The sequence below is a fragment of the Stegostoma tigrinum genome, chromosome 8, assembly GCF_030684315.1.
Source record: "Stegostoma tigrinum isolate sSteTig4 chromosome 8, sSteTig4.hap1, whole genome shotgun sequence".
Lineage (NCBI taxonomy): Eukaryota > Metazoa > Chordata > Chondrichthyes > Orectolobiformes > Stegostomatidae > Stegostoma > Stegostoma tigrinum.
This window is the reverse complement of record NC_081361.1, coordinates 60,945,050-62,098,482: the sequence shown is the minus strand read 5'-3', so window position 1 is coordinate 62,098,482 and position 1,153,433 is coordinate 60,945,050. Positions and strand designations below refer to the sequence as shown.

The 1,153,433-nt window shown below is 41.6% G+C and overlaps 3 protein-coding genes across 15 annotated transcripts; 2 read left to right on the top strand and 1 right to left on the bottom strand.

Annotated features, from left to right (window-relative positions):
- Nucleotides 1-107,922: 107,922 nt before the first annotated feature.
- Nucleotides 107,923-230,648, bottom strand: elavl4 (ELAV like neuron-specific RNA binding protein 4). 7 transcript variants are annotated; one of them, XM_048539615.1, is made up of 8 exons: nt 230,356-230,648; nt 216,920-217,160; nt 176,361-176,378; nt 169,176-169,279; nt 167,445-167,598; nt 142,493-142,718; nt 111,477-111,515; nt 107,923-110,412 (listed from the first exon to the last, which is right to left on the bottom strand). In XM_048539615.1, the coding sequence occupies exons 1-8, from the start codon at nt 230,401-230,403 to the stop codon at nt 110,085-110,087; spliced, it is 1,158 nt and encodes a 385-aa protein (XP_048395572.1). In that variant the 5' UTR covers nt 230,404-230,648; the 3' UTR covers nt 107,923-110,084. The 7 variants fall into 7 exon arrangements, with proteins under 7 accessions (XP_048395572.1, XP_048395575.1, XP_048395574.1 ...); XM_048539618.2 differs by lacking the exon at nt 230,356-230,648 and adding an exon at nt 228,534-228,698; XM_048539617.2 differs by lacking the exon at nt 230,356-230,648 and adding an exon at nt 228,101-228,251.
- A 33,540-nt stretch (nt 230,649-264,188) lies between these two features.
- agbl4 (AGBL carboxypeptidase 4) lies at nt 264,189-1,000,416 on the top strand. 4 transcript variants are annotated; one of them, XM_048538939.2, is made up of 13 exons: nt 264,520-264,607; nt 280,405-280,527; nt 322,291-322,415; nt 454,019-454,113; nt 521,828-522,044; nt 644,374-644,413; nt 821,633-821,722; nt 849,548-849,662; nt 871,105-871,216; nt 889,914-890,066; nt 916,334-916,496; nt 982,724-982,823; nt 996,574-1,000,416. In XM_048538939.2, the coding sequence occupies exons 1-13, from the start codon at nt 264,583-264,585 to the stop codon at nt 996,707-996,709; spliced, it is 1,494 nt and encodes a 497-aa protein (XP_048394896.1). In that variant the 5' UTR covers nt 264,520-264,582; the 3' UTR covers nt 996,710-1,000,416. The 4 variants fall into 4 exon arrangements, with proteins under 4 accessions (XP_048394899.1, XP_048394896.1, XP_048394897.1 ...); XM_048538942.2 differs by lacking the exons at nt 264,520-264,607; nt 322,291-322,415 and adding an exon at nt 264,189-264,437; XM_048538940.2 differs by lacking the exon at nt 821,633-821,722.
- Nucleotides 1,000,417-1,004,615: 4,199 nt separating this feature from the next.
- On the top strand, nt 1,004,616-1,119,893 carry spata6 (spermatogenesis associated 6). Of its 4 annotated transcripts, XM_059647925.1 has the most exons (13): nt 1,004,619-1,004,977; nt 1,008,455-1,008,592; nt 1,014,670-1,014,718; nt 1,014,832-1,014,873; nt 1,028,114-1,028,238; nt 1,051,665-1,051,745; nt 1,064,878-1,065,156; nt 1,069,475-1,069,583; nt 1,071,220-1,071,266; nt 1,079,947-1,080,128; nt 1,101,440-1,101,539; nt 1,110,238-1,110,323; nt 1,117,248-1,119,893. In XM_059647925.1, the coding sequence occupies exons 1-13, from the start codon at nt 1,004,930-1,004,932 to the stop codon at nt 1,117,405-1,117,407; spliced, it is 1,446 nt and encodes a 481-aa protein (XP_059503908.1). In that variant the 5' UTR covers nt 1,004,619-1,004,929; the 3' UTR covers nt 1,117,408-1,119,893. The 4 variants fall into 4 exon arrangements, with proteins under 4 accessions (XP_059503910.1, XP_059503909.1, XP_059503911.1 ...); XM_059647927.1 differs by lacking the exon at nt 1,008,455-1,008,592 and having other exon boundaries at nt 1,004,616-1,004,977; XM_059647926.1 differs by lacking the exon at nt 1,051,665-1,051,745 and having other exon boundaries at nt 1,004,617-1,004,977.
- Nucleotides 1,119,894-1,153,433: the final 33,540 nt, after the last annotated feature.

Genomic DNA, 1,153,433 nt, shown 5'->3' with positions numbered 1-1,153,433 from the left:
CCCACCATGCTCTCAGGCAGCACATCCCATGTTTCTACCACCTTCTGGGTGGAGTGCTTTGAAAAATGTAATGTATGCTACGAATAAAGGGAATCCCGAGATGTATTGTACTTAGACTTACAAAAGGCATTTTATAAGGTTTCATATCAATGTTCATTGCAGAAAATAACACCTCATGTTATAGAATGCAGAATATTAGCACGAATAGAAGATTAGCTGGCTAACAGGATGCACAGAGTAGGCATTAATGTTGTAGGTGGGAATTATCTTTGTGTTTTTGGAATTCATGTTTTCAGGTGATTCCCTGGCAACAACTGAATAGTTAAGAATGCAACCGGGCAAATAGAGTTCTACCCAGCTGCGTCAGTGGAGGAACATTTGACGAGCTTGGGATGGTGAGTGTGACAAAAGCAGTAGTCGGCTCAGTAAGATGAGGAGGAAAGGATTTTTCTTTTGACCTTGATGACAGCTACTGTGAAATGGTGGAAGCCTGTCTGGAGGGATTCAAACATGGAATTTGAACAAAGACAAGCCTTGATTTGTGATGCAATAACATATTCGAGGACTTTGGAGAGGTAAGGAAGGTTTGTGATGGATAGTATTTTCTAATGATTGAAAGACCGAGGGTTGAAGAACTACGAAGTTGTAAACTATCAGTTCTTCATTAAGGTCTCATAATACAATTCACTATGTTGAATATTCAGTTTTAAAAAATTCACGTTGCCTGTCAAGATGGAAGTGTGAGGATATGCAAGGGGAGATTTAAAAGGAGTGCTGTGCAGGTGAATGCTGCAAAAATGAATGTATAGTATTTGTACCAAAAAGACCTTATGCCATTCGCCGTTCCTAACTTCAAGCATCACTAGTTTTTGCGTAGCACCGACTGCAGGTTGAAAGGATCATACTTTTGCAGTTAGCTTCTTCACCCCTTCCATGGATGCCTGCTTGGTCTGAGAATCAAAACTTTCCCTCCTCTCTTTGGCAAACATCATGGGCTGAGATTATGTTTGGTGGATAAATACAAGTTGAGTTGAATTTTTCAGAGAACTTTTGCCTCGAGAGTTCTGTTGTATTTCACCAAACTCACCTCTTTATCTTCCTCACGCCAATGGCATCCCCCACTTCTAATTCTAGCTCCATTCTTCCACACACTATTCTCCATACAACTTGCCACTTAATGGATATCCTGGAACTCACCAGTATCATGTCTGTGTTATCATTAAAAAATTATTGTGCAAACACTGTCAGCTCTTGATATTTTCTCCAGATAGTGCAGACAGGGTGAAATCATTATCCTGCCATGATCCTTGCTGATCTTACTGGACAGCTTGTTGTAGAGGTAGGACTGTGTTCTCCTCTAGGATCAGCAATGAAGCCATGGCAGCCTGGTCCCTAGGTTGCCACAAGGATCAAAGCAGCCACGAGTACCTTGAGAAATGCCCAGTACTGTGGGAAGAGAAAAAAAAATCAATGTCCTTTTTCACACTGCTAGCATAAGTGCCACCATCTTGTCTCTGAACCCTTACACTTACTCTATATCTGCATTGCACTCACCTCTCAGCAAGGCTCACGCTGTTTTTACCACTCTCACTAGTACCTGCATTGTCTTCCCTCACTTACTGTCATGCCCCCCAGTCGCCAACACTACTCACCCTGGATGCCTTCTACATTGCCTGTTCACTCAACCAGGTACCTCCCAACCTGCATGCAAATTAACAACTGTGTTACTCATAATACTCATAATCCTCGCTCTCATCTCAGGATGACAACAGTCCCCTTTGGGGAAGAAAATTCAAGATCGGGGTGGGTGGATTGACATTTATTTCCTTAGCTCTATTGTCTGACTGCCCTGAGGAGGCTGTGGACTGGTATCAGGGGCTGCCCTTAAATGGCTGTGCTGTGGCCTTCTGAGCAAAGCATTAACCTTTACTGATGATTGTTGACAACCATGACAAGCTTCCTGGTTTTATGAGTGCTCTAGATGGCAAGGCAAGATAGAATTAATATAAGCCTGATATCTCAAGTGATTGAGCCATAGTGTGAAAAGGCCATACAAGGACAATCATGTGAGCATTCTGGACAGGTGAAAGTAAGTGAGCACTATGACATTGGGCATGTCTCTGAATTGATGGCAGTTGACAATGATAGTTGCTTGTGCAGCATTACACAGTGAAGCGCAGAAGCTCTCTGTAAGTGGGTTAGAGATGTGCCATGAGGTTGTTAGAGTCTGGTACATATTGGATGCCAACATCCATGAATGTGGGATGTGTATGGCCATGCCCTGAAGATGTCTGAGATATTATTTTCTAGTTTTTAACATAGACATTGTTTGGAGCAAGCAGTGAGCTGAATTTTCTAGGAACACACTTTAATTTCTATGCCTGGTTCAGTTGACATCTAATTTGCTTTATGAGTTTGAGATAGAAAGCTGATTATTAATAAGGTGAGTTGGGCTGTGAACAAGACCTTCAACAAGCAATCTCCCCCCTAAATGGTAACTTGCTGCTTGTGGAAAGCCTAAAATATTGCTTGAGTTTCTCCACAACAGCAAGACTGACCTCATTGGAGTACCTATTTTTCTGCCAGACATCTCACTATTGTCCATGTCATTTGGACTCCTATAAGATTTGCCCCACTTTGTTGCAGGATTTTAGGTAAGAATGAGAGATCCAGAGAAGGGGTTGTCTTCTCAGATCTCTCTTAGATTTTTATGATTGCTGGAATCCTTGTGCTATTCAGCTGCCTAAGCCTGTCCAAGGTCTCTTCAATTAGAAATCCCTCCTTTGACAGGCTCGGCATATTGTTCCTCTTGTCCTTTCTTGTTAAGAAGCCTGGAAGTGGGCTAATATTGTGGCTCAGCTAAAGCACCGCCAACTTTTTTGACATCTGGTTTCTTTGCCCCACTTAAAGCCTCCCAACTGAGTTTACTTTGAAACTCTGCCCATTCTCTCTTCTCTCTCTACTCTATTAACATGTTTCATAACTTTAATGACATCCATTAGGTCGCCAGGAAAATAGAAGAGACCCAGCCCATTTGTTGTCTCTCGATAGGATTATTCCTGCATCCCTGATATTATCCTCAGAAATCTCTGTAGTACTCTCACCAGTACTTCCATATCTTCTTTGTCACATAGAGACCAGATTGTATCCAGTACTCCCAGTGGGATCGAACCAAAGCTCAATGCAAGTTTAGCAAACGACTTTTTTTTCAATTCCATCCCTACAAAAATTAGTGTTCGTTTGATTTTTTAGAAGACCTGTAAACCTATTTCACCACTTTCTGTGTAGTTGTACTCCCAGATTCCTTTCCCCCTCTATGCCATTTAGATTCTTAATATATAAGGAATGTGTAACTTTTTTACATTGCTCCTCAAAAGGGACTACCCACGTTCATCTATGTGAAATTCATTTGCTAATTATATACCCATTCTGTATGTTGATTAATATCCTGTAATTTGTTACAGTGCTCATCAGTGTTGCCTGCTCTCTCCCAATTTGACATCATCTCAGTTAGAAATTGATTCCAAAGTCTCAATCATTATTATAAACTGTGAATAGCAGTGGCCGAGCACTGATCCTTGTGCAACACCACTTCTCACCATCTATTCCTAATAAGTTCTCTTTCCCCCAATCCTATTTTCAATACTTGGTGCTTGTGCCTGACGACATTCTCTGAATGCATTCACTAGTTTAATATGTGGTACCTTACTAATGGCTTTTGAATATTTAGGTGAATTACACCAATAACACCACTTGTCTACTATCTCTGTCACGTCTTCAAAGAAATCACTGAATTTGCTCAAGGAGGAATGTCGCTTTTGAAATCCATGTTGACTATTCATTATTATGTTTTTTGGTTTTTAGATGCTTTTCTATGGCCCTGTATTGGAGATTTCATCATTTATCTTGCTACTAATGTGGAGGTGACAGCTTTATATTTCCCTAGACATGTTCTATCTCTCTTTTTATACATAGGTACAATGTTAACTATTTACCAATCTTCTGATGTTGCACCTTTCTCTAAAGAATTGTTGAGTATGTGCAGTAATACCTCTATTATCTCTTCCACAGTTTCTACTGTGTGAATGTATTCTGTGCAGACCAGTGTTTTTATTCACTATGAGTTTATTGGTTTATTTAACGGTAGATCGCTTTTTGTTTTAAATGCAGTTACTTCTTAATCACGTCATCCGATGTCATGAAAGTAAAACCAAAGAACTGCGGATACTGGAAGTTTGAAGCACAAACAGAAAGTGGTGGATAAACTCCATAAATTTGGTGGCATCTGTGGTCATAGAAGCAGATTTAACATTTTGAATCCAGTAACCCTTCATCAGCTGGTAAGGCATCGTACACACTTTAATCAGGTCTGTTGATGATAAATCAGAGGGATCAAGCCAAGGTAAGTTTGGCTCTTTTCTCAGCATAGTTGAAGCAGGAAAATGCTTGTACAGGAGCAAAAAATAATCTGGGCCTCCGTTCCTGTGGAACCCATGCTGCACTTGCCTCCTTACTAGCTGTGGGTGGGAGATCTGACATTAGCCAGTATCAATTAACAAATGATATCAGGACTTGTATTTGAAACCCTATATTTCATCAGCCTGATATTAATGAGGCTTAAAATTATTACCATTTCCAAGCTTTGAGTGCAGGCAAGTTGTTAGCAACTAACAGGCATCACTTTGTGACATTAGGCTACTAATTCCAAATCACTGAAAAAAAAACATATTTTTTTGGCTTGAATTAGTTGAAACAGAGACTTAAGTGGGAATCCATTGGTACTTATGCTACTGGAGAAGAAAACAAATACTATTTTTGCCAAGATAAATTGAGTTGAATCACATGTATTGAACCTTACTATTATTTATTGCACAGATCTGTTCTGCATTTGTGATTCAGTCTTAAGACTTAACAAATACTTGCTTTTAATAACTGACTAATTGATACATTGTCTATATTATGTTACAAATATAAGGTTTGTTAGACTGTTATGATCTCTTTAATTTAAGGTAAAATGAAGAATTGTTTTGAAGTTTGTTTGAAAACAAATTGAGGTAGGGTTTTTATGTTACAGGTTATAAAGGCCTTGAAGAATAAGACTTAAAAACTTAAGTGTCTCCTTTTGTACACACACTAGCACTAGCTCATCTTTGGTCCTTGCCCCATTGTTTGAACAAGCAGTTGTATAAACAGCATTTACAACGAGCATCAAGTAATTTCCATTTAAAATGTACAGCAATACCTTTGCAGACTTTGGTTTATAAATGACCCTCTTCTCATTTCTGTCTGCAATCCAATTTTAGAAAAATTAGAAAATAAAGTATTTACAATTTCCACATGAAATAAATTTGACATCTTCATCTTATAACTCATATCTAAAGCAACAGTGGATTTCTGACCATGTACAACTTTAAGCAGAATAAGCAAGGAGAAGATTGGAAGAGATGTGAGAAAAAGCTGGAAGGAGAAAAGAGTGCAACCAAATACATGCTGGGCTGAATCTGAAAATATGTTGCCTAAGTGTGAGTTGTGTTGAGTTTTTTGGAAGAATCCTTATTTCTTTCCATATATTACCAATCTAGGCTTATTAACTATTTACCATGCTCCTATGTGGATTACCTGGGTGACATATCTGTCCTGGGACTCCTCCAGTGTCACAATGACGCCACCTGCAAACTGGAGGAGCAGCATCCATATTCTGCCGACAGCCTAATGGCCTAACCATGGATTTTATCAGTTTCAAAATCTCCCCACTCCCAGCCTCATCCCATGACCAACCCTTCCTCTCATCCCCTCCTCAGGTTGACCCGACACAACCTGTCCATCTTCTCTCCCACCTATCTGCCCCTTCTACCTCACTGAACAATCTTCATCATTCCTTACCTGCACTCACCTATCACCATCCCACCTATCTTCCCCAGGCCCACCCCTCCTCTCTCTATTTATTCCTGAGCTCCCTTCCCCCTCCCCATTTCTGAAGAAGGGTCCTGACCCAAAACATCAACTTCTCTATTCCTGTGATGCTGCCAGAACATTATCTGTATCTCTGGATTAACAATTCAACGATAAAACCACTAGGCTTTGATGAGACAATATTTTCTTTTTGTAAGCAAGTTGTACTTGGACATAATGAAAGCATTCCTTATTGAACTTCTAAACAGAACTAAAAAAAACCCCATGCCACGGTTATGTCACTGCCGGTGTTTCACAGAGTTGCAGTTTTCACAGGAACCAGTCCAATATCACTTTCATTTTCTATCTGCCCTTTCACATTCTGCCTGGCGTCCCAGTGAAAAGATATGTTTCTGTCTGCTGTCTATGTACCAACGTTTAGTCATGGTCATTGATTTGTAGGAAAACCTATAACCTAACCTCAAAAACACTTCGTCTCTCTTCATTCTCATGGCATAAGCAAAACACTTTAGCTTTGCATCTGGATCGAATGTTGATTTGCTATTTTTCATCTCAATTCTCTTCCATTTTAGAAGTAAATGCACAGTTTCAGCACAACAGTTTACAACCTGATACTTGCAGAATTTTTACAAGACTCTAGAAGACTCAGTGTGTACCAATTGTAGACTTCGAGACTGCTGCCATTGTCTTGAGCCATAATGACATACGCTATCACCCACTTTGGCAGAATCTGGGACTCCCTTAGATTTTTAACTGCTACAAGATTGTTGCCTGCCTCCATCCATGTGTCTTTTAACTTAAATTGATGGCACAGTCCCACAAAATAACAAAGCTTATAAACCTTGGCAACTGTAACACAGCCAAAGAAGTCAGATGTTAAAAAAAACTGACAACCTCAATAGCCTGGATAAAGTAAAGGACAAGTAGTCTGCTGCAGTTGTGTGGGGTCTAGCTTTCTAATCACAGCCTCTTCATTTTCCCTGATCCAGTAAAGCTGTTGAGGGCTGACCAACTTTATAGAAAAAAGAAGTTTCCATCTCTGTTCTGCATTTCATTGCCTCATCCCAAATTTGATTGCAGGCTACTATATTTCTAACATTATGAAATGTCAGTTTCTTCAGATTCATATTTTTAAAAAAGTACATCAATCCAGTAGGACTCAATTGGACAAACTAATCATCACTAACTATGCTGATCAATTGAGATTTACAGAGTCTTAACCTTTAAATAATCTCAATAAACTCATGTTAGAATAATTATCAATGGATAAACCATGGACATGATACTTATCATCACTTCCCAAAAATGGTTTTTTGGACTAAATTGTAAATTCTGCTTTATGTGTGGGGCCTAACAAAATATAGGAGGATGTTCAAATGGATCGGTCTTTGGTTGTTATTGTGGAACATTTACTGCTGTCTCCCAATTCACAGACCCTAACAATGAAGTGCAATAATTGGTTTGAAGGCCTACTTTATAGATTAAATTAATTCAGTTGAACATCCTCTACAGATTTTATTATATTGCATATTGAATACTAAATAAAATTGTTTTTTTGGAGAATGGATGTTGAAGTTGTGAGGTAGAAGATGATGATGCTCATGAGGACTTGAATGCATGATCTAGATTAATACTGTCACAATAATAATCCGCCAAAATTTACATAATTAGAAGGGCTATCCTTTGAATGTGCCCTGGTGAAGCAAGAGTACTTGTTCTGGTAAATGTAAAAAAAAACCCATAGCATTTCCTGTTCTTTTACCCCAGGACAACCAACATCCAAAAACAGGCTAACTCTTCATTCCTTTTAATGCTATTTGCGAGACCATGGTGTTGTGAATTGGCTGTGGTATTTACCCTCAAAAAAGTGGTTATATTTCAAAAAGTAATGAATTGATTTTGAAGCACCTTGGAACATAAAAGCATGACATTCAAGTAAGACTTATCTGCCCTTTTAATTGAAGCGTTTGGGTTCAAGCCAAACATGTTCTTTCAGAATTTCACTTTGTTTATTACAATCTATTCATAGTTTAGAATAATACTTCAAGAAAATTCCTCAGGTGCTGTTTCATTCAAAGTTCTTGATTTAAATCATTGGATAATTCACTATTCTCTAGCAGTTGAAGTTTGAATTAGCCAATTTAAAACTTGTGCAATTCCCTTCCTTGTAGGTTTTGATTTTGGTTTCTGGATAAAATTCAGAGAGACTCAAAAATGTTAGAAATGGCCTTTCACTAACATACTAAAATGCAAAAACCAGTAGGGGGCGTCTTCAATTACACACTTTTTATTTTATGTGCTCTCTGACAGTCAATTTGCTTTCATTCCGTCCTGGAATATTACTGCTCAACAGTCTTTAATTAAATGAGTTTCTGCCCATAAAATAGCAACCATATTAGTGACAAGCTAGCCTTAACTGGCGATCATATACAAGTCTAAGTTTGCAGAAGAGATATGGTATCTGGGACTTTAAATCTATGAAATTTGTTCTAGCATTTCTGTTGAATGTCCTTCCAAGATGCTAGTTGATCATTGTGCACAGTATGTGGAGCACATATTCATTTGATGGTCAAGCAGATTTGTTTGCCTTCACAATCTATAATAAGATGGACTTAGAACTACTATAAAGGTAGAATTTTTATCTTTGTTAACAAGCACCAATGAATATATCGAAGAACTTAACATTCTGATACATCTGATTAAAACTTTAAAAAATATTGTCTTATCCTGGGCATGATCACTTTATAAAAATTTTACTGTGCGTCAATCCAAGTCTAGTGACTTAAACTCATGCATGTCCCTTAACACTTTTTCAATTTCACTGCCTCTACAGGATTCTTGAGTTGACAGGAAAAAGGAATTGTCTAACTTTGGAATTATATGATCTGTAAAAGGAAATTTTTATCTGAGATTCTTACTCGTGCAGGAGCTTGTAAAATGAATAACATTTCAGTTAATTTTAATGGGATCTCTTTGCAGCTCCCCTGACCTATTGAGTTGGCATTGTCCCAGCATATTCTGATAACTTTAACTTATCAGTCAGTGCTTTCTCCATGTTATCTCCCTGTTTACTTGGATGCAAATGGAATGAATTTTACTGCTTCTGTTATATAATACAGTTAAGATTCCATTTAGTTGATAAGGTACTGCACATTTGATTTGACTAAGGTCAGAACCTTTGGAGTTACGGGACAAGTAAAAGAATGGATAGAAAGCTAGTCACAGAAATGCAAACGGGGTAGATATGATGTTTCATAATGATCAATGTTGGAACCACTATTACATAAACAACTTAGAGTTTAGAATTGAAGACTGTGACCAAGTATTAGAAGGTATTAATAAACCTGGAAAATTGTTCTGTAATTGACAAATAAATTCCAATAGATACATATGTGAGATTTTACATTTTGGCAGAAAATTAAGTTCTGAATGAATGGGATAGAAGAGCAGAAGGATACAGAAATGGTGGGAAGTTACAGGTTTTATAGGAATCATAGATAGTAATATATGCTTTGAATTCTGGGGCTACAGATAACGATTGGAGAGACTTCCAACTTTCATTCCATTGCATCACATGCACCGTCCAGGAACCTTGCACAGTCTGGCCATCTGTCATTGGCATGTGTTAGAAGGATTTCAATGTTGACAATCTACCTGTTTGACTATGTTATGAATGCATCTTCCTTGGCCATCAAATCCTGGGGTGGGACTTAAACCTGGAAGTTTTAGGTTGGAGACACTAGCCAATGTATCACAAGACTTCCCCACATACAAAAATCACTAAAACTAGTGAAACAGATTAGTAAGGTATTATTAACAGATTAATGTCAAGTTTTGGACTTCTCAGAGAGGGTATGTCAAAGTTATAAAGAATGGCGGAATGGGTGGTCAAATGGCAGCTTAAATTCAATGTAAAACAGCATGAAATGATTTATTTTGGTAGGAAGTAACAGAAATACAATATAAAACAAAGGATACAATTAAAAAATAAATGGAAGAGCATAGGATCTGGGAGTCAGTGCACATTAATCACTGAAGGGGACGGGATAGTTTGAGAATGTGGTTAATAAAGCATATATAGTACCTCAGGCTTTATTAACAAGGGCTTAGAGGATAAAGGGAAGTAAGTTATGTTAAATGTATAGAACACAGGTTCAGCTTCAACTGGAGTATTGCATCTAGTTCAGGGTACTTCAGAAAAGTTGTGAAGGCATCAGAGAGACGGCAGAAATGGTTCATTAGAATGATTCCAGAGGTGAGGAACTTGAGTCATGTAAATAGATTGAAAAAGGTGGTACTGTTATTGGAGAATAGCAGGTTGAAAGGAGATTTCATAGAGGCATTCAGAAATATATGTTAATCAAATTCCAGTTGGTGAGGTATGGCTCTGGAGACAACTCGACCACATTTATTGAGAAATTTTACATCCTGATCAGCCTGTGCATTTGTGATGTGTTCAGACTGTCTTGCTCCTATATTTTCATGAACGATTGTAAGTCTACTAACAAACCTAATTTTAGTTCTATTAACATTGATTAAATAATTTAAAACAACTAGGCTGCTCCATCCAGTAAATTCTTTAAATGGAAGCAGCTTTCTTAATTAAAAAAATTAAAATCCAGTCTTTAGTTCCTCCAACAAATAATGAATCCCATTTGCATCAATTTATTAAAGAGAGCTCAAAGTGATCATCTCTGTATATTTTCAGCTAGAGGCATCTGAATGAAATGACTGTACTTTTCCTTTAAAGTGCTCTGTTGGTCAGAGAAATCTCTGAAGTGAACACACAGTGTAACAGGGTTGGCATGGTGGCTCAGTGGTCGGTATTGCTGCCTCACAGTACCAGGGATCCAAGTTCAATACCAGCCTTGGGCAACTGTCTGCACATTCTCCCCATGTCTGTGTGGGTTTTCTCCAGCTGCTCTAGTTTCCTCCTACAGTCCAAAGATGTGCAGGTTAGGCTGTGTTATAATTATCCATAGTGTCCATGAATATGAAGATTAGGTGGATTATCCATGGGATAAGCTAGGGGAATGGGTCTGGATGTGATGCTTTTCAGAGAGTTGGTGTGGTCTCTTTGGGCTGAATGGCCTGTTTCTACACTGTAGGGAGTCTAAATAAATGAATATGAAGAATTTAGATAGGGAAAATCTGTTCCCATGGATGCAATGATCAAGAATGAAAAGGCATACATTTAAAGTAAGTTGCTCTGGAAACATAAGGAGAAATGTTTTTATGCAGCGAGTCATTAGGATCAGAAATGCACTGCCTATTAGTGTATCAAAGGGAAACCCATTCAAGGCAGTCAGGAGGGAACAAGATTCTTATCATGAAAAGAAAGAGTATGTGAGTTTATGGAGAGAAGATGCAGGAATGGCTTGGTGATTTCTCATATAGAGGACTGACATAGACATGATGAGCCAAATGGCCCCCTCCTGTTGTGTAACAGTTCTGTGATTCTATGCACATTGGTTAGTCTACATAGAGTACTGTAATTGGTCACTACTGAATCCAGAATTCAGAAATACGTAGAATGTGAAACTGCGTACCACAAGCAGTATTTGAGACAAATAACGGATGCATTTAAGAAAGGAGAATGTGTGGATAAGGTTAGAACAGAGGTATGAGAGGAGATCTGTATTGAACATAAATATTGGCTTAGACCAGTTGGGCTGAATGGTTTGGTTCTTTGCTGTGAATTTTATGTAGTCTTTAACAGCTTTGAGTGTTTCCAATAAATGGGAGCATTTACGCTGCATCTGTTTTCTCTTTTTGTTTGGCTCAGATGCAGCTTATATTAAGCTCTTCCAGTCATACCTCACAAGTTCCCCAAAGGATAGCTATCTGAAACCACAAAACCTGTATTTTTATGCAGGTACTTTGCAATTTACTGTCTCCACTTTTTTTATGAAGATGGAGTTAAATGGTCAATTACTTTCCATTTTTCAATTCACCACCATGTAGGCTTATCTGCTTTCATAAAAAGGAGCAAATATGTGTGATTGCAGTATAATCCATTTATCAATAATCATACCACTGACAATCTTGACTGTGAGTTCATGGAAATGAATAGATTAAATTTTCCATTGCTAGGGTGGTCTAGTTTGCACATATCTATTAGATTTGTTATGCAGCCAAACACTGAAGAATCACACCTACATTTAAAATGTGTTTAGATTTCCTATGAGAATGGTCCAACTTTGACCTAGTACAAGATTAAAATCTTCACCTAAACAAATGGAAGTTTTGGTAACTTTTTACTTGAAGGAGGACTACCTGCAAATGTTGTAGCTGATGAGTACTATGAAACTTACATTAACCATTACTCAATGTTAGAATTATGCATGTTGTGGGGTAACATACATATTCTGATTCTAAAGTATTCCACTGTGAATAGAATAAATTTATGAACTAATATTGCCATCCCATGTTTCATTAAATTAGAGTAGATTCTCTACAGCGTGGAAACAGGCCCCTTCGTGCAAAAAATCCACACCGCCCCTTGAAGCATCCCACCCAGACCCATCACCCTCACACACCCCTGAACACTACAGGCAATTTAACATGGCCAATCTGCCAAGCCTGCACATCTTTGGACTGTGGGAAGAAACTGGAGTACTAGAAGGAATCCCACACAGACACAGGGAGAATGTGCAAACTCCACACAGACAGTTACCTGAGGCTGGAATTGACCCCAGGTCCCTGGTGCTGTGAGGCTGCAGTGCTAACCACTGAGCCACCGTGCCGCCCAAATAGGAATCTCGTCTGGCTTAACTATCATCATGATATGTTGTCAACAAAAAGCAGGACAAATCCACATGGCTAATTATTATCCCATCAATCTACTTTCATCCATCAACAAAATGCCATTAACATTGACATAACGTGCATTTAGACGACACTGACCTGATCATTGATGCTCAATTAGGGTCAATTGGTCTTGATTGCTTTACAAACTTGATCTAAACAGGTAAAAGAATTGCGTGTAAGGTAAAGCATTTGGTTTGAATGTGGCATCAAGGGAGCCCTCACAAAATTGAAGTCAGTGGGAATCACAGGAGACTCATCAATGGTTTGTACTTGCGAGTGAAAGCAAAATACTTGTGGGTATTGTGGGAAATCTGAACACATTGTAAATGTTGGTGTGATTCTTCAATGTTTGGTTGTGTAACAAATTTAGGGGTACGTGCAAATTAGACGACTCTAGCAATGCAAATTTTAATCTATTCATCTTGAAGAACTCTCAATCAAGATTGTCAGTGGTATGACTTTAATCTCAGCTCCAGGACATCTTTGCAGGAGTTCCTCAGGGTTGCATGCTATCCAATCACCTTCAGCCAGTTCAGCAATGATCTTTGCTAAGATTGCACAATGTTCTGTACTATCTACAGCTTTTCAGATACTAAACCAGTCTGTGTCCATATGCAGTAAGATGTGGACAACATTAAGAATTAGGCTGATATATGGCAAGTGACATATACACCCAAATGGTAATGACCATTTCCAATAAGAGAGAATCTAACCATCGCCTCTGACAATCAATGGCATTACCATCAGTGAAACCCCACTATCAATTATTGACCAAAAACTGAATTCACCCAGTTATATGAATATTGACTTCAACACAAGCCAGAGACTGTGAATTTTATGGCGAGCAACTCGCCCCCTGCTTCCCAAAACCTGTTCATCATGTACAAGTTAGCAATATAACAGGATCTGAACAAAATCATGTAAGACAAGCAGTCTGCTTGATCAACACCCCATCCAACACCTTAATCATTCACCCCTTCCATCACTAGTGCTTTGCAGCAGCAGTATGCAGCACTTACAAGGTCCACTTCAGGTACATACCAAACCTCCTCTGATTTTGGCCTCTAAACCTGTGGCCATTACCATCTAGAAAGATAAGGGAACAGATGTATGGGAACATTCCCATCTATAGGGAGCTCTTTATACCACACACCAGATTTGAAACTATATTGAAATTCCTTTTCTGTTGCTGGACCAAAATCTTGAAATTCCTTTCCTAAGAGAACTGTGAATATACCTGCACCAAAATGGACTGCAGTGATCGAAGACTGTGGTTTACCAATCTACCTTCTCAAGGCCAATTAGGAATGTAGAACAAATGTTGGCCTTGCCATTACACCCACATGCTCTGAAAGTATTTCAAAAATTGCAAAATAAATATAATTAAAAGCTCTGAGGCGAATACTTTAAAAGCATCATGTTCCGCCAGAAATATGAGAACATCAGGCTTAAAGGTCATATTAATGTGGCCCACTGTTAGCACTATTTATATCTATCATTTAACTCAATATGGTACTTTCCCTCTTCATATTTTTAACTTCCGGTACTCAGCACCTGGATGTGGGCATCACTATTAAAGCCAGCAATTATTGCCCATCCCTAATTGTATTTGAGAAGCTGGTGATGAGCTGCCCTGTTGAGTCATTGCAATCCAGGTGGCGAAAGTATTCCTACAGTGCTTTGGATCAAAGTTTCCTGATATTTGTATACTTAATACCTATATGTAGTTCCAACTTTCCAAAGATATTGCACCAGGAGGTAGGGCTGTGAGATGCCTCAAAAATCCTCTCACTTATTTTCTCCTTCTTTACCTCCAAATTATTTTAAAATCCTCTTTGCCTCTCATTTTTCCCACCTCTGTCTTTGTCACCACCTGTACTGGGAAACAGAACTTACAAGCAGGAAGAATTCATTTAGCCCCCTTCAATCCTGTTCCAATATTCAGTACAATCATCGATGATCTGTTTGAGGTTTTGGTTGCACTTTCATGTCTACAATGAATTACCCCAACTCCCTTGTCTAGCAAAGATCCAACTCAGGGCTGAATAAATTTAAAGATCCAGCCTTCATTACCTCCCTGCCTCCTCAGGGAGAAACTTCCACACTTTAATGTCCCTTTCAGAGAAATGATTTCTCCTCATCTGTTTTAAAAGGAAGATCTCTTTTTGGTAAACTGTTGTAGTTTTAATTTCCCCACATGAGGAAATGTCTTCCAGGTATCCACCTTATCTAGTATTCTCGCGACCTTATATGTTTCAATAAGATGACTTCCAATGGGTATAAACCTAACCTGTTCAATCTTTCCTCTTAAGGTAATCCCATAATCCCAGAAATGATTGTAATGCACCTTCTCTGAACAACTTCCAATGCAATTGTGCATTTAATGTATGTTAATTTTAAAACAAATATAGTTTTTTTTGTTAAAGAAAGACATTAAAGGACAGGGGCCAAAGACAAGTATGCGGAGTTAGGCCACTGATCAACTATGATCTCATTGAATGGTAACACAGGCTTGAGGGGCTGAATGGTCTACTTCTGTTCCTATGTTTCTACGTATTCTTTCAAAAGAGAAAACCAAAACTGTACACAGTGCTCGGTACTTTCTTTCTCCCGTGTTCTTTCTCTCTCCTACTGTCTCCTCCGTATCTTTCTTCCCATTCCTTTTTGTCTTTCCATATCTATTTCCTGCCACTTCAATTATGTCTTTCTATTTCTCCTCCATGCCTTACCACTCTCTTTCTCTCTCCCTCTGCTTTGTTATTTCTTATTTCACCCCATCCGTTTCTTTTCCTTGATACTAAGCTGGATACCAAAACAAGAAATAATAGTAAGTAGCTCACTTAGAACTAGTGAAACTTAGAATTGAGCTGATTGTCTGCGTTGCCCTGGCTGTGTTTCATTCCCTCATCTCCTTTGTAATAATTTTGAAGGATGGATGAAAATAAACAGACACACTTAGCTGATACAAATGGCTTGAGACAGCTCCAGAATGCAAACTATGCATAGTTTTGTACAAATCTCAATTAATTTAGCTGCAAAAGGAAATCTACCACATGTGTGTCATCAGTTGCTAAAATTGGTTTTGTTTGGTGCAGTTACAGTCAGCCTTGCAGTTAGCTACCCACATTAAGGATAAATAATTTCTTTTGATTTGTAGGAAACAATAAGTCCACTGTATGAAAATTGTAGTCGTCTGCTTAATGCATATTGCAAGAAATTGTTATAAATTCATCTCATAGAATTTTCTCTTTAGCATAAGGTATCGATGGTAAGATGAATATTCATGTGCCTCTTCCAACCCCAAGGGATTGTCTTTTTATAATAAAACATATTAGACAGCTCTGTTTTCGAGAATGTAGAAAAAGAAATCTGCAGCCTATGAAAATGCTGATGGGCTGTTAGATATTGTCTAGTGATTATCTTATTTTGAAATTATATTCATTTTCCTAACATTTTCCAATTGTGTCTATTTGTATTTTAAATTGTTTACTTATGGTCTTATTTTTGAAGTGTTACTGCAGTGCACTTGCTTATTATCAAGGTTACGCTTGGATGCACTGCATATTTCTGGAACTTTCCAAAAATATTGCACTGCAGTCATTTTCCTTGCTTTTATGCTAATGGAATCAGGAAAATCAATTGTCCTTAAGGAACTGAGGAATGAGATGTGCTGTAAATGCCATGGTATGAGTGATTGGTTGATTGCTGCATGGCAGTTCAAACGAGCTTCATCTTGACATTATCCTGATGAATTTTTATGGATCTGCCTTTCTAATAAAACAGTGGAGCAAGTTTATGGCTTGCGCCTTCTGGGTGATTCAATGTATTGGTTTTGTTGCTCTCTATAGCACAAATAGAGTTTTCTGCAGTTTTTAAATATAGGTTTGCATTGTAGCCTACCTCACTTTGAATTTGTTGAAATAGAAAAGAAAATATAATTATGTATAGAAGTAGCAGATTAGATTTTACAAATTTATAGTTTGTTCCTTTGTTGTTTTGAAGTAACTTAAGAGTTTTATCTGATGACATTTAATTTTAGTCCTAATGAAATTGAACAATGATGCATTGTATGCATGTTTTACCATTGTTTTCTATGCAACCTGAACTAAAAATGTCTAAGGAGCACGAACACAATAACATTTAAAGTGGTTTAAAGGAAGGATTGATATCCTGAGACATACATTCTTTTATGACCCACTGGGTAACACATCGTAAATCGAGCCTGCTATTCCCAGAGTTGTACGGAATGTTAAAGCTTTTTTACGGTATGCGGTGTCCCAATTTGCTTGACTTTCAGGCTGTGGTTGAAAGAAAATGCAGACGAGTTTTCTGTACTAAACGAGAATAATGATTTGTTATAAGTGATCAAAATATAGCTATAATGAAACAGGTATAAACCATTGGCAATGTTTATACCTACAAATTAAAGCTCTAATCCTCCTACACGCATACAGTCAAACTAATATGGAAAATAGATTATTGGCTGAGGCAGAAAAAGCTCAAAGTCAGTTCCGTGAACTTGGCTCCCTGATTCTGATGTTGAGATGATCTGTTTTCAGTTATCCTGGCTCTTTGTGTTCAGTTGTCTTTCTCTGGGAGCTTCTGTGATTATGAAAGAAGTATGAAGCAACTAACTCACTTGGAAAATATCTTTGATTTGTCAATTCAAAAATCATAGCTTACAGCAACTTCTGCCGGAAAGGTATCTAGTTTTCTGTGTTTAAACTGAGTTTTTTTAAACTGAATAGAACAGGCAGCTTCTGCTGGGGAGAACAACAGCATGCCCTTCTGTATTTTTCTCTCTCTCTGTGCCTGTAACTTTGTAACTATTTCCAGTTCCAAACAGCTCAGTTATCTGAGAACCAGTCAGCTTCACTTGTAAACAATACCTTGGCCCCAGATTGTTTGCACATTGCAGGAAGCCATAGTCACAAAACAAAATTCACAGTAGCTATTGTGAAACTATGCAGCCATCCTAGTAAATTTCTGTTTTTAAAAGCAGTTCTTTCGCCTTGCAACCACAGCTTTACTTACATAGATCTTACAATACTGAATATGGTAATTGAAACTTCATGACAATACCACATATTGATACATCAGACAGAGGACATTCTATCACTTCACTGGATTAAAGGTCTATAATGTAAAGAATGGAATGTTTAAATCATGATAGAAGTCACTCTGATCACTATTGCTGTAAAACTAAAGGATTTGCCTTCAGCTATCCAGGGCCTAAGCTCCAGAATTCCCTCATTAAATCTGTTTTCCTTTAGAAAACAGCTGAAAACTGAACTCCACGGGCAAAATCTCATGAGGATCTAAAAGAAGTGGACTATGGCATGAAATTTGGAAGAGTTACATGAAAAGTTCAACTAGCCCATTCAATGTCAGTAACAACTGGCTGCATTTTCTTAAATAAATTCCAAACGTTGAAATTAGATTCTCCTTAAGCTGAGATGAGATGCCTATTAATGAGGATGACCGCTTGTTAACAGCTTCATTAACACCAAATTTCACGACTGTAATAAACAGCTTCCTCAACCCGCCATGAAGAAACTAGATGTTGATAATTACCAACATGCAAGTCAGCGCAGGAACGAGGTGACTCCAGCTCTCCACTTCACGCACCAGTACCTATGGTCTGCCACCTTGGGCACCCAGCAATAATATTTCAGGATACGTTCCAGGACACTAGCTTTGCACACGTTTCATCCATCGACACTGGTATCCAGCACCTGGCACCCTGTCAGAAATTTCATGGCGCCTCTCCAATCTACTTGCAGGATATTTCTGCACTTTAATGCTGCACCTTGGGCCACACTGGCAATTAGCATTGTAACGTTGCTGCAAGCACACCTTGTGTGCAGGAACAGGAAATCAGCTCAGGCATTGGACCAGGCTGCATCTCAGGGCTGTTCAATCACTCTCTTGATGCACACTACCTGAATGCTTGCAGCATTCTGCCTTCTTTGTCTTGGCTTTTTGAGCTGTGCCCCCTTAGTCATGGTGGCACAGTGGTTAGTACTGCTGTCTCACAGTGCCAGGAAACTGGGTTCGATTTAGGCTTTATGTGACTGTCGGCAGTTCGTACATTCTCCCCATGTCTGTATGGGCTTCCACTGGGTGCTCCGCTTTCCTCCCATGGTCCAAAGATGTGCGGTTGGGTGGATTGGCTATGCTACATTGCCCATAGTGCCCAGGGAGGTGCAAACTCAGTGAGTTAGCCATGGTAAATGCAGGGCTATGGGCATACAGTGGGAGGCTGGATGTGGGTAGGATGCTTTGGAGAGTCAATGCATGCTCATTGGGATGAAAGGCATTTTCTGCACAACAGTGATTCTACGATTCATGATACTCCTGTCTTGTTTTGTCATTTAGTCGTTGTTAGTTGTCCTCAGTCATGTCAAAGGACCATCATTATGTCAGAGAGTCCTGACACAGTAAGCCAAGACCCAGGCTCCAATACCAATCCAGTGATTTAGACATAGAGACATTTAGACATTTATTCAGCTACTTGGGTGAGAGTAAGTATCTTCCTTTTGTAGGGGGTGATGAGCCGAATGTCAAGTCATCTCACTGAACCTCACAGAGTGAAATCTCCCCTGTAACCAGATGAAACTGACACCAAAAAATATGACGAGACTCAACTGTGTGACTAAGCTTGTAATCATCTGTACTAAAATTTCCTCGAGGCTTGATATCAAATTTTGTTTCATAATGCAGCTGAGAATTGTCTGGGGAAGTTTTGCCATTTAAAGGCACTATATCAATTATTGTTGTTAAGGTTAAAAACATCTAATTAGCAGTGTTTGATACAGAATTTTTATTTTTTTAATTAGTCACATATAAATTTACCACTCATATATTTGGACCTTCAACGTGTGAGACTGCCTTCCATTCCATTTTGTGGAGATTTTGTTAGCTCTTGACTAAGCTGTGGGGTAAGGAACATGCAATAGCATGAGGTTGCTTCTCAGTGATAGTGAATGTTCCTTCGCTTTTTTCCTGTTTCTCTATCACAGCTGCTAACTTAGCATAGAACATTGCTCCATTAATGGTTCTGCAAGTCTATGCAGTAAATAAGTGATTCATACAAACTATATGCCACATGATATCAAGGGATTGTAGATGTAGAAACACAAAATTGGGATTTAGATTTGTTTACGTGTGATGTACAATTTACCTCTTGTATCATTCTGTAGAAGCTGGCTAACTGCAAGAACCGATCTCATTTTTGTATAATCAAAAAATACCAAGAACTAAATAGAAGGCAATTTGAAGTACAATTAATATTTTTATTGCACTATTGCATTGGCAAAGGCAAATCACAATTTGATAATCCTAAGCAAAACAACTACTTGGATTTATGAATTATACTAACCTTAAACATGATCTATTTTGTATGCCAGTACTTAATTGCAAACTAGACTATCACAATCTTACCAATGATCAACTTAACATATCAAAACAGTAATTAGCTCTGAGGAAAATGGTACATATTTTTCAGAATTACCCTTTCATAGTTTGGGTAACAGACAATCATCTTTTTCCTGGTGATGTCTGTCTCTTGGGCAACATGAATTTAAAGTCACACGTCCCCTTTGATTTAGTAGCAATCTAACTGCAATGTGGAAATATTGACCTGGATTTTAGGATTGTAATGATGATCAAAATGTCAGAGAGCTTCTGTATCTGGTTGACTGTGCCCTAATTGCCCACATGAAAAAAAGACATCCAGTCTATAGTAAATTCTCAAGGGCTGACAAATTCTTTGGTCTTAAAATTAGTGCCTCTAAGACTGAGGTGATGTTTCAACCAGCACTCAGCATACACTATGAAGGACGAGAAGTAATCATTGACACCAACCTCAAGGCTGTAGAATAATTCTCATCCCCTCACAGCGTGTGCTCAAAGATGCCAACAGTGAGGAAGATTTTGGCACTATAGCCAGAAAGCAGGTTCTGCCTCAGGCTGATTTGAGTATGGCACCTGGAAGTAACATGGCATTAAGTTAAAAATTAAAATCAAATATACAAAAAAAAACAGAAAGAACTGCAGATTCTGTAAATCAAGGCTCTGAGGAAGGGTCGCTGGACCGGAAACCTTAACTCTGTTTTTTCCTTCACAGATGCTGCCAGATCTACTGAGCTTTCCTAGCAACTTTGTTTTTGTTTCAAACTCTACAAAGCCATTATCCTTGCAGCCCTGTAATATGGCACAAGATCTTCGATTTGCTAGTCTCACATCAAAGTTCTGAAATAGTGCCACAAAATATATTTGACATCTATCATAAGTACTTAATACAGAACAAAATCACAACTGGCCTTTCATTACCTTTCAAAAGTATGAACAATATGCTCGAGAAAATGCAATTTAAGTTGGTAATCCATTGTCTCCCATATGGGTCACTATAGAATTTAAAGGAGATCTTCTGTGGAACTTTCCAGCAAAAGACTTCAAGGAGGCCAGTAAACCAAACAAGGCAAAAAAAAAGAGATGCTGCTTGGCCTGCTGTGTTCATCCAGCTCCACACTTTGTTATCTTGGATTCTCCAGCATCTGCAGTTCCCACTATCGCCAAAAAAAAGCCTTATACATGTTTGTATTGCGGACCATCTCTCTTGGGAAAAGAGTATATTTGGCCCAAGAGGAGGCAAGCACTGAAATTTGATTTGAAGACCATTTATGACAAGGTTACAATATTTGCCATGCCCAGAGGAGACACGACCATGTCTGAGCTGTGAATGTTTCTACAAGTACAAAGAACAATAAACTGCTAGTTCTGTGGATGTCCATGCTGATCTTGCTTTGAACCCCGACAGTCGTGAGAGGTTTCACAGCTTGGTCATATTTGAATAACGAGGAGAATAACACCAGACTGTCAGTATTTACCATTAGTTATATGTATGAAACTGTAATCATTTTCTGTCATCTGCAATTGTGTAGTTAAAAGTGGAAAATTACTGTCTACCTCACAAGCTACTAGGTATGGGATAGAACAAAGGAAAGAAAATAAGTAAATGATCGAAAATGGGCATAACTTGAATTAGGAGTATGCTAAGGCCATTCCACCCGTCTTACGTGCTCTGCCATTTAATAAAACAATAGCTGATCTGATTGTGGCCTCAACTCCACAATCCAATCTAGCCTTGGTAATCATTGACTTTTGTGTTAGCCGATTATCTATCCTTCTCTGATTTTACAGTGCTCAATTACCCCACTTTCCAGAGAAAAGTGTTCCAAAAACTCAGGAATCTATGAGAGAAATAATTCCTCCACCTCTCTGTTATAAATGAAAAGGGGTTTGTTGGCTAGGGATGCATTATTTTTGCTGATGATGCTGAGATCATTTTGAATGTTGTGCTGTGGAGAGTTCAACAATGTCTAGCCAAGGGACAAAGCATGCACTAAGGCTTTTGAATGTTGCGTCAAAGTCTTGATGAAAGAGAGGGAAAGAAAGGCAGATGCCCCATATTCTCAGGAGGTGAGAGACCCTCCAGACACTTGCAGAGAGGGTAGTAGTAAGAGATGGCAACCAGGTCAGTTTTTAGGAATGTATCTTCAAATGTCATACCACATCAATTGTACTGCTAGCCCCATCCATTGCTCAATTCATTGAATGGCCATCACACAACTACACACAAATTCTATTGATCAGAACCCAAAGCCAGCATTCATAATTTTTACCTCAAGCACTAGGCGCTGCTACAAGCCTAGAAAGCAAGACTCAATGATTGCTCACATTGATCATTCTTCAACTATGACAGCTATATCACTGAAAATATATGACATTTACTCACTTAAAAAATTGAAATCCCAGAAATTCAACAACTTCAGAGCATGATCTCTGCCTTCCATTTTGATTAGCCCCACCCTCCCAGCAATATCTTGTTTGTGCCTTGTTGACTTTGCATTCTGCAGAGATGATCCAAATTCATCCTATCATTTATAACTATTATATCTCTCTATTTCTATATTACTGATGTTAACACTCCCTTTGCCTTTTGATCTGGGCACCTCAACCATCTGTTCCATTAGCTCCTCCTCTGCCACTATTCTACATCATCTCAGATCACAGTGTTCCAGTCCCTTCCAATTCAGAAGAAGTCATGCTGAACTCAAAACATTAACTCTGTTTCTCCACAAATGCTGCCAGATCTGCTGAGTTTCTCCAGCATTTTCTGTTTTTATCCCCCTTATTCCTCAATCTGTTCTAATTTATAAATTGCAAAGGCAGTAATCATATACTTGTTATTTTCTCCCTCCCCTCTTCATAACCCAACCTTTGTCCCTTTTAATTTCAATATTCAGGGCCTTGAATCTACCCTGGAGGTGACAGAGGAACACAAAAGTGAAGGTAAAGATTCACCATCACGTGCCTTCACACTATAGCCACTATGGTTACATTGGAAATGGAAGTGATTTAGCTAATCATATCCATGCTAGTTATCTGCAAAGGTTATACAACTAGTGCCACATTCCTGCATTCTCCCTTTTTAGAAAATGATCCAATACCCTTTTGAAAGACACTATTGAGCTTTCCTTCACTTCACTCTCAGGCAATGTATTCCAGATGATAACCAATTGCCGTGTAACAAAGATTTTCCTCATGTCATCAACTTGGATGCATACACCGTCATGAGGGTGATAGCAAGTAATCCAGAGACTCATGTGATGTTCCAGAGATCTGGTTTGGAATCCCATGTAGTGAAATTTGAATTCAGTAAAAATCTTGAATTAAAAGTCTAATCACGACCATTGTCGATTGCCAGGAAAGAAAAAATCTAGTTCACTAATGTTCTTTAGGGATACAGCCTTGGCAAAGTCAATGGGAATCAGGGGAAATCTCACTGCCGGCTGGAGTAAAAGCTGGCGCAAAGAAAAGATTGACATTTCGGGTTGGGACCATTCTTCAGCACATCTCTGCAGGGTTTCCTCATGATGAAGTCCTTGAAACAGCTATGTTCAGCTGTTTTATTAATGACCTTCCCTCCATCATAAGGTCAAAAATGGGGATGCTTACTAATTATTACATTATATTCAGCACAATTTGCAACTCTTTAGACACTAAAACTGTTCACGTCCAATTGTAGCAAACCTTGGAAACTATCCAAGTATGGGATGACAAGTAAAATTCATGCCACATAAATTACAGGAAATGACCATTTCCAACAAGAGAGAATCACATCCTCATCCCTTGACACCCAATGGCTTTGCCATCACTGAAATTCTATTATCAACTTGTGTGGGTTGCCATTCACCAGAAATTGAATTTGTGGACTGGTCAAGCCATCCATGGTCTTATTGACTGGCACAGCAGGCTCAAGAAGTTGAATGGCATACGCTTGATCCATTGTTTCTGTTGTTACATTAAAAAAGTGTAATGGTCTGCAGTAGAATAGCAATGGTCCTATGCATTGATAAAACAAAAATACATAATAATACAAAATGAGTACTTAATATAAAATAGTAAGAGCAGAAACTAGACCAGCAACACCAGTAATGTGGCAGTGAGTCATCAGCGACAGCACATCAGCAATAACAGAGCCAGGGAAATAACAGTGAACCAATTTCAGGGCTGAGCTAACAGCTAAGCCAGGAGAGCAGCAGGAACAGCCCCAGCTGCAGCAGTGAGACAGCTATAACACTGTCAGGAAAGCTGAAGTGGGCAGCAGTTTCAAAGACCAGTTCAGAGGCTAAAAATTGTGCGGTGACTAACTCAGATTCTGACTCTCCAAAGCCTGTCCATCATCTACAAGACACAATTCAGGACTGTGATAGAATACATCCCACAAACCTGGATGAGTGTAGCTCCAACATCAGTCAAGAAGCTTGACACCATCTAGGACAAAGCAAACCGCTTCATTGGCACCCCATTCACAAACATTCATTTTGTCCGCCACTGGTACTCAGTAGTAGCTGTGTGTACCACTAAGGCTAGAAAAACTCAACCTGTTTTCTCTGGAGCAGAAGAGGCTGACAGGAGACTTGATGGAAGTCTATAAAATTATGAGATGTATAGATAGGATTGAAGGTCAGAATCTTTTTCCCAGAGCTAAAATGTCTAAAACTAAGAGGCATGCTTTTAAGTTGGGGGGAGAAAAGTTCAAAGGAGATGTGAGTGGCAAGTTTTTTACGCAGAGAGTGGCACGCGCCTGGAGCATGCTGCTAGGGGCGGTGGTGGAGGCAGATACGATAGAGGCGTTGAAGAAACTTTTAGGTAAGTACATGAATATGCAAGGAATGGAGGGATATGAACAAACAGAAAATTAGTTTAATTCAGTGTCATGTTTGGCACAACATTGTGGGCCGAAGAGCCCGTTCTTGTGCTGTACAGTTCTACGCTCTATGTTTTTCACTTGTTCACTTCTGTTTTCCAGGCACTCTTGAAACTGTGGTGCACTGCTGGCTTCTTGTCATTGCTGTTATCCTGATACTGCTGTTGCTGATTACCTGCTGCCCACTTCTGCTTTCCTGACAGTGTTATAGCTGTCTCACTGCTGCAGCTGGTGCTGTTCCTGCTGCTCTCCTGGCTTAGCTGTTAGCTCAGCCCTGAAATTGGCTCACTGTTATTTCCCTGGCTCTGTTATTGCTGATGTGCTATCGCTGATGACTCACTGCCACATTACTGGTGTTGCTGGTCTAGTTTCTGCTCTTACTATTTTATATTAAGTACTCTTTATGTATTACTATGTATTTTTGTTTTATCAATGCATAGGACCATTAATATTCTACTGCAGAACATTACACTTTTTTAATGTAACAACAGAAACAATGGATCAAGCGTATGCATTCAACTTCTTGAGCCTGCTATGCCAGTCAATAAGACCATAGATGGCTTGACTCGTCCACAAATTTAACTCTGAACCCTATCTCATTGCATTGGGTCAAATGCAGGTAATGAAATCTCCTGCTGATTAACATCTACCCACTCTTCTCCCAGTTGATAAGCCTGCATTCCTCTATGTTGAACACCAATTAGAAGAACTGAGAGTGGCAAGGACATTGTATGTACTCTGGGTGGAGGATTTCAATATTCATTAACAAGAGTGGCTTGATATCATTCCTACTAAATAATCTGCCTGAGTGCTAAAGAACACAGCTGCTAGACTGGGTATGCGTCAGGTTGTGTTTGAACTATTAAGTGGGAAAAATTACTTGACCTTGTCCTCACCAATCTACCAGTTGCAGAGTTGAGGATGCCATCTATCATGTTGAGTGGCAATAACAGTGTGTTAAATGGAATAGATTTCAAACAGCTCTATTGTTAACAACTAGGGATCCATGAGGCACTGTAAGCAGTAGATTTGTATCAGCCACCGTTGGCAATCTCATGGATCAACATATCTACTACTCTATCATTACATCAAAACTAAAGCAATAATACTGGGTCAATGAAGTCTGCAGGCAAGCATGCAAGGAGCCTAAATCAAGGTGCCAGTCAATTCGTCAATCAGCATAAGCAACAAGTAATTGACAGGGTTAAGAAATTCCACAATCTTCCTATCAGATTCAAATTTTGTAGTCCTTCCACAACCAGTTGTGAGTGGTGATGAATATTTAAACAATTCATTGGAGGAGGAGGGCTCACAAAATTATCCTATCTTCAATAATAGGTAAACCCAGAAGATCAGTGCAACAGATAAGGCTGAAGCACTTGCAACAATCTTTAGGCAGAAGTGACAAATAGGTGATCTATCTCACCGTCCTCCAGTAGGCCCCAGCATCATAAATGCCAGTCTTCAGCCAGTTTAATTCACTTCATCTGTTATAAAGAAATGGCTGGAAGTACTGGATAGCATAAAATTTATGGGACCTGACCATATTCTGGCAATAGCACTGAAGATGTGTCCTTCAGAACTAATAGAATCCCTACTCAAGCTGTTCCAGTGCAGCTACAAGACTGGCACTTACCCAACAATGTGTAAGGTTGCCCATGTACGTCATTTTCCTCATTCATTTATACAATGTGGGCATCACTAGTTGAGAACATCTATTTGTACATCCCTGTTTGCTCTTCCAAAGGTAGTGGTGAGCCATGATTTAACACAACCAAATGGCTTACTAGGCCAGTTCAGAAGGAAGTTAAGAAAACATCACATTGCAGTGGGTCTAGAATGTAGGATAGCAGATTTCCTTCCCTCAGGAATATTTACTTCCCTAAAGGACAAACTAGGAGTGGTGTTAAAATGGCTTTAATGTCACCCTTGGACAAGCTGCTCGTTTAAAATTTAATTATTTAAATTCAAATTCCACAGTTTGCAATGGTGAGATTTGAATCCAAGAGCTCAAAGCACCACACTGACCTCAGAACTACTAGTCCAGTGACTTTGGCACTATGCTACTGTCCCCTTTAACATCTTGGAGTTATTGATAATAGATTTCTTGAGCTGTTGCTAGTGGAGAATAGAGACCAGCTAATGATAAAAACAGAAATTCAGTTCCTTCACTCCTTCAATTCTCCCATATGGATCTAAGGTGATCTTTGTGAGAAATTGTGGAAAATACAGAATGTGACGGAATGGCTTTGGACCAGATAACAATTGGTTTCAATGTTCCTAGGTAAACATTTGGGGATAACTCAACTTGATTCCTACTCCTGATTACTGTTACCGTAGAAATCTTAAAATATGAAATCTCATCTTTTGGTTAATTTGATTGGTCACTGGGAAATTAATCTCTTTTTAAAAGTTACTGGTCTCCATGGCATTAGAACATAGAACATAGAACATTACAGCACAGTACAGGCCCTTCGGCCCTCGATGTTGTGCCGACCTGTCATACCGATCTCAAGTCCATCTAACCTACACTATTCCATGTACGTCCATATGCTTGTCCAATGATGACTTAAATGTACCTAAAGTTGGCGAATCTACTACCGTTGCAGGCAAAACGTTCCATTCCCTTACTACTCTCTGAGTAAAGAAACTACCTCTGACATCTGTCCTATATCTTTCACCCCTCAATTTAAAGCTATGCCCCCTCGTGCTCGCTGTCACCATCCTAGGAAAAAGGCTCTCCCTATCCACCCTATCTAACCCTCTGATTATTTTATATGTTTCAATTAAGTCACCTCTCAACCTTCTCTCTAATGAAAACAGCCTCAAGTCCCTCAGCCTTTCCTCGTAAGACCTTCCCTCTATACCAGGCAATATCCTAGTAAATCTCCTCTGCACCCTTTCCAAAGCTTCCACATCCTTCTTATAATGCGGTGACCAGAACTGTACACAATACTCCAAGTGCGGCCGCACCAGAGTTTTGTACAGCTTCACCATAACCTCTTGGTTCCAGAACTCGATCCCTCTATTAATAAAAGCTAAAACACTGTATGCCTTCTTAACAGCCCTGTCAACCTGGGTGGCAACTTTCAAGGATCTGTGTACATGGACACCAAGATCTCTCTGCTCATCTACACTACTAAGAATCTTACCATTAGCCCAGTAATTTGCCTTCCGGTTACTCCTACCCAAGTGCATCACCTCACACTTGTCTGCATTAAACTCCATTTGCCACCTCTCAGCCCAGCTCTGCAACTTATCTATGTCTCTCTGCAACCTACAGCATCCTTCGTCACTATCCATAACTCCACCAACCTTAGTGTCGTCTGCAAATTTACTAACCCATCCTTCTACACCCTCATCCAGGTCATTTATAAAAATGACAAACAGCAGTGGACTCAACACCAACCCTTGCGGTACTCTTAAAAGTTGCTACTTTTTCAAACTTACTTTAATTACCCAAGACCTAACATCATTTCATTTGCATATGCTTTTGCAAATGATTATTCTGCAATTTCAAATTCTCACCTGTTGATCCATTGAACCTTTATTTGCCATGGTGATCCGATTTGTTTTCTCAGCCATATGCTCATATTCATCTTTGCTGTCCTTAATCCCAGCAGAATGTCCACCTAGTTGTTTTCCCTTACATATCTACCAATATCAACTCCCTGGAGTGCGGGTTTGCACATATGAAACACATAGCTGGTTTAAGTCTAGCTAGACTACAACCAACTTTGAGATAACAAGGTGTAGAGCTGGATGAGCACAGCAGGCCAAGCAGCATCAGAGGAGCAGGAAAGCTGACGTTTCGGGCCTAGACACTTCTTCAGAAATGGCTCCAATTCTGAAGAAGGGTCTAGGCCCAAAACGTCAGCTTTCCTGCTCCTCCGATGCTGCTTGGCCTGCTGTGTTTATCCAGCTCTTCACCTTGTTATCTCAGATTCTCCAGCATCCACAGTTCCTACTATCTCTCTACAACCAACTTTGCTGTGCTCCCCTTTTCTCTGCCTTTCCTCTGCCAAAGTGGCTCACTTCACCAGAATCGTCTTGGATCACAAAGATAACCTTTCAGTTCTTTTCATCACTACCAACTAAGGTAGTGTGCTTTTTTACATGTTTTCCCACATAACTTATACTACAGACAGTGGAGTTCTTAATGAGACATGGTGAAAGATGTGTAACTTCTATATATTGAAATAATCTTTTTAGAGTTTGACTTTTAAACTAGTGGCATATGTTTGCTGTTCTGTTGTGTAAGAGATTAAAACTGAACTAGGTAAATTTTTCTAGAACTTTGTAATTTTAAAGCAGTATGTGCCTCTGAGATTGTTAATGAAGTTTGTTTATACTGTGGGAGTTTGTAACAAGAGTGAGATATCATTAGCTTAGCAGACTTTAGGATGAATATCATTTTGAAAAATGCTGCTCAAAGGATTGCTGATTAGGGTCACAAACAAAACTAGTTTCTCCTAGAAAAAGTAGATTGTTTAGAGCAGTTAAGTAAAATTTTACTTCAGTTAAAGAGAATAGTTTGTGAAACTTCCAAACCAGGAGTGTTTGGTTAGAACTCTGCAGATCGTTAAAGGACTGAGAAAATCTAAGCTCTCAGTTGTGTGCATGATCAAGGGAAAAGGTCTCACTGCTTGCAGGACCAGAACTGAGCAAAAGCAGTTAAGTCAAACTCCAAATTTGATATGGAAATAATTTTTTCTTAATTTCTGAGTATCCATAATATAATGGTGCTAGAAATGGATGGGATTTGGTTTTGTCATGTGTTTTGACACATTATATTCTGTGCATTATTGAGATATCTTGGCTTGTATTTAATCTTATTTTGATTTATTTTGTGCAATAAACTTCTTTTTTCTTTTTGAAACAATATCAGCAGCCTTGAGTGCTTATGTGTCAATGAAAGGTTGCCATGTTAAAGTAGAATAAAAAAGACTATGATCTATTAGGCCGGGTTTTATTCTGGGTTCTCATTTATCCAGTGGTAATATCAGATGGGACCATAACATATATTGGAAGTTTATTAACAACTAACTATATATACATATACATGACATCTCAGATTTATATATACGGTCTCAGACGTTACACTTGCTTAGATTACAATTATATTATAGACATGGTTGACTAGTTGTGGAATAGACTATGATCCAACAGCTTACTTATTGACTGGCTGTTTGCTAACTGCGCAGAGTATGATGGAGACCCCCCCGAGACCAGAGTGTCATGTTTTGTTGATGTTCTCTAGCTGTATTAAAGGTATAGAGCCTTTCTGAGACTTTTACAATAATACAAACCAACCACCTTCTTAAACCTGCTTGAGTTTGCGCATTTACCTTCACCTCTAGTTCTAATAACAGGACTATTGCCCCCATTTCTAGATAGTAAGTGCAGACTCAGCAATGATAAATGGCAGTACTTTAGTCTGCATTGATTCACGAGATTTTAGAGAACAGATAAAACTGTCACCAAAACCTATGCTTTTGTACATTGACAAAATAACAAAGTAGCCAAATTTGGATTTTTTCAAATTTTCCAGCGTTCAATCAACTCACGCTTCAGGTAGTTTTGCTGTTTGTTCCAGGTGAGTGTCGTATGCAGAATTCAGTACGTGATACTGTCTGAACCTGCTCAGCTTTCTAATGGAAGTGTTTTGATTTCATTTTCAGACAATGGCCTTTACTCAATTCTGTAATGTATTCATTACTACATTTCTAATGCAGCTTGTTAAACCAAGTGCGAAATGATGCGAAAGTAATTCAAGTTTCATTAAACAGCTGTTACTAAAACCTATACTTACTTGATAAGGTTGAATGATAATTCATAACAGTGCAAAAATAAAAACATACATGCAATTTGTCACTCGACAGTTGGCTTGGTATTAGAGAATTATGCCTTTGTAATATTTCAATGGCCATTCTTACAGAATAGACAGAAGCACCTCACTGGTAACAGCTTCCTTTAGGAATTTGTATGCATCACAAAAAATTTGTAGTTGACTCAAACTTGGAGCATCAAAAAAATTACATTAATTTGACAGTTAAGGAAAGCAATTCACTTTCAACAGATCAAATCTACTTACATCAAATTGTTAGAAAGGCCCAACTCCACTGGTTCACATTCAGTTTCTATTTTTATTTTATAAAATGGAATTATTGGTGTTTTGGAGTTTGCAATCCAAGCTTTACTGGCATTTTAAAGTGAATTATCTGTGGTTGGCCAGTTTAGCACTGCATAGCTTTAAACAGACTTTGTCCCTTGCAGGGTTGTTTTGGCAGAGTAACATTTCTGAAATACTGCCACTGAAAGATCATAAATGCCAGGGGCTAAAATAGATTTAAAAAGATGAACAGCACCAACTAAATACTGCAAGGGCTACAGTCACCAAGAACAGGTGAAACAGAAATCACCATTGCTAAACAAACAGCACCTGGATCTTTGTGCCATTTTTAGTTACTGGAGCCCTCCCTGGTCGTGTCGATTTGGAATTAATTAATGTCAGGATGATGCGAGGTTACGGCTTAAAGGATTATATGATTAAAAATGATACTGCTCTCTTCTGAGGAATACATGAACAGTTTGGAGCTATACTTAAGGAATTTGGCATAATGAAAACTGATCTCATTTAAACATACATGATTCTGAGGGGATTTGACAGGATAGTTGCTGAGATGATGGAGTGCATTTTCTGTGCCTGTGCAAAGGTTATTTTCAGCAGGGACGGCATGCACTGTGTATTCCCACCTCACCATTTTTCTCATCCAACACTACCCCTTGGTCCTACCCATCACCAAAAATAAGTTAGGTATCTAGGATAATTAGGGATGAGCAGTAAATGCTTGCCCAGGTAGGGATACCCACGTCTCATGAGTAAATAAAAGAACAAAACGGGGTGGAGGATTGGCATGGATAGCTCCAATAAATAAAGGTCTTAAAGGCCAAATGGAAGGTTGGTTTGATTTTTATGGGTCTTCTTGTGAATTGGGGGCACCCCACATTGAAGACAGTACCACTCCTTCCTCTCAACTGCCTACTCTCCCACAATATCCCCACCACAAAACCACTTGTCCTATTTCAGTTTCAACCTTAGTTAGCTCAGTATTTGTGAAGGTCAGCTTCCTTTTATAATTTCTCTTTTCAGTCAGTCTTCAATTCTATCCCAAAACGTATAAGATTCAGTCACAATGCGTTGAATTCTGCATCGAGAACCAGATTGTATGCCACCATGGAACCAGGGCAGCAGCATTTGTTTACTCCAGCAAGGTGTTGGTTAGTGTGACCGAATGATTGTACAGTTTGCCTGCTGATCTTATTCATAAGTAATCTCCTTCCACATCTGCAGTACAGCAAAGACTAAGAACATGGAGAAAATAGTACGAGGCAAAGCGGCAGTAATGACACGATCCTGTTTCACTCTATTCCTCATGTTTAGACCGTTGGAAGTGGTGCTGCCACATTTTAAAGGAGCTTTGATGAATAATCAATTTTCTCCAAAATCATGCACAGTCTTGCCTTGCTGACCATATTGAATGCTTTCGTGAGATCCAGGGTTATTTGTTTATTTTCATCAGGGAGCAGTTCTGCATCTTACAGTTTCAGGGCAGCAACCTGGATAATGATTGGACCAAATGTTCTCTTGATCCCTTTGTACAGAATATGTAGATTTCCATTGTCATAAGCAATGGGGATTTCTTGACAATGGTTAATCCAGCATTTCTCTACACATGGGCATCATCATCCTCTTCAGGGTGGGGCAAAGGTAGTGGGAAGAGAAAATAATCAAATGGTTGACATCAAGGTGAACTCTGCTGTCTTCCAGGCCTTTCCTTAATTAAGTCCTGGGCAGGAAGGTCCAAATTCAACCTTCATGCCCTGCTGTCAATTGAAGCCCTGAAGTGTGCAATTAATAACAACAAAGCCCTCATTCTGCCTGGGTTGCTATTACCCTGGATGTAGTTGTTGGTAGTTGCGGAGCGATCTTTAATCTGTGCTAATTTGTGTAAGGTTTGGGGGACTGGACCTAAAGGTTGGGGGTGGGAGAGGTGGCTGTCGACAGCCTCACTTCAGATCCCCTGATCCCTGTTCCCCATGGCTCCCAATTCCTAAACCAGCTCCTTACAAACAACATAAGAAAGTGTGAAGCTGGATGATCACAGCAGGCCAAGCAGCATCTTAGGAGCACAAAAGCTAATGTTTCAGCCCTAGACCCTTCATCAGAGAGCTTTTGTTCTCCTAAGATGCTGCTTGGCCTGCTGTGTTCATCCAGCTTCACACTTTGTTATCTTGGATTCTCCAGCATCTGCAGTTCCCATCATCTCCTTACAAACAACATCTTTCTTTCCCAGCGGTGATTCTCTATCTGGGAGTTTGAGGATATCGGGCAATGTCCTTGCAGCAGCATTGGCATCTGTAGTGGCACAGCTGGCCTTGAATATTTGCCAGCCTGGGCTAATATGACTTCCTGCTGCAGTGCCCCAGTTCCAGCAGGAAGTCCACTGACAGATCTGTCTGGCTTTCTTATCACAGTAGGCCATGAATTTCCCATCTGGAAGTTTTCTCACTTTTGGCCTTAGGAAAATTCTGCCCCCTCTGTTTTGCAAGACTGCCTTGGCTAATTTCAAGTCACCTAATGTGCTTGCCGCAAAGTTTATGCCACGCATGGGAAAGCCTTGCTTTTTGCTTTAATGAGAGATGAGCACTCATAGCTCTGCTGATTATATCTCAAAATCAAAGGCAATGTGCAATGATTGTCTTTGCTGCTGCAAATTATTGAAATGAAGTTCAGGAAATCGTTTCACAGTTGTGCACAGCCTATTTACTGATCAACAGAAATTAAACCTACATCAGGTTTTTTGGAAGCAAAAACAAAGCAGTTGTTGGAATGGTTGAATTCTGTTGGCCTTTGCCTTGTAAATAAAGCTATTATGCCTGTTATTACCAATATGAAAAGAAGCATGGAGCAGTGGCAGGAAAGAAATTTGCTGTCCAAGGTTTTGAAACGTTATGCCCAGTCAGTGAAACTTGTGGCCTCAGACCTGAGAGTTGTTCATCTTATAAATGTGAAGTCCTCATCCCTAGCATAGCGATAAACCCACATTTCACTGCCCACAACCACCTACTGATTAGTATTTTTCTTTGAACTGATACATTCTCTTAATTATGATGATTAATGAAACCTCTCAAAACCTCCAAGCTAGGCACATTTCATGAAATGTCACTTTATATTTGAATGCATTGCACTTAAAATAGCTCTTGCAAAATTCAATTTATGGATACATGTTCTACTAATGTAAATAAGCATTCCATTTGTAAGATTTTAATCCCACTTTCCCTGGTCTGACGGGTTTACTCTGGATATCAAGGCAGTTCTAACAGCAGAATGTACCCAATATTCTTTATTAAAGTAAAAATGCGACAAAAAGTACCCCAAAAATCTTACCCATACAATGCTTACTATCAGAAGTGAGCCCTCTAACTTGGACTTGACCGAGGGTCAGACCAGAACAGGTGATCAATCTGCTCCATCTCAACTTCTTGTTGTGAATCAGTCACCGTCCTGAGCTCGCTAAATTTCACTCCTGAGGCAAGCTATTTTATACATTTTCCATACAAATGTGCTATGCATTTTAACTTTTGACACTACCTAGTGGCTAGAATATGATCAGTCTGACCATTGGCAAACATCACTAATGTGTTATTTTTTCATGTGGTTTGATCAATTAATTGTCTCTTGTGTCTCTTTCGAATGATACTTACCTCCTGCCCATAATGAACTTTGAAAAAACTTTAGCTTACGCTTGCTGTTATTATATGTAACACTGCACAATTCCATGACAATCACAAATTAAACTGATAACTAGTTTTTATTGTCACATCTGCTTTGCTGTGTCTGTTTTAAACAAAGCATCAGCTTTTCCAGAACTACGTGACAGTTCAGCCAATTACAATTTGAGGTCCAAGATTTGAGGTTGACAAACATACATTCTTTCAGCCTTACACAAACAATTTAAAAACTAGTGGCTTCTGCCAAATTGTTAGGCTATCACCATGGTTCTTATGTCTTATCTTTACATCTTGTTCTAATTGAATTTCATGTAACTTCATTTTAGCTAATCCAGTAAATTTTAATTAATATCTGTGATGTGTAGGAGTTAGTCAATGAGAAATATACTTTGCTGCGATCAGGATGTCCATAACTTCAGAAATTCTAACTTCCTTCCCTAAAATGCTTTATCTTGGAAAACTGGGTTGCATACCCATAGATAACACAATGTGGAACTGGAGGAGTACAGCAGGTCAGGCAGCATCAGAACAGGAATGTTGATGTTTTGGGTCACGAGCCTTCTTCAGAAGATAGGCCTTCATTTTCTGAAGAAGGGTCCTGACCCAAAATGTCAGCTTTCCTGCTCCTCTGATGCTGCTTGGCCTGTTGTGTTCCTTCAGTTCCACACTGTGTTATCTGTGACTCCATTATTTGAATTTGTTGCTCTCTCTGTAGATTCATAGTTGCTTCAGGACACCAGCCAATGTGCTAATTTATTATTAACAGCAATTACAAGCAGGCTATTCAACCACTAAAGGGTATCACAACTAAGTGCGGACCTGTCACTACTTCTTCTCTGTGTTTTATCTCATCAGAAAACTTTGAAATGCTGACCCTTCCATCCAAAGCCAGGATGGGACAGAATAAATAAGATGACCCCAACTTTCTGATGAGTTGAATTCCCTATTTCTAAGATCAGACAAGAAGTTGCCCAACTATATTTGGAGGAATTTTCTGGGCTAAAATCTGAACTAGGAGCCTTCTCAGCTGCGACAATCCAGGGATTTATGCAGACAGTGGCAGACAGGATAAGCGCTGATACTATGCTCCTCATTTCCAGCAGTGACTGCTGACTCGAGGGGCGAGTTGTGAGAGTGGGATGGGATGGGTCCATGGCGGAGAATGAGAGGTGTCAGCTGGGTTATAGACCCATGGGGGTTCAGGTGCCTGCTGTCAGGTTGGGAAGGCTGTCATGTCTGGGGGCTCAATAGAAAGTCAGGTATCAGTTCATGGGCTGTGACAAGAATCCGTGATGGTGGTATTAGGGGGTCAGATCATTTGTGTAATGTTGGTCTCTTTAGTAAGCGAAAGATGTAAATGCATTTAAGAGATGGTTTATTAGACTAATATCTGGAGTGGCAGTTTGCCTTATGAGGAAAGGTCAGACAGTATAGGCTTGTGTCTATTGGAACTTAGAAAAGTAAAAAGTAATTAGATTTAAACATGTGAAATCCTGAGTGGTGTTGACTGGGTGGATGAGGAAAGGATGTTTCCTGTTATGGGAAAATTTATAATTAGAGGTCACTGATTCAAATTGCATTTAAGGCAGAGATAAGGAAAAGCCTTTTTTGTAGAGACAATGTTGAGCCTATGGACCTCTCTTCCATAGGGGTTGGAGGAGGCAGAGTCTTTGAATATTTTTAAGACAGAAGCAATTAGTGTCTTGATAAACAAGAGGAAATAAGTAAGAGGTTGGCAGGAATGTGGATCAATCAAATCAATGACAATGTTATGGGGTAGCAGAACAGGTTCAATGGGCTGGGAGACAGTAAGGGCTGCCAGTGCTGGAAACCAGAGACAACAGCTTTGGAGCTGGAAAAGCACAGCTGGTCGCAGCATCCAAGGAGCAGGAAAGTCAACGTTTTGTGCCGAAACCCTTTGTCAGGACTGGGGAGGGGGAGTGGAGCCTGGAAATAAATGGCAGCGGGGGGGAAGAGGGTGGGGCTGGGGTGAGAGTAGGTGGATGGTGATAGCTGGATGCAGGTAGTGGGTTAGTGCGATTGATCGGTGGAGAAGGGTGAAGCAGATAGGTGGGTATGAAGATGGACAGGTTAGGTCAGGTCAGGGTGGCGAGGAGGAGGGGATGGTCTGGACTAGGGATAATGCTAGGGGTGGAGGGATTTTGAAACTGGCGAAGTCAATATTGAGGCCATTGGGCTGTAAGCTCCCGAGGCAAAATATCAGGTGTTGCTCGTCCAGTTTATATTTGGCCTCACTCTGATAGTGAACGAGGCCAAGGATAGACATGTCACCGGGGGAGTGGGAGGGGAAATTAAAATGGATGGCAATCGGAAGGCTGGGTTGGCTTGTGAGTGCAGGGAATAGATGGTGTGGGAGATGATGGCCGGGGGATCAAAGGTGTGGTTATGATTGAGGGAATGGAGGGAGGAGGTGTCAGAGAGTTGGAGTCTGGCCTCAGCGATGTCGAGATCAGTTGCCATAATACCACTGTGCCTCCCACATTGGCAGGTTTACTAGGTGAGGTTAGGGTTGGAGCGAGCGAAGGGAGTGGACGGCTGCACATTCCAACGGAGAGAGGTTGGAGTAAGTGAGGGGGGGTGGTGGAGAGATTCAGGCAATATATATTTATAAAATGGAATAAATATGAGTTTCACAATAAAACATAACTGCTCAGATTTTTGGTAGATAACTATAATGGGATTACTAGCTTTCGCTGTGTCCATGGAGTAAATTGGACATCAGCATCTGTTGTCCACAAAAGTAAAGATTTACATTTACTACCAATTATAATCACCAGATGTGTCAAATGCTTTACAGCCAGCAGTTATTTTGAAGTGTAGTGTCATGGACAAGAGGAAGGGGTGAACTGAAGCTTTTTCCCAGAGTGGGGAACTCAATTACTTGGGGTCATGAGTTCAAAGTGAGAGGAGGAAAGTTTAAAGGAGATATGCGTGGAAAGTTCTTTACACAGAGGGTGGTGGGTGCCTGGAACGCGTTGCCAGCGGAGGTGGTAGACGCAGACACGTTAGCGTCTTTTAAGATCTATTTGGACAGGTACATGGATGGGCAGGGAGCCAATGGACACAGACCGTTAGAAAATAGACGACAGTTTAGACAGAGGATCTTGATCGGCACAGGCTTGGAGGGCCGAAGGGCCTGTTCCTGTGCTGTAGGTTTCTTTGTTCTTCTTTGTTCTTTGAATATTTTTTTAACTGTTTTTCTCTTCTGCTATAAGTGAGATCGTTTGTAATGTATTCTTTTTTCTTTCCCTTTAAAAGCAGGCAGAGCTATGTTTCCCAAATCTTCCTTGTGAATTTCAATTTAAAATAACCCACAGCAAATTATTTATTGTTAAAACAATGCAAGATATATTACATCATTCAAAACCATTGGGAATGGTTTCCAAAACAGGTTCACAAAAACATGCATGAAAGAAGGCTAAGGAGAGAATTCAGGAAAGGTTTAGCAATAAAATGGCACTTTAACAATACATCATTCACTCTGACTATGTCTACCTAGATGTTTTATTCAAGTCCCAGGAGGAAACATGAGCCCACACCTTCTGATTTTGAGGCAAGAGTGTGATGAACTGAGCCTTAGCTGATATTCCATTGACTGACATAGAAAGTGTAAAAGGTATAAAATTAGAAGTTGCTGTCAGAGATGTCAGTGGTTACATTATAACAGTTCTTGCTTTGGCTCTAAATTCAAAACAAGAACATAAAGTTAATTAATGACTAGTTTTCTTTAAAGACACCAGAAATCATTAGAGGGGCAGCATGGTGGCTCAGTGGTTAGCACTGCTGGCCATTAAGGGGAGGCAGTGACCTAGTGGTATTATCCAGCTATTAATACCTGGACTATTAATCCAGAGACCCAGATAATATTCTGAGGACCCGGGTTCGAATCCTTCCATGGCAGATGGTGGATTTGAATTCAATAAAATGTCTGGAATTTAGAGTCTAATGATGACCATGAATCTATTGTTGATTGTCGGGAAAAACCCATCTGGTTCACTAATGCCCTTTAGGGAAGGAAACTGCCATCCTTACCTTGTCTGACCTACACATGACTCCAGGCCCATAGCAATGTGGTTGACTCTTAACTGCCCTCTGGGCAATTAAGGATGGGCAATAAATGCTGCCTAGTCAGCAATGCCCTCATCCCATGACTGAATAAAGGGGAATAAAAAGCACCAGGGACCTGGGTTCAATTCCAGCCTTGGGCGGTTGTCTGTGTCGAGTTTGCACATTTTTCCTACGTCTGTGTGGGTTGACTTTGGGCGCTCCACTTTCCTCCCACAGTCCAAATAGGTGCTGGTCAGGTGGATTGGCCATGCTACTTTGCCCATAGTGCCCAGGCATGTGTAGGTTAGGTAGATTAGCTATGGGAAATGCAGGGTTACAGGGTTAGTGTGGAGGGAGGGTGAATCTGAGTGATATAGTCTTCAGATATGGGTGTGGGCTTGGGCTGAATGGCCTGTGCCCACACTGTAGGGATTCAAGATTTGTGCTGGTGCATTCAGGAGTGAGTGAGCTTTTAATGGCCGAACAATCTTTCTGACCTAGAATATTTGATATTACAAACGTAGCTTCATTTCTCCAGGAGTTAATTTCTTTTGCAAATTTAAAATTAAAAGTTTGATTTTTTTGCCTGTTTCCTTTAATCACTTTCTCATCTGCCTTCTCATTCTTTATGTTGCTCTCTGAATATGATTCGGATTCATATATTTTGTTCTTTATATTTTCTCATTTAGATTACAAATTTTGGCCAATTAAAATAATCTGGTGGCTGGATGCAGCATCTGGTATTGGTTGGGAGGTGGTCTTCAAGCTCAGTCGAAAGTGTCAAGACTATCTGTCTTTACACTGACTTAAACAAAGTCTTTGTTTCCTTTTTTCTCCCAAATTCCCTTGGCACATGTCAGAACAATGAATGTTAAATTAGCTATAGTAAATTGTTTTTGTGTGCTGCTTACTTGTTTGATTTTCCACTGTCTGGCATCTTCAAAATATATTGACTTACTACATTTAGACTGTCAATTGGGTATGATTCGTCTTTATTATACAGTTGAAAATACTGAAAAAACTCGGTAAAATAGTCAGTAGTTGCCGCATTGATGGGAAATTATATTTAAACATATTTAAAATAAGAACTGTAGTTTTGAAAAAAAAGTTGTGAAAGGAATTTATTTGCTTGAAACATGATGATTAGATTCGTATTAATAATAAATAGTCATTATCCTTTAGTGTTAGGTTTAATTGCAATACTGATGGATATGTTTTAAGTCCAGTGCTAATAATATGCTTAGATAAGTGTATTTCATTTTTTGAAGCCTTTTTAATGAGTGGTTTAAATATATTTATAACAACTGCTGGTTAAGCATTGATCAGATGATCTTGAGTCAGCAAAATAGTAAATGTGTTTGCATTTAAATTGCCAACGGGAAGCTAAGAGATTTTCCATTGTAGCGCAGAGGGTTTAGTTTTAAGTTTATATTTTATATCATGTTTCCATAAAGCTCAGTTTACTAATAAAATAATGTCAATAATAAACACTTGCAAATTGCACAAAGTAATTCTCATTGTAGAGTAAACAAATTGTAAGAATGGTTGTTCTTGCATAATTAATCGTTTCTCAAATTTAGCTCATATTCAACAAACTTCAGTGAGCTCTTGGACATAGTTTTAGTTTTTGACTGCTTGGTCAGCTTCCAGAAGTTCCTTTGCTCCTCCACCCGTTTGGTTGGGAGAAAATCTCATCCTTCACTTTGTGTTGCATTATACACACAACAGGTGGAGTTTTCCCAGGCCCTGAATGACGTGGACAATAGTGAGTCAGCTGAGAAAATATGATGAGAACAGAAATAATGAGATTCTTGATGTCAAGAAGAAGAATTCTGATTTTGCACAATAGATTTTAACAGCTAGCTGAGTGTCTTGCTAGGGAAGGGTGTGTTTGCATGTATTAACATCTCATTACTATCAATCTCATTTTATTTCTATGCAGTTTGTTGTTTTCCCAGACAGTGGAGAGAAACTAAACAGTGCCAATTTTTGACGTCAAAGCCTGATCCAGAACACAGCAGTTGCACCTTACTGGTGTTTTTTTCTGAGCCTCCACCTTGGCCAACTCTTTAACTCTAGTTTTTTTCTGTATAGACTAAGGGCAGTAGGGATGTTAGTTAGGGCAGTGACATGCTCCTCTTGCAGGATGTGGGAGATCAGGGAGAATCCCAGCATCTATGGTGGCTATACCTTTGAGAAATGCACCCGGAACAACTCCCGATAATTTGCATTAGGGAGGTGGAGCTGGATGCACTCAGGCTTATCCAGGGTGCAGAGATCATCATTGAAAAGAACTGTAGTGAAGTGGTCACTCCAAAGATGCAGGCTGCAAGTAGCTGGGTGACCACCAGAAGAGGTAAAGAAGGGGGTGGATAGGACAAAGGTGCAGGGTTTCCCTGTGGCCATTCCCCTCAGTAAAAGGTATAGCAGTTTGGATACTGTTGGGGGAGATGACCGTTCAGGGGCTAGCAGCAGCAAGCAGACAAGTGACGTGGTGACTGGTTCTGAGGCTCAGAGGGAGAGGGTGCAGTCAGGCAGAGCCATGCTGATAGGAGACTGACAGGGGGCAGACAGGAGATGCTGATGCTGCAGAAGTGACACCAGGATGGTGTGTTGCCTCCTGGGTGCCAGGGTCAAGGATGTCTCTGAGCGATTGCAGAGCATTCTGAAGGAGGAGGGTAAACAGCCAGAGGTCATTGATACAAATGACGCAGGTTGACAAAGGGATGGGGCCTGCGAATTGAGTACAGGGAATTGGGTAGAAATTTAACAGGAGGACTTCAAGGGTAGTGATCTCTGGGTTACTCGCAATGCCATGCACCAGTGAGGGTAGAAATAGAAAGATAGGCCAAATGAATGTGTTGCTGATGAACTGGTGCAAGGGGCAGGATTTTTCTGTTCTTAGATCATTGGGATCTCTTCTGGGTTAGAGGTGATCTGTGCAAGAGGGATGGGTACAATTGAACCGGAGGGTGTCCAATATCCTCGTGGGGAAATTTGTGAGTGTTGCCTGGAAGTGTTTAAACTAGTTTTGCGGGGGGTGGGGACGGCACAGAGGGTGGGGGAGGAGGTTGGGATTCTGAACAAGAGCGGTTCCATTGAGAAGTCAGGGGAAAATACATTAACCATCGAAAGAAAGTTTACTATTCAGGATAATCAGGGGCACAGTGAAGGGAGGGAAAAGACTTCTGGTTTAAAGTGCATTTATTTGAATGCACTAGACCTGACTGGTAAGGCAGATGATCTCAGAGAGTGCATTGGCTCTGGGGAGTGGGATATTATAGCCATAACAGAAACATGGCTGAGAGAAGGGCAGGACTGGCAGCTCAATGTTCCAGAGCACAGAAGCTACAAGAGTGATGGAAGTACAAGTCAGCAAGGAGGGGGAGTTGGCCTTTTGATAAGGGAGGACAGAGGAACATTGCTTATAGAGGATATTCTTAAGGGGTCATCAAATGAGGCCATATGGTTAGAACTTAGAAACAAGGAGGTGACGGTCAATCTGTTGGTACAGAATTATAGGCCCCCATAAGGCCAGCGGGTACTAGAGGAGCAGATGTGTTGAGAGATTGAAGATACCTGTAGGAATAATAGAGTAGTATTGGTCAGAGATTTTAATTTCCCCGTATTGACAGGGCCACGCAGAGTGTGAAAGGCCCAGATGAGGTGAAATTTGTCAAACGTGTCCAAGAAAGTTTCCTAAATCAATTTGCAGAAGGTGAGGGTGCAATACTGGACCTCTTCTTAGGAAATGAGGTCAGGTAAATGACTGAAGTGTTAATCAGAGAGAACTTTGGGCCCAGTGATCAGAACTCTCTTAGTTTTAATATTGTTATGGTAAAAGACAGGACAGGTCCACAGGTTAAGATGCAAAACTGAAGCAAGGCCAATTTTGGGGCCATTAGGCAGGATCTAGCAGCAGTCGATTGGGTGAGCGTGTTTGAAGGAAAAGGAATGACTGGCAAATGGGAAGCTTTTAAAAGTGTGATATCAAGAGTCCTGAGATAGTATGTCCCTGTTTGGTTGAAGGGAAAAGATGGTAGGTTTAGGGATTCCAGACTGGTGAGGGATATTGAGGCTCTGGTCAGGGAAAAAAAGGAAGGCATAAATTGAGTTTAAGCTATTGGGCTCAAGTGAATCCCTGGACAAGTATAAAAAGTGTAGGAGCACACTTAAGAGGGAAAGCAAAAGAGCAAAAAGAGGGTATGAGATGGATCTGGCAGGTAAGGTTAAAGATAATCCCAAGAGGTTCTATAGCTTTATTAAGAGTAAGAGGCTGGCTAGGGAGTGAAAAGGTCCTCTTAAAGATCAACATGACTGTCTCTGTGTGGAGCTACAGGAGATGGGTGCTAAGGAAACAAGGGAAATATGTGGGGATGTTTTAGACCACATTCACATTACCAGAGAGGTGTTTGCAGCCTTAACGTGCATTCAGTTGGATAAATCCCCTGGGCTTGATCAAATCCATCCCCTGAGCTAGGGAAAAAATTACAGAGGCCCTCACTGAGATTTTTGCTTCATCTTCAGCCACTGGAGAAATTCTAGAAGTCTGGAAGGGTGGCTAATGTTGTTCCATTGTTGAAGAAAGGTAGCAAAGACAAGCCAGAGAACCGCAGGCCAGTGAACCTGACATCAGTGGTAGGCAAGTTATTGGAGAGAATACTTAGGGACAGGATCAACCAATACTTGGATAGTCAAGGTCTGATTAGGGATAGTCAGTGTGGATTTGTGTGAGGAAAGCCTTGTCTGACAAATCTTTTAGAGTTTTTCAAAAAGGTAATCAAGGGAATAGATGAGGGTAGGGGCAATGGATGTTTTCTACATGGACTTTAGTAAGGCCTTTGACAAGGTCCTGCACAGCAGGCTAGTCATGAAAGTTAGGTCACATGGGACCCAGGGAAACTATCTTAATTGGATTCAAAATTGGCTCAAAGGTAGGAAGCAGAGGGTCATGGTTGAAGGTTGTTTCTTGGGTTGGACACCTGTGCTGACTGATGTACCATAGGGGTTGGTGCTGGGACCTTTGTTATTTACATAAATGACCTGAGTGTGAATGCACAAGGCACAATATGTAAGTCTGTGGGTGATACAAAATTAGGAGGCAGTGTTGATAGAGAAGGTTATCAAAAATTACAGACGAATATCAATCAGATGGGGGAGTGGGCTGAGGATTGGCAAATGCAATTCTTTAAAAATAAGTGTGAGGTGTTGCATTTGGAAAGTCAAACTAAGGTAGGACTTATACAGTAAATGGTAAGGTCCTGAGGAGTGTTGAGGAACAGAGGGACCTAGGAGCACAAGTATATGGTTCATTGAAAGCAGTGTCACAGGTGGACAGGGTGGTGAAGAAGGTATTTAGCACACTGGCCTTCATCAGTGTTGAGAATAGGAGTTGAGGTGTTATGTTAAAGGTGTATAAGTTATTGGTGAGGTCGTATTTTCAGTATTGTGTACAGTTTGAGCCACCCTGTTATAGGAAAGACATAGTTGAACTGGAAAGTGTGCAAAGAAGATTTATGAACATATTACCAGCACTAGTAGCCTGAGTTTTAGGGGGAGTTTGGTCAAGATGGGCCTTTATTCCTTGGAACGAAGGAGAATGAGGGGTAACCTTATTGAGATATGTAAAATCATGAGCGGCATAGATAGGATGAATGCATATAGTCTTTTTCGTAGGGATGGGGAATTGAAAACTAGAGGGCATAGGTTTAAGATGAGAGGAGATAGATTTAAGAAGGGCCCAAGGGACAATTTCTTCATTCAGAGAGTGGTGCGTATATGGAATGGGCTGCCGGAGAAAGTGGTTGAGACAGACACAATAGCAACATTTCAAAAACATTTGGATAGGCATATGGATGAGAGGGATTTAGAGGGAAATGGACCAACCAGTTAGAACTAGCTGAGTAAGCACCATGGTCAGCACGGGCCGGTTTGGGCTGAAGACCCAATTTTCCTGGGTGTATCTGATAAACCTCCCTGCTGCTCCAATGTCAGTTGTATATTTTAATGAAGACATTAATGGCCAGCATCACCCGATTCATATCCAATCTTTGGCTGAGCAGGAGGCCGATCTCCAACAGTTCTCAAGAAGTGCCAACAACCTGGGGCATTTCTTCTTCAGCCTGACCGTGCTCGCAAGTCTGAATTATCCACTGACGTGTCAAACCCAATGGAATCAGTTGCTGGTGCTTCCTCTGACAGATCTGTGGCTTCATCCTTAGAGGTGGAGAAGCAAATGTTGGATGTAGGCGCTGCTGTTCTTGAGGCAGAGACTATGCAGATGCCTGCAGAAGACAAGATAGGGAATAAGGCAGTGATTTAGGGATAGTAGTTTGATTATGTTAAAAATATATTCATAGTTATGGTAACAGGAAAGCAGCAAAGAACTTGTCAATGAATCTTTCTTCAAGTTGGAGGTATCTCATTCCCACTTTCATCCCCTCATGAGCAGTTTCTATCCTCTTCTGAGAGTTTAATATTTCTCTTCTCATATGGAGTAAGGAGGCGAATATTGGGCATCCCATCATCTGTCTTGGCCCTCTGTGCACTATTGTGAGTGCAAGATAGTGCTAGAGTGGTGTAATGAAGGTATAGTCCATAGGCAAGGATGTGTGCATATAAAATTGCGTCTGAAAACTCACTGAAACCTATGAAGAGGAATGCTGAATGACCCTTCCCAAATTTGGGGAAAATTTGGTTCTATGTTACAATGCATCTAAATGATGCCTGATTTATTAGCTGGTTACAGAGTTATGCATTTTAATCTTATGAGCTTGAGATAATTTGTCTAAGATCATGCAGAATGTACTGCAGAACAACTCACTTTAAGAGACTGCGTCATTGTGCTACACACACTTCTGCTATTTCCTGTACTGCAACATCCCTCCTGGAGTTTGTGGGTTTAGATTGACAAAGAATTAATTAGATCATTGATCCTAGTGCAGTATTTGCTTTGTCAGTTTGCTTTTGGCTAAAACAACTATGCTGATTTGCTTTACCTTGTCAATTGGGATTTTTCAGAAGTAATTTTCTACTTTGTATGATGGTCCGTTGAATCAAAACTGTTACAAATTTAGTGTTCAAAAACAAAATAACAGCAAAAACATAACATTTCAATTGTGTAGCTGTAAAAGTTTATACAGGGCTCTACATTTAATATAACACACACAAAAATATTTTATTTTTAATTTAAAGGCTTCCAATTTTAAGAAATAAAAAAATTGATGATTTTCAATATATAATTTATAATGGCCCATAAATTAAAACCAAAATTAAAAGCATCATCATGAGCTTCTGCGAAATGTGGTGACAGGAGAACATTTCAAAATGAATTTCAAGATAAGATACAACAATATTGAGGGGACATGTAACCTCCAAGTGTGAATTCCAAAGAAAAGTCATATCGGACCCGAAAAGTGGATGGCACAATGCCTCAGTGGTTAGTACTGTTGCCTCAGTGCCAGTGACAGTGTTTGATTAAAGCCTTGGGTTACTGTCTGTATGGAGTCTGCACATTCTCCTGGTGTCTGCATGGGTTTTGTGCGGATTCTCCAGTTTCCTCCAACAGTCCAAAGATGCGCAGGATTAGATGGTTTGGCCATGCTAAATTTCCCATAGTGTCCAGGTACATGCTGGTTAGGAGGACAAGCCATGCAAAATGCAGGGTCACAGGGATAGGAAAGGGGGTGGGATGTCCTTCAAAGGGTGGATGGGACTTGATGGGCTTTGGATGCCAAGCCTTCTCCTAGATATAATGGGAGGAATTGGACAAAATGCCTTCTAAGCACAGATGAGTGGCACAGATATTCATTTATTCGACATGGAACATAGAACATAGAACAGTACAGCATAGTACAGGCCCTTCGGCCCACACTGTTGTGCTGAAGAAACTGGAGCATCTGGACAAAACCCATGCAGAAACCGGGAGAATGTGCAAACTCCATACAGACATCTTTAGCATTTTTGTAAGTATGTATTTATTTGCACTGTTTGTGTTGTAGTCTTATTGTACCACTAGGAGCTGAGAAAATTCTTGGGAATGAAAGTGAAAGCATTCTTGAGGAAAGTGGAATACGGCCAACAGAAGGCTGACACAAAAACTGCAAATGTAGAGACATTTTGTTTCATAACTCAGTCACCCTGAAAATAGATGGCTTTAGGTTGTCTATGGCCTCCCTGGTTCAGTGGAACATTTTACTGCCTTTGTGTCTCACATTTATCCTGGTGCATTTCAGTATTCTCTGTGCTAAAGTTGCCACTGTGACAAAAGGTACCCCTGTAAAGCAGAAGCCGCTGTGTTGATTTTTCCAGCAGGATGCTGTGATGCACCAGGGACAAATCATGCTTTAGTTAATTTTGATGAGCCTAGGGGAACTGCATAGCTTACTGCAAACATGAAGATAAAAAATATTTTGCTAGAGACAACCAAATCTATATACTCACTTGAACATGGAATCTGGTGATCAATTAACATATGTATTCTTGCTATGTGTGGTCAAGTTTTTGAAGCATTATCCCGATAGTGCAAAGGTTGAATGAGAAGGCAAATTTAATTCCAGTGAGTGCTGCATTAGTGCAGTACAATTACATGTAACTAGCCTTTTAACCAGCTGATGGTGAGAAAGGCATCTTGCCATCTGAGGAGGAGGCTTAATTGCTAAAGTTTATTTTGATGGTGAGAATGTGATTTTTGGATTCTCGCCTGATTAAATCATCATTACCACCATTATTGTCACCACCTTTGAGACCATAAAATTATGCACTCATGGTTTTAAATTTTAAAAATTGTCTGAATCTTGTTTTTTATTTTATCAACACAAAAGCAGAAATTGATGGAAAAGCTCAGTAGGTCAGGCAGTAACTATGGACAGAAAGCAGAGTTCAGTTCCAAAGAAGGGTCTCTGGACCTGAAACATTAACTCTGCTTTCTCTCCACAGATGCTGCCAGACCCGCTGAGTGTCTGTAGTAATTACTGTTTTTCTTTCTGATTTCCAGCTCTACAGTTCTTTGGAGTTTTTGTTTCATTTTAAAACATTGCTGAACTGAGACAAATGCTACTGGAATTCTTCATTTTGCATTTCTCAGGGAAATTCACAAGAAAAATTTAATGTAAAGGCAAAAAACATTTATATTGTATGAAAAGGGAGTGCTGATTGGTTGGCAGGTAGGTGCTGAATGGTCAAGGAGTTGCCATGGAGAGTGAACCCTTGCATTCTGGTGTTGATTGTTCATTAACTACTAAACTTCATTTTTGCATTTTTAAACCAGGCTGCTTGTGTCCAATTAATAAAGGCATTGCCCTAAAAAATCTGACCAATGAATAACTGTTCCCTATTTTGTTGTGTTGAAAGTAGTGCAGTGTGTGCCCATGATCTTCCTGCCTGTAATGAATAGGGTCATGTATTAATATATGCAGCTTCTATTACAGGCAGTCATGCCATATTACACATAACCACCTGTCCTAAATTGGTTGTCAACGTTATTCTGCATACGTATCTGATTATTTAGCAAATTATTGTCCAATGATAAAATCATTTCTACTGTCACGAGCTTTGTGAGCATGGGCTGGCTGAATATAGTCAGTATTTTACTTACTGTGAGCAACTGAAGGAACAAGCTGTTTGATACAATCCACCATTCCTGAAGCAAATGGCTCAAAGACCTATTGTCATACCATTAATAAAATTCATGAACCATTTGAAATTAGTAATATGGTACATAAACATTGTATTATATGTTTGCATCAAGGATTCTAAGGAATTCTAAACTGCATAATTTTTATTCACCCTGTCTCTGGCAGCCACTCTCACTTCTAAACATATTACTTTTGTACTTTTATGGAACCACTGTCCAAGTGGATGGGAGATGTGCCTTGAGGATTTTTAGAGGCTGGCACATTTCAGATGCCAATATTCATTGATATGGAGTGTATGTGGCCAGCACCCTTGAAGCACATTCTTCGACATCAGTTCCCACTTTCTAACCTGGATGTCGTTCAGAGCAAGTGCGAGCTGAATCCATCAGCTACTTGCTCTGGTTTGCCTTGTTGGGCTTTCCTTACATTGAGCTTATCTGAGAGTTAGGTAAAATAGGAGGCTGACTATTAACGAAATGAACTGCCTGTTAACAAGGTGTTTAACAATGACTAATGACTATCAATTGGCAACTCGCCACTTTCTACTGAATATTTGACCAAATCACTTCTGAAAAGCATAAAACATGGCATAAGTTTCTCTTGATATCAAGGTGGGCTTCACTGCTCTTGTCATGTATTCTGCCACATATTTTCACAGAGCCCATGTCTCTCAAACCCCTGTAAGTATTTTATACTTTCCTCCTAATATTTTCCAATCCTTTGTTTTGAAATAAATTAAGTACACTTACATTCTCAACTATTCTTATCATTGTATGTTTGCAAATTCTGTGGTCAATGAAAAATTGTAAGAATATATTTTTCACTCTCTCTTTGTACTGTAGAAGTGGGAACTAGTCAAGAAAAATGTCATTTTGGTAGATTGTTTCCTAGCCAACTGAAATCCCAGCCTAGACTGTGTAAATTCATCTTCACTTGCCACTTTAAGATTAAAGATAGAAAGAGATATACTAACCTTTAAATATATTGATATTCATAACATATTTTGTATTTTGTTGGCTTTGTATACACTCCTGAAAATGGAAATAAGTTCTGATCCTTCTATATACCAAAGTTCATCTAACCCACTTCAAGTTTTGCTGTTTGATAACACACATCAGTCAGTTTGCTCATAACAGAATCAGACAAATGTAATTTATCACCAACATTTAAAGGCTTTACATGAAATTAAAATTTGCTGATAATACAAACAAGTAATACAAACTCAAATGTAAGAACAAACTTGCTTGAAGTTGCTATGTCTTAGACTTAGATTAATACATAATTAGGGCATATTTAAAGAGGATTTTGGAGTTCACTGTAATGAACACAATTTGTAGTGGAACAGATGGCTGGCTTACATTTGCCTGTTGATAAGTAGTGCGTTGTCAGCAGTTTAGTTGTCATCAGAGGAAGAACAGCAGTGCTGAGTTTTAATTGGTACCCAGAAGGATTTACCTTGGCGTAACAGGAGAAATCAAATATGAAGGCCTATAGAAATAGTTGATTGGTTAAATGGAATATATCTTGTGGCGGGGGGGGGTAGGCGCAGACGGAAATTTTAGAGTCTGAGTGGGAAATGTCTATACATTTAAAAACATTAAACTGCAAACAATATAATTTCACTTAAAATCACTTTAAACACTGTTATTTTACTTTTTGAGATAACTCAATATAATTTCCATCTATCTACCGTAATAGTAAATATAAATTAGTCAAAGTCCACAAAGGACCACAGATAGTTCACTCTATGATAGGGGGAGTATTTTAATTTGATATATACCTTGCGGGGAGCCCATTCATAATCATGGGGGAAGGCAAGGAGGCAGGCTTCTGTGAACTAACAAGCCTTAGTAAGGGGCATGAATCCATGCACGTGGCATCATTCTGAATCAGACTACAGAAACATGGTATGGTAAACGGTTAGAAAGATTTAATTAAAAAGTACTCAACTAGTCATTTGGTAGCACTGAACTTGAGTATTGCTAAAAATGGACACACTTTGTCAAAACTTTTAATCTTGTACTCATCGGGACATATTTAATTTAAGAAAAAAACCAACATTTATGCTGCATGAGATGGCAGTACTGATCAGCTGACAAGCAGACACTGGCAGAGGTGTTGCCATGGATATTTAATCAATTAGTGTCAATTGGCAATTAACCATTAAGTTTTGTTCAAATTTTAAATGAAGTAGAATAACACTGGTCATGGCTTTGTCTTGAGAAATGAACCAGCAAATGGTTTTCATTTATTTTGATTGAGTTGAAACAAACACAGTATATGTACACGTTCTTTGAAAACAGAACAAGATCTTATGTATTTATAGTTTCCCATACATACAAGTGCATCCCACTGCGAGCTCAACTGACAATCCTACATTGATTGTCAATGTAATTCTTCACACACTCAGGATTATCCAACAAATGACGTCCAATTGCAGAGTCACATCTAATGTTGAACACTGTGCTGTGAGTTTTGCAAGTGTGAACAAGTTAAGTGTGGTCACTATCTTACTAGTTTCAAACAGATGCTCAAAATGTCCACTTGCTAAAAAGCAATGCTCTCTTCTCATGCAATGTAAAATTTATATTTCCTCTTGAATTAGTATTCTGGTGAATTGTCCTGATGTGTGTAAGATGAAAAGTTAAAAAAAAATGTGATTTTTTTTTTCAGAAAATGTCTCAATACAATGTTTTATCTTTATTTCAACTGGGGTTGCTTAATTTTTTTTCTCTGTGAACAAAGATTAAATGGCTGAAGTTATATTGAAAATTGTTTTGTGGACTATTCCATGAGCTTAGTCTATAGTAGCGTAGCAGATAAAATTGTACATCCTATTACGGCCAGTAGGTTTAACTTTCAGATTTTGTTTACATACCAATTACATTTTGCATCAACTGGGATGTCATAATCATACTGAATTTCAACAAATTCATACATTACAAAAAGGCCCTCTGGCCCATCAAATCTGCACCAACATAACTACAACAATAGTTGTGTTAATTCCAATTTCTTTCATTCGTCCTTAACATTACCCTTGAACATTGTGATATTTGAAGAATTCATTCAAATTTTTTTGAAAGTTGTAAGGCCTCCATTGTCCACTACCTTCACAGGCAGTACATTCCAAATTCCCACTACAGGCTGAGTTAAAAAAAATCCCCAAATCTCCTCTGAATCTCCTAACCCTTCCCCTAAAACTATATTGTCTTGTGATTGAGCCCTCAACCAAGGGGAACGGTTGCTCTCTATTTACCCTAGTCATACCACTCTTAAATTTATACACCTCAATCATGTCCCCCCCTCAGTCTTCTTTGCTCTAAAGAAAACAATCCAAGCTTATCTAGTCTCTCCTTTTAGCTCAATTTCTCCATCGCAGGCAACATCCTGGTGAACTTCCTCTGTACTCCCTGTAGCATCTTCCCTGTAGCGAGGTGACCACAACTGCACACAGCACTCCAGTGATCAACACACTATACAAATCCAACATTACCTCCTTGCTTTTATCCTCTGTGCCACGACCAATGACAGCAAGTGTCTCATATGCCTCCTTAACTACCCTATTCGCATGGTCTGCCAACTTCATGAGCCTGTGAATAATAACCCCAAGGTCCCCCTGTTCTTCTAAGCTACTCAGTATCCTGCCAGTCATTAAATACTCCATCATCATATTTCTTCTTCCAAAGAGCATCACCTCACACTTATCAGGGTTAAATACCATCTGCCACTGGTTTGCCCATCTGACCAATCCATCTATGTCTTCCTGTAACCTATAACCATTTTCTTCACCACTAACAACTACTAACTTTAGGTGACATGGTGGCTCAGTGGTTAGCACTACAACCTCACAGTGCCAGGGACCTGGGTTCGATTCCAGCCTTGGGCGACTGTCTGCGTGGAGTTTGCACGTTTTCCCTGTGTCTGCGTGAGGTTCCCCTGGGTGCTCTGGTTTCCTCCCACAGTCCAAAAGTGTGCAGGTAGGTGGATTGGCCATGCTAAATTGCCCATAGTGCCCAGGGATGTTTAGGTTAGGTGGGTTAGACATGGGAAATTAGGGGAATGGGTCTGGATATGATGCTGTTTGAAGGGACAGTGTGGATTTGTCAGGCCGAATGGCCTGTTTCCACACCGTTGGGATTCTATGATCTAACCATTCTACCAATCTTGGTGTCATGTGCAAATTTGTTTAACACTCCCCCACATTTTCATCTACACCATTTATGTATATAACAAACAATAATAGTCCGAGTATTGATCCTTGGATCAGTACGCTGCTGGTCATCAGCCTCCAGTCACTCACACAGTCTTCTACAACTATCCTTTGTATCCAGTTACTAAGCCAGTTTCTGATCCATTTCATCAAGTACCCCTCAATTCCATGTGCTTTAACCTTCTCAATCGTGCCCCATGTGAGACCTTGACAAAAACTTCGCTAAAATCCATATAAACTACATCGACAAACTTGATCACATTTTCAAAAAAATCTAACAAATTTGTTAGGCATGACCTCCCTCTGACAAAGTCATGCTGATGATCCTTAATGAACCCATGCCTTTTCAAGTGGGTATTAATTTACTCCTTCAGAATTTTCTCCAACAGTTTCCCGATCACTGATGTGAGACTCACCGGTCTGTAATTTTCTGGTTCATCTCTATTACTCTTTTTAAAAAGTGGAATGACATGAACATCCTCCAGTCCTCTGGCACCTCCCCCTTGGTGGGAGAGGAATGAAAAATTTACGTCAGAGCCCCTGCAATTTCCTGCTTCACCTCCCACAACAGCCTGGGAGGCAATTCATTTGGGCCAGGAAATTTGTCTGTTTTAAGCCTGACAGAGCCTCGAATTCTTCCCATTTCCTATGTCAAACTGTGCAAGTTCATTACAGTCCCTTTTTCCTGAATTTCCAACCCACGTTGTCCTTTTCCAGATTGAAGACCAAAGAGAAGTATTCATTCAACATCCTTACAATATATTGCAGCTTCACACAAGGGTGTCATAATGGGCTGTACCCTTTCCCTGGTTATCCTCTTCCCTTTAATGTATTTATAAATTATCTTAGGATTCTTCCTAATCCTGTTCACCAGTCCTTTCTGATGGCTCCTTTTTGCTTTTACAGTCATAGAGTCATAGAGATGTACAGTACAGATTCAGTCCAACTCGTCCATGCTGACCAGATTTCCTCAATAAATCTAGCCTCATTTGCCAGCATTTGGCCCATAGCTCTCTAAACCCTTCCTATTCATATACCCATTCATATATTCTTTTAAGCAGGGATTCTAATTGTGCCAGCCCCATCACCTCCTCTGGCAGCTCATTCCGTACATGCACCATCCTCTGCATGATAAAATTGCCCCCAAGTCCCTTGAAAGTCTTTTCCCTCTCACTTTAACCGACGTCCTCTAGTTTTGGACTCCCCAATCCTGGGGAGAAAGACTTTGTCTATTTATCCTATCCCATGCCCCTCATGACTCTATAAACCTCTATAAAGTCACCACACAGCCTCCGATGCTCCAGGGAAGATAGCCCCAACCTATTCAGCCTCTCTCCAAAGCTCAAACCCTCCAACCTGGTTTTTAGAATTTAGAATTTAGAATTTAGAACAGTACAGCACAGTACAGGCCCTTCAGCCTACAATGTTGTGCCGACATACCCTACATTTTACTATCCTCCATGTGCCTATCCAAGAGTCGTTTAAAAGTCTCTAATGTATCTGACTCCACTACCACTGCCGGCAGCACAATCCATGCACCCATCACACTCTGTGTAAGGAACCTACCTCTGACATTTCCCCTGTACTTTCCTCCAATCACCTTAAAAATGCCCCCTTGTAATAGTCATTTCTGCCAGACCAGGTAACAATGGCAGATTTTCTTTTCTAAAGGACATTAGTAAACCACATGGGTTTTTAGAACAACCAATGATAGTATTATGTTGACCATCTTGACTTGCCAGATTTTATTACACGGATTTAAATTCAATCAGCTGTCATGGTGGGATTTGCACCCTGAGCACTGGCCTCGGCTTCTGGATTACTTATCCAATGTCATTGTCAACGTGCCATCATCTTCCCCAAGCTTTGTACACAGTGTTGCTTCATACAGACAACAAAAGCTCAGTTCCCTCCCACACTTCCCATATTCCTCTACAGCCACACCTGAATTGCTTCCATTGGAATTGCTAAAAGCCCCGTTCCTTTTCCTAATCCAGCCCTGATGAGTCCCGGACATCCAGGGTTCTCTGAACTTATTGTGCCTACATTTCCTCTAAAGGGCATATGTTGGATCTGTATTTTCACCAGCTACTTTTGAATACCCCCATGGCTCTGCCGTAGACTTACCCACATGGAGTAGTTCCCAGTCTACCGTGGCCAGATCCTGCTTTATTTTAATAAAATTTGCCTTTCCCTAATCCAAAACTGTCTTTTGAAGGCCATATCTTTCCTTGTCCAGAACAAATTTGAACCATACCATGTTGTGGTCCCTATCGCTAAAACGTTCCCCACTACCACATCAAGCACTTGTCCAGCTTCTTACCCCAGAATCAGATCCAACAATGTGCTTCCCCTTATTGGGCCTCATAAACATGTATACAAAAAACGCCCTGGATACATTTCAAGAAATCCGTCCCCTCTAAACCCTTAATACTATGACTATCCCAATTTATGTTGGGAAAGTTGAAATCCCCTAATATAATTACCCAGTTATTACTCCTACACACTTCTGTGAATGGTCTACATATTTGCTCCTCTATTTCCCACTGATTCTTCAGTGCCTATAATATATTCCTAGTGAAGTGCCTGTCCCCTTAACATTCCTGAGTTCTACTCACAAAGTCTCATTTGAGGATTCTTCCAAGAGATCATCTCTCCTTTTTGCAGCAAGAGGCTCCTTAATTAATAGTGTTATACCACCACCCTTTTAACACCTTCCTCCGTCTTTCCTAAAGATGCTACACCTTGGAATGTTGAGTTGCCAGTCCGGCCCTTCCTACAATGATTTTTCTGTGATGGCAACAATATCATACTTCTATATGTCAATCCACGCCATTAACTCATCAGTCTTACATATAGCACTCCTAGCATTACAGACCATCCAGCCAGCCTTGCTTTACTCTCTTGACATTCAATTTGGCTGAACTCACTGTGACTTGTTTGCTGTAGCAAGATGTGCCTCAGTTTGATTGATAATCTGTGCCACCCCCCACCAGACTAGTTTAAACTCCTCCCAACAGCAGATTCGATGTGTTAAAACCTGGTGATGTGAATTACAAATGTCTGTGATGATTGGCAATTCCAAAATAAAATGGTTTCTTGTTGCCTCATTCAGCAATATTGCTAACTTTACTGAAATTCTGCATCAGAATAATAGAACATATAAAAGGTAGATTCTTTTTGTTTTTTCTAACTACTACTGTATTTTTGAGTGCAGTTTAGATTAAAGATGATGAGTTTTATATGTTGCAAACTAACCACAGGAGGTTAGTAGTTCGGATAAAGTACTCCACCAAATTTTCTTTCTGTGATGAGTATTAGAGCCCGTTTCAGAAGGCAAAAACACTACTGAATCTTAATAACAAGAGGAACTTGTTTTCCATGGCAAGGTGCAGAGTATTGCTTTACAGCAATAGGTACAAGTTACATTGACTAGTTAAGCATAATTGCAAAGACCATTGGGATCTTTTGATCAACACTCTTCTCTGCACAAACACTCATCAGATTGCTTGGAGAATAATGCATCTTCTGTATTATTTCTTCCAGAATAATCACCTTTTACAACAACGAGCATTCGGTTTCACTTGAAACTACACATCTAAATGTCAATCAGTTAGTCTACAGCATGAAAGAAACCTGAAGCAAAGCAAAAATTAAAATTTTCTGTGATATATATCAAAATATAATTTCTATGCCCTGCTCAGCTTGTGTCTAATATCAAATTATGCATAAGAAAATTGCATTAGTTATTTCTAGTTTAACATTCATCATCGAGCACACTGAGTCCAATAAAGAGCTCATTTTTAACTCCCACTCAAATGTTGATGGATAAGAAACAGTGAGTTAGAAATTCAGGTGCTGCTGCAGGTATGAAGTCAGAGCTATATTAACTTAAAATTTGATTTGAATCCTGCTCACTGGCATATTACTCATCTGACTAAGAAGTTAGAACAAATTGTGAGGTCTGTACGGCGCCTCTGAGACTAGTTAGGTTGCCGAATTGGCTGCCACACTGTTGTGGAATTGGGAATGGGAGCATGTCCCTGGTGAGGATACCCTAGGCTTTTCTTGTGGGACAGTTCTGCTCCTTATGGTCTAAGAATGAAAGTGAACAAAGTTGTAAAAGCTTTGCTTGCCTGTGGCTCTGATTCTTTTCCCAGAATCCACATTTTTTCATTCAGGATGGCTTATTACCACCTTTTGAAGGGTACTGATACACTGTGGGAGCAGCATGTATCACCTACAAGAAGCACTTCAGTAACATATTTAGACCCTTCTGACAGACCCTTCCAAATCCATGACATCCACCATCTAGAAGAACAAGGGCAGCAGATTGATGAGAACACCATCACCTGCAAGTTCATTCCAAGCCATATACCATTCTGACTTGGAGGTATTCCTCTGTTCTTTCAAGAGAATTGAAACTAAATATTGGAACTTTGTCCCTAATGGTATCGTGGGTGTTCTTACATTGAAGGACTACAACAATTCCAGTAGGCAGCACATCACAATTTCTCTAGGGTAAATCAGGATGGGCAGTAAATACTGGCTCAACCCAGTGATGTTCACATTCTATGAATGAATTTAAAAATAGGGATGTGCAACAGATACCGGCTTTGGCAGCAATGTTCACTTTCCATGAAAGAATTAATAATAGGTTTACAGTAATGTTCTCAGAACATTACACTAACATGTGGGTGCTGAGCATCTCCAGATTTGGGTGGATGTCTTTCCTGCCTGATTAATGGAGCATCTTAAAATGAGGGATCACAAACTTCTCATTTTTCCAGGGGCATAAATGTCTAGGCCAGTTTCTGCCAGACAGGTTGAAATAAGATTCATGAATAACTGCACATTTTTCACATTTGGGATGAATATTTAAATGTGGACTTTGTTGTCTTGCTGAAAGGCAGAAAGTGAAAGCAACAGCTTTGAAATTATAAGGGACACGCCAGAGAAATTATTAAACAAAGAAACTGTGTTTTACAAGTGTAATGATGTTTCAACATTGGCATTGATCTTAATAACTGAATTGAGTAATTTCAATGTATCACAATTGTATGGAATATGCATATTACCATTTTCTTTTGCTGATGTAAATATGTTCACATTTATTGTAAAAAGGAATGTTTCAGTTGTTCAACGTTCTATCTGTAGACAGTCTTCTCTAGTCCAGAAAGCATTATGAAACATATTTTACAAGGCTAACAATTTGCAATCAGTCAGAGAAACAATGAAAATAAATGCCAACACTAATGTATTCACTCTCCATTTCTTACTGCTGTCAAGTTAGAACCTATGCTGAGAGCAATGCATGCAAGATGTATCTTATACATTTCATCATATTGTGCGCAGCATGGTGGCTCAATGGTTAGCACGGCTGCCTCACAGTGCTAGAGACCTGGGTTCAATTCCACCCTCAATGACTGCCTGTGTGGAGTTTGCACATTCTCCCCATGTCTGTGCAGGTTTCCTCTGGATGCTCCAGTTTCCTCCCACAGTCCAAAGATGTGCAGTCTTGGTGGATTGGCCATGCAATATTGCCCATGGTGTTCAGGGATGTGTAGATCAGGTGGGTTATATAGGGATGGGCCTGGGTGGGATGCTCTGAGGGTCAGTGTGGACTTTTGAGCCAAAGGGCCTGTTTCCACACTGTAGGATTTCTATGATCTATATTGAACCTCTTGTGTCTTTTTATTTCAATTACCAGCACACATAATAAATGCAAGAACTAAAATATAAATCTGCCTAAATCTAACCTGTTTCACATTCTGACAATATATAGGTCAGGACAAATTTTAAGATTGCTCTTTGTAAATTGTAGCACCTGTTGTGTTAAATACAACAAGGATTAAAATATGCATCATTACACTTTCATTAACTTATTAAAATGAGCTTGTTGCTGCATCTTACAATGGCAAGATATTTGCATTACTTTTAAGTATTTACACAATAATAGAGCATTTTCTCACCATTCATTTGTTAAACATCCTTGGTTTCTCTTGTGCTTTCAACATTTTTTGTCAAGTGTTAACTTATTAGTTTACAGAAATTATTGATTTAAGTGTTGAGAGTTCACTTTGTTTCCAAGATTGTTATTGCAACCCTTTCGCATCATTTGAACCCAATATGACATGCAAATGTGGTTTATTTGATATTTCGTTTATCAAAGTGAAACAATTATAGCATTTAAAAAGAGGAAAAATCACATCAATGAAATGCTTATAAGATGGCACTTGTTTTGAGGTTTGTAATGTCACTAAACACCAGGACTAATCTGTGAGCATTACTGCTGAACCAGATTTGGTGGGCATGGTCTGTTTTCCAATTATTAATGTCATTGTTATTTCAGCATTTTCACGGAACAGCTTTTCTCTGAATCTGGGGAAATTGTAAATTTGCATTTATGTTTGGTAAATGCTGTGTTATAACAAATGAATAAGATTTTTTTCCTTCTTTTCAGTTTATAAATGAGTGATGTTTTGCCATTTTTCTATATTGTGGCTTATAACTGTGAACTGTGGAAACTCCAAAAGCAACTATTCAGATCATATTTTGAAGAGATATTCTTGATTAGTATTGCTCTCTGAGAAACTCAGAGCAGGAATTGTATTTGTGCTAGGATGGTCCTTCTGTGGTCAATTTACTTCTACTAAAGTCAGGACCCTATGGTGTGGGATCATTTATTGCTAAGCAACAAGTTATGCATGTACAGGTGGTCATGCATAAGAAATTACCCTTGGCAGGAGGTTACTAGTGTGGATGTTTTAAAATGAAACACAATCACTGAATTCATATGTAATGAGATTTTAACTAAAATAATTGCAGAACATGTATTTTAGTATTGTTCGGAGGCTGTTAAAATAGAAAAGTCAATCCTTTCAACTCAATGACAGTGAATGTATGCATTGCATCATTGGGATGAAAATCTTTTAAAGGTTGCACTGCCAGACTTTAAAGAATGAATGTTCTACATTCTCCACTCATACATGCCAACTGTCAACATTTGCTATCCTAAATCAGTGTACGTAGACTCTGTTGTTTTTTGCTCCATTGTCTCACTTGTGCTAAGTTTTGTGACAGTTAAGTTTTAAAGGCCTTTAACTCCTTCTGAAACTTTCCCAGTGTATGCAATATTTGTACTCAGTTGCAGAAAGTAGCATTGAATGGAGACAAAGCCCAATTCCAGTGCATTGACCAAAGATTCCATTGAGTTCAGAGTTGGGGTTGTGGCTTGATGGCATCAAATTCAAAGGGAAGATAATTGATGTGAGGTGAAAGTAGATTGGGAATGCTAACAAGAGAGGCGGGAGTGGATAACACTGAAAAGGAAAATAGCCAATCGCAATAATAGGATGAAAATACTGCTTCATAATAAAATAAATTAATGGCAATGAATGGCTGTGAAAGGAGATGGAAATGGAAATAGAAAGTATTGGAGGGAGAGGATGAGACAGCAGTTAATAAGGGTGCTTTAGAGGGAAAGAGAGGAGAAATTGGAAGGGGTGCTTTTGCATGTGGAAGAAGTATGCCAACCGGAACTGTGAAGAGGGGAAAACAATTCTCAATGAGGAACGGAAGAAGGCTACTAGCTCAATACAGTTTGAGAATAATGCAAGGTTAATGAAAGTGGATGAAGTGTGCTAGTGTGAACTGAGCGAAGTGGAAGATGTGATAATTAGATGAGGTAAAAGATTTCTGTGAACTGGGCCTGCACAAGATGGAAAGACTTTGAGAATAGCCTTATGTTCTGGTATTCTGAAGAACCTATTTTTATATGAACAAGGTTTGTACAGCATTAGTTTCATCATTCTGAGATCGGCAAATTAAGCATTCCTAGATTTTAATCCTTAATAAAAACTGTTACTTTGTACAGCTTACAACTCCTAATTTGAAGTTGTTTAATGAAAAGTATTAGTGTCAGCTCCAAATTCTCAAATTTAAGATATCATTAAGAAATCTGAGATATTGGACCTTAAGGAAGGTGCACAGTAATTGCATAAAGAGTTAAACAGAAAATGTGAAAGTATTGAGCAATAGCAGATGAAGTTTGCCACAGACATTGTCCTGGATGGTGTTAAGCTTCTTCGGTGTTGTTGGTGCCTGGACGAGTGTAGCCCCAATAACAGGCAAAAGCCTCGACAGCATTAAGAGCAAAGCGGTCACTTAACTGGACTCCTTCCACCACCATTGCACAGTAGCAGGGCTGTGGTTGTAGCTACCCAGATATATTACAGCAGCTCAAGAAGGCAGTCCACCATTTCATTCTTAAGGTTCACTAGGATGGGGAACAAAGCCGGCCTGAGCAGGGACACCCACATTCCATGAAGGAATTAATTTAGTGAGAGAGGAAGATGGGTGAAACACACACTCCAATTATGGTTTTTATTTGATTTGATTTTTTTGTTGTTGGTGTATTTTGTTTCAAAATACAATTAAAGGTGTTGTATAGTGGTGCCATTTTAAAACAAAGTGAAATAAACCAAAACGTAGAATGTAAAAGCAGATCCTGTAGTTAAAGAAATAAAGAAAGAGTGTTCAACTTTACAGTCCTTCTTGTTAACTGCTCCAACATGGGCCATGGGCCTGGTGGCTGGGTGTGAGTTCCCTTCACCATGCCATTGCCAAGGTATATAAATAGTTAAGGAAATAGAAATGACATATGAAGTGGACTATTTCATTTTAAATCATGGGACTAATATGGTCAGAATTGCAAACTCATAAAAGGAAAGTATAAATCTGATGTATAATTTCCTTGCATTAAGGATAATCAATGTTTACAATGAACACGCAGGTATGGTTTTGGAGATGTAAAGTTTCAAACAATTTGAGGAAATAGTAACAGCACGTATAAGGAGAGTACGTGGCCAATAAAATCATAACAATAGTGCAGGTGGAGACTGTATGTGGAGCCATGGAGGTCCTAAGTGGTAAAGGCTATTGTGAGAAACGTGGCAGCATCATGCAAGTCATACAAGTCCAGTGAGACCAACCTGATGTTGGGAACAACTGTCTACCTTTTTAACAGTGTTCTGGACGTTAATGCAAAATTCTCACAAGGCTGCAGTGAGTTGTCTGTTAAGCAGGTTGTGGCTTGTTAATGACCTTATTAACTGCACATCTGACCCAATTAATGAGCAGCTTATCTTATCACCCACTACGAGCAAACCAGATACTGAGAATTCTCAACATGGAAGTCAAAGCAGGAATGTATTGAATTTAGTTTGCCACTTATTCCAAAGGGCCTCCATGTTGGACATGAGGTACCAAAATCTCAGGAGATACAGGCAGCATCTGCATGAACCCCATGTCCGTGGACATTGGCATCTGACATTTGCTCGCCGCTAAGAAACCTCAGGCCACTTCTTTGATCTACTTAGAGGACACTTCCGCACTTCAATGCTGCAACTTGGAGCACAGCAGCCTTTTATGGTAGTAATGCTGCAACAAGTACTCTATGGGGCTCTAGAACATACACCCAACTCAGGGACTGGATCAGGCTGTTATCTCTAGACTGTTCACTTGCTCACTTTGTGCTCACTCACTTTGAGTCCACGTGGATATTCAAAAGATTTCTGTATTGCATTGTTCTGCTTTTTTGAGTTTACCTTTACCCAGGCTCACAATTCTGCCGTATTATCATGCTGTTTAGTGGAGACACAAAGCCAGGATGCTTGATACCAGCCTTAGACATAGTAAAGGAGACAGCCTTCAGTTAGGGTTTGCAGTACAGCAAGACAAGGGCAGCCTCCAATACAAGTCCAGGACAAGTGGTGTTCCACAAGGGTCAGTGCTGGGATGACAACTTTTCACTTTGCACGTTAATGATCTAGATGAAGGAACTGTGGGCATTCTGGCTAAATTTGCAGACGATACAAAGACAGGTGGAGGGACAGGTAGTATTGAGGAGGTGGGGAGGCTGCAGAAGGATTTGGACAGGTTAGGAGAGTGGACAAAGAAGTGGAAGGTGGAGCACAACATGGCAAAGTGTGAGGTCATGTACCTTGTAAGAAGAATAAAAGCATGGACTATTTTCTAAATGGGGAAAAAATTCAGAAGTCTGAAGTGCAAAGAGACTTGGGAGTTCTAGTCCTGGATTCTCCCAAGGTAAACTTGCAGGTTGAGTCAGTAGGAAGGCAAATGCAATGTTGGCATTTATTTTGAGAGGACTTGAATAAAAAAGCAGAGATAAAAGTACTACTGAGGCTTTATAAGGGTCTAGCCAGGCCACATTTGGAGTATTGTTTGCAGTTTTTGGCCCTATATCTCAGGAAGGATGTACTGGCCCTGGAGTGGGTTGGAGTTTAGAAGGATGAGGGAGGATCTAATTGAAACTTTCAGAATACTGAATGGCCTGGACAAGGTAGAAGTTGGGAAGATGCTTCCATAGGAAGGAGAGTCCAGGACCCAAGGACACAACCTTAGAGTAAAGGGAAGACCTTTTAGAATGGAGATAAGGAGAAATTTCTACATCAGACTGTGATGAATCTATGGAATTCACTGCCACAGAAGGCTGTGGAGGCCAGGTCATTGAGTACATTTAAGACTGAGATGGATAGGTTCTTCATTATCAAGGGAATCAAGCAGGAGAATGCAGTTGAGGAAATTATCAGCCATGATCGAATGGCAGATCAGACTCAATGGGCCGAACGGCCTAATTTCTGCTCCTATGTCTTATGGTCTTATGGGCTTGGCGAGACAGGATCCTTTACTTATGTAATGGAGAAAGAGCCAAATGTTGAACAGCACCATGCCAGTCATGAGTCCTTCTGTGCTGCTGTGGGCTGCTTACCTCCTGGAGTGAGAGACAAAAATAGATACTACAGGAGGTGAAAGTGAATGACACAGCTATTAGTTTTAGTGAGGGTGGGGAGGTCGCCCGAGTGGGTGAGTAGGTAGCACTGAGGACATTCAGAGTTAGTGGTGTCAAGATTGGGTGGGTAGCAGTGAGTGAGGGTAGATTTTGGAGGCAATAATAAAAGTGGTAGACCATGAGCCTTGGTGGGAGGTGGGTACAGTAGCAGAGTCTGTGAGGTTCTGAGAGATGATGTGGCACATACACCTGTGGACTGGCAAAGGTCATTAACCTTCTTTTGACGTTGCTGTGCATTCCTCCACACGACTGAGAGTACACTGACCTGGGAGACAACCTCGGACAGCCTGGCAGAGTCTGATGTTCTGGCTACAATCTTCTCATTAGGAATGAGGATATCTCACCTTTATACTACCCTGGTCAAAAGACACTGTCTGCAAAGCGTGGCCCTAACTTACCCTTTCACTGCCATGTCCACAGCAACTGCCAGGGACTGTGTAGGGCAGCTCCAGATTGTGCACCCAGGCAAACACTGTCAATGTCCTTTTAAATGTAGAGCTATCACTGGGGATGCTGATCTATATCCTGGCAATGGCAATTTGTTCTGCGTACAGTGAGTGGTAGAATGGAATAGAATTGGACAAAAGGGTTGCCACAGAGGCAGGGTCAGTTATTAAAGAAGCAAAGATTAGATTTGGTTAGATTAGATTAGATTCCCTACAGTGTGGAAACAGACCTTTTGGCCCAACAAGTCTACACTGTTCCTTGAAGTATCTCACCCAGACCCATCCCCCTATAACCCACGCACCCCTGAACACTATGGGCAGTTTATCATGGCCAGTTCACCTAGCCTGCACATCTTTGGACTGTGGGCGGAAACTGGAACACCCGGAGGAAACCCACGCAGACACAGGGAGAATGTGCAAACTCCACACAGGCAGTTGCCTGAGGCTTGAATCGAACCCGGGTCCCTGGCGCTGACAGGCTGCAGTGCTAACCACTGAGCCACCGTGCCACCCCATTGTTAATGCATCTGGTTAAGATGCATTGTGTAAATTTGCCTGATCTCATGGAGAGAAATCCCCCATGAAACATAACAAAACTGACAGCCAAAAAGCTATGATACAGCCCTGGTGATGCCAGTTGGCCTCTTGGATTGTGCACTGTGCTGCTGACGACTTCTGGTGCTCTTCTGGTGAAGCAAGCGAAGGTGACTGAGATGTTTGACCTCTGACAACGATAACTATCATCCATTGTGTTGGGTATGACGTCAACTAGTGGAGAACTTTCCTCCTGAATCCAATTAACTAATTTTGCCTTGGTCCCTTAATGCCATACTTGGACATATGCTGCCTTGATGTCAAAGGCAGTCACTTCCATGCAAGTGTCACTGGACCCGAAACGTTTACTCTATTTTCTCCTTCGCAGATGCTGCCAGACCTGCTGAGCTTTTCCAGCAACTTTGTTTTTACTCCCATCCACTTCTTGAATTCAGTTCTCTCGATGACATTTTTATCAAGGCAATAATGAGGTCAAGAGCCAAGTGGCCCTGGTAGGACCCCAAAAGAGACTGTCAATTCCACAGTAAAAACCTGTTGACCAATCAGTCAAGGTTGGAGTGATGGTGTTGCAATAGTTTGTTTTAGATTTGTCCTGCATTTTGTAGGCAGAGCATACCTGGCCAGTATGCGTATTGTTGGGCAGGTGCAGTCTTGCAGCTACTATTGTAAAAGGGTGGCTCGGGTTGCCACAACTTCTGGAGCACAAGTCTTCAGTAAGTTAAGCGGTTGTTGCAGGGCCATAGTTTTTACAATATCTGATGCTTTCATCTCGTAATTGGTGTGACATGGAATGAGTTGAGATATTAGGAGGAAGATGAGGTGGATCATCCACTTGGTACTTCTCGCTGAAGATGACTGAAAATGTGGCAACCTTACCTGTTCCCTGATGTGTACGACAACCCAGCATTGCAACCGGAGAGAGATAATGGGAACTGCAGATGCTGGAGAATCCAAGATAATAAAATGTGAGGCTGGATGAACACAGCAGGCCAAGCAGCATCTCAGGAGCACAAAAGCTGCTGTTTCGGGCCTAGACTCTTCATCAGAGAGGGGGATGGGGTGAGGGTTCTGGAATAAATAGGGGGAGTGGGGGAGGCAGACCAAAGATGGAGAGAAAAGAAGGTAGGTGGAGAGGAGAGTATAGGTGGGGAGGTAGGGAGGGGATAGGTCAGTCCAGGGAAGACGGACAGGTCAAGGAGGTGGGATGAGGTTAGTGGGTAGGAAATGAAGGTGTGGCTTGAGGTGGGAGGAAGGGATGGGTGAGAGGAAGAACAGGTTAGGGAAGCGGAGACAGGTTGGGCTGGTTTTGGGATGCAGTGGGGGGAGGGGATGAGCTGGGCTGGCTGTGTGATGCAGTGGGGGGAGAGGACAAAGTGGGCTGGTTTTGGAATGCGGTGGGGGAAGGGGAGATTTTGAAGCTTGTGAAGTCCACATTTATACCATTGGGCTGCAGGGGAATATGAGTTGCTGTTCCTGCAACCTTCGGGTGGCATCATTGTGGCACTGAAGGAGGCCCATGATGGACATGTCATCTAAAGAATGGGAGGGGGAGTTAAAATGGTTCGCGACTGGGAGGTGCAGTTGTTTATTGCGAGCCGAGCGGCAGTGTTCTGCAAAGCGGTCCCCAAGCCTCCGCTTGGTTTCCCCAATGTAGAGGAAGCCACACCGGGTACAATAGATACACTATACCACATTGGCAGATGTGCAGGTGAACATCTGCTTAATATGGAAAGTCATCTTCGGGTCTGGGATGGGGTGAGGGAGGAGGTGTGGGGGCAAGTGTAGCATTTCCTGCAGTTTCAGCGGAAGGTGCTGGGTGTGGTGGGGTTGGAAGGCAGTGTGGACGAACAAGGTAGTCACGGAGAGAGTGGTCTCTCCAGAAAGCAAACAAGGGTGGGGATGGAAAAATGTCTTGGGTGGTGGGGTCGGATTGTGGATGGCGGAAGTGTCGGAGGATGATGCGTTGTATCCGGAGGTTGGTGGGGTGGTGTGTGAGAACGAGGGGGATCCTCTTGGGGCGGTTGTGGCGGGGGCGGGGTGTGAGAGTTGTGTTGCGGGAAATCTCCCCTTCCCCACCACATCCCAAAACCAGCCCAGTTCGTCCTCTCCCCCCACTGCGTCACGTAACCAGCCCATCTCGTCCCCTCCCCCCACTGCATCCCAAAACCAGTCCAGCCTGTCTCCGCCTTCCTAACCTGTTCTTCCTCTCACCCATCCCTTCCTCCCACCTCAAGCCGCACCTCCATCTTCTACCTACTAACCTCATCCCACCTCCTTGACCTGTCCATCTTCCCTGGACTGACCTATCCCCTCCCTACCTCCCCACCTATACTCTCTCCACCTATCTTCTTTTCTCTCCATCTTCGGTCCGCCTCCCCCTCTCTCCCTATTTATTCCAGAACCCTCTCCCCATCCCCCTCTCTGATGAAGGGTCTAGGCCCGACACGTCAGCTTTGGTGCTCCTGAGATGCTCATTGAAACAGGAGATGTCTGTGGAGTTCCTCTTTCTTCAGTAAGTTGTTTACTACCATTCAAACTGAACAGGACCAGAACTCTGATCTGTTATGCCAACTGTAGCTCTGTCTATCACACGTCACTTTCATTGCTTAGTATGCAGGTAGTAACATTTTGTCGCTTAACTGGGTTGACATCTTACTTTTAGGTACACCTGGCGCTGCTTCTTGCGTGTTTCATTGCATTCCTTACTGATCCCCTGGTTCAAAGTTAGAGTAAATGATTTAGGTTAAGAGTTTCAGATTGCAAAGATTTGTGAGGAATGAAAAAGAGCAAAGACAAAAGAGTGCCAGAGAGGGCAAAACTTCATTTCATGATTGTCAAGAGGAGGAGACAGCAGAGAAGGCAATAAGGAGTGCTCGCTCTACTGGGTATATCAAATGCAGAACAACGCATAAGGAGAGTCAGAAAGCACAGCAAGATGTGAGAACCGAGGAGAGTGCAGAGAGTGAGAGCCGAAGAGGGTGTAGAGCGCGAGAGCGTAGGTAGCCTTTAGGTTGAAAGCCTGCCCTGTTAATTTAAAAAAAACTGAGGTGTAACATCACAGGGAAACCAGTTAGTGATTTACTGCTGAGTACTTTGTGTTTTTCTCTTATCTAAATTAATAGAATTTAAATTTGTGTGTGTGAAACATTAATTAAAATTACAAAGACGTAAGACTAGATGCACTGATTAAAACTGAAGTAATTAATTAATAAAACATAATGAGGATGGTAGTGCAGTTGAAGCAGCTGTAATATGTGGGAACTGGTGGATGCTATGGTGATCCATGGCAACCAGACCTGCTTTGAATCAAACATTCCTAGAAGCATATGTTTCTGCATCTCCTGGGTCTTCTCTCTGAATTAATGAGTTTTGGACACTGTGATGCTTCAGGGAAGTGGAACACTACTTGGACATTTGTTACAGAAGACTGATACCACGTATGGAGGTTTTGTCTTGTGAGGAGAGGTTGCCACAGCCTTATGTCAGGGCCTTTTCATTTAGTGCAGGATCAGAGACAATGGGGTGTAACTGTGAATGAGGCAGGTACTAGGATCAGGACAGTAGAAATGGAAAAGCCTCAGCATTTGCAGTTGCGCAACAGGGTTTGCGATTCTTGCAATTTATGAAGACAAAATGGATGAGTAAACTGATCATGATCCACAGGGCAGGGAGCCATTCAAGTTGGAGGGTAAACAGGAATATAATGACAACTGAGGTCCATTTAATTCAGTGGATAGACACAATTCTCTGCAATTGAGAGTAAGAGTTCTGACTGCTGGGTAGCCTGTTGATTTATAGGGTCGGTAAGATCTCTCAGGGCTGGAGAGGAAATTGCGGGGGGGGGGGATGATCTCATTCTTGTGGTTCACATGGCTACAAAGGCAGAACTAGAATAAAGGAGTATTGGGAGTATTAACAGCTAGGGGCTAAACAAAATAAAAACAGAACAACAAAGGCTGGATTACTACCTAAGTGAATGAGCAGGGTAAATAAGATCAGAGCTGAATAAATGATCAAACAGCATAGGGCCAAAAGGTTTTGATTCATGGTATATTGGCACCAGTACAAGGGAAAGAGGGAGCTGTATCATCTTCACCTGAACTATATTCCAACCAGTGTTCTGGTGAGTCATATAACAAGGGAAATAGAACGGGCTTTAAACGAAACATTTGGGGAAAGGGAGATATCATCTAAGGGGAGATGTGCTGAGGTAGAACATAGAACATAGAACAATACAACGCAGAACAGGCCCTTCGGCCCTCGATGTTGTGCCGACACGTAAGGAGAAAGACAAAAGAATAGCAGGGGCAGTGATATGGCTAATGATAAATTTCATGATAGATGACAAAAAAAACTTCAAGGATAGCTCTTAAGCTGTTGTCAAGCACTACCACCTGAACAGAATCAAATATAAAACCTTGAATATACATAATGATGCAGTCTCAACAGCCCTCTGCAATAAATAATTCCCACTACCCTCTCAGAGGACAAGCTCCTCCTCATTTCCTGTCTTAAATGTGCAATCGCTCATTCTGAGATTATGTCCTAGACTCTTCTACAAGTTGAAATATCATTTCCACATCTATTCTGTCAAATCCCCTGAAAATTTTATATATTTCAATGAGGTCGTCGCTCGTTATTCTATATTGCAACAGTTGCAGGCCCAACTTCTCAACTTCTCCTCACTAGACAGTCCCTCCACAAGTGGCATCAGTCTAATGAATCTCCTCTGGACTGCTACTAATGCCACCATATCTTTTCTTAGGAAAGGCGCCCCAAACTGTACAGTACATTCTAGCTGAGGTCTAACTAATGTCTAGTATAGTTTTAGCAAGACTTCTGTATTTTTTGACTTCATTCCCTGTGACAGAAGGCCAACGCTTCATTTGTCTTCCCTAATATCCAAAATCTTCCCATAGTCCAAAGATGTGCAGGTTAGGTGGGTTGACCATGGTACATTTGCCTGTACTGTGTAGGGGTATGCAGGCAAGGTGGGTTAGCAAGATAAATGTGGGGTTTTGGGGATAGGGTATGGACAGAGCTGTGTCTCGTTGGGATGCTCTTCAGAGGGTTGATGCAGACTTGATGAATTGAATTCGAACTCAAGGGTTTCTATGATTCTATGATTATCTGCTGAACTTGGATGCAAGCTTTTTGAGACTTATGCGTGAGGACTCCTAAAGCTCTCTCTGTTGTAGTTTTCTAAATAATATTCAACTCCTCTATTCATTGTGTCAATGTGCATAATAGCACATTTTCCCACATTACATTCAATTTACCAAGTCTTACCCAATTGCTTAACCTGTCCATATACCTGTGTGGGCTCTTTTTGTCATCCTCAACCATTGTCTATTCACCGATTTTTGTGTTATCCACAAACTTGGCTACAATACATTCACCACCCACATCCAAGTCATTCATACACATTGTACATAGTTGTGAGCCTTGTGGAACTTCACAAGTTACAGGTTGCCATCTTGAAAATGCACCCCTTATCCCAACTCTCCATCCTCTATTAGTCAGCCAATTCTCTATCCATATTAATGGTATCAATGTGGACTTCACAAGCTTCAAAATCTCCCCCTCCCCCACTGCATCACAAAACCAGCCCAGCTCATCCCCGCCTCCCTAACCTGTTCTTTCTCTCACCTATCCCCTCCTCCCACTTCAAGCCGCACTTCCATTTCCCACCTACCAACCTCATCCCACCTCCCTGACCTGTCCATCCTCCCCTGACTGACCTATCACCTCCCATCTCCCCACCTATACTCCCCTCTCCACCTATCTTCCCCTCTCTCCCTATTTATTCCAGAACCCTCTCCCCATCCCCCTTTTCTGATGAAGGGTCTAGGCCCGAAGCGTCAGCTTTTGTGCTCCTGAGATGCTGCTTGGCCTGCTGTGTTCATCCAGCTCCACACTTTGTTATCTTACTTCCAACCCCATGGGTTCTTATCTTATTAAGTCACGTAATGTTTGCTACCTTATCAAACACCTTCTGAAAATCCAAATATGTTACATCTATTGCTTCCATTTTATTCATCCTGCTTGTTACTTCCTCAAAGAATCCTCGTAAATTTCTTAGGCATGATATCCCTTCATGAAAATATGCTGACTTGATCATATTACATATTTCTAAATGCTCTGCTATCACATCCTTTACAAGACTCTAATAGTTCCCCATCAACAGATGTTAAGCTTACTGGTCTTTAGTTACATATTTTCTGTGTCTTTTTGTTTTTAAATAGAGTTGTTACAATTGGGAGGTTTTCAATTCTTTGGGACTTTTCCAGATCTAAGTACTCTTGGAAGTTTACTACCAGCCCACCCACTATCTCTGTGGCTATTTCTTTGAATATTCTATCTTTTTAAAATCCTAGGACGCATTATGCATTCCAATAGTTTACCTAGCATTTTTGCTGTAGTGATGATTATTGTGTTTACTTTCATCCTCCCTTTACCTCTTGAATATTTAGGAATTCAGGAATATTATTAGTGCCTTCCACTGTGAAGATTAATGCAGAATATGTTTTCAGCTCCTCTGCCATTTCTCAGCCTTATTCTCCAAGGGGCCAATGTGACCTTTGCCTTCATTCTTCCTTGTCGAATGTTTAAGGAAGCTTTTGTTGTCCATCCTGATACTACTTGCAAATTTACCCTTAAAATTTATCTTTTCCCCCTATTATTTTATTAGTTATCTTTTGTTGCATTTAAAATTTTCCAAATCGTCTGGCTTACCATTGATCCTTACCACATTGTATATTTTTCTTTTCATTTTATGCAAGCCTTAATTTCCCTGGTTAACCATGGTTGGCTTATTCCCTTCATAGAACCCTTCTTTCTCACTGGGATGTATCATTGCTGCAAACCATTAACTATTTTATTAAATATTTGCCATGTCTTCTGACAGAAGATCACCTAATCCTACAATCCAAATGATCAACTAGCAGGCTGAATTGCACAATTTGAACCAAATTTTCTAAGGTACATATCCATTCTAAACATACATACCATACCCGTGTGAAACAACAACTAAATTCCGTTTGTGAGACAAGTGCAGACAAACTTCCCCAATCATTGCTAATTGATACTGCCAGAAGTACATGCTGTCTTGGTTGAAAAGCAGGGCAAGATGAAAGACACCAAGAGATGAAAGCTGGAGCACAGCAGAAGTTATTAGTTTATTCTATTAAGTAAGGTCATTCTAAGTCTGAACAATAACAGCCACAGCAGAGGGATATAACTGGCAACAAATCAGAACAGTATCAAAACTACAAACATTGAGAAAACCTTTTACGCAAAGAGCATTATCGAAGACTCAACACAAAAACAGAGGCATTATATAACTGTGTAGCAGTCTCCAGAAAATGTCACCAATTCTAGGCAAATAAGCAAACATTTCAGAGACTTGCAACTTTTTTTGCATTTGTACAATGGGGTTTATTCAATCAGTGTTACTTCATTTTGTTGCCATGTAAATAGTTTGACTTTATAAGATACATGATTATTAATGGAGCATGCCTAAACTCCTATCAATCACTGCCAATGCCACACAATGTGATGTATTAATTCCAGACTTCTAAAATTTATACATGGGATTTGGACATTACTGCTGGACCAGCATTTATTGCCTATCCCTAGTTGCCCTTGAGAAAGTGCTATAATAGACAATAGACAATAGGTGCTGGAGTAGGCCATTCAGCCCTTCAAGCCAGCGCCACCATTCATTATGATCATGGCTGATCATCCACAATCAGTATCCTGTTCCTGCCTTATCCCCATAACCCTTGATTCCACTGTCTGTAAGAGCTCTATCCATCTCTTTCTTGAAAGTATCCAGAGACTTGGCCTCCACTGCCTTCTGGGGCTGAGCATTCCATATATCCACCACTCTCTGGGTGAAGTTAGTGGTGAATTGTCTTCTTGAATTGGTGCAGGTGCACAATGATATTAGGGAAGGTGTTCCAGGATTTTGTCCCAGTGACAATGAAGGAACGCTGACAAAGTTCTAAGTCAGGAGAGTGAGTGACTTAGAGAAGAAATTGCAGGGGGTGGCATTCCAATGTACCTGATGACTAGTCCTTCTAGATGGTAGCAGTTGTGTGTTTGGAAGGTGCGGTCTAAGGAGACTTGGTGAATTTCTGCAATGCTTGAAGATAGAACACACTGCTGCTACTGTGGAGTGACTGAGTGAGTGACTATGGTGCCTATCAAGCAGACTGTTTTGTCCTAATTGATTTAACCTTGAACGTGAGACCTGCACTCAACTAGGCAAGTGGGAAGTATCACATCACACTTCTGACTGGTGCCTTGTAGATTGTGAACAGATTTTGGAAGTTGGGAGATGAGTTCTCGTTGCAAGATTCTTGGCCTAATCTCTACATATCCATCCCCCATCTGAATCATCTGAGGGCTGTCTACTTCTTTCTGAAGAAAAATCCTGCCCAGTCTCTACCCATCACCACTCTCCTGCGCCTGACCGAGCTTGTGCTCAGTTTGAACAACTCCTTTAACTCAAGATAACAAAATGTGGAGCTGGATGAACACAACAGGCCAAGCAGCATCTCAGGAGCACAAAAGCGGACGTTTCGGGCCTAGACCCTTCATCAGAGGGCATCAGAGTGCTCCTGAGATGCTGCTTGGCCTGTTGTGTTCATCTAGCTCCACACTTTGTTATCTTGGATTCTCCAGCATCTGCAGTTCCCATTATCACTTCTCCTTTAACTCATCTCATTTTCTGCAGTCAAAGGCTATGGGTGCCCACATGGTACCAGTTATGCCTGTCTCTTTGTAAGTCATGTGGAACTTTCCTTGTTCCAATCCTACTCGAGCGCCCACTCACAACCCTTTCTCTGATACGGTGATGATGTCATTGGTGCTGTTCCTGCTCTTGTCCCAAATCAGAAAAATTAATTAATTCTGGTGTCAGTTTTCATCCTTCTCTCCCCTTCCTTGATATCTCTGTTTGTAATTCTGGGATACACTATGCACCAATATACACTGCAAGCCCACCAAATCCCACAGTTAGGCAAGTACACCTCCTCAAACCATACTTCCTGCAAAGATTCAGTTCTGTTCTCCCAATTTCTCCATCTCTGTCACATCTGTACTGATGATGTCACCTCCCACTGGGCTGTCTCCAACATGACCTTTTTCCTCAACTGAGGATTCTCCCTCCTTGTGGTTGGCAGGACATTTAGCCATGTCAGACCCATTTCCTGCACTTATGCCTCATCACTTCCCCTCCTTCCTGTTTGGGTTTACTTTGTTCTCACTTTCCATCCCGCTAGTTTCTACATTCAAAACATCATCTTCTGCCATTTCTACCAATTCCAGCAGGATGCCACCACCGAACACATCTTTCTGTTCCCTCCACTGCCAGAATTCCATGGGGACCACTTCATCCATGGCACCCCTGTCCACTCCTCCATCATTCCTAACTCGTCCTCATGACCCAGTGTTGGCTTCCAATGCAACTACAGCAGATATAACGCTTACCCATTCACCTCCTGCAACCTCACCATCCAAGACATCAAACTCACCTTCTCGATGAAACAAAGTTTTCCTTGTACTTCTTTCAATCTAGTTACTGAATTTGGTGATCACAAAGTGGTCTCGTCTTTACTGTTGAGACCAAAGGCAGACTGGGTTACTGCTTTGTGGAATACCTTCTCACTGTCCATAGGAATGATCCTAACCTCCCAGTTGCTTACTATTTCAATAACCACCTTGCTCTCATTCTGACATTTCTGTCCTGGGCCTGGACAATGCCAAAAAGGCACTACACAAGCTCAAGGAACAACATCTCATTTTCTGCTTAGATATTTGACAACTGCTATGGCTTGATATTGAATTCCACAACTTCAGAGCCTGACCTCATAATGTCATGCATTTTTATTACATTCTTACCCCTCTCCTGCCATCAGAAATTTCTTGTTTGTGTCTTGTTTACTTTGCTCTCAGCCAACAGGACCCATTTCACCCTTCTGCACTTTACTTTACACCTATTTTACATCTTTATTTCTTTTTATAAAAAAAACAGAATAAAGAGCAGTTCTGAGGATAGGTCATATTGGGACTTGAAACATTAAATCCATTTCTCTCTTCATAGATGCTGCCAGACCTGCAGAGGTTCTCCAGTATTTTCCACATTTGTTGCAGAATTCCTAGCCTCTGACATGCTGTTGTAGCCATTCTGTTTATTTGTCTAGCCCAGTTCAGTTTCTGGTCAGTGTGATCCCCAGGATATTGATCGTAGGGATTCAGTGATTGATGCCATTGAATTACAAAGATAATGGCTAGATTCTCTCTTGTTACTGATGATCATTTCCTGGCAGCTGTGTGCTGCAAACATTACTTGCCATTTTTCAGCTTAAACTTGGGTATTCATCCAGACATGGCCTGCTTCAACATTACACAAACAGAAGCCAACTCTGGGAACAAAACTCCAGACATACACAAAACTACATTTGGATAATGAGGGTGTGGAAGACCAATCAATGTGAAAGAATCGAATACACCACTAGCGAGAGTTGCAAAGGTTGCTGAGTATTGAGCAACAATCAGCCTTCATCCCTGCGTTTGACTTTATAATGGGAGAACGTGAGAAGTCATGGTATGGGGTAGTATTTTAGTACTGACCGAGAATTGGTTAGCTATCATGAAGCAGAGAGTTGGAATAAATGGGTCATTTTTGGATAAGCAAGCTGTAAATTGTGAAGTGCTGCAGGGATCAGTGCTGGTGTCTCAACCTTTTACAATCTATATCAATGACTTGGATGAAAGTTCTTAATGCTTAGTAGCTAAATTTACTGATGGCACAAAGATAGTTAGGAAAGTTAGTTGTCAAGAGGACATAAAGTGTCTGTAGGAAATTTAGTTGTCAAGAGGACATGAAGTGTCTGTAAAAGAATTTAAGTTAGGTGAGGCAGCAAAGATTTGACAGATGGAGTATAATGTGAGGAAATTGTGACCTTGTCCATTTTGGCAGGAAGAATAGAAAAGCAGTTCATTATTTAAATGGAGAGAAACTGCAGAACTCTTTGGTACAGGGTTTTCTGGGCATCCTAGTAGATACATCATAAAAAGTTAGTCTGCAGATTCAGGAAGTAATTAAGAAAGCAAATGGAACCCTGCAAGCAGAGTTAAGTATAAAAATACAAGTATTGCAACAGCGATGCTGCATCTGGATTACTGTGCATAGTTTTGGCCTCTTAAGAAGAGATGCAATTGCAGGAGAAGCAGTGCAGAAAATGTTCGCTCAACTCAACTGATTCCTGGGATGAAGGGGTTAGCTTATGATGAAGGATTGAACACATGGGATCTATACCCACTGGAAGTGGGTAAAAGAATGAAAGGCAACCTTATGAAGCAAATTAATTCCTAAGAGTATGCAATGTTTTCCATGTGTATGGGAGTTCAGAACCAGAGAGTATGATTATAAAAACAGTTGTATCAGAGGTAATGGGAACTGCAGATGCTGGAGAATTCCAAGATAATAAAATGTGAGGCTGGATCAGAGATGAAGGGTCTAGGCCCGAAACGTCAGCTTTTGTGCTCCTGAGATGCTGCTTGGCCTGCTGTGTTCATCCAGCCTCACATTTTATTATCTTATAAAAACAGTTGCCCATTTAAGACTGAAATGAGAATATTTTTTCCTCTGAGAGTTTTAAATTGTAGTCATTAAACTACAGAAAAATTGAATATATGAATATCAACTTTATCGCAGCAAATTTCCAAAAAACAGATAACAATCTGTTTCAGTGTTGTTGCTTGAGAGAATGTATTGGTCAGGACATAGAAGGAAATTCCCCTGCTCTTCTACAAGACTGTACAATGGGATTTGTAAGATTCACCAAAATGCACCTAAAGAGACTCAATTTCTCTTTTTGAGGAAAGGGCACACCCCTGACAGTGTAGCACATCCTCAATACTATACCGGGGAGTTGACCTCTATGGAATGTGACCTCAGTGTGACTTGACAACCTTTTGTGTCAGAAGGTTACCACTAAACCAAGACTGACTCAATTAATTTAATGTAATTCTTAGAATCTCACGCTGCAGAGGGCAACCATTCTGCCCATCAGGACTGTGCTGATTAATGAATTAATTGAATATACTAATGTTTATGTAAAACTTTAAGTCAGAACATACATTGATAGAGTTTGTGGAATGTTTGGTCTTTATATTTTGGGATGTATGTTTAGCTAACAGCTTAGGAAATAATCTTCAGTACTTTTCATGTATATTAGTATGGTTGTCAGCAAAAGATAGGCGATAGCAGTTTCAGTATCAGTTCACTTGAGTTCTGAGGAAGGGTCACTGGACCTGAAATGTTAACTTAGAGTTCTCTCCACAGATGCTGCTAGACCCACAGAGCTTTTCTATCAATTTCTGTCTCTTTTTAGTTCACTCGAGTTGTCTGTTTGAGGTTGTGATAAGTGATGTTGAATAGAGCAATGTCTACCCTGGGTTCATATTTTGTTTTTATTGTCTCAGCTGCAAAAATATTTCATCATTTAGGTTAAAAAAGAGGTAAAATTACAAGAAAAAGTGCTGCGGGTCACGTGGAGTGAGTGATAATTGTGGTGTTCTCCTATATTTATCGTAAGTGAAATAAATTAAGTAGCATGGATTCAGTTCACTTGAAAACCTGAAACTATCCCTTACCTTTACAGATGCCTTCGTGTGAAACCTCAACTCCAGCTTGCATGCTTCTGCCAGACTTCAATGGCAATTGGTCATGTGGGTTCATCCTGACCCTTGGCTCCTAACTAGATCCAGCTCTGAAAGTGATGATATCCTTTTGAATTCCTAGATAATATTACATACAGCAATAGTGAAAATACCTACATATTAGCACAGAAACAATGATTGAAAGATTTAGAAGTTTAAGAGACTAAGGTCTATATAGTGTGTAGGTGGTGCAACAATCCTTTTGAATCTTGTGGTGATGTAGCCTTCTGGAGATTTAGACTTCACACTAGGGTGCTCTTGACCTGTGTATTCAAATGCACACTAGTGGTGTATTTGATTCTTTCACGTTGATTGTTGTCCAATGGTCTTCCACACCCCCATTATCCAAATGTAGTTTTGTGAATGTTTTGTGTATGTCTGAAGTTTTGTTCCCAGAGTTGGCTTCTGTTTTTTGTCAATGTTATGCATTCAGTGTCGTGATTTCATAGGATTTAAATTGACTTCACACTTTGGATACCTCTGCAAATACCCAGGTTCTGCGCAGCCTGTATGACTTGGACATTCTGTCCTATGTGCAGATTAGGCAGTTCCACACCTGAGTGTCAGTCGTGTACCATCATGATTTCCCCTTTTCTTTTGTTTGCACTGTGTTTTGGAAAATTCTGATGGCTTGGCAGGATTGCCTTAACTTACCTTCCAAGCCTGGTCCCCACAGGAGATGATAAGCTATTTTGGTACTATGGTAACAGCAGACATCAAGTTTCATCCCTGTACTTTGACTAAAAGTTCTGGTAGATTTGGTTAACTAATTTCCAGCGTTATGATAAATTTCCACAGTGAACTGGTCATCAATCAGATATAGATGGAAGCTTGTTGTAACAAGTAGTAGAACCTGTTATAATACATGCTTTACATTGAAATAGTTGGATTGTACTTGCAAAAGACTTTGGATCTAAATGCAAATGGTTTGCTTTATATGATGCATTATATAGGCTCTTACTCCTTTCTAAGATGCATTAATTTCTAAGATTGTCTTCTTTCTTGGATTGGAATACTGCAGAATTCAAGTTTTAGACAACGATGCTTGTTTGAATGATTTGAACATGTATTGATGAACTTCTTGCCATTATTATCAAATTCTTAAGGAAAGAGGTACTGTAAAGGCAATGCTTTGTTGGAAAGGTTTGGTACGTAGGTCCAAGGAAGTTGAAGAATCCCAGACAACAATGCAGTTCTTCTTTATCTTGGGGAGCAGCCATTTGTTTTATATCTTATATTTTGTCAGCTTTGGATGAATCTCACAATCTGAATAAATAGAATCAAAGACTTGATATGATTTACATTCACCTGGTACTTCTTGCTGTTGAAGACAAATCTTTCATAATGAGCTGCCACCATTACTGAGTTCAACTTTTGTTTCTGGTTTGCTTTGATTTACTTCATCAATGCAATATCATTGGCAATACATGCACATCCTAGAACAGTTACTACAATCCTTGCACTGCTAGTACAGATCTTGACTGACAGATGGACCAAAAGATAGTCTCTGGAAACAATAGCTTTCAAATATGTTCTGAAACTAGTAATTTCTTGATATTCATTTGCCAAGAGAACTGACAAATATTCAAGTTTGGCAACCAGCTTGGAGAAGAATTTAGTTCCTGTGAACTGAGGATTCAATTCCTCTAATGTTAAATTTTATGTGAACAACTTATTAAAGGTTTAGACATCTTAGATGCAAATCTTTCCTGACTGTGCCATCTCTGTTCAACATTCATATAATCAAAGTGCACCAGTCTGTGTGCTGGTCTACACAATGGATAATGCTTAAACAGTGAGCTGTGTGACATGAAATGTAAAACTCCTCTTGTATATCGAAGAGGATTGCTTGATATAATTGCATCTTCTCTGAGGTGTAATTCAACGTCATCTTTGAAGTTTCATATAGCTTTGAATTTGTCTTGCTATATTTGTTCTAAGTTTTAGACTAATTCAATGCAAATATTCCTGGTTTCTTCTGCTCTAATTAGTATCTTAGTGTTCTAATGAATGGTTACAATATTGATATCTGTGCACCTCAGTAATTCTGATATTTTTGGTCCACCTGTGTCCACTGGGTAAAATACTTATAGTTTCCATTCAGAACTGCCATAGCTCAATTTCATCATCAATGTTCTAAATGCACAGGACCAATTTCCCATTGTATACAATTAATTTTTCTGATTTACATTGTATCATCAATTTCCAATGATCCAGGTATATATAATACAGAATTCTAACTGGTAGGATGTTTCCACCAGCTCCAGTGAAGCTTTGGTCATGTGTGTGTTTGCTTATTTTCTTTGGACATATGACGTTTGTGGTGGCAAAATCGTGTAACAGTTCGATTGCCTCTATACAGTAGGCCTTTAACAGTGTGGCACGCCTGTTTGTCTTCTAGCTGAAGGTTTTTCTGCTCTGAATCTTCATCCTGATCAGTATGCCTGCTAATCTTACATAACTGCTTGCCCTTTGCAGGTCTCTGGTGTTCTCTGTTGTTGCTGCCAGTGTGCTGCAGATACTTTTAGTTTGATTGCATCCTAAAGTGGTTCCTGGTTGCACGTTTGGAATCAGCTTTCTTGAATAGGCGAGCCCAGCATCCTTTTATATTTCATGATTTGAAAAAATCATGCAATGCAGGACACTTTCACTGTGGGCACAATAGGCCAAACCTCTCACATAACTCGCTTGCTTTCTGCAACCTGGCTATTATGTCAATACAGGTAATTGCACCTGATACTCACAGATGTTGATGTTGGCTGCAATGCCTTCATATTTTCTGCAGCTTTACACTGTGTGTCAATGCTGTGACATTTATTTGTTTTCAAGATGCCATATTTGACTTAGTTCCTTTATCACTCGGATAATTCAGCCTTTGAAAAGGCAAAGCCTTCACCCCTATCACATCACCTACTAACAGATTGACCCCTTCATTCTTACAGCTATTGCCTGTCATATAGCAATTCTAGACAGTGAATATTACAGTTTATTTTATGAATAGCTGATCTTCTAAAATTTACAATACCTTAGCAAGATATCTCTGGTCCTCTTGCAACAAGTGTGAAATTTTAACTCTATACAACCACTCATTTCCAATGGTGATCTTTATCTTCATTTCTTGCTTATCTGGTTCCACAACAGTTAAATCTAAAATGAATGGTGCCCTCCTTTGTTTAAAGAGCATAAAGTAGGACTTCTGAAACTTTCCCATTCTTGCTAGTCATCCTTGATATTCCTTGTCTTTGCTTTCTATACTTCTCCCCTGCATCATTTTCAGCAGGATCACAAATCAAGTACTCACTGTTTCTGAAATAGTAGGAACTGCCGATAATGGAGAATCTGAGATAGCACGGGGTAGAACTGGATGAACACAGCAGGCCACGCAGCATCAGAGGATGCTCGTCTGGTGCTGCTTGGCCTTCTGTGGCCATCCAGCTCTATACCATGTTATCTCACTGTTTCTGAAGTGACTTATTTTTGGATGTCCCAGTGTAAATGTGACTTACGCAAAGCTTTGTTTCTGTCTGAGGCCTTTACCTGTGGCTTTCAAGATTGAATCATTGATTGTTTTTAAGGAAAAATCACCACTGGTTATTTTCTTATCTTATTGTTAAGTGGAAGACGTTAAGTAGTATGGATTCAGTTTACTTGAAAATCTTATAAAGGTTTATTTACAACTGGGACTACAACCTTTACTTACAGATAACTATGTATATAACCTTCTGCTAGCATACTTCAGCGGGACTACACATGCCAGGAGGTCACATGGTTTCATCCTGGGCCTTGGTTCATTAGCATTTCAGTTCTTAAAGCAAAGTGGTTCTTCGTGTAATAATGTGACAGTGGTAATTGATTCAAATGCTACGTAAGTTTAGTTTATGTAGAACTCCTAAAAGAAAAAATATATTTGTGTCAGTCTAGCTCTGGGATAGTCTATGTAGTACAAGTGCTATTCTTCCTAATTTTGGAATTAATGCCTTTTTAAAAAAAAATTATGCTTTGAGCAGAGCATTTCAATATTTTAAAGGACAAATCCACCTAACTCGCAGATGTGGTATGTTCTGGTATTTAAATGTTCTGTACAATGTTTTGAACAAGGTAAATTTTAGGTCATCTATATTTTTGAAGATGCATTTCTTTGTTTTTCTCCACTGACCCTAAAAAGTAATCCACAATATCCTCATAAGACCTTTGGAATTACCCCAAAAGCTTAAAGTACACTAGAAAAATTTTGTGGGTTTGAGCAAGCATGCAGTCATTATTACTGGCTTTTTAAAAACGAAATTCTGTTGAAAATGGTTTAATTTTGGATTTAAATTTAAATCCACAAGCCTAAAACTTATTTGTGCTTATTGCATTTTCTGATTTGACTGACCGCCCTCCATTCAAATATAGCATCGTATTGTTTTAACATACTCACTTATTTGGTAGCTGTAGGTTTGCCTGAGACAGTATTACATACCAGATTTTCTAAACCTTAGCTCACTTTTGACTTGTAATGTCACACCACTTGTGTCCCATAAATATGAGTTATCATAATTTGACTGAAAGAATTATCAGTGACAAGAGAAAAAAGGCTGCTTTTTGAGAAAATAACAAGTCAATGCAATAAGTTACTTTATCTGCACGTCATCTTGTGGCAGGTCAAATCCTTTACATACAATGAAATAATCTTTTGAGACAGAGCATTGAAGTACAATTAAAGTCCTTATAGAAAGAATATACTAACTTCAAGCTTCTATTTTTAATAACTAACTTCAACCCAATTGTTGTCATTCAATTCATCGTGAGAATCCCCACAAAAATTAATCCTCTGTCAATGTTCACCTTCAAGCATTTGGAATAATATTCTTTGGATTATTTTGAAATTCAATACGTGAGAACTTCAATCTATGGTTGCTTCTGTGCATAAATACAACTTACGGTGCATGTACTTTTGTGTTTAGAATAATATTGATTACAATAATGGTGACTTTAGTATTTTGAACTATTCTAATGTCTTGTTCTTTTTGAATTAATAAGAATGTTTCCTACCTTGACTCAATCAAGATAAAACAAGAAATAGATATAAATATTTGAAGTGTGTGCTTATGTTTATGCATATCTTCCTCAAGACCTTGATCTCTTTGAAGAGCAAACAATATATTGTTGTTAAACAAACGTGAAATCCAATTTCTGATTAAATTAACTTTGAGGTTTCATGATTAACAACTTATCAGGAAGGTCTTTAACTTCTGGATGGGAACATATGCTGTTAAGTAGCAGGCCCATCTAGAAGCAATAGCAGGAAGTCCAACTAGATTTCCTGGTCAAGCTCCAATAATTTTCTTTAGGTTGGACTCGCACATGAACCTGTGTAAATGATGAGGTGCTTCCTCTGAGTTTTCAATGTAATGATCACAGTTGGAGGCCCAAAGGGAACTGTGGTTGGAGCAGGGTAAGGAAGCCTAGGAAAAGGACAGATTCCTTTTGACTTTCAGATATGGCCACTAGTTTGAAGCAGTACGTTTACTGTGTGAACTGTTGGCATATAGTGTAGGTATGACAATGACATAGCGTGGTACATGTGACATGTCCATCCCCTTGAATTCAGCTTTCTGACAACCTGCCTACCTCTCCCTCTGGAATAAAAAAATGCAAACCACAGAGAATGGCACTCTCAAGAAAGCTAAGAAATGAATGATGTTTGGATGTATGAGATGTGAGATGTCTACGTGTCTTCCATACAAAGCGGTCTGGCAGAAGAAGGTTTCTCAATCATGTCATTCCATCTATCCTTTCCAATTGATGAGGAATTATGGAGGTGAAATGATCACTAGGTTTAATTCATAATAGATGCAGGAAACGGCTATTTCGTCCATCATGGATGATCAGGTTGTGATCTTAAGTCCACTTTCCTGCCTGCCCCCATAACTCTTGACCCCTTGTAGAAACAAAAACATCTCTAACTCAGAGATAATAGGAATTGCAGATGCTGGTGAATCCAAGATAACAAGGTGTAGAGCTGGATGAACACAGCAGGCCAAGCAGCATCAGAGGAGCAGGAAAGCTGATGTTTCGGGCCTAGACCCTGCTGAAATGTTTAGCTTTCCTGCTCCTAAGATGCTGCTTGGCCTGCTGTGTACCCCCAGCTTTACACCTTGTCATCGCTAACTCAGCCTTGAATACAGGTTAGCACTGCAGTCTCACAGCACTAGGGACCCAGGTTCAATTCCAGCCTTGGGCAACTGTCTGTGTGGAGTTTGCACATTCTGCCCATGTCTGTGTGGGTTTCCTTCGGGTGCTCCGGTTTCCACCCACAGTATAAAGATGTGCAGGCTAAGTGGTTTGGCCATGTTAAATTGCCCGTAGTGTTCAGGAGTGTGTGGGCCAGAGGGGGATGGGTCTGGGACTGGGTGGGATGTTTCAAGGGGCAGTGTGGACTTGTTGGGCCAAAGGGCCTGTTTCCACACTGTAGGGAATCTAATCTAATAATCCAGCCCCCATTACTGAAGAGAATTCCAAATTCCTCTCAGCACTGGTAAGTCCTCTCAGAAACTCATGATTGCCAACCCAAACACATCAGATCTTTCCTTGTAAGATCCTTATTCCAGGAATCAGCCTCATGAACCTTCTTTGTGCTGCTTCCAATACAAGTTCATTCCTCCCTAGGTGCCATAATCCTTATTTAAAGCTGTTGTTGTATTTCTGAATAGTGAAGTGTCTTTAAGCAAAATTCATGCTCATTTTCATGCCAAAGTTAAGGACGTAGTTGGGACCTGTATAATCATCCCCAACAGAGAAAAAAAATTACACACCTTATTGAAATACTTAACATTGCTAAATTCCTATATTGGTAACTGAGATAATCTTTGCATTAAAATATGTCTAATGTATACTATACTGCTCTGAAGTAGTTAGATTTTGCTGAACTGAAATGATCTACTAATTCTAAACCTTTGTTTCCTGCTTTTTAGCTCATCATCATAAACTCTAACATTCCACTTGCCTTAATTCCTATTGTCTCATTATTCTTGCATTATAATATTTTGTGATTCATATCCCAGACTACCCAGATTCCTCTATACTATCAAGCTTTACAATCTCTCAACTTAGATAGTACACTGTTAACCCAATTCCTGCACAGGTCAGAGGCACAATATATATTGTGATTTTATGAAAAATGGCCAGCCAAAATTGCTAACTTGTAACAAAGTGTGGAGCTGGATGAATACAGCAGGCCAAGCAGCATCTCAGGAGCACAAAAGCTGACGTTCCGGGCCTAGGGTCTAGGCCCAAAATGTCAGCTTTTGTGCTCCTGATATTTTGCTTGGCCTGCTGTGTTCATCCAGCTCCACACTTTGTTATCTTGGATTCTCCAGCATCTGCAGTTCCCATTATCATTGCCACCTTTGTGCTTGCTATTCACTTAAGGCCTTTAGAGTGAGGCATGGACTCAGAAGGTCTAATGGGAGGATCTGCAGAACAGTTTAGCCTGTCCACTGTAGAGGTAGACACTTTTGATGCAGACAGATAGTATGAGGTCACCTCAAAATAGAGGCACTATTAAAAGTTTTCTTTTATCAAAAATTGCACTCCAGGCCCTTCATAAGTGTCCACATGGAGGTGGAATCATTATTATGGCATGATCAACTGTCTCTAAAAACGTTCTGACCTCAAGCGGAATATGAGCGGCTGTTCCTGCAACCTATGGGTGGCATCATAATGGCACTGCAGGAGGCCCAAGATGGACATGTCGTCTAAGGAATTGGAGGGGGAGAACAGCAACTCATTTTCAGCTTGGGAAATCTGCAGCCCAATGGTATCAATGTGGATTTCACCAGCTTCAAAATCTCCCCTCCCCCACTGCGTCACAAAACCAGCCCAGCTCATCCCCGCCTGCCTAACTAGTTCTTCATCTCACCTATCGCCTCCTCCCACCTCAAGCCACACCTCCATTTCCTACCTACTAACCTCATCCCGCCCCCTTGACCTGTCCGTCCTCCCCAGACTGTCCTATCCCCTCCCTACCTCCCCACCCATACTCTCCTCTCCACCTATCTTCTCCTCTATCCATCCTCAGTCCGCCTCCTCCTCTCTCCCTATTTATTTCAGAATCTTCTCCCCATTCCCCTTTTCTGATGAAGGATCTAGGCCTGAAGCGTCAGCTTTTGTGTTCCTAAGATGCTGCTTGGCCTGCTGTGTTCATCCAGCTCCACGTTTTGTTATCTCTACTCAAAAGTGCAAGTGGTTTTCTATATTCAGTGGATGTTAATGTCACATCAAAGAAAAAGTTCCAAAATGCTGCAGCTTCAATAACTAAAAAGGAACTAAAATTTAGAATGTGACTTTTGACACATGTTCAAACGGAGTTTGCAGATGCTTTATGTGATGTCTGTGATTGTGTCTGGGTGAAATGTTGCCATCTACAGACCATCTTTTTGGGTCTCTTACCTTCCAAGAGACAGCACCTTGTTACAGAAGCAGAAAAGTAGCTTTTCCAATGAAAGATACATACTTCTTCTGAAGCAGGATAAATAATTCAGGCCCAAAGGGAAAATACTAAACCCTGTAACCAAGACGACACACAGATAATATGAATTTATCTGAACATGACTTTTAGAGGTTCCACATCCATAGATCCCATAAGGTTGCTACCCAATTTGGTAGGATTGTCAGGAAGGTGTACGGTGTGTTGGCTTTCATTGTCAGGGGAATTGAGTTTAAGAGATGCAAGGTTATGCTGCAGGTCTATAAAACCCTGGTTAGGCCACATATGGAATATTGTGTTCCGTTCTCGTCACCTCAATTATAGAAGGATGTGGAAGCTGTAAAGAGGGTGCAGAGGAGATTTACCAGGATGCTGCCTGGACTGGAGGGGAGGTCTTATGAGGAAAGGTTGAGGGAGCTAGGGCTTTTCTTATTGGAGTGAAGAAGGATGAGACGTGACTTGATAGAGGTTTACAAGATGACCAGAGGCATAGATAGAGTGGACAGCCAGAGACTTGTTCCCAGGGTGGAAATGACTATTACGAAGGGGTATAATTTTAAGTTGATTGTAGGAAGGTATAGGGGAGATGTCAGAGGTAGGTTCTTTACACTGATAGTGGTGGGTGTGTGGAATGCCCTGCCAGCGGTGGTAGTGGAGTCAGATACATTAGGGACATTTAAGCAACTCTTGGAGAGGCACGTGGATTATAGTAAAACGTAAGGCATGCAAGTAAATAAACAGCAACTCATATTCCGCTTGGGAACCCTGCAGCCCAATGGTATCAATGTGGACTTCACCAGCTTCAAAATCTCCCCTTCCCCAATCGCATCCCTAAACCAGCCCAGTTCGTCCCCTCCCCCCACTGCACCACACAACCAGCCCAGCTCTTCCCCTCCACCCACTGCATCCCAAAACCAGTCCAACCTGTCTCTGCCTCCCTAACCTGTTCTTCCTCTCAGCCATCCGTTCCTCCCACCCCAAGCCGCACCCCCATCTACCTACTAACCTCATCCCACCTCCTTGACCTGTCCGTCTTCCCTGGACTGACCTATCCCCTCCCTACCTCCCCACCTATACTCTCTCCACCTATCTTCTTTACTCTCCATCTTCGGTCCGCCTCCCCCTCTCTCCCTATTTATTCCAGAACCCTCACCCCATCCCCCTCTCTGATGAAGGGTCTAGGCCTGAAACGTCAGCTTTTGTGCTCCTGAGATGCTGCTGGGCCTGCTGTGTTCATCCAGCTTCACATTTTATTATCTTGGATTCTCCAGCATCTGCAGTTACCATTATCTCTGAGGCATGCAAGTAATTTGATCTTAGAGTAGCACAATAGGTTGGCACAACATTATGGATGAAGGGCCTGTACTGTGCTGTATTGGACAATGCTCTATGTTCTATGTCTTTAGAATCATTATTGTCTGGCGTCGTCCCAATTGACGGAATTGTCAAATCTTGTCGGTAAAACAGTCTTGTGGAAAACAAACTATAGTAACCTGTCACATACCAAAGCAGAATTGAATTTTTGTTGGAGATGCAGACACCAGGTGAATGCAAATAGCCCTAAGAACTGATCATGCAGAATGATGGACTATTGAAGGTTTGTTAATTTTTTTAGAACGACAATATTGACACAAAAGATAATATGCTTCATCAGGTATTGTATATTTACTAGTATTAAATTTTACAGACCATAATCCTGTATTCCCAGTATTTCAAGAGGAAAAACAAGCAAGCTTTGTGAAAAAAAAGTGCTGAAAATTTTGCAAATCTGACAAAAGTATCAAATACAAGGATGGCAGCAGTCCTGGAGCAACAAGCTCCAATGACCATTAATTTCACCTAATCATTTTTAAAAAAATAATTTGACACTTTCCTAGCCACCCCTTTTAAAAATTTACTTGGTTTCAATCATAGAGGGCTGAATTTTAATGTGTAGGAATTCTGTGGTTTGGGAGAAGTAAAACTGGGAAATTGACAGCACAGCAGAAAGCTGACTCCAATGTGCTGACTGCAGTATTTAACTGCAGCGCTTCAGGCTGCATGAAAGCAAGCCCTTTGGGACTACCAGAGTTGTCAATTTCAACATGATAATGGATAAATTACGGAGATATTAACATGGCTGTTACAATTTAAATGTGGGCCACGTATTTCCTGGACTCCCTGAAACCCGTCAGTGAAAGCAAGGCAAGAACACAATGGTAGTTTTGGAGGAATGATGATCTGACAGGTGAAAATACTAATAAATACCTAACTGTTGCTTTCTTGCCAGTTTATTCGAAGAGTTTTGTCAAGAGGGCACTTTGACAACTTTGGAGATCAGCATTGACTTGCTTATATTTTTATAACTCTGCTGGAGCCGGGTAATTAGCAGAAATGCACAACTTGTAGGATACAATTCCTCCCATACAGATTTTACAGCAGCCTTTTTTGTAGGGTCTATAGAAATTGGCACTGGGAGGTGCTATGTAACCATTGGATTTTTGCAGGCACATTCTCAGTGTATTTGCAGCTCTGGCTTGGAAATTGATGCTGAAGTGTCTAGATAAAAGGCACCTTCAACAGGTTCAGGAGATATTAGTGGACAGGACAGCTATCTTCTTCAAATAATCATCCAATCAGTGTTTTCTCTTCAAAAGCAATGCGGGGACGATGAATTAAGGTGCCATGGCGACAGCACTGAGAATAGCATTGATGTGAACAGTGGTTTTTCTGATGCTAGTTATCACTTGAGAATGAATTGAGTATATTATGCAACATTGGCCAAATGAGCAAAATGAAATGCAAGCAAAGCAACAACGTTTTTGTAAAGTGCATCAAATGGCATCTCTGACAGGGTGTGTAAGTTTTGATTCACTCATTACAGCACAGAGGGAGTTCACCCTGTGCTCTGCAGAGCAAAGCAGTCAATCCCAATTTCCCAGTGCATTCCAATATTGTTGCATGTTTATTTCCTTAAGTACCCATTGAATTTCCTGTGTGGATGAGACTGGGGGCTGTGGGGAGGATGAGCAAACTTACCATAGCTTGGTGGTACAGGCAACCATTCAAGAGGGAGAGAACTGTAGCTGTGATCGGGGCTAGTATAGTCAAATGTACAGACACTGTTCTCTGTGGCCGGAATTGAGAGTCCTGAAGTCTGTGTTGGCTGCCTGGTGCATGGGTTCAGGATATCTCAGAACTGAGGAAGGATTACACAACCCGAAATGTTAACTCTGATTCCTCTCCACAGATGATGCCAGACCAACTGAGCTTTTCCAGCAGTTTCTGTTTCTGTTCATGGCTCAGGTGGAGCCCATCCCATCAGAGAGGCTCTTCCTTTCCCAGTACTGGTGCCAATGTCCCATGAATTCAAACCCATTTTTCTCACATCTTCCTCTGCGCTGAGGAAGGGTCACTTGACCCGAAATATCAACTCTGATTTCTCACCACAGGTCCTGCCAAACCTGCTGAGATTTTCCAGAAATTTCTGTTTTTGTTTCTGATTTGCAGCATCCACAGTTCTTTAGGTTTCCACCTGAATCATGCTGAGTCTTGGTGAATTGCATAACCAGGCTGTGGATAGGGCTTTAAACTAAATAGTGGGGAGAATGATTTCACATACATGTTAAGTTAAAGGGGCGAAGGGCTCAGTGGGACTGTGGGTGTTGTACTTAAATATGCGCACTATGTAAAACAAGGTAAATGGGCATGTCATGCAGGTTAAAATTGGCAGGTTCGATGTTGTGGGTATCACTGTGATGTGGCTGCATGGGGATCAGGGCTGGGAATTAAATATCCAAGGAAAAACATCCTATCAAAAGGACGGGCAGGTGGGCAGAGGGGGAAGCATTGCCTTGTTAGTAAGAAAGCAAATTAAATCGATAGCAAGAAGTGACATAGAATTGGAAGGCATAGAATCTGTGTGGATTGAATTGAGGAACTGCAAAGGAAATTATACCTTGATGGAAGTTGTTTATAGGCCATCAAGCAGTAATCAGGATGTGATAGAAGAGGCACGTAAGAAAGGCACCGTTACAATAATCATGGGGAACTTCAATATCAGGTGAATTGGGAAAATCGGATAAGTAACAGATCTCAAGAAAAATAATTCTTGGAATGTCTATGAGATGGTTTGTTTGGAGGCACTTGTGGTAGAGCCCACTAGGAAAGAGCCAATTCTGGATTTCATGGTGTGTAATGAGGCAGACTTGATTATGGAGTTTAGGGTGAAGGAAACCCTAGGGTAGGTAATCATAATATGATAGAATTTACCTTACAATTTGAGAGGGAGCAGCTTAAATCAGATTAAAGCCACGAAGACATAAGGGAAGAGCTGGCCAGAATTGATTGGAAGGAGAGCCTAGCAGGGAAGACAGTGGTGGAGCAGCAATGGCAGGAGTTTCTGGGGGTAATTCGGGAGGCACAGCAGAAATTCACCCTAAGGAAGAAGAAACATACTCTCGGCAGCTAAGGCTGACAAGGGAAGTCAGGGACAGCATAAAGGCAAAAGAAGAAGCTTACAATATAGTGAAGCTTAATGGGAAGCCAGAGGATTGGGAAGCTTCTAAAAACCAACAGAAGAAAACTTAACAAAGAAATAGGGGGAAGAAAATGGAATATGAGAGTAAGTTAGCTTGTAAGATAAAAGAAGATTGCAAGACTGTTTTTAGATATCAAAATGGTAAGAGAGAGGCAAACGTGAATGTTGTACCACTGGAAAATGAAGCTGCAGAAGTAGCCCTGGGGAACAAAGAAATACCAGAATAGACACTTTGTATCAGTGTTAGAAAAGAATATCAATAGAGAAGGAAGTTGAGGCATGGGGGAGATATTTCAGGAATCACTGGAGATAGAGAGGGTCCCAGAGGACTGGAAAATGTAGTACCACTCTTTAAGAAGGGTAAGTGGCAGGATACAGGAACTTATAGGCCAGATGCCTGACCTGGCTGATTGGTAATATTTTAAGAGCCCATTGTTCAGAACGAGATTGCAGAGAACTTGGAATCCTTAGTGAAATAGAGCTGGGTCAGATGGCTTTGACAAGGGTAGGTCGTGCCTGACAAATGTGTTAAAATTCCTTGAAGAGGTAAAGGAGAGGCAGTGGACGTGATCTTTTTGGATTTCCAGAAGACCTTTGACAAGGTGTCACACAGGTGGCAGCTAAATAAGACAAGAGCCCATGATGTTAGGGACAAGGTACTGGCATGGGTAGAGGATTGGCTGATTGGGAAAGGCAGACAGTAGGGTTAAAGGAGTCTTTGTCAGGATGGCTGGCAGTGTCCACTGGGGTTCCACAGGGACCAGTGTTGGGAACACAACTATTCATGTTAATAAAATGTGAGGCTGGATGAACACAGCAGGCCAAGCAGCATCTCAGGAGCACAAAAGCTGACTTTTCGGGCCTAGACCCTTCATCAGAGAGGGGGATGGGGTGAGGGTTCTGGAATAAATAGGGAGAGAGGGGGAGGCGGACCGAAGATGGAGAGAAAAGAAGATAGGTGGAGAGAGTATAGGTGGGGAGGTAGGGAGGGGATAGGTCAGTCCAGGGAAGACGGACAGGTCAAGGAGGTGGGATGAGGTTAGTAGGTAGATGGGGGTGCGGCTTGGGGTGGGAGGAAGGGGTGGGTGAGAGGAAGAACAGGTTAGGGAGGCAGAGACAGGTTGGACTGGTTTTGGGATGCAGTGGGTGGAGGGGAAGAGCTGGGCTGGTTGTGTGGTGCAGTGGGGGGGAGGGGACGAACTGGGCCGGTTTAGGGATGCAGTTGGGGAAGGGGAGATTTTGAAACTGGTGAAGTCCACATTGATACCATTAGGCTGCAGGGTTCCCAGGCGGAATATGAGTTGCTGTTCCTGCAACCTTCGGGTGGCATCATTGTGGCATTGCAGGAGGCCCATGATGGACATGTCATCTAAAGAATGGGAGGGGGAGTGGAAATGGTTTGCGACTGGGAGGTGCAGTTGTCTGTTGCGAACTGAGCGGAGGTGTTCTGCAAAGCGGTCTCCAAGCCTCCGCTTGGTTTCCCCAATGTAGAGGAAGCCACACCGGGTACAGTGGATGCAGTATACCACATTGGCAGATGTGCAGGTCAACCTCTGCTTAATATGGAATGTCATCTTGGGGCCTGGGATAGGGGTGAGGGAGGAGGTGTGGGGGCAAGTGTAGCATTTCCTGTGGTTGCAGGGGAAGGTGCCGGGTGTGGTGGGGTTGGAGGGCAGTGTGGAGCGAACAAGGGAGTCACGGAGAGAGTGGTCTCTCCGGAAAGCAGACAAGGGTGGGGATGGAAAAATGTCTTGGGTAGTGGGGTCAGATTGTAGATGGCGGAAGTGTCGGAGGATGACGGACTAGACGAACTATTCATGTTATATATTTACAATCTGGACGATGGAACTGAGGGCATTGTTGATAAGTTTGCAGATGACACAAAGGTAGATGGGTTTACAGATAATGTTGAGGGAGCAGGGAGGCTGCAGAAGGACTTGAACAGGCTAAGAGAGGGGCCACTGAATTGGCAGATGGAAGACAATGTGGAAAAGTGTGAGGTTATGCACCTTGGTAGGAAGAATAGAATCGTAGACTATTTTCTAAATGGCTAAAGGCTTTGGAGATGTGAAACACAAAGGGACTTGGGAGTCCTAGTTTCGGATTCTCTTCAGGTTCAGTTGGCAATTAGAAGGAAAATGCAATGCTTGCATTCATTTCAAAAGAGCTAGAATACAAGAACCACTGCAGTTCATTAATACATTGAAAAACATGAGGTAATGCTCTTTAGCAGAAAGGATTGAAGAGGCACAGTTATAAAGACAAAGAGAAATGAAGACAGTCCATGTGAAAAGATTGTTGAAGGTGGCAGAATATATTGAGAAAGTAGTTACCAAAGTATATGGTTTATGGTTTTCATTGGCTTCTTAAATAAAAATATTGATTTCAAAAGCTATCACTGAAAACAAAATGTGAACCTTCAATTTTGGTCAATAGTTTGCTATGTGTCAAAAAAGACAGGCAATGCAAATTTATTGAAGTGACATGTTTTGTTGAATTAATTAATTCTATAAAGATACCTTTAACTATAATCAAAATATTTGAATAGCTAATGCAAAGAGATCATTGACTTTATTTTGAGTTACTTTGGCTATAGCATCATCATAAGGATCAGAGTCTAATGATAAAGTGCAGCACTGTTATTTGATGAGTCAATAAATGTTTTGACTTATAGTTTGAAATCAGCTTCATAATTCCTTGGTTTTGCCAGAGGACCGGTTTCTGTTTGTTGTTCACCATGTACAGTATGGTCTGTGCAGGCAAGTCTTAACGTCCTGCAAATTTTCTTGGCAACAGGGCCTGTATTCCCTGCTGAGGAGAAAAGGGTGAGTAAAACATGCATTCCTGAGGTGAAAATTGAAGTCAAATGATTCCTAATGTCAGTTTAGTAATTCTTAGGAGAAATCCTAACTCTTTAACTCGTCATTGTCTACAGGAATAGTGCCAGATGACTGGAGAATAGCAAATGTGGTTCCCCTGTTCAAGAAGGGGAGTAGAGACAACCCTGGTAATTATAGACCAGTGAGCCTTACCTCGGTTGTTGGTAAAGTGTTGGAAAAGGTTATAAGGGATAGGATTTATAATCATCTAGAAAAGAATAAACTGATTAGGGATAGTCAGCACGGTTTTGCGAAGTGTAGGTCGTGCCTCACAAACCTTATTGAGTTCTTTGAGAAGGTGACCAAACAGGTAGATGAGAGTAAACCGGTTGATGTGGTGTATATGGATTTCAGCAAGGCATTCGATATGGTTCCCCACAGTAGGCTATTGTACAAAATGCAGAGGAATGGAATTGTGGGAGATATAGCAGTTTGGGTCAGAAATTGGCTTGCTGAAAGAAGACAGAAGGTGGTAGTTGATGGGAAATGTTCATCCTGGAGACCAGTTACTAGTGGTGTACCGCAAGGGTCAGTGTTGGGTCCACTGCTGTTTGTCATTTTTATAAATGACCTGGATGAGGGCGTAGAAGGATGGGTTAGTAAATTTGCAGACGACACTAAGGTCGGTGGAGTTGTGGATAGTGACGAAGGATGCTTTAGGTTGCAGAGAGACATAGATAAGCTGCAGAGCTGGGCTGAGAGGTGGCAAATGGAGTTTAATGCAGACAAGTGTGAGGTGATGCACTTTGGTAAGAGTAACCGGAAGGCAAAGTACAGGGCTCATGGTAAGATTCTTAGCAGTGTAGATGAGCAGAGAGATCTCGGTGTCCATGTACACAGATCCTTGAAAGTTGCCACCCAGGTTGACAGGGCTGTTAAGAAGGCATACAGTGTTTTAGCTTTTATTAATAGAGGGATCGAGTTCCGGAACCAAGAGGTTATGGTGAAGCTGTACAAAACTCTGGTGCGGCCGCACTTGGAGTATTGCGTACAGTTCTGGTCACCGCATTATAAGAAGGATGTGGAAGCTTTGGAAAGGGTGCAGAGGAGATTTACTAGGATGTTGCCTGGTATGGAGGGAAGGTCTTACGAGGAAAGGCTGAGGGACTTGAGGCTGTTTTCATTAGAGAGAAGAAGGTTGAGAGGTGACTTAATTGAAACATATAAAATAATCAGAGGGTTAGATAGGGTGGATAGGGAGAGCCTTTCTCCTAGGATGGTGACGGTGAGCACAAGGGGGCATAGCTTTAAATTGAGGGGTGAAAGATATAGGACAGATGTCAGAGGTAGTTTCTTAACTCAGAGAGTAGTGAGGGAATTGAATGCTTTGCCTGCAACGGTAGTAGATTCGCCAACTTTAGGTACATTTAAGTCATCATTGGACAAGCATATGGACGTACATGGAATAGTGTAGGTTAGATGGGCTTCAGATCAATATGACAGGTCGGCACAACATCGAGGGCCAAAGGGCCTGTACTGTGCTGTAATGTTCTATGTTCTATAAAAGGAGAGAAGGACTGGGATCTTTCTCCATTTTGGGTCAACTTACATGCCATGGCCTGTGGTTAATGCTGTAGTCTAGTAACCTCATAACCACTTAGTTCTGCTTAATATTTTTTCTTCAGCTGTGTTGAAGTAAAAATAATCATCTGATAGTTCAGAACTTGAGTATTGCTGAAAAGTACATTTTGCCAAAGTTTTAATTTTGCACTCACTAGGGCATTTGTAAGGATAGTGATGAAGAAAGGGGACAAACATTTAGTCTAGTACAAAATTTATTTGCATACAGTATGCTAACATGATTCGGTACCATGTGTTGGTTTGAGAATGTCATTTTGAAAAACTTTCTTTGCTGTGTCGCCTCCCAGATGGCAGTCCTTTTGAGACAATGAGTATTTTTGTTGGCCTGGTCTTTGGCAGAGCTGCTCTGTGGCTAGCCATTGGAAATACTTTGGAAAATGTTCCAAACTGAAAGCTCTGCCATTTAATTTTTTTTTTGGATTGGTACAACCCTTTGCAAAGTCCTATCTCCCAACAACCTAAATTAAACCAACAATTTGACATTTAGGAGAGGCATGAGTGCAAATAACAGCTGCAACTGAGTTGCTCCATTTATGGAGTAGTGCTATATCACATTATACCATCAGGCTATCGCCTGTTGACATATTTTAAAGCTTTAAGCTGAATAGTCACTTTTAGTAACATTATTTGATGCTGAGAAACTCAAACTGTTTTGAATTTAAGCATAAGGATGATTGTTAATAAAATGTTTAGCAATATTAACACTATAATATGTTTGCTCAGCTCTGAGGATGGCTCACCGGACCTGAAAAATTAACTCTGAGTTTCTTTTCACAGACGCTGCCAGACCTGCTGAGCTTTTCCAGCAACTTCTGTTTCTGACCCTGACTTACAGCATCCACAATTCTTTTGGTTTTCATAATATGTTTGCTTGCAGGTTTGTTCTATCCCTCAACACTTATTAAAGTGTCATATTTGGGTATTTTGTACATTAGCGCCACTCACTGTGGAAAATTAAGGGAACAAAATCCATGCAAAAATAATGTAATTCTTTTGTTTTTGCAACATTGAAATTCATTATTGCTGAAAAACAGACACATTTATTGAAGCTTTTTGTCTTGCACTCACCAGGACAATTTATAAGAAGTATCAATATATGTGGAAAACAACAATGGCAAGTGGATTCAGGTAGGTAAGAAGCATTATCATGAAGAATACATTGGTTGATGATGACTGACAGTTAACCACCAAGCATTGTTTAAATTTTAAGTCAGGCAGTTTGACTCTGGTTCAGAAATTGCCCTGAGAAATGAACTGTAAATGGCTGTCACCAATTTTGCTGAGCTGAAACATACACTTTGTGTGAGTATTTTCTTACCATCTGCAAAGAACAAAGCCCAGTCTATTAATATATGTAACTTCTACTACTCATAAGTGCACTGCAATGCTAGACCATCTAACTACCTGAATTGACTATCAGCACAATTCTCTATATGTTCAAGCTCATTTAGCAAATGTCATCTAGTCATAGAATCATAAAGATGAATCTTGTGTTATGAATTTTCCAAGCTTGGACTGGCCACAAAGAAAGGTGGTTGTGATTGTAGGAAGTCAGTCATCTCAGTTCCAGTACATTGCTGTAGGAGTTCCTCAGGTTCGTGCCCCATGCCCAAACAGCTGCTTTCTCAGCTATTTCATCAATGGCCTTTCTTCTATCACAAGGTCAGAAGTGGGGATGTTTGCTGATGACTGTACAATGTTCAGCACTATTCGCAACTCCTCAGACATTGAAGCAGTCGATGTACAAATGCAACAAGACCTGGACGCTATCCAATTTTGAGCAAACAAGTGGCAAACGCCATTTGTACCACACAAATTGCCATTAATGATCATCTGCACCAACAGAGAATCCAACCATTGCCCCCTGACAGTAAATAGCATTTCCATACAAGCACAAGAGCAGCAGATACATGGGGACACCACCACATGCAAGTTCTCCTCCAAGGCACTCACCATCCACCTGCTGTTCTTTCGGTGCAACTGGATGAAAATCCTGGATTTCCCTTCTTAGCAGCATTGTCGGTCTACCTATACCAAATGGACTACGTATTTCAAGAAGGCAGCTCACCACCACCTTCTCAAGGGCAACTAAGAATGGGCAAAAAATGCTGGTCCAACCAATGATATCTACATCCCATGAATTAATTTTTAAAAAAGGGCCCAAATCATTGGTTGACAGTACAAGCTTGATGCTGAAATAAGGTGCAGCAAAGCCTTCCTATATTGACACTGATCAGATGATTTCTCATCGCATATCATACAGTGACAGACTGTCATTTTTGGCAATGAAAAGTGCCCAGTGCACTTCCTTGGAGGGTAGGGTATCTCAAAGTTTTGCACAGAGGTGAAGCTAACTGTTTCATACTGTTACTATTCAGTAGCAACATGGATAGTATTCAACACTAATAGGATGCTGCTGTTAAACTAAAATAAAACTTGCCTATCACACAAAGAAGTAACATGGTGTATGAATTTTATTATTATGTGATACTAGGTAATTGGGCTGTATTTCCTACAGATTGGCAGATCTTATCAAGCAGCATGGGCTGCATCTTATTATATTTTGGCAAAAGATCATTTTCAAGTTTCATGAAGGGTTTCTTCTTGCTAGCATTAGAGAGGTTTCTCATGCAATCATCCCAAATTTACCTCATTAGCTACCTACTGCACCCCTCTCACCCAATGTAAACCCATTTCTCTCATTCATCACCAGCAATGTAGTGCCACAGCAGCTGCAAACCAAGAGATAACAAGGTGTAGAGCTGGATAAACACAGCAGGCCATGCAGCATTGGAGGAGCAGGAAAGCTGATGCTTCAGGCCTAGACCCCAGCTCTACACCTTGTTATCTCAGATTCTCCAACATCTGCAGTTCCTACTATCAGCTGCAAACCAATGTTGCTTTTGAGGCAGACACTTCCTTGCACATACAACTGCACATTCCCACACCTATGGCTGTTTAAGTAACAGGCCACACAACTTACTCATCCTTGGCCACTTCCTATATTGCAGGCCTCTCTAAGTCATTGCTATGCTTTTCTGAACAGCTGAGTATCTCATCAGAGATGAATGTGGGACCATCGTGTGTAGGAAAGCTTTCAAATGCTTCAAAAGATTAACTTTTATTTATAAATGGCAAAAGTGAACAGGAATCAAACAAAGCTACTTTTGCATCTTGGAACACAAATGCATTGTATTGAGTGTTGAGTGCCAACACTTTCATTGTCAATAATTGATCACTGCTGTCAGCTTTCATCTACTAGAACATGGTATCAATGCTATCAGAGATAATGGGAACTGCAGATGCTGGAGAATTCCAAGATAATAAAATGTGAGGCTGGATGAACACAGCAGGCCAAGCAGCATCTCAGGAGCACAAAAGCTGACGTTTCGGGTCTAGACCCTTCATCAGAGAGGGGGATGGGGAGAGGGAACTGGAATAAATAGGGAGAGAGGGGGAGGCGGACCGAAGATGGAGAGTAAAGAAGATAGGTGGAGAGAGTGTAGGTGGGGAGGTAGGGAGGGGATAGGTCAGTCCAGGGAAGACGGACAGGTCAAGGAGGTGGGATGAGGTTAGTAGGTAGCTGGGGGTGCGGCTTGGGGTGGGAGGAAGGGATGGGTGAGAGGAAGAACCGGTTAGGGAGGCAGAGACAGGTTGGACTGGTTTTGGGATGCAGTGGGTGGAGGGGAAGAGCTGGGCTGGTTGTGTGGTGCAGTGGGGGGAGGGGACGAACTGGGCTGGTTTAGGGATGCAGTAGGAGAAGGGGAGATTTTGAAACTGGTGAAGTCCACATTGATACCATATGGCTGCAGGGTTCCCAGGCGGAATATGAGTTGCTGTTCCTGCAACCTTCGGGTGACATCATTGTGGCACTGCAGGAGGCCCATGATGGACATGTCCATCATGGGCCTCCTGCAGTGCCACAATGATGCCACCCGAAGGTTGCAGGAACAGCAACTCATATTCCGCCTGGGAACCCTGCAGCCATATGGTATCAATGTGGACTTCACCAGTTTCAAAATCTCCCCTTCTCCTACTGCATCCCTAAACCAGCCCAGTTCGTCCCCTCCCCCCACTGCACCACACAACCAGCCCAGCTCTTCCCCTCCACCCACTGCATCCCAAAACCAGTCCAACCTGTCTCTGCCTCCCTAACCGGTTCTTCCTCTCACCCATCCCTTCCTCCCACCCCAAGCCGCACCCCCAGCTACCTACTAACCTCATCCCACCTCCTTGACCTGTCCGTCTTCCCTGGACTGACCTATCCCCTCCCTACCTCCCCACCTACACTCTCTCCACCTATCTTCTTTACTCTCCATCTTCGGTCCGCCTCCCCCTCTCTCCCTATTTATTCCAGTTCCCTCTCCCCATCCCCCTCTCTGATGAAGGGTCTAGGCCCGAAACTTCAGCTTTTGTGCTCCTGAGATGCTGCTTGGCCTGCTGTGTTCATCCAGCCTCACATTTTATTATCATGTTATCAATGCTGTTCTGTCTGGTTTTGCATCAGCCAATGTACTGGGCTGTATCATGCCGAAATTGATGTTCCTTGTGCTCAACGTCCTAATCTTCCTCTGAAGACTGATCTTACTGTCCCATTTCCTCAACAGCCATCACATCACCACTTTGCCTGCTTCAATTATGCAGAATACAGCATGCTAGGAATATGCGGCAACCCTGTCAAGGGTATATTGTAAGGCCCTCTAACCAATCAAAGCATTTGAAACTCATCTTCAGCAGGCTTATTGTCTACATCACCATGGTCCAGGGTTAAGAATGGGCTGCTTTATATCTATGCTCCACCTTAGTTGGGGGTTATGTAATGGAGACATCAGCCATGGTTGCAGAAGTTAGCTCTTGTCCTCCTGTAGCCATCTTTGTAAGGTATCTGGATCCTCAAACAAAGCACAAACATAAAAGTTCTCAACGTGCAATGCAAGCAGTTCATTTGTGTTCCAAGAGTAGCTTCTGTCTGATTCCTGTTCACTTTTGCCACTTGTAGATGGCAGGTCCCAAGATACTGTGTGTTCACCTCTGAGAACTGGAACTAGTGATCACAGATAACTTGCAGATTGATGGAATGGAATCCTTTTTGATGATGAACTCAGCTGCACTATGATATGGCCCCCTTAGTGAGACTTGGGTGCAATTGGTTGCATTCCAACAAGGAGGCACATTCATTGACTCATCTTGCTACTTTGACTTTAGACCTTGTTCTGATTAATCCATCATCAGTCATGCACCAAATAGATAGTACCAGTGTTTAAATTCTGCGTGAACACCGATACCCTCTCCACCCAGCTCCACATCACCCAGGACACTTTTTGAAGAAAAGCAGTAATGTTTCTCTGTTATCTTCTTCTTAGCCAATACCACCAAAACAACCATTGCTGTTCTGTGACCTTGCCATGTTCAAATGGGCAGACTCGCCTCAATGCATTCCAACAGTCATCAATTACTTATTTTCAGAAGGTACTTAATTGGGTTTTTTGAACATCCCAACAGGCAAAAAAAAAATGATTAATGCACTTTTAGTTAAAAGCATTTAAAACTTACAGTTCTGCATCTATCAAATTAGCTTCTTTGAGAACTTCAGTGTGTTGAAACATCAACATTAGCTATAAATAAGTCAAGTTAATGATTTGCAATGCTATGACATCAAAAAATCTTGTGGTTGTTGTAATCTACTGTGACCAGAGTCATTTTGTCACCTGCATTGTGAATTTTAAAAAGAGTGTTTTTCAGAATTTAAAATGAAAGCTACCACAGTTAATAAATTTGATCTGTGAACTGTTTCCTTTAAGACACTAGAGACACATAACTGATATCAGCTGGAGTGCTATATTTTATTATAAGCTGCGGGTTATATTACATGTTATACAATCAACTAATACAATTCTATTCAGTTAGTGGACTGCAGTTAATATTTAGCCAATTCATGCACTCCATGTTAATTGTTTGCTGTATTGAAACTGTGATAGATGTTGACAAGCTGCGCAGCTATATATAAAACCTCTTGGTCATATGAGTACGTAAGAGATTTTAAGACTAGATTCTCGGACTGAAAGTTCTCACAGAGAGGGACCATAAACTATGGCCTCTTTGTTCAATGATAAAGATCTGGCAAGGATGACTCCATGAATATAAAGGGTTGATCCCCAACTTATGAGGTTTGCCCACAAGAATAAAAATATCCAAGGGAAGCTAAAAATGACAGCAGATGCCCTCTCCAAAAAACAACTGTGGACTGCCTCACAACATTTTAGAAGATATTCATTGGGGAACTTGAATTGAATACTCAGTGCACAAGGATACAGTGGCCAGTAACCCAAAGCAGACTATTAAATTCAACGGGAACAAAATAAAGGACACAGCATGTGTTGCCATTCATTGATATTGTGTTGGATGTTGGTCAGACCAAAAGTCCACTGATTGGCTATGAAGACTTATTTTGAGCATTAACATATTTTACCATTACTGGTGGACTTTTTAGTGTTTGGTGATGAAACGGTCATTCCAACTCCCTCAGAGATCATGTCCTTGATTAATTACACCGGGACACTTAGGCATTATCAAGCACAGAGTCAGGGTTCAGGCATAAGTTTAGACCAGGGATCTCAAAAGAAAGTGAACACGGATAGCTGACTGTGCAGCTTGTGCTATTCACAGGCTTGAAAACTGAGACATTGATCCCCACAATTTTCCCTATCAGGTCATGGAAACAAGTAGGAACCAATATACTAATGTTAGATAGATGATCTTACTTGATTGTTGATGATGTTTTCATGGTTGATTGAAGTTAAAAGAGTTATATGCCATCACCACAGATGCAGTTGTCAGGGTTTTACATGAAATGTTTACTACATATGGGATCCCTGATGTCGCTGTATCTGATAATTGTCCACATTTGTAAATGTGAGGTTTTGCACTTTGGAAACAAGAATACAGGCATGGACTATTTTCTATATGGTGAGAAAATTCGCAAAGCAGAAGTACAAAGGGATCTGGGAGTGTTGGTCCAGCATTCTCTAAAGGTTAATTTGCAGGTAGAGTCCGTGATTAAGAAAGCGAATGTAATGTTGTCATTTATCTCAAGAGGGTTGGAATATAAAAGCAGCGATGTGCTTCTGAAGCTTTATAAAGCTCGAGTTAGGCCCCATTTAGAATACTGTGTCCAATTTTGGGCCCCACACCTCAGGAAGGACATACTAGCCCTGGAGCGTGTCCAGCGGAGATTCACACGGATGATCCCTGGAATGGTAGGTTTAACATATGATGAACGGCTAAGGATCCTGGGATTGTAATCATTAGAGTTTAGAAGGATGAGGGGAGATCTAATCGAAACTTACAAGATAATGTCTGGTTTAGAAGGGGTGGATGCTAGGAAGTTGTTTCCGTTAGGTGGGGAGACTAGGACCCATGGGCACAGCCTTAAAATTAGAGGGGGTAAATTTAAAACTGAAATGAGATGACATTTCTTCAGCCAGAGAGTGGTGGGCTGTTGGAATTCATTGCCGCAGAATGCAGTGGAGGCCAGGACGTTGGATGCCTTCAAGGCAGAGATCGACAAATTCTTGATCTCAGAAGGAATCAAGGGCTACGGGGAGAGCGCAGGGAAGTGGAGTTGAAATGCCCATCAGCCATGATTTAATTGGCGGAGTGGACTTGATGGGCCGAATGGCCTTACTTCCACTCCAATGTCTTATGGTCTTATGGTTTTCATAGAGTTAGAATCATACAGCATGGAATCTGATCCTTGGGCCAAACTTGTCCATGCCAACCAGGTTTCCTAAACTGAACTAGTCCCATTTGCCTGTGTTTGGCCTATATCTCTCTAAATCCTTCCTATCCATGTACCTGTTCATATGTCTTTTCAATGCTGTAACGATACTTGCATCTACTACTTCCTGTGGCAGCTTGTTCGATATATGCACCACTCTCTGTGTGAAAAAGTTGCCTCTCAGGTTCCTTTTAAATCTTTTCCCTCTCACCTTAAACCTATGCCCTCTGGTCTTGGGCTTCCCTATCCTGGGGAAAAGATCTTGGCTATCCATCTTATCCATGCCCCTCATGATTTAATATAAATCAATATAAGGTCATCCTTCATCTTCCTACACTCCAGGCAAAAAAGTCCCAGCCTACTAAGTCTCTTATAACCCCAACCCTCCAGTCTCGGTAACATTTTTGTAAATCTTTTTTGCACCCTTTCCAGTTTAATAACATGCTTCCTACAGCAGGGCAACCAGAATTTCACACAGTACTCTAAATGTGGCCAAGTCTTTCAGCCAGTTTACAGTCACTTCTGATTTCAATGTGTAACCAGCTCACCAAGATATCCACAGTCAAACAGCCAGGCTGTGCATGGGGTACAGATAGTCAACTGCCTTTCGAAAATTAAATGACATTTATATAGCTCTGTTAAATCTGTGGCCTATCTCACTCTTATGTGGTTTATCGTCATTAGAACTACTGATGGGGAGAAAACTGAAGATTTAACGTCAGTTCCTTCCAAAGAGGCTGATTCCACACTTGAGTCCAAAGGACTTTAAAATTGCTTCTAACAGGGAGAAGATTTATCAATAGCTGCAGGCTACTCACTATGATAGGTGTTACTATACCTGTTTCAACACCTGGATTCAAGAGCAATGGATGTGCATAAGGGACCTTGACAGAAATGGTATCATTGTCCAAGGATTGTCAGGCCAGCAACAATCACACGTTGCTCATATTCTGAAGGAACCACAGGAAATTTGACTCTCCGCACAATCATCTTCCATTAATGTTTGACTGGGACAACTCAATGAGAAACATCGTAACAGTAATTGTTCAGAAATCACTCCAGCTGCAGATCACCATCAAATGCAACCATCTTCAAGCCAATGATATGTAGATCTTTCAAGTATAAAACAAATGGATTCTAGAAGAAATGTCAAATCACCAGTTTGCTTAAACTTCTGAAGCTAGAGACTTGAGGGAGAACAGATATTTGTAATTGTAATATTGTTATTCATACCATTGTATAATGGGTTAACTAAGGGGCAGAAGTTTGGGAGGGTTTACATAAGTTTACGGATATGGAACAGTTAATCTCTTAAACTCTGCCCACTCTACACAACATAAGCACCAAGTGGAGCATCAGGCAGTAACAGCTGGGCACAGTCCCCATATGAATGTACATGTGTCAACAACTGCTTGTTTGTTATATTTAATATGCCAAAGTGGTAATGTAACCTGAACATAGTTACTGAGATTAATAAACTACATCCTGTTATCTTTAAAAAAAGCCTTCTCTGCTGTGACTTATTTATGGCTCATCTTCCCACCACAGAACAGCCATTTAGATTAGCATTGGATGGAAGATTGGTGGCAGCAATCTGCACAATCACTAGTGACTGGTACACAGGCATTAACATCATATTATAACATGGAAACAATGCTGGCCTTCACATTAGTGTTACAACAGGATTCCAACTTGATGTCAATCTCCGACTTAACTCCTTCTTTGCATGCAAACCTATCTCGCCTTCTCTGTAAAAATTCCCCCTCTGGTATTTGTGTCATACCAAACATCTGTTTCCATTGATGCTTCCAAACTAGTAATTTAATGTCAACTCTGCAATGTTTGAAGATGTAAACAATGTTTCTGAAGAAAATTCAATCACCATAGACAGATTTGCTTGGATAATTAGGATAAAATACTTTAATTGTTGCTATGGCCTAATATTAACTGAAACCTGAACAATTTCTCTTTTAACTCCTCTCGTTTGCTTCAGGTCAGATAGGTAGACATGGCTACAGGCATTGGCCTGAGCTATGCCTGTCTCTTTGCGGAGGAGGTGGAACATTCCTTGTTCCGTCCTATTCTGGCCCCCACTCACAACTCTTTCTCCAATATATCGATGATATCATTGCTGCTGCTTCCCTGTCTCATCTGGAATTGGAAAAGTTTATCGATTTTGCTTCCAGTTTCCACCCTGCCCTCACTTTCACCCGGTCCATCTCTGACTCTTCCCTATCCTTCCTTGACATCTCTGTTTCCATTTCTGTGGGTAGGTTGGCCACGAGTATCCCTACAAACCCACCAACTCCCACAGTTACCTTGACTATACATCCTCACACTCTGCTTCCTGTAAAGACTCTCTTCCATTCTCCCAGTTCCTCTGTCTCCATTGCATCTTTTCTGTTGATGCCAATTTTGACAAAAGAGCCTCTGAAATGTCAACCTTCTTCCTCAGCCAAGGAGTCCCCAGCATCGTTGTTGACACGGCTCTCAGCCGGATCCGACCGATCGCCTGCAATTTGGCCACTATCTTCCGTTCAGCAGTCGGAGCAGCCTTCTCCTTACCTACCATTTTACTAGTATCCACATTCAGAGGATCATTAGCCACCATTTCTGCCACCTCCAGTGAGATGCCACCACCAGACACTCTCCCCTCCCTTGTCAGCCTTACATTGGGATCGTCCCTCTGTGACACTCTGGTCTACTCTTCCTCCCTCCCAACATCACCTTCAATAGCCCCTTCCCCTGCAATTGCAGATGGTGTAACACCTGTCCATTTACTTCCTCCCTCCTCAGTATCCAAGGGCACAAGCACACCTTCCAGGTGAAGCAGTGCTTCATACAATCTAGTCAACTGCATTCACTGCTAACAATGTGGTCTCCACTACATTGAGGAAACAAAGCATAAACTGGGTGACTGCTTCGTAGAACACCCACATTCTGTTGGTAAAAATAGACCCTGAGCTTCCAGTTGCCTGCCACTTCAACATACCATCCTATTCCCTGGTCAACATCTCTGCCTCAGGCTTGCTGCAGTGCTCCAGTGAGGCTCAGCACAAGCTGGAAGAACAGCACCTCATTTTCCACTTGGGGACCCTGCAGTCTTCTGGATTAAATATCATGTTCAACAACTTTTGGGCTTGAGCTCGCCCATGTCCTTACTCCAACCCCCACATGCCAGGCTTTGTTATCTCATAGTCTGCTATTATACACAACCCATTGTTAGCTACTAACAGTCCCCACTTATGGCTATACACCCTCCTTGCCAGATCGTTATCCACTCCTTCGTCTGTCCAATTGCTCTTCTCTTTCTTTGGGCTCTATCCCGGCCTGTTTTTTACTCCCAAAGCCCTCGCTCCATTCTATTTTCTGCATATAAATCGACATTTGCCTAGCTACCATTAGTTCTGAGAAAGGGTCACTTCACCCGAAATGTTAACTCTGAGCTCTCTTCACAGATGCTGCCAGACCTGCTGAGTTTTACCAGCAATTTCTGTTTTCATTTGTTATTAACTGAAGCAAAGACTTCGACTATATTTCAGAAAGGTTATTGATCCTAACCTTGGTCAGATGCTCTAAAAGTTGTCATCATTTACATTTCTATTTCAGTTTTATACACTCTGGTATAAACCACCTGGCACTATGAGTTCAACATCAACCAGGTAGATCTCAAAAGATCTATTGTCTAAATGACATCAGATTTAATACATCCTTCCTTGCTGAGATTTGGACCATGTTCACTGCTCATCCTACCTTCCTATGCTGACTAAAAGTATTCTCACTGTCCTAACCTGTAATTAACAATTAATTTGCATTAAAAGGCCTGTTTGAATGCATTTTAGTTTGACCTGGAGGGACAAACTTAATTTAAAAGTCCCATTTACTTCTGCTGGGAAGATTTCTTCATTATAGCATTTCTACTGTAAACTACAATTGATGCTGTGTTTACTGACTGTTGAAGGAATGTATAGATTTGTTAGCAGAAATCAAGTCCATGGGCTGTAAGGGAGAAAATGCAGCTGGAATATTGCATTCAATTCTAGGCATGACACGACAGAAAAGAACTTGGATCGGATGTAGAGGATATTTATCAGGAGGCCAGTGATAAGAATTTCAGTTATGCTGAGACTGGAGCAAGGAGATCTTTCCAGGGAGATGACCTTGAGGCAGTTATATTGATCATCCTCCAAAAGAATGAAAATAAATGATGTCCGGACCAGTTCATTCATCTTGGAAGCAGATTTCAATTAGGTTGTCTCTGGTTTTACAAGCTCAACGATGCTCTGTAATGCTCCCTTGGACCATCTTCCTCTTGACCCTCAGTTTCTTCATTCTTAGGAGATTATTGTCATTCCATATTTTGTCTGGATCCAGGGTATCCCATTGTCAGCATACTGCAATGATGCAGGACACACTTTCTGGGCTACACTACAAGGTTCCACCAGAATGGCCCTGACATGAAAACCTCATCTTAAGGAAGCTATGGTGTAATATGGGCCTGGTTGAAGCTTGAGCAGTGTCGTCCCTTTGACCTGCATAATACCAACTGTTTGGTAAAAGTGCCATAAGACAAGTTTGGAGAAGTTACCTCTTGTCTGCCAACAGCCATCCCTATAAGGCCTGAGGACCTCGATCACAGCAGCAAAGGTGCTGTACTTCAATGTGAACAACAATGAGGCTAGACACAATGTACAGGAAATGTGTACATTGGCTTGCTGATTCTCTAGTATGTAAGAGTCACATATAATTTGAACATTGTTGGAGTGGAGGCTTTACCTATTGATGAACAATGCAGATTGCTGATATGACTTTCCAAGCAGCGTGTGTGCGGTTCACAGTGTTGTGCATTTGGTAGAAGTTTGAAATGATGAGGAATCCCATTGTTGACTTGCTTGACTCTCACAGTCAAGGATGAAGGATATGAAAAGCTGTGCCCTGGAGATGGGATTTAGAGAGTCAATGCACAGCAGACTCACAGGGAAATTCCACGTCTAAGAGAGAGCCGGCTATATACGCTGAGGGAAATGGAGATAGTGCTGTAGTGAAACTAATGCAGTTTGGATCCTTACTGTAATTTTAAATACATCCTAATGTTCCAATCAGAAAACCGTCAGAAATGAGACCCCAAAAACACAGCAATCTCTTTACTGCTTTAAACACCAGCAATCATGCCAATATCCTTGTAATACAGAAGGGAGAGGAATAAGGAAAAATAGTAATTAGCTTTACATTGTATGCTAAAATCTTCTTAGAAAAGAATTTACAAAACTCCATTAAACTACCAGTAGTCTGTCAATAAGGTTCAGTTAAGGCATCATTATCCACAAATCTGGCGCTGAAGCAATGTGAGAACGCAAAAAAAGTGGCAAGTAGATGATAAGGTTCTGCCCACTCCAGTTTATTTTTCGACATTAAAATTACAAATAATTCAACACAACAGTTTTATGAAAAAACATTTACAGCTGCTTTCAGAAATAATCTAAATTAGCTATGCTAACATTAAGTCATTCATAATTATTGAAGTGTATATTTTACTGTCTGGTCCTAGAAATATCCCAATGAAACAAACACATTGTAGAGAAAATTTTACATGCCTTCCCCACTAATGCTCAGTAAATGCAGCAAACTCTCCCAACAATTCAGCTCATTCACAGCAGATGGTAATATAGTATAATCCCTGAACATTGCATGAGGGTTCTAGTCTAGCATTTTTAGTGAAAAGTTATATGATGCATTCTTACATACTTGCTCACTATAAGTCCACCTTTAATGTAAAATTATTCCTTTACATGCAGTTAGTGGGTTTAGCATGAAAAATGCACAAAATAAGCACATTAACCATAACAACAATACCATTGAGACAACGTTATTGAAAAGGTTAACAAGACAAAAGCAATAGCAAATTTAACTATCAACTATATTATGCATAGCGAGTAACTTTTCTAGTACCCAAGGAAGAGCATGACCTTTTTACTCTTACAAAGCACAACATACTAAAGTTATCAGTGCACTTGGACTAAGGAGAGCCCTCCCTCAGCCATTTTGTTCCCGTAACTCAATTTTCCTCTCTGCATAATGGAAAATAAAAGCAACCTGCCCATCCCTAATATGAAGAAAAAATATTCACAACCAACATGACAATATATTAAACAATATTTTGTTATTTCTGCACAAGTAAATACTTAGATACTTAAGTCTCACTTAGTATCGCCTGGAACCATTTTGCCATATTAACAAAACAACCAAGTTCGTACAATTTATAAATAAAAACAAATCAATCTTTATATACATGACACAAACTTAAGAAACATTTTTCAATAGATAAAATAAACAAATAACTAACTAGCTAAATTTAATTTGGCAAATGCATCAGATCGGCAATAAAATAAATAAATGATTGAATGAAACAATACCAATAGTGTCCCGTCTGTCAAAATGGAATTATCAAGGACTACAATGGAATCAAAGTTGTCAACAAATCCAACACAAACAAGTAACAACAGTTCAGATAAACAAGTAATGTGTATGTTCATACCTAGAGTTTAAAGATATGCAATTTCATTAGCACCTACCTACTGCTTCGACAAAGGAAGTTTTTATATTTATTTTACGTGAAAACTTCAATTTTAATGATATTGCCCGGCTGTTACTGATGACTTTAAAAAAACTTTCTAGCAACTAATCTCCTTGCTTTTGGGTTTTGACTGTGGGGAACTGTGTGCCTGGGGAGATCGCTCCCAATTATTACTTTACGAAAGATATGATCATCTGTTTTTTCCCATCGTTCAAAAAAACAACCTACATCCCAATTTAAAACATACACCTTGATCCTAAAAAGTACCAGTACAGTATGAACGTGACAAAGTTGTCCTTTATCCCCCATATTTGCCAGTCAAAATATTCTTTTTCAAATCCAGATCCTGTAAAAATTCTCCTTTTTTATTATAAAAATAGATCTTTTGAAACCCATTTTCAGCAAAGAGACCATCTCTTTGGCAACATTGTTTAAGTTAAGTCATGTCATCAGGTCCCCCTATTCCCCTTCCCAACCAGGAAATACTTCATGTTTACATGATTCCAAGGAAAGGGAATAACTAAAACATTTGCAGAAGTGCTTCAGCAGATCTGTTTCTCGAATAGGATTGGTGGGAGTTGGGTGGGGGGAGTTGGGGTGGGGATGGTGGCTGTTTTAACAAATCAATTCAAATGTAATCTTTTTGAGAAGTTTTTCTTCAAAACTGTCAAATGTATTTCCACCTTTTAAATGTGAATGGGTGACTTAAAAAGGTCCACCTTCAAAGAAGGTAGAAAAAGTAGCAGGTTGGGTAAAAATTCCTGCACATTTTATCTATGAATATTTTGAACAACAACAGCTATGAAAGAACATTCAATGCATCAAAGTTTTCTAGCATTATAAAATCATTTCCTGCTTGATTGCAGGATATCCTATGTTAATACTTAGGCAACACTGGCTTATGAAGTCCATTTTTAGTATAAGCCTTTTAAGTTCCATTTGTTCATGAATGTAACACTACATCTGCACTTCAAGACTTGTGGGTTTTGTTGGTTTTGAATGATACTTGCAGAACTCTATCACCCAAGCGGTATCCATTTAGGCTTGCAATTGCCATGGCGGCTTCATCATAGTTTGTCATAGTGACAAACCCAAATCCCTTGCATTTGTTTGTGCTAAAATCACGAATGACCTTGACATTGTTTACTGCTCCAAATGGTCCAAACAGCTGCCAGAGAACACTTTCATCTGAGTCAGGTGAAAGGTTGTAGACGAAGATACACCAGCCTGTCCCAGTGTGTCCAGGAATATTCATTCCAACAAGGCTGGTCATGCCATCAATTGTAATTGGGGAGAATCTGTTAAACAAAGAAAGCTGACACTTTGGATATTTGTGAGATTAGATCAACCTATAGTTGAAGAAGATGACATTTTGGATATACTTCTAATATGAAATTAGATTAGTCTTCAACATATTACAGTGAACATTTAACATAATTATTCTAATACTTATTTTTATTGTATATTAAGCTGTTCATTACAGTTTATGTGTGTATTTTCCTTATTGATCAGAACAGTTCATAATTTCATTTTCGTATTTTTCAATTTGTTATGTTTTCAAGACAGCTTTTGAAAAGCAGCAGTCATTCTAAGAAATTTGTTGAAGCTTCAAATTTCAGCTTTTCCACACACACATATTTAACCTTGAGTTTCCCGTGTGATTTATATATATTGCAGAATTATTGCGAATGAGACAAAATCAGTTTAAACTGAATTTCAAATAAACAAAGGCTGGTTATATCTGTTCTAATACCCTTTCCAGTAATATATAATTCTTTTTAAAAATACGTCTTTAAAAAGAAAATCAAGCTGCATTTGAAGTCCTAATAATTTACAATGTAACCTGACCTTAATAATAAAGCAGGCAACACTGGGAAAGGAACAGAACTGCACAAATTCCCAACATTATGATAAAGGTGCACACAGTTTCTTTATACAGCTGAAAAGCTTATGAAATGATTTCTAACATTTCCAATAAAGGAATGCATAAGTGATGTATTCAGGGCATCTATTTGGTAGTTTGCTGCATATTTGCTTCTCATTGATTATGATACAAGGAAATTATTGCCGTCATCTTATTCTTTAAACTCAATCAGTACCAGTAGCCAATGTGCTTGCTCGCCAGCATTTTTGAACCACATCATTTGCAGCTGTTGCACCTGAATCAAGTGAATAGAACAACCTGCAAATTAAAGAAGTGTGTAAACAAAAGAGATATGGGTTTTTTTTACAGAACGGAAAGAACTAAAGTCTGAAAAAAAAATGTCTGACATGCTGGTGAAAGAAATGAAAGAAGTTAGTCAAAACAAATTAATAATCTGTGCCAACATGGACATCTGGCAGTCTATGGAGTTTTAATTACCTCTTTACGCCATAGGCCATATTAAGCAAATTGTCCAGCCTGAAAAGAGAAGGAGGTCCTTGGGTTAATGTTTCACAGATGGCAACTCATTCAATGGAACTCCTGCTAAATGGTCCATTTTGAGCAAGAGAGTTAGAACTTCCAAAGGATATAATCCAGTAACTAACATTCCCCAATAAAGATTTTCATCTTGATATGGCATCTTTACCTTTACAGAGGGCAAAAATGCCCTGATTATTAAATACATTTGTTCTATAAAGAATAAAGTACCTTTATTCTATTGAATGTAGATCCGGTATTTAATTGAAACATAGCTAGCATAAAAAAGCCCGTAAAAAAGAAGTGATTTAATTCTGCCTGTGAGGTGAAACCATTAGGTGGACAATTCAATTGTGGCAATGGGATTACCATTCCATTTGTTTCAGCTGCCATTTTAAAGGCATAGCTGGTGGCAGAGGTGCTTGCCAGATGCAGGCGGCCTTTTTATGAATAAATGTAAATACCTTGAGATCTTGTTTTGAAATTCGTGCCCCAAAGCTTTTTAAATGTTAATTGTTAGAAGTTTCATCAAAATTGCTGCTAAAACCTTAGGTATTGATATGTAAGAGTAATAAAGCAGAATTTGAAGGAGCTCCAGCTAACTGAATCAGGTATCTGTGTGCCATTGCACTGTTTCCAGCTTACAATTGCATCTTTACAACTTTCACTTTGCTTTATTTACCTCAGGACTTCTAGCCCCTTCTCATTAATAGAACATAGAACATAGAACATAGAACAGTACAGCACAGAACAGGCCCTTCAGCCCACAATGTTGTGCCGACCATTGATCCTCATGTATGCACCCTCAAATTTCTGTGACCATATACATGTCCAGCAGTCTCTTAAATGACCCCAATGACCTTGCTTCCACAACTGCTGCTGGCAACGCATTCCATGCTCTCACAACTCTCTGTGTACAGAACCTGCCTCTGACATCCCCTCTATACTTTCCACCAACCAGCTTAAAACTATGACCCCTCGTGCTAGCCATTTCTGCCCTGGGAAATAGTCTCTGGCTATCAACTCTATCTATGCCTCTCATTATCTTGTATACCTCAATTAGGTCCCCTCTCCTCCTCCTTTTCTCCAATGAAAAGCGACCGAGCTCAGTCAACCTCTCTTCATAAGATAAGCCCTCCAGTCCAGGCAGCATCCTGGTAAACCTCCTCTGAACCCTCTCCAAAGCATCCACATCTTTCCTATAATAGGGCGCCCAGAACTGGACGCAGTATTCCAAGTGCGGTCTAACCAAAGTTTTATAGAGCTGCAACAAGATCTCACGACTCTTAAACTCAATCCCCCTGTTAATGAAAGCCAAAACACCATATGCTTTCTTAACAACCCTGTCCACTTGGGTGGCCATTTTAAGGGATCTATGTATCTGCACACCAAGATCCCTCTGTTCCTCCACGCTGCCAAGAATCCTATCCTTAATCCTGTACCCAGCTTTCAAATTCGACCTTCCAAAATGCAACACCTCGCATTTATCCAAGTTGTACTCCATCTGCCACCTCTCAGCCCATCTCTGCATCCTGTCAATGTCCCGCTGCAGCCTACAACAGCCCTCTACACTGTCAACGACACCTCCGACCTTTGTGTCGTCTGCAAACTTGCTGACCCATCCTTCAATCCCCTCATCCAAGTCATTAATAAAAATTACAAACAGTAGAGGCCCAAGGACAGAGCCCTGTGGAACTCCACTCACCACTGACTTCCAGGCAGAATATTTTCCTTCTACTACCACTCGCTGTCTTCTGTTGGCCAGCCAATTCTGTATCTTTGGATTGTGGGAGGACACCGGAGCATCCAGAGGAAACCCACGCAGACAGGGGGAAAACGCGCAAACCCCGCACAGACAGCCGCCCAAGGCCGGAACCGAACCCAGGCTCCCGGCGCTATGAGGCCGCAGCGCCAACCACCGAGCCACCGTGTCGCCCCGTTTGGGTAGGTGAGGCGACCCTTACTAAGCACATGGACCACATGAAAGCTGCAAACGCACAAATGAGACGGGAGCAAAACATACCCAGCCCCTCAGAACTGAAATGACTGTAGGAACCCAAAGGTTCTCCCACACCATCTAGCATCAAAGAAACTTTGGAGTCTGAGATGGACACAGCTTCAACGGCTTGACCACCTAAAGAGGAGGATGAATTTCTTCCGAGGCCCTTCAAGCGCAAGAAGCAGGCTAGAGTCCAGTACGCATCGCCCATATCCGAGGCTGAGTTGGAGGAACTGGATCTGTTGCGAAAATGCCCTTGGATAGGCTAAAAAAAAGAAAAGAACAAGCCTATCTCCCCAGACGTAGAGGGGGAGAAATGTACCAATTGTAACAAGATTAGCAAGGTGAACCCAATAGAATATGTGTTCCCTTATTGGAGCTGTTAACCTGGTCCACTCTGGGAGCCCTAGCTGACAGATATAAACAGGAGTGTCAGGGCTTCTGTTCATTCTGATAGCTGGCTCCAAGGAAGGCGGATCAGTGTCAAATACTATACTGGCCTCTGTGGAGTTATCTCACCTGCCAGTTCATCTGTCTATCTAAATGCTTCTTAAAATGTTGCTTCAACCAGATCTCCCTGCAGCACATTCCAGGTACCTATCACCCTCTGTGTAAAAACATACCTCATACATTTCCTTTAAACTTTCCCCATCTGACCTGAAACTTACGTTTCCATTTGGTTGCCCCTCAGCCTCCAGTGCTGTGGCAAAAACAATCCAAGATTGTCCAACCTCTCCTCTTAGCTAATAAAATTCAATCCAGGTAACATCCTGGTAAACTTCTTTTGCATCGTCTGCAAAGCCTCCATGGTCTTCCTTTAGTGTGGTGACCAGAACTGTGCACACAACTCCAAATGCAGTCTAAATAAAGTTTTATACTGGTGCATCATGACTTGCCAATAATTATTCTCAGTGCCCTGACCAATGAAATCAAGCATGCAGCATGCCTTCTTTACCATCTTATTCACTTGTGTTCCCACTTTCAGTGAGCAATGAACTTGTACCCCAAGATCCATCTGAATATCAAAGCTCCTCAGGATGCTGCCATTTACAGTATACTTTCCTTCTGCATTTGACTTCCCAAAATGCATCAACTCATACTTATCTGGATTGAACTCCATTCGCCAATTCTCCCCACAACTTTTTAACGGATCTTTATCATCCTGTATCCCTTGATACATTCCTCACTTTCCACAACTCCTCCAATTTTCATGTCATCTGTAATTTCATGTCATTCGAATCAATTAACAGAGGTCCTAGCATTGATCCTTGAAGAACATTACTGGTCACAGACCTCCAGTCAGTAAACACTCCTCCACAAGTACTCTCTGTATTCTAAGACCAATTCAATTTTGTAATCAACTAATCAACTCACCATGGATCCATTGGAACTTAATTTTCTGGACCAACCTACCATTTGGCAAAGTCCAGGTCGACAAAATCCACTGCCAAACCCTCAATCGCCTTTGAGAGAGTAAGAACTGTCAATCCTGGAGTCAGAGATGACACAATGTGGAGCTGGAGGAACACAGCAGGCCAGGCAACGCCAGAGGAGCAGGACTCCGACACGAAACATCAACTTGCCTGCCCCTCTGATGCTACCCGGCCCGCTGTGCTCCTCCAGCTCCACACCGTGATACCTCAAAGTTCTTTGTCACTTCCTCAAAAATCTCAATCAATTTTGTAACATAAGACCTCTCCCACCATGCTGACTCCCCCTAATGAATCCATTATTTTTCAAATCTCCCTAGAATCTCCAATAATTTCCCGACCACTAATGTAAGGCTCACTGGCGTGTAATTTCCTGGAATATCCCTTTTGCCCTTCTTAAACAAAGGAACAATATTGGCTACTATTCAGTCTCTGGGACCTCATTTGTGGCTAAAGAAAATACAATCTTGAATACAAATTCAATCTTGTATTGAGAATGCAAAATCTCTGTCAAGGTCTCAGAAATCTCCTCCCTTGCCTCCCTCAGGACTCTGGAATATATCCAAGTTATTTTTAATTACTCATGCTGCTAGCTCTCTTCAGCGAATGAGACAAGTTATGCCAGGCTACCACTGGGGAAACCAAGCGGAGGCTTGGGGACCGCTTTGCAAAACACCTCCGCTCGGTTCGCAATAAACAACTGCACCTCCCAGTCGCGAACCATTTTAACTCCCCCTCCCTTTCCTCAGATGACCTGTCCACCCTGAGCCTCCTGCAGTGCTACAATGATGCCACCCGAAGGTTGCATGAACAGCAACTCATATTCCACTTCGGAACCCTGCAGCCCAATGGTATCAACGTGGACTTCACAAGCTTCAAAATCCCCCCCTCCCCCACTGCATCACAAAACCAGCCCAGCTCATCCCCGCCTCCCTAACCTGTTCTTCCTCTCACCTATCTCCTCCTTCCACCTCAAGCCGCACCTCCATTTCCCACCTACCAACCTCATTCCGCCTCCTTGACCTGTCCGTCCTCCCCGGACTGACCTATCCCCTCCCCACCTCCACTCTCCTCTCCACCTATCTTCTCCTCTATCCATCTTCAGTCCGCCTCCCCCTCTCTCCCTATTTATTCCAGAACCCTCTCCCCATTCCCCTCTCTGATGAAGGGTCTAGGCCTGAAATGTCAGCTTTTTTGCTCCTGAGATGCTGCTTAGCCTGCTGTGTTCATCCAGCTTCACACTTTGTTACCACTTCACCTTCCTTTCTACAATATCATCTGCTACTAATGCTGCTGTCTTTAATCCATTCTGCCTTTTTTCCTCTGAGCTAACAGCTGCTTGCAAACTTAAAATGTTCCATCTTTGGCTTCTTGTTCTCTCAAACTGCTATCATTATCACGTCCTCTTCCAACATTGCTTTTGCTGCACTATCTACATAGTCGTTCACTCTCCGCTCTGATGTCTGAATCTTTGTGTGCTTTAATTTTAAATACCGCTGCTTCTTTTGGCTTAAGTGCAAGGGCCACTAGGTCCTTAACTAGGGTCTCTTACTGAATTAGACTTTCATTAGAGGTAAGATAACCTTGTCTTGCACATGCCATCATGTAGTCGTGGACTACACCAAAAGCATATCTACTGTCTGTATAGATGTTAACCCTTTGTCTTGCACCCAACTGCAGGGCAGCAGTAAGCGCTTTTAGTTTGGCTACCTGGGCGGCGTGACATCCTCTTATACCCTTTCCTGCCAAAATTTCCCCTTTTAAATGAACCAGGTCCCTCTTGTCCAAGCCTCACCATCATAATATTTTCATGCCCCATCTACAAATATGCATTTCATTTCATAGAATCCCTACAGTGTGGAAGCAGGCCCTTTGGCCCACTGAGTCCACATCAAACCTCAGAGCATCCCACCCAGAAGCATCCTCCTGTAATTCATCAAATCTACACATCCCTGAACACCACGGGCAATCTAGCATAGCCATTCCACCCAGCCCGCAGATCCCTGGACCGTGGAAGGAAACCGGAGCAACCAAAGGAAACCCGCGCAGACACAGGAAGAATGTGCAAACTCCGCACAGGCAGTCACCCGAAGGTGGAATTGAACCCGGGTCACTGGTGCTGTGAAGCAGCGGTGCTAACCACTGAACCACTGTGCTGCCCTGAGCCACCGTTCACATCTGGACTCTCTAACAGCTCTTCTTTAATGCAACCCTGTTGCTCTTCTTCCTGTTCCATGCAGGGCATACAAGTATGTGTTTCTCCTTCCTGATTCGCATAGTTTGCTAGGTTTTCTCTACTGTTCTTAACATTTCACATGCTTGTTTCCTGGCAAAAGTGCAGCTTTCCATTTGGCTCGCTGACTATCCACAACACCCCCCAGTCCGCCAGCCTCCAGCAGCCGGACTACACTATGCGGGGAGTGCAACACCACCCTCCCCAGCTGTGCCAAGAGGGACCACGCCGCCAGCGCCCAGGCAGCACACACCGGACGGCTCGAACACGAGTGCTGTCCCAACATGACTGGATCCATTTTAACTGAGTAGTATCCAGAGATTGTCTTTGTGTCTCTGTAATACTACTGCAGATTGATTGCCATTACTTTCACTGCAAAAGAGATTAAAGAGCTTTTTCAGGTCAGGGAGTTCCAGTGCTGGTGGGAAGGCCAGTGCCTGTTTGATCTTGACAAAGGCCATCTCCTGCTCAGGTCCCCTCAATCTTCTTTAAGCGAGCCCTGCTCCCCTTTGGTAAGGTTTTGTAAGGGCCTGGTTAGTGCGCTGTAATTTTCAACAAAGTTCCTGCAGTAAATAGTCCTCAGACTTCTCTTACCCCTTTACTAACAACTGTTTAATTTTCATTTCCGATACTGCAGTTTTTCATTCTAGTGGAATGCTGTGGCTGCCTTGTATTACTATCTGTTGCCATCGGCAACCAGTCATGATGGGAAAACACTCGTGTGTTCGAGCCATCCAATGCACCACCCGGGCACCAACGGTGCTTATTAACAGTTTCATGTAAATAAACAGTTGGAGAAGGAGCACAGCAGACCCCATCTCTGTAGTTACTGTACTACTGCTTGCAGGAGGCCATATTCAGGGCAAACGATACAGCCAGTCAGTTTAATGCCTTTATCTAGAGCAGCGTATCACTGTGGCTCAGTGGTTAGCACTACTGCCTCTCAGCACCAGGGACCAGGGATCGATTCCAGGCTTGGGCGACTGTCTGTGTGGAGTTAGCATGCTCCCTGTGTCTGCATGGGGCTGCTCCGGTTTCCTCCAACAAAGATGTGCAGAGTAGGTGGATTGGCTATACTACATTGCCCGTAATGCTCACGGATGTTTAGGTTAGGTGGGTCAGTCATGGGAAATACAGGGGTAGGGAAATGGGTCTGGGTGGGATGCTCTCCAGAGGGGTGGTGTGTACTTGTTGGGCTGAATGGACTGTTTCCACACTGTAGGGATTCTATGTTTCAAACTTTACATGCAAAATGTTTAGTGGAACTGGATGGTGTCTTGCTGACAGTAACTGTGGCCATTAACTTTGTCATTGGTTCTTTCAATTGTGAAGGGGATACCTAACAAGCTCATTAAGAAAGTCACCAATGCATCAGTAGATAACACAAGTCACCTCAGAGGTTTTTAGCAGTTTCTTTTGTCTTTTTTCCCAGTGCACTATTGACCACAAACAGTTTTAACCATTGCACCAGCCAGCACCATAATTTGTATTCTTCAAATAAGAACCAGCTGGTACAACATTTTTATCTTTTGATACTTAACTGTCTTAATATTTAATCCTTCTACCAAGGTAACATCTAGTTGCTGAGGGAAATGGAACACATACTACAAATGTAGCTCACGAGAACCATCTGTTACCTTATCAAGACTGAGCAACAAGCATTTCAAAGTTGATAGAGACGGGAGGAGGGGGCTGTGTGAACCAGAATGATTGCTGAGCACACCACAAGGCTACTGAAACACAGATTTAGGGGTCTAAGCAGGTCTGGGTTCACCAATACATCACACAAGAAATTCCCATCACAGTGGTATACTGTATCCTTTTTGACTGAGCAATTGCATTTGGAGAATGGAAAGCAACAGCAGCATTCATCTTTGGATGGAGGATTAGGGTGAAAGCAATGACTCTTTAGAAGAAGAAAGTAAAAGGAAACACCCTGGGGCAAGAGACTTGAAGGATAAATGTTTGGGCCATTACCTTGATAAAATTCTCAATGGATCAATTATTTTTAACTGACTTTTTGCACTGTAAATAGAATAAATAAGAAACATGAACTGTATTTCATGAGGCACTCAGCAGAGCTCACTCCTGAATTTGTTTCTTTTGGGGGGTGTCAGATCAATCACTGTATGCATAAAATATGAGTTCAGACCTTCAGCAACAACAACTGCATGCATGTATGCATTCCCTTTAATATAGTTAAATGATTGAGGTGCTCCATGGAGTGATAAAATACGACAAAATCAATGCTAAGTCACAGAAAAGAATACTAGGAGGGGTGCCAAAACTTGGGCCAAAGGGATGAATTGAATGAAAGGTGTTTTATTTAAGTAGGAGAGGGATTGTTCTGAAGGAATTCGAGACTGTGGGCCTAAGAGGCTAATAGCATAAATCCAATTGGAAATTCCTGAGAATTACGAGGGTTTTGTATCCAAAGGGAGGCACTGTTCCCCGAGGTGACACAAGTAAGCCTGTATTGTTACTGAGAGATACTGGAGTCAGTCAAACTCCATCTGAGATAGAAATGCCCCACCAGCAAGTGTCAAGATGCTGGTAAAAGGGTTTGAAGGAGGATATCTACTCATCTTCCTTTACTAGGTGCATGTGGAGAATGTTCTTGTGTCAGGACTAGTAATTACAGGAGTTGTACCTAGTTTGCACAGGATTGAGCCGCTCATCAGCAATGACCTGCGGGATACAAGGTAATAGAAAGTGTCTGAGAATGCCATTGAGATCAGGGAGATTAAAACAGCTACAGGAGAATACGCCAGGTATTGGTATGAGAGATAATGGGAACTACAGATGCTGGAGAATCCAAGATAACAAAGGTGTGAAGCTGGATGAACACAGCAGGCCAAGCAGCATCTCAGGAGCACAAAAGCTGACGTTTCAGGCCTAGACTCTTCATCAGAGAGTGGGATGGGGAGAGGGTTCTGAAATAAATAGGGAGAGAGGGGGAGGCGGACCGAAGATGGACAGAGAAGAATATAGGTGGAGAGGAGAGTATAGATGAGGAGGTGGGGGGGGGGATAGGACAATCCGGGGAGGACAGACAAGTCAAGGAGGCGGGATGACGTTAGTAGGTGGGAAATGGAGGTGCAGCTTGAGGTGGGAGGTGGGGATAGGTGAGAGGAGGAACAGGTTAGGGAGGTGGGGGCAAGCTGGTCTGGTTTAGGGATGCCGTGGGGGAGGGGGAGATTTTGAAGCTTGTGAAGTCCACATTGATACCATTGGGCTGCAGGGTTCCCAAGCGGAATATGAGTTGCTGTTCCTGCAACCTTCGGGTGGCATCATTGTGGCACTGCAGGAGGCCATGTCATCTAAGGAATGGGAGGGGGAGTTAAAATGGTTCGCGATTGGGAGGTGCAGTTGTTTATTGTGAACCGAATGGAGGTGTTCTGCAAAGCGGTCCCCAAACCTCCGCTTGGTTTCCCCAATGTAGAGGGAGCCACACCGGGTACAGTGGATACAGTATACTACATTGGCAGATGTGCAGGTGAACATCTGCTTAATATGGAAAGTCATCTTGGGGCCTGGGATGGGGGTGAGGGAGGAGATGTGGGGCAAGTGGAGCACTTTCTGCGGTTTCAGGGGAAGGTGCCAGGTGTAGTGGGGTTGGAGGGCAGTGTGGAGCGGACAAGGGAGTCACGGAGAGAGTGGTCTCTGCGGAAGGCAGACAAGGGTGGAGATGGAAAAATGTCTTGGGTGGTGGGGTCGGATTGAAGATGGTGGAAGTGTCGGAGGATGATGCGTTGTATCCAGAGGTTGGTGGGGTGGTATGTGAGGACGAGGGGGATTCTCTTAGGGCAGTTATTGCGGGGGCGGGGTGTGAAGGATGTGTTGCGGGAAATGTGGGAGACACGGTCAAAGGCGATCTCGACCACTGCGGGGGGAATGTTGCGGTCTTTGAAGAACGCGGCCATCTGGGATGTGCGGGAGTGGCATGTGTCATCCTGGGAGCAGATGCGGCGGAGGCGAAGGAATTGGGAATAGGGGATGGAACTTTTGCAGGAGGGTGGGTGGGAGGAGGTGTATTCTAGGTAGCTGTGGGAGTCGGTGGGCTTGAAGTGGACATTCGTTTCTAGCTGGTTGCCTGAGATGGAGACAGAGAGGTCCAGGAAGGTGAGGGATATGTTGGAGATGGCCCAGGTGAACTTGAGGTTGGGGTGGCAGGTGTTGGTGAAGTGGATGAACTGTTCGAGCTCCTCTTGGGAGCAAGAGGCGGTGCCGATACAGTCACGAACCATTTTAACTCCCCCTCCCATTCCTTAGACGACATGTCCATCATGGGCCTCCTGCAGTGCCACAATGATGCCACCCTAAGGTTGCAGGAACAGCAACTCATATTCCGCTTGGGAACCCTGCAGCTCAATGGTATCAATGTGGACTTCACAAGCTTCAAAATCTCCCCCTCCTCCACTGCATCCCAAAACCAGCCCAGCTCGTCCCCTCCCCCCAATGCATCACAAAACCAGCCCAGCTCGTCTCTGCATCCCTAACCTGTTCTTCCTCTCACCTATCCCCTCCTCCTACCTCAAGCCGCACCTCCATTTCCCATCTACTAACCTCATCCTGCATCCTTGACCTGTCTGTCCTCCCCGGACTGACCTATCTTCTCCTCTATCCACCCCAGGTATTGGTAAGGTCACGTGGGACAAAATCCTATGGGTCATAACAAGGTGGGCTACAGCAAGACTTGTAGTAAAATCAAGGAATCTGGTGAGGTCCACCTCCACACTGTGAATATCTTGCTCCTTCTTTATGCTTTTGACAAGAAGTGTGGCCATTTTCTTGCTAGACAATGGTAAGTTGCCAATCACAGGGGATTATTGTTTGTTAAACACCTCATAAATATTCACCTTTCTATCTCACCAAACATGCCAAACAAACTAGATGTTGAGAAAACTTGATATGGAAACTAGAGAGGGTACCTGACAGATTCAGCATGACAGATTCGGAGGATCTCCCTGCTGCGAATAACTAAAATACAACACAGGGCACAATCCACGGGTACAAGCCAGAGGCACCCCTTGTCTATGGACGTGGGCATCCTGCATTCACCAAATCCTCACAATCATCATTGCACCTCTCCAATACTCTGGCAGGTACTCTAGAAGCACAGATGTGCATTAGGAGGTTGCTACTAGGACACTTTGCACAGATATGCATTTACGGGAAGGATTGGTGCAGATTGCATGTCATGGTTGCTTACTGCCTACCTGCACGATCACATCATCCATGCCTTGCCTTGCCACACCAGTCACACAATCAGGCAGCTTGTCTTGCTGGTCAGCAGTTCTCAGTCAAAGATGGAAATATCCAGTACGTTAGTACGCTACGTCAATCTCATATCTGCACCGTGTACCAGCAGCTTTAGTGGTAAATACACTGCATCTGCAGCAAGCAAGCAGTCATGACTCGAAAGTCCATAGAACAGAATTCCTACAATGTAGAAACAAGCATTCAGCCCAACAAGTCTACACTGACCCTATGAAGAGCATCTCACCCAGAACCATCCTCTTAACTTATCCCCAAAGCCTTGCATTTCTCAGGGCTAATACACCTAATCTCCGCGTATCCCTGAATACTATGGATACGTTAACATGGCCAACCCACCTTGCCTGCACTTCTTTGGGCTGTGGGAGGAAACTGGAGAAACTGCAGAAACCCACACAGACACAGGGAGAATGTGCAAACTCCACATAGATAGTTGCCCGAGGGTGGAATCAAACTCAAGTTCCTGGTGCTATGAGGCAGCAGTGCCAACCACTGAGCCACTGTGCCGTCTTGAATTGTAGGCAGTAGTCCTCACTGAAGCTCATTAAGGCACTTGTCAGTCAGAAGGTCCTGACACAGTAAGTCAAAGGCAACTTTCTATAACAGTCCAGGGAATAGCCACATTCTGCTTGGTGTGATTTTGGTCAGGGATCTGTGCCTCTGTGGTCTGGGGAGTAGATAACAGACAGTCCAAAAATGATGGATGGGGGTTGGTGTCAAGGCTGTCCAAGCTCTGCAAGTTATTTCACGACTGAGGGTTGTGGGCTGGGAGGAACGAGGTTGACAACTGTGAAAGGAGGCAACAGAATCTGCCGAAGGAGATATGTGGAGAAACATGGATGGCAAGGGGTGGGTTAATACAGAAGCAAATTGAGCCTGCTTGCTTCAGCTTCGAAGGATCACACATGGAGTTTTCTCAGTGGGGATTTCTGAGGGAGCCGTGAGGTTCCTCCTTCGATGAGTGTCTCATAGCATCAAGCTGTCTCTTTGGGAGGATGGGCACATGGTATGAACTGGTTCTCCATGGCAACCACCAATTTGTCCATGGAGGCAGCCAGACAGTCACATGGTTTGCTGCGGTGCTGCAAATTGTGGCCAATGAGGACCACTGCATTCCACGTATCCATCTGCTACTTCTGCTCCTCCATGAGGTGGACCAAATCCTTGATTGCCGACATTATTGGGTCCTCCCCTGCCTAGAAATCATCTGACTGCCTGTGGCCTGGGTCAGTAGCCAGTTGTAGAACTGTTAAACTGAGGTGTTCACCAAACTGTGCTTCCACACGTGCTAAGCCCTCACCTTCCCACTGAGATATCAGTATCTGGCAGGCTGGAGGGTGTGGGGAAGAGTGTTGGAGGGGTGAGCTTTACTGATGCTTCCTCTGAGGCCTTGGTACTCCTGTCCTTAGAGGTTAAAGAGGTGGCATCTTCAGGAATTTCACTGTGCAAGTGGTGGAAATGCTGGCGGAACCCGTAAGATACAACAGAAAGAAGGCATCACAGCCAATGTTTGGAAATAGTGAGCAATGGATGACACTGAAACAGGGTAATTGTGGCAGCTGCAGTGGAATGATGAGTGGTACTTACTCATCTGACTGAACATGGATGTCTTGGCATCACTACAGAAGCAATCCCAGCTTTCGCCAGTACCAGTTGGATTCTATCTTCATAGGGGCTGAGGAACTTAATTCCATGCACTCCTTCACCTGTATGGATTCTTCCTACCAAGTTTGTGCTATCTTCTACTGTATGAGAGAAACTGAAGTACTGAGTGAGATGAATGTGGGCCACATGGTCATTAGTGCTGATGCAGATCGGCAAACGGCATCCAGGTGTTCCAAGGTTGTGAGAAGGCAGCACAAAGTCCATGCAGATTTAGTGGTGTGGTAGATTTTGAGGGGTGAGGGCAAATGAGAGAAGATGCTGCAATTAATAATAAGAGTATCAAAACATGATCCTTGTGGGAGGTGGGTGCAACGACAGAGAAACAGTGAGTGTGAGGTGGCAGAGAGAAGAGTTTGGGACTTACACTGACACAGCAGAGATGATTATTGATCTTCTCATGATCTGCAGGCCGTACCTCCAGACCATGGATATAGCATTGACTGGGTAGCGATCTCAGATAAGGCTGCCAGGGTCTTGTGGTGTAGTCTCCTCTATTGGTCATCCATAAAGATAACGGCCCTCCTTTGCATCAAGCCCTGTTGGAGAATCACACAGCCATCTTCCCTTTTTCAGCCAAGTTTAGAATCTGTCTGCAACTGAGCAAGGCAGTTTTGAAGTGTTAGTGCTATAGCAGATATCCACTGTGTGGCATATGGTTCTGGGAATGGTGCATGATGTAAGATGGGTCCATAATCAGAAGTGACAGATGCCACAGGGGTGGTGTAGATGGTTAATGAGCTTCTTATAATACTGGATGAAATATTGCAAGGCCTCACAAGAGGAAGGCCTCCAAAAGCTCAACGGAACTCAGACTTTGCCAAAAGAAACCTAAGATTCTGCCCTAGTCTATAGCTCAGCCAGCAAAGGTTGACATGAGCACTGCAAGGTAATAAACAGAACCTCTTAGGTAGCAGCCCCACAAGCTGACCAACTATTAAAAATACGAGTTCAGACTGCTCACATTGAAATTCAGGCAGAAACAGTCTTTGAATGCTACCAAATTAAAAATGAAGTGCTGATGAGGAACTGGAGACCCCTCAAGGGTATGCAAACAAGGAGTGGGTAGTGATCCCCTAATTTATGATGCTGCTGGGGAACCATGAGAAAATATTAGCTAGTAGAAGAAATGCAATGGCTAAATCTGGATCAGTTTTCATGCTCACATAGCTGGCCTGAATAGGTGCTAATTCTAGTCTTGGTCCCAGTTTTCACTCTTTTGAACTGATTGTAAAATTTAATTATATTGTACCTGTTGCTTCCAAGGGTTGCCTTTACTCTGAGGTCATTAATTAATCCTGTCATATTCCACATTACCAAATCTAATCTAACCTGCTTTCTGGTCGATTACGAATGTGCTGCTCACTGAAACAATCTTGAAAACATTCTATAAACTCCTGATCCAGATTACTACTGCCAATCCTATTTTCCATTTTATACGTATATTGAAGTCACCTATGATTATTTATGTCCCTCTATCACGAGCAGCAAATATTTCTTCTTGTATTTGTCCCACAATATTGTAACTATTAAGGGCCAGTAGACAACTTCCACTAGTGACTTATTTTCTTACTATGTGATTTTCACTCAAATCTATTCCACATTCTGTTTTCTTGAACCAAGGTCATCCCTAACTGTTCCACAAATACCGTCCATGACTGACAGTGCTACTCCTCCACATTTCCCATGTTATTATTCTACCTAAATGTCATATCCCCCTCAATATGCATGACTAAATTCTCATCATTCTAGAGTCAGGTCTCCATAATGGTGATCAGATCACACTTGTTTACATCAATGGCTGCTATCAACTTGTTTACTTCATTATGAAATGCTTAGTTAATTTAGATACATAGCCTTTAGTTTTGTCTTTTTGTTATCATTGTAACATCTAGTCTTGATTGCTGGTATATTTGTAAGTTCCTTTTTCTCGATGTGCCTTCCTCTGACCCTCATCTCCTATATTACTATTTTCTTCCTTCACTTTATCTCTACCCTTTGATAAACCACATATTTCCACTTGTGATTCCTTGCCACCAACTATTTGGTTTAAAGAGATAGTCGGAACTGCAGATGCTGCAGAATCTGAGATAACAAGGTGTTGAGCTGGATGAACACAGCAGGCCAAGCAGTGTCAGAGGAGCAGGATTTTCTGAAGAAAGGTCTAGGCCCGAAACATCAGCTTTCCTGCTCCTCTGATGCTGCTTGGCCTGCTGTGTTCATCCAGCTCCACACCTTGTTATCTCTTATTTGGTTTAAAACTCTCTTTACTTACCTAGTTATGCAATTCACCAAAACACTGGTCCCAGCACTGTTCAGGTGTAGGCAGCCCTCAGTATTGGTGTCAGGGGCCCTTGAATCAGAACCTACTTCTCGTACAATATTCATTCAGCCACATATTTTTCTCTTTAATTTTATGTTTCCTAAGCCAATTTACACATGGCTCAGATAGTAATACAGATATTGTAACCTTTGAGGCTCTGCTTTTTAAATTGGTGCTTTGCACAACCACTTTCCTAGTTCTACTAATGTCATTGGTACCTACATGGACCATGACCACTGGATCCTGTTTCTTACCCTACAAATTCCTTTCTAGCTCTAAGCAGATATCACAAATCCGAACACCAGGTAGGTAACACAGCTGTCTGGATTAATGCTCTTTACTGTAGGGAATCATCATAATTCCCCTCACTGTATTGTTCTCTACCAGTACATTCCCTCTACTTAGATAACTTCCTGCACGACAATGCTGTGATCAGTATGGTTATTCACCCCGGAGCACTTGCTGTCATTCAAACAAGCTGGGAGAACCTCAAGACTATTGGCCAACAACAGATGCCGACACACCTACATTGTGAGTTCTCTTATCTGCCTGACTCGTAGTCAGACTTTCCTGTCCTTGACGAGTGACCATATCACAAGTTCCTATCCTAAACGATGTGTCAGCATTCTGATTTAAGGAAGCCAGGTATCTTTCCTTCCTTCTGAAGCATCAATGGCTGTCCTTCAGCATCCAGCTTGCAAACTCTAGAGGTGAAGCAACTTAAACTGCAAAACACTTACAGCAGATGTGTGTGCTCTGGATTACAATGATATCTAGGAGCTCCTGTACGCTTAGCCTTGAAACATTACCTATTGTGCCATCATTATGTAGTAGAATTCATTACTCCTTTACTCATATTACTCATTTATTTATGCTGCTTTATACACATTTATTAACTTTACCAATTTATATACCATGTTAAACCTTAAGATTAGATAAGAACTTAACAATCTACCAGAGACTCACCAAAGGATGTAGAACAAAAACCAATTCCAGTCAGCTCCAGTGAATCCAAATTTGTACCTTGTAAGTAGTGGACAGGCTTTGAGGAAATGGTAGATGTGTTAATCACCACAAAATTCCCAGCTTCTGACCTCCTCTTGTCACTACAGTATTTATATGGATAGCCCAGTTCAGTTTCTGGTCAATGGCAACCTCCAGGATGTTGATGGTGGGGGAGTTTTAAAAAAAAAATAGAAAATAGGTGCAACAGTACGCCCTAAACACCTGCACCACCATTCAATATGATCATGGCTGATCATGCAATTTCAGTATCCCAATCCCTCTTCCTCTCCATAACCCTTGATTCCTTAGCCACACGGGCCATGTCCAGCTCCCTCCTGAATACATCTAATGAAGTGGCTCCAACAGACCTCAGTGGTGCAGTATTCCACAAGTTTACAACTCCCTGAGTGAAGAGATCTTCCTCATTTCATTCCTGAATGGTTTACTCCTTATTCTTAGACTGAGGAGCCTAGTTCTGGACTTCTCCAGCATCAGGAATGTTCTTCCTGCATCTAGCCTGTCCAATCTCATCAGTATTTTATATGTTTCTGTGAAATACCCACTCATTCTTCAAACTTCCAGTGAGTACAAGCCCAGTCAATTCAGTCTTCCTTTGTATGTCAATCCTGCCATCCCGGGAATCAGTCCGGTGAAACTTTGCTGGACTCCCTCCATAGCAAGAATGTCCTTCCTCAGACTAAGAAACCAAAACTGCACACAATGCCCACGGTGTGGTCTCGCCATGACCCTGTATAACTGCAACAAGACATCCCCACTCCTATACTTAAATCGTCTCACTATGAAGGCCAGCATGCCATTAGCTTTCCTTACTGCCTTTTGCACCTGTATGCCAACCTTCAGTGACTGTTCCACAATGACATCCACGTCGCGTTGCACCTCATCCTTTCCTAAAACGCCACCAATCAAATAATAATCTGCCTTCCTGTTTTTGTCACCAAAATGGATAACCTCACGTTATCCACGTTATATTGTATTTGCCAAGTATTTGCCCATTCAGCCAGCCTGTCCCTGTCACCCTGGAGCCTCTCAACATCCTCCTCACAGTACACACTGTCATCCAACTTTGTGACATCTGTACATTTGGAGATATTGCGTTCAATTCCTTCGTCCAAATCATTAATGATTTTTGTGAACAGCTGGGGTCCCAGCACTGAAGCCTGTGGTACCCCACTCGTCACTGCCTGCCACTCTGAAAAGAACCTGTTTATTCGAACTCTTTGCTTCCCGTGTGCCAACCAGTTCTCTATTAAGCAATGGTAATCCCACTGGATACCAAGGGGAGTTGGTTATGGACAAATTTGGACTTTGCCCAGGTTTGATGGCATATGGGCAGGGACTGCTTCAGTATCAGGACAGTTTAAAATGTTGCTGAAGACTGTGCAATCATCAGTGAACAATTCCACTTGTGACCTTATGATGGAAGTGAAGTCATTGATGAGGCAAGTAAAATGTTTGGGCCTGGGATACCACCATGAGGTACTCCTGCAGTGATGTCCTGGATCTGAGTTGAATGACCTCAAACAGTGCAGCCACCTTTCTTTGTGCTAGCCATGATTCCAACCATTAGACTGCTTCTTCCCCCATTTCTTTTGACTCCAGTTTTGCTAGGTCTCCTTGGCGCCACATTAGGTGAAATGCAGCCTTGATGTCAAGAGCATTCACTTTCAGTTCACTTTTTGAGTTCAGCTCTTTTGGACCAAAGCTGTATTGAGGTGAGGAGCTGAGTGGCCCTGGCAAAATCCAAACTCAGCATCAGTGAACAAGTGCCACTTGACAGCACAATGATGGCTCCTTCCATCATTTTAATAATAACCGAGTAATCTGATGCAGTGGTATTTGGCAAGGTTTGATGCCAGTATTGCAGTGTACTAGAACAGCTTGGTTAGGCCTGCAGATAATTCTGAAGCTTCACAAGTCTTCAGCGCTATTGCCAGAATCTTGTCAGTACCCATTACCTTTGCAGTATATGATGGCATTCGCTGTTTCTTCATATCATGTGGAGTGAATTGAAGTGTCTAAACATGGCATCTGTGATGCTGGGGACCTAATTCATCCAACTGATTGCTAATTTTATTTTGAGTTACTGATTCTAAAACATATCCCAGCACACAGATTAAACTAACTTGCCAGCAGGCACAGTGCTGATCTTGCTTTCTTGTTCACAAAATGGTGTAAAATCCATAATTTTCGTGACCTTTAACAGTACCCTTGTCTTGGGGAGATTCAAAGATTATAGCCCGTATCTCCACAATTTCTACCCCTTGATCCTAATTCTTGTACATATTGGTCTGATCCCACTATTTTTAAGTGGAGCCAACCTACCAGTACACTTTTATTATCAAGTTTTAGCCCATCCAATGTCTCAACTACCTCCTCTTCCATTACATTTTGGAAACAATCTTCCTCTTTGGTAAAAAACTGATGCAAAGTATTTAATTATTACTTCTGCCTCTGTCTCCATGTCTAAATCCCTTTTCTGATCCCAATTCAGCACAGTTCTCATTTTACTTTGGGATTTCCTTTTTATGGTAACTCTTAGGCTTCTCCTGTTATATCTTCACTTCTCATGTTTTTTTTTGCAGTTCCCCTCTAAGGTACCATATTCAGCATAGTTCTCAGTTTTATTATCTATTTTCTAACTACAATATGTATACTTTCTTGTGACATGTTACTTTGTTTCTTCTGCTGTCCAGGGAACTCTAATTCAGTTCTACAGTTCACCCGTTTAGGAACGTACCTCAACCATGCCCTAATCCTTTAGAGTCTAAGCTTTATGCTAGGTTGTCTTCCAAACATCCTCAATAAAGTAATAGTCAATGACTCAAAATTTTTGGAGTTCTGGTTGCGTGAGCCTTTAATGTTATGTGGTCCAAGTTCATGTGCAATTCATGAACATCAGTACTGATTGAGATGTTAAAATATGTGTTCCATGTAACCTACAAGGAGGCAGGCATAGCTTGGGCCCATGCGGGTACCCATGGCCACCCCCTTTGTCTGTAGGAAGTGGGAGGAATCGAAAGAGAAGTTGTTGAGGGTGAGGACGAGTTCGGCTAGGTGGATGAGGGTGTCGGTGGAGGGGGATTGGTCGGGCCTGCGGGGCAGGAAGAAGCGGAGGGCCTTGAGGCCATCTGCATTAGGAATACAGGTGTATAGGGACTGGGCGTCCATGGTGAAAATGAGGTGTTGGGGGCCAGGGAATTGGAAGTTCTGGAGGAGGTGGAGGGCGTGGGTGGTGTCACGGATGTAGGTAGGGAGTTCCTGGCCCAAAGGGGAGAAAATGGAATCCAGATAGGTGGAGATGAGTACGGTGTGGCAGGAACAGGCTGAGACAATGGGTCGACCAGGGCAGGCAGGTTTGTGGATTTTGGGAAGGAGAGAGAAACGGGTTGTGCGCGGTTAGGGAACAATGAGGTTGGAGGCTGTGGGTGGGAGGTCCCCTGAGGTGATGAGATCATTCCCTGACCTTTACTATGGTCATGGAGAGGGATAGGAGCAGATGGTATGAGCACGTATTTAATTGGGGGAAGGGGAATTACAATGCTCTTTGGCAGGAACTGTGGAGCATACATTGGGAACAGATGTTCTCAGGGAAATGCACGGCATGAAACGTGGAGGGTGTTTAGGGGGCATTTGCTGTGAGTGTTGGATAGGTTTGTCCCACTGAGGCAAGGAAGGGATGGTAAGGTGAAGGGACCTTGGATGACAACACATGTGGAACATCTAGTCAAGAGGAAGGAGGAAGCAAGGATTGGATAGGGCTCTAGAGGGTTATAAGGTAGCCAGGAAGAAACTGAAGAATGGACTTATGAGAGCAAGAAAGGGGAATGAAAAAGCCTTGGTGAATAGGATTAAGGAAAACCCCAAGGCATTTTATTATTATGTGAGGAACAAAAGGATGGTCAGAGTGTGGGTAGGGCCAGTCAGGGATCGTGCAGGGATAGTGCATGGAGTCAGAGGAGGTAGGGAAGGTCCTTAATGAATACTTTGCTACAGTATTCACCTGTGAGAGGGACCTTATTGTTTGTGAGGACAGCCTGAAACAGACTGATATGCTTGAACAGGTTGATGTTGGGAAGGAAGATGTGCTAGAAATTTTGAAAAACATGAGGATAGATAAGCTCCCTGGGCCAGGCAGGATGTACCCAAGGTTATTACAGGTCAGTATGGTCTTGTTGGGCCGAAGGGCCTGTTTCCACACTGTAGGGATGCTATTAGAAAATATGTGAGGGAAAAGATTGTTGTGCCTTTGGTGATGGTCTTTGTGTCCTCACTTTCCACTGGAGTAGTACCAAATGACTGGAGGGTGGCAAATGTTATTCCCTTGTTCAAGAAGGGGAATATGGATAATCCTGGGAATTACAGACCAGTCGGTTTTACTTCTGTGGTGGGCAAATTATTGGAGAGGATTCTGGGAGATAGTATTTATGATTTTTTTGGAAAAGCACAGTTTGATTAGAAATAGTCAGCATGGCTTTGTCATGCCTCACAAGCCTTACTGAATGCTTTGAGGATGTGACAAAACACACCGGTGAAGGTACAGCAGTGGCCATGGTGTAAATAGATTTTAGCAAGGTATTTGATAAGATTCCCCACAGTAGGCTCATTCAGAAAGTAAGGGAGCATGCGATCCAGGGAAATTTGGCTGTCTGGATACAGAACTGGCTGCCCAATAGAAGACAGAGGGTGGTAGTGGATGGAAAGTATTCAGCCTAGGGCTCGGTGATCAGTGGTGTTCCGCAGGGATCTGTTCTGGGAGCTCCGCTCTTCGTGATCTTTATAAATGACTTGGATGAGGAAGTGGAAGGGTGGCCTAGTAGGTTTGCCAATGACACAAAGGCTGGTGGAGTTGTGGATAACACAGAGGGCTGCTGTAGGATGCAAGGAGATATTGACAAGATGCAGAGCTGGGCAAAGAAGTGGCAGATGGAACTCAACCTGGAAAAGTGTGAAGTGATTCATTTTGGAAGGTCGAATTTGAATGCAGAATACAGGGTCAATGGCAGGATTCTTGGCAGTATGGAGAAACAGAGGGATCTTGGGGTCCACGTCCATAGATCCCTCAAAGTTGCTCCCTAAGTTGATAGGGTTGTTAAGAAGGTGCATGGTGTTTGGCTTTCATTGGCAGGGGAATTGAGTTTAAGAGCCGTGAGGTTATACTGCAGCTCTGTAAAACTCTGGTTAGACCACACTTGGAATATTGTGTTCAGTTCTGGTCACCTCATTAAAGAAGGATATGGGAACTTTAGAGAGGGTGCAGAGGAGATTTACCAGGATGCTGCCTGAACTGTAGGGCAGGTCTTATGAGGAAAGGTTGAGAGAGCTAGGGCTTTCCTCACTGGAATGAAGAAGGATAAGAGGTGACTTGATAGAGGTGTACTAGACGGTGAGAGGCATTGATAGAGCAAATAGCCAGAGACTTTTTCCTAGGGCGATGGGGCATAATTTTAAGGTGATTGGAGGAAGGTATAAGGGAGATGTCAGAGATGGGTTTTTTACACATTGAGTGGTGGATGCGTGGAATGCCCTGCCAGTGGTGGTAGTGGAGTCAGATACATTAGGGACATTTAAGCAACTCTTGGATGGGCATGCAGATGACAGTAAAATGTAGAGTATGCAGGGTAGTTTGACCTTAGAGTAGGACAATAGGTCAGCACAAATTCATGGGCTGAAGGGCCTGTACTGTTCTATCTTCTATGTTATCAAACTATATGGACTGGTGCCTTTGAGCTTTGTTTCCCCATTACTTATCTCCTTTTACCCAATATGCCTTTTTTGTTTTACTATGTCTGTATTTGTGGGTAGAGTTAAGAAAGGAATTAGAGTTTCAAATAGGAAAATTTTATGTCAATATTTCATACTTTTGTTGACTTCTGGCTAGAACATTTTTACTTGCAATGAACTAAATTTTTTGTTATGTATGAGAATCTAGTCAGTGTCTTCTGTTAACCTGATTCCATCAGTCAGGTAAATTGGGGGCTTTGTGCACTTTGATTAAATCAGTAAGTATTGTGCAACCCCAGGAGAAGTGGTACTCAAGAATCAATGATGTTTGCAAGTGGCTCATAACAACATACATCGTGAATCTAATTTAGACCTTATTACATTTCCCTCTCACTTTGACCCTGCTCAATTATTTAGTTTTGTTATCCTTGTACAATTTATCTCGCTCAAATCTTTGTGCACTTTGTTTTTCCTCTCTAATATTACATTTTGGTTCCCATGTCCCTAAGAAGAGATATACTTTCCATAGATGGAGTTCAGTGAAGAATCACCAGACTTAATCTTGGGGTGGCAGGTTAGGAAGAATTGGGTCAACTGGGACTGTATTCACTGGAGTTTGGAAGAATGAGAGGGGATCTCATTGAAACATATAAACATCTGACAGGATGGACAGTCACAATGCAGGGCTGATTTTTTTCTTGAGTTGCAGGTCCAGAGAAAGGGTCATGGTCTCAGGACATGTGGTAGGCTATTTTGGACTGATTAGATTAGATTACCTACAGTGTGGATACAGGCCCTTTGGCCCAGCAAGGCCACACTGCCCCTTGAAGCATCCCACCCAGACCCATCCCCCTATAACCCACACACCCCTGAACACTACGGGCAATTTAGCATGGCCGATCCACCTAACCTGCACATATTTGGACTGTGGGAGGAAACTGGAGCACCCAGAGGATATCCACGCAGACACAGGGAGAACGTGCAAACTCCACACTGACAGTCACCTGAGGCTGGAATTGGACCCGGGTCCCTGGAGCTGTGAGGCTGCAGTGTTAACCAATGAGCCACCGTGCTGCCCCGACTGAGGAGAAATTTCTTCACTCAGAAGTTGGAGAATCTGTGGAATCTCTACCACTGAAGGCTGTGGAGGCAAAGTCACTTTCATATATTTATGAAAGAAATAAATAGATTTCTAGAAACTAAAGGTGTTAAGGGGTATGAGAACAGGGTGGAAGGATAGCAATGAGATAAGGGATTGGCCGTGACCATGTTGAATGTCTGCCTGGGGATGATAGGCTCCTACTCCTATTTTCTATGTTCTTTTTTCTGTTTCCCTGCCAAGTTAGTTTAAACTCTCTCCACAGCACTAGCAAATTATCCTGGGAGGATGTTGGTCCCAGTTCTGTCCAGGTGCGATAACAGATAAGGATTTCAGTGGTAGATTGGCTGTGACAAAGGTTGAGGACAATGAGGAGGGAAGGCTTCAGATTTTTGGATTATCGAGGTAGTCTCTGGGATAGGTGGGACCGGTACATATTGGACAAGTTGTGCCTGAATTGGAATGGATCTAATTTCATTGCTGGGAGGTTTGCTTGTGCTGTTGGGGAAGTTATAAACTGATTTGGCATGGCAAGTTTTGGGGGGGGGAGCACAGAGTAGATGTAAAGTCGTGAGCAAGATTTAATCAGATGCAAAAGGAATTACAGAATACTCCAGTAGGTGGAGAACTCAGGGGCAGGATAAAGCAGATGGGAGGTCTTGGAAGCTCAACTGTGTCTATTTTAATGCAAGGAGCTTGACTGATAAAGCGAATGAACTTAAGAAATTCAGTAGGTGGAAATATGATTTTGTTGCATTTGCTGAGGCATGGTTGAAGGAAGGATAGAACTAGCAGCTGAACATTCCAGGATATAAAAGTTTCATGCAGGATGGGAGGGGGTGCAGAGTAAGAGAGGTGGGGGCATTACCTTATGTTAAAGAAAACCATCACTGCAGCAGAGGTAGGACATTTTAGAAGGGTCTTCAAATGAGACCAAATAGGTGCAGCTTAGAAAAAAAGGGGTGATTACCTTGCTGGGATTATACTACAGGCTTCCCAACAGTCAGAGGGAGATAGAGGAGCAGATAAGTAAGCAACAGACAGAAAGGTACGAGACTAACAGAGTTATAAAGTAGGTGACTTCAACTTTCAACATTAACTGGGATCGCCTTAGTGTGGAAAAATGACAGGGTAGAATTTTAAAGTGCATCTAGCAGAGACTTTTTGTGTTAGTATGTGGATAAACAGGGAATCCCGGGGAATGAGGCCAGTAAAAGTGGTTGAAGTTTCAGTGGGCAAGCATTTTGGGAATAGTGACCATAGCTCTCAGTTTCAAAGTCATTATGAAAAGGGAAAAAGATTGTGAAGAAATTGAATGTTTAAATTGGGAAGGCTGATTTCAATGAAATTAGACAAGTTCTGGCAAACAGAATGGGAGCTGCTATTTGTAGCTAAGTCTACATTTGGAAGGTGGGAGTCCTTTCAAAGTAGTAGAGCGAGAATTGACGGCTATTGTGTTCCTTTAAGAGTGAAGGGCAAATCAGCAGGTCCAAGAAAGCCTCGAATTCAAGGGATAGGGAGTTTTGGAAGAAAAAGAACGAAGCATACGTCGGGTACAGTGCTTTAAAAACAGAGGAAGCCCTTCAAAAGTACAGATGGGGTAGGAGGTTGCTTAAGGAAATTAGGAAGGCAAAGAGGGACCACAAAATATACTTGGCAGATGGGATACAGAAACGTCTCAAGGCTTTTTATAAGTATATTAAGAGTAGGAGGATCACAAAGGAAAAAGGGGGGCGTATTCGAGACCAGAGGTCAATCTATGCAGGGATCCAGCAGACATGGATGAGGTCTTAAAGGAATACTTCTCATCTGTATTCACAGACGAGAAAGACATTGTAGGTGGGGATTTTAGTATGGATGGTGAATTAGGATTAATGAGGAGGAGGCATTAGCTGTTTTAACAGGCACACAGGTGCACAAATGCCGGGGCATGATGAGACCTATCCCATGCTGGTTTCGGGTATAAGGGGGGAAATTGCTAGGGCCTTGACAAAGATATTTAAAACCTCACTGGCCACAGGTGAAATGCCAGTTGATTGGAGGATAGCGAACACAGTTTCTTTGTTCAAGAAGGGCAGCAGGGATACGCCAGGTAATTACAGACCAGTTAGTTTGACGTCAGTCATAGGGAAATGATTGGAAAAAACTCTGAATGCCAGGCTTAATCAATACTTACAATGCCAGAGATTGATCAGGGATAGAGTGTACAGATTTGTTAGAAGAAGATCCTGTCTAATTTGAGTGTTTTGAAAAGGTGACTAAATATATTAATGAGGGTACTGCAGTTTGATGTGGTTTACATGGACTTCGTTAAGGCCATTGACAAGGTCCAACATGGAGGTAGAATTTCACAGGATCTAAGGCAAGTTGGAAAGCAGATCCAAAACTGGCTCACACACCGAAAATGGTAGTGAAGGGTTGTTTTTGTAATTGGAAGCTGTGACCATCAGTGTGACATAGGGTTTGGTGCTGGGGCCCTTGCTGTTTGTTATTTATATTAACGGCTTGGATGTGAATGTTTAATTAGAAGATTTAATTAATAAGTTTCCAGATAACACAAAAATTGGTGGTATTGTTGACATTGAGGAGGATGGCCTCAGGCTATTGTCTGATACTGATCAGTTGGTAGATTGCACAGAACAATGGCAGATGGAATTTAATCCCATTAGTGCAAGGTAATGCATTTTTGGGAGGTCCAATAAGAGAAAGACATGCAAGGTGAATGGTTGGTCCGTAGGGAGTACCGAGGAACTTTGGGACATTGGTGCTCAATTCCAGATCCCTGGAGGTGTCAGCACAGGTGGACATAGTGGTGAAGAAGGCATATAGGATGCTTACCCTTCATTAGCGGGACCGCAGAATACAGGAGCAAGGAAATCTTATTACAACTTTATAAAACATTGACTGGGCCATAAATGGAATACTGTGTGCAGTTCTGGTTGCCACACTGTTGGAAGGATGTGATCATACTGGAAAGGGTGCAGGGAAGATTCACCAGGATTTTGCCTGGGATGAAAAGTCTCTCTTTTGAGGACAGACTGGGTAGGCAGGCTTTGTTTTCCTTGGAGCAGAGGAGGCTGAAGGAAGTTCTGATTGAAGTATATAAAAATTATGAGTGATACAGACAAACTGGATTGTGAGAATCTCTTCACCATGGCAAATGTATCTAAGACCTGAAGGCATAAGTTTAAGGTGAGGAGCACATGGTTTAGAGGTGATATGAGTGAATCTTTTTCACCCAGAGGGTGGCTGATATATAGAACATATTGCCTGAGAGGGTGGTGGAAGCAGATATTCCCGCAACATTTAAAAAGCATCTGGTTGAGCACCTAAAATGCCAGGTGTTGGTAGCTATGGACTAAGTATACATAAATGGGATTTGTGTAATTTGATGTTTGCTAGTTGGCAGAGACATGATGGTCCAAATGCCTGTTTCTAATGTATATGACTCCAGGATTTTATAGATAGATGATAGGGCAATTGATTTTGTAGTAGGTTGAAAAACAATGGCTTCAATTTTCCCACTAATTGGGAGAAATTATATCCAGGACTGGAAATCAAGTAAATGGCTTGAAAACCCAGGGGCAGTGGAGCTGTACAGAGAACTAGTGTCAGGATATATGTTGAACTTGACCCTACGCCTACATATGACAAATAGAATCTTCCCAGATCTGCCAGGATGGTTTGAAAGGTCACACTGGGAGGAAATTCTGTCAAGTATGCATTGGGGCTTAATAGTCAGTCACGTTTCCACATCTTGTTACTTTTCCCAGAGCCAGTCAGCATCAGCAGATGCTGGCTCACCATCCAGAGCTAGCAGTGATGGGTAGACAATTTGATAATTGAATGTATATTTGTGGATGGCTTGGGCACCCTGCTGGGAACTCTGAAGTAGCAAATGGGCCCTCTCACAAAGGAACAAGCCCAGCAAGTGCCCAGGCATAGCTTGTTTGCAACCGACATAGGAGACACAGGTAGCTTTCTATTTTAATCCCACTGAAGCTGCAGTCTTCAGTAGGCATTATCTGTAGCCATTAGTTACGTGTGGCAGGGTTTCCTGCATTGATATGAGCTTCGAACTGTAATTACAATTTATTGAAATGAAATGCAAGTTATTTAGAGGGTGCTTCAAAATGGAGTTGCCCTAGTGTACTTCCTCTGAAAGTGGCAACCCACACCTCTGGCAATGGGCCCCAGTCCCCACCTGCTTACTCTCAGTGAAGATTCAGCCCAGTGACATCACAGAAGTGGCCAGATCCTTGTAGGATTTCATAGGAGGAGAAGCCATTGTTGAAGGTTATCTGGTTGTATCCAGATAACTATGAGCGGAAACAAAAAAAAAGCAATACCACAGTTTTGAACAAAAAGAAACAAGGCATTGGAGGTTGTACCAAAGGTTATAAAAAGCTTGAGGGTGACAAGGAGGGTCATTGTTATAGGTGATACCATTTGTAAATTGAGTTGGAGCTGTGTTAGTGCTCTGCCAGGTGTGTAAACCTGATTAGTCAGCTTTGAATTGGAGTTGCAGGAAAAATGTGCACACATTTAGGAGGTGATAAGAACTCTGCAGTAAAGACAGATGAACTGATAAATTAGAAAGATAGTAGGTTTCTATTCTTTTTTGAGCAAGGGTGATAATCCATATTTTGGAAGGATGGGGCTCATTAACTGAGAAGAAACCATTCATAATGCCTGTTAGTATGAGGGTTGAAAAGAGATGTTGGATATTCAACAGGTTTGTACGAAAATGGTCTTGGAAAATAGTAGGAGAGTCCAACAGATAAACTCAGGGATGGCAAGAAGGGCTCAGGAGAGATACTGGAGAGAAGCTGAGTTGAGGGTATAGGCATAGGAATCAGCTTAATACAAATTCAAAGCGGTCCAAAGGTCCTAGAGGTGAGTGTGGGAGGGGAAGGGAGAGAGATTAAAGATGACTAGTAGTGCAGCAAAGTAGCCAGGACCTATTTTCACCTTCCAGGAATGTGTTAGATCAGTGTTTGGTTTTGGTAGTGTATATGAGGATAGAGGCAGTTTAGCAGATAGGTGATGGACAGGCAACCTAGTTGTTTCCATCTTCACCCACTGGTCTTGAGGGATCAACGATGGGATCGTTACTGAGGCATGGGCAAGGATGGAAGCAAGTACAAATTTTGCACTGAATGTGGAAATGAAGGTTAAAAAAAAAAAATCGACGAGCAGATTGATGGCTAAAATGAATTTCTGGGGCAATGGAAGTCCAAAGACTGGGCAGCTGAGATGTTTGATTTGATTAATTATTATCAGATGCATCAAGGTGAAGTGAAAAGTTTTCTTTTACATGCAGTACAGGAAGATCATACCACACAAAAAACATGGGTCATGGAACAGAGTGAGGAATGCAAAGTTACAGCTGCAAAGATCAATATTAAATTTGAAACTTGAGAGGTCCATTCAGAAGTCTAATAACAGTGGGGAAGAAGCTGTTCTTGAACCTGTCGGTACGTGTGTTCAAGCTTTTGTATCTTCTGCCTTATGGAAAAAGTTGGAAGAGATTATAACTGGGGTGGGAGAGGTCTTTGATGATGTTGGCTGCCTTTCTGAGGCAGCGAGAAGTGAAGATGGAGTTAATGGATGGAAGGTTGGCTTGCATGATGAACTAGGCTGTGTTCACAGTTCTGTAGCTTCTCATGCTCCTGGGCAAAGCAGTTGCTGTACCAGATGGTGATGCATCCAGATAGAATGCTTTCAAAAGTGCATCTGTAAAAGTTGGTGAGAGTCCTTTAAATTTGGGTTGGATGGAGATAAGGTGATATGGGCGAAGAAAATACAGGAAACTGTTGCAATTCGCTTTTTCTGTATTTCAGCTCAGTATTTACTGTGAGAAAGACATGGAAGCTAGCAAACTCAGGGAAATAAATATTAATGTCTTGAAATCAGTCCACACTACAGATGATAAGATGCTGGAGGTCTTAGAAAACATCAAGGTAGATAAATCTCCTAGACCTGAAGAAGTGTATGGGTGAGGTGCCTGAAGACTGGAAGATGATGAATCCTGTGCCTTTATTTAAGAAAGGCTGCAAGGTAAAGCCAGGGAACTATAGGCGAGTCTGACATTAGCAGTAGGTAAGTTGTTGGAGGTGATTCTGAGAAACAGGTTTTATATGCCCTTGGAGAGGCATGGACTGATTAGGGATAGTCAGCATGGCTTTGTGCATGGGGAATCATGTTTCACAAACTTGACTAAATTTTTTGAGTACGTGACCAAGAAGATGGCTGAAGGCAGAGTGGTAGATGTGGACTTTAATAATAAGTACCTGAGAATACAGGTACAAACCTTTGGGAAGGTTTTGTATGGTAGACTGGTCAGTAACATTAGATCACATGGGATTCAGGGCAAACTTGCCAATTGGATACAAAACTGTCTTGATGGCAAGACACAGAGAGTGTTGGTGTACGGTTAATTTTCGACTGGAGGTCTGTGACTAGCGGTGTTCCACAGAGATCAGTGCTGTGTTCATTGTTGTTTGTCATGTATATAAATGATTTGGATGAGAATACAGGAAGCATGGTTAGAAAGTTTGTAGATGACACTAAAATTGGTGATATAGTTGACAATGAGGAAAGCTATCTTAGATTACGAACAGAGCGTGGTCAATATGCTAATGGGCTGAGGTGTGGCAGATGGAGTTTAATTTAGATAAATATGAGGTGTTGCATTTTGGTAAGACAAACAAGGACAGAACCTATAGAGTTAATGGTAGAGCCCTGGGGAGTGCTATAGAACAAAGAGACCTAGGGGGTCAGGTACTTAACGCACAGGAAGTTGCATCACAGTAAACAGGAGGGTAAAGAAAGCGTTTGACGTGCTTGCTTTCATTGCTCAGGCCATTAATTATAGGAGGTGGGACATCATGTTGCAGTTGTACAGGACATTGATAAGGTCACTTTTTGAGTACTGCATACAGTTCTGGTTGTCCTGCTATAAGAAGAATATTATTAAATTGGAGAGGATGAAGAAACGATTTAAAAGGATGTTGCCAGGACTGAATGGTTTGAGTTATAACAAGAGGGTGGATAGGCTGGGATTTCTTTTCCCTGGAGCATGGGAGTTTAAGGGGTAACCTTACAGACTAGAGGGCATAATTTTAAGGTGAGAGGAGAAAGATTTAAAAGAGACTTGAGGGCAACCTTTTCTACACAGAGGGTAGTTCGTATGTGGAATGAACTGCCAGGGAATGTGGTAGATGCAGGTACAGTTACAACAATTAAACGACAGGTACATGGATAAGAAAGTTATGGAAGGAAATGGGCCAAATGCAGGCAAATGGGACTAGTTTAGTTTCGGAAACTTGGTCGGCATGATGAGTTGGACTGAAAGGCCTGTTTTCGTTCTGCATGATTCTATGGCTCTATTTAGTATAATCTTTGGGGATCCAGGCCACACTCCTTGGTTTGAATCACCATGGCTTTTGCAGTTGGAATCAAATGAAGTAATGAGTCCCTGTCAGACTTAGGACAGAGGAACATCCAATGCACTGTATTGGGCTGTTGGGCCCATGAGCAAGCACTACTATAACTGAAGTGTTGGAACTTGGTCAATGGAAGCTTGAAGTCTGTGTTTATAACTTTAGGAATGAAGCTTGGTTCCAAGAAAATTATCACATTTACTTCACCAAAAAAGTGTATAACGGACGACTGATCATGGTTTCATTATAATCCTGAATCCTTGCCTTGAAATAACAAGACAGTGAGCCTAAACAGTGAGTTACATCTCCAAATTTGGTGAGTTGGGTTGTGAACATGGCCTGTTTTATATCCTTAGAACAGGTATGTCTCAGAGGACTTCCTGTTGGGAATCAAAAACAGAAGCATAGCTGTCTGAAAAATCTGAAAGCTTCACACTGGCCTTCCAGCCTTCTGGCTGCTGTTACAGCAAAGCATGCAAAACAATGGTAAAAATACGTATCTTAATTAAACCTTTATGAGAATTATGAAACAGCAATCAATTGTAAAACCTTACTTAAAATGGATGCTATATTGCTGGTGGGCAGTTAAGATTTAAATCATAAACATTTCAGCTTTTTATTTTACACAAGATCAATTTTATTTGGAAGTGATGACCAAATTAATATAAATATCATTAACATAATTAAGTCAGTTCAAGATGTTAGTTTTATTTTAAAATCTACATGAAAAAGAAGTCAACTAAAATGTATGTTTGTTATTACCTGAATCTCTGAGCCTGATGATGCAGTGGCCCAGGATAACGTCTGCTGGGTGACTGATACAGCTGTGAGAGTAGTGCTTGGTTTGTTTTCTGGCTGGGATTATTGGCAAATTTCACAGTTATTGGTTCTGTAGCACTGGAAGGTTTCTGCCCATTAAGTCCCTTGATTGCTTCCTCTGCTTCTATTCGTTTATCAAAACGAATGAATCCAACTCCTCTAGAAACACCTGAAAGACATTTTAGATGAATAGTTTTTTTGTGCATATTGATCATACTGCAGATGTTAAAAAAAGAAAAAGAACCATTTTGTTTTGGGTTCTTCAGATCAAAAATCATAAACTAACAGCAACAATTGTTCTCTAAATCATCATTGGAGCTCAGGAGATGCTGCATTTGCCTCTAAGTGCCCATTTGCCTGAGTGGTAACATTAAAGGGGGCAAAATAAGTAAAATACAGTCTCATTGTTAAAATACATACTGTGAAAGTCAGTTGGACTCTGCCCTGATATGAGATCTGCAGACATTAAATGGGAAAACAAAAACAAAATATTGTAGGGATACTGGAGATTTGAAATGAAAACAGAATTTATTGGAGAAACTCAGCAGGTCTGGTAGCATCCGTGGAGAGAGAATCAGAGTTAACGTTTTGAGTCCAATATGGTTTTTCTTTTGGATTCACAACGTTAAGTGGGACTGTGATGGGATAAAGTGAGTAAGTCTGTGTTAAGGGGAGGTGATGGTCTACTAGTATTATCGCTTCACTATTAATCCACATATCCAGGTAATATTCTGCAAGCCTGGGTTTGAATCCTGTCACGGTGGAATTTGAATTCGATAAAAGTGTACTGATTGCCATGAAACAACTGTCAGGGGAAAAAACCCCAACTAGATCACTACTATCTACCAGCCTTACCTGGTCTGGCCTACATGTCACTCCAGACCCACAGCAATGTGGTTGACTCTCAACTGCCATCTGGGCTATTAGGGATGAGCAATGAATGAGTGATGCCCTCATCCTGTGAATGAGTTTAAAAAGAACACTTGAACTGGCGCTGGTGAATGAATGGTAAATTCTTGCCAAGATATATGTCACACCTCTTCATCACTCTGAGTTTATGTCTTGTTTATTAGCTCAATATTCAAAAGACTCACTTATCTCAAAGGGCCATGGGTGAAAAATTCCATAGTACAAGCTCAGGGAGTGACATAAGCTGTATTACCAACTTTGATCTAGGTAAAATAAACATAAAAGTTGAATTTTTGCATCCTAGTGGTGGTAGATTTGGAGGCAGGCAACCAATAAGGGGGGATTATGTGACCCAACTGGCATTTTTCCTACTGTGTGTGGAGGCCACCAACTCAGAGCTGCAAGTTCCATGCACCAATGCCAGGGCTAAATTGCCTGTTGTGTTTAGGGATGTGTAGATTAGATGGGTTACAGGTAAAAGATAGGAGTTGGGTGTGGATGGGATGCTCTGAGGACCACTGGGCTGAAGGGCCTGTATCCATACTGTAGGGGTTCAATGATTAAGCAGGTAATCTGGTTTACATAGAACATAGAACATAACAGCACAGTACAGGCCCTTCGGCCCTCGATATTGTGCCGACCTGTCATACCGATCTGAAGCCCATCTCACCTACACTATTCCATGTACGTCCATATGCTTGTCCAATGATGACTTAAATGTACTTAAAATTGCCGAATCTACTACCATTGCAGGCAAAGCATTCCATTCCCTTACTATTGGCTAGCACGAGGGGTCATAGTTTTAAGCTGGTTGGTGGAAAGTATAGAGGGGATGTCAGAGGCAGGTTCTTTACGCAGAGAGTTGTGAGAGCATGGAATGCGTTGCCAGCAGCAGTTGTGGAAGCAAGGTCATTGGGGTCATTTAAGAGACTGCTGGACATGTATATGGTCACAGAAATTTGAGGGTGCATACATGAGGATCAATGGTCGGCACAACATTGTGGGCTGAAGGTGCCTGTTCTGTGCTGTACTGTTCTATGTTCTATGTTCTATTCTCTGAGTAAAGAAACTGTCCGATATCTTTCACCCCTCTATTTAAAGCTATGCCCCCTCGTGCTCGCCGTCACCATCCTAGGAAAAAGGCGCTCCCTATCCACCCTATCTAACCCTCTGATGATCTTACATGTCTCAATTAAGTCACTTCTCAACCTTCTTCTCTCTAACGAAAACAGCCTCAAGTCCCTCAGCCTTTCCTCATAAGACCTTCCCTCCTTACCAGGCAACATCCTAGTAAATCTCCTCTGCACCCTTTCCAAAGCTTCCACATCCTTCTTATAATGCAGTGACCAGAACTGTACGCAATACTCCAAGTGCGGCTGCACCAGAGCTTTGTACAGCTGCAGCATAACCTCATGGTTCCGGAACTTGATCCCTCTATTAATAAAAGCTAAAACACTACATACCTTCTTAACAGCCCTGTCAACCTGGGTGGCAACTTTCAAGGATCTGTGTACATGGACACCGAGATTTCTCTGTTCATCTACACTACCAAGAATCTTACCATTAGCCCAGTACTTTGCATTCCGGTTACTCCTACCAAAGTGCATCACCTCACACTTGTCCGCAATAAACTCCATTTGCTACCTCTCAGCCCAGCTCTGCAGCTTATCTATGTCTCTCTGTAACCTACAGCATCCTTTGTCACTATCCACAACTCCACCGACCTTAGTGTTGTCTGCAAATTTACTAACACATCCTTCTACGCCCTCATCCAGGTCATTTATAAAAATGACAAACAGCAGTGGACCCAACACCGACCCTTGCGGTACACCACTAGTAACTGGTCTCCAGGATGAACATTTCGCATCAACTACCACCCTCTGTCTTCTTTCAGCAAGCCAATTTCTGATCAAAACTGCTATATCTCCCACAATCCCATTCCTCCGCATTTTGTACGATAGCCTACTGTGGGGAACCTTATTGAACGCCTTGTTGAAATTCATATACACCACATCAACTGGTTTACTCTCATCTACCTGTTTGCTCACCTTCTCAAAGAACTCAATAACGTTCGTGAGGCATGACCTACCCTTCACAAAACTATGCTGACTATCCCTAATCAAATTATTCTTTTCTAGATGATTATAATTCCTATTTCTTATAACCTTTTCCAACACTTTACCAACAACTGAAGTAAGGCTCACTGGTCTATAATTACCAGGGTTGGCTCTACTCCCCTTATTGAACAGGGGAAACACATTTGCTATCCCCCAGTCTTCTGGCACTATTCCTGTAGACAATGACGAGTTAAAGATCAATGCCAAAGGCTCGGAAATTTCCTCCCTGGCTTCCCAGACGATCCTAGGATAAATCCCATCCAGCCCAGGGGACCTATCTGTTTTCACACTCTGTAGGATTTCTAACACCTCTTCCTTGTGTTTCTGAAGACATGATTCAGGGATCTGATTAGGTGGATGGAACAGTACAATACACACCTGCAAGGGTCTCCTTCATTGTGGTGGTCTGCTGTGTATTCTACAATGTGGCCCTCCAGACAGGTCTGGTCATTGATGAGGGCGCGGCCTTGAAGGATACAGCTCATCAATGGAATTAGAGCAGTACATAATGGAAGTAAAGAAAGAAGAGGAGGAAAGGATGCAGAACATCAAAGCTGCTCTAACTATGCAAGGAGGTGGCCAGGTTCGGTGCAGGGTTCGAGGATTTCATCAAGTTTTAGTTGAACTTTTCTACCCCAACATGAATGGGATTGTAGGAAATTCAGTTTGAACTTACAGTGCTAAAGCATCCACTGACAGTACAGCTTGGAAAATGCTTAAAAAAAAACTTACTGCCACATGGAGCATCTCTGGTCACAAGTTTTACTGTCACATGGATGAATAGTTGATTTCTTTCACCATTTTATACCTCTTTGCTTGTCTTGTCATTTAGATAAGGAGGCTCACATATCTGGCTTATGGTGCTTAAAGGAAAACAGTACACAGTTACAGGAAGAAGACATATGAGTATTACCTCAGTGCTCTTTGTGATTTAGTGCCTCCATGCTCAGCCACTTCTCCATAATGATCCCCCTGTGACCTCAGATGACTTGGAGAAAACTTGGTCATGGCTGACCTACCTGCAGCTGAGGTTGTTTAATGGTTGTCTACGTTGTGAAGATGCCATTCGGGGCATCTCCTGAGGCTGTTACATCTGAATCATTGTAGGAACAGGCTCTGTCATCAGTTTCTGCTTCAAATAGGCTCCCTCTATTAGTGAGGCCAAGGAGGCTAAAGATAACAATGAGAGGAGGCTTCCTCATTCTTTTCTGTGACATCCTCAGGTCTTGACTGGGAATTTGGGTAGCTGAGCAGAACACCAGCTGGGATGAAAAAATAGCAAGTGCTGGAGAAACTCGGCAGGTCTGGCAGCATCTGTTAGCCAGAAACAGAATTAATGTTTTAAGTCCACTTGAGCCACTGGTTGAGTCACATTAGCTCTGTTTCTCTCTTCACAGATGCTGCCAGGTTTGCTGAGTTTCTCAAGCACTTTCTGCTTTTGTTTCAGATTTTCAGCATCTGTTTGTGCCAGATATAATACAACTGAAATTCCCTTCAGACATCCCCAAGCCACCAACAACACTGACTGGTCCAGCTACAAAGTTTGGCATGCATCCTTTGCACATCATTGCACGTTGGAAAGGTGTTGGTCTAGTGGCATTATCACTTGACGATCAATCCAGATACTCAGCCAATGTCCCAGGGAACTAGGTTTGAATCCCCCCAAGGCAGATGGTGGAATCTGAATTAAATAAAAAGAATCAGGAATTAAGAATCTACTGCTGATCACAAAATCATTGTCAATTGTCGGAAAAATCCATCTCATTCTCTAAAATCCTTCAGGGAAGGAAATCTGCCATCCTCATTTGATCTGGCCTAGATGTGACTCCAGATCCACAGCAATGTGGTTGGCTCTGAATTGGCCGAGCAAGCCACACAGTTGTACTAATCGCTACAAAGTTTCAAAAGAAATGAAACCGGATAGAACACCTGGCACCGACCTAGGCACCGGATAAAACAACAGCAGAAATAGCTCTGTCAACCTTGCAAAGTCGTTCTCATTAACTTCTGGGCGCTAGTGTCAAAACTGGGGGAGCAGTCTCACAGATTAGACAAGCAACAGCCTGACATAGTCACACTCATGGAATCATTTCTTATAATGTCCCAGACATCATCATCACTATCTCTGGATATGTCCTGTGCGGACCTCAGACTACATGAAGTCTTGTTGCTTCAGGTTAAACATTGGCAAGGAAACCTCCTGCTGACTATCACATACTATCCTCCCTCAGCTAATAAATCAGCACTCCTCCATCTTGAACAATACTGAGGATGGCAAGGGCCCAAATTGAGCTCTGGGCGGGGGATTTCAATGTCCACCACCGAAAGTGGTTTGGTGGCAGTACTCTTTATCGAGCTGGTCAGGTCCTAAAGCACACAGCTGCTAGGCTGGATCTGCAGCAGGTGGTGAGGCAACATCAAGTGGGAAAAACATACTTGACCTTATCCTTACCAATCTGCCAGCTGCAGATGCATCTGTCCATAACAATATGGGTAAGAGCAATCACTGTACAATCCTTGTGGAGATGAAGTCCCACCTTCATATTGAGAATGACCTCCATCGTGTTGTGTAGCACTATCACCATGCTAAATAGGACAGACTTCAAACAGACCTAGCAAGGCAAGACTGGGCATACATAACGCGCTGTGGGCCATCATCAGCAGCAGAATTGTACTCCAGAACAATCTGTATCCTCATGGACTGATATATTCCCCACTCAACCATTACCAGCAAGCCAGGGATCAACCTTGGTTTAATAGATTGTCCAGGAGGGTATGTCAGGGGCAGTACCAGGCATTTCTGAAGATGAAGTGTCAACCTGGTAAAGCTACCAAACAGGACTACTTTTTGCACCAAACAGCATAAGCAGCAAGTGACAGACAGAGCTAAGTGATTCCACGGCCAACGGATCAGATCTAAGCTCTGCAGTCCTGCCACATCTAGTTGTGAATGGTGGTGGACAATTAAACAACTCTCTGGAGGAGAAAACTCCACAAATATCCCTATCCTCAATAAAAACCGAAGGAACCGCGGATGCTATAAATCAGGAACAAAGGCTTAACAGATCTAGCAGCATCTGTGAAGAAAAAATCAGAGTTAACATTTCAGGTCAGTTCTGAGGAAGGGTCACCGGACCCGAAACGTTAACTCTGATTTTTTCTTTATAGATGCTGCCAGACCTGCTAAGTTTTTCCAACAACTTCTGCTTTTGTCCCCTTAGGAAGATGGTTGTGGTTGTTGGAGATCAGTTATCTCATGTCCAGGACATCTCTGCAGGAGTTCCTCAGGGTCATGTTCTAGTCCAAACCATCTTCAGCTGCTTCATCAATGATCTTCCCTCCATCATAATGTCAGAAGGGAGGATGTTCACCATTGATTGCACAGTGTTCAGCACCATTTGGCTCCTCAGATACTGAAGCAGTCCATGTTCAAATGCTACAAGATCTGGACAATATCCAGGCTTGGGCTGACAAGTGTTAGACCAGAGGCACCACGCAAATGCCAGGCTACAACCATCACTAATAACAGACAATCTAACCCTTGACATTCAATAGTCTTACTATCACTGAATCCTCTACTATTAACATCTCAGGGGTTATCATTGACCAGGAACTCAATTGGATTCACCACGCAGTTGCTGCAAGAGCAGGTCAGAGGCTAGGAATACTGCAGCAAGTAACACAGCTCCTGACTTCCCAAAGCCTACCCATTATCTACAAAGCACAAATAAGAACTGTGATGGAATATTCAACACTTGCCTAGATGAGTGCAGCCCCAATAAAACTCAAGAAGTTTGACATCATCCAGGACAAAGCATCCTGCTTGATTAGTACAACATCCGTAGGTATCCACTCCCTCCTCCACTGATGCTATGTAGCAGCAAGTGTATACTATTTACAAGCTGCACTGCAGAAATTCACCTAAGATCCTCAAACACCACCTTCCAAACTCACAAACACTTCTATCTAGAAAGACAAGGGCATCAGACATATGGGAACACCATCACCTTCAAGTTCCCCTCCAAGCCACTCACCATCTTGACTTGTAAACATATCAGTGTTCCTTCACTGTCCCTGGCTCAGAATCCCAGAATTCCCTCCTTGATGGTATTATGGGTTAATCCACAGCAGGTGACCCAAGTGGTTCAAGAAGGAAGCTCACTACCAGCTTCTCAAGGGCAACTAAGGATCGGCAATGCATGGTGGTCAGCTAGCAACGCCCACATCCCATAAATGAATAAAGAAAATTCCTGCATGAATTCCAAGAACTGCCTCATGGCCCTCCATGATTTTAGACACTCTCTCACTGGAAGGGCTCATGTGCTCAAAACCTGAACCATGGTGGCACTAATTGCATGATCAGACTCCTTAATTTAAAGGAATTCTGACACATGACAGCACATCTGCTGCTGCTGTTGGTCTAGGTACAGCCTTCTTTCTAATGACTGCTGAGACCCTGCACTGGTGTCCAATTTGATCAAGGATGTGACTGTCCTCCATCATCCATGGGTCCCTCCCATAACTGCAATTGCTGTGGCACGTCCTCTTGTGATCAGCATCATGATCTTTAGCAATGCCACCCTACCTGCACATAAAGACTAAAAAGGGGATTGTATCCGCACTGAAGGATCATGTGATTATAAAGGTATGACAGTGCTTCTTTGGTGCTTCACTGCTGTGGCTCTTAACCTAGTGATGGTTAGGGCAATATTTACCAGGATGTTGACAGATTTGAAAGGTTTATGTTAGAAAGAAAGGCTGGATAGGCTGGGACTTTTATTACTGCAGTGTAGGAGGTAGAGAGGTCGCCTGTTAGAAGTTTATGAAATAATGAAAAGTATAGGTGGGGTTAATAATAGTTGTCTTCTCTCATGAGGGGCGATTTCAAGACTAGGGGCCACATTTTTAAGATGACAGGAGAAAGATTTAAAAAAGACAGGAGAAAATTTTTTTTACACAACAGTGGCTCACATGTGGAATGAACTTCCTGAGGAAGTGGTGGATGTGGGCACAATTACAACGTTTAAAAGACATTTGGATAGATACATGAATAGGAAAGGTTTGGAGGGATATGGGCCACGAGCAGTGGGACTAGTTTAGTTTGCGATGATGTTCAGCATGCACTGGAGAGACCGAAGGGTCTGTTTCATAGTGCTCTATGACTACCAAAAAGCAATACATCACATTTATCCCAATTCAACTCCATCTGCCAATTTTCAGTCCATTGACCCATTTGATCAAGATCCCTTTGTAATCTTAGATAACCTTTTTCACTGTCTACAATGCTACCAATTTGCGTCATCTGCAAATTTACTAACCATGTCTTCTATACTCTGATCCAAATCATTTATATACATGACAAACAAAAGAGGACCCAGAACTGATCCCTGTAGGACACCGCTCGTGACAGGCCTTCAGTCCAAAAAAAACCCTCCATCATCACTCTCCATCTCCTGTCATCAAGCCAATTATGTATCAAATTGGCAAGTTCACACTGATCCCATGTGGCCGAACTTTATTAATTGGTTTACCATGTAGAACCTTGTCGAAGGCTTTACTAAAGTCCAAGCGAACAATGTCTACTGTTCTGCCCCCATAATTTTTTTGGTAACTTAATCTTAATGTACTTGTAGAATCTCTTTGGATCATTCTCAACCTTATCTGCCACTGCTTTCTTTGATTTCCTGATTTCTTCCTTATTATTGATGCCGATTAAGAGATTCTTTATATTGATTAAGAGATTCAACTGAACCAAGTTGTCGATATCTAAAATACAATTTTCTTTTATTCTTGACTAGAACCTCAATATCTTTATTCATGCATTCTTTCTTAATTTTAATCAGCCTTACCTTTCTATCTAACAGGAACATAATGCCTCTGAACTCTTACCGTCACACTCTTGAAACCCTTCTACTTGTCAGACATCCTTTTAGCTGCAAACAGTCTACTCGATCAACTATTGAAAGTTATTGTCTCAAAGCAGTAAAATTTGCCTTACTCCAATTAAAAAAATAAACTTTTATGGAAAGCTTATCTCTTTCCATAATCATTCTGAAACTAATAGAATTATGTTTGCTAGACCAAAAGTGTTCCCCTACTTTTACTTCAGTCACTTGACCTGCCTTATTGCCCGAAAGTTCAAGTTTTGCTCCTTCTCTAGTAGAAGCATCCATGTACCGATAAAGAAAACTTTCTTGAATATATTTGACCCTTGACTGTTGGGGGATTTACAGTACAATCTCTTTCCTTTCTAATTTCTATTTTCTACCCATATATTTTCACCGAATGATTTTTCAGAAATGTCTTCTCTAGTTGCAGCAATGGTGTATTCTTTAATCAAAAATGCAGGGTGATACAGTGGCACAAGGTTTAGAACTGCTGCCTCACAGCACCAGGGACCTAGGTTCGATTTCAGCCTCTGTGCAGGCTTCCAGTGTCTATGCAGGCTTCCACCAGTTCTGGTTTCATCCCACTGTCCAAAGATGTGCAGGTTAGGTGGATTGGCCATCCTAAGTTGCCCATTAGTGTTCAGGGATGTGTTGGTTAGGTGCGTTAGCCATGAAAGATGTGGAGTTACAGGGAAAGGGTAGGGGGATGAAGCTTCATGGGCTGTTTTTTGGAGAATTGGTGTGGACTTGTTGGGTCGAATGGTCTGTTTCTACACTGTAGGGGTTCTATGATCTTATGCCACTCCCCTTCCTTGTCATCCCTGTGCTTGACGCATGAACTGTATGTATGCCCAACCACTTTGAATAGGCATTAAGCACATGAAAGGACTGGCACAATTGATGTGTAATTGAGTCCAGAGTTTGCCCAGCAATTCCTATGGATGTGGAGGAGCTGCTGGCAGTAATTTTTCCCTTTGGAGCAAGCCCAGGCTGCCAGTAAAGTGGCTACGTTTTCGTCCAATCCTGGTCACCAGACATAACGTCTTGCTAACATCTTCAATTTGGAAACCCCTGGATGACTCTGGTGGGGTTCAGCCAGTATCTGGCGGTGACCTTAGCTCCGTACAATCACTCTTGCTCCCCATAATAATATGTCTCAATGGTGATCTGGTCTCACTTGGTCCAGACAGGTTTCAATTCTGGCTGTAATGGCCCTTTTGCTTCCCCCATCACCACTAGCTGTTTCAGTTCTGCCTGGACAGAATCTTTTTGTGTCCATAGTCTGACATCGTCAGAGGTGACCAGAAGGGCATCCAGAAAATTTACAACCAGAACGGCCCCGTCCAGTGGCAACACCACTGGTGGTGTATTCACCAGGGGGTGGTGGGACAAGGCAACTGTGTTTGCCACTTGGCCTCCTGGATGGTGTTCCAACTTGTAATTGTATGTACTCAGAATATGAGCCCACCACTGAATTCAACCTGAAGCTTTGGGCAGCTCAACTCTGTCTTCTTTAAGCAGCCCTAAGAGGTTGATTGCGGTCTGAAAATATTACAAATTTACATCTGTAAAGGTATTGGTGGGACTTTCTCACATAAAAGTTGACTGCCAAACCTTCCTTATCTATTGGAAATCTCTGTTCACCACCAGCCAAAATCCGGGAAGCACATATGATTGGGCATTCCTCTTCATTGGGCCACCTGTGAAGCAACAGTACCCCAAGAAAGTACGGGAAGCTATCAGCGATCAGCACCAAATCTCACTTGGGATTATAGTGTGCCGACACCTTAGACAGTGATGGCTACTTCTTCACTTCCCTTAAGGTTACATCTCGGTTAGATATCACTTTCAGGGCTGACCCTTTTTCAAAAGCAAGTATAAGAGTGCTGGGCTGGATGCCAGGTTATGTACGAATTTTCCATAATAGTTCACCAATCCAAAGAAAGACCTAAGCTCTGGTACAGGTGTGGGAGCCAAGGCACCTTTGATTGCCCTCAAGTCATCTTCCAAAGGGTGTAAGCCGGTCCTTTTGACTGTAGCTCAAGTAGATTATTTAGGGCTCCTGGAACACACACTTTTCCCTCCTAAGGTGACTCTTGCCTTGCAGGCACATTTAAGCACTGTGTCCAAGTTCTCCAAAAGCTCTTTATTGGTCTTCCTAGTTATTAGCATGTCATCCAGATAAATGCTGATCTGGGGTAGGCCTTGTAAAACATTCTCCATTGTCGGCTGGAAAATGGCACAGGCTGATGATACTCCAAAAGACAGGCAGGCATATTGGCATAAACCCTGTTGGGTGTTAATTGTAGCATATCTCTGGGAATCCTCATCTAACCACAGTTGCAGGTATTCATGGCTCATGTCCAGCTTCGTGAAGGACAGACAGCCACGCTCCCACCGCCAATTTTGCGTATATATCCTCAATACAAGGGATTGGGCATTTATACAGCCGCGAGAAGTGGTTTACGATTTGTTTGAAATGCCTTTAAAGATGAACTGATCCATCGGGCTTCACAATCAGTATGACCGACGCTGCTCATTCTGCAAACTCTACCGGTTTTATGATCCATTCGTTTTCCTGCCTCGTGATTTTTGTCTTTTCTTTTGCGGGTAAAGCAAATGGCAGTAGATGGAATTGTTTCTCAACATGTATGGTGGCCTTAGCCCCTTTGATAGTCCCTAAACCTCCCTGAAAAACTTCTGGGTATTTAATTAGAACTCCACTCAGGCAGCCATTTTCTAATCAAAAAAATGTTCAGTCAATCAAGTTGAATTTTTCTCAGCTAATTTCACCCCAACAAGCTTGGGCCTGAGCTTTTTACTAAAATCAGTGGTAACTGAACGAGCTGCTTCTCATAAGAGACCAGACTCAAAGTTGTACCCTTAAGCTGTAGGGGTTTCCTGGTATAGGTTCCCAGCCTGGCTGAGGTCTTACGTAAACTTAAGGGACGGAGTCCAGACAGAATTTTGGTAAAGACTAGTTCTGTAAACACTGATACAGCCACTTTAGTATCGACATTATATTAGGGTTGCATGACCATTTAACTGGACATTTATTTTGATTGGTTCTGATTTGCATGTTGCAAAGCAACTCAACTGTTCCAAACCAGTTGTAGGTGGATTATCCAGGGTGTGCGCTCTCCTCGAAAAACTGTCTATGAGCACTCTTACTCAATTCAGGCATAGTAGGGCTCTTTTGCTGTCTCAAGTCTGCACATTGGACATTGGCAAGAACTACAATGGCCTGCTGCCTAGATATTTGAGACAATCTTAACAGTTTGGCCGAGGCTTGGTTTTGCTTTGGACTTTTGCTGTGGGCTGACTTAGGGTCCCGCTGTTCAGAAAATGCCCTAAGTGAGGCAAGTATTCCCCATGCACAGTTGGCCTGATAGGTATGTCCACGTCCATCAGCATACCCTGTAACTCAAACTCCACTTGCCACATTTTCTAACAACAAAGTCAGTTGTAGTGCCTGTTTGAAATCCAGTTGGACTTCAAATAGTAGGTGCTTTTGCATGGTCACATCATTAGTCCCATGTACCAGGCGGTCTCTCAGCATCTCACTTAGGCTCAACCAAAATCACACGCCCCTGCCAATGGTTCAAATCTTGTCAAAAATCTCAATATGGATTCCTTTGGTTCTCAAACTGTCAAGTAAAACCAAAAGTGTCTCAGAATTACAGGAGGCTTGGGGTTACAATGTTCCTTAGCTAAATGTGTCAACTCTTGTTAAGTTTTAGCATCTGGTGCCTCCAGGAAAGTTAGGCTCCTTATATCTGAAAAACTTGCGGGTCCGCACACTGTCTGGAGAATCACTCGTTGCTATTCAACTGCCCCAATGTCATTTGCTGTAAAAAGATGCATTCCTTCCACATACTGGGCCCTAGTCTTCAACAGCAGGATTGAATGAGTCAAGCTTTCCAAACAGCAGCATACTGCCAGAAATGCTGACCCCAATAAAAAGACAACTGTTGCAAGCGCATCTCTAAAGGAATGCATTTTCCTGTCGCCATTGAAATAACTCCACAAAGGCAGATATCCCGTCACCAAGTCACCTTGTATTTATACACACATAGTACATGACACTGACCTAGCTATCACAGAGCCAGCTCCTGGAGTGAGCAGAACCCCTAACACTTCAATTTATATCTGTCAACCAGGGTTCCCTGATCGAAGCTATTGATGGTTCAATCAGGAAACTCATATTCAATGAGATCCATCTGGTTGACACCATTCCAATCACGACAGTTGCTCCAAAAATAGATCATCAAAATTCCCCACACTGTATTTTATCTGCGATCTATCTGCCCACTCCATCAACCTTTGGGCTTCTACACTGTCCTCCTCACAGGTTATAATGCTGTCAAGTTTCATGTCATCCTCAAACTTTAAAATTGTCCCAATTTACCAAGATCAAGATCATTGATGTGCATTGGGAAAAGCAAGTGACCCAATACAACCTCTGGGGAAGTCGAATTAAGACACTACTCCAGTCTAAAAGATATTGATTGACTATTAGCCTCTTGTTTCCATTGGAACATAAGAACTAGAAGCAGGGGTAGGCCATCTGGTCCCCTGAGCCTGCCCCACCATTTAATAAGATCATGGCTGATCTTTGACACTCAGCTCCACTTAACCACCCACTCACCAAAACCCTTAATTCCTTTACTGTTCAAAAATGTATCCAGCCTTGCCTTAAAAACATTCAGTGAGGTAGCTTCAACCGCTTCACTGGGCAGGGAATTCCACAGATTCACAACCCTTTGGGTGAAGAAGTTCCTCCTACCTTAGTCCTACATCTGCTTCCCTTTATTTTGGGGCGATGCCCTCTAGTCCTAATTTCACCTGCTAGCAGAAACAACCGCCCTGCCTCCACTTTATCTATTCCCTTCATAATCTTATATGTTTCTATAAGATCTCCCCTCATTCTTCTGAATTTCGATGAGTGCCAGCCCAGTGTACTCACTGTCTCCTCATAATTCAACCCTCTCAACTCTGGAATCAACCGAGTGAATCTCCCCTGCCCCTGCCCCCCCCCCCCCCCCCAGTGCTAGCATATCCCTTCTCAAGTAAGGAGACCAAAACTGCACACAGTACTCCAGGTGTGGCCTCACCAGGACCAGATACAGCTGCAGCGTAGACTCCCTGTTTTTAAACTCCATTCCTCTAGCAATGACAAACAAAATTCCATTTGCCTTTTTAATCACTTGCTGCACCGGCAATCCCATCTTCAGCGATTCATGCATAGGACACCCAAGTACCTTTGCACAGCAGCGTGCTGTAATTTTTTAACCATTTAAAACATAGTCCATTTTGCTGTAATTCCTACCAAAAGAATGACCTCACAGTTATCAACATTGTACTCCATCTGCCAGACCTTTGCCCACTCACTTAGACTATCAAAATCCCTCTGCAGACTTTCAGAGTCTTCTGCACGCGTTGGTCTACCACTCACCTTACTGTCATCTGCAAATTTTGACACACCACGCTTAGTCCCCAACTCCACATCATCTACGTAAATTGTAAACAACTGAGGTCCCAACACTGATCCCTGAGGCGCACCACTAGCCACTGACCACCAACCAGAAAAACACCCATTTACCCCTACTCTTTGCTTTCTACTGGTCAACCAATCCTCTATCCATGCCAATACATTACCTGTAATACCATGCAACTTTATCTTATTTAGTAGCATTTGGTGTGGCACCTTGTCAAATGCCTTCTGGAAATCCAGATACACAATATCCACAGGTTCCCCATTTTCCACCATGCAAGTAATGTCCTCAAGGAATTTCACCAAATTAGTTAAACATGATCTACCCTTCATGAACCCATGCTGCGTGTTCCTAATGGGCCAATTTATATTTTGATGTCTTGCTATTTCTTCCTTAACGATAGAGTCAAGCATTTTCTCCAATACCGAAGTTAAGCTAACTCGCCGAAAGTTACCTACTTTTTGTCTACTTCCTTTTTCAAACAGTGGTGTCACATTGGCTGTTTTCCAATCTGTGGGAACCACCCCAGAATCCAGTGAATTTTGGTACATAATTACTAGTGCATTTGCTATTTCCCCTATCACCCCTTTTAGTACCCAGGGATGCATTTCATCAGGGCCAAGAGACTTGTGTATCTTTAGCCCCATTAGCTTGCACAGCACTGCCTCCTTAGTGATAATCGTTTCTAGGTCCTCATCTGCTATAACCTTCTTGCTATTGGTTTTCGGCATGTTATTTGTGTCTTCCCCCGTGAAGACCGACATGAAATAACTGTTTAATGTCTCGGCTATTTCCTCATTCCCAGTTATTAAATTGGCCTTCTCATCCTCGAAAGGACCAATGTTTACCTTCATCACTCTTTTACGATTTACATATTTATTGAAACTTTTGCTGCCTGTTTTTATATTCTGAGCTAGTTTACTCTCATAATCTACTTACCTTTCTTCATAACTTTTTTTGTGGCTTTCTGCTAGCCTTTAAAGATTTCCCAGTCTACTAGTTTCCACTACTCTTTGCTTTATCGTATGTTTTTTTTTCAATCTGATACTTTCCTTCATTTCCTTAGACATCCATGGCTGGCTCTCTCTTTTCCCATAGTTCTTCCTTATCACTGGAATATACTTCTGCTGAGCACTGTGAAAAATCATTTTGGAAGTCCTCCACTGTTCCTCAATTGACCCACCATAAGGTTTTTGGTCCCATTCTATGTTAGCTAACTCCTTCTTCATTCCTTCATAGTCTCCTTTGTTTAAGCACAGTGTGATTGCTCCTTCCAAGTGGATCCCTAACTGTGAGATAATTAATTACACACGACTAGATCTAGGACAGCTTGCTCCCTTGTAGGTTCCATTACATATTGTTCAGGGAAACGATCGCGGATGCATTTTATGAACGCCTCCTCAAGGCTACCATGACTGACCTGGTTTGACCAATCGATATGCAGATTAAAATCCCCCATGATAATTGCTGTACCATTTTTACATGCATTAGCTATTTCTATATTTATTGCCCACCCACCACGATGTTGTTATTTGGTGGCCTATAGACCACACCTATCAGTGATTTCTTCTCCTTGCTATTCCTAATTTCCACCCAAAGATTCAATTTTGTTCAGTAGAACCTATATCATCTCTCACTACTGCCCTGATATCATCCTTAAAAATCAGAGCAACACCACCTCCCTTACCTTCCTGTCTGTCCTTCTGAAAAGTTTGATGCCCCTGGATATTTAACTCCCAGTCATGACCACCCTTCAATGATGTCTCTGTTACGGCCACTAAATCATACCCATTTGCCATGATTTGCACCATCAACTCATCCATCTTGTTTCAAATGCTCCGAGCATTCAGATAAAGTGCCCTTATGCAAGTTTTTGCACCTTGTTTTTGGGTCCTATCACCTCCATTACAAACAACAGTTGAGTTCTCCTTTCCTTTAACTTTTTTCCGAATTTTCAAAGGAGTTGAAGCTTTCTCGTTACCTTCTAACCTGCAGCTTTGCCTTACATTAATTGTTATTCTCCCTCTGCGCACACTTCTCCCTTACCCCTGTTTACTAGTTTAAAATCCAATTGACCACACTATTTACCCTTTTCTCCAGAACACTGGGCCCGGCCCAGTTCAGGTGGAGTCCATTCCAGCGGTATAGATCTCTCCTGTTCCAGAACTGTTGCCAGTGCCCCATGGAAAGGAGACTATCTTTCCCACACCACTCTTTTAGCTACATGTTTACTTCCCTGATCATCGCCACCCCCCACCACCCCATGCCAATTTGCACGTGGCTTGGGCAGCAATCCAGAAATTATGACCCTTGAAGACTTGCTTTATAATTTTGTTCCTAGCTTTTCATAATCCCAAAACAGGTCTTTTTTCCTAGTCCCGCCTATGTTGTTCGTACCTACGTGGACCACAATAACTGGATCCTCCCCTTCCCTCTCTAGTCTCCTCTCAAGCCAGTCAGAGATGTCTCGCACCCTGGCACCAGGCAGACAACACACCATGTGGGATTCTCTATCCTGCTTGCAAAGGATACTGTCTATCCCCCTGATGATGGAATCCCCTAGAATTACAATCTGTGTTTTAGCTTCCCCTCTCTTGAATGGCCTCCTGGGTCATGGTGCCATGGTCAGTTGACCCATCAGCAGCCCTGTTCCTCATCCACACAGGGAGCAAGTGCCTCAGACCTGTGGGACAATATCAAGGGCTGCAGCTCCTGTGTTCCTGTCTGCAGGGTCCCTCTACCTGCCTTCCTCGCAGTCACACACTGTTGTCCCTGCCCCCCAAATGAATTAACATTAGTTAATCTACCAGGTGTGACTGCCTCCAGGAACACAGTATCCAGGTACTTCTCCCCCTCCCGGATGTGCCGCAGTGTTTGGAGTTAGGATTCCAGCTCATCAATTTTGAGCTGGAGCTCCTCAAGCAACCAACACTTGTTGCAACACTTACTCAACTAATTTTGTATTCAAATTGCTACCAGCCCTTTTACTCCATGAGCTATAACCTTGCTCACAAGTCTGTGCTGTGACACTGTCCTGACTGTCTTTTCAAAGTCCACGCGCACCACATCAACACATTACTTTCATCAATCCTTTCTGTTATCTTTTCTGAAAACTTCAGCAAGTTAGTTAAACATAATTTCTGTTTAGAAATCTGTGTTGGCTCAACATAACAAAACCACCTATTTCCCTGTGATTATTATTTCTGTCACAAATAATTGTTTCCAGACACCTCCCCACTACTGAAGTTAAATTGATTGATCTATAATTGTTGGGCTTGTCCTCGAAAACTTTTGTGAACAAGTGTGTATTCTCCAAAATTCACCAGTCCTTTGGTGTCTCCTCTGAGTCTAGGGAAGACTGGAAGGTTTTGGTTAGTGACTCTGCACTTTCCATTCTCATTTTTTTTCAACATCTTTGGATGCATCTCATCTCGTCCTGATGTCTTGTCAACGTTAAGTATTGACAATCCATCCAACATTTCCTCCCTATCTGAAAGCATGGCCTTGGTAGATTGACTTCTTTGGTAAAATCTGATGCAAAGTATTCACTTAATACCTTAGCCATGCCCTATGACTGCGTGTATAAATTCATTAATCGGTCCCTAATTAGTCCAAACCTCCTTTCACCAACCTTGGCCGCCTGTCTTTTTTCATAGACCCTCTTCACTTCTCTCATATATTTTTGTAATATACTATCAATCTCAATCATGTCTTCTACCTGTCGTAAGCACAATTCTTCCTCTCTGTCTTGATTTCTATTTATATTTCATCTGGGGAATGCTTAATTTGTTTGCCCAACCATTCCATTTCGAGGAAATATACCTTGACTGTTTCCAAGCCATTTCCTTTTAAATCTTGAGTAATCATTAATTTAGATAGGCTGCTAATGATTCTATCTGCTTTTGTAGTTTCAATATCCTTGATAGGTTTGTCTTTACTACAGTTTTAAAGCCAACAAATGGTTTGCTAAGCTTAACACCATGAAACATGCTACCACCTTACAGTTATTCACATTAAACCTCATCATTGTCAAATTTTGGCTTATTGACCTAAACTAATCATGTCCTTTTTAAGTTTCTTATATTTTCATTGCAATTACTTTGCCACCAATTTTAGCATCAGCTGCAAATTTGGCAATAGTATTTTCTATCCCTACATCCAAATTACTAATATGGATTTAAATTGTTGGGGCCCAAGGACCGAAATCCACTACTGGAATCTTGCCAACCAGAAAATGAACCATTTAGCCCGACTATCTGCTTTCTGTTGTTTTGCCAATCTTCTATCCAAGCTAATAAGTTATCCCAACCCCATGTGATCTTACTTAGTGTATTCACCTGTTCTGTGGCATCTCATCAAATGCGTTCTGCTAGTCCAGATCTAGTACATCTAAAGGATCCCCATTATCCAAAATTCAACATTCTATTTTACTAAATGCGAATAAATAAGAAAATATCAGTGATGTGCAAATGATATGGACTAGAAATTTCTTACACTTCATTCTTAAGTGGGTCTAATTTGTCCTCAACTGATGATCCATAAACTAGAGCCAGAGAATGTGTATATTGCAGACACGGGCAAGTGCTAATTTACCTTCTTTCTTTTTGCACAGTGTGTGGTTGTTTAAAATTCTGTATACTGACCAAGCATTGTAAGTTAAAGAGTCAAAATTTGCACAGTATTTGTGGGAAGTTTTGAATTGCTGCACAGATTACAGGCCACCACTGGCTAATGCTACTTACAGTCTCTCAATGCATCTCTCTCAAATCAGATGAGTCAGGTTGTGGATTTTATTGTAATGTCTTGATGCAGTGTAATCTCATCTTCAGGTCCTGTCCAAAAAATATTTTTTTAAAAGAGTCCATTGGCTAATTTTCCTAAAGGAATTGATTGCAATTGCTTTTGGTAAACTACTTCAGGATTTTGAGCCCCATCAAGAACAGGCGAAAATTTAAAATAGCCACACTGGCCATCTCAGAAGGAGAGACTGGTGAAACTTTCTAACCAGTCGCTAACTGGTCAAAGACAAGGTGGAGCCATTTTTAAAGTATGTAATAGTGGCCTTCCAGGTGGAATCAACATCATCAGTGAGATAAGGAAGCTGTTCTTGACTTTCCGAGTGCTGGAGCACTGACAGACTGCCTTGTAGTGGGATTTCCCAGACCTGCCTCTATGTAGTGGAGTGCAGTGTCATTTCTTAAAATTTGATTGAAAATGTTGAATACTGAGCTTTTCATTTCAAAGTACCAATTCCCTTTCTCACTCTCGAGCAAGCCTGAATGGCCCTTCAGCTTCAAAGATTAATCCATCCTCATTACTTAGACAAGTCAGGTAGGGGAGGACTCACAATGAGTCACCATTTTCCCACAGGGCAAATTTAGGAACACTGACCTTTTCCCCTTGACCCTAATCTTGTCCATTGCTAGGTAAAATGAGCCTAACATTGTTGGCAAGTAAGTGATAGGCTACATGCCTAATAGTGAATTTTCCTCATTTGCATTTTGACACAGCATGCCTTTCTGTGTGTATATATAATGTGACTAGTTTAACCCTCTGCAAATTTTCTTTTTGTGGATGGCAAAGGGGAAGGGATCTGTACATCTAAGTCTTATGTCGAACTCACCCCCTGTCCTTTCTGGTGATGTTTATGTCATGAATAGTAGTACATGAATCTTTGAGAAATAATATTCAGCCACATTCAACTTCTACCTGTGACAACAACTTATATTTATATTGTGCTATAGAAATAGTAAAATGTTTCAAGGTGCTTCACAGGAGCATTATAAATCGAGGTGTGCTATTGAATGATCTAAGGAAGTATTATGTTTGATAAGCAAAAGCTTGGTCAAAGAGGTAGGTTTTAAGATGTTCCAAAGGACATAAGAGAGGTGGAAAGGCAGAAAGGTGTGGGGATGGGGGAGGGGGGGGGGGATGGGGGCGGGGGTGGGGGCGGGTATACCAAAGCTTCAGATTTAGGCAACTGAAAGGGTTGCCGAGGGAAAGTGATTAAAGTTCTACAGTGGTTCCTAAAATCAGGGATGCACAAAAGACCATAATTTGAACAGCATATAGACCATCAGAGGGTTGCAGGGCCATAAGAAAAGACAAAGATAGGGAGGGGAAGGCCACTTTGGGATTTGAACGCAAAAATGAAAATTTTAAAATCAAGGTGTTGTTGATTGAAAGGCAATTCAAATCTGTGAACGAAGTGGTGCTAGAGGCACCAAAGATGTTGTGAGCTAAGGCACAGGCATCAAACTTTGTATGACCTTCAGCTTACAGAGCAGAGGATGTTGGAGACAGGGAACATCGGAACAAGAGTAGATCAAACAGCCTATTGAGCATTCAATGAGATCATAATTGATCTGTGGCTTAATTCCATGAACCTGCCTTTGGCCCATAAACCTTAATAACTTTGCTTAACAAAAAAAATCTCTCTGATTTAAAATTAACAACAAATCTAGCATCCACTGCTATTTGTGGAAGGGAGCTTCAAACATCTACCACGCTCTGCATGTAAAAATGCATCTCTCCTGAATGGTCTGGTCCTAAATTCCCAGGCTACCCTCCCAGTTGTATAATTCCCAACCAGTAGAAATAATTTATTTTTATCTACCCTGTCTTTTCCTGTTAATTTCTTGAAGACTTTTAATGAGATCATCGTTTAATCTTCCAAATTCCTGAGAAAACAGGTCCAATCAATTCATGATAACAAAGTGCGAAGCTGGATGAACACAGCAGGCCAAGCAGCATCAGAGGAGCGCATAAGCTGACGTTTCGGGCCTAGACCCTTCATCTGATGTGCTCCTAAGATGCTGCTTGGCCTGCTGTGTTCATCCAGCTTCACAGTTTGTTATCTTGGATTCTCCAGCATCTGCAGTTTCCATTATCTCTGATCCAATCAATTCGTACAAGCTCTCTTCATGACTTAACCCCTGAAGACCAGGTCTAATAGAATATCCATCATAGGAACAAGCCCTTCAGCCCACCATGTCTGTGCTGACAATGGTTGGACAAGATATGTTAACTAGTTGTAAATAAGAGAAACAGTTGCTCCGGTGTTTCCCACTTATTGAATGCTGAATACAGGCATCTCGTGGTCAGTTGCAGGTGTGTCAGAAAATGAGAATGCAAACTGTGCACAGAATCTGGGTTAAGGTGTAAAAACGTATCGATGTAAACATGCAGTTTGTATTCAGCCCTTGACAATATTGTGCATACATATCAGTCACCTTATGGTGCTCTGAAAAAATGTAGCTCAGTGCAAAATGAATCCAAAAATACCTGTAAAACTTAATGCGTGAAAATTCATGAGTTAAGTTGCCATTTACAAAAGAAAGCTCAATAAAAATCAAAGATTTCTATTCAAGACATTTTTTTGAGATAATTCTGTTCCTTGAAAGAATTAATATCGTCATAACATTTTAAATGGTCATCTGGAATAGTGGATCCAAATGCATGAAAAATCATGGAAAATGTTAAAGGAGGGGAGAGCAAAGGTTATTAACTTTCCAGAGCAAATAATAGGACAGAAAGTATGGAAATGGTCAGGAATCTAACTTCAGGCACAACAGATACGGGGGCAATTATGAGAAGGAGGCAGTCAATGCAGGACTGAAGGTGTTGTACTTAAAAGCACGCAGTACATGAAACAGGGTAAATGAGCTTGTAGCGCAAATTTAAATTGGTGAGTATGATGTTGTGGGTATCATATGATGTGGCTGCAAGGGAATCAGGGCTGAGCATTAAATATCCAAGGCCACACATCCTATCAAAAGGGCAGGCAGATGTGCAGAGTGGGCAGGGACACTTTGTTAGTAGGAAATGAAATTAAATCGATATAGAGTTAGAAGGCGTGGATTTTATGTGGACAAAGTTGAAGAACCGCAAATGAGAAGGCTCTAATGGGTGGTTTCAATGACGTCCTTACATTAGTCAGGATGTGGGGAAGAAAATAAAAAAGGAAATAGAAGAGACATGTAAGAAAGGCACTATTATAATAATCATGTGGTGCTTCAATATGGAGGTGGACTGGAAAAATCAGGTTGGTAACAGATGTCAAGAAGAGGAATTTGTGGAATCTCTAAGAGATGGTTTATTGGAGCAACTTGTGGTCTGGCCCAGCAGGGAACAGGCAACAATGGATTTGGTAATGTGTAATGAGGCAGACTTGATTAGGGACCTTCAGGTGAAGGAATCCAAGGGGCAATGACCATAATATGATTGAACTCACTCTACTGTTTGAGAAGAAGAAGCTGGAACCAGATGTAACAGTATTACAATCGGGTAAAGACAACTACAAAGACATGAGGAAGGAGCTGGCCAGAGTTGATTGGAAGGCAGCCTAGCAGTGAAGTTGGTGAGGCAGTGTTGGCAAGAGTTTCTGGAGGTAATTCTAGAGACAAAGCAGAAATCCTAAGGAAGAAAAAAAATTAAGTGTAGCATGGCTGACAAAGGAAGTCAGAGACAGCATAAAAGCAAAAGGAAAAGCATACAATGTGGTGACGATTATTGGGAAGTCAGAGGGTTGGGAAGCCTTTAAAAACCAGTTGAGGATAAATACTTAAGCAAATGGGGGGAGTAAATAAAATACGAGAATAAGCTAGAGAGTGATATGAAAGAAGATTGCAAGACTGCTTTTAGATATCTAAACGGTAAGACAGAAGCAAGAGTAGGTCTTGGACCACTAGCAAATAAGGCTGGAGATGTTGTAATGGGAACAAAGATATGGTGGAGGAGCCGAGTAGGTATTTTGCATAAATTTTCACAGTGGAAGACATCAGCAACATAGCAGAATTATGAGACAGTCATGGGGTTGAAGTGATTATAGTGGCCATCGTTAAGGACAACATCCCAGAGTTCTGAAGAAGATGGATGAGGAGAATGTAGAGGCATTGGTGCTGATCTTTCAGGAATCACTGGATTTAGGGAGGATCCAACAGGACTTGAAAATGGCTAATGTAATAGCCCCTGTTTAAGAAAGGGAGGCAGAAGACAGGAAACAATAGGCCTGACTTTGGTTGTTGGTAATACTTTAACAACCTATTATTAAGGATAAGATTGTGTGCACTTGGAAGTGCATGGTACAATAGGGCTGAGTCTGCATAACTCTATCAAGAGGAGGTCATGTCTGACAAATTTGTTAGAATTCTTTGAGGAAGGAACAAGCAAGTTAGAAAAAAGACAGCTAGTGGTCATGATCCATTTGGATTTTCAATAGGAAATAAAATAAGAATGTGTTAGGGGTAACGTACTGACATGGATAGAGGGTTGGCTAACTGGCAGACGGCAGAATGTAGGGTTAAAGGGGTCTTTGTCAGGATGGCAGCTGATGATTAGTAGAGTTCCACAGGGACCACAATTATTCATGTTACATATTAACAATCTGTACGAAAGAACTGACGGCATTGTTGATAAGTTTTCAGGTGATACAAAGATTGATGGAAGGACAGGTAGTTTTGAGGAAGTGGGGAGACTGCAGAAGGACTTGGATAGGCAAGGAGAACAGGCAAAGAAGTGGTGGATGGATTACAATTTCAGAACTTGTTATACACTTTGGTGGGAAGAACAGAAGTGTAGACTATTTTCTAAGTGGGGAAAGGCTTCAGGAATCTGAAGCACAAAGGGACTTGGGAGTCCTAGTTCAGGATTCTCTCCAGGTTAACATGCAGATTCATTTGGCATTTAGGAAGAGAAATGCAATGTCAGCATTCATTTCAAGAGGACTAGAAAACTACAGCAGAAATGCTCTGCTGAAACCATGTAGTAGTCTGGTCAGACCAATTTGAATATTGTGTTTTGGGCCTCAGCACAGATGAGTCAGACCAATGAGTCTGTTTCTGTGCTGCATGAATCTATGACTCTTTGGCATATGCGCTAGTGTTGGATGAGTCCAAAGGAGGTTTACAAGAAGTAGCAATTTTCACAGTGGAAGACATCAGCAACATAGCAGAATTATGAGACAGTCATGGGGTTGAAGTGATTATAGTGGCCATCGTTAAGGAAGTAGGGCTTGTCATATGAGGAGCAGTTGAGGACTCTAGCTCCAAAACCGATGGAGTTTAGATGGATGAGAGGGCTCATTGAAACTTACAAAATACTGACAGGCCTGAATAGAGTGGACACGGAGAAACTGTTTCCAAAAGTACGGGTGACTAGGACTCAAGGGAACAGGCTCAGAGTGAAGGGACAGCCCTTCAGAACTGTGATAAGGAGGAATTTCTTCAGCCAGAAAGTGGTGAGTGTATGGAACTCATGGCTGCAGAAGGCTGTAGAGGTTAAGTCTTTGAGTATATTTAAGACAGAGCTAGATAGGTTTTTGACAGGTAAGCAAATCAAGGGTTATGAGGTGAAAGTGAGAGAATGGGGTTGTGAAACATGTCAGCCATGATCAAATGGCAGAGCAGACTCAATGGGCCGAATCGCCTAATTCTGCTCCTGTAACTTATGGTCTTATGGAAAAAATAGCAGCATTAATGACACCTACCAGTGACTTGGTCAACTAAAATTCTGGAAGTGATGATTCGGCCATATTGTGAAAACATCTGCTCCAATTCTTTCTGAGTCATAGATTTAGGAAGGCCACTAACATACAAATTAGCATCACGAATTGATGCAGAACTTGGACGAGCATAAGAAACCTAGAGAAATGATAAAAGCAAGAAATTCTGCTAAATAAGCTATTATAAAAATAGAAAATATTGAATAGTAGTTTTGGAATAATTTGTACAATTCTCGGCTTGCTAAAATATCTTCTGCCTATCCATTTATGTTGAAAAATGGTAAATTTATACTGTTAAGATATTTCATCCTCAATCCACTTACTTGCCTTGTGTAACTGTACAGACAAGAAAAGAACACAGAACCTAACTTTTGCAGTGTGAAACATAATCAACTTTTAAACCTTATTGAGGTTATTGCGTTAAACTTTTCTATATGATATAAATTATGATGAAGCTAATAAATTGAGAATATATGCAATTAACATTCACAGTTTCTGGTAAATAAGAACCATTGAGAAAAACAAAAGCTTTGATTTTAACTGGGAAAGAGAATGGGAAGATGGCAAATGCAGCAGCCCTCAGGTGTGCTGCAGAGGCAACAATAGCAAATGCACTCATTCTTCTACATGTAGGTAAGTGATAAAACAAACCAAAAGACTTTTTTGGTGGCTTTGTTAGGCTGTAGCAAGCCCATGAAAACCTTTAGTGATAATGGACTCAACAAATTCTACTCAGCAGCAAAGTACTTGTAGGGGTCCTTAAACAGGAGTAAAGCTCTTTACTTACACAGGAAAGATTACCATAGTCTCAGAGGATCATAAGGCCACGGTCTCAATACAGAGAGACGACTGGAAGTAAGTTTAACCTGAAGGTCACTCCGCCTCATGAGAGGGGTGAGGTTGAGAAGGCAGGGCTTCATGTTAACCTCAGCTGATGAAATTGACCTGTACTGTTAGCATCACTCTGCATCAACAAACGAGACGTCCAGCCAACAGAGCTAACTACCCACTGGCCTGCCTTATTTACATATGCCTATTTTGTATAAAATAGCATGAGCATCCGATACAAAATCAGGTTTGGTTTAACGTGTCCCAAAATTGCACATTTATGCCTGTTGTATGGACACAATAAGGACTCATTTCTAACCTTATCATAGCTTTAACTGGCTGTACTATACAGAAATTCAAAACATAAAACTCAACCTTCTGGCATGAACTTAACAAGTAAAAGCGCAGAGGAAGATTATTTTAAAGAAAACCAACAATTGTGTCACCTCAAGCTTTAATACAAAGGGCAAAACAGGATGAAAAAGGAAACAAAAACTTCAATTTCCGACTATATCAATTTCAAAAGATTTTATATTTTTCTGTTTTCCCTCTGGAGGTTGGGCATCTCAAACTTGTTGATGGATGTATCAGAAATTTTATTTTGAGGTGAAAGGCTGTAGTCAAGAGTTGTGTGTGTGAACTGTCTGTATGAAGATAAAAATAACTGGTAAAATTGATTCAGTTGCTTATTTTACAGTATTCCCAACTTTCATTCACGCCAGAATTGTAATAGGCAGATCAATTGATATTAGCCACCTTGTGCAATAACTCAAGTCAAAACTATCCTGTGTGATTTAACAATTACACAAGGCATATTTCTATTTTAAGAAAACAATTTAACGTATATGTTAAAAATCAATGCTCAGAAATAAATACTATGTCACTTACCTTTATGGTCTTGGTCTGAAGTCTAAGCCCATTTAAAGTATTAATTGCTTTCTCCGCATCCTTTGGATCTACATAGTTCACAAAACCGTATCCCAAACTTTGCCCTGTTGAAGAGGAATTACAGATGGCCAAATATTAGTTTCTGAAAAGTAGTCACACTACAATGCAACTCACAAGGAACAACTGATGGTCCCTGAAAAGAGTGATGTAATCATCAGGTTGTTTTCAAAGAAAACAAAGCACTTCCTCCTCCCAACCTTCATTCCACTTTCTCTCAATTCGTGCAATCAAATCATGTCTAACCATATAATGTAGGATAACATTAATATAGAATGCAAATGTCTAAGCTTTGCTTAGTAACCGAATATTTCATGAAATCAAAGGAAACTGAATGTAATTTCCTGAAATCTTTCAGTGTAACACATCAAAATTAATTAATACTAAAATTAAAATATTAATAATATTTTTACATTTCAAAACATAAAGAATAGCTAAGTTTAGATATTACATTTATTTATTTCTGTACAATTTGAGAAAAACAAGAAAAACCGAAAGAACTGTGGATCAAAAACAGAAGTTGCTGAAAAAGCTCAGCTGGTCTGGCGGAATCTGCGAAGAAAAACTGAGTTAACGTATTGAGTCAGGTGACCCTTCTTCAGAACTGATGGTAGCTGGGAAAACATTGGATTATATGCAGAAAAAAGGGAGGTTGATGGGGTAGTGAATAAATGACAGGATAAAGCATAGAGCCCAAAGAAAGAGAAGAGCGGTTGGATAAACACAGGAGTTGATAATGATCTGACTGGGAGGATGAATAGCTGTTCATGGGGATTGTTAGTGACTAACAGTAGGTGGTGTATAATGGCAGGCAATGTGATAACAAGGCCTGGTGTGTCAGGTAGTGGGCTGGGATATGAGAGAATTTAGGTCCTAAAATTATTGAACTAGATATTGAGTTGGTAGGGTTGGAGGGTGCTCAAGTGGAAAATGAGGTTTTGTCCTTCCAGCTTGTGCTGAGCTTCGCTGGAACACTGCATCAAGCAGCGATGTTGGCCAGGGAACAAGGTGGTGTGTTGAAGTGGCTGGCAACTGGAAACTCAAGGTCTTTTTTGTGAACAAAATGTAGGTGTTCTATGAAGTGGTCACCGTGTCTACGCTTTTTTCCCCAGTGTAGAGGAGATCACACTGTGAGCTGCGAATGCAGTAAACTAGATGCTGGGAAGTGCAGGTTAAGTGTTGCTTCATCTGGAAGTTATGTCTGGGCCCTTGGGTACTGGGCAGGGAGGAAGTGGGCAGGTGTTGTACCTTCGCTGGTTGCAGGGGAAGGTGCCTTGTAGCAGTTTGGGGTGTTGGCGGTGAAGCAAGAGTGGACCAGGGTGTCCCAAAGGGAACGGTCCCTGCAGAGGGCAGGCAAGGCAGGGGAGGGGAATATGTGTCCGGTGGTGGCATCTCGCTGCAGGTGGCAGAAATGGCATCTGATGATCGTTTGGATGTGGATGCTGGCAGGTTGGTAGGTAAGGACAAAGGGAACACTATCGCAGTTGCAGGAGGGAAGAGAAGGGGTGAGGGCAGAAGTGTGGGAGATGGGTTAGACCTGGTTGAGGGCTCTGTTGACAATGGTGCGGGGGAATCCTTGGTTGAGGAAGCAGATGGATATTTCGGAGGCTCCCTTGCCGAAGTTGACCTCATCTAAATATATGCAACGGAGTTGGAGGAACTGAGAGAATGGAGTTTTTACATGAAGCAGGATGTGAAAATGTAGAGTCCAGGTAGCTGTGAGCGTCAGCAGGTTTACAGTGGATATTAATGGCCAGTCTATCCCCAGAAATAGAAACAGAGTTGTTGAGGAAGGGAAGGAATGAGTCAGAGATAGAACAGGTGAAAGTGAGGGCAGGATGGTAACTGGATGCGAAATCAATGAACTTCTCCAATTCCAGATGAGCGAGGGAAGCAGTACAAATGTTATCATCGATATATTGGAGAAAGAGTTGAGGGAGAGGGTCGGAATAGGACTGGAAAAAGGAATAAAACAAAGTTGCTGGAGAAGCTCTGCAGGTCTGACAGCATCTGTTTCAGGTCTGGTAACTCTTCTTCAGAACTGAGGAAAAAGGAGTGTTCTATGTAACCTACAAAGAAACAGGCATAACTGGGGCCCATGCGGATACCCATGGCCACCCCTCTGACTTGATGAAAATGAGAGGAGTTAAAAGAGGAATTGTTCAGGGTGAGGACGATCTCAGCCATGTGGAGGAAGGTGGTGGTGGGTGGGGACGGTTCAGGTTTTTGCTCGAGGATGAAGCGGAGGGCCCTAAGGTCCTCCTGGTGTGGAATGGACGTGTAAAGTGATTGCACATCCATGGTAAAGGGGAGGTGCTGGAGCATGCAAACTGGTAATTTTGAAACCGGCGTAAAGAGTCAGAGGATTCATGAATGTATGTGGGCAGCGATTGGACTGGGGAGAGAAGACTGAGTTAAGGTAGGAAGAGAAGAGTTCTGTGGGGCAGGAGCAGGCTGAAACAATGGGTCTGCCTGGACAGTCCTTTCTGGGGATTTTTGGAAGGAGGTAGAAGTGAGCTGTGTGGGGCTGGGGGACTTTCAGCTCAGAGGGTGGGACGAGGGTCCTAGTCAGATGAAACAAGATCAGTTACCGTATTTGATACAATGGCCTGATGTGTCATGGTCCGGGGAAGATAGGAGGAGGTGTCCAAGGGCTTGTGTTGAGCCTCTGCAATATAGAGGTCTGTATGCCAGACTACAACAGCACCACTCTTATTGGCAGGCTTATTAACAAAGTCAGAGTTAGATCTGAGTGCATTGAATGCAGTCAGTTTGGAGCGAGATAGGTTGGATTTGGTGAGAGGGGCAAAGAAATTGAGGCAATTAATATCACTTCGACAGTTCTCAATGAACAGATCGAGTGCAGATAAAAGGCCGGAGGGATGGATTAAGGTGCAGGGACAGTGTTGGAACTGGATGGAGGGATCTGTGGGATGGAAGAGAGCTCTTGTCCAAAGAAATGGGTGAAGATGGCGAAAGAACAGTGCAATGTCATATCTTGACTGTAGTTTGTTAAGGTGGGGACACAGAGGAATAAAGCTGAGGCCTTTGCTGAGTACAGAACATTCAGCATCAGACCGCAGAAGGTTAGAAGGGATGGTGAATACCCGACAGGAGGTGGGTTGGGGGAGGGGATGGAGTCTGAGGTGAGGGGAGGAGAGAAAGGCTCAAGGGGGCTATGGGTATCTCTGAGCTGTTGCATCTTATAGGCCTTGACTCCTGACAGGAAAAGGACAAGTTTCTTGTTAGTACGACAACTGAGCCAGAGGATGAAGTGGGACTGCGGAGTGGTGCAGCCCTGAGCCAATGCGTTGCAATGGTGTTGGAGAGAAAGGTCGAGAGTGTGCATGTGATATTGTTGTCGACAGGACTCCAACCAGGTCCAACCCATCTCCTGCACTTCCACCCTCACCCACTCTCTTCCTTCCCACAACAGCGATAAGGTTCCCCATTTCCTTATTTACCATCCCACCAGCATCCACATCCAGAAGATCATCTGATGCCATTTCCACTACCTCCAGCAAATTGCCAACACCACCCCCCCACAGCCCCATGGCACCTTGCCCTATAAGCGGCGAAGGTGCAACACCTGCCCATTTATCCCCTCCCTCCCCAGTATACAAGGGCCCAAACACACCTTCCAGATGAAGCAACACTTCACCTGTACTTCCCAGAATCTAGTCTACTGCATTCGCTGCTCACATTGTGGTCGACTCTATATTGGGGAAACGAAACGAAGGCTGGGTGACTGCTTCACAGAACATCTACGTCCTGCTCGCAAAAAAGACCCTGAGCTTCCAGTTGCATGCCACTTCAACACACCACCCTGTTTCCCCGGCCAGCATCTCTGCCTCTGGCTTGCTGCAATGTTCTAGCAAAGTTCAATGCAAGCTGGAACAATAATCCATCTTTGGTCCGCTTCCCCCTCTCTCCCTATTTGTTCCAGTTCTCTCCCCATCCCCCTTTACTGATGAAGGGTCTAGGCCTGAAACGTCAGCTTTTGTGCCCCTAAGATGTTGCTTGGCCTGCTGTGTTCATCCAGCTCCACACTTTGTTATCTCAGTTTCTCCAGCATCTGCAGTTCCCATTATCTCCTTTCCAAGAACAACACTCACTTCACTTTCTCACCATATTCCTGTATGCTTTCATGATCAAACATTTATTATTCTCAGTCTCGAAACACTTACCAAACACTTACCTGCAGCCCTCTGAACTCGACATCGAGTTCAATCATTTTAGGGCGTAAACTCACCCCTGTCCTAGTCCCCTACCCCACATACCAGGCCTTGTTATCACGTAGCCTGCTGTTACATACAAGCTATGGTTAGTCACTAACATTCCCCTTTAACAGCTCTTCACTCTCCTAGCCAGATTGTTATCAACTCCTTTGACTATCGAGTTGTTCTTCTCTCTCTTTGGGCTCTATCCTTTATCTTATCGTTTACTCCCTACCCCATCTCCCTCCCTATTTTCTGCACATAAACCAGTGCTTTCCCATCTACCATCAATTCTGAGGAAGGATTACAGGGCACAAAATGTTAACTCTGATTTTTTTTCTTCACAGATGCTGCCAGACCTGCTCAGCTTGAAAAAAAGAAGTGTTTGCATAAATGACATCAGTAAAGTGAAATAGAACAGATCCAAATCTTTACACCCCAGTAGAAATGGAATGATACAAAATTAAAATTGTTGTGTTGCACTATTTGTTCTGCTCCAACTCAGATCTTGATCACCACATTTCCTAAGGCTTTCTGCTAGCTGTTTAATTACTACATGCAAATGAGGTTCCTTTGATGTACGTAGGACAACTGATTGTGCATGTGTATTCCCCAATTATACCAGACGGCGAAGCATAAAAGGCTAGAAGATAATTAAGTACAGAAGCACTTTTAGGAACACTGAAATAAGAGTGGGCTATACAGTCCCTGAGCTTGCTCAGTTTCTCACTAAGATTGAGTTCTACATCACTATACTTTCTTACCATATTTCTGTATGCTTTCATGATCAAACATTTATTATTCTCAGTCTCGAAACACTTACCAAATAAGCATCCACATCCCTCCGGGGCAGAAAATTAATGACACTCTGGGTAAAGAAATTTCTCATCTCAATCCTAAATGTCTGACATGAAACTAAATCTTGACATTAATATCTGTAGTCTAAACTCCCTAGGCCAAAAGAAGCTCACTGGTAACTTGGTAATATATAAAATTAAATAACTCTATCAAATCTGATGGTATGTCTCATATCAGACTAATTCATGAAATCTAACTGATATCTGTGAAGATTGCAAGTTAGATCTCATCTCAAATACTGTGAACAGTTTTGGTTTCCTTGTCTAAGGAAAGATATATCACAATTGGATGTAGTCCGATAAAGGTTCACTGAGTTGATCCTGGGCATTGAGGGATTTTCTTATGAGAAGAGGTTGAGTAGATTAGGCTCTTACCCTTTGTAGTTCAGAAGAACGAAAGGAGACTTTATTGAAACAAATAAGATTTTAAGAAAGATTGACAGGGTACATGCTAAGAGATTGTTTCCACCTGTTAGAGAGTCATGGACCAAACAGTATTATACCAGAGTAAGGGTCACTCATTTAAGGCAGAGATGAAGATGAATTTCTTCCTTCAGAAGACAGTGAATCTGTACAATTCTTTAACGCAGTGGGGGCTGGAAGCTGAGTCGTTAAAGTATGTTCAACACTGGGATAGGCAGATTTTAAAACAGTAAGGGAATCAAGGATTATGGGCAAAGGCAGGAAAGTGGAGTTGCGGATTATCAGATCAACTTTGATCTCATGTTTGAGCAGACTCGATGAGCCAATGGCCTACTTCTGTTTCTATGTCTTATGGTCTCATAACAGGATATTAACTCACTCTAACTTATGGTTTTAATAGGATTACATGCTGTAAAATCCTTGTTTGTATTTATTGACAGAAATTGCCGTTTTTAGTTGAAATATTTTGTCTATGTCATATTATAACCTTTTTGCAAATCTTTTCCAAGCAACCCTGTGCTGAACTGCAATACCTTTGTGTTCAATGTAAACAAAATGATAGAATGTTCAAGCTCAAAAGGAGGCCCTTGGGCCCAATGTGCTTGTGCAGCCTAGTTCTTTTTAACAGCTCCTCACGTAGCTCCTTTCTCCTGCCATTTCCTCAGATCCCTGCTAATTATTCCTGTTCAGCAATGTATACAGTTCCCGTGTGAGAATTTTGATTTTGTCTGTGTCCAATGCCTTTTGAGAAAGTGTATTAAGTCTAGCCAAATCTCTATTATCTCCCTACACACTCCTTCTCCGCTCAAAGGGGAAAAAAAATTAAAAGTGTAAAAATCATACGAGTGAACGCATTGATTGTCACATCAAACTCATGCGGTATAAAAGTCTTGTTTTACAATGCTATGTGTACTTGCTATTCACATCATGGTTCTGATTGTGTGAAACAATCTGTGACAGTTTTTCATAGCTCAATGGTTTCAAAGAGCAAAACATTAACACAATCGCACGAATTAACAATACATTTCATATTACATGAATCAGTTCGTAGATCATGTCACTTAAAAATATCACACCATCTACTTAAAAAGTGTTTTAGATATCTGTAAATTAGAAGGCAGAATTGAGGGGAATTTTGAAAATTCAATAGTTTTCTTTTAAGTCATTGCCTTTCATCTAATAATGTTAAGGTCTACGTTTATGTGACTTGAAAGTAAATCTGATATAAAGTACAACAGGAATAGCATACACATAAACATTAATTATGCTTGGTCAAATATATTTTAAACTAGTGCTTTATCTATATTATGCTTTTTACTGTTTAACAGCAGGTTGATGAGTCATGGTTTAAGTGCTTTAAAGGAACTATGAGAAAAAATAGCAAGGGTTGCCACCCACTGCTGTGCTATTGCGTTTATTAATGGAATGCTGATTATTGAAAGTAGTTGTACGGATTTTTAACAAAACATTTTAGTTATTTATATATAATAGATTATGTTACAAACACAGAGCTGGTTGTTATACACACATAATCAATATGCGGAAACTCATTTTGAAAACTCGAAAGCAATCACTGTTAATCTCAGATTGTAAATAGTTTTGATCTTTACAACACATTTTTCCATACCTACCAGTATTTTTTATATCAGCTGTAGTCAGTACCATTGAAATGCATGGAGACAGGAAACAGGAAGTAAAACAGGGCACATTTACTAGTTCTTATATAAACTATCTCTAAACTTAAAAAAAATCAAGTGTCATTTTATGTTGACCTTTTAGACAGAAATTGAGTGTGTTCAGTTACTATTCCATATTTTTAAAGAAATATATTAACCTTTAAATAGTACCACCCAAAAAATTACAAATACAAAAGATTCATTTTATTTTTTCAAATCAAAGAACTTCAACTCAATGATACATGTTAAGCATCATTTATTCAGAAGCCAAATTATATAGTGTGCCAAGGGTACAGAACCCCATACCTAAGGAACTTGTACAACTGTCAAAATGAAAATGTCAATATTTTGATGTGTGGATATTTGTAAATAAGGATATGCAGTTGAATATTCAATATTAAGATTACTTCATATTAAGATTCATTATTCTGTGGTGGAATTTTGCTTTACAATGATTTCAAGAATAATTTTCAAAAAATATTTCAATATAAGCACACATATCTGGATTTCACAAAACCATTTCAAAATTGCTTTCAAAGCTGCAATCAACCTGATAATCAGAAATAATTTGAGACTGAGACGCCTGATGCACATTCACTTTCTGATTTGTATTCAGTGATCACGTAGGATCCAAGATGCAGTTTGGGAACTCAATAGGGAATTTAACAAAAACAATTCTTGTAACATGCTGATGCTAGCAAGGCTTCTTTAATTGCCCTTAGAGTTGTTTTGCTACAATCTAGTTATTTTCACAATCATTTTAACCTGATCGTAACCAATAAATTAACAGATTTATTAAGTTCAAGTTTAAAATTTGCTGTTGCTGGATTCAGGATTTTGGATCTGCACCATAAGGTATGACCAGTCATAGTAGAAGATAACATATTGCTCTACTATTTCTAAATAGCTTTTTTAACCTTACAGATCATAATTAAATGTAGCATTCCTTTCTAAGAATGATATTAATTCATGTTAAACCCTAACAGAAACTCTATTAACTTTGATTACCGTGAGAATTTCCTATAGGAATATTCCTTACATTAAGCGATTACAACTAATATTAGGATTGAGAATTTCATTGCCAACGAAAATGCACAAAAATAGTCCACATTTGGAAAAGAGCTGTTTCCTTAATTCGAACGAATACAGTGCAGTTCTTCAGTACTCAGACATTCTGATGATTTTACCTACTGCATATACTTGTATATGAAATTAGAATTTTACATTCATGTTGAATTAGTTAAAAATGTGTATGTGGCAGGATTTGTTTCAGATTTCAGATGTTTCCTCTTACAATTAGCTATTTTCTTCAGAAAACAGTCAGGATTTTCCTAAGGGTTTTAGGTTGGGATTAGTTGTAGGTCCAAGGACTGTACTTTGCTGGAAGCAAGGTCAGTGGATCTAATTTCCTGGAGGTGGACTAATTAGCTGCCTCCAGGATGGCTGATCTGTTAAGGAAAATGGGCTGCCAGTCTAAATAAAGGGCTGGTAGGTTTAGAGCCAATGGCACATTGAAGAATGTGAAGGCATGTCAACATCAAGGCGGATAAAAATAATTATTTTGGAGGGTAGGTGGATCAGAGGGAAAACTAGGGAATGTGGTGTTTGAGTGGCAATGTCACTAGCCTAGTAATCCAGAACTCCAGGCAAATATTCTGGGGACATAATTTAAAATTGAACCATGGCAGATGGTGAAATCTGAATTCAATACAAAAAAATACTGGAATGGTAAGGTAGCGTAATGGTGACCGTATAACCACTATCGATTGCTGTATAAAGCTCATTTGGTTCACCAATATCCTTGAGGGAAAGAAATCCTCTATCCCTTACCTGGTCTGGCCTAAATATGACCCTATACACATCAATGTGGGTGACTCTTAACTGATCTCTGGATAAACAGGGATAGACAATAAATGCTGGCCTTGCCAGTGATGCCCACATCCATTAAACAATTAAAAAGAAATTAAAACCTCTTCTGCGTGAATCATTAGCCTTTGACACTTGTATCACCCTCTTTGGGGAAAGACTCAACTATTATGGACCCTGCAAAATGCCAGTGTGACTGGAAAATTGTCCGAATTGGGGCCTATGTTATGGAAAATGGTTGACTTCCTCCATGGTGCAGGTTGCCGATCCACATTCCTGCCTTTCCTGGGAAATGTGCCTGGCAATACGGTGCCATGATGATAACACAGTATGGAGCTGGAGGAATACAGCAGGCCAGGCAGCACCAGAGGAGCAGACAAGCCGACGTCTTGGGTCTGGACCCCTCTTCAGAAAAAGACACAACATGGGTTACTGAAGTTTCTAGTAACAAGGTACAATTCAGTACAATAAAATAGTTCCAGAGGCTCAACATCACTAAAAATTTTCTGAAGAGAGGTCCCAACCCGAAGTTTCGGTTTTCCAGCATCGGCAGTTCTTACTATCTCTGGGTGTCATCATGATGACGATTTTTCCCTTAGTTCATTGGTCTCTTTGCCCTGCCTCCAAAGGTTTGGCAATATTGCACACAGTGAAGTAGTTCACATGCAGTTGCATTAAAACCTGACTGGAAAAATGGCGAGTGACATTTATACCACACTAGTACTAAACAAGGACAATCACTAAGTTCCAAATCAACTACATCTGGGTATGTCCAGAATCTCAAAAGCAACGGACATGTTATTACTTGGCAACAGCAGCAGACCAGAATCAGGCAACCTGCAGTGAATAATCCAGCATGGGTTACTAAAGCTTCTAGTGACAAGGTACAAGTCAGTATGATAAAATAGTTCCAGCTCAACATCACCAAAAACATAAAAGTCTTCTTGATTTTACTTTTATCTATGACTGTAAACATCAAATCTCTACACCAAGGAACTAAAGATGAGAATTTTATTTTACACAACGAGTTCTTGTGATTGTCTAAAAGGGAGATGGAAGCAGATTCAACAAAAATTTGCAACAGGAACTTGAAAAGTGAAAATTGCAGGGCTATAGAGAGATATAGGAACAGAACAAATTGTTTTGCTCTTACGAAGTCTCAGTACTAGCATGATGGGCTCACTAACATACCATGACTGCAGTGTTTACTAGCTGCAAAATTTATTGCAACAACGAAAAGCGTCTTTGGCAATCCCCCCACCACCGCCCCCACGCCACACCCTTTACCTTCATTATCTGGGTGAATTAGAGAAGTAAGAATTTGTTACATATAAGCAGTGTCTTACATGCAGGTTCATGCAGTATTTCAGGATAATAAATGTACACAATAAAAGAAATACTTAACTGAATCATATAATTCTATACAATTAAGTACTCAGTCCAATAAAACAGAAAAGCTATATCACTTGATAACACATGGCCTATGATTTCAAATACATTATCAGATTAAATTTTATACCTGAGTAGGATGCAAAATCTATATGCCATTACATGCTACAAATCATTGTTAAGGTTTGGAAAGCTATTAAGTATCGTATATAAACTGTTCAGATGTAATGAACTAGAGATTCTCTACATTTATTCTTGTTGCGTGCAACTAATGATTAATGATAGTAAATCTTAATGGTCTGGAAATTCTGAGGATGGCAATCACAACTGGATTGCTAATTCACTTCTGCATTTTTATATAGCTACCAAGCTCCATATTTCCAGCTGGAACTTCCAATCTGGCTTATATTGGTGATGATTATTACAGGGCATGTGTGAGACATGAATGTTACTGGCCACTTATCAACACAATCCTGGGTGTTGTCTAAGCCTTTATATATGTGGGCATGAAGTGCTTCTGTAGCTGTCAAGAAGATAACGGAAGTGAACATTGCCAATTCAGCTAATATTTAGGCACTGGACGCTACCTGTCTAAAGAATTCATGCAATGGTGTCCTTTAATTGAAGTAAACAATCTCCAACAATCACGACTATCTTTCTTTGTGCCAGGGCTAGGGCTCTAATCAGTGCAGCATCTTGGCAAGACTCCGTAATGCCACATAGTTGAATACTATTTGACATCAAGGCCGGTTACTCTCTGGAATTCAGCAATTTTGTTCATATTTGGGCCAAGGCTGCGATGAGGTTCAGAGCTGAGTGATTATGGAAGAATTCAAGACCATAAGATGTAGGAGCAGAAATATGCCATCAGGCCATTCAGTCTGCTCCAACATTCAATGAGATTATAGCTGATCTGATAATCCTCAACTCCACTTTCTTACCTTTGTCCATTACCCTTGATTCCCTTCTTGATTAAAAATCTAACTGATCTCAGCTTTGAATATACTTAATAACCGAGATTCTAGAGATCTTTGTATCAAAAAATTCCACAGAGTCACTACCCTCTGAGAAAGGAAATTCCTCCTCATCTGTCTTAAATCCCTACTTGCTTGGATGAGTGCAGCTCCAACAACACTCAAGAAAAGTCTGATACCATCCAGGATAAAGCAGGCACCACATCCACAAACATTCAGTCATTCCACCACTGACACTCAGAGCAGTGTGTACTGTCTACAAGATGCAATCTCGTAATTCACCAAACATCCTTAGCCAGCACCTTCTAAATCCATGATCATTTCCATCTAGAAGGACAAGGGCAATAAGTACATGAGAACACCACCATATGCAAGTTCCCCTCTTAGCCACTCACCGTTCCGACTTAGAAATACACTGCTGTCCCCCTACATTGTCGCTCAGTCAAAATCCTGGAATTCCCTCCTTAACGATATTGTGAGTCTACCTATAGCACGTGGACTGCAACGGTTCAAAGCAGCAGCTCACCACCACCTTATCAAAGGCAACTAGGGATGGGCAATAAATGCTGGCCAGCAAGAAATGCTCACAGCCCACAAATGATAAAGCAAAACAGTCAGCCCCTTATTAGAACATAGAACATAGAACAGTACAACACAGAACAGGCCCTTCAGCCCACAATGTTGTGCCGACCATTGATCCTCATGTATGCACCCTCAAATTTCTGTGACCATATACATGTCCAGCAGTCTCTTAAATGACCCCAATGACCTTGCTTCCACAACTGCTGCTGGCAGTGATTATGCCTGCTGGTCCTAGATTCTCCTACAAGGGGAATTGTTTCTACCTGTATCTACCTTGTCAAGTCCTCCAAGAATCTTTTTTTTTCCAATAGGTCAGCTCTTAATCTCCTAAACTCCAACGAACACAGGCCCAACCCACTTAAACTTTCTTCATAAGACATCCTTCCAGACCTGGGATCAACCTAGTAAACCTTCATAGGACTGCCTGTAATGCCAGAGTATCTTTCCTTGGAAAAGGGGCTTGAAACTATTCACAGTATTCCAGGTTCAGCCTAACTCATACCTGGCTTTCCTATTGTTATACTGTTCTGGATCAGACCAAACCCCCTGAAAATATATTAAGAAGATAACCTCGACCCTGACTAAGGTAAGTGCCAAGTGTTGCAATCTGGTTACAATTCTATTGGTCAAACGACTAGATTCGAAGCAAAACGCACTTTTTCATACACTATCCTTGAAATACAACAAAAGAAGAAAGAAATTGGGATAACAACTCTATTGAAAAATTTAACAGATAAATAGATTATTTTATTACTAAACAGTAACTATTCCAATATTATGACATCCCACAGCTTTGGCAAAAGACAAGTTCAGAAAAATGGATTGTCTCATAGGCACTTCTCCAGTCCAGACGGATAAACAGCAAGAGAAATCTCTGAGAAAGGGAGTAGCAGGGAGAGGTGCACTCCAATCTTCCACCTAGCTTCAATACCCATTAACTGTCATATTGAAAACCTAAAACTAAAACTCCTGGTTCTGTGGAAGCTCACCCCACACATTCAGGCTGCTTCTATTGTTTCAATTTTTAAAAAATTCCAAGGCCACATAAGCTGTTTATGGGCTTTCAACAGACAGCTCTGTACCGCTGTATTAAAACCATTCTTCATAAAAAACAGGACAAAGTACACCTCTTAAAGTCATGGCATCGTCACACACTTCATTTCAAATAAAGGCCAACATTCCATTTGCTTTCCCTATGACCTGCTGAAGTTGCACTGCTACCTTTTGGTGATTTACGCAGGAACATCCAAATTGTAGTTTTCTGCAGTCTTTCTCCATTTAAATAATATTCAGTTTTTCTATTCTTTCTGCCAAAGTACATAATCTTACATTTTCCACATCATATTCCAGATGTTAAATCTTTGCCTACTCTCGTAACCTGTCTATATTTCTCTTTGCCACCCTCACTATATGCTTTCCACCTATTTTTGTGCCATCCTCAAACTTGGCTATATCTACTATCTTTGTAACTACTTTCTTTTAACATTCACAATGCATCCCATCAGGTGCAGGAGTATTGTCAGTCTTTAGTTCCATTAGTTTCCCAAGTACATTTATTGAACATTGGTGAGCATGCCATTGTTGAGCAAGATAGCACTGTCAATGACTGCGACTGGGAGGGTCCGCTCGGTTCGCAATAAACAACTGCACCTCCCAGTCGCAAACCATTTCCACTCCCCCTCCCATTCTTTAGATGACATGTCCATCATGGGCCTCCTGCAGTGCCACAATGATGCCACCCGAAGGTTGCTGGAACAGCAACTCATATTCCGCTTGGGAACCCTGCAGCCCAATGGTATCAATGTGGACTTCACCAGCTTCAAAATCTCCCCTTCCCCCACTGCATCCCTAAACCAGCCCAGTTCGTCCCCTCCACCCACTGCACCACACAACCAGCCCAGCTCTTCCCCTCCACCCACTGCATCCCAAAACCAGTCCAACCTGTCTCTGCCTCCCTAACCTGTTCTTCCTCTCACACATCCCTTCCTCCCACCCCAAGCCGCACCTCCATCTCCTACCTACTAACCTCATCCCACCTCCTTGACCTGTCCGTCTTCCCTGGACTGACCTATCCCCTCCCTACCTCCCCACCTATACTCTCCTCTCCACCTATCTTCTTTTCTCTCCATCTTCGGTCTGCCTCCCCCTCTCTCCCTATTTATTCCAGAACCCTCACCCCATCCCCCTCTCTGATGAAGGGTCTAGGCCCGAAAAGTCAGCTTTTGTGCTCCTGAGATGCTGCTGGGCCTGCTGTGTTCATCCAGCCTCACGTTTCATTATCTTGGATTCTCCAGCATCTGCAGTTCCCATTATCATAGAAAGGGATGTTGTTAGTTCTGGAACACAATCTTCAAATACAACCGCTGGATTAACGTCAGGACCCTTCATTTTTAATGTATTCAGTGCCTTCAATTATTCCTTGCTATCACATGGACAGAAGTGAACTGACAGAAGACTGCAATCTAGGAGGAGGACTTCAGGGGGAGAGCTAGATGATCTCTCATTCCGCAGTTCTGGCTGAAGACAGTGCAAGCAATTTTAGTCTTGATTTTTAGTATTGATTCCTGAGCTGAGGGAAGCCAGGAGCTGGCAAAATTTACACACATTTGATAGAGATAAAATTCTAAGTGTGCAAAACCCCAATATGACACAAAGGATTAGCTTTCAATATATGGAGCATATGAGCCAGGAACAAGAGTAGGCCCTTCAAGCCTGCTCCACCATTCAATAAGATCATGGCTGATCTGATTTTAATCTCAACTCTACATTCCTGCATACTTTTAATAATCTTTCAATCCCTTGGTAATCAAAAATCTATCTACTTCTGCTTAAAAATATTAGAGGATTCTGCGTCCACTGACTTTTGAGGCAGGGAATTCCTAAGATTCACAACCCTCTGTGAGAAAAGTATTTTCTTCTGCCTCAAACAGACAACCCTTTATTTTTAAACTATAAACTCTAGTTCTAGATTCTCCTAGGAGAGGGAACATCTTTTCCATAACCGACTTATCAACGTCCCTCGGGATCTTATACGTTTTAGCTGTCACCTGTGACACATTTAAAATCCAGAGGAGATGTCCTCACATACCACCCCACCAACCTCCGGGTACAACGCATCATTCTCCGACACTTCTGCCATCTACAATCCGACCCCACCACCAAAGACATTTTTCCCACCCCACCCTTGTCTGCCTTCCGGAGACACCACTCTCTCCGCGACTCCCTTATCCGCTCCACACTCCCCTCCAACCCCACCACACCCAGCACTTTTCCCTGCAACCGCAGGAAGTGCTACACCTGCCCCCACACCACCTCCCTCACCCCCATCCCAGGCCCCAAGATGACATTCCACATTGAGCAGATGTTCACCTGCACATCCGCCAATGTGGTATACTGCATCTGCTGTACACGGTGTGGCTTCCTCTACATTGGGGAAACCAAGTGGAGGCTTGGGGACCGCTTTGCAGAACACTTACGCTCGGTTCGCAGTAAACAATTGCACCTCCCAGTTGCGAACCATTTCAACTCCCCCTCCCATTCCTTAGACAACATGTCCATCCTGGGCCTTCTGCAGTGCCATAATGATGCCACCCGTAGGTTGCAGGAACAGCAACTCATATTCCGCTTGGGAACCCTGCAACCCAATGGTATCAATGTGGATTTCACCAGCTTCAAAATTTTCCCTCTCCCACTGCATCACAAAACCAGCCCAGCTCGTCCCCGCCTGCCTAACCTGTTCTTCCTCTCACCTATCCCCTCCTCCCACCTCAAGCCGCACCTTCCTTTCCTACCTCCTAACCTCATCCCACCCCTTGACCTGTCCGTCCTCCCTGGACTGACCTATCCCCTCCCTACCTCCCCACCCATACTCTCCTCTGCACCTATCTTCTCCTCTATCTATCTTCAGTCCGCCTCCCCCTCTTTTCCCTATTTATTTCAGAATCCTCTCCCCATCCCCTTTTTCTGATGAAGGGTCCAGGCCCGAAACATCAGCTTTTATGCTCCTATGTTGCTGCTTGGCCTGCTATGTTCATCCAGCCCCACACTTTGTAATCTAAAATCCAGAGGAGACAGGTTTAGCTTCTCTAGCCTTTCCTCATAAGACCATTTGCTTATTCTAGGTATTAGTCAAATAAAGAGATAGCAAGAACTGCAAATGCTGGAATCAGTATTGAGCTGGATGAACACTGTAGGTCAGGCAGCATCAGAGGAGCAGGTAAGTCGATGCTTCAGGTCAGGACCCTGCTGAAAAAGGGTCTCAACCCGTAATGTTGACTTTCCTACATCTCTGATGCTGCCTGACCTGCTGTGCTCCTCCAGCTCCATACTGTAATGAATTAGTCAAATAAACCTTTGCAGATGTGCTTCCAGCACATTAACAGACTTCCGTAAGCATGCTGATTAGTACCATGCACAGTATTCCAAACGTATTCTCACTAGTGCCCTATATAATGGAGGCATAACCTCCATCCTCTTGCACTCAATTATTCTCACAATAAAACACAACACTCTGTTAGCTTTCCTGATTATTTGCAGTACCTGCATATTAACCATCTGCTAGTCTCACTCCAGTACACCCGAATCTTTCTGCACTTCAGAGCTCTCTAGCCTCTTGCTATTTAGATAATAAGTTTATTTTTTATTCTTTCTCTCAAAATAGACAATGTCACATATTCCCACATCATATTCCTCTTGCCAGATCTTCATCCACTCACTTAGTCTATATCCCTTCGTAGGTTTCTATGTCCTCTTCAAGGCCCACATTTCTACCTGTCTTTGTGCTATCAGCAAATTTAGCATCCATCCATCCATTTGGTGCCTTCATCCAAGACCTTTGTTTAAATTTTGGAAGAGACGAGCTCCCAGAACCATAGCAGGGTACAGGGTTATTAGGCAAGACAAAAGAGGGTGTAGAAAGGGTATTGGAGTAGCACTATTAAGGAGTCAATTACTGCAATATGGAGAGGTGATATCTTGGAAGGGTCCTCAAATTGCGGGTAGGATTTCACATTGTTAAGGAGAAACTTTACTGGGAGTGTATTATATGCCCTGAAAGGGTCAGCAGGAACTAAAGGCGCATATATGTAGTCACTTCATAAAGGCGTGCAAGAGAAATAATTGGGCAATTATATTAGGGGATTTCAACTTTCAAACATATATTGGCATTATCATAGTGTTATGAGTTTCAAGAGGGTGGATTTGTAGAATTGTATCCAGGGAGATTTTGCATCAAGTGTAGAAGACCCAACAAAGGACGGTACAGTGCTGGATCTAGTTCTGGGGAAAGAAGTTGGACAAATGTTCCACGTGGCAGTGGAGGGGCATTTAGGTGATAGCGACCACAACACAGTATGGTTCAAGATTGACTGATTGACCTCTACCTTGCAGAGGCTGAGCGCCAACTCTCAGATACTGCCTCCTACCTTCCCCTGGACCATGACCCCACCCTGGCATATCAGGCCATTGTATCCACTATGGTAACTGATATATTATCTGGTGATTTCCCCCTCTCCGCTTCCACGCTAATAGTCCCCCAACCCTGCACAGCTCGTTTCTACCTCTTGCCAAAAATCCACAAACTGAACTGTCGGGCAGACCCATTATTTCAGCCTGCTCGTGCCCCACAGAACTCATCTCTTCCTACCTTGACTCATTCTTCTCCCTCCTGATTCAATCCCTACCCACATAGATCAATGATTCCTCCGATGCCTTGCACCAGGTTCAAAACTTCCAGTTTGCTGGTTCCAGCTACCTCCTCTTTACCATGGGCGTGCAATCCCTTTACACGTCCATTGCCAACGAGGAGGGTCTTAGGGCTCTCCGCTTCTTCCTGCAGCGAAGACCTGAACTATCCCCACCTACCATCACCCTCCTCCACTTGCTAGGCTTGTCCTCACCATCAACAACTTCTCTTTCAACTCCTCTCATTTTCATTAGGTGCGAGGGGTTGCCATGGGTACCCACATGGGCCCTAGTTATGCCTGTCTCTTTATGGGGTACATGAAACATTCCTTGTTCCAGTCCTATTCCGACCCCCACCAACAACTCATTCTCCGATACATCGATGATATAATTGGTGCTGTTTCCCTCTCCTGTCTGGAATTGGGAAACTTAATCAATTTCACCTCCAATTTCCACCCTGTCCTCACTTTCACCAGGTCTGTCATGACTCCTCCCTTCCTTTCCTCAACATTTCTGTTTCCACTTCTGCGGATAGACTGGCCACTAATATCCACTGACTCCCACAGCTATCTGGACTATACATCCTCACAAAGTGTGGAGCTGGATGAACACAGCAGGCCAAGCAGCATCTTAGGAAAACAAAAGCTGACGTTTCTGGCCTAGACCCTTCACCGGAACATCAGCTGTTGTGCCCCTAAGATGCTGCTTGGTCTGCTGTGTTCATCTCAGATTCTCCAGCATGTGCAGTTCCTATTATCTCTATATATCCTCACACCCCACTTCCTGTAAAGACTTTATCCTATTCTCTCAATTCCTCCATTTCTGGCGCATATGTTCAGATCAGACCAACTTTGACAAAGGAGCCTCCGAAATGTCCACGTTCTTCCTCAACCGAGGATTCCCTACCTCTGTTGTCGACAGGGCCATCAACCAGGTCCAACCCATCTTCTGCACTACCCCCTCACCCCCTCTCTTGTCTCCTGCAACAGCAATAAGGTTCCCCTTATCCTCACCTACCATTTCACCCGTATCCACATCCAGAAGATTATCAAACGCCATTTCTGCCACCTCCAGCAAGATGCCACCACCAGACACACATTCTCCTCCTCTCCCTTGTCCACCTTCTGCAGGGAGCATTCCCTCCAGGACACCCTGGTTCATTCTTCCTTCACCCCAATACTTTCCCACAGCGCTACGGCAGTTTCCCCTGTAACCGGCAAAGGTGCAACACCTGCCCAGTTACCTCCTCTCTCCCCAGTATCTAAGAACCCAAACATACCTTCCAGGTGAAGCAACACTTCACCTGTACTTCCCAGAATCTAGTCTACTGCATTCGCTGCTCACAATGTGGTCTCCTCTACACTGGGGAAACAAAATGTAGACTTGGCAACCGCTTCGCAGAACATCTACGTTCTGCTCACAAAAGTGACCCTGAACTACTAGGTGCCTGCCATTTTAAAACACTACCCTGGTCCCTGGCCAAAATCTCTGTCTCTCACTTACTGCAGTGTTCCAGTGAAGCCCAATGCAAATTGGAGGAACAACACCTCATTTTCCACTTAGAGATTCTACAGCACTCTGGACTCAATATTGAGCTCAATAATTTTAGGGCCTGAAATCGTCCATGTCCCAGTCCCCTACCTCACACACCAGGCCTCGTTACCACATAGCCTGCCATTACACACCCCCTGTTGTTCGTCACCAACAGTCCCCATTAAAAACTATTCACCCTCCCGACCTGATTGTTAGCAACTTCTTTGTCTGTCCATCTGTCTCTCTCTTTGGGCTCTATCCTACTGTTTACTTCCTACCCCACCCACCTCCCTTATTTTCTGCATATAAAATGACATTTTCCCAGTCACTGCCAGTTCTGAGGAAAGGTCTCCGGAGCTGAAACGTTAACTCTGTTTTTTTTTCTTCACAGATGCTGCTAGACCTGCTGAGCCTTTTCAGAAACTTTGTTTTGGCTCCTGATTTACAACATCTGAAGTTCTTTCGGATTTTCAGGTTGAAGATTGTACTGGATATGGGAAAAGACAGTCGGCAAATGACAGCTTTGGATTGGTGGAAGGCAGATTTTATTGAAATAAAGAAGGATCTGGCCACAGTAGACTAGGAATAATTCTTTGTGTTTAGTTGACAGTGAGACAATAGGGGTCATTCAAAAAGGAGCTAGGAAGAGTGCAGGTCCAACATGTACCCTTTAGATGAAATGTAGGAGCAAAAAATTCATAGAGCCTTGAATGTCTAGGGCAACTCAGGACTGGGTAAAGAAGAAGAGTAGTGCTTTTAGCAAGACCAAAGGGAGCAATTCAGCTGCGGCCTGAGAGAAAAACAGGAAGTGCAGGAGGGAATTAAAGAAAGCAATTAGAAGAGCAAAAAGGGGCATGAAAAAAGGCTTGGAAACAGGATTAGGGAGAATCATAAGGTACTTTGTAAATACATTAAAGGGAAGATGTTAACTAGCGAAAGAGTGGGGCCCATGTAGGACAAAAGGGGAGCCTGTGTCTGAAGCTGCAAGACATTGGAAAGGTGTTGAATGAATACTTTTCTTTGATCTTCACTCTAAAAGAGAAACATGTAGGTACAAGATTCAAGAAAATGGATTGTGAGGAACTTGGGCAGTCTGACATAGGAAATGAGGAGGTATTAGAGACTCTGTCAGGCTTAAAAGCAGACAAATCCTCTGGCCAGGATGAATTGCATCCCAGGCTGCTGTGGGAGGTGAGGCAAGAAATTGCAGGGGCTCTGACACAAATTTTTAATTCTTCTCTGTTCATGGGGCAAGTACTAGAGGTTCGGAGGACAGAAAATGTGGTTCCACTTCTTAAGAAGGGTGGCAGAGATGAACCAAGAAATTACAGGCCAGCGAGTCTCACATCTGTGGTAGGGAAACTATTAGAGAAAATTCTGAAGAAGCAAATTAATAGCCACTTGGAAAGGCAGGCATTAATTAGAGATAGTCAGCGTGACTTTGTCAGAGGGAGGTCATGCCTGACAAATGTTAAAATTTTTTGAAAATGAGATCACATGTGTTGATATGGGAAGTTCGGTTGACATAGTTTATATGGAGAGAGAGAGATAATAGGAACTGCAGATGCTGGAGAATCCGAGATAGCAAGGTGTAGAGCTGGATGAACACAGCAGGCCAAGCAGCATCTTAGGAGCAGGAAAGCTGACGTTTCGGGCCTAGACCCTTCATAGAAAATGATTTCATCAGAATCAGATTTTCCGATGAAGGGTCTAGGCCCGAAACGTCAGCTTTCCTGCTCCTAAGATGCTGCTGGGCCTGCTGTGTTCATCCAGCTCTACACCATGTTATCTCTATAGTTTATATGGATTTAGCGAAACTTTTAGCAAGGTCCCACATGGGAGACTGATTGAGGTTGAAACACATTGAGGGAAACTAGCTGAGATGGATCAGAAACTAGCTTGGTAATAGGACACAAAGGGTAGTGATAGAAAGCTGCTCGAGTGAGTGGAGGCCGGGGTCCAGCGGTGTACCACAAGGGTCAGTACTGGGACCCTTATTGTTTGTTATACACATAAATGATATAGATGAAAATGTGTGAGGAAATGTTAAGCAAATTTGCAGATGACAACAAGATTGATAGAGTTGTTAACAGTGAAGAAGATGGTTGTAGGTTACAGGAAGATACAGATGGGTTGGTCACTTTGGCAGACCAGTGGCAAATGGTATTTAACTCTGATCAGTGCGAGGTGATATACTTTGGACCAAACAACAAGATGACAGAATATTTAATGAATGGCAGGACACTGGATGGCTAAGATGAACAGAGGGATCTTGGGGTAATTATTCACAGATCCCTGAAGTCAGCGGAGCACGTGAATAGAATAATTGAGAAGGCATATGTGACACTTGGTTTCATCAGTCGTGGCACAGAGCACAAGAGTAAGGAAGTAATGTTTGAGCTGTTCAGGGCATTGGTCAGGTCACACCTGGAGTACTGTGTACAATTCTTGTCACCTCACTGCAGGAAGGATGTTATAGCACTACAGGAGATACAGAGGAGGTTCACCAGAATGTTCCCTGGGACAGAGAAATTGAGCTATAAAGACAGACTAGATAGACTTGATTGTTTTTAAAGCAGAGAAGACTGAGGGGGGTCATGACTGAGGTGTATAAGATCATGAGGGGTATGAATAGGGTGAATAGAGATCAACCGTTCCCCTTGGTTGAGGGGGTCAATCATGAGAGGGCACAGTTTTAGGGTAAGAGTCAGGAGATGCAGAGGGGATTTGGGAAAAAAAAACTTTATCACTCAGCAGGTGATGGGAACCTGGAATGCACTGCCTAGGAAGGTAGCAGAGGCTGGAAACCCTACAACCTTTAAAACATTTTTGGACAAGTGCTTCAAATATCATAACATTCAAGGATATGGGCCAAGTGCAGAAATTGGACTCCTAACCTGTTACAGGTCTCACTATTTTACCAGTTACAAAGACCGTGAATTTGCACTTTGAAGTTAAAGTATGATGTCTAGTGAATTAAAGGTTGTCATTATCACCATGGCCTATTGCAGAATATCATGCAATTACGTGTTTCACACCTCATCCTCTATGTACTGAATTGTCGTGCAAGAAACTCAGTGAGTCATATGGGGCAAACAAGCTGGAAGCTCTTTCTGCTGGCAGACCTTATAGGATCATAGGCTGACCTCATACTTATAAGGTCAGCAGGACACCATTTCACTCGCTGCAAGTTAGGAGCTTCCACTCAGCTTGTGCCGGTTGAGCACAAGCTCACTCTGCACTTTAGTGATGCCCATCTTACAGAGTGGAGTAAGGGAGGAAGGGGAAGTCTTCTTCCCTGAACATGGTATCAGCAGGCTCAATCAAAAAGCTTATCCAACCTAAAATGAGGTACTTATGAAGGTCAGTGCCAATGACCCTCACCAATGTAATGGGGTTGGTTGCAGTGCTGCAAGGAAAGAGACAATATACTGTGGTCTGCCAGGGTAAGTGGCACCATCTTCTCTCATCGAGCTCACATTCATGGGGCATCATTCTGTACAATGTTTCCTCTGCAATGGCATCTCACAAAAGGTCATAGCCTACAAACTTCAGGTTCATATGCCTGGCATGTACTGAAGGCTTTACATCCATCTGATGCTCCCAAGCAACTAAGTCTTCCTAGGCACTGTGCTTCCTTCTGGAGATGGCTCACCACCTGGTTATGCATGCTCATAAAGTGCTCCTGCAATATTGTCACAACACTGAATCCATTTCCTCCTCTCACTGCTGGACAAGCCATTCCACGATTGTGTGAATAGGGTTAAGACAGGTGGAGAGGTGCTGGATTTAAGATTTTCACTCTTATGAAGAGTGGACAATAATGCTGTAAGGGAAGATTGGGAGCATTCCTGTGGGGAGAGTGAGGCATGAATGGCCCAGGAATCCAGTAAACAATGGTGGGCTCTGCACTTTTGGCATGTACACTAAGGCAAGTACAACGGTCTGTATAAGCTCCGGTGCATCTTCAATTAATGCTCTCTCTTCTGCTGGAATTAGTGGCACTCAACACAAGGCACAGTATAAAACATTGCAGCCTAAATCTATCAACACCACCTCAGATGATAAAATCAGTGAATCCTCAGACAATGTTACAGCCAAGCATTCACTTGCATCCTCCAACAGTGTAGAAGATGATTGATGAGATTTAGGGGTACAATCAGGTGACAGAGGTGCTCAGCCAGTGAAGAAAAGCCTGAGGCCCCAGACACTCAGAATCCAGGCATTTTCTGAGCCTCATTGTAAAAAAATGTGCCTCCATATTCAGCCATAGCTGACTATTCAATCTGCAAAGAGAGGCAGGGAAACATCAGGCAGGGATATTATAAGCCGTCAGTAGGCTAAACCCAAAGATGCAGGAGTCCGTCAATGTTCTCACTAATGTAATGGCACCGAAACACAAGAAATTGACTGCCTCCTTGGAAATAATGATGGCCACCTTGAAACCCAGATCCAGAAGAATCCTCCATTCTGTTCAGTATGTGCTTGAACCTGCTCTCCATCACTCTGGCCATGAGTATGCAGCATCAATGTGAAGCTGAAATGGTTGAGGTACCTCAACCTCACCCTAGGTGCCCCTTCTTCTGAAGGAGTCAGCAGGCATCTACATGGGTGAGCACCACTAGACACCCTATGAGCATCTTTTCTGCACACTTCAGAGGTACCTTGTCCCTCCAATTCCCTTCTGTCAGTGAGCCCATTGCATCCAGTAGTTCAAGTAGTTCTAGATGGCACCTGTGCAGGACACTGTCAGCAGGCCAGAGCTCTCTATATCTAGATTTGCTAAATCCTTTAGAGCCACACCAGCGTATCAGCCAGCAGGCTCCTTCGATCCCAGAAGCAGATCTCAGACCTGCACATAGATTTAGTGGGAGACAGGAAAGGTCATATCAGTTGTACAGATGGTAAATCAAGTATATGTAACACACTCTTGAAAGTATATATTCACTGCCCATGCACTGTTGTGGTCTGATCATACTAATATGAACTGAGAAAGTTATTGTAAGTTAAAAATGTGGAACTTTTTCCAAGATCTAAAGATTGTGCTGTTTTCATTGACACATCTTAGTACCTCTCTCATAATTAGCAAGGTGGGTGACTACAGATTGCCTCATCCATTAGGGAATCTCAAACTGGTGATGCCAGTCCTGGTGCTTCCAATTACTTTCAGGGACTCTGACATTGTTGATAAATTTTAAGGTAGGAAACAAGACCTGGGATGTCCACTGGCTGCACCTGGCACATGATCCTTACAGAAGTGATGGTGGAATCTGTCATGCATTACAGGCCCCAGTAGAGTAAGGTCACATATTTGTGGCTTTCAAAGTCATACCAGGAAGTTTAACATGTAAAGGATTACAATGGTCACATACAGCTCAAAACTTCAGTGACTCATGGTATCTGAAGCATTGTCAGTGAGGATGCTCAGGGTTCAGTGAAGGACCATTGTAATTGCAGCATTACAGGAATGGTGAGAATGTAAGGCACATAAGTCTCAAGATGTGGGACAACTTGGCAGCAATCACCAGGCAGTGGACTGTGTAACATGACTCATAAATCTTTGACACATACATTATTTTAGTACAATCATCCAGGTGTTCAATGTATCATGGCTGCCTCAGTGCTAACTTTGATCCAGGGCAAAGTTTGTACATGCACTCTAGCCTTTCCAAGCAGTTGGGCTCCAAATCAGGGTTAAAAATCAAACGCTCCCTATTTTATTTCATTTATAAAGAAAATGAAAATACATATCAGTCAATGAGGAATGTTGAATACAGCAAGCACAAAGCTCTCAGAAAACATCCCACTTGGCAGATAAACGTAAAGACTCTATCTTTTTTATTTTACCTTATTTTTATTGTGGACTCAGTAATCTTAAAATCAAAGAATGCTGAAGGATTACTTAAGTTTTTAAAAACAACTAGCCTGACTCCCATTGAAAGCACTGTTTTTAGCAGCTGCTATTCTTGAAGTAGTTTTTGTTTTACAGATGTGCTAGAACAGAGGTGTGCACACAAATGGGAATTCTGTTATTTAAAAAAAATGTTTGTGATGACTCTAAATATCGATTTATAACATACTACCCCAGTGAGGTGTTTAACACATTAGGGTGAATCACTGACCCCAGAGCTGTTCTGAACTCGTTGGTAAAGAATTTGGTCGTCCTTATTTAGTAGTGAGATTGGTTACCAATTTGCAAATTCATCCCTCCCTACCTTCTGCTCATAGATTGGGGCAATGATGCCCTTCCTCATGAGTTTGTACATGCTCCTGGCCAGAAGCATATATTCTTACACCTCCAACAGCCTCTTACCCATCAAGTCCCATAGGATCGAACACAACTTGCCCAGTAAGCTATCACTTCCAGGAGTTTTATTATTCTTCAAGAATTCGATCGTCTTAGTCAGCTTGTCCAGAGATGGTGGCTTGTCTACATTCTCCCATGTACTGTTGGTTAAGACCATTGTGATAGACGACAGAAACAACTGGGAGGATGTGCTGTTTGTCGGCTTCATGTCAGGCTGAAGTCCAAGTGGCCAGGTACACATTTGCTATATGCGATCAAATACCTGAAGCAGATAATGTTGACTGAGCAGACAGTGATTGGGAAGGTGAAGTTAATTCCAGCATGTTGTGCAAATAAACAAATGCAAACCCATGCACATATGATATGAGACGGCTGATTCCCCTTTTGGAGGAGGGAGGGCATAATTGCTAAAGTTTACCTTGATGGCCCAAATCTGCTTATTGAACATTCATCTGATTAAATCACAGCATTTGCTGTTATTCCTGTCTATTATGGGAGCAGAAAATTGAGTCCTAAGACTTAAAATTCCACTCAGAATCCTCAGTACTTGTTGGCAAGAGATTGTACAGAAATCAAGGCAGGATTTCAGCTTGTACAATAGAAGTATCATTTGAACAATTAAATGTATTATACAGGTTATTTCTTTATTTCATTATGAAACCTTCAACACAGCTGAACTAACTTATTAGGGTGGGCTGGGGTGGATATGTGAACAACGAATACCATGGATGCAAAATGTCAGAACAACTCATTGTAATTGAGCACAAAATCACATTCAACCAGTAACCCTTCGCTTGCTGAGCTACACTGGTTCCACTTGCAATCCTCATTATTTCTTCCAAATGGCATTAACATGCAGGAAAACTGATACAAGTTGAATGGTGCCAGTGCTTCACAGGATCTGCAGTCAATGCGGAGATCTGTGAGGTCCATTCCATCCTGATTTAAGTTACAGCCAGCTCTGGTGGGTCTATCCTGCTGGGTGAAGAGGATGTAACAAGAGATGGTGATGGAGGAGTCTGGAATATTGCTTGACAGGTATAATTCTGTTGGTATGACTAAACAGGTTGTTGGCTTACTAATCTAAGGGACTACTTTCCCAATTTTGGCATTGCCTCAAAATATGCATTTGAAAAATTTTGCTGGGAGAACTGGGCTAGATCAGCCTTTGTTACCTATGTACTAATCGGTTTCAAAACTTCCAGTTTACTGGCTCCAACCACCTCCCCATACCACGGATGTGCAATCCCCTTACAGGTCATTGTCCACCAGGAGAGTCTTCGGGCTCTCCGTTTCTTCCTGGAGTAAAGACCTGAACCATCCCCATCCACCACGACCCTCCTCCGCTTGGCTGAATTTGTTGTCACCCTCAACAACTTCTCTTTCAACTCCTCTCATTTTTTTCAGGTAAAAGGGGTTGCCATGTGCCCACATGGGCCCTAGTTATGACTGTCTCCTCATGGGGTACACGGAACATTCCTTGTTCCTGCCCTAATCTGGCCCCCATCCATAACTCATTCTCCAATACATTGATGATATCATAGGTGCTACTTCCCTCTTTCGTCTGGATTTGGAAAACTTCAATCAGTTTCACCTCCAATTTCCACCCTGCACTCACTTTTAACTGGTCTATCGCTGATACCTCCCTTCCCTTCCTCAACATTTCTGTTTCCATTTCTGGGGATAGACTGGCCACTGATATCCATTACAAACCCACTGAGTCCCACAGCTACCTGGACTATACATCCTCACACCCCACTTCCTGTAAGACTCCATCCCATTCTCTCAGATCCTCCATCTCCATTGCATATGTTCAGAAGAGGCCAACGTCGACAAGGGAGTCTCCAAAATGTCCACATTCTTCCTCAACTGAGGATTCCCCAGCTCCATTGTCAACAGGGCCCTCAACCAGATCCGACACATCTCCTGCACTTCTGCCCTAACCCCTTCTCTTCCCTCCCACAACAGCGATAGGGCTCCCCTTATTCTCACCTACCATCCCACCAGCATCCATATTATCAGATGTTATTTCCGCTACCTAGGTGAGATGCCACCACCAGACACATATTCCCCTCCTCTCCCTTGTCCTTCTGCAGGGATCATTCCCTCCAGGACATCCTGGTCACACTTTCTATACCCCCAATACCTCCCCATAGTCCTACAACACCTTCCCCTGTAACCGGCAAAGGTGCAACACCTGCCTATTTACCTCCACCCTCCCCAGTATCCAAGCATCCAAACAAACCTTCCAGGTGAAGCAACACTTCACCTGCACTTCCCAGAATCTGGGATTCACTGCATTTGCTGCTCATAATATGGTCTCCTCTACACTGGAGAAACAAAGTGTAGATTTGGCAAGTGCTTTGCAGACCATCTACATGTTGCTCGCAAAAATGGCCTTGAACTACCTGCCACTTCAACGCACCACCCTGCTCCCTGGCCAACATCTTTATCTCTGGTTTGCTGCAATGTTCCAGTGAAGCTCAACGCAAGCTGGAGGAACAACACCTCTTTTTCTGCTAGGGGATCCTACAGTCCTCTGGATTCAATATTGAGTTCAACAGTTTTAGGGCCTAAACTCTCCCATGTCCCAGCTCCCTACACCGCACACCAGACCTTGTTACCACATAGCCAGCCATTACACACTCCCTGTTGTTAGTCACTAATAGTCCCCATTAACAACTATTCACCTTCCCAGTGATAATGGGAACTGCAGATGCTGGAGAATCCAAGATAATGAAATGTGAGGCTGGATGAACACAGCAGGCCCAGCAGCATCTCAGGAGCACAAAAGCTGACGTTTCGGGCCTAGACCTTTCATCAGGGAGGGTCTAGGCCCGAAACGTCAGCTTTTGTGCTCCTGAGATGCTGCTGGGCCTGCTGTGTTCATCCAGCCTCACATTTCATTATCTTGTATTCACCCTCCCAGCCTGATTGTCAGCAACTCCTTTGTCTGTCCAACTATCTGTCTCTCTCTTTGGGCTCTATTCTATCATTCACCCCCTACCCCACCCACCTCCCTATTTTCTGCATATTAATTGACATTGTCCCAGCCACCATCAGTTCTGAGGAAGTGTCACTGGATCCGAAACGTTAACTCTGTTTTCTCCTTCACAGGTGCTGCCAGACTTGCTGAGCTTTTCCAGCAACTTTGTTTTTGCTCCTAACAGTTGAAGTAATTTTGTTTTTACATAAAGATGGATGGTGGGTCGGAAGTTTGGGTAGAATGTTAAAAATGTAAAGGGTGACAAAAATATTTGGAGTATGAGAAAAGCTGTCTAGAAATATCAAAACAGATTCAAAAGTTTCAAAATCTACATTAAAAAGAAGTGTTGGCAAAGTGAGCATTGATATCATAGAAAATGAGCTTGGTGATTAAACAATGGAAAACCAGGAGATGGCAGATGAACTGAACAGATATTCTGCATTGCTCTTCACTATGGAGGGTAAAGGTAACGTCCGACAAATAACTGTAAATTACGAAATGGAAGGCAGGGAGGAACTCAAGAAAATTAAATCGTCAGGAAACTGGTTGTGCAAATTGATGGAGATCGAAGCTGACAAGTACCTGAATCCCAATGGACTTCAGGCAATGGTACTCAAGCAAATGACCAGTGAGATAGTTGATGCAATAGTTTTAATTTTCTAAGACTCCCTAAGCAGAATCAACATGTTTTTGAAAACGGAAATTATGTTCAACCAATTTATTGGAGTTCTTTGATAAAATAACATGCTGTGGAATAAACGAAACCAGTGGATGTATTGTACTTAGATTTCCTGAAGGCCATATGATAAGGTGGCTGTGGAAAATAAAAGTTCATGGTATAGTGGGTGGCATCTTGGCATTAAGAGAAAATAGGCTAGATAACATGAGGCAGAAAGTAAGCATAAATGGGTTGTTTGCTGGTCGGCAGGATATTCCAACAGGTGTGCTGTATGGATTTTACAATGTACATAAATGACTTGGAAGGGAGACTGAAGATATAATTACTAAGTTTGCTGATGTCAACAAGATAGGTAGGAAACTAAGTTAACATGGTGTGAAGTTGGATGAACACAGCAGGCCAAGCAGCATTAGAGGAGCAGGAAAGCTTGATGTTTCAGGTCGGGACCGTTTTTCTGAAGAAGGGTCCTGACCTGAAACGTCAAGCTTTCCTGCTCCTCTGATGCTGCTTGGCCTGCTGTGTTCATCCTGCTTCACACTGTGTTATCTCAGATTCTCCAGCATCTGCAGTTCCTACCTTCTAGGTAGGAAAGTAAGTTGTAAGAGAGCATAAGGAGTCTACAAAAGGATATAGATAAATCAAGTGAGTCAGAGGTCTACAGCACAGAAAACGGCCCTTCAGCCGATCGAGTTTGCGAAAGTCAAAAACAATCATCTAATTATTCTAATCCCATAACTTTGCTCGCTTTGGTATCACAAACACATTGCGTACATATAAGGATTTCAATGTTATGAGAGCTTCTGCCTTATAGGCAGTGAGTTCCAGATCCCACCACCCTCTGGGGGAAAAAGATATTTCCTCAAATCCTCCTCAAATTACCTTAAATCTATGCTCTTTGATAACTGATCCCTCCAAAGGGAAAGGTTTCTTCTGGTCTATCTTGTCTCTCCCTCTCACAATTTCATACATTTCAATCACCTTCATTCTCTTGTGCTCCAAAGTAAACAACCCACTCTATCCAATCTCCCTTCATAACTAAAACTTTCCGACCTAGTCAACAACCCAATAAATCTCCACTGCAGCCTCTCAAGTGCAAAAATGTCAATCTTTTATACAGTTCCAGTGTAACCTTCCTGATCTTAAACTTGATGTCTTGGTTAATAAAACTGAGTATGCCATATGGCTTCTAATGAGTGGGCAAAAATCTGGCAAAACAGCCAAACGTGCAAGATGTGACATCACCCAAATGAGCGAGAGGAATAAACCAGAAGCACATTATCTAAATGATCAGAGATTGGGGAGTTCTGAGATGCAGTGGGATCTGGGTGTCCTCGTGCAATTGCAAACAAGCACATCAGAGGGCAGCTCAGGGTCATCACAGCTGAATTCTGGGAGACATCGCCACTGTCATCATGACTGTACAGCAGGTCAGAAAGGCTCCTTGGTGTCAAGGAGTCAGGATAATCTGGGATGCAGAGAATATAAATCGAGAAGAACTATAGTGAAGTGGTCTTTCCTGAGGTGCAGGCAGCTGGATGACCACCAGAAAGGTAAGGCTGAAAGGCAGATTTTGAGGGGAATGGCCTACAGGGGAACCTGCACAAACAGATATACCGCGCTGAATACTATTTGGGGGCGGGGGAGGAATGGCCTTTCAGGGCTAGCAGCAGCTGTCAGGTCAGTGACACTGAGTGCCACACAGAGGGAAAAGGTGCAGCCACGTTAGAGCGATAATGATAGGAGATGCAATTGTGAGGGGGACTGGCAGGAGGTTCTGTGGCCGCAGAACAGACACCAGGATGGTGTGTTGCCTCCCGGGTGCCAGTGTCAAGGATGTCACCAAGCAGTTGCAGAACATTCTGAAGGGGGAGGGTAAACAGCCAGAGATCATTGTCTACTTATGCCATTTGTACCGATGTGCACAAAGGGATGGTGTCCTGCAAAATGAGAATAGGGAGTTAGGTAATAAATTAAAAAGCAGGGCCTCAAAGGTAGTAATCTCCAGATTACTCCAGTGAAAATAGAAATAGAAAGATAGGCCAGATAAATGAGTGGCTGAAGAGCTGGCGTAAGGGGCAGGGTTTTCAGTTCTTGGATCATTGGCATCTCTTCTGGGGTACAGGAGATCTGCACAAGAGGGATGGATTGCACTTGCACTGGAGGATGTTCCATATCCTCGTGGGGAGATTTGCTAATGTTATTCATAAGGCTTTAAATTAGTTTGGCGGTGGGTGGGACTCTGAATATGAGAGAGACCATTGAGAAGTCAGGGGAAAATACATTAGCCATTGACAGGAAGTTTACTATTCAGGATAGCTAGGGCACAGTAAAGGGACAGAAAAGACTTCTGGTTTAAAGTGCATTTATTTCAACGCTCTAGTCCTGACTGGCAAGGGAGATGACCTCAGAGCATGCTTTGGCTTTTGGGAGTGGGATATTATAGCCATAACAGAAACATGGCTAAGAGAAGGACGGGACTGGCAGCTCAATGTTCCAGGGTACAGGCGTGTCAGAATTACAAGTAAGCGAGGAGGGGGGAGTTGCCTTTTTGATAAGGTAGGACATAAAAACAGTTTAAAATTTTAGCAAAGATTTGTTGCACACAACAGTGCTTAGAGAGGATATTTTTAAGGGATCATCAAATAAGACCATATGGTTAGAATTTAGAAACAAAAAGGGCATGGTCACTCTGTTGGATTATAGACACCCAAACAGCCAGTGGGTACTAGAGGAGCAGATGTGTAGAGAGATTGTAGATACCGGTAGGAAAAACAGAACAGTATTGGTTGGAGATTTTAATTTCCCCTGTATTGACTGGGCCATCCGCAGTGTAAAAGGCCCAGATGACGTGGAATTTGTCAAATGTGTCCAGGAAAGTTTCCACATCAATATGTAGAGTGCCCTACTCAGGGAAGATGTGATACTGGACCTCTTCTTAGGAAATGGGGTCAGGCAAGTGACTGAAGTGTCAGTCGGAGAGCACTTTGGGTCCAGTGACATAGTTTTGGAAAATGATAAGTCAGGTCCACAGATTAAGGTGCTAAACTGGAGCCATTTGGCAGGATCTAGCAGCAATCAATTGGCTGAGTCTGTTTAAAGGAAAAGGGGAACTGCTGCCAAATGGGAGGCTTTTAAAATTGTGATACCAGGAGTCCCAGGATAGTATGTCCCTGTTAAGTTTAAGGGAAGAGATGGCAGGTTTAGGGATCTCTGGCTGACTAGGGATATTGAAGCTCTGGTCACAAGAAAGAAGGAGGCATGCATTGGGTTTAAGCTATTGGGCTCAAGTGAATCCCTACATGATTATAAAAAGTGTAAGAGCACACTCAAGAGGGAAATGAGAAGAGAAAAAAAGAGGGTATGAGATGGATATGGCAGATAAAGGTTAAAGATAATCCCAAGAGGTTCTATAGCTGTATTAAGAGTAAAAGGGTGGCTAGGGAGAGAATAGGTCCGATTGAAGATCAGCATAGCCATGTATGTGTGGAGCCACAGGAAATGGGGAGATTTTTAATGAATATTTCTCCTTCATGTTTACTAAGGAGAACATCACAGATGGTAAGGAAATAAGGGAAACAAATGGGGATGTTTTTGATTGCGTACACATTACCAGAGAGGAGGTGTTTGCAGCCTTAAAGCACATTAAGGTGGGTAAATCTTCTGGGCTTGATCAAGTTCATCCTCAGATGTTATGGGAGGCTAGGGAAGAAATTGCAGAGGCCTTCTGCAATTATTAGGGTGGCGAATGTTGCTCCGTTGTTTAAGAAAGGTAGTAAAGACAAGCCAGGGAATCACAGGCCAGTAGGTCTGATATCAGGAGGCAAGTTATTGGAGAGGATATTGAGGGACAGGATCAACCAACATTTGGATAGTCAAGGTCTGATCAGGGATAGTTAGTGAGGATTTCTGCTCGGGAAGTCATATTTGAGAAATCTTTTAAAGTTTTTTGCAACAATAACCAACAGGATAGATGAAGGTAGGGCAGTGGGTGTTGGCTATATGGACTTTAGTAAGACCTTTGACCTAAGTTCCCTTCATGATAAATGAAAACATCCTAATAGGTTTTCTAATCACTTGCTGTACCTACATGTCAATGAGGGTCATGGGGTAATACAGCACGGAAACAGGCCCTTTAAGCCCAAACTAGGCCGTGCTGCCCACTCAGCTAGTTCCAATTGCCCGCATTTGGTCCATATCCCTCTAAACCCTTCTTATTCATGTACCTATCCAAATGTTTTTAAAATGGTGATATTGTACCTGCCTCAAGGTCCTTCACAGCAGGCTAGTCATGAAAATTAGGTCACATGGATCCAGAGAGAGCTAGCTCATTGGATTGAAAATTGGCTTGATGGCAGGAAGCAGAAGGTAATGGTTGAAGTTTGTTTTGCGGTCTGCAGACCTATGAGTAGTGGTGTGCCACATGGGTCGGTACTGGGACCTTTGTTATTTGTTATTTACATAAATGATTTGGATGTGCATGTACAAGGCATGATTAGTAAGTTTGTAGATGATACAAAATTAGGAGGTATCATTGATAGTGAACAAGGTTATCAAAAATTACAGAGGGATCTTGATCAGATGGGGAAAATGGGCTGAGGACTGGCAAATGCAATTCAACACAGACTAGTGTGAAGTGTTGCATTTAGCAAAATCAAACCAAGGTAGGACTCATATAGTAAATGGTAAGGTCCTGAGGAGTGTTGTGAAACAGGGACCTATGAATACAAGTACATAATTTGTTGAAAACGGCATCAAAAGGTGGACATGCTGGCGAAGAAGACATTTAGCATGCTGGCAGTCATCGGTGGCATTGAGTATAGGAGTTGGGATGTCATGTTACAGTTGTATAAGTCGTTGGTGAGGCCACACTGGGAGTATTATGTGCAATTTTGGTCATCCTGTTACAGGAGAAACATAGTTAAACTGGAAAGTGTGCAAAGAAGATTCATAAATTGCCAGGTCTAGTAGGCCTGAGGTTTAGATTAGATTACATTTGATTCCCTACAGTGTGAAAACAGGCCCTTCGGCCCAGCAAGTCTGCACCGCCCCTTGAAGCATCCCACCCAGACCCATCCCCCTATAACACACACACCCCTGAACACTACGGGCAATTTAGCATGGCCGATCCACGTAGCCTGCATACCTTTGGACCGTGGGAGGAAACCGGATCACCCGGAGGAAACCCACGCAGACACGGGGAGAATGTGCAAACTCCACACAGACAGTCGCCAGAGGCTGGAATCAAACCTGGGTCCCTGGCGCTGTGAGGCTGCAGTGCTAACTACTGAGCTACCGTGCCACCCGACCTGTTTAGGAACAGGTTGGTCAGGATAGGGCTTTATTCCTTGGAACATCGGAGAATGAGTGGTGACTTTATTGAGGTATATAAAATCATGAGGGCAGATAGGTTGAATGCATCTCAGTCTTCTTCACAGGGATGGTGAATTGCAAACTAGAGGGCATGGGTTTAAGGTGAGAGTGGAAAGATTTGAGAAAGACCTGAGGAGCAACTTCTTCATGGAGACAGTGTATGGAATGGGCTGCTGGAGAAAGTGTTTGAGGCAGGTACAATAGCAACATTTTAAAAACATTTGGATAGGTACATGAATAGGAAGAATTGAGGGGGATATGGGCCAAATGGAGGCAATCGGAACTAGCTGAGCGGGCACCATGGTCAGCATGGGCCTGTTATCATGCTGTATTACCCAATGACCCTAATTAATATGTAGGTACAGCAAGTAATTAGAAAACCTATTAGGATGTTTTCATTTATCATGAGGGGAACTGAATTAAAAAAGTAGCAAGGGTTATGCTTCAGTTATACTGAGCATTGGTAAGACTACATCTGGAATACCATGTACAGTATTGGTCTCTTATTTAAGGAAGGATGTAAATGCTCTGAAAAAGTTCAGAGAAGGTTTACTTGACTAACAACTGCATTCGGCTTATGAATAAAATTTGGACAGGCTAGGCTCGTGTCTATAGGAGTGAAAAGCAGGAAACCAGTAAGAGGTAACATTATTGAAACAAAAGATCCAGATGGTGTTCGCAATGTGCACGTGGAAAGAATATTTGCTCTTGTGAGAGAACCTAGAACTAGGGACCACTGTTCCTCGACAAGGGATTGCCTATTAAGACAAAGAAGAGAATTTTTTTTTCCTGTGACATACGAGACTTTGGAACTCTCTTCCACAAAAGGCAGACTCCTTGAATATTTTTAAGGCAGAGGTAGATGGAATCTTGATCAAAGCAGTGAAAGTTTATTCAAGGAAGGCAGGAATTGGAGTCCTCAGATCAGCCAAGATGGAATGGCAAATCAGGTTCAGGGGTCTGAATGGCTTACTCGTGCTCCTAATTTGTATGCAGATGACATAACGGTAGTTTACTGGTCATCGCTGCTGAAGCCATAAGACATAGGAACAGAATTAGACCATTTGGCCCATCATTTGATCAAGGCTGATACGTTTCTCAACCTCATTCTCCTGCCTTCTCCGCATAACCCTGATTCCTTTAACAATAAAGAACCATTTATCACTGTCTTAAATATACTCAATTACATGGCCTCCACAACCCTGTGACAATGCATTCCACAGATTAGCCAGGATGAAGAAATTCCTCCTCATTTTGGTTCTAAAGGGTCATCCCTTCACTGAGGATGAGTTCTTGGGTCTTAGTCTCTCCTACTCGTGAAAGCACTTTCTCCACATTCACTGTGCCCAAGCCATTCAATATTCTGCAAGTTTCAATCAGACCCCTCAACCTTCCAAACTCGATTCTGTACAAAGGCAGTCCTTAACCACTCCTCAAATTACAGGCCTTTCATGCCTGGGATCATTCTTGTAAACCTCTTCTGGACCCTCTTCAACACAAACAAACAATTCAGCTAAAATTAGCTATTTATTCCAGATATATCAATCTAATTGCATCAGTCTTTATGGTGGAAGATACTTCTAACATCCCATTGATACTAAAGAATACAGGGAAAGAATTAAGTACCATCACCATCACTAAAGAAATAACGTTAGACAAACTAATGGGGCTAAAGGCAGATCAATCCTCAGGCCCTGATGGCTTGTATCTTGGGATCTCAAAAGAGGTAGCTATAGAGATATTGGATGCATTGATTATTATTTACAGAAAATGGTTTGATTCTGGACAAGTGCCAGAGGATTGGAATAAAAATCAAAAGAACTGCAGATGCTGTAAATCAGGAACAAAAACAAAGTTGCTGGAAAAGCTCAGAACTGAGGAAGGGTCACCAGACCCGAAGCGTTAACTCTGTTTTCTCCTTCACGGATGCTGCCAGACCTGCTGAGCTTTTCCAGCAGCTTTTTGTTCCAGAGGATTGGAAACCTGCTAATGTGACACCACTACTCAAAAAGGATGTAAGGCAAAAAGATAGGTAACTATAGGCTGAATAGCCTAATATCTATGTACTGATTCTAATGAGGTCAGCCAGGTGGACCTCACAGAATATGAGTTCCCTGATTGGGGCTGTTAATGTGGTCCAATCAGGGAGTCCTGGTTGACAGATATAAACAGAAGTGTCAGATATCCTGTTCACTTTGAGAGCTGGCTCTGAGGAGATGAATTAGTGTCAAAAATCCACTAAATGTAAATAAAGGGTGATCTGATGAAAGGATGCTGGCCTTTGTGAAGCTATTTTGGTGGTGAGACAGCAAAGTATGCTCCTAAAGAAATTCACTTGCATCTGTCATCTGAGTTGAGGTAAGTATTCCTGTTGTCATGCTGTTATTTGGGAAGCTTGATTCATTCGATCCTGTCATCAAATACTGGGCCCAGAATGCAGAAAAAAAATGTTCTTTTTTTCCCCCGACAAATGACATTGGGGCAGATGAAAAGCAACAAATAGTTCTCTTGACAGCTGTGGACCTGCAGCTTTTTTGGTTATTTGGAGTCTAACTTTCCCTGAGGTACCAGATACAAAAACCTTTCAAGAGTTTACAGATTTAGTTAAGGAATATTATAACTTCGAGCCTTCTCTAATGCTGAGACGCTATGTTTTGCTTGGCAGTTTGAGAATCAGGGGAATCCTTGTCAGGATTTTTGACCATGTTAAGATGATTGGCAAAGGCATGTGAATTTGGTTTAACCTTTCATGAGATGCTGAAATGCTGTTTGATATGTGGCACTAATGATGTAACCATGCAAAACTGTCTACTAGCTGAAGCCTAGCTGAACTTCAATCAAGCACAACAACTGCCTTAATCATTGGAAAATGTGGTAAGTGGAGAATATGAGTTGCAGAGTACACCAATTAAAGTGCACACCCTCACCAGTCCGAATGAGCTTGGGGAACACCACCCACGTGCAGGCAAATGCATTGCCTTACTCAGGACATATCCTGAACAGAGGGACTCTAGGTCAGCCCACTGCAAAATCCCAAAACAAAGACAGGCCTCATCGCAGCAGTTAAAATTTTCATCAGGATCCAGGCCAGCAAGCCATTGTAGTTGCTGCTGGTATGCGGACTTGAGACAGCAAAGGAGTACTACTGGACCTAAATTGTGTAATAGAACTTACATGCCGGTATCCAGAAGAGTGCACTTACATGTGGTTTGGAACAGCTAAATTGCTTAGCTGCATCCATTGCTGTGTAGCCAAGCCACAGCCTTTTAGAAGTGAAGAAGCAGGGATCATCTCTAAGGTGTTGGCACGCTATGATCCCAAGCGAGATCTGGTATTGACATGTGATGCCTCCCCATTTGGCATCAGGATATTATTAGCTCACAGGTGGTCCAGTGGAGACGAACGGCCAAGAGTGTATGCATCCAGGACTTCAGCTAATACAGAGCTGAGATGGAGAAGGAAGGTTTGGCGCTCAGGTTTGGAGTCAGGATGTTCCACCAGTACAGTTACAGATGCAAATTTCTTGTTCAAAAAGATACCTGCTCAGTCTATTTAAAGAGGACAAGGCAGTGCCATCCACAGCCTCAGGCCAAATTCAGCACTGGGTTCTAATACTAAATGTGTATAATTACAAGTTGGAACACAATCTGGGGAATCGAATACCAAGTGCGAATGTGTTGAGCTGTTGCCTGCTGGCAGATACACCATCAATGATACTACCCACTGGAGCAGTCAGTAACAGTTTTAAATTTTCTGGCCACACTTGCAGTCAAAGCTGACAAGATCAAACTTTGGATGTGGAAAGAACTGGTCCTGGCAAAACTCTAGTAGTCATGGGGGCAAATCAAAGGGCTGACACAACTGGAACTAAAACTTTTTCAGACCCAGAGAGACTCAACAACAGTTGAGGATGGCATATTAAGGGGAGCAAGAGTCATTGTCTCAAGTAAAGGCTGCCACCACGTACTGGCTGAACTCCACCAAGATCATTCAGGGTTTCCAAAATGAAGATATTGGTGAGAAGTTACACCTGTGGCCAGCATTACTTGCAGACATAACTGCGTTGGTAGGACAGTGTCCAGAGTGATAACAAGGACAAAAATTACTGCCAGCAGCTCCCCCACATTCTTGGGAATAAACCCTGGACTCAGTTACACATCAACTATCCAGGCCCTCTCGTGGGCTCAATGCTCTTAGCCATTGTGGATGCCCATTCAAAGTGGCTGGATGTACATACAGTTTATTCACCAAACGTGGGAACGACAATAGAAAAACTGCATGCATCTTTTACAATATACAGACTCCTGGAAATGTTGGTCACAGGTTATGGGCCATTGTTTACCACCAAGGAATTTGAGTAATTCAGAAAGTTGAATGGCATTCAACACATGCAGCTGTCCTTGTACCATCCATCATCCAATGTTCTGTCAGAAAGGGAGTCCAAACTTTGAAGGCACGTTTAAAGGAACAGCCTACAGCTTCACTAGATACAAAACTGTCCCAACTCCCGTTTGATTACACAGAGATAGTTTCAGTAGAGCTGCTAATGTGGAGAAGACTCTGCACCAGGTTAAATCTGATGTTCTTGGACCTGAGGGGAGGAGTGAAACAGCATCAGGAATGCCGGTGCTGGTCACAAAACTCTACTAAGGGAGAATGACAGTTTACTTCAGGGTACAAAGTTTGGTTTAGGAATCACAGGAATGGCCTTGCATGGATAAGAGGTCACACAAGGTCAGGTTGGTGACATATTAACTTTGGGTCAGTGCAATGGTCCTGAACAAGCATGTGGACCATATGAAGGCTATAAACTTGCAAATGGTGTTGGAGCAAAATGTGCCTGTCTCCTTGGAAGACTTTCCAACTGTCCCAGCACCTGTGTGTTCTCCCTCTCTGTCAAGTGTTCAGGAAGCACTGGAATCTGGAAATGGACACAGCAGATGTTGCCACTTTGACGTCTTTGCCACCTGAAGAAGGGAATAAATTTCTTCTGAGAAGCTCTGGGTGCAAGAAGCAAGCTACCATGTGTTGCACACTGCCCAAATCATAGGTAAGCTAAAACTCCTGCTCCAAAAAAAAGCACCCTATATCCTTTGACTCAGAAAGGTAGGAATGTAAAGATTGTAATGAGGTCAGCCAGGTGGACCAGGTAGAATGAGTTCCCTGATTGGACCAGATTAACAACCCCATTCATGGAGCCCTGGCTGACAGGTAAGAAAACAAGTGTTAGACATCCTGTTCAGTCAGAGCTGGTTTTGTGGGAGGACGCTCTACGTGTAAATAAATGGTGACTTGGTGATGAGTTACTGGCTTCTATGGAATTATTTCAATCTATTCCTGAAAAAAGAAACTGGAAATCAATTAAGAAAGTAATAGTAGTATATTTGAAAAATGACAATCTAATCGAGCAAAGTCAACATGGGACCATGAAAGGGAAATCATGTCTAATTTATTACAGATTTTGGAAGAGGTTTCAGCCAGAGTGGATAGAGGGGAACCAGTAGATATGTTGTGTTTGGACTACCAGAAGGTGTTTGGCAAGATACTTCACAAAAGGTTAAGTCATAATACAAACAGCCACTGTGTTGAAGGTAGTCTACTGGCAAGGATAGAGAATTAGATAAATAGGTGAGTGGGGATAAGGTGTTCTTTTTCAGGTTGGTGACCTTTGATCAAGGGAGTGCCACAGGAATTGTGCTGGGACCATAATGGTTTACATTAATGACTTGGAAGAAGGAAGTGAATGTACTGTAGCCAAATTTGTCAACAACACAAAAATATGTGGAAAGGGATAAAACAGTTTATACGGAGATATTGTTGCCACAGCAGTGGAGCTGGAGAAACACAGCAGGTCAGGCAGCATCAGAGGAGTAGGAGAGTCGATGTTTTGGGCCTAGACCCTTCATTGGAACTCAACTTTATTTTCCAGGTTATGGATGGTCCAAGATACAATAGTCTGGTGATCAGGGGTGGAGCTGTAATCGAGGGGGCAGTAGGAGGAGGTGTCAGAGGGTTGGCACTTTGCCTCTATAATGTAGACGTCAGTGAGCATTACTACCACTGCACCCCCCTCCTTTATTTGTGGGATTGATGGTGAGGTTGGGGTTGGCGTGGAGAAAGCAGAGGGCTGCATGTTCAGTTGGGGAGAGGTTGGAGTGAGTGAGAGGGATGGAGAGATTAAGGCAATCAATGTCGTGATAGTTGGAGATGAAGAGATCGAAAGAGGGTAGGAGGCTGTGGGGTGCTGTCCAGCAGGATGAGGTTTGTTGGAGGTGGGAGAAAGAGTCACCAGAGGATGGGTTAGACTCCCTGTCAAAGAAATAGGCATGGAGGCAGAGGCAGCAGAAAAAGAGTTCAACATCCACTGATGTGTGGGCACAGGGGAATGAAGGTGAGTCCTTTGCTGAGGACTGACCATTCGTCCTCAGTAAGGGGGAGGGGGTGGGGTATGGCGAATACCCGGTAGGGCTTGGGGTCAGGGCTAGGTGTAGAGCTGAAGCTGCAAGTGGGAATGGAGACGGTCTTGGGAATGGTTGTGTGTATGGGGATGGTCACGCAGGTGGAAGCAAAAGTAATGGCGGGGAAAGTGATGAAGGGTCTAGGCCCGAAATGTTGATTCTCCTACTCCTCTGATGCAGCCTGACCTGCAGTATTCCTCCAGCTCCACACTGTATTGACTCTGACTCCTTCATCTGCAATTCTTGCTATCTCTATATGGAGACAATGATAGGTTCAGTAAGTGGGCAAAACATCAGTAAATGGCACACAATATAGGAAAATGTGAAATTGTTTATTTTGGGAGGGAGAACCAAAGAATAAAGTGTTACTTAAAAGCAGAAAAACTGCAGACAGTTGCAACACATAGAAGTAACCCCCAGTCCCCATGTGAAACATAGAAAGCTTGCACACAATTGCAGTAGATTATGCAGGAAGGCTAAACGGAATTTTCACCCTTACTTCAAGAGGGTTGGAGTTTAGAGTAGAGAAGTCTTAAAGCAACTGTACATGGTGCTGAGCATACCACATCTGGAGTACCGTGAGCAGTTTTGGTTCCCTTATTTAGGGAAAGCTATCATTTCACTGGAAGCAGTTCAGAGAATATTCAGTAGGATGATCCAGGTATGGAGGGATTGTCTTACTCACTGGTGTTTAGAAGAATGAGAAGTGATCGCTTTGAAACATACAGGATTCTCAAAAAGGCTTGACAGGGTATCTGAGAGGACGTTTCCCCTAATGGGAGAATCTAGGACCAGAGGGCATAGTCTCAGAATAAAGGGATGCCAATTTAAGACAGATTGAGGGGTTGAGAGTCCTTGCCACAGAGAGCTGCGGGGGCAAAGTTCTTGCATACATTTAAGGCTGAGATAGATTCTTGAACAGTAGGGGAAATCAAAGGTCATGAGGAAAATGCAGGTAAGTGGATGTGAGGAATATCTGATCAGCTATGATCCTATTGAATGGTGGAGCAGGCTCGAAGAGCCTTATTAGCTAATTTCGTATGGGCCAACTGAATTTAAATTTCACAAATGCTCTAAAGTGGGATGTAAATCAAGCATCAAATCCAGATGTTTGGAATTACTAGCCCTATAACATATCCTGCAACATAACCACTGTCATGAGTGGGCAATTATATAAGAAAACCTGTAAAGAAAGCTAATTGGACTTTAAAATGGACATAACGCTTCTCACACAACAGCTTCTAGAGATCATATGTCTTCCCTTGTGAATTTAGCTGGTGTTGGAACCAGACTGCGGTTGTCTGAAGAAGAACCATGACCGACTTTTTGAAACTTAATGCATGATTTTAAAAGTAAACAGAAAATCGTTGACAATGGTTTCCCTGCAGATGTGAACAGCTCTTTATATCTCACCGAAAGCTGACAGAAAGAAAGCCATTCAACGAATAGCTGAGACAGTTAAAAAGTTAATTGCCTCAATTAAAGGAAAATGGATGGGTCTGTGCTCCAGACCTGGCTAACCTAATAATTAACATGGAAAAATGATTCAACAGTTTGGGACAGCTGCCATTTTGCAGTTTTTTAAAAAAAAAGTCATAGTTGCATAAACGTCTGGCTGTAAGGAACATTTTGTGCAGAGATCTCAGGAGAATCAGCTAAATGCCAATAGGGAGACAGAGGGAGGTATTCAGGGCTGCTCTACCAAACCAGGCGACCCAGAGTTAGGACCTGCAGTATTGTAAATGTAAAGCAAAGAGCAATCACTCATTCCTAGGACCTGTTCTGTTCAGTCCACTAATGGGAACAACATCCAAATTCTCATCGAGTGATGCCATTGCAGCTGCTTAATCTGACTTCAAGGTTTTACCACTTTATTTCAGAAAGAGAATTTTGAAGCATGACTGATCTGCAACAATATCAGTGACTGATCTCATTTTTATCTTCATATGCCCTTATTTACCTTAAATGTTTGTACATTTTCTATATTTGTGTTTTAGCTATTTTTTAAAAATGAAATAGTTAATGTAATGAACTGACCATTTATCATGTTTGAAGCATTAGCGTGTGCAGCTGGTTCTTTTAAAATTGAAAGACTTGCAAACTAAAAGGGGACTATACACAAGCTTATACAAATTCTCAGATCATGAACCACTGCAAGGACATGCCTGATCATACCTTTGTTTATTTATACAGAAACACTCACCCTTATCTTATGTGGCATGATGATCAGGTTGCAGGTGTCAGTATGGGTTTCTTGACTTTCAACCCATTAAGCTCTTCCTTCACTGCAAACTCCCACTTTATAATTGTATCAGTGATAATGAGAACTGCAGATGCTGGAGAATCCAAGATAACAAAGTGTGAAGCTGGATGAACACAGCAGGCCAAGCAGCGTCTCAGGAGCACAAAAGCTGACGTTTCGGGCCTGGACCCTTCATCAGAGAGGGGGATGGGGAGAGGGAACTGCAATAAATAGGGAGAGAGGGGGAGGCGGACCGAAGATGGAGAGAAAACAAGATAGGTAGAGAGGAGAGTATAGGTGAGGAGGTAGGGAGGGGATAGGTCAGTCCAGGGAAGATCTTTTTTGCCATAAGGCCAAGAGAGTTTTTCCACCTCCTCTTATCAAACTCGCTTCATTAAAACACTTAGCCCATCCCCATGGCATCTCTCAAGTCTGGTTGACACCCAAACTTATCATCCACTATACTTGTAACACTTCGCCACTCTGTAGATACTTGCCCAAAGACCAGCATTGCTTGCAGCCACAATATCTTTAAAATGGCACACAGCACCTGGAAAAGCACTATCATTCCAAACACAAAAAAAAGATATTGCTTGGAAAAAGACAGCAGGTCTGGCAACATCTGCAGGGAGAAAGAGTTAATGTTTCAGGTCCAGTGACTCTTCTTCAGAACAGAAAGTCAATGGATCCAGAACATGGTCTAATTTCTCTCCACAGATGCTGCTGGACCTTCTGAGATTTTCCAGCATTTTAAGTTTGTGCTTTTGTTTCTGACTTCCAAAATCTGCAGTTGTTTCGGTTTTTGACTAGAATTCCAAAGCTGCCTTGCTCTTTAAATCAGAATGCAGCAGAGTAAGAGAAGGCAGCACTGCATTTCTGTTAGAGATCTGCAGGTCCTAGAAGATGACAAATTGTGCAAAGGAAAACAAACAGTCTTCTTCCCAGAGGACTGATAGAAGTGGTTATGTCACTAGACCCTGCCAGCCTGGTCTGAGGTTACCACCAAGTACAGTGCCTTCTTCAGGGTGAGTGGCATATTTTTCTCTGCCGCCTCAGACTCTGTCTCTGCTACTGCACCCATCTCCCACAATGGCTCATGTCCCACCACACTCACATTCCCTCAGTTGCTTTCTCCCTAAGTCTCCCACAACACTAGCCCAGCATGCCCTCCGCACCACCTCCACAGGGTCCTTCAGAGCACCTCACCACCCATCCCCAACAGGCATCAGGACAAACAGCTGTGCCAACAACTCATCTCACTCTTTATCCTGCTACTTCCTTATTAGAGGGGAAGACAGCCCATAACAGCATTAAGAGAGCCTGCATGAGTTTTTATTCCGGGTAGGTGGTGGCAGTGGTTGCCTGGCATCTCTGTCCTGAAGTGAGGACAGAATCATGGTCCTCACAGGAGATGCAGTAGGAACTGTATGCATAGAAAGTTTAGGCTCACAATCTGGTGTTCACCTTGCCACGACAGCTCTGCAGCTGGCTAAGGAAGAAAAGGCCTACACAGCTGCCACTCAGGACTGCAAGGACTATCACCTGCTCAGCCCCAGGCAGGAGGTGACCTTCTGGATATGGCAATTAAGGATTTCACCCAAATACACAAGGAGGAGCAGCAGTGACAAACAGACATATGGGATGCAATGGTCCTCATTGCTCAGAAAATACAGCACTGCAGGAAGTCATGCTACCAGCTGGTTGCCTCACCGGACAAGTTGGTGGCTGCCACGGAGATTCATACCCAGCCCCCTCAAGAGCACACACCTGCACTCTAATTGCCCCAGCCAATGGTCCCCAGGACTGAAAACATGGTGACAGTGGGACAGAAAACCTTGAACCTAGGTAATGTGTCCTCAACAAGTACCTGCCCCTGTGCATAAAATGTTCCTGCAGCAGCCTCTCAAAGTAAGTCTGTGCTTCCACAGCACACAGTCAGCAAACAGAAAGAGTGCAAAATAGTTGTGATAGGTCAGCAGATGACAGATGCATGGACAGATTTGTGGAGATGGAATATGTTCAGCTGGTCTCCAAGGATCCAACAGAAGTAATCTGACGAGGTCATTTGACAAGTTTGGTAAAATGGAAGTGTGAATATTAAATAAGGGGAGTTGTGACATCAACAAGGCACTTAATCATTGACACTTGATTAACATCTTGGTGTTACTTAATGAGAATGTTGCCACATTGCTTTTGTGAAATGCAAAGAAGCTAGGACAGGGTGAATTTGATGTGATATTTTTCACCTGATTTTGCCAGACATTTTGCTATCAGTCATGTGGTGCTGGGAAAATCCAGGAACATATCACAAAACCCCCAAAAAGGTATCTTAGTACTTCCAAATACTGTAGCAGAGGTTATTCCACCTTTTCTTACTAACATGCATCAAGCCCTTTAAGTGACACTAGTGATGGGCCCCTCTCCCAGTTGAACGCATTTTTTGAGTGTAACAAGCGAATACATTAAATGGGCCTGTATGGTCCAAGCTGGTAAACATAGTGGCAGAGTGATTATAGCTGATGTCATGACAGTACCAGTGAGTGGTTTCTGGCACATTAAAAGGTGAATTCATATTCATACTTGAATGTCCTTTCTAGTGTGGGACATCATACAGGTCAAGGCAGAAGGAAAGTGACGCTGTATGTCCTACTTCTATAGTGCCACCTCTAGCTGTGCTTTTGATCCAAATTTGTCTGTAGAAAGTTCTAAAATATTGGGGAAAAAATACGACAGCTTGTGCCTCAAAAGGGAAGTAAATGAGTACAGAATCATAATAATGTGCACAGAATAATGAAAAGCTCCTGAAAAGTCTAATGTTTTCTGGTTATCCTTCTGCCAGATCGAGTGACAAAATAATGGATGATTGGCCAAAGGACTATACATGAAAGGGTGATATTCTGTGATCTTACTTTATTTCGTATGGAGATCAAGAATATTTACACAATGATTATTCAGTAGAGTAAATGCATGAAGAAGAATATACATGATTTATGGCTTGATGGAGCAATTATTGTATTCCTTGTTGGATGGTAATATCTCATGTTGTATTAGCACCTTGTTGCCCAAAGGAATAAGAAGAGTTTTCTAAATTTCCACCAGGGATTTACAAGAACATTCCTTGTGCAAGCAGATGGGAATGGAGATTGAAGCACATGGATGATAATTTACAGAGCAAAATTTTCTACACTACTCAATGGGAGATGGAAGTGGAGATGGGGCAAACCAGGTAATGAGGCAGCGGGATGCTGGGTAGGGCCCATCAATCTTCCTCTCTGCACCCTGATTGTCTTCCTTGCTACAGAGTCAATGGACAACTTTCCCGTACCACATCCAGGTAAAGCTCTTAAGTTCTAATGCCCGTTAATGGACCTCAACCCACTGTCACTGGAAATAAGTCAAGGCATGCGGGTGAGTTTGCTTTGCAGATGGCACAACAAGCAAATCAATGCATATTGCTTGCAGTTTTGTGGGGTTGGAGGATGGGTGTGCTCCTTGTTCAAAGGCACCCTGTACCTGATAGAAGGATCTGGCATTGGGAAGTGGGCAGCTGCCGACAGCCAACTCCCTACACTCCTCTCCCAATATAACCCTCACCCAAAATCTCTACAGTCATCTTGTTTCTCTGCCTTGGGACAGTGCAAAAGAGCTGCTAAACTCTGATCTTCCGGTTGCCATTGGAGGGTAAGGCTTATGCTCAGTAGATCCTGATTCTATGGAAGACTTGCCAGTAGCATATTAATTGCTTGACTGGTGAAGATCCACCAAGATGTGAGCGAAAGGGGACAATTTCGGTCTCTTTCCAGCTGTCTAGCCATTGGCTGCATTGCATCTCGATCGCACCAAAAATACACCCCAAAAATGTGCAAAGTTATAAAAATCCAATTCCAGAACTAACTGGGGCAAGCTCTACTTTTCATGGAGCCTGAATGTTAGCAGCAGTGAATCAGTCATCTGGGTTTTTTTTTGGGATGTTTTTCCTTTTCAGTGACTTTGGGGAAAGGAAGATTAGAAAAGTATATAGTGGGCAATTGATCCATATTGCTGCTTCTCTGCTGCCATTGAGAATGAAATTGATATTATAATATTTGAAGTTTCATCACTGCAGCAGTAACATTATATTGACAGATTATAGTACCTAACATTTGTGCCTGTTATTTTGACATGGGTTTTCTTGTGGGAAACAAATGGTATCTTCAGTCATGTTATGTAAAAATAGGTGAAAATGGTTAGTAATACCATTAATTTAACTTCTATCATACACAGCCGGAGACTGGGAGACCCTGAGAAAATACAAGGCATTTTGATTTACATGTTAAGACACATAATATTAAAGCTACATAATCCCATCGTACAGAATTTTAAAGCTTAAATTAAAAATTTTGCTTGGATCTGCCTGAACAGAATAGCTAAATTACAGTTTATTTCCTATTTCAGGCCCAAACTAACCTGTAATTTTATCTCGAACAAGTTTGCATGATTCTATTTCACCGATGCTCCCAAACAAACTCCTGAATTCTTCTTGTGTCATGTTTTGGGGAAGATAGTTGACTATGAGGTTGGTTTTACTGTCATCTGTAGGAGCACCTGTCTGCATAGGTGATGGACAGTTTCTATTGTTGCTTGATGGGCCATTCGGAGTGTTTGATGAAGGGCCATTTGACATCTGAGGTTCCATGGTGCTGATTATCTAAGAAAATACAAAGTCAGCATTAGAACTTCACGCATGGTTACAAGACAATAAACAGATTTCCAAAGTCAGACATGCCTGTCAGCACAGAAAATCCAACTTTAATTCAATTCATGCCCTTTAAAAATCAAAAATACTTCAACAAAAACAGAAATTGATGCACGTGTGGGGAGAAATCAGAATTAATGTTTTGGGTCCAGTGACCATTCTTTGGAACTTATGGTAGCTTGGAAAAGGATGGTTTTTATACAGAAGACGGGTGTGAGGAGAAAAGAGTAAATGAAAGGTGGAGACAGACCTCAGAGAGAGAAACACAGTTGGATAGCCAAAGGACTGGTTAAAGGTCACTCTGGGGGAATAAATAGCTGCTAACAGTAGCTGACAATGCATAGTGTGTGGTAGCAGCCGATGTGATGACAAGGCCTACTGTGGAGGGGGGGGGGGGGGGGGGGTGGGGGAAAGCATGGAGAAAGGTCCTCAAGCCCTAAAATCGTTGAACTCAATATTATGTCCCGAAGGCTGCAGGGTTCACAAGTGGAAAATGAGGTGCTGTTTTCCAGCTTGCACTGAGCTTTCCTGGAACATTGCAGTAAGACTGAGATAGATGTTGGCCAGAGAACACGGTGGTGTATTGAAGTGGCAAGCAATTGGAAGTTCAAGGTCTTGGTTTGTGGACAGAAAATGCGTCTTCTGCAAAGTGGTCTTCCAGTCTGCACTTTGCTTCCCCAATTTAGAGAAGAAGACTACACCATGAGCAGCCAGTAGAGTAGACTAGATTGACTGAAGTGCAGGTACAGTGCTGCTTTATCAACACATCATCCTCCGACACTTCCGCCATCTACAATCCGACGCCACCACCCAAGACATTTTTCCATCCTCACCCCTGTCTGCTTTCTGGAGAGACCACTCTCTCTGTGACTCCCTTGTTTGCTCCACACTGCCCTCAACCCCACCACACCTGGCACCTTCCCCTGCAACCGCAGGAAATGCTACACTTGCCCCCACACCTCCTCCCTCACTCCTATCCCAGGCCCCAAGATCACTTTCCATATTAAGCAGAGGTTCACCTGCACATCTGCCAATGTGGTATACTGCATCCATTGTACCCAGTGTGGCTTCCTCTACATTGGGGAAACCAAGCGGAGGCTTGGGGTCCACTTTGCAGATCACCTCCGCTTGGTTCGCAATAAACAACTGCACCTCCTAGTCGCAAACCATTTCCACTCCCCCTCCCATTCTTTAGATGACATGGCCATCATGGGCCTCCTGCAGTGCCACAATGATGCCACCTGAAGGTTGCAGGAACAGCAACTCATATTCCGTTTGGAAACCCTGCAGCCCAATGGTATCAATGTGGACTTCACCAGCTTCAAAATCTCCCCTTCCCCCACCGCATCCCAAAACCAGCCCAGTTGATCCCCTCCCCCCACTGCACCACACAACCAGCCCAGCTCTTCCCCTCCACCCACTGCATCCCAAAACCAGTCCAACCTGTCTCCGCTTCCCTAACCTGTTCTTCCTCTCACCCCAAGCCGCACCTCCATTTCCTACCTACTAACCTCATTCCACCTCCTTGACCTGTCTGTCTTCCCTGGACTGACCTATCCCCTCCCTACCTCCCCACCTATACTCTCCTCTCCACCTTTGGTCCACCTCCCTATTTATTCCAGAACCCTCAACCCATCCCCCTCTATGATGAAGGGTCTAGGCCCGAAACATCAGCTTTTGTGCTCCTGAGATGCTGCTGGGCCTGCTGTGTTCATCCAGCCTCACATTTTATTATCTTGCTTTATCTGTAAGGTGTGTTTGGGGCCTTGGATAGTGAGGAGGGAGGGAGTAAATGGGCAGATGTTACACTTTCTGCAATTGCAGAGGGAAGTGCCATTTGGTTGGCGGGGGATGCATTCCTGTGTGTGTGTGTGTGTGTGTGTGTCTACTTTTGGAGCAAGGGAAAACCATGGTATCCTGGAGGGAATGATCCTTGCTGAAAGCTGACAAAGAAGGGGAAAGGAATATGTATCTGTGGTGGCAACCTGATGGAAGTGGCAGGTAATGATCTTCTGGATGTGGACGCTAGTGCGCTGTTAGGCAAGGACAAGGAGTCCTATTGCTGTTGTAGTAAGGAAGAGATGGGGTGAGGGCCAACGTGCAGGAGATGAGCTAGACCTGGCTGATGGCCTTGTAAACTATGTTGCTGGGGCATCCTTTGTCGAGGAAGAAGGTGGGCATTTCGGAAGTCCCTTGATGAAGTTGGCATCATCAGATCAGATGTGATGGAGATGCAGGAACTGGGAGAATGGAGTAGTTTTTACAAGAAGCAGGGAGTGAGGATGTGTGATCAAGGTAACTTTGGGAGTTAGTGTTTTGTAGTGGATGCTGATGGCCAGCCTATCACTAGAAATGGAGGTCGAGGAAGGGAAGGGAGGAACCAGAGGTGGACTAGTGAAGTAGAAAGGGGGGTGGAAATTGAAAGCAAAAATAAATAACTAAACAAAGAAACTTTTCCAATTCCAGATGGGAGAGTGGGAAACGGGACCACTGATATCACTTGATACACAAGAGGAAGAGGTGTAGGTGGGGTTGGGGTAGGACTGAAACAAGAAATATACCCCACAATGAAACATGCATAACTGAGGCCAATGTGGGTACCCATGGCCGCCCCTTTACCTGAAGAAAGAGAGAGTAATTAAAAGAAAAGTTGTTCAGGGTGAGAATGAGCTCGACCAAGAGGAGAAGAGTAGTAGTTGATGGGTTGATGACAAAAGATACTAACTTGAGTAATACATCTGAGAACATTACATACAGAAATTAAATGTGATACACACCACTTGAAATCAGTCAATTATACATTATTAGGATCCAAAATTGAAGATAAACATGGTGTGCCTATGAAGTGCATTGATAAATCAAAGACATCCAGCAAGTTATGTTGGGCACATTTAAAAATTTCTTTGAGAAAGGGAATAAGCAGTTAAAATAGATGTGTTCCATACAGACGCTGATGTTCAACAGACTTCCTTACTAAAACAATCTTTTCTGCTGCAACACAGAAAGAAAGTTAGTTAATGGACAAGTATCAAAGGGTTACAGTAAATGGGTATTACTCAGATCAGAGATGGATCATCAAAACTTCAGCTGTTTACTCTTAGTATTTATTTACTGTGTAAATTTTGGCATAAAGAGCAGAATTTTTAAATTTGTTACTGGCACAAAAGTGATTACACATACAGTGAAGAGGATTGTAAAAGGCTTGAGGAAGGCATAAGTTAATCAAATGGATGGGTGGAAGGGCAATTTAACATGGATAAGTGATGGTCACACATTTTGTGGAAAAAAAGTAGTAAATCCTTCAAGACACTGAAAATGAACAGTGAAGGATTTATATACATTATATATTTATGTAGGAAATGTTCTTGTTGTTTTTCTTACTGACCACAATAACTTCAGTAGAAATTCTAGATACATGCAAAAAGGAGATTTCTGTTTCAGAGATAGTAGGAACTGCAGAAACTGGAAAATCTGGGATAACAAGGCGTTGAGCTGGATGAACACAGCAGGCCAAGTAGCTTCAGAGGAGCAAGAACACTGACGTTTCAAGGGTCTAAGCCCGAAAAGTCAGCTTTTCTGCTCCACTGATGCTGCTTGGCCTGCTGTGTTCATCCAGCTCCACACCTTGTTATCTTATTATTGGGGATTTCCATTGATCATGTGCTGAAATTCTGCTAAATGTTTTAGAACTTGCGAAGTAATTTGCAGTAAAAATTCCTAGCAAGAGTGAGAATACAGGAAGATGAAGTATTAAAAAGACAACAGCATTCTTAGTTTCACAAATAAAGATAAAATTTCTGAGCTAAAAATTGTGACTTTGCAAAAAACATTGTTAAGTCAAAGTTCAGGTACTGTATGCGGTTTTTAAATGTCCCCTTATAAAAATAAATCAGGAGACTAGAAAGACTATAGCTGAATCTCATTATTTTTGCCTAAATGCAAGTTGTGTTGGATTTTTGGAGGATTTGTCATATAGCCTAGCAAGTTTTCTCACTGTATCTTACTGACTTGCCTCACTACCTACCCTGCTCCACAGGATCCATCTCATTCAATTCTCATCCCACCCTACCACGTGCCATTTCTAGAACAACTTTGCACTGCCAAACAATCCTTGAACTGTTGGCACAATTTTTAAAAGCTGTGTGCTTCCAGAAAAGCTCTGTCAGTATTAATATGTACCGTACAGTTCCTGACATTTGTCCCAAAAATACTGGATAAAGTAAATTTGGTGCCTCCTTCTGTGGGCAGGGACTGGATGAGATTGCATTCAAGCAAGGTGTCCACCAGGATCAGCAGAAGAGGCACTACACCAGATTAGGTCCTAGGCTGCCAGCTAGGTCAGTGCAGTTTTGGCCTTCTGGAGAAATGCACAGCAACGTGTGAAGACTGAGTAAAAGCAAAATACTAAGTATGCTGGAAATCTGAAGCACAGAATGATGGAGAAACTCAGCAGGTCTGAAAGTATCTGTAGAGTAAGAAACAGTTATTATTTTGAGTCTGTTATGATTCTTGAATTCTGCACTCTGCCAGCATAAATACCACCATTTTCTCACCTTTTACCTCATGACCATCCTTTATCTGCTACTGTACCAACCTCCCACTAAGACTCATTTTCTACCACTCTGACTACTGCCCGAAACATCTTCCTTCACTTGCTGTCACCAATCCTTGACTCCACGAACCTTGCATGCCCTCTGTGCCGCCTATTCATTTGCCTGGGACACCATCACCTGCACCAAAAGTAACAGCTGTGCCAGCCACGTTCAGCGCTCTCAATATTTGTCTCTCTCTCTTTCATTCAGGTGAAAACAGCCCACAATAGGGCAGAAAGTGTCAAGGTGGGTAGTGAGCAACCTGACATATGACTCTTCATCATTTATTTGGACAGCATTCTGTCTTTAACTGTGCAAAGCTGCTGAATGACTGTCCATTACCTTAAACTGATAATGGAGGCTGCCCTTGATTTATTGTGCTGGGAACCCCTAACTGAAGATCATTTTCTCCTTTGATTTGACTGAGGACATGGCAAACTTCCTGGTTTTTATGTCTGTGTTAAATGGCATGGCAATATTGCAGAACTGTGAGCTTGGTATCTCTGTCTAAGAGGAAAAAATGGCACAATGGCAAGGCGATGGTAGGCTTCAAGTGACTGAGTACTATGATAACAAGCAAAGAGGCAGGAGATTCAGCCTGGTCCACTCTAAGTTGGGCGCATTTCCCTGAGTACAAAGTGTCCTTGCTGCAGCAATATAATGCTAGTTATTGATGCAGCCCAAGGCGTGGTATTGAAATATATATGTCAGGAGCCAATGTCTGTAGGCATGGGTGCATGTGAATGGTTCCCATATACTATGTCTGTGATATTAGTGCTTGATGTCCAACACAGGCCCTGAGCAAGTAATGAGATGAAATTGCTAGTTACCAGCTTTGACTTTCATGTCAAGAATTTTCAAATTTGAGCTTGTTCAACATATTTGGCAAAATAGGAAACTGAATATTCATGAGGTGAGCTGCAAGATTAATAAGATGTTCCACAAGCTATAGTTCCACTTAATTGGCAACTTGTCATCACTTGTGTGAGAAACTCACTGCCACCTAGCAAACACAAAAAGGACGCAGCGAGTTGCTCCCACACAATTCTGTCATGAATTTTGCCATAACTCATTGGTCAGGTCCGCATAAGATTCCATCCTAGAGTCACTTAGATAAACTTAAGATTCACCAGACAAATGTATCAATGGGAAACTACAGCTATGAGAAGAGATTTGAGGAATATGCTGAAGATAAAGTCAATAGTTTAAAAGCAAATTACATTAAGGTCTTGATTAGTTGGTTAACGATAGAATATTTCCTCGAGTTGGGAAGCTACTGACTAATGACTTTCAGGAAATGAGCCCTCCTAGTCTCATTACCTGGCCACATGTGTATCCAGTTCCAGAACAGTGGTTGAATCTAAGTGTCTTAAGAATTAAACTAGAGGGCACAGGTTTAAGATAAGAGGGGAAAACATTAAAACGGAAGGGAGGGCAATTTTTTCAAGTGGACGGTGGTGTGTATATGGAACAAGTTGCCAGAAGTAGTCGCGGAAGTGGGTATAATTGCAATATTTAAAATATGGGTACATGAATAGCAGGAGTTTACAGGGATTTGGGGCAAATGATGGCAAATGGGGCAAGATGTGTTCAGGATATCTGGTTAGTGTAGACGAGTTGGACTAGAGAGTCTGTTCCGTGCTATATAACTCTACAGAGTTGAGAATTAAATACTCACAAGTGAGCAACACTGGAAAGGCAAAAAGTATACACATATTGATCCTAGGCCATGAATTATGAAAAACTGTACCTTAGAAAGTTAGAGAGTCAGGACAAATTTCATCACTCAGGATTGTAGGAACAACAACTGTTCTGCCACAGAGTGTGGTTAAGGTTTGGCAGCATTGTATCTTTATTTCAAAAGTAAGCAATAAGATTATGGAAAGAAGATAAATCGGTCAAGATCTAAATTGTTCTAGCAAGGAGCAAACGTGAACATAGTAAACGAAATGTGCCTTATTGAGCTGTAGACCTTCACATTTCCATACAAGATGGTCATATTTTCTGACAGATCACGGGAATAACTGTAATGCGAGGAGATGGTGTAAAACAGATGACTTCAGATCGAGTCATACTGCACAGAAACAGACCCTTCAGTCCAACTGTTTTGTGTTGACTTGATCTCCCAATCTGATCTTGTCCCATATCCCTCTCAACCCTTCCTATTCATATACCTATCCAGATGCCTTTTTAAATATTGTAATTGTACCCACCTCCACCATTTATGCCAACCATTGTGCAAAACAAGAGCTATGGGCTTTACTATGGGTAGATAATCTAGAATTCCTATGAATATTTCTCTCTGAACTTTTTTTAAAGTATTACCATCTTGTAAACTTTTAGGAATGCAAAACTCATTGCAGTATTGGCTAAAATCACACCTCTGCTCTTTATTAGAGATTAGAGTTTAAGCTTATTACACGGTGGTACGTGAATGTAATAATAATATAACAAATGACATATTATCAAAGATCACGAAAATGAACAAGTCAAAATAAAAAGTTTCTTTGAACCTCAGTGATCATAATCAATCTCAACTCGTGAAATATTTTCATTAGTTTTCTTCATGTAATTTTGCTTGTTTTTTTCTTTACCTACATGCAATAAATGAAATTTTGCAGCATGTGTGTATGTTGATTGTCATGGGCAAATCATTTAAGTTCAGTACAATCTTCCATTTAGTTCAGAACTAATATTTTACATTTGGATAAACAGACTACAAATGTCAATTAAATTCTTTATATATCAGCAAATGAACTGGACTACCACAGACATGCTAAGTAATTTTGTCATACACATTATAACAGTAATTCAAACGTGTTGAATTTACAAAAACAACCCGCAGTTTCCTTTTTAGCCTACATATGAAAATCTCATCCAAAAATCACAACTGTCATTTAGACTCACTTAAATACCAGCTCTCTCATAAATCACAAATTAACTCAACATTTTGCACTATGAAACTCAGACCCAGATGCAATTAACATTATGCAGCTGTGGACTGCCATCAGAAGCACATACTGCAAAACTATCACAATTTAGTTGATCACAAGCACAATAATACTTTTAAATCTGATTATTGATGAAGTAGGTATGGTTCACTGAACTGCCAAAGTCTACGGCTTTCTCCTCAAATCTAAAATCATTTTAAATTATCAAATAAGATGTATACTTTGAAAACTACAATTGAAAATAAAATTTTCCTGAGAGTTCCATACACTCTATGCTTTCTACCCATTTTATGTAAAAGATAATATTCCAAAGTATCACAATAATGAACAAGCAAGGTAATACTGTTTTATGCAATCTGCTCTTATCTCCCGTTTTCAAGTGGTTCATCTGTTCACATAACGTACACTACTGTTCACAGCATTCACAACAAGGGTTTCTTGAAAACAAAGATTCTCAACTATAGAACTATGCTAAATCTTTGATAGCTTTAATTATCATTTGCTGTCTATCACATTTTGAGTTACTGAAAAGTTGTTTAAACTTAAATACTCAAATTAGCTTAATTAGGAACTGTTAATGTATGATGAAACAGCAATCTTTCTTTTTAAAAACAATGACAAGAAAGCATAATGACATTATGTTGCACAGAAAATGAGAGTTCTGCAGTGGATAAAAGGTGGGGGGGGGGGGGAAGATAAGAGAAGTTGCTATGGGTGATTCGGATAAAAATTCGTAGTTAAAATTGCTTCTTTTCTTCGAGGGGTACAGGAAATTAGATGAGAAAGAAATGTCATTGTATGTATTTAATGAAAAATATCTCAGATTTGGTGAAACTATAAATATAAATAAAAACAACTTGGGTAACAATTTATAGAATAGTGTGTCATTTCAATATGTTTGTGCAGAACTTTGACAAACATACTTTCTACCGCATCAGTTATCTCAAAAAGGCATGTTAATTGGTGCACAAAATCATGTTTAGTCAAAAAAAGTTAAATATTTAAAGTAGTCAGAAACCTTGTTTATAGAGGTCAGAAATACATCAAATCTGTATTTCTAATTTAATCTTTTTTTCTAGAGTTACAATACAGCCAAAATTAAATTCAGCATGGTGTGATTTATCACAGTAACAGTCACAGTGAAATTTGCATCAAGTTGGTACAAGTTCCATTAGAGGAAACAAATTAAATGCATAAAGCCAAACATCATTGGATTATGCACAGGTATTGTAAAAGAAAATTCAAAAGTGATTACAATTTGTTGTTTAACACTGAAACAAAAAAATCCGAATTCACAACAGTATTGTAACACAATAACTAATCCCCACTGTGTGTTCCAAAATTATCACAATTTGCAAAATACTTCTTTCCATTACTGCAACTGTTTTAAAAAAGAGCAGTAATATAGCTCCACAATCTAACTGAATTTAATCTATTTGGAAATAAAATAAAGTTCAACAAAACCTAGAAATGTAAGAAAAAGGCTGGTCTGTGTTTATAAGAAAGGAGCTGTAATTGTTTAATTTGCTTTTGAATGTCTTGCAGATTTCACCACATACATTATAAAATGATTATTAGATTACTTACTTTCTTACAAGTGACAACAAACAAGTTCATTGGAAATACATTATACATTTTTATAGTATTTTAACATTAACCACCAGTTTCTTGCAGCAACAAGATCTATTTCCTCCAGTTTCCTTTCACAACTGTATTAATACTGTCATACGATTGCAAATATCCCAGTTATATTTTTACAATCACATTAAATTTGCCAACAAACCTATAAATCTGGCAAAATTTCCTTACCTACTGCAGATTAATTTTAAATTGTCAATGTAATAAGTTAATTAATGGTAAAACATTAAACTAAAAGTTAATTTGCTTTGAATAATATCTTTAAAAGATCACAATTAAATTTTTATGAATACTAAAGTCAGCAATTTTTAAAAATAATGTTAATACCAATTCCAAGTGTTTTTAAAATTACTTTAAAACATATTTCACCTGATTTAAAGGATTTAATTGTTTATTTAGCATGATTTCATCAGAAATGAATTAGCCTTAAATCATTTTTAAATCTAAAGTTGCCTTCACTATGAAATGAACAGCGTTCAGAGTTAAGGGCATTTTATACAAATAAATATTTATTATTTTATTGCACAGGCATATAGCTAATCTTGCCATATGTGTCAAAGCAGGAACAAAGAAATAAAAAAATGTATTTGTCTACTTTGGGGTGGTGTCCTGCACAGATAGAAACCATGTTAAACAACAGATTTTAATCTTTAGGCCTTATGAAATTCAGAGACTGGTATAACCCTATAATGCACAGCCCATCTTCCTTTAGCATATGAAATCGTTTTTTATACTATATTTATACACACACACATGCACACACGCACACACACACACACTAATTGAACTAATAAGAGCAACTCATTTGACAAACAATATTCTATAAACAGTTAGTACCCTCATCCTGCTTTAGTTGTAGTTAGATATCTTTGCTTTCTCCAGTTCCTCACATCAAACGCATCACAGTTTTAACTTTAATTGAACAATTAATGTGTTCCTCTTTGCTAAAGTATTATAACGTTAAAAAAAATTGGCTCAGCAATAATAATTCAAATGAACAGGGTAGCCTAGTGAAAAATTTTAGTCATATCTGTAACAACCACTGGCAATGTAGTACTCACAATTTAGTCTTATGGGTTTTATTTGACCAGTTTTCTTTTTACTTATTGACTCTCACAATATCGTCCCCTTTGACAAGTTCAGCAACACAGAAAGAAAATCCAATGAAATGCCATTCACATTTCAGGCACAGATGTCTAATAATAGCTTCAAATGAGCTAGCCTCCAGTCTGGAATATAATTAACACCTTTTGAAACAATTAAAGTTGTGACTCTCACAGAATGGAAGAGACAATCACAGTGCCTGTTCTACCGTTTGCTTCATGGTATTCCCATATGACTGCCACCTGCTCTCTGTTCAGCTTCCTTTAGCTTGTTTCCCTGGCAACCTTTCACAGGCTTTTCTTTCTAGCTATCACTTTCATTTCAGCTGTTCAGTCTAATCTTATTTATATTGCACCCATCAAAACAAGTAGCTGATGATAAAGCCCACAGATTGCGTTGAATGGAGAAAAAAATAACTCTTTTCTACTCAACTCCCATAAATGCTTATGAACACTACAGCCTTGGTGCTCATGTATCTCAAATAAAATATGCATAAAAACCAAAAGGCATTCCTTTACTCAAAGAACAAATGTTTTCAAATACTGTATTAAAACCAAAAGAACATGTTACTGATGCTGAGGAAATAGCATATCTTTTAATCACCTACCAGTTTTAAACCACCCCATTCCATTTTTGATTAGCAAGAAATTTGTAGTCTTCAGTGAATCAAAACTGAAAGGACGTTATGTAAAAAGCAGACATGCCTCCTCTACAACACTGATTTTTCGAGTTACAAGAAATCAACATTTACCACATACTACAGCATACAAGCCTCCTCCTCTCTGATGAGGTCACAACTGCAAACTCTTTGAAATACAATATGTGTTTGTACGGGTGCTTACATAAATCACATCCTTTAAGTCATTGTAAATGCTGAATACTATTTTTGGACCCTTCACTGAAGCCTGGGTATAGGATTTAATTTCATTTGTTTCTTCACAGATAGACTTTCGTCATTATACTAATAAAAGCTACATTAAAATGAACCATTTTGGTACGTTTCCTAAGTAGATTAAAATATACCAAGTCCTAGTACATACCATAACCATTCTTATTGCACAGGATTAGATCTTATCGTACTTGAAATCTCCAGGAGAAGACCTACAATATTTCAATTCCTCTGTTAAAGATCCAAAAGCACAGTGCAAGTGTTTGTGCAAAACAAAAGAAAGCTGTACGGAATCTATGCTACAGGAAGCAACAAATCAGCTCACAGAATTGGCTGGCTTCTTCACCCTTTTACTCCCATTTATGGGACCATCTGTCACTACTGCTTGTGTCTGATTGGCTAGAAAAATAAAAGGCTGTCATGACATCAACTGCTATTGAAATTAGCTTTTACCAGATTGACGATGTTAATGATGCAGTGACCTCTATGCACAACATAGAAGAGCTTTTGAACTGCACAATGTCTCTGGTAATTAGGTCGAAATTAAGAAACCAACACACACACACAAATTTTCCCTTAATATTGTGTACTCTGGATTTGCAATCTTCAACATGAAATGTAGAGAAGACAAGATGTCATATCTCAGTCATGCTTCAATGCTTGCATCACATAACCATTGTGAAGCAAACTGGGCTTTAAAATTTATGTGTTTCAACTACCTTATCTATTCTGACAGTTGCTTTCTCAAAACGTGCATAATTAATACAAAGCCTTGGGGCTCACAGTCTACTTTGTGCATGAAGAGAATTATATAAAGAAAGTGAATTTATTTCAGAGTTCAACTTCAAGGTTTTCTCCCTTAAACTACTCTCGTGAATTCTTTATTCTACTAAACTGAAAAATATTTATGTGATTCAAAACTGTCCCATCAATGATGTACGGGCTTCAATCTGACTTGAAACAAATTTCTATACTGTAATATCAAAATTTATTTTGTCAGCTTATGTTGTCTCTTTACCACACATGCAAACCGGCATGTTAAACTGAAGAGTTAACAAATCTCAGCAAAAGCCTACAAAAATGATGGAGTTAATATAAATAAGTACAGCCATTGCTTATAAGAAAACAAATACATTTAACAGTCATGTTGCACCAAAAAATTCACAACTCTTAATTGTTGAACTGCAGCCACTGAAAGGTACAGTGAAAAAATTTCTGGGTAGAAGTCAATATTTGGCATATTTTTGTGACAGCAAAATTATATATTTTCAACCTATTAAATTAAGGAATAGAACCGGTAACAAATTTGTAATATTGAGAGAAATTGGCTCAACAAACAATACCAGCATGCCATAATTCAAGAAATCAACAGTTCCAGGATTACAAGCCAAATGTTTTTCAACTATACTGAGAAGCAAAGAACAATTTTAGTTTGTGTTGAGCACATTTCTGTCAGTATTCTCTTAGTAATTTACAACAGTTAATGGAACATAGATTTTCCATTATAAGCTTTTCTCTAGCTTCATGAGCAATCACTTACATGATCAGTCAGATTACAACTCCACATATAAAGTTGCCCATTTTCTAAAAAATGTGATTAGTTATTCATAAACTATACACAGAAACCCCTCACTTCAGTTATATGTTGTCAATGTTATCTCTTAGCAGTTCTCCCAACATGAAATTTGTCCTAACATTAGCATCAGTTGTCATTGAGCTCACACAAACCACACCAGCTAATTCAGCATTAATAATCACCTATTCTGTAGTATTTTGAAGCTTTAAATATAATCTTCAGGCCATAGCCCACAAAATATGACAAACATTCTGAATCTATTGAACAAAAAATGTAACATAATAATTAAGTACCACATCATCAGCAGAAATCTTAAATATATTATCTGAACACTATAACAGTTTAATTGGAAGGAATAATATGCAATATTGTTTGCCAGTAAAATAAAACACCTTACCTCATTATGCAATAAAGCAGCATTTAGTGTTCTGCCAATTTCAAACATTATACTGACAGTTCAGATTTACACAATCAAAAGACTTCTTTTGATAAACATTTGGCCAAATGCATTAGCATAGGGGCCTGTTTTCCGCAGATTCGACCAGGCGACAAGATTGGTCAATTTTTCCTTGTCTTAGCCAGTACTAGCCCAACAAACAGCAATGCAAATTTTCCTTTATCAAGTTCACATTAAGACTGTGTTAGACGAATTGCTGAGGCAGATTATATTACTCCAACATGGCTGTTGAGCAAATGTTCCTCTCCACTTACAGTTCCCTGCATTACCACAAGGTGAGCAGTGTGCCCAAACTTAAGTTTGTTTCTATCCTCTAAATTTTCTAACTAAACTCTTTCCAAATATATAAACCTTGACTCACATGACAGAAAAAAAAGCATATTTGCACCTACATTAATCAAGATTTTGTAAATTTTTATAGTCATTGGTATACCTTAAACTAATCTCAGAAACTTGAGCAATAAAGGTATAAGGAATGCCGATACTGATTGAAAGCTCTATGATAATTCCATGCAAATCTTACGACCAATATCATCATAACAATTAACAATAAAACAAAAAGCTTGCAATTTTAGTTCAAAAATATTTTGTTCATGATGAGGAAATAATGTCTACTAAAATAGGCCTGAAAAGACATCACCGTTGGTTATTTTCGTACTATTTGCACGGTCAATAGGAATTCCAAATAAACTCAGTACTGCTTAGTACATACTCCCCCTCTATATGAATCAAAACAATGTACAAGGTGTAGTCGTGGAAGAAAAACACCATTGAACTGGAATCTGCCTGACTTGAGATCAAAATATCAAATATTTGTTCTGGCTCTATTACAGAGGATAGAATTCATAGTGACTGGAAACAACTAAAATACCTTTTCAAAAGAATTAATCCAAAGTAAGGTTAAAACAAAAGGCTGTTATCAAGAGCACAGACATTTGAGACTCACAAATTCATTCTGTAACAGTTTCATGTTTTTGCTAAATTAATAGAATAAATTGATTATTTTATAGCATAAACTCTAATTTTGCTTGCACTCCAAATTGCCTTACAGAATTTATGTTCTATCTGTCCTACAGAGACTGAGCATCTGAGGGTAATAAATCTTCTGAATAGGGCCTTAATTTGAAGCTACAGCCCACATAACGATTTCAACATTTCTGCCCGAGAAATGTACAATGCTAAACAATTCAAGCTTTAATTAAAGAATATCTAATAGACAAGACAATTCTTTAATTTGTACACTATTTTCCACTGCACTAGGAAAGTAAAAGTACAGTATGATGGAATTAATTCTGAGAATAGATAATGATTGTGAGAGTAAAAAGAAAATCTATTTTTTTGAATAAATACATGTTAGAATTCAGACCTTTTACTTTTTAAATAAGGTATTTTGTTTTTGAGGAAATTGTAATCAAAAATAAAATCTAGTTATAAGCACTTACCTAATATGGTGCTGCCCCAAGGCACATTTATTAAATCAATACTGACCTATTGATGCACCACCATCTGCTGTACCACTGAACAGTGCTTAGCACAGTATAGTAAACAGCATGGTAGTGTCACTTTCAGTCTATTAGAGAACCAACAGAGCCTTCAACTGATGGAGTGTGTTATGAGATCCTTCTAAAATGGTCTTCATACTAGTTTCTAGCAAGTGTGTGCAATTCCTATTTCATGCTCAGCAAAGCAAAGATTCTATAATAAGTGTTTTTTTTTGTTTTTTAACCATAACCTGCAATTTATGCAACCCCGTTCCTGACAAGTCTCTTTATGCAATTAGTACAGTACTATAGCCCTGAAGTTCTGATCTAATGGCATTTAGGGGGTGAAAAAGACGATCCTAAGCTTTTATGTCTAATTGAAATTCTACTGCAACTTACAGCAGAAGTCAAACAGGATGTAGATGCACCCGCACTAGCAAGCATGCAGCTATCCACATGATAGGTTTAAAACAAGCTGCCTTCATCAGTCCTAATTTCGTCATTTCCATCCTAGGATTTGTTAATTTAATTTATGCCTCTACAAACTGGTGAAACTTGGCGCAGCAACCGAGCAATGATAATGCTGAAACTTAAAGGGAAAGCGCTTGCTTCACTGTGCAGGTACAAAGAATATCATTATTTTGCTATGAAGATTTCCTTTTGAAAAATTGATTGCAGTTCACTTTTAAGATGCTAGCCTCATTAATGGATTCTCCCTTGAGACTATTTCCTGCTTGCATACAATATGGAGAAAACTGAACAATGGTTTTACGTTGGACATTCTACTTGTGTTTTATCGGTAAAGTAACTGTAGTCAATAGTGAAATCAGAATCACAAGGCACGATCAGTGATCATTATTCTTTGACAAAATAGCAAGTCACCTGAGCTTACAGCCCCAAAATATCATTCTTCATGCAGTAAAGTGGTAGGTGTCCAATATTCCATGGGGAAAATTTTTAAAAGTAATCTCAGAGAGGTTGAGAAGGTCAGTACTTACTGGACATCTTTCATTCCCATTGTGAGTTGGCGATGGGCCTTCTTATTAAATTGCTGCAGCTGAAATGATGAACATGGCCTAAACAATATGTTCAGTATTAAGTTCGAGGATTTTGACCTAGCTACAATGAAGGAATGGTGAAATATGTCTGAGTCATGTGGCGTGTAACTTAGAAGTGTCGATGTCCTATGCATTTGCTGTCCTCGTTCTTCAAAAGTGGTGGATGTTGCAGAATTGGAAAGAATTACTCAAGAACCCTACGTAAAGTATACACTACAAAGCCAATATGCCCATGATATATATTTCATTTGAATGATGTGGTGCCAAACCAGGCAGATAGCTTAGTACTATTTGAGACAAAACAGAGTGTTGTGAGAACTGCATCCAACCAGACAAGTAGTGAGTATTCTCACATTTTCCTGACTTCTCTCTCTTGCAGGTGACAGCAAAGCTTTGGAGTGCCAGGAAGTGAGTGACTCACCATAGAGGCCTGAAGATTCTAGGAATCACAGCTAGTTGCAATAATCTCAGCATCGATCTCGCTGGGCTAATTCAGCTCCTAATTAATGTTGATGCTGAGGCGAAGCTATTGAACATTAAGGGTAATGGCTATCTTCTCTCATATTCAAGCAAAATACTGCAGCTTCTGGGAATTTGAGTAAGAACTGGAAGCACGCAAGAAAAAGCTTCAGAGGGCCTGGCAGCAGTTGTGGAGGAAAAATTTTTTTTGCCAAATGACCCTTCTTTGCAAGTGAAGGGAGTAGAAAGGCTGAGTTTGCTGACATCAAGGAGCATAAGAAATGCGCTGTAAAGAAATGCTTACTTCTACATTCTACGCATGTGCAGTTTCACTGCAGATCAGGACTCAGTGGAAGGGTTGGCATCACGACCCAGGAGATAAACTGAGAAGGGGGCAATAGAACAAAAAGGAAGGTTTCGGATAGAGTAGTGGGTGGCGGAGATTAAATGACAAAATGTGTCATGGAACGAAAGGCAAAGTAAGTGGTTATAGTAAAGAAACAAAGCTTTGGGCTAGAATAGGTCTTAATGGCAAAAATATATAATAGATTAATTTGGAAGCTAAAACATGATAATGACACAGAAGGCTGCAAAGTGCACAACTGAAAGGTGATGTACTGTTCCTCAAGTTTGTGCTGAGCTTCTCTGGAACTGTTAAGCAGGCTAAGGACAAAGATGTAAGCATGAGAGCAAAGTGGCGAATTAAAATGGCAATCAACCTGAAAAACAGGTTATGATGGTGGACTGAGCAGGTGTGTTTAGCAAAATGGTTGTCCATTCTGTGTTTGGTTTCTCCAATAAAGAGGTTATGTAAAATCCAAACTGATGTATCTTTTAAAAAATACATTGCTGCTGAAGAAGAAACACTTAGAACAAAGAATGCTCACCCCAATACAAGAAGATGCAAGTAAGTCTGTTTATTGACTTGGCATAGCAGAGATATGCAGTATGGGAACATCAAGATAAAACTGATTGCAGAATACAGAAAGCAGGAACAGGACTAGATGTAACAATCCGTTATTGACCACCATATGAATTGTACTTAGAACAATAATAAAAGAAACATAATTAAATCAATAAAACACAGTAGGCTGCATTTTACCAAAAATCAGTTAAGAGTCAATTTTAAGAGGTTTCATAGAGGGTTTCCTTTTGAACTCTATCAGGTTTTCTCATGCAATTCTCTGTGGCTCATCTTACTAAGTATGGACAACATCCCCATTCCACCTTCTCATGCTTTCTTGCACTAACGAGCAATAAACTGCCCACTGGTGCTGGAACCTTCCAGCTTTTGCATCACAGGTGCCACTTTTAAACCCAGCTATGTACTATATGAAACACTGTCAACCTGGTCTGAAATAGGCACCCAGGTTAGCATAACATCCGTGGTCTAGAGGAATGCAGAGCAATGATCAATGACCTTTGGCAAGGGCCAATTCCACTAACTTCCTTCCCTCCGCTAGCTTGCACTCAACCTAAGTTTGCCACTGCACCCACCTCTCACGGCTCATGGAGTGTCACTCTCAATATTGCATGTAACATCTTCACTAAATGACTTTCACTCACTTCATTCAACCTAACTACTAACTCTCCTGGCATCTGCAGTTTCTACTCATTAATTTAGGACAGCTCACCGCTTTTCTTGATTGGCAAAAAACTAGCCCCCCCCGACTGACCACTGTCCCCCTTTATCGTTCATTGTTGCAAAACATGACAAGCTGCCTGATTATCTGTCTGCACTAACAGGAAAGTCAAAGCAAGACAGTCAGCATCCAAGCACGTGCAAATTGTGTTAGTGCTAAGAAATTAAGTCAATGGCCTGAGGTGCACCAGTTCCGACCCATGAGATAGGTGTCTGTGCATCCACATAAAGCTGCGTTTAATCTAAGAGGTGTTGGTGAGTTCTGAAGTTCAATATTGAAGTGCTGAACTGTATCAAAATTGGGTCCCAAATATGTCTTGATGTGCCTCTGGCAGGGCTGGCGCTTTGCAGATGCCAGTGTGCAGTCAGTGCTGGTGATGGAGTGTACCCCCAGGTGCTGGGGAATGCTGGAAAAGATAAATATATCAAGAAAATGACAGCAAGTTGCAATTGCCAGCTACCTGCTCAGGCTTTCGTGTCAGTCATTGTTGCCATCTAATTTCTCTTTTCCCTTGGGAAAATAGCAAACTGCATATAAATGAGGTAAGATTAGATAATAATGAGATGTTAATGCAAGCAAGATTCTCATGTTGCAGTTTAAATCTTGTGTAGCAAAGGGTACTTTTATTTTTTCAATGTTGAGAATCTCATTGTTTTCCTAGTGACCACATTTTACCACTGTTTTGCCATTGCCCACATTGTTAAGGGGCTGGGAAGACGCCACAAAGCATCACTGTACGGATAAAATGTGAACTATCAATTTTTAATTTTCATAATTTGAATTTAATACATGTGACTTTCATGGACTAAGTTACTTCCAAAAAAGCTGACCTTGCAGGTTTGATGCAAGTTTCAAATGTGGAATAAACAAAATTGTCTGAATTGAAATTAACATATTTATCAAAGGACACTGAACCGATGTAGTCATGAAGAAATCATCATCTTCTATTCTGATTTATACCTGCAAGATAAGTTTCAGATATGAAAGACATGTCCCACATTTTATAAAACATGGAAACAAGAAACTCTGAAATTGGAATACACAATCCAACTGCATTTCAGGAAACTACTGTTAACGGAGTAGAAAAGATTACTTCGTTAATGGAACCAACTGGAAAAAGTGCTGTCTCAACCTCTCATGAAAGAAACTGCTCAGCGACAGCTTTGGTTAAAACAAAACATCAGGATACTTAAAAGGCCAAATTGAAAATTTGCTACTGCTAAGGATACAAGACATCAGATTAACAACGATGGTCCCTGGACAAACAATATTAATCTCAGACATCTGAAGTTTACTGCATATTCCTTTGTTTCCCTTTGGTACCAAACATAATCTCTTTTCAAATTTGTATCTGTGCACATGTATATTCGACACTGTAGCTTCATTATTTTTCTCAGGGTTAGCAGATAATAAAATTGCTCTTTCTTTCATTAAAGAAAACCTCATTATTGGTTTCTTCCAGTGAACTGGTTAACTACATTTTAACTGTAGATAAATAAAGCTTTGTGCAAGCAAGATCACAAATCTTTATAGTGGTCAATCATGGAAGTTGAAAAGAGGGCAGGCAATTTATCAGTAATCACCTGGTTGCTTTGAAATGTATGTCAAAGCATGACCTATATGGATTGAATAGAAGAGGTAAACTCAGCCTGGGTAGTCAAAGACAGGGCTCTTGCTCTTCATGGTCTCACAGTAAAACTAGTTACGCGAAATCACTTAAGTCAGTACGATTGACAATTACAAACTGTTTAAAGAAAGGTAGCAATCCTTTCTCAGCTGAATTCAGTGCAAGGAATAACCTTGTTATCTTCCCAGTCCCTGATGAATCCCTGGTAATAGCTGTATAAATGTGGACCTTGTTTATATTAATGAGTTGCACTATGTAATAAAATCACTATTAGGTTGCTTTGACTTCCAAATCTCAGGCTGTTATTCATGGAGTATGAACCACTCTGCTAACGTAAATTTGGAAAAGAAATGCAATGACTTTTCTGCTGTCCTTTTTTCTTAAATTACTGAGCAAACACCAGGCTATGAGCTTAAAAAAATCTGACCTTTGACCATTAGAATTTATTAAGTTCAAACTATTTATAAGCGCAGGCCCTCCCACATCTTCATTCCCTACAGTATTAGCTGTATTACTTCTTGAGTGCTTTGATTCCTGACAGCTCAAAATTAGCTACCACAAATGCTCAAACAAGTGATTTTCTTTTGCTTTGGATATCAGATATTATTAGCTGTCAAGTAAAATGGGATAAATATAAGAAATGTGTGAGAAGTTATTTTTGTTAATAGGCACGTTAGAGGGCTAAAACCTTCGTAGTCCTAGAATATGGGTACAAGGATCATGATACACAATAAACCTGCATACCATTCAAAGTAACAGAGATAATGGGGGGAACTACAGGCGCTGGAGAATCCGAGATAACAAAGTATGGAGCTGGATGAACACAGCAGGCCAAGCAGCATCTTAGGAGCAGAAAAGCTGATGTTTCCGGCCTAGACCCTTCATCAGAAAAGGGTGGGGTGGGGAGAGGGTTCAGAAATAAATAGGGAGAGAGGGGGAGACGGATCGAAGATGGATAGAGGAGAAGATAGGTGGAGAGGAGAGTTTGGGTGGGGAGGTAAGGAGGGGATAGGTCAGTCTGGGAAGGACGGACAGGTCAAGGGGGCGGGATGAGGTTAGTAGGTAGGAAATGGAGGTGCCGCTTGAGGTGGGAGGAGGGGATAGGTGAGAAGAAGAACAGGTTAGGGTGTCAGGGACGAGCTGGGCTGGTTTTGGGATGCAGTGGGGGGAGGAGAGATTTTGAAGCTTGTGAAATCTACATTGATACCATTGGGCTGCAGGGTTCCCAAGCAGAATATGAGTTGCTGTTCCTGCAACCTTTGGGTGGCATCATTGTGGCACTGTAAGAGGCCCAGGATGGACATATCATCCAAGGAATGGGAGGGGGAGTTGAAATGGTTCGCGACTGGGAGTTGCAGTTGTTTATTGTGAACCGAGCGTAGGAGTTCTGCAAAGCGGTCCCCAAGCCTCTGTTTGGTTTCCCCGATGTAGAGGAGCCACAACGGGTACACCGGGTGTAATATACCACATTGGCAGATGTGCAGGTGAACATCTGCTTGATGTGGAAAGTCATCTTGGGGCCTGGGATGTGGGTGAGGGAGGAGGTGTGGGGGCAAGTGTCACGACTGGGAGGTGCAGTTGTTTATTGCGAACTGAGTCCCTCCAATCCCACTACACCCGGCACTTTCCCCTGCAACTGCAGGAAGTGCTACATTTGCCCCCACACCTCCTCCCTCACCCACATCCCAGGCCTCAAGATAACTTTCCACATCAAGCACATGTTTACCTGCACATCTGCCAATGTGTTATACTGCATCCACTGTAACCGTTGTGGCCTCCTCTACATTGGGGGAACCAAGTGGAGGCTTGGGGACTGCTTTGCAGAACACCTACGCTCGGTTCGCAATAAACAACTGCACCTCCCAGTCGTGAACCATTTCAACTCCCCCTCCCATTCCTTATACGACATGTCCAGCCTGGGCCTCCTGCAGTGTCACAATGATGCCACCCAAAGGTTGCAGGAACAGCAACTCATATTCTGCTTGGGAACCCTGCAGCCCAATGGTATCAATGTGGATTTCACAGGCTTCAAAAGCTCTCCCCCCTCCACTGTATCCCAAAACTAGCCCAACTCGTCCCCGCCTGCCTAACCTGTTCTTCCTCTCACCTATTCCGTCCTCCCACATCAAGCCGCACCTCCATTTCCTACCTACTAACCTCATCCCACCCCCTTGACCTGTCCGTCCTCCCCGGGCTAACCTATCCCCTCCCTACCTCCCCACATATACTCTCCTCTCCACCTATTCTCTCCTCCATCCATCTTCGATCCGCCTCCCCCCCTCCCTATTTATTTCAGAACCCTGTCCCCATCCTGCCCTTTTCTGATGAAAGGTCTAGGCCCGAAAGGTCAGCTTTTGTGCTCCTAAGATGCTGCTTGGTCTGCTGTGTTCATCCAGCTTTGTTACCATTCAAAGTAATGTAGGTGCCTCACCCCCAGGGGAGGCCGTGGGTGTAGACCTTAAAGCTTGCCTACAACTCTTATGTGCATTCTAGTGGGACCAGGCTCCACAAGCTGATTAAATGTCTGATCCACAGGAAAAGAGAATTAGCATGATATTGCAGAGAACAGGCTGTCAGATTTTCTGATGCAATCCTGGTGGAGTAGGTGGGCAATTGGAGATACATTCTGGCTCCAAAGGGTGCCAGATTTTTTTCCACACAAGTGGGTAGGGAATACGTCCTGTTGGACATTGAAGTAAATGTAATCAGTGTCATCCCAAGAACCCAGATGTAGTAGTTAAAGAAGTTTACGACCTCATGAGTGGTCAGGATCAGCAAATTCATCTTCAAATGCCATATCTTTCAACTGGGCTGTTAGCTTGATGCACTGTTCAATTCACCTCATCTTTCTCATTCACTTAACAGCAAGTTCCATCAAGCACCACAAATTCATAACTTCCTCGCAGCACTTTGCACTATGGCACTTACACCTACATTTTAGACCTTCCTCATACTACTCAATCGTAATCAGAAAACCACCCAAATAAATTCCAGATAATTCACTGTCACAGAATAAAGTAGTAAAAAATTGCAGAGAAAAAACACCAAATCATTAGGGTAGATACCCTATTCCCATGAAGATGGTGGTCACCATAACTTGTGTTGGTGTCACTGAGATAATTGAAGATTATGAATGTTCCTGTATGATCCATCTTCATTACTGGCAAATATTGTTCTGTCAAAATGGCCAAGTTCTGGATAATACAGTAGATCACCAAGAATCAGAAAACCTGCTCCTGAGTACGATGAGTTTCTCCAAAGCAATCAGTGCAAATGTTCTCCTTAAACGCCTGGTGTCACTTCGTAGGGAAAGAATAGGCTGTGCACAGATATGCTTCCCCATAAGATATGCACATGCATGACAATTTTAAAGGAACCAGCGAACGCTAAAAGCAAATTTCATACAGACAAATAATAAAGGACCATTGGTTCAGACAGCCTATTGGTTGCTTAAGCATTTCAATGATGTGCTGTAATGATCTTTTTCATGGACACGCGACTTCATTACACACATTCTTGTTTTGTGTGGATAGGTTGCAGAGTTGAGTTAAAAATCTACAGTAAAGTGGTTTGTTCTTGTGACATAGTTGACATTCACCAGCTTGTTGACATTCTCCAGCAATGATGGGCCAAGTATGATTGCATATCGACTGCACATTTAGTGAGAGTAACCAGTGTGATCGTACATTAACATTGAGATTTCTGCATGGTAGGGTTTCAATAATTGTACTGGCACATAATATGTAATAAAAATTGCATTGTGCATTTTGCCCACCATACACACATGTACCAGCAGAGAGAGGATCCTAAGAAGAGAAAATAAAGGATCCATGTTTAATAACTTGTCAGTTCTAATGACAAATGTTTTGGATGAATATACAAATGTTTCTGCTCTAAGAGTCTGACTGTGTGGACTATACATGCAGTTATGGTAGCCTGCAAAAGTAGTGAATCCCGCTATCTAGAAGAACCATATTCCTTCTGCTGAATTCTTTCTGACTAGACAGTACAATTAAGTCCCCTCCCCTCGCATAAACAATGTTTATCACTTAATGGTGAACTAGAAGATGTTGGATATGTGATCTGTGCCAGCTTTGAGGGGAAGAAATTCAGGACCCCCGTCACTCTCAAGATGATTGACAATGCTGTTCTGGCTCTGTTCAGAGGCTACAGGTTTGAATGTAATAAGTGGTAAGAGTTCTCTGAGCATCTCTTTAGTGGAGTGCAGACAATACAAAAGACCAATAGGCCATAGGTGCTTAAGGCCTTCTGGTGGCAGCCCATCTGTCACTCTTCCCTTGCTCTTCGTTAGCTGACCTGCCCCATCTCCATCTCATGTTGCAGCCCAAAGGTAACTGCAGCTGTAGCAGTGTATCAAGTGGTGCTCAAATTCTTGCAATTGCAACAATTTTTCTTCTCTGTAAACAACAATGTTAACCAGTTCCTCAAAATACTTCCATTAATTCAAACACAGCCAGTAGAAACTAATTAGCAACTAACCTGCATACTGTCGATGTTTCATTTAAAAATTTTTGGTTTCTCGTACTTTCCATTTTGCAGAACACGTACAGGCAGTTAATACGTTTATGAGCCTATTTGCAAGTCGATTTGGAACACAATACAGGACAATACAGAAGTAGACATTCTTAAGTACAGGAAACGTTTATTTGTCGCATCTCTAAAAGTACACCGTATCTGGAATCACATTTGTAAATATGAACATTCATAACTCGGATGTTTGTAAATTGGGGACTCCTCATATTCAGCCCTGTGAAGTTAAAAAAGGTTAGTTAGAAAGGGCAAAAATGGAATCAGATTAACATACTGACTGGTGTTTAGGTCTGCCTGCTCTGCATACTTCCAGTGCATACACTTAAACCTGCACCACACCCTCACCAAGATTTCATTAGGCACCTGACATTTGTCCATGTGGTGCAGACATTCTTGATACTAAAGCAGCACCTGCAACACCAAAATTAAAGAAATTAGGATACCTAATTCTGCAACCTAAGTAAGGTTTGGACGATGCCTAATTTTTATATTTTTATTCATTGCTTTTGTAGCTTTAATTAGAAACCAGATTCACACAAAACCAAGGCTCTGATTTTTGTCACTGGGTCAGATGTGCAGAATCAGAAGAAATCCCACCTGGCACAAATCCTACCTTTAAACATGACCCATTATATTAAGGAATTTTTGTCCAGGTAGTAGGGTAGATTGACGCTTGGGCTGGGAAACCCTACAACCTAAGCCTAAGAGGCATCCTGATCCCTTTGGTAAGTCGGGTAGTTGGAGCTGTCCATTAATAGACAAATCATTTTGAAAATTATAATTTGGGAAATCAGCCAAGCAATATAAAGTCAATAATGATTTTATGCGAACAGGTATTCTGAAATAGCCAGCAGTTATTTTGTTAACTCCATATATTTTTGGGCAATTTTTTGACAACTTTATCAATCCAAATGAATTTATGGACTGTTTACATATGTGTGCCTTTTTACAATCCTAAAAAGGTGCCTTACCTCCACAAAATAGGTCTTCCCTCTACCAAAAGGTGACTTTCCACAAAGGTGAGTGGGACCAGATTCAATGATCCTAAATCTCTAAAAAGGATGGAGGGTTGGAGATACGAAATATTCTTTAAGTCCTCATCCTTCTCAACTCCCTCACCCCTCACAATTCCCATACCTACAAAGGCCAATCAATGCCTCAGAGACTTAATGCTCTCTTTGCTCCCCTGTGATCACTCATTCCTTCATCGCAACTTAACGCCTACTCCTATCCACCCACTGTTTCTCCTTCACCAACTCTGCAAATTCATTGAATATCCAATATACCCAAAACCTGGGTAATATTCAGGTTTGGGCTGACAAGAGGCAACACACAATGTCAAAGAATTACTATCTACAACAAGAGAGAATCTAACCATAGCTCCTTGACACTCAATGGCCTTATCATCACAGAATTGCCCACTATCAACCACACTGGGAATGACCTTTGACCAGAAAAAAACTGGACTAGACATGTAAATAGTGTGGCTACACCAGTAGGTCAAAGCCTAGGAATCCTGCACCAAGTAAACTCACCACCTATCTCCTCAAAGCCTGCCTACTTTCTATGAGGCTCAAGTCAATAATGTGATGAAATATTCTCCACCGGCTTGGATGAGTACAGTTCCAACAATATTCAAGAAGCGTGACACCATCCAGAACAAAGCAGCCTGCTTGAATGGCATCACATACACAAACAGTCACATCACATACACTGACATGGCAGAAGCAGTATGTATCGTCTGCAAGATGCACTGCAGAAATTGACTGAGTCTCCTTCGACAATACCTTTGAAATCACGATCACTATGAGCAAGAAAAAGGGCAGCAATTATGTGGGAATACCATCACCTGCAAATTCCACTTTAAACCCCTCATCACTTATTTGAAAATATATCTGCATTCCTTCAGTGTCACTGGATCAAAATCCTGCAGCACCCTCCCCACACCAAAAGAATTGCATCAGTTCAGGAGGGCAACTCAACATCACCTTCTCAAGCGCAATTAGGGATTGGCAATAAATGCTAGCCCAGCCAATGTTCACATTCTATGAGTGAATAAAAAATTACATTGTGCAATGCATGCAGAGTGAACGTGCTTAAGTCTTAGGTACAAGGAGCAGCATTACAAAATTTGCATTTACCAACAAACTCCAGTAATCTACTATGTATTTTGGGTAGGTTCAGTGTTTTTGTACAATTTAACTAGCTGATAAGCTGGAAGGAAGTTAAATTATAATTAGAAGAGATGCAACTGGTCAAATGTTGATCAAAGGCAGATTGCACCACGACATTGGTACTAGTCAAACTAAGATCAGCATGTCAGTGATGCATAAGTTAGTGGTAGCAACTTAAAAGGAGAAGAATGGTGAGGAAAAGTGCCCCATCATTTGTGGAACTTCCAAAAGGGCTGTGAGATGTGCAAAATATTGTGCAGCAAGGTCATATAAGTATGACAAAGGTCTCTAATGAATGCAATGGATCATGGAATGATTGAAGTGGGCCTGGGGTGGGAAGACAGACACAACAAAGCTGGCACTTACTTTTGGATATATCATAGAACATACAGAACATAGAACAATACAGCGCAAAACAGGCCCTTCGGCCCTTGATGTTGTGCCAACCTGGGAACTAATCTAAACCCATCCCTCTGCACTATCCCATCATCATCCATATGCTTAACCAAGGGCTGTTTAAATCCCCCAATGTGGCTGAGTTAACTACATTAGCAGGCAGGGCGTTCCAGTTGGTCAGTCTGCTGTGTGGCACTTTCAAATTGGTGTACACTGCTGCATCCAGGCCATGATCAAACAGATTATATTAGATTAGATTCCCTACAGTGTGGAAACAGGCCCTTCGGCCCAACAGGTTTACACCGCCCCTTGCAGCATCCCACCCAGAAACATCCCCCTGTAATGCACACACCCCTGTGAACACTACTGGCAATTTAGCATGGCCGATCCACCTAGCCTGCACATCTTTGGACTGTGGGAGGAGACCGGGACACCCGGAGGAAACCACTTTTGAGACTCCGACTACACAGACTGGAGCATTGACGAGGTGAAGAACATCCAGTATAGCCTTCGACACACCTCTCCACCACATTAAGATGCTGATCCACTGAGGCGATACAGATTGGAATCTGTTAATTGTGTGTTAATTGCATGCATCTGTGGATCAGCATCTTGATGTGGTGGAGAGATTTGTGTCCCTCAAACTTTGTCCCTCACATACTTAGGCTTTCTATTGTGGCAATTGGGACCCCAGACATTTAAGTTGCTTAGGAACAACAATTATAGTATGTCAATTTATCCTAAGTTGGGGCTGAATGGATCCAAATGAATCTGAATTTTGTAGCCCATGGTAATGGAAGCATAGTCAGTAAGAATATTCAGGCGTTGCAAGGGTACAATGAAGACTCACTTCACTCTGCATCCCTGCAGCAATAGTGAGAGTGGAACATCCTTTAAACTAATTTTAATGTATGCAAGATGATTTAGTAGTATTCTTAGAGAGTAAATTTGTGAATTTAACTCTCATATTTTTGATGTATGACCACTTTAGCACAAACACCAAAGAGTGTGAGGATAGATGTGGAAATGGAAGTGCTCAATGATTCACAACTTCTCTAGAACTAATTTTGGTCCACGGCAAGATAAAGTGCATGCTCAAACCTTTCACAGAAATAGGGTGATCAAGACCACAGTTGAAATCAAATGAAAAAATCAAGTCAATCCTGTGGAATGTGATATGTAGCAAACAGAGGGCTCACAGCCACTGTACAAATGGAAAACAAAATATGAATGTGCACCACACCCATCTCTGAGGTGTATGGTCAAGTGGCTAAACACACATACTGGGAACTTTGGTAGTTTTATAGTGATTGTAACGAGGTCAGCCAGGTGGCCCTCATAGAATGTATTCCCTGATTGGACTAGGTTGACAACCGGAATTGGAGAGCTGTGGCTGGGAGCGTTAGAGGTTTTCCTTGCTCTGGGAGCTGGCCTAGTGTGACGTGCTGTGTCTGTGCATGTGTGTGTGTGTGTTTGTCTGTATCTATGTAGAAGTTGACAGGCAGATGGGGTAGTGGCCTTTGTGGAGTTATTTCAGTGATGATGAGAGGAGGAGAAAAAAAACACATGACTGAAGAAATTAGCTTGCAAGAGTTGTCTTTGAGTTGGGGCAAATGTTTCTGGCATCATGCTGTTATTTGGGAAGCTTAACTTGTTTGATCCTGCTGTTGAAGACGAGGCCCAGAATTGAAAAGAATACAGTGTTTTTTTTCCTGGAAAAATGACAATGGGGCTGATAAAAAGCAATGACTAATTTTTCAGAAAGTTTGTGGACCCCCCACTCATGTTATTATGAGTGGAAATGTTTCCTGAGTCACCAGAATCTAAAGACTTGATTGATTTAGTTAAGAAATATTACAACCCCAAGCATCCTCTAATTCTGAGAAAGTATTGGTTTTACTCAACAATTTGAGAACCAGAGGAGTCTGTCAGGGTTTTTGACAAGGTTAAGGTGACTGGAAGAGGTTTGGTTTAACCTTAATGAGATGCTGAGAAACTGTTTGGTATGTGGGATTAATGATGTAACTCATCAAGTGACTTACTAGCTAAAACCCGACTGGACTTTCAAACAGTCATACAACAGGCTTTGTCATGTGAAAATGCAAATGGAGTATGAGTTACAGGGTATACTGATGGAAGTGGACACTCTTGCCAGGCTGACTGAGCTCAGGGGATACCATTTATGTGAAGGCAATTGCATTATCTCAATTATCTCATACATGACATATCTTGAACAGAGGGACTTTAGGTCAGCCTACAGCAAAACTCCAAATCAAAGTTAAGCCTTGGCCAAACACTTAACATTTTCTTGAGGATCTGGGCCAGTAAGCCATTGTAATTGGTGCTGGTATGCAGACCCAAGAGGGCAAAAGAATCTCATTAGACTGAATTGAGTAAGAGAACTCTTAGGCTGATATCCAGGGAAGTACAAACCCTGGAAAGCCCACCTACATCTGTTTTGTAACCGTCAAATTGCTTAGCAACATCCAAATCTGAACCAAACAAAATAAAAGTCTGGTTAAATGGTCACACGGTTCTAAAGGACTATGATACAACTGTGCCATTCAGTAATTACAGAGCCAGTCTTTAACAAATTCACTGCACATTCCAAGCCTTGGGTTTGTGTAAGGCCTCGGCTAGACTGAGAACCTGTACAGGATATCTTTGCAGATAAGGGTACAACTTTGGTTCCAATCTCTCATGAGATGCAGCTGATTCAGTTCCACAGATTGTAGTAAAAGGTTCAGGGACCCATGCTGGTTGGGGTGAAATTGGTTGAAAGATTCTCCATAATTAGCTCAACATTTTTCAATTAGAAATTGGCTGCTTGAATGAAGTCCCAGCTAAATACCTGGGTGTTTCCTCAAGAGGGTCTAGGGACTGTCAAAAGGTGCCAAGGCCACCCTGCATGTGGATCATGGAGAAATTCCAAGATCTTGCAAGGCCTGCCCAGTGCTGTTTGTCTTGTGGGCAAAAGTAGAGACAGAAATTAGGAGGCTAGAAAGTGAAGGAATCATCAAACCAGTACAGTTTGTGGAATGGACAGCACTGGTCTTACTGACCAAGAAGTCCAACGGGTCAATTCGCCTATGGGGATTTCAAACATACAACAAACTGCTTCTCACAGATGGATACATATCCAGTCCCATGCATAAAGGATTTGTATGCAAAGCTGGCAGGGGTCTGTCCTTCGCAAAGCTGGACATGAGCCATGCATACCTGCAACTGCAGTTAGATAAGCATTCCCAGAAGTATCCTACAATTAATACCCATAAAAGGTTTGTACTGATATACAAGACTGCTGTTTGGGGTAGCGTCAGCCTGCGATATTTTTCTGCAGATGATACAGAACATTTTACAAGGACTACTCTGGGTTGCCATTGAATTGGATGTCAAGCTAATAATAGGAAAGACCAATAAAGAGCACTTAGAGAACTCAGACATAGTTCTTAGCCATTTCTCCTGGGCAGGTTTATACCTTTCAAGGGGAAATGCATGTTCCAGGCAGCCCAAATAACCTACCTGGGCTACGGAATCAACAAGACTGGGTTATACCCATTGGAAGATAGTGAAGATGATTAAAGGTTCCCTGACTACCATGTCGGTATAGGAGGTTAGATCTTTCTTTGGAATGGTGAATTATTACAGAAATATCATATGCAATCTGGCCTCCAATCCAGGAACCCTTACATCTGCTATTGAAAATGGGTTAGCCTTGGAAATGGTCTCATAGCCAAGACACAGCCTTTAGGTAAGAGAAGAAGCTGCTGTCATTGTCTAAGGTGTTGGCAGATTATGAACTCAAGTGAGATTTGGTACTGACATGTGATAAATTCTCTGTATGGTATCGGAGTAGTGTTGGCTTACAGATGGCCTAAATGAGAGGAATGCCCAATAGTTCAGGACTTCCAGGACTTACAATGCAGATATGCCCAGATAGAGAAGGAAGGTCTGACAGCATTGTTTGGTGTGAGAAAGTTCCAACAATACCATTATGGATGTAAATTTATAATAGTAACAGGCCACAAACCCCTGCTAGGGCTACTGTGAGGACAGGCTTGTGCTGCCCTCAGCTTCAGGTCGAATTGAGCAATGGGCTCTCATTCTAAGTGCATACACAATTAAAAGTTGGAACGCCGTTCAGGAGGCCAAACAGCATATGTAGATGCCTTGAGCTACCTCCGGCTGGCAGATATACCACTGGTGGTGCTGCCACCGGAAGATTCCATTCTGGTTTTAACCTTTCTGGACACACTTCCAGTCACTGCTGACAATATTAGACTTTTTGGACACCAAACTAAAGCAGCTAGTGGTGACAAGGGAAACAAAAGGGTCATCACAACCTGAATGGAAACCTTTCCGGATCCAGAGAGATCAGATCATTGTAGAGGATGGCATATTACAATAGGGAGCAAGAGGAATTGTCTCGATCAAAGGCTGCCTCCACATGTTGGCCAAACTCCATCAGGGTCATCCAATGATGTCCAAAATGACGAAATTAGGCTTGGTGGCCAGGATTGGATACAGGCATAGCTGTATTTGTGAGGGAGTGCCCGGACTGCTAATAAGGACAAAAGTTACCGTCAGCAGTTCCCCCACATTCATGGGAATGCCAGGTAAACTCTGGACTTGGTTACACATCGATTTTATACCAGCCCTTTTCAGGGGCTCAACGTTCATAGTCATCGTGGACGTCCAATCAGTGGTTGGATACACAGAGTCTGATTGTCAAACATGGGGATGACTACAGAAAAGCTACAAGCATCTTTTGCAACAGATGGGCTCCCAGAAGAGTTCTCCAGACTTTGGGCAATCATTTACAGCAGGGAATTCGAGTATTTTCTAATGTCAGATGACGTTCAATGTATAAGGGCAGCCCCAATACCATCCATCATCCAATCTTTTAGCAGAAAGAGCAGTCCAAATTTTGAAGGCAGGCTTAAAGAAACAGCCTACAGCTTCACTAGATGCTAAACTCCCAGAACGTAGTTGATTGTTAAAACACTGCTCACATATAGAGGATAGCTCAGGTAGAGTTGTGTGGAGAAGACTCCACGCAGTTTAGTTAAATCTGATCTTCCTGGCCCTGACAGCAGGGAGAACAGGTAAAATGGCATTAGGAATGCCAATGCCAGCAAAATGATTCCTCCTGAAGTAAACTGTCTCTCGAGGAATGGCCCTGCATGGTTAACAGACAAAGTTGGCTTGAGATCAGGTCCCATGACCTACAAAGTTTGGGTAGGTGAGGCAGTCCTGAACAAGTACATGGCCCACATGAAAACTGCAAACTCCCAAACGGGGCAGGAGCAAGGCATTCCTGGCCCCTCAGAATAGCAGGAAAGGCTGTTGGAACCCTTGAGTTCTCTTCCCCACCCATCCTCCCTCCGTCTGCCAAAGGGACCTTGGAGTCTCAGATAGACATGGCCGATGTCTCTGCCTTGATGCTTTTGTTACACACTGCCTGTATCAGGCAAAGTCGGAGGAAACTGAGCCGGTGCTAAAATGGTCCAGGCGGAACAAAAATAAAACAGCCACCCTACGCTCTCTGGCTCGGATGGAGGAGAAGATATAGTGTGAAGCTGGATGAACACAGCAGGCCAAGCAGCATCTCAGGAGCACAAAAGCTGATGTTTCGGGCCTAGAACCTTCATCATCTGATGAAGGGTCTAGGCCCGAAACGTCAGCTTTTGTGCTCCTGAGATGCTGCTTGGCCTGCTGTGTTCATCTAGCTTCACACTTTATTATCTTGGATTCTCCAGCATCTGCAGTTCCCATTATCTCTGAGAAGATAGAGCGATTGTAGTAAGGTCAGTCCAGTAGACCCCTCAGAACATGAGTTCCTTGATTGAACCAGATTAATGGCCCTAATCAGGGAGCTGTGGCTGATAGATATACATAGTAGTGTCAGAGGCTCTGCTCATTTTGATAGCTGACTCTGAGGAAATCAGACCAGTGTCAAGTACTATGCATGTGAAAATAAACAGTGACTTTGTAATGGGATGGTGGCTTCCATGGAGTTATTTTGGTTTAAGTCTGACCTTGGTTAAAACTATGGCCAGGACATGTTACCTGTCCTATAAGCTGTGACCCCCAGTTTCCTGTGCTGAACAAATATAGGACATTACATGGTGGTCTGCTCAACACACTGGCACCATTTAACCTTATATGGAGCACAGAATGAGGCTGTTTATGGCTTAGGAGAAATATTTGGGACAGGTTTACCATTGAACTCCATCGGCTGGGAATCAAACATTGAGCTCAGATTTAGTCAATTCACTGGCTGAGTGCCAGACCTCTCCAGAAGGCTGAGCACATTTTGACAGAAAAGTTAGCAGAAAAGATTTTGTAAGAGTGAGCTCTTGACATCCAACATTTTTGAGGAGTACGTATCATGAAGTCATCTTCAGAGAAGACAAAAGAACCGTGAGGCAATATCAGCATCGAGTAAAATTGACCACTCTCCTCAAATCAAAGTAACATTTGATTCAAATCAAACTTAGAGTTAAATGTGAATTAAGTTTAAGAAAGATAAAGTTAAATGAAGTGAGTTAAGTTAGATGAAGTGAGAATTAAATGTTATGACAAATGTATTTTTTATATTGAGTGTTGGTGCTTAGACGAGTTAAAATAAAAATTCTGAGGAAGGATCACTGGACCTGAAATGTTACCTCTGGTCTCTTTTCGCAGATGTTGCCAGACCTTGCTGAGCTTTTACAGCTACTTGTGTTTATTTTGTTAAAGGAAAAGTACTTGGGTAAAAGGTTTGAGTACTCTTTTCGGGCAACAGGTCTATCTCCAGATCCTTACCCTCCTATCCTCCATTAAAGATTTCCTCTCGTTGCTGCATCTCCTTCTCTGATAACACATCCTCACTTTGGTGGCTGCAATTGTGGAGGGTACAGAACACCATGCTGATGCACAATACTCTGGAGGTATAGTGTCTGGCACTGGAGGCATGATAACATTTTCAGGAGCCTGTCTCACAATGGTTCTGGCCAAAGCATGGGCAGTATCTTATCACTCCCTCGTGGCATTCTGAGGATTTCTTAGATATGGTAGGTGTAACCCTTGTTGGCCAGGAACTATTTTCATATGCCCCAAAGGTCTTGGAAAGAAAGAGGCTGGCAACCACAATGTCAGATTTGATATCCCCAGATATTGAGTACAGACCTACAATTTTTGGCTGTTGAGATTATTATGTGAATATTGAAAGAGCGGATTTTTTTTCTTTTGAAAAAGATTGCTAGTTCATAAGGAATTCTGATTGCAAAGAAGGGTCACTGAGATTTGAAGCATTAACTGTTTTCTCTCCATAGATGATGCTGAGTTTCTCCCACAAATTTTTTTTTGTTTTTTGCTCTGTTGCTTTGCGAGTAATTTGATTGTACCCTGAACCTGCAGGAAACTAGAGAAGGAGCAAAATTCTAGTGTCCTAGTTTTCCTGATGTTCTGCATCAAGGAGAAAAAAAAGTAAATGAACTGGTGCCCCCTTGTGATGCCCATCTCAGATGCCCTTCTGAGTTGATGCCTCTGAACAGCTACGGGAGGCCCCCAGCATCTCTCTGAAACAATTTGGTGACGAAAGAAGTTAAGGATAGGTGTCACTTAGAGTTACTAAGAAGAAACTGTCAGCCAGTCTGGACAGTCACACGTTCTCATCCAGCACCTGTTGTACTTGGGGTGGGACATCCTGAATTGTTGTTGACACAAACTGTCATTTATTTGCAGATAGCTGCAACTAAGCCCGTGGGCCTTGTTTCAACTTACAGCTTTCCTCCTTATCCTGGTGCATTTCCCTCTGCAGGTATGTGGTAGCCAGTGGTACCTGTTACGTCTTCAGCAGCTCTTCCTTTGCACTAATTGCTGCATGAGAAGAGCTGCATGATTAACCTATGCCATGGTCCTTTTCACTTTCAGATACATAAGAACAGTAAGTGAAAACACAATCTTAGTAAAGGGATCTTTTACCTCTGATAGTCCTCCTTATGCTGATCCAAGTTATACTATTAGATAAAAACTGAAATAGCTACTGAAACTAGGCAAGTCTGGCAGCATCTGAAAGGACTCCATTCTATTCTCCGTGTTTCTCCATCTCCACAATACCTGTCCTGATGTTCCCACCTTCCACTGGGTGCTTCTTCCATATCTTTCTTTCTCTTCAAATGAGAATTTCCCCACTGTGGATGGCAGGGTCATCAACCACACCTGACCCATTTCCCATACATCTGCCTTCACCCTTTCCTACCAGTCAAGAACAATGACAGGGTTCGCCTTGTCCTCAATCTCTTCCCCACTACACTCAAAGGATTATCCTCTGCCATTTCCTACACCTCCAGCAGGTCACCATCGCCAAACATTTCTTCCCTCCTATGCTGGCATTCCACAGGGTCTGTTACCTCTGACACTCTTGTCCATTCCTCTATCAGGCCAAACATCTCTTCAACTCTCCATGAAACATTCCCATGTACCTATTTCATGCCTGCATTGCATATTTTTCAGAGGCTTGTAATTTATGTTTTCCCCTATATAAGTCCTGTGAATAGTATGTGCCGCGTTACCCTCCCTCACCAGGTCTAATCACTTACTCCTCCCACTCCAACCAAGTATGGGTCGTAGCCATTTTCTTCCTGTTGTGCATTTCAAATTTCAGCAGTTGGACAGCAACAGTGAACACTCCTCTTCCAATGACTTCCAGCCTGAGCTTTGACCATCTTGGTGAATTCTTAAATATCCACATCCCTTCCTATGAAACAATTTCTGCAAGATGGCAGCAGAGTAGGATGCTCCAGTCGGAGCTCCTTTTGCTCACCAGTCCCTTTCCCCTTTTGTTGGTCTCCATTTTATAGCTTTGCCTGTCTCCAACCGCACCCCCCCACCTCCCACCTTACTCCAAACGCTACCAGCAGACTGCAGTTGAGCAGCAGAGTGAGCACAGGCCGAGGCCCATGGTGGCAGTGGACTGAGCACAGGTCGAGACCTGTGGCAGAAAGACCAGGCAGAGTCCCACAGTGGAGTGAACGGGCTAATTCCCAGAGTGGCAGTGCAGTGAGTCCTGGATGGAGGCTGGCATGTGGAGGCTACGTGATCTCATGCTCTGTGCTCGGTGGGCATGGAATGGAACTTCAGTATTCATCATCATTCTGTTCCCATGCTAGTCTTTTTTTTTAAAAACTCTATCTACACTTAAAAGTATCTGTATCTAGGTCCTCTGTATCTAAGTTGGTGTCAAAAGGCGCCATTACAAACTTTTCACTGCACTCATCTGAGTGCTTGTGATGAAGGCTATTCTAATTCCAAATCTATTTGCCTGTACTTTCCTACTTTTCCCACACAGACCATGGCAAAAGAGATGAGCATGCCTGGTGTGGTCATTCTCTGCATACCCCTTTAAAACTATGATTGTAATAACCATGGATGAGCCACTCCCTTATTATACCCTTCCCAGGCACTCTTTACAGTACTGTCCCCTTTGAAATCGTGCTGCCCTTTTCACAATTGCACTGTGCCCTTGTGCGGAGACCGCAGCCACCAGTCCGGAAGACAAAACAACTAAGCATAGCATCATGGCTGTGGCCACACCTGCATCCGACACCCCCAGTCCCCTTCCCACTTAGTTTCTATGTACAGACCCGGCTGAAGTGATCGTGTCCCACCCCTCGACTGACACGATCAGACAGTGCCAGGCAGGATGCGTCAAGCCCCAGACTGATGCACATATATCTCTCAAACTGCATTAGCCTACCCTCTGGATTTGCCATAATGGAGCTAATGGACTGATCGTGCAGAGGCACACACTCTCTGACTAGACGCCTAACAATGGCCAAAGCCCTTTACTAGGATGGGAGACTGCCTTGACTTAATTCACCGGAACTGTGCTATTTAGCATGGCAAGGAAAAGCGGAAACAAGTGAGCATGCAGGCAGGCTGTAAGTGTACAAGTGCTAAATACATGAACATTACAGACATGCAGCCTTGTCCAGTCTGCGAGCTGAGTACCTGTCCCTGTGTGCAAAGTATCCCTGTTGCAGCCTTTTGATCCAAGTTTCTGGTATGTCCAGAACACAAGTCTGTGTTTTCGGAGTGCATTGCCGGAGCACAGTTGACCTGTTAGTTGTAATGGGGTGGAGATTTAGATGCAGGCAACACGTAAGTTGTTTGGATAAAGCAACAAATGAATCCACCAAGTACATATGCTGGTTTCCCTCTTGCGTTTTCCCAATGTTCGGCTTGTAGGGTAAAATTTGGCATGAATATTAGGCTCTCAACAAGCTTTCAACAATCAATAACCATCAACTGACGTCTCACCACCACCTAACAAGATTCTTGTCACGTTGTATGGCCAATTCTGTCACATATCTTGCCAACTTCACATTACTTTGACCCCTATACACTCTGGAGGAAGAAGGTCAGCATCTCTGTTGCCAAGTGGAATTGACAATTTCACTGCTCTCACTCACTTTCTCCATTAGAGAAGGAAGGAACTCAAAGGATAAAGGGTGATATTGTTGAAATGACCCAGAAAGAATTTCTCCTTCTCCTCTGAGAGGCAATTGATAAAAGAACCAAAACCACTTTAAAAAAAAATTAATCAAACTTCACTCATGATATAGGCATCACTGGCCATCATTGCTCTTCCTAGTTACCCTTGACAAGGTGGTGGTAAGCTGCCTTCTTCAATTGTTGCAGTCTATTTGCTATAGGTACACTCATAATGAAACAGTGAGAGTTCCAGGATTTGGACCCAACAACAGTGAAGGATCGATGACATAATTCCAAGTCTCGACATTGAGTGGCTTGGAGAGGGTTTTTCAGGTAATGGTGTTCCCTTGTACCTACTGCTCTTGACCTTCTAGATGGTGATGGTCAGGAATTTGGAAGATATTGTCTAAGAAGTCCTGGTGAATTTCTGCAGTGCTGCTACCGAGGTGTTTGACAGACTGGAACCACATTCACAGAAATTCAATCAAGTGGGTTATTTTGTCCTGGATGGTGTCAAGCTTCTTGAGTATTGTCCAGGTTAGTGACATTACTCCATCATACTCCTGATTGTCCCTTGTAGATGGCTGACAGGCTCTGGGGAGTCAGGTGGTGAGTTAATTGGTGCAAAATTCCTTGCCCATGATGTTATCATGCAAGTGTTGTGACACAAGATGATTCCAGCTCTGTTCAATGGTAACACCCAGGATGTTGATAGTGCAGATTTCAGTGATGGTGATACTATTGAATATCAAGGGATGTTGGTTAGATTCTCTCTTGCAGGAGATGGTCATTGCCTGGCACTTGTGTAGCGCAAACGTTAGTTGCCACTCGTCAATCCAAGCCTGAATATTGCCCACCTGGTTGGGTAAATGGCAGTGTTGTTGCTGTTGTGGAATAGTGTGGTTTGGGGAGTGGTAAGGTCTGAAGCACAAATATGATTATAACTAGTTGGTCTATTTTAATGTTGTTGGCTACTGTTATACTTCTCTTCCAGGTGCTGAAAATGTGGACACTCAACAATCACTTAAGGGGTAAATGGCCAGCCTTCCTGAAGATGCAATTTCAGGTAATTTAAGCCTCGCACCCACAAATTTGCATACTGCCACAATGGGCTTATTTGAGAATAGGCCAAAGGGTGGATCATTGCCTGAGCATAATTGTACTCATTTAGAGGATAAGTGTCTGTGCCTTCCAGATTTCAAACTACCCCTGAAAAATGTGCACGTGCCAGAGAATGAGAGATGCACCAAGTCACTAAATGAATATTTTTCAACAGTATTCAGTCTAGAAAACGACAATGTTGTCGAGGAGAATACTGAGATACAGGCTACTAGACTAGGTGGGATTGAGATTCACAAGGAAGAGGTATTAGAAATCCTACAGAGGGTGGAGATAGACAAATCCCTGGGCCAGATGGGATTTATCCTCGGATCCTCTGGGAAGCCAGGGAGGAGATTGCCGAGCCTTTGGCATTGACCTTTAACTCGTCATTGTCTACAGAAATAGTGCCAGACGACCGGAGGATAGCAAATATGGTTCCCCTGTTCAAGAAGGGGAGTAGAGACAACCCTGGTAATTATAGACCAGTGAGCCTTACCTCAGTTGTTGGTGAAGTGTTGGAAAAGGTTATAAGGGATAGGATTTATAATCATCTAGAAAAGAATAAATTGATTAGGGATAGTTAGCATGGTTTTGTGAAGGGAAGGTCGTGCCTCACAAACCGTATTGAGTTCTTTCAGAAGGTGACCAAACAGGTAGATGAGAGTAAACCGGTTGATGTGGTGTATATGGATTTCAGCAAGGCGTTCGATAAGGTTCCCCACAGTAGGCTATTGTACAAAATGCAGAGGAATGGAATTGTGGGAGATATAGCAGTTTGGGTCAGAAATTGGCTTGCTGAAAGAAGACAGAAGGTGGTAGTTGATGGGAAATGTTCATCCTGGAGACCAGTTACTAGTGGTGTACCGCAAGGGTCGTTGTTGGGTCCACTGCTGTTTGTCATTTTTATAAATGACCTGGATGAGGGCATAGAAGGATGGGTTCATAAATTTGCAGACAACACTAAGGTCGGTGGAGTTGTGGATAGTGACGAAGGATGCTGTAGGTTGCAGAGAGACATAGAAAAGCTGCAGAGCTGGGCTGAGAGCTGGCAAATGGAGTTTAATGCAGACAAGTGTGAGGTGATGCACTTTGGTAAGAGTAACCGGAAGGCAAAGTACAGGGCTAATGGTAAGATTCTTAGCAGTGTAGATGAGCAGAGAGATCTTGGTGTCCATGTACACAGATCCTTGAAAGTTGCCACCAGGTTGACAAGGCTGTTAAGAAGGCATACAGTGTTTTAGCTTTTATTAATAGAGGGATCGAGTTCCGGAACCAAGAAGTTATGGTGAAGCTGTACGAAACTCTGGTGCGGCCGCACTTGGAGTATTGCATACAGTTCTGGTCACCGCATTATAAGAAGGATGTGGAAGCTTTGGAAAGGGTGCAGAGGAGATTTACTACGATGTTGCCTGGTATGGAGGGAAGGTCTTATGAGGAAAGGCTGAGGGGCTTGAGGCTGTTTTCATTAGAGAGAAGAAGGTTGAGAGGTGACTTAATTGAAACATATAAAATAATCAGAGGGTTAGATAGGGTGGATAGGGAGAGCCTTTTTCCTAGGATGGTGATGGCAGCACGAGGGGGCATAGCTTTAAATTGAGGGGTGAAAGATATAGGACAGATGTCAAAGGTAGTTTCTTTACTCAGAGAATAGTAAGGGAATGGAACGCTTTGCCTGCAACGGTAGTACATTCGCCAACTGTAGGTACATTTAAGTCGTCATTGGATAAGCATATGGACGTACATGGAATAGTGTAGGTCAGATGGGCTTGAGATCGGTATGACGGGTCGGCACAACATCGAGGGCCAAAGGGCCTGTACTGTGCTGTAATGTTCTATGTTCTAAGTCCCAGACATCTTGCGCACATAATGGCACAATCACGTAATAGTCAGAAGATAGCGAATGAAAGGCCAACAAGTATTGGGTTTAAAGTTTTAGCAAAGATTTGTAGCTCAGGTTGTGGGTGAGGTGTAGACTTGCTCACCGAGCTGGCTTGTGTTCGTTCAGACATTTCGTCACCATGCTAGGTAACATTATCAGTGTGGCCTCCGATTGAAGCAATGTTGTTCTACTCCGCTTGGAATTTATACTGTCCGGTCCCTTTATAGTGAGTAGTGTCATTTCCCATTTTGTTCTGTGTGGGTTTGTAATGGGGGTCGAATTCTGTGTGCTACCATGATTCCTAGTGGGTCCTAGGTGTCTCATTGTCGGTTCTGATATGTTCTTTACATAGGGCAGTGTGGCTGGTGTGTTCGGGCATACTGTGTGTTATTGTTGTTGTTGTTATTGTCATCTATTTCGTAGGCACCTGTGGATAAAGTTGTGGGGATATCCACTCATAGCAAAGATTCCTGTGAAGGAAAGAGGAAGAGCACCTATGTGGAACCTTTGCTATGAATGGATACCCCCACATTTCTATCCACAGGTGGCTACTAAATCGACTTCGACATCAACAACGACACTGACTGACCAACCAAAACAACACACAGTATGCTCTAACACATTGGCCACACTACCCTATGTAATGCGTTAGGGCATACTGTGTTGTTGTTTTGGTAGATCACTCAGTTGGTGTCATTGTCGATTTAATATCATTAAATGATCAACATAACTGTGATTGAGTAGACAGGAATTGAAACAACTCAGGTAGTCACACTGAGCTATACAATAAACGAAAAACACAGGAGCAGGAGGAGACCATTTGGCCCTTCAAGCCTGCTACAGCAATCATGATCACGATTGATCGTCCAACTCAAAAGCCTAATCCTACTTTCTCTCCATAACCTTTGTTTCCATTCATCCCAAGTGCTATAAATGTCAGCTTATTCCCATCCTGAATGGTCCATCCTAAATCCTCGGACTGTGACCTCTGGTCTGTACACATCTACCATTGGAAACATCCTCCTTGCATCTATCCTGTTTAGTCCTACTGGAATTTTGAGTCACTACAAGATCCCCATGCACCCCCCCGCCAACTCATTTGTCTCAACTCCAGCAAAAACTATCTTAACCTAGTCAATTTCATCTGGTGCGTCAGTCCTGCCATCCCTAGAATCAGCCTGGTAAACCTTCTCCCTCGACATCAAGAACATCCTCCCTCAGAAAAGGAGACCGAACCTACATACAATATTCTAGGGGCAGCCTCACAAAGACCCTGTATAACTGCAACAACACTTCCCTGCTTCTGTACTCAACCTCTCGCAATGAAGGCCTGCAGCACCTGCATGTTTACCTTCAGCAAGGAGAGCACAAGGACACCCAGATCCCGCTGCACACTCCCCTCTCCTAATTTACACCCATTAAGGTAGTAATCCGCCTTATTTTTGCTTTTGAAGTGAATAACCTCACACTTATCCAAATTATACTTCATCAGCCATTGATTTGCCCACTCATCCAACATGTCGATCATGCCAAAGGATTTCTACATCCTTGTCACATTTTACTCTCCCACCCAACTTGATATCATTTGCAAACTTTGAGATGTTACATTTTGTTCCCTCATCCAAATCATATATTGTGAATAGCAGGAGTCCAAGTACTGATCCGTGTGGCACCCTACTAGTTTTTTCCTGCCAATTTGAAAAGGACGCATTAATACCTACTCTTTGGTCCTCTGCCAACCAGTTTTCAATCAATTTCAATACACCTTCCCCAATCCCGTGTGCTTTAATCTTGCATAATAATGTCTAATGCAGGACTTTGGACTTTCAGAAAGTGTTTGAAAAATATACCAGCATCTGGGTCTCCCTTGTCAAAGTTACTCGTTACATCTCCATAGAATTTCAACAGATTTGTCAGCAATGACTTTGCCTTCATAAATCCATGCTGACTCAGTATGATCCTGCCACTGCTTTCTAAATGCTCTGCTGCAAAGTCTTGATAAAGCATTTCAGAATTCTCTCCACTGCCTATGTTAGGAAGATGTCATGACTTAACTATTGGAGACAAAGATTATCATTTATAAACTTAGTCAGACACTTTTCAGTGCTAATGCAGGGACTGCAATTTGATTTAAGGGATTCAAACAGTAAATATTAGGAGAGATTGGTAGTGCTCACAAAAAATATCAAGGCATTTTGCTCGGACATGGGTGATAGTTACAATGGAGTGGGTCCTGAGTGTGTTTTACACTTTCATGCTAGTGAATGAAGAAGACTTCTGTGCCTGCTGTCACTTCTGGCAAAAATTTTCATGCTGCAACAAACTGACAATCAGAATTCACTGAGTTGTCACCTTATTTATGTACAAGTGAGCAGGTACATTTTCAAAAGATTTAGCATTATAGTGCAAAAGGAACATACTTGTACCAAGATTCACAGTGAACAATTACTTACAATTTTAATTTCTTGAGAATGTTCTGCCCCAAATCCTTTAAAAGGCAAATGATAATTAGGTTTTGGTGGTTTATTTATTTAGGATAAGATCAAGTAACTGAAATGTGTAAGACAGGAATAGGTTCGTGGCCCACAGAACCTGCTCTGTCACTCAAGATAATCATAGCTGATCCTCTATTTAATGCTGCACTCCCACTCTCTCCCATACTACTTGATGCCTTTTGTATCTTGAAATCTGTTTCTTTCTTAAAGGTGTGCATTGACTTGGCCTCCACAGCCTTCTGTAGTAAAGATTTCCACAGGTTCACTGCAATCATAAGAAATTTCTCCCTATCTTGGCGTGATGTGGCCCACCAAGTATCTGGAGAATGTGATCCCTTGGTACTACTCATCTCCGGAAAAACATCAGAACTATCCAAACATTCTGTACACTTCAATCAAATCCCCTCTGATTCTTCAGAATTCCAGTGAATACAGGGCTAGTTGACTCAATCTCTCCTCATATGACAAAACTAGTTTGCACTCACTCTGTGGCAAGTATATTTTTTTCCAAGGTAAATACAGTAATGCCCTGTACAGCTGCATAGAGACATCTATGTTCCTGTACTCAAATCTTCTCTTGTAACAAAGGTCCATGTACCATTTACCTTCCTAGCTGCTTGCTTCACTTGCAAATTTGCTTTTAATTACTGGTGTACAAGGTCACCTAGGTTCCTCTGTATGTCAAAGTCTCCCAATCAACCATTTTAAATAATAGTCCACCATTCTTGTTTTCCTAACAAACTGGGTAACTTGATGCGTTATACTGCATCTGCCACTTACTCACTGAAACTATCTTTCCCACTTAGAATTACATTGTAAGAAAACTTATCAATATTATATTTAATTCCCACATGCAAATTGATAGATATGTTTGTGACATTATATAAAAAAATTGTGAACAACTGGGGCCCAAGCACTAATTTCTTTAGTTCCCCCATTTGTCATCATCTTCATTTCAAAAAACTCATTTATTCCTGTTTTCCTACCTGCTACCTTATTCTTAATTAATGCTGATATTTTACCCCTATTTCCATGTGCATTGATTGCCCACAATAACCTCTTGAGGGACTTTATCAAATGCTTTCTGAAAATCCAAATACATTACATCCACTGGTTCTCCCTATCTATTCTTTTACATCCTGAAGAACTCTTGCAGGTTTGTCAACTGTCATTTCTCTTTTATGAATTCATGTTGATTTTGCTTGTCATCACATCCTTTATCAGGATATCCAGTATTTTCCCAGTTATCGACAATAAGATTAACTGGTCTGTAATTCAGTTTTCTCCCTTCTACTTTTTAAAAAATGTTGGGTTACATTTGTTATTCGAATCAGTTGGGGCCTTTCCAGAATTTTAGAAGATGATAACCCATGCATTCATTGCCTTTATGGTCACCTCCTTGAGCACCCTGTGATGTAAACTGTCAGGCTCTAAGGATCAGCTTTCAGTCTCACAGATTTAAAAAAAATATCATCCAGAGCCTGAATGGCTCGGCCAGGAATGAGGACGGGCAACCTTTTGAGCAGCCAGGCCCAATGGGACTTTCAGGACAGGTCAAGCACAAAGCACATGCACAAGATAAAGATGGACTTGCCCTGAAAAATGAAGATGCCTTGTGTTTTGGAGTGTGGACACAGATTCACTGGTGTCCTAGGTTCCTGTCATTACCATGTAATGAGAGGAGTTTTGCCCTTGAAACATCAGAGGATGGATGTCAAGGGTAACCCTAGCGTCTCTGGTGCATGACACCAGGGATTCCATTGGCCGTGACTTTGCCCTAGAAGATCAATCGGCTGAGGGGCTCCAAAATCATACTGTACAGAGTTGGCCCTTTAGTTCATCAAATCTGTACTGCCAAAGCTACACTAAATCTACACTAGTCCCATTTTCCATCACTAGGCACATAGTTGAATATTGTGACATTTCAATTGCTCGTTCAAGTACTTTCCAGATTCTGGTGCATTCCAGATACCCAGCACCCTCTAGGTGAAAAAAGTTCTCAAAATTTCCCCTAAACGTTTCTGCATTTCACATTAAAGTGATGTCCCCATTGTTATTGATCCTTTGACTCTGCTGTAGTTGCAGTGGTGAACATTTTGCAGGCATGGATTTTGTCTACTGTAATTCCTCGTGAAGTTCTTTGTCTCAAACCACAAACAAGGTATCATACAGAAGCTAGGTCCTTTACAGTGTGAACTAGTAACAGGAAGAAATATGAGGGAAGTTCAAAATTAGAAAGGATTTGTGTTCCTGGGAGATGATTTTACTTGTAACTGTCACTGTTGATAGGCTAATTAATTCCAACCTGTGAGTTAGGACCAGAGTTTCAAGCGTTTTTGGTTAAATGGATCGGTATCATGAACCCCAGTCTAAAGCCTAGGTGATTGGAGGATAAAATAGCAAGGACCACCAGAAAAAATTCTGGAAGAATGCAGCATGGCAGGATAGGAGGAGACCTCTGGCAGCCATTTCCTCAGTGAAGACTTCACCTGGCCCAGCAGCAAACATCAGATCATCTGGAGAGACAGAGAAGATGACCACGTGAGACTAATCTTCGCTAAGTTCATCAGAGCTGACTGCACAGCTGCTTGGTCAAGTTTAACTGCACAAGTCGTATCCGGTCCTCATCTGGTAGCCAGTTTAAAAATTTAGAACAAAGACTTAATGCCATGATTGATGCAAGAATTAGATGCTTTAATTGCAAGAACAGGGTGCTTTATGAAGCCATATAACCTCTTTTGTGTCTTTAGTGCATTTTGTGAATAAAACTGTGCTGAATTGCAAGCCAAGTCTGATCCTTTAGTTAGTCTCACAGGTATAGCATCAATTTACATAGAAACTGGTTGAAGTGTCCATAACAGGAGCAATACTAATCTCCTTCAATTCCTCCTTCACAGAAGACCCCATGCTTCCTGCACATTTCAGTGAAGTATTTATGTCTTCTGCTGGAAAGACTTCACTAAAAGTATGTTTAATTGCTCTGCCATTTCCTTGTTCTCAGTCATCTACTCTTCCTTTTCAGTCTTAAGGGGCCTCCATTTGTCTTCACTGATCTTTTTCTTATTACACACACACACACAGAAGCTCCATTTTTATACTTCTTGCAAGTTTACTCTCATACTATATTTTCTCCTCAATTTAAATTTTCAGGCCTTGTTAAGCAAAACCTAAATTGCTCTTGAATTGACAGGTTTGTTACTTCCACTCTAGAAGCTGCACTATATGACTCCTCTTTAGTTCTAAACACAATCCTTAATTTCTTACATGAAATTTGGCTGAGCCACTTTCCCAGTCATATTCTTTGGGGAATGGAATAAATGAATTCCAGCAATGCATGCATTCATTTCTTAAATATTTGCCTTTGTCTGTTCACTGTTAGACCTTTCAATGAACATGCTAATCTATTGCAACCAGCTCACCCATTGTACCTCTTTAGTTTCCTCTGTTCAGATTTAGGACTCTACTTTCGGATTGGACTACTTCACTTTCAACCCCAATATAAGGTTGCTATCAGGTTGTGGCCACTGTTTCCAAAAAGATCTGCACGAGTCTATTAATTAACTTCTTCATATTGCACAATATCAAGAACAGATGACTTGCTCAGTAGATTGGTCTAAAAAAAATCTTGGACATACTCTGGGAATATCTGTACTTTCATGTTAACATGTGGAAACTTTTTTCAAAAGAAATATTCATTATGTAAAAACAAATTCTACAATAGCCTAGTGCAAATGTGTTTTTAAAAAATCATACATGAAGTTGTGTGGTGAAAGGAACTGGCAGAATTCAGTATAACATTCCTTCAGAAAAGTATTTATTTTCCAAATTCTTCTGTTCATTTGAATACACAAAATATTTAATACAATATAAAATTAAGGCCTTCATGCCATCTCAAAACCAGTAGATTTGACTTGAAAATGATTTCAGATTGTAATCTATTAAACATTGAAACTAGTTACTATAAACGATTTGTTTACAGGCGCTCTCTAATGAGTACTTGAGTTAAAGAGATCAAAAAGTCAATCTCACCGTGCTTGCTTTCAAAGCGTCAAAACATCGTTTTTCGAACTGTTTGCAAATATGCTAATTATTCAGCCCCTCAACCCCATCGCTTTAAATAACGTATTTGCCCTGCGATTTTGGACCATTGAGGCTAAGCAACTAGCTTCAAACTTCGTCTAGGCACAAAGGATCTCACAAGCTACATCTATCTTGTTTTAACGTAAAATCTGAAATTACATCTAAAGATTTGTAGCTGCAATATACCTGAGTTTTTAAACGCATCCTCCCCCCTATCTTCGCGTACATGCATGCGAAGCTGCTCGGGCATCGCCGAATGTAACAAAAGCCGCCACGAGCCGCTACATCAGCCGTCAATCACTCAAACTGCAATGCTTTTTGCAACAGTGTCGCAGTACGAAATGCATATTAAAATCCCCCAGGGCCACTTCGTTTTTGTTTCTGCTTTATGATCATTACATACAGCTGCGCCCAAAAAAATTATTAACAAATTGAAAAATGCCTTTTTTTCACTTCAGTGTACTGATCCCCAACAACCAGTGTACGAAGTGTCAGGAACCACTGCCTACTTGAACAAGAATGGAAGCCAGCTCGCACCTGAACACGTCGCCGAGACCGGATTAACGTAATCGGGGAACAGGCACGCGATCGAGTCGCGGGTATTTTTATTTAACGGCCACCTGTTCTACACGCTCTGACGCGCGCGGCCACCTATTCATACCCTCCCCTGACTCTCACTGTCAGTCACCACGGTAACCAACTCAGCGTTGGGGGCTGAATAAATCTAGGAATTCTGGGATTAAAATGGCGGACAAGAGAAATGATTCTGGTGTGTAATGTTGCTTGTTTCGATTTGCTAATTTTGGTTGCTGTAATATTTTTGCATGGGTGACGTGATCCGTAATAGCTTTTCGCAGTCTTTTTGGAAAAGAGTTTGGATATCTGACCATTGTCAAAAAGTTTAACACAGTGTGCGATGGGTACTCTGCGGCTGTGCTGTAATGTAATGTTTAAATTCTTGCTCTATAGCCTAGCCTCAGTATATAAATTGGCTTAATTTATGATGAATGAAAAATCTGAATATCTTCCAACGTCACGCCAGAATATTAGTATTGTTTAATAAAATGAATAACACTAAACGTAGATAAATTATATACTTTAAAAAGTGTGCTTTGTTCTGACGTTGAAAGATGCACGTTTCTATTCACAATTTAACTCCTTCACCAACATTTCTATAAAACATACACACACATCCTTGATTAATTTCCTCTATTGTATTATAACAATGATGAACCTCAGTCTGGAACTAAGTTTGGTGTCCGAACCTATTATTATAACAGATTAAAAAATTTCAAATACCAAGGTAAACACATCTGTAAACATGTTTGGGTAGCATTGTGTGCTTTACGTTTTTTTTTTAAAAACGCTTCAGCTAGAGAATGTACTTTTGAACAGACATGCCTCAAGCATACTGCAGTAGATCGTTTGTTCCATTTTGCATGCATAAGAATGCTTGTATAAAGAACGTTTGGGATTTCCCAGTTTTGTTCTACTTCGATTTTATTGTGGAGTACAATACTTTGATTAACAAATTGAACTGAATAACGTACAAATAACTAAGTAATTTGGCAATATTCTTTTAAGTTTGAAGTTTCTTAATGAAAGAGCTAGGCTCTGAGTGTGTATCTGGATCCTTATTTTATAATAGAATTTTGATACCATTTCATTTACCATTCTCGTTGGATCCTCTGCTTAGCTTAGGGTCAACTTACTGGAAAAGTCAAAGCAGTTAATATGCAAACTGTCCTGAAATAGTAATGAAGCACAAGTATCTGAAGAATTTTAGCTGCCCTACCAGCTTGAATGTGATGTCTGTGCATGCAACACAAAGCTAAGTGCTATTTAGCACTCTCATGTGGAAAGACCTGGGATGACTTGTGTGGGAAATGGAAAGGAGTACTTGTTCAGTCAAATGCATGCTTCTGAAGCTGCAGCAGAGTAGAAGAAGCTCTACTTGATGTGGATGTTTGATATTGAAGAAAAAATGGTGTTCACCAGAACCAACATCATCTGATCAACGTAACATTTTACTAAACATTGCAATTAAAAATAAACACTGCTTTATAAATCCTTGGCTAAGCAGCTAGCACAGGTAAGGAAAATGAATATTAATAGATTGAGATTTTAAAAGTCAGCATTGAATATAATTATACTGGTCTAAAAAGTTGCTTGTTCCCTGCTGTGGCTTGTACCTCATTCTGCAAGGAGATTTGCTGTTATGATATGCCACGGTCTCTTGTGCCATTCCTGCATATCTGTTGTAGATTGCATGCACGCGAGCACATTGTGATATCTGTATCCTATTACGTATAGGTTAAACCCCTTTTTCCACTGCTGTTCAATTTGATCTGTAGAGAAGAGCTTTGTGGCCTTGTGATCAAATGTTGGAAATACTGATATCTATTTATTTGAATGTAATTTTTCATGATTTTTTCTTGGCTTTGTAATCTTAAGTACTTCTTTATCTCATGATGGAATTTTTATGATACATCACATTTCTAATTTCTTTCACTGGTCTTTACTTATGGTCAACATTTCTGAAGCATAATGGAAAGTAGAAAGTTGAGTTTTTACCTTGTTACAATCTTGATTTTTCTGGTTAACGCATCTTTCATTTTCACAAGATTACTTCAGGCTATCTTTATTCTCTTCCCAAATTTGGTACTACTTTTGCCATTCTCTGTTGTTATTTATTCTAATCAGACAATTATTTTGAAAACATGAACTTATTAGTGATAGGCAGCATGATTTTGTGCGGGGGTGTGCTGTCTCACAGACTTATTCAGTTTTTGAAGAAGTGACAAAGATGATTGAGGGCAGGGTGGTAGATGTTGTCTCATAGATTTTAACATGGTCTCGCATCAGTTTGGTAGCGAAGGTAGAGTCACTTGGCATCCACCAGTGAGCTGGTAAGATGGATACAGAACTGGCTTGATCATAGAAGACAGAGAATAGTAGTGGAATAATTTTTTTTCTCTAACTGCAAATCTGTGATCAGTAGTGTTCCGCAAGGATCAGTGCTGGGACCCTTGTTGTTTGTAATTTAAATTAGTTGAAAGAGTACATAAGTAGTCTGATTGGTAAGTTTACGGACAAAACTAAGATCGATGGAGCTGCAGATAATGAGGATAGTTGCCACATGATACAAACAGGATATAGATAGCCCAGAGACTTGGGTGGAGAAATGTCAGACAGAATTAATTCTGGACAAATGTGAGGTGATGCATTTTAGAAGGTCTAATGCAAGAGGGAATTAAGTAGTAGAACACTTTGAAGCATTAACACACAAAGAGATCTAGATGTACAGGTCTACATTTCCCTGAAAATGATGACACAAGTGAATAAGATGGTCAAGAAGGCTTATGACATGCTTGCCTTCATCAGTCAGGGCATAAAATAAAACTTGGCAAGTCAAGTTTTACCTGTGTACAACTTTCCATAGATCACCTCTGAAACATTGCATCTGGTTCTGGTTGCCACATGACCAGAAGGATGTGGAGGCTTTGAAGAGAATACAGAAAAGGCTTGCTAGGATATTGGACAAATTTGGTTTGTTTTAATTCGAGCATTGGAGGCTGAGGTGCGACCCAATAAAAGTTTATAAAATTGGGAAGCATGGATAACATAGGCAGTTGAAATCATTTTCTTTTCCAGGGTAGAAATTTCAAATACTGGTAGATGTAGGTTTAAGGTAAAAAGGGGAAAGTTTAAAGGAGATATGAGAGGCAATTTTTTTACACAGTGGGTGGTACTGCATGGAATGTGCTGACAGGGCATACAATAGCAATGTTTAGGCGATACCTTGACAAATAAATTAGTAAGCGGGGAATAGTGGCATACAGACTGTGTAGAGGCCAAAAGAATTTAGTTTAGAAAGGCATCATGTGTCATCACAGGCCTGTCCTGTGCTATACTATTCCTTGTTCTTTGTATCTTTGTATCTGTTTGTTCCAGTATAAATCGCCCACGTCAATCTTCATGCTAGTTTCCTCTCATTGCTTGTATCATTGTGTTAATCTTTTTACTGTTCATATTCTAATCTTCTAGCCCTCGATTGCCAAAGGGCCACGTCTGATTCTGCAAGTAGAAGTGTATCCTCAGCATATTGGAAATTTCATGTTCTTGCCTCCAATTTTTGTCCCTGGAAATGTGTTCAATTTTCTGAATATTTGTTGTGTACAGATTGTATACTGTCACCCAAAGTATTCAGCCTGGCCTTAGAGCCGTGGAGGCCTACAGTATGGTTAAAAAAAGGCACTTTGGCTCACTGAGTCTTCACTGGTCAAAAATAACCTAATTATTCTCATCCCATTTCCCAGCATTTAATTCAAAACCTTGCATACCTTGGCATCACAAGTTGCACACCTCAATACCACTTCAACATTATGAGAGTTTCTGACTCCACCATCCTTGCAGGCAGTGAATTCTGGATTCCTACCACCCTCTGAATGAAAGAAAATTCCACACATCCCCTCTTAACTACCTGTCCTTAACTTGAATTTGTGCCTGTTGCCACTAAAAATGTATTCTGACATACCCTGTTTACGCCCCTCATTTTACACATCTCAATCATGTTCCCCTTCAGTCTCCAGTGCACCAAGGAAAGCAATCTCTGACAGTCTAATCTCCTTAAATGAAACTGTGCAGCCTAGGCATCATCCTGGTAAATCTCCTCTGTACCATCTCCACAACATTACATCCCCTCCTATTGATTACAGTTCTGGAATTCAAATAATACTCTGGCTGTGACCTAGCCAACATTTTATTTTTTTATCGTTTCAACAATACCTCCTTATTATAGCCTCAACAAATCTCATCATAATTACTTTATCTACCTGCCCCAATATCTTTAAAAGACTGTTGGACATGAACGCCAAGGTCCGTGTAAGCCTCAGTGCTTCCCAGGGTCCTACCATTCACCATGTATTACCTTGTTCTAATCCACTTTACATTTGAAACATATCTTCTGTTTTGATATTCACTAATTGGTCACAGTATAAGTTTGGGATAAATCTCATATTTACTATTAATGTCACATTCCGGCTCCACGTTTATTATTTTCTGGCAATAAACATGATCAAAAACTTTTAAATAGTTTGTGAAGGAGACATCAAAGTTGTTTTCATCTCTCGTATTAATTGAAGACTATTCTTGTGTTAAATGTTGCCTGATTTGTTTCTGCTCCAAGTATAAACCATATTACATGTCACCAAGCTCTGCTTCATATGTGTTGTTAGTATTTTCTGTTATGATATGATTTTGGTTCCTTCAAAGGTTCAAGTTAACCTGAAACCTGTATTTGGTGATTATAATGGTATTGTTTGAATGGAATTTGGAGTGCATGAACCCAGAAAGACAAAATATCTCATTTATAGTTTTGCCAGAACCTGTTTGTATGTTGGTAGGGCAGATAGACATGGCATTGGCTAGCAACAATTGATGGGCCACTAATAGTTGATGGAAGTTAAACAGGTGATACCATCATTTCATAGTCTTTTCTTAACTGTGTTAGCAGGTTAAAATTAATTCCATACACTATAACCTTTGCAGTCTAGAATACTCAGGACCAGGTCCTTTCTGGAATGTCAAACCAGAAGTGTGCAAAGCAGAAAACATGGTAGGTATAAGTATATACCTGAAACACACAACCGTGAAATGCACCAAGAGTTGAAACTGGGGAACTTGGAAAAAGTGAATAGTGATGTCTTGAAAAGAGTTCATATTACAGAAGATGACATAAAGGTGGTCTTAAAACACACAAAGGTTGATTAAATTCCCAGGACCTGAAGTGGTTTTTCCAGAAATTTGTGGGAAGCTAGGAATTAGATTTCTGGGAACCTTGCTGAGATATTTGCACCATTGATAGCCACAGGTGAGGTGCTGGAAGACTGGTGGTTGTCTAATGTAGTGCCATTATTTGAGAACGGCTGTAAGGAAAAGCCAGGGAACTATAGACCAGTGAGACTTATGCCAGTGGTGGGTAAGTTGTTGGAGGGGATTCTGAGGGACAGGATTTACAAGCATTTGGAAATGCAAGGAATGGTTAGGAATAGTCAAAATGGCTTTGTGTGTGGGAAGTCATGTCTCGCAAACTTGATTGAGTTCTTTTGAAGACGTGACAAAGAAAGTTATTGTAGGCGGAGCGGAGACATTGTCTATGTGGGCTTCAGCAAAGCGTTCGACAAGGTACCGCATGGTAGACTAGTTAGTAAGTTTAGATCACATGGGACCCAGGAGAGCTAGCCAATTGGATACAGAATTGGCAAGAAGGTAGGAAACATAGGTTGGTGGTGGAGATTGTTTTTGACTGGTGGCCTGTAACCAGTGGTGTGCCACAAGGATCAGTGCTGGTTCACTGCTTTTCACCATTTTATGTAAATAATTTGGATGTGAATATAGGAGGTATGGTTAGTAAGTTTGCATATGACACCAAAGTAGGTGGTGTAGTAGACAATGAACAAGATTGTCTCAGAGAACATATGGGCCAATAGGTTGAGAAGAGGCAGATAGAGTTTAATTTGGATAAATATGAAGTGTTGCATTTTGACAATGCAAGTTAGGGGCTTGGGGAGTGTTACCGAATAAAGAGACCCATGGGTGCAAGTGCGTAATTTGGTGAAAGTGGAGTTAAAGGTAAGCAGGGTGGTGAAGAAGACATTTGGCATATTTGCCTTTATTGGCTTTAACCTCCTAACTCCAATGTTCAATATTATGTTGTAGCTTTGAAAGACATTGGTGAGGCCATTTTTCGAATACTACATACATTTCTGATTGTTTTCAGGGTGGCACCATGGCTCAGTGGTTAGCACTGCTGCCTCACAGCACCAGGGACCTGGGTTCAATTCCACCCTGTGGTGACTGTCTGTTCTGGAGTTTGTACATTCTCCCTGTGTCTGCGTGGGTTCCTCTGGGTGCTCCGGTTTCCTCCCACAGTGCAAAGATGTGCAAGCTAGGTGGATTGGCCATGCTAAATTGCCCGTAATGTTCAGGAATGTGTAGATTAGGTGGGTTATAGGGGAATGGGTCTGAGTGGGATACTGTGAGGGTCAGTGAAAAACTTGTTGGGCTGAAGGGCCTGTTTCAACATTGTAGGGATTCTGTGATCTATTATTCTTCTATAGAATGATGTTTAAACTTGAGAGGATGCAGGAAAGATATACAAGAATATTGCTGGGTATGGAGGGTTTGAGCTATAGGGAGAGGCTGAAAAGACTGGTGCTTTTTTCCCTCGATCATTGGAAACTGAGAGGTGACCTTCTAGAAGTGTAGTATCATGAAAGGCATGGGTAGAGTGAATAGCCAAGATCTTTTTTGGAGGGTTAAAGTGTCCAAAAGTAGAGGATGTAGAGTTTAAGGTAAGAGGGAAAAGATTTGAAAAGGGCCTGAGGGGTCTCATTTACATGGAGAGGTTTGTACATAAGTAGAACAAGCTGCTTGGGGAGATGGTGGAGACAGATATAGTTACAATATTTAAAAAGCATCTAGATGGGTATATGAATAGCATGGGTTTAGATGGATATGGGTCAAATGCTGACAAATGTGATTAGTCAGAATGGGATCTAGAGTTGATCTGGACGGATTGGACTAAAGGCCCCATTTCCATACTATGTGGCTCTGACTATAATTCTTTTACTTCTCCAAGTATTGTGTCTTATGTGTTTCCACTCCTTAAAAATACTATAATAAAATAATACTGATGACAACAGAGAAGTTGATCATTCAAGTTGGGAAAGGCTTAAATTACTGGCAATGCTAATCAGAATAATGGATAATTCGGATGATAGCAGTTTCATCAGAGTTACTTAGAGGCAGTGATGTCACAATCAGTTACTCCGCTTTCTGGAGTTGTACATTTGAAAGATTTTGGATACCCTGAGTCTGTATTATTTTGCAGCCTAACTGCCCAGATGTTACTTGGCTTGGTGCCCTGATGATCACCTCAGTTAGTTTTTGCAGTGTTGGTAAGTGAACATTTTGCAATGCCTATTGCGAAACAGTTTGTGCATTTTGATCAGTATGGAATTGTCTGAATGATTAATTGACGAAATGGGAATGGCAGCTGTTGTCCTCCAAGAGATGGAAGTGCCTGCTGTTGAGAGTTTTGCAAGCCATTGTTCTGAGTGTATTTGTCCTTCTTACTTCAGAGACAAGCACAGCATAGGTCTAATCCTACTTAGTATTTTCTGAGCTGAATGTTTTAGTGAAGATAGCTGCTGAGAAGGTGATGTGTTGCAACTGGATTTGAAAACATTAGCACAAGGAGGGCGTGGAGGTTGGTGTGCTTTGTTCAAGGGGATGCTCGATACAGCTGGCCAAGTGACCTGACTCCTGTTTGACACTCAAATATATGCAGGCTGGAAAATTGAATGGATCCTTCTCTGCTGCTGACCACCTTGCTGGTTATGTGAATGGCTGAAGTGATGTCTCAACATCTATTGATAAGCAAGGTGGCAACCATCTGAGCCTGAGTGCTAAAAGTGTTAACTTATTGTAGCTGTGACAGGTTGGAAAGGTTAGATCTGATCTGAATTGGGAGGTAGCAAGTCTTATTTGCTCTGGTCTACTCAACACATTTCTGACCAGTTGATGTTTCTGAATAGTAGATTTCAGGACTGGAGGATTTGGAGTGGAGAATGAAGGACAGAACTTTAAACAGTACACTATATGTGCTCTGAGGGTCCTAACAGGACACATAACGTGTGTGTTAGGATGTCATAGAATTTGTCGGTTTTACATCTCTAAATGTATCTGAAAAATTGAAACAAAGAAAGCAGGTACAGAAATAGGGCAAAAAAATGCATTTGGAGAACATTTTGTTTATTAGTAATTAACATTGCGATATGATATTGCCAGTCTTGTTATTCAGAGTTCAAAGTGAGAGGGGGAAAGTTTTTAAGGGAGATATGTGTGGAAAGTTCTTTATGCAGAGGGTGATGGGTGCCTGGAAGGCGTTGCCAGTGGAGGTGGTAGACACAGACACATTAGCATCTTTTAAGATATTTCTGGTCAGGTACATGGATGGGCGGGGAGCAAATGGACACAGATCCTTAGAAAATAGATGACAGGTTAGACAGAGGATCTCGATTGGCACAGGCTTGGAGGGCCGAAGGGCCTGTTCCTGTGCTGTAATTTTCTTTGTTCTCTGTTACAAGAGAGGATTTATAATCATCTAGCAAGCAACAATTTGATTGGAGATAGTCAGCATGGATTCGTCGGGGGCAGGTCGTGTATCACAAAACTCATTGGGTTTTTAGAGAATGTGACCAAACATGTGAATGAGGGAGGGGCAGTTGATGTGGTGTGCATGGACTTCAGTAGGGCCTTTGATGGGGTTCCACATGGTAGGCTATTGGAGAAAACATTGAGACATGGGATTGAGGGAGATTTAGCAGTTTGGATTAGAAATTGGCTTTCTGTAAGAAGGCAGCGAGTGGTGGTTGATGGAAAGTGTTCAGCCTGGAGTCTGGTTACTAGTGGTGTGCCTCAAGGATCTGTTTTGGGACCACTGCTGTTTGTTGTTTTTATAAATGACATGGACACAGGCATAGGTGGATGGGTTGGTCTGTTTGCGGATGGCGCTGGGGTTGGTGGAGTGGTGGACGGTGTGGAGGGATGTTGCGGGTTGCGGGGAGGCTTGGATAGACTGCAGAGTTGGGCCGGGGGCTGGCAAATGGAGTTCAATGCAGACAAATGTGAGCTCATTTACTTTGGGAAGAATAATGGGAAGGCAGAATACTGGATCAATGGAAAGATTCTTGGCAGTGTGGATGTGCAGAGGGATCTTGGTGTCCATGTACATAGATCTGTGAAAGTTGCCACCCAGGTTGATAGTGCTGTTAAGAAGGCATACGGTATTCTTCTGGAGCTGTGATGTCATGCTGCAACTGTACAAAACGCTAGTGCAGCCTCATTTGGAATATTGTGTGCAGTTGTGGTTGCCCCATTACAGGAAGGATGTGGAAGCATTGGAAAAGGTGCAGAGGAGATTTACCAGGATGTTGCCTGCTCTGGAGCGAAGGCCTTATGAAGAAAGGCTGAGGGACTTGGGTCTGTTCTCATTGGAGAGAAGAAGGTTAAGAGGGGATTTAATAGAGACATACAAGATGATCAGAGGATTAGATAGGCTGGACAGTGAGAGTCTTTACTCAGAGTAGTAAGGGAATGGAACGCTTTGCCTGCAACAGTAGTAGATTCGCCAACTTTAGGTACATTTAAGTCATCATTGGATAAGCATATGAACGTACATGGAATAGTGTAGGTTAGATGGGCTTGAGATCGGTATGACAGGTCGGCACAACATGGAGGGCCTGTACTGTGCTGTTATGTTCTATGTTCTTTTTCCTAGGATGATGACATTGTAGCTAAGCCCCCTTGCACAAGCCAAAGTGAGGGGTGATAGATTTAAGACAGATGTCAGAGGCAGGTTCTTTACCCAGAGAGTGGTAAGGGTGTGGAATGCCCTGTCTGCCAGTGTAGTTAACTCAGCCACATTAGGGGCATTTAAACAATCCTTGGCTAAGCATATGGATAATGATGGGATAGTGTAGGGGGATGGACTTAGATTAGTTCACAGGTCGGCGCAACTTCGAGGGCGGAAGGGCCTGCTCTGCGCTGTATTGTTCTATGTTCTATTACTATGGCATGCATTTATATAATATGGTAGCTATTGTTCCCGGAAACCAAAAGCTGAGAATTATGGGTATAATCCTATAGGGGTCAGAGTGAGGTGGGGCATCGCAATATGTGGCATGATTGAGCTCCAAGTGGGACAAGGCCCATCTTGGTGTTGTGTGCAACTCCATTGAATCCCTGCAGTGTGGAAACAGGCCATACAGCCCAACAAGTCCACACTGACCTTCGGAAGAACATCCTGCTCAGACTCATCCCCCTACCCTTGCCCTGTAACCCCATTGCTAATACACTTAACCTATATCTCCCTGAACACTGTGAGCAATCTAGCATGGCCAGTCCACCTAACTTGCATATCTTTGGACTGTGGGAGGAAACAAGAGCAAATTGCGGAAACCCATGCAGACACGGGAAGATTGTGGAAACTCCTCACAGACCGTTGCCAAAGGGTGGATTTGAAACTGGGTCCCTGGCAGTGTGTGGCAGCAGTGCTAACCACTTTGCTTCTCCTAGGTGCCCATAGCTAATGGCATCTCATGTGCACCAGCCTTTAAGAACTGTTATGGTGCATCTTCAGTCTATTTACAGAAGTCTTCTGCACCTCATTACTCAGCCAGTGCACATCAAAATGAGCAATGCTGCTGCAAGGACTCAGGGGAATATGTACCCAGCTTGTGGACTGTAGCAGGCTGTGTCTCTGGACGACTCTTCTTTTGCTTCTTGGTGTTCACTCACTTTGACCCTTGCCTTTGCACTGTGTTCAGTGGGAACTCCAGGAATCCAGAAGGAAAGTAGAGTGCTCGTCTCCCTCATCTGCTGTGCCTGGGGCAAATTTTAACAACCGTGCAGGGCAGCTTCGGACCCACAATGCTTGTACTGGTGTATAAATGGGCTTTCAGTGATGGCACAGGCACAAGAATGCTGGCGAGTTCTGGTATATCTGCTAAGTCGTGATTTGATCTGGACAGGATGAAGTGGACGTAAGACTTGACAGAAACCATGAGGACAGGTAGACAGTTAATGAGGAGAGTTTGGTAAAATATGTTGATGTGTCGCTATGCCTTGTGGTGAAAAATCGTCCAAAAAATTTAACACAAATTGGATTTAGCTGTAGGTTTCCCGTGGATTTGGCTTATAATTCTTTCACGATTATTCTCTCAAATATTTTCATTTATTACTGTCTATGTCTAATTTGCTTGCAAAAAGAAAGGAATGAAAATTAAATGTTGACTTGACAGTCCAGCCACTAATTTGTGGAGTAGCATAACCCAAGGTGTGAGTCAACATATAATGCATATTTTAGTTTGTGTTTTTGATAAACTCTTTATGCCTTATTTATTAGTGTCCTATGAAATCAGTTGACATAGATGCACTATGTACAAAACCTCTGCTTAAAGGGACATGCTGTAATGTGTAATTTTTTCAGATATTGCTTTGGAAAATTTAAAATGTTTGGGCATCTGTCATGACCAACATTCCTACTCTAAGAGTCTGTGTATTTTTGGTCTGCTAATGCTATTTACAGCATTGACATGCAGCCCCAGTAGCCAATGCCTGCCCATGGATCTTTGAGGTCTGTGCAGAAGAAAAGAAAATTAGTGGGAATGCCGGTCACGATCCACTAGGAAAATACACTGATGCTTGAGTTTCACCAATTCCCCAAATTGTAACAATGCTAAAGATATAAGTTAATTACTGAAAGCTCCCAGTTTTCCTAACTGATGAACTTGGTTTAACAGAAAACATTGACCAGGTTTCTGTATGTAAAGATTATTTATTATAAATCAGTTCTAACCACAGGCAAGCCAATATCAATTAACTTTACTCATGTAAACACCAACTCTGCTTAAATCCCTACACACAAATGCAGGCAGTCACAGATAAACAAACACAGATGTTATGGGTGGAGAAATAAACATTAGTGGAACACATTTAATATCAACAGTCCACAGAATTTGTTGATATGGTTCTTTTTGTCCTTCCAAATCTTTTTAATCTTCGGTCATCTTATTTCCAAGTCCTTTCAGTTATTTACTGAAGATGCAGTTCTGTTGACACTCCAATTGTTCAGTCTGTCAGTCATTGGTTAGAGGTCACAATTTACAGCAAATGGTAGGACAGAATAGCTAGCAACTTTGAGTTCTTTTACTTTTCTATAAGGAAGGAGAGATGCTGTCTTTCTGTAGTGTGTTGGCCTTTTGCCTCTATATTGGTCATGAACAAGATGCCCACCTGAACACATGCCTATGGTGTTGCTGCATCTCAAACAACTTTTTTCCACTGCTTAAACAAAACACAGCGTAAATACAACTTGCAACGAGTTTCAGTAGCTAAATTGTATTTAAAAGTTCAACATGTACTTTCACATTTCCTTAGGTTAAAAACAGTCCTTTTCCCATTTTTGTCCACAATTCAAAATAAACTAAAATAGTGTGGTCTTTACAGGATGTTCCTGGTTTCACCCTGCTAAACTGGTATTGCTAATATAATTTGTATATCTTTAGTGGGGAGCAGAGCCCATGTTCAAATCTTTTGAATGAAGATCATTGACCATGCTTGGAATTCAAGTGCCTGGTAGCATGTGATGATATTACCTCCCTTTGATGTTCAAGGGGCTAAATAGCCTACTCCTGTTCCCAAATCCTGAAGTCTCAGCCTTCATTTACAGGGTAAGGTTTATAAATTGTCTGAATGGCTCCGGTACTTACGCAATTTAAAGTGGTGCTTAGTTACTCAAGAGTATTAAACTAAGATTATCATATGTAAGTTAGGATTGATTGGAATTACAATATTAATAACAACGATCTGACAACTTCCAATGGATTTTTCATGGGAAAAAAATTATTGTAAACTTTAAAATGGAATCAACAGCAGAAAATCTCAGCACATCTTTAAAACTTGAGAGAACAACTCTTGTGCTTCCATGCTATTTACTTTCATCTGTTTTCTATGGCTTATCTGAACTACTTTGCCAATGTGTTTCAAAATTAAGGGGTGGTGTTCTCAGCAATTGAGCATGGTTTGTGTGATACTTTGAGTGACAAGAAAGGATGGCTTCTACTGAAACAGTCTTGTTGGATCTGAGGCTTAAATATCATGGTGACAGGAAAGTGTATGATGTGAAACATTTTATAATTTTGCAATGGTAGCAAGTACCAGGTCATAACCTAGTGTAACCAAAGAAGAGGGAAAATCTTTAATTGTTCCATCTCTTGCATTAATAGTGTGAAACAACAAATTTCATCTGCAAGTTTGAAATGTATAAACTTGCTGTGTATTTAATGTCCAATGTTTTTCAAAAAAAAAGTCTAGTTGTGGATAGTAGGAACAAAATTGCACCATTGCATTCCTAATATCCGTTTCACCGTTCTATTAGATCATGGTTGATCTAATTTTCATTTACTTGTCTTTGATCTACATATCTCTGCCATGGTTTAAACAAAATTCTGCTAATTTCCTTTGATCCATTATCCGTAACTTTTTTGGTGGAAATATTCCAGATATCCTTTCTGTGGAAAGTGCAATTTGATTTTGCTCCTAGATGCCTCTTTTTGTTAAGGTTGTGCCCTCTGAGCTAGATTTAAAGGGCACCTGAGAAAATAACCAAATAACTGCAGTTACTATTTAAAATTGTTTTAAACCATTAATCAAGAAATATGCTCTCAACTTTCTAAACTCAGAATACAAGCTCTGTTTATGGAACAACGTCAAAAGTTTAACATTATGATGAATTGGTACTGAACGTTTTCCAAGGCTATTTTAGCTTTCCTGAGCTGCAGTGTGTTAACACTAAGTATTTCTGAAGAGGCTGATCTAACCCTATACAATTAGGATTCGACTGTCTCCCAATTTAAATTACAGCTGTCATAAGGTAATGATCAGTATTCATCAGTCATTTCAACTACTTTTTTTAACAAGAGGATTAGTTTTTAAGCATATGTAAATATTTGCATTAGAATTAATTTGTTCTTGCAATGCTGCAGATAAGGAACATTAAAAGAAACTTTCTTTTGGACCCTCTGATGGATATTCTGGGTCCATTTCTCTTGCAAGGATCAAAGAAAACATGGTATGGGGATTTAGTCTTCTATGGCCATTGGCAGCAACTCCAATTCATTAAAGCATACATGTTTCAGTAATGACAAGTCCGTAGCAGTACTATTGCCCCTTAACTATTCTGATTTGTCAGTGAGTGGCTTGGCACACATCCTTCCCATGTTCATGAGCGAAATGTGCTTTGAATTTTCTTAGTTGGTGTGTTTTTTTTTCAGAGGGTAAATACTCAGATGCCCACCCTGATGTTTGGGAGTAACACACTATTCGTTAGAACTTATGAGGTCATTGATCTTTTCTATAGATTCAGTGTTTTCTCCTGATTCCTCTTCCACTCGCAATAGCAATGATTTCTGTCCAGATCTCTGTTGTGGAACTCCTTACATACTCCCAGAAGTAAAGTCTGCCTTCCTTCCTTTTCCTTACTACTCCCAGTTCGATGTACAAAAGAGGAGCTATTGAGACCCGATTTGCAGTTCTTCACCTATCCTGAAATGGAAAATGCATTTCAGAGTTTGCTGCGTCTTCAATAGCCAATTTCAGTTCAGGCAACCACTAGCTCCTTTAGCTGCTGATTGGCTGCCAAACCCATTTCCACCACAATAAAGAGTGGCCCCTAATGTTTCATTAGCCACGTGGATGTTTTCCTGGTGGTGAAAAATATAGAATAAAGTTGCGCACAATGATGTCTTTTTAATGTGTCACTTTACATACACACAGCCCCAGGTAATTTGGGGAAAATATAAGCACAACTGCTGAGCCCCCTTTTGGGTAAAAGGCAAAAAGAGAGTTGTTCCTGTGGAATTCGAGATTTATTTCTGTTTTCCCAGCGAGTTCAAGACCCATAAGCTGTCCCAATTTGTGTTTCTGGCCCCCACTGTGAGAATCCAGAGCCCTGCCTTTGAAAGATTTTCAAAGTTTTTGCAAAATTAGTGTTGAACTCTTTTCACCCTCCTTTCCCTTCTTAAATAACTAAGTTAGGTTGACAATATTCCATTCCAAAACTGGAAATTTCTGGTTTTGGAATGGAATATTGTCAACCTAACTTAATTATTTAAGAAGAGAAAGGAGGGTGAAAGAGTTCAACACTAATTTTGCAAGGAATTTTATATAATTCCTGACTCTGGAAATTTCCAGAGTCAGGAATTATATAAAATTGCTTGCAAAGTTCAGAATGTAGTGTTTAGCATTAGCTGTGATTGGACATTACTTGCTAAACATCCCAGTTGTGCTAAGCATAATACGAGAGAGCAATTGAAGATGATCAGACAGGCTCATTTATGTGTGCTAGAGCCACATAGAGTCATACATCATGGAAGCAGACCCTTCAGTCCAACCAGTCCATGCCAAACATAATCCTGAACTAAACTAGTCCCACCTGCCTGCTCCTGGCCCACATCCCTCCAAACCTTTGCTCTTGATGTACTTCCCAAAGTATCTTTTAAATATTACTATGCCCACATCCACCACTCTTGAGGAGGCTCACCGTATCTTCATGTGCTGGGTCTTGCCTCTTGCAAATGGAAAGAACATATGGATATGTTTTCCCCCGAATCAACAGCACAAAGACTTGGTGAGACACAGTCATTCTCAGGTATGTTCCCCATGCCAGTACTATGAACAGTCAGAGTTGACTTTGTTAGTTTGAATTTAAACAAAAGCTTGATATCAGCTGTTCCCTGGTGCGTTCTTTAATGCTTCTACCAATCAGAATCCATTCATAAACCAGTGAGCACCCTCCTACCTTTTGAGATTTTGTATTCTTGTTTCTGCCCTAATGAGTGGAAGCTGAGAGTTTTAACAGCATGCTAATTTTTTTTTCAGCACCAGAACAGAATTAAATAGATATTTTGAAGTTTAACTGAATTAATTTGTCCTCTGCAGGTAGTGAAAATGGGGGTGAAGATACGGTAGTTGGGAATGTCAATAAGTTTCTCGTCATTCCCACTGGTTACACTGGACATCCTAAGAAGGGACATTTAATATTTGATGCCTGCTTTGAAAGCGGTAAGTCCAAAATTCTGAGAAATAATTCTTGCAAAACAAGAACGTGATTGTATCATTTTTATATTCAGCTTTTGGGTCAGGCAATGTGTTTAATAGGTTTCCCTGTTGGAATGGAAAATTAACCAAGTCTCATGTTAGACCAATTGAAAGACATTAATTTAAATCAAGGGATGTTTTTTAAAAATATCCTGCTTTAAACAAAGCCTGAAGCTAGCTCTCGTGTTAATGTTCACAATAAAATATCAGTTTTGGTAGTAATGTGTGAACCTGAGCCGATCTAGTTGACTAATAGAAAAAAAAATAACAATAGACTTGTCACTCAGTTTGGCCCAGTTGCCCCCATATGATCCACCAGGTAAGTGCCCTGAAAGAAAGGTTGTACTAGCTAAAGGCGGTAGTGGAAACTATCTGCACTTCAGTTTTGGTAGCTTGGTAAATTCCAAAAGTACCATTTTGCAACTGAGTACTGAGTTTTTATTTTTGCCAACTTGTGACAATGTGTTTAACCAATTACATGCATGCCCCAAGAATTCCTTATTAATTTAATGGTGATTACTGAATCAAAGAGATACTTCAGCAAAGCTGAGGTCATATTTATGTGATGTATATTGGTTTCCTGGGCTTCTTGGAAATAAAGCAAAGATGCAACTAATTGAGAGGGCAGTTTAGAAATGCAAATACTGTGTATTTGCAGTATAAATACTCATTATACACAGCTGCTTTCTTACTTAATTGTCATAAAAGTTTGTAGTACTTTGGCTTGGAGCTCACTATCTATATTCTGAAAGTTTTCTGAATCGCATCAGGATGTCTGACAAATGATTTGCCTAGGATTTGACCTTGGCTGAGGTGCAGAATGAACAGCAATAGGAGCAGAGATAACAAAGTGTGGAGCTGGATGAACACAGCAGGCCAAGCAGCACCTTAGGAGCACAAAAGCTGACGTTTCGGGCCTAGACCCTTCCTTAGAAAGGGGGGAATGGGGACAGGGTTCTGAAATGAATAGGGAGAGAGAGGGAAGCGGATTGAAGATGGATAGAGGAGAAGGTGGGTGGAGAGGAGACAGACATGTTAAAGGGGCGGGGATGGAGCCTGTAGAGGTGAGTGTAGGTGGGGAGGTAGGGAGGGGGTAGGTCAGTCGGGGGAGGACAGACAGGTCAAGGGGGCGGGAGGAGGTTAGTAGGTAGGAAATGGAGGTGTGGCTTGAGGTGGGAGGAGGGGTTGGGTGAGGGGAAGAACAGGCTAGGGAGGTGGGGACGAGCTGGGCTGGTTTTGGGATGCAGTGGGGGGAAGGGGAGATTTTGAAGCTTGTGCAACCCACATTGGTACCATTGGGCTGCAGGGTTCCCAAGTGGAATATGAGTTGCTGTTCCTGCAACTTTTGGTTGGCATCGTTGTGGCACTGCAGGAGGCCCAGGATAGAGAGGTTGAGGCGATTGATGTCTTGATGGCAGTTGGAGATGAAGAGGTCGAGGGAGGGTAGGAGGCCTGAGGGTGGTGTCCAGGAGGAGGACCTGTGTTGGAGGTGGGTGAAGAGGTCAGTGGAGGGAGGGTTAGGCCCACAGTTAGAGAAGTAAGCGTGAAGGCGAAGGTGGCCGAAAAACTGCTCGATGTCTAAACGTGACTGGTATTTGTTAATATGTGGGTGGAGGGGGACAAAGATGAGCCCCTTACTGAGGACTGACCATTTGTCCTCATTCAGGGGGAGGTCTGGGGGGGAATGGTGAAAGTCTGTCCTCCCTGGACTGACCTATCCCCTCCCTACCTCCCCACCTACACTCACCTCCACACGCTCCATCCCCGCCCCTTTAACTTGTTTGTCTCCTCTCCACCAACCTTCTCCTCTATCCATCTTCGATCCGCCTCCCCCTCTCTCCCTATTTATTTCAGAATTCCCCCCCCCCCCCCGTTTTTCTGATGAAGGGTCTAGGCCCGAAACATCGGCTTTTGTGCTTCTAAGATGCTGCTCGGCCTGCTGTGTTCATCCAGCTCCACACTTTGTTATCTCAGATTCTGCAGCATCTGCAGTTCTCATTATCTCTGATACAGCAATTTTAGCAGTCTCTTTTTCAAAAAAATACTGCAATTTGTCAGCAGAGAGTGGACTAGCAGTAGCCTACTGTTGAGAAACCTGTAGTTGAATAGTAGGGATGAGAGAACAGCAAAGGGGCACAGCTTGCAGCAGGCATTACCTATGCATATAGCAGAGGTCAAAATATTTTTTTCCGAGCACTCTCTGTGATTTCATCGAAGTCTACTTGATTTTTGGAGGTTACTGCTTGATATTTAGAGGCTCCTTTTTATTTTCACTGAATTTTTTGTTAGATGGTCCAGCCATGTCTTGACCTTTTTCTAATTGTGTTTAATCTTTGAAGTGTTTTCATCTTTAGATAGATGATAAAATTATCAAAAGTTGTATGTATTTTTTAAACTTGCAATTTTTCAACAAGATGTTTTTGCTTGCGTGTTATAAATAAAACTGCATACCCTGTTTCCATTCTGAAAATTCTAACTACTTGCTACAAAACATTTTATTGTTTGAGATTAAGGTCATCCTACTTTAAGTTGCAGCCCAAGAGAACATGGGAGGATGAAATTTGTTGTTGACATAAAATAGACTGAAAGAAAGCTGTATGCGGTAGTGTATAACCAGGTTCTGCATGTTAAATACATAGTCCTCAAGCTTGCACATGCTTATGTACCAAAAGTAGGAAATGTGCTAATTGGCACATGCTTGGAAAGCAGTGTAAGCGTCAGTGCTGCAAAGATCATGCTCATGGCAGCATCTGGGAAAGGAAAAAAACAGTCATGAAGGAATATTCCTCACCATGCGTAGGTGGCAGTAGGTAAGACTATCACCTAGATATGAGCACTTTGGTAAGGCTCCAAAGGGTGGAGTGACAGTATGAAGATCTTAAATAGAAAAAGCTATATCTCATGCTTTATATTTCTACAGAGATCATTGCCTCCTGCAGGATGTTTGGCCAGCAGCAGTATTATCTTATTTAAGATTAAGAAGATGGAGAATGAGAAAAAGGGAGAATAATGTCAACAGGACCTGAGGTACAAGACCTAATGAATGCACCCATAGATTGATTAACAATACTTGAAGAGGAGAAGGAGATCTTCAGCATAGTTGAAGAGTCTGCTGAGAGAGGGTGTACCAAAAGACTTGCAATTCCCTGCAGGTCAGTGTAAAGCAGTGGCAGAGGCATCTTAGGATGGCTAGGGAAGCTGTGACCTACATCTGCCACCTCCTCAGGCAAATCTCCATAATTGGGAAAGAGTGCTGCACTGAAGTGCCACTATGTTCTTCAGGGAAGCTGATGTCCTCATGGTATTATCACTGAGGAAAGGTCACTGGACCCCAAACATTAACTCTGTTTTCTCCTTCACAGATACTGACAGACCTGCTGAGCTTTTCCAGCAACTTTGCTTTTGTTTCTGCTATTATCACTGGACTGTTAACCCAGAGATCCAAATAATGTTCTGGGGAACCCAGTCTCAAATACCTCCATGGCAGATGGTGGAGTGTGAATTCAATAAAAATCTGGTATTAAGAGTGTCCTGATGACTATATCAGTTGTTGGAAAAACCCATCTGGCTCACTAATGTCCGTGAGAAAAGGACCTCGGTGGGATGCTCTGATCGACGGTGTGGACTTGTTGGGTGGAAGGGCCTGTTTCCACGCTGTAGGATTCTATGATTCTATGATATGAAACTGCCATTATTACCTGTTTTTAATGTGGGCAACGACATTTAAAACCACATGTAGACCAGAGGGTAATCATGGCAGTTTCCTTCTGTAAAGGACATTAGTGAACCAGATGGGTTTTTCCAATATTTGATATGGTCATCAGGAGATGCTTAATACCAGATTTTTATTGAATTCACATTCTGTGGTATTCAAAACTGGGTCCCCCAAACATTACATGGGTCTCTGGGCTAACAGTCCAGTGATGATACCACTAGGCCATCACCTTCCCTGAAGAACATATTGGTATTTAGGTATTTCCCGATCATGTAGATTTGCCTGAGTAGATGGCAGATATAGGTTCTCCAGGCATCCTAAGATGCTTCTGACACTGCTTTACACTGACCTGCAGGGAACTGCAAGTCTTTTGGTACACCCTCTCTCTTCAACTATGCTGAGGACCTCCTTCTCCTCTTCAAGTACTGTTTATCAATCTTTGGGTGCATCCATTGGCTCTTGTACCTCAGGTCCTGTTGACATTATTCTCCTTTTTTCTCATTCTCCATCTTCTTAATCTTAAATAAGGTAATACTGCTGCTGGCCAAACATCCTGCAAGAGGCAATGATCTCTGTAGAAATATAAAGCATGAGATGTAGCTTTTTCCATTTAAGATCTTCACACTCATACTATTGTCTGTGTACCGGTTGTATTTAGTAATGACAGACGTGTCGTCTACGTACCGGTTGTAATTATTAATCGCAACAAATTAGAAGAGACACACCACCTCATCAACAGCATATTTGAAGGGACTAAATTCACAAGGGAAGAAGAAAACAACAATCAGCTACTGTTTCTGGATGTTAAAGTGGAGCATGTGATCAACGGGGAGTTCAAAAACTTAGAATACAGAAAAGCAACCCACACTGATCAAATCCTCTACTTCCTTCCCAATGTCCACAAACAAAGTTGTATCAGGACACTATTTAAATGGACCAGGACACACCACAACAGTCCAGAACTACGCAGGAAAGCGGAAGAGCACCTATACAAAATCCTTGCTATAAACTGATAGCCCTGCAACTTTATCTGCAGATGCCTACTAAACAGACAACAGCAGGAGGTTACAATACACCCCAACACTTTGGCCACATTGTTTTACATCAAGAACATATCAGAACTGACAACAAGACTCCTAGGACTACTAGGAAGCATTATAGCCCACAAGCCCACAGCCACTCTACGACAAACACTCACAAGGATTAAAGACCCCATTCTCACAATATGCAGAACTAATATGGTTTACAAAATACCATGCAACGACTGCCACAAACATTACTTCGGACAGAGAGGAAGGAAACTAGCCATCAGAATACACTAACATCCACTAGCAGCAAAATGGCACGACAAACTCTCTTTAATATTGGTGCACTCAGACAATGAAGGCCATCAGTTTAACTGGGACAAGGTAACCATAGTAACCCAAGCCAAACATAGACATGCATGGGAATTCCCAGAGTCATGGTTCCCCACCCATAATACAATCAACAAACATATATAGAATTAGATCCCATATACAAAACTATACAGAACAAAACCAGAAATAACTACTCCATAACGGACCAGACAGTATAAATTCCAAGTGGAGTAGGATAACATCACTTCATTAGCGGCTCCACTGATTATGTCACCTAGCATGGTGACAAACAAGAACAAGACAGCTCGGTGAGCAAATCAACAAATTCATCCACAACCCTAACCGCCATTTTCTGTCCAAAGCCTTTAAAACATGTTATCATCTCTCAAATCACATCAGTCTTTCCTAGAACTCCATATTTGAATCACTCCAATGAGGCTTTTGCTTACAATATCAAGACATCCTATCAAAATCAGAAATGAAACATACATACCTCTGTAACTGTTACAAAAGTAAGCTTTCTTGACCAGCCTTCAGCCATAGACACTGTTGGTGTTGGATGGATTTCACTCGTCTGGTTCTGTCTTATCTATCCACTTAGAGCCAGAGTATCATCACAGAGAATTGGGTGGAATCTTAACATGCTCTGAATGAGGGCTCTGGCAAAATAAGTTTGGTGAGATACATTTTGATGTCAATATTGTCTCATCACATCTTGTTTGCTTTTCTTGAGAAATGTGGTGAGATTCCCAGTTGATGATCATTGCTTGTTAAACACGTTATTAATTGTCAAATTGGTTATTTAATCTAGCCACCAAGAAACTTGACGTGGAAGCCCGCTGCTTCCTTCATAAGATCTGCATATTGGACACTGAGCATCAACATCTGAATAGAATAGAATAGTCTTTATTGTCATGTGCACTCAAATGAGTGCAGTGACAATTTTGTAGTGTCATCTTTCGGCACCATCTTAGGTACAGAGGACCTAGGTACAAATACTCCTAAGTGTAGTTACAGAGTTTAAAAAAAACGATTCACATGGGAACAGTTGAAAAAGCCCAGAATGATTAAATTCCAGTATGTGCTCGCTAGCCAGAGCATGAGGCCATGCTGCCTCCATGTGCTAACCTCCATTCCAGGACTTGCTCCACCACCGTTCTGGGAATCGGCCCGTTCGCTGCGCCATTGGACTTGGCTCGCTCGCTCCATTGCTTCCGCAGGCCTCGGCCTATTTGCTCTGCTCCATCGCAGGACTTGGCCACACTTGTTCTGATGTGAGATTCAGCCCATTTGCTTCTTGAATCCAGTCTCCATGTAGGGAAGAGGATTTGGTGAGGTGTCGAGGTAGGAGAAAAGAAACGCTACGTAGTGGAGATAAACAAGAAGAAAAAGGAAAGGGACTCATTTTTGGAATGTTCCATGGGTACTGGTCACACTCATCTCACGTTCACAAACGTTGATATCCCACATGTGTAAGCCTGTATGAGCCTTCAAGGTATATGTCCAATTGATTTACAGGATGCTTCTGGACTTCAATGATGGATCTCAGTGGAGGACTTTCAAAGCAATTTTTCAAAGTGCTCAGCAAAAGCATATACCAGTGAAAAGGAAAGATTGTAGGAAAATGGGTAATCAGCCCTGGATCTCTACGGAAATAAGGGAGGCTATCAGATTGAAAGGTAAGGCATACAAAGTGGCAAAGACTAGTGGGGCAACTAGAAGAGAATGGGAAAACTTCATGGGTCAACAGAAAGCCACAATAAAGGCTATAAAGAAAAGAAGGATAGATTGAGACTAAATTAGCTCAGAATACAAAGACATATCGCAAATGTTTCTATGAATGTATAAAATGAAAAAGAGTGGCTAAGATAAACAGTGGTCTTTTAAAGGGTGAGAAGGTGGATTTAATAACAGGAAATGAGGACATTGAACAGGTATTTTGTATTGGTCTTCACAGTGGAGAATGCAAATAACTTGCCAGTAATTGATGATGAAGAGACTAAGGTAGGAAGATAGGACTAAGGTAGTGTTGAGGAAGCTAATAGAGCTAAAGATAGACAAGTGTCCTGGCCCTGATGGAATGTATCCCAAGGTACTAAATGAGATAGCGGGAGTAATAGCAAATACGTTCATGGTATTTTGCTAAAATTCACTGGACTGTGGGGTAGTTCCAGCAGATTGGAAAACAGCCAATATGACACCTCTGTTCAAAAAAGAAGGTGGACAAAAGAAGGGGAATTGTAGATAAAAACCAAAAGAACTGCAGATGCAAAAGAACTTGAGGTTCTGAGGAAGGGTCACTGGACCTGAAACATTAACTCTGTTTTCTCCTCCACAGATGCTGCCAGACCTGCTGAGCTTTTCCAGCATTTTTTTTTGTTGTTGATGGAGAACTGTAGGCTGGTTAGTTTAACTTGTGTAGCAGGGAAAAGTGCTTGAATCTATCATGAAGGAAAAAGCAGTAAGACACAGCGCTCCATTGGGCAGACGCAGCATGGATTCATGAAACGCAAGTCATGCTTGGCTAATTGCTGGAGTCCTTTGAAGGCGTTCTGAGTGCAGTGGACAGTGGGTCCCAGTAGATGTTGTGTGTCTGGATTTCCAAAAGGCATTTGACAAGGTACCGCACAAAAGCCTGCTGCATAAGATAAAGGTGCATACGTTACAGGCAACGTATTGGCATGGATCAAGGATTGGTTAACTAACAGGAAGCAAAGAGTGTGGATAAATGAGTATTTTTCTGGTTGGTGAGCAGTGACTAGTTGTGTGCCTCAGGCATTGGTGCCAGGATTGTAGTTGTTTATAATTTACATAGTCGATTTGCTGTGTAGTGTGTCAAAGTTTGTGGATGACACTAAGATGAATGATAGAGCAAAGTGTGAAGAGGAAACTCTGAAAGTTTGCAGAGGGATATAGATAGTTTGTGAGTGGATGAAGGTCTGGCAGATGAAATTTAATGTTGATAAACGTGATATCATTCATTTTGGTAGGAATAGCAGTAAAAGGGACTATTACTTGAATGGTTAAAAAATTGCAGCATGCTGCTGTGCACAGGGCCCTCGGTTTCCTTGTGCATAAATCGCAGAAGGTTGGTTTGCAGGTACAACAGATAACTAAGAGGGCAAATGGAATTTTGTCCTTTATTGCTCGAGGGATTGAGTTTAAAAGCAGGGAGGTTATGATACAGCTGTATAGGGTGCTGGTGAGTCCACATGTACAGCATGCAGGATTGGCCTTATTGCTTGAGAAAAGATGTACTGGCACTGGAGGGGGTGCAGCAGAGATTCACTTTGTTGATTCCAGACTTGAGGGTTGGTTTATGAGGAGAGGCTAAATAGACTGGGATTATATTAACTGGAATTTAGAAGAATGGTGGGGGTAGGATTCTTAAAGACGCATATAAAATTATGAAGGGAATAGGTAAGATACAAGCAGGGAGGTTGTTTCTATTGTCGGGTGAAACTAGAACAAGAGGGCATAGCCTCAAAATTAGGAGGACCATATTCAGGGCTGAATTGAGGAGAAACGTCTTCACCCAAAGTGTTGTGAAGCTGTGGAATTCCTTGCCCAATGAAGTAGCTGAAGCTTCATCATTGAATGTTTTTAAAGCAAAGATAGATAATTTTTTGAATAGAAAAGGAATTAAGGGTTTTGGTGAGAGGTTGGGTAAGTGGAATTGAGGTCATGAAAAGATCGGCCATGATCTTATTGAATGGCTCGAAGTGCCAGATGGCCTACTCCTGCCCCTGGGTCTTATGTTCTCATCTCGGGCTGCACTAGCAACTATCGTTGTAATGCTGCAGCAAGGACATGTGAGGCTTTGGGATCCATACACAGCTCATGGCCTGGATGAGGCCACATTTCCAGGCTGTTTGCTTGCTGTCTTAGGGCTTACTTACTCTGAGCTACCTGGATGCTGAGATACTAGGCTTGTACTACTACTACTGTCTTGTTGTGCCATTTAGTGCAGACATAAAGCCAGGAACCATGCTGTAGTTGGCAGCAGGCCTCCTTACAGTCAAGAGGGGTAGCTTTTGCTCAGGGGTTCCTGGCACAGCAAGTAAAGAGAAGCCTTTGGTACTAGTCCAGGCTGTGCATCTGGTGGTCGGAGTTAAGATCCTCCAAAAATAGAGGTGAGGAGCTGAAATGACTGGCATCACACTACCTGTCCTGACTCTTTCTGCCTAATGGTGGGCTGATTAGCTCCTGAAATGAAAGAGAGAGAGACTGATGAGAGTGGGTACCACATTTATTACTATTGGTATGGCTGGAGAGGTTTCCCAAGTGAGTGAGTAGGCCATGCAGAGGGTGTGCAGTGTGTGTAGTGTCACAGGTTGGGTGGGTGAAGGTGAAGGGATAGGAAGACGTTGTAGGTATAGGCTAGAGTAGTAGAACATGAGCCTTGGCAGGAGGTTGGTACAATAGCAGAGATAGAGTGGGTAGGAGATATCACAGACAAGTTTGTGGCTCTGACATTGGCAGAGTGGAGGAGGACATTCTTCCAGGTGGCTGTTTCATCCTGGTTGGCAACCTTGGAGCATTCAGGCATGGTCTGGTGTTGTGGCCTCTACTGTTCATCCTTTGAGAAGAGCAAGTTACTGCACTGAATCACCCCATTTGTAGGAGCTCCAGAACCATGCCTGCAGAGTGGGACACTGATTTTGCCTGACTGCCATGTTCTAGACCAATGTCTGGAACTGTGCAGGACATCTTTGGCATGATAGTGCTTGCCTGGGTGCATGACAGTCTTTTAAATATGGTGCCAGAGTTAGGAATGTTAAATTCTGGTGAATCGCAGCAGGACCAGTGCTGAAAAGACAGAGCAAAAATTATTCTCGTCTCAAGAGCTCAAATGCTAATTAATATGGAAGTTTGGTAAACTATGATAAGACACTTGGAAAGTGGGAGTCTTTTGAAAGGAGTGGAGTGAGAATTTAGAGTCAGCGTGTTCCTCTAAGAGTGAAGGGCAAGGGTGCAAGTCCAGGAACTCTGAATGTCAAAGGATATTGAGAGTTGAATAACGAAAAAGACAGAAGCCTATGTCAGGTACAACATATTAAAAATGGAAGGCTTTTCAAAAATATAGAGAGTGGAGGAGGTTGCTTGAAAAGAAATTAAGAGAAAAAGGAGGGGCCCTGAAATATTTCCAGCAGATGAGATCAAGGAAACCTTCAAGGTTTTATAAGGATTTTAAAAATAAGAGAAATACCAGGGAAAGAGAGCAATTTATTGGAGACCAAAGAGGCGATCTGTGCATTGAGCCACAGAGGAGAAAGACATTGTAGCTGGGAATATTATTTGTGATGGTGAGATCCGAGAACACGTTAAGAATAATAGGATGGATGTGTTAGATGTTTTAGTGGGCATACAGGTGCATAAGTCCCCAAGGCCTGTTGAGATGTATCCTAGGCTGCTATGGGAGGCAAAGGAAAAGATTTCTGGGGCCTTCGTGGACGTATGTAATACTAGTCGGCTACAGGTAAATTGCCAGGAGACTAGAAGAGAGCTTTTGTGGTTCCTTTGGGTCTAGTTATTATGGACTGGATAGTGTAACGTCAGGGTTAGGGAAATTACTGGAACAAATTTTGAAGTACAGGATTAGTCAATACTTTAAAAGTCAGGAATTGAACAGTGATAGTCAGCGCAGATTTGTTCAAGGAAGGTCTTATCTGACTAATTTAATTGTGTTTTCCTCAAAGTTGTTTATACTGAGGAAAGTAGTGCAGCAGATGTGGTTTACGCAGAATAAAAACCAAAAGAACTATGGATGATGTAAATCAGGAACAAATGCTCCTGAGATGCTGCTTGGCCTGCTGTATTCATCCAGCTTCGCACTTTGTTATGCTGGAAAAGTTCAGCAAGCCTGGCAGCATCTGTGCAGGCAAAACATCGAATTAGCTATTTGGGTCCGGTGACCCTTCCTCAGAACTGAAGGTGGCTGGGAAAATGTCATCTTACATGCAGAAAGCATGGAGGTGGGTGGAATAGAGGGTAAACAATAGAATAGAGCCCAAAGAGAGAGAGAGAGAGAGAGAGAGAGAGAGAGAGAGAGAGAGAGAGACAGTTGGACAGACAAAGGAGTTGCTAACCATTAGGCTGGGAGGGTGAATAGTTGTTAATGGGGACTGTTGGTGACTAGCAACAGGGGTTGTGTGGGGTAGGGGGCTGGGACATTGGAGAATTTAGGGCTTAAAATTATTGAACCCAGTATTGAGTCTGTAGGGTCCCCAAGTGGAAAATGAGGTGTTGTTCCTTCGGCTTGCATTGGGTTTTGCTGGGACACTGCAGCAAAGAGACGGAGATGTCAGCCAGAGAGCAGGGTGGTCTGCTAAAGTGGCAGGCAACAGGTAGTTCAGGGTCTTTTTTTCGAGCAGATTGTAGAGGCTCTGTGAAGTGGTAGCCAGGTCTATGCTTCATTTCCCCAGTGTCGAGGAGACCACATTGTGAGCAGTGAATGCAGTACCTTGGATCCTGGGAAGCACAGGTGAAGTGTTGCTTCACCTGGAAGGTATGTTTGGGTTCTTGGATACTGGGGAGGGAAGAGGTAAATGGGCAGGTGTTGCACCTTTGCCAGTTACAGGGGAAGCTGCCATAGGGCTGTGGGGAGGTATTGGGGGTGAACGTAGAGTGGACCAGAGTGTCCGGGATGGAATGGTCGCTGCGGTAGGAGGACAAAGGAGGGGAGGAGGAACAATGTGTCAGGTGGTGGCATCTTGCTGGAGGTGGCGGAAATGGTGTCTGATGATCTTCTGTATGTGGATGTTGATGGAATGGTAGGTGAGGATAAGGGGTTGCGGGATGGCAGAGAAGGGGTGAGGGCAGAAGTGCGGGAGATGGGTCAGACCTGGTTGAGGGCCCTGTTGACGACAGAGCTGGGGAATCCTTGGTTGAGGAAGAACGTGGACAATTCGGAGGTTCCATTGTTGAAGTTGGCCTCCTCTGAACATATGCGACAGAGACAGAGGAACTGACAGAATGGGATGGAGTCTTTGCAGGAAGTGGGGTGTGAGGATGTCTTGTCCAGGTAGCCGTGGGAGTCAGTGGGTTTGTAGTGGATGTTAGTGGCCAGTCAATCCCCAGAAATAGAAACAGAAATGTCGAGGGAGGCAAGGACGAGTCCGAGATAGTCCAGGTGAAAGTGAGTGCACTGTTGGAAGTTGGAGGCGAAATTGATGAAGTTTTCCAATTCCAGATGGCAGAGGGAAACAGCACCGATGATATCGTTGATGTATCGGAGAAAGAGTTATGGGTGGGAGCCGGAATAGGAGTGGAACGAAGAATGTTTCTTCATGGGGTACATGGAACAGTGTTCCAGTGAAGCCCAACACCTCATTTTCCATTTGGGGACCCTACAACCCTCCAGACTGTATATTGAGTTCAATAATTTTAGGGCCTAACCTTTCCCATGTCCCGTCGCCCTACCCCACACACCACACCTTGTTACCACACAGCCTGCCATTACACACCTCCTGTTGTTAGTCACCAACTGTCCCCAGTAACAACTACTCACCCTCCTAGCCTGATCATTAGCAACTTCTTTGTCAGTCCAACTGTCTTTCTCTCTCATTGAGCTCTATCCTATCATTTACTCCCTATCCCAACCACCTCCTTATTTCCTGCTTAGAAACTGACGTTTTCCCAGCCACCATCATTTCTGAGGAAGGGTCACCAAACATGAAATCTTATCTCTGTTTGTTGCCTTCACAGATGCTGCCGGACCTGGCTTTTGTGGACTTAAGTAAGACCTCTGACTGGTAGGCTGGTGAAAAAGTTAAGTGCTCATAGCATCCAAAACTGGTTTACAAATAGGAGGGAAAGGGTGATGGTGGAGGATTGATTTGTAATTGGAAGTCTGTGACTATGGTGTATCATAGGGTTTGGAGCTGGCACCCTAGCTGTTTGTTATTTGCATTGACAATATGAATGGATATGAATGCAGATAGAATAATTAATAAGTTTGCTGATGTCACAAAAATTGATGTTGGTAGCAAGGAGGATGGTCTCAAGATACAGCACGATATTGATAAACTTGCAGATTTGTAAGAGCAATGTCAGATGGACTTTAATCCCGATAAGTGCAAGCTGATGCAATATACTCAATAAATAGTAGGTCCCTAGTGAATACTAAGGAACAAGGAGACTTTAAAGTATGGGTCCATAGATCCCTGAAGCTGTCAGCATGTATGGATCAAGCTGCCTGACAGGGTGATGAAGACAAGCACTTTCACAACATGTAAGAAGCATCTGGATGGGTACTTAAAATGCCAGGGATAGTAGGCTATGGACCAATTGCAGGTAAATAGGATTAGTGTAGTTTGATGTTTGTTGGTTGGCATAAACATGGTGGACTGAATTGTCTGTTTCTGAGCTGTATGAATCTATAAAGATTTACTTGGCCTCAGTGCAAATCATTCTCTCAAACCTCAACACAATTTGCACTTTGATATAGCAAGAACTGCTGATGCAGGAGTCAAAGTCAATACAGTTTGGAGCTGGAAAAACACAGCAGGTCAGGCAGCATCAGAGGAGCAGGAGAATTGACATTTTGGGTTGGGACCCTTCATTAGGACCCCCATCCGAAACGTCAACTTTCCTGGTCCTCTGATGCTGCCAGACCTGCTGTGTTCCTCCAGCTCCATGCAATTTACACTTTGCCAGCAAACTGTAAGATTCATCTCTTTATCTCTACTGTGTAGTTTGTAATTCTTTTAACCCTTCTGTATCTGCCCAAATACTATTCATTTGTGACTTGTGTATTTTGGAGCCTTGAAAACCCAATGAAGACTGCTGCACCTATACTTGTGCAGGAACAGGCTGAACTGTTAGGTATCATTTTGGATACTGCCTAGAAAGGTTACAGCAGAAACAGGCAAGAATTGCGGTCACTGTTGGTCCAAATGCTCTCAAAGCTGATCCTCTGGAGACCTAGCCAATTCCATATGTATTGCCTCCTGCTTCCTTCCCCTAGGTGAGTACCTCTACACCCCTCTGCTCCAAAGTGCCATCTACAATCCTATACAGCTGATTCTTTCCACTGCTGAGTTAAGTTGAAAGCTTACATCTTCTAATACAGCCACAATCAAAGCCTCCTTAGATGCAGAAATAACCTGAAATGCTGCAATGCTCAAGATTAGCAAAAGTAAGTTTCTTTTCCTTTCCCTTCTTCATTGCTTGCATAATGTTCATAATATAAGGAATCTGACTTGTTCACTGGTAAGTCTGTAAGCTCTACTTCATATATTTCTCTTTTAATAAAAATATTTAGTTCCCGTCACTTGACTGTCACTGGCATCCAGCTGTCTCATCAGCTTGGTCGAGGTTCTAACACAGCGTGGAGCCTTTATCTGTTTGGAAAAATTGCATGAGATCAAATAGACTACTTAATTGGGTCAATAATGGGCTAGCTTAATGTTCCACTTCTTTCCTATGAGCAGGTTTCTCACTGAGAGGGTGGTCAAGAAAAATCATACAGAGGCAATAAGCACACCACTAGTCATGCATATTTTCCAGTTTAACAGCCTCTGCCTCCGTGGAAAAATCTAGCCTACACTTTCAGCCAAAGCTCAGGACATTAACTCTTACAATGCACAATTTCTCTAAGTACCTCCAGAAATAATGCCCATATTCTTAAAAAGTCTCTGGTGCCATGGAGATTATATGGATTATAGTCTTCATTCTGTCAGTAGCAATAAACTAAGACACTTCATTTAAAAAAAAGTCACCAAAGTAGGTTGAAGTGTGTGCCAATCTCAAAATGAAACATTTTTGAGGCATTTTTGTATTTTTTATGACATAGAGCTGCAAGCCTGTGTTGAACATTGAAATTGTCAACTGCATTTCAAGATCTGGATCATTTATATTAACAAGGAAAAGGAAGGATCCCAACACCAACTCTGGGGAAGTGCGGTACACACCTTGCTCCAGCCTATCATATATCTGTTAGCAAATGCTGTGTTTTCTGTTACTCAGCCAATTTTGTATTCACATTGCCACTGCCTTTTTTATTCCATGGGCTATAACTTTTGAACAAATGAAAAAGTATAGCACAGGAACAGGCCCTTTGGCCCTCCAAGCCTGTACCGACCATCATGCCCTAATTAATCTAAAAACAAACCTGCCATTTTTCGATCCGTATCCCTCTATTCCATGCCTATGAATATACCCATTTAGGTATCTTTTAAATGTCTTCAATGTGCCTGCTTCCACCATCTCTTCTGGTGGTGCATTCCAGGCTACTACCACTCTGCATGAAAAACATCCCTTGCATATCTCCTCTAAACTTACCCCTCTGACGTTGAACCTGTCCCCCTTTGTAATTGAAACTTCAAGCCTGGGAAAGAGCCGCTGACACTTCACACTATGCCTCTCATAATTTTGTAGACCCCTTTCAGGTCTCTTGGCCACCGTTGATCCAGTGAAAACAATCCTTGTCTGTTTAACCTTTTCCCATAGTCAGTGCCCTGGAGACCAGGCAACATCTTGGTGAACCTTCTCTGTACTCTTTCCAAAGCTTCCACATCCTTCTGTTAGTGTGATGACCAAAACTGCACGCAGTACTCCAAATGTGGCCGAACAAGGGTTTTATATAGCTGCAACATGTTTTGCCAACTCTTGTACTCCACGCCCTGGGCGATAAAGGCAGGCATGCCAGGTACCTTGGCTACCTTTGTGGCCACTTTCAGGGAAAATAATATATCTGATGGCACTTGTGTCGCTGTATTGATTGCCTTTTGTAAGTCATATTACATCAGCAATATTGCTCTCATCCACTCTGTTTTCTCTTTAAATAACTCCACAAAATACTTGTCTTCCCCTCTTTAAATAGCAAAACGAGTTAAACAAGTTACAATGTAGAATTTCACCAGACTCTGAATGACATGGACTGTGGCAAGATGAGTGGTAGAATCAGGAGAGTTAGTCATCTTGCTGCAGACAACATCTCACTGCAAATTCCCTGCTTTACCCAACGGTAATGAGATTCTTGACAGGGAGCAGTCAGTTTCCAATTGACATTCTTCATTATTTGTTAAATGACTTGTTAACAATCCAGCTTGACATGGGTTGCAATCTTACCAAAACCTGCCTGCCCTGGCCGACCCATTGTCGCAGTCTGTTCCTGCCCCACTAAACTCATCTCCACCTATCTGGACTCCATTTTCTCCCCTTTGGTCCAGGAACTCCCTACCTATGTCCGTGACACCACCCACGCCCTCCACCTCCTCCAGAACTTCCAATTCCCTGGCCCCCAACACCTCTTTCACCATGGACGTCCAGTCCCGATACACCTGTATTCGTCATGCTGATGGCCTCAAGGCCCTCCGCTTCTTCCTGTCCTGTAGGCCCGACCAATCCCCCTCTACCGACACCCTCATCCGCCTAGCTGAACCCGTCCTCACCCTCAACAACTTCTCTTTCGATTCCTCCCACTTCCTACAGACAAAGGGGGTGGCCATGGGTACCCGCATGGGCCCAAGCTATGCCTGCCTCTGTAGGTTACGTGGAACAGTCCCTCTTCCACACCTACACAGGCCCCAAACCCCACCTCTTCCTCCTTTACATTGATGACTGTATCGGCACCGCCTGTTGCTCCCCAGAGGAGCTTGAACAGTTCATCCACTTCACCAACACCTTCCACCCCAACCTCAAGTTCACCTGGGCCATCTCCAACACATCCCTCACCTTCCTGGACCTCTTGGTCTCCATCTCAAGTAACCAGCTAGAAACTGATGTCCATTTCAAGCCCACTCCTCCCACACACCCACCTGCAAAAATTCCATCCCCTATTCCCAATTCATCTGCCTCCGCTGCATCTGCTCCGAGGATGAGGCATTCCACTCCCGCACACCCCAGATGTCCAAGTTCTTCAAGGAACGCAACTTTAGCCTCGCAGTGGTCAAGAACGCCCTTGACCGCGTCTCCTGCATTTCCCATGACACATCCCTTACACCCTGCCCCCGCAATGACTGCCCTAAGAGAATCCCCCTCGTCCTCGCATACCACCCCACCAACCTCCGGATACAACGCAACATCCTCCGACACCTCCGCCATCTACAATCCGACCCCACCACCCAAGACATTTTTCCATCCCCACCCATTGCTGCCTTCCAGAGAGACCACTCTCTCCGTGACTCCCTTGTTCGCTCCACACTGCCCTCCAACCCCACCACACCTGGCACCTTCCCCTGCAACCGCAGGAAGTGCTACACTTGCCTCCACATCACCTCCCTCACCCCCATCCCAGGCCCCAAGATGACTTTCCACATTAAGCAGAGGTTCACCTGCACATCTGCCAATGTGGTATACTGTATCCATTGTACCCGGTGTGGCTTCCTCTACATTGGGGAAACCAAGCGGAGGCTTGGGGACCGCATTGCAGAACACCTCCGTTCGGTTCGCAAAAGACAACTGCACCTCCCAGTCGCGAACCATTTTAACTCCCCCTCTCATTCTTTAGACGACATGTCCATCCTGGGCCTCCTGCAGTTCCACAAGGATGCCACCCGAAGGTTGCAGGAACAGCAACTCATATTCCGCTTGTGAACCCTACAGCCCAATGGTATCAATGTGGACTTCACCAGCTTCAAAATCTCCCCTTACCCCACCGTATCCCAAAACCAGCCCAGTTCGTCCCCTCCCCCCACTGCATCACACAACCAGCCCAGCTCATCCCCTCCCCCGACTGATCCCAAAACCAGCCCAGCCTGTCTCCGCCTCCCGAATCTGTTTCTCCTCTTACCTATTCCTTCCTCCCACCTCAAGCCGCACCTCCGTTTCCTACCTACTAACCTCATCCCACCTCCTTGACCTGCCCGTCTTCCCTGGACTGACTTATCCCCTCCCTACCTCCTCACCTATACTCTCCTCTCTACCTATCTTCTTTTCTCTCCATCTTCGGTCTGCCTCCCCCTCACTATTTATTCCAGAACCCTCTCCCCATCCCCCTCTCTGATGAAGGGTCTAGGCCCGAAATGTCAGCTTTTGTGCTCCTGAGATGCTGCTTGGCCTGCTGTGTTCATCCAGCTTCACACTTTATTATCACCATTCAAACTAGCCATTGGGAAAACTCAACGTGGAAAGCAGAGTGGATTTTTGGTGAAACAAGTTGCAGAGCTGGATGAGCATAGCAGGCCAAGCGGCATCAGAAGAGCAGGAAGGCTGACGTTTCGGGTCTAGACCATTCTTCAGAAATGATTTCTGAAGAAGGGTCTAGGCCGGAAACATCAACCTTCCTGCTCCTCTGATGCTGCTTGGCTTGCTGTGTTCGTCCAGCTCCATACCTTGTTATCTCATATTCTCTGGCATCTGCAGTTCCTTCTTTCTTTGGATTTTCGGTGAATTCAACTTGCTGCTTCCTCAAAGATCTCTATATCGGACAGAGGGCACCAGCATCTCAGGCATGCTCCATGAATATCTGTATATGCATCCCATATTCATGGAAACTGGGATCCAACATGTGCCAGCGTCTAAGAGCCCTCATAGCCTGCATCTCCGATCCATTTAGAGGACACCGTTACACTTCAACGCTGCACCCCAGGCTGCAGCAGCAACTGCAATTGCAGTGCTGAAGCATGAACACTACATCCGATTCAAGGACTGGACCAGGCTACATCTCTGAGCTGTTTGCTCACTGTCCTAGTGCTCACTGTCTCTGAGCCTAGCTAGATAATCATGGCATTCCAACCTTCCTTTTTTTGTAATTCTTGGGAAGATTCATTTGACAGCATTTGCCAAACCTGTGACCTCTATTACCTAGAACAACAAATATAGCAGATGTAAATTGCTGTTTCATCACTTTTACTGTCAACATCCTGGAGCTTTTTACCTAATAGCAGTTCCCAACACTCCAAGGACTCCCGCAGTTCAAGAAAGCAGCTCAGCAGCACCACCATCTTCCCAAGGGCAGTTAGGGATGGGCAATAAATGCTGGTCTAGCCAGCTATGCCCAAATCCCATGAATGATTTCAAACAAAAACTGCACTTATCAAAGATAGCAGGAACTGCAGATGCTGGAGCACCTCCCAGTCGCGAACCATTTCAACTCCTCCCACCTATTCCTCGGACGACATGTCCATCCTGGGCCTCCTGCAGTGCCACAATGATGCCACCCGAAGGTTGTCGGAATAGCACTTCATATTTGGCTTGGGAACCCTGCAGCCCAATGGTATTAATGTGGACTTCACAAGCTTCAAAATCCTACCCCAACCCAAAACCTGCCCAGCTTGCCCCCGCCTCCTTAAACTGTCCTTTCTCCCACCTATTCCCCTCCTCCCACCTCAAGCCCCATCCCCATCTCTTACCTGTCAACCTCATCCTGTCCCCTTGACCTGTCTATCCTCCCTGGACTGACCTATCGCCTCCCTAACTCCCCACCTACACTCACCTTTATTGGCTCCATCCCTGCCTCTTTGACTTGTCTGTCTCCTCTCCACCGATCTTCTCCTTTATCCATCTTCTGTCCGCCTCCCCCTCTCTCCCTATTTATTTCAGAACGCCCTTACCCCACCTCCCCCCCCCCCAATTTCTGAAGAAGGATCTAGGGGTCAGCTTTCCTTCACCTCTGATGCTGCTTGGCCTGCTGTGTTCATCCACCTCTACATCATGTACTTATCAAAGATCTTATCAGGGTTTGTCCTGCATGATTGATATGAGATCGGAATGAATTTATCAGACTGAGTTGTCCTTGCTGCTGAGTTATTATTCTAACTATAAGCTTTTTTGCTAGGGACCAAAATATATGAATATGAATCTTGCTTGTCAAGTAAGTCAGATTGTTTCTTTACAATTTTCAGGGAATGTTGTGACTTCTGCATTACAATTATTTGTTATGGTTTCTGGCCATATGGTAAATGGAATTTGATTTATGGTTTTGATGCTTTAGGTGTTAATCGGTTTTTGCTCTTCTAGGGTAAGAGAGAGTCTAATTACATAAGTGTCACTGTGAGTTGTAGCCTTTCATATTATAAGTTTGTTGAGTGACAAAAAAAGTACCTTAACTGAAAATGACATAAACAATGTTTATGCATGCATGTGATATATTTACACCACCATTGATAGATCTTGCTGAAAATAAACTCTTTTGATCTTCTAAACACATTTCTTGATAAGATCTGCAATGATTCTTTTGTTACAGTGAGTCAAATATGTCATGAACTGTTGAAAATGATGACCTTTTCTATCTCTAGCTGTCTAATTTTGAAGGTTATCCATCTTCTATCTTCTGAGGAAAGGGATGGGTTGTTTTGCTATTTCTTGCAATGCCGAATCATTTACAAATATGCCACTACTTTTTATATACTCTGTACATCTTGTCCAAGACCAATTTCGCAGAACTGGACCAGAAAAATATTAGAATATTCTTGTCACACCAGGGTAACCACTGTATGATATGTGATTCTGTGTTCATTTGCATATATATTGACATTATAGCAAATCTATTTTTATAATGTACGAATGTAAAATATCTCAAATGCTGAAAATCTGAAATAAAAACTGGAATAGTCCAGTCATTCCAGTCAATGATTTATACCCCTGATCAGGATTAATACGTATCCACTTATCTTTAGATGTCTTCTGTGCTGGAGATTCCTCAACAAGGGCATCTAGTTACACATCAGTCCAGGAATCTACCAATCCAACAGTGAGGAGAATCGGCATTGGAACCTACGCCTGGGACTTTTGCCGTATTGTGCTATGTTCTCTGATTGACTTATTTGTCCAGCTGTATAGTCAGACAGCTTGACAGCTGCTACAAAAGTGTAATTTTCATGTGGGGTTAGAGTGACAGTTGGTTATGTGGATAGGGTGCCAGATCGGTAGGGTGTCAGGCCACCTGATAGTGTATGTTTGGTCTGAAGTTGGTTGTCTGGTCAGAGGAGTGCTTGTTAGGCTGGTGGCAGAAGCTGTTTGATCCACAGGGTCAGGCTTGTGAAAGTATGTTGGATCCAGAGGTTCACCATTAAGTGGAGAGCAGTGACAGATCCTAGAGTGGTCATGCTCGAGGCTGGAGTATCAGATCTGAGTTTGGTCAGTGCTGTTGGATCTGGTGTAAGTCCATTGGAGGAGAAGTCTTGGGATCCAGGGAGAATCAGGGGAGGCTGGCACTGTTGGGACCAGGACTGTCTGCTCCGGCAGAGTCAGTGTGGAGTGTGGTCTCGTCAGGGTGTCATTGTCACGAGTTTGGGGATGTGGAGCTTGGGGCTTTGGTGGTGACGTTTGGGTTATTTTAATAATTACCCAGGAATTGGAGTCGCTTTTTAATCTTTAAATATTTCTTTGATAACTGTTAAACATAAATGAGTTGGAAGCCTTTGAATAGTTTAACTTCAATGGATTCTTTTGGTGGATTTCAGATGTAGGGGAATTCTGATGAAAAATTCAGTTACCTAGAGAATTCCAACAGCATGAACTACATCTGTAATTCTGGCTGGTTTTGATGTGCAAACTCTTGCCTCTGCTGCTCTAACGACTGTCTGCCCGTTGGTATATCTGTGTTGCTTATCACAGAGGCTGCCTGACTTTTTGAGAATTTCCAACATTTTCTGTGTTTATAATAATATAATCTTGCTAAAAAGTAAGACACGATCTTATGAAAAATGTTTCATGGGAAAGTGAATTTGTAAAATAATGGGATTGTATGCAGTTTTTATTGAAATGTCTTTTCTTACTGGTTCAGATTACTTTCTCTAAATGATGTTAATTAATCTGTCAGCTAATTTTTAAAATCTAGGACCTCTGTAGTCACTATAAGGTTAGCTATTTGCCACTAGTGAACAAACCAGCTGAATAACCATGGATATTTCGGTAAATTTATGTTTTCGTTTTGCATAATTTACCTTCCCTTTATGGATAAACAAATGAATTCTGAAAGCCTACGTGCAAAGAGCAGTACATTGTGAAAAATAGCTGCTTCTTCCATTTTCTCACAAAATAGTGCTGACACTGATTATTTAATAGTGTTCTTTCTCTGTGGCCAGTAAGAGTAAATAAGCATGTCCGCGGGCGTAAGATGGATTTCTGATAAAGGTTTTTTAAGAGGAGTTCTACCTTTTTTATTTTGCTTTAAATTTTCCAGTAACTCTAGAAATATTTATTTTATTGTTGAAAATATTTTCAAATAAATCCTTACTTAGAGGCATTTTAAATATTTTCGATTAAAATTTACAGTTGTCCTGAAATGCCTTCAAGTAAAATTAGCACCTCGGTAATGACAACTTATCTCTTTTTTTACTAAGAACATTATCACATATATTTATTGATGAAAAACAATGATACTGTACAGCCTTCGCAAGATCATGACAAATAATTTTACCTCTGTAAAATCCGTATGGAATTGGGATCAGGAGTGAGTGGAAAGGGTGGCTGGACTCTCATACAGCTGTGGGCAACAGGAAACGAGGTAAGCAAGTACATATTGTTGTACGGGAGGCAAAATATCAACTTTCCAATGGCATGATGGTAGTACAGAAGTAATGTTTGGTGGGTTGAAGGCAAATGGAGCTACTCAATGGGAGAGTAATAAGAACCTAATTTTAATGTATTAGTAAGTCGTACACATTCGTTAAAACACCATTTTTGCTAAATGAAGTGTCACCTTTGCAGTGATGGAGAAAATGACAAATACATCCCTTCAGATTCAGCATTGGTTAGGCATGCAGCTGAAATAGTCTTCCTGGTTGATTTGGACTAAATAAGATCTACTCCTGTTTTTTTGGGAACCTTGTAGAAACGCAGGAGAGTAGGTGCTGATACATTGGGATTTGGTGGTGAGCAAGGGTAACACAATGAACGTTGAGGCTATTGACATATTGGAGGATGCATGGTGATGGTTTAAAGTTTCAGGGTCTATGTGGGATTGTGTAAGGACATAACTGCATACAAAGAGATCTCTGGATGACTGGTCAAGGCTGGAGATGGCCATTGTGAGGTGGGTGGAGACCTGTGTGTAGCTGATGCAAAGTACAGGGTTTCTCCACTGGCTAGAAGTTCTCACGTCACAGAAAAATATTTCCTCCTTCCATTTCTGGCCTTTGCCTGAATTACTGGACGAGAACCTGCATGGAGATATAGCTGAGTCATTGAGTCATATGTCATCTGCTGTGAGACAACATTGAATAGCACATGATAACAGCTGTTATCAGGGGAGGGTTGAGTAGTTGGTGATGTCTTTTTGTTGGCAGTTGGATATGAGTGGTGTTCAGAAGCTCCGTCGGAAAATGAGGTCTCTTTGCACACTAATGCTGATGCTGTTAGATTGCAAGAAATGAAATGGACCTGGGCCTTCAATCCTTTGTGTTTTATGGTGGGTTTATCAGCTTCCCATCTGGCCCTGCCATATTATTAGCTGGGCACTACTTCCATGAATATCGAATTGACAGGTCAGCAGACAAATTATGTAGTCTGCTATCCTGTCTATGAATGGAGGTCAGTGTTTCTTTCATTCCATTCCCTTAATATCAGGACAATATTCAGGCCAGAATGTGTCCTGTGGCTCTAGTCATGAAGCGTCAGAGGATGCACCATATTATGGCAGTCAGTTTGGTGAAGCACTGAAAACAAAAAATGCTAGAGATCACAGTGGGTCAGGCAGCATCCACGGAGAGACAGCAAGCTAATGTTTTGAGTCTAGATGACTCCTCATCAGAGCTGATGTGAAGTGGAGGGGGCAGCGTTTATGCCCATCCCATGGAACTGACTGTTCTTTCAAGTCTGGTAGTTTCCCACACCATTGTTCTATTCTCTCATTCTGATCACTTAATCTGAATTATGAATATGCTTTCTCCCCCAGTGCTCCAACATACTCCTCCAGCAATTGCATAAATGCTGCCCCTCCACACTTAACATCAGCTCTGATGCAGAGTTATCTAGACTCAAAATACTATCTTGTCTCTCCATGGATCTGTGATCTCCAGCATTTTTTGTTTTCAGTCCAGGTTCCAGCATCTGCAGTAATTTGCTTCAACAGTTGTCTATGCATATCGGGGAAGTCTGGGGCAATTGAACTTATCAGGTCTGAAAATGTCAAATTTTGACCATTTTAACGTTTTGGAGATTGGATTTAAACAATTCAATTAATGAGATAGGCTGCAAAGTGGAATTGAGGTAGAGATGGCATCAGCCATAATTGTATTAAATGGCCGAATGTGCTGCAGGGGCTGGACTGCCTCCTCTTGCTCCTAGGTTTTATGTTTTCAATCCTTTTTCAGAGAATATCCATCCAAGTGATATGTGTGCCATATCAGTTGATGTTACATATCTAGTGCAATATTTAGCTGTTCCTCAGTCCTGGGAATTTCTAATAATGTATGGATATAAACCCAGAAATTTTACAATTTTGAGAGTTCACTTCAGGGGTATGTCCAGTGTGGAATGCTGCTATTTAGGGAAAAATATGCACTTGTCATTCCATTTCATTGATAAATTTGCAGCAAGGTGAACTTACTTTGCTTTTTTTACTTACAAGGTACTTAATTAAGCAACTTTGGGAGTTGGCCTGTAGTGCTCATTTGTAGTGATTATTATTCTATCATAAGTGACCTTTTTATGGGTTCACTGCACAAGTAAATTTTCATTCCAGAGTTATTTAAGGCCTCAGTTCTAAGTGGTCCAATGGAATGGCCTTCTGCAGAGCAATTACAAAATTTCTGCTTTTCTTATCGTCTTTGACCTGATTTAGTTTCCTCTTTCAGAGATTTTATACTGTTTTAAGCTTTGCTACCTCCATACTTGGGTGCCACTTCCTGCAGTTCGAAATGATAGATGCCATTGACAGCACCAGAAACTGATGTCTGTTTTGGTAAATTGCTTTTAGCTCGTTAGCCTCCAATATTTCTGCACTAAAAGACTTATTTACCTACTTCTAAACTTTCTGGGCTTAAGTACATGGAGTATATCCCTATGGGGAGAGAGTACACATTACATACTTGATTCAAAGTTTCTTCATGATGATAGATTCTTTTTATGGCTGACAGTTGGCAGATCAAATAAACTCCCTGGTAGGATCAGTTTTGTTTTCTAAGATGCCTTTGGGTGTTTGTTCTTATTTGTTCATTGGTTGCAAATGTTACTGATTAGGCCAGCATTCATTACCGGCAATTATTTGTCCTTGAGAAGATGGTGGTAAGGAACTTTCTTGAGCCATTGAAGTCCATGTGATACAGATACATGCACGTAAGGATGTTCCACTTTTGACTTAACTACAGCGAAGCGGCTGGAATAGTTCCAGCTCAGGTTGGTGCATGGCTTTGAGGGGAACTCGAAAGTGGTCTTTCTCCCATGCCTTTTTTTGCTGTTGTTCTTCTGGATAGTGGAGGTTGCTGGTTTGGAAGATTCTGTCAAAGAAGGCTTTGCAAGTTGCTTTACTGGTTCTCTCAGATGGTATATTCCACTGCTGCTGAGTGCCTGTGGTAGAAGGATTGAAATTTTGCTTGGGGGTATTGAAGCCTGATTTGACATCTAAGAGCCTAGGCTAACTTAATTGAACTGTTAGAACTATCATTAATTATTTATTATCTATTTTTAAACAGTTTTGAATTATGAGCTGGAAATGAATGGAAAATAACAGGTTGAACAGTGAGGCCTGGCCTGGAGACTAGTTGCAGGATAAATTTTAATTAGAAAGGTTCTAACAGACACAGTGAACCCTGGGAAGAGCACTATGTTTAAACAGGTTGTGGAAGTTGGCTATTAACAAGATGAGTACTTGTGATTTGACCTTGTAAGTCTAGGAAGATCCTATGTACAAGCAGATTGCAGTTGTTGAATAGTAGCTGAGGCATCAGAGGAGCTCATCAGTCTTTCAGGATGGAACCAGAGTTAAAGTTTTATTTTGAACTATGTTCTCTGAGAAATGGTTCTGGGATGCTGCTAAGGCAGCATAAAGATTTGAAAGCTCTCTTCCCCTAATCTGACAAACAGCTTGCAGAAGCCAAAAAGAATAAAATGCTGAATTAAGAATATTGCTGCCTTGTCTGGGTGAACCATGCCTGTACCATGCCTGTGATGCATTGCAAGATGACGGACATTTAATTAATCTAGCCAGTTTTTTTTTTATTTATCCCTTAACCGTGTTTGTCTTTTGTATGATGAGGGGCTGAGAACAATTGTGTCAGGTTCAAAGCATCATTTTGTTTAATTTCCTCTATGCTAGGTTATCTAATTAATAAATTAAGTCTTTTGTTTAAGATAAAAACCCATATATGTAAATTAATTATTCACAAAGTCTGAGATTGATTATTTGAACGTCTCAGAACCATGGGAGTGACTACTTAAGGGGCTGCAGTTTCATTTTGCTGTGTTGCAAACACAGAGGTAGAAAGGCTGATTTGATTTGGCTGTCTATGTGTTGTAATAGAGCCCATAGCCAGAATTCATCTTGAAGGCAGCAAACTTTGCAGAACTACAAAAAATTGGCAAAGTGAAACAATTAAATACAAACTGGATTCTACTTCCTAATTGTGCATTAATGCACTGGCTCATTCGCCAGCACTTTACAACACAGAGCTGCAAGCCTATTGCAAAGTCCATTTGGCTTTTTCTACTAGTAAGCCAGCATCAGAATTGCAGCCTGTAGGTAAAAATTACCATCAGTTGTTCTATAATCACAATTTTCCTTTGATTAAGGATTAGTTTTAAGGCAGCTTGTTAGATTTATTGACTAGGCTAGTGGGGCGTAATTTTGAATCCTGTACCACCACGAATCACAATCAAATTAGTGAGAAACATATATTTTTGCAAACAAGTATGTGAATAAACAGAAACTTTAAAATTGCATTTGCATTAGACACAAAGGTTAAATATTCTTTTGGGAAATATCTGCTTTGTCTATACACTCAAACCAAGTCAAATCAATAGGGGCTTTCATGGCAGACATTTTGTTTCAAAGCAGTTCTACTTCTCTGACACCGTTCACTCCTTTCACTCGCGTTTCACCCCATTCTGAGAGAAAGTTACTTCCCATGAATACTGTATGGAAATGGTCAACTGGGCTGAGCTTTTATTATTGTCATTTGGATACTTAAGTAGGATCACAGCATTCACCAGCCTGTTAGGAGGACCATTGCATAGGGCAAGGCTTAGACTAGGAGTTACCCAACTCCATCTCTGAAAGGAATGCAATATAACCCAGTGTAGAAGGATTTCCACATGATGCTTTCAATTTTCACCTGACAACCTATGCCTTGATCTATTAAAGGAAAAGCTATTTTAGTTACTTTTTATTTCTTGAACTCTCCGAATATAATTAATTTAAGGGCTGGAATTTAATTTTCAATGCAATAAGAACAGGGGTCATGGGATAAAGCCATGAAGGGAGTGATCCGGAATACAAAGACTAAATATCCATTCCAGAGTTCTGGAAGTGAGTGAAGCGCCTCGATCAGTGGCCTTTTTCTTTTGTCGCTCATGTTATGTAGGTGTTGCTGGCTTTACCCGAATTTACTGCCAATCTGTGATTGCCTTTGCGGAAGTGGTGCGGACCACCTTACTGAAAGTGTTGGGAATCTGTAGAATTCTGTAAAATCCATGGAAGTAGATGCAGACCCAGTGCCATTAGGGAAGGAAGGAAAACTTTTTGTCTTAACCACAGTATTAGTATATTATTTCTGTAATTCTTGACTAATTAGGATAATTGAGGTGATGATGATTTGCACGATGCAATTTCAATTACAGTATTTAAAAGTACACCATAAATACGCAAGCCAAAGCAATTGTAGCATAAGCTCATAAGAAATAGGATCAAGAGCAGACTTCATAACCTGTTGAGCTTCTCTTTACCACAATCATGGCTGATCATCAGCCTTAATTTTACTTCTCCATCCACTCCCCATAACTCTTAATCCTTGATAGGCCAAATATCTGTCTATCTAAGTCTAAATACATTCAATAATGGCATGCTGTCAACTTCTTTGGGTGGAGAATTCCAAAGATGCACAATCCTTTTTGAGTAAAGAAATTTCTCCTCGTCAATTTTCTAAATGATCACCCTCTTATGAGACCATGCTCCTTTCCTGTCAATTTCCTATGCAAGATAAAGTACCTCTCTGTGTTTATCCTATCAAGTCACTTCAGAACCTTGTATCTTCTAATCAGATCTGCACTCATTCTTTTAAATTCTAGACAGTGTAGGCCCAACCTATTCAGGCTATCATTTTGGAGAACCTTCTCATCCAGGAATCTATCTGGTGGACAATTCACTGCATTGTTTCCAAGGCAAGTATATCCTTTGTTAAGTAATGGAGTATTGCTTGCTGGAAATCAGAAACAAAATATAAACTCAGCAGATCTGGCAGCGTCTGTGGAGAGAGAAATGGAGTTAATGTTTTGAGCCCTGCATGACTCTTCAGAATTTTTCTAGAAGTCCATGTATTTGCGTGCTAAGTTTTTTTGCTTCCATTTACCATCAATATTACTGTATTACTATGAGAAGGGATTAAATCAGAAACACCAGAAGTAAGTGGAAAAGTGTGAAAGTAATATAAGCCAAAGTAGGTTAAGGGAATAAAAGTGACTTAACATAAGGGATGCAAATTTAAGATTGATTAGGCGTGGCACTGGAGTTCAATCCCATGTTTTGCATGGCCTACATGTGTGAAATCTTAGATGTCCCTGGCAGTTTGAATGACTGCAGAAAATGTAACCAGTTTGATTAGCTTGAGTGTTGGCTTTTGGAGCTTGAGCATTGGCTGGCTGCACTGGATGTGTTCATGAGGGTGATAGTTACGTTTTTCGGCATGGCCCCCCTGCGGCTTCAGGAAGAGCGTCAGAGAGAGAATGTGTGACTACCAATCATAAGACTGGAGGTAAGCGATTAGTCAGAATATCCTAATGTGCTTCTGACTCAAACAGATTTTCTATGTTGGTAAATGATGAAAGTCATTGTTCCTCTGGGGAGTGCAGCCAAAGCTCAGCTGCGCAGGCAAGGAACAAAAAGAAAGGGAGAATGATACTGATAGGAGACTCAAAAATGAGAGGTACAGACAGGCGTTTGTATGACCACAGGCATAACTGCAGGATGGTATGTTGCCTCCCCAGGTCTAAGCTCAAGGATGTCACTGGCTGCAGCACATTCTAAAGAGGCCAACAGAGATTGCGGTTCTCATTGGTTCTGGTGACATATATAGAAAGTGGGATGAGGTTCCTTTCACAAGACGTTTGAGAGCTGAGTAGCAGCTTAAAGAAGCAGGACCTCAAAGGTTGTAATCTCTGGTTTACTCTTATTGTCACTTGCTAATGGATTCAGGTGAAGGTGAAGGTGGATGGAACAGCTGAATGCATGGCTGGAGAATTGGAGCAGGAGATTGAGTTTAGATTCCTGGATTACCAGGCCTATTTCTGGCAAAAGTGAGACCTGTACATTTCTGAAGGGTTGTAGTTGATCTGGGAAAAGACCAACAACCTATGGGGAGTGTGGGGGGGTGCGGTTTTGGTAGTGTAGTTGGTGGGGAATGTAAACAATTTAGTTTGGGATATTGAGTGCAGACAGTTATAGAAGAGGAACCAAGGCAATTAAGAAGTCAGTGAGAATATAGTGAAGTTAAGGTATAAGGAAGCATGGAGAAGCTAAATGGCATTTATGTTATTGCGAAGAATTTTGTGAACAAAGCAGATGAGTTGAGAACATGGGAATACGACTCATTAGTTTTGCCTCTAAAAGAAGAGGGGATGTCACAATATTGATGGAGGGAATTGCTGCTGTAACAAGGGTTTGATACCTTAGGTTCTTCAAATTAGGCCAGAAGAATGATAATAATGAAAGCAGAAAGTGCGTAATCAGTTTGTGGTTGTATTATAGACTACTAAATAGTCAGGAAGAGGTAAAAACACAGATGTGTGGCAAATCTCATAGGTATAAAAATAATATGATGTTGGGGTATTTCACTACTTCCGTATTAATTGCGATAGATGAAGCGTAAAAAGGCTCGGAAGGAGACAAATTCTTAAAATGCGTCTGAGATAACTTTTTAGCCAGTATGTAGAAAGTCCAACATGAGGTAGGGGTGGAATTGGTTTTAATTTTAGGGACTGAAACTGGGAAAATGGTAGATGTCAGGGTTGGGGGCGTTAGCATTTTGCTGATAGTGATCATAATCCAATAAGATTTATGATAATCCTGGATAAGGGCAAGAAAAGTGACTAAGGGACATGAGAAACACTGGAGTATAGCATTAAAGAAAATCCAAAGAGATCGTATAAGTATATTTAAGGGCAAGAGAATAACTACAAAAAGAGTATAGCCCATTAGGGACCAAAGGGACAATCTCTGCGTGAAATTGGAATATGTATTGAATGCCACTTCTCATCTAAGCTCAATTTAGGGAGGGATGATGTAGATGTAGAAATCCACAAGATGCACCACAAAAATTCTACCAAGACCCTTGGACAGCACCTTGCAAACCTGCACCCACTCCCATGTAGAAGAGCAAGGGCAGAAAATGCATGGAATACCACCCTCTGCAAGTTCCCTCCAAACCATTTACCTTCCTGACTTGGAAATACATCATTGTTCCTTCATGGTCACTGGGTCAAAATCTTGGAATTCTCTCCCTGTTGGCATTGTGGATCTGCCTACTGCATGTGGGCTGCGACGGCTCAAGAAGACAGCTCACCATCACCTTCTCAAGGGCAACGAACGATAATGTCTGTCATTCAGCAATACCATGTCCCATGAGACAATTTAAAAATGTATCAGGGATATACTTGAACAAATTAGCAATGAGAGGGAGGAAATAGTACTAGTTTTTGTAGGCTTGGAAGGGAATAAATGCCCAGGCCATGATGAGATATATCCCAGGCTGCTGTCGCAGACAAGGGTGGAGATTGCAGGAATCTGACATTCATTTTGAAATCCTCTGGCTATGTGAGAGGACTGGGACACCGCTAATGTGGTACAATTATTCAAGGAGGATGGGAGGGATAAACCAGCATTTTACAGATCAGTGTTTCTTACATCCACGGAGGGCAACGATTGGAAGGAATTCTGAGGGACAGAATCAATCTCCACTTGGACAGGGATGGATTAATCCAGGACAGAAGCAGGTTTTGTCAGGGGCAAGTCATGCCTAACAAATTTGACTGAATTTTGGGGAGATGATAGATGAGGGTACTGCAGTTCACGTAGTCTTCATGGACTTCATTAAGGTTTTTGACATGGTTTTGCATGGCTGAGTGGTTAAAAGTTTAAGTATCTATAGTCGATACAGTGTGGAGCTGGAGGAACAGAGCAGGTCTGGCTGTGTCAGAGGAGCAGGAGAGTTGATGTTTCGGACTTGATGAAGGGTCTAGGCCCAAAACGTCTGCTGCTCCTCTGATGCTGCCTGACTTGCTGTGTTCCTCCAGCTCCACACTGTATCGATTCTGACTCCGGCATCTGCAGTTCTTGCTATCTCTATGAGCCCATAATATCCAGGGCAATTTGGGAAATTGGATTCAAAATTGGTTTTGTGGTCGGAAGCAGAATGGGACGTTTGAAGGGTGTTCTTGTGACCAAAAGCCTATGTCCGGTGCATGCCACAAGGTTCAATATTAGGCCCTTTGCTGTTTGTAGCATATGTTAATCACCTAAACATGAATGTAGTAGGCATGGTTAGGAAGTTCGCAGATGATATGAAGACTGGTGGTGTGGTAAATAATGAGGAAGTCTTTAGACTACAGATGAGCTGAATTGTGACAAATGGAATTTATTCTAGGAAGTGCAGAGGACGAGAGGGACCTTGCAATAAATAGTCATTTTTAAGTGCAGTCACCTGGTCCGTACTTTCTGTTAACTCGAATGTGATTGTTAGGCAAATTGGGGAATTTAAAAAAAAATTTAAAAAATCTTTAACTTCTGTGACAACTTCAAGAATAGTAGAAGTTCTTGATTCCTAGCACACTACCCCAGTGAGGAATGACCATATTCTCCTCACAACATCTGTGTATTCTCCTCACAGCTTACATTTCTAGTAAACTTCATATCATCAGCGAACTTGGACAAAGACACTGAGTAATGTACCTAAGTCGCTTACACAGATTTGTAAATGTGCCTGACACCAGCATATATTTGTTCAGAAATCAATCAATTACAGTCTGCCAGCTTGAAAATGCCCCATTTAATCCCCATGTTTTGTTTGCTGTCCATTAACTAATCTTCTGTTTCTGATACCATGTACATTTGTTTTATGTATTAACCTTTTGTGTAGAACTTTATCAAATACCTTTTTGAAGTCAAGTATAATGTGTCTACTGTTTCTCCTACATCTACTTTGCTGGTTCCATCCCAAAAAAATGATAAATGCCATGCTGGGCCAATATTAGTACCCAGTGCAGGCCTTGAACCCATGACCCTTTGATGACAAGTCTTGTGCTCTTCAGACCGTATAAGCCAGGAAGGCCAAGGTTGCGGATGACACAGAAATAGGTGGTAAGACCAGCGGTGAAATAGCCTGAAGGGTTTGTTTAGGGAAATAGAAAGGTTAAGTGAATGGGTAAAAACTTGGGAGTTGGAATATAATGTGCTAACGCGTGAGGTTATGCACTTTGTCAGGAAGAATAGAGAAGCTGAAAGTTATTGAATTTGAGAAAGTTCCAGAACAGAAGATTTGGGGGTCCTCATCCATGAATGACAAAGTTAGCATCTAAGCTCAGTGGCTAATAGGGAAGGTGAGTAGAATTTTGAGAGACAGTAGGAACTGCAGATGCTGAAGAATCAGAGATAACAAGATAGAGCTGGATGAACACAGCAGGCCAAGCAGCATCGGAGGAGCAGGAACGCTGACGTTTTGGGCCTAGACCCTTCTTCAGGTCGAGGGAGGGTAGGAGGCCTTGGGTTGGTGCCCAGGAGGAGGGAGTGTGTTGGAGGTGGGAGAAGGGAGCAGTAGAGGAACGGTTGGGCTCACGTTTGAAGAAGTAATCATGGAGGTGGAGGCGATGGCAGTACTGCTGTATGTCAAAATGTGACCGGTATTCGTTGATGTGTGGGTGGAGGGGGACAAAGGTGAGCTCTTTACTGAGGACTGACCATTCGTCCTCAGTAAGGGGGAGGTCTGGGAGGATGGTGACGACTCGGCAAGGCTGGGTGCTGCTGTCTCCTCTGGAGCTGCTGGCTGTGGAGGTTGTGGGCAGAGTTGCATTGGTGGCGGTGGGTGGGATTGCATCAGCGGTGGATGGGGTTGTGTTGACGTCAGTAGTGGGCGGGGTAGGAGGCGCCAGCGGTGGTGACGATAGGTGCCTCCTCAGTGACTACGGTGTTGGCCTTGGAAATGGAGGCGGTGGCATCAGCAATGGTGTCGATGGCTTTCGCTGTCCCGGCAGTGGTGTACCCGGCGGCAGAGGATGTGATGTCATCTGGGGGTGGCCAAAGCTCTGACAGTGGTCACAAGGTCAGTGGTGGTGGGCACATTGTGGGTAAGGTCCTCGGTAGGGTTGGGGTTTTGGGAGGTGGAGGAAGCCCATTTTGGGTGGTAGACACCAGTAAGTTTACCATACTTACGGTTTTTTTGTGTCCAATAAAGCCGAGTAGAATTGTGAATTCAGGGTGTGGACCCTGAATGAGTACGTCGCGACTGTGACAGTCTTCATCAGTAAGTGTTTGGACGATTGCGTGCCAAAGAACCCACTCCAAGTGTTTGCCAACCAGAAAGCATGGATGAACCTGAAGATCCACTTCCTACTGAAGTCCAGGCCTGATGCGTTCAAGCTGGCTGACTGTGACCTTTACAGGAAGTCTGGGTACAATCTTCGTAAAGCCATCAGGGACACCAAGAGACAATACTGTATTAAACTAGAGTCCCATTCTAACTACACCAACACATGTCAACTGTGGTAAGGCTTACACGATATAACAGGCTACAAAGTGACGTTGAGTAAAATCGTTGATAAACAATACATCACTCCTGATGAGCTCAATGTATTCTATGCTCATTTTAAACAGCAAGTCAGTGAAATGACATCACCTGCCCCAATAGCCTCCAGGTTCATTCACAGATGTCACTGCCACAGACTTCAGATCGATCTCCTTGAAAGTAAACCCATGGAAGGCGACTGGCCTGGATGGAGTCCTTGGCTGTGCACTCAGATCCTGTGTGGATCAGCTGGTGTGAGTATTTAATGTGAGTTTCACACCTGCTTCAAGAAGATCACAATCATCCCGGTTCCAAAGTAAAGTCAGGCAACGTGCCTTAATGAATATTGCCTGGTGGCTCTGAAATCGACCATTATGAAGCGTTTTAAGAGGTTAGTAATGGTGCACATCAACTCTAGCCTCTCTGATTTCCTTGATCCTTTACAATTCTCCTACCATTACAATATTTCCACAGCAGATGCTATTTCCCTGGCCTACACTCATCCCTGGAACATCTGGATAATAAGGATGCCTACATCAGACTCCTACTCTTTGATTTTTAGCTCCACCTTCAACACCATAATTCCAACCAAACTCGTCTCCAAATTCTGACACCCTGCTCCCCCATGCAATTGGATCCTTGACTTCCTGACCCACAAACTGCAATCAGTAAGGACAGACATTAACACCTCCTCCACGATAATCCTCAATACCTGTGCTCTGCAAGGCTGCGTACTCAGCCCCTTTCTGCCCTTCTTATGCACTCTCAGCCAAATTCAGCTCCAACCCCATTTACAAATTTACTATTGACACCACCATAGCAGGTCAGATCTCAAGCAACAACAAGACAGGGTACAGGAAATAGATAGTGAGTTTAATGTCATAGTGAAAAGACAACAATCTCTCCCTCAAAGTGAGCAAAATGAAGGAGCTGGTCATCGACTTCCAGAATTGGAGTGGAGGACAAGCTCTGTCTGTATCAGTGGTGCTGAGCTGGAGATGGCTGAGACCATCAAGTTCTTAGAAGTAAATATTACTAACAATCTGTCCTGGTCCATCCACGTCATGCGACAGTTATGAATGAGAGCACACCATCGCCTCTACTTCCTCCAGAAGGAAATTTGGCATGCCCACAATGACACTGAACAATTTTTCCAGATGCACCATAAAAAGTATCCTATATGAATGAAGCACAGCTCAGTATGGCAACTGCTGTGCCCAAGACTGCAAGAAATTAGAGAGTTGTGAACGTAGCCCAGCCAATCACGCAAATCAGTGTTCCTTCCATTAACTCCATCAATACTTCCTGCTGTCTCGCGAAAGCAGCCAACATAATCGAAGACTCCTCCCACCATTTTGCTGTCTTCCACTCTCTTCCGTTGGGCAGTAGATACACACATATCAACAGATTCAAGAGCAACTTCTACCCTGCTGTTATCAGAATTATGAATGAATCTCTGTTATTTCGAGTTGATCTTACTCTGCACCTGGAAAAACTATATTCTATATTCTCCATTCTGCTCTATTATCCTGATGTACTTATGTAAGATCTGATTTCTCTAGCTAGCAGACAAAACGGTACTGTGTCTCTGTACATGTCACAACATTGTCACACATCAATTTCATTCTATAAAAGTGGTCACCTTGGTCAAGAAGATAAATGTTGTGAAACGAGAATGAGCACGCTTGAAATTGATGCAGCAAAGTGTGGAATCGACGAACTTAAGCAAAATAGAAGTCAATAGAAACTGGGGGAAAATGCTGCACTGGCTGGAATACCACAAGCAAAGAAAGGTGGTATGCATCTTTGCAGGAGGTCTTCAGGATAATGCCCTCGGCCCAACCATGTTTAGTGGCTACATCAAAAACGTTCTCTCCACAAGGTCAACATTAGGAATGACCTCTAATGATTGAATAGTGCTACAGCCAAGGTTGGCTGCTTGAGGATCTCTAGATCAAAATTGATGAGTTGGAATCTGAACTCCAAACGCTGCGGCACATCCAGGAGGGGGAGAGATACATGGATGCTGTGATCTAGGAGGCATGCACACCTAGTATTAACAAATGTTAATTCGATCAGTGGCCAGGGACAGCAGTGTGTGACTGTGAGTAAGGCAGGTAGAGGGATCCTGCCGACAGGACCACAAGCGCTGTCGCCCTTGTCCCACAGGTATGAGGCACATGCTCCCAGCATGGATAAGGAACAGGGCTGCAGAAAGGATGGGTCAACTGACCATGGCGCCTTGGTCCAGGAGGCCATTCAATAGAGGGGTGCTAAAAGACAGATTGTAGTTGTACGGTGATTCCAACATCAGAGGGATAGACAGTATCCTTTGCAAGTCAGATAGAGAATCCCGCATGGTTTGTTGCATGCCCGGTGCCAGGGTGCTAGACATCTCTGACCGGCTTGAGAGGAGACTAGAGAGGGAGGGGGAGGATCCAGTGGTTGTGGTCCACGTAGGTAACAACAACCTAGACAGGACGAGGAAAAAAGACCTGTTTTGGGATTATGAAAAGCTAGGAACAAAATTTAAAAAAACAGGTCTTCAAGGATCATAATCTCTGGATTGCTGCCCAAGCCATGTGCAAATTGGCATAGGGAGGCGAAGATCAGTGAAATAAACACGTGGCTCAAAGGGTGGTGTGGGAAAGACTGTTCCCTTTTCATCGGGCACTGGCATCAGTTCTGAGACAGGAGGGATCTATACCGCTGGGATGGACTCCACATGAACAGGGCCGGGACCAGTGTTCTGGTGAAAAGGGTAAATAGGGTGGTCAATAGGACTTCAAACTAGTAAGTAAGGGGGAAGGGAGAAGTGAACGTAGAGGGAGAATAACAATTAATGTAAGGCAAAGCTGCAGGTTAGCAGGTGACGAGGAAGCTTCAACTCCATTGAAAATTTGGAAAAAAGTTAAAGGGAAGGAGAACTCAAGAGTTGTTAGTAATGGAGGTGATAGGACCCAAAAAGAAGGTGCAAAAACTAGCTTAAGGACACTTTATCTAAATGCTTGGAGCATTTGAAATAAAGTGGATGAGTTGACGGTTCATATCATGGCAAATGGGTATGATTTAGTGGCCGTAACAGAGACATGGTTGAAGGATGGCCATGACTAGGAGTTAAATATCCAGGGTGTCAAACTGTTCGGAAGGACAGACAGGAAGGTAAGGGATGTGGTGTCACTCTGATTTTTAAGGATGATATCAGGATGGTAGTGAGAGATGATATGGGTTCTACTGAACAAAAGGTTGAATCTATTTGGGTAGAAATTAGGAATAGCAAGGAGAAGAAGTCCCTGATAGGTGTGGTCTATAGGCCACCAAATAGTGACATCATGGTTGGGCAGGCAATAAACAGAGAAATAGTTAATCCACGTAGAAATGGTACAGCAATTATTGTGGGGGATTTTAATCTACATATCGATTGATCAAACTAGGTCGGTCGTGGCAGCCTTGAGGAGGGGTTCAAAGAATGCATCTGTGCTAATTTACTTGAACAATATGTAATGGAACCTATGATGGAGCAAGCTATCCCAGATCTAGTCCTGTGCAATGAGACAGGAATAATTAATGATCTCACAGTTAGGGATCCTCGCGGGAAGAACGATCACAGTATGGTTGAATTTAAAATGTACATGGGGCGTGAGAAGTTTAAATCCAGTACCAATGTCCTGTGCTTAAACAAAGGAGACTATGATGGGATGAGGGAGGAGTTAGCCAAGGTAAAATGGCAGAAAAAACTTTATGGTGGGTCAATTAGTATAAGGTAGGGGTGGGGGTTAGATAGACCTTTGGCTTAGGGTAAAAGTTCGGCACAACGTTGTGAATCGAAGGGCCTGTACTGTCCTATATTCTAAGGCAGGTGCAACAGCAACATTTAGAAAAAAACATTTGGATAGATACATGGATAAGAAGGGCTCAGGGGGATACGGACCAAAGGCAAACAATTGGAACTAGCTCAGTGAGCACCATGGGCAGCATGGACCAGTTTGGGCTGAAAGGCCTGTTTCGAAGCTGTAGTATTCTTATGAATCTAGTCTATGAATTGAAGAACAGTGGAGGACTTTCGAAGTGATTTTTCACTGTGCTCAGCAGAAGTATATTCCAGTGGTAAAGAAGAGCTGTAGGAAAAGAAATATTCAGCCATGGATATCTAAGGAAATAAAGGAAGCATCAGATTAAAACAAAAATACACACACAAAGGCAAAGATTAGAGGGAAACTGGTAGACTGGGAAATCTTTAAAGGCCGACAGAAATCTACAAAAATAGTTATAAAGAAAAGTTAAATAGAGTATGAGAGTAAACTAGCTCAGAATATAACAGCAGGCAGCAAAAGTTTGTAAAAATATGTAAATCGTAAAAGAGTGGTAAAGATAAACATTGGCCCTTGAGAGCATGAGAAGGCCAATTTAATAACTAGGAATGAGGAAATAGTGGAAACATTAAACAGTTGTTTGAGTCGGTCTTCACAGTGGAAGACATGCATAACATGCCGAAAACTAATGGCAAGAAGGTTATAGCAGGTGAGGACCTAGAAACTTTCATTACCACTAATGAGGCAGTGCTGGGCAAGTTAATGGGGCTAAAGGTAGACACGTCTCCTGACCATGATGAAATGCATCCCAGAATATTAAAAGAGGTGACGGGGGAAATAGCAAATGCACTAATAATTATTTGCAAAATTCAGTGGACTCTGGGGTGGTTCCTACAGATTGGAAAACAGCCAATGTGACACCACTGTTTAAAAAAGGAAGTAGACAAAAAGCAGGTAACTATAGGCCAGTTAGCTTAAGTTCGCTAGTGGGGACAATGTTTGAATCTATCATTAAGGAAGAAATAGCAAGACATCTGGATATAAATTGTCCTATTGGGAACATGCAGCATGGGTTCATGAAGGATAGGTCATGTTTAACTAATTTGATGAAATTCTTTGAGGACATTACTTTCATGGCAGACACTGGGGAACCTGTGGATGTTGTGTATCTGGATTTCCAGAAGGCATTTGACAAGGTGCCACACCAAATGCATGCTACATAAGATAAAGACGCATGGTATTACAGGTAATCTATTGGAATGGATAGAGGATTGGTTGACTAATCGTAAGCAAAGCATAGGGGTAAATGGGTGTTTTACTGGTTGGTGGTCAGTGGTTAGTGGTGTGCCTCTGGGATTAGTGTTGGGACTGCAATTGTTTATAATTTACATTGATGATTTGGAGTTGGAGACTAAGTGTGGTGTGTCAAAATTTGTGGATGACACGAAGGTGAGTGGTAGAGCAAAGTGTGCAGAAGACACTGAAAGCCTGCAGAGGAATCTCAATAGTCTAAGTGAGTGGGCAAAGGTCTGGCAGATGGAGTACAATGTTAAGTGTGAGGTCATCCATTTTGGTAGAAATAACAGCAAAATGGGCTATGTTTTAAATGGTAAAAAATTGCATCTTGCTGCTGTGCAGAGAGACTTGGGTGTCCTTGTGCATGAATCACTGAAGGTGGGATTGCAGGTGCAGCAGATAATTAAAAAGCCAAATGGAATTTTGTTTGTCATTGCTAGAGGGATGGAGTTTAAAAGCAGGGAGGCTATGCTGCAGCTGTATCTGGTCTTGGTGAGGCCACACCTGGAGTACTGTGTGCAGTTTTTGTCTCCTTACTTGAGAAGGGATATGCTAGCACTGGAGGGGGTGCAGAGGAGATTCACTTGGTTGATTCCAGAATTGAGAGGATTGGATTATGAGGACTGACTGAGTAGACTAGGATTATATTAATTGGAATTCAGAAGAATGAGGGGAGATCTTATAGAAACATATAAGATTATGAAGGGAGTAGATAAGGTGGAGGCAGGGAGGTTGTTTCCACTAGCAGGTGAAACTAGGACTAGGGGGCATAGCCTCAAAATAAAGGGAAGCAGACGTAGGACTGAGGTCAGGAGCAACTTCTTCACCCAAAGGGTTGTGAATCTGTGGAATTCCTTGCCCACTGAAGCGGTTGAAGCAGCCTCGCTGAATATGTTTAAGGCAAGGCAGGATAAATTTTTGAACAGTAAAGGAATTAAGGGATATGATGTATGGCTGGATAGGTGGAGCTGAGTCTCAAAGAGATCAGCCATGATTTTATTAAATGGCTGGGCAGGCTTGAGGGACCAGATGGCCTACACCTGCTCCTAGTTCTTATGTTCTTATGTTGCCAATCATCTAGATAGGCCTGAAACCTCCAGAAGTTGAATCTTCTGAACACTGCAGTGTGCGTTTCTTGAGAAAAGCCATAGGGACCTTTTAAAAAGGTTGTGCACTTTTTTTTGTCATTTTCTTTGGATCTTCCTTTATACTAGCTATTAAAATGTTGGAAAATGAACAAAACAGGCAGTTTGGCTGACGATTAAGCTACATCCAGTTGGATAATGTGCCCTTTAGAAAGGTGGCATGTGACAAGGATCTGTCAGCTGGCTGTTTGCTGGAGCCCAGGGCAATTAATATGATGAAACCTTCAGGAATACGTTTAAATTGGCAACCCTTGTTAGAACTCATATACTGCAGCTGTCTGTGCCTGCATGCAACATAATCTGGATAGCGTTTAGGCTTGGACTAATAAGTGGCAAATGATACTCGTGCTACGCAAGTACTAGGTAATGATGATCTCCAGTGGGAAGGAATCTGAGCTTCTCCCCTTGATATTCGCCAGCATTCCATATCTAAGTTCTCCATCATCAACATGTGAGAAGTTACTATCGACCAGAAACTTAACTGGACAAGCTGTATTAATATGGTGGTTACTACAGCAGATCAGATTCTACATTGAGAATTCCATCTGACTTCTCAAAGCCTGTCCACTTGTCTACAAATTGTCAATTTAGTAGTACAGACTTGGGTTTTGCTGCAAAAAAATAATGTTGAAACTTTTCATCTTGTATTTATTAGGACAGTTTCCACAAAATATAAATGTAAACAGCAAAGCAGCATTTATGCTGCATGAAAAGAGTGCTGATTGGCAAGTGGACTCTGGACTCTGGTAGAGGTGTGCCTTGGAGAATGCACCAGTTAGATGATGACTGATAGTTAACTGCCTAGCCCTGTTTTTTTACTTTACATTGGTATTTCTTGAGAATTGGTTAGATGAGTGTAACAAGAAATACTTTGACAAATTATGTCTTTTATCAGCATTACTTAAGTAATCTGCAAAGTGACACTCAGCAGTCTGAGCCACTTGCTGGAATTAATGCAGATCCATGGTAACTCATGTGCTTTGGCATAATCCAGAACAAATGAATTCACTTGATCAGTACTCCATTCACCATTTTAAACATTCATTCTCTGTACCACTGACACACTATGGTAGCATTATGTACAATCTACAAGATACATAACATTAACTCATCAATGCTCATTTGTCAGGACCAAACAAATTCATGACCTCCACCACCTAGAAGAACTGGGTTGCAGGCACACTCGGGAACACCATCAACCTGTTTGTTACCCTTCCACATCACATGCTGTCCTGACTTGTAACTATATTGCTGCTGTTACAATTAGAGCTCAACGAAATTCAGGAACTCCTTTTTAACAGCATTGTTAGCACACCTACACTAAGAGGACTTTAGAAAGGTGACTCAAACCACCTTCTCAAGTGCAAGAAAAACTGATCTATTCAGCTATCCCACACTCATGAATGAATTGAAGGAAAATATTTAGGCAATTGACCTAATATTTCAATTTCGTGGCTTAATGTCAGACTTGTGTAGTGCCTATTTGATGTGCTTGAGGATGCATTGCAACGTTAAATGTGTTATAAACAAATTATTATTGTATTGACAGAAAGTCAGAACAATAAGAGTATGGTTTTTTTTTAACAGGAAATCTAGGTCGTGTTGACTACATCTCAGAATTTGAATACGATTTGTTTATCAGGCCAGATACATGCAATCCTCGTTTTAGAGTCTGGTTTGACTTTACTGTGGAAAATATGAAGGAATATCAGGTAAGTACTTAATTGTTAAATCCTCAAAATCGGCATCATTGTCCTGTGCTTGGTTCAACACACTCAATCAAAGCTAAAATATGCCTGTTTTAAAATATAAGCAACAATTGAAACTTTTAAAATTTCCAGAATGTTTTTCTTGAGCTTTTGGGAGGTCAACAATCTGTACAGTTGATTTCAGTTTTAGGATAATGTTATGTTGCTCACTATTATTGAACATTGACAGATCTGATCTGTCTTATAGTTAGCAGAAGTTCAAAATAATTTTGCTTTTGGACACAAACTGGTTCTGATAAATTTCACAGATCAGATCATGTGGTCTAATATATTGCTGCATGATGCCTGACTGATGCATTACTGAATGATGTGGCATTCTAGATCTGCATGATGGTAGAAACGTATTTCATAACTTCCGTTGGATTGTTATAAAGTTTTGTGTGAGGGTAATGTCCATTTATTCTAATTTTTTTTGTGGTTGATTAAGTTCACACTGTGGCATTGAAACAGTGTTAGTAATGAAAGTTAATAGACATTGCTTATGACATGGTAGAGGACTTTTTACATAGCGTTTTTTTTATTTTGTGCTCTGATCAAAACAGGATGAGCCAAACCATGAAAGACATGTACGAGGTGCCACAGCTACAGCTACAACAGTCTCTCCCTTGGGGCTTTAGTGAACGTTTCAGGAGCTGTTTGAGGATTTGTCAGTAGATGGACAATGTGTTGGGGATGTGAAATTAAAAGGTCACATATCTTGAGCTGTGTGCTACAAAACTACCCTAGGTGCCCTTACTCCATGTAAAAAAGTTGGGGGGGGTGGTGGCGGTGCAGTGGCAGTCACACAAACAGGTAGTTGTTTCAAAGTGTTGCAAATGATTATTGCATTATGCTGAAATTTTTTATTGTTATATAACTTGTTTCTCTAATCACACTGTTCAGGGATGGTATTACACACCTCTGGAACAGGTGAGACTTGAACCTGGACCTTTCAGCCCAAGGATAGGTACATTACCACTGCACCACAGGAGGACCCATTAAGCATGGATAAGTACATGTTCTACGATTATGAACAGGTGGTCACAATTGGAATGTGCCCTTAAGTTTACTATTTGTACACAAAAAGAAGCTTCACATTTGGTGGTGAATTTATATAAGTAAGTTTTTCTTCCACTTCGAGGGGTTATCACCCTCGCTTATTTTGAGTTAGCTTTCTCACTTATTATCCCTGCCTTTTTCATTTTTGTTTTTGTTGTTGTGCTCTGGTGTTCACTACTTGTAATTTTTATTTGTTAAGTAGTTAATTGGGTAATTTGATCGTGGGAAGTTCTAAGTGGCAGGTCGGGAAACAAGTTTCTCAATGACACAGCTGGCATGGACATGTCATAATTCTTTTTTTCTTCTATTCATTTCGTGGGATGTGCATGTTGCAGGCTGTCCAGCATTTCATGTCCATGCCCATCCCTAGTTGCCTTGAGAAAGTGGTGGTGAGCTCCTTCTTGAACCTCTGCAATCGTCCTGCAGTGGGTTGACCCACAATGCTATTAGGGAGGGAAATCCAAGATTTTGACCCAGCGACAGTGAAGGAATGGTGATATATTTCCAAGTCAGGATGGTGTCTGACTTGGAAAGGAACTTGGAGGTGGTGGAGTTCCCGTATATCTGCTGTGCCCTTGTCCTTCTAGATGAAAGTAGTTGTAGGTTTGGAAGATGCTGTCTGAGGATTTTTGGTGAATTTCTGCAGTGCATCTTGCAGATAGTACACACTGCTGCTACTGAGCATTAGTGGTGGAGGGAGTGAATGTTTGTGGGTGTAGTTTCAATCAAGCGGGCTGCTTTGTCCTGGATGGTGTCAAGCTTCTTGAGTGTTGCTGGGGCTGCACTCATCCAGGCAAGTGGGGACTATTCCATCACACTCCTGACTTGTGCCTTGTAGATGGTGCACGGGCTTTCAGCAGTCAGGAGATGAGTTACTCACTGCAGTATTCCCAACTTCTGGCCTGCTCTTGTAGCCACCCTCTGTTAATGTGGCGACTCCAGTTGAGTTTCTAATCAATGGTAACCCCCAGCATGTTTATAGTGGGCATTCAATGATGGTAACACCATTGAATGGGAGGGGGAGGTGGTTAGAGTGTTTGTTTCTTTATTGGTGATGGTCGTAGCCTGGCATTGTGGGAATGTCACTTACCACTTGTCAGCCCAAGCCTGGATATTGTCCAGATTTTGTTGCATGTGAACGTGGACTGCTTTAGAAGGAGTGCTGAACATTGTGCAATCATCGGCAAACATCCCCACCTTTGACCTTTATGATGGAGGGAAGGTCATTGATGAAGCAGCTGAAGATGGTTGGGCCGAGGACACTAACCTGAGGGACTCCTGTAGAGATGACCTGGAGCTGAGATGATTAACCTCGCACAACCACGGCCATCGTCCAATGTGTCAGCTATGACGCCAACCACGAGAGCATTTTCCCCCGATACCCATTGATTCCACTTTTGCTAGGGCTCCTTGATGCCACACTCGGTTGAATGCAGCCTTGATATAAAGGGCTGTCACTCTCACCTCACCTCTGGAATTTAGCTCTTTTGTCCATGTTTGAAACAAGGCTGTAATGAGGTCAGGAGCTGAGTGGCCCTGACGCACTCCAAACCGGGCGTCACTGAGCAGGTTATTTCTGGGCAGCTGCTGCTTGATAGCACTGTTGATGACACCTTCCATCACTTTACTGATGATCAAGAGGAGACTGATGGGATGGTAATTGTCTGGGTTGTAGATTTGTCCTGCTTTTTTATGTACAGGACATACTTGGGCAACTTTCTGCATTGTCAGGTAGATACCAGTGTTGTAACTGTACTGGAACAGCTTGGCTAAGGGAGTGGCAAGTTCTGGAGCACAACTCTTCATAACTATAGCTGGAATGTTGTCAGGGCTGGTAGCCTTTGCAGTATCCAGTCTCCAGCTGTTTCTTGCTATCACGTGGAGTGAATCGATTTGGCTGAAGACTGGTATCTGTAATGCCGGGGACCACTGGAGGAGGTAGAAATGTATCGTCCACTTGGCACTTCTGGCTGAAGATAGCCGCAAATGCTTCAGCCTTACTGTTTGCACAGATGTACTGGGCCCTTCCATCATTGAGGATGGGGATATTTGTGGAGCCTCCTCCGCCAGTGAGTTGTTTAATTGTGCACCACCATTCATAAGTGGATATGGCAGGGCTGCAGAGCTTAGATCTGATCTGTTGGTTGTGGGATCGCTTAGCTCTGTCTATCACTTGCTGCTTTTGCTGTTTGTTGTGCAAGTAGTCCTGTTTGGTGGCTTCACCAGGTTGATACCTCAACTTCAGGTATGCCTGCTGCTGCTCCTGGCATGCCCTCCTGCACTCTTCTTTGAACCAGGGTTGATCCCCTTGCTTAATGGTAATGATTGGGTGGGGGATATGCCGGGCCATGAGGTTACAGATTGTGTTGGAGTACAATTCTGCTGCTGCGAATGGTCCACAGTGCCTCATAGATGCCTAGTTTCGAGTTGCGAGATCTGTGCAAAGTCTGTCCCATTTAGCACGGTGATAGTGCCACACAACATGATGGAGGTTGTTTTCAATGTGAAGGTGGGAACTTTGTCTCACCAAGGACTGTGTGATGGTCACCCTTAACGATACTGTCATGGACAGATGCAACTGCAGCAGACAGATTGGTAAAGATAAGGCCAAGTATGTTTTTCCCTCTTGGTTACCTCACCACCTGCTGCAGACCCAGTCTAACAGCAATGTCCATTAGGACCTGACCAGCTCAATCAGTAGTACTGCTGCTGAGCCACTTTTGCCGGTTGTCATTTGAAATCCCCCACCTAGAGTACATTTTGTGCCCTTGCCATCCTTAGTGCTTCCTCCAAATGTTGCTTAACATTGAGGAATAGTGATTCATCAGCTGAGGTAGGACAGTATGCGGTAATCAGCAGGAGGTTTCCTTGCCCATTTTTAACTTGAAGCCATGAGACTTCATGGGATCCGGAGTCAATTTTGAGGACTCCGAGAGCAACGCCCTCCCGACTGCATACTATAGTGTCGCCCCCTCTGCTGGGTCTGTCCTTCTGGTGAATCATATCCAGGGATGGTGATGGTGGTGTCTGGGACATTGTTTGTAAAGTATGATTCCATGAGTATGACTATGTCAGGCTGTTGCTTGACTAGTCTGTGAGACAGCTCTCCCAATTTTGGCACTAAACCCCAGATGTTTGTGAGGAGAACTTTGCATGTCAACAGGGCTGTTTCTGCTGTTGTTTTTTCCAGTGCCAGGGTCGATGTTGGGTGATCTGTCCAGTTTCATTTCTTTGAGTCTTTGTAGTGATTGGTATAACTGAGTGGCTTGCTAGGCCATTTCAGAGGGCAGTTGAGAGTCAACCACGTTGCTATGGGTCTGGAGTCACATGTAAGCGAGACCATGTGAGAGTGACAGATTTCCTCCCCAGCAGGACATTAGTGAACCAGATGAGGTTTTCCAATAATTGGCAATGATTTCATGGTGATCAGTAGATTCTTACTCCAGACTTTTAAAAAAAATTCCAATTTCATCATCCGCTGTGGTTGAACCATCAACTGGGTTTCTTGATTAATAGTTTAGCGATTATACCACTAGGTCTTCACCTGCCCTTTGCTTGCCTGTCTTCCACAGTTATGTTCATACCCAGGTGTCCTTGGTGATGTGCAAGCGTTGTCCACCAGCACCCTTGAAGCACTGAGAGGTGAATACTTTGAGAGCTGGAGTGCATTGTCTGCCTCTAATACCGTCTTGATTTATTTGCCTCACCTGTTTACCCCACCATTTTTGTTTCATACTTTTGTAATTTGCTCTTTGTTTAATTGGTAGAGTAAGTGATTTGGTAGTAGTCTTTCAAAAAAAACAGTTGGTTTCCCAGTAGTTTTGTAACCTAGTGTTGTGCCCCTATCTCTGGGCCAGAAGGCATGGATTCGAGACTCATTCCAACTGGTTCCGACCTGTGATTTCAAAAAAATTCCCAGGAGTGAAGGAGTGATCCGTCGAAGAATAGAGTATTGACATTTTTTTGCTAGGTTGTAGAATATGAATAAAGAATTGTGGCAGACAGACTGGCTCCTGCTTCCTACTTTACAGGATGGATATTTACTAGTTTAACAGAGTGGCAGAGGTCTGTTCAGGTTTGAAGCTACACAAGGAATTTTCTTTCTGAGAAAAGATTACTCTTGGAGGCCCTTCGGAAGAAAAGACTGAATCATATTGCAAATTCTCAAAGTATGATTATTCACTATTTTTATTTGAAGCATATGGACAGTGGAAGAAATTAGGTTGAAATGTTGTCCTGGTTTACTTCGTTACCCTAGAGGGGCTTTCTACGATTTCGTGACTTCCAGGAAGATTGAAAGTACTGTATTTTCAGAGCTAGATGTAAAGTACTCGGATACAGAACAGAGTCTGGCTCTTCCGTTTCAATTTATGATAAGATTTACAGGGAAGATGGCCTACTGGAAACCTATGAAGCATGATCAACTTGTCAGAACTTTAAGTAATGGGCAGTCAGCCCATGGAAAGGTGTATTATGAACTTTTATAGGTGTATAAGGGATTTATGAAAGATTTATAAGAGTTGTATTATGGCATAGATGCCACAGGCACTGTACCTTTTAAGGCAGTTACGTGTGCAAGTCTGTGATATTTTAGCTAAGCAAATAGAGCTATAAATTAACCTCAAGACATCCGTCTCACCAAGAATTCCCCATGTTACATGTCATCCGGACTAATGTAGAAGACTGCAAAACACGATATGATGGTAGTTTTGGGAACCAAAAGCTATTTGTGACATCTAGATAGTAGCAGTAAGTGGATGCTAAAGGCTGAAAATCTGTCAGCAGCATGAGCATTCTGGAAAGTCTTTTTGGAACATTTCATCCATCAATGTGGTGACATGTTCAAGCTATGATCTTAGGCTAAGAAGAAGTCCAATCATTCAGAGAAATCGCAAGTTCAATATAAGATTCCATAGAAACCTGTGAAGAAGAGCTAACCAAGGAGCAATATCCAAAAAACTTCCAAAGTTCTGTACATGGCATGCAGACATGTCAAAAAAATTCACGATGTAATCACAGCTCACAGACCCCAATCGGACAGTGCATGCGACAAGCATCGCACACCACATGGACGCCGTCAGAAATCTGAAGCCTAACCACCATTCAAGTGATATACCACAAAAAGAATGGAGATCGTCTACTATATCAACATTATTGCTATATCCACACTAGTGCTAATGCAGCTATCACCCGTTTATGTATTTTGTATGGGACATACTCTAGAAAGTGGTACAATTTGGTGTAGTCCACATATTTCATGTGTTGATATCATCTATCTTAAATGCCATTTAAGATTCCTTGAAATGGTCACTTGAAATTTTCAACATTGTTGATGGACCTTCTGTTCTTGGTCTTCGGGTATGCAAAAAAACACATTATTACAATACACAGGTAACAGATCCATTGGTTGTAGCATCAAGGATTCCAGGCCACAGCATCAATCTCATACATCTTTGTCACAGCAGAGAAGAGCAGATTCAGCAAACTAGGTCAGATGATGAGCAGCTCAACTGCTCAAGAAGATCATTAACAAGTGGCTTGAATGTATCAAACAAATCCTTGAGTTAGCTTGTTCATTCAGAAATGGACCAGATTCCTCTGAGAATGTAATCATCTGAAGCAGACAAGTCATAATTCTGCAAGGTCTACATTAATACATGTTAGACTATGTAACTGGCCACAGAGAAAACCACAGAATTAGAGTGTGAAATTCATATATTGGTTGGGCATTAATGAGGATGTCGATCAATGAATCCAGTTCTGTCACACATACTAATTTAATCAACCTCAAAAACTGAGGGATTCAGTCTTTCTTCTGACATTCCTTGTGAATTTTGGAACAAGATTGTGACTGACACTTTCCATGTTCAAGGACACCAGTTTGTTAGATTAATTCCAAAGGTGAAATGTTTGTCATATGAGGAGATATTGAGCAGTTTCGGCTTATACTTGCTAGATTGTAGAAGGACGAGAGAAGACGCAATTTCGGGCAATAAGATGCTAAAGGGGATTGACAAAGTAGACATAGAATGGATGTTTCCCTTTCTGGGACCATCCAAAATAAGATGTCATAATTTTAGCATAAAAAGTGACAGGTTGTAACCAAATTGTTTCTCTCAAAGGATCTTGAATCTGTAGAATTCACTACCCCATAGTCTGGTGGCTGCTTGGGCAGTGAATAAATTTTAGGACCATCTAGGCACGTTTTTTATTTGCAGTGGGTTAAGGGGTTATGGGCAAGAAAATGGAATTGGATCGAGATGAAATGCCAGTGCAGACTCTCATTGATGATTTGCCTCCGACTAAGTCATGATAACTATGTAAAAGACTAAATCTGTCATATGGTGTATCTGCCAAAGGGTCATCTGAATGAATAGAGTCAAAATATCTGTATGTATCTGAGTTATAACTCTGATTTCTCTCCACAGATGCTGCCAGACCTGCTGAGCTTTTCCAGCCGTTTCTGTTTTTGTTTCTTACTTTAGAGCATTTGCTGTTCTTTTGGTTTTTATCTCTGTGTATACCGTGCAAGTTACTGGAAAAAGTTTCCCATTCTTTAAGTGGGAAAGGGAGATGCGTTACGGCATAGATTCCAGACCATTCAGACATTTTATCATTTCAGGTGGTTGCATGACATGTGATGATCTGGCATAAAGATATGTGTTTTGCCTTTAATTATTCTGTCTATGTAATGGAGTCAGTGTAATGTCTTCAGTCAGCTATGACTCTACAATGTACAGTAACATCATGCAGCACAGAATCTATACTGTGTGTGTAAATCTCTGAGAATATTGCTATTTAACTTGTTAGTATTGCAAATAAACTTCAAGGCTTGTCTTGACAAGAACCTGAGTCTCTCTGTGGTTTATGTTCTGCGGACTAATGTAGAAGGCTACAAAGTGTGTCAGAGATTCCCGTGTCTGTGCTTGTGTCAAGTTAGTTGGTTGTGCAGAGACCTCACAGACACAGACTTCAGGTACCAATGGGAATATATTCTCTTTTAACTGCTGCCCTGTTGTCTTTTAGCAACATAATCATTTCCAGCTATCATCATGATATGAAGGAAACCCTGCAGTAATGCAAAAAGTGGAGGTTTAATAAAGCAAAGATTTTACCAAAAGTGGAAAATAGCAAAAAAAGACTTGTACATGTGAAAGCTGTGGATTTACATTTCACTGATTCATTTCACTATTTCACACCACTGAGGAAAACAAGTGTTTCCTTTTTAAGTTCGAGATGTGGCACAATGGCTCAGTGGTTAGCATGCTGTTTCACAGTGCCAGAGACTTGAGTTTGATTCCAAAATCAGTTGACTGTGTGGGATTTGCTCTGAGTGCTCCGGTTTCCTTCCACAGTTCAAAGATGTGCAAATTAGGTGGATTAGCCATGGGACATGCAGGGTTTTAGGGCAGTGGGTCTGCATGGGAAGATTGATGTGGACTCAATGGACTGATTGGCCTGCTTCCACATTGTAGGATTTCTATGATTTCTAAGGATTAGTGTTTTAAGTTGTTTGGAAGTTACGTAGACAATTTGTGCACATTTTGCCACAAATATTGGATTTTGCTGAATGATGCTGGAGGAGTCAATAAGGGATATGAAACTCTTTTCATGTCTGTTCTGTTACTATGGTTTTAAGAGCTGTATTTTGTCCTTTTTTTAAAATTAAGAATGGTTGAGAGAGAAGTGATAAGCAGTCTATTTAAAACTTTTAGAGTAAACAGTTTGTGAGTCCTTGGATTTTATCTTAAGTAAGAACAATAGAAGCAGTCTGAATGGGTGGGGTAAGCTCCCACAGACCCGGGACTTCTGGTTTTGGTTTTAGTTTACAGTAGCAGTTGTTGCTCCTTCTGCTATTCTCTCTGAGTTTTCTCTTGATGTTTTCCTCCTGAACTGGAGAATTGCCTATGAGATAATCTATTTTTTTGAATTTACATTTTGCCAAGGGTGTATTTATAGGATGTTACTATATTGGAATAGTTACTGTTTGGTAGTGAAATAATTTACTATTCTGTTAAGTTTTCCAATAGAGCTAAGTTATTCCAGTCTGTTCTTTCTTTTGTTGTATTTTAACTATATTGTATGAATAAAAAGTGCCATGCTTCAAGGCTGGTAGTTTGACCAATCGAATTGCATCTGAAAAGCAACACCTAGCACTTGCCTTTAAAATAAGAAAAAGTTAGGGTCTAGACGATCTTCTGAATAGTTTTAGTGGGTTTGGTCTGGTCCATAGCATGTCTCTGTGACATCTGTATCAAATAATAGAAAATATCAGCATGTATGGTTGTAAATGTTCCACTGGCTGGAATTTTTAGTGTCGCTGGACCTAAACGTATTGGATGAAATTAGAGGTATTTTTCTATGACATGTTATAGATATGGCAATGAGACACCATTTTACCTTGTTTTTACCATGAAAAATATCACGGATAGATGGAGCATGGCAGACAAGGTCATCAAAAAAATGGATAGATATGAGACTTGGAATTCCAACAAATTTCTAATGAATAAAAGAAGAGAATTTCAAATGATGAATTTTGAAATATGTCAAAATTTAAGTATTATAGTCTAGAAAACTGCTGCAGAAATGCCCCTTCAGCAATGGTGTATACGAGAGGAACCAGGCAATATTTGATGAGATATTGACTGATCAATCAAACTGCAAACTGTTAAAAAGCTCTGAGGTGTATAGTGCATGTTAAACATTATTTGCAAATGTTTGGACGAATAGTCTGTACCAATTGATACATGGGGGGCAAAAAAATCCAAAATTGTCTTCTGTGCTTTGTGATGATCCCAGAAAGAACTACTATTTGTTCAATTTTTTTGCCCACTTTAATGTATTACATACAAGTAGCAAAGGTTTTATCAAGATTGAAGCTTTGGCAAGAATTTGAAACCTGTCATGAAAGAGTTAGTTACTCCTTTGGCAGTCTGGTTGATTACATTGCGAAGGGGCATAGGAAGTAGAAAAGCTCAGGGGAAGTGATAGGAAATTTGTGAAAACAGGGGTCATTCAACATAGGAATCAAACCATCAAAGCTCATGGATGAATTACAATTGCAGTGAAAATGCAGTACAAAATAATGAACAAAAACAGAAATCGCTGGACAAACTCAGCAGGTCTGGCAGCATCTGTCAAGAGAATGAGGCATAAAGAGCATTGCATACCCATAATGCCAGTAGGTATACTGATGAACAAGATAAAGCAATCTTTACCTAAAGGTAAGCAACGCAATGTCACTTCTCAGGTGGTGCATGCGCAGAATGATTAGACAATTAAAAGAAGGCTACAACGGTGAAACAAACAGGAATTCTGGCAACATAATACAAAAATTGGTTGAATGTTCATGAATATGGACAAGTGGAAAGGGCCATGGCCTGCAGAATGGAGTACGAAAATGCAAATAAGAAAGCTCACATTCCAGAAAGGACTCTGCATTTTGATCCCCAGCTGAGGAAAAAGGTCTATGTAATGTGAAAATGACCTCTGACTGGTTGGACAGAGAATCTAACAATGGTAATCCAGAAAACCTTCAATGGGTGAGTGGAGTTCATATGCAATACAATGGGATGGAGAGCACAGAACTTTCTTGACACGACAATAAAAACAGATATCTCCACAACCAATAGTTTTTGTGGCCGTCAACAGATTAGGAAATTAAATTTATATGGTAAAACAAACAGAAATAATTAAAATGTTGCAGAGACTTTGGGGTATGTTCAGAGGTTCTGGATAGGAGTAACTTAACATTAGCACATGATGGGTCAGAAAAGGTCCAACTAGATAATAGTTGTACGGCCAAAGCTCAGTAATGGCCACGAGCTTTGAGATGAGCTTAATGGGTCAAGATCAGGGTAGAACACCCCCCACCCTCCCAGTCACTATAGCAGAAGTAGTTTGCAGTTATTTCTGTTTTGAAGATTTTAGTCACCTTTTTATGGAAGTGTAATTCAATAGATATAAATACAGACTTTCAGCAGGGTGATCAGTTTCAGAAGGAAATGTTTATTCAACTTCCAATGAAAGCATCAGACAAAAGGGGAACACTTTGGAAATTGAATGTGTGCTGATAGTTTGAATAATTCTTCCAGGATTTGGTATTTCTCAATGAGGGCATTTTGTTAAACTTTAATCTGTGTCCAACCGGAAGCAGACCTCACCATTTTTTATTGGTAGCATGTTGGAAAATATTTGAGCATTGTTATGATGCATGTGGGTGATTTTTATGGGGTGGCACTTAGGAGTTGGGGACAAATTTTGTTGATAGGATTGGAGCAGTATTTAAGATCGGGAGCCATGATTATGGACCTTTATAAGTATGATGGAATGGAGGTAAAGCAATCTGTCACTGAAGAAGGAACTCAGGAGGGTGAAAAGGCTCATGAGAGAGCTTTGGCTGAGAAGATTAGGGTGAATCCAAAGAGGTTCTTTAAGTATATTAAAGGAAAAGGAATAACTAGAGAGAATGGGACCCCTCAAGAGCCAAAGTGGACATGTATGTGTGGAACCATGGGACTAAGGTGAAGTTCTCAATGAATATTTCTCTTCTGTGTTTACCATGGAGAAAGACATGAAGATTTAGGAAGTGGGGAAGTTATTGGCGATATCTTGGGTTCACTACACATCACAGCAGAGGTCGTGTTGGAAGTATTAGAAGTATGAAGGTGGATAAATCTCCTGATCCTGACCAGATATATCCAAGAATCCTGCAAGAGGCCAGAGAAGAAATTATGGGTGCCCTGGCTGATATACTTGCATCATGGTTAGCCGTGGGTGAAGTCCTGGAAGAATGGAGGGTAGCGAATATTGTGTCGTTATTCAAGAATGGCTGAAAAGAAAAACCTGGGAATTATAGTCCAGTAAGCATGATGTCTGTGGTAGGTAAGTTATTTGAGAAGACTCCGAGGGATAAGATACACATACGCATACATGCAGAAAAACAGGGTTTGAGTTAGGAATAGTCATGATGGCTTTGTGCATGGGAGATCATGCCTCACAAATTTATTAGAATTCTTTTGAAGATTGATGAGGACAGGGTGGTAGACCTGGTCTGTATGATTCAGTAAGGCCTTTGGTAAGGTTCCACATGGTAGGCTGCTACGGAAGATTAGATCGCATGGAATCCAGGGAAAGGTGGCAAATTGGATACACAATTGGCTTGATGGTAGGAAGCAGAGAGTAATAGTGGAAGGATGCTTGTTGGACTGGAACCTTGTGCCTCAGGGGTTGGTGTTGGGCCCATGGTTGTTTGTTATCTGTATCGAAGATTAGTAAATTTGCTGATGACACTAAAATAGGTAGTATCATAAACAGTAAGGAAAGTTAGCAGATGTTGATCAGCTGGGGAAGGGGGCCGAGAAATGGCAAATGGAGTTTAATATAAGTGTGATTTGTTGCATTTTGGAAAGTCAAATCAAGGTAGGAGTTTCATGGTAAATGGTAGGCGTGTAGTGGACTGAGAGAGCCTTCGCAGTTCAGGTGCACGGTTCTCTGAAAGTGGCATCATAGGTGAACAGGGCAGTGAAGAAGGCTTTTGACACACTGGCCTTCATTAGTCAAGGCACTGAATATAGAAATTGGGAAGCTTTGGTGCAGTTGTACAGGACATTGGTGTATTATGTTCAGTTTTGGTCACCTTGCTATGGGAAGGATATTACTAAACTAGACAGAGCTGAAGAAATTTACATGGATGTTCCCAAGACTCAAGGGACTGAGTTATAGGGAGAAATTGGGCAAGTTGGGACACTTTTCCTTCAGAGCGTAGGAGACTGAGGGGGAATCTTAGGAGTGCATGAGATCATAAGAGGCATGGATAGGGTGAATGCACTCAGTCTTTTTCCTACGGTTAGGGAATCAAGGATTAGAGGACATCAGTTTAAGGTAAGAGGGGAAAGAATACATAGGAACCTGAGGGACAACTGTTTTTTAAACAGAGGCTAGTAAGCTTATGGAATGAGCTGCCAGTGGAAATGGTGGAGGCGAGTACATTAACAACATTTAAAAGGCATTTGGATGAATACATGAATAGGAAAGGTTTGAAAGGATATGTGCCAAGTGCAGGGAAATGGGGTTAGTATTTATGGACATTTTGGTTGGCATGGACCGTTTTGGCTATAGTACTTTAGAAGTTAAATGTTAGTTAACATCAACAATCCTGTTTGGGAAAATATTAAACCCATCGCAATTATTTGTGCTATGTCCACACCAAAAAGGTGCAACTACCTCAAAAGATGAAATGGAATAGCTATGGACTCTCACTGGACAGTTGAATTGGCTGAACGCACAAACAACACCAAATGCAAGTCTTTATAGGTTAGAAATTAACCTTTTCAGTGTTTCATTGAGGGTGATCAAAATATTAGAAATAATTAAAGATTAAAATTTAAAATTGTGCTGAAGCGTCTGTTTCTGTGCTGTATGACTCTATACATGTGCATTGACGTTTCTTTCTCTTTATCCCCCATCTCCAGTTGCCCTTGGATACGCCTGAGCTTGCTAGGCAATTTTTGAGGGTAGTTGAGTCCGACTCATTTTTGTGGATCTGAAGTCATATTTAGGTCAGACCTTGGTCGACCAAACATTACCTGGCCTCTGGATTACCAATATTCACTATATTTTTATGTAGTCCCTCTCTTGGCTTCCACCTTGTTTTTGTTTTTGTTACGCTGCCCCAGGTGATGGGTTTATCTAAAAGAAAGTTTCCCTAGGAGTGGAGGAGCTCATCTATAGAAGATTAGAGGGGGATACATTTTGCATTTGGCTGTTTTCTGTGAATAGAGAGATATGGCAAACAGGCATTCCCATTTTACTTGGTGAATATTCACCAGATTAACACATGAAAGATGGAACTTTGTATGCCTCTTATGATCTCATACACTCCCTTGTATGACTCAATAACTCTATAACCAAGAATGGAGTAAGGAAAAATAAGGTTGCCACTGTTTCAATTATGTTAAAGGACCTCATTTACCAGCACCATCCACGGGTAGTATTGAGGGTTTCAAATAAACATGATGGATTCACACCATTAAGACTACCAAAGCAGAGTTGAGGAGGCTCTGCATTCGTGTGCCCCTTTGGTGAAGACCATGCTCGTGGAACTTGGGTTGAAGAGAATGGCTGTCAGATGAGAATTAATGGCTAAATACTTGAAGAAAACAGGCCTAAATTCTTCTGAAGGAAGAGCTATCTGAGAAAGTGTTTGGAAGGACTTTGTGGCTAATATCAGTGCCATATTTGTTGGGTGGACTGTTAAGTACATCTGTAAGATCGGTCTTTTTTTAACCTGCTTTTTCATCTGTGACTTAAATTTATATTACTGCAGTTTGTCCATTCTGGTTTAATTTGCGTTGAGTTTGAATAGCTTGTTGAAATAAAAATTATAAAATTAAATTTTATCCATTGTTTTTCTCAGAAGATCATGCAATAAATTAAGTTCTTTTAGTTAATAAAATGTGAGGCTGGATGAACACAGCAGGCCAAGCAGCATCTCAGGAGCACAAAAGCTGATGTTTCGGGCCTAGACCCTTCATCAGAGAGGGGGATGGGGAGAGGGAACTGGAATAAATAGGGAGAGAGGGGGAGGCGGACCGAAGATGGAGAGTAAAGAAGATAGGTGGAGAGAGTATAGGTGGGGAGGTAGGGAGGGGATAGGTCAGTCCAGGGAAGACGGACAGGTCAAGGAGGTGGGAAGAGGTTAGTAGGTAGACGGGGGTGCGGCTTGGGGTGGGAGGAAGGGATGGGTGAGAGGAAGAACCGGTTAGGGAGGCAGAGACAGGTTGGACTGGTTTTGGGATGCAGTGGGTGGGGGGGAAGAGCTGGGCTGGTTGTGTGGTGCAGTGGGGGGAGGGGACGAACTGGGCTGGTTTAGGGATGCAGTAGGGGAAGGGGAGATTTTGAAACTGGTGAAGTCCACATTGATACCGTATGGCTGCAGGGTTCCCAGGCGGAATATGAGTTGCTGTTCCTGCAACCTTCGGGTGGCATCATTGTGGCAGTGCAGGAGGCCCATGATGGACATGTCATCAAGAGAATGGGAGGGGGAGTGGAAATGGTTTGCGACTGGGAGGTGCAGTTGTTTGTTGCGAACTGAGCGGAGGTGTTCTGCAAAGCGGTCCCCAAGCCTCCGCTTGGGGAAACCTCTAACATCACTGGTATCGGGCTCAGTGGCCTTATTTTTCCTTATTACCTTTCTTAAATAATGGCACCGCAGTAGCCAACTTCCAGTCTTCAGGCACCTCACCTGTGGCTATCGATGATAATTCTGGACATCAAACTTTAAGAAGAATGTGAATACGGTAGAGAGATTGCAAAATGATTTGAGTGAATGATTCCAAGGAAGAGGAGCATCAGTTTCTTGGATGGATTGGAGAAGATTGATGTTCTCACCTTGAGGAATAGATTGAGAAGCAATTGAGGTGTCCAAAATGATGAATAGTCTGGACAGACTAAGTAGAGAGAAACTGTTTTCATTGGTGGAAGTTACCAGAACCAAAAGACACTAATATTAGATGACAGGCAAAAGAATTAATAGTGCTTTCAGGAACACTTTTTTCACATTCTTGTTCCCTGCACAGAATTGCAATAGTTATTCGGACATGTAGCAATGAAGTTCAGACAAAATATTCCAGACATTTTCCAGTAACCTTTATTGGCTATATTGCAGACATAAGCATCAAGTCTAATCTTATTCCAAATCTGTCCCCAGTGGCAAATGCCTGATCTAACTTGCCGAAATGGCTGTCTCTAAGAACAATGTTGGGAAGCTAGCATTGCCACCCAGACCCACAGGCCTTGTTCATTTCACTGGAGCCCAAAACAATCAGCTCAAGCAGTCACATAATTTAGAAAATCCCATTAACACACCCTGAAGCCCAATGGTATCAATGCGGACTCCACGAGCTTCCAAATCTCCCCTCCCCCTACTGCATCCCAAAACCACCCCAGCTCGTTCCCACCTCCTTAACCTGTTCTTCCTCCCACCTTAAGTCCCACCCCCATCTCCTACCTACTAACCTCATTCCCCGTCCCCCGACCTGTCTGTCCTCCCTGCCTCCCCATGTACTGGCTCAATCCCCACCTCTTTGACCTGTCTGTCTCCTCTCCATCTATCTTCTCCTCAATCCATCTTCTATTTCCCTCTCCCAATTTATTTCAGAACCCCTTTGCCCTCCCCCATTTCTGGAGAAGGGTCTAGGCCCAAAACGTCAGCCTTCCTGCTCCTCTGATGCTGCTTGGCCTGCTGTGTTCATCCAGCTCTACACCTTGTTATCTCAGATTCCAGCATCTGCGGTTCCTACTATCTCTCAAACTAATTTAATTCAGCATTTGGCAGTTTAAATATTGTTATTTTTGTGCATCTGTCAGAGTTTCACCAAAACTGTCTAATTCAGTTTCTTTTTCCCAAATCTTCTTTCAAGTTTCACTTTCTTTCCTGGTTTCTATTATTTAAAAGGGTAATTTTATCAGACTTTATCCCTGACAATTCTCTTTTGAAAGCCTGTTTCGCACAGGATCATATTCAGTCTTTTTTTAAAACAAATTTCTATGTTGCTTTTAGTCTTTTAAAATAAAAATCAAATCTCTTTGTTTCAAGTTATCAAGCCAAATTCCTGTTATCCAGCCTGTGTGCTCAATTTTTCCTCAATTCTGTTAAATATGAATCACCTCATTATTTCCTTGACACTGAATATGAACAGTACCATTTACTTCCCTTTCTGTATTTCATTTTAAGTATCATCTAAGACCATATGATCCATGGCCTAAGACTTTGGAGCAGAATTAGGCCATTCGGTGCACTGAGTCTACTTCATTCATTCATTGCTGACTTGTTTCTCAACCCCATTCTCCCACAACCCTTGATCCTGGTACTAATCAAGAACTTATCTATGTCCTTACTAATCAAGAATCTATCTATTTCTGCCTTAAATGCGCTCAATGACTTTGGTCTCCACTTCCTTCTGCGCTAATGAGGTTCCACAGATTCACCTCCCTCTCGTTGAAAAAAATGCTTCTCATATCTATTACAAAGGGTCATTCCGAGTCTGTGCCCTTGGGTCCTAGTCTCTCCTACTAGTGGAAACATCTTCTCCACGTCCTTTTAATCCAGGCCTCTCATTATTCTGTAAGTTTCAAAGCGATTCCCCTTCATCCTTCTAAATTCCAACTACGAAGTCCTCAACTGCTTCTCATATGACAAGCTTTTCAACCCTGGAACCATTCTCGTAAACCTCCTATGGACTTCCTCTAAAGCCAGCACAATCTTCTTTAGCTATGGGGCCTGAAACTGCTTGCAATATTCCAAATGTGGTTTGACCAGAGCCTTATACAGCCTCACCAGTATGTCTCTGCCTTGTTGCATTCTAGCCCTATTGAAATTAATGCTAACATTGCATTTTTCTTAACTGCCACCTGAAGCTGTATGTCAACCTTAAGAGAATCTTGAACTAATACTCCTAAGTCCCTTTTGCTCTTCAGATCTCCAAAAATGTTCTCCATTTAGAAAATAGTCTCTGCCTCAATTCTTCCTATGAAAGTGCATAACCTCACACTTTCCCACATTGTATTCCACTTGCAAATTCTTTTCCCACTGCCCTAGCCTGTCTAAGTCCTTCTGTAGCTGCCCTACTTCACAACACTAACTGCCTTTCTGCCTGTCTTTGTCTCATCTGCAAACCCAGCAATAATACCCTAAGTTCCTTTGTCTAGACCATTAATGTATGATAGTCCACTTGTCACTGGCAGTCATCTTGAAAAAGATCCCTTTATCCCAACTCCCTGCTTTCTGCCATTCAGATAATTCCCGATCCATGCCAGTATCTTGCCCCTGACACACTGAATTCTTATTTGATTTTGCAGTGTCCTGTGCATCATGTAGCCAGCGGGTCCTTTTTGCAGCGGAGTGCTATTTAAGTAGGTGTGTTCTCAGCCCCAGTTCCTACACGGTAGGGCCTCCCTCCCACCCTCCTCCTCTAACCTAATTAAGAGTCCACAGACTCACAGCAAACACACAAGGGCTGAGGGAAGTGCCTGGTGAGTAAAGTGCGAGTTTTCAGTGAAGAGGCTCAGTGAGGTGATTACGCCACTGTTGAAGAGGGTGAAGACATGACTGCCAAGCTGATTCAGTGTGCTGCATGCATGATGTGGGAGGTCAGGGACGCTGACGATGTTTCTGGCTCCTATAGCTGTGGTAAGTGTGTACACATTCAGCTTCTGAAGGAGGTTGTTGCAGCACTGAAGAAAGAACTAGAAGACCTCAGGTTTATCCGAGAGAATGAGAATTTTCTGGACAGGACCTTCAGCAAGGTCACTACACCGAGGATACCTGAAGAGATAAGGGGGATGTCGATGACAAAGGAAGACATGAATGAAGTACAAGAGACCCCAGGGGAAGCACCTATTGTAAACAGGCTGACTGTCTTGGAAACTGCCGAGACAGACGACACTGCCAGTCCGAGAGGTGGACAGGTCTGCAAGTCAAAAATTGCTGTAGAGGCAGAGCCGAGAAGTCAGACACCACAGAGAGCTGTGGTAATAGGGGACTCCATTGTGAGAGGGACTGACAGGGGTTTCTGCGGCAACAGGCGAGATTTGAGGATGGTGTGTTGCCTTCCTGGTGCCAGGATCCAGGATGTTACTGATAGAGTGCAGAGAATCCTCGAGGGTGAAGGTGAAGACCCAGAGGTGCTGGTGCATGTCGGCACTAATGACGTCGGGAAGAAAAGGAGGAGCATTCTATAGCGGGCCTTCAGAGAACTCGGAAGAAGGCTGAAAAGCAGGACTTCCAGGGTGGTTATCTCTGATTTGCTTCCAGTTCCTCGGGCTGGAGAGGGCAGGAACAGAGAGATAACGGACCTGAACGTGTGGCTGAGGGACTGGTGTCGGAAGCAAGGATTTAAATTCTTGGATCACTGGGCTATGTTTTGGGGTAAGAATAAGTTGTACAGGAGGGACGGTTTGCATCTTAATAATCAGGGAACCAGCTTTCTGGCAGGCAGGTTTGCCACTGGGTGAGGGGAGAAACAAATTAAAAATATTATATATGAATGCATGAAGCATAAGAAATAAGGTGGATGAGCTTGAGGCTCAGTTGGAAGTTGGCAAGTATGATGTTGTGGGGATAACTGAAACATGGCTTCAAGTGGACAGGGCCTGGGAAATGAATATTCAAGGCTAGATGTGCTATTGAAAGGACAGACTGATGGGCAGAGGGGGTGGGGGAGCCCTGTTGGTGAGGAATGATATTCGGTCCCTTGCGAGGGGGGCATAGAGCCAGGAGATGTAGAGTCAGTATGGATAGAGCTGAGAAATTCTAACGGTAGAAGGACCCTAATGGGAGTTATCTACAGGCTCCCAAACAGTAGTCAGGAGGTAGGGTGCAGGTTGAATCAAGAGTTGAAATTGGCCTGTCACAAAGGTATCACTACAGTTGTTATGGGGGATTTCAACATGCGGGTAGACTGGGAGAATCAGGATGGTACTGGACCCCAAGAAAGGGAGTTTGTAGAGTCCCTCTGAGATAGATTCTTAGAACAGCTTGTACTGGAGCCTACCAGGGAGGAGGCAATTCTGGATCTGGTGTTGTGCAATGAACTGGATTTGATCAGGGACCTCAAAGTAAAGGAACCATTAGGAGGTAGTGACCATAATATGATAAGTTTTAATCTGCAGTTTGAGAGGGAGAAGGGAGAATCGGAAGTGTCAGTATTGCAGTTGAATAAAGGGAACTATGGAGCTATGAGGGAGGAGCTGGTCAAAGTTCAATGGTACAAGACCCTCACAGGGATGGCAGTGGAACAACAATGGCAGGTATTTCTGGATATAATGCAGAAGGTTCAGGATCAGTTCATTCCAAAGAGGAAGAAAGATCCTAAGGGGAGGCGGGGGCAGCCATGGCTGATGAGGGAAGTTAAGGACTGTATAAAGATAAAAGAGAAGAAGTATAACATAGCAAAGATGAGTGGGAAGCCGGAGGACTGGGAAGCTTTTAAAGAGCAACAGCGGATAACTAAAAAGGCAATACACAGAGAAAAAATGAGCTATGAAGGAAAACGGCCCAAAAATATAAATGAGGATAGTAAAAGCTTTTTTAGGTATGTGAAAAGCAAAAAAAATGGTTAAGACTAAAATTGGGCCCTTGAAGTCAGAAACGGGTGAATTTATTATGGGGAACACGGAAATGGCAGATGAGTTGAATAGGTACTTTGGATCTGTCTTCACTAGGGAAGACACAAGCAATCTCCCAGATGCAGTAGTGGCTGAAGGACCGAGGGTAATGGATGAAATGAAGGATATTTATATTAGGCAGGAAATGGTGTTGGATAGACTGTTAGGTCTGAAGGCTGATAAGTCCCTGGGACCCGATGGTCTGCATCCCAGGGTACTTAAGGAGATGGCTCTAGAAATTGTGGACGCATTGGTAATTATTTTCCAATGTTCTAAAGATTCAGGATCAGTTCCTGCGGATTGGGGGGTGGCAAATGTTGTCCCACTTTTCAAGAAAGGAGGGAGAGAGAAAACAGGAAATTACAGACCGGTTAGCCTGATGTCAGTGGTGGGAAAGATGCTGGAGTCAATTATAAAAGATGAAATTACGACTCATTTGGATAGCAGTAACAGAATAGGTCAGTGTCAGCATGGATTTACGAAGATGAAATCGTGCTTGACTAATCTTCTGGAATTTTTTGTGGATGTATCTATGAAGGTGGATAAGGAAGAGCCAGTGGATGTAGTGTACCTGGACTTTTAGGAAGCCTTTGATAAAGTCCTGCATAGGAGATTGGTGAACAAAATTAGGGCACATGGTATTGGAGGCAAAACACTGAGTTGGATTGAAAATTGGCTGGCTGACAGGAAGCAAAGAGTAGTGATAAATGGGTCCCTTTAGGAATGGCAGGCAGTGACCAGTGGGGTACCACAAGGTTCAGTGCTGGGACCGCAGCTGTTTACGATATATATTAATGATATAGACGATGGCATTAGAAGTAATATTAGCAAATTTGCTGATGACGCAAAGTTGGGTGGCAGTGTGAAATGTGAGGAGGATGTTATTAGAATACAGGGTGACTTGGACAGGCTAGGTGAGTGGACGGATGCATGGCAGATGTAGTTTAATGTGGATAAATGTGTGGTTATACACTTTGGTGGCAAGAACAAGAAGGCAGATTACTATCTCAATGGAGTCAAGTTAGGTAAAGGGGAAGCACAACGAGATCTAGGTGTTCTTGTACATCAGTCAATGAAAGCAAGCATGCAGGTACAGCAGGCAGTGAAGAAAGCTAATGGCATGCTGGCCTTCATCACAAGAGGAATTGAGTATAGGAGCAAAGAGGTCCTTCTGCAGCTGTACAGGGCCCTGGTGAGACCGCACCTGGAGTATTGTGTGCAGTTTTGGTCTCCCAATTTGAGGAAGGACATTCTTGCTATTGAGGGAGTGCAGCGTAGGTTCACAAGGTCAATTCCCGGAATGGTGGGACTATCATATGTTGAAAGATTGGAGCGACTGGGCTTGTATACTCTTGAGTTTAGAAGGATGAGAGGGGATCTGATTGTGATGTATAAGATTATTAAGGGATTGGACACTGTGGAGGCAGGAAGCATGTTTCCGCTGATGGGTGAGTCCAGGACCAAAGGACACAGTTTAAAAATAAGGGGTAGGCCATTTAGAACAGAGTTGAGGAAAGACTTCTTCACCCAGAGAGTGGTGGATATATGGAATGCTCTGCCCCAGAAGGCAGTGGAGGCCAAGTCTCTGGATTCTTTCAAGAAAGAGATAGACAGAGCTCTTAAAGATAGTGGAATCAAGGGTTATGGGGATTAGGCAGGAACAGGATACTGATTATGGATGATCAGCCATGATCATAATGAATGGTGGTGCTGGCTCGAAGGGCTGAATGGCTACTCCAGCACCTATTGTCTATTGTCAAAGGCAGAGTTTGGTGGAGTGGACTGGGAAAGGAGTTTAGCAGCAAATATGGTTGAGAAACAGTAGCAGACATTTTAAAAAAATAGCCTATGACTTTTATAGCAAAGATATATTCTAGTGAGAAAGAAGGATTCTGGGAAGGGGATAAGCCAACCATGGTTAATCAGGGGTGTTAAGCATTACATTAAAATAAAAATGATACAATGTGGCAAAGACCAGAGGTAATCCAGAGGATTGGGAATGTTTTTAAAAACCAGCAAAAGATGACCCAAAAAAGGAAAAAACAAACCTTAAGGGTAAATTTGAAAGACAGATGACATGAGCTTCTTCAGATATATTAAAAGGAGCAGAGAGGCTGACATGAACGTAGAATCCTTAGAGAATGAAGCTGGGGAAATAATGACAAATCAGGAAAAGGCAGTGGAGTTTAATAAATACGGTGCATCATTTTTCACAGTAGATAACACTAATGTCTAGACCCTAACTTTTTCTTACTTTAAAGACAAGTGAATACATTGTGTTCTAGATGCAATTTGATTAGTCAGACTACCAGGCTTGAACCAAAACACACTTCATTCACGCACTATAATTAAAATACAGGCAAGATAAAAGAAAAGAATTAACTTGATTATAACTCTATCGAATGCTTAATGACATAATACATATTAACTATCACTAATTAACTATTCTACTGTAGTAACATCCCAATAACACACCCTTGGCAAAGGCAAATTTAGTAAAGTACATTATACTGCATGCAATTCTAGCAGCAGGAAGAGAACCGCAGTGTTGATCTGTAATAGAGAGTGGAAAAAGCTTCCACATCAGCTTCAGGATTCCAGCAACTGCTTCTGAAGGCTAAAACTATAACAAAATCAGGTTCTCTGGGAGCTTGATCCCACCCATTCAGGCTGCTTCTATTGTTATAACTTTAAAAGAAAATCCAGGGCCTTACAAGCTGTTTACTTTATTACCTTTGTAGCAGACTGCTCAGAATCTCTGTCTCAACCTTTATTCATTGAAAAAAGGACAAAATATACCTCTTCGAGCCACAATATTGTCACAGACGACATCTAGAACATTGTGAACAGTTTTGGTCCCTTTATCTGAAGAAAGATGCACTAGCATTGGACACAGTCTTGAGGAAATTCACTGGGTTAACCTAAGGTATGGAGGGAGTGTCTTACGTGGAGAGGTTGAGTAAATTGGGCTTGTAGTATTTGGAGTTTAGAAGAGTGAGAGGTAACCTTATTGAATCATGTAAGATTCTTCAGAGGTGGAAGCAGAGATGTTGTTTCTCCTTGTGGGAGAGATTAGTACGAGAGGGCTTAATTTCAGGGTAAGGAGTCACCCAGTTATGAGTTAAGGCAGATTTCCTTTGCTGAGGGTTAAAATCAGTGGAATTATTTGTCGCAGAGAGCAATAGAGGTTATATCGTTAACTCTATTCAAGCTGAGATAGACAGAAGTAAAAGAAGGATATGAAGAAAAGCAGCAGTGTGGAGTTGAAGATTATTGGTTAGCCATGATCTCATTGAATGGCAGAGCAGTTTCAATGGTAGCATGGCCTACTTCTGTTCCTATGACTCACAGTTTCCAGCAGTACAATGGTGTGAGATGGTCTTTGTTTAAAAAAAAATCAAGATTTAGAATCGTTATGGATGGAGATAAGAAACAACAATGTGAAGAAATCAATGGTAGGAGTATTCTGGATACGATTTTCTCCTCCACAGTCAGACTGAATCTACAACAAAAAAAATGAGGGCTTGCCAGAAGTACTTTGCAATAATCCTGTGTAACTTCAATCTTCACATTGATTGGACAAATTAAATTGGTGGCAGTAGCCTGGAGGATGAATGAATAAGTGCGTGTTTAGGATAGTTTTTCAGCGTAATGTGTTGTGGAATCTATCAGGGAATCGGTTCTTTTAGACCTGGCGTTGTGTAATATGACAGGATTAATTAAAGACTTTCTAGTCAAGACCATCTCTAGGCAACATGCTCATAGCATGAGACTATTTGACAATCAATTTGAAAGCAAGAAATATGAATTCATAACCAAATGACCTAAATGAATACAATTAAAAGGGTGTGAAGATAGAGCTCACTAAAATGGACTTAGTAAACAGTTTAAAGTGGAAGTTGGTGGAGAAGCAGTGGTAAGCACCTAAAAGAAAATTAAAACCATCACTATGTCTGAAGAAAAGTAACAACAAAATGAATGAAAAGCCCCATAGACTTGATGGCCCACATCCTTAGAGAGGTAGCTGTGATGATAGTTGATGTAAACTTCACAAGTTCCCTAGATTTTGGAAAGTCTCAGCAGATTGGGAAATGGCAAATATAACATCTCTGTTCTAAAAAGGAAGGAGACAGAAAGTTGAAAGTTGTTTGCCAGTTAGCCTAAAATTTGTCATTAAGCGCTGAATGGATGATACTTCATTGTAACTCGAATGTCAGATGTTGAAACATGTTAGCACTTTAAATCGTTACATATCTGATTGACTGTCATGGCAGTTCGAGCTACAAAAATGAAGCTACAGAAACTACTGTCCTTGGTGTTACTCCCCATTCTCTGATGCCATCATAGCGTAACATCTTGTCATGTTAAATGCGGGAGCAGCTTAAGTTGTAAAACCCTTAAGTAGTTGCTAAAGTTAAAGTTTAATGTTAACAACATCAAAAGCATAGAAAGTACGAACGAAAAGAACTGCATTTGGCTCTAAGTAGGGACACATTGTCTTTTGAGCAATGACAAATTTAAAGATAACGATTGATGACTTTGCCCCACTCAGTCCTATTTGAAGCAGGTATCAGTTAAATCCTCTGTGGTTCATTGCGCTTGACACTGCTTTGCTATATCATGGTGAATGTCTTCCTGTAGAACAGAAAATGCTGGAGCAACTTACAAAGGCAAGGCAAAGATGCTGTGAGTACTCAGGTAGACTCCGAGTAAGTGTACACTATAACAGTGAGAAAAAAAGCCTGGAGACAACAACCTCATCCAATGCATGAGCAGGGTATATGCCCTTGACTGTACAATGTCCTTGCAGCAACATTAGAATGGCAGTTGGCGGTGTAACCCGAGGTACAGAATTGAAGTACAGAAGTAGATTTATCATGAGGGTTCTTAGAGGCTGACATATAGCAAATGCCAGTGTCCATGGGTGTCAGAGATAATGGGAACTGCAGATGCTGGAGATTCCAAGATAATAAAATGTGAGGCTGGATGAACACAGCAGGCCAAGCAGCATCTCAGGAGCACAAAAGCTGACGTTTCGGGCCTAGACCCTTCATCAGAAGGGTCTAGGCCCGAAACGTCAGCTTTTGTGCTCCTGAGATGCTGCTTGGCCTGCTGTGTTCATCCAGCCTCACATTTTATTATCCAGTGTCCATGGGTGTGGGTTGCAAATGGCCAGTGCTCATGGGACATGTTGTGAGATATTGCTGTCCTGTATCCAACGTGGAGGCCATTTGGTGATCTGAAATTTGACAGGTATTTGCTTTATTTCCATGTCAGGTTTTTCTAGACTTTTGGCTTGTTTGGTGTATTTCGTAAGATGGTAGCCTGAATTTTAATGACATGAGTTGGACTGTCAACAAGGTGTTTAAAAAGCAAGAGTCCACCTTAATTATCAGCTTGCCACACTCTCATGCGAAACTTATCAGGTTGCTTGTTAAAAGAAAAATAGATGGAGGGAGTTGCTTCAACTATCTCGATTGACCTCTGTGGGCTTCTTGCCCACTTCTGCCATAATCCATACCACTCCGAGCCCTATTAAATTCCACTCAATGTTTTGAATCTGGCATGACACCTCTTCAGATGATTCGGCCACTTTTGTAAAGCACCCAGACCTTGAAATGAAGCAGAAACCTAAGATTTCTAAGATTATAGGTGTTTTTGCAGTTTCCGTGTTATTTGGCACAGACCTTTAAGACTGACGATCAGACGAAGAACAGTTATATTAGACTTGAAATATTAATTCTGTTTCTTTCTCTGCTGCCAGCTCTGCAGAGTTTCTTCAGCATTTTCTGTTATTTAAGATTTCCAGTATCTGCGGCATTTTATTTGAGTGTTCTTCCTCCTGTTCAGTATTCTCATTATCTTAGTTGAAAGACTGCTGCTGCTCTCCCAGCTTGTCAACATCCATTACATCTCTCTTTGCCATCTGCAGTTGTACAGTGCACAGCGTGCAAGGATTTTCAACATACTCTGTCTGGACTGTATTGCCTGGAAATCCCAGACCAATCAAAACAATAGAACCTCATTTTTTTTTGCAAGCCGGTTGTTTGCTCTATGATAACCTGGGTGGAAAAATGGGCTGCTTTAAGTTTTTATCAGCCATGGAGCAGAAGGTAGTCCCTGTTTCCTAGCAGCCATCTTTGTAAGGCATCCAGCCCTTGAGATGAAGCAGGAATGTGATGTGCGTGCAGTCTATGGTGGCCTGCATCTGGGGAAAGGCAGCTTTATTATTGAAGCCTACTGTCTGAGTTGCACTGCTTATCCTGGGGAAATAAGATGAGCAGGGTGATCTTGCACAAATTTAATTGGTAATGGCCTTGAAACATTTGTGGGTTGAAGATTGAAAGATTACAAGCAAATCACCAGTGGATCCTTCAAAGCAGCCAGTCGCATAAGAATTTGGCACTGCTGACACCTTGATAACCACCAGAAAAGAATGGCTGCTTATTCCTTCAGTTCACAAGCTCTGGTCCAGCAGATGACACAGTTCTGTGACAAGTCTAGTATATCTTTCCATCATGGACATGCCCCTGTTCACCTGGGGTATTACATCAATAATAATAGATTCTGAGCCTCCTGCACTTCCTCCATGACTTGAGGAGACCTTCTATTGTGATTTACTCATGGAAGCAGCCCTTGGAGGTTGCTGCTTGTCCTGGGCATGGTGACTGCCATTTTAATTTCCATTACGCGTTTGTGATTTGTGTAGGATGTATTACAGCAGAAATGGCACTTCACAGAATGAGTTGCAGATTTGGCCTGTCAATCTAAGTGAGACCCCCTTCCCCTGCAAACTGTAATTCTCCTTTCTTCCTTGATGTTCCTGTCAATCCCAACAGGCTTGAGCTTCTAATCATTCACACCATTGCCATTCATTTAAGGGGTTTGACGAGATAGATGTTGGTAAGATATTATTCTTTTGGGAAATTTAGAATTGGAAATATATTTTCCAAATTAGGTGCCCACAGAGATAAGGACCAATTTTTTTCAAAAGAAAATCATTTATATTTGAAATAATCTTTTCCAGCAAAAAATGGAGGCGGTATCATCGAATATATTCAAGGCTGAGTTAGGTAGATTTTTGACAGTCAGGCAAGAAAGTGGATTTAAGACCACAATCAGATCAGCAAGCTGGAGAGGCTGAATGACTACTCCTCCTATTCTTTATGTTCTTATGTTTATGGAAGTCCCACCCAACCAGATTTGTTAGGTGTGCACTGATATATCATATTTACAAACCCTTCTGTGCATTTTGCACTACCAAAGATGGTATAACTAAGCTGAGCATTCATTCAAAGGACTCACTGATTTTTAGAGTAACTGCATTTTATGCAGGTGATGGTGCCTTAAAATCACTGAATTATGGCAATACTAGATGCAATACATAAATATTTCATTTGGATATTTTATTTCTGTGTGTCATTAAAATATCATTTGTATTTAATTGGTTTGTTTTCTTGTCATTTGACTTTAATATAAAACGATCTACGACAAAGAAGCAAGCAGTCAAGTGCCCCCAAGTAAATATACACTGTAAATATACTGTTTAATTAATAATTTAGAAAGTTGTGTGACAGTATTTTCCAAATAATGATATATTACGTATTGGATGTCAAAATTTGAAGAGCCTCTAGCTGCACATGATTAATAGAACAAAAAATATTTCCATACCCATAAAGGTTTTAAGAAATTATGTGGGCTTATTCCCACTGCATGCCACACAGATGGGATGATTGTCCAGGGATTGTATTGTGGGGGAATGATTGCCTCGTATTTACAATGTTTTTGGCTTCCATTTCTTTCCCAGGTGGACTGTCTTTAAGGTACATCCAAATCAGTGGAAGCCTGCTTATTTTCGTTTTCCATCGTTAGATAGAGTAACAACACATCTGTTTAAAGCAGTTATGATTTTTTTCTTGTCTTGTAAAATTGTTTTGGCTTTGTACCCTGTGTGTTTTACATAAAGGCATTAACTCTCAGATAAACACACTTTAGCTATAGATTCTAAAATGGTTCACTGTGTGAAGATACAAATTGTTCATTTGATTGGTTACTTCCAGCATTGAAAGTATGGTTTACAGAATTTTGAAGGTGTTTGATACAATACAGTAAATATGTTCTGTCTGCAAAATCAATATTTCCCTTCCTTTAGTGATTGGTAATAAACTCCTTATGGAAAGCATAATTTGTTGGAAGTAAAATACATATTTGAGCTAATATTTTTAGCTCTGAAGAAAATCTATTTTATATTACATAATTTGTAATTCATTAAAATAGGATTTTAATTTTTAATTGCATTTAATTTAATATTTGTTTCTATATGATAAGTGTTATATTAGGGAATGTCTCAGTTTATTTCCAAGAATAGGACTTGCTTCTTTAAGCTTTTGTAATCTATAATGTCGATTTTAGAGAGTTCGTGATTACACTTACTTATTATAGGCAGTCAATGTTTTATTGTAATTTTCTGACAGTTTATTGAGAAACAGCAGTTTAGATGTGGTCTATTAGTTAATTAGACAAGGAAGGAAGTAAATGACTTGTGACAGAACAGAATACATCACCACACCCAGAGCTATTCTGTAGAATGGAGGAGTAGAGGTAGTACAGTACCATATCCCAGTTGTCTTTTGTGGAGGTCTCTGGTAGTCATTGGTGGTTTCTGGCAGTCTTTAATGTCTTCTGGTAGCCTTGATGCCAGCAATCTTTCTTCATTCCTTGGGCTGATGTGGGAGTGATTACCTGGTCTTCCTCTGGGAGGTACTTTGGTTTGTCTCCCTGGTTCTTCTTGCCCCTCACCCCTCTCCTGCCCTTATTAAAAAAAAGAACGTTAATTTGGGAGCTATAAATGCGTACTCATTAGATCACCACTGTCCCCTTGCCCACATCTTTCTGAAGATTAGTTTTTCATTCCTTCTAGGACCAAAAGCCGCCTTATTTTTGATGTACAGCATTGATAATGGAGTAGAATAAACCTTTGACGTAAGTTAAAACATTGAATAATTCTTATGAGCTCTGTTTTCATGTGGAGATTTGTTTACATTTACAGGCTAGTTTCTAATGTGAAACAATTAGATGATATCTCGTGCTACACAGAAAATACCAAATATGGGAATAGAGAATTAATACAGGTTTGGCAGGGTGGGAGATAGGGGGAGATCACTGGATGAAATGAGATTAGTTACTGTAGTGGATACAGTGAGCTGATGTGCCATGGTGATGTCATGGTCCACGGGAAGGTAGAAGGAGGTATCTGAGAGTTGGTGGTCATCCTCTGCAAGATTGAGGTCAGTACGCCAGACGACAACAGCACCACCCTTATTGGCAGGCTTAATGACAAAGTCAGGGTTAGATCTGAGTGCACGGAGTGCAGTCAGTTCGGAGGGAGATAGGTTGGACTTTTGTGAGAGGTGCAGAGAAATTGCGGTAACTAATGTCATGTCGACAGTTCTCAATGAAAAGATCGAGTGCCAGTAAAAGGCCGGAGGGAGGCATCCAGGTGGAGGGAGAGCGTTGGAGTTGGGCAAAGGACCATGACCCCACCATGGCACATCAGGCCACTGTATCCACTATGGTTACTGATCTCATTTCATCCGGTGATCCCCCCCCACCCCGTCTCTGCTTCCATGCTAATAGTCCTCCAACCCCGCACAGCTCGTTTCTACCTCCTGCCAAAAATCTACATACAGGACTGTCCGGGCAGACCCATTGTTTCAGCCTGCATCTGCCCCACAGAACTCATCTCTTCTTACCTTGACTCAGTCTTCTTTCCCCTGATCTGATCCCTACCCACATACATCCATGATTCATCTGATGCCTTACGCCGGTTTCAAAACTTTTAAATTTACCGGCTCCAGTCACGTCCTCTTTACCATGCATGTGCAATCCCTTTACACATCTGTTCCCCACCAGGAGGGTCTTAGGGCTCTCCGCTTCTTCAAGGAGCAAAGACCTGAACCATCCCCTCCCACCACCACCCTCCTCTGCGTGGCCGAGCTCCTCCTCATCCTGAACAACTTCTCTTTCAACTGCTCTCATTTTCTTCAGGTAAGGGGGGTTGCCACGTGAACCCGCATGGGCCCCAGTTATGCCTGTCTCTTTGTGGGGTACGTGGAACATTCCTTGTTCCAGTCCTATTCTGGTCCCTATCCACAGCACTTTTTTTCAATACATCGATGATATCATTGGTGCTGCTCCCCTCGCTCGTCTGGAATTGGAAATCTTCATCAGTTTAGCCTCCAATTTCCACCTTGCCCTTACTTTCACCTGGTCTGTCTCTGTCTCCTCCCTTCTCTTCCTCAACATTTCTGTTTCCATTTCTGGGGATAGACTGGCCACTGATATCCATTACAAACCCACTGAGTCCCACAGCTACCTGGACTATACATCCTCACTCCCCACTTCCTGTAAAGACTCCATCCCACTCTCTTAGTTCCTCCATATCTCTCTCTCTCTCTGATATGTTCAGATGAGGCCATCTTCGACAAGGGAGCCTCTGAAATGCTCACCTTCTTCCTCAACCAAGGATTCCCCAGCTCCATTGTCGATAGGGCCCTCAACCAGGTCCGACCCATCTCCCGCTCTTCTGCCCTCACCCCTTTTCTTCCCTCCCACAACAGCGATAGGGTTCCCCTTATCCTCACCTACCCTCCAACCAGCATCCACATCCAGAAGATCATCAGACGCCATTTCTGCCACCTCCAGCGAGATGCCACCACCAGTCACACATTCCCCTCCCCACTCTTGTCTGCCTTCTGCAAGAACCGTTCCCTCTGGGACACCCTGGTCCACACTTCCTTCACCCCCACCATCTCCCCACAGCCCTAGGGGACCTTACCTTATAACGGGTGAAGTGCAACACCTGCCCATTTATCTGCTCCCTCTCCAGTATCCAAGAACCCAAACATAACTTCCAGGTGAAGCAACACTTCACCTGCACTTCCCAGAATCTAGTCTACTGCATTCACTGCTCACAATGTGGTTTCCTCTACTTGGGGAAACAAAACCTCGATTTGGCAACTGCTTTGCTGAACATCTATATTCTGCTCGCAAGAAATGACCCTGAACTACCTGTTGCCTGCCCCTTCAATGCACCACACTGCTCCCTGGCCAACATCTCTGTCTCTGGCTTGCTGCAGTGTTCCAGTGAAGCCCAATGCAAGCTGGAGGAACAACACCTCATTTTCCGCTTGGGGACCCTACAGCCCTCCAGGCTCAATATTGAGTTCAATAATTTTAGGGCCTAAACACTCCCATGTCCCAGCCCCTCCACCCCACACACTAGGCCTTGTTATCATATAGCTTGCCATTACTTACCCCATGTTATTAGTCACTAACAATCCCCATTAACAACTATTCACCTTCCCAGCCTGATTGTTAGCAACTCCTTTGTCTGTCCAACTGTCTTTCCCTCTCTTTGGGCTCTATCCTTTTGTTTACTCCCTACCCCACCCACCTCCCTATTTTCTGCATATAAACTGACATTTTCCAGGCCACTATTAGTTCTGAGGAAGGGTCAGTGGACCCAAAACATTAACTCTGCTTTTTTCTTTCACAGATGCTGCCAGACCTGCTGAGCTATTCCAGCAACTTTTTTTTTGCCCAAGAATTGCCAGCCAATCAAAGACCAGCATCACCAGAGGGGCATTGCTGAAGATGGTTATACACTCACTTGAGGCCCAGGATTGTTACTGAACCTAGGCAAGAGGTGACTGATGGCAGAAGTAGGATTGTGCAGCAGGGGCAAAGAATGGGTGTCATGAACTCCTCCTTGGTCTTCCCTCCCTCTTTTGTAATACTGCGTCACTTAATCAAGCACCAAATGCCATTGAATGAGGGCTGTCTCCTTCCAGAGCTTGTAATCATCCCTATAAGGATGCCCTTCAGGTTCTTTGTTGGTGAGTGCCCTGTCCATTTCGGTTGAATACCAGCATTGGCATACTTGACATCTTTAAGGAGGCAATAATTGACCCACTTAAAGGCCTCAATTAATGGTGAGTTTGGAAGGCCTTCCAGAGCTTTTCCACTGTGACTTACTCAGGACAGAAAAGTCACAGGACCCTTACCCATTAGAACCCCAACCAATGAAATACCCTTCTGTCACCAGACTTGCCAGAAGGAGGGCATTAAATTCAACCCCAAATTATGATGATATAACAAAGACCACTGCAGCAGTATGACAGTCTGATTAAACTTCAAGTTTTAAAAATTTATGCAACTGTTCTGAATTTTTTGATGCAGTTTTACTTAGTTGCACTTCAGATCATTTTATTGAATTAATACCTAAACAATAGAAAAGATGCAGTCTATGTGCAGAAAATACGAATTAGAATAATAAAAGAGGTTCTAGTACTAGGGCAGATGAATCAGCATCTGAATTGCGAAAAGAATGGTTGTGGTTCCTTCAGCAGAAGCTCTGAGAAAAGCTGCATATTTAACATTTTATATGACATGTCCTTTCTTTTACAGGTGATGATTGAATCTAGGGATGTTTCCAGCAATTTTTGCTATTTTTTTGTAATTAGTGTGTCTTATATAAGTTTATCCATCTTAGGTCTACATCCTTGACCTCTTTTCTGAATATGGAAGGGATTTAGTGCTGAAGTACACTCACACAATCTGTATTCACAATATGATCGTACAACCATAGAATATAGGAACAGAATTAGGCCATTTGGCCTGTCGGGTTGGCTCTACCATTGATTCTCGGCTGATGTATTTCACAATCCCATTTCCCTGCCTCTATCTGTAACCTTTGATCCCCTCAATAATCAAGAACCTATCTATTTCTGTCTTGAATACGCTCAATGACTTGGTCTCCACAGCCCTCTTGTGAGTTCCACAAATTAACCACACTCTGAGTGAAGAAATTCCTCCACATCTCAGTTCTAAAGAGTCGGCCCTTCACTCTTGGCCCTTGGGTCCTAGTCTCTCCTTCTGATGGAAGCATCTTCTCTACCCAGGCCCCTCAGTATTCTGTAAGTTTCAAACAGATTCTCCTCATCCTTTAAACTCCATTGAGTACAGACTCAGAGTCCTCAATCCCTCCTCATATGACAAGTCCTTCACCTCAGGATTATTCTTGTAAACTTCATCTGCACCCCCTCCTATGCCAGCACATCCTTCCTTCGATATAGGGTCCAAAACTGCTCACGACATTCCAAATGCCGTCTGACCAGTACCTCATAAAACCACAGAAGTATATTTCTGCTGTTGTATTCTAGCCCTCTTGAAATGAATGCTAACGCTGCATTTGCCTTCCTAACTGCCAACTGGACGTGCATGGTAACCTGTAGGGAATCCTGAACTAGGACTCCCAAGCCCATTGTGATTTGGATTTCAGAAAACCTTCTCCATTTAGAAAATAGACTACGTTTCTATTCTTCCAACCAAAGTGCATAACATCATTTTCCATCTGCTACTTCTTTGCCTTTCTCCTATCCTGTCCAAGTTCTTCTGAATCCCTGCTTCTTCAACACTACCTGTGCCTCTACCTATCTTTGTGTCATTTGCAAGCTTAGCAACAATGCCTTCAGTTCCTTTGCCCAGATTGTTAACATGTAATGTGAATAGCCTTCTCCCCATTTATTGCTTTCTTAGTTATCATCTGTTGGCTTTTAAAGGCTTCCCAAACCTCTGGCTTCCTATTAATCTTCACTACATTTTACATATTTGCTTTTATGCTGTCCCCGACTTCCATTATCATCCATGGTTGCTTCATCTTTCCCTTAGTATGTTACTTCTTTCTTAGGATTTCTACTTTGCCTCCTGAAATACCCCAGAAACTCCTGCCATTGCTTCTCCACTGTCTTCCCTGGTGGGCTGTCCTTCCAGTTAACCCTGCCAGCTCCTCCCTCACGTCTTTGTAGTTATCATTACTCAATTGTAATACCATTACATCTGATTCTAGCTTCTACCTCGTAAACTGCCAGGAGATTTGCTAACAGTTCCTTCACCTTAAGCTCCCTAATCAAGTCTACCTCATTACATTAATTCCCTGGCCCCAAACACCTCATTTTCACCATGGACGTCCAGTCCCTATACACCTGTATTCCGCATGCAGATGGCCTCAAGGCCCTCCGCTTCTTCCTGTCCCGCAGGCCTGACCATTCCCCCTCCACCGACACCCTCATCAGCCCAGCCAAACTCATCCTCACCCTCAACAACTTCTCTTTCGATTCCACCCACTTCCTACAGACAAAGGGGGTGGCCATGGGCACCCGCATGGGCCCCAGCTATGCCTGCCTCTTTGTAGGTTACGTGGAACAGTCCCTCTTCCGTACCTACACAGGCCCCAAACCCCACCTCTTCCTCCGGTACATTGATGACTGTATCGGCGCCGCCTCCTGCTCCCCAGAGGAGCTCGAACAGTTCATCCACTTCACCAATACCTTCCACCCCAACCTTCAGTTCACCTGGGCCATCTCCAGCACATCCCTCACCTTCCTGGACCTCTCAGTTTCCATCTCAGGCAACCAGCTTGTAACTGATGTCCATTTCAAGCCCACCGACTCCCACAGCTACCTAGAATACACCTCCTCCCACCCACCTTCCTGCAAAAATTCCATCCCCTATTCCCAATTCCTCCGCCTCCGCCGCATCTGCTCCCACGATGAGGCATTCCACTCCCGCACATCCCAGATGTCCAAGTTCTTCAAGGACCGCAACTTTACCCCCACAGTGGTCGAGAACGCCCTTGACCGCGTCTCCCGCATTTCCCGCAACACATCCCTCACACCCTGCCCCCGCCACACTGCCCAAAGAGGATCCCCCTTGTTCTCACACACCACCCCACCAACCTCCGGATACAACGCATCATCGTCCGACACTTCCACCATCTACAATCCGACCCCACCACCCAAGACATTTTTCCATCCCCACCCCTGTCTGCTTTCCGGAGAGACCACTCTCTCCGTGACTCCCTTGTTCGCTCCACACTGCCCTCCAACCCCACCACACCCGGCACCTTCCCCTGCAACCGCAGGAAATGCTACACTTGGCCCCACACCTCCTCCCTCACCTCTATCCCAGGCCCCAAGATGACTTTCCATATTAAGCAGAGGTTCACCTGCACATCTGCCAATGTGGTCTACTGCATCCGCTGTACCCGGTGTGGCTTCCTCTACATTGGGGAAACCAAGTGGAGGCTTGGGGACTGCTTTGCAGAACACCTCCGCTTGGTTCGCAATAAGCAACTGCACCTCCCAGTCGCAAACCATTTCCACTCCCCCTCCCATTCTTTAGATGACGTGTCCTTTATGGGCCTCCTGCAGTGCCACAATGATGCCACCCGAAGGTTGCAGGAACAGCAACTCATATTCCGCTTGGGAACCCTGCAGCCCAATGGTATCAATGTGGACTTCATCAGCTTCAAAATCTCCCCTTCCTCCACCGCATCCCTAAACCAGCCCAGTTGATCCCCTCCCCCCACTGCACTGCACAACCAGCCCAGCTCTTCCCCTCCACCCACTGCATCCCAAAACCAGTCCAACCTGTCTCTGCCTCCCTAACCTGTTCTTCCTCTCACCCATCCCTTCCTCCCACCCCAAGCCGCACCTCCATCTCCTACCTACTAACCTCATCCCACCTCCTTGACCTGTCCGTCCTCCCTGGACTGACCTATACCCTCCCTACCTCCCCACCTATACTCTCCTCTCCACCTATCTTCTTTTCTCTCCATCTTCGGTCCGCCTCCCCCTCTCTCCCTATTCATTCCAGAACCCTCACCCCATCCCCCTCTCTGATGAAGGGTCTAGGCTCGAAACGTCAGCTTTTGTGCTCCTGAGATGCTGCTGGGCCTGCTGTGTTCATCCAGCCTCACATTTTATTATCTACCTCATTACACTCTCAGAATCGAGAATTGCTGGTTCCCTAATGGGTTCTCACACAAGGCACTCCAAGAAACCATCTCATAGACATCCCATGAATTCCTTTTCTTGGGATCTGCTAGCAATCTGATTTTCCCAGTCCACCCACATAAAGTACCTCATGATTATTGCAATAGTACCTTTTTTGATAACAAAGTGTGAAGCTGGATGAACACAGCAGGCCAAGCAGCATATCAGGAGCACAAAAGCTGACGTTTCAGACCTGGACCCTTCATCGGAGAGGGGAATGGGGAGAGGGTTCTGATATAAATAGGGAGAGAGGGGGAGGCGGACTGAAGATGGAGAGAAAAGAAGATAGGTGGGGAGGTAGAGAGGGGATAGGTCAGTCCAGGGAGGGCGGACAAGTCAAGGAGGCGGGATGTAGCTAGTAGGTAGGGACTGGAGGTGCGGCTTGAGGTGGGAGCTTGGGAACCCTGCAGTCCATGGTATCAATGTGGACTTCACAAGCTTCAAAATCTCCCCTCCCCCCACTGCATCCCAAAACCTCCCAGCTCGTCCGCTTCCCCACTGCATCCCAAAACCAGCCCAGCTTGTCCCCGCCTCCCTAACCTGTTCTTCCTCTCACCTGTCCCCTCCTCCCACCACAAGCCACACCTCCATTCCCTACCTACTAACCTCATCCCGCCTGCTTGACATTCCACCCTCCCTGGACTGACCTATCCCCTCCCTACCTCCCCACCTATACTCCCCTCTCCATCTATCTTCTTTTCTCTCCATCTTCAGTCCACCTCCCCCTCTCTCCCTTTTTATTTCAGAACCCCCTTCTCATCCCCCTCTCTGATGAAGGGTCTAGGCCCGAAACGTCAGCTTTTGTGTTCCTGAGATGCTGCTTGGCCTGCTGTGTTCATCCAGCTTCACACTTTGTTATCTTGGATTCTCCAGCATCTGCAGCCCCCATTATCTCTGAGTACCTTTCTTGCATGTATTTTTAATTTTCTGAGTTATTTTCTTCCCACATCCTGACTACTGCTGGGACGCCTGTACACAACTTCCATCAGGGTCTTTTTCTCTCTGCAGCTCCTCGATTCTACCCACACAGATTCCTTGCCTTCCAATTCAATATCAATTTTTGCTATTAATTCCATTTCTGTCTAACAAAGTTACCCAGCCCCTCTGCCCAACTGCCTGTTCTTTCAATAGAATGCGTATCCTTGGATATTTAGTTCCCAGCCCCTGATCCCTTTGCAGCCACATGTCTTGATAGCCCCAACATAGTACCTGCTAATTTTGCTCTCACTACCAGATCATTTATCTGGTTTCATATGTTGCGTATATTTAAATACAACAACCTTAGTTCTGCATTGAGATGCAGATTAAGGAGCGTTTGAAATTCAGGATTTTATCATTATTTATTTAGAACTTGGAATAGTCTGGATACAGACTTATTCCAGGTTCTAAATAAATATCGATAATAACACAAAAGTTTGGAAAAAACCTCTGGTCTGACATCAAGAATGAAGAGAGAAAGAGAGTTATAGGTCATTGCCCTTTCAGTGGAACTGCCAATCAAGTGAAGGTCTCTACCAAAGTCCTGGCTTTCTTGAAATTAAAAACATGATAGCCCAATTCCTAATCACCTCTTAAGGGAGGGACTTTATCTCAGTGATGGTAATGCCACTGAATATGAAAGGGTGATGGTTAGATTCTCTCGTTTTGAGGATAGTCATTGCTTAACACTTTTGTGGTGCAAACGTTACTGGCCATTTATCAGTACAAAGTGGATGTCATTCAGATCTTGTTGCAGTTGGACATTGACTGCTTCATTTATGAGGAGTCGTGAATGGTGCTGAACATTGTGTAATCATCAACAAAAATCCCCACTTCTGGCCTTATTATGGAGGGCTGGTCGTTGACGAAGGAGCTGAATGTTGTTGTCCTAAGATCCTACACTGAAGAACTTCTGCAGAGATGTTTTAGAGCTGAGATGATTGGCCTTCAAGAACCTCAATCATCTTCCTTTGTTTTAGTTGTGACTGTTCGTAATTGGGCATTTCCTTGAGGTTCCATTGACTCAGCCACAGTCAGTAAATTGCGGCATTCATATCAAGAACAGTCAGTCTCACTTGCCCTCTGGAGATCAGCTTTTTGTCCATGTTTGAACCAAGTCTGTGATGAGGTCAGGGATTGACTAGCCATGGTGAACCCCAAACATGTGCAATTTTTTGCTAAGCAAGTGCTGACCATTCCCTTCATCAATTTACCGAGGATGGTGAGTAGACAGGTGGGGCAGTAATTCGCCAAGTTTGATTTTACCTGCTTTTTATGCACTCAATATACCTGAGCAGTTTTCCATGTTATTGGATAAATGCCAGTGTTATAGCTATACTGGAAGTTTCAGATGCAGGAGACGTTATGAGCAAAAGAATTCAATTTCCAGCGAATTCTCAGAGACAGTTTTTTAGGGTTACTGCCTAGTCTTCATGCATAACTTCAGTCTGTGTTGATCAAATAACCATCTGAATGTTAGAATATATGGACCAGTATTTTTAAATTTGAAGATTATGTCATATTGAGAAGGATTGTCAATATCACAAAGGATGATAAAAAGATTACTGGAGGACATTAAGAAATTTAGAAAATAGGCAAATTGGCAAATTAAAGTCAACACAGATAAAGTAAGGCAGTGTAGTACTGGAAAGGTAGGGAAGTCATTTATTACTTGAAGGGTGCAAGTCGAGGCTTGGTTAGGCAGAGGAACAAAGGGATGTCAGAGTACAAATGCACCAATTACTACAAGTTGCACTATAAGTTAGCAAGACCGTAAAGAAAATAAACCATCCAGCAGACCTTATTGCTAAACAGACAGAATATCTTCAGAATTACAAAACAATACCCACAGCATGGGCACACTAATGACATGAACCACGCTGGACCTTATGTAGTGTCCACAGGAGAAGCACGTAGATAAGGCAATTTTGATGTCAGTTGTTGTGGACATACCTGACAGCATTGCTATTTTGCAGCTCAATATTCCAACCAATGCCAGCTCTTAAACTCAAACTGCTAAATTGTGTTAAGGAGCAAGAACAGTGCTACTTTAAAGGCACCATAAATTACTTAACAAAACAAAACTTGCTGGAAAAAACTCATTAGTGGAGACAAAGCAGAGTTGAAGTATTGGGTCCAGTACAAAAAAACGGAACAAACCCAACCTGATCAATTACTGGACCATCAATTTACCTCAATCATTAGCAAAACGATGGAAGATGTCGATCGTGTTGTCAAGTCACACTCACTCAACAATAACCTGATGGTCAGTTTGGGCACTGCAACAACCGACTCAGTTGTTTTCTTATAGCCGACAAATGAGTTGAACTTGTGGTGAGATGAGAATGTTTTGCCTTGACAGTGAGAAAACATTTCACTGAGTACTGCAACAAGAGCATCAATAAAACTGAGCCAATGGTAAACAAGGAGAAATCTTTCCACTTTTGGAGAGTAGTCAGTCATCTCTGACTCTGAGTTCTTCATGTTGATGTTTTAGGCCCAGTTATCTTCAGTTGCTTCATCAATGCCCTTTGCTCCATTACACCGTCAAAATGCTAATGATTGCACAGTATCCAGACCCATTTGACATTCAGCAGGTGCTGGCAGTCTGTATCCTTATGCAGCAAGACCTGGACAACATTCACAAACAACACAGTGTGGAGCTGGAGGAAGACAGAAGGCCAAGCAGCGTCAGAGGACTTCGCAGTGGAGTTATAAATCACTCAGAGATAGCAAGAATTGTAGAGGCTTAGGAGTGGGATTATAAATTTCTGAAGAAGGATCCCCATCCGAAACATCAACTTTCCTGCTCCTCTGATGCTACCTGGCCTGTTGTGTTCCTCGAGCTCCACACTGTGTTGTCTCTGACTCCAGTATCTGCAGTTCTTGCTATCTCCTGGACAACGTTCAGCTTTGGGTGATAAATGGCAAATAACATTCATGCACACAAGTGCAAGACAATGGCCATCTCTAATATGAGGGAATCTGACCACATACCCTTGACATTAATTAACTTTACCATCACTGAATTCCCCATCCTGGGTTTTACCATTAGCCAAAAACAGCCATATAAATATACTGTGACGACAAGAGTGGGTCACAATCTGGAAATTCTACAACGAGCAACTCATCTCCAGACTCTCTTAAGTTTGTCAGCCATCTATAAGGCAGACATTATGAATGTGACAGAATGTTCAGCACTGATCGTTCCAACTGCAAGATGTACTGTAGCAACTTGCCTAGGCTGCTTTGACAACGCCTTCCAAACACACATCCACTGCACCTGAAAGGCCAGCAAATGGATGGAAACACCACTAGCTGTAAGATTCTCTTAAAGCCACACACCACCCTGATTTGGAGATATATTGCCGCCCCTTCATTGTTGCTGAGTCTAAGGTCTGGGACTCCCCTTCTAACAAGACCGTGGGTTTACCTCAACACATGAACAGCAGTGGCGCATCACCACATTCTTAAGGACAGTTGGGAATAGGAAATAAATACTTACCCACCCAATGCCACCCACATATGGTGAAATAATAATGAAAAAATTATTACAATAACAGATGATCAGATTTCTCTTGAGGCATTTAGCAGTTGACTTGCATCTGGAATTGTATCTTTTGTTGGTGAATATGTTAAATTGCCCTATTTACTTGGACTGATCTTTAAAATCCTTGTTTTGTGTGATCTTTGTATGTATGCTTGTTTATGTACAGTATATGATTTAGTTCTAGCAATTCTGAACAACATAGAATTTGCGATTGTAAGTTATGTGCTTTTTAAAGTGGAGATTAATCCTAGCATTTTTCATTTTCATTGCCTTTCTTCTGATGAAAGCTTAAAATTATGAAAACAACCAGTTAGGAGAACCTCAGTTCATGCAGCTCATTTGCTCCAGTGCAGATGGCTATCTGCCGCTATAAGTGGATTTAATGATAGCTAGATGTATACAAATCTCTGACACCCATGATCTGACCTTTATGTGCAAGTTGTAGATTTTAGTGTGATGCCAGTCTTAAAAATAAAATTGTTTAGGTGGTAAGGGCATTACCGGATAAGGAACACTTATTGCCTAACCCTAATTGCCCACGAGAAGTTGAACTGCTGTAGCCTGTGCAGAGTATGTACACCCAGTGTGCATTTAGAAAGGGAATTCCAGGATGTTGACCTATGGCTGTGATGAAATGGCAATACAGTTCCAAGTTAGAATGATGTGTAACTTGGAGGAGAACGTTTGCAGGCTTAAGGTGCTGTCAAAGGAGATATGATGAGGTTTTGTGGTGCATCTTTTAAATGATTGTTTGCTAAATGTTGACTTTAAAACATTTTGCTGTTTAGTCAAAACAAAATAATAGTAAGCTTTTCAATTTTGGAAGCATTATGAACTGCAAGTATAGTGAAGGACTCGAGGACACAGACAGCCTGGTGGAGTGGCAGACTTGTAACAAGAAATTTGAGAGTTGTTTGAAGTGATGATTTTGACAGGAAGAAAGAGGAACAATAATATAAAATAAGAGATTTGATTCTAAAGAGAGCACAGAAGCAATGGAACCCTTTGGATATATATATGCATAAATAATTATATGCATTTATTATAAGCATATAAATAACATATGCATAATAATGGCAAGGTAGATTAATTTGGTATAGGGGAGTCTGGGCATTATAAACTAGAAACATTAAAGCGGATTTTTCTTTCCTAACGTGTCCCCAAACTGAACCTGCGAGTGGTGGTTGAGACCCAATTCTAGAATTCCCGTCCCTGTTCTTGTTGCCCGCAATCTGCAGCAGAATTGGATAAGGGTGTATGTCACGAGACTACATAAAGCAGCCTTGGCATCGACTGCTGTATTGTGGCAGTAGTCATTTCAAGTGCAGGGCCATTTTGATGAAGTTGGGTCGCTTTCTGAGTGTGGATGTGGTCCGACTAGATCAGAGGAGTTTTGAACCATTGGGTAATCCTATGCTGGAGTAAGAAATCTTTTGACATGTTAGTTAGAAAAGGTGAATGTGATTAGTGAGTTACAAGCGAAGATGTCGTTTGGAAATGTGATGTTGGGGCTATATCAGGGACCTGGTACAAAGAAGGGCAGTACTGATTATTAAACTTTTTTGGTTACATGGTGTTCAGGAAAGATAAGAAAGGAAGAAAAGAGGAATCAAAAGTAGTGTTAATTAAGGAGTACGTTGCACTGATTGAGAAGGAAGGTGTCTCACAAAGGTTGTGGACAGAGTCTTTTGGCTAGAGTTAAGGAATAAAAGCAATATAAATAAATTGCTCATTGTTGTCGTCAGACCAGGAGCTATTAGAAAGGATGTAGAGACAAGGATGTAAGTCTTTTTGCTGTTTTTGCCTGCCTTCCACTTTTTCCAACAGCAAGCTTTAAGGTGCTTGAAGCTTTCTTGTATGCTCTTCCTCCACGGCCTTGGGCCAGTGATTCCCAGGTGTCTGTGGGAATGCCTTGAGGGTATCCCTAAAACACTCCAACTGCCCACCTGGGGCTCGCCTGCCATTTCGAACCAAGGACGACATGCCCAGCTCAACGCAGCTGATCAAGGATGGTCAGTGCCTCAATGCCAGGAATGTTGGCCTGGTCAAGGACGCTGGTGTTGGTGCATATTTTTTCCTAGCGGATTCACAGGATCTGGCGCAGGCATTGTGAGGTATTTGTGAGAGACAATCCTCATCTCAGAACTGTACTAAAGGGCAGAAATCACCACAGTTCTGTAAACTACGATCTTGGTGTTAGATCTGATGTTGTTCTCAACACCCTTTTCCTCAGGTGGCTAAAGGCTGCAAGTTACAATTTGCCCAACAGGAGTACATAGTCTGCATTGTAGCACGCATAAGGGTTTTGTGTACCCCATGAGGACTTTGTTCAAACTGTCATTGCTGGATTTTCCAAGGAGCTGTTGCTTCAGTCAAAGGCTGCTTCTTTCTTGTGATCAGGAATGGAGCAATCTTTGACTGGAAGAATAGGGAGCAGGGCAATGTGATTGTTTTACCTCAGCTGAAGGCTTGGATTCACAGCAGTGAACAGTGAAATACAGATTGAGAGGGTTTCAGAAAGACGTTGGCTTACGAGGACAGAAATATGAGTTGGCCGTCGAAGGAGTGAAGTGAGATCTGGGCCATTAGTAGTAATAGGGAGGGGTGAGTGTTGGGTTTTCAGCAATCGATGGTTTGAGAGCGAAACAGTGGGTGGAGTTTGTGGTGCAGGAGTTAGTGTGCAGAGGGGTAAATGGAGTGGGAATTGGGTGTCAGATGTGGCTGGGTGAGAATCAAGCTGTGGGTGATTGTGGAGTGAATTTCAAGCTATTGTGTCGGGCAGAGAGGCAACCAGGGCTGTGGGAAGTGAGGCGAGAAGAGGACTACTAGGGTGGACAAGAGTTGCTGAGACAGTGCGGTATTGCAAGATGAGAATCAGGCTGTAATGTGTCGAGGAAAGTTGAGCCGTTGGTGAATTTTTTTTTATCCCCAAAAACCTGTTCTCTTCCTACCTTTAGCAACATTCAGACTTTTCCTATGCTAGTTGTTCTACTTTGGAGCACAAATCGGTAAACATGCTACAATTTGGCTAAATGGGGATTCTAAACCGGTATCACCAGTCCTGAAGAAGGGTAATAGCTGTAACATTGACTGCTCCATTCCTCCAGATGCTGCTTGGCCTGCTGTGTTCTTCCAGCCTTGTCTAAGGTTTGTCTACCTTATTCCAACATCTGCAGTTTTCTTGTCTCACCTTCAAAACCACAGGTATCACTCCTTGGCAAACTTTCCAGACCACTGGGTCAGGTGAGTGCCTGACTGACTAGAAGGATTGTTGGTTTGGTGAGTGAGTGAGAGAGTGAATGGATGGATGGGTAAGTAAGCAAGTAAGTGACTGAGTAGTATGGAGCAATGAGTGAGAGAATAGAGTGCATGGATGAGTAAGTGAGTGAGTGGAGTGACTGGGTGAATGACTAATTGAGAGGTGGGCGAATGACTGTGGAGGTGGTTAAGTGAGTGGGTGTAGAGTGGTGTGTGAGTGCATGATTGGAACAGTGTGTGGATGGAGACTCAGTTAGAAACTGGAGCTGTGAGTGAGTAGATGAGTGCATAAGTCACTGGAGTTGTAAGTAGGTGGCTAAGTGAGTAAATTACTTAGATGTGGGTGACTGGATGTGTAATTGATTGTAGTGGTAAGAAATGGGGTCTATGAGTCTGTGGCTGGATTGAGCAAATGGGTGGATGCGTGGGTGAGTGACTGACTGAAAAGATGAGTGGGTTAAATGCTTCCCAATTGACAGCATCAAAGGCTTTTGTAAGGTCAACGAAGGCCATTTGCAGGGGTAGGCATTTTTCTTTGCATTTCTCCTGCAGCTGACATGTGGTGATAATCTTATCCATTGTGCCCCTCCATGGCCGAAAGTCACTCTGAGATTCTGGGAGGTGTTCCTTAACCGCAGGGAGGAGACAATCAAGGACAATCTTGGTGATGACTTTTCCAACGGTTGGCAAGGAGGAAGATTTCCTTATAGTTACCATAGTCGTCCATCTCTGCTTTGGTTGCACCATGAACTTAACACCATTCTTCACCAGCTCCACAGCAACATGGAGGTCTTGGTAATGACAAATGGCTCCACTACTGACTCATTCCATGTTTGGTCTGGTGTCATGCAGGGCTGCGTGATCACCCCAGCACTGTTTTCGATGTACCTTGCTGCAGTGCTCCACCTCAGTGGAGTGGAGCTCTGGGTAATTATTCAACTTCTACTGCCTTTAAGCCAAAGTTAAAGTCACTCCGACCAATGTCATTGACCTGCAGTATGCAGGTGACACTTGCGTATCTGCAGTCTGAGAATGTACTCCAGATTGTCGCCAGCACCTTTATGGAGGCATATGAGAGCATGGATCTCACCCTGAATATCTGCAAGACGTAAGTCATCTACCATCAGACCTGGCATTGTGGAGCAAACCCCCCGATTATCAACGTCCACAGGGAGGCCTTCAAGACCGTTGACCAGTTCCAATACCTCAGGATTGTCCTGTTGGCCAGAGTAGCTGTTGACTAAGAGATCTAACACTGCCTCCAGTGTGCTAATGCAGCCTTTAGCCACCTGAGGAAAAGGGTGTTTGAGAACAACAACATCAGATCTGACACCAAGATCGTAGTTTACAGAACTGTGGTGATTTCTGCCCTCCAGTACAGTTCTGAGCTGTGGATTGTCTCCCACAGATACCTCACGATGCCTGCGCCAGATCCTGCGAATCCGCTGGGAAAAAATATGCACCAACACTAGCGTTCTCAACCAGGCCAACATGTCCAGCATTGAGGCAATGACCATCCTTGATCAGCTACGATGAGCTGGGCATGTCGCCCTTGGTTTGAAATGGCAGGCGAGCCCCAGGTGGACAGATGGAGTGCTTTAGTGATACCATCAAGGCATTCCCACAGACACCTGGGAATCACTGGCCCAAGACCATGGAGGAAGAGCATCCAAGAAAGCTTTGAGCACCTCAAGGCTTGCTGTTGGCAAAAGTGGAAGGCAGCAAAAAGAGCTCACTGCCACACCAATGCCCCACCCACCCCTTCAATGACCACCTTCTGTCCCAAGTGTAACAGAGCCTGTGGAAGCCGCATTGATTTGTACAACCACTTACAGACTCACCCTGAGAGTAGAAGAGAGTCATCCTTGTTTGCGAGGGACCGCCAATGAGAATGATGATGGGTGGATTAGTAAATGAATGAGTGACTGGTTGGATGAGTAAGTGCATAACGATACCTGAGTTGGTTAGTTGGTGAGCGAGTGACTAGAAATATGGGAGGATGGTTGAGTGAATGACTATTAAGGAACTGGGAGGGGAGGGTGGGTTGGCAAGTGAGTGAATTTGGGAGCAGAGTTAGTTGGTGTGTCGGTGTGGGGGAATATGCTACACGTTTCCAAACTACACCTCCCCCATCTGCAACTCACTTGGAATATTTCACCAGAGGCAAATGGTCAGTGTTAGTTAAACTCAACTCCTATCCTTGGTGCGCTTCATCTCCAACCTCTTCATCTCCAACTGCCGTCGAGACATTAACCGCCTCAACCTCTCCACCCCTCTCACCCACTCCAACCTCTCCCCCGCAGAACGGGCAGCCCTCCGCTCCAACCCCAACCTCACCATCAAACCCGCAGACAAGGGTGGCGCAGTGGTAGTATGGCGCACTGACCTCTACATCGCCGAGGCCAGACGCCAACTCTCCGACACCACCTCCTACCGCCCCCTCGATCATGACCCCACACCCGAGCACCAAACCATCATCTCCTACACCATTCATGACCTCATCACCTCAGGGGACCTCCCACCCACAGCCTCCAACCTCATTGTTCCCCAACCCCGCACGGCCCGTTTCTATCTCCTTCCCAAAATCCACAAACCTCCCTGCCCTGGTCGACCAATCGTCTCAGCCTGCTCCTGCCCCACCGAACTCATCTCCACCTATCTGGACTCCATCTTCTCCCCTTTGGTCCAGGAACTCCCTACCTACGTCCGTGACACCACCCACGCCCTCCACCTCCTCCAGGACTTCCAATTCCGTGGCCCCCAACACCTCATCTTCACCATGGATGTCCAGTCCCTATACACCTGCATTCCGCATGCAGATGGCCTCAAGGCCCTCCGCTTCTTCCTGTCCCGCAGGCCCGACCAGTCCCCCTCCACCGACACCCTCATCTGCCTAGCCGAACTCGTCCTCACCCTCAACAACTTCTCTTTTGACTCCTCCCACTTACTACAGACTAAGGAGGTGGCCATGGGCACCCGCATGGGCCCCAGCTATGCCTGCCTCTTTGTAGGTTACGTGGAACAGTCCCTCTTCCGTACCTACACAGGCCCCAAACCCCACCTCTTCCTCCGGTACATTGATGACTGTATCGGCGCCGCCTCTTGCTCCCCAGAGGAGCTCGAACAGTTCATCCACTTCACCAACACCTTCCACCCCAACCTTCAGTTCACCTGGGCCATCTCCAGCACATCCCTCACCTTCCTGGACCTCTCAGTCTCCATCTCAGGCAACCAGCTTGTAACTGATGTCCATTTCAAGCCCACCGACTCCCACAGCTACCTAGAGTACACCTCCTCCCACCCACCCTCCTGCAGAAATTCCATCCCCTATTCCCAATTCCTCCGTCTCCGCCGCATCTGCTCCCACGATGAGGCATTCCACTCCCGCACATCCCAGATGTCCAAGTTCTTCCAGGACTGCAACTTTCCCCCCACAGTGATCGAGAACGCCCTCGACCGCCTCTCCCGTATTTCCCGCAACATGTCCCTCACACCCCGCCCCCGCCACAACTGCCCAAAGAGGATCCCCCTCGTTCTCACACACCACCCCACCAACCTCCGGATACAACGCATCATCGTCCGACACTTCCACCATCCACAATCCGACCCCACCACCCAAGACATTTTTCCATCCCCACCCCTGTCTGCTTTCTGGAGAGACCACTCTCTCCGTGACTCCCTTGTTCGCTCCACACTGCTCTCCAACCCCACCACACCCGGCACCTTCCCCTGCAACTGCAGGAAATGCTACACTTGCCCCCACACCTCCCCCCTCACCCCCATCCCAGGCCCCAAGATGACATTCCACATTAAGCAGAGGTTCACCTGCACATCTGCCAATGTGGTCTACTGCATCCACTGTACCCGGTGTGGCTTCCTCTACATTGGGGAAACCAAGCGGAGGCTTGGAGACCGCTTTGCAGAACACCTCCACTCAGTTCGCAACAAACTACTGCACCTCCCAGTCGCAAATCATTTCCACTCCCCCTCCCATTCTTTAGATGACATGTCCATCATGGGCCTCCTGCACTGCCACAATGATGCCACTGAAGGTTGCAGGAACAGCAACTCATATTCCGCCTGGGAACTCTGCAGCCTAATGGTATCAATGTGGACTTCACCAGTTTCAAAATCTTCCCTTCCCCAACTGCATCCCTAAACCAGCCCAGTTCGTCCCCTCCACCCACTGCACCACACAACCAGCCCAGCTCTTCCCCTCCACCCACTGCATCCCAAAACCAGTCCAACCTGTCTCTGCCTCCCTAACCTGTTCTTCCTCTCACCCATCCCTTCCTCCCACTCCAAGCCGCACCCCCATCTACCTACTAACCTCATCCCACCTCCTTGACCTGTCCGTCTTCCCTGGACTGACCTATCCCCTCCCTACCTCCCCACCTATACTCTCTCCACCTATCTTCTTTTCTCTCCATCTTCGGTCCGCCTCCCCCTCTCTCCCTATTTATTCCAGAACCCTCACCCCATCCCCCTCTCTGATGAAGGGTCTCGGCCCGAAACGTCAGCTTTTGTGCTCCTGAGATGCTGCTTGGCCTGCTGTGTTCATCCAGCCTCACATTTTGTTGTCTCCTATCCTTGGTACCTGTTGGCGCCTGCTTCCTTGCCCTTGTGTGGTGATTAGAATTGGTCATTTTCTCCCTCTGGCTTTTCTCCACATCTGTACAGTGTTTTCTTAAAAATAATTCAATGATCAAGTGATTTCTTTGTAATTTATTATCCCTGACATAGTGTTATGAAAAACAGCATATTTCTGAAATTTGCTCACCTTGTGCCCCACTCCTACCTCCAAGTGAAAGATAATTTGAAATTTAAACTCAACTATAACTAGCAAGACAGTTTTACTTCAATGGTGGCAGAAAAGAAACTGGGACAAAATTTATAAATTGTTGTTTGGCAGTAAGAGCATTGACCTTTGACATTGGTAAGCCACTTCAGCAATGTACACCAACTTTGTTTTAACTGGCACCTTATCAACCGTCACTCTTGATAGACTAGCCAAAGTTAATTACCTCAAATACCATGATACACTGCAATGTCCAAGTATTTATGCTGTAAATTGGAACACAAAACCTGTCGGAAAAAGCTGAGAAAGCAAGCAAGACCCACACCACTGACACCACTGAGGCAGTGGAGAAGGAAGACTCAACTGAGCAACAGGAGAAGAAAGCTGATGAAACCACAGACCAAGTTGACCAGACAGTGGCCATGTTGGTAGATTTTTTTAGATTGCCCTCCAGACAATGAGGAGGTAAACGACATGGCGGCTTCAACCATACTGAGCCACAATACTGAGGGCATTCTCCTCCGTGGAGGAGAGATGGCTACGCTACTGGGGTGATTAGGGGGTCTAGTCACAATGCAGAGTGCATTGCTTGTGACTTAGTGAGTATGGTATATACAAATTCGTTTTGGTGCAACGTTCAGTGTGCATGTGTCTATGGGATGGTGTATGGAGGGTCTGTCTGTCTGGTTTTATCTGCAACCAGTTTGAGGTTTGCCTGGCTGGGTGCACAAGCTCTGAGTGTGCTCTATCTCCCTGTATTTTCTATGTCTTCATATATATGTGTGTGTATATATTATATAGGCATATGTACTAAAAAAATGTGAATACATCAATCAAGAACCTGAGCAATTAGTAAACAGAATTGACTGTTTGGAGCAGAGATAATGGGAACTGCAGATGCTGGAGAATCCAAGGTAATAAAGTGTGAAGCTGGATGAACACTGCAGGCCAAGCAGCATCTCAGGAGCACAAAAGCTGACGTTTCGGGCCTAGACCCTTCATCAGAGAGGGGGATGGGGTGAGGGTTCTGGAATAAATAGGGAGAGAGGGGGAGGCTGACCGAAGATGGAGAGAAAAGAAGATAGGTAGTGAGGAGGTGGGGAGGGGATAGGACAGTCCAGGGAACACGGACAGGTCAAGGAGGTGGGATGAGGTTAGCAGCTAGGAAATGGAGGTGCGGTTTGGGGTGGGAGGAAGAGATGGGTGAGAGGAAGAACAGGTTAGGGAGGCAGAGACGGGCTGGGCTGGTTTTGGGGTGCAGTCGGGGGGGAGGGGAAGAGCTGGGCTGGTTGTGTGATGCAGTGGGGGGAGGGGACGAACTGGGCTGATTTTGGGATGCGGTGGGGGAAGGGGAGATTTTGAAACTGGTGAAGTCCACATTGATACCATTGGGCTGCAGGGTTCCCAAGCAGAATATGAGTTGGTGTTCCTGCAACCTTCGGGTGGCATCATTGTGGCACTGCAGGAGGCTCATGATGGACATGTCATCTAAAGAATGGGAGGGGGAGTTGAAAAAGTCAGAGTGTTAACATCTCAGAACTGAGGAAGGGTCAGTGGACCCAAAACATTAACTGTGATTAAGGGTTGCTGGAGGCGTAATTTTCTTCAGGGGTGGCATGGACTCGTTGGGCCAAATGGCCTGTTTTCGTTCTGTCAGGATTCCATTATCCTACGACTAGTTCAAAAGCAGTGAAAGTATGATGCAACTTTATGAAATACTTTGAATCAAATTCAAGTATTCAGTCTAATTCTGGGTCACACGCTTTAGGAAGGGTGTGAGAAGATACAGAAAAGTTTATGAGAATAGATCATAACGTGAGTTACTTCAATCGATACAAGATTGGCAAAGCTGGGATTGTTCGTGAAGGTTGAGAAGATATTTATAGAGGTTTTCAAAATACAGGTTTGGACAGAGTAGATGTGGAAATGGACGTTTTGGGAACCAGAGGACATTAAAGTGATTGACAAAAGAACTGAAAACATCATGATGAGCAGTCTTTTTACTCAGTATGTCATTAAAATTTGGAATGAACAGTTTGTGTGTCTCATAGAGTCTTTTATGGTCATTACAGCACAGGAGGTGAATCAGATGTTTAAGCCTTTGCTATCTGAAGAATAATCCAATCACCCTTCTTCGGAAATGCACTTCTTGGTCTAGGCCCGAAACATCAGCCTTCCTGCTTCTCTGATGCTGCTTGGCCTGCTGTGTTCATCCAGCTCTACACCTTGTTATTTTTTTAGATTAGATTCCCTACAGTGTGGAAACAGGCCCTTCGGCTCAACAAGTCCACACCACCCCTTGAAGCATCCCACCCAGACCCATCCCCCTATAACCCACACACCCCCGAACACTACGGGCAATTTAGCATGGCCAATCCATCTAACCTGGACATAGTTGGACTGTGGGAGGAAACCGGAGCACCCGGAGGAAACCCACACAGACACGGGGAGAATGTGCAAACTCCACATAGACGCCTGAGGTGGGAATTGAACCTGGGTCCCTGGCGCTGTGAGGCTGCAGTGCTATCCACTGAGCCACCGTGCCGCCCGTTATCTCAGGTTCTCCAGCATCTGCAGTTCCTACTATCTCTGAAACAGTTTTAACCCCACTACGAAGCCTCTTCTAAGGATGCCTACCTTGAAGAAGTTACCCTCCGGTAAAACTTCAGGGGATCTCTCCCCCACTGCAAATGTCTTGTAATCTCTTTGGCCTTGAAACTGCTTGACCACATCCTGAAGCAAACCAGGTACTATAGCCACATTACCTTTCTTAGTACCTGCCTACGGAACCGAATCATCCCCATTGGACTACAATCCACCTTTAGGCCTCTGCAATTTGGTCCCAACAGTGACAATGTGTATGTTCAGAACGTTGAGACCCTTCAAAAACGTTCCTCCCTGTGACTCCTAAAACACACACTCGTAGCGATGCGCTGGCATCTCCTGGCACTACAATCAAGCCTACCCCAGCTCCCTCTCCCAGACCTGCAAAGGACCTCGCCTGTTTTTTATTCTTTGTAGGATCCACAACCTGAACTCACAATTCTACTCAGCTTTATTGGACACTGAAAACTGTAAGTACAATAAACTTACTGGTGCCTGCCACCAAAATGGGCTTCCTCCATCCCCCCAAATTCCCAACCCTACCCAGGACCTTCCCCATAATGTGCCTGCCGCCATTGTCCATGTGGCCACTTTCGGAGCACCCACAGATGACTTCACATCCGCTGCTGCCAGGTGCACCGCTTCCAGGACAGCAAACGCCATCGACACCACTGCTGATGCCACCGCCTCCATTTCCGAGGCCAACAGCGCAGAAACCAAGGATGCATCTGCCAACATCGGTGCTGTTGCCGCCTACCCTGCTCCGCCGACACTGACATTGCTCCACCCGCCACTGAGCAACCCAGCCCATGCAACTCCGCCCACCACCGAAGCCAATGTCATTCCACCTATCGCCTCCACAGCGAACAGCTCCAGAGGAGACAGTAGCACCTAGCCCTGCCAAGTTTTCACCATCCCCACCACCACCCCCCCCACCCCCCACCCCGACCTCCCCCTTACTGAGGACGAATGGTCAGTCCTCAGTGACGGGCTCACCTTTGTCTCCCTTCACCCACACATCAATGAATACCGCCCATGCTTGGACATTGATCAGTTTTTCCTCTGCCTCTGCCTCCGTGCTTACTTCTTTAACAGTGAGCTTAACCCTCCCTCCACTGACCCCTTCTCCCACCACCAACACACCCCCTCCTCCAACACACTCCCTCCTCCTGGACACCACCCCAAGGCCTCCTACCCCTCCCTCGACCTCTTCGTCTCCAACTGTCATCGTGACATCAATCGCCTCAACCTCTCCACTCCTCTCACCCACTCCAACCTCTTCCCCACAAAATGTGCAGCCCTTCGCTCCCTCCGCTGCAAACCCAACCTCACCATAAGACCCTTGGACAAGGGAGGCGCAGTTGTCGTACGGTGCAGTGATCTCTACATTACCAAGGCCAGGCGCCAACTCTCCAACACCACCTCCTACCGCCCCTTGATCATGACCCCACTCCCGACCACCAAACCATCATCTCCCTAACCATCCATAACCTTATCTCTTCAGGTGACCTCCCACCCACAGCCTCCAAACTCATCGTTCCCCAACCCCGCGCTGCCCGCTTCTATCGCCTTCCCAAAATCCACAAACGTGACTGCCCTGTTTGATCCATTGTCTCCACCTGCTCCTACTCCACCGAACTTACCTCCACCTATCTCGACTCCATTTTTTCCCCATTGGCCCAGGAACTCCCTACCTGCAGCCATGACACCACCCATGCCCTCCACCTCCAAAACTTTCACTTCCCCCGTCCTCAACACCTCATCTTTACAATGGACGTCCAGTCCCTATACACATGCATTCCCCATGCAGATGGCATAAAGGCCCTCCGCTTCTTCCTTGCCCGCGGGTCCGACCGGTCCCCCTCCGCTGACACCTTCATCCACTTAGCTGAACTCGTCCTCACCCTCAACAACTTCCCTTTCAATTTCTCTCACTTCCTACAGACAAAGGCCATGGCCCAAGCTATGCCTGCCTCTTTGTAGGTTACATGGAACAATCCCTCTTCTGTAGCTTTACAGGCCCTAAACCCCACCTCTTCCTCTGTTACAAATAGCATTTCTGAAGAAGGGTCTAGGCCCAAAACGTAGCTATCCTGCTCCTCTGATGTTGCTTGGCCTGCTGTGTTCATCCAGCTCTACACCTTGTCATCTCAGATTCTTTGTAGTTATAGTAGTGTGGGTTACAATCTTTCTTGAATAAAAATGCCATATTTGGCACCGTCCAATCCTTTCCATAATTATCTCAAAACCCCATTAATTGTTTGTTAGTTTGTTCCCCTTAGTATTACTCTGGAAGTTTATCCTGAACTGATATTAAGTTGACCAGCCTATAGTTGTAAGTAATGTCCTTGCAATCTTTCCGGAATAAAAATGGCATATTTGGCATTCTGTAACCCTCTGGTACCTAATGTTGTACCTAGGGAAAATTGGATAATTATTGTTAAGTCCTTCCACTACCTCTAGCCTCAAATTCATTACACAACCTGAGGTGCACACCATCTGAATCAGAAGACCAGTTCTCTATAAAAATAGCCTGCCATTCCAATACGTTCTGCTAAACAATTTTCACCACATCCATTATCACTACCATCTTTGCTTCTGCCATTATGGTCTTGTGGTAAAGACATATTCAATAGTAAACCTTCAGGGGATGAAACAGCTATCCTTTTCTAGTTTGGCCTATATGTAACTACAGACCCACAGCAATGATATTAACTCTTAACTGCATTCTTGACAATTAGGGATAGATAATAAATGTTGGCCAAGCCAGTGACGTCCACATTCCAGGAATGAATGAAAAAAACTTTTTAATAGTATAATGGCTTGTACGGTTTTAGCCTGTGACAAGGACGAGGATTGTTTGGAGACAGGAGAAAATCCATCTAATAGATGAAAATTAAAGTGAAATGTGCACTTATAAGTAAACAGTTTCATGTGGAATACAGATTTTTAACAAGCCTTAATTTTAGATACATACCAGCATGAGAAAATACTGATGTTGATAGGCAGGAAGTTGGAAACAGGGAACAGATTCAGGCACATGTGAAGTGAAAGCAAACACAGTGAGGAAGCACAAAATAGATTCTGTGGGCAAGTGACCAGACAGTATTACATGTCTTAGGGAACGGATATCAAAAGACAACATGCTTCAAGGAATCTGATGAAGAGACGTTATGTAATACTATCCCACAACTTCTGGATGGCCCAAAGATTGTAGGCCAACTTTAGCTCTGCCCACCTATTGGGAATGGTTTAATGGTTGACTAAAGCGCTGAAAAGGGGGGAAGGCCTGAAATATCAGCTTTCCTGCTCCTCTGATGCTGTTTGGCCTGCTGTGTTCATCCAGCTCTACACCCTGTTATCTCTGGAATATAAATCATACTTTGAGAAAACAGGAGCAGGTTCTGTTTTAGCCTAGGCCTAATAGAAGTCAATATCTCAGAGAAATTTATAGTCTGACAACTTTTACTGAAGATCACCAGAATTAGGTGTGGGAGTGATCCTTTGAACCCCTCGAGCCTACTCCACCATTCAACAGGATCATGGCTGATCCGCAATCCCTCATGTCCACTTTCCTGCTCTTTTCCCCATCACCAGCGATTCCCCTACTGATCAAGAATCCATCCATCTTTGCCTTAAGTATGCACAAAAACTCTGCCCCACAGCTCTTTATGGCAAGGAGTTCCAAAGACTCTCAACACTGTGAGAGAAGAAATTCTTGCTCATCTCAGCCTGAAATTATTCTGAAACTATGCTGTCTGGTCCTGGACATCCTCGGTATTTACCTTGTCAAACTCTTTAAGAGCTCCATATGTTTCAATGAGAATGAAGCTGAAAGATTCTGTAAGGCTATTCTTAGTATCTGTTGCAACCAGATAGCATGGCAAAAGTAGAATGAATTGCTAATCATCTTGAGTATTTTCTGTTTTGCTAAATTATTGCTGCTTGATGGATCATTTGATGTTCTCCTATTTATTCTTGCATCAAAAATTGAAGTTATTAGTTCAATGCCAGGAAATATACATCAAAACATTTTGTAATGTGTTAAATGAAAACTGCCTTATAAAATAGGTTTATTGATATAAAGATGTATATTATTTATGAATAGTAATATTAGTTAATTTAACAGGCAGTTGAAAAGAGGAGCAGAAATAACCTGGCATAGATATGATTGATATCGCAAACTATAGTAGATGGTGGTGGAATGCTTTTCAGACCAGAGGCTGTGACCAGTGGTGTGCCACAAGGATGGGTGCTGGATCTACTGCTTTTTGTCATTTATATAAATGATTTGCATGTGAACATAGGAGGTATGGTTAATAAGTTTGCAGATGACACCAAAACTGAAGATTTAGTGGACAGTAAAGAAGGTTGCCTCAGAGTGCTATGGGACCTTGATCAGATGGATCAATAGGCCAAGGGGTGGCAAATGGAGTTTAATTTAGATAAATGTGAAGTGCTACATTTTGCTAAGGCAAATCAGGGCAGGATTATACACTTAATCATAATGTCCTGGGGAGTGTTGCTGAAGAAAGAGACCTTGGAGTGCAGGTTCATAGATCCTTGACATTGGAGTCCTGGTTCCATAGGATAGTGAAGAAGGCATTTGGTACGCTTGCCTTTATTGGTCAGTGCATTGAGTACAGTAGTTTAGAGGTCATGTTGTTGCTGTACAGGACATTGGTTAGGCCACTATTGGAATACTGTGTTCAATTCTAGTCTCCCTGCTATAGGAAGGATGTTGTGAAACTTGAAATAATTCTGAAAAGATTGACAAGGATGTTGTCAGGGTTGGAGGGCTTGAGCTGTAGGGAGAGGCTGAATAGGTTGTGGCTATTCACCCTGGAGCTTCGGGTGGTGAGCAGTGTCCTCATGGAGATTTATAAAATCATGAGGGGCATCGATAGGGTGAGTAGCCACGGTGTTTTCCCTCAGGTGGGGGAATCCAAAACTAGAGGACATAGATTTAAAGTGAGAGAGGAAAGATTTAAAAGGGACCTGAGGGGCAACTCTTCCACGCAGATAGTGGTTCATGTATGGAATGAGCTACCAGAGGAAGTGGAGGCGGCTGGTACAATTACACCATTTAAAAGGCATCTGGATGGGTGTATGAAGAGGAAGGGTTTAGAGGGATATGATCCAAATGCTGGCAAATAGGACTAGATTAATTTAGGATATTTGGTTGGCATGGACGAGTTGGACCAAAGGGTCTGTTTCCATGCTGTACAGCTCTATGACTCTACAACCCTGTAAGCCTTGAATTATGATCATCGTAAAAGGCCATGCTGCTTAAAGATTTATATCAATAATTTTGTGCCAGTTATTTGATACTTTCGGACAATCTGTAATTTGCCCAGCCGTGAATAGAAAACTTGCTGCTCATTCTTAATCAGTTTTCTTCAATTTTGTGTAGTTCTTTATGAAGAGAACAAATTCATTCCTAGCATTTTCATTCAGTAATTGATTAATTGAGAAATATTCTACTTATATAGGTATCTTTTGAAATCCATTTCAGAAAATGTACCTGATTAAGCTTGTGATATGGGAATTAATTGTAGTTTTTGTCAGTATGTGCACTTAAAGAAGTCAAAATAAGGTAAACAATATGATAATAAATACATGTTTTGTCCTAAAAGGTTTAAATTCTCTCTGACATGATTACAGAGTGTTTACATAAGGTAGAATGCTGATGATTACATATAACTCACGCTGCAGGGAGGTCTGCATTTTACATATTCTTCTAAGCATCTTGTTTATCTTCAACAATTAAATTAAATACTGGTCAACTGCTGACTTAATTGGTAACACATAATTGGCTCCTAGATAAGTCTCCTGGTTTTTGACAGAAAGAAGTCTGAACTGTTTGAAACCTTAATTCAGAATTTTTAATGAAGAAAAGCATAAGTTACTGGAAAAGCTGAACAGGTCGACACTATCTGTAAAGAAAAAAAAGCAGAGTTAATGCTGATGGGTCACCGGACCTGAAACTTTAACTCTGACGTTTTCTTCACAGATGCTGCCAGACCTGCTGAGCTTTACCAGCCACTTCTGTTTTTGTTCCTGATTTATTTAGTGAAGTCTGAAAGTCCTGTCATCGACTAAGGAGCCTTATCTTTTAAATTTTAACACTTCGTTTGTTTGATCTGGTGGTGTAACTTTGTGGTCAGATTTGAAGCATCTTGACCTATTTCAATTTTATTGAGTTGGAGTGCAATGTTCTGTGTCCATGGAGTGCAAATTTCTTTCTTGTTTCAATGCATTTATGTCTGATCTTTGATTATATTTATGCTTCAACTGAGACAAAGTTCCTACCTGTTCTCTGATGAGATTCACAAGAAATTATGAAAGTTTCTCCATGTAAGCTGTAATCTTTTGAAGAAAAAGGTATAATGAAAATGCTTCAGAGCTGTCAAAAGATATCAGATCAGATTATTCATATTTAATATAGCGTGTTATATAAGGTAGTAGTTTTTGATCATAATTTAATCAAATAAGCAAAATAAGTCTTGTAATGTTTTAAAGTTAGAACCGTATGAATGAAGAGCAGAAGTAGACCATTCAGCCCCTAAAGCCTGCTCTGCCAATCAATAGATCATGGCTCATCTAATTGTAGCCCCGAGTCTGCATTCCTGTCAACCCTTGCCTAACAAGGGTTTGTCTACCTTTGTCTTAAAAATATTCATGAACTCTGTTTCCACCACCTATTTTGCAAAGTTGCAAAAACTCACAACCTTCTGAGAGAAAATATTTTGTCTCATCTCTTTCTAAGATTGGCAAATGGCATTTATTAAACAGCGACCATTACTTCTTAACAGAGAACATTCTCTGCATATTGGCTCTCAAGATTCCTCTGGATCTTGTGTGTTTCAATCAAGCTGCCTCTTATTCTTTTAAAGTTCAGGGTATTCAAGCCCAGCCTATCCAACCTTCCCTCATAAGACAATTTCAGCTATTGGCCTGGTAATCCTTTTGTGAACTACTTCCAATATGTGTACATCCTTTCTTAAATAAGGTGACCAATTTTGTGTGTAGTACTCCAGGAGTGGTTTCGCCAGTGCCCTCCATAACTGAAACATATTCTTCCTACTTTGTACTTGTTTTCCCATGCAATAAGTGTGAACGTTCTCTTGGCTTACCTAATTACTTGCTGAACCTGCGTACTGACCTGCTAAATTTTTGTGATGCATACACTAGACAGCCAGGCTCCTCCATATCGTCTCATCATTTAGATAATGTCCTTCTTTTCATTTTTCCTGCCAAAGTAGACAATATACAAAAAATACACCCGTAGAACCCTTATGTCCTATAAACGTACTATTTTCCTACTAATCTTTATGCAATCATCAAATTTGGCAGACGTACTTTCCTTATCTTCATCTAGGTATATTTACATAAATTATAAGTAGTCGAGGTCCTACCTCCAATCCCTTTGCACAACTGGTCACATGTTATAAACCTGAAAATGATCCCTGTATGCTTACACGGTGCCTCCTGTTAGTCAGCCAATCTTATATTGTTGCTAATATGCTGCCCTCTCCACCATGAGCTTTTATTTTCTGCAATAACTTTTTACGTGGCACTTTATCAAATATCTTCTGGAAAACTAAGTACATATCCGCTAGTTCGCCTTCATCTACAGCATGCAGATTATGAGTCCCTGGGCACAGTGAACTGCAGACAAACAACACTGTTTATGAGCCATCTCCCTGGAGAACGAGGTTGCAAATAAATACTGCTACAAAATACTCATATGATATCAACTGGGATGCTGACAGGAGAGTACTGATAGACATGCATACCAAAATGCTTAGTTCAATGAAAGGCCTGGCAGTCAACTTCCTTTCACTGTCAAGAAAAATGGAGATGGCCTGGCTGAAAGGTGGCATAAAGCTTCACACACAACTTGCAATTAATCAGGTCTAATGTGGAGGTGGTAGCAAATGTCATGAGAGCTTTTGTTGACCGAATTATGATGTTTTGCCTAATGACTGACATTTCAGCTTCCAGCAACCTAAGAAGAAGCTATTCAATGACCAGTGCTATGTGGGAGCCTCCGACTGAAGTCTGATATTGAAAGTAGATATTTGTAATCAACCTGCTCAGGCATATACCTGGGTCGGATGTGACTTGAACACAGACTTTCTGGCTCAGAGGTCAGGGCACTACCACTGTGGCACAAGAGCCCCTGACATTGTTGGTAACCGTGTATAAATCATTGAAGGTTTTAGGACAGTCCAGCCAGCCCATATGATTGTTTAGGTTTCAGTTGAACCTCCTCCTATCTTTTCTTGTTTAAATCTACCATAGTAACCTCTGTTTCCTTTCCCCTCAAATGCTTGTCTACCATCCTCCTTTATGGGTTTGATGTATTTGTTTCAACAATTCCTTGTGGTAACAAATTGAACATTTGTATAGTACGTTGGTTAAGGACTTTTCTTCTGAAGTGCCTTTTGAATTTCTTTGTGACTATTATGTGCATGGTGAATAGGACCAGCATTGCGACCCTATGCAGTGTTGAATTTCAATCACGGCAGCAGACAGCAATATCTATCCCACTAATTATATTGTCCCCCATTACTACGACATTCCTCTTCACACTTGCCCCTCAAAAAATGGTATAAAAGAATAGTAGCATAAAACTCATTCCTTGAAAACATTCCTGCTTTTTTTTGAAATTTGATTATGTGTAAATATCCATGTATTTATTTGATTTGAATGTTGCTTTTGAATGTGATCAAATGTTGCTTTTTTTAAGCACCAATATAATAGTACTACACCAGTCTGTGTATACATGTACATGAACTGTTTTTATTGTAGTGTGCAGAGATGTTTAGAGACTTGAGTCTTGATTGCTTAAAAAAGTACCTGATGCCACTTTGGTTGACAGAAAAAGTACCATAAATGAATCAATTACAATATCCTTTTGTTGCTCAGCACAAAGGAACAATGATTTAATTGTAACCTTTATACCTCAAATGCATATATTCAAATTCTGACATTGTTTCTTGTGTCATGGAACTATATATCCCATGATTTATGATGCCATAGTTCTACAATTTACCATCTAAATTTAAGTTTGAGGATTGTTCTATTACAGAGTATTGCAAAAGAGTTGCAGTACAGAAACAGATTTAATCCAGTAGGTCCCTGCCAGTGTTCATGATCAATGCAAATTTCCTCACACCCCCTTTTATCCCCCCTAATCCCACTAATATATCCATCAAACCCCATTCTGCTTTATCTGCTTGTTTAGCTTTTCCTTCATTGCTAATGTGCTATTTCAACACCTCCCTGTGGTGATGTGGTCCACATTCAAACCAATCTCTGGATAAAGAAATCACTCCTGAATACCCTGTTGACTTCTGTGGTGGCCCTTTACTCTGTACCCCAATATTGAAGCATGGAGGGAGAAAGGAGGCAAAGAACCAAAGATCAGTTAGCATGATAGAGTACTATTGGAGAAACATATAAATTTATTTTTCCCGACATGATAACAGGGCATATACTAGCAAAATATTTGCTTGCAGATGATACAATCACAACAAGATTAGCATTATAGCCACGCAGTTAATTCTAAATGCTTTCTCTGCAGCTGCAGAACAGACCCACAATTGTGGGTCATGATCAGCTTACAAAAGACAGTATCAGTAACTCAATCTGGTTAGCCCAAAGAAGAACTACGACTAAATATCACAACTGAAAAATGTAGAGAAATTCTGCTATCTGTGTTCACTGGTTTCAAGTGAAATGAACATGGTGAAAAGTTATTAGTAGTGTTCCTTTCGCCAGCAGTGTTGCTGTGGCATTCGGAAAGCTTCAGGTGGGAGCCTGGAAAAATCTTGAACTCACAATTGCCACACTACTACAACTCTATAATGCCTGCAAACTAAGTAGACTGCTGTATGTTGCTGAAACTAGACTTCATGCACAAGAATGAGAGCTGGCTTAATGGAAGCATAACATTTTCAAGGGGCTTGAGAGTGTGGACAATGGGAGAATACTTCCCCTAACTGGGGAATCTAGAACTAAGGGTCACAACAGTAAAATAAAGTATTGACCAGTAAAAACTGGAATGAGAAAAAATCGTTCAAAATACCCAGAAGATCAGTCATCTGAAAGTTGATGTTTCAAACATTACACCAGAAATTTCTCATGCAAGGTAGTTGACTTTAAGCATTGACTCTACCTCTCTCTGCAAATGCTACCTAATTGCTGAATATTTTCAGTATTTTGTGTTTTTGTAGTACAAACAAATGTTCTGAACAGGAACTAGGAGATCCAGGAAGAAAGTTAAAATGTTGTACCTCAAAGGTAGTTATTTCAGGATCACTACCAGTGCCATGAGCTAGTCAGAGTAGAAACAGCAGGATATATAGGATGAACATGTGGCTGAAAAGATGGTGTGAGGGGGAGGGTTTCAGATTCGTGGGGCATTGGAATCGGTTCTGGGGAAGGTGGGACCCATGCAAACAGGACGGGGTACACCTGGGCAGGACTGGTACTGATGTCTTTGGGGGGTTGCTTGTTGAGTGATTGGGGAGGGTTTAAACCAGTGTGGCAGGGTCAGGGAACCAGGGGAGTAGGGCATTAGATGCAGAAATTGAAGGTGAGGTAAAAACCAGGGAAAGCATAACTGAGAATAGGGAGGGAAATGCTGTTGAAAAGAGCAGGAAAGGTGGTCTGAAATGCATGTGTTTCAATGCAAGAAGTATAATTGGCAAGGTAGATGAACTCAGAGAATTTGTTCGTGTTTGAAACTATGACATTATTACAATTACAGAGACTTGACTGAAAGAGTTAGATGGCTGGCAGCTGAATGTCCCAAGATTTTGATGTTTCGGGTATGATAGATAGAGATGTAAAAGAGGTGAGGGAGTTGCATTACTGTTGAAGGAGTATCTTACAGCTATACTGAGGGAAGACACATCAGAGGACTCGTGCAGCAAGACAGTATGGATAGATTGAGGAATATGAAAGGTGAAATAACAATGCTGGGGATATACTACAGGCCTGTGAACAGCCAGTGTGAGATAGAGGTGAGAATATATAGACAGATTTTGGATAGAGCAGAATTTGTAAGGACCATTCAAGAGAATTTCTTGACACGATATGTAATCAGTCCAACCAGAGAAGGGGTTGTACGCGACCTAGTTTTGGGAAATGATCCCAGCTAAGTGAGTGAAGTTTCAGTGGGAGAGCATTTTAGGAGTTGTGACCATACTACTGAGAGTTTTAAGTGACTCATGGATAGAGATAACGGTAGTTCTCGGGTAAAGGTGTTAAATCGGGGGAAGGCAAACTACAACAATATTAGGCAGGAACTGGAAAGTGTTGATTGGAGGTGGCCATTTGAGGGTAAAGCCACATTGGACATGTAAGAGTATTTAAAATCGCAGTTGATAAGAACAAAAACAAAAGTTGCTGGAAAAGCTCAGCAGGTCTGGTAACATCTGCGAAGAAACCATCAGAGTTAATGTTTCAGGTCTGATGACTCTTCCTCAGAACAGATTTCAAATTCACATCATCCGCAGTTCTTTCGGGTTTTATTTAGGCAGTTGATAAAAGTTCAAGAGCAAGAGATTTTAGCAAGAATGAAGGATGGGATGGCAAATTATGTGAACCTTGGATGACCAGTGATGTTATGACCTTGGACAAAAAGGAAAAGGAAGCATGCATAAGGTCCAAGACGAAGGGTACTAACAAAGCCCAAGAAGTATATACGGAAAGAGCTTAAACAAAGAATTAGAAGGCTAAAAGGGGTCATGAAAAGTCATTAGCAAACAATATTAAGGAGAATCCTAAGGCTTTTTATACATATATAAAAAGCAAGAGGCGAGCCAGAGAAAGGATTGACCCACTCATGGACAAAGGAGGGAATCTATGTGAGGAGCCAAAAGAGGTAGGCGAGGTCTTAAACAGATATTTTGCATTGGTATTCACCAAACTGAAGGAAGCAGTGGAGGATAATCTTGGGGAAGGCAACATTGAATTTCTAAGCGAAGTTGCCATTAAAAAGGAAGAGGTGTTGTATGTGTTAAAAAGTATTAAAATAGGTAAGTCCTTGGATCCTGATTCATTCAATTCCAGAATATTATGGGAGACAAGAGAAAAAAACATTGCTGGACCATAGACAGACATCTTTGTATCCTCTTTAGACACAGGTGAGGTTCCAGAGGACTGGAGAATAGCTAATGTTACCCTTTTCAAACAATGGGACAATAGGGATAATCTAAGAAACTACGGGCCTGTGAGCTCCATGTTAGTGGTAGCAAAATTACTGGAAAAGATTCTCAGGGATGAGATCTATCAGCATTTGGAAGCAAATCAGTGATAAATAGCCTGGTTTTGTGCAGGGGAGGTTGTAACTTGATTGAGTTTTTTGAGAAGATGATTGATGTGAGAAAAGCAGTTGATACTGTCTGCAACTTCAATAAAGCCTTTCTCAAGATCCCTCATGGCAGAGTGGTGCAAAAGGTAGAATAACTTGGTATCAGGGGTGAGTTGGCGAGATGGATACAGAACTGGCTTAGTTTTAGATGACAGAGGATAATGGAAGGATGCTTTTTGGAATGGAGGGCTGTGACTAGTGGTGTTCCACAGGATTCAGTGCTAGGGCCTTTGCTGTTCATGATCTACATAAATGATTTGGAGGAAAACGTAGCTGGTCTAATTAGTAAGTTTGCGGATGATACAAAAATTGGTGGAGTTGCGGATAGTAAGTAGGATTGTCAGAGGATACAGCAGGATATAGATCCGTTGGAGGCAGGGGTAGAAAAATGACAGATGGAGTTTAATCTGGACAAATGTGAGGTGATTCATTTTGGAAGGTAAATACAAGTGGAAATTATACAGTGAATAGCAAAACCCTCAGGACTTTTGAGATGTAGAGAGATCTGGGTGTGCAGGTCCACAGATTACTGAAGGTAACAGTGCAGGTAGATGAGGTAGTAAAAATGGCCGAAGGCATGCTTGCCTTCATTAGAAGGGGCATTGAGTATGAGGGTAGACAACCTATGCTGCAGCTTTATAGAACTTTAGTTCGGCCACACTTGGAATATTGCCTACACTCTGGTCACCACACTACCTGAAGGATGTGGATGCTTTGGAGAGGGCACAGAAAAGGTTTACCAGGATGTTACCTGGAATGGGGGATTTTAGCTATGAAGAAAGGTTGGGTGGACTGGGTTGGTTTCCACTGGACGCAGGAGGTTGAGGTGCGACTTATAGAAGATTATAAGATTGTGAATGGCAATGATAGAGTGGAAAGTATGAGGCTCTTTCTCAGGATAGAGGGATCAATTACAAGGGGACACAGGTTCAATGTGCGAGTAGGTACAAAGAAACAAAGAAACCTACAGCACAGGAACGGGCCCTTCAGCCCTCCAAACCTCAAGATCCTCTGTCTAACCTGTCACCTATTTTCTAATGGTCTGTGTCCATTTGCTCCCTGCCCATCCATGTACCTGTCCAAATATATCTTAAAAGACGCTAACGTGTCTGCGTCTACCACCTCCGCTGGCAATGCGTTCCAGGCGCCCACCACCCTCTGTGTAAAGAACTTTCCACACATATCTCCCTTACACTTTCCTCCTCTCACTTTGAACTCATGACCCCTAGTAATTGAGTTCCCCACTCTGGGAAAAAGCTTTTTGCTATCCACCCTATCTATACCCCTCATGATTTTGTAGACCTCAATCAGGTACCCCCTCAATCTCCATCTTTCTAATGAAAATAATCCTAATCTACTCAACCTCTCTTCATAGCTAGCACCCTCCATACCAGGCAACATCCTGGTGAACCTCTGCACCCCCTCCAAAGCATCCACATCATTTTGGTAATGTGGCGACCAGAACTGTACACACTACTTCAAATGTGGCCGAACCAAAGTCCTATACACCTGCAACATGACCTGCCAACTCTTGTACTCAGTACCCTGCCCAATGAAGGAAAGCATGCCATATGCCTTCTTGACCACCCTATTGACCTGTGTTGTCACCTTCAGGGAACAATGGACCTGAACACCCAGATCTCTCTGTTCATCAATTTTCCCTAGGACTTTTCCATTTACTGTATAGTTCACCCTTGAATTTGATCTTCCAAAATGCATCACCTCGCATTGGCCGGGATTGAACTCGCATCTGCCATTTATCTGCCCAACTCTCCAGTCTATCTATATTCTGCTGTAATTTCTGACAGTCCCCTTCACTATCAGCTACACCACCAATCTTAGTGTCATCAGCAAACTTGCTGATCAGACCACCTACATCTTCCTCCAGATCATTTACATATATCACAAACAACAGTGGTCCCAGTACAGATCCCTGTGGAACACCACTGGTCACAGGTCTCCAATTTGAGAAACTCCCTTCTACTACTACCCTCTGTCTCCTGTCACCCAACCAGTTTTTTATCCTTCTAGCTAGCACACCCTGGACCCCATGTGACTTCACTTTCTCCATCAGCCTGCCATGGGGAACCTTATCAAACGCCTTACTGAAGTCCATGTATATGACATCTACAGCCTTTCCCTCATCAATCAACTTTGTCACGTCCTCAAAGAATTCTATTAAGTTGGTAAGACATGATCTTCCCTGTACAAAACCATGTTGCCTATCACTGATAAGCCCATTTTCTTCCAAATGGGAATAGATCCGATCCCTCAGTATCTTCTCCATTAGTCTCCCTACCACTGACGTCAGGCTCACCGGTTGATAATTACCTGGATTATCCTTGCTGCCCTTTTTAAACAAGGGGACAACATTAGCAAGTCTCCAGTCCTCTGGGACCTCATCCATGTCTAAGGACACTGCAAAGATATCTGTTAGGGCCCTGGCTATTTCTCCTCTCGCTTCCCTCAGTAACCTGGGATAGATTCCATCCGGACCTGGAGACTTGTCCACCTTAATGTATTTTAGGATACCTAACACTTCCTCCTTCCTTATGTCAACTTGACCTAGTCTAAGCAAACATCTATCCCTAACCTCAACATCTGTCATGTCCCCTTCCTTGGTGAATACTGATGCAAAGTACTCGTTAAGAATGTCACCCATTTTCTATGACTCAGCGCATAACTTTCCTTCTTTGTCCTTAAGTGGGCCAATCCTTTCTCTATGCATCCTCTTGCTCTTTACATATGAATAAAGGCTTTGGGATTTTCCTTAACCATGTTTGCCAGCAATATCGCATGTCCTGTCTTAGCCCTTTTAATCCCTCGTTTCAGATTCGCTCTACATTCCAGATATTCTTGCAAAGCTTCGTCTGTCTTCAGTCGCTGAGACCTCATGTATGTAGATGTAGGGTAAGTTTAAAAGAGGTTGTGTGAGGCATGCTTTTTGTACAAAGAGTGGTGAGTGCCTGGACTGCACTGCCAGAGGAGGTGTTGGAAGCCGACACAATAACAACATTCAAGAAACACCTGGACAAATACATGAATAGGAAGGGAATAGAGGCAGTAAGTGAAGACATTTTTCATATGGAAGGGTAAAATGTACTGATGCAGGCTTGGAGGGCCTAAGGGCCTTTTCCTGTGCATTGTTATTTGTTCTTAGGTGTAATATAACTTCTCTGCCTTTCAATTCCATTGTCTAGAAATGAAAGCAGTGTTTTTTTTTTGTTTTTATTTGGCCTAATGCTCTGTATTGTCAATTAATTCCGAATGTGGAATCAAATTAACAAACTGAATAAATATTTCTGTTTGAGGCTGAGAAGCCAGCAAATGTGAGTATTTTGTTATGAGTATGCTTATTTGATGTAAATTTAAGAATTATTTTTTATTTATTCAATCATGGGGTGAGGGTATCACTGGCTAGGCAGTATTCGTTGCCCATCCCACATTGCTGTGGGACTGGAATCACATGTGGACCAGACCAGGTCAGGATGGCGGCTTCTTATCTTAAAGGATGGATTGGTTTTTTGACAATCAAGCAATGGATTCATGTGAATTTGTTCATCATTAAACTCTTAATTCCAGATTTTTTTAATTGAATTCAAATTCCACCATCTGCTGTGGTGGTATTCAACCCCATGTGTCCAAAATATTATCTGACTCCCTGGATTAATAGCCCAAGTGATGATATCACTAGGCCATTGCCTCCCCCAGTGTCCAAGGATATTACTGCAATCTTGAGGCGTCTAAACTCTATCTTGAAGAGGTTCACCTCAAAGACCACAAATTGTTAATTTAAGGACGTGCTTGCAGTTTTTCCATGAACACTGACATTTTAAAATTCCTTTCAATACTCCCACATTCATTTATTATTCATATGGATACTAGTATTTTATTCACTGGCTGAACCAGAGTAAGAAGGACAGCATGCTGGTGAATGATTCATTTTAGATGTACAGACTCCCTACGGTGTGGAAACAGGCCATTCAGCCCAACATGTCGGTACCGATTCTCTGAAGAGCATCCCACCCAGATTCATCCCCTACTCTTTCCCTGCAAATCTGCACCTCCATGGATAATCCCTCCAGCCTACATATCCCTGGACATTACGGGCAATTTAGCATTGCCAGTCCACCTGACCTGCACATCTTTGGACTGTCATGGCAGCGAGCATTCTCCCCATTTTGTGCATTGGGCTAGTGGCGTAATGGATAATGCATCCAATTCTGATCAGACGATTGTAGATTCGAATTCTCACAAGGGTGGCATTATCGCTTAGTGGTTAGCACTGTTGCCACACAGCACTAGGGACTCAGGTTCTATTCCACCCTCTGGCGACTATCTGTGTGGAGTTTGCATGTTCTCCACGTGTCCACGTGGGTTTTCTCTGGGTGCTCCAGTCTCCTCCCACATCCAGAGATGTGTAGGGTAGGTGGATTGGCCAGCCTAAATTGCCCGTAGTGTTCAGGGATGTGTAGATTAGATGGGTTATAGGGGGGATAGGCTTGAGTGGGATGCTCTGAGGGTCAGTGTGGACTTGTTGGGCTGAAGGGCCTGCTTCCACACTGTAGAGATTCTATGATGCAACATACAATCATGCACCAATGATTTAAGGCCAGAGTTGGAAAAATGCTAACAAGATAAAATTAAAGGCTCTTTTTCTAACAGCAAGTAACATTTATAATTCATGGAACAAATTGGAAATAAATGGATATGATCATCATATAATTGCAGAAACATGGCTACAAAGTAACTAAGACTAGGAACTGAATATTCAGGGATACTCTTCATTTTGGAAGCCATGACATGGAGATGGTGGCGTTGGACTGGGGTTGACAAAGCTGGAAATCACACAACACCAGGTTATAGTCCAACAGGTTTATTTGAAATCACAACTTTCAAAGCGCTGCTCCTTCATCAGGTGAAGTGGTATCATGTGACTTCTGCCTTCATTTTGGAAGAATAGACAAAAAGGAAAATAAATTGGAGTAGCTGTATTAATTAAAAAATAAGACCTGCAGGATAGTGAAAAATGATCTTAGCTCAGAAGATAAAAGTGTAGCATCGGCTTGGGTGGAGATAAAAGATAGTAATAAGAATCACTGATAGCAGTATCCCATAGGACATATGACAAGATTATATTACAAATAAATAATGGGGCCTGGTAAGAAGGCACTGCAACTCACCCCCACCTTCTTGAGGATAACAAGGGTTGTGGCAGTACCTGCTGACCCAAGCTTTGATGCCCGCAATCTATAAATTAAAATTTGAAAATGTTGGTGGCTTCAGTAACATTTAGATTGATCCAAGACCAAGTCTGAAATAAGCGCACATTTCACTTGCTGTTAGGATACTTGAAGAATTCAGAAAGGTGGTCCTTTCATTCCTCCGTATCCATGAACTCTCAAGTTGTGACTTCGGGTGGTCATGCCAAAAAAAAGAAACCAATATTTCAAAATCCATGGACAAAACTTACCTATCCGTGACCATTTTCACTTATGAGGCCACTTCGCTCTCCAATGTGTTCTGGAACACAGCTCTTACCCTCAATCCTGTATGAGCAAGGGTGTAAGTGCTTGGGAGGATGAAGAGGTTGAGGACGTTTGTCAGATATAGATAGAAGAGAGCAGTGTGACATCAGGGGAGAGGGGCTGGGAGGGAGGCACGCCTGCAACGTCCTCGCCCAGCCGCACTCAGTAACTGCCCATAACCTCCCCTAGCAATGCCTGGCCCAGGAATGCTTTACTGGTAAGTTACGATACACTAGAATTGTTGTTAATATTTTATTCTATTGATATTAACTTTTATTTCAGATGTTTTAATATTCATTATTTTAACCCAAAAAGAATTGCTGAAAAGTCATAAGTTTGGGGTTCATGAACCTAACCCCTCGCGAATTTGTCATTCATGAATGTTTTCAGGAATGGAACTCTTGCAGAAATGCATGTACTCAAAACCCACATTTGAGAGTCCTTTTGGAATTAACACATCTTCCCTTAAATAATATTTGTTGTTAAAACTTGATTTGCTAATAATATGGTAATAGTATTTGACTTGAGTCTTTCTGTGAATACTAGATTTCTCACAGAAACAATGGAATGTCTTGTAATATGTAGCTTATCTTAAAGTGAATAAACTGTTATTCATAAACTTTACTGTCAAGGACAGTGCCATTGACAAGATTCCTGGAAGTGCTTTTCTCAGTTTTTTCCCCCACAGTCTATTCTTACATTACTCTTAAAATATATACAGTTCATAATTTAGACATTAATAAAAAATACAACCTTTATTCACCGCTATTAATTTTTTATTCTTCACATAATATCGTTGAGGTGCTTCTTCTAATTAATGGTTTGTGTGCCTGGCTGCTACTTATAATTTAGTATGTCTGTGTTCTGGGATTGTTAAATGTGGCTGTGTGCCAGCTCAACATGGCTCCTTTAATTTTATTTTTTTAACTATTTTTCAACCTGTCAGAATTGTTATTACGCACTTTTGAGCAGGTGGGACTTCAGCCATAAGATTCCATGTGTAGAATAAACAAAATGTTCTTTACGATATAAAGTTACAACAGTAAAATAAACTATGATGCTGTTCAGAGGGGTGGAGCAGACATGAGTGGCCAAATGGTCTACTTCCACACTAAAGACTTTATGATTCAATGATTCTATATGTATACAATGTTTACTCTGATATTGGAAACTGGTATGAGGTAAAAATTGCTAACAGAAATCTCTGGCCAGATATGCCACACCACAGACTAATCTTAGGCAATGTGGTCCAGATAGATCCCATGGATTTCTCAGCTAACCTCCTGCTGTTACTGACACTATGGATCACTGAATCTCATTAGAAGTTTGAATACTTTACAAGGGATTTCGATTTTTCTCTTTTGAAGATCTAATATTGGAATTCCTTTGGAAGCCTCTCTGACTTGAACAGCTTGTGCCCTGGTAGCTCAATCTCTTCTCCAAAGACTGCACTTGCCAGCATTCTTAAGACTGCTCTCCAGCACTAATTACTATTGCTGTTGCAGCCTTAATGAAACAGCTGTTGCTGTATTTGTCTAATCACCAATATTTTGTAGCTCCATCAAGGTATTATTGTGAGTGGGCTTCCCTTATCTTACTTCTAGCTACACAGAGCTTTCATGACTCGAAGGGCTTATTTTTAGGACCAACCTCTTTTTTATGACACAGAAACCACTGCAAGCTTTTCTTGAGCCTTACCTGCCTGGAGTTTGTTCACTGAAGCACTGGTGCTACTTGAAGCTACTCCTTTCCTTCAGCATTCTCCTATATTCAAACTGCAATGACCTGTCTTAACAAACACACGTTCAGATAAATTGACACCAGGGAATCTTCTTAAGTTCTACCCTTTGCCCTGACAATAATGCCTGCCCTGAGCTATACTGAATCTGACCTGTAGGGTTAAATGAATGCTTTTATGCTACCGTAGCTCTGACTGCCTCTGCTCTGCCCTTTCCTCAAGGTTTACACCACCTCTCCAACTTGCTGTTTTCATAGTGCCATTTTTTTAACTCTGATTCAACAAAATAATTATGCCTAATTTTCTGAGCTGCCATTTGTTTTCACAACCAGGAAATCTCAGCATTTTAATTAATCTTCCTGGCTGTTAGCCTCTTGAGGCAATGTGACCATTACCTTAAAGTGTATGAATTTTAGGGTGCTTCAATTGAGTTTATCACATTTTCTACCATAAACCTTTAATTTCTGAAACATATATGAAAAAAATACTAAAACACATGAACTGTAAACTAAACATTAACAACAGTATAGGCCCAGGGTTCTTCTGATCCAGCATTCACTTTGGAATTGTGCTCTTTATTTTAAAATTGCCCAATATGCCAAGGTCTAGATCATTAACATACAGAGTCATAGAGTTGTATAGCATGGAAATGGACCCTTTGGTCCAACTCGTCCATGCCAACCAGATATCCTAAATTGATCGAATCCCATTTGACAGCATTTGGCCCTATCCCTTTAATCCCATTCTATTCATATACCCATCCAGATGCCTTTTAAATGTTGCAATTGTATCAGCCTCAACTGCTTTCTCTGGTAGCTCTTTCAATACATGCACCATCTTCTGCATGAAAACGTTGCTCCTTAGGCCCTGTTTATACATTTTCCTTCTCATCTTACACCTATCCCCTCAAGTTTTGGATTCCCCTGCTGGTGTGGGAAAAAAAATGACCTTGGCTATTCGCTCTACCCATGCCCCTCATGATTTTATAAACCTTTATAAGGTCATCCCTCGACTTCCCATGTTCCAGGGAAAGTAGTCCTAGCCTATCAACCTCTCCATTTGGCTCAAACCCTCCAATCCTTGCAATATCCTTGTAAATCTTTTCTGAGTCCTTTCAAGCTTCACATCACTCTTTCTATAGCAGGGAGACAAGAATTGAATTTAGTATTCCAAAAGTAACCGAACTAGTATAATGTAAAACTGCAACATGACATCCCAACCCGTATACTCAATGTACTGACCAATAAAGGCAGATGAACGAAATGCCTTCTTCACTACCCCGTCTACTTGTGACTCCATCTTCAAGAAACTGTGAACCTGCTCCCCAAGGCGTCTTTGTTCAGTAACATACTCCAGGACCCTACCATTAAGTGTATTAAGTCCTGTCCTGATCTGCCTTAACAAAATGCAGCATGTCTCATTTATCTAAATTAAACTCCATCTGTCAGTCCTTGGCCCATCTGATCGAGGTCCTATTGTACTCTGAGGTAACCTTCTTCATTGTTCATGACACCACCAATTTTGGTGTAATCTGCAAACTTACTAACCATTCCTCTTATATTCACAATCAAGCCATTCATACAAATGACAAAAATCAGTTGACCCAGCACCGGTCTTTGTGGCACAGCGCTGGTCGCAGGCCTCCAATCTAAAAAACAACCATCTACCCTCTGCCTCCTACCTTTGTGCTAATTTTGTGTCCAAATTGCTCCCATGGGTTCCATGTGATCTAACTTTGTTAACCAGTTTACCATGTCTAAACTTGTCGAACGCCCTGCTGAAGTCCATAAAGACAACAATCACCACTTTGCCTTCATCAGGAAGAGCAAGTTTCCTAAAACTGACTCCTGGAAAATTCCACAGAAACTTTACTCCAGTCAAAAAACATCATAACTGTGATTCTCTGTTTCCTGTCAGTCAGCCAGTTTTATATCCATGTCATTTCTGTCCCTTTTATTTCATGAGTTATAACTTTGCTCACAAGTCTGTTCACTTTTGGGACATCAGTGTACACCACATGTATTACCCTCATCAATCCTCTGTTAGTTTGTCAAACAACTCTGGCAACGTTGTTCAATATAATTTATCCTTAATTTGTTCGTTTATTAACCTGTGTTTTTCCAAATGACTATTAATTTTGTCTTGATATTATCATTTATATAAGCTTCCCCTCCACAATTTACACTGCATGGCCTGCAGTTGCTGAGCTTACCTTTACAGATTTTTGTTGAACAAGGGTGAAAAATTTACAATTCTCAGGTCTTCTGGCACCACCCCTGAGGTTTAGGGAAGGTATTTGCCAGTGCACTGACAATTTCCTTTCACTTTCCTCAGTATTCTTTGAGGCATCTCATTCAGTCCTGTTACATTATCTGTTTTAATTAAAGGCATCCAATCCAATGCATTTTCCTTATTAATTTTAAACCTTTCAAGTGTTTGAATTACTTCCACTTTCACTGAGATCCTCCTGAAGAAAAAGCAAGGCTGGAAAGCTTGTGTTTTCAAATAAAGCTGTTGGACTAGAACATGGTGTTGTGTGATTTCGAACCTTGTCTATCCTAGTCCAACATCAGCACCTCCACATCATGGCCACCGTGATCTATGCAACAACTTCCTTGGTGAGTGCTATGCTTTTATTGTCCGCTTTTTCATTTCTTACCCTCTTCCATTTAGCCTAGTTCTGAATTGTTTTATTCAACTGACATCTATCACAAACACACTTTTTCTTCTTCATCTTAGTCTTATGGTGCAACGATCACTGTCCCTCTAGTGGTATTTAATCAACCTTATTCTCAAGAACCAGGGCTACCAGTGCCTCCTTTTAAGATGGACTGGAAACAAATTGATGTGAACGTTTTTCTGAACACATTTCAGGATCTCCAGCTCTCTTTGCTATTTATCCCACTACTATCTTAGTCTATCTTTGGATAATTAAAGTCCCCTGTCTTAAGTACTGCTTCATTCTTGCACCACTCTGTAATGCTCTTGAAAATTTCTTACTTTTATATCCTTTCTGCTCATTGGAGGCCTGCAGGTGACACCAAGAAATGTAATGGCACCTTTTGTGTTAACGCTAATCAGATAGAATCAATCCCAAATACCTATGGGATATCCTTTCTCTAACACGACAATATTCTCCTTCTTCCATGCTATCAGCCCTACTACACTCTTTCATTCGTATCTTTCCTGAACATCTTTTATCCAGAGTATATGCAGAGTAAACCTACTTTGCAGTTTTTTTTAAACTTCCATCCATACTGTGAACACATTTGATGCCATCTTATTTCCTAGTCTAATGAAATGTGTCTCTCCCAGTGTTCTGTGTGTCTTGGTATTCCTCTCTGATGTAATCTGTTGGTTCCCACTATCCTGCCAAGTTAGTTTAAATCCTGTCACCCTCTAAGTCACCCTGCAAAGAAATCAACTTCAGCTTTGTTAATGTGCGAATTGTCTGACCTATTCAGCCTCCATTTAACCATGCTCATCCCAATTTCTCAGGAATGTAAAGCCTTCCCTCTTGCATCACCTTTTCAGCCGTGTATTTAATTGTTTTATCCTGTTATGTCTATCCCCAGTAGGGAGTAGAATTTGGAGTACATCAGAGTACATCCTCACTTAAAGATGTGGCTTTGTCCCTGAAAATCAAGACTTCCAGTGACATAACTTTAAGTAAAACCTTGGACGGAATTGCACTTATTTTGGCTATTTATCACTTTCATTAAGATTCCTAGAATTTTTCTCCATGAAGCCTATTGAGATCTCTTGGCATAGCTTACCAAGCTTAGCTCATTAATTACCTACTCTGCCCCATTGGCACTCCTCTTGCTTGATTCTAGCCCCGTCTTACCACTTGGAATTCTCAGGTCAATCCATCACTCGGGAGATATCCACCAAAACAAAACAACATCTCTGGTGCCTGCACCACTGTTAAAAGGCTGCTGTACACCCAGACAAACATTGATGATCCAGCGTTACCCTGACTGATAATGTGATGACACAACAGTTACCGATCCATACTACCCAACTGCGCGTGGATTCCTCATACATGCATCTCATTCTCCCAGCATGGATGTAGTTTAAACACCATGTAACTTAGCTTACCTGCCCATGGCTAAATCTCACCTAACTACCCTCTTTAAGTTACCACTATTCTTTCCTGAATGCCTACTGTAGATCAGCATCCTTGTCATCACCCAGTAGGGGAAATCACATTCTGGCAAGCAATCAGACAATTCCAAAGACAAACATTTGTTTACAGCCAGCAAAAGCAAATACAAACAAAACAAAATAAATAAATGCTGCAGCTGGTCCCACTATGCAAATCAAAGGCCGATTGTAGTGACCAATTACTGTTTTAAATTCTATGATTGTCTTTTACACCATGTTCTGATCTATTGAAATTTTGTGTCAATCAGGTGCTGTTTGGCTTATAGCATCCGATGCAGCTAAGCTCTGTCATGGACAAGAACAGCATCCTCTTTCCCAATGCTCTCATCCTCCTCAGGGTCCTGGTCCAGTTCCCCTCAGCACCTAGCCCATCACTTCATTGCCACATTTTGTCCAGTGTAACAGTCACCTTCACAACTTCCCATTAAGGATGAGAGAGAACGGCCTCCCATTACTGAAGCCCTCAGGTTCCACTCTAGCATCTGTCACAGTGATTTACAACATACAGAGCTCGTGTTGATATTGTACCTTGCTCATCCCAAGGAAATGAAGTTGGGGACAACGATCTTTGTTCCACCAGTAGATCCAACACATCTGCAGTTGCACCTCTGCCTGACCTGCATGATCCTCGGCCTCCATAGCCCTTTGTCCTCCTGCATCTGCCTTCCCCTTCTCAGCAAGGCAGTCGGAACAACCCAGCACATAGCTGTTGCTGGAAATGGCCTATGTTGGAAACATAAAGAGCTAAACAAGTTCTTAGCTCTCAGAACTATCAATGGTAGCGTAACTTGCAGATGTGGGCTGCACATACTCCTCTATTCAGTGAGAAATGGTGCACCTCGATGAGAGCTATGTCTCCATCTTCATTCAGCTGCAGTCTCAGCATAAGCACCAACTTGGTGAAGGTGCCAACAACTAAGACCAACATATTTCATGAAAACATTAATGCCTACTGCACTCTGACTCACTTCCTGTTCCCAAACCCACATCAATTATGAAACGTTTCATTGCATTCAGTAGAGTCGATTGTAAAACTTACATGACAGGTGAGCATCCCACAACCGCCTGCACTGTGTTCAATTTGCATGGTCCATGGACCATTGACTTGGTGCAAATCACCTTTGATCATCAGCATTTGAACCCTTTGCATGTTTACTTTGCATGCATTGCAAAGGGATAATGAAATGATTGCAAATTAAATATAGTTGCAGTTTGTTAGTGCATGCTTCATTTATTTGTCAAGCCCCTAGACTGTGTGCTGACTCTGGCCATGACTGATGGTACCAGGATCCCCACCCAACAGCAGTACCACCTTGACTGGACTGAAGACTTGCCCCCACTCACTTCCTGGAATGGCTATTTGGTTGAATAAATGGGCAGTGTGTTTGCCGTGAAGGTATCTGGCTCATGTTGTAAATAAATAAAACAAAGAACTTTAGTTGCTGGAGAAATTAAATTAAGAAAACAGAAACTGCCGAAGAAACACAGCAGATCTGGCACCATCTATGGGGAGAAAACAGACTTAACATTTTGAGTCTAGTGATCCTTCATCATATTGTGGATGTTGAATTGATGTCTTCCTTGTCCACCAGACAGATCCCTACTAGTACAAGCATGACAAGCATCCTGCTCTGTGTCTCTGCAAAAGAGCACGTTAGTAGCCATTAGGTTCTGGCTGAAGAGGCATGTTTGGCTGTGCACAGCAAATCAAGCTGGTTTTGGCATGAATGCTGTGTGCATGCAGGTAGGAGCTAAGTGAATGATCACTAAAAGGGCGAGTGAGTAGGCCTGAATCGCAGTCAGGTTCATTCCATGAATTGTATGCCTGTCTGTCCACAAAATGTCCTTGCTGCAGCCTTTCAATGCTAATTGCTGGTGTGCCATGCGTTGTAGGTCTGTACTTCCTGGGCATTGGGCAAATGGATTGGAAGGGTGCTATGAGGACGCTGAGGAACAAAAAAATATTGGATGTCAATTTCTATAGGAATATTGCTGTAGGTGTGTGTTGCTGGTGCCCATGGGTCGTGCCCTGATGTACTGTTGTGTGGTGAGCAACATGGAGGCTCGTCACAGCAAGCAAGCTGAAGTTGCCAAGCGCTGTTCTGACTTCCACATCAAGAACTTTTGTCATCTGATTTGCTCACAGTGGAGTTTAGGGTAAGATGTTGCATATTATTAAAAGCAGACTGGACAGTTATGTGGTCATTAACAAGAAATACTCTCTCCTTTATTAGACAACTCACTGCAGCTGAGTAAGGATCTCATTTCAAAGTCTGGCAGAACTTATTTAAAAGATGCAGCAAGTTCCTTTTGGTGTCAGATTGACCCTGCTGACTTCTCTCGTGATCTTGCCACATTCAAGCCTGTAAGATTCTGTCCCAGGAAGTAATGTTAAAAATGTAGTTAGGTTCTATAAGACCTTCCTTATAAGCAAAAAGGCCAGTGTTAAAAGATTATCCTTTCTAAGATGAAATGTTTACATTTCTAAATTCCTACATTGATAAAAGTGTGATAATATGGACAAAGAGAATGTTGATTGCCACTGACAATACCTGTTTCACTCTGTTTCCCAAACCTCCTGCTCCCTTTTCCACCTGGTTTGTGCAGAACCTGCCAATCCACTGAAACCGAGAGAACTGCAGTTGCTAGAAATCAGACACACAAACAGAAGTTACTTGAAAAGCTCAACAGATCTGGCAGCATCTGCGGAGAGAGATCAAAGTTAATGTATCAGGTTCAGTGATCCTTAGAACTCTGATTTATCTCTACAAATACTGCTAGACCTGCTGAGCTTGTCCAAAAATTTCTGTTTTTCCCTCTGCAAATTTATTTATCCTTGAGTTGTGGCATCCAGATCCTCTCTGCCTACTTTCTCGCTGCTGCCCTCTCCTGGAATTACCTCCCAATCAAGATTCAGATTCAGTCTGATGCTGGAGCTCTCATTTTGTAGAAGTGCAAATCATGATGGTATAGAAGGGTTTCAAGGCTTTTAGAATGCATTTATTTTTAAAATGCTTTAAGTAGCTGCTTTTCTCTCCTAAATCCATGCTGTGATTGAGGACTTGAAAGATGTGCAGCAAGGCAAGAACATTTTTAAAAGTTAATGAAGAAAAAATATTGTTTTAAACTCTTCTAAACAATTAGAATTCACACCTTCATATGAACATTCAAGTTAGAAACTTGAAGTCGACCATTTACACCCTTGAGCCTGTTCTGCCATTTAAAAAGGTAATTACTGATCTGATTGTAGCCAGAAATCCACATTCCCAATAACATTACACTCGTTGCTTGCCAAGGTGTAAACACCTTTGCCTTAAATGTATTCAAAAACTCTGTTTCCACCCTTTTTGAGGTAGAGTTCTAAAAACATATTTATTGCAATTCCACATTAGCAGGATGCAAACTACAGAAAAGCAGGCCTACGTTGAATGGTTTACAGGCATTACTAATATTAAGTAATCAATTTTATGGTAAGTTTAATGATTTAATTTATTGGTTATGGCAAGAAATCAGCAGATACCCCCGAGACCTGTTGAGGCAGCTATCAACATGATTATGCAAAAGTCAAAAATTGAAGAAATGTAAAATGTCTTTGAGAAATATTTGGTTTCTCTTCAACCTGTTGTAACTCATGAGCTATCTCTCCATGTCTTTAATTTGAATTGTGGAAGTTTGCTTCATGATTTTGCACACCATACGTTTTAATGTAGGACCTGTAGTTCAGAGGCAGACTTGGAGATCTAATCACTATGCTAGACTATGGAAAATTGATTTAACATCATAACATGGGAGCCAGCTCGTAGGCGAGGACTCCTGGAATCTGAACTAAAAGGACAGCTTAGAGGCAACTCAGCATGAGGTTTTCAGGTAGCTGTTCAGCTATGATGCTGATTGTGTTAATAGCTTTTTAAAACTTCAGGCGTTTCATAGACTTTAAGCTTGCATGTCCTGAAGAAGGTTACATTGAATATATTTAACATTATGGTTATGATGCTCCCTACTGTGTTAAGATCATATTTATTGCAATTTAATCAAACTCAAACGTAATACTTTAGTCCATAATGTACATCCAGCTGATGTATTTATTTCCGAGTTGTCAAGATGAAATATTAATGGTGTACTCCTAGCAATTGTGACATTGCCTCTTTGCATCTCCAAGGTCATTTTGCTTAAATCCGAGTCATTTATTTCTTTAGATTTAGTATTTTCGGGGGGTGCATGCGAAGGTCCTGTTGCTTAATTTAAAACACTTTCCAAAGGTAATAAATAAAAGTCTTGGTTTCTAATTACTTGGCCAAATGTGCTCGGAAATTATTGATCGTAAAACATTTTTACTTTGCATATCTTGTATCCAGCCAAGTACTCTAATGCGCAGATGCTGGAAATTCCATTTTCATGGATCAGTTCTCATGCAAATAGTCTAACCTGATGTGAGGGAATTGCAAAAACCAATGTACTTGTTTTTGTCATAATGTTGACCAATTTTTGTTTTCAAATTGTTTAAGCATTAAAAATCCGACATAAAACACAGTGTTGAAAGAGATGATTTAGCACATCTTTTAAACATAAAAATCTAATTTCATCAGATATTACATAAATACGTTGTGAATTAAGATAAGAAAATGGTCAAATAGTTAATGACTAATAATGAATGAATATAGAAAAAAAGCACACACTGATTTTCTATTATGCTAGTATTATTTATTAAAAATATGGCTTCTGCAGGAGATCATACTGACAGCACACAGATATTAATAATGGGTTAATTCATTTCATAATTAGTAAGTATTTTTGTACAGATTGGATTTTTAAATTTTTTGGAGTAGAAGTCATAGCAATGGATCATTTGAAATCTTTGACTAAGGGCAAACTGAGAGACCCAGGAGAGACATTGAAGGTATAAATAAAAGAAAGGATACTTTAAGGTTGAGATACTCAAAGTGATTACCCAACAAATAGAATCAGATGGAGGGAAACCTGAAGTTGAAATAGCATATCTAAAGTTCAGTTATAAATGAAAAGATTTAAATTGGAAGAAAAAAAAGAGGAATGGAAAGGGAAGCAAAAGATAAACAAAGAGCAATGGGAAGGGAAGAGAGCAAGAAGAAAAGAATGATGAAAAGGAACAGAGTTAAAAAGACTTGCAGTGGAAAGAGTGGAGAAAGAAAAGGAAAGGAAAATAGAATTTGAAAGACATAAGCTGTAAAGAGATGAGGGCATCAGACAACAAGACTCAGCCAGAGAAAAAAATTAAAGGAAGAGTATAGTAGCTCAGAGGATGATTCTGATTCTAGTGAGAAGATGGATTTAAATAAAAATCTATGGTTCATGCTTGAATTTACTAAGGATGGAGTGAAAAGGTATTTGAAAAGATGGGTAGGCAGATGAAGTGGCCAAAAGATATTTGGACATTTATGTTACAGAGTGTTTTAACTGGTACAGTTATGAATGTGTGTGGCAGTTTGATTAACAAACTTGAAACTGTTACAAAAAAGTCACTAAATATTTATGAGCTTATCCCTGAACTAATCAATTAAAATTTAGTATTACAAGAAAGGAACCTAATTAGGCAGTTGTAGAATTTGCAAGCAAGAAGGAAATGCTACTTATTCAGTGGTTTCAATCACTGAAGTTAGACAAAAGTTTTGAGAACATGAGCAAAATCTTGATTATGGAAGAATTCCAAAATTCCATCCTTGTGAACCATAAAACTTATCTAGATGAACATCAAGTATTAAAAATGCGAGAAACAGAAGTTCTGGCAGATACCTATGATATCTCAAATGGGTTGTAATAGGTTGGGAGATGACCATATAGGAATGCCAATATACAAGCATATAAAATAGAAGCAGAAGTAGGTGTTTGGTTCCTTGAACCTACATCAACACTCAGTAAGATCATGGCTGATCTGTTGGTCTTGAATTCCACATTCCCACTGGAAGTCCCATTGCACTTCAGATTTCCAACTGTAGTCCTCTGTTTAAGTAATTATTTGCTGTTTCTTTCTTCCTGCAAAGTGAACAACTTCACATTTTCCTACATTAAATGCCATCTGCCAGGATTTTGCCAATTCACTCAACCTAATTATATCCTTGAAAACTCCTTATACCATCTTCACAACATGTTTCCTTACTATCATGGTGTTGTCCAGAAATTTAGCTACCATGCCTTCACTCCCCTCAGCTAAGTCAGTGATGAAAAAGTTGAGGCCCCAGCACAGATCCCTGTAGCATTCCCCTTGTCAATCTTCTATCCATACTACTCTGTTACCTTCTGCATCATGAACTTTTATTTTCCCTAATAACCTTTGATGTGACACCTTCACAAGTGAATTCTGGAAATCAAATTACTGTACGACACTATTGTATTATAGAGGAGAGGCGACAGCCTAGTTGTACTATCGCTGGACTGTTTATCCAGTGACTCAAGTGATTCTGTTCTGGGAACCTGGGTTTGAAATCCACCATGGTAAATGGTGGATTTGAATTCAATAAAAATCTGAAATTAGAAGTCTAAAGATGAACACAGATCTATTGTCCATTGTCAGAAAAACTCATCTGGTTCATTAATGTCCTTTCAAGGAGGAAACTGGCATCCTTACTTGGTTTGGCCTTCTTGTGACTCCAGACCGACAAAAATTGTGGCTGACTCTTAACTATCCTCTAGGTTTTAGGGATAGGCAATAGATGCTGCCCTAGCCAGTGATGCCCTGTTCCCTGGATAAATTAAAAAAGCCCATCACCTCCACTTTATCCACAGCACATGTTACTGCTTCAAAGAAGTCTAATGAACTGATTTAACATGATTTTCCTTAACAAAACCACGCTGACTTTTCCTACTTGAGTCTTTCTAGGCGTGCAGCTGTAATCACTTGAATGAGCAAACCTTCCCTACAACCAACCTAAAACCTTTGTTTCCTATATTCTGCTTCCCTTCCTTCATGAATTGAGGTGTTATGTTTACAACTTACCAGTTTGGTGGAATCTGTCCTGGAGCTGCGTTATTTTGGAAAATTAGCACCAATGATTCTACTACGCCATTAGCCATCTGTATTAAGTTCTTTGGATGAAATACATCTGCACGAGAGAATTGACAGTCTGCAGCTGTTAACTTAGTAATGGTGACCATAATTTTTGTAAGTTTCCAGGTTCCTTGCTCCCTTCCATAGTCTGATTTACAGCAATTACTGTAGGTTTATTTGTCTATTGTAAAGACTGTATCTTTTAGACTTCTATTTATTTGTAATTGTGGAGGAAATGGGAAAATAAATGTTTTAAAACCAAGGATTGGTGTATGTTTATGAAAGCAACTAACCTGACATTCACTGTAAACACTGATTTTTCTCCACAGATACTGCTAAACCTACTGAGCTTTTCCAGCAATTTCTGTTTTTGTTTCTGATTTACAGTATCTGCAGTTCTTTCAGTTTTTACCACATTTACCATGGCTAATCCACCTAGCCTACACATGCCTGAACATTACAGGGACGATTTAGCATAGCCAATCCACCTAACCTTTGAACTGTAGGTGGAATCCATTGCACCCAGTGGAAATCTACTCAGCCATTTGGAGAACATGCAGACTCCACACAGACAGTCACCTAAGGGTGGAATCAAACCAAGTCCCAAATTTTAGTTGCAGAAGAACTTAAATTGAAGGCTTTTATGTAAATGGAGCTTCAGTTGGCAAGAAGTAATTGATTTATTTGTTTCAATACTGATGTTCCAATCCTGATGCCAGCACCCCATGAAAAGGAGCCCCTCTTTTCCACCCCACTCTTTAGGCATGTGTTTACGTCCTTCATTCTTGTGCCCTTATGCCACTTTGCGTGTCGCTTGGGCAGTAATCCTGTGATTATAACCCTTGAGGACCTGCTCTTTCACTTTTTTCCTAGCTCCTGATAATCCCTGGACAGGATTTCCTCTTTCTTAGTCTTGCATATGTTGTTCCGACATGGACCATAACAACTGGCTCCACCTCCTCCCTCTCCAAAATCCTTTCAAGCCATTCAGAGATATCCCTTACTTTGGCACTGGTAGGCAACACGCCATGTGAGATTCTCGATCCTGCTTACAAAGGATAATAATTATTCCCCTGTTTATAGAGTCCCCTACAGCTACCACTTGTCTTTTTGCTCCCCCTTCTTGAATGGCCTTCCATGCCAAGGTGCAGTGATTAGTTGGCTCATCCTCACTGCAGCCCTTTTCCTCATCCATACAGGGAGCAATCAGTTCATATCTGTTGGGTAGGATCAAGAGCTGAGGCTCCTGTGTGTAGGATCCCTCTACCTGTCTCACTTGCAGCCCCCCCCCCCCCCCCCACCCCCCGCTGTCCCTCGCCACGGACCAAATTTGAAGTACTTAATCTACCAGGTGTGTGACTGCCTTCTGAAACACAGTGTCTAGGTACAGCTCCCTGTCCTGGATGTGCCGCAGTGTTTGAAGCTCAAATTCCAGGTCATCAACTCTGAACCAAAGGTCCTTGAGCAACCAACACTTGCTCCAGATGTGGTCCCTGTCATTCACAATGGGAACAGCCAGCTCGCACGTCATACAGCTACAACATATCACTTGTATGACCATTTCTACTTAGTTAATTACTTTATTGAGTTAATTAAATCTGTTGATACTTCTTGGCTGTGTTCTTTTTCAAATTTAATGCAGATTTAATGTTCCTTGATGACACTTCCTACTCAAACCCCTGTTTGGTAGTGGTGACTGCAGCAAAGCAAGTCTTCACCCTAACTGCCAGTCAGCATTGTTGCTGCCTTCTGCTGAACTTCAGGCTATTTTGAGGCCACGCACCCTAGTTCTGTTTCACCTGACAGTAGAAAGAACCTCCCTGATTCTATCTTATCTATTCCTGTCATAATTTTATATGTTTCTATAAGATCACCCCTCATTCTTCTAAATTACAATGTATATAGTCTCAGTCTACTTAATCTCTCCTCATTAGCCAACCCTCTCAACTCCAGAATCAACATAATGAACCTCCCGTGTGCCCCTCCAGTGCCAGTACATCCTTTTTCAGGTAAGGAGATGAGATAATAAGAAAAGTTGCATTCCTGTCTTTGATCCCTTATGTGAGATCATTAAACCCATTGTGACACTGCTGCACGGCCCTTGAATTAATGCAAACTCCTTGCATTAACTTCCAAATCAGCAGCTCATATTCTTTTTGATTCTCATCTTCCACAGAAACCTGAGCTCTTTCCTCTTGCCCACTTCCACTTTGATCTCCAGCATGCAAGGTTAAGAGACTTTTATCCGGTGCTTTATCTTGCAACTCCAACTTGCACCTTCAAACAACTTGTGGCATCTTCCTTCCACTGAGCGCAGCTCCTCTTTAAGAGGGAAAGGCTGCCTTTAAGAGGAGCAGGCTGGCTGTACAATGCTTTCAGCTTAGGCTACTTGACCCTAGCTAAATTTTCACATAACTGGCAGTGAGAGGCCTGATTGGAACACCAGTACAATTGGGTAAATGAGGTAGGACCAAGTTTGCATGCTGCCTGCTTCAGTTGAAGTCAGCACAGCTGGTTAACAGTTGCCACCACGTACCCAAAAAATAGCCAATATTTTGCTCAATGTATAAATCAACCATGACCCACAGTCCCTCACATTGTTATTCAAACAGGGTGGCACCATTTCCTTTCTCCGTACATTTTGCAACACCTTAACAGCCAGCTATAGCTGTCATTTGATGCCCCTTAAAATTTGGAAATAATACCTGTTTAGAGTTATAATGGGTTTGAACTCAGTAAAATGAAGGAGAGGAATAGAGTGTTTTTGTAGTCTAGAAATTTCCTTTTGCTTGCATTTACCTTGCTATAATATTCAAAAACATTTCATTCTTATTGGTATGGGCAAAGTCTCTCCGGTCATTGAAGAAAGCAGTAAGTGGAGTGAAAGAATATAAATTTAACAATCGTCTATGCTGTAGCATACACTCATTCCACTTGTTTAATGTCTGGCGACAATTTAAGTTTGAGCTTGCATTGTGGTTGTTTGTGCATTGTAAACATCTACACAAGTGTTTGATTTTACTACTCCCTTCTCTGTGTATACAATCTACGTTGATTGGTGTAGTAGCATTATCTCCAAACTCATTTATCTCCAGCAGAGCTCCCTGATGGGAATGCAGGGTCTATGCTGTTCTGCAAATACGAATATGCTGAACATTGAGTTAATAATTTTTCCAAGATTTTTAAAATCTCTCTGTTTCGTCCATTGTTTTTAAGTGTGTATTGCTTTGCACTTCAATTTCTTCAGTCAAAATTTGTTTCATATGTTTCATTTATCTCTGCTTCCTTCGCTGTGTCATCGGATTCAACTCTTGAGCAACCTAAATGATCCTTAATACATATTTGTAAGATCATTAAATACAAAGGGTTAGATAAGCTAGATATGGATATGGCATGAAAGCAGATATGTAAACTGTGACAAGATGCCATGGCTTGCAATCTTGTGCTGGCATGACCCTTGTTCTTCATAGATACAAATCATTTGAAAAAAGAAACAAATTTTTTCTGATTTTACCAAAATTCATGGCAAGCTATGAGGAAGAATGCAAAATAACCTCGATAATTTGGGGGACACAATCGAAAAACTAGTTGAGAATAGCAAATGTAACTGGTATATTTTAGGAAATTAAAAATAGAAACATACAGCTAATGTTAAATACTCAATAGAAACAAACAGGCAGAGGCAACTGTGGATGGTGATATATACAAAATTTAGAAACAAAATTGCAGATGGACAAGATCAAAAAAAGAGAAAAGTGATTTAGCATTTTCAGATGAATTGTGGATGTCTTGTCCTGTGCCAGTTACTATCCACCACATATAAAATGTCGATTTTGTAGGCAGGTTTCCGAACAATGTTTTGGCTGGGGAGTGGGAATCATAGCACATTGTAAATCCAGTCTATTATTTTATCTTCTACTTGATTGTTTCAACTTGACCTGATTGTACTCATTTAATCTTACATGAAATCTACGATAAGCTGAAGAATATAGGGAGGATTTTGGCTTTTCAGTATTTTTATTAAATCTAATCTATAGCTTAGAAGCTATGTTTAAGATGTTGATAGCAATGAAATGATAATGAATTATTTGATCTAAAATTAGTCTATTTGCTATTATTTTGCAAGTTGTAAAATTTGTACTTCCAACATCTTAAATCATATAGTTAATCAAATTAATATGTATTTATTGCTCAGTTAGGTATAACTTGGAAGGCAAACATTTCCCAAATAGATTCAACATATTGTACTATCTATTGTCCATATCTTATTTACAGTAACTTACCAAGTAGAAGTACATATTCTGGCAATTGGTGGAACTAATTATTTTCTATCAGTGTTTTTATCACTTTGATTTAAAAGCAATCTTTAAGTTGAAAAGGAAAAGGAAATTACTTGAGATGCCAGGGATAGCATCAAAACTAATACTTATTAGATAGGGCCAGCTTTTCCAGCAACTTTGTTTTTATACTTGTTAGATTTTATTTGCTTTTAGAAATTTTGCCAACTAATTTAGGGAATAAATTTAATCTGTACAAAGCTTGCCAATAATGAGTGACAAGAATTGGCTCTAATTTCACATTTATTAAGTATAAATTTGGTTTTTCTATAATTCAAATAAACAGAAAAATATATTTCCATGTTTTGGATAAGAAACCCTTGATGATATTTGGAGGATTTACAAATGTAAATTAGACTATTTTCACAATAGTGTAACGTCTATAATTTATAAGTTGAATATGCCCATCACAAAAGTCAATACGTGTAGCATTGTTATGTTCATCAAGTTTAATTTTGGTTCTCTCAGGGAAAAAATTTAAAGAAAGCATTGTTTTTTCATTTCTTTTAAGGAATTAAGTTTCTTTTCTACCTCCTGTTGTGTTAGGTGATATTGTGTGGAAGCCCCCTGTAATAAAACACATGGACAGAACCCTGAACTTGTGCTGAGCCTGCAAGGAATAAACAAAATCACTAGTAGACCTGGGAATATTGTTCAGCTGTGGAGCTGGAGGAACAAAGCAGGCCAGGCAGCATCAGAGGAGCATGAAAGCTGACATTTTGGGTGGGGTCCCGACCCAAAACATCAGCTTTCCTGCTCCTCTGATGCTGCCTGGCCAGCTGTGTTCCCCCAGCTCCACACTATATCATCTCTGATTCCAGCAATGACTGTTCTTACTATCTCTAACATTGTTCAGCTGGTATTTTTAATTCACACCTCCTCCCTGAAACGATCAACCTAAAACCAATGGACTCTAGCCCCAAGAAGGCGTTAACACCTGTAACTACAAAGCTCAGACTGTATGGAGTCTGAAAGGTGATGTGAAGGGCTTCACCTTCCAACATCAATTAAAGACCATTTTCACCTTGTTTAACAATCGGAAAGCCAATTATCGTCAAAGCGAACATCGACTGAACAATGAGACAACAGATTTACTGTGGAGAGAACAGGGCCCATAAAATGAACACTGGATAATCTGACAAATGAATTTAAGAGATAATAGGAACTACAGATGCTGGAGAATCTGAGATAACGAGGTGTAGAGCTGGATGAACACAGCAATCCAAGCAGCACCACAGGAGCAGGAAGGCTGACATTTTGGGCCTAGAGGTCTACCTTAAATGAATTTAAAACATCTTTTCCTAATACAGTGCATATATATAATAGCCACAATAATCCATCAGTATCTCACAATCTGACTCAACTGGAGTTTATGGACTCAATAGGAATGCACCTCATTTGTATTAAGTAATAAGGCACAAACTTTCCACTGGAGAGGCAAAGGAGCAGAAGGTTGCTCAGTGCCACCAATGTGGTAGCATCCTTTCAGCAATATTTCCATCTGATATAATTACAAACTGAAATATCACCCAAACTACCAGCTATTTACTTACCTATACTCAGAGCATGGTTGAGGACTTCAAGCTGCACAATCCTTTCACTTTGAGTTGTGTCCACTGATGTGGTTAGGTGCATATTGGATCTACTGGCAAGTACCCGGTTTTCTTTATTTTTTAAAAACCGAAAGTCACTCAACCCGAAACATTAACTTTTATTTCTCTCCACAGATTCTATCGGACCTGCTGAGCTCTTCCAGCTATTTCTTGCGTAGTTGCTTCTTTACTTTTTGCTGTTTAGATGAGCCTGGTTTTCACCTCAGGTTGTGTCTGAGGACTTGTGTTATCAGTTGAGTCGGTTGTTGCTTTGAGTCGTCAGTCTTTGGTTCTGTTGGTCATGGTCGGTTGTTGTCAGTAAAACTGTAAGGTCCAATCTCACCAGGGAGCTTCCGAACCAAGACCCAAGGGAAGCCAGATCGAGACGCTGAACAGGGAAGCTGAACCAAGAACATCATTGGAACAAAGGACACCCTTTGGAAAGGGGGAAACCACCCAAGACATCCACAAGAGAACAGGCTGAACCAACTATTGAACAAAGAGCTCATGAACATGGACTTTTCCAAGCCGAGAACACAGATGGCAAGAACCTCAACGACCGACCTCTAGGCCCAAAATGTCAGCCTTCCTGCTCCTGTGGTGCTGCTTGGATTGCTGTGTTCATCCAGCTCTACACCTCGTTATCTCAGATTCTCCAGCATCTGTAGTTCCTATTATCTCTTAAATTCATTTGTCAGATTATCCTGTGTTCATTTTATAGATAAATGTTTGACGGGAAAACAAGGATATTTTCACTTTAGCTTTAAAACGAGAGGTTAGAGAAATCATATTTTCAAATTGAGAGAGGTGTCAGCAGTAGTTATCAGCATTTCTTTACATCTTCTGAAATCTGTGAGGAAAAATACAGCAGGTAAGCAAAGGCTTGCTGTGAAATGCCACATTGCTCAGTGCACTTTGCTTTTCTGATGAAGTCCCAGCTGCCTTACAATATTGCATAAAATGGAAGAATAAAGTGAACAGAATGCAGAGATCACAGCCCTGTGAATTATAATGATCCTTTCCTCATTGTTTGAAGATAGTTTGAAAGAGTTGATAGCCTATTAATGTAAAATAAGCTGAAGGTGCAATAATGCTTTTATTCAAATGGTTATGCTGTCAGAAGATTTGTGTCAAATGAAAGCTGTAGCAATGGAACACCTTCCCAGTAGCTATGGTAACAAACGTTCAGCTCAACCTCAGGCTCTGCAATGCATTTCTGCTCTTTTTTATTTTGTGACAACGGTTTAATGTTGTTTTCAAATAACATTTTGAAGAAATGGAATTGTTTTGACTCAGAATTTTGGGATAGAGAAAAGGGGCATGGTTGAAAATATCAACACTGTCAGATTAAACAGTTTAATCACTTACAATTACAAAATTTTCCATTGTTGAATTTTTAAGTTATATAAGTCAGTATTCAATAAATTATTTTGCTACATTCCCAAACTGTTATAAGATTATTGGATCTGGTTTCATCTATTGTGTAAGTCAGATCCAAATGTTTAACAACTGGGACCAAGCCCTCCGGAACGTTAAATACAAGTAGTACTCAAATGTCCAAGGTCAGTTTAATTTCTGAAAGGATTTGGAAAGCCTCAAAAGGTATGTAAACCCTGAGCAGGTTTTGTAAAATTTAATGGAGCAAAAGATAAAGAAATGATAGAATGAAAGAAAGAAAACTGGGGATAATTTTTATCTTCATCATGTGAACAGTATTCTGGCAGACTGCATTGTCTACCCCTTATTGAACCTTTTCAGTTTTCATCCAGTTCACTTCATAGGTGCAGCCTCAAGTCTTATAAGCAAAAATTTAAGCAATTGAGCCCTGTTGGATGAGTGCTGGTTGCTGTGATATAATTAAATGCTATTGCATTGCACAAATCTTTGGATGCCCACATTGTACCACACATGGATTTACTCCTACAGCTGATTGGTGCTCTCATTGATTATGATATCCATATAAGATGCTAGGTAATGTGCATAGAGCACGTTTCATTCAGTCTGGCCCAACTGCTATTTGCTTAAATCTGTTTTTCTTCCAAACACCACCAACTGGGTCATACCTACTACCAGTGTCCACCTATCACCACCATTACACTACTCCCTCCCTCCCTCTGTATCTGCAGCTCCCTGTACCCCCACATCCGATCCTGAAAATGCATAAAACCCACAATATTAACCTCCTTTCCTCCAGATACTACCTCGCTTGCTGTGTTCTTCTCCAGCTTCCTGTTTGTCTATCTCACAGAGACCAGTTGCTGCAGAGAAACTTATTGATGCCAGTGATAGTGTTGGGAGGAAAGCTATATGGAAAGGATTGAGATCAAATGCCAAGAACAACATTGTAAAAGTATGAAAAATTTGCTGATGTAGCTTACTGGTCTCTGCAACAAAGTATCAAATGAATCTTCTTATTAGTTTTTGAAACTGCCCATTTATCCAATGATGCACATAGAAATCACAGACATGCATTTGCAGGGGTAATTATTTCATGGATCGTATGGATCTAATGAAATCCTTGAAAATGACTAGAATTCATCATTGCATCTCTGATACGTAAGTTTCATTTAATTTGAAACTTGATGCCTGCTGACCCATTGGAAATGTGTAGAGATGGACATGAACAAATGAATGAACAAATGGAAAAGTATAGCACAGGAACAGGCCCTTCGGCCCTTCAAGCCTGTGCTAACCATCATGCCCTAATTAATCTAAAAACAAACCTGCCTTTTTTGATCCTTATCCCTCTATTCCCTCCATATTCATATACCCATTTAGGTGCCTTTTAAATGTCTTCAATGTGCCCGCTTCCATCACCTCTTCTGGAAGTGCATTCCAGGCTGCTACCACTCATTGCTTGAAAAACTTCCCTTAAACTTTCCCGCTTTGACCTTGAACCTGTGCCCTCTTGTAACTGAAACTCCAATCCTAGGAAAATGCCTCTGACTATCCACCCTATCTATGCGTCTCATAAGTTTGTAGACCTCCTTCAGGTCTCCTGTCAGCTGCTGTCTCTCCAGTGTAAACAATCGTAGTCTTTTTAACCTCTCCTCATAGCCAATGCCCTCAAGACGAGGCAACATCCTTATGAACCTTCTCTGTACTCTCTCCAAATCTTCCACGTCCTTCTGGTAATGTGGCAACCAAAACTGCACACAATACTCCAAATGCGGCCTAACAAAAGTTTTATATAACTGCAACATATTTTGCCAACTCTTGGACTCCACGCTATGGGCGATGAAGGCAATCATGCCATATGCCTTCTTAATCACCATGGCTACCTGTGTCACCGCTTTGGGAGAACTGTGGACCTGCACACCCAAATCCATCTGATTGTTAATGCTTCTAAGGATTCTGCCATTTACAATATAATTTACATCTAAATTTGATTCTCCAAAATGCATCACCTCGCATTTGTTTGGATTAAACTCCATCTGCCATTTCTGTGCACCAATCTATCTATATCACATTGTATTCTTTCACAATTGTTGGCCCTATCAGCAACCTTCCCAATCTTTGTGTTATCAGCACATCTGCTTATCAGACAGCCTACATTTTCCTCCAGATCATTTATTGATACTGCAAACAACAAAGGACTTTAGACTGACCCCTGTTGAACACCGTTAGTTACCATTCTCCATTCTGAAAAACAACCTTCCACCACTATCCTCTGTCTTCTGTGACCAAACCAGTTTCCTATCCATGTAATAAAGTGTGAAGCTGGATGAACACAGCAGGCCAAGCAGCATCTCAGAGCACAAAAGCTGACGTTTCAGGCCTAGACCCTTCATCAGATGAAGGGTCTAGGCCCGAAACACCAACTTTTGTGCTCCTGAGATGCTGCTTGGCCTGCTGTGTTCATCCAGCTTCACACTTTATTATCGTGGATTCTCCAGCATCTGCAGTTCCCATTATCTCCTATCCATGTAGCCAGGCCACCCCGAATCCATTGTGATTTTAGCTTTTGACCCAACCAGTTGTACTTTATGAAATGCACTACTATAGTCATATAAACTACATCCACAGCCCTTCACTCATCAATTGTCCTCGTTAGCTCTTCACAAAATTCAGTCAGGTTGGTGAGACATGACCTTACCCGGACAAAACCATGCTGTCTGTCACTGACTAGTCCATTTTCCTCCAAATGCGCATATATCTTGTTCCTCAGTATCTTCTCCAAGAGCTTCCCTATCACAGATGTCAAGCTCACTGGCCTATAGTTTCCTGAATTATCCCTGCATCCTTTCTTAAACAAGGGAACAATATTTGCTAATCTCCAGTCTTCTGGAACTTCACCTGTAGTCAATGAGGATGTGAAGATACCTGCCAATGCTCCAGCTATTTCCTCCCTTGCCTCTCTGGCTAACTTGGGATAGATCCCATCTGGTCTTGGGGACTTATCTATCTTAATGCAATTTAGGATTCCCAAAACTTCCTCTTTTAATATGTTGACATTCTCTAGAGTATTCATGCACTCATCCCTGACCTCAACATTAGTCATGTCATTCTCCTTGGTGAAAACTGAATTAAAGTACTCATTCAGGATCTCCCCCACTTCCTGTGGGCTCTATGTATAACTTCCGTCTTTTGTCCTTGAGTGGGCCTATTCTTTCCCTTGTTACCCACTTTCTCCTAATATTTGCATAAAAAAGCCTTGGGAATCTCCTTGGCCCTGTTTGCTACAGACAGTTCATGGCCCCTTTTTACCTTCCTAAGTGCAGATTTAAGTTCCTTCCTAATTTCTCTGTACTCCTCCAGGGCTTTGTCAGTTTGTAGCTAACTAGACTTGTTGCATACTTCCCTTTTTTTTGATGTACCTTACTATTCCCCTTGTCATCCATGGTTCCTGAATCCTGCCATTCCTATCTTTTAGTTTTGCAGGGACATGCATGTCCAGTACTTTAATCAACTGGTCTTTAAAAGCATCCCACATGCCAGAGGTAGATTAACCCTCAAATAACTGTTGCCAATCCACATTCTACAGTTCCTGTCTAATTTGGGTGTAATTGGCTGTTGCCCAATTAAGCACCCTCACCCAAGGTCCACTTGTGTCCTTTTTCATGACTGCTCAATCTTATGGAGTTATAGTCACTAAGTCTGAAATGCTTTCCTATTGAAAGATCAATCATAAGTCTCATATGGCCTCCACTCTGGTTGGATTGTCAACATAGTGACTGAAAAGCCCTCCTGAACACAACTAATAAATTGCTCTCCATCCAAGCTCCTAGCTCTAAGGGATTCCCAGTCAATAAGAGGAAAGTTGAAGTCACAACCACAACTACCCTGCCCTTTTCACACATCTCCAGTTTCTGACTACAAATCTATTCCTCTGTCTCCCATGGGCTGTTGGGAGGTCTGCAGAAAACTCCCAACATTGTGATTTCACCCTTCCTATTCCTAAACTCCACCCATAATGCCTCAATGCAGGATACCGCCGATGTGACCTCCCTCAACACAGCTGTGATGTGGTGCCTAATCAGCAGTGAAACATCCCCAACCCTTATGTTTCCCTTCCGTCCCATCTAAAACAGCAATATCCAGGAATGATAAGCTGCCATCCTGTCCGTCCTTTAACCATGTCTCTGTAATGGCAATAACATCATAATTCCATGCAGTAATCCATGCTCTTAGTTCATCTTATTTACCTGCTATACTTCTTGCATTTAAGTAAATGCATTCCAGTCCTCCAGCCCCTCTGAGCCCTGTGACTTCTCTGTGCCTGTTCTTACTCTGTGCTATGCATAGCTCTATCACACTTTTGTCCCCAGTGCCTGAACTTACTGGTTTAGTATTCTGGTTCCTCCACCCCTGCCACACTAGTTTAAAACCTGCCGAAGAGTTCTAGCAAACCTCCCACCCAGGATATTGGTGTCTGTCTAGTTCAGGTGTAATCAGTCCTTCCTGTACAGGTCCCACTTTCCCCAGAAATCATCCCAATGATTCATATATCTAAAGCCCTCCCTGCTACACCAACTCTGTAGCCAAGTGTTCAGCTGCACTGTCTCTCTGTTCCTAGCCTCACTAATCCATGGCATAGTTAGTAATCTGCGATTACTACCGTGGTAGTCTGCCTTTTAACTCCCTATTTGCAATCTTATCGTCTCTTATTGCAAACATGATGTGTGAAATGGACCATCAGCCATATTTCCCATTTCTAATGATGTTTAATGTATAGTGGTCATGAAAGGAGCTATAAAAATCCATGCCTTTCTTTTCATTTCTTGTACATTTTTTTTTAGCCAGTAATCTGTAATTGGTGGATAAGAATCAGGGCTTTTGGAAGGTTCGCATTTATTCAGTCCCTTTAAAAACCTTAGGACACTTCAAAATTTAGTTACTGTTTTAAAGTAAGAAGGCAGCAGCAAAATTATGCATCTCGAGATTTCACAAGCAGCAATGAGATAGTGACCAGAGAATTCACTTCGGTGATTTTACTTGTCGGATAAATATTGTCCAGGACACAGCATTTGGAAAAAAACTTCTCTTCTTCTTCTTTCAATAATGTCATATGATCTTTCACATTCAACTGCAATCTTTTACATCTAACAGCTGGCGTGAGCCTTGTTTAATGGCTTATCCAAAATATGGCACTTCAGACAGTGCAACAATTCCTTAGTATAGTGGTTAAGTGGTAGCCTAAGTTATGTTCTCAATATTCTGGGGTCAAACTTAAATTCCCCTATTTGGAGATGGCAGGGCAGGAAAACTAGAAGTCCACTCTTGATGATGATTGATGAGGCTTAAACTGGTTGCAGTGTTGTGGAGGGCAATAGCTTGGGTGCCCTGTTTTTTGCCGGAGGCATGTAAATTAAGCAGATTGTGTTATCAGTCATCATATAATGTTGATTTGTGATGATTTGTAGGGGACTTCTGCATTGCAGTGGTAGCGTGCTTACCTCTGAGCCAGAAGACCCAGCTTCATGCCCCACTTGCTCCTGAACAGGTTGTTTGAAAATATACATCATACTGATTAGTTCCTAATGCTCCTATTAATGTAATCACTTAAAAATATTGAGTTGAATATACATTTCATTAAGGGTTCCTCATGACCCCACTGGCACTATTTAGAGACATTAGCATTGAATTTGCAGGTGAGATTCTTGACTGGCTACTTGCTTGAGCTGAATTAGTGGAAGTACTGTGTTAATGGAAAAAATTGAAAGAAGTCCTACAAGTCAGAGGAAGTGGTGCAGCATATTTGTAAGGCATTTTGCGTGATGAGTAAACCATTTGAACTCACACAAGGGAGAGGGGGCATTGTTGCAGCCTGCATTGAAATGCAACATCACAGGATCATAGAGAAGAGACAGTACCTTTCTTGCAAGAAGAGGAAAATTCTCAGCAAGAGACGATATCGACCTGAGGACTTCAAAGAACATATCTCCTACCTGTAGAGTAGGCAAGAACGGTAGTTTGATAGCTTGCTCAAGGACATTGGGGACAGATGTAACTGCAGAGGAGACGCAGGCAGTTAATTTAAATGATCTCCTTGACTGTCCACTGTGGAGTACATTAAAACCTTCTTGGTTAGGTTCAGGAGTAACCCAGTGGAGGGACCTCTAACCTGCCTGCCCTGCCCCACATGACTCAGATGTCGAAGATCAGGAGGATGAAGCTGAAGGTGTGCCTGTTCATTCAGGCACAAGTGGTTCCTGTGTTAATGCCTATAATTAAACACATCAATTAACAGACTTCCTGCTTTTTATATGCAAATAAAACTTGAAATAAAATAAATCAAAACTTCCATACTCCGTGCAGTGCATTATGTTGCAATACGTCCTTGCTGGGATCCAAACCCAGCATGCTTCAAATGAAACCTGTCCCAATGAAGAGTTCACTCTTTTCCCGGTACTGGTGCAACTCCTTTCATTATCTTTTAAAAATAATGAAAGAAATAGAGTATTCGAGCACATGAGCAAAAAATATAAAATGGTTTAAAAGCGGCTGTAAGTGCATAGAATGGAAACAAGTAGCTAAAGTGAACTTGGCCCTATAGAATGTGGGGAGTTAACAATAGGAAACAAAGAAATGCCAGTGACTTCGCAATGTATTTTGTACTTGTATTCACAGTGGAAAATACCAAAAAAATCACAAAAACAGCAGAAAATCAAGAGACAAAAGGGAGGGAAGAAATTAAAAGAATCAGTATCACGAGAGAAAAATACTGGGAAAATTAATTGAACTTAAAGTCGGTAAATCCCTGGAACCTAATGTGTGCATCCTACATTCTTAAAATAAGTGGCTGCAAAGGTAGTTGTTACATTGGTTGTAATCTTCCAAACTTCCCCAGACTCTGGAAAAAATCCTGGTAGATTTGAAAACCACAAATTTAGCACCTGTATTTAAGAAAAGAACAGTCAGAAAGTAGGACAATAGGGCATTTAATCTAACACCAGTGATTGTCAAAATTCTAGAATGCGATTTTAAAGAGCTCACAGCTGGACATTTGAAAAATCAAAGTACAGCCAGACAGAACCATAATGCTTCTATAAAACGAAAATGATATTTGACAAATGTTATAGATTTCTTGAGAATGGGATAAGCAGGATGCATAAAGCAGAGCCAGGAGTGTATTTGGATTTCCAAAAGTCATTTGAGTAAGCTCTACATAATTGGTTCCTGGACAAGATGACAGCTACTAGTGTTGGTGGTAACATATTAGCATGGATAGAGGTCTGGCTAAGTAATGAGAAACAAAGAGTTTGAAAAAATAGGTCATTTGCAGGATGGTGACATGTAACTAATGGACTGCCAGTAGCATCATTGTTGGAGATTCAACAATTAACCTTCTAAATTAATGACATGGTTGAAGGGATCAACTATACTGTTGCCGTATCAGCATTACATTTGCTGATGTTTTGAAGATAGACAGGAACAGATGCTGTGAGGATGCCAAGAGCTTGAAACAGGATCGAAATAGGGTCAGTGATTGGATAAAAATGTAATAGATGGAGCATAATATGGGAAAATGTAGTTGTCCAATTTGGCAGGAAAGTGGAATATTATTTCAACGGAAAGAGAGTAAATACTACAGTACAGAATCTAGGTGTCCTTGTAAAAAAGTCAGAATGCAGGTTTGACAAGTAAGTAGGAAGGAGAACAGAATGTTGCCCTTTGTTGCAAGAAGGATGGAATATAAAACTCAGGAAGTCATGCTACAATTGCACAGGGCATTGATAGTATCACATATAGAGTACTGTGTTTTGTTCATGTTATTTATCAAGGGTGTAGTTGTATTGGAATCAGTTCAGAGAGGTTGTACAAGGCTGATTCCTTGAATGAGGAATTCTCTTATGAGGAGCATTTGAAGAGGTTGGGCCTATATCAGTTGGAGCTTAGAAAAAGTGAAGTGACCCTATGAAAGATAAGATTCTGGAGGATTTGGCAGCATAGAAAAAATTTAGAAGTAGGCAACACAGTTCAAAATTAAAGGACCTCTCTCATTAAAAATGGAGACAAGAAAGAATTTCTTCTGTCAGAGGGTTATTGGTGTTTGGAATTTTCTTCTCCAGCAAGCAGTGAAGACTGGATTACTGAATAATTCAAAACTAAGTTGACATATTTTTGATTGACGAGAGAGTTCATACTTATGGCAGGGAGGCCGGAAAGTGAATTAAGGTTGCAGTGGGATTAGCCATAGTTTTATTGAATAGCAGAGCAGGCCAGAGGGGAAAAATGGCTTATTCCTGTTCCTATTTCTTATGTTCATGTTTGTATAGTTTCCCAAGCTTAGGGACATTATTTCCTATTTAAAAACCAGCTACACTAGCATACCTTTCATGAAGATTAATATGTAAAACATCAAACCAAATAATTGTTTGATGACCCTAGATTGATGCTTCTGGGATCATCTAACAATGGGAATCTGTGTATGCATTTCTCCAGATTTATGTCTTGATGTTGTTGATTTTATACTTTTTCATTGTTGCTCTGATAGATCAAAATTAGGATCCGATCTTGTCTGCATTCGATCAATTCAACTGACCAGTGAAGCTTTACAATTGCAGTGTATTCTATAGTTATGACATCATACTTAGTGAAGACCTGGTATAATTTTTCATGACGGCAGTAACTCTATATTGTATTTTTTTAAAGCTATTCCAAACATACTAGGATAAATATGTAATCCAATGAATGGAATGTAAAAATCTTTTAAGTGAATCTTCTAATTATAAGGTTTCTTTCTTTGTGGTTCTTCCAATACCAGTTTGTTTAATTTGACAAGATTATGAGATATTAAGAGGATTACTGCTTTAATCGCTGATACCATTGATTTTTCTGCTTAATTGTTACTTTTATGAGATTGTAACATCGGCAGTTTCTTTTCAAAGAGTGTCTTCAAAGCCTCTTTTCTTACTGTGTCAGAGTCAGGATCATGTCAAAGACTTGTCAGACTTTCCACTAGCTCAACAGGTCTGTACATATGCATGCCGGGTGAATAGATGTGGAGGACTCATGTCGGGTGTGGAGGTATGAAGGTGATAAAATTGGACTTGAAAGAGGCGTAGGTAATATGAATAAACATGGGAGATATAAGAGGGCATGGAAGATATGTGGGGACATGGCATGACAGACATAACAGATTGTTGTCAATAGCTTTATGTTCATTGTCAAAAGATTCCTGGTTCCTAAGCAACTTTCTCCTAAGGCTCAGGAGATGACCTCCCTGGTGGGGTTCCCACAGATTTTCATACCCCTCCTGTTGTGACAAAAAGTTGTCACCTCTCTTGTACTCAAATATTGATATGATAAAGCCTAAAATTTCATGTGCCCACCTAATAGCTTGCTACACCCACATATTAGACATCAGTGGCTTATCGACAAGGACTGCTAAGTGCTTTTCTATATCTTTACTTTTCACCCACTTATCGTTTAAGAAATACTCTGCATATATGTCCCTTCTACTAAAATGGATAACTCTCTCATTTTCCACCTTATATTTTATCTTCCATGTTCATCATTCTCTCCAATCCTGTCCAAATCCTCCTGAAGCCATTTTACATCTTCCTCACAACTCACATTCCTGCATCGCTTTCTATTATTTGCATTCTTGATAATATTAAGTTTGGTCGCCATATCCACATCACTGATAATATATTGTGAACATCTGGGGTCCAAGTACTAATCTTTTTGTTACTTCACCAGACAAAACTTTCCTTTTTCTATACAGTTCATTTGCATGTTTTTGTTTGATTGCATTAATATCCTATTTCCACCTCATACCTTCGTAATGTCCTGAATTCAATTTAAACATCCTTGCTTCAGATTTAACTTCAGATTCATTTTTAAACATTTTGTGAAATGCTATCGTATTATGGTTACTCATCCTAAGGGTCATTTTACAACAAAATTATTAATTAGCTATTCCTTAGTTTCATCCAAACAGATTCTATACATTGTTCTTCTGATTTGAGATCCTCCATGATTAATGTGCTTATCCTATCCTTTTTTTCGGCGTATCTTCAACTCCTTTTCCTTTTTCTTTGTTCTTCCTAGTACTTGCATTGCCTTGAATATTCAGTTTACAATTCCAGTCACCATGTAGCCACGTTTCAGTAATGGCAATTAGATCATAGCTATTTACCTCTATTTTTGAGTTTAGGTAATCTACTTTGTTGTGAATGGTGCATGCATTCAAATAGAGTTTCCTTACCTTTGTCTTTTTGACATCAATCATATTCAAAGCATACTGAATGCCTGGCTTTATTTTTCTTGGCTTCTAGTCTGCCGAGCAGCTTTTGTACTTACTAACTTTATTCGCTTTCAAACTGGGGTACCCCTCAGGTTCTTATCTTCCTGATAAGCTAGCTAAAGCTAGCTTCAAAAGCACGAGCAAATTGCCCTGTCAGAATATCAGTCCCAGTCCTATTAAGGTGTAACCCAACCAGCATGTACTAGTCCCACTTGCCCCACAACCAGCCCCAATGTCTCAGGAATCTGATGCCTCTCTCCCAAATCAGTTCTAAAGCCATGCCAATTAATAAATTCTCCTTGGAAATCATCGAAATCATAGAATCCCTATAGTGTGGAAGCAGGCCATTCAGCAAATTGAGGCCACATCGACCCTCCAAAGATCATCTCACCCAGACCCACCACTGTAGCCCAGCCCTGGAACCCTGTGTTTTGTTCTTATGCTCTTTTGCACTTCATACTGGAATAATCCTGAAATTGCTGTTCTTGCTTTTTAATTTGTTTCCTAACTTCTTGAACCTGCTTCCAGGACCTCATCCCTATTCCATGATTCCCTTGACTCTGGCACTAGAGATATAGTATATCATACAGCAGTCATATTTAAGGCCACAGAAATGCCTTTGGAATCTGACTATGGAATCCCACATCACTATTTCCTTTTCATTCTTGCTTCCCCCTACCATATACATGGTGTCAAGAGCATTGCAATGGCTACACTCCCTCAGGATCTAGCTCCCTCAACAGTTACTAAAATGGAACATCTATTAGCATGCAGGATAGATCAGGGAACTCCTGCCTTACCTACCCCATTGGACTGCCTGGCAGGATCCATTCCCAGTGTGCCTACCCACTTCTAAACTACTATGCGATTACCTCACATTATATGCTATCCATTTTGTCCTTTACCTCGCAGATGCACAACAGAGACTCCAGCTGATGCCCCAGTTCCAAATCCCAGAGATCAAGCCATTGACACTTCCTGCAGATGTGTTTGTCTGGTACACATAGTAGGTCCATGATGTACAGGATCTATATGCCACTTGGCCCAACTGACATGCTATGCTGTAACCATAAAAAAAAACACCTGTTACCCTTAAAATAAGTGCCAACTTACAATAAAAGTTACTAACTTTATTTCACTTACATTAACTTTGTTTTCGTTTGGTTTACTTCAATTATTTTGTTTTTCTTTGACTTGATACTTCCTCTTGGTAGCATTCCTTACTGAAGCCCAAGTAGCTACTTCCACTCAATTAATAGTTTTCTAAGTTTAAGGTATTCAGACTCACTTCCAGACAGCAACTTCAGACCAACAATGGAGTTACACCTTGCCTTGGACCCACGCTTGGATTTCTGACCACACTCAACCCTGCTGCCGAGTTGCTCCATGTAGAGGCATTTCCAGCTGACCCCAGTGCCAGAAGCCAAGTGAAGAAACAAGCGTCGCTGTCTCTTTATCCATTGATTGAGTAGAGGGCTTTCCCACAAACCTGGCCAATCCCACTCTTGGAAGGGTGAAGGCCTCGACCCTAATCCTTTATTTATCCACTACCCAACTAGAGGTGCCTCCTTGAGTGCTGGCTGCCTTTCTTTCTGGGAAGATCCTGATGGCTGGGTCCTCCTCTCTGCCATTCTTTTATCTCCTGTTGTCAGTGACTTCCGTTCTTCTGCACTTTTAGGTGCTAGTGACTGACTGTGGTCTTCCTGTCTCTCATGTATTTCAGTGCTGGGAAGTGTCTTGGTGTTTACTTCTCTCCCATGATTTTGATTTATAATTTTTGATCAGCAAACTGAGCTTAATATTTAATAAAAAGAATAATTGGTTCTACTTGGTGACAGCATACTGCAAAATTAGTTAAAATTTGTCAAACAATTTCTATCAATATTGAATCATATTTTCTGTTTTCATCAGATATCCACTGTGTTATCTAGCTTTCATTCTTACGTATGACAAGTTTAATTAAGACCCGGAAGCTATTAAATACTATCTCATTTCTCACAATTGAGTGCTACAACTGAAAATTGTAGTTTAATTGTATACAGTACCTCTAAGTCATAAATCAGTTGTAGCTTTTATTTATAATTATTTTCAGAATTGTTAGGCTTGAAGCCATATTTCAATACAAGTCATATTTAAAGATAATAAATTAAATAACACTCTTTCTAATAAAGTAATGTTAAAGGAAGCATTTTTATCACTTCAATGCATAATATCAATGCCCAGGGTTTGCTCAGTTTCACAAGTCAACTTTTGATGATTATGAAAGTCAGTTTAGCAGAATTGTAGTGTTAAAAGTCAACAGAGTAACTGAATAAAATTACGCTTTTCCTAACTTTAAGTTAATATGGCTGTCTTATAGTCAAAATCATCAGGATTTAGTACGTTTTCAAATTTTATTCATTATCTCTAGAAATAGTTTCAGAATAATGTTAAATGTTACCTTAAAAATAATTTCTTAATTAAGTAGCAAAGTTAGTGTTGAGAAAATTAAGCAATTTGATTGCAAGTATTGTGAATTGTCTGTGATGTTTGGACTTGATCATCTTCATTTGGCAGACTGGTTTCTCACGGTGGGATGTGGAGCCAAAGTAAGCTATGACTTTAAAAGTACAGTATGATAGAATCACGAATTTTTCTTTGTTTATGAATCCCTAAAATATTAGAATTAAGAGCAGGAGTAGGCAGTTAGCCCCTTGAGCCTGTTCTTCCATTTAATATGATCCAGGCTGATTGCATATCAACCTCAACTCCACTTTTGTGCCCATTCCCCATAACTCTTTAATCTGTTACTAATTGAAAATTTCCTCCTTTTTTTAATGTCCTGGCATCCACTCTGGGGAAATATATACCACACTTTACACTTTTTGAAATAAGTAATTCCTTCTCACCTCTATTTTAAATCTGCCGCCCCAAGCCAAGAATTATGACCTCTCATTCTAGATTGTCCCACAAGTGGAAATATCAGCTATATGTGTGCTTTGTTAATCTTTGGCATCTAAGGGCGGCACGATGGCTCAGTGGTTAGCACTGCTGCCTCACAACACCAGGAACCGGGGTTTGATTCCGCCCTCAGATATCTGCCTGTGTGGAGTTTGCACATTCTCCCTGTGTCTGTGTGGGTTTCCTCAGGGTTCTCTGGTTTCCTCCCACAGTCCAAGATGTGCGGGTTAGGTAGATTGACTATGCAAAATTGCCCATAGTGTCCAGGGATGTGTAGACTAGGTGGTTTGGACCTAGAAAATGTAGGTTTACAGGGATGGGGTGGGCCTGGGTGGGATGCTCTTCGGAAGATTAGTGTGGACTCAATAGGCCGAATGGCCTGCTTCCACAATCTAGGGATTCTATGTTTCAACGATCTTACATTCCTCAATTATTTCTCCCACCATTCTTCTAAACTCCAGCAAAAGTAGGCCTAAACTGCTCAAATTCTGCTCAAAAGGCAAGCCTTGCATCTGTGGAATTAATCTAGTGAGCCTTCTCTGATCTGCTTCCAATGCAATTATGTCCTTTCTCAACTAAGGGAACCAGAACTGCACATAGTACTCTAGATGCAGCTCACCAATGCCTTGGACAGTTGCAACAATACTTTCCTACTTTTCTACTCTATTCCTTTTGCAATAAATGCCAAAATTCTGTTTGCCTTCTAATACGTGCTATATCTGCATACTAGCTTTCTGTAGTTCATGCATGAGAACACCTAGATCTGTCTGCACCGAGATACTTTCCAGTTTTCCTCCATTTAGATAATAAGTTGCCTTTTTACTCTTTCAACTAAAATGGATAACCTCACACTTATCCGTACTGAAATCACCGTCCCTTTATTGAACTTCCAGATCAGTGTCATTTTGAGCAGTAATTATCTCCGTATCAACTCCATTCCTTCATAAATCAAACACCTGATAGATTTTGATAGCCAACCTGCCAATATCTACTTGAAGGAATAGATTGAGACAAACATGATGATTTGTTTCATTATATCTTATTCCTAAAATCTCATTATTAAAATCTCAATTTCACAGAAATGATCCTGATTTCCTCCTTTTTTTGTCAATTACGACCGGCAAGCATTAGCAAATAAGTTGTGGACTGTTGAATTCCTCTCCTAACTGGAACTATTTTTCTTTTGACTTTGATTTTTTTTTCTGATATTTTCTGCAATCATTAGATGTGTTACAGCATTTTAAGTTTTATTTGGGAAGACCACAGATTCAGTTTCAATTTGAATTCATTCAAAGCACTGATCATATGTGCTAACTCTCTGTCCTTTCCCTGCACTTCACAGTTCAACTTCTTCAGTTTTGACATTATGTCTGTACGGAACCTGAAGTCAAGCAAAAACGCATTAACAACTCAGTAGTTGTTTCATCCCTTGATTACAGAAAAGTGATGATGTCAGATATCAGGTCTAAAAATCTTTGCAGGTCCTTGTCTTAAGTTAAACACTACACATCAGCATGGAAAATTAGTTCACTGTAGACAACATCAAGTTCATCGAGTAGGATTTAAACTGAAGCACTCCTGCTGGAATCACATCTATAATGTGAACAACAAATTTTGTAATCTGAGTAAGTGCATAATTTTACTCACTAATGCTTGCTGGTGTATTTTACAGTGGTAATTGATAAAAAGAGGGGAAATCAGGATCATTTCAGCAAAGTGCAGCAAAGCCTACATTTGCAGCAAGCATGACTGGTGCACCGTCAGTTATAATGGAATCTAGCTGTTTGAGTGGAATATTTTCCCAAGCATGTACCTTTTGAATTTTGTTGCAGATGTCCACCCCTTTGTTCTTTCTTTAAGGTGGAAAAGGATGTGAGGGAGGTGAGGAATAGGGAGAGAGAGCAGTTGAGATCATGGCTACAGTGATGGTGCAGGATTCTGATATTTGGATAATTGGGGCTCATTCTGGGGTAGGTGGAACCTCTACAAACAGGATGGTCTACACCTGAACTAGAGGACTACCAATTTCCTCGGGGGGAAATTTGCTAATGCTCTTTGGGAAGGTTTAAACTAATTCAGCAGGGGGATGGGAACTTGAATTGTAGCTCGAGTGTACAGGAGATTGAGAGTAGTGAGGTCATGAATAAGGTTTCAAGGTCGCAGAAGTATACTGGCAGGCAGGAAGGTGGTTTGAAGTGTGTCTACTTCAAGGAGCATCCGGAATAAGGTGGGTGAACTTGCAGCATGTGTTTGCACCTGGGACTTCGATGTTGTGGCCATTTCGGAGACATGGATAGAATAGGGACAAGAATGGTTGTTGGAGATTCCGGTGTTTAGATGTTTCAGTAAGATCAGGGAAGGTGTGGCATTGTTGGTCAAGGACAGTATTACGTTGAAAAGAAAAGAAGTTTGATGAGGACTTGTCTACTGAGGTAGTATGGGCTGAGTTTAGAAACAGGAAAGGAGAGGTCACCCTGTTGGGAGTTTTCTACCAGCCTCCAAAAAGTTCCAGAGATGTAGAGGAAAGGATTGCAAAGATGATTCTGGGTAGCAGTGAAAGTAACAGGGTAGTTGTTATGGGGGCTTTAACTTTCCAAATATTGACTGGAAATGCCACAGTTTGAGTACTTTACATGGGTCAGCTGATGTCCAATGTGTGCAGGAGGGTTTCCTGACACAGTATGTAGATAGGCCAACAAGAGGCTTGGCTACATTGGATTTGGTCCTGGGTAATGAACCAGGCCAGATGTTAGATTTGGAGGTAGGTGAGCACTTTGGTGATAGTGACCACAGTTTGGTTACGTTTACTTTAGTGATGGAAAGGGATAGGTATATACCGCAGGGCAAGAGTTATAGCTGGGGGAAAGGCAATTATGAGGCGATTAGGCAAGATTTAGGATGCATAGGATGGGAAAGAAAACTGCAGGGGCTGGGCACAATTGAAATGTGGAGCTTGTACAAGGAACAGCTGCTGCGGGTCCTTGATAAGTATGTCAGGCAGGGAGGAAGTGGCCGAGCAAGGGAACCGTGGTTTACTAAATAAGTTGAATCTCTTGTCAAGAGGAAGAAGGAGGCTTATGTAAAGATGAGGCGTGAAGGCTCAGTTAGGACACTTGAGAGTTACAAGTTAGCTAGGAAAGACCTAATGAGAGAGCTAAGAAGAGCCAGGAAGGGACATGCAAAGTCTTTGGCAGGTAGGATCAAGGAAAACCCTAAAGCTTTCTATAGGTATATCAGGAATAAACGAATGACTAGACTAAGATTAGGGCCAGTCAAAGACAGTCGTGGGAAGTTGTGCGTGGAGTCTGAAGGGATGGGAGAGATGCTAAATGAATGTTTTTTGTTAGTATTCACACAGGAAAAAGACAATATTGTTGAGGCGAATACTGAGATACAGGCTATTGGACCAGACAGGACTGAGGTTCATAAGGAGGAGGTATTAGCAATTTTGGAAAGTATGAAAATAGATAAGTCCCCTGGGCCAGATGGGATTTAACATAGGATTCTCTGGGAAGCTAGGGAGGAGATTGCAGAGCCTTTGGCTTTGATCTTTATGTTGTCTTTGTCTACACGAATAGTGCCAGAAGACTGGAGGATAGCAAATGTTGTCCCCTTGTTCAAGAAGGGGAGTAGAGACAACCCTGGTAATTATAGACCAGTGAGCCTTACTTTGGTTGTGCGTAAAGTGTTGGAAAGGATTATAAGAGATAGGATTTATAATCATCTAGAAAGGAATAATTTGATGAGGGATAGTCAGCACGGTTTTGTGAAGGGAAGGTCGTGCCTCAGAAACCTTGTTGAGTTCTTTGAGAAGGTGATCAAACAGGTGGATGAAGGTAAAGCGGTTGATGTGCTGTATGTGGATTTTAGTAAAGCGTTTGATAAGGTTCCCTATGGTAGGCTATTGCAGAAAATATGGAGGCATGGGATTGAGGGTGATTTAGCGGTTTGGATCAGAAATTGGCTAGCTGTAAGAAGACAGAGTGTGGTGGTTGATGGGAAATGTTCATCCTGAATTTCAGTTACTAATGGTGTACCACAAGGATCTGTTCTGGGGCCACTGCTGTTTGTCATATTTATAAATGACCTGGATGAGGACATAGAAGGATGGGTTAATACATTTGCAGATGACACTGCAGTCAATGGAGTTGTGGATAGTACAGAAGGATGTTGCAAGTTACAGAGGGACATAGATAAGCTGCAGAGCTGGGCTGAGAGGTGGTAAGTGGAGTTTAATGCCAAAAAAGTGTGAGGTGATTCACTTTGAAAGGAGTAACAGGAATACAGAGCACTCGGCTAATGGTAAGATTCTTGGTAGTGTAGATGAGCAGAGAGATCTCGGTGTCCATGTGCATAGATCCCTGAAAGTTGCCACGCAGGTTGACAGGGCTGTTAAGAAGGCGTACGCTGTATTGGTTTTTATTGGTAGAGGGATTGAGTTTCGGAGCCATAAGGTCATGTGGCAGCTGTACAAAACTCTGATGCGACTGCACTTGGAGTATTGCGTATAGTTCTGGTTGCTGTTTTATAGGAAGGACGTGGAAGCATTGGAAAAGGTGCAGAGGAGATTTACCAGGATGTTGCCTGGTATGGAGGGAAGGCCTTATGAGGAAAGGCTGAGGGACTTGAGGCTGTTTTAATTACAGAGAAAAAGGTTAAGAGGTGACTTAATGGAGACATACAAGATGATCAGAGGATTAGATAGGGTGGACAGTGAGAGCCTTTTTCCTCAGATGGTGATGGCTAGCATGAGGGGACATTGCTTTCAATTGAGGGGTGATAGATATAGGACATAAGTCAGAGGTATGTTCTTTGCTCAGAGGGGATTAAGGGTGTGGAATGTTCTGCCTGCAACAGTAGTGGACTCGTCAACTTTAAGAGCATTTAAATGGTCATTGGATAAACATATGGATGATAATGGAATAGTGTAGGTTAGATGGTCTCCAGATTGGTTTCACCGGTCGGCGCAACATTGAGGGCCAAAGGGCCTGTACTGCGCTGCAATGTTCTGTGCTCTGTGTTCTAGTTCTGACTATATTTTTCATTATTTATTTGCATTGTCATCACAAAACTTACTTTATCCTACAATGATAGTCCATATGAGCCAAACCGAAGCATGATGCAACAAGCTGGCAAAGCCAAATCAAACTAAGCACTTTTCTACATAGCTCCTAGAAGAGCACATTGTGAAGGAATGAGGGTAGGCAATGAGGTCAGCTGTCAGAGTCTTACTTAGCAAGGAACCACAGATAACAAAGTGTAGAGCTGGATGAACACAGCAGGCCAAGCAGCATCTCAGGAGCATAAAAGCTGACGTTTCGGGCCTAGACCCTTCATCAGAGAGGGGGATGGGGAGAGGGTTTTGGAATAAATAGGGAGAGAGGGGGAGGTGGACCGAAGACGGAGAGAAAAGAAGATAGGTGGAGAGGAGAGTATAGGTGGGGAGGTAGGGAGGGGATAGGTCAGTCCAGGGAAGACGGACAGGTCAAGGAGGTGGGATGAGGTTAGTAGGTAGGAAATGGAGGTGCGGCTTGAGGTGGGAGGAAGGTATAGGTTAGGGAAGTGGGGACAGGATGGGCTGGTTTTGGTTTGCAGTCGCACATCCCAGATATCCACATTCTTCAAGGACCGCAACTTTCCCCCCGCAGTGGTCGAGAACACCCTTGACCGTGTCTCCCACATTTCCCGCAACACATCCCTCACACCCTGCCCCAGCCACAACCACCCCAATAGGATCCCCCTAGTTCAAAAAATTCCCCCACTGCATCCCAAAACCAGCCCAGCCAGTCCCCACCTCCCGAACCTGTTCTTCTTCTTGCCTATATCTTCCTCCCACCTCAAGCCGCACCTGCATTTCCTACCTACTAACATCATCCCACCTCCTTGACCTGTCCGTCTTCCCTGGACTGACCTATCCCCTCCCTACCTCCCCACCTATACTCTCATCTCCACCTATCTTCTTTTCTCCATCTTTGGTCCGCCTCCCCCTCTCTCCCTATTTATTCCAGAACCCTCTCCCCATCCCCCTCTCTGATGAAGGGTCTAGGCCCGAAACGTCAGCTTTTGTGCTCCTGAGATGCTGCTTGGCCTGCTGTGTTCATCCAGCTTCACACTTTGTTATCTTGGATTTTCCAGCATCTGCAGTTCCCATTATTTCTGTCAAGGAACCACAGTTGGGCAGTGAGATCTGTTGTCTTAGATGTGCACAGGGAAGAAACAGGCTGGCACTGACATTGACTGTCAGAGACTGTGCTCCCAATCTGTGTTGGAGCCAATGGCTCTATTCCCACTACTTCACAGCTCAGAACATCAAATAAAATTATTTTTGCAGTTACTGAGATGGTCAATTACATACCGTATCGATATAAGATTTTAAATGAAAGATCTATTAACGAGGTCTCATAATCAGCATCAAAACAATGCTCAATGAAAATTCAATAGTTGATTAACATAAAGTTGATAATATAGAAGTATAAATGCTTCTACATCTAAATATTCCCTAAACTCTCTCTCTCTCACAAACACACACACAACCTTTGAGAAAGAAAAGTAAATGGCCAATGGGTTATTCTTGCGAGCAAAACGATAAAGTTTCTGACATCTGCCATTTTGATAACCTGGCATATGTCATCAAATCAGTAATTGACAATGTTGTCCCTGGAATCTTTGTGGACAGGCCTTTACTCAAAAAATACAATATTCCTTCAATCATTATTTCATAAAAACACATAGTTTTCATCCTGAACTCAACCCAAGTGGGTTTATTTTTACACAGAAGTGGGAGAGATTTGCTTGACTGTCCTTCCTCAGAGGTCTCTCAGCCCTCAACTGAAGTCCACAAAAAATATTAAAAAAAGACTCTGCAAGCCAATTACTATTCAAACAGCCGCAGTAAGAGCTATTGCAAAATAAACAGTTATTCTCCGTCATTTGATTTCTAGGGAGCCTTGTTAAAAAGTCCCACAGTCCGTAGTGACATTTTGATAACCTCTTCTAAAGAATGACGGCGCTTCTAATACTTCTAAACTCCACAGAGTTTATACATCTAATTTACCTAGCCTCCCACCACAGAATAACCTTCTCATCCCAGGCATCTTCTAAAGAAATCACTCCAGGTATTTTCACAATATTTGGAATGAATCCATTTTTCCACAAATCTTCGAAACTTACTTCACTCTGGCAATATTAAATATGAAGCATGTCCATAATACCTGCATTTCTTAAAAAATCAAATGTTTGTCAATTCATTTCGTCACAAGATAATGAACAAAGGAAAATATATGAAAGAAATTAAGATACTTTTTCATGTTCATTCTGAGTTGCTGTTTGCATGTAACCTATGTAATTATCTCTAAAATCTTCTTTTTACTCAGATATTTCAAAGTTGCAATCTTGATAAAGCATTGCCAATTACATTATTTTCTGCAATAAGAACAATTTTTAAGATATAAAGCAGTAATAGCAAACTCCATCAAAATGTTGGTTTTTGAATTTTTCCTCAAAGGCTCGGAGGTTATAAAGATTTACCAATATATGTCTACAGGAATTGTAAACTATACTTTAATACTTCAAATTGTGTATGAGCTAATAGCAGGCCCATTCATTTCCTTTTCCCCTGTAGAGTAAGTCTTTTGGTATCAATTTACTTTTTTAGAAAAGTAGTGTACTGGCTCCTCTTTGCTTGGCCCATCTTCTTATGGCAGGAGCGCACACAATCCCAGATCACAAACATAGATTGTTACCTTGAACAACTTTGTGAAATTTGGTGTAGCCAACACTAGTTCAATGATCAAATGTCTTTCAGCTACTCAAAAAATACCTGTCAGTTGCCTGCCCACATTGCCAGAACTTTCTTTCGTGGTAGTGAAATTTGGTTCAGAGTATGATATCTGGGTAAAATATATATAGGCAACGACTTGGTTCGTCAGTATCTGGAAAGTCGGTGGAGCATTTTTAGCTCAATAACCATCACTCAACATTGAAAAAGACCATCAGGTGAGGCAAAGGCTGATATTTTTTTGAGGGATTATGGCTATAAAAGGAGCATGTCAGTACTCCATTCACAAAACTATTCTGGTAAGAAAAAGAAAACTAACACTGCCAACTCTATCAAGACTGTCTTCTACATGAGGAATTAGATAGGAATCTGCCTTCGTTGCTTGAGCTTTCTGCAGTCAATGAAAAATTTGTTTGAGCCATCAGGTGTAGGAACTAACACAATGAGGGAACTCCAGCTGATTTGGCAGTGTTTGATGAGGAGGATTTTCAATTACATTTCTGCTTTTACCTGGGCTGGACCTAAGTGATAAAGATACTGTTTTGTTTCTCACATCATGTGTGCAGAAGGTTTTAAACCCTGGTTTGACCCTGAAGACTCTTGTGAAATTTGGTAAGTAACCTCGTTAGATGTTTCTGTTCTTCTCCCTTTAAATATGAAAGCACAGTGTCACTAACAGTTCATGTGAACTAACTGGATAGTATGTGGTTCAACTTGGAATTGTTTAATTTTCCTTCTGCCCAAGTCCTTACTATCGGTACTTACTTATTCTCCTCCCAGCAGTGATAACTCCTCCAACATAGTTATGGATAGAGCTGATTATTTTTCAGGTGATTTGGGATGTCAGCCAGATAATTTACTTTATAATTTTTCTTGCTACCCTAGATACATCATTAAACTGTGCTTTTAACAGTCACCTTGTAAAAATAATAACATTAACAAATCAACCCCAGGCTTAAATTTTCAAGACTTGACATTCTTGTTGGCACGTTATTTCATAATTGTTTATAATGTTTCAAGATGTTTTTAAACAACTTTAAAAGCACTTAGGAGATGCTACCAGAACATTGATGCATAGTCCATATGGATGACTTGTGCTTCAGTCCTAAAATCTTTTACACAGTTAGATTTAGAGGTTCCCTTGCCTCATGACACTACTCTAATTCACACAGACAAAAGCACTGGATAGATTCATTAGATGGATCCCATTTGGTAAACAAAATAAGTCCCAGTTCTTGGTTCCAGTCATAAGGATATGCATGATAGTATGCTCTGATCATCATCTTAGGAGTTTGACAGTACTTTCCACAGGTCCTGTGTGTGTGGGTGGTGTACTGAAGATTTTAACTGCAAAATCATAAATTCTCGATAAAATTTAGAACTGATATTGGAATCAAAATTTTTTTAAATTTACTTGTGGGATGTGGGCGTCGCTAGCTGGCCAGCATTTATTACCTGTCCCTCGTTGCCCTTGAGAAGGTAGTGGTGAGCTGCCTTCATGAACCGTTGCTGCCCATATGCTGTAGATCGACCCACAATGCCCTTAGGGAAGGGATTGCAGGATTTTTACCCAGCAACAATGAAAGAAAAGTGATATATTTCCGATTTACGATGTTGAGTGGCTTGGCGGAAACTTGAAGGTGGTGGTGTTCCCATCTATGTGTTGCCTTGTCCTTCTGGATGGAAAACGTCACACGTTTGGAAGGTGATGTCTTTGGATCTTTGGTGAATCTGCATCTTGTAGATAGTACGTACTGATGCTACTGAGCATCAGTGGTGGAGTGAGTGGGCGCTTGTTGATGCCAAACGAGTGCATTGCTTTGTCCTGGATGGGGTTGTCAAGTTTCTTGAATGTTGTTGGAGCTGTAAGCATCCAAGCAAGTGAGGTGTATTCCATCACACACCTAACTTGTGCTGTCTAGATGACAGATTTTGGTGAGTCAGGACATGGGTTACTCACCACAGCACTCCCAGTCTCTGACCTGCTCTTGCAGCTACTGTGTTTATGTGGTGAATCCAGTTGAACTTATGGTCAATGGTAACCCCAAAGATTTTGATAGAGGAGGATTCAGCAACAATAACACCATTGAATATCAAGGGGTGGTGGTTAGATTGTCTCTAGTTGAAGATGGCATATGTGTGGCATGAATATTACTTGCTATTTATCAGCTGAAGCCTGAATATTGTCCAGTTGCACTTGAATATGGACTGCTTCAGTGTCTGAGGAGACGCGAATAGTGCTGAATATTGTGCAATCATCGTCAATATCCCCATATCTGGCCTTGTGACGAGTCTGGCAGTTATGTCTCTTAGGCCCTGATCAGCTCGATCGGCAGTACTGCTATTAAGCCACTCTTGGTGAAGGGCATTGAAGTCACCCTCCCAGTCCATTTTGTGCATTTGATACCTCAATGCCTCCTCCAAGTGTTGTTCAACATTGAGGAGGACTGATTCATCAGCTGAGTGAGGACAGTATGTGGTAATCAGCAGGAGGTTTTCTTACCCATGTTTAACCTGAAGCCATGAAACTTCACAAGGTTCACAGTCAATGTTAATAACTTGCATGGCAACTCCTTCCGGACTGTTTAGCACTGTGCCGCTACCTTTACTTGGTCTGTCCTGCAGGTAAGGTAGGACATGTCCAGGGAAGGTGATGGTGGTGTCTGCAACATTGCCTGCAAGGCATGATTCTATGAATATGACAATGTAGGCCAGAGTGGACTGGATCTGTGCCACAACTTGTATGAAATGAAGAAATGGGTTATCCTCTTACTCATTATTGTATTGAATTGATTTGAATTAGCTAATTCAAATGAGTATAGTGAAAGGTTTACAAGCCGCCACTGACAGCACCATCTTAGCAGGTGAAACTAGCTATCTTAGTATGTTACTCAGTGAATACATAAGTATTTCTCTCCGCTAAGGATGCTGCCATCAAACCAAAAAACCATTTTGCCTGAACACTGATGAGTAAAGTTGTTTATGTACTATGTGCCAGTGTGATACCTGGTATGTTAGCCATACATTCCAATGATTGGTGATTTATATCAAGCAAAATTGACCCTTTGATCATCTGCTATGGGTATTTGCATATCATGCTAAACCAACCCATGCTTGCAAACCACAGAACACATGTTCCCAATATTAAATTAATCCTACTATTGTACAGACTTGACTGTATAGTCTTGTGTGTTAAGATTTACAGTGGAAACCAGTTTAAAGTGATCTATTGTGGTTGCAGAATGATGCATTTGTGCATGCTCAATGCACAGTACTCAACGCATGCTGGAAGCTACATTTATTAACAAGCGGAGTTAAGTAGGCAAATGTCAATATAGTGAATCAGGAAATAGAAGACTTTCAGTGATTTATAACAGTTTTATTGTCAAATGATTGCCCTCCCTAATCAGGAGACTTAGAAAGCTGGCAGAGAATTAAAGCATCTCTTTGTCCCAAAGACAACTGTCAGCATTCTCTGTATTCTTGTGACAAAGCAAGGGGTGGTTTCAGAGGAAACCGCTAGTACGACAACATGAAGGCATGCATCTGGTTTATGACCAACCCTTACACCCTGTAGAATGTCAATCGGAGCAGTCTTGTCCAGTGCCCTAGGTGAACAGTAACTCTGGCTTCCAACTTGTGCCAGTTTGTTGGCCAGAATTCCTCGCCTGGGTTATGGTAGATGGCAGATAGATTAGATGGGTGGTGCTTCAGGCAAGCACCTTTAACTGTTCTGGCAGGGAGTCTACCTTCCACTGATTGTCTAAGCGTCCAGAATACCTTGCTCAGTTGATCCTGGCAGAGAACACTTATTGGGACATCCTATACAGGTCAGCCAGTTTGGTGAACATGGGCACATCATTGGCACAAGCTAAAGCAATCATCCTCAAACCCAGCACACAGAGAGCCATTGCCGTCAATCTCCTCTGCAAGAATCACAGGATAGGGCCGATGCAAAAGGAATACAACTAGCCAGACAGGATGCAGCCCAGTCTTGGAGTGAATGGACGCCATCAGGAACCTGTTAATCTTTATTAGACGCTTTGCAGTGGAGTACATAAGTTAGATGTCGGTGACAAACTGCACCTTGAACCTGTGTCCTGAATGCTTGCAGAGTCCCACATAGATGCTCACAATCCACTTTCAGAGAATGCCTCCTCCTGATTGAAATACTAAAAGGTGATTTACAGACTTGTCCACTGGGAAAAATGGATCAGGTCCCAGATCAAACGGATATTGTCATGCAATCCAGAATGAACCACCATGAGGTGAGAGGAACTGAAAACTCAGTTGTTTTTTATACAAAACCAAGTTGACAAGAATAGCAAGAGCCCATTAGGGGCATTGCAACAAGAAGGAAACATCAAAGAACAACTAAGAGATGTAATTCAAAATGGTGTGAGGGCAAGAAATAATACATCTCAGCCTGAAAAGCTTCAGTGGTGCCAGTGAATACTGCTTGTTCTGTCTCTGAGGACACCAGGGCACAGGTGTAGCTGTGGAAGAAAAACATCCAGTTGAGAATTAAGACCCCTCCATGGCATTATGCCTGGGCCTGCTGATGGATACTGCAGCCAAGCCTGGAAGCAGACCAATGAAGAGGTCTTGTGATCTTCCTACTTCCTTCCCTGTTGGGTGGTCAAACATCAGCAGCATGGGCTGATTTTTTTTCCTTCATTCATTCGTGGGATGAGGGTGTTGTTGACCAGGCAGTGTTTATTGACCATCCCTAATTTCTCAGAGAGCAGTTAAAAGTCAACCACATTGCTGTGCATCTGGAGTCACATGTAGGCCAGACCAGGTAAGGATGGCAGTTGCCTTCCCTAAAGGACATTAGTGAACCTGATGATTTTTCCTGACAATCAACAATGGATTCTTAGTCATCATTAGACCTTAATTCCAGGTATTTATTGAATTCCAAACCATCTGCCATGGCAGGATTCAAACCCAGGTCCCCAGAACACAACCTGAGTCTCTGGATTAACAGCCCAAGTGACAATGCCAATAACTCATCACCTCCTCTGCAACAAAAAGAGCCATTCAGTCTTTTAAAAATAATAAAACAGAAGGTGCAATCACGCACAAACTTTGAAAATCTGGTCCACAGATTCCACAGCACTGCAAAAAGATATGGTCAGCATGGCATAAAGTGCAGTTTTTAAAAAAAAATATAGATCCTCCACCAAATGAACCAAAACACCCAACTAAGACGTTGTAAACCCCACCCACCAGGGGAAGTGTAACAATAACAAAACCAAAAGAGTGGGGGCAAACAATGGAGGGGACTCAATGAAAATATGTTCTTGGCAGAAATAATGCACCCAAACCTGTGGTGCCTAATAATGTTGAAAAACTTTGAGGCTTCTATTGGGTCCTGTGATTTCCCTCTCCAAGGATACCTTGGTATAGATACAAAGGTGAGGCAGAAGTTGGAAATGATGACCCCTCCACGGCCCTGATAAAGGACCTTACGGAATGCATCCAACCTGCCTGCACCTGCTCTGTGCAGGGTGCCAGAAGTTCAGAACTATTGGGCTACAGTGCAATCAAAAGAATGATAACAGTTTTTTAAAAAAATAATAAAAGAGGGGTTGCACCACCCCATAAACATGCACAGACATGGCAGCACCACAGAATAAACAGATAGCTTGGGAGAAAACACCGTATTTCTAAAACTAACATAAACCCACCATCAAATTGACAAAAACATCCAATAACAAATTACAAACAATGCTAATTAAAGGTAGTTTAATAACAATGAAGCCAAAAGTGGTGGGAGGTGGGCGGCTTTTGGCAGGTTTGGAAGGGAACACAATGGACTAAGGACACAAATCAATATGGTGTCATTGGCGAAATAATACACTGCAGTCCAATCAGTGCCCACCCATTTCTGAAAACTCCAAGGCTGCTGGTGGACATCATGTGCTTCCTCAAGATACACTCAGGCATTGATGTAGCTGTGGAAGTGAAGAAGGCGTTGCCTGCTGTTGATGGCTGCTTTAGCTACGCCCAGATGCAGACCCACGAGGAAGACCTCTGAGATACCCACCACCCCTCTGCACCAGATGCTCAAAGATCAGGAGTGTGGAGCTGATGTGCAAACAAAAAAAAAAGTTTTTTAAGAAAATGGAACTGGGTGTAACTGCCCACAATCTAGTCAGTGTGCTCCGATGGACACCACAGAATAACCTGTGGCCTGGAAAAAACAACAGCTTTCTTTTTATATTTTCCATTTATCCAATTAACAAATTGCTACAAGTATTGCCCAGCGGGGACAGTATGACAACATCAAACAAAAGATTACAAACAGGGAAGGCAAGGCAGAAGACTAAATCAAAATAGTTTTGGAGAAGTCACATCACTTCAGTCCTAATAATGCTTTAATGCACTGCCCAATTAACAAATTATCCAATCATTAAATTACAGTAAACACTGCTGAGCAGGGCAGGGTAGCAATAATAAAATATAAAAAAAGAGGAAATAAGGGAAGAATTACATGAAAACAGTTTTAAAGGATGAGATAATGTATTCCTGGGGTGCCAAGAAAAAAAAAGTTTTCTTTGCCAACTCACCATAAAATCACCCGAATCCTCCCCCACTTCTTTTTTCCTTAGAGCTGTACAGCACAGAAACAAACCCTTCAGTACAACTTTTCCATGCCAACCAAATATCCTAAATTAATCTAGTCCCATTTGCCAGCATTTGGCAAATTTTGGCAAATCCCTCAAAACCCTTCCTATTCATATGCCGATCCAAATATCTTTTAAATGTTGTAATTGTACCAGCGTCTCCACTATTCCTGTGGCAGTTCATTCCATTCATGCACTCTGCATGTAAATGTTGCCTCTTAGGTCCCTTTTAAATATTTTCCCTCTCACCTTAAGCCTATGCCGTCTAGTTTAGGACTCTCCTACCCTGGGGAAAAGATCTTGACTCTTCACCCTATCTATGTCCCTCCTGATTTCATAAACGTCTATACGGTTACCCCTCAGCCTCTGATGCTCCGGGGAATGTAGCCCCAGCCTATTTGGCTTTTCCATGCAGTTCAAACCCTTCAGCTTGGCAACATCTTTGTAAATCTTTTCTGAATCCTGTCAAGTTTCACAACATCTTTCTTATAGGAGGGAGCCCAAACCAACCACCAAATCACCAATCAGACAAGTATCAGGCACTTCTCTTGTTGGGCTTGTATTCAACCATAATATCAACATCAGGGAATAGCAGAGCAGGGATTAAACCCATGCTGTTCCATCCTTTGAGCTAACTGACTGCTAAGCCCTGGATGTTTGTTTTTATAGTCCACCTGCAAATCACCCAAATAATCAATAAAACAAACAGATTATTGGTACTACAACAGTAACAAAAATAAAGGGACAGACGGGGAGCCCCATATGCTTTTTTGAAGAGTTTAACAATTAACAAGCATGGCAGAACCCCCAGCTGTTGATCTTTCCAATCAGCCTGCTCAGGCATGTGGTAGCACGCTTCTGGAGCAAGTGGAACTTGAATCGGGTCTTCTGGCCAAAGCCCTCAGCTGTTCTTTTCTCTTTTCTCTTTGCTTCCTTTTCTTTACACCCAGAAGCATTATCATGCACAACTAAACAGCTATTTTTCCCACTTCTAAATCATCCATGGTATTTTTCATCTACTAACTACAACCAATAAATCACCCATGTTTAAATTAATTAATTAATGTGCAAAGCCTGTTAAGGACATTGCGATAACCCCAAAAGATGAGAGAGAGAGAAGTAGGGAGAAAGGAAGGGATTCCCCCCAGCCATTCCTATTTTCCCATTTTGATATTCAGAAGTACTTTTACATACAGACATCAACCCTAGCAATTAAGTACAAACTCCGGTGAGCATCCACTGTTGTCACTTAACTCTGAAGCTATCCTGGTTTACCTGCAGTTTAAAAAAACCGCCCAAACAAATAGCTCTTGTGGCACAGTGAAAGTGTCCCTGCTCCCCGGCCAGGATACTTGGGTTCAAATGTCACATGCTGCAGAGATGTACCACAAAATGTCTGAACAAGTTGATTAAAAAAAACTCTTCATTTACCCTTAAAGGGACTTGCATTTCTAAAATTGTCAAACTTGACCCATGCAGTAAGTCATTGGTACGTTGCAGATTTTTCCTGACAAAAATGTCATGGAGAATGCCAAGCACTGCTGCATTTCTCACAGCAACACTCTGAGTCTACCTGTCTGATCCGAGATTCTTCAGCTAGCCCACATTGATAGTTAACTGGCCTTACTGTATATTCTTGTGAGCCATGGTCCAAACAATCAACATTCCCCTCTGTACTATCTGAATTGAGTGCAAAATAAAAAGCTTTAACTTTGTATATCTGTTTAGGAATGTTTAATTTTAGTGTTACCTATAATTGATTACCTTACCTATTTCCTAATAGCTGATAGTGCTGAATTTTTAAGACGTTACATACTATTTTTTCACTGAGAAAGTGCTTTATTTATGATATGCTTTCCCTTGTGACTTTTGTGTTCTTTTTATGTCATTCAATCATTTCTTTCTGCGATCATCAAAGAAACATAAAATAGTAAAGCACAGAAGGAGGCCACCAATGGTGTCCATGCTGGTTCCCTAAAGGAACAATTCAGGCAAAACCTGACATTTATCTTTCTATAATTATTATTTAATTATCCAATTTCATTTCAAAAAACCTTGACTGAATCTGCCTTCATCATTCTTTCAGGAAGTGCATTTTAGATCCTGACTGCACATCGTACAAAAATGTTTCCTTAATATCATCTTTGGTTTTTCTGCAATTCACTTAAATCATTGTGTCTAGTGTTGGACCCTTCTGTCAATGGAAACAGTTTTCACCAGGTACTCTATGGAGAAAGCTCATAATTTTGAACACCTCTTTCAAAACTCCTTCCAACCTTGACATCTTTAAGGAAAATAACCAACATTTGCAGCTTGTCTCTGATCCCTGGAACCAGGCTTGAATATCTTTTCTGTACCCTTGAAAATGCCTTTGTATTATCAATAAAGATGATGTCCAGAGTTGTACAACATAGGCTGAATTTTCAGTGGCTAAGGATTGGGGATAAAGCTTCAATCCAGTTAAAACTGTTCCATGGCAATGTCATGTATTGGTGAAGTTGAGCAGAGCATGGCACTTCTTCCTTCCCAGGGAAGGAAAATACAGCCTTGAGAAATGCTGACCAATTTGGTTAGCTGTCAATTCATGCAATACCAGCGTTGTTATAATTCAGTAGTGGGCACCGCAAGAACTGCCAGCAGTCCCCAGGAAAAAGACAACATGAATCTGGAAAAAATGACCATCAGGGATTATTGAGCGTGGAATTTTGTGGAGAGGGGTGGGCTGGGGCTACCAACATAAATTTTATTTGCATACCTCTTAACCCTCCTCCCCCCACCTACTGAAAGCATGCCCACAGGGGCCCTGTAGATCATAATCCAGTTGCTGGTGAAACAGTGTTATGGAAGTTCACTGTAATCTCCTTGCTTTTGCAATGTAAGCCTCAATTTATAAAGCCTCAGATCCAATATGTCTTATTAATCAGGCTCTGAGCCAGCTCTGCCACATTTAATGATATGTACACATGCACCCCAGGTCATTTTCCTACTGCACCTGTTTAGACTTGCATGTTGTCATTAGCAAGAGGGAGAGGCAAACTGAATTATTTTTACTGTTCTCCCTCCTGTCTATTACATGTCTAATTTTCTTTGGTTATTTTGTTTTGTTTTTTAGAATAGGTGCTGGTGTGTTTTTCCCAATTCCCGTTAATTCTAATTTAAAGTGACCCATAGCAAATTATTCAGGGTCAAAACTAAGTAAGGTTAATCATTGCTTTCAAAACCCAGGAAGTGGTTCATGACAAATGTTCACAGTCACAATTACTTGAAAACAAAGATATAAAATTTAGTTCCTTTGTATTAGAAAATCCACTAAGTCACTGTAAAATTGAGGTTATTTCAGTTGTTTGTGCACAGTCTTTTTTGGAGGAGCACATTCATAATTGAATTACAGATGAAGGTCTGATGTAAGCTGGGAATTAGTTCTTTTTACAGGCTAAAATACAGGCTTCTTTTCAGAAATCAGACCTTTGCAAAATATTAAGATTAGAGGCAGACATTTAGCTAATCCTTGAGTTGCATGTGATGGGTTCTTTCCTGATGATACAGACAATAAAACTGGAAGCTGTTTTTATTTAAAGATGGTTGAAGCAGACCAGTCATTTAAGAATTTGACCAGGCTTCTGGTGGAAAGCTGAGTTCACAAGGTGAATTTATATTCCCTCTTCAGAAACCATCATGTTTTGTCGTAAATAACTGTGAATTCAGTGGTGTTAAGTCAATATATGATGAGTTTCAATTGTCTCCTTTGTTTAGAACTGCCCCAAACAGACATATGATATATTCATCTTTTATGTTTGGCTTGACTAGAACGTAAGAAGTGTCACGTACCAGGAGGTGATGAGTTTGTTTTTGTCTCAGTAATTGCCAGAAATTTCTGGGAAACAGTTCTCTTCCTCATTCTCTTTTCTATAGAAGTAATTTAAAAAAAAGTCAAGAGTCTATTTTAAAAAATATGCAAGATAATGTCATGTTTTAAAAAAACAACTTAGGAGCTCTCGCTTTCTGCCTCTGGGCATAAAACTTCCTAGTCTATAGTGCTTCTCATTGCTCCCACCTACCAAAATACATAATTCCATATTTATCTGTATTAAATTTCATGTGCCATGGGTCTGCTGATACTAGCTTGTTTATCTCTGCTTGATATCTGTTACACTGCTCAGAATCTAATGTATCACTGAGAATATCAATATTTCTCTGATGTTCTTAGGCAAAATGATGGAGAGGTTTTTTTTAATAAGCTGCCTGTTCTACTTTCTGAGGGATAGTTGTGCATTTTATTATTGTAGAGTTCATGAAAACAAATTTGATAATGATGGGAATAAACCGGACAATCACTGCTACAATGTTGTTTTCATTGGTTCTTTGTGATCAAAATTGCCTGTAAGTTAATAAATTGTCTCCAACAATTAATTGAATCAGCTTCCAACATGCTTGGGAAAAAGTAGATCTCAACCATTGTGGTTGGCTCAGAGAGAGCAGGAACTGCCATCTGAAGAAGGGTCCCGACCTGAAATGTCAACTTTCCCTCTTTGATGCTGCCTGGCTTATTATGGTTGGGTGGCAAGATTGGAAACCTACTGGATTGCATTTTAGAAATTCATTTCTGTTTTTGGTGCAGAATTAATGTAACTTGAGTAGCAGAGAGCAAATATTTTGTCCGTCATACCTGGCACCCAATTAAGATGCCACTTTTGCAGGTAGGATTTTTAGGATACCAGAATCTTCTGGACATATCCACCAATTCCACCAAGGGTGCAAGTGCAGCAAGTAATATAAGTGACCTCTCAATGTCATATCTAGGCTTTGTATACTTTGCCATTCCAACCTGCTTCTCTCCCCTTATAGAATGAACTGTTCAACATCTTTTTGATTCTGTAGTTTGAATAAACTCAGATGTGCAATTACTAAATACAAATCAGGATTAGGAATAGGCTATTGAGTCCGTAATTCCTGCTTTATCTGATTGTAACCTCAAATCCACATACTGCCTATCCCTGATAAACTTTAAAACCATCAAGAATCTATCTATTTGTACCCTTAAAATATTCAAAGACACTGCTTTCATTAGCTTTTCAGGAAGAGAGTTATAAAGACTCATGATCCATTTAGAGAAACACATTTCACCTAATCTCTATTTTAAATGGCTGAATCTTGATTTTTAACAGTGAACCTTCATTCTAGATACTTCCTTAAGAAGCAACATCCTGTGCAAAGTATCTTGTCAAGACCCATTAGGATTTTTCACCTCAATCAGGTCACGTCTTACTCTTCTAAACTCCAACAGCATGTCCAGACTTTCCTCATGAAACAACCTACCCATTCCACGTATTAGTCCATTAAAGCTTCTCTGAACTTCCAGTGACACAGTCATATCTTTCCTTAAATAAGGTGATGAAAATGGTGCATAGTGTTCCAGAAGTAGTCTCACCAGTTTTCTGTATAACTGATGCATAACTGCCCTTCTGTTGTATTCAATTCCAATTGCAATAAATTATAAAATACTATTAGCTTTCTTATTTATATCCTGTATCTGCATATTAATCTCTTGCGATTCATACACCACAGTTCCTCTGCACTTCAGAGCTGAATTCAATTCAATTAAATTATATTTATTGTCATGAGCACTCGAATGGTTGCAGTGAAAAGTTTGCAATGTCACTGCTAATGGTGCCATCTCAGGTACAAGATACCTAGGTAGAACATAGAACATAGAAAAGTACAGCACAGTACAGGCCCTTCGGCCCACGATGTTGTGCCATGGAATAATCCTAATCCAAAAATAAAATAAACTAACCTACCTTCCCCCCAATTCACTGCTGTCCATGTGCATGTCCAGCAGCCGCTTAAATGTCACTAATGACTCTACTTCCATGACTTTCACTGGCAAAGTATTCCATGCGCTCACAACTCTCTGGGTGAAGAACCTCCCTCTGACATCTCCTCTATACCTTCCTCCTAATACCTTAAAACTATGACCCCTTGTGGCAGTTAGTCCTGCCCTGGGAAAAAGTCTCTGGCTATCGACCCTATCCATGCCTCTCATTACCTTGTACACCTCGATCAGGTCACCTTTCTTGCTCCTTCTCTTCGGAGAGAAAAGTACGAGCTCAGTCAACCTCTCCTCGTAAGACAAGCCCTCCAGACCAGGCAGCATCCTGGTAAACCTCCTTTGCACCCTCTCCAAAGCCTCCACATCTTTTCTATAATAGGGCGAGCAGAACTGGACACAATATTCCAAGTGTTTTGTAGAGCTGCAGCATAACCTCATGGCTCTTAAACTCGATCCCCTTGTTAATGAAAGCCAAAACACCATATGCTTTCTTAACAACCTTATCCACTTGGGTGGCAATTTTGAGGGAGCTATGCACTTGAACACCAAGATCCCGCTGTTCCTCCACACTGCCGAGAACCCTGCCTTTAATCCTATATTCAGCATTTAAGTTCGACCTTCCAAAATGCATCACTTCGCATTTATCCAGGTTGAACTCCATCTGCCGTTTCTCAACCCAGCTCTGCATACTGTCAAAGTCTTGGTGAAGCCTGCAATAGCCCTCGATACTATCAACGGCACCTTCAACCTTTGTGTCATCAGCAAACATACTAACCCACCGCTCAACCTCTTCATCCAAGTCATTTATAAAAACTACAAAGAGCAGAGGCCCAAGAACAGAGCCCTGCAGGACACCACTCAGCACTGACCTCTAGGCAGAATACTTACCATCTACGACCACTCTTTGCCTCCTGTCAGCCAACCAATTCTTAACTATTTGGTACAAAATTGAAAGAATAATAAATAAAAGTCCAGCAGAAGAATAAAAGGGAAATAAAAAGTACTTAATTACAGTCCTTTCAACCAAATCCGTGCCAACACTGAGCCTCCAGACTGGACCAGGCCAAATCTCCAGTCCACACTGGGCTTCAAATCTCAAGGCGTCACCTGCAGTCCACAAGGGCCTCACCTCCCTGAGACTCTCCAGTCCAGGACTCTCTGCAATCTTTTATAATTTAGATAATGTCCTTTTTTATTCTTCCTGCCAAGATAGGTATTTTTACATTTTTCTACATTATACCCCATTTGTCATTTAAATTCATTACCTTCTAGGTGGTCCAACATCAATTCCTGTGCCATACCTCTTGTCAGCCTAGAATAGATCTATTTACACATGACTTCTGCTTCCTGTTAGCCAGCCAATCCTTAATCCATGCCAAAATTATACCTGCTACAACATGAGCTTTCATTTTCCACTATAACATTTGATGTTGTACCTTACAAAATATCTTATGGAAATCAAAGTACATATATTTTCTGGTTCCAGTCCATCCAGCAAAGCACCTGTGCTCCTGCCATTTGGTTCCCTTGCTTGTCTCACTCTCAGTCACAATCTCTACCCCCAAAGACTGAGCAAATCTGATGACCCAACCCCAAGAGATATGACTGCCTTCTGATACAAAGGTAGTTTTCCCCTTCTCTGATGCATCACCATTCTATAGTTTAGCCTCTGGCCTATAAAATCTTAACCAAATCTGCTCAAACTTCAAAACCTGTGTCGTAAATGTGCTTTTTTTTAAGACCAAGCTGATAGCTTACATGCTGCAACTGTGACACATCACTTTCCTGCAATCCTTGATGTGCTCTAAGAAAGTACTGATTATTGTATTCAACTTTATATTTAGTCATGTTTTTATACATCTTATAACATCAGCTGGTATGCAATTTTAATCTTTAGGAATAGAATAAACTTTATTCATTTACCAAATGCTCACTAGTCCATAGATATGTCAAGAGCAAAAGACTGGTGAAAACAAATGTAGGTCCCTTGCAGTTAGAATCAGATGAAATCATAATGGACAACAAAAGGATGGCAGACCAGTTGAACAAATACTTTGGATCTGTCTTCACTAAAGAGGACAGAAATAATCTTCAGGTAATGCTAGGGGACAGAAGGTCAAGTATGAAGGATGAACTAAAAAGGATCCTTATTAGTCAGGAAAGGGTATCTGGAAAATTGATGGGATTAAAACTTGATATGTGTCCAGGGCCTGATGCTCTTCATCCCAGAATAAGTAAGAATGTGGCCCTAGAAATAATGGATGCATTAGTGACCATTTTCCAGCATTCTGTAGACTCTGGAAGAGTTCTAGTGGACAGGAGGGTAGGTCATGTAACTCAACTCTTTAAAAAAGGACGGAGAGAAAAAATGGAGAAATCATGCTTGTCAGATCTTCTGGAATTTTTTGAGGATGTGACCCGTAGAACAGACAATGGTGAATCAATAGATGTTGTGTATCTGGACTTTCAAAAGGCTTTTGACAATCTTCGACACAAGAGATTAGAAAGGAAAATTAACACTCATGGTATTGGAGATGATGTAATGATGGGGATAGAGAAATGGTTGGCAGACAGGAAGCAGAGAGTTGGAATAAACGGATCCTTTTCAGAATGGCAGGCAGTGGCAAGTGGGGTGCTGCAGGGTTCAGTGCTGAGACCTCAGCTGCTCATAATATACATTAACCATTGGGATAAAGGAATTGAATGCTATATCTCCAAATTTGCAGATGACACTAAGCTGGGTGGCAGTGTGTGCTGTGAAGAGGTTGCAGGACTTGGATAGACTGGCTGAATGGGAAAATACTTGACAAATGAAATATAATGTGGAAAAATATGAGGTTATCTACATTGATCACAAAAACAGGAAGGCAGATTATTATCTGAATGGTGGCAGTTTAGGAGAAGTTGAGGTGCAATGAAACTTGAATGTCATGGTGCAACAGTCACTGAAGTTGGCATGCAGATGCAGCAGGCAGTGAGGAAAGCTATTAGCATTCTCTCCTTCATAGCTAGAGCATTTGAGTATCTGAGTGAGGATGTATTTGCTGCAGTTACACAGAGCCTCGATGAGGCCATACCTTGAGTATTGTGTGTAGTTTTGGTCTCCTAGGACATTCTTGCTATTGAGGGAGTCCAGCAAAAGTTCACCAGACTGTTTCCCAGGATGGCAGGACTGGCATTTGAGGAATGTCTGGATCGACTGGGCTTGTATTCGCTGGAATTTAGAAGAATGAGGGGTTATTTCATAGAAATGTATAAACTCCTGACGGGAATGGACAGGCTAGATGCGGGAAGAATGTTCGCCGTGTTGGGGAGCCCAGAACTAGGGGTCACAGACTATGAATAATGGGTAAGCCATTCAGGACTGAGATGAGGAAGAATTTTTTCACTCAAAGAGTTGTGAACCTGTGGAGTTCTCTCCTACAGGAAGCTATTGGGGCCAGTTCATTAGGTGTTTTAAGAAGGAGCTGGATATGACCCATATGGCTAACGGGATCAAGGGGTATGGGGAGAGGGTGGGAATGGGATACTGGGATTGCGTGATCAGCCATGTTCGTATTGAATGGTGGTGCAGGCTGGAAGGGTCAATTGGCCTTCTCCTGCACCAATTTTCTATGTTACTCAGTAACCTGCTCCTTTTCCTGTAGCAACATAAGTATCAATTCCTGGAGGTTGTGAAAGTTTAGACAAAGACAATGGTGTCAAAATGTCTCTTTCTGTTTCTCCGCTTAATTTCTTGAATCAGTTAATTGTAACAGTCTGATGGATGTTGCATTCAATTGCTGAGTCACACTAAGTTGATTAATTTTATATGCTTCGAACATAAAATATTGATCTGATACAGTTAATTCATGTTTAACTTGATTCTTAATTAAGTTACACTCCTTGAAAGGAAAAAAAACAAAGTTTGGCAACTACATAATTTGAAGGATAGTGTTCAGTTTGTACCATTTGCAAACTAAATTAAATTTATACAGAATAAAAATTTTGACATTCTCACCTAAAACAACAAACACTACTATTATAAATACATACCACGATTATTTACAGCACCATAAGCTTAACATTTGGGTAGAATAATGGCAAATGTAAGTGGATTCTTACTTCCATGCTGCAATCTTTGATGCCTAGTGACAATAAATCATTTGATAGTGGAAAAGTATGCCACTATATAACAGACCTGGAGAATTCCGGATCTTCAGATAGGTAGATTTAAATGAGCAACGCCAAGGATAAGGGAAAGGAAAGGCCAAAATAGTAAAGTACTATAAGTAATCCAAATAAGAATAAAGCTAACGTAAGGGAAGTATAGTTAAGGTGTGACAGTACAGTTCAGTCATGGAACACATGGCCTGTCAAGTGTGGAAATCACGGAGCCTAGTGATGTCATAAACCTTGTGTGCAGGAAGTGCTGCTGATTCAGAAACTCCAAATTTCAGAGCTCAGGCATCAAAAAGAATCATTATCATGCAACCATGAGGTTCAAACTTATGTGCTAACACATTCAGAGCGGTGGTCACACTGCAGCTCACAGTGAGAGGCAGAAAAGGAAAGGAGGAATCACCAGATACTCCAAAAGAACCTGCAAAGTAGTGCAGGAATCTTCTGGGATACCAATCAAAAATCAATTTTCCATTTTGGAAGCTAATGAGGGAACTGATTCCTCAAGAGACTGTAGTCAGAACCACGTTTGTGGCACTATGAACAGGAATGAAAGAAGAAGAAAGGAAGAGCAATCCGGATTGGGAAGTTACTAGTTAGGGGAGCAGATAGGCCTTTCTGTGGCTGTAGATGACCCCCGGATGGCATATTGTCTCACTGGTGTCATGATCAAGGACATTACGGAGCAGCTACAGGACTGTCTTCTGAGGAAGGATGAACAGCTAGAGGGCATGGCCTGTGTTGTAACTGATGACTTAGGCAGAAAGGAAGGTGTCGTCCTGCAATTAGAATTTAGGTAGAAAATTAGCAAGCAGGGTCTCTGGATTACTCCCAATCTCACATGCAAATGAGCCCAGAAACAGAAAGATTAGGCAGATGAATGTGGGGCCCCGAAAGATGGTGCAAACAGAGGTATATAGATTTCTGCGACCCTGGAAATTGGTGTAGGGAAAATGGGACTTACACAAGCCAGATGGATTGCCCCAGAAAAAAACTGGGACTGAACTTCGTATGAGGCATTTTGCTAATGCTATTAGAAGGGCTTTAAGCTACTTAAAGAGATACATAGCACCAGGTAGAGAATTGTAAGTTAAATGGTGGTCAGAGTAATCTAGGAAATAGTGAAATCAGAGTCAGGAGCACAGAATAGAATAAACTATCACTGGAGAGGTACAGGCGCAGGCAACCATGTGGAAAAATGATGTTTTAGTGATAACTGAGACCAGGCTTAATGAAGACAGGATCGAGTGTTAAATATTCCTCGATAAAAGGTGTATCAAAGATGGGAAAGGAAGGAAAGGAGGAGGTGTAGCAGTATTGGGTAAGGACAACATTGCAATGTTGGAGAAAGAGGGCTTTTCAGGGGGCACTCGGATAGAATCAATTTGGTGAGACTGTCTAAGAAAAAGAGCACAATTACACTGCTCACTGTAGCCTGTAGATCACCAACAAGTGGAAAGGATGCACTGGAATATATCTGCAGGAACATTACAGACAGATGGCAACATCACCAGTACTTTAATCACCTAGATATAGATTGTGATGCTGATAGTGTTAGGGGGTGAAAGGCACATATTCCTTGATTATGTTCAGGTGAATTTCCATCTGTAATATGTGTCCAGTTCAACAAGAAAGGATGTACTGTTGGATCTGGTTCTTAGAATTGAGGTGAATAAGTAGCTCAGGTATCAGTGGGGGAATATTGAGGGCATAGTGTTCATTATACAAAAAAGTGTAGGATGGTAGATATAGGAGCAGAATTAGGACATTTGGCTGATCGAGTCTGCTCCACCCTTTGAGCATGACTGATCTGTTTCTCAACCCCATTCTCTTGTTTTCTCCCTGTAACTCTTGATCCCTTATGAATAAAGAACCTGTCTCTCTCTGCCTTAAATATGCTCAATAACTTGGCTGGCACAGCCTGAGGAATTTGCCTACACAGTAAGTCAACGCCAGAATATTGTATGATTTCGAAGAGAAGTTGGATATAGCACTAGGGGCTAAAGGAATCAACAACATGAAGAGAAGGTGGGAACAAGTTCTTGATGATCAGCCATGATCATGATGAATAGTAGAGCAGCCTCGAAGGCTGAATGGCCTACTCCTGCTCTTATTTTCAATGTCTCTGTATTTTAAATACAATTCAAGACCAAGTGTAGAGGTGAGCAGCATGATGGCTCAGTGGTTAGCACTGCAGCCTCTCAGCGCCAGGGACCCGGGTTCGATTCCAGCCTCGGGCGACTGTCTGTGTGGAGTTTGCACATTCTCCCTGTGTCTGAATGGGTTTCCTCTGGGTGCTCCGGATTCCTCCCACAGTCCAAAGATGTGCACGATAGGTGGATTGGCCATGCTAAATTGCCTGTAGTGTTCAGAGGTGTGTGGGATGTTGCAAGGGACAGTGTGGACTTGTTGGGCCGAAGGGCCTGTTTCCATACTGTAGGGAATCTAATCTAATCTTAATCTTAAAACCAATGAGGAATTAGGAGGAAAGACTGCCATCAATATAAAGGTGAATTCCAAAATCTTCTATAGAAATATAAATAGTAAAATAATAGTGAAAAAAAGATTAGGAACCAAAAAGAAGATTAACAAATGAAGCAGTGAGCATGACTGAGGTAGTAAACAAAACTTTTAATCTATCTTCAACAAGGAGGTAGATAACACCTAGGCCATGACTTATGCTGCAGTTGATGCCATGACATCAGCTAATAGACTCTGTTGTAGTCCTGTGTTTGCTGACGCAAATTTGCCAGTTTCATACCAGGCATAGTTAACTGGACACATGTTCTCTTTATTTGAAGAGATGTCACAGAATTGAACAGCAGACAGATTTCTGAGAAATTCAGCATTGTTACAGGGAAAAGAAAAATTACATTTCATCACGTTAGAGATAGTCAGAACTGCAGATGCTAGAGTCAGAGATAACACAGTGTGGAGCTGGAGGAACACAGCAGGCCAGGCAGCATCAGAGGAGCAGGAAAGTTGATATTTTGGGTCAGGACCCTTACAAGCCTCAAACTCAACTGTGCAATGGCTGCTATCATATGGAACAAAACAAAGAGCAGCTTGTAGTCCATATGACCCATTGAGCCAGTTCTGCTATTCAATATGACCACAGCTGATCTTTTATCCCAATGCCATACTGAAATTCTTTCCCCATGTCCTTTTATGCCTCTAGTCTCTAGAAATCTGTTTCTTTCTTAAATACAGTCAGTACCTGGTCCTCTATCACCTTATGTGGTGAAGAATTCCACAGGGTCATCATCCTTTGAGGGAAGAAATTTCTCCTCATCTCAATTCTGAATGGTCTACCCTATATCTTGAGACTGTGACCCTTTGCTCAATACACCCAACCATGGGTAGCATCATTCACGCATCCAGTCTTTCCAGCCCATTTAGACTTTTATAAATTTCAATGAGATTCCTCCCTTATTATTTCTACTCCAGTAAATACAGACCTGGTTGATCCAATCGCTCCTCATGAGACATTTCTGTCATTTCCAGGAATCAGCCTGGTGAAACTTCGCTGAACTCCCTCTGTGACAAGTGTATCTTAGGTAAGGAGACCAAAACTGCACACAATACTCTAGGTGTGGTCTCACCAATGCCCTGCGAAGCTTTGGCAAGTTATTCTTTCTTGTGTACTCAAATCCCCTTCCAATTAAAGTCAACACACCATTTGCTTTCCTAACCATTTGCTTTCTTTCAGTGACTGGTATGCAAGGACATTTTTTATGCCCTTTGTATATCAACATCTCCCCAATCTGTTACTGTTTAAATTGTACGCTATTATTCATACCGAAGTAGGTAACCTCATACTTCTCCACATTATGCTGCATCTGCCATGAATATGCCCATTCACTCAACTTGTCTAAAGCTATTTGAAGCCCATTACTTCCACATCATCACTCACAGCCTCATTTAGTTTTGTGTTGTCAGCAAATTTAGAAATATTACATTTGATTCCCTCATCTTTGATATATGCTGTGAATAACTCGCAGCCAAACACAGCTCCCTGTGGCAGCCTACTAGTCTTTGCCTTCCAGTCTGAAAAACACCCGTTTTTCCCTACTCTGCTTCCTGTCGGCTAACCGATTTTCAATTCATGCCTATAATTATCCCCATCCCATGCACTTTAATCTTGCATACTAATCACTAATGTGGAACACAATCAAATAGTTTTTGAAAATACAAAAAATGCCACATTCAGTGGCTGTCCATTATCCATTTTACTCTTGAGCGTTGCTACTTTTTAAATTTTTGGCTATGAGGCCATACCATTTTAAATAGAAAAGTAATTTCCAGTTGTTTGAACTTGCTATAGATTGCATATTTAAAAAGGAATCTTATTTGATAAAATATGTATTTACATAGACAATAAATGTATTTTAAGGAAATACCTTTAGATTATAAATTTTTGGGTTTTAATCAACTTATTTTTATTTAATTATTTGCAGAGAGTAATTTTTAATATTGTCAACTTCAGCAAAACGAAGAGCCTGTACAGAGATGGAATGACACCAGTTGTGAAATCTACAAGCAGATCAAAATGGTAAAACAACTAATAGCTTATAAATTTTTGTGGAATGGAAAGCTGATTTCCTTTTGTTACGGATCAATTTAAACATGGACCTATAACTGACACAGCAAAAGTATGTTTTAATTAAAATGTCAACAATGTAGAGCTGTGGCATTGCTACTAAAGGATTGGGAGTAGAAACTGGTTTGTGTTGCAGTGTAAAATGAGTACACGCATAAGACCATAAGACATAGGAGTGGAAGTAAGGCCATTCGGCCCATCGAGTCCACTCCGCCATTTAAATCATGGCTGATGAGCATTTCAACTCCACTTCCCTGCACTCTCCCCGTAGCCCTTGATTCCTTGTGAGATCAAGAATTTGTCGATCTCTGCCTTGAAGGTATCTAACATCCCTGCCTCTGCTGCACTCTGTGGCAATGAATTCCACAACAATAAAATGTAGCATTGGGATGCCTGACTCAGAATTTGACTGAGATTGACCAACTGCTGAATTTGTGATAATAAAATGTGAGGCTGGATGAACACAGCAGGCCCAGCAGCATCTCAGGAGCACAAAAGCTGACATTTCGGGCCTAGGCCCTTCATCAGAGAGCCCTGAGATGCTGCTGGGCCTGCTGTGTTCATCCAGCCTCACATTTTATTATCTTGGATTCTCCAGCATCTGCAGTTCCCATTATCACTGCTGAATTTGTAGATGCTTTTAATCTTTTTGGATATATTATGACACACCTCTGGAGACAAGGATGGAACTTGAACGCAGACCTATTAGCCTGGGATGTGAACATTACCACTGTACTACAAGAGGCCTTAGTGGAATGTAACAATGACTTGGATCTATGACTCTGAGATTGCAAATCTCATGCTGTGCTGTCTGAGCTCATACAACATTGAGAACAGGCACTGGGCTTGTTCTATCGAGAATCTTGCCTCTGCAGCAATTATGAAAAGGCAGGCCTTCTCAAATGTTCGCATGGAAGCATGAACAAAAATGTTTCCTTGACCCCAATAACTGTGCTTTGTTGACTCCAATTCTTATGCTTCCCTGACTCCAGTTATTATGCTGAATTTGTGATAATAAAATGTGAGGCTGGATGAACACAGCAGGCCCAGCAGCATCTCAGGAGCACAAAAGCTGACATTTCGGGCCTAGGCCCTTCATCAGAGAGCCCTGAGATGCTGCTGGGCCTGCTGTGTTCATCCAGCCTCACATTTTATTATCTTGGATTCTCCAGCATCTGCAGTTCCCATTATCACTGCTGAATTTGTAGATGCTTTTAATCTTTTTGGATATATTATGACACACCTCTGGAGACAAGGATGGAACTTGAACGCAGACCTATTAGCCTGGGATGTGAACATTACCACTGTACTACAAGAGGCCTTAGTGGAATGTAACAATGACTTGGATCTATGACTCTGAGATTGCAAATCTCATGCTGTGCTGTCTGAGCTCACACAACATTGAGAACAGGCACTGGGCTTGTTCTATCGAGAATCTTGCCTCTGCAGCAATTATGAAAAGGCAGGCCTTCTCAAATGTTCGCATGGAAGCATGAACAAAAATGTTTCCTTGACCCCAATAACTGTGCTTTGTTGACTCCAATTCTTATGCTTCCCTGACTCCAGTTATTATGCATGTGTAACTCCAGTTGGCTGTGACTGTTGTGCAATAGTAGTGTTCCCTAACTCTGAGCCAGGACAACCTGGTTAGAGTCTAACCTGCTCTAGAGGCCTGTAATAACATCTCTGAATAGCTTGATTAGAAAATACCTAAAAGCATATTGCAGATGATGGAAATTTAAATTAAAAAACACAGGAGATTTTATAGAAATAAAGCAGGTCTGGCAGTACCTGTGGATAGAGAAACAGAGCTGTGTCCATTTGGTTGTGGATTTTATGGTGCGGGTGATAGTGTCCCTTCTTTTGAGCCATGAGGCCCTGGCTCAAGTCCCATCTGCTTCAATTGTGTGTAATAATATCTGTAACCAGACAGAAACTAACCACTCCAATTGACTTCCTTGCTCTAACATCATCTCCTGCCTCCCATCACAATGTCCTAGAGTGCCACAGCCAATAAGGCAACTGTTGCTGACTTGGTTTTCTTACCGTACCACCCATCCCAAATTGAGACAGGCGTGAATAGGCACTGAAATTCTGCTTAAATATGTGAATGGGGTCCCAGCCCTCTTTGTTAAGGAATGCATGTGCACCCATGAGGAAAGGGACCAAGATGAAAATCTGCTTCTTGTGTCCATTAAAATTGAGCTCAGTTGAAGCATTTGAAAATAAAAGCTTTATTTCATTAAATATTAGAATAATTTTAATGTAAATTTCAAGTACAATCTAGTTTTAGAAAAACAGTTAAGCATGAAAACTGAAATTAAGCATTGAATTATATATCTTAGCAGTTCTAAAGTCGAGTTCAAATGCAACTTATGTTGCTGATGGAACAAACTGCTTGAAAAATAGCTGATATAAGATATTTGAAGCCATCCCATAAAAATTGCTAAAATCAATTCTTATATTCAAAAGAAATACTAATTCAAAAGTAATTATTATGCAGAACAGTTGAAATGCATGATATTTTATTGCATCAGAAAGTAAGTGGTTATGATTTTGAGCTCCATAATATTTAGGAAGATGCCATGGCAAAGCGAGGCAAAATAGGTATCTTGGTCCCTTGGAATCATTGAATCCTCTACTTTGTGGGAGCAAGCCATTTGGCCCATTGAGTGCATACCAACATTCTGAAGAGCATCCCACCGAGACCCTCCTCCTTACTTTGTATTTCCCATGGCTAATCCACCTAGCCTGCACATCCCTGAACACTATGGACAATTTAGCATAGCTAGTCTACCTAAGCTACACGTCTTTGGATTGTGGGAGGAAACTAGAGCATCTGGAGGACACCCATGCAGCTAAGCGAAGAATGTGCAAACTCCACTCAGACAGTCACCCGAGGGTGGAATCAATCCCAGGCCCTGGCAGTGTGAGGCAGCAGCACTAACCACCCAGCCTACCATACCATCATCATCCGAAACAGCCAACACATACATACACATAACGTCTGCTTTTCATAACTGTTGTTTCCAGGACCAGACACCAGTTTGAAAACTCTTAATTTATATTACTCTGCTGCTGTATTCAACAGTGAGGGGTTATTAATATGCAGCCTGTGGCCCACCCAGATTATTGCCTCCAGGCCCCGAACTGCATCTCACTTTGCCAATGCTGACTTCGATGGACAGAGTGTGAGGGTGGTTGTTGTCCATGGAGCTTGTTCTGAGAAGTTGGGGAATGCACCCAGCGTGGAAGCCCATAGGAGATGCTGATGGTCTGCAGTCACCAGGTAACTGCACATCTAGTTTCTCACCAGTACTGGGAGTAGAGTGATCTACGTGAAAAATGAGGTGAGGTTAAGTAATAATATGTCAGTGCATTCAAGCAGACTGCTCACTGTTCACCAGCAAGTTTAACACCTAGTGGTTGAAACCTTGAAGGGACAAGCAGACTATTTTTTTTTTCGTCCTTGTTAAGAGTCCCATTTTTCGAGTTACGAGTGTACTCTCCCAACTTTGTTGCCATTTCTGACATCATTCAGATGCTGGGAAATTTCTGTCTATAGTTTGTTGTATGTCAGCACCTAGTAACAGGTTACATGGAAATGATATATACTGTTACAGATACATTGAGGCAGACCAAATGTTAGGTCATGCTTCTCAGAAGTCCTAAGCTGTTCTACCCTCAAGTCCAAATGACATCATCATAGCTGATAGTGTTTATGCCACTCCTCAGTTTTAACACTTTCAGACCCGTATTTAAAACTTTCCCTTTGTTTCTTTTTTAGTATTATTAATATTATGCACATATTATTATATTATGTAATTACACCTGCTATTACCCCATATCCCCTGAGTCTATGACTTCAGAAATTCAGGCAGCCTGCATGTTTCACTGTTCTCTCAGAGTGCGTTCTCTTCAGTCTCTGAAGACTTGTAATTTACTGGGTTAAAGATGGTAGACTTTGATTCTGTTCCTGATGTCCAAGCATTACAGGGGTCTTGCATTGTCAAGTCCCTCACTGGATTCGTCTCAGTCAAATAATGGTAGATGGTTAACACTTCGTGGAATAAGGTTTCTACGGTTTCCTTATACGACAATACTTATGATATATGATCTCTGCTGGTCTGTAACTCCTGGATTACTGTACCTTCTTAGTTCAGATCCCTGAATGCCTGTCCTAAATGTGATAACCATCTTGCATGCTCATGCCTATTGTAGTATATGCCTAACAAATTGCAGATGTTATAAGTCTGAAACGAAAATAAAAGTTGCTGGAAAAGCTCAGCAGATCTGGCAGCATCAGTGGAGAGAAATTAGAATTAATGTTTTGAGTTAACTGGTCCTTCCTCAGAACTGAGCAATTTCCATTTTTGTTATAGTAGTATGCCGCCTGTTGAGCATGATGGAAATGCTCCTGATTAAATATTTCTTGATAATTCTGTACAGGTAACTGGGAAGTCAACTTCTTTGGTGGGATTGGGAGCTGAATCTTCACCTTCCTGCCCACCAGCAACTTTGATGGTGTTAGACTACATTACACTGCAGCAATGTATAAAAGTTAATGTACAAATGTTTGTATTCTTCAAAAGCAACTTAACAGCTCTAACCACTATCCTTTGACTTTCCCGTTTAATGGGTTTCTTGGCAAGCTAGTATCATTCAAATCCAGAATTGGCTGCAAATTGGCTGAATCACTCATTAGCAAACTTGACTCATTGTCCAAAAGTGGAAATTGTACATGCTGTGACCATAATATTTCATTCCTCCCTAGCTACAGATGTGATGTGGGAGAATTAGAGGACTGGCTATGTTGTGCCAATGTTTAAAAAGGGAGGAAGGAATAATCCAAGTAACCATATCTGAGTTAGGCAGAACATTGAAGTCGATTTTGGATTTAACTGAAACACTTAGAGAGGGGCAGAATGACTTCCTAACACTAATAGTTATGGGGTTTCAGATGAGATAGAAAGGGGGATTAATAAAACAGTGAAATACCTCCAAGCGGTCAGAGTATCCACGCTGTGTAATCAGAAGTGATTAAGGGGAGGCAATGGCCCAGTGGCATTATTGCTGGGCTGTTAATCTAGAAACCCAGGTAATGTTCTGGGGACACTGGTTCAAATCTCGCCTTGGCAGATGGTGGAATTTGCATTCAATAAAATCTAGAATTAAGAACCTAATGATGACCATGAATCCATTGTCAATTGTTGGAAAAATCAATCTGGTTCACTAATGTGCTTCAGGGAGGCAAACTGCCATCCTTACCAGGTCTGGCCTACATGTGACTCCAGACCTACATTGCTGACTACTCTTAACTGCCCTTTAGGTATTTAGGGATGGGCAATAAATGGTGGCCTAGCCAGCAATGCCCTCATCCCATGAATTAAAAAAATAGAAATAAAAAACGGGTCAGTTTATTTAAGTCATTGACATTGACTCATCTTCAAGTAATTGTTTCCAGTCCACTTTTGCTGAATTGCTTCTCATTCCAAAAAAATTGGCCTTCCCCCAGTGTAGAACATTTACTCATTTTTATCTCTATCCTTTTCTATAACTATGTTAAATCTAATGAATTACTGCCGCAGAAGGGCTTTCCATCCATTTGCCTAGCTTCACCCCCTAAACTCAAATCTGAAACTGCAACCCTTCCACCTCCTGTTTGACATTCATTACCAAAAAAAGTACTTCTGACTATAATTTGGAATTATGTGGCCTCTGTAAATTTTACACTCAGTATGTCTCAGTTGATATTAGGGCAATTGAAATACCTCATGGCTACTGTCTTATTATTTTGTCTGGAATTTGCCTATGTATTTGCTCTTCGAACTTGCTCTGACCACTTGGAGGCATTTCACTGTTTAATTAATCCCCCTTTCTATCTCATCTGAAACCCCACAACTATTAGTGTTAGGAAGTCATTCTGCCCCTCTCTAAGTGCTTCAGTTAAATCCAAAATCGACTTCAATGTTCTGCCTAACAGTCTTGGATTTCTGCATCTTTAATTTATTTTTTGTTTCTCTACCACTTTGGAGAAAAATTAGTGATATTAAATGTTTCCATTTAGGTTATAACCACAAATTTATAAACAATTTAGGGCACAGAAACAAAAAGTTCAGCTCAGTTGGTATATACTGGTATTTGTGCACTATTTGTGCTCTTCAGTGTATCTTTTTATCCCTTATGTACTTTCCCAGCTTCCCCTTAATTATATCTATGCTATTATACATATATAATAACAACTTTCACATGCTAATTGCTGTGCAGCCAAAGATGTTTATTCTGAATTCTCTTCAGATTTACTGGTATATTTATCTACTAGTAATTTTCTTCCCTTTATTTGCTCACAGGATGTGGACAATTCTGGCTGGGCCAGCATTTATTGCCCAGCCTTAACTGTCCTTGAGAATGCAATGGTAAACTGTCTTCTTGAACCACTGCAGTCTATGTAGTGTAAGTACACCCACAGTGCTCTTAGGAAGAGAGTGGGAGGGTTATGGCCTTGCAACAGTGAAGGAATTACAATAAAGTTCATGGTTGGGATGATGTGAACCTTGGAGGGAGCTTGCAGATTCTGATGTTCTCGTGAATTTGCTGATCTTCCTTTTCAAAATGGCAGAGGTTGCATTTTGGAAGGTACTGTCGAAGGAACCATGATAAGTTGCTATGGGGCATCTTACAGCTGGCACACACTGCTGCCATTGTGGGACATTAGTGAAGAAATGAATTTTGAAGAAGATAGTCATTGGCTAAACAAGCAGGCTGCTTTGTCCTGGATGGTATCAAACCTCTGGAGTGTTGTTGGAAATACACTTATCTGTCTGTAATAATGGACAAAGTTGAAACCCTTATAACACATAAGGTGTGCACTTGCAGTGCCAAGCCATACAAGGCAATGGACCAAGTGCTAGAAAATAAGTTTAGAATAGTTATGTGGTTGTTTTTGAAAAGCATGGATGTGATTTGCTGAGAAACCTTTTTTTGTGCTGTAGATCTTTATGACTGTATGACTGAGTAGAAAGTCTTCCACTGCACACTTGATGTATGCCTAATAAATGTTCAATAGGTTTTGGGGAGGTAGGAAGTGAGTTACCCCAGAATTCCTACCCTCTAACTTGTTCTTGCAACCTCATTATTTGTATAGCTGGTACCATTTAGATTCCAGAATGTCAATAGTTCTGGATACAGTGATGTTAATGTATTGAATGTCAAGGTTTACATTCTCTCTTGTTAAAGTTAGTCACAGCTGATGCTTGTGTGGCACAAATGTTACTTGCTACTTACCAGCCTAAGGCTGGATGTTCTCCAGGTGTTGCTGCTTATGAGCACAGACTGTTTCGATATCTATGAATTGGTGAATGGCGCTGAATGTTGTGCAATTCTTCGTGATCTTTCTCACTTCTAATCTTGTGAAGGAAGCAAGGTCATTAATCTAGTAGTTAAAGATATATTGGTTAACACTAGTTTCAGATTTGTTCTTAAGTTGATCTTTTTTATATTTAACATTATCAGACTGCCTTATAATTTTAAGTATTTATATTAAGCCACCCTTTTCGAAAGAGAAGATTCTTAAGTCTATATAGAATCTTTATTCCAATATGATGCTTACAAAAGCTTATCTCCTTTGACTGATTTGTAGTTGCTCCTGAACCACTGATACTTTGTACTTTTGTTGCATAGTGAAATGAATGCAAAATATTCATTAAAGAAATCAGTTATTTCCTTATTATCCATTATATTTAGTTCTGCATTTACTTAAAAGGCATTTTAGCACCTTAGAATTCAAGGGTACAGAACCAGTTCTCACTTACTTCTACTCTCCAGTTCAAAGAAAATCAGCATATAGTTGAAAGGGCAGTGCCAGCATAGTCCAGTACTGATCTGTACAGTATCAGACCTAAACTTCACCTAATTCATTGATGTTTCCATATCTGACAGAGGTGCATGTCAAAACTGTAGTTGCTTTCAGTCACTTAAATGTTCATCCTTGTGTAGAAAATTCACTCTGTGACATTTCGACAAATGTTTTATATTTGGAAGCATCCAGGAATAGACCACTTAACTTGCAATGGCAGTAATTGACTTCTAATTTTCTGCCAGAACAAAATAGAAAATATGTAAGTTTTGAATATAAATGAATTTTCTCCCATGGACAAACACATTTCTGTATTTTTTTCTGTTCCCCCGATCCCTTTAGTTGTCAGCAAACCAAATGGCATATCATTGATTTGACAAATTAGTCTGTATTAGACTCACATGATATATATATGTAGCTCTGGAATATTTTTCTACTGGCCGGGAAATTTTCTGGCTGCGTGACAGAAAGGACCTATTTTTCTTATAATCAGTTCACATTCTGTGCAACAACCCAAAATAGTTTTAAGGAACTGCATCATACAGCAATGCTGTCTTCCATGGTATTAAGATCCTTTAATTTTTAACTTTCTCTCCTTAGGTTTATCTTGTCCACAGAAATCAATTCCCGCTGCCTTAATGCTATAATCATTAAACACCAACCACCAATGCTTTCTTTTTTGTCCCCATGCCAACTGATATGGTAAGTAGGAAGTAGTAGTTACTTTCTTTTAGACCTGCCATTATCATTCCCTCCTGAAGAGACCCAACTTTGGCCACTTCACTGCTGAACACCAAACTTTCTTTGACCCTTCTTTCCTGTCTATGAGTGTCCACAATAATTTTCTAGCAGTTCTATATTTAAACCTGTCAATCAGCTCTCCGCACATGTCATTGTATTAAAGTGCCCCTAATTAAAGTTATAAATTACTGATTGCTGTTACTGTGGTTCAGTTTTCCTCTTTACCCTTGTTGACTCACCTGTAGTCTTTGACAAGACTGACAAGAGTGGCAGTCCCCAGATTCTGTTCACAAGTCAATTTGTACTCCAGTCAGAACACAGTGCAGGACAATATAAAGCTGCCATTCATAAGTACAGGTAATGTTTGTGTGTTGGATGTTTAGAATTACACTCCTGTATGGGATCTCATTGTAATTGCAAGTGTTTGTAAGTCAGCCCTCAGTAAATCTGGGACCCGCTGTACCATATTCCTTCAACCCTTTTTATTAATTGTATATGTGAATGCCATTGCCTTCACCTGGTTCTACTCTTACCTATCTCGTCATAACAAGAAAAAAACTTCTGTAATTGCTTACTTCCCCATTCCTGATCCAAAAATCTAAGCATTATCCCTGTATTATCCCCTCTTTTATCCTTCCCCTCCATTTCGTAATGTTGTGCTGATTGTTGGTAACAACAATAAAAGACAAAGAGCAGATTCCAGATGTACAGAGAGAACTTCTCTCTCAATAAAATCTTACTATAAAACATAGAACATAGAACATTACAGCACAGTACAGGCCTTTTGGCCCTCGATGTTGTGCCGACCTATCATACCGATCTCAAGCCCATCTAACATACACTGTTCCATGTACGTCCATATGCTTATCCAATGACAACTTAAATGTATTTAAAGTTGGCGAATCTACTACGGTTGGAGGCAAAGCATTCCATTTCATTACTACTCTCTGAGTAAAGAAACTACCTCTGACATCTGTCCTATATCTTTCACCCCTCAATTTAAAGCTATGCCCCCTCGTGCATGCCGTCACCATCCCAGGAAAAAGGCTCTCCCTATCCACCCTATCTAACCCTCTGATTATTTTATACGTTTCAATTAAGTCACCTCTCAACCTTCTTCTCTCTAATTAAAACAGCCTCAAGTCCCTCAGCCTTTCCTCGTAAGACCTTCCCTCCATACCAGGCAACATCCTAGTAAATCTCCTCTGCACCCTTTCCAAAGCTTCCACATCCTTCTTATAATGCGGTGACCAGAACTGTACACAATTCTCCAAGTGCGGCCGCACCAGAGTTTTGTACAGCTTCACCATAACCTCTTGGTTCTGGAACTCGATCCCTCTATTAATAAAAGCTAAAACACTGTCTGCCTTCTTAACAGCCCTGTCAACCTGGGTGGCAACTTTCAAAGATCTATGTACATGGACACTGAGATCTGTCTGCTCATCTACACTACTAAGAATCTTACCATTAGCCCAGTACTTTGCCTTCCAGTTACTCCTACCAAAGTACATCACCTCACACTTGTCTGCTTTAAACTCCATTTGCCACCTCTCAGCCCAGCTCTGCAGCTTATCTATGTCTCTCTGCAACCTACAGCATCCTTCGTCACTATCCACAATTCCACCAACCTTAGATGAAGGGTCTAGGCTCGAAACGTCAGCTTTTGTGCTCCTGAGATGCTGCTTGGCCTGCTGTGTTCATCCAGCCTCACATTTTATTATCCACCGACCTTAGTGTTGTCTGCAAATTTACTAACCCATCCTTCTACGCCCCCATCCAGGTCATTTATAAAAATGACAAACAGCAGTGGACCCAACACCAACCCTTGTGGTACACCAATAGTAACTGGTCTCCAGGATGAACATTTCCCATCAACTACCACCCTCTGACTTCTTTCAGCAAGCCAATTTCCGATCCAAACTGCTATATCTCCCACAATTCCATTCCTCCGCATTTTGCACAGTAGCCTACTATGCCAGCACCTCCACTGCCTCTGAATTGTCAGCCTGTTTGCCTGACAGATAGTCATGAATTAGCTGTTATTTCCTTCAGTTAAGTATTGAAAAGACCAAGACCAATGTCATTAGTATCAATACAAGTTCTGTTCGCAGTTCTTCTGTGGCTCAGGCTGAATCAGATAAAGAACTGCATATGCTGTAGATCAGAAACAAAAACAGATACTTTTCTGCTTGCTCCTTCTCCACCCCCAACCCCTGTCATCAGCATGAATACCTAACATCAGTTTCGAAGAGGGGTCGCTAGAATCAAAATGTTAATTTTGTTTCCTCTCCACAGATGCTGTGAGACTTGCTGAATTTCTCCTATTTCAGTTTTAGGTTCAGTTTATTTGCAGCCTCTGTGTGCTATTTGACCCTGGAGTTTATCTGCTACTGAAACTTCATATTGGTCTTCCATCTTCATCTACATTAGCTGACATGCTTCAGCTCTCTGCAGTTCATACCTAACTTACACCAAATTCTACTGACCTTTCAAACATGTACTCACTAACTACATTGGCTTTCAGTCTGCAAACATTTTGATTTTAAAATTTTTTCCAAGTGTTCAAATTATTTGACAGCCTCATGTCTCCTTGACTTTCAACATAGCAAATATTTTGTGCTGGCATAGGCAACCAGGTCTTCAGTCACCTGAAACTGAACCTCTGAAAGCCTTTCCATAACCTACTGCAACCTACAGCATCCTTCGTCACTATCCACAACTCCACTTCTACTTTATAGTATAACATACCCTTTTAATCAAGCTTGTAGTCACATACTGTATCAACTAATCCTTTAGACTGGAGTCAGTATTGTCCATTTATGGTCCTGTGAAATGTCTTATCATATTATGTTATTGTAGTTGGTTCTTTTTTTAAAAAAATCTACACTATTAAGACTTATCAAACAAGTGGGAATCATTTTTCATTGACATATTAACCAAGCATTTCATATGGCTTCACTTTTATTTTAAATGTTGAATTGAAGCCCAGTTTTGTTTGAATTTATGTTGCCACTATTTTGGCCTTTCACAGAAATTTATACTCTAAATTAATTCATCTGTATCAAATTTCCTAAAAGCGATCCAAAAATTAAACCTTGGGTTACAAATTCAGATCTTAAATTTATTTCACAAAATTTACAAATACCCTAACTGAAGTAAGCAGATGATTTTCAATACATATCATGAAAAAAACTGTCTTACTGCCGGATATTAATTAGAACATTCAGAATCAATGAGTCATAGAGTCATACAGCACAGAAACAGACCTTTCGGTCCAATCACTTTATGCTGACAATAATCCCAAATTAAACTAGTTCCATCTGCCTGTATTTGCCTTAAAAGCCTCCAAACATTTCTTATTCATGTACTTATCTAAACGTCTTTTAAACATTGTAACTGTACCTGCATCCACTACTTTCTCTGCAAGTTCTTTCCACACATGAAACATTCCGTTGTAAAAAATTTGACCCTCATGTTGTTTTGAAGTCTTTCTCCTTTCACTTTAAAACCATGCCTCCTCTTGAAATCCCTCACTTGAGGGAAAAAACACTGCTATACTCCTTATCTTTACCCCTCATAATTTTATAAGCCTCTAAAAGTCACCCCTAAACCTCCTATGCTCCAGCCTCTCCTTATATCTCAAACCCTCAGGGAGGTGATGGCCTAGTGGTATTATTGCTGGACTGTTAATCCAGAGACCCACATACCATTCTGGGTACCTAGGTTTGAATCCCACTGTGGCAGATGGTGGAATTTGAGTATCTGGAATTAAGAATTTAAGGATGACCATGAATCCGTTGTCGATTGTTGGAAAAACACATCTGGTTCACTAATGCCCTTTAGTGGAGGAAACTGCCATCCTTATCAGGTCTGGCCTATATGTGACTCCAGAACCGCAGCAATGTGGTTGACTCTCAACTGCCTTCTGGGCAATTAGGGATTGGCAATAAATGCTGCCTAGCCAGTGATGCTCTCATCCCATTAATGAATAATAAAAAACATTCCTAGCAACATCCTGGTAATGCTCCTCTAAACCCTCTTCAGCTGAATAATATCCCTCCTATAACAGGGTGACCAGAACTAGACACAGTACTCCAAAAGAGACCTCACCAGCATCTTGTATAATGTCAAATAATATCCCAACTGCTATACCCAAAGGTCTGAGCAATGTAGGCCAACATGCTAAACTCCTTCTTAATCATTCTATCTATATGTGACACAAACTTCAAAGAATAATGCACCTGAGCGCTAGGGTCTCTCTGTTCTACAGTGCTACACAAGGCTCTATTTTTAATCATACAAGTCCTGTCCTTGTTTGTTTTACCAAAATGCAATACCTTGCATTTATCCAAATTAAACTCTGTCTGCCACTGGTTAGCCCATTGACCCATTTGATCAAGATTTCTTTGTAATCTTAAATAACCTCCTTCACTGTCCACTATACCACCAATTTTGGCCTCATCCACAAACTTACAGTTAGCATTCTGTATTCTCATCTCAATCATTTATATCAATGACAAACAAAAGTGGATCATCACTCTGTGTCTCCTGCCGTTAAACCAATTTTGTATCCAGTTGGCAAGCTCGCCCTGAATCCCACGTGATCTAACTTTACTAATTAGTCTACCAAGTGGCACCTTGTCGTGGGCCATTATTAAGGATTAATTATGTCTGCTCATTCACCTGATCAATGGCTGTTTAAACTCACCAAAATTTCTTTTCAGAAGTAGCCTCTTATTTTATTCAGCTGGGGAGAACATTATAGTTTCATGTTGTCCTCTACTTCACAATTCAAAATGTAACATTTGCTCATTTTTTCTGTTTCCTCAACTATTCCAGTGAGCTGCTGGCTGGTCTCCCACATTCTCCATAAATTTGATTGAGCTCATCAAATCTTTGCTGCTTTAACTTCAAACAAGTTTTATTTCCATATTACCTGTCTGGTCACTGACCTAAATTGGCTCTTGTCTATCATACCTGGATTAGAAAGTTCTCACCCTCGTTTTCAACCCATCCATGGCCTTGCTCCTCCCTACCTCCGTACCCATGTTCAACCCTCTTGGAGACATCTGTATATTTCTATTTCTGGCCTAAGTTGCATTCTCCTTTGTGGCCATGCTTTCAGTTGCATCGATCCCAAACTCAGGAATTCTCTCCTTACAACTTTCCACTTCTCTCCCTCACTTACCTCCTATAAGAGACTTCTTGAAACATATTTCTTTGACTAAGCTTTTGGCCATCTGGCCTTACATCTAACCTATCTCATTTGGTGTGAAATTTTGTTTCTTAATACTCCAGTGAAGAAGCATGGAATAATAATAAGTAGATCAATAAACGAAAAATATATAGCTAACGGTTAAATAGAACATATTCACCACTCTTGCATCCTATGAATTATAGAAAGATATAAACTGGTATCAGGAAAAGGACGCTCAGCCATTTGTGCCTGCACTGTCATTCAGTATGATCATGGCTGATCCTGGATCTCAATGCCATATTTCTGTTTTCTCCTCATGCCCCTTGATTCTTTTAACTCTAAAAGATTATTGGTATCTTCCTTGAATATATGCAGTATTGGTCTCTACAGCTTTCTGTAGTATAGAACGCCACGTGTTACAGCCGTTTCAGTGAAGAAATGTTTCCTCCTCATTTCTAAATGGCCTACCCCATGTACTGAGACTGTGACACCTGGTTTGAGATTCCCCAACCAGGGAAAATATCTCTCTGCATCCAGAAACTCACCAGGTCTGGCAGCATCTTTGGAGAAAGAAACAGAGTTAACGTTTCTGAAGAAGAGTCATACCAGCCTCTCTCCCCAGAGATGTTTCCAGATCTGTTGAGCATCTCCAGTATTCTCTGTTTTTATTTCAGATTTTCAGCATCCAAAGTGTCAAACTTTTACTCCCTGCATTTAGTCTGTCCAGCCCTGTTATAATTTTATACATTTCAACCAAAAACCCTTCCATCCTTCTAAATTCTGGTGAATAGAGGCCCAGTTGAGCCAATTTCTCCTCATAGGATAATCCTGCCATCCCTGGTATTAACTTAGTGAACCTGTGCTGCACTCCTTCTATGGCAAGTATATCCTTTTGTAGGTGAGGGGATAAAACTGCATTCAACACTTCAACTGTGGTCTCACCAAGACCCTGTATAACCTGCAGTAAGGCTGAACTTAGATCTCCTTGCAATGAAGGCCAACACAGCAGTTACCTTCCTAATTGCTTGTTGTATCTGCCTGTCTACCTTCATTGACTGGTGTACACCTACATCTCTTTTTACATTCCTATTTCTCAGCACCTCACCATTTAAATAATACTCTGCCATCCTGTTTTTCACTCTGAAGTGTGTGTCTTATTTCACCACATTGTATTGCATATGCCATATCTTTGCCCACTTAATGTGTCAAAATCACCTTGAAGCATGCTTATGTGCTCCTCATAATTCTTAATTCTGCTCACGTTTTTGTTGTCAGCCAACCTGGAAATGTTGCATTTGGTTTCCTCATCTAAGGCATTCATGTACATGATGAATAACTGGGGCCCAAACACTGATCCTTGAAGTACCTATTAGTCACAGCCTGTCACTTGGAAAAATATCCATTTATTGACACTCTTTGTTTCCTATCTGTCAACAATTTTCAATTCATGTCAATATATTACCCCTGTCCCATGTGCTTTAATTTTGCCCACTGATCTCTTATGTAGGACCTTATCAAATGCCTACTGAAAATCTAAGTATACCAATAAACCCGAAGGAATAACTTCATGCCAACTATTCAGTATCCTTATACCCAGCATCCCTGAAGTGTCTGCCAATATAATTTATTTTGAAGGACCAGATAAGAGAATGTCTTCACATTATGAGACAAAAATCACCGTATTGAGGAGGTTCTGAAAATCCTATGTTCAGCATATCTGTTTTCTTATTTGGTAATGAAACCTTTCTCTTACAGAAGTTTTATTATTTTGACATTAATCTGTTCTTTATGGAGAATGCAGAAAGGAGACAGAAAATATATTACCAATTTGTATAGGACTGTTTTAATTTTTGAGTGATGTGTTGTCCACACAGTTTCATTCCCTACCATGTCCAGACTCTGAAATTATAATTATGATATACAATCAAGCCAATTGTACGGAAAATATTTAGCCTTTTGTAACGTGTCAGTCAATCAATAGGACTAAGGACAAAATCACGTGTTGTGTGGCAAGTACTTTTCTATAAAAAAGAAGACACTGCCAAAGTGGCTGATCCACCTTATAGTATTGTCAGTTTAGGACAAATGGTGAGAGGTTCTTCATTGAGGTCATCAGCTATCAAAACTTTCTGAATCTCTTGAAGAAAGAAACTTATTTTTGTACACTGAGAACTGTATACTGTCAAAGTACCGTTCTTGTAAATGGTCATGTCTAATGATCTGCAAAAGTATTTACAGAGTGGGTAAGCAGTTATGCACTTGATATTTATAATGGCATTTGCTGATTAATTACAAGAAGAGAATTGCTGCATTGTTCATAACCAGTATATAAATGTTATTATAGTTTAGACTTGCAATTGTATAAATTGCCAGCTGAAAGACAACAAATATGTGCTTAGTCAACCACATAGCTATAATGCACAAAGTTTATCATGGATTTTTTTTTAAAGCTCAGCTACTTTTAATGCATTTATAATGAACCATTGTGATACAAAGACCTCAATGGCGATGTCCCTCCACGAAGGCCAAGAGAGGTTCATCCAGGTAAATGATAGTTGAAGAACTAAATAGGGGCCTTGATTTTCATCATGATAGAGAGCATCTCTAACACGGTGAAAATCCTGGAAGACATCGAAGATCACAAATCCTGTTCTGAAATCTGTAATTTCTCATTTTACTGGGGGTGAGGCATAGGCAGTTGTCAGACGTAAATGGCTATTTAAGTAATCAGCGACAACCACTGAAATAAGATTTGGAGTCTCTGGAACCTGGACAGCAGACATTAGCTCAGGTTACAGCAGATCTGATCTCAGTGCATTTCTTTTAACCAGCTAAGTTATTCCTTGGAAGAGCAGAGACACCCTTGCAGAGATAGTCCTAGGATATCTTGGACTTAGGGGTCAAGAGATCCTTAGCGGGGGTGTGGGTGCACTTTTCCCATATCCTTAGGGGATGAGAGTCAGGAATCCTTTGTGGCAGGGTTGGTGTCAAGTGCCATTTGGGATTGTTAACTGGAAATGATTGTGTGTAAATGGTGCATAACCCCTTAGAACAGTTCATTTTGTTAGGAGCCATCAAGACTGTTTGTAAGTGTCAAAATATGTATTGGTGAATGTGGGTGCTCTTCTCAACTGAATGGAATCTACAATGTAAAAATAAGGAATAGAGCTTTAGGTCTGAATCATAACGTTTTTTTGTTGGCCAAGTGCGAGTTGCTTGGTATTTCTGGAGTGATTCTCCCCACGTGGCCCAGTGAGATTTCTCGCCGAATCTTACCAAATGTGACTCGTTAACTCTACTCCACCCTTAATCCCTCAGGTCTAATTCTATCACCATCTTACCATGCATCATTCCCAGAAGGATGCTCCACTCACTGGATATTTGCTGAAAGACCAGGATTTTTGGTGCCTGTGCCATTTTTAAAAGGCCTCTGAGCACTCAGACAAGTACTTGCATTCCAAAGCTACTTTGCTGAATCAAAGGTTGAGTGGAATGTCAGACAAGGAGAAGATGGCACTGTGATTCTCCAATAGGGACCTGGTGGTCGTGTCAAAAGTAATAGATTCATGCAGCATTGAAGCACGCTCTTCAGCCCAACTCATCCATGCCAACCAAACTGAACCAGTCTCATTTGCCTGCATTTGGACCCACATTCCTCGAAACCTTTCCTATCCATGTAGCTGTCCAGATGTCTTTTAAATATTGTAATTGTACCCACCTCTACCATTTCCTCTGGCAGCCCTTCCATTATATGAAGAAAAAGTTGCCCCTCACGAATCTTCTAAATCTTTGCCCTCTCACCTTAGAAATATGACCTCTAGTTTTGGACTCTCCTACCCTAGGGAAAATACCTTGGCAATTCGCCTTATCTGTGTCTGTCATGATTTTATAAATCTCTGTAAGGTCACCCCTCAGCCTTCTATGCCCAGAGTAATGTTTCCCACCCTCTCCTTAGAACTCAAACCTTCCAGTCTCTGTGACATCCTTTTAAATCATTTTTTGCACCCTTTCCAGTTTAGATTGTAGAATCCCTACAGTGGGGGTTCAGGCCAATCAGCCCATCAAGTTCACATCGATCCTCTGAAGAGAATCCCACCCAGACCTAACCTCCTATCCTGTCCCTGGAATCCTGCATTTCCTGTGGCTAATCCACCTAACCTACACATCCCTAGACACTATGGGCAATTTAGCATGGCCAATCCACCTAACCTGCATGTCTTTGGATTGTGGGAGGAACCTGAGTACCCAAGGAAGTCCACGCAGGCATGGGGAGAATGTGCAAACTCCACACAGACCCTCACCTGAGGCTGGAATTGAACCTGGTTTCCTGGCGCTCTGAGGCAGCAGTGCTAACCACCGTGCCACCCCATAACATCCTTCCTAAAACAGGGTGACCAGACTTGCACGCAATACTCCAAATATAGCCTTACCAATGTCTTGTACAGCTGTAACATGACGTACCAACTCCTGTACTCAGTGCTCTGACCAATGAAGGCAAGCGAGCCAAACGCCTTCTTCACCACCTGTCAATCTGTGTCACCATGTTCAAGAACAATGTGCCTGCACCCCTAGACATCTCTGTTCGACAACACTCCCCAAGATCTTACCATTATTTGTGTAAGTCCTATCTTGGTTTGTCTTAGCAAAATGCAACACCTCTTATTTATCTGAATTAAATTCTATCTGCCATTTCCCAGCCCACTTGCTTAGTTGATCAAGGCCCTGTTGTACTCTTAGATAATCTTCTTCACTGTCCATTATACCACTAAGTTTGGTGTCGTCCGCAAATTTACTAACCATGCTTCCTATATTCTAATCCAAATTATTTATATAAATGACGAACACCCAGGGACCATGCACCGATCCTTGCAAAACACTGCTGGTCATAGGCCTCTGGTTCAAGCAACAAATCTTCAAGCAACAAATCTCTACCACCCGCCTCTGATCCAATATTGTATCCAGTTACATAGCTGTCTTTGGATCGCATGTGATCCAACCAGTCTACCATGCAGAGCCTTGTCGTAGGCCTTGCTGGAGTGGCACAGGAGGCCGTGCTGGCAAACGCTGGTAGCCTGGGTCAAGGCCACCACACGGGTCAGTGTCATTTTGATGCTGAGGAAGAACAGCAAATTACGCCACAAGAAGGTCAATGATCTTCTCACGTCCTCCAGGCTAAATATTACCTGATGTATGTTGCTTTTTGCACCCTCTCCCTATGTAAGGCTAGGTTGAAGCTGTACTGACTACATATAGTCAGTATGTGTCAAGTCGATAAGATGTATTCGATTAAGTTTTAATGTAGCGTACAAATTGTTGGTAAAGTTAATAAATATTAAAATTCAACATAGATTAATAATATAATGAAATATTTAACTAAAACTCATTAAGGATGGCATGACAGGTGATGTGTCAAGTCTGCAGCATTAGGGGGATCCTCGATACCATTGTCTTCCAGGTCAAACACATCTCCAGTAAGTGTTTCAAATTTGAGCAGCTTTATCTCTAAGTATATGCACTGTAGCCTGAACTACAGACACTGAAATACATCATGGAGAGGGTTAGGTACCTGAATTCTGTGTATTAGTTACAGCTGTTAGGATAGGGTCTTTTGAGTTGGTCAGAAGTGACGGACTGGATGGTGTAACTGAAGTTGAGGCAGCTAAGTGGACTCAGAGGGCAGGAGTGTAGTAGAGTCAGCCTCTGCAATTGTCCAAATGGTTTGAGGTGCTGTCAGCTTGTTTGGATGAGAGAGCAGGAGAGGTGAATGAACTGGTCATGGTACATGGCCTGGGAAGCAATTCAAGCCCCCCCCCCCATTGACTGGTAGCACCAAAGAATATAATGGTATTAAGAGTTAATGGTAGTGAGCAGGATTAATACAGTCCTGTGCAGCAAAGAGCAAGATTCAAGTGGTTGCGTTTCCTGTCCTGTGCCAGGATTAAGGGCATCTATTCACAGTTGGAAAGGAACTTGCAGCAGAACAGGTCAGATCTAGGAGTCGTGGTCTATGTAGCTAGCAACAACATAGTTAGAACTTGGGAAGAGGTTTTTATGGGGAGTATGAGGAGCTAGGCACTATATTGAAAAACAGAACCTCAAAGGTTATAATCTGTAGATTACTACATGAGCCATGTGCAAAATGGAGTAGAATATATGCAATTAAAGAGATAAATATGTGTCTTAAAGACTGATGTCAGAGAATTGGGTTTTGTTTCTCCACCACTAGCATCAGGCTATAACATTGGGTCAATCTAAACTTGAACTGTGCTGGGACCAGTGTTCTTGTGAACTGCATAATTAGAAAAATAAAGAAAGTTTCTAACTAAATAGTGGGAGCAATAAATCAAATGTGGAAAGACATAGTACATCAGAGTTGAGATAAGAGTGCAAAATAGTAGCATGGGAAATTTAAATCAAAGATCAGCAGAAAGGGACAGCACAAAATAAACTTAGTAATACATTATCAATCAAGACTTGATTTTACAAAGACATGTAAAAGACAAAACTAATGAATCTGAATCTGCGTAGCATTCAGAATAAAGTAAACAAATTAAGAGCACATTTAAGGAAATAAATATGAACTGGTAGCTATGACAGAGGCATATTTGCAGAATGGCAAGAATTGGTGCTGAATATTGAAGGATATCTGACATTCAAGAAAAATAGGAGTCTAGGTAAAGGTGAAGGGATTGCTCTGATAATCAAGGATGTCATTAGTGCCATAGATAATGGGAACTGCAGATGCTGGAGAATTTGAGATAACGAAGTGTGGAGCTGGATGAACACAGCAGGCCAAGCAGCATTTTACGAGCACAAAAGCTGATGTTCTGATGAAGGCTCTAGGCCTGAAACGTCAGCTTTTGTGCTCCTAAGATGCTGCTTGGCCTGCTGTGTTCATCCAGCTCCACACTTTGTTATCTGGCATTGGTGCCATGGTTGAAGATGAACTTAGTTCACTGGTGTCCTTTAGGGAATGTAACTGCCATCTTTACCCGGCCTGGCCTAGATGTGACTCTCAACCCACAGAAATGTGCTTAACTCTTAACTGCCATGTGGACAATTAGAGATGGGCAATAAATACTGCCTGGCCAGTGATGCCGTCATCCTGCGAATGAAAAAAAATATCAGAATGTGGTATCATTTTAGGTGGTGATGAGTAATAATATTGGAAATAAATCACAGGGGAAGTGGTCTGTGGGGCTCCCAACACAACATGGAAAAATAAAGTGTACTTGTGACTTTAGTCTACATATGAATGAGAAAAGCCAGATTTGCAATAGTAGCCTGGATAAGGAATTCATAGAATGCTTTTGAGACAGTTTTTCTTCAAAGCAACCTGTTCTGGGACCAATCAAAGAGCCAATTAGATTAGATTAGACCTGATATTGTCCTATGTGTCAGGTTGAATTAATAGCCTCCGAGTAAAAGCCACCCTAGGCAGAAGAAACTACAGTATAATTTAATTTAATATCAAGCTTGAATAGGGGAGGTTTGGATTTAAACTATTCTTTTCAACTTACAGAAGAGAACCATGTGTGCATGAAACCTGAGCGTGAAGTGAGCTGCCAGGCTACGAATAAATCAATAGAAACACAATGGCAGATATTTAATTTGATATTTAAGTAAGTCAGAATAAATATCTTCCTATTATCAAGAAAAAGAGGATCCACCGTCCATGGTTAATGAAAGAACTTGGGTCAAATGTCAAATTTAAGGAAAAAGCATTTAATTACAAAGGTAAATGGCAAATCAGATGATCATTGTTCAGAATATAAAGAATGACATAGAATGGTTAACAGGCTGGTCATGAAGATGAAATTAAAATATGAGTTAGAAGCTAGCTAGAAATATACAACAGATAGCAAGAGTTTCTGCAGGTACGTAAAAGAAAGGAAAAAGTAAGTAAAGTGAGAGTTGTTCATTTGGATTGAGAATGGAGGGTTAATAGCTTTTGTTTTATTATTAATTCATGGGATGTGGGCATCGTTGGACAACTTGAGACTCAGTATCTCTTTTATGTGGTTAGGTGTTATATTTTGTTTTAAAATGCTGTAGTGGAGTTCCTTGGAACATTTTATTGTGAAGTAGCTGATTTGACTGCCAGTAAGCTGTAACAACTCGCTAAAGTTACTTCATTCAAAAGCATCTTCTAAACTCACAATCTTTACAACCTAGGATAAAAGTAAGAAATGCATCAGAGCACCACCACCTGCAAGAACTCCTCTAAGCCACAATAAGTTTGTTTTGGAACTAAATGGCCACTCTTTCATTGTCTCTTGGCCAGAATCCATGAACAGCCTTACTAACAATACTCACACCAGATAGACTGCAGAGTTTCAAAAAGGCAGCTCAACACCATCATCTCAAGAGCAACCAAGGATGGACAAGCAATGTCCACTTTGCCAGTGATACTCACATCCCATGATGAAAGAAGAAAAACAACTCTATGGGCTCTGACCTTCTTGTTTCTTTGGCAGAGTGTCATTTCATTTGCGGTTTTGTTTACAGGGTTTCTAATCATGAGGCTTAATGAGATGTCTTATTGTATCTTACCAATCTCACCTCATTAACTACCTGCTTTGCCCATATGGTACCTCTCTTACCTAATTCTAGCCCCATCTCATCATTTGCCATTCCCAGAAGAGTTGACACAATGGATATCCAAATAGTCAAGTATCACTATTAGCCATGCCGTACTTAAGAGGATGCTATGCACCCATTTAAACTTTGGTAATCTGATACTGCTCTATACTGGCAATGTAATGGTATAGCAGCCACATAGCCAAACTGTTCATTCAACATTGCCAGCATGGCCAACTGTCCCTCACGGATATAACCTCATACTCTCACAGTAGTCACTTTTCAATCACTAGGCCACACAGTTACTTGTCCTTAACTACATCCTGTCTAAACAGCCTCTGTTGGTCACTGCTATTCTGCTTTCACTGTCCAATGTAGATCTGTATCATGTCATTGTCCAGTAGGGCAATATCACGTGCAGGCAAGCAATCCAAAAATGAGCTTTTGTTTACAGCCACCAAAAGTGAGTACAGATAAAATGAATAGAGCCTGCAGCTCGCCCCCATAATGCAAGCCAAATGTTGACATGATGACCAACAATTATTTTACTTTCCATGATGGTCTTTTGTACCGGGGCCTCATCTGCTGGAACTGGGTGTTAATCAGATCCTGTATGGCTTCTAGCACCTGACACAGCTGAGCTCTGTCATACATAAGGACAGCTTTCTCCTCCCCATGCCCTCATCCTCTTCCTCAGAAGACTGTTACCATTTCTCCAGTTCCTCAATATCTATAACATTACTTTCTCCAATTCTATACAGCACAGCATACTAGGACGATGCTGCACACTCTGTCTATATTAACAGTACCCTAAGACTGGTATAAACAATGGAACTACAACTTCAGCAACCTTATACTCTGCTGCTCCTTGGCCTTGGTCGAAACATGGTCACCATTACATCTGCAGTCCAGATTAATACTGGGGCTGTGCAATAATGTCATGAACCATGTTCGCTGTGGGTGGCCTTGTCCCCCAGTATCCAGCCTTGTATGACACCTGGACCATCAAATACATAAGGTACAAAAGGGTGCTCTCCCATAATGTGGGATTCATGGGCACAAATTCTCAGGTAGTTGAAATGATGATCATAGATCATCTGGGTATTAATCCAATGGAACGTCTTTCTATTGATGAATTCTACAGTCATATGATATGGCCTTCTCTCTGTCATATGTGTACAGTCTATGGCATCCTTTCTTGTGGTGGCTAGCTATGTTTCCAAATTCTCAAGCCCAGATTGCATTGACCTTGCCTTTGGAAAATGAAATGGTACTATTGTTTATGCTGTTCTTGACGGAGAAAATCAGTGGTGAGCTAGCTAATTCTTTTGGATTTCTGTTCTATCCTGAAAAGATTATTAAGGAAATTTATTTCTTATACCTACATCCTTTGAAGTTTAAAATAATGAGATGTGAGCTCATTGAAACATACAAGATTCTAATAGGGCTTGATAGGGTTGATGCTAAGAGATTGTTTCTGTTGATTTGGGAATTCAAAGCACAAGAACACAGTTTCAGCCTGGGGGAGCAGACATTTAGGAGATGAGGTGAAATTCCTTCATTCAAATCTTTGTGAATCTTTGGAATTGCCTGTCTCAGAAGGATATGGATGCTATTTCATTGAATATGTTTAAGGCTGGGTTGAAAGATTTTTGGTCTCTCAGGGAATAAAGGGATCTGAGGAATCGATGGAATGGTGGATTTGAAATCCAGAATCAGACACAATCATATTGAATGGCAGAGCAGGCTCGAAAGGGCAGGCTGCTTCTATTTCTTGTGTTGTTGTAGATTACAGACCTTATTTTCCAGAACTCTTATGTTCATGCAAGCAAAACTTCAGTGCTTCAGTGCTTTTTAGCTTTTTTGTTAACTTTATTAACACTTTCACTTTGTGTATATCCCACTATTAGAATAACATGTAACACTATTGTTAATTTTTTTTTGTGTTTTTGCTGTTATGCCTAAAGAGTTTGCTCCAATTGATATGTGTTTTAAACCTTTGTATCTAGTTTACATTCTCCCCACCCATTCTCTTTATCATACCTGTTAATACCTATTTAGCTGAAATTAAGCCAAATATGGATAAATTCAGCAGTATTTCATCAGTTAAGTGTTTTATGGGAGTCTATCAATTAGCTTCACCATATAGTAGTCAACAATAATGTTGCATTGCTTACAGCTCGTGGTAATAAATTTAAAAATCTGCAAAAAACTATTACATTGCATTCATAAAACATTTTAATATTCCTTTAAAAGTGAAAGAATATATAGCTGTCTAATATGATTATTTATTATTTCACATGCATCGTGTTACTTTATAAACTAAATTCAAGACAGTGGTTAAGCCTGACCAAATGGCCCATCAGCTTTGTAGCTTAATATCAAGTAGGAGAAACTAGTATTATACAGTGCTCTATTATAGTTGAATATAGTACAATGCTATTAGGATACAACATGATCTAGATTTCGATGTATCATACCTCCTTAAATTTTCATGCAGAAGTTCAGATTTCAGTTAAACATGTGCTTGTTTGGGAAGTTGACTTTTGTCAATAACGTGATTAAGGAAGTCTGCAACCAGGCCTAAATCATAACCCAATTTGTTCTATAAATCATTATTTTAAGAAATTACTACTTCGATCTGTTTACCTTAAAACTTTTTTCATTTGCTAAATAATACAATGATCTCTTGACATGGGTAATACAAAAACACTGAAGTTAAATTACATAGTTAGGTTGATATTAAATAAAGACCTTTGACAAACATTTGTATGCCCTTTAATTCCTAAGCAACTTGTTCCTATGAAGGTTTTTACTTTATTAAAGTTACTGGAGCAGAGATGCAAAAAAAAATGATCTTATGCTGTTATTAGCTGAATTGTTTTGACATTTAAAAATGTCAATGTACAGTTAGAAGTGTTATAGCCAACTATTCTAAACTATCAAGCTAACCATATTAGAGTGGAAATAAATAGTAGTGTTTACAGCATTGTGAATGGAAACAATGAAATTTAGGATAGTACTTGGTGCATGGTGTGAATGATGAAGTTCAAGTTCACAGCTGTGCAGCTGAAATATCAGTCCTGTTGTCTCAGCAATGCCTTCTGATACTTTTTTTGAATGGTTGATTTAGAAGACCACTGGACTCTTGGCCACAATTGATTTGGAACCTGTAGAGGTAAGTAGGATAAAATAGGACAACAAATTTACACTGCCACATACAGTCACTGTTTGAAATGCCTTGCCTTTTTGCTTTAAAGCAGAAATTATCCTAATAAAAGAGTATGGAATTCCAGCTGTAAGTTCTAAGACACAATACATTTTGGATTGAATTTTCCATTAGTGTGGCAGTCCTGCTGGCAGATGCTTTCTGGCTGGGAACTGAGAAAATTGACTGGTGAGCCAGCAGCACAATCTTCCAAGAAATGGCCAATTAAGAAACAGCTTGCAGAAATTCAGTCTAATTCAGAAAGAAGGGTGGGGACCAAGCATAAGAAGTCAAATCACAGCAGCAAAAAGGAAATACAACCAACAGCCCTGCAATGAATGACATGTGATGCTATGGTGAATGGAGAAAAGAGGGCATCGCAAGTTGGAGGCATATTACTAATTCTCAAATGGACAGACTAATTGTAATATCCAGGACTATCAGATAGCTACATCAGCAAGCATTCATTTATAAATGGAAAATGTGGTGTACTAGGCAAATTTAACTGAGGATATGTTCAATATCTGAATGATTTGCAGTTTTGTAAGGACTGGGAGAGAAAACAGGAACAGCAGCTTCTGAAATAGCACCGGAGAGAGCCAGGCATCAGTTTCATAAAGAGAAGAAGGGAATTGCATGAGTAGGTCAGCACTAATGGCAGATGCAACCTCTCAAGGCGAAGTGTGACATTGTAGGAAAACAGATAGATGATTGGAGGGTATCACTTCCCTGCCTCCTTTGATAGGCCAAGTGGTTTAAATCAGCATATATTATTGCAGCTGCAGAGTATGTTATGAAAGTTACCTTTAAAATATTTCACAGGCTAAAATATTTGATAAACTAATGGGACTAAATGCAGACAAATTCCAAGAACTTGATGTCTCAGCTTCAAGAGTTTAGGAGGAAGTGGAGTTGTTGCTCAAAATGTTCCTGAACTAACAATTAGAACTGAAAACTGCTGAGATTTTCTGGCATTTGTTTTTGTTTAAGATGTCCATCATCTGCAGTTCTTTGTTTTTTTTTGATGTTCTCTATCTCTGGTCTCCATCTTCACCTATCTTTCCTCTTCACCCATCATCAACTCCATCTTCACCATACATGCCTAGCTACAATCAAATTTGAAGAAAGGTCACTGGAATTTCTCTCCACATATGCTTCCAGACCTCCTGGGACTTTCTGGAAATTTCTGATTTTGTTTGTGAATTATAGACTGGTTAGCCTGACACTGATCGTGTGGAAAATGCTAGAGTTATGAAAGATTTAAGAGTAGACCATTTGTAAATCGTTGACAGGAGCGGACAGTGTAGGCATGGATTTATGAAAAGGAAATCATTCTTGACAAATCTAGTGGAATTATCTGAGAATGTAAGTAAAAGAGTTTGTAACGGGGCACTAGTGGTTGTGATATTAAAATGTGAGGCTGGATGAACACAGCAGGCCCAGCAGCATCTCAGGAGCACAAAAGCTGACGTTTCGGGCCGAGACCCTTCATCAGAGAGGGGGATGGGGTGAGGGAACTGGAATAAATAGGGAGAGAGGGGGAGGCGGACCGAAGATGGAGAGAAAAGAAGATAGGTGGAGAGGAGAGTATAGGTGGGGAGGTAGGGAGGGGATAGGTCAGTCCAGGGAAGACGGACAGGTCAAGGAGGTGGGATGAGGTTAGTAGGTAGGAGATGGAGATGCAGCTTGGGGTGGGAGGAAGGGATGGGTGAGAGGAAGAACAGGTTAGGGAGGCAGAGACAGGTTGGACTGGTTTTGGGATGCAGTGGGTGGAGGGGAAGAGCTGGGCTGGTTGTGTGGTGCAGTGGGGGGAGGGGACAAACTGGGCTGGTTTAGGGATGCGGTGGGGGAAGGGGAGATTTTGAAACTGGTGAAGTCCACATTGAGAGCATTGGGCTGCAGGGTTCCCAAGCGGAATATGAGTTGCTGTTCCTGCAACCTTCGGGTGGCATCATTGTGGCACTGCAGGAGGCCTATGATGGACGTGTCATCTAAAGAATGGGAGGGGGAGTGGAAATGGTTTGCGACTGGGAGGTGCAGTTGTTTATTGCGAACCGAGCGGAGGTGTTCTGCAAAGCAGGCCCCAAGCCTCCGCTTGGTTTCCCCAATGTAAAGGAAGCCACACCGGGTACAGTGGATGCAGTATACCGCATTGGCAGATGTGCAGGTGAACCTCTGCTTAATGTGGAAAGTCATCTTGGGGCCTGGGATAGGGGTGAGGGAGGAGGTGTGGGGGCAAGTGTAGCATTTCCTGCGGTTGCAGGGGAAGGTTCCGGGTGTGGTGGGGTTGGAGGGCAGTGTGGAGCGAACAAGGGAGTCACGGAGAGAGTGGTCTCTCCGGAAAGCAGACAGGGGTGGGGATGGAAAAATATCTTGGGTGGTGGGGTCGGATTGTAGATGGTGGAAGTGTCGGAGGATGATGCGTTGTAGCCGGAGGTTGGTGGGGTGGTGTGTGAGAATGAGGGGGATCCTCTTTGGGCAGTTGTGGCAGGGGCGGGGTGTGAAGGATGTGTTGCGGGAAATACGGGAGACGCGGTCAAGGGCGTTCTCGACCACTGTGGGGGTAAAGTTGCGGTCCTTGAAGAACTTGGACATCTGGGATGTGCGGGAGTGGAATGCTCATCGTGGGAGCAGATGCGGCGGAGGCGGAGGAATTGGGAATAGGGGATGGAATTTTTGCAGGAGGGTGGGTGGGAGGAGGTGTATTCTAGGTAGCTGTGGGAGTCGGTGGACTTGAAATGGACATCAGTTACAAGCTGGTTGCCTGAGATAGAGACTGAGAGGTCCAGGAAGGTGAGGGATGTGCTGGAGATGGCCCAGGTGAACTGAAGGTTGGGGTGGAAGGTGTTGGTGAAGTGGATGAACTGTTCGAGCTCCAGTCATCAATGTAACGGAGGAAGAGGTGGGGTTTGGGGCCTGTGTAGGTGCGGAAGAGGGACTGTTCCACGTAACCTCCAAAGAGGCAGGCATAGCTGGGGCCCATGCGGGTGCCCATGGCCACCCTCTTAGTCTGTAGGAAGTGGGAGGGGGTTACTTGGACTTTAAGAAGGCTTTTGATAAGGTCTACTTGAGAGATAAGCATTTAAAATTAAAAGCCATGATGTGGAGGTGCTGGTGTTGGACTGTGGTGTACAAGATCAGAACTCACATGACACCAAGTTATAATCCAGAAGGCTTATTTGAAATCATAAGCTTTCCCCAAGTATTGCTCCTTTGTCAGATGAAGTCCAAATTCAGCATCCACGGACCAGTCGAAAATTTCACCTGATGAAGGAGCAGCACTCTGAAAATTTGTGATTTTAAAATAAACCTGTTAGACTATAACCTAGTGTTGTGTGACTACTGACCTTGTAAAATTAAAACGTTTGGGATTGGGGGAGTGCACTGACATGGATAGAGAATGAGTTGGCTGACGTGTAACAAAGGGTAGGAAGAACCAGATCTTTTTTCTGAGTCAGGCAGTCACTGAAGAGGTACCAGAGTTTGTTGCTTTGACCGCAGCTATTCACAGTAAGCACATTCGCAATGACAGGAGAGTTGAGAATGTGGGGTCACAGTTTAAGGATTAGAGATAGGCCATTTAGGACTGAGATGAGGAGAAATTTCTTTCCTCAGAAAGTGATCAGCCTGTGGAATTGTCTACCACAATAGGGGTTGAGGCCAATACACTGGCTTTCAAGAATGAGTTAGATATAATGGGGCTAGTGGGATCAAAGGGTAGACAGAGAAAATGGGAACAGTGTACTGAGTTGGATAATCAGTCATGATCAGATTGATTGGTGGAGCAGCCTCAAAGGCTTGAAAGGCCTACTCCTATGTTTCTTTAACACGATGGCGTGGGATCAATATATCGTCCATTCACTCTCTACTCTTAAAATAACAAACTTTACTGGGTTTAACAGACCCCATGTGGGCACTGTAACAGAAGCAACAAATGTTTAAAGGAAATGTATGGAAAAGAAACATATCAAATTGAAAGAACATTGTTTGGTGTGATGATACACCCCAGTCCCTGCTCTGCTCTGCTCTTTGAATTCTAAAGGCCAATTCATTCCCTAAACAATCTGCATTACAATTCAGAGCGTTTGTTGCTGGTACTTTTATAACAAATTCTCGGCCTGCCTGTTTACCAAACATGACTTCCTTTTGCATTGTTTAACAACATTTCTGTTTCAATGTTCTTCATTAAAATTTCATAAGTTATCGTCTAGTATGAAAGTTTCTGCAGAGATTTGCATACTTGCATTGCATTCTCTTCAGTGGCTGTAAGTCAGTTTTTTGAGTCAGATTTTCATACTCAACTCGGTTGGCAGGAGTCAGGAAAGTTCTGGCTTTATCTGCCTGTCTCAGGTAACACTGCATCTGGGGAAATGATCTTCATTACCCGGGGTGAGAACCCAGGTGAAGTTGGGTCAATCCCAGAAAAACTTTGGTCACAACAGGGCTTACTGGCAAGAGAGGCTGTTGTTTAAAAGATCCAAGTCAGAGCAGACTTCATACAAGCTACATAAAAAAACAGACTGGATGTGTGATAGACATGGTCTGCTGCCAAGAGTATAAGATGACAAAACAACAACAGAAGCCAGTTTGTTAAAAGAGAAAGCATTATGCAGCACACAGAGCCGACAAGCAGAGGATGAATTTCCAAGGTGTGGTATCTGCACAATCTCCATCTCCCAGAAAACAATGATGTTCCTGTGTGACCTGCTAGCGAATGATTTTAGTTCTAATTGCATAGACGGGTGCCCAATCTTTCTGGTTCTGAAGGTAATGGTGGCTTAGAATTTTTATACTTCAGGGTCTTTTCAGGCATAAGCCAGAGATCTTTTCAGGATTTCACAAACTTCTGCACACCATTGCATAAAGGTGGTGATGAGTGCAATGTTTAGGCCTGTAATGTAATTGATCATCTTCATCAAGGATGAGGTTGGTCAGGCAGAGAGAGCCAGAGGGAGCATTGCTGGATTGCCAAAAATGTAAGGTGTCATAGGTTGCATGCTTGTTGCTGTTGTGGCTTCAGACAGCCTACACATGACATTTGTAGTTAGAAATGGGTTTCAGTCACTAAACGAGATACAGAAAGGTATTGACAAATTAGACACAAAAAGGGTATTTCCTTATAGGGGGCAATGTAGAATGAGAAGTCTTAGTTCTGGTTTAAGGGGTAGTAGACTTAAAACAGAATTGAGGAGAAATTACCTCTCTTAAAGTTCGTGAATCTGTGGAATTCACCATCCTAGAGTGTGATGGATGCTGAGAAATTGAACAAATTTAAGACTGTAAGACATTAAGACATAGGAGCAGAAATTGGGCCATTCGGCCCATCGAGTCTGCTCCGCCATTCAATCATGGCTGATAAGCTCATCAACCCCATTCTCCTGTTTTCTCCCCATAACCGTGGGCAGCACGGTGGTGTTCAGGGATATGTAGATTAGGGGGGTTATAAGGGAGATGGGTCTGGGTGGGATGCTCTGAGGTTTGGCGCAGACGTGTTAAGCCGAAGGGCCTGTTTCCACATTGTAGGGGTTTTATGAAATCTTCTATGAAACCCTTGATCCCCATGATAATCAAGAACCTATCCATCTCAGTCTTAAAAGTACTCAATGATCTGGCCTCCACATCCTTCTGTGGCAGACAATTCCATAGATTCACCACGCTCTGGCTGAAGAAGTTTCTCCTTTACTCTAAGGCTGTCCCATTGGCATCTTCCCAATGTCCACTTTGTCCAGGCCCTTGAGTATTTTGAAAGTTTCAATTAGATAACCCCTCAGCCTTCTAAACTCCAATGAGTATAGCCCCACAGCCTCAAATGTCCCTTTTGTGTTAAGCTTTCCATTCTTGGGACCATTCTCGTGAACCCACTCCAGGACCAGTACACCCTTCCTGTGAAAAGGGGCCCACATCTGCACACAATACTCCAAATGTGGCCTGATCAGCGCCTTACAAAGCCTCAGTAATACATTTCTGCTTGTATATTCATATCTTCTCAAAATAAATGCCAACATTGCATTCGCCTTCCTGACGACTGACTCAACCTGCAAGTTTACCTTGAGACAATCCTGAACTAGAACTCCCAAGTCTCTTTGCACTTCAGACTTCTGAATTTTCTTCCCATGTAGAAAATAGTCCATGCTTTTATTCTTCTTACCAAAGTGCTTGACCTTACACTTTCCCACGTTGTACTCCATCTGCCACTTCTTTGCCCACCCTCCTAACCTGTCCAAATCCTTTTGCAGCCTCGCCACCTCCTCAATACTACCTGTCCCTCCACCAATCTTTGTATCATCTGCAAACTTATCCAGAATGCCCACAGTTCCTTCATTTGATCATTAATGTACAAAATGAAGAGTTGTGGTCCCAGCACCAACCCTTGCAGGATACTACTCATCACTGGCTGCCATCCCGAGAAAGACCCCTTTGTCCCTACTGTCTGCTTTCTCCCAGGGAGCCAAACTTCTATCCATGCTAGCAGCTTGCCTCTAACACCATGCCCCCTTATCTTACTCAACAGTCGCCTGTGTGGCACCTTATCAAAGGCCTTCTTGAAATCCAGGTAGATAACATCCATTGGCTTTCCTTGGTCTAACCTGCTTGTTACTTCCTCAAAGAATTCTAGCAGATTTGTCAGACATGACCTCCCCTTGACAAAACCATGCTGACTTTGCTCTATTTTACTAGACACTTGCAAATATTCAGAAATTTCATCCTTTACAAAGGACTCCAAAATTTTGCCCACGACCGAAGTTTGGCTCACCTGTAATTTTTCTTTCAGGAAGAGGTAGACAGATATCTTATTAGCAATGGATTGGAGAGTAATGGAAAGTGGGAAGGAAAGTAGAGTTGAGGCTGAGATGAGATCAGCCAGGATTTCATCAAATGGTGGAGCAGGTTTGAGTGACTGAATTACCTATTCATGCTCCATATTCTTATGTCTGAGTTCCTGTTATGGCTATAAAGGCAGGGAGGTTGATTAGCTCAGGTGGCTTGATGGCTGGTTTGCAATGCAGAGTGATGCCAACACTATGAGTTCCATGAAGGATTCTCCTTATCATCCTCTCTCATAACCTGAGGAGTGGTGACCCTCAGGTTAAACCAGCACGAGTTGTCTCTGTCTAATGAGAGAACTGTTGTATGGGCTGGCAAGGCTTTGATGCATTCACTTACTTATAAAAGCATGTGGACCTATAGAGTTGTGTGGTGCCAAGGGTAATAGGATGGATAGTTCACCACAGTCACCAACGATTTCATTCCATTAAGTCAATTTCAGTGCTTTAGAAAGATTCAAATAGGTTTATGGAAACATAGGTTTGGATTTGAGAGGCAACAGGCTTAAAGCAGGAACGTTGGAAATGGAGCACCAACTTGCAAGGACAGAAGGGTTGAGGAGAAGTCACTTCAGTGAAGAGTAATGCAGGTAGTTGCAGTTTTGAAAGGATCGTCAGTCATTTGGAACAAGAGCCAGAAAGAGAAGTCAGACAATCAGCAACTTAATGGGAATAAGGTCAAAAGAAGTGGAGGCACGCCTCTTGTTCAAGATGATCTTTAGAAGGGAATATGGAAAGACAAAAAATGTGGGAAAGATGTGAATTCATTCTTAGGGCTGGATGAACTTTGGAGAAGGTTTAGTTTGGTGCATTGGTAGAAAGTAGATCACAGTGAGAGACAAGCAGCTCAATGGATAATTTCAATCTTAATGAAGAACTACACAAGATAAATAACACAGGCCAGAGCCCAATGAACCTGAGTCCACTTCTCCCATACCAGTCTTTGAGCCTTGGTATTCATCACTCTAATTCATTGTAACTTTGATCCCAGCTTATATTAGTCCAGATATAATATCCTTTGAAGTTCTCCTTTTCAGTTTAGTGTCTTGCTGCTCATAATTTCAACAGAATGTCTTTCCTGGTTCTACCCATGTTGTTGGTACTTGTACCATGATGACATGGTCAGTTTACACATTCACCCTGCAGACCCCTTTCAAATTCAAACAGGCTGATAGAACTTAAACATTTTTAGACAATTGGACAGGTTGGCATCCAGCTGTCTGGGCCACCTTCTTGCCTTCCCACAGATATACCATCCAGTCCTTGACCACTCAAAAAATCGATTTTTCTAGCAGTTTCCATTTTTTTGTTTCAGAACCCATCCTAAACACTGTTACAACTCCTGGTATAAAGATCCAGATCTCTTGCCCCCTCCTTGATGTATCATAGTGCTTCTAGTTCAGTCTGAGGCTCATAAACTCTGAGCTGAGGCTGCTCAAACTTCAAACACATTGTAGGTATGTTTGCCCTGGAACACAGTCACATCCATGAGCTTCCACAGACTTCAGCCCAATACATCACTTATCTTCCCATCATAAATGAGTTTTAATTACTTAGTTACATTATTGACTTATATCTACTGTCTTATATCTTTTATTATCATTAAAAGTTGTATACTATGCCAAAATTTAGGAAAATCCATTTTTGTTGGAGTCTTCCATGTCCTGTTGTTTAGAAGACAATAATAAACTGTCATTTTTGTGTGAAGTAACTGACCACTGCTCACATTACTATGAACCTGATTTCTTTCTGATATTCCTCACATAAGTCCGTTGAATGATTGCCAACGGATCTCACCACAGAGGTGTTTATCATTGCTGTGACTGGTGCAAACAAAAACAGAGAGAAATTGAAAAGGAAGAAATGTATCAGTAAGCCTATGACACAAGGTACCTGCCAGTGCCTGCTGAAAAGCCTCCATAATCTCAGGAGAAGCTTCCCACAGGATATGAAGGGATACAGGAGGCTGAGAGTCTATCATCCTTGGTGCTGATTCCTCCAGATGAACAAGATGCAGTGACACCCTTGAATGAGGATGTTCTAGGAAACCATCACAAAGCTGTGTCTTCTGCTGCAGCAGGACTTGTGATGTGAAGGAGTAGGTGCCCAACCTATTCTGGTGTCCTTCAAGAAAGCTGAAGAACTTAATTTTTGTGTAAATGGCTGCTTCCAAGGATCCACTGGGAAACCTTGTGATATCTCTCAATCCTCAAAACACAAATATATTAAAGCTACTACTAATTTCCTGTGATGAGATCAGTGCTACAGTCCATACAATAGATGTTGCCAATATAGCTGCCTTTCCTAGGTGTAGAGCCCTATAGACCGTACACGTATTGCATTCAAAGTGCCATGTCAGAAAGCATTAGATTTCACCAATGGAAAGATGTTCCATTTATCAAGGTGCAAGTCATCTGTGGTCACCATGATCATAGCTTAGAAATCTGCGCCAGATACCTTGGAAGCTGCCGTTATGCCTATATCCTTTTATAACGCTAAAGCTCCTGCTTCATTTCAAGGGCTGGAAGCTTTACAAGGATGGCTGCTGGCTGACAAGGGATGGTTATTACAACCCCCGAGTGATGCTGAGTGTAGCCCATTTTTTCATCAGGGCTATCAAGGACCAAATTTTTGCCATGTTGAAGGTAAGGTTTAGATGCTTGAATCAGTTGGGGGCTGGTGGCTGACATTGCATTGTAGACAGAGTATGCCACATATTACTTGATGCAGTGCCCTGTACAAGTGTAATGGGCTAAGAGGGCATGTGATGAACAGTGCAGAGCTGGAAAGTGGCACCAGTGTTCTGTGGGGAAAGATATGCACACTGAGGGCACAGAGCACAATCTTCACCATGATAGTGTGGTGCAGCATTGGGTACATCGAGGTAGACCAGACTTAATGGAATCCATTATTAATAAATCTAATTGACTGTAAATATGATATTTGTCAAAAGGCAAGCAATCTCTGTTTAGTCCCAGAAACAAATGCAATTTGTTGTGGCTTTTTAAAAAAATTCCTGTTGTTAGTAAAAGTTGAAGTCAACTAGGGTTTGATGGATTTCCAAACTATGATGCTGCCACATTCAACAATGGCACAATGTTATTCCACAATGGGCTTTAGGAAAAGAGTAGTCTCACATTCAGAGAGTTATACAGCATTGAAACAGACATGTTGGTCCAACTTATCTACACTGACCAGATATCCTAAACTGATCTAGTCCCATTTGCCACCATTTGCCTCATATCTCTGCAAGCCCTTCCTAATTGTGTACCCATCAGGATGCCTTTTAAATGTACTAATTGTCCCCGCCTTCTCTGGCAACTTGTTTCATACACCACCCTTTGCGTGCAAAATTTCCCCCTCAGGTCCCTTTTAAATCTTATCCCTCTCATTTTAAACCTGCCACCTTTCTCACCTTAAACCTATGCCCTGTAGTTTTGGACTCACTTGCCGTGGGATAAAGATCTTGGCTAGCCACCCTATTGATGTCCCTAATGATTTGTAAACCACCACAGATTGGAGAGGAGCCAATGTGACCCCACTATTTATATACCAAAAAGGTAGAGAGAAAATATGCATGTAACAGAGTGAGTGAGTGATGCTATTCTGTAGCTTCATTCCTGTAGCTGTAACTACAATGATAGTCAATCAGGCAGGTGGTGATTTTAAGTGCAGCATAGCTATGAATATGATATTCTCTTTACAATGATATGCTATCATGTGTCTCAAAAGTCATTATTTCTTGATTTCCTCCTCCTACATTTACTGTGAAGACCAATCCTAACTGGCATTGTTTGACCTGGTGCATAGCTTGGCTTTAAATATGACACTGGCAGCAGGAAACCCTAAAAGTTCTAGTACAGTGTATGCCTCTGGTGCTGGGTGCACAAGCTGGCAGAAGAATGAGACAATGGATTCTTGGTGTATACTGAATGAGGTAAACATTGGACAATGCTCCGTGAATCTCCCAAAATTCACACTTTACCTTTAACCCATTTTTGAGAAAATTCAGCACATTTATTGGGATGAATAAATTGAGCAGATATCTACACAAAAACGTACGTCATTGCATATGTGTTTCGGCGATTGGAAATGAAATGTTTCAGAAATGAGGCTTCAATTCATCAAACTTAATGAAGGGAGGCTTGTTGCATTAAGTAATTTATCTGCCAATGCATTGAAATACATTGAAATCGAAAACATTATTTTATCATGTTCAAAATAACAGAAGATATATTAGAATACAAAATGTGCAAAAGATTAATGAGTGTTAAGACCTAAAAGTACTTTAAACTAAAAGTAGGCTAGAAGATAAAATTTGCATCAAATGTGGAAGTCCTATGCAAAACAGAGTATTTTACATGATAATCAATCAAAAGTCTGCAAGTAAACCATGGAAAGCTACTTGTGAAGTCACATTGAGCTAAAAAAATACAGAGAACCATGATACGAATAAAGACCATAAGATGAGAAGATTGGAAAGCTAAAGCCAAATAGAAATCCGGCAATACAGCAGGAATAAAGAAGATGCTGATCTTCTCAAAGTTGGATAAAATGTCATGGACAAGTAATTAGATCCAGGTTATACTGCCGTCTGATTAACAGGACTGTTCCCTGAAAACTGAACATTCCGTATTATTACTTTGATTAACCAAAACTAAATATTGCAGTTAGTTTATTCTTCATGCAATAAATTTGATTTGAAATCCAAGCTGTTTTTCCAGGATTAACCATTGTCACAATACCTGAGATCTGAATATTTCTGTGGATTCATATCTCAACATAAGATATCTATAATGTTCTGTTCCAAAATCCTTTACTTTGATAATAGTTTCCCACCAACAACTAAGGAAGTGCCAATAATTATTATGCTGACGACTTTCCCTGAAAGGCATTTGCTTCAACCAAGGGACAGAGAGTCCATTTCTCAGGTGTCAGGGAGTCTGGGCAGAAGCTAGATTTGTATATGTTTCTGGAGGAAAGAAAAGGCACCATTTGATAAGCTGCTGAGAAGTATAATATGGATTCTAAGACAATGTCTTTTGATAAATTAATTTAGCTTGCTTCAGAAACTTTTTCTCTTATCAAGCTCTTGGCATTACGTCAGTGAATATTGTATTTTGCAGATTTTAAACTGAGTTATCAAAAAAGGTGATAGAAATAATATTATATCAGATTTTACTGCATCATTATCATTACACCAATCTGTGTGAATAGAATTGTAGGACTTATTTTCCTCTGTTTAAATTTGAATACAAAATGATTATCACTGGCTTTTTGGTCCCCCTTAAAATGAAAAATATAATACTCCCACTACATACTATTCACTATTCTCATTATTTTCAGTCTCGACCATTGACTGTCTGGTTTGAATTATTATTTTCACATGTACCAACTAACAGTGAAAAGTAATGTTTTGTGTGTTAACCGGACAAACCACACCTTACATTAATACATCAGGGTAATAGAACATAGAATATGGTGTCACAGCTCCAGAGAAGGTGGGGAGAAAGCTCAACTCCAATGTATGAGAGGCACATTCATAAGTCTGATAACAGCAGGGCAGAAGCTGTTCTTTTCATATATTGTATTTTTATTTTACGTACTGTATTTTCATGCTTGAAATTGCCAATTTGAAAAATATGTACTTTTTAGTAATTATTGCAGGATTCTATGTAACAGAATTGAGACCTTTTTTGATGTTTGTCAGATTGATTGGAACATTTGGATGCTAATGAAAGCAGCTTGCAGATTTATATCTAGTGATGTTCATCGTCTGCGTAATATAGCATAATATAACAAAGGTTTTCTTGGTCTCTGCTTAAAGTCAATTGGCTGCATCTGTTGTTTGAAATGGTGAGGAGTGAGATTCCCTTGGCACCCAAGCTGTTTTTCCAGGATTAACCATTGTCACAATACCTGAGATCTGAATATTTCTGTGGATTCATATCTCAACATAAGATATCTATAATGTTCTGTTCCAAAATCCTTTACTTTGATAATAGTTTCCCACCAACAACTAAGGAAGTGCCAATAATTATTATGCTGACGACTTTCCCTGAAAGGCATTTGCTTCAGCCAAGGGACAGAGAGTCCATTTCTCAGGTGTCAGGGAGTCTGGGCAGAAGCTAGATTTGCATATGTTTCTGGAGGAAAGAAAAGTGATTAATATGTTTTACACTTAGGCTTAATTTCTCTCATAATAGCCCTTCCAGCAACTCTGCTCCCCTGTGGATCCACCTTGATCAGAGATAATGGAAGCAGATTAAAAGTTTGAAGCCTGAAGCTTCTCCTCAGAACTCTCATTACTCATAGACCAAATGAGATGCTGGAAAACTTCCATAAATGTAATGATTGGGATGCATATGAAAAGGGATTACTGTAAACATACAAAAAATAGTGTCATTGGAGAAACCAACACATTTTTAGTGGCTAATTATCACACTGAACTATTGCATGGCTTTTTGTGTACATTTGCCAAACCAATAAAATAAGTAAAAAACAGATGGTGTGAGTTGAAGAGAGAGATAACAAAGTGTGGAGCTGGATGAACACAGCAGGCCATGCAGCATTTTAGGAGCACAAAAGCTGACGTTTCGGGCCTAGACCCTTCATCAGAGTTGAAAGTCATTTTTACAGTCTGCCTCACCTCTTAATGGAAGAACGGCTGTTGCAGTCTGAATTTAAAAGAGAAAAGAAAGACTTGCATTTGTGTTGTGCTTTTTACTATATCCGAAAGTGCTTTATAGTCGATGAACTACTTTTGAAGTACAGTCATTGCTAAAATATCAGAAATTTAGAGATTAGATTGTAAAACATAATAACTAAGTGATGGGTCAATTGTGATGATTCTATGCCTTTAAGAGGTGTATTTTGTCCTTTTTATTATGAAGAAAAGTTGAAACAGAGGTATCGATCAATATACTCAGAGCTAATAAGGTAAGCAGTTTGTGAGGACTTTGGGTTTTTTAATATAAAGTTGGAACAATAGAAGTAGCCTTAATGGGTGGGATCAAGCTCTTACAGAATTGGGATTTTTAGTTTTAGGTTTTGAGTAGCAGTTTTTAAAAGCTGGAATCTTGAAGTTGGGTTTGGAAGCTGCAGTACGTCTCTCTCTGCTATTCTCTCTCTCTCTCAGAATTTTCTCTTGATGTTTTTCCTCATGGACTGGAGAATTGCACATAAAACAATCTCTTTTACTGAATTTGCCTTTGCCAAAGGTGTATTAATGGGATGTTACTGTATTAGAAAAATTACTGTTTAGTAATTCACAGTATCTACTGAATAAGAAAGGTTTGGAAAGATATGGGCTAGGAGGAGCCAGGTAGGGCCAGCTTAGTTTTGGATCATGTTTGGTATGAACTGTTTGGACCGAAGTTTCCATGCTGTGTGACTCTATGTGGCTCATATGCCACATTCATGCCCTCCCCCAACCTGACCTTCATCCCATTTTAGAGGAATTGATTGAGGTATTGGTGAACCATTCACCCTTGTGCTTGCTAAGATCTTATGTGGCCAGTTAATGGCCACAAGTGCTTGATTGCCATCCCCAGTATTTTACCTACGACAGATAAAGGTCTATGACAAAGTGGTCAGTTCAGCAGCTTTTACTGGGTGAACAGGTGTCCCCATTGGAGGCATCCTCCTCTCTTCCCCACAAGGTAATGCCATCCCTTTGACGCTTCCCGTCTGAACTTTCTTACTAGTTCCCGGCCACACACCAGCTGTCCAGAAACTAAGTTTCACTTCTGCTGGGGGTGGTAGTTTTGCCTTGAGCCAATTAACATCCTGCCTAGTGCAAAATGGCTGTGGGACAAACTGATTTCATGAGCAGCAATCTAATGAATCTTTGGGTTGTGAGAACATGCCACCCTCTGTGATCCAACCCAATTTTCTACTGGGTCAGACATGCATGCCTAAGAAATCAGGGGCTGGCATTATTGATGAGGGCCACTTACTTGGCCAAATAAACTATCAGTTGCAATAGTTCCTACTGGGTTTGGTGCTTCTGGGAGCTACCTTCACACAGCTGGAGGCCTCCCCAGCAAAATGCTGGTGGCCCTGGAAAATGTCCCTGAGTTGTGCCATTAATTACTCAAATTGCCCACTCACTTCTGGTCAAGCTGACCCATTCCTGTCAATTGTCAATGCCAATTGATTTTCCAGTTTGTCTATATTTAACTTGGGCATGAACAACATACTTGATTCGAAATAACTGAACCTTATATTAAACAAAATAACATTTTATATTGCTAGTATCATGGTAGAATTATTGCATTGATTTTGAAGAATGAAATGTTGAAACGCTGACTGGATCACAGTAGTTAATGAATAATGATATATTAAACTCAACCATTAAGTGAAAAATTAGCAGATTATTGTTTACAGAAGTAGGAATGGAGTAATTTATCTGATGTTCAGTTGTGCCTAATACGTTGCTTTCTTTCACGGCTGTCAAAATCTTACAAGCCTTGCCTGCGGTTGCTATTTCTCTGGATAGAAGCATATGCCACTCATCATGCTTTCTTTATCAGTGCGCTATTCCATTGGCTGTTGAATATGACACCAGGTTACTTAAGCAAATGTTGCAGAGATATAGTCAACAATGGCTTCTTCCTATAAACTAAGATGTCATGAAAGGAGGACCACCCCTTGACCCTTTCACCACCTCCCATTACATTAGTCTTTGAGCAAAGCAAAGTGCAAAGAAAGGCATATTTGTCATGGTGTGAAGGAATTTTAAATTACATCTTACTTACTTTGGAATTCGTTATTATTTATGAAAATCGTAGTCATCTATGAAAGGGTGTACTTATTTTTGATGACATTTCAATCAGAAAAGTAATAAGCTCTTTGAAGCCATATCACTGTAAAAGGCAAAAACATCCACCCTTGTTCTAGGTTACAGAAACCTTTTTACATGCTAGGCTACATTTCAACTTTTCTCTCACTTGAGTGTTGCAGGTGGCAAGGTGGTAAGCAAATTTATAATAGGATTTATCACAACAATTAGGTGTCAACTTGATGAAGCTGCAATATAGGACCATTGCATGCCAAATAACATAAGCACTATGCGATAGATGTAAAACACTCACAATTAACACATCAGATCTAATTTGTGTCTTTCTGCCACTTTCAGTAATGAATGGTGGTGGACATTAAACAACTAACAGCAAAGGAGGCTCCATCCTCAATGATGGAGGAGCCCAGCACATCAGGGCAAAATATAAGGCTGAAACACTTACAACCATCTTCAGACAGAAGTGCCAAGAATCTTTCTGAGCTTTCCAACATCACATGTTAATATTCGACCAAATCAATTCATTCAACCTGATACCAAGGAATGTCTGACGACAGAATTAGAATTAGTTTTATTGTCACATGTACTCACATGAATACAGTGAAAAGTTTACAAGTTGCCATTTACAGCACCATCTTGGGTATAAAAGGACTCAGGTACACAAATTCGTAAGTACAAATTCTTAGAAAAAAAGTGGAAAAATAAGAAAATATGTTGTCAAACATTACATATCTTCACACCATCTTACGCATAAAAATACAAAATCATAGGAAGAAATTTTAAAAAAACAAATAAGCAATTTGGAATAGCAGTCCTTACAACCCTGTCCCTGCCAGCACATAGCCTACAGACTGTGCCAGGTTTTGCACCTAGTCTATGCTGGCAGTCATCCCCAGCCCGCACCGAACTTCAGCAGAAGCTCTTGAGGATATGAGTGCCAGGAATCCACTGTAGATTTACCTTGAGACCAGGGGTCCGCACTGAGGCCAGGAGTCCCACTAAGTCTTGTAATCCACAATGACTTCACTCGAGAATCAAGGATGGACGTTGAAAAGAAAGAAGGCAAAAAAGGCACAAAAGAAGAGAAAAAGGAAAAGAAATGGATGGAGCAGACAAGCTCTGCTGAGGGGTCCTACTGTATCGCCATCTTGGAAAACAATTATAAATGGAAAGAAGTACTAGAAGTACAAGGACTTTAGCCCTGACAACACACCAGTAATCGTATTGAGATGCTCCAGAACCACCTGCAGCCCTAGCTGAGCAGTTCCAGTACAGCTATGATGACAATATGGAAAATTACTCAGGTATGCCTTTGCACAAAGCATCAGAAAAATCCAACTTGGCTAAATAATGACCATGGGTGTACTCTTGATCATCAAGGTTGCTGATAGTATGATCAAGTGTCACTTTATCAGCATATGGATAATGATGGGATAGTGTAGTGGGAGGGACTTAGATTAGTTCACAGGTCGGCGCAACATTGAGGGCTGGAGGGCCTGTTCTGCGCTGTATTGTTCTATGTTCTATATAATGTGTAACTGATACTCAGCTTGGGATCTGTTCCTGATTTTATTACAACCTTGGTTGCAACATTGATAAAAGAGCTGAACTGAAGAGGTCAGGTGAGAATGACTGCCCTTAACCCCAAAGCAAATTTGAAAAAAATGTGTAATCAAGGAGTTCTATGAAAACTGGAGTCAGTGGGAATTAGGAGAAAATTATCCATACTTTGAGTTAGGCTAACCACAAAGGAATATTGTAGCAGTTATCAGTTCATTCATCTCAATTCTGGGACATCACTGCAGGAGATCCATAGAGTCTGCTGTAGGCCCAACATTTTCTGCTACCTCTCAATGACCTACTTTCTGTTGTTAGGTCAGAAGTGGGGATGTTTGCCAATAATTACATAATTTTTGGTGCCATTCACAACTTCACAGAAGCTGAGGCAGTCCATGTCCATGTGTAGAAAGATCTGGCTTAGCTTGATTAGTGCCAAGTAACTTTGATTATTTGCAATGACCATCTGCGACGAGAGAGAATCTAACCATCTCCCTTCGATATGAAATGGCAATGACTGTCAACATCTTGAAGGGTTACCATCGACAACAAACTGAATGGATCAATCATGTAAATACTATGGCTACAACAGCAAGTACCTGTCAAGTACTTTGCCTTCTATCTGTCTACTGTCTGCCTGCCCGCTACAAGGCACAAGTCAGGAGGGTGAAGAATACATTCTATTTGCCTGATTGGCTGTACCTCTCACATCATTCAAGAACCTTAAGACTAACCAGAACAAAGCAGCCTGCTTGACAGGCTACCTATCCACTATCACCATTCACATTCACTCACTTCAACACAGTGCTCACTATGGCTCCTCTGAAGGCACTATATATATAAAACACTTAAAAGGTCAACAGCAATAGATGCATGGAATCTACAAGTTCTTCTCTAAGCCACACAAACTTATGTGGAGCAGCGTTCCTATACCTTCTCTGTCACTCAGTCAATATTCTAAAATTTGCTCCCTAACAGCACCGTGAATGTACCTGCATTCAAACAACTGTGATGGTCCAAGAGGCAGCTCAACACTATTTTCTCAAGGGATGGGCAATAAATTCTGCCTTAGCTAGCAACATCATAACCCCTGAACAAATGTTTTAAAAATTATAATCAGGTATGACAGGTACTTTTCCACTAATTATTGTCCAGGAATCAGGATTCAATGACCCTTGAAGGGCTTTTGTCATGTGTGGTAGCATCCTATCTCTGGGCCAAAAGGTCTGGGATCAAGTCTGACTTGCGTCAGAAGTATGTTGCAACATGACCAAACAAATTGATTCAAAATACTTATAATAACTGTTGCCTACCTGCATATACCTTCATCATGTAAATTATGCCACAGTGTTATAAGGATGTAAGTGGAACATCCAGCAGTACAATTAGCTGAGCCTTGGTGCCTTTTTGGTGCTTTCAAATCAGCTTTTTTTAGGAGTGGACATTTTGCATATGTAAGTCGTCAGCCACTCTAAGTCTTTTCAATTCTGTCTGCAGTGAGGGTATCAGCTGGTGGAGAAAAGAGCTGGACATCTTTTCATCAGTTTTCCTCTTCTTCCAATTGCTGAGGGAATTGTTTTGAAAACCGGTTGGTGCCAACTATGGAACTGGTTGCAACAAAAGCAAACAAGGACTGATGGCACATAGACATGAGAACCTATGTGCCAACAGAGAAAAATCAGTATAACTGAAATACTGTGGAGCCATCGCTTACCTCTGCCCTGAAAATGAACTGGGGTAAGATGTGGACAAAGATGCTCAGGCCCTAAAATTACAAAAAGAGAAGCATGGTGGCTTTGGGGCACCACAGTGACCCATTGATTAGCAGTGCCAGGGACCTGGGTTCAATCCCAGCCTTGGGCAACTGTCAACGTGGAGTTTGCACGTTCTCCCTGTGTCTGTATGGGCTTCCTCCGGATGCCTCGGTTTTCTCCCAAAGTCCAAAGATAGTAGTTTAGGTGGATTGGTCATGCTAAATTGCACATAGTTTCCAAGGATGGAGAGGTTAGGTGGATTAGCCATGTGAAATGCAGCATTACAAGGATAGGGTAGGGGGGTGAGTCTGGGTGGCTCTTTTGGAGAGTCAGTGTGGACTTGTTGGGCTGAATGGCCTGTTCCCACACTGTTGGAATTCTGTTCTGTTCTTTTCTCACATTTATTAATGTTTTCAAGTTTTTTGGCATTATTACTTTTCAAAATCAAGGAAATATGCTGAATTCCCTTATATTCCTGGATGCTACATTTTTTGTGTCTGCATATTATTGGAAAAAAGGCATACTTAACATTTGCCAGTTCAACTGATATCCTAAAAACTATGCCATTTGTTTCCGGAAATCTATCTGTATATTTTGTTAAAAGTATAACTTCTTTTGTATCAAGCTATGATCGTTTTCATGTTATGGTGCTGTTTTTACTTGGTATCAAAATTCCCTGGTCTAGCGATGAGATTTTTGGTGAGTACCTACAGGGCTGAAACACAAGATAATTCATTTTTATGGACTGTACATTTGTGTGCAGATTTCTTTTATTGTCATGCACCATAGTTCATTAGTATTTTAGTGCAAACTGCCTGTGGGTAGGAATATTGTTTCTGTTCATAACCAGGAGGTATAATCAGCTACATTTCCTTGCTATAAAAGAGATAAAGTAATGAATTGCATTTTAATTTTTGTAATGGTTTTAAGTTAATAGTAGCAGCTAATTCTACAGTTTGTGGGGATGTTTGTCTCCAGAAGGCAGAGAACAAAAAAAAATTGTAAACAATGGAACATCTAGGGTGAAAAGGTTAATTCAGAAATCAAGGGATGTATATTCTTATCAAAGAATCGTTTGGGGATTTCTTGTTCTGTACTTTAACACTTAAAAAGATCCCGATCTCATTATTTATTTGAATGTAGCATTTCCTGTATTTGACAGGCACATAAAGCCAAATAGATTCACAGTGCTATTGCAGACAGGAGAAAATTAGCTGACAAAATGGTACAATTAATACTTTTACATATTGTCTGCACTAGATATATTTTTACAGTAGATTTGTTTGCCAAAGGGGCCAAGCAGATAATGCGATAAGATTTTGATCTCAGGATGCAGATTTGAACAAGAGACCTAGGGATCAATGGAAATTGGTACTCCAACCTTATCAGGATATTCAGTATGAGCTGCCAGTGCTCATCGGCTTATCTTATGCAAATAAAGTTTTCAATTTTGGATCACCTGCCTTGCAGGCAGTGTCTCTCAGATAAACAAATTGGAGATCTATTGGTGGAAAGCATTTTGAAGTAAAAACACAAAGATGCTGGAAACTCGCAGTGAGGTCTGGAAGTACCTGTGGAGAAAACAACAGAGATAATGTTTCAATTAGGTAACTTTGTACCAGATCTTGTGAAGCAAGAAAAATGGAGAAGGTGAGGAAAAGAACAAAGGGTGGATGGGATAAGTTAGAAACCAAGAGAGTATAAGAGGTATCAGAGACAGCGGGTGAGGGTTGTGCAATTGGTTTGTGCATGAATTTTCAATACCTGTTTGCGAAAGCACCAAATGTTAAGCTTAGCAACAAAATTGGAAACAACGTGGAATTTAAATTGGCTAAGGCATAAGTGGACAGGGCGTGGGAAATGAATATTCAAGGCTGTACGTGCTATTGAAAGGACAGACTGACGTGCAGAGGGGATGGGGTGGTCCTGTTGGTGAGGAATGATATTCAGTCCCTTGCGAGGGGGGACATAGAGTCAGGAGATATAGAGTCAGTATGGATAGAGCTGAGAAATTCTAACGGTAGAAAGACCCTACGGAAGTTATCTACAGGCCCCTAAACGGCAGTCTGGATGTAGGGTGCAGGTTGAATCAGGAGTTGAAATTGGCCTGTCGCAGAGGTATTACTACAGTTGTTACGGGAGATTTCAACATGCGGGTAGACTGGGAGAATCAGGATGGTACTGGACCCCAAGAAAGGGAGTTTGTGGAGTTCCTCCGAGATGGATTCTGAGAACAGCTTGTACTGGAGCTTATCAGGGAGGAGGCAATTCTGGATCTGGTGTTGTGCATCGAACTGGATTTGATCAGGGACTTCGAAGTAAAGGAGCCATTAGGAAGTAGTGACCATAATATGATAAGTTTTAATCTGCAATTTGAGAGAGAGAAAGGAGAATCGGAAGTGTCAGTATTGCAGTTGAGCAAAGAGAACTATGGAGCAATAAGGGAGGAGCTGGCCAAAGTTCAATGGTACAAGACCCGACCAGGGATGGCAGTGGAACAACAATGGCAGGTATTTCTGGATATAATGCAGAAGGTGCAGGATCAGTTTGGGCCCTTGAAGTCAGAAACAGTTGAATTTATTATGGGGAACAAGGAAATGGCAGAAGAGTTGAATAGATACTTTGGATCTGTCTTCACTAGGGAAGACACAAGCAATCTCCCAGATGTAACAGTGGCTGAAGGACTTCGGGTAATGGATGAACTGAAGGGAATTTATATTTGGCAGGAAATGGTGTTGGATAGACTGTTAGGTCTGAAGGCTGATAAGTCCCCAGGACCTGATGGTCTGCATCCCAGGGTACTTAAGGAGGTGGCTTTAGAAATCGTGGATGCATTGGTAATCATTTTCCAATGTTCTATAGATTCAGGATCAGTTCCTGCGGATTGGAGGGTGGCTAATGTTGTCTCACGTTTCAAGAAAGCAGGGAGAGAGAAAACAGAGAATTATAGACCGGATAGCCTGACGTCAGTGGTGGGAAAGATGCTGGAGTCAATTATAAAAGATGAAATTATGATACATTTGGATAGTAGTAACAGGATAGGTCAGAGTCAGCATGGATTTACGAAGGGGAAATCATGCTTGACTAATCTTCTGGAATTTTTTGAGGATGTAACCATGAAGATGGACGTGGGAGAGCCAGTGGATGTCATGTACCTGGACTTTCAGAAAGCCTTTGATAAAGTCCCTCATAGGAGATTAGTGAGCAAAATTAGGGCACATGGTATTGGGGGCAAAATACTGACTTGGATTGAAAATTGGCTGGCTGACAGGGTGCAAAGAGTAGTGACAAATGGTCCCTTTTGGAATGGCAGGCGGTGACCAGTGGGGTACCGCAAGGTTCGGTGCTGGGACAACAGCTGTTTACAGTATACATCAATGATATAGATGAAGGCATTAAAAGTAATATTAGCAAATTTGCTGATGACACAAACTGGGTGGCAGTGTGAAATGTGAGGAGGATGTTATGAGAATATAGCGTGACTTGGACAGGCTAGGTGAGTGGATGGATGCATGGCAGATGCAGTTTAATGTCGATAAATGTGAGGTTATCCACTTTGGTGGCAAGAACAGGAAGGCAGATTACTATCTCAATGGAGTCAAGTCAGGTAAAGGAGAAGTACAATGAGATCTAGGTGTTCTTGTACATCAGTCAATGAAAGCAAGCATGCAGGTACAGCAGGTAGTGAAGAAAGCTAATGGCATGCTGGTCTTCATTACAAGAGGAATTGAGTAAAGGAGCAAAGAGGTCCTTCTGCAGCTGTACATGGCCCTGGTGAGACCGCACCTGGAGTATTGTGTGCAGTTTTGGTCTCCATATTAGAGGAAGGACATTGTTGCTATTGAGGGAGTGCAGCGTAGATTCACGAATTCCCGGAATGGCGGGACTACTGTTGAAAGATTGGAGCGACTGGGCTTGTATTCCCTTGAATTTAGAAGGATGAGAGGGGATCCGATTGTGATGTAGAAGATTATTAAGGGATTGGACACTCTGGAGGCAGAAAGCATGTTCCACTGATGGGTGAGTCCAGAACCAGAGGACACAGTTTAAAAATAAGAGGTAGGCCATTTAGAACAGAGTTGAGGAAAAACTTCTTCACCCAGAGAGTGGTGGATATATGGAATGCTCTGCCCAAGAAGGCAGTGGAGGCCAAGTCTCTGGATACTTTCAAGAAAGAGATAGATAGAGCTCTTAAAGATAGTGGAATCAAGGGTTATGGGGATTAGGCAGGAACAGGATACTGATTATGGATGATCAGCAATGATCATAATGAATGGTGGTGCTGGCTTGAAGGGCTGAATGGCCTACTCCAGCACCTATTGTCTATTGTCAATAGATGATAGAGTTTTTGGTGAATGACATTTTATTAACCCCTTTGAAGGAAGTTAAAAACTGGTATTCCTCAGAGTTCAGTACTAAAACCATTACTGCTTTTGACTTTTTGATATTTTAATATTTTCAAGTAACATGAGCATATAAGATGAACAGTGAGGAAGTTATTTGATGGAATTCAAGAGATTGTAAATAGGCTGATGAATTTGGATCGCAAGACAGATAAAATTCAATGCAGGAACAATGAGAAAGGACAATCCATGCCAAACAGTTTAATTTTAAAGAGTCTTTAAAATTTTGGAAGAGCGACGTGAGAATGCTTGTGTACAAATCTTTGATTGTTGCAGGAGAAATTAACAAAGTAATTAATGACACAAATGGGCACTATGCTACATAAATAGGACCATATAGTACAATAGCCAATAATAAGCCAATACTAGCTAGACAGAGAAATGGGGTATTATCAATTTTTGGCCACACTTTAACAAAGATCTGAAGGATACAAACACAAGCAAGCTTATGGGGCAACTGGGGTTCAGCATCTAGAGTGGGAGAGTGGCCCTCAGTATGGCCATCCCTCTCCTGTTACCAAACATCAATCAGGCAATGAATGCATCTGTACAACGCCACCAATGCCATTTCTACTGTGCAAGCCCATATGGCACAGTGTCCAAAATGTACTGTATGATCTGCCTATGATTGGGTTAAAACCAGCAACATCTGTCAATTGTTAAGGAGGGTGCAAGGGGGTCTGTAGGGGCAGCAGAGGAAGATCACTGCCACAAGTGGTGGGGGAGTCAAGATTGGAGGGTAAACAGAGACATTTGTGGAGTTGAAAATAAAGATGGTGATGGGGTGACTTGAGATGTCTGATGAACAGCATCAGAAGGCAAGATTGACACACGGGAGAAGGGGTTATAGACTAGTGACCATTACTGACGTCTCCACAAGGGGAACATAAAGGAACAAAGTGTGTAATATCAGGGATTTGGGGGCAGGGAACGCAGTTGGAGACAAAATCAATGTGATCCCCACATGAGAGAATGGGTTGAAATGGGTTGTTGGGGGTAATGTGAGTGGTAAAGGACATGGACACACTGAGGAAGTATGTGGCAACCACATGGGGCCTGTTGTTGATAGTATCCACTGTAAGTTGCGTTCTCTGCCATCACTTGCTGTTCTCTAGATGCACAATGCAACTAAAGAATGACTGAAAGAACCCTGTGGTGGCATGGTCGCGGTCACTTTAATGGGTGAAAGAACGGAATCAATGTTTGCTGGATGCTAGGACTTTGTAGAGACAAATGTATGAAGCATACATTAGCAAACTCCAGCTACATTTCATTTGTAGATATTTCTCGGCATGTATGCAATACATGGAAAGTGAATACTTTAGCTTTCTAATGTTTGTCAAAGGCAGATTGCACTCTGCCACTGGTACTAGCCAAACCAACATTCTCATCTCAGTAGTGCAGAGTTAGTGGCAGTAACTTAAAAGAAGGCAAGCACCAGGAAAAGGAACCCCACTCTTTGTGGGACTTCCAAGGGTGCTGTGGACCAAGGAGAGCATTGCTGTGTTACAAATCATGTGAGTATGAAGATGGACTCAAATGAATGTAATGAAAATTGAAGTGTTTGAGGGGTGATTCTGAAATGAGAAGGGGGTCAGACCATATCAGGCACTCCCTTTTTGATGTAATGTGTTGGTCACAAATTCAGTGCATATCACAAATTGATGCACATGCTGCAATCAAGGCCGAGATGGAACAGAAATCAAGGCTGCTTAAGATGTGGTTCCACCACTTGGAATGGTCTGGGTTGAGGTCCTCCAGTATAATCTGGCCATGATAGGCTGCACCATCCTGGCATGGTGTACTTTCCACCATTTGAGCTGGCAAAGAAGCAATATGAGAGTTGGTCTAGAACGGAGGGTACAGGAGTAGTCATCTGAAGAGAAGAATGAAGACATTTTGCTGGAGGAAGCTCTCCCTATGGATAACAGAGCACAGCTACATTGCGCGTTACAAACAATCTGATTGGCATCCAGTTACAACACATGATATCACAGAAACGCATCACAGACTGCTGACATCAAGTTGATTCACATTATAGGTTGAGCCGCAGCCTGTTTTGTTCCCTTTTGCTGGTTGTCAATAAAAGCTCATGTTTGGACCTATCCAAATTCTTTCCTGAATGTGATGTTCCCCTACTGGACAATGATATGTTACGAGTGACCCTTGGGTATTGGGGTAAGAGTATCAGAGATTCAGGCTGATATCAGACGAGAGGTATCTAATAACAGGTAACCTATGTGATGTGGTGATTAAATGTGCCTCTCAAACATGCCTGGCACTGGCACTGGCACATGTGATGCCAGGTGGATGTCTGATGAAAGGTGAGTTTTTCTGGGAATGAACATACAGTGAATTGGGGATAAAATTGATGTGAGAGATGCCATTGGTTCAGGGTAGGTAGTTAGTGAGGTTCATTTTGCAAAATATGGCAAGAAATATTGCTAGGCCTCAAGGTAGGATTTTGTGCAAAAAATTCCGTGCAGCTTACATTGAAAAAAGGTGAGATTCAGCCTGATAGCTTGGTATAATGAATTAAGTGTTCGGACTTCTTTGCCCATGAAACTGATTTGTAGTGAATACCATGTTTGCCTGTGTTTGGTCAAAGTGAACAAATCTCAGATACCTCTTCAACACTGTCAGACGATCCTCGGATAATGGAGATAATAGGAACTGCAGATGCTGGTGAATATGAGATAACAAGGTGTGGAGCTGGAAGAACACAGCAGCCAAGCAGCATCTTTGCTGCTAAGATACTGCTTGGCCTGCTGTGTTCATCCAGCTCCACACCTTGTTATCTCGGATCCTTGAATAATGATCTTTTGCAATTCTTGCTCAGCTTTGGCAGTTGCCAGTTGGAACTGTTTACACTGGCTCCAAACAAAATGTAACAGATTGACCCTCAAAATGACTTCAGAGTCATAGTCAAGAGGAATAATGTCTGGATCAAAAGGAATATCTTTGTCTTTGTATGGGTTGGCTAATGTGCATTGCATATCAAACACAATCATCCTTGTACTTGCCTTAAAACTCACTTCAAATTAACATTCTTGGAGATTGTTGATTGACTCAGTTGAGTGATATGTGTTTTTTTCTATCAATGTGGGAGGTTTGAATTTTATGAATTGTGACTAAGCTAGATCTATGAATACTGGTGGTCCTGCCACTGCTGACTTGTTGGTATCTCAAAATTAGAAGATCTTGAGAAGCCAAGATGAACTTGTGTATCCATTCTGCAATGTAATTCTGCTAATATACGGACTTGGTGATCTATTATGCATGGTGAGATGCTGTCTTGAATGTAGTTCATATAGAGCCACTTGTTGACATACATGACTTTTAGGATGTGTGGTGGTAATACATTGGCACTATCTCCCATGTTAATTTTAGCTTATTGTGTATGATATCCTGCCTTCTCAGAAAATAAGAACACATGAATAAGGAGTAAGAGTAGGCCATTCAGCCCATCAAGTCTGCTCCACCATTTAATGATATGGATGATATGATTGTACCTTCAAATTTGTACTCCTGGCTATCCCTAATAACTATTCACCCCCTGCCTAACAAAAATCCATTGACTTCTGCCTTTAAAATATTCAAAGACTCGGTTTCCACAACCTTTTTGGGAAATGAGTTTCAAAGATTTAGCACAAATAACATACAAAATTATTAGTTGTAAAAGTTTTGATTGCATGTAATGTGAGACTGACAAAATAGAAAGCTTGGCCATCTTTTGAAATTTGTCTCCCACTTAGTTGACTCCAAATCTCCTTGATGTTTTTGTATTTGAGTGTCTGCTGGATTCCTTCTTCTTCACTTTCTGACTGGTTACATCAGTAGTGAAATGGATGTAAGTGACATTACATAGAGATGCACTTGTGCACAGCAGATGATGAGGCACTCTAGAGGTCACAAACAGATCTGGAGGTGAAGAAATCCAGGACTGTGATGAATTTGACCGTCACGGGTTATGTATGCCAACCTGGTCCACCTGACTTGAGGTCTTCTTCCAGGAGCTGCAAATTTCAGCAACATGAGTATCCTCCAGAGGGACTGGTGTTCAGTTATTTTCAGAAAACTCCTTGGTAAATTTATAGTCACACTAATGGTCTGAATCCATGTTTAAAGATGTAGTTGCTTTTGTTATATATTTGTAGTAATATAAACTGTTCCATGTGAGTTTCCTGCTCACGACCATTAAATGCAGAAATTAATGTGTTCCTGCTGGATTCTTGATGTGCCAGTACATTTTTGATACTTTAACCTCGCGCAGGCACCAGTATCCAAAACCCCACCTTTTCTGGCTAACTAAACATAGCATTTTCTTCATCTAGCTCATTTTTGAGTTCTATATTTGCTATTGACAAACTATATTATGTCAAAGTCTTATGAAGTGTTCCATTTTAGATGTGAAGTTTAGATGGCAGAGAAAGTGGTGGAGGTGGATACAGTTATGACATTTAAAAGGCATCTGGACGGATACATGAGCAAGATGGGTTTTGAGGGATATGGGCCAAACATTGACAAATGGGACTAAATCAGTTTAGGATATCTGGTTGGCGTGGGTGAATTGGACAGAAGGATCTGGTATCAATGCTATATAACTCTATGACTCTAAGTAAATGTACCAGCAAGCATCTATAGGAATGTTTGTTTAAAGGTATCAAGGTGAAGTTATACCTTTGGAAACCTTTTTGTAACTCAATGAAATAGATTTTACATGTAACAAGCAAGGGTGCTATAGAATGATTTGATAATCTTTGAAGTAGTAGTAGTTAATTTTTGTCCAATGCTTGTAGTTCTTAACAAAATAGCTTGTTGATATTGACTGTGAACAGTGCAAACTCCTGGGAAAGTCAAAACTGATTTTATTAAAGTTTTTTTTTATTACAGTGTTATATTTAGATTGCAAAGGCTCATTTGAGAGTAGTGAAAAGGTTATTTTACCCAAAGGCTTACAGAAATGTTTTCGTTCAAAAAAGGTTACATGGTAATCTACATTTATAATTTAATAAATGATGTTACTGTCTTGCTGAGATAAAGAGAATCTCCAATTCCGAAAACTAAAATAAAAAACAGAAACCACAAAAATACAACAACTAAAACAGTTCTGCCAACGTTTAAAGAACAATAAATGATTGGTGTACTTTTAGGTAAAAATCCTTCCTAAGCCTTTATCGCAAGGAATTGGAAAAGTAAGGAAATCCTGCTGGAATTAAATGCTGCTTTGATAATACCGTACATGGTGCACTGCACGCAACCTTAGACACCCAATTTTCAACAAATGGAGGGTGAGCATTTCTTATGAGAAAAGCTTGACACACTGAGCTTGTATCCAATGAAAGAGGTAACTTGTTTGTAACATATAACATCTTGAGAGGTCTTGACAAGGTTCTTTGATAGAAGAATCTAGAACTAAGAGTCCATCTTTGAAAATCAGAGATGCCCATTTAAAACAGAGATCAGGCAGTTTTTTTTTCTCTGAGTGTCATGACTCTTTGGACCTGACTTCCTCAAAACGTTATGAAAGCTGAGTCCTGGACTACCTTTAAGGCAGAGGTGGATAGATTTTTGTAAAGCAAAAAGATGAAAGGTTATCAGGATCAGAGGGAATGCAGTTTTAATGTTACAATCAGATCCTGTCGAATGGTAGAAAGTGCTGGAGAGCTTGACTGACCTACTCCTGCTCCAAACTCATATATTTGTATGTTAATACATCCAGCAAGAAACTAGACAGTACAAATTCCCACTGTGTAACCAAGTGCTGGTACCTGATGGTTGCAGCTTGCTGAATGCTTCTCCCTGTCATTATGCATCTGTTTCTTATCTGCACGCTGTATGGCCACTAACTCCATGACCTTTTGTCTGTGCAAGTTGGCATTTGAAAACCACCAGCCTTACCAGAGCATTGCACTTTCTCTCAGATCAACTCAGATACCACTTCAACTCTTCAACACACTGCTTTGCAACTTAAGGATACATATGAATTTTATGCTTCTGCCAGGTTGTTTGCATGCAGAGACATATATGCGTCAACACAGAATGATTTTGAGCTCACAAGGAAACATATACCTTATGGATCTTAGTTTTCTTTCTTAATACTCACTCACTTTGCACTTCTAAGGAGGTTGCCAACTTCTGTATACTTCACATTCCTCATTGCCTCACACAGCTATTGACATCAACACTGACTTACGGATTGCCAGGTCACAGTGTGGCTCATATAGCTTGCTTAGCACACAGGGTCTTTAGTGCTGAGCTACAGGCTACCAGTCTCATCGTGGCTTGCATTTCCTTCTGAGAGCAGAAGGAAAGGGAGGCAGCTTGTTATAGTGGGAAGCACTGAACAGTCAAAGGAGAGTACACATCACCATGTGGCACCATGCTAAGTCAATGTTACGCAGCATGTGCTAGCAGTTCAGTCAGCAAGTATACCTCATGTGCTTAAAACAAATGGCCATATGTGAATGTCAAGAGGGAGCAGTCACAGTGGGGTCAAGAGGAAAGATGGCCAGTAGGGGTTACTGCCATTGTCAGTAAGGAGGCTCATCTGATTCTAGTCCAGGACGCTAGCTATAGACAGCCCTTCCAGTGTCTGGGAATCTCTAACTTTGGACTCCAGGTAATTGAGCCATGGTTAATCCAGTGGGTCAAGTGCAAGCAGTTTCATGATGACAGGGATGTCATTCAGACTACTATTAAAACATGAGTTAAGGAGTGAGCCATGATTATCGGGGCTGCCCTACCAAGTCAGTACAGGGTGGGTTGCAGTCACCCGTGGGGATTTGATTGATAATGCATAGCAGTCAAAGCAAGAGGCACTTTAAAGAGCCCTGGGCAAGTGCTACTACAAGTCTGAGAATGTTGTACTGGGTACCTGAGGGAATGGTGAAAGTGATGGGGGGAATTGTAGATGATAAGATGGTTGCTCATAGTGAATGTAAGGGGACTGGGAACTCTGAAAAGGGGAGTTCCAAAAGATCATGATAACTCTGGACTCTCCATAGGAAAGATAAGACCAACAAGAATGTGAGAATTTCCAAAGTCATGGGCTCTAAAGGTAAAATGAACATATGAATAATTATGTAAAGCAGCTAAATGGAAATGGTTGCAGGAGGCTGAAAGGTTATCAGAAATTAGAATATCCTGTATTGTCACATGGTCATAGGTGCAACAGAAGCACTAACATAAAACAAAACATGAAGGTTTGGGGAAAATTTGCATTTCAACCCAGAGACTCGGTGAACAAAAGTTGTTGCCTTGCATCTTGGATCAAAAGTCAATTGCACGTTTAATAGACAAAATGTTTGCTTATGGATGTGGAGTGTACGTAACTTTTTTTTGGGGGGAGTGTGGTGTGGGAGGTTTAAAATTCTTGGAATTGGAGGCCTTGTTGGGGGCAATGTCTACACTGACTCAGGAATGCCACCCTTCTGGCTTCAATTCGAACTTCTCTGGCAGGTCATTCATTACCTTAAGCTATCATGACCATTACGTTGTACCCGCTCATTACCTTCTTCACATGTCAGCTTAACTGTAATAAGAGAACAAAAACAGAAGTTGCTGGAAAAGCTCAGCAGATCTGACAACATCTGTGAAGAAAATTCAGAGTTAACGTTTCAGGCCCGGTGTCCCTTCCTCAGAACTGATGGTCGCGATGAAAATGTCAGTTTATAATAAGAGAAAGCCACTTAATAGCAGTACCTGACTTCTAATTACACAACACATTCCATAACAAATACTGGAGGACAACACTTCATTACTGCCAGATTTTCACACTGAACTGTAAGAATGCAATAACATGGTCTGTGAAATTGAAGAGACTCTATTGGGGGCTGGAGAAAGTTATCATATTGTTTATCAGCATAATTCTTCTCCCAATGGAGTGTAAATCTTTGGTTGTGTAATATGCAATTGGATATGTTGCCGTATGTCAGAGCTCCTCGTAAACATATGACAGTGACCTCCTTAGAAGGCCTCCATGTCACATGGACGGCATAACATGCTGGATGTGAGGGCATAGGAGTTCCTCAATAAAATTGTGACATCTTCCTTACATTCCCCACAGCTTATATACTTGTGAATCTCACAAGAGGATTGGAATGGTCACAGTGATTGTAGCATTAATGCAGCTCTGAAGACAATGTAGAAAGAGGTTTCTACTCCGTGAGCGAGCAAAAACAGGAAACGTCAGTGGCTCCTGTACAGCTTCCAGGTGGAGAAGCAGGAGGTCAAGATTTATAAACGGAAGTGGAGGAATATGTTGAGACCCCACATCAACAGGTCTTGCCACATCAACAGGCCTTGTTGATTTTTTCTTCAACTGTCTGAAGCACTGTGCAGGTGCGATTAAGAAATCCCAGGCTGTCATCACTGATCTGAATTGCTAGAGGAGGACTTGTGCTAAGAAAGAGACAAAAGAAAACTGCAAGTGCTGGAATCCAAGATAGGCAAACAGGAGGCTGGAAGAGCACAGCAAGCCAAGCATCAGCAGGATGAAGGGAGTAGTCAACATTTCAGATATTACCCTTCTTTCTGACTGGATGTGGGGATAGCGGAATGGTGATGGTAGGTGGGTGCTGGTGGTGGGTAAGCTCTAGTTGGTTGGTGGCTGGAAGAGAGGGTCAGAAGGTGGAATGGAAGAGAAGAGGTAGAGCTGGAAAGCAAGCTGGGGGATGGGTGGGAAGGCTATTTGAAATCGGAGAATTCGGTGTTGAGTCCTCTGTGCTGTAGGGTGCCCAGGCAGAAGATAAGGTGTTGTTCTTCAAATTTGCGTTCCAAGTCACTGCAATACTGGAGGAAGCTGAGGACGGACGTATCAGAAGGGGAGTGGGATGGGAAGTTGAAATGGGCAGTGACCAGGAGGTTAGGTTGCCCGTTACAGGCCAGGCAAAGATGCTCAGCAAAACAGTCACCAAGCCTATGTTTGGTCTCACTGAGGTAGAGAAGACCACATCGGGAGTACTGAATGCAGTAGGCTAGGTTGGAAGAGATGCAGGTGAAGCTCTATCTCACTTGGAAAGACTGTTTAGGGCTCAGAATGGAGTTGAAGGAGGTGCTATGTGGGCAGGTTTTGCATCTTTTCCGGTTATGGGGGAAGATACTGGGTGGATTGGAGTGGTTGGTGGGGAATGTGCCACACACTAAGGAGTGGTGAAGGAAATACTCCTTGTGGAAGACAGAGAGGGTTGAGGAGTGCAAGATGTTCTGGGTTGAGGGGTCTGATTGGAGTTGGCAGAAGTGTTTGAGGATGATACATTGGATGCTGATGCTGGTGGAGTGGAAAGTGAGGACAAGGGGGACCCTATTTTGATTATGTTTGGAGGTGGGCGGGGTGTGGTTAAAAGCTGTGGAGAGGGGAACGGAGGCAGCATGGTGTAGGGCTGTCTGGATGACAGGGGGGAAAAGAGCATTGTTTGAAAAAGATCATATCAGCTACCATTTGTCGACCTATCACCACCATTCTGCTACCACCCTTCCCCCCTCTTTATCTGTAGCTCACTCTTCCCCATATCCAGTTCTGAAGAAGGGTAGCACCCAAAACATTAACTGTTCCTTTTGTCCAGATGCTGCCTAGCTTGTTGTGTTGTTCCATCCTCCTTTTGTCTACCTCATGCTTAGAAAGACCAGCTGACATTCTAATCCTGTGAAGGTCACAGCTGGCCTAAAGTTTTATGCCAATTTCTTGTTTCAAGAATGAATTGGGGATCGATGTGGCATTTTTCAATCCTTGACCCATAACTGCATTCAGAATGTAGTGAAAGCCATTTCCTGCAGATCACAGCTGTTCATACATTTTCCTTGCGATAAGAAGAGTCATACAGCTTGGGCAGTGTGATTCTATGTCATTGTTGGCTTACCCCAGGTGCAAGGTACTATTGGCTACACACATGTTGAGAATGCCCTTTCAAAAACTTGCAGAGTTCAACAGAAAACACTTCTGCCACATCAATGTTTATAAATGCCATATTCCGCCTGGGAACCCTGCAGCCATATGGTATCGATGTGGACTTCACCAGTTTCAAAATCTCCCCTTCCCCTACTGCATCCCTAAACCAGCCTAGTTCGTCCCCTCCCCCCACTGCACCACACAACCAGCCCAGCTCTTCTCCCCCACCCACTGTTCCCAAAACCAGTCCAACCTGTCTCTGCCTCCCTAACCGGTTCTTCCTCTCACCCATCCCTTCCTCCCACACCAAGCCGCACCCCCAGCTACCTACTAACCTCATCCCACCTCCTTGACCTGTCCGTCTTCCCTGGACTGACCTATCCCCTCCCTACCTCCCCATCTGTACTCTCTCCACCTATCTTCTTTACTCTCCATCTTCGGTCCGCCTCCCCCTCTCTCCCTATTTATTCCAGCTCCCTCTCCCCATCCCCCTCTCTGATGAAGGGTCTAGGCCCGAAACGTCAGCTTTTGTGGTCCTGAGATGCTGCTTGGCCTGCTGTGTTCATCCAGCCTCACATTTTATTATCTTGGAATTCTCCAGCATCTGCAGTTCCCATTATCTCTTAGAAAAGTTAGGTTCTTTTTTTTGACTAGCGCGGACTCAATTGGCCAAAGGAGTGCTCCAGATCACTACGGCGCTAAGTAAGGGTGGCAGACAAAGAACCTAAAGAGATTAAAAGCCAACAACTTCTAACAGCATGAAGACCTCTGTCCTAGTATTCTAAATGAAACAACAAAAGGGATGGTGAACACAGTGATCATGATTTTCCAACATTCCCTAGGGTCTTGAACAATTTCAAAAGATTGGAAGTCAACAATTATTCTTTATTAATGTAGACTAAGCTAGACCCAGTTGTCAGTATTCTATTACTTCACCTGAATTTCTACTTATTGCCACAGCAATTAATGTGCAAATACCAAAGCAGCCTCAGTTGCAGAAGTTCTGACAGTCATCTGATATTTTAAATTTGAACATGGAAAAAGGAAGATTAAATGTACAGAGAGCAAAACTGTGCTTTAATTGTGTACATAGAACATTACAGCACAGTACAGGCTCTTCGGCCCACGATGTTGTGCCGACCCGTCATACTGATCTCAAGCCCATCTAACCTACACTATTCCATCTACGTCCATACGCTTGTCCATTGACGACTTAAATGTACCTAAAGTTGGCGAATTTACTACCGTTGCAGGCAAAGCATTCCATTCCCTTACTACTCTCTGAGTAAAGAAACTACCTCTCACATCTGTCTTATATCTTTCACCCCTCAGTTTAAAGCTATGCCCCCTCGTGCTCGCCGTCACCATCCCAGGAAAAAGGCTCTCCCTATCCACCCTATCTAACCCTCTGATTATTTTATATGTCTCAATTAAGTCACTTGTCAACCTTCTTCTCTCTAATGAAAACAGCCTCAAGTCCCTCAGGCTTTCCTCGTAAGAACTTCCCTCCATACCAGGCAACATCCTAGTAAATCTCCTCTGCACCCTTTCCAAAGCTTCCACATCCTTCTTATAATGCGGTGACCAAAACTGTACACAATTCTCCAAGTGCAGCCGCACCAGAGTTTTGTACAGCTTCACCGTAACCTTTTGGTTTTGGAACTCGATCCCTCTATTAATAAAAGCTAAAACACTGTATGCCTTCTTAAACAGCCCTGTCAACCTGGGAGGCAACTTTCAAGGATCTGTGTACATGGACACCGAGATCTCTCTGCTCATCTACACTACTAAGAATCTTAACATTGGCCCTGTACTTTGCCTTCCGGTTACTCCTACCAAAGTGCATCACCTCACACTTGTCTGCATTAAACTCCATTTGCCACCACTCAGCCCAGCTCTGCAGCTTATCTATGTCTCTCTGCAACCTACAGCATCCTTCGTCACTATCCACAACTCCACCGACTTTAGTGTCGTCTGCAAATTTACTAACCCATCCTTCTATGCCCTCATCCAGGTCATTTGTAAAAATGACAAACAGCAGTGGACCCAACACCGACCCTTGCAGTACACCACTAGTAACTGGTCTCCAGGATGAACATTTCCCATCAACTACCACCCTCTGTCTTCTTTCTGCAAGCCAATTTCCGATCCAAACTGCTATATCTCCCACAATTCCATTCCTCCGCATTTTGTACAATAGCGTATTGTGGGGAACCTTATCGAACGCCTTGCTGAAATCCATATACACCACATCAACCAGTTTACTCTCATAGTACTGTAACTTTGAAAGTGATCTGAACTGAAAAAGTAATTGGTCAGAAATCTCAAGATATATTTATGAATATAAGTAAAGACACTCATTCCATAGCTGGAAAATATGGTAAGATCAAATATGCATTTATCTGTTAGAGAGTGAGGGAAGCAGTGGCATAGTGATTACATCACTGGTCGAGTAATCCAGAATTCCAGGGTAATATTTTGGGGGCATGAGTTTTAATCACATGGTGAAATTTGAATTCACTTAAAACTCTGGAATGAAGTTCTAGCGTAATGACAACCATATCACCACTGTTGATTGTCAGGACAAAAATATCAAGTCCACCAAAGTCCATTAGGAAAGGAAATCTGCCTCCTTACTCAGTCTGGCCTATATGTGATTCCCGGCACACAGAATTGTGTTTGACTCTTAACTGCCCTCTGGGCAATTGGGGATGAGCAATAAATGCTGGCCTAGCCAGTGGTGTTCATATCCCATGAATGCATTAAAAAAGCAACATTGGATGCACTTGGATTAATTACTGACTGATGCTTCAGATATAAATTTAAGGATATGAATCTACTTGCAGATTGTTACAATTACATAGAATATGCAAATATGTTAACATGTAAGCAATAATAAAATAATTCACTCCAGTTAGTGAAGAAATAAGATGGGCCTAACATAAATACATATATGAAATTAATTATTTTCTATTTCATAGAATGAAAACATGATTGAAATATTACACATTGAAATGAAGACATTTTCTTTTAACTCTTTGCAATATTTGAAGATTGAAGGGGAGCACTTATAATGCTGTGAAGGACTGAAGCATGACAAGAAGCTTTAACTAAACTGCCAATTATATCAGGAAAACATGTCCATTTATTTGACTAGATATGATTAGTCAGTCAACATGAAATTAGAGGAGTAGTGCTCAGTAAAACTTCTGGCTATTTTAGTAAAGGTCATAGTAAGTGAAATGGAAGGGTTTCAGCACACTGGGCAACTTTACAATGATTTCACAAAGCTGAATATCACTAAGAAAAATTAGCACTGGATGGAGTTAGAAACTCTAGAAGAATAAATCACACTTTTTTACCAGACTAGAACTTTTGAGTCTTTCGAGTACATAGATATGGACAAACAAAAAAGATGGATTCATTCTCAAATATTGTAACTGCTACATCTATAAGTACCAAGTAGAACAAAATTTAGTGTTAATTTGTAATAAATAGTGTTTAAAATCAAAGCCTCAGATAGTTCTTGACTTTACCTTCTCTGCTTACCTGGTTGTTGTCTAAAGGTAAAGGTAAAGTTTGGAGAGAGATGACTGGTGGTGATTTTAAATCTGAGGCCCACCATGCATCCAAAAATGGAAGAGATTGAGATGGAGAGATCTGTATGGTAGTCTGAGCTGGTGCTGAAATTGAACCCATACTGGAGGTATTATTCAGCATTGCAAACCACCCATTGGGCCAACTGACCTAACCATTCCCTAAAAAATTAGAAGATGCAACAAGGGATGACTAAAACCTTCATCAAAGAGTTACATTTTAATGAAGTCATAGACCAGCAAAGGTACTTAGAAATGTTGAATAGTTTAGGGAGGAAATAACAGAGCTTAGAGCCTAGACAATTATAGCTGTAGTTGTCAATCATGGGGAGGTCAGAACTGAAGGAAAATAGATATTTTAAGGCTTGTAGGACTCGGGGCACATTAAAAGTTGCCAGTTTATGGTCATGTAGTTTTTTTGTTTTATAGTTGTGTATTCATTTTGCACAGTTTTGTGATGTTTTGTTTCTCAATGTTGCAAAGTTAGGTAGAGTATTTGTGGATTGGAAGGCAATAGATTAGAATTTGGTGTTTGTAAAATGAGAAGGGGGAAGAGTGTGTGGTCCCTTTAAAAGATAATGTGTTTTCTTTAGGATTGGAGGTTTTAAAAATGAGTAGAGACAACATCAGATACACAGAGAATTCTTGAGATTATAACGTTGTCCCAAAAGGCTACACTATTAGCAGGCAAAGCAGCATTTTTACCAATTCAACAGGCTTTTGAATTTAGCCAATTCATTTAAACCTGGTACTAGATATCAAAACCCAATTAAATTTAAATCTAATAGTTTCGAAAACCTAGGACCAATCCTATTATAAGAAATTAATACTTCCATTGGCCTGGATCACATGAAGATGTGGTTGAATCATGTCATACCTGTTACACCTAACAGATGGCAGGAAAGCCAATGACAGTAATAAAACCAGTGCTTTTGATGTCAGTTCCTACATTTGAAGAACCTTTTATGTGGGTTATGATTGATTGTGTAGATTCCCTCCCTAAAACCAAAAGAGGGAAACAGTATTTGCTAACCATAATGAAAGTGTTTACCAGATTTCTGGAGGCAATTCTATTACGGAATGACAAGGCAAAAAGGAGGAGTTGCTTGCATTCTTTACCCATTATGGACTACCCAGGGAGATTCATTCAGACCAAAGGTCTGATTTTACTGCCATATTATTTAAGGAGGTCATGGACAATTTAAACATCCAACTCTTTAACTCAAGTGCATACCATTCTGAATCCCAGGGAGCATTGGAAATGTGGTGTCAGACCCTAAAGACCATGCTGAGGGTTTATTGCCAGGATTACCCAAGTGTTTGGGATAAAGGTATCCCATTTATATTACTTGCTATGAGAGATGCTCCGAATGAATCAACTCAGTTTACTCCATTTGAATTGAAATTTGGACGCACAGTAAGAGTGCCTTTAAAATTAATTAAGGAAAAGTTGATAGGTCCAAATCAGAGATCTCAAAGTTAAATTATGTATCTGACATGAGAGAAATAATAAACAGTCACTGAATTAGCTAGACAACATTTGAAGGTGGCACAGCATCTAATGAAGCAAAACGCCGATAAGAAATCTAAAATTTGTGCATTTTCCTGTCGGGATAAAGAATTGGCGCTGTTACCAATGGTAGGAGATCCTTACAAAGCAAGGTTTAATCATCCCTATCAGATTGAGAAGAAGTTAATTCAGGTAAATTATCTGATAAAGATGCCAGATAAGGAAAAACAAATTATTGGGTATATTGTACGAACATGCTCGAACCTTACTATGACAGGGAAAAGGAACCGGAGAAACTGGTATTAGTTACTGCCACTTCAGAGTGAGGAATCAAATCTAGACGATCTAGATTTATATGTGCCTCAGAATAAATTGAATAATGAGGAAATCCTTAAAGAATAGGATGGGATAGTAAGCTAACTGTCCCAGGAAGAGAGAACTGAATTGGAAGGCTTGTTGCAACACTATGAGAACATATGTAGAAATAGAATGGGTAAGACTAATACTGTAGAACACGAGGTGGATGTAGGGAATGTTGTTCTGATAAAACAACACCTCTACAGGCTTAATCCTCTCAAAGAAGAATAAGTACAGTAGGAAGTGGAAGCAATGCTCCAAGAAGACATTATCAGGCCAAGTCAAAGTGAGTCGAGTTCGGCAGTCATTGTTGGTTCCAAAACCTCATGGTACTCAATGACACTATGTAGATTATCTCAAAGTCAATGCTATGACTAAGTCAGACTCGTACCCAAATCCAAGGCTGGATGACTGTGTGGAAAAAGTTGGACAAGCCACTTACATCCCCAAGTTGGACTTACTTCATAGTTACTGGCAAGCATCTTTGTCACAGAGAGCGAAAGAAGTTTTGGCTTTTCTAACCCCAAATGGGCTGTATCAATTTTTTTTTTAAATGCCGTTTGTAATGAAGAATGCACCAGCTACATTTCAAAGACTTATGAACAGAGTTGTGGCAGGATTGACTAATTGTGTCATCTATATAGATGATTTAGTGATCTTTAGTCATTCATGGACAGATCACATAGTGCATTTGGCGGAGCTGTTTGAGAGACTACGGAAGGCAAAGTTGGTCATAAACTTGGCAAGAACCACAGAATTCGCAAAGGCAGAAGTGATATTCTTAGGACACAACATTGGACACAGGACAGATGACACTGAGAAACGTGAAGACAAAGGCCATCGAGGAATTTCCAAGCCCATCTTCAAAGAAGGAAGTTGACGATTTTTAGGACTGAGCAGATTCTATAGGAAGTTTGTAACAAACTTTAGTAGTGTGGTGGCACCACTGACAGATTGTTAAACAAGGACACAAAATTCTGGTGAACAGACAATGCTAGGAGGCATTTGAGAATTTAAAAGCAGTGTTAACAGTAGTTTTAGCCGCAACAAATGTCTTGAAACCCTTTAAAGTTGCCATTGATACAAGTGGAGTAGGGGTTGGAACTGTGTTATTACAGGAGGATGTTTGCAGAATTGAAGGGCCAGTTGGTTATTTTTCAAAGAAACTCAGAGAAAATATTCAACCGTTGAAAAAGAATTACTGAGTTTGCTACGGCCTTACAACATTTTAATGTTTAGGTTGCAAATAATGTCTCAAAGATTGTTGTGTACACTGATTATAACTCTTTGACATTTTTGGAAAGATTTAAAGATGAGCACCGGACTATTTCGTTGGAGTCTTATGTTACAAGCTTTTAATTTATAGATTGTACATGTTGCGGGTTGTGAAAATATTATTGTGGATGCGTTATCGCAGGATGAAAAGGAAAATGTTTATATAAGATAGAAACGATAGTATTCAATGTTTTATTCAATGTGTGGAATTAGTATGAAATGTGCAACTCTAGATTAATGACATATATCTAGAAATAATGGTGTTAAGATTTAGAGAAACAAATGAAGCAATCTTTTCATAACAATGGGTCATTTGTTCTTGAGGGGGAGATGTTTGCAAAGTTGAGTAGCATATTTGTGAATTGGAAAGCCGGACATTAGAATTTGATGTTTGTAAACTAAAGGGGGGAAGAGTGTGTAGTCCCTTTAAAAGACTTTTTTAGGCTTGGAGATTAAAAAAATGTCTTCAGTCAGCAGCAGATACACAGAGCTCTTAAAATTGAAACATTGTATCAAAAGGCTATACTGTTAGCAGGCAAAGCAACATTTTTACCAAGACAACAGATTTTTAAATTTAGCCAATTGGATTAAACTAGGCACTAGATAGCTAAACCCAGTTAAATTTCAATCTGATAATTTTGACAACCTAGGACCAATCCTGTTGTAAGCAATTAATGGTCGTCAGTGGTAAAAAAGAAGAAAGGCTCACTGGCTCTCTCAGAAATATCTAAGCTCTCAGATTAAGCACCATCTAAATAAAGGTACTATTCCACTTTTAGCTAACATTCCTGACACAAGAATTCAGTGGAGGTAGGTGTTCCTGACTGCAGGACAGTGGAGAAGGCATAGAACATTGTGGAAGCCTTATCTGACTATAATTTCAGGAGCTAGATAAATAGATTATTACTTGTTATTTGCAGAGTGACTGTCAGGAGTTCATTTTATTTCACCTCTCCTTTATAACAGATTAGGAGGTGAGAGGCAGGTTGTACTCTTTTTACATTTCCTGTAACAGATCATGAGGTGAGGTGAGCTTTTCTGAGTGTTTCGGTTTTAATTGTCAGAGAGGATTGGAGCTGCACTTCATAACACCAATCATTACATCTTTTAACCTAGTTAGAAATATTGTAACCTCTGCCACTATTTCTCTCCCCCCCGCTATGAAGGGTTGAACTTTTGATTTGACCTGAACTTGACCTTTATACTTCATATTCTCTTCCTTAAAAAGCTCACCAACTCTAACTGATTTTAACAACATCTACTTCTAACCTGCCTCAGCTAACTGTGATGCTGAAAACTCTCGTCTATTCCTTCCTCGCCTCAGACTCTAGTATTGCAGTGCACCACTGGCAGGTTTTGTATCCTGCATTGTCCGTAAAGCTCAATTAGTTTAAAAACTGCAATTTGATCACTCTTGATTCGTAACTTCTCTCGGCTCTGTTCCTCAATATCTAAAATGTCAAATCCTCATTCTCGTGCTTAAATCATAGTATGTCCTCATCCTTCTTTGTTTCTAATGTCAGAAGTCACATGACACCAGGTTATAGCCCATCAAGTTTATTTGAAATCACAAGCTTTCAGAGCACTGTTCCTTTTCAAGTGAAAGAGAAGTGCCCGGAAAGATTATGATCCCAATAAACCTGTTAGCCTATAACCTGATGTCATGTGGCTTCTGACATTGTTCACCCCACCGGTTCGTCTGTCTGTCCTGCAGTCCCACAACCCCACTGAATTTATTTCTACTATGACTCAGAGGTTTTGTACAACATTTTGCCTTTTCACATCCACTGGCAGGCACCTGTCCCTGATGCTCTCGGATTCTATCCCAAAACCCCTCCACAATTTCATTTTTCTCTAATTGTGTTCCTCCCAAAGTCCACATTTCTAACCAATTGTATGCTTCTGCCTTCTTTGTTTAATGTTCATTTTTCGTCTTCAACTCCTATGTAGTGGCTTTGATGCTTTTTCTACATTAGTATCTGTATAAATAGACAGGCACAAAACAATTGAATCTCCTGTTAAAGCTATCTTGTAGTTTTCTGATCAGTATTAAATAATTTTGAGCGCTCAGTTGTGTGATTTTACTTAATGTATTTGTTTCAATCATTATTATTTGGCAGGCAACGACTTCCTTCAAAAAATGTCTATTACTACCGCTGTCCAGATCATCGGAAAAATTACGTTATGTCATTCGCCTTTTGCTTCGATCGGGATAATGAGGTTTACCAGTTTGCTTACTGTTATCCTTACACCTATACTCGCCTGCAACATTACCTAGATAACCTGGAGAGAAGGAATATGGATTACTTCAAAAGAGATTTGCTTGGTCTAAGTGTGGTAAGCATTTTACAAATGCGCCAATATCAGAATTCAAACAAAGCTTGATGCTCTTTAATGCTTAGCTTTAGCCTTAAGTACTCCTTGTAATATAATTATGCATCTGAAGAAATAGGATAGTTCACATTTTTGATACTTTTTTGTGCTTTAACTTTTGTTTTTAATCCAACATTTGAAATACCCAATTGAAAATATTTATACTCTCTGTATTTTTATACTTTTTTAACTTCCTCACATTACCATGATATTGTTGACGATGGTCAACAGAAATCATTTCCTTAATTGGATACAAACAAATATCTACATATGATGCTGACAATGTTATGTAACAATTCCATGCATATACTTTAATTGAAAACAATCAGAGAGCAAGGAAACCAGTAACATGCACTTCTCTGAATATATGTGCATACCCTTTCCGATACATATGGAAATAAAGTCCAAATATCAGCACTCTTTGCTGTCATTTTGGATTGACAACTGATTATTTATTTATATCTTCATGTGCACATCAGGGTTGATTTTTGTCTAAATTTCTCAGAATGAATGAAGAAATAATGAGTTTGGAAGAAGAAATACAGGGCAGATGGATGTGTGTAAGATAAGTGATGCTGAAAGGAAAGTTTTATGTTGTTTGGAAACTGAGACAAGTTATGGGAGAGATTAAACCTACACGCACTGGAGACATTGCATCCAATATAACCCCCGTCAAATGTCTTTATAGGGTAATTTGCTGGTTCTGTTGGAGAAGATTTAAACTAATTTAGCAGATAATGTTGGTTGGAGTTAAGAAACAATAGATATGCAATTACAACAGTGAATAGATTTGGAGAACCAAATTTGCTAGGGGATTACAGAGCAGTGCAATAACTGTAGAGGAATGACAATAGAGTATTTTAATTCTCCTAATACTACTGTAAAGATTAGAGAAAGAAGAGTTTTTGAAGGATGTTCAGGGAAGGTTTCTGAATCAGGATGTTTCCAGCCCACTGAGCAAAGAGCATTTGCTGGATTTAAATCTGTGGATTGAGGTGGATCAGGTGAATCGAATAAGGTAGGAAAAATTTCAAAAACAGGATTATAGTGTCAGAAGGTTTAAACTGGCTATGAATGGGGTGAGAAAGTGTCTAAAATAACTTAATTAATTGGAGAAGGGTGAATTTTAGTGTGTTGAGACCAAATCTGTCTGGGGTATATTGGAAGTAAAGATCAGTGGACAAAACAGTACTGGACAATGGGCTGCTCATAAAGAGGATAACAAAATGTGAGGCTGGATGAACACAGCAGGCCCAGCAGCATCTCAGGAGCACAAAAGCTGACGTTTCGGGCCTAGACCCTTCATCAGAGAGGGCGATGGGGAGAGGGAACTGGAATAAATAGGGAGAGAGGGGGAGGCGGACCGAAGATGGAGAGTAAAGAAGATAGGTGGAGAGAGTATAGGTGGGGAGGTAGGGAGGGGATAGGTCAGTCCAGGGAAGACAGACAGGTCAAGGAGGTGGGATGAGGTTAGTAGGTAGGAAACGGAGGTGCGGTTTGGGGTGGGAGGAGGGGATGGGTGAGAGGAAGAACAGGTTAGCGAGGCGGGGACAAGCTGGGCTGGTTTTGGGATGCGATGGGGGAAGGGGAGATTTTGAAGCTTGTGAAGTCCACATTGATACCATTGGGCTGCAGGGTTCCCAGGCGGAATATGAGTTGCTGTTCCTGCAACCTTCGGGTGGCATCATTGTGGCACTGCAGGAAGCCCATGATGGACATGTCATCTAAGGAATGGGAAGGGGAGTTAAAATGGTTCGCGACTGGGAGATGCATTTGTTTATTGCGAACCGAGCTGAGGTGTTCTGCAAAGCAGTCCCCAAGCCTCCGCTTGATTTCCCCAATGTAGAGGAAGCCACACCGGGTACAGTGGATACAGTATACCACATTGGCAGAAGTGCAGGTGAACATCTGCTTAATATGGAAAGTCATCTTGGGGCCTGGGATGGGGGGTGAGGGAGGAGGTGTGGGGGCAAGTGTAGAACTTCCTGCGGTTGCAGGGCAAGGTACCGGGTGTGGTGGGCTTGGAGGGGAGTGTGGAGCAGACAAGGGAGTCACGGAGAGAGTGGTCTCTGCTCATAAAGAGGAGCTGGTTTGGGCAGAGTGAGGTACATCTCTAAACAGAAAAGCATTGATCCCTGTGGTATTCAACAAGTAATAGCCTACCAAGCTGAGAATGACCATTTTCTGAACTCTGCTATTAAGTAGCCAGTCATGGCGATGGCCTACTGGTAATATCGCTGGACTATTAATGCAGAAACCCACCTAATGTTCCGGGAATCTGGGTATGAATCCCACCGAAGCAGATGATAGAATTTGAATTCAATAATTTTAAAGAAGTTTGGAATGAAAGATCTACTTAAAACCATGAAATAATTGCTGATTGTCAGAAAAACCCACCTGGTTCTTGAAAACCCTTCAGGGGAGGAAATATGCCACCCTCACCTGATCTGGCCTACATGTGACTCCAGACCCACAGCGACATGGTTGACACTCAATTGCCCTCTGAAATGGCCTAGCAAATCACGCAGTTGTATCAATCGCTACAAGTCTCAAAGAAACGAAACTGGATGGATCACTTGGCATCGACCGAGGCACTGGAAAACAGCACTGTCGACCCTGCAAAGTTTCCCTCACTAACGTTTTGGGGGCTGGTGCCGAAATTGGGAGAGCTGTCTCACAGACTAGTTAAGCATCAACCTGACCAGTCATACTCACAGAATCATACCTGACAGACAATGTCCCAGACACCATCATCACTGTTCCTGGATATTTCCTGCCCCACCGGCAGGACAGATCCAGCAGAGGGGGCGGCACAGTGATATACAGTTGGGAGGGCGATGCTGTAGGAGTCCTCAACATTGTCTCCAGACACCATGAAGTCTCAAGGCTTCAGGTTAAACATGGGCAAGGAAACCTGCTGCTGATTGCCACATACCATCCTCCCTCAGCTAATGAAACAGTACTCCTCCATGTTGAACAACGCTTAGAGGAAGAGCACAAAATGTACTCTGGTTGGGGAATTTCAATGTCCACCACCACGATTGGCTCAGCAGCAATACCAGAGATTGAGCTAGTTGGGTCCTAAAGGACATATCAGTGAGACTAGGTCTGCGCCAGGTGGTGAGGGAACCAACTAGAGGGAAAAACGTACGTCACTTCATCCTAACTAATCTGCCAGCTGTAGTTGCATCTGTCCATGACAGTATCAGTAAGAGTGACCATCGCACAGTCCTTGTAGAGACAAATTCCCACCTTCATATTGAGAATAACTTCCATCATGTTATGTGGCACTATCACTGTGCTAAATGGGACAGACTTCATACAGATCTAGCAACTCAGGACTGGGCATCCATGAGGTGCTGTGGGCTATCAACAGCAGCAGTATTGTACGCCAGCACAATCTGTAACCTCATGGCCTGACACATTTCCCATTCAACCATAACCATCAAGCCAGGTGATCAACCCTGGTTCAATAGAGGGTGCAGGAGGGCATGCCAGGAGCGGCATACCTGAAGATGACATAGCAACCTGATGAAGCCACCAAACAGGACTACTTGCACACCAAACAGCGAGAGCAGCAAGTTATAGACAGAGCTAACTGATTCCACAAGCAATGGACCAGTTCTGAGCTGCGCAGTCCTAGCACATCTAGTTGTGAATGGTGGTGGACAATTAAAAAACTCACTGGATGGGGAGGCTCCACAAATATCCCCATCCTCAATGATGGAAGAGTCCAGTACTTCTGTGCAAAAGCTAAGGCTGAAGCATTTGCAGCTATTTTCATTGTGTGGCACTATCACCAGCATTACAGATACTGTCTTCAGCCAATTCAATTCACTCCACATGACATCAAGAAACAATTGGAGACACTAGATTCTCCAAAGGCTACGGGCCCTGACAACATTCCGGCAATAGTAATGATGACTTGTGCTCCGGAACTTGCCGCTCCCTTATCCAAGCTGTACCAGTACAGTAACAATACTGGTATTTACCTGGCAATGTGGAAAATTGTCCAGTTACATCCTGTACACAGAAAAACAGGATAAATCCAACCCAGCCAATTACTGCCCCATCAATCTACTCTCGATCATCAGTAACGTAATGGAAGGTGTCAACAACAGTGCAATCAAGTAGTATCTGCTCAAAAATAACCTGCTCAGTTTGGGTTCCACCAGGGCCACTCAGCTTCTGACCTCATTGCAGACTTGGCTCAAGCATGGACAAAAGAGCTGAATTCCAGAGGTGAAGTGATGGGATCCCCAGCAAAAGTAGAAACAAGAGGTATCGGGGGTTAACTCTCCAGTGTTTGGAGTCATTCCTGACACATTGGAAGATGGCCATGGTTGTTGGAGGTCAGTCATCTCAGCTCCAGGATATCTGCAGGTGTTCCTGAGGGTAATGTCTGCGGCCCAACTATCTTCAGCTGCTTCATCAATGATTTTCCCTCCATCATAAGGTCAAAGGTGGGGATGTTCGCTGATGATTGTGCAAAGTTCAGCACCATTCGTGACTCCTCAGATACTAAAGCAGCCCATGTTCACATGCAACAAGATCTGGGCAATATCCAGGCTTGGGCTGACAAGTGACATTCGCATCACACAAATGCCAGGCTATGACCACCAAAAATAAGAGTCAATCTGACCACTGCCCCTTGACATTCAATGGTGCTACCATCACTGAATCCCCCACTATCAACATCCTGGGGTTACCTTTGACCAGAAACTCAAGTGGACTCTCCACATAAACACAGTGACTACAAGAACAGGTCAGAAACTAGGAAAACTGCACCGAGTGACCCACCTCCTGACTCCCCAAAGCCTGTCCTCCTTCTACAAGGCACAAGTCAGGAGTGTGCAGCCCCAACAACACTCAAGAAGCTTGACACCAGCCAGGACAAAGCAGCCGCTTGATTAGCACCACATCCATAAGCATTCACTCCCTCCACCACCGTTGCTTATGTGCAACAGTGTGCACTATCTACAAAATGCACTGCAGAAATTCATCAAAGATCCCCAGATAGCATCTTCCAAACCCACAACCATTTCCATCTAGAAGGACAAGGGCAGCAGGCATATGGGAACACCACCACCTCCCAAGTTCCCCTCCAAGCCACTCACCATCCTGACTTGGAAATATATCGCCATTCCTTCATTGTCACTAGGTCAAAATCCTGAAATTCCCTCCCTAATCGTCAACCTACAGCAGGTGGTCTGCAGCAGTTCAAGAAGGCAACTCACCATCACCTACTCAAGGGCAACTAGGGATGGGCAAGGAATGCAGACCAGCCAGTGATGCCCACATCCCATGAGTGGATAGAGACAAAATAATATCTCTGCTAATATGAACCCCAACACCATGGGCTCTGAACAGGTAGTGCTGGAGTAACTCAGTGGGTTTGGTTGACTGTTTGGTGTCAAAACATGAACTCTGTTCACTCCTCACAAGTATTGCTATGGCTGCTAAATTTCTCCAGAATTTTCTGTTTTATTTCAGAATTCCAACTTTTGCAGTATTTTGCTTCTTTGTGTGCTCTTATTATCCACAGTAACCTTTTAGATGACACTGTTTGGAAATTCGATACATGCAGCAATCATACAATATTCCTTTGTTTTAAAACATTTCAATAAAAAGCATATGAGGAAGACAGCGTACATTCGTGGGGTTAAAGATGAAGAAGAGTGGGAGGAAGGATGGCCTGGGGCATGAAGAAAGTATAAGCCAGTTGTGCAGAATGGCTAATCTATGCAGCAAATATCTACCAACTGTGGAACAATCAGATGTTGCAATCAACTAAATTCTGTATCTTCTAATAGTGGAATAATATGTGGTTGGCTAGCTCAGTTATCTGGTTTGTGATGTAGAGTGATGTCAACAACACAGATTCAATTCAGTCACCAGCTTAGGTTACCATAAAGGTCTGGTCTTCTCAATGATATCCTTTGCGTGAAGTGTATTGACCCACAAGGTTACACTACCACCAGCCGTCTCTCTCTAATAAGATAGCAGCCCTATGGTGCTCTGGAACTATAGCAACCTTTCCTTGTTACATAACAAGGTACCAAGATATAAATCAAACATTTCTTCTGCTTTTTAGATTTTTAAAAATCTATTAACAGGATGATGCCATCTCTGGCTAGGTAGCATTTATTGCCCGTCCCTAATTACCCAGAGGGCAGTTCAGCGTCACGCACATTGCTGTTGGTCTAGAGTCACATGTAGGCCAGACCGGGTAAGGATGGCAGTTTCCTTCCCTAAAGGACATTAGTGAACCAGATAGGTTTTTCCGACAATCGACAATGGATTCCTGGTCATTATTAGACTCTTAATTCCAGATATTTATTGAATTCAAATTCTACTATCTGCCATGGTGGGATTCACACCGGGTCCCGAGAATGTTATCCGGGTCCCTGGATTAACAGTCCAACAATAATACAATGTCAGGCTGGAGGAACACAGCAGGTTAGGTGGCATTCAAGGAACAGGAAAGCTGACATTTTGAGTCGCGGCCTTTCTTTGGTCCCGACCCAAAACATCAGCTTTCCTGCTCCTGTGATGCTGCCTGGCCTGCTGTGTTCCTCCAGCTCCACACTGTGTTATCTCAGACCATAGCATTAGCAGTTCTTACGATCTCCAATGTTAATACCACTAGGTCATCGCCTCCCCCTTTAAGTGGTGTTTGAACTGATTGTTAATAGCTTTGTAATGTGTTCGTGCTTAGAATTTTGATTCCAAGATAATTTTACTGATAGCTTGCTTTGGCATTTACTTGGATCTTCAGTCAGGCTTGGCAAGAGGTAGAGTACAGCTCATCTGTTTTTTTTACAATGGCCTGTGATTACAGTTTATATATATGTAGGAAATTGAAGGTGATGAATCCTGCAGTATTCAGTGCTTTTTAAAGTTGGGCATAGCTTACAAGAGCAAGGAGTTTATGTTAAACTTGTATAAAACTCTGATTTGGCCTCAAGTGAAGTATTGCATGCAATTCTGAGCACTAAACTTTGGGACAGATATGAATGCATTGGAGAGCGAGCAGATAAGATTCATAAGGAATTGTTCCGAGGATGAGGAATTTCAGTAATGTAGATCAATCAGAAAAATTGGGGCTATTTTTCTTGGAGAAAAGAATATTGATAGGAAATTTGAATGAAGTATTCAAAATCATGAGGCACCTGGACAGAGTAGTTAGGAAAATAATATGCCCCACTGGTGCAAGACTGAAAAATGAGAGGCATTGATTGGACATAATTAGCAGAAGGGGCAACGGAAACATTAAAGATTTTTCATTCAGGCCTGTGAGGTTCAATTCAGTCATCCAAGAGGGAATTAGATCATCTTCTGAAAACAAAGAGGAGAAGTGGAGAAGGCAACGGAATGGCTGTAGATAAATTGTCATTTTGAATGTTAGTGTAGATATGACAGACCGAATAGCTTCTTTCTGTGCTGTAATAAATCGGCAATTCTGCGATATTTCAAAACGCTCCGCAATGAGTCAATTATTTTAAATTGCATGCAACCTAATTGTCAACTTGTGGATACCAGGAGCAGTTAAACAACAAATATCAATTGAGGAACAAGGATCAGGTATCCTTTTGCATTTCTTCCAGTTGTGATGTGAGGTTTTCATATCCTTATGAAACAGTGGAACAGTCAGTTTTATCATCTGAAAGTCAACGTCTCTAATGATGTAGCACTTTTTTTCTATGCTGTTGTCTTTAATTAAATGCCAAAATGGTGGAATATGTTTTTACTTGTGATGATTTGGAAGGGAATTTTCAGTATTATGGTAGAATAGCGATTTGAGGGAGGGATTTCTGCTTCACTTTTATTTATAACCACAAATTGATAGTGATCCCGACAACAGATCTTCCAAGGAATCATAAATGTTAAACTGAAGAATGTCTCCAGTGGTGACTTCATCAAATTTCTATCATGTCCTCAGGCAGGTTCTCTAGCTTATATCAATCTCAAAGGACATAAGCTCAATATTACAATGAAAATCATGCATTGGTCATAAAACTAATGCAGTCAATGTCTTTAAGGTTTTAATATTTATATCTCAAGCAGGTACATTCAGTGATATAACTATTGTGTTGAGTATAAATGATCAGGTCAGAAGTGCAGTCTTACCTGTGACCACTGTGTTAGCATTATAAGTTTATGACTGGAAAAGTAAACTGTGTCTTTATATAAGTTTTTAACAGCGATTGGACATTTCAAAGTACTTTCCATCCAATGAAATACACTTGAAGTGTAAATGTTGTTGTCATACAGGAAACACAGCAGCCAGTAAATAGTAATGCGTTTTTGTCAAGATATTATATCTTATTTGTGATGTGGAATAAGGAATAATATTAGCAAGTATACTGGGGAAAGCTCCTTCGCTCTTCTTTGAAATAGTTCCATAGGATCATTTACATCCAGTAAGGCTAATTAGGTCTTCGTTTAATATTACATCAAAAAATAGTATCTGTACCAGTGCAGCATGGAAATGTCATCAGTTGTGACTGTGCTCAAACCCTGGTTTGGGATTTGGACTTAAAACTTTATGCTTCTTAGGCAAGTATATTGCTAGCTAAGACAAGGAAGCAATATACTTGCTTTTTCTTTAGGAATAACCTCCAATACTTCATTTGGGTTTACAAAAACTCTTCTACCTCAAACTCACCTTCCTGCACTTGCTCACATCTCTTGATTCTCTTAGCATCCAAAAGTTAAGAAATCTTTTCTTTTACTATTTTCGTTGATGTTAGGTGTGTTGCAATATAAAATTGATTTTACTTTTATTGAAGGAACACGTTTTGGTTGATTTTGTCCACAGTAGCAGTCAGTCAAACAAGAATTGGACTTTTTGGTGGTGTAATTAATCATTCACTCTGAAGATACTCTGGGAGTCGTATGACTCAATATCAGTACTCACCCAAGTGAGCCATGGCAAAATTTGATTTGTACATACTCAACAACTGATATCCTGAGCATTCAGACCCCCTGTGGTAAATGATTATAAAGATTCTATTGTCAATTGCATATTCTCAAACTTTTGGATGAAGAGATTTCTCCATATCTCTGTCCTAAGTGGATAACCCTTTGTTCTCAGACTGTGATCTCTTGTTCTAGACTCCCATCTTCTCAGCATTTACCTCCCTTAAGAAATGCATATATTTCTTTGAAATCATCAGCCATTCATTTAATTATAGGGAATATAGGCCTAGTCTACACATTCTGTGCTCGTTGGACAACTCTTCAACCATAGTTGCACTTCTTCTGAAGCATGCATACATTTCATTAGGTAGACCAGAACTAAACACAGTTGTCTAGAAATGATCTTTTCAAGAGCCTAAACAACTGCAATCACACTTGTTTATTCTAATGCTTCATCTCCCTTTGCAATAAGAAAAAACATAGAATTTACCATCTAAAGTTCTTGCTCTGCTGGTATGTCCACTTCGTTATTCAGCTGATAAAATCATGTTCTCACTCCTACTTCTTTTGTGCAGTAGCTATCAAGGTATGCATTCAATAGCCTAGATTTTCTTTACAGCTAGAAAAAAATTGGAAAATGCCAGCCTACCAAAAGGGGCAATCACTGTTTCCAAGGTCAGCGTAATTAACATACTGTGAACACTGTGGGCAGAAACAAATTTTCATGTATTTGCTTGTCATTAATAACCCAACCTTTCTCACTTCCAAGCAGCTCCAGTTCTCATCTTCCCCAAGAAACTAGATGCCATTAGTTCCTAGCATGAAAGTCAAAATGGATATCTGGTGCTATCTGCATGATATTTGCTCCTCCAGGCGTTCATTCAATTTTGTCTTCACAAAACATCCCGTGATGCTGCTTGACACTGTTCTCCAGACTTTGTGCAAGCAAATCACCACCTTCACCACATCTTCATTCCTTCTTTCAGACAAATTCACACGCCACTTAATTACTTTGGGACTTGGTTGCTCAGGCACACAAATGCATCTCAAGTATCTACACGGGATGCATATTATGGGTCATAGTTTCAGATCTTAGTGCTCGTCCATCTTGTGCTCACCTGGAAATTACCAGCTTCTGTGGCTTGCATTGCTTTTAATTGCACAGGCTGTTCAGTGATAAGTTACAGATTGTCACTGTTTGTGTTTACATTGTGAATTGGTATAGAGGGAAAGGAAGGCAACAGTTCAGAGCACTGAACAGTCAAGGAAGTGAATATGTTGCTGAATGACAGTGCACCCTGTCAGTCTGTCATGAAGGCATGTACTAACAGCTTATGGGCAAACACACTGTACATGTTTCAACCAAATGGCCATGTCAGAAAGATGAAGAACACTTGCGGTCAAGGGAACTAAGGTTAAGATCATAGATCATAGAATTCCTACAGTATGGAAACAGGCCCTTCGGCTCAACAAGTCCATACTGACCCACAGAGCAACCCACCCAGACCTATCCCCCTGGAACCCACCTAACCTACACATCCCTGAACTCTATGGGTAATTTAGCACAATCAATCCACTTATCCTGCACATCTTTGGATTGTGGGAGGAAACCAGAGCACCCGGATGAAACCCATACAGAATCAAACCCAGATCCCTGGTGTTGTGAGGCAGTAGTGCTAACCACTGAGCCACCATGCCACCTCTATTCTGTTCTCAACAGGGAGTGATGCCACCGTCAGCCAAGGGTCTTGCCGAATTCCAGCCCATGGATCTCAGTTAGATTTTTACTCCTACCAGAGTCCAGGAAGCCATGTCCTTGCAGTCTGAGTTTGGGCACGGTTAGTCCTGCAGGTCAAGCCTAACCTGTCCAGGGATTATAGTTAGGTCAGTCGGTGAGCTGCGGAGTTATATTGGCGACATTAATGTTTAAATTAAGAGCTAATCAGAAACAAGTGAAGGCTGAAATGTCAGTGGATTCTCAGAGACGGCAACACAAATGAAAACATAATTGATGCCGGAAGGCTAGTGATGGGAGAAAAGGAAATAGCTGAAGAAGTTAGTAAGTACTTTGTGTCAGTCTTCACAGTGGAAGACATGAGTAGTATGCCAACAATTAGGGAGAGCCAGGGGCAGAGTTGAGTACAGTAGGCATTACAAAAGAGAAAGTGCTAGAAAAGCTAAAGGGTCTAAAAATTGATAAATCTCCGTGCCCTGATGGGCTACATTCTAGAGTTCTTAGGGAGTTGGCTGAGGAAATAGCGGAGGCTTTGGTCGTGATCTTTCAAAAGTCACTGGAGTCAGGGAAAGTCCCAGATGATTGGAAAATTGCTGTTGTAACTTCCTTGTTTAAGAAAGGATCAAGGCAAAAGATGAAAAATTATAGGCCGATTAGCCTAACCTTGGTAGTTGGTAAAATTCTAGAATCCATTGTCAAGGATGAGATTTCTAAATTGTTGGAAGTGCAGGGCCAGATTAGAACAAGTCAGCATGGTTTTAGTAAGGGGAGGTCATGTCTGACAAACCTGTTAGAATTCTTTGAAGAGGTAACAAGTATGTTAGACCAGGGAAACCCAGTAGATGTTATCTACCTTGACTTCCAAAAGGCCTTTGATACAGTGCCTCACGGGAGGCTGCTGAGCAAGGTGAGGGGCTATGGTGTTTGAAGTGAGCTACTGGCTTGGATTGAGGATTGGCTGTCTGACAGAAGGCAGAGAGTTGGGATAAAAGGCTCTTTTTTCGGAATGGCAACCGGTGACAAGTGGTGTCCTGCAGGGTTCAGTGTTAGGGCCACAGCTGTTCACCTTATATATTAATGATCTGGATGAAGGGACCGGGGGCATTCTGGTGAAGTTTGCCGATGATACGAAGTTAGGTGGACAGGCAGGTAGTACTGAGGAGGTGGGGAAGCTGCAGAAGGATTTAGGCAGTTTAGGAGGGTGGTCCAGGAAATGGCTGATGAAATTCAATGTGAGTAAATGTGAGGTTTTGGCACTTTGGAAAAAAGAATACAGGCATGGACTATTTTCTAAACGGTGAGAAAATTCGCAAATCAGAAGTACAAAGGGATCTGGGAGTGTTGGTCCAGGATTCCCTAAAGGTTAACTTGCAGGTAGAGTCTGTAATTAAGAAAGCGAATGTAATGTTGTCATTTATCTCAAGAGGGTTGGAATATAAGAGCAGCAATGTGCTTCTGAGACTTTATAAAGCTCTAGTTAGGCCCCATTTAGAATACTGTGTCCAATGTTGGGCCCCATACCTCAGGAAGGACATACTAGCCCTGGAGCATGTCCAGCGGAGATTCACATGGATGATCCCTGGAATGGTCGGTTTAACGTATGATGAACGGCTAAGGATCCTGGGATTGTACTCATTAGAGTTTAGAAGGCTGGGGGGGGGGCGATCTAATAGAAACTTACAAGATAATGTCTGGTTTAGAAGGGGTGGATGCTAGGAAGTTGTTTCCGTTAGGCGGGGAGACTAGGACCCATGGGCACAGCCTTAAAATTAGAGGGGGTAAATTTAAAACTGAAATGAGACGACATTTCTTCAGCCAGAGAGTGATGGGCTTGTGGAATTCATTGCCGCAAAGTGCAGTGGCGGCCGGGACATTGGATGCCTTCAAGGCAGAGATCGACAAATTCTTGATCTCAGAAGGAATCAAGGGCTATGGGGAGAGTGCAGGGAAGTGGTGTTGAAATACCCATCAGCCATGATTTAAATGGCGGAATGGACTTGCTGGGCTGAATAGCCTTACTTCCACTCCTATGTCTTATGGTCGTATGGTCTTATAAAGGAGGGGGTGATCATGTTTCTTCTCAGGTGGAATCCACAAGTCTGTCACAAGGACACAAAGTTGAAGAAAGCACAATTAATGTTTTGAGTCCAGTGACTCTTCCCAAAGATGCCACCAGATCTGCTAGGATTTCTGTTTTTGCTATCCTCATAATTATATACCCCATTATTAATCAAAAATATATCAATGTCTACTTTAAAGTGAATTATTAAATTACATTCCAAATCCAAGATGATGGCACAGTAGGATTCCTCAGCCAGAATTTGTCTACTCTGTCTGTTTTCTTGTTTTGTGCCTCTTTGTGTTCTTTTTTCCTTCCTTCTTCTTACCTACCTCCCATCCTTGAGCCTTAAGCGATGTCATCACAGACTCCCAACCTCGGCACAGACTCCTGGCCTCAGTGTGGACTCGTGGCCTCGAGAGCCTCAAGGTGAAGTCAGGGTGGACTCCTGGCCTGAACACAAACTTCTGGCGCCATCTGGAGGCGAGGCCCACCATGGCCTGTAGGCAAGGGGTCAGCACAGACTGGATTGGAAGAACAGTTATTCTGAACTTTTAATTTCTTTATTTTTCTAATTTATGCCTTTGATTTTGTACTTTTGCACCTAAAATGGTGCGAAGGTCTGTAATACTGAACCTTTTATTTCTTTATTTATCAATTTTCTTCCTAATAATTTGTATTTAACAATCTATGCCTGAGTACCTTTGAATTTAAGATGGCATCATAAGTGGTGACTGGTAAACCTTTCACTGTACCTGTGTGCGTACATGTGACAATAACGCTAATTCTAATTCTAGTTCAAAATATACTCAAAGACCAAGCTTCCACAGCCCTCCAAGTTAGAGATTTTTAAAGATTAACAACTTTGTAAGTGAAAACATTTTTCTCAAGTCAGTCCCAAACGGCACCGCCCTTATTTTTAAGTTGTGTCTTTTGGTTCTAGACCTAACCACACAAGGGAAACATCTTATCTGAATCTACTCTGCAATAGTTTTAAAGGTTTCAATGAGATCACTTCTCATTCTTAAAAACTCTAGAGAATACAGGCCCAGTTTACCCAATCTGTCATCATAAGACAGTTTTGCCATCTTGTGAACAAATCTGGTGAACCCTTATTGTACTTCCTCTCTGGCAATAAGATCTTTCTTGAGATAAGGAGACTAAAACTGTATACAGTACTCTTGGTGCAATCTAACCAGACTCCTATTCAATTGAAGCAAGACTTTATTACTTCTTTACTCAAATCCACACTCTAATATTTCAACAGCTTTTAAAAAATATTTTGTTGCACCCACATGTTGGCCTTAGTTATTTGTTGACATTGATGCCGAAATCTATTTGCACATCTGCACTTTCCTACCTCTCATATTTAAGAAACACACTGCACACTTGTTCTTCCTAACAAATTGGGTTTTATCACATATTGGGCATTTTCTGTACTCCTGTCAACATGCATTCCTGCTTAGCTTTATATCATCTGCATAATTGGAAATATTACATTTGATTTGCACATCCAAATCAGTGATAAATATTGTGAACAACTTGGGACAAAGTACTTATCTTTATGGTACTTCACTAGCCATAATCTGCCAATGTGAGAATTGACCCATTTATTCCTACTGTCTGTTTTCTCCTTGTTAGCCAATCCTTAATTCATCTAAGCATCATCCCTACCTTGTGATTTAATTTTGCTAACCAACTTCCTACGGGATATGTTATCAAAAGTCTTCTAAAAATCCAAATATACTATGTACGTTGACTTCTCTTTATCAAAACATTTTGTTAATATCTTCTTCAAAAAATCTCCAAAAAGTTTGTCAAACACAATTTTCCATTTGCAAATACATGCTAAAAATGCCCAATCGTATCATTTTTATCCAAGCTATTTATCATGTCCTTTACGATCACTTCCATAATTTTCTCTAACACTGATGTAAGGTTCCCTTGTATTTTTCCTAAAGACTGGAGTCAAAAAGTCATACAGCATGGAAAAAGACCCTTCAGTCCAACTAGTTCATGCCGAACATAATCCCAAAATAAACTAGTCTTACTTGCCTGCTCCAGGCCCATGTCCATCCTAACCTTTCTTATTCATGTATTTATCCAAACATCTTTTAAACATTGTAATTGTGCCCACATCCACCACTTCTTCAGGAGATTAATTTCACCCTCTGTGAGTTTACTCTCTTTAAGTAAAGAATTTGCCCCTCATGTCTTTTTAAAAGCTTTCTCTTCCCACACTAAAAACATGTTCCCTAGTTTTGAAATCCCATATCTGAGGGAAAAGTCAACCACAACCAACTCTATCTGTGCTCCTCATTACTTTATAAACTCCTATAAAGTTGCCTGTCAAACTCAGGGAGATCTCCAAGCTTTGAATCTGCAGGAATCATTCCAAAATCAATGTAATTTTGGAAGAGGATTACCAATACATTGACATTCTCTTTAGCCACTCCTTTAATAGTCAGGAATGTACTTTCAGATTCCAGAGACTTCACAACTTTGAGCTCCATTAATTTCTCCAGTACAACCTTCTTACTAATACTAATTTTCTTCAACTCATTATCCCTAGTCACTTGGATCTCTAAGTTTGTGAGGTTTTTGTTATCAATTCTCAATGAAAACAGATATAAAGTAATCATTTAGTTTCCCTGTTACTTCTCTATTCCTTATAAATTATCCTCACTCTGTATTTCATGGATCCAATATTTATTTTGGCCAAACATTTCCATTTTCTGCTCCTATGGAAGTCCATTTGTATGTTTTTGTTCATTTGCATTTGTATTCTGCTGCATCTTTCCTTATCAGTTTCTTAATCCTCCTTTTGCTATATTCTAAAATATTTCTAATACTCAGATTGATTACTATTTCAGGACATTTTATGAGCATTTTCTTTAAGTTTTATACAATCCTTAACCTTCTTAGTAAACCATGGATACATTTGAGTTTTACAGCTTGTAGGAATGTATAGTTGCATTATACTGTGTAATAAGTCTTTAAAGACTGTTCATTGCCTATGCAAGATCTTTCCTTCTAATGTACCTTCCCAATCCAACTCAGTCAACTTGTACCTCCTGCTTTCATAAATTCCCTTTTTCAAATTTAGCAGTTTTGCTTCTTGGAGTCAGTTTAACTCAGTTGGCTAGATGGCTGGTTTGCAATTCAGTGATGCCACAGCGTGGATTCAATTCCTGCACCAGCTCAGGTTACCATGAAGAATTCACCTCCTGAACCTCATGCATCATCTGACCAAGGTGAAACTGAGATTAAACCACCGCCAGACATTTCTCTGTATTGAGACAGCAACCCTATGGCCACTTTTTCTTTTACATCACTTTCAAACATAATCTGATATTCTATCATGTTGTTGTCATTCACCCCTAAATGTTTTTTTACAATCAGTTTATTAATTTAGTCTTTCATCTCTGCACTATACTGGATCCAAAATACCATGTCATCTAGTTGACTCTTCAACATGCTGCTGTAAAAATCATCTTTCCTTATCAATTTAGGAACACATTCTTCACTTAAAATGGTTTACAAAATATAAATTCCGATTAAAGCCACGTATGATAACTGTGTTGCACATATTGTAAGCTTGTCTCATTTTTCTGATTTATACCATACCTCACACTACCACTACAATTTGGTGGACAATGAATAACTATATATGAATAAAATATGTAAAATGAATATGCTAGCTTTTGCTGTTTCTTCGTTCCACTTAAACAGATTCCACATTGAGTTTACTGATCTGATAACTACTATCATAACTACTTGCCTCTGTTTGTGCCTTTAGATCATATATGTTGTTGCGAATGCTGCGTGCATCAAGTAGAGTACCCTTAATGTTCCATTTTTGATATCATCCTGCATTTAAGGCTCAAAAATGTTTATCTTTGTTTCTCCTTTTGTTTAAAATCTCTGCAGCTATTCCACTTCCTGTCACCCACTTATCAGTCTTCCAATTTGGGTTACACCCTCAGGTTTTAATCATACCCACAAGCTAATTTGAACACGTTAGAGTCAATCCGCCCGTGAGGATATCAGTCCCAATCCTGTTAAACTGTAAGCCATCCATATTGTACAGAACTCCAGAATGTATCCCAATGCCTCAGAAAACTGATGCTGTCCCTTCTCCTCCAGTTCTCCAGCCTTGTGTTTAATCAGATAATCCTTCTCCTTACTACCAGGTGGAAAGCCTTTAGTATCATGAATACTTGTCTCTAGTTGCAGATGCTTGAGGAACCATCACCTTCTCTAGTTTCCAAAATGAAATAGCAATTGCCAAGCATAATAAACTGAGGGGACTGCTGTACTACCTGCTTGTTTTTCATAAACTGCCTTGTAGATAACCCATTCCCTCCTTGCCTGCACATTCCTGATCTGCAGAGTGACCTGCACCCTTTATCTGCTATCCGCACAGTCCTCACCCTCTCAAATGTCTAACAGACGTACCAGCTGCTGCTTAATTCAAAAACCTGGAGCTCAGGGTTGTGTTGACAGTGAAATGACCAGTAGATGTATTTGTCTGGGTCTCATGATATGTTCGTGATTTCACACATACCAAAAAATTTCACTTGTCCCCATTAACTTGTCATCCCGTAATTCTGAAAACTATTTATTACCCTTAGAAAGAAAACAAACCTACTACATAAAAATAATTGTAACTTGGCTTCACTTGCATTAACTTTATTTTCCTTCAGTTTTACTTTATTTTAACTTACTTTCATTTTATTTAATTTTACCTTCTGTTTGTTAGTGTTTGTTCCTGAAATCCAAATGGCTGCCACTTCTTTATAAATGACTTTTTTTTGGTTTTGAGCAACTAGACTCACTATTTAGCTAGACTATTCAGCAACAACATCTCACCAATCAATACACTTACCTATTTCCTGTCAGATTGCTTTGGATTACTACCAGAAATTCACTCCCCAATGGAGCAAGAGCTATTAGGTTTGGAATAAACATCTGGATAAGGTTACATACTTCAGAGTTCTTGTGATTGATGTGAGGTCTCTGGAATACTGTTAATGTCATGGTGAACTCTTATTGACATTTCCAACAGATTATTGGTTCACATATCTGACATGTACATTAGCATGGCTGGAATCCTTATGGTCTTGGTACATATGCATTGACAGCATTGAAGGAGTCAACAATTAAAACTTCACCAGTAAGCTCTTTCAGATAAGCAACTTCCAGAGGCTGCCAGACAATCTCCAAAGGGATTAGCAACATTGAAAGATTCACCTAAGAGACAGAGGAGAGTGAAGATTTCCGGCCTCTACAGGCCCCAGTTCTTAGATTAAGCATGTCCTAGGCCATTGTCACGTAACTGTGTCATCTGCCGGTGCAGAACATGTGCTCAGAAGGACTGGATGACCATCCATCCTGGTGGCAATCTAAGTTGCGACTGTCCTGAAATAACCAAGCGACAAAGAACAACTAGTGACTTGTGCGGCATCTCCCAATTCCTAACCCACAAATGCACCCAGGATGTTACTGATGCCATTTTTTCTAGATTATACCTGTTTGTATCCTGCATGCAATGCCAAGGAGAGTGAAACAGCCTGAGCAGCAGGATTCTTTACCATTCCAGGCTTCCTGCAGGTGCACAATGCTATAGATTGCACCTACATTGCTTTGGGAATGCCCTTTTAAATAACCTGCAGAGTTTGTGGCCGTCATTGCCAGATTTAGCCAGAAACCTTCGGAGCCGCCACGATGAACTGTCAAGGAGTTAAATATAGTTCTCAGGACAGAAGGGATCAAAGGGTATGGGGGAGAAAGCAGGAAACAGGGTAGTGTGTTGGATGATCAGCTATGGTTGTGTTAACTGGTGGAGTGGGCTCCTCAACTCCACTTTCCTGCCTTTTCCCCTTAACTCTTGATTACTGCACTGAATAAAAATTTATTTTGGCCTTGAATCTGCTCAACAGCACAGATTGTCTGACTCTCTGTGGTAAAAAAAAATCCACAAATTCACTACCCACTGAGAGAAAAATTTCCTCTGGTCCCAGACTCTCCCACAAGAGGAAGCAACATTTCCACATCTACCTTGACAAGTCCCCTAAGGGTCTTGCATGTTTCAAAAAGATCATTTTCATTCTTCTAAACTCCGTTGAGTTCAGGTTCAATCTCTCAACTTCTCTTCATAAAATAGTCCCTCCACACCTGAGTGCAAAATGAAAAGCTTCAATAGCATGTCTTTCTTTTGAGCTCAGGTTCTGTTCTAAAAAGTGACTGTTTGCTATATGGTTATTGAATGATAATTTCACAAAGAATAATGTTAGATCTAAAATATATTGTTTCCAAGTTGGCTCTTGAGCAAGCTGATCTAGAACACTACCTGTTACATTTTTCATGATCTCTTGTTTCTGATAATACTGCAGATTTGGTTTTCTCAGTCTATATAAAAATGAAAACCCCAAATTATAACTATCACAGAAATGGTCAGTTTCGATCTTTTGTATTACTGTCCAGAATAAAAGAACCACTTATAATTAACTCAAATTGTTTTTTTTCTGAATAAGGATCTTGACCTGAAACATCAGCCTTCCTGCTCTTCCGATGTTTCTTGGCCTGCTATGTTGATCCAGCTCTACACATTGTTATCTCAAAAATAATTTGTTTTTCAGAAGCAAGCATGATATTAAAGTTAGCAACAAAGCTACTACATGAAAATAAGCTATATCCCCTTAATCCAAATCACGAATTTTCACACTACAGAAAGACAGTACAGTTTTGCAACAATGAAATGGGATTAAGAATAAAATGCAAAGGGTAAATCACCACGGTGGGGGAAGAGACAGAACTCAAAGTATAAAATAAAAAGACAAATCCAGTCAATTACCTGTTGACGAGATGGAAATGCTGACAGCCATGGAATCAATGAGATCTTCAAATCAGATTTGAGTCCAGATGACAGTCAGTTAAAAAGCTTGATATTTGACCTGATCAGGTACCCACAATATCCAAGATGAGAGAGAGTGGGATCCTTGCAACTAATTGTATTCACCTTACTTTTCATGAAGGACATGGTTTGCTTTCTAGTGGGGAAGTTTTGCTTCGGATGACATGTGCACACATTCATCCTACAATTTATCATTCTTAAAAGCCTTGCTTGCCTTTTCTCCAAGTACCGTCTGGTATTTTGTAAGCAATAGATGACAATAACACACTTTAATGTGTTAACTTTTCAGCTGTAAAATGTCACATGGGAAACCATGTCAAACTCACAAATTGCTCACTTCTTCATGCTCCTTAAATAAAATGTGTACTCCCAATGTGCCTCCACCATTGGGAAATGAAATGGCATTTCAGAATGTTAACAGTGGAGGATTCATCAATTGTAATCACATGGAATATCAAAGGGAAATGTTTGGATGCTTGCTTTTTGGAGATGGTCATTTCCTGGAACGTGTGGCATGAATGTTATTTGCACTAATCGGCATAAGTCTGAATGTTTTCCAGGTCATCCTGCATTCCAACATAGACTATTTCAATATCTGAGGAGTTACAAATGGTGCTGAACATTACACAACCATCAGCATACATCTCGATCTCTCCCTTTATGATGGAGGGAACGTCAGCCATGAAACAGATAAAGATGTTTGAACCTGGGACACCAACCTGAGGAACTCCTGCAATGATGTCCTAGAGCTGATATGATGCCCTGGAGCCACAACCATCTTCCATTATGCTAGGTATGACTCCAGACAGTGGAGGATTTTCTCCCTCATTCTCCCCTCATTCCCATTAACTCAATTTTTACTCATGCTCCTTAATGCCACACTCAGACAAAAGCTATCCTTATATAAAGTATAGCTACTCTTATTTAGCCTATTGAGGTCAGCTGTGGTTTAGCAAAAGATTTACCTGTCAACAGATCAGCTCCATTCATGAAACTGGGTCACATTTGAAAGCATTTGATTGCCTTACAATGAGGCCACGTTTCTCAATTCCTTAAGTCCTGGGAGACAGCAAGCGGCTCATATAGGTATCATTGTGAGGCTCCCTGCATAGCAACAGACCACTATACAGCAGAGTTAGTATGGGTGGCAGCAGAAAAAGGCCCTTTTGTGATTACTAATTGGTCACTAAATGCCATCAAATTGGGGCCAAGCAAGAAATCCGACGACATATTTCATTGTTAGGGAGGCAGGAATGCTGTGTTGCACTCACGAGCTACCCACCCACCTGATTAAGTTCTCCTCCTGATTTCAAATCGGATCCAAAAAGGACATAAAATTCCTCCCATGAAGTGGGCTTTTAGTTGCTTTAAAAGTAAAAGGTGAAATTTGTTTCTTTAATTTTAAGCAAACATGTCTATAAAAATAATAACTAGCCAACAGTACTTTTAGTCTTTTGTCACAGTTTCATTTTAAAACATGAAATCTTGTCATGTCATCCTTTCCAATATCAATTAATTTCTTCTTTTAAAGTTATTGGTCTCTGGAGTTCATAATATCAAGCGCTAACATATGTAGATATATTGTGTATTTGTGTAACAAAATCTGCTGCCTTTACAGTTGTTCTTTTTCATACTTCATGTTTCTCAAATACTTTTTGCATCATAGGGAAGGTATTTTTTGAGTAGCAGTTATGATTGATACTTTGACTTCCTTTCTAATTAGTTAAAATGTTGGTACAGATCAGTTGGCTGCAAGGTTGGTTTGTGAGGCTGATGCCTTAAGTTCAATTCCCACACTGGCTGAGGTTACCATGGAGGACTCTTCTTCTCAACTCTGCCTTTGCCAACTGTATAGATGTCTTCAAGGTAAAGTACCACCAGTTGTCTCTCTCAAATGAGAGAGCAGCCCTATGGTCTGGTTAGACCATCCTGACTTGATTTGACTCAAAATGTTGAACTGTGTAATCAGTGATGCTGTTTCCACCTGACCTCTCCCTCAAAAACTTACCTCCAGATGTTTGTTATGAATGCCCAGTTATAGCTGCTCAGTATTTGTCAGACCCACTTACTTTTGCTTGCTTGGAGTGGTGATCTCAGTTAATTCAACTGGCTTTGATTACTGCTTCCCACTTTCTGATGTATCTCTGGTTCTGAAACCTGGTATTTTCACCCATCATACACACTATTTTAGTAATAAACCATACATAACAATCAGTAAATGTTTGCATACTCTGTTTTTCACAATATCATTTTAGAGTACAAAAATTTTCATGTATGCATGCTAGTTGACAGTAATTATTTTAATCAGCTGTTTAGACAGGTTATGACATACCTTTGTACAGGTGGGACTTGAACCTGGATCATAAGATCATAAACATATGATATAGGAACAGAAGTAGGCCCTCAGCCCATCGAGTCTGTTCTGCCATTCAGTGATATTATGGCTGATCTGATCAACCTTAACCTTATTTCCCTGCCTTTCATCCATAATCCTTCATTCACTTTCTGATTAAAAGAAAATCTGTCAGTTTTGTATATGCTTAATAACCCAGTCTCAGTAGCCTTCTGTGATAATAAAGTTTCATAGATTCACCATCCTCTGAGAGAAGAAATGACTCTTCATTTGTGTTTTAAATGTATTATCCTTATTCTGTGATTATGCTTTCTGATCCTAGACTCTTCCACAAGGGGAAACAACCTTTCCACATTTACTCTGTCAAATCATCTAAGAATCTCATATATATCAATAAAGTCACCTCTCATTCTTCTTTATTCCAATGAATACAGGCCAAACTATGCAAACTCCTCAAAAGCCATACATGGTACCAGCCTAGTGAACCTTCTTTGGATTGCCTCCAATGCCAATATATTTTTCCTTAGAAAAGGGGCCCAAAACTGTTCACACTGTTCCAGATGTGGTCTGGCTTCGTGTAGTCTTACTGCCTCGCTTAGAGGTAGGACGCAACTACTACATCATAAGATCCTGAAGAAGAAATTTAATCTATTAAATATCCATTAATTGTTTAATATTAGTAGGTGAGGTCAGAAACATGTCGATATTGTTAATCAACCTGTTCAGGTTTGTTATGACACACCTCTGGAGCATATGGAGCCTGACCTTGGCATGCTGGCTTAGAGATGTGAATAATACCACTGTACAATAAAGACTCAGATTGTTTCTTCTTTGTTAATAAAATGCATACCTATTCTATACCCATTGTTACATGAACCGTCTCATTACAGTGACTCATTATGAGCTTTGAGCTTACATGCTGATCACAGTATCAGTGACTCATTTTGTTTCCAGTAATTGGAAATATGAATAGTCAGATCTGGATTTCTAGTTTGCCATTTTTTCAGATGGCTATTATATTGCAGAACCCTACCCTAGATTGTGCAGTCAAGTGCAGTGGTGTAGCTTCAACTCTTAATATCCTGGGTTGGATTTTATAGACCCCATGTCAAGTGAGTTTTCGATGGGGAATGGGCAAATAAAATATGAGTGTGGCAAGCCCAGCACCATCCCATCCACCCCTGAGCTGGCCCGTATATACGTTAGGCATTCAGGAAATAAAATCAGTTTCTTGCCTGTCATTTTTTAAGGAAGAATTACTAAACAATTGTGCTTGTTAACATGCCAGTTGACCCAAATAATGTAACACGTATGCATTAAAATGATATGGACAAATAAGTACAATTCAGAAAGCTATTTTTAAAATAATATCTTAGAAAAGTTGGGAAAGAAAAAGAGATGCATCTTTTGGGGATATCTTGTGTACCTAGGGGCTGTCATTGCCCAAGATGTTATTTCCCTCACCCACTTTGTTCCTCCTCACATTGGCCATCAGAATTTGCCTCCTCAACTGCTTGCCCATCTTCCTAGCCTCCCTGATCTCTTTCAATACTAACTGGGGTGCAGAAGCTAGGCTAGAGAGTGCAGGAGAGTTGTATGATACTTTCCTTACTTAACCCACCCTAAACAGTTCAACTGTCTGACCAGAAGATACAATGTAAGATATATTGCTTCCCTCTAAAAAAAAGTTGAAGAAATTTGAGAACCAAAACTTCTATTACGGCATTTTAAATATGTCAGTCATTCCTTGTCAGTGTTATGGGATTAAGTAACTCAGTTTTCTGATTGAGTTATTTTATTGTACATTTGAAATCTAAATGAACATTTCTTTCTTGAAAGAGTTTAATTGTTAAAATACTTTTAAGATGAAAGACTTTTAAAAAACACATATTTCATCCATTCCTCGTCATTATGAACCAATCTATCATATCCAGGTCTATATTATAAGAATCAAAACACCTGCTATCAACATGAGAGTAACAAACACATACTCTTCTCAATCACTCATGCTTCCTATTTCCACATTAAAATTGTCGATGCATGTCCTGCGCTTTACTTTTATTTATTAAACCAACAAGTTCAATTCTATACAATGCTACTGAGCTTCACATTATATAATCTGCAGTTTGTACAAAACTATTTAGTTGTCATTCCTAGACAGTAAGAACTGCAGATGCTGGAGTCAGAGTCACGACAGTGTGGAGCTGGAGGAACACAGCAGGTCAGTCAACACCAGAGGAGCAGGAGAGTGGACATTTTGGGCCTAGACCCTTCATCAGGACTCTTGAGTCCATCACACTCCTGACGTGTCACGTGTAGCCTGGACAGGCTTTGAGGAGTCAGGAAGTGAGTTACTCACCTAGCTTTTGACCAGCTCTTGTAGCCTGTATGTTTATGTGGGGAGTCCAGTTGAGTTTCTGGTCAATGATAATCCGCAAGATGTTGATAGTGGGGAATTCAATGATGGTAACATCGTTGAATGCCAAGGGGTAGTGGTTAGATTGTCTCTTATTCACGATGGTCACTGCGCAGCATTCGTTTGGCTTGAATGTCACTTGCCATTTCTCAGCTCAAGCCTGGATATTGTCCAGATCTTGTTGCATTTGAACATGGACAGCTTCAGTATCTGAGAAGTCGTGAATGTTGCTAAGCATTGTGCAATCATCGGCCAACATCCCCACTTCTGACCTTACGATGGAGAGAAGGTCATTGATGAGGCAGCTGAAGATGGTTGGGCCAAGGACATTATCCTGAGGAACTCCCGTAGAGATGTTCTGGAGGTGAGATGATTGACTTCCAACAACCATGACCATCTTCCTATGTGTCAGATATGACGCTCACCACCGGAGAGTTTGCCCCTGATATCCATTGATTCCAGCGTGTAACTACGAATAAATTTATTTAAAAGTGAATGTTCTGAAATGCTTTGATTTAAGAATGTATACAAAAACTAAGTGTCAGTTTTTTGAGGATATTTTTCACAATTGAAAATATGTAAATTTCTTGATCACCAAGAAAATTTACCATGACAGTTAACATTTTACAATTGCTGACAGCAAAAAAAGAATCAAAGTGCCATGAAAATGTCAGTGAACATAATCATCAAAAATAATTATGACTATATTGAAGTTTTCTTCTGTATTCTTTCAAGGAATGTAAATGTTGTTGGTAAGTCCAGTTTTTGCCGTCCAACCTTAATTGTCTTTGAATTGACTGACTTGCTGGCCAATTTCAGAGGGAAATTATGAGTTAACTCTGTTGCTATGGTTTTACAGAAACATTTAGGCCAAAGTGGTTAAGGTCTGCAGATTTCCTTCCCTAAAGATTTGAGTGAACCTGATGGAGTTTTCAACAATTCAAGATAGTTTCAGCTTACCACTACAGCAACAAGTTTCTAATTCCAGGTCTTCGGTGATTATCAGTTCTGTTGTAGCACTTGAACCCACATCCCTAGGCATTAACCTCAGTCTTTGGATCAATGGCCCATTGACATTTATGAATTTAGCATAGGAAGGCACACTTTAAAATAATTATTCAGTTGGTCATAGCGTAGAAAATGTGCTAAGTTTGTTAAAGAAGAAAATTAATCTTAGTCAAAAAATGTATTACGCCTAGAAAAAACAGGAACTTGTTTCTTAGTGTTTATACATGCTTAACCACAAGTTAGAAATAAATGCAGCACATTAGACATGTAGGGAGATCGACATTATTGCACAGAATAATCAGTTTGAGAAAAAAAAGGATAAGCTGGATCTCTTTTTCCCTGGAGCTTAGGAGGCTAGGGGCAACTTTATAGAGGTTTATAAAATGATGAAGGGCATAGATGAGCTGAATAGCCAAAATCTTTTCTCCACGATAGGGGAGTTCAAAACTAGAGGGCATAGGTTTAAGATGTGAGCAGCAAGGTTCAAAAGGGACCTGAGAGGCCACATAAGATTTGCGTATATGGAACAAGCTGCCAAAGGAAGTTGTAGACGTGGATACAATTACAACATTTAAAAGACATTTGTATAGGAACATGGATAGGAAAGGTTTGTTGGGATATGGACCAAACACAGGCCAATGGGAGTAGTTCAATTTTGGAAAGCTGTTTGGCATAGAAGAGTTGAGTCAAAGGGCCTGTTTCCATGCTGTATGACACTATGACTCTATAAGAAAAATAAAATCCAGAATTGATCCCCTTGCAGGCATACTAGAGGTAGGAGTCCTGTCCCAAAAGACAGTGTGCCTGTTAAAAAAAGAGGAACATCAGCCAGTGGGAACTGGCATAGAATCGCATGCTATAAGTCTAGTAGGAGCTAGCACTGATAAGCAGCAGCCTGCAGGTTAATGTTAATACGGAGTAAGGAAGGTCACAGGTATTGCAGTTGTGTGCATGGAATACGGCTTCAGCCATTGCAACTTCAGCAACATAGTCTTTCTCGGCAATGTTAGACTGATAACATTTTCCTAACCAGAACCAATTAATTGGAATGACAGAACACACACATCAATGTTACAAGAAGGAATGGAAGCAAAGAAATAAAATTAAGATGTATAAAATTATGTCTTTTGGGACGTAAGGTTCATTCATTTAACTGCATTCAGTGAACTAAGTGAGTGGCTCAGGGAACCAAATGTGCTTACGATCCTTGCACGCTCATGCACTTCCAAATCAGGCATTCTGTCTTGGCAAGAGATGTTGAATGTTCATCTGGGACAATGAAGGTGAAGCAGCTTTTCTTGGTTTCCATAACTTGTCCCTGTTTTGCTATTGGGTTATGCGCAAAACCTGGTACAAATGAATTTTTATATTTTCGATTATGTTGCTTTCAATGTACATTTGACTTCTCAACTTTAACATGATATCTGCAACATTGGCAGACCTCATATTGATTTCAGTGGGCAATGGGCATATTAGTGAACAATTGTTGATCCAAGATATGTGATCTTGTTCATGACTTTCAGAATAACGTTGTCAACGTTGTTCAAAAGTGGCGTCTCTATGACCTGGGCCACGTCTGTCAGTGAGACCTCAAGTTGACCTGAGTCAATGCATGGGAACAACACAGCAGGTCAGGCAGCATCAGAGGAATAGGAAAGTCAACGTATCGGGTCGGGACCCTTCATCAAAACAGAAAGCTGAAAGTAATTCTTGATGATGAGCAATTTGATGTCCATGGTAAAAAAAAGACAAAAGATAATAGAAAAGAGAGCCCGCAGGTGCCAGCTATTAATCCATGTTTCTTGCCTCAGAGCTGATTCTCTGTGTACACCCTCCTGTCCTATGGAGCAGTACGTGACCAAGGAGAAGGCAACTGGTGTTGCATATGTTCCTGCTGCTGCTGTCATTGTTGTTGTGGTGTTTCTGCTGATTTTACTCTTTGGCAGGTAGAAATTGTATAAGATGCACCTATGCTATGATGAAGGCGAATAGCAAGGAAGTGTAGCGTAATGTTAATGAAGTGCAAGACAGGTGAATGATTTTCAGAGATATTGGCAATCACGTGTCACGTTCTTGAGGAAAGAGTTCACCATTGAGATTCTTATGGCATAGTAATTATGGTCCTGTCTCTGGGTAAGGATGCCTAGGTTCAGGTCTCATCTGCTCTAGAGGTGCATCATCATATCCCTGAATAGGAAGAGTGCTGCAACTCTTTTATTTCATTAGTCAAAGACTCTTCAATGTGCCAGTTTCACTATCAATTTCTTAGTGTGAGCACCGAAATATGAAACATTCAGAAAGGCATCTTTATGAAGCATATTAAAACAAGTGCTAAAATAATTTTTAAAATAAATCTATTCCAACTGTTCAAGCATTGTAACAAACATTGGAAGAATGTTTGGATGGATAACCCTGTCTTTTGAATGCCTGTCATTTTGTAATAAATCTGTTCTTAGCATGTAAGCGTCACTAGTTACTACAACGTTTGTTTATTATCCCTATTTTCTCTTGGGAAGTTATTCTTGTGCCCGGTTTTTTTAATCACAACAATCCATGTGGTATTGGTGCACCCAATGTGCTGCTAAGAAGGGAGATCCAAAATTTTGATCCACCATCAGTGACCAAATAGTCATTAAGTTTTCTTTTATTCTTTTGTGGGATATGCGTGTCACTGCCTGGCCAGCATTTATTGCCTGTCCCTAGTTGCTCTTGAGAAGCTGGTGTTGAGCTGCCTTCTGCAGTTCACCTGGAGTGGGTTGACCCACTGTACCATTAATGGGGGGAATTCCAGGATTTTGATCCAGCGACAGTGAAGATACATGGCTGCTACTGAGTGTCGGTGTGCATGGAGTGGATGCTTGTAGATGTAGTGCTAATCTAGCAGGCTGCTTTGCTCTGGATGGTGTTGTTGGGGCTGCAGTCATCCAGGTAAGTTGGGAGAATTCCATCACACTTCTGACTTGTGCCTTGTAGATGGTGCACAGACTTTGGGGAGTCAGGAGATGAGATACTCACCACAGTATTCCTAACCTCCAACCTGCTGTATAGCCAATATATTTATGTGGTGAGTCCAGTTGAGTTGGTGGCCAAAGATAACCCCCAGGATGTTGAAAGTGGAGCACTCAGTGATGGTAATGCCATTAACACCATTGAATGCTAAGGGGCAATGATTAGATTGTCTCTAATTGGAGACGGTCATAGCCTGACCTTTTTGTGGCATGAATGTTACTTACCACTTGTCAACCTAAGCTGGATATTGAACAAATCTTACTGAATTTGAACATGGACTCCCTCGGAATCTGAGCAACTGCAAATGGTGCTGAACATTGTGCAATCATTGGCAAACATCCCCATTTCTGATCACATTGTGAAGGAAGGTCATTGAAGAAGCAGCTGAAGGTGGTTGAGCTTAGGATACTTCCCTGAGGAACTCCAGTAGAGATGCTCTGGAGCTGTGATGATAAAACCTTGAATAATTATATTGAATCCAGTTTTGCTAGGACTCCTCAGTGCTGCATTTGGTTAAATTTGGCCTTGATGTCAAGGGCTGTCACTTTCGCCTCACGTCTGGAATTCAACTCTTTTGTCCATGTTTGAGCCAAGACTGTAATGACATCAGGAGTTGAGTGGCCCTTGCAGACCCAAACTGGGTGTCAGTGAGCAGGTTGTTGCTCGATAGCGCTGTTGATGATCCCTTCTTACATATTACTTATGATTGAGAGTAGACTGATGGGGTGGCAGTTGGCTGGGTTTGGTTTGTCCTGCTTTTTTGCATCAAGAACATACCTAGGCAATTTTCCACATTATTGGGAAGATGGCAGCGTTCTAGCTACACTGGAATAGCTTGTCTAGGGACTGGCAAATTCTGGAGCAAAATTCGTCAGTACATTACTAGAGCGTTATCAGTGTCCATAGCCTTTTCAGTATCCAGTGCCTCCAATTTCTTGATATCATGTGGTGAGAGTTAAATTGGCTGAAGAGTGGCAATTGTGATGCTGGGGACTACTGGAGGAGGCCGAGATGGATCATCCACTAGGCACTTGCAGCTGAAAATTGTTGCACTGATATGCTGGGTTTTTCCATCATCAGGGATGTGAATAATTGCAGAGCCACCTTCTCTAGTTTAATTGCACACTACCATTCACGACTGGATGTAGTGCGGTTGCAGAATTTAGATCTGACCCATTGTTAGTGGGATTGCTTAGTTCTGTCAATTACGTGCTTATTATGTGGATTAGCATGCAACACTGGATGCTCAGTGTTGAATCGCTAGCTCTGTTTGAAGTCAGTCCCATTTAGCACAGTGATCTCAATGTGGAGGTGGGACTTCGTCTGCACAAGGAATATGGTCACTGTTAGTTATAGTGTCATGGACAAATGCCTTTGCCACTGTCAGATTTGAGAGGATGAAGTTATGAGCCTTTACCCTCACCATCTGCTGCAGTAGTGACTACCAATTGCAAGTGGGGGTGGGGGGGTTACCATTGAATAGAAACTCAATTTTCTCTGCAATTATTCCCATCCCCAATGATGGAAAAGCTCAGCATATCAGTACAACAATTTTTAGCTACAAGTGCCAAGTGGATGATCCATCTCGGTCTCCTCCAGTAGTTCCCAGCATTACAGTTGCTAGTCTTCAGCCAATTCAATTCACACCACATGATAACAAGAAATAGTTGGAGGCACTAGATACTGAAAAAGCTATGCTCACTGATGACACTTTAATAACAGCACTGAACTCTCTTTGTCTCTCTCTCTTCTTTCTCTCTATCTCTCTCTCTCTCTTTTGATGATTTGTCACACTCCCTATCTGCGATGAGGGACAGACTCTGCTCTAGGAGTTTGCTTCAGATGATTTACTGAACAAATTTACTTAACAGACAAACTGAAAAAGTGCAATTTATGTTTCCATATGTAGTCTAGAATTCTGCAGCTTAGATTCTTCACCTGCCCTGTTGTGTGAGAAGTTTATTCTGCAACTTTAAGAACATAAAACAGTGATGGTTTGGCAGGGTTAGCCTAACTTGCTTTCCAAAACAAGATCTCTGCTGGCAATGATAAGCTCATTTCCAGATGTGTAGCTTTAAATGTAGAAAATCAATGCAAAATTCTGTTTTTTTGCCCTGCAGTTTGTGATCAGTGAATTAATGATGTGAACCATCTGCTCTGTAGGATCATTGGTCCTGGGATAATGTGATGAGGCTGTCACATGGTTTATGCCTATTTGCACGTGTCCCTAAAAGGCCTGTTAGTACATTATGGCCCGTGGCAGTTAGGAACTCTTTAGGTATAGAATGTATATCACAGTCGTTGTGTCTGACATAGATGTTGTAACTGTCTGCCAATTTGAAATTTGGAAATGTAGTCATTGACCAGAAGAAAATCCTCACCATGCTTGGTGACTAAATATCTGTTATGATTTTGGACCAAAGGACTTATGGAATCTTAGAAGGATGTCAATGCTGCTTTTGTGGCTGAGGTTGTGATTCCAGCCAGCCTCACATGACATCGCAGTATTTTCACTGTCATTGTTGATCCTTGGTCAAATTCAATAAGCCATGCCAGAAGTTATGTTCATTCAATCCTTGATGTGCTGATAGTGTGTCCTGGTGAGGAGCTTTGGAAGCAGTTATTTCGCTTTAAAAATTACATCTTTTGTGGTGTGTAGACTGTCATTGTTTGGCCAAAAGCATCTGAAAGTGTCTGACACCACTTGTATCATCTGTAAAGGAAAAAAATCAGAGTTAACTTTTTGGATCCAGTGATCCTTCCTCAGAACCGGACCCAAAACGTTAACTCTGATATTTTCTTCACAGATGCTGTCAGGCATGCTGAGATTTTCCAGGAACTTCTGTTTTTGTTTCTGATTTCCAGCAGCTGCAGTTCTTTTGGTTTTTACTACTTGTACCATGGCAGGCCAACTTGTTATGGAAACTTTGCATGGTGCCTGCAGTTGTGGACTATTCACTATTGCTTCCTGAATTTGTTTGCAATTGTGCTGACCAAAATTCACTAAATTAACTCAAGCACATCTTCCACCTCAGTAGCTATACTGTCTACTTGCAAGACAAACAGAATTTTCTGCATTCTAATTCATATTTAGCAATCTGCCTGGTGTGTCCAGGTTATGTCCAACCATTGAAGTATCAAATAGCAGATGTTAAAGTTATCCACCTGTGTTTTTACTAGAGCGTTGTTAGTGTATTTGTCAGTGGTTTGTGCCAAATCATTTCCAATGTTCTTTCACTGGTAACTCTTTAACAACATTGCGTTGACAGTAAAGTTAGCAAGTTAAAAATTTAAGTCATCTTTGCAGGTCTTCTTTATCCTCGGAAGTAGGTATGTGTCTCACATCTTCAACCATACTCAGAATGGATCTCATACAATGAGAAGATAGTGCCAAAAAGTTGATCTGACCCACATTCACCTGGTACTTCCTACTGAAAATGATTTTTTTCACAATAAGCTGCATTCGTTGATTTCATTGGCACTGTCCTTGGATTGAATTCATTACCACAATATCATTAGCATTACTTACTGATCCAGGATAATTTCTGTAATTCTGTCTATATGCTAATGCATTGGATCCTGACTGACAGGTAAACTGAAAGGTAGTCTCTGGAAGCAGTGTGTCCCAAATAGTGTTCTGAAAATGTTATGTTCTTGAGATTCCTTTGCCTAGTAAACTGACTTGGTTAAGAATTTAGCTCCTGAGAATTTGAGATTCAGTTCCTTTAATATTGTGTGAGCATATTTTAAGGGAAAGTGGATCCAAATATATCCTAATTGTGCAATTTTCCTTAATCATGTACATAATTGAGCTGTACCAGCTGTGTTGCTGTATCTGACAGAAAATGCAACTATGTTCCATAGTGCTTTTTTCAAATTCATTCACACAATGTGGGTGTTACTGACTAGACCAGCATTTACTGTCTATTTCTAATTGCCCTGAGGGCAGTTAAGAGTCAAATGCATTGCTATAGTTACATTTGGCCAGACAAAGTAGTGACGGAGATTTCTTTCTTAAAGGACATTAGTGAACCAGATGGATTTTTCTTCGTCCAAGCAACCAACAGTGGTTACATGGGCACTATCAAGTCTGCTCTTTATTCCAGATTTTATTGGATTCAAATTTTGACCATCTTCCTTTGTGGGATTTGAACCAATGTCTCCAGAACATTGGCCAAGGATTCTAGGTTGCTAGTTCAGTGACACCACCACTATATCACCAGATCCCTTTTTGAATGTGCCCTTACATTTCTGTATGTGAAAACAGTGCTTTGTGGGCAGTTAAATTAGCACAAATATATCTTTTCAGAGGTGCAATCCAAATTAATCTTTGAAGTTTATTACAATATCAAATCTGCCTGGGCACATTTGTTTTAAGTCCTGGACTGAATCAATGTGAGCATTTTTTAAAATTTACTTTTGAAAACTGTGGACTGCAAGGAAAAATAACTGTTTTCAAACTTAAGAGATTTACTGTGATGGCTGCATAATTTCACAGCAAGCACTTTAATACCTATTGTGACATCTGGTTTATAGCTTTGGGGTCCTGCAGTGTGTGGACAATCAGAATCTGAGGAGATGTTTACAAGTGAAGCTGATTGATTCTCAGATAAATGAGCAGGTTGGAACTAGAAACCAACGCACAAAGAGGGAAGGACTCAGAAGAGTGTGCTGTTGTTGTTCCTCAGCAGTAGTTGCCTGTTTTCTACAGTAAAAGCAAACATTTCAAACTCGAAGGAAGCCAATTGCCTTTCTTGCAGCAGTTGCTCTGAGCTGTGACTTTTGTACTGATAAATCAGAGACATTTTCTAAATGAATCTGTCATTTCATACTTCTGACAAGCCATTGGATGTGCCCAGAGAACGACAACTGAATACCAAGTAGGATCCAAGTAGGATCATCTCTGCACAAGAATGAGAAAGCAAGGACCATTGAACTGACTTTACAGTTTTTTTCTATCACTACCAGTAATATATCTCCCAAGTTGTGAGTGTGTGTGTAAGAGGGAGTGTTTAAATGGATTGGAGTTTTACTTAGTAGTGTCAAATTCCAATGGTTTATATGTGTTTATGAGTAGTGATAGTCTAATTACTGATAATAAATAATAATTATTGTTTGTTATGGCAAACTGGTCTGTGTTTTCTATCAATCTTGGTCTGAAGTTCATGTAAATTGGAGTACTATGCACTTGTTAAAGCAGTTTAACATTTTTCTGATTCTGTGAACAGTGGAGCTCAATTTGTAGCATACTACCCCAATAGGTCACAGCAATTTGTTCATCTGCAATTGGTGGCTCAGTGATTTTATGAATGGCTGTCATATTGAGTTTCATATACACCGATTGCCCTCCTGTTACCGGTCCATTGTGTCCACCTCTTAGTGTTCTTCTGGTTTGCATCCAAAGTTGCCAAAGCTGCTTGACATTATCAATGTATTAATGCAAGGGACGGTTGATTCATTGAATGCAATCAGTTTTGTCTTGTAGGCTTTATGATTGACTTCCAATGTTCTTGTTGTATATTGTTCAGAGTTCTGGTTGGTAGGATATTTGTACTAGCTTCCACATCAACTTTAGAGTTGAGCTTGTGTTTATCAGTTTTCTTTGAGTATATGATGATAACATTAGCAAAAGCTTCTGTTTAACTGTTCATCCACACTATGTGTTATATTCACAATGTCGATAGTCTTTACCTTCTGTTTGAAGTTACTTCAGTCTGAATCTTCACCCTATTTAGCCTTACTGCAAGCATTTAATATGCATTTGTGCTCATGCAGGCCTCTGGTATTCTCTCTGTTGTTGCTATACGTTACATATGCTTTGTTGTTTGGTCATCTGCTGTCATAGCCTCTGGAATATCTGTTGGGAATGAGATTTTTTGCATAGGTTAGCCCAGTGTCATTTGTACCCAGGACTTGCAGTGATGCTGTACTGTAGGGCAGTTTTGCTGCAACAGAATACCCTTACAACCAATTTTGCTTGCTTTCTGATCACTATGCCAATTCTCATGATTGCACCTATTGTCCAGCTGCAATGGCTTCAAATTTTCTGCTATCGTATAGCAATGTGTCAATGTTGTGACCTCTCTTTCTCTCTAAAATGCTCAATGTACTAACCCACTCCATTCAGTGCTCAAAAAGCCTAACCACTGAGAAATCACAGTCCTTGCCTGGCACAGCTCCTGCTGATGAACTAATGAATTAGCTCCTGTGGCTATTATCTTAAGATAAAAGCTTTCGATGGTAAATTCTAAAGTTTGCTTCAGGCTAATTTTCCAGCATTTCTCACAGCTTTGCACAGTCTCTCTGATCCTCTTCAGAAAGGCCTGACATTTTGACTGCACAACCTCTCATTTCCATTGGTTATCATCACTTTCACTTTTTGCATAACCAGTACAATTATGGCTATTTTTAAAAAAGCATAGCTTCATCCTTTGTTTAAAAAGCCAAACTTCAGATCAGAATCTATGGCTATCCAGTTCAGGTGAGCGAATTTGGTGCCATATTTCTGAGGTTTCTGATTTTTGAAAAGGTTATTATGAGTAGGGATGATGTGTCTAGGATTTATAGTAGTAAGACTATAAGGCTACTTTGCTTGGAGATTCATTGATATACCTGCTTTTCCTTTATGCTTCACTGCACTGTATTGGCTGGAGCTTTAGCTCTTTTGTTGACTGCACATTTTTATTTTTGCATGGAATTGGCACCTAAGGTTGCCTTGATAGCTCTGCAGTTTTCATAGCCCATTTCGGAATCAACATGCCACTTGTACTGATCATTGATCTGGCCAACTCACATAAATGCTCAGAGCTCAACCAGTATTATTTGAATAGAGATTCTTCTTTTCTGTGCTCCCAGTGGAAATATAACTTGAGCACTGCTTTGAAGCTTGTCTGTTGCTTCTTCTGCGGTTTTCAGATTTGCATGACTTTCTTTTCTTTAGGAGCAGTTACCACTGATCACCCTGTTGTGTTCATGCATTGTATGCTTAACATAAAATAACCACTCCCATACTAGATTGTAAGTAAAGTTCAATTATTTTAAAATCTCAAATAGATTTATTTAATAAATAACCAATAACTTCTTGTTACAAAATAACTTATGTACACATCTTCGGTTCAGCATGATTATAACTCCACAGAACCCAGTATCTCATCACCAAGTCACCCACTATTTACACATGGGCAGCCCTTGACTCTGATCCAAATCCCTCAGAGCCAGCTGTCAGAGTGTTAGGATGTCTGACTGTCCTGTTCTTATTAGTCACCCATAGCTCCAGGATTGGACCAGATTAACAGCCCCAGTCAGGAAACACATATTCAGTGGCTGGCCTCATTACAATCACTAAACAGTATGCAGCTGCTTGGACTCTTCATCACTGCTGGTGATGCGGTATCAATCTGCTCCTTGGCTTATGAGAAAATTCACTTTTTTAAGCAGTATTACAATACTGGACTGAGCTTTCTTATCTTTGAGTTTGGGAATGATTTTGAGTGTTCTCCTCCAATTAGTTAGTTAATTGTCTACCATAATTCATGGCTCAGCAATAGGACTGCTTAGTTTCCTTGTGAGACAAAGATGAACAACATTCCTCTTTTTAACGTTTGTGTGAGGTCATTCTGACTATTTCTCAGTATATCAAAATGTACTTTTGTGATGGCATAATTACTTCTTTCTGGTGATGATAAATGTGAGAACATAAGAATAATGCAACAAAAGATCAGTCAAGAAAAATAATGACTATCAAATCAGTGAAACTCAAAATCAGTAGAGCCTGAAATATACTTTCAAAAACTAATTTGAGATAAATAAATGAGAAGTACATTTAGGAATAATAAACTCCTTCACCTTCACTATATATAACCTTGTTGTCTTAGTTTACTGTTTCATTGTGATACTACAAGTACTGTAATTAAAAATGTTGCTTTTTGGTGATGTTTCTTATGTTACATTTTTAAATAAAAGATTACTTTTTAATAATCCAGTGCAAAGATTTTGCTCTGATATTAAAGCAACAGTCTCATGTTTATTGTGAGAAAATAATTGCAGCTGAACACGTTAGTAATGTAACATGGTAAATGGCCATCCTTCAAGTTAAGATTTTCAATGTTCCGTTGGATTTTTCAGGCAATCCTCATTTCTGTAATTCTTAATATCTCTGTTGATGGTATTAAATTATTCCACTATTGCACTAGGATAAAATTATCAATTTACCCAAAGAATCATTATAATTCCATTTTATGCAAATGCAGTTTATGGAAAATGTTCTGCTGTTTCTCCAGAAACGATTTTCTTTTAGTCAATCTGTGTAGATTCTTTTCATTTTACATAAAATGCATGTGCATTTGTGTGTTTGTTTTGAATTAGTTAAAGGGGTAAAAGTTTATAATTTGAGATTACAAATTTTGTGTGAACCAATTTTAAATCTTCATTGAATGTGATTTGTTTCATTATAAATTTACATTTTGTGTTTTTTAAAGAAACCTGAGTAATAGCTCTTTTCAAACTAAATGTAATATAGAGAAAGCAAGCTGTTGCCCATATCTGGATTTGGATAAAATATATTTTATTTTATGTTGCAACTCATGGATTAGCAGGATTACAGCAAGAGTGCACTCCTATTATATCCCTTTTTACATCAAAATAGTTTCAGCAAGACTTGTCCAGAGGTGCAAGATTTATCCCCGGTTGATTTGATAAAAATAACCAAAGTTAGACCAATTGAATTGGTAGAAAAATTGGAGTTACAATTATTGCCAGGGCCTGGACAACAAACATAATTAACGAAATAGCAAAGTGTGTGAAATTGAAGCAACAGCAACTCAAAGCAGATGAGTCATTACGTTAAATAAAATTCAAATGGAGTTAAAGCAGCTTGAAATAGAATAGGAAATAGAAATGAGAAAATTTGACCTTCAGAGAGAGGAGAGAGGCAATCAAAGAAAGAACATTTAAGAAATTGGAAGTAGAATTTCAAGGGGAAAATATGGGCAGAAGAGGGGGAAAAAATCAGAAAATGTTCTTGATGTCAGGAATCTGATATTCTCATTCTCACTGTATTTTGCCATCTTTCTTCATTATTCACACCATACCAGGAAGAGGAAAATTCTACCCACTGCCTTATAGGCACTTAGGTCTTTCAGATTCCAACTTGTTGTGGTAATGGGAATTTCATGTCCATTCTTAATAGTTCATTATGGATTTGGGTCGCACAACCATCTGATGAATCAACTTTTCATCCATTGGTTTGAGTAGCTCTCCTCTTCCTCATCAGAATCTCATGTTTAGTATGAAACCATTCCAGAAATCCGTGAGGTTCAGCTACAGTTTGAGACAATTTGCCTACTTTACTTAACACTGGATTGACTTACTGAGCCTCAACCGGATAAGACTGATTGAACAGTTCCTTTGGATTATCCAAAATCCTGAAATAAAGTTTCAGATAACCAGATCTCTCATAGTGCTAATTTGACCTTGAATGGCTAACTTTGTTTAGCCATTGTTAAGGTCACTGGACATGAAGGAAATATTCGCAGAAGTTTTCGTATAACTTCATTTGGCCTTTCTGTGACTACTGAAGAAAGTTCTATTTTCATTCTACCAAATCCAGTAGCCACCAACTTCACGGCATGATGGATTGGTCCGCTGCACAAGAAGGGAGGAAGAGAAATGGCAGGGCTGCAGTGGTAGGGAATTTAATTGTAAGGGGAATAGATAGGTGTTTCTGTGGTTGAAGAGTCCAGAAAGACATGTTGCCAAGATTTGGAACGTCACTGAACAGCTGCAAGGCAAGCTGAAGTGGAGGGTAAGCAGATGGAGATCATGGTGCATTTTGGTATGAATGACACAGGTAGAAAAAAGAATGAAATCCAGCAAGCAGAACTGAGGGAGCTAGGAAGTAAATTACAAAAAAATAGGATCTAAATGGTAGTAATCTCTGGATTACTTCCAGTGCCATGTGCAAATGAATATAGAAATAAGAGCATAGCCCAAATGAATATGTGGCCGAAGAGATCGTGCTGGAGGGAGGTCTTTACATCTTAGGGACATTTGGACAGCTTTTGGGGATGATAAGACCTGTACAAAGCAGACAGGTGCACCTGAACCACTTTCTTGCAGGGATATTTGCTAGTGCTGTTGGGATGGGTTTAAACTAACCTGGCAGGTTCCTGAGAGAAGACTGAGCAGGAACAGATGAGCACCCAAAATTAGAAAACACGGCAAGGCATAGAAACATAGATAAGGCACAGGGACTTTGGCAATGTTGGATAGTATCTGCTTAATGCAAGACGTCTGATGAATAAGACAAATGAATTAAACACACAAAGTAAAACATGGGGCTATGATGTAATTGCAGTCACTGAGACATAGTTGAGAGTTGGACAGGATTGGCAACTCAACATTCCAGGATATAGCATCTTCCAGTGAGCCAAGGAAGGAGATAAAAGAGGAGGGTTCTTTTTTCAATATTGATCAGAGAATCAATTACAGCAACAAGGAGGGATGACATCTTTGAAGGTTCCTCAAAAGAAGCCATATGCATAGAACAGAAAAACCTAAGAGGAGAAATCACATTGCTGGGAATGTACTATAGACCACCTAACAGTTAGAGAAAAATAGAAGATCAGATGTGCAGCTAAATTTAGAGAAATGTAAAAATAATAAAGTAGTGATAGTGGGGGATTTCAAATTCCTCAATATTAAATGGAGTAGTCACAGTGTGAAAGATTTAGCGGGAACAAGATTTAGAGGGGATCGGATCTTAATTTTAGGTAGTGAAGCTGGGCAAGTGGTTGAAGTATCTGTGGTGGAGCATTTGCAGACAGCAATCACAGCTGTTAGATTCAAGATTTTTATAGAAAAGGACGGGGATGGGTCAAAACCAAAGTTCGAAAGTGGGGAAAGACCAATTTTAATAAGATCAGGTACAATTCGACCAGAATGGTCTGGGAGAAGATGCTTTTAACTATATCTGTGTCAGAGCAGTGGGCTGCATTCAAGAAGGAAATGGGGAGATTCCAATAAAGACAAATGGTGGGACCAACAAATACTGTGAACCCGAGAATATAAGGAATATACAGATGTGGTTAAAGAAAAATGTGAGGCTTATGGCAGATACTAAAGGATCAAAATAGCAGGAGAACTTGAGTACAGAATGTGCAAGAGGAAACTTAAAAAGGAAATTAGGAAAGCAAAATGATGGCATGAAAGAATAATAGCAGGTACATTAAGCATAAGAGGATAACTGGGGAAAGAGTAGGGCCCATTAAGGACTACTACGGTAATTTGCATATGGAGCCAGAGGATATGGGCAGAGTTCTACTTTGTGCTGGTGTTCACTTGTGAGAGGAGTGATGAGGGAATAGATATCACAGATGACTGTGGTATACTTAAAGAAATTAGCATAGTAATCTGACAAGTTTTGAAGTATTTAAATCCTCCAGGGTCAGACGAAATATATCTCAGCATGTTGAGCAGGGCAAGACAAAGAACTAGATGACAATAACTTTCTACTTCTTCTTTGGCCACGGGAGAGGTGACAGAGAAAAAGGTTTCAATTTCTGGAATAGTTTGTAATCATTACCTATTTCCATTTCCTGTCTTACTGTTGTAACCTTTTGTTCAATCTATGTGAATTCTTACGAATGGAGAGAGTGAAATTTTAAATTCCTCCAAGAGAATTACTTTTCCAAGAGTCTCATACACAGTCTCGACCTTTTGTGTCTATGTACAACAATCAAATTTATTCTGTTTTCCCCTGTCAAATTCTATATTTCTACCTAGGCTGCTTCTGTTAATTCTAAGATTTCTGCCTATAAGCCACATGGCCCGACTCACATTAACCCAGAATAGCCTTTTTAGTCACCTCATAATTTACAGTGCTTAGAAAACAAGCTGTAAAGCTCTTGATAATGGGAACTGCAGATGCTGGAGAATCCAAGATAATAAAGTGTGGAGCTGGATGAACACAGCAAGCTAAGCAGCATCTCAGGAGCACAAAAGCTGACGTTTCGGGTCTAGACCCTTCATCAGAGAGGGGGATGGGGAGAGGGAACTGGAATAAATAGGGAGAGAGGGGGAGGGGGACCGAAGATGGAGAGAAAACAAGATAGGTAGAGAGGAGAGTATAGGTGGGGAGGTAGGGAGGGGATAGGTCAGTCCAGGGAAGATGGACAGGTCAAGGAGGTGGGATGAGGTGGTAGGTAGGAAATGGAGGTGTGGCTTGAGGTAGGAGGAAGGGATGGGTGAGAGGAAGAACAGGTTAGGGAAGCAGAGACAGGCTGGGCTGGTTTTGGGATGCAGTGGGGAGAGGGGACGAGCTGGGCTGATTTTGGGATGTAGTGGGGGAAGGAGAGATTTTGAAGCTTGTGAAGTCCACATTGATATGATTGGGCTGCAGGGTTATCAAGCGGAATATGAGTTGCTGTTCCTGCAACCTTCTGGTGGCATCGTTGTGGCACTGCAGGAGGCTCATGATGGACATGTCGTCTGAGGAATGGGAGGGGGAGTTGAAATGGTTCGCAACAAACAACTGCACCTCCCAGTTGCGAACCATTTCCACTCCCCCTCCCATTCCTCAGAAGACATGTCCATCATGGGCCTCCTGCAGTGCCACAACGATGCCACCCGAAGGTTGCAGGAACAGCAACTCATATTCTGCTTGGGAACCCTGGGGCCCAATCGTATCAATGTGGACTTCACAAGCTTCAAAATCTCCCCTCCCCCCACTGCATCACAAAACCAGCCCAGCTCGTCCCTTCCCCCCACTGCATCCCAAAACCAGCCCAGCCTGTCTCTGCTTCCCTAACCTGTTCTTACTCGCACCCATCCCTTCCTCCCACCTCGAGCCGCACCTCCATTTCCTACCTACCACCTCATTCCGCCTCCTTGACCTGTCCATCTTCCCTGGACTGACCTATCCCCTCCCTACCTCCCCACCTATACTCTCCTCTCCACCTATCTTGTTTTCTCTCCATCTTCGGTCCCTTCCCCCTCTCTCCCTATTTATTCCAGTTCCCTCTCCCCATCCCCCTCTCTGATGAAGCGTCCAGGCCTGAAACGTTAGCTTTTGTGCCCCTGAGATGCTGCTTGGCCTGCTGTGTTCATCCAGCTTCACACTTTGTTATCTTGTAAAGCTCTTGAGTCTTGCCTTTCAAGCTGCTTCACATGAGCAGTGACCAGTTATTTTTTGGCTACCTCATCAGTTTAGCTATCTTTTTACATGAAGTGAAAAATGTCTCAGTGTCTATTTTGTCAAATTTTGAGAGGGCTTAAACAAATTTAAACAGCTCTTCACTTAGTTATGTATCAGACTTAGGCCCTTTCTTGTCAGAACGTTCCATGAAGTCAGAATCCTTTATCTTGTAGTTTCAGCCATTTAAGCAGGCAATCACTTTCTCTCTCCTTTTTTTTCGAGAAGAAACGTTTTGAGTTCAGTGAGTCTTCATCAGAACTGTTTCGATGAACAGTCATAGACTTGAAATGTTAACTCTGCTTTCTTCCCATACATGTTGCCAGGCCTGCTGAAATTCTCCATCAATTTCTGTTTTTATGACTGTACTGATGTTTGAGGAGAGGTTGAATTGGTTTGGATTATGTTCAGAGATCAGAAGAATGAGGGTAGATCCCATAGAAAGTCAGCAAAGTTCAGATAAAGGGCTATCGGGAAAGGTATCTGGATATTTGGTTCCCCTTTAGCACATAGAGGAAGAAACTGGAAGCGACTGTCTAAAGTGCGTTTACTGTCACTTTTCCAACATGCTGGAAATTGAAAGTACCCAATATGAAAGTTTATGGCTGTGACCACATTCGGCCTGTGAGGGCAGGGGCTTAAAGCCCCACCAATATGAGGTCCTTTAAAGGTAATCAACATGGAGCACAGACTTGTGGGTGCCTAATTCTTGGTGATCGTAATTCTTTAGCTGTGTGATGTAACTTCTTTGACCTGGATATTGCTGACTATCTTATTCATGCCAATAATTTTGGACATATCATCCAGGAAAAGAATAGGGATGTTTACCAAGTTAGGCTTGTGCAACTGGGAAATGCCCTATCTTTATGTTCCCAAGCTGGGAATGCATATTTGGGCCATGTAAACATTTCAGGTTAATGATAATTTGTTAGAGTTGGAAAATATGAAGATTTTAAGCAAATGCAGATGCAGAGGGAGGATAGAGAAGGGAGGAAAGAAGGAAAGAAAAAGTCTGTAATAAGCTGGAAGTCTGAATTATGGTGCAAGGCAAAGGTAGTAGTAATGAGATAAGTATGGGTCAATGGAATGAAAATGAGAACTGCAAAGCCAAAATAAGGGAACAGTAGGTAGAATCTGAAATATCAATAAGGGCTGCGATGAAAAGATGGTGTTAAATTTCCTGCATCCGCATGGGATTGTGTAACAAATAGGGAAGAATATTGGATGACTAGACCAGAGTGTCACAGATAGAATGGGCCCTACAGAATGCTGAAAACAGCCTGGTGGGGAAGATGCATTTATTGATGACATCAAACTGAAGATGATGAGAGTGGTGAATCCACTTATTGTGGAGACTGGCCAGGTACCCTGGCTGCAAGAGGAGCTCGGAATAGACTGTTCCAGGTAAGTGGGATGTGTTCAAAAATATGATGATGAGAATTCAGAGGCATTGCGCTCCTGTTAGGTTGAAGGGTAAGGCTGGTACAATTAAGGAAGAATGGATGAATAAAGATATTGAGGTTCTGGTCAAGAATAAAAGATAATCTTATTTTAGATATCGACAACTTGGTTCAATTGAATCTCTTAATCAACACAAGAGGGTAGGGACATTTTTAAGAGAAAAACAAGAAAGGCAAAGAGAGGATATGAGATAGCATTGGCAGATAAGTTTAAGGATAATCCATAGAGATTCTACAAATACATTGAGAGCATGAGGATAACTAGGGAGAGAGAGAGTAGGGCCTCTTAAAGACCAAGGAGGTTATATTTGTGTTGAACCCCAGGAGATGAGAGAGATACTAAATGAATGTTTTGTGTCAGTTTTTAACTATTGAAAAAGAAATGAAGTCTGAGAATGCAGAGAAATAAAATTTGATGTTTCATAGACAGTTCACATTACAGAAATAGAAGTTTGGAAGGTCTTAGAGAATATAAAGGTAGGCAAATCTCCAGGACCTGATCTATTGTGTCCTAGAGCATTGTGGGAAGTAAAGGAGGTAATTATGAGACCCTTGTAGAAAAATATTGTGTCATGTATAATTATGGGTGTGTGAGGTGCCTGATGACTGGAGCATGGCTAATGTTGTACCATTGTTTAACAAAGGTTGTAAGGAGCAACCACCCCAAGCCGCACCTCCATCTCCTACCTACTAACCTCATCCCACCTCCTTGACCTGTCCGTCTTCCCTGGACTGACCTATCCCCTCCCTACCTCCCCACCTATACTCTCCTCTCCACCTATCTTCTTTTCTCTCCATCTTCGGTCTGCCTCCCCCTCTCTCCCTATTTATTCCAGAACCCTCACCCCATCCCCCTACCTGATGAAGGGTCTAGGCCTGAAACGTCAGCTTTTGTGCTCCTGAGATGCTGCTGGGCCTGCTGTGTTCATCCAGCCTCACATTTTATTATTGGGGAATTATAAACCTGTGAGTCTTGACTTCCGTTGTGGGTAAATTGTTGGCGGTAATTATAAAAAATAGGATTATGGACATTTAGAAAGATAAAATTTGATCAGGGATAGGCATAGGTTGATGATAGCAGAGCATTAGACGTTGTTTATTTCGATTTTAGTAAAGCCTTTGACAAGGTTCCACATGGTAGACAAATTAATAACATTAGGTCACATGGATTCAGATGAGCTTGCCAACTGGACACATAATTGGCTGTATGACAGGAGACAGAGAGTAATGGTGGAAGGTTGCTTTCGGACTGGAGGCCTGTGACTAGAGGTGTTCCAGAGAGATCAGTACTGGGTATTTGTTTGGATTTGGGTGAGAATATAGTAGGCATGGCTAGTAAGCTTGTGGTCGACTCCAAAATTGGTGGAATAGTAGACAATGAAGAAGGTTTTCTAAGATTACAAAGGGATTTTAAACAAATGTGTCAATGGGCTGGAAAATGGCAGATGGTGTTCAATCTGGATAAATGCAAGGTATTGCATTTTGATACAACAAACAGGGTAGGACTAATACATTTAATGGTATGGCCTTAGGTTGTGTTGTAGAACAAAGTTACCTAAGGGTGCCGGTACATAATTCTTCGAAGTTTGCGTCACGAATAGACAGGATGGTCAATCAGGCATTTGGGGTGCTTGCCTTCATTGCTCAGTCCTTCGAGTATAGGAGTTGGGAAGTCATGTTAAGGTTATACAGCTCTTTGGCGAGGCCTCTTCTGGAGTACACTGTTCAGATCTGGTCACCTAGTTATAGGAAGGCTATTATCAAGCTGGAGAGGGTTCAGAAGAGATTTACCAGCATGTTGCCAAGTATGGAAGGTTTGATTTATAAAGAAAGGCTGGATATGCTTAGACTTTTTTGACTGGAAGTTAGGGTGTAGAGAATCGACCTGATAGAAGATAATAAAATAATGACAGGTGTAAATAGAGTTAATGGCAGTTGTCCCATTCAGCTAGAATGGGGAATTTCAATACTAGGGAATACATTTTTACAATGAGAGGAGAGAGAGATTTTAAAAAAGACACAAAAGACAATTTTTTTATACAGAGGGTGGTTCATGTGTAGAATGAATTTCCTGAGGAAGTGGTGGGTGCAAGTACAACCACAATGTTTAAAAGACATTTGAATAGATACATGAACAGGAGAGGTTTCGAGGGATTTGGGCCAGGAGCAGGCAGGTGGGTATAGCTTAGTTTGGGATAATGGTCAGCATGAACTGGTTGGACTGAAGGATCTGTTTCTATGCTGTGTGACTCTGAAACTTTATGACTCTAGGAAGGCAAAAGGGTGAAGTAGAACTGTGTGTAATCATGTTATTGTTTTATTATTTTCTTGCAATCTCGTTGACCAATAATAAATTCTATGACTGCCACTTGACTACTGTTGATTGGATAACAAATAGACCATAACAAATAGAGACAGGAGTAGGCCATTCAGCCCCTTGAGTCAGTTCTTGATGTTCATTTCTGGGCTTGTTCAATTACATGGCTGAAGACTGAGAGCTTTAAAGTAGTTTAGTTGAAAGTGATTCCAGGATTTTGGTTTATATGACTTCATGTAGGTTCTGAAATCCATAATTCTGGTAACTTATAGATTGCTTGTAAAAGCGACAGCATGAAGGCAACCTTATTAGTTGTGATATAGACATTGAGTGTAGGAGTTGGGAGGTTGTCTTGTGGCTGTACAGGACATTAGCTCAGCCAAAATTGCATGCAATTCTGGTTTGCCTTCCACAGGAAGGATGTTGTAATACTAGAAAGCTTTCAGAAAAGATTGACAAAGTTGTTGCCAGGTTTGAGCTATAGCGAGAGGCTGAATAGACTGGGGCTATTTTCCCTGGAGCGTCGGAGGCTGAGGGTGACGCTATAGACATTTATGAAAACATGATGGGCATGGAGAGGGTAAAGAGACAAGACCTTTTCCCTGAGATGGAGGAGTCAAAACTAGAGGGCATAGATTTAAAGTGAGGGGAAAGATATAAAAGGGACCTAAGGGACAACTTTTTCACAAAGAGGGTGATACGTGTATGGAATGAGCTGCCAGAGGAACTGGTGATGGCTTGTACAAATACTACATTTAAAAGGATGGGTATATGAATAGAAAGGGTTTAGAGGAATATGGGACTAGATTTGTGCAGGATATCTAGTTGACATGGATGAGTTGGACTGAAGGGTCTGTTTCCATGCTGTATTTCTCTTTGACTCCAAGTAGGCAGGATGTAGAGCACAGCACATGGAAATAATTGCTGAGATCCGGATCCAAAAACAACACAGCATGGCATGCATTCATTTATATAATTGTTTTTCTAATGCAATTATTTTCATGATCTAATCCAAAATGAGCATTTTTTAAATTTAGAAGTACCTACTTAGAAGAATATGTGTAATTTTTTATTCCCAATGTCGAAGAGAACAGCAACAGTTTCAGGAAAGCATTACTCCAGGAAACTTGCCATTCACTGACGTTTATATATATATATATTGCTTGTGTACATACAAATAATAACCATGTGAAGATTAAGTGGAAACGCTGAGCACTTTTGTGGTAAATTAATGCAGAACATATGCGTGCCCCTTGGGCACTTACTGACACAAAAGTATAGGTAGTAGTCTCATGTAAAGGAACTAAGTAAAGATGCTTAATGGGATTCTGACACTGAAATGAGTCTTGTGACCAGGAAACCCTCTCCGGATGTTTGGGGATGAGCATGAATTACAGCTCAGCTATGTTACCACCATCCTCCACCATCTCACAGACGAAACTCCTTGTGCCGGATTTAAGATACTTTAATGACAATGCAAGTGAATGGAACATCACCATGAAATCAAATTTATGCATTTAAAATAATGGTATCTGTGTTATCTGTGGTTTATATTCATTGATTAACCTCACTATAATTAACATAGATTTTCATTCATCCATTGACACCTTAATGATATTTTGTATAGAACATGTTCTGGCTGCTTTGAAATTTAACAAAGGCACCATAACTTTTTTTTGTCATTGCATTTCACCCTAAGTCAAAGTTCTGTTTGATGCTTCAAAATTTAAATCTGAATTGGTAGAATTTTGATTAATTTTGCAAGAGTGAGGCTTCTGATGATACTGTACATCACAAACTAGACAATGAGTCATTGAGAGTGGCCAATGACATGGACAACAACTTTCAGCTGAGAGTAAAATGCAGTCGCTTTCTAGTATGATTTGTCTTGGCTATTGTTACTGAGAGCTTTTGTCCCTCAATGTTTCAACTAATGCAATTTGCATCTAGTCAGTAGCATTCAGCATTTCATTTGTTTTAATTAACAAATTCAAGTTGTTCAAACTACTATGAAAACAAATTAAAACATGGAAATGAAAACCCCAAGCCCCAAAATAATGTAAGATGGTTGCTTTTATGACTGCTTGTTTATGCAGTTAAAAACCACTAAAAAATGAACCACTGCTGGCTTAGCTAATCTATATCGTAAATAATCTGTTGAAATATTTGACCTTCTAAGACGCGTTTGTGTTTTAATATCCACATAACATTTCTTCAGCCTGAAAAATCAACTACTCTAATGTTCTTATGCTGAGTATATGTCTGTATAGCATTTATTTATAAAATCAAGGTTATGACAGGTGAGAACTTCAGTTTATAATTCATGATGGTGTTTGGTCATTTTGTGCAGACTTGCTGTTTTGGAAGCAATATCTTTACAACTCAGTTCCAAAAAAAATGCTTTAGGATCAGATTAGCTAATCTCAGTAGGAATTACATTTGTGTTGGGAAAAGGAAAGTTAGTAATGGTACCTATTCCCGATTGTTGAATACTGATATATTTTGCCTATGGATGTTGAGTGAATTTTCTTTTGCGATGAAAGTAGCCAGTTGATATTCAGTATCTTGGTTCACAAGTGGAGAAAGGTCCTGTGGGCAAAGTGCAGGAAGGTTACAGTCACCTGTGGGAGAATATCTAAGTAAGTGACAGCATTTCAGGAGCAAAGAAGCAATTTTAATAAGATAACCAGTCATCTATAAACCACCTCTTAAAGGGAAAGGTGAAAGGAAACAATGATCATCTGGATGTGCAATACTTCCAATTGTATGTTGTAAAATTGCCAGTGTTTATTTGATCTCCTATGTGTCTATCTTTCCAATGAAATGTGCCATTGTAAGACATTAATCAGTATCTCTAGACTTTATCCCATGAAGAAACTAAAAGCCAGTCAAGCACAGAATGGATTTGGTAGCTGCTTACTTGTTATAAGTGCTTTGCTATGTTAAACATCTGTCAAAAGCTATGGTCTAATAATACACTTTTTATCCCAAGTGTAACTATTAGGTAATCTTTATATTTTGGCAACCTTAAAAAGAAAGACAAAACACACTAGATATCTAGCAATTTGTTTATTTGCTTTATCAGAAAACTGAATGCTTCATTCTTTATTCATCAGATGTCATTGTCTTTGATTAAAAACTTGGCTAGACATAAACCCAACATAACAATATCAATGTTTTAAATGTATAACAATTATAATATCATGTTATTTTAAAAATACGTTTTAAAACAATCAACATTTCTATTAATAGAGTTACACAACGATATTATCATTAACAACAACTACAACTTGAATTTATATACTGTCTTGAGTAAATTGGACCAAAGTGTTTTATGGGAGACTTCTTAAACAAAATTTAACACCAAGTCACATAAGTAAATATTTTGATAGATTTATTAAAGGGATACTTTCTAAGGGCCATCTAAAAAAGGGAGGGCGAGAGTGGGATGAATCTCAGAGCGAATGTCCTGGGCTGCCCAAAGAATGGCTGTCAGTGAAGCTGTCCAAATTGGTTATAAGGGTACAGAATGGTTCAGAAATAGGGAGGGGAGAGACCAAGGAGGCACTTCTGGAAAATGTATTCATGGCATGTGGGTGTTGCTTTCTGGGCCAGCCTTTATTGCCCATCCCGAGTTGCCCTCAAGAAGGTGATGCTGAGCTGCTTTCTTGAACTGCTGCATTCTGCATGCTATAAGTTGACCCACAATGCTGTTAGGGAGGGACTTACAGGATTTTGACTCAGCGACACTGAAGAAGCAATGATGTATTTTCTATACAAGATGGTGAGTGGCTTGGAGGGAAATTTGAAGTTAGAATGGTTCCCATGCATCTGTTGGCCCTTGTCCTTCTAAATGGTGGTGAATGTGACCTCGGAGGATGGTGTCTGAGGAGCCTTGTGAATTTCTGCAGTGAATCTTAAAGATGGTACTGAGCATCAGCTGTCAAGGGAAAAGTAACATTCACAATGTTGTTGACTTGCTTGCTGAACTGGCTTGTTTTTATTCAGACATTTTGTCACCACGCTAGGTGACATCATCAGTGGAGCCTTTGTTGAAGTTATTCTACTCTGCTTGGAATTTATACTGTCTGGTCTGTTATGGTGAGTACTATCATTTCTAGTTTTGATCTGTATGGGTTTATATATGGGGTCCAATTCTATATGTTTGTTGATTGAAGAATGGGTGGATAACCATGCCTTTAGGAATTCCCTTGATGTCCCAACTTCCTCGATACCCTCAAGAACATAAAAATCAGCGATGTCAAGATTATGGTGTTCTTTGATGTCACAGCTTTATTCACATCAACTGACATCCCACTAACCACAGAAACAGTGGCCACATTACTAGAAGAAACAGCAATGCAGACCATTAACTCTATCAGCAAGCACAACATACTTAAATTACTAGACTTCTGCCTCACCACACACATCGTCTTTAATGGTTAAATATACAAATAGATCAATGGTACACCAATAAGGTCACCCATCTCAGGACTCATCGCAGATGCAGTCATGCAAAGACTAGAACATTCCACCCTCCCCGACATTCAACCTAAACTGTGGATCCAGTACATAGACGACACATTTGCCATTATTAAACACAACAAATTAGAAGAGACTGACCACCTCATCAACAGCGTATTCCAGGGATTAAGTTCACAAGGGAAGAAGAAACTGAAAATCAACTTCTGTTTCTGGATGTTAAGGTAGAACAACTGACAAATGGGGAGTTCCAAACCTCAGTATACAGAAAAGTAACCCATGAGGATCAAATCCTCAACTTCCACAGCAACCACCCCAACGTCCATAAACAAAACTGCATTAGGTCACTACTTAAATGGGCCAGGACACACTGCAACACTCCAGAATTACACCAGGAAGAACAAGAACACTTATACAAGACCTTCACCTTAAACAGATATCCCCACAACTTCATCCACAGATACCTACAGAACAGACAACAACAGGATGACACAGTACGACCTAACATACTTAACACACTTCCCTACATCAGAAACATTTTGGAACTGGCAACAAGACTCCTAAGACCACTAGGAATCATGGTGGCCCACATGCCCACAGCCACTCTACGATAAACACTTATAAGGATTAAAAACCCCATTCCCACAACATGCAGAACCAGCGTGGTTTACAAAATACCATGCGACGACTGCCACAGACATTACATCGGACAGACAGGAAGGAAACTAGCCATCAGAACACATGAGCATCAGCTAGCAGCAAAACAGCATGATGAACTCTCCTTAATATCTGTACTTTCAGATAGTGAAGGCCACCAATTTAACTGGGACAAGGTAACCATAGTAGCCCAAGCCAAGCATAGATATTCACAGGAATTCCCAGAGGCATTGTTTTCCATCCATACTTCAATCAACAACCATATGAAATTGGACCCATGTATAAACCCATACAGATCAAAACTGGAAATGACAGTACTCACCATAATGGACCGGACAGTATAAATTCCAAGTGGAATAGAATAACTTCGCTTCATCAAAGTCTCCACTGATGATGTCACCTAGCATGGTGATGAAACTTCTGAACAAAAATGAGCCAGCTGGGTGAGCAAATCAACAACCTCATCCACAACACAATCTACATATCTTTGCCAATACTTTAAGTAACATTCATTCCATACAAATGCCAGGCGATGACCATCTCCAACAAGAGGGAATCTAACCATCAACCCTTGACAATCAATGGCATTACCATCATTGAATACCCCACTGTCAATATCTTGGGGCTTACCATTGCCCAGAAACCGAATCCATGGGAGTGAATGTTTATGGATGTGGCAGCAGTCAAGTGGTCTGCTTTGTTCTGATGCCCTCAAGCTTCTTGCATATTGTTGGAGCTGCACCCATCCATGCAATTATGGACAATTTCATCACACTCCTGACCTGTTCCGTATCGATGATGGGCATTCTTTAGGGAAGTAGAAGGTGTGTTCCTCACTGCAGGATTCTTGGACTCTGACCTATGCTTGTAGCAACAGCATTTATGTCACTAGTAAAATTGGTTCTGGTCAATGGTAAACCCCATGATGTTGAAAGTGGAGAATTCAGTGATAATAATACCATTGATTGTCAAGAAACGATGATTATATTCTCTCTTGTTGAAGATGGTCATTGCCTAGCATTTGTATGGCAGTAACGTTATTTCCATGTGACAGCCGAAGCTGGATATTTTCAAGATCTTGCTGCATTTGAACACAAACAGCTTTCAATGAGGAGTCATGAGTAGTGCTAAACAGTGTGCAATCTTTAGCAAAGATCCTCACTCCTGACCTTATGATGAAAGGTAAGTCATTATGAAGCAGCAGAAAATGTTTGGGTCAAGGACAAGACCTGAGAAACTCCTGCAGAGATATCCTAGAGCTGAAATGGCTGACCTCCAGCAAATACTGCCATCTTGTTCAGGTATGAATCCAGCAAGTGGAAAGTTTGGTAGGCAAACAGAAGGATGGAAGAACACAGCAATCCAGGCAGCATCTAGAGGAAAGGAGCAGCCAACGTTTCGGATATTACCCTTCTTCTACCTGAAACATTGACTGCTCTTTTCCTCCAGGTGCTGCCTGGCTTGCTTTGTTCTTCCAGCCTCCTGTTTGTCTACTTTGGATTCCAGCATCTGCAGTTTTTTTTATCTGTAAGTGGAAAGTTTTCCCAGCACCCCGGTTCCCAGTGACTCCAGTTTGGTAGGGCTGCTTGACACCACACTCGAGCAACTGTGGGTTTGATATCAAGAGTAGTCATTCTCCCCTTACGTCTGAAATTCACCTGTTTAGTCCATGTTTGAACCGTGGTTGTAATGAGGTTGGGAACTGAGGGGTCTTGGTGGCACTAAACTGAGTTTCAATCGGCAGGTGATTGCTAAACAGTTGCTACTTGATAGCGTTGACATTTTCCATCTGTGGTAGACAGTTTGGTGAGGATGATGTTGGTATGTTTTCACTCTTGTTGGATTTTGTGGATGTAACTGACTGATTTGTTAGATTATGTCAGAATGCAGCTAATAGTCAACCGCATTGTGCAGGATCTGAAGTCACATGATGGTCTGATAAGATAAATACATTAGTGAAAGGGCATTAGTGAACCAGATGATTTTTTTATGATGATCAATTTGCAGTCATCATTAGACTTTTAATCCGAATAATTTGAATCCTCCCATCTGCTGTGATATGACACGATTCTTTGTCAAAAGAACATTACTTAGGTCTGTGGTTACTGCTCCCACAACAATACGCCAATACGATTCCCTCTCTTTGATACAAAGGTCTCTATTTTAACTTTGAGACTTCCATGACCAGGTACCACCATAGGTTAGTACACAAGGGTAATGGTATATGTTAAGATACGTGCAGCAGCTTGTTGGATAAACTCAAGCAACAATAGAATCGGACAACAAATGCTGGCATTGGCAGTGATAGCCACAGCCCATGAAAGAATAAAGTTAACTCTGTTGGCAGATTTTCTATCTCTCATTCGAAGTGCTATGGCAGGCCAAGAAATTGGGAGGGTCTAGGTGGGTTAACTTGCATGGTTGGTGTTCTTTAAAGCTCAATACTAGTCTTTCTACAGGGAAAAAGAAACAAATTTTACTAGTAGGTGAGTAGAAGGTACCAATGGCTGCAAGAACCTTCTGCACTCTAACTTTCTAGACACTATATTTAAAGGGCATCCAGACATACTTCACTCAGTGACCCCTAGGACCGTTGACGGAGTTTGGCACTAATCCAACTCTGAAGATGGCAGTGAAGTAGTGGAAGACACCCTCAAAATGCAGTGACTGTTCCCTTGAGTTGCTGCTGCAGAGCATGAATGAGAACATGGACAGCATACTCTCCAGAAATGGTAACAAGAGGCCTTCCAGTCTGTGAATGTACCATGTGTGTCAGTGGCTCAGGCACCAGTGTGCAGTCAACTCAGAGGTATGACTGGATGCAGTGCTGCAAGAGGGTCATACAGTGATAGAGTGTTACAGAGCAGAAAGAGATCCTTCAGTCCATCACTTCTATGCCAGTCACCAACAACCTACCCACTCTGATCCAATTTTTCAGCAGTTGGACTGTCACCTTATATGCAATGACATTTCAAGTGTCATCCAAATGCTTCTTAAATGTTGTAATGGTTCCCTCCTCTACCACCCTTTCAGGTATTATAAGATATTGGTTAGGTCACAGATGGAGTACTGTGTCCAGTTCTGGTCATCACACTGTAAGAAAGATATGATTGCATGAGAGAAAGTGCGGTGGATATTCACCTGGATGTTACCCAGGATGTAGCATTTCATCTATGAACAGAGCCTGGATAGACTGGGATTATTTCCCTTGCAGCAGAGAAAGCTGAGGGAGGACCTGACCAACATTTACAGTAATGTGATGAGCATTTGTAGGGTAGATGGAAAGGGACTTCTCTTATTGATGGTGCCAGTAACCAGGGGACATAAATTTAAGTTAAGAAATAGAAGGCTTAGACGGAATTAAAAGAACATTTATTTCCACTCAAAGGGTGATGGGTATCTGGAATTCACCTAAGGTGAATGATCTCTTGTGGTCTGGCAGGATAAGCTCCACTGTCTCTACTTTCATCATGACCTATGATTGTGTCCTTCTGTAGCAAGCTTGGAACTGTAACCTACTTCCTTGGATGATTGGCATCTCCATCATATGCCTCTATGTCTAGTCAGTGTCTCTCAGTTCTTTGCACCTATCCATGTTGGATTGACAGCAACACTGTGATACTGCAACTCACACAGCTGCTGTGGTTCATGCTGCAAAGAGGGATCTGCAGCACTTAGCTGCTTAGACAGTATAAACTCACGTTGCATCACAACTAATTGAGCCTACATGTCACTTAACTTCTCGTCAAAGACTTGAATAGGAGAAGGACACCAATGCAAAATTAATTCCTCAGATGAAAATCGTGTACACATATCGTATGAAGTTTCATTGAAATCCATTGATTCTAGTTCTTTCACCACATGCAGGCATGTTTAATTCAAAACCTGTTCAATCAAACATATCTGAAACTGCTTTCTTCTGTATAGTTGATTGGATAGTTGCAGATCTTCAGATTCACTTCTGTACTTGTACCTTGCAATGTAAGCAAACTGCTCATGTACCAAAGCCAGTGACTCCCAATACCTCTACTGTTCACACGCAGAGGATGGTTCTTAAATGGACTGCCAGAGGAAGTGGTAGATGCAGGTACAGTTACAACATTTAAAAGACATTTGGACAGATACATGAATGGGAAAGGTTTAAAGGGATGTGGGCTAAATGCAGGCAAATAGGACTAGTTTAATTTGGGAAATGTGGTCAGCATGGACGAGTGAGACCAATGGGCCTGTTTCCATGCTGTATGACTTCAAGACTCTATCAATGTTGAGGACAAAAAAGACCCTCATCTGCCAGACCACTCTTTTCCAGTTTTCTGAGGAGGAGCAGCTGGAACCCTCAGAAGAAGCACAATTGAAGCAACCCTCATCACTGCTCACCAGCGTAGAGACTTCAACCTTGGTGGATAATGTATCTAGAGGGGGCTCAATCTGGTGAACATGGCACTGCCATAGGCATACAAGAGGCAATCAACTGGCTTCCTCTAGCTCAGCTGCCGTACCAAGGGCACATCCAGATGTAGTGGTTGGAAGCAAAAGCTAAAAGAATATTGAATATACTTTGGGTACACAGATGTGATCATTTTGAAAAGCATGTAAGTAAATGCACCTGAGGTTGATGAAATCCTCTGCTGTTGTGAAATTTAGATACAACTCTGACAATTTAGCATTTCTTCTAAAATACCCTAAAAGATGATCATTTTCCCCACACCTCCCATCACAATTGAGTTTTAGGCACACATTTATAAAAAGCACTAATCCTGTCATGCACAGCTCTCCACTGGGAGGAACAAACTCTCTGGGAAGCAACAACGTAAGTTGCATGGTCGTGATATATGTGTCACTTGGAATGGTGTTTCCCTCTGCATCTTTCGAATAGAGGAAACAAAGGTTGCAAGGGTGTTACAATGCAAACCCTATGTAAGCCCACAACTCCATGTTAGTACTCCAGCTATCAAACTGAATAAGAGTTTACTGGTGCGAAGTGAACAAAGAAATGCACAACATAATACAACCTGAACAGCATAAAGTTTCACCGGAGTGAGAAAAAATATTTGCATGGTGGCAGTAAGGCTTAGAACATAGAACATAGAACTGTACAGCACAGCACAGGCCCTTGGGCCCACGATGATGTGCCGACCTATTATCCTATTCCAAGATTAAACTACCCGGTATACACCACATTTTACTATCATCCACGTGCCTCTCCAAGAGTTGCTTAAATGTCCGTAATGTATCTGACTCCACTGCCAATGCTGGCAGTGCATTCCACACATCCATCACGCTCTGTGTAAAGAACCTACCTCTGATATCTCCCCATACCTTCCTCCAATCACCTTAAAATTATGTCCCCTCGTAATAATCATTTCCGTCCTGGGAAAATGTCTCTGGCTGTCCTCTCTATCTATGCTTCTCATCATCTTGTACACCTCTATCAAGTCACCTGTCATTCTTCTTCACTCCAATGAGAAAAGCCCTAGCTCCCTCAACCTTTCCTCATTAGACCTGCCCTCCAGTCCCAGCAGCATCCTCTCTAAAGCTTCCACATCCTTCCTATAATGAGGTGACCAGAACTGAACATAATATTCCAACTGTGATCTAACCAGAGTTTTATAGAGCTGCAGCATAATCTCCTGGCTCTTAAACTCAATTCCCCTGCCAAGGAAAGCCAACACACCATATGCCTTCTTAACAGGCCTATCAACTTAAGCATAACATCTAGCTCTTACTTCTGTCTGTCGGCAAATGTTCTTGTTAAGTCACAAGTTATGAAATCTAGCCACTATCAGATTATCTCAAGTCTGTCTTCCTCATCTTCCTACTGCCCTGATCCCTCTGCATCACCATTGTCCAAGTCAGTATTTCCACCAGACTCTCCTTTTTCCTAGTTTGAGGATACTAATGGGGCTCCATTTTCCTGTCCTTAAAGTTTTGACCCTGTTGTTGCCCTAGGTTGTGTAGTGCACAGTAGGCAATCAGCATTCTGAGACCAGATCTAATGAGTATTGGAGCAGTGCTCCTAATGAGGCCAGGTAATGGAAACACATCTTCAGAACACCAATTGTCTGTTCACTGATGGCTGTAGCAGATGCAGCTGCATCCGTCTGAAAGTTTTACAGAACTGTTTGCTGAAGGATTACTGCATATTTTAAAACAAGTAGGCGGACACTCATTGCAAGTACTGTTTAGATAGCTGTTGTTTCAAGCGTAGTCGGAGAACATGCAGAAGAACTGGAAATAAGGGTGTGTACACACAAAGATTCAACTGACAACAGGTAGCTGATTGACCTGTGGTCTAGTGATTAGTTATCGATGAAAAAAGGTATGAGAAGTAACAAAATCAATGAAAGCCCTGGTGACACTTTTCGTGAGCTGTTTCCTTATCCATTGCCTCCTGAGTCTCACATCTTTAATACTACCGTTGTTGCTCTTCTCTACTTTTATCCTTTCCTTCCACTTCACATCTTATTTCTTAAGCTAACAGTGCTCAGGCCTCATTACAGCCTTAGTTCAAACATGGGCAATAGAGCAGAATTCCAGAAGTGAGGTGAGAGTGACTGCCACTGACATCAAGACTGCATTTGACTGACTGTGGCATTAATGAGCTCTAGTAAAATTGGAGTCAATGAAATTTTTTGGAAAATTCTTCACTGGTTAGAGTCATACTAGACACAAAGGAAAATCGTTGTGGTTGTTGTAGGTTGGTCGTCTCCGATCAGGACTAACTCTGCAAAAATGCCTCAAGGTGGTGTTTTAGACCCCATCATTTTCTGATAACAACTGCACTCCTCTGCTCTCCCCCCAGCCTGCAGACTCCTGTTGGATACACATGTAATGCCTCAAGCCTCATAAGTACAGCTTTCCTTCACCTATCATAGCTGACAGACAGACTGAACAGCTTATTTTCACATCTGTTTCAGCCACAAGAGAAGAACCCAGTCAAAACATCACTTTTAAATTCATTTGGGTGCATCTCATCACACTTGTGTCATTTGCACGTACTGCAAGAGAATGAAATGGATAGTATTTGGACCCTTTGTGGGTTAAATGTTGAATGTTGGAAAATAGCAATAGTAGCATGTAGTGCCGTTTGTCGATTACAATTTTGAGTGATTGGGGTCACTGTGTGGCAAGTGGAGATGCACTCCTTGATGACTACCAGGCACCAGGTGTCCTCGAGTCATTGAATTGTTGATCGTGGATGAAAATGCTGACAGAGATGACTCCGTGGGTCAAGCCCACTCCAGGATATACTATTCTCAGTATTATTCTGTCTATGTAAGCCCACATAGCCTTGCAGTACAGCCTGATGACCTCATCATCCTCCTTCTCCAATGAGGTGCAGTACTATTCCACATGGTCACCTCCAGCTCGAGCCTTCTCTGCAGGGACAAGTTATGCAGGTGCACAGGCTCCTGCAATGCATACTACTCTTGTAGCAGTAGCAATGCTGTATCCCTCCTGAACCTCCACTTTGGAATTGTGCACAGGTGTTAGGAACTATTTCTGTAAAGGATTTCTTTTGTCAGCCAGGAAGGAATCCCAGCGTATGCCTGCTGAAACCGTTTGCAGTGTTTGTCCACTAGCTGTACGTTGAAGGAGTGAGATCCCTTCCCTGAAAAACACCAGAGTGTACTACCAGGGCCTTGATTCTGCATGGGTGCAGTCAATCACACTGTGCACTTGAGATCCTGCCACAAGGGCAAACCCTTTACCCTCTGTGTTTGACTGGCTACATCTGCGGTGAATGTGATAGGGCCTCATATAGTTCACATATAGGACCTCTATCACCTGAGAATATCGCCTTGTGATATCTCATGCAGGTTTGCTAACAACTCCAAAAAGGACCTGAGACTAAAAGGTTCAAGGTGAGTGTCACCTTGACAGCTAATGGTACTCCATGTCCTCTTGTTCCTTTTGGAACAGGAATTACTTAAATTACCTTGAATTCTATGTTTTTGGAAATAAGTCCAAATGCTTGTTATAATTTAATGGCTTAGGTTGATGAGAAGTTAATGCAAGGTTAGTAAAGTTAGGTTGCTGAAAGAAATAGTTCAAAATAGAAAACTCTAATAATGAATTGTACTATTAATAAAGCACAGCAAAGTTAAAGGATATAATCAATGTTATTATTAAATTCACAGTAGTATATCTATTTTATAATTTACCATATATATATGTAATAACTATAACATACAGAAATAATAGAAATAACTGTGTCCAATTTTGGGCCCCACACCTCAGGAAGGACATACTGGCGCTGGAGCGTGTCCAGCGGAGATTCACACGGATGATCCCTGGAATGGTAGGTTTAACGTACGATGAACGGCTAAGGATCCTGGGATTGTACTCATTAGAGTTTAGAAGGTTGAGGGGAGATCTAATAGAAACTTACAAGATAATGTATGGCTTTGAAAGGGTGGACGCTGGGAAGTTGTTTCCGTTAGGTGGGGAGACTAAGACCTGTGGGTACAGCCTTAAAATTAGAGGGGGTCAATTTAAAATGGAAATGAGGAAACGTTTCTTCAGCCAGAGAGTGGTGGGCCTGTGGAATTCATTGCCACAGAGTGCAGTGGAGGCCAGGACGTTAAATGCCTTCAAGGCAGAGATCAATAAATTCTTGATCTCACAAGGAATCAAGGGCCTCGGGGAGAGTGCAGCAAAGTGGAGTTGAAATGCCCATCAGCCATGATTTAAATGGCGGAGTGGACTCGATGGGCCAAATGGCCTTACTTCCACTTCTATGCCTTATGGTCTTATAATTAAATCTGTAAAGGAAAATTAATGAGATAAAATATATCTCTTCCAAATCAAACTAAATATATCGCCCCAAACTCAATATAAAATATGGGGTATGTTCATAACACGAATATGTATGTGCATGTGTTTGTGTATGCATTTACTTATTTTGTGGTGCAGTCACTGAAGGGTTTGTCATTTTTAAATTGTAGCATAATTTGTATAAAAGGTATTATAGGCATGTGAATATTGCTAATGTAGTTAATCCTGTTTCCTTGCAAATTATCTACTATATTGGTAAACATGGCACCATCTGGCAGGGCCACTTATTAGACTAGGAACTGGTTGTCTCTTGCACTCTCATTAGTGCTTATTATTTCTTGCCACCCATCTCCTTCCTTTTAGCACTTAACATGAATGATTCTTTCAATCATTTAAGCTAAATTGATTAATATCACCTCAAGATGAAATGCAGCACATAGCTAATATATCAGTTAAATGGAAATAGCGAGGACCACCTGCTCCTTTAGGTGAATAGCAATATGTTAGAAGGAATGTGTAATCAATAGCATTAAAGGTTCAGTGCAGGATTTATTCAGAAAATAAAACAATGCAACAACAGGAATTGTATTTCCTTTCAGCGCAACTAATATTTTATAGATTAACATTTACTTAGGACGGATTATTGTTAAAACAAATAAGGAAAATTTATATAACCAACATTCTGAACATTTTATAGTGGATATCAGCACTTTGTTAGCATTGTTAAAATTGTTTCCTTTTAGGAGGACAAGCTATCCACAATAAGTATTCTTGCAACAAAGAAAGACAAAGATCAGCAGTCATCCGTAGGACAGCTGAATGGGACAATCTGGCAAAGACTTAGGGTGTCCTACTGATATAAACAGGTGGGCAGCAAGAATAATGAGTGAATTGACAGGAAAGGGTAATCAGAAGAAAGAAAATAAGGAGCACAGCCACTGAAAGAGAGAAATGTATTTCCACCTAAAGAAAAGTGGGGATTTTAAAATACAATTAAACTAGTGTAGTTGTCTGACTAGATAAGCATAATTCACTGCGTTCTTTCACATCACTAAGCACAAAGTCAGAATGCATCTGTATAACTACAAGAATGGCATTCAACACGTATCTAAAATGTTGTATTGTTTTACTTGAATATTGCAGTTCTATCATGCTCAAGAATTCTCTTAATGATTTTAATCATTATATGTACCAGCATATACCATTGAAATTCAAAATTCCAATGTTCAGTAAGCATATAGTTCTGTCACATTTTATTTTAGTTGACCATGAAAGTGCCGAATGACAAAGATCAAGTAATAATTAAAGAAAAAAATGCAATGGATACATTGGGATTGCTAAATGATAGGATGTAATTTTGGATGAAATTGTTATCAATGTTATTTATAAGTTCTCCAAAAATTTAAATCATAGTAATGAACCATTGTTTTACGAAAAAATAAAATTTATTGATGAAATAGTATAAAATTATAATTTTAGGAATTAAGTTCAATATTAATAATTTATGATAAATAATATATAAATTGAAATGATATGCAGTAGTTTTCAGTGGGTCAAGTAACAAAATCTGATGGAGTCTGAATTCAAAGCGTTATCACTCTGCCAATGTCACTGCTCATTACTGCAGATTTTCGTTCCATCAATTGATTAAAGGATTTTTTTTTCGTTACACACAGTAAGCATCTTATGCTGAGAATTATTTGATTTTTTTCTGCTTGTCCACAAAATTCATATGCAAGGATGAAGCAGTAATGTTGAAAAAAATCTGTACTGTGATTGAAAGCGGTTACTGAGTAGCTGGTCTTAATGCAAACTGGTATTTCTGATGGACTGTCTTTGACAGAATGATGGAAGGGTGCCCTGTGGCCTACTTAGTTGCCCTTCTAATTGGCCTTTATGAATATTTAATGAAATTGAGATGAAATTCAATCAGAAATTTCAACTGCTGAATCTTTAAAAAAGGAAGGTATTATTAGATTTGCCTGTCTTTATACAATAAAGCAGCAGCAAAAAAATCTGCATTTCAGTCAGGTGTCTAGGTCAGGCTTCCTGTCCATGGATGCAGTTTCCTCCAATGAAATTAACCTTCTTCCAGAAGAGAGCAATGCATTTTCTAGTTACATGCTTGACTGATGTTTTATTAAACGAATAGTATGATTTCTTGCTGACTAACTAGCAAGTTGGAATCTATTTGAAAATAAAAGAGGCCGAAAGCAAATTCACCAAAGATTCTTAGACAGCACCTTTCAAGCCATTGGCCTCTTCCATCTAGAAGGAGAAGAGCAGCTGATACATGGGAACATCACCATTTGCAAGCTCCTCTCCAAACCACTCACTAGCCTGACTTAGAATTGAAATAACTTCACGAAGGCCTGTATTTCATGACCAAGTCAGCCTTTATTTACATGATACTGACCCAGCTAGCTCAGAGCCAGCTCTCAGAATGAGCAGAACCTCTGATACTTCTGTGTACATTTGGAAGTCAGGACTCCCTGACTGAAGGAGGCTGTCTGAAGAGTGATCTAGGTACGAAAAGTCAGCCTTTCTGCTCCTCTGATGCTGCTTGGCCTGCTGTGTTCATCCAGCTCTACACCTTGTTAACTCCCTGATTGGACCCGGTCAATAGCCCGAATCAGGGAACTCACATTCTTTGAGGTCTACCTGGCTGATCTCATTCCAATCACTATAATCCCTCAACCCTCTAATTCCTGGGACATAGGCCCATTCTTTTTCCTGTAGCTTCTCCTGTGGCATTTTTGCACCAGCTCCAGTTCCTGCAATCCTTCCTCAAATACTAGTGGTGTGTACCAGACTGTAGCCCACCTCTTGCACCCGCAGCATATAGGCCAAAACTCATCTTCAGGTGGGAAAGGCTTTGAGGCTGTGACCTGCACCATGTCCATCTCATCCTCAGAGGTTTCTTTGATGCTAGGCTGAGGGAGAGAACGCAGAGATGTTCTGAAGGGCTGGATATGTTTTGCTCCTGCAACGATAGACAACATGGTTTTGTCCCATGTTTTGTCCAACATGGAATATCATGTCTTATCAACTTAATGGAATTCTTTGAGGACATGACAAAGTTGATTGATGAGGGAGAGGCTGTAGACGTCATATATATGGACTTCAGTAAGGCGTTTGATAAGGTTCCCCATGGCAGGCTGATGGAGAAAGTGAAGTCGCATGGGGTCCAGGGTGTGCTAGCTAGATGGATAAAAAACTGGCTGGGCGACAGGAAACAGAGGGTAGTAGTGGAAGGGGGTTTCTCAAATTGGAGACCTGTGACCAGTGGTGTTCCACAGGAATCTGTGCTGGGACCACTGTTGTTTGTGATATACGTAAATGATCTGGAGGAAGGTATAGATGGTCTGATCAGCAAGTTTGCTGATGACACGAAGATTGATGGAGTAGCAGATAGTGAAGGGGACTGTCAGAGATTATAGCGGAATATGGATAGATTGGAGAGTTGGGAAAATAAACTTCAGTTGGAGTTCAATCCAGGCAAATGCGAAGTGATGCTTTTGTGAAGATCTAATTCAAAAGCGAACTATACAGTAAATGGAAAAGTCCTGGGGAAAGTTGATGTACTGAGAGAACTGGGTATTTAGGCCCATTGTTCCCTGAAGGTGGCAACACACGTCAATAGAGTGTTCAAAAAGCATACAGCATGCTTTCCTTCATCGGACGGGGTATTGAGTACAAGAGTTGGCAGGTCATGTTACAGTTGTATAAGACTTTGGTTTGGCCACATTTCGAGTACTGCGTACAGTTCTGGTCACCACATTAGCAAAAGGATGTGGATGGTTTGGAGAGGGTGCAGAGGAGGTTCACCAGGATGTTGCCTGGTAAGGAGGGCGCTAGCTATGAAGAGAGTTTGAGTAGATTAGGATTATTTTCATTAGAAAGACGGAGATTGAGGGAAGACCTGATTGAGGCTTACAAAATCATGAGAGGTATATACAAGGTGGATAGCAAGAAGCTTTTTTCTAGAGTGGGGGACTCAATTACTTGGGGTCATGAGTTCAAGTGAGAGGAGGAAAGTTTATGGGTGATACGCGTGGAAAGTTCTTTACTCAGAGGGTGGTGGGTGCCTGGAACGCGTTGCCAGCGGAGGTGGTAGAGGCAGGCATGATAATGGCTTTTAACATGTATCTGGACAGGTACATAGATGGGCAGGGAGCAAAGGTATACAGATCTGTGGAAAATAGATGACAGGTTAGACAGAGGATCTTGATCGACGCAGGCTTGGAGGGCCGAAGGGCCTGTTCCTGTGCTGTAATTTTCTTTATTCTTTGTTTCTGAGATTGCAGCTTCTTTGTGATCTATATGCTTGTTCAGATCTGCCTGGCTGACTTGAACTTTGTATGTTACGGGGCTTGACCTTGCATCGAATGTGCCTCTTACCCATCCCAGGCCAATTTCATGGTTTTGACACCAAATTTCATCCCTGCAGAAAACTGTCTGTCTCACGTAGAGGTGTCTTATATCCAGTATTGACATTCCTGATGCTGTTTCCCCTCCCCATCTCAGGTCTGAGAAGATCAGGTTGAATTTGTTGCAGTGTCTTCTCCCCATTAGCAACTCTGCTGGAACTGTCCCTGTGCAATAACATGAGGGGTGGTCCAGTAATTAACCAGGAACCAGGACAATTTGGTGATCAAATGAAGCCCTAGGCTGTTTCTTTAAGCCTGCTTTTAAACTTAGGACTGCAGCACTGTACCGTTAGATGATAGGTGGTATGGAGCAGTGCTTACATTCCAATGCTATTCGACTCTAGAAATATTCAATTTCACTACTGGGAATTGATGATCCGTTGCCTGTGACCAACAGCTGCAAAGGTCTGTGTATTGCAAAGGATGCTCACAACTTCAGTTGTCATCCACATGTTTGACAAATGAACTCTATGCTTATCCAACCACTTTGAATAGACATTCACAATGACTAAAAACATACACCCTATGAAATGACCAGCACAGTTGATGTGTAACTGAGTTCTGGGTTTACTTGGCCTTTCCCATGAATCTGGGGGAGCTGCTGGCAGTAGTTTCTGTCCTTGTTGGCACTCTGGGCACTGCCCCACTAACACAGCTATGTGTGCATCCAGTCTTGGCCACCAGACATGAATTCTCACCAACATCTTCGTTTTGGAAACTCCTAGATGAGCCTGCTGGTTTTTAACCAGTACCTGGTGGAGGTTTTTGCTTAGGACAGTCACTGTTGCTCCTCACAATGATGGTGATCTGGTCTCTCGAGATCCAGAAGAGTTTCAATTCCAGTTGTGATGGCCCTTTTATGTTCCCTCATCACCGCCAGAATGAGATCTTTTTGTGTCCGCAATCTGATGTTGTCAGCAGTGATTGATTGATTGATTGATTGATTTTATTGTCACGTGTACCAAAGTACAGGCAGACCACAGCAAGCAAAGGATGCACAGATCAAAAAGACTTAGAGGCACAGTGTCCTGAAAGTTTAAAACAGGAAAGAACTATTCTAGTGGTGGAAGCACCAGTGGTGTATCTACCACTGGGAGGCAACACAAGGCATCATATTTTCCACTTGCTCTACTGGATGGTGATCCAACTTGTAATTGTATGCACTTGGAATAAGAGCCCACTGCTGAATTTAACCCGAAGGTATGGGTGGTGCGACACTGTCCTCTTTTAAGTGGCCCTAGCAGGGATTTGTGGTCCATTACTATTATAAATGTATGTCCATACAGGTATTGGTGGAACTTTCTCACACCAAAGATAACCGCCAAACCTTCTTTCTCCATCTGGGCATATCTTCATTCAGCATCAGCCAAAGTCTGGGAAGTCTATTGTATTGGGAGATCCTCTGGACCACCGATGAGTCAAAACTACCCCAATATCCAACAAGAAGGCATCGCATGTCAGCACTACATCTAGCGTGGGATTGTAGTGTGCCAAGATGTTAGATGACAACAGCTGCTTCTCCACTTCCTTAAAGGCTACATTGTAGCTATGAGACCATTTCTTTGTCAATAGCGTATGTAAGAGTGCCAAAATGGAGACCAGGTTATGTATGAATTATCCATAATAATTCACCAACCCAAGGAAAAACCTTCAGACATGGGAGCAAGGGTACCTTTGATCGCCTCATTTTATCTCCCGCTCTTATCAACTCTGTAGCTGAAGTAGGTCTCTTGGGGTCCCTGATACACACATTTTTCCCATCCGAAGGCATATACCCACCTGGAGAAACATTTAAGCACTATTCCCCAGTTCTGTAAATGCTTTTTATTGGTCTTTTTGATTATTAGCATGTCATCCAGATAAATGGTGACATGGGTAGATCTTGTAAAATGTTTTCCATCATCCATTGGAAAATGGCACAGGCTGATGATACCCCAAAATGCAGTCTTGTATATTGGTACAAACCCTATTGGGTTTTAATTGTGGCATAATTTGGGGAATCCTTACCTAATCACTGTTGCAGTTATGCATGGCTCATGTTCAGCTTTGTGAAGGACAGCACCTCACCACCCGCCAGTTTTGTCTATCAGTCCTTTCTGCGAGGAATTGTGTATCTATCTAGCTGCGAAATCCAGGTTAGTGTTTGTTTGAAATCCCAACAAGGTGAACTGACCCATTGGGCTTCACAATCGGTATGACCGATGCTGCCCATTCCACAAACTGTATTGGTTTGATGATTCCTTCGTTTTCCAGCCTCCTGATTTCTGCCTCTACTTTTACACATAAGGTAAATGGCACTGTGCTGGCCTTGCAGAATCAGGGAATTGCTCCTTGGTCAACATGTAAGAGAGCTTTGGTCCCTTTGATAGGTCCAAGACTTTCCTGTAAATCTCCTAGGTATTTTATTTAGAACTTCGCTCAGGAAGCCATTTTCTAATTGAAAATTATTGAACCAATTTAGGTGAATCTTTCTCAACCAATTTCAGTTCATCAAGCATGGGCCTTAGCCTTTTACTACAATCCGTGGTAACTGAACCAGCTGATCCTCATAAGAGACCAGAACTGGAGTTGTACCCTTAATTGGGGTTTCCTCGGATAAATTTTCAGTCTCGCTGAGCTCTTGTACAAACTTAAGGGTTGGCGCCCAGAATGAATTTTGTTAAAGACTGGTTCTGCAATCACTGATAGCCACGCTGTAGTCAGATGTTTATTTTGATTGGTTCTGATTTGGATGTTTTTAAGCAATTTAACTGTTCAAAACCAGCTTTTGGTGGACCTTTGAGGCTGTGCAGTCTCCTGGATACCGACTTTATGGATTTCCTTACTCAAATCAAACCCCAGTGGGACTCTTTTTCTGTCTCGAATCTGCATACCGGCAGCAACTACATTGGCTTGCAAGTCCGGATCCTGAAGAAGTTTTTAACCGGTTGGCTGAGATTTGGCTTTGATTTGAGGTATTGCTGTGGGCTGAATAAGAATACAGAATACCCTGTAACTCATACACTCCATATGCTGCATTTTCTAATGACAAAGCCAGTTGTGGTGCCTATTTGAAGACAAGTTGGGCTTCAGCTAGTCGGCACTTTTTCTTGCTCACATTATTAATCCCGCCTATCAAATGGTCTCTCAGCATCTCGCTTAGGGTTAAACCAAAATCGCATGCATCTGCCAATCATCTTAGCTTAGTCAAAAATCCTGATAAAGATACACCTGCTTTTTGAGCTGTTGAGTAAAACTGATAGTGTCTCAGAATTAGAGGAGACAACGTGGTCATAATATACCTGAGCTAAATCCAGCAATTCTTGAAAGGTTTTAATATCTGATGCCTCAGGGAATGTTAGGCTTCTAATTACTGAAAAAAGATGCAAGCCCCTGAGCTGTCAGGAGAATTACCTGTTGTTTTTTTGCCTGCCCCAATGTCATTTTCCTGGACAAAATAACACATTCTTTCCACATTCTGGGCCTAGGCTTTGATGCCAGAATTGAGCAAATCAAACTTTCCAAACAATAGCATAATGTCAGAAATACTTACCCCAACTTGAAGATGACTTTCATGAGCCGTTCTCTTCAGGGGTGAGCTTTTCTCTCATTGCCTCTAAAATAAGTTTACAAAGGCCGTTACCCATCATCAAGTCAGCCCTTATTTACTCGTGCATAGTACATGACACTGAACCAGCTAGCTGATGGCCAGCTCCTAGAGTGAACAGAACTCCTAACACTCTTGTTTATATCTGTAATCCATGACTCTCTGAATGGACCAGATTAACAGCTGCAATCAGGGAACTCCTATTCTGTGAGGTCAACCTGGCTGATCTTGTTCCAATCACTGCAGAAATACTTCATTGTTTCTTCGCTGTCACTGGGTCAAAACCCTAGAATTCTCCCCCTAAGGGCATTGTGGGTCAACCTTCAGCACATTGGTCTGTAGCGGTTCAAGAAGGCAGCTCATCACCACCTGGTTCAAGGGCAACTGGGGACGGACAATTAATGCTGACCAGCAAGTGATGTCCATGTCTCACAAATGAATAGGGAAAAAAATGAACTTGATCCATACCAGTATACAAAATGGACTAATGGTGAATAAGCAACCAGTTATTTACCATGGCCAAATTTCCTTTCCATTCATCAGTTGGAACTCCAAAATATTTCACTGAATATATTTTTGATTTGCAATCTTTGTCACTCGATGCTGAAATATATATTTTTAAAAGTATCATCACCATTATGTGGCACGGAGTTTTGTAGAATCAAGTTTAAGTTAATTTGCAAAACTTTTATTAAAACTATGACAGTCACAAAGTTGAAAGGCTATGAGCAAATTAACTTCATGTTTAAGGATCAAACCACTTCATAAACCCATTTTGAGGTATCTATAATCATTCTTACTAAGTATATTGATTCTGAATTGCTTCTATGACAGCATTCTCATGGACTACTTTCCAGGAAATGCCACATCCTCCACACCTAATAAGACTAAGACTAAGATAAATTGCCAATCATTGGCAATGCTAGTTATTTTATCTTGGCAATTGACTACTATTGGATAATTTTTTTTATAGATTATGGTGAATTATTAGATTTGATTTCTGTTCACTCGTTTAAATCACTTCTAAATGGTTGTGAGTTGGTACTAACCTTGTCAGAATTATTCACAATCCAGACCTGGGCAGATGAGCATACAATGGGACTGATTATTTTACTTGTGGCTCACAGTTCAGTAAAAGATTCAAGCCATGTTAAGCTTCTTGTAAAGAACAAATAAAAATTAGTTTCGCTTGGTGATTGACCGATGGCCCTAATATCTTAAGGGGCTGGATCTGTATCCTGCTGTTTCTCTCAAAGATACAGGATAAGCAACTGATCCCTGGCAGACTGTAGCAGAAAGTCAGACACCAGCGATCTTAGAATAGATTAGTTTGAAAGTGAGCCCATACCTAGGGCATCCTCAAGGTTGCATTTTTTTTTAAAATGAAGTATGGAACATAGAAATGTTACTGATATCACTAAGAAAATACCATTTGGTTTATACATTTAATGTAAAATAAGCCAGTCTGTTTTGTTGTGGTTTCAGTAAATTACTGTTATGTCAGGCTTCATAAGCAGAGGAGGACATTCAAAAATCTGATCGCTGCTCTGATATGACTTCTTGATCATGCTATGATTTATTTGTATATTGAACAGTAAAATAACATTGTAGATCATAGGGGATTAAAGAATGTATGTTTATGGAAGGTACTAGAGATGGTGAAACTAATCCTGTACCGAATCCAAAAATGGGGCACAGCCTTTCAAATGTGTTTGTGCCTTCAGACCTGCTATTGTGACATAGCTCATTAATTCTGTATTGTAATTTAGACCTTTTACAGTAGTGTATGGTTGATGATTTTGAATTGCAGCCTGTTTCACATCTGTCTTTCAGTTTTTATTTCTATGATTTGGAGCTTCCAATTTAGATAATTTACTTGCCAAATTTTGTTAACCCTGATCACCGTGAATTGCAGCCAAGGAGAACCATGACCGATGCTGAAATGTGATTAATCAATACGTTTATAAAGGAACAAAATGATTATTTGGTAGATCTACACATTTGTTATTTTCATTTGGACGACATCGCTTCAGGGTATCTGTATCAATACACAGAAGTATGAAACATGTACTGTTGCAATTGAGACTCTCTGTACTTTACAGAATCTTCAACAATGTTTTATATTTTACATCTATTTACAATTTTAGTGAATGTAATTTAAGTATCCCTAGAGAAGAAATGTACCTGAGATAGTGGCACCTCTGCCCATAATTCCACATGCAGGAATGGAAGTTGCAGTGGATGCTGTTCTATGGAAAGTGTCAATAGCTGTCGTATATGTTTAAATGTTAGATCCAGGATTAAAATAGCATTATTCTGGACTGTCTTTCAGATTGACTTGCACATGGAGGCTCATCCCTGGATGTCTGTGACTATGCCAGTAGATAAATTAAGGACCACTGTACTTAAATAAAATCATTCAGTGCTGGTATGCATTTATAACTGCATTTGCATTGCAATTTTGAAAAAAAAATATTTTTGGCAGTTTCAATATTTTGAAGATTAATTTTGCATGTCTGATCTAATTATGTGGATTTAATTTACATGTTGAGCATGCACAGCTAGTTCCCTGCTCCTGTCATCCATGGCTCCATCTGTAGTGTCAGCTACATTGAGACAAATGCATTTTCAAATTCGCAGATAGTTTGTCAGCCTCGACTTCAGTACTGATGAATTTATTGCTTGCATGGAAAGTAGGCTACAAACAGGAGTCTGCTTGAATATGCAAACTGGGGATATAAGTGGGTGGAACAATAAGTGACCTGAACATCAGCCTAGGCCGCTGAAAGATTGCTTACGAAGCTTTTAGATTTGTTTGTTCTCCATTCTCCCTACACTCACCCCAGCATCCGACCACCACTCAGAGTAAATTCTGGTACATTATAATCCATTACAAGCTGCCTCAGCCCTATTTTCCCTAACTCCCACTTTCAAAACTGAAATGCGCTGAAATTGAAAAGCATCAGCCTGATATTGATTAACTGTTTGCAACAGATCTGAAGTATTCTAATGTGGATTTAAAATGGCTGTGGTCACATATGGGCTTTGGCTTCCAACAATATAGTCGCCATAGTCTTATCAGGCTATAGTGCTGCTCTCTTATGAGGTAGAGAAATGATTGGCTGTGGTTTAACTTTTAACCTAACTCATCAAGCAAGGGGAAAGGTTGAGAAGGGGTGTCCTTCATGGTAACCACTGGTGGTGCGCAAATTGAACCCATGTTTGTTGTCTTCATTCCGTACCACACACTATCCATCCAGCCAACTGAGTTAACCAACTACTTACTTTGGATATTATCTGAATTAATTATAAAGACAATGCCAGCAAGGAATATCATAGCTGACATTGAAATGTGATTAATTAATATTGGATGCAGGAAGTTTCACTGACTAAAGTTACCAGATCACCATTTTCATTTTCCTACCATCCTACTTTCACTGAAATTGAAACAGGATAAAAAAAATTGTATTAAAAACAAAGGAATGCTCAAGGCATGCCCAGTGTGAATGATATTTGGCCATCAGTTTAGGTAATCTAACATACATGTGCCCATCTGTTTGAAGGACTGAAATACTATTTTGGTTGCCACCCACATAGGTGTTTTTATACATAGGTGTTTTCTAATATATCAGTGCCATAATGATGCCACCTGAAGGTTGCAGGAACAGCAACTCATATTCCGCTTGGGAACCCTGCACTCCAATGAGATCAATGTGGACTTCACATGCTTCAACATCTCCCCTCCCCCCCACTGCATCCCAAAACCAGCCCAGCTCGTCCCCGCCTCCCTAACCTGCTCTTCCTCTCACCTAACCCTTCCTCCCACCTCAAGCCGCACCTCCATTTCCCACCTACTAACCTCATCCCGCCTCCGTGACCTGTCTGTCCTCCCTGGATTGACCTATCCCCTCCCTACCTCCCCACCTATACTCTCCTCTCCACCTATTTTCTCATCTATCCATCTTTGGTCCGCCTCCCCCTCTCTCCCTATTTATTCCAGAACCCTCTCCCAATCCCCCTCTTTGATGTAGGGTTCAGGCCCGAAACGTCAGCTTTTGTGCTCCTAAGATGCTGCTTGGCCTGCTGTGTTCATCCACCTTCACACTTTGCTATCTCTGATATGCCATGTTAGATGTGTCAAAAGTATGGCAGTGCCGTGAGTGCACATCAAAGAACTGATTTACCGAGCATCTCTGGAACTTGTTCACTGGACAATTGTGTTAATCACTCACATGCATTTCACGAAATGGTGAACACCTCCTCCTCATCTCATACCCATTAGTGATACTAAAAGGATCAACCATCCAACTTGCACTTATTCCTATAATAGCAAAGTTCATTAAAATACCGTGACGTATTTTTGGAGATGTTCCAATGAGTTGCTTGATTATTTCAAAAGATTCTGCATTTTGGAGAAGCTACTTGTCAGTCATCAGTTGAAAGTTGGGCATTGTCCTAGTCTTGATGCATCTAGACAGAGTCTGCATTAGTATCAGAGGAGTTGGAAATGGTGTGTGAAATAACTCCACAGAGGCTGGTGCCCCTTCATCAAGTCACCCTTTATTTACACATGGAAAGCCCTTGACACTGATCCAGCTTCCTCAGAGCCAACTCTCAGAGTGATCAGAACTTTTGATGCTCTTGCTTATATCTGTCAGCCAGGGCTGCCTGATTGGACCAGAAGATAAAGGTCATTTTTTTCATTTTGTAGCTCTTCCTGGCATGTTTTACCACTAGGTTGGATTCCTCCAACTCCGCCTCTGATACAGGCGGCATGTAGTGCACAGTAGCTTGCGTCTTATACCCAGAGCCACTAGGAAATTCATTTTCCTCTTCAGGCAGTAAAGACATCAAGGCAGCGACATCCACTGTGTCCTTCTCAGATTCTGAGAGAATTCAAAGCTTGACAAGGAGGGAGAACTCATGGGTTCTAGGACAGTCAGAAAGGTAGTTGAGGAGCCAGGCACATTTTGCTCCCACACCATTTGCAAGTTTGCAGCTTTCATATGGTCCACATGCTTGTTCAGGCCTGTCACACCTACCCAAGCTTTATACGTCACTGTACCTGACCTCATCTCAACCATGCCTCTCACCTATGCAGGGCTTTCATTTGGTTCCTGCACTAAACTTGGTCCCCTGACGTAAACTGTCTCTCTTGCTTAGTAGGCTCTTGAGTCCAACATTGGCATTCATGATGCCCCTTCACCTTTCCCTGCTTCCTCAGATCCAGGCAGATCAGATTTAACCTGGTGTGGAGTGTTCTCCCCATTAGCAACTATGCTGGAGCTATCTCTGTAGTTGCATGAGGAGTGGTCCTATAATCAAATAGGAACCAGAACAGTTTCATATTTAGTGAAGCTGTAGGCTATTTCTTTAAGCCTGCCTATCAAGGTCTGGGCTACACCTTCTGCTAGACGATTGCATGATGGATGGTATGGAGCTGTCCTTGTATGTCGAATACCATTCAACTTTAGGAAATGCTCAAATTCCCTGCCAATAAATGATGGTCCATTATCTGTGACCAACATTCGGGATGTGCATAGTTTTTCTGTCGTCATCCCCATGTGTGACAAATGAACTATATGCAGGGTCAGACCACACAGTCAGCATCCACAATGAGTAGGAACATTGAGCCCATGAAAAAACCTGCATAGTTAACGTGTAACCAACCCAGAGTGTACCCAGCCATTCTCACGGATGTGGGGGAGCTGTTGGCTGTAATATTTGTCTTTATTGGCACCCTGGACACTGCCCAACCACTGCATCTAACCCTGGCCATGAGACATAACTTCTCACCAACATTTTCACTTTGGCAAGCACTGGGTGGCTGTCGTGAATTTCAGCCAGTACCCAATGGTAAATTTGCTTCGGACAATTAGTCTTGCTCCCCACAATAATAGAACAAAGAACAAAGAAAATTACAGCACAGGAACAGGCCCTTCAGCTCTCCAAGCCTGCACCGATCCAGATCCTCTATCTATACCTGTCACCTATTTTCCAAGATAACAAAGTGTGGAGTTGGATGAACACAGCAGGTCAAGCAGCATCTTAGGAGCACAAAAGCTGACGTTTCGGGCCTTGACCCTTCATCAGAAAAAGATTTTGTGCTCCTAAGATGCTACTTGGCCTGCTGTGTTCATCCAGCCCCACACTTTGTTATCTCGGATTTTCCAGGATCTGCAGTTCTCATTGCCTCTGATCACCTATTTTACAAGGATCTGTATCCCTCTGCTCCCTGTCCATTCATGTATCTGTCTAGATATGTCTTAAATGACGCTATCGGGCCCATCTCTACCACCTCCGCTGGCAACGCATTCCAGGCACCCACCACCCTCTGCGTAAAGAACTTTCCCCGCATATCTCCCTTAAACTTTTCCCATCTCACATTGAAACCGTGAACCCTAGTAATTGAGTCCCCCACTCTGGGGCAAAAGCTACTTGCTATCCACCCTGTCTGTATCTCTCATGATTTTGTAGACCACAATCAGGTCCCCCCTCAACCTCCATCTTTCTAATGTAAGTAATCCTAATCTACTCAAACTCTCTTCATAGCCAGCACCCTCCATACCAGGCAACATCCTGGTGAGCCTCCTCTGCACCCTCTCCAAAGCATTCACATCCTTTGAGTGATGTGACGACCAGAACTGTACACAGCATTCCAAATGTGGTCGAACCAATGTCCTTTACAACTGTAACAAGACCTGCCAACTCTTGTACTCAATACCCCGTACGATGAAGGAAAGCATGCCATATGCCTTCTTGACCACTCTATCGACCTGCATTGCCACCTTCAGGGTACAATGGACCTGAACACGCATATTTCTCCGTGCATCAGTTTTCCCCGGGGCTTTTCCATTTACCATATAGTTGGTTCTTGTATTGGATCTTCCAAAATGCATCACCTTGGATTTGCCTGGATTGAACTCCATCTGCCATTTCTCTGTCCAACTCTTCCATCTATCTATATTCTGCTGCATTCTCAGACAGCCCCCTTCACTATCTGTTACTCCACCAATCTTAGTGTCATCTGGAAACTTCTAATCAGATCATCTATACCTTCCTCCAGATCATTTATGTATATCACAAACAACAGTGGCCGCAGCACGGATCCCTGTGGAACACCACTGGTCACAGTTCTCCATTTTGAGAAACTCCCTTCCACTGCAACTCTCTGTTTCCTGTTGCCCAGCCAGTTCTCTATCCATCTAGCTCGTACACCCAGGACCCCATGCAACTTCACTTTCTCCATCAGCCTACCATGGGGAATGTTATCAAACGCCTTACTGAAGTCCATGTATATGACATGTACAGCCTTTCCCTCATCTATCGACTTTGTCACTTCGTCAAAGAATTCTAACAAGTTGGTAAGACATGACCTTCCCTGCACAAAACCATGCTGCCTATCACTGATAAGCCCATTTTCTTCCAAATGTAAATAGACCCTATCCCTCAGTATCTTCGCTAGAAGCTTCCCCACCATTGACGTCAGGCTCACCTGCCCATAATTACCTGGATTATCCTTGCTACACTTCTTAAACAAGGGGACAACATTAGCAATTCTCCAGTCCTCCGGGACCTCACCTGTGCTCAAGGATGCTGCAAAGATATCTGTTAAAGCCCCAGCTATTTCCTCTCTCGCTTCCCTTAGTAACCTGGGAGAGATCCCATCCAGACGTGGGGACTTGTCCACCCGAATGCCTTTTAGGATACCCAACACTTCAACCCCTCCTCATGCCGACTTGACCTAGAGTAATCAAACATCTATCCCTAACATCAATATCCATCATGTCCCTCTCCTTGGTGAATATCAACGCAAAGTACTCATTAAGAATCTCACTCATTTTCTCTGACTCCTCACATAACATCTCTCCTTTGTCCTTGAGTGGGCCAGCCCTTTCTCTAATTATCCTCTTGCTCCTGTGTACAAATAAAAGGCTTTGGGATTTTCGTTAGCCTTGTTTGCTAAAGATATTTCATGACCACATTATCCCTTTTAATTCCTCATTTAAGATTGGTCCTACTTTCCTGATATTCTTCCAAAGCTTCGTCTGTTTTCAGTCACTTAGACCTTATGTATGCTCCCTTTTTCCTCTTTGCTAGTCTCACAATTTCAACTGTCGTCCATGGTTCCCTAATCTTGCCCTTTCTATCTTTCATTTTCACAGGGACATGCCTGTCCTGCACTCTAATCAACCTCTCTTTAAAAGCTTCCCACATATCAAATGTGGATTTACCCTCAAACAGCTGCTCCCAATCCATATTCCCCAGCTCCTGCTGAATTTTGCCATGGTTGGCCTTTCTCCAATTTAGCACTCTTCCTTTAGGACCACTCTTGTCTTTGTCCATAAGTATTCTAAAAGTTACGGAATTGTGATCACTATTCCCAAAGTAACCCCTTACTGAAACTTCAACCACCTGGACCGACTCATGCCCCAACACCAGGTCCAGTATGGCCCCTTTCTGAGTTGGGCTATTTACATACTGCTCTAGAAGACCCTCCTGGATGCTCCTTACACATTCTGCTCCATCGAAACCCCTAACACTGAGTGAATCCCAGTCAATATTGGGAAAATTAAAGTCTCCTATCACCACCACCCTGTTTCTCCTACATCTTTCCATAATCTGTTTACATATTTGTGACTCTATCTCACGCTCGCTGTTGAGAGGCCTGTAGTACAGCCCCAACATTGTTACCACACCCTTCCAATTTCTGAGTTCTGCCCATATTGCCTCACTGCTCGACTCCTCCATGGTGTCCTCTTTGACCAGTAATGCAACTCCTCCACCCCTTTTACATCCCTGTCTGTCCTGCCTGAAGCATCTATATTTTGGGTTATTTATTTGCTAATCTTGCCCTTCCCTTAAACATGTCTCAGTAATAGCAATAACACCATACTCCCAGGTACTAATCCAAGCCCTAAATTCATCTGCCTTACTTATTACACTTCTCGCATTAAAATAAATGCATCTCAGACCACCTGTCCCTTTGCGTTCATCAACTGGTCTCTGCCTCCTCTTCCCCTTAGTCACACTGACTAATATGCCACCCTATACTGTGATCTGTTCTTTCTGGGTCCAAATGGTTTCAATTCTGGTTGTGACGGCCTTTTAGTTTCCCCCATCACTACCAGCTGTTTCAGTTTTGTCAGGTCTGGATCTTTCTGTGTCTAAAAACTGATATTATGAGCTGTGACTGGAAAATTAAATCCATTACAGAGTCTTCAAGTGGCAGTCTGCCTGCCAGTGGGAGGCTGCTCCCACTGGGGGAGCTAACACTACCCCAAAGCCATACAGGGAAGCATCACATGTCAATGCCAGATCTCGCTTCAGATCATAGTGGATCAACACTTTTGAGGATGATAGCTGTTTTGTCACTTCCCTGAAAGCTATAGCTTGGCTATGTGACCATTTCCAAGGTTTATCCTTTTTTAGGAGTTGATACAAAGGTGCCAGGATGGAGGCCAGGTTATATATTAAGTTCACCAACCCATGGAAAGACCTAAGCTCCGATACAGACAAGGGAGCTAGGGCACCTTTGATCGCCCTTAGGCTTGAACCAGTCTTGTTGACTATGTAGCTGAAGCAGGACACTTGGAGTGCCTGTAACACACATTTTTCCCATCTAAAGCATATGCCCACCTTGTAGAAATGTCTAAGGACCATGTCCAAGTTCTGTTAGTGTACGTTATTGGTCTCCCTGTTATTAATATATCATTTAGATAAGTGGTGTCCTGGAGTAGACCTTGTGAAATGTTCTCCATAGTTCATTGACTGATGATACCTCACATGGCAGTCTTGTATATTGATACAAATCCTTCTGGCTGTTAATTGTAACATATATCTAGGAATCCGCATCTAACCATTATTTCAAGTACGCATTACTCGTGCCCAGCTTCGTGAAGTACAGCTCCCTTGTTAGTTTTGCAAATAATTATGTCCTGAGGGAGGCTACGCAATTGACTTCACTTAAATGTTGTTCCCCAAGCTCAGTCAAACTGGTTAGGGTATCCATTTCATTTGGAATACTCTGCAACTCATTTGTTCCACTTGCCTCATTTTCCACTGATAACCCAGTCATAGTGTACTTTTGAAGTCTAGTTGGCCTTCAGCTAGTAGGCATTTTTGATTATATCAGTAACCCCACTCTCGTCTCCATTGAAATAACTCCATGAGGCTGGTATCCAGTCACCAAGTTACCCTTTATTTACACACATGGAAAGTCCTTGATAATGATCCAGCTTCCTGAAAGCCAGCTGTCAGAGTGAACAGAACCTCTGATATTCCCGTTTGTATTTGTCAGCCAAGACTCCCTGATTGGACCACTCACACTGAGAACATTTTCTGCCTTTTCCCAGTAACACTGCATATTGTTTCTATTTAATCATCTGATGTCCTCTCAAATGTCTGAATTGAAATTTTATCCACCACACTTCCAGACAGTGCATTCCAGTCCCTAGGCTCACACTGAGTGAAAAAGATTTTCTCACCTCACACTTGTTTCTTTTGTACAACTCCTCAAGTCTGGTTCTCACTTCTTTTACAAATGGAAATAATTTTTCCCTATCTACACTTTCCTGTCCCCTCATGATTGTGGAAGATTCTATTAGATCTCCTGTTTCACCTTTTCCTCACCAGGACAAAAAATCCAAACTTCACCACTCTAGCTACTTAACTGAAGTTTCTTGTCTCTGGAGCTATTCTCATGAATCTCTTTTGCACTCTTTCCAATACATTCACTTGCTCTCTAAAACATTACATCCAGAACTATACACAATACTCCAGTTAGTGCCCCATATAAGATTAGCATAACCTCTCTGCTCTTGTACTCTTTGTTCCCTATAAAAAAGCTTACAACAATGTATGCTTTATGACGAGCTGTCAGTACTTGACTTGCCACCTTTAATGACTTATGCACATATACACCTGGGCCTCTGCTGTTGTGCATCCTTCAGAGAAATAACCTCTATTTTATTCTGTCCCTCCATGTTCTTTGTACCAAGATGTATCACTTCACAATTCTCTGTATTCAACTTCATCTGCATCCTATCTGCCAACTCTATCAACTTATCAATTTTTTTTGAAGTATAACAATATCCTCATATTTATAAATCACCAGGTTTTGTATTATGTGCAAAGTTTGATATTGTCTCCTGTACACCAAGATCTACATCATGTATATGTACATGTCAGAGAAAGCAAGGCTTCTCATACATTTCCCCCAGGGAACTCCACAAGAAACCTTCAGTCTGAAAAAAAAATTGTTATTACTCTCTGTTTCATATTCCCCAGCCAGTGTTGTGCCCATATTGCTACTGTGCCCTTTATTTCCATGAGCTATAACTTTTCTCACAAGTTTACTGTGTGGCACTGTATTGAATACCTTTAGGATGCCCATTTTAGCTTCTTTGGAAGATTTCAGGGTTGAGGATGACTTACCTTCCCTCAGGGGAGAGGGTTGAGTCCTATGGTGGCTGAATAGTTCAGTCCTGGAGCCGCAGACTCAACTACAGGTGTGGCTGGTGGCATTTGAGGAGGCGAGTAGGTGGGACACTCTGGATTCAGCAAACCCTTTCTGTTCCTTATGTTTGTCCTCCACCTGCTCCGCTCAGTGACACTCAAAATAATTAACACTTTTGCAGCTCTTCTTTGCCAGTTTGATCGAAGGGAAGCCCATGGGTCGGGGGGATGTCGCATTCATGTAGGGAGGATTTTGGGGTGTCATTGTAATGCTTCTTCTGCCTTCCTAGTGACAACTTACCATTGTGGAGCTCAGAGTAGAACATTTTGTTTAAGGAACTTGTGCCTGACATGGAAACAGTGTGGCCTGGCAATTGCAACAGGCCATCTGTGACCAGAGCCACAATACAGGGGATGTTGGCCCATGAATTTGCAGGATTTGGCAAAGCACCGGGGATAGCTCCCCAGGGATTTGAGGTGCCTGCTGGACATGGTGCATGCTGCTGGTGCATTAAGGAGGGTAGGGGCTGTGATGTAAACCATAATGCTGCTTTGATGCTGGTTTAGAGGGTCTCAGAATTTGAACATTTTGCTCCTCAAGCATCTGAATGCTGCACTTGTCCATTGGAGTTGATGTTAGATTTCATCGTCAATATCTGGTCACATCTTGAGGGTTCTTCCGAGGTATGGGAAATGTTCTGCATTGCCCAGAGGCTCGCTGTGGGTTTTGGTGATTGGGGGGTTAGGTGGATTGGCCGTGCTAAATTGCCTGTAGTGTTCAGGGGTGTGTGGGTTATAGGGGGATTGGTCTGGGTGGGATGCTCCAAAGAGCAGTATGGACTTGTTGGGCCGAAGGGCCTGTTTCCACACTCTAGGGAATCTAATCTAATCTAATCTAATCTATGTGCCCTAAATTATGTGTCAGGAGCAGACTGGTAGAGAGCTTTTTCCAGGTGTTTAGTCTGAGGGCCATTTCTCATATGCCCTGATGAATGTGTTGACAATTATTTGTAGATCACCCAATGAGTATGTGTATACTTGGCATCATCCATGTACTTCAGCTGAGTGATAAAAGTTAGGTTTGTCTCGTTTCTGGCCTGGAGGCAAGTTCCCCCTTGTCCTGTAGGGTAGTTCCACTTTATTGGAGAGCTTCATGGAGATGGGTTGGAATGTTGCAACGAGGAAGATGGAGAAGAATGTTAGTGCTTGACCCTGGTTTGCACATGTACTGGGTCTGTGGTGGATCTGTTGGTGAGGAATACAGTTTGCATGTCTTCGTGAAGCATGTGGAGGTGAATGACTGTGAGCTTCTGTGGTGGTTGACAGAGTTGAAGGTCTGTGCGACATTGAAGGAGGCCAGGCTGTTCCCTGCACTTTTCTTGATTTTGTTGCCCAGTGAAAATCGTGTCCATTGTGCCTAATTGGGTCGAAGTTGCATTGAGACTCAGGAAGGAGCTCTGCAGTCATTAGGAGGAGGTGGTTGAGGAGGATTCTCACAATGACTTTTCCTGTAGAAGACAATAAGGAAATCCCTCTGTAATTTCCACAGTTGGTCTTCTTTCTTGAGGATGGTCACAATTAAATGCCTCTGAGATCTCCCACCAAGCTCTCTTCCTTCCAGAAAAGTGGGGTGGAGTCATGGATTCATGTCAAGGGTGCATGTCCACCATATTTTAATACTTAAGTGGGTACTTTGAACAACGTTAGAGGCCTTGTTATTTTTCAGCTGTTGGATAGCTTTTCCAACCTCATGGCAGGTTGATAATGCACTCAGATGATGACAGGTGGTGTATTGTGATGTGGTGGTGAGAGTACGTGTATCAAAGACTGCATCCTGGTTGAGGATATACTCAAAGTGCTGTCTCCAGCTGAAGTTGACTGCCTCTCAATCTTTGCTGAGCAATGCTCCATTTTTGGTGTTCAGTGGAGTACGTCCCTGGGTACTCAGACCGTAGATGAATTTGAATGTGCTGAAGAAGCTGTGCACATTGTGGTTATCAGTGAACTAGTGAGTCTTCTGAACTCTTTCCACCCACCATCCATTCTTTGGGTCAAGGGTTCTTTGTTTCACCTCAGCCTTCAGTTGCCAGTAGGCTCAAATCTCTCACTTGAGTTTTGGTGGAGCTGCCAGTTCAGGAATACCTTGTGTTTGTGGTCTTGGGGATCCTGGATCTCCCCATCATACTTGTCGAATTAGTCTTGGTGTTTTCTGGTCATGAGGCTGAGCATCTACAGTTGGGTGCTGACTATAGTGGTGGATAACTGTTGTGGGCACTCTGCAGCTCTGGCATTTTGGTTGTCACCAGGTTGACTATGAAGTGATACCTGAGTAGGTCTTTATTCTCAGGGTATTTGAGTCTAGCAATATTGACTCTCCTTTGGCAGAGCTTTACGTGCTTTTACCAGTTTGGGACCAGGTTGATGATGATGGTAGAGCAGATTAGTCAGTAGGAAATCAAGCAGTTATTGGCTGTGGTCATGGCGTGGGTGGTGGAACTCTTTGCCCTTACTTGACAATGATGTAATTGTGTGTGTGTGTGTGTGTGTGTGTGTGTGTGTGTGTGTGTCTGGCAGCAGAATAACGTTATGACTCACAGCAGGGAAAGTTTTGAGATGCTTGGAGACCAGGCTCTGCTGTAAGAGAGGAAGCTTAACCAACATTCACCTTCCACCAATGTCTGCCAATTGCTACAACTGTGGTGTTGGAGGGTAGTGGCAATCAGTGGAGTTTGGGTATCAGAGAAGCATCCAGGCTAAAACATGGGGCCTTGCCCTCGGGCCAGTCTTTAGCTCATGCTCCTGAGGCAGCAGGTCTCAGGTTCAAGTCAAAACGATGCAGAGGTTCAGAGATGTGTTGCTGGACATTTGCCTCAGCCGACCTTGCCCTGTAGTGTCCTGTCAGTGTGATCTAATCCTGCAGAATCTTGCCAATGTAACCTGACCCCGAAGAGACCCGGCAGTCAGTTGAATATTGCGTGAACCTCTAGCAGCAACATTTTAGTCTGATGCAATATATGGCTCATGGGCAGAAAGGCCATGTGCACCACATCAATAGATTTATCCTCATCAACCCTCTCAAAAAATTCAAGCATGTTCATTAGACGCAATTTTCCTGTAACAAATATGTGTTCCAAATCAACCTATGTTTCCACGTAACTGTTAATGCTGTTCCCAATAATTCATAGAATCATAGAATCACCATGGGACAGACAGCGGCTAATTGGCCCCCTGGGTCTGCACCGACCCTCCAAAGAGCATCCCACACTCTCCTCCGCCTCCCTATCTTCTCAACGCTATATCCACCACAGCCAACACACCAAGCCAGCACAGCCCTGGACATGATGGGGCAATTTAGCATGACCAATCCAACTGACCTGCACATCTTTGGAATGATTATTTCTAGAATTCTCCCCACCACAGACAGTAAACTGACTATAATTGAGAAACATATCTTTCAGAATTAAGGGTGTAATGTTGACAATTCTCCATCCTTTGGCACCTGTCCCGAGTTCAGCGAAGATTGAAAGATTGTAGCCAGTACATCTGCAATTTCCACGCTGACCTCCTTTAATCTCTTTTGGAGCATCTTTCCAGTCCTGGTGTTTTATAAATTCCTCCTTTGTAACATTGACCTGGATTGCATTTGCCTCAAAAAGTACTAAATATTCATTTAATACCTCTGGCATGCCTCCTTTGTCAATGTGTAAACCCCTATCTCTGGTCCTAAATCAGCCTTGCCCCTCTACTTTAACCAATCTTTTCCTATTTATGTTCCACTGGAAAACTTTGGGATTTTCCCGTATGTAAGATGCCTATCCTTTCTCATAATCCTGTTCGCTCTTTTGGTTTGCTTTTCACCCGTCCTCTTAACGTTTTGCATTCAGTTGTATTTTCTGTGTGACACCTGTCATGTGCACACTATTTCTTATTTAATTTCCTTTCATTAAATTTTAATCTCGCTCATCAATCAGGGAGCTGTGGATTTATTCACCCTACTTTTCCTTTTCTCCCAAATACTTTAACTGCGCTGGAAGGTAACCAGCTGCCCAGCTACTGTTTTTCGAGCCAACCTTTGGTTGCAGACTATCTGATCCAACTCCTTCTTGCCCCATTGAAGCCCATTCTCTGACAGATTGTTCCTTATCATTTCCTATCCTTGACCTAAATCTTGCGATGATAAGTATATCCTAAATGATCTGCCCATTGATACTTGCTCTACTTGGCCCACCTGATTCCCAATAACCAGGGAATGCTTCCCTTTTTGTTAGCCTGGGCATATACTGTTGTGGGAAGTTCTCCTCAACACAATCTAAGAAATCTTTCCCCTCAGTGCCTTATTCTCTGTGACTATTTGGCAAATTGAAGACCCCCATTATAATTGTTCTGTGATGATTGCGCCTTTCTGTAACTTCCTTGCAGATTTGTTCCTCTGCATACTTTCCATTTCTTGGTGGTCCACAGTTATAGACACCTCACAGTTTTTTTTCCATTCCAAGGATTTTGAATTCACTGGCTGGCCAGCAATTATTGCCTATCCCGGTTGTCCTTGAGAAGGTGCTTATGAGCTGCCTTCTTGAACTGCTGCGGTCCACATGCTGCAGGTTGATCCACAAGCCCTTAGGCAGGGAATTCCAAGATATTGACCCAGCAACGGTGAAAGAATGATAATATATTTCTCAATAAGAATGTTGAATTACTTGGAGGGGAATTTTCAGGTGATGGTGTTCCCATGTAAATGCTCCCCTTGTCCTTCTAGTTGGAAATGGCCATGAGCTTTTGGAAGGTGCTGTCTAAAAGTCTTTCTTTGGTGAATTTCTACAGTGCATCTTGTGAATAGTACACAATGCTGCTACTTGGTATCCATGATGGAGGAAGGGAGTTGGTTTTTTTTGTGGATGTGGCACCAATCATGTGGTCTACTTTGCCCTGGATAGTGCCAAGCTATTTGAGTGTTGTTGAAGCTGCACTCATCCAGGCAAACAGGGGCATTTGTGCCTTGAGAATGATGGACAGGCTTTGGACAGTCAGGAGGTGAATTCGCCAGAGTATTCTTAGCCTCTGACATGTTTTTGCAAGTACAGTGTTTATGTGGCAGTTGAGTTTTCAGTCAATGATAACACCAAGGACGTTGATAGTGGGGGAATTCGGTGATGGTAACACCATTGAATGTCAGGTGTAGTGGTTAGACCATCTGTATTTAGAGATGGCATTTGTGTGGTGCAAATGTTACTTGCTGCATGTCATCTCAAGCTTAGATAGTGTCCAGATCTTGTTGCATTTGAGCATGGACTTTTTCAGTATCTTATCAATGGTGCTGAACATTGTGCAGTCATTAGTAAAATTCCCACTTCTGACCTTTTAATGGAGGAAAGGTCATTGATGAAACAGTTGAAGATTGTGCTAATCTTAGATTGATGTCTGAATTAACCTGCATTTGGAGATGTATGGATTAGTCAAAAACAATCAGCATAGTTTTGTAAAGGGAAGGTCATGTGTGCCCAACGTCATTAAATTTTTCACAGAGGTGGCTGGTTATGTAAATAAGATAATGCATTTGACATATTCTACTTGGACTTCAGCAAGGATTTTGTTAAGCTCCCACATGAGAGACTAATAGGAAAAGGAAGACCCCATGGGATCCCAGGAAATGTGACTAATTGGATCCAGAATTGGCTGTGTGGTAGGAAGCAGAGGATGATGGTTAGGGGTGTTTTCGCCGCTGGTAGCCTGTGTCAGTGAGGTTCTGGATTGTTCAATGTTGGGGTCCTTGTTGTTTGAGGTATATGTAAATGATTTGGAATTGAATGTATGATGGTTGATCAGTAAGTTTGTGGATGACGTGAAACATGGCAGGGTGGCAGAAGATAGCCTTTGGTGGCAGAAGGATGTAGACAGATTCACCAGATGAGCTGATCAATGGCAAATGGAAAGTAAAATTTGATTTGATCAATTTATTGTCACACATACCAACACATGAAACATGTTGTTATGTGTACGGGCAGATTGTACCATACACAGTGCTTCAGGTAGCAGAAGAGAATTTTCCTCCCACAGAGAAGGTGCAGAGGAACAGATCAACATTAACATTTCAGAGGTCCACTCAAAAATCTGATAACAGTAAAAAATCTGATAGCCGCTATTCTTGAAAAAGAGGTGCTGCACATAGGCAGGACAAAAAGGCTAGGAAATCTATGGCCCTGGGAAGGACCGAGGACCTTGATGTGTATGCTCACCGGTCCCTTGAAGTAGCAGGTAATGTAGGTAAATTAGGCAGATCTGGAAGCCACATTATATGAGAGATATGATTGCAGTAGTGATGGTGGAGAAGAGATTCAGCAAGATGTTGTCTAAGCCAGAGAGATTTAGTTATGATTCGTTGTTCCACAGATGTTTCTTTACCCTGCTGGGTAACATCATTGGTGCAGCTTCCGATGAAGCGCTGTTGTGTTTTCCCACCTGATATTTAAGCTCTGGTGTCTGTTGAGCTGGATTACCTCACTTCCAGTTTTCCTTTGCCATGGGGTGTATATGGGATGTAGCTCGATGTGTTTATTGATGGTTTTCTTAGTGGAGAACCAGGCTTCTAGGAATTCCCATGCTTGTCTCTGTTTCACTTGTTCTAGGATCCTGGTGTTGTCCCAATTGAACTGGTGGTTTTCCTTATCCATGTGGATGGAGATAACTGAGTGTTGGTAGTATATTTTTGTCGTCAGTTGATGTTCGTGTATGTTACTCAGTAGGGTAATAAAATGACTGTGGAACAATGAACCAGCTCGGCGAGCAATCCAACCACAACATCCACAACCTGAGCTACAAATATGCTCTAAAACCTAGTGCTTTTTTTTTGGAGTCGTGAAGACTGAGTGGACGTTGTGATTGAGATGTATGAAATCATAAATGGCATAGACAGAGGGAACTTTTCTTCTTCATGGAGGGATCGGTGATCAGGACCATAGATTTAAGGTAAGGGGCACAAGGTTTAGAGAGGATCTGAGGAAAGATGTTTCCATCTATAAGGTGGTGGGGAACGAACTCACTGCCTATAAGGGCGGTAGGAACAGGAAGTCTCATAATGTTTAATTAGTATTTAGAAGTGCATTTGTAATGCCAAAGCATACAAGGCTATGAGCCATGTGCTGAAAAATGGGATTAGAATGATTATGTAAGATAACAAAGTGTGGAGCTGGATGAACACAGCAGGCCAGGCAGCATTTTAGGAGCGCAAAAGGTGATGTTTTGGGCCCAGACCCTTCATCAGAAAAGGGGGATGAGGAGAGGATTCTGAAATAAATAGGGAGAGAGGGGGAGGTGGACTGAAGATGGATAGAGGAGAAGATAGGTGGAGAGGAGAGTATAAGTAGGGAGGTAGGGAGGGGATAAGTCAGTCAGGGGAGGATGGACAGGTCAAGGGGGTGGGATGAGGTTAGTAGGTAGGAAATGGAGGTGCGGCTTGAGGTGGGAGAACAGGATAGGTGAGAGGTAGAACAGGTTAGGGAGGCGGGGACAAACTGGGCTGGTTTTGGGATGCATTCGGGGGAGGGGAGATTTTGAAGCTGGTGAAATCCGCATTGATACCATTGGGCTTCAGTGTTCCCAAGTGGAATATGAGTTGCTGTTCCTTCAACCTACAGTTGGCATCATTGTGGCACTGCAGGAGGCCCAGGATGGACATGTCGTCCAAGGAATGGGAGGGGGAGTTAAAATGGTTCGCGACTGGGAGGTGCAGTTGTTTATTGCGAACCGAGTGTAGGTGTTATGCAGAACAGTCCCCAAGGCTCCGCTTGGTTTCCCCAATGTAGAGGAAGCCACAACGGGTACAGTGGATACAGTATGCCACATTGGCCGATGTGCAGGTGAACATCTGCTTGATATGGAAAGTCATCTTGTGGCCTGCGATTGGGGTGAGGGAGGAGGTGTGGGGGCAAGTGTAGCAGTTCCTGCGGTTGCAGGGGATAGTGCTGGGTGTGGTGGGGTTGGAGGGGAGTGTGGAGTGGACAAGGGAGCCCGGAGAGAGTGGTCTCTCCTGAAGGCAGACAAGGGTGGGGATGGAAAAATGTCTTTAGTCGTGGGGTCGGATTGTAGATGGTGGAAGTGTCGGAGGATGATGCGTTGTATCCGAAGGTTGGTGGGGTGGTATGTGAGAACGAGGGGGATCCTCTTTTGGCGGTTATTGCGGGGGCGGGATGTGAGAGATGTGTTGCGGCAAATGTGGGAGACACGGTCGAGGGTGTTCTTGACCACTGCAGGGGGGAAGTTGCGGTTGTTTTTGATTGACACAGATTCAATATTTTGAAGGGCCTTTTTCTGTGCTGTAGACCTTTCTGGTATGACTGTCATCGTAACAGACTGATTCAAAAGTTCAGAATGTGTGAGTAAAACTCTCCAATTTTCGAAAGTAGTTTCAATCAAATGATGCTGGCCATCAACGGACAATGGCTGGTCATAAATGAACTATTCACCTTGACAAAGGGAGTTTCCATCGTCTGATCAAAATTCTCAGAAGGTGGATAGTTTCATCTTTACACACAATGAGTTCTGAGAAGTTTCTTTTGAAGTGAGTCCGGCAGGAAACCAGGGATCTGAGATCTCATTGTTTCAGTGTTGTGCAGTAAATCCACACAGTAACAGATGAGAAATTCGACAAGTTTGAACTGTCTACCTATATCTCTCTACAATCCAACCTTTGAGGTTTCCAGACTTTTGGTCAACTTGTAAATTATATAATCTGACATTCACTTTAAAATACTGATAAAGCTGTTAAAAAACCAGAAGAAATAGTTTTTAACAAATTGTAATAGTTTTCATGCCCCAAGGACATGACAACCCTTTAAAAGAAAGAATGCTATGAACCACAATTTCTTGATGGTCGTGACTGGTACTCTTCTTTGTAACTGATTAAAGAAGCTCTTTCCATCGTGTACCAGTCACAGTGACACTGGCAAATTGCTGACAGGTCAGGTACTCTGGCTTGGAAATAAGTAAATCAGGGTTAAAATCATTCTCACTTTCCATTTAAATTACCTTAATAACTTAGATGACAGTCCCAAATGTTTAGTTTCCATTTGCTTTCAGTCATACTCCCAGAAACTCTGAAGAGAATGAAATATTAAAAACAAAATATGCCGGAAATCACGGTGGGTCAGGAGCATCCATGGAGAGAAACTGTTGAATCACAACCGAACATCAGTTTTAAGGCAGTTACCTCCCCTCACATGTGCAAAGCTCATCACAGGATCACAGTGCAAAACAATGTGAACAGGATTAGAAGTGTTAAGAAGTTAAGACTCAAGCCTTGTGTTTTGACATGTAGGGCACTCACAACAAGGTGGATGAATTAGTCACCCAAATAGATATAAACAGGTATGATACAGTTGAGATTTCAGAGTCATGGCTACAGGATGACTAGGATTGGCCAACTGAATACCCAGAGGTTATCAGTTTTTAGGAAGGACAAAGAGGAAAACAAGGTTGGGTAGCATTGCTGGCTAAAGAACACAGTAATGGGGAAGGATGCTTGCTGTGGTGAGACGGAATATGTATAGGTAGACCTTTGAAACACTGAGGACAGAAAATGATGTTGGTTTATATTTGGACCTCCAAACTGTGTGATAACAATGGGAAAGGCTCTAAAAAGGAGACTAAATATGCAGGCTAAACGGCAACGGCTGTAATTACAAGAGACTCTAATCAGCATATCGATTGGACAAATCAAATCATTAAGAATGACAGAGAAGAAGAATTATTTGGGTGTGTACGAGACGATTTTCTGGACCTATACATTGAGGAACCAACTAGATAACATGCCATCCTAAAAAGAGTGTTTGCAATTTAGCTGGGTGAAGAGTTACAATAAATATTAAAATTTTGCATTAAGGCAGAGAGTGATGTCGTTGATTTTGGAGCTAGGATCCTGAATCTAAATAAAGGAAATTACAGTGATATGAGGCATAAGCTGGCTGTTATAAGTTGGGGAACATCACATAAAGGAATGATGGTGGATAGGCATTGGCAAAAATTAAAACAGTGCATGGAGGAACTACGAAAATTGTTCATTCCTGTCTGGCATAAAAATAAAACAGGAAATGTGGCCCAGTCGTGGTTGACAAGGGAAGTTAGGAATCATATTAGATTCAAGGAACAGGCATACTAATTGGCCAAAAAGAGCAGCAGATCTATGGACTGGGGGATGTTTAGATTTCAGTAGAAGACAATGATATTGATTAAACTTGCAGGGAAGATACCACCTGATTGTAAAACTCTATAGGTCCAATTACAACATTTAAAAGACATCTCTATAGATCTATGACTAGGAAGGGTTTAAAGGGATATGGGTCAAATGCTATCAAATGGGATTAGATTCATTTAGATATCTTGCTGGCACGAATGAGTTAGACTGATGGGTCTGTTTCTATGCTGTACTGCTCTATGACTGTGTGTGTGAAGAAAAAGCAATCAGTGAATCTAAATGTAGGTCCCTGACAGTCAGAATCAGGGGAAGTTATAATGGGCAACAAAGAGATGGGAGATAAATTACAAAGGTATTTGGTTCTCTATTCACAATGAGGATGCAAATAATGTCCCAAAAATGTTAGGGAGCACAGGGTCTAATGAAAGTGAGGAACTGAAGGAAATCAGTACTGGTAGGAAAATGGTGTTGATAAATCATCAGAGCCCAATAGTCTAGATCCTAAACAACTTTAGGAAATGATCCGAGAAATAGTGGATGCAGTGGCGGTCATCTTTCAAACTTGTATGGACGCTGGAACAGTTCCTATGGATTCAGGCATAAGCAATGTAACCCCACAATTTATAAAAGAAGATGCAGAGAAAGTAGGGAACTTATAGACCTGTTAGGCTGATATCAGTAGTGGAAAACGTGAGAGTCCATTACAAAAGTTAAATAGTAGCACTTGAAAAATAGACACAGAATTGGACAAAGTCAGCATGGATTTATGTAAGGAAAATCATGCTTGACAAACTGACTGGAATTTTTTGAAGAGGTGAACTAGTAGAGTTGATAAGGGAAAGCCTGTGGTTGTAATTTACTTGGACTTTCAGAAGGCTTTTGATAAGGTCCCACATAAAGGATTAGCATGTAAAATGAAAGCACGTAGGATTGAGGATAATTTTTAGACTGTGACACCTGGTTTTGGACTCCCAGGTCATCAGGACTATCCTGCCACAGAAAATGGTTGAGGCCAACACTTTTAATGTTTCTGTATCTTACCTTGCCAGGTAATTCACCCCTGAACTCTGCCTGCAAGGACCACATTTATTGCAAAGTTACAATGATCCAGATAGTTTTTTTTGTCAAAGAAGATATTCACCAAATAAACTAGCATGCAGAAATCCTATTTAAAATAAGAGGTAATTTAAAAGATATTTTCCAAGGAGGAACAAAAAACAAAAGCTGCCAGCTTGTGCACTGCTGATGATGACCTCTACTGTTTGCTCTTGATTTATGCCCTGGCAACGATAAAATAAAAGAATAACTTAGAAATAGTTTTCAGCAGATTTGTTTTTGACTTATTTTCTGTAACTATTTTTAAAAAATGTATTCTTGGGTATGTGGGTGTTGCTGGCTGAACAACCATTTATTTCCCATCCCTAATTGCCTTCAAGAAGGTGATGAAGAACTACTATTTTGAACCACAGCAGTCCATGTAGTGTAGGTTCTTCTGCAGTGCAGTTCAGAGATGTCCAGGAGTTTTGACCTTAAAATTGATGTAGCTCCAAGTCAGGATGATGTGTGGCTTGGAGGGATCTTGCAGGTGGTGGTATACCCTTGCATCTGCTGATCTTGGACTTCATGGTGGTAGAGATCACAGGCTTGGAAAATGCTGTTGGAGCAGTCTTGGTGAGTTGCTGCATATGCATCTTACATGATACATACTGTTGCTATTGGGCATCAGTGTTGGAGCGAGTGCATGCCGTGGAGGTAGATGCGATGCAAATTAAGTGGGTTGCCTTGACACAGGTGGTGTCAAGTTTCTTGAATGTTTTTGGAATTGTATTCATTTTGACAAGTGGAGAGTATTCCATCACATTCCCGTTTGTGCCTGCTGATAAACTGGCTTTGGGGAATTGGGACATTAGTTGCTTGCTGCAGAATTTCCAGTCTCTGACCTACTACAATATTTTTATGGTTGACCAGTTCAGTTTTTTGGTTAATGGTAGCCCCACACCTTAAATTTTGTTAATACAGCATTCAGCAATGGCAGTGCCATTGAATGTCATGGAAAGAAGTTTGATTAACTTGTGTTGAAGTTCATCATAGTGTTGTATTTATATGCTGTGATCTTTAGCAAAAAGTAAAATTATTAAAGAAAATATTGAGCTCTACTGCAGTATATTTGTTTACCATTGCCTTTGCAGTTTATATTAAAAAGCATTACTTCTAACAGGCATTTTTAGAAACAAAAGTCTTAATTGCCTAATTTCTACCTAATGTTGCTGACATCTTCAAAATGGAACTACAAACCAATGTTGCCTCATTGTTTAATTGTAGCAGTGTCACCGTGCATTCATGTATTGTTAATTAAAGAATAATGATAGTGAGCAATGGAACTCACTATTTCAATACAAGTAAGCACTTTGCTGAGAATGTCTGATAAAAAAAAGCCTCAGGCCAGATTTATGGTATTTATCTTTGTCAGGGATACATTTTATCTAATTACTAAGCACTAGACAATATGCAATAATAATCTGCACATAGACTACTACTGAAAATGTTTGTAAAGATTTCATATGTCTAATAATACAACCTATACACGTTCAACGTTTGCAAATATAGTTCAACATATTGTAGTAGATGTTTTGGATGCAAGGTGACAGATGCTGAGGACCAGCAATATATTAACCACACTATAGACGAGGCTACAAATCTTGGCAAGGTAAAACTAACTGTGCATACTAAGGAGGTAAATGAAAGAATTTAAATTGCCTTCCATGGAAAGGAAAACTAAGTCTTGGATAGAAACCATGACGTAAAAAGCCTATTGCTATTTAAGGAAATTGAATTGAGGAACATCAATTTTAACCATTTAAGTTGAATATTTCTTTCATTTGTATGGTTTACCAGTAACTTTGTAGAATTACGGGTCTCTTTTTTAATCCTTGTGTCAACCAATGTCTGTACTGATTACCTGTTAGTTATTTTTACGGTAGTCATACAGTTAATAACTTCTTTGTGATCCATCTAAATTGTACACTTCTATTTATTTTATTTTATTCATTTGTGGTACATGAATATCATTGGCTAGGGTAGTAGTTAATACCCATTCTTATATACACTGGAGCAGGAAGTGGTAAGTTGCCAACTTAAACAGCTTCAGCTCTTCATGTGTAGGGACACCCAAACTGGTGTTAAGAAAGAAGTTCCAGCATTTTGACTCAGCAACAGTGAATGAATGGCAATTTGATTCCAAGTCATGATAATGTGCATCTCAGAGGGGAACTTGGTCCACTTGGAGGCGACACTGTTCCTAAGCATCTGCTGTCCTTAAAGAAATACAGAACGTGCTGGAGAAACTGAGTAAGTCTGGAAGCATTTATAGAAAGAAAACCAGAGTAAACATTTGGAGTCCAATATGACTCCTCTTCTCCAGCATAAACAATTTAGTGATTGTGATAAGGTCAGCCAGGTGGGCCTCATCGAATATGCGTTCCCTTATTGGGGCTGTTTATCTGGTCTGATCAGGGAACCTTGGATGACAGATAATAATAGAAATGTCAGAGGTTCTGTTCAGTCTGAGAGCTGGCTTGGAGGGAGCTGGATCAGTGTCAAGGACTTTCCATGAATATATAAACGGTGCCTTGGTGAGGGGTTACCGGCCTCTATTGAGTTATTTCATTGGCAACAAGGGTAAAGAATGTTCAAGAAGGAATTTGCTCGCATCTGTTGTCTTTGAGTTGGGGTAAGCATTTCTGGCATCATGCCTTTATTTGGAAAGCTTAACTTGTTTGATCCTGTCATCAAAGTCTGGGCCCAGCATATAGAAAGAATGTGTCATTTTTTCTGGGCAAATAACATTGTAAGAAGCAACAAGTCATTCTCCTAACAGCTTGTGGACCTGTAGCTTTTTCATTTATTAGGAGCCCAACTTTCACTGGCACCAGATATCAAAACCTTTCAAGAGTTGATGGATTAATTAAGGAATATTATGTCTCCAAGCCTCCTCTGATTCTGAGATGCTATTGTTTTAACTCGGCAAGGCAAGAATCAGGGGGACCCATATTGGGATTTTTGACTCTATTAAGACAACTCGCAGAGGCATGTGAGTTTGGTTTAACCCTTAATGAGATGTTGAGTGACCGTTTGGCATGAGGGATTAATGATGTAACCATGTAAAACTGCTTACTATCTGAAGTCAAGCTAGACTTGAAGCAGGCACTACAAATGGCCTTATAATTGGGAAATACGGCAAGTGGAGCATATGGGATGTGGGCTTTCCAATGGAATTTGACACCTTCACCGGTGCGACTGAGCCTGGGGAACACCACTTAGAAGAAGCCACTTGCACAGCTTCACTCAGGACATATCTTGAACAGAGGGACTGTAGGTCAGCTCACAGCAAAATCCTAAAATAAAGCCAAGCCTCAGCCAAATATTTAAAGTTTTCTTCAGGATCTGGGCAGAAAGTCTTTGTAGTTGCTGCCCGTATGTGAACTCTAGACAGCAAAAGAGCCCCACTGGAACTAAATTGAGTAAGCAAATTCATGGGCTAGTATCCAGGGGAGTTCACACCATGGAAGGTCCACCTACATCTGGTTTGGAACAGTTAATTTGCTCAGCAACATCCAAATCAGAACCAACCAAAATAAATGTCTGGTTAAGTGGTCACCCAGTTCGAATTGAGGTCAATACTGGTACGGCTATTTCAGTGACCCCAGAACCAGTCTCTTAACACAATTCACTCTGGACTCCCAGCCTTTAGGCTTGTGTAAGATCCCAGCTAGACTGAGAACCTATACCATGGAACCTTTATGGATTAAAGGTGCAACATCGGTTCTGGTCTCCTATGAGAAACAACTGTATCAGTTACCACTGATTATAATTAAAGGCTCAGCCCGAAGCTTGATGGGGTGAAATTGATTGAGAAAGATTTAACTTGATTAGCTCAACATTTTTCAATTAGAAAATGGCTGCCTGAGTGAAATTCTAGCTAAATATTCAAACATTTCTTCAGGAAGGTCTAGGGGCTATCATAGGCTCCAAGGCCACCTTACATGTTGATCCGGAAGCAATTCCACACTTTTGGAAGGCCCACCCGTTACCATTTGCCTTACATAGAGGCCAAAATCAGAAGGCTGGAAAGTGAAGGAATCAACACCCAACCCAATTTGCAGAATGGGCAGCACTGGTTATACTGATCATGCAGCCTAATAGCTCAGTTCATCTTTGTGAGGGTTTTAATCAAATGGTAAACCACATTTCGCAGCTGGGTAAATACCCAGTCCCTTGCATTGAACATTTATCTGCAAAACTGGCAATGTGGGAGAGGCTGTCCTTCATGAAGCTGGACATGAGCCATGCATGCTTGAGATTACAGTTAGATGAGGATTCTGAGAAGTGCACTACAATTGATACCCATAAGTTTGTATCAATGCACAAGGCTGCCATTGAGGGTATTGTCAGCCTATGCAGTTTTCCAATGGACAATGGAGAACATTTTACAAGGTCTACCCCAGGTTGTCATTTATCTAGATGACATGCCAATACCAGGGAATGCCAAGATGGAACGCTGACAGAGATTGGACATGGACATTTCTTTCAGGTCAGTATACTCCTTACAAGGGACAAATGTGTGTTCTGGGCACCCCAGTGACCTACTTGAGCCAGACCAGTTGAAAGATAATGTAAGGGTGATCAAGGATGACCTGGCCCCCAGGTCTGCACTGAAGCTTATGTCTTTCCTTGGATTGGAGAACTATTATGGAAAATTCATGCATAATCTCGCTTAAACCTGGCACTTTTGCATCAGATCTTTAAAAGGCGGCAACCTTGGAAATGGTCATATAGCCAAGCTATAACTTTCAGAGAAGTGAGAAAACAGCTATCATCCTCAAAGGTGTTAACACACTATGATCCTAAGTGAGATCTGGTATTGACATGCGATGCTTCCCTGTATGGCTTTGGGGTAATAGTAGCTCATAGCTGGCCCAATGGAGAAGACCCACTGATAGAATATGCATCCAGGACTTTGACTAATGCAGAGTGTAAATACATCCAAATAAAGGAAGGTTTGGCAGTCTTATTTGAAGTCAGGAAGTTCTACCAATACCTTTGCAGATGTAAATTTGTAATAATAATGAACCACAAACCCCTGCTAGTTATACTTGAAGAGAAAAGGCAGTGCTGCCCAAATCTTCAGGCCAAATTCAGCACTGGGCTCTAATACTAAGTGCATGTATTTACAAGTTGGAACATCATCCAGGAAACCGAGTAGCAAGTGCAAATGTGTTGAGCCATCGCTCACTGGCAGATATAACAGCAGTGGTACCACCACTGGAAGAGTCCGTAATGGTTTCAAATTTTTTGGATACACTTGCAGTCACAGCTGACAGTATTTGATGTAGAAAGATCCGGTCCTAACAAAACTGAAACAGCTGGTGATGACTCAGAAAAGTCGTCACAACTGAACTGAAACCTTTTTCGACCCAGAGGGATCAGATTACAGTACATGAGGGCATATTATTATAGGAAGCAAGAGTGATTGTCCCAAATAAAGGTTGCCACTAGGTACTGGCTGAACTCCACCAGGGTCATTCAGGGCTTTCCAAAATGAAGATGTTTGTGAGAGATTATGTCTGATGGCCAGGATTGGATGCAGATACTGCTGCATTGATGGGGCAGTGAGCAGAGTGCTGACAAGGACATAAATTACCTCCAGCAGCTCCCGTATAGTTGTGGGAATGGCTGGGTAAACCGTGGACTTGGTTACATGTAGATTATGCAGATCCTTTCATAAGTTCATTGTTCTTATTCGTAGTGGACATCCGCTCAAAGTAGCTGGACATGCACAGAGTTCATTCATCAAACGTGGGGACAACGATAGAAACACTGTGCACCTCCTTAACAATACACAGACGCCTAGAAGTGTTGGGCACAGATAATGGCCCATTGTTAACCTGCAGGGAATTTGAGTATTTCCTAAAGTCAAATGGTATTCAACATATAAGGACAGCAACTTTAGTGTCTCCAGCTAATGGTGAGCAAAATCAGCACCTTTTTTTTGGGTCCCTGTGCTCATCAGAAGCATCACTCAAGATCATTGCCCATTGCCCTCTTGCCCCATACACACCCAGTGAGTGAAGGTTTAGTGAGGGATGTCATGCCTTCATGAGGTCGAGGTGATGGCATTGTGGTATCATCATTGAACTAGTAACCCAGAAATCTGGGTAATGCTCATGGGTTTGGATCCCATGACAGGGATGGTGAAATTTCAATTTTAAAAACACATCTGGTGTCCATTAGGACTCCCCTGAAATCTACCATCGTTAATGGGTCAGATTTACATGTGACTCCAAGCATAACAATGTGGTTGACTCTTTATTGCCTTCTGATATAGCCTAGTAAGCCACTCAGTTGTATCAAACTACTAACAAATCCGAGAGAAATTACATCCAACACAGCACCAGGCATTGACCTAAGCACTGAAAAAGATGATAAACACCACCTTGATGATCCTGCAAACTTTCTTTACTAATATCTAAGATTATTGTCAAAAGAGGGAGAGCTATCGGACAGGCTGGTCAAGCAAAAGCCTGACATACTCATACTTACGGACTTGTAAATTACAATGTCCTAGATAACACTGACACCATTCCTGAAAATGTCTTGTCCTCACCAGACCTGGTGGTGGCACGGTGTTATAGAATCAACACACACACACACACACACACACACACACACGCACACTTGAGGTAGCACTGAGCATCACAAAATGTACCATCAGCAACACTGGTACAGACCAAACTATTCAAGTCTTAAAGGACATTGCTCTGCGCTGGATCGATGGCACGGTGTAAGGTAACCAACAAGAAGGAAAAACATATTTGAACTCATCTTCAACGAGAATGCTGCAGATGAATCTGCCCATGACTGTATTGATAGGAAATTTCACCACGCAGCCCTTGTGCAGACAAAATCTTGCTTTTACATTTAGGATACCCTCCATCATGTTTTGTGGCACTGACACCATGCTAAATAGGATAATATTCAACACATCTAGCAACTCAAAACTGGGCTTCTGTGAGGTGCTGTGAGTCATCGGCAACAAGAGAATTGCACTTCAACACATTCTGTTACCTTATGGCACAGCCTATCCCCCACTCTGCCATTACCATCAAGCTGGGGATCAGCTTTGGTTTTATGAAGAGTGAAGAAATAAATGCTAAGAGAAGCACCAGGTATACCTAAAAATGAGGTGTCACCTTGGTGAAACTGCAGTATAGAACTACTTGCATTGCAAACAGTAAGCAACAAGTGATAGGATTAAGTGTTGCCTAACCATCAGATCAGATTTGATCTCTGCTGTCTTACCACATCCAGAATGATAGTGGGCAATTAAACAACTCACTGAAGAAGTGTCTCCACAAATAACCTCACCTTCAATCATGGGGGATTCCAGCACATCAGTGTAAAAGATAAGGCTGAAGTATCTGTAACAATCTTCAGACAGCAAAGAAACAAAATAAAAAAGGTAAAGAACGAATGAATAGAAAAATAAAAGGGAAAACTCCTGTTGTAATTAAAAGCTGAAAAAATGATACTTATTTGTTGAAATGTTAATTTTCAGGCCAATTTGATTGTTTGGCAGTAATCGAAGTTTAGTTTACCATTAAATTACTACTTAGTATCTTCTGTGTCTGCACAGATAGATACTACAGGAATCATTATGAGTTGCTTGGTAACTTGTCCACAGTCTCTGGTCTCGAAAATAGTTGATGTCCTACCCATTTAGCAAGTGTGAAATGAGTGTCAAGATGTTTTGAAAGTCTGTCAGCACCTATATTCATAACGACAGAGAAAGAGGAGTCCTGGTCCTGAAATAGCATTGAGCCCTTTGTGGATGCAAATAATGGATGGATCCTCCACTGCACCCCCCCCCCCCACTCCCGCCCCGTGTAGAACAGGTTGTCCTGAACACAGCTACTGCTTGTTGCCTAGTGCAGATATAGCCCAATGAGCATCCTGTAAAAGCAATCACTGCAGTTATCAATGTTAGACTTGTTAACATACACTTAAAATGAATGTGGGTTCAAGAAGGAACAGGATTAGTCCTCCTGAATTTATTGCAATACCAACAGTTCCCCCACCTCCTGCCTGTTTAACTAAACAGGACAAAAATGTGCATTACTTTTGAGTTGAATGCCAGCAACCAGAATGAGGGAGCTCTGGGATTGCTGCACTGACTGGCTTCACCCATGTTCAAGTCAATACACACCGGTCAAGGCCATCAGAAAATGATCTATCAGCTTTGGTAAACGGTAAGGGCTTCCACTTCATTAATGTTCTGTTGCTGTGGGATGTTCACAGAAAGATAATGAAAGTTTGTCCATGATGTAGATGGCTGAAGAGTTAAAATGCTGTGAGCCTTTCCTCAGGACTCGGCTAAAGCCGTTTCGAACATCATCTTATTACCAACTCACCCACTAAACCTGCTTGGCCATAAAAATGGGGCAATAATGTTACCATTCATCTTGTTAGTAAATTATGGCTCTTTAGAAATCCTTACAATTTGCAAAACTGAGACACAACCTGCACATGAGTATAAATCCTTTTGCCATGTGGACTGAGCAGGAGTCAGGCTGTAGCAAACTCCAAGAGTAGGGCCTGTCCCTTATGGCAGAGCGGGAGTATGCAAAATCACTGAGAGACTAGGAGGCACTGAAATGAGCAAGTGCAGGCTGAGCCCCGGAAGCGAGCCGCAGCCAGAGCAGCAGCAGAGCAAACACAGGCCAAGGTGAGGAAACCAGTCACAGCCAGAGGATGCACAAGCCGAGACCTGGAAGCAAGTTGCAGCCAGAGCCAAGAGCAAGCATAGGCCAAGGCCTGGAAGCAATTCGTGTCAAGAGTGGCAGCAGAGCGAGCGCTGGGTGAGCTCCAGAAGCAATGCGCAGCCAAAACGGAAGCAGGAGTAGGGTGAGTGCAGGCTGAGTCATGGAAGCGAGTAGCAGCCAGAACCCAGAGCAGAAAAGCATGGGTCAAATCCTGGAAGTGAGTCACAGCCAGAGCAGCAGCAGAGAGCATGGGCCAAGTCCTGGAAGCGAGTTGCAGCCACAGCTTGAGCAGGAGCAGAGCGAGCCAAAGCCGGTCAGGTGGACAAGTCGTGGATAAAGGCTGGCACATGGAGGCAGTGTAGTCTTGTGTTCTGAAGCCTGGCGGGAATGGACTCAGTGAAAAAGGACTGTAACTTGAGTACTTTAAAGATACTTTTTATTCAACTTCTGGACTTTTTAAAGTCCATATTCCCATGCTAGTGTTTTTCTACTACTTCAGTCCTGTTACAGCACTTAAAGTGTCTGTATCTAGGTACCCTGTACGTTAGATGGCACCGAGAAGCAATATTATAAATGTCTCACTGCACTCATTTGAGTGCACATGACATTAAAGCCTATTCTATCATAATGATAGACAAATGCAAACTGCATAATATTTTATAACAGTTGACACAGTTGTAAAATTCCACTGTGGTTTGTATTTTTCACGAAATACATTTCCAGAAGAAAATTTGTAAATTATTCCTTACTTTGTTGAAGGTGTTTAAAATGTATTAATAATTGTTTTTGACTAGAATATTTGAAGTTTGTTTAATGTTCTTGTGCATGATTCATCTACAGCTAAACCAGCATCCATTATAGTTTCAAAACAAATCCTTGATATTATTGTGTGTACGATTAATACAATCCTCCCCAGATACTGTTTAGCAGCAATGCTGTAGAAATCAGATGTGTGTTCGGACAACAGCAGCTTCTGTTTCAGAATTGACTTGAAAGACCCCAAGTCATTTGGATGATTGGCTGTGCTCCAGGCAATTAAAGTTAGTGTATCTCTTCTTTTTTAATTTTCAAAGGTTGTAAGAAGAATGTGGTTGTTACTAACAAGAATACAGTAATTTAAATTCTCATTAAAGAATATCCAGCAGAAGGCTTTAGCTGTGCATTGACTGATGCAATATCATTGCTTATTTTGGAGCTGCATTTTAAAGAGATGTTTATGTATTCATTTTTAAGCCAATGGCAAGTTGAATAATAGTTACATTAAATATTTAGAAGGCCACAGCAAGATTTTGTCTTGAAATATTATGTCTATTTTCATCACACAGCTGACACAATTTTTGCAGCATGAACTTGATGGCAGCGATAATTAAGAAAAATCATTCCTGTCCAGTGCTGTTTCTGTGTGTGTCTGAACAAAACCGCAGCCAGAAACTAGCGAAAGACAAAAAAAAAATTTGAGTAGTAGAGCCGTAAAGGTTTACAGCATGGAGGATCCTTTTCGCTAATTTTATATCCTCCCATAATCCTACTACAGTATATAACCCATCATCATCATTTTTATTGAAAATGCCTCTGACTGATTATTTCTTTTTGTGTTCGTTCATGGAATTTGTGCATTACTGGCAAGACCAAAATTATTTCCCATTCACAGTTGCCCTTGAAAAGATAGTGAATTGCCTTTTTGAAACACTGTAGTCCGTGTTTAAACTCAGAAAGAATAGTGGTATGTTTCTAAGTAGGGCTGGTGAGGGAATTGCATCACACCCTTCTGCTTTTGTTCATCAAGGATATAAGATGTTATGGATTTGAAAGGTGGCCTTGTAGAAACGTGTTGACTCATGTTGACTCACTGTGTAAATAGCATACACTGCAACCACAAGTGGTGTAGAGTTTAAAGTCATGATTGGGATGCTAATCAAATGGGCTGCATTGTCCTGAATAGTGTCAGTCTTTTTGAATGTTTATGGATCTACAATCATCTGCACAAATATTTAATCCTGCCCTTAACTTGCACCTTGTAGATGATGAAAAGGCTTCGAGGAGACTAGGGATGTGTTACTTACCATGGATTATCCCATGTACAACAGAATAATCTGATCTGTTCTTGTAGCCATGATGTTTATGTGCAATTAAGTTTCAGCTCAATGGTGACTCCTCTGTTTAGGAAGTTGATGGTGGGGGATTAAGCAATGGTAATACCATTGAATGGTAATGGAGAGGTGGTTACATGCCTTCTTGTTGGAGATGGTCATTATCTAACATTTGTGTAGTGTAAATGTCACTTGCCATTATCTTGCACTTATCAGCTCAAGCCAGAAAGTCGTCTGTATTGGGCATGAAAACATGAAGTGCTTTGGCATCTGAGGATTAGTACTAAGCACTATGGAAATGTCAGCAAACATCCCAGTTCTCACCATATGGTGGAGGATAAATCACAGATGAACCAGCTGAAGATGGACAAGGCTGAGGAACTTTTGCAGCAATACCCTGGAGCTGAAATGAATGATCTCCAACAACCTTTGTTTCATGTATGATTCCAGTATGATTACATTGACTTCAATTTTGCTAGGATTCTTTGGAGTTACATTCAATCAAATGTTGCTTTGACGTCAAGGGCAGTGACTTGCACCCACCTCTGGAATTCAGCTGTTTTGTCCTTTTTTTGAACAAGTCTATAACAAGACCTGGGCAATATTTTACATTGTCAGTTGATGTCTGTATTGTATGCTTGACTAGGGGCTTAGCAAATTCTGGAGCAAAGCCTTCAGTACTACACTAAACGATTATCAGAGACCACAGATTTTGCTCTGTTGAGTGCACTCATTCATTTCTTGACGACAGGTGGAGTGAATTCAATTGAATCTGGGGTAATGAGGACTTCACTAGGACATTGAGATCGATCATCCATCTGGTACTTTTGACTAAAGATGGTTGCACTCTTCAGCCTCATCATTTGCAGTCAAGCCATTAAGGATGTGGAAGTTAATAAGGCCTCCTTCTTACATTAGTTATTTAATTCTCTAACATCATGGGTGAAATATAATTCAGGTTTGGAGGTGCAAGAATAATTAATCAGGCTGGAGACTGTTAGTTCAATACCCTGTTGCCTTTCTGCCAATGCCTAAAGTAAGCCTGTGGTGAGTTTCCCACCTCACCACCAATTAAAGTCCTTAAGTGGGGCAGTTAATGCTTTTGAAGGGAAAGAACTTCCAATAATAGGATCTTTTATCCCAAGGTAGGTCTGCCATCAACTCTTTAAAGACTAACTAACACTAGGCCTTCTCCAAAACAGATTTTTGTGGTACAAGCAAAAGTACGTTAGCCTAAAATCTAATTAGTCATCATTGCAGGATAGAATTTCCATGTTTGAAGCTTCATTCACCAAACTGTCCAAGTTCCTGGGGTGAACTATTATTACTCGTTCCACCTGTTGCACTCATTCAGAAGTTCAGAAGAAGATTAAGATAATTTTTTTGGGTGCAAGGATGCTACTGAAGATGTTTTCAAAGCTTCTCAATTTTGTCAACTAATAGATTACCTGCTGCACTCCAAAATAGCTAGCTAATGGCTCTGTATATTTTTAAATACCATTTTAGTATATTATAATTAGATGGATTGACAGTGATGAGGAGCGGGTAAGATGATGACCCTGTAGTCAGCTCCAATTAGAGGAACAGGTGAGATGAACCTGTGGCAGATAATTCAGCATTACTAGAGGACTGAGCGAATTGAAGACCCCAGGACAGACAATCAGCATTACCTCAAGGAGTGGACATGGTGAGATCCCTGAGACATGCATTCGCATCACCAAGCGAAGCAGATGATGTGAGGACTTTGCCACAAGTACTCAGCATTTACCTAAGAGAGCAGATGAGGTGAGGACCCTGAATCAGTGTCAAAAACATTTTGGTTTTTTGGAACTGATTGGAATTAGTTCTTCCTGTACTCAAGGAAAAGGAGTTAGCTGTATGGAGAATCTCTGGTAGGTAGTTAAGGTATTTTCAAGTTAACAAAGCATATAAAAATCAACATAATTAAGTGGATTTTAAAAAATGATAGCAAGTCACATGGTCATTATTGGCTACAACATGTGGAGGCTGTTGGACACCACAATTAAAGATTGAAATATGCGTGGCTATGTCTCAAAGTTTATATTCTGAGAGCTTAACTACAGGCACTTTGTCACATGCGAGGGGGAAGGTTACCTGTATTCTTTGCACCAGGAGGCAGTCACACCACTTAGGATAGGGTCTTCTGATTTTGCCAGTGGTGAAGGACAGGAATGTATAACTGTGAGTGAGGCAGGTAAGGGAATCCAGAGAGTAGGAATGTCAGCTTCTATATTGTCAATCTGTCTAAGTTTCTTTCAGCCTAGTAGGATGAGAGTAGGGGCTGCAAAGTGGTTGAGCAAATTGTCTATGGCACCATGGTGCAAGAACCCATTGAAGTGGAGGGAGCAATAAGGGATGCGTTATTAGCAGAGGACAGTACAGAAACAGGCAGCAAACAGGAAGAGTCCAGACAGCTGTGTCGTCGACCCAGTGTCAGTCTTTGGGACTTCTGCGCCACATTGGGAAAGAAAGTTGTTGTTGGAGGGGGAGGATCCAGTTGTCAGAGTCGACATAGGCACCAATGATATTGGTAGAACTAGGAAAATATTTCTGCAAAGAGAAGAGCTCGGCACTAAATTAAAAGACAGAATCTCAAACTTTATAATCTTTGAACTTTTCCTTGAGAGACGTGCAAATTGAGATAACGTACTTAAAATTGGAGAGATGACTACTTGATTCAAACTCTGGGGTAGAAAAACTGAGCTCTAGTATAGTGGGCCATTAGCACTGATACTGGGGAAAGTGGGGGCAGTACCATTTGGAAGAATCAAAAGAACTATGCATAATGTAAATCAGGAATAAAAGCAAAGTTGCTAGAAAAGCTCAGCAGATCTGGCAGCATCTGTGAAGAAAAAGAAATCAGAGTTAACGTTTCGGGTTTGGTGACTCTTCGTCAGAACTGTGGACCTGAAATGTTAACTCTGACTTCTTCACAGATGCTGCCAAACCTGCTGAGCTTTTATAGCAGCTATACAATGGGAATGGCCTATTCCTGAATCGTGCTGGCATCAGTGTTCTTGCAAGTTGCACAACTAGGATATGGAAAGATGTGGTTTCTCAAAGAGTGGAGTCAAAGTAAGAAAGGAAAATAATAATATGATGAATGCAAATAGGTTTGCATAAAAAGTCAAGAAAAAAGACCTGCGCAGATGTAGTTTTGGTGGCAAATGTTTTAACAAAGAAATAAGAACTCATTGAGAGAGCAATTGAGCAAATATTACGGGCCGGGGTGGGGGTATGGTAAACAGTGCTAGTATTTTCAAGATAATAAAGTGTGAAGCTGGATGAACACAGCAGGCCAAGCAACATCTCAGGAGCACAAAAGCATCACACAACCAGTCCAGCTCATCCCCTCCCCCCACTGCATCCCAAAACCAGTCCAACCTGTCTCTCCCTTCCTAGCCTGTTCTTCCTCTCACCCATCCCTTCCTCCCACCCCAAGTGGCACCTCCATTTCCTACCTACTAACCTCATCCCACCTCCTTGACCTGTCTGTCTTCCCTGGACTGACCTATCCCCTCCCTACCTCCCCACCTATACTCTCCTCTCCACCTATCTTCTTTTCTCTCCATCTTCGGTCCGCCTCCCCCTCTCTCCCTATTTATTCCAGAACCCTCACCCCATCTCCCTCTCTGATGAAGGGTCTAGGCCCGAAACGTCAGCTTTTGTGCTCCTGAGATGCTGCTGGGCCTGCTGTGTTCATCCAGCCTCACATTTTATTATCTTGGATTCTCCAGCATCTGCAGTTCCCATTATCTCTAGTATTTTCAGTCTTTGATGGCAAGCTGAATGCTGCATCTACCAGAAGGAATTATCATGGGATGGGGTGTAAAATCAGTTTTGTGGCTGGCCTTATTTACATGAAGGATTTTTGCTGTGCTGGTCCTACAGTAAACTGCACCCATGGGTTTTACCTTTTGCATTTTGGGATCACTGTGCACCAAGAACTGTAATAAATAGAATGCACTGAACATGCGACCTGCTTTATAAGAGCGATTTCCAATATGAGACATCTGTCTGGGTGCATTAACATGGGAAACAGGGCATGATATAGTGCATTGGCTTTTGTATTGCTTTATTTCTGTTGAAATTAGCATAAAAGTCAGCCATTTATTTTCTGGAAAGATCTACCTTCAGTGAGCCTCAAAATATACTCATCCAAGCTGGTTTAAACCTGGCTGTATGTAATAAATTTTTGAAATTGTTCTGAAGGTAGTCATTGCAGAAAAGTTTCTGTTCATGAGAAAGTTGTGTTTATTGTGATTATGTATGCACAGGAACACAGTATCTCAGCTAGCTTTATGATAGCCCTGACTGCACATGTACTAGAGGTGATTTTAGTGTTTGGATGAGAAGGTGGATCACTCCTCCTTCAATAGCAGTGGTGAAGGGGAGTTGCACATGGAGAAGGGTTAGGGAGCAGGCCCAGTATCAGCCACAGACCCAGGGCAATGCCTCCCAACTTCAGAAAGGCCCTGCATGGCAAGCTGGAGAGAGCTAAGTAGCAAGATGAGGGAATGATATATCGATGAGCCCGAATGTATAGACAGCTGAGGAGTGGAAGCTTCACTTTTGTCAAGCCCACCATTCGTCTCTGACCTCCCACCTCACCACCAGCCTCCCCAGTATCCACAGCCTGTTTGGTGGCATCAGCGACACATGCGCAAATAAACACATGCTGCTATGGTAACGTCAAAAGTCTACATATGCCTTGGTATCAAATTGACCTTGTAGATAATCATCTCAGTTATGAAAATGTGCTGTCCTGGGACATACATGATTTTTCTATCATCTCAAATCCAATGTGTTCAAACTTTCTTTTGAAATATTACATTTCAACCACTTATGGAACTTCCAGTAAAATAGTGCCTTATCCAGAAACGAGCATTAGCTCAAAGTGCATATGATTTAAAAATATTCTGAAAGGGATAATCTGAGAACAAGGTTCAGAAACTGTTCATATTTCTGAGAAAATGACAAGTAGTCTTTGATTGTATATTCCTTGATAAAGTAATGTCCTGAGCCCACAACTCAAAATTATTTAAAGTTAAACACTATAATCAAAAGTGCAATTCATTTAAAGCTACAGATCAATTTTAAGTAGGTATAAAAGTTTTTCCTACACTTGGACAGGTTTAAAAAAATAGCCAGTAAATGAGTGCGTCTTCTGTGAATGGATAGTCATCGTGTATTAATTTTCACTGAAGTGCGAAAAAGTACATGAGATTTGGATGGTTATCCTGGAGCAAAAGATGTTGAGAGGAGATCTAATAGAGGTGTACAAGATTAAGACAATTTTTGATGAGGTGGATGAAATAAAATTGTTCCTATATGTGCAGGTGCGAAGTCCAGGGGACATAGATTTAAGGAATTGTCAAGTGGTAAGTAGTGAATGTTTTGATAAAAGTTCTGAAGCCGTAAGTCACAATGATCTAGAACTCACTGCCTGCAAGTGTGGTGGAAACAGAGGTGATCAATAATTTCAAAAAGAAATTGGACAGGTTCTTGAGCGACACAAATTTGCAAGGGCTGTGTGGGAATACAGCTGGGAAATGGAACTGATTAGATTTTTATATCAAGGTGACTGGCACAGACTCAATCAGCTGAATATCCTCCTCCTGTGCCATAATAAATTAATGACTTGAAATATTGTCTTGTTTTTTTTAAGTGCCAGGTACTTGAGAGAAGTTTTTTTTACCATATAACATTACCACAAAGAACCTATACCTTATAACTGTTTGAACATTAGTTAGTTGCAAAGTGGTCACGGATTGTGTTACCAGTGGATATTTTGTCCTGTAGGACTCCTACAGAATCAAATTAGATGATATCTAAGAACGCATGGTCCAGATGGAAATGTGCTCCATGTATTATTTTCATTCAAACATTAGATGAGAAATCAAGGAGGTTTACATGGAACAAAGACCATGCTGAATTTCAATTTGTAACAAATACAAATATAGTAATATAATGACAAATGTGAGGCTTCAATTGCAAGAAACTAGTTCCTAACAGTAATGAGAGTTACAGGAAAATCTATTTGGAATTAAGGGTGAGATTCATTAACCCACAAATGGAAAACAGGCTGTAGTAAGCTGTAGGGTTGTGTATGTCTGGAATCAATTGGGTAGATCAAGTTTAGCTTTCATATTGACTCTGGTATTGGTGTCGCTACAGAGACTGATCATTTTTAGTGTTAATAGCTGAGAGAATATGTCAAGATTCCATGTTTTAAGATGTTTAGTTCAAAGTGTATTTTGTCATTTGTTACTGCAAACAATCTCTTCGTTATTTATACTTTTAAAGGATAGAACAGATTACCTCATTTCTTACTTGTTTAATTGACAAAACACATTTCACAGGCATAATTTATGCGATTCTTTATATTGGCATTCAGTTTTCCCAAATCAATTCAAAGTGACATTTTCGCTCAGCATGGCAACTCCTATTCATAGAACTGCTTTTCTCTGGAGACCCTCCTCCTAGTCCAAGCTAGATGACTTCCAATATCACTTTAACACTGCATGACTTTATTGTTTTATTCCTGAGCACAAGCTACTGTTCCGTTCCTGAGTAACAAACATTTCCTTTTCTAGCTGCACCCCTTCTCCCAAATCCAGGCAGGCTGAGAACACTCTCTGTGATCTTCAAACATGGACAAGGAAAACCTATGACCTCTTAACCTCCTGTATCCTTCCCAAACAATGTGAATCACCTGTACTTGTATCCAGGTAGACATGCTATTTAACTATGTTTCTCACTTTAATTGTGTAAATAAAGGGACGTTCAAAGCACAAATGTTTGCAACCTGACATTCTGAACAGTTCTGGGACTTTGGAGACTCACATTCTACCCTGTTAATGCATATGTTGAAGCCATGTTTCCAAGCATAAAAACCTCCCATGTTCTTCCCAGTGAGACAATCCCCCAAGCCTCCCTTTGATCTCTAACAATGCAGCATACTGTCAGGCAGATTTAAGAACAGTTCACATGGCCCCTTTCCTTTTCCCCCGTATTTAAGGACTGTATGCTGATTCTGAGACTGTTTTTGGCTTTGACTTCGTTTGGTGGAGTGATTCTCGCCACGAGGTTGAATACGTTTTCTCGCCGTACTTTTTCAAACTTGCTGCATTATTTGGTGTTTCAGCAACATGGTGAGTACCATAGCTGAAATTCACCCCATTTTACCATGTGCCATTCCCAGAGCAACTTGCCGCACACGAGAGATCCTGGAGTTGGCCAGCATTCCTGGTGCCAGCGCATTTTTAAAAGGCTGTTGTGCATCAGATAAGCACTGTCAGCCTGAAAGTGCTCTGCATAATTCCAAACATTTGTCTGGACATGAGAAATTGGCAACATGCTTTTCAGGCAAGGACTAGGAGCTTCTGCTCACCAAATGGTATACAGGTGGGACTTCCTCTTCCCATATGTCCAGCAGTAAAGTCACCACACCAGACCAGGCAAGTCTGATCTACAGTTGCCGACTGAGTTAAAACACTCTTGTCTGCCTTGAAGAATGCACTGCAAAGTAGGAAGCAGGTCAATGACCTTCTGTACTCTGCTGGCATAAATGCCAACACTTCTCTCCAATAACTCATGTTCACTCTTGCTCTGTTATTGTATCTACTTCCCACCAAGGCTCAGGCTCTACTGCCCTCACTAATGTACAAAGAGCAAAGAAAATTATAGTACATGAACAGGCCCTTTGGCCTGCCAAGCCTACACCGACATGCGGCCCTAAAACGAAAAACACCTACCCTTCTGGGGACCGTGTCCCTTCGTTCCCATACTATTCATATATTTGTCAAGATGCCCTTTAAAAGTTGCTATAGCGTCTGCTTCCTCTGCGTCCCCCAGCAGCGAGTTCCAGGCACCCACCTCTCTCTACGTTGAAGATATGCCTCCTACATTACCCTTCAAACCTTACCCCTCACACCTTAAACCCATGGCCCCTGGTAACTGACTGTTCCAACCTGGGAAAAAGCTTCTGACTATCCAATCTGCCCCTGCCCTTCATAATCTTGCAGACCTCTATCAGGTCCCCCCTCAACCTCCATCGTTCCAGTGAAAACAACCCAAGTTTCTCCAACCTCTCCTCGTAGCTAATGCCCACCATACCAGGCAACATCCTGGTAAAACTTTTCTGCACCCGCTCCAAAGCCACCACATCCTTCTGGTAGTGTGGCAACCAGAATTGAACACAATATTCCAAATGCGGTCTAACTAAGGTTCTATAAAAGCTGCAACATTACCTGCCAATTTTTAAACTCTATGCCCCAGCCGATGAAGGCAAGCATGCCAGATGTCTTGTTGACTATTTTTTCTACCTGCGTTGCCACTTTCAGTGACCTGTGTAACTGTACACCCAGATCCCTTTGCTTATCAGAACTCTTAAGGGTTCTGCTATTTACTGTATATTTTCCATCTAGATTAGACCTTTCAAAATGCATTTTTCTGGATTAAACTCCGTCAGCCATCTCTCTGCCCAAGTCACCAACCGACCTATATCCTGCTGTAACCTTTGATAGCCCTCATGCTATCTGGAATTCCACCAACCTTTGTCATCGGCAAACTTACTGATCAGACCAGTTACATTCTCCTTCAAATCATTTATATATATTACAAAGAGCAAAGGTCCCAACACTGATCCCTGAGGAATGTCACTCGTCACAGCCCTCCATTCATAAATGCACCCTTCCACTGCTACCTTCTGTCTTCTATGACTGAGCCAGCTTTTTATCCGTCTTGTATGCTCACCTCTGACCCCGTGTGACTTTACCATCTGTATCAGCCTGCCAAGAGGGACCTTATCAAAGGCCTTACTGTAGACAACATCCACTGCCGTACCCTCATTGTCATTTCCTCAAAACCTCAACCAAGTGAATGAGACACAACCTCCTCTTCACAAAACGATGTCGCCTCTCGCTAATGTGCCCATTGACCTCCAGTTGCGAGTAAATCCTGTCTCGAAGAATCCTCTCCAATAATTTCCCTAATAACGTAAGGCTCACTGGCCTGTAATTAGCTGGATTATTCTTGCCACCTTTCTTAAACAAAGGAACAACTTTGGCTATTGTCCAATCCTCTGGGATCTATCCTGTAGCCAGTGAGGATACAAAGATTTCCCTCAAGGCCCCAGCAATTTCCTCCCTTGCCTCTCTCAGTATTCTAGGGTAAATCCCATCAGGCTCTGGGGATTTGTATACCTTCATCTTTTTCAAGACCCCCATACCTCCGCCACTTTGATCTCCACATGACCCAAACTATCGACACACCCTTCCCTAGACTCATCATCCACCGAGTCCTTCTCTATGGTGAATACTGACGCATGGTGCTCATTTAATATCTTGCCCATTTTCTCTGGCTCTGCACATAAATTCCCTTCCCTGTCATTGAATTGGCCAACCCTCTGGCTGGCTACGCTCTTACTCTTTACATATGTATAAAAAACTTCGGGACTTTCCTTAATCCTGTTGGCCAATGACTTTTTATGACTCCTTTTAGCCTTCCCGACTGCTTGCTTAAGTTTCTTTTGACTTTCCTTGTATTCCACCCATGCTTCATGTTTCCCAGCCTCCTAGTCTTGATAAATGCTTCCTTGTTCTTTTTGATTAGGCTCATGATGTCTCTCATTATCCAAGGTTCTCTAGACTTGCCATACTTCTCCTTCATCTTTAAAGGAATGTGCCAGTCCTAAGTTCCAAGCAATTTAGACCTGAAAGACTCCTACATACCAGATGTTGATTTGCCCTCAAATATCTGCCTCCAATCTACATTCTTCAGATCCTGCCTAATATTGTTGTAATTAGCCTTCCCCTAGTTTCGAACCTTCACCTGACAACTACACTGATCTTTATCCATCAGTACCTCAAAGTTCACTGAATTGTGATCACTGTTTCTGAGCTACTCCCCTACTGAGATATTGACCACTTGGCCAGGCTCATTCCCCAATACTAGGGCCAGTACAGCCCCTAGTTGGTCTATCTACATAATATTTCAAGAGACCCTCCTGAATGCCCCTTACAAACCTTACCCCATCCAAGTTCCAAGCACTAAGTGAGCCCCAGTCAATATATGGGAAATTAAAATCACCCATGACAACAGCCCAGTTACTTTTACCTCTTGCCAAAATCTGCCTGCATATCTGTTCTTCTATCTTCCGCTGGCTGTTGGGAGGTCTATAGTAAACCCCAAACATTGTGATTGCATCCTTCTTGTTCCTCAGCTGTACCCATATTGCCACGGTGTATGAACCATCCAAGGTGTCCTCCCACAGTACAGCTGTGATATTCTACTCAACAAGTAGTGCAACTCCCCCACGCCTTTTATATCCCCCTCTATCCTGCCTGAGATATCTGTATCTCGGAAGGTAAGCTGCCAATCCTGTCCCTCCCTTAACCAAGTCTCTGTAATTGGAACAGCATCATAGTTCCAAGTACTAGTCCAAGCTCTAAGTTCATCTGCCTTACCTGTTACATTTCTTGCATTGAATGACCTATCCTGTAGCCAGTGAGGATACAAAGATTTCCCTCAAGGTCCCAGCAATTTCCTCCCTTGCCTCTCTCAGATGACTGAGTTACGGGCTACTAGAATTGAAAGGATTAAGGTTAGTAAGGAGGAGGTGTTATCAATTCTAGAAGGTGTGAAGGTAGATAAATCCCCTGGGCCAGATAGGATTTTTCCGAGGATTGTCTGGGAAGCTAGGGAGGAGATGGCGGAGCCTTTGGCCTTGATTTTTGAGTCCTCATTGTCTACAGGTTTAGTACCAGAGGACTGGAGGATTGCAAATGTTGTGCCCTTGTTCAAGGAGGGCAGTAGGGATGACCCAGGTAATTACACACCTGTGAGCCTTACGTCTGTTTAGGAAAAAATTTGGAAAGGATTATAAGAGATAGGATTTATAATAATCTAGCAAGCAACAATTTGATTGGAGATAGTCAGCATGGATTGTTCAAGGGCAGGTCGTGTCTCACAAACCTCATTGAGTTTTTTGAGAAGGTGACCAAGCATGTGGATGAGGGTAGGGCAGTTCATGTGGTGTACATGGACTTCAGTAAAGCCTTTGATAAGGTTCCACATGGTAGGCTATTGGAGAAAATACAGAGGCACGGGATTGAGGGAGATTTAGCAGTTTAGATTAGAAACTAGCTTTCTGTAAGAAGGCAACGAGTGGTGGTTGATGGAAAATATTCAGCCTGGAGCCCGGTTACTAGTGGTGTGCCTCAAGGAACTGTTTTGGGACCACTGCTGTTTGTCATTTTTATAAATGACTTGGACCCAGGCATTGGTGGATGGGTTAGTAAGTTTGTAGATGACACTAAAGTCGGTGGAGTGGTGGACAGTGTGGAAGAATGTTGCAGATTGCAGGGAGACTTGGATAAACTGCAGAATTGGGCCGAAAGGTGTCAAATGGAGTTTAATACGGATATATGTAAGGTGATTCACTTTGGGAGGAATAATAGGAAGGCAAAATACCTGGTCAATGGAAAGATTCTTGGTAGTGTAGATGTGCAGAGGGATCTTGGTGTCCATATACATAGATTCCTGAAAGTTGCCACCCAGGTTCATAGTGCTGTTAAGAAGGCTTTCAGTGTTTTAGGTTTTATTGATAGAGGGATTGAATTCCGGAGCCGTGATGTCATGCTGCAACTGTACAAAACACTAGTGCAGCCTCATTTGGAATATTGCTTGCAGTTCTGGTTGCCCCATTACAGGAAGGATGTGGAAGCATTGGAAAAGGTGCAGAGGAGATTTACCAGGATATTGCCTGGTCTGGAGTGCAGGCCCTATGAAGAAAGGCTGAGGGACTTGGGTCTGTTCTAATTGGAGAGAAGGAGGCTAAGAGGGGATTTAATAGAGACATACAAGATGATCAAAGGATTAGATAGGCTGGACAGTGAGAGTCTTTTTCCAAGGATGATGACTTCAGCTTGTACAAGGGGAAATAGCTACAAATTGAGGGGTGATAGATTTAAGACAGATGTCAGTGGCAGGTTCTTTACTCAGAGAGTGGTAAGGGTGTGGAACGCCCTGCCTGCCAATGTAGTTAACTCAGCTGTATTAGGGGCGTTTGAGCAGTCCTTGGATAAGCATATGGATAATGATGGGATAGGGTGGGGGGAGGGGCTTAGATTAGTTCAAAGGTCGGCGCAACATCAAGGGCTGAAGGGCCTGTTCTGCTCTGTATTGTTCTATGTTCTATGAAACAGATGCACTTCAGTCCAACAGATCTGCTTTGATCAGCGACCACACCCTGCCTGCTCTTCCTCTGAGTCTTACTGGCCCTATTCTCTAGTTCCCTTTCAGCCCATTTGTCTTTGCATTGGTTCCCACCCTCCACCAAGCTAATGTATGCAACACCTTCTCCACTCACCCTGATCCACCTTCACTGCAACACCACTAACCCTGCAGACGCTCTGTATTGCGTACTCACTTGCTTCAACAGTTAGAAACCTCCATATTTGCACCAACAGTAATAGTTGTGCCACCACTTTCATCTCTTGTAAAACTGGCCTCTCATTCCAGGAATAAATCAAATATAATAGTGCCAACAGATGCATAATGGGTGGTGCCTGTTATTCAGCTCCTCAGCGGAGGGGCAGGGCAAGATCAGGGTATTGAGCTTGATGGTCAGCCATGATCATATTGTGTAGCATAGCATGTTGGAGAGGCCAAATGGATTGCTCCTTCTGCTATCATCTATGTTCCTATGTTTTCTATATAGTGAATTTTCTTTCACCAAGACAATGATAAGGATCTAGAATGCATTACGTGAAAGGATGGCAGAGATAGAAACCTGAAGAAGTATTTAGATGTTCACTTGAATTGCCTTAACCTACATGGCTACAGGACATGAAATGAAAAGTAGGATTAAACTTAGTAAATAGTTTTTCTGTGCCATTAATTTCTGTGATTCTATTTAGCATTATCATTCTAACATACAAACTCTTTGTGGTGATCTCTCAGCATTCCATGTTCTAGTGCAGCTTGAAACACATATTGACAGATCTATGTGAGCAGCAAACAAGATGGGTGGAATTTTAAGCCTTCTCCTGTGGCATTTTTGGAGGCAGGGAGGACACTTATTATGGTAAGAATGTGGTGTTTGAGTACCCACCACCTTCTAAGGATGTCTTCCTTATCAAAATTAGGTCTGGGGTAGGAAGACCCGTGGCTAGACATCTCAACTAGCTGCAAATTTGAGGGTTTTGAGTGGCCAATTGATCGCCATTTAAGGTCCTCATCCTGCCACCAGTGGTATCAACTCAGCTGTAGATGGACTTGTTGTTGTGCAGTGTGTACGACAAGCAGTTTACAGAAATTTACTTATGGTTTCCCTGGGATTGGCGCTGTCCTCGTTCAAAGATGCCCAATGCCTGCTTGAGTAACCCGGTACCAGGAATGGAGAGCTCATTGAGTACCACCTCATGTTCTTGCTGGAAACCCTCCTTTGCTACAACCACCAGACTCTACAAAATCCCACCCACAATGATATCTGCTGGTCAGTGAGATATTTGTCTCTAGAGTTCTTGAACCTGGGATGGCCCACCAGTGGCCACTAAAGTGCCCTGGGAGCATATAGTGGGCCTTCGCATTGGAAATAAGAGGAGTCTGTTGCAAGTTGTTGAATGAATGACGATAAATGAATGAAGAACGATATATTGTCACTTGTACACTACAATTAACAACAGAGTAAAATACAGTGAAAAGCTTCAACTGTTGCCACAATTTGGTGCCATTTTGAATATTTTAAGAATAAAAAGATAAAGCTGAAAGAGAGTCTACCTTTGTCCCGCCATCTCTACCATGGGTCCTGAGTCTGAGCCAGATGACCAAAGACACCACCTCTCTGCTGCCTGTGCCGGACCGTCCAACATTGGAGTCACCACTCTTCAAACACCATCTCTTTGTTGCTGGGCCCATATTGGCAACAGGCCACTGATGCAGGACCTACACTTACCCTGCAACCAGGAATCCCTGGCACTGCTGCTGCCACTGCCTTGCAGATAACCAGGAGACCTGGTTCCAGGTCTCGCACAGCCAGAAGCTGCCATTCCCACCATTCCAACAACCAGGAACCCCGCTCTGGGACTACCTCGACCAGGAGTCCTTGCCACCTTAATGATGCCTGTAATCCCCACACTGGGCCTACTACAAATAGGAGTCCTTGGTTCCATTGAAGTCACCACCTTCCTGATACCTGTCTCAGTTTAAAAAATCATCTTGGTTTTCAATCCTTCCTTTGTTCTCGTTGTCTTTGTCATCACCTTTTGCCTTACAATCCTTCTCTAAGTTCCTCCAATTCTGTCTGTTCTTAGCTACCAGTGTTAATTGCTCCATCATTGGTGGTCATGTCTACATCTGTCGTAGTCCTAAGTACTGGAATTCTCTCACTATGTCTTTCCATATCTCTAACTTTCTTTCCTTCTTTAAGACACTCTTTAAAACCTAACTCTTGCACCGAGATGCTGGTTCTTTATCCTAATGGCAGTATATTCCTATCAAGTGCATTTAGATATTTTATTATGTTAAAGATTCTTTAAAAATTCACATTGTTTTTGTCAGAATGCATGTTGGTCTAAGGCAAATCAAAAGGCAAATGTTCAGCACAACTCATTTAAAGTAATACCCCAAGCAGAGGTTAGACTAACCAAAACTTTATTTAAGGATGGAGATGATTACAGCGAGTGATTTAACATGTCTTCGTGAATTGAGGGTAGGAAAACATTTCCAGAGTTAAGTAAGTTAATACAGTAGCTCAAACTGAAGTTAAGGCTGATGGAGTTCTGGATTGTTAAATACAAGGTCTAATAATGAAGACATCCTGGAAGATCTGCAGATGACGGATATACATTTGTTCAACAGATAGTGGTACTCCTCACATATTGTCAAGAGGTATTGGGAGTAGTGCAGAAAGTTACTTTGGCAAGATATGTCAGAATTTGGAAAATTCAAACATCAATAAAAAGACATTCTGCTTGGCCAAGACTTAATAAGGACATGACACAGTTCTGTAAAACATGCCATATAATCATGTGGTTGGAAAAACATCAATATGTAGTCAAACTTACACCTTTAATATCCATAACAGTGTTTGACATGCAATACAGCTAAGTGTTAGTAGATTGTGGAGAAAATGAAGCAGGCCAAAAATATATTGTAATGGACATGACAGCCAGATTTCCAGAAGATATTCCTTTAAACACAATTACAGCTAAGGTAGTGGTGGGAAAATTAACTGAGTTGTTTACACAGCATGGGCTACAAATTGTAACACAATCTGATCAAAGTTCTAACTTTATGTTCAATTTTTTATCAAGACATAAGGTAGCAATTTGGGTATAACACAGTGGCAGTCTATTGCCTATAATCTTCAAACATAAGGAGTTTTTGAGAGTTACCATCAGATTCTCAAAGCAAGGATTAAGGCCCTTTATTCAAGTGACCACAAGATTGGGACAAAGAATAGATTTCATACAATTTGTTACCAGATTTACCCAGATGACTCTAATTATTCTATTGAAATTCATCTATGGTCATGAGATTGAAAGTTTCATCAAAATTGAGGATTTTATGGCAAAAAGATGAACCATCAATGACCATGTTTCTAGACAGACTCACACGAGCCTGCAAAGTAGCCAAAGAGCATTTAAAAGCTTCACAGGCAAAGAAGAAACAATACGCATATACAATAAGACTTTTTTCTGTTTGAAGCCAAGTGTTATTGCCTTTACAAGATGAATCCCTGAAAGTGAAATTCAGTAGTCCATACAAAATAGTAGAAGAGAGTTGGTAAAGTGACATATCTCATAGGTAGGGGATCAGTTAACTCAGGTGGCTGGACGACTGGTTTGACACCAAGTGACGCTGACAACATGGGTTCAATTCTGGCACTGGCTGAGATTACTGACCTTCTCAAACTCTGCCTTCACCTGAGGTGTGGTGACTGTCAGGTTAAACCACCATTAGTTGTCTGCGTGTAATGAGAGAGCAGCCCTATGGTCCTCTAGGACGATGGCAATTTTACTTTATTTTATAGATACTCCTGATTACAGGAAAGAGAATCAGTTATGTCACATGAATGGTGTAACTTCCATGTTGTTGTAGGGAGCAAGATAAGAGAGAGCAAGTATGTTAGGTGGTGAAAGTAATGGAGGATGACAGGTACTGTAAGAATGAAGTAGAAGGAGAAATATGCAGCTTACAAAGATAACGTCCAACCATGTAACTCACCAAAACTGAACACTGGGACAATAGATGGCAAATTTCCGTATTAGAGAGATAATAAAAAGGATCTAACAAAGTTACTTCAGAAATTCAGGAAAATTTGTGGCAAAAGCTTAGAACTACTATGATAGGCAGACACGTTGTGGATTTTGGGGAATCAGTGCCAATGAAATAACATCCTTATCAGTTAAGCCTGAAAAAAACAAGCTTAGGTGCTAATGGAGATGCTTTACATGCTACAAACTCACTTGATTGAATCTTGTCAAAGGAGTTGGAGTTTACAGGTGGTGTTAATTCTCAAACTGGATGTGCCAACTATATTGTGCCCAGATTACAGAAAGTTAAATGGAGTATTGAAAACAGATTGATACCCAATTCCTCAGTTAGAAGATTGTGTTGTTAGGGTTGGCATTCCTTCATTTCTTTCCAAGGTTGATCCACCAAAGGGATACTGTCAAGAACTGTTAACATCAAAAGCTTAGGAGTTATAAACCTGTGTTCAACTAAATGTATTATATTAATAGCAATGAAATGGGCTGCCGGAGAAAGTGGTTAAGGCTGTTATAATTAGCAACGTTTAAAAAAACATTTGGATCGGTATATGGATGAGAAGGGTTTAGAGGGATATGGACCAAATGCAGGCAATTGGAAGTAGCTAAATGGGCACCATGGTCAGCATGGACAGTGTGGGCTGAATGGCCTGCTTCCAAGCTGTATTACTCTATGCCAATGTGTGATAGCTATTTGGGTTGAAAAATGCCCCAGCTGTATTCCAAAGACTTAAAAATCAAGTTACAGCTAAACTGCCAAACTCTGTAATTTATTTAAATGATGTATTATAAAGTAATGTCTGAGTAAAACATGTAAAGTAACTAGAAGATTTGTTGAAGCAACTGCAATTAGTTGGCTTGGTAATATATTTCGCCAAATGAATTTGCAAAAATCTGGGACATATCATAGGGCATGTGTTTGCTAAGAACACTGAAAGTGAAGTTTCTTAGAGAATTCCCTGTTTCTAAGCCTCAGTAGGAAATCAATGCAATTTCTAGGAATGTGTGGATTTTTGTTTTGGAAATTAGTGGTTAATGTCAGCGCAATAGCTATACCTTTTATAGATTTGTTATTGAAGCAGTCAAAGATAGTGTGGTCAGCAGAGTGCCAAGCAGCCTTTAGGATGTTGAAGGTAATCCTAAAAAAAGTGTTGGCCATTCCTGACTTTATAAAACCTTTTAAAATGTCATTTGATGCTAATGATTTGGCGGGAAGTCCAGACTTATTGCAAGATGCTGAATTGGGAATAGAGAATCCAGTGGGATATTTTTCTTAGAAATTCAACCAGTATCAGAAGAAAAACTCTGCATTGGAAAATGACACTTTCAAATTTCATTGGCTCTTCAACATGTTGAAGTCTGTTTGTCTTGGTTGTATTGAAACACCATAACCTGCCAGCTTTATACAGTAATTTTAGAGTCAAAATACAGGATTGTTTCAATGGAGCTTATTGATTCAATCATTCAATGTAAAGAATGTTCATATTGATGGAAAAACTAATGTAAAAGTTGATGCATTATCTAGGGTATGATTGTAAGGAAATAGTTTAAGAATTTGAGAAATAAATAGCAAGAAAATGTTGAAATCTTTTTAACAAATGAATGTGTGAGAATGCAAGTGATTTGTTTTCATGTTATATTGTATGTGTGTAATGTCTTCCAGGTAATATATTGCATTTAAAAACAGCAGTTCATCTTTTTAAGGGCAGAAGAATAAGAGGCCAGAATACCAGGATTTGCAACCTGAAAATTAAGCATTGCCTACTTTCGAACTTGTAAGTTAAGGAAATTTTGCCTCACAACAGCCCCCTGATTGTGTGATCTACAGACTGTTTAAAAAGTGTAAGTGCCAAGAGAAGCAGAGTGAAGAATTCATCCAAAGCTTGCAGACAGAAATATCCATCTCTCCCTTTCTCTCTCCATGTGGGGAAGACACAGAAAAAACAATAAAGCTCACAAGAAGAAAAGATCTAAGTGCACCTGATAAACCATTGAATTTAAGAATGACAGTCACTCCACTGATTATAGTGTGTCATAATTGCGAAACGGAAAAAGTCTGTGAGAAACATAACTTTCCACCTGGTGGTCTGGAGTTTTAACCTCCACAATTTTATTGATTCAGTGTATATTCATTTTTCATCTGTTTAAACCATTTGTCAGTTTTAATCATCATCAAATAAGTGTGCATCTTAAGTTATGTAAGATTATAATTTAGGTTGCATAAATTCAAAATCCTTTCATTTCATTCCAGTTGTTAAAATTAAGTGTGAAAAAATAAAAAGGGGATTTTTGAACCATTACAGAGGAAACCTGGAGTGGATTGCTTTTTGCTCTGATTAGCAGGTAGATAGATAATTTGGTCATTTTAGTAGTCTCATCGGGATTTTGTACATTTATACATTATGTGATGAGCTTGTGGAACAATGAGGCATGATTATTGGGGCACTCTTCCAGTTAAGTCATGACGCTACATAGATCTTGCAATGAGTACAGACACAATACAATCTGTGTATATGGAATAACCAGGATGAATAATTAGTTTGCAGAACTCCAGAAGGCTTTTTGGTTACATGAATGCTTTCACTGTGATCTCCATTTATTTCTTTGAAGCAGTCAGGCAGCCAAAATACTAACAATCTTTTTACCTAGGCAGATAAAAGTTTAATGGTTGGCAGCAATTTTACTTCCTTGTTGTACTTTCAATTCAGCTATTTTCACACATGACCACAGCTGGAAATTACATTTTTGCTTGACAACTGTTGCACTATTAATGTTTTTAATATACAGCCCTGCTATCAAAGTGTAATCTTTGTCTGCTGATTCATGGATAGCAATCTTTTATATTTCAGGCAGGTGAAATATCTTTGCAACATGATGTGCTATGCAAAAAAACTCCTCCATTTTAAAACCCAGGTACCTGAATTGTTGGAAGCTCTGATTTTTTCACAGAATTGTTATGAGAGTTCCATTATGTAGAAACAGCCATAAACAATGACAATAACATTTCCAGCTGTGCTACACTTTAAGCTATTTTTGATCAGCAATCCATAATTGCCTCGAGCAGACATGATGTTTTTGCTGCTGACTTGGCAATGGTCAATATTGAATATGTGTCATGTTTCCTTCCCATTCTTTCAACCTAGCTATCAGAAAAGTGATGTTTAAGTTTATGTTGGAAATCAGATCCTGTTGTCTATAGTAAAAATACTTTTTGATGTAATATTGAATACTTATGAAATAGAGTTGGATGTCTGGATCGATCAAATCATGAAATTTGTACATCCATTGCTAATACAGGCTCATCGTATGATTAGGAGAACAAATATTGGAGTTAGTTATTTTGTTATGTTATTATGTTATGACAGGTGCTAATATTTTTAAGTATCAGAGGCCCAGAGCCATCAGATGTGATGGTGTTTGTGACATGGGGATTATCAAAGAAAGGACAGGATTGCAGCCAAGGATGAAGGGATGTAGTTGGTCACAGAGTCCCCGATAATGAGAGACTCCCACACCACCAATGGAAGCTGGTAAACCAGTAAATCTGGCAGCATTTGCTGAGCAACCCTTTGAGGGCATGGGAAAGCTATGTTACTTCTGTTTCTTCCCATGAACTTCAATAAATTGTAATATACTCAGGCATAATTATCCTCCGTTATGAAGAAGAGACTTTGAATCTGAAATGTTAACTCTGATTTCCCAGCACAGATGCTGCCAGATCTGCTGAGACTTTCCAGCAACTTCTGTTTTTGTTTCAGGGATAATAGGTGTTGGTTGAGCCATGAATAAGACTGATTGACATGCTGCTTCAGGTGGCTGGGAGCACTGCGTCAGCCTGATCTCCCCTTGATTTACTTGAGTATGTATTTTTTTGCTGCCTGGAAACTGATGCTGGGCTTTTCCCTGATTAAGTGAGCCTGTCTGCCATGTTTCCCACCATAGTTGGCTGCATGAAATCTAGCCTGCCATTTTCTTCTCCAGTATGTAAGAGAATTAGTTGGACCTCCTTTTAAACAGGTTGATCTTTGGTTAGACAGCTTTTTCTAAGTGACTTTGAATGCCGCAAATTTGAAGGCAGGAGCAATGATTAGGATGAGAGGCTGCTGGGTGTTGAACTCACTACCTTCCTGTCTCTGCCTTGATTAAGGCCATGATGTGGAGGTGCCATTGCTGGATTGGGGTAGACAAGGTCAGAAACCACAGTCAGTTGGACTGTAACCTGGTGTCGTGTGATTTCTGACAGATTAAGGCCAGGTAGAAGAGTCAGTGATGACCTTTTTGCCACACCACTTACTGAAGCCCTTAGGTGAGCAATTATTGCCTACTTATGAGCCTTATCCCATAGACTGTTATGGCACAGTGACAGTGTCCCTACCTTTGAGCTAAGAGGTCTGTGTTCAAGACCCACTTACTCCAAAGTTGTGTAATAACATCTGTGAACGGGTTGATTAGAAAATACAAAAAGACTAGGCAGTGAACCTCAGTATGGGAACATGGAAACAATCTCTTTTGGATTTGCTTATAGGTTCCCAGGAGGCATCCTACATTCAAAGGCATTCAGTAACTGATCAAGGAATCAGGCATTAGGAAGTGGGGCTTACTGACAGGTAACCACTGTCTTTGCTGTTGATTCCCTCTCTCTTCCTCACACATCCTCCACCTTGTGGCTCCAAGCCAACCCTTACTAACCTGCACCTGTGGCTTGAATCTGTCAACAATCCTATGCCGTTGGATGATTCATTGCAAGCAGCTGCTGCCACTGCTTGCATTGGTGCTACCTGAAGTATAGCACCTGATCTCTCATTGTATAGCATCTCCCTGAAGTGGGATTTCCACCCCCAGGTTCTGGATCCTGAAGAAAATCCTATGTTAGCTATTTAAGTTTTTGAGCTGCACTTAATACTGCTGGACCTTCCACAAAAGCAGTAATGTGGTCTGTCAGCAACTGTCCATCTAACAGGGGAACTTTAAGTACAGTACTTCCTGTCTGTTAGCTAGCCCATATTTTACTTTAAGAAACACTATCCATGTATTGCAATGTAGACAGTGCATTAAAGATTTAACTATCAAGAAAAATACACACTGTCTGGTAAAATTGTGCTAATGAACTGTTTATTTGTCTTTTAGCAACAACGGCGTCTTGACCTCTTGACTATAACAAACCCTGGTGAGTAGAAAAACTGGTTCTTCTGCTTTATACAAATGCTGTCTAAATGTGGGACTTTCCCTGACACTAAGTGAAATAAACTGTTCCCCTGACAAACTTTACATTGCAGCAGGTGACAGTTATATTGTAAGTAACTTAGCAGTTATATGTCTTTGGAGCTGCCCATCTGGACCTTTAGTCCCAGCATTGTTGGGTTGATTTTATTCTGTCTGATGTTATGCCTGGAGGGGAATGAGTTTTTTTCTTTACTTCACACTCTGGACAAACCACAGGCAATTTGTTATAAAACTCCATGTTTTAACACTATGTTTTATTAATATGATAAAAGACATTCCCAGTAATCTGATAAATTTCCATTGAGCAAATATCTAATAAATCATAGTTGCTGGAAAAGCCCAGCAGGTCTGGCAGCATCCGTGAAGGAAAAAACAGAGTTAATGTTTCAGGTCCGGTGACTCTTCCTCAGAATAGATGCTGCCAGACCTGCTGGGGCTTTCTAGCAATTTGTTTTTGTTCCTGATTTACTGCATCCACATTTCTTTCCATTTTTACCTGATAAGTCAATATATTTGCTGAATGTTTTGAAATTTAAACCCTGAAACTATTTTCTCCCAACTTGATATGCTAACTTCTACATTTAAATAATTTTAGCTGTTATTTTCTGTCCAATTAATTGCTTTTGGATTCATTAAATCATAGTTCTTGTTTATAGTACAGATTACATGTCAATATTAGAACTAAAAACAAAATTGAGGTGACATAATTGGCTGAATTTGAGTTATTTTGTAGAATATCTATATTGAATTTTTTGGATTCAGTTTAGGTAGTACTTCTAAAAATTGTACCACTATTAATTTACTAATTTCTCACAACATATTCACAGTCAATTTGCTGGAATTTGTGCAATTTTTCCCTTCTTTTGCTGCCCACGACTTGTCATAAAAAATGTGTATATGTGCAGGTATTAATGGAACTAAGGATACCAGTTAACATCTACAGCAAAGCAGCAAATGTTTTCTTATTTTTCTTTAGCTGACAGTTATTTTTCCTGAAACTTTCAATTGTAAGATATTGCAAGAAATATTACAGATTATGTTTTGTTATGTAAGAAGTTGTTTTGTAGAGTGAGGCTACACAATATTGTGTAAGGTTGAACATCTGTATAATCAGATATCCATGCACCGCAGTTAGGTTGTTGCATCATTGGAAATATGGTGAGGCGGGAGTTCCACCTGCTGTGACATTGAGGTGCAAACTATGGCATAAATCAAGTGGTTAAAGAGGGAAATATTTGGAGCCATGTTGGTGGCATGTTATAGGAACAAGTATTTAATCTGCAGTTGTTTAAAATGGCAGTAGCAACGGTGGAGAAAACAAGTAAACTGGCCATTGGACACCTATTCTAGTAAAAATGTTGAATGAATGTTACATCTGTGTGGAGATACCACAAACCATCTTGGGGGATCTGAGATAGATGGCAGCAACAGATTTCAGTGCACTTCCTGAGAAGGTCTGGGAACCATCAGCAACATCTGTAAATAGCAGCAATATCTGCATTCATCTATTTTGAGTAGGAGGCTTCTGAATGAGTCTGTACGGACAATTTAAATAATTTGGACATTGAATTTTAGAGCTTGGGATTGTTTGAAGAGAACTCTGGTCACAAGACTTCAGTTAACTTTAGGGTAACAATCATTCAGTCTCAAAAGTTTGCTCTGGAGTCTGGTGCACAGAATCTGGAAATGTTGTGACCCTGAAACTCATTCAGGGAAAACTGCCCTAGTCCACATGATTTTGATTTTTAGATAGGGTGGCAGGAAGCAGCAGGGTTTGTGCGCATACTGTAGTTGGGACCACCACCCCTGCAAACACTGCACTTTTAAAGCATGCTGGCCTGAAATGGACTGGCTAGCCACCTTGATGTTCCAGTTAGAACATGGACTTTGAGACCCAAGAACCCTCAACCTTTAAATGCCTCACCCCTCATGCACCATCCACCATGGCCTTTCATACCCTCCTTGCCATTCTATGCCTCGCCACCCACCCTCCTAGCACCCTATAAACTCGATGCCAACTCATGATGCTCCACTTATCCCGAAGGCTTACTTGACTGCTGCTTTTTGGAATCAGAAGCATTCTCTGAGCCACTAGCTCATCTTTATTCTAGGCTTTTAAATGATTAGGTCATGGCTGATCTCTATAATTGGAGTAAAAGCTTTTTAAAAATCCGTTTAGCTTTCATTTTCTTTTTGTTATTTTTCGCTTCAAGCTTTGGAATTACCAGTTCTCTTTCCCTTTCTTTCCCCTTCCTTTTCATTACTCTCTCCATTGTGCTTTCAGTCTGCTTTGATTCCTGTTCACGTTTTCTCTTATGGTCGCCAAAGGACTGTTGGGCTGGGCCAGGAGTCTGCCATGCTGGGCAAAGATACCACCACACCTTGTCAGGAGATAGCCACAGCAGGCTGGCAGACTGCCACACCAGTCTAGGATCTTGTTCAGAAGCAGCAGTTTAGATGTGATACATTGTATCAGAGATAATGGGAACGGCAGATGCTGGAGAATCTGAGATAACAAAGTGTGGAGCTGGATGAACACAGCAGGCCAAGCTCCTAAGATGCTGCTTGGCCTGCTGTGATCATCCAGCTCCATACTTTAATTAGACAAAGGAACATATAAAACAATGACACTTGACGATGGTTGACTAATATCAGAGGATAAACAGTTTGTTAGCATAGTATGTGTTCATCTCATTAAAGTTGTGAAGGCAGCGTCCTTCTCTCTAGCCGAGATGTTATGGAATTCCTCCCTGTGTGTTCCTTATCTTCTGGTCCATCTTCCATCTGGAAAAGACAGGTTTCTGAGGTCTTCCTGATGAGGATTGCCCAATGAGGACCACTACCTACAGGGACTGCTTGATGAAGACTACCCTTTGCTCCTGAGCACTTATTAATACACTCTATTTCTAGAGGCAGTTAACTTACACTGGGCCAATCAATTGTCTGACTCTTTTGGTCATGACCATGGGACAGCTATTCATAACATTGAATGACTGTTGTCCCCTTGGCCACTTCCATTTGAAGGTTAGTTTTCATTCCTTCAAAGAATAAAACCTTATTTTTGAAAACACTGCACATACAAAAAGGTGCCACACTACTTAAGTCCTTTGTCTGTACTTGTGATGGGCTAGTTACAGCTCTAACGCAGTTAAATGAAGTCTCGTGCTGCATAGAAATTATGGAATACGGAATACTAAAATCACACAGTTTTAAAGGGGACTCCAACCGCCCGTGACAGGAGTAACAACTGTGCTCCCCCACCTCCCCATCACCATTAATCTCCTTAAATACTTGCCTTTCTCTCATTCCAGGAAGCAATCAGTCCATGATGGGACTGAAAGATTTATGATGGATGGTGGGTTGTCTTGCATTTAAATCCTCATGGCTTTACAGATGGATCCTGAATGCCTGGCTGATTTTATGCAAGCCCCTGGACTGTTATCAAAGGCTGTCCTTGCTTTATTGTGGTTGGATATCCTGACTGTACGCTGTTTCCCTTGACTTGGGGCTGCTGACAACTTTGGCAAGTTTCCAGGATTCATAACTGCACAAAGTGGCAAAGCTTGACAGAAGTATCATGAGCTTGGTATCACACTCTGAAGGCTGAGTTGCAAAAAGGCAAGGCAATGCAAGACAGGGATAATGTGAGTATGCAGATGGGCTCAAAGTGTGAAGAGAGCAAATTAATCGCCTGGAGATGCAGCTTGGTCCATGTCCATGAGCTGGCTGCGTGTCCCTGAGCACAAATTGTCTGCTCAAACATTACGGTGAAAGTTGCTGGTGCTCCCTGAGGTGCAGCATTGAAGTGCAGAACTACTGTAAATGGATCAGAGATGTATCATGAGTGCTTTTAGAAGTTGGCACATGTTGGGTGGCATTGTTCATGTACATGAGATGTATGTGGTTGGCCCCATCAAGAGTGCCTTGAGATGCTGCTACATGGTGGTAGAAATGGAATCTCTTCACAAACAACAATGAGCTGAAGTGACCAGTTAACTGCTCTAACTTCCATATTGAGAATTCTCGGCATCTAGTTTTCTCCCATCCGGTGGCACTGTGGTGGTACTGAAAGCTGCATTGATGAGCTGAGATCTTCAGTTACTAATGTCGTTAGCCAGCAACAATTACTCTTCATACTCAGCCCAACACTGTCGAGTGAGAATCTCTCAGTGACTCCTCGAAATTAGTTATAAGATTCATTGAGTTGCTCTCAACATCGAAAAAGGCCACGTTTCTTGCCAAAGCCCACATTGTTTAGGTCTGTATAAGTTCCGGCCTTTGTGTTTAATCCCTGCATCCAATCAAGGATACAGATTGTGAATAGCTAAATTCCAAGCAGTGATGTGTCACCCTACTGGTCTCAGCTTGTTAACCCAAAACTGACCTTTACTCTACTCCGCTTTATATCCATTAAATAGTTTTCTTTCCATGTTCACAATAATGAACTAATCTTATTTGCCAAGAACATCCACTGATCTTCCCCTTATCAGTTTGCACAGTTACATCCCAAAAAAAGCTCCCAAAATTCTGTCAATCATAATTTTTCTTCCATGAATTCAAGTTGACCCTGACATTATTTTCTAAGAGTTCTATTATCGCATCCTCAGATTTAAAATCTATCATTTTTCTTATAACTGATGTTAGAGTAAAAGGTCTCTTCTTGTCTGTCTGTCTTCTCTCTCTCTCTCTCCCCCTCTCTCTCTCTCTTACATTCACATTTAAGGTTATACTTACCACCTTCCAATCTTCTGGGACATTCTTGAGTCTTTTGAAAGATAAACACCAAATTATTTACTACCTCTTCAATGATTTGGGCTTAGGCCACCAGGACCAGGGAACTTATCTACTTCAAGTCCCATAAATTTCTCTAATACTTTTTTTAAACTAGTATTGATATGTTTCAGGCCTTCATTTGCACTAATCTCTAGATTCTGTTACTTGTGGTTGGATTTTAACATTTCTTCTGTGAAGACAGACATTGTGTGTCCACTGCCTTACCTCTTTTTAATATAGGTTTCCAGTCCACCATTGCCAACTCGCCATTCAGAGCTTCAGTTTTCTTCATATAGACTTAAGATACTAGTTTTTAACTGAACTACATCACTTTCGACCTAAAGTAAATGCTGTCAATATTGCAGTCACATTTACCTGAATATTTCTTCACATCACAATTATTAATTAGCCCTTTTACATTTCATAACACAGGATCTAAAATAATGCATTGCCTAGTTGGTTCCTCAACATACGTATAGAAAATGACCTTGCAAACATTGCAAGAATCCTCTGCAACATAGGTTAAATAAGTTTACGCAATCTAAATGTATATTGAAGCCATCCCTTCCCCTACCTGCAGACACTGTATTATCCTTGTCCCATGCCCTGTAATTTCCTGAAGTATGCTGCTACTACAACTATGCACCACTGTTAGAGCAGGAAAAATTGTCGTGACTTTAGGAGACCAACAGAAAGAATCTTACTTTATTGTTTAAAAATAGAGCCCCTTTTCATGATACGCATAGGCTAGTCCCAGTCCAGGACAAATGATTTTGTTTTCAATAATCAACATAATCAGTGAAGTTATTACACACCTCTGGAGCAGATGAACCTGAACCCAGGCCTCCTGGCTCATAGGTAGTGCACTACAATTGCACCATGAAAGCCATCCTGGGTCTGCTTCATTTATTTTTTAAATCAGCCTGTTCAGAGATGCATTACACACCTCTGCAGCAGGTGGAACTAGAATACCACTGTGCCATAAGACCCCTACCAAGAAATGGGTAAATATGCATTTAGCACTGACGGTGGAATTCAAACTCATGCATGTGGAACACAATGGATTACCAGTCCATCACCTTAACCTCTCAGCACCCTGGCACACAACTTTGGGTCTGCTGTATGGATATTTTCTAATTAACCTGCTCAGAGATGTTATTATACAACTCTAAAGCAGATGAGACTTAAACCTGAGTCCACATTACTACTGTACTACAAGACCCCTTTCCTGGATCTGTTTTTCCTTTGATATCCAGAAGTGTCATAACACACAAATGAATGACTTTCCCACCTTCAAATCATCGTGATTTTTAAAAACAATTAACCCCCTGGGTCTGCTTTACATTTAGATATTTCCTAACTGAGCCTGTTTTTATTTTGTTTTCTATACCCAGAAGTGCTATCACACACACATTAGCAACTTTCCCACCACCAAAATACTTATTAAGCTCCACAGGAAGATTAATTAGTGATTTCCCCATGGGCCTTGTAGGAATTATTATTGTTTAATATGGTGGTTACCATACAGAGCAACTGAGTTAGTGGCCTGGAGTACTCAAGCTCCTTGAGTATTGTTGGAACTCGTTTAAATCCTCATAAATTTGTTTTCTTCAATGTTTCTCTATCACTCTCAGATACTTCCAGACTGACTTTGAAGCATTGGGATTCAGTGATATCTTAGCAAAACCTTATAAAGCACAAAATATTTCTATTACCTGCTCCTCTCTCAAATTCCATCTCTATGGTAATGTGAATCATATAGGCCTTGTATCTAGATGATAAACCATCTTCTAAACCCCAACTCTTTTCTATATTAGAATTAAAAGGACAGTTTAAAATAACTGTTTTAGAAGTCCAGTTTGCCTCACTTTTCCTGTAGCCTGAAGGCTGAATGTTTATCCAGTGACAACACAGGTCATTGTTTACAGGTGTAAACATCCTGCACCACCTTCTTAAATCAGTTTGTGCCTCATTGTTCCAATTGTAACCAAGCCATCACCAAGGCAGCTCACGTTAACTTCTTCACAACTTCACGTTCCTTTAAGCTGATATGTTCTGAGATCAAAAACTTACACATTTCATATTTGTAACACTTCCCAATGGCATCACTCTAAAAAATCCCACATCTCACCAAATCACCTCTTAAAAATCTGCCATGGTACTTTCAGACTCTGCAATGGCAAAAGTTCTTACATTACTTTACTTGCAAATTGGGTACCAAGCTTTTTACATGAAACATATAAAATGTGTCTTGGTGACACAAATCCCATGTAGCACGTCAGTGCTTGCTTGTTTTAGTGTGGTTTGCATTTTAATTGTAATAACCTTGCATGGTCCAATTAGGGATTTTGGGAGCCGTCGGGATAACCACGCAGCTACATTTCTTAAGAGGGCAAGCTTTATGTGTTGCATTGAAAGCAGCCCGTGCCAAAGTGCACCCCAGTGAAAGGCTGTTAGGATTTTGAACTTCATGATTTGACATATCTATTTCCTACAATCTTACACAATGGAGTCAGCTACTGCTATGTTGATAATTGATTAATAGGTGATAAGGTATTTTAGAATGTTATGCTTCTTTAAAATATGATACTTCATTCCTCAGAGTAATCAGCAAGGAACTGAGAATTGTCAAACTGCCCAGAATGTAATGTTAATACCTGGGCATGTTGATGACTAGCTCTGTTCATAGCAAAGGATTTTTATCCTGCTGCAGGAATCTGATAATTAACTGCTGGAGTTAGAATCAATTGAAAGATTCTCAAAAATACTGAAATTGTTTATAGTAAAATGTCTTGAGATAGTTGCTGTTTAGTTCCATCTTTACTGCTGTATGTATTAGCTCATTTTCTTGTGCCTGCTGATTACAGATGTCCAAACAAAAAGATTTAAACACATGATATTTCATATCAGTGTTTCTCTGGAGACCAAAAGGTGAAGCAAAAACATGAAACAATTTATTCTTAATGTAGTTCTTTTCATATCCTGAATGCTTTATATTCATGAAAATGTGTTTAGCAATATCAAAATAATGAAAATGGAAAAGCTGTTAGCCTCAGAGGAGATTATATATGTACTAATGGGTAGAAACCTGATTTGTAAGTAACAATTTAAATGTGGTGATAGCATTTGTATGATGTACATATAGCAAATTTATGTGAAGGTGCGTGATGCTGTACATTAAGTACCTAAATTTCATGGAAATAACCTACTCAAAATTATGAAGTTCCTTTCTAGGTTTGTTTCTTTGTACTAAATATAACTTTAATCTTAATCATTGCAAGTTGTATTTAATTGGGAACTGTGTATCAGGAACTTCAATAATTATTCCAAGAAGTCCGTGCAGTATTTTTCTTCACATGACTCTTCTCCTGTTTGCTGCTGATCCTTTATATCCGGTAATAGTAATGTTGCTGGAGCATGCATTTTTAAGGGTATGTTAGCCTTTGCTTCAATAACATTTTTGTTTTTTTTCTGACATTTTCTCTTTTGTTCTTTGAGTTATTATTTATGTACCCCCTTATTGATTCAATAATCATTGGAGGGAATGTTTCGATTTACCCCATGTATCCTTCATTATCATCAGAACCATTATCAGGTCATTCTTCAACCTTGGCTGTAATGAAGAAAGCTTTCTGGTGTTAAGTAGCTCAGTTGGCTTAATTACCAGTTTGTGATTCAGACTGAGGTCAGCAATGCAGAGTCAATTCCTGGGCCAGCTGACATCATCATGAAAGTCCTGTCTTCTCAAACACATTCCTTGCTTTAGTTGTTATGAACCTCAGGTTAAACTTGTCACCTCTCTTTAATGTTGGTATACAGTGGTCTGTTGAAATGGCAGGCAACTGGAGGTTCAAGGTCACTTTATTCATAGAACATAGGTGTTCTGCAAAGCATTTGACCATCCTGAACTTTGTTTCCCCAATGTAGCGGTCTCCTACATCTCTGTCCTGGGCTTGCTACAGAGTTCAAACGAAACTCCGCACAAGCTGGAAGAACAGTACCTCATTTTCCACTTGGGAACCGTGCAACCTTTTAAACCCAATATCAAGTTCAACAATTTTGGGGCTTAAGCACCATCTTCCATGTCCTTAACCCAACCCCATGCACTAGGCCTTGTGATCACATGGGCTGCTGCCACAACTATCTCATTATCAGCTCCTAACAGTCCCCATTAGCAGCGATTCATTCTCCCAGGCTGACCTTTAACCATTCCTTTGCCTGCCCGACTATTTTTCTGGATTGGAGATAGTGAAGACTGCAGATGCTGGAAGTTAGAGTCAGTAAATGTGGAGCTGGAAAAGCACAGCAAGTCAGACAACATCCGAGGAGCAGGGAAGTCAATGTTTTGGGCCAAAACCCTTCATCAAGACTGCTGTCTGACTTGCTGTGCTTTTCCAGCTCCACATTTATTGACTCTATTTTTCTCTCTGTCTGGGCTCCATCTCCACCTATGGTCTACTCCTTCCCCCTCCCTGCGCCCTCCTTATCATATGTGCCAACCTCTTCCCAGTTGCAGTCAGTTCTGAAGAAGGGCCACTGACCTGAAATGTTAATTCTGCTTTCTCTCTCAAATGCTGCCAGACCTGCTGAGTTTTTTTCCAGCAATTGCTGTTTCTCTCTCTGATTTCCAGCATCCACAGTTCTTTGTTTTTTTTAAATTACAAGGTGTTGGCTTTAGACTATTCTTACAATTCCCCTCCGAAACACAGTATTTTAACTTTTATGTCTTATTTCCCTTTCTGTTTCCTTACTCTTCTTCTCTTTTTAATTTCTCCCTAATACTAATATAATTTTTCACATCAGAGATAATGGGAACTGCAGATGCTGGAGAATCCAAGATAACAAAATGTGGGGCTGGATGAACACAGCAGGCCAAGCAGCATCTCAGGAGCACAAAAGCTGACGTTCCATCAGAAAAATTTTTCACATTACAATTTGTCTTTCCTTTCTCCTCCTTCTGATTCAACTTTTAAAATTCCTCGTTCTCATTCAAATTCAACTTTCTGTAGTTCTTTCTTTTGGATTCTATTCTATATTTCTTGCTTTAGTGCTTCATGAGCCTGGACAAGCCCTGAATTTGATTATAACACAGTGTGGAGCTGGATGAGCCCAGCAGGCCAGGCAGCATCAGTGGAGCAAGAAAGTTGACGTTTTAGGTCGAGACCCTTCTTCAAAAATGTGTTTTATTTTGAAAAATATCAACATGAAAAATTGAACCATTTTATGTTTCTGCAATCTTTAATTGTACATGTGTTTGTTGTAGTGAATAAAAAGGAACTATATTTGGGATAAGTCAGAGGATCAATAGGCAGAGTGATGAACCTGCATAAACCTGAGTAAGTGCAATATATCCTGACAGAAGTGACACAAGTCAGAATCAGGAATTAACCTAATCTTAATTTCACACTCAAACCTAATCAGGAAACCAACGATTATTTTTATTCAAAAATGTATTCTATCATTTTCCTTTGGGGCGTCTTGGTATTCCTATCTCTCTCTCTCCAGTAGCTGGTCCTACTCACTTTTGATATAGACCTAACCAGGTAACAACCTTGCTTCCATTCTTGGAGTATCCATCAGTATGTGTATGTCTACTCTGGTGAATACTCCATGTGAGTCATGTGATGATGTTCCCTCATGGTGCTGATTCCATTTGAGAACTTCTTTTGCTCCAGCTTGTGTCATGTTTGAAATACTTGTGGGCAATGAAAGGTATGAATTAAAACTAACATAGGAAAACAGTTTAGAGAGTTCATCATTGTGCACATGTTCACATTTTATGTGACGGCAAATCAGGATGAGTGATTGTTATGTAATATGTAGCCGTGTGATTTCTAATTCTGTTGTGAGACATCTAGGAGGCACTCATCTCTCTGCCCCTGATGGTGACGCATACTGCCAATTTCTAAGGCTTTCCCTTGTTGAATCAAGGTTACTATCAAAGAAGGAAGACCATCTATTTTTCTCCCTCACCTTGGAGTTCTCTGTTGTCTTCTGCAGCAGGGAGAGAAAACAGTCATGACTGTGGGCAATGAATTGTGTGGAAAGGGTGAAATGACAACATTTCTGGAGAGTGACTGTGAGTAAAAGGTGTGAGATGGTATTAAGATGAAGGTGAGTGATGTTCAGATGGAATGCTTTGAGATTGAGTAATGACTGGAGGTATGAGTTGTGTAGGCAGAAGACTGTTTTAAGAAGAAAGCTGGGGAAGGCAGTGTTAGGGGTTTTTGGCATCTGAAAATGGGATGCTATCAACCATTCCTGCCCTCACGATATCTCTAAATCTCTTCCTGCATGGAATCCCTGTTTGAGGCACTATACTCCAGTTCCTGAATTTTGTTCACCAATTCAGCCACACCAGCATACTTTAGAAAACTGGTCTGTTCCTCCCGGCCAAAGGAAACAACACATTTCTGTGGCCACTTACACAGCAAGACTTGCAGGGAAGTCAGAGAATTGGGGTGGGGTGTATGCATGGCATTTCATCTTCTCACGACTATTCTTTTGCTTTCTGGAATCTGTGTGGAATGCAGCCAGTCTGTGATCCCCTTAATTAAAATCCTTTCATTAACCTGTTTCTATCATCATTATACTCGCACTGTGTAATTGGCCAAGAAACATTGAGTTGGAGCACTGAAGCTGTGACTGTGTTGATCAACCATGACAAACCTTGCTTCTCTGACAGATATGCTGACAACCTGATATTGTTTTCCACCATCACTTTCCCCCACCTCCTCTACCCCTTATTTGAGCATGTGGGTTTAGTGAAAATTTGGCCATTAGACTAAAGATTAGAGTTTCCTGTGATTTGTCACTCAGTTTCAAAAGGGTTTGGGATGTAGATGATTCAAAGCTCTGCTCTAAAGCCCCAGTCCACTGTTATCCTTGCAAAATATTACCTGTTTCTGTTACTATCAAACTAGGCAAGATGAAAAGAGTACAGGAATATACAAACTGTTGTATCTCAATAACATGCATCATAAAGAAGGATGAATCTTTGAGTATGTTTTGATCCAAGATGCCTATTTATAACTTTGAAATGATGCCCTTACAAAATGCCCATTTTAGAAGAGCTAAATCTGGGATTTCCAAGTGTAAAATTCTTCTTGAAGCTTGATTCCAAGCATTGTTACTGGTCTGGACAAAAATTATGGAGTCCCAAGAATTCATTATATTTCCTCCCCCATTCAGGTGATACATTTAATATCAATAACTCCCCTTTGGCATATTCTTAGCCAGGAATGCTTTCAAACTCACATGGACCACATTACATCCACTGCTGCATGATGCATCTTTACTGCTGATAATAGTGCTGTGATAGAAAAAAACAAAGCAAGAACAAGAACAGCCAAGAGCCTGGCTAGCTGAAGTAGATCACCTTAACATCAGAATTTGGAAACAAAGACCCCTGAATTGACTTTCCAGTTATCTCTGGTTTTTTTTTGTGTGTGTATGTGTCCAAAGGGACAGTTATAAAGGAATTAGAGATAATGGGAACTGCAGATGCTGGAGAATCCAAGATAATAAAATGTGAAGCTGCTTGGCCTGCTGTGTTCATCCAGCCTGACATTTTATTATCTATGTTATAAAGGAATTAGTGTTTTTTATCCTTCCCATCAAGAAAGCATTTTAAAACAGTGGAAAGCTCTCTGCTAGTTGGAATGGTATTGAGCACAAAGAAAATGGTTTGATTATCAAAGCCCAAACATCTCAGCCTGAGGACATTACTTTAGAAATTGCTCAGGGTAATATTTTAGACTCCACTATCTTCAGCTGCTTTAACAATGACTTTCTCTCCATTGTAAGGTCAGAAATGGAAATTTATACAGTGTTGAGTTTACTTTTCCACACCTCTGGTTTGAAGTGGTCCATGTCTGCATTCAGCAAGATTTGAACAGTATTGAATCTTGGGCTGATAAGTGGTAAATAATATACATACCATAGCAGTGTCAGGCAATGACCACCTTCAAGAGACCATTTCCCCTTGATATTCAATGGCAGTACTATTACAATCTCAATTGATGCTGTTATTGAAAAAGTCAGATCCCAGACTGAAATTTTAACTTGATGTTTTTTTAATGGCAGGGTGGTTTTTCACTGAAATACAAGCAAGCAATGCTGCACATTTCTTTTATGTAATAAACTTCTGTTTACTAATAAAACAATGAATATAATAATAGCATATCCAAACTATTTACATATAACACAATTTGAAAGATTTTGAAATATAACACAAGGTAGAACTACAATCTCAACTATCTCACCACCATCACTTTACAATACCCAGACACCTGAGAAATCTCCCTTCTCTATTTTGTGTTTAAGCTTGACTTAACTGTTTCTTTTAATTCCCATTCTTGAGAGTATGATAGCCTCTTCCTTGATTATTCACATAACCATACTTAGATTTTCTCAGCTTCTAACAAATCCTTCTGCGTTCTAAACAAAGGCTTCTGGTTTGGGGTTTCAAAAGAAAATCCTTACACCAAAGCAAAACTAACGTCATCTACAAAATACTTTGCAAGAACTGTGACAAACACTACATTGGACAAACAGACAGAAAGCTAGCCACAAGGATACATGAACATCAACTAGCCACAAAACGACATGACCCACTATCACTTGTATCCTTACATACAGATGAGGAAGGACACCACTTTGTTTGGGACAACACATCCATCCTAGGACAAGCCAAACAGAGACACGCACGAGAATTCCTAGAAGCATGGCATTCCAACCGGAACTCCATCAACAAACACATTGATTTGGAGCCAATCTACCATCCCCTGAGAAAAAGAGCAGGAAATGACATCACCAACCCAAGGAAACCTAACCAGATAAATAGAAAGCGGGACATAACACCAGCGCTTTGTCGGAGGCTCACTGATGATGTTACCTAGAATGGTGATGAAACGTCTGAAAACTAACCTTCCAGCTCAGCGAGCAGTCTCACATCCAGAACCTCAACTGAACTACAAATCTTCTCAAAACTCGCTAGTAACCTATTTCCTAGATATTCTGAACTAACTCTTTTCGCAAGGTAAATCTTAATCTAACTTCAACTAGGACTCTTACAAAATGAAACCAAGACTTTTCTAAGCTATGAGATTGCCCTCTAAGCAAAATAAAAGACACAATTCTTGACTGTTCTGAACTGAAAGCAAGCAAATGCTTTTCAGTGTTTTCTCTGTCTGATTGCACAAGTTTCACATTGCAAAAAAAAAATTCCATTATCGCTCCAGGAACCCTCATGTCTGATACTGGTACAAAGAAAATTGTGGCTCTAAAATACTAACAAGTTAATCATAAAGCTCCTCATGCACATAGACCAAAGACAATGCCATGAGTTCAAACACCAATCTCGAAAATAAATGAAATTAATATACGTTTATATATCTCCACACCATCACCAAATCACCCATCATCAGCATTTTGAAGATTACCATTGACAAGAAATGTAACTGGACAAGCCATAAAAATGATGTGGTTACAAGAGCAGGACAGGCTGGATATTTTGTGCATGTGATTTACTTTCTGACATCTCAACTCCTTTCAGCACACATCAGGCAGGAGTGCAGTATGTTCCATTAGCTTGGATGAGTGCAACCCCAATAATATTCAAGAAGTTGATATGACCAGAATTTTTTAAAAAGTTGATTGTCACTCCATCCACTGGCTGAACTTTCACTTGTTCCACCATTGGTACGCCAAGGTTGCTGTGTACATCATTCACAAAATGCAGCATGGCAACTTACCGGAGCATTTTCAACAGTACTTCCCAAACCAACGACCTCTCCCACCTCGAGAAACATGGATATGTGTGCATGAGAGTTCCACCACCTGCAATTTCCCCTGTAAGTCACATCCTTTCTAACTTGGAAATATTGGCATTCTTTCATTGTTCTTGAGGCAAAATCCTGGAACACAGTTCCTTACAGCACACTTGGAATACTTCAGAAACAGGCAACAATATTTTATGATATCTTCTGAAAGGTAATTGGTGATGGGAAATGAATACTGGCACTACCACCAAAGCCTTCTCACACTACAGAGAGTCACAGAACATGTGAGCGTAGGTGATTGAAAATGTGGCCAACAAGATGGATATCAAAGAGTGTTTTAAACGAGACAGAAGAGATGACAGTGTGAAGCAGTATCAAAAGAAAATTCCAGACCTTAGTGCTAAGGCAGCTGAAGGCATGACTGATGTAATGAAAACTGGGGATGTGTGACTAGCTAGTTTTAGAGTAGTACAGAGATCTCGGAGGGCTATTATGCTGGAAGCGATTTTGGGGACAGGAAGTGATAACGCCGTGGAGGGATGACTTTATCTGAGTTTGGAGGTAGCAACAATATTTTGATTAAGTGATAATTTATGGAGGGAGCACAGTGTGGGGAGGCTATTCATGAGGGCATTGAAATGGTGTATCTAGGGCTAACAATTGCATGGTAACATTTTCAGCAGAATTTGATAAGTAGTCATTGAAAAAGTGATGCTGTGTATGGAGGTGCGCGTGGGCAATCTTAATGCTTTAGTGTTCGAGAGGCATGGGATCAGTGACTCAGGTAAGGGTAAAATGGGATGGTGTATTTGTAAACAGCTTGGTGCAACCTGAGACCAAAGGGAAGAATTAAATTTGTGGGGTCTAAGGACTGGTTTTAGCCTTTGAGGTGTTTATTCTGAGGAATTGGGCGCATAGGTTTTTTGATGTGGCACTGGAGATGAGGGTGCATTCTAAATAAGAGGCCCATCCTGTACTTGAAAGAGTGAAGGATATTACCTTGCCTCTGCATTCACCTATCCCTATCTTTTGCAGGATCTGGTGGTACTCTGTCTGCCCTAGCCTTATGTCCATCTCCCAGTCCTTGTTCATCCTAAAAGATACCCTTGGAAAGACACCTAGGTGTCAGTCAGGCCCTGTCTGCCTTGTAGGGCCCAATGCAGCTGTGCTGTCTCATCCACAAGGAGACCTTCCTCCAAGTCAGTGTCCTCATTCTTCTCCTCAGATAACTGTTCCTGTTCCCCAGTTCCTCAGTATCTACCACATTTCCTCAATGCCTTCTAAAATTGGTCAGAACACAACATACCAGGATGGTAATGACGTATTTACAGTGTTCATAACATTCATAACAAAGTAAATTAATTGATGTTGCACGTTAGAGTAAATCAATTGCTATTATGGAGATGTGGTTTCAGGATGATAAGGAATGGGTCCTCGTTGCATATAGCGGATTGTCACTTTGAGTCTGGTCACTTGTTGTGCAGCGAAGTATACAACAAGAGATACCGGGTGCTTGTGATATAGGGATGGGCATAATCATGGTTGACTTTAATCGAAGTATAAACTGGAAAATTTAGATTGGCAGCATAGCCTAGATGAGTTCATAAAATGCATTTAAGATCGGTACACAGAACAGCATATTTTGCAACCAATCAAGAGACAGGTTATGTTAGATTTTGTTTCGTTAATGTGAAAGGATAATTCATGAAATCAGAGTTAAGGCACCCCCAGGTGTCAGCAGTAGGGGATTGACATCAATTTACAGTAACTTTGATAAAGGAAATGAAGGCATTGTATTTAGATTCACAGATGACACCATGATAGGAAAGTGTATTGTGAAGAAGACATAAAGAAGCTGCATATGGATATAAGCACATTGACTGAGTAGGCAAAAATCCGCAGATACAATATAACATGGGAAAATGTGAAGTTGTTAGCAGAAGAGTAATAAAAGAAAGCAGAACATTACTTAAATGGAGAACAGCTACAAGATTTCAAAGTAAGGAGATAAGTGTTCTTGTCTGACAAAAGTCATGAAACCTAATGGAATTCCATGTTTTATAATGAAAGGAATTGAAAATAAAGATAAAAATGTTATCGTTTAATTCATGAAGTCCAAATCTTGAACACTATTTGCATCTTTATTGTGCATATTTAAAAAAAGAATGTAAATACATTGAAAATGGTCCATAGGAGATTTTCTAGAGTGATACCTCCGATGAGTGGTAATGGGAATTGCAGATGCAGGATAATCCGAGATAACAAAGTGTGGAGCTGGTTGAACACAGTAGGCCAAGCAGCATCTTAGGAGCACAAAAGCTGACGTTTTGGACCTAGAAGATGCTGCTTGACCTGCTGTGTTCATCCAACTCCACACTTTGTTACCTCGATGAGCCTGTTGCTTTATGAGGATAGGTTGGACAAACTGTGTGTTTCCAGTGGAATTTAAAAAGAGTGAAGGGCGACTTGCAAAGTGGGAGCAGGCAGCCCGGGGTGGCAGCAGGAGGCAGAACAAGCTGCAAGGTGGCAAGAGCAGACAGCTGGCAGAGGAGAGATTGAGCCTGGAGGAGGGAAGGTTGAGTCCTTGTGAGAAGTGTGAACCAAGCATGCGTGGTCACTCATGGACTGTGGTATTGAACAGTTAAATAGGTTTCTTTGTTTTTCTGCCTTTTTGGTAAGAGGGACTGTAATGTTTAACCTTTTAAAAAATTGTTTTCTTTATTTTTCTGCTTTGCACCTAAGACGACGCTGTAAGTGGCGACTTGTAAACTTTTCATTGTACTCACACGAGTACAAGACAATGAACCTAATTTAATTCAATTGACCAAAGCGTATAAAATCCTGAATGGTCTCGACAAGATGTGTGGAAAGGATTTCCACAAGGTGCACTGTTATAAAATGGGGGTTGCCTTTCAAGACAGAGATAAGGAGAACATTTCCCTCTCAGAGGATTGTGGAACTTTGTAACTGTCTGCCTCAGAATGCAGTGAAGATGACATCATTGAGTATTTCTTACAACAAAAGTAGACAATTCCTTGTCAGACAAGCAGTAAGGGTTATTGGGGATAGAGAGGAATGTTGAATTTGAAACACAAACAAAGTAGGCTCAAAAACTTAAATGTTCCACTTCTATTTTGCTTGTTCTTATGTTTGTAATGTGAAATCTTATGGCATAGTTCTGTTGGTTAATTGTGTCAAGCTCAAATTGCTTCTTTATTGGCCCCTAACAGAATTGTAACAATAGTAATCAAATAAGAGAATGCAAAAAGTCATTGTGAAGTAAATGATATTTTTTGTTGGTATAGTCATTTATTAACATTGACAGTTTAATGGAATATCAAAAGTATAAAATATACAATTCAGCCCTGACACAATGAAGACACAATTAGTCATTTGTAGTTGATTGATTAAAAAAAGTTCCACACTGCATTAGATCCTTTGTCCTTCAGTAAAATATTGGTGCTCATTTGGGAGTAAGTCAATTTTGCTAATAGGCCATTAGTGTAATCAATACAATTGTATATCGTTTTACTGCTGTTTCATTTGTAAGGATTAAGTACTGAAGCACAAGATGTTACCATCTAAGTTAACAATGATTGCTGGTGTTTGCAAAAGAATATTTGAAAGGCTTTGTTCCAATTTATGACTTCAGTGAAGCTGATCATTTTAACAAAGGAAGAAAAAAATCTACTTGACTGTTTCTGAAAAGTGCATTTAATACAAAACGCTTTTTTTCATTCATGGGATGTGGACATTATAGGCTAGGGCAGCATATGTTATCAATCCCTGATCACCCTTGAGAAAGAGGTGGTGAGCTTCAGTCTTGAAATGCTGAAATGTATCTGGTTAGATACATCCATAAAATTTACAAGGTTTTGACCCAACAAATATTAAGTAACAGTGATATAATTTAAAATCAGAATGTTGCGTACACTTGAAAGGGAACTTGCAGGTAGTATTGATCCCAGGTATCTGCAGTCATTGGCCTTAAAAATGGTATCGGCCACATGCTTAGATGATGCTACATGGTTGGTGATAGAGGGAATAAATGTTGAATATACGAAAAGGGGAGACAATTAAACAGGTTGCTTTATCCTGGATGGTGCTGAGCTTCTTGGTGTTGTTGGAGCTGCGCTCAGGGGCAGATATGGTGTATTCTGTCACACCCTTGATTTATGCCTTGAACATGAAGGATAGGCTTTGCAGAGTCAAGAGATGAGGAACCTTCTTTAGAATCCCCAGCCTGCTTTTGTAGCCATAGAGCTTATATAATTGGTCATGTTCAGCTTCTGGTCAATCATAACCTGCAAGATGTTGATAGTGGGGGAATTCAAACACGTTAATGGTATTGAATTCAAGTGGTGATGATTAGATACTGTCAGTTTTTGGAGATGGTCACTACCCATCACTTATTTGGCAGAATATCAAGTTCAACATTCTCAATTTTTGATCTTACCAACCTTACTCCAGCTGATCTTTGAAGTTTTCTCCATTCCTAAGTTCTCAATTAACCCCTTTACTCTTCTGGTTCTAACCTACTTTGTAACCCATCTCTCTGTTCGATCAGCAATGGCACAATTTTTAATTATTATGTTCCTGTATTGTAGAATTTTCATCCTTAATCACCCTGCTTTGATGCTTCTCATTTCTGCCCCCATTCCTTTCCCACCTTCTGTCACTGCAGTTCTAATTATATTCTGTAACTTTTCACCACCTAATTCTCTATGCCCTCCAATTTCTTGAAACACTTCTTGACCAAGGGTTACAAGGTAGCCAGGAAAGACCTAAAGAGAGCTCAGAAGAGCCAGGAGGAGACATGAGAAGTTGCTGGCGGATAGGATCAGGGTAAACACTAAGGCTTTCTCTAGGTATTTAAGGAATAAAAGAATGACGAGAGTAAGATTAGGGCCAATCAAGGATAGTAGTGGGAAGTTGTGTGTGGAGTCAGAGGAGATAGGGGAAGCACTAAATGAATATTTTTCGACAGTATTCACTCTAGAAAACGACAATGCTGTCGAGGAGAATACTGAGATACAGGCTACTAGACAAGGTGGGATTGAGGTTCACAAGGAAGAGGTATTAGAAATCCTACAGAGGGTGAAGATAGGTAAGTCCCCTGGGCCAGATGGGATTTATCCTGGGATTCTCTGGGAAGCCAGGGAGGAGATTGCCGAGCCTTTGGCATTGATCTTTAACTCGTCATTGTCTACAGGAATAGTGCCAGACGACTGGAGGATAGCAAATGTGGTTCCCCTGTTCAAGAAGGGGAGTAGCGACAACCCTGGTAATTATAGACCAGTGAGCCTTACTTCAGTTATTGGTAAAGTGTTGGAAAAGGTTATAAGAGATGGGATTTATAATCATCAAGAAAAGAATAGTTTGATTAGGGAAGGCAGCACAGTTTTGTGAAGGGTAGGTCATGCCTCACAAACCTTATTGAGTTCTTTGAGAAGGTGACCAAACAGGTAGATGAGAGTAAACCGGTTGATGTGGTGTATATGGATTTCAGCAAGGCGTTCGATAAGGTTCCCCACAGTAGGCTATTGTACAAAATGCGGAGGAATGGGATTGTTGGGAGATATAGCAGTTTGGATCGGAAATTGGCTTCCTGAAAGAAGACAGAGGGTGGTGGTTGATGGGAAATGTTCATCCTGGAGACCTATTACTAGTGGTGTACTGCAAGGGTCAGTGTTGGGTCCTCTGCTGTTTGTCATTTTTATAAATGACCTGGATGAGGGCATAGAAGGAATGTTTAGTAAATTTGCAGATGACTCCAAGGTCGGTGGAGTTGTGGATAGTGAAAAAGGATGTTGTAGGTTACAGAGAGACATAGATAAACTGCAGAGCTGGGCTGAGAGGTGGCAAATGGAGTTTAATGTGGACAAGTGTGAGGTGATGCACTTTGGTAGGAGTAACCAGAATGCAAAGTACTGGGCTAATGGTAAGATTCTTGGTAGTGTAGATGAGCAGAGAGATCTTGGTGTCCATGTACACAGATCCTTGAAAGTTGCAACCAGGTTGACAGGGTTGTTAAGAATGCATACAGTGTTTTAGCTTTTATTAATAGAGGGATCGAGTTCCAGAACCAAGAGGTTATGGGGAAGCTGTATAAAGCTCTGGTGCAGCCGCACTTGGAGTATTGTGTACAGTTCTGGTCACCGCATTATAAGAAGGATGTGGAAGCTTTGGAAAGGGTGCAGAGGAGATTTACTGGGATGTTGTCTGGTATGGAGGGAAGGTCTTACGAGGAAAGGCTGAGGGACTTGAGGCTGTTTTCATTAGAGAGAAGAACGTTGAGAGGTGACTTAATTGAGACACATAAAATAATCAGAGGGTTAGATAGGGTGGATAGGGAGAGCCTTTTTCCTAGGATGGTGACGGTGAGCACGAGGGGGCATAGCTTTAAATTGAGGGGTGAAAGATATAGGACAGATGTCAGAGGTAGTTTCTTTACTTAGAGAGTAATAAGGGAATGGAACGCTTTGCCTGCAACGGTAGTAGATTCACCAACTTTAGGTACATTTTAAGTCATCATTGGATAAGCATATGGACGTACATGGAATAGTGTAGGTTAGATGGGCGTGAGATTGTTATGACAGGTCAGCACAACATCGAGGGCCAAAGGGCCTGTACTGTGCTGTAATGTTCTATGTTCTAATTACAAGTTGTTGTCACTCGAGCTATCATGTATAATAAGTTAAAGTGAATATATATATTATAATTCACCTTCAGTGTCACAAAACAACTTACTTTTTGTCACAGTTGGTTAAGTGATTATCTATACTATAAGTGACAATTTGTCCTGAAGCAAATCTATTCCTCATTTAACAGCTAATACTGAAGTACTTAATGAGACTCATTTGAAATGCCATTGTATTGGACTTAAAAGCAAATGATAATCAGCAGTGGCAATTTGAGCAAAACAAAATCTCTGTATTCTCACTAACAACAAGCAAATTTCAGTAAACTGTAAAGATACACTTAAATGTTTTTTTATGTATTCATTTGATTCAATACTTTAGTAAATTTCATATTTGTAGTTTTGACATGTCGAAAATGGCAAATATCACAAGTGACTGGCTAATGTGCAGCTTTGTGAGCTTAGAGGAAGATTTATCATAATGACACAATGGCCTTGAACAATCAAAGGTCTGGCAATTATATTTGGGAACTTGATTGAAGGTTTGCATCTGATAATGGTCTAACTGATGGGTTGTGCAGCTTTTTGCTCCATTAAGATATCCATATTCTCTATTGTTCCTGGTGGGAATTTGATCTTTAAGTTTGACTGAATTGAGACTGATCCATTAATTAGGTTGTCGCTTCTGTAGCATGATTAACAGTTAGAATCACGCAAGAATCTGTGCTGCAATTTGTTCATTACCCTGGCTAGAACTTGCAAAAAAACAATGTTTTTTTTAATTAGAACTTCAGCATTCATACCATAAATTTGTACAGACAAGATGTGCAGATTAAACAGTTTCTTTTTTACATTAAATACCAGATACAAAGGGGAATGTTAGTCATTTCTGAATTAATTTATGTGCAGAGTACCAAGTTGAGAATTGCAAATATTTTGTGTTTTAATCCATGAAAAAATGATTAAAAAATGAAATCTTATTTGACGTATATACCGATTGATGTTTTTAAGCTTTGATTTTAAGTAAGTAAAAACAAAAGCCAAAAAATAATTTTTTACATGCTTTAGATTGGGAACAAGGATTCTCACTGTAATTTATGTTTGAAAGCAATATTACCTCAAATAATAACACACTAATTGTACACTCAGAACAATCACTATTAATTATTGCTAATTGCTTTTTAAGAGTGATCCTGCCACTAAAAGCATGGTAATATCTATATAACAGGCACATCCAATATTTATAGGCATTTGTAATCAACCTAATCTGCAAATAGAGCTCAGATTTAGTAGTATCTTTTCTGTTCATTTGCTACTCACATTAACACTTCAAGATTTGAAAAGATATGACATGCAATTTTTGAAATATAAAGGAGATTAATACTTGAATTAAGCAAGCTTACATCTTTTAAGAATTTTAAATTAAATAAATATTTGATATTTTCTGACATTAACTGTGCCAAATTTGGTATGTTCAGATTTTAGTGTGCATGCAATTTAAATGGATTCAGTTTTCTATTAACATAGTGCACCAGGGACATGATAAACACTTGCATGCTAATTTCTATAACCAGTTTCTTATGCTAGAAATGTATTCTTTCTGAATTATGGATTACATCTTGGGTTTCAATATGAAGGATAAGCATACTCAAATGAATGACTTCTGGAAGTAGTTTCATTTTTACATTGGTGGTGCCTGGGGTGTGAGATTTCAGTGAAAAAGGATATTTTGTAAGATAGGCAAGAACCTAGGGTGTATTCTCCACCATAGTCACTCCTGATCATCTTGACAGGACCCATTTTCATGAGCTGAATGATTTGCTTCCCAAGTGGAGAGAGGACCAGAATGAATATGCTGCCTCATTCTACTGGCTTTATCGACAGAAAGAGGAAGAATGTCTGTGGTCACTTTGTGAGATATGGTAGTTTGAGTTTGTGCACACCAGTGTCATAGATATAGGGTGAAATCATATCATACAAAGTTAAAAAATTGCAATTAGAAACATTTGAAAGCAGTGCCAGTTATGTCTCAGTGAATGGTGAAAAATGCATGCACGCTAGGGAGGAAAAGGTGGTGATTGCTGAGACTTATAAAGTACTCGGTTTTGCAAAGAAGGATGTAAAAATAAAGTTATCGGTCTTACAATCTCCAGTGCAGTTTCAGAAAAGCAAGCAGTTTTTGAGGCTGATGTTTCCGTTGTCAACTGTAGCAATAATGCTTACAGTCTGCATAGGCAGATTTAGCAACCTTGCCTAGCACATGATTAGGTAGGTATCTTTTAACCCAAAAGAGTCCTATATTGATTTTTAACATTATATTTCAATGATCAAAATTCTCATGTTTTAAATGTATGATACCAATAATGTGTTATTTTCTTGATTCTAATTTTTTGAACATACATTCATATTTATTGATATTATTTATATATTTATTTCATGTTTTTAGACAAATAGAAAGCATGATTGATATGGATTTTTGAAATCATTTACATTTTAAGATTTGCCTGTAATTTTAACTTAACTAGCCATCAGTAGAAAGCAAAATTAGTGGGATGGAAAACAAATGTATCCAGTCCCATTTAATTTCCGATTTATTGGGTTAAGTTTAAACTACTACGCTGTTCTTTACAGTTATACACATACCACTGAATGAGTGAAGGATCTTGTGGTGTTGTGATAATGAACCAGAAAGTTCAGGTTCAAATCCCTCCTGTTTCAGAGTGTGTAATAACATGTTTGAACAGATTGATTAGAAAGTATCTATAACTGTGTAATGGGTATTACAGGATCAAATTTAATGAAATTAACTGTATCTAACTGGTATTGCAGTTATTAGAGTGTTTTTGCATTTATAATAATTACCATTATTGCTGTATTCATAACTGCATTCTCCTATTTGATCATCCATGTGTATCCAAAATTGCTTGCTTATGCAACAAAGTAGAAAATATAACGCTGTGTATTTGATCGACATGTTCTTTTGAAAGTATAACTGGAATAGTTTCAGAGCTGCTATTAATGAAGTGTAGAGATTAAAAATGCAGATTCTGTGAAAATAATATAATTAGAATAATGATGGGAAGGAGTCTTTTAACATCTATTCAGATGCTAATTCTTGGTGGTATTTTATCAATGGTGTTCTAAGAACTCATGGTTCACCTTTGAACCACATTATAACAAACTTTGCATGGCCATTTGTTTAAAATTGTTTACAACCAATTATTTATGACAGGAATATCTACATAGTAGAGACTGACACTATGCATGCTAATATTCAATTTTAGAAGCTTTAAATATTTTTCATGCAAAATAAAACTGTACAGAAGTAAGATATGCAATGGGCCCAGAATTTACCATGGTAATGGTAGTAAAACTGTCAAAGTTCGCCATTATTGCTTCACAGAAAATTACAGCAATGTCTGGAGTCCACATATGTACAGAAAGATGCAATTCAGAAGTTACTATCAGTTACTGTAAACTTTTCCACAAGATGTACAGTTAAGGCCGTATTTTGTAAACTTACCCCTTCTCAATGGAAATGAATTAAACTGACAAGAACTTTTATCCTGTGATGATCTATAGGGCCTTGTACAACTTTGCGTAATGCCATGCTGCTTTTATATTGCATGAATTCATATTACCACTATAATCCTCTGCACAACACATTGAGGATTAGTTATGTGAGAACAAGACTTGATTCCTGCTTACTTAGATAAAATATTAATTACCCAGTCCCAGAAATCAATGTTAATCTCAGTTGCAGAGCTCCATAAAATTAGATCCAAGTGCCATTCGAAGTGTCATTATATAGACTGTTGAAATCCTCATACGTGCCTATCAGGAAAGGTTTAATTTCCTGCAGTACAGTCCAGAATATTCCTTATTATAACAACTTTCTGCATGTTATGGATCTTTACACAGCAATATGGACAACATATTGGAAGTCAGTAAAGGTGAATTTAGATAGGGAGTTGGGATGGGGGTAGATCAGTGGGGAGGGAGGGGCGGGTAGGTGGGAGGGAAGATGGACAGGGCAGGGAGGCGAGACTGGCTTCTATCCACCTTCCATCATTGCCGCCTCCTCTCTCTATTTATTTCAGAGTCCCCTACCCCTCCCCCATTTCTGAAGAAGGGTCCAGGTTAGATGGGCTTCAGATTGGTTTCACAGGTCACTGCAACATCTAGGGCCAAAGGGCCTGTACTGCACTGTTGCGTTCTATGTTCTAGACCCGAACTGTCAGCTTTTCTGCTTCTCTGATACTGCCTGGCCTGCTGTGTTCATCCAGCTCTACACCTTGTTAAAAAGATAAGCTCCCCTTCATCAATGTACCCAACAAGGATCCTAGTCCATACACCCAACATTAACAACACCTGCCAAAATACCAAAATTAATATTCACCTTACCTAACATAACAAGATCATCAGTTATGACGAAACTACTGTGTACAAAGGGTTCAAACAACATTGTGGTTTTATGGATTACAGGAAGTCTTACAAACATTGAAGTTTTTTTAAACACACTGGAATGCTTCACTGAGGTGTTCTTATGGTAGACTGTTATGACTCTTTCAAGTGCTCATAAGATGCTTTTGGTTGTCATATTCTAGGACTTTGGTCATTAAGTGCATCCTGCCACTTGTAGTGTGATAAAGATATCATGACTTTCAGATACATAATTTTCAACAATCTTTAGTTTGAAGCTAATTTCTATCTGAATTTAGCTTGTGTTCAGTCTTGGTTGGAGACTATGGAAAAAAGTGTTAATTCCCATTTCAATGGTTTGCATTTGAACCATGTGGCAGAAAATTAGACGTTGATCTCACATCTATGGAAATATGATGCACCATGAGCCTGGGTCTCCTGACAAACTCTTAATGTTTCATATTGGATATTTGGGATACATTAGTAATGGTTAATTACAGCTAAAGAGTTTTTATTTCTAGTCCCAGATAAACAAAATATTTAACTTGCTCAACTACTGTATCCCTGTAGTAATATTGAAAATGATTATTCATTAAATTCTGTAATGGCTTTGGTTCTGTTTGCATGTAAGTTTTGACACAGTAGGCCCTCCCTCTGTCCCTCCTCCTCTAACCTAATTAAAAGTCCACAGACTCACAGCAGCAAGAGCGCGAGCATCGATCAGAGGCCTACAGGTGGGTGAGTCTCTGCTTTAAAGATTAGCAAATACCTACCTTGACCGGTGGAGCCCTCCATTCATGTTCCAGCAGCAGAAAGAGCGGGAGCTCTGACCGAGAAGGACTCTCGTGTGTTGTTAAGGTAAGGCTTTTCAATTTATATCCTTGTGTTTTGTGTAATTGATTAAAAGTTTAATTGCTTAATTGAAAAAGAGTGTAGCAGAGAAGTACTAGAAATCATTTAATACATAAATTGTAAAAGTTAACTAAATAAGTAGTAATGGCTGGACAGGTGATGGGCTGTAGCTGTATGATGTGGGAGCTGGCTGATCCCATTGGGAACAGTAGCGACTACATCTGCAGCAAGTGTTGGTTGCTGGAAGAACTCCGGATCAGAGTAAATGATCTGGAATCTGAGCTTCAAACTCTGCGGCACATCCGGGAGGGGGAGAGTTACCTGGACACTTTGTTTCAGGAGGCAGTCACACCCGGTAGATTAAATAATTCAAATTCAAAACGTGTTCAGGGACAACAGAGTGTGACTGTAAGTGAGGCCCGCTGACCATGGCACCATGGTGCAGAAGGTCATTCAAGAGGGGGGAGCAAAAAGACAGGTAGTTGTTATAGGAGACTCTATAATTAGAGGGACAGATAGTATCCTATGCAAGCCAGATCGGGAGCCCCGCATGGTGTGTTGCCTGCCTGGTGCCAGGGTGTGGGACATCTCTGACTAGCTTGAAAGGATATTGGAGCGGGAGGGGGAGGATCCAGGTGTTGTGGTCCACGTTGGGACTAACAACATAGGCAAAGCTAGGGTAGAGGACCTGTTCGGGGATTATGAAGCACTAGGAAAGAAATTGAAGTCCAGGTCCTCAAGGGTCATAATCTCCGGATTATTGCCCGAGCCATGTGCCAATTGGCATAGGGAAAAGAAAGTTAGGGAAGTAAATACGTGGCTAAGGGATTGGTGTGGGAAAGAGGGATTCCATTTCATTGGGCATTGGCATCAGTTTTGGAACCGGGGGCATCTGTATCGTTGGGACGGTCTCCACCTGAACCGATCTGGAACCAGTGTTCTAGCGAAAAGGATAAATAGGGTGGTCAGTAGGACTTTAAACTCCTGAGTTGGGGGGGGTAGGGAAAGTGAAAGTGACAGGGAGTATGGAGTTAAGGGGAACGATAAGCAATAGGATAGCATGTGTACAGGTGGGTTTAAGCTCTAGGCAGACTAGGAATACAGCAAAGAGGAACGATAGCTTAAGACATCTTAGGACTTCCAATATCTCTAATAATGGTAAGAAAGTTAGCATTAAGGCACTTTATCTAAATGCTCGTAGTATTCGCAACAAAGTAGATGAATTAACAGCACAAATCCTCTTGAATGATTATGATGTGGTAGGCATCACAGAGACATGGTTGCAGGGAGCTCAGGACTGGCAGTTAAACAGCCAAGGATTCACAACATATCGAAAAGACAGGGAGGTGAGCAGAGGGGGTAGGGTTGCCTTGTTAGTTAAGAATGGAATTAAATCTATGGCACTGAATGACAAAGGGTCAGAGGATGTGGAGTCTGTGTGGGTCGAGTTGAGGAACCACAAAGGCAAAAATACTATAATGGGAGTTATGTACAGACCTCCTAACAGTGATCAGGACCAGGGGCGCAAGATGCACCAAGAAATAGATAGGGCATGTCAGAAGGGCAAGGTCACGGTGATCATGGGGGACTTCAATATGCAAGTGGACTCGGTGAATAATGTTTCTGGTGGATCCAAAGAAAGGGAATTCATGGAATGTTTGCAGGATGGCTTTTTGGAACAGCTTGTGGTGGAGCCCACAAGGGAGCAGGCTATTCTGGACTTAGTGCTATGTAATGAGCCAGACTTTATAAAAGACCTTAAAGTAAGGGAACACTTAGGAGGCAGCGATCGTAATATGGTAGAGTTCAGGTCTGCAATTTGAAAGAGAGAAGGCAAAACCGGATGTAATGGTGTTACAATTAAATAGAGGTAACTACAGGGGCATGAGAGAGGAATTGATGAAAATCAACTGGAAGCAGAGCCTAGCGGGTAAGACAGTAGAGCAACAATGGCAGGAGTTTCTGGGTGTAATTGAGGACACAGTACAGAGGTTCATCCCAAAGAAAAGAAAGATTATCCGGGGTGGGATTAGACAGCCGTGGCTGACAAAGGAAGTCAGGAAATGTATCAAAGAAAAAGAGACAGCCTATAAAATGGCCAAGAGCACTGGGAAATCAGAAGATTGGGAAGGCTACAAAAACAAACAGAGGATAACAAAGAGAGAAATAAGGAAGCAGAGGATCAAATATGAAGGTAGGCTAGCTAGTAATATTAGAAATGATAGTGAAAGCTTCTTTCAATAAATAAGAAACAAACGAGAGGCAAAAGTAGACATTGGGCGGCTCCAAATTGATGCTGGAAGGCTTGTGATGGGAGAAAAGGAAATAGCTGAAGAACTTAAGTATTTTGCGTCAGTTTTCACAGTGGAAGACATGAGCAGTATGCCAACAATTAGGGAGAGTTGGGGGACAGCGTTGAGTATGGTAGGCATTACAAAAGAGAAAGTGCTAGAAAAGCTAAAAGGTCTAAAAATTGATAAATCTCCTGACCCTGATGGGCTACATCCTAGAGTTCTGAGGGAGGTGGCTGAGGAAGTAGCGGAGGCTTTGGTCGTGATCTTTCAAAAGTCACTGGAGTCAGGGAAAGTCTCAGATGATTGGAAAATTGCGGTTGTAACCCCCTTGTTTAAGAAAGGATCAAGGCAAAAGATGGAAAATTATAGGCCGATTAGCCTAACCTCAGTTGTTGATAAAATTCTCGAGTCTATTGTCAAGGATGAGATTTCTAAATTCCTGGAAGTGCATGGTCAGATTAGAACAAGTCAGCATGGATTTAGTAAGGGGAGGTCGTGCCTGACAAACCTGTTAGAATTCTTTGAAGAGGTAACAAGTATGTTAGACCAGGGAAACCCAGTAGAGGTTACCTATCTAGACTTCCAAAAGACCTTTGATACGGTGCCTCACGGGAGGCTGCTGAGCAAGGTGAAGACCCATGGTGTTCGAGCTGAGCTACTGGCTTGGATTGAGGATTGGCTGTTTGACAGAAGGCAGAGAGTAGGGATAAAAGGCTCTTTTTTAGAATGGCAACCGGTGACGAGTGGTGTCCCATAGGGTTCAGTGTTGGCCCCAGCTGTTCACCTTAAATATTAATGATCTGGATGAAGGGACTGGGGGCATTCTGGAAAAGTTTGCCGATGATACGAAGATAGGTGGACAGGCAGGTAGTACTGAGGAGATGGGGAAGCTGCAGAAAGATTTAGACAGTTTAGGAGAGTGGTCCAGGAAATGCGAGGTTTTGCACTTTAGAAAAAAGAATACAGGCATGGACTATTTTCTAAATTGTGAGAAAATTCATAAAGCAGAAGTACAAAGTGATCTGGGAGTGTTGGTCCAGGATTCTGTAAAGGTTAACTTGCAGGTAGAGTCTGTGATTAAGAAAGCGAATGTAATGTTGTCGTTCATCTCAAGAGGGTTGGAATATAAAAGCAGCGATGTGCTTCTGAGACTTTATAAAGCTCTAGTTAGGCTCTATTTAGAATACTGTGTCCAATTTTGGGCCCCACACCTCGGGAAGGACATATTAGCCCTGGAGCATGTCCAGCAGAGATTCACACGGATGATCCCTGGAATGGTAGGTTTAACGTATGATGAACGGCTAAGGATTCTGGGATTGTACTCATTAGAGTTTAGAAGGTTGAGGGGAGATCTAATAGAAACTTACAAGATAATGTGTGGCTTAGAAAAGGTGGACGCTGGGAAGTTGTTTCCGTTAGGCAGAGAGACTAGGACCCGTGGGCATAGCCTTAGAATTAGAGGGGGTAAATTTAAAACAGAAATGAGGAGACATTTCTTCAGCCAGAGCGTGGTTGGCTTGTGGAATTCGTTGCCACGGAGTGCAGTGGAGGCCAGGACGTTAGATGCTTTCAAGGGAGAGATCGGCAAATTCTTGGTCTCACAAGGAATCAAGGACTACGGGGAAGAGCGCAGGGAAATGGAGTTGAAATGCCCATCAGCCATGATTTAAATGGCGGAGTGGACTCGATGGGCTGAATGGCCTTATTTGCACTCCTATGTCTTATGGTCTTATGGTCTTATGGTCTTATGGTCTTAAGTTTTTAAGTTGAAAATTCAACTTGGCTTAAGCTCCACAGTGAACAAGAATCCATAAGATATCCATAATGCAACTTCCACCTGTGAAGTAAGTCTTATATTTTACAGCTACTTCTCACCCTTCTTTTAAAAGTGATCCCCAGTTCTAGATTCTCCACTGAAAGGAAATATCCTCTCCATATTTACCTTGTCAAAACCAATCAGATCTTACGTTTTCCAATCAAGTTATCTCTTAGTCTTCTAAACTCCAACAGATACATGCCTTATCTGTCCATTCTCTCCCAAGAAGACAATACATCCATCCAGGTGTTATTCTGATAAACCTGCTTGCTTCAGATCTATTTATATCTTCTTTAAATAAGGTGACTGATGCTGGACACAGTACTCCAGATATGGTCTCACCTGTATCCTCTCTAGCTGAAGCATAACTTCTCTACTTTGATAGATAGTATGTTGCTTTCCATTCTTCTTGCCAAATTAGAGAGTGGCATGGTGGACCAGTGGCAAGCACTGCTGACTCATAGCCACCAGGGACTGGGGTTTGATTCCACCCATAGGTGATTGTTGTGTGGAGTTTGCACGTTCTCTCTGTGTCTTGGTGAGTTTCCTCTGGGTGGAGCAGTTTCCTTCCACAGTCCAAAGATATGCAGATTAGATGGATTGTCCATGCTAAATTACCCATTGTGTCCGGGGATGAGCAGGCTAGATGGATTAGTCATGGGAAGTGCAGGAATAGGGTATAGGGGTTTGATCTGGGTGGGATGCTGTTCAGAGGGTCATTGTGGAGTTGGTGGGGCAAATGGCCTGTTTCCACACCGTAGGCATTCTACTTTTGGATGTAATTTCCTTTACACTAAACGATAATATCCTAGATAATAAAGTGTGAAGCTGGATGAACACAGCAGGCCAAGCAGCATCTCAGGAGCACAAAAGCTTACGTTTCAGGCCTAGACCCTTCATCAGAGAGGGGGATGGGGTGAGGGTCTGGAATAAATAGGGAGAGAGGGGGAGGCGGACCGAAGATGGAGAGAAAAGAAGATAGGTAGAGAGGAGAGTATAAGTGGGGAGGTGGGGAGTGGATAGGTCAGTCCAGGGAAGACGGACAGGTCAAGGAGGTGGGATGAGGTTAGTAGGTAGGAGATGGAGGTGCCACTTGGGGTGGGAGGAAGGGATGGGTGAGAGGAAGATCAGGTTAGGGAGGCAGAGACAGGCTGGGTTGATTTTGGGATGCAGTGGTGGGAGGGGACGAACTGGGCTGGTTTTGGGATGCGGTGCAGGAAGGGGAGATTTTGAAGCTGGTGAAGTCCACGTTGATACCATTGGGCTGCAGGGTTCCCAAGCGGAATAGGAGTTGCTGTTCCTGCAACCTTCGGGTGGCATCATTGTGGCACTGCAGGAGGCCCATGATGGACATGTCATCTAAAGAATGGGAGAGGGAGTGGAAATGGTTTGCGACTGGAAGGTGCAGTTGTTTATTGCGAACTGAGCGGAGGTGTTCTGCAAAGCGGTCCCAAAGCCTCCGCTTGGTTTCCCCAATGTAGAGGAAGCCACACTGGGTACAGTGGATGCAGTATACCACATTGGCAGATGTGCAGGTGAACCTCTGCTTAATATGTAAAGTCATCTTGGGGCCTGGGATGGGGGTGAGGGAGGATGTGTGGGGGCAAGTGTAGCAGGGGAAGGTGCTGGGTGTGGTGGGGTTGGAGGGCAGTGTGGAGCAAACAAGGGAGTAACGGAGAGAGTGGTCTCTCCGGAAAGCAGACAAGGATGGGGATGGAAAAATATCTTGCGTGGTGGGGTTGGATTGTAGATGGCGGAAGTGTCGGAGGATGATGCGTTGTATCTGGAGGTTGGTGGTGTGGTGTGTGAGAACGAGGGGGATCCTCTTTGGACGGTTGTGGCGGGGGCGGGGTGTGAGGGATGTGTTGCGGGAAATGCGGGAGATGCAGTCAAGGGCGTTCTCGACCACAGTTGGGGGAAAGTTGCGGTCCTTGAAGAACTTGGACATCAGGGATGTGCGGGAGTGGAATGCCTCATCGTGGGAGCAGATGCGGCGGAGGCGGAGGAATTGGGAATAGGGGATGGAATTTTTGCTGGAGGGTGGGTGGGAGGAGGTGTATTCTAGGTAGCTGTGGGAGCCGGTGGGCTTGAAATGGACATCAGTTACAAGCTGGTTGCCTGAGATGGAGACTGAGAGGTCCAGGAAGGTGAGGGATGTGCTGGAGATGGCCCAGGTGAACTGAAGGTTGGGGTGGAAGGTGTTGGTGAAGTGGATGAACTGTGCGAGCTCCTCCGGGGAGCAAGAAGCGGCGCTGATACAGTCATCAATGTAACGGAGGAAGAGGTAGGGTTTGGGGCCTGTGTAGGTGCGGAAGAGGGACTGTTCCACGTAACCTACAAAGAGGCAGGCATAGCTGGGGCCCATGCGGGTGCCCATGGCCACCCCCTTTATCTGTAGGAAGTGGGAAGAATCGAAAGAGAATTGTTGAGGGTGAGGACGAGTTCGGCTAGGCGGATGAGAGTGTCGGTGGAGGGGGACTGGTCGGGCCTGCGGGACAGGAAGAAGCGGAGGGCCTTGAGGCCATCTGCATGCGGAATACAGGTGTACCGTGACTGGACGTCCATGGTGAAAATGAGGTGTTGGGGGCCAGGGAATTGGAAGTCCTGGAGGAGGTGGAGGGCATGGGTGGTGTCACGGACGTAGGTGGGGAGTTCCTGGACCAAAGGGGAGAAAATGGAGTCCAGATAGGTGGAGATGAGTTCGGTGGGGCAGGAACAGGCTGAGACAATGGGTCGACCAGGGCAGGCAGGTTTGTGGATTTGGGGAAGGAGATAGAAACGGGCCGTGTGGGGTTGGGGAACAGTGAGGTTGGAGGCTGTGGGTGGGAGGTCTCCTGAGGTGATGAGGTCATGAATGGTGTTGGAGATGATGGTTTGGTGCTCGGGGGTGGGGTCATGATCGAGGGGGCGGTAGGAGGTGGTGTCGGAGAGTTGGCGTCTGGCCTCGGCGATGTAGAGGTCAGTGCGCCATACTACCACTGCGCCACCCTTGTCTGCGGGTTTGATGGTGAGGTTGGGGTTGGAGCGGAGAGACCGGAGGGCTGCCCGTTCTGCGGGGGAGAGGTTGGAGTGGGTGAAAGGGGTGGAGAGGTTGAGGCAGTTAATGTCTCGACGGCAGTTGGAGATGAAGAGGTCGCGGGAAGGTAGGAGGCCTGGGGGTGGTGTGCAGGAGGAGGACTTGTGTTGGAAGCGGGCGAAGGTGTCAGTGGAGGGAGGGTTAGGTTCCCGGTTGAAGAAGTAAGCGTGGAGGCGAAGGCAGCGGAAAAACTGTTCTATGTCCAACCGTGACTGGTATTCGTTGATGTGTGGTTGTCGGGGGACAAAGGTGAGCCCCTTCTTTAGGACTGACAGTTCGTCCTCAGTCAGTGGGAGGTCTGGGGGGATGGTGAAGATTTGGCAGGGCTCAGTGTGGCTGTCTCCTCTGGAGTTGCTGGCTGTGGAGGTTGTGGGCGGAGCGCTGAGGGTGTCGGCCGAGGGCGGGGTTCCGTCGGCATTGGCCGTGGGCGGGGTTCTGTCAGCGTTGGCCGTGGGCGGGGTTCCGTCGGCATTGGCCGTGGGCGGGGTTCCGTTGGCGTCGGCCATGGGCGGGGTTCCGCCGGTGGTTGGAGGATCGGGGTGGGCAGCAGCAGCTGCAGTGAGGGTGGTGTGTGAGGTGTTGTAACTGGAAGTGGAGGCGGTGACTGCAGCAGCGGTCCCGGAAGTGGTGTGGCCGACGGAGGCGGATGTGGCGTCATCGGTGTGGTCTCCGGCCGTGTCCTCATGGTCAATGGCGGCGGGTGCATGGTGGGGAGGGGCAGGGACAGGCTGGGGACTTGGGAGGCGCAGGAATCCTCTTGTGGGTGGCAGGAGCCAGTGAGTTTGTTGTACTTACCATTTTTGGTGTCCAGTAAAGCTGAGTAGAACTGGGTGTTCAGTCTGTGGATGCTGCGGAGGATAAAAAACAGCAGAGGTCCTTTGCAGGTCTGGGAGAGGGAGGCTCTGAGCTGGGGCAGGCCGGATTGCAGTGCCTGGAGGTGCCGGCGCATGGCCGCGAGTGTCTGTTTCAGGACTCGCAGGGAGAAACGCTTCTGCAGGGTTTGGATATTCTGGGTGTAGAGGTGGTAACGGTTGGGGCCAAATTGGGAAGGCTTGAATGTAGACTGTAGTCCAATGGGGATGGTCCGGTTCCGTAGGCAGGTGCTGAGGAACGTGATGTGGCTGTGGTACCTGGTTTGCTTCAGGACATGGTCGAGCAGTTTCAAGGCTGAAAAGATTACAAGAGAGTTGCAGTGGGAGAGTGATTCCCTGAGGTTGGTCCGGAGGGAGGAGGGTAACTTCTTCAGGTTAGGCATCTCTGGAAGATCCTACTAGTTTTCCTAATTACATGCTATACCTGCATGATAGCCTTTTGCAATTTATTCAATAGCATGGCAGATCCCTCGACACCTTAGATTGCTGCAATCTCTCATCATTTAGATAATGTGCTGTTTTTTATTCTTGCCAAAATAGGCAATCTCACATTATCTCACATTACCATGATTTGGTAAATGGAGCATAATGTCATTGGACTGATAATGCAGATTTCACATTACGTATTAGTTATCAAAAGGTCAAAAATTGTCAGTTTATGAAAGCAAGTAAACATTTCAGAGGCATCTGCTTAACATTGAACTATTCCTGTATCAATAATGGGGCAGTACAGTGGCTGAGTGGTTAGCAATGCTGCCTGACAGCACTAGGAACCCAGGTTCAATTCCACCCTCAAGCAATTGTTTGTGTGTAGGTGACTGTCTGTGTGGAGTTTGTATGTTCTCCCTGTGTCTGTGTGGGTTTTCCCTGGGTGCTCTAGTTTCTTCCTTCAGTCCAAAGATGTGCAGGCTAGGTGGATTGGCCATGCTCCATTAGAGAATTTGGAAACAACATATGCACGTGTTTTCTTGTATTCGAAGTCTAACATATAATTTGATTTTGTCACATTTATCCTGAAATATTTGGAAAGGCAATTTGTATGCAAAATGTGCATTATTGTACATTTGTAACGCTGTCTAGACAATGCTCCAGCATGTGTCATATGTCTTACACATGCCATTGCACTGTTATAATGTCATGTATGCTGTCCCTAATGTGGACTAATCCATATGATAGAGGAGCCAATGCACTCAATATGACTGGAGTTCATTGATGCTTACTTCTTTTATAGATAGTTAAACAGTGAAACATAATGCCCACAACTTATGATATGAATAATCTTGAGGCTATCAGTGCCCATTGTTGTAATGGATGAAATCTAACAATAGTGTTTGAATACACCGGGAAAATGGTGTCTGTAACACCCTGCTCCTCTACAAAGTGCATTGCTGCAGCATTTGATCGTAAACACAGCAATGAAATGTCTGCAAGACATGGACTTGGTGAACATATTCAACAGTTCTGTACTGAAAATAGTTGGAGTTGTTGCATTCAGAATAAATTAGTTTTTACCACCGTAAAAATGACAATTAATTTTGATCAGCAGCTCTTGCCCTGAAGTTTTTATTTTATAAGTGTTGAATTTCATTTTCTCAAATGCGGACATTTATATGGTTTTAATATTATATCCCAAACTTAATTTTGATTTCTGTGCAGAATTGATATCCACTTTATGTTTCATCTTTTTTGATTCTTGGTTTGGACTCAGCAAATCAAATTTACATAATGCAGCAGAACCAGGAACAGAGGCAGCTGCAATTGAGTTTCTTGATACAGTTTTGACATGCTGTGAATTTCAAAAAGAAATTGAGCAGCGGCAAGCAACCAGAAAATGGTTGGTCTCTAAATGAGAATTCAAATAAGCTCATCGTCAGCTTGAGGGTAGTCTGTCAATTTTGAGAGCAGGCATTGCGAACATGCAGAATATAAGCCACCTATGATAAAGAGACAGTATTGCAGCAAGCAGCCGGACATGAATATGGCTGCTACACGGAACACATTATAGAAGGTGGAATTTCACTTTGTGGCTCATTTGGATGACATGTTTTGTATATGTTAAATAACTAGCACTCAGTTCAACAGAAATGAAATTATTTGAACTCAGATTATGTAAGTTTTCAATCTTTGATATCAAAGAAAAAGAAGTTTGATATGGGTGAGTGACACCACGTTATGGACAATGAAGAACTTTGCATCATTCAGTGTGGCAAATAATGGAGGTAGTTTGCTCTGAATTCAATGTAGATGTTGGAACAAATATACATTTATGGAACATGAAACTTTTTAAACATTTCTGGACTGAAGAGGTTTTGTCATGTGATTTATTGGATTCTGTCAGCCCTTTAATGAAATTCTTGCTCATCGGTGGTACTATCATGTGCGCAGTCTGTGCAAAATTGTACATTGGTAACACTGATTGGCCAATGCTCCAGCATGTGCTGTATATCTTGCACATGTCACACTGCACTGTTATGATGCCATGTATGCTGACCATTAGGTTGGCTAATCTCTTGAATAGAGGAGCCAATGCACTCAAAGCTCAGATATAACTTGAAGCATCCCAGATGTTAAGCATGAAGTCACTGTGATTTTATGTGACTATAGGGAGGATGTGCTAGTTTACATAAAGGAGGAATATAAATTAGATTTCAACAAATAACTTCTCTGAGGAATGTGACTCAACACTTAAGTATCATTTATTATGCTCTTAAACCTCACTCACTCTGGAAAGCAATAACCCTAGTTTTTTTCTAGCTCTTTTGAGGGTGGTACAAGCAAGTCCATGCCTCGCAACCATTTTAGGGCTGTATTTATCAGTACTGTAATAGTGCACTCTCTGGAAGACCAGGATATCACTGCCAGCATTTCAAAGGCTTACCGTCAGATTTCGTCTATTAAAAAATTGAATGCTAATAGCCTCATAATTATGCATATAAGATAAACTCCTCCAATCACTATCTTTTACTCATTACCATTTCAGAAATGTTAACGTGCTCACACATTTCAGTTTTGGTGCATGATTATTTTCCATATGTGGCTCCTGAGACTGTGTGCATTTTTACCCATTTTCCATGTCTGGGTCTGTCCTCCATCCTTTGGGGCTGGCCACAGTTTCTCTGCTTTCCTCACCTCCTCCTGACCATGCATAAAGAGATAGTCACCCTGTACTATCCATTCGAAGATTGTGCGAGACCTTGTTCAATAAATGTTAATGCATTGACTGATTTGAAAGTGCGACTAGCTCACATCTTCCTTCTCCTGAGACATTGCCAACAACACCACTGACCTCCAATGGCTTCCAGTTCATTACTAGAACTGCGGGAGGGATAAGAAGATGACATTGCAAAATCATATGTCGACAGCTGCTTCTGCAAAATGAAGCATGTATGCCTTGACTTAGAGGAACTAGGAAGAAGATGCTCCACTCTGTCATGTCAAGATGTGCAGATCATTTCACCCTGTCTTAGATCCCTATCTCACTATTGCCTGAGATACTTCAACTGTTGGCCAAAGGACTATCTTTCATGGCAGTAAAAAAAAAATTACCATTTGGATGCTTCATCACCAGAAAAGCCTCTGGCATTGTGTGCTCTTTTTTCCTGATATGCCAAGAACATGAGATTCTATGGTACTAACACAGGTGATTTTGCATTCTCTTTTGACGTCTCCTCTACATTGTTAATGTTGAGTATTTCGCCTAAAGCTCTGTAATGCTCCTGGGCACAGATTCCTTCATTGCTTAGGAAGACTGTGTTCCCTCAGACTGGTAAACTTATGGACATGCCTGTGTCACAGACATGGGAACCTGAGATCTGGGTGCTGTGTTACATTTACTTTGCAGAATCTTCGAAAATCAGTGAAATGCTTCAGGTACTGTTCCCCATCTTTCCATGGTGTGGCAGCTGCTCACTTTTTCTTTCCACGCTCATGTTTTCTTCCTCTGGTACAGCTTCTCTTGTTTTTCCTTGGCACCAGGACTCCCTACCACAATGCTATCACTCCTGAAAGAATCTCAAGAGTGGGAAATGAATTGTGGGACTGTCCATACATTAGGTGCCTATTCCTGCTTCTATAACAGTGATTTCCTCTTTCTTTATCAGAAATTAAATCAGTAATTCACCAGTTCCTCCTTTAAAATTAGGGCTGCTATATTTGCATCCTTCCTGCTGCCTACCACCACCATCCCAATTGAGTGGTGAACATAACACCTAGCCATTGTTCTTCAGAAATCATGGCATGTGTCACACAGGCATCATGCGGAGGTTTATTCATTCGTGGGATGAGGGTGTCACTGGCTAGGCCAGCATTTATTGCCTATCCCTAATTGCACAGAGGGCACTTAAGAGTCAACCACACTGCTGTGGGTCTGGAGTCACATGTAGGCCAGGGAAGGATGACAGTTTCTTTCCCTAAAGGATATCAAGTAGGTTTTGGAACTAAAAAGAAAATTCAGGTTGTAGAATATTAGAAGTTTACAGCAAAGAAAAAGGCCCTTCAGTCCATGAAGCCTGCACCAGTCAAAAACAACTACCTAACTATTCAAGTCCCATTTTCCAGCACTTGGTTCCTATCTTTCTATACCTTGGCATCTCTAGTTCATATCTAATAATTTCCTAAATATTGAGGTGTTTCTGCCACTATCACCCATACAGTCATTGGTTTTCAGATTCCCACCACTTTCTCAGGATAAAAGAAAACTTTCCCTACCTTCCCTCTAAACCTCCTGCCCTTGTCTTAAATTTATGGCCATTGGACATTGCTCCCTCCACCAAAGGGAAAAGTTCGTTCCTATACCCTGTCCATGCCCCTCATAACTTTATACATCTCAAACAGGCCGCTCTCAGTCGCCTCTGTTCCAAGAAAATTAATAACCCCAGTCTGTCCAACTTCCTTCGAACTTCTCTTCATAACTAATACTCTCCAGCCGGACAACATCCTGATAAATCTCCTCTGCATCCTGTCCAGTACAATCACTTTGTCCTATAGTGTGAATATCCCAACCACGCACAATTCTCTAGCTGTGACATAACTAATATTTTATATGGTTTCAGCAGAAACAGCTCTTAAACTTTATACCTCAGCTAATAAAAGCATGTATGGCTTCTTACCCACTTTATTCACCTGTCCTGCTACCTTAAGTGACATGTGCTCTGAGGTGCGTCTGATTCTCAATACTTCCCAGGGTCTGAGATAATGGGAACTGCAGATGCTGGAGAATTCCAAGATAATAAAATGTGAGACTGGATGAACACAGCAGGCCAAGCAGCATCTCAGGAGCACTTCCCAGGGTCTTACCATTTAACATATATTCAGATCAAACGCATCACCCACACATTTTATCTGGACTGAATTTTATTTCCCACTGATTACCTCATATGACTATATCCTCCTGTAGTCTAAGGCTATCCCACTTACTATTTACCATTCCGCCAATTTTCACATCATCTGTGAACTTATTGATCAACGCTCCTAAATTCAAGTCTAAATTCTGTTTGTGTAAAGCTAAAACAACAAGGGCCCCAACGAGATTCAAGTTTTCAGTCACTGAAGCACCCTCTCATCCATCACCCTCTGCTTCCTGGCACTCAGCTAATTCTGGATCCTATTCCATGGACCCCTTGAATTCTTACCTTCATGATCAGTGTCTCATGCAGGACCTTATCAAAAACCTTGAAGTTCAACTGCCTTCTTTTACGCACCTGGTCACCACTTTGAAAAATCTAATCAAGTTGGTCAGACGTGGCACTCCCCTTAACAAAACAGCTTCGTATATCTCAGTGAGAATTTTTCAGTCTGATTCATTGAAGAGCTTCATTGCTCATCCTATTCACATATTGCCACAGATCACTTGTAAGAGGCCACTCTATATGTTGGATCATCTACTAGGTTAGGGGAAACTGATTCCAAATTCTCTATAAATTGAGTGGCAAAAGTAGTTTCTTCTCTAGTAAAGATAAAGTCCCAAACAATATGAGTGGATATTCAGACTAACTATGCATCATTTTCAAGTGTGAAATTGGTGTAACTGATCATGATTCACTGATTGATACAATACAGAAGGCAGAAATTCAGTACATCATGAATGTGGCTAGTTCTTTTAAAAAGCTGTACAGTTAGTTCCATGCCCAGGTTATTTTTCCATAGTTGTGCATTTCATTCTTTCTAAAGAATTTATCTTTCTGAGCGGCACTCTTTAAGTTTGCTTCCACCACCTTTTCAGTGGGTGGATTTCAAATCATGACCTCCAGTTACTTGATCTTGTGCAACTAGAAATAGTTTGTCCATATTTGCCGCATCAAAACCATTCATGAATTTAAACACTCACCAAATTGCCTCCTTACTTTTTGTGTTAAAAAGGAGGAAAACCCCAGTTTCCATATAATTAAAATCTTTTATCCCTGATGTCATTTTAGTGGTATCCTCTTCACGCTTTTTAAGGCCTTAACATCTGTGGTTCCTGGTTTGACTACAATACTCCGACTGGGGCCAAGCCAGTGTTTTATAAATGTGTTATATAACTTCCTTTTTTTATTGTATACCACTATTTATAAAGCTAAGAACCGATATTCTATTTTCAGTTTCTCAATGTGTCCTAACTAATTCAAAGCCTTGACGATTCACGTTTGTTCCTGTACCACCTTTCAAATTGTGTCATTTAATTTGCATTGCTTTTCATCCTTCTATAACCCAAAAGAATTTCTTTTAAAGTTTTCTGTGTTAAACTTCATCAATCATGTTTGCGCTTTTCTTTCCTGATTTTTTTTTTACTACACTCCTCACTGGTAATTACACTCTTAAACTCTATCATTTGCTGACTTTGAAATAATGTTCACATACCTACATCAAAAAGTTGCTCCAACGACTGCTCCTTGCACTCTTCCCTAAAGGCTGAAAAGCAACCATACTCCTCTACTCTTGCTTTCTATCCCTTAGCCAATTTGTATTCCTGAAATTTTATATTGCCATACATTCCAATTTTTCCTGACAAGTCCAGTATGTAGTAGTCTGCCAACATTACTTAAATTCCATATGGGAGAAACAACATCAACTGCAGTACCCTAATCAACCCTCCATATTACTCGGCATGACACAACCAGCTTAGTCAGACACAATTTTCCCAGAACAAATCCATTTCAGATTTCATTTATTTACCCATGAATTTCATTGTCAATTAATGTTCGGTCCTAATTAATATTTTTAACTGTTTTCTCACTTATTCTGATGTGAGCCTGGTTGACTTATAATTTTTGGCTACCCTTTTACTCTTTCTAAAAACTGATGCATAATTTGCAATCTTCCAATCCTGTACTTAAGGTGATTTAGTAGATAGTGGTTAGGGGCTTCACCATTTGCACCCTTACTCCCCTCTGCAAACTAAAATGCATCATACACTGATGAGGTGCACTCAGCACTTGTCAAGCATCTCATTCTGTATTTTTTTTAAAACTGATCCAAATTCTTCACTTTCTCCATAAATTGGCACCACATTTCGTAATGAAAGATCATCAACCTGAAACTAACTGTCTTTCTTCTCGACAGATGCTGCCTGAATGCATTTCGAGCATTTTCTGTTTTTAGTTTTATTTTGAAAAATATTTTCCTGAAACCTTAACATTTCTGATGAGCCTTTGTGATACCTGATGACCGGATATTCTGCTTTATCTTTGTTTATATTTGTTATGTCTTGTTGAACAGACTAGATGTAGTACTTATGGCCATGACCTGAACAAAATGATAGCGCACTCTGACTTTGACCTCCTTAGCCTCCAGTACTCATTCAATGAATTTCAACATCAAATGTTCAAGAATAGATTTTCATTTTTGTTTAGACAACCAACAGCCTTCCAGGCTCAACACTTTAAGAACATGTCCACTTAAGTGATTTTTTTTTCAGATAGCTTTTCCTAATAATGTTTCTGCTTTTTAAATTTTCAGCTCCCTTAATCTCATCCATTGTTCCTTTTCTTGCCCTGTCATCATTCTTTAGCCTTTCACCATCATACCATTTGTCATTTAACCATTTCTCCCTAGTTTTAGACTGTCTACTTATGCAGCAACAGTTCTACATGAGTTCGGAGTTACTCTTCAGACACTCTTTAGTTACATGACCTTATATAAGGATCTTTTATAATCATGGTATTACCCATTATGCCATGTCCCCCACCAATACCTGCATTCTGTATCCAACACCCACCCCACCACCACTACCTGCCAGTTTCATACATTATAGCGTTAGTCATTTTGGTCAATTGTTAGTCAGTTGTTCATTTGGGAACTGTGGTCCAGTATCAGGTACAACCATGCAGGGAATACTATAATCTGAGGACTATGAAAGCATGGGTCTCAGTCTGGACATCTGCAAGAAAATGTCCCTCCACCAACCAGGCCCGGTATTGTGGAGTGAACCCTTGAACATTAAGGTCCACATCGACCACTTCCAATACTCGGGAGTGTCCTGTTGTCCGAAGCAGCTGTTGATGAAGAGATCCAGCACTGCCTCCAATGAGCTGCCTTCAGCTGCCTGAGGGAAAGGATGTTCGAGAGCAACAATATCAGATCCAACACCAAAGTCATGTTTTACAGAGCTGTGGTGTTTCCTGTTCTATATGACTTTGAGATGTGGACTGTCGACAGCAGGCACCTCAAGACACTGGAGCAGTACCTCCAACACTGCCTATGCAAGATTCTGCAAATCCACTGGGAAGAAAGAAGCACCAACAACCTTGACCAGGCCAATTGCCCCAGCATTGTGACACTTACCAAACTTGATCAGCAACGATGGCTGTGCAAGTCATCTGCACAACTAACATGAGACTCCCCAAGCAAGTGCTGTACTTCCAGATCCAAAAAAGCAGGACAGAGGGAAGCACTTTAGTGATACCCTCAAGGCTTCATTAACAAAGTGCTCCATTTCCACAGACACCTGGGAATCATTGGGCCAAGACTGTCCAAAATGGAGGAGAAGCATCTGGGAAGGTGTAGAGCGCCTCGAGACTTGTCAAGAAAAGAGCAGAAGCCAGCAGAAACAGCGCAAGGAGCATGCTGCCACACCAATACCCCACCCACCCCTTCCCATGATCACCTTCTTCCCCAAGTGTAACAGAGCCTGCAGAAGCCACTTTGCTCTGAACAGCTACCTATTGATACATCCTGAGAGTGGAAGAGAGCCATCCTCATCTGCATGGGACTGCCAGTGTATGACTGTAAACTGAATAGATTTGTTTCAATTTTTCACTCCAACTGCTCTGAAACTGTGTAGATTTATGATGATTTATCTCAGTGCACTTTGAGTAATAGCTGATAATGATCAATATTTTCCTTTTAAACTTGAGGAAGTCCATTCCTAACCTTTCCAAAAGTTCTCGATGAAAATGATGACAATAGTAAAGATTCTTTGTCTTCCTAACTATTGGCAGATTTGACCTTTGCAACCTGACCACCAAACTAACTGACTGTTAAACTCTTTCTCAACATTGATATTCTGACAAGACTTTGATGTAGTTTTATTTAGAGAATATCAATTGAGTGTTTTAAATATTACCAATCTTTTTATTAAAGTCCAAGTTGTCTATAATCATTTGCTCAAAGTAATGTCTTAATATAAAAGCATATGAATTAGGATCAATGTAAGCCACTTGGCCAGTCAATGATATTGTGGCTGATCGATTTTTACTCCATGCTCCTACCTAACCTTGGTAGTGTTTCACCACCTTATTTATGAAGCTTTATCTACCTTTGCCTTCCCAATATTCAAAGACTCTGTTTCCATTGTGTCTTGAGGAAGATATTTCCAAAGACACGCAATTCTTTGAAAAGGTTTTCTCCTCATCTCTGTTTTAAATAGGTTAACCCTTATTTATAAACAATGCTGTGGGCTTGTTGAGGATATATCTGTTATTCAGTCTGGTACTGTCTTCTAGTCATGAGATACAATTCATCCCCATTTTGAACTTTTCTAAGCTCCAATTTTCCTCTGATGCTAGTCAGTATTGTGTCACCAGAAACATGTATGCTTCCACTTCTATTATAAACTCCAATGCGTATTTTTCAACATATTCGAAACTATTTCCCAGGGCAGAAATGGCTAGCACGAGGGGTCATTGTTTTAAGCTGGTTAGAGGAAAGTATAGAGGGGATGTCAGAGGCGGGTTCTTTACACAGAGAGTTGTGAGAGCATGGAATGCGTTGCCAGCAGCAGTTGTGGAAGCAAGGTCATTGGGGTCATTTAAGAGACTGCTGGACATGCATATGGTCACAGAAATTTGAGGGTGCATACATGAGGATCAATGGTCGGCACAACATTGTGGGCTGTAGGGCCTGTTCTGTGCTGTACTGTTCTATGTTCTATGTTCTATTACAAGTATTTTTGATATAGATACCATTGTTGTTTAACTCTCCTCTTATATGTACTCTGTGGTTGAGTTATATCTCATTAAGCACAATCTGAAGCACTGAATGCAAGTTGGCATCCTTGTAATTTTCTATTGAGAAGAGAAAGCAGTGCTCTCTGAATTGTTTTAACCATAAAATATAGTCAGAGAACTTCTGACATGACGTGTTGCTCCCAATGATTCTTTCTTAATTATAGCATATCTTTGGTCTTTTCTGTTAGAGACATTGAAGGATAATATGTTTACCTTCTCCCCTGGACGTGTAGCAACACCACCCAGATCTGTGCATGACTGTTGATAACTTGAAGTTGTAATATGCTACTACTTCAGAACATATTAACAATTTGTTCATCCTTCTAAAAGTATTTACATGATTGATTTACATTTTAGCACCGCTGTTGGCGTCGCCAAACAACTTTCTCAATTAATTAATTGCAGTTACATTAGTATCGAACCATAGAAAACTACAGAAAGAAGCCATTCAGCCAATCATGTCTGCACCAGCTGAGAAATAGAAAAACTGAAACTAGTTATCCATCTTAATCATGCGTTCTAACACTTTCATTGGCCCTGCAGGTTACAGAGTTCCAGGTGCCAAACCAGGTACTTTTTAAAATGAGCTGAGAGTTCCTATATCAACTGTCAAACTGAACACTAAATTTCAGATGCCCTCCAAGCTTTGGGTGAAAATGTTTTTTTTTCATATGTCTGCTAATCCTTCTACCAATCACCTTAGATCTGTGCTGCCTAGCATAGACCTCTTAGCTCGGAGAAACAGGTCTTTTCTGTCTATCCTATTCAAGCCACTCATAATTTTGTACAACACAATTAAGTCAATCCTCAGCCTCCTATGTTCTAAGTAAAACAACACTAACCTAGAAAGACATATGTAGTCAGATTTTAGAAAGGTGTGAAAATAACAAAGTTGTTGCAGTGGGTGATTTGAACTTCCCAAATAGACTGGGACTCCGTTAGTGCCGGGGTTTGGGTGGGGAGTGATTTGTTAGGTGTGTCCAGGAGGGTTTTTTGAAATAGTATTAGATTGTCCAATGAGGGAGAGGGCCATACTAGGCCTGATATTGGGATATGTTCTCAGCCAGGTGAGCAGAGTTTCAGTGGGGGAACATTTTGAGAATTGTGACCATACTTCTGTATGTTTTTGGATACTTAAGGAGAAAAGTGGACCTTGGATGATGATGTTAAATTAGGGGAAGGCTGACCATAACTGAATTAGGCAACAACTGGAGAATGTGGATTGGGAGCAGCTTTTTGAGGTTGAATCCATATCTGACATGTGGATGTCTTTTAAGGACCAGTTGTTTCGAGTGCAGGACGGCTAAGCTTCTGTGAAAATGAAAGATGGGAAAGGCAGGATTCAGGAACCTTGCATGATGGGGGAAAATATCAGCATAGCTGCGAAAAAAAGGAAAGCATATCTCAGGTTAAAGCAACTAAAAATAGACCAAGTCATTGAAGAATACAGAGAAAGTAAGAACGAGCTCAAACAGGGAGTTAAGAGCGCTAAAAATGGCTATGGAGTGACCTTGGACAGCAGGGTTAATGAGAATCCCAAGGCACTTTATACATATATTAAGAGCAAAAGGGTAGCAAGGGAAAGAGTTAGCCCACTCAAGGATAAAAGAGGAAGGTTATGTATGTGCAGCCAGAGGAAATAGGTGAGATCCTTACTGAATACTTTGTATTGGTATTCACTAGAGAGGGACATGAGGGATGTTGAGGTTAGGGAATAGTGTGTGAATACTCTCAGGCAGGTCAATGTAATGAAGGAGGAAGTGTTGGGTGTCTTGAAATACGCTATGGTAGACAAATCCCCAGGAGTAGCGGCTCTATCCCAGGATACTGTGGGAGGCAAGGAGGAAATAACTGGGGCCTTAACAGATATCTTTGTATCCTTTCTGGTCTCAGGTGAAGTTTCAGAGGACTGGAGAATGGCCAATGTTCTTTTTTTGAGAAGGAAAACAGATAATTCAGGTAATTGCAGGCCTGTGATCCTGACATCACTGGGGAAGCTGTTGAAGAAGATACCAAGAGACAGGATGTATTCACATTTGGAAGCAAATAGACTTGTTCATGATAGGCAGCATGGGTTTGTGCAGGGAAAATCATGTCTCACCAACCTGATTTGAGTTTTTTGAATAGGTGACAAAAATTATTGAGAAGAGAAGGACGTCGGATGTTGTCTAAATGGACTGTAGTCCCCTTGTGAGAGATGACTGAATGGACTACCTCTGCTTCTATAGCTTATTGTATCATAGACTTGTAATTGCCATAAAAATCTAATCAACTTTTTTAAGTGAATGTGAGTGTAAATTAAAATCAAAAGAGCGAAATCATAGAACTTTCAAATATAGAAACAAATTGTGCAGTTTGGAGATATTTTTCAAAAGGTTTACTTATGTATGTCTTTTATAGGATGGAGAGAAATAATTCCGAAACAGAGAGAACTGGTATGGCAGCAATATTTATAATCAACCTGTTCAGATTTGTTATGACACACTCTTAACGCAGGTGGGATTTAAACCGAGGCCTTTTGGATTATGAATAGGAACACCATCAATGTGCCACAGGAGTCTTACAAGAATATGGTATATAATTAAGTCAGCTCCACAAAGCAAACTTATAGCCTGCTGTTGCCCTCTGTCAACTATAACTACTATTTTCAGTTTCAGTTTCAGTGTGGTATATGCTCTGTGGCTATTTAAGACTAGAGCTTCAGAAATATTTATTGCGTAACATTTTGATTCCGTTTCAAATCAAATTAGTGCACTTGGTAATTTCAGCCTGAAATCCAAATGGGTGATGGCTGTTACTAGTTTGAATAAATTGATAAGTGAGGTCACACAACCTTGCATGCTTCTTTCTAACTGAATGTTCATAGATTCATACAGTGCAGTAAAGGCCCTCAGGCCCATCTAGTCTCCACCAATATAATTACCGCTAAAAGTGCGCTGATCCCAGTTTCCTGCACTTGTCCCATATCCTCGAGTGTTATGAGATTCAAAGTACTCATCCAAATTTTTTTTAAGGCTGTAAGATTTCCAGCTTCCACTACCTTTCCAGGTAGGGCATTTTAGATTCCCACCACCTGCTGCGTGAAAAAGTCGTCTTCCCAAATTCCCTCTCAATCTCCTAAAACAATGCCTTCTAATGATTCACCTCAACCATATTCTCCCTCAATCTTCTCTGCTCTCGAAAGAAAACAATCCAACCCTTTCCAGTCTCTTCTTATAGCGCAATTTCTCCATCCCAGTCAACATCCTGGTGAACCTCCCCGTACTCTATCTTAGTGCTACCGCATCCTTCCCGTAATAAGGTCACCAGAACTGCACACAGTGCTCCAGTTGTAGCCTCACCAATGCTCTGTATAACTTTAGCATTACCTCCTTGCTCTTGTATTCTATGTCAGAACTTGAATAATTATCCAAAGCTCCCTTTATCCCTCCAAGCTAGCCAATGTCCTACCATTCATTGAATATGCTCTCATCTTGCTTCTTCTTCCAAAGTCCACCACCTCACACTTATCAAGGTTAAATACCAACTACCACTTGTTTGCCCATCCATATCCATGCCTGCATGTGGTCCACATCTCTCTCAACCCTTCCCGTCCACGTACCTATCCAAAAGTGTTTTAAAGGTTATTGTCGTACCTGCCTCAACCACTTTCTCTGGAAGCCCATTCCATATACACACCACTCTTCGCATGAAGAAGATGTCCCTCATGTCCTCCTTAAATCTCTCCCTCTCACCTTGAACCTATGCCCTTTAGATTTCATTTCCCCATCCCTGGCAAAAGGACTATATGCATTCATCCTATCTATGCCCATCATGATTTTATACACTTCAATAAGGCCACCTTTCAATCTCCTATTTTCCAACGATTAAAGTCCTACCCTGGCCACCCTTCCCTACAACTTAGGCCTATTAGTCCTGGCAAATTCCTCATAAATCTTCTTTGCACACTTTTCAGTTTAACTATGTCTTTCCAATAACAGGGTGACCAAAGCTGTACACAATAGTCCAAGTGTGGCCTGCACCTTAGAATACAACTCCTCCCATCCACCTTCCTGCAAACATGCCATCCCTATTCCCAATTCATTCGCCTCTGCCGCATCAGCTCCCAGAATGAGGCATTCCACTCCCGAACATCAGATGTCCTCGTTTTTCAAGGACTGCAATGTTTCCCCCCCATCAATGGTTGAGAACGCCCTCAACCGTGTCTCCCGCATTTCCCACAACTCATCCCTCACACCCCCTCCGCAATAACAAAATAACAACCAAAACAGAATCCTGTTCATCCTCACATACCACCCCACCAACCTCCAATCCAACGCATCATCCTCTGAGACTTCCATCATCTGCAATTTGATCCCACCACCAAAGGCATTTTTCCCTCCCCACCCTTATCTGCTTTCTGGAGAGACCACTGTCTTCCATCACTCCCTTGTCCGCTCCACACTTCCCTCCAGCCCCACCACACCTGGTACATTTCCCTGCTCCGCAGGAAGTGCTACACCTGCCCCTACACGTCCCCTCTCACCCCCATCCCAAGCCCCAAGAAGACCTTCCACATCAAGCAGATGTTCACCTTCACATACTATATCCGCTCTTCCAGATGTGGCCTCCTCTACATCGGGGAAACCAAGCGGAGGCTTGGGGACCATTTTGCAGAATGCCTACGCTTGGTTCACAACAAACAACTGCACCTCCCAGTCACGAACCATTTCAACCCCCCATCCCACTCCTTAGATGACATGACCCTCCTGGGCCTCCTGCAGTGCCACAACGATGCCACCCGAAGGTTGCAGGAACAGCACCTCATATTTCAGTTGGGAGCCCCGCAGCCCAATGGTATCAATGTGGACTCCAAAACCAGACCAGCTTGTCCCCACCTCCCTAACTGTCCATCCTCCCACCTATCCCCTCTTCCCACCTCAAGCCCCACCCCCATCTCCTACCTACCAGCCTCATCCCACCCTGTTGACCTGTCCATCCTCCCTGGACTGACCTATGCCCTCCCTAACTCCCCACCTACACTCACCTTTACTAGCTCCATCCCTGCCTCTTTGACCTGTCTGTCTCCTCTCCACCTATCTTCTCCTTTATCCATCTTCTATCCACCTCCCCCTCTCTCCCTATTTATTTCAGAATACCCTTCCCCTCCCCCATTTCTGAAGAAGGGTCGAGGCCCGAAACATCAGCTTTCCTGCTCCTCTGATGCTGCTTGGCCTGCTATGTTCATCCAGCTCTGCACCTTGTTATCTCACTTTAAACCAGAAGTCTTTTCTCTTCCTTTACTGTGCCCCTGGCTATCCTGAATAGTAAACTTGCTCTCAATGGCTAATATATTTTCCCCTGATTTCTTGATGGCCCCCTCCCTTATTCAAAGTCTTATCCCCCACCCGCTAAACTAGTTTAGAACCTCCTTGGTAACGCCAGCAAATCTCCCTGCAAGTATAGTGACCCCCTCTGGTTCAAGTGCAACACATAGCTCTTGTACAGGCCACCTCTACTGCACAAGAGACCCCAAGGATCCAAGAACTGAAAACCCTGTCCCTACACCAGCTCCTCAACCACATATTTTTCTGTTTCACTCCTCATTGGCTTGTGGCACTGGGAGTAAACCAGAGATCACTATCCTTGAAGTCCTGCTCTTTGACTTATTCTGTTGCTCCCTGTACTCATGGAAGAAAATGTTTACAATTTTTTTTTGCTCTTAGTGGCATTAGTTACAAGAATTGCCCAAAAAAATCAGTAAAATGTTTTACTTTCTTATGATGCACGCTATATGTTGCTATATATGATTTAATGATGTTAACTACAATTTTAACAAGTGTTCAATTACGCAAGTCTAATTGAAAAATACTGTAATTCGATGCCTGCTAAAATTTGGTGCTTTTCCTGTTCATTTTCAACCAGACTCAAATATCTCTGAAGAAGGGTCACTAGACCCAAAGCATTAACTCTGCTTTCCCTCCGCAGGTGCTGTCAGACCTGTTGCGTTTTCGCAGCTATTTCTGTCTTTGCCTCAAATACCTTTTGTAGATTTAACTTTAAAAGTGAAAAAGAGGCAGTTTTATTCACATCTTTTCAAAGATGTTAAAAAAAACTTCTCGTTGTTTAGATGCTGATAAAAATATACTGAATAGTGACTTGCTTTATATCATTTTTTTAAATCCCTGGGCTGTAGATCAGCTTTTGATCTGAGAACTGTTGTCCTTGTTTGCTTCCATAAACTGATTATTGTGGAAATAAACAATCACGAAGAATTATTATTTTACTTATTTTAAAGCTACCCAACCCTGAAAAAGTCAGCAGCTATAAATGTCAGTGTTGAAATGTCTAGTTTACCTGAGCACCTAATTAAATGGGCATAATGAGTTTCGTAGAGTGATTGCTAAATATCTAAGAGAATAAATTACCGTAATATTATAAAGGGTAGTGGTTTTCTCATTGTGCACTTCTGTAAACATTCAATAAATATTAAGTTTTGGTCTTTGCAGTGGTGGATAAGAGCTCTTTTTATATTTTAGTACTTCGATTACGACCATTGGTGTCAACACATTCTTCTTATGCTGAGTAATACCCATTTATCGTACTACTATTTTCCACTTAAAATGATCAAATTCCATATTTTAGCAATGGAATATTCTTTATAGGTTTAATTTATTGCAAATGTGTTTTCCAGTCATTTCAAAGCAATGAAGATGTAGGATTAAAAGAAAGTATTTTTAAACATTGAATTTGTACTGTTGAATATATTGGGACTGTTGTTTTTATTCTGATGTGGGTCCTGAAATGAGGATCTCCATTTTCTTTGTTCTGATACTAGATAGTTAGTAGATCTTTCTCCAGATCTCAGTGTTCTTTTCCTTTTATTCATGATGTGAAGAAATATACTTATTAATGTACAGCTAGGGCAAAAGTGAAAAATGCTTAGTAATTTACAAAGCTACAATAACATGGCCTGAATTTACTTTTTTGTTCAGCAGTAGAAGTTTACGTTGTCATTCACAATCAATACTTGTCGCTAGTGAACATTTATATAGTACTAACAGTAAAATATGGCAAACAATTTATTTTAAACATCCTTGTTTACCCGAATTGTAGTGTATTTTAAATGGTATCTTGTGTGATTCTATGTTTGAAAGTAAAACGTATGGTGTGTTTTAACAAGAATAAAAGAGTTTTTTTGGAGGTCTAAAATTAGCAATTTCTCACACTACTCAAGTCTCCATGCCATGCCTAGCAATAATAGTTAACAATTACTACTTATTTTTCACATTCATGGTTTCGCCTCACCTTCACACACACAGCATTGCTGCGTGTATCACAACCACATCTCACAGCTTACACAGTGGCATTTTCCCAACTATGACAGCAGCATTAATTGCACTGCTCTTCCTGACACATTTCTATGTTTCTTACAGGACAGGATGACATATAACTTTGGACAAAAACACCTAACCACATAAGAAGCATATATTGTAGAGATTCTCACTATCTATCTTTTTTTGGTGGAAATAATAGCTGAATTTTGAACAGCTGTATATTTTAAAATAGAACAAGATACAGATATTTGCTGTTGGTGACTGGCCTAGAAGATTCTGCAACTTAGCCGCTAACATAAGGAATACTGATTATTGTACATAATGTGTTGCCGTGCCAATCTGGCATATGGTTGGATATTGAATTGGTCAATCATGGGAGGACCGATGCTAACCAACCAACCACAGAGTATTGATTAAAAAGAAAAGAGAAATCCTGCTCTGACTGGTTTTTGGCAGGTGTGGAATGATGTTGAAAGCTCCCAGAGAATGGTTGCTATTTTGTTTTTACTTTCTTTGGTCCTCTGGCCAGTTAAATAATTAGTGGATGTTCTGAGAAAAGAATCCCAGAATGTAAGAAATTAATAAATAATTCTGGAAGTCTGTCAGAATTGTTCACATCCCACAGTAATGGATGTGGTAGAGGAGCAGTAGATTATTGGTGAAGAAATACTCTCCCCACACTGGCAGTCACAAGGTCAGATACTGAATACTATGATACTTTAAAGTGAAGCTTAGAAATGGGATCAGCACATGAGTAGCATGTAGTCACATGGGGAAAAGGCACAGAAGGCACCAGCACCACAGCACTGGTGTTTCTCACAGCTTCTGGTGCAGAGGATTTGGGGAAATGTTGATCAGGTTGGCCAAACCAATGTTGGAATGTAGAATAATGCAAGGTGACCACATTGAAATATACAAGATTCTAAAGATACTTGACAGGATAGATAATGAGAGAACATGCCCTTTTGCAGGGAAATCTAGAATAATTAGGTATATTTTCAGAATAGGACAGCATAGAACAGGAAAAGGCCTTTGCCCACCGTGCCTGCTCTGACCACAATGTCATTCTAAACTAATCCCATCTGCCTGCATGTAGTCTGTATCCCTCTATTCCTATTCATGTGTCTGTCAAAATGTCTCTTAATCATTGCTGTCATACCTGCTTCTACCACCTCACTTGGTAGTACGTTCCAGACATCTATCACACTCTGTGTTTAAGTAAAATCTTGTACCAAACACCTCCTTTAAGTTTTCTTCTTCGCATCTGAAACCTATGCCCACACCCCTCTGCCCAGTATGTGATATTTCCACCCTGGGAAAAAGGCTCTGAATATCCATCTTAATCCATGCCCTGCAGACGTTTATACTGACATAACTTCTACAGATGCACAATTGAAAGCATACTGTCCAGGTGCATAACAGCCTGCTATGGCAACTGCTCTGCCCAGGACTATAAGAAACTACAGAAGGTGGTGTGCACAGCCCAGACCTTCAGGGAAGCCAACCTTCTATCCATGGAAAAGAGATAATGGGAACTGCAGATGCTGGAGATTCCAAGATAATAAAATGTGAGGCTGGATGAACACAGCAGGCCAAGCAGCATCTCAGGAGCACAAAAGCTGACGTTTCGGGCCTAGACCCTTCATCAGAGAGGGGGATGGGGGGAGGGAACTGGAATAAATAGGGAGAGAGGGGGAGGCGGACCGAAGATGGAGAGTAAAGAAGATAGGTGGAGAGAGTGTAGGTGGGGAGGTAGGGAGGGGATAGGTCAGTCCAGGGAAGACGGACAGGTCAAGGAGGTGGGATGAGGTTAGTAGGTAGCGGGGGGTGCGGCATGGGGTGGGAGGAAGGGATGGGTGAGAGGAAGAACCGGTTAGGGAGGCAGAGACAGGTTGGACTGGTTTTGGGATGCAGTGGGTGGGGGGGAAGAGCTGGGCTGGTTGTGTGGTGCAGTGGGGGGAGGGGATGAACTGGGCTGGTTTAGGGATGCAGTAGGGGAAGGGGAGATTTTGAAACTGGTGAAGTCCACATTGATACCATATGGCTGCAGGGTTCCCAGGCGGAATATGAGTTGCTGTTCCTGCAACCTTCGGGTGGCATCATTGTGGCAGTGCAGGAGGCCCATGATGGACATGTCATCAAGAGAATGGGAGGGGGAGTGGAAATGGTTAGCGACTGGGAGGTGCAGTTGTTTGTTGCGAACTGAGCGGAGGTGTTCTGCAAAGCGGTCCCCAAGCCTCCGCTTGGTTTCCCCAATGTAGAGGAAGCCGCATCGGGTACAGTGGATGCAGTATACCACATTGGCAGATGTGCAGGTGAACCTCTGCTTGATGTGGAATGTCATCTTGGGGCCTGGGATGGGGGTGAGGGAGGAGGTGTGGGGACAAGTGTAGCATTTCCTGCGGTTGCAGGGGAAGGTGCCGGGTGTGGTGGGGTTGGAGGGCAGTGTGGAGCGAACAAGGGAGTCACGGAGAGAGTGGTCTCTCCGGAAAGCAGACAGGGGAGGGGATGGAAAAATGTCTTGGGTGGTGGGGTCGGATTGTAAATGGCGGAAGTGTCGGAGGATAATGCGTTGTATCCGGAGGTTGGTAGGGTGGTGTGTGAGAACGAGGGGGATCCTCTTGGGGCGGTTGTGGCGGGGGCGGGGTGTGAGGGATGTGTCGCGGGAAATGCGGGAGACGCGGTCAAGGGCGTTCTCGATCACCGTGGGGGGAAAGTTGCGGTCCTTAAAGAACTTGGACATCTGGGATGTGCGGGAGTGGAATGTCTTATCGTGGGAGCAGATGCGGCGGAGGCGGAGGAATTGGGAATAGGGGATGGAATTTTTGCAGGAGGGTGGGTGGGAGGAGGTGTATTCTAGGTAGCTGTGGGAGTCGGTGGGCTTGAAATGGACATCAGTTACAAGCTGGTTGCCTGAGATGGAGACTGAGAGGTCCAGGAAGGTGAGGGATGTGCTGGAGATGGCCCAGGTGAACTGAAGGTTGGGGTGGAAGGTGTTGGTGAAGTGGATGAACTGTTCGAGCTCCTCTGGGGAGCAAGAGGCGGCGCCGATACAGTCATCAATGTCCCGGAGGAAGAGGTGGGGTTTGGGGCCTGTGTAGGTGCGGAAGAGGGACTGTTCCACGTAACCTACAAAGAGGCAGGCATAGCTGGGGCCCATGCGGGTGCCCATGGCCACCCCCTTAGTCTGTAGGAAGTGGGAGGAGTCAAAAGAGAAGTTGTTGAGGGTGAGGACGAGTTCAGCTAGGCGGATGAGAGTGTCGGTGGAGGGGGACTGGTCGGGCCTGCGGGACAGGAAGAAGCGGAGGGCCTTGAGGCCATCTCCATGCGGAATGCAGGTGTACAGGGACTGGACGTCCATGGTGAATATGAGGTGTTGGGGGCCAGGGAATTGGAAGTCCTGGAGGAGGTGGAGGGCGTGGGTGGTGTCACGGACGTGGTGGGGAGTTCCTGGACCAAAGGGGAGAAAATGGAGTCCAGATAGGTGGAGATGAGTTCGGTGGGGCAGGAGCAGGCTGAGACGATGGGTCGACCAGGGCAGGCAGGTTTGTGGATTTTGGGAAGGAGATAGAAACGGGCCGTGCGGGGTTGGGGAACAATGAGGTTGGAGGCTGTGGGTGGGAGGTCCCCTGAGGTGATGAGGTCGTGAATGGTGTTGGAGATGATGGTTTGGTGCTCGGGTGTGGGGTCATGATCGAGGAGGCGGTAGGAGGTGGTGTCGGAGAGTTGGCGTCTGGCCTCGGCGATGTAGAGGTCAGTGCGCCATAGTACCACTGCGCCACCCTTGTCTGCGGGTTGGATGGTGAGGTTGGGGTTGGAGCGGAGGGAGCGGATGGCTGCCCGTTCTGCGGGGGAGAGGTTGGAGTGGGTGAGAGGGGTGGAGAGGTTGAGGCGGTTGATGTCTCGACGGCAGTTGGAGATGAAGAGGTCGAGGGAGGGTAGGAGGCCTGGAGGTGGTGTCCAGGAGGAGGACTTGTGTTGGAAGCGTTCGACGGCAGTTGGAGTTGGGGACATCCCTCACACCCCGCCCCCGCCACAACCGCCCCAAGAGGATCCCCGTCGTTCTCACACACCACCCTACCAACCTCCGGATACAACGCATTATCCTCCGACACTTCCGCCATTTACAATCCGACCCCACCACCCAAGACATTTTTCCATCCCCTCCCCTGTCTGCTTTCCGGAGAGACCACTCTCTCCGTGACTCCCTTGTTCGCTCCACACTGCCCTCCAACCCCACCACACCCGGCACCTTCCCCTGCAACCGCAGGAAATGCTACACTTGTCCCCACACCTCCTCCCTCACCCCTATCCCAGGCCCCAAGATGACATTCCACATCAAGCAGAGGTTCACCTGAACATCTGCCAATGTGGTATACTGCATCCACTGTACCCGGTGCGGCTTCCTCTACATTTGGGAAACCAAGCGGAGGCTTGGGGACCGCTTTGCAGAACACCTCCGCTCAGTTCGCAACAAACAACTGCACCTCCCAGTCGCTAACCATTTCCACTCCCCCTCCCATTCTCTTGATGACATGTCCATCATGGGCCTCCTGCACTGCCACAATGATGCCACCCGAAGGTTGCAGGAACAGCAACTCATATTCCGCCTGGGAACCCTGCAGCCATATGGTATCAATGTGGACTTCACCAGTTTCAAAATCTCCCCTTCCCCCACTGCATCCCTAAACCAGCCCAGTTCATCCCCTCCCCCCACTGCACCACACAACCAGCCCAGCTCTTCCCCCCCACCCACTGCATCCCAAAACCAGTCCAACCTGTCTCTGCCTCCCTAACCTGTTCTTCCTCTCACCCATCCCTTCCTCCCACCCCAAGCCGCACCCCCCGCTACCTACTAACCTCATCCCACCTCCTTGACCTGTCCGTCTTCCCTGGACTGACCTATCCCCTCCCTACCTCCCCACCTACACTCTCTCCACCTATCTTCTTTACTCTCCATCTTCGGTCCGCCTCCCCCTCTCTCCCTATTTATTCCAGTTCCCTCCCCCCATCCCCCTCTCTGATGAAGGGTCTAGGCCCGAAACGTCAGCTTTTGTGCTCCTGAGATGCTGCTTGGCCTGCTGTGTTCATCCAGCCTCACATTTTATTATCTTCTATCCATGGACTCCATTTACACAACTCGCTGCCGCAGAAAAGCTGCCAACATCATCAAAGACCCATTGCACCCAGTAAGGATCTCTTACAACCTCTTCCATCAGGCAGATGATACAGAATCCTGAATACAAGCATGACCAGGTTCAGGAACAGCTTCTGCCCAGCTGTGAGCAGACCGATGAATGGATTCTGCAGCCTCAAATAACACTGATCTTGCTAATGTTGATCTCAGCTAGCACATGCCCTGTGTAATGTAACCTGTATGCCTCTAAGTCTTTTTGATCTGTACATCTTTGGTTACTATGATCTGCCTCTACTGATTTTAAACAAAGCTTTTCACTGCATTTAGTATGCATGACAATAAATAAATCAAAGAATAAATAAATAATAAATCAGTCAATAATTATACTTCCATCAGGTTGCCCGTCAGCACCCGACACTCTCTGAAAACAATCCTAGTTTGCCTGGTCTCTCCTTGTAGCTGATATTTGTCAAACTAAGCAACATCCTGGTAAACCTCCTTTCACCCTCTCAAAATGCACCCTAACTAAAGTTTTATACAGCTGCAACATGATTTGCCAACGCTTTTACTCAGTGTCCAACTGATGAAAGCAAGCATGCCATAATGCCTTCTTTACGACCCTATCAGCTTCTGTTTCCACTTCCAGGGAACTATGAACTTGGACCCCAAGATCTCCCTATATATCAATGCTTCTAAAAGTCCTGCCATTTATAGTATACTTTCATTTATGGTATACTGTCCTCTTGCATTTGACTTCCCAAAATACATTGCCTCATATCGATCTGGATTAAACTCCATCTGCCATTTCTCTGCCGAAATTCCCAGCTGACCTATGTCCTGCTATATTCTTTGACAACCTCTCTCACAATCCACAACTCCTCCAGTTTACGAATCATCTGCAAACTTACTAATCAGCCACCTACATTTTCAACCACAGCATTTATTTTTACTACATATGACAGAGGTCACAGTACTGATCCTTGTGGAACACCACTGGTCACAAACATCCAATCAGAAAAACACCTTTCCACAGCTACCCTCTGTCTTCTATGGCCAATCCAATTTTCTATCTAACTTGTCAACTCACCTTGGATCCCATATGACTTAATCTTCCGGACCAGGCTACCATGAGGAACCTTGTCAAAGGCTTCACTAAATGTTCGTGTGGACAACATCCACTGCCCTACCCTCATCAATCACTTTCATCAATTCCTCAAAAAACTTAATCAGATATATAGAACAAAACCTCTTCTGAGTAAATACTAGTAATTCCTGTTCCTAAGAATCTTCTCTTATAAATTGCCTACCACTAATATAAGGATCAATGGCCCATAATTTTCGAGATAATCCTTGTTAATCTTCTTAAACAAAAGAATAACATTGACCATTCTCCAAGAACATAGAACATAGAACAGTACAGGCCCTTCGGCCCATGATGTTGTGCCAACCTATCATCCTACTCTAAAATCAAACTACCTTGCATACCCTACATTTTATTATCATCCATGTGCCTATCTAAGAGTCACTTAAATTTCTCTAATGTGTCTGACACCACTAACACCGCCGGCAGCACATTCCATGCACCCACCACTCTCAGTGTAAAGAACCTACCTCTGACATCTCCCCTATACCTTCCTCCAATCACCTTAAAATTATGTACCCTCGTAATAGTAATTTCCACCCTGGGAACGAGTGTCTCACTATCCACTCTATCTATGCTCTTATCATCTTGTAAACCTCTGTCAAGTCACCTCTCATCCTTCTTTGGTCCAATGAGAAAAGCCCTAGCTCCCTTAACCTTTCGTTATAAGACCTGTCCTCTAGTCCAGGCAGCATCCCAGTAAATCTCCTCTGCACCTTCTTTAAAACTTCTACATCTTTCCTATAATAAGGTGACCAGAACTGAACACGATATTCCAAGTGTGATCTAACCAGGGTTTTATATAGCTGCAACATAACTTGGCGGCTCTTAAAATCAATTCTCCTGCCGATGAAAGACAGCACACCATACACCTTCTTCGCAACCCTATCAACTTGGGTAGCAGCTTTGAGGGATCTATGGACATTTACCCCCAAGATCTCTCTGTTCCTCCACACACACTGCCAAGAATCCTGCCATTAACCCTGTTTTCTGCATTCTAATTTGACCTTCCAAAATAAATCACTTCACACTTTACTGGGTTAAATTCCATTTGCCGTTTCTTTGCCCAGCTCTGCATCCTGTCAATGTCCTGTTGCAACCTACAGCAGCCCTCCACACCATCCACAACTCCACCATTCTTTGTGTCATCATAAAACTTACTAACCCACCCTTCCACTTCCTCATCCAAGTCGTTTATAAAGATCACAAAGAACAGAGGTCCCAGAACAGATCCCTGCAGAACTCCACTGATCATCAAGCTCCAGGCTGAATATTACCATCCTCTGTCTTCTAATGGACAACCAATTTTGTATCCAGACAGCCAAATTTCTCTGAACCCCATCCCTCCTTACTTTCTGACCAATGTTTTGACCTCACCTATGGCTAAAGAGGGTACAAAGATCTCTGTCAAGGTCCCAACAATCTCCTCCCTTGCCTCCCTCAGTATTCTTGGATAGATCCCAATAAGTCCTGGGAACTTAACTTCCTCAATCTTTTTCAAGATACCCAGCACATCTCCTATTTATATCAACATTCCATAGAATGTCAGTACACCCCTGCCTAATCTTACCATCATCCATGTCTTTCTCCTTGGTGAATACCAATGCAAAGTACTCATTAAGGACCTCACCCACTTCCTCTGGCCAAATTCCTCTCTTTGACCTTGTGTGGACCTATCTTTTCCCTAGTTACCCTCTCACTCCTAATATACATTTAAAATGCCTTGAGATTCTCCTTAATCCTACTTGCCATGAACTTCTCACCCTCCTAATTCTATTTTTAAGTTATTTTCTACTTCCTTTATATGCCTGAAGGATCTTAGGTGATTTCAGTTTCCTAAACTTTGCACATGCTTCCTTTTCCTTTTTGACTAAACTTCCAATACATCTTCTCATCCAGGGTTTCCAATCCTTGCCATTCTTATCTTTCATTCTCACAGGAATGTGCTGGTTCTGAACCCTGAACAACTGGCCTTTAAAATGACTCCCGTATGTCAGATGTGGATGTACCCACAAACAGCCACCCCTAATTTCTCCAGTTCATGCCTAATACTGTTGTAATTTGCATTGCCCTAGTTTAGTACTTTCACCAGAGGACCAGTCTTCTCCTTTTCTATAAATATGTTAAGACTAATAGAATTATGATCATTGTTCCCCCACTGAAACTTCAGTTGCCTGGCTAAAGTTCATTCCCCATACAAGGTCTAGTATGATCACTTCGCTAGTTAGACTGTGTACATATTCTTTTAGGAAGCCCGCCTGGATACATCTAACAAATTCTGTCCATTTGAGCCCTGGTACTCAGAGTCCCAGCAGTGTTGGGAAAGTTAAAATCACATACTACAACACCCTGTTTTCACATCCTTCCAGGATCTACCTACATATCTGCTCCTCTAACATCTGTTGACTATTGAGAAGCCTATAGTTAACCCCATTTTAGTTATTGCATCTTTCTTATTCCTGAGGTCTAGCCATATGAACTTGCTGGATGACCCATCCAAGATGTCCTTTCTTTTTGCACCTGTGACATTATCCTCAACCAGTAAAGCAATTCACCCACTCCTTTCTATCATGCCTGTGAATCTAAACCCTAGAATGATGAATCACATGTCCCTGCAACCATAGGAAGTATTACACCTGCCCCTACACCTCCCCCTCACTTCCATTCAAGGCATAAAACAAACCTTTCACATCAGATGGGGGTTCACCTGCACATCCGTCAACTTAGTCGACTGTATCTGCTGCTCCCAGTGTGGCTTCCTGTACATTGGTGAGACCAAGCGTAGATTCGGAGACTATTTTGTGAGCGTCCGTGATCTCTCTGTGACAAATGACTACACCTTCTGGTCGTGAACCAATTTAACTCCCCCTCCCACTCCCTGGGTGGCATGTCCATCCTGGGACTCCTCCAGTATTATAATGAAGCCACCCACAAACCGGAGGAGCAGCACCTCATATTCCATCTCAGGAGCCTGCAGCCCAATGGCCTAAACTTGGATTTCACAAATTGTAAAATCTCTCCACTCCCGACTTCATCCCATGCCCAACGCTCCCTCTTATCCCTGCCTCCTTGACCTTTCACAAACTGTCCATCCTCTCTCCCACCTATCTGCCCCACCCTTCCCACTGACCAATCCCCACCACTCCCTACCTGCACTTACTTCTCACCATCCCACAGACCTATCCCAGCCACACCCCTCCTCTCTATTTATTTCCCAGCTCCCTTTCCCCTTCCCATACCTGAAAAAGGGTTCCTACCTGAAATATCAACTTTCCTGCTCTTCAGATGCTGCCTGGTCTGCTGTGTCCTTCCACTTCCATACTGTGTTATCCCAGATTTCTGTCAGTGATGTTGCCATTGTTTATTACTCAACCATCAAAACTGATACCAAAGCAAAAATTGTGGATGCTGAGGCAACAATACAATATGCTGCAAACAGCAAGTCTGGCAGCATTTATCGAGGGGAAGAAAAAGTATTCATATATTAGATCAATGTACATTTGTCAAAATTGATTAACCAATTATTTGTCTCATCCATTAATTATGTGACTGCTCAAATGATCTATAATTGGTTGCCTTTGTTTACATGACATTAGAAATAGAATGCATCTGCTGGAAAATTCGATGTTCTAAATATGTGAAAGGTGCAAAATAAACACAGTTTCATTCTTTTACATTGGTGAATATGTGAAATGGTGTCCCATCAATATCAATGGAAGCTCTGCTGTTTAAGAAGCGCTGAATAATTATTTAAAGTGAGAATGAAAGTTATAAGGATAAGGATAGACACATGATCTAAAACTCCACAGAAAATGATTATGCATGTGCTGCTGGAACCATGGAAGAGTTACTTTTAGGAAAGCAACTCCTGACAGTTTTATGTGTGGGTTGTTGTTCAAGACTGATATCCTGGAAATATTGCGTAATTTATTTTTCACCAAGGATGTAATTTCATATGGTTAGACCTACGTGGAAGGTTTATGCATGGTTATTCAATATCCTCAGGAGATTAAATAAATTGAAAAAAAATTCATAGCATTGCAATTGTAGAGAATCTATGAGATTACAAATTATATGTGGTCTGTTAAGAAGAAATTGTAATGGACTAAATCATTTCATGTTTTTCTATACTTCTTACTTTCTTGAAATATCAGCCATAGAAAGCAGCTAACAAGGTTTCAAAAATGTCAATTAAACATTAGATTTAACATCTCAAGATTTTACTTGCTGACCTTCGGAGAGCAGAAAGAAATTTCACGAAGCTTCATCTTTGAGGTTTAACCTGTGTCTTTGCATTTTCTTGCGCCACTGCATAATTTGAAATGAATCCATAACCACAAAAAAATGTGTTATAGTTTCAATGATTCAAATTGATAACTAAATGGTCTTTTGCTCATCTGCAATACTTAAGTTAAGGACATGACATTTAACAAGCAGGAGATCCACAGTCTGGAATTGTTTTTCATGGGGATTATAAAACTTCTTATCATAATTGTTGTGCAAAATTTTGTGGTCTGTATCCATGAATTTGAAGGTGGGAACTGCTGATCAAAATGCAGTGCTTGATCTGCATGCCACCTATCCGCCTGTTACCCAGTTTCCATGGGGTTGAGGGATGTGATTGGTGGGCAGTGGAGGCATCAGGCAGCTAACTCACCCATGAGTCAATTGAGGCTGTTTTGGCCAAGTAATGAACAGCACAGGCTCAGAAAGCTGACAGCTTGTTCTTGATAACAAGTGTGAAGCTGGATGAACACAGCAGGCCAAGCAGCATCTCAGGCACAAAAGCTGATGTTTCGGGCCTAGATCCTTCATCAGAGAGGGGGATGGGGAGAGGATTCTGAAATAAATAGGGAGAGAGGGGGAGGTGGACCGAAGATGGATAGAGGAGAAGATAGGTGGAGAGGAGAGTATAGGTGGGGAGGTGTGGGAGGGGATTGGTCAGTCTGGGGAGGACGGAAAGGTCAAGGAGGCGCTTGCAGAGGAAGGTGCCAGCTGTGGTGGGGTTGGAGGGAAGTGTGGAGCGGACAAGGGAGTCACGGAGAGAGTTGTCCATCTGGAAAGCAGATAAGGGTAGGGAGGGAAAATGTCTTTTCTGTAGATCTGAACAGAAGCCCTATAATGTTTCAGAGATAGCAGGATAACAAGGTGTAGAGCTGGATGAACACAGCAGGCCAAGCAGCATCAGAGGAGCAGGAAGGCTGATGTTTCCGGCCTTGACCCTTCTTCAGAAATAGGGCAGGGGAGGGGTTCTGAAATAAATAGGGAGAGAGGGGGAGGCGGATAGAAGGTGGATGGAGGAGAAGATAGGTGGAGAGGAGACAGATCAGTCATAGAGGATGGGATGGAGCCAGTAAAGGTGAGTGTAGGTGGGGACGTAGGGAGAAGATAGGTCAGTCCAGGGAGGACGGACAGGTCAAGGGGGGCAGGATGAGGTTAGTAGGTAGGAGATGGGGGTGGGGCTTGAGGTGGGGAGAGGGGATAGGTGGGAGGAAGGACAGGTTAGGAAGGCTGGGATGAGCTGGGCTGGTTTTGGGATTTGGTAGGGGGAGGGGAGATTTTGAAGCTTGTGAAGTCCACATTGATACCATTGGGCTGCAGGGTTCCCAAGCGGAATATGAGTTGCTGTTCCTGCAACCTTCGGGTAGCATCATAGTGGCATTGCAGGAGGCCCAGGATGGACATGTCATCTGTGGAATGGGAGAGGGAGTTGAAATGGTTCGTGACTGGGAGGTGCAGTTGTTTATTGCGAACCGAGCATAGGTGTTCTGCAAAGTGGCCCCGAAGCCTCCACTTGGTTTCCCCGATGTAGAGGAGGCCACAATGGGAGCAGCGGATCCAGTATACCACATTAGCAGATGTGCAGGTGAACGTCTGCTTGATGTGGAAAGTCTTCTTGGGGCTTGGGATGGGGGTGAGGGGGGAAGTTTAGGGGCAGGTGTAGCACTTCCTGCGGTTGCAGGGAAAAGTGCCGGGTGAGGTGGGGCTGGAGGGAAGCGTGGAGCAGACAAGGGAGTGATGGAGTGGCCCCTCTGGAAAGCAGTTAAGGAAGGGGAGGGAAACTGTCTTTGGTGGTCGGGTCGGATTGCAGATCGGAAGTGTCGTAGGATAATGCATTGGATACGGATGTGGCCTCCCAGATGTGAGCGCGTGTAATTGTGACAAACAGATTGGAAAAGGAAGATAAAAACCAGAGACTATTGGATAAAATGACATTGGAAAAAGTAGCTTTGTGTTCTTAAAGTTTGTTTTCAGGACCAGGGAGTAGATTGCAGAAAATGGCTTCTGGAATAGTATTGTTCATGCATTCATGGATTGCGGACAGCACCTGATAGGCCAACATTTAATTTCCATCCCAAATTGCCCTTGAGAAGGTGATGCTGAGCTGCTTTCATGAACTGCTATAGCCATAGGGCTCAATACAATGATACTGACGTTAAGGAAGGAGGTCCAGAATTTTGACTCTGTAATAGTGATGTAATGACAATGTGGTTTCAAGGTAGGATACTGTGTGACTTGGAGGGGAATTTTCATGTTGCAGTGTTCCCATATATTGGTTGCCCTTCATCCTCCATGATATAGGAGTTGTAGGTTTGGAAGATGCTGTTGCAGAAACCTGCGTTACTGCACTGCACTGTGTAAATGGTACACACAGCCATCCTGTGTATCAGTGATGAAGAGAATGAATGGTGAAGATGGTGAATGATATGCCATTCAGATATGTTGCTTCCTAAATGATGTCAAAATTCTTGACTGTGAAAAAGAGTCATAGTGGGCTGGAAACATAACTTGTTTCTCTCTCCAGAGATGCTGCTAGACTTGTTGTGGTTCTTCAACATTCTTTGTTTCTGGACAGTTTACCATCACATTCCTGTTTGTAAAATGTTACACTGTCACTGGGGAGAGAAGAGGTGAGTTGCTCACTGCTGAATTCCTAGTCTTTGGCTTGCTGTTGTTAGACTGAGGAGAGTCAGTGGAAGTGACCTATTTGGATTTCCAGAAGGCCATTAACAAGATGCTGCACAGGAGGCTGCAGATCAGATAAACCATGATGTCTGGGCAAGGTACTAGGATAGATAGATGATTGGCGGACTGGCAGAAGGCAAAGAGTGGGGATAAAAATATCTTTTTCAGGATGGCATTTCCATGGAACTAGTGGGAATTCTGCAGGAATCAGTGATGAGACCACAATTACTCACATTATATTGTTAATGATCTAGATGGAGGAATTGAGGGCACTGTTGCTACATTTGCAGATGACACAAGGGTACATGGTCGGTCGGTAGTGTTGATGAAGCTGGAGGCTGCAGAAGCACTTGTGACAACCTATGGGAGTGGGCAAAGAAGTGGCAGATGGAATGCAGTGCAGGAAAGTGTGAAGTTATTTATTTTTGTTGGAAGAATAGAGGCATAAACTATTTTCTAAATAGAGAAAGGCTTCAGAAATCTGTAAGCACGAAGGGATTTGGCAGTCCTACTTCAGGATGCTCTTAGTTTAACATGCAGGTTCAGTTAGGAAGACAGATGCAATATTAGCATTCATTTAATGAGGGTGAGAATATGACAGCAGTGATGTACTGCTAAGGCTGTATAACCCTCTAGTCAGACTGCATTTGGAATATTGTGAGCAGTTTTGAGTCTCATATCTAAGGAAATAAGCCTTGGCGTTTGAGTGTGTCTAGAGGACATTTACAAGAATGATCCCAGGAATGAAGTGTTTGTGAAATGTGGAGTAGTTGCGGACTCTGGGTCTTTACTCAGTGTAGTTTAGGAGGATGAAAAGGGATCTCATTGAAACGTACAGAATACTCAGAGGCCTGGATAGAGTGGATGTGGAAAATACATTTCCACATTCGGAATGTCTAAGACCCAAGGGCACAGCCTCAGTGTGAAGAGACAACACTTTAGAACTGAAATGAAGAGGAATTTCTTCAACCAGAAGATGGTGAGTCTGTGCTGCAGAAGGTTGTGTAGGCCAAGTCATTGAGTGATTTTAAGACAGAGATAGATTCTTGATGAATAAGGAGACCAAGGGTTACAGGGAGATGGCAGAATAGCGTTGAGGAACATATCAGCTGTGATCAAATGATAAGCAGACCTGATGAGCTGAATGGCCTATTTTGCTTGTATATCTTACGATCCTGTCGACATAATATTTATATATGACCAGGTTAGTTTATGGTCAATAATAATTAGGTTGCTGATCATGGAGATTCAGAGATGACAGTGTATTTGAACATCCAGGAGATATAGTTAGATTCCTGAAGAAAAAGACAGAAAACAGAAACAGTTCTGAAAAAGGGTCTCTGGACCTGAAACATTAACTTTGCCTTTTCTCCACAGATGCTGCCAGACCTGCTGAATTTCTCCAGCAATTCCTAGTTTTGTTTCAGCTCTTTCTTTTTCAGTGTCTGTTTTTGTAGCATTGGGAAAGCTGATACAAGGGTAGGTTTTGCTGAGAGATGAATTCCTTACCCTAATTGGGCTGAAAAGTCAGGCATCACCTGACGGCAATCTGCCCCACTGCTTGAATTGATTCAGAATGGGATTTGCTGCCTCCTGGAACAAAGTCCTACTCTGGAGAGTTTCTCGTGATTATGATTGGCTGGTGACACTGTAGTCCCAGCAGAGCTAGAATCACTTATTGGCTACTGCATGGATTCCAGCTAGTTCCCATGGATCCTGGGACGCATAGACAAATCTGGTGTTTTGGATGAGCCTGGCTGGGACACCCCAGTCTTGAGGATGGCGAGGTGTTGGTGAGGAGATTGAGTATAGATTTGAGTTGGGCAAGTTAAGTGTACTAGATAAGGCAAGCAGTTGACCTTAAGGAGCTGGAAACACTGATGGAAACAGGAGCATTTTTTAAAGAAATGTACCCCTCCTGTTTGCCTGGCTGTACAACAGGAATTGAAAGCTGTTGCTCAATCCACCTCACTTTGGCCTTCCCATTTTGCATGTGAAATGGTAGGAGAAGGAGTATGAGACCTTGAAATGGCTATTCATTGACCAATTGTAGGCCCTGTTTGGCCTTTGTTTGTAAATGGGATGTGAGCATCAACGGCTGGGCCAGCATTTATTGCTCAACTGTATTTGCTTGTGAGAATGTGGTCAAATTAGTTAGGTCTTCTTTACCCGTTGTAGTCCATGAAATCTAGGCACTCCTTCTGTCCTGTTAGGAAGGGAGTTCATGGAGTTTGACTCTGGCAGTGAAGGATCTGCAATATAATTCCAAATCAGGACGTTCTGTGACTTTGAGGGGAACTTGTAGGTTGGGTGATATTTCCATGTGTCTGCTGCTTTCATTCTTCTGGTTCCAGAGATGGTGGGTTTGATCAGTTATCGCTGTCCACTTTGGAGCTGGTACACTGCTGACACTATGTGATGGAGGGATTGGGCATGGAAAGTGGTAGACAAGGTGCCAAGTCAAACATGGTTCTTTGTTCTGGATGGTGTTAAGTTTCTTGAGGGTTGCACACATCTAAGCGAGTGGAGTATTCTGACTTGTGCCTTGTAAGATGGCAGACAAACAGTTGTAAAAGAGAACATGAGTTATTCACGATAGCTTCCTCTGTTAACTGTATTTAGATTGCTGGTCCAGTTCAGTTTTTAGTCAATCGTAAAGCCTGGAATGTTGACAGTGGGAGATACAGCAGTGGTAATGCCACTGAAATTCAAAGGGAATTGTTAGATTCTCTGTGGGTGAGCTGGTCATTTTCTGGAAAATGTTTGGTAGAAATGTTACTTGTGACTTATCAGCCCAAATCTGCACCTTGTCTAGACTTTGCTGTATTTGGAAATGGACTGAATCATAACTGAGGAGGTGCAGAAACTGTTGAATGTTGACCAATCATCACCAGATACCCACGTCAGATCTTCTGATGGAAGAAGCATTCATGAAGCAGTTAAAAGATAGTTGGCTGTTGGACAATAACCAAAGGAGTCACTATGGTGATGTCCTTGGATGAGGCAATTAAAAAGCTTAGGAGTGTGCAAGCAGGCTGTTTGATGCCTTCCCTACCCAGCAAAATAATGGCAGGTGCAGGGGCAAATGTAGTTAACCTGTTTTAGTGATGAAGGTAATTTTGATTCCATGTTAGAGGCAGCCTGAAAATGAGTTGCCAAATTCGTAAGATGCAACACAGAACCACAGATATGCTAAACAATAGAAGCAGCACACTAAAATCGAGCTAACAGATCAGATTAAAGCTTTGCAATCCTGCTATTGGAGGAGGAGTTTTGATAAGCATTCCATCTGTCAATGATGACAGAACCAACCATGCCAGTATGAGTTTGCAATAATTTTTAGTGAAAAGTGCCAAGTAAAAATTCAGTCGTACACTCTTTCTGACATTATCAGAATCACTGCCAATCTTCAGCCAGCTCAGTTCCCTCCATGTGATACTAAGAAATGGATGAGTGCACTAAAACAAGTCTATGGATTGCAATAATATCCCAGGTATGGGACTAAAGACTTATGCTTAGGACTAGACGTGCCGCTCGTCAGGCAGTTCTTGCACAATTACAATATACATTACATCTAAGCAACAAAGTGGGAAAAAAGTGCTCAACTATGCCCTGTATGCAAAAACACATAGTACAATTCAAATAATTACTACTACTCTCTCAGATGATAGTAAATCATCAGCAGAATGATTTAAGTTGTTATTGACAATGTTATGAAGTGGCCCTTCCTAATAACCTGCATTCCATTGTTCTATTTGATACTGCTAGGACTACAAGGTTCCTGACATTATTATATACTTGACTCATAAAGGACAAAAAAGCTGAACTCCAGAGCAAAGGTGAGAATGATTGCATTGACATTTGAGCAGATGTCACATAACCAAGCTCTAGTAAAATGCAAGTTAGTGGACATCATGGGAAAACTCTCACTAATTAGAGCCATATGTACCTCAAAAAAGATGGCTGCAGTTATTGCAGGTCAGTTATCTCAACAGCAAGGGTTTCGCAGCTACGTGTCCTAGGCTCAAACATCTTCAGCCACATCATTAATGACCCTCCTTCTGTCACAGGGTCAGAGGTTGGAATGTCAGGGATGCTTGCACGCAAAGTTGAGTTCCTTTCAAATATCAAGATAATGAAACAATTCCCACCTACATCAAATTAGGATAATGTTCAGGCTTGAGCTGGTAAATGACAAATAAATAATAAATTACAATAAATAGCGATCACGGGGGATTTCAATATGCAGGTGGACTGGAAAAATCATGTTGGTAGTGGATTGCAAGAAAAGGAGTTTGTGGAATATCGACGAGATGGCTTTTTGGAGCAGCTCGTGGTGGAGCCCACAAGGGAACAGGCAATACTGGATTTAGTGTTGTGCAATTAGGCAAACTTGATAAGGAAGCTTAAGGTTAAGGAACCCTTAGAAGGCAGTGTGATAGAATTTACTCTGCAATTTGAGAGGGAGAAGATAGAATCAGGGGTAACTGTATTACAGCTGCATAAAGGTGATTGCAGAGATGTTAGTGAGCAGCTGGGCAGAATTGACTGGAAAAGGAGCCTGGCAGGAAAGACAGTAGAACAGCAATGGCAGGTGTTTCTGGGAGTAATTCATGAGACACAGCAAAAATTCATTTTTGGGAAAAAGAAGCATGGTACAGGGAGGATGAGACAACCATGGCTGACAAAGGAAGTCAGGGATAGCATAAAAGCAAAAGAGAAAGCATATAATGAGACGAAGAGCAGTAGGAAACCAGAGGATTGGGAAGCTTACAAAGACCAACAGTAGGCGACAAAAAAAGAAACAAGGAGGGAGAAGATTAAATATGAGGGTAAGCTAGCCAGTAATATAAATGAAGACTGTAAGAGTTTCTTTAGATGTATAAAGGGTAAAAAGAGGCAAAACTGGACATTGGACCACTGGAAGAGATGGAGAGATAGTAGTAGGGAACAAGGAAATGGCTGAGGAACTGAATTACTTCGTGTCAGTCTTCATGGTGGAAGACACGAGTAATATCCCAAATTTCAAGAGAGTCAGGGAGCAGAGCTGAGTATGGTGGCCATCACTAAGAAAAAGGTGCTAGTAAAACTAATTGGCCTGACGGTGGACAAATCACCTGGACCAGATGGACTACACCCCAGAGTTCTGAAGAGATAGCTGGAGAGATAGTCGAAGCGTTAGTGGTGATCTTTCAGGAATCACTGGAGTCAGGGAGGGTCCCAGAGGACTGGAAAATTGCTAATGTGACACCCCTGTTTAAAAATGGAGTAAGGCAAAAGATGGAAAATTACAGGCTGATTAGTCTAACCATGGTCGTGAGTAAGATTTTGAAGTCGATTGTGAAGGATGACATTTCTGAATATTTGGAAGTGTATGGTAAAATAGGGCAAAGTCAGCATGGCTTGATCAAGGGGAGGTTGTGCCTGACAAATCTGCTAGAATTCTTTGAGGAAGTAACAAGCAGGGTAGAGCAAATGGATGTTATCTACCTGGACCTCAAGAAGGCCTTTGACAACGTGCCACACAGGAGGCTGCTGAGTAAGATAAGGGCCCATGGTGTTAGAGGCAAGGTGCTAGCATGGATAGAAGATTGGCTGTCTGGCAGAAAGCAGAGAGTGAGGATAAAAGCATCTTTCTCATGAAGGCAACCAGTGACAAGTGGTGTTCCGCAAGGGTCTGTGTTGGGACCATAACTTTTCACTTTATAATGATCGAGATGAAGGAACTAAGGGCATTCTGGCTAAGTTTGCAAATAGGTAGAGGGACAGGTAGTATTGAGGAGGTGACGAAGCTGCAGAAGGGTCTGGACAGATTAGGAGAGTGGACAAAGAAGTGGCAGATGGAACACAACGCGGGAAAGTGTGAGGTCATGCACTTTGCTAAGAAGAATAAAAGCATAGACTATTTTCTAAATGGAGAGAAAATGCAGAGGCCTGATGCGCAAAGAGACTTGGGAGTTCTAGTCCAAGATTCTGTCAAAGTAATCTTGCAGGTTGAGTCAGTAGTCAGGAAGGCAAATGGAATGTTGGCGTTTATTTTGAGAGGACTTGAATATAAAAGCAGGGATGTATTATTGACGCTTATAAGGCCCTGGTCAGACCATACTTGGAGTATTGTGTGCGGTTTTGGGCCCCATATCTCAGGAAGGATGCACTGGCCCTGGAGCGGGTTCAGAGGAGGTTCACAAGAATAGTCCCAGGAATGAAAAGCTTAACATATGAGGAACGTTTGAGGAATCTAGCATTACACCCATTTGAAGGATGAGGGGGTATCTAATTGAAACTTATAGTGTGCTGAATGGCCTGGACAGAGTGGAGGGAAGATGCTTCCATTGGTAGGAGAGACTTGGACCTGAGGGCACAACCTTAGAGAAAAGGGAAGACCTTTTATAACGGAGAAAAGGAGAAACTTCTTCAGCCAACAAGTGGTGAATCTATGGACTTCACTGCCACAGAAGGCTGTGGAGGCCAGTTCATTGAGCACATTTCAGACTGAGATGGATAGATTCTTGATTATCAAGGGGATCAAGGGTTACGGGGAGAAAGTGGGAGAGTGGGTTTGAAGAACATTTTAGCCATGATTGAATGGCGTAGCAGATTCAATGGGCCAAATGGCCTAATTTCTGCTCCTATGTCTTATGGTCTTATGGTCTAATATTTGTGTCATACAATGTCAAGTGATGACTGTCAACTACAAGAGACAGTTTAACATTTTTAGTTAATTTGACACTCAGTAAACTATGATCAGGAACAGGCAGTTCAGCCCCTGCAGTCTGGTACAGCATTTGTAGAATCATAGAATCCCTACAGTTTGGGAAGCAGGTCTTTCAACCCACTGAGTCCACACGAACTGTCTGAAGAGCATCTCACCCAGACCCAACCCCACCCGATCCCTGTAACCTTGCATTTCTCATGGTTAATCCAGAACCCTGGACCCCATGGGCAACTTAGCATGGCCTATCCTGCACATTTTTGAACTGTGGGAGGTAACCAGAGTGCCTAGAGGAAACCCATACAGAGAATGTGCAAACTCTGTACAGTTGCCAAACCTGGGCCCCTGGCACTCTGAGGCAGTAGTGCTAACCACTGAGTCACAATACCACCCTATTTATGGATCAATTCATTGCAGCCTCAACTCTACTTCCCTGCTTGCTCCCCAGTTGCTAATTTAAAAATCTGTCTGTCCTTAAATTTACTCAATGTCCCTAAATTCACTGCAGTTTGGGGTAGTAAATTCTACAGATTCATGACCATTTGAGAGAAGTTATTTCTCCTCGTCTGTTTTAAATGTATTTCCTCTTATCTTAAAACTATTACCTCTCACCCTGAATTGCCCCACAAAACAAAATATCCCCTCATGTCTACTTTGTCAGCCTGTTTAGACCTCAGTTAGATCTCCTCTCATTCATCTGAACTCTAGAGAGTGCAGGCCTAAACTGCTCAACGTCATTTCAAACTTCTTATCTCTGGAATTAATGGAACAAACCTCCTTTGAATTGCCTCCAACGCAACTACGTCCCTCCTCAAGTAAAGGAAGTAAAACTGTATGCACTACTCTGGATGTAGTCTCACTGTTGCTTTGTATTGTTACAACAACGTTTTCCTGCTTTGTGCTCTATTTCTTCAGTGATGAACACCAAAATTCTACTTGCCTTCCTTATTACTTGCTGTACCTGCATGCTAGATTTCTCCAATTCATGCACTTTGAGACCCAGATCCCTTTGCACCAAAGTACTCTGAAGTTCCTCTTCATTTAAATAGTAAGTAGCCTTTCTATTCTTCTGACCAAAACGGATAACCATATACCAATCCACCTTAAACTCATCTGCCAAATTTTGGCACTAACCTATCCATATCTGTTCGTAAATTTCTTATTTCTTTATTGCAACTTACTTTCCCATCTGCATGTGTCATCTGCAAGCTTGGCTATCGTATCTTCTACCTAAGCATCCAAGTCATTAATATAGATTGTAAATAGTTGAGTCCCCAAGGACCGAATCCTGTGGCACCCCACTGCTTGTATCTTGCAAACCAAAAAAGACCCATTTATCCCAATTCCTTGCTTTCTGTTTGTTCCTCAATCCTCTATCCAAGCTAATAAAATACTTCTAACCCCATGTGATCTTACCTTGTGTGTTAATCTTTTGTGTGGTACCATCTGGAAATGCCTTCTGGAAATCCAGATATACTACATCTAGTGGATCCTTGTTATCCACTTCGCTTGCTTTGTCTTCAAAGAGCTCTATTATTTAGTCAAACATGATTCACCCTTCATAAAACTAAGCTGACTTTGATGGATTATATTTTGACTTTGTAAATGTCCTGTTATTACTTCCTTAATAATGGATTCTAACAAGTTTCCAATGTCAGATGTTAAAGTAACTGGCCACTAACGTCCTACTTTTTGCCTCTATCTCTTTTTGAATAAGGACATTTTATTAGCATGCGCAGGCGTACACTTATTGGCATATATTATAGCATGACAAGAACACATCCTATTAATGAATAAAAACAGAACGTAGCAAAGTGGAATTCTTGACCTCAGGTTCTGGTGCTCCTTGTTACCATGGTTCATTGCAAATGTCTGTTCAAACATGCATTTACAAGAAGTTAACATGAACAAATAGAACCAACCAAGTCCTGCAAATACTTGCCACATACCATAAGTTGTTATGAAGATGTGGTTGTAACATTTACACCTCTTTCATTACTGAGTTTATGCCACAGCAAGCCAAAGTAACCAGCAGTGACATGAAGCATTGAGTATATTGAGTAGGTAAATCTAAGTTGTGGAAGCTAATAGGAGAGGAGGAAGTAGTTAAGAGTCAGCTCACATTACACAGATCTGAATTGGGTCCCAGATTTTCAAAGAAGAATGCTGTCTGAGCATAGAAAGATTGAGAGCTTTATTTGGGAAATGCAGCTTTTCCCGCACAGTGCTGTTTGTATGAGTCCGTAACCTGCATATATGCTAATCTGTTACACAGATAAAACTCCACACACTATCATGGAATGTATGACACCCATTGAATCTTTCATATCTAGTCTTCTTCAGCTTCAAGTATATTGAGCTTGAAGTCTACTAACATCTCTTTCTCAGAAAGGTTTTCTGACCGAATCTGACAACTAGTTTGTGACTTTAACATTGTTATTTGTTACAGTGGGTTATCCAGTAATGTGGAGAAATGATTGGTGCGCAGTACATGATTCTGCTAACCCTGTGGAAGAAAGCCAGGCAAAAATAAATTACTTAGATTGTGTGTGAAGAGATATGTACCTATTTTAATGAGCTCTGATTTGTCTTATTGCTGTAAGAAATTATTATACTAACTGTTCAATGAACTCAACTTATTTTGTAAGAACAATGTGCACGTTTAGGTTTGTCAACAAAAATATTGAGATTCACTTAGTAAAAGATGCCAATGTATAATATTATCTGTGCAAAATTTCAAGGCTAGTGAGTACCATGTCCTGAATTTTAATTGTGTGTATATGTTAGTGGTAGATGCTAAAGTTCTCATGACAGTAATTTCTCAAGGTCACCACAATACCATTGACACTTATCTACTTAGGTCCTAATAAACTACCTACCTTGCACACATGACTAAGTCATAAAAAGTCATGTGCAGGTTGGAATAGACATTAATTCATAAATTCAAGTTTGCAGAGCAATACTGTTCTTCTAGAATGAAATATTAAGGTAAGTACAAAAATAATTTGTCAAATTATGAGATGCAAGAAAATGTCACAGTGAATAGGGAAAAACCACGGACAATAAAAACGAAATATGAAAATAGAGGATGTTGGGATGGAATGGGGAGATGAGCTAGCATGTCCAGCTTCCATCATTTTGAATAAAATCCTCATGCAGTGGAGGAGCAGGTGTTTATTGCCATTTCTAGAGGAAGTAACAGTCAACATACAACAAACAGCAATCTTACAGGACACTCTTTCTTACCAGACTGCATCACAAAGAGGCTTATCGTGATGATGTAATTGCCATTCTAGGACTTAAGTGGTTTGCTTAATTGAAATCTCAAGTTGAGACAAAGTTCTAACTATTGTTCTATTTGGTTGCTGAACCTAGGTTTTTGAAAGAAATCATGAGCCAAATGTGCTGAGAATGCCATTTGTGCTTTGCCAGCTTCTCACTTGCTATGCAGATACAAAAATTAAGGTGATTGAGAACTGCTGCAATATGAAAGAAACATAGCAGCTGTCAAGCACGGACCCACACAATTTTAAATCAACGTTTTCACTAGTTCTCCAAGATAACTGTACAAAATTCCCATCTGAAAACTGAAACGATTGTCATTTTTAGGTTTTATTTTCCCTGTCAATATGCTCAACAACTCAAGACTTATGTTATTGCAGCATTACATTTTCGACAGATTTCATCTTTGGTCAGATTTGGGAAATCTTGCCAAAGTTTCAACTGAGAAGAAACAACATCCTTGAAATTCAATATATTTTGGGCAAGGACACTGGCATTGAATTTAATTGTTTGCTGGTTCACAACGTAAGGGAAGCTTGGCTACACTGACTCATGCGTCTACAAGGAGCTTGAACAGTTCATCGACTTCACTAACACCTTTCACACCAACCTCAAATTTACCTGGACCATCTTCAATATTTCCCTCTCATTCCTGGACTTCACTGCCTCTGTCTGTAGTGACTGCCTCAAAACCAACATCGATTTCAAGCCGGCCGACTCCCACAGGAAGCTGGACGACGCCTGATCTCACCCACCTTCCTGCAGGAATGCAATCTCCTAATCCCAATTCCTCCTCCTTCGCCATGTCTGCTTCCAAGATGGGACATTCCACTCCCGAAAATCCCAGATGTCCTCCTATTTCAAGGAGCGTAACCTCCCCCCCAACCACATCTTGCGTTTGCCACACTTCTGCCCTCACATCCCCTCCCCCCAATAAAAGTGAAGACAAGATTCCCGTTGCCCTCACATATTACGCGACCAACCTCCATATCCAACAAAGAACAAAGAAACCTACAGCACAGGAACAGGCCCTTCGGCCCTCCAAGCCTGCGCCGATCAAGATCCTCTGTCTAACCTGTCATCTATTTTCTAATGGTCTGTGTCCATTTGCTTCCTGCCCATCCATGTACCTGTCCAAATATATCTTAAAAGATGCTAACGAGTCTGCGTCTACCACCTCCGCTGGCAACGCGTTCCAGGCACCCACCACCCTCTGTGTAAAGAGCTTTCCACGCATATCTCCCTTAAACTTGCCTCCTCTCACTTTGAACTCATGACCCCGAGTAATTGAGTCCCCCACTCTGGGAAAAAGCTTTTTGCTATCCACCCCGTCTCTACCCCTCATGATTTTGTAGACCTCAATCATGTTCCCCCCTCAATCTCCGTCTTTCTAATGAAAATAATCCTAATCTACTCAACCTCTCTTCATAGCTAGCACCCTCCATACCAGGCAACATCCTGGTGAACCTATTCTGCACCCTCTCCAAAGCATCCACGTCCTTTTGGTAATGTGGCGACCAGAACTGCGCACAGTACTCCAAATGTGGCCGAACCAAAGTCCTATACAACTGCAAGCATGCCATATGCCTCCTTGACCAGCCTATTGAGCTGCATTGTCACCTTCAGGGAACCATGGACCTGAACACCCAGATCTCTCTGTTCATCAATTTTCCCTAGGACTTTTCCATTTACTGTATAGTTCGCCTTTGAATTTGATCTTGCAAAATGCATCACCTCGCATTTGAACTCCATCTGCCATTTATCTGCCCAACTCTCCAGTCTATCTATATTCTGCTGTAATCTCTGACAGTCCCCTTCACTATCAGCTACTCCACTAATCTTCGTGTCGTCAGCAAACTTGCTGATCAGACCACCTACACCTTCCTCCAGATCATTTATATATATCACAAACAACAGTGGTCCCAGCACAGATCCTTGTGGAACATCACTGGTCACAGGTCTCCAATTTGAGAAACTCCCTTCTGCTACTACCCTCTGTCTCCTGTCGCCCAGCCAGTTTATTATCCATCTAGATAGCACACCCTGGACCCCATGTGACTTCATTTCCTCCATCAGCCTGCCATGGGTAACCTTATCAAACGGCTTATTGAAGTCCATGTATGTGACATCTACAGCCTTTCCCTCATCAATCAACTTTGTCACGTCCTCAAAGAATTCTGTTAAGTTGGTAAGACAGTGCCCTCCCTGCACAAAACCATGTTGCCTATCACTGATAAGCCCATTGTCTTCCAAATGGGAATAGATCCTATCCCTCAGTATCTTCTCCAGTAGCTTCCCTACCACTGACGTCAGGCTCACTGGTCGATAATTACCTGGATTATCTTTGCTGCCCTTCTTAAACAAGGGGACAACATTAGCAAGTCTCCAGTCCTCTGGGACGTCACCCATATTATTCTGTGCCACTTCTGCCACCTATAATCTGAAGATATATTTCCACAACCAAAGACATATTTCCCTCTCCACCTCTATTTGCCTCCCATAAGGACTGCTCTCTCCGTGACTCCCTTGTCTGCTCCACACTCCCCACTAACCCCACCGCACCTAACAGCTTTCTCTGCAACTGCAGGAAGTGCAACACCTGCCCCTACACCTCCCCCCTCACCTTCAGCCAAGGTGCAAAGCAAACTTTTCACATCTGCTAACTTGGTCTACTGTATCTGCTGCTCCCATTGTGACCTCCTCTACATCAGTGAGACCATGCGTAGACTCAGAGACTATTTCATAAAACATCTTCACTGTGTACATGACAAATGACAACACCTTCCAGTTGCCAACGATTTTAACTCTCCCTTCCACTCCCTGCATGGCATGTCCATCCTGGGCCTCCTCAATGTCACAGTGACATCACCCGCAAACTGGAGGAGCAACATCTCATACTCCGCCTTGGGATCCTACAGCCCAATGCCTTAAACATGGAATTCACCAGTTTTAAAATGTTCCCACCTCATTCCATGTCCAACCCTCCCTCACATCCCCGGCTCCTTGACCTGACATAACCTATCCATCATCTCTCCCACCTATCTGTCCGACCCATCCCACTGACCAATCCCCACCACTCGCTACCTGTGTTCACCTATCACCAACTCTACTTTCCCCAGCCCCACCCCTCCTCTCTCTGTTCATTTCCCAGTTTCCTTTCCCCCGCTCCATTTCTGAAGAAGGGTCCTGACCCAAAATGTCAACTTTCTTGCTCCTCTGACGCTAACTGGCCTGCTGCCCTTCTCCAGCTCCACGCTGTGTTGTGTCTGACATCAGCATCTGCAGTTCTTGCTATCTCTGGCTATACTAATTCCTGAGTTTCATTAAAATCCTATTGGCTAACTTTCATCCATTCCGATTGGTTGAGGTGGATATTCTCACAGTCTGGAGATCGCCTGCCTAGAAGTTACAGAGCCAGCTGCCAAGCTATCTTGAAGAAAGTTCTGTAAACAAAGGGAATAGCTCTGCAAGATAGATAGTTTTGAAAATACTTTGGTTTCCTGTAGACCAAAATCCAAATGATTGAATTTACTGGCAAGAAGGTAGAATATTCTTCTCTTTGCATAGGTCGAGAAACTTTCAGAAAGTTGAAACCCTACTGGAGGGTTATTTAGTTGAGCTTGGAATACCAAGAATTCAAACATTAGACTTGGTGGAGTGTTTGTGCAAAGCTAAAACCCATGGGCAGCAGGCTATGGATGAGAAATGTACTTTTTCATTCCTATCTCAATTTCTTTCAATTCACTGTAGTCCTAATGTTCTACATATTTTTGATATTAAGCTGTGTTTTCCTACAGTTAGCTAATTACTGAAGACTGAGGTGTCAAAAGCACCAGGAATTTTAATTTATGGCTGGAGAAGTTTATACAAGTTAAAATTGTAACAGTTGAGCTATTGACTGGCAATATTACTTTGGCTTAATTTGATGCTATATTGATATATTGAAACACACAAAAAAGTAAGAAGAATAAGATGAAAATTTACAAACCCAGAGGTTTCCAATGTGTACTTGTATCATGTAACATTCTTTGCGAAATGTACCTTTTTAACCTATTTGTCTCTAGCCTAGCCACAAAACACACACTTAATTTGGGACATAATGAAGTAATTCCCAAGTTTCATGTTCATAAGGAATTTAACATAAGGAATCAAATCATAAATCGTTTAAAAATGCTATAGAGATACTTTCTTGTTTATCTTAAAATGGACTCTTGCTTGACTAAAATAACTGCTATTAGCTATGAATCTCAGAATTACTTGACCATCTGGAAACGAGATGAAATGGTGTGACCTGACGTAACTTGCATCAGTAACAGCCTTGATACATTTGTGAATTTAAAATTCGGAGATCCCACACAGGATCAAATGGATCCTTAGAAGCATCCAGTTGCAAAAGTTAGTGCAGCTGCCATCTGGGTGGACATGCACCTTTTCAAATTGCTCTTCCCCCTCCAGCATATGATGCAGTTTCATGACTGTGTCCTCAATCTGTAGCAATGCCACATCCTACTCACCTGGAGGAAATTCAATTGAGGTCGATAGACTCTGAGTCTCCTGTACCCCATCCATAACCATATGGGACTTTCAATTGCATCTTCATGTGAAGGCTGTTCAGCAGCTGCTAGAGATTGTTCTGATTCTGCTGATGCATTTACTCCTCCTCGGTTTCTTTGCATCTGTTACAAATGGAAACATTAGCGACTGTACTAATGTCCCTATGAAAGGAATTTCAGAAACAAAATGGGGCCTTAGTAATATGAGTAGTCTTCATTCATAACACAAACAAATGAGCCTACTATGAAGGACTCAGATAAAGAGGCCCTGGGAAAGCCTGTATATAGACCATTGACATAGTAGACCTTAATTCAATGTGTGCAACATAAGCCATGTTGCACAAATATAGCAAAATTAGTCAAACTTCATTAAGAAGTCCTCGCAAAACTGAAAACAGTGGGTATCAGCCGACAGATTCTCCACTGGTTGGAGTCATGCCCGGCTCTTGAAAAGATTGAGGTTGGAAGTCAGTCACCTCAGTTCCAGGACATCTCTACAGGAGTTCTTCAGGGTATTTCTAGGCTGAACCATCTTCAGCTGCTTCATAAATGACCATCCCTCCATCATAAGGTCAGAAGTGGGGATTACTCAGTGTTTAGACAACTTGCAGCTCCTCAGACACTGAAGCAGCCCATGTTCAAATACAACAAGATCTGGACAGTTTCCATGCTTGGGCTGTCAAGTGGCAAGTAATATTCACGCCACTCAAATTCCAGTCAATGGCCATCACCAGTAAGAGACAGTCTAACCACTGCCCTTGACATTCAATTGCGTTGCCATCACTGAATTCTCCACTGTCAACATCCTGGGGTTACCTTTGACCAAAAACTCAACCTGTCTCATCACATAAACACAGTGGCTACAAGGGAAGGTCAGAGGTTAGGAATACTGTAGGAGCTAGGAAAACTGTTGGGGTGGCATGGTGGCTCAGTGGTTAGCACTGCAGCCTCACAGCACCAGGGACCCGGGGTCAATTCCAGCCTCGGCGACTGTCTGTGTGGAGTTTGCACGTTCTCCCTGTGTCTGCGTGGGTTTCCTCCGGGTGCTCCGGTTTCCCCCCACAGTCCAAAGATGTGTAGGCTAGATGAATTGGCCGTGCTAAATTTCCCATAGTGTTCAGGGGTGTGTGAGTTATAGTGGGATGGGTCTGGGTGGGATGCTTCAAGGGGCAGTGTGGACTTGTTGGGCCGAAGGGCCTGTTTCCACGCTGTAGGGAATCTAATCTAACTCACCTTGTGGCTCCTCAAAGTCTGTCCACCATCTATAAGGCACATGTTAGTGATAGAGTACACTCCACTTGCCTGGATGGGGGCAGCTCCAACAATACTCGTGTAACTTGACACCGTCCAGGACAAAGCAGCAGGCTGCTTCCATGAACATTCACTACATCTACCACTGACACTCAGTAGCAGCAATGTGTACTACCCATAAGATCCATTGTAGAAATTCACCATAGATGCTGAGATAACACCTTCCAAATTTATGACCACTGTCATCTAGAGGGGCAGTGGCAGCAGGTACAAGGGAATACCTCGAACTGCAAATTCCCCTCCAGGCTACTTAGCATCCTGACTTGGAGATATATTTTCCTTCCTTCATTGTTGATAGGTCAGAGACCTGAAATTCCCTTTTTAAAGGCATTGTGGATCAGGCTACAGTATGTGGCTTGCCACAGTTCAAGAAGGCAATTCAGCACCACCTACTCAATGACAACTAGGGACGGGCAGTAAATGTTAGCCAAACAGCAACATCCCCATCCCATGAATGCATAATGAACAAACTTTCTCTCCCTTCCACAGCATCCACATGAAAGGCAGCATGATGTCAAATACTTACAGTCCAGGGTAAGAGAAAAGCAGCTGAGCTTGTGCAGCCAGTGAGACCTGGAACTGTCTTTCTGAATTGTGGTGGACAAGTGACTGTTTTAACGTTGACTATGATTACTTCTGCTTCACTAAGGCCCCATTTTGCGATCAATTTGTAATGATCAATGACATGACCGTATTACTTGTGACCCAGATTCGAGTTTGACCTAGTTTGTCACTACGTACAGTTCAGAAACAGATTCTGTGATTACAGATGTCATTAATCTACACTATGTAAATACCCAATTAAATAAATTTCCTTTTGAAGGACCTCACATCACTCACAAGTAGAGCCCAGCTCCTCCGACAGCAAAAAGAATTATTCTGCCCATTCTAGTTGTGCTGGTAAGAGTTTGTGTTGCACATTTGTGATTCGAAGGATGATAGCAAACAACACAAGGAAGCACTTCAGAGTGATTTACAGGCTTAACATGTCAAACCAGGAGATCCCCAAAACCTTCATGTTCCTTTCTTCCTGTCAATCCCATCAAATTTGAGTTTCCACACATGCCCACTGAATTCTTTAATTTAAGTCTTCATCTCTCCACTTTATCCCCTCTGTCGCAGGCTTATAGTTCAGTTATGCCAACTATTACAGTGCTCATTTAAACCAGGGAGGCCTTCAGTGACTGATTTTACACAGTATCCTTTGCCTACCAATTCTGTATTGACTCCCAGCCATATGCACCTCCCTTTGAGATTATTTTCTCCTTTGCGTCCAAGCATTCTGCCTTCAATTCCAATTGACTTCCCAAACTTACTGACCTCAGCAGTAGCTCTTGATAACTCTTCAACTTACTCTGGAATGGCCCCTAGCACTGAATGTTTCCATGCAGACCTCCATCTCTTTCCCTGCTGATTGACTTGGAAGAACAGTTAATGAGTGAGCCTGAGATGCACAATGTTCTGATGCTTGAGCAGAGTGCCTGTCCCTGTGCATGGATCAGCCTGGAGGCAGCCTTGCAATGTAGGATATTACTGATCTCTAACGTGCAGTAATGAAGTGGGTAACTGCAGTATAAGTCAAGATGTGCTACAATGCTAATGTGAAGCTGGTGATTGTCCATTGCCAAGCTCCATGGAAGTTGGGACAGTCAGTTGCTGCCCGTTGAGTGCATACTGAGCTATTGGTGAAAGCTTGTCGACATGGAGCCTCGGAGAAGATGCCAGACATTTGAAACCATCATGAGCCCAGTTGGACTTTCATAACAGGATTGTTGCCATCTCAGTTGACTGGGAAAATAGCAATTTGCATATAAATTAGGTGATATTAAGTCATAGTGAGATATTAATGCATGTAAATAGACCTCTCACTGTTCCCTAGCAAGGTTTTCATCTCACCATTAAAACCATGGGTGGAATATCAGATTTTTTTTACAATATCGATAATTTCATTTTTCTAATCTTGCCCTTTTTTTCAAACTGACTTGCCATAGTCCAGATCATTCAGCTTAGTAAAACCTGCCCCCACAGTCTCCCTGGCTGATCCTGGTTTGCAACAAAAACGTTGAACTGCTTGAAAAGCTGATAATGATTCAATCTCCTAGCTCATACAAGGAACAGTAGTTTGTTCAGCAGCATAGAAATCATCTCATCAGCTAAAAGAATTCAGACACATGACTGAAAGTCTTGGGCTTTTGATAGCAGTTTAATTGTAAGCTATGATCTACCTTCCTTTAATCAGGGAAGAGCTCGTCTCTGTCAAATCACTTGCTGCAAGATTCTCTCAGCAGAAAACCAGATTTCAGTCTCAGCTGGTCTTACCTTTAGCCTCAACTTCTCCAAAACCTGATTTCTGTGAGAAATTCTGTATTTGCATTAAGTATGGACTAACCATACCTCTGTTATCACTATTACAAGAACAGATTCCACAAGATCAGCCTATGGAAAGAACTGGTCACGTAACTTCTGGATTAAGTAAAAAAGGTGAATGAATGTTTATAGGTTTGTGTTTTAAATTCTTCCTCATTGTAACCTCCTAACTGTCATACTTTTCTTATCTTTCTTCCTTTGTTTGTGTACAAAAATGGTCCCCTGGCTTTTAGTATACAAATAAACCATATGTTTAACTCTGAAGAGAGTTTGTTGCAGGTCATTTAACTTCACAGCTTCACAAACAAAAGCGTTTACAGGGGCAGAGTGGGGGACATACCACAGCTTATTTTAACAGGGGAAAGAAATATAAGTAAAACATTGAAAGCATATATGCCTATTGATAGAAGAGGAGCGAAATAAAAATAAATCAATTCACATCTCTTTCTTACGAGGGAGTGAATGTTTGTGAATATGGCTCCAATCAAGTAGGCAGCTTTGTCCTGGAATGCCAAGCTTCTTGAGTGTTGTCAGAGCTATACTTATATAGGCAAATAGAGAAAATTCCATCACACTCCTGATTTGTGCCTTGTAGACTGTGCGCAGGCTTTGGGGAATATGGAGATAAGTCACTCACTGAAGCTTCCTAGCCTCTGGCCTGTCCTTGAAGCTACAGTATTTTAATGGATAATCCAATTCAGATCCTAGTCAATCGTAACTTCCAGAATGTTGATAGTGGGGGATTCAGTAATGGTAACAGGGTGATGATTAGATTCTGTCTTGTTGGACATACTCATTGACTAGCTCTTGTTTGATGTGAATGTTACATGACACTTGTCAGCCTCAGCTTGGATATTGTCTAGATCTTATTGTATTTGGACATGGACTATCAGTTCTGGATATGAGTTTGCTCGCTGAGCTGGAAGGTTAGTTTTCAGACGTTTCATCGCCATTCTAGGTAACATCATCAGTGAGCCTCCGACGAAGCGCTGGTGTTATGTCCCGCTTTCTATTTATCTGGTTAGGTTTCCTTGGGTTGGTGATGCCATTTCCTGTGTTGGTGATGTCATTTCCTGCTCTTCTTCTCAGGGCATGGTAGATTGGCTCCAAATCAATGTGTTTGTTGATGGAGTTCCGGTTGGAATGCCATGCTTCTAGGAATTCTCGTGCGTGTCTCTGTTTGGCTTGTCCTAGGATGGATGTGTTGTCCCAATCAAAGTGGTGTCCTTCCTTATCTGTATGTAAGGATACGAGTGATAGTGGGTCATATAGTTTTGTGGCTAGTTGATGTTCGTGTATCTTGGTGGCAAGCTTTCTGCCTGTTTGTCCAATGTAGTGTTTGTCACAGTTCTTGCAAGGTATTTTGTAGATGACATGTGTTTTGTTTTTTTGTCTGTATTGGGTCTTTTAAGTTCATTAGCTGCTGTTTTAGCTCAGAAACCATAACCACTCTCCCCTACATCAAAGACATTTCCGAAATGACTGCCAGACTACTCAGACCTCTTGGCATCAGGGTAGCCCACAAACCCACCAACACACTAAAACAGCAGCTAATGAACTCCATCAACAAACACATTGATTTGGAGCCAATCTACCATCCCCTGAGAAAAAGAACAGGAAATGACATCACCAACGCAGGAAATGACACCACCAACCCAAGGAAACCTAACCAGATAAATAGAAAGCAGGACATAACACCAGCGCTTCGTCGGAGGCTCACTGATGATGTTACCTAGAATGGTGATGAAACGTCTGGGAACAAACCAGCAAGCTCAGTGAACTAGCTTACATCTCGAACACAATAAAGACCCACTCTCTTGTGGACCGAGAGGACGAGAGTGCTATCTTGGAGGTGAAAGGAGGACGTCGGGTTGGCTGTGCACCCTTGCGACCAGTGGATCTTAATGCTGGCTTCGGCCTAACGCTGGTTCAGGGGAGCAGCCAACCTGCAACGATGGCTGCGGCAAGTGCTCGTGCCCCAGGTCAGGGGGTCCGGAACACCATCCGTGTTTCCGTAAAGAAGGTGGATGAAGTTGCACCTGTGGACCGCACCTTCTTCGTGAAGAGGGTCCTGTTGGACTGTTGTGGGTTCGCTGCCTGCAGGATTTTCCCGGAGGAGGTTTTTACGACGTGACCTTCCGGAGTGCCAAGCTTTGCGAGTGCTTCCTGGAGGTTTTCAAGGAGAAAGGAGGTGAGGGTCCCCTCTCTGTATTGACCGCTGTCCCACTGTTTGTGATGCCAGCACAGAGGAGCCGTATGGTGACTGTACACATGTACAACCTGCATGTGCCAGCAGTTGATGTCCTGACCTTCCTCAGAAGGTATGTGAAGGTGGAAGGGGACCTAACTGACATAGTGGACAGCACGGCCTCCGAGTCGTTCCTGTCGTCTATCACGGAGGTCTTAGACGACGGCACGAGGGAGTGGCTGGACCGGCCGATATCCCTGGACGAGCTGGCCAGAGCCCTCAAGTCCTTGCAGAGGAATAGGACTCCCGGAAGCGACGGCTTACCGGTCGAGCTGTATTCCGCTCTGTGGGGCCTGGTCGGCCAGGACCTGCTGGAGGTGTACGATAGTGCGCTTCGGGCAGGGGAAATGTGCAAGTCCATGAGGAAGGGCATCATCACCCTCATTTACAAGAGCAAGGGGGAGAGGGAAGAAATTAAGAATTGGCGCCCCATTTCACTTTTGAACGTGGACTACAAAATCCTGGCCAAGGTCATTGCCAACCGGGTCAGGTCTGTCCTGGAGTCAGTGATTCACCCTGACCAAACCTGTGCTGTGCCGGGCAGGAAGATCGCTGAGAGCCTCGCGCTCATCAGGGATACGATCGCCTACGTACAGGACAGGCGGGTGGACACCTGCCTCGTCAGCCTGGACCAGGAGAAGGCCTTCGACAGGGTCTGTCATGCTTACATGAGGGACGTCCTCTCCAAATTGGGGTTCGGGGAGGGCATCCGCAATTGGATCCGGCTGCTCTACGCTAACATCGTTAGCGCGGTCTCGATCAACGGGTGGGAATCAGACAGTTTTCCTGTTAGATCTGGAGTCAGGCAGGGCTGCCCGCTCTCTCCTGCCTTGTTCGTGTGCTGTGTGGAGCCCTTCGCCGCCTCCATCAGGAAGGACGTGAGCCTGAAGGGCGTGACTATCCCAGGCAGCGGAGGCCTTCAGGTCAAGACCTCCCTGTACATGGACGATGTCGCCGTCTTCTGCACCGATCGTCGGTCGGTGAGTAGGCTGTTGGACATCTGCGGCCAGTTTGAACTGGCCTCGGGTGCCAAAGTCAATAGGGGTAAGAGCGAGGTTATGTTCTTCGGGAACTGGGACGACCGCTCCTTCATCCCCTTCACCGTCAGGACAGACTATCTGAAGGTGCTGGGTGTTTGGTTCGGTGGAGCTGGGGCATGCACTAAGACTTGGGAGGAGCGTATCGCCAAATTGAAGCAGAAGCTGGGCAGGTGGACGCTCCGGTCCCTCTCCATCGCGGGTAAGAACCTGGTTGTCAGGTGCGAGGGGTTTTCGGTACTGTTGTATGTGGCGCAGGCCTGGCCTATTACCTGGACCTGCGCCGCTGCGGTCACCCGGGCCATCTTCCACTTCATTTGGGGGTCGAGGATGGACCGGGTCCGCAGAGACACCATGTACAAAGACCTGGGAAAGGGCGTACCGAACGCCACCCTCGCCCTGACGGCTACCTTTGTGTGTGGCTGCATCAAGCTGTGCGTAGATCCTCAGTATGCAAACACCAAGTGTCACTACTTACTGAGGTTCTACCTGTCCCCGGTGTTGCGAAGGATGGGCCTGGCCTCGTTGCCGCGGAACGCCCCGAGTAGTTGGACCGTTCCGTACCACCTGTCCTTTGTGTTGAAATTTTTGAAAGGAAACACCTTTGACCACAAGGCCGTCAGGCAGTGGTCAGCACGTAGTATCCTCAGGACCCTTCGGCAAAAGGAGAGGGTGGATCCTGTCGTGTGGTTCCCCACGCAGACTGCCAAAGTCGTTTGGCAGAATGCCTCATCGCCAGAACTTTCAAACAAGCACAAGGACATTGCTTGGCTGGCGGTGAGAGGGGCTCTGCCAGTGAGATCCTTTATGCATGCCCGGAATCTCTGCACCACCGCACGCTGCCCTCGAGGTGGCTGCGGGGGGGACGAGACTGTTGATCACCTCCTTCTGGAGTGTGCCTATGCGCAGAAGGTCTGGAGGGGGATGCAGTGGTATTTGTCGAGGTTCGTCCCGAGCAGCTCCGTGACGCGGGACTCCGTGCTCTACGGGCTGTTTCCGGGGACGCACACCGAGACCAACATCAACTGCGCCTGGAGGACCATCAATGCGGTGAAAGACGCTCTTTGGTCTGCCCGCAACTTGCTGGTCTGCCAGCTGAAAGAACTGACCCCGACCGAGTGTTGCAGAGTGGCGCACTCCAAGGTCCAGGGCTACGTGCTGAGGGACGCGCTAAAGCTTGGGGCAGCCGCCGCCAAGGCGCAGTGGGGAAAGACCACCGTATGAGCCCCCTCGTCCAGAAAAGGGAAAAGAATCCTATCTGGTAACTGGGCCCAGCTGGCGCCTTCCCCAACTGGTCAGGGGGCCAACTGGGACTGTGCGGGGTGACGACTGCCGGGACAGTTTCTTTGCTTTGTCTTTTTTTTTCTCTGTTTTGTTTTTTTTCCTTTAGTTGGTGTACGTACCCCCGGGTAACCCGGAGTGGCTTGCATGACTGGGTAGGTGTATAAATGTTTTATTTTTTGTACATTCTATGAATAAAGTATATTTTTTCAAATAAAAAAAAGGTGACGAAACGTCTGAAAACTAACCTTCTAGCTCAGCGAGCAAACTCACATCCAGAACCTCAACCTGAGCTACAAATCTTCTCAAAACTCGCTATGGACTATCAGTATCTAAGGGATCATAAATGGTGCTGAACACTGTGAAATCATAAGTGAACATTCTTATTTCTGACCTTATGATAGCAGTAGGACATTGATGTAGCAGCTGAAGATAGTTAAGCCTAGGATAGAATACTAGCCTGAGGAACTCCAGCAGAAAAGTCCTGAAACTGAGATAACTGACCACCAATAACCACAACTGTCTTCCTTTGTGCTAGGTATGACATTAAACAGTCAAGAAATTTGCCCTGGAATCGCATTAACTCTAATTTTGCTCAAGTTCCTTATTGCCACAATCAGTCAAATATAACCTTTGATGTCAGAGGCAGTCACTCTTTCATCACCACTGGAATTAAGCTGTTTTGTCCATGTTTAAATCAAGGCTGTAGGGAAGTCAGGAGTTAAAAAGTTCCTGTAGAACCAAAACTGAACATCAGTTTTGAACTTGTGTTATGAGAACAGTAGCATGGGCTGTTGTGTAGCCAAGTAACAGTTCCATTGTACCACCATCTCCCCTATTTCCAATGTAATTCAACATGTAAAGCTATACGATAGGTATTGGAGCAGTAGTAAAACTGGTTATGGTGGAGCTAAGAAAGCCCCAATTCTGTGAACAAAAATATCAAGAGTAGCTTGAAAATAACAGTTGATGAAATTGGTTGCAAAAGATGGGCTGAAAGTCCATTGGCAGCCAGTTTTCGACTGCCTGATTTTCTTTGCTGTCACATTCAATTGGAAAGAATCGCAGGTGTAGTGCAAAATCAGATAGCAATTCATGTGCAACCTAGCTTGCGTCATGTGTTTTGAAGAATTACATACATTTACAAGATACACGATTTAGCAATGTCAAGCTGTCTAAACAATATATTCATTGTTATATTTCTTAAGTTTTGTTTATGGCTGTTTGAAATATCAGCCAGCTCCAGTGAAATTTGACAAGGAATATCAAGTCAAAAGAAACATTTGGAACAGTTTCAGGAAGACACTGATGCAGAAAGTAAATGTATGATATTTGAAAGCAATGCAGAGGTTAGAACAGCCTGTGAAAAGAACAGATGAGATTGAAAAGTGATTGAAATAACCTTCAAAACGGACAAGTAAATCTGAAAAAAATAATTATAGTGAACTTTGAAAGAGACAGATTTTAAAAAATAGAGATAAACATTGACAACGATCTGTGAAAGTGATAGATATAACAGAAAAGACTGGATAGACTGAGATAAACAAAATAGAAAATAAATTACTAGAGAAATATCCCTTCAGATTGGGCACTGCCCAACCATTTTTGAAACAAGAGTGAAGCAGTTTTAGCAGGCTTGAAATGCAGCATAGAACAAATGCAGCAAAGAATTAACTATCAAACACGCACAAAAAGGGAAGTCCAAATGCATCTAAAAATTGCTTCCATTTATGCCAAATTGTGAATAAATATTTGTTTTGGAAGCATTTTCTCAACATTTACTCAGTCAAGCCCCTCAGAGTCCTTTATGTTTCATTAAAATCACCTCTCATTCTTCTAAGCTGTAATGAATAAACGTCTAAACTGTTTAGCTATTCTTGATAAGTCAATCCTTCATTTCAGAAATCATATTTAATCATTTCTGATCTGCCTTCAATGCCAGTATATCCTTTCTTAAATACAGGAATCAAAAGTATACGCAGTACACCAGGAGAGGTCTTACCAAAACCCTGTGCCATTGTAACAAAACTTTCCTATTTTTAAACTCCAACACTCCCACCAGCCCCAACAGAAATAAAGGCCATAGAGAGTTGAAAGAGAGAGACAAGTGAGAGCAATGAAAGAGAGAAACCAGCAAGGAGAGATTGCAACGTGAGACCAATGAGGAAAATGTAAAAAGAGGGACCAGTAAAGACAGCATGAAGTGAAAGACCAACAAAGAGAGTGTGAGAGAGAGAGAGACCAAGAGAGAGAGACCAGTGAGGGGAGTGTAAACAGTGTCAACATTCAGGCGATTGTAAAAGGCAAGATTAGTGAGGAGAGCCGAAAGAGTGAGACCCAGGGAGCAGAGTGTGAAGAGCTGTCAGTTAAACAATCTGTAGGTTCAGATCATTTGATTACGTATGACAAAAATCAAGGTATGACATCACAGGGAAGGAAGTAGAAAATGGGCTCACAAGTATTTTCTATTTATGCTATCTAAGCTAGGGAACTTCAATTGGGGTAAATTGCCAATCAACTGAAAAAAGAAAATCAACACAGGTAGACAGAATTTAAAATTTGATTAGTAATATAATTAACTAATTAATCCAATAAAAAACACATTTAGAGTTAGGTTTTTGCAGTTCAAGGAACTTTGGCTCAGATTTAGTGCACTGGGGGCCATTCTTTAGACCATATGGTGCTTCAGGGAAGTGGGAAGTTACCTGGACTGTTTGTTACAGAAGGTACTCACACTCTTCAAATTTGGTCCATGATCAGGGACAGGTAGGTTTGATTGAGAGTGAGACAAGTAAGAAAAATGAAAAGGTATAAATGGATAAGCCACTGTACTTGCAATTGGCTGATAGGTTCAGGGCTCTTGCATTTTATATGGCAAAAACTGAGACTATAGGGTGGTGAGCGAAGTGATCATGACACATCGTACAGGAAGCCATTCAGGCAGCAGCAGTAAATAGAAATTGTATAGTCAGGGTTTTAGATATAACATTCTAGAGTTGAGAATTAGGGTCCAGCAAGTGAGTTGCCTGCCTCATGTGGCAATGTTCAGAACATTTGCTTTATGCTGAGCAGAAACTTTCGGCGGGAGGGATGTCATAGTTCACATCAGTACCAAGACAAAAGGAGAACAAGGAAGGAGATTTTGCTTAGTGAGAATGAATTGCTGAGGGCTAAACTGAAAATAAAATCTCAAAGATAATTTCCGTAGCAACATGAAATTGGCATAAGGAAAATAAGATTAGGTACTTGAAAGAATGGCTCAAAAATTGTGTGGGAGAAATGGATTTTAATTCACAGGACACTGTCAGTAGAACTGGGTTGGTTGAAATTGTACCATTGAGATGGCCTTCACCTGAACCACACAGGGACCAGTATTCTGGCAAGTCATGTAACTAGGGCAGTAGAGAGGGTTTAAAACTTCCTGGTATGGACAAGGGATTAAATGAAGGAAGATCTGATAAAGGGAACAGACAAGACAAGTAAGCAAGGTAGCCGTAATTGTATTGTTAATCAGAGTGCAGTGAGAAGGGATGTAACAAACATAGGAGCTGGAGTGGATGCTGTGAAGCAGTAAAAAGGTAGAACTAGGGGCTCTGTCTCTGAATATGCACAACATTCATAACATATGAATGAATTCCTGTCTAAAATGAAAACAAGTATGTATGACCTGCTATCTATTATAGAGACATAACTGGGAGGTGACAAAGGCTGGAATGTGAATTCTCAGGGTACACAATATTTCACAAGAAAATGAAGCTGGGAAGAATTGATGGGGTAGCTCTGTTAATTAAGCTTGACATTGGTTAAATTATGAGAAATGATAAAGCTGTAGGATCAGTTTGGTTTGAGGAAACAAACAGAAAAGATAATTAGTCACATGTGGGAGTAGTTTATAGATCTTCTAACAGTAACAATGCCAGATATGAGATTGAAAAATGGAAGCTTGTGAGAAAGATAAAAGAATTCATTACTATCATGAATAATTTTAAACTACTTATAATTGGATAAATCAGATTATCAAAATTAGTCTAGAAGATGAGTTCATGAAGTGTTGCTAGGACAATTTGTTAGAGCTGCATATTTTAGAGAAAAGCAAAGAGCAGGCTGTGCAAAGACAATTTAATGACCACAGAGAAAAGGAGACTCTGAGAAGCTACAACTATACTGCAATTGATTTTGACGTTCAGTTTGTGGGGAAGAAGAGTAAGTTTAAGACTATCTTCTTTTAAACTTCAATGAAAGCAATTAAAGACAACTGGCTAATATGGAGTGCAAGACTAAAGATGTAAATCAATAAAGATGCACATTTAGGGAGATTTTTCATTAATACTGAGCAGAGATTCATTGCAGTGAGAAAACAGATTCCAGAAGGATGCATCATTTATGGCCTGCAGTAGTGACTGGAGCTTGTTGATTATGAGATACTCAATTGGCCCAGGTTAACAATCAGGAAAGCCCTCACTGACAGACATAACTAGGAGATTTAGAATGTCCTCAGTTGGAGGGACTGAAACTGACTCCAAGCTGGCTGGCCATGTTTGACTGTGCACAAGTAAATAATGTGTGACTTGTTCACAGGTAGTTCCTATTTGGATGTCTCAGGAACCAGGTATTACCACGCAGTGTGAAATATAAACCAACTGTCAACAGCCCACAAGCTTGTAAAACAACAGAATATAACAGCTGCGGGATGGCCAAGGTAATGATCAGCGATGCACACAATGTGTGACTTGTTGACAGGATGCTGGCCTTTGTGCAGTTATTTCACTGGCAACAGGAGAAAACAGGATATGTCTGAAGAACATTTGTTTGCAACAGTCATTTTGGAGTTGGGTAAGCATTTCTGGCATCATATCTTTATTTGGGAAGTTTGACTGGTTTGATCCTTTCAATGACACTGGGGCAGATGAAGACCAACAAACAATCCTTCGGACTGCTGGCATACCTGCAGCTTTTTTGGTTACAAGGGGCTTAACTTTCCCAGAGGCACCAGACACTACGACCTTCCAAGCGTTGTCAGAGTTGGTTATGGAATATTACAACCCAAAACCTCTTCTAATTCTGAGATGCTGTCGATTTTATTTGGCAGTAAACATAGAACATAGAACATTACAGCACAGTACAGGCCCTTCGGCCCTCGATGTTGTGCCAACCTGTCATACCGATCTGAAGCCCATCTAACCTACACTATTCCATGTATGTCCAAATGCTTGTCCAAAGAACAATCCATATCTGGATTTTTCATCAGAGGTAATGGGAACTACAGATGCTGGAGAATCCAAGATGACAAAGTGTGAAGCTGGATGAACACAGCAGGCCAAGCAGCATCTTAGGAGCGCAAAAGCTGACGTTTTGGGCCCAGACCCTTCATCAGAGTACTCTCTGATGAGAGATCTGGCAATGAGAGGTTCAGATTTGGTAAAAACCTCTTCCTATTTAATGTCGGTTGAGGGTGCATCAAAGTTGAAATCGTGAGTGAGAGCAAATATCTCATTTTCAGAGAGAATGTGTTCAGAGAAATTATCACATGTTCAGCAGCATTCTTAGTTATGGTACCAAATCACTTCTATTTGAGTAAGTTTATAGTGCGTGTATGTTTTAAGCAAGTATTGTTTCTGGTGCTATTGGCTGCAGAGGCAATTGGGTTAAATCATCTTTAGCGTCTTCGTCAATGACTATCTTTTCATTATAATGTCTGAAATGGGAATGTTTGCTGATGACTGCACTATGTTCAGTACCATCTGCGACTTGTTGCATGATGAATCAGCCCATGTTCATATGCAGCAAGAACTGGACAACATCCAGTCGTAGCTGAAAAGTGGAAAGTAACATTTCTGCCTCATAAATGCCAGGTAATGACCACATCCAAAAGGAGGGAAGCTAACTATGTCCCATTGATGTTCAATGGGATTATTATTTATGATTGTCTCAATATCAACATCCTGTGGGTTACCATTGACCAGAAACTGAACTGGACAAGCTATATAAATACTATGGCTACAAGAGCAGGCCAGAGGCTGGGAATTTTGTAGCGAATTGCTCATCTTCTGTCTATCAATGCCTGTCCACCATCTACAAGGCACAATTCAGGAGTATGATAGAATACTCTCCTCTTGCATCGATGACAGCAGCTCCAGTCACCCTCAAGAAGCTTGACACCAGCTAGGACAAAGTAGCTCAGATGGGTTGCACTTTGTGCACCACCTTCACCATTCACTCACTTCAACAATGACACACAGGATCCTTCGACAGTACCTTTCAAACCCTCGACCTATATTCCTTAGAAGCAGTGAATCCATGGCCATGCTCACCATCTTGACTTGGAAGTTTCTGATTGTGAAACGGGTGATTTATTAATGCCAAACATTAATAAATGCCATCTTTTGGACATTGAGCAGTTTATCCGCCTCCGTCTCCACGCTTATTTCTTTAACCTTGAGCCGAACCCTCCCTCTACTGACCCCTCCTCCTGCCTCCAATGCACCCCCTTCTCCTGGACACCACCCTGAGGCCTCCTACCCTCCTTCAACCTCTTCATCTCTTGATGTCATTGAGACATCGATCGCCTCAACCCCTCTCACCCACTCCAACCTCTCCCCCACAGAACCTGCAGCCCTCCGTTCCCTTTGCTCCAATCCCGACCTCACCATAAAACCCACGGACAAAGAAGGCACAGAAGTAGTATGGCGCACTGACCAGAGGCCAGTTCTCTGACCCCTCCTCGTATCGCCCCCTTGATCATGACCGCATCCCTGAGCACCAAACCATCCACAACCTCATCACCTAAGGTGACCTCCCACCCACAGCCTCTAACCTCATCATTCCCCAACCCTGCACCGCCCGCTTCTACCTCCTTCCCAAAATCCACAAACCTGACTGCCCGGTCGACCCATTGTCTCTGACTGCTCCTGTCCCACCGAATTTATCTCCACGTATCTTGACTCCATTTTCTCACCTTTGATCCAGGAACTCCCTATCTATGTCTGAAACAGCACCCACTGTCCACCTCCTCCAGAACTTCCAATTCCCCAGTTCCCAACACCTCATTTTTACTATGGACGTCCAGTCCCTATACACCTACATTCCCCATGCAGATGGAGTAAAGGCTCTCCGCTTCTTCCTATCCGGCAGGCCCAACCAGTCCCCCTCCACTGACACCCTCATCCGCCTAGCCGAACTCGTCCTCACCCTCAACAACTTCTCCTTTAATTCCTCCCACTTCCTACAGACAAAGGGGGTGGCCATGGGTACCCGCTTGGGCACAAGCTATGCCTGCCTCTTTGTAGGGTATGTGGAACAATCCCTCTTCCAAAGCTACCCTGGCCCTATCCCCCACCTCTTCCTCCGTTACATTGATGACTGTTTCGGCACCGCCTCGTGCTCCCACAAGGATCTCGAACAGTTCATCCACTTCACTAATACCTTCCACCTGTACCTTAAGTTTACCTGGACCATCTCTGACACCGCTGTCTCCATCTCTGGCATCCGGTACCTGGAAATAGATGTCCATTTTAAGCCTACCAACTCCCACAACTACCTAGAATATTCCTTCTCTCACCCACCTGCCTGTAAAAAGGCCATCCCCTATTCCCAATTCCTCGGCCTCCACCGCATCTGCTCCCGAGATGAGGCATTCCACTCCCAAACATCCCAGATGTCCTCTTTTTTTTCCAAGAACCACAACTTCCCCTCCACAGTCATCGAAAATGCCCTCAACCATGTCTCCCGCATTTCCCGCAACTCATCCCTCACACCCGCTATCCACAATATTAACCAAAGCAGAATCCCACTCGTCCTCAAGTACCACCCCACCAACCTCCAAATCCAACGCATCATCCTCCGACATTTCCGCCATCTGCAATCTGACCCCACTACCAAGATATCTTTCCCTCCCACCCTTATGTGCTTTCTGGAGGGACCAGTCTCTCCGTGACTCCATTGTACGCTCCGCACTCCCCTCCAACCCCACCACCGCGGGCACTTTTCCCTGCAACCGAAGCAAGTGCTATACCCGCCCCTATACCCACCCCTATACCTCCCCCCCCAACCCCCATCCCAGGCCCTAAGAAGACTTTCCACATCAGACAGATGCTCACCTGCACATCTGTTAATGAGATATACTGTATCCACTGTTCCTGTTGTGGCCTCCTCGATATCAGGGAAACCAAACAGAGGCTTGGGGACCACCAGAACACCTACACTCGGTTTGCCACAAACAACTACACCTCCCCGTCGTGAACCATTTCAATTCCTCCCCCCCCCCCCACCCCCGACTCCTCGGACAACATGTCCCTCCTGGGCCTCCTGCATTGCCACGATGATGCCACCCGAAAGATGCAGGAACAGCATCTCATATTCCACTTTGATACCCTTGGGCTGCAGGGTTCCCATGTGGACTTCACAAGCTTCAAAATCTCCCCACCCCCCACCACATCCCAAAACCAACCCAGCTAGTCCTGTCCTCCCTAACCATTCCTCCCACCTCAAGCCCCACCCCCAACCCCTACCCACTAACCTCATCCCACCACCCCCCCCCACCCCCCGACCTGTCCACCCTCCCTGGACTGATCTATCCCTTCCCTAACTCCCCACCCACATTCACCTTCACTGACTCTGACCCCGCCTCTTTGACCTGTCTGTCTTCTCTCACCTGTCTTCTCCTTTATCCATCTCCCCCTCTCCTATTTATTTCAGAATCCCTTTCCCCTCCCCCATTTCTGAAGAAGGATCTCGATACAAAACGTCAAACTTTCCTGCTGCTCTGCTGCTTGGCCTGTTATGTTCATTCAGCTTCACACTGTGTTATATCATAAATGCCATCTATTTGTTTCTCTTCCAAAGTGATCAACCTTCTTCAACGATTATTTTAAAATTCTTAATTTTTAGCCATACTTCCCTGTAGACGTCTGCAAAATTGATGGAAGATTGTTGTTGGTCATTTTGGAAATCCTTCAATTAGAGTTCAAACGTTTTGCATCAGGAGTCACTTTCAATTCTTTTCTTAATTAAGGGACCAATGAATAAATTTTGAAAAGATAGGGTTTTATGAACCATAATGATACGTGTGGGGCAGGTTTTTTGCATGGCTATGCGTTGAAAACCTTATACTTGTTCCATTTAACAGAACTGGAAGGAAACTCTCTGGTGAACTGTCATTTGATGACATTGTTTTGCTGCCCAGTGAAGTTGGATACTTCACCATACGGACACCGCTTGGGTTCACAACCATAAGCAGATTGCTACTGGCTGAATGAGTGCCTGGGAAGGACAGTGCACCAGACAGTGCATTCTCATGAGTGTTATTCTCTGCCGAAATATATTTCACAACAGCTGTTGCTGCTGAGAAGTGTGAGAAGATGGACAAGAGTTATGATAGTTGCTAGAATGCTAGACCTGAAAATATAGGTTGAAGTTGTGAATATTGCTGTGTATTTGTTGAGGTGAATTAGTATTTGTAAGCAAAAGTACCATAAAAATTGTTTAAATTGAAAGCTGATAAATTAGATGCTCATAATCTGCGCCTTGAGTACTAAAGGATGTGGCCATGGAGACAGTAAATGCATTGACTGTCAGCTTCCAAACTTATGTCAATTTTGGAACAGTCCAGCAGATTGGAGTGTGGCAAATGTAACCCCACTATTTCAAAAGGAGTGAGGCAGCATGTAGGGAATTACAGACTGTTTAATCTATCAGTGCTCAAGTCTGTAATAAAGGATGCAGTGACAGAATACTTAGAAAATATCAAATGGATTAGAAAAAATGAACATGGATTTATGAAAGTGAAACCTACTGGAGTTTTTTGAGAACAAAGATTACTATGAATGAATAAGGGAGAATGATGTTGTGTATTTGGACTAGCTTGGATCAGAAAGCTTTTGACAAAGTCCCAGGTAAGTGAAATAAGGCAAAATTAGTCTTTTTCAGTGTGGAATTTGGTCTTGAATGGGATTACAGACATAGTGCTTGGGCCCATTTATTCCTATTCTCGACCAATAATTTGGATGAGGGAGTAAACACAATATTTGAGTTCATGCTAAAATGAATTCATGGTCATTTTTGACAGTTAAAATCACAAAAGTTATTCAATTCAGGTATTTTCAAACTATTTTGTCTGGGTACCACCAAAACCTCTCAGCCTTTTATATCCCTTTTAGCTTTGGTTACTGCACCAATATTTTGGTCATTTTTCTAGAAAAATATTCATAAACTGCTTCAGTTTTGTTGAAAATGATTGTCATTTTTATTAGTACAGTATATCTCTTACCTTAGAGCTTTCTTTTAAGTGGCCAGGATAGACCAGTTGAGTTAGGTCAGTGGCATTACTAAAATCTTTTTGGGGACTATTAAAATAGCAATTGAAAATTACATGGGCATTTTTACTTAGACAAGGGAGAATGTGTTATAACAATCTGCACAATGCAGGCTAGCAAGTTATAACCTTGATCAAAGATGTGTTTTGAGTCCTGCAGCCAGCATAGGATACCAATTTTATATATTTGTAAATACGTACATTTCAGTCATCTTTCGAGCACCTGGATGGATAAAAGTCAAGCATGGCGTAGAACATATCTTTGTAAGATTCAAGAATCAATGTGTTTTATATAGGATAAATATCCATTGAATAGCTTATCTTTACTCTGTTCAGTTGTTATTGGTCTTGGATGTTTACCTAAATCTCTCTCCATTTGAAGAGGATTAACTTGAAGTATATCAAAATTACATTAATGTACACCACATTTGGATTTATAATGTTATTTTTTTTCTCCATGCAATAACTACATGCTGAATTATATAAACAAAAAGTGCTTAAAACATTTGCACATTGATTAAGATTTTAACATTTTATATTAACAGCTGAATTAGAATATAATGAATGAAACCTTTGAAACATAACAATCCATTAGAAACACTGTCAATCCTGAAAAAAAATCTGAGTGAGACTGTGTAAAATCATTAATATTTTGCTGGCTGGCAGGCTACACTTGAGCAATTGCATGCTGCAAATTCTATTGGCAACCTGTCATCAAGGGAAGCGAAACTTATCAAGTGCCAGCAGATTGTAATTTTAGAATATTTAATAAGAGTTTTATACACTGAAAAGTTTATTTCACCAAATGCATTTCTGATTTACAAGAAGCGGTGTTGGTGATGCTTATCTCCATTATGCAGCTTGCAACTTCTCTGCTCTAGAGTTGCATGGCAGGGTAACTATTGAAGACACTATCGAGCCCAAGGGAAGTAGACTAATCTGCATTCAGTTAATTTACGACATGGTTCTATATATAACATTTCATTAAATGGAAAAGTTAAAGCTGTATCCCTTTGGGCCAATGACCTTTAGATCTGTAATAATTAAACATGATGGAGAAAAGCTTAAGCCATCCCAAATGATCCTGGGTCACTTTCTTACCAGGTTGCTATTCAGTAAGGATGGAAGTGGACAGTGAAACTCTAGTCTCATTGATACCTGCAAGTGTGTAGCTGGAGCATTTAGGTCACATTGTGCTGTAACCCTCAAATTATGCCAAGAATGCACACAGATGAAGCAATGATTTTAAAGGGTGTGTCAATGTAAATATTCAGTTATATGGTTTATATTGTTATACAGCCTGAAGATTTGTCATTGCACATTATCAAAGGAAGTTTCTCAGCTTAATTGGAAAGAATAAGGTTACAGAAAATTAAACTCACTGGGCTGAAGTAAATCACTTAGTGGATTCTGAGACTTATTTATTACAAATTCTAAGGAAATGTACCATTGTTTTCAATAGGGATCTGGGGTTCTCTGTCAAATTGAAAATCAAGGATGAGAATCAAGCAAGATATTCCCAAAGCTAGACTAGTGCCTTATGCAATCAAACCAAAGATTGAAGCAGAATTACAGAGGTTGGTCAAGGCAGAACTCCTTGACCTTGAAATGTGAGCAATTGAGCCACACCTATCAAACTAGTGCATCAGTGCACATCTGCAAAAAAGATGCATTAGTGCACATCTGCAATGATTTCAACATTACGCTGAACGCTAACCTTTGCCTTTAATAAGTGACCTGTTTGCTGGACTAGCTGGCGGTCAGTTTTTCAGTAAAATTGATATTGGTCAAGACTATCTCCAGATAAATATAAATCCTGAGTTACAGAAATGCTTGATGATTTTTTTCTTTATTCATTCATGGGATGAGGGCGCTGCTGGCCAGGGCAGCATTTATTGCCCATCTCTAATTGCCCAGAGGGCAGTTCAGAGTCAACCACATTGCTGTGGGTCTGGAGTCACATGTAGGCCTTACCAGGTAAAGATAGCAGTTTCCTTCCCTAAAGGACATTAGTGAACCAGATGAGTTTTTCTGACAATCGACAATGGGTTCATGGTCATCATTAGATTCTTCATTGAATTTTTATTTTATTGAAATATTTTATTGAATTAAAATTCCACCATCTGCCATCGCAGGATTCAAACCTACATCCCCAGAATATTATCTGGGTGTCTGGATTAACAATCCAGCAATAATACCACTGTACCATCACCTCCCCTATTTTGTAATAAACTTTATTTTTATAAATTGTAACCATAAACAACCATGACAAAGAAGTAGCAGCACAACGTGTGGGCTCCACAGCCCTGGAGGCTAGAGCTCTGACTGCTTTATTTCTTTTTTCTGTGCTGTTTTCAAAAATGTTCCCATTTATTTTGGTACCTTGACTTTAGCGGAAAGCGTCTTCTCAGCCCAGGTCCAGCGATGAAGTGGCTTCCAGTGGTTGGGTACGGCAACATAGGCCTGGCGAGCAGTTCTTCGGTATGGCAGCCTCCCGATGTTGCAGTCTTATCCAGAAAGGGGAGGCTCCACCTGGTGTGGCAAATTTGACCAAACGTAGAGGTATTCTTAGACAGATGCTGGGTCTTGCAGCAGCCCAGCACGGAAGTCTAGTTCTGGCGTGGAGGTCTTGTCTAGAAGTGGCAGGGCAGTCTCAGCCTGCCCCTACATGGTCGTTTCTGTCCAGTTTTCCAGTGTACCCCAAACAAAACCGCCGTTGATTAAACTGTAATGATCTTTCACATTTTTTCTTCTTAATTATGACTTCTGTCATTAATTTAGATGCCATAGTATGGTGACATATAAAACTTTTCGATTGTATTTTTTTGTGAAAAGACACATGACAACAATTGCTATTCTACTCAATTGTATGACGCTTCCATTTGAGATAACACCTGTGACTGTGATATTCTAACAATGCTTGGATCAGATTTTAAATGCATTGGAAGGAGTCCAGTGTTACCTGGACAATATTTTAGCCATGAGGTGAAAGGGGAAAAAAAGCATAACCATACTTTAGATGCTACGTTTCAGAGATTTAAAGATTAGGGCTTAAAAGTGAGGAAAGACAAATGTGAATTTTTAAAATCTTCCCTAAATAATTAGGCCATGTCATTGAAACTAAGGGACTACCTTCAGAAGTAAAAACCACAACTCAGACACCAGCACCTAAAAGCATAAACTGACTGCAATCAATTTGTGCTCCTGAGATGCTGCTTGGCCTGCTGTGTTCATCCAGCCTCACATTTTATTATCTTGGATTCTCCAGCATCTGCAGTTCCCATTATCTCTGCAATCATTTTGGGTTTACTAAGTTACCTTGGTAGGTTTATTCTAAATTTTACAACCATTCTGAAGCTTTTGCACAATTTATTATGCCAAAACAAAGATTGGAAATGTGAAGATCAATGTGAAAGAGCCTTTTACACAAGCCAAAGAGGCTTTAGTAAATCAGAAGTCTTGACCCATTTTGACCCAAAGTTACCGTTGACCTAGCAAAGGTGAAAAGAAACCAATAGATCTGTATTAAAATTGTTAAACAAAACAAATGGACTGTGCAAAGACAAAGAACGAAGCTCCATGAATCCTTTTTTTTTTGACATTTGATTGTTCCACCAATACCTGTATGGCTAGCAACTTACCCTATTAACAGATCAGCAACCATTGACCACAACACTTGGGCCTCACACAGGGATATATTCTCTAACAGTGAGTCATATGTATCAATGGGAGTTGTTGCTATCAGTTCACACATATAATTAAGTATTGGCAATCCGTTGAAATGCTTTCGAGATTACCTTTGCCAAATGAATTGGCTTCAAAAGTCCTGATGTACATATTTTCTGGTTTGAACCAATAGAAACAAACCAGTAACAGCAGGATGAGTTGAGAAGCACACTAGAAATGACCCACTGCTATCAAACGTGCTGGACATGATACTTTGTGGCAAGGCCATGGGAACGGCCCCAGATTTGAAACAATAGTTCTCATGGAAGCTAGAATTAGCCATAAAAGCAAGATGTCTTCACAGGGAATGAGGGTTATCATCCCACCATGGCAGAGGAAATGTGTGTTAAATCAACTACAGTAGGGCCAATGTGGCATTGTTAGAATGAAGGAGATAGCCAAAAGCTATTTTTGGTGGCCAGGGCGAGACTCTGCAATTGAGGAGAATACATGCACCTTGTACAAGAGTTTGCAGCCTCTATCAGAACCGTTAGCCCCTTGGGACTGGCCACAAAGGCCATGGCAAAGAATCTATATTGACTACCCAGACCTTTTGAAGGGTGATTGTTTTTAATCATGGTTGATGCGTAGAGTTGCCATCATGAAGATGACATTTTAAGAGAAAACCATTTAAGTTTTGGGGGAGGTCTTTTGTGAGGTTTGATTATTGGATCAACTTGTTAGTGATAATGGACCACACTTATTTCACAAGCGTTTACAGATTCTAAAGCAGAATGGAATTCAACACATTCAATCAACTTCTTGTTGCCCAGCTACAAATAGCTTGAAAGAAAGGTTTATTCAGACAATGAAACATTCCTTCAAGGTAACTTGAGTACGAGGATCACTACCAAAAAGACTGAGCCAATTTTTGTTAAAATGCCAGAAGGCAAGCTACTCGACAACTCAAAAGTTCTCCAGCAATGCTCATGGTAAAGCATTAGTTGTGCACAGCATTTGATTTGCTGAAAGTACCAATGACAAAAAGGTGTTGTTGAAAGGAAATAACAGAAGTAGGTTTTCCAATGGGAGAACAAAGCTAAACACTACATTTTTAAAAATGTAAAGTGGTGTTGGCCAGGAATTACACCATTGGCAAGAAGTGGATACCAGCGATCATTGTAGCACAGACTGGACCAGTCTCCAACACTGTACAGACAAGAGATGCTGTAGTATGGAGACAATATGTGGACAAACCCTTGGCATCCAGAATGAATGTGCCAGAGGCAATGTTTAATCAAAGATCCATAAACAACTTTGTTGGTAGAGACCTGGATATAACTCAAGGCAGAACAGTAACTGGAGCATCTAAGGGAGACAGTACCTTAATGGAAAAAAGCCACAGTATTTTGCAAACCTCCAAGCATTCAGTCATCTCAGGAAAAGACAATGATAGATGACGTCCCTCGCATACCAGGACACCAGAGATTAAAACTGACGAGAAAAATAAGCAGACTCCTGAGGTATGCCAACCGCCACACAGGAATTAATATCTTCCAGAATGACTTACCTACTGACTGAAAAATTATGTATGTTTTTATTGCAGGAACCTCGAAAGTAAAGGGACAGGACATTGTGAATTTGATAAATATGACAGACTGTCATTTTAAGAGTCCAATCACATGCAATCACAATGACATCATCAGCCAGTTTGGAGAAACACCTTAGTCTAACCTTACTGCCTGCCTACCCGCTTAATAAAACTCCTATTGTTAAACACTTTAGCCTCCTGGTTTTTCTTGAAACACAACATCCTTCTGATTTTATTTGCATCTGTGACTTTTCCATTACTTTTCAGTATCATTAGAATTCCTTCATACTTCTGGGACCAAATCAAGCTGTGCCACAACTTTCCAAAAATCCGTTTATTTCTCCTCTGTGTTCCTGGTGTTCTCTGAGGCATAGTATTTCTTGAGTTCCTTCCCCTGGCATTCAGCTATGTGACCCGCCAACTCTCAGTTAGCATCTCAAGATTGTGGACAATCCCAGGTCACATGTGGACATTCCCAGCTCAGGCATGGACTTCATGCAATCTTGCTTATTGATTTCAACTCAGAAATATTCCTTTGCTCTAATAGCCCACCTGCTACTGGCCTGCAATCTCTTTTACAATTCCTGACAGATTCTGTCTCTCTCTCTCTCTCTCTCTCTCTCTCTCGCTTTGACTGCCAGTTTTCAAGATGTTCCAGTTCCAGATGTAAACTACATGTTTCAAAACTGCCAAGCTCACTCATTGCTTCTTTGAGGAAACACACAGATAAAACCAAAATATGGGTATTTCCCTGTTTAACATATTCCTGTAGCAATATCTAGGATGTTCTAGATAGCGAATGAATTCAAATCATTTTACCTTCAAAAATAACCCAAAAATGATTTAATGAACACACATGAATAATTTAAGCCCTTTGTGGAGAAAGCTGTAGAAACCTTGCCTTGAAATTTTAAGAGCTGTCAACAGAGTAAGGCCCGGCACCCCTGGAAACAGCATGAAGGTAGCCAAGTATATTGAAAGATTTTGTAAAAGCCTGACCTCAGTGCTCTGGAAGTTGTAAGAAAAGGCTAAAAGAACAGCCCTTTATCTCATACCCCTCACATTCTTCATTTCTTGTACCCTTTTCATACAATCCATGCCACCTCATGCTCCAGATTCATTTCCTGTGGCCCCAGATTACCTCCATGTCAACCTATGCTTCACACCCATCTCGGATAACTCCTCATACATTCCAAGCTAATGCCAGCCCTTAATCTCTGCCCCTCCATGGCCTTTTAAAGCAATTATTTCAACCTAGTGCCAATCCATGCCAACCCTTGTATCAACCCCCATCATTTTTTCCCTCTACACTCTCCATGCCAACTTATCCCTGAATAGTGCTCAGGACCAATATCAGACAAAATAAAACAAGGTTTGAAATGTGTATTAGTGATTTCACTACTTTGAAAAGAAAAAGTACTCTAATTGATAGTACTTTTATATGTTAATCATTTTATTATACATTACATTGTAATTCTTTCAAATTCTTAATCCCTTATTGAATATTGGTATTTATAATATAAAACTACTTGGACTTGTCAATAAAACTCTGAAGTGACAGATACCCCACTGAAATGATGATTTCTTGTGAGATCAGCCATGAGCACAAATTCTGTGACTGCTTTGTTAGAAGCAAAGGCCAAAATATGTAAATACCTTAACAGCTTGATAATTCACTGGTAATGTAAATGTCTTTGCAATTTTACTGTTAGAAGAATTTTATCGAATTTATCATGTCTTTATATCTGTGTTCCAGTTTCCTTCAACAGTTGGAAGGTGTGCAGATTAGGTGGATTGGCCATGCCAGGTTACCCATAGTGTCCAGGGATATGCAGGCTAGATGGATTAGCCAATGGAAGATCAGGGTTAGAGGGACTGGGTGGGATGCTCTTCAGATGATAGGTGGACTTGATGGGTTGAATGTCCTTTGTTCACACTTTAGGGATTCTATGATCATGAAATTAGACATTACTGGACAACAAAGTAGCTTTTATTTATGAAGGATATCCTCCTCTGTGTTATTCTGCTCAAAAACTGCATCATAGCATTGTTGCTACTGAGAAGGCCCAGAAGAGCAAAGGAACAAGATTTAGTGTACAATTAGAGACTAGCCTTTCACATATGAAAGTTCTGCTCATAGTGATTTACATTTTGGAGTTGTTTGATACTGGAATTATTTGTGGCTTTTGGAGGGACACAAGTGATAAACGTGATGCTGTAGCAAGTTGCAAGTTGTTCTACCTCCAGAGCTCCTTGCCTTGGATATCTATTCTGCATACACTCAATGCAGTTCTATAGAAACAAATGCTCTCAATAATACATAGCTACTGGGATGAGATGTTTCATCTCCGTATGTTCAGGGACCATTATGCAGTCCTCCAATAATCCTGAATCCCATCATGGTCTCTGACTGCTGCTAGCACCACTGAAAAGAAATTATCAGAAAAGCTGAGGGAAACTTTTCTGCTTCTTCCCACGTTGTTTACTGGCCAAGACAAAACAGAGCTGAATAGAATAATTCATTTCAGCATATATGAATTCCCCTTAAGAGGTGCATTCTTCAACTAAATACTTAACTCACAAGTAACATACTGTTCAACCAAGCTCTTAGGGTTAAATTACCACTGATGTAATTGATTAGCCAAATCAGCAATCATATTAGAACAAGGCCTGGCAGTATAAATAGCCAGGGACTCCTTGTTATTTTTCTTTTCCAGGTTACCCGGTGTCTAGAACTCTGTCCTCCTCCAACCTGATCTCACTCCACTGTAAAATTGCCGGATATATCAGATTTACAATGTCCTGGCTGCTGAAAGTTATTTTTCAATCAGGTTGCTCTTGTGATGTCACAATCATCAATCTCCTTATGAATGTCAATATGCAACAAGGGCATGGGGAGCAGTGACATCTGCTCAAACAGCTGCTTGCACCAAAAATATTGGCCTGGAAACAAACATAAAACAAAGACAGCAAATTTAATTATAATGGACACTAGAGAATATGCTTACAGCTGTAATCTGTTTTCAGTTCAAATTGGCTAGTATAATTTTGATCATTTTACTTGTGATTTATGGTTTTACTCAAATCTCTTTATATACGTTACTTGTTTCTATCATCAATAAACTAAACTTTTTCTATAGAAAGATCAATAATAACTAAGTACTGGAATTCAGAAGGGAATCCAAGTCTACACTGTTATCATTGTCAAGGATGTTACAGCAAGGTTAGAGGATGTCATGAGGCATGCTTGCTTCCTCAATCTACATAATGAGATCTTACTTAACATAAGCCAGATTTTTGGGTCATTAAAGGCTGACGTCGTCAAGCCCTGAACCTATGAATAAAATACTTTTAATATTAAACTGAATATGCCATTGCATCTCAGGTGGTCATGTTTTGCTTTAGAACTAATTCACATCTCTTTAGATAACACAGTGTGGAACTGGAGGAACACAGCAGACCAGGCAGCGTCAGAGGAGCAGAATGTTGACGTTTTGGGTTGGGACCCTTCTTCTGCAGAAGGGTCCCAACCTGAAACGTCAACTTTCCTGCTCCTCTGATGCTGCTGGTCTGCTGTGTTCCTCCAGCTTCACACTGTGTTATCTCTGAGTCCAGCATTTGCAGTTCTTACTATCTCTTCACATCTCTTTAGTCTGTTGATGCTTTTCTCTGTTCTTGCCTCTGCTGTTATCTATCCAGCTTTTGTATATATTTTGTATGTTTAAAAATATGAATTGAAATTTGGAATGAATGTTTCACATCATAAAGTATGTATTCAAAAGCAAAACACTGCAAATGATGGAAATCTGGTATAAAGACAGAAAACGCAGGAAATAGGTAGAATTCATAACTAAACACATGAATTAACAGTGCAAATGGAAATAAATATGATCTAATAGTTATTACAGAAATACTGTTACAAGATAAAGCAATACAGGGAGGTGATGAACTAGTCACCTGTTGCTAGATTATTAATCCAGAAACTCAGCTAATGTTCTGAAGACCAGGGTTTGAATCACTCCACGACAGATGGTCGAATTTGAATTAAATTAGAAAAATCTGGAATTAAGAATTACTAATAACCATTAATGGAAGCCACTGCCAATTGTCAGAAAAATCCATCTGGTTCACTAATGTCCTTCAGGGAACAAAATGTGCTGTCCCCACCTGGCTTAGCCTGTATGCAACTCTAGACCTACAGCAATGTGGTTAACTCTCAACTGTCCTCTGAAATTTAGTACCAGGCCAGCTAAGGACAGGCAATAAATGCTGGCCAGCCAGGGACACCCACATCCCATGAGTGAATGAAAAGAAAAATTACAAAGACGGGGACCTGAATAGTTGAGACATATGATATTTAGCAAGGATAGATAACTAGGAAAAAGGTGGAGAGGGAGCTCTATCATTTAAAGATGACTGGTATAATAGGGAGAGATTACCTTAATTCCGAGATGAAGATGCAAAATCAATTTGAAAGAGATGAGATATAGTGAAGGAAAGCACTTACTTATGGGTGTGGTATATAGCCCTCCAACAGTATCCTCACTGTAGGATAGTTTATGCAAGAAGAAATAATGTGAGCTAGTGGGAAAAGTAAAGAAGGATAAAATCATCCAAGATGATTTTAAGCTTCATCATAGTTTGGACCAATCAAATTGGCAAAAGTAGCTTGCATGAAGAATTCATGGAGTAGTTTCAAGGACAGTTTCTTGCAGCAGCATGTTTCGGGGGACAATAGAGCAGTCTGTACTAGATCTAATAATGTGCAATGAGATAATTAGCGAAGGCACCCCAAGGCAATTGTACTCATAATATGATGGAATATCATATACTGTTTTATATATGTGTATATTTATATATAAGACCAGTGTTATAGACTTAAGTAAGGACTATTATGAGGGCACAAAGACAGAGCAGGCAGGAGTAATCTGGAAAATTAGGTTATGGAAAAGGTCAGCAGTGATGCATTGGTAGATATTTAAGGAGATATTTCAGAATATTCAATAAATGTACATTCAGTAAGAGTGAAACACAGCAGGAAAAGGTTATAACATCAGTGACTGACTAATAAAGGTAATGATAGTATTAAGTTGGAAGGAAAAACATTGTTTTACAAATATGAAAGGCAGGTGGGAAGGTTGGTCAGAATGTAAAGAATAAAAAAATGCTAAAAGGTCAAAAGCCTGGAGAAATTAGAGTACTTAGATATCCAGAGCCATCTGACAGGGCTCTACATCAAATGTGTCTATGTAAAGTAAGAGCTTATGGTGTAGGGTTAACATAATAGCTTGGATAGAGTCTTGGCTAGCTAACAGGAAACAAAGTAAAGGCATAAATAGGCATAAAGTATAGGCATAAACAAAAAAAACCCAAAGAATTATGATTGCTAAAAATCAGAAATAAAAACAGAAATTGCTGGAAAGTCTCTGCAGGTTTGGCAGCATTGTTTAGAGAAAGCAGAGTTAAGATTTTAGGCCCAGTGACCCTGAATTCAATTCACTTCAGTGCCGAAGAAGGTTTGGGAGTGGTGGGAGGAGTTCTCATTCTTCCTACTACTGTATGTGTACCAAATAGCCTACGTACCGTACATCTGAATTAGATCTACTGTGTAAAAACTCAATGTCAAGGCATGCCATGTCCTTCTTGTCAGAGGTCTCCATGTCTCAATGTTTGGATGATGATGTTTAAATTTCATCTGTGTATTCCATGACTGCTGAAAAATCACATTACAGATGGAGCGGCTTTGATATTGCCCACATAGACTCATTGGAACCAGCTGCAATGGATACAGGCATTGAAGCTATTGCAAATCCCCGTGTTTGCTGCACTCTGAATATCCAAACAAGTTGATGAGAGCACATGCTTTGTGCCCAGAGTGAATACTAACATTTTGTAGATGTGGATCAGCCTTCTAATTTGAAGTTTCTAGCAAAAGGTGCCTTCATGATCTGGAGGAAGTGCTTGAGACCTACAGTCATTCATCTGTGATGGAATATTCCATAAATCGGGCAAGGGCAATGGCAGCACTGAATGAGGATATCCCAGAACACCATGACAAATGGTATCATCCAGTACGGCAACCAAAGTATAGGATACTATACTGAGTTAGGGGTCAAAGCTCTCAGTCATAAGGTCTAACATATATACAGCACAATATTTTCTTCCACTGCGGCCAATGAGGGCTACACAATGTCTCTTCAATGTGAAATTCCCATTCTTGTTTAGATCTGCTGTTTCACTGCATTGCAATTTGGATGAGGGTGCTCCATAATCTTTGGTTGTTTTGCTGTGGACATTTGGAGCATGCAACAAGGATATCTTATAGATGATGAGGATCGATGAGAACCACATCATTGTACCATTGAGAAAAATATGGAAGTCCATCAGAAGAAACTTTACATTCATAATCTGACAGTGCTGTTTCATCAGCCACAGCAACCCAGACAGGACTTCCCTGTGTGAAAATCCAGTAAGACTGGTGAATGAGACATACTGTTCTGACAGCCATTTTAGCTGCAGCTGGGTCAGCTACACAGCTGATGATGAAAAGTGCACATATATTTGCAAATGCGCCTTTCTATTTACAATAAAGTTTAACCATGCCACTTATGTGTCCTCAGAAAACTATCCTGAGGGAGAACTTTTGATGGGGCCTGCACATGGTTCTTCCTCCAACTTGGTGCCTACTGGCACCGTCCTGTTTCCTTTTGAGGAAAGGGCACCTGGACTGAGGTCAAGATTCTGCATCTTAATGGTTCTATAATGTGCTTCAGGGAGGGAAGCTGTCATCCCTACTCGGTCTGGCCAACGTGTGACTTTAGACCCACAGCAATGCAGTTGACTTTTAACTGCCCTCTGGGTAATTAGGGACGGACAATAAATGCTGGCATAGCCAATGACTGGCTGAAATCACCATGAAGGCCCCACCTTCTCAACCTGTCCCCTTGCCTGAGGTGTGGTGACCCTCAGGTTAAACCCACCACCAGCCATCTATCTCCAATTAAGGACCAGCCCTACAGTCATAGAGTCATCTGGGACAATGGTAGCGTCTTCATTACCTAATTCATACCACTTTCATGTGATACTGTATCATTTAACATCATTCCTTAATTATTCAAAGAAGATTCTTTTATGGAGTTGTGATCTTCTTTGTAGTTAATTTAATGTAATATTTTTAATTCTTACATGGAGATTTCTATCACTTGTCAATTATTCTTTCAAACTTTAAAAAAATTCTTGTAAATAATTATCAGTAAAGATGTTTTATCTCTGATTTTATGCATATTGTTTGTGATGAGGATGGTTGCTGTCTCTTTATCAGTTGGATGCTTCAGGTTTTATGGTTACGGTATGTTATTTTCATTCCTAGGTGTGATGGTGGCATCTGTCTTTCCAGGGGTTCTATTTTAGTGATTGAACTACTATCAGTGCTGAATATCATTCTGTTAACTTAATGCCATAAATATGTTATCTCCATTGCCACTTCTCGATATATCCTAATTTCAAAATGGACTTTTCTCTGATTTTTCTTGCTGGTGGCAATGGAGTCTTTAATAATCAACTTCTTGCTCTTCATGAATCTTTATCTTTAAAAGCTTTTAATATGTGCCTCTTTCCTACCTAATTACGTAAAAATATCGACTTATTTCTCAGTCAAAGCTATATTTCTAGCCACGTGATACGTAGATAATAAGGTGAGCAGCATAAAACTGTGTGAGAAAACTTGCTGGAAATCAGAGGGGAATCCACCATGAAACACCTCAAAACTGAGATTTATCAAATTTTGGGAAAGTTCAGCCCTTGTGCTTCATGGTGATCTAAGGCAAAATTTGGCTCCAAACATCATTTAAATGCACTGGCAAGCTGAAGCACGAAATAGATGCTCTACTAATAGCCGTACTGTAAAGAAGACCATAAATTTCCCAGTTTCTACACTGAACTGACGGATGTGTCAGGGCTAGAGAGGCGTCCTTTACATGAAAGTGCAGTGAACCAAGAGGTTTTTCCACAGGGCCCAGAGAGATAAAAACTCAGAAGCTCCTCAGCTTTAATTTGAGTGACATCAAATATGGCCTTTCACTATAGTTTATGTTTTGCCTATTTGTATCTGCGTTTTTGTATTGCTTTCTATTTAAACACCCTTTCTTTGTTACATTGAACCAGAGAGCCCATTGCAGGCACCCGAATGTGGCATTATGCAGACCTGGCAATTTTTTAGTACAGCCCAAATCCTGCTGATATTCAACTGATAGCTGCCCATTATTTAGAGGCAAAATGAATAGCTTGAATTTTTGCCCCATAATTTCAATCCATTTATTCTATCTGCCTGGAAATGAAAGCCAGATTACGTGATTTATGATTTGTAGATTGGCACAGAGTGAAGATGCATGTGCAAAGGGTCATTTGCTGTGGTAATATGAGTTACTTCTGACCTATCCAAAAGATCTCCAGTGGCTACAACAAGAGCGATCAATTTCTACTTGCAAAATAGGGATCCTGCCTAAGACCAAGTTTAAACTATTGGTTGCCAGTTGTTTGTTGCTGGTTGGTAAGGCTGTGACTCAAGATCTGAGAATTAGGTTTTTAAACAACATGGTAATGAAATGGTTGTGCAAAATGAAAAACCAAAAGAACTGCAGATGCTGGAAATCAGAAACAAAACAGAAATTGCTGGAAAAACTCAGCGGTCTGACAGTTTGTGGAGAGAAATCAGAATTAATGTTTCGTGTCTGGTGACCCCTCTTCCGAACAGTGTTCTGCCTCTCAACAATGGGCAACTATCAGTTGAAAATGGCCATGCAACTAAAGCTGAGCTCACCAGAATCCAAAACAGTGACAGTCTACTTTACATGATATTGCTCGGAAATAATTCTTAGATATTTTGAATACTTAATTATTATTTGTCATGCATAATTATATTGGATTATTTTTGTAATTGAATACTCCATTGCTTTAGGCTATAGCCAATATATGTTCTAATTGTAAATAATTTCACATAAGAATCAGTAAATTGCATTCAAATTCTTGTTTCTAAAAACATGTATTTTAAAGCCTGTTTTGAAGCCAAGTTGCTGTTCCTTAATGACCTTGAGTTTATATAAATTAAAAGACACTGTTGGTGCATTGCAGGTGGTTAATATTTAGCCACATGCAAATGAAAAATGAACAAATTGGTTTTGCATTGATTAGACAGTTCAGATTAGCTTTACTGGAAGTGCTTGCATGTTAGTTACTGGAATGGATATCATTTACGATAATGCACTGAAGTATTGAATTAGAATTTTGGTAACAGCTAAGCTTGCTTTAAATTGTTGAGTTACATGCCAGCTGGCCTTTTATTTCATTAGCATTCTTGCGAGCTACTAATCATGTTAGAAGCTACAGTGGCATCACAAATATACCACATTAGTTTCCTATTCCTTGGCAAAGCAACAAACTGGAGATTGTACACAATAAATTACATTCTATCTCCAAAGTTACATGACATAAGTGTACATTTTACATTCTAGCTAATGTTAAATAAACACAAAAATCAAGTGACAACTTCATGATTAGCAGTAATTTTTATATCATGTGGAATGCAGTTATGTAAGCACCAAGACCCTGCTTGGTACAATTATTGTCATTTCAACTATTTTGATGTTGGTTTAACAGAATCACAAATGTTTTAACTTGGACTAAAATCACCAATTGAGACAATTAAGAATGTGAAAAACAAATGATGGTAATTTCCACTATGCAATCAGATTATGGATTAACTCCAGTGATCGTGTATCAGTTCTATTTACACTCCCTTGTTCTAAATACTTCTCATACTCTTACCTAACAAAAGCCAATTGATCTCAGTCTTTAAAATTTCAATTTAGCCAACACCCACAGCTTTTCAAGGGTGAGATTTCTACTATATTGAGTGTGAAGAAGTATGTCTTGATTTCATTCCTGAATAGCCTAGCTCAAATTTTAACAGTTGCTGCCTTGATCCACGTTCCCTTACCACAAGGAATTTTTGTTTTCTGTATTTATTTACCCTTTCAAAGCCTATTTGTCATTTTTTATTCCCTTGCCAGCAAATTGGCTCTGCCGTCTGCTGCGCTGTGCCTAAAGGCCGAGCGCACTTATGCTCATTTGAGGTGCAGCCCAAACTGAGTGACATGTTAGTGATGATGTGAACACAAACAATGCAAGCATGCACCAGAAGTATGCAAAGTGAAGAGATTATAACACCAGTTAATGTTAGATATTAATATGACACCATTTGCACTTTGCTATTCAAGTTAATGCCCCCTCTGTAACACACACAACCTTTATGAAATAATCATTAATTATGACAGTAAAGACTAGGGATGTTGTTTATCATCTTTGGCGTTATACTTCTTGAAGAGTTCAACTTGTAAATTACCCAAATATCAGGATGTTAATTATTGCCCACCATCTCTAAACTGTAACACTCAAGATATAGGCTGTGTCTGGAGATTACTTCGTTCCTGTATGTTAGATTCAGATGACTCCAAGAATTTTATAACATGGTACAGAACTGAGATTCATTATGAGCAAAACAAGAGCAAACAAGAAACCAGCTTTGCAAACTTGAAAGCTAAGAGGAGCAGCAGCAAACGAAATATAATAGAAATCCATTAGTTCCCACAGTGGGGAAAGCAAAAGAAGATATGATTTCTTCACAAACTGAATACCTCCAAGTTGTCTAAATCCGTGAAGGCAGCCAGTTGATCCAAAACCGCTGCATCTAAATGTTATTTCATATCTATGTAGCTTTTGGAGTCAGCCCCATGCTGAACTAAGAGAGAGTGTTCCTAAATGAAGTACCAAATAAAATTGGGCTGCATTCAGGAACTGCACAGAGCCAACTGAATAAACCCTAAAACAAATTTGAACCCAAAAATTATAAGCACATAAGACATACACAAGTATAATGTGAAAAGATAAAAGAACAGCATAAAGATCAATATCAAGTCGGTCACAGTGAACAGCAAAGCCCAGATCTACAATCTGCATTTAATCTTTTTAAACTAAGGATTCAGCTATACTTCATTGATCTGATGAGGCAGTATATGAAAATATTCATAGCAGCTAATGACAAGGGATTACACAGAAGAAGACCAGAACGATCCCACAGAGGTTTTGAAGCACCTGAACATCAGCCCTAAGTAAAGTTGACTTTAGAAGTCATCACTTAGAATTGATGTTCTACGGGCAAAAGCAATAGGATCAATTTGTCAGTACATGCTGTAACAAAGACAATGAATGTGAATTTTCAGTGCCTGTATTGCTAGAGAAGATAATGGAGTTGGTGATTGCCACAATATCTATCAAAGTATTCCAAAAAGACCTCTTGAATAATTGAGGAAGGCTAAGACACTGATGTACTGCTAACATGATGGAAATTAAGAGGTCATTGTAGCTGCATAACAGCTCAAACTTTTCAGTGCTGCAAACATTATCGACATTGTAGTCAGGATATGAAACATAAAAATGCTTTGTCGCAAGTGTGATCTATCACACCCATTGTGAATGTGTCCTGCATTCCAAGATCTGTGAAAGGCATGTGATACAGAAGGACACTGGGCCTGCCTATACAAGCAGTATGGCTCCTAAGCTTCTACCAGAGGCTAAAACACAGAACAATTAAACAGACATTAAGCCAACACACTGCTTGTTTATCGTCCTGGGTGTCATAGTATTATATGCCATTGGGTGCTCCTCCTCTTAGGGCCAGCTATGAGCTAGTACTACTCCGATCCCATATAGGGAGACATTGCGTGTCAACATCAGATCTCACTTGGGAATCATAATGTGCCAACACCTTAGATTGTGACAGCTGATTCATCACTTCCCTGAAAGCTACAGCTTGGCTATGCAACCATTTGCAAGGCTGACCCTTTTTTTTTAAGAATTGATGCAAAGGTCCCAGGACAGAGGCCATGTTATGTAAGAACTTTCCATATTAATTCACCAGCCCTGGGAAAGATCTAAACTCCAGTACAGACGTAGGAGCCAGGGCACTTTTGATTGCCCTCACTTTATCTTCCAATGAGTGTAACCCGGTCTTGTTGACTCTGTAGCCCCAATTGGTAACTTGGCTTGCCTGGAACACACATTTTCCCTTCTGAAGCATATGCTTGCCTGGGAGAAACATCTAAGGACTATGTTCAAGTTTTCTGAGTGTTCTGTATTGGTCTTCCCTGCTCTTAGTGTGTCATCTAAATAAATGGTGACCTGGGATAGACCTTGTAAAGTGTTTTCCATCGTCAGTTGGATAAGGGCAAAGGTTGATGATAACCCAAATAGCAGTCTCTTGGAATCCTCATCTAACCATAATTGCAAATATACATGGTCATATCCAGCCTCATGAAGACAGCCCCCTGCCAGCTTTGCATATAAATCCTCTATGAAATGGATTGGGTATTTGTCTAGCTGTGAAAAGCAGCTTGCCATTGATTGTAATACCCAAAAATTCAAACTGACTTGTCAAGCTTCACAATCAGTACAGCCCAGTATTGCCCATTCCTCAAACTGGACTGCTTTGATGATTCCTTCCTTTTCCAGCCTTTCAATTTGTGCATCTGCTTTTGCCTGTAAGATAAATGGCATTGGGCAGGTATTGCAGAACCCTGGAATTGTTTCCTAATCAACATGCAAGGTGGCCTTGGCTCTTTTGATAGTTCCTAGACCTTCTTGACAAACGTCTGGGTCTTTAATTAGGACTTAACTCAAGCAGCCATGTTCTGATCGAAAAATATGCAGCCAACCTAGGTGAATCCCTCTCAACCAATTTTGCCCCATCAAGCATGGGCCCGAACGTTTTACGACAATCAGTGGTAACTGAACCAGCTACTTCTCATAATGGACAAAGACTGAAGTTGTACCCTTAATCTGTAAAGGTTTCTTGGTATAGTTTCTTAGTCTAGCTGAGCTCTTGTGTAAAATTAAGGGTTGGGGTCCAGAGCAAATTTTGTTAAAGACTGGTTCTGCAAGTCACTAAAACAGCCACACCAGTATCAACCTTCATTAGAACCACTTGACGATTTAAACAGATGTTTGTTTGATTAGTTCTGATTTGGATGTTGCTAAGCAATTTAACTATTCTGAGCCAGATGTAGTGGACTTTGCAGGATGTGCACTCTCCCGGATGCCAGTCTATGAGTTCTCTTAGATAATAAAATGTGAGGCTGGATGAACACAGCAGGCCCAGCAGCATCTCAGGAGCACAAAAGCTGACGTTTCGGGCCTAGACCCTTCATCAGAGAGGGGGATGGGGCGAGGGTTCTGGAATAAATAGGGAGAGAGGGGGAGGCGGACCGAAGATGGAGAGAAAAGAAGATAGGTGGAGAGGAGAGTATAGGTGGGGAGGTAGGGAGGGGATAGGTCAGTCCAGGGAAGACAGACAGGTCAAGGAGGTGGGATGAGGTTAGTAGGTAGGAGATGGAGGTGCGGCTTGGGGTGGGAGGAAGGGATGGGTGAGAGGAAGAACAGGTTAGGGAGGCAGAGACAGGTTGGACTGGTTTTGGGATGCAGTGGGTGGAGGGGAAGAGCTGGGCTGGTTGTGTGGTGCAGTGGGGGGAGGGGACAAACTGGGCTGGTTTTGGGATGCGGTGGGGGAAGGGGAGATTTTGAAGCTGGTGAAGTCCACATTGATACCATTGGGCTGCAGGGTTCCCAAGCAGAATATGAGTTGGTGTTCCTGCAACCTTCGGGTGGCATCATTGTGGCACTGCAGGAGGCCCATGATGGACATGTCGTCTGAGGAATGGGAAGGGGGAGTTGAAATAGTTTGCGACTGGGAGGTGCAGTTGTTTATTGCGAACCGAGCAGAGGTGTTCTGCAAAGCGGTCCCCAAGTCTCCGCTTGGTTTCCCCAATGTAGAGGAAGCCACACCGGGTACAGTGGATGCAGTATACCACATTGGCAGATGTGCAGGCCAACCTCTGCTTAATGTGGAAAGTGATCTTGGGGCCTGGGATAGGGGTGAGGGAGGTGTGGGGGCAAGTGTAGCATTTCCTGCGGTTGCAGGGGAAGGTGCCGGGTGTGGTGGGGTTGGAGGGCAGTGTGGAGCGAACAAGGGAGTCACGGAGAAAAGTGGTCTCTCCGGAAAGCAGACAAGGGTGGGGATGGAAAAATGTCTTGGGTGGTGGGGTCGGATTGTAGATGGCGGAAGTGTCGGAGGATGATGCGTTGTATCCGGAGGTTGGTGGGGTGGTATGTGAGAACGAGGGGGATCCTCTTTGGGTGGTTGTGGCGGGGGCGGGGTGTGAGGCATGTGTTGCGGGAAATGTGGGAGACGCGGTCAAAGGCGTTCTCGACCACTGTGGGGGGAAAGTTGCGGTCCTTGAAGAACTTGGACATCTGGGATGTGCGGGAGTGGAATGCCTCATTGTGGGAGCAGATGCGGCGGAGACTGAGGAATTGGGAATAGGGGATGGAATTTTTGCAGGAGGGTGGGTGGGAGGAGGTGTATTCTAGGTAGCTGTGGGAGTCGGTGGGCTTGAAATGGACATCAGTTACAAGCTGGTTGCCTGAGATGGAGACTGAGAGGTCCAGGAAGGTGAGGGATGTGCTGGAGATGGCCCAGGTGAACTGAAGTTTGGGGTGGAAGGTGTTGGTGAAGTGGATGAACTGTTCGAGCTCCTCTGGGGAGCAAGTGGCGGCGCCGATACAGTCATCAATGTAACGGAGGAAGAGGTGGGGTTTGGGGCCTGTGTAGGTGCGGAAGAGGGACTGTTCCACGTAATCTACAAAGAGGCAGGCATAGCTGGGGCCCATGCGGGTGCCCATGGCCACCCCCTTAGTCTGTAGGAAGTGGGAGGAATCGAAAGAGAAGTTGTTGAGGGTGAGGACGAGTTCGGCTAGGCGGATGAGGGTGTCGGTGGAGGGGGACTGGTCGGGCCTGCGGGACAGAAAGAAGCGGAGGGCCTTGAGGCCACCTGCATGCGGAATGCAGGTGTATAGGGACTGGACGTCCATGGTGAAAATGAGGTGTTGGGGGCCAGGGAATTGGAAGTCCTGGAGGAGGTGGAGGGCATGGGTGGTGTCACGGACGTAGGTGGAGAGTTCCTGGACCAAAGGGGAGAAAATGGAGTCCAGATAGGTGGAGATGAGTTCGGTGGGGCAGGAGCAGGCTGAGACGATGGGTCGACCAGGGCAGACAGGTTTGTGGATTTTGGGAAGGAGATAGAAACGGGCCGTGCGGGGTTGGGGAACAATGAGGTTGGAGGCTGTGGGTGGGAGGTCCCCTGAAGTGATGAGGTCATGAATGGTGTTGGAGATGATGGTTTGGTGCTCGGGTGTGGGGTCATGATCGAGGGGGCGGTAGGAGGTGGTGTCGGAGAGTTGCCGTCTGGCCTCAGCGATGTAGAGGTCAGTGCGCCATACTACCACTGCGCCACCCTTATCTGCGGGTTTGATGGTGAGGTTGCGGTTGGAGCGGAGGGCTGCCCGTTCTGCGGGGGAGAGGTTGGAGTGGGTGAGCGGGGTGGAGAGGTTGAGGCGGTTAATGTCTTGACGGCAGTTAGAGATGAAGAGGTCGAGGGAGGGTAGGAGGCCTGGGGGTGGTGTCCAGGAGGAGGACTTGTGTTGGAAGCGGGTGAAGGGGTCAGTGGAGGGAGGGTTAGGTTCCCGGTCGAAGAAGTAGGCGTGGAGGCGAAGGCGGCGGAAATACTGTTCTATGTCCAATCGTGACTGGTATTCGTTGATGTGTGGTTGTCGGGGGACAAAGGTGAGCCCCTTACTAAGGACTGACCGTTCGTCCTCAGTTATTGGGAGGTCTGGGGGGATGGTGAAGATGCGGCAGGGTTCAGTGTTTCTTGAGGCTGGATGAACACAGCAGGCCCAGCAGCATCTCAGGAGCACAAATTCTCTTACTCCATTTAGGTCCAGTGTTGCTGTCTCAAGTCTGCATACCGGCAGCAACTATAATGGCTTGCTGGCCTAGATTCCGAAGAAAATTTTAACCATTTGATTGAGGCATGGCTTTTAAGGGGCTTTGCTGTGAGCTGATCTTGAGTTCCTGTGTTCAGTATATGTCTTGAGTGAGGTTATGCAATTGCCTATACTCAAGTGGTATTCTCTGAGCTCAATCAAACTGGTGAGAGTATCTACTTTCGTCGGAACACTCTGCAACTCATATGCTCCACTTGCCACATTTTCCAATGATAAAGCTAGTTCTAAAGCATGTTTGAAGTCCAATCAGGCTGCAGGTAGTGGGCGCTTTTGCGTGGTTACATCATTGATCCATGTTCCAAACAGTCTCTCATTAAGGGTTAAACCAAAATCACATGCCTCTGTCAGTCATCTGAACCTTATCTAAAATCCCAACACAGATTCCCCTAGTTCTCAAATTGCTGAATAAAATAGATCTATTTTTCTTTATTCATTCATGGGATGAGGGCGTCGCTGGCCAGGTAGCATTTATTGCCTATCCCTAGTTGCCCAGAGGTCAGTTCAGAGTAAACCAAGATAATAAAATGTGAGGCTGGATGGACACAGCAGGCCAAGCAGCATCTCAGGAGCACAAAAGCTGACGTTTCGGGCCTAGACCCTTCATCAGAGAGGGGGATGGGGAGAGGGAACTGGAATAAATAGGGAGAGAGGGGGAGGCGGACCGAAGATGGAGAGTAAAGAAGATAGGTGGAGAGAGTATAGCTGGGGAGGTAGGGAGGGGATAGGTCAGTCCAGGGAAGACGGACAGGTCAAGGGGGTGGGATGAGGTTAGTAGGTAGATGGGGGTGCGGCTTGGGGTGGGAGGAAGGGATGGGTGAGAGAAAGAACAGGTTAGGGAGGCAGAGACAGGTTGGACTGGTTCTGGGATGCAGTGGGTCGGGGGGAAGAGCTGGGCTGGTTGTGTGGTGCAGTGGGGGGAGGGGACGAATTGGGCTGGTTTAGGGATGCAGTAGGGGAAGGGGAGATTTTGAAACTGGTGAAGGCCACATTGATACCATATGGCTGCAGGGTTCCCAGGCGGAATATGAGTTGCTGTTCCTGCAACCTTCGGGTGGCATCATTGTGGCAGTGCAGGAGGCCCATGATGGACATGTCATCAAGAGAATGGGAGGGGGAGTGGAAATGGTTTGCGACTGGGAGGTGCAGTTGTTTGTTGCGAACTGAGCGGAGGTGTTCTGCAAAGCGGTCCCCAAGCCTCCGCTTGGTTTCCCCAATGTAGAAGAAGCCGCATCGGGTACAGTGGATGCAGTATACCACATTGGCAGATGTGCAGGTGAACCTCTGCTTAATGTGGAATGTCATCTTGGGGCCTGGGATAGGGGTGAGGGAGGAGGTGTGGGGACAAGTGTAGCATTTCCTGCGGTTGCAGGGGAAGGTGCCGGGTGTGGTGGGGTTGGAGGGCAGTGTGGAGCGAACAAGGGAGTCACGGAGAGAGTTCGCTCCACACTGCCCTCCAACACTCTCTCCGTGACTCCCTTGTTCGCTCCACACATTGTCAGTGCATCTCTGGTGAAGCATTGGTGTTGTCCCGCTTATTATTTATATGTCTCCGTTTGCTGGGGTGGTTGGCATCACTTCCGGCTCTGTTTTTCAGCGGTTTGTATATGCTGGTGTCTGTGGATGAAGATTGTGTGTGTGGCTGATGCCTCTGAATCATTCCCTGAGATACTGTTTGGTGCTGAGCGACATGGAGGTGGGCCACAGCCGGTGGTGAGCTGAAGCTCTGACTTCCAGGTGGTGAATTCTCAGTGCCTGGCTTACTCAGTGTATTTTGTATGATAGTAATGAGGTGAGTGCAGTATTAACAAAGGGTTTAAACAAGCTATAAATCTCCTTAATTGGCAACTTGCCGCTGTCTAGTGGGAAACTCACCACACACCCAGCAAAGGAATAAAAGCAAATTCCTCTCCTGATTAGACATCTCACTTGCTTCTGCCACAAATCTCATCATAGCTCATGTTGCTCAGATTGCTATAAGGCGGGCATCCTGTATATCTGTCTTCATGAAGGAAAATGCATAAAAAACCTGCAAAGAACCAAAGGACTCGTAGGAATGAGGGACTGAAAGAAATTAATATTTGTTAAAAAGTAATACTGAAGAAATTAGGGGACTGCAGATGATAAATTCGCTGAACTAATGATCCATTTCTCACGGTGTTGGAAAAGCTGGCTGTAGAAATAGTGGACACGCTAAGTGTTATTTTCCAAACATTTATGATTTCTGGAATGATTTGCTGCAAGCCAATATAATCCCACTATTTAAGATAAGAGGGAGAGAGAAAATAGAAAATTGTGAAATCATATTTGACAAATCAACTTGAATTTTTTGAGGAGATAACTAACAATGTAGATGAGGCAGAAACCAATGAATGTCGTGCATTTGGATTTTCAGATGGCTTTTGATAAGGTTCTACATAGGAGGGTAGTAAGAAAGATCAGAGCACATAGGATTGGGCCTTGTATACTGACATGGGTTAAGAATTGGCTAATGGACAGAAACTAGGCAGTAGAAGTAAATGTGTCATTTCCAGGTTGACGGGCTGTGACGAGTGGAGCACAGCAAACATCGAAGGTTTGGGCGTGGGCACCACAATGGTTAGTTCCAAATTTGCTGATAGCATATAACTAGAATTATTGAATCAGATAACTAGGTGGAATGTGAATTGTGAGGCAGAGGGAAATTAGACAGGTTAAGAGAATGCGTAAGAATGTGGCAGGTGGAAATATGCACATTGATCTACTTTGGCAGGAAAAACAGAAATGCAAATAATTTCTTAAATGGTGAGAGTGGAAAGTGTTAATGTCAAAAGGGGCTGGTATCCTTGTTCTTAAGTCTCTGAAAGAAATAATATAGGTACAGCAAACAGTTGGGAAGGCAAACGTTATGAGTCTTTGTCTCTGGATATTTTGCCAATGGCTGGTATGGCCATTACTGCACAGGACACTGCTCAGTGAAATCTGGTGCCTTCCAGTGGGCTTTGCATGCAGTTCATTTTCGGGCACTCCTTGGCTCATGGAAGGACTACCCAGTTGCTTTGGATCAATGGTGCTACCTGTTCACCCAAAAACCCACAGCCGTAACTATCCGCAACTCCACTTATCCCTTTCAACAGTACTAGCTATTAATGCATCACCATCCTCTAGGCACAACTCTAGCAATGGCTATCACTAACACTGCAGCTGGCAAAGTGTCATCCCAGATCCCGTCAACGCAAAGGCAATAGTCCAGAGACATTATCACTTGACTGTTAATCCAAAGACCCACATAATGTCCTGGGGACCTGGGTTTGAATCCCACCTTAGCAGATGAAGGAATTTTAATTCAATAAAAAAAGTCTGAAATTAAGCATCTTTTGATGCTATGAATCCATTGCTGATTGTTGGAAAAACCCATCTGGTTCATTGATGCCCTCTAGGAAGGGAAACTGCCATCCTTGTCTGGGCTGGCCTACATGTAATTCCAGATCCACAGCAATGTGGTTGACTCTTGGGGATGGGCAATAAATGCTGGCCTAGCCAGTGACACCCACATCCCGTGAACAAATATGTTTTTAAAATTCTGGCCAATCGGAACATTGTTGCACTGAGAATTTTCAAATGGATTCATTTCCCAGAATAAAATTGTGGTGAGTGATATCAGGTTGATACATAAATAAAATGTATAGAAACACTGATTAGCAATTAGTGGGAACATGCTATTTCAGAACATTCAGTTGGAGTTTGTGGTTTTTTTCATACAAATTCGTTTGCTTCTTTGCAGTAAAATAGTTTCTGCCTACACCACAGAGGCAAGGAGAGTAGCTGTATTTTTTTTAATCTCCTGACAGATTATTCAATACAACAGTTGCAATTTTTGGCAATTTAGTTTTTTCAGAGTAGAAATCCATCTGCTAAGTTCATTATTGACATCTTTTGAATCAACTGTTGTATCCTGTAGAATTTATCCACTGTTGTACATGGTTATTGCATGCAAGCTATTATCATTATGTTAAAGAATTTTTGATTCAATTTCACCAAATAGATCAAATTTCAAATAAAATCTTTTCAGTCAGTGCTGTGACACTCTGTATTAGGCTAATACAGCAACAACATTTCTGGTAGCAATGCTGATTAAGTATTCATTGACTTTGATTATATTGAAATTAAGACTAAAGCCTTGACTTAAATTGAGTGGAATACTGGCGGTGTAAATAATGTATTGCTTCTAATTTGAAAACATCAAAGCATTGAACTGACTGATTACTGACATTTGTGAAATACTGGCATCTGCAGTCCTGGCTGAAGGTTTGGTTGATGTGCGAGGTTCCACCATAGTGAGAATGGTGATGTTCACAGAGCCTCCCCTTGTCAGTTCTTTAGTTGATGACTGGATGAAGTCTGTTTTGATTCATCACTTTTGGAGTTGCTTAGATCGACATTTACCAACATTTCTAGAAATGTTTACTATGGGCACTTCCCAGGGAATCCACAACATAATGGATAGAATTTTCCCCTGTCTGGTGTGGTGTGAGTGCTGGCAAGAAAGGTACAAAAATACAACGAAAATGAAAAAGTCAGATTCTCAACTTTTAGAAATTTGTTTTATTGCTTTCGCCTCTGGGAAGATATAGCAGTTTGGGAGGATGAGATGAGTGAGAGCTGTTGAGTGGACATAACACATGCAGTGGTAAGAGTTGCAATCCATTGGACTTGGTGAGTTGAGTGTGTGATGACAGCATTGTATTGAGTGCAAGCCAATGACTGAGGTATTAGAAAGAAGATAGTGGAACCTAACCCTGCTGAGTGCAGGAGATCATTGACCTTCTTGAGGCTTTACTGGATGTATCTTTTCATGTAAGACACAGCACTGACCCGTGCTGCAATTTCTATCTGTCCATCAGCACCTCCAGATTTTCAGGGTGTTTGACATGGTGGGCGTTAGGGGGTCAGCTACAATGTGGGATAAAGGGAAGGATCTGGTGCTGGGGCTGTCTGCTTGGGATTTGAGGAGATGTAAATAGTCTTGGCAATGTGTTTGAGGTGCATTTAGAGTCTGTTTAATAGTTACTTCAATCCTTGCCTCAACTCAGTAGAGATGCTACTGGGCTACTTTGATGATGGACCCTGAATTCACCTAATAGGATTCCTTGTTTGCACTTGCCACTGTTAATGCTTCTTTCAAGTGATGTTCAGATTAAGAAACACTAATTTATCCATTGAAATAAGATGACAGATGGTAGTCAGCGACAGTTCTTTTGCATATATTTGACCTGATGCCATGAAACATCATCGGGTCCGGATTCAATATTGACGAATCCTAGGATAACTGAATTCATGCCAGTACACTTTTCTACTGTCACCTTTAGTGGTGATTCACAGTGAAACAGGACACACCCTCAGCACTCATCCATCAGAAATCTCTAGTAGGATTCATGACAACATTCATGTGCTCCACATCAGTCTTACACCTTTCGCTAGTGAAAGCCTCACACTTGTATCTCTTAGCTTCTAAATACCTCCAGCTATTCAGCCAAAAAAGCCAAATCACACAGACACATTGCAACATGCTTGTTGATGCAAACACACTTTTCACTCTTTCTTGTAAGATGAGCACTCATAACAGGAGGTAATCACATCAAACCAGTAGTTAATAAATCCAATAGATACTTGCTCTATCTATACCTCAGGGGGTTTATGGAGGGGGCTCTCTGCAAATCATGTGTCAGTGGGCACTGCTAGACTGATATCAAATCAGATTGATGGGTTTGCAGATCAAAATGGAAGTCAGCAAGAGAAACATATGTCGCCAGCAAACAGCATGAGAAGTTCAACTCCAACTTGGCACAGCACCTTGCTCAGATATTGGAGCTTATACTTTTCAGTGCAGAAGTGATAGCCACTGCCATGAAATACTTAAAGGCCCAACTGCTTTTAGTGTCTGATGGCCAATGTCTCAACTTCCACTGCAGCAGAAGCAAAACCAAGCTTCTGAATACTGCATAGAAAGCTGATACTGAACTCATGAGATGTACTTTAGTCGCAGAGGCCAAAACAGCTACCATTATGGTTGTGGATATCAGACGTCAAAGGAGTTCGTTGGGCCTCAGAGCAGTCCAGCAATCCTTGCTCCAATAGATTGCCAGGCATGCTGAGGTGCCTAATTAGTGGAGTAGCAGTGCGGCATGCAACAATAAGTTTGTATAATCTCAGGATGACCACAGTAGTATTCCACCATTACAAATAACCTGGACTGTTCATCTGAGATGATTGAACATTTTTCAGCACTGCATCATGGTCCTCAGGACCTGATTCCTACTCTGTCTAATTTTGTAGCATATGTCTGGATATTTTCCTGGTATTCTATGTAAGGACGATCTCTCTCTCTCTGTCTCTCTCTTGTCCTACACAAGGACTTCCAACATTGTCATTGCATGTCTGTCAGCCTGCATAGGCTGTTCTCCCAATCCCAAAGTAGTAGAGATTGATGCTAGGGCCTTACGGTCTAGAGCAGCTTGTGGAGATCTTGCTTGGTCTCTACACTGTCCGCATTAAGAGTCATGAATCTTCAGCTGGCTATTGTTACGGAGGGGGAATGGCTGAACCCCTCTGATAATTAAATCAAAACACTAGCCCCAATCAGTTCTGATGGTAGTAGAGCTTCCCTTTTACTAATTACCCCCAAAACACCCAGAGAAGCTCACCTACCCCTCGTAATCTGTTAAAAGAAAGAAAATCCCTGATCCATTTTATAAATAATAAGAAACAATTTATTTATTTCACCATAACATGAACAAATTATCAGAATTACTAACAAACCAAACAATTCCCCCCTGGACTACTAACTACACCCTAACTGGCCTAAATTCTACTGGAATGCCATTCAAATAAGCACAAGTCCCTCTTACATAATACAATTAATAAGACAACAATGAGTTATAACTTAATCTCTCCAAGTTCACACAGACTATCTTCTGGAAAGCTGTGCCTTTTTCCATTACTCCACAAATGCCTTTATTCCATTGATTCTGCTGTCAGGGATGTTATTTCTGTAATGTCTTCTGTGAGGACCCTAAGACAAAAATGCCTTGGTACCTTTAATTAATTAGATGGTGCTTTCTTTGAGACCAAAAAGGAAATCTGTTGCCTTTTGATCGTTGGCTCTTCCTAATTTTCCAAATGCCCTGTCTTATATATCCCTGTGACATATTAAATTTGTATAATATGATTTGGTTTCAGGTTGTCCACGCAATCAGTTTTTTAATTCAATTGGCTTTTAGTGTCTAAGGGCTTGGTTTAAATTGCTTGGCTAAATTTGAAAAGACTTGCTGTCTGAGTAGAAAGTACCACTGGGCTGTTCAATACAAAATGTTTCAATCGGGCAGTCTTTGTGCACAGTACTTGTCAACTTCTAAGCACAGATGAAGCACAATCTCTTAAGGGGACAAGGCACTTTTTTCCCCCCCCCACTATCCATTTTTACCAACCATTCTAGCTTCCTTCCTTCCATTTCATGAATATTCTACCCAATGTCGTAACACTGTACTGCATCCATTGGAGTAACATTGCATTGGAGCAGTCAACAAACTTTAGAAAGGAAACAATGTTGGTTTTATTGTGTTTAAGAAATATGAATATTTAGGATTATGACAGCATTACTGTCTTTTTTATTATTCATTTACAGAATGTGGGCATTGCTGGCTGGGCTCACATTTATTGCTCATCACCAGGATCTCAGATGTGACTGTCAAACTATGTCACAATTCCAGACTAGACCACCACATTTATGTTACAATCTGCTCAAGGAACAGTAACTTTTATTTTTGAAGGAGACAACATGTGAGGTCAAGGGACTTACCAAGAGAATAAAGCCACAAGATTCCAGTTTTGAACAAACCACGATAAACTTTTCCAGACAATTTTAGGACAGTAATAAAATCTATCATGCACGTAAATCTTATTTTTAGCCTTCAGACATTAACATGTGGCAAACATGGGCAATAGACTGTAGGCAGATAACCTATATCACATATCAAATTGCAAAAGCGATCAAGACAGATCCCATACATTTCTCAGCAACATCCCTCCTGGGCATTAATGACATGGTAGGTCATCAAATCTCATTAATCTTTACAAAGGATTCTAATTCTTCACTTTTGCTGATCTGACCTTGAAACTGCCTGTGAAGAGCTGATCCATCGTGGACTGGATACCCTGTTCTGGGCAATCACCCTCCATTCCTGACGATAAACACTTTAGACTCTGAAAATATGAAACACACTTCACAAATATGACTTCAGTTCTTCACTGAGAGTGAGTTTCACCAAGCTGAAACTTCTTGCAGTTTTCGTTTCCCTGAGCTGTAGTTTTTCTCAGTTGCATCAGCAGGCATTGTTTATGGGATTTCAACCCAAATCTTTCAGCTGCAGTGAAGTAATAACGCTTGCGGTCATCTTCTGACCCCATCACATCGTTCTCCAATGCAGAGCCAGTGATCTTTCCACTATCGCATAACACCCAGGATTTTCTATAAGTCCTGTTGTAATTAATTAATAGAACTTCACTGGCTCGAAGGCAGAAGACAGAGGGTGTTGGTAGAGGGTTGCTTTTCAGACTGGAGGCCGCTGATAGTGGTGTGCCACAAGGATTGATGCTGAGTTCAGTGCTTTTTGTCAATTATATAAATAATTTGAATGTGAACATAGGAGGTATGGTTGGTAAGTTTGTATTTGATATCAAAATTAGATGTGTAGTGGACAGTGAAGAAGTTTGCTTCAGAATACAAAGGGATCTTGATCTGCGGATTGAGGACTAGCAGATAGAGTTTAGTTTAGGTAAATGTGAGGTGCTGCAATTTGGAAAGGCAAATCAGGGTACACTTAATGATAAGGCCCTGGGTAGTGTTGCTGAACAAACAGACCTTGGAGTACAGGTTCAGAATTCCTTGAAAGTGGAGTCACAGATAGATAAGAAAATGAAGAAGGAGTTTGGTATGCATGCTTTTGTTGGTCAGTACATTTAGTATAGGAGTTGGGAGGTAATGTTTTGGCTGTGCAGTACATTGGTTAGACCGCTTTTGGAATATTGTTTGCAATTCTGGTCTCCCTGCTATTGGAAGGATGTTGTGAAACTTGAAATGTTTCAGAAAAGATTTACAAGGATGTTGCCAGAGTTGGAGGATTTGAGCTATAGGGAAAGGCTGAATAGACTGAGACTATTTTCCCTGGAGCATTGGAGGCTGAGGCGTGACCTTAAAGAGGTTTATAAGATCATTAGGGGCATGGATAGGATAAATAGACAAGGTCTTTTCCCCAAAAGGGGGATAGGTTTAAGGTGAGAGGGGAAAGACTTAAAATGGACCTAGGGGACAACTTTTTCACGCACAGTGCATGTCTGGAATGAGCTGCCCGATGAAGTGGTGGAGACTGGTACAATTACAACATTTAAAAGGCTTCTGGATGGCTATATGAATAGGAAGGGTTTAGATGGATGTGGGTTAAATGCTGACGAATGGGACTAGATTTTTCTAGGATAGCTGATCGGCTTGGACAAGTTGGACCTAACTGCGCCAGCTGTACATTTCTATGACTCAATGAACCTATTGCTGAGTTCTAACAGCACAGAACCATCCAATGCTCTTGACTCTTCACTGAATCCCATCTGTAAAATCTGTGTAGTTTAGCTATTTTCCTGGCCATATAGCTAATTGTAGAATTCCTAATATAGAGTCAACTTTTCTCTCTTTTTCCAACCTCACTGTCTCAATGTTTGTAATTTTGAACTCTTCCCTAAATTGTCCCGAACAACATGTCGAAAACCTTGTAATAAGCCCTTTCCCTGTTGCTGGACAGGATTGAATATTGTTATGCAGCAATCCTTGGAATTATCTGTTCCATAAATGTTACCAACTACAGATTGCTTCTTGCTCAGTACAGAAAATGGATACAAATAGAAGATTTTATCACAGCAGCTGTGCGGTATGTTTATTTATCTGAGGCAGTTTATTCTTTTAAGTTATTACATAAATGCAGTTTTTGTCAGCATTGTAGACCATGGATTATGTTTGCAACTAGTTCCCCGTTTTATTTCTTTGTTTGTCATATATGCTCACAAAATAAATGGTCAAAGGAGATTGAGATGCAGCAGTATGTAGTATGGGTGCTTTTTCATAGGAGTCAAGATGGTTGTTTAAACCAAGTTGTTATATAGGTTATAGATCCTGGTGTTTTATATCCTAATTCTAAGCATGATGAGTACTTTGTGATTATCACAATTATTTGCTCCAGGTGCAACTTTTATTTGCGTATACTGTATTGCTGGTTGTCAATGGGCAGAATGATGTCTAATCTAACTGGATATGATATGTTAAATTAGAAACATCTTTGTTCTAACAAAAAATATGCTGGAATAGACAGATGGCTGTTTAGTCAAGGTGACCAGAAGATCAAATTTCAGACCATACACTGCATATTTTATCCCGTGAGGAGCATGGGTTATCTCTTCTAATTAAGGTTGATAAAATAGCTGATAATGCCAGAAGCTTAGTAAATGTCACCTTCCTTGGGATGGCATATTTATTCCCTCTTATTTAGTTTTAGGTTCCTATTACATTCATACAAACCACAGCCTATATTAACCTCTGTGTTGAAAAAAAGAACTGTAGATCTCCATTGTAATTTATTTCAAATCAATAATGTTAGACAGGCTCGTTTAGTACGCTGGGAGAATATTATCTGGAGAGCATAAATTTATTATTGCTTGTTTTAATTAATTTGTCTGCTTGTGTCTAAAGCAGCATTGTTGGAGTATGGGAGTAAAATCTTTCGGCTGTGAATGAGTTATTTGAAAGATTGTGGTTGGAAATATTAAAATTCTAAGGACTGGGTACAAAGGTTAAATAATGTGGTTTCAATTTTAACTATTAACCTCCCCTATTCAACCCCCCTGCTCCCCAACAGCTGCTGAGCAAAAAAGATTCAAGCAACCCAAGCCCAAAATGCCTCTTAAATTCTTACAAATTAAAATTAGGTTGTAATGAAGTTCCCACCAAAGGTATATGGGATCCTATTTGACAGTTAAAAGTCACAGTTGACGCCTTTGTGACAACTTAAACTTAATCGTAAATTGAACAGAGGCTTCTACTGTTAGCTGTAGCTATAAGGTAGGAGGTCCCAACAGGCCAAGGGAAGTATAAAAGAACAAGAGACGACACTGTACGGAGCTGGAGGAGCACAACAGGCCAGGCAGCATCAGAGCAGCAGAAAAGTTGATGTTTCAGGTTGGGACGGGTGTGGGGGGTGCAGATAGGTGGGAGAGAAGATGGACAGGTTGTGTCAGGCCAAGGAGGCAGGGATGAGAGGAAGGGTTGGACATGGGATGAGGCTGGGGATGGGGAGATTTTAAAACAGGTGGATTCCATGCTTAGGCCATTGGGCTATAGTCTCCCGAGGCGGAATATGAAGTGCTGCTCCTCCAGTTTGTGGGTGGTGCCATTGTGGCACTGGAGAATGCCCAGAATGGACATGTCATCTAGGGAGTGGGAATTAAAATGGTTTGCTGCCAGAAGGTGTTGTCATTTATCGCGTACAGAGCGCAGATGCTCTACAAAATGGTTTCAGAGTCTACGCTTGGTCTCCCCAATGTAGAGAAGGTCACATCGGGAGCCGTGGATACAGTAGACCAATTGGACAGATATGCAGGTGAATCCCTGTCTAATGTGGAAGGTTTGTTTTGTGCCTTGAATGGAGGTCAGAGGGGAAGTGGGAAAGGTGCCAGGGGTGTTGGGGTTAGTGGGGTGTGTGGAGCAAACGAGGGAGTCGCGGAGAGAGCGGCCCCTACGAAAGGGATGGGGGGATTATCTCTTTTGTTGTGGGGTCGTATTGTAGGTGGCGAAAGCAGCAGAGAATGATACATTGGATGCGGAAGTTGTTGGGGTGATATCTGAGGACAAGGGGGTCTCAGTCTTTGTTTTTGTTGGGAGCAGGTGATGTGAGAGCAGAAGTGTGGGAAATGCAGTTTCTTTTCCCACTGTTTGCGGGTCAAGGGCAGCTCCTCCACATCTTAAATTCTTAACATGCTGCAGCCCAACCACGGATGTGATATCCTGATCTTCCCACCGTCCCCACAACTTCACCCCTGCAATCCCAGCGTTATTGTATTGATTTAATTCATAAACCCTTTCACTCCACTCTGTGTCTCAGAGCCATCAGCCTCTAGATTTTACTTCATTAATTCATAGGATGTGGGTTTCACTGTTTAGGCCAGCATTCATTGTCTATCTCTGATAAATTTGAGAAGGTGATAGTTATCTTCTTGACTTGCTGCAGTCCATGTAATGTGATGTTATGTGTATTTGTATGCTGGTCCAGCCGTGGATACAGTAGACCAATTGGACAGATATGCAGGTGAATCCCTGTCTAATGTGGAAGGTTTGTTTTGTGCCTTGAATGGAGGTCAGAGGGGAAGTGGGAAAGGTGCCAGGGGTGTTGGGGTTAGTGGGGTGTGTGGAGCAAACGAGGGAGTCGCGGAGAGAGCGGCCCCTACGAAAGGGATGGGGGGATTATCTCTTTTGTTGTGGGGTCACTTCTGTTCAATGTAACTCCAGATCTGAAAGAGTTAAAAATTGGTTGAATGCAATAAACGCCACACACTGTGATGATGTCATGAGGATTTGATGGGAAAATAAAGTAGGATCTTGTGGTAAACTGACCTAAAGCTGCTGAGCTTTTCCAGCTTTTCTGGTTTTAGACCTAAAGCTAGGTCCTCGCAACAGTCTTTGTAGTAATGCAGAGTATATTTTATAACGTGCAAATAGTTGTAGAAATACAGTAAACTACATCTGTTTTATTCTACAAAACTACCCTCATTAGACCAGAAAGCTCCCCTCATAGGTACTCTACCACATTAGACCTTAAAGATTGCACAAACATAGAAGGTACAGATGACACACACTCGCAATGGGATCAGCATAGGGGCTGACAATTCACTTTGGCAAAGTGAGTCCCAATAAGGAGACAGTGCTGGTGACCTGGAGAATTTCAGAATTAGCATGATACTATTGATTGCTGGGGATGATGAGCCCTGAGAAAACCTCATGGCAGCTGTCAGCACTGGACAGAGTTTCAGGGAGTGATGGAAAGCATTTTGGATCGGATGCGGAGGAAATCTGCAGCTTCAAGGCAGAAGTACAGGCTGTATTGTGATGTGGTCGTCTGTGGGAGCATTCCTGTGTCTGAGTTCAGTTGGTGAGTGAACAGACAATGGGGATTCCATGAGTCAAAATGAAAATTCCCTGGGCCAAAAGAGCAACTTGAAACTGCACAGTAATTCAGGCTGAAAGGGTGAGAATTTAACAAATAATTAACACCTCAGATTGGGCATCGCAAACATAGAACATGGACACCACAAGGTATGCCGAGAAAATAAAACTGATCTAACAGAGCCAAGAGAGAAAATCACATGATGTGGAAGCAGAGAGCTGGAGAGACTGTGAAACCATCCACTTAAAGGTGATAAAATGTGAGGCTGGATGAACACAGCAGGCCAAGCAGCATCTCAGGAGCACAAAAGCTGACGTTTCGGGCCTAGACCCGAAACGTCAGCTTTTGTGCTCCTGAGATGCTGCTTGGCCTGCTGTGTTCATCCAGCCTCACATTTTATTATCTTGGAGTCTCCAGCATCTGCAGTTCCCATTATCTCTGATACCACTTAAAGGTGATCTGTGTTATGCAATTTAAAATGAAGATCCTGACCTTACATGTTTTTTTCCAGAGACTCCACTGTAGCTAGAAAAGGCAAGAAAACCTCAAATGTGTCTGTAAAAGATGTTAAAATGTTCAAAGAAGCCACAGTAGTGCAGAAATCCTCCATTAAAGTAATTAAAATACCATCTAGAACAGCTACAAAGTATAAGAGAACAGTCATTGCTGGGAAATTAAAGTCTTTAAAGAATATATAATATGTAGTCATATTAAGAAGATCGGATATCAGAAATAGTGCTTCTAGGCAGATTCAATTTCAGAGATGAGCCAGGTAGAATGTAAAACTGTATATACTTGTGAAAATTTTTTTTGAAGCTGGATACTAAGTCAGAATCTGAACAAGTAAATACACCTCCATACACAATTGAGGGTATGTCAAACGACATTATTGATCTCTAAGGCATTCAAGTCACAACAGACATTTAAAGAGATACTTAACCATATAAATAATAAAATTCATAAAGGAACTAGATTTAACAGAAGAATATACCAGTTAACGGAATCTAAGGATTTCCGCATGAATAATCTCGAAAACTAATGGAGAGTTGCAGCAATGAGGAACTGATTCCAGAGAATGCCATTCAAATGGTCAGTGAAGCAGAGCTTTGGAGGCGAAACAGATCAATCGTAAGGGAAATTGATTAAACCTAGCACAGGAGAGCATTGGAATCCATTCTGTTACTAAGGAATGCAGAGCAAAAGAATGTACATATGACAAGCCAATATTGCAAGTAGACAGGCACGAAACATAAATAGTCTTTGCCAAATCTGTGAATCAAAGAAACCTTACTTGCACAAATAGCATCCAGCTATTAAAATGGAATTATTTTATTGTAAAACAATAAGTCACTTTCAGAAAATATGCTAAAGCAGGACACAGCCACAGCAATACAAAAACCTGGAAGAAATCAATGATCTAGACCAAACTTTATGATGTATTGATATTTATTTTGATGGGAGCATCTCATAATTTCAAGTTAGACATAGGAACAAGCATCACACTATTGTCAGATGGTGAGACTTAGTTGACAAAACACTCTTGACAGCCAACAGACCTTCAATTATATGATCCAGAGGACTTTGCAATTAACGTAGAACAGTACAGGACAGCACAGTACAGGCCCTTCGGCCCATGATGTTGTGCCAAACTTTTACCCAAAACCTAAGGTGTATCTAACCTCCACCGCTACCTTATACTATCATCCATATGCCTATCTAATAGCTGCTTAAATGCCCCTAATGAGGTCGACTCCACTACCCTGTCCAACAATGCATTTCACGCCCCTACCACTTCCTGAGTAAAGAACCTACCCCTGACGTCTCCCCGATATCTACCTCCACTCACTTTAAAACTATATCCCCTCGTAAAAGCTACCTCCACCCTAGGAAAAAATCTCTGGTATATGTACTGAATCTATACCTCTGATCATTTTGTACACTTTTATCAAGATATTCACTTCTCATCCTTTGTTGTTCTAGAGAGAAAAGCCCTAGCTCTCACAACCTTTCCCTCGTAAGACCTTCCCTCTATTCCAGGCAACATCCTGGTAGATCTCCTCTGTATCTTTTCCAACACTTCCACATCTTTCCTGTAATGAGGTGACCAAAACCGGACACAATACTCCAGACGTGGCCAAACCAGGGTTTTGTATAGCTGGAGCACAACTTTATGGCTCTTGAACTCAATCCCTCTATGAATGAAAGCTAACACACCATACGCCTTCTTAACAACTCTATTCACCTGTGTGGCAGCTTTCAGGGAGCTGTGAACATGAACTCCAAGATCCCTCTGCTGCTCCACACTGCCAAGAATCTTCCCATTAACCCTGTATTCTTCTTTCAAGTTTGTCCTTTCAAAATAAATCACCTCACACTTTTCAGGTTAAACTCCATCTGCCACTTCTCAGCTCAGCTCTGCATTCTATCAATGTCCCTTTGTAACCTAGAACAGCCCTTTCCACTGCCCATAACGTGACCCACCTTCGTATCGTCTAACATTAAAGGTATATTTCCAAATACGGGATACCAAACACTATAAAATTTACAAGTACTTCACAACTCGTAATTCACACCCCTGGGTGGTAAGGTATGTATTGACCTCAATCTTATTTAAAAGAAGGAAGGGGTGAAACAATAAAACAAAAGAACAGCAAATCAAGGAACATCCAAGTGAGTTAAAGCTGGTAAAGGAATAGCTGATGGAAGATTTTACAGGATTCCAGATACCCATGGTGGAACTAAACAAAAAGCGGAATGCTCTAGATGACTTATATTGGAAGAAGAAATTTGTTTTGTTCCATTAATTAGATCAACAGCTGTGACTGTACTTGTTTGGCAGAAATATTTTCTACTGTTATCAAATCAAAAGAGAGTTCAGATTCCAAATAACAACAAACTTCAAGAAAAAAGACAAACAATGAGGGAGCAACTGATTAGTATGGTACACTTGGATTTTCTTCCTAATTAACAGTATCTGTAGTGCTTTCGGTTTTTATTTAGCATAGTAAACTCGACATTTGAGGCATAGTGGTTCAGTAGTTAGCACTGCTGCCTCACAGGGCCAGGAATCCAGGATCAGTTCCTCCCTGGGGCAACTGCCTGTGTGGAGTTTGTACATTCTCCATGTCTATGTCGGTTTCCGCCAAGTTCTTTGGTTTGTTCCCACAGTCCAAAGGTGTGCTATATAGATAGATTGGCCATGCTAAATTATCTGTAGTATTCAGGGTTGTGTAGGTTAGATGGATTAGCCAAGGGAAATGCAGGGTTAGAGGGATGGGTCTGGATGGAATGCTGATTGGAGGGCCACTGTGGACTTGTTGAACTGAATGAGCTGTTAGCACACTGTGGTGATTTTGTGTAGATGATCTGCAATATAATTGTGCCAGACTGTAACACAGCACAATGCTGTAGTTATGAGAAGTTCAAGCCGCACATTAGGTATGAGATGAATGGGAAGGGGCAAGTTTAAGAAGAACATCTGACCTCCCTATCTTCCAAATAAGAATCCTCAATAACCTTAACATATATCACAACAAGCAAGAAGGGGCCTTCAGGTGGTACAATTTCAGAAGTGAACAGCGTAGTTTCACCAATAACTGAGTTAGACTGAGAAGGTCCAAGCTAATCAACAAGTTGAGGCAGAATGTCTACATTCTGCAGCATAGATCTACAGATGAATTGAAGCAACAACGCACTGACACTAATTGACACTATGCTACAACCAACTCTGGGGAAGTCACCACAAAGAAGTGATAAGCAAAATCGAACTATTCAAGACCTGTAAAAAACACAAACACCTGCAAAGATGATGTACAGTGTGTAAGAAGGTAAGGCTCCTCCAGTTCAGAAGAGAACATCAGAGCAACAAGAAGACAGTCCAAGACAACTACCTTCTCCCCATCAAACTATCATTTTTCCAAGTCTGAAAAGAACATTTTTAGGGGTGGCACGGTGGCTCAGTGGTTAGCACTGCAGCCTCACAGCACCAGGGACCCAGGTTCGATTCCAGCCTTGGGCAACTGTCTGTGTGGAGTTTACACATTCTCCCCATGTCTGCGTGGGTTTCCTACGGGCGCTCCGGTTTCCTCCCACAGTCCAAAGATGTGCAGGCTAGGTGGACCATGGCCATGCTAAATTGGCCATAGTGTTCAGGGGTGTGTGGGTTATAGGGGAATGGGTCTGGGTGGGGTGCTCCAAGGGGCAGTGTGGACTTGTTGGGCCTAAGGGTCCGTTTCCACTCTGTAGGGTATTTAATAGAATATTGAAACCTCCAGTGATCTAAATTTGTAAAGTAAAATACTTGGTGGGTGGTTTTGTAGTGATAAATGTAATTAAAATGCTTAACAATAATAGTTGAAGGTAAAAAAAACTTTGTGGGAGATACGGTTTGGAATGATAAACAATACTTATTTTCATGATGTCATGAGAGCCTAGTGGGAATGTGGATCTCGTAAGAAACAGACATAAGGCTGTCACCTCCTATCAGTCTTTGAAGTAAAATGAAGCCACTTCTTAGAAACCTTAAAAAGTTGCAGAAATGCAATAAACTACATTTTGTTTACTCTGCAAGACTCTTCTCATTTAACCAGAAAGTGACTACCCTCACACTTGCTGGATCACATGAAAACCCCACACCCTTAGAAGATATAGATGGCAGCAGAAAGAACCCTATTGACTGCTGATGACTGTCCCGATAAACTCTCAGTCACGGTCTCCGGGTGCTTCTTTGCAGTTCCATCCTTAACCAGTCTATCAACATGGCCAGATGTCAGGTGAAACTGTCCTGTAGATTATTTATTGAGTCTATGATGGTTCAGATTGGCAGAACCTACTTCTCTCTGGTATTGCTGAATTCTCAACTGTTACATTATGAGACTTTAAACGCTTGACATTTAAAAGTGAATTAACCGTAACATCATAAGCTTGATTTTAAAAAAAATTATAGTACCTGGACACCAAATGATGTTGATTACAAAGGTGATGTTAAAGGATGAGATTTCTTTTAGGGCAAAAAAACCTTGATGTTTAAAAGTTAACTCATGGGAAGTAAATTAACTTCTGTTGCTGTGGTTTGGAGTAATGTGAGACTAGATAGCTTATTTGTCAGGCTCTATATCTTTCTGAGCATATTAAATTTGGCTTTTAATTATAGATTACAGAAATGGTTTTATTTATTAATTTTACGGCAAATTTTGTGCCTTAGGTTGTCACATTTTTAATCAAAAAGTAGATTTTAAAAAATTCAGAACATTTATTCCATCAGCTTTTATCTAAATGGTAATGCAGTGAATGCTAACTGAGCATGGGGAAATGCGTTTACTGAAGAACCCACAGTGGCAGCCTTTAAATAACCGATGCTGCTTTGAATTCAAATGAGGCATATGCATTTTAAAATAACACCCCTGTTTGCAAATTCCTTGCTGTGATATTCTTTTCAGCTACATCTGAATGTTATAATCCTGCTTTATATTGAATAATTTATCAAAATTTAGAGATAATACAATCTTCAGCAATCAAAATGTTATTAAAATTGCAGAAGCTGTAATGCATCCTGGCTGTGTAATATCAGTGCTTGTAAGCTAGCTGAACCTAATGTCTAACCATTTTGATTGCCAGATAGAGTTTAAAGCTGATCACAGTGTCTTATGTGAGCAGAACATATGTGCAAATTAATATGTTGATAGATAAATTGATTGATTCCAATCTGCACCGACAACTCAGTAATTTGCTGGAATGGTGTCAGTTGCAAAATGAGTTCAAGGTAATATCGGAGAAAAAAGTTGTTTGCCATTTAGTTTCTGATAAACATTCTTTTCATATTAGCTGGCAACGTCACAGTGAATCTATAAAGTGAAATGTCATTGTCTGTGCAATGAAAAAAATGGTATTATCAATCCACTGGTAAGTAATGGTTCATTGATTTTGTTCCATCCAGTTGAAAATAAATGCTGTTCTCCTTTGAGGTGTCTGTAATGTGTTCCCAAACGTCAAATTGCTGTTGTACGTTTTTTTGCTAATTGCCATATGATGATGATGCCGTCACGTGAACTGTCATCCATTAAAAGATACATGACAGAAATGAATTCACATAATGCATCACAGCAGCTAGAGAATGACTTTTTCTGGTCCCTTGCATTGTATGCTTATCATACAAATTTGCAGTCCCTCAACTATCGCTCCCTGAAGATTTGTCACTGCAGTACTTGTTTAAGAAACTGGTACACACTATGTTATATTCATGTTGTTTTAGTAACAAGGTAAATATATTATAGCAATAGTAACCACAGTAGCCCTTATCTCACACTATATTTGGTACCTTCAGCACTTCCTAACATATTAAAAAAAGAACATTTGATGACTTTATATCTCGACATGTTTGACAAGGAAACAAACGTAGAAAACATGTCTCCAAAAAGACAAAAAAATTACCTATTGTACTCTGTAATGTTAATATATTTCAAATTAAGCTAACACTAAATGTAACATAACAAACAGAACATCCATGGATGTTGGTATCCAAATACGCCAGTTTCTGAGAACCTTTGTGGTACGTCTCTGATTCACATGCAGGATGCTTCTGCACTTCAATGCTGTGCCTCAGTCTGTACCCGCAACCATCATTGAACTGCTGCAGCAAGGATATTGTGTGCTCAGGGACAAACACACAGTTCATGGACTGGACCAGGCTGCATCTCTGAGATTGTTGTCATAATGTACAGTCATACTGGTCCTTTCGGGATGCTCACAGCATCACTGCCTTCCATTGCCTTGTCTTTGTGCACCTTGTGCCTCAGTCAAAGCTATCAGACTCATATTACTTCTGTCTTGCCTTGCCATTTAGATCAGATACAAGAAGCTTATTATGGTTATCACGTACTACAACCCAGTCAAGGAGGAATAATCTTTACTCAGGACGTTGGGACAAGTAACTCAAGGGGAGCCTCTGACATCAGCCCAGGGGCTTGGAGCTGGTAATTGAGTCAATGCAGATAATCAGAGCCAGAATGCTGTCCACATAAGGTTGAGGAGCAGAATGTCGGGCTGCACACCACGCCTCTTGACTATTTTTGCTCTGTGTTCCTCCTGGAATGAGAGAGAGGCAGGTGATAAGGGAGATGAACGTGGATGGCACAGCTGTTACTTTTCATGCAGGTGGCCCAAGTGAGTGGATAGACAACACAAAGGGCATGCATCAAAACACAGAAAATAGCAGCAGGATTAGGCCTTGTTGCCCTTAGAACCTGCTTTGTCATTCAATATGATCAAGGCTAATTATATGACTCAGTACCCTGTTCCTGCTTTCTCCCCATATCCTTTGGTCCCGTTAGCCTTAAAAACTATATTCTATTTCTTCTGGAAAACATTCAATGGTTTAGCCTCTACCACTTTCTATGGCAGAGAAACCCAGAGGATCATTACTGTCTGAATAAAGAAAATTTTCCTCATCTCCGTCCTAAATAGTTTATCCCTTTTTCTTAGATGCCCCAGTCATTATGAACATACTTCCTGTATTTACCCTGTCTTATTTTGTAAGTGTCTATGTAATAACCCCTCCCATTCCTGTAACTTCCATTGAATATAGTCCTAATCAATCCATTCTCTTTTCATACATCAGTCCCATCATCCCAGAAATCAGCCTGGTAAACCTTTATTGAACTCCTTCTATAACCAGAACATCCTTCTTCCAATAAGGAGACCAAAACTGCATACAGTAGTCCAGGCATGATCTCACTAAGGCCCTGCAGAATTGTAGCAAGACATCCCTGCTCCAGTATTTGAATTCTTTCTTTGAAGGCCAAAATATCATTTGCCTTTTTCACTGTCTGCTGCACTTGTATGCATCTTGCAACAACTAGTATGAGGACACCCAGGTCTCATTGCACATCCTGTATGGCCATTCAATTAATAATCTGCTTTCCTGTTTTTGTTACCAAAGTTGCTAACCTCTCATTAATCCACATTATACTCCAACTGCCATTTATTTGCCCACTCACTCAACTTATTCAAACTATTCCATGAGCCTCTTTAGCCCAAGAGCAACCAGCAGCTCTCATAATACCAACTTTCAGATTGCACCTGATGAAAGGGGAAAACAAAGCATATTTGGTCACCCAAAAAAATCCATTTTCCACAGTATTAGAAAAGAATAGAAGGGCTTTAGTTTATTTTGGAATATGGTATCTAGAGTAGAAAATGCTTTTATGTTGTACTTTGTCATTAATAGAAATCCGAATGATATAGGCAACAAGTGCACTTATCTTGTGCTTACTATTGAATTAGATAGTTAATAAAAGGATAGACATGTAGGGCTAAAGAAATTTGATTTGAAGTTTTAAAATGAGAGCTGGATTAAAAGAACTGGCATTTAGTTTCAATGATTTTTTTGGGAGAAATGACAAAGATATTGTGTTAAATAGATGAGAGCATTATATTGGTTAAAGGTATCATAACGTTCTTTGCATCAATTGCTGAGGGTCTTTGGTTCCACGATCATCCAAAAGCCAAAGCAGCTTGATCGTCTTCCTCAGGAAAGACCGTATTCAGGGTTTTGTTTTTGCTTTGAAAGCATGAAATGACTGAATAATATTGTCACCATCTCTTAGCTTATGCCTTATTTTCCTATTTGGTATGATTTTGTTACATACATGCTAGTCTACTAGCTTTCTCAGATGTGAAGTACAGAGACTTTAACACAAGAAATATGTTTAGACTAAACAAATGGAACGTGGATCCAGTTGTGCTTTAGTTTGCTGTGGAACAATGTGTAAGAGAACAAAATAAGTTTATCTTGCACATAATAACCATGTAGAGCTGGCATACATTATCAGATTAAAATCCAAAGACTCTATGCACCCTGGAATCAACAAGCTAAACAAATAACAAGTTCAGCAACAACAGTTTAGACATAGCAACAACATAGATTTTGTGAAGTGTGGATTGTTTTTTATTCTGAAAAATTAATCCTTAGTAGATATTTTGGAAGTCATTTCACGTGGAATGTTTGTTTGAAATATAGAAGCCTTACAGTGTGGAAGGACATCATATGACCAATAGAATCTGCACTGACCCTCTGAAGAGCATTCCACCCAGACCCAGATCCCACCTATCCCCATAATCCTGCGTTTACCATGGCAAATCTTCCTACAGCACATCCCCGGCAATTTTGGGGCAATTTAGCATGGCCAATCCAATTATTCTGCACATTTTTGGACTGAGGGAGGAAACCAGAACACCTAGAGGAAACTCACGCAGAGATGAGGAGAATGTCCAAGCACCGCATGGTCGGCCAAGACTGGCCCAGGTCTCTGGCAATGTGAGGCACACTGTTTGCTTTGTGCCAAGTTTGAATGAATGAATGATTTTCATTGTCATGTCTATTTTACAGAGAGAAAAACAGTAAAATACATGAGAAACCTTTCCACTGTCGCCATGATCCATCGCTATTTTGGATAGCTTAAGAATAAGAAGACATATAGAAAGATATAGCTTAAAGATAGTCCATCAGTCCTGAGCCAGCTCTGTGCTGTGATCCCTCCTCCACTGCCACACTGATATCTACACCAGACACATCCGACATCGAAGTCGCTACACTTCAGGGGCTATCTTTTGCCACTGGGCCGATTCTCCCCTGCTATTGCTTTGCCACCACATCCGCCAAACCCACCAACGTCAGAGTTGTATCTCTTGCTGCTGGGCCCACCTAATTCAGCGCCACTGTGATGCCCTTCCACCACCTCTTTGCTGCTGCCAGTGCCACAGCCAACCAATGACGAAGTCACCAATCCTCAGGTGCCATTTTTTTGCCACTGGGCCTACCTCACCAATGGCAGATCTACTAACATAGCAGCCACCAATTCCAATGCCAGGTCCTGTATTCACCCTGGAAAAGTAAGTAAAGGCTCACTTGAGTCCGCACTGGGCTCACTTTGAGATCTGCGGTGGGCCATGAACCCACACTTGGTTCACTCACTGCCACCACAAGGTCAGTGCTGGGCCCACTCAACACCACGCTGGGATCACTCACCCCTGCTGTGAGCCTGTGCCGGATCCCTTGCTGCTGCCATGCCTTTTGAGCTTAGCCGCTATCTCGATGAAGTTTAAAATGATCTGAAATTGAAAAGATAATAAATGGGTTAAATGGTCAATTGAAAGGTTTAGTAGGTCTAGATAGGTTGAGTCTTTAAGTATGGAATGCTTTTGCATGAATAGATTTCAATAAAATAAAGAATGTAGCTCCAGCCACGTAGCAGTGGCGCAACTGTACAGAAACATAAAGACCTAGAAGATAGGAGCAGGAGAAGGAGATTTGGCCCTCTGAACCTGCTCCACCATTCTTCACGATCATGGCTGACCATCCAACTCAGTGGCCTAACCCTGCTTTCTCCCATAGCCATTGATCGCATTCTCCCCAAGTGCTATATCTAGTCGCCTGTGGAATACAATCAGTGTTTCGGCATCAACTACTTCCTGTGGTAATGAATTCCACAGGCTCACCACTCATTGAGTGAAGAAATGCCTCCTCATCTCTGTCCTAAATTTTGTACCCCAAATCCTCAGACTGTGATGCCTGCTTCTGGACTCACCCTTCATCCAGGAAATCCTCCCTGCAACCACCCTGTTTATTCCTGTTAACATTTTATAAGTCTTATGAGATCCCTCCTCATTCATCTGAATTTCAACAAAAACAATGCTAGTCAAATCAATCTCTCCTCATTTGTCAGATGCGCCATCCCTGGAATCAGCCTGGTAAACCTTTGCTGCACTCCCTCGAGAGCAAAAGCATCCTTCCTCAGAAAAGGAGTCCGAAACTGCACACAACATTCCAGGTGTGGCCTCACTAAGGCTCCTTTATAACTGCAACAACACTTCCCTGCTCCTGTACTCAAAATCTCTCGCAATGAAAGCCAACATACAATTTGCCTTCTTTACTGCCTGCTGCACCTGCATGCTCACCTTCAGTGACTGGTGCACAAGGCCTCCTAGGTCCCATTGCACACTCCCCTCTCCTAATTTACAGCCATTCAGGTAGTAATTTGCCTTCTTGTTTTTGCTTCCAAAGTGAATAACCTCACATTTATCGAAATTATATAGCATCTGCCATTGATTTGCCCACTCATCCAACCTGACAAGATCATGCTGAAGGATCTCTGCATTCTCGCACAGTTTACCCTCCCACCCAAGTCGGTATCGTCTGCAAACTTTGAGACGTTACATTTTATTCTCTCATCCAAATCATTAATGTATGTATTATATATACCAGTCCCAGCACTGATCCTTGTGGCACCCCATTAGTTACTTTGTGCCAATTTGAAAATCATTCACAACAACACAAGAACAGCCAATCAACCCTGCTCTACTATTCAGTATACTCCTGGCTGATCTTGAGCTTTAATTCCCCTTTCCTGCCCACTCCCCATATCCTTTCACTTTCCTTCTCCCAGTTTCACTGAGCTCATGTTTGGGAGAAGAAGGTGGTCTGGGAAATGGAGTGGCTAACTGCACTTCTCTTGCTGCTAATCAATCAAATGGTTGTATTTGCACATAGCTGCATTCTTGGCCGCAGGAGTCATGTATGAGGATTTTTATGCATATGTACTGGCAGGACGGAAGTAGAGAGCTTACAACATTGGGACAAAGGCAAAAGTATTGAAAGTCTTTGTGTTTAGTATGTATTCTTGGGCAACTAACAATTTTGTTAAGCCTTAGCATGCCTTTTATGTACTTACTATTAAATAAATTTGGACAATCTAGGAGAACGTAACCTATCAAATTTGAAAACTCCAGTTTACAATACTTGTGGGGAAGATGTCCTCCTCAGTGCAGGGTTTCAATTGAATAGGATTTATATTACCCCTAATAAATCCACCTCATTCCTTAACAATTTTCTGTAGTTTGTTTCACTCTGTATATATAGGAGGGTCCTAGATGAATTTCTACAGACACTTGATAAACCCCCAATATAAGGGTGGAAATTTCTGTTAGTGACACAGAAAGGATGGCACTTCAAAGCCTCAAAGAATGGCAATGGACTCGAAAAGGGAAAGAATAGCCCAACAATGGCAGCATATCATAGTAACAGAGTGTGAAGCTGGATGAACACAGCAGGCCCAGCAGCATCTCAGGAGCACAATTTTCCTATTACTTTGCGGCTTGTCCTTTTTGGTAATAAAGACTTTGAACTGTAACATGCTGTCAAAAATAAGCTAGTGACCTGTGGGCAGTTGTAATACATGCTGTTCATAGTAAATAAGTAACCATGGTACACAGGTGGTAAACAAGTGTTTATTGAGACCAAGTCAAGGAGTACATATCATACAGATTGTTCTGGCTGAGTCCAAACTCTTTAGATGTAGCTCACTCATCAACAGGTGTGTGTTGTTTCACACCATTGACTTGAGACTTGCATGCATTGAATAAGCTTTGGGAGTTAAGAGGCCAACTAGTCATCTATATCTGCATAGCCATAATGTCGATGTGCAGTTAGGCTTTTGGAGAATGGTTATTCCAAAGATGTTGATAGAGAAGGACTTCAGTGTTATTTTCAGGGACTGATGACCACACAATTCCACACTGGAGATACATGGTGCTTAGAATAGAATCATTGAATGGATATAACTCAGAAGGTGGCCATTTGCAACACCCATGTTTGTATGGCTCTCTGTGAAAACAACCCAGCTAGTCCCACTCTTGTGTCTTTTTCTAGTACCCTTGGAATTTTTTTAATCTTCCAGTGTTTTTCCAACTCATCTTGAAAGCCACAGTTGAATCTGCCTCCGCCGTACTCAGGCAGTGCATTATTTCTAGCCCACTGGCTTCAGCTAAGGGCTTCTTTCACCCATATTCTTTCTTATTATAGAGTCATAGTCATAGAATCATAGAGTCACACAGCATTGAAATAGACCCTTCGGGCCAACAGGTCCACACTGACCATATTCCCAAATCAAACTAGTCCCACTTGCCTGCATTTTGCCCATATTCTCCAAACCTTTCCAATTCATGTACATATCCAAATGTCACTTAAATGTTGTAACTATACTTGCATCCACCACTTCCATGAGCTCACTCCACATATGAACCACTGTGTGTAAAAAAGTTGCCTCTTGTGTCCTTTTTAAATTTTTCTCCTCTCATTTTAAAAATGTACCCCCTGGTTTTGAAATCCATCATGCTAGGGACAAGGGCCTTGTTATTCACTGTATCTGTACACCTCATGATTTTATAGAAGTCTACGAAGTCACCCCTTGGCCCCCTGTGCTGCAGTGAAGAGTCCCAACTTATCTTTTTAACTCAAACCTTCCATCCCTGGCAACATCCTGTAAATATTTTCTGAACCTTCTCTGATTTAGTAATATCCTTCCTATTGCAGGGTGACCAGAACTGTACACAGTACTCCAGAAGATGCCTCAGGCCTCCACTTATTGACCCTTCTATCAATGGAAACACTTTCTTCCTATCTATTCTGAATAGATATTTTCTAATCAACCTGTTCAGATATAGCTCAGTGATAGGAACACTACAAGTATGCCTCTGTTATGAAATCCAACATCTTATACACCTTATCAATTGTTTTCTCAAGCTGCCCTACCACTTTCAACAATTCATACACAAATACCCTAGGTCCCTGAGTGATGTATTGTTGTCCACCCTATGCCAGTCCAAGCCTTGTTGTTGACCAAGTTCTACTGGTTACTGGTATAGATTGGTGCATCATCCTATAAGTTACGAATAGAGATGAACACTGTGGGCTTAACAACAAACAGCCCAGTCCTGACCTTCTGACAGAGGGAAAATCTTTCATAAAGTATTTGAAATACTGATGGTAATGTTTTTAATGAACTGCTTCAGTGATGTTCTGGCTGAAAAAAATAGCTGCCATCAGCTGTAGTCGGGAACCAATTTTCAGCAAAGACTAATGTTTGGGAATTGGACAACTGTTTTGATTGCCTTTTCCAATGTGGAAAGTGCACACTTTTGGCTATCTACGTGCATACGCATTGTGCATTCCAGTTTTGGATAGCTTCATGCTATTTTATGCCTGAAAGAACTGCTTGGTGTTGTGACATCAAATTTATTGGCTAATGAGCCAATTTAGATTCCAACAAATAATACATCTGGCACTGAAACAGATTTCTTAATTAGAAACAAATGCAGGAAATGAACCTTTGCATTCTCCAAGACTGTGCTACCTCTGCTAGTGCATCCTCCTTCATTGGTGAAAGACAACAAGTGTAATTCACAAAACACACAGGGAAGTTCATGGCACCCAAAGGAGAAATTTGAGAGGTAACCATTGCACACATGGACAACAATTGAGCAACTGGGTAGAACCTATAAGTTTTAATTTATCTTGCAACCTGTCTTTCTTTGATCATTTAGAAAACAAAATAATAAGGGGTACAATTTCCATGGAAATTTTCCTGAGCTCCTGGCAAACATAGACTGGGAGCAGTATTTGCAGGAAAGTGAGAATTTTTAAAATTAGTATCATGAGAATTCAGGGCCAGCATGTTCCTCGGAGAGTGACGTAGAAGGGCAGCAAGTCCAGGAAACATTGGATGTCAAGGGATGTTGAGAGTTTGATAAAGAAGAAGAAGAAAGCAAAAGTCAGGCATAACCTGAAAGGACGTTCAAAAGTGTAGAGAGTGTAGAAGATTGCTTAGAAAGGAAATTATGAGGGAAAAGAGGGGCCATGAAAGAGGGGCAGATGGGATCAAAGAAAACCCCAAGGCTTTTTATAAGTATATTAATCCATCTTCATGCCTCCTCGCATTCCTCTGGTGACATGTCCATCTTTGGCCTCCTCTGTCAGAGTGAGGCCAGATGTAAACTGGAGGAACAACACCTGATATATCGCCTTGGGAGCTTACAGCTGAATAGCCTGAATATTGACTTCACCAGCTTCAAAATCTATCCACCCACAACACGTCCATCTTCCTACTCACCTGTCCACTTCATCCTTCACACTAACCATTCACAATATCCGCTTACTTGCATTTACCTATATTTATCCCACCTACCCTCCCCCAGCCCCAACTCCTCCCTCAACTTATTTCTGGATCCCTTCTCCTCCCCAGTCCTGACAAAGGGTTTCAGCCCAAAACATTGACTTCCCTGCTCCTGAGATGCTGTCTGACCTGCTGTGCTTTTCCAGCTCCACATTTATTGGCACAGCAGCATCAGATGGATGGGAATATCATCACCTTCACATTCCTTTCCAAACCACACACAGTTGTGATTTACAACTATATCACCATTTTTTCATGTAGATGGGTTACAATTTTGGAACTACCTCCCCAACAGTAGGGTGTATATATAACTTATGGTCAGCAATGGTTTTAGAAAGTGATTCATCATCAGCTTCCTAACGGATGAAAAACAAACGTTGCCTTATCAGAGGTAGCCATATTCCATGAATATATTTCGTTTAAAAAATGTATTTTTGTCTTTTTTTACATTAAAATCAGCTAAGTTGTGAATGTAATTTCATTGTTTACGAGGAACAGCATAATAAGCAATACCTTGGATGTTATTCAAATTCCTTTTTTAATATTCAAATGACCGATTAAATTGCATTGTATTTTTACTACTTTTGTTGAATGATTGATTGAGGAGTTTATGCGATACCAGATGAAGTATTTAAAGTACTCAAATGATCCAGTATTCATTCCAAGGTCATACTGGATGACAGCTGACATCAAGAGAAAAGAAATAACAAATCTTGTGTATGTGCCCCAGCTCTCTACCATTTTGTGACATTGTGCATTCTTTAGCTCGATTTAATCATATATATTGACAGTTGCTAGTGTGACACATTCAACTAAACTTATTCTCCTTAATTAAAATTGGATGCTCTGTCTTTAGGCAGACAGTCTCTGGATATATGTCTAGTTTAATTGAGGCCAACAGTATGTCTATTCCACTGTATTCATTTTAAGCAGTTAAGCATTTCTCCCACTTGAGAAATAAGCTTGATGAACAGAGCAGTCATGCTGAGAGAAAGAAGCACTTAAATGTGATATTTTAAAGTTAAGTAGAATCCTTATTTTTGTTTAATACTCTAATAATAGTAAATAAATAGTAGATACTGAGTGTAGAAATGAAATTGATATTGCAAAGATATCAAAATATTTACAAATCCTGCAGATAACTTGAAATATTACAAGCCATAGCAAAATAAAACATATATTCTTTTAATGTTTTTGTTAAAATGCAAAGTGTACTGTAATTTCATTGGAATAAAAATAAGCTTATTCCTTTGACTCTGTACATGAATAGTTGCTAACAATTTGAATAGCTTCCAAATAGGAGCATGGATAATCTATTATGTTCCAGTGAGCATCATTTAAAATTTGAACATCATATTTAAAATTAGGCATGAATCTTGGCATTTTTGGCTGCGTCACTTTCAGGGAATTTCATGGAGGATTTCTCGTCACGTACCTTGGCAACGTTTCTCACACAATTCTCCACTGCTCAGTTTATGAATTACGATTTCCTCTGTGCCACTTTTGCACAACCCTATAGTCAGCAAAGGCAGTAATATTTGTTGATGTGAAACCCTTTTTGACATTCACACTGTAAGTGCCATATTTAAACCCTAGTTATGCACAAATTCAAACTCTCCCCCAAACCTGGAACTGCCCGTAGTATGTATCTGTACAATTCTAAAGGACATGGAAGGAAGAAGGAAGTTGACACCCTGGTGTGCTGACTGACACCTGGATGGCTTAGTAGACAGGGTGCCTGGAGAGAAGGCCTGTCATCTTTGCTGGGACTGACAAAGAAGACCACAGCATAGATGCTGACAGCTGGTCCAAAGTAGCCACCCAGTTCAATACAGTGTCCACAGTCTTGACAAAAGTTCAGCAAAACCTCAAGAATCTTAATGGCTTTAGGAATACTGTGAAATGTCACCATCTTTTCTCTACTGCTTCACACTCACCTTCATCATGTTACTTTACCCTCTTCCCACCAAGATTTATGTTCCAGCACTCTCAGTATTGCATGCAACATCTTCGTTCAATGGTTCTCCCCCACCGACTCCCCAAAATACTCAGCCCTTGTGCCCTCCATGAATTCTCCTCACTCACATGAGATACTTCATCATCTTTCCTCCACCTGCACCAGCCCTAATGACACTACCAGCCATTTTCATCTCACTCAATTCCTTCTTTGTCACATTGCAGGAGAAAAAGTTCACAAGAAGGCTAAGGCATATGATTGACATTCATTTCCTACACTGTATGATGAGAAGCTCTTTGGCCTATGGGCGTTGACCATGACCAATGTCATGGAACCAGACTTTACCATACACCAACTTGGAGCTGCACCAGCTGAGTGCTCAAAATGTAATAACCAAAGATTGAGTGCCTGCTGCATTCTGTCCCCTTCATATTCCAGATCCATGTCGATAATTCCATTACAATCATTAGAATCCATTATCATACTTATGTAACTTATGATGCAGCAATGCTTCCCTTATCCCATGGCATCCTTGAATGTTGAACAAATGTTGGAGTAGTGTTGATCAGCATTTGTCTCCATTTAAATGATTGCAGTAAGCTCCTGCATCATTCAGATGACAGTTGTAGTTTGGATAGCATGAATAGCATGGCGCAGTCCACATTTGATGTCTGAGTACATCCACTCTGCATGCATTAGAACATAGAACATAGAACAGTGCGGCACAGTACAAGCCCTTCGACCCACGATGTTGTGCCTCACTTTTATCTTAAAACTAAGGTCTATCTAACCTCCACCCTTACCTTATAGTATCATCCACATGCCTGTCTAATAGCTGCTTAAATGCCCCTAATGAGGCCATTACCCTCTCAGGCAATGCATTCCATGCCCCCACCACTCTCTGAATAAAGAACCTACCTCTGACATCTCCCCCATATCTACTTCCACTCGCTTTAAAACTATGTCTCCTTGTAAGAGCTACCTCCACCTTCAGAAAAAGTCTCTGGCTGTTCACTCTATCTATATCTCTGATCATTTTGTACATCTCTATCAAGTCACCTGTCATCCTTCGTCATTCCAAAGAGAAAAGCCCTAGCTTTCTCAGCCCTTCATGGTAAGACCTTCCCTCCATTCCAGGCAACATTCTGGTAAATCTCCTCTGTACCTTTTCCAATGTTTCCGCATCTTTCCTGTAATGAGGTCACCAGAACTGGACACAATACTCCAGACGTGGCCAAACCAGGGTTTTGTATAGCTGGAGCATAACTTCACAGCCCTTGAACTTAATCCCTCTGTTAATAAAAGCTAACACACCATACGTCTTCTTAACAACTCCATTCACCTGGGTGCAGCTTTTAGGGAACTTTGAACAAGGAATAGGTACATGAAGCAAGGAGTTTGCAAGCTCCAACTGCATTCTATTTCCAAAAAGAGCCTGTGCCCTTGCCCACCCTGCTCCTGTACACTGACCCTGTGGAGACTATAGTGATGGTCACTGCCAATAATCAGTCCCTCCCATCATCTGTCATGCCCTCTGATACTGTTCTGCATATCCGCGCCCCCGCCGCCATCCCTTGAGTTTCTTTCCCACAACATCTTTGTTCCCACCTTCAAAAATGCCTTTGTTTTCCCTTATAGCCTTGACTGCCCCACCCTTTTTGACAGTCTCCCTCCCAACTGCCACCACTGGCTTCCCTTCCACCCTCCCTAAAGGTTGATGTAAGTACAGCCAGGAATATGTTTGCCCCAGATCTCTGACTAACTTTGACAGGCAGCCCCTAGACATAACTAAACAGATTGTGAGTACTGTCTTTGAATCATCTTGACTGATGGTACACAATTCCTCTGATTCTGCTGCTAGTCCTATGAGATGAACCATTGCCCAAGCCCCAGATTGCAGTCAGACAGATCCCCTAACAGTGTGCATCTTAAGCTGACGACTGACCATGGCCAAGCCCCAGGATGGTGTGCAGACTGTATTCTTGATTGACAGTACTGGGTTCCTTTGACTTGTCTGAGGACTAGCCCAACTCGCTTTCCAATGCCGCCATTTGGTTGAATACATGTGCAGTGAGTTTGCCTTGCATACAGCTGGCACATGCTGTTTTTGTTAAGCTTACATCTCAGTATGGCATACAGCAACATGTCACCACCACCCACTGCTACCCCAGCACAGATTCCTCCAGGTAAATTTGTTCAATGGCGGGAGTCGGGAGAGATCGCGAGAGGACTGCTGGGAAGGTAAGCTTTTCATTTTAAAAGATTTAGCTCGTGGAATCAGCGGCCTCCTTTTTTGCAGCAGCAGAGGGAGCGAGGACCAGGGGGCTGCCGGGAAGCTAAGTTCTTCATTTCGGCAGCAGAGCTGAGTGGGAGCGGTCAAATTGCGCCCTGGGAAGGTGAGTGAACTGATATATTTGGGCAGTGGCTAAGAAGTGTGTCCAGATGCAGCTCTTGTTAGACCGCATGACGGCTCTGGAGATGAAGATGGACTCCCGAGGATCTGCATTCCTGAGGAAGTCGTGGATAGCACGTTTTAGCAAATTGGTCAGACCGCAGATTAGGATTGCTGAGGGACAAAGGGAATGGGTGACCAAAAGGCAGAGAAAAAGCAGGAAGGCAGGGCAGGTGTCCCCTGTGGTCATCTCCCTCCAAAACATTATACCATTTTGGATACTGTTGGGGGAGATAGCTCACCAGGGGAAGGCAGTAGTAGCCAGGTTCATGGCACCTAGGCTGGCTCTGCTGTGCAGAACGGCGGGAAAAAGACTGGAAAGGCTATAGTCATAGGGGATTTGACTGTGTGGGGAGAAGATAGGTGGTTCTGTGGTCAAAAACAAGACTCCCGAATGGTATGTTGCCTCCCAGGTGCACGAGTCAGGGATGTCTCAGATCGACTGCAGGACATTCTGAAGGGGGAGGGTGAACAGCCAGCTATCGTGGTGCACATAGGCACCGATGATGTAGGTAATAAAAGGGATGAAGTCCTACAAGCAGAATTTAGGGAGTTAGGAGCCAAAATAAAAAGTAGGACCTCAGAGATAATAATCTCAGGATTGCTACCAGCGCCACATGCTAGTCAGAGTAGAAATGAAAGAATAGGCAGGATTAATGAGTGGCTTGAGAGATAGTGCAGGAGGGAGGGGTTCAGATTTTTGGGACATTGGGACCGGTTTTGGGGGAGGTGGGACTATCATAAATCGGACAGTCTATACCTGGGCAGGACTGGAACCAATGTCTGAGGGGCTGCTTTTGCTGACACTGTTGGGGTAGGTTGAAACTAATGTGGCAGGGGGATGGGAACCAAATGAGGATGTTAGTGGACAGTAAGGAGGTAGTAACTAAAGCCTGTAAGGAACTAGATAATGAAGTCAGTGTGACTAACAGGAAGAGGAGGCAGGGAGCCTATGATGAATGCAAAGGGACAGGTTGTCTGAGGTGCATGTATTTTAATGCGAGAAGTACAGTAGGTAAGGCAGATGAATTTAGGGCTTTGATTAGCACCTGGCAGTGTGATGTTATTGCTGTTACTGAGACTTGGTTGAGGGAAGGGCAAGATTGGCAACTAAATATCCCAGAATATAGATGCTTCAGGAGAGACAGACAGGGATGTAAAAGGGGTGGAGGATTTGCATTACTGATCAAAGAGGATACCACAGCTGTGCTGAAGGAGGACACTATGGAGGACTCCAGCAGTGAGGCAATATGGGCAGAGCTCCGAAATAGGAAGGGATGCGATAACGAAGTTGGGGCTGTACTGCAGGCCTCCCAACAGCGAGCGTGAGATAGAGTCACAAATATGTAGATAGATTATGGAAAGATGTAGGAGCAACAGGGTAGTTGTGATGGGAGATTTTAATTTTCCCAACATTGACTGGGATTCACTTAGTGTTAGGGGTTTCAATGGAGTAGAACTTGTAAGGAGCATCCAGGAGGGCCTTCTAGAGCAGTATGTAAATAGCCCAACTCAGCAAGGGGTCGCACTGGACCTGGTTTTGGGGAATGAGCACGGCCAGGTGGTTGAAGTTTCAGTAGGGGATTACTTTGGGAATAGTGATCACAATTCCGTAAGTTTTAGAATACTGATGGACAAAGACGAGAGTGGTCCGAAAGGAAGAGTGCTGAATTGGGGAAAGGCCAACTATGGCAAAATTCAGCAGGAGCTGGGGAATGTGGATTGGGAGCAGCCGTTTGAGGGTAAATCCACATTTGATATGTGGGAAGCTTTTAAAGAGAGGTTGATTAGAGTGCAGTACAGACATGTCCCTGTGAAAATGAGTGATAGAAAGGGCAAGATTACGGAACCATGGATGACAGTTGAAATTGTAAGACTAGCAAAGAGGAAAAAGGGAGCATGCATAAGTGCTAGGTGACTGAAAACAGAGTAAGCTTTGGAAGAATATCAAGAAAGTAGGACCAATCTGAAACGAGGTATTAAGAGGGCTAAAAGGGGTCATGAAATATCTTTAGCAAACAAGGTTAAGGAAAATCCCAAAGCCTTTTATTCATACAGAAGGAGCAAGAGGGCAACTAGAGAAAGGGTTCGCCCACTCAAGAACAGAGGAGGGAAATTATATGAGGAGTCAGAGAAAATGAGTGAGATTCTTAATGAGTACTTTGTGTTGGTATTCACCAAGGAGAGGGACATGACGGATGTTGATGTTAGGGATAGATGTTTGATTACTCTAGGTCAAGTTGGCATGAGGAGGGGTTGAAGTGTTGGGTACCCTAAAAGGCATTAGGGTGGACAAGCCCCCAGGTCCAGATGGGATCTGTACCAGGTTACTGAGGGAAGCGAGAGAAGAAATAGCTGTGGCCTTAACAGATATCTTTGCAGCATCATTGAGCATGGGTGAGGTCCCAGAGGATTGGAGAATTGCTAATGTTTCCCCTTGTTTAAGGAGGGCAGCAAGGATAATCCAGGTAATTATAGACAATTGAGCCTGACGTTAGTGGTTGGGAAGCTGCTGGAGAAGATACTGAGGGATAGGATCTATTTACATTTGGAAGAAAATGGTCTTATTAGTGATAGGCAGCATGGTTTTGTGCAGGGAAGGTCATGTCTTACCAACTGGATAGAATTCTTTGAGGAAGTGACAAAGTTGATAGATGAGGGAAGAGCTGTAGATGTGGTGTTCCACAGGGATTGGTTTTGGGTCCACTGCTGTTTGTGATATACATAAATGATCTGGAGGAAGGTATGGATGGTCTGATTAGCAAGTTTGCAGATGACACTAAGATTGGTGGAGTAGCAGATAGTGAAGGGGACTGTCTGAGAATGCAGCAGAATATAGATAGATTGGAGAATTGGGCGGAGACATGGCAGATTGAGTTCAATCCAGGCAAATGTGAGGTGATGTATTTTGGAAGATCCAGTTCAAGAGCGATCTGTACAGTAAATGGAAAAGCCCTGGGGAAGATTGGTGCACAGAGAGATCTGGGTGTTCAGGTCCATTGTACCCTGAAGGTGGCAACACAGGTCGATAGAGTGGTCAAGATGGCAGACGGCATGCTTTCTTTCATTCGACGGGGTATTGAGTACAAGAGTTGGCAGGTCATGTTACAGTTGTCTTGGACTTTGGTTCGACCACATTTGGAATACTGTGTACTGTTCTGGTCGCCACATTACTGAAAGAAATTGGATGCTCAAGGAAGGGTGCAGAGGAGGTTAACCAGGATGTTGCCTGGTATGGAGGGTGCTAGTTATGAAGAGAGGTTGAGTAGATTAGGATTACTTAATTTAGAAAAATGGAGGTTGAGGGGGGGGATCTGATTGAGGTCTACAAAATCATGAGTGGTATAGATAGGATGGATATTATAATGGTAATACAGCAATACTGATAGCATTCAGTTCTGGCTGAAGTGCCAACATGCTATCTGGCATGGCATTGCAGTCTAGATATGGATACTGCAAGCATATATAGTTGCAACCTGGTCCAGTCAGTGAGTTGGGTGCCTGTCTCTGTGCAGAATGTGTCGCTGCTGTAGATTTTCAATATTTGCCAGTGCATCCTGCATTGCAGGTCACTGCTTCCTAAGAGGTCTGCAAGTGGATTGTAGAAGCCCCACGATGCACGTGAGGATTTGATGAGTGTCAGATGCCAGTGCCCATGGACATTGGTGTGTGTGTAACTGGAACCCACTGATCATGTCCTGAAAGGTTATTTGGTGTTAAGCGACATGGAGGACTTAGGGAGCAGATGGCAAACTAAGGTTGCCAGGCACTCATTTTGATTTTTGTATTGTGTTCTTTATGTCCAGCTTGTTGACTGTTTTCTAAAATAGTCAGTTGAATATAAATTAGGCCAGTTAGACTGTTAGCAAGGTGTTTCACAATGAATAATCCCCCTTAAGGGGAATTCACCAATGCCAGTTCACTGCTAACCACTTAAGAGAAGCGTAGAAATGACACAAGGTCCTCCCAACATTGATATAGACCTTGGTGAACTGCATCAGTTTCTGCCACAAATCACTCCGCGTCCCACATGGTTCATACCCTATAGAATTCTACCCAGTGCGCCCCATCTTTTTTTGCTTTTGCTTTGCTGCAGTAGTTTCTTTGAGAACCACTGGTTAGGCTGTTTGATATCTGGTGAAAAGGGTGGAATGTGCACAGCCACACACGTCTCGAAATTAAATTAAGCCTCAGTAAGGCTGCCGAAATGCTCCCCCAGTTTCCAACTGAGATTTTTCACGCCATAGAGCAGCTGTGAATTGCCAATGTATCTATAGTTTATGATTTCAGTAAAGTGACAATCCCAACACCATCATTATTGGTTCAGATATTTTATGTTTATTGTTTTAACGTCTTTTGAGTTGCACGAACATGAATGAAAATGTGTATCATTAGTGACACAATTTGTACATTGCAGATTTCTCTTCCACAAACATCAAATACTATGGGGGATTTCAAGTGTTGTATCTGCTGAATGTTCTTTGTTTTACAAGGGATCAAGCCATGAGCCAATTTTGCACGAATGAGTGCGGACAGATAGGAAATAAATTTTATGAATAGGTATGCTACGCTCTTCAGAGAGGAAGAATGAACTAAACTTTTCCATCAATGGACTGTCAATTTTGGTACATTTTATGGATGGTTTTTCTCTGCAAGACCTATTGAGTTTCCTCACGCTGTCTTCCCAACATGCCTTGTTACCACTCCACTACGCCCCTATGATGCCCCATTCTATATTTGCACTGACTTTTGTACTCACCACTGCTGCGATATCCTGGGATCTTGACACCACCATTCTTCAAGCCAAGCTGTGCACCTAATAAAGTGCTGGCAATCTTGAGTTGCCCTTCATCATGCATGTATTGGTAGAGTAATCATAAATCAATGCTTCTCAGGGCACATAGGGAGCATAACTGGCACTTCATTGCACATAAAAGTACACCTTCTTACAATTATTGCTATTTAAGAACCAGGTGACACAGCGTACCCATCTTTATTCTCATCCCATTTTACAGTTCTGAATACTGTTCTTTTTCAATTTCCAGTGTAGTTCAGAATCTTTTCATTCTTCATTTTGGACCATCGCATACAGGAAAGACTTCATCTGGTTCAAAACATATGCCTTTATTCAGCAACAGCAAAAATGAGCAAAAAAAAACAGACAGAATCTGCATTTGCTTCTGGGAACAGAAACAGACTGCTTGCATTTTGAGCACCAACAAATTTATAGTCCACAGCTACTCAAACTGGGTGTCAATTAAGCTCTTAATGGCTTGTTGCATTGACCTGTGCTCTATCTTGCAGAAGGTGATGTTTCTCCTGCTAAATGTCCACATCTTCCACCTCAAAAGACTTCTGCCATTCTCCCAGCTGTTCAGAGCCCACCATACCCCCTTTTCGCCTGCTCTAGTTGTGCACAGAACACCATACTTAGAATATGTGATACACTGTCAGAAGTGTATGACGAAGCAGCAACACCATCCTGCGCACCCCCACCCCCCCACCATCCCCTGGAAGATCAATCCAGATGTGGAAACCTCATTTTCAGTAGACCTGCTCCAGCATTGTCTCGAATAAAGAATGGATTACATTATTCCTATGCTCAGCCTCAGTCAAGAGGTTGCAAAGCCATGATCACAGAAAACAACAGCTGTCTCCCAAGAATCATCTCTGTAAGGCATCCAGCCCCTGAAACAAAGCATGAGAGTTCTCAAGGATAAAGGCATCATTGCAGCTGCCTGGGGACCAGGCATAAATTTCTAAAATATGGCACCAGTGATCACAGATGACTTGCCCTTTGATGGAATGCAACCCTTTATTTTATTGATGAAGCCAGCTGTGTTATGATATGCACACTCAATGTGACATGTCAGGGAATATAGCGCCTTGCACCTAGCGAAAACCAAGGCTCATGGAAAAGCTCAATGCCTGGGCTGCAGCACTGACCTTATTATGAGGGAAATGAGATGTAACGGCGTTATCTGGCTCAAATTTCATTGGTAACAGCCTTGATATATTTGTGGGTTGTGGGTTGAATGATCACACATTGGTCCCCAGTAGCTCCTTTGAAACATACAGTTACATAAAAACTTAGCACAGCTGTCACCTTTATAAACACTGGAATAGGGTGATCTCTCCACCCTACTCTTCATATCACAGGTGCCAGTCCTGCAGCTGGCATTGTTCTGAGACAGTGTCCTGGCACACCCTCAGTCTGCTTGGTCTTGCTCATTTGGAGATTATCGCATTGAGGATGATAGTCTCTGGAACTCCTGTACCTCCTTTGTATCCAGAGGAAACCTTCAGCTGTGTACTTTTCATATGGAGGCTGTTTGGGGCTACTGAAGGTTGCTGTTTGATCTTGGCATGCTGAAACTTGTGGTCCTCCGCCATTTCTCTGTACTGTGTTGCACTGTAACAGTAGTGAGCTTAACCTCCGGCTGTGCTTGGATCCTTTGCTTATGCTTCGATTGAACATGCATGAGAAATCTAAGGAACAGAATAGATCCATAGTTTTAAGTGCGGTCAGCATTTGTTGACTCACAAGTGACAATTTTGCATACTCCTAAATACTGTGCGGTGTGGAGGATTGTGACAAGGAGGGCCGTAGAATGCTTCTCCATGGAACTTTGACACAGAGAACTTATACTGCTGAATGTAGTGTGAGTCATGTTGAATGAGACAGTAAGAGATTGTAAGTGCTGTACAAGCGACCAACGTTACATATCAAGAGCATTGCCATGAAAGGTTGCTTGCGTTCTCCAAATTGAGGTGCAGAACTGTCTTGCAAGTATTTAGAGATGTGCCATGAGGGTACAGTGAGGCTGGTATGTGCTGGGATACCAACACTTGTGGATGGGGCATGTGTCCAGTTGCTGCCATAAGTAGCATGAGATGTTGATGATTGGAAGGTTGGAGAAGCAAACAGCAAACTGGGGCCACCAGATACCTGCTTTGACTTCCATGTCAGGTATTGCCATTGTCTAATTTCTATTTGGCAGATGGGAGAATGCAAAACTGTATAGAAATGAAGTGAGATTACATACTAATGAGACGTTAATATATGGCAATGCATACAAACAGCCCTGTCTGTGCCCAGTAGCGAAAATTTCAATCTCACTGTTCAAATTTTGGTCGAGAAATGGGCATTGTGCTGTCAATGTCAGGAACCTCCTTTCTGCCAATCTTACGCAATTATCCCAACGTTCTCACCATGGCTTACGTTGTACAGTATGCAGGAAAATTCTGCCCAGCGACTTTACCAGGAACAAATGGTAGCATACAACACACCATTTAAGTACTGATTAGTAAGTCTAAAAATGTGTGTTGCTTAACAGCAGAATTGCTATTGTCATACCTTACTTGAGAAAACTAGTTTTAATTTCATGAATAGCCTACAATACCTGTGTATATATACCATAATTAAATTGTCATCTGGAACTTATGGGAGAAAATATCATTTCTACTGCATGTATTCAGTAACCTATTGAAATAATTTGAACTTAACTTTAACAAACACCAATTTCAGCAAATGTCAAAACAATATTTGAACACTTAGATTATGGTGTGCTTCTAAACAAAGTGCCATGGTAGCTTTTCTGCAGAAATGCAGAAGTTTCTTATCAGGAATAACTGCTTGAAAGTAATATAATTGTCGCTTTTTTATTGTTAATTGAACTCGACATAAAATGTAATGAATTAATATCAGTATTAATGTTTCTACGATATGTCCATTGCCAGAATTTTAGTTTATGTTACATTTGTGACATTTCAAAAAAACATACTTGAAGTAGTGTTCAATGAAATAGAGTCATTAAGATTCCAGACTTTGTAGGGCTTACCTAGAAACTGTGCCATTTCATGGAAGGTCTGAAATGTCACTGTTAAATTAATCTGAGCAGTGCAAATCCCTCTTGTTCTATGATTACAACATACAATCTGCAGAGAGCTGCAATTTGTTTCAGAACGCAATCAATACATGCTGGAGAAATACTGCCTTTCAACTTATTGTTAGGGAGTTTAAAGTGAACCTATGGAAGATGATGGAATGCAAAATTCAAGAATGTAGATTGGAGTGCCTGGAGACTTGAATGTTGAGATTGACATGCTGAAAAATACACCAGAAGAAGGATAAATTCTTTGAAGTGGTTGCAAAATTAGAGAACTGTGTAGTAATATTTTCCTGTTGATTTGATGATTTATTTGGATATCTTGCCACTAAAGGAAGAATTAAATAATACATATACAGAGTTAGTTTTGAATCTATTTCACGGCACTACCTTAGATGTCTGTTAACTGTTTTGTTTTTCCTTATTATTGGATATAGAATGCATTATCAAAGACAAATATCTGCCATTCACTTTACCCTTATTGTGACACCAGTTTTCAAAACGAAGAATTTTATACAATTTACTGACATTCACAATGTAGCTAACATTTCACAAACTAGAATCAAATATGTGAAAAATTATAGAGTCATGGTCTAGCTGTCACATATAAAAAGAACATTACAATTTTTAAAATTACAGTGCAGAAGAAAAATATTCTCACCCAGTAGCAGCAATCTCAGTCAGTGTCTAATTTGTCTTATAAGGAACAGAACAACGTCCTACTCTTAGCAAAGTGAATCTTGTAGATGTAAGTGGAGCCAGATGTGTGATATCAGATATCACTGTCGACAGTTCTTGCTCAGGTGGCTCATTCGCACACCTCTCGAGATGGATATACCTAGTTGGGTGGGATATGGAGCTTACTGATGGATGAATGTGTGTCTCATCAAAGGGACTCAAGCCCTTGAATAAACGAACAATTCCCTTTTACGAACTAAACCCTTTACAGAGAAGATCATAGGGAATAATTCCAGCAAAACCCCAATACAGTTGACTCTGAAGTTTCCAATCTCATTGAAGAGGTGATATGAAAGATGTGTTTGTGGTGACATTTATATTCCTTCACCACTCGCTGAGCCCACCCTACTCCTCTGCCTTGATGGGGTTTGGTTGACCTCTAAGTGACCAATAAATTGGTGGTTGTGTCAGGAAATTATGTCCAGAGGAACTTTGGCATCAGTTTGGCTCTCAGTTCAGCAACACTTTTTAAACTGAAGAAAATTAATCCAACTGTGGAAAGTGAGAAAGTATTTTGTAATTGCTAGGTTTACTGGAAAATAGTATAGCCACTTGTAGATTATGCAACACTGTTACCTACCATGACTACCATCCAGTGGCTCTGATCTCCATAATCATAAAGTGCTTCGAGGGGTTGGTCATGGCCCACATCAACTTTAGCCTCCCAGCCTGCCTCAATCCCCTGCAATTTGCCTGCTGGCGAAACAGGCCCACAGCGGATGCCATCTCCCTAGCCCTACACTCATCTCTGGAACACCTAGATAACAAGAACCCCTACATTAGGCTCCTACTTATCAACAACAGCTCTGCCTTTAACACCATAATCCCTACCAGACTAACCTAGGTCTTGGCTCCACCCGCTGCAACTGGATTCTCTGCTTCCTGACCCACAGACCACAATCAGTGAAGATAGCAACACCTCCTCCATGATAATCCTGAACATTGGTGCACTACAAGGATACATATTAAGCCCCCGATTGTACTCCCTGTGCACCCATGATTGTGCAGTCAAATTCTGTACTAATACCCTCTACAAGTTTGCTGATGACACCACTGTTGTAGGTCAGATAATAAAACAATGATGAGTCAGAACACAGAGTGCTTAGTGTCATGGTGCAATGAAAAAAAAATCTCTCTCATTGTCATCAAAACAAAAGAACTGATCATGGACTTCAGGAAGAAAAGAGGAGAACAAGCCCCAATCTACATCAATGGAGCTGATGTGGAGAGGGTGGAAAGCGCCAAGTTCCCAGGAGTGATGATAACCAACAGTCTGTCTTGGACTTCCCACGTAGACGCACAACAATGATTCTTCTTCCTCAGGTGGTTTGGGAAATTTGGCGTGTCCATAAGCACCCTCACCAACTTCTACAGATGCGCCAAGGAAAGCATTCTGTCTGGGTGCATCATGACCTGGCATGGCAAATGCTCTGCCCAGGACTGGAAAAAACTACAGGAAGTTGTGTGCATAGCCCAGACCATCATGGAAGCCTAACACTCTCTTCCAACCTCTTCCATCGGTCAGAAGATATAGAAGCTTGAACACATGCACCAACAGATTCAAGATCAGCTTCTTCCCTGCTGTTATTAGACTGCTGACCAGATCCCTCTAATTTCAAATCTAATGCTGATCTTGCATTATGCTTGCAAAACTAAACTTTTCATTGTACTTAGGTACAGTGAAATCAAATCAATCAAATCAAATATTACTGCATAGCTAGTATTATTAGTAGTAGATCAAATTGAAAAAGGTAAACAACTGGTAGCTACGAAAAGCAAAATACTGCAGATTTAAGAAATCTGAAATGGAAACAAAGAATATTGAAAGCATTCAGGAGGCCCAGAAACATTTATGGAGAGAGAAACAGAGTTACCAATCTGAAATTTTAATTCATGTCGAACTGCAGTATCACCTTCCTCATTTGGCCTAACCTTAAGATAAATATTTTCTAACTGACACATGGATCATACATTTTCTTTTCCCTAACTACCCATTATTGGCAGAATTAGACTACAAGTGTGGGTAGACCCATTTCAACATCAAGAACAACGTGTGCCATCTTTTATGCTTTTCACAAGTGGCGTGATGAGATTCTTATTTGCAAATGAGCAACTGGGCCAGAAATTGTCTGCATTAATTTCTGATATTGCACTTCTGGCTCCACTCATACCTGCAGAATTTACTTTGCAAAGGGCTCCTTATGAGACAAATCATAATACCATAACTACTACAATGTAATTATCATCTCTTCGCTACATTATCGATTATGAAATTATCAGCTTTTCACTCATTGATTGTAAAATTTGGTATCTCATTAACAGGAAATTTAATCTGTGAAACAGGGTTTCTGCAATACATTCGATTTAGTAAATAATTAGGATATATGACACAGAAATATGCTGTTCAGCCCAAATAGTTTATGCAAGTGCTTATGTTACACAGGCACCCACGTAGCATCATTAACAAGCAATGGATTTTGGAGGAATTCCTGCTTGTACATTTCTGAAAATGAAAGTAGTCTAAATATTATGGTATCAGACGTTGTGCCCTAAAGAGCCGTGGATGGTATTCATTGGAAATAATGTTTGAGCTCTTCGCTGTTGCTAAAAGCTACTGCTCCTACTCTAGATCTACTATTTGCTGCAACTGTTATTTCCAGTTTGAACACTCATAGTAAGAGTGCTGACATTAAGCAGCTAGGGGAGAATCTTTCCAGCCCCTAAATGTGGTGGGCTAGGATGAGAAAGTTAAAAAAATCGGGTAACATGTCCAGGAAGGACCTTCTTGACATCAAGGGCAAAAATTCCCATTTTCCAACCGAATGTTGAAATGTGAAATGGAATTCTTGCTAGAGAGTGGGATGGATTATCACTCATTAACAGCCTCGTTATTACGTAATTTTACTTCATTCATGTGCAGCCTCCCATCCTACAACCTATCATGGGGAAACTAGATGTTGAGAATTCTGAGTAGATACCAGCTCACTCCTTGCTCCTCCGAAGCACTGTCATCGATACCCAGCACTAATGTCCCAGAACATGTCCCCAGGCAGCAGAAATGCACACCCCACTCCCATGGACACTGGTACCTAAAATGTGTTAGCCTCTCTATACCATCATGGCATATCTCATGGCATGCCACCATCAAACACAAATTCCCCTCCCTTTCCTTGTCCACCTTCCGCAGAGACCGTTCCCTCTGGGACACCCTGGTCCATACTTCTTTAACCCCAACATCCCCCCACAGCCCTACGGCATCTTCCCCTATAACCGGCGCGGTGCAACACCTGCCCATTTACCTCCTCTCTCTCTCGTATCCAAGGGCCCAAACATACCTTCCAGGTGAAGCAACACTTCGCCTGCACTTCCCAGAATCTAGTCTACTGCATTTGCTGCTCACAATGTGGTCTCCTCTACACTGGGGAAACAAAATGTAGACTTTGCGACCACTTCGCAGAACGTCTGCGTTCTGCTTGCAAAAAAAGACTCTGAACTACCTGCTGTCTGTCACTACAACACACCACCCTGCTCCCTGGCCAACATCTCTGTCTCTGGCATATTGTAGTGTTCCCGTGAAGTCCAACGCAAGCTGGAGGAACAACACCTCTATTTCCACTTGAGGACCCTACAGCCCTCCGGACTGAATATTGAGTTCAATAATTTTTCAGCCTAAACTCTCCCATGTCCCAGCCCCCCACCCTACGCACTAGGTCGTGTTACCACATAGCATGCCATTACACACCCCCTGTTGTTAGTCACTAACAGTCCCCATTAACAACTATTCACCCTCCCAGCCTGATTGTTAGCAACTCCTTTGTCTGTCCAACTGTCTTTCTCTCTTCTGGGGCTCTATCCTACCGTTTACGTCCCTACCCTACCCACCACCCTATTTTCTGCATATGAACTGACGTTTTCCCAGTGGCCATCAGTTCTAAGGAAGGGTCACTGGACCCGAAACATTAACTCTGTTTTCTCCTTCACGGATGTGGCCAGACCTGCTGAGCTTTTCCAGCAACTTTGTTTTTGTTCCAGGAATCTTAATGGTGGGAATTGGAGACAGAATGGTGAATTGAAATGTGGATCACTATAGTGAAGGGGTCAGGGGTCAAATCAATATATAAGATCAAGCATGGATAGGTAAGGCATGATGGGGTTGGGAGGAGGTCGCAACGGTGGGCAACACCCTGTTCCGTAATGAGAGAAAGAGAGGGTTGTCAAAGAAGATGACATTGTATGTACCAGCTTTAGAGCTGGTGCAGGTATGGGAAGGGTGGTGAAGTTTGCTGTGCAAGTAAATAGACAGCAGAGAGAACATGCAGAGTTTGTAGTCTGTGTTTGCTAAGGTGGGTGAGAGTGAGTGAAGGAAGGTGCTGTGTGTGAAAGTGATAGCATTGGTAGTATTGATGGGGAGGTGTATATAGTAGCTGAGATAGAATGAATGTGAAGTAGCAGAGGGAAGATGGTGGCACTTACCCTATTGCAGCAGAGAGGAGCATTAGCCTTCTTCCTGCATTACTGACTGGTCCTCCGAACTTTGGAGATCATACTGAACCAGGTCGTGGCCTCAGCCTAGGTTTGGCAGTGTGGTCTCTTCTGATGGCCCTGGAGGAAGTGGAAATTCCTCCTCTGCACTTTGTCATCTATCAGAACATTGAAGTCCTACCAGCAAAGTGGGGCACCAATTTCCCCTTGTCTGCTTTGGTGTCCCCAAACTATGTGTACCTTTGCAGAGCTAGTCTAGAATTCCAACTATTTTCTGGATGGACAACAATATTTTTAAAATGGCTCCACTGCCAGGCAAGCTGGCCTGTTCTAGGATAGCTGACCAGTGGTGAGCTCTTTCAACTGCAGCAATTGGAATAATTGGGCCAGCCTTAGACTAAAGGATGCCTTAGAAGTGGAGTAGGTGGTTAATGAGGTGATAGCACAAGAAAACTTGCTAGATCCTGCGGAGAGAAACCCTCCATGTAACTTGACAAAATTAGACGCAGACAAAATGTGGTAAACTTCAGTCATTTATTTTTCTTTAACGAAACACTTTTTCTGTTTAAATGCATACTTTCCGGTTTTGAAATAGTGCTATCAAACACAGAATGGAAAGATTGCTGCTTCCAGAAATTATTAATATAAAAGTGAACTTAGCATGTCTCTTGAATGTGATAACTTCAAGTTGCATGAACTTTCTAGTCACCCAACACAAAGGAATTTCATACAATGTCTCTTTACACTTGGTATGGTTTGAAAGAACACAACCAAAACCACTTAAGCTTGATACAATGCAAGCAACAACCCAGTTATTTGATTCCCTACAGTGTGGAAACAGGCCCTTCGGCCCAACAAGTCCACACTGCCCTTTGAAGCATCCCACCCAGACCCATTCCCCTATAACCCACACACCCCTGAACACTATGAGCAATTTAGCATGGCCAGTCCACCTAACCTGCCCATCTTTGGACTGTGGGAGGAAACCGGAGCACCCGGAGGAAACCCACGCAGACACAGGGAGAATGTGCAAACTCCACACAGACAGTTGCCTGAGGACAGAATCGAACCTGGGTCCCTGGTGCTGGAAGGCTACAGTGCTAACCACTGAGCCACCATGCCACCCCAAAACACAATGGCTTTTGATGAGGGGACATCAAATCGACAGCTGCAAATCTCAAACAAAAACTCAAGTCACATGATTGAAACTGGATTTTGAACAGCTTTGATTATACAGCTTTGACTTCTTTAATCAGTCTGCTTCTAGCAACAAGAGAACTCATAATAAGCAGCTGGAAAAGCATAGCAGGTCAGACAGCGTCTGAGGAGCAGGGAATTCACTGTTTCAGGCCAAAACCCTTCATCAGGACTGCCTAAAATGTTAAATTCCCTGCTGCTCAGATGCTTTCTGATCTGCTGTGCTTTTCCAACTGCACATTTATTTACTCTAGCTTCCAGCATCTGCAGTCCTCACCATCTCCAAGTCTTAATAAAAAGCTCCAGGCTTAGCCTTTGCTTACCTCTGATTTCAGCCTTTTTCAAGATCTGGAGTACGACAGGTTGTTGCCGTTGTTTGTAATATTGAAATGTCTCCCAGAGTTCATTTTGGTGTGAGCCTTGAGCGTCCAGCTTCTGACACGTGCGTCAGGCATCTGGCCATTTGTAGTCCACTGAGACTGGAGATCCATATCTACACATTCACAAAATACTGCACTCAGTATTAAAAAGAAAGCTTGTTTCATATCTGTAACTGGAGAAGAAAGGTGACTGATAACTTTATTTCTTTTACTCCCTATCCCCGTGTTGTATGACATTTGTTCTTTGAATTAGATTCTGTGGTTTAGTTTGAATACATAGAACCTAGAACATAGAAAAGTACAGCACAGTACAGGCCCTTTGGCCCATGATGTTGTGCCGTGGAACAATCCTAATCCAAAAATAAAATAACCTAACCTACATTCCCCTCAATTCACTGCTTTCAATGTGCAGTCCATACTTTCAAGCAATACTTCAGCATCTGTCAAAGTGGAGTCAGATAAAGATATGTTCATTCACAAGAGTTAAGGGCGGATTTGATTTTCTAAAATTACAGTGGTATTTACAACTAAGCTTGTATTTATATGGATTGGAGAATAGGACACCTGAATAGAACCTTAACAAAATAATTCATTTTCAACATTTCAGCTAGTGGCTTAAATGCTAAACTTGAAATTATAGCTCAGTTTGCAAGCTATGTGAGAAATGGATTTTTACATGTGAATTGAGGTTATCAAACTAGATAATTACCTTCAAAGACTTTTGCATCAATAATTTGAATGGGTCGAAGCCCACTTGCGCAATTTAGACTATTTTTTTTTAAAGATTTTTCAAATGCCAAGCTTTCGTAATAAACAAGAGCAATGGTGTGTGAAAATATTAACACCACTAAACAGTACGTTGGATTTGGATAGATAATAAATAAGTCAGAGAAAATTGAAGCACAATTCAATCTGGTTCCAATGCGTCTACTTTTGGATTTAACGGAAGTGCGATTGGCTTCATGCAAGTAACCTGCTTCATGGAATCAGTGCAGAACAGCAGGGAGAAGTCCAATAGATAGACTGAGGTCATAGGAGGCAGTACCTATGTAATAGGGTGTACAAAGTAAAGTTCTGCCACCTCAGCTTCTCTAAGGACCAGTGTCATATCATTCAGTTGCTGATACCTGCAAGTTTTCGAGAAGTATATTTGCTATTTGCTGAGTCAGACATTGCCATTTGTTGAACAAATCATGATGTTCCTAAGTTTTTTGTGGGTTCTGGTCCTTCCAAAGCGCTATCAAAAAATAAGTCAAGGCACTGACTGTCTACAAGATATAAGGCATTGGGCAGGCAGTTGTTTGTATGGATTGTGAGTTTCGTAAATTTCTCCAAATATCAATAGCTAAAAAGAGTGGGCCACAATGAGAAACAAGCTCTCCGCATCTGCAAATGCACATCTGCCTCTCTGGCATACTTCTTGCAGGTACCTGCTCCCCTGATTACAGCTGCTTAGATTGGTCTGTAGATGGCATTTGTTACTGTTGTGTTGTTTTCTGCACATTATCCGGAATTGTAGTTGAAGGAATAGAAAGGCATTCAGGAGGAAAGGTTGGATTGGGAGAATTTTGAAAAGGAGGAGGTGTATGGAAATGTGACACCTTCCTCCAAATTCTTTTGTCATGTGGTTTGATACAACAATATGTGTTAAATTTTTCTAGCCCTTGAGTGATGTGGACAAAAATGAGTCAGTTGTGAACATATGGTGAGTTCAGAAAAATGAGATTATTGATGCTAAGGAAAAAAGGCTGTTTCTGCAACCATGTTTTGAATGGCGAGACGAATAGAAAAGGTTTGGAGGGATATGGGCCAGGAACAGGCAGGAGTGACTGGTTGGCCTGAGGGGTCTGTTTCTGTGCTGTCTGACTCTGTGAGAATCTAGTGAATGGTGAGAGACCAATTTGCATGCAATAACATTTCATTGTTACTGAATCTTGCCTCTTAATATGCAGTATCCTCTGCTCCCCTGAAAGAAATTTATTGACACATTTAAGATTCATTTCTTGAAACATGTAACATTATTAGGTGGCTTGGCAGAGTAGATGCAGAGTCCTTGTTTCCCCTTGCAGGCGAGTCTTGGACAACAGCGCATCAGCTGAGTCTGAGCTGCCTATTTAAGACGTCAATGAGAAAGGTCTTTTCTTCCATCTTCTCCACCACTACAGAGTAGAGATGACACATCTGTCAATCCCTCATGACATTCCTGATATGCCTCCAGCATTCTCATTCTCAATTGTGGTCTTTCAGTTATTTGGTGTTTGTATCCTGCTGAGTACTATCTGCTCACAAAACTCTGGCCCCCACTTCCCCAGCTGAGAACTGTCCACAGATGTTCCTATCGCCAGTGGAAGAGTTGTGGTATATTGCAACGTCACTGCATTAGTAATCCAGGCACAAATCTTAATCTTCTAGGGAAATGCTTTCAAATCCCATCATTGTAGTTGGTGTAATTTAAAATCAATTCATGAAAAATCTGCAGTTGAAAAGTAATAGTCTTGGTCACAGAAATATCATCAATTGTTCTAAAAGCCTCTCTAATTCAGTAATGTCCTATGGGGAAAGAATTCTGCCATCCTTACCTGATCTGGTCTTACATGTAGCTCTAGACTACAGCAAGATGTTTACTTTTAAATGCCTGATATGGCCTAGCAAAACACTTAGTTCAAGAATAAGTATGGATGAGCAACAAATGTTGATCTTGTCAATGATGTCCACCTCCATGAAAGAATTTTTTTTAATCTTCTCTATCTCACTTTTGAATTGTAAACAATGAAACAGTTGTATCACAATGCAAGTGGTTTGTGTGTAGCAACAGTGGCTGAATATTTGGGGAGGTAGGAAAGTGCAGAGAAAGCAAAGGATGGTGTGTGCTGAAACCTAAGTAGGTGTGAAGAGAGATGAATGTGCTTGCGAAGACGGAATGAAATAGAGTTCTCGGCAAAAATGTAGGTACTAGTTAGTGATGTACTTTTCACTAACCTGGTTACATCAAAACTGCTAACTGTACTGCATCTAAGACCAGGTCAAGAGGCATCTGCTGGTCACTTCAGCAGCAACTCCAACTATGCCTATTGGTGATAGCAACAGATTTCTTCATTCATTGCGGAGATAAAGTATGTCTCACCTCTAAGTGACTGTAGCATCCAGTAGTAATTCCAGGAAAATATCACGGAGTCTGAGTGCTGCCCTGGTTCTCTGTGCATGCATTTCTTCTTAGGTCCTTGAGATAATGGATTTGAGATTACATCAGGCGAATCAGCAACATGTTTGTTGCAAAAATTGAAAGGAAAACATGGAAATCAAAATATATTGCCTGAATCATTTGAAATGGAGGATCTGACTCACTGACTTTACCATGGGTTTCTCTCAACCATCATCTCCCAACCTTCCTTCCTGCTTGTAACCTTTTGCATTAACATGAGGAATATATTGCAACCTTCCACATCTATTGCCTTTAACTTATTTCCTTGGTCACTTGTTTTATTGTTAATGCACCAAACATATTTACTGTGGTTTCAATTCAATGTAATGTTTACAAAGAATTCAATCAATAATCCATTAATGTGGCTTTCATAGTTGAGTGTTTCTTTCCGTTTTTGCTTAAAAGGGTCAATTTCAATTCACAAGGGCCATAACGTAATTATATTTTGCTTCTTGCACAAAAGTTATTCACCTTTTGTTTGATTCTTGCTGATACCAGCAGTGTTCATACGTGGTGTGAGTGTATCTTTAAAGGAAACAGCGATTGAATTTAGTATTCAAGAAGCTTAAAGTGGATAGCACAGAATACAATGAAAATTTATTGTCACATGTACTTTTACATGAAAAATACAGTGAAATGTTTTAAAACTTGCCTTACCACGGCACCTACAACATTGGCAGAAGTCATACTTAATAGTTAAAAAAAATTATGACAAAGTTCATCATAGTTCAGTTAACTCAGGAAAAGTTGACTTTGGAGCAATAGAATACCCTGAGGCGGGCCGAGATTGCCATGCCAGGCTGGTGGATACTACGCTGGAGGATTTTCCCAAAGAAGATCACCATGCTGGGCCAAGACTGTCACTCTTGGATAAGACACTCTTGGATAAGACCGCCTGCTAGGCCATTGGAATACCTGGACGCTGAAGACAAGAAGACCTTCAAATGGGGCAAGACTTCCACTGTGGATGAAGACTGCCACAGGAGGAGCCTGCCACGTTTGGCCGAGACTGCCTTTCTCCCTCTTCAGACATCTGGGGAGACACCTGGGGAGGGAAGGCAATGACCTCATGGTATTATTGCTGGACTGTTAATCCAGAGACACAGGTGATGTTCTGGGTGCCTGTGTTCAAATCCTGCCATGGCAGATAGTGGAATTTGAATTCAGTACATATCTGGAATTAAGACCATAAGTCATAGGAGTGGATGTAAGGCCATTCGGCCCAATGACTCCACTCCGCCATTTATTCATGGCTCTTGGCATTTCAACTCCACTTACCCACGCCCTTAATTCCTTGCGAGACCAAGAATTTATCAATCTCTGCCTTGAAGACATTTAACGTCCCGGCCTCCGCTGCACTCCGTGGCAATGAATTCCATAGGCCCACCACTGTCTGGCTGAAGAAATGTCTCCTCATTTCCGTTCTAAATTGACCCCCTCTAATTCTAAGGCTATGCCCATGGTCCTAGTCTCCCCGCCGAACAGAAACAACTTCCCAGCGTCCACCCTTTCTAAGCCATACATTATCTTGTAAGTTTCCATTAGACCTCCCCTCAACCTTCTAAACTCTAATGATTACAATCCCAGGATCCTCAGTCGTTCATCGTATGTTAGGCCTACCATTCCAGGGATCATCCATGTGAATCTCTGCTGGACATGCTCCAGTGCCAGTATGTCCTTCCTGAGGTGTGGGGCCCAAAATTGGACACAGTATTCTAAATGGGGCCTAACTAGAGCTTTATAAAGTCCCAGAAGCCTTCACTGCTTTTATATTCCAACCATCTTGAGATAAATGACAACATTACATCTGCTTTCTTAACCACGGACTCAACCTGCAGGTTAACTTTTAGAGAATCCAGGACTAGCACTCCCAGATCCCTTTGTACTTTGGCTTTATGAATTTTCTCACCGTTTAGAAAATAGTCCATGCCTATATTCTTTTTTCCAAAGTGCAAGACCTCACGTTTCCTCACTTTAAGAGTATAATGATGACCATGAATCCATTGCCAATTGTTGGATAAACCCGAAAGGTTCACTAATGTCTTTCAGGGAAGGAAACTGCCATTCTTACCTGGACTTGGCTACATGTGACTCCAGACCAAAAACAATGTGGTTGACTCACAACTTCCCTCGAGCAATTAGGGTTGGGCAATAAGTGCTTGTCTAGCCAGCAACGCCCGCATCCCCTGAATGAACAAAGACTGAGCTGTGGATCTGGACCCTTGGCCTAACCTGCACATCTGGGCTGGGGAGACACCCCGGAACCTGTTCCTTGCTCACTGGGAGACCCCGGGCTAGGTGGAAACATGTCTGGCTTGTCCTGGCATTGCTGCAACTGCTGCTGCTATTTTACAGGTTTAAAAGAAAAGAAAAATGAAGAAAAGAGAAAAGGAAAAGATCAAAAGTAAAAAGAAGAAAGATGAAGAGATAGAAAGCCAACAGGAGTGGATGAGGCCTGGACTCAGACCCCTGACTTTGCCTTCATCTTGCAAAAATGCATCTTAGATGTAGTAGACCTCATTTTTTTGTTGTATGACAAAACTGGTGACTATGTGATGTTGATTTTAATTGCAGTATATAAATGAATATAAAATATCCTCTAAGTATTCTGGCAGACTAGTTCCTAAGATTTATTTTACTCTTAAATAAAATCTGTGGTTTCTATTATTGCAAAATATTTGACTGATTCTACTCTTTCTTATTTTGCAGTCTGTGGAGTATGATAAAATAATGTAGCATATATCATTCTTAAATAGCAGTAGTAGTAGGAAATGTTAGAAATACATAAGTATGTGTGTGGTAAGAGAAAAAAAGTTAACAGGCAGAGTTTTCCAAAACGTAGACTGGTGGTAGTGGAGGAAGGATAATGCAAGGCATTGGAGAAACAAACTATACACTTAGGCCCACAGTATAGGGTCACTTCAAGCACTTGCAGGCATTAGTCTAATGGGGCAATGTTGGAATATTGTTAGGAGCTTCTAAGAATTCATGACGTACAAGGACTGAACCAAAGATGCAAACTGTTAAGTGAGGTTTTAAGTTCACCAGCCTCAAGTTGTCAGACAGAGTTAGCTGGATTGGAATGGCAAAGAAGTTTAGCAGCAAAGATGGTAAAGAAACAATGGTATAAGTTTAAAAAATAGCTCATGACTTAAAACAAAGATGCATCCCAGGAAGAAAGAAGAGCCCTAGCAAGGTGATAAACAAGCTATGCTTAACCAGGGAAGTTCAGGATAGCGTCAAATTGAAAAAAGGTATGTTTCACAAAGATTAGCGGCAAGCCAGGAAATTGTGAAAGTTTAGAAATGAACAAAAGATTACCAAAAAAATCATAAAGGCAGAAAATAAAATTTGAGGAAAAATGTGCAAGTAATATCTGGATAGACAACATTATGATATAATCATTGTATCATACAATACGTCCTGAATCTATAGATGTCTCAGATTCCATCTTAACTGGGGCTGGTATAACTGCCTTGAAAGATTGCCACATTTTTTTGCTTTGTAAGCCTACAGTCCCCCTCTTCTGACCCCATCTCCCCAACAGTGACAATTGAGCTGACATCTTTGCTGTCTCTTTTGAGCAGAATCAGTTTTATATTTAAGGAAGGAATAAAGGGGTGAATTTATCAGTTCACTCTATTGAACGTGCATGCTGCTATTTGTAACTGAATAGCTTAATATGAGCCCAGACATTGAAGTGCCCTTGATTTTAATGTAGAGTTGTATCAAGAGCTGTAATAAATGCTTATTGAACCTTTCAGTGCTATGATATCCATGTCTGCTTCTTATGTTACAAGAGTTAAGATAAACACTGCTGTATCAGTACAAACGCCTTACTGGAGAAAAAGCCATACCATAGTGGCAGGTCATGCTAACTTAAGTCTGGTATCTTGTGCCTATTTAAATATTGTGGTGAATAAGAAATTATTGTTTTCATTGTGTGTTGTGGCTGTACATTTGCTGCGTAGTTGATATTATTTGAAGACGTTGATAAAGTCTTCCAACTTTGCTTTTGTGTGAGTTGAAATAACCTGGACACCATTACAAATACAGAAGACATTATTATTACATGATTGCATCACCAAATAAATGATTTAATAGAAATAAAAAAGGAAACCAAAAGTAACCCACAAAAATCAAAATTCAGCCCACAATAAAAACCTCGAGAAGAACCCTTCGAAAATAAAATTTTAGCCCCTGCTAGAAATCTTCCAGTCCATCTGCAAGTTCTTCAAGGAAGAATAAATTCTGTTCTTCAGCAATCACTACTTCCTCAACAATTGGAGAATGAAGTTATCTATGTCCAAGTTGCTGCCATGCAAATGGGAATGCTGCATTGCAGTTTTCTCCAGGCTAGCATTTATTGCCTATTCCTAACTGCCCAAAGGGCACTTAAGAGTCAACCACTGCTGTGGGTCTGGAGTCAGATGTAGGCCAGAGCCGGTAAGGATGGCAGTTTCCTTCTCTAAATGACATTAGTGAATCCAGATGGGTTTTTCCAACAGTTGCAATGGATTCATGGTCATCAGCAGACTCTTAATTCCAGATTTTTTTGTGTTGAATTCAAATTCTACCATCTGTCATGGCGGGATTCAAACACAGGTCCTCAGAACATTACCTGGGTCTCTGGAGAATACCACTAGCGCATTGCCTCCCCAGTAGGCACCATATCTAGCCCTGTTGCTGGAAATTGTACAACTGATGATGGCTGTGACCTTCTGGTGCCTATAATTCTGCTGCCATTCACCGGCCAAGCTGCTTCTTGCTGGCTCTGACCATCGGCGTGTAGCCAACACCTGGGAGTCAAACCATCCAATCCTTTTTTTCTTTCAGCTTAAGGATTTGCTGTGCATTTGGTTCCTGACTTCATCTACCTAGATCTCACAAATACTGTCCACCATCTACAAAGCACAAGTGAGGTGTGTGATGGAAAACTACACACTTGCCGAAATGGGTGCAGCCCAACAACACTCAAGAAGCTTGACACCACACAAGAGAAATCAGCCTGTTTGATTGGCACAGCATCCAATAAACATTCACTCCTTTTACCACTGACATACAGAGGCAGCAGTGTGTACCATCCACAAGATGGATTTAAGAAATTCACCAAGGTTCTTTAGGCAGCACTTTCCAAATCCAAACTATTACCACCCAAGAAGACAAAGGCAGCAGATACATGTGAACAACACCACCTGCAAGCCATTCATCTTTCTGACTTGGAAATATATTGCTGCTTCCTCATTGTTGCCAAGTTAAACTCTTTGAAGTTCCTCCTCAGCAGCTCTGTTGGTGTGTCTACACTAAACTGCTTGCAGCAGATCAAGAAGTCAGCTTACCACCATCTTCTGAAGGGTAACTATGCACGGGCAATAAATGCCAGTGATGCTGACACGCCATGAATGAATAAAAAAAATCTTCCCTGATTCTTGATGTGGATTAAATTTTGAGATTTGATGTTTGTAGTTTTAAATACTTGACTATTATTGTATGAATTATTAAGAACTGAATAAAGCTAGTTCAACATAGTGCTGAGTGCTTTTGTATTACTTCTCCAAAAAAGTGGATGTTCTACTTTTGTCATTAAGCTGTATGTGAAAGGATTGTGAACTGGAGTAAGGGTTAAAGCAGTGTAAACATCAGTTTTCTGAACTATGCTGTTTTTCGTTGGAGGTCTCCAGTAGTAACATATGATCAATGAATGAAATTGCCTTTTGAAATAGTAAAAGAGGAAAGGCTAATTGAATTTGATCCAACAGTTTGAATACTTTATATGCATTTATTTGAAAAATATACCAGAGATAGGTTGAGAGCTTGATGATGTTATCTACAATGCAATTTAATGCTTTAGAATGTAAGGAAATGCAATTGTTTATGAATTTTCCATGAGGATCATTTATGTAGAAATACATTAAAATGGTCATTGCTCTGAATAGCCTATTACAATGTTGTTAATGAAAAAGTTTTTTGGTTCATTTATACCATGCCATTTTATGTTTATCTTTATTGGAGGACAAATGTTCAGACTTGATGCAACTGAATTCATTAGATTTAAATGAAGAAATTAATGTAAATTTATATGATTCACCCCTCTTCCTCTGAACTAAGAAATTTTAGAAACAAGGACACTGTTTTCATTTTTGGCAAACATGCCTGAATTTCAAATAATAGTTATATGACTGTTTAAAAAACAAACCAAATAATAATTTAAAATAAACTATTTTAATACTGAAGTTTTTCTTTCCTTTCCGTAACCTAAAATATGTTTTCCCTTTGCACCATAATACAGACTTTAGCCGCATGGGCTTAAAATGAAACCTCGTGGGAATTAAGTTTATGTCTTTAGAAACTAATTTAATTGTGGGTTTCCTAGACACCTTAACAAAAAGGGTTAACAGTATAATTGGCAATTTGAGATGTTTTAATGCAAGATTTCAATACCTTCATTTAGTATATGCAGCCATTGCCTGATATAATGCTGCCAGCAGTTGAATAGAATGAAATCAGCATGCAATTATTTTTTAACATTTGCTGTCAACTCAATTTTCAAATATTCTTCTGATGTTCAAACGAAGTATCCATAAAATTAAGTAGAAATAAAATTTGTTTTACATGATAATTTTACTTTATCGTTTCTACTTAATTTGCAATTGTAACATTTTAACAATGACGGTGCATTAACTCTTGTACAAAATCACTCGCTAGCTAAGATTATTAATGAGAATGTTTATTGTAAGTATTATAGACAGGTAACTTTACAATTTGTTTGATTGTTGATTTTTGTTCATTTCCCTTTTTCTCTAGTAAATCTCAATCCAGGAGTAGAACAAAAGATTGTTTTCATCACAGCCCGTGTACACCCTGGGGAATCACCTGCATCGTTTGTGTGTCAGGGTTAGTAAAGTATTCTAACTCTCAGCCTAGACCCTGATTAAACAATACATCATAGCGGTTGTTTAGCACTACTGAAAGTAATTCTTACTTTCTATTTTAAAACTATAGTCTGAATTTTGGATTAATAAAGAACGCATGAGATAAAATAATTTTAAAAAGCATTTCTCCTCATTTATATAATACTGAAGTTGAATTTGCAATGGCGTTATTTGCTCATGAGAAGGCAATAGGTTAGAGTTTTTTGTGGACATACTGGGGGCACCCCTGGTTCTCTTAATCCCAGAAAATTAATTTTGATTGTTTGCTGAACAGCCTCCAGTAGTCTTTATAAGGATGCCTGGTTCATCTGTTCAGTGCCAGGAGGAATGAATGAAATGTGCGTGGCATGCAATATCTAACCAATAGGATCTCAGTTGTAATATTACAAGCAAATTTCCATTTAATAAAGATAGGTCTTCTGGCCACTCATCTTAGAATGCTTTCTAAAGTTCCGGAAAAAAGTTTGCTAGGTTAAACAGCGTAGTTAGCCACACTATGCTATTATCAAAATAGCAACACCCCCATCACTAGTGGAAACACTGAAAAGCAACCCTGGTTCTTGTCTGCCCTGTTGTTGTGGACATTGACCTGGATGTTTGTATTCATTGTTGTGTGTCGTCAAATGTTGTGCTAATGGATTGTGTTAAAGAATGGACAAAATTTGTCTAAGGAAGTAGCAGAATCCAAGTAATAAAAAATTCATAAACCCAGTTAAATTTTCGTTTTTTAACTGACTTCAAAGAAAATCAAGCAGAATGTTTAAAGGGCTGTGATTTGTTACTGTTGATTCTGCTGGTGGTGTACTGCTACTGAGAAAACAAAAACCTCATGATTTATATAACACAGTAATTTTTTCAGTAGAATGCTTGCCTGTGAGCAGGCAACAGGTTGGAAATTTTTGTGGAATTGGTAGAAACTCTCCTGGTTTTCTTAGTCCAGCCAAATTAATTTTGGTTATTTGTTGTGCAGCCAAAGTGAATTCACAGCTTTGATTGTGTGTCATCATTTCTGATATCTATCTCTGATAGTGTATGTATTTTGATAACTCTCCTGAATAATATGTTGACATATTTGATAAGGTTCCCCATGGTAGGCTCATTCAGAAGGTCAGGAGGAATGGGATACAGGGGAACTTAGCTGCCTGGATACAGAATTGGCTGGCCAACAGAAGACAGCGAGTGGTAGTAGAAGGAAAATATTCTGCCTGGAAGTCAGTGGTGAGTGGTGTTCCACAGGGCTCTGTCCTTGGGCCTCTACTGTTTGTAAATTTTATTAATGACTTGGATGAGGGGATTGTAGGATGGGTCAGCAAGTTTGCAGACGACACAAAGGTCGGAGGTGTCGTTGACAGTGTAGAGGGCTGTTGTAGGCTGCAGCGGGACATTGACAGGATGCAGAGATGGGCTGAGAGGTGGCAGATGGAGTTCAACCTGGATAAATGCGAGGTGATGCATTTTGGAAGGTTGAATTTGAAAGCTGAGTACAGGATTAAGGATAGGATTCTTGGCAGTGTGGAGGAACAGAGGGATCTTGGTGTGCAGATACATAGATCCCTTAAAATGGCCACCCAACTGGACAGGGTTGTTAAGAAAGCATATGGTGTTTTGGCTTTCATTAACAGGGGGATTGAGTTTAAGAGTCGTGAGATCTTGTTGCAGCTCTATAAAACTTTGGTTAGACCGCACTTGGAATACTGCGTCCAGTTCTGGTCACCCTATTATAGGAAAGATGTGGATGCTTTGGAGAGGGTTCAGAGGAGCTTTACCAGGATGCTGCCTGGACTGGAGGGCTTATCTTATGAAGAGAGGTTGACTGAGCTCGGTCTCTTTTCATTGGAGAAAAGGAGGAGGAGAGGGGACCTAATTGAGGTATACAAGATAATGAGAGGCATAGATAGAGTTGATAGCCAGAGACTATTTCCCAGGGCAGAAATGGCTAGCACGAGGGGTCATAGTTTTAAGCTGGTTGGAGGAAAGTATAGAGGGGATGTCAGAGGTGGGTTCTTTACACAGAGAGTTGTGAGAGCATGGAATGCGTTGCCAGCAGCAGTTGTGGAAGTGAGGTCATTGGGGACATTTAAGAGACTGCTGGACATGTATATGGTCACAGAAATTTGAGGGTGCATACATGAGGATCAATGGTCGGCACAACATTGTGGGCTGAAGGGCCTGTTCTGTGCTGTACTGTTCTATGTTCTATGTTCTATGTTCTATATCTTCTAAAGAGCTGCCACTGTTAAATGACTACAATTAACAAACTTATATGTGTGAAACTAAAACTGCAAAAGATTCAAAAAAGTAATGTACACAGCTGCTGAATTTTAATTTATTGATGGACAGATTTGCATTTACAACTGTGTTCATCCTTTTCCAGAAATTTTCCATCTTGTTTAATAACGGGAAAGTAATAGCTATAGAAATACCAGTACGCTTCTTGTACCTTCTTTCCCTTACAGCACTGATAATGAGGAGTGGCAGTACATGCACAGACAAAAGATTGTGACAGAATCTCTTTAGTGTAATAATTTTCCTTCAGACCTAATTAAGTGCTCATCTAGCATGGTTTCCAAAATTGATTTAATTGAAATTACCCTTTAGTCTCATAAGGCAAATTGATGGAAATTGCAATTGCTTTGTGGCCTTTTCAAGGGCAGGCATTTATTATATCACATTCTCAGTACAACAAGGTCAAGTTATAACATCCAGATTAAACCCTTAATGAGTTTATTAGACTTTGGTAATGTATGTTAGAACATGAGGAAAGTCAAGAAAATGCCACTTCACACATCAAAGCTCAGCCTTTAAGTGTTTTAATGTCTGTCTTAATATGTTGCTTTTCTTTTCACAAAACTTAAATTACTGTGAAACATTAATTTTAGATCAGGATTCTAGGAAGTGGATATTACAAATTGTGCTCCTGATACATAGCTTCATTGTGGATTTCCTCTTGGGAGTTTTAAGTTGGCTCCAATGATTTCCCAAATTGGTCTGTAGCCATTTGAATTCTTGATATTTATCAATAATATATCTTAAAGGAAAAATAAATTGTCCCATTGCCATCTTTGCAGCCAAACAACACAACTTCTGATTGTAAGGTAATTGGGAATGAGACAGAGATCCATTATATTTCAACTGAAGCCATTTTGCAATGCAAGATGATTTCCTTAAATCCTCAAGAATGAGAGGAACCAGGGGTGAATTGCAGGTAGTAGAGCCTTATGCTAAGTTTTCTTATGCTAGTAGGCAAATTATTGTGTGCAAGTTCTGTAAACAGAAGTCAACCTTGTCTTTAGACATTGAATTAAGCCCCACTGAGGCCGGAGGATCTGAGAGATGGTAGTATAAAGGGCATAGAGAGTCTTAAAAATGAGAGGAACTCAAGCCATGGCAATATTCCATTTCTAATTTTCTTCTGCAAGAACCTCGGAAAGGAATGACAAAATTGTTTCCTGTTTGTGCCAAGTTCTAGGCAATTTTGTGTAATGGACCGTCAGAAGTTAAATTCAAGTTATTTTGACTATTTTAATTCACGGTTCCAAAGACAGAACACATTCATCCATTATTCAGGGCAGTGGCTGAAATTGATTCTGGGATAAAAATCTGTTGCTTAAAACAAGTACCTGATGACCATGACCACTATGTTGTGAATCAATTTTTGCTTACCACCATTTCTAATATAATACACATATGCATATATAAGTATTCAGTGAGTAAGTATAGAGTTGTCAAGAGTATGTTTGCTGGTATTTCTAAAGTCCTGGAAGATAGTTTGCTGTCTGATCCACCTCATACTCTTTGTTTTGTAATTTTGTAGGAATCTGCACTTACTGTTATAATCACAATTGTCATATCTCCGTAATATTCCTTATTCACATTTGAGATACATAACTAGGATTTTGATGAACCTCTTCATCAATTGGATCATTAATGTTACTGATATTTTTAGTTTAACAAAGTAAAAGGTGTGAAGAACAAAACAGTTTCAGTTTTGTTTAGAGAATTTTAATTCACATTCCCCCTTAGCAACACTCAACATTCTTCCAGAAGTTCTGACTAGCTAATCTTTTAACATATCCTTTATCCATTTTGTGAATATGTAGCATTGTATATTGTTGGTGTCTAAACAGATTCCCTTTAATTCCTGGCTCAAATACATTTATCTGTTTTTTACATGAAACAGTGGAATATTTTGGCATTTCTGGAATTTCAACATTTGTGCTAGAAAGTGGAAACAAAATCTGTTCTCACGCACCCAGATCCAGTACAGCGAAATACATTTCAAATTGAAGATATTTGACCCTGTAACATTCCCTGCTTAAAGTCAAAATGAAATCCAAATTCTGCATTGTGAATTTTCCTTTTTTTTTCATCAATTATCATATAATCTCTCAGAGATCAGGAATGGTAGAATAGGCAAAGCCACTGGATCAGTAATCCAGAAACCCACCATGGCAGCTAAATTATTTAAATAGAAGAAATTACTTTTAAAAATTCCATCCCAAAAAAGTTAGTCTCATGCAAGATGATGATGAAATATCAGGTTGCTATTAAAATTGGTCTGGTTAATGAATGACCAAAAATAAAACGGTTTAGATTTAAATACTCTTTGGAATTGCTTAACGAAAACTGAGAGAACTGTTCCACAGACTGGTCCAGCACTGGCCTGACATAATCATTCTTACTGAATAAAATCTTATAGCCAATGCCTCAGACCCCTCTAACACTGTTCTGGCATGTGTTTTGTGTGAGCAGTAGAACATAGCAACAGGTGGTGGCAGTGGCATAGTGATATACAGTTGGGAGGAAGTGACCACAGGATTCCCAACCCCATGATGTCTGATGTCATGGCGAGGAAACCTCCTGTTGACTTCCATCTACTGCCATCCCTCAATTGATGAATTTGTGCTCCTCCATGTTGAACACCGTTTACAAGAAGACCAGAAGTTACCAAAGAACAGAATGTCAACATTTAAGAAGGTTGACATCATTAAGTGCATAGCAGACCATGTAATTTGCACCACGTCTAACAATGTACTCTGGTAAGGAAATTCTGTATTTAATACTTGAGCGTCTGTAGCATCACATCTGAATTAGCTGGCTGGAATGTGAAGCTCAAATCTACCAGACTAGATCTGCAGCAGGCGGTGTGATAATCAACAAGAGGAAAAAATCTAATTGACTTCATCCTTACTAATCCGCCTTTCACAGATGGAGTGGTCTATGACAATATTGGTTGGAATGACCACCATGTTGCAAATGGGACCAGATCAGTTTAGGACATCTGGTTCACATGGACAAGTTGAACTGAAAGGCCTGTTTCCATGCTGTTTCACTCTATGAATCTGTGTTGTCCTTGTGGAGATGAAGTTTCATTTTCACATTGAAGACATGAACCTTTGTGCTGTGTGACAATGCCACCTTGTCTAGTGTGATAGATTCAGGACATACAGGCCAAAAAGAGGAAGCAGCATGTAATTGACAAAGTTAAGCCATTCTGCAATCTATAGATTGAATCAAGGCTGTGCAGTCCTACCACATCCAGTCATGAATGGTGGTGAACAATTCAATAATCAACTGGCAGGGGAGCCTCTACAAATATGCCCCTCTTCAATGGTTACACAGCTCAGCACTTCAGAGCAAAGTCAAGGGAACAATTGTAACCACCTTCAGCCTGAAGCATCAAGTGGATAATGTCTCTTAGCCTCCACAGAAAAGTTAGGAGGTGAGTCATTTGCCACAGAAAATCTAGCCTCTGACCCATGGTTATAAGCCACAATAGCTGCTCTTGTTAATCTTTTGATCAATAGCAACCCTCAGGATATTTATTGCTAGGGACTTGGTGGTGATATTGATTTTGAACGTGATGGGAAGATGGTTAGAATGTTTTTTGAGATTGTCATCAGTTGAAATATGTGGAGCTTGCCACTTATTCAGCTCGAACCTGAATTTGACCTGGTTGTGTTGCATGTGGAATTGCACTACATTATCTGAGGAGTTGTGGATAGAATCTAACATCAGTGAACATACCTTGTTCTCTTAGTAGAACACTGTAGCTGTTACAGTGGATATTACCAGTGGCATTGATATTGGTACAGGTTTATTAAAATTTTCTTTTCCCTGCTGTGGCTCTGTGGAAACACTAAGTGAGAAAGTGTTTTTTCCTGCAGTGCAGAGGTGTTTAATGGCTGTTCTCAAAGCTCTGATCTTCACAACATAACAGTCCACACACTAGGACTAACAGACAGACAAGTTTTGAAGCTTGCTTTCAACCCCATTTTTGGATATCCCTGGAAGAGTAAAATGCAACCAAGCCAGAAAAAAATGGGCTCTTGCAGAGAGGGGTTTGGGTAGTCAGCCTCCTGATATATTTACCTTTTTAGTCTTTTCATTTGAAGTTTCCCTGACTCTTTGAGGTTGTTGAGGTTGGCTTGCTTGCCGAGCTGGTTTCTTGTTTCGCAAACGTTTCATTACCATGCTTAGTAGCATCCTCAGTGCAGCCTCCAGTGAAGTGTCGGTGCGTTTTCCTGCCTAGTTTTTAAACTCTGGGGTGCGTTGAGATGGATTGCCTCACTTCCGGTTTTCCTTCATAGTGGAATGTATATGGGGTCGAGTTCAGTGTGTTTATTAATAGCATGCTTCGTGGAGTGCCATGCTTCCAGGAATTCTCGTGCCTGTCTCTGCCAAGCCTGTTCTAGGATCTTGGTGTTGTCCCAGTCAAAGTGGTGGTTCTCCTTGTCTGTGTGGCTTGAGATGAGTGAGTGTTGGCCGTGTCTTTTTGTAGCCAGTTGGCGTTCATGTGCTCTTGTTGTTAGTTTCCTTCCTATTTGTCCGATGTAGTGTTTCTCGCAGTCTCTGCAGGGGATCTTGTAGATGACATTGGTCCTGTCCATGGCGGGGATTGGGTCCTTGGTTTGGGTGAGCAGTTGTCGTAGGATTAACATGGGCTTGTGTGCCACTCTGATGCCCAATGGTCGTAGGAGTCTTGTGGTGAGTTCCGAATAGTGTGGATAGTGTGATGAGTGTGTCGGGGTGTGTAGTATCTTTCTGATGCTATTCGTGTAGGTGTCTTCTGACCCAATTCTTTGGATATCCATTATCTTTGAAAACCTTGAAGAGGTATTCTTCTTCCTCTTGGTGTAGTTCTGTGTTACTGCAGTGTGTTGTTACCCTTTTAAATAGTGTTTGCACACAGCTTTGTTTGTGTGTGCTGGGATGGTTACTGTTAAAGTTCAGTACCTGGTCTGTGTGTGTGGCTTTTCGGTGTACTTTCTTTTGCAGTTCCCCGTTTGTCTTGTGCTCTACCATGACATGCAGGAATGAGAGCCATTTGTTCTTCTCCTCCTCTCTGGTGAATTTTATTCCAGTGAGGGTGTTGTTTACATATTTGTGTGTCTCCTCACAAAAGCCCAAAAGCCGCACACACAGGCTACAAAAAGACATGACCAATACTCACTCATCCCAATCCTCACAGAGAAGGAGAATGACTACTTCGACTGGGACAACACCAAGATCCTGGAGCAAGCTAGGCAGAGGCAGGCACGAGAATTCCTAAAAGCCTGGCACTCCACGAAGCATGCTATTAATAAACACATTGAACTCGACCCCATATACATTCCACTTCGAAGGAAAACCGGAAATTAGGCAATCCATCTCAACGGACCCCAGAGTTAAAAACCAGGCAGGAAAGCACACAGATGCTTCATCGGAAGCTGCACTGAGGATGTTACCAAGCATGGTAACGAAAGGTCTGTGAAACAAGAAAGCAGCTCGGCCAGCCAACCAACCTCAACACCACAACCCGAGCTACAGATCTACTCCAAAACCTTTCCCTGACTCTGTACTGTATGACATTTCAAAGCTCCTCTCCAAACTGATTTTACATCCACATTCTTTATTGTCTGTATCTCCTTTCTAAAAAAAACACATTTTAGAATTAAAAGTGGTGGTTATTCTGGGTTATGGTCTGTGGTCATAACACCACCCCATTAACAGATCTTTCAAGGAGGTGCATTCAGCAGAAGCTCAGGAGCTGAACAAGATGCAATGGAATGGTGTAATTCATTAGGTCCCCAGCATTAAAGATAGGGGAGCTTAAGCATGAGATTTTCAGATCTCATTCTTAGTGTAATGAAATGCACATAGTCATGAATGATTGACCATCCCATTCCCATCAGTAGAAAGGCCATCCCTTTCTTTCTTAAGGGTTTCCACTGGCTGGTCTAATCAGCTCATACCCTATTCTACATTGCCTGATTGTCTCTTTCATTGGGAAAATGAAAATTCTATAAAGGATTTGAAAATCTGCTTTTTACACAACTGCACTTCATGAATTTCACTTCCATAGTGTCTCCTAGACTCAGAACATGCCAACCAATCAGCTTTTTCATGTCATACAGCAAAAATGTTGTTTTCTTTTACATTGGTTTTTGTTGTGAATTGTCCTGATGAGTCCAAGATGAAAAGTTTTGACAAAGCCTGTCTTTTTCAAAAATATTGTTATAAATTATTAATTTTGAGTGACACAGCACTAGAATTTAGAATTTTTCTTAGATGAAAGCTGGATGTGGTTCTTAACAATTGTGGCATCTTTCTGGTGATATTCTGAAAATAATGCTGTGAGCAATCCCCACTGCAGTTGTTAGAAAGTTACCTCTATGATGCCTAACAATCAATGATTTTCTGATCCATGTCGATAGAGAAAGTTAAATACTAACCTGTGACAATTCATTTAATATTAACCTTTACCTTGCTAAAGAATATTTTACCCTTAGATTTGATTAGAAAGAGGAAAACTTAAATGTATGATGAAATTGATCAGTTTTCCAATTTTTTAAAATTTCTCTCCTCTTTTCATTCATGCTGCTTTTTAAAGCCCTCTTATCCCTGTGGGCCTGGAGGTTGGTGCATGTAAACAGGTAGGAAGATGCAGACTGGAGATTCCACTGTCCTCCTACCTCCCTCCGATCAAATCTGCAAAGACCATTTCTCAGACTTGGTAGTGGCCTTTAGGTTTACTAATTCATTGTCATTCAGTGCCCAGTTGAGGAACCTAGCAAAGGGAAATTATGATTCAAGGAAACACTGAGGTTCATCACTGGAGATTGTTTAGTTGAAATCTGCAGAAACTCCCAACTAAAAAAAAACAACCAAGGTTGATTGATACCTTCACCTGGATCTGAAATCATTGAAATGGGCACTGTTCTTGGCCTGGGTGTGGGTCCTACACCCTACCTGAATACAATGGCCCTAACCCCAGTCTGAGCAACCTGGCCCTGTCCCCTGCCTAAGCATAGGAGGCCCTAGTCCTGACCTGACCATGGTTGCCCCACTCCCCAATCTGAACACAAGAGCTCTTCTTTCTACCAATTTTTTTTGGGTACACTAATGAACTTGACTGTTATGTTGAATACCACTGGCAAATGTATTAAGGGCGATTCAGGCAGAGGCACAAGTGAAATGGCACAGAATGAACTCTTTGGAGGACTTCAATGTCCGTCACCAAGGTGGACTTGGTAGTACTACTCCTGATTGAGCTGGTCAAAGTTGAAAGAACATAGCTGCTTTACTAGGCTTGTGACAGTGGAGGCAGATCTAGCAAGATTAAAAAATCTCTTTGACCTCAACCTCACCAATCTACTTATAGCACATGCATCTATCCATGACAGTATTGGTGGGCAAATTGCTGATGGAAACAAAGTTCCGTCTTAACATTGAGCATACTCTTTGTCATTTGTGTGCACAAAGACCAATGTAAGTGTGCAGGTGCAGTAAGTAATTAAGAAGGCAAATGAAGTCCAGCTTTTACTGCTGGAGGGCTGGTATTTAAAAATGTGTAAGTCTTACCTCAACAGTATAGGGTCAGTGACCTTGTGAAGTCACACCTGGAATTCAGTGTACACTTTTGGTGGTATATTTAAGAAAGGATATACTGACATTGGAGGCAGTTCAAAACAAATTCTCTAGGCTGATCCCTGGGATAAAGGCTAAACAGGTTGTACCTTTAATCTTCAGTGTTTGGAAGAATGTGGGGTGATCTTACTGAAACATACAAGATTCCAGAAACAGTTCTGAAAAAGGGTCACTCAGCTCGAAACAATACTCTGTTTCTGTCTCCACAGATGCTGCCAGACCTGCTGAGTTTCTCCAGCAATTTCTGTTGTTGTTTAAGATTCTGAGGTGGCTTGACCAGTTCAATGTCCAGAAGTTGCTTCCACCTGTGGGGCAGTCTCAAACTAGGGGACATACTTGTACAATAAGGGGACATTCGTTTAAAACTGAGATGTGAATGAATTTCTTCTCCCAGAAGGTAGTGAATATCTGGAAGTCTCCACCCCCGAGAGCAGTGGAGGCTAGATCACTGAGCATATTTAAAATGGAGATAGATGGATTCTTGAAACATTGAAGAGTTGAGACTTTGAGGAGTGGGTACAAAAGAGGAATTGAGGGCTGGGCCAGATTAGTCATGATGTTATAGCATGATGGGGGTGGCTTGATGGGATGAATAACTGAATCCTGCTCCTATTTCTTGTATTCTTATGCTCTACAACCTGCACTAATCCATGAAAGTAGTTAGGAAAGCAAAACAGCAGCAAGTAAAACTCCTTCCCCAACTTGATCTAAGCCCCACACATTACAAACTGACACACTTCACTCTGTGCAGATTGCAGTCTGTGCTAATTGTACAGTGGCCTTTTCTCATACTCTGCCTCAGCTGGTTTAGGTTTCTGATTTAAGCCAGAGTAACTTTTAGACCCAGTTAACCACCCAGGCTACGGCCGAACTATCCACTAGGAGAGGTTGTTTTCACTCTGACCTTTAGCATTACTGATACTGAAACCCCTCTATACACATCCTGCTCAATACTATTGACCAGAAACTGAACTGGACTAGCCATATAAATACTTAGAATACAGTGGTGAGTAACTTACCTGCTTATTTGTCAGTGTCTGTTCATCATTCATATGTATGATGGAACACTTGCCTGAATGAATGCAGCACTAACATCAATCAAAAGAGTCTTGGCACCATACAGAACAAAGCACTCAACATAACTGGTACCTCATCAAACATCTTCAACATTCACTCCCATCACCACCAATACACTGGTGTAGTCTGTACCAAATACAAAATACATTACAATAATTCAATATGGCTTCTGTGACCACACCTCCCAAATCAATAACCACTACTATCTCAAAGGACAGGGGAAGCAGATACATGGGAACGCCATCACCTACAAGCTTACTTCAAAGCCACATACCGTCCTTACTTGGAACTATATCACCATTCCTTCATTGTCACAATCCCGGAACTCTCCATATCAATAGCACTGTACATATACCCACACCGTGTGCGCTGCAGTGGTTCAAGCAAACATCTTGCCATCACTTTCTTAAAAGTAATTAAGGGTGGGCAATAAATTTGTTGGCTTATCCAGCAATTCCCATGTTACATAAGCGAATTTAAAAACTCCTTAAATTCTATTAAGTCTTCTAGTGAATAAAGTTCTGCTCCAAGAAATAAAGAATTAAATTCTGATCTATGTAGAGTAGCAACAAAAATAATAACAAAAGTTGTATTCTTGCTGTAGTACAAACACATTTCTTCAGAATGTTTAGAGTTAGATGTTCTTCACTTCCACTGTCTCAACTGATGGCAATCACACCGTATAATTATCCTTCTTAGTAAGTCTAGATTTAGCTGCAAAGATACTTGCAGTTTGACATTTGTATGCAAATGTCAGTGCTCTCTGGTACATCAATGGAGGCACCAGGGAATTTTATGTGGAAACTTGGTGCAAACTGCATGATTTTCCACCACATGAGAAATTTCCTTGCTCCAGTTGTACTTTGGAAATATGCCAAAAAAGCAAATAAATTTGTGCCCGTCAGCTTTAAAATTGAACTTTGATTGAACTGGGAGCAAATTGGATGACAGAGGGTGTTATTAGACAGTCTGCCCAACCAATTTCATTGGCAACAGTCCAGATTGTTTTTGTGGATTCTTGTGGATTGCTCCTGCTTGTTATGGTAGTAATTTCAAAGTTATTTTCTAAGCTACTAATTTTCTTGACTGGTGACTATCTTTGTACCGTAGTCGTACATACACAATCTCGTACTGTGGTAAAATGATAATCAAGTTTCTATGTGTATCATAGGACCCTGATTTACATATTGAAAGAGTTTACCAGCTAATTCAGGTGCCTTGATTGTCAGCAAGCCTTTCTCCAGTATTTTGGGACATTAGAAAGTAATTTCTGCTTCGTAGGGATCCTAAAAATACCCAAGTCTAGTCTTCTGTTCTAAAGAAGTTTAAACTGAAACCATCATTTATTTCTTCTTATCCCAGAAATGTTATTTGATTTCCTGTATATTTCAAGCACCATCCACTCTTTTCAGATTTGCAGTTTTTGTCTAAAAGGTTACATGTAAGTCTCTGAGCAAAAGTCTTGCACAAGCAACGTATTATGTGCCAATTTAACTCTATACTGTAGTAAAGGCACCATGTCTGTTGATTACTCTGAAGTTCAATGACCTTTGATGATCAGCAATAATGAAGACTATTGACTGAGGAGAAGACATTGAGAATTTCCTTAGCTATGCCTTTAATGCATGACATTGAAATGTTTCATAAATATTTGCATATTAATGATGAGAATATGCATGAAACTTCTTCAATTGCCTTGTTTATAATATTTGGTTCATTTGTGAATTTGTAGGTGTATTTTGTGGTTTCACTATCTGTATTTCTGTGCCTTCTTATTTTTCTGTATTATTATCAGACTTTTAAAAAATGTTGTTCAAACTGACTCATACTTCTCTTTCAAATTAGGTCTCCACCTGATCTCGTGTTCCTTTGGTCCATTTACATTTTGTGTTAAATTTATGAACTTTTATGCTTCTCCGTCTTTATATTAACAAGAGTTGCGAAATATCTTGTGAAACAAGTTGTACTGTTCCCACTGTAGACCGCTATCTCTGCAGTTCTCAAGATCAAAGCACAATGAAGAAAATATATTAATGCAACAACGTAAAACATTCTCGAAATAGACAGCATATTTAGCAGCATCTTCTGCACGAGAATCATCTTTAACTTTTCAGGTTAATCGACTTTCATTAAAACTACAACAAGTTAGACAAATTTGAGAAGTACAGAGGCAAGGGAAAAGGGGAAGAGGGGCTAAAACAAAAGTGCAATGAAGGGGAGAGCACTAAAAGAAATGTCGGACCTGAAAGCATTGGAGAGAGCAAAGTTAAAGCAGAAGAGGAAAGATGGTATTTCAAGGACAGCAGGTGGTCCACCTGCACACTTGAAATAAAATAACAGCACAAAGAGAGTGCTGCAGGAATAGTGGATTGTCTCAGTGGAATGTTTGACCTCAACATTTTGTGCTATGCACAGGCTAGGCATCTACAAATCATGTGCATGTCTTCATTCTCCCCTTTTTCCAAGAAGTTTCCCTGTATTTTTGAGAATTTGGACAAGTGATGGTTTAACTTAATCAACAAAAATGGAATTATTAGAAAGGCTGGCTGTAATTAAGTTGACAAGTCTTCAGGATTGAATCAGATACATCAGAAGATACAATGTAAGAGTGAAAGTGATTAAAGTGCTCCATGATTTTCCAGTTCTCATGACATTGAGGAATCATGCCAGAGAACTGGAAAGTTGCAAATGTTACACCATTCTACAAGAAAGAATGCAGGGATAAATCAACAGTTACAGACCAATCAGTTTAACCGCATGCACAAAAAAAAAGCTTTTTGAAACACTGTCCTGAATAACATTAGTAGTCATTTGGACAAATGTAGACTGATGAAGGAAAGCCAGCATAGGTTCTTTCAGGGCAAATTGTGCTTAATTATTTTGGTTTTCGATGAGGTTGCAGAGCAGATTGACCAGGTAATGTGATTGATGTATATATGGACTTCCAAAGGTCATTTCATGAAATACCAGCCAAGCTGGCAGCAATTAAACAAAATGGACCATGGTTGCAAGGAACCTAAATTCAGTGAGTGACAAAAATAAAGATTAGTCTATGACCAGTTGTTCTTCAGAGTGGCGGAGCGTTTCCTAGGGGTTAGGATTAGGACCACATGACCTGTATCAATAACTTCAATTTTGGTGAACAAGGCACCATTTAAAAATTTGCAGTGAACACAAACATGTAATATTGTAATTGTGAAAAGGTTAGTGCTAGAATTCAAGACAGCACAGACAGGTTTGTTGAATGGGCAAACAGGAGCCAATTCTAATGCAAAGAAGTGTTTGAGGACTGAATTGCTCCCAGTTCTCATGTTTTTGTGTTCTTTGGTGGGAAGAACAAGGAAAGACAATATGAAAAAATTTTAAAGGGGATGCATCAGCAGAGGAACTTAAGTGTATATGTGGACAAATCATTAATAGTGGCAGAACAGGTTTGATAGCTGTTAATAAAACATATATGATCCCAGACTTTATAAATAAGGATGTAGAATACAAAAGCAAAAATGTGATGGTGAACCTTTATAAAATACACATTCAACTTCAATTGTGCCCAGTTTTTACCATCACACTTAAGGGAGGCTGTAGTACAGATTAATGGGTGACGTTCTGGGAATGGTAAACGTCAGTGATGAGGGTAGATCAGTAACGTTGGGGTTGGTCTTTTTAAAATAGAAAAGGTGAAAGGAAATTTGGTAGAAAATCAATGGACACAGATTCCTGGTGATTAACAAAAAAAAGCAACATGACAGGCTGAAAAGCCTTTTATAACATGTACATAAGATCTCGAACTGATTGCCCGTGAGAGCTATGGAAGCAGATTCAATTGCGGTTTTCAAAGGGAATTGGATATTTGTATGGAGAAAATAATTGCAGGCTATGAGGAGAAGGCAGGAAGTGGTGCAAGCTAATTGACTCTTACTGATAGCTAGTATGAAAATGAAGCATTAAAGAAGTCTTTGTGTGCTGTATCCATTCTACATTTCTCTGATAAAGTTAGAAAAAGATAATGAACTGAATAAACCAATACAAGAACTGCTTAGAGGAGTTGAAAATAGGGAAACAGAATCATTACCTATAGCTGTCTTCCAAAAACAAACCAAAAAGTTCAAAACAAAATGGGAGCAAAGGCCATAGTCTGAGACTGTTGTACTCAAGTTGAGACCAAAATGCTGTTGAATGTCGAAATGAAAAAAGAGGTAATACACTTCGAGCTTTTGTTGAGCTTCATTGGAACAGCGTAGGATGCCAAGGCCAGTGTACAATTAATTAAAGTAGAGGTAACTAGAGCTCTGCCGATGCCTGTTTTGTAACCAAATCTGCACGATACACAAAAAGTTTGTCTGAAATCACACAAAAGTCTCAAGATGCAAATACATACTTTTCCGGTGAAAGATCCAGAGGATATTCATGACCTACTGGTATGTATTAATTATTAGAAGAATGAAAATTAAAATTAATATAGAAATGCAGAAAATGGATTTGACATTATTGAGGGTCCTGACAACAGCTGTGAGAGGAATCTGTGGTTGACAAGGAAGAAAGGCATCCTAAATAGGACGAAAGTTGTGACTACACGCTGAAGTGTCTAGAGCATTAAGATACCAATGCATGTAATTTCATTTTGTATGTTGTACAGTTCCTACTTTAGGCAACAGATGGTCAATTATTTCAAGCAACCAATAATTCCAAAGTAGTGTTTCAAATGTGTGTGTTTATGCAACTCTCTGACTCTGTCCAGATCAGTAAGTATCATTACAGTCATTTGGCATCTTGTCACTGTATACTCGAAAACATAATTACGTTCTAATGAAGACTTTATGCATTTAGTTCTTCCTGTCTAAGTCTTTGAGAATAAAAAAAACAGATTCGGCTCTCGTTAATTGGAAGATATGTTTGTTCTCACCTTCCTGACCCATGGCACATTTTGAAATGGCCTTTGTGTACAACACTTCTCATTATATTAGTTTAATTGGTATGGCAATTAATCTGCTCAGCTGTGAAAGAAATTTACAGCATGCTGTGAGTAGCTTTGTTTCCATTGGGGTGATATTGTGATGGCTATGTTTATGTGACACCCTGATAAACAATAAAACTGCTACAAATGACTGTGATCAATTATTTAAGACATGTTACTAGTAATGAAAATGAAACACATAGCCTTTTGTTGAATGTGAATCTTTTTTGCAACTGCTGCAAAATGGAGCCGATATTCTTTCTTTGGTTTTGCTGTGAAGAAATGTAATTATGTTCCTGATTGTTTCTTTATTTTGCATAATACTAATGCTTTATTCTAACGTGTTTCTTATTGATAGCGTGGGCTTTAGTATTTGGTTTGTATTGACTTATCAGGAAAACGATTGGTGGCAGGCTAGTGAATAGTTTTAATAATCTTACGTCTATCACAAATGCGCTAAATATAATTGACTTAGACGAGTATATTGTTCAAAAATGCTGCTGAACATAATTCACTTCCCCTATGTTCCTGAAATAATGTTGTTTGGTTACAACAAACATATTTTACTGTTATCTACACCAGTAGCTCCAAGCTCTCTGTTACTTAGTGCATCTGGCTGAATTCTTCTGATGAGTTGGAAGTTGTGCTGCCAGGGATGAAACTGGGAGCCAGCTCCACTCTGGCAGGTGCCATGACCTGAAGTAGCAGTTTGCCGTTGACAGCTAATTTAACTGGCAGCTGCGGGGGCCACCCTTGAAATAAGGATGATGACTTGGCCTGGGAATCAGCCAACTCAGTCATAAGGCTGGCAGATTTGTGGTCTCAGCAGTGACGCCACTAGCAGTGAGTGGTGCTGATGGTACATCAAGTGGGCAGCAACACCGGAATGTCAATCTTCGGGGATGTTGTAAATGGAGACAGCCTTTGGTGCAGAGGCAGACATTGCCATCAGGGGATTTCTTCACATGTCACAGAGTATTTTTTAAGAAGGCTACCCCAGGAGGCTGCCTGAATTTATCTGGTGGTTTCCCCACTTGGTAGTTAGCCAACTTGATGCAGCCAAAATATCCATGAGGCAAAGGTCATTGTGGCCCAGTTACCCAACAGACAGTTGCTCCACTAAGATTCCTGCCACTGGCAATATATCAAGGTGACAAGACGATGTCAGGTTCCCATCCTACAACAGGTTGTCGGTCTCCGTGCCTTCCAGCCCATTACCAATGAGCTGGGAAAATTCTGCCACTGTTTTGTCATTCCACTTCTATTTTCACCTCTGTGATAGTGGCTTTCTATGTTGTTTCCTCAATGCAACTTGGGGAGCAGCAATCTGTTAGGCACCTTGAAACCTTTTTGTTTCTGTATTAAATTAAATAACTGTAATCCCCACGTTGTTTTGGCAGGGTAATTCATACAAGTTAATTGTGGATGCAGATAGCTTTGTGGCCCAAACCTAATTCACCTGCCCACTAAGGAGGATGTTTTAGATGTTGTCGGATCTGATGCTTTTCTAAACTTAAGAATTGTCTATAGCTTTCTTTCTGAACCATAAAGCTAAACTCTTTACCTCCTTTGAATTCAAAGCTTTCATAATGAGGATCAGTCTTTTCATATTCTCTGTAATGCCTCCAGTACTTTTTTCTTGGCAGCCAAAATTGGATGAAGTACTTAAGTTGTGGCTTGATTAGAAAACGCAGAGTTTCGGTAATACCTAATCTGAGATATTCCATTGCTTTGCGTATGTTATTCAACATGCTTTTGCCTTGTTGCATAGCATTGGAAGGTTAATGGAAATTCCATAAATACTCCTTAGCAATTACAACCTCATTTATTGAATATATGTAGTGGACTGAATCTTTGACTGCTGTGCCTAATTTGCAAGTTGCGTTGAGTTTTCTCGAGAAATTCTTGCCATGAGGCACAGCAGGATTTTGCACTGTCCTGGGAGGGTCTGAATGAGTGAGTGTGATGGCAGTGAGTGAAGAATCCAGAGATTCAGCCTGGTCCACTTCATAAACTGATTGCATGTCCCTCAGTGCACAGTGTCCTTGCAGCAGCATTACATTGATAGTTGCTGTGACAGCACAAGGTACAGCTTTGAAGTACAGAAATATTATGTAAGTAGACCAGAGATATGCCATGGAGGTTTTTCAAGTTTGGCACATGTCAGATGCCAGTGTCTTTGGAAGTTGGTGGTTTTTGGCCAATGCCAATGAAGCATGCTCACTGTGTCCAGCATGGAGTTCCTTCAGAGTAAGCAGTGAGCTGAAGTTACTGCTCCAGTTTCCATGATAGTAGGAACTGCAGATGGTGGAGAATCTGAGATAACAAAGGTCTAGAGCTGGATGAACACAGCAGGTCAAACAGCATCTGAAGGCTGATGATTCGGACCTTCTGAAATTTCTGAAGAAGAATCTAGGCCCGAAACATCAACCTTCCTGCTCTTCTGACGCTGCTTGGCCTGCTGTGTTCATCCAGCTCCACACCTTGTTTGGTCCAGTTTCCATGTTGGGCTTTCTTGACATTCGGCTGTTTAGTGCGTTTGGTATGATCGGGTTAGGTGATGTGCCCATCAGAGCTGATTAGCTGCTGATAAATAAATGTTACATCTAAAAAGTTAATAGGTAATGGACAGAACTGATGTCAATCTCTATATATTTATTTATTTATTTAAATTTTGCATTGCAAGCAGTGAGTAAAGTTTTGTGCATCACAGGATTCGCTGTGACACAGCCCATGGCATTCAGCCTTACTAGAGATGAACATGTGGCATCATGACAATGATTTCAACTCCTGACATAAATTCAGTCAATACCTATTTATGATTATTCAAGTAGATCAGCAGTTAATGCACACCATTTGTCCTGAAGAGAAGTGGAGTCTATCCTTACACAATTTTGTACGTATTTATAATGTATGTACTGCAAGCAGAGGAGACGTCATTACAGAATTGGCATAATGGAAGAGGGAGCAGAACATTTAACTGGTGGGGCTGGAGAATTCCTCCATCTGTTGAGTCCTGCAGAGGGGATAATTCCCTGTGTCAAGGAACCAGGTGTGATACAGCATCTGGGATCATGGGAGATGGTTTTGTATCACTGCCGTACAATTAACATACAACTAACAGTGGAAGCGGTGAAAGGTAAGTATGGGTTTGGTATCATTGGAATATTTATGGGAATGACGAGATTTATCTGGATATTAAGTGTGAACTGCTGATGGTAAGTACTGGAGGTATGTCAAAGGGCAAAATATTTTAATTCGACGGATTGCTTTCAGATTTTCTCAAGGGCTACTTTTTCAAATCTGGGGACTTGTATTGGTTTGCAGGAGCGCCTTTCTCATTCTTCCTAATTAATGTATTAAGTAATCCAGTCATGGAGTAATAATGCCTTCTGTATTTGTGTTGACTATAGGCAATTTACGTAGAAGCAAAAGTAGAAAAAATAATCAGCAACCTCAATAACCACTATTAATGTCAAAGTTGTAACACACAAGTAAAACATTAATTTCCTGGACATCATACAATTTAAATTAGTGACAGACAACTGTCGTAAATTAACAACAAAATTTTTTTTCAAATAACTGACACAGTTCCACACATAAAAAGCCATCGCCCTAAATCCACATTTTGCTGTCTTTTGAGGACACAGCTGTGTTTTTGCATTGCAAATATAAAACATTTTAACCAGACAACTACAACCTTTCTTACTGCATTTCTAATCTCAATCCCAGGTTTAATTTTAACAATAAACAAAGGGCACAATTCTTCCAGCCTCCAAACAGTGTAGGCAATGACAAGTCAATTGGGAAAATGTGACTTGAATGGAAAATGAGATGCCCAGGTTTGAGAAAAAGTGCCTGATTTTTCACTCAAGGTTGTAATGTCAAATGGGAATATCACTAGTGAGCAGTGAGGGACTAATTTGCATGCATCAACATTTCATTATAACCTAATCGACCTCATTTATATGCAGTTTACTATTTTCACAGGCCGTGGAGACAAACTAAATAGTAACAGTTCCTAACATGAGAGTCAGATGGTGTACCTGGCAGCTGTAAGCCAGTGGTGTCATCTCTGGGTGTCTACCTTAGCCAGCATTCCCCAACAGTTAATATTACACTCTGTGACACACTCTGCCTGTCTGCCCTGTACATCCATGGAGGTTGGACAAGCACCAACCTCACACATCATTATGGCAGTGGAGACACCATGATTATGATGGTGGTTCTCCCAGGACAAATCAAGCTAAGAACATTCATCATCAACAGAAGGCCTCATGACCATTGTTGGATTATGATTGCAAGCAGAATTTAGAGGATTGTTGGCTAATCTGAGCTGCAGTTGGAGGATCTTTATGCTGGCTTTATCCTAGCACGAATGCAGTGACCAGCCAACCAGAGCTATGATCTCTGCTTGTGCCCACGCCCCATGCCAGGGTCCATAAGGTGACTGTGAAGAAGGTAGAGGTAGAATCACCAATTGACTAGACCAACATAGTAGACCCATTCAGCGTCTGGAGCAGCAAGCGAAAGGTCAAGGTAACCCTGAAGATGGACGCTAGTGGGAACACCCTCAACCCACTCTCCAGCTTCATGACCAGAGGGAGCCGAAGCTACCTGACATACACAGGACAGCCTAGAGTGTGCCGGCCTGCTGGGGGTCAGGGCACATGGCAATAGATGCAAAGTGACCCTCTGCAGGAACTGCAAGCAGGAGGGCCAGCTGACTAAGGATTGCAGAGAATCCAAGAGCTGCAACCTGTCTTTGGAAGCAGGCCACTTGTACAAGGCCTGCCAAGAGTAGGATGGGTGCCACATACACTCAGATGGCTGGAAGTGGCAATGTGAACTGGGGGCACCCAAACAAAGTAAGGTGCCACCCTCTAGCAAGAAAACTGAATTGACAGGCACCAAGAAGGAGGCACAGGTCAAAGAGGAGAAAAAGGTAGCCAGCGCAAAGACGCAGCAACTGACCCAACTTCTAACTGAACAAACAGAGTCAATGAAGGAGGAGTGAACAAAGGTGGGGGGACAGTGGATACCAGTGAGAAACAATCAGAAAAGGAAAACACATCAGGCACCTCCCCCAATCCAAAACAGCAAGACAGAAAGAAGCAGTTGCATCATGGCCACACCAGCAGCTCCTCTGATGATGAAGATGTGCAGTGTGGTGGCCACCAACAAAAAAAGCACAGTACCACAGGAAAGAAGAGAAGAGCAATGCCCAACCTGGAAATGCCAGATGTCATGAGGAGCGCAGTGAGCCCAACCTCCAGCCATTGGAAACCCGGGGGATACCCACTACACCAGAGCTCTGGGCAACCAGGAGTAGCAATGCTCCGAATCAGGAGCAGAGCATGATGGTCTCTCTGTCTGACTCAGGACTGGACCTTCCTGGCTTTGTTCTTGCCCCGATAGCACCGAAACAGGGCAGTCCTTCAGGGAGGAACAGGGTGGCTCCCTAAGTGCTGAGAATGCCCAACAGTTCGCTCACACCACGGGCATGCAGGGAGTTCCCCAGTGACATGACTGCTGGTGAACAGACATTAGATCTATAAACTTTCAAAATGGGTTTTAAAATTGCCAGCATTAACGTGCATAATGTTGAATCTGTTACAAAATGTATTTCCACATTGGCTTACCTGACCAACATTAAAGCAGATCTCTTGTTTCTGCAGGAATGTGAGATACCACACCTCAGCAGCTACAGGAAATGGACGAGCTTTTGGGCCCATGGGCCTTCAATTTGGTCAGGGGAAATTATTGTCATTCCGGTGGTCTAGGTATTCTGCTGCGAGGAGACAACTTCACTATCTTTGTGGTTAAGGAGATGGTGCCTCTTTGTAGAAGACATCATGTGTAGAAAAGCACCCCTCAGTCTGATTAACGTGTGCGCCCTGGTGGTAAACGGTGAGCGCTGGCCATCCTGCAGCAGCTCCCACTGTTATTAGCAACATCCAGGCCAGTCATTCTGGCCGGAAACTTCAACTGCATCATCGATGAGGTTGGGTGATCCAGAGAGGCTTACAATAAACCAAATGCCATGTCCAGATTCCTGATGGAATTGGTTAAGGTTGCCAAGCTGCACAACGTCTTCAGCACTGCTGCAGATGGAGCACGGCGTAGATACATCCGATTGCAGCCAGATGTGTCTATCTCCTCAAGGATAGGTTTCCTGTTTGTGTCCCCCACGTTCTCGGTCAGATGCCAAGCCAGTACTGTTCTCTGACCACTGCTTCCTGCTGACCAACAATCACCTGCAGAATGATTAGTGGGCAGGCAAGGTAATGTGGAAGCTGAAGGTGAAACTGTGGGCCCCAGAAAAGAATAGAGTAGAATCCCTACAGAGTGGAAACAGGCCTTTTGGCCCAATAAGTCCACACTGACCCTCCGAACAACCACCCCAACCCATTCCCCTATAACCCACCTAATCTACACATCCCTAAACACTATGGGCAATTTAGCATGGCCAATCCAGCCAATCTGTACATCTTCGGACTGTGGGAAGAAACCAGAGCACCTGGAGGAAACTCACACAGACACAGGAAGAACGTGCAAACTCTACACAGACAGTAGCCCAAGGGTGGAATTGAACCCGGGTCCCTGGCACTGTGAGGCAGTAGTGCTAACCACAGTGCTCCCCCAACATTGAGGAGTTCAAAAAGGATGACACAGGTTAGAGAACTGTGAAGCCCCTCTTTGAATCTCCAGCCATCTGGTGGGAAACTGCCAAGTGAAACATCAAGAGGCTCTTTATCCTCAACAGCATTCAGAAGCTGAGAGAGAGAAACTGGAAGAACTGTACAAACTCCAGAAAAGCATATAGAACCTACACCTGCTCCATACAATGGGTGTCACTGTTACAAAGATGTCCAGAAGTGAAGAGCCAGAAAGCCTCATTCTTTGCCTCAGAGGCCTCCAAGATGATCTTAGAGTCCAGAGTCTGCGCCGTGGAGCGGGATGAGATGCATTCGCATTTCTTCTCCCAAAAGGTGCATAAGGAGAGCTTTGTCTCAATAGCCTGAAGGAAGAAGATGACTCGGTAACGTCGTCTCATTTGGCATCCTGACGATCAGCAAATCTTTGTATGTCAGACAGTGACATGAAGCCCACAGACAGCACGGCGTCCCAGTCATTCCTATCTTCTATCACGGAGGTCTGAGATGACAGTGTAGGGGAGAGGCTGGACAAATCGTTATCTCTGGATGAGCTGAGCAAGGCCTGCAAGCCCTTAGAAATAAATGAAAGTCCTGGAAGCAATGACTTATCAGTCGCATTGTATTTAGCTTTAAGAATTGACTTGCCAGGACCTACTGGAGGTGTAGTCTGTTTCTATTAGGTAGCATGTGTGAATCCATGAGGAAAGATGTCATCACCCTCATCTACAAGTAGAAGGTGGAGAGGAAGGAAGTTCGAAATTAGTGACGAATTCCACTGTTTAATGTGAATTATGAAATCCTGCCGAAGGTCATTACCAATCGGTTCAGGTCTGCCCTGGGATCAGTGATTCACCCTGACCAGACCTGTGCTGTACCCGGCAGGGCGATCTCTGAGTGCCTTGTGCTCCTCAGGGATATGATCGCCTGTGTGCAGGAGTAGAGGTGGACACCTGCCTTAGCAGCCAAGACCAGGAGAGGGCCTTTAACAGGATATCACACACCTACGTGTGGGATGTGCTGTCCAAAATGGAATTTGGGGAGTGAATCTGCAATTGGATCCAACTGCTCTACACCAGCATCGTTAGTGCAGTCTCAATCAATGGGTAGGAATCCGAATGCTCCCTGATGAGATCTGGAGTCAGGCAGGGCTGCCCACTCTCTCCTGCCTTGTTTGTAAGTTTTGGAGAGCTTTTTGCTGAGTCCATCAGGAAGGATGTGAGCCTGAGAGGAGTGACTATTCCAGGCAGCAGAGGCTTCAGTCAAAGCCTCTCTTTGCATGGATGATGTTGCTGTTTTCTGCTTAGGTCTACAATCTGTGTGCAGACGCATAAGCTTCTGTAACCCATTCAAACATGCCTCGGGAGCCAAGGTAAAGTGAGGCAGTAGTGAGGCCATGTTCTTTGGGAACTGGGCTGACCAATCCTTTATCCACTTCATCATCAGGACGATTACCTGAAGGTGCTGGGAATATAGTTCGGAGGGGCAAGGACATGTGCAAAATCTTGGGAGGAGCATATCATCAAGGAGATGCAGAAACTGGGCTTTTACGAGCACCACTCCCTCTATTGCAGGTGTAAACCTGGTCATCACGTGTGAGCATTCTGTCTGTCATTGTACATGGCGCAGGTCTGGCCCATTTCCCCAGCTTGCACCGTTGTAGTCACTGGAGTCATCTTCCACTTCATTTGGCAGTCTAAGATGGTCTGCGTCCACAGGGACATCATGTACAAAACTCTGGATAAGTGAGTGAAGCAAGTACCCAATGCTGCCCTCATCCTGATGGCCACCTTTGTGTTTGGCAACGTCAAACTGTGTTTAGACCTTCGGTATGCAAACACCAAGTGTCACTGTGTGCTGAGGTTCTACCAGTCCCTGGTGTTATGAAGGATCTGGCCTCATTGCTGCGGAACGCTCCAAGTAGTTGGACCCTCCCATATCACCTGTCCTTTGTGGAGAAATTTGCAATGACAAACACCTTTGACTATACGTCCATCAGGAAGTGGTCAGCATATAATGCCTTAGAGACCCGGCAGGAAAAGGAGAGAGTGGATTTTGTCAGGTTGTTCCCTGAGCAGTCTGTTAAAGCCATTCGGCAGAATATTTCATCACCAGAAGTTTCCAACAAGCACTGAGACATTGCTTGGCTGGTGGTGAGAAGGGCATTACCTATGACATCCTTCAGGTATACGCAGACTCTCTGTCACACAATTCCCTCGAAGCGGCTGTGGCGGGGGGGGGGGGGGGGGGGGGGTTGCGGGTGGGGCCGGTAGAGGCTGTCATACAACTCCTGCTAGAATGTTTCTTTGCAAAGGAAGCCTGGAAAAAGATGCAGTGGTTTTTGTCAAAGTTTGGCCCGAGTAACTCCATGATGCAGGACTCTGTGTTCTATAGTCTGTTGCATGGGGGACACACGGAGACAAACATTTATTGCACCTGGAGAACTATCAGCTTGGTGAAAGATTCTCTTTGGTCTGCCCAAAACTTCTTGGTGTTTCAGGCTAGGGAGTCAACCTCAACTGTGCGTTTTTGACCAGCACATTCCAAGCTCCATGATGAGGGATCAGTGAAGCTTAGGGCAGCTGCTGCCAAGGTGCAGTGGTGAAAGTCTAAAGTCTTTCTGCCGAAGTTAATTAGAGTCCGTTCAGTTATTGGACCCTCTTGGTGCATCAAATGTATGTAAATGTAGTCTTGTACAAGTAAAAAATGCCTTTGGTTTGTTTTCTGGACATGTTTCATATGCTGCTATACAGAAGTGAACTGCTCTGGTGACTGTGTATGTATATCAAGATATTTTATGAATAAAGTGTATTTTTGAAATAAAAACCAACTATGTGACAGCTTGGACTCACTAATAATATAAATCACCATTTCAGTACGGCACTTTGCAACTCACCAATACGTTGCATTACAATACAGCTTCCCTACCACTTTCCCTGTGGGATGAGCACCCATGTCATGCATCGGAACAAACTGCATGTCCAGACCCATAACTTGTTCTCTCAGCACACGTTATACTGACTTGGATGTTCACAGCATCTCTGTCGTACTTTGCCTTTTTGTACATTCCCGCTTATTTCAAAACTTATAGACTCAGTTCTGTTTTTCCATTCCCTTCAGTGCTGACACAAAACAATGCAGTCTGACATGTTTATGAATAATGAGCAGTCAAGGGGTGGACATGCTGCTGTTCACTGTACTATGTCAATGTCACTCATACGCCATGCACCAGAAACTTCAAGAGCAAATATGCTGAAAGTGCTTCAACCATATGACTATACCACAGAGTCTAAGGGGACGAGTCCTCCTCAAGTCAAGGGGGGCTCTCATTCATCAGGGGATACTTCCACAGTCATTCAAAGGCATCATCCAGTCCCACTCCAGTGTTTTGAACACAGTCAGTCAGCTGCTTGGAGGATTCTTGGTCAGGAATTCCGTATTAATACAGATCAGAGGGTGAGCCACTGTCAGTCCTACAGATCCCCAGTATAATCAATCTGGGCATTAGTAATAGGTGTGTTGGAGAGCTGCACAGAGTTCAGTTTCTCCCACTCTGTTTCTTGGTCTTTGTGTTTCCCATCTGCTTCTCACAATCTACTTCACAGTCAGTGGTCTGGTCACTTTGGCCCCTACCCCCACCTACTTGGCATCCTATCCACCTGGAAGCCTCCCCTAGCACTCGACTGGATGGCCTACTCCTGTTCCTTTGTACTTACCCACTTTCCTGCCATCCTTGCCCTTACCTATCTCACACCCCGGCCTCCTGACACCTTAATCTCACTGTTGCCTTCTGTACATAGCTTTCGACAGCCATTCTGGATGTTTACATTTCAGAATAAAGCAGCTAACTGCTTGAAGAGGGAGAGATAATGGGAACTGCAGATGCTGGAGAATTCCAAGATAATAAAATGTGAGGCTGGATGAACACAGCAGGCCACGCAGCATCTCAGAGTGCTCCTGAGATGCTGCTTGGCCTGCTGTGTTCATCCAGCCTCACATTTTATTGCTTGAAAAGGGAGTGTGGTTTGCATTTCCCGACAGTTTGGAGCTTTGAGAGAACTGTCAGAACGGAAGTATAGCTCCGCATTTCTGAAGGAACCCTGATTGGAATCTCCTGTCAGAAATGTGGAGCTCTATCCCTTAGGAAGAAAGAAGGGGCAGAGAGACAATCTGCATGAAATTGCCACTCCTCAGAAAATCGGGCCCATGTGTTTTTAGTATTTTGCATGAGATGATGGAGTGACAAGGTTTAGCTTATATCATCCCGAAATTACGTTAAATTATTTTTGTACAAACTACCCCATCTCAAAATTTACAAGTGTATTGTTTATCTAGGGTCCATTAGTTATCGTGGCTAAAACTTTCTTCAAATTTTATGCAATATTTAATTTTAAATAAACACAAACAACTTCATTTTTCAGATGCAAAATTAGTTATTTTAATACCTTAGAAGGGGGTGAGAAGAATTTTAAAAAACATGCAACATGCAAAAAGGACCATCCAAGATGGCAACACTGCTCATTTTAAATTGTTTTTCAATCTCTTGTGGGACCTGCGCATCGCTTACGGGCCAGCATTTATTGCCTGTCCCTAGTTGCTCTTGAGGATTTTATTTGTTTAATTTTAGCCAGAGTATAATTCTGTAGAATGACATCCATTTTCAGTATTGTTGATAAATAGGAAGGATATGAGCTATAACATCACAACAGGGAAATGCAGAAAGAAGTCAAGTATTAAAGATAGAGCAATAAATACTAATATCATTCACAGACTAGAAAGTTGACTTGTTTCTTAGTTTAAAAGCAAATCTTTATTGGTTCAGGGATGAGTGGAATTTTCCAGCACCATTCAAAATTTGATAGATTTCAATTGCAAGGAAGATTAAGTTTTTAGTCAGCGTACCATGGCATCTTAGCACAGCAAAAATACTTTAAATCTCTTGCTACATGATTTTTCTTTCAAGGACAGAATTGTTATGGGTCTATTAGTTTAGAAATTGTGCAACTTGATGTGGATGATCAATTTTTAGTGAATTTCAGTCCGCGGCAAGGTCAATACTTTGAAGAAAAGCACAAACTTTCTCGATTGGTCTATAATCCCAGAAAAGATCTGAAATCAGAAATCTGTATAGAGTGATAACAGCCCATGTTAACAATATTTTGTAAATTTCCCATTTTTCTGGTCCTTCTAGGTTTTATTGATTTTCTTGTCAGCCAGCACTCAGTTGCCAAGGCTCTCCGGGATGTTCTGGTCTTTAAAATAGTACCAATGCTCAATCCTGATGGAGTATTTTTGGGTAACTATAGGTGAGTAAAATCATTAACTTTTGTGTTTTAAAGATAGCACTTCTCATTTTAACATATTATTAACATGTTGCTGTATTTGAAATTGACAAAACAATACATTTTAGGAGATGTTCAAACTCGGCAAGTTTAATATTATTGCAAACCTGAAACTATTCCTCCACCAGCCCTCTTTTTAGGCTATAAACCAGCTACCAAGGTTCAATCTGAATCCAAAGGAGAGAGATACCATATCCCTTGGGCAGTCTCGTTTAGCTTGTTTCATGTGTCACATTGAGCTTGATTGCAATGCTTCTATTTACTTTGTGACTCTAAGGTTAGTGCAAAGGCAAACAGTTTTACTATGGCACTACAGTTATATTATGAATGAACTCACAAACATATTGCTTTCACTTTTAACTTTTGGATACTTACTTTTCAAATGATAGGCAGAATTTAATGGCTCACCCCAGGAGCAGGTTGCCATATAGGAGCAGTAAAAGATAGGGTTGTAAGCTCATTACTTTCCCAAATTCCCACAGTGAAGCCTGGGCCGGTAACGTTGAGGTCAGCCTTCTGATGCAGAAGTCAACTCAGGTACCTATTAATGGCCACAGTGGTTTTTCTACCAATGACAGACGGATGTGAGGCTGGCCACCAGGTAAACCTTTAAAAAAGTCTTGCTTCCTCTGTATTTGGTTCTGGGAATTGAGGGTTAAATAGATTCAGACTTACCAGGCCTAGAGGAGGCCTGAAGTGACAATGGAAGCACAAAGATTATGAGGCTGACAACCTTAGAAGAACCACTGTCACTTACTGAAGCATGAGCCTCGTTTATGATGATGAATGGAAGGTACTGAAGCCTTCACACCTCACTACTCCTTAACCCTCCATGTGCCACTCCAGGCCTTCATGTCCCGATGCGCAGTGATGATCTAATCCTCCATGTCACCTTCTAATGCATTTACTCATTGCTTGTTGTGAGTGTTCCCTTGCCTATTCTAATGTTCTCCCTCAGTGTCGTCTAAGGCATTGCAACAGGTGGGTGATACCTTCTGACTTTCAATTAAGGAGACTGGAAGTGGCCCTGGGCCTGGTCAACATTAACCTGACATGAAGTGACAAGTGTCTTGACGCAGGAGCAGTGGTGAAAGCACAGATGATGTTATGCTGAGAAAGAACAGCAGCTACATCTTCTAATATCATCAACCTTGGAGCATATATTGCAGGACTACCGGCAGTATAGCCATCACCCTTGAGCGCTGAGATCATTGACTGTGATGGCAAAAGTTGGAATTTACATGGCAGCAACACTGAACCTCATAACCTTCCAATAAGGCATTGGGTGACATCTTCTTCCGTTATAGTGGACGCTGACACAGCATCTATCAGATGTTGCATCACTGTTTGAACCACTAGTGTTGCCATAGAGATGGTATCATTTCTGCACTGGAAAGGATGAGCAGTAAGCTCAGCTCATGCGCTTACCATGTTGGAGCATTCTGTTTTTACATTTACACTTGTACGCAAATGCAAAGCATTACTGATTATTGTATCCCGAGGGACACACACACACACACACACACACACACACACACACACACACACACACACACACACACACACACACACACATATATAGGCTTTCAATTTCCTGATGTGTATGACTAGCTACAAGTCTTCCTTTTATAAAAGCATCCCAAAAGCCCCAAGCTAATTACGAGCTGTTAGGTTTGATGGCTAATGTGTCTTTTAGAAAGCCAGAATATGTCCTGGTCTCTGAAAGGTGGCCGAGGTAAATGTGGTCATATTTTGGTGAATTTTATGACGTTATGTTTTAATGAATCTCAGAAGTATTTCATTGCTTCTGAGATTGAACATAAAGGTGGATAAAGCACAGCACTCTTCCAGCTAGTCACCTACTTACCAAATGAACAGTAATGTCAGTATTTTATTACTGCACTATAATAGTGCAACGTTAAGGCATCTAATTCAGGGCAAGTGATATGCACCAAGCATACAAAAGATGTGAAATGCGAATTACAAACTCACATTACCAGTTGCTGGATAGGACCTTAATGATTTCATAGTCCCTGCTACAGCCAACAGATAAATTTGATCAACCATACTGTGAATAAAAATAATATGCTTACTGAGAGATTAAGTTTGCTTCAGTGTTCTCAAGCTGTGTTTAATTTTACAAACTAAATGTTGAAATTCCAGCAGAAACATGTTATTGGACTGAATTCTTTACATTCTATCTATCTAATATGATCTATAGGCTGCATAGCTCCAAATTTACTCTTATACCCTCGAATGCATCCTAATTATTTTTCTGGAGATCACTACTGTAAATTCTGTAGTGCAGGGTCAGTGTCCTCTGGTTAGGATCTGCAATGCGTTGCCTGAGAGAGTGGTGGAAGCAGGATCAGTTGGGTTTTTTTTTATAAGGAATTAGATCATTTCCTGAGAAAGGAAAACATTTGCAAAGACTACAGCAAAAGACATGGAATGGCACTAAGTGAAGTTGTTCCATCAGAGGACCAGCAACAAGCAAGTAGACAAAGTGGCTTTCCATGAACCTGTAGTTTATATCGTCATTTTCAGAAATTTCTGAGCCGTTCATCCAGAGCATTTATTTCAAAATGCCCCTTTCATTTCCATAATTAATATATTTAATTATAGATTACAAGGAAAAAAATCTTAAAACTTTTAATGTGATTTACTATAATCTAATGTGATTTATTCCATAAAAATCTTATTGCCTTACAGGTTTCAAAACTAATATGATTTTCTGTAGAAATAAGTAGTTTGAAATAACTGGATATTCTGCACATTACAATGCAAAATGGATTTTTATAAAAGTAGCAGAACAGTTGTGGGCAGTATATCAGATTTATGATGAGATATGTGTCAAAATTCACAAGAAAACCCATTTTAGATATTTTACATTCAGAAAGTGCAAATTAGTCAGGTTCTGGCCCTAAGAGCAAAAAAGGGCTCTTGTAGGCAAACTGTCTTTTCCACAAACATGAAGATGAAATAACTATGAGATATGTGCAATTTGATCAATTGATATTTTGTCTTTACCCAAGATTCGAAATGCATCAAGTATTTTGCAAAACAGTTACAACAGACATTGGAGAGTACACTGTCACTCTCTCGTCCAACCAATACATTGGTCACAAAATGAGTTTAAATGTTTTACCCAGTTACCATTATGACCAATTATACTTTATTTATATTCAGTTTAGAATTTTTAAAAAATGTTTTTTTAAATAACGTGCAATTTGTGATTTATTATGAAAACAAACATTATTTGTCAAAAATGTAACGATGATCATTGCACTGTAGGCCATATAAAGGCATAAATATCCATCCTTCTAAATTGGACACACATTTGAAAATGAAACATTTAGCCTAAAATTATTTGTTCATGATGCAGGAAAGGCTAAGGTGTGAAATGTTCAAGATAATTTTCCTTTGGTGTTTGGTGTCCTTGCTCACATAGCTAGGTGTCATTTGATATGAAATAGATTCATATTCAATAACATTTTGGATGGTGGAAAATTGATCTGTTTCATGTTCTGTGTGGATGTGGGCTGGTTTGAAAATGCCACTGTAAAGCCTTTAGATGTTTAAGCCATGTTTTAAATAAGGCTTCTTGGAAATCATGTGACTCATGATAATTACTTATTTTGTTGAAGATATTCTGAGGTATCTTCATCACTGCTTTGGCCTTTGAAAGCAGTGAAAAGCTTTGTATCTAGTGAAAAGAAGGCAGTTGAAGAGGAAGAACTTCCCAGTTAGTTTCACTGTTTCCGAAATAGAGATCAAAATGAAACCTGTTATTCTGAAAAAGTGACTGACAGAGCTTCTCAATATTGTATTTCCTGAGAAAGCTGCATCTACCAAGACCCCAGAGACAACTGTACAGGATTAGTTTCTTAGCCACACAGAATGACAGATTTCAGAATATTCTACGCCTTTTCCTATTTTGCAATCAAGAATAACCGCCATTGAATATTTTGTTTTGCAGCCCATGAAGTAATGATACTACAATGGCAGTGCACTCCTCCAAGCTTTCATAACACACTAAACACAGGCAATTGTTACGACGGTCTTTGTAGCTGCAATTCATTTAGCACTCATTGCGAATTCAGAGACTTTTTAGAAGAACACCTCCATCAGTTTTTCTGTTATCACACTGGATTATTCATAAGGGTTTTCTCAGAAAAGCACAGGATGAGCTAGGTAGGTTAACTCTCCCTTATCAGACTATACCCCAACTGAACTCCAAATAAAATCCAAACAAACCTTAATGACTGACAACCATAAACCCAAGAATGTAATTTTGAATAATTAAGGCTAAGCAGTTAACTTTAACTATGAGAGATAATGGGAACTGCAGATGCTGGAGATTCCAAGATAGTAAAATGTGAGGCTGGATGAACACAGCAGGCCAAGCAGCATCTCAGGAGCACAAAAGCTGACGTTTCGGGCCTAGACCCTTCATCAGAGAGGGGGATGGGGGGAGGGAACTGGAATAAATAGGGAGAGAGGGGGAGGCGGACCGAAGATGGAGAGTAAAGAAGATAGGTGGAGAAGGTGTGGGTGGGGAGGTAGGGAGGGGATAGGTCAGTCCAGGGAAGACGGACAGGTCAAGGAGGTGGGATGAGGTTAGTAGGTAGCTGGGGGTGCGGCTTGGGGTGGGAGGAAGGGATGGGTGAGAGGAAGAACCGGTTAGGGAGGCAGAGACAGGTTGGACTGGTTTTGGGATGCAGTGGGTGGGGGGGAAGAGCTGGGCTGGTTGTGTGGTGCAGTGGGGGGAGGGGATGAACTGGGCTGGTTTAGGGATGCAGTGGGGGAAGGGGAGATTTTGAAACTGGTGAAGTCCACATTGATACCATATGGCTGCAGGGTTCCCAGGCGGAATATGAGTTGCTGTTCCTGCAACCTTCGGGTGGCATCATTGTGGCAGTGCAGGAGGCCCATGATGGACATGTCATCAAGAGAATGGGAGGGGGAGTGGAAATGGTTTGCGACTGGGAGGTGCAGTTGTTTGTTGCGAACTGAGCGGAGGTGTTCTGCAAAGCGGTCCCCAAGCCTCCGCTTGGTTTCCCCAATGTAGAGAAAGCCGCACCGGGTACAGTGGATGCAGTATACCACATTGGCAGATGTGCAGGTGAACCGCTGCTTAATGTTCACCTGCACATCTGCCAATGTGGTATACTGCATCCACTGTACCCGGTGCGGCTTTCTCTACATTGGGGAAACCAAGCGGAGGCTTGGGGACCGCTTTGCAGAACACCTCCGCTCAGTTCGCAACAAACAACTGCACCTCCCAGTCGCAAACCATTTCCACTCCCCCTCCCATTCTCTTGATGACATGTCCATCATGGGCCTCCTGCACTGCCACAATGATGCCACCCGAAGGTTGCAGGAACAGCAACTCATATTCCGCCTGGGAACCCTGCAGCCATATGGTATCAATGTGGACTTCACCAGTTTCAAAATCTCCCCTTCCCCCACTGCATCCCTAAACCAGCCCAGTTCATCCCCTCCCCCCACTGCACCACACAACCAGCCCAGCTCTTCCCCCCCCACCCACTGCATCCCAAAACCAGTCCAACCTGTCTCTGCCTCCCTAACCGGTTCTTCCTCTCACCCATCCCTTCCTCCCACCCCAAGCCGCACCCCCAGCTACCTACTAACCTCATCCCACCTCCTTGACCTGTCCGTCTTCCCTGGACTGACCTATCCCCTCCCTACCTCCCCACCCACACCTTCTCCACCTATCTTCTTTACTCTCCATCTTCGGTCCGCCTCCCCCTCTCTCCCTATTTATTCCAGTTCCCTCGCCCCATCCCCCTCTCTGATGAAGGGTCTAGGCCCGAAACGTCAGCTTTTGTGCTCCTGAGATGCTGCTTGGCCTGCTGTGTTCATCCAGCCTCACATTTTACTAACTTTAACTATGAATTATGTTCCAAAGTCTTTTTAGTGATTCCCTTTAAAAAATCAGTTGTCTCTTCGATCTTTTCAAATGAACAACTCACTAAAATCCTTCAAACATGAATCCTCAAGAAAACATTAATAATTGAGTGCCTTTATAAACTATGCAACAAGTTCCTGTTCAGACAAAATAGTATGTCTTAATGGAGATTGAAAAAAGGAAGTGAATGTACTCTTCACGACTATATACTGACCCAACTCAATTGCACATTTCAATAAGGTGTGGAAGCTGCTGATTGACATTGTAATCGGTAAGTTTTCTCAAATGGTATTACATTATTTAAGATAAGCATATTAAAATTTAAAAGAAGCAAACTGTCACCTGACAGGAGCAGAGTATTCATACAAAAAAATCCTTCTACTACCCCTGCATTGACTGATGACATTGCTAGAATTTTTTTCATGCTATTCAAATTGGGGACTGTGGATGGTTAACATGCAAATAGCCCAGCAGTTAAAGTTAGATCTAATTTTTCGTAAGTTCAATGCAAAGTGAAGATTCGACCTCATAAATTTGTGCTCCCTTATCAAGCATCTTACGTAACTAGTTTTTAATATATAAGTGAAGGAAAATAAAAACAAAGCACTTCAATTTTAGTAAGTGCTCAGTTATGATGCCAGCTCTGCTGTGAAGTAATATTTCCTTAGATTGCTGTTTTATGGGTATGCCATATAGCTCAGCACTCAGACATATTTCTTGAGAGCGAGCACAATGACATAAAATATATATGAAAATGCATTCAGTTTCTTGAATAAGTAGAAATTGTTATTGGTAGTGTGGGTTATAGCTTTAATAAACCTTGATTTGGTCAAGAGCCTAAAGAGCTACTAAGATGCAGTAACAGGAAAGTCAATATCTATATGGCTGCCTTACACATCAGGAAATTGCCAGTTTTATTGGCACAATCTGATACAAGTAGAAGTTGTGAATCAAACCAGAACAAGTACCTGGAGCAGAAGAGACAGAAGAGTTGTATTGTAATGCAGAGATTAGGACTGTACAATACTGGTGGAGTTTGAATAGTTTGAAGAGAGTTCTAATGTAATATCACCGGCCTGTAAAATTAATCTTTTGGTCTCTTCATCAATGTTGAGTATCTCCAAGAATTTCTTTTTTGATTTTATATTATAACAAAGAAGAGAATTAAGTTGTTCTGGGGAAGCAGCTATTACATGTATGAATTGGCGTAGGAATTAAGCCTGTTTGGCTACAAAAGGAAGGGGATAGGATTTAAAGAATGCTGGGGAGAGAAGGAAGGCAATGTATACGAGACATTGCAGGAGAATTACTAGAATGTTCTGAGGGCTGAGGGACTTCAGTTATGTAGAGTAACTAAAGAGGCTGGATGATTTTTCTCCTTCGAGAAAGTTGAGAAGAAGATTTGATTGATGTGTTCTGAATCATTAATGTAGTGGTGAAAGGATCAGTACCGGGAGGACACATTTAAGGTGATTGGCAAAAGGAAATAGCAAACTCAGTTTTTAAACGAGTTGCTGTGATCTGAAATTCACTGCATGAAGGATTGTGTTATGTTGGTAGTTGGGGGTGAGTGCTGCCCCTTCAACAGGATGGGTCAGGTGACTGGGGAGGGGAATTTTGAGTCACTCCAGGTCTGAATGCCCATGTAATAAATTGCTGTTGGTGCAAATTCAACTGCCTACCTTGTGGTATTTTTATAATTTATTAATAGTCCTTAACATTATAGGTTGGTGAAGGCAGATTCAATATCCGTTGACCAGAGACTTAACTGGACTCACCACATAAACACAGTGGCTACAAGAGCAGGCGAGTAGCTGGGAATACTGCAGCAAGTAACTCACCTCCTGACTCCTCAAAGCCTGTCCACCATCTACGAGGCACAAGTCAGGAGTGTGATGGAATACTCCCCAGCTGCCTGGATGAGTGCAGCCCAACAACGCTCAGGAAGCTTGACACCATCCAGGACAAAGCAGCCTGATTGATTGGCACAACATCCACAAACATTCACTCCCTCCACTGTAGCAGTGCTCTGTAGCAGCAGTGTGTACTATCTACTGCAGAAATTCACCAAAGATCCTCAGACAGCACCTTCCAAGCTCAGGACCACTTCCGGCTAGAAGGACAAGGGCAGCGGACACCGATGCCCCATCCCACAAATGAATAGAAATAAAATAATAAGTAGTAGCATGTAAAAAGATAAATCTTGAAGTAGAAAAGGATGTTGTGTGACAAGGAGTGATTAGTCATGATTAATTCAGTAGCTGTACCACAGGAATGGTTGAATGGTTTCCTTTTGAGTTGCATCATTCTTTGACTTAGCAATTTTTATGGCCAGCATGCCAGCTACAGACCAAAGTGTTAGCCACAAATACACTTGGACAGCTTATAGTGTAGCAATGTAACTTTACCAAAAGTATAGAAAAAAATCCATCACAGAGGTCTAAGGGATTTGATCAGGGAAAAGAAGGACTAGCAGTAGACATACATGAAGCTAGTGTGCTCTTAACAGTCAGCTCTTAACAATGTAGGTCATATTCATGCAATATGTAAAAAGAGTAATAATGCAGTCAATCTCATATTCTTTACTCAACAAGACTGTTCAAGTTAGAGCAGAAAGATGGAAATCCTGATCGATTGTCAGAGTATTTCAGGCTTGAAGAAACTCACACACAACAGGATTAAAAGATTAAAGTAAAACAAACAAAAAGAACAATGTAAAAAATTATTTAGACCTTCAATTATAATTAAGTTTTGAAGAAGTATCTGCACGGTTTTTAAAAAAAAGGTATTCAGCCAAAGTGGGTATATCAAATTAATTAAGACCTACCACATTGTCAAAAATTAATTTAAACTTGAATGGACAAACCCTCACATTTTCTAGTGTTTATTTTTGGTTATCTGGTGAGCAAATACCTCAAATTTATGCCCTTCAATTTTATGTGAATGCGATCCCTCTCTCTCAAAACCAATCTCTGAGAGAAAGAGGATAACACAAACAGCAACTTCCTGATTTCTGTGTTTGAGTGAGCATTTGTCATTACCTTCAGTTACTGACCAAGAAACTCCTGATTAACAGTGAGCAGGGATAACCTCAGTGCTGTCTATTACAATGTTTTGTTCTGAATATCAGACTGGGGTTAATGATACATGGTGAGGCAGGGAGTAGTTACAATATAGAGGTAGACAGCCGAACCAAAGCAGATTTTCTACCTCTGTATTCGCTACACAGTCAAATTACACCATTAAAACCCTCAAATAGTCACTCCAGTCAGACTTTTGAATAACCAATCCCTATCTGTGACTCTATGACTTTGTGAATAATTAATTTTTAGACACCAGTTTTATACCTTAAACAATAAACAACATTTATTAAATTCAAACTAGTATCAGCTGAGAGAAACTTACATAACACGGTAAGCTGATTAGTGTCTGTGCTTTAAACCCAAAATGTTTGTTTACAGCCCCATTCACACAAAAGACAGATAGACACACAAACACAGTTAAGGGATAAATAAAATAAAATAACATAACTAGCCAGATTAGTTAAATGTCCTCCGTGATGTGTTGTTTACAAGCATAAATGTGGACTTCTTGGCTGTTTTTTCCGGAAACATTGATCAATGTCACCTTCACAGCTCACCCAGGGAAAGGAAGCAATACTTCTAATGCAGCTTCTTCTCTCTTTCTGCTTCTAGAAGCTAGTGTATCAGATTAGCCAGGGAGCTTTCAAATCTTCATGTGGTCTCAGCAGCCTTCCAGAACCATCTCCCAGAAAACATAGTTGAAAAAAAATCAACTTTAATTCGAGCTCCACCCGGACAGACTGATCGACTGTCCTCGAGGTCCCAGTCACCATTTGACAACTGCTTAATTGTACTGTCTCCATGAGACTTACTGGAACCAATCCCAGGTATTGACCTTGTTAAAAGCCAACTTCTGCTATGGTGCTTAAGTAAAACATTCTTCACGAGAGTCACTGTGTCTATAAGAATCTTTTAATCAAGGCTCAGCATGCAATTAGCCTCCAGTCCTGACATCACAAACAAACTTGTTTGGGTCTATTCTTTTACTTTTAACCCAAACTGCCCTAAAGTCCAACAGTCATTTCCAGCTCATAATTCAAATTTGATAAAAGAGCAGAATAAAAATAATGAAAAATTAGTGCTGGTTCTAACACGGGAGTGGTGTAATAGAAACAAAATACTGCAGATACTAGAAATCATAAATTAAACAAAAAATGCTGTTGAAACGTACCAGATCTGGGAGCAATTGTGAAAAGTGAATACAGTAAATGTTTTGAGACTGATATGACTCCTCTTTAGTACTGAAGTCGATCTACTTCGTATGAAGGTCTCAGGCTCTGTAGGTAAGTTATAGATTTAGAAGAGGAGTTACAGGCAAGTTAACATAGAAATCTAATAGATTCCTCTATCTTCTGTTAGATTTTACTCTAATATTTTCTTTAAGACAAGGTGAAGTAGGAATTCATAAGGGAATGAATTTAATATCATTAAAACTATGCATGAAATTATGATGCACAGAGACTGGAAGCTTGTGCTGTTTATTATAAATGATTACTGTATCCAGTCAGCGCTAACTGAATGAGTGAACACAGTTAGCGGTGTGAGTGGCTAGGACCAGTTAAAACCAGAAACAAAAACAGAAATTGTTGGAAAAGCTCAGCAGAGCTGGCAAGATCTGTGGAGGGAACTCAGAGGTAACCTTTTGGGTCAAGGGACCCTTCCTTGACCTGCAATGTTTACTCTGATTTCTCTCCACAGATCCTCCCAGACGTGCTGAAGTTTTCTAGCAATTTCTGTTTTCATTTCCGATTTAGAGCACCCACAGTTTTTTTTTTCAGTTTTTACCAGTTAAAGCCACCCTGCTGTGCTTGAAGGGAGATGATGGAGACCTATGTGAGCTGATGATATCCAAGAATGATGGAAGAATGACACAACGTAGAACAAACTGGGGTCCTAAGTTTTCCAAAGCTACTCCAGAGGCCTTGATGAATTACGTACAAAGGAGGAGAGGTGTCCAGTGTCTGTAGCGAAAGAAGAGGCCCTTCTGATCAGTACCACCATGCAAACTCCAAGTCCCTGGATGCTGTGCTGCAAGAAAATGTACTTTGATGCCACAATCTGTTTCTGTGGAAGGTGGACAAAGAACGGGAGGGGAACATGTGACTGGCGGTTGCATCTCGCTGGAGGTGGTGGAAATGCCATCTGATGATCTATGGATGTGGATGCTGGTGGGATGGTAGGTGAGGATAAGGGAATGCCTATCGCTGTTGTGGGATGGAAGAGAAGAAGTGCACGATGAAGTGTGGGAGATGAGTTGGACCTGGTTGAGGGCCCTGTCGACAATGGAGCTGGGGAATCCTCGGTTAAGGAAGAAGGTGGACATTTCAGAGGCTCCCTTGTCAAAGTTGGCCTCAGCTGACCATGTCCAACGGAGACAGAGGAACTGAGAGAATGGGATGGAGTCTTTACAGGAAGGGGGGTGTGAGAATATCCCCTACAAACCCACTGACTCCCACAGCTACCCGTATAGACCCTCACACCCCACTTCCTGTAAAGACTGGAAAGGTTTTCTTCCCTGTCAAGGCACTTTCCACTGAACTACTTGCTCTCTGCCACTTCAACGCACCACACTGCTCCCTGGCCAACATCTCTATCTCTGGCTCGCTGCAGTGTTCCAACGAAGCCCAATGCAAGCTGGAGGAACAACATCTCATTTTTCGCTTGAGGACCCTACAGCCCTCTGGACTTAATTTTGAGTTCAATATTTTTCAGCCTAAACTCTCCCATGTCTCAACCCCCTACCCCACACACCAGGCCTTGTTACCACATAGCCTGCCATTAAACACACACCCCCCCTTGTTAGTCACTAATAGTCCCCATTGACAACTATTCATCCTCCCGGCCTGATTGTGAGCAACTCCTTTGTCTATCCAACTGCCTTTCTCTCTCTTTGGGCTCTATCCTATCATTTACTCCCTACCCCACTCACTTCCCTATTTTCTGCACATAACCCGATGTTTTCCCAGCCACCATCAGTTCTCAGGTACGATCAGTGGACCTGAAACGTTAACTCTGTTTCCTCCTTCACAAATGCTGCCAGACCGGCTGACCTTTTCCAGCAGGCCAAACAGCATCTTAGGAGCATAAAATTCTGCTCCTAAGATGCTGCTTGGCCTGCTGTGTTCATCCAGCTCCACACTTTGTTTTCTCAGATTCTCCAACATATGCAGTTCCCATTTTCTCTGACCTTTTCCAGCAACTTTGTTTTTGATCTTTTCTCTTTATATATTCATGGCCTGAGTTCTTAAGTCTCTCTACAGTTCTATTTGAATATAGTAGTATGGCTTATTTGTTCCTGAATTGTTCCAATCTCATCAACACTGCTGTTTACGTTAAGTGATGTGATGTGATGCTCTGTGACAGCATTGTGAAGTTTCTCCAGGGTTGAAGCCCTTACACATCATCCCTCCCCAAATTCTTTCGCCTCATCATAAATATTTATTAATTGTTCTATAGTTTTCAAATTATGAATGTAGATTATGTTATTTCACAAAATTTTAAACAACAAAATCCTAACGCTCCCCATGTCTCTAACCTGATTTGCTTGTTTTGATTGCTGGATCAGCAGAACAGCTGCAGGTGATCTAACATTTTCTGTTTTGGCTGCTATTCTATCAGTGATTCAATTGATCTGTCCAAAGGAACTTATGGTATGTAACTGCTGGGGTGTATGAGAACTATGAGCTGGTTATGCTTCTGCTTCGTTGTTAGTATTGGAGACTTGTTGGAGACCTCCAATAGGAAAAACTGCAGTCATCTATGCATCAGTTGTTGTTCTTCATGTAAAAAAAGTTTATTTTCTTGCAGTATCAATGCTTTCTTCAAGGCTCTGTTCCAAGGCATGGATGTACGTGTTGAGTTGAGAGTGATTTGATTTGTTGCGTTGTATCTTCGTCAGACTGTGGCACTTCTTCAAGAATTAATCTGTTTTGCTACAATGAATATATTTTTGGCAGAAGGCTGGGCAGTTTGCATTTGCTGATGCTGGATTTTGGAATTGCATCTGTGACAAGATACTGTAACAATAAGTTGCTTAAGATTTTACATTAATACTGTGGGTGGTATGTTGTTCAGATGAGAAGTCAGTCTCATCAGATTAGATGGTCTGTTAAGTAGCTGTCTCATAGATTAGACAAACATCAGCCTGATGTAGCATACTCACAGGATTATAACATACACACAATATGCCAGACAACACCATCTGCCATCTGGGCTAGTGGGGCAGGACATACTGAGCAGAAGGCCTGGCAGTCAAAGACAGCAAGAGGAAGTTGCCCTGGGATTCCTCAATATTGATTCAGACCCATATGTACCATGGCATCCATCAAATATGGCTTGGAAACCTCCTACTGACTACCACATACTGCCCACCTCCCCCACTCTCTCCTCAGCTGATGAACCAACACAGGTAGTTCTGCTATAATGCGTGCTTCATTAACGTGAATTGGCTGTAACACAATTGATGAATAGTGGATGTTGTTTGTATAACGTGAACTTTCTGTTGCACAGGTATAGCGATTTTCTATGGCAATTTCCTTATAAAGCGATTTTCTATAGCACAATGTCATGCAAGAACGCAACTGTTGTGTTAAAGGAGAACCACCTGTACACCTCTTGGAGAAAGCCCTGAGATTGTTTAGAGTACTGAATGGACACTGTGAAAGACTTCAATGTCCATCACCAAGAGTGGCTTGGGAATTGCACTACTGATCAAGCTGGCCATGGGGCATAGTATCATAGAGTCATAAAGCACGGAAACAGATCCCTCAACCCAAACTAAACTCGTCCCACCTTCCTGCTGCTGGTCTATATCTCTCCAAGCATATCCTATTCATGTACTTATCCAAATGTCTCTTCAACATTGAAATTGTACTCACATCCACCACTTAACCAGGAAGTTCATTCCACACGTGAACCACCCTCTGTGTAAAAAGTTTGCTCCTTATGTCTTTCCTCTCCTGTCGCCTTAAAAATGTGCCCCCAGGTTTGAAATCCCCCACCCTAGGAAAAAGACAACTACCATTAACTGTATTTAAACATCTCTTTGTTTTATAAACTTTGTTCAGGCCACGTCTCAACCTCCTATGCTCCAGTGAAAAAGTCCCAGCCACTCCAGCCTTTCTTTATAACCCAAACCTTCCATACCCAGCAACATGCTGGTAAATCTCTTCTGAACCCTCTCCAGCTTGATTATATCCTTCCTATAACTAGGTGACCAGAACTGAACAATGTACTCCAGAAGAGGCCTCACCAATGTTCTGTACAACCTCAACATGATTTCCCAACTCCTATTCTCAATCGAACAAGCAATTAAGGCAAGTGCGCCAAACACCTTTTTAATCAGCCTGTCTATATGAGATACAAACTTCAAAGAATTATGTACCCGCACCCCAAGGTCCCTCTGTTCTACAACACTAACCAAGGCCCGACCATTAATTTTCCTTTGGACAACATCTGCCAGATTGAGTCTACAGTAAAAGATGAAGCTGAGCATTTGCAACAATCTCCAGGCAGAATATTGAGTGGCTGATCCATCTTGGCCTGTTCCAAAGATTCCTAGAATCAACTTGGAATACTGCGTCCAGTTCTGGGCGCCCTATTATAGGAAAGATGTGGATGCTTTGGAGAGGGTTCAGAGGAGGTTTACCAGGATGCTGCCTGGACTGGAGGGCTTATCTTATGAAGAGAGGTTGACTGAGCTCGGTCTCTTTTCATTGGAGAAAAGGAGGAGGAGAGGGGACCTAATTGAGGTATACAAGATAATGAGAGACATAGATAGAGTTGATAGCCAGAGACTATTTCCCAGGGCAGAAATGGCTAGCACGAGGGGTCATAGTTTTAAGCTGGTTGGTGGAAAGTATAGAGGGGATGTCAGAGGCAGGTTCTTTACGCAGAGAGTTGTGAGAGCATGGAATGCGTTGCCAGCAGCAGTTGTGGAAGCAAGGTCATTGGGGTAATTTAAGAGACTGCTGGACATGTATATGGTCACAGAAATTTGAGGGTGCATACATGAGGATCAATGGTCGGCACAACATTGTGGGCTGAAGGGCCTGTTCTGTGCTGTACTGTTCTATGTTCTATGTTCTATAATGATAGTCTTCAGCCAATTTGATTCATTCCAAATGATATTAAGAAACAATTGGAGACAGTCAATAATGCAAAGGCTATGTGTCGTAATATTCTGGCAATAGTGCCAAAGACATGGGTTCCACAATTTGCTGCATCAGTAGCCAAGCTGTTCCAGTGCAGCCACAGTCCTGGCATCTACCCAAAAATGTGCAAAATCGTCCAGGTGTATCCTGTACACAAAGAAAACAGGGCAACCCCAAACGTCCGATACCACACCAAAGTCTGCTAGTAGTTGATCATAGTAAAGTGAAGGGAAGTGTTGATATCAAGAGTATTATAAATCAGTACTTGCTGAGCGATAATCTTCTCATTGACACCTAATTTGAGTTCTGCCAGGGTCACTCAGCTCCTCATCCCATTACAATCTTGATTCAAGCAAAAACAACAGAATTGAATTCTAGAATGAGATAAGAATGATTGCCCTTAATATTAAAGCCACATTTGATGAAACGTTGCCATCAAGTAACCCTGGCAAAAATAACTGGCTGACTGTATCGGTACAGAGATAGTAGGAACTGCAGATGCTGGACAATCTGAGATAACACAGTGTGAAGCTGGATGAACACAGCAGGCCAAGCAGCATCACAGGAGCAGGAAAGCTTGATGTCTCGGGTCAGGACCCTTTGCCTGATGCTCCTGCGAGGAGCTCGAGCAGGTCACCAACTTCACTAACATCTTCTACCCCACCCTTAAATTCACCTGGACCATTTCTTGACAACTCCCTCCCATTCCTGGACCTCTCCAACTCCGTCTCTGAAAATCGACTGACACTGACATCTATTTCAAACCCATTGACTCCCACAGCTACCTCGACTACACCTCCTCTCACCCACCTTCCTGCAGAAATGCGATCCCATACTCCCAATTCCTCCGTCTGCGTATCCGCTGTGCCTGCTCCCAGGATGAGGCACCCTATTCCAGGACATCAGATATCCTCCTACTTTAGAGACTGTAGTCTCCCCTTCTCTATAATTACGGACGCCCTCAAATTCATCTCCCCCATTTCCCGCACTTCTGCCCTTAAACCCCTTCACCCCGCATAACAATAAAGATGGAGTCCCCCTGATCCTCACATATCACCCCAACAACCTCCAAATTCAACATATCATTCTCTGACCTCTCCACCCCTATAATCAGACACCACCCACCATCAGAAAGATATTTCCTTCCCCACTGCTGTCCACTTTCCGCAGGGACCATTCTCTTCATGATTTCCTTGTCAGCTCTACATTCCCCACCAACTTCTCTACCTTTCCCTGCAACTGTAAGAGGTGCAACACCAGCCCCCACACCTCCCCTCTCATCTCTGTCTAAGGCCCCAAACAATCCTTCCAGATCAGGTAGAGATTCACCTGCACTTCATTCAACCTGATTTATTGCACCCGATGTATAAATCACAGACTTGGGGACTGGTCCACAGAGCATCTGTGTTCTTCATGCATTAGCCAACTGAACCTTCCAGGTACCATCCATTTTAACTCCCCTCCCATTCCCCTGGTGACATATCTATCCTTAGCCCCTTTCATTGTCAGAGTGAGGCCAAACGTAAACTGGAGGAACAATACCTGATATTTCACCTTGGGAGCTTACAGTCCAAGCGCTTGAATATTGACTTCACCAACTTCAAAATCTGTCCACCCCCAGCCTTATGTCATGTTCCAATTCCCTGAATTGTCCTAACCTGCCCATCTTCCTACTCACCTGTCCACTCTACCCTTCCCACTGACAAATCATTATAATCCCTTATCTGCATCCACCTATTACAATCCCACCCAGCTTTCCACAGCCCCAACCCCCATTTATTTCTGGGATCCCCAGCCCCACCCCAGTACTGACCAATGGTTTTGGCCCAAAGTGTTGATTTTCCTGCTTCTCTGATGCTGTCTGACCTGCTGCGTTTGTTCTGCTCCACATTTATTGACTATGGAGTCAATGAGAATCGGGGTCATTCTCTTCACTGGTTGGAGTCATATCTGATACAAGGCAAGATGGTTGTTGTTATCCAACATCAATTATCTCAGTTTTAGGACTGCTGTGCAGGAGTTCCTTAGGGTCATGCCATAGGCCGAATCATTTTCAGCAGCTCCATCGATAACCTTCCCACCTTTATAAGATGAGAAATGGGGATGTTCACCAATGATTGCGCTATATACATTACCATTCACAATTCCTCAAACTCTTCTCCAACAAAAGACAATCTAACCTCTGTCCCATGACATCCAATGGCATTACCATTGCTGAATCCTCAACTATCAACGTTCTGTTGCATATTGAAATAATAAGACTTACACAAATAAAATGCCTGTTTGAAATTGTTCTCTGTTATGTTAATATTGGTATCAACATGTCTGAAATTCCTCTCTCTGCTATGTTAATGATAGCATCACCTACTTATTTGAAACATGGGTATCTCATGGTGCCGGTGTAAGGTCGATGTCATTCTGCACAAAAACAAAAACACACATAGGATGAAAATGGAAAGTGAGTAACTGTTGAAATAAGACTTCCAAGCTTTTATATTAGTGCAGACATTTACGATCAAAACCAATACAGAGACATTATGAACTTTAACTGCATTACCATCATACAGCATCTGGTCAAAAATGGTTAAAAGACTAAACTTAAAGAATTCCAAATGTTTTCTACACATCAGTCTAATAAATTATGTGAGGTGTGAGCATGTTTGGTAAGGCACAACATAACATCTGTCAGAAGAATGTTTAAAAAAACAGATAGCAGAAGTAATTTGGTAGAAATTAATGTCGATAAGAGCAACAAAGTAATTACTCATGACTGTTATCGATCAATAGCTCAAGGTGAACAGGTAGATATAAACTGTTCAGACAAGCAGGAGTAGATGCAGGGAATTACAATGTGATGATCATGAAGGATTTAAATATCTTATTAGCGAAGTGAATGGATCAGGGAAAGGGAAGATGAAAAATTTACGGAGTCACATATAGCAGTCAACCAAAATGATTAAAAATCTAGAAATAGATGAACTCTTGGGCTCTAGTGATTATTGTATATTAAATTTTGACTCGGTAATGAAGACTAAAGAACAAAGGTAGCAATGTGTGCATGACTTTACAGGGCAGAATTTCTGCATTTGCTACTCTGGCAGCAAAATGGGCTATGTATCCACTTGACATTACAGCTGCTGCTTTTAAATTCTGCCTAAGCTTTGATATTTTGTCTGTAAGTTTCAGGACTACAGGTGCCACTTTGGCTCCAAAATGACATCAATACTGTGGGTACACACACTTCTGGCTCAGCACCATCAAATACTATTTTAGTAAGATCAGTAGTTTTGGCCCTAAGAGCATGCAGCAGGAAAAAAACAGAACAGTAGATTATATATTGCTGATTTGATGCAAACACTACAATTTTTGACCTCACCACTCTAGCTGATATGCTTACTTAAATATGCACTACAGCAGGAGGACTCCACATTAATACTATTGGCAAGGAATCATCAATTATTACTGACTAATTTCTGATGTTTCTGTCTGAGTTTGTGGAAATGTTTGATAGTTTGCAGATTTTTGCCAGAGGCTGTACTGGTGACTGTTCCTGAATTTCTTTGTGTGGGATGCTTCCAAGCAGAAGCAGATGACATCTCTAATATATCTCAGTTGGCCATCACAAATGCTGTTGATTTTCAGTGAGAAGACTGCAGTCGACCTTGCAAGATCAAGCAGCTGTAGGATACTTTGATTTGGATGGCACCACCTCAGCTTACATGGTAACAGTCTGTGCTGATGAGCTGATGGGAAAATGCAAGAGCACTGGCGGAAAGGCATTGATGAAGGGAATGTAAAGTTGTCATTCTGTGAAATTGGTGTGCCAAGGACATTCCACAGAGCCCATGTCAGAAATCCTAAAAATCTGCTGAAGGTCAGATCTGCTGGACTGCATGTGACTCTGCAGCTTCCTTTCTTTCTATTTTCAGCCACGCTGACAGTAGCCAATTGGTGGTCATTTCCTCGGTATGCTTTGACAGTGACAGAAACCTTTCTGGAGCATATGTACATAGGAATTAAGAGCAGGAATGGGCTATTTGGTCACTGAGCCATGCCCTGCCATTTGATAAGACCGTGGCCAATCTGCTTATCGTCTCAATTCTATTTCCTACCTATTTTGATGCCTTTATCAATTATGAACTTATTAAATGCACCCATGAAAATATTCAATGACCCTTCCACTGCTGCTCCCTGGGGAAGAGAATTTCAGAGGCTAACAACTTTCCAAAACAAACAAATCTCAAAATAGGAGAGCCGGAATGTTAAACTGTGTTCCTTAGTTTTAGTCTGTCCCACAGAGAACATCCACTATGTACGTTCTCCTCAGGATCTTCTATGTTTCAGTAAGATTGAATCTTATTCTTCTAAATTCCAAAAGTCATGGAATAAAAGGGTCAGTAACAACATGGACACAAAATTTGCCGAGTGATAAGAAACAGACAGGAGCGATCAATGGATATTTTTCAGGCTGGAGAAAGATTTTTTAGCGAAGATCCCCAGTGGTTGGTATTGGGACCATTGCTTTTCCTGATATTCACGTTAATGATCTAGATCTTGGTGTACAGTTTGCAGATGATGCAAAATTTGGAAGACATAGAAACAGAGAGGAAGAACAGTGTACAAGTCAGGAAGGACAGACAAGTAGGTGGTTTGGCCAGATAGGTAGCAGATTAGTTTCAATGCTGAGTAGTGTGATGCGTCTTTTAGGAAGTACATTGCACAATCATATAAAATAATGGGGACAATTCTAAGGGGAATTGCAGGAGAAGAGCGACTTGGTTTATATTTACACAGATAATTGAAAGTGGCGGGACAGGTAACCAGAGCAATAAGAAAAACGTACAGTATAAGCAGAGATTACAAAAGCAAGGACTTGATGTTGAACTTACATACAACATTTATTAGACTTCAGCTGGAACAGTGTGTATTGCGCGAGGTGCCCATTAGGAAAGATGTGAATGCAGTGGAAAGAGAGCTGAAGTAGTTTATAAGAATAGTTTCAGAGATGAGGAACTTCAGTTATAAGGATGGATTGAAGAGCATTCGAACAGCAGTTTGCTCAATTTACCAAAGAGCAGTGGTGCCCTGGGAACTGAAAAATGAAATAATTCCAGAACATACTACATATTCTGAATGTTCTCAATGAAACTGGGTGCTTCAGGCTCTTGCAGCTGTCACCATGATGGAAGCAATCATCTGCTCTATATGATTCAAGAGATGTGGGCATTGTAGTACCCCATCAGTTCATTTTTGTTTCTTTCTCATCTTGTTTGAATTATGAGAGAGAGGGCAGATTGTCAGCTGTATCATTGCAACATGTTTGGGTCATATGTACACCTTACCTGAATAGCTGGAGATACTTGGAGACAGCAAGAAGTGAGTGTGAGGCTAGCATCATTGGTTGGATGAAGCAGTGCATCTAGATATTAGGTTTGAGTCATGGATGCCAGGGACTGATGCTGGGTTGGTAATGGAGATGTAGTTTGTTGAGAGCAGATGAGCTGGATGTTATGGTAAGTAGGAAACATCTTGTGAGAGTTCATTCACAGACATTGACACCTGCAAGGACACTAGACTTCTTTATGACACTGCTGCCAAGACCTTCAGTTCAGCCTTTAACAGTTGGCCTTTTGATTTCTTGATTTCTTAATGGAACCATTCCATCTTTCCTCATCTCTATGTCCCTTTTTTTACTAATGTCTCCAGCATCTATCACCTTAGGGCCTTCGCTCTACTATAGTGTTAACTATAATTTGGATTGCCTCAATACTCTCATATACAATTTCCGTTTAAGAGGGACAGTGAAGAATAGGCTGGTTGCAATATGCTGTTTCTGAGGTATGCTATTTGTATTCCTATTGATGCAAAGATAGCCCGTTGCATTAAAAAGAAGAGAGCAGCATGGGCTGTTTTGGCCAGATGCTATAATTATGTAGATTGATGCACCAAGTTAATGTGCTGCTTATTTTCATCTGAATAAGTATGGAGCAGGCTGTGAATCATAGTCTCCAAACTCTGAAAACAGAGTACAAGAATTTCAAGGTCTAGTGTTTAAGAAGATCTGATAAAATGAACATTTTTAAAAAATGAATTTAAACAACTAATTTTATGTAATTTATGATGATATTGCACATATCTACCCAATACTTAGTGTTACTCTATTATTTAAAAACCTCAAACAAAAGTGCCATAAATGTACAAGCTCTCCTTTGATAAATCATGTTTTACTCTTTCTTTAGGTGCTCTTTAATGGGGTTTGATTTAAATCGACACTGGCAGGATCCCTCTGCTTGGGCTCATCCTACACTTTATGGCGTAAAGCAGCTAATTGTACAAATGTATGATAATCCGGTGAGTAATAATGATGAAAAGGCAGAGACTTGGCTTAACAGAACAGGGACTGTCATTTTGTAGTTTGAATGCAACAATTTGTAAATCCAAGAACTGCTGCCAAATTCTGTAACCAATTCTGCTCAGGATGGTTTGCACAAAAGCCACACTTATATTCTTTGAAAAAACAATTCCGAATTTTTTCTGGTTGAAGGTAGATTTAACTTGCAGTGTATTGTTCCAATTTTTTTCATTGTCAAGCTCTGGAGAGTTTATATTGAGTGTATATTGACTATTTGAATAATTGATAAATTCTGGAGCTGACTGAAATTTTGGCAACATTATAATTGCTCCCTCGTTTCCTGCAATTTACTGGAGACAGCTGCACTTTTCAATGGCCTTTCTGTTCTTTTGAAGTTCCTCTTAACCTGATGCTGTATTCTTTTTTCAGATTTTATTTCAAATCTTAATCTTTCACTTCCTGCAGTTCAGCCTTCTGATCGATTGAAACACCAGGGATCAGACTTTTGACAGTATTGAATATTTTAAACTGTAATTTGAAGCCATAGGTACCCTGTATATGGATATAACTGATAAAACTTAACTCAATTTTCGCCAAGATCTAAAGTTTCTCATAATTACTGAAACTCTCTGGTGATATTTTCGTTTTCTAGTTTGTGATAGAGTACACATACAGGAACCAAGCTACAACAACATTTTCTTCCTTCAAATTTGAATTTTCTTCTTTAAGTTGTAACAAATAATCTTCTCAATGCCACATGTATAATAGGTATTTTCATTAAACTTACAGTGCTAGATTTTACGTTGTTGTGTAACTCTGTAGCTGTGCTTGAACTACTCTAGGTTCTAGGTTCCAATTGCATAAGCCCCCTACTTTCATTATCAGTACTCCAGGAATAGATATTTTCATCATAATTAATGTTAATATTTTTCATTCATACCATGTGGATATCATTGGCAAGGCCACCATTTATTGACCTTGGGAAGGTGGCAGAGAATCATATTCTCAGATTTCTCTGGACTTTGTGGCGAAGGTGCTTCCACTATGTTGTGAGTAGGGAGTTCAAAAATTTTGACTCTCCAACAGTGAAGGAGCAGGGATGCACTTCAAGTCATGTGCCCCTGTTGCCTTTATCGTCGTTGTAAAAACAAATTTGTAAGACACTGTTAATGACACATATACTTGCTGCTTCAGTGCATTTTGGAAATAATACACCCATACATCATTACTATGCTGATAGTGGAGGGAACGAACATTGGCATCCAGAATCAGCCAATACATCACGACTATGCAAACCCTTCTATTACACATTGACAATGCTCTCTGGAAGCACAGACTCACACCAGCATTGAACAGCGACACTGTGCACAGGGACAGGCACCCAGTTCAATAGTAAGCTAATGGCTGTGACCACATTCTCTACAGAAGTGCTTGGTAAAATAGGGCTGAGTCAGCATGGGCTTGCCAAGGGGAGGTCACATCTGACAAATCTGTTAGAATTATATGAGGAGATAACAAGTCAGTTAGACAAAGGAGCAGAATTTGGATTCCCAGAAGGTCGTTAACAAGGTGCTGCAAAGGACCCTGCTGAATGAGAGCACATAGTGTTAGAAGAAAGGTACTGGCACGGATAGAGGATTGGCTGACTGGCAGAGACCAGAGAATAGGGATGAAGGGGTCTTTTTCAGGATGACAACCAGTAACTACATGACTTCCACAAGGCTCAATGTTGGGACCACATCTATTCATGTTAAATTAACAATCTGGGCATGAGTCCATTCCTGATTGGTTTGCAGATGACACAAGGATAGGTGGAAGCACAGATAGTGTTGAGAAGCGAGGATGCTGCAGAAGGGCATGGTTACACTAGCAGCCTGGGCAAAGAAGTGGCAGATGGAATACAATGTGGAAAAATGTGAGTTTATGCACTTTGGTAAGAAGAATGGAGGCATAGACGATTTTCAAAATGGGAAAAGCCTTTGGAAATCTGAAGCACAAAGGGTCTTGGGAGACCTAGTTCAGAATTCTTTTAAGGTTAACGTGCAGGTTCTGTTAACAGTTAGAAAGGCAAATGCAATTTTAGCATCTATTTCAAGGGGGCTAGAATACAAGAACAGAAATGTACCTCTGAGGCTGTATAAGGCTATGGTTAAATACCATATATATTTTGATCATGTCCCTGATGCCTGGCACTACAGTGTCATGTACTGCCTGGGCTAGTGACTGATCTCTGGCAGTCATCTTGACTGCCAGCTGCCCAAGCCATTTCTTCATTAGTCAAGTGTGGAGTGCTCACCACATTGTGTACCCTCATACTCTATGTCTACAGTTCTCACTGAGATGTCAGTGTCCAGGCTGGTGAGGAGTACAGGAGATATCTTGCCAATGCTTCCTCTGAATCTTTGATACTGTCAGCTTCAGATGTCCAGGAGTGCAGTTCTTCCATAACTGGCTGCTTCTCCACAGACATCATGGGTAGGCTTACAGAACTTTAAATATGAAGAAAGAGAAGGTATCATGCCCAGTGGTGTGCCATGATTGAGATTAATAGTGGGGTTAATGGAAGAGTGATGCTTACTTTTGGATGGATATTTTTGTGTCCCCCACAGGAGCAGTCCTTGTATTTTTCAGTGAGGATGTAAGGATTCCCTCCTTATAGGAGTTGAGGATATAATTGTCGGGCATCGTTCACCCTACCTATATGGGCTATGTGTGTCCTGTTATGGGCAGTCCTGTGATAAAGAGAAAAAGGGAGAAAAGAGTGACATGACAGTGGATGTATACCTGTTAGCACTGGCGCATATAAGTAAAGGGTGGTGAGATGTACCAATGAACTGAGGAGGCAGTACAAAGGGCATGCAGGGTTGGTGGTGTGGGAGGCTAAGGGTGCTGAGTGAGAGAATGGGTTGCTAATGACTATCAGAGTGGTGAAGCATAAACCTTGGTAGTAGGTATGTGCAGTGGTAGTGATAGATTCAGTTTGAGGGGTGGCAGAGAAAAGAGCATGGCACTTACTGTAGCTGAGTTTTTTTGCTGGCATTCCTCTTTACTCTAGATTAACACTGACCCTGGTAGCAATCTCAGACCAAGCTTCTAGGCTCTGATGGTGTAGCCTCATCTCATGGTCGTCCAAGAAGAGAGCCTCATTGCTGCACCACCTGTCTGCCAGAACCTCAAGGTCCCTGTCGGACAAACTTAATGCCATCTTCCCCTGCTGTGATATCTTGTGCATACTTACCTGATCCACCTGGGCAACCTTGGAACAACAGTCCTTATCTGGATTCAGAGTTGTGTTTTAAAAATGATGCATGTACGAGGGACACAAGTCTTTCAGCAGATATCCAAATGTAATTGATGAGACAGGTTTGGTTAGATATTGGTGAGAATACCTATTAGTCTCGTGGCAAGAAACTCTCCAGGAAGCCTGACCCAACTCAGACTTAGCCAGAAAGAAAACCATAAGAGTGAGCCCTATGCTTTTATATTCAGTTACATTTCAGAAAGTGGCAGCCATTAACTTCCTCTCGTCCCAGCAGTGATCTCTAATGAATGCCAAAAAGTGCAAAGCTATGAGAAAAATATGAGATAATTTTAGATTGATTTAATTATAACCAGCGCAAGCACAATGGGCAGAAGCATGTGTTTCAAGCATTTATCGTTTTTCAGTTACAGGTGGATTTTACAGTGATTCTGTTCAGATGATAAAGATTTGGAATAATTTGGGTGTTGATCTGGGCTAGGGTTACATTAGTCCAATCTGTAAAAAATTAAATGAGTGCATATGCAGTTTACTGAGCTAGCACAAAGTTTTGATACACTGGATTTAGCTAGATCAAAGTGAATGTATCTAACTAGGGGTTGTATGCGGAATCTGTCAGTAAACTGTCATCAGATCAGCTCTAGACTTACATAAACTAGTGAGTGACAAAGATGTAGCTCAATGGTTTAGAGAATGAAATAGATGGGATTTGATTTTGATTTCATTTATCGTTGTCACATGTACCAAAATGCAGTGCAAAGTTTTGTTTTGCACGCAGGACAGGCAATTCATAACATACAAGGACTAACAGACCATGGTGAACAGAGTGAGGCATACAAGGTTACAGTTGCACAGGAAGTGTACAAAAGCAAGATTAACATTAAATTTGAAATTTGAGAGATCCATTCAGCAGCCTAATAACAGCAGAGAAGAAGCTGTTCTTGAACCTGTTGGACTGCAAGTAATGAAACATTTTGCACCAGTGAGCAGCAATAAACAGTGGTGGGACTTTTCCAACTTAATTGCTTCAGCTATATACATGCTGTGGCTGCAAGAGTACATCAAAGACTGGGGGTAATTTGACAGGTAATTCATTTCTTGACTCCCCAAGTTGTCTCTGTACCACCAACAAGGCACAGTTTAAGTTTGATGGAATACTCTCCTCTTGTCTGGATCAGTGTACCTCAAGCAACTTGCAAATAAATTGACACAATTCAGAACAAAGCAACTTAATTGATTGGCATCTCATCCAACCATCTTTAATATTTTCCTGCCACACCAGTAGTGCACAGTGGCTGGAGTGCTAATAATCTACAGTATGCACTACAGCAACTCACCAAGCATTCTTTGGTAGCACCTTCCAAACACACAACCCCTGTGATCTAGAGAGACCAGGCAGATGCATGGGAAAATATCACATGCAATTTCAGCTTCAAGCAATACACCACCCTGCCATGATTTTTTCATTATTTTTGGGTAAAGGTCCTGGGATTTCCTTCATAGCAGCACAATAGGTATACTTGCAATGGTTCAGGAACTTGAGTAACCATTCCCTTCTCTAGGATAAATAGAGATAGAAAACAAATGCCACCTTTGCCAGTAAAATTCACATCCTTGGAATTCATTTTTAGAGGAGACAATAAAGGGGACTGGTAGAAGTGTGCAACAGATAAGCAGCAGAGTGAAATGGACTGGAAGGAGTTTGCAGCAAGTCATTGTCACTGTGAAGTGAATTGAGAGAGTGGACTAAAGTGGGGCTTGGAACATAAATAAGGATAAGACTTTTCTAGTTTATAGTCTACTCTGACTCGAGTAGGAGCCAGACAGTGCCGCAGCAGAGCAAACCTGGAGTTGAATGGTAGGAGCTGAGCTTCCTGATAAAAGCCTGAGGGGAGAGTACAGATCAAGTTCAGTCAGAGCATCAGCTAAACCCCAACAGGAACGCTGTCAAAATTCAGAACGGTTGTCAAAAGGCTGACATTAGCACAAAACAGTGAACTTATTGGTATGTATTGGGTAAGTTGGTTTTGTCCACTTCAAAGCTTCACTAAGGAAACGTAAGAGTTCTAGATTTTTCTTTCTAGAAGAAAACTTACTGCATTTTCCACTTCTTATGTTTAGGATGAGAGTTAATTTAAGTAAAAGAATGGCAGTCAATCTCATACATTGCATGGCCTGCAGTATTTGGGAAATCAGTTTGGCCCCCATCTGGAGGGCCACATTTGCAGCAAGTGCCACTGGTTTGATCAGCTTGAGGCCAAACTTTGGAGCTGAAGAATCAGCTGGAGGTACTGTAGTGCATTCACTTATATGAATATTATAAAGATAGCACATTTTCAGATGTGGTTTTCTGACAGATTAAGGAAATTCAGTCAAGGAAGGAATCAGCGACTATCAGTCAGAGGAATTGAAGTAGGCAGGCAGACAGGAAAGCCCCAGAATGCACCTCCCACAAGAACAGTTTGTGTGTTTTGGAAAACAGAGAGTGCCAGTTCACCTGGGGAGTGTAATCAAAACCCAGATGCAAAAGGGAGGAGCAGGTAGAGAGGAAGAGCAACAACTATAGGGTTCTCAATATTGAGTGGTACAGGCAGGTGTATCTGCAGCAGCAGACGTCACTACAGGATGATGTGTTGCCATGCTGGGGCAGGGCCAAGGACATCATTGAATGGCTACAGGGTAATCAGAGATCATGGTTCATATTGGTATCAACGATATAGGTAGATGGGGTCCTACAACAAGAATTTAGGGAACTAGGTCACAAATTGAAAAGCAGGACCTCAAAAGTTGTAATCTCTAAAATACTTTAGTTGCCGCATGCTAGTGAATATAGGAATTGGTGGATAGATAAATGATCTTGTGGCTGAAGAGTTGGTGCACACGGGAAGGTTTTCGATTCCTGGATTACGCAGCCTGCTTTTGAAAAAGATGGGACCTGTACAAGTCCAGTGGGATGCATCTGAGCTTCAATGGGACTGACATCTTTGTGAGGGTTAGGGTTCTAGGTCTGTAGCTGTTGGAGGGGACTTAAACTAATTTGGCAGGGGAATGGGATACAGCATGGAACTACAGTAGTGGGTGTTGCACAGTCAAATGTAGGGAAAAGCCAAGTCAGTCTGGCATAGAGCATAACTAGTCAAGACAAAAGGGAGCGTGACAATATTTTGTCGGCATTTATTTTAATACAAAAAGTCTTGCAAGTAAGACAGATGAATTGAGGGCGCTGATTATCACATAGATATGACATCAATAGTATCAAGGAGCGAGGGGCAGATGAGCAGCTCAGTATTCTGGGGCATAAAACTTTAGGTGAGAAAGGGTGAGGAGAGAAGGAGAGCTAATGTTCCAATAATGATCAAAGAGTTTATTATTGAATGCTCCTCAGTTGAGACATTATGGTAGAACTTAAAGCAAAAAGGGAGCAATCACATTGTGGGAGTGTACTATAGACTCCCAAACAGTCAGGGAGAGATAGAAGGACTGCTATCTCAGCAAATTTCAAAGAAGCTTAAATACAATAGGCAAATAATAGTAAGGGATTTCAACTTTTCTGATATTAACTGGGATAGATAAAGTGATGGTGGAATTCTTAAAATGTATCCAGAACAGCTTTTTAGCCAACATTTAGAATTTCCTATATTGCACAGTGTAGGGCCTAATTTTAGGAAACAAGAATGGGAAAGTAATAGAAGTATTGATGAAAAAACATTTCAATATGGTTGAATGAAGTCATGAACAAGGACAGAAATGGACCATAATGGTTTTAATTTGGGGGAAGGCTGATTTTAATATAATAAGACAGGATCTGACCAAGGTGGACTGGGGGAAGCTGCTTGTAGGAAAATCTACATCAGAGCAGTGGGAGTCTTTCAAAAAATAGTGAAAGTATAGGGCCAGCATGCTCTTGTATAGCTGGAGTGGGATTGAAATTTCCTGGACAGCCCTGGAGATGTGTAGAAAATGCAAGGGGTTACTTAAAAAAATTGGGAAAGTGAAAATGAAAAAAAAAACACTGGCGTGTGAAATAAATGATAATCCAAAAGTGATTTATGAGTATATTAAGAGTGAGCAAGAGCCAGAGAAAGATTGGGGCCTGTTAGGGACAAAACGTGATTGATAACCATAGATGGGACTGGGGGATATAGATGGGGTTTTAAAGGAATACTTTACATCTGTAATCACAGCAGAGAAGAACGATGCAGGTATTGAAATCAGGGAGGAGGACTGTGGTTTACATAAACAAATTATAGTTGAGAGGGAGGGCTTCTGGCATGCCTAAACCAGATAAATCTCAGGTCCACAAGAACTGTACCTCAAGCTACTGTGGAAGACAAGAGATGAAGATATCAGCTACCCTGACATTAATTTCCAAATTCTCTCTGGCCATAGGAAGAGTGCCAGAGAACTGAAGGACAGCTAGTTTGGTACCATTATTCGAGAGGAGTGATGGGGATAAACCAGGGAACCATAGACCGGTGAGTCTAACATCAGTGGTAGTGATACTACTGGAAAGAATTCTGGTGGACAGATTAGTCTGCACTTGGAAGGGAAGGATTAATCAAGGATAGTCAGCATGGCATCATCAGGAGAAAATTGTGTCTGACAGGTTTGATTGAATTTTTTGAGAAGTTGGATGAGGATAGTGTAGTGGATGTAGTGTGCTTGGACTTCAGTAAACCTTTTAATAAGGTCTCACATGGGAGAGTGGTCAAGAGAGTAATAAATCCAGGAAATCGGGATCAAAATTCGCATATTATCTGGAAACGTAGAACCCCTACAGTGTGGAAGCAGGTCACTAAGCTCATTGAGTCCATACTGCCCTTCCATGTAACCCTGCAATTCTCATGGCTAATCTATCTAGCCAGAAGGTGGTACAGTGTACAGTCTGGTCATCATGCTATCGGAAAGATATAAAGAGAGACTAGATAGCCTAGGTTTGTTTTCCTTAAAGCAGAGAAAGCCAAGAGGGAACCTAGCTGAATCTAACCTTGCTCGGTTGCTGAAAGGAAATTCTTCTTGCAGGCTTCCTTTACCCTCTCTCTCAACTTCACTGGACAATAAAGAGACATGGTCTTTTTACAAAAGCCCCTGTAGCTCCTGGTGCATTTGTTGAGCGCTACCACTAACATTTAGATACACCTCCTGGCTTCTAAGCCTTCTCCTGACTGTCAACAGCTACAGCACCAGCTTTTTGGCATTATCACCTCTTAGCCCTCCTCCTAAGTACTGGCTGACTAGTAACCAGAAATAAAAATACTTTCCTCTGATTCCCTTCATTCAATTACCTAAATTGATTATGAAGCAATTTTTGACCTGTTCTGCCAATTGAAAGTCTCGAAGCGAGTTCTATATATGTTCCAAAATGGTATTGAGTGCAACTAATAATTTGAACAATAAAACTTTACATTCCCTTAACGTTACAATATTCACAGATTACTAGCACGTATAATGCAAAATGAATACAAAACGTGGATTTTATTAAAACTACTTAATTGTATGTCATCTGGTCAAAGGCTCTAATTAAGTCTGAGTGCACTGCAGATACTTAATTTGTCTAATTTACCAGAACTTCTCTAAGAATTCTGTGAGTGGCACAGCGACTCAGTGGTTAGCACTGCTGCCTCAAAGCGCCGGGAACCTGGGTTTGGTTCATATCATGTATCACTTGCCTGTTTCTACCTTGACTTATAGTTCTCACAACACCACAAAATAAAATTCTAAGTTTCTGTTTGAATTCCCCAGTGGTCCTACTTCTCCTTAGATCTGTATTCTCCTTCAGAGCTCCAGCTGCAATTCTTCACTCCTGCCTTTCAAACTGCATTTTGTTTGACTTTTTTGCACCTTATTGCTTTTACTATTCCCGTAGGCAGCTGTCACTTTAACCTTGCAGGCCCCACGCATTATAATTCCTTCCCAAATCTTCCATCTGCCCGCATTCTGCTCCTCCTGTAGTCCTCCTTCATCTCTTCAATACTTTTGTCACCACTCCTAAAATTACTTTCTGTAACTCAATATCAAGAATTAACATTTATATAGTGCTATTAACATAGAAAAATGTCCCACACCCTTCTGCAAAATATATAATCAAACAACATTTTTGACTGAGACATTAAATAGAGGCTCCATCTTCTTGCTTACGTAGATGTAAAAGATCCTTCAGCATGTTTGAAAGAAAAATAGTGGAGCTACCATCATGTCCTCACCACATGTATCCCTTAGTACTCTTCCATGTTAAACACTACCAGGGGAAGCACTGAGAGTTGCATGGCCGCAGCATGGCGATCTTCATTCCCTATCACCGAGAGTCATTCGGTACTACTAACCCAGCTGGCCAAATCCTAAAGGGCATTGCTGCTAGACCAGTCTGTGGTAGTTGGTGAGGGAACTAGCAATAGAATGAAATATACTTGACCTCCTCAACAATTTACTTGTTTCAGATGCCTCCATCCATGACTGTAGTAGCATGAGTGACCACTACACATCCCTGTGGAGATGAAGTCCCATCTTCACATCCAGGATACCCTCTGATGTGTTGTGTGGCACTGTGTAGAGGATTAGAGTTTCTCTGGATGGAGATGGGGATAGCCTGGCAGTCTTATGGAGAAAATGTTACTTGTTGCACATCAGCCCAAGCCTGAGTGTTGCCCCAGACCTGGTGTGTATAGACACAACCTACTTTAATATCTGAGAATAAGGCAAGAAACTGTGGCTGCTGGAAATCTGAAACGAAAACAGGAATTTCTGGAAAAACTCAAGAGGTCTGGCAGCATCTGTGGAGAGAGAAATGTATTAACATTTTGAGCCCAGTGTCCCTTCTTCAGACCTTGCAGCTCCAGCAGCTTCTGTGTTTTGTTAGAAGCTGTGAATGGTATTGAACAGTGTGCAAGCATTAGTGTAGTAGCATTAGCACCGTACAAATAACCTAACTTCCAATATTATAATAGAGTGAACACTGTTGATAACATAGTGAAGGTGGTTGGGCCCAGGGCACTACCCTGAAGAACATCTGTGGTAAAATCTTACAGTTGAGATAATTGGCCTACAACAGCCACAACTTTTGTATTCATCATGACTCCAACCAGTGCAAAAATGCGTCAATAACTGTTCTGAGGAAGGGCCACTGGACCGAAAACGTTAACTCTGCTTTTTCCCTTCACAGATGTTGCCAGACCTGCTGGGCTTTTTGAGCAACTTATGTTTTTGTTCAATAACTGCTCATGTCTTTGTAGTTCAATTTCTCCCCTTGAAACTGCATTTTTCTCAGTCCCTGAGACTGCATCCAAGTGCGAACTCTCAGACACGTTATTTAGCTTCACTAATCTACCCTTTGGATTTTTCTGAGCTCCAGTATTTCTTATCGGCGTCAACTACTTCCTGTGTCTTCCTTCATCCCCACTTTCATCTACGCTGAATTACCAATGACTTTCTAACTGCCTGGAGCCCACTGACAGCGCTTATACTGTCTGGCTTCATTTTGCTTCAGCATTTTCCTAGTTTCAAAATGCAACTCACTTCTCCCACTTACAAGTAGATAAATTGAAACCAGAGCTTTGTTGACCTCTATCCATTGCCATGACACTATGGCAAGTTCTGGATTGTCTTCTACCTGACTTATGATTTAGTATCCCTTATTTATACTTTACAAGCCTTTTAGTGTTCTGTGGATGCTTTTAATATAAATTATTCAACTCCCAACCAAGGGAACTACCTATCAGTGGAGTTTGCATCATCGAGTGTATTCAGTGCTGAGTTAGACAGATTTTAGATCTGCAAAGGAAGCAAGGGTGGTGCAAGGCAGGTGGAAAAGTGGAGTTCAGGCTTGTTAAGGTTGGCTGCAATCTTAATGGTGGAGCAGACTCAATGGGTAAAATGACCCATTCCTCATATTTATGTTTGTACATTCTTATGGACAGGATGCAGAAGTTGTGATAAATGGGGAACTTTTTCTAGTTGGCAGTCATTATCTAATGGAGTGCCACAAGAACAGTGTTGGTGTATTAACTATTTACCATCTATATTCATGGCTTAGTTGAAGAGACTGTGGATAATGTATCTAAGTTTGTTGGTGATATCAAGTTGGCTGACAATGTCAGCTATGAGGAAGAAAGTAAGAGGCTACAAATAGATACTGATTGTTAAGAGAGTAGCTAATAAGGAGTAGATGGAATTTAATGTGAAAAATTACATGACAAATATGATAGGTAATTAAAGAGAATAACACAGATCATTGAAATCTGAACGAGCACTGTTTTGCAATTATCTTTACAACTCACAGTTCCAGTTTTTTTCATTTGGAACACGTCCCCTTTTAACAATAATAGAAAAGCAAACTTTTTTTTAAAAAGTGTGGAAGTTTTAAATGTTGCTGTTCAGGCAGGCTTGATGTCCTTATTCAAGGAACACAAAAAGTTAGCATGCAGGTCGGGCATGCAATTAGGAAGGCAAGTGGCATATTGGCCTCTATTGTCAGGGATTAGAGTGTAAGATTGAAACAGTCATGTTAAAATTGTCAAAAGGGAATTGTGCTGACATTTTTCAAGGAGTTTAGCAGAGTTTAAAGGCATCTGAGCTGAGTGCTTGCTATTGTTCAATAGACTGATTGTTACAGTCACTTTTACATATTCATTGAACTGTGCCTCAACAGGAACAAAAACAAAATTGCTGGAAAAGCTCAGCTGATTTGGCAGCATCTGTGGAGGAGAAAAAAGAGTTAACGTTTCGGGTCCAGTGACGCTTCCTCAGCAGGGAATCTAGAGTGAAATTACTTAAAAAATTACTTTTTTGTGTTTCCAGCAACTTTGTTTTTGTTCCTGATTTACAGCATCCACAGTTCTTTTGGTTCTTATTGAACTGTGCTACATCCTCCATCAGGACCTGTGCCTGCAGAACAGGGTGAGGACTGTGTTGCCAGTGGTTGTCAAGATTGCTGTCATGTTAAGATTTCACATCTCATCATCCAACCAATCTGGCGTCAGCAACATCATGGTTTTAATATAATTTAGCTCCAACTCCCAAACAAGGCAACTACCTATCATAAAGAGTAGTGGAGTCTACATCATCAAGTGTATTCAATGCTGAGTTAGCCAGATTTTAGATCTACAAAGGAATCAAGGGTGGAATCAGACTGTTTTAGGGACATCACAGAGGCCTTGTACACAAGGAGATGGGACTTCACTAGTCTACCACCTAAGTATTGAGATGCAGGAAGAGCAGGCGCATGACTTTGCAGGGGGAGTGGAAGTCATCAAGGTGCCTCATTGAGAAATAATGAGTAAATGCATGCTGCTTTGCAGGTGTTGCATTTCAGTGAAGAACTGGAATTGTGAAGATGCAATCGGTGTCTGACCAGACACAGAGAATCATGCTGGTAGATGCCGTCTCTCCTGAATTGCATTCTCCACTAGTCAGCAACTCTAGTCTCATATGAGGCAACACACAAACCAAAGAGTAGGTGCTTGGAGACAAGAGCCAGCTGCTCCATGTGTGGCACTGAACTCCAATCCCTGCCCCACCCCCATCTCACAAATCAGACGCAGTGGATATACAACTGGATTCTGTGAACAAGAGTGTCACAGTGCAAATCATCAGTGTTTTAAATTAATGGTTCTGCTAGCTAGATAGTTTGAGGGAAGCCCTACAATATTCATTGGAGCAGCTGTCCAAATTCTGGTGTTCTGCCTCATTCTGCACAATAGGCTCGCTTGACAATATAACTCATAGCAACAGGACTTTTATGAGCAAACTACAAAGAAGAAGAATATGAAGGGGAGAGGCATCCAAGGTACCGCTGCTTGGAGTGAAGGATATTTGGGGCATCGTGATGGTGGTTTCAGCGGTGACAAAGAGGCTCATTGCTATTGACAGATTGATGTGTGGGGATGAAGCAGGATTTCAGAATTTGCACAAGGCAGGAATATTCAAGATATTCTTGATAATGCAACAGCATCAGTCATTACTGGCTCAATAATTCTGTCCAATGATCTCAGGTCTATGGCGTGCACCTTGTCCTCTGCTGCTTCTCTAATACCGGTTTTATCACTAAATTTGGATCTGCTCTCAGGAAATCAAAACTTCAGCTTCCATGGTAACTAAGCCACCCCACTAACCATGTTTCCTACTCCTGCACACACCATAAAATCACCCCCTATGAAAAACTAATTACATTTATTCAGTGGGCATTTCATTATCGTGACCTACGTAATTGTTTGGACACAATGACCTAAGTCTTCTAATCTCAAGATTGCTGCCTAGGATCCTCGGCAAATGTCTCTGACCCCGGATTTAGGTTGGAGACTTGGCTGGTTATTACGCCGTAGCTGGATCTTCCCCAGCAAAAGTTAGATCATTTAAAACCTGGTCCAATACATGTGTACCTCCACAGTGGATCATACCCTCCCCACCCTATCATGTATCCCAACCATTATTCCCTAATTTGTGTAAAAGATGCCCTCACCTAACATTTAGTTCTTCTAGGATCTTCTTTGGGTGCATGTGCTGCCTCCAACTCTCCTTGTAATACTAGTCCACAGGGCTTACTAGTATTAGGTGGTGAAACATTAACCACTGGTCATTCTTAGATAGAAGAGGTATGTATTTGAGTAACAAGAAATAGTTTATTACATAATAGCAAGATAGATTATATTACAGTAAGGCTGATTAATGAGATTAGCGCAAGGTAAGACACATTGTTGTCACCTAAGAGACAAGGGCACATTGCTCTGTCAGCCAAGATGAGCGTAGAAAAGATGGTCAATAACTTCAGGCAAGAAAAATTACCATTGTCCAACCATCCACATCAACCACGTGGACTGTGTACAATCAGTGAGTGGGTTTTATCAAGAATTGTCTTGCAAATCATAAAATAAAGTTTGCATAGATCGCAACATATTCCTCAGTCTGAAATATAAGACACCCCCATTCATTCAGCACCAAGTATTATGCTTTTACACATAGTCAACATGCAAACAGACGCCTCTGTTCTGCTATGCAAAGTTACACTTGAATGAGTAGTCGGACTAAATTTACCCAAGAAACGTGTGCTTTACTTAACTTGTACTCTAAGTCAACGTACATACTCAGGCAACACAAGACTGTGTTGTGAACAAGAAATGTGAAGAGTTTTAAAACGTTCAACGGAGAAGAGACTATGCAAATGATGAACAGAAATAGATCCTCCAGCAAAATGAATGAAGTGCAAAGTTGGCTTCAAGCTAAAATATGTAACATTTTCAAATCACCATATAGCTGTGCTGCAGAGAGAGAATAGGTATTAGTGAAAAACTGGGGCAGTAATGGAAGAAAAAGAGTTGACCCTTAATGAGATGTCCAAGACCAAAAGTGTCATGAGAACGGGGACCCACACTAATCTGATCTAGAAAAGCATGAATCAATTATAACCTTAAAAGCCATTGGAATGATTTATTTCCTTCATAAATGTAAAACTTAAGTGGGTCAAATCAAAACCTCAGTCCAGCAGATATTTAAAACCAAAAGCTAGTTGGTGGAAACAATTTACTATTGCAGCAGCAATCTAAGATTGCTCAGAAACTTCTAAAAAAAATCGTTGACGCCAAAATTATCAATTTCAATGATTCCTCATGTGACAGTTACCAAAACACTAATACTCGTTAGATGACACATGCAGCATGGATAAAACACCCATGAATTTTGGTATGTTCAGCCACCAATCTGCAGAGTGGAAAGTTCTAAAACATTTCAAGTAAAAATGATAAGTGCAACATGATAAGATGTATGATAGCATAGCTGATTGAAGGAAATTAAATTCTTTGGCAGTTTTCAAATGTAAATCCATGCTGAACGTTATGTTCCCTGCAGGAGGTTTAATGCATGTCCCTGACAGTGGTTGAACGGACAAAGAAAGAATAACTTCATGGATGAAGGCATGATGGAATAGGCATCACAGAGGCCTACGTAAAGAATGCAGCTAATTACCATGAGATCCCACATAACAATTGAGATCAATTGAGGTGCCTGTGAATAAATAACACATACATTGCAGTTATGTCAAGGTGATCTAATGTATGTGGTCCAATATTTGAATATGTTTCAACAAGTCAGTCGAATATCATGTTCATACCACATGGAATAAATGAATGGTATTAGAATAGGAGTATGCATGCTACCCCTTTGAAGTTTGGTTTCATTTCCAAATTGTGGGATACGATTGTTGTACAGAATGTTCACATCATTCAAAAAATGTGAAATATCCAATTGAATTTTTGGTAAGGAAAATGAGAGATTCCTGGAGGGATGATTCTGAAAGTGTATCTGTCAAATCTGACCCCGAGTGGAATTATGATGATGCATAACCAAAATGATTCAGAATGAATTTGGGCAACTCCTTGGATCGGATATAAAGACCATGAATTTGGTGGGTCTAAAACATGTTAATTGAGATCAGAAGTATCTTTGTACAATTCATTCAGTCAGTAATCTGTGCCATATTAGTTTAATGTGAATTAGCAATGTTTGTTTTTTGTATCTCAAAATGGTGACCATCCACAACTACATTGTAGGTTCACATTTTATACTCTTTATAGCTCAACCATCATTTTGGAAGGATTCTTGGAGTGTTCGTAGGTCTAATAAAGCACCACTTTCTACACTAAAATCATTTCTGTCTTCTGAACTCCACAGTTCCTACAACCTTTCAAACTGTTTCACCCAAATGACTTGGAAGTAGCTCATTTATATCTAGGATCATGGATTAGGTTTTCAGATCTACCACCTGTTACATCTTTTAAAACATCTAACATGATCATCTGTCATAAATTCCAATCATCCGCAGGTTCTATCATGGTCAGCAGTAAGACCTGGTACCATTGACACAGCACATGAATATCTTCTTCGTGTTTTGATTTTCTCTCCCATAATTATATATATGAAATGTATATTGCATAGCCTCTTATTTTCACTTCTGTTTTTTTTTGCATTTTTGTTAATACTCTGTTTAAATTTCTTCAGCTACGACTTTTCATTATGTTCAATGCTTCTAATTTATCGCATTATTCATGACATATCTTTGTACTCCTTAAGTTTATGAATTTATTTGCTGACATCTGCTCTTTCACTGACAGTACTCACTGTAAAATAAGATATTTGCATACTACCTTCTTTGCATATTGAAGGAACAATTTTCCCCAGTCAATAATATTCTTACAACACTATTGCAGGATTTACGAGGATTTGAAATTGATACCGTTACTAAATCTGATAGTAACAATCTGTTATCTACAATTATTCCACAATTGAATTAGTCAACCTTCTGATATCTACACTATTTAAGTCACTTGTTAGCTGCTTCAGAAATGAAAGATGATATCATTATTTCAGGAGTATTGTGATTGTATTTTTTATTGAAATTATTTGTTCTTTTTTCAAAAAGTACGTATTTCACTGTCTTTAGCGAGCAAATATGGACTTATCACATTTTTCAGCAAAAATTTGGAATTTTAACCCTTGAATCTGAACTGCACAATGTGAATTTTTTGATTTATTTAAAATTGTAGTAGCACTTTGTGATTATATTATCTAGAAGTTCAGTTTATAATTATCATTCAGCCGAAATCAACATTTTAATAAGTCTATTAATTATTTATGTAACTTGAACACAATGCCCCTGAAGTAGAAGAGAACCACTTCTTGTTCAATAATGTCTAATATATTTGTGGAATTTGAAAGGAATTCATTTTGGTCGTTTGATTCACATGAACACATATCATCCAAATCTTATCAAGTTATATCTGACAAAGCCATTTGAGATAATGTGCTGAAGATGAAGAAATATCTGGGACTTCTACATAGTTCATTTTGACCTTTTTTAATATTAGAAAATTAATTTCTGAGCAGAAACAAATGTATTGGGTCTGTCATAAAGATGAATACAATCCCTTAAAGCCATTTTGTCTTTAATTCATCAGTATGCATGCTTGCAGTTTGACAAATACTAGTCTGCTGTCAGAGCTTCAAATATTTTTAAGAAATGTTGTTGCATGTGAAATATAAATAAGCTGTGATATGAACAAATTTAATTTATCCTGAACACGTTGTGAATTAGCTGAGCTCATGAACATACCTATTGTATTTTATATCTGTCTGTCTATGCTGTCTGTGCCAGAATATATACCAGAAATGGAAATTGCACTTTATACTTCTGATTTGTCCTTTTCCCATCATATGAGGAAATTTGCCGATTAAAGGAGTTTAACAGCTATTAAGTCTGAATCTCCTTCAAGCTTCTGATAGACTGGCCCTAACAGCAGTCGCTTTACTTCTTTACAGGCACCATCCATCAGCTTGACATGGCTGCCGATGGGCCAGTCATATTGTCTATATTTCATACGCAAACATCAGAGCCGCTGACAGCACTTTGCACACCAGGAAATTGCTTCTGCTGTGAACAGAATTTAAAACAGAGCTCTTGAGCTCCAGTGTGTGTTTATGACCTTAGGAATAGAAGCGTTGTCGTGAATAGATAATGTTGTGATGTTCATGGATATTATTTATCACTTGATTCTTGAGTTACAATGTTTAGTTCAGTTCTTATTCATTAGAAATTTAAGTCTTCTCTTTGCTTCCAACAAGAGAGGTTTTATAATACTACATTTTCAGGTTCTCAAAATCTGGATTTTACTTTGTTTATGTATGGTGACAGAAACCACTGAAGAGAGAAAGTTCATTATTTATTGCTCAAAAGTTCAAAACAAACATATTAAAAAAGGTATTATATGAAATCCTGCATTGCAGAGCTCAGTTCAGTGATGTAGAAATTTCAATATTGCTGTGGGTACAAATAGAACCTTAATGCATCTGCATGAATTTCCAATATATCTGTTGAAAGAACATTGAAAAACGTGTTATGAAGAAAACCTATTTAAAAATCAAAGGAAAGTATGACAAAAAGAGAATCTTTTGTGTGTATTTTATGTAGGATCTTTTTATGTTATCATAATGTATGCCAAAATGGTAAAATATTCCTGCCTGGCACATTGAATTAAAATGAGCACATTATCCACTGTTTTTGGAGTCCTATTATTTTGCAAGTAATTATAGTTTCAGTAACTTCTCTCCACAACGGATGTACAAGCGATGCATCTGGGAATTAAATATCGAGACAATTCTTGTAAAGTATCTATTGCATCATTTCAAATTTCACTCCAAACCACAAAGTTATAAATTTGAGATGACTGTAAGTTGCAGTTCCTTTAAAACTCATCATCTTGCCATTTTCAAATTTCACAGCCAACCGCTTGGCGCAATATATTTTCATTCACCTTAGGATTAATCTCCTAAAGGATTGACCTTTACTTATTCAAGAAAAGGCAAAGTTAAGTTCTTTTAGTAAAACATTTCAACCTTGAAGCTGGTTTATGTTTTTCCAAGTTACATTTTATGTTGACTTTTATCCTTTTTAACAGAAAGCAAGCATGGAATTCTACATTGACATCCATGCACATTCAACTATGATGAATGGATTTATGTATGGAAACATCTTTGAGGATGAAGAGAGATTCCAGAGACAAGCAGTCTTTCCCCGGCTTCTCTGCCAAAACGCTGAGGATTTTTCATTTGTAAGCAGTTTTGCCTTAATTACTTCAGTAATTTAGTTATTTCAAGAGTTTGCCAGATTTTTGCAAATTTGTTTTCACTTCTGTAGCATTTTGTACCTTTTTTTCAGAAAACATTTCATTCATACATAAGAACTGTGTCTTTGATATAGTAAGTCTCAACTTACAAAAATTACCAAGTAACCATGGGGAAAATTTACTGTAATCCTATGTGTAATAGAATTGTCAATATGTTTTCTTAAGTGTCCTCTGATTGATATTTTGGTAAAGGAAAAACATTCTCTCAAAAGATTATTTCAGTTAGACAAACTTTGGGTGCCCACAGCACCTCGTGGGTGCCCAAGTCTTGATTTGCTAGATCTGTCCAAATTCTATCCCATTTAGCACGGTCATAGTGCCACACAACATGATGGAGGGGATTCTCAGTGTGAAGTTGGGACTTTGTCTCCACCAGGACTGTGCAGTGGTCACTTTTACTGATACTGTCATGGATAGATCATCTTCGGATGGCAGATTGGTGAGGATGAGATCGAGTATGTCTTTCCCTCTTGTTGGCTCCCTCAGCACCTAGAGTTTAGCAGCTATGCCCTTTAGGACCTGACGATCTAGATCAGTATTGCTGCTGCCAAGCCACTCTTGGTCATGGACACCGAAATCACCACTTGGAGTACATTCTGTGCCCTTGCCACCATCAGTGCCTCCTTCAAGTGACTTTCAACATGGCAGAGTATTGATTCTTAGCCAAGGGAGGATGGTTCATGGTAATCAGCAGGAGATTTCCTTGCCCATGGTTAACCTGAAGCCAAGAGTTTTCATAGGGTCCAGGGTCAATGTTGAGGACTCTCAGGGCCCCTTTGAAAAGTTTCTTGTACAAATCCACCCTCATGAACGCTTGACAAAAGTCCTGAACTACAAAAGCAGAAAGTGGTCCTAAGATTAGAAAAGCAAATCCCTGTCGCTGCTAATCCATCTCATATGGATCTGAATTCCTTTTATTCCAAGCAAAAAAAGGCATCTGTTTACTGTTACAACTCAAAAGAAACTACTAGCTGGTCTGTTGGTTATTTCAGCATTGCTGTGGTATTATGTGACTAGTTGAAAGACAATTTGCAAGATTTCATAAGCAGCCCCTCCCTCATCTAACTATTGTAGCACCATTTTTTGTCCATTTATAGTTTTCATGTTTAATTTCAGTTGTTTTCAGAATAAACCAATTTGTTTGGTGCCTGAGTTTCCATGTGATGCATTGTCTTCTGTCTGTCTTGAAAAGATATCCTGTCCTGCAGTTAGCAAAGAAGTGAGTTTGGAGGTGTTATTGTTTGGGTAGCAGAAGCTTCCAGCACATCATTCGAGGGATTGTGCGATATTTTATTCCTAAGAATTAGTTTTTAAAATCCATTCTTCACATGAAGGTTTTTTTGTCCAATGTGGATGAGCTGACGTTTAAAATGGCTACATGAGCAGGTATTATTGGGTGACTGGGAGCATGAAGTTTTGTCTGAGAATCTATCGGTGTGTATTAAGATATTTTTATTGCTAATAATATCCTTGATGTTCCTGCTAATACCGTTCTTAATCAGGAATTCTGCAAAAGGAAAAGATAGGAATTTCTGACTGAAACAGGCGTAGACTTTTATGACACTGTCAGATATTTTTGAAAGATTGAGCAGTAAGTTACAGCTGACAATCGCTAGCCATTGGATGCTGCAGAAAGCCACTAGTTTGGAAGAAGGAAGCATTTTCCCAGTGAGGGTACAGTATTGGAGATTTTACCTGGTTTTGAGAACTGTCCATCTACTGCAATTTTGAAGAATTTCAAGAGAGTATCATGGGAGAGATTAGTGTGCAGTTCAAAAGTAATCTAGAAGGTGGTGCGATGCTTGAACAATACAATGTGTCCAAAAAGATTAAGGTAGCACATTGTGCCTCTCTGTACATTATGTATTCTGTGATCTCTCAGGTGTTGGGTGATGGTGAGGAGAGACTGATAGCCATTTGCCTCATGCACCCTCAGCTCCAGTGAACGCAGTCATGCTTAGGTAGAGTGAAAAGCTTTATCCTTGATTTCTGAAGGAAGAAAATTTCATAAATACTTGTATTGTCACAGTTTCACAATCATAACTGGTCATAAACCTCTAAAGCCTGGATTAAAACCTGTGCATCCACTACTCACTTCAGCTGCAGGCAAAATGTTGAGTTGTGCAGTGGTTTTGTCTGCTTCTCAGTATGACATTCAGAACACACGTTTGGATTTCATTGGTGTAGTGATGACAGAATGTCTAGATTACCATTTGATTTATTTATTGTCACATGTATTTTATTACAAAATACAGTGAAAAGTGTTGTTTAGTGTCGCCACTCTCCAGCACTGTCTTAAAATATAGAAAAAAACCAAAGCATAGAATATAAAGAACAGTTCTTCTTGTTAGAGATGGTAAGAACTGCTGATGCTGGGGAATATGAGATAACAAGGTGTAGTGCTGATGAACACAGCAGGCCAAGCAGCATCAGAGGAGCAGGAATGTTGACGTTTCAGATCGGGACCCTTCTTCAGAAACTTTCCTGCTCTTCTGATGCTGCCTGGCCTGCTGTGTTCCTTGAAGCAATGTGGATTTCAAAGCTTCAAAATCTCCCCTCTCCCCACCGCATCCCAAAACCAGCCCAACTCGTCCCTGCGTCCCTAACCTTTTCTTCCTCTCACCTACCCCCTTCTCCCACCTCAAGCCACACCCCCATTTCCTACCTACTAACCTCATCCCGCCCCCTTGACCTGTCCGTCCTCCCTGGACTGACCCATCTCCTCCCTACCTCCCCACCTACAGGCTCCATCCCAGCCTCTTTAACTTGTATGTTTCCTCTCCACCTATCTTCTCCTCTATCCATTTTTGATCTGCCTCCCCCTCTCTCCCTATTTATTTCAGAACCCTCTTCCCCTCCCCCATTTCTGATGAAGGGCCCAGCCCCTTTCCTGCTCCTCTGATGCTGCTTGGCCTGCTGTGTTCGTCCAGCTCCACACCTCGTTATCTCGGATTCTCCAGCATCTGCAGTTCCTATTATCTCTGCTGTGTTCGTTCATTGTTATACCCGTTCAAAGTGCACTGAGGGATTTCTGATGAATGAAAAAAAACTAGCAAAATTTTAGATATTTTGCACTTCCTATAGGCTCCCAGAGGAAATTACTTTGGTTTTGTTCATGAGACTTCCAAATTTCATGAGCATGAATGGAGTGAAACTATCCAGAAACTATCCACATCCTGCTTTGAAGCAGAGCACACGGGACAAATTGTTAAGCATCCGCTTGTTAAACAAATGTTTAATGCAAATTGAAACAAACATCAGATGTCATTGATTCACAAACTTGCAAATGTTTGTTTATTTATCCTAACAAGACTCACACCAGTACTGGCAGAACACCAGCTGAATTGTTTATTGGAAGATCGGCTCAAGTGAGTCTTTTACAGAAGCCACAAATTGCAGTCAGTAGAAGGAAAAAAATCCAAGCAAAAAGAGAGATAGGAGTGGAATGAAAGAAAGAAATCTGAAGTCGACCCAGACGTTAGAATGAAATAGTGGTTGAGGCGGCTAACAGAAAGAGTTATGAAAATATATGGCATTCGTACACGTTTAGTCAAGATGTCCGGAAGTGAAGACGTTCAGTTTGTCTATTATTTGCTGAATATTACATTTATTTGGAATCTCCAAGTTCTGGAAAGATTTTCGCTGTGAGCCCATGTATCTTACCAAACTTACTGTATTAATTAACTATCCTATCTCTATGACAACTGATTCTGGTTCTGTCTTACCATGTGTGTTCCTAGAACAACTCAGTGGATATCCTGGAATTCACTGACATCCCTTACACGAACACTGTCTTCAAAAGCCAGTCATGCACATGGACAAGCATTGTCAGTCAGGAGCTGTCTTGCACAGTTGCAGACATTGACCATTCAGGTATTCAGAGTGAGAATCCCAACCACATAAGGATTGAAGAGCTGAATGTCTGGCAGAGTGAATAGCTGTTAATGGAGACAGTTGGTGGCTAACGATAGGTAGTGTGTTATGGCAGGCTCGGGGATAACAAGGCATGATGGGTGGAGTAAAGGGCAAGGACATGGGACAGAGATAATGGGAACTGCAGATGCTGGAGAATCCAAGATAACAAAATGTGAAGCTGGATGAACACAGCAGGCCAAGCAGCATCTCAGGAGCACAAAAGCTGACGTTTTGGGCCTAGACCCTTCATCAGAGAGGGTCTAGGCCTCTCTGATGAAGGGTCTAGGCCCGAAACGTCAGCTTTTGTGCTCCTGAGATGCTGCTTGGCCTGCTGTGTTCATCCAGCTTCACAGTTTGTTATCAAGGTCATGGGACAGTTCAAACCCTAAAATGATTGAACTTGATACTGAGTCCAGAGGGCTGCAGGGCCCCCAAGCAGGAAATGAGGTGTTGTTCTTCCAGCTAGGACTGCGCTTCACTGGAACACAAGCCCGAAACAGAGATGTTGGCCAGGGAATAGGATGGCATATATGAGGTCTACCTGGCTGACCTAGTTACAATCATTACATCCCTCCCCCTCTGAGTCCGAGATTGTAGGCCTGTTCCTTTTTCTGTCGCTCCAGCTCGGGCATTTTAGCACTGGGTCAGGTTCCTTCAACTCTACCTCTGATACAGGCAGCATGTAACACACAGTAGCTTTCCTTTTCTATCTAGACCACCTTGGAAGAAATATATTCTCTTCTTCAGGTGACGAAGGTGTCGAGGCAGCGATATCGGCTATGTCTATCTCAGATTCCGAGGTATCTTCAAGCTTGGCAGAGAATCCATGGGTTCTCTCACTTAGCAGACTTAGCAGAAAATGAAGAAGGGTCCCGATCCAAAACATCAACTTTCCTTCTCTACTGATGCTGCCTGGCCTACCGTGTTCCTCCAGTTCCACACTGTGTTATCTCTGACTCCAGCATATGTGATTCTTGCTATTTCCCTAACTGGCGAAAGAACTCTCTGCATGTCCAGCTACTTTAAATGGCACAATGACTAAGAACACTGAATCCATGAAGGGGCCTGTTTAGTCGATTTGTAACCGAGTCCATGGTTTACCCAGCCATTCTCATGAGAGCTGGCAAATGGAGTTTAATGCAGACAAGTGTGAGGTGATGCACTTTGGTAGGAGTAACCGGAAGGCAAAGTACATGGCTAATGGTAAGATTCTTAGTAGTGTAGATGAGCAGAGAGGTCTCGGTGTCCATGTACACAGATCCTTGAAAGTTGCCACCCAGGTTGACAGGGCTGTTAAGAAGGCATACAGTGTTTTAGCTTTTATTAATAGAGGGATCGAGTTCCGGAACCAAGAGGTTATGCCGCAGCTGTACAAAACTCTGGTGCGGCCGCACTTGAAGTATTGTGTACAGTTCTGGTCACCGCATTATAAGAAGGATGTGGAAGCTTTGGAAAGGGTGCGGAGGAGATTTACTAGGATGTTGCCTGGTATGGAGGGAAGGTCTTACGAGGAAAGGCTGAGGGACTTGAGGCTGTTTTCGTTAGAGAGAAGAAGGTTAAGAGGTGACTTAATTGAAACATATAAAATAATCAGGGGGTTAGATAGGGTGGATAGGGAGAGCCTTTTTCCTAGGATGGTGGTGGCGAGCACGAGGGGGCATAGCTTTAAATTGAGGGGTGAAAGATATAGGACAGATGTCAGAGGTGGTTTCTTTACTCAGAGAGTAGTAAGGGAATGGAACGCTTTGCCTGCAACGGTAGTAGATTCGCCAACTTTAGGTACATTTAAGTCGTCATTGGATAAGCATATGGACGTACATGGAATAGTGTAGGTTAGATGGGCTTGAGATCGGTATGACAGGTCGGCACAACATCGAGGGCCGAAGGGCCTGTACTGTGCTGTAATGTCCAATGTTCTATGTTCTATGTTAAAGTGGGGGAATTTTGGGGGTAATTTTTGTCCTTGCTGGCACTCTTAGGCACTTTTCCACCTATGTGGCCACATCTGCATCCAATGCTAACCACCAGGCATAACTTCTAATGTCACTGTCTTCATTTGGGAAACCCCCAGATGATCCTAAAGGAGTTAACCAGAGTCTGGTGGCAACCTTTACTCAGGCCAATTACTCTTGTTCCCCATAATAATAAGGCATCCTCTTCTGTAATCTGGTCTCTTCCATTTCAATTCTGGTTGTGGTGGGCCTTTGGTTTCCCTCAAGACCGCTAGCTGTTTCAGTTTTGGCTGGAACAAATCTTTCTATGTCCAAAGTCTAATATTGTCAGCTGTGACTGGAAGTGTAACCAGAAAATTTAAAACCATTTTCCAGTTGCGAGAACACTGGTGACATATCTGCCAGTGGGAGGAGGCTCATTGCATTCGCATTTGCTACTTGGCCTCCCGGACTGTGTTCCAACTTGTAATTATACACTCAGAATTTGAGACCAACACTGAATTCAGCCTGAAGCTATGGGTGTCACTGCCTTGTCCTCTTTAAGCCGACCTTACAGAGGTTTGTGGACCATTATTATTACAAATTTATGTCTGTAAAAGTATTGGTAGAACTTCCTGACTCCAAATATGACCACTAAACCTTCTTTTTCTATCTGGTCATATTTACTCTCTGTATTAGCCAAATTCCTGGAATCAAATGCTAATAGGTGTTCCTCTGCATTCCGCCACCCATGAGCTAACACTGCTTTGATGCCATATAGGGAGGCATCACATGTCAATACCAGGTATTGCTTGGGAGCATAGTGTGTCAACACCTCAGTGGATAATAGCTGTTTTGTCAATTCCTGAAAGCTATGGCTTGGCTACAGAACCATTTCCAAGCCGTTTTTGAGAATTGGTGCAAAGGTGCCAGGATGGAGGCCAGGTTATGTATGAATTTTCCATAAAAATTCACCACCCAAGGAAAGACCTAAGCTGTGGTACAGACATGGGAGCCAGAGCATCTTTGATCATTCTCAATTCATCTTCCAAAGGGTGTAACCCGGTCTTGTTGACTCTGTAACCGAAGTAGGTCACTTGGGATGCCTGGAACACGCAGTTTTCCTTTCTAAGGCAAACGCCCGCCTGGTAGAAATGCCTAAGGATAATGTCCAAATTCTCTAAGTGCTCCTTATTGGTCCTCCCTGTTATTAGTGCGTCATCTAGATAGATGATGACCTGAGGTAGGCTTTGTAAATTGCTTTCCATCATCTGCTGAACAAGTGCACAGGCTGATGATGCCCCAAATGTCAATCTTGTATATTGGTATGAACCCTTATGAGTATTAATAGTAGCATACTCCGGGAATCCTCATCTAATTGCAACTGCATTACGCATGGCTCTTGTCCAGCTTCATGAAGGACAAACCCCTGCCAGCTTTGTGTACAAATCCTTACGGGAGGGATTGGCTATTTATTCAGCTGCAAAGAACGGTTTACTGTTTGTTTAGGATTACTACAAAGGCAAACCGACCCATCAACCTTAACAATCGTTCCAACCAGTGCTGCTCATTCTACCAACTCGACTAGTTTGATGATTTATTCGCTTTCTGGCCTTTTGATTTCTGCCTCTACTTTTGCCTATAAGATGTATGGGACTGGGTGGGTCTTGCAGAATCATGGAATTGCTTTCTGGTCAACATTCAATGTAGCCTTGGCTTCTTTGATAGTTCTTAGACATTCCTGGAAAACTTCCAGGTTTTTAATCAGGACTGCACTGAAGCAGCCATTTTCTAATCAAGAAATGTTGAGCCAATGGTCAATTTTACCACATTGAAGCGCTTTGTAAATTGTTGATGATATTGCCTGAAAGATCCAACATTTAGTGCGTTTAGGAAAATCAGCAGCAAGGGCTAGTTTATGTTTCTCAGCAGACCCAGCTCTTCCTGATTCCAGATACCTTGATCAGGCACTGAGTGCCACCAAGAGCTCATTGTAACCATGACTGCAGAATCCTGAACCTGACAAGAAAGATCTTTCCCATACCCTAGTCTCATATTCCTTTAGCCTAACATTGTGCAGATGGGACCAGAGTTAAAAGGTGGTGCAGAGAGTTCCAGTTCTATTAGATTCAGAATTAACTTTGACATTCAAGAATATCATATATTTAATGTGTGCCTTTGATAATTATTTAGCATTTTGCTGTATGCAAAGTAATGAACTACAGAGTTAACAAAAGTAATGTACCTTTCTTCCAACAAAGTTGTAACACTAACATGGTCAGTGCACCTCTGGTGAAGTGTTGGTGTTCTGTCTCACTTGTTATTTATATGCTTTGGTTTGCTGGAATGGTTGGTATTTCTTCCGGTTTCGTTTTTCAGTGGTTTGTATATTAGGTCCAATTCAGTTTTTGTTGATGGAGTTCCAGTTGGAATGCCAGGTCTCCAGGAATTCTCTGGCATGTCTCCATGAGATGTTACTGACAATTGTACAAAATGCGGAGGAATTGTACAAAATGCGGAGGAATGGAATTGTGGGAGATATAGCAGTTTGGATCGGAAATTGGCTTGCTGAAAGAAGACAGAGGGTGGTAGTTGATGGGAAATGTTCGTCCTGGAGACCAGTTACTAGTGGTGTACCGCAAGGGTCGGTGTTGGGTCCACTGCTGTTTGTCATTTTTATAAATGACCTGGATGAGGGCGTAGAAGGATGGGTTAGTAAATTTGCAGACGACGCTAAGGTCGGTGGAGTTGTGGATAGTGACGAAGGATGCTGTAGGTTGCAGAGAGACATAGATAAGCTGCAGAGCTGGGCTCAGAGGTAGCAAATGGAGTTTAATGCAGACAAGTGTAAGGTGATGCACTTTGGTAGGAGTAACCGGAAGGCAAAGTACAGGGCTAATGAGGAAAGATTCTTAGTAGTGTAGATGAGCAGAGAGATCTCGGTGTCCATGTACACAGATCCTTGAAAGTTGCCACCCAGGTTGACAGGGCTGTTAAGAAGGCATACAGTGTTTTAGCTTTTATTAATAGAGGGATCGAGTTCCGGAACCAAGAGGTTATGGTGAAGCTGTACAAAACTCTGGTGCGGCCGCACTTGGAGTATTGTGTACAGTTCTGGTCACCACATTATAAGAAGGATGTGGAAGCTTTGGAAAGGGTGCAGAGGAGATTTACTAGGATGTTGCCTGGTATGGAGGGAAGGTCTTACGAGGAAAGGCTGAGGGACTTGAGGCTGTTTTCATTAGAGAGAAGAAGGTTGAGAGGTGACTTAATTGAAACATATAAAATAATCAGAGGGTTAGATAGGGTTAGATAGGGTGGATAGGGAGAGCCTTTTTCCTAGGATGGTGACGGCGAGCACGAGGGGGCATAGCTTTAAATTGAGGGGTGAAAGATATAGGACAGATGTGAGAGGTAGTTTCTTTACTCAGGGAGTAGTAAGGGAATGGAACGCTTTGCCTGCAACGGTAGTAGATTCGCCAACTTTAGGTACATTTAAGTCGTCATTGGACAAGCATATGGACGTACATGGAATAGTGTAGGTTAGATGGGCTTGAGATCGGTATGGCAGGTCGGCGCAACATCGAGGGCCGAAGGGCCTGTACTGTGCTGTAATGTCCAATGTTGCCTAGCTGGGTGATGAAACATCTGCAGTCAAACACATAGACTCGGTGAGCAAGTCTACAACCTCATTCAAGCCCTATACACAGGTACTGAACCATACGAAAATGGCATGTTTATGCCAGCGTATATATTTTGTTTTAGATTAGAAAAAAGTTAAACAGCATGAAAATGATAACTGAGCATTTTGAAATTTGTAGGAATTAATGCTGTGTGATCCACCCTCCACATCTGAATTAGTCCTGATTTCAGCCTAACACACCCAATAAAGATACTTTCACTGATTATAAGGCCTCCCTGTTGTGCTGTGAACTAGCTGTGCAGACCCAGACTAGTTTCTAAGGCAGGGTGATAAGAGCTGAGCCTTACATAGTTCTGCCATGATCTCCTGCGGTAATGACCTTTGGATCTTTCAGGCAATATCATCAACAATTTACAATGTGCTTCATTGTGGTAAAATAACCTAATGTGCTTCACAAATAGCTTAGCAAACAAAATTTTGTGTCAATCCAAAAAGGAGGTAATAGGATAGATGACCAAAAGCCTGAATGAAAAGATATATTCTGAAGAGTAGCTTAAAAAGGGCAGGCATGAGGTAAAAGTGTAGAAACATTTTGGGAAAAAACTCCAAATATTTTTGTGCAGTATTTTATGTGTAGGTAGTTGGTATAAATCCTTTCCATCTGCTGTCTCACCACACAGCAAATATTACAGTGTGCCAACAGGCGGTAGACTGCTAAGCGTCTGCAGGGATTAAATTGTTTATGAGACCTACACAGTAGCATGATGCAAATTGAATACCGGATATTTTAAAAGTGAAAATTTCCTCATTTACATTTAAATGCTTATACTTGGACATATCGAGAATGCTGCTCAGGTAGTGCCTCCTACAATTTACCGAATGTTCTTGCTGCCTCTGGTGGCTAGCCATGGTGTAAAATAAATCAAAGAAATGTGAGAGCTGGAGATTGGAAACAAAACAAAAATTGCTGGAGAAACTCAGCATGTCTGCCAGCATCAGTGGGGAGAAAGCAGAGTTACCATTTCGATCTGGTAACAGAGGTGGAGGAGGACAGCTTACAGCCACAGGGCAGGAGGAGGGCAGAGTGCAGGCACAGGGCAGAGTGCAGGCACAGGGCAGGAGGAGAGCAGTGTGCAGCACAGGGCAGGAGGAGGGTAGAGTGCAGGCACAGGGCAGATGGAGGGTAGAGTGCAGGCACAGGGCAGGAGGAGGGTAGACTGCAGGCACAGGGCAGGAGGAGGGCAGTGTGCAGCACAGGGCAGGAGGAGTGCAGTGTGCAGGCACAGGTCTGGAGGAGTGCAGTGTGCAGGCACAGGACAGGAGGAGTGCAGTGTGCAGGCACACTGATGGAGGAGGGCAGTGTGCAGGCACAGGTCTGGAGGAGGGCAGTGTGCAGGCACAGATCTGGAGGAGGGCAGTATATAATCACAGTACTGGAGAAATACAGTGAGCAATCACAGTACTGGTGGAATGCAGTGTATAATCACAGTACTGGAGGAATGCAGTGAGTAATGCAGGAGAGTGCCGTGTGCATCCACCAGACTGAGAATTCAGCAATCACATGGATGGAGGAGCAGTCACCTGGTTGGAGGCATATATGGCATTGCTATTTAACTAACAACAATCAAGTTAAAAGCACCTAGGTATCAGACAGAGAAGGCCTTCTTCCACACAATCCTTGTCTCCACTAAAATCATCCCATTTTAATTACATGATTTGCCATCAGTTACTTTACATGGATCACACATTTGAATAGACATATTGAAGACCACTTTACATTGCAAATTGTTACTGACACTGTATCCAAATTAATGTTGCATTATCTTGTTTGAAATTATTTTGAGAATTCTTTTTTAAAATAAGCATATCAACTTTTATATTGTATTGCATTGTCCTGTTTAATATTGTAGTCATTTAAAAAGAATAAGGATGCCATGGAGATTAGATTAATCATAAAGCAACCATGACAAGCATTGAGCTTCTCAAGTATTCGACGTGTGAGTTCAGAATATTCTAAACTTCATTACGATCCCTATATATTTTGAATTTATTCTAATATGCTTGAAGAAATATTAAAACAGTTCTCCATCATATATTTCAACCCACTGGAATTTTCTGTTTAATTGCTACCCATAATTATTGGTAATTGGTACATTTCTTTGATTTATTTTACACCATGGCTAGCCACCAGAGGCAGCAAGAACATTCGGTAAATTGTAGGAGGCACTACCTGATCTGTGCCTGCACACTGCCCTCCTCCAGACCTATTTAATTATTGGTATGTGCGCTTAAGCGGTCACAGTTTAATTTTGTCACTGTTATTGTTACAGCTAGCATGACTTTGATGTATATTGCGAATATATTTTGAAAATGTTCTTCTTTGATATAAATAGCATATCACTTTGTGTATAATAAACCACATTGAGTGGTATTATAAAACTCATGATACCCCTTTTATTTAAAATGAATTCCACCAGTTGCAGGGTAACAAATGCATTTACTTTTGTGTTATTATCGCCTTGAGTTAGACTTACTCTCAGGGAAAGTTCCAGCATAGTTTAACAAACTTAACCTGTGGCCAGCCTTAAAACCTAAGAGGGCAATATCTTTTGAGAAAATGCTGCCTTGTATAACTTAGTCAAAAATGTGGCTCTCAGGAGATAATCTTGGCAAGAATTGTGAAAATAGTTTGTCATATGATGGCAATCAGTTGTAGTTAAGGTATATAATTTAATGAAGTTTTTACTTTCATTTTGTGTAACTAGGAGAAATGAACAGGTTTAAAAAGTTTCTACCAGAAATTAAATATTGAAACAAAATTGAATGTCGTAATTATGATAGTATGATTTAAGGCATGTTTACTTTGTATTCAAAACCATTGAGGTGGAAATTCACTTAAGGTCTGACGCAAAATAGTAACTGATCACTGCTTAAAGATAGCACTTAATATTTTGTTCTGTAGACTACATTGAAATTGAATATCTATATAACTAATATACTGACCACTCAGTCTGACAGCATGACTTTGTGCCATCATTTGAATTTCTACCCCATAGTTTTTAAATAGGTATTAGTTAAGTAGCCAACTAAATACTGTTCAGGAGGTTAGACTAAAACAAATTTTCACTCTAATAGAAATTACTTCTCACATTAAAGAAACTGAGTCGATGCAAAATTTCTTTAGCTGTCTTCTGATAATCTAATTATTGATAGGATTTACAGATTGTTTTTAGTTTAGTGCATAAAATTATCTTGTAATTGAATATATCACAATATGCCTAAAACACTAAAAATTAATAAGAAAAGGTGGAGAGAATAGAACATAGAACATAGAACATTACAGCACAGTACAGGCCCTTCGGCCCTCGATGTTGTGCCGGCCTGCCATACCGATCTCAAGCCCATCTAACCTACACTATTCCACGTACGTCCATATGCTTATCCAATGACGACTTAAATGTACCTAAAGTTAGCGAATCTACTACCGTTGCAGGCAAAGCGTTCCATTCCCTTACTACTCCCTGAGTAAAGAAACTACCTCTCACATCTGTCCTATATCTTTCACCCCTCAATTTAAAGCTATGCCCCCTCGTGCTCGCCGTCACCATCCTAGGAAAAAGGCTCTCCCTATCCACCCTATCTAACCCTATCTAACCCTCTGATTATTTTATATGTTTCAATTAAGTCACCTCTCAACCTTCTTCTCTCTAATGAAAACAGCCTCAAGTCCCTCAGCCTTTCCTCGTAAGACCTTCCCCCCATACCAGGCAACATCCTAGTAAATCTCCTCTGCACCCTTTCCAAAGCTTCCACATCCTTCTTATAATGCGGTGACCAGAACTGTACACAATACTTCAAGTGCGGCCGCACCAGAGTTTTGTACAGCTTCACCATAACCTCTTGGTTCCGGAACTCGATTCCTCTATTAATAAAAGCTAAAACACTGTATACCTTCTTAACAGCCCTGCCAACCTGGGTAGCAACTTTCAAGGATCTGTGTACATGGACACCGAGATCTCTCTGCTCATCTACACTACCAAGAATCTTACCATTATCCCTGTACTTTGCCTTCCGGTTACTCCTACCAAAGTGCATCACCTCACATTTCTCTGCATTAAACTCCATTTGCCACCTCTCAGCCAAGCTCTGCAGCTTATCTATGTCTCTCTGCAACATACAGCATCCTTCGTCACTATCCACAACTCCACCGACCTTGGTGTCGTCTGCAAATTTACTAACCCACCCTTCTACGCCCTCATCCAGGTCATTTATAAAAATGACAAACAGCAGTGGACCCAACACCGACCCTTGCAGTACACCACTAGTAACTGGTCTCCAGGATGAACATTTCCCATCAACTACCACCCTCTGTCTTCTTTCAGCAAGCCAATTTCCGATCCAAACTGCTATATCTCCCACAATTCCATTCCTCCGCATTTTGTGCAATAGCCTACTGTGGGGAACCTTATCGAACGCCTTGCTGAAATCCATATACACCACATCGACCGGTTGACTGTCATCTGCCTGTTTGGTCACCTTCTCAAAGAACTCAATAAGGTTTGTGAGGCACGACCTTCCCTTCTCAAAACCGTGCTGACTATCCCTAATCAATTTATTCTTTTCTAGATGATTGTAAATCCTATCCCTTATAACCTTTTCCAACACTTTACCAACAACTGAGGTAAGGCTCACTGGTCTATAATTACCAGGGTTGTCTCTACTCCCCTTCTTGAACAGGGGAACCACATTTGCTATCCTCCAGTCATCTGGCACTATTCCTGTAGACAATGATGAGTTAAAGATCAATGCCAAAGGCTTGGCAATCTCCTCCCTGGCTTCCCAGAGGATCCGAGGATAAATCCCATCCGGCCCAGGGGACTTATCTATCTTCACCCGGTGAAGGATTTCTAATATCTCTTCCTTGTGAACCTCAATCCCACCTAGTCTAGTAGCCTGTATCTCAGTATTCTCCTCGACAACATTGTCATTTTCTAGAGTGAATACTGTTGAAAAATATTCATTTAGCGCTTCCCCTATCTCATCTGACTCCACACACAACTTACCACTACTATCCTTGATTGGGCCTAATCTTACTTTCGTCATTCTTTTATTCCTTAAATACCTATAGAAAGCCTTAGGGTTTACCCTGATCCTATCCGCCAACAACTTCTCATGTCTCTTCCTGGCTCTTCTGAGCTCTCTCTTTAGGTCTTTCTTGGCTACCTCGTAGCCCTCAAGTGCCCTAACTGAGCCTTCACATTTCATCCTAACATAAGCCTTCTTCTTCCTCTTGACCAGAGATTCCACCTCCTTCGTAAACTACGGCTCCCGCACTCTACAGCTTCCTCCCTGAAGAATGAAGAGAAAACGTTAATCAAAGTAGTTGATAGGATCGTAATAACTGTAACTGCATGATATCAGAACTCTCCTCTGGTTCAGTTCAATAAAATGTCAACTTCTTTTTCTATAGTTATAATAGAATTGTTTACTTGGCTTCTATTTATTCATTGATGGGATGAGGTGTCATTGTAAAGCTAACATTTATTGCCCATCCGTAATTGCCCATAGTGCAGTTAAGAGTCAACCCCATTGCTGTGTGTCTGAAGTCATATGTAGACCAGACTAAGTAAGAATGGCAGTTTACTTCCCTGAAGGGTATTTGTGAACCAGATGGGTTTTACTGATAATTGACAATGAATTCATGGTCATCACTTGACTTGTCATTCTAATTTTTTTTCATTGAATTCAAATTCCACTGTCTGCTGTGGAGAGATTCAAAACTGGGTCCCCAGAATGTTACCTGAGTCTCTGATGAACAATCCAGTGATAATACCACTAGGCCATGTTGTCCACCTCCTGTTATATTTCAAATATTTGTTAATGTTAATAGTAATCAAACATTTTAGATCTTCTGTTGGTAGATAGAAATGTCTACATATCTAAACAATGAAAGCATAACAAAAATCAGAGTTATGGATTAAATACTGTATGAATTTTTTCATCTATTATTTGTATCTGAAATTTCACTGGAACCAATATTCCACAATAGCATGAGAATATTTCAACTTCATGTCTAGGAGTGTCCTGTTTCAATGAAAATTGATACAGATGAGATGTAGAAGACCTACTCTGAGAGTGACAGTCTATGGAAGTTAAAACAATGTGTATTGCAGATCACAAACATAACAAGCAATGTTGATGAAAGTGAGTTGTGCTACCCAGTGTACAGATTTGTTGTGTCAGCTGACAAAGCACAAATTTATATGTCATTCCTCCTGTTTAGTAAATACAAAATTTTCGTGAACCTTGTTAACTCCAAGAAATTTATATTTTGGAGAGTATTTTCAAGCATATACGAACTATACAGACACCATGAAATTTAGCTCTGGAGCACCTGTCATTTGGATAGATTCACCAATCAGCATTAAACATGTATCAGAGATAATAGGAACTGCAGATGCTGGAGAATCCAAGATAATAAAATGTGAGGCTGGATGAACACAGCAGGCCAAGCAGCATCTCAGGAGCACAAAAGCAGACGTTTCGGGCCTAGACCCTTCATCAGAGAGGGGGATGGGGAGAGGGAACTGGAATAAATAGGGAGAGAGGGGGAGGCGGACCGAAGATGGAGAGTAAAGAAGATAGGTGGAGAGAGTGTAGGTGGGGAGGTAGGGAGGGGATAGGTCAGTCCAGGGAAGATGGACAGGTCAAGGAGGTGGGATGAGGTTAGTAGGTGGATGGGGGTGCGGCTTGGGGTGGGAGGAAGGGATGGGTGAGAGGAAGAACCGGTTAGAGAGGCAGAGACAGATTGGACTGGTTTTGGGATGCAGTGGGTGGGGGGGAAGAGCTGGGCTGGTTGTGTGGTGCAGTGGGGGGAGGGGATGAACTGGGCAGGTTTAGGGATGCAGTAGGGGAAGGGGAGATTTTGAAACTGGTGAAGTCCACATTGATACCATTAGGCTGCAAGGTTCCCAGGCGGAATATGAGTTGCTGTTCCTGCAACCTTCGGGTGGCATCATTGTGGCAGTGCAGGAGGCCCATGATGGACATGTCATCTAGAGAATGGGAGGGGGAGTGGAAATGGCTTGCGACTGGGAGGTGCAGTTGTTTGTTGCGAACCGAGCGGAGGTGTTCTGCAAAGCGGTCTCCAAGCCTCCGCTTGGTTTCCCCAATGTAGAGGAAGCCACACCGGGTACAGTGGATGCAGTATACCACAATGGCAGATGTGCAGGTGAACCTCTGCTTAATGTGGAATGTCATCTTGGGTCCTGGGATAGGGGTGAGGGAGGAGGTGTGGGGGCAAGTGTAGCATTTCCTGCGGTTGCAGGGGAAGGTGTCGGGTGTGGTGGGGTTGGAGGGCAGTGTGGAGCGAACAAGGGAGTCACGGAGAGAGTGGTCTCTCCGGAAAGCAGACAGGGGTGGGGATGGAAAAATGTCTTGGGTGGTGGGGTCGGATTGTAAATGGCGAAAGTATCGGAGGATGATGCGTTGTATCCGGAGGTCGGGAAATACGGGAGACTGATGTCCATTTCAAGCCCACCGACTCCCACAGCTACCTAGAATACACCTCCTCCCACCCACCCTCCTGCAAAAATTCCATCCCCTATTCCCAATTCCTCCGCCTCCGCCGCATCTGCTCCCACGATAAGACATTCCACTCCCGCACATCCCAGATGTCCAAGTTCTTCAAGGACCGCAACTTACCCCCACAGTGATCGAGAACGCCCTTGACCGCGTCTCCCGTATTTCCCGCAACACATCCCTCACACCCCGCCCCCGCCACAACCGCCCTAAGAGGAACCCCCTCGTTCTCACACACCACCCTACCAACCTCCGAATACAACGCATCATCCTCCGACACTTTCGCCATTTACAATCCGACCCTTTCGCCATTTACAATCCGACCCCACCACCCAAGACATTTTTCCATCCCCACGCCTGTCTGCTTTCCAGAGAGACCACTCTCTCCGTGACTCCCTTGTTCGCTCCACACTGCCCTCCAACCCCACCACACCCGGCACCTTCCCCTGCAACCGCAGGAAATGCTACACTTGCCACAACACCTCCTCCCTCACCCCTATCCCAGGCCCCAAGATCACTTTCCATATTAAGCAGAGGTTCACCTGCACATCTGCCAATGTGGTATACTGTGTCCATTGTACCCGGTGTGGCTTCCTCTACATTGGAAACCCAAGCGGAGGCTTGGGGACCGCTTTGCACAACACCTCCGCTCGATTCACAATAAACAACTGCATCTCCCAGTCGCGAACTATTCCCACTCCCCCTCCCATTCTTTAGATGACATGTCCATCATGGGCCTCCTGCAGTGCCACAATGATGCCACCCAAAGGTTGCAGGAACAGCAACTCATATTCCGCTTGGGAACCCTGCAGCCCAATGGCATCAATGTGGACTTCACCAGCTTCAAAATCTCCCCTTCCCCCACCGCATCCCAAAACCAGCCCAGTTCGTCCCCTCCCCCCACTGCACCACACAACCAGCCTAGCTCTTCCCCTCCACCCACTACATCCCAAAACCAGTCCAGCCTGTCTCTGCCTCCCTAACCTGTTCTTCCCCTCACCCATCCCTTCCTCCCACCCCAAGCCGCACCTCCACCTCCTACCTACTAACCTCATCCCACCTCCTTGACCTGTCCGTCCTCCCTGGACTGACCTATCCCCCCGCCCACCTCCCCACCTATACTCTCCTCTCCACCTATCTTTTTTTCTGTCCATCTTCGGTCCGCCTCCTCCTCTCTCCCTATTTATTCCAGAACCCTCACCCCATCCCCCTCTCTGATGAAGGGTCTGGGCCTGAAACATCAGCTTTTGTGCTCCTTAGATGCTGCTGGGCCTGCTGTGTTTATCCAGCCTCACATTTTATTATCTTGGTATTCTTCTACTTGTGTTGCAATGCAAGCTGAGATATCACCCATCAAATGCTACATCATTATAGGAGTGTTGTGATTGTACTGGAGGGTGCAGAGATTTTCTAGCATGTTGTCTGTGCTGGAGAATTTTATTTATAAAGAGATACTGGAGTGACTGGCATTGTTTTCCCAGAAGCAGAGGATGCTGAGGGGGTCATGCCTGAGATGTACGCAATTATGATGGGCATGGATGCATTAGATAGGAAGAAACATTTCCTCTAGTGGAGGATTCGGTGACTGGAATCTAGATGTAATGTAAGGTCCAGGAAATTTAGATGGATTGATGAGAATAATTTTTCCCTAGAGGGTGCTGGGAATTTGGAACTCACTGCCTGAAGCGTGGTAGAGGCAACACCGTCATAACATTTAGGAAATATTTATATGTAGTCTTGTACTGCAAAAATATAAAAGGCTTTCGGTCAAGCCCTGGCAGATGGGATTAGGATAGTTAGGTGGTTATTTTTGACTGAATGCAAATTCGAAGCGTTGAACCTTTTTGCCGTGTTGTAGTCCTCAATGGCTCTATGACTCTCTGGATTAGACTGTGAGGGCACTCATGATTGGCCACTGCTTCCAGACTGGAGAATATCAGTTCCAAGTTCTGCACAAAGACTTTTGCCAAGATAGTACTGGGCTCCTTCATGTTTCTTCACTGACGTAGCCTTTTTAGCAGGTTTCCCACCGGATCAAGCATCTTTTTGTTTCTCTGAAGCCTGCCCCATTGAAATGTTCATCTAAGCTCTCTCCAGCAGAATTCATGTGCAACCTCAAGTAAAAACAGAAAATGCTGCAGAAACTCAGCAGGTCTGGCAGGATCTATGGAGAGAGAAAAACAAAGTAATGTTTCAAGTCTGATATGATTCTTCTTCAGAACTCAAACAGTTCTGATGAATGTAAACTTATTTACTCCTATAAAGACATGGGGACAGCAAGCCAAATCCAATCAATCTTCCTTTCCCTGTATTCATAATGCAGTAAAATTAAAATATTCAATGACACTCAAAATTGTCCCAATAATTCCTAAACAGACTTTTAGAATTACAGATATCAGATAACAAGGTTTATAGCTCAAATAAAAAATAACAATTTATCGAGTTTTGAGGAGATTTGTAGCTCAGGTTGAGGTTCTGGATGTGAGTTTGCTCGCTGAGCTGGAAGGTTAGTTTTCAGACGTTTTGTCACCATTCTAGATAACATCATCAGTGAGCCTCCGACGAAGCGCTGGTGTGTTATGTCCCGCTTTCTATTTATCTGGTTAGGTTTCCTTGGGTTGGTGATATCATTTCCTGCGTTGTTGATGTCATTTCCAGTTCTTTTTCTCAGGGGATGGTAGATTGGCTCCAAATCAATGTGTTTGTTGATGGAGTTCCGGTTGGAATGCCATGCTTCTAGGAATTCTCGTGCATGTCTCTGTTTGACTTGTCCTAGGATGGATGTGTTGTCCCAATCAAAGTGGTGTCCTTCCTCATCTGTATGTAAGGATACTAGTGATAGTGGATCATGTCGTTGTGTGGCTAGTTGATGTTCATGTATTCTGGTGGCTAGCTTTCTGCCAGTTTGTCCAATGTAGTGTTTGTCACAGTTCTTGCAAGGTACTTTGTAGATGACGTTCGTTTTATTTGTTATCTGTATAGGGTCTTTTAATTCAGCTAATGAACTTAAAAGTACAGCGTATTCAAAAAGAATGGGTACCCTATGAACACAGTCCGCCGATTCCTGAACAACAAACCCAAACAGACAAAACGGGCTCAGAAACCATAACCACTCTCCCCTACATCAAAGACATTTCGGAAATGACTGCCAGACTACTCAGACCTCTTGGCATCAGGGTAGCCCACAAACCCACCAACACACTAAAACAGCAGCTAATGAACTTAAAAGACCCTATACAGACAACAAGCAAAACGAACGTCATTCACAAAATACCTTGCAGGAACTGTGACAAACACTACATTGGACAAACAGGCAGAAAGCTTGCCACCAGGATACATGAACATCAACTAGTCACAAAACGACATGACCCACTATCACTCGTATCCTTACATACAGATAAGGAAGGACACCACTTTGATTGGGACAACACATCCATCCTAGGACAAGCCAAACAGAGACATGCACGAGAATTCCTAGAATCATGGCATTCCAACCGGAACTCCATCAACAAACACATTGATTTGGAGCCAATCTACCATTCCCTGAGAAATAGAACAGGAAATGACATCACCAACGCAGGAAATGACATCACCAACCCAAGGAAACCTAACCAGATAAATAGAAAGCGGGACATAACACCAGTGCTTCGTCGGAGGCTCACTGTTGATGTTACCTAGAATGGTGACAAAATATCTGGAGACAAACCTTACAGCTCAGTGAACCAGTTTACATCTCGAACACAATAAAGACCCACTCTCTTGTGGACTGAGGGGACGAGAGTGCTGTCTTGGAGGTGAAAGGAGGACGTCGGGTTGGCTGTGCACCCTTGCGACCAGTGGATCTTAATGCTGGCTTCGGCCTACCGCTGGTTCAGGGGAGCAGCCAACCTGCAACGATGGCTGCGGCAAGTGCTCGTGCCCCAGGTCAGGGGGCCCGGAACACCATCCGTGTTTCTGTAAAGAAGATGGATGAAGGTGCACCTGTGGACCGCACCTTCTTCGTGAAGAGGGTCCTGTTGGACTGTTGTGGGTTTGCTGCTGCGGACATTTACTGCCTGCAGGATTTCCCCGGAGGGGGTTTTTACGATGTGACCTTCCGGAGTGCCAAGCTTTGCGAGCGCTTCCTGGAGGTTTTCAAGGAGAAAGGAGGTGAGGGCCCCCTCTCTGTATTGACCGCTGTCCCACTGTTTGTGATGCCAGCACAGAGGAGCCGTATGGTGACTGTACACATGTACAACCCGCATGTGCCAGCAGTTGATGTCCTGACCTTCCTCGGAAGGTATGTGAAGGTGGAAGGGGACCTAACTGACATCGTGGACCCCTTTGGCATCTGGACGAGTAAGAGGCAGGTCAAGGTGACGCTGAGGATGGGCGCAGACAGGAATGTCGCACACCCACCGTCCAGCTTCGCGATCGGCGGGAGCAGGGGCTACCTGACCTATGCAGGGCAACCTAAAGTCTGCCATGCCTGTGGTAGGTCAGGTCACATGGCGGCCGACTGCAAAGTCACCATCTGCAGGAACTGCAGGGAGGAGGGACACCTTGCAAAGGATTGCCCACGAGCGAGAAGCTGCAACCTTTGTGGGGAAGCGGGCCACTTCTATAGGGCATGCCCGCGGCGGGGTACCACCTACGCCCAGGTCGCCGGCAGGGGAAATGCGGGGCCAGCCCCCCCGGAGGAGAGGAAGGCACCAGGGCCCAGCAAGGACCCCACTAATGTGCAGGAGGGCCAGGCCGTGTAGGAGGGCCCAGCCCTGCAGGATGGGCCCGAGGCCAGCAAAGCACCCCTGCAGGCTCCGATCCCCCCCGACAACCCGGAGCCAATGGAGGCGGCGACAGGCGACCCAGGGGGGTGGACAACAGTCCGGAAAGTGAGGAGGAAGGTGCGTTGACGGGCCCAGGAACCGCAACAATCAGGAGGGAAGAGGCAGCTACAGGGGGGCTATAAGAGCTCCTCTGTTGAGGAGGATTCGGAGAGGGCCCACCCGAAGCAGAAGTTAAAGGTCTCGAGGGGGAAGGAAAGCAGCACCCCGCTTCCAGGTGACGGGAGGCGTCCTGAGGCTCACTCCGACACCCAGTCAAGTGCCGCTGGAGCACTGGAGGGCCCCCTGGAACTTCCAGGCGGGAAGGAGGAAACAGCACGTCCCCAGCCTGATCCGGAGCCGGACCCTCCTGCCTCCGCACCCCTGACGGGGGGATGCCACCCGGAAGGCAGCACAGACGGTTTCCTGAGCCCAGAGAGCGTCCAGCAGTTAGCCCGGGCAATGGGCATGAAGGGACAGATGGAGGGGCTGGACCTTGGACTTGGGGAGGGTACTGCGGTCACTGTCCACAATGGGGGTACGAATTGCGAGCATTAATGTGCGCAGCGTCAAGTCAACCGCGAGATGTGTGTCCACGTTGGCCTACCTGACCACCATCAAGGCGGACCTCCTGTTTCTGCAGGAGTGCGGGATACCGCACCTCGGCAGGTACGGGAAATGGTCCAGCGCCTGGACCTGTTGGCCTTCGATCTGGTCGGGGGGTAACGACTGTCGCTCCTCGGGCCTGGCTATTCTGCTGCGGGGGCACAACTTCACCATCTCTCAAGTTCAGGAGGTGGTGGGGGGGGCGCCTCCTAGTGGCTGACATCACCTACAGGAACGCTCCCCTGAGGCTGATCAACGTGTACGCCCCAGCGGTACGGAGTGAGCGGTTGGCCGTCCTGCAGCGGCTTCCACCCCTGCTGGCTACGTCCAGGCCGGTCATTCTAGGCGGAGACTTCAACTGCATCATTGATGCAGATGGAAGATCCGGCGTGGGGACAGCGGGTGGGGGGATTCAACTGGACGTCACGTCCAGATTCCTGATGGGCACGGTGAAGGACGCCAAGCTGCTCGACGTCTTCAGCACCCCTGCAGACGGAGCGCAGCAGAGGTACACCTGGTCGCGGCCAGACGGGTCTATCCGCTCAAGGATAGACTTCCTGTTTGTGTCACGGACGTTCTCGGTCAGGTCCACCGGCGTCGAGCCAGTGTTCTTCTCTGACCACTGCCTCCTGCTGGCCGACTGTCACTTACAGGACGACCAGCCGGCCGGCAAGGGGACGTGGAAGCTCAACACGACTCTGTTGACCCCAGAGAACGTCGAGGAGCTTAAGAGGGAGTACGCCGGTTGGAGAACCGTGAAACCCCTCTTTGAGTCTCCAGGCGACTGGTGGGAGACGGTGAAGGAGAACATCAAGAGGTTCTTTGTCCTCAAGGGTGTTCAGAAGGCAAGAGAGAGGCGGGGAAAGCTGTCGCGACTCCAGGAAAGGGTGCAGAACCTGCTCCTTCTGCAGTTGATGGGGGTCGATGTCACAGAGGACCTCCGCGAGGTGAGGGGCCAGCAAGCCTCGCTCTTCGCCGCGGAGGCCTCCAGGATAATCTTCCGGTCCAGGGTCCGCTCCGTGGAGCAGGACGAGACATGCTCGCGTTTCTTCTTTCAGAAGGTGCACAAAGAGAGCTCTGTGCTTAGCCGGCTGAAGGAGAACGACCGCTCGGTGACGTCATCTCGGCCCGGCGTTTTGAGGATCAGCAGATCCTTCTATGCCGGACTGTACGACACGAAGCCCACGGACAGCACGGCCTCCGAGTCGTTCCTGTCGTCTATCACGGAGGCCTTAGACGACGGCACGAGGGAGTGGCTGGACCGGCCGATATCCCTGGACGAGCTGGCCAGAGCCCTCAAGTCCTTGCAGAGGAATAGGACTCCCGGAAGTGATGGCTTACCGGTCGAGCTGTATTCTGCTCTGTGGGGCCTGGTCGGCCAGGACCTGCTGGAGGTGTACGATAGTGCGCTTCGGGCAGGGGAAATGTGCAAGTCCATGAGGAAGGGCATCATCACCCTCATTTACAAGAGGAAGGGGGAGAGGGAAGAAATTAAGAATTGGCGTCCCATTTCACTTTTGAACGTGGATTACAAAATCCTGGCCAAGGTCATTGCCAACCGGGTCAGGTCTGTCTTGGAGTCGGTGATTCACCCTGACCAAACCTGTGCTGTGCCGGGCAGGAAGATCGCTGAGAGCCTCGCGCTCATCAGGGATACGATCGCCTACGTACAGGACAGGCGGGTGGACACCTGCCTCGTCAGCCTGGACCAGGAGAAGGCCTTCGACAGGGTCTCTCATGCTTACATGAGGGACGTCCTCTCCAAATTGGGGTTCGGGGAGGGCATCCGCAATTGGATCCGGCTGCTCTACGCCAACATCGTTAGCGCAGTCTCGATCAACGGGTGGGAATCAGACAGTTTTCCTGTTAGATCTGGAGTCAGGCAGGGCTGCCCACTCTCTCCTGCCTTGTTCGTGTGCTGTGTGGAGCCCTTCGCCGCCTCCATCAGGAAGGACGTGAGCCTGAAGGGCGTGACTATCCCAGGCAGCGGAGGCCTTCAGGTCAAGACCTCCCTGTACATGGACGATGTCGCCGTCTTCTGCACCGATTGTCGGTCGGTGAGTAGGCTGTTGGACATCTGCGGCCAGTTTGAACTGGCCTCGGGTGCCAAAGTCAATAGGGGTAAGAGCGAGGTCATGTTCTTCGGAAACTGGGACGACCGCTCCTTCATCCCCTTCACCGTCAGGACGGACTACCTGAAGGTGCTGGGTGTTTGGTTTGGTGGAGCTGGGGCATGCACTAAGACTTTGGAGGAGCGTATCTCCAAATTTAAGCAGAAGCTGGGCAGGTGGACGCTCCGGTCCCTCTCCATCGCGGGTAAGAACCTGGTTGTCAGGTGCAAGGGGCTTTCGGTACTGTTATATGTGGCGCAGGCCTGGCCCATTACCTGGACCTGCGCCACTGCGGTCACCCGGGCCATCTTCCACTTCATTTGGGGGTCGAGGATGGACCGGGTCCGCAGAGACACCATGTACAAAGACCTGGGAAAGGGCGTACCGAACGCCACCCTCGCCCTGATGGCTACCTTTGTGTGTGGCTGCATCAAGCTGTGCGTAGATCCTCAGTATGCAAACACCAAGTGTCACTACTTACTGAGGTTCTACCTTCCATCTTTCACAGCACTTTGCTTTTAGGTGCAACCTCACCCTCCAGAAATACTGAACTTGCATTAGTCTTGTTGAAGAACACAGATATCCAGTGTCTTACTGTGTAAAGATGCAGTCTCCTGAAAAATGTTTATCACTTATTTGCTGCCAACTGCTTGCACCTCTGCTAAAGTTGAATATATGCCTGTCATTGTTGAACAGTTAGGAGTATGTATAATCTGTGAGATGTGGGTGTAACACTAACAGTAGTATTCAGTGTCTGAGGATACAACATGGCATAAGAATGAAATGAGTCCTGAGTGTCAGAAGTTGTTAGTAGCTAAGTTTTAAATGGGCGGTGAATTGAGCAAGGGGTGAGGCCAGTGTACAATTGGAGGGATACAGCATTTGAAGTTGCATTCAATGATTTTAACTGCTCGTGAGGTCACTGAACATCTTGCAGGAATTAGTGAATGCCCTTAGGACAACAGTCCGATAATGCTCCCCTCAAGTGTGTACTTGGAAGGCCACCAGTCTCCTGAGTGATGCTCAACATCTCTATTATTTATCAACTTTTCCACCAAGGTCCCCCCTGAATTTTGTGTGTTCTTACTTTGTTCCATTATGTAATAGTTCCCAGATCAGCTCCATTTCCTAAACGACTGTTAGTACCTGTTTCTACCCAATATACCTTTCTTTAAGAGGTGCAAGGAAGCTATTAGCACTCACAATATTGGTCCCCTGCTTGGGAGCCTTCGATGAACAACACATGTAGTACTGGCTGGACACTGAAATCCATTAAAATCGTAGAAAGTGTAAAGTTGACATGCTGCCTGCATTGCAGTCAACGGGGATACTTTAATCATGGACTGCTATCCCTGCAGCTGTTTTGAGGGCTGTCAAATTTCGATGCCCACAGTGTTTTCCAATTCTATCGTTTATAAGTAATACTAAAGGAATTCTGCAACAGGGATGTTTTCGTTACAAGAGAATGTGATTCAATTGCCATTGATTTCGAAACAGTGTGAATGTTTGTGGCAGTGTAGTGCTGTGCAAGACTGTCATGATGATAAAATTATTTTTATTGATTTGATTTTAAGTTTTTAATTTTCAAACGTTTCATTTTTAGTCCAGTACTTGCTTTAACCGAGATGCAGTGAAGGCAGGCACAGGACGCCGCTTCCTTGGTGGTCTTCTGGATGACACCTCCTACTGCTACACATTGGAAGTTTCCTTTTACAGTTATGTAGTAGGAGGAACTACCAGCACAGTTCCTTACACAGAAGATGCCTGTATCCTTTTAATGTAAAGAGCTCATTGAGATGTTATCTCATGGATGAATACAGCTATTATTAGGAGAATGTCCACGTGCAAGAAGTATACATTATCAGAAGATCGACCTAAGTTCATAGACACTTGATTATTCTGGTTGCTGTGTGAAAATATTTTCCTGAAATGAAGTGGCCAGTCGTTACTAGATATCTAAGTCAGACTGCAAAACAAATTAATGGCTTCATCACAAAACACTGTTTGATGAAAATTATCAATTGGGTGAAGGGGTTAGGAAACCTGTCTGTCTTATCATCATTCTTTCATTGGTATTTCATTGCATTGGCTGTAATCCTCCAGAGCTTGCACTTGTAAAAGTATTTTCCTTATGTTTAAATCTGTTCGTACACTCTCCCCTCATTCTCTAACTTGGCCCATTTCCACAAACAGTTCTGAATTCTCCTTTCATATGAATCTGAATCTGTGCAATTCAAACAAGGCAGCACACTTTTAACGGTACACCCTCTTGGTCCATGGAAGTTTGTAGTTTCAATTCTGACTTCACAGACTTTACTACAAAGTTCTAAGCTTATTCTCCAGTGCAGTTACTGAGGGAGACTTTCCATTGAGATATTAATCAGAGGCCCCATTTGGCCTCTTTGGTTGGCATAAAATATCCCATGGCACTATTTCAAAAGACAAAGGTTAGTCCTGATGTTCTGACAAAAATATATCTAACAATCAAGACAAACAAGAAGATTAACACTTTATTATCTAATCACTGTGGAAGATTGTCATGCACAATTAGTTATTAAATTATCTACATTGCAACAGAGACTCCACTTCAAAAATACTGCGTTCTAAAATACTGGTTCTAAGGTCTAGGATTTCCTTCCTAAACTTTTCACTCTCTTCTCTTTGCAACCATTCCTTAAAATCCACGTCTTTAACCAAGCTTTTGCATGTCCTTCCCAAGGAGCTCATATCCAATGTTGTTTGAATGTGCATTTGTTTAACTTGCTGCACAAAGTATATTTTAAAAATCTTATCAGTGCATAACAGATGATTCACTAGGTGATACTGGCAATGCTTTCTATGGTATTTTTGCCTGTTAATTTAAGACATTAATCTGTTTAAATTAAAATAAATTAATTGGTACACAGCTGAAGTACACATTGAAGTAAATTTCATGATTTGATGTTCCCTAGTCAATGCTTCATGCTGAATTTAAATTCATATGTATTTCCATCTATTAAATTATGGTACATGCTAATCCAGAAAGTCTTTGTATTTATCTCCCATTGGTCTGCCATACTTCCCAAGGCTTTGCCAGCCAGAGTTAAACAGTAAAACATGTTAAATGCAGAATTCCAAGTCTCACTACGATGCTTCAATTCCATTGCCAGCCTTTTGAACAGTTAGGCTGTCCAGACCCAGTTTTACCTTCATTGAGCAGATGGATTGAGGCGCAGTCTGAGATATTAAAATTATAACATTTCAATGTAACATTGTGGGCTCTCAAACCACATACATCTGAGAAGAAAACAGTTGAGTATTCATAGCTAATTTTAGAGTGGTTGCTAAGCATGTTAAATTTATGTATGTTAGTTAAATCGGCGGTAAAAGTATAATGGACATGATGGCCAAGAGCAGTTCACTAATCAAATAAGCATTGGTATGGAGTGTGTTGATTTCAGTAACTCATGACAGCATCATCCTACTCTCTATTCAGAGCATTAGGGAACTTTCCACTGGTCTTCCTCAATCCATCCTGGTTCATTTACCTTCTGAAGAAGGCACCTGCCTGATGAGGACTGCCACCTGATGATGCAATCCCCTATCTCCAAGCACATGTTAATAAAGGTTTAGGCCCGAAACATTGACTTTCCTGCTCATCTGATGCTGCTTGACCTGCTGTGTTCCTCCAGTTTCACACTGTATCGACTCTGACTCTAGCACCGGCAGTTCTTACTATCGCTACATGTTAACATACTTTATTTCTAGAGATTGATACTTTACCTTATGTCATTAAGTTGTTTAAATGTTTCTAATCAATGAATACAGAACAGCCACCCAAGATGTAGGAACGGTTACCTCTTCCTTGTCCATCACCTTGTTTGAGTTTTTGGCTTACACTTGTTTTTGAGATTATTTACCAGCCTTTAAACATTAGCATTGATAAAGAGGTTCATAGCTGACTCCCTGCTGAGGAATGTCTGTAGAGTTGAATGAGCTCAGAATGCCGGGGAGTGTAATCTTTGTGACTTTTATCTTAGCCTTGTCTTAGTCCTTGACAGTTTAGAATCATTTATGCTTTTCTATGTCAATTAAATCCATAGCAGTTCTGTGCTATCTGAATGAATAGTAGGTACTTATTTCTTAGATTCATCCAACTCTGAACTAATCATTTGTGGGGGATAAAATTGCTCTCAAACCTCTAGAAGCCACAGCTACATGAAAAATGGTTTAAATGACAAAAATGCCTGAAATATTAGATATCCTCACAATTTACTCTCAGAAGATACCTTATACCAGTGGCATTTGCATCATCTACCCGCAAGTTAATAATCATAATGTAATTTTTGATATATTCAGATAAAGAAAAATATTAATGTAAGTTATGTTGTGATTTTTGATAGTATTCAAAGGTGCCAGAAAAGTATACTCATTTGATAGAGTTCTTTCATGTTTGATGTTTTTACAGATCAAAGACATATCTAGCCAACTCCAGAATAGATATTGGCAGTGAAAAGATAAAATAGATTGGAAAAAGTAAAATTAAACTATAAAAATGTAGAACAGGAAGAGATTGTGAAGAAAAGTAAAGGGGACCAGAAGATCCTATTCACTACCAGCTACATTTTGCTGTCAACTGCTTGTTGGAAATTCTTAAGATTTTGCCTTTCTTACAACCATTCCACAGAATTACTGTCCATTTTTTTAACGATATTTATTTATAAGCCACATCTGCTGAGAACACTTCATGACACACCTCTATGCTACAAATTAGTTGCAATTATGTCCTCACAGTGAAAAAGAAGCATCTAAATATGTCAGGTGATGAAAACCTTTAATGTTTGATTCCTTCACACGACCGTATCATGTGACTCACAAGCCTTTGTTTTTAGACAGCTACTTGTAACCTTTGTACGTTTTCATAAAATGGCATATAACCCATTTGAAATTTGGATAATGAAGATCATAACTGCTGTTTTCAATAATTGGGTATCTTAATAGTATTGCCAATTCTGGTTGGACATCTTCTTGGAAATGTCATAACATTATAATCGATATTTAAATGGTCTACCCCAGACTCTGCTATCTTTGCCCAACATGCGCATCATCATGAAACTCCACCTTCACAAATACCTGAAGGACTGCTAAAACACTTTAGAACCGTTGTAATTTGTAATCACTGTTGGAACATAAAAAGAGTAACAAATTAACACACAACAATGGTCCACAAAATGCATATGTGATAATGACATAATAATCTTTTGTAGTGACATTAGTTAAGGGATAAATATTGAACAGGTCACCTGGAAAAACTCCGTCTCTCACCTTTACAAAGTCTGATCTGATTCTTTTACTCATCCCTGCAAAGGCAGATGTACTCCATTTTTAAATATCAAAACTGAAATTTGGCATCTTCCACAGTGCAATAAACTATAATGTTGAGTCAAGTTCTCAACCTAAATTTTATACTAAAATCTCTGAGTGAGATTTAATCCACAATTTTCAGACTTAGAGGCAACAGAACCATCACTGAGCCGATATTAATCTTTATTGTCTCACAATTTCACTTCAGGGGCGTGCCTTGGAGGCAAACCTTTAACTGAAAGCCAAAGGTTCACACAACATGGGCTTGGGTGCAATGTTAATCATGTAAATTTATTAATTTCACTCATGAACCTTTTACCCTACCTCCTCGACAAAAACAGACCACTTCCTTACCAGGTCATAACTATGATATTCAATGAGCTGAAATTTACCAGAACTCAGCTATCTAATTTCTGCTGTGTTCCACTGAGGATGTCTCTCAGTAAGGCCGAGTGAGATTACCTTCCAAAACTTGCTTTATTGCCTACGCATCATGTCCTATGGCACTCCACTTATTGTATTCTCCCACTTGCTATAGTTGGAAGACTTGTCACTGCGGAATCTCCCATGATTCTTGGCACTTGGTGTCATTCTTAAATCCCAGCTTGCATTCGGTCAAGCATAGTCAGTCTGGAGCTTGCTACGAATTATCCCTAGGTATATCAGGCAGCGAAATTGTCATTTTGCTTTGCTGAGAGGAACCTGGGAGCCCTCACAGATGGGGTCCTGCAGAAGAGAGCAGTCCTCCTCCTTTTGTACTGTCAGGGGAGACCACACCAGCAGATACTGGCAGCCTGGTATAAGGTTCCCCCTTTCATTGCCTGGAGGAATGTACAACTAGGTCACAAAAATATTAATGATCAATGATCTTCTGCACTCCATGAGGATAAGTGCCACCACCTTCCCTCTATTACCTCATACTTTCTCCTTCTGTTCTGCTGCACCTGGCACCCAGCAAAACGCATGGTTTACCATCCTCACTATCACGTGCAATACCTTCTCTCATTTGCTCTCACCCAGCCTATTGCCCTACACCACCAGCTGTGAACATCTTCTGTGCTGCCTTCTCACTCCAGGTATCTCACTACTGTTTCCCCACCTGCACCAGCACTGCAGCTATGCCAGCCACTTTCTTCACATTCATTCCACCCTTTTTTTTTCTCCTGGACTGAGACAAAGGCACAAAATAGGGTAGACAGAGTCAAGATAGGTGGAATGCCCAAAATGTGGCCCCTTGCCCCCTATGAGGAGAGGATTCTAACCCAGACAGTAAGTGAATGACTGAACACACCTAAGAACCTGCAATGATTTCAGGGTGCTCAGCTCTTGATGCACTGTTCAGGACCTTCTGACAAAAGAGGGTCGCCCTTGACTTGACTGAGCTCTGCGCACTGTAGACTTTGAGACACGGACATTTGGTTGATGTATATCTAGTGTGTGCATGATGTACGCTATTGGTACATGGTGCAGGTTTGAGATTGATGGAGGCCGGTGATTTACAGCAACGTTCCACTTCCTTGAGTGATGATTACAGGTAACCATGTTAGGCTGCCTGATTTTGTGTCTTTATTGAAAGTCAGATCAACACAGAAATACAGTGAGGCTTTAAGCTCTGGCTGAGGGGGCACAGTGCAAAAAGGCAGGACAGGGAAAGGCAGAGCTGCTGCGAGTCATCGAAGTGGCACAAAGTGAGTGCTAAGAGACCAAGAGAGAATCCAGTGATGCACACTGGTTGAAGGCAACAGATGCTTGCTTGTCCCTGCATGCAAAATGTCCTTGCAGTATTGCAATAGATAAGTGCTGGTACAATGTATAGTACAGCATTAAAGCGTACCAAAGTAGGGTAGGGTGTGCAGCCAGTCTCTGCCCATTGTGTGTTTTTTATGGTGTTGTTGACTACTGTCTATGATGGAGGACCAGATGAGCAATTGGCAATCTCGGATCAGTTTAGCGCTTTGACTTTCATGTCAAAAATTGTCACTGTCTACTTTCTATCCAGTGAATGGGACAATGGGAAATTACTTATACATGATGCAAAATTAATTAATAACAAGATGTTAATGCATGCAAATAGACCTCTCACTGCTCACTACTGAGAACCTCATCTTGCTGTTCAACACTTGGTTGGAAAATGGGACTTTCTGCTCTCAGTGTCAGGAAGTTCCTTGCTGCCCATCACATTCCATTAATATTGCATTCCAAAACTCAAAATATTCAACGTTTTAGCAAAGATTTGTAGCTTGGCTTATGAGTCTGAGTTATTTCAGAGACATTTATAATGGTTACTGCTATTGTTTCAGTTTTACAGAAAATGAGTGAAAAATTGTTTGAATCGCTTTGAGAGGCTGTCAAAGGTTCAGAATGCCATCAATCTCTATTTAGATTTTGTGGATACTTTAGATTAAGGAAGTTATTGGAACAAAAGATTCAGCTGATGTGAACCAGGGCAAGTGGGTGGATTTGATAAAAGGGGAGAAGTGGAATGGGGAGGAAAGATGATTTAGTGGGTATGGGAAATGTAAGGAAAATTGATCAGAGACTATACCTGTTCCTCCTAGATCCACATCAAAGTTTAAAAAATGTATTTGCTGTTAATTCTCAGAATTTTTATTGTTTTACAGTAGAATATAACTATTAATTAAAACTGATGGTAATTTTTAGCATCCTGACAAGACTTCAATGATAAATATGTGTAACATTTATGACTGTGTGATGAAATTGAGAAGAAAGGATTTTAGTCCAGGTCAACCTGACAAAGCAGTGGAAAATTTAGTGTTGAAAGCTTTAGAAGACACAGAAGTGGCCAACATGGGGCCTTAAGCTAAAAGGTAAGTTTGCCAAGGATACCAAAAACAACTGAAACATTTGCTGCCTCTGATGTTACAGGACACTAATTAAACAACTAAAGTCTCAGGTTAAAATGTAATCTCTCCTGACGTTCTATATTCTTTCATCTACCTTTTCTACTGGATACTATCCCTTTGGAATGTGGTACATGTGTGCTTAACATTGCATCTTTATTATTCTTTTCTCAGAGCAAGAACAAAATAAAATTGCTCTGCCTTTCACTCAAGAAGACCTTGTAATTAGTTTCTTACTGGTATAGTGGACATTGGGTAACTGTATTTTTTTATTAGGGAGAGAGATATAGCCTCATGCTGGAAAAAAATTATAAGCATTTGTTGTGGCCAACCATTAACAGAGGGGAACCAATTCACTCCTCTTCACCTGCTCCTAACACCAGTTCCATAGCTAGTGACATGAAGAGGCCATTGCCTTTAGCCTTTATGCTGGAGTCATTTCAGATACCAATAGAGAACAGACATGAGAAGAATAAACCAGCTTGTTTATTTGGCTTTTTTAACATTGGATACTTTCTTTCTTAAACAGTGAAAGAGTGACAGTTCATAAAATATATTGCCAGTTCTTCATTTATTAAGCATTTTGGTACTTGTGTGTTTGCACGTAAATGTACTGACCACACTATTGGGAAGATATAAAGGCCTGTCTAATCCCAATGGAATCACAAATGTATCATCTGTATCTTGGCTACAGGGCTTATTCTTTCACAGCTTACACTGACAGAATGATGGTAGAGTATTACCATTGATATGAATAAGACCATCTGCTTACATGCTTTTCAATGTATACCAATGATAAAGTGCAGAAGAATTTGTGTAACATTATTCTTGAACTGCTGAAGTCCAGCTATTTCCCTTGACTTTTAATGTCATAACTATTACTGAGTCCTCCATTATCACATGATCACCATTGACTGACAGTTTATAGGAATCAACTATATGAACAATGCATCTACAAAGACAGAGCATATGTGGGATTACCCATCATAAGTATTACACTTTCTGATCTCTCAAAAATTCTCCACCATCAACAAGATCTCGTAAAGGATGTGATGGGACAGTCACCATTCACCTGCATTGGTGCAAGTGTAACAATGCTTAAAAAAAAACTAAACACCATCCAGAAGAGAACTTGAACTAATCACTGTCCCTGCTATTGGACACAACATCCACCTCCTTCATTACTGAGACAGCATTATAAATATTTTCTAATCAACCTGTTCAGAGATGTTATTTATGCATCTCTGGGGCAAATGGGATTTGAAAATGGCCATCTTGGCCCTGAGATAGGGACACTACTGCTGCACCACACGGGCATTAATATTTTTAATCAGCTTGTCCAGATGTGTTCCGACACATCTCTAAAGCAGATAAGACTTGAACCTCAGCTGTTAGGCTCATATGCAGGGACACTACCGCTGTGCCACAAAAGCCCTGAGACAGCATTGTATACTGTTTAAACCTTGCTAAATTATTGAATTCCATCTTGGTTCTTTGCAAATTTCATCGCCAAGATGGACAAGTGTGACAATGCACAAAAGTAAAATGCTGGAAATCGGAAAAATAAACAAGGGAATGCTGGAAATACTCAGCATGTCAGTATCTGTTGGCACCAAAAGAAAGTTAATTTTTCAGGTGGAAAATCAGAACTGGGAAATGTTGGATATATAACAGGCTTAAACAAATACAAAGAATGGGAAATTTGCTGGGTGGTGGTTGTGGTTGGGTGAGGGTGTTGGGAAGAGAGCTGAGTGGAATATAGGGAAGATCTGCAACAGGCTGGAAGGTAGGGAAGAGTTCATGAAAAGGCAACAAGGGATAATAATGGAAGAGTATGGAGGAGACTCAAGTAGAGTAATGGAATTATTACAAACAACTGATTAGAAATTGTTGAGCTCAATGTTGATTCCTGAAGCTGTAATATGTCTAATTGAAAAGGTAGGAAGGGGAGGACACAATGTAGGAATGAGATGGACAAATGAAATAACAAGTAATCATAAACTTGGGTTACACTTACAAGCAGTTTGGAAGTGTTCCGCAGCATAGTTATCCAAGCTGGATTTTGTTTTCCCATTAAACAAGTGACCCCATTGTGAACAGTAAATACTAAATTGTAATAAATATAAGCAAATCATTGTTAAACCTGGAAGATTTGTTTTAGATTTTAAATGATGAGAATGGAGGAGGTACTCGGATAGGCAAGAACTTCTATCCTTGGATGGGAACGTGAAAAGGGAAGGGAGAGGGTATAGTAAGCAATTGAGAGGGGATCAGGTTTCCTGGAGAGACTCATCCTTCACAATGTTGAACGGGGAGTGGAAGGTACGCTTCATGGTGGCATTGTATTGAGAGATGGGAACAACAAATGATTGTACATTGAAGCTGGATGCTGGTAGACTAGACAGTGAGGACAAGGAGAACCTTATTATTGTTCTAGGAAATGGAGAAAGGGGTGAGAGCAGAAGCTCGGCGTATCAAATACACATGGTCAAGGGAGATCATGCTCGAGTAGAATGCATCATAAGAACAGATATGACAGAGAAGCCAGGGAAGCATGCATTTGTGGGATGAGGAACAAAAACAAAGTTGCTGGAAAAGCTCAGCAGGTCTGGCAGCATCTGTGAAGGAGAAATCAGAACTGAGAAGGGTCACCGGACCCAAAATATTAACTCTGTTTTCTCATTCACAGATGCTGCCAGACCTGCTGAGCTTTTCCAGTAACTTTATTTTTGTTCCTGATTTACAGCATCCTCAGTTCTTTTGTCTTTTTCATTTATGGGATGAGGGATTGATTATGATGCAAGTCCAACATATCATGGCTGCAAAGAGGTTATCGATTTATATGCCAAGTAGGTGCAAAAGTATGAGTTTTGCACAGTTGAAAATTGGAGTTGTCAATTGCTAGATTGACTTATACAGCTCCAATTAATGATGCACTGTGAAAAAATCTGTGAAAAAAGCCATATCTAGGACACACATCAATTCCTAAAGAAGTACCTATTAATTTGAGAGGGATTACAAGTGGAATGATTAAATGTCCATAGTGAGAAGGAGATGGCTAGGGGCTGAACACTGGAGATTGTATAAGTAGTGGATATAGGATAACAGGTAAGTCCTTCATTATGAATGGTAAACATCAAGTGATAATTGCTAACATAGGGACATACTTGGAACTAGGACTGAGCCAGTAAGATTCAAAGGACGGTCTCTCTGAAGGCAATGAGGAATTAGTAATAAATACAGCCTTACCAGTATCTCAAATATCCCAAAAACAAATCTTTAAAAATCTGCTTACAATGTTGACCAGTCTTGTGAGCCCACAAATGTATTTATTTATGAGGTTGTTATAATCCTTTTTTGGAATTTGAACCGTATAAGCCTGTAGTAGTCACTCATTCTAAGAATTGCAGTTAGTTTGGAATGTAAGTCACTCATTGGCCCATGCTCAATGATAACTGCTTATAAACACCGGTAAATCTTACCAGACTGTTTTCTATTTGAAAGTAGATCATTGCTTTAATGATAATTATTGAATAATAGGATGTATATTACTTAATAATTTAGGAATGCAATCTGGTAGAGATCTATTCTGATTGCTTCACAACTACCAACCTTTTATTCCTAGTGGCTAGTTGTCATCCTATGTCTCCTCTTTTATGTTCCCTTGAAATATGTGAATATTTGCTAGGAACTGCTTAAAGTGGATAGGGGCAATTGGTGTCAAGTCAGTAATACGATTTGTGAATGACTGAAAGAAAGGAAATAGAACATTATGAGTAAGCACATTTTTTCATATGAGTACTATGCTTTTAGATATAAGCTGTTATGCTTTTGATACTAATAGTGATGCCAGGCTCCTGTAGCATCCAATTGCATGTTTCAAAGGGCAAAATCTTGTAGGTTATGACCAGAACTGTGGTAGAACCACATGAAAAGTCCAGTGAGGCCTACCTTAAGGCCGGGAGAAACTCACTGTCTCTTTTAACTAAGTTCAGGGTGAGATTCTTACTAGGCAGTGGCGAGATGCTATTAAGGGGAGTTATTGCTTGTTTAATGACCTTATTATCTTCACATCTCACTCCGTAAATATGCAATTTCCAATCCTACCACACACTCCAAACAAAATGACACCTGGAATTCACGACATGGAAGTCAGTGTGGGTACCTAGTTATTCCACTTGCCACATACTCCAAAGGAGCTCCATGTTGGACATCAGGTATAAATATCTCAGGACATGCTGCATGGGCACCAGCCAAATGCACTCCATGTCACACACATGATAAATCAGACATGTTCAAGCAAATAAAAATCTCTGCTCCATTTATAGTACATCTCTGCACTTCAGTGTTGAACCTTGGGACACAAAGCTATTGTGATGCTGCAGCAAGGACACATTGCGCTCAATGATGTGCAACCAAAACTCATAAACTAGACAAGCCTGCATCTCCAGTTTTTTCACTTGTTGTCTTGCACTTATTTTAAGGTGACTTGATGCTCATGCCATCCTGTCTTGCATTTCCTTCATTATTTGCACCTCACCCCTCAGCCAGAGATAACAGGCTCATAGGACTGCTGGACTGCCATGCCGTTTAGCATAGAAGCAAAGCCAGGAAGTTTTAAATGGCTGTCAGCAGCCCTCTGTCAAGTCAAGGGAGATTGCCTATGGTCAGGAGTTCCATGTGAAGGACAGCCTCTCAAACCAGTCCAGGGCCTTTTGCACATTTAGTCAGCTCCTTGAGGTGGTCAGGGTCAGGTTCCTATCAGGGATGAAGAGCTGAATATCAGGCATTCGACTTGGCTCTTTCTGCCTGATTATGAGCTGTTTTTCTCCTGGAGAGGCAGATATTAAGGGATTTACAAGTGCAAGGCACAGCTGTAACTTTTGGTGTAAGTGATTGGGGTGAGTGACAATGAATGAAGCAATATTGCAGGCAATAGTGCCAGTGGTAGACAATGACAGTGAAGGTAAGTGCAGTAGTAGAGATAGATTGAGAGTGAAGTATCGGAGAGCAGATGGTATCACTTACCCTAATGGAGTGGAGAAGGCCATTGGCCTTCTTCTGATACTGCTGGGCATTTCTCTAGACAGTGGAGCCTGCATTGACCTTTGTGACAACCTTGGACCAGTTTGGCATTGTCTGGTGTCATTGCCTGTTTTGCTCATTCTGAAGAGGCTGTCCCACTCATGTGCCACTCCATACAGGACTTCTGGGTCAAGGTGGAGTTCCAGTTTTCTCTTCTCTGCCATGAACTTGACAAATGTCAGGAACCATGCAGGGCAGTTCTGGATTAACAGAACTTGTCCAAATACACAGTGGCCTTTTAAAGAGAGAACCAGGATGAGGGATGCCAGTCCCTTCTGGGCAATCCCAGCACAAGCAATGGTTCTGGGCATGGCGAGTAGTATAATGGCAGTAGAATTGGCTGGGGGTGAGGCCATAGGGGCAGGGTAGACAGTTAATGAGGCAAGCTTGTTAAGATAGCGAGAGAGCTCATTTGGCCTTGCAGGGAGAAACCCTTCATGAAATTTTGTAAAAATGACACTTAGGCAAAAAAAAATCCAGTCCAAAGCCTTTTGTTTCAGTGGTTTTGTTGAAATGAAAAAAGTCTATTTCTCACAGTTCTTTAGTAATAAAATAGCATTTAACATCGAGTCGACAGCCTGTAGCACTCAAGAGTTAGTAAGGACTGCAGCATCAAAACTAGAATTGAATGATAAGGAACAAAACATTTTACATGCAGCCAGCAACAAATCCACAATTGGAACATGTTTATTGACCACTTGGTAGTACATAGCTTGAATATTGCTGGTAATTACAGGTTTGGATTCATATAGCTCCATTCACTATAAGATTGGCCTTCTAAGCAGTATCCAGCCATACGTTTACCTTGCACTTCAGTGCAGAAATGAAACACATTTAAGCTATCCTGCGGGATGATGGCTATCCTGATCAGGATTAATGTTCAGTGTGTATCATGAAAACTTACGCATGAACCAAAGACCACCAACTTCAGACCAGAAAAGTATCCAGTTTACTTCAAAATATCCTGGAAGGGCAAATTATTTCAAAACGTTTCCAGGCTCGTGCAGCTGTTGCAGTTTCATGCTGCTGCCATGTTGATGCAGTGGTATTTTCTGTTCGTAGGACATTACTGTGAGTTCAACAGAATATTTTGCCTATCACACACTTGAGCAACACATTGTATGAATTTCAGTGCCAGCACAATTTTATTATATTGGTCATATATCCCAGTGATTAGCCGATGAAACCAATTCCTCCAATAGTTTGCAATAGGCAGAGTCCAATCCATACTCAACCTGTGCTGTCAACTTCCATATAAAGCTAGTAGATCTCACATAGTTTTGCTCACTGTAGTTAGAGATTACATTACCTTACAATAATGCAGATGTTTTCAACAAAGTGTGACAGAAAAATGCCAGAGGAAGTAACTTAGTGTAATTGTGCACTAAAGCTTTAGATGTATTATTTTGACATAGAAATAACCATTGGATGTACTGGTGAAGATTTTTAGATTCCATGATATTTGTTATCAGTTTTGTCTACATAACAAGCTGTTTACCTCAGGCGGAATAAATTCAAGCTTATTTTAAGGAATGTCATTTATTTGCTTTGGAAATATCTGCCATGTAGCTGAAGAGAGCAAATAACATTCAGATTACAATGTTGCAATGTCATTACTCAATCACTTCCATTTAGGAAATTGCTTTGTGCTTGTAATAATTAGAGGGGACCATTTTTATTCGAATTGGATCATAATTGAGTTAAGTCAGCTTAGATAAAAACAAAATACTCACATGTTGGAGATTTGAAATAAAATGCCAAAGCGCTGCATTTTGAGTTCAATAACAAACATCAAAAAGTTAACTCTGTTTCTCTCTCCACAGATGCTGCCAGCCCTGCTAAGTTTCTCCAGTACTTTGTTTTTAATCAGACTAAAATTATTTGAAATTTCTGAAAACTACAAATATATATTTCAAGATCTAACACATAATTATTCATGCATTTATGTTTTGCACAATATACTAGTGAGAGAGTGAGTTGACATTTACAATAATTACAGGCTGTGATGAGCTAGATGCTTTAATACAATTTGCCATTAAAATTTAATCTGTTAAAAATTTTCTGGCAATTGTCCCTCACCATTTGTTCTTGAAAAAAATAAAGATCGTATTCTGTGTGGAATATCAAAGAATATGTTTTAATATCTAAGAACTACCAACATATTGATATACAAGTGCCGTAATGGTGTTCAGCTGTTTGGAGGTACTGTCATATTGTGCACATTGTCTTGAGGGCCAGTGAACTTGAATAGGTAATGGTAGCTGTGCATTTGGTCTGGATGCCATGTGGTGACCACATTCATTTGGTGATGATTGTAGACAATTCTGATACCTATCACTGCCTTGCTCTTCGGGAGAAGCCTCAAACCTAGAAAACTTTCACATGGGAAGGAATGGAATTGAATATATGTGGCACTGTGGAGACATATTAGGAATGCCATATGATAAAGGAGAAGAATTAAGCCATTCAGCCATTGAGTCTGCTGTGCCATTCAATCATAGCTGTTACCTTTCTCAACTCTATTCTCCTGCCTTCTCCCTGTCACCTTTGCTCCCCTTAATCAAGAACATATCTAACTCTGTCTTAAATACACTTAATGATTTTGCCTCACAGTCTTTTATGGAAGTGAGTTCAATAGATTCACCCCCGTCTGGCTGAAGAAATTCCTCCTTCTCTCGATTCTAAAGGGTTACTCCTTCACTCTGAGGCTGTATCCTTGGGTCCTAGTCTCTCCTACTAGGGGAAACATCTCCATGTCTTATCTACCTAGATTTCTCAGTATTCTATAAATTCGAAGAGACTCCCTCTCATCCTTCCAGACTATATCAAGTTCATACCTAGAGTCCTCCACCACTCCTCATTTGACAACTTTCTTTCATCCCTGGCGTCATTCTCATTAGCCTCCTCTGGACTCCCTCCAAGGCCAGCACATAAAAGTAAAAGCTGCTGCCAGATGACCTGGAGTGCAGCACAAAAATAAGCCCATGTGACCAGGATTGGGTGAAGAAGGTTGTTTTGCAGCTAGAAAAGGAATGTAATAATTTTGGATCCGTGAGAAGAGCTGTAAGGAATCTAAAAGATGCATCTTTTGGTGAAAAGCGTGTTGTTCAAACTTGGTGGAGTAAATTACTATCAGGTGAGAATTGCAGATGAAGCTTCAGAGAAAGGGAGATAGAATTTTACCAGAGAAGTTTCAGAGCTTTTAAGGATTTTATGGATGGAACTGATGTTTTATGGGCTAAGTGCACTGCCTGGCAGGTCAGTAAGGTTTACCTTAGCCCTGTTATTTAAAGTGTAATTTACAGTTCATTTGCCTGATGATTCATGTTGATTTTGGTTTGATTGAGGTACAATCCATAAAAAGTGGAACTTCTTCCCTTTTTTTTCTCATTAAGATCGGTTGGTATTTCTGTTCATTTGGTATGTTGGTTTCTGTTGGAAACCTAACAGTATTAATTGGGTCCTTAGACAGATTCTTCCACATTTTCTTTCATTTAAGTGAGAGAATTGTCACATTTGATTTGCTTCTGGAAGTTTATTTGCCTTTTCTTAGAAACTGAGCCCACACATATAGAACAGTATAGGAACAAAACAGAAGTTGCTGGAAAAGCTCAGCAGGTCTGACAGCATCTGTGAAGACAAAATCAGAGTTAATGTTTTGGGTCTGGTGACTCTTCCTCAGAACTGTATAGGCTCCATTTTATTATTATATTTGATTTAGGATTTTCTCTTTGTGTTTCTTCTCTCAATATTTTGATTATTACAGGAAGAAAAGCCCTAAAGATTTCAGTTATTTTTGCTAAGTGTCCTAGTCATCATTCTGAAATGTGGTTGATTATTATCTACAACCAAACAAGATAGCATGCATGCTTTTCTGTTAGCATTAAGATGATTATTTTAATGTTTGGTGGTGAAGTAGAAGTGATAGTTCCTTTAGTTTTTTAGCCCTTAGGTAAGTAGTTTTAATTACTGGCTACTTATAAATTAAGTAACTAATACATTTAAGCTGACTCAAATTGCCTCATAGAAACAATAAATTTGTACAAAAAGATTTGAAAAACTTGGTTTCTGAGCCTAAACTATTATATGGCTTTAGTCAACAATTTGGAAATTGGATTTTAATAAATATACAGTTAATTTGCCAAGAAACTTTACATATAATGAAAGAAATTATGAAATATACACAGGAACATTCTAATTGCATCAAATAATTATATGTTATAGTTCGAGGTCAATATAGGAACATAGTGCTATTTAGATTTCTCACTGTTAATTACACTTCAGTTGAGCAAGGAATAAAGAAAAGGTCACAGTGGGTCATGGATTGATGTATTAATTTATATATTGCTCTATTGAGGGTATTTTAAATTATGCATGCTGTAAAACTTGATTGACTGGATATTTTAAAGAGGTAGAGTCAAAGAAGATAGCAAGATAAGCTGTGAGAATCTCATAATTCTAAGCAGGCTACAAATCATATTTTTCTAAATATGGTGGTCCTTAATATATATTATAATGAGAATTACGTTGTTTACCATTCATAATCTAGTTTTAATCATTCTCTCTATTGAAATAACGAAAAGTTTTGGATCATTATAAAATGTACATAGGATATTAAAGCTAAGTAGTAAGAAGTTTGATAACCTTCATGGTAAGACTTTAAATTATGTTTGAACTGTTAATGCAAGGCAAATCTCTGAAGATGGATGTTGAGCGTGGAATTGCATTAGACAAATGGAACTAACATTTTAATAGCTATTACTTTCAAGCCTGAGGGATCCAAGGTTGAAGGAGACCACCTTCATAAGTTTCTTTTTTAAATTAGATGAATTTTATTGAAGGTCACCAAACAATTCCTGAGGCTATGGCTACATTTAAAATTAGTGTGTAATATGAGCTTTAATTCAAGTCCAAAATGTCAAGCCTTACGCAGTGAGTAAAGTAATCCTTGTAGCAAAAATTGGGGTCAGGATGGGAGCCCGTGGTCTTATGAAGTGCCATGGTTCAGTTCCTTGATCTGCAGACCATGCAAATTGCAGACAAGACCAACATCTCATATTTTTGTTCTTCAGAAGCCTTCAATCAAGCATTGCTTTAGGTTTCTTTTTAAAATGGTACAAGAATAATAACCTTTCTCTTGCTTCTCAATTTTAGTGCAGTGTTGACAACTGATTCCTTTGGTTGAAAAGTATGTTAGCAATTTAAAGTTGATGCAGAACACATGACCTCTTCAATATTACATGACATATTTGGTAGAATGTATCAGCAATTTCCTTTATCACCAAATGCTATCAGCTGTTTTGTAAACTAGACTAAAACTACTAAATATTTCCAGTTCCACTCTCAAACACATGATCACTTCCGGTGTTATCTTAATTCTTGAAAGCATTAAAAATCAATGCTAATTTTTACTGACCTGTGCCTGCTATTCCATTCGTATATAAAAGTTTTAAACATTGGCTTTCCATTTATAAGATGTTGATTTGCACCATGGTAATTGACTGTACGTTAAGCATCACCTTATGCTGTTCCTAAGTCCCATTCTGGCACGTCAGTTCCTGTCACCTTTTTTGTAGAAATCAACAGGGGAGTGAGAGCTGTAGGATTGACTAGCATCTGGTTTCTTCATATCCTTTTCTCAGCTAGCTGAGTTTATGCTTCTGGTTGTCTCTTCCAGTGCCCCTTTGAACAACCTCCAGAACACACAGCTGTTGGCAACTAATGTCCCAATTGTCAGTGATAATGGGAACTGCAGATGCTGGAGAATCCAAGATAATAAAATGTGAGGCCGGATGAACACAGCAGGCCAACCAGCATCTCAGGAGCACAAAAGCTGACGTTTCGGGCCTAGTCCCTTCACCAGAGAGGGGGATGGGGTGAGGGTTCTGGAATAAATAGGGAGAGAGGGGGAGGCAGACCGAAGATGGAGAGAAAAGAAGATAGGTGGAGAGAGTATAGGTGGGGAGGTAGGGAGGGGATAGGTCAGTCCAGGGAAGACGGACAGGTCACGGAGGTGGGATGAGGTTAGTAGGTAGATGGGGGTGCGGCTTGGGGTGGGAGGAAGGGATGGGTGAGAGGAAGAACAGGTTAGGAAGGCAACTGAGAGGTCCAGGAAGGTGAGGGATGTGCTGGAGATGGCCCAGGTGAACTGAAGTTTGGGGTGGAAGGTGTTGGTGAAGTGGATGAACTGTTTGAGCTCCTCTGGGGAGCAAGAGGCAGCGCCGATACAGTCATCAATGTAACGGAGGAAGAGGTGGGGTTTGGGGCCTGTGTAGGTGCGGAAGAGGGACTGTTCCACGTAACCTACAAAGAGGCAGGCATAGCTGGGGCCCATGCGGGTGCCCATGGCCACCCCCTTAGTCTGTAGGAAGTGGGAGGAATCGAAAGAGAAGTTGTTGAGGGTGAGGATGAGTTCGGCTAGGCGGATGAGGGTGTCGGTGGAGGGGGACTTGTCGCGCCTGCGCCCACCCACCCTCCTGCAAAAATTCCATCCCCTATTCCCAATTCCTCCGCCTCCGCTGCATCTGCTCCCACGATGAGGCATTCCACTCCCGCACATCCCAGATGTCCAAGTTCTTCAAGGACTGCAACTTTCTCCCCACAGTGGTCGAGAACGCCCTTGACCGCGTCTCCCGCATTTCCCGCAACACATCCCTCACAACCCGCCCCCACCACAACCGCCCCAAGAGGATCCCCCTCGTTCTCACACACCACCCCACCAACATCCGGATACAACGCATCATCCTCCGACACTTCCGGCATCTACAATCCGACCCCACCACCCAAGACATTTTTCCATCCCCACCCTTGTCTGCTTTCCAGAGAGACCACTCTCTCTATGACTCCCTTGTTCGCTCCACACAGCCCTCCAACCCCACCACACCCAGCACCTTCCCCTGCAACCACAGGAAATGCTACACTTGCCGCCACACCTCCTCCCTCACCCCTATCCCAGGCCCCAAGATGACTTTCCACATTAAGCAGAGGTTCACCTGCACATCTGCCAATGTGGTATACTGCGTCCATTGTACCCGGTGTGGCTTCCTCTACATTGGGGAAACCAAGTTGAGGCTTGGGGACCGCTTTGCAGAACACCTCCGCTCGGTTCGCAATAAACAACTGCACCTCCCAGTCGCAAACCATTTCCACTCCCCCTCCCATTCTTTGGATGACATGTCCATCATGGGCCTCCTGCAGTGCCACAATGATGCCACCCGAAGGTTGCAGGAACAGCAACTCATATTCCGCTTGGGAACCCTGCAGCCCAATGGTATCAATGTGGACTTCACCAGCTTCAAAATCTCCCCTTGCCCTACCGCATCCCAAAACCAGCTCAGTTCGTCCCCTCCCCCCACTGCACCACACAACCAGCCCAGCTCTTCCCCTCCACCCACTGCATCCCAAAACCAGTCCAACCTGTCTCTGCCTCCCTAACCTGTTTTTCCTCTCACCCATCCCTTCCTCCCACCCCAAGCCGCACCTCTATCTCCTACCTACTAACCTCATCCCACCTCCTTGACCTGTCCATCTTCCCTGGACTGACCTATCCCCCTTCCACCTCCCCACCTATACTCTCCTCTCCACCTATCTTCTTTTCTGTCCATCTTCGGTCCGCCTCCCCCTCTCTCCCTATTTATTCCAGAACCCTCACCCCATCCCCCTCTCTGATGAAGGGTCTAGGTCCGAAACGTCAGCTTTTGTGCTCCTGAGGTGCTGCTTGGCCTGCTGTGTTCATCCAGCCTCACATTTTATTATCTTGGATTCTCCAGCATCTGCAGTTCCCATTATCACAGTTAGTGAAGAATGTTTGTTTTAAAAAATTAAATCCAGGGAGTGTCAGTTCACAAAATCTCAAGTTTGAGTAAGGAATAGTGTGGATAAATTATGAGCAAGTTTCAGTGTATGCAGACCACACTGTTGTTTAGAATTATTGTCAGTCTGTTTTGTAAAAGACTTCCATGCACAATTTAATATGCTGAAGCAGGCCTTCAAACAGTGTTTGCTATTAGCCTAGCTTGTCTCGTCACCCATTGCCCACAAACTTTCTCAAAGTGCAAGCTGATAACAGCACAGTGAGTGAAACAGGAAATCCAGGACCTAAATGATTAAGCAAACCTAAAAGTTATCACCTTAATTGGTTTGAGGAATTGTGAAATGGGGTTAAGGACTGAGGAGGAGGAAGAATTAACGATGACGCTGGGTAAAAAAAGAAATAAAGAGACGAAAAGAAACATTCAATTAAAGTCACAGAGACATAGGCATGTATAGCATGGAAACAGACCCTTCAGGTTCAACCTGTCCATGCTGAGCAGATATCATAAATAAATCTAGTCCCATTTGGCCCGTACCCCTCTAAACCCTTCCTATTCATTTACCCATCCAGCTTTCCTTTAAACGTGTACCTGTCAGGCAGGGAGGAAGATGTAGAGCGCGGGAGCCGTGGTTTATGAAGGAAGTGGAATCTCTGGTCAAGAGGAAGATGAAGGCTTATGTTAGGATGAGATGTGAAGGCTCAGTTAGGGCGCTTGAGGGCTACGAGGTAGCCAGGAAAGACCTAAAGAGAGAGCTCAGAAGAGCCAGGAGGAGTCATGAGCAGTTGTTGGTGGATAGGATCAGGGTAAACCCTAAGGCTTTCTATAGGTATTTAAGGAATAAAAGAATGACGAGAGTAAGATTAGGGCCAATCAAGGATAGTTGTAAGTTGTGTGTGGAGTCAGATGAGATAGGAGAAGCACTAAATGAATATTTTTCAACAGTATTCACTCTAGAAAACGACAATGTTGTCGAGGAGAATACTGAGATACAGGCTACTAGACTAGGTGGGATTGAGGTTCACAAGGAAGAGGTAGTAGAAATCCTATAGAGGGTGAAGATAGATAGGTCCCCTGGGCCGATGGGATTTATCCTAGGATCCTCTGGGAAGCCAGGGAGGAGATTGCCAAGCCTTTGGCATTGACCTTTAACTCGTCATTGTCTACAGGAATAGTGCCAGACGACAGGAGGATAGAAAATGTGGTTCCCCTGTTCAAGAAGGGGAGTAGAGACAACCCTGGTAATTATAGACCAGTGAGCCTTACCTCAGTTGTTGGTAAAAGTTATAAGAGATAGGATTTATAATCATCGAGAAAAGAATAAATCGATTAGGGATAGTCAGCACGGTTTTGTGACGGTAAGGTCGTACCTCACAAACCTTATTGAGTTCTTTGAGAAGGTGACCAAACAGATAGATGACAGTAAACCGGTTGATGTGGTGTATATGGATTTCAGCAAGGTGTTCGATAAGGTTCCCCACAGTAGGCTGTTGTACAAAATGTGGAGGAATGGAATTGTGGGAGATATAGCAGTTTGGATTGGAAATTGGCTTGCTGAAAGAAGACAGAGGGTGGTAGTTGATGGGAAATGTTTATCCTGGAGACTAGTTACTAGTGGTGTACTGCAAGGGTCGGTGTTGGGTCCACTGCTGTTTGTCATTTTTATAAATGACCTGGATGAGGGCATAGAAGGATGAGTTAGTAAATTTGCAGACAATACCAAGGTTGGTGGAGTTGTGGATAGTGACGAAGGATGCTGTAGGTTGCAGAGAGACATAGATAAGCTGCAGAGCTTGGCTGAGAGGTGGCAAATGGAGTTTAATGCAGAGAAATGTGAGGTGATGCACCTTGGTCGGAGTAACTGGAAGGCAAATTACCGGGCTAATGGTAAGATTCTTGGTAGTGTAGATGAGCAGAGAGATCTCGGTGTCCATGTACACAGATCCTTGAAAGTTGCCACCAAGGTTGACAGGCCTGTTAAGAAGGTATACAGTGTTTTAGCTTTTATTAATAGAGAGATCGAGTTCAGGAACCATGAGGTTATGCTGCAGCTGTACGGCCGCACTTGAGTGTTGCGTACAGTTCTGGTCACCACATTATAAGAGGGACGTGGAAGCTTTGGAAAGGGTGCAGAGGAGATTTATTATGATGTTGCCTGGTATGGAGGGAAGGCCTTACGAGGAAAGGCTGAGGGACTTGAGGCTGTTTTCATTAGAGAGAAGAAGATTGAGAGTTGACTTAATTGAAACGTAATATAATCAGAGAGTTAGATAGGGTGGATAGGGAGAGCCTTTTTCCTAGGATGGTGACGGCGAGCACAAGGGGGCATAGCTTTAAATTGAGGGGTGAAAGATATCGGACAGATGTCAGAGGTGGTTTCTTTACTCAGAGAGTAGTAAGGGAATGGAACGCTTTGCCTGCAACGGTAGTAGATTCACCAACGTTAGGTACATTTAAGCCGTCATTGGACAAGCATATGGACATACATGAAATAGTGTAGGTTAGATGGGCTTGAGATTGGTATGACAGGTCGGCACAACATCGAGGGCTGAAGGGTCTGTACTGTGCTGTAATGTTCTATGTTCTATGTTAAAATTGTACCAGCCTCCACCACCTCCTCTGGCAGCTCATTCCATACTTGCACTACCCTCTGCATGAAAAAATTGCCCCTTAGGCCCCTTTTAAATCTTTCCCCTCTCACCTTAAACCTATGCCTCTAGTTTCGGACTCCCCCCCTCCCTGGGGAAAAGACCTTGCCTATTTAGGCTATCCATGCCCCTCATGATTTTATAAACTTATATAAGGTCACCCCTCAGCCTCTGACCCTCAGGGAAAATAGCCCCAGCCCATTCAGCCTCTCTCTGTAACCCAAGTCCTCCAACCTTGACAATATCCTTGGCAATCTTTTCTGAACCCTTTCAACTTCTATATCATCGTTTCCATAGAAAATAGACCAGAATTGCACACAGTATTCCAAAAGTGGCCTAACCATTGTCCTGTATAGCCGCAACATGACCTCCCTTCTTGTGTACTCAGTGCACAGACCAACAAAGGCAAGCATATCAAATGCCTTTCTCACTATCCTATCTAACCACAACTTCACTTTCAAGGAACTATGAACTTGCACTCCAAGGTCCCTTTGTTCAGCAACAGTCCCCAGAGCCTTACTATTAAGTGTTGAAGTCCTGCCTTGATTTGTCTTTCCAAAATACAGCACCTCACATTTATCTAAATAAAACACCATCTGCTGCTCCTTGGCTTATCTGATCAAGATTGCATTGTATTCTGAGGGAGCCTTCTTCACTGTCCACTATAACCACCTATTTTGGTGTCACCTGCAAACTGACTAACCATACCTCCTGTGTTCACATCCAAATCATTTATATAAATGATGAAAAGCAGTGGACCCAGAACCCATCCTTGTGGCCTGCCAATGGTCTCGGACCTCCAGTCTGAAAAGCAACCCTCCCCACCACCCTCTACACTTCCAGCTTTGAGCCACTTCTGTGTCCAAATGCTAGTTCTCCCTACATTCCATGTGATCTAACCTTGCTAACCAGTCTGCCATGAGGAAATTTGCTGAATGCCTTCTGGAATTCCATATAGATCATGTCCTGTGTTCTGCCATCATCAATCCTAAGACCATAAGACATAGGAGTGGAAGTAAGGCCATTCAGCCCATCAAGTCCACTCCGCCATTTAATCATGGCAGATGGGCATTTCAACTCCACTTCCCTGCACTCTCCCCATAGCCCTTGATTCCTTGTGAGAACAAGAATTTATCAATCCCTGCCTTGAAGACATTTAACGTCCCGGCCTCCACTGCGTTCTGTGGCAATGAATTCCACGGGCCCACCACTGTCTGGCTGAAGAAATGTCTCCTCATTTCCGTTTTAAATTTACCCCCTCTAATTCCAAGGCTGTGCCCACGGGTCCTAGTCTCCCCGCCTAACGGAAACAACTTCCTAGCGTCCACCCCTTCTAAACCATACATTATCTTGTAAGTTTCTATTGGATCTCCCCTCATCCTTCTAAACTCTAATGAGTACAATCCCAGGATCCTTAGCCATTCATCATACGTTAAACCTACCATTCCAGGGATCATTAGTGTGAATCTCCGCTGGACATGCTCCAGCACCAGTATGTCCCTCCTGAGGTGTGGGACCCAAAATTGGACACAGTATTCTAAATGGGGCCTAACTAGGGCTTTATAAAGTCTCAGAAGCACATCACTGCTTTTATATTCCAACCCTCTTGCGATAAACAACTACATTACATTTGCTTTCTTAATCATGGACTCTACCTGCAAGTTAACCTTGACAGAATCCTGGACTAACACTCCCAGATTCCTTTGTACTTCTGCTTTACGAACTTTCTCACTGTTTAGAAAATAGTCCATGCCTGTATTCTTTTTTCCAAAGTGCAAAACCTCACATTTACTCAAGTTGAATTTCATCAGCCATTTCCTGGACCTCTCTCCTAAACTGTCTAAATCTTTCTGCAGCCTCCCCTCTTTGTTACTTCTTCAAAAAACTCAGTTAAGTTGGTGAGTCATGATTTCCCACACACAAAGTCATGCTGATTATCCCTAATCAGTCTTTGCCTTTCCATTCTCTCCGTGTCTGCTGGGTTTTCTCCGGGTACTCCGGTTTCCTCCCACAGTCCAAAGGTGTGCAGGTTAGGTGGATTGGCCATGCTAAAGTACCCATAGTGTTCAGGGGTGTGTGGGTTATAGGGGAATGGGTCTGGGTGGAAAGCTTCAACGGGCAGTGTGGACTTGTTGGGCCGAAGGGCCTGTTTCCATACTGTAGGGAATCTAATCTTATCTAATCAAATACATGTAAATCCTGTCCCTCATGATTCCCTCCAACAACTGGGCCACCGCTGACTTTAGGCTAATTGGTCTTTGGTTCTCTGGCTTTTCCTTACCACCTTTTTTAGACTTAGACTTTTAGACTTAGAACCCTACTGTGTGGACACAGGCCCTTTGGTCCAATAAGTCCATACCGACTCCCAAAGCATCCCACCCAGACCTGTTCCCCCTTTAACCCATCTAACCTGTACATCCTTAAACAGTACAGGCAATTTATCATGGCCAATCTACCTAGCATACACATCTTTGGACTGTGGGAGAAAACCGGAGCACCCAGAGAAAACCCACACAGACTCGGGGAGAATATGCAAACTCCACACAGACAGTCACCCGAGGCTGGAATCGAACCTGGGTCCCTGGTGCTGTAAGGCTGCAGTGCTAATCACTGAGCCACCGTGCCACCCCATCTGTTCACTTTTTAGGGGCACCTCCAATGGCGGTTTTCTTGGGTAGCAGCATGGCCTGGATTATAGGCAGCACTGTGCCCTGAGCGATGGTCACCACTCCCAGCAGCTTGTTGAGCTCCTCGTCGTTGCGCACGGCCAGCTGGAGTTGCCTTGGATTGATGCGGGTCTTCTTGTTGTCCAGGGTTGCCGGCCATTTGAGGATTTCAGCTGTCAGATACTCAAACACGGCTTTAACTAACCTCCAGGCTTCTGGTGCCTCATGTATGGCTATTGATGATACAGATATCTCAGCAAGGGGCCTAGCAAAACCTCCCTAGCTTTCCACAGAGTTCTAGTGCACACCTGATCAGATCCAGGGGATTTATCCACCTTTATGTGTTTTAAGATGTCCAGCACTTACTCCTCTGTAATATGGACATTTTTCAAGATATTGCTATTTATTTCCCCACGTTCTATATCTTCCAATTCTTCTCCACAGTAAACACTGATGCAAAATACTCACTGAGTATCTCTTCCATCTCCTTCAGTTCCACTCATGGCGGCCTTGCTGGTATTGAAGAGGCCCTATTTTCTCCCTAGCTACCCTTTAGTCCTTAATGCCATAGTAGAACCCTTTCGATTCTCCTTAATCCAATTGCCAAAGCTATCTCGTGTCCCCTTTTTGCCCTCCTGGCTTCCCTCTTAAGTATACTCTTACTGCCTTTATACTCTTCAAGGGATTCACTCGATCTCTCCTGTCTACCTGAAATATTCTTCCTTATTTTTCTGGACCAAAACTTCAGTTTCTCTAGTCATCCAGCATTCCCTACACCTACCAGCTTTGCCTTCACCCTAACAGGAACATACTATCTCTGGTTAAGAGAGAGATTTTAACATGTAACAAAAGGAAAAATATGAAAATATTTAAATGTAAAAATTTGTCAGTTTAAAAATCTTCCTTAAAAATTCAAAACCTGGATGAGTGAGATTTCCAGAAGTCAATTTTCAGTGTCAGAAAAATCAATTGCAGGTAATTGACAATTGTCACATTGTTAATAAGGTACTTATGTTCTCAGTTACTGGCCCTGAATATTTGTAACAGATTTTGTTTCTTGTCAACCGTGTAAATCTGGCGCCTTCAGAACTCTTAATGTATGTTGATAATGAAGTGAGTAACACAGTTATTGCTAAGCTAACTGTGGTGTGCTGCAACTTGGAAAGGAATATTTGGATATATGCTTTTAATTTACATTTGCATCTTCTCGTTGCCTTTAGCTGCTATTCGAGTAAAGTATAAGTAGTTGAACAATATTACCTCACCATTATTTTTGAATTCCAGCCCATGATGTTCTGAAGCTGGATTTACTAAAGCTTCCAAAATTGTATTGCAGATCATGCATGTATTTATATTTTCATGCTTAAAATATTGGATAAGCATATGGATGATGATTGGATAGTGTAGGGGGAGGGGCTTAGACTAGTTCCCAGGTCAGCGCAACATCAAGGGCCGAAGGGCCTGTTCTGTGCTGTCTTGTTCTATGTTCTATGTTCTATGTAATCATTTCCAGTAAAATTCATTTCAAAGGCCAATAGGTTTCAAAATATCAGAAAATTTATTTAATAAAGTATCCAGATTGACATTCGGTAACAATGCAACCAATCAAAGCGTGGAAAATAAATCTCATGCCTTCCACACTTGCATTTCCTTTCTGTAAATTCTAAATCCATCACTGCTAAAGTATTGTGTATAGTGCATGGGAAAGGTGCAAATACATTAGAGGGTGTACAGACGCGATTTATTAGAATGGCTCCAAGAATGAGAAGGTTCTGTTATCAGGATAGATTGAAGAAGTTAGAGCTGTTCTTCTTGGAGAGAATGTTGAGAGGCAATTTGATTGAGGCTTTAAAACTCACAAACTGGCTAGTAGATATGGAGAAGCTGTTTGTGCTTGTAAAAGAAACATGAATGGGAGTGCAGAGATAATGGGAACTGCAGATGCTGGAGATTCCAAGATGATGAAATGTGAGGCTGGAGATTCTTTGCTCCTGAGATGCTGCTTGGCCTGCTGTGTTCATCCAGCCTCACATTTCATCATCATGAATGGGAGTGCATTGATTTAAAGTGATGTGCAAATGAAGCAAGGGTGACTAACCAGCCATTTAAGTACTGTGGCCACAAAAGCAAGTCAAAGGTTAGGAGTTCATGGTAGGTAACTCACTTCAAATCCCCTCAACACCTGTCCACTGCCCACAATGGACACGTCAGAATTGCCTAGATGTGTGCAGCTTCAACAACCCTCAAGATGCTTGACACCATCCTAAACAAGGCAGCTCATTGATCTACCACTTTCAACATTCACACCCTTCACCACCAATGCAAATTGGTAGTAATGTGTTCCATCTACAAGACAAACTACAGTAATTCTTCAAGACGGCTTCAAAAAAACCTTCCTAACACCTAGACGGCAACCTCTACCACCCGGAGGGTCAAAGGCAGCTTATACATAGAAACGCCACCACTTGCAAATTCTGGTCCGAGCCAATTACCATCTTTACTTGGAACCACTGTACCTTCACTGTCACTGGATCAAAATTGTAAAACACCTGAGTAACAGCACTATGAATGCTCCTACGTCCCAAGCACTGCAACAGTTGAAGAAGACAGATCACCACGACATTCTCCAGGATAGTTAGGGCTGAACAATAATAGCCTAGTCATCCAAGCCCTCATCTCATTAAAAAAAAGTGTCCTCCACATTCAACTGCTGTGTCTTGACTCCAATCACCACTTTATAAGCTGCAATTTGCCAAACGATGTGGCAATATCTAATGACCCACTTTGCTAAGTCTAGGAGTTCCAAGGTATACAATTGGAAGACTGCCCCTTCTTTTGCTGGTTGCAGATGCATCACATCTTTCACTTTGAGAACCTTATCATGCCCTATTGGGACAATAACACTACAACAGAGGTAGAACAGATTAATTGAGTATATATTTCTAAAAGAGCAGATTATGTACAACGATTGAATATCTGTGCCATGAAACTCATCACAGTTTTTTTTATATATACTCTCCTTCCAAAATATGCCTCGGTCCAGGCCTAACATTCACAGCTAGGGCTGAGGGACCCTATTTACTGGTACATGGTTTTGACTCTGAAGACTTTTGAGGCCTTCATTTGGAAGCTCTGAATCTATTGAAACTTGGCCTGCTGAGAGGCTCAGACAGGTTTGGTCACAGCCTCCTGGGCCCGACCTGCTGGAGGTAATTGAGTTACTGGCAGAAGGAAGGTGGAGAACCCAGATAGCTCTGAATGATTACTTGGCATTGATGCCTGTTGGCACTACCTTTCTTGAAATGAGAGGGCATCTGGAGTGAGGTTGTGCTGGCTCGTCCCCTTGAACCTTGTCATTGATGCTGGAACAGCTGGAATGATGGAGTGCCGGTCTGAGCACATAACTGGCAACTGCTGAACATTCTGCTGGAATTACGTCTCTAATGCAACCAAGTGCTCACATGTCAGTCACCACAGTTGTGAAAACATGGTTGGACTCCTCCATCTTTAACTCCCATTGATTGAGGGCATCTGGCAAAAATGGCTGATATTCCCCTGATTTCATCTGCAGGATGAGCCATGATTGGTCTGCTCAATACAAAAAGAATGCCTTTAGGATTTACATAGCAATTGGAAACTAAGGCCAACACATAAATAATATATTAGAATTTACAGCAGAGAGCTAAGAGATCCCCAAAAGATGTGGCCCACATTAGAAGACCAATTCAGGGTCAGATTAAACGCCCATATTTATTAACTAGAATTCATGTCATTTAGACAGAAGCCTACAGAATCTATAGACCACTCCGTGAGCAGATACAGAGAAAAGGATTTATGCAAATAGAAGTGTTTAGCTCATGGTTGCAGCCATTCCCATTGAAGCTTTCCAGAAAGATTCCCTTGACAAACCAATGATTTACCACGTTGAAGAGCTACTGTAGATGGATGAGGATATGAAGTGATCCTCACAGGTTTAGATCCTAGGTACAAACTTGATAGTTGACACAATCTCTGGAACACCAAGCAAGATATATGGAAGTTATGGAGTTTTGAGTGCACCAAGGAAATGTCCAGGTTTCAAGAAATTTAGCAAAGTATGTGGCAGAAAAGGCTATTGGCAAGGCAGGGCGCTGGGGCATAAGGTTATGCAGCTACAAAGAGCCATACACTGAATCAGAAATACTTTAAAGCAATAGAAAAGGCCAACTGGTATCTTGCCAAGTGATACTTGATGTTATCGACAGATCAAAATCTGACAATGCATACGACAAGACAAACAATGGTGAACACATATTTCACATTATCATTCATGTGGCAAATTTCAATGTGCTCACAGCGTCTGCAAAATTTCAATAATCCATCCTCAAAATACTGTGGTTATTTGTTATTGGTTAAGGTTGACATGGGAGTTAAATGCCAATATAGTAATGCAGCAAATGCTAAAAAGCATCCATCCACAGACTTGGGAGGCAATGATAAAATCTCTAAATGTAATACCTTCAGCATGTAATGGTTTACCAGTTCAATGCGCATGGTAAATAGTGCTGAAATGCATGTACAGTCAATCTGCCTGGACATCACAGATGTTCTACATCGTGGACACTGCTGGGCCAGTAATTGCTGCTATACCAGCATGCTGTGACCACACACTATTCACAGTTCATGGAATCAGTCCAACATGAGAAGACAATAAAAACTGCAATAGCACAATCAAGAAACACTTGCAGAACTGAACATGAAAGGAGACCAGAACACGTCATTTTCTTCTGAATTAGAGGAGCTAAAATCTCAGCTATCTTTTGTGAAGAAAAAAATGAAAATTCAACAGGAGAAGCTGAACTACTAACTCAGGATTACTCCAAACTGAGAATACCATCTCCGATTCGAAGAAGTCATTTGAGAATACCTCTGTTCACCTTACAAAGATGAATGAAATTCTGAAAGAGAAGCAGGATGAACTGTTCCATCTGTATCAATAATCCAATGAAAGGTTTGCTGGTTTACAGGAAGATCTGGAGTATCTCAAACGTAAAACAGAACAGGTTCAGCAGGGGTAATTACGGAAATATTAGTTTGAGCTAAAAGCAATTCTGCAAAAACAGGTAGAGATACGTAATGAACAACAAGGAAATACAGATCATTCATTAGACAGTCCCTTCAAATAAAAATACTAGCTAATGAATTTCTAGTGAAAGAACTCAACCAGGACATCGAGGAAACCAAGCAACCATTGTACCAACATGAGAAGAGGTCCAGTCTCCAAAGAAGACAAAAAGGAAGAGAAAATGAAAAGGCTAAATGATTATTAGAACACATTCTGAAGGAGAAAATATACTGGGCAACAGAAGGCTAAAACTTTAATTGAATTACAAGATGCTAATCAGTAAAACTTGAACTTCTCTTAGGGAGCAAAACAATAACTGCCAAGAAGATTTCCACCACTTGAAACAGCTTAAGGAACAAGTTGGTGATTAAATTGGACCAAATCTTGGCTGTGTTTTGTCAGATAAAAGGAATTCTAGAAAAGCAATGACAGCCTATGAATGCAAATAGGAATGCTAGACAATGTTACTGGTCACTTTGGAAATGGGTACCTCAAGGCAAAGTCACTACCATGAGATCTGGACATATCAGCAAATTACACATGTGTTATAGAGGCTTATAGGCTTCCTTGGTATTGCAAAGAGTTAAACTTTCTATTGGAAAGGAGCCACCATTGCACCACAAGAGTTCCCATTTAACTTTTCTAATCAACTTGTTCAGTGATGGTATTACACACATCTGGGGAAGATGGGTCTTGAACTGAGGCCTATTTGCCCAAATGTACAAACATTACCTGTCATTGTCTTTCGCAGGCCCTCACAGATGAGGACAAATGTCTTCCACTTCGGGGTGAGTCTGTAGGTGGCTGTACAAACCAAGCTACCACAGGCTCTGTACTTGGGGCAGGTGGTGGTCATGGGAAGGGTGGGTGGGGCATTGGTGTGGCAGCATGCCAACATCCTCAGCATCGAGACACTACCATTGCACCACAAGAACCTGATAGATTTAAATAGGTATTTTAAATGAACCTTATCGGAGATTTTATGACGCACTAGCTGAGCAGGTGAGACTTAAACCCAGACAAAGCAGTTATTACATCTTGACACCTGGAAAGATTCATTTGTGCCTTCTGTCTTCTTCCTGTTAGACAGTCAATCTCTTATCTCTGCCAATATGCTACCCCATACAGCAGGAACTTTCTGAAGAATGGTCACTAGACCTACTTAAGGACAAAGGTGGGAAGTTATGCATGGAGCCACAGGAAGTGGGAGAGATCCTTAATGAGTACTTTGTATCAGTATTCACCAAAGAGAAGGACATGACTGATGTTGAGGTCAGGGATGAGTGTGTGAATACTCTAGAGAATGTCGCGAAATTGAAGGAAGTAGTTTTGGGTATCCTAAATTGCATTAATGTAGACAATTTGCAGATGGCATCTATCCCAGGTTGTTGCAAGACCAGAGGGAATAAATAGCTGGGGCATTAGCAGATAGCTTCACATCCTGTTTGACCACAGGCAAGGTTCCAGAGGACTGAAGATTAGCTAATGTTGTTTGTTTGTTTCAGAAAAGAGGCAGGATAATCCAGGAAATTATAGGCCAGTGTGCCTGATGTCTGTGGTGGGGAAGCTCTTGGAAAAGGTACTGAGGGATAAGATAAATACATAATTAGAAGAAAATGGACTAGTTAGTGACAGGCAACATGGTTTTGTACAGGAATTAAATTTTTTGAAGAGATGACAAAAATAATTGATGAACGAAGGGCTGTGGATATAGTTTATATGCACTTTACTAAGGCATTTGGTAAAGTCTGACATGACAGATTGGTGCAAAAACTAAAATCACATGGGATTCAGGGTGGGCTGGCTAGATGGATATGAAACTGGCTTGGTCAAAGAAGACAAGGGTAAGTGGTGTTTTCCAGGATGGAGACCGGTAACTAGTGGTGTTCCAGAGGGATCAGTCTTAGGTCCTTTGTTGTTTGTAGTATATATAAGTGATCTGGAGGAAAATGTGGGTGGTCTGATTAGTAAGTTTGCAGATGACACCAAGATTAGCAGAGTTGCTGATAGTGCCAACGATCGTGAAAGTATGCAACAGGATATAGATAGATTGGCGACTTTGGCACAGAGACGACAGAGTTTTATCCAGACAAATGCATGGTGATGCATTTAGGAGGATCAAATTTAGGTGTAAATTATATTGTAAAAAGCAGAACCCTTAGGAACTTTAACATACAGACAGATCCAGGTATGCAGGACCATAGTTCCCCAAAAGTGGCAATAGAGTGGCCAAGGTGATAAAGAAGGCAAATGGCATTCTTGCCCTCATTGCCCAGGGCATGGAGTACAAGAGTTGGTAAAACATGTTGCAGCTATATAAAACCCTTGTTAGGTTGCATTTAGAGTATTGTGTGCAGTTTTGGTCACCACACTGCCAGAAAGACATGAAAGCTTTAGAGAGAGTGCAGAGAAGGTTCACCAGGGTGTTTCCTAGGACATTGGCTATGAGGAAAAGTTAAAAAGACTAGGATTTTCTTCACTGGAAAGATGGTGGATGGTCAGAGGCTTTTTCCCAGGATTGAAGTTTCAATTACAAGAGGGGAGAGGTTCAGGGTGAGAGAGGGGAAGTTTAAGGGAGATTCATAAAATCCCTACAGTGTAGAAACAGGCCCTTCAGCCCAACAAGTCCATACCAACCCCCAGAGCATTCCACCCAGACCCACCCCTATATAACCCACCTCATCTACACATCCCTGAACACTGTGGGCAGTTTTGCATGGCCAATCCACCTAGCCTGCACATTTTTGGAATGTGGGAGGAAACCCCACACAGACACAGGGTGAACGTGCAAACTCCACATAGACAGTCACTGAAGGGTTGAATCGAACCCAGGTTCCTGGCGCTGAGGCAGCAGTGCAAACCACTGAGCCATTGTGCCATTCTTGCACAGATGTATGAGGAAAGGTTTTCATGCAAAGAGTGGTAGGAATGTGGAATGCACTGCCAGAGGTAGTGGTGGTAGTGGGCATGTTGGTGAAATTTAAGAAACATCAGGATAGTTACATGCATAGGAAGGAAATAAAGGAATATGGACTGAATAAGGGCAGAAGGTTTTATTTTAAGTTAGTTGGGGCATAATGATCGACACAGGTTTGGAGGACCGAGGGGCCTGTTTCTGTGTTGTTCTTCTCTTTTGTTGTTTTGTTCTTTTTTGTTCAAACCTGCAATTCTGTTTTTCTCTCTCTGTAGACATTGCCAGACCTGCTGAGTTTCCCCAGCAAATCCTGGTTTTGTTTAAGATTTGCAGCATCCACAGTTGTTTGGTTTTTATTTTATAACACTATCTAAGTCATTCAACATTATTGTGTAACTTCAAAATGGAAGATTTCAGCTTCTGTCCCAATCAAATCAAAAATTCATCATGTGAGAAATCAAAAGGTACAGATTCACAAGATTTGCAGCTTTCCTGTAAGTGATCTTTAGGCGAGATGTTGATTTGAATTGAGGCTTTTGACAAGTAAAATTAGTACTGCTAGTAAAGCTGTGAAATCTACCATCAACACAAAACCCATTCAGAATGCTTTCAAATTATCTCCATGAACTCCAAGGCAAATTGCAAAGAAAAAACTGACTCTTGGGAATAATTTCAGGGATGAAATTTCATCTTATACTTTTATGATGTTATTTGATCCTCAATAAGATTCCTGCCCTATAATCACTCCTGGGAGTTCGATATTCTCTCGACACAAACAAGATTGAATGATTGCACTCAGAAAGTAACTGCAACTGTGATAATGATCTCTATTGTAAATTTTATTGTTTGGGAGAAAAAATAAACTATAAATAAAATTAAAGGGTGTTTGATATTGAAATACTGAATGAATGATTAATGCACTTCATTGTTCAAATAAAGCTTGTAAAATCTGCGTTAAGTTAGACTTAGGAATCCATGTTTAATATTCTTGTCTATAAATGTGTTTGGCCAACTATTATCACCTTTGTCCTCTGCTGTGTAGGTCTCTGACATTAATACATGACCCACAAAGCTGCATCATAGTTACCTTCAGTAGTGCTGTGTCAATGACAGGTGGCATGATTCAACTGGAGCAAGTTCAGCAACATCCGAAAAGCAGGACCCTTCCCCTCCATATTTTCTCCTCATGTTTTCATTACAATTGTATTTGACATCAACTGTTGCTTTTAGATTGATGAAAGTAAACAAACATGCACACAGAGCAAGAGTAGGCCATTTGGTTGTATGAATCTGCTTCACACCTGCTGAAATCATGGCAGATCCAACTTTAACCTCAAATCCACATTCCTGTCTTCCCTCATAACCTTTCACTCCTTACCATGCCAAGAATCTACTCACCTCTCTGTTAAAACAGTAAGTGATTCCAGTTCCACCATCTTTTCAAGAAGAGAGTTCCAAAGATTTACAAACCTTTGTGAGAGGATTATTGCATCATCTCCATTTGCCATAGGTTTTCCCACTAATTTATCTAGCTTTTTTTGGTAGCATTCTTGTGCCCTCTTCACAACATAATTTCCACCAGTCTCTGTGTCATCAGCAAATTTGACTACTGTAACTTTTGTTGCTTCATCTAGATATACTCTGATCAACCTGTTCAGAGATGTTATTGCAGGTGGGATCTGAACCCAAGCCTCCTAACTCAGAAGTAGAGACTCTACCACTCTGCCACAACAACCTTCATTTCTTCAGATGTTTGGTTTTTCTTCTTCTCCATTTCCAGAAGTGCTTTTGCATGCAACTGATTTATTTTTCCCATCAGCACATCACCCATAATACTTTTCACCCATCGTGTGCCACCATTACATCATCCAGTTAATGAATTTATGTCTAATGCCTGGCTGTCCTTTCATCTAAGTCATTGATATAAATTATAAACACCTGTAGTCCTGGAACTGATCTCATTGGCACACCACTCACAACGTCTTGTCACCCTGAAAAAGACCCATTTATGCATTTTCTCTTCCTTCTATTAAATGGCTAATCTTCAATCCATGCCAATTTGCAACCCCTACAACCGTGAGCTTTTGTTTTCAGCGTTAACCTTTGATGTCATCCTCTATGATTTCTGAAAATCTAAGTATGGTACATCCATCCATTCCCGTTTATCCACAGTATCTGTCACTTTCTCAAAGAACTCCAATAGATTGATTGAACATAATCTCCTGTTTAAAAACCATGTTCATTCTGCTGGATTACCTGGAAATTATCTAAGTGATCTGCTCTAACTTATTTAGTAATAGGTTTTAACAGTTTGCCTGTGACAGATATTAAGCTTACTTTCCTGTAGTTTCCTGCTCTCCTTCAGCTACATTTGCTATCTTTTACTTCAGTGGGATCCTTCCTTGAATCAAGAGCTTTTTGGAAAACTAAAACCAAGCATATTGACTATGTCTAGCCACTTCTTTTAAGACCTCAGGGAGAAGTCCATCAGGACCTGAGCAACCTACAGTGCCAATAGTTTATTCAGTGCCACTGTTGAATTGCTGGGATTTTTCTGAGTCTCTCCCTGGATGTTTCTTGTGTCCTCTATCATGACACACTGATTAGTAATGCTGGGTCATACTACATCTCTAGCCAGGGAAAAAAGATTATACATTTGTGTTCATAGATGAATGAGTAGAGTAATACAATAATTCTGATGCTAATGAGAAGCCAGTGTATCAAATTACCTTTGCATCATGGCCCATGCATCCGAAGAAAAATACTGATCTGGTGCTGATTTTGCATCATTATGTTACAGTTTTTCTTATAACCCAAAGTACAGTAAAACAAAGGGTGCAATATGACTATTATTGGCATTTTTAGCTTCTTAGAACCCATTTCAATTTTCCTATAATGTCACAATATGGAAAGATAGGATATCTTTACTGTACCATGCATTGGTAAAGTTGCAGACCATCAAAAACATGGCCATTCTCATTCTTTGAGCTCCCTGCAGGGATTGGTGAATTTACTCATGGCAATTTTGCCAAAAGAATTCTGAAAATTGAATTAACTAATGAACCAAAACAACAATTAACTTGCATTTAAAACGTTAGTGTATTGTGATATCTCAATTAAATTTCTGAGTATTATTTATAACGCAATAATTCGTGAAAACAACTTTTTTAATGTGTGGATTATAGCCTAGAATTAGTTTTGTGGTTAGAGAACAAACATGGAGGGCATTCTGTTTCTGCTACATATTTACCCCTAGTTGAATTCCTGCAGAAAGTCCACTGATTTCCGACATGTAATTCCCCACTGCATCTGTCATGATGTAGTTTTTTACAGTAGGACTGGGAGGATACAGGGCTTCCCCAGAAATTACACAAAGTTGTTCCATACCTGAAGTGCTCATGCCATATGTTCTATGATGTCGTATGTAAGTGATATCCAATGATTGCAATGGCAACTGATCACTGGAGAAGCCTTAAATAGATGCTATGCCTTTTCCCACTCTCCTATGTGATATGGGAATTATGAAATCACTCTTTCATCACTGTTGGATGTCTGCCCATTTAACTCTGTTAATACTGTGGCCTTTCAGTTCAAATGACCCTAAGCTTGGGATTTGGAGCAGTTGAGGAGAGCCAGTGCACTTGAGTCAGTAGAAGTCCCATACTCTGCAGAAATCCTGTTACATCATACTTTTCATCAAACATTGAAGATTTTTGTATTGCTCGTTCTTTACATTTAATTCATGAATTAAGAAATCTGTATGATGAGAATGATTGTAAAGTTGTGCTCTTTTATTGCAATTCCATGCTTAGATCACAATTATGATTCTATATTACCTTATCTGACTTTGACTATACCAATTATGCATCTTATTGATGGTTCTATGGTTGTCAAATCTGGATGACTGAAATAATGATGCAAATTAAGGATCAATTTGCAATTAGATGACTATGTAAGTGATCATTAAAACCAATGATTATAATTGTGCTGCTGGGATTTAACTGAGAAGTGCTTGAACAGGACTATTGATATTTATAAAACGTGAAGCAGGAATCAGTGTAATTTTTTGAACAGTGTATGAGCTTTATCTTACCTAAGCTGCTATATGCTAGTGAGATACCAATAAAAAATACTTTGATTATTCTGTGTTTGAGTATAGGGATTGACATTAGTATATCTCAATAACAAAAGGTAATGTTGACTGATAGATAAATTGTGGATTACTTCATAATTTCATGACAAAAACATAGATAATATGTTTTTTTTGTTTAGAGTGGAATGAAAGTTCTGAGTGGGACACAAGAAACTATTTCTAGGTGGTTCTTATTGTATAGGTAACATTTTAGATACTTTCTAATCTAATCAAAGGTTCAGAGATGTTATTCCAGAATCCTGGATCAGGTAAGACTTGAACTCAGCCTCAGAGACACCAACATTGTACCACAAGAGCCCTACCTTAGGTAAAGCTTAAGATAACAAAGTGTGAAGCTGGATGAACACAGCAGGCCAAGCAGCATCTCAGGAGCACAAAAGCTGACGTTTCGGGCCCAGACCCTTCATCAGACAGGGGGATGGGGTGAGGGTTCTGGAATAAATAGGGAGAGAGGGGGAGGCAGACCGAAGATAGAGAGAAAAGAAGATAGGTGGAGAGGAGAGTATAGGTGGGGGGGGGGGGGGGGGGGGTATAGGTCAGTCCAGGGAAGGTGGACAGGTCAAGGAGGCGGGATGAGGTTAGTAGGTAGGAAATGGAGGTGCGGCTTGAGGTGGGAGGAAGGGATAGGTGAGAGGAAGAACAGGTTAGGGAGGTGGGGACAGGCTGGGCTGGTTTTGGGATGCACTGGGTGGAGGGGACAAGCTGGGCTGGTTTTGGGATGCAATGGGGCAAGGGAAGATTTCGGTCCGCCTCCCCTTCTCTCCCTATTTATTCCAGAAGCCTCTCCCCATCCCCCTCTCTGATGAAGGGTCTAGGCCTGAAACATCAGCTTTTGTGCTCCTGAGATGCTGCTTGGCCTGCTGTGTTCATCCAGCCTCATACTTTGTTATCTTGGATTCTCCAGCATCTGCAATTCCCATTATCTCTAGGTAAAGCTTATTTTTCTTTCCTTTTCTTTATCCAGATGTGCTATTGTACACAACCAAACAGCTTTACCCATCACCAAATCACCTTTTTTTATATATTCAACCTGCTCAGAGATGTTATTACACCTCTCTGGAGCGGGGAGACTTGAACCTGGACCTCCTGGCTCAGAAGCAGGGACATTAAAATTAATTTTAAAATTAATCTATTTATTTATTCATATCCAGATGTGTTTTCACACACAACTGAATGTTTTATTTTATTATCGCCAAATCACCCTTCGTATTTTTTTCATCTGTTAACTGGCACCTGTAAATCATACCCTTTTTGCAGTCAATTAATTTATATGCAAAACCCATTGAGGGCAATGCAGACCATCAAAGCTGAGGGAGAGGGGAAGGGAAGTAGATCAAAGTGGAGCTGGACCACATCTGCTTTATTTTTTTTTCTATATCCAAAAGTGGTAGCACACACAACTGAATGATTTGTCTACCACCCTATCACCATGATTTTTTTTTTAAAAATGTGTATCTGCGACCAATAAATCACCCATGCGACCAATTGAATATTTACAGGGAAAGTTTGTTATAAGTGATGCAAATGACCAAAAGTGAAGGTGAGCAGGAAGAGGCTAAATCAAAATAGAGTTCAAGGGGGAGACAAAGCATTCTATCCCTTGCAGTGGTCACCTGTCTCCCAAGGCATCGAGAGTATTGGTGGACACCACATGCTCCCTCTCTGAGGATACCCAGGCACAAATCTAAGTGCAGAAGAGGAACAAACAGCAGAAATAACGCCCTTCATAGCCCATTGTTTGGACTTTTTGATTGTCAAATTGGTCAGACCCAGGAGTAGACCCATGAAAATGTATACTGAATTGCCCACACCCCTCTACACTGGATATCCAAAGAGCAGGAGTGTGGGCTGAATTGTACCCAAAAGCACACCAGAAGATTTTCCAACTAACTAAAAACTAGGCCAAGATAATAAAGTGTGAAGCTGGATGAACACAGCAGGCCAAGCAGCATCTCAGGAGCACAAAAGCTGACGTTTCGGGCCTAGACCCTTCATTGGTGGGGGTTCTGGAATAAATAGGGAGAGAGGGGGAGGCGGACCGAAGATGGAGAGTAAAGAAGATAGGTGGAGAGGAGAGTATAGGTGGGGAGGTAGGGAGGGGATAGGTCAGTCCAGGGAAGACGGACAGGTCAAGGAGGTTGATTATCTCTAAAAACTAGGCCAAATCAGTTTGAGACATTTCCAATCAACCTGTTCAGAAATGTTATTAATATCTCTGGAGTAGTGGGATTTCAACTCAGGTCTCCTGGCTCAAAGGTAAGGACACAACCATCACACCACAAAAGGGCCCCGTAAAATCTGCTTTAAATTTTTATTTTTTGAAACCTTTAAGCTATTTTTTCTAACCCAACTGTTCAAAGATGTTATGACACCAGGATGAGAGATCTAGAATGCCAAGGAGCATAAAATCTACTAACCTGTTCTTCCAGGCTCTAAAAAAAAGTAAGTGTAGGCCTTAGTCCTCACTTCATCCACAGTCTCCCAAAACCTGAATCATTAACTGCCTTGGAACTGCACGCAGACTCTGCACTTACCTTGAGCCCTTCATGATTTCTGAATCACCCAATGTTGTTGGTACTACATCATCACTGTACTGTCATATACCCTTTTTGGTCAGAAAGTTGATGAATAATATGTTAATGAGGTTTCACTGTTTAAAATTTGCTGAGTTTCCTGTTTGTGTCGGCACTTTCTACTCTGGAATTAAAATCCCCTCTTAAAGCTTTGTTCCATTTGCTTCATTGACTGTTACAGAATCTGATAATTGAAGTTTCAAAATGTGCTGGAGAGCCACTTTTTAATCTAAGGATACTACTATATTGTAGGAGTAATTGTTAACCTTCAGCTTGGTGTCTATTAACCGAAGCCTTCCATTTAAAACATGAAACCACAAATATTTAACAGTCAAAATTGTTCGTCAAACACCAAATACCTGCACTTCCAGTTTCATAAATCATAGTTGACCTCCAAATATTTTAGTGAAAAGAAAAGAATTCAGTGTTTTCAATGTTTTTAATGTCAGGAAACAAATTGAGCTTCATTAGGCTTTTCCAGTTTCCTTTTAATAGTAATGTCACACTACCTAATGAGTTCTGAGTGTCAACCATGTGTGACAAATGGCTCACAGCCTGTGTAGTGGAGCAATGTGAGTAGAATTTTGATTAGTGCAGCTCTGCAGTTACAGGTTTCTGTTTTGCTACTATATTCAGAGACCTCTAAAGTGATCTAATAGTGGTTTAGGACTAGATTAGTTTAACAGTGATTCAAGAAGTTGCTGAAAGATAAGTGGAGATTTGGGGCTTGTTAATGCAGATCAACAGCTTTGCTGGTAATCCTCTGAATGCAAATGACACAGATAATATGATGTCATATCACACGTGTAGAGATGCTTTGTTTCATAAAACTCCGCAAGGCAGCAATTCTGTTCTTCATTCACAGCTTTTTCTCCCATTGTGTGGAGATGCCGGTGTTGCAGTGAGGTGGACAAAGTCAGAAGTCATATGACACCAAGTTAGAGTCCAACAGGTTTATTTGGAATCAAGAATCCCATTACAATTCCACATTAAACTGTTGGGCTATAACCTGCTGTTGTGTGACTTCTGATTTTCTCCTGTTGTCAAAACTAGACAGTTTCAACTTAACCTCCAAATTAGGTGATCGTAACTGGTGTGATTACTGTATAGTTTTACAAAATATAAAACATAGCTTAACACTTTACAAAGCTACACAGTTATTTATTCTGAATAACAAAGTGTGGAGCTGGATGAACACAGCAGGCCAAGCAGCATCTCAGGAGCACAAAAGCTGACGTTTCGGGCCTAGACCCTTCATCAGAGGGTGCTCCTGAGATGCTGCTTGGCCTGCTGTGTTCATCCAGCTCCACACTGTTATCTTAGATTCTGCAGCATCTGCAGTTCCCATTATCACTTATTTATTCTGAAGTTTGATTTTTCAGAAGGATATTCAGATATGAATAATATTTAGTCATGGAGAACGTAAACTGTGTTCACAGAAAGAACATATAGAACTGTGACAAAGGAAGAAATTCAATATTTTGTTGATTAGAGAAAAAGTTAAACAAAGCTCATTTTAATGTTTGAAATATGTTATCTTTTGTAAGTCAATTCAATCGTGAGCTGTCTAAACTGCCATACAATCCATACTCTACATATTAACCATACAGGGTGTGAAATTGTTTTATGCCAACAGCACAATATAGGTTTATTGCAAGTTGGCAGCCACATTTTCCAGTGCCAGTTTCTTTTTCATTAACTTAGAAAATATTGTCAAGATGTTGAATTTCAAGCCAAGATTATTGATGAAGTGTAGTCTGCAAAGATTGAATATTGAAACTTGTATTTTTGGGAGTAGTTATACAGTTCTGAAAAGGGAGAAGCTCACTGGCTCAGAAGAGAGAATCACTTACAATGTCATTAGCCATAAAACCTACTTGGGAAGTTGACTGCTCAACAGTTTGATGAGAATGAGTTAAAATGGGCTCACAGGGTGTATAAGCATAAACAGCAGGATAAGAGATCCAGTAATAGTCGACACTTTAAAAGAGGCTCAGCCAGGTGGGAAAGAATAACAACTGAGACAACTGAGTGCAGGGGTCTGTCATGCAACAAAAAATCCCATTTGCTGCACTTGTTCTTCAAGGTATGGGTAAAGGTGGAAGGGAAAGATTTGCAGAAATGGTTGGTCATTGCAAAAAATGCCTAGCAATTAAGCTTCTTGTTCGCAATAGTTACTTTGTGCTTGTGGGATTTGTTGAATTACAGCTTTAGAACTTCTTGTTTCATCCAGCCTAATCTGGAAATTGATAGATAAACTAGTATTTTTTTTACCAGATATATTCAAATCTGTAGGTGGACTAGGAAAATCAGAGTTGCTTTGCTTTGTTTGATTTGATTTGATTTCTTGTTACGTGTGTTTATGGCAAACAGTGAAATGTGTTATTTAGTGTAGCCATTCTCCAGTGCCATCTTAAAAGACAGAAAATAAACCAAAACACAGAGTATAAAGTCAGAAATATAAAACAACAAAGTTCAGCTCAAAATCTTATTTCAGTAAAGTCAGGCAGTCTTTGGAACAGCTCCCACGTCTAGCTCAGCCATGGGCCTGGGATCCGGGGTCCTCCATCCTGAAGCCTCATGTCCTTGCTATTAAACCGACTACACCCCTGCAACTGTGCTTTACCATTACGTTGCCACCACTGGAAAAAAGACTGGCCACTCTCTGGCACCATCCCATCTCCACTACTGCTGCTGCTATGAATTGATATTGTGCCAATCTCGCTGATACAGCTACCGCCATTGCAGCAAGGTCCAGCACTGGGACCAATCCTGCTGCTGTCGCTGCCTCCACTGTCAGGCACCCGCGCCTAGCTGCGGACTTGGAGCCTCGGCTCAGCCTGCAAGTCCAGATTGGTAGCAGATCTTAGAAAAGGAATTTGTGGAATGTCTATAAGATGCCTTTTTGGAGCAGATTGTGGTAGAGCACGTGAGGGAACAGGCAGTTCATGTGTAATATAGCAGACTTGATTAGAAACCTGGAGGTGAAGGAACCCCTAGGGAGCAGTAACCGTAATATAATAGAATTCATCCCTCAGTTTGAGAGGGTGAAACTGAAATCGCATGTAACAGTACTGGTAACTACATAGACATGAGGGAGGAGCTGGCCACAGTTGTTTGGAAAGGGACCCTACCAGGGAAGACAGCGGAGCAGCAGTGGCAGGAGTTTCAGGGGGCAGTTCTGGAGGCACAGAAGGAATTCATCCCAAGGAAGAAGGAACATACTTGGGCAGGACGAGGCACCATGGCTGATGATATAAATCAGGGACGGCATAAAAGCCAAAGGAAAAGCATACAAGTGAAAATTAGTGGGAAGCCAGACAATTGGGAAGCCTTTAAAAATCAGCAGAGTACAACTAAAATCGCAATAAGTGGGGAGAAGATGAAATATCAGGGTAAGCTGTCTACTAATATAAAAGGAGATTGAAGGAGTTATTTTAGATACATAAAAGAGGTGAGAAAGAGGTAAGAATGGACATGGAAGAGGGTAGATTCATTGATTTTGAAACAATTTTATTGCTGGAAGAGCAGTTCAAAAAACAATGTATTTCTTACCCTTGAAGAGTCACCAAATGCAGTGGAAACACTTTGCAAGTTAAATAAAATGTGTGTAGGGCATAATTTATGCCTTGTAGTTTGGTATTTAAATTGGGCTGTTTCTAATTAAAAGCAGTCCCTGCTGTGTTTTTCTGGCAACGTGGCAGGGGCGTCGGGGTGGGGGGGAATAGTTTCCTTTCTGATGCGTATAAATGTCTTTGTGGGTGGCCAGGGGATCAGTGAAATTGAAAACATTGTAACAAAGTGTGGGGCTGGATGAACACAGCAGGCCAAGCAGCATCTTAGGAGCACAAAAGCTGACGTTTCGGGCCTAGACCCTTCATCAGAAAAAGGGGAGGAGAGGGTTCTGAAATAAATAGGGAGAGAGGGGGAGGTGGATTGAAGATGGATAGAGGAGAAGATAGATGGAGAGGAGACAGACAAGTTAAAGGGGTGGGGATGGAACCAGTAAAAGTGAGTGTAGGCGGGGGTGTAGGGAGGGGATAGGTCAGTCCGGGGAGAACGGACAGGTCAAGGGAGCGGGATGAGGTTAGTAGGTAGGAAATGGAGGTGCGGCTTGAGGTGGAAGGAGGGGATAGGTGAGAGGAAGAACAGGTTAGGGAGGCAGGGACGAGCTGGGCTGGTTTTGGGATGCAGTGGGGAAGGGGGGATTTTGAAGCTTGTGAAATCCACATTGATACCATTGGGCTGCAGTGTTCCTAAGTGGAATGTGAGTTGCTGTTCCTGCAACCTTCGGGTAGCATCGTTGTGGCACTGCAGGAGGTCCAGGATGGACATGTCGCCTAAGGAATGCAAGGGGGTGTTGAAATGGTCCGCGACTGGGAGGTGCAGTTGTTTACTGCGAACCGAGCGGAGGTGTTCTGCAATGTGGTCCCCAAGCCTCCGCTTGGTTTCCCCAACGTAGAGGAAGCCACACCGGGTACAGTGCATACAGTATACCACATTGGCAGATGTGCAGGTGAACATCTGCTTGACGTGGAAAGTCTTCTTGGGGCCTGGGATGTGGGTGAAGGAGGAGGTGTGGGGACAAGTGTAGCACTTCCTGCAGTTGCAGGGGAAAGTGCCGGGTGTGGTGGGGTTGTAGGGAAGTGTGGAGCGGACAAGGGAGTCATGGAGAGAGTGGTCTCTGCGGAAGGCAGACAAGGGTGGGGATGGAAAATGTCTTTGGTGGTGGGGTCAGATTGCAGATGGCAGAAGTGTCGGAGGATGATGCATTGGATCCGGATGTTGGTGGGGTGGTATTTGAGGACAAGAGGGATTTTCTTTTGGTGGTTATTGCGGGGAGGGGGTGTGAGGGATGAGTTGTGGGAAATGCGGGAGACTTGGCCGAGTGCGTTCTCGACCACTGTGGGGGGGAAAGTTGTGGTCCTTGAAGAACGAGGACATCTGAGATGTACGGCCTCATCCTGGGAGCAGATGCGGTTAAAGGCGAAGGAATTGGGAATAGGGGATGGAATTGTTGCAGCAAGGTGAGTGGGAGGAGGTGTATTCTAGGTAGCTGTGGGAGTCTTGAAATGGATATTGGTTTCTAGGTGTTTGCCTGAGATGGAGACAGAGAGGTCCAGGAAGGTGAGGGGTGTGTTGGAGATGGTCCAGGTGAACTTGAGGTTGGGGTGGAAGGTGTTGGTGAAGTGGATGAACTGTTCGAGCTCCTCGTGGGAGAATGAGGCAGCGCTGATACAGTCATCAATGTAACGGAGGAAGAGGTGGGGTTTAGGGCCAGTGTAGGTGCGGAAGAGGGATTGTTCCACGTAACCTACAAAGAGGCAGGCATAGCTTGGGCCCATGCAGGTACCCATGGCCACCTCCTTTGTCTGTAGAAAGTGGGAGGAATTGAAAGAGAAGTTGTCGAGGGTGAGGACAAGTTCAGCTAGGTGGATAAAGGTGTCAGTGGAGGGGTACTGGTCAGACCTGCGGGACAGGAAGAAGTGGAGGGTCTTTAGGCCATCTGCATGGAGAATGCAGATATATAGGGACTGGACGTCCATGCTGAAGATGAGGTGTTGGGGACCAAGGAATTGGAAGTTCTGGAGGAGATGGAGGGCGTGGGTGGTGTCACAGACGTAGGCAGGGAGTCCCTGGACCAAGGGGGAGAAAACGGAGTCCAGATAGGTGGAGATGATCATTGGCCTCTGTTTTCGTCTGGGCAATCTTCTCAGCCAGCTGAGCCTTCCACATTCTGCTTGTCTTTTTCAGAGCCTCTCCATCATGCAATCTACAGTGATCATGGTTGTAGCTGATTGTCTCCAGTTGTCAGTCTCAATATCCGTGAGCTTCAAATCTTGTTTGCAAGTATTCTTGTAGCAGACATATGGATAGCCAAGAGGGTATTAATGCCATTTTTCTGTCTTAACTCGAATAACCTTTGACTCCCATCTTGGTCAAGAAAGCATCTACCTCTGTTGCAAAAATATTTAGTGACCCTGCCTCCACTGTTGCCGGGTGAAAGGAGTTCCAAACACTCGTCACTCTTTGAGAGAAAACAATTTTTGATGCTAATTTTTCCATTGCTGTGAAAACAGGTGCAAATTATTTGTTAAATTCATCTGTCAAATGCAAGATATTACTTTAATCCCTTAGCTGTGCCTACTGCCATGTGCCTCATAAATCCCCTTTCTGATCTTGAATCAGCCCTACTCCTGATTTTACTACTCTTGCGGCTACTTATGCCTGTAAAATACTTTGAGACACCCTTTCATGTTGGCTGCCAGTCTTTTTTCCTAATTCTCTTTGCTTCACTTACTTGCTTTTTCACCTCCCCTCTGAATGTTTGTATTCCTCTTGGTTTTCAATTATATTTTCGACCTGAGACTTGTTGTAACACCTAAGTGTCCTTGTCATCCGGGGAGCTCTGCATTTATTCATCTTCCCATTCCTATTTGTGACAATCTACCTCAAGCATTTTCTCTTTGGAGTTAGCTCACTGCTCAGTTACAGTATTTTCCACCAACCTCACATTCCAATCTTTCTCCCTGTCCCATTGATGTCAGCTGTCTGCCAATTTCTTACTCTGATTTAGCACTTGTCATTCTCCACTATCATCCTGAACCTTACAATGCACTGATCACTGTCTCTTAAATGTTCCTTCACTGATGCTTAGACCACCTAATTTCGAAGAACCAGGCCCAACCCTGCCTTCTTTCTTGTTGGACTGGACACATGTTGCTGAAGCAAACTTCGATGCACAGTCCAACACTTACCTCCCATTGACCCTTAGAGTACCAGCATCCCAGTTTATATTTGGATAATTGAAGTCACCAATTATAACTAGTCTATAAAGTCAGCATCTCTCTATATTTTCTCTGCAGATTTGTTCCATGACTGCTTAGCGAATATTGCCACCTTTCCCCCTACTTTATTTCCTTTTGTATCTTTTCTGGAAGAACTTAGAGGGTTCTACTATTACCCGATATAGTTGACTTTACCCATAATGTTGTCATGGCAAAAGGAAATTAAATTAAGCAGCTTTGGCAAGCAATCAATTTTCTTCAGCAGCTTAAATAGACCACATGATGAAATGTCATGATGAGATCAATAAAGGTAATATATAATGGTCTCCGTTATTTGCAGCACATCTCTTGCAACTGTCAGTCTGAAAATATCTTGTCAACTGTACATATTCCAGTTCTGATACCATGTTGCCATTCAGAGTAGATACATTCAGCCTGGATCTGCAGTTCAACAAGGCCAACATGGGCAAAAACTTTTCCTGCAATGTTCAGCTCAGGGATGCTTCGATTGTTGTTACAGTCACTGTGGTCACTCTGGTTCTTGTACAGACCACAATCTTTGTAACCAATATAACCTGGGTCACAGAAGTAGTAGGAACTGCTGATGCTGGAGAATCTGAGATAACACGGTGTGAAGCTGCAGCCCAAGGGTATCAATGTGGACTTCATAAGCTTCAAAATCTCCCCTCCCCCAACCCAGACCCAGTCTAGCTAGTCCCCGCCTCCCAAACTATTCCCCCCCACCTCAAGCCCAACCCCCATCTCCTACCCACGAACCTCATCCCGCATCCTTGACCTGTCTGTCCTATCCCCTCCCTAACTCCCTATCTACATTCACCCTCACTGGCTCTAACCCCACCTCTTTGACCTGTCTGTCTCCTATCACCCTGTCTTCTCCTTTATCCATCTTCTATCTGCCTCCCTCATCTCCCTATTTATTTCAGAATTCCCTTCCCCTCCCCCATTTCTGAAGAAGGGTGTCGACCTAAAATGTCAAACGTTCCTGCTCCTCTGATGCTGCTTGGCCTGCTGTGTTCATCCAGCTTCACACCGTGTTATAACCTGGGTCACTACAGCTCCCTTAGGCAAACACAGAGAAATCCATACAGATGCTTCAAGGGAGCCTGATTTCTGTGCACTTTGAGTTCAAGGGGTTTGCACATGACAACTGAGCCAATAGCTTGGTAAGCTTCTTCACTATCAGTTCAGTAGCCTGTTCTGCTTCCCACATATCCAAGCTTTCTTGATAAATGTGCTATCCCTCAAGTACAACTCAAGTGAATGTGTTATTCATTAACCAACTGTTTATTACAGTTGGACAGAACCATTCCTGCTCTTATTTTCAATTTAGCTGTTTTCTATGTTGATGCACCTATGCCTTTTTGTTCACTTCACATATGCCCGAGCATTTCTTGTGTCAAACGACATCTGGATATTCTGGCCAAATTATAACTTACCTATCAATCCTACTTTGAGTTGCCCTTAGCACTTTCAGAGTCTTTTGCGTGAGTTTCTCTTGGAAAAGCATGACATGTGTTGTAGTAAGTGCAATTTATTATCAAATACTTTTTATTATCTGATATGTAGTTGTATAAATGACAAAGGAAGCATATGAAAGTAAGGATGTATATGCCTTCCTATCTGCATTGAATATCTCTATTAACTAGTGTTTGACAACTAATAAACTATGTAATACAATGATAAAGATTATATTATTAATAAGCTCAACACAAAGCTGTGCAGGTTGTATTCAGTGACACAGTATGACTAATCTGTGTAGTAGTCAATTGTGATTGTTTGAATGTGCTTTCCAGCAGAGCTATCCAATGCATTATCTTTCTTAAATTACCAAGCTGCTGGATATAAAGTGCTTTGAGTCAACATCATTTATATTATGCATAAGATTATTTGAAAGAGCTAGCAACCTTACAATTAAAAGACACTTTTACACTTAGTGTGTGATACAGTGTAAGATGCAGGTTGTTGTTTAATATCGATTCTTTGCATAAGCAGTAGTCAAACTTGTGTTTCAGAGTAGCTCAGCTTGTTTTCACTGTTTCCAATATAGTGAGAAGAAGTGTTTCAAAAAGTATTTGACATTCACTAGCATTTTCAGTTTAAATAAATATTAGATTTGTAAGCATATATTCTTCCAGCAGCAAAAATTTCTGATGTTATAAAAAAATTGACTGCACATAATTTTATTTTTTGTAGTTCCACATAAATGGCTTTTTAATATTAAAACATTACTGTACAATAGATCACTATGGAATCAATGTCAGCATTCTGATTAAAGTGCTGCAGATGCTGGAAATCTGAAACAAACATAGAAATAGCTGGAGAAACTAAGCATTATGAAGTATAGAATTGAATGCAAAATGTTAACTGTTTTCTCTGCCAGACCTCCTGAGTTTCTCTATCATTCTGTGTGTTTGTTTCAGCATTGTGATGTCCATTCAAGCATTACAAAACGTAGGAGTCAATTTACTTAAATAAATCCTGCTTTAGGAGAACTGTAAAAGGGCACACCTGGAACAGAACCAAACATAACTAAAAATATGGTGCCAACCTGGTGAAGCTACAGGATCACAGGATCATATATATGCTAAACAAAAAAAAACAACATACTATATGTACAGGACTGCCTGTCATTTGGAGAACTGGGAACGATTGTCATTTCAGTGGAGGATGCCTGACAGAATTATGCTCATCAGACACTTAACTGCCCATTGTTGACATTCTGTAGGATTGAGGATTGAGGGGGTGGAAATCTCACCCACTGAGACAAACTAGTCAATCAACGACCATTGCTGTCAGCATCACAAAGATTGTTTGCAAGATTTTAGAATTCTTTCATGGTTGTGGGCCTTTATGGCTTGGCCAGAATATTGTTGCTTTGAGAACCTGATAACCTGCATTCCTGAACCTTTTTTTGAATCCATATGGTGTAGGTACTATCAACAGTGCTATTTCAAAGGAACTTTCAGGATTTTGACCCAGCAACAGTGAAGGAACAGTGATATAGTTCCAAGTAAGGGTAGTGTTGTGACTTGAAGAGAAATTTGCAGGTGGGGATGCTCCCACATATCTGCTGCCCTTGGTGATAGAAATTGCAGGTTTGGAAAATGTTTTTGAAGGAGCCTTTGTGAAATGTTGCAGTGCATCTTGTAGATGATACACAGTTTCTACTGTGTGTCAGTGATGGAGGGAGTGAATGTTGAAGGTGTTAGATGGGATGCCAATTAACTGGGGTACTTTGTCCACAATGGTACCAAGCCTCTTGAGTGTTGTTAAAACTGCATTCAGGCAAGAGAAAACAGTCCATCACACTCCTGAGTTGGGCCTTGTAGACCATAAACAGATAGAAGTAAATCAGGAATTGAGTTGCTCCTTGCAGGATTTCTAACCTGTGACCGTAGAAGCACATATCAGTCAGGGATCCTGACCAATAAGTCAAAGGTAGCCTCCAACATTGGTGAGATTGGCAACAGACAAGTATCTGAACTGGGAGTCCTTAGCCACGGGATCTATATCTCTGCAGCCAGGGAACTGGCCATGGTCAGTCCTGTAGCTCCATAGTTCATGGATTTGGCCAGTGGGGTCAGGGAGATGTACAGACACAATTTGGGGCTCTGGGTACTTTCTGTCCAGGGCTGTTGAGTTATGCTGCTTAAGGGACTGGGTCATAGTCAGTCCATTGGGTCCATTCAGTGAAATCATGGAAAATGGGGTAGAGGAACAAGAGGGCTCACCTCTGTGGGAAGGAGACTCAGAGTAGTTTGTGGGGATTGGGGCCTGCAGGCTGGGGGTGGGAATATGACATTTGTGAAGTGGGAGGCAACTGTATTCGAAAGTGTATAAAAGCAAGATGGGAACAGACCATTGCATTAATTCATGTCAGGAGCACCCTGGCTTCAAGGAGAGGATACTGTATGGTCAACCCTGACATGGTAACCTCATATGCCAGGGGCTGTTGGAGGAAAGATGGGCATGTAGATGAGTTGGGTAGGGATGTAGGAGGTGCAAAGCCTATGGGCTTCATGCAACATGTCATCAAGAAGGGGATCTGGATGTTTGGGACCTGACCAAAACATAGAGATGGAAGCTGAAAACTACTACCCAAAAAACAGCCACTTCCCACTGTGCACCAATGCCACTAAAGTGCCCTCAAAAGGTATTTTCCTTCTTTCCTTCCCATTATATGTTTCCTGGCTGGGATGGAAGGAGCATGCTCAGGAGTGGAGGCCACCAACATTTGGTTGGGTGACCCGAGACAAATTTCTGTCTGAATGGCCCAGACATTCCGAGGGTCTTTTTACCACTGGCAAGTGGACCCTTCTTGGCTTGAACCTCCAAGTGCCAGATAGGCAAGCAGGGTGGAGATGCAGGATCTGGCCACCTGTGGAACATCCTGAGAGGGGACTGCTAAGGAACATCTGTGTGGTTCCTCCACCATCTTGAAAACACTCTATGACCTCCTCATCGAGGCTGCCAATCTCATTTTCCAGTTTATAGGTAGGCTAAAGTCACCCATGACTATTGCTTTCCCTTTACTGCAAGCACCGAACAATTTTTCTTGTTTACTTGTTCACATTGTGGTCACAGTTAGAAGACCTGTAGACTACCCCTACTAATGACTTATTTGTTCTGTTATTGCTCATCTCCATAAACCAATTCTACATCCTGATCTCTTAAATCGTTGCTTACTATTGCACAAATGCCATCCTTAATTAACAGTGCTACCCCTCCACCTTCACCTAGCTTCCTATTTTTCTTGCATGTCATGCATCTCTCCATATTTAGGACCCAATTCCTGTCAAATCAAAACCGAAAGAACTGTGGATGCTGTAAATCAGAAGTTGCTGGTAAAACTCAGTAGGTCTGGCAGCATCTTTGAGGAAAAATCAGAGTTAATGTTTTGAGCTGAGTGACCCTTCCTCAGAACCAATTCTTATCATCCTGCAGCTATATCTTCATTATAGCTATCAGATTGTATTCAATTATTTCAAAGTGCACTATCAATGTGTTTACTTTAACATACGCATTTAGATACAAAACCTTTAGTTTTGTCTTTTAGTTTTCTTTGTGGCATCTAGTCCTGATTGTTGGTGTATTCTGAGGCTTTTTTCTGCCTATCCCTTCTTGCCATTTTCTGACTGTCATTTCCCATGTTACTAGGGCTTCATGTCATTGAGAATGAGAGTATTTGTAGAGCCTCATCCTCCAATGAGTTGTCTAAGTGTCCACTACCATTCAAAACTGGATGTTATATTATATCTGACACATTGATGCTGGGATAGCTTAGCTCTACTACATGCTTCTTGTGCTGTTTAGGATGCAAGTAGTCCAGTTGTACCTTCCCCAGGTTGACACCTCATTTTTAGGTTTGCATGTGCTGCTTCCACCAGGCTCTCTTGCACTCTTTATTAAATCAAGGTGTGGCAGTGTAGGGAATATGCCAGGCCATGATGATATATATTTAATATTCTGCTGCTGATGATGGCCCACAGCGCCTCATGGATGCCCAGAATTGAGTTGCTAGATTTGTTTGAAATCTCTCCTAATCAGCACAGTAGTAATTCCATACAAAAAGCTTTCCTCTGTGTGAACGTGGAACTTTATCTCCGTATTGACCTAGAATGATCACTTAGTCCAATAGGAAGTAAGCCTTAATCCAGGAAACTGCAGACCTCAATAACAAATTACTACGAAAACCTGAGGCATTGTTCAGACATGTTAAGGAAGCTGAGCATCTGTAATTAGATTCCCTGTTTGGAGGCTTATCTCTTTACAGCTGATTCTCAAAGTCCATCTTGTCTGCCCTGTGAAGAGGCCTGATATGTTAAGGAGATTGCTGATGGCGCTTCTGCTTCTGTTAGATTGATTAAAGGTGGCAGGGAAGGCGAGTGGTGTGCTGAACAGGACAGCGTTGTGCTGGACAGTGCCTTTCCAGCAAACAGCTGTCAAGCTGTGAAAGTGTGCTGAGGGAAATAATGCTGTGGACTGTAGCCTCTCAATGATTATCACTGGAGGCCTTCCATATAACTGTTCAAGACCCTCACAGCTGCTCCTTCTGTGTGCTTGCATGGAATTGTTGAATTAAAAAACAGGTTTCCCTGGTGGGAAATCAAGATTCAGGGCTAAAACAGTTTGTAATTGGATTTTTAACAACCTCAACAAATTCTTCATTACTTACCCATGAGATTCAAGGATTCATCCCTTACCTTTAATGGCAGCCTCAGGGAAGCTGAAAGATCACAGCTTGGTGTGGCAACTGGTCTGTCCAAGACTGTAAGAAATTACAAAGAGTTGTGAGTGCAGTCCAGTCCATCACAAAAACCAGCCTTCTTTCCATTGACTCCGGGTATACTTCCCACTGCCTCAGGAAAGCAACTGGTATAATCAAATACCCCTCCCATGCTGCTTATACTCTCTTCTACCCTCTTCCATTTTGGCAGAGATACAAAAGTTCCAAAACATGTACCAACAGATTTAAGAAGAGCTTCTTCCCCACTGTTTTCAGATTTATGAATAGATGCTTTGTAGCTTTGATAACTATATCCTGCACTCTGTCCTATTACCCTGATGTAATTATGTAAGGTATGATTTGTCTAGTTAGCACACAAAACAACAGTTTTCAATGTATCTCGGTACGTGTGCCAGTTATAAGTTAAATCAAATCAAAAGTATAGGATCATTCCAAGTTGCTGACCTAAGGCTGAATTCCAAGACTTTCCCAATCTGCTTGCTCGTGAGCCTGCCTCCAATAAACTAAGGAAATTCTGCCCATTGTCACTCTATTAGCATAGGACACACAGCCCCTAAATTGTACAAAACAAGACCCCACAAACTGCAATATTTATTAGATATCTATTTTTGTGATTTTTATTGGGCGATAAATATTAGTCAGACTGCAGGGACTATTCCATTTTCTACTTAGAAATATTGCAATAGCATCTTTTGCATCAACATTGAAAAGTCAGCAGTGCCTTATTTTAATAACTTATATAACATACCATAATTGACAGCACAAGCACCTCATTACTGAATCGGAGTGTTAGCCTAGACTTTTATGCACAAGTCTTCGGAGTTGCATTTACAAGCTTCCATCCAAGAGACAAGAACACTTTCAACTGAGCCATGGCTAATAGTGTACATTGTTGACATTGTTTTAGTCTGCAATCAGGGTAGGCCACTTCCTTTGGCAGCAATATGTGGAAGGGAGCTGTTTCCATCCTAAAATCAACCCCTGTGATGATTTCATATTTTTGGTCCATCCTATAACCGCTCCTCACTACTGGATCCAATGGGAACATATTTACAAACACTGTAATGCGAGTTAATGCGTTGCACCTCTGAGTTTCTGCTTTTCTGCTCACAATGTACCAAGGATTCATTACATTGAGGATAATAGGGTACAGATGTTACCAGGTCATCAGGGAAATGAGGATTAAGGAGGTTCTGGCCTAAGAAATTTGAAATTTCACTCACTATTTCTGGAACTGGAATGACTTTGTGAATCGATTATTGACTGCTGCCATCAGACACCTGGACTTGTTCCAATGAATGCCAGGCTACTATAGCTTGTGATATTCCAACTCAATATTCCTGATCATGAGAACTTCTTAGCACAGCTATGGCACTCCCCGTGAGGTAAAGTCATATGCAGAAGGAGAGGCTACACAGATAGAGTAAAGGCAAGTCAGATAACACTGAATTATTAATGTATATTACATCACATTCGAAGGTATAAACAGGAAACATTCCTCATATTCATACTTTGTGGAGGTGGTGTGTGGAGCCGGCAATAGGACAGCTGGACCACCTCCTGCAGAGGATCTGACGCTTTAGTTACCTCCCCACATTGTGATTATGAGGGTGATGACTGCACACAATAGTAAGACATCATTTCATTTGGACACAGGGTTCTATGTGTTATTAAGGTGGAATGGTACAACCCTGTATTCTTTAACAGGCTGTCACAATTTACAAGGGAGTTGGGGAATTTCATCATTCTGATGCCACGACGAGGCAATGGCATGGTAAGATTCAAACATTTTATAGTTTACATTTATAAACATTGCTGAATTTTCCATGATTCAGATTACAATAAATAACATCCACATTGTTTTTCAACAGCAACAGCTTATATCTTTAAAATGTCTCTAAAGTAATAAAAAAAAACCCCAAGGTGCTTCACAGGAACATTTTATAGCAGAAGGCGACACTTAACAATGTAAGGACATTTTCAATCAAATGAGCAATATCTTAATCAATATGAAGAGTTTCAAGTGTTTTAAAGGAGGAGCTAAGAAAAAAGGTAAAGAAATGTCGACAAGGAATTGCAGAGCTTCAAACCCATGGAACTAAAGGCAAGGCCACCCCTGGTGGAAGGATTAAAATTGAGTGTGTTCAAGATGCCAGAATTAGGTGAGTGCAGAATATCTTAGGGTTTGGAAGCATTTAACATAGAAACACGGGAAATAGGCACAGGAGTGGGCCATTCTACCTTTTGACCCTTACCTTTTGCTCCTGCACCACTATTCAATATGATCATGGCTGATCATGCAATTTCAATATCCCAATCCCACATTCTCTCCATACCCCTTGGCCCCTTTAACTACAAGGACCATGTCCAGCTCCCTTTGAATATACCTAATGAACTGGCCCAAAAGCTTTCTGTGGGAGAGAATTCCACAACTCTGTGTAAAGAAATTCTTCCTCATTTCAGTCCTTACTCCTTATTCTTAGATGGCCTCTAGTACTGGACTTCTCCAACATCAGGAACATTCTCACCGCAGCTAGTCTGTCCAGCCCAATCAGGATTTTATATGTTTCTATGAGCTTGCCTCCTCATTCATCTAAATTTCAGTGAGTACAAGCTCAGTCAATCCAGCCTTTCTTCCTATATCAGTCCTGATGCCCCAGGAATCAATCTGGTGAACCTTTGCTGGACTCCCTCAATAGGAAGAACTTTCTTACTCAGACTAGGAGACAAAAACTGTACACAATACTTAAGGTGTGACCTCGCCAACACCTTGTATAATGAGAGCAAGACAATCCTACTCCTATACTCAGATCGTCTCACTTCGAAGGCCAGCATGCCATTAGCTTTCCTCACTGCCTGTCGCACTTGTGTGCCGATCTTCGGCGAATGTTCCACCAGGACTTGTTGCACTTCACTTTTTCCTAAACTGTTAGCATTCCGATAATAACCCGCCTATCTGTTTTTGCAACCAAAGCGGATAACCACACGTTTATCCACATTGTATTGTATTTGCCAAGTGTTGCTAATGCAGCCAGCCAGTGCAGCCTCTTAACTGCCCCCTTACAGCATACACTGCCGCTCAGTTTATTGCCATCTGCAAATTCGGAGATATTGCATTCGATTCCTTTATCCAAATGGTTAATGTATATTGTGAGCAGCTGGGGTCCCAGCACTGAATCCCTCCGGTACCCCACTTGTCACTGCCTGACATTCTGAAAAGAACCTACTTATTTCAACTCTCTGCTTCCCATCTGCCAACCACTTCTCTATCCGTGTCAATACATTATCTCCAATACCATGAGCTTTAATTTTGCTTACTAACCTGTGTGGAACTTGTCAAAGGCCTTTTGAAAGCCCAGAAATGCAATATGTACTGATTCATCCTTGTCCACTCCACTGGCTACATCCTCACAAAATTCCAGAGGATCTGTCAAGCATGATTTCCCTTTCATGAATCCATGCTGACCTGCACTGATTCTGTCACTGCTTCCCAAATGCTCAGTTATTACGTCCTTATTGACTGCAACATTTTCCCTACCACCAACGTCAAACTAACCAGCCTGCAATTCCCCATTTTCTCTCCCTCCTTTTTTAAAAAAAAAAGTGGGGTTAAATTAGCTACCCTCCCTCGCCCTCCAGTCCTTCAGTTTGGAACTCTTCCAAAGTCCACAGAATGCCGGAAAATTATCACCAATGCTTCCACTGATTCTAGGGCCACTTCCTCAATAAGTCAGGGATGCAGAACTTCAGGCCCTGGGGACTTATCGGGTTTTAATCCCATCAATTTTCCAATACCATTTCCTGACTAGTCGGGATTTCCTTCTGTTCCTCCTTCATGCTTGACCCTCTGTCCCCTAGCATTTCCAGAAGGTTATTTGTTTCCTTCTTAGTGAAGACATCCAAAGTATTTGTTCAACTGGTTGCCATGTCTTTGTTGACCATTATTAATTCACCTGATTCTAACAGCAAGGGACCTACATTTGTCTTCACCAATCTTTTCCTCTTCACATGTTCTGTTTTCCCATTCCAAATTAAACCTTTTGTCCTCCTGTGCTGAATTTTAAATTTCTCCCAGTCCTCAGGTTTTCTGTTTTTTTCTGGACAATTTATATGCATCTTCTTATAGTTAAATATCTCCTCTTTGGCATTAACACTATTCCTGATTTCCCTCGTTAGCCATGGTTGAACCACCTCTCCTGTTTCACTATTACATCAGATAGGGATATACAGTTGTTGAAGTTCATCCATATGTTCTTTGAATGTCTGCCATTGCCTATCCACCGTTAACCCCTTAAGTATCCTTGGCCAGTTTATCGTTGCCGGTGCAAGGCTCATAGCATTAAAGTTAGGCTTCTTTAAGTTCAGGAACCTGGTTTCAGATTTAACTGTGTTACTCTCCATCTTAAATGAAGAATTCTACCATATTCTGGCCACTCTTCTCCAAAGTATCTTGCATCACAATGTTGCTAATTAATCCCCTCTCATTACACAATACACAATCTAGGATGACTTGCTCTCTAGTTGGTTTCTCGATGTATTGATTGAGGAAACCATCCCTCATACATGCCATGAAATCCTCTTCCATTGCATTGTTATCAGTTTGGTTAGTCCAATCAATGTGTGAATTGAAGTCACCCATAATAACTGTTGTACCTTTGCTGCATGTGTCTCGAATTTCCTATTTGATACAATCCCCAACCTCACAACTACTGTTTGGTGGTCTGTACACAACTCCCACTAATGTGTTTTTCTCTTTGGTGTTCTGCATCTCGACCGACACAGATTCAACATCATCCAGGCTAATATCCTCCTTTACTGTTGTATTTAGCCCTCCTTAACCAGCAACACTACCCCACCTGCCTTCCCTTTCCATCTATCTTTCTTGAAAATTGAATAACCCTGTACGTTGAGTTCCCATCCTTGGTCACCCTGGAACCAGGTTTCCGTGATCCCAATGACATCATACTCATTAGTAAATTATATCTGCTCAGTTAATTCATCACCTCATTACAAATCATCCTTGCATTGAGACACAGAGCCCTTAGGCTCATCTTCTTGCCATTTATTGCCCTTTTAGAATCATGATATAAAGAGGCCCTTTTTAATTTTTGTTTTCAATTCCTCTGCCTTGCAGTTTTCCTCTTTACTGTCTTTTGGTTTCTGTCCCCACTTTACTTCTCTCTGACTTCCTGCATTGGTTCCCATTCCCCTGTCATATTAGTTTAAACCCAACAGCATAAGCAAATACTACCCCTAGGTCATTGTTCCAGTCCTAACCAGGTACAAACTGTCAGGTTTTTACTGGTCCCACCTCACCTAGAACCCATTCCAATGTCCCAGGAATTTGAATTCCTCCTTCTTGCACTATCCTTCAAGCCGTGCATTCATCTTGGCTAGCCTGCCATTCCTACCTGACTAGCACATGGCACTAGTCGCAATCCCAAGATAACTACTTTTGAGGTCCTATTTTTTAGTTTAACTTCTAATTTCCTAAATTCAGCTTCTAGATCCTCGTCCCATTTTTTACCTATATCATTGGTGCCTATATGCAACACAACAGCTGGCTGTTTACCCTCCCCTCCCAGAATGCAGCCGCTCTGAGATATCCTTGACCCTTGCACCTTGGAGGCAACATACCATCTTGGACTCTGTTTTACGGCTGCAGAAATACCTATCAATTCCCCCTATAATTGAATACCCGATCATTAGAGCTCTGACAATCTTCATCCTGCCGTACTATGCAGCAGAGCCAGACACAGTGCCATGAGTCTGTCTGCTGCCACCTTCCCCTGGTAAGCCATGTTCCCCAACAGTATGTGCTATTTTGGAGACACATGACTGCAGGGGACCCCTACACTACCTTCCTACTTTTCCTCTGTCTGTTGGTCACCCATTTCCTCCCTTCCTCAGTACTTTTTATTTGTAGTGTGACCAACTTACTGAACGTGCTTTCCATGATCCACTCAGCTTTGCGGATGCTTCAAAGTGAATCCAGAGCTGTAAGGCAGTCAGACAAGAGCTGCAGCAGCTGGATACGTATCCTGCATGTAAAGGAATCAGGAACATCGGAAGGGCCCCGAATTCCCATGTGGCACTGGAGGAGCATGACACGTATCTGGGATCTCCTGCAATGACTTAATCATTAGTGACAACAGCAGCAAAGCCTAGAGAAAATAAGAGAGATGAAAAACTACTTACCAGTCACCAGCCACTCACTTACCTACTGCCTGTGACTTCATGATTCAATTTTCTTCTACTTCACCCATACCCTTGTGCCTTCAACAGCTGCAATAGTTCAGTCCTCTGTCTGCCTTACCTTACTACTGATCACTCTCCTCACTGAAGCTTAAGCCTCCATTTAAACCTACAGCAGTACTTCAACCATGGAGCAGTCCTTCTGAAAATAGCCACTCTGCTATAGCTTGTCTTTCTTTTATTCGCTCCTGGGTAGTGACTGAGATGACTCCACCCAGGATCCTGAATAAAATCCTGAAGAACTACGGATGCTGTAAATCAGAAACAAAAACAGAAATTGCTGGAAAAGCTCAGCAGGCTTGGCAGCATCTGTGAAGAGAAATCAGAGTTAGCATTTCAGATCCAGTGACCCTTTCTTAGCAGGGCCCTCTGTTGGGTACCCTTGCACTCTTTGCTGACACCAGCTCTTTGAAGCTCTCTTCTTCAGTCACAGTGACTGAGACAACTCCTCCCTCTCCTCAGTCGCTTCTAAGCAGTGCAGTCTATTAAAGAGCTGGGGAGAAGACATTGTCGTGTAGGTATCAAGGGCGAGAATTTTAAAACTGACATTCTGCTTGATTATGTGCCAGTGTAGGTTGGTGAGCACAGGCATGACTCACGAATGAGGCTTACTGCAAGTTAGAGCAGAAAGCAGAATTTTGAATGGCCTCCAGTTTACAGAGGGTAGATGTGTGAGGCTGGCCAGAAGTGCATTGAAACAGTGTGCCTAGAGATAACAAAGGCATATTTCAATAGCAGATAAATTGAGGTAGGGGTGAAAGGGGGGTGACAACAAGGAAATAGGTGGCCAACATGGATAAATGACAGTATGAATATGTTGTTGGAAAACGTCACTGGGGTCAAACATGATAGCAAGATTGTGAAAAGTTTAGCTACAGACATTTGCCATTAAAAGATAGACAAACAAGAGGCTGGAAGAACACGGTAAATAAGGCAACATCTGGAGGAAAGGAAATGTCGCTGGTTAGAGTATTACCCTTCTTCAGGTTTTTTTCTAGTTTTTTTCTTGTCTCCTGCCGTTAAAAGGAATAGAGTCAGTTGTTAAGAAATAGAGTTTGGATAAAGGACTAAAAATAATGACTTCCTGATATTAATTGGAGGAAATGTCTCCTCATTGAATACTGGAGGTGGGATAAACAATGGAGCAGTCAAGAAAAGTGGTGATGAGGTAGAAATAGGTGTCATCAGCAAAGCAGTAAAATGTAACTGTCTGCTTTTGGATGATGTTGCCAGGCTTTACCCTTGGGGATCAGCTCAGAAGAAAAGCCCTTGACTGAAAATGTCAATTCCTCTGATATGGATGCTACCAAGCTTCCTGAATATTTCCAGCATTCTGGGATCTTTGGAAGCTTTGTTGGATGCCCACATGGATTTAGTGAGCAGGGTAACTTCAGAAAATCATGAAGTAAACGCTTAATTCCTGCATATATTTCTGAGGCTCCTTTCTGAGCCTTGTGCACAGCTCAGCCACACAAGAAAGCAGCAGCAATAAAACTCACAGAATGGGGTACAAACGAGAAATGCACCACTTGGATTTTGACTCCAGTTTTGCCAAATTAAGTGAGTTAAAATTCCTGTTTATAATGTCAAAATCTGGGGGAAAACCTTTCCTTTGAATTACGATTTTGTTTTTCGTTTTACTTTGTACTGTGAGTCCTATTAAATTATGAATACAATTGGCGGTTTGTATTTAAATTGGTTTTATATGCCTTATAAACCAATGCACAATGAACAGTTCCAGTAATGTACTGAGAAGCATAAATACACTTAATCATGTGCACCAAATAGATAGAAGCGGAATGTCAAATTGCAATGTGAAATGTGATGCAGAGAGAGATTGATTTCCCTCTCAGGAGAGAACAGTGTTTGTGTCAGACAGATTGGTTGTAAATACTGCTATCCAAGGGCATGAGCTGAGCCTGAGACAGAGAGTTGATTGAAGAATGACCATGATTGAAGTAGTACATTTACAGGCCAAGGTGACTGGTATCGTTAGAAGATTTCAAGATGATGATGTTACCCTTTATGTTTATTCACCATAGTACTGGATATTTGAGCTGATAAGCGGTATCCTAGTCCCAGAGGCATCTTTTGTAGGATCAGATTCATGGTAATTTTTTATGAAGGGAAAATGTAAGGAAAAAAAGACACCATTTGCTTTTGTTATGATATTGAATTTTCTCAAGTATATTAAATGCCTTCCAGGTGCGGAACTTCATCAAATTGTCCTAAATGTAACTGGTAATTAATACAGCTATGAATTATTGTTTGTCTGTTAAGAGATTGTAATTATTTAATACTTAATTTGCATGCACTGCCATTGAAGTGCACATTTGATTTCTTAAACTATGAGGATGTGGTCCTGATAGCCAAGGCATATACTTCAGATGAATAACAGATATAGCAACCTGTAACACTCTGATTATCTTGATCCGCATCACTACTTGGAACTATAGCCTTGTCCTTTCTCTTTAACTTTCCAAATTTCCCTTCACATGAAATCTTGCTTACCAACTGTTTAGTTTAAAGCCATGTTCAGTTCTTGTCATAAAATTCATGAGTATACTTGTCCTAGCACAGTTTGGGTGAAGCTGTCCCAGTGGAACACCTCGTTTTCTAGGTAGTGATGCCAGTGCCCACAAATCAAAACCCATTTTCTCTCTGCCAGTCTTTAAGCTATGCATTGAATGAGCTGATTTACTCTATGCTAATTTGCTTGTGGTTTAGGTTTTCACCCAGAGATTATGTGCAGAAATAGTTTCATGTCACAGCATTAAAGTGTAAATTTTGCAAATAATGTAAATAAGAAAAATAAAATTGGTATTTAATAATCTGCATTTATATACATTAGAATTGACTGAAATCTGTCTGTACAGAATTGTTTAGTTGAGGATCCAGCTGAATACTTACGTTCAGTTTTCTCATTTATTTTCCCTTTTGCAAGTCTTACACAGAGCATGTGCACAACCTCAAAATCTTTTTAGGAGGCTGATTCTTAATTTTGATCAATTAAAATTTATTCAACAAATATGTTTTCAGAAAGGAGCCTATTCCATAGCTTCTACATGAGGAAGTAAGTAATTTTGAAATTAACATAATCACAACTGATCAGTTGCTTTGAATCAGTGCATTTCTTTTGTTCTTAGTTCAGCCAAGATATAGGACACATCTTTATATGACGGTTTATTCTCAGTTTAGCAGATGCCTTAATAAAATGCCTGTTGGTGATTTTAAACCTAAGTAATGAAAATGTTGCTTGTAGTTTTCTTTTAACTGCCCTCATTTAAGATGCAGTTGAAATACCTTAAATTACTTTGGTGCCAGGATATGCTTGGTTGTACATGCAAAGCATCATCTGGTGTCTGCTGAGTTGACAGCTGCAGTGGGCTGACCAGCAAAACTAGTTTGAAGAATTGTTTGTCCTTGCACAGGAATAAAATGATGGCACTGTATTGGACAATTATTCTATATTTGCTTTATGGCTATAAATTTGGTTATACAGTTTTTCACAAGATACCAACTTAAAACTAGATTGAGTTAAGATATGTCCTTGTTCCATTTCATCCTTAAAGGGACATCCGATGTTCGCATCTGATGAGTAATTTACAAGCCGCAGCAGATTAACTCTGCTTCATAAATAAATTTATTGTCCATCCTTCTGCAGCTTAAACATTGAAGAATGCATTTTATCTCCCACATGGGAGATGTGGATTGATTTTAGCAGCCAGCTCTCATTGACATCTCGATGTCCAGCTGCTCATTTAATAGAAAAAGTAAGCTGGCCAACTTTAGGCATGTCAAAATTGTGTATCCTGTATGTCCCTTGCTGAGTCCTAGATAGGTCAAGACTAATGGAAAATAGAGGCTGTTTTGTCAGCCAGAACATGAAAAAGCTTGGTGCAACAGAGACCCCAGACTCTTCTTGTGAGGAGTACTTCTTTTCCTTTGAATCGCAATAAGGAAGTTATTTTACTTGCAGTAAAATTACCTAAATGGCAAGGGACCCCATTAGAAATTCATGTTATGCTGAACTTTGAAGTAATCAACAAAGCTTTTATGTTATCCAATTTCCTCACAAATGCCCTCTAAATCAAACATAAAAATAAATGCATGAAAAATGTCTTTCTTTTTCAGTTTATCCTTACCTTACAATGGCCTGACCTTGTACAATAAAAGGCATTGAAAAAGATTGAGAATTGGCTCGTGAAAATCTCTGTAATCTTTTATTGTTTAGCCTGCTGTCTTCAGGCAAGTACAATATAATATGCGGTGTCATCAATATGATCAAACATGTTTTTTTGTCTTCTATTTGTGCTGCAATAAGAAATTCCAGAGAATCGCTATGTCTTTTGTGACTTCAGCTAGGGACACAGTTTGGTGAGTGGATGAGCACTGGACTCTTCAAGGATCATAATTCTCCTTTATCTTCCGTTAATACATCTTTTGCACATACACAATCCATGCCTCAAAATTACTAGAGATCATCCAGGTGGTTTTGTTAGTTTTATACTCTGTGGCCAATGTCTTGACATTGGAAAGCACTGTGGCTTCTTGAACTCCCTAGCCACAAGAAGAGTCCATTTCTTGGTGCCATCCATGTTGGCTCTGACAATAGTAGTGATATAGTCTTTGCATTGCTTTCCATCATTACAAGTTTGGTCTTTAAATGTTAAAGAGTAATTCGATTTTAAAAATGGTGGAGCAGTTTGGTTTCGGCTGTATTAACAGTGTCTTTTGCTCATTCACAATATGGGTTATACTTTTGCTGCTGGCTTGCAAATGATTTCATACTCAAGTGTAGCTTAACTCCACCCTAATTGGGTTGAATGGCCATATGTCAAGTATGTACAAGGTCGGCTAATCCAGAATTACCTGTCTGGAGCTTTGGCTTTTCATGGCTCTCCCATTTTACTAGTTGGAGTGACTGACAATTTTGCCACAATCAGAGTTTGAATTTTATCCATCATTATTCCATCCTATTTTAAAGGGCCCTCCTTCTTCCCAATAGGTTGCCTTGAGCACATGGAGATTGCCACGTTCAGACTATTATTGAGCCCCTTGGAGGTCCAAGACTCTGACTAGCACACGATATGAATTATATTTAGAATAGATTCTAACCACTGGGACTTTAGGAGGTAACTTGGATTATCCTGAAAATTGGTGCAGGAGTCACAATGCAAACTGTCATGTATTCAACAATGTGGAAAATTGCCCAGGTTTGTTCTGTCCACACATAGCAAGATAAATCTACTCTGGCTGATTACTACCCAATCAGTCTACTCTTGTCAGGAAAGTGATGGAAGATATTTTCAGTATCATTTATAGCTTCTCAGATACTGAAGGGGTCCAGGCCCATTTGCAGCAAAACCTAGATAACATTCAGGCTTGCACTGATAAATATCAAGCAACGTACATGCCGTGTAAGTTGCTTGTCAATGAGAATACACCAAGTGATAATCCATCCATCTTCCTATGATGTTCATTTTTAGTGTCAATGATGAATCCCCCACCCTCAACATTGTGGGGTTAGCATTGACTGGAAACCACATTGAACCAATGGTTACAACAGTAGGTTGGAAATTAAGTAGTGAATGATTGCATTACCATATGTAAAAAGCCTTGAAATAACTCAGCAAGGTTCCTTTGACAACACCTTTCAAACAGTGCCCATGACTACCCAAGGGAACACCACTACCTACAAGTTCTTCTCCATATACATTAACCTGACCTGGACCTATATCACTATTTCATCTTTGAAGATAGCAAGAGCTGCAGATGCTGCAGCCAGAGTCAATATAGTGTGGAGCTGAATGAACACAGCAGGTCAGGCAGCATCAGAGGAGCAGGAAAGCCAATGTTTCAGGTTGGGACCCTTCTTCAGAACCATTTCTTCCCTGTTGCTTGGTCAAAATCATGCTACCTAATCTTTATAATGATTCTGCGTTCAGCCAAGTGTAATTGTGCTGTTGATTAGGTGTACATAGCAACACTTCACCAAAAAATATCACTGGCACCACATAAACATATCTACTTAACGCAAACCTGCACTTAAAAGCAGAGGTGCATTCTGACTAACCCAGAGGTAATAGAGGTATCCTCTATTAATATTGTATTAATGGGGGGAGGGGGAAGCATGCTTGGGATATGTGGCTTTCCATTGATTCAGTCAAAAGGCACTGGAAGTACATATATGTGCAGTTGACTGCTAAAACTCTGTTTCAAAGGCCTGGATGTTGTGTAGCAAATATTCAATGGCCTCACAACAATGGTCAAGGTGAGTGGATTCCTTTTTGAATGCTATACCTTACCAATTTCACCAATGCATCAGACATTGCTCACCTTCCACATCCCATCATTTGCCTACCAACAATCTCTATGAATCAGAACACATAGTTAACATCGATAATTGCACCTCATCTGCACACACTTTGTATTGTTTCATAACCCCACCTCACTGTCTATTTTGCAAATAATACTGGATTTTAAAATACTTCCTCTTATTCTGACTTTAGTGTATCCATTATAAATTGTGACATTAAAAGCTCACTGGTTATTGTATTGAAATCCATTAATGTAGGAACTGGAGTCATCCATTCAGCCCCTTGACTATGTTCCACATTTCAATGAGATCATGACTGATCTGTGCCTTTGGCCCATATCTCTTATTACTTTTACTTAACTGAAAATGCATCTGTTGCAGATTTGAAATTAATAACCGATCCTGCATACATTTCTGTTTGTGTAATAGCGTTCCAAATATCTGCCATCCTTTGTGTGTAGAAGTGCTTCATAACAATTCTCCTGAATGGCCTGGCTCTAATCCTCTGCCCCCTAGTGCTTGAATTCCCAGCCAGTGAAAATAGTTTACCTAACTATCCTGTCTTTTTTCTGTTAATATCTTGAAGATTTTGATCAGATCACTCCTTAATCTTCTAAATTCAAGATAAAACAGACCTAGTTTGTATGTTTTTATCATAATTTATTCCCTGAAGTCCAATATTACCTTATTATTCAATAGTCTCAAAATCACAGTAAAACATGCAATAAACAAAAGCTTTATGTACTTATACAGACTTTCTTTTAGATTTATGTATTTACTTTGCAATGACAGAAAATGTAAATAACAAATATTACATTGGTAATCATTTTTATGCTCTACTTTTGCTTCATTTAAAAATCTCAATCAAATATTTAGGAATCCGCATTATCATTATATTTCAAGAAAAAAATTATTTAAACTTGGATTATTTTCACTTCCAGAAATATTTTTGTCATATTCAACTGTATCTCATTTCAGATTTTAAAACTCATAGAACTCAGAAGATACCAGTTAGTTGTCAGACTAAAAGTTCATCGAAGTTCTCCTCGTACCTATGTTTGGTTCCATGTTTGATTTGGAAAGGAATGGGAAAATAATATATTTTGAAATGGTTGTAGGTTCAGTATTCATGCATTTATTTCTCTACATAGATACTGTCTTTCTACACAGATAATTGTTTTCATTCTTTAACGACAAATCTGTAGATATGAAACTTGGAAACAACTTGGCTCGAACATTCATGGATTACTACAAAACAAATAATGTGGCCAGTACGAAATCTTTAGCATCAGTAGCAACCTTCAGGTATGTATTCATTATAACTGTTAAGAATGTGCTGGATGATAACACATTGCTGAGAGGTTATTATGTTTGTGAAGAGAGACTGTACATATGTCGGTGATGACGGAAACATGAGGGAAAAAATCTTGACTATCTAGACGTTATCTAAATCTTGACAGTCTATCTGTAGTAGGTGCTTCTGTTTATGGCAGTGTTGTTACAAGTGTCTACTGCACACTCTTTGTGGGGGTAACATCCTCACTATACCCTCCGTTATGTTGTATGGCATTACCACCATGAGATGGACTTTAGCATTTCTAGTAACTCTAACTTGGATATCCAGGAGATGCTGTGGACCATCATCAGCAGAAAAGTTAACATTCAACCAGAACCTATAACCTCAACACTTAGCGTGTCCTTATTTTACAGTTATCAAGAAGCCAGAGGATAGACCTTAGTTCAATGAAGATTGTAGGTGGGCATGCCAGGTACAGCACCAAACACACCTAAAATTAAGCATCAGCCTGGTGAAAGTAAAACACAGGACAGCTTGCATGCCAAACTGTGGAAGGAGCACAAAAAAGACAGAGCTAAACAATGCCACAAGCAATTTATGAAATCTCCAGTCCTGCCATATCAATCATGAATGGTGTTGTACAATTAAACAACTAACAAGAAGAGGACCTGCACAAATATCACCATCCTCAATGATAGGGAAGTCCAGAATATTAGTGTAAAAGACAAGGCTGAAGCATTTGCAACCATCTTCAGTCAGAACGACCAAGTAGATGGGGGTTTACTTGGTAGTCGTCCTTTTCTGAGGTCCCCAGCATCGCACATGCTAGCCTTCAGCCAGTTCAATTCAATTCACATGATATTAAGAAATGTCAAAGGCACTGGATACTGCAAAGGCTGTAGGCCCTTGCAAAATGTTCCAGTGCAGCTACAACACTGGCAAGTACCCAACAATAAGGAAAATTGTCCAAGTACTTCCTGTCCCAAATGTTGAACTCAGAAAATTACCCGCCACCGTCAGTCAACTATTGATCATCAACAAAACAATGGAAAGGGTCATCAAAGGTTCTATAAAGGGATATTTAGTCAGTATTAACCTGTTCATTGATACACAGACTGGTTTCCAGCTGGCTGACTCAGCTGCTGCCTCACTATAGGTATGGTCTAAACATGGACAAAAGAATTAAATCCCACAGGTGAGGCAATGATCAATGAGATCTGCCAAAACCGGAGTCATTAGGAATGGCATTTTAGGAAGAACTCTCAGCCAGTTGGAGTGATATATAGCACAACAGACAATGGCAATAGCCGCTGAGGGTCAACCATCTCAAACCCAGGCCATGTTTGTACGAGTTCCTCAGGATAGTGTCTAAGGTCCAAACTTGTTCTTATGCTTTACTATTGACTTGACTTCAGTAATAAGGTCAAAAGGGGGGATGATTGCTGATATTTATATAATGTTGAGTGACATACATTGCTGCTGTGGCCGGAAGCACTGTGTCCAAGTATGGCAAGATTGAGGCAAGATTTAGATACGAGCTAGGAAGATGCAAGTAATACTTGTATCACATGAATGCTAGGCACTGACCAACTCCAGCAAGAGAGAATGTAACTGCAAGGATGGTGTCTTGTTACCACATAGCCTGCCATTGCACAGCCCCTGTTGTTAGTCACTAACAGTCCCCATTAACAATTGTAATTGGATACATTTCAGACTAAGGAGACATAGTTTAATTCCACATAGTAGTTTCACTGTTAACCAGTTTTCCTATTTATGGGTGGGGGGTCTCCTGAGGTGATGAGGTTGCAGATGGTTTGGGAGATGATGGTTTGGTGTTTGGGGGTGGGGGTATGATCCAGGGGGCCCAGCCCCAAGTTCACCTGGACTATCTCCAACACCTCCCTCACCTTCCTGGACCTCTCTGTCTCCATCTCAGGCAACCACCTAGAAACCAATATCTATTTCAAGCCCACCGACTCCCACAGCTACCTAGAGTACACCTCCTCCCTCCCACCTTCCTGCAAAAATTCTATCCCCTATTCCTAATTCCTTTGTCTCCACCGCATCTGCTCCCAGGATGATGCATTCCACTCTCGTACATCTCAGATGTCCTCATTTTTCAAGGACCGCAACATCCCCACCGCAGTGGTTGAGAACACCCTCGACCATGTTTCCTGCAACTCATCCCTCACACCCCGTCCTGCAATAACCACCAAAAGAGAATCCCCCTCGTCCTCACATACCACCCCACCAACCTCCAGATCCAACGCATCATCCTCCGACACTGCTGCCATCTGCAATCCGACCCCACCACCAAAGACATATTCCCACCCCACCCTTGTCTGCCTTCTGGAGAGACCACTCTCTCTGTGACTCCCTTGTCTGCTCCACACACCCCGGCACACCCGGCACTTTCCGCTGCAACTGCAGGAAGTGCTACACTTGCCCCCACACCTCCTCCCTCATGCCCATCCCAGGCCCCAAGAAGACTTTTCACATCAAGCAGATGTTCACCTGCACATCTGCCAATGTGGTATACTGTATCTGCTGTACCCATTGTGGCCTCCTCTACATCGGGGAAACCAAGCAGAGGCTTAGGGACCACTTTGCAGAACACCCACGCTCAGTTCGCAATAAACAACTACACCTCCCAGTCGCAAAAAATTTCAACTACTCCTCCCATTCCTTAGATGACATGTCCATCCTGGGCCTCCTGCAGTGCCACCCGAAGGTTGCAGGAACAGCGACTCATATTCCACTTGGGAACCCTGCAGCCCAATGGTATCAATGTGGATTTCACAAGCTTCAAAATCTCCCCTCCCCCCACTGCATCCCAAAATCAGCCCAGCTCATCCCAGCCTCCCTAACCTGTTCTTCCTCTCGCCTATCCCCTCCTCCCACCTCACATTGCACCTCCATTTCCTACCTACTAACCTCATCCCGTCCCCTTGACCTGTCCATCCTCCCTGGACTGACCTATTCCCCTCCCTACCTCTGCACCTACACTCACCTTTACTGGCTCCATCTCTACCTCTTTAACTTGTCTGTCTCCTCTCCACCTATCTTCTTCTATATCCATCTTCAATCCGCCTCCCCCTCTCTCCCTATTTATTTCAGAACCCTCTCCCCCTCCCCATTTTCTGAAGAAATGTCTAGGCCCGAAACGTCAGCTTTTGTGCTCCTAAGATGCTGCTTGGCTTGCTGTGTTCATCCAGCTCCGTACTTTGTTATCTTGGATTCTCCAGCATCTGCAGTTCCCATTATTTCTCTCTACTGCCAGACAAGCTGAACTTTTCCAGTAATTTTGCTTTTGTTCGTGACTTACAGAATCCTCAGTTATTTTGGTTTTTATTTGGTTTCTTTTTATGCTGTGCTTTTTCAAAAAAAAACTCTGAATTGAGAAAGGAGTTAAAATTGTTTCGGAGGTCGTGGGAACTGCAGATACTGGAGAATCTGAGATAACAAGGTGTAGAGCTGGATGAACACAGCAGGCCAAGCAGCATCATAGGAGCAGGAAAGCTGATGTTTCAGGCCTAGATCCATTTTCTGAAGAAGGGTCTAGTCCCGGCCCGAAACGTCAGCCTTCCTGCTCCTCTGATGCTGCTTGGCCTGCTGTGTTCATCCAGCTCTACACCTTGTTCTCACTGAATTGAGAAAGATCCATTTTAAAACCAGTGGATGAAAGAGTGGTTGCAGTTTTGAAAAGAAGGTAACCTGGCACCCATGACAAACATTGTAAACAACTGTTGGAACAAGCAGTAATTGAAGTTGGGGTTGTTGGCAGTTTAGAACTGATAGGCTCTCAGCTGCAACTTTTGATTGCAACAAGATGCTGCATTGCTTTTTGGATGAGTGACCAGTTATCAATGACAGAAACATTTTTGCCAGCCAATAACCATGTCATTACTTCTCAGGTTCAGCTTAGAGCTGGGAACAAGTTACAAAGGGAGAGAGAGAGACAAGTGTTCAGTTCTTCCCCAGCTTAGGAGCAGTCTGTCAGATCTCTACAGTATCTACAGTCAAAAATCACTGTCATCTCTCTTTCAAATGTTGTTGTAAGACAAAAATTTTAACAATTTGAAGATATTTTATAAGGGAACCAACCACCTTGTGTCTCTTACCAACCAATGGAAGCATCTGGAGAAAGATGATTGAAGCAACATGCTGGTCATCATCTCATCATCATCTCAACAATGGTGCCCGGGAATAGTGACTATTGAACTATTTTTCCCTCTGTTTATAGCCTATTTAATCCTATCTATTTCTCTGTGTGTAAGGGGGAGTTCAGAAGGCATTTAGAGTTTTAATTAATATTATATGCTGACAGTTTATAACTATTTATCTATAGCTGGAGACTAATTACTAGAGATTCTTGTTCAGTGCAGAAACCTGGTCTATGATTTCTATCAATCTGGTTCTGAGTCAGGTAAATTGGGGAACTTTTCATACTTCACAAAATGTTTAACTTCTTTGGTAACTCTAGGAATAGACAGGCTCAATTTCCAGTGTGTTACCCCAGTGAGTCATAACATAACCATCTTCCCTTGACATTCAATGACATTACTATCAATGTTGCCCTACTTTTAACATTGTGAGGGCTACTATTAACCAGAAAATGTTCTGTGCCAGCCATTTAAATACTGTTGTTACAAGTGCAGGGCTAAGTCTTGAAATTATGCGGTAAGTAACTTATCTGCTGACTCACCAAAGCCTGCTTACCATCGACAAGATAAGGTCAAGGCTATCACAGTACATTCTCCACTTACCTGAATGAGTGCAGCTTCAACAACACTCAGAAGCTTAAAGCAACCTAGGTTAAAGCAACCAGTTTCACCTGTTCTTCAAACCTTAGAGTTCTGAAGAAGAATCTTGCCAAACCCGACCAATCCTAACCCTAACCCAGCATGCTTGATTGGCAATCAATCCGCCTCTTTTGTCATTCACTTCCTTCATCACTAACACTCCTGCTTCTACAAGATGTACTGCAGCAACTTACCAAGGCTATCTTGACAGCACCCTTCAAATCCACAGCCTCTAGAAGGACAAAGGCAGCAAATGCATGGGAACATCTTATTTGAAACCATTGTTATGACTCTGATGGGAGGAATCCAGTAATCAATGAGCCATGCCAGAAGTTTACATGTTTCATTTAACCATGAAAATGGTCAGTTTGTTTCTATTTATTACTGTTATCCAGATCAAAAGAAACTATCACCAGGTTACTTCAATAAATTCAAAAGTAACTGCTTTATTGTAAACAAACATTCATCGTATAGTAAATGGCAAAACTGATTAACAGTGAAACTACTATGTGGAATTAAACTATGTCCCCTTAGTCTGAAACCTATCCAGTTACATGACAGGCAAATCTGCAGAGATGTAATGAATATTTAAAAATAGGCAAATGAGAAAACACCTCAATGGACCAAGAATGAAAATAAAATACTGCAGATGCTGGAAATCTGAAACAAACACCGATTTCCGAAGAAGAGTTTTACCAGCATTGAAACATTCACTATTTGTCGCTCCACGGATGCCACCTGACCTGTTGAGTTTCTCCAGCATTCTGCATTTGTTTCAGATTTGTGAAGCTGGCTGTTTCACATTGCTATATGCAGTAACAACAGAAGTGGTATTTGCCACTCATAGGATGCTGATGTTAAGCCAAAATGACATTCTGCATTTCACATGCAAAAAATGTGGTGTACGAATTTCAGTGCCAGTGTGATACCAGGCATGTAGCATAAGTGTCCCAAAGACTGGATCTGAGGAACAACTTTTCACACAGAGGGTGATTCGTAGGTGGAATAAACTGCCAGACAGAAGTGATAGATGCAGGAAAAGTTACAATATTTTGAAGGCATTTGGACAGGTACTTAAATAGGAAAGGTTTAGAGGGATATGGGCCAAATGCAGACAAGTGGGGCTAGTTTAGTTTGGAAAACTTGTTTCGCATGGACAAGTTGGACCGAAGGGTCTGTTTACATGTTGTTTGACTCAGTGGCTCTAATTCAAGGGCCCTGTATTTTACAGAAAGGACACATACACACACTAAATCTACTACAACTCTTATAGTCTTAAACAATTAAAAGTAGGGCCTTGGATTGTGTTGTAAAACAGAGAGAACTAGGGATTCAGGTACATAAGTCTTTGAAATTTGCATCACGTATTGATAGGTTGGTTAAAAAAACATTTAGCATGCTTTCCTTCATTGTTGAGACCCTTGGGTATGGGAGTTGGGATGTTATGTTGAGGTTGTACAGGACATTGGTGGGGCCCCTTCTGGAGTTCTGGGTCCAGTTCTAGTCTCCCTGTTATAGGAAGTATATTATTATGCTGGGGGTTCAGAAGAGATTTACCAGGATGGTGCCGGGAATGGAAGGCTTTGAGTTATAGGGAGAGGCTGGATAGTCTGGGACTTCTTTCACTGGAGCATTGAAGCTTGAGAAGTGACCTTATAGAAGTTTAAAAAATCATGAGAGATATAGGTGTCTTTCCCCTAAAGCAGGAGATTTTAAGACCGGGGTGCATATTTTTAAGGTGAGAGGAGAAGATTTTAAAAAGACATAAGGGTCATTTTTTTTTATATACAGAGAGTGATTCATGTGTGGAGTGAACTTTCAGATGTTTAAAAGACATTTGGATAAGTACATGAGTAGGAAAGGTTTGGAGGGATACGGGCCAAGCGCAGGCAGGTGAGATGAAAATTTAGTTTGGATTTATGGTTGGCATGTGGAATGCACTGCCAGCAGTGGTAGTGGACTCAGATACTTAAGAGACTTTTAAACCACTCTTGGATAGGCACATGGAGGATAGTAAAATGTAGGGTATGCAGGGTAGATTGACCTTAGTAGGATAATAGGTTGGCACAACATCGTGGGCTGAAGGGCCTATACTGTGCTGTACTCTTCAATGTTCTATGAACTGGTTGGACCAAAGGGTCTGTTTCCATGCTGTGTGGTTCTATGATTTCATGACTCTTTAACGCAACAAAATCAGTGACAACCATTCACCAGTTCTTTTCTCAGGGCATTGCGCTGTTGATGAGAGTCAACCTACCTAGTTTAAAATTTTAACAAAGCTTAGCTGCTACCTGTGAATCAGCATTAATAAGTATGTTGTCCATGCCAATAGCTCTGTCAATCAAATCTACATGCCAATGAATTAGCAATCCCCTTTTGTGCAGTATCAGAGTTGGTTTTCCCCATGGGTTTGTCTTCTTACAAAAATGTCCTGACGAGTGCTAGACAAAAAGCTTGACAAAAATGTGGATTTTTTTCAGCAGTACTGAAGTTCACCACTACCAAACAAGTATATATTTTTTTAATTTGAGAAGAGCTGAATAAGGAAAATGATCAAAAGGTCAAATGTAATTGACACATTTCAAAAGACTCCAGCAGGAGCACAGCCATATAAAACGCAATATAAAAAAGGTCTGTAATTCACTCAGAGATAGTAAGAACTGCTGATGTTGTAGTCAGAGATAACACAGTGTGGAGCTGGAGAAACACAGCAGGCTAGGCAGCAACAGAGGAGCAGGAACGCTGATGTTTCACATTAGGACCCTTCTTCAGAAAATGGGGAATGGGCCTGATTTTCTGAAGAAGGGTCCCAACCCGAAACATCAGCTTTCCTGCTCCTGTGATGCTGCCTGGCCTGCTGTGTTCCTCCAGCTCCACACTGCTATAACAAAAGACTGTACTGAAGCACTGAGGGTGACAAGGAATCTAAGTTCAAGCTGCTGGACCAATGGCAGTTGTGAAATCAATCAAAAATGAATGATATGGCCTTATTTCACACATGTGAGTAGTTTCAAGTGGTAAAAGATGACATAAGGCATCTTGAAGAGATTAGCAGGTCCAAGACCAGACTTCCTATATCAGTTATTGTGCCACCAGTCCTATGTGAGGCATTGATATATTTACCAAGCAATGAATAGTCGGCAGACACCACCTTCTCAGAAGAAATTAATCTATGATAACAAATGCCAGCTTTTGCAAATTAATTCTTTGACAAAGAATGAGGATTTAATTTCTTGCATTATTTCAGACAACAATAGCTGCAGTGGCAAGTCAGAGGACTATCACAGTGTTTTGATACTAACTCAATGTCAAGAGCAACATTTAAATTTGTTTACAAAATATGAGCTCTTTCACAGAACTACTTCAGTGCAATACAATGACTGAACTAAACCGTTAAGTGTCTTGATGTTTCCTTTCATGCACTGTACCTGAAATAAAGAATTATCTGAGCATGTTGGCTCGCTGATGGAATAAACTATTATTTAAATTGAAATATAACCATGAGCCAATGTATTCATTTCAGCAGAAGTTTTCATGATAGTGCCCATAAAACTAGTGTGAAGGGACTATGATTATCAACCATAATAGGTTGAAATCTCTAGTCCTTTTCCTGGAACATTGTGAGCTTAATAGCCTCAATGCAATTGCTCAAAACTCATCCTTTTAGATCTTATAGGAACTCTCCATATTTTCTATTGCAGCCAAAGTTCAAACTTTAATTTCTCCTGGCATTGGGAGCTTGCAAGAGGGTGATGCAGACTGTCTGATTGGTCATCAGCTCTTAAAGGGCTTAATTCCACTGTTATAGGGAAGAAGCCTCATAAAGATTTGGCTGAAAAAGGGAACAGTTCTTTCTTCTGCCTTTCTCAATACCTTAAGGTTGTACAGGTAAAAGAAGCACCTGGAAAAAAACAATAGCAAAATAACGGTGGAAGCAGCAAACAGAATTTGCTTCCAAAGCAAGGTACAGATCAACTCTAAAGCACCCTGTTAGAAAGCTAGGGAGAGCTATCCTGCTGAGTGGTGCAAAGGTGATTGCCTCTTTTGGCAGTTAAAGGAACCTCCAAAGAAAAACAGCATACACCAGATCGGGCAGGTGGTGATGAACAGGATGAGTGCCTATAAGACCAGTGGCAACATCTTCACCTTTCTCTGGCGGTTGAGTTTAGAGAAGATAAGGACATTTAATTGGGGAGGAATAATCATATTGTAACCTGCCATTTTAACACCTCTGCCAGATTAAATTAATCTGATCATGGAAGGCCCAGCTGGCAATTCTGGCCTTTAAGCAGTTAACAAATAATGACTTAGAAGGCTTATTCCACCGCCGTTGATATTAATCCAGCTGTTTGTTACTATGCAGCATGTTCTACAGCTAGTCACCTCGAGGTGGGGCGAGGGGCTCAGTCAATGACATTCAGTGTCTGATTGAGGAAGTAGACATCAGGAAGTGGGGTGGTGAGATAGTCCTGACAGCTACATGCCTGTCCGTACTGCCAAACCCCCAGAGCAACACTGCAAAATCCCTCCACCAAAGGTCTGGCAAGCCATACAATCCTGGGCTGCCAGTGCCTGTGCCACTGGCAGTTGCCACATCCTCCCTAGTGGCACTGCTGAACAGAAAACCTGCTCACTTTAATTAGCTGTGGCTTATGGTAGGTGAGATTACTATCATCTTGATTGAATAACACCACCTGGTTTCGCTGGCTTTCCTGAAATAAGGTAGGGTAGGTCTCTTACCATTTCTCCTTGTTTCAGTAAGATTTTGCCCCAAGAGCAGCTGTGGAAGAAAATGACATGCTAAAGACTTCTGCAATATTTATTTTACTTCAACATTTTACGTAGGTAGTGTCACAACTCCGTCTGGACTCGTATTTAAAGGTACCTGCAGACAAGGGGAGCTGGCAGCAGTGTAGTGAGCTCATTGTACTAATAATCCAATGGCTCAGGCTAATGCTGTGGGATGCAGGTTCAAGTAATTAAATATTATTTAATTAATAAATCTGGAATATTCAGCTAGTTTTGGTATTAGTTGCCACGAAACTATCATCAATTGTTGTAATTGGTTCACTAGGAGATAATAGGAACTGCAGATGCTGGAGAATCCGAGATAACAAGGTGTAGAGCTGGATGCACACAGCAGGCCAAGATGCTGCTTAGCCTGCTGTGTTCATCCAGCTCTAAATCTTGTTATCTCAGCTAGTTCGTTAATGTCATTTAGGGAAGGAAATCTGCAAACTCACCTGGACAGGCCTTTGTATGACTCCAGACCTCAAAGCAATGTGGTTGACTCTTAACTGCAGTCTGCAAAGGTCTAGTAAGAATTACAGATGGGCAACAAATGCTGTCTTCACCAGCAATCCCCAAGTCCCATGGTAGAATATCAAAAATATTGGCCCAAATAATCTGATCTGGGTTGACATCCCCATTTCTGACCCAGATCAGGCCTAAAGTCGACCAGATACCTTTTGAGGACTTTCTGGCTGAATGCACAGGCCAGGAGCTGCCCCAGACATTGCAGTGAACAGTAACTCCTGTACTCCATGATTCAAATGTCTGAAAGCTACTTGATTGCTACAGTTAGAAGGTAAGGATCTGAAAGGCCAGGTGGCAGATGGGAAGGGTAGTAGGATGCTAGGTGGGCTCGGAGTGTGGTGGTTGATGGTTGGGCAGGTGTAGAATGACAAGTAAAAGGTTAGGGTAAGTCAGGCTGAGGTGTCATGGGGTGCATCACGGGAACTAGAGGGTGAAGTTGGGGGCTATTAGCAGGGATTCTGTTAAGGAAGAGGATCGTGGGGACCAAAGGGAGATTGAAGCTGGAGAGGGTCAGGTTTGTAGTTATCAGATATCCAAGGAGGACAGTTCAGGGGGGAGGATGATGAGCCTGGAGTGATCCCAGGGGCTCAGTGACAAGGTGATTTGGATGTGCCAGGCATCTGTGTGAGGCCAGATGGGTGTCATGTATCTGAAGTGGTCCTGGAGGGTGTGATGGGATTGACCATGGGGAGTCACCTCCAGAGATGGAGTGGGTGTTCAGCAGGATGGTAGTTAGCCAAGAGTTAGACAGTCTAGTCACAAACGAGAGCAGGCTTTAATCCCACTAAGTTTTCCTGGTTAACTCCAAAGTAGGTGAGTCGGAACGTTGTAAAGTCTCCAACTCTAAATCAGATCTGGAGACATGATCAGATGTTTCCAAATGTCAATCAGTTACCCATTTGGAAGTTTCAACTTCCCAGTCAGTTCTCACTATCAAAAGATTTACTGCATAATGGTTTGTTCAATTAACAATGCTGATTGGTGCCAATGTACGACAATCCAAAACCAGCCTTATTCATTTGACATGAAGGAAAACTTGATAGTCAATAACTACCAACTAACCAAAATCAATTCCTTATTTTATTTGATTTAAAATTCCACTTGATTTTGACCCAAAAGATAACATAGCAGCATAAATAAGATCTGTAGCAAGTTTTATAGATTACCTAAATGTCAACAACAATATTTTGTTGTAGCAACCAAGGAATTGGATTCAAGTTTCTGTTATTTCATTAGAGATTAACTTAATGAATCTTTTCCTCTAAAAATTTGGTGAGAATCTTCTTTTGTTTTCTCTGCAGTTATTGGTCATTTTTGCTGAAATTATACTCTGTATTCCATTGTACTCACTTGCCATTGAGAATTATCTATCAATAGCAAATGCTTTATTAATTAGGTCTAAAGTGAAACATTATTGCAATGGTAAATCATAGGATACAAAAGTAAATCATGTGGATGAGGTTACTAAGTCAAGAATCAGACTTTTCAGAGGTTGTTTGAAATTTTTATTTATAAATTCTAGGTGATGTTTTGTCAGTCATATTGCACAATTTCTCTTGTAACTTAGTCATAGACAACTTCTGAGAGGCTGCTACAAAATGCCTTTTCAATAGTTATGTTGTCAAATGCAGCATAATCAATATGTTAACTGAATCACTGTTTTGCTGTAGAGTACTTTGAATAATTATTTCAATGCTACTGATGTTTGCTGTACTTTCATATTAAAATAATGTGAACTATTTTCTATATCATTCTCATCTGACACTTTTTAATATGGTTATTAAAATTATGTTTATGTCCATTGAATAAACCTTTCTACAAAAAGTAAGGGTGCCTAGAAAATCTTGCTCCAGGTAGTGAAACTCAAAGCAGAATTATGAACTGATTCAGTTTAAGTTATTATTTTAGAAGGTACCTGTGAATTTATAATTGTCTTAATAATTTAAAGTGGCTGTATGTCAGAATTTTACAAAAGGATTTGATAGGATAGACACAGAATCCAGTGGTTGGAAATCCCAAACTATACCATAGATATATAATAGTTACAAATAAATCCAATAAGGAATTCAGGAGAAACTTCTTTATCCAGAGAAAGGTTAGAAGGCAAAAATCATTGCCACAAGAACAGGACGTTATATAAGGTTATTCTGATAGAGTTAGATGAAGAGAGGTCAAGCATAAAACCAGCAGTGATCTGCTAGGCTGAATGCTCTGCCTCTGTGCTGTACATTTTATATAATTTTGTATGATTCTATGTGATAAAAGGCTACTGATCATAGTGCCATTTCTTTCGAAAAGTTATAAGACATATAATTTGCTTTCTCGAAGTTGAACTTGAAGGTTACTCTTAGAAAGGTATCTGACAATGAGAAAAGTTCTTAAGGTTCCTGTATTTCATTGAAAACTATGTGAGAATTACTGTTCTATTATTAGGGAACATAATTTCTTATTTATGCTATCTGAATTATGGTTCCCAACCCAATAAATTTCAGGTCTAAACTGTGACTCTAGATTAAGTGGAAGCCACATGTTTGGAAATGACATTGGAGGGAAATGACCACCTTGTAACTCCTTTCGTGAAATGCATTTAGCAGAAGGTCACTGAAGAATAGTGCTGGATGTAAGACAACATACATAGGAGGAGAGAAAAAGCAAACTATTAGATAAATCATCCACTGACATCCAGATTGTGCTCGCAGTGCAGCCTTAAATTCTTGGCTGTTAATGAGAGTTGTCTGGGGCAAGGCAATATGCATTTTGACATGTCAGTATCAAGACAAGATCAAAAGCACCATAACAATTGTCCCAGACAATATTTTAGAAAAGTCCCTGGTATATGACAACCCATCCACCTGTATGATTTCATATCTAGCTAATTTTCAGTGGTACATAATAATCAAAAGGGAAATAAGAAATTTTATAACAACACAACATTGGCAAAGGAAATGGTAAATGAGAAAAATTGGCACGTTTAATGAGCAACAGTTAATTTGTTTATCCTTTTACAGAAATCAACTTGGAAGTGTGATTTTTTTTTAGTGACACAAATTTCTTTTGGCTACTCTCAATGACATTTTATGATCAGATTGGATATGGTCATCTTATAGCAATACAACACATTTTCTGTCCCCCTGTATTACAATATTTTAAGGATTTACACTACAGTTATTTTTTTTTCTGTGCTGCATCTAATTTGCTTCTACACAATTCATCTTTTCGATTCAAGATTATGACTTCACTACTTTCCACTTCCACAATTCATTCCAATTCCTAATCTTACTGCAGCTAGTTCTTGTTCAATTCCCAAATTTCAACTTACAGTGTATCCTGGTTTGTGACCACCACATATGTACAGTTTCAATTAACCAAGTTTGTAATGATCAGGACAAAGTTTTGAGCCTAAAGTATCAATTGTACAAATTATTTGACTACACTGCAAAATGTAAGTTTCTGTGTGATCTAGCTGAGATTTTAGAGTATATGATGTGAAACATCTTTCCAGTATGTCTGCCTGTCTACTTAATAGTTAACTGCGCGATAGAACTCATTGATCTCTAAGGAAGTGTCATCAGACTTAAAAGTAAGTTTCTTTTGTGATTGATAAAATTCTAACTCTTCTTATAACTTATGCTCTTTGCAGCCGAGAAAAATCACCTGGCCTCAGACACACAAACCATCAGAGCAACGAAAACAGCTCAGAAAACAGCAAGACAACAGTCACTGGAGCCCGGGCACAAGAAATAAATCGAAAAGATTTTCGCTCCCAGGCATCATAACAATCTTTTAAACAGCTGTGAAAAGAGCATAATGTGGTAAAGCGGTCCAGATATATCATCAGAAGAGAAGAAATATTTATGTGATCATATTCACTTCCAACTTAAATCTTAATACTTGTGGTTATCAGCACCTTCTTGAAGCTCTTGAAGGTTTATGTATTGCAGATTTGAAAGTTTGTAGGTTAAATGCAGTAAGTATTTAAAAGAGAGAATCTTTGGGCTGCAGTGAATTTCAATCTGCACAAGTGCCTCTCATCTCTACATTTCTGTAAAAAGGGAAGTTGAATGATAGCTAACGCGTGGAATTAACCTTCCCATGACATGGATTAACATGCAATAGATTAAAGTGTTTGCCTAAATTACCATATTTAAATTGTTTCCATGGTTAAAACTTTAATTTTTAGAACATTTTTGAGAAAAATTTATTCTGATACAAAGCTTCACAGTAGCTTTTGTTGAACTCTTCTGCACATTTTATGTTGCTTTTGACATAAAAGTTCGATAAACCATTTGAACAGTTAAACGTTTTGAAATAAAGTCTGGCAATGACTTCTTTCTTCTTTAATCCCTCTTAGTAGATTATTTTCTCAAGAACAGCTCTAAGGCTGAAAATTGTTGATCTTCATTTTGGCAAAGTATTCAAGTACTGGAGTAAGCAGGCAAATACATATTTTCAAATTTTATACCCATCACACTCACTTATGTGGCAAAAGAATAGTATTCATTTTTAGGTTCCTTTATATTTCTTTCCACATGAGAGACAGATCCTCTAATGTCAGACATATGCTTTTGAACTCAAAGTCCAATATCGACTGACTGGTTTACTTTTTTTCACTCTGAGGAAATGCCTTGCCTCCACAAACAGTCCAGATGAACTGCTGAACTAAGCCTCCAGGAAATATGGGTGATACACCTACCTTTATTATGCATTATGCAGTCCTTTCAACAAATTAATATGTTGCATAATAAATTACCCTCTAGTATGAAATTTAGAATTATAAGATTCAATATTTCTTTTCTTCATGTTCAAACTCACTTGCATGCTTTTATTGAGTTAATTTTGAGAAATTGTCTGCATGAAGCACAATATAGCAGGAGACTTCACAATAGAGATAGAAGATTTGTCCCACACATCAATACTGTACTTTATGTAAATCTATTAGAGGAGTATTACTATGAGTTCATATTGAATGTAGGCATCTTAACTTCATGGCTACAGCAAGCATAGCTGTGGAAGAAATCAGTAATTAATGCAATAGGCAAAATCCACTAACTAAGAAAATAATAGATTAACTTTTAAGAAAGTCATGAGTTTGATTCTGAGGGTTATCATTCATGCCATTGAGGATTCATGTTGTACCAATGTGGTTCATCCTAGGGGAAAGATCTATTAATCACAACATATCTTGCTTGCTTGAAATCCATTACTTGTATAGCATTTAAAGTGAGGTATTGACAGAATGGTGGTGAAATTTGTGGACTCCTAAGGCAGTTTATTTTGCATGATTAAAACAAAAGATTTTCTGTTTTCAGTGTAATTCCATTTGCTGATGATTGGTTCTATAGCACAAATTCCACGCAGTAAATGTAGTACTCTTTCTGTTATAATGTGACCAATTTTAACTTGGGCTGCCTGGCAGGAAATTGGTGGTAATGGCCATTAATGCCCTTGTTACCTGAATCCTGCTGTCTGCTTGACCACCACCATTTTATCAGGGACCTATAGAATAAGGCAGGAAGCCCATTAAAGTATGCAAATTAGTGCCCCTATTCAATCATAGAACTTTATTTGCAGTTTCCATGTCTGAATGAACAGACATGTACAATGTTTCTTCTGCCCACTTGAGTTGGGTGATTAGTGGCCTAATCAGCAGCTGGCCCAGGAGGTCACTCATAAAGCAGTTTAGAAATTGTATAATTGTATAAATTTCCTTTCCACGAGGCTAAAATGAGCAGGAATACATTTCCTTGGCTGACAAACAAAAAATGTTTTTGCTGCTGCTACCAAATCGTCCACGGCCAGTCTGGAGTACAGCTGTCTCAAATGTTCGTCCATCAGATCAATGTTGCTGTAGAGTGATTTTCCCATCCATCTGAACTGGCAAACTGCAATGGGACTCCTATGTTTCATGCCTGCAACTCAATGGCAGAACATAAGTAAGAGCAAAATCATGAAATGACTCAACCTGCTTCCACACTGTAGGGATTCTTTGATTCCAGGCAAGAATTGTTGAACTGCAATCTTGTCCCATTGCCTACCTACTTCTTAGTGCAGTTAAAATTGGTGCTAATCAATTAATACGATAGCATACTTAAATGTGCGTTCTGGATCTATTATGCTGGACAGAGCATGTGGGATGAAATTCTGGCAGATTTATGGATATATTGCAACAGAATGCTTGAAATTGAATCTTATTTTAAATTTCTGCATCTGGAGACGTCCTCCCCAGAGCATTTTCGTCACCTCAGTTTATTACAAACAGGAAAATCCATTGCTTTTGCAGTAATTTATCTAATTCAAATAACTGAGGACGTTGTGAACCGAAAACTCTCAGTAAATATGAATTTTGGACATATTTGTATACATAGTTTGTCATGCTGAAATGATTAGAAATGTGGGATGATAGGTATTGTAAACAACACTGTGGAATTTAACCTGAATTACAGTTATTTCCTTTCTTTTATGCTTGATGAGTTTTGAGAAAACAACTTGTACCTAAAATGACATTAAAATGTATTTCAAGATCAATTTTTAAAAAACAATCAATGTCCTTTTTAGTATATTTCTAAGTCATCTGCTATGAATGCAATTAGAAAGGAAACCATAGAAAATGAATTCAGTTGCTTGAATTCTGGAAGTTATTTCATTATACTACATGATGTATTATTGTGAAGGTAAGCTGACTCTTAAATATGATTGTCAAACTGTCTGCAAAACTTTAATTTATATTTAACTGGAGATTATGATTCTTAACAAAATACATGAATTCCCTCAGACCAGCCCAAAGACATTTAAGATTACAGGAAGGAAACATATATTTTAAAAATCTCTGTATGGAGCATATTTTAACATAGCAGTTTCCTCTAATGAATCAGCTATGATCTTATTTAGATTTGAAGGTTTAGACTTGGAAATATGATTTTTTAAATGGATACAGACAGAAAATTTGTTTCATTTAGGTGTTCATAGATATATTTGCTTATTTAAACTGCAGTGTATCCTCAAAAAATTCTAGTATTTGCACGGTCTCTGTGCACCTTTCCCTTCACAAGGTTGTAATAAATGTAACATTTATATTCAATATATTGAGCCCTTACACTATTGACTGTGTACAGATTGTTGCAGTGGGATGTTGGAGATTTTTTTGGCATCTTTATTGTATTTACAGTTTTTTTGAAATGATAAAATCATTTCTTGTAACCAAGTAGGCAATACCATTAAAAGGATACATGGGGAAAATCATTCACTGTTTAAATGTCATTGCCATACTATTTGGACCTTTATATTTGCAAGTATTTTATTCTAAATGCAGTAAGCTTTTGAAACATATTTGCAAAGTCAAATACCAATGCAAAATCTTGAAAAATGTACGCTCCTTTCATTGTTTGCAAGTAAAGTTTTGTATGTGTGCATGATTAATGTTGCTGTCTAGTTCACAATATATCTGTTTGTTCTAATTTCAACAAATGAATAGAATTTTAATAAAAGCATGTTTATTTGATAAGATTCTGTGCTGCTTAATTACCAAAGAATACATGGTACAAAGCCTGATGATACATGAATTTTGGATTATCATTGTTTTCTGTATTAGATCTAAAGCCACAGGGAAAAACACTGCAATTGCCATTTGACAGTCATTATACTTATCTTGAGGTTCCTTGCGGAATATTTAATTGTATTGTAAACTGACTACTAAGATATATGCATTAACATATCTTAAAGTGTAAAAGATACAAAGCATGATATGTTAGAAGTTCAATATATTGAAATAATATAACTTCTCACATTGCTGCTTAAGTAAGGTCTCTATCAGCCTGTTTGCACAGAGATCGTTTATATTTAAATTCAGTTTTGCTGTTCTGAATTAATTAATTTCCTAAGAGTTAATGGCTTATACGTGCAACAGTTGTCATGAATAGGATTACTGCTTGTTCAGCAATATGGTCAAAGAGGGAAATGCACAATTTCTCAAAACAATTAATATTGCAAAATTTTTAATTGCATAAATGGATTTAATAATCACCCTGGTCCATGAACAAGATATTGCTCCCTTCTGGGTCTAATTATAAAGACTAAGTACCTCATTAAGCAAAATGGTTTTAGAAGCTGATATACCAGAGTAAAACATTATTCTGTTTTTGACTCATTAGCTTCAACAAAAATCGCACAATCTATAAATCTGTGTATATTTGTGGTGTCATTTATGCACGCATTTTTTAAATAAACAAAATCTTCAAAAATGAACATTTTTATGCATTAACATAGTTAAAAAACATTTTTGGCTAGATAGTTTTCACTTTTATTTCTAAATTACTCTTGAAGGTTAGTTATTATTACTGCAATTAAAAGTCACCATTTACAAGGTGTTCAATCTTAATCTCATACATTTTTTAAAAAATTCAAATGCATGCCATCTTCAATAATCTAATCAACTTTTGATTTGTGATTGGACATTCTGAAAAAGATAACACCACATTTTCTGTCGTTAACTATATTTCCTGTCAAGTAATCCTAATATGTATTCATAAGGCAAATATTTCCCTTTGGTGCAATTTCATAAAGACAGCTTGCAACAGAGCAAAGGGATTTTTGCCTAAGGCTGTTTTGAGTTGGTGTGTTCATGAAAATTTTTATGACCCATATTAAAACAACTAGCATTAATAAAAATGTTAGTGTAGATGGGAGATAGGTGTCAGGACCAGTTGCGCTAGAATTCATGATTTGTGCCCTGATGAAAAATGAGAAGTAAATACAGAGACAGAATTTAAGATGAATTGGGATGATTTTCCCTGCTGAATCTGGGATCAAAATGTTATATTACTGCAAGTGAAATAAATTTTAATTACCAATACAAAGCTACTCAGCCAGTAGTCAATAATGAATATATGATCTAACTTGCCAAAATCAAGCATTGGAGACTCTGACAGTGCATGAAATTGCAGCTCTAGGGAGTATTTTTATAACAATATTGAGGTTCTTATATGGTGGCAGGGGAATCTAGCATATACTTCCTTCTTTGTTTTTTTTTCTGTTGGTAGTGGTTTAATCTCTAGAACAGAATATTGAAGGTTTAAGTTTAACAATCTAGGCTGATTCTTCAGCACATTGTTGAGAGACGGCCACATTGTTAGAAGTGCTACGCTTTCTTTGAATGTGCTGTTAAATCATATGATGTGACATCTGTTTGTGTGTTCTGCGAGCTTGATTTAAAACCACATCCAAAGGAATATGATGTAGTTAATTCAAACATGAATAGTTCAACACCAACAAAAATAGATTAACCAGTCTTTCACCTGATTACTGCCTTTGGTTCTTTGTGTGGACAAGACAGCTGCCCTCCTTGTTCACATTAGTCACTGAACTTCAAAATAATTATATGACATGTTTTCAGGCATTTGTGAATGATGAAATAACCAAATAAATACAAGGTATTTCCTGTTATACTTTACTAAAGCAAGCATGACACTGAGTCAGTGAAAAATTGAACAATGACACATTCACAAGAAGTGGCATCACTCTTAAAAGCAAAAAACACTAAACCCTCCTGTTGCTTTCCGATGAAATGCAGGACAACTATATATCAAACAAGACACAACAGAATCCCAGTTCCAAAAAGATAAAGCATCTTACAGGTTTTATTTTTGATTACTTTTTTTTAAAGTGCTGACCTTTTCACAACACTTTAATACAGATCTGTTTAACTTTGATTGCTGTTGCAGAGCATAGTTGGGGTAAAACTCAATCACAATAGTATCTAAGTTCAATTTGTTAATCATGCACAAATCTATGTGGGTTATATTCATGATCCCCAACTTATGTACAACCTATTTGCATTGTTTTTTGCACAACGTACAATTCATAGCACATACAGGATTATTTAATAAATATTAGGAAATGTTTAGGTCATGTGGGCCTGTTTCCACACTGCAGGGATTCTATGATCTATGTAATGCTGGATATGGTGTTGTGAGATTTGCAAGCATGGGCTGGTTTAGCACAGTCAGCTTGGCGCCCACTGTGGATGTTAAACATGAAGATAGAAACATAGATGATAGGATCAAAGTAGGCCATTTGATCCTTCGAGCCTGCTCTGCCAATCTATATGATAATGGCTGCTAATCAGGCAAAATACCCTAATCCCGCCCTCCCTTCCATACCCCTTTAGACAATAGCTATTTCTACCTCCTTCTTGGAACACATATGTTGGCCACAACCACTTTCAATGGTAGTAAATTTCACAGCTCATTGCTCTCTAGGTGAAGAAATTTCCCTTCATTTTTCCTAAAAGGTTTATCCCTAATCCTTAAACTGTGACCCCTAATTCTAGACTCCCCCGCCATCAGGAGCATTCTTCCTGCATTTAACTTGCTTAGTCCTGTTAGAATTTTATATGTTTCCATGAGATACTCCCTCATTCTTCTAAACTCCAGTGAATACAATCCTAACCAACTCAATTTCTCCTTATATGTCAGCCCTACCATCCCAGAAATTAATTTAATAAACCTTTGCTGCACTCTCTCTATAGCAAGAATATCTTTCCTCAGGTACTGAAAACAAAAGTGCACATGATATTTCAGGTGTGGCCCCAGTTTAATTGCAGCAAGATATCCTTGTTCCTATGCTTGAATCCTCTCACTACGAAGTTTGCCTTCCTTACCACCTGCTGCATCTACACATTTACTTTCAGCAACTGGTGCATGAGGAAGCTAGGTCTTGTTGAACATACCCCTCTCTCAGCTGACAGACATTTCTGTTTATGCTGCCAAGATGGATAACCTCACATTTATGTGTGTTAAACTGTATTTATCACGCATTTGCCCACACTCAGCTAGTCCAAATCACATTTCCACACAGTTTTGAAGGGATGAGCTCTTTCATATAGTTTGTCAACATTTTAGAGCAAGTGTTAACAATAACAGATAATAATCTTTAAAAATATTACTTCAACCATTTTAGGTTATTTTGAAAATTGTACTACACATTTCCCCCAAAATCTTTCTGCACTTTGTAATTTTTTTAAAAATTCATTCACAAGATGAGGGCATCGCTAGCTAGGCAGCATTTATTGCCCAGAGGGCAGTTAAGAGTCAACCATATTGCTGGGGGCCTGGAGTCACATGTGGGGAAGACCAGATAAGGATGGCAGTTTCCTTCCCTAAAGGACATTAGTGAACCTGATGGGTTTTTCCAACAATTGATTCACAGTTGTCATTAAATTCCTAATTCCAGACATTTACCAAATTCAAATTGCAGCATTTGCCATGGGGGAATTCTAAACTGGGTTGCCAGAATGTTATCTGGGGTTCTGGCTTAACAATCCAACAATAATACCACCAGGCCACTGCCTCGTCCAATAATTTTGTAATTATTTCACACATACAGCTTATTTTAAAATGTTTTAATACTTGTTTCATATGCATTATTTTTGCCTCAAATTTGAGGCTTTATTGATATACAATCTTTATTCTAGTCACCAGGCTTGAAATGTCAACTATTTTCTCTCAACAGATGCTGCTAGACCTGCTGAGTTTTTCCAGCAATTTCTGTTTGTGTGTCTGTGTATTTCAGATCTCCAGGGTCCGCAGTTCTTTGATTTATCTCAGTCTTTGATACATAGGGGTTATTGTTGATTTGTGAGAAGTCACAGGCTCGAACTCTGTTCTTTCTCTCCAGTTGGCGCTGCCAGACCTGCTGTGTGTTTCAGGCGATGTAGGCACACATACATTAAACAAAAATTACCTGTGATTCCATTTGTGTCAGCGCCATGAAAGAGAATACACTCTTGACAACAAGCCAACCATTGACCTCAAGCTACAATTGTGCATCACTTCCTTTATGTGGCGTCAGCCTGTGCTCCGCCGCCATGACAACGGCGTAACATCGACATTCCACTGCTCGCTGTTTCCAAACTGTTTGAATCGTTGGCTCGAGCTGCGCCCGCACCAGACTTTAAACCTGGATGTAGCGTGAACCCCTTTGTTTGTTTCCACCTGGCGAAAATGCCGAAAAAGGTTCTGAGACTAACGGTGCACCTGAAAATCCAGGCGGTGGGTTCTCTTACCGGCGGCGGTCGGGGTTTGAGCGACTGGGCGGCGGTTGGAAACGGCGGCTGGGCCCAACTGCCGACGGCAGATATGATTGACATGCGGCCGGCCAATAGAAGTCGGCGAGGCGGCCATCCTTTGTGGGGATTTGTAGGAATTCGTTCGGTTCCTCCAATGAGAATGGGGGCGGGGCAAAGCTGTCACCAAACAACAATAATCGCATCAGGCAGTGTTCCCCCCAACCTGGTTCCAACTTTGAGATAGTAAGATCAGCAGATGCTATAGTTAGAGACTATACAGTGTGGAGATGGAGGAAAAATGAAGGGTCCCGACCCAAAATTTCCTCTTTCCTCCTCCTGCTCTGATACTGCCTGGAATGCTGCGTTCCTCCAGCTCCATACTATGCTGTCTTTGGTTCCAACTTTGGTCTGATTTCACTCTTGCTTTCCCACAATGAATACTTTATTACATGTTCAGTCTTTCAGCTGCAACTTGTTTTCTTTCCTAGAATCTATGAACATTGCTTGTCTGAAGGGAAGGCTTGTTCCGAGGTAGGGTCACCGGACCCGAAATGTTAACTCTGTTTTCTCCTCCACAGATGCTGCCAGACCTACTGAGCTTTTCCAGCAACTTTGTTTTTGTTGCTTGTCAGAAGGTGTTTGAACTCTGATGGCTAATGATAAAAAATAATGTTAAGAACTACGAGTGGGGCTGGGCTTGGTTAGGTGATGTTGAAAATCTACTTAGGGGTCCAGCTCCTCAAATATTTAAGACTACTTTTTAAATGTACTTTGGGACAGTGAAATAGGTCCCATGGAAAACAAGCCCAACTTTTGTTTTCTTACTAACTGAAGTATTTCACCATGGAACCATTCTCATAATGTTTTTTTTCTGCACACTCTCCGGTGCACTTGTAGTTTTCTTATAGCGAGATGCAATTCTGTGTACAATTCTGCAGCTGAGGTAGGACCAGTGTCCTTAAAAGTTTATCATAACCTCTCTGCTCAAGTACTTTGTGAGCCTATTTATGAAACCCAACATACAGTATACTTTATCAACAACTCCCTCCATTTGCTCTGCTACCTCTAATGACATAAGTACATGTATTCCAAGGTGTCTTTACTCCTGCACACCCTTTTGGCTTGTACTGTCTTTCCATGTTCTTTGTACCAAAGTACATCAGCTTGCACTTCTCTGCATAGAACTTATCTGATACTTGTCTACCTACTCCACTGTGGCAATGTCAATTTGAAGGTCGACACCATCTTCCTCTCATTTAATGATTCTCCTGAGAGTTGTGTTGTTTGCAAACTTTGCAATTGACCTCTACACACCAAGATCTAGATCATTTCTATATGTCTCAGTGGTTAGCACTGCTGCCTTACAGTGCCAGGGACCCAGGTTCACTTCCGCCCTTGGGCGACTGGCTGTGTGGAGTTTGCATATTCTCCCTGTGTCTGCTTGGGTTTCCTCCGGGTGTTCCCGTTTTCTTCCCACAGTCCAAAGATGTGCAGGGTAGGTAAATTCGTTGTGCTCAATTGCCCAGAGTGTCCAGTGATGTTTAGGTTAGGTAGGTTAGACATGGGAAATGCAGGGGTAGGGGAATGGATCTGAGTGGGATGCTCTTCAGAGCGGCAGTGTGGATTTGTTGGGCTGAATGGCCTGTTTCCACAGTGTAGGGACTCTTTGGCCTTTATGATCAAGAAAAGCCATAGTCCTAATACTGACTCCCTAGGAACTCCATTGCAAATTTTTTTCCAGCCTAAAATATACTCATTAACCATTAGTCTCTGCTTACTGTTCTCCAGCTACTTCTATATCTGCATTGTTACTATGTGTTGTATTCCACAAAGCATAAATTTACTCACAAGTAGGTTTGTGGAACTGTATCGTATGCCTTTTGGAAGTTCATCTACACCATACCAATAGTATTCCCCTCATCAATCCGACCTGTTACCTCTTCAAAAACTTATGCCGAGGCTGTGAATGAATCCATTATCCTGAATGACTGTTTCTAGAGATTTCTGCACCACCGAAGTTAACAGAATGGTCTGTAGTTGCTGGACCGATCTTTGCAATCTCTTTTGGGAAAGGGAGGCATAGATTCCCGGAGATGCCTTTTTGATAGGTTAAAATGAGTTTCATGGGATCGGTGTAGAGACATAGGGGGTCGTGAGGAGAGAGGGAGTTGATGAAAGTGTAGAGGAATGTTTTTAAATGAAGGATGCAATGTGGCTTGATTAACGTTGAATTAATTGTGATATTATTTGTACTGCATTGATCTGCAAAAGTAATAATTTGAAATAAACATTAGTCCTTTTTTTGCTTAATGGCACAAGAAGTGTATTCAATGTTGACAATTCAAAAAGCATCCTACAAAGCTTTAGTTGGCTCCAAAGCACAGACTAACCATATTCCAATGTCACTTAGAATTTAGTGTCCTCTGGAGGGGATCTTTGATATGCAGCAACAGGGTCAGGCCACTCAGCCAGTCAGATTGAAGAATTTTCCCAGATGACAAAGCAGAGAATTATATTGTATTTAAATAAGAGTTCAGGAAGAAAACTATGGGATTCTTAAGAGAAAATTAGAACAAACTAATATAATTTTTGTAAAAAAATGAAATGGCTGAGTACACTATTCTGATAACGGGCAGCTCGGGATGTGCAACAAATGCTAGCTTTGATGCCCATGCCCCATGAAGGAATACAGAAAGTTTCCAATCCGTCAATGCATGTGTAACCATGTATTTTTACAAAACTTTTCAGTGTCAACTCTGCATGTGCCATTTGCAGCAGTGGCAAATTTCGAAGTTCTTCCCATATTTCTGTGAAGAATTGTGAGAAGCTTTCTTTCAGATAAATCTTGTGTTTAGAATAATAGGACTATGATTGCCCCCATCTTCTTCTTATTAGTAGTGTCTGTAGACTCATTGCCATCGTAAACTGTCAAAAATAATTTATCAAGATTATAAAAAGTTTCTCAGTGGAGATTTTGAGAGGATCTCACCTTCTCACCTGTTTTTTTTTATGTGAATTGAAACATAACGTGTCACAAGTTGTAATTTTTTGGGATATGTAATTGACCTTAAGGAAGTTTTATTTTTTAAGAAATTGGAAACTACTAATTATGAATTTTTCACCAATTTATGTATTGCTGTGTTTGTTTATGGAATCAATATTTATCAAAGACTATAAATTAACAAGCTTCTTAATGATCAATGAATGCTTTGCATAGGCACATAATGGCAAAAGCTGTCTGACAAGAGGAAAAGCAGTGTGGGTGAGATGGATGTGTTGGACATTGGTAGTTGACACAAAATATGTTGTGGCAGGATTGTGACAGAATTTATATATGAGAGGCCAAACATTAGCATTATTGTCAAAAATGAGTGGTGTTATTTAATATTGGTAATAGTATAACATGTTATGTTTCTATGTCAGCATTGTAATTCTTCCAAATTGAAATAATTTGCCATAGGTTACATGTCCTGGAGTGTTCCTGCCTGAAAAGAATGATGTTTACGTCAGTGTATGTATGTTAGGAAGATTCCAGAAAACCAAGTTTGTCCCTTCTGTCTTTCCATTGACCTTCAATGAGAAAGTGAAGATTGAAAAGGTATAAACTGTCTTCTTGTTCAAGCAATTTCTAAAGAAAGAAAGAAAAGTTCTGAATATTTTAAACCTAAATGTTTAAATTACACCAATTATTAAATGGCATCTGAAAGAGAAAGGACATGTTCAGAAGGAATGGATCTAAAATGGATCTCCAACTGAACTGTTAAACCTATCTTCACTTTGCAGTGCTAAGTGAGTTGCTGTCTAGTTTTCTATTTTTGTTTGTATACTTCTTTTATGTGTAAAGGATTTAGTTCCTTATGGTAGTGCAGCCTTATAGCTTTAAATTTTAGTTTTCATATCAGTCATTACTTTTAGAAGTAATTCAATGTACACAAATAAATTCTGGACATTTCAGAAAGATCTAAAGCACTATGAAAGCTACATTCACTTGGATCAAATTCATTTTAAATAGAAACAGAGAGGAAGGATCATTAGTCTTGGTCTCGTGTCAAATTAAATTCTGTCCTTAAACTGTTTAAATTTTTCTCAGGCTGCTTTTTTATTTTCCTTTGTGAGTAATCCTAAATTAAATTATCAGCTTTGAAATGTAAGATTTCTTGTATCTATATATTTAAACATTACTTCTTTCTTGGTCTTTTTACTCTCTTGACTACTGAAATTACAATAAGTACATAAGAGGATTCTCTTTCCTCGATGGGCTGAATAGCCTTCTTCTCTGGTCTCTCTGGTGGTCCCAAATACGAAGGCCTTGCAGGCAAATTAGGTACAGCAGGCCCCTTTGTGAAACAATTGCTTAGTTTTCACACTGCTGGCTGCAGCCATGCTTCTTGACATGGCTGTTCTGGCCAATATCATGTTTTGTGGACACTGCTTCAAAATACAGGTGTCATTTGCTTCCCTCCTTCTTACGTTCATGCATTTAGCAACAGCACAGTCATAGCCTCCAGTATGGGTACCTCTCATCCTTTAAGTTGGTTGCAATTTTAGATAGTTTACATAGGTTGATAGGTGGTTTGCACTATAAATGCATCCAAGAAATACATAATGAGAAAGAGAAATTAGGACACAATATGTAAGATTTAAAAATGAGGACTGAATTGCATCTGTGTGCCTTTGAGCAATTATCCTATGCTTTTCAACTCCACCTTGGGGATTGATTAATAGTTTAATCATATCGAATCATTTTAAAATTCCTTACACAGTTAAGAACTTTATGGTAGGATGACTTGCTGTTAACAACACAAACCGTAAAAGAATCCTACTGACATTTCGTAATATAATTGAAATCAATGAACAAAATGTTTGTTTGGATTTACTTAATTTTACCCAGAACAGTTTTCCCGTTGATGTGTAAGTGAAGCAGTGATCAAGGTAATACTGAGATTAATTAATGGAGTCTTATCTTCCCTGGACTATTAGAAATAGTATTATTCCCCTTAACCAAGAATATTACTCAGTAAAAAAAAATTATATTTGGTTTTACTTCAATGAAAATGTTATTCTGCTCAACCATGTCAGCATAACCAACACCATTGGAAAATCAATGCTGAAGCACTGAAAGACCCTGATAATAGAGCCCTATTCAGCTAACCCAGAGACAGTAGAGTGTCACTGTCCTTCATATTTGGCATCTGCAGAGAGACCATAAGACATAGGAGCAGAACTGACCATTCAGCCCATCAAGTATCTCTACCATTTAATGAGATCAGAGGGCAGACCTCATTATCCTCAACTCAACTTTATTGCCTTCTCCCATACCCCTTGAGCCCCTTACTGATTAACCATCTGTCTTTCGCGACCTTGAATATACTTAATGACCCAGCGTCAACATCCCCTTGCAGTGAAGAATTCCACAAATTTACTACGCTATGAGAGTAGAAATTCTTCATTATCCCTGACTTACATAGGAAACCCGTTTTACAGAGATCATGCACTCTGCTCCTAGACTCTCCCACATGGGGAAACAGCTTTTCTGCATCTACCCATTCAAGTACCCTAAGAATTTTATACGTTTCAATGTGGTTGTCTCCCATTCTTCTATATTCCAATGAGTACAGGCCCAATCTACTGAACCTCTCCTCATAAACCAGTCTTCCATTCTTTGTATCAGCATAGCAAACCTTCTGTTGGCATTGGGAGCAGTCAATGTATCTTTTCTCACATAAGGGCCCAAGACTATCCACAGTGTTCCAGCTATTATTTGACTAGTGCTTGTGTAGTTTTGGAAGAAAATTTCCTACCCTCATACGCCATTCCCTTTGAAATAAAAGCCAACATCCCATTTTCTTTCCCTATTACCTGTTGAACTTGAATGCTAGCTTTTTGTGATTCATGGATGAGGACTTCCAAATCCTTTTGGTTCATAGCTTTCTTCGGTTTTTCTCTGTTTAAATAATATTCAGCTCCTCAATTCTTTCCTTCAAAGTGCTTAATCTTGTATTTCTCCACATTATATTCTCTCTGCCAAGATTTTACCCAATCCCTTAACCTGTCTATACATCTCTGCATTTGCTGGTCACCTGATCATGAAACACCAAGACTTCTTTGATCAGAATGGCCAGGATATCCAGGAGCTGAATGATAGAGTTCAATCTGGATAGATGTGAGGTATTGCTTTTTGGTGCAACAATCTGGGGTTAGACTTATACAATTAATGGTAGGGGCCTGGCTAGTGTTGTAGAACAGAGGGACTTAGTGGTTCAGGTACAAAATTCTATGAAATTTCTGACCTAGGTAGACAATGTGGTTAAAAAGGCATTTAGCACACTTGCCTTCATTGCCCAGTCCTTTGAGTATAGGAGTTAGGAAGTCATGTTGAGTTTATACACAACATTGGTGAGGCTTTTTCTGCAGTACTGTGTCCAGTTCTGGTCTCCTTGTTATAGGGAGGATTTTATTAAGTCAGAGAAGGTTCAGAAGAGATTCACCAGGGTGTAGCCAAGTATGGAAGGTTTGATTTGTAAAGAAAGGCTTGATAGGGTGGGACCTTTTTCACTGGAGAGTAGGAAGTTAAGAGGCAACCTTATAGAGGTTTTTAAGATCATGAGGGCTATAGATAGGGTTAGTGGTAGGTGTCTTTTCCCTAGGATGTGGGCTTCCAAGACTAGGGGGACACATTCTAGCTATGAAGAAAGGTTGATTAGATTAGGATTATTTTCATTAGAAAGATGGAGATTGAAGGAGCACCCGATTGAGGTCTACAAAATCATGAGGGGTAGAGACAAGGTGGATAGCAAGAAGCTTTTTCCCAGAGTGGGGGACTCAATTACTAGGGGTCATAAGTTCAAAGTGAGAGGAGGAAAGTTTATGGGAGATATGCGTGGAAAGTTCTTTACACAGAGGGTGGTGGGTGCCTGGAATACGTTGCCGGTGAAGGTGGTAGACGCAGACACGATAGTGTCTTTTAAGATGTATCTGGACAGGTACAAGGATGGGCAGGGAGCAAAGGGATACAGACCCTTAGATAATAGATGACAGGTTTAGACAGAGGATCTCGATCGGCACAGGTTTGGAGGGCCAAAGGGCCTGTTCCTGTGCTGTAATTTTCTTTGTTCTATTATTAAGGTGAGAGGAGAGAGATAGTAAAAAAGACATGGGAGCAATTTTTTTACATAGAGGATGGGTCATGTGTAGAATGAACTTCCTGAGGAAATGATGAATGTGGGCATGGTTACAATGTTTGAAAAACACTGAGACGAGCACTGGAATAGGAAAGTTTTTGGAGGGAAATGGGCCCAGAGCAAACTAGTTTAGTTTGGGATTATGTTGCACCAAAGTGTCTGTTTCTGTGTTGTGTCAATCTGACTCTATGACACAAGGCATTTCTGAACTTGAACTAACAAACCAACTTAAGAACTAGAAACAAGTTCACAGCCAGCTGAAGCTGATATGTGGGAATATACAGTTGAGGTTAAAATCAGATTAGCATGATCTCAGTGAATGCTGAACAGGCTTGAAGGACTCAATGGCCTCCTTTTCTTCATTGTTTGTATGTCCTGCAAAATATCTGCAAATTAAGGAGCTGAGGGTAAGTGGAGAAAGTGCAGGAGATCTAGCAGTTAGCCAACATCCACAGTGTGCATGATTCCTTCAGCTCAGTTGAGACTACACATGGTCCATACATCCAGGCTCCACACCATTTCTGACTAAGAGTGGAGAGATGCTCGCCAAGGACAGGGAAACAGTTGACACCCACTGAAAGGAGCATTTTGAAGATATTCTTAACTGTCTTCAATGCATACAACTATGTCCTGTTGCCATCTCATCACAACCTCAACCTAGCACAGGTTAGAAAAGGCCATTCCACAGCCAAAGAGCAGGAAAGCATGAGGAGCACATGGAATCCCTGTTGAAGTACTGGACAATATTGGAAAAGCATTTGTTAGCATGAATGCATAACCTCACTTCCCTTTCCGAGCAGGAAGAGAGCATGCCAGGAGATCTTAGCTGCTGTAGGTGTGACCATCCTCAAGAAATGTGATGGGTCTGACTGTGGTAACTCCAGAGGAGGCTTTTTGCTGTTAGTAGCAAGTTAAATTATCACAAGAATCTTTATCAATCACCCTCTCCCTGCAGCTAAAGAGGTCCTTCCAGAGTCCCTTGAAGGGACACAAAGGACATAATCTTCCTGCACAGCAACTAAAAGAGGAATGCAGGAAACAAAACCAGTTCTTGATCATAGCCATCTTTGACCTTCTAAAGGCTTTCAAAACTGTTAACTGTGAGCTCCTACTCCATTTCGGCTACCCTGAAAAAGTTTTCTCTGTCTTCATCTGCTCTACAATGCTACATTAGCTGTTACCCTAAACACCAGATCTGCCACAGACCCATTTTACTTTCGTGCAAAAGTTAAGCAAGACTGTCATTGCATTGATACTCTCTTGATCTTCCTTGCTGCAATGCGCCACCTCACCTTCACCAAGCTCCTTCTGGAGTAAATCTACAGAGCAAATGACAACTGTTCAACCACGGTTGCTGACAGGCCAGTTTCATGGTTGCCTCATCTGTTTCCATTGAACATTATGCAGACAGTGCTTGTATCTGTGCGTATTCAGAGGCTGAGCTCTAACCTTTGTCAACACCTTCACTGATGCATACTAGAGCATGGGCCATCAAACATTTGTAAGAGAAAGTCTCTGTATGACCCCTCACTCTGCCACACAGTATTGTTCCATCACCCCAACCCAGCCAGATTATCAGAAGTTACAATGATGTCTTGGACAATGTGGTCCATCTTCCATAACTTGGGAGTTTTTTGTCAATATTGATGCACGGTTCAGTACTCTACAGTCTTTCTTGCTGCATGTTCCGTTTCGCTTTCATTTCTCTCCTGACTCAAGTCTGCTATTAATCCCCTCTACACTGAACCAACTGTCATCATATCTTTGTGTTCTGGAATTCTGTTCCAAATTCAAACTGAATTTCTTTGGCACTTCTCTCCCTACCTTCAAAACTTTATGAAATCCTACAAATTTAACTATGCTTTTTGGTCACCAGCCCTGACCTTATTCACATTTGTTGTTCACCCTCCCCATTCTACCCATTCTTTTCCAGGTACTTGCTTGAGACACTTTTCTGTGCACTCTGTGGTGACTTTAACTTACATTTCTCTTTGCTTTTCATTTTAACAACATTGCACAACAGTGCAATGCTTTACAAATTCAACAAATATGATTCAATAAGAATGTTTGGAAATGAGAAAGATCTACGTTGTAAGTAACAGAGGAAAGTTTTCTTTGCAACAAACAAATATCACTAATAATTGAGATCAGCAGTAAGATAAATGTTGATACAGTGTTAGGCAAAATTACTCTAATCTAAAATATTTAATAAATGCATGTGCATCGTCTGAGTTAAATTAATTTCAAAGTGTTTTTTAATAAGGAAAGCAGATTGCTCTTCCAAGTTGTAATTTGTTGATATTGATCATTTCAATAAGTTCCTTTAAGTTCAGAGCTTAATCCATTAGTACATATCTATTGTTTTTCTCTAAATGATTATCATTAGAAATTTGATAAAAACAGTTATCTTTGAATCATATGTTTCCTAATATTGGACAATTATTTCCAAGTGATGGTTCTTTGTTTTGATTTTTTTTGTATTGTGTAAATGCAGAACTTTCCTGAAGCTATGAATCCTGGGGATGTTGCAGACATTCTGGAAAGTAAGAACAGTGTACATTAGTGATTTTGTTTTTATGTTTACACACTTGCATCTCTGAAACTCCCATATTATAATATCAGTATTAATATTATCCTGTGATTCTTTTCTTCACAGTGGATACAACAAAATTTGAATTGATACAGCTGACTCCACCAGGTACCATCAAAATTTGTGAAAATATCAATGTGTTTACCTGTCAGTTATTATTTGATCAGTCAAAATATGTTTTCTGAAGGTACTGGTAAAGTCTCAGTCTTACTTAACATACATTGTAATATAAGATAATAAAGTGTGAAGCTGGATGAACACAGCAGGCCAAGCAGCATCTCAGGAGCACAAAAGCTGACGTTTCGGGCCTAGACCCTTCATCAGAGAGGGGGATGGGGTGAGGGTTCTGGAATAAATAGGGAGAGAGGGGGAGGCGGACCGAAGATGGAGAGAAAAGAAGATAGGTGGAGAGGAGACTATAGGTGGGGAGGTAGCGAGGGGATAGTTCAGTCCAGGGAAGACGGACAGGTCAAGGAGGTGGGATGAGGTTAGTAGGTAGGAAATAGAGGTGCGGCTTGGGGTGGGAGGAAGGAATGGGTGAGAGGAAGAACAGGTTAGGGAGGCGGGGACAGGGTGGACTGGTTTTGGGATGCAGTGGGTGGAGGGGAAGAGCTGGGCTGGTTGTGTGGTGCAGTGGGGGGAGGGGACGAACTGGGCTGGTTTTGGGATGCGGTGGGGGAAGGGGAGATTTTGAAGCTGGTGAAGTCCACATGGATACCATTGGGCTGTAGGGTTCCCAAGCAGAATATGAGTTGCTGTTCCTGCAACCTTCGGGTGGCATCATTGTGGCACTGCAGGAGGCTCATGATGGACATGTCATCTAAAGAATGGGAGGGGGAGTTGAAATGGTTTGCGACTGGGAGGTGCAGTTGTTTATTGCGAACCGAGTGGAGGTGTTCTGCAAAGCGGTCCCCAAGCCTCCGCTTGGTTTCCCCAATGTAGAGGAAGCCACACCGGGTACAATGGATACAGTATACCACATTGGCAGGTGTGCAGGTGAACCTCTGCTTAATGTGGAAAGTCATCTTGGGGCCTGGGATAGGGGTGAGGGAGGAGGTGTGGGGGCAAGTGTAGCACTTCCTGCGGTTGCAGGGGAAAGTGCAGGGTGTGGTGGGGTTGGAAGGCAGTGTGGAGCGAACAAGGGAGTCATGGAGAGAGTGGTCTCTCTGGAAAGCAGACAAGGGTGGGGATGGAAAAATGTCTTGGATGGTGGGGTTGGATTGTAGATGGCAGAAGTGTCAGAGGATGATGCGTTGTATCCGGAGGTTGGTGGGGTGGTGTGTGAGAACGAGGGGGATCCTCTTAGGGCGGTTGTGGCGGGAGCGGGGTTTGAGGGATATGTTGCGGGAAATGCGGGAGACGTGGTGAAGGGTGTTCTCGACCACTGGGGGGAAAGTTGCGGTCCTTGAAGAACTTGGACATCTGGGATGTGCAGGAGTGGAATGCCTCATCGTGGGAGCAGATGCGGCGGAGCCGGAGGAATTGGGAATAGGGGATGGAATTTTTGCAGGAGGGTGGGTGGGAGGAGGTGTATTCTGGGTAGCTGTGGGAGTCGGTGGGCTTGAAATTGACATCGGTTACAAGCTGGTTGCCTGAGATGGAGTCTGAGAGGTCCAGGAAGGTGAGGGATGTGCTGGAGATGGCCCAGGTGAACTGAAGGTTGGGGTGGAAGGTGTTGGTGAAGTGGATGAGCTGTTTGAGCTCCTCTGGGGAGCAAGAGGCGGCACCGATACAGTCATCAATGTAACGAAGGAAGAGGTGGGGTTTGGGGCCTGTGTAGGTGTGGAAGAGGGACTGTTCCACGTAACCTACAAAGAGGCCCGCCTCCCCCCTCTCCCTATTTATTCCCGAACCCTCACCCCTTCCCCCTCTCTGATGAAGGGTCTAGGCCTGAAACGTCAGCTTTTGTGTTCCTGAGATGCTGCTTGGCCTGCTGTGTTCATCCAGCTTCACACTTTATTATCTTGGATTCTCCAGCATCTGCAGTTCCCATTATCACTGATACATTGTAATATGATGCTTCGTTTGATATCTGAAAATACACTTCTCCCTCAGTTATGAACTCAGAACAAAATAATGAAGAGAATGTGTTTATGTGAGTTGAAACATAGGTACCTCTTGGGTGTCTTGTTAAACACGTGTCATTTTGTGAATATGCCTTGAGTTTGTTCATACTTAGCGCGAAAGATAGAAAACACATACAGAATCCTGAAATGGGAAAAGGAAAATTGGACTACTTTAATGCTTCAGTAAGTTTATTATGTGAGTGGATGAGCAACATACATTTGGAAAATAGCAGATAATTGTCCAACCTGTGCTAAGACCTCAAATGGCAATAAGAATATTATACTTGGCATCATAATCCTGAATTAAAAAAGAAATCAGTGTGTTCTCAGGTCTGGTTGCTGTAAATGACTGCTTGACCAATATTGCTAAATATAAGTTGTAAATGTAGGTTGAGACTCCATTTTGAAAATTATTGCAAACCATGCACTATCAAAGCAGATGTTAATGGGGTCATTAAATAACAATAGCAATCTGTGGAACCAGATCCTAGAAAGTAGTTAGGGGAAATAATTCAAGGAATAAAATTAAAGTGGAGACAAATGGGGGGAAGAAATCTGATAACTGTACTTAACTACTGACTAGTCTTAGCTATGAATTCCTGCAAAATGAATGTCACAAGTCTCATTATTATGGTTGGTAGTCAACACAGGCTATTGGCTAGAGAGCTGGACAGAGCTCCATGTCACCTCCTTTTACGAAGTTCCACTGAATTAATTGACCACCAGCCATTCAAGTGGGTAGCTGGGCTTCCCCAGGAACAAGGACCCCAAGGTTAAAAGTGAGAATTTCTAGCCAAATAGAGGACAACAGCTATGCATTGTAGGCAGCACCACCAGGGAGTGGCTGCTAGTAATACAATCTGATTAAGTGTGTATCTTTAATTGAGGGGACACCCCCCAAACCCAAACCCATCCTCAAGAACTTGCAGTTCGATTTCCATGTGACAATTCTTGAAGGATGAGATCCTTAAGTGGGCCTTAACTGCTCACTTTGCTCAATTTGCAGTGGAGTGGGAAGGCTATCAATGATCCCTCCTACCTCACTTAATTAAATATCCACTGCATTTAAACCTGTCTCAGGCAAGAGTATTAATGTGCCAGATCAAAAATAAATTTCTGTGAATATGAGATCATCGAAAACTCTTTCAAGTAATGTTTGACCAATATTTATATTTTAAAAAATACTTACAATTTAGAAAAAATATGGAACTCATTTTCTCATGTGTCCCTAATTATATACGATTTAGGCCCATGACTTTAAATGGGAGTTACTATATTGGAGAGACAACCATTCACAAAACTTTGGCACTTAACCTCAAACATGAATAGAGTCTCAAGAAATTGGAATTGTATGCAAATCCACCTGCCTTCTCCATCTCCTTTCCCAGTTGATGCTGATGTATAATGTCATTTAATTTTCAGGGGTGTTAGGAGTTTCATCTCCTGGACTTTGGTTAGGTTTCTAAGCTATGTGTAAATATCTTCAGGTTATTCAAGCATAGAAACATGGCACCTTTCAAAATAAATCAGGGTACAGCAATTCTGACAACATTTTATATCTTTATAGCTTTCACATAACAAGTCCAAGGCATATATGAGAGTACAAATGATGCAGCTAAAATCCTAGGTGTGAAGGTAAAGCCAAGAAAAGAACTAGCAATTGGAGTTCGAAAGATTAGGGCTGAGGTGACAGGGAGCTACACTGGCCCATTTTCAGTTAGTGTTTTTTTCAAGTGAGACTCCTGGAGCTTGATCTACTATGGCTCAAGTCAACTTTTCTCATGCAATCTTCTGCTCTTCACCTCATTAATTATGCAGCTGGGCTCTACACTCCCCATCCTGAGGAATTTCACAGCAGGAGAGTTGAAGATGCTCACCACTGCTGAGATCTTATGGCATTCATGCTGTTAGAACCATACTTAAAGTCCAGCTGCACACCAGTTCAGACACTGAAGGCCAGAAACTGTTCCTTACACTGTGGTGCTACAATGTGCCCATTCCTGCCCTCTGGACCTCCATGGTCCAGAAAGGTAAGTTGACTGCCTGGTTCTTTGACAATAACCCTACAAGATTAATGACAAGATTCTCAGCAGTGTGGAGGAACAGCGGGATCTTGGGGTCCACATCCATAGATCCCTCAAAGTTGCTACCCAAGTAGATAGGGTTGTAAAGAAGGCATATGGTGTGTTGGCTTTTATTGGCAGGGGAATTGAGTTTAAGAGCTGTGAGGTTATGCTGCAGCTCTATAAAACTCTGGTTAGACCACACTTGGAATATTGTGTTACGTTCTGGTCACCTCATTATAGGAAAGATATGGAAGCTTTGGAAAGGGTGCAGAGGAGATTTACCAGGATTCTGCCTGGACTGGAGGGCAGGTCTTATGAGGAAAGGTTGATGGAGATGGGGTTTTACTCCTTGGAGCAAAGAAGGATGAGGTGACTTGATAGAGGTGTACAAGATGATGAGAAGCAGCGATAGAGTGGATAGTCAGACACATTTTCCCAGGGTGATAATTACTATTATGAGGGCTCATAATGTTAAGGTGATTAGAGGAAAGTATAGGCGCAGTGTCAAAGATAAGTTCTTTACACAGAGAGTGGTGGGTGTGTGGAATGCGCTGCCAGCAGTGGTAGTGGAGTCAGGTACTTTAGAGACTTTTAAGCGACTTTTGGATAGGCACACGGAGGATAGTAAAACGTGGGGTTATGCAGGGTAGATTGATCTTAGTAGGATAATAGGTCAGCACAGCATCATGGGCTGAAGGGCCTGTACTGTGCTGTACTGTTCTATGTTCTATGTTGTATGTTCTTATAACCTGGAGATTCTAGTAGATAGTTTGGGGCCTATCACTTCCCTCAGTCTTCCAAGCTACTTGACGTGCATAGACCTGTATACCATCGCTGTGTTTGGCGTCAATGGCAGGTGGGAGGCGGACAAAGGATGTCGACCTCACTCCAGGTTCCCCTTCTTTTCCGAGAGACAGTGGGCTGGCAGCAGGCATTCATAGATAGGAAGAACCACACCTGTCATTATAAAGATTCTTTCACTTTTTAAAATATGCATGCACTTGCACCTTTAAATTATCTGTTCTCGTATTTTTGTTGCTGTTGGGCTGGTTAAGTTGTATTCATGTGAGAAATGAACAGCGTTTTCAGACATCCCAAGAAAGAAAGAAGTTATGAGGACCAAACCACTATTGCTTATCTCTGACAAGCAACTGTCTCCTTCACTGCTCATAGCATTGGAACCGTGACGTTGATGACCACATCCAAGGCATTACCCTTTGCTAAAAGCAATGTGCAGGGATTGTGCGAGGACTTCACCTATGCATGTCTTCCAAACTAGGAGAAAACGTGATGATTCCACATATCTCTGGCAGGAAAACCTCATATTGTATATGAGCTGTTCCATGGACCAGTTGAAATATCCACTCTCCTTTACATTGGCCTGACGTGAGAACCTCTGCAAAACACTGCCTGTATCAGGTTGGACACTGTTCTACAAGATTCTCAAACATTTCGGGGGAATTTAGAAATCTGTGCACACTCTAAAACATTGAAAGCTAGTTAATGATGGAAGAATGAAAAGGAGCTACCGAAGGAATTCTGTCAACCACTGTCATAAGAGATCTCACTGCACAACATTAGGACCTCAAATGCTGATTGGATCCTTCAGAGCTGTGTAACTTTTAATGCCGATAGTTTTAATGCCCATCTAACCTGATGGCTACAATTTCCTTGACAATCCTTGACAGGACCTGTCATATACAGATGCTTGAAAATGGAATTACCCAATAATCTGAACATACAATCAGATAGACAAGATTACATTTATGCTGTGACAGATAAAACTAAGTACTGTGGAAACAATTAGGCCCAACAAGTCCTTTGCACTAAGCGGAAGCTCTAGGCCATATTACCAGAATTATGCAATTCAAGTTGGTCCAAACCCAGGACATTCACCCTGGGAGTGGTTTCAATTTCCCTGTCTATACCAGACAATGTTTTGTTCATCACTTTCCCTTTCATCTTCAGAAGATTTCTGTCAATCCCACATTTCTTCTGTGTCCGGAATGTCCCTCCTTTCTCATTCCCAGTTGTGAAGAGCAATGATACCGCATAACCTTCTCAGCTATATTGCAAGCTCTACTGGAGTGGTCTAGGCATTGAAACCTCTTTTTAGGAGATCTATGGTCTGTTCCTCTCTGACCCTAGTGGAAATTGTGTATTTGTTCTGCTTCAGTTTGGAATTTTGAAAAGCTGTCAAGAGCTATGTTTGGAGGGGTTAGCCCTTGTCTCCTAGCGACCTCCCTATAAGGCCCAAAGACCTTGGGAAGAGGAAAGAAGCTGTGCGTTCTCTGGCATGTACACATCGTAGCAGTTTCCAGGCTGTCTGGTGTGGCCCTGCAAAATGTAGTGCCAATGGTCACATGTAATTAGAACATTGATGGAGTGGGAGCCTTTATCTGTTTGTAAACTGCAGTGTCATGCAATGTGTGTGCATTTTATAGCATCATTCACCTGTGGGAAGTCAGCAATGATGGACAATCCCACTGCTTGAATCTCCATGTTCAAACACTGGTGGATATAACTTGGTGTGACCTCGAGGAAATAGCATCACTGACGTCCTGGATGCATTTGCAGTAGTGCATTGAGCTACACAGATCTGTAGTTGTTCTTTGAAATGAACTACTGGCATTGAAATTCAGGACAGCTGTAACCTTAACTGGGATGCATTGGCCATCCAATTCTTTCCATCATATCTCCTACTCCAGTAGATGACGCAGTTCAATGACAATGATCCAGAACATCCTTGGTCTTCACCTGAACTGCATTTCCAGTAACTATCGAAAATGAATTCAAGATACATAGATGTGAGCTTTCCTTATAATCATGTTTCTGTAATGGCTATAAGGTCATATTCATTGAGCTCAATTTGTACCATCACTTCATTTACCTTACGCTGAATGCTTTGCGCATTAAGCAAAGCCTTTAAATTTGTTCTATTGTCCTAATTTCCCTAAACGTTCATGGTTCCTTGGTACAAGAGGCCTGTCAGGTCTGTACTACCTGATGCAGGATGATCCCCCACCATCATATTACCTTTTTTATGTCGCTAATGCCCTTTCAACCTCTCCCTGTTTCGGCTCAATCCCCTTACATAGGGCCAGAGTAATAACGATTTATGAAACCACCTAGAGCTCCCTATCTCTTCTGTGGTCTGAGATCAAAGCGTTCTATCTTCAGCTTCGCCAACTTTTTCATAATGGCTTGGTACAGCAACTGCTTTGCCCAGGACTGTAAGAAACTACAGACAATTATGTGCACATTGCAGACCATCGCAGAAGCCAACCTACCTTCCACAGAATCCATCTACATTTCTCGTTGCGCACATTGTAATTTAAAACCATCCGAATCCTGTGTTACTCTGATTCTCCCTCTTGCTTCTTTTGTTTTTTCGTCATTAGCAGTTATGCTTCAGGTGCCTGGGTCATAATTGCTGAAATTCCCTCCCTCAATGTCTCCTCCTCTGTAAGCTTCATTTTCTCCCATTGATATTCTTCCTTATAACCTTGCTTTTCCCCAAAATATGGTCACCAGTCCTAATATCGCTTCAGATTTGGTTTGGTTTCAGATTTTGCTTGATAATTTTTCTGTGATGTGCCTTCAGATATTTCTTCCAAATTACCATAAACACGTAAGTGCGAGTTGTTATTTTCATTGATGCAACCAAGATTTGAGTCTTTGGGCAAAAAGTCAAAGAAGATTGCAGAACTAGTCTTGAACTAAACTACAAAAAGATTTGTAGTCAAAGACAAGGATTTTGATTTCAGTGTATTGTAAAGAAGGGAACCATTAAGGTGATAAAGTTAATGGAAGGGGGGAGTAAAATTTAGGCCTTGAATTTAACCCTACCACCCCTCTTTGTACATCGGGCAGAAGAAGGTCAATGGCAGGAAATGGGAGAAAATATTGAAATTCAGCATACCGACACAATTCCCACCCATTTAAAATTTTAAAGCCACAAATTAGGCCGTTGAGAACTTTCAAAGGTAAAGCAGCTTGAGTTCTAACTCATTCAAGTGGCATGACCTAATGACATAATTATGTCTGCAGTGTAAGTCGAAGCAGTCACTGTGCTTCCAAGGCAGACTACATCATGGGCAGCATCGTGGTCTGTAATAGCTATGACATTTGCATAGCTTTGAAGCAGCACTACTTTAACACATTCCCCACTTCCCAACTCCAAACTTATTTTAAATTATCGTAAAAGTAAGTAATAGCAGGGCAATGTTATGGGATTCATAACTGCTGGCCGAGATACTACTAAAGTCCTACCCTCTTTATATTCTTTGTGGATTGGAGATGCCAGAAAGCCTTTGGGCTCCTATCCCACCTCCCAACTCCAGTGATGATCATGCATTAATAGACTGACTTCTCTCTTTAACTTGGATCATGGTCCTGATTCTATAACCTTCATCCGGCTACAGCTGCATCCTGGCAGCTGATATTCTCGTCAGTTGGTCAAGTTCTCAATCTAACTGCCTGGAGGGCAGGTGTTTGCACAAATCATTCCAATCCTTTAAAACTAGCAGAGTTTTCTTGTCTCAAACCTTTCTGAGAGCTAGCCTCAATATTGTGCCTCCCATTGAAAAGGAAAATAATAATTATAAATCTATAAATACATTTATTAAGTATTATCTATTGGGTTGAATGTATGTCCACAGTTCCCAAATCCTGATCATTTCAGTCGTCCTTTATTTTGTCTGTCCAGTACATTCCTCTCTTCAGGCTTATTTAGAACATAGAACAGTACAGCACAGAACAGACCCTTCAGCCCACGATGTTGTGCCGACCATTAATCCTCATGTATGCACCCTCAAATTTCTGTGACCATATGCGTGTCCAGCAGTCTCTTAAATGACCCCAATGACCTTGCTTCCACAACTGCTGCTGGCAACGCATTCCATGCTCTCACAACTCTCTGTGTAAAGAACCCGCCTCTGACATCCCCTCTATACTTTCCTCCAACCAGCTTAAAACTATGACCCCTCGTGTTAGCCATTTCTGCCCTGGGAAATAGTCTCTGGCTATCAACTCTATCTATGCCTCTCATTATCTTGTTTACCTCAATTAGGTCCCCTCTCCTCCTCCTTTTCTCCAATGAAAAAAGTCCGAGCTCAGTCAACCTCTCTTCGTAAGATAAGCCCTCCAGTCCAGGCAGCGTCCTGGTAAACCTCCTTTGAACCCTCTCCAAAGCATCCACATCTTTCCTATAATAGGGCGACCAGAACTGGACGCAGTATTCCAAGTGCGGTCTAACCAAAGTTTTATAGAGCTGCAACAAGATCTCACGACTCTTAAACTCAATCCCCCTGTTAATGAAAGCCAATATGACGAGAATATCAGCTGCCAGGATGCAGCTGTAGCCGGATGAAGGTTATAGAATCAGGGCCGTGATCCAAGTTAAAGAGAGAAGTCAGTCTAAGCTTTCTTAACAACCCTGTCCACTTGGGTGTCCATTTTAAGGGATCTATGTATCTGCACACCAAGATCCCTCTGTTCCTCCACACTGCCAAGAATCCTATCCTTAATCCTGTACTCAGCTTTCAAATTCGACCTTCCAAAATGCATCACCTCGCATTTATCCAGGTTGAACTCCATCTGCCACCTCTCAGCCCATCTCTGCCCATTTCTTTTACCTGCCATCCAATTAATTAAATCTTTCACTGAATCCAGCTTTGTTAGGGAGATGCTAAAATTGCACAGGTCAACTTGCTTTCCAGTTCAATTCGTGAGGAATTCATTGATGGGAGTGCCATTTCAAGTTAAACAGCAATGATTGCATTCTTTGTCTTTGGAAATGGTCATTGCCTAGCACTCATGTGGCATAAATGTTACTTGCCACTTATCAGCCAAGCCACGTTGTTGTTAAGGTCTTTCTAAATTGGATATGAACTGCCTCATTATCTGAGCAGTCACAAATGGTGTTAAAGCTTCAGCAATCGTTATCAAATATCTGTCTCTCTGACCGTATGATGGAAGAAATGTTATTAATGAATGAGCTCAAAATAATTTGATCTTACCCAGTATCCCAGTTTGCAATGATGGCCTGTGTGGCTGAGATGATTGACTTCCAACAACTGTAACCATCTTCCTTTGTGCTAGGTATGACTTCATTCAGTGAAGAATACACTTTTCCTGGGCTACCCTTGATTCCAGTTTCATTAGACATCTTTGATGCTACACACGGTGAAATGCTGCCTTCAAATCAAGAGCAGCTTGACTCACTGTCTTGAATTCAACTCTGAATGGGTCTGGCAGAAGCCACTAGAGCATCAGTGAGCAGGTTATTGTTGAGGAAGTGATAATGGGAACTGCAGATGCTGGAGAATCCAAGATAATAAAATGTGAGGCTGGATGAACACAGCAGGCCCAGCAGCATCTCAGGAGCACAAAAGCTGACGTTTCGGGCCTAGACCCTTCATCAGGGAGGGGGATGGGGTGAGGATTCTGGAATAAATAGGGAGAGAGGGGGAGGCGGACCGAAGATGGAGAGAAAGGAAGATAGGTGGAGAGGAGAGTAGAGGTAGGGAGGGGATAGGTCAGCCCAGGGAAGACGGTCAGGTCAAGGAGGTGGGATGAGGTTAGTAGGTAGGAGATGGAGGTGCGGCTTGGGGTGGGAGGAAGGGATGGGTGAGAGGAAGAACAGGTTAGGGAGGCAGAGACAGGCTGGACTGGTTTAGGGATGCAGTGGGTGGAGGGGAAGAGCTGGGCTGGTTGTGTGGTGCAGTGGGGGGAGGGGAGATTTTGAAGCTGGTGATGTCCACATTGATACCATTGGGTTGCAGGGTTCCCAAGCGGAATATGAGTTGCTGTTCCTGCAACCTTCGGGTGGCATCATTGTGGCACTGCAGGAGGCCCATGATGGACATGTCATCTAAAGAATGGGAGGGGAAGTTGAAATGGTTCGCGACTGCTTCACTTGCCCCCACACCTCCTCCCTCACCCCTATCCCAGGCCCCAAGATGACTTTCCATATTAAGCAGAGGTTCACCTGCACATCTGCCAATGTACCCGGTGTGGCTTCCTCTACATTGGGGAAACAAAGCGGAGGCTTGGGGACTGCTTTGCGGAACACCTCTGCTCGGTTCGCAGAACCCAGTCGCAAACCATTTCCACTCCCCTTCCCATTCTTTAGGATGACATTTCCATCATGGGCCTCCTGCAGTGCCACAATGATGCAACCCAAAGGTTGCAGTAACAGCAACTCATATTCTGCTTGGGAACCCTGCAGCCCAATGGTATCAATGTGGAATTCACCAGCTTCAAAATCTCCCCTTCCCCCCCACCGCATCCCAAAACCAGCCCAGTTCGTCCCCTCCCCCCACTGCACCACACAACCAGCCCAGCTCTTCCCCTCCACCCACTGCATCCCTAAACCAGTCCAGCCTGTCTCTGCCTCCCTAACCTGTTCTTCTTCTCACCCATCCCTTCCTCCCACCCCAAGCCGCACCTCCATCTCCTACCTACTAACCTTATCCCACCTCCTTGACCCGTCCGTCTTCCCTGGACTGACCTATCTCCTCCCTACCTACCCACCTATACTCTCCTCTCCACCTATCTTCTTTTCTCTCCATCTTCGGTCCGCCTCCCCCTCTCTCCCTATTTATTCCAGAACCCTCACCCCATCCCCCTCTCTGATGAAGGGTCTAGGCCCGAAACGTCAGCTTTTGTGCTCCTGAGATGCTGCTGGGCCTGCTGTGTTCATCCAGCCTCACATTTTATTATATTGTTGAGGAAGTGTTGCTTGACAGCATTGTCAACAACATCTCTTTTATCTTGTGCTGATGATTGAGCATAGACCGATGGAGTGATAATTGGCCAGATTTAGATTTGTACTGCTTTACTGTTGTGGTGTAGCTAGTTCTACAGCTGCAGTCTTCGGTATGGTTACTGGAATGTTGTCAGGTTCATAGCCTTTGCATATTCAGTGTCTTCACATGGAGTGAATTGAATTGGCTGAAAACTGACGTCTGTAATGCTAATGATTGTCTGAAAGGTGATGTTTGTCTATGTGCCTCATGACATTTCTACCACTTAACATGCATGTGGAGTAATGAAGGAACTTGTGTGTTATGTTTCTCATCCCTTCATCCTGAAAGCCATTGTCGCACCTAATTTAAAACTGACCTTTTACAAAAGCACCTAAGAAAGGAAAGGTTCGTGAAGGTCTAGGCCCGAAACGTCAGCCTTCTTGCTCCTCTGAGAATTCGGGAGGAATGGTTAGTAAGTTTGTAAATGACACAAAAATTAGTGGTATAGTGGACAGTGAAGAAGAATACAGAGGGATCTCGATCAATTGGGCTAATGGTTGAGGAGTGGCAAATGGACTTTAATTTGGGTAAATGCGAGGCAATTGCATTTTGGTGAAGTGAACAAGTGCAGGACTTATATAGTTAATGGTAGGGCAGAGACACCTATGAGTTCAGGTTCATATTTCTTTGAAAACGATGTAACAGGTAGACAGGGTGGTTAAGAAGGTATTTAGCACACTTGCCTTCACTGCTCAGATCAGTGAGTATAAGAGTTGGGATTTCATGGTGGGGTTGTACGGGACATTTGTGAAGCCACTTTTGGAGTACTGTGTGTAGTTCTGGTCACCCTGCTATAGGAAGGATGTTATTAAATTGTAGAGAGTTCAGAAAAGATTTACCAGAATGTTGCCAGGATAAGAAGGTTTAAGTTATCAGGAAAGTCTGGTAAGCTGGGACTTTTTTCAGCAGAGCTTAGGAGATTGAGGGGTGATCTTAGCGAGGTTTACAAAATTATGAGGGGCAAATATAGATGAATAGCAAATGTCTTTTCTCTATGTTGGGGGATTCATTACTGGGGGCTTATTTTTAAGGAGAGAGGAGAAAGATTTAAAAGGGGCCTGAAGGGCAACTTTTTCACAGAAGGTGTGAAATATGTGGAATAAACTGCCAGAAGAAGAGGTAGATGCAGGTACAGTCACAACATTTAAAAGACATTTGGATAGCTACACAAATAGGAAAGATATGGGCCAAACTCAGGAAAATGGGACTAGTTTAGTTTAGGAAACCTGTTTGGCATGGCCAAGTTGAACCGAAGGGTCTGTTTTCATGCTGTATGACTCTATGACTCTATAAATTCTGACTGTGTCAGGCACTGTGTGTTAATAGTCCCCATTTATTATTGTTGTGGTGCTGAAATGGGGATTTGAGCTTCAAGACCTGATCTCTTCAAAATATTTCTTTGCAGTGGGTGAAACACTGGCTATCTATGAGCAGAATACTAGGGAGTTTCTTTATCCTGGTCGCAAGCTGACGCCTAGCTATCCTGGGATGGATAGAGAGCTGTTGATGAAGAGATCAATTGATTTTCCTGTAAGTGAGTATTGATATGGAGTTAATTCCTAGAACAAAATCTTAACACAGATTGCAAAATTTTATTTTATTGACTGAAAATGTTTTCTTTTATATCCAATTTTAAGGGATTTAGGAATGAATATACAGTTCATCAAGATTAGTGTTGACATTGGCGCAGAGAGAATACCATTTGTAACTTTTGGGAACCATTATATGGTGACAGATGGTCTCCTTGTAAAAGTAGCTATATGTAGGTGAAGACGGGAAACAGCTTCGGTTTCAAGAATTCCTATGTCAATATAGAGATGCAGAGTAAAGCTTATTTCACTTTGAATGCATTATTGTCACCCACTGTGCAAATTTAATATTTGCAACTTATACAGATGATCTCCTGAGTAGTCAAAACCAGCTTTCAACACATCAGGTTCCCCAGATGTCAACTGACCAGCCTGAAATGACAAATCAGCGTCAAACCTGTAAATACTGAATAATCCCTTTATCTAGTACAGATAAAGGAGCTTTCCTATCTTTTAACACAAGGTGTGAATTAAAGACTTTATTTCTGCTACAGGTCATGGTGATCTAATATCACAACATGTAAAATATTAATTCGCATTTTGTCATTACTGCTTTAAATAGTTGTGGTGCATGCCTTGGAGGCTTGTGGAGCACCTTGATCAAATACGTCAAGTGGAAAACTTCTAGCTTGTAATTAGTTTCAAATCCTTTTTGAAATTATTCATAGCAATTGTGGAAATGGGGAAAACATGGGAAACCGTGTTGATTTGGATGATCAAAGTAAAACTGCAGAGCAGGCTTGAAGGGCCAAATGGCCTATTGCGCTTCCTATTTTCTATATTTCCATCCTGTTTGCCATAGTAGGAGCTTATGTGTCCATTTCGTGCCTGAAAAACAGCTGGAACACAATCAAATTTCTGGGCCCACAGTTTCTTGGTTCACACATCTGGATAGGTTTCAGGTTTGCAGGCTCTTGTGGCAAAGACTATTTGTACCATACAAGAACCAGGTTAACCTTGGTGTTGCGAAGTTGGGGAGAGTACTTGTGGAGGCAGGAAGTTAGAAGGTGGCATTTGTAAAGTGCTACGGGGAAAATATTGTGTGATCCCTTTTGTTCACAGAGAGCACTGTAATTGAAACATTTGTATTGAAAGGCCAAGCAGCAGTTTTTCTTTACCAAGACAACAGGCATTTAAATTTAGCCAGTCAATTTGAACCAGATACTTAGATACCAAAAACCTATTAAATTTAAGTCTGACGGTCGGATGAGTCCGATTGTAAGGAATGTTGATATATCATCAAGGGTATAAAATAAAGGAGGCAGTTGGACAAAGAGCCAGCTGCCATCTGCCAGAGCTAATGGCCCTCAGCTCTCAAGAGAGAATTGCTGGTTGTCACAGCCTCCTCTGTGTCTTAGAGAAAGTGTCATCTAAATAATAACGGTACCACAACTAGTGAATATTCCTGACAAAAGAATCAACAGAAAAGGCGCAGAACATTTGGGAAGACAAGTAACCTGACTATAATTTCAAGAGACTAAATTCTAGGGACTTGTATTTATTGGAACAGCATACCAGTAGAATCTTGCTTTATTTGGAAAAAGTTAGTAGTTAGAAAGGATTTATTCGTTTGTTAATAGTTTAGTTAATTTGTTCACCATTAGAGTTAGGTAAATAAATTGTTACTTGTTGATTTTAAAGTGAGTGTTAGAGAAACATCTTCAAAATGCTGCTAAATACAGGGATACAGGCTACTAGACTAGGTAGGATTGAGGTTCACAAGAAAGAGGTATTAGAAATCCTACAGAGGGTGAAAATAGATAAGTCCCCTGGGCCGGATGGCATTTATCCTAGGATCCTCTGGGAAGCCAGGGAGGAGATTGCCGAGCCTTTGGCATTGATCTTTAACTCATCACTGTCTACAGGAATAGTGCCAGATGACTGGAGGATAGCAAATGTGGTTCCCCTGTTCAAGAAGGGGAGTAGAGACAACCCTGGTAATTATAGACCAGTGAGCCTTACCTCAGTTGTTGGTAAAGTGCTGGAAAAGGTTATAAGAGATAGGATTTATAATCATCTAGAAAAGAATAAACTGATTAGGGATAGTCAGCACAGTTTTGTGAAGGGAAGGTCGTGCCTCACAAACCTTATTGAGTTCTTTGAGAAGGTGACCAAACAGGTAGATGAGAGTAAATCGGTTGATGTGGCGTATATGGATTTCAGTAAGGCGTTCGATAAGGTTCCCCATAGTAGGCTATTGTACAAAATACGGAGGAATGGAATTGTGGGAGATATAGCAGTTTGGATCGGAAATTGGCTTGCTGAAAGAAGACAGAGGGTGGTAGTTGATGGGAAATGTTCATCCTAGAGACCAGTTACTAGTGGTGTACCGCAAGGGTCGGTGTTGGGTCCACTGCTGTTTGTCATTTTTATAAATGACCTGGATGAGGACGTAGAAGGATGGGTTAGTAAATTTGCAGCCGACACTAAGGTCGATGGAGTTGTGGATAGTGACAAAGGCTGCTGTATGTTGCAGAGAGACATAGATAAGCTGCAAAGCTGGGCTGAGAGGTGGCAAATGGAGTTTAATGCAGACAAGTGTGAGGTGATACACTTTGGTAGGAGTAACCGGAATGCAAAGTACAGGGCTAATGGTCAGTTCTTGGTAGTGTAGATGAGCAGAGAGATCTTGGTGTCCATGTACACAGATCCTTGAAAGTTGCCACCCAGGTTGACAGGGCTGTTAAGACGGCATACAGTGTTTTAGCTTTTATTAATAGAGGGATTGAGTTCCGGAACCAAGAGGATATGGTGAAGCTGTACAAAACTCTGGTGCGGCCGCACTTGGAGTATTGCGTACAGTTCTGGTCACCGCATTATAAGAAGGATGTGGAAGCTTTGGAAAGGGTGCAGAGGAGATTTACTAGGATGTTGCTTGGTCTGGAGGGAAGGTCTTACGAGGAAAGGCTGAGGGACTTGAGGCTGTTTTCATTAGAGAGAAGAAGGTTGAGAGGTGACTTAATTGAAACATATAAAATAATCAGAGGGTTAGATAGGGTGGATAAGGAGAGCCTTTTTCCTAGGATAGTGACGGCGAGCACGAGGGGGCATAGCTTTAAATTGAGGGGTGGAAGATATAGGACAGATGTGAGAGGTAGTTTTTTTACTCAGAGAGTAGTAAGGGAATGGAACGCTTTGCCTGCAACGGTAGTAGATTCGCCAACTTTAGGTACATTTAAGTCATCATTGGATAAGCATATGGACGTACACGGAATAGTGTATGTTAGATGGGCTTCAGATCGGTATGACAGGTCGGCACAACATCGAGGGCCGAAGGGCCTGTACTGTGCTGTAATGTTCTATGTTCTATGTTCTTAACCACTAGAAATGGCTGAAAAGCAGGTTACAGCACTTTCAACACTCCTTTTACAGATTGTGGAGTAAGGTGCTCCTTGTTGGGTATTTCAGTTTTAGTTCTCAGAAGTGGAGGTCAGCCTCCACTTTATAACAGATTGGGGGCTTGTCATCAGGATTTGGACAAATCTTGGTCACAAAAGGTTCCAACAGATTTAAACAGACTTGGAGACTAGTGCCCTAGATCTTTTGAATAAAACTTAAGTGAGAAATGGAAAACTCATTTGATTTTGGTTGTTAGTTGTTGGTTAAATCAAAAGTAGGAAAATGGCTAGAGAGATTCTGTGGGTCAAAGATGCTTCCCAATTTGCCAAGAAAGTTTAGTAAGACAGAAAGGTGACACTTGAAGACTTAGCAAACAGCGTAAAATTAGGTTTAAGTAGGGATGGTAAGAAGGCTGAAATTGTAATGGAGTTAGCCAAGCAGTTAAGCTTATCAGAGAAACAGCCCAGTGCACTGGAGTTAGACAAAATTAAATTGCAAATGAAACAATTGGAGTTAGAAAGTGAAGTTAGAAGGCTGGAGATAGAAGAGAAGCAAAAGGAAAGAAGAGTGCTAGCTGAAGAAGAAGAAAGGATAGCCATAGAAAAAGATAAAGAAAAGGAAAGAATGTTCGATTTCGAAAAGGTGAAGTTGGAAGTTGAAGCAAATAGGCTTCAAATGACATTTGTAAAATTACAAGACAGAAGTGATGATAAGCAAATGCATTGTAGCCAGCAGTCTGCTAGGAGTATATACAAATGTCCAAAATTCAAAAGAGAAAGGATATAAGAAGCTTTTTTTCATTTTCTTTGAGAAATTGGCTAAACAGATGAACTAGTCAGAGACTATGTGGGTAATGTTAGTTCGGACCAACTTGGTAGGCAGGGCTAGTGAGATATTTGTAGAGCTGTCAGAGGAGAAGTAAAAAAGACTCTTTTGAGTGCTTGTGAATTGGTACCAGTAAAGTATAGACAATGGTTAAAAAATGTAAGAAGGCAACCAGGTCAGACTTACGTTGAGTTTGAATGAATTAAACAGAGCAATTTTGATAGTTGGATGAAAGCATTAAAGATAGAAATGACATATGAAGCTGTTGGAGATATTATTCTGTTGGAGAAGTTTAAAGACTCACTTGCAGAAGTGATAAAAACTCATGTTGAGGAACAGAAAGTGAAAACAGTGAAAAGAGCTGTAAAGATGGCGGATGAATACGCATTAGTGCATAAATCAAAATCTAGCTTCTGACAGCAATTTCATTCCATGAGGGGTAGAAATTGGGAAAGAAGGAGATCCTTCAGTTAAAAAAAAACTTTTTAAAGAACGGGATAAGATAGTGAGCTATCTGTCCCATGAATTGAGAACTGAATTGAAAGACTTGTTACAGTGCTATGAGGATCTATATAGAAATAGAATGGGGAGGACTAATGCCCTATTAGATGAGATTGAGGTAGTTAATGCTTTTCCAACAAAACAACACCCTGGCAGGCTTAATTCTCTCAAAGCAGAGCAGATTCAGAAGGAAGTGGGATTGATACTCCTAGAAGCCATCATAGAGATGAGTGAAAGCGAGTGGAGTTTGCCAATCATGTTGGTTCCCAAACCTGATGGTACTCAACAATTCTGCTTAGATTATTAAAAGGTCAATGCTGTGACCAAATCTGACTCATACTGAATTCCAAGGCTGGAGGATTATGTGGAAAACTTAGGACAAGCCACCTAGGTCACAAAGTTGGACTTACATCATTAGTACCGGCAAGTACCTTTGTTGGAGACAGCAAAAGAAATTTCTGTTTTTGTAACCCCAAATAGGCTGTATCAATTTAAAGTAGTGCCCTTTGGAATGAAAAACGTACCAGCCCCTTTCCAAAGGTTAATGATTGTAGATGATCAGCCATGATCATCAGGAATGGTGCTGCTGGCTCGAAGGCCCGAATGGCTTACTCCTGCACCTATTGTCTATTGAACAGAGTAATTGTGCCATCTACATAGATGACTTAGTAATCTTTAGCCATTCGTGGAAAGATCACATGGAGCATTTGGCAGAACTCTTTGAGAAACTATGGAAGGCAAAGTTGGTCATAAACTTGGCAAAAACAAAATTTGCGAAGGAGGAAGTAATATTCTTGGGGTACAACATTGGATGCGGACGGTTCACACCGAGGAATGTGAAGATGAAGGACATCAAGGAATTTCCAAGACCATCATCGAAGAAGGAAGTGCTACCATTTTTAGGCTTGAGTGGATTCTACAGGAAATTGGTACCAAACTTTAGTAACGTAGTGGCACCATTGATGGATTTGTTAAAAAAATATGAAATTCCACTAGACAGAGAAATGCCGTGAGGCATTTGAGAATATAAAAGCAATGTTAACCACTGCACAAGTTTTAGCCATGCCAAATCTTTTTGAAACCCTTCAAAGCCAAAGTTACCAATGACAAAATTTGTTACAGAAGGATGATTGTGGAATTGAAAAGCCAAATGGTTATAGAAAAAGAGTTATTGAGTTTGGTACAGGCCTTCCAACACTTTGATGATTTTGTTGCAGACAATGTATCAGAGACAGTTGTGTATACTGATCACAATCCTTTGATATTTCTGGAGAGATTTAAGGACAAAAACACCAGATTATTTCATTGGAGTCTCCTGTTACAAGCATTTAATTTACAGATTGTACGTGTTGTGGGTCATGAAAATATTATCGTGAAAGCTTAACGGAAATTTAAAACAAAAATGCTTTCATAAAATAGAAACAGTAGTGTTCAATGTCATATATAAATAGAATTAGTATAAAATGTGTAACTCTAGATGAATGATCTTATGGAGTTAAGGTTTTTTAAAAAAGAAACAATGATGATGTTAAGCTGAGGCCTGATTTAGCACTCGACTGCCAAATGTGGCAGAAACTGAACACAGCACATGTTGTGTTGTTTGGTTGCTGTAGGTCTCCTGTGGTTGAAAGGGTTCACTGGAGATTGTTGATAAGCTGATGATTTTCTTTATTTTTCCGTAACTTATTGTATAGCTAGGCGAAGTAGAAATTATCATGACTGCAGACCAGCAATGTGGGCCTGTTTCAAAACCGTTCCATTAACCAACCCTTCCTCAGCACTCCTGATCAAAACTTATATGTGCTCAGTGTTTGAACCAGATGATTTTTTTTTAAAAATCCATTCATGGCATTTGTCGCTAGCTGGGCCAGCATTTATTTCCCATTTGAAGTTGCCCCTGAGTAGGTAGCAGTGAGCTGGCTTCTTGACTGCTGCAGTCTACGTGCTGTAGCATTAGTTCAGGAATTCCAGTATATTGACCAAGCGACACTGAAGGAACAGCACTATATTTCCAAGTCAGAAAAGTGAGTGGCTTGGAGGGGAACTGCTGCCCATGACCTTCTGATTGGAAGTGAATCAAGTGTTATGAAGGTGCCATCTAAGGAGCCTTGGTGAATTTCTGCAGTGCATCTTTGAGAAGTTACATCAGGATATTTGGTTATAATTTGCAGCCAAACTTGGAGTGAGCAACATGCTGTGCTGGGTGTATGTTCCAGATGCTTTGTTTATTTTATAAACCTTATATAGTAAAACCACATTCTAACAAACGGTTTTTAACAATCACATCCGAACACCAAATTAATGACAGTTATTTTGACAGATTGCTGTGTGCACATTGAAAATATTTTGCTGAAGTAAGTCAAGTTTAAGTGCAGGATGCAGCCTTAAGTGTTGCAAAATTGTCATTTTTGCAAACCATGCCATTGAGACGATCGTGATTATCAGCAATGCTTTGAGGTCTGTGACCGAAGTTTAGCTAGCAGTTTAGAAGCTGATATTGTGACATGTTGGGTGCTGTGTTGTTTTGCCTTTAACAGATATTGAAAGAATTAATATGAGCCATTCATAGACACACGACTGATTAACTGTAGTGAGACATTCATTTGAGACATGACAGAACTGGCAGAGCTGCATTACATTACCAGCTTCTTATTATTCTTTGATCTAAATTAAGTTGAATGTTAATGTTTATAGTGCATTGACGACGAATTTATTGCAAGTTGATATAAAAATGTTGGACTGCATGTTGCCAAAATCAGTCCAAGTGCCAATTTCGGGGAGTTTCATGGAGGGTTTCCATGACCTGTGGCAAGTTAGCTTGCGCAATTCTCCATGGCTGTTTTCATTAGGTGCGCATTATTGCCTCCATGGCATTGCATTCATGCTATTGTGTACTCTCCAGTGGTGGAAATACTCACTGCTGTTGGGACCTTCCAGATTTGTGCCTCCAGCCAAGAACAATCCTTTATAGTAGTTGGAATGGGAGGATAATGAGAAAGAAAAGCTGAGAAGATATAGGTGACACAGGTGATATTTAATTGGATACAAAAGATTTATTCAGAAATATATTGCCAGTTTACATCAGGACCTATTAATGAACTGTCATTATAACTGTAGTTACCGCATTGTAACTGCAGAATAAAATTACTGACACTGTCAATCCTTCGTGCCATCCCATGTTAGAATTCTGCCTGAAAGAGTGCTAATCTTTCCCTAACACCCAGTGTAGTGACATCTTGTCATTGTTGAATGTATGAACATCAGAGATTGTAATGCCTTCAAACAATTGTTAGATAACACGGTGTAGAGGTGGATGAACACAGCAGGCCAAGCAGCATCATGGGAGCAGGAAGGCCGACGTTTCGGGCCTAGACTCTTCTTCAGAAATGGGGGTGAGGAAAGGGGTTCTGAAATAAATAGGGAGAGAGGGAAGGCGGATAGAAGATGGATAGAGGAGAAGATAGGTGGAGAGGAGACAGACAGGTCAAAGAGGCAGGGATGGAGCCAGTAAAGGTGAGTGTAGGTGGGAGGTAGGAAGGAAATAGGTCAGTCCAGGAAGGACGGACAGGTCAAGGGGGCGGAATGAGGTTAGTAGGTAGGAGACGGGGGTGGGGCATGAGGTGAGAGGAGGGGATAGGTGGGAGGAAGGACAGGAGGCGGGGACGAGCTGGGCTTGTTTTGGGATGTGGTAGCGGGAGGGGAGATTTTGAAGCTTGAGAAGTTCACATTGATACCATTGGGCCGCAGGGTTTCCAAGTGGAATATGAGTAGCATTGTTGTGGCACTGCAGGAGGCCCAAGATGGAGATGTCGTCTGAGGAACGGGAGGGGGATTTGATTTGGTTCGCGACTGGGAGGTGCAGTTGTTTAGTACAAATGGAGCATAGGTGCCGGCTGTGGTGGGGCTGGAGGGGAGTGTGGAGCAGATAAGGGCGTCACGGAGAGAGTGGTCCATCCAGAAAGCAGATAAGTGTGGGGAGTGAAAAATGTCTTTGGTGGTGGGGTCGGATTGCAGATGGTGGAAGTGTCAGAGGATGATGCGTTGGATCCGAAATTTGGTACATGAAGACGAGGGGGATTCTGTTTTGGTTGTTATTGCAGGGAGGGGAAGTGAGGGCTGATTTGCGGGAAATGTGGGAGATATGGTTGAGGGCATTCTCAACCCCTAAGGTGAGGAAGTTGCGGTCCTTGGAAAACGAGGACATCTGAGATGTGCAGGAGTGGAATGCCTCATCCTGGGAACAGATGCAGCGGAGGCAAAGGAATTGGGAATGGGAATGGTATTTTTTCAGGAAGGTGGGTGGGAGGAGGTGTATTCTAGGTTGCCGTGGGTATCGGTGGGCTTGAAATGGATATTGGTTTCTAAGTGGTTGCCAGAGATAGGAACAAAGAGGTCCGGGAAGGAGAGAGAGGTATTAGAGATGGTCCAGTTGAACTTGAGGTTTTGGAAGGAGTTGGTGAAGTGTATGAACTGTTCGAGCCCCTCATGGGAGCACAAGGCATCATCATTGTAATGGAGGAAGAGGTGGGGTTTAGTGCCAGTGTAGGTATGGAAGAGGGTTGTTCTATGTAACCTACAAAGAGGCAGGCATAGCTTGGGCCCATGCAGGTACCCCCTTTGTGTGTAGGAATTGGGAGGAATTGAAAGAGAAGTTATTGAGGGTGAGGACGGGTTCGGCTAAGCGGATGAGGGTGTCAATGGAGGGGTACTGGTCGGGCCTGCGGGACGGAAAGAAGTGGAGGGGCTTTCGGCCATCTGTATGGGGAATGCAGTGTATAGGGACTGGACGTCCATGCTGAAGATGAGGTGTTGGGGTCTGGGGAATGGGAGGTTCTGGAGGAGGTCGAGGGTGTGGGTGTGGGTAAGGAGTTCCTGGACCAAGGGAGAGAAAATGGATTGGAGATAGGTCAAGATGAGTTCGGTGGGGTACGAGCAGGCGGACACAATGGGTCGACCAGGGCAGTCAGGTTTGTGGATTTTGGCAAGGCGATAGAAGTGGGTGGTGCGGGGCTGGCGCACGATGAGGTTGGTGGCTGTGGATGGGAGGTCACCTGAGGTGATGAGGTTGCGGATGGTTTGGGTGATGATAGTTTGATGTTCAGAGGTGGGGTCATGATCAAGGAGGTGGTAGGAGGAGGCGGCAGAGAGTTGGCGCCTGGCCTCGGCGACGTTAACCTTATCTTTTATTAAACAACTGGAAAAATGAAGGAACAGCAAACAAAAAAAAAATTTACTTCTGGGACTAAACAGGGTGTCGCTTGCCTTCCCACCAACAACAAATTTACAGTTAATGAATGATAACTTCAAGCAGCTCACATTTATTGGAAGCAAGTGTCAATTAAATCCTGTCTGGTTTGTTACAGCTAACACTGCACCACTCTATCATGCTGTAAGTGGTGTTCTTCTTGTTTACTGTCTTCATCTTGCTCCTCAGAAAACTGCAGAAACTTCCCGAACTTCACCATCCATCATATCCCCTCTTTGCCTGTTTCAGTTATATGGCACACTGCCTGGAGTTTACTGCAAGAATCCCTACACCAATTTAACCACTGGAATCTCATTTTTAAGGAGGCCTATCATCCTCTCCATGATGGCTGGTGAGGGAAGAATGGGCTGCATCTCTACTCTATCTTAGTCAGAAAGTTGTGTCATGGAGCTATCATCTATGGTCGCAAAAGTTTGCCCTAGTCTCCCAGCAGCCATCCTTGTAAGGGATGTGGCCTTTGAAATGAAGCAGGGATCCAAAAGTAATCAGTATCTTGACAGTTTTCATGCCTCAGGGACCTGATATGGACCTCAAAGATGTCATACTGATGATCATAGATGACTTCTGTGTTGATCAAATAGAATTCCTCTTTTGTATTGATAAAGTCTGCTACGTTATGACTGCCTTCTGAGATTATAATTTGTGGCAAATGGAGATCTGGCTTAAGAAAAAGGCAGATCTGGGTGTTAAATATTCCTGGTTACAAAGTTTTCAGTAAAGATAGGAAAGAAAAACAAACAGAGAAGAGGTAGTGATTTTGATTACAGAGATTATTGCAGGGAAAAAGAGAATGTTCCAAAGGGTTCAAAACCAGAATCAATTTGAATAAAACTAATAAAGAAATAAGAAGAATGAAACTATATTGCTTGGTTTAATTATATAGACTATCAGCTAGTAGGAAGGATTATAGAGGAACACATCTGCATGGAACTTCCAGAGAGCTATGAACATAATACAGTGAGTTTAATTTGGGGGGGGGGGGGGGGAGGCGGGGCTTCAATTTATAGTATATTGATTGGGATAGTGATAGTGTAATGGGCAGCTGGGGCAAGCATTTTTACGTTGTGTTCAAGAAAATTTCTGACAGCTGTATGTGTCTAGCCCCAAAGAGTTCTTTGTTAAAGAGAAAAGGGAGGCCTATGCAATCTGGACTCAATGATTGATGTCTTGAGTTCATATTTCAACCCAAGTTTAATTGGTGAAGTTCTCACCAATCAGGCACTTCCTCATTAGTAACAGTCCATTTTTCCCTGTTTCATTCTGCTGTGCAATTTATATTCCTTAGGGACTTTAAGGCAGAAGAGCAGAAAGGATGTCAATGTCTACATATAGCTCTCCTATTACATGATAGTTGCATTCTTGTATGACCTTGCGCTATAGAAAAATCACTACACCTGTACAGTAGAATTTGTATTACCAAAGCAATGTCCACTATTCAATCATGTTACAGCCAATTTGTTAACAAAACACATTATAGCAGAACTACCTGAATTGTTAGGAAGTCCATGAGATCAATTTTAATATAAAAGTTACATTTAGTTAGTTACCATACTATTAATTCCTTGACAAAGCTAACAGACCTAGCAGTATATTGTATCTCATATTTGACTATGGAATGCCAAATAAACAATTGCAGAGTCTTGCAACTTCAATTACAATTCTAACTTCCTAACATGAGGTTGTTGACTTGCTCGCCAAGCTAACTTGTTCTCATTCAGACGTTTCGTCACCATGCTAGGTAACATGAGTGAAGCCTCTGATGACACAGTGTCATTCTACTCCACTTGGAATTTATTTGGTCCAGTCTGTTTTGGTGACTAGTGTCATATCCGATTTTGATCTGTATGGGTTTGTACATGGGGTCCAATTCTATATGTTTGTGGATTGCATTATGGGTGGAGAACCATGCCTCTAGGAATTCTCGTGCATGTCTAGTATAAATTCCAAGCGGAGTAGAAGGACATTGCTTCATCATTACAGCATCCACAGTTCTTTTGGTTTTTATTTAAGATTCCAAGAATTTTTCTTTTCAATAACTCATTCAAGCCAAAAATAACACTTATTATTTCAGAAAATGTTTAAGTTTCAACTTGTGTTGATTGTAACATGATGAGAGACTTGTTTATTGGTTCTAATAACAGTGAAGTGATAGAACAAGGGTTATTATACTTTAGGAAAGAAAAATAGTATGAAGTGTGTTTAAATTAGGATCAGAAAAACATATTTTGCATTAGATCCTCCAATCCTAATTAAGCAGAGCATGTGAGGTAGCTTAGAATCAGAGCAACCCTCTGTGAAAGGAATATGCCAAAAACCAGCAAGCTACATTCACTTTCATAAATATTTATTGTGTGACAAGTCACAACAAAGGATTTTAAACACAATAAGGATATATATTTTGTGAATGAACCAAATTTCTTACTTAGTTCAACTGACAGTATTCAAATAGGTGACAAAATGTTGGGAAGTTTAAAGTTTTGGTAAAGATCTGTAGCTCGGAGTATGGGTGAGGTCGCTGACTTGCTTGTTCTTGTTCAGATGTTTCACCACCATGTTCAGTGCCACCATAAAAAGCTCAGTAGGTCTGGCAGCATCTGTGAAGGAGAAAACATTTGACATTTTGGATCCGGTGACCCTTCCTCAGAGTTCTGAGTTCAAAGGAAGGGTCACTGGACCTGAAATGTAAACTGTTTTCTCCTTCACAGATGCTGCCAGACCTGCTGAGCTTTTCTAGCAACTTTGTCTTTGGAATCTTAAGCCTTTACAGGACATGATCTCACTTTTTCATTGTTGTCTTATGATCGTTCTTTGTCACTCTCCCTTTAACCGGTGTGCTGGTCTGCTCATATTGACTACATTTATATTTTCTTTTGGTTAATTTACTTCCCTGATTTATTTAGTTAACCGTTAACTGATTTCTCTCCACAGATGCTGCCAGACCTGTTGAGCTTTTCCAACAATTCCTGTTTTGTTTTAAAAATCTAACCATCCTATTTCAGGAAGGTTGGGTATTTTAATACAAACATCTCTGACGATTCAAAGATCCAGAATTTGCAACATATTGAGCATGATAAATTCTCAGAACTTTGAAGCCTGTCTCCTACTGATTTAAGAGGGTCAGGACAAAAACCTTAGACAGTTACATTATCACCTCATCTTCCTTCCAAACTCGGTAAAAGCCACATCTTGTGGGTATTTTTAGAACAAAGGAAAACACTACATCCCTTGAAGTTTTCACTTTTAGTTTCATACTCTTTGAAATCAGTTCTCAGATTTCAGAACAGATCTTCAGATAGTTCTGTTCAAAGAAATACTGCTCTTTCAATGCTTGAAAATTCTAATTTTCCTTATTTTCCTCTGAAGGACTAATCCACACAAATATGCATTTAATTTGAGCAAATATTATCCAGAGTGGAAGATTTGCCAATATATCATGATAATATTTGGAAGTCCACTCTGGGCAGAAAAAGAAATTCCAAAATTGACAGTTCAATTATAAGAGTTCAAGTTAACTACTTATCTAAAAGTCTAACCTTAAACCAAATACAAAACAGATAGTACAGCATTTTATGAAAAAGGGAAAATTAATTAGATCATTTATCTTGATTCTTTGTTCTTCACTCTGCTTTTACATGACTAATTCAAAAATCAGATGTAAATTTTGTCTAGAAAATCTTTAACATTCTGACTTCAATAAACATTTTGCAACAGTTTTTTTTCCAGACCACTGAAGTTCCTTAAAGGCAGAGATTGCTACAACCTCACACTCCTTTAAGCAACTTGCATTTCTGCAACTCTCCATTTGTCTGGGAGATTCATTGTAACATGATAAAATCCCAACACTTGATACTTTACATCGATCTGCAACTTGACTATACATGTTTTTAAAACTGCAGGCACACATCACAATCACAACCATGCTTTTATATCTCCATGCACCCCAAAAATATATGAACTGCTCTAAGTTACAAATGCAGAGTTCAAAATGTATTCCCAGATCTTGAGCTCTGGGGAAAGGAAAGAAAAACAAGTTAAAATTTAAACCAGTTTAAAATATCACCCATAAAGCAAACATAAGACATAATTTACCAATCAGGGAACAAAAATTCATACAAGACAGAAAGGGTTAACATTTGGTTCAATGGCTGCAGATACTCGGAATTCACATTCAAACAGAAAAGATTGATTTCCCCAATAAGACAAAACATACTTCTCACTCTTGCAAGGTGTTTTTTTCCCCCTTTAACACAGCAAAGCCTTCTAAACGCTTCCAATTTCAAATTTCACCTTTTAATGTCTCATTCTTCCTTGTTGTGGGAGTGAAGGGTGCAGAAATTTTGATATTTGTCATCATAAACACAAGGCTAAAATACACTGTCATGGCTACAACAAGTAGCTGTTGTCTGCAGAATTTGCTTTTAATTCCAGCAGACATGATCTACTTCTCCATGAAGTTGTTCTCTTCCTCTGGTATCATATAGTTGCTTTTTTTAAATTCAATAATGGGACATGGTTGTCAATGGCTGGCCAGCATTTATAGCCCGTCTCCAGTTGCCCCTGAGAAAGTGGTACTGAGTTGCCTTGAACTGCTTGCAGCCCACCTGCTGTCGGGTGACCCACAATGCCATTAGGGAGGGAATGCCAAGACTTTGACCCAGCGACCAGTGAAGGAACAGCATTCTATTTCCAAGTCAGTGGTGAAAGCAGAGGGGAACTTGCAGGTGGAGATGTTCCTAACTGCATGCTGCCCTTGCCCTGCTTCCTGGGTTGATAAGCACTGTCGAAGGATCTTTAGTGAATTTCTGCAGTGCATCTTGTAGACAGTACACACTGCTATTACTGGGCATTGGTGGTGAAGGGAGTGGATGTGGTGCCAGTCAAATAGGCTGCTTTGCACTGGATGGTGTCAAGCTGAGTGTTGCTGGAGCTGCGCCCATCTAGGCAAGTGGAAAGTATTCCATCATACTCCTGACTTATAGATGGTGGACACATTTTGGGGAGTCGAGAGGTGAGTTACTCACCAGTATTTCCAGCATCTGACATGCTCTTGTAGCCACTGTGCTTCTGAGGTGACTTCAGTGGTAATCCCAATGTTTTTGATAGTGGGGGATTCAGTGATGGTAACACCATTGAATGTCAAGAGACAATTGTTAGATTCTCTCTTACAGGAAGTGGACATTGTCAGGCATTTGTGTGATGTGAATGTTACTTGGCACTTGTTAGGCCAAACCCAAATATTGTCCAGATCTAGTTGCATTTGAACATGGAATGCTTTAGTATCTGAGAATTAATGAATAGTGCTGAACATTGATGATTGCACAATGAGCTTCTCCACTTCTGACCCTATGATGGAGCAAAGGTCATTGATGAAGCAGCTGAAGATGGTGGGCCTAGGACACTATCCTGATGAACCCCTGCTGTGATGTCTTGGAGCCAAGATGACTGCCCTCCAATAACTACAATCATCTTCCCAAGTTTAGGAATGACTACAACCAGCAGAAAATTTTTCCTTGATACCCATTGATTCCAGTTTTGCTCAGGTTCCTGATACCAGACTCAGTCAAATGCAGTCTTGATGTTAAGTGCTGTCACTCTTGCCTCACCTCTGGAATTCAGCTGTTTTGCCCATGTTTGAACCATGGCCGTAATGAGGTCAGGAGCTGAGTGGCCTTGGTGGAACCCAAACTGGACAGTTGCTGCCTGATAGCACTGTTGATGACATCTTACTTTGTTTAACTGATGATCGAGAGTATACTGATGATCGAGTAAATGGACAGGTTGAATTAGTGCTGCTGTGTACACTAGACACTTTTCCACATTGTTGGGTCAATGTCAGTGTTGTAACTGTACTGGAAGAGCTTCGTAAGGGGCACAATTCTTCAGTCTTATTGCCAGAATTTTGTCAGGGCCCATAGGTGTATCCAGTACCTCCAACTTTTCCTTGCCATCATGTGGAGTTAATCAAATTGTCTGAAGACTGGTATCTGTGATGCTGAGGACTATTGGAGAGAGGTGAGAGGGATCATTCATTTGGCACTTCTGGCTAAAGATTGCTGTGAAAACTGCATTGATTGTTGAGCTGTTCCATCATTGAGGATGGGAATATTTGTGGAGCTTCTTCCTCCAGTGTGTTGCTCACGACTGGATATGCCAGGGCTTAGATCTGATCCCTTGGTTGTGGGATCACTCAGTTGTACCTGTCACTTGCTGCCAATGCTGTTTGGCATGCAAGTAGTCCTGTTTGTTGGATTCATTAGGTTGACACCTCATTTTTAGGTAGACCTGGTACTGTTCCTGGCTTGCAATTCTGCACTGTCCATTAAACCAGAGTTGATCCACTGCCTTGATGATAATGGTTGAATGGGAAGTATACTGGGCCATGATGTTGCAGAATGTGCTGGAGTACAATTCTGGGGCCACTGGTACCCCACAGAACCTTTTCAATGCTTAGTCTTGAGTTGCTAGATCTGCGTACTCAATACGTTTCTCCATAGCAGGCAGAGAAGATGCAGTCGAGTAAGGGAGCCTCAGTTCTCGAGAGGTCAAACAACTAGTTAAGAGGAAGAAGGATGCTTATATAAGGTTGAGGAAGCAAGGATCGGAAAAGGCTCCAGAGGGATACATGTTAGCCATGAAGGAATTGACGAAAGGGTGGAGTAGAGCTGTAAAGGGGCATGAGAAAACCTTGGCAGATGGAATCAATGAAAACCTCATAGAACATAGAACAAAGAACATTACAGCACAGTATAGGCCCTTCGGCCCTCGATGTTGTGCCGACCTGTCATACCAATCTGAAGCCCATCAAACCTACTCTATTCCATGTACATCCATATGCTTGTCTAATGACAACTTAAATGTACTTAAAGTTGGCGAATCTACTACCATTGCAGGCAAAGCATTCCATACCCTTACTACTTTGAGTAAAGAAACTACCTGACATCTGTCCTATATCTTTCACCCCTCAATTTAAAGCTATGCCCCCTCGTGCTCACCGTCACCATCCGAGGAAAGGCTGTCCCTGTCCACCCATCTAACCCTCTGATTATCTTATGTCTCAATTAAGTCACCTCTCAACCACCTTCTCTCTAATGAAAAGAGCCTCAAGCCCTTCAGCCTTTCCTCGTAAGACCTTCCCTCCATACCAGGCAACATCCTAGTAAATCTCCTCTGCACCCTTTCCGAAGCTTCCACATCCTTCTTGTAATGCAGTGACCAGAACTGTACACAATACTCCAAGTGCAGCCACACCAGAGTTTTGTACAGCTGCAGCATAACCTCTAGGTTCTGGAACTTGATCCCTCTATTAAGGCGGCATACAGTGTTTTAGCTTTTATTAACAGACCTGTCAACCTGGGTGGCAACTTTCAAGGATCTGTGTACATGGACACAGATCTCTCTGCTCATCTACACTATCAAGAACCTGACCAATAGCCCAGTACTTTGCATTCCGGTTACTCCTACCAAAGTGCATCACCTCACACTTGTCTGCATTAAACTCCATTTGCCACCTCAGTCCAGCTCTGCAGCTTATCTATGTCTCTAACCGACAACATCCTTCGTCACTATCCATAACTCCACCGACCTTAGTGTTGTCTGGAAATTTACTAACCCATCCTTCTATGCCCTTATCCATTATAAAAATGACGAACAGCAGTGGACCCAACACCAACGCTTGCAGTACACCACTAGTAACTGGACTCTAGGATGAACATTTCTCAACCATGACCCTGTCTTCTTTCAGCAAGCCAATTTCTGATCCAAACTGCTATATCTCCCCCCATTCCATTCCTCCGCATTTTGTACAATAGCCTACTGTGGGGAACCTTATCGAACGCCTTGCTGAAATCCATGTACACCACATCAACCGGCTTACTCTCATCTACCTGTATGGTCACCTTCTCAAAGAACTCAATACGGTTTGTGAGGCACGACCTTCCCTTCACAAAACCATGCTGACTGTCCCTAATCAAATTATTCTTTTCTCAATGATTATAAATCCTAACTCTTATAACCTTTTCCAACACTTTACCAACAACTGAAGTAAGGTTCACTGCTCTATAATTACCAGGTTTGTCTCTACTCCCCTTCTTGAACAGGGGAACCACATTTGCTATCCTCCAGTCTTCTGGCACTATTCCCATAGACAATGATGGGTTAAAGATCAATGCCAAAGGCTCGGCAATCTCCTCCCTGGCTTCCCAGAGGATCCGAGGATAAGTCCCATCCGGCCCAGGAGACTTGTCTATCTTCACCCTCTGAAGGATTTCTAATACCTCTTCCTTGTGAGCCTCAATCCCACCTAGTCTAGTAGCCTGTATCTCAGTATTCTCCTCGACAACATTATTCACTCTAGAAAATGACAATGTTGAAAAATATTTCTTTAGTGCTTCCCGGATCTCTGACTCCACACAATTTATCACTACTATCCTTGATCGGGCCTAATCTTACTCTCGTCATTCTTTTATTCCTTAAAATACCTATAGAAAGCCTTAGGGTTTACCCTGATCCTATCCGCCAACAACCTCATGTCTCCTCCTGGCTCTTCTGAGCTCTCTTTTAGGTCTTTCCTGGCTACCTTGTAACCCTCAAGCGCCCTAACTGAGCCTTCACATCTCATCCTAACATAAGCCTTCCTCTTCGAGGAGAGATTCCACTTCCTTCATAAACCACGTCTCCCGCAGTTTACCTCCAAGGCTTTTTACACATACATGAGCAATAAGAGAATGACCAGAGAAAGGGTAGGGCCGATCAAGGATTGTAAAGGGAATTTGTGTACAGCACCTAAAGAGGTAGGAAAGGTCCTTAATTAATCCTTTTCTTCAGTATTCAAAACTGAGAGGGACCTAGTTGTAGGGGAGGACAGTGTGAAACAGGCTGGAGTAGGTTGATGTTAGTAAGGAAGACGTACTAGGAATTTTGAGGAACTTGAAGATGGATAAGATAAGACCCCTGGGCTTGATGGGATTTAACCAAGGATTCTATGGCAAGTGAGGGAAGAGATTGCAGGGCCTTTGGCGATGATCTTTTCATCCTCACTGACCATGGGTATAGTGCCAGAAGATTGGAGAGTGACAGACATCATTCCCTTGTTCAAAAACGAGAATAGGGATAGTCCTGAAAATTATAGGCCAGTTAGTCTTAAGTGCTAGGCAAATTATTGAAAAGGGCCCTGAGAGATAGGATTTATGGTCACTTGGATAGGCACAGTTTGATTTGTGATAGTCAGCATGGATTTGAGGGGTAGATCATGCCTCACAAACCTTACTGAATTCTTTGAAGAGGTGACCAAAGATGGATTAAGGTAGAGCAGTGGATGTAGTATACTTGGATTTAAGTAAGGCGTTTGATAAGGTTCCCCATGGTAGGCTCATGCAGAAAGTAAGGAGGCATGAGAGAGGGGGAAACGTGGCAGATTGGATTCAGAATTGGCTGACCCTTAGAGGACAAAGGTGGTAGTGGAGGGAAAATATCCAACACGGTGCTCGGTTACAAGTGGTGTACCACAAGAATCTGTTCTGGGCCTTCTTCTATTTGTGATTTTTGTAAATGATTTGGATGCAGTAGTGGAAGGTGGATTAGTAAGTTCATGGACGAAACAGAATGTGGTTCAAGTTTTGGATGTGCGGAGGGCTGTCCTAAGTTACAAAGGGACAGTGACAGGATGCAGAGCTGGGCTGAGAAGTGGCAGATGGAGTTTACCCCTGAAAAGTCTAAGGTGATTCATTTTGGAAGGACAAATTTGAAAGCAGAATATGGGCTTAACAGAAAGATTCTTGACAGTGTGGAGGATCAGAGGGATCTCAGGGTTCATGTCCACAGATCCCTGAAAGATGTCACTGTGGTAGATAGAGTTAAGGCAGCGTATGGTGTGTAGGCTTGCATTAATAGAGGGATTGAGTTCAAGAGCCATAAAGTTATGCTCCAGCTACACAAAACCTGGTTTGGCCACATATGGAGTATCGTCTCCAGTTCTGGTAGCTTCATTACAGGAAAGCTGTGGAAGTGTTGGAGAAGTTGCAGTGGAGATTTATCAGGATGTTGTCTGGAATGGAGCAAAGGTCTTACGAGGAAAGATTGATTAAGCTAGGACTTGTTTGGGGGGAGGGGGGGGCCCAGAAGAGGGAGGGAGGGGGGGGGGCCCCAGAAGAGGGAGGGAGGGGGGGGGGGGCCCCAGAAGAGGGAGGGAGGGGGGGGGGCCCCAGAAGAGGGAGGGAGGGGGGGGGGGCCCCAGAAGAGGGAGGGAGGGGGGGGGGGGCCCCAGAAGAGGGAGGGAGGGGGGGGGGGGGGCCCCAGAAGAGGGAGGGAGGGGGGGGGGGGGCCCAGAAGAGGGAGGGGGGGGGGGGGCCCCAGAAGAGGGAGGGATTTACATCAGCCCTCCTACTCCTCCGATCTGCCTAGCCCGCTGTGTGGTGTTGTTATCTCAGACACCAGCATCGGCACTTCATACTTTCTCTGATAAAGTGACAGTCCCCCTTCTCCCCAGAGTTTTGTTGTTCCTGCCAAGACCTTTATTTAAAATCATAAAACAAACTCGTTCTAAAGAAAATCGCTAAAAAAACTACATGCACTGGACATTCATATCAAAAACAGATTGCTGGAGAAACTCCGCAAATCTGGCAAAAGCTATGGAGAGAAAACAGTTAAAGTTTTATTTCTGGTGACCCTTCTTCAGTTGTGAATTCTCCTGGTTCTTTTGTTTTATTTCATTGAAAGGACCTTTCTGATCTGGCCTGTGTTCTTGATTTGCAATATTTATTTAGTGAGTAGGTTAAATGTTGCCCTCTTCAATATTACTATTTTATTGATCTGTATTTTTATTTTGATGGTTTTTTGATATTCATGTGACCGAGGTCTGTTGATTGACCTGGAGTCATCAACTTTGCTCTTGCATGCACATACATGCTGCCTGAGTTTGCGCAGCAACCTTGGGATTTCAGTGAATGCTGAATCCTCAACTTGGTCACCCTCAAGCCATGTATGTCTCGCATCCCAGACATGAATTCATGACACTGAGCCTAACATCAGGCTGATGTGCAGCTCGAACAATTGGTCACACCTGGTTCACCAGCACATTCCAGGTCCCAACTGGCTCCTGTTTGTGGCAGACCTGGGTCCCACCCATATCATAAGTTTAGCTGAAAAGTATGTCTTTCAAGACTTCATGAAGGAACCTGAGGCCCAGGTTCAATGTTCAAACGAGCCTTATTAGGTCTCTTTTCCAAGAAGAAAGTGGCCAGCGAATGGAAAGAAGTACTCACCAAATCATTGTCTGCTTTCATTGAAGTGCAGGCAGATCTGAATCATAGCACTACTGTAAATATTAACTCTATTTCAGTTGAAACCACAAGATACTCATGTTTCCTTGTTTAATCAATCAAGTTCGTATTGGTCAGATTTCACATTAGTACACATCTATATTATCTAATCATATTCAAACTAATGCACAAGTATATTATCTAATCTCTTCACTATCTTCACATCTCATTCTGCTATCACGTACTTGTAACAAGAAATCAATACTGTTTATTTTATTCCCCTCAGCAGTCCCCCCTTTTACCTTAAGCAAAAAAACTGTAGATGCTGGAAACCCGAAACAAAAAAACAGAAGTTGCTGGAAAATCGCAACAGGCCTAGCAGCATCTGTGGAAAGAAATCAGCAGTAACATTTCAGTTCAAGTGACCCTTCTTTATCACCTATTTCAGAATCTCTATTGCCTATACTGTCTGTTTTCCCTTTCACACTGATAGACCCAGTTCTTGGGATTGAGGCTAGCCGAGTAGATCATGAGAGTGGGAGTGTATTTCGGGTCAATGATCATTGCACCATAAAATTTAGGAGGATGATAGAAAATGACATTGGCCAATCCAGACTAAGAATAATCAATTGGCAGAAAGTGGACTTCAATGCAGCAAGAACAGATCGACTGGTACCAAAGTTGGCAGGATAAAAGGGAATTTGGAAAAAATCTGCCAAAAAGGGCAGGAAACAGGGACTAGTTGAATTACAGTTGCATAGTGCTAGCACAGACACATTGTAACCATGCTGCAATTCTTTCAAATTAGATTGAAAGTGATGCTCTGAAGAGAAACAGCAGTAATTGTGTACACAACTGGACTTGTAACAAGTGTTCAATAAAGTTTTTTTCCAGCAAAAGAAAATCACTTTATTATAAATGTGCATATTTCATCTACCTCACTGTCTGCATTAGTTCTGCCCCCTCTTGTTCTCCTCAGTAACTACTTAGAGTAGAAAGGAAATGTATTTTTAATTTGACAACTAATATCTGTCCAAACAGTGATCTTTTTGACAGTTTATGTGCCTACCCCTCAAGTTTTTAAGTTACCAAGCTAGTTTAAAGCTGAGTTTTTTTTTGCAATAAAGATGTACAGGTCAATATGTAACTTCAAAATGGAAATCTAGCTGTAGTTTCAAAGGAAACTGCTTCTTTTTACATTTAATAAAGTTTGTGTTGTATTAGTAATTCTGCAGAAATTTACCAAGTTCCTTAGGCAGCATCTTCTGTATATGTAGTAAAGTAATTCTAACATGTAAAATATGTATAGGTTATCCTAATGATCTGGTGCCAAATTAGTTACATAATTATAAAGAAAAGAAATAAGGCAAAGTTAAAACAAGTTTCAATAATTGTTCCAACAACAGTTTCAAAATTAGCAGTGGGATGCTGCCATACTCCACAGCCAAAGGCAGTCTGAGACTAAAAGAAGAAGCATACCTGAAGCAGCCCCAGCCACTATAGATCAGACCCAGAATGTCAGCTCTGAGAAAGTCATAGGCAGGAGACTGACCAGTCTCTCAAGGATTGGGGCCCATTCTCAACTTCCAAGGATAGGTGGACTGTCCAAATTAACTGCCAAGAATCAAGAGATCATTCACATTGCCACTGTTGCAGAACCTGCTGAAACAAAGGAAAAGAACTGACTGCAATCCATCGATGCTGGAAGATCAAGCTGCACCCACCATCGCCATGAGGAGTGGGCTGATTTGCTGCTCAACAGTTCCCTGCAGCCACAACAAAAAGGGAACAATGAAAAAATAAAATAAAGAAGAATGCTGTTGGCTACACGAAGGAGTGGACGATCCCAACAACCTGAATACTGCCTACCTTGCAGCCTCTGCAAACTTGAAATGAGCAATTAATTAGATATTGGCACCTTTAGTTGATATCTGAATGTTACATTGACTGAGCACTGCATTCAAGTGTAAATCTAGTCTTTGTATTCAAGTCTTGGAGTGGCAGTTCAAACCTTGATCTTATGATTTTCTGTATTTGAGAAGTTTGAATAAAGAGGATCATTGCAATGAGTGTAACAACAGATAGAGGCAATTCAGTGGTTTTGTTTATTCTCCATGGAGTGTGTTTCAGAAAAAAGTGATTCTGGTCTTAGTATCACCTGGGTATTTTTCCCTATTTCAGGGTATAGCTCCTAGACTAGAGTTCTCAACAACTTCAGTAATAAAGGAATGTCCACTTGACCTTCAAGAGATACAACGTGAGGTGAGCATTTATTAATTTTATTGCAGATGAAATTAAGCTGCTGCTTTGGTTCAATATGATCATGTGCATGACTGGTTTGATTTTTCCATGAAATATTGACTGAGATTTTCACCATCTGTGTTCAGAATGGAGTAATTTTAGAACAGAACATTACAGCACAGTACAGGCCCTTCAGCCTTCAATGTTGTGCCGACCTGTCATACTGATCTCAAGCCTATCTGACCTACACTATTCCATGTACATCCATATGCTTATCCAATGACACCTTAAATGTACCAAAGTTGGCAAATCTACTATCATTGCAGGCAAAACATTCCATTCCCTTACTACCGAGTAAAGAAGGTACCTCTGACATCTGTCCTATATATCTTTTACCCCTCAATTTAAAGCTATGCCCCCTCGTGCTAGCCATCACCATCCTAGGAAAGAGGCTCTCCTTATCCACCCTATCTAACCCTCTGATTATTTTATATGTCAGAATTAAGTCACTTCTCAAACTTCTCTCTAATGAAAACAGCCTCAAGTCCCTCAGCCTTTCCTCGTAAGACCTTCCCTCCATACCAGGCAACATCCTAGTAAATCTCCTCTGCACCCTTTCCAAGGCTTCCACATCCTTCTTATAATGAAGTGACCAGAACTGTACACAATACTTCAAGTGCGGTCGCACCAGAGTTTTGTACAGCTTTGCCATAACCTCTTGGTTCTGGAACTCAATCCCTCTATTAATAAAAGCTAAAACACTATGCCTTCTTAACAGCTCTGTCAACCTGGGTGGCAATGTAAGGTTCGTGTAAATGGACACCGAGATCTCTCTGCTCATCGACAATACAAAGAATCTGACCATTAGCCCTGTACTTGGCCTTCCAGTTACTCCTACCAACGTGCATCACCTCACACTTGTCTGCATTAAACTCCATTTGCCACCTCTCAGCCAAGCTCTGCAGCTTATCTATGTCTCTCTGCAACCTACAGCATCCTTCGTCACTATCCACAACTCCACCGACCTTAGTGTCGTCTGCAAATTTACTAACCCATCCTTCTATGCCCTCAAGGTCATTTATAAAAATGACGACCAGCAGTGGACCAACACTGACCCTTGCAGTACACCACTAGTAACTGCTCTCTAGGATGAGCATTTCCTATCAACTACGACCCTCAGTCTTCTTTCAGCAAGCCAATTTCTGATCCAAACTGCTATATCTCCCATTACATTCCTCTGCATTTTGTACAATAGCCTACTGTGGGGAACCTTATCAAACGCCTTGCGAAATCCATATACACCACATCAACCGGTTTATACTCATCTACTTGTTTGGTCACCTTCTCAAAAGAACTCAATAAGTTTGTGAGGCACGACCTTCCCTTCACAAAACCATGCTGACTATCCCTAATCAGTTTATTCTTTTCTAGATGATTATAAATCCTACCCCTTGTAACCTTTTCTAACACTTTACCAACAACTGAGGTAAGGCTCACTGGTCTATAATTACCGGGTTGTCTCTACTCTCCTTGAACAGGGGAACCACATTTGCTAACCTCTCGTCATCTGGCACTATTCCTGTAGACAATGACGAGTTAAAGATCAATGCCAAAGGCTCAGCAATCTCCTCCCTGGCTTCCCAGAGGATCGAGAATAAATCCCATCCGGCCCAGGGGACTTGTCTATCTTCACCCTCTGAAGGATTTCTTATACCTCTTCCTTGTGAACCTCAATCCCACCTAGTTTAGTAGACTGTATCTCAGTATTCTCCTTGACAACATTGTTGAAAAATATTCATTTAGTGCTTCCCCTATCTCATCTGACTCCACACACAACTTACCACTGCTATCCTTGATTGGCCCTAATCTTATTTTCATCATTCTTTTATTCCTTAAATACCTATAGAAAGCCTTAGGGTTTACCCTGATCCTATCTGCCAACAACTTCTCATGTCTCCTCCTCACTCTTCAGGTCTTTCCTGGCTACCTCATAGCCCTCAAGCACCCTAACTGAGCCTTCACATCCCATCTTCACATAAGCCGCCTTCTTCTTGGAGAAAGATTTCACCTCCTTCGTAAACCACGTCTCCCACACTCTACAGCTTCCTCCCTGCCTGACAGGTACATACTTATCTAGGACACAGGAGCTTTTCCTTGAATAGGCTCCACATTTCTAATGTGCCCATCCCCTGCAGTTTCCTTCCCCATCCTATATCCCCTAAATCTTGCCTAATCTCATCGTAATTGCCTTTCCCCCCAGCTATAAAACTCTTACCCAGTGGTATACACCTATCCCTTTCCATCACTGAAGTAAACATAACAGAATTGTGATTGCGATCACCAATGTGCTCACCTACTTCCAGATCTAACTCTGGCGAGGCTCATTACCCAGTACCAAATCTAATGTGGCTTTGCCCCTTGTAGGCCTACCTACATACTGTGTCAGGAAGCCCTCCTGCACACACTGGACAAAAACTGACCCATCTATAGTACTCGAACTATCGTGTTCCCAGTCAATATTTGGAAAGTCGAAGTCCCCCATGACAACTACCCTATCTCTCACTCCCATAGAGAATCATCTTTGCTATCCTTTCCTCTACATCAAACTATTCGGAGGCCTATAGAAAACTCCCAACAGGGTGACCTCTCCTTTCCTGTTTCTAACCTCAGCCCATACTACCTCAGTTGACAAGTCCCCAAACATCCTTTCCTGCAACTCTAATACTGTCCTTGACTAACAATGCCACACCTCCACCCCTTTTACCATCTTCTCTGCTCTTACTGAAAAGATCTAAATCCTGGAACCCGCAACAACCATTCTTGTCCCTGCTCTATCCATGTCTCCGAAATGGCCACAACATCGAAGTCCCAGGTACTAACCCATGCTGCAAGTTCACCCACCTTATTCCAGATGCTCCTGGTATTGAAGTAGACACACTTCAAACCAACTTCTTGCTTGCCAGTGCCATCTTGCTTCCCTGAAACTCTTTCAGACCACCCTACTCCAACCTTTTCTATAGTCGAACTACAATTTTGGTGCCCATCCCCCTGCTGAATTAGTTAAAACCCACCCGAATAGCCTTAGCAAATTCCTTCCCCCCCCCCCCCAACCCCTGTCCCCTGGATATCAGTACCTCTCTGGTTCAGGTGAGGACCATCTTGCTTATAGAGGTCCCACCTACCCCAGAAAGAGCCCCAATTATCCAAAACCCTCCCTACTGCACCATCCCTGTCGCCACATGTTCAACTCCCCTCTCTCTGCCCCCCTATTCCTCACCTCACTAGCATGTGGCACAGGCAACAAACCAGAGATAACAACTGTTTGTCCTAGCTCTCAGCTTCCATCCTAGCTCCCTGAATTTCAGCTTTAAATCCCCACCTCTCTTCCTACCTATGTTGCTGGTGCCAATGTGGACCATGACTTGGGGCTGCTCCCCCTCAAGGATCCCAAAAACACGATCAGAGACATCACACACCCTGGCACCTAGGAGGCAGCACACCAATTGAGTCTCTGTCGTCCCCACAGAACTTCTTATCTGTCCCCCTAACTATGGAGTCCCTTATGACTAATGCTCAGCTCCTCTTCCCCCTTCCCTTCTGAGCAGCAGGGACAGACTGTGCCAGAGACCAGTGCCCCACTGCTTTCCCCTGGTAAGTTGTGTTCCCCACTCTCTCTTCTTCTTCCCCCCCCCCCCCCCCCCCCGCATCCAAAATGGTATACTTATTGTTGAGGGGAATAGCCACAGGGGATCCCTGCACTGCCTGCCGGTTCCCTTTCCGTCCCCGGACCGTAACCCATCTGTCTTTTTCCTGTATGAGGAGTGACTACCTGTCTGTAACTCCTCTCATAACTCCCTCTGCCTCCTGAATGATCCAAAGTTCATCCAGCTCTAGCTCCAGTTCCCTAACATGGTTTTCAAGGAGCTGGAGTTTGAAAACATTTTATGAAACTGAATCTAAACATCTAATATCAACTGCAACAAAGCATGCTTTTAGAATCTGCATTTTATTTCAAATTACTCCAGTAATTTTATTGTAAATAGCAAGGTAGAATAGTTTTGTAATAGGTCACAATTTTGCAGTAAAAATAGGAGTGTAACAAACAACACTTTGCATTTTGCTAAGATAATGGGAACTGCAGATACTAGAGAATCCAAGATAATAGTGTGGTGCTGGTTGAACACAGCAGGCCAAGCAGCATCTTAGGAGCACAAAAGCTGATGTTTTGGGCCTAGACCCTTTAGAAAGGGGGGGGGGGGGGGAAGATGGAGAGAGGTTTCTGAAATAAATAGGGAGAGAGAGGGGGAGGCAGACCAAAGATGAATAAAAAGAAGATAGGTGGAGAGGTGTGTATGGGTGGGGTAGGTCAGTCTGGGGAGGACTGAGGTTAGTCAGTAGGAAATGGAGGTGCAGCTTGAGGTGGGAGGAGGGGGGGGATCGGTGAGAGGAAGAACAGGCTAGGGAGGCAGGAACAAGCTGGGCTGGTTTTGGGATGCAGTCAGGGTTGGGAGGGGGGTGTGTGGTGGGAGGGGAGATTTTGAAACTGGTGAAATCCACATTGATGCCAACTTTAGGTATATTTAAGTCATCATTGGACAAGCATATGGACGTACATGGAATAGTGTAGGTTAGATGGGCTTGAGATCGGTATGACAGGTCAGCACAACATCAAGGGCCGAAGGGCCTGTACTGTGCTGTAATGTTCTATGATACCATTGGGCCACAGGGTTCCCAAGCAGAATAGGAGTTGCTGTTCCTACAACCTTTGGTGGCATCATTTTGGCACTGCAGGAGACCCAGGATAGACATGTCATCTAAGGAATGGGAGGGGAAGTTGAAATGGTTCATGACTGGGAGATGCAGTTGTTTATTGCGAACCAAGCATAGGTGTTCTGCAAAGCAGTCCAAGCCTCCACTTTGTTTCCCCAATGTAGAGGAAGCCACACCAGGTACAGTGGATGCAGTAAACCAAACAGAGGCTTGGAGACTGCATTACAGAACACCTACGCTAGGTTTGCAATAAACAACTGCACTTCCCAGTCGCAAAACATTTCAACTATCCCTCACACAACATGTCTATCCTGGGCCACCTGCAGCACCATGATGATGGTACCTGCAGGTTGCAGGAACAGCAACTCATTCCACTTGGGAACCCTGCAGCCCAATGGTATCGATGTGGATTTCACCAGCTTCAATCTCCCCTCCCTGCATTTCAAAACCAGCCCAGCTCAGCCCCACCTCCCTAACTTGTTCTTCCTCTCACCTATCCCCTCCTCCCACCTCAAGCCACACCTCCATTTCCTGCCTACTAACTTCATCCCACCCCCTTGACCAGTCAGTCCTCTCTGGACTGACCTATCCCCTCCCTACCTCACCACCCATACTCCTCTCTCCACTTATCTCCTCCCCCTCTATTTCAGAATCCTCTCCCCCATCCCCCTTTTCTAAAGGAGGGTCTAGGCCTGAAAGGTCTGCTTTTGAGCTCCTAGGCCTGCTGTGTTCATCCAGCCCCACATTTTGTTATCCAGCAAAATTCAGAAATAGTTTTTAGTGACCACACACAAGTGGTTAGTTGTTGGATATTTGAAATAAGTTTTAAAAACATTGTTTCTGTCTCTGCCATTCTTTATAAAGCCAAAATTTCACTACTACTCTATTTTGCTTTTTGTACCTGATTTGAGGGAGTTCAATACTATACTTGACTCTTTCTAGGTCCAAAATGGTTCAACTAATTGGTTAGTTGGTCTTCCCTGTTCACACTTCCCAGATACTCTCTGGATTGTATTTCTTTGATAGTAGGCTGACAAGAACTTCCAGTCCAAAACCTCAATTCGCTTGCAAGTTAGTTATGTGAATAATTAAAAAAGGTTATTCCCCACTAACTCCAAAAGCTGGCCATATGGTTTTGTGGACTGTGCAAAAGTTGAAATCTCAATGAAGTGTATGTTCCTTTCTACGTGAAGGATTTTAGCAGTTGGGATCCAGTGCTTGCTCTGTGCAAGGAGGATGTGCACCAATCAGCAATTGGGAATGGGTTGTACAAGAAATAAATTTGTGCATAAGCAACGGTCTATGTTAGGTGGATGAAATGACTACACAAAGGTCAATATCCCATCCCTAAGTTGCCCTTTATTTACTTGAGTACAATACACTGCCTGTGACCAGCCAACTCAGTCAGTCCCCTGAACGGAGGTGATTCTAATCTCCTGGTTAGATTTTTTTTCCCCCCCCAGATATATGCTATTAAACTGTAAAAAAAATGTGAAACAAATCAAGGTAACAATCAAAGCAAACAACAATTTACACAGTTAAAACTAAAAGCACTGCAGACAATGTAAATCAGAAGTTGCTGGAAAAGCTCAGCAGGATCTGTGAAGAAAAAGTCAGAATTAACATTAGTTTTGAGAACAGTCACCAGACTCAAAGCATTAACTCAGATTTTTAATCCGTTAACAATTTACAAGGAATTGAAGATTGTAACTGAACCCCAAACCCCACCGTAACTCACCATACAAAGTAAAACTTTGTATAAGAGTGAAGTACAAACAAAGCAATACATGCAACACTGACCCTCCTGTCAATTGGCCCTCCCTTACACGACTTCTGACCACTTCTAGGTGAGTCTACCCCCACGCACCCTCTGGTTCTCAGCCCAACCCGACACCTTCTACCTCCTAGCCCGCCCCTACTTGCCTTCTGGCCACCTATAGGAAAGTCCATCCCTACGCCTCCCCAGGATGACAGTTTTCAGGGCAACCTACTCACCATCTGAGTCAGGGTAATTTCTTTCTGAACTACCTACTCACTTTCCAGCTTTCAGTAAGTGAGATTAGACCCAGAGATACACAAACCAGAGTATATGCAAAACAATCCAAACAAAAAAGCCTGGTGTCCATGCCAGAAGCCAGCAAAAACACACCCTACAGCATACATACAAATACTCAGTCCATCCTTGAGGCCTGCTTGCAGAAGCACAACAGGCTCCTGGAGGCCAGGCCTACGCTGGAGGATACAGACCATCCAGTGAGGGCCTGTCCAACCCACAGAAGCCTAGCCCACTCACGGAAACAGTTCACTCGCAAAAGGCACAGCTGACAGAGGTTCAGTCCAGACACAAAGTTGAAAAAAGTACAAATTTTAAAACTGTGGTGCAAGAAGCAAGCCTTGCTAACAAGTCATCTTTCCTTTGGTCCCAAAAAATATGCACTGATTCTAATCAGCCAAAAGAAAGGAGTTCCCCCACTGAGAAATACAATCTAGCAGTAACACTGGCCATCGCCCAGCCAGCCTGGAAATTGGTCCTCAAAAAAGTGAGAACAAATCCACAGTACCACTGGCTGTAGTCAAGCCAGTTTGGGAATCAGTTGCCTGGATGGAGGAGAATCTACTGCCCTGGTTATATACATATCTTTAAGTCTGATCTCCTGGCCTTTCCACCCCCACAAAACCATCACCTGGGTATACTCTTTGAATAAATTGTACAAAGATGTAAAACAAAAATCAAGACAGTCAACAAAGCAAACAATAATTTACAGGGAAATAGGGACATAAAAACAAACCCCTACTCCCACTGTATAGTTTACAAATCAGTCAACAATTTAGAGGGGAAAGGGGACAATAACCTAACCCCAAGTCCTACTAACTCATCATAAAGAAAAGCTGTAGACAAAAAAAACACTTTAGATAAATCAATACAAACAATAAAGAGGCAATACATGCAACATTGACCCCTCTGTTTGTTTGTTCCCCCCCCCCCCCAAGCAAACCAACAAATTGGCTCACCCTTACTCACCTTCCGACCACCTCTAGGTCAGCCTGCCCCAATGCACCATCCAGCTCTCGGCCCACTACTATACACCTTCCAGCTACTTTTAGGCCAGCCGATCCCTGGGACAACAGATTTCAGGATGACTAGTGCACCTGGTGTGACCTACCCACCATCCAACTCTTGGGGTAACAGCTTTTGGGGCACCCTACAAACCTTCCAGCTCTCAGGGTGACCATCCAGATTTGGAAACAAGCTACTCCCCTTCCAGCTCTCGGTAAGGCCTGCTAGACCCAGGGACACATAACACAGTACATATGAAACAATCCACACAAAGGATGCTCAAGTCCACATCCACACACAAAGGCCCAAGTCCACACTTGAAGGCAGCAAACATGCACATCATAGCATACATACAAGTACTCAGTCCAACCTTGAGGCCTGCTCCACTTGGAGAAACATAGCAGGATCCTGGAGGCCAGGCCTACATTCAAGGATATGGCCCACCCATGGAAGGCCTGGCCACCACAGAAGCCTAGCCCACTCACAGAAATGGCCCGCTTGCAAAGGCACAGCTGACTCATGGAGGCTCAGTCCAGACACAAACATGTGAAAACACATGCAAAAAGTAAAGTGCAAATACTTAAAACTGTGGTGCAAGGAGCAAGCCTTGCTACCAAGTTTTTGCTTCAGTTCCAAAAAAAAAATAACACACTGACTGTAAAAAGCAGTTCCCTACTGAGAATTAAAATACAGCAGTAACACCAGCTGTGACCCAGCCAGCTTGGAAATCCATTCTCAAAAAAGTGAAAAAAATCCACTCCTGCCTGTAGCTAGCCAGCCAAGAGTCAGCATTCAACTGAGGCGATTCCAATCTCCTGGTTATATTTTTTAGTTTGATCTCCTTTTTTTTCCCCCACAAAACCATCTCCTGGTTAAATTGGCCAGCCAGAGCTTTGCTGATTGGCCCAAGTTAACAACACCAATTAAGCATCCTGCTAGTCAACAAGATCCAGTGAATTTCAGTCACTACAGTGGACAAGTTTGCAGCTGTGCATCAATCTTAAAGAGGCCAAAACAATGTAACTGACAACAGAAACAGATGTTAGAGAGAACATTGATGAGGTTCAGTTATAATTCTTGTTAGACCACTTGTCTTCCGAATTGTTTGGAGAGCCAATCTGGATGAGTTATCTATTGTTGACACAGAAGTGATCATTGTTTTATGATACTGTGCTCTCTGGGAAACTTAACAGAAGATTCCTGAAATCATTGTACAATGCTTCTTTTTGTCAGAAAGTTCAACCTTGTGACAAGTTAATCCTTCGACTGTTTAGTAGTGGCCAGTTATGTGATTAATAAGATAGAAAGTGGATGATTGTGTGAGAATATCACCATGGCAGCGTGGGCACCATAAATCACACTTTAAAAACCACCAAAATATGGGATAATTCAGCCAATGAAGTTCATTTGAAAAGATAGACAAATATTTTATGTCTGGCTTTGCTGCAGAAAAAAACAGAAATTGTGGTAAATCTCAAATTTCCTGGAAGTGAAATCCATAACATATATAATAATATTTTTAAAAAGCAAGAGAATTCATACAAATTAATCTAAATCAGTCATCAGGAAAACATTGGGGTCAATTTTTAAGGAAGTAGGAAGGATGAGTGCTGAAAAGATAAGCACTGCTTTTTCCAGATGACCAGCACAGGAGACTGTAGCACCAGACTAACAGTCTGGTTTGAGATAGCAGCCAGGATCAGTGCAGTGTCTGGCCCGAAACATCAGCTTTTGTGCTCCTGAGATGCTGCTTGGCCTGCTGTGTTCGTCCAGCTTCACACTTTGTTATCTTGGATTCTCCAGCATCTGCAGTTCCCATTATCTCTGATCACAATTTTAACCTCACTGTGAAGCCTCTTCCAGGATGCTTAACCTTGAGAAGTTGCCCTCCGGACCAACCTCAGGGAATCTCTCTCCCACTGCAACTCTCTTGTCATCTTTTCGGCCTTGAAACTGCTCGAGCATGTCCTGAAGAAAACCAGGTACCACATCCACGTCACCTTCCTCAGCACCTGCTGACAGAACCAGATCATCCCCAATGGACTACAGTCCACATTCAAGCCTTCCCAATTTGGCCCCAACCGTGACCGCCTCTATATCCAGAACATTGAGACCTTTCAGAAACGTTTCTTCCTGCGAGTCCTGAAACAGACACTCGCAGCAATGCGCCGGCATCTCTGAACTACTGAACCATCATGCTGCCCTGGGACCTGGGCATCCTACATGTCAGAGGAACAATACCTTGTTTTCTGCTTACTTTACAGCATCTAGTACTCATTAGAGTTCCACAACTTCAAAGTATGATCTCCATCCTCCATTTTTCTTACATTTCCTCATCACCATGTCTTGTTTGTGTTTTGTTGACTTTTCTCTCAGTAGAGCAGACCCATTTCCCCCTTTTCTCACCTTCATTTGTACCCATTTTAAATCTCTAAATTTTCCTTTACAGTGACTGACACTGCCTTTTTCTTTTGCTCTGGGAACTTTCACAATCTGTTTCGTGCACTACCCAAAACATTAATTAAATTTCTCTCTAAAGTTTTGAGAAGATTTGTAGCTCAGGGCATGGATGAAGTTGTAAACTTGCTCACCGAGCCGGTGTATTTGATTGCAGATGTTTCATCACCCTGCTCGGTAACATTGTCAGTGCTCCTCCAGTGAAGCATTGGTCTTCTGTCCTGCTTGTTATTTATATGCCTCAGTTTGCTGAGGTGGTTGGTATTATTTCTGGTTCTGTTTTTCAGTGGTTTGTATATTGGGTCCGGTTCAGTGTGTTTGTTGATGGAGTTCCAGTTGGAATGCCAGCCTTCCAGGAATTCCCTGGCATGTCTCTGTTTGGCTTGCGCTAACATAGATGTGTTGTCTCAGTCAAATGTATGTCCTTTTTCTGTATGAATTGAATTAGTGAGAATTGGTTGAGTCTCTTGATGGCTAGTTTTGTTCGTACCTGAGCGACGTGTGTTATGGGAAGAAATGGGACTGAATCTCAAAGTCTTGGCAAAGTCTGACATCTCAATGTCAGAAACAATTTGCTGCAAATTTAACTATGCCCTGGGCATCAAGATGAGAGTCCTGTTATGGAGCAGCAAGTTACTTATAAAGTGGGACTCTTGCATGTTAGCAATCTCATTAATTGCACCTTTCACCTCATTAATATGTAGACCTACCACCATCTGTAAGCAGACCAGGTGCTGAGGATTCTCATCAGGGAAGTCAGGGCAACTTCAGCTTACCGGTAGCTGTGAAGAGCTTCCATGTTGCTCAGAATGCAACAGCAACTCTGGATATGATCCGCGGTCACTTGCTGCAAACAGTGCTCATGCACAGATATTGAAATCCGATATAACCATTCAGGATCTTCATCACACCTCTCCAATCTACTTGCAAGATTGTTAGGAAGTACGGAACTTTGCTGGCGGTTGCGTTACTCACTGGCATTGAAAGGATATGGCCATGTCAAGCACCTAACTCATGGAATGTACTGGGCTGCATCTCTTGGCTGCTCGCTTAAGCAATACGTGATGCTGTACACTGGCTCCGTATGTACTGGTACAATGTGATGGAGCTATGCCAAATGGCCAAGTGACCTGGGGGCTGCAGGAGTGGAAGGCGGTCACCTTCTAGTGGCTATGAAGGGAACAGTACTTTGAATCTCAATGCAAATAACTCTGTCCAGAGAGTGACAGGTGTGATCTCTAAGTCGTGTGCTGGTCCAGATGAGATGCACTGAAGGATTTTGAAAGAAGTGAGGGTAGAAATTACAGGGGCACTAGCCATGACCTTTCAGTCTTCCTTGGAGTCAGTGGAGATGCCAGAAGACTGGAGAATGGTAAACATTATTAGATAACAAGGTACAGAGCTGGATGAACACAGCAGGTCAAGCAGCATCAGAGGAGCAGGAAGGCTGACGTTTCGGGCCTAGACCCTTTTTCAGAAATGGGGAAGGGGAAGGGGGATCTGAAATAAATAGGGAGAGACGGGGAGGCAGATAGAAGATGGATAGAGGAGAAGATAGGTGGAGAGGAGACAGACTGGTCAAAGAGGCGGGGATGGAGCCAGTAAAGGTGAGTGTAGGTGGGGAGGTAGGGAGGAGATAGGTCAGTCCAGGAAGGATGGACATGTTAAGGGTGGGGGTGGATGAGGTTAGTTAGGTAGGAGATGGGGGTGGGGCTTGAGGTGAGAGGAGGGGATGGTTGGGAGGAAGGACAGATTAGGGAGGCGGGGACGAGCTGGACTGGTTTTGGGATGCGGTAGAGGGAGGGGAGATTTTGAAGCTTGTAAAGTCCAATAAAAACCAAAACAGAATTCCCCCTTGTCCTCACGTATCACCCCACCAACCTCCAGATCCAACACAGCATCCTCCGACACTTCCGCCATCTGCAATCCAACCCCACCAATGTCCTCATTTTTCAAGGACCGCAACATCCCCCCTTCAGTGGTTGAGACTGCCCTTGACCATGTCTCCTCCACTTCACCTCCCGCAATAAAAACCAGTTCCTTTGATATTTTCCATTTGGTTTTTTAACTTGTACTCTACCTTTCTTTACAGTGTACAGAGGGGAAACATGCATGATTGAAGAAGCCAAAACATTTTGATTTGATTTGATTTGATTTGACTTAAAATTATCACATAAAACTCAGTACAGTGAAAAGTTTTGTTTTGCGCACAGTATAGGCAGATAATACCACACAAGTGCATTAGCGTACTTAATGAACACACCACAGGAAGATGATTCTCTTTTTCTTGATTTTTTCTATTGCTAATTGCACTTCATCTCTTTTAATCTCGGGCAAGAGAAAGTGAAATTATCCACATTTTGAAAAAGTGAAACTTCTTGTTTGTGTTAGTATGTATTAAATAGAAGTCACTTAGGTAGAGTGTTAAACAAAACATGAGTGAGTGTGAGCATTGATTGCACAATAACTTGTATCCTGTTCGGTGAGATATTATTTTTGTTAAAATGGACTTCCATTAAGTTTCTAAAATATGAAATGCAGAATTTTTTTTTTACTTTTCTGTCACTGTAATGCTATGATCAAATTATGCAGTGATTCTTTTCAAATGCGGTTAACAATTTTTAGTCGTTTGCTTAGCCTAAAGGAAGAAAGCCATTGCTATCTAAAATCAGATTTTGCTTGCTTCTGCAGTTTGACTTAACTTTCACGCGAATGTTCTAAAATATCCCTTACTTATCAAAGATGATTACTTGTTATAAGGAATGTTATGAGGTTTATTATACGCAAAAGGTAATTTGTAAAGTTCTTTTCAATTGATTTATTGATATCATTGTGCAAAAAACATGTTTTTATTACTCCTTTGTCTAGGAGGATAGTGTGATGTTGGAACTACAGTCCACCCCATTGAGGAAACCAATGACTCAATCATCAAAGAGAAAACCTTCCCCTTGCCCGAGGGAGCTCAGCAATGACAACAGCTATAAGCAGCCTACAATAGCATCTCAGACGAGGTCTCTATCACCATATACCAAAAGACGGATGGCAGCACTCTCAGAAGATGCCAATCAGAGACTCGCGCACCTGAACTTGGGTCCTTATCAATTTAAAAAGGAAACAGATATCAAACCTCCATTTGTAATTAGACATGTACGTGTTCAGAGGGTGTTCATTTCTGTGAACAGTAAGTCTGGTAAGAGGTCATCGGCCTGTAATGTTAAAACTATCTGGTAATGAAGTTTGGGAATGAAGTTTAATTCATTTGTCTTCTGAGAATTTTAACTCCTGTGTATTCTGCACTAACACATAATGTGAGCCTAAATCCCATTCTTCCCACACCACCAGCTTTTCCTCAATCCATTCTTCTCCTTCTGATCTCTTGCTTTCAGATGTCCAAAAATTACTACCTGTCCAGTCAACATTATGCAAGCAGTAAGAAAGTGAGAGCAGTAATATAGCACCAATGAAGGGATCCTGTCACTAAACTGGCATCAATTTACAGCCACCAGCTTAGACACTGGTACCAAGGAAGGTAGAGGACAGTTGAAGTCAGCATGTGAGTTCAAGTGGACTGCACCCAGGTCAGAATAGGTTCAGACAGACAGTGAGGTTACAAAGAAGCCAGCTGCAGAGAACTCAGAAAAGGACCTCAGTGAGACAGCATACAAAAGAATATTAATGGACATTAAGAATGTGGGTGTATAGGCTAGCCTACCAAATATCCTCTCTGTCAAAGAAAATGGAGAATTATTACTACATCTTGACAGAAGGCATGGCATCGAGCTTCTACCTTCCACATCCTCTACCTCAGTTTCCCTATTGCGCTAAAGACCCAATATGGTAATGGTAATGTATAATAGTATGGTTCTGAAATAGTTACTGTTGACATTACATTGGTCTACACACATTCTGGTGACATTTCATAAACAATGTGTGTAAACACAGTGAGTTCTACACTAACATTCTTAGGGAGCAGATGTATTCTGTCCAATTTACGCCCAGCTGTCCTAGTAATTATGTATGACCAGCTTTGTAATTGTATTTATCGTGATTAAGAAGCAAATTAACTTGTCAACTCAGAACAGTGCCTGTTATGCAAAGACCCCGTGGCTGTATATCTTCTGCCAATGATCATTACACAGACTTGAATCAAAGTATAGGCAAAGGAAGATTGGTTATAGTGAAATGCACCAAACAATCCTAAATCTAAACCACATTCTGGCAGTGATTGCAGATTCCACAAGGTGTTGTTAGTAGCAATCAGGGTCATACCATATGGTGAGCAGCTGCACAGATTTGAATTTCATGCAGAGTGCCCCATCCACTTCCCCAACGCAAGCAAAAGAAAATTTTGAATGCAAGTGTTTTACCACTTCAACAGCTTTACTGTTTATGAGTATACTAAGTCAGAAGTTGAGACAGGATTCCTGTTAGAGAGAAGCTGCAGCAGCAGTGGAAAAGCAAAAGAGCAAGCTCACCATTCCCAAGGAAAGTTTTCATCAAGATGTTGCTAACAGATTGAGGATAAAGAGTGTGAGCTAGAAATGTGAGAAAGTTAGCTGTACTTCAAAAAAGACAGCGACTTTGGTGAAAGAGGCTCTGTAGGCAGCAAAAGAAGGCGCCAGGAGCATTTATTTAAGCTGGAAAAGAGCAAATTTTTAAATATCTAGTCAAAGAGTTGAGCAGAAGAAAATAAGTCAAGAAACTAAAAACTTCAGAAGACCACAAGCAATTAAACTATGATTTTGAAAGGAAGTCTTATAAAAATCCACAGCTGGATAACTATTTAAAAATCTGTGAAGAAGGAAGTGCTTGGTGCTTTAGACGGTAAACAGTGGGAAAACTCTGAAAAGGATGCAGAAACCAGTAAGTAGTGCAAAAATAAATCAGTATAGAATAACCGGTTAATAAAATTAAAAGCTTTATTTATATACAGTGCAGAGTTTTGAAAAAGATTTGCGATTAAAAAAGTCTGCATTGGGTCTCACAAACTATACAGCATATGAATTTAAAATAACATCGGGAAATGAAAATACAAACTTAAGGAGCAAGTAGCATACTATCAGTAATTGTGATAATGCACATTTAAGAAGCTTCACAGCAGGAAGAATTAAGGAAAACATTGTCAAGAAATGATAAAAAGATATAGTCCTTTAATAAAAAATCACCGTTCGAGAAAGGCTTTAGAGAAGATCAAAAGATAAGATTGGATATCTTGGAGGAAATAACTCTTAAGATACACTATAAAATAGTTTACAGAATTACCTCAAAATCAAACACTAAATTCACAAGACACAGTTACAGAGCTCGTAAAAGAAGAAAGTTACACAAGCAAAGAGCTTATTATGGTCGAGCCATCTCTTTTGAAAAAAGGCCTGAAGTGTTCATAGGAGGATTTTGTGATCGTAACAATATTGGGTTCACAGAAGCTGTTTATGTCAAAGGACATTCTGTTAAATGTAAACTTGATACAAGTGCCAAGGTCAGTATCCTATTCAGACTGGTTACCTTGACTGAACAGCCTGCAGAGATGGAATGATCTTCATAAGTAGAATAACTGCCAAGATCATAAATCTGGTGCAGGCTGCACTGCAAAATGATGCATAAGACAGTCGAAAATGCTTGCAAAGTTTACAACATGGATGATTGTATACTAATATTCTTAGGAGGTATAGAAAGGTTCCATTATTTCCAAGAGAACTGATCCAGAAGCAAACTGTTGTTGACCAATCAGTCAAAAAGTAACTGATAAGTATCATGGCAGATCCCAAAAAAGAAGAAAGAATCCATTGAGATTACCTATAATGGTGCAAAATAAATGTTTCACATGGCTGAGAAGAAATAGCCAGCAAATCAACAAAGCTTCAATGATTTTCAATGCAGAACAGAACTGTTCTATCATTCACCAATATTGCATTGAAGGATACCAGAGGAAGAGTCCAGTGAGTTGGCTGAGGATAACTATTTTTATCTCTGACTATATTTCACAGTCTGAGATAACATACTAGTGTATGTCAGAAGACTAGTTATTCTAGCTTTCCTTTGAGACTATGTGTTGGAAAGGATATACTGGAGAAACTAGTGTATAGCCAATATTCAGTCAACGGTGTGGTGACCAAAAATATCAGAGATTGTATCTCATAATTCATTATGAAATGTCTAATTACACAGGATTTTCTACTCTAGAAATCACTCCTGTCATTGAAGACAGATCAAAAAATAAAATCAGCAAAGTTTGTGGTTGAAGCTAAGGGAAGGGTGAGCAGCACAGCCCATTTGATCTCATGCAGGGAATCTTCACTAATGTTTAGCCAGTGGAGCAGTGGATGATTATGTCAAAGTTAGTGTTATTGTGCAATAATTCATCTTGCTAACCAAGACAGTCCTCTCCTGTGAAGTTTAATGGTGGTGTATTCTTTACTACTGATTTGCAGATAGGCCTGAGAAAAAGTATAAGCAGTATAGACTGTCAGATATAACAAAGTGTGGAGCTGGATGAACACAGCAGGCCAAGCATCATCTTAGGAGCACAAAAGCTGACGTTTTGGGCCTAGACCCTTCGTTCATCCAGCTCCACTCTTTTTTATCTCAGATTCTCCAGAATCTGCAGTTCTCATTATCTCTAGACTGTCAGATATGCTAGATACTATGAGGCACAACCCCAATAACATTTACCGCTTTGTATGGACTGCTCATCAACTCTGTTGTACTCCCTAGCTGGATACAACTTTTTTTGACAGATCTCAAAACTAACATTTCCAAAAGCAATTGTCAATATTTTCAGACACCTTTGCAATCAGAGGAGATCATAAAAATTACCTTACGTGAAATTTACATGTCTTGCCCTTTAGGAAAGGGCTAGCACAGGATGTTTTCTATATCTTGATGTCTTTTGTTTGCAGGTTGATGTACACATTTATTCATTAATTGGAAAGACCAGTATGGTTGAAATTGGATATGCTAGCACTGCATGATACAGTTGGATAAGGTATTGCTGCATTACAGGCTCCCTGCACATGCTGGGGATTCGACATGGAGTAGATTTGGAGAAGTCTCACTGGAAAAGGTGCTTTCCAGCTAAACAGTGCTGGCCCTCTATAAGCCTACTTCCAGTCATGCTGTAGAAATGAATTTTACATCTGTTATATTTCCAATGAGATGTGAGTGCTCATTTTCCTGCTTAGTTTGATTTAAATGGTCTCATAGTGCTGTTTGAAGAAATATTCATCGTGTCGTGACTAATAATCCACCTTCAGGCACCAGTCAGCCGATTTATAGGTTATGTATTTCTGTACTGTACTGTGTTTTACTGCATAAAAAACTTCACTACACATCATTGTTCATAGTTTGAGATGACCTTATGGTATGATAAATTGGGAGATTAGATGTGATGTCTTCAAACAATAAAAAAATTTGAATAAATGAAACAAGTTACTTTATTTTTATCAAAGCTTTTTATATTTTTCAGGTTGATCATAAGTTGTTGCCAACTAATGATTTGTACATTGCTTCATCTTCCCTTGCTTCTAAACCCAGTTCTCAGAAGAACTCACGTCTGGGTTCATCAATTTATAATGGTAGGGGTAGATTAAATCTTTTACTTTGATACATTTATTTTAAAATTAGATAATTTTACAATTTAGTTAAGTTTAGATATGGTTGAAAGTTGAATCATGGAAACATAGAATGGTTACACCACAGAAAGATGCTATTCATTCCACTGTGACTGTGCTGGCTTTCTGTAGGGCAATTCAGCTAGCTCCACCCATCACCCTTTCCCTTCCTGTTCAGGTGCATTCTTTACTGTACCCACGAGATTTTACTTATACGTGGTGTTCACTGTTAATGTATCACAACTAAGTTGCCGGTTTGCAGTGAATTCAGGCCCTATTTATTGCAGTGACAGTTGAAGTGAACAAAATCAACCTAATGATTCTTAACAATATTAACCTCTTTGGTGCCTAGACATGTCATTTTCTTTTGTATCTGACAGCAGGAGTCAAGAGGTGGTTGACTTCTTATGCTCTACAGAAAGTCATGGCACATGTTTCATGGTTGCTTACTCCTGGAATACACTTAACATTAACTGCATTTCTGAAACCTGCTTCTCATATTGCTTTCATATAGGATTATGATGCAGAGATGATCAGTGGCTTAGCACATGTAACTGTTCTGAGAGGCAGCAGCATCAAACAACACTCAAGAAGCCTGATACAATCTAATGTAGCTATACAAATGTCTCCCATTCCTTCTAACTGAACCACTTATGCTGGCAAGGTCACAGCACTGGTTGTACTCCCCTGAAGAACTACCACTTTACCACTTTATTCATTAGAGTGGCAGATGCACTTAGTGGACTCTTGCACTACCTGGCAGATACATAACCCACTGCATCCTTGTCTCTCTGGTGCTCAGCCATTCCTTCTCTGCCTGCACAACCTTAAGCTTTGAGGTGAGCACATAGACATGTTGCATTGCAGTGGTATTAGCTACTGCTCTAAACCTTGAGGGTCAGCTGCAACTGTAGTTGTTCAAACACATGAAATATCTTGGGATTTCCACAAAGAACAGGAATGTGCACGATATGGAACTGAAGTGCCCTGAAATCTCTCTTCATTAGACTATTGACTAAATTAAAATAAATAAACTTAAGAACTAATAAGCACTCACTAACTACTCACCAATCAGCCTCTTCCCTATTTGGCTGCGTTTTATTTTATATATTGCTTAACTTAATCGCTTTACTTAACTGTTATGATCTATTTGTGTTCATTTTTAACTAATGAAAAATTAGGATGTCTTTAATGTTAACATCCCTCTATTTATTTTTAACTTTATTCCCCTTGATCTCATTAATCACTATGGGCAAATATGTATTATGTAAAAGATGATAAGTTAAAGCTTATGTATTTTATCAAATTCGATTACTTCTAGTTTTTAAGGTAATTGCCCAGAGGAAAATTGGCCATTTGACAAATCAGTAGGGGAAGAGAGTTACTGAATTTTCTAGCTGCCACCCATAAGGGATTAGCCTTCAATTGTTATTGTATTATTTTAGTTTATCTTGCAATTTGCAATTATACTGTCATTTTATAATATTATGGATAAACGTTTTGTCAGACATCACAATTAACTGATAATGAGAAGATCTATATTTCTATGGTATTATGCAATAGATCAGTCATATTGCTTTGTGTGTCTTATTCTTTGCAGATCCATCACTCCGTGGCAGCTATGGACCGAGCAGGACTTCGTTAAATGTATTTTGTTTTAAATATTGTTTCAGGTTTCTCTTGAGAATTATGAACCTCATTGGTAATAGATGTTGCATTACATTGACGTAAAAGACATACAAATCAGAATGGTGAAAATGGTGCTTCTGTTATACTGCTTCTCTTTCACCAATTCCTAAAATTATTATATTCTGTACATATTCTGATTTGACCCTTTTGTAGCAAATCAAAATGTAGTTCAATACCATTCATTGTTTTATCGTAAGAATTTCCCTGTTGTGAGTGCTCTCATAAAGCCAATATTGTCATAAAAGCCAATCATTGAATGGACATCAATGTATCAGAGATAATGGGAACTGCAGATGCTGGAGATTCCAAGATAATAAAATGTGAGGCTGGATGAACACAGCAGGCCAAGCAGCATCTCAGGAGCTCAGGTTGCAGGAACAGCAACTCATATTCCGCCTGGGAACCCTGCAGCCATATGGTATCAATGTGGACTTCACCAGTTTCAAAATCTCCCCTTCCCCTACTGCATCCCTAAACCAGCCCAGCTCATCCCCTCCCCCCACTGCACCACACAACCAGCCCAGCTCTTCCCCCCCACCCACTGCATCCCAAAACCAGTCCAACCTGTCTCTGCCTCCCTAACCGGTTCTTCCTCTCACCCATCCCTTCCTCCCACCCCAAGCCGCACCCCCAGCTACCTACTAACCTCATCCCACCTCCTTGACCTGTCCGTCTTCCCTGGACTGACCTATCCCCTCCCTACCTCCCCACCTACACTCTCTCCACCTATCTTCTTTACTCTCCATCTTCGGTCCGCCTCCCCCTCTCTCCCTATTTATTCCAGTTCCCTCCCCCCATCCCCCTCTCTGATGAAGGGTCTAGGCCCGAAACGTCAGCTTTTGTGCTCCTGAGATGCTGCTTGGCCTGCTGTGTTCATCCAGCCTCACATTTTATTATCATGGACATCAATGTAGTCAGCTTTTGTTAGAATCCTATGTTATTTGACTTGTACACCACTGGACCATATGGCTTCAGCTAATTGTGCAAACAAGATGACGCCAAACCTGTCAGCAAGTCCTTATAAACTTTGCAGGGAATTATGTGGCGTCTGCTTTCTCTAACTTGGACCAGTAAAGAAGCAGGTGACAGGTAGTGCCAACTGCTGAAAGGACACTTGAAGCTGTCAACAAAAATAACTTATATTTCTGTAGTAACTTTAATACCATAAGACATTCCAGGACACTTCGCTGCAACAGCATAAAACAAAACATGGCAATTGGCCATATAAGAAGCTATATTGACCATAAGATTGATGAGATACATTACAAGGTATGTCTCAAGGGATAAAGACACGGAAAAGATGTGTGGGAATGGAATTTCAGAGTTTAGGGTGTAGGCAACTGAAGGCATGACCACCAGTGGTACAGCAATTAAAATTGGAATGCTCAGGAAGTCAGAATTAGACAAACAGACATTTTGCAGGATTGTAAGACTGGTGGAGATTACTGAGATGGACAGAGGCAAAGCCACGAGGATGTTGAAAACAAGAATGAGGATTTTAAGTTCAAGGTGCCAGTGAGAGGTCAGTGATCACAGGGATGAAACAGGAGCAGGATTTGTTGTCGTTTAATAGAAGACGGAATGGTCTCGAGCTCAACTACTCCTGAACTTCTAACTTTATTTACCAGTAAGCTTTTCCCTAATTTTTCCCTTATTTGCATTCAAAATTTTGGATAGATGTTATATCTATGTGAACATTGACAGGAGAAAAGTGGATTTGTTTCTGTTGTCTCCCACAAACCCATCTTCACTGGTCAGTATAAAACATGGGATTCCTGCAGTTCCAGACATATAAGTTTTGGTCTTAACACAACCTCATAAATAGAATTCAAACCATTTATTCACCATGCAAGCTCTATGCCAAAACAGTGCACGAACGCTGTCCTAAGAGGTATTGGCTACTTTGATCAGATAATTTCTCATTGTATAATGCACAAACTCATGAACAGGCACAAGGCCATGACTTTTGGTCCTAAAAATGCCCAGTCTACTGATTAAGGTATTCCAAAAATTGAAACAACAGCAAAGCTTGCTTTTTCCTGCTGCTACAATGCAGTAGCAACATGAGTGGCATTCATCACTAACAGGATGTTGCCACCAAACCAAAATGACATTCTGCCTATCACTGAAATGAGCTATATGAATTTCAGTGCTGGTGTTGTGCGGGTATGTCGGCTCTATAACTGAAGACTGCCCACAACCATGCAGCGTACTGACATTACCCAATTAACTCATGGTTGCAAAATTCGAGATGCAGCATCCAACATTAGATGTGATTCTGCAATTAGAACATAGAACATAGAACAGTACAGCACAGAACAGGCCCTTCAGCCCACAATGTTGTGCCGACCATTGATCCTCATGGATGCACCCTCAAATTTCTGTGACCATATGCATGTCCAGCAGTCTCTTAAATGACCCCAATGACCTTGCTTCCACAACTGCTGCTGGCAACGCATTCCATGCTCTCACAACTCTCTGCGTAAAGAACCTGCCTCTGACATCCCCTCTATACTTTCCACCAACCAGCTTAAAACTATGACCCCTCGTGCTAGCCATTTCTGCCCTGGGAAATAGTCTCTGGCTATCGACTCTATCTATGCCTCTCATTATCTTGTATACCTCAATTAGGTCCCCTCTCCTCCTCCTTTTCTCCAATGAAAAGAGACCGAGCTCAGTCAACCTCTCTTCATAAGATAAGCCCTCCAGTCCAGGCAGCATCCTGGTAAACCTCCTCTGAACCCTCTCCAAAGCATCCACATCTTTCCTATAATAGGGCGCCCAGAACTGGACGCAGTATTCCAAGTGCGGTCTAACCAAAGTTTTATAGAGCTGCAACAAGATCTCACGACTCTTAAACTCAATCCCCCTGTTAATGAAAGCCAAAACACCATATGCTTTCTTAACAACCCTGTCCACTTGGGTGGCCATTTTAAGGGATCTATGTATCTGCACACCAAGATCCCTCTGTTCCTCCACGCTGCCAAGAATCCTATCCTTAATCCTGTACTCAGCTTTCAAATTCGACCTTCCAAAATGCATCACCTCGCATTTATCCAGGTTGAACTCCATCTGCCACCTCTCAGCCCATCTCTGCATCCTGTCAATGTCCCGCTGCAGCCTACAACAGCCCTCTACACTGTCAACGACACCTCCGACCTTTGTGTCGTCTGCAAACATTTTGTGTCGAATAACATTTACTTGGGGTGGCGCCCCCTCATAACACGCGAGAAGGTCTTAGGTATATACTTGTAATGCTAAGACATACAAGGCTATGAGCCCAGTTCTGGAAAATAGGGTTAGAATAGTTCGATGGCTGTTTTGATTGGCGCAGACTTGATGAGCCAAAAAGCCTTTTTCTACGCCATAGGCTTCTGTGTTTGTGAAAAATTATAGCTCTGCTTCAGTGATGTTAACAGTCAGATGTGGCATGAGACTTGATGACTCTGCTGCATTTCTGCTAAATTCAGTTGCAATGAAGGCTTATGCACAGCTCTTCTTTCCAACATCTCATATAGCACTACTTCAGTGTCAAAGGCGAAGGCAGATTTTGGGGTGTGCCATTACTTTTCTGAAGATGTATGTCTATTCCTGGGGTTTGCTTTTCTGTTTTCATCTCAAGTGTTTTACTTAGATCCATGGCATAGGTTGCTCATAGCTTGACATGCTGTATCGTAGTTTAGAAGATTCTTGAATTTTTATGTCCCACTTCATAAAACTCCCCATTAATTATCCACATTCCATGAAGAATAACCTACGCAGTTTTTTTTCTCCAACCACAGGTGTCATTTCCACCCACCAAAGATTGTAACTGATTATGCAAATAATTGAAGAACATAAAATTGAGTGTACCTGGTATTTCAGGTTTAGGTGTTTCTTAATATGTGTAGTGAAAACTAACTTAGAACTGTGTTATTTCTGAATATAAAAATCATCCAGTGAATGATGTTAAGTCATTGGAGGTTAGTCCCATTTGTCAATATAATTTTTTCTAGGAAAACTGGCAACTCCTGTGCCCCATTGAAATGATGGAGACTGGGGCAGAAAAGATAAAAGGTTACACTGAAGGTAAAAATAGTGCAGGGTACATGTCTCCACTCAAAAAAAATTATAAGAAACCACCAGGACTATTTGGTTTCTGTAAAATAGGTAGAATGTTACATGACAAAATGGACTATGGTGAGAAATGTGACAGAATCAGTCGAGAAGTCCAGCAAGGTCTTTCTTGATATTGGGAACAATTTGCGGCACCTTTTAGCTCAGTTCCAGACATCAAGATGAGATTCTCACTAAGCAGTAGCTAGTTGCCTCTTAAGGGGGAGCATTGTTTGTTAATTACCATATTAACCACACATCTTGGTTTAATGATATGCAGCTTCCCATCCTACCACCTGTCATGAGGAAACACGATGCGAAGAATTATCGACATGGAAGTCAGAGCAAGTATCTGGTGACTTCAGCTTGCCACTGGCTGCAAAGTGCTCCCATGTTGGTCATCATGTGATGGTATCTCAGGGCAGAGACCAAGGGCATCAGCTGAACTCATCCCTCATCCATGGATATTCGCATCCAATAATTGCTAATCCCTCAGGACCCCAGTGGCACCTCACCGGATGCTTAGGAAGCTGAAACCTACATTGCAGTTTGCACTGGCAGCTATACTTGCTGTAAGCACACTTTGCACGCAGGCAAAGGCTCCTAGCTCATGATTGGACCAGGCAATATCTCATCTGCTGGTTTCTCCCTTCATGCTCAAGCACTTAAAGCATACCTGCATACTCACAACATCCTTGCTTTGTCTTACCTGCCATGCCTACCTACCATGCCGTGCCGTTAGCATGTCGGTACTTCAGCCAGAACCAAAGCCTATCACTATTGATGTATTGACATACCTTTTTGCGCAGACACACAGACAGGCTGCTTGTTATGCTTGTTAGCAGGATCTCTCTGGTGTTGGTGGGTGGTGTCTTGCTGTATGGCACACTGAGAAATAAATCTAACACCAACAGCATGTGCCAGCTGCCTGCACACCTACCACACTGCATATTTATTCAGTAATGTCTGAAAATAGATAGCATCCTGGGAGCATCAGTCATGGGTACAGTCTAAACACAGTTCAGAGGCTTGGCAATGGTCAGGCACCCATTCACACCCATTACAGTCAGGCGATATGCCCAACTATAGTTTCAGGAATGGACAAATCTCGGTCCTGTTGGGCCATCAGAAGCAGGAGGTATGTGTATTTTCAATTGAGACAGCAGCCAGGGAACTGGTCAGATATTTGGGGCTACTTTACCTCTACTTATGGTCTGGCTACAGTGCCACATGGTTCTTTTTTGCTGCATTCTGCGTAATCGATACAGGCAACAAGGTGATTTGCTGGATGCTGAGGAACTGGGGAAAGGCAGCAGTTTTCTGAGAAACATGAGGACATTGGGAAGGAGGAAGCTGTCCTTATCTATGACAGATCTCAACAGCACTAGGCACTACAAGCCATGCAGAACCTGATTGATGGTTGACTCCAGAAGATGAGAGCTGGCTGCAGCAACAGCTGTAGACTGTAAACTAATTGTTGGCAATATTGCCAGTATTTTATTTGAATTGAGGAGCCAAACTCAATTCATTTTCTTTGTATCAGTGATAATGGGAACTGCAGATTCTGATGCTGCTGGGCCTGCTGTGTTCATCCAGCCTCTCATTTCATTATCATTTTCTTTGTGGTTGTTTTGCTGAATGTAAACAAAAGCTCATCATTGGAATTGTCCAGTTGCTTATCTCTGCGTGACATTCCCCTAATAGACAAGATGAGAGTTTATAGTGCGGACTGGGAACAGGTTATGGCTGACCTAGACAGTGCTCAGACAAGATGAAGTGAAGGACAGGCAAACTGTGTGGCCCGATAGTTAAACAGTGACATTGTGAGTGGGAGCGAGTTTCAACCATGTCGGGTATATGCCATGAACAGGATGACTTTGTGGCCGCTGTGCCTTTATATTGCCGCCTGATTTCCAATGCTTGTCTTACTGCATAGTGGCCTTTTAAAGATGGTGCATGAACCAGGAATGTAAGGCTTTTGGCATGTGTCTGGTGATTCACAGATTCTTCTGGGACTGGCAGGTGTTAGAATGGGGATTGAATCAAGTGAGAGAGTTGCCATAGATTGTTAATCAGGCAAGTTTGGTGAGACGTGGCAAGAGGCCTTCGTAGGCCTGATGTGAGCAACCCGCCATGAAGTGCCATGACTCAATGAGTCACGAGGTGAATTACTCACCATAGTACTTCTGCAAGTGCTCTTGTAACCACTGTGTTTATGTGGCAAGACCATTAAGTTTCTGGTCAATGATAATGCCAAGGATGTTGATAGTGGGTGGTTCAGTGATGGTAACAGAATTCCATGTCAAGGCTTGCACAATACAAATGCCAAACAATGATCATGTCCAATAAAAGACAATCTGCTCACTAACCTTGATGTGAAATTGTGTTACCATCACTGACTCACCCACTATCAACATTCTGGGCATTACCATGAACCAGAAACTTAATGGTTGTGCTCCTTAAACACAGTGGTTACAAGAGCACTTGTAGAAACACTGTGGTGAGTAACTCACCTTGTGACTCCCCAGAGCCTCTCCACCATCTACAAGGCAGAGGTCAGGAGTGTGATGGAATGCTCCCCATTTGCCTAGATGGGTGCAACACGAACAACAGTGACACCATCCAGACAGAGCAGTTCACCGGATTGGCACCAAATCCAAAAGCATCCACTCCCTCTACCACCACACTTAATAGCAATACTATGTTCTGTCCACAAGAAGCATTGCAGAAATTCACCAAAATTCCTTTGACAGCACCTTCCAAATCCACGACCGCTTCCATCTAGAAAGACAAGGGCAGCAAATACATGGAACACCACCAACTACAAGCTCCCCTCCAAGCCACTCACCAACCTGACTCACCATGTTGCCCTTCCTTCACTATCAATGGGTCATAATCCTGGAATTTTCTCAATAAGGGCATTGTGGGTCAACCTACAGCAGGTAAATTGCAGCAGTTCAAGAAGGCAGCTTACTATTATCTTCTCAAAGGCAATTAGGGACAGGCAACAAAGGCTGGTCAGCCAGTGATGCCTACATGCCACAAATGAATAGTAAGAAAAACTCTATGAAACTAACAGCCAAGAAAATGCAAGATTTAGGGCTTTGTGATTTTTTTGGCTAAATTGATCAAAATTGGATAAATCAATTGATCTCTGAATGTGATATAAGGAGCAGCATTAGGGGTACATTCAGTCACACATTGTTTTTCTATTGAAGGTCATGAAATAAACTAAACTGAAAAATTAGCTTTAAGTTTGTTTTTAATCAGGACATAATCTTTATCAGCAGTAATTTATTTTGCCTCAGTTAGCATATTTAAATTCATAATTCTTCTTCAGACGTCCTACAAACACAATATATTGTACTGTTCTTCTGTTCATGTTACTTCCATTTTGCTGATTTTATTTTGTCACACTTGCAAAATACTCCATTTTCAAAGTCTCAAGCTGTTCAACACAATAACGCACTTTTTAAACATTATTAACTCATAAAGATGGAGCATGCCATGTTTTGTTTCAGTTTTCATTTTTTACACTTAAATCCGACTTACTTTCAATGCTACTAAAATCAGATTTCCAGGAGATTGCTTTGTTTTCAGTTTGCTTTCCTCGATACAAAAATGCAGGTGATGAGTGAGACATAAATACAGCTAATCTTAGAAATCAGTGAATAGTCATTTCTATTATCAAGCATTAAAGAGAAGTTTCATCTGACAATGATTGGGAAAGCCCACAATTCAAGTATGAAGTTTTTCAGAGAAGCATTTGCTTCCGACTGAAAACTAAAAATGATTTGCAATTCAGCCATGACTTCAATAAACTATTCGTTTTTTATTTTAAAACTCTAATGTATTTATGATATTAAATCTCTTTCTTGGAGTATTTCCTTAGTTCAGTGGAATAAATGAAATGGTTGAAAAGAATATCAAGGAGTTAGTAATCCAATTGTTAGATTTTTTAAATTGGTAGATATTTATAACTGCACATTCTTACTTTGTGGTTTCTTGTTTCCTCAGTAGTTCTTAGTTGGTAATTTTTCATTTTTCATGAATACATAATTGAAAATAATTGGGTTGAAAGGGTAGTGCTAACATTTTCATTTATGTGCATGCATTCGATTGAAAGGAATGCACAATAGGTGCAAAACCTTTATTTATATACCAATACATTTTCCATGACAGTGCTAATGAGAGATTAAGAAATATATGATTTATGTTGGGAACGTAACAAAGGACAATCGGAAAATCATGAACTAGATTTTACCTTACCATTATTTAGACATTTTCGTCAGCTAAATCAAGTTCATAATTAGAAAGAAAAAAGCTGTATTTGGCAGTTATTAACTTAATCAGTAAGCAATTAGTTCATTCAGCAAAGCAGAGTTGTTGTTTTATGTCGTCTCTGCCAATTAAAAAGTATGGACAGACCTTAATTTTGAAGCATGGAGATACAGTTGAATTTCTTAAAGACTGGTATTTGTCAAGGACAAGGCTTCCTTTGTGTATTTCCAGTGATAATTACAGCTGTTTTATTATCTTTTAGGCCATCAAGAAACCTCATGAGAAAGATCTGCAAGATAATTCTCTTGAAGACACTGATGAGCCTATTATGTCAGAACCAGCTGGCAGACAACTCTCCCCTGCCACGACTTCAATGAACAATTCAACAACCTCAACCTTCCAGAAACAAAGCCCCGTGTTAAATCGATTATCTCTTCGAGAAAGGTATTCATTCTTTTCTTTTAAATCCATGCGCATTTAAGACCACTAATACCCTTTTTGTGTGTGTATACTTATGTCTGTTAATGCACTGTATATGTATGTAAGTACATCTTTTTACGGTTGTTGAATAATATTTATACATTCTAGTGAGTTAAGACTTAAGATCTAATCATTCCCTTTGAAATGTAGTCTAGATATTTTTATTCATTCACAAGGTATGGGCTTCACGGCCAGACCAGCATTCAATGCCTTCCCATTAATCAATCACATTGCTTTAGGTCTAGAGTCACATGTAGGCAAGACTGGGTAAGGATAACAATTTCCTTCCCTCAACGAAATTAGTGGATCAAATGGGTTTTTGTGACAATCAACAGTAGTTTCATGGTCGTCATTATACCCTTAATTCCGGGCTTTATTTAAATCGATTTCAAATTCATCCATCAGCCATGGTAAGATGGAAACCTGGAACATTACCCGGGTATCTGGATTAATTGTTTAGTGATAGTATGACTGCCATTACCTCCCCCAAAACTAGTGTCATAACACCTTATCTTTGGTAATTCCTTGAAACATGTCTTGATTTTTTTTCATTCAAAGTAAAGGAAGACCTAGCTTTTGCATTGGAGCCATGTTTTCAGCGCTGTGATTGATGTTTCAAATCCAAAATGTTGTTACGTACGGAACACTGTTACGATGCTGGTGGTGCTATTTTCAAGCTCATCATTATAGTCAATGTCACCTTTTGCACTCAGACAAATGGCACATGTTCACCAGCAGGAAGCAGTGCTTATTTAAAGTTGCTGAAGTCTGTAATGAGTGATGTGGCTTATGTTGAAGTTCCAAAGTTCTGCTCAGAACTTTTGCTCCTAGTCAATATTGCAATAGTTTCTATTCTACTTGGCCTGCCACAAGAATGGGCAATTGAGCAGAAATGCCATGGGAACTATTTACTTGACCACATGATGCCTAAATCCTGTGTGTAACCTGCAGAATGCAAGTAACAAGATCTATAGTTCCATGCAAAATGACATTAAACAAATTATAATAGTGCTTTGACAGTACATCCAATGCCTAACTACAAGAGGGAGTCCTCCATTACTCATCAGAATGTACGTTGTGATTTGTTATGGTTGTGTAAATTGTGCTGCAGACCTTGCCATTATGATGGCACAGACTTTGCCACCTAGTATATGCCAAGCTACTGAGGAAAAGGAGTAAAAAGAGAAATTGGGTGGTTTGAAGAAGATAGAAGGGGAACACAACTAACACATCTCCGAATCGGTTATACAGTTCATGATTGGCTCATCTGATTGCTATATTAGTGAACGTAACCCCAAATCTCTCTTCACCTGCAGTCTCAACTTACCTTCCCACTATTAGTATTATCGTGCTCAGTTGGCCACAGTCCTGAAATAAAAGCTATAGCGAAACAAAAGTTCCAAACCTACTTTAACAATCAAACCATCCAATATTCTACACAAACTCAAATTTTATTATTATATTCATTTACTCTTCCTCTTTTGGCCCTAATTACTTAATATTTTTGAAGACTGATGCAAAGTATTTATTCAACTCCTCTGCTATTCTTTGCTTCACCAATACTATTTTCTCAGCCTTCTTCTCACGATGCCTATGTACACTTTGGCCTTTCTCTATTTCTTATTACTTATTTAAATAAGGTCCTGTCCTACTGGAAGGGAAAGCAACTTAATGTTCTGTGGAGCCTTGCAATTCCTCAGGGCAGTGCCTCAACAGCCCTTTGAGTCTCCTGGAGTATATTTTGTTGTTTTCCTGTGAGATCTTTCATGTCATCTTCAGGGCTAAGTCAGAAATCACACGACACCAGGTTATAGTAATTGCAAGCTTTCAGACCACTGCTTCTTCATCGGGGAAGTGGAGAGAAGCACACTGGCACAAAATATATAGGCAGAGGGTTGATGGCAAGATAATTCCAGGTAATTAAGAGTGTCAACACTTAAATACAAATAGTGTGACTGAAATGTTGATAGACTGAGTAACAAGTCTTTGCAGATGATCAAAAGTATCAAATGGTGTAAGTAAAGTGTTAACTAACAGCTGAATAACAAGTGAAGGGATGATATATGAACTGATTAATTATGGCAGAGAGATCATTACAAAAAAACAAAAATAATATGATGCCAGAGACAAACCAAATGCCTGGAATAACATGATAAGTATCTAGGTTGAATAACGAGAATCTAACCAAAGTAACAAGTCATCAAAAGCTGGGATTTTTGGGATAATGGGAACTGCAGATGCTGAAGAATCCGAGATAACAAAGTGTGGAGCTGGATTAACACAGCAGGCCAAGCGGCATCTTTCCTAAGATGCTGCTTGGCCTGCTGTGTTCATCCAGCTCCACACTTTGTTATCAAAAACTGTACAAACTATTTAAGGTAGAGAGATAATAACAAGTTATCCAGGTAATGGTGTCAAAACAGAACAATAAGAACGATTTTACAAATCGAACAGTTGAGGCCGTCCTCATGAGTGCTGACTTGCAAAGATTGGTTATTCAACCTGTCAACACTCCACACTGCTTGTACTTAACTACTGACACACTTAATTACCTAGAATTGTCTTGCAATTATCTCTCTGCCTCCATATTCTGTGCCTGTGCGCTTCTCTCCACTTCACCTGATGAAGGACCAGCGCTCCGAAAACTTGTGATTTCAAATAAACCCATTGGACTATAACCTAGTATCATGTGACTTCTGAGTTTGTCCACCACAGCCCAACACTGGCGCCTCCACATCTTGAGGACTGGTATCATAAGCATGGTATCAGCAGTCTAAGCTTGTCTTGACAATAAGCTTGGCAATAATCCTCTGATCCCAGTCTGAGATTCCCTTGCAACATTCAGATGTTATTTGGTTTCTGCTTGTGATGCAGTAGACACAGAGAACTTGGCTTCCAGATGCTGTACTTTAAACACCACAGGAAAGAATGGGCACCAAGCTCTGCACTCTCCTCCATACCATGTTGGCTGTCAGCTTCCCCCATACAACTTGGCAATGACCAGACATTCTGGTAGACCAGACAGTATACCAAGCATCTCTGTACGCGTGCCTTCTCCTGCATGCAGTTCCATCAAAGCTCCACTTAGTACAATTGACCAACTGTAGCTTAGCAATAAGATCTGTTGTTCTGCTTTTGTGCCTCTTGAAACTTTGGATAACTTTTTTCTACTCTTGCTGATACTGATTTGCTAAATGAGTGATACCGGACCACTATATATTATCCCCACAACAGACCAAATAGTCCACAGAATTGTTACAACATAGAAAGAAGCTTTTCAGCCCATATTTGACAACACAAGTTGCATTCTGTACAAAAGCTGACTTAACATGAAATGCTAATGAGACCCACTCACTTGATAAGGTATTTTGCTGGCATTAAGAAGCTGTCTTAGTCTAACACATGCCTGGAGTACCGTGGTGTTCAAAATCTGACTAGCAATACTGGAGCATCCTTCAATCAGCTGGACCCGAATGTTAACTGGCAGTCATTTAGCTGCTATTTAGTAATGCTCAATTATCACTAATGTCAAGACCTTCAGTGACAGAAATTTTGAGATTATATATCAACAGCTAAAGATGAAAATTTGTGCAGCATTCTTTATGGCTGTGGAGTTAAAGCAAGTATTTAAGCTAATGGCTTGCAGTAAGAAATATATCAACATGAGAATGTAAACTCATGGGCCATGAATGTCACTTTTTAAAAATTGATTTGTGACCTGTTTCATAGCTCCTATATTGATTACAAGATCATACATTTTGAAATTGCATTTCTTTTCCAAGAAATTGTTATTGATTCAGTTCTTTTGTGGGTCACTATATTGAGGGCTTTGGCCAAATGCTCCTCAGATGGATCTAGGAATCATTTAATTGACCTGTTTTTCTAGCTTGATGCCCATTTTTCTATTGTTCACAAGCTGGTATTTATCAATAACTAATTAAAAACAGTATTATTTGTCACTTGAAGATAAATAAAAATTATTGCAAAGACCATAATGCATAACCATCCAATATTTTTACCAACTCAAAGTCTCTTGCCTCCAATGTGACCTGATCCCAACACAGAAAACTATAGATTAGAATCATTTGTTTCCTTGGACAGTTTACAAATATATAATTAAAGTTACATGCCTTTCACCCTCCTGTTTTATGATATCAACAGTTCTGCATTAATTTGTAAATATAGTCTTTGATAGTATTGCTCACAAGGTGTAAAATTTTAACATGAGTTTTATATTGGATTTTATACTTGTTTTTTGATTGAAAAGATGTCATTTGACGAAAATACATTAAACCATGGATTTTTGCAGCAAATAAATAGCCTCAGTATGTATGTGGTACCTCTTTTATGTAACATCAATACATTTATTGCCTAATTACAAAATAACTATTGTTGAATCTGTTTGGCAGAGTAAAACATGAGTATTGCTGAAAGAAAACACATTTTGTCAAAATGCCTACTCTTCTGCTCAGGACAACTTGCACAAAAAGTCAATATAAAGGGAGAGCAATGTTGATATTTATTAGAGGAGAGTGTTGATTGCTTGGCAAGTGGATTCTGATAGGTGGATGTATTGCCATGGAGAATGCAGCTGTAAATGGTGACTGACGATTAATTGCTGAACTTTGTTTAAATTTCAAGGCATTCCCTGAGAAATGAATCAGAGAATGGCAGTCACCCATTTTGTTGAATTAAAACAGGCAATGTGTGTGAGTGCTTTTTTGTCTGCAAATATAAAGACCATGTATGTATATGTAGCTTCTTGTACACATAAGTGCTCCACACCTCAGACACAACTAAAATTATGTCATCATAATTCTTGGCACATTCAATGTTATTCATCAAATTTTGTCCATTGTGAAATCATACTAAATAATGGGACTATATTGTCAGTTTTGTAAGCATGAGCTGATTGGGTATAGTTAATATCTTGTTGTGTACAGCTGGACGGATGTACTATTTGATCCAATCCTCCAGTTTACATATCTAGCATCAAACCTGCAATGAAATTCATATACCACATTACATATTTGCATGATGCCTTTTTTGCCTTGTTGGCAGCAACCTGTTAGCAGAAAACACTACTCATGTTGCAACTCCTTAGTTGGAGCATGAAACAGCTAGCTTCAACCATTGGTCAAACTTTTCAGAGATGTTACCCTTCCAGGACAATCTATGGTAGACATTGGTACTTCACAGGGCCAAAAGTAGTTGCCTTAGTTTGCCATGAATAGTATGGTGCTGTCAGGCCAAAAATAAGTTAAAAGATTGATGTCTGCCAGAATGGATGTGCCGTCTCCTGTATCCAATCTAAAAATTGTTTTCTTACTGTTAACCATACTATCTGCAAACAGAAATTACCTTGTGGTTCTGCTACTTCACCTAAGAAACACATATCCTGCAGTTTAGTATCAACCCTTTCTTGTATATTTGCAGGCTGGCAGGAAGTGTCTTCAGCCTCTTGTCTCACTGATAGAGGACTTTTGCTACTATAGCAAACCATTGTAAAATTTTCTTTTGTGATATGCATGACTCAGCATCACTGGTTTGGCACACTTTTACCAGTGACCTTTTCCTTTTCCTGCTATAATGCAAATACAGAGAAATGATGGGTCACTGTGCCATATTTCTTCCCATATGACTGGCAGCAGGCTTCCTAAATAGCCTGTTAGCTGGTTTTCTGCTGGCTGTTTTGTGCCAGACCAAATACAAATGCAGGAGGATAAAATTTCATTTAACCTTATGCTTATATAGTCTATTTACCAAGTTGTTTCACAGGGGCAAGATTCAGTTCTGAGTAGAATTAGGGCAAATGACCATAAGTGTGGTCAAAGAGGAGTTAGATTCTTCTTAAAGGAAAAAATGTGGTTAAGAAGTAGAAAGATTTGGGGATAGAAATCCGAAGGTTAGGATCTAGCTAGCCAAAGACAGCAATGAAGCAGTTAAAATTGTATATGCTGCTGAGGCCAGAATTATAAGTGCACAAACAACTTGGAGAACCAGAGGAGTTTACAGAGAGAGAAGGGCAAAGTCATAGAGGCATTCGAAAACATGGATGACTTGATTGACGACATTTTTTTGACTCATTCATTTCTTCGAGTAGTTCTGTAATGGCCCGATGTTCTACTTTTACCAAATTATCATTTATACAGTGAGAAACATTTAGCTCAAGGTCATATTTGGCACAAACTTATTTATGACGGCTTTATGATTAGTTTTACAATGAGTTTCATGGGCAAATATTATTAGATCATGCACTTTATTGGTTGGCTTTTTCTGCACTCCATTAGCACCCATTAGCTGCAAACACAGATATTACATAGAATTGTACAGCACAGGAAAAGACCCTTCGGCCCATGGTGCTGTGCTGAATATGGCCAAATGGAACTAATCCCTTCTGCCTGACATTGGTCCATATCCTTCCATTCAATGTGATCATCTAAAAGTCCCTTAAATGCCCCTATCGTTTCTGCCTCGACCACTACTCTCGGCAGTGTATTCCAGACTCCTCCCGCTCTCTGTGTAAAATACTTGCCCCTCATGTCACCTTTGAACTTTGTCTCCTGTAACCTTAAATGCATGTCCCCTAGTATTAGACCCTGTCAACCCTATTTATGCATCTCATAATTTTATAAATTTCTATCAAGTCTCCCCTCAGCCTGTGTCACTCAAGAGAAAACAACCTGAGTTTTTCTAGCCTCTCCTTATAGTTTATATGCTGTAATCCAGGCAGTATCTGGGTAAATCTCTTCTGCACCCTCTCCAAAGCCTCCACATCCTCCCTGTATGCTATGTATGTATTTGTGTTTTCCCTTTATTCTATGATTCTTTGACTCTATGAGAGTGCGGGAATACAAAATGGAATGCCGATTTGGAGCAGTGGGACCATTTGATGAACAGAAAACCGTGAAGTAGACGTACCAAGAAGTGTGCAAAGTGCTGGGGAATTATTTTACATTAAAGCCACTGATGATTAAGGAACATTTCCATTTTTATAAGTGGGTACAGCATGAAGGAGTATCCATTGCTAAATTTGTGGCTGCCTTAAAGAGGTTAGTGGAAAATTGTGAATTTGGAGGGTTCCTCCTAATCGTCTCGTGGGACCTTTTGGTTTGTGGTCTCTGAACACAGAGAGACCTGGATTTCACGGCAGCTTTTGAAATTGCTACTTTGATGGAGTTATCCGGTGGAATGCATTACCAACCGAATGCAGGAAGGAGCAGCTGCAAGGAGTCAACGTGTTGGACTCAAGAAGTCCAGTGCCACAAGTGTAAGTGAGTGGGCCATTTTGCCTAAAATTGCCAAGTACAATTTAAGCAAGTGAAGGGGTATTTGAAGGAGACAATTCAGAGGGCAGGGCGTATTGCACATACTGCCAGCTGCACCTACAGGAGAAGCAGGAACCTGAAGTTAGCTGAATTTTTTGTTAAAGATCCTGTTGGTACTGGGTGAAGCTGATCATTTCTGTGTTAGGATCATAGAGACATATGGCGTAGAAACAGACCATTCAGCCCAACCAATCCATGCTGATCCTAATCCCAGACTAAACGAGTCTCACTTGCCTGAGCTTGGCTCTTATCTCTCCAAACATTTCTTATTCATGTACTTATCCAAATTTTTTAAAATGTTGTAACTGTACCCCCATGCACTACTTCCTCTCCAAGTTTATTCACAAGCATTTCTTGTGTTTTTTTACCATAAAAGAATCAAAAAGTCCCAGCCCATCCTTATAACTCAAGACCTCGATTCCTGGCAACATCCTGACAAACCATTTATGAACCCTCTCCAACTTAGTAATATCATTCCTATTACAGGAGACTAGAACTAGACACAGTACTGCAGAAAAGGCCTCATCAACATCTTGTAAACCACAATATAATGCCCCAACTTCTACGCTCAAAGGTCTGAGCAATGAAGGCAAGCGTAGTAAATACCTTTTTAACCACCCTATTAATATATGATGCAAACTTCAAAGATTATGTAGTTGAACTCCTAGGCCTCTGTGTTCTACACCACTACCCAAGGCTCTACTTTTAACTGTATAGGCCATGCCCTTGTTTGTTTTACCAAAGTGCAATACTTTGCATTTATTCAAATTAAATTCCGTTTGCCACTCTTTAGCTCATTGATCCAATTGATCAAAATTCCTTTGTAATCTTAGATAACCTTCTTCACTGTTCACAATACCACCAATTTTGGTGTCATCTGTAAACTTACTAACCAGGCCTCCTGTATTCTTATCTAAATCAGTTATATAAATGACAAACAGAAGTGGACCCAGTACTGATCCCTGTGGAACACCGCTGGTCACAGGCCTCCAGTCTGAAAAGCAATTCTCCACCATCATTCTCTGTCTCCTGCTGTTAACCCAATTATGTATATCCAGTTGGCAGGCTTAAACTGAATCCCATGTGATCTAACTTTACTGATTAGTTTACGATGCGGAACCTTATCTATGGTTTTACTTAAGTCCAAGTAAACAATGTCTGCTGCTCTGCCTTCATCGATCTTCTTAGTTACTCACTCAATAAAATTAATTAAGCTTGTGAAACACAATTTCCATTGCATAAAAAATACCAACTATCCCTAATCATTCCTTGCCTCTCCAAACGCATACAAATCCTATCTTTCAAAATCACTTTCAACAACTTACCCACCACCAAAGTCAGTCTCACAGGTCTGTATTTTCCAGGCTTCTCGTTATGTCCCTTTTTAAACAAAGGCACAACATTAGCCACTCTCCAGTCATCAGCACCTCACCTGTAGTTATAGATGTTACAAATATTTCTGTAAGTGGCCCTGGAATTTCCTCCCTAACTTCCCATAATATCCTGGGATACACTAGATCAGGTCCCAGAGATTTATCTGCCTTTATATTTTCTGAGACCTGCAGCACTTCCTCCTTAGTTATGTGAGCTGTTTTCAAAACATCAATATTTATTTCCCCGAGTTCACTAGCCTTTTCTAATTCTTCCAAAATTAGAGGGTAAGGCTGTAAAGATAGAAATGGATATGGCTGCACTGGTGTTTCTAATTCCCAAATGAACACGTAGGGCAAGGTTAAAGGCACTGCCATTGAAGCCTGGCAGGATTACACACAGGATAAACATGGAACAAGTGGTACCACTGAAAGGTTATCTACTGGTAAAAGTACAGCTAAAGGACCAGTGTGCCAACTTGCCTTTGCATATAGTGAAAGAGATTCCCATAAATTGTTTATCCTGGTTAAAGAAATCAGTGTTAAATTTGGGCATGGCTAATCGGCTTGCAGACTCAAAAATGAATTTGTAAGAGGTTGTGGTCAAGTATACAAATGCCTTCAAGGGAACCCTAGGAAATAAAAAGAGTGGAAATTAAATTTTAGTTGAAGTGTGAGGCTCATCCAAGGAGCCTGAGGGCATGTCCAGTATCTTACACCATCCGGCCTAAAGTAGAGGCAAAATTTGAATGACTGGTGAACCCGACAGCATTGGAATCAGTAGCCACCAGTGAATGGGCCACTCCTAAAAACAGAAGGTGTGGTGAGGATTAATGGTCACTTTCAGGTCACAGTCATCCCAGTCCTGTGTACGTATTAATAACTACTTTCACGCATTGAGGACCTGTCTACAAGACAGCTGGGGGAAAGAACTTCTAAAAAAGTGATCTGTCACTGTTAGAGGTTAGAAGTTAGAGGCCTGCGGTCTATCAGCCACATAAAGTGCCTGCCATAAAGGAAATGGGTGAATGTCTTAACACCAAACACAATGATCAATACTTCCTTTTCCACTTGGGCATTCTCCTCCTCCATTTTTGTTAGTGAACTTGATGCATTGCAATAGGTCTTTCCTCTCTGGCAAGTTGTGTGACTGTACAGCGCTAACACCATAAGGCAAAGTGTTGCATGCTACATGCCATGGCAACTTCGGGTCAAACTAAGTCAACACTTCTGACCTTTTTAAGGCTTGCTTCACCTCCCAGTAAGTCTCCTGATATTCCTGGCTCCATTTTCATATCACCCTTTTCCCAGCAAGCAATGCATACCATAGTAATTTACAAGTCCCAAGAACTATCGCAGTTGAAATACATTCTCTAGTCTAGAGACCTTCATGAAAGCCTCCATCTTCTGGGACACCTTGTGCAGTCCCTTGCCATTGATTACATGGCCCAGGATCTCTATGAAGTCTTTAAAAACTCACATTTCTGCCTTTTACTTGTAGGCCATGTTCCTGCAACTTGTTTAGGATTTCTTCTTAGTTTTTCAAATGCCTCTTTTCAGAGGATCCAGTAAGCAAAGTATCATCCAGATAACACTGGAAACATGTCAATCCACTCAAAATTTGGTCCATGGTCCTACATATACCAGTACAGCCAGCGCTGATGTGAGGCCAAAAGGCAACAGTCCCCTGTGTGACATTATTGTCAGAGGAGCTGGGGCTCCTTCACAGGCCCCATCTGCAAGTAGGCCTGTGACAGATCACTTTTTTAGAAGTTCTTTCCCCCAGCTGTCTTGTAGACAGGTCCTCAATGCGTGAAAGTAGTTATTAATACGTACACAGGACTAGGATGACTGTGACCTGAAAGTGACCATTAATCCTCACCACACCTTCTGTTTTTAGGAGTGGCCCATTCACTGGTGGCTACTGATTCCAATGCTGTCGGGTTCACCAGTCATTCAAATTTTGCCTCCACTTTAGGCTGGATGGTGTAAGATACTGGACATGCCCTCAGGCTCCTTGGATGAGCCTCACACTTCAACTAAAATGGCCCATATCCGGGAATATCGTCAATGCTGGCACCAGGTCTACAAAGATGAGCACTGGTTCCACTCATCTGAAACCAGATATTGACAGTCTGAGAAGCACAGCAATGCAGATGCTTTGGCAAGGTTACCAGTACCAGGTAATAAGGACGTTCCTATCTTGAACCTGAAAATTATGTACTTTTCCCAGGAAGACAAGGTACCGGTGTCAGCAAGTCAGGTGTGGAACACTACTTGGAATGACCCAGTCTTGAGTCTAGTGGTGGACTGAGAGGAGGGACCTGTCATAGAAACTATCCAGAATTATGCCCTTACTTCCCCAGGAGGTGAGAGTTTTCTGTATTAGCTTTGTGTTTAATGTGGGGAAAAGAAATACATTATTATGTATTTCAACTGCGATAGTTCTTGGGACTTGTAAATTACTATGGTATGCATTGGTTGCTGGGAAAAGGGTGATGTGAAAATGGAGCCAGGAATATCAGGAGGCGTTTAAGAGAAAAGGTGCTGCAACAAGTCACTAATGGCACCCCAATGTGGTGCAAATGAAAGAAATAGCCAGGAACTACTTTTGGTGGCTAAATCTGGACTCCCAGATTCAGGAGAAAGCGAGAAAGTGCGAATCCTACATTTCAGTAAGGAAGGCACTGCCAATGTCGCCTCTTCATTTATAGGAGTAGCCTCAAACATCATGACAGAGGATTCACATCAATGTCGCAGGACCAGTAGAGGGACAGGTATTACAAGTGGTCATGGATGCCCGTGGCGGTGGTCATGAAGTTAGTATCGGCAGAAGTAATGAAATACCAACTGGATGAAATATTTGCCAGATTTTGGAATGCTTGAGTGACAATGGTCCACAGCTTGTGACACAAGAATTCAAGGAGTACCTGGAAAATCATGAGACAGACATGTGAAATCAGCTCCATATCACTCTGCCTCAAATAGCCAGGCGGAGAGATTTGTTCAAACTCAAAACAGCCCTTAAAGACCACACGAGGTGAGGATTTGCTAAGATGATGACTCAACAAGTTCCTCAGCATGTATAGGAACACGCCACACAGGCTGACCCAGTCCTTGCCAGTGTCCTTGATAGTCAACCACCAGATGAGAGCCATGTTTGACTTATTGCAGCTGGAAGAGACCAGGGAGGTGGTAGAGCAAAATCAAGAAGGATAGTTGATCAGAATAGCAGAAACCTCACTGTTAAGGGTATTCCAGAGAGAAGAGAGATAACAAGGTATAGAGCTGGATGAACACAGCAGACCAAGCAGCATCGGAGGAGCAGGTCCTGCTCCTCTGATGCTGCTTGGCCTGCTGTGTTCATCAAGTTCTACACCTTGTTATCTCAGATTTTCCAGCGTTGGCAGTTCCTACTACCTCTACCAAAGAGAAGATACTGTGTTGGCCCAGAATTATACATAGGGTGGATTAGGAATCATAGTGGTGCTGATAACTCAAACAGGACCATTGCCATATACAGTGCCGACTAGGGCTGAATTAGTCTAAAGAGACTCTTGGACCAGCTGGTTTCCAAACAGCAGTGTCACAGAGCAACAACAGCCAGTCAGAGAGGATTGTACCTGCAGAACAACAGGAGCTTCCTGAAACCTGGAAGGGTAAACTAGAAAATGTTCTGGAAGCGAGGAGACACTTCAAGGAATCACCACCTCCCCCCCACCAAGAAATTGATCAGAAGGTTCATTTTCTTTTTCAACGTTCTTTGTAAATATTCCGAATGATGAATATATGTTAGCTACAATGCTTATCTAATAGTTATCAATGTTGCATGTATATATATTGATAATGTGGTGTTTGGAAATAAAGGGGGAAGAGTGTTATGTGAGTTGTTGCATGTGTGTTGCCCATTTTAGGGATTGAATCAGGTGATCTGGAGGCAAGGAACTAAGACTAACTGTGGAGCTGAGAAGCTACGTAATACTGTATTCCCTGTTCAAGTTTACCCTCCATCTAACTCATTCTATATATGATTCTAGTAAACCACAAACATAATAACAGAAAATCCTGAAAAGCTGCCCTGCTATACCAAAGGGCATAGCATTTTTGATTTTGAATCTGGAATCCCACACTGTTGAGAGCTGTCACCTGGCAATGATTTTTGTTGGATTGACAAGTTAGTTGCAGAACACATGGTTATCATTCCATCAACAAAGGTGAATAGTTTCTAAATATTGAAGGTTAAGTAAGACAGCAGGGAAGAAGCTTCAGCCTGCCATTTGAAGCAACGGGGAGAGAGTCTCTTAGTGACATTTAACATTTTTGATTCAGTAATGGCACAGCATTGTGGATGGAGAAAATTCAAGTTGGCCCCTGATATTTGGCCTTAATTGGTCTGTTACTATTGGCGAAAGTAAGTGCCTGCCCACCTCTAGAACTGCTTTCATACTTGGATGGGTATTTGGCCAAAGGTGCCAGTTTTAATTTCTATACAATCCATCCTTATGTGAGAATGAATTTATTTAGTACAGATCACCTTCTGTCTCGAATCAATGATGTTAGTCATCTACAAAAAATTGAACTGACTTTACTGAAAGTCTGTTATTTAGGCATGCCCCAAAAGTGAAGGCAACAACTTACAATTCACCCTATCAAAAATCAGATTAGATATTATCTTACATTCTTTACAGCTGTCAGCAAGTATCTGGAAAAGTAACCAGGTAATATTAGTTGACATTTCAGCCCATCAACTATGTACATATGTTAGTGTACAGTTTGCCCTTTAACTTGAGATAACACACAAAATAGAGTATTTCTCCTTTCTTTCACTCAGATAAAAAACTAAAAGACACAAATTGCGTAAACTCAATATTATATGGATACTTATGTCAGCAGCAAATGTCCTTGTATCAGTGGTTGCTGCTGCTTATGCCTAGAGTGCTCTCATCGTGTGCCATGGTCCTCTTTCTTACACCATTGTCACACATTGACAGCAGCTTGCCTGAAATAAATCTGTGACATCAATCACCCAACCATGTCTAGGTTGACCTTTCTTTCTGCTGCCCTCCACTGTGCCCCCAAAAGAAATCTCTGTAGCTTTTCAGCCATTGAAATGGCCTAAGTGCTGACATTTAATCAATGTGACTTTTCAGAGTTCCTTTTTGCTCTTATAATTTCAAGCAGCTCTGCCTTTGCCTTATGGTTCACATGTGGACTTGGTAGGGGACGGCCACAGTTTTGAGCTTTTTTTTGAAAGATTTATGAGTTTTATCAGTTCAAATAATTTCCTGAATTTGGTTATGTAGTGAATTTGCCATAGTTTCTTTAGCAAAACAAAATAATTTCCTCAGGTTTATCCCCTATGCATTTTGACACATTGATATTTGTACAGTTACTTAAATACAGAGTGTCATGTTGAGTGAACTTTATTTAAAACAAAATCAGAAATTGCAGAAAAACCTATTCCTCACTACAGTCAGTTCTGAAGAAGGGTCACCAGTCCCAAAATGTTGACTTTGTCTTCTCTCCACAGATACTGCCAGACCTATGGGTTTTTCCAGCAATTTCTGATTCTGATTTTGTTTTAGATTTCCAGAAGCCATTGTTATTTGTTTTCTCTATTTCAAACAAAGCTTGTTTAAGCTAAGTAAATACCTGTTGAAGATACCTAGTTTTATCAATATAGCTGTATAGTCTTCTATTATTAGAATTTGTTTAAATTAATCTTTTATTGGTGATTTTGTGAATCCTTCTCACCTTCTGTCCAATTTTGGACTCAAATGGGACAGTGTCACTTCTGCCATATACCCACAGTTGGCATTTCCTAAGATCACATGGGTTCTCTTTCATGATAGTGGGTAGAAATGACTTGAGGCCAGAGCTTGAATGTGGAACACCAGAAGTGATAAATAGGCAAGCCACAAACTCTCCTTTCATATTTTCTCATGGATCTCCAAGAATAGTGCCCTGGAGATCAATCATTGATTCTGGTAGATTCCTAGACAATCAGGAGGCAACCCTAATTGTAACAGAAATGTCATAATGACTTTGAGCGTCTCACTTTCATGAAATAAAATAGCAATGCATTTGCTTTATACAATAGCACAGACTAGTGGGTAAGAATGGCAAATGGCTGAATCATCATTGTCTATTTGTTGAAGAGAAGTATTGTTCCAGTGATTTCTGGGCCTGTGAAATACAGTGGTGGGCGGTGGATGAGTAAGACAAAAATGTTGGATGCAAATCACTTAACTATGTACGATTTGAAATATAACAGGAAATGAACTATTGCACACACATAATATAACATGAATATGCACAGAAAGGACTTGGCTGCGGTTCAGATACTTATTTTCAACAAATGCTATTCACATTTGCTGCCAAAAAAAAATTTGGCTCTGTGATTCTTGATCTAAGGGTTGTCGGACACAGGAAATATTTCAGACAACAATCATTCACAGAAACAAAAATGCTGGAGAAACCCAACATTCTGGCAGCATCAGTGGAGAGAGAAACAGAGTTAATGTTTCAATCCTAGTGTAACTGTTCTTCAGAACCTGAATCCACACATTCATGTTTGATTTCTACACGGAATATTTTGTCAACAGCAGTTAAGATTCCACTGCAATTCCTTGACAATGCATCCTTTTATTTTCATTCATGGTCTGTGAGTATCATTGGCAAGGCCACCATTTGTTATCATTTCAAATTACCCTCCTGAGGAGGACAAAAATAGCCTTAAACCACTGCATTCTATGTGGTGCAGTGCTGTTAGAAAGGAGTTCCAGGAATTTGATCCATTAAAGAGAAAGGTCAATGATATATTTTATAATCAGGATGGTGTGCAACTTAAAGGGGAAGTGCAAGCAGTGGTATACCAATATGTCTGTTTTCTTGTGCCTCTGAGAAGGTGACCAAACAGGTAGATGAGAGTAAACCGGTTGATGTGGTGTATATGGATTTCAGCAAGGCGTTCGATAAGGTTCCCCACAGTAGGCTATTGTACAAAATGCGGAGGAATGGAATTGTGGGAGATATAGCAGTTTGGATCGGAAATTGGCTTGCTTGAAGAAGACAGAGGGTGGTAGTTGATGGGAAATGTTCATCCTGGAGACCAGTTACTACTGGTGTACCGCAAGGGTCGGTGTTGGGTCCACTGCTGTTTGTCATTTTTATAAATGACCTGGATGAGGGCGTAGAAGGATGGGTTAGTAAATTTGCAGACGACACTAAAGTCGGTGGAGTTGTGGATAGTGATGAAGGATGCTGTAGGTTGCAGAGAGACAGAGATAAGCTGCAGAGCTTGGCTGAGAGGTGGCAAATGGAGTTTAATGCAGACAAGTGTGAGGTGATGCACTTTGGTAGGAGTAACCGGAAGGCAAAGTACAGGGCTAATGGTAAGATTCTTAGTAGTGTAGATGAGCAGAGAGATCTCGGTGTCTATGTACACAGATCCTTGAAAGTTGTCACCCAGGTTGACAGGGCTGTTAAGAAGGCTTACAGTGTTTTAGCTTTTATTAATAGAGGGATCGAGTTCCGGAACCAAGAGGTTATGGTGAAGCTGTACAAAACTCTGGTGCGGCCGCACTTGGAGTATTGCGTACAGTTCTGGTCACCGCATTATAAGAAGGATGTGGAAGCTTTGGAAAGGGTGCAGAGGAGATTTACTAGGATGTTGCCTGGTATGGAGGGAGGGTCTTATGAGGAAAGGATGAGGGACTTGAGGCTGTTTTCATTAGAGAGAAGAAGTTTGAGAGGTGACTTAATTGAAACATATAAAATAATCAGAGGGTTAGATGGGGTGGATAGGGAGAGCCTTTTTCCTAGGATGGTGACGGCGAGCACGAGGGGGCATAGCTTTAAATTGAGGGGTGAAAGATATAGGACAGATGTCAGTGGTGGTTTCTTTACTCAGGGAGTAGTAAGGGAATGGAACGCTTTGCCTGCAACGGTAGTAGATTCGCCAACTTTAGGTACATTTAAGTCATCATTGGATAAGCATATGGACGTACATGGAATAGTGTAGGTTAGATGGGCTTGAGATCGATATGACAGGTCGGCACAACATCGAGGGCTGAAGGGCCTGTACTGTGCTGTAATGTTCTATGTTCCGTCTATATATATGGTTGAGGTTGGGTGTTTGAAGGTGTTGCCAAATGAATCTTAGCAAGTTCCTGTGGTGCATCTTGTAGATGGTATACATGGCACCTTGTGCATTGATAGTGGATGGATTAAATGCTTAAAGCTTTTGGTGAGGTGTCAGCCAATTGGATTGCTTTGTTCTGCCTAGTATCAAGTTTCTGGAGTTCGTTGGAGCTGCACTCTTCTGAGCAACTGGATAGCATTCCATTACATTCCTGAATTGTGGCTTGTAGATGGTAGGCAGGCTTTGGGGAGTCAGGAGGCATGTTACCAGTCACAGTACCCTAGCCTCTGATTTACTGTTGTTGCTACAAGGTTTAGATGTATGATCCAGGGAAGGTTCTGGTCATTATCTATGACCAAGAGACTCATAGTGGGAATTCAGTGATGGTGATTTTATTGATTCACAACTAACAGGATTGAATTCTCTCATTTTGGACATGGTCATTACTTGGTGCTATTGTTACTATTCAGTTATAAACCCAAGTCAGAATGTTTTCCAGGTGTTGCTGTGTATGGAAATCATATCTGTAGATTCATGAATGACATGGAGCACTGCAATATCAACAAATATTTCAGTTTCTGAACTTAAGCTGGGAAGATAGTCATTGATGAAGTAGCCGAAGAGGTTGAACCTAGAACATTACCTGAGGAACTCCTACAATGAAATCCTACAGCTGAACTGAATGACCTCCGATAACCATAATTGTCTTTCTTTATGCTAAGCATGATTCCAACCAATGGAGAATTTTCTCTCAGATTCCATTGACTTCAGTTTTTTGGGTATTGTGACTGTCATACTTAGTTAAATGCAAGGAGTAGTCACTCCCACTTTATTCTTACTGAGAAATGATCACAATAAACCAAGTACAATCATGTCTGAACAGAAAAATAACACCCTTTTCATTATCTCTTCACTAAGCTGGAGATAAGAAACCACAAACATTTCCTACTTTGCCTGAATAAAGAGTAAAATTAAACTGAAAATAATAACTTTATTATCCAAATGGTTATGTCATCCTGCAAAATATTAATTCGGTGAGCCATTAAAATATCTTTATATAATTTGGTTAGAATTATATGTTGGATTTTTAGGAATTAAAATGGGATTTCCTGCATTGTTGCAATTTTGAAAAGGTGGTGTCAAAGGTGTTAAAGACTAACATTATGATTGAGAATGTTCTATAACAAATGCAATTACTATTGTATCAGTTAAATTGAGGCTGTGTAACCAAGCTTATACAGTCGGCACTGGCTCACTGGTTTTGGCTGTTAAAATATTGTTCCTCTTCTTCCAGTTTGCCAAAGATCTACACACAGCTGAACATTGATCATTAATGACATTGGCAAGGCCACACAATTACAACTTTTTGTCGGTCCTTTAAGTAAGCCCCCTGCTTACCCCTTTATTTTATAAATGAGAAGAAAATTGTTTCAGAAATTTGAGATTTAATGTTACCCTGTCATCAGAAAAATTTATAAAGCTGAGCACAATATGTTGTCAAAATCATTTCTAGATGTCCTAATTCACAAATTGTTGTCAAAAAATCAAAAGCCTTAATGATGTAAACACTGGCATCAAGCCTTACTCAGGTTCTTTTTCAGCAAGTTTGAAAACATATCTCTAAAATTCTTCAGTTTTGTGGAATGCTGCTTCGGTATAAAGTGAGTAAAGTGACAGAACACAATTCCTCATGAAGCAGACATAATGCAATTCAACATATTATTTTAGCACGCATTTCAACTTCAGGGGTTTGAGCGAAGTTCTTGCTGAACTTGTCATCCAAGCACACAATCTCTGCGCAATTAGGAGCTTCTAAAGACAGATTTGTAGTTCTTTCTTCTATTCTATTTCTTAATGACATTTAAAATTTTGCAGTAATGCATGCTATCTCAATGTATGTGTCTGTGTATGTTTAAATAAATTGGGACGTTAGGCCTTTGTGATGTATTCCTATAGTTCAGTAGTCTGTTGACACTCAAGGTTGTATTGCAGTCAAAAGAAAGGTAACTAATTTATAGGAATTAAAGGTCCTTTGTCCGAAGATGACAGAAATGTTCCAATATTGAGAACTAGATCAGGTGTCTGGAGGTGATCTGCCACAGGAAGATCAGGATCTAACCCTTCAGGCAGGCTTTGGGGACCTCCCTGCTTGCTCGGCCAGAACTGCAGTGGTGGTTCTCCCTGGAAGGGGTTCCATTTTTAAATTTAAAATGTAGTAAGTTTTGTAGATGATGCCTCAAGATGCTGGCACCCCCTCGATATCTTGCCTAAACTGCAGGATGTTGTTTCTTCAAGTTAAAGAGCCCTCAGCTTCAAGAGCCTATCCAGCATCCTTGATTGTGATGTGAGTCAGTCCTCTGCAAATAATTGAACAACTTGGGAAGAATCACCACCAAGTATCTGTCCCTGACTCAGTATGGATTGTGATCCCTATTTCACCTCAGTGATGGTTCAATCCCCAAACTCCAAATCCTGCCCTTTTTGCCTATTAACTAAGGTGAAAATTTGCCACTTAGACAAAATATATGATTTTAATGGGAGCAGGGACACAGGAGCTGATTCTGCATGAAGAAAACATTATTACCTTAAGAGGATTACGAGGGGCTCACACAGTGCTACATCCAGATAACAGTTGATTCAAGAGGTGGAATAGATATGACTGCGACAAACCTGCATGGCAGCAATTTCGTATAAAATGTAATAATCTTGCAATTACACTAGACTGTGGTACATTGGTGTACTTAAACTAAATAATTATTTAAACCCTATCATTTGCCTATTTTTCCTATTTCAGCCAAAGCTTCACCCAGAGCACAGAGATAACCTGTACGAACTGTACACATTGAACTCCTGGGGCTTGGCCTATTCAAATTTCCACCCTAGATAGTATGATATTTCACAGTTCTTATGAAGAGAATTTAGCATTTTCTGTTACATTTTGTTGAACATTATGACCTTAAAAAGTTGTTTTTTTGCTGGGTAATGTATCATTTTTGATATTTTATTCATCAGTACTTTCTTTCATATTTCTCAATTGCTGCTACTATTTAAGAAATACCATTCCAAGTAGTGAGAATGAGAATTCCTTTGCAGTCCCAATATTGCGAGATGGTCCAGATAGGGAAGTTAGAAGGAATGTCTCATGAGACCAATTTCATCTCCAATGTCAAAAATCTGGAGTCAATAAATTTAGAACTGGGCAGATGTATCAAATAAAATGAGAAGTATAACCGTATTGCATTCAGTGTGCAAAGCCACAAATGCCTAAATAATTTGACAAAGATGAAAGACTAAATCAATGCCTTTTAGGAGAATACAGCTACTTTTTTCAATTAATAGCTGTTAGCCCCACTGAGAAACTCCAGAACCACTGAAGAACACCTGTTGTCTGCATCGATCTCTGTATTTTAAGAGGTATGCTGTGCTATTTAGGGACAATAAAGAAGTGTATTTAAAAGAATAATGATGTTTCAAGTGCAACCTCCATAAAAGTGTGACAGTTCACAATTTAAATTTGTAATTGGTTGATCGCTGCAGAAGATATGAACAAAATTGTGTGTGGTTACCTTCACTTTCTCCCATATTATCAACCTCCTCATGTGCAACTTCTATCTTGTCATATTGAAAGGTGACTTTCAGCTGCAAATATGGACATCCTTCTTTGGGTACAGATGCTCCTGAGCCATAATCCAGTTCAAGTCTATATTTGCCACTATTGGAATACCAGAACCAAGTGCATAACACAAAATCATGATCAAGCATCAAATTGAGATACAAGAACATTTTAATTATTTCTTTCAGAAAGCATGCTTGTCTTTAAAACACATGAGCTTATGTCTTACTATTTTTAAGTGTCATATGCATATCAGTGCAAATACAGTGGTGTGTTTGTGAAATAAAAAACTGATGCTTTTATCTTTACAAAACTGTTGCTTAAATTTTACATGTATGTTTCTCCTCATTGCATTTTGACTTATTAAAAGGGTGTCTGAGGTCTCATCTGCCACACATAATTGTCTTTGGAGGAAGGCGAGTTGCAGAAGAGCATGTTAGTCAAACAACCTGTGCATTTGGGCAATCTTGCCAGAGGTGGGTGAAAGTTGGTTCACCTACACATGCAGTAACAGAAGGTAGCCAATTAGTGGAAGTAACTGGCACTTGGGGCTAAAACAGGGAGACTGCCAGAATCTTGCTGGCAGCAGACTAGCCCCATGATGCTGGTAAGCGCACAGAGGCCAGGGCTTAATTGACTGCCTCCAGTAAGATCACGTAGGTAGCCAGGCATTAACCTTTGGTCCCATCTCTGAAAATCTTCAAAGGATAAAATTCCCCCTATATCTACTCGAATAACATCTTTTCATGCATGCACTTTTATAAGATTTGCTCTTGTTACTAATGCTGTGAATAAATATGGAAGCTTTATGTATAATTTAGATTTTATCCAGGATCCTCTGCACCAACAAAATGGGAAGAAATTCATCAGCGAGTGCTAAAAGTTTTGAAGTCAAACAGTGCAAGACAACGACTGGATTTTGTAAGTACGAGCGAAATTTGATTTCAATAGTCTCAAAAAACTTACAGATGAAAAAAATCCATGAGGAACCTGAACCTGAAGTTAAATAAGATCACTCAGTTTTGGTACAACCAAACTGAAGCTAAAGCAAACTATTTGAATTTCAACATGATTATATTTTGTGGAGTTCATGAATGATTGATATATACTTTTTCAAAATAAGAAGTTCTAATTTAGAAACAAAGTATTACTTTATATATTAGTTCCTTATGTATTACTGTTGTAGCTTCTATATCCTACCCTGTTTCTCATTGTCGTATACAATACATAAGCTAAGAAGAAAATGAAGTATTAATTCTCAGGGTCCACTGGGAGCAGGACAGAGGCTGCTGTGGGGTGGACAAAAATAATGTTGTAGTCCTGGGTGCCAGTTGCTTCTGTGCCAGTAACTTTCACCAGGATGGGGGCAGGGCAGCTCCAAAATTATACCCAATCCATAAACCACGGCAATTAAAATTGGTAAAGGACTCAGGTGACAGGGTTGCTCAGTGATTAGCACTGCTGACTCACAGCACCAGGGACCCAGGTTCAATTCCAGCCTTGGGTAACTGTCTATGTGGAGCTTGCATGTTTCCACTATGTCTATATGTGTTTTCAGTTTCTTCCCGCAGTCTAAAGATGTGCAACTTAGGTGGATTGGCCATGGGAAATGCACTGTTACAGTGTTAGAGTAAAGGGGTGGGTCTGGCGGGATGCTCTTCAGAGAGTCGATGAGAACTTGGTGGGCTGAATGAATTGTTTCCACACCGTGGAATGATACTAAACCCCTATGATTCTAAACAAAAACTCATTGAGAGTTCCTTAAGAAACAAATCTCAGAATCTAGCATGGGTATAATGGCTGTGCACTAGATCTGGGGCAAACCAGGAGCATGAAGGTGGTTGCTCACTGGAGAACCAGATGTGGTCAGCCTAGACAATTAATGTGTCCATGACCAGTGCACAGTTATCTCAGCCATTGTCCTACTGCTTTAGTACAATAATACAGTAGTTCAGGAAGTAGGTGCTCTCTGTGCTCATGGGTACGTGCCAACATCTTCTCTCTGAGACTTCATACTCACAGGCCACCACTCATTTGCAGTCTGGTATTCTGTTCACTGGCTACAACTCTCACTACTGCATGCATAATGTTTGCTTAACAAGTGTCACCTACTAACCCTTCCAATTCTCGAGAATCCTACTCACTCACTCGGAACAGCTGCATCACCACTAACTGCTGTTTCATGCTGTGCCATCATACTCAATCCCTGCTTTTGTCATATTCTAATAAAAGTTGCCCCACGACCAGAATGAAAGGGATAAGCCTTGGGGGAGTCAGCAGACTTCATATTCCTCACTTCTTCTGAGGAGAAGGTACTTGATTTGACCGGAGATCAGCAGAATACTCGTGTGGTATCAAGGTGACATCAGTGTCAAACTAACCCAGTAAGCTTCATTGTGCTGTGCTGCACAGTACTGAGCTGCGCCTTGCTAACACCAGTGCTAATTCATTTATGATCTGCACAAGATTTTAACACTATTCTCTGGCACAAGCACCAGTATCACTGGATGAATCTCCTCATGAAGAGAACAATGTTCTACCTTCTCTAAGGAGACCAAGACTGAACCCTCAGAGGATGCACTGGAGCAAGGCATTAACCTGCACCCTCCACTAGCACAGAGACATTCGTCTTGGTGGATATTCTGTTTAGCGTAGACTCAAGAGCACAATCTGATAAATCCATCACTGACCCATCTCTGCAGCTCATCAAGGGTAAAAGTTTCTACTATCTAGACACCTGCTCTGCTGGGTAGAAGGTGATTCCATGGCCGTAGTGATTAATGATTTCATTGAAATGTACAGACAGGGACAGGAACATCAAATAAGTTTTTCAGAAGCCTTTGGTTGGCTGCCAAAGGATGGAATCCATCAACATTAATGTTCCTGTGCAAGCTGTTTGATTGTCTCCATGGTGAGTTTGGTGATTATCATGGAAACCCAGCCCAGCATACTCAGTGTCACTACCTGCACTCCATAGGTGCTCAGTATCACTGGAAAAGTGACATGGTAATGAGGGATCTTTATTTTAACAAGGAGATCTTAAAAAGGAAATTAGGAGATCCAAGCGGATAATGCCAGATAAAATAAAAGATAATCCTAAATTATTTTACATGTATATTAGGATAACAAGGGAAAGAGGAGGTCCACTAAAGACCACAGTGATAATTCATGCATGGATTCAGAGGATGTAGGTAGGGTTCTAAATGAATATTTTTTGTCAGTGTTCACGAGCAAGAGGGACAGTGTAGGTATAGAAATCGGGGAGAAACACTATGATATAACGAAAGAAATTGGCATATGCAGCAAGGAGGTTCTGCATAGTCTGGCAAGCTTCGAAGTAGGTAAATTTCCAGGGTCAGATGAAATGTATCCCAAGCTGCTGAGTGAAGCACAGCAGAAGTGGAAAGAAGACTGGAGGAAAGCCAATGTGGTATCATTATTCAAGAAGGGTGGAAGGAAACGACAGGCCAGTCAGTCTAAGCTCCATGTTGGGGAAAATATGAGAAGCAATTCTGCATTTGGAGAGGCAGGGAAAGATTAGAAACATGGTTTTGTTAAGGTAAGGTCATGTTTGCCCAACTTGATTGAATTTTTCGAAGAGGTGACCAGGCGTGTAGATGAGGGACATCCAACCGGAACTCCATCAACAAACACATTGATTTGGAGCTAATCTACCATCCTCTGAGAAAAAGAGCAGGAAATGACATCACCAACGCAGGAAATGACATCACCAACCCAAGGAAACCTAACCAGATAAACAGAAAGCGGGACATAACACCAGCGCTTCATCGGAGACTCACTGATGATGTTACCTAGAATGGTCACGAAACGTCTGAAAACCAACCTTCCAGCTCAGCGAGCAAACTCACATCCAGGACATGCTTTTGTTGTAATCTGCTTGGCCTTCAGCAGCACTTTTAAAAAGCCTTGCCTGAGAGACTGATAGCAAAGGCAAGAGCCCTTGGATCCTCGGAAATTTGGCTAATTGGGTACAGAATTGACAAGGTGGCAGGAAGCAGTGGACGATGGTTGAGGAGATAATGGGAACTACAGATGCTGGAGATAAGACATTCCACTCCCGCACATCCCAGATGTCCAAGTTCTTTAAGGACCGCAACTTTCCGCCCACGGTGATCGAGAACGCCCTTGACCGCGTCTCCCGCATTTCCCGCGACACATCCCTCACACCCCGCCCCCGCCACAACCGCCCCAAGAGGATCCCCCTCGTTCTCACACACCACCCTACCAACCTCCGGATACAACGCATTATCCTCCGACACTTCCGCCATTTACAATCCGACCCCACCACCCAAGACATTTTTCCATCCCCTCCCCTGTCTGCTTTCCGGAGAGACCACTCTCTCCGTGACTCCCTTGTTCGCTCCACACTGCCCTCCAACCCCACCACACCCGGCACCTTCCCCTGCAACCGCAGGAAATGCTACACTTGTCCCCACACCTCCTCCCTCACCCCCATCCCAGGCCCCAAGATGACATTCCACATTAAGCAGAGGTTCACCTGCACATCTGCCAATGTGGTATACTGCATCCACTGTACCCGGTGCGGCTTCCTCTACATTGGGGAAACCAAACGGAGGCTTGGGGACCGCTTTGCAGAACACCTGCGCTCAGTTCGCAACAAACAACTGCACCTCCCAGTCGCAAACCATTTCCACTCCCCCTCCCATTCTCTTGATGACATGTCCATCATGGGCCTCCTGCACTGCCACAATGATGCCACCCGAAGGTTGCAGGAACAGCAACTCATATTCCACCTGGGAACCCTGCAGCCATATGGTATCAATGTGGACTTCACCAGTTTCAAAATCTCCCCTTCCCCTACTGCATCCCTAAACCAGCCCAGTTCATCCCCTCCCCCCACTGCACCACACAACCAGCCCAGCTCTTCCCCCCCACCCACTGCATCCCAAAACCAGTCCAACCTGTCTCTGCCTCCCTAACCGGTTCTTCCTCTCACCCATCCCTTCCTCCCACCCCAAGCCGCACCCCCAGCTACCTACTAACCTCATCCCACCTCCTTGACCTGTCCGTCTTCCCTGGACTGACCTATCCCCTCCCTACCTCCCCACCTATACTCTCTCCACCTATCTTCTTTTCTCTCCATCTTCGGTCCGCCTCCCCCTCTCTCCCTATTTATTCCAGTTCCCTCCCCCCATCCCCCTCTCTGATGAAGGGTCTAGGCCCGAAACGTCAGCTTTTGTGCTCCTGAGATGCTGCTTGGCGTGCTGTGTTCATCCAGCCTCACATTTTATTATCGAGGATGGTTGAGGGATGTCTTTATGATTGGAAGCCTATGTCCAGTGAGGTTCTGTAGGAGTCAATGTTGGAGCCCTTCTTGTTTGTAGTTTGTGTAAATGCTTTAGACTTGAATGTAGGAAGGGTGATACAAGAAAGGTTGGTGTGTAAAAGGAATACATAATGAATGATAGACCTGGGAAGCACCACAGATCAGAGGTGTGCATGTCTGATCCCTTATTGTAGCGGAACATGAAAATAATGTGGTTAAGCAGGCATGTATTAGCAGTGGCACAGTGAAGTTTAAGAGCAGGAAGGTTATTCTGAAACTGTGTAAAATGTTGGTTATAAGGGACATTGATAGAGTAGACAGGGAGGAACTTCTCCCTTTCAATGGGGATCAATGATCAGCAGGCATAGTTTTAAGATAAGGGGGAAGCGATTTAGGGGGCGTGTGAGAAATAATAGTTTCACTCAGAGGATGGTAGAAAATTAGAAGTCACTGCATGTAAGAGTCATAGAAGCAGAAACCTTCATAACATAAGTATTTAAATATGCAATTGCAATGCCAAGGCTTGTGAAGCTATATGTAGACCAAGCGCAAGAAAATGGGATTAGAACAGTTAGGTGGTTGGTTTTGATTGGTGCAGACTTGATGGGCCAAATGACCTTTTTCTGTGTTGTGGACCTCTACAACTTTATTTCCTCATGTACCCCATGCTTTAGTGTTACTGTCCAACTTCCTGTGGGGAACTTGTCAAACGCCTTCTGAAAATGCAAATATACTACATCTGTTGATCCCTTTGATTACTTTGTTTGCAATACCCTTAAAAACATTCAACAGATTTGTTAAACAGGGTTTTCCATTTGCAAATCTGATAATGCCCAATCAGATCATTTTATCCAAGTGTCCATTTATCATTCCTTTATGTCAGATTCTGGCATTTTCCCTACGAATGATGTAAGGCTTTAGTTCCCAATTTTTTTGCCTTGACCCTTTCTTAAATTGAGGGGTGATAAGTGTAAATTTACAATCTGCCAAAATCATTCCAGAATCTAAGGAATTTTGGAAGATAATTACCAATGCACCAACTGTCTCTACAGCCACTTCCTTTAAAACTCTTGTGAGAAAAATTATCAGGTACTGAAACTTGAAAACCTTCAGCCTATTAATTTTTTCAGTGCAGCCTTCTTACTAATAATAATTTCCTTCAACTCCTCATTCTCCCTAAACAGTTGGATTTCTGGTTCTGGGAGATTTCTGTTTCTTCCTCAATGAAAACAGGCACAAATTAATAATTTAGCTTCTCTGCTGTTTCTTTATTACCCATTGTAAATTCTCCTGACTCTGCTTTTAATGGACTCCTATTCATCTTAGCCAGATGTTTCCTTTCTATGTATCTGGAGAATCTTTTACAGAATATTTTGATGTATTTTGCTGGATTATATTCATATTCTGCTCTTCTCTACCTTTTCAGTTTCTTGGACCTCCTTCGCTGTGTTCTAAAAACTTCCCAAACTTCAGATTTATTGCTATATGTAGTTACTTCATAAGCCTTTTAATATTACACAATCCTTAACTTGCTTCACCAGCAACAGTTGACTGACCACTTTTGAATTTTTGCACCGCAATGGAACGGATGGTTGTTTTGTGCTATAAGTCATTAAAGACTGTCCTGACAAAGGGCTGACTTTCCTGCTCCTTGGATGCTGTCTGACCAGAAGTGTTTTTTCTGCTGTGCATTTATTGATACTAGCTTCCAGCATCTGCTGTCCTTACTATCTCCAAGCCTTTAAAGACTGTCTATTGCCTATGGACAGTCCTACCTTAAAATTTATTTTCCAAATCCAACTCTGCCAATTTGTGCCTCATGTTTTTGTAATTTTCCTTATTCACATTTAACACCTTTACTCAGATTGAACTACCTCACTTTTAAATGTAATATAAATTCACACATATTGTGGTCATTCATCCCTGAAGGTTCTTTCACAACAAGATTGTTAATGAGAGACAAAAAAAAATGCGGATGCTGGAATCCAAGGTAAACAAACAGGAGGCTGGAAGAACACAGCAGGTCAGACAGCATCTGGAGGAAAGGAACAGTCAACATTTTGGGTATTACCCTTTTACAGGACTGCTATTTTATTAATGAGCCTCTTTTCAATTCAGAATATTAAATGCAAAATAGCCTTTCCTCTATTTTGCTCTTCAACATCCTACTCCAGAAAATCATCCCCAAGATCCAAAAACCTGGTGTGGTACGGTTAGCACTGCAACCTCACAGCATCGGGGACCCATGTTCGATTCCAGCCTCAGGTAACTGCCTGTGCGGAGCTTGCACATTCTCCCCATGTCTGCATGGGTTTCGTCCCACAGTCCAAATATGTGCAGGTTAGGTGGATTGGCCATGCTAAATTGCCCATAGTGTTTAGGGGTGTGTGTGTTATAGAGGAATGGGTCTGGGTGGGATGCTCCAAGGGGCAGAGTGGACTTGTTGGGCCAAAGGGCCTGTTTCTACACTGTAGGGAATCTAATCTAAGATTCCAGAAACCTGCCCTCTACAATTTTAGTACACAAATGATTTACCCATTCGAAATGCAGATTGAAGTCACCCATTTTTTTTTAATTCACTCATGGGAGGTGGCCTGGCTAGCATTTACCGCCCATCTCTAATTTCCTTTGGGAAGGTGGGAGTAAGCTGCCTTGTTGTACCATATGCTGTAGGTTGAGACACGAGACACAATGCCCTTAGGGAAAGAATTCCAGGAATTTGACGCAGCAACAGTGAACAAATGGCGATACGTTTCCAAGTCAGGATGGTGAGTGGTATGGAGGGAAACTTGCAGTTGGTGGCGTTCCCATGTATCTGCTGCCCTAGTCCTCCTAGATGGAAGTTGTTATGGGTTAGGCAGGTGCTGCCTAAGAACCTTTGACTAGTTTTTGTGCTGTATCTTATAAATAGTACAAATTGCTTCTACTAAGCGTTGGTGGTGGAAGGAACAGATGTTTGTAGATATGGTGCCAGTCAGGTAGGCCGCCTTGTCCTCAATTATGTCCTGAATGGTTGTACAAACTTCTGTCATTTCCTAATGACTCCTGTGTCCTCACATTCATTATAGTGAAGCTTTATGTTATGCCCTCACGCAGTGTGTTGTGGAGACTTCCAAAGGAGCTCAGTCATTTTTTCATAATCTTAGTTAGCTGTATGTTGCACAACCAAAATCTTCATGTTATTATATTGAATGAATTGAATTCTACCAGCCAACATGAAAGCCACTAACACCCCCATCCATCCAAAGATAAAGTATTCGACAAAAATATGTCTTTACATGCTTCCAATTCACTCTGCAAGTATGACAGCTGCAAATTGTTGTCTTTCAGCCTATTTATGCAATTGTTTCAGATATGAAAATCTCAGGTAATGCTTTTAAGTGTGTTTATCTGATTACATTTGCTCAGTTGACATGTGCACAATTGGTCATGGTAGTGGTCAAGATTGCTTGAGACCATAATTGTTAATATGCATTCTTGTACAATGAATGACCTACCAATGAAATGAAATTCAAGCCAGGTGGATGGCATTCCCAAATCACTGCACTCATGTTATTGCAATTGCCTGCCTCCCAACAGAGTCTCAAATTCAAAACAATTTCGTCCACTTCCAAACAATAGGCAGTAACTTTTTCTGTCTAGTTTGCACATGGTGTGCTGTTGTTGCGCAATTGAATTTTGATCCAAGGTGGCAAGATTCCAGCTTCATGTGAGGAAGTACACTTCATGTTCTCTTTTATGTTTGCTGTCGCTGTGCTGAGCCCTTTACGTAACTATTAATATTCTCACATTGCCCCAAGTCCAATGGCTTTGCAAATTGCCGTGCAGCTACCAGATACCTGCTCTGACTTATATGTCAGGAATTGGTACCACCTAGTTTCTCAGGGAAGGAGAAGAGAGTTGGAAGTGGCACAGAAATAGGACTAAAAATAATGAAATGCAAATACCCTCACCATTACTCATGCCACATGGAGAGGAAAATTCTGCTCCATAACTCAATTTGCTAAGATCTTGGGAAGAAATTCCAAATTTTTATCAATTTGGTAATTAAGCTGGGACTCGGATATTGATAGTATAATTCTATGAAAATCTTGGTAATTCCAGTATAACATAAAATTGTTAGATATGTGCTGTTATTTTTGATATGTACACTTGGTGGTTTTGGCTCCTCACTGGCAGAATGAAGTCACTATGTAAAACTAAAGCATGAAACTTTGACCCTCTAGGAGTGTTTTTGGCATGCCTGTCTAAAACAGTAAGCTTAAATTGCATTTGATTAATATGATTTTTAATTTTTGCTTCATATTCTAGAATTCTTCTGCTGAAGTAAATTATTCTTCAGACATAAGACCTACCTCATTTGTTAACTCATCCTGTGACACTACAGGCCATCTCAGGTACAGGTGGATTTTATATTCTAAAGCACTTTGAGGCCTCTTTTAAAATTCTGGGGCATTGAGAAATCTGAGAGAGTTTTGAATTGGAGGGTTTATTTTATCTACCTAGCTATTAACACTTCTTAGCCTACCATCATCATTGATTTGAGACAACGTAGCAGATCTTAATTGGAATTATTCATATCTGCTATCTCCTAATCCTCTAAAACAGATTGAACTTCTCACACTGGTATCTATAGTGTATTTTATTATAGTTTTGTTGTACACTCTATGTTAATATTAATCATAGTTATCCTCAACTGAATATCTTATTACTCACATTCTACACAAAACACAAATGCAAGGAATCAAAAAAAATCATTATAGAATCCCTTCAGTACAGGAAGTGGCCACTTGGCCCATCAAGTTCACACCAATCCTCCATGGAACAACCTCCCCAGACCCAGCGACCCCCATCCTATCCCCATAAGCCCACACTTACAATGCCTAATGTATTTAGCCTGCACATCCCAAGGCATTACAGACAGCAAGCTTTGAGAAGATTTGTAGCTCAGGTTGAAGTTCTGGATGTGAGTTTGCTCGCTGAGCTGGAAGGTTAGTTTTCAGACGTTTCGTCACTTTTTTTTATTTGAAAAAATATACTTTATTCATAGAATGTACAAAAAAAAACATTTATACACCTACCCAGTCATGCAAGCCACTCCGGGTCACCCGGGGGTACGTACACCAACTAAAGGAAAAAACAAAAGAGAGAAAAAAAAACAAAGCAAAGAAACCGCCCCGGCAGTCGTCACCCCGCACAGTCCCAGTTGGCCCCCTGACCAGTTGGGGAAGGCGCCAGCTGGGCCCAGTTACCAGATAGGGTTCTTTTCCCTTTTCTGGACGAGGGGCCTCATACGGTGGTCTTTCCCCACCGCACCTTGGCGGCGGCTGCCCCAAGCTTTAGCGCGTCCCTCAGCACGTAGTCCTGGACCTTCGAGTGCGCCAGTCTGCAACACTCGGCCGGGGTCAGTGCTTTCAGCTGGCAGACCAGTAAGTTGCGGGCAGACCAAAGAGCGTCTTTCACCACATTGATGGTCCTCCAGGCGCAGTTGATGTTGGTCTCGGTGTGCGTCCCCGGAAACAGCCCGTAGAGCACGGAGTCCCGCGTCACGGAGCTGCTCGGGACGAACCTCGACAAATACCACTGCATCCCCCTCCAGACCTCCTGCGCATAGGTACACTCCAGAAGGAGGTGATCGACAGTCTCGTCGCCCCCGCAGCCACCTCGAGGGCAGCGTGCGGTGGTGCAGAGATTCCGGGCATGCATAAAGGATCTCACTGGCAGAGCCCATCTCACCGCCAGCCAAGCAATGTCCTTGTGCTTGTTTGAAAGTTCTGGCGATGAGGCATTCTGCCAAACAACTTTGGCAGTCTGCGTGGGGAACCACACGACGGGATCCACACTCTCCTTTTCCCGAAGGGTCCCGGGGATACTACGTGCTGACCACTGCCTGACGGCCTTGTGGTCAAAGGTGTTTCCTTTCAAAAATTTCTCCACGAAGGACAGGTGGTACGGAACGGTCCAACTACTCGGAGCGTTCCGCGGCAACGAGGCCAGGCCCATCCTTCGCAACACCGGGGACAGGTAGAACCTCAGTAAATAGTGACACTTGGTGTTTGCATACTGAGGATCTACGCACAGCTTGATGCAGCCGCACACAAAGGTAGCCGTCAGGGTGAGGGTGGCGTTCGGCACGCCCTTTCCCCCATTTCCCAGGTCTTTGTACATGGTGTCTCTGCGGACCCGGTCCATCCTCAACCCCCAAATGAAGTGGAAGATGGCCCGGGTGACCGCAGCGGCGCAGGTCCAGGGAATAGGCCAGGCCTGCGCCACATACAACAGTACCGAAAGCCCCTCACACCTGACAACCAGGTTCTTACCCGCGATGGAGAGGGACCGGAGCGTCCACCTGCCCAGCTTCTGCTTCAATTTGGCGATACGCTCCTTCCAAGTCTTAGTGCATGCCCCAGCTCCACCAAACCAAACACCCAGCACCTTCAGGTAGTCTGTCCTGACGGTGAAGGGGATGAAGGAGCGGTCGTCCCAGTTCCCGAAGAACATGACCTCGCTCTTACCCCTATTGACTTTGGCACCCGAGGCCAGTTCAAACTGGCCGCAGATGTCCAATAGTCTACTCACCGACCGACGATCGGTGCAGAAGACGGCGACATCGTCCATGTACAGGGAGGTCTTGACCTGAAGGCCTCCGCTGCCTGGGATAGTCACGCCCTTCAGGCTCACGTCCTTCCTGATGGAGGCGGCGAAGGGCTCCACACAGCACACGAACAAGGCAGGAGAGAGTGGGCAGCCCTGCCTGACTCCAGATCTAACAGGAAAACTGTCTGATTCCCACCCGTTGATTGAGACTGCGCTAACGATGTTGGCGTAGAGCAGCCGGATCCAATTGCGGATGCCCTCCCCGAACCCCAATTTGGAGAGGACGTCCCTCATGTAAGCATGAGAGACCCTGTCGAAGGCCTTCTCCTGGTCCAGGCTGACGAGGCAGGTGTCCACCCGCCTGTCCTGTACGTAGGCGATCGTATCCCTGATGAGCGCGAGGCTCTCAGCGATCTCCCTGCCCGGCACAGCACAGGTTTGGTCAGGGTGAATCACTGACTCCAGGACAGACCTGACCCGGTTGGCAATGACCTTGGCCAGGATTTTGTAGTCCACGTTCAAAAGTGAAATGGGACGCCAATTCTTAATTTCTTCCCTCTCCCCGTTCCTCTTGTAAATGAGGGTGATGATGCCCTTCCTCATGGACTTGCACATTTCCCCTGCCCGAAGCGCACTATCGTTCACCTCCAGCAGGTCCTGGCCGACCAGGCCCCACAGAGCGGAATACAGCTCGACCGGTAAGCCTTCGCTTCCGGGAGTCCTATTCCTCTGCAAGGACTTGAGGGCTCTGGCCAGCTCGTCCAGGGATATCGGCCGGTCCAGCCACTCCCTCGTGCCGTCGTCTAAGACCTCCGTGATAGACGACAGGAACGACTCGGAGGCCGTGCTGTCCGTGGGCTTCGTGTCGTACAGTCCGGCATAGAAGGATCTGCTGATCCTCAAAATGTCAGGCCGAGACAACGTCACCGAGCCGTCGTCCTCCTTCAGCCGGCTAAGCACAGAGCTCTCTTTGTGCACCTTCTGAAAGAAGAAACGCGAGCATGTCTCGTCCTGCTCCACGGAGCGGACCCTGGACCGGAAGATTATCCGGGAGGTCTCCACGGCAAAGAGCGAGGCTTGCTGGCCCCTCACCTCACGGAGGTCCTCCGTGACATCGACCCCCATCAACTGCAGAAGGAGCAGGTTCTGCACCCTTTTCTGGAGTCGCGACAGCTTTCCCCGCCTCTCTCTCGCCTTCCGAACACCCTTGAGGACAAAGAACCTCTTGATGTTCTCCTTCACCGTCTCCCACCAGTCGCCTGGAGACTCAAAGAGGGGTTTCACGGTTCTCCAACTGGCGTACTCCCTCTTAAGCTCCTCGACGTTCTCTGGGGTCAACAGAGTCGTGTTGAGCTTCCACGTCCCCTTGCCGGCCGGCTGGTCGTCCTGTAAGTGACAGTCGGCCAGCAGGAGGCAGTGGTCAGAGAAGAACACTGGCTCGACGCCGGTGGACCTGACCGAGAACGTCCGTGACACAAACAGGAAGTCTATCCTTGAGCGGATAGACCCGTCTGGCCGCTACCAGGTGTACCTCTGCTGCGCTCCGTCTGCAGGGGTGCTGAAGACGTCGAGCAGCTTGGCGTCCTTCACCGTGCCCATCAGGAATCTGGACGTGACGTCCAGTTGACTCCCCCCACCCGCTGTCCCCATGCCGGATCTTCCATCTGCATCAATGATGCAGTTGAAGTCTCCGCCTAGGATGACCGGCCTGGACGTAGCCAGCAGGGGTGGAAGCCGCTGCAGGACGGCCAACCGCTCACTCCGTACCGCTGGGGCGTATACGTTGATCAGCCTCAGGGGAGCGTTCCTGTAGGTGATGTCAGCCACTAGGAGGCGCCCCACCACCACCTCCTGAACTTGAGAGATGGTGAAGTCGCGCCCTCGCAGCAGAATAGCCAGGCCCGAGGAGCGACAGTCGTTACCCCCCGACCAGATCGAAGGCCCACAGGTCCAGGCGCCGGACCATTTCCCGTACCTGCCGAGGTGTGGTATCCCGCACTCCTGCAGAAACAGGAGGTCCGCCTTGATGGTGGTCAGGTAGGCCAACGTGGACACACATCTCGCGGTTGACTTGACGCTGCGCACATTAATGCTCGCAATTCGTACCCCCATTGTGGGCAGTGACCGCAGTACCCTCCCCAAGTCCAAGGTCCAGCCCCTCCATCTGTCCCTTCATGCCCATTGCCCGGGCTAACTGCAGGACGCTCTCCGGGCTCAGGAAACCGTCCGTGCTGCCTTCCGGGTGGCATCCCCCCGTCAGGGGTGCGGAGGCAGGAGGGTCCGGCTCCGGGTCAGGCTGGGGACGCGCTGTTTCCTCCTTCCCGCCTGGAAGTTCCGGGGGGCCCTCCAGTGCTCCAGCAGCACTTGACTGGGTGTCGGAGGGAGCCTCAGGACGCCTCCCGTCACCTGGAAGCGGGGTGCTGCTTTCCTTCCCCCTCGAGACCTTTAACTTCTGCTTCGGGTGGGCCCTCTCCAAATCCTCCTCGTCAGAGGAGCTCTTATAGCTCCCCTGCAGCTGCCTCTTCCCGCCGGATGGTTGTGGTTCCTGGGCCCGTCGACGCACCTTCCTCCTCACCTTCCGGACTGTTGTCCACTCCCCTGGGTCGCCTGTCGCCGCCTCCATTGGCTCCGGGTTGTCCGTGGGGATCGGAGCCTGCAGGGGCACTTTGCTGGCCTCGGGCCCATCCTGCAGGGCTGGGCCCTCCTGCACAGCCTGGCCCTCCTGCACATTAGTGGGGTCCTTGCTGGGCCCTGGTGCCTTCCTCTCCTCCAGGGGGGGCTGGCCCCGCATTTCCCCTGCCGGCGACCTGGGTGTAGGTGGTACCCCGCCGCGGGCATGCCCTATAGAAGTGGCCCGCTTCCCCGCAAAGGTTGCAGCTTCTCTCTCGTGGGCAATCCTTTGCAAGGTGTCCCTCCTCCCTGCAGTTCCTGCAGATGGTGGCTTTGCAGTCGGCCGCCATGTGACCTGACCTACCACAGGCATGGCAGACTTTAGGTTGCCCTGCATAGGTCAGGTAGCCCCTGCTCCCGCCGATCGCGAAGCTGGACTGTGGGTGTGCGACATTCCCGTCCGCGCCCATCCTCAGCGTCACCTTGACCTGCCTCTTACTCGTCCAGATGCCAAAGGGGTCCACGATGTCAGTTAGGCCCCCTTCCACCTTCACATACCTTCCGAGGAAGGTCAGGACATCAACTGCTGGCACATGCGGGTTGTACATGTGTACAGTCACCATACGGCTCCTCTGTGCTGGCATCACAAACAGTGGGACAGCGGTCAATACAGAGAGGGGGCCCTCACCTCCTTTCTCCTTGAAAACCTCCAGGAAGCGCTCACAAAGCTTGGCACTCCTGAAGGTCACGTCGTAAAAACCTCCTCCAGGGAAATCCTGCAGGCAGTAAATGTCCGCAGCAGCGAACCCACAACAGTCCAACAGGACCCTCTTCACGAAGAAGGTGCGGTCCACAGGTGCACCTTCATCCACCTTCTTTACAGAAACACGGATGGTGTTCCGGACCCCCTGACCTGGGGCACGAGCACTTGCTGCAGCCATCGTTGCAGGTTGGCTGCTCCCCTGAACCAACGTTAGGCCGAAGCCAGCATTAAGATCCACTGGTCACAAGGGTGCACAGCCAACCCGACGTCCTCCTTTCACCTCCAAGACAGCACTCTCCTCCTCTCGGTCCACAACAGAGTGGGTCTTTATTGTGTTCCAGATGTAAGCTAGTTCACTGAGCTTGCCGGTTTGTTCCCAGATGTTTTGTCACCATTCTAGGTAACATCATCAGTGAGCTTCCGACAAAGCACTGGTGTTATGTCCCGCTTTCTATTTATCTGGTTAGGTTTCCTTGGGTTGGTGATGTCATTTCCTGTTCTTTTTGGAGCCAATCTACCATCCCCTGAGAAAAAGAACAGGAAATGACATCACCAACCCAAGGAAACCTAACCAGATAAATAGAAAGCGGGACATAACACCAGCGCTTTGTCAGAGGCTCACTGATGATGTTACCTAGAATGGTGACGAAACATCTGAAAACTAACCTTCCAGCTCAGCGAGCAAACTCACATCCAGCATTACAGACAATTCATCATAGCTATTCCACCTGATCTGTATTTTTTTGGATTGTGGGAGGAACTGGGACACTTGGCGGAAACTTGTGTTCACAGGGAGAGAACATGCAAACTCTGCACAGATAATCGCCCAAGGCTTTGGGTCCTTGACACTGTGAGGCACTTCTGTGCCACTGTGCTGCCAGATCCAATATCAGTAGAGTATTATATCCTGTTATATCTCTTACATCTCTCAATCAAATTTTGCGTTTGTGTTGTCAGGGATATCCTCAGGTATTCTCCCGATCAACCACCATAACATGATAGTGAAGCCCAAATCACAGCAACTTATTAGAAGAGCTGCTGGATTTATTTCTGTCAAATGTTTTTGTGTTTTACCGAAAGTTTTCACCTCCTCAAATAGCCTTTTTGTGGTCTATCCTGAGGGATATACACTTAGTTGTATTCGACCTATTATGTGATGATGTTCTATTTTTTGTGATAATGTTCTATCTGAGAAAATACTGTGTGTAGATTTTATGCATTTTCCTTCAAAAGTATTTCATTTGCTTTGTAATCTGAAGTGAGTTTGTTGACTGTGTAAAAATAAATAATTGTGAATGTCATAAAATTGCTTGTATAACAGAACAATCTGGCCTTCTTTCTGTCTATACAGCTCAGTGCTCCAGAAAAATGCTTCTGTACATCTGGGTGGTGGTGATTATTGGTCGAATCGTGCAGCTGCTTATAAAGGAAGGCCTCACCGGGCAATATTTGAAGAAAGTCTAGAAAAGATCTACAGAAATATGTACAAGAAAGCTTCAGATGGCACATAATGAGTGCATGGATTAATATATTTCTGTTTGTCACTGTTGTATCAGGTTAAGAGCTTTTTCTCCAGTCTGTTTGTTGTATTACAATCCATAAATAATGATAAATAATTAATTGTATTGTTAGTATATTTTTCACTTGTAGAAATAATGTCCATAATGATCATGATCACTTATGGTTTTTGATATTATCAGGAAAATTTAAATTTTCAGTATTTTCCCTATTTATTTTGAAAATAAAGTCTACAACTTGATTTGTGGTTAGATATGGGAGGGAACAATTAAACCAGATATTGTCAGAACAATTTAAAGAATTTCTTAAAATATTTTACAGTTAGTAGTCAAAAGACTGTAGAGCAACTCTGTAATTAATTTTCTGAACTATTTTGTAGCCGTAAATTTTGATGGGTTAGCACTTGGAAATTTAAAGAATTAGCTCAGCTTGCTTGTGTTTTATTCATCATGTTAAAAGGAACAGAATTTTAATCTAAGGCAGTGCCTGGGAAAAATTATGTTTGTGCCACTAGTTTCTGTTTGAAGTCAAAATGATATTTTTTTAAAAATATACACTCCCCATTAGACGGAAAGGCTAAATGTCAAATATGATGACAACAAAGGACAGCTGTCTTCTTTTATGCAGTCCTGGCTCACAAAAGAAAATCACTATTAATCAGAAATTCCCAGCCTGTTATAGTATACTAAGCATTATGCTTCCATATTTATGTCATTGTAGAATTCCACAAAAAGTGTTCATCCTTACTAATCTTTACTGTTTAGACAGTATCATATGCAATAAATTTTAAGCTCGTGCAGTTGTTAGGAATTGGACAGCTGTATCACTAAATATTAGTTTCTTGCTTCATGTTCTCACATCTTGTATATTCAACAGAATTGCGTTTGTGTGAGAATAATTTGTGGTCTGGCAAATTATTCCCAAACACAGCAAATATTACTTGAATGAAATTTTCTTTTGCATTTGAAAAACTACATATTTTACAATAATTCCTACATTTAAGGTTTCCCTCAGTAGTCTATTGTAATTCTGGATAAACAGTGTAAACAACTCTTTATGCTGATTTTCCAAGGTTTGCACTGACGTGTTAAGATGACAATCTGATCATGTTAAAATGTGACAGATTTATGAACTATGTCATTATGAGCTTTTGCTGGGAAGAGTTTAAATATTGCACCCTGTGAAGTTAGGAATGGGTATAGGTAGTTCAACATTACAAAAACTGTTGAATTACTTTAGAAGACTCTTTGTTAATTTTACTCATACTTTTGATGACTTGTACACTCCAGTTGTTTAAACGAACTAATTTATATTTGTGCAGATCAATATAAGTAACAGATTTGTACTCATAACTGACTTACATTTTCATTAATCTATTCATACAGTCTCATCATGTTAAAGGAATAGTTCAGAACACAGAATATCCTGCAATCTTAGGTACAAGTACCTAGGTATAATTCTTGGATACAAAAGAGAAATAAAAGAGAAGTAATAGAATCACTGACAGTGTCTAAAAAATAAGTTAGAAATAAGATAGTTATAACATAGTTGTGATTGACATTATAGTCTGGTAAAGAATTTCAAATAACAGCAGGTCAGCATGTGGTCTGACCATCCACGCTAGTCCCCAGTCCAACAACTGTCCCGCTCTACTCCAAGCCTCCAGTCTGTTTCAGGACGCAATTCCCCTCGCACTGCTCAGGAACTCATTTCCCCTCACGCTGCTCAGGGACTATTTTTCCTCATTACACGACGCAAGATATTTCTCAGTAAAAAAACAGAAGTGTTTTGACTGATGTGATTTGGCATCATTTTGATTTCACAGTCAGTATAATTTTGAAACTTTCCAGGTTGCTCATCAAACCACCTTAAGTATTGCAGTTTGTTTTTATTTTACAATAAAGAACTAACCAGATATTTAGCTACCTTTAACTTTCTAACTTCAAAATATGTTAAAAGTAGAAGGCCATGCTTTATTTGATTCAACACTTTTCATTGCTCCGGAGTAGCTGAACTGATGTGTACAGTATAACCACCTTATTAGGCTCTGATTTATTTTTTGGCAGAAAAGTTAACTCCTCTAAAACTGTATGTTAAAGAGATTACTTTTAAAAGAAAATTTTGTTGCAATGTGCAGTGAAAATAATGATAATAAAACACTGCTGAAGATTAATTCTAATTAGATTGCATATGTGTTTTCCAGAGTAGTGCATTAAAAAAATGCAATAATTGTTTGCAAGTAAAATAATCTGCCAGGCAGATCCTCAGACTGGATTGAAGGGAACTGTCACAGGTGCTGAGGTATAGTTCACTACTGCAGTGCGCTAACGTCAGCAGACTTCAATACGTTTGGGACAAGTTTGCAAAATACTATAAAGATTCACAAAAACAAGTTATAAATTATATTAATAACAGTGTGACTGTGTAATATTTATTCACTATACAGTTGTGTTAGTTTTAATAGGTTAATTGTATTATTTTAAATGACACAATCAATATTAAAAGCTTTGTTTAATAAAAGAATAACAGTACTCAAATTTCCTTTGTTTTTGCAACTGACTGCACTGAACATCAGGTTGCAGAGTTTTGGCCATAGTTACAATTGAGCATAAGACAATAAACCGAAAGCTTCTAGATCCTCAATTTAACACAGCGCATCTGTGTCCATAACACTACCATCATCCGCAAGTTAACAGAGTCTTATTTATGATTCTGCAACAATTGCAAATGATCAAGTGTTTTCTTACAGTTACAGTTAGATTTTCAGACACTGCAAAAAACTAATCATTTTTTCTGTTCTTTTAATATAGTTCTTTGAGTGTTTTTTTTAATTACTATCCTCACTGAAAACTGCACTATACCCACCATTTCTTGTAAAGCATTTTAAAAGGATAAGAAGTGCTTAATTTTTCATTTTTGCATTGAAGGAAAGTAGACATGGTGTAAGCTTTGCCTTTTCAAATTTGTTTATTCTTATTTCAATGTTGAGATGTCTTCTGATGAGATTGTAGGAGACTTGTGCATGATTTGACATCAGCAGAATAGCCATAGTGATCACTATATCTTCAGACCAAACTTAAGGTTTGCACTCAGAGGGAATTCCAGGCCACTGCATTTAATAACACAGTGTCACTGTACAACACTTAGCAAAAGAATGATAATATTATGTTTAGCAACTGGGTGGTTACAGAATTCTTATTGACATGGAATGTTCTCACTATATTTGTAACTGAAGGTGGTCCTTATTTGATAAGGAGGGTGATCATACAATGTTTAATAACACAGTAATTGCACCGTATTTAGTAATAGGTTGATTCCATTTATGTATAATAATAGATGATGATTACCTTGGCCCAGGTATTCCTATTACGTCTGAACAAATTCAGCTGATAATAATTCTTTTTAAAATTATTTACTCATGTGTCACCAATTTTCGGGTCAAGAATCCGGGTCTGAACTGTCTCAAATGCATTCATCAGAGAAACCAGAAGCAGCATAGCAGACTTTTCTCATGGCATTTGCTGTCATGTTTCAGGAGTTAAAGGTCCCAAGGGCACTTTGGCAGCATCTGAGCAAAGGCAAGTGTGTAAGACAAGTATGGGGATAGTGTGCCAAGTGAGTGGTAAAGGAGTACAGGAGAGCAACGATCGCATCAGCCTGCCCAGGCAGACCAATTAAAGTTGTTAAAGAGCTCATTACAATCTTGTTAAAAGGAAAGATTGAAACTTTCAGGGGGGTTAACCAAATGTCTAAGTCTGACCAACTATAGGGGCAGGTACAGAATGGTGAACCAAATATGGCCCCTCCACAGAATTACCACAACCCCATAAGCGGGCTCATGCATAAAGGGAATTTCAGTCTTTGTAAGGTATTAAATTAGGTCATCAGAACACCTCTGCCTTTGCAGGGCTAAAGAGTTTGTGGCAAAATTGCCAATCAGTAATTAGGCTACAATTTGCAACGATGGCACAATTTTCAGATTTTGGGCCTAGTGGCAATGAGGGACAGCATACCCCATAAGAAACATGAAACTCCAAACATCAAGAGGACACAGGAGAACAAAAGTAGCAAGAAGGCAGCAAAAGCTATTTCCTCAACACATCTCCAAAGAAAGACAACCTGGTAATGACTGAGTATCACAGGAGACAGCAACTGTAAAACTAGATCGTCACAGGAACATATGTTCTCATTGCTAAAGATTTCAGACTTTGAAATACTGGTCACCATGACTATGAGTAGCCATCAAAGTCGCTGTGCTGTTGAACTTTGTGTAGCACTGCATTTTGCAGTTACAGAATCCCTTTCAGCCAAGATTGGGCAGTATTTTGTTTATAAAGCTGTGGACATTGTGGACCTCAGCAATAGATACCCCCAGGTCCAGGTCATTATGAGCTGCAACCTAGTGGCATCAAGGAACACCGCTACCAACTCAATCAGATTCATCAGCAAAAAATGCTTCCATTCCCTCAATCTTCACCGACCTTTAATCGTAACAAGAGCTTCCTGGATATATGTTCTTCTTTCTTGGCATTAACATGGCTTATCCAGCCTCTCATCTTCACACTGCTTCACATCTTTACCTTGACTATCAAAATCTACAAATGATCTCCTGGGGTCATGAGATATCCTTTGAAGAGATACCTCCTGCCTCTGTGGAACCACAACAGAGGTACAGAGATGGTAACAACGAGGCTACCTTCTCACAAGGACAACCATTGAGCAGGTTATTGGACTTGAAGGCCCTGCAGGGAGGTGTGGACCATGAAGACAGTGAGGCCCTGGAAGATGACACCATGTCAGGACAAGAGCAAAAACTGGAAGTGAGAAAGCAGATGAAGATGGAGGTGAAGGGACATGAAGCACTGAAGTGCCTGAACAGCAACATGGAGGGGATAGTTCAGAATGCAAAATGCTTGTCAGGATGTCATGAAAGTTCGGGATCACCAGAGTCAGGAGCATTTCATCTTAGCCCCTTTGAGTCAGGTTGAGTGGCATAGCATGGGAGAGAATCTGAGGTATTTGTGCTGATACCTGTATGGAAGATGCATCCAGCAATATCTAACCACTTACTACTATTGAAGGAAGCACATCTGTCCAATGGCTTTGCCCTCAACATGGAGAATCAATAATCTGTTTCATCATCCCATACCCCTTTACCTGTTATGAAAACAATAATAGGAATCTTAGATGGTGGTTTAAAGTGTAATTTATATAACGCAGAGGAAAACAATGGAAACAGACACACCTCATGGTGCTGCATGTAATACACTGACCTCTGTATGTTATAACTCCTACGTGGTACTCTCCTTGTGATCACAGAAAAAGTGGAGACAAACTGTTCACTCATCTTTGCCATTGGTTGAGATTCATATCACCATCATCACTGAGGCTTCCACCAGGCCATCTTTGGAGATCTGCACCTAGTGTTACCCTTGTCCTCCTCAGTGATGGCCTCAACCCTTAACTGCTGTTCGAGATGACACCTTCAGACATCCTTACATTATTAATACCATCCTTGGGTCAGACTACATAATATGGTATGGATCCTGTGAGTGCCAGTGTGTAGTTCCTGCAGTCAATTCAGGTGCTGCCATATGCCCCTGTCCAAGGAGCTTTCCACCTTTTCTATGGAGGAGTTCACATTTTCATAATCCTGAACTATTGCATGGCACATGAAGTGAATGAACTTCACGATTCTCTACACAATATTCCACACAATCTCAGTGAACCCAGACATGTAGGAACATATCATCTGCTGACATTTAAGGTAAAGCCTTCTTCATTATGATTCCTGAGGCCCTGCATTTGCCCTCAGCTCAGGATTGGTGTGTCTGACCCCCTTTGAGATGAACTCTTTCATTTTCTCTTTGCCTGCAGCATATTGTCCATCAATAGTACTGTGATTGGATCTATCAAGTGTATCAGTATTGGCGGACAGGTGCAATAGGTGTCGCAGTGCTTCTGTCATGCCCTTCAAGTTTTTCTGGACCCATGGGGACGGGCCATGGTATCCTGGATTTGGACAGCTGCACCTATGAGAGACACAGCAAGAGATGATGACAGCTAGCCCCAGGGAGTAGAAACCACCACTGTGCTGAGGATCTCAGTTTTAGTGTAAGACACACTATTGGATGGGGTTGAGTAGTACATTCTCTTACTGACTATATTACCATCTTTGGTGACAAGCTCCATCAAGAGCCCCTTCTTCACTCACTGCCTCCTCTTCCAGCATTTTAACTATCTCCATCATGACATGTACCATGGTGTTATGAGGAAATCTTTGAGCAAAGTTTGTGTTTTTTGAGACAGACCTTAACTGTTAAAGGAAGCTAAAAAAGAAAACTGAGCTTTCCAGTTTCTAAGGAAACTAAGATTGAAACTGGGAATCTCAAACCAAAATCTTTGATTGAGATCATATAAAAAGAGATAGAGCCAACAACTCAGTAAAAGTTAAAAAGTTTGGTGATGGCATTAAGGAATGCTGTAGAAGACTGAGACGAGATCCAGAAACTGTAAATAAGCAAAAGCATAGCTGATGCAGAGACAAAAGTAAAAGTTGCTGGAAAAGCTCAGCATCTGTAGAGAGAAATCAGAGTTAATGTTTCAGGTCAAGTCACCCTTCCTCAGAACGTTAATGCGGCTGCTTTTGTCACTTAAAGGTAGCATTCTATGCTATCCGGACCAAATAGCAAATATACGCCATTGTTGATGAAGACCATACCATGGCATTCAGGTTAGTTGAGCACTGGTTTGGCACAAAGTTACATACTGAATCGAGAAGAGCTAAAATTCTCCATATGGAACGCTGAATTTTGAAAGAACTTGTGACTGTGTTTGATGACTCATACTGACTGGAGTGCTGAGCCAATTCATAAAATTTATCTTAGTCATATCTGTCATTTAATGTGTAATTTCCAGTTTGTAATCGATTGCAACTATCCTGTTGTTGCATGTTTAATTTTCATTGATGCTGGGTTTTTTTTGAGCAAAGGAGGTTTCCTTACATGGTGTTTAGTGTTTGCTTTGTTTGACACTCCTATGGTCAAAATTCTTCTATTTTAAATCATGGAATCCTGTAGCTCATTTTTTTCAGTTAATAACTGGGATTTTGTCTTCTTCTTAATGAAAGAACCACAGGTCTCAGTCCAAATTACAACAAGCTGATATGGTAGGACACACTGTCCTTCCTCCCTTTGAGCCTGCTCCTAGATTTTGTACACTGCATTCTGTAGCCAGTGTTTAAATGTTAAGACAAATTGAGTGGTATTACTTGATTTGAGTCGACATTAAAATTCTTTGTATCTGATCTACAACAATGTTTTCCATTGGATTTTACTGAATGTGGATGCTGCCGTTTGGTGACATTTGGCAGGGGATCTTCTATGTGATGTTGCCCTCATTTTGGATTATCTTCTGTGGGGGGGCACCTCATGGTTAGTTTTCTGTGAAGCACACTTGGTCAGCTTCAAAAGTTTCCTTGTTATTTATTTTTATCTCAAATTCAAATGAAGACTGACAATTTTAGAGACATGTTTAACCAAGGGAAGGAGTTGTTTACATTCAAGTTCAAAACTTGGAGGCGAGAAATTTGCAGGATACAGCTACTGTATACCATTTTGAACAGAGATGATAAACAAAGATTGTCCTGGATACATTATGCCCAAACGATCAGCATTTACCATGTGAAGATCGTTAAGAATCCTGTGTGCCTCAATCACATTACTTCTCATTCTTCCAAGCTCCAGTAGGTAAAGTCCTAACCTGTTTAACCTTTCCTCCCAAGAGAACCCCTGAAAGCTCAGGGTCATCCCAATGAACCTTCTCTGAACTTACCCCAATGAAATTATATCTTTCTTCAAATAAGGAAACAAAACTGCTCACAGTAGCCCAGATGTGATTTCACTAGTACCATGTACAATGGCAGTAAAGACTTCCCTACTCTTATACTCCAATCCCTTTGAAATAAGAGTCAACAGTCCATTAGCCTACCTGCTGTGCCTATGTGTTAGCTTTCTGTGTCTCATGCACAAGTATCTTGCTTTAGATTGCAGCTTTTCTCCATTTAAATAATACTTTGTTCTTTTATTCTCCCTTCCTAAATGAACAACTTTGCATTTTCTTGCATTGCACTCTATTTGCCAACTTCTTTCCTACTTGCTTAACCTATCAATATCTCAAAATGTATCGACATAAGTCACCAATTCATTTTGGGAAATTTGTAGATTATGCTTTGAGTATAGGAGTTGGAAATCATCTTGAGGTTGTGCAGGGCATTGGTGAGGCCTCTTCTGGAGTACAGTGACCAGTTCTGGTTGCCCAGTTAAGGAAAGATATTAAGCTGGAGAGGGTTCAGAAGAGATTTACCATAATGTTGCCAGGTGTGAAAGGTTTGAGTTATAAGGAAAGTCTGGGATGTTTTTCACAGGAGCATAGAAAGTTGAGAGGCTACCTTATAGAAGTTTGTAAAATAATGACATATAGATAGAATTAATGGTAATTGTCTTTTCCCTAGGATGAAGGATTTCAAAACTGGGGACACATTTTTAGGCTGAGAGGAGAAAGATGTAAAAAAGACATGAGGGGCAATTTTTTTACACAGAAGGTGGTTCACATGTGGAATGAATTTACTGAGGAAGAAATGGACGTGTGTACAGTTACAACATTTAAAAGACATTTGGATGAGTACATGAATAGGAAAGGTTTGGAGGGCTATGGGCCAGGAGCAGGCAGGTGGGACTATTTTAGTTTGGGATCAAGTTTAGCATGGACTGGTATGACTGAAGGGTCTGCTTCCATGCTGTATGATTCTATGACTTGTTCATAATTTATAGCAGATGATGCCTGAAAGTTCATATCACAGGTTAATAACTGAAACTTTGCACTTTTACTAACGGTCACAATAGTGCAACCTTAAATGTTCTTATTACAACTATTAAGCAACTTCATGCTCATTTTGTTTAACATAATTAATTTGCTGCATGTTATTTACAGTGTATTTTCTTTTGTAAGGTGACACTTTTGTAAACATTTAAATAATAAAGGTTGTTAAAAAAAATTGACTTGAAATGTGTAAGCAATTTGTATAACATAATTTAGCAGAAGGATACAAATGATATTATTAAAAGCAAGCTTATTTATGGAGCTTGTTTTCTTTACTATTAATTATTATTTGACTGTAGTGTTTTATATTACACAGATGTACAATAATTTCATGGTGCAATTCTGCAATTAATTGCCTTAGCCTCCCAACTCCTTAGCTAACAGGATTGTGGGAGTACCTTCACAACATGGACCTGCAATGTTTCAAAAAGAAAGACCATCAGTGTGTTTACAAGCACAGCCAGCGATGGGCAATAAATTCCAGTGTTCCTCGAGGGCAAATCCCTGATGGCAGAGTTCATGGTATGATCCAATTACAAGAGCTTCTTTCAAAGGTATCTTGAAATATGCTTCCTGGTGAATTTTCTATTTGATGGTGATCCGAGTATGATTTTATTGTGAAAGTGCTTAGACTAATCTTTCTGGATCTTTCTTTTACTTTAGTAGGACAGTGTCTGACATTGCACAGAAACATAACCACATTTGACATTCTTCACACTATGTTCCTGAGGAATCCACATTAGTTATGTTTTAGATTGATAACCTTTCATCAGGATTCTGCAAAGGTTATTGACCTGAAACCTTAATTTTGTTTCACTCTCCATAAATGCTGCCTGACCTCCAGCATTGTCTGTTTTTATTTCAGATTTCTGCCATCTTCAGTATTTTGCTTTTAGAAGCATTGATTCTGTTTGCCTGAAGTGGAATAGGCAGTTTGTCACCTGCAGACCTCTCACTACTTAAGCGTATAATGCTTGGCAAGACCCACAGTTAAGGCAACCACGTGTATATGTCAGGATGCATTTGACGATTTGCCACCTAAATTATCCACTTGTCAACAGCACGCTAGTAAGCTTCCTGGTTTTTATCCAGCCCGATCCACAATATCCACCCTACTGAATTGGGCATTAGCTTGCAAATTCATTGGAAAGAATCTGAAACCCCAGTGATAGATCTGGTCTTCTACATTCCAGGGATAAACTAGTCTGGTTAATTTAGCATAAATAACTTGGCCCAATCTTATATTGTCAGGAATATGGTCTTAGAGCCAACTCAACATTAAATTGTACTTAAATAAAACAGAGGATTCCTGATGCTAGAGATCTGAAACAGAAACAGAAATTACTGGTGAAAGTCAGCTGCTAAACCTGCTGATTAATGTAAGCTGCTGGATCTGCTGAGTTTGACCAGCAATTTTTGTTCTTATTTCAAATTGGCTTTGATCTTTCTCACCTCTCCAGTGGGATAGTTATCAAATAATGTAGAAGTGTGTGTTGGAGTCCTAGCTCAGCAAGCAACATCAAGACTTTAAAATTTGTAGAGAAGGTGTCTTCACACAATCAGGTTTATTTTAATTATAAGGTCAACGTTTGTCTTGCTACTTAGAGGTAAGAAGAGGATAAAATTAAGTTCCTATCAGCGGGCAAGTCAATAAGATCATCTTACTCCACCTGTCAGGCATTGAGTTAGGAGGTATGAGTGAGTTTTCAAGTTCAGTTCCTGGTCTGTGATATTTTAGCTCATCTCCTTATGCAGTTAACAAAAGTAAATGATTTTACACGGCAAACAACAGATCCCATAATTTAAAGAGTTGATGTACCAACTTTGGGTCAAAATGAGATTAAATTCTGCCTTAGTACACTTATATTTCAAGTTATCTCCCAACATTCATTTATTATTTCTTGGGAGCAGTGCCTCTTCTTCTGCTGCACTGAGGACTGTGTCGGTGCTGCATCGTGCTCCCACGAGGACCTCGAACAGTTCATCAAATTTACTAACACCTTTCACCCCAACCTCAAGTTGACCCGGGCCATCTCTGATACCTCCCTCTCGTTCCTGGACCTCTCCGTCTCCATCTCTCGTAACTGCCTCAAAAGTGACATCAATTTCAAGCCCACCGACTTCCACAGCTACCTGGGTAACACCTCCTCTCACTCACCTTCCTGCAAGAATGCATCTGATCCCGAGATGGGGCGTTTCACTTCTAGATATTCCAGATGTCCTGCTATTTCAAAGATTGCAACCCTCCAGTGATCAAAAATGCCCTCAACCACATCTGTTGTGTTTCCCGCACCTCTGCCCTCAAAACCCCTCCTCTCAACAAAAACAAAGTCAGAACTCCCCCGATCCTCACATACCATCCCACCAACCTCCGCATCCAACATTATCATTCTCTGCCATTTCCACCACCTACAATTCAACACCACAACCAAAGAGATATTTCCTTCCTCACCCCTTTCCACCTTTCCTATGGACCGCTCTCTCCGTGACTCCCTTGTCCACTACACACTCCCCACTAACGCCACCACCCCTAGCATCTTTCCCTGCAACCACAGGAAGTACTACACCTGCTTCTACACATCTGCCCTCACCTCCATTCAAGGCCCAAAGCAAACCTGTCATTTAAGGCAAGGGTTCGCCTGTACATTCACCAACTTGGTCTACTCTATCTGTTGCGCCTGATGTGGCCTCCTTTACATCGGCGAGACCAAGCGTAGACTCGGAGACTGTTTTGTAGAGCATGTGTGCTCTGTACATGACAAACAACACCTCAGGAGCAGCAGATACAGTAGACCAAGTTGGTGGATGTACAGGTGAACCCCCGCCTGAAATGACAGGTTTAATTTAAAAAAACATTTTAATTTCACCAGCTTTTGTTTGATTTCTCAATATATTTCATAATTTTGCATTCTGGACATCTGCTATCAATTTATCTGCATCAGCAATGTAAAAAATATTTACTTTGAGTGTTTGCATCAGTAAGCTCCATCTGAGCAATCTTGGATTTCATGTTTTAAACTTTTCAATGCGTGCTAACAGATTGTGTTCAGTATAGATTAATGCTTCATAGCAATCCTGTCGAATGTAGAATTTAAAATGTTAAATAACAAATAGTAATTCCAAAACCTCCTTTTCTATTGCAGACTACTTTCACTGGTGTTGGTTTAATTTCTTAGAAAAGTTTCCCGATCTCACGATGAGGGTGTACTTCCCCTGAGTCAGTACCATGAATTGGCACTTTAAATGACTTGGTAAAATAAGGAGCAGTCAACTCTGGTTCATTTTTTAAGCTTGCCTTCAGCGTCGTAAAGACTACTTGGCACTTTATTGACAGGACAGTTTTTGCCTATTTCCATGAGAAATTGGTCAAAAGGTATAACTATTTTACTAAAGTTAATTGCAAATTTCTGGATAAATGCAGTGTCCTAAAAATCTCATGATCTCCCATATATTTTATGGAACAGAGAATTCTACCAGAGCCTTTACTTTTGCTGTTCTTGGCAATACTTGCCCTTGCTCACAATATGTCACGGGTAAGTGATCCTTTATCTAATTCACTTTTTATGAGATTTGTTACAAGCTAGTTAAGTGCAATTAAATGCTTGTCCTGTATGTTACTTATTTTGTGTCAATAAATTGATTCATAAGCCTTTGAAATATAGATGGGGCATTTCACATCCCAAATGACATCACTCAACACTAATGTAGCCGATCTGGACAAGTATTTCTTTAGCTCTTGATGTTAGTGGTAACTTGCGAATGCTTCTTCAACAAATCAATTTTAGAAAGAATTGTCAATGCAATCTTCTGGCAGAGAAATTGGGTACAGATCTTCTTTCATGACTGCATTTATTTTTCTATAACCTATGCAAAACCTAATTATCTATCCAACGCAGGAACAAACCTCTGTTTGCACCTTGTATTGTTTTTCCAGTCTCAGTCAATAAGTATCTTGCATCATTTCTACTGATTCTTTTACTTCATTCCAGCTAACATCGAATACCTCGGAGTACCACTGCAGATTCTCATATGCTCCCTAAGCAAACTAACTAGATCTACATAGAATCACAGAATTATTACAAAGCAGAAGGAAGCCATTCAACACATTATTCCTGTACTGGCTCAATGGCCCATTCTGGCTCTACTTTCAATTGCCAATCTCCTGCCTTTTCCTATTTCCCAGCACACCATTATAATAAAAAAAAACATCCAGTGCCTTCTTGAATGTCTCAAATGAACCTTTCACCACTTTTCAAGGCAATGTATTCCATAACTTATCAACTTGCAGTGTGAAAAGAGTTTTTGCTCACATCGCCCTTAATATGCAATTAATCATTTGAATATTAATTTTACAAGCAGAAACATCTTCACTCTATCTACTTTATGCAGCTGGCTCGTAATTTTCGAATACCTCAATTGGATTTCCTCTCAGTCTCCTTCTATTCAGGAAGAAAAGTCTCAACATAATCTATCCTCTGAGTTGGAGTTTCTTCATCCTGGAACCATTCTCGTAAATCACTTCAACACTACCTCCAATATTATTGATGCTAATGATACCGTGTGCTTTACTTGCTACTCTCTACCTGTCTGCCACTGTCAGTGATCTGTGCTCATATATATCCAAGTCCTCTGCTCCTCCACCCCCATTGTCTTTCCTCTACATGTGAGACCAGTGAGTCAAACCATTTCTATACTGGCTACTCAAATTGTAGGAGTTTCATTTTGTGAATTGTTTGCTTCTCTTTCACCTTAGTTGTCTCTGTCATCCTCTACCACTCTTATAACCAGATGTGCTTATTCTTTCCTATTTTCTTCAAAGATATAACTTCAAAGATGTAATTGATTTTTCTTCCTGTGATCAGGGATATCTATCAGATAATCACTTTACAAACTCTCTTAACTATTTTATAGTAATGACTGAATTTTACTTTCAGCGATTCACCTTGTAGAGAAACAATACCAATACTTCATCCCCTGCTTGAGATGTACTCATTGCACTATATTCATCAATTCATTCTTTCATTTTTTGGTTGTGAAGTATTTAAACCTGACTTGTGACTTTATATGCTCCTGTAAATCTGCCTAGAAACATGGCCACATAAACCAACATTGTGAGTTTATCTTATACTATTAGGAATATTTCCTTAATCAGTTTGGATGGACATCTTATCTCTTGGATGTAGATCAAATGAAATGATCAAAATAGAGTCATTTGGAGACACTCTAGTGGCAAATGGCAAGAAATCTAATTCTTTGTCCCATTCCTCTGGGTGTCCATGCAAATAGGCTTTAATTATTACATTGAGAGTTTGATGATCTCTTTACAAATTTCACTGTGTTTGTGCCGAATGGGTACTAGCCTCATCTGTTTTATACCCAGACGCTGATTATGTCCAAGTTAGAACCTTGTTTATATTTCAATTGGTTGTTTATAATGAGTAAAAAAGCTGAGTTCTTTCCCTTTACTATCTTACTTCTAATTGCCCTCAAAAGAATATTCTCTGGAAATTGGATTGTCATTTCTATAATTGTAAGGAAGTACTGATGTCCTGCTTTCATTTTGGCTAATGGCCCTACACAACCTATTAATGCTTGACTATTAATGTTTCTTCAAAATACCGGTATGGATTTTAGAGGTGCCAGTTTCATTACATGCTGTGACATCTCTACCACCTGACATGCATGACACATTTTATGGAATCATACTGTGTCCTTATGTATTCTTGGCCATGTAAAATGCTAGTTATTGATGCTTGAGTTTTTTATATTCCTATACATCCCGCTGTAAGAAATTTATATGCCTCTCAGATATCTCCTTGCAATATTTAGCTGGTTCCGCTATATGACGAGCAACCATCCACTCCTCATCCACATATCTGTAAGGGTGCCTCCAGAATTCCATTCCTAATACAATAGCCCTCTTGAACTCCTTCGGCTTTAGCTTCAGTTGTGAGCTACCTGTATTAACATACTTCACTCTGGAATAAATACAGAAAGTTTTGGAGAAACTCAGTGGGTGTGACAACACTTGTTGAGACAGAAAGAGTGTCAATGTTTCAATTCAGATATGACTATTGGTTCACACTTAGGTTTGTACCCTCTGTGCTTTTTCTAACATGCACTGTTATTTCTTGCACTAACACCTTTCTCTTTTGCCTTGTCATTAATCTTTGGTTGACCACGTCTGCCCAAACTTGGGCCTTTGCTGTCAGCATTTAGATTAAAATCTTTTTATTTCTCTATTTGTGTGGCTCATAAGAACACCAGCTCCTGCATTGTTCGGGTAGAGACCGTCCAATGGTACAAATCCCAACATTGTTGGTACTGGTGCCCCAAAATCATAACACATTTCTCCTTGTGTAACACATCATTCTCTCTACTGATCTACCCTAGGCAAGTGTACACTTAACTCAAGTAATAATCTGGATATTAATTTATAATTATAATTTATTAATTTCTTAATTCGGTATCTAGCTCATCATGCTGAACTGTATTCCTTTTGTCCATATTATTTATGCCTCCAGCACCTACAAGGACCACAACAACTGGATCCTCCTCCTGCTGCATATTTTGCACCAGTCCAGAGCAGATATCCTGGACCCTGGCACCGAGCTGGCAACACTGAACTCACACTCTCTTGATGCACAGAACGGTGTCAATCCACCTGACTATATCGTTCTATATTACCACTACATTTCTCATTGCATCCCCAACTTGAGTGGCTTCCAGTATCACGTTATCATGGTCAGTTTGCTCAGCCACCCGTTCTCATCCATACAAGCTGGAGAAATCTCAAACCGCTCAGACGATTGCAACGCTGAGGCTCCCTTAACCTCCCTCACTCACAGTCACACTCTCCAGTCCCTGAACCCTGAACAGATCAGAGGACCCTACCCTAAGACATGTGATTGCCTCCTGGCACAAAGAATCTAGGTAACCCTCCCCCTGCTCCTCAGTTACCCTCAGTGAGACCCAGTGCGGTAATAGGCTAGGCTTTTGTTCCAGAAACTGGAGGAGCACTCCATTGTTATTGCCTTCTTGTAAAAGCTTCTCTCCATAATACTACAACCTGTTTCCAATCATCTTTTCATCCCTGCAGTTTGATGACATTGTCAAGTCTGTGAATGTGAATATCATTTCCTACTTGTTCAGTGGCATATTTTTATGTTCTTGATAATAGTTACCTGTAAATTAGTTGTTATTCAATTGTAAAATGCAAATCCAATTCTGTGTCAAGGCTGCAAACTTTAATTATAAATCAGGTACGTATGGTGGTTCATTAATAAAATCCAGCTGTGTACACGATTCATGAAGAAAAAATTATCCATGCATTCAGTAGTTGGCCGTCTCAGTGGATCAAATGTGTTGCATAGAGTCATCCAACTGGTAGTGAAATTCTCTAGATGCTTTTTATATGGCACTTGAGCTAGCATTTTGCTGAGGCAATTTACTCTATAGCTCCATCTAAAATGTGTCAATGCTATCATGTTTTTCAGTCACGTATTACTGAAGTTTAGCAGACTGGTGGTTGTTGTCAGCTACAGCATTTCAAGGATACTTAGGAAGTATCACCGCGCAAGTATTCTCTAAGTACAGCATATATTTTTGCTGTTATTCTACGTTCTGTTCTTAATAGATGAAATAATTACACTGATTAGTGAACCTGTTTTAGCACAAACAACAAGCTAATTTAGAGACACAGCAATGTTTGGACAATGGAGGATGTCGCCTTGTATAAATTGCTTGAGAAAAAATATCAACCAAGAATGAAGCATGCCAGAGCCAGGGAATGGAAAATGGAAAGCTTTAGGTAAGCATACACCAGATGTTAGTGTGCTGACAAAACTGTTTCCAATTAGCTCTGCAGTGCAGCATGAAAGCTCAATTCACAGATAGACTTTAAAAGGCATCAAATAACTTGAAATATATTACTTAGTTCACTTTGGCTTAGGTCAGTCAAAATGGAATTTTAAACTTTGATGCAAACAAAAGTACACACTTGATTTGTACTTTATAGTCTACAAAAGGCATGTGAAGTCTTCATTAATCAATTAGTTTCATTAATCAAGACCATGCATTTTCTTTCAAATGTAGGATTCTTACAGAGTGTTAATGCAACAATATTAGTTTAATTGCCAGTGATAGTGCAGAAGGCTGTTTGGTCTACCTTCAATAATTTATCCATCTACCTAGATTGACCTTGAAGTCTCTCAACTGCAACACCCCATAGCTTAATTGTGGCTTACCTGGTAGCACTCTTACTTCTGAGTTATAAAATTATGCAGTTAATGAACCAGGTACATTTTGGGGGGAAAAAAAGCCCAACTTCACAGAATTGAGCATTATGTTCTATTCTGACAATCCAGTGCAGTAGTGAAGGAATGTCAGGGGTGTCTTTTTGGATGAATTGTGAAGCCAATGCCCTGTCTTCCCTCCCTGGTGGATTTAAAATATCTCATGGCATTATTTTGAAAAAGAACAGGAGTGTTAACCCCATCTTCCTGTTCATTGTTTATCCATCAATCATCATCAGAAATAAAAGAATACCTGGTTGCCATATTGCAGTTTGTGGGAGCATGCTGCAGGGAAGCTGACTGCTGCCTTTCCCATTTACAATGGCTCCTACACGTCACTGTCCTGCATTGCCAGGCAATGGGGCATCATGAAAGTTACTGAATAAAGCAAAGGCTTTCTGTTTTTTCTTTCTTATCTACTTGATTCATACATTATTCCAGACTTACGCTTAAACTGTTTGGCAGGCCGTTCTATATTAAGGGAGGTAAGAAACAAACAAGAAACAAAGAAACCTTCAGCACAAGAACAGGCCCTTTGGCCCTCCAAGCCTGCGCCGATCAAGATCCTCTGTCTAACCTGTCATCTATTTTCTAACGGTCTGTGTCCATTTGCTCCCCGCCCATCCATGTACCTGTCCAAATCTATCTTAAAAGACGCTAACGTGTCTGCGTCTACCACCTCCGCTGGCAACGCATTCCAGGCACCCACCACCCTCTGTGTAAAGAACTTTCCACACATATCTCCCTTACACTTTCCTCCTCTCACTTTGAACTCATGACCCCTAGTAATTGAGTCCCCCACTCTGGGAAAAAGCTTTTTGCTATCCACCCTATCTATACCCCTCATGATTTTGTAGACCTCAATCAGGTCCCCCCTCAATCTCCGTCTTTCTAATGAAAATAATCCTAATCTATTCAACCTCTCTTCATAGCTAGCACACTCCATACCAGGCAACATCCTGGTGAACCTCCCCTGCATCCTCTCCAAAGCATCCACATCCTTTTGGTAATGTGGCGACCAGAACTGTACACAGTACTCCAAATGTGGCCGAACTAAAGTCCTATACAACTGCAACATGACCTGCCAACTCTTGTACTCAATACCCCGCCCAATGAAGGAAAGCATGCCATATGCCTTCTTGACCACCCTATTGACCTGCGTTGTCACCTTCAGGGAACAATGGACCTGAACACCCAGATCTCTCTGTTCATCAATTTTCCCTAGGACTTTTCCATTTACTGTATAGTTCTCCCTTGATTAGGTAGATTATGTCAGTTTTCCTCTTAAGTTTTTGAAACAGCTGTCAACATTCAACTGCTGTTTTTGTCAATCCCAAGGCTGTAGCACTGTTAGAGAAGTACTGAACAGAATACAATAACAAGCTAAGCATATAAAGTATCCACGTCAGTCTGTGGACTGAATCTTGCCAAGTAATTGCATTAAACCGTTTTGGCATTGAAAGAGCATTCCCACAATTGTTCTGCAGTATTGAAATTTGTAGTTGTAATAGGCATCTAAGGTTTAGGTCTGATGTTAAATTAACTTAAAAAGTACAATATCTTTAAAAGATAATGGATGTTTATTTATTCAGTCTAAATAATCAATTCTGTGTTTTTTCCAGAAGCTGAAAACTATTTCAGCTGTCAGAAATTACCGTGTCTCAGTTTTTGAACTTTCCTCTCCAGGGGCTGGAATTCATTCTCAGCTGAAGGAAAATTGCTGGAATTACTCACTATTGAATGAGGCATTAAACTGAAGTGTATGTAAAAGTCCCTCAGCCCTCTTCAAAATGCAGAGGTGTCCTTTAAATAATACCGTACAACTGTCTAATGGTGTACAAAAAACACCAAAGAATCCCGGATGCTGGAAATCAGAAATTGCAGGAAAGTCTCAGCAGTTCAGGCAGTATCTGCGGAGAGAAAACAGAGTTACTGTTTCGGGTCCACAAGTTCTGAAGAATGGCCACTGGACCTGAATTATTAACTATTAACCATCTCTCTGCAGGATGCCGCCTGACCTGCTCAACTTTACCAGCAATTTCTGATGTTGTTTCTGTTTAATGGTACGTTTCCTGACATTGTAGAAGTGACTTCAGAAGCAATTCACTCCCTCAGAACATGTCACGGAGAGAATGTATGGGCGTATTCTCCTATTTTCATTTAAAGTATTTTGTCAAGTGAGGCTCATGGCATCTTGACTTTGAGCAAAATTTTTCAAGCCACCTTTTATTAGTCACCTTATTAATTATGCAGTCAGTCTCCTCAGTGTGCTTCTCATTGAATTGCACAATGCAAGAGGTGGAAATAGTCTCACTTTTCAGGCTTGGTGGTATTCATACCATTGGTATCTAGTTGTACACCAACTCGGTTTCTGCTCTTTACACACCGTGGTGCTCAGCTATTGGTTCTGAAGAAATAGCCCAAAAGTATGCTTACTCCATGCTTTATGGACAGTGGCCTGGGGGTGCTGGTGAATATAATGATGGCTCAGTTGTTAATACTGCTACGTCACAGCACCAGGGATCTGGGTTCAATCCTACCCTCGGGCAACTGTCTGCATGGAGGTTGCACATTCTCCCCGTGTGTGCATGAGTTTCCTCTGGGTGCTCCAGTTTCCTCCCACAGTCCAAAGATGTGCAGGCTAGGTGGATTGGCCATTCTAAATTGCCCGTAGTGTTCAGATATGGTAGGTAATAGGTGGGATGCTCTGAGGTTCAGCCAAAGGGCCTGTTTTCATGCTGTAGGAGTTCCAAAAAAGGACTATCCTTGTTCCTGCAGATCACCGAAGGATAGCACGTTTCCAGGCACAGGCAGCCTGGGTTCCCGGTGTTAAACTGGGTTAAACAGAATGAACAGTGGTACAGGGAAAAGGATAATAATCTTCTGTACTTCGCAAGAGTAAAGGACCATCTTAATCTAGGGAGCTGTTGAGGCTGTTCATTAAGTATATTCATGACCAAGATAGAATTTTAATCAATAATGGGATCAGTGGTTATAGGGCTATAGGAAGAAAGTAGAGTTGAGGACTCTCAGACCTGCTATGATCTGATTGAATGTTGTAGCAGACTTGATGAGTTGAATAGCCTACTTCTGATCCTACTTCTTATTGTTTTATTCAACCCACTAAGAATTGCTTCTCTTTGATTTTCAGACTGGCTATTTCCCTGAAGCACATGTTTGTGTTTGCCCTGTAAACTGCTGGTACATGCTGTAGATGTGACATTGATATATCCCTGCACTGTATAGCAACATGCCCATGGCACTAAAAGAGCAATACAAGCCACAGAAGCTGGTAGCCTCCAGGAAACTGCAAATTGAGTGAGTGTCAGGAAAACAACCTAAGACGATGTATCCCATATAAATGTATGAGATGCATGCGTGTCCCTGTCTGTAAAGTGACTTGGCAGAAGCACGTGCATCCGTAAGCATCAAAACCAAGTGTTAATGGGCTGAAAGTAGTGTGAGAGTTTAAGAGTGAACATAATGATGTAGTGAAGCTGGTTGTTTGCCATTTCCAATTTGCATAGATGTAAGGTCAAGGTAGATGCTGGCCATGGACCATGCAAGAGCATTGTGCTGCATACACAGTTGAATGATACCTGATACAAGCTCTCATTGAACTGTAGCTACCACGTACCCACTCTGACTTTGATGGCAAATCACGCCCCCTCGTTTCTTGGGGAAGGAGAAAAGAATTAGAAATGGTATAGAAGTAAGGTGAGTTGAGCAAACCATGAATTGCACATGGATGGAAATAAAGTGCTCACTGCTCAATAGCAAGATTCTGAGGTCATCAATTAAAACTTCAGGTGAAAATTGTAAAGCAGGTTCTTGGTGTCGCGATTCTGATTTTTCATTCTTGCTCTATGTTCCCAACATCCTTGCTATTGCCCATGCCGTATCAGAGCGTAAAATTCCACTCTAACTATGTTCCCTTACTGCCCATGCTCAACATGCTTTATGATAGAATAAATTTGTGTTTCCCTCCCTTGGAGAGTGGGAGCCAATTTATTAACCCTAGCAAAACTGTTTAAATAAAAATCATTTGATGATTTTGAATGCAGACAATGAATTGGTTTCCTCATCATGTTATTTATTCACCAGTTCAAAGTCACTTCCAAATAAAAGATGGTGTTTGTATTCATTCCAACATACTATGTTGTAGTTTAACACCTTGAAAGTTTGAGACAACGAATGTCTGTTATTTCAGTTTTGTATTCACACACCTCTGGAATATTTCCTTTTGCCCCTCTAGAACTTTCAATCCACAGATGTCAGCTGACCCTGAGCCTGCTATCTTTTTCAGCCTCAAAAATAGTTTACAATTCAGAATAAGACATGTTGGTACAGGACATGACAAAGGTTTTGAGACTGAGAAAGACATTTACGTAAACATAAGTCTTCATTGGATGGCACAAATTACTTTGACTACACTTGATATTCGCTCTGCCTGGTGTCACAGCTAAGTTCTATTAGACAGATCTCCAGTTCCAGGAAAACTGTGAACTCTCGAGATATGTTAACTTTTAAGAATTATTGAACTTTTGTATTGATTTCACTTGAGCAAATATAGCTGCACTATTTACATATTGGAGACTGCCTGAAACAAGCTCTACAAATATCGGCCTGTTCCTAATCAAAAGTTTCCCCAGAGATACATTGCATTCAACGTTTATGTCTTTTTACCAGAACTGACCTAACTTTGGTTTTAAGTTATTGTAACCAATTTATTTTCCCATTGTCAAAACACTGACTCAAATCAAATTTGAGCTGTTGGTTAATTCCTTCCTAAATCGGTTCAGAATTGAAAAGCCAAAGAAATTTTTTTTTTCTCTAGTATTTACTTTGCTCATTCTCGTTCATTTTAAGCTTCCATACAGAGCAGTACACATCTCCTATATTTAATATCCATGTGCATGATCTTTGTTTGAGAATTATAAGAAATAGCTTTTTCAAACCAATTCATCTTACCTCATCAATCTCCAACTGACTGAATTATCATATTATTTTTATAACAATTTATTTTATTATCCGATTCTGCTGTATCTATCTTAATACATTTTTTTCCAGGCCCAGGAGTAATTTAGAAGGGTTGCTGGCTAGAATGAGCGGCTTCACCAATTCCTATCCTGACCTGTCCCCAAATGTAAAGGTTGCATCTTTCCAGCCCTGTAATGGAGGACCTGGAGGCGTGGGATATAGAATAATAAAGGACAGCAATTTCTGACAGATCCCTGATTTATTCTCACTGTCTTTGTACTTTTCCAGGGACAGGCAGGGGATCAGATGGGTTGCCTGTTATTTTGTTAAAGCTCAATTACAGGTGACTTTTGTGGCCACTTGTTACTGCCAGAATGTCAACTGATGCACACTGAGGCTGCCAGCTTAATAGATTTGGCTTCTCTGTGGCAGTATTGTGGGGAGCATTTTAATAGGGTTATAGTCTCCATATTCTACTATCAGAGGGGCAAGCAAGAAGAAGTCACAATCATAGCTGCACTCAATCTGCAGGAGGAGTTTCCCCTCCGTCTGATGAGCCTGTCACCTGGGATTTTGTTTATTTCTGTTCTACTCTGTAGCAGCGCACTGAGGGATCCTCCTCATGTTGAGGTCCTGGTCGCTGACATGGCTCAGCAGAACTGCTGCTCATGGATCCAGCCAGCTGCTTGCCTTCTGTTTGGGGCCTGCAGCATTGCATTCCCAGCCTGACAAGCTTGATAGGACAGACTTGGGACCTTCACTTGAAGTCCCAAAGTCCATGCTAAAAATTGGACCAGAGATGCTATCATCTAAACACATGGCTGCAGGAGTACAACTCCACCAGTTGCATTTGATTCTGCTAAGAGATCTTGTATTGCTCATATTGAGTGCTCCTCACGGAGAACTTTGCTGTTTGGAATCAGCCTTAATCTATATAGCCACAAAAATTATTACTTTCACAATTTCAAAGTTTGTTATGCTATTGCTACTGTGCAAACTGTTGAAGCTGTGGGCTGACATGTTCCTGGCTCTTGATGGGCTCCATCCAAGGATCTTAAAGAAGCGGCTGGGTTGATGGATAATGTGTTGGTTTTAATAAAAGGTTGAGTGGTTAACCCACTTCATTCCCACCCCACTCCTGAGCTCACAATGCAGAGGGCAGTTAAGGAACAAAGTCGGCTGCCCCTCGATCATGCATGAATAAAGAGTTGAGGCTCAACTGAGATTATTAAAAACTGAAAATAGACAATCCACGCTTGATTAGCACAGGCTGGCAGACAGGAGGAGCCAGGCCATTCTTTAAAAGCATTTATAGAAAGGGATATACCATATTCACAAGGTGCTGTTTGTGCATCAGGAGAAGATTGGTAGCAGATAGTGAAGGGGACTGTCGGAGAATGCAGAACAATATAGATAGATTGGAGAGTTGGATGGAGAAATGGCAGATGGATTTCAATCCAGGCAAATGTGAGGTGATGCATTTTGGAAGATCCAATTCAAGAGCGAACTATACAGTAAATGGAAAAGCCCCGGGGAAAATTGAAGCACAGAGAGATCTGGGTGATCAGGTCCATTGTACCCTGAAGGTAGCAATGCAGGTCAATAGAGCGGTCAAGAAGACATATGGCAAGCTTTCATTCATCGGTCAGGGTATTGAGTACAAGAGTTGGCAGGTCATGTTACTGTTGTCTTGGACTTTGGTTCAACCACATTTGGAATACTGTGGACAGTTCTGGTCACCACATTACCAAAAGGATGTGGATGCTTTGGAGAAGGTGCAGAGGAGGTTCACCAGGATGTTGCCTGGTATGGAGGGTACTAGCTATGAAGAGAGGTTGAGTAGATTAGGATTAGTTACATTAGAAAGACGGAGGTTGAGGGGGGGACCTGAATGAGGTCTACAAAATCATGAGAGGTATAGACAGGGTGGATAGCAAGAGGCATTTTCTCAGAGTGGGGGACTCAATTACTAGGGGTCAAGATTTCAAGGAGAAAGGGAAAAAGTTTAAGGGAGATATGCGGGGAAATTTCTTTACACAGAGGGTGGTGGGTGCCTGGAACGCGTTGCCAGCGGAGGTGGTAGAGTTGGGCATAATAGCGTCATTTAAGATGTATCTAAGCAGATACATGAATGGGCAGGGAGCAGAGGGATACAGATTCTTGTAAAATAGATGACAGGTTAGACAGAGGATCTGGATCGGAGCAGGTTTGGAGGGCTGAAGGGCCTGTTCCTGTGCTGTCATTTTCTTTGTTCTTTGTTCTTTGAGAATTCCCCAAAAGATAGTACCACCCCTTTCCTTCACATCCACCTGCTCTGAAATACCCACCCTGATACCCCTTGTCCCCTTCAATAAGCTCTTCAAGCCCTCATCAACCCAATAACTTGAATTTCCTATGCTCGAGTCCAAGCTGTCTTCCTTGTGGCCTACCCACATATCTAATCAAGCTGTTCCAGCTACAACAGAACAACCATCCTGTCTTGAGACGGATGAACACAGCAGGCCATCCTGAAGCAAGCCATCCTGTCTTGGATGTTTCTTCACTATCACTGGGTGAAATTCCACCATGGACTGCTGCAGTTCAAGAAGCAAGTTCACCATCCCCTTCCCAGGGGTATGTATTGCTCGGTAATAAATAACGTACAATACTGATGCTCACATCCCTTGAAGAAACATAAAATAAATGAATATTGAGAGGTGTGAGACTTGGGAATGCATTAAAATGTCATGTCTTCCCAAGTACCTGCTGTTCTTGTTCCACTAGCAGGGGGCATCATGTGCTCGTAATGTTGTCAAAGTAGTCTGAGTGGAGTTACTGCAATATATCTAGTAGATGCTGCATGCTGCAGTCAGTATGTGGAACAGACAGAGAAAATGTGTCAGACAGTGGATGGATTGTCAATCAAGTGTGCTGCCTTGTCTTGAACTTCTTGTGTTATTGAAGCCTCATTTATAAATGGAGAGCATTCCATCACATTCCTGACATGTACCTTGTAGATGGTGGGCATGCTTTGGGGAGTCAAGAAGTCAATTACTCACCACAGAACACTCAGCCTCTGAGAATAGTCTTGTACTTACAGTATTTATGTTGCTGTGCCAGTTATATTTCTGAACATTCTGACCTGGTCCCCCTCCATCCCCAGAATGTTAATGGTGGGGAATTCAATGGCAGTAATGCCATTGATGTCAATTTTAATTAAAATATATTCCTGTATTTTGATGAAGACTTTAGAGATCGGGTAATTGACTATGCTGATGAGAATCTGAAATGTGCTATTATCTACTCTGACCTCAATAGTCGTGTGGAGAGCAGGGAGCTCTGTTTCCATTTCATCTTGTTTCTGTTGTTAATATTGCTTAAAAGAAAATTACAGTTCTGGCCTGAGCTTGTATGAAGAGCAAAAGAATCCAACCTAAAACAAAATGTGCACCTTTGGGAAACATAATGGGAAATTGAATTCTGAATCTCAAATTGGGATTTATAAATAGTCCCATAGAATTCTACTAACCTATCTAAGTGGTGCTGTCCCTATGAATTTGTATATAGTTGAGTGATGCACATCCTCTGGTATTGCTTTTATCCTCTGAACAGGGCTGGACTGTCAGTTTTGTAACAACTACAGTTCTCTTTGTGTGAAGGTACTTTTTTATCACAGGGTGTAGCACGGTGACTCAGTAGTTAGCCTCAGTACCGGGGACCTTTGGAAACACTGTCTGAGTTTGTACATTCTCCCCATCTCTGTGTGGGAATCCTCCAGGTGTTTTGCTTTCCTCCCACATTCTAAAGATGTGCATATTGGAGTTGATTGGCCATGCTAAATTGCCCATAGTGTCCAGGGGTGTGCAAGCTAGGTGGATTAGCCATGGGAAATGCAAAGTTAAAGGTATAGGGTAGATGGTTCGGGCTGTGTGGGATGCTCTCAGAGGGTTGGTATGGTTTTGATGGGCTGAGTGGCCAGCTTCCACACTGTAAGAATTATTTGATTACAATACAAGGGGAGCAAAGTGAAAAGTTCAACACAATAACGTATTAATTGATAATAAATATGAACACAAGTCCCTTGTGTAACTCAGCTTTTGCTAGTCATTGAATTGTCAACACTCGACAAATTTGTGGGGGGAAGGAAATACTGCTGATCCAAATGTTGCACACAGATTTCATTTAAAATATACAGCAAAGCTGGTTGTGAAATTAGCTCGTTTAGCTTTATTTTTGAACACATTCATTTTGACTTATCGATCTCTTAATAGAGATCAATAAAATAACTAATCTAATTCCATTACATTTCTGTTTGTAATAAGTTTATTTAATTACTCTCAATCTGTTTCATAAAGATAAGAGTGAAATTAATTTATTGCGAGCCAAACATTAGATTGGAAATTCTTTGAAACAAAAATTGAAATGATAGTTACTTTTTACTGCAGTAAGCTGGTAGAATAAATCCATTGTAGTACAGTAGGCATTACAAAAGAGAAAGTGCTAGAAAAGCTAAAGGGTCTAAAAATTGATAAATCTCCTGGACTCGATGGGCTACAACCTAGAATTCTGAGGGAGGTGGCTGAGGAAATAGTGGAGGCTTTGGTCGTGATCTTTCAAAAGTCACGAGTCAGGGTAAGTCCCAGATGATTGGAAAATTGCTGTTGTAACTTCCTTGTTTAAGAAAGGATCAAGGCAAAAGATGGAAAATTACAGGTCGATTAGCCTAACCTTGGTAGTTGGTAAGATTCTAGAATCCATTGTCAAGGATGAGATTTCTAAATTCCTGGAAGTGCAAGATCAGATTAAAACAAGTCAGCGTGGTTTTAGTAAGGGGAGGTCGTGCCTGACAAACCTGTTAGAATTCTTTGAAGAGGTAGCAAGTGTGTTAGACCAGGGAAACCCAGTAGATATTATCTATCTAGGCTTCCAAAAGGCCTTTGATACGGTGCCTCACGGGAGGCTGCTGAGCAAGGTGAGGGCCCATGGTGTTCGAGGTGAGCTACTGGCTTGGATTGAGGATTGGCTGTCTGACAGAAGGCAGAGTTGGGATAAAAGGCTCTTTTCTGGAATGCAAAGGGATCTGGCAGTGTTGGTCCAGGATTCTCTAAAGGTTAACTTGCAGGTAGAGTCTGTAATTAAGAAAGCGAATGTAATGTTGTCACTTATCTCAAGAGTATAAAAGCAGCGATGTGCTTCTGAGGCTTTATAAGGCTCTAGTTAGGCCCCATTTAGAATACTGTGTCCAATTTTGGGCCCCACACCTCAGGAAGGACATACTAGCCCTGGAGTGTGTCCAGCGGAGATTCACACGGATGATCCCTGAAATGGTAGGTTTAGCGTATGATGAACGGCTAAGGATCCTGGGATTGTACTCATTAGAGTTTAGAAGATTGAGGGGAGATCTAATAGAAACTTACAAGATAATGTATGGTTTAGAAGGGGTGGATGCTGCGAAGTTGTTTCCGTTAGGCGGGGAGACTAGGACCCATGGGCACAGCCTTAAAATTAGAGGGGGTAAATTTAAAACTGAAATGAGACGACATTTCTTCAGCCAGAGAGTGATGGGCTTGTGGAATTCATTGCCGCAGAGTGCAGTGGAGGCTGGGACATTGGATGCCTTCAAGGCAGAGATTGATAAATTCTTGATCTCAAAAGGAATCAAGGGCTACAGGAAGAATGCAGGGAAGTGGTATTGAAATGCCCATCAGCCATGATTTAAATGGCGGAGTGGACTTGATGGGCTGAATGGCCTTCCTTCCACTCCTATGTCTTATGGTCTTATGGTAGTACACCAAGGGTTGTACATGTCAAAATGAAATAAATGCATTTACAAAATATTTCAAACATGTTAAATTTAAATGAGTCTTTTGGTGAATAAGGTCTTTTGGAAGGCATCTTTTGCGTTGCCATTTCTTACTTTTGTGTAGACAAAATGCTGTTGCATTATGTTGTAAGACGGGTGGTCTGAAAACTTATTGGACATAAACTGCTGACGAGATCATACTGCAGGTTAATATGTAATATACTGGAAACTGTACTGAAAACAACAAATGCTGGAGATCACAGTGGGTCAGGCAGCATCCATGGAGAAAGAGCAAGCTAACGTTTCAAGTCTAGATAACTCTTCATCAGTCAATGCAGTGTGGAGCACAGCAGGTCAGGCAGCATCAGAGGAGCAGGAAAGTCAATGTTTCTGGTTTACAGCCTTCATCAGGACTAGCAGGAATGGTCTGAATGTGAGTTGGAGTCCATGGGGGATGAGCCAGCTGGGTAGGAAAGTACTGAGAGAGGAGACTACTGGGCACTGAGAGAGTACTGAGGAGGGGTCACCAGACCTGAAATGTTAACAAAAACAAAATTACTGGAAAAGCTCAGCAGGTCTGGCAGCATCTGTGGAGGAGAAAACAGAGTTAACGTTTCGGGTCCGGTGATCCTTCCTCAGAACGTTAACTCTGTTTTTCCCTTCACAGATGCCGCCAAACCTGCCGAGCTTTTCCAGCAACTTTGTTTTTGTTCCTGAGAGAGGAACCTGAAAAGGCTTCTCAGCGGGGTTCTCAGTGACTAGGAGATAGCAAGAGCTGTAGATGCTGGAGTCAGAGCCAATGCAGTGTGAAGCTGGAGGAACACAGCAGGTCAGTCAGCATCAGAGGAGCAGGAAAGTCAATGTTTTGGGTTTACACCCTTCACCAGTCCTGATGCTCCTCCGATGCTGCCTGACTCTTCCTCAGAGCTGAAGCGAAGTGTGGAGAGGGCAACGTTTATGCTATTGTTTGGGGAATGGTGGGGGTGGTGTAGGTGGGCAGAGTGGGTGTAGGATGCTGTTGGAGAAAAGATGTTAATAGTTCAGATTAAGTGATTGGAATGTGAGAATAGCAGAACAATAGTGTGTCTCCTACCAGAGTTGGAAGGATAGTAGTTGGGATGGGAGGAGGGGATGACATGATAACAAATTAAAATAAATAATAATAGTAAAAGTAATAGTTCACAATTTAAAGGTGTCTAGAAGGCTGTAAATGCCTTGTCTGTCCCTAGCATGCTGCAGTGTTCCAGTGAATCACAGCACAAAGTGGACGCACAACATCTCATCTTCAGACAAGGCATTTTACAGCCTTCTGAACTTAATATTGAGTTCAATACCTTCAAATTATGAACTATTTTTTTCTTTTCTTTTAGTTTGTTATTGTGTTGTCCCTTCCTCCCACCCCAACTTCTGTCCTTTCAAGTCTGGTAGGAGACACACCATTGTTCTGCCATTCTCACTTTCCAATCACTTAATTTGAGCCATTAACATCTTTTCTCCACCAGCATCCTACACCCACTATCCCGCACGCCCCTCCCCGCTGCTCCCCAACTACTGCATAAATGCTGCCCCCTCCACACCTAATATGAAGATTCATCTAGACTCAAAGCAACAGCTTGCTGTCTCTCAATGGATGCTGCCTGACCTCCTGTGATCTCTAGCATTTGTTGTTTTCGGTACAGATTCCAGCCTCTGCAATAATCTGTTCCTATATTTTGTTTAATCAACCATCACATCTGTTTGGGGAATGCCTACCCTGAAGAAGTTTTGCTCTTCCCTGTGACAGGAATCCCGGTTGACTCTTTCACCGTGTACATCTCCGTTACTCTCCATTTCACTGCTGGTCTTTGACCAGGTATTTGCCAAAACTTCACTCCCACAGCCATGTTTCCTTCCTCAGTGGCTGCCAATGACTCAACTTTACCCCACATGGATTTCAACTCAAGTTTCACCCTTTGTGTTTCGAATCCGCCTAGGATTATAAATATCTCCAGGATGTACCAGGCTCCTTGGACTGCTGTTCCTGCTGGATCCCATGATTCTCCATCAATGCCAATTGCTGGTGTATGTGCACACTCCACTCCACCCTGCAGCAATGTTGGCTCATCCTCTCTCAAAGCTGCATCCGTCCCCAGCTTTGCTCCATCCTCCACCGCAACAAAAGCAATTTTCTCTTTCTTATGGACACCAAGGCTTGCGAGCTTCAGCTACTTATAGACTCCAACATCTGCCCAGCAGACTGCCCCTCAGTACCCACCCATTTCCAGCCTTCAGAGGCCATCACTTTTTGTCTCCCTGAGGCCACCTCCCCCAATCCCAGCCCTTGACATGTGTTCACCCCACATCTCCTAAACTTCCCCTCGCTGAGGTTGAACAAACTGTCATTGGCAAAGGACTCAATTTCAAACCCTTACGCCCCCACCTTAATGAATTTCAGGCTCATCATCATATCAAACAGTTTTTACACTGCTTTCGTATCCGCACTCACTTCTTTGGGCAGATGTCCCCCGACTCGTTCCACTGATCCCTTCGCCTACCCCCAGTATTCTCCTTCCCCTTGGACCCCATCCCCTGGCCTCTGACCTGCCCTCGATTTCTTCATTGGAAACTGCTGACATGACATCAGCTGTCTCAATTTCTCTGCTTCTCTCACCCACTCCAACCTGTCCCCTTCTCAAATTGCTGCACTTTGCTCCCTTAGCTCCAACCCTAACTTTGTATTCAAACCTGCCGACAAAGGTGGTACTGTTATAGTCTGGTGCACCGATCTTTACCTGGCAGAGGTTCAACAGCAGCTCCAACACTTCTTCCTACTGTCCCTACAGCCTGCTTCTACCTCCTTCCCAAAATCTACAAACCAGACTACCCAGGTAGGCCCATCATATCAGCTTGTTCTTGCCCCACTGAGCTCATTTCCCCTTATCTTAACTCCCATCCTCTCTCCACTTGTCCAGATCCTGTCCACCTACATCTGCAAGTCCCCTGATGTCCTCCACCACATTGACAATTTCCAATTCCCTGGCCCTAACTGTCTCCTATCCACCTTGAATGTCCAAACCCTATGTACATTCCCCACCAGGATGGTCTGAGAGCTCTGAGCTTCTTCCTTGACTAGAGGCCTGAACAGTCCCCATCCATCAATTCTCTTCTCCACCTGGCTGAACTTGTTCATTGAATCCCTAGAGTGTGGAAGCAGGCCATTTGGCCCATTGAGTCCACATTAACCCTCCAAAGAACAGCCTAGGTTTCTGTGTTAACCACTGCTGCCTCACGGCACCAGGGAGCCAGGTTCAATTCCACCCTCAGGTGACTGTCTGTGTGGAGTTTGCACATTCTCTCCGTGTCTGCGTGGGTTTTCTCCCAGTGCTCCTGTTTCCATCCACAGCCCAAAGATGTGCAGGGTAGGTGGATTGTCCATGCTAAATTTCCCATAGTGTTCAGGGATGTGTAGATGAGGTGGGTTTTAGGGGGATAGGTCTGAATGGCTCTGAGGGTCGGCATGGACTTGTTGGGCCAAAGGGCCTGTTTCCACACTGTAGGGGATTCTATGAATGTCGTGGGTCAGAGTATATTCGAATAAGATTTTCCTTCATAAAATATTTCCAGCCTTATAATGTATACACATCTTGGCTGAGAGGAACCAATTTTGTCAAAGGTGAGTGTGACACACCAAAATGATCACCATGACGTTCTGAGTTAATTCGACCAATTAAACTTCAGCCACCACTTTCCTCCAAATACAGGGACAGCAAAAAAAATTTTACTATAGGAGGACAGTGGGCTTTCCAAAGGGAAATGTAACGCACTAAACTGCTTGCCTTGAGTTTCCACAATGATTAGACAAATGAAAATTCAGCTACTATAATCCCACGATGAAAAATAATTTTCTTTGTGTCTGTTTATTGACTAGTACAATACTGTACTTGGAACATTTCCAAGTGCAGAAATGGTTTAAGGGAACAGAAAATTGAGAGATTTGAAATTATTGAAGTGCACAAGGCTGAAATAGGAGTGCGTATTTGATTCTACCAATTGAGGGCTCTTTTCAATCAACATTTGAAGAAAGTGGAACATACTTGAAGTCTTCTTTGAGATAGCCATGGAGAAAGATTAAGAAGGTGGAGGAACATCTGTGACAAAAATGTGGAACTACACCACTACAACCTGATCTTCCTTGTTAGAGGCCTCTGTTTCACTGTGGCCGAGTAAAGTGAGTAACCTGTGTGTAAATGTGGTGTGTGGAAAAAAAGACTTCACAACTTCAGTCCAATGGATCAACTGGCCAACTAGTATTGCAAATTTAACAAGATGAAAATCGTGCTAAATGGAATTTCCTGTTCATCTTATAGAATATGCAATACAGTGATTGTTGATAAAATACCCATCTGTAAATGGTTAACAATGATGTGCTAATTGACAAAGTTCACCATGACTGGAGCTGAAAAACTGCCAATTTGACTTGCTTTGTTAAATCTGAACTTTGGATGTTTAATGTATGTGCAGTGTGTATCTAAATGTGTATTCATTTATATGCATGCACATAGGAAATTTTAATACTTAAATAAAGAGAATACATAGAAGTATTGAATGATTACAGCACAGAGGACGCCAATCGGTCACATCGTCATGATTCTCTATAACAGTAACTTGGTTATTGTCAATCTCCTAGCTCTGTGCTTTCTCCACAGCACTGTGAGTTTTTGTTTTAACTATGTTTCCCAATCAATGCCATTAGCATTCTAAATCATTACCATTTACTGCTTAAAAATGCATCTGGGACTTTATCAGTCCCTTTAAGACAGTCAGGAAGGTGGTAGGTGCAGTAAAATGGCAGTAAAAGGCATGCGTGGAAAAATCTGTCAATACATCAACTTCCTTGAATGTTCAGGTACCAGTATTGGACTTGGGTGGGCAAACTCAGAAGTCAATGATACCAGGGTATAGCCCAAACAGGTTTATCTGAAAACACACAAGCTTTTGGAGCACACCCCCTTCGTCAGGTGCAGTGAGAACACATAGATCCAGCATTTATAGGTAGAGAGCCCAAAAGATCAGACAACTGGTGTGAATAAAAACCGAAAGAACTGCAAATGTTGTAAATCAGGAACAAAAACAAAAGCAGAAGTTGCTGGAAAAGCTTAGCAGGTCTGGCAGCATTTGTGAAGAAAAAAAATCAGAACTGAGGAAGGGTCACCAGACCCGAAACGTTAACTCTGATTTTTTTCTTCACAGATGCTGCCAGACCTGCTGAGCTTTTCCATTCAACTGTTGTGAATGGACTGTCAGATGATATGTTTCTGGAGGTTCCATGTAGACGCTAGAACGACGGTTGAATGGACACCGTGCAAAAAGTGCCAAACAGGGATGTTCCCTCCCAGCGGGAGGACAGATCAGCAGGCAAAGACATTCAGCTCGGATCTTTGGGTAAACGTCCTCCAAGGATACACAACAACGCAGAGTCACTGAGCAGAGACTGAAAGCCAGGATTGTGCCCATGAGAATGGCCTCAACTAGGATCTTGAGTTCATGTCGCACTATAGGTAACCCCACCTCACTATACACTTTCACACAAACACATACTCTCTCTCTCTCTCACACACACACACACATACACACTCTCACACATACACACACACTTTCTCACACAGTCTCTCTCTCTCACACACACACACTCTCACACATACACACACACAGTCTCTCTCTCTCACCCACACACACTCTCACACATATACACACCCACACACACAATCTCTTTCTCACACAAATACACACACACACTCTCTCTCACACACACACATACAAATACACACACTCTCTCTCTCTCTCTCACACACATACAAATACACACACACACACACACACTCTCACACAAATACAGTATGTAAATAGTCCAACTTGGGAAGGGGCCATACTGGACCTGGTTTTGGGGAATGAGCCTGGCCAGGTGGTTAAGTTTCAGTAGGGGATTACTTTGGGAATAGTGATCATAATTCCATAAATTTTAGAATACTGATGGACAAAGACGAGAATGGTCCTAAAGGAAGAGTGCTGAATTGGGGAAAGGCCAACCTTAGCAAAATTCAGCAGGAGCTGGAGAATGTGAATTGGGAGCAGCTGTTTGAGGGTAAATCCACATTTGATATGTGGGAGGCTTTTAAAGAGGGGTTGATTAGAGTGCAGGACAGACATGTCCCTGTGAAAATGAGGGATAGAAAGGGCAACATTAAGGAACCATGGATGACAAGTGAAATTGTGAGACTAGCAAAGAGGAAAAAGGAAGCATACATGAGGTCTAGGTGACTGAAAACAGATGAAGCTTTGGAAGAATATCAGGAAAGTAGGACCAATCTGAAACAAGGTATTATGAGGACTAAAAGGGGTCATGAAATATTTTTAGCAAACAGGGTTAAGGAAAATCCCAAAGCCTTTTATTTATACATAAGGAGCAAGAGGGCAACTACAGGAAAGGTTAGCCCATTCAAGGACAAAGAGGAGAAGTTATGTGAGGAGTCAGAGAAAATGAGTGAGATTCTTAATGAGTACTTTTGCGTCGGTATTCACTGAGGAGAGGGACATGACGGATGTTGAGGTTCGGGACATATGTTTGATTACTCTAGGTCAAATCAGCATAAGGAGGAGGAAGGTGTTGGGTATTCTAAAAGGCATTAGGGTGGACAAGTCCCCAGGTCCGGATGGGATCTGTCACAGGTTACTGAGGGAAGTGAGAGAGGAAATAGCTGGGGCTTTAACAGATATCTTTGCAGCATCCTTGACCACGGGTGAGGTCCTAGAGGACTGGAGAATTGCTAATGTTGTCCCCTTGTTTAAGAAGGGTAGCAAGGATAATCCAGGTAATTATAGACCGGTGAGCCTGACATTAGTGGTGGGGAAGCTGCTGGAGAAGATACTGAGGGATAGGATCTGTTTACATTTAGAAGAAAATGGGCTTATTAGTGATAGACAGCATGGTTTTGTGCAAGGAAGGTCACGTCTGACCAACTTGATAGAATTCTTTGAGGAAGTGACAAAGTCGATAGATGAGGGAACGGCTGTGGATGTCATATACGTGGACTTCAGTAAGGCGTTTGATAAGGTTCCCCATGGTAGGCTGATGGAGAAAATGAAGTTGCATGGGGTCAAGGGTGTACCCGCTAGATGGATAGAGAAGTGGCTGGGCAACGGGAGACAGAGCTGTCGTGGAAGGGAGTTTCTCAAAATGGAGAACTGTGACCAGTGATATTCCACAGGGATCCGTTTTGGGACCACTGTTATTATGTGAAATACATAAATGATCTGGAGGAAGGTATGGATGGTCTGATTAGCAAGTTTGCTGATGACATTAAGATTGGTGGAGTAGCAGATTGTGAAGGGGACTGTCTGAGAATGCAGCAGAATGCAGATAGATTGGACAGTCGGGCGGAGACATGGCAGATGGAGTTCAATCCAGGCAAACGCGAGGTGATGCATTTTGGAAGATCCAATTCAAGAGTGAACTATACAGTAAATGGAAAAGCCCTGGGGAAAACTGATGCACTGAGAAACATGCGTGTGCAGGTCCATTGTACCCAGAAGGTGGCAAGGCAGGTCGATAGAGTGGTCAAGAAGGCATACGGCATGCTTTCATTCATTGGACAGGCTGTTGAGTACAAGAGTTGGCAGGTCATGTTACTGTTGTCTTGGACTTTGGTTCGACCACATTTGGAGTACTGTGTACAGTTCTGGTCACCACATTACCAAAAGGATGTGGATGCTTTGGAGAGGGCGCAGAGCAGGTTCACCAGGATGTTGCCTGGTATGGCGGGTGCTAGCTATGAAGAGAGGTTGAGTAGGTTAGGATTATTCACATTAGAAAGACAGAGGTTGAGGTGGGGCCTGACTGAGGTCTACAAAATCATGAGGGGTATAGACAGGGTGGATAGCAAGAAGCTTTTTCCCAGAGTTGGGGACTCAATTACTAGTGGTCACAATTTCAAGGTGAGAGGGGACAAGTTTAAGGGAGATATGCGTGGAATGTTCTTTACTCAGAGGGTGGTGGGTGCCTGGAACGCATTGCCAGTGGAGGTGGTAGAGGCGGGCCCGATAGCAT

Coding starts and splice junctions, on each gene's coding strand:
- agbl4 (XM_048538939.2), top strand. CDS start 264,583: ATGGCGGACAAGAGAAATGATTCTG. Junction 454,114..521,827: donor TCTACAAGCAGATCAAAATG/GTAAAACAACTA, acceptor ATTATTTGGCAG/GCAACGACTTCCTTCAAAAA. Junction 821,723..849,547: donor TGCATCGTTTGTGTGTCAGG/GTTAGTAAAGTA, acceptor TGGTCCTTCTAG/GTTTTATTGATTTTCTTGTC.
- elavl4 (XM_048539615.1), bottom strand. CDS start 230,403: ATGTTTGAAATTGGCAGAACACTAAATGCTGCTTTATTGCATAATGAG. Junction 217,161..230,355: donor CTGCTTTATTGCATAATGAG/GTAAGGTGTTTT, acceptor GTATTTTCTTAG/ATAATCAGCACCATGGAACC. Junction 110,413..111,476: donor ATGGCCTATGGCGTAAAGAG/GTAATTAAAACT, acceptor TTTGTTTAACAG/ATTCTCCCCAATTACAATTG.
- spata6 (XM_059647925.1), top strand. CDS start 1,004,930: ATGCCGAAAAAGGTTCTGAGACTAACGGTGCACCTGAAAATCCAGGCG. Junction 1,071,267..1,079,946: donor CGAGCAGGACTTCGTTAAAT/GTATTTTGTTTT, acceptor ATTATCTTTTAG/GCCATCAAGAAACCTCATGA. Junction 1,080,129..1,101,439: donor CGATTATCTCTTCGAGAAAG/GTATTCATTCTT, acceptor TGTATAATTTAG/ATTTTATCCAGGATCCTCTG.